The following is a 1,153,433-nucleotide window of genomic DNA, read 5'->3' as shown; positions in this document are numbered from 1 at the left end:
TTTCTTAGAAAGGCTTCTAGGACTTGACTCAGATTATTGGTGCAGACCTACCCTACCTTCCTACATAAAAATGCCTTTGGTCTACACGTGCTGTCAGAGGCAATCTGGCAAGTTTCAAAGGATCTCTTCTTTGATCAGCCTCAAGAGTCAAACAATTGACATCCCAATAAAATCCAAATGATAGGTCACCAAGTGTGTTTTGAAAAGAGATTGTGAAGCATTTCCTATTTATCATATAAATATCTAAGAAGCACAGGTATCAACTGAAGTTTAGTTATATATACTTATATACTTATAAGAGACTGATATCTGATGTATCAAAAAGGAAGGAGACATATAGATTTACTGGCATTTAAGCATTCAAGACGGAGAAGGCAATGGCACCCCACTCCAGTACTCTTGCCTGGAAAATCCCATGGACAGAGGAGCCTGGTAGGCTGCAGTCCGTGGGGTCGCTAACAGTCAGACACCACTGAGCGACTTCACTTTCACTTTCCACTTTCATGCATTGGAGAAGGAAATCGCAACCCACTCCAGTGTTCTTGCCTGGAGAATCCCAGGGATGGGGGAGCCTGGTGGGCTGCCGTCTATGGGGTTGCACAGAGTCGAACACGACTGAAGCGACTTAGGAGGAGGAGGAGAAGCATTCAAGACACTCAGTCATGTATGTTTTCCTAAAGAACTAAGGAACCACTAAGGTGGTTCATTGCACAAATATGTTTTCTACCTATAAATAAGCATAGTAACATATTGTTAAATTATAATAGAAGATAATTTCCTATTTATCAATTTATTTTGGAATTTTTAGTGGTTCATTTACCTTGTCTTCTTTGCCATCCCCAAGGACTCATGCAGAAAATGTTCTTCTTTTCTGTATACTTTGGAAATATTGTTGTACATGGAGAAAAATGAACCATTTAATGCTTCAGTTGCATTAATAATCATTAGCAGCAGAGTCTAACCTGGCAACTTTGACAGTTCCGGTCTACAGCTAGAATCTATGTCTCGGATGAAATGTGCATGTCTACCTCCTCTCATGCCCCTTAATGATCCTTGCATGACTAATACACAGTGACATTTAAGGAGCACTCATCTAAAACTGCTCATGTTCATTTTGAAAATATTCATCTGTGGCATATTCACCAGCAAGAAGTGCAGCTGAAAAATTGTTAACCCATTCTTCCTCAGTATTATGGGATCTGGCTTTCTGATCACATGCTGCTGACATAACCAATGCAATACTATAGAGTAAGGTATTTAAAACATAATCAAAGACATTATTAGAGATGCAGTCTGTAAAATAATAAGAAGCTTTGGGGAGGCCTATAACATAGGGATCCCAGAGTAGAAATCAGTTCAATGGGAAATAGCCTGAGGAGATCATGTAGGAAAATGATTAGAATAGTGATGTCGGTACTGAGATGAAAGGAGTCTATTGGCTGGTTGGATTGCTATATTATATAGTTTATTACAAAATGATTGAAAATGTCTAATGTTTGTACAAGTTAGTATGGCAGCCACAGGTCTCAATCATGAGGTTCTTCATGTTGTTTTAGGATAGTATATTTGGAAAAATTTTGCGAGTGAAATTGTTCCATTTGACTTCATTGGTTTTGCTAGTAGTGATTCTCCTTTGAAACTTTCCAAGTCTGTGTATTAAGCTAAGTTTGTCATATCTTTCTCTTCTATATGCTAGTTCTCATTTTATTTGTCTAGTATCTTTATCTAGCTTTATCCAGGACTGCAGAGAGAAGAATAGGGAAGGGGTACTCAATAAGGTATCTTGATTGTCTTTACCACTAGTTGAAGAAATTTCCAGCATTCTCTCAGGTATGACCAGGCTTCTTTTGGTGAGAAGGAAGTTCATTACTCGTCAAAAAGGCCTACTAACTTTGTATTTGTCAATTATTTGTTGCAACATTTTTCTGCATATTTAGTTTAATTCTGTGATCTCTAGCTCCTGATTCCCAGTAGATCTGGAGACTTACTCAAGCACTCCTTCCTGTCATGTTTCCACTCAGTACGCATTTCAGTTTTTGAATTGTAGTACCACTTTTTAGCATATTTACCTTTCTCTTGTCCTTGATTTTCTTAATTCCAGTAGTATTCCCTGTGCCTGTGGAGGTTTAAGAAATCAACAGGAATTTGCTAAGCAGATCAGTGAATGGTCTTTGTCTGATCATGATGGTTTCTACCGTTAATCTCTTGTCTCCAGGCGGGTGTGGTTGAACTCAGCCACTGCATGTACCTGTGATCTGACCCAACTATACTCTGCACTAAAAACACTTCTGCAGTCAGTTTTCAATGACTTGCTCTGTCCCACTTAGACTGTGGTAGAATCTACAGAGGAAGTTTAAATGTATCTGGCCAGCAGTACCATCTTCCATCTCCAGCTTCAGAGGCAGCTAGAGTTTGCTATTCTACACACACGTTTGCACAGCCTTTTGATATGTTAAAGAAAGATGATGGAATGTTGAAGGGTGTTTTCATTCTTCATATATTTTTGTGTTGATGTGTGTATGTTAAAATTATGGATCTTCAAACATTTGCTCTTTTCAAATACACTCTATTTGTTAACCACTAGGCTGGTACCAAAACACGAAATAGTGATTTACATTTTTATTACTTTTTTTGGACATTGAGACAGTAAGTAACAATGTATCCTTCTTATAGAATGTCACTTTTAGGAAGATGTTATGATCAGCAATTGCATTAAAAAAGCAAGAGTCAGTAGAGATGAGAGTACATAACAGGGATATGTTGAGTCACTAAAAATCTGTATATACTCCTTTTATGATTAATACAAAACAAAGACAGGTGGATGAGAAGAAATGAAAGCTAGAGAAAATCAGCACACGTGCTGAATGAGAAAATGTAGAAGATTTAGTTGAAATTTTAAGTAAAGTTTTGCAATTGAGGAGAGACGACATGGAAACAGATTTAAAAGGAAATTAAAGTGCAATTGTTAAAATCAAGAATTTAGTGCCATGAATAGAGATGGAGAAATACAGCTGGGAGGGGGGGAAAAAGAGTGAGGAGGAAGTAAAATTAGTCACAGATGTGAGTACTTAGGGAATTCAATACTTGTTGATTTGCTGTTTGCAATGATGGTGGATCCATAGGTTGAGCAATCAGTGTTAGGGTTCAGAGCTATGGAGGAAAGAAGGAGAAAGAGAGAAAGCTCACTCTGGAAAAGTGGTTCTCAGTTTTGGCTACACATTGGGGTAACATGCGGAGTTATATACATTACTGATTCTTCGGTTCCCCGCTCCTTTCCCCTAAGACTCACCTACTGGGCTGAGTTTCAAAAACTGCAACTCATTCTATTGTGCGGCTAAGATTGAAAACCACTGCTCTAGTTTGTACCAGCCCTGCAGGTGGCGCTAGTGGTAAAGAACCCGCCTATTAATGCAGGCAGACCTAAGCAACACGATTTCCATCCCTGAGTTGGGAAGATGTCCTGCAGAAGGCCATGGCAACCCACTCCAGTATTATTGCTTAGAGAATCCCACGGACAGAGAAGCCTGATGGGCTACCGTCCATAGGGTCGCAAAGAGTCGGACACGACTGAGCGACTTAGCACGCACGCACGCCCTGGGGAGGAACATCTGAAATGTGCCACTCTCAGGACACAGTGGAATCGGGACCACGGGGATATGTGCTAGTCCTTACCCAGTGGCCTCTGGGCTCCACAGGACCCAGTGATCAACACTGAGGACTCTGCAGTGGGCGAGACCTTGTTTCGAAGATTGGCTATTTTATGCAGTTTGGCTCTTCAGTTGCTGTTTCTTGGTGTGTCATTTTTAACTAAATAAAGTCATAGAGTTTGGCATCAGAAAAAGAGAGAAGGCTAAGATAATGTTTTAGGAAAACAAATGAAGAATATTAGTTAGAATTCAGTACCTTGTCAGGACTCAAAAAGTACTTGAGAGAGGAAAGTAAGGATATACAGAGAAGGAAATAGAAAACTAGAATTGGAAGCCACTTAGACTGGGAGCACAGCATTTTTACCAAGAAAAAAATAAGAAAAAAGTGAAAATTAAGAGAGTAGAATGTGCAGCTGAAAGCAGAATCATCATCGAAACTTAGGTAAGGTTCATTTAATTATTCATTTAACAACTATTTACTAGCACCTACTACTATACATAATTCTGGCACTGAGCTTGGTGTTCTATATACAGCAGTAATCAATAGAGTTGCTTATTTCAATCCAGCTAAAATTTTAGTAAAGGAAAGAGGGGAGGGTGGAGAATGTGAAATTCTTCTCCAGGACAAGAATCTGGGCCTCATCAAAGAACATTCTCCAGCCCCAGGTGGGATTTCACAATTACTGTGGAATATTGACTACTTTGTGTTTTCCCATTCTTTTGCTCTCTGAATGAGAGTGTTTATTGCACTTACTCTGTTCCTGTTCCACTACTGTATGCAGGGAATATATAGTGAAGACAGTTCATTTTTAAACTTTTTAGTGTTTCGAGCTTATTATACATCACCAGGAAATGCTAAACACTGAGCTTGATACTGGGGCCAGGTGCAATGCTGAGTAGCTTCCATAGCATGATGGATAAGCCCAGGGTCTGTGTGAAAGATGATGAATAGAATATTTGATTACAGGAGGGGCAGAGAGTGGTAGTTATTAGTCAGATCAGATCAGTCGCTCAGTCACGTCCTACTCTTTACGACCCCATGAATCGCAGCACGCCAGGCCTCCCTGTCCATCACCAACTCCCAGAGTTCACTGAGACTCATGTCCATCGAGTCAGTGATGCCATCCAGCCATCTCATCCTCTGGCGTCCCCTTCTCCTCTTGCCCCCAATCCCTCCCAGCATCAGAGTCTTTTCCAATGAGTCAACTCTTTGCAGGAGGTGGCCAAAGTATTGGAGTTTCAGCTTTAGCATCATTCCTTCCAAAGAAATCCCAGGGCTGATCTCCTTCAGAATGGACTGGTTGGATCTCCTTGCAGTCCAAGGGACTCTCGAGAGTCTTCTCCAACACCACAGTTCAAAAGCATCAATTCTTCGGCGCTCAGCCTTCTTCACAGTCCAACTCTCACATCTGTACATGACCACAGGAAAAACCATAGCCTTGACTAGACGAACCTTTGTTGGCAAAGTAATGTCTCTGCTTTTGAATATGCTATCTAGGTTGGTCATAACTTTCCTTCCAAGGAGTAAGCGTCTTTTAATTTCATGGCTGCAGTCACCATCTGCAGTGATTTTGGAGCCCAGAAAAATAGTCTGACACTGTTTCCACTGTTTCCCCATCTATTTCCCATGAAGTGATGGAACCGGATGCCATGATCTTTGTTTTCTGAATGTTGAGCTTTAAGCCAACTTTTTCACTCTCCACTTTCACCTTCATCAAGAGGCTTTTTAGTTCCTCTTCACTTTCTGCCATAAAGGTGGTATCATCTGCATATCTGAGGTTATTGATATTTCTCCTGGCAATCTTGATTCCAGCTTGTGTTTCTTCCAGTCCAGCGTTTCTCATGATGTACTCTGCATATAAGTTAAATAAACAGGGTGACAATATACAGCCTTGACGTACTCCTTTTCCTATTTGGAACCAGTCTTTAGTCATTAGTGCTGTATACCGATTATTTCTAGTTCTTTTCTCTTCTCCGTCACTCAGATGTCATGATTGATTGCAGCAACAGCGTTACCTATCTTGACTAATTTTGGAGGCTTTTGCAGAAACCTCCTGAGAGATAATGGTGGCCATTAATAGGGTGATTGCAATAAAAATGGAAGAAGTGGTGTAACTCAAGGTATACACTAAGGATAAAAGCACACCTGCTAAGTCGCTTCAGTCGTGTCCAACTCTGTGTGACCCCGTAGACGGCAGCCCACCAGACTCCCCTATCCCTGGGATTCTCCAGGCAAGAACACTGGAGTAGGTTGCCATTTCCTTCTCCATAAAAGCATACAGACATTGCTATTAATACTTAGATATGGGGAGGGAAGGAAAGGAAGAATGATGGGTTGTGTATTATTGCTGTTTATTGCGATCAGAAAGAAAGAAGGAGGGGCGACACTGAGAGGATAAATGTTTAGCTTTAGATACATTAAGATTGAGATTTCTGTGAAATATCCAAGTATTAAATGGATATGACAAATATTAAAAAGCAGCTGGATATATGAGCATGGGGTTCTCAGTAAAGATTCATGCTGGAAACCTAAGTTTCCAGGAGAAAAACATATGAATAGTATTTTTTTTTCTTTTTTAAAATTTATTTTTAATCAGAGGATAATTGCTTTACAATGTTGTGTTGGTTTCTGCCATATATCAACATGAATTAGCCATAGATATGCAGATGTCCCGGATTCCCTGGTGGCTCAGATGGTAAAGAATCTGCCTGCGATGCAGGAGACTCAGCTTCAGTCCCTGGGTGGGGAAGATACCCAGGAGAAGGAAATGGTAAACCATTCCAGTATTCTTGCCTAGAGAATCCCATGGACAGAGGAACCTGGTGGGCTACAGTCCATGGGATAACAAAGAGTTGGACACGACTGAGAGACTAACACACACACACGTCCCCCACCCCAACCTTGAACCTCCCTTCAACCTCCCACCCCATCCCACCCTTCTAGGTTGTCACAGAGCACTGGGTTTGAGCTCCTTGCATCATACAGCAAATTCCCATGATAATGTGTAGGTTTCAATGCTACTCTCTCAATTCATCCCACCCTTTCCTCCCCTCACTGTGTCCACAAGTCAGTTCTAATGACATATATGAACCGAGAGCCTATATACAGTGTGGAGTAAGTCAGAGAGAGAAAAACAAATATCGTACATTAGTGCTTATATATGGAATGTCAAAAGATGGTGGCCTTCCGTTGTGGCTCAGATAAGAAAGAGTCTGCCTGCAATACGAGAGACCTGGGTTCATGATGAACCTATTTGCAGGGCAGCACACATGAATAGTATTTTAAGTCAAAATACACAAGATCCCATAAGGTGGGAAAGAAACTTGAGCCAGGACAGAGTGTGGAGAATCACCAACATTTATAGGTTGAGTTTGGGGGAGAGGAAATCTCAAGAGGAGATTGAGAAGGAGTGACCAGGGAGGTAGAAGAAAACTCAAAGAGTATAGAGTCCCGTGCTCAGTGGGGGGATGGAATTGTCACCTCTGATGAATGCTCCTGAGAGCTTTGGGAAAAAGAGGTGTTCACCAGAATGGTGGGGGCAGAAACCAGACTGAAGTGGGTTGAAGAGTGAAAGGGAAGTGAGAGAGTGGAGGCAGCACAGGTAGTGCTTCTTTAGAGGAATTCAGCTATGAAGGAGGTAACAGAATATTTTGGGATTGAGAGAGTTTTGGTGTTTTTTGTTTTTTGGGTTTTTTTTTAGATCCATGATACTGCAGCATATTTGTATAAAGATGGCACTGCTTTCGTACAGAGGGGAAATGCTAACATAGAACAGGGAGGAATTGACTAAAGCAGTGACATCCACCAGCTGGAGGGTGGGAACCTGATCACACAAGGAGGGACCAGGACTTGATAGGAAGCAAGAAGGAAAAATGGTGCACATGCTGAGAAGATGAAGCAGATCATTGACTTTCTTATTTTCAAAGAGTAATGAGGCGAAGCCCTCATACTAGAGGGAGGATGAAGTATGTATGAAATAGTTCTTGGTGAATTAGAAGTAATACTCCTTGAGAGAAACATGGTAGGACTGTCAGGCATTAGTGAGCACCCACCTGTCTGTGGTCATGAATTTAAAGTGAAACCGGTCAGCTGGGTTGAGTAATTTTTCTTGAGGAATGTTCAGCTGCTTATCTGTAGGCATAGATAAGCCAGCTTATCCATCAGTTTAATGGAGGGAGAAAGGAGTAAGGGAATTGAGAGTATTTGCAAGGCAGGGAATAAATATTGGATCTTGAGTACCTGGGCTGGGTAGGAGGGCAGCAAATGTAGGAGGGGACTGATGGAAGATGAAGTAAGTGGTGACACTGAAAATGATGATAAGTGTGTGGTTGAGGGAAAGTTGTGAGCTAAGAGTTAAAATAGTCAATAAATGATTGTGCATGAGTAGGGCTTTGGCAGATGATTGCAACCAGTGTGGGGATAGAGTGATATATCTGGTTAGCAGGAGCTCAAAGGAGCAAGGATTTTTGTTAAGAGTCAGGAAGAGATGAGTGAGGGGAAGTGAAAGTTGCTGGGGAGGAGCACAGGGTAAGATAAATAAAAGAGCGTTTCCTTAACAGGGATTCAGAGCAGGTGTTCTCCAAACAGAGATTTTTAACAAGAGGTGGAGTGTTGCAAGAAGAGCCTGAGGATGAGGGGGCTGGATGGCTCCAGGGGTCACAAGTGGGAGGGTTTGGGATGGGTGGGGGGAAGCAGAGATGGGAGATTAGATCACCTTAGGGACTTTGTGGGATGAGAAAATGCCTAACAATGTAGAGTTGGGGAGAGAATTTGGTGGCAATGTTACGTGAGTAGATTTTTTTCTATGTGTGTATGTTACAGTCATTCAGTCGTATCCAACTCTTTGAGACTCCATGGACTGTAGCCCACCAGGCTCCTCTGTCCATGGAATTCTCTAGGCAAGGATGCTTCAGTGGGTAGCCATTTCCTTCTCTAGGGGATCTTCCTGACCCAGGGATCGAACCCAGGTCTCCTGCATTGCAGGCAGATTCTTTACCGTCTGAGCCACCAGGGAAGATCCCTCTTTTTCTATAGTCGTCCATTATATCTGCATTCGGGTTGCATATTTGCCCTCAGCATTATTCTTCCGACCCTAATTTGCCACCTGCTTCTGTTAGGTCTTCCCTTTTGCTAGGGGAAGACCTGGAGTTTGTAGTGACATACTGGCATTGCTTCCCCACACTAGATGTCACTGTTGCTCGCCTCCTCATTTCCGTCTTTCCACAGCTTATTCAGTGTGACCGTCAGGGTGGCAGCGATCATTCCTGGGCCACCCCGTGCCTTACCCACACACAGACACACATAAGATTTAATAAGACTCTGGTGCTTACAAAACCACTGAGATGTTAAATAGCTTAGGGTTAAACAGAGCTTCTTCTGTGTGTATTCTAACAGGCTTATTATTTAGTTGTTTCTCCCCCCTGCATTTAGGAATTAAAAGACTGAGTAAGAAATTAGACTGGAATTCTTTGCAGAAAACACATCTACTTCCTCCTGTGAAAATATGGCATTTCGCACTTACATTCAAATTTGGTTAATGAGCTGCCTCCTCACCCTCTGGTGTGGGGAGCTGGAAACCTGCCGTGAAATTGTCCTCAGGTACTTCTGATACCTTGATGTGCACTAAGGAAATGTTTTGTCCTGACCTTGGGTGTGGTGTTACCACACGAGGGTGTCTGCTGATGGTCTGATCTAGGGGGACAGCACTGGATGGCTGGTTTCTTAGTCCAGAGAGGAGCACAGAAGACCCTGTTGGCAAAAGAAAGTCCAGGCTGATGTTTGGAAAAATGGCAGATTCTATACACTTTTTTTTTTTATTGGAGGATAATGGCTTTACAATGTTGTGTTGGTTTTGCTGTACAACAATGTGAATCAGCCATAATTATATATATATATAATTATATATTTAATAATATACATTATATATATATATATATATATATATAATTTTCTCCATCTTGAGCTTCCCTTCCCCTCCCATCCCACCCCTGTATGTCATCACAGAGTGCCAGGCTGGGCTCCCTGTATACACTCACTTGTAAGCCCCTTTTATTAGCCAAACCAGAAATTGCTGGCACCTGTGGAGCCATTTTTTTTTCTCTCTTTCTGGCACCTACTCAAGAAATGAGAGGAACTTTCAGAAAGAGGAATGAGGTGTAGATGGGAGAGACCATTATCTTTTTGGGTTTCCAAAGCAGACCAAGCATCCATTGCTTCAGTCAGGCAGGCAGGTAACTGGTATTTACTGCGTAACTTCAACGTGTCAAATGTGGCTTAAGGCACTGGGAACATCTACAGAGCTGGATTGGTTCTTGCTTGCATTGAGCTTAATTTCACTGGTACCTGGGGGAGAGAGAAGCAAACATGCCAAATTTTTTCCAGAAAGCAGCTTTGTAGAAAATAAAGCAGAGTGATGGGATTGAGAGTCCTTGGGTGATGGTGACATCTAAGCTGAGAACTGACTCAGGACGTAACTAGAAAATGATCTGAGGGTTGAAGGTGGTTTGTGCTGCAGGAAAGCTGACACGGAGGTCCTACAGCGGGAATTTGGTGGCTTGTTCAGGGAAGGGAATGAAGGCTGGATGGGCCAGCATGAAGTGGGTCAGCCCTTTAGCAATGGGCAGCTTTGGACTGTCAACCCTACTTTCAAGTCAATAATTTGAAGCTTCAGGATGCTTCTGTCATCAGTCAATTCCAGGTCTATCTAAGGTGAGGAATGGGGGTAGGGCTGGGCAATGCAGCAATGGAGGAGGAAAAGGAGGAAAACATCGTCTGGAAGAAGCCAGGGGAATCCAGTGGTGCTTCTCTGTTGCTTCTCTCCTTGTCTAAATGATGAGGGTGTTGCATCTTGTAATAAACTTCCTGATACTGTTTTCAAGGCAGAGTTGAGGTTTTGTGTTTTGTTTTTCCTTTCATTTAATGTGACAGAGGCCGGAAAACAACCATGCCGACAGCACCACTGCCACCGGGAGATTCCAGGGTCTGATACCTAGGGGGAATGACTGGGTCTTTTGGTGAAATCCCTGAAAGACCAGGGGAGAGAACGATAATCCGATCTGTGTTAACCTTTCCAACATAAATTCCAACAAATCTACATGTGGGAATACAGGAGAGGCTTGTGGTGATGAGTGGTGCTTTGGGGCCACACATATAAGTGGGGACAAATGTATCATCAGATAATAGACTTACTGACATATAGGCCTCCATCATTTGTAAGCTCTTCTTATGTGTTAGTACTGCGCTCCCAGATTCTGAGATTAACTCTCATGTTAGTCCTGTGAACTCAGTGGTATCAGAACACACATTGCATAAAGAAGAAGGGTGTGATGTAGAACACTTAAAATCACATGACTAGAAAGTGGAAATTAGAATTAAAACCCAGGGGCTTCCGTGTTGGTCCAGTGGCTGAGACTCTGCTCCCAACGCAGAGGGTCTAGGTTTGATCCCTGGCCAGGGAACTAGATCCTGCATGGTACATCCAACAAAGCCCTGGAAAACTCAAATAAATATTTTTTTAAAAAGGACTTGAAATCCAGGTCCCTAGTCTTAATAATTATACTATGCTGCCTCCTAAAGTTTTTTGCTAGTGATGGGTTTCTCAAGTGACATTTTTACTTACATACAGTTGGACATTTGTGAATTTTTCTGTTTAGTCTCTATAAACAAAGCTTTAAGAGCTGAAAGTATTCGTTTCCATGATTTTTAGTAGCTAATCTTCTGTTATGCCTACTATATGACATATAACACAACCACAATATTAATTTTGAATAATTCTGACTAATCTATCTCTAAAGTGATATTTTAAACTGGTGACTTTGAATTATGAGGCTATTTATTATACAAATAGTCACATGAAAGACTGGGTAAAGTTTTGTTCATACTTAGAACAAAACTACTGGAGCAGCGCTGACAGCACTTAACAATAAGTAAACCCTCTTTTTATCAGTTAGTGTTCTTTGTCGTAAGCGTCGGAAGCTGATTCTCTTTAACTTCAGCAAAGAGAGAGCTGCTGGCAAGCTATCAGAAAGCTCACTTGTTTGCTGAGATGCCTAGAGACCGTGTAAATTGCAGGAATGCAGGTTCAAGCAGGAGGAACCAAGGCCAAGGTCATGCTGCAGAAATAGCCTGGTGAGGACATTCCCCCTGAACTCTGCTGACTACCACGCCTCCCCTGGCCACCACCCCAGACAGCGGATGCTGCTACTGGCACTGGGAGACACCTCTTGGAATGAATTCCAACCTGTCCCTGTTTCTTTCTTTCACTTGCTCACAATTCAGGCAGAATCATCAGATTGACCAAGGCTGGATCACCTGTCCTACCTGTCTGTGGCAGACAGAGGCAGTCTCTCACCTGCTAGGATTTTCAGAGAAAGATGAAGAGTTGCCTTTTACTAGTTATAGGAAGGGGTTTCAAATGCTGGACAGTTAAAAGAATGGTATGTATCTATTAAACTATAAAAGTAACATTTTAGGATTAAGGGCTCCCATAGAATTTTTCAGGTTTCTTGAAAAGGCAACATAGTTCTGGAGAGAAACTACTTTCCTATATAGTATAGATTTTGATTATCTCAAAATAGCTGCTGAGCTGGGAGGGGTCACTCACTCTGCATTTGCATACAGATGATCTTGCCAGCCATTGGGTTTTGTGTTGAGAATTCCAATATGACATTCAGCAGTTATTGGAACAAAGACCGCGTCTGCGTCTTCCTTCCATTTATTTCATTTATCTCTGATAGACTTTGTGGGAACAGTTGTCTCTAATCCAAGCCATCAGAAAGCCTTTTACACGTTCCTTCTGGCGATGTCTAATTTTCGTGTTCTTGGAGTAATCAGTTGGCATTTTTTGTTAATTGAACTCATTCAAGAGCAACTCCTCCTCGCAAAGGAATGTTATGTTTTTGAATTTTATTGTTTTGCTCAGAAATTAAGCATTTTGTATCACCATAATCTGAAACCTATCCTGCCAACCTATTAGTACCACGATGAAATTGATGTGGCAAAGTTTTAATTCATGCAGTAATTTTAGCATTTACCCCTCTAGCTTTAAAAGCACAAAGACCAGAGGACATGCAAAAGGCCACATGAAATTTTTAATATAACACGTTCACTGTCATTTTGCTGCAGTGTTTATTCTCATGTGATAGAAGCTAGTCAAATTGGGTCTATTAAAAATGAATTAAATGCCATTATTAAAAATACAGACAAAATAGTAAAATTAACAGTGCTACATGTTATGGAAACTGTAACTGTTAGCAAAAGGCATTATAGGAAGTGTAATAGCATTAAAAAAAAGAAACCTACTTGAAGCAACCAAGCATTAATCTTGTCCCAACAGGGGCACTCAGTATAATCTAGACCTAGTGAGACTGGATTCACAAATTATTTATGCCCCACTTGACAGTAGAATCCATGAAACTTACGTGATACTAAGAAAAGTAGATTCATCCTATCCAGGATCCCTCAGTACTCCTTCAGCTCATACCTAACAAGCCTAAATTCATTTCTGTAGTTTGTAAGTATGCTGTACAGAGAAAATCCAAAGAGTCAACCTCAAATAGACCTCCTTTGAAAAAGGATCAAAGTATAGTACAAATTAGAGAAGAAAAATCCAGGATTACCATCTACAGAAAGTGAGTATGACAGTCAAGCCAAAAATTCTTACCTGTGGATATTACAGAAAATAAAAGGTTTTCATTGGGAAGAAAGTCAGAGTGTAAAAATACTTTATTCTTTCTGCACACACTAATTAGTTATTGTTTCTTGGCATTATGTTAACTCTTATTTTATTTTTCACATGCCAGTCACGGTGCTAAGCATTTTGTATACGTTATCCAATTTGATCTCTCAAATAGCCCCATGAGGTAAGCATCACTAGCTCCATTTTATAGTTAAGGAAACTGAGGCTTTAAGAAGCTAAACTGGGATGTCCCTGGTGGTCTGGTGGTTAAGAGTTTGCCTTCCGGTGCATGGGGTGCAAGTTCAATCTCTGGTCAGGGAACTAAAATCCTACCGGCTTCTGAAACATAAAACAGAAGCAATATTATAACTAATCCAATAACAATTTAAAAAATGGTCCACATTAAAAAAAAAAAAAGAAGCAGAAACTCCTTTGAAAATAAGCAACTTAGTATCTGGACCCTGTCTAGGATTCAGTGTCTATACCTTTTAACCCCATGTGCACAACTGCCCTGAAGTATACTCCTTCCTTTAATGCTCATAAACTACTCAAAGCCATGCCAAGTCTCACTCTATGCTACTTGAGGGCAGGGATAACATTCCACATTTTAGACACCATGCTCACCTAGGACAGTGCCTGACTTCAGTTCACTTCAGTTGCTCAGTCGTGTCTGACTCGATCAACCCCATGGAATGCACCACGCCAGGCCTCCCTGTTCATCACCAACTCCTCGAGCTTGCTCAAACTCATGTCCATCTAATCGGTGATGCCATCCAACCATCTCATCCTCTGTTGTCCCCTTCTTCTCCTGCCTTCAATCTTTCCCAGCATCAGGGTCTTTTCAAATGAGTCAGTTCTTCACATCAGGTGGCCAAAGTATTGGAGTTTCAGCTTCAACATCAGTCCTTCCAGTGAACACCCAGGACTGATTTCCTTTAGGATTGACTGGCTTGATCTTGCAATCTAAGGGACTCTCAAGAGTTTTCTCCAACACCACAGTTCAAAAGCATCAATTCTTTGGTGCTCAGCTTTCTTTATAGTTCAACTCTCACATCCATGCATGACTACTGGGAAAACCATAGCTTTGGGAGATGGACCTTTGTTGCTAAAGTAATGTCTCTGCTTTTTAATATGCTGTCTAAATTGGTCTTAACTTTTCTTCTAAGGAGTAAGCATCTTTTAATTTCATGGCTACAGTCACCATCTGCAGTGATTTTGGAGCCCCCCAAAATAAAGGCTCTCACTGTTTCCATTGTTTCCCCATCTATTTGCCATGAAGTGATGGGACCGGATGCCATGATCTTGGTTTTCTGAAAGCTGAGTTTTAAGCCAACTGTTTCAGTCTCCTCTTTCACTTTCATCAAGAGGCTCTTTAGTTCTTCTTTGCTTTCTGCCATAAGGGTAGTATCATCTGAGTATCTGAGGTTATTGATATTCCTCCTAGCAATATTGATTCCAGCTTGTGCTTCATCCAGCCCCGCATTTCTCATGATGTACTCTGCATATAAGTTAAATAAGCACAGTGACAATATACAGACTTGATGTACTCCTTTCCCTATTTGGAACCAGTCTGTTGTTCCATGTCCAGTTCTAACTGTTACTTCTTGACCTGTATACAGATTTCTCAGGAGGCAGGTCTGGTGGTCTGGTATTCCCATCTCTTTAAGACTTTTTCACAGTTTGTTGTGATCCACACAGTCAAAGGCTTTGGCATAGTCAATGAAGCAGAAATAGATGTTTTTCTGGAGCTCTCTTGCTTTTTCAATCATCCAGTGGATGTTAGCAATTTGATCTCTGCTTCCTCTGCCTTTTCTAAAACCAGCTGAGCACCTGGAAGTTCACGGTTCACATATTGCTGAACTCTGGCTTGGAGAATTTTGAGCATTACTTTGCTAGCGTGTGAGATGAGTGCAATTGTGTGGTAGTTTGAGCATTCTTTGGCATTGCCTTTCTTTGGGACTGGAATGAAAACTGATCTTTTCCAGTCCTGTGGCCACTGCTGAGTTTTTCAAATTTGCTGGCATATTGAGTGCAGCACTTTCACAGCATCATCTTTCAGGATTTGAAATAGCTCAACTGGATCCATCATCTTCACTATCTTTGTTCATAGTGATGCTTCCTAAGACCCAGTTGACTTTGCATTCCAGGATTTCTTGCTCTGGGTGGATGACCACCATCATAGTTATCTGGGTCATGAAGATCTTTTTCATATAGATTTTTTGTGTATTCTTGCCACCTCTTAATATCTTCTGCTTCTGTTAGGTCCATAACACTTCTGTCCTTTATCGAGCCCATCTTTGCATGAAATGTTCCCTTGGTATCTCTAATTTTCTTGAAGAGATCTCTAGTCTTTCCCATTCTGTTGTTTTCCTCTATTTCTTTGCATTGATGGCTGAGGAAGGCTTTCTTATCTTTGCTTGCTATTCTTTGGATCTCTGTACTCAAATGGGTATATCTTTCCTTTTCTCCTTTGCCTGAGCCTCTCCCAAAAGAGTTGAAATGATAAAGTTGTTGATTTTTCCAGACTTGCAATAAACTCCCAGTAATAATCATTAGAGTCTCAAAAATCAGACTTCATGATACTAGATTTGGGGTTCAGTTTTGTAATTAGCCCACATAGGCAACCTCTGTAGGGAGAGGGTGCAAATTTTGCTGGGCTCTTAAAATTGTGACTAAAGAAAAAGTCTTGACAAGGTTACACTTGAGACCTTTCCTCCTAGGATAAAAAGAGTATTCTGTCAAAGCTGTACCGCTTTCTAAAATGTTAAGCAAAAACAAACAACAACAACAACAAAAACTGGACCTGGTTGGGATCCACACATAAACAAATTCTATTTCATTGAGAAATGTCAGTAGAATGGGATAAAAGAAATGATATATATTTTCTTATATTTTCTTAATATGCTTCGATTTGACCAAGACACATTAGTCATATCTTCCCTAGTTTGTATCCCATACTTCTACTTCAATATATGAATGAGTTATTTCATTTGTTTTAACTTGTGTAAAATCTCAAATACTTAGAATCCATTAAAAACAAACAAACACATCCCCACATTCCAGCCCTCCCAGTTGTTCATTTAAAAGCAACCCCCCAAAATCAGTTCACAGGAAAACATTATTTATTTTCCACTGCAAAATATTCTCAATGAGAACAGGGTTATTTTTATAGTGATGTTGAAAGTCTGTTTCTCATGAAATCTGAGAAACAGATACATAGGACAAATGGATTATATTTGATATAGAGTCCTGAAGTTATTGCAGGGACTCTTTTATTGTGTTATAAACCTGTCTTTCAGACACTGTGGGATTGCTTGAGGGCATTATATTACGTCATATTACATTATTAACTTCAATGTTTGAAAGTGTTTTGAGGAGATGAGATAACCTTGCCAAGAAAGGAAGGGAGGAGTATATAAAAGCTCAGCACTCAGAGAGGATATCTGTATCCAAATATGAACATGAACCATCATATCCACTGTTTTTCTGTATCGAGAACTCTACCTGGCATGAGGCATCAGCATTACATATCAGTGGCATCAGTTGAAGTTTAATTTCAGTGGAGATGAAACTTGCATAAGGAAAATTTTCTTGTTAAGATTGCTGAGTTTATTCTTTTACTGTAACAGCAGATTGAATAGTGTCTCTCACTGTGTTGGAGGACTACTTTAGGTGATAATTACATGAAGGGAAGCATATGTGTCATTTTACATGGGACCATCTTGTTGCCACTGTTCAAAAAATCCATAACACATATGTTATGCATGCATGTGCTACAGTACAGGAATATAATGATGAAAGCAACTTTACCCCTGCCCTAAAGGAGTAGGTGAAATGAGATTGTCAGAAAATTTCAGTTTAATAGAGTTTGTTGATGATATACCCAAAGTGCAGTCAGAATGGTGAGGTGGGACCTCTGTCCATCCTAAGGATTCAGAAAATCTTCCTGGACATCTGAATTTTAAAGGATCATAATGGCCAAGTTTTTTATCAACAAAGATAATTATTATGGAAACATGACATTTTACTTCCTTCTATATAAATAAGGAGGGTTATTTTATTTGTTTTTCTTATCCATTGTTTGTTCACATTTCCAATAAAACATGATACCCAGGTACAATAGAGTTAGCTTCTTACCTACAGGAACACAAGCTACTAGTCACTCCTAGTTACATTCCATTCTCAGAACGAGTGCAAATATCTCTATTTCAGGGTATAAGGCAGGGATAGGAGAAGAGAGAAGTTTTTTATTTTTTTCTCCAAGCTGAAAATACTTATCAAAAAGGAAGCCAGCATAGTGGGGAGTGTGGGAAGGACATTAGGCAAAACATTTCTGACATTTCTGCCCATTATCGTTTGGTTTTTGTTTTTTCAGTTCAATCACTATAGGTCCTCCAGAGTATTTCTTAGTATCTCAGCTTTCCGAGAATAATGCATTATTTTCTGTACTATTCTTATCTCTTCTGAGGGAACTTAGAACTTTAAATCCATCAATCTATGTCTGAAAGTTGCTGAGACATGCTTGTTAAATGGCCTAATTCTAGCAAGAAGAATAAATCCAGGTAACCTTGTATCTGCTCCCGTTTTCTGCTTCTATTATGTTCATGCACTAATGTAGTCTTTTGTCAGTGGTCATGTTTTGCGATCCATTCCAATCACCAACCTTTTGAAATGTCTTTCTCCCTTTTTCTCTCCTCTGATTCCTCCCTTCCTTTCCCTTTCTTTCTCTCTTTCTTCACTTTTTATATATTGACTGTATGTCAGATATTATGCAAGGATTTGAGGATTTGATAGTAAATAAGCAGATGTGGTTCCCCACCGCATTAGACTTCCATCTTTTCAGGGCAGATACTCATTTTAACAAGTAACAGCAATGCGAGGTAAAGAGTATGATATCGTCTATATGGAAGTAGAGACTGATGGGAAAAGTGAGGGAAGAGTGCCCTTAAAGAGGAGTGTATTACATTCAGACATGAAAGGTGAATAAGATGTTTAGACACTAGTCAGGCAATTTACCAATTTTTAATCAATTAGTGGATTTAAGCACTGATATTCATCAACTGCTTACATTACAATAAGAGGGACAAACCAATATTATACATCCTTTGAGTGAAGAATAAAGCACAACTTATGAGGTAGTCCTGGGGGAATAAACACTTGGTTCTTATTGTTTTTAGATCCAATTACCCAGTTACAGCAAACATGGAAGCCAGAAAGTGAAAGTGAATTCGCTCAGTCGTATCCGACTCTTTGCGACCTCATGGACTGCAGTCTACCAGGCTCCTCCGTCCATGGGATTCTCCAGGCAAGAATACTGGAGTGGGTTGCCTTTTCCTTCTCCAGGGGATCTTCCCGAGCCAGGGATCGAACTTCCCGAGCCAGGGATCGAACCCAGGCCTCCCACATTGCAGGCAGACGTTTTAACCTCTGAGCTACCAGGGAAGCCCTGGAAGCCAGAGGATCATGTTAATGATACAACAAAAATGCAATCAGAATTATTCGGAATGTGGGGCACTCTGCTAGGCAGCCAACCCATTTTCTTCAATTAATAAATTGCAAAATATGGAAGAGCTATCTGAGATTAAAAAAGACTTCAGAGCTGTATCAATTTATCACAATGTACTAAACTTCTGTGGCTCTTGAGTCACATAAAGGAATTATAAGTATAAATAATTTTACATATATGGAAAATATGAGGCAGTTGGATGCTTGATCTCTCCTGGATAGTTTAAGATTTTAATTAATTTTTAAAATACAAAATAGTGATGTAGTTATGGTGAAAAAAGTCTTTATAATTTAGAGGTACATATTGAAGATTTCACAGATTTTACAGAAAATGTAATGGTTATAATCCCAGCTCTTTGAAATTTATTGAGACTAGCATTACATTTATTTGATAAATTTTGTAATTGTTCTCTGTGAGCTTGAAATTAATATGTATTCTGCAAATGATGAATCTAGTTATTTATTATGTTTATGTATATAAAGCTTATTAATTACATGAATTAAAGTTTTCAGTATCTCTACTAGACTTATTTAGACTTACTTGTCTGCTTAATTTTTCCTGTAATTGCCTTGATTTTTTCTCATTATATGTAAAGACAATGTCTCTGTTTTTTCAGGATTTTTATATATTTTAAATATATAAAGTTTTATAATTATATATTTATACGTTTTAATATATTTTCTGAATTTTTATGTGTTTCTGAATCTTACTAAGTAGTGACCTTTTATCTTAAAAAAATTTTTTTTGAGTTTAAATCTATTTTGTGTTATAATAAGAGAGGGACACCAATTTATTTTGGTTAGTGTTTGAGTGATCTATCTTTTTCCATCATTTGTCTTTCAATATATCTGAATTCTGTATCTTTTTTCTTTTTTTGTATCTTAGATGTTCTTTAAGAGAGCCAAGATAGACATCCAATAAATTAGTCATGATATTTGTCTTAAGTGGAACATTTTTTCATTTATATTTATTGCAATTATTAAAGTATTTGATTTTATTTCTACAGCCGTATTTTTTTATTACCTTGCTTATTCTGTATTTTTTCTTGATTCTTGCTTTTTTTTGGATTAGTTTATTACTTTAAAATGATTATCCCAGAAAATTTAGCATGCATATTTTTCAAGTCTAAATTTAATCAGTTTTACGCTCCCCCTCAAAAAAAAAAAAAAGGCCTTAAAATCCTTAAATTCAGTTACTTCTTTCCTAATTTTATTTTATTATTGTCATCTATTTTAGTTTATCTTTTTATCCCACTGCTGCTGCTGCTAACATTATTATTTTTTGATTATTATTGTTAAACATTATTATTGTTTAATTCAGTCAGTATATATTTTAAATAAAGTAAAGTGAAGTCTCTCAGTCGTGTCCGACTCTTTGCGACTCCATGGACTGTAGCCCACTAGGCTCCTCCATCCATGGAATTTTCTAGGCAAGAGTACTGGAGTGGGTTGCCTTTCCTTCTCCAGGGGATCTTCCCGTCCCAGGGATCAAACCAGGGTCCTGCATTGCAGGCAGATGTTTTACTGTCTGAGCCACCAGGAAATCTATATATTTATATATATTTAGATTTATCCAAATACTTACCAGTGTGTCTCTCTTCTTTATTTTCTCTTGCTTCTCAATCTTATTTATTCTTGTTACTCAGATCATTTTTTTTTTCTGATCTAAGAATCAATTTCCTATTGGCTAATGTGTATCATTTATGTTTAACTATAGTAAGTTTCTATAGATAAGCAAACCCTCATGTTTTCATTATATAATAGTGGCTTATTTGTCCTTTTCTTTGGTAAGATATTTTTACTTGATTTAGGATTCTAGACTGATGTTTGCATTTTTTTCTCAATATGTTGGAAGCATTCCACTTGCTTCTGGCTTGTATTGGTGCCATTGAAAAGTCTGCTATCAGTATAATTGTATTTTCTTTAAAATTCAGCCTATCTCTTCCTTCTGTTTTAAGATTGTCTAATTTTTTTGCAGATTTACAGTCATTTCACTAGGGAATTGGTATCTTTTTTATTCATCTTGCTTGATATAAATTAAGACAGGAGAAATGTTAGACTTTCTTAATTTCTCTTCCATGTTTCTACATTAAAAAAAATTTCTTTTTAAGTCTCTTTGTCTTTCTGTGCTGCAGTTTTCAGATGTATTGTACCGTCCAATTAAACTCATCTATTAAATCCATTTATTGAGTTTCAACTTTCAATCATTTTTCATTTGCAGAAATTTTTTGATTATTTTTCAAATATGACTGGCCATTTTATACTCTGTTGTTCTTTATTTACTTTACTGTTCCTTCATTATTTTTGAAAGCATAATAAACATACTTATTTTATATTCTATATGATAATTTCAATGTCTGAACTGTGTACTTGTTTGATATGTCCTATGTTTTTCCTGTGGCAATTTATTCCTGTGTTTTCTGATTTTGGCTGATAGTATTTCTTGGAGTTTAATCTATAGGAATAATTTGAGACCCAGGATAAATGCATGTTCATACAAAGAAGAGTTGTATTTTCTTCTGCTAGTTCTAGTCCAGAAACACTTGAAATTCTCATTTTGAGGTTTTTCAGATTAAATGAGCAGTATGCATTTAAGTAAAACCCATGTGAGGCCTGGATTATGGTTAAAAGTTCTCAAGGGTGTTAACCTTTTGCTCAGAACCAAGGCAACTCTCTTTGCAGTCACTCTCCGAGGGGTAGGTGGTTGGATAGAATTCTTTCAAGCTCACTCTCACCTTTCCCCTGAGATTATAGCCATTTGAGGTCCAGTTTTATGGTGGAAGATCTTTTGACATTCTCCAAGTTAGGAGACCCTGAGTTTTTTTCTTCTGTCTATATTCTCTAATTTCAAAGTCATAGAAACCGAGCAGAAAATGTATCACAATTTGGCAAATATTCACAAGGTGAAAGCCAAGTTTTATCACTTTGGTTTTCTCCCTCCAGTATTTCCTACTTTCTTTTCAACTCATAGATAAATTTAAGATTTTAAAAAGACGTTCGATCCATACTTTTTCTTCATTTCCCCCCCTCTTTTTTGGTTAGAGTTTCTATCAGGGTACTGAGTCCACCAGATTGTTACTAAAAAGTGAGTTGTGGTATCAGTAACTAGGGGCATTCTTGAGAGAGTATTTCAGAGGATTGGTAGGTGGTTTAAGCCAGGTGACAGCAGATTAAGGAGCGAGCAGAGGGTGAGGCTACATGGTGGGAAGGGAAGGAGTCCAGAACTGTAGTCTCTATTTAGGCTCATCCCACAGAGTCGGACATGACTGAAGCGACTTAGCAGCAGCAGCAGGTCCCCTCTTTCTTGCTCACTTTCACACAGTCCACATCTCAGAGCTCTACCAGGATGGGGGCCACAGTATCTATTATACAATCTTAGTCTTTATTCATAAAAGATTCAAATAAATTGAATTAATTAAAGATTCAAACATTAAGGGACTTTTAGAGCCCATTGAAACCAAGTTTTATTCTTTTATTTATTCAGAGCCAGGTAATAAATTTTGGTATGATTTATCAACTTCACTGATTACTAGAAAGCTGCAATATTTTCTCCAATATTTGACTCTTTATTACATTCCAGGCTTTATAATACCTTGTGTCAATCTTGGGTCTCTTTTGGCTCAACTGGCCTTTTTGGAAGCCATTCTACCTCTGACAAGAGGTGCCATTTCCAGATATGTGGATTCAGCATAGCTGAATAGAACAGGCAGCCCAGCAGGAGCAGCAGCAAACCATAAAATCCACAATTTTAAAGTGTCAGGATAAGTATTTCACGGACCCATCCTGTTACTCTAAAATCAGATCAACTGGGAGCATACTTTCCAGCCAAATTTTGACAGGTGCAGCTACTGCCACGGCTCTGCTGTTCTTTCTCTAATCTGCCCATCTGCTCCCAGGATTCCTCTGTTTCTCTTAGAATATTCCCTCTTCTGCTTTCTGTAGCCTCATATCTTCCACTTTATAGTTTAAGACAAGGTCCACACAAACAAGTCAAAACAGACAGGAACAGAGCTATTATTATGTAATTAGAGCAGTAAAGCCAGCCAGTTTGAATAATTCCATCTTGCAAATTGGTTTTCTTGTCTGTATTAATTTACCCAGTATTCTCTGAATTTGGGGGGATTTTGCTGGCTGTATATAAGCAAATGAGATAACTAATTAAGCTGTTAATAATGGATAAAAATGTTTAAATAAATTTATTAATATAAAAGTTTTCCATGAGCATCATCTAAGTACTAAGTACTATCTTTCCTTCATAGTAGTTAACAAAAACACTATTTTGTATTTTTCAGAGTTTATTAAAAGCAATATTTGTTAAATCTTTATCATCTTTAAATTTTGGTATGAATTATTAGGTTAAATTTTTAGTAGGGATCAGAAGAAAATAATTTCACATTGCTGGTTATATCCCTTACAGGATATACTAGAGATAGCTTACAGCCTGTACAAAAACAGGAGATGAGCTAGATTTGGCTGATGGGCCAGAATTTGCTAACCCTTAGAACAATCATAGAAAAGATTTATTATTCTCTTTTTTCAGAAGAAATGGACCAAGAGAAATTAGGTCAAGAGAACTTAGGAGCAAGAGAACTTAGGTAGCAGAGCTAGAATTTTTTCTCTTATTTCACAAAAACCTGTGATTCTCCCTTTCTCAGTTGTACAGGTTCCTAGGAGGTATGGGGACATAGACTGCAGCGTTATGTGGAAAGTTGGGGAATTGGGGACTCCTAAGGTAAATGACATCTGTATGTCTTTAAAATCCTGTGTCTATAAAACCTGGTCCTCTCTTGAGTTGGTGACTCATGTGACTGGTACCTTCCTACCTCCCTGAAAGCATATCTAGCCAGGCTGATTCCATTCTAGATCTCGAGAGTATGAAATGTATTTGAAATGCATTGAGTGTCTCCCACACCCTTTCTCTTGTTAGTCAGCCACCTTTGGGTTCTTAGATTCTTTATATTCTTTCTAATATCCTGGTAAATCCTTACTTAAGGAGAAATATCATTATACTAAATTGTTAATGAATGAGGAGGCTAGTGATGTTCCCCTTCTCAAGGATTTGTATTTTTACTTGGGACAAAGCCCTGAATCACAATATTTAATATCCTAATGCTATATCTATCATCTATGGGTAATGTAGGTATGGAGAATATTTTTGTGGGCCCCATAAACAGATGTCCATACTTTATATCTTGTCATGAAATTGACATGAGCAAATGTTCCTTAAACTATTCCTCAATTTACTCTTAAACTCTTTCCCAACTTGCTGGAGTCTTTAATCTTTTTATCACTAAAAAAAGGTAGGGTCTAAACATATATATATATATATATATATATAGGTGTGTGTGTGTGTGTGTGTGTGTGTGTATTTCAATGGCATAATAGTTTGTACTTTAGTAAGCATCATATTTGCTAGTTTTATACTATCGTACAGTAAACACATCTATGAAGAATTCATAAGATCAATAAAAGTGCAATTAAAAGGCAGAAATATCAATGGTTCACACAATGTAGAGAAATATGACCCAGACATTTTATAACATTTACTTTCCCATTGTCAAGAACAGAGGTAATATGTGGAAGTATGGTGACAGGAGGATAGTCTGTGTCTGTGTGTGTATGTGTGCACACACACATGTGCACGTGTATGCTTATATGTGTGTAGAAAAATGACACTGTATCACATCAATTAGCTACTGTTAGTAACAGACTGCCCACAAATTATTGGATTAAAATAACAACCATTTATACACTGATGCTTCTTTAGTTTTGGCTAGGTTCAGCTAGCGATTCTTCTGCTGATCCTGTCTGGAGTCATTCCTGTGTCTGCAGTCATCTGGGGTTTCACTTGTGGCTGGATGGTCCACAGTATATCACTTGCATGTCTGGGGCTCTTGGCCGAGGTTGCTTAGTTCTCTTCCATGTAGTTTCTCCAGCAGGATAATTTGATGGGAGTCTTCCAAGAACATGCACCAACATTTTAGCACTTATTAACCCTCTGCTTGTGTTATATTTGCTGTGTCTTACTGGCCAAAGAAAGGCATGTGGGCATACTGAGAGTCAGTGTGGGAGCAGACTACACAAAGATGTGGCTTCCGCGAGGGGGGAATTTATTAGGGGGTTTTATGGTAGAGATAAGATCTCCCTCCAAAATGTTATGTTGAAAAAAGTTGATGATTCTTACTACTGCAGAACAAATGATCCATAATGGATATTTCACAACTTTATATAGCTGATTTTAAGTATTGCTCTGTTTAATGTTCTGTGCTATGGCATTCTGAACAATTAAAATTATTTTCCTAAGATGTTGTGCCCTTGCAAGAGGGTAGAGGACATGGAGTGAAGCTACATTATATTTCAGCAGTATACTATGATGCTCCACACTGCTTAGGAGAATTTTGGTTAAAAACATGGGCTTTAAGGGACTCCCTGGCCGTCCAGTGGTTAGAACTCAGTGCTTCAAATACAGGGGGTCTGGGTTCAATCCCTAGTTGGGGGACTAGGATCCCACATGGCACAGCCAAAAAATTGAACCACCCCCCAAAACCGTGAGCTTTAATTGCAAACTCTGCCATTTGCCGAACATCAGACAAACTAAGCCTCTCTAAATTTTGTCAGCCATAATAGTTGATGGTAAGAGTTTAAAGGACCCTTACATATACTTTTCCCAGTGACTGGTACATATTAAATCATGAAAAGTTTATCTATTATTATTATTTAACAGTAGTAGAGAAAATTTTCACTGTGTATTCAACCTTGATTCTTCAATAACTCATCATCCATGTATCTGCTTAGTCTTTTCTTTACCAATTTAGAAATAATGAAATTATTGTTATACATATTATATACAGGTGCCACCATCACAAAAGACAACAAGCAGTTTACTTCCAGTTGGCTCCCTTTCCCACTGTATCTGCTGGTTTGCGTAGAGAAACCTACGTTATATCCCTTGCAGGATATACTAGAGATAGCTTACAGCCTGTACAAAAACAGGAGATGAGCTAGATTTGGCTGATGGGCCAGAATTTGCTAGCCCTTAGAACAATCATAGAAAAGATTTATTATTCTCTTTTTTCAGAAGAAATGGACCAAGAGAAATTAGGTCAAGAGAACTTAGGAGCAAGAGAACTTAGGTAGCAGAGCTAGAATTTTTACACATCATTCTCCTGAGATCTTCCTGAAATGAGCTAATATTATTTGGGGATCATAAAATTTTTGTAGATATTTATATAACCCTATTTCTTTCCATTCTACCTTTTATTAAAAAAAAACACCAAGGTGACAGAGTAGTGGAAATCTGAGAATTTGGAATCAGGGAGAGCTGTACGGAGATCTCACTGCTGTCACATATAGCTATAAGACTCACATATAGCCACATATAGCTATATGAGTTCAGTTTTTCACCTGTAAAGTGGGAATGATAATATAGCCTTAGCTGGATTGTAAAAATTAAAAAAGATAATATTTATAAAATGGCTAGGTCAGAACTGGGCTAAATAAATGGCTTCCTTTGCAATAAATTTAAAAGTGCTTTTGCAGGATTATGTGGATTCATTATCTAATCACAGTCTAAAAATCAAGCTTTATGACACCTTGGTGTATAAGAATATTTCTGCTGCCAAAGCTATCACTGTAAGTTTTAATCAAAGCTTCTGGATAACTGTGATTACTTTGCATTTCTGTGTCAAGATTGCCTCGGGACATATCCAAGAACAAATAGCCTACTGTCGGGTGGAAATATGGAAACAGACTTTGGAACGCTCGCATGCAGCTAGCTCACCACGACTATCTCTCAGACACTTCAAAACTACTCCAAAAAACATAAAAGACAGAAGGAGCCATCAGGGAATATTTATGGAAAATAATCAAGAGAAGACAAATTAGCTTTAGAAGTGTTCTGTAATAATTTTCAACTTATATGCCTTTTCAAATGAATGTGATAGTTTTAAAATTTTGAGGGAAACTGTACAGAGCAAAACAAATACCTGAGCAAATTAAACAAAACCTCATTTCTTTCCCTAAAGATTTGACCTGATTATGTTCAGCTCATTTTAAAGTGACATTAACTCTTTAAAACCTTCAGGTTCCTATTTAATAAACTGCACATCTTCACTGCAGTTAATAGAATCTTAGGGGACTGATGTTAAAGATCTTTCTAAAAACATCAGGATTCTGGCCATGGTATAGTGGGGGTGGTGGGGCGGGATTGGGGGTTGGTGAAAGATATAATATCTACTTTACTAACCAATTTCATGTTTCCTGGTTCCCTTTGCTCCAGACTGGCTGGGTGTCTGGGAGTGCAGCCTGTAGAGGTCACCATCTCTTAGATACAGAGCTGAGTGGAGGAAGGGCTCAGAAGGAATTTGAGGGCAAATTAGGTGAGCCAAAAACCAGCACAGGAAGCCTGACACATGAAGACATCTTTTACCACAAAAAGACTGAAGATCAATGGTAAACATATAAACTAAATTATTTCATATTGTGTTAGAAGAGGATGAGAGCCAATGGGGGAAAAAGTAGAGGAAGTCGAGAGAGACAGAGATTGCCAGATAGGATGAAAAGATTGGGTTGCAGAGTTAAACAGGATGTTTAGGATATGTTTCCTTGAGAAGGTGAGAAAAACTTGAAAGAGGTGAGGAACCAACCACACAGCCATTGGGGGCAGAGTGTTCTAGGTTGAAGGAGCAGTAAATGGAAAAATGCCCCAAGGTGAAGTGTGTTGGGCAAGTTCAGGGACCAGCAGAGGCCAGTGTGGACAAAGCAGTGGGTGAGGAGGAGGATGGTAGGAGAAAGGTTCAGAGGGCCAGCTGGAGCTGTGTCGTGTAGAGCTTTATGGGCCAGTATAAAGGTTTTGGATTTACTCTGGTGAGTGGAGGGCCTTGGCAAGGTTTTGAAGAAAGGGACACTGCATAACTTCAATTTCTTAAAGATCCATCTGGCTGCTGAGCCAGGAATAATCTATAGCAGTGGTCCTCAACCTTTTTGGCACCAGGGACCAGTTTCATGGAAGACAATTTTTCTAGAGACCAGGGTGGGAGGGGGAGATGGGATGGTTTCAGGATGCTTCACGAGCATTACACTCATTGTGCACTTTATTTCTATTATTACATCATCTCCACCTGAGATCATCTGTCATTACACCCCAGAGATTTAGCACTCCTGCTCTATAGGGATGAAGGTGGAGGAGGCGAGGGTAGCATTCAAGAAACTTGTTAGGAGGCTTTTGCAGTAATCCTGGTGGGAGATGATGGAGCCTCAGACTGTGATGAGCTACCATCATCTCATCATCTCAGTGTTGTATTCTGAGATGATCAGAAGTGTCATATCATGAAGTTATTTTGAATGTAAAGCCAACAGGATTTCCTAATGGAAGTCAGTGAGGACTGTTCAGCACGTTCATTTTTGTTAGTCTACCAGTGATTCCGAGTTTCTAATTATCGGCTGAGCAATCAATTATAATCCTTCCCAGCTGCTCAAGGCAGCACAGTGAATCAGACAGTGATGCATCTGACTTTCCAGGCACACTGGGATTGAAGCAGAAGGAGCCAGAAGGGGCAGGATTTGAACATGCAAAGGTAACTCCCCAGGTAAGGAGGAATAGTCTCACAGACAGTGAGGGACTGATAGTTCACAGAGGTGAGAATGAAAGTTGGGGTTCAGAATGCTTTGTGTCTCCTAAAGCCTTTTATTTACTCCATCACAGTTTATAGGGTACTATTCTTTCTTCACTGCTACTGTAACTTTTATGTGAAAGAAACCTGAAGAAGCTCTAAATTTCAGTGGACATAATTGAATAAGTCACTCATCCAGAGCTTAGTGCAGCTTTTGGCCACCTCAACCTTAAAGTTTCAAGATTTAAGAAATCCTTTATTCTATTCAGAGAAGGTCTAATTCCTATTGACCTAATATCTATGTATTAGTTTGTTTCTTAAGGCAAACATTTAGGGATATTAACTAGTCATTCTCTTTAATCTGTTCAGTACCACTGGAAGAAGGGTCACCAGTAGGTCTTGACACTCACAATTCCTCTCTTGCTGTGTGGCCTTCCATATCTTGCCCTTGTTGCTGCAGCCTCCTCCAGGGGACCATTTTTGTTGTTCCTGTTGTTGTTGTTCATGAAGTTTTCTAGTTTCAAGCAACAAAACGAAATCTGACTATTTTAGCTGAAAATGAATTGACAAAAACACTAATGGATTAGCCTAGGAATAGCAATCAACAAGGCATTTGTAGCAGGCAGTGCAGCCGAGGTCATATGTCAGAGCAGTCTGTTTGGGTTTCCTGCTGGAGACTTCTATATTCTGCCTGATGACTGGAGCTGACATGGCTCTAATCTGAGTTTCTGCATTAGACTCCAGTCACTGGAGTGTGCATCACACCCACAAGACTTCCAGTCCTCAGTGGGAGCACCAGTTGGCTAACCATAGATTATATACATTCACTCTCTCTGAGGGCGTGAAGTTCCTGGGAATCAGAGGAGGAGATTTCCCTCATAAGGTACAATGAGGGATTTTCCTCCATAAGAAAGTATTTGGATGCCGGGTAGCAAAACATACTAATGAAATGAAATAATGCAACTGGAAACATTTTAAAGGAAATACATTTGCATAGCAATGCATAACGATTTGGATATGCCTTACATTTGCACTAACAGACTCACTCCGTACTCTATCCTCAGATACTTTTCTATTTAAAATGTTATTACTGTTGACTTGGAAATATTCTCCTTTTTAAAAATAAAACTTTTCAGAGTTCTTCACTGTTTATCATCTTCCGCTCTTCTTGCTCAACTTTTATTTCTTCCAGTGTGTAAGCATTTCTTTTCTTCCTTTTTTTTTCACTTCTTTTCTTATTGACTTCATATCCTCTTTCTCCCTACTTATTTGATTGAAAACATCTTGCTGATATCTTATTTTCCTTTCTTATACTGTTGTAAGAAATGTACTGGTAAGCACACAACTGAAGTCATGTATCAATAGTTCTGTTTATTTTCAATCCCACTTCACCATTAACCCTTTCCCCATCTCCTGACTTTGACCGTTATCACTTTCAATATTTTCTGCTATTTCCCAGATATCCAGGGATTCCAAAGAGATTGCAATTAACCTCAGAAAGAGTACATGACTGAGAGCATGTCCTCTGGAATCAAACTGTTGCATGCGTGCCAAGTCACTTCAGTCATGTCTGACTCTTTGTGACCCAATGGACCATAGCCTGCTAAGCTCCTCTGTCCATGGGGTTCTCTAGGCAAGAATACTGGAGTGGGTTGCCATGCCCTCCTCCAGATAAAACTGCTAGTATCAGTACTTTATTGGGTTTTTAAGAAGTTTAAATGAGTTATTACTTATTATGTATTTAGAACAGTGGCTGTAACACAGCATACACAGTGTAGGTGTGAAGCTGCTCTTGTTATTATTACTATTTTCAGTATCAAAGTATATCTGTTCTCAGTCCCATTATTCCAGAGCCTCTGTCTCTGATTTCTGAAGTATTAAGAGGATGTCCTTAGCATCATGTGTTCATGGATTTAAATGGTTTAAGTTGTGGTCTCCTTCCAGGAAACATGTCTCTATTTCCACGGGAGCCTTATAGAGCTATAAATATCTTATCCAAAAGAGATGTTAATGTCTTTTTGGTACCCCAGTGAAGGTGCCCATGGGCCTTTAAGCCTTTTGGTATTCTTTGTAAGCAACGTAATGTCTAAGAGTTTCCTTTCTAGTTGGATCTTTTAAACTTCTAGGTATCTCGTTAACCCCAGATGGTAACATTTTATTTTGAAAATTTTCAAACACCAAACCAAGTCGAATGAATTTTGCAGTGAATTCCTTAGTTCTACTACAGATTCCTAGAATCTACACTGTACGTTTTTTCTATTTTGTTCATCATTAGATTTAGTTGTATTAAAGGAGCAACATAGAAAGTGGGAAAGGATGAACGTTACATTCAGAGACCTATATCTGAGTCCTTTTGCTTGGCTTAGAGATATATTCCTACAGTTGATTTCTTAAATTCTTTGAGTTTAGTTTCTTTAACTATAAAGTGTGAATACTAATACTGACTTTAAAGTATTACTGTGAAGTTCAAGTGACACAGCTTATGTATATAGTAAGCACTGCTGCTACTGCTGCTAAGTCGCTTCAGTCGTGTCTGACTCTGTGTGACCCCATAGACGGCAGCCCACCAGGCTCCCCCGTGCCTGGGATTCTCCAGGCAAGAACACTGGAGTGGGTTGCCGTTTCCTTCTCCAATGCATGAAAGTTAAAAGTGAAAGTGAAGTCGCTCAGTCGTGTCTGACTCTGAGCGACCCCATGGACTGCAGCCTACCAGGCTCCTCCATCCATGGGATTTTCCAGGCAAGAGTACTGAAGTGGGGTGCCATTACCTTCTCTGATAGTAAGCACTAGATAAACGTAAATATACTTTTTCCTGTATTTTTTTGCATAGTTTATTTACTGCAATCATTTAAAAAATAATTACACTCCAGATCATTGGCTTTTCTTTAGTGTTTTTCATCTTTCAAATTCATGAAAGAAATGAGACAACAATCATGTTTTATAAAAAAAAAAGTTTACACTAGCTATTGTGGTAACCTATTGTGGGTTAATCCTTTTATTTATTTATTTTTTTATTGAATGATAATTACAGAATTTTGTTGTTTTCTGTCATACCTCAACATGAATCAGCCATAGGTATACTTATATCCCCTCCCTTTTGAACCTCCCTCCCATCTCCCTCCCTATCCTACCCCTCTAGTTTGATACAGAGCCCCGGTCTGAGTTTCCTGAGCCACACAGCAAATTCCCCTTGGCTGTCTATTTTACACATGGTAATGTAAGTTTCCATGTTAGTTTTTCAATACATTTCACCCTCTTCTCCCCTCTCCCCATGTCCATAAGTCTGTTCTCTATGCCTGTTTCTCCATTGCTGCCCTGTAGATAAGTTCTTCAGTACCATTCTTCTAGATTCCATATATATGTGTCAGAATACAATATTTATCTTTCTCTTTCTGACTCACTTCATTCTGTATAATAGGTTCTAGGTTCATCCACCTCATCAGAACTGACTCAAATGCGTTTTTGATTATATACTTTCATGACCTTTAGGTGTTCTGTTTAGCTGTTTGCAGTCTTCTCTGTAGTTTCAAGTGAGATTTTATTGTTTAAATCTCTTTTATTTTCTTGGCATGTGGCTGACATTTATGTCTGTGCTTCAATATTTGAAACACATTGCCTCTGTTAATTTTTATTTTTGGTATATCCCATATCTGTGTGACCTTTTCCAAATCTTTTATTTCTGCTTAAATTTCCCCCCTTATTTCTGTATGTGTGATCTGGGTTTATCAGTGCCTGCATGCTTATTTTCTCCACTTCGCACTGCTCATTTTTACTCCATCCATTCTTCTTTGCAGTGTTTCTTGATCTTATTCTTAAATTCTACAATAAGGAAGCACTTAAGTCATTTCTGCCTAGCTCCTTTTTCTATTTGGAAAAATGCAGACATTTCTTCCATCAATCAAGCTACTCCTCATGCATATTTATATGTTATTCTTACTGGCCTTGTAGCATTGTGGTATCATTCCTTTTCTAGTTCCTTCCAAGTTTTCAAGCCACATTATTGAAAGATGTTCTTATCAGTGAATGTGATTCAGCTTTTCATTTGTTATTAGTTTTTATGTGCTCTTGCATTTATCCAATCTGGTCTTTACATTACTGGATGTACTGATTTCTACTTTTCCTTTGTACAAAACATTTCAGAAACAACCAAATTTAAAAAGCCTTTTGAATTTATTATTAGCAGGTTATTATTTTCAATTTACATTTTAATAATATATTCCTTTAAAAGATGCTTCCTGGTAGCTCAGAGGGTAAAGCGTCTGCCTGCAATGCAGGAGACCTGGGTTTGATCCCTGGGTCGGGAAGATCCCCTGGAGAAGGAAATGGCAACACACTCCAGTATTCTTGCCTGGAAAATCCCATGGATGGAGAAGCCTGGTAGGCTACAGTCCACGGGGTTGCAAAGAGTTGGACACGACTGAGTGACTTGACTTTGCTTTTTAAAAGATGGCTTACTGTTTGATAAATTCTAATGGCTATGATAGCTTATATTTCCATTTATCTTTATATGCCTCACAAGTATTTTATTAATAATTGTAATTGTGATAGATGTTTCACCTGTAGTTATAAACCAAATAAGTGTAGTTAACATTGTAATTATTTGGCATCTTAATTATAAGAAACAGGTATGAGTCCAAAAGTAGATAATACAACCCCAAGTTTGAGAAATGCAAAAAAATATCTCAGAAGATGTTAAGATGAAGAGGTACTATGTTCAGCAAAGTTCTCTAATCCTAGTGCTCTGTTCTTACTTGAATTTGGTGGGATTTCTGAAGGTTAATCCCACTGTGGTTGGGAGCCCTCCTAAAACTGTGACTCTGAGGAGTTTCTTACTTTGATACTAATCCACACTCAACTCTAATAATGTCTAAATTATCTCTATGTGCTCCCACTATTTAGTGGCTTTGTGTGTGTGTGTGTGTGTGTGTGTACTCAGTCGTGCCCAACTTTTTGTGACCCCATGGACTGCAGCCCACCAGGCTCCTCTGTTCCTGGGGTTTCCCAGACAAAAATACTGGAATAGGTTGCCACTTCTTACTCCAGGCGATCCTCTCAATATAGAGATCAAACCTGCATTTCTTCTGTCTCCTGCACTGGCAGGCAGATTCTTCACTACTTGGGAAGATGCTTCACTACTTGGCCACCTGGGAATGCTTAGTGGCTTCTACTCTTAGATTAAAAGATTAAGCTGCGATTCTTTACATTCACTTGTCTCTCCAGGTTCAGGGGGTGGCAGTTTGCCCTGCAATCTCATTTCTCTGTTGGGTCCAAGAAAAGTCATAGATTTTCAGTTTGTTCGGTATTTTTCTTGTAAGGATGGGAGTGATGACTTCCAAGCTCTTTGCATGTTGGAACTGAAGCTGGAAATCCAGGATTGTTTTTCAGCAGATGGTGCTGGAACAATTGAATATCAATGTGAAACAAAAAAGAATCTTGATTCATACCTTGCATCCATTTAAAAATTAACTCAAAGTAGATCATAGACCACAATATAAAACCTAAAACTATAAAACTTCTAGAAATAAACATGGGAGAAAATCTTTGTGATTTCAAGTTCAGCAAAATTTTCTTAGAAATGATATCCAAATCTTGATGAATAGAAGAAAAATTTGATTTCATCAAGATTAAAAACTTTTATTTTCCATAAGGCACAGTTTAGAAAAATCAAAAGATAAGTCACTGAATGAGTAAAAATATTTTCAAATCCCTACATCTTTTATGAAGAACTAGTATCCAGAATCAGAAGATGATTGCTTCTTGGCAGGAAAGCTATGACAAACCTAGAGAGTGTATTGAAAAGAGGAGACATTACTCTGCCAACAAAAGTCCATATAGTCAAGGCTATGATCTTCCCAATGGTCATGTATGGTTGTGAGAGGTGGACTGTAAAGAAGGCAGAGAGCCAAAGAATTGATGTCTTTGAACCGTGATGCTGGAGAAGACTCCTGAGAGTCCCTTAGACTGCAAGGAGATCAAATCAGTCAATCTTAAGGGAAATCAACCCTGAATATTCATTGAAAGGACTGATGCTGAAGTTCCAGTATTTTGGTCATCTGATGGAAAAAGCCAACTCATTGGAAAACTCCCTGATGCTGGGAAAGATTGAGGGTAGAAGGAGAAGAGGGCATCAGAGGATGAGATGGCTGGATGGCATCACTGGTGCAATGGATGTGAACTTGGGCAACCTTTGGGAGATTGTGAGGGACAGAGAGGCCTGGTGTGCTGCAGTCCGTGGGGTCACAAAGAATCAGACATGACTGGGCACCTGAACAACAGTATCCAGAATATAGAAAGAAATCTCATAACATAATCATAAATTTTTTTTAAAAAATTAATTTAAAAGTGAGTAAAAGATTTGAATATACACTTTACCAAGAAGATGGATGGCAAATAAGCATTTTTCTTGACAAAAATGCAAATTAAATCCACAAAGAGATAACACCATACACTTGTTAAAATGCTTAAAATACAAAAATAAAACTGCTATTACCAAGTACTAGCAAGGATGTGGAGCAACTGGAACTCTTAGGCATTGTTGTTGTTCTGTCGCGAAGTCATGTCCAACTCTTCGTCTTCCCAGGGATTGCAGCACAGCAGCTTCCATGTTCTTCACTGTTTCTCAGAGTTTGCTCAAATTCATACCATTGAGTCAGCGATGCTGTCTAATCATCTCATCCTCTGCCTCCCTCTTCTTCTTTTGCCTTCACTCTTTCCCGGCATCAGGGTCTTTTCCAATGAGTTGGCTCTTTGCATCAGCTGGCCAAAGTATTGGAGCTTCAGCATCAGTCTTTAGGCATTACTGATATGAACATAAAATAATATAGCTACTGTAGAAAATAGTTCTCCAGTTTTTTATGAAGTTTAATATAGCACTTAAAATAAGGTCTGGCATTAATACTCTTCCTAAAAGAAATTAAAAAAAATTATACACTAATGTTTATAGCAGGTTTATTTGTAATAGCTCCTAAACTAGTAACAACCAAAATGCCTGTGCTGTGCTTGGTCACTCAGTTGTGTCTGACTCTTTGCAACCCCATGGACTGTAACCAACCAGGCTCCTCTGTCCGTGAGGATTCTCCTGGAGTGGGTTGCCATGCCTTCTCCAGGGGATCTTCTCAACCTAGGGATCAAACCCAGGTCTCCCGCATTTCAGACAGATTCTTTATCATCTGAGCCATGAGGGAAGCCCACCAAAATATCTAGCAGCTGATAAATGTATATATCAACTGTGGGACATCCATAAAGTAGAATACTAAGCCATAAAATGAAATGGACTACTGATACAGGCAATGACGTAGCTGACTCTCAAAAATACTAATGTATTGGGTAAAAGGAGCCTCTGGGAGACAGTGAAAGGAAAATCTGGCATGCTGCAGTCCATGGGGTAGCAAAGAGTTGGACCTGACTGAGCGACTGAATGACAACAACACTGAATGATTCCATGTGTATGATGTTCTGGAAAAGGCAAAAGTGTGAGACAGGCAACAGATCAGTGATTGTCAGATAATAATGGGTGTAGAAGGAGAGTCTTAATATGTTTGGGCTGCCATAGCAAAAATGCCATAAACTGGGTGGCTTAAAAATGAAAGAAATGTATTTTTCATAGTTCTAAAAGCTGGAAAGTTGAACATCAAGGTACTAGCAGATTCAGTGTCTTTGCTGTGTTCTCCATGGTGGTAGTGGTTGGAGAGTTCTGTGGGTTCTGTTTTATAAGGGCACTAATTTTGTTAATGAAAAACACACCTTCATTACCTAAGACCTCCCAAATACCCTATCTCTTAATACCATCAAGTTGGTAGCAATGTACAAGTTTTGGAAGGATCCAAACATTAAATCTATAGCAGGAATTTTATGGAGTGATGAACCTGTTTGTTGGTTCTGTGAGGGTTATAAAATTCTATGCAGTTACCAGAACTGCCTACAGAACTGAACACTATAAAGTATGAAGTTTGTTATATGTGTAAATTGTACATCAATAAATATGACTGAAATAAAGAAGTAAACAATCTATGAAATTAAAGCCAAGAGTTAGTAAAAAATTTTAGTATAAAATACAATCATATCCTGATGTGTGATTGTTGCTGTTGACTGAAGAATAGCAACAACACATCATACCCTATTTATCATCTTTATTTTCTAAGTATTGTCCTTAGGGCAACACATTTTATACATGTAATTCATGGGGTTCTTTTTCTCCCTTTTGTAATGCCACCAGTCTTCATATTTGAAGAGATGATATTTACTAAAGAACTGTTAATATAGCAGCATATCAGGATCTTTTTAATTAATGAAATTTACAGTAAATATGTATTAATAGATTTCATCTGCTATAATCTATCTGGACAATAATGATGGTCTCACATGGTTCTAGGTTTATAATTTCAAATTAACCACGAAACAAGACATACTTTATTCTGTATGCCCAGTATCTATCATGTTGAGAATGCACATCCATTTATTTTGCTTCTACTATTTTATTCAGGAAGCATTATTTTAGGGCTTCATGTGTGTAATTTTTAAATCATACTTCTAAAGCCAGGGATGTGAAAAAGCACTGTAGAATCTATTGGGCCTTTTATTTAGTTCTGTAATTCTAAAACTTCATGATACAGCGATGACTCTTTTGGGGAGAAAAAAAAAATGCATGTACCTGTAGAGTAGTTAAGGATTAAAGCAACTTGAATTTTCCTTTTTCTATGATTTTAGGGTGTATCAAGACTTTTCTAAATCTATATCTCCCATTAATATTCTAATTCAGCAATTCAGTTTCACCATAAGTGGTTTGATAATTGAACAATTTTTCACCCATAGGTTCTGATTTAAAGTAGAGACAGATTATCTTTAACAACAAACTTGACCAGTTCTCATGACTTCTCTACCATGGGAGTGAGACTGAAAGTGAAAGTGAAGGTTGTTCAGTTGTGTCCGACTCTTTGTGATTCCATGGACTATACAGTCCATGGAATTTTCCAGGCCAGGATACTGGAGTCAGTAGTCTTTCCCTTCTGCAGGGGATCTTCCCAACCCAGGGATCAAACCCAGGTCTCCCACAATGCAGGCGAATTCTTTACCAACTCAGCTATGAGAGAAGCCCATGAGGGAAACAACTTATAGGAATTAATTAATCTAATAGAGTATTTATAGCCCAGTTTCATTAGTTTCTAGTACCACAAATTGAGTGTTATAAATCGATGAAGGTAAAAGAGGAGACTGAAAAAGCTGGTTTAAAACTGAACATTCAGAAAACTAAGATCATGGCATCTGGTTCTATCACTTCATGTAAAATACATGGGGAAAAAATGGAAACAGTGGCAAATTTTATTTTCTGAAGCTCCAAAATCACTGTGGACAGTGACTGTAGCCATGAAATTAAAAGGCGCTTGTTCCTTGGAAGAAAAGCTATGGCTAAACCTAGACAGTGTATTATAAAGCAGAGACATCACTTTGCTGACAAAGGTCTGTATAGTCAAAGCTATGATTTTTCCAGTAGATATGTATTGATGTGAGAATTGGACCATAAAGAAGGCTGAGCACTGAAGAAGTGATGCTTTCAAACTGTGGTGCTGGAGAATACTCTTGAGAGTCCCTTGGACAGCAAGGAATTTAAGCTAGTCAATCCTACAGGCAATGAACCCTGAATACTCTTTGGAAGGACTGATGCTGAAGCTCAAGTACTTTGGCCACCTGATGGGAAGAGCCAACTCATTAGAAAAAGCCTGATGCTGGGAAAGATTGAAAGCAGGAGGAGAAGGAAATGACAGTGATGAAATGGTTGGATAGCATCACCAACTCAATGGACATGAGTTTGAGCAAACTGCGGGACATGGTGAAGGACAGGGAAGCCTGGTGTACTGTAGTCCATGGGATTGCAAAAAGTTGGACACAACTTAGTTACTGAACAACAACAACAAGCCACAAATTCAGTGTTATAAATGGAAGAAACTTATTGTCTCACAGTTCTGGAGGTTAGACATCCAAGATCAAGGTGTTTACAGGGTTGCATTCCCTTCTGGGGGCTCCAGCGATGGACTTGTACCAGACCTCTCTCCTAGCTTCTGGAAGTTGCCATGGTTTGGGACAGCATAACTCTAATTGTCACATGGTGTTCTCCCTGTGTGCACGTCTGTATCCAAATTTCCTCTCTGTAGAAGGATTACCTAATCCTGTATGATTTCATCTTATCTAATTATATCACCAATGGCCCTATTTCCTAATAAATTCACATTCTAAGATACTGGGGGTTAGGAGTTCAACATATGAATTTTGTGGGGAAGATACAATTCAACTTATACACCTGTATTCTGACACTTGATGTCAGAGACAGAGGTTTCAGTGAAGGGCCAGCCAGCTCTTCTGACATATGATTTCCATAATATGACTGCAGGCTATTGTAAAAAGTAAGGAATGAACATTAGTAGCAGGCCATTCCACTGATTTGATTTGATTTCATTTGAGTTGACTTTTTACTGAAGTATAGTTAATGTGCAATATTATGTTAGTTTTGGGTGTGCCATATAGTGATTAGACATGTAAATATATTATGAAATGATCACCATGATAAATCTAGTAACCATCTGTCAGTATACAAAATTATTACAGTATTATTATGAACTATACTTCTTATGCTGGCTTCCCTGATAGCTCAGTTGGTAAAGAATCTGCCTGCAATGCAGGAGACCCTGGTTCGGTTCCTGAGTTGAGAAGATCCGCTGGAGAAGGGATAGGCTTACCCACTGCAGTATTCTGACCTGGAGAATTCCATGGAGTGTATAGTCCACTCTTGCTCTCACTTTCACTTATGCTATGTATTACATCCCCATGACTTACTTATTTTATAACTGGAAGTTTGTATCTCTCAGTCCTCTTCACCAGTTTCACCTAACCCTCCATCCACTCCTCTCTGGCCACTGCCTGTTTATTCTTTGTATCTGAGAGCCTGTTTCTGTCTTGTTTTTTAGATTCTACACATAGGAGAGATCATATGCTATTTATCTTTCTCTGTCTTATTTCACTTAACATAATACTCTCTATGTCCAAAAGATTTCATTCATTTTTTATGACTATTCATTAAAAAATTTTTTCCCTCTCAACCTCTATGTATTTATCCATCTCACATTTTCTTTATCCATTCATCTGTTGATAGACACAATTGCTCCCATATTGTGGCTCTTGTAAATAATGCTGCAGTGAACATAGGAGTTCATATATCTTTTCGAATGAGTGTTTTTGTTTTCTTTGGATAAAGGCTCAGAAGGCCACCCCACTGATTTTAGTGTTTAGAGGAGTCTTTCCAACTTCTTTTGTTAGCATACCTGCTTAACAAATAAGTTACTTTGATTTTTGTGGTTTGTGATATTATATTCCTCTTACTCTCTTTGAAATAAGCTGTTCTTAAAGCAATTACAGAGACAGATCAGATCTTTATGACAGAAGGTTAGTAGCTAATGCTTATGTTTCAATTTGTCCTTTGTTCCAATAAAATGATGAAAAAGATTAACTTATACCTTTAGAAGATGATTTTGTCATATAACAGTTTGCTTTGTCCAAATTCCTTTTCATTCCATGTAGTTATTATTATTAGCTTCTGGTCATTAAATCTTTTCTCCTCTCTCATTTTCACAGCATGATGTAGTCTTGGTCCTTGACTATAAAGGTTTGATGAGAAAAAATATAGGAAAGAAAAATTTAGGAAAGCTCACATGCTAGATGTAAAATGTCAACCACACTTTTGCACCCCCTGCTTTGGTTGGCATTTTTCAGTCAATGTGCTGGGTGTTATTTCACTGCTTTTATTTTACTTTTATTTCTTTATTCTCATAGTAGACATTTTCTCTTTTTAAAAATTCTCTTTTCATATAATATTTAGAAATATTGTTTCTTTATTCATTTTATATTACTCAGAATTATTAGTTAAAAATATTTCCTCCATGTTCTCATTGTATATGTTGCTATTATCTATTTGCACATGTTTTCTTTTACTCTTTTCAGACTTCTTCAGTTTTTCAGGTGGAACTGACCTCTACTTTCGGTTACAATGTAACTTCAGACAGGAATGACTACTCTACTACTCTCTGTGTTAGATCAAAACTGAGGGTTTGGGGAAGCTATTTTCAGAAAGTAGGCACAAACAGGATCTTTCACTGTTTTAGGTCTGGTAGTCAGACAGCTAGAAAGTCACTAAACATCATTCAACTGAAACAGAAGGAGTCATTGCTCCCAGCATTCATTCAGGTCATTCACAATGTCCACCCCGCAAAGGGAAGCTGAGTATTGCTTCCGTGTAAAACAGAAAACTAAATGAACGCTGGTCCACTTGAGGATTCTGTTGTTGTTGTTTTAATATTTATTTATTTGACTGCACCGTGTCTTAGTTGCAGCACCTGGGATCTTTGATATTTGTTGGGGTATGTGGGATCTTCAGTTGCAGCATAAAGGATCTAGTTCCCTGACTAGAGATCGAACCCCACCTGCCTGCGTTGGGAACACAGAGTCTTAGCCAAGGGAAGTCTCATGGATTCTGTTTTAAAACAAAGGCCAAAATAGATCTTTAGTTTCCTGGAGAACAAGAACCATGCAGTTTTTAATTTGATGTGGCACCTAACCCTCTAAGAACTAGATCAAACAATTAACCATTGGTTCTGGAATTCACATTCTTCTGGATTGTTTGACTCCTTATTCACATAGACTCAGTAGAATTTGACTGTGAGGTTCTTTATTCAAGATCTTTATCCACTTCTGTATTTTGGTTTAAAAAACAAGTCAAAAACCACTGAAGTGTTAGTGAAGACTTCCTCTAGTGATGAAGAAGAATCCCCTATCCCCACTCGAGAGGATGTCAAAGAGGCACATTGGAAAAGTAGGGGAGGTTTCAAATTCTGCTCTTGAGATCCCAATGGCTCCACAGGGATGCTTCAGGATGGTGAAATAGCAAAGTATTCGCCACCCAATAGTTAAAATTTTAACTGCCCAAAGAACTCACCATTTTTTTCCATTTTGTATAATGATGTATATCAAGTACATTACATGATATATGTTATAAATATGTGTCATATAATAGAATTCTATATTGAAATATAAAAAATTAACTGCTAAGAATGTTTATATCATATATGTGCCTTAATGTTTTGGGGTGAGAGCAAAAAGGTCTTCTCCTAGACATCTTTTTTAAAAGGAAAGAGATGAAATCTGTTCCTTTCCAATCAGCTTGTAAGTTCCCTGAAACATTTCTTTATAATTTTTATTACTTTTTTCTTTGTTATTTGTTGATTCTCTGTGGCCAGCACATTGTAGGCCTCCATAAATTTGTATTCAATGAGTAATTGAGTGAATTGGTGAATATGGGCCAATAAACGTACAAGCAAAGACCCTGTAGTATTTTGTTTTGGTGGCCGACTGGCCGCAAACAGCCTGACTTTGGACAAGACAGCTAATATGGAAATAAGAGAGTTGTACTAAAGTTGAGCTGTACTAAAGTTGCAACTTTCTCCTGTCTTGTTGGGAATTTGGAAGTTCTATTCTTGCTCTGCCCTGATTCTGAGCATCAATGGACTAGTATACATGGGGTAGCAAATAGGCCGGGAGATATTACCCTTTCATCTTCTGCTATAAAAGTTAGCATTTTTGGATTTTTGACATTTAGCTTAGTCTTTGTGACCGTGCTTTCACTGTAGCTTCCTACAGGATACATGGGACAAAAATCTAGTACAGCAGAGTCCCATCTGATTGCCTGTTGTGAGTGCAATAATAGAATTGGTGAGGAAATTACTCTTTTTCTTTTAACTATGTGTAGGCACAAAACTATAAAAACTATAAATAGAGAGATAAAGAATAACGCAATTATACAACTGCCAAGGAGGTATATGTCATATCAAGAATGAGAACTGGTGTATTTTTCATAACTTTTGGCTGTATGTGTGTGTGTGTATATATATATATATATATATATATATATATATATATATATAGGGTTTCCCTGGTGGCTCAGTGGTAAAGAATCTATCTGCCAATACATGAGATGTGGGTTCAGTCTGTAGGTCAGGAAGATGCCCTGGAAAAGGAAATGGCAACCCACTCCAGTATTCTTGCTGGAAATCCCATGCACCAAGGAGCCTGGCAGGCTGCAGTGTTTGGGGCTGCTAAAGAGTCAGACATGACTTAGTGACTAAATAATAATAATATATATATAAAATATACATATAATGTATGATAATATGATATGACAATTTTTATTTTCCATTTTGATTAACAATTATTGAACAGACCACTATGTGTAGGTCAAATATGAAAAATGGGTTAAGATATACACTTTGTGTTCAAGAGGCCCTGGAATTCAAGGTATTAATAGAACACAAATAATTATAATTAAGAACAAATAAGAAAAATACCAATAGTTTATATGGAATTGAAGAGCAGAAACTAGTTCATGTAACTGAAATTCATGAAAAGGGTGACATTTAAGATGGACATGAAAGGGTAGGCTTTTGTTTGGTGGGGAGCAAAGGGATTGGAGAAAGAAGAGCATGAGCAGAGCTTTGCTAGTGGGGAAGTGTTCTTACGTTTTGAAATAGTGAATATTTGAATACTCACTATTTTGTAATTGTTGAATGCATCTAGATCTAAGTTCACTTGGACAAGTGGTGGAAGATGAAGTTAGACAGGGTGGCCTTACTGCAGAAGGGCCTAAATATTAGTTGAAATATTAGGTGAAATATCCCAGACTTCATTTAACTGGAAATGTGGAGCCACTGAAAGAGTCTGAGGAAAAGAAGAGTAGGTTTGGTGCCATGGTATAAGAAATGTGGTCTGGCAGATATGATGGCGGGGAAAGATAAGAGGTGAGAGGTTGAGAAGTATTATATTATTGCAGTACTCTAGCACCTAGATTATTGAGAGAGGATTGGAGATTTAGTAAGAATGTAAGAAGTGTTACCTAGGGTCCAGATAGGAAACAAATGACACATTCAATTTGGATCACGGAGGAGAATTTAATAAAAGTAGTTTTCAAAGGTATGACTAGTTATGTGGGGGGAACCATAAAGGATAGATAACACAGTTCTTTGGGCCTTGTTAAAGCACGAACCATCACCATTGCTAGGTCTGAAGTGGTATGAGACAGAAGCTTTATCAGGACCAGGAGAAAACTCTGCAAAGCAGAAAGCCTTTGGGAGAAAGAGGCAGCCAGTTCAGAGTAATTTTAGGGAAAATATCCTGACCTTATTCTCCTCCCTACTTCTGCTTTCTCTTGAGATCTCCCATCTTGACCAAGCATGAATGGAAGCCAAAGGTCAACAGAGCTGTTAATGTCTTCCATTTGGGTCAGCCTCCAGGGCACACAGCAGGATGGATGGTGATCTGGAGGGCAATTGAAAGCTGTCCTGTGTAGTTATAGACCAATGCGGGCACTTTAGCTGAGATGTCAAGCAGAGTTGAAAATGCGATTTGGAGCACATGGTAACATTGGGCTCAGGAGGAGAGGTTTGAATTGCTGAAGTTATGAGAGTGGATGAGATCATGGGGAAGGAGAATATACAGAAAGATGAAATAAATTCACAGGATAAAACTTTCAGGAAAAACTATATTTTTGCAGAGGAGAGAGTGAAGAAGATGAGGATTGAAAGGAAACAAAACCATGAGGAAAGAAGAATGGGAATCAGGAGAAAGAGGGGGATCAGCAGAAAGAGGCAGAAAGGAAGCCAGGGGCAGACAATATTTTAAAGACATGTTTTGCAGAAATATTGCCATTGGCTCTTTGCCAGTGTAAGGTAAACAGTCAGCTTTGTTCCTGATGCCCAGAACTTCCATTGTGGTTGTGGTTTGAATTTGGGAAGATATGAAAGAGAATAACAATCAATGATTGTGGTTAAAGTGAAGGAGTTGAAGCTAAAAATGAATAGTTCTATCCTCCCTTTTCCATTTGATTCTGTTTTCTTCTTAGTCTCACTACTTCTCTTATTTCTTTTTTCCTCCTTTGCATTTATTGAGCATCTATAATATACTAGACACTTAACTTACAGCATCCCATTTCAAAGCAACGGAGTCAAGTAGATACCCACATCATACATGAAAGAAAGTTTCAAAGAGCTCATCAATTTGCTCATTGTCATGCATTTAGTAACAACTCTTGATGAAGGTGAAAGAGGAGAGTGAAAAAGTTGGCTTAAAGCTCAACATTCAGAAAATTAAGATCATGGCATCTGGTCCCATCACTTCATGGCAAATAGATGGGGAAACAGTGGAAGCAGCAACTGACTTTATTTTTCTGGGCTCCAAAATCACTGCAGATGGTGATTGCAGCCATGAAATTAAAAGACACTTACTCCTTGGAAGGAAAGTTGTGACCAACCTAGACAGCATATTGAAAAGCAGAGACATTACTTTGTCAACAAAGGTCTGTCTAGTCAAGGCTATGGTTTTTCCAGTGGTCATGTATGGATGTATGGATATATGGAGAGTTAGACTATAAAGAAAGCTGAGTGCTGAAGAATTGATGCTTTTGAACTGTGGTGTTGGAGAAAACTCCTGATAGTCCTTTGGACTGCAAGGAGATACAGCCAGTCCATCCTAAAGGAAATCAGTCCTGAATATTCACTGGAAGGACTAGTGTTGAAGCTGAAACTCCAATACTTTGGCTACCTGATGTGAAGAGCTGACTCATTTGAAAAGACCCTCATACTGGGAGGGATTGGGGGAAGGAGGAGAAAGGGACAATGGAGGATGAGATGGTTGGATGGCATCACCAACTCAATGGACATGGGTTTGGGTAAACTCTGGGAGTTGGTGATGGACAGGGAGGCCTGGCGTGCTGAGGTTCATGGGGTTGCAAAGAGTCGGACATGACTGAGTGACTGAACTGAACTGAAGTTCATTTTCAAAAGCAGAACACTTGGGCTCCAAACCTGTGTACTCTTTTCATGGTATCAAGCACTGTATTTGACACATAAGACTTATTCATCCATTGGTTGAAGAAGGAATGAATGAAGTGTGGCATAGAATACTGCCTAAGAGATAAGCAACCTGGGTTTCTAGTGCTAGCAATGCTGTTAAATACAATGCAACTTCTCTGTTTAAAAAAAAACCTCAAACACTTGCTTTTAACTGTTCTGAGAATAATCATGTCATGAAAACACTTTCCTTAGAGAAAGGTACTATGTAAATATTAGATGAATCATGAATATTTTCCATAATGCAAATATTGGAGGCGGATTAAATATCTTATTTGTAAGATCTTTAAAGTACAATATCTTTATCATGTCATTGTTACTGATTTTGCCTCAAGGAAATGGATGACATAATTCTAGATGCTTTGTCATGTGCCATGTCCATTTTTCAGTTTATAGTATATAAATCAAGATATTGCCAATTACTCACAATGTGATCATAGTAAATTGTTGTGAAATCAGTGGCATCTAAGAGTTCAGGCCAGATGATAATTCAGAATCCTGTGCAAATAGGAAATGATGAGAGCCCTCTGACTAATGCCCTTCCTCAAAAGAAAAATGAAAGCACCCACTGCTCTTCCTCTTTGCTGAAAAATCAGAACTGAGCAATCTGGTCTGTTCTTGAAATGTTTGCCTTAAATAGGAAGTGTCCATATTTTTTTTAGCATCCCGCCAACACAATTAACACTTAGCCTTCCATTCATGAACTTTTGCTATATTGTCAAGAGAACACCGTCTGTCTACCATATAACATTTCGTAATGAGTCTGTGATTTTTTTGATATCAAATGCATTGAAATGACAGAAATTATTGGCTAAATACCTTGATCATCTTTTAAAACTTGTAATTCAGCCAGTATATACATTTTCTCATTTTTTCCCCTCCATAAATCTGTTTCTCTTTAGAAATCCCTTCAGTTTTGTGTAGTTCTCCATAGTGCTGTCCTCAGACTACTTGAGACATATTGTAGATAATTAACATCCCCTCACACTTGTAGAAAAGTGACATGTTTTTATAATCCTTATAGCACAATCAGAATATGATAATTAGATATGTTAAATGATTTATTTAACATTGAGATTAATGTGGAATTAGTGGGGTGCAAAGAATGACCCAGTGTCCAAATAATAAGTCCAATGCTCTCAGTTCAGTCGCTCAGTCGTGGTTGACTCTTTGTGACCCCACGGACTGCAGCATGCCAGCCTTCCCTGTCCATTACCAACTCCTGGAGCTTACTCAGACTCATGTCCATCTAGTCGGTGATGCCATCCAACCATCTCATCCTCTGTTGTCCCCTTCTCCTCCCACCTTCAATCTTTCCCAGTATCAGGGTCTTTTTCAATGAGTCAGCTCTTTGTATCATGTGGCCAAAGTACTGGAGTTTCAGCTTCATTATCAGTCCTTCCAATGAATACTAGGACTGATTTCCTTTAGGATGGACTGGTTGGACCTCATTGCAGTCCAAGGGACTTTCAAGAGTCTTCTCCAACACCACAGTTCAAAAGCATCAATTCTTCTGCACTCAGCTTCTTTATAGCCCAACTCTCACATCCACACATGACTGCTGGAAAAACCATAGCTTTGACTAGACAGACCTTTGTTGGCAAAGTAATGTCTCTGCTTTTTAATATGCTGTCTAGACTGATCATAGCTTTTCTTCCAAGGAGCAAGTGTCTTTTAATTTCACGGCTGCAGTCACCATTTGCAGTGATTTTTGAGCCCCCCAAAATAAAGTCTCTCACCAATTCTCTAAAATTCACCAATTAATCTATGTTCAGAGCACTATATTCTTTCATTACAGCCATAGAATATTCTCCATAGAATATTCACCCACTTTTGGACATACCAATCCATTGGTTAAAATGGATGCAGCTCTGCAGTTGAAAAGGTCTGAGGTCTTCTGGATCTCTCATCTTATTTTTGTGTTCATTTACAGACACTTTCACAGTTAGATTTTAATTCCCTTCTGTTTCTTCTATTGCATATCTTTTAGTAACTTCAAAAAAAGCTCCTTCAAGGCAAGAATGAAGTCATTCTACATATTGCTAAAAATGAAAAATTCAGTATTACTTTAGAACTTTTCATCTATGATGAATTTTGAGGGAAGTGTTAGGAGTCAAGTGAGAGCAAATTTTTCAAGCAAATAATGTTCACATATGACTGAAAAATGAAAATGCAAAGAAAGTCTGAATGATTATGACAAATTTAATGCAGGGATTAAAATATCAAGGAAATAAGAAAATGATGTCTTTGAAGTAGTAGATCCTAAATTCATTTCATGATAAAGAAATCCATTCATTTGATCAAAGATGTTAATGTAAAAGGTTTTAGAGTATGTAAAATGAAATTTATTTTCTCCTGACCTCATAGTCTCCTAAATTATCCACATGAATAACTTTTGTAACCAACCAGCTTATTTATTCAGCAAAAATAGCTTTTAAAGGGTTTGTGTTGGGATATTCTATCTTCAATGAGAAGCTATGATTATTTAATGTAGTATCTAACACAGACATAGTGAACTGGATGGTTAGTTGGGATCCAGACAAAAGGAGAATTTGGGAATCCTATGTTTGTTTTGTGAGCATAGTGATATCACTGTTATTTCTGGGTGAGTCAGTATTTTCTTAATATATCAGGCTTATTATCATCATGTAAATGAAGCGAAGTCACTCAGTCGTATCCAACTCTTTGCGACTCCGTGGACTGTAGCCTACCAGGCTCCTCTGTCCATGGGATTTTCCAGGCAAGAATACTGGAGTGGGTTGCCATTTCCTTCTCCAGGAGATCTTCCCAACCCAGGGATTGAACCCGGGTCTCCTGCATTGTAGGCAGATGCTTTACTGTCTGAGCCACCAGGGAAGTCTTTATCATCATATATATACATTGAATTAAAAAGCAGATGATTTCTCTCAACTATCATGCGTCATTTGGAAATAATGGCAATTATCTGCTTGTTTGAAGCTGTTAATTGATGTATTAAAAAAACAATTAAGTGCCTTCTATGCCCAATTGTTGTGTTTGGCATGGAGATTCAATTCATGCTACTAGCCCTCCTGAGCTAACAATCTATGGGTCTTTCTGGACAAGATGCAGAGCAATGTAAATTTTGACATAAAGAAAATTGAATTGCAAAAGAAGTGAGGAACAAAAACTTAGAGATACTTGAAATTTTATCTGAAAAGTTCTTTTATTTTTTTCTGGGAATAATTTGGAGATGTATTTGATTGGGGGTTGGAAGATTCTAGAAGTACCCTCTGCACATGCTTTCTCTGTGTGGTTTCTTCACTAGCAGTACTTGCCTCTTCTACCTCAGGATCAAGGTGTTAGGTAGTTAGAATAGGAAACAAGAGTCCAGGATGGGGGTGGCTAAAAGACAAGGAAGGGAAAAGCCTGCGAGAATAGAACAAAGGAAGGTCCGAGAACCCGAGTGAGGACCTCAGGTAGAACAAACAGCACTCCTGGCTAGCCCAATTTACATAGGGCAGGCCCAGGGGGAAGGAAAAGACACATAAAAAGAGGACCCAAAGGGCCAGGAGTCTCTCTCTCTCTCTCCCGCACTGGGGCGCTCTTCTCTTTGCATCTTTGGGTCGACATGCCCTCAACGCCTCGAGGATGGGTTTTCCTGCTAGCTTCTAAATAAAATAGAGCTGTAACACGGAGCTGTAACACTGATTTGTCTAAGAGCTATAACACAGTCTGTCCAAGACCTGTGAGCTGTGACACGCTGAGGGCTTTAATGTCCGTCACTCCAAATCTTTGTTGTGATGAGACAGAACTGAGGAGCATACACTTGCCTGACAAAGGGAAGGGATTGTGTGAGTCCACTCACAGTGTGAGTGAACACACTGTGAAAGCGTCATCTGCCTAGCCCGTTAGCATTCCATTCTAGAGCCAGTGAGTGACCTAAAGCACATCTAATATTACTGAAGTTTACATTTGTGGGTAGGGTTAAGGTGGCAAGGGAAGAAAAATATCACAGAGGTTTAGGGACTCTAGTCTTAAAACTTCTTCTGTGGAAAATTCTGAAAAGAGATGGAAATACCAGACCACCTGATTTGCCTCTTGAGAAACCTGTATGCAGGTCAGGAAGCAACAGTTAGAATTGGACATGGAACAACAGACTGGTTCCAAATAGGAAAAGGAGTATGTCAAGGCTGTATATTGTCACCCTGCTTGTTTAACTTCTATGCAGAGCACATTATGAGAAATGCTGGGCTGGAGGAAGCACAAGTTGGAATCAAGATTGCCGGGAGACATATCAATAACCTCAGATATGCAGATGACAACATCCTTATGGCAGAAAGTGAAGAGGAACTAAAAAGCCTCTTGATGAAAGTGAAAGAGGGAAGTGAAAAAGTTGGCTTAAAGCTCAACATTCAGAAAACAAAGATCATGGCATCCGGTCCCATCACTTCAAGGCAAATAGATGGAGAAACAGTGGAAACAGTGTCAGACTTTATTTTTCTGGGCTCCAAAATCACTGTAGATGGTGATTGCAGCCATGAAATTAAAAGATGCTCATTCTTTGGAAGGAAAGTTATGACCAACCTAGACAGCATATTAAAAAACAGAGACATTACTTTGCCAACAAAGGTCTGTCTAGTCAAGACTATGGTTTTTCCAGTGGTCATGTATGGATGTGAGAGATGGACTATAAAGAAAGCTGAGCACAGAAAAATTGATGCTTTTGAACTGTGGTATTGGAGAAGACTCTTGAGAGTCCCTTGGACTGCAAGGAGATCCAACCAGTCCCATCCTAAAGGAGATCAGTCCTGGGTGTTCATTGGTAGGACTGATGCTGAAGCTGAAACTCCAATACTTTGGCCACCTGATGCGAAGAGCTGATTCATTTGGAAAGACCCTGATGCTGGGAAAGATTGAGGCTAGGAAAAAAAAGGGATGATGGAGGATGAGATGGTTGAATGGCATCACCGACTCAATGGACATGGGTTTGGACGGACTCCGGGAGTTGGTGATGGACAAGGAGGCCTGGTATGCTGCTGTTCCTGGGGTTGCAAAGAGTTGGACATGACTGAGCAACTGAACAGAACTGAACTGGACTTGGTTTCTAATTTCACAGAAAAGGGCAACGTATTTATGATCAGAATTAATTAAATGGAGGTGGAACCAGAGTGTTGGTCTCAGGAATGGGAATACCGTGTCTGTTCTAGGACCACACTGCCCTTCACAGTGATTGGCAGAGGCAGTGTTGAGGGAAGAGAAACTTTAAATAGCTAGGATCATGGAGCACAGAGCTCCTTTCCATCCTTTCATGGGATTTATTTTCTCTTTCTGCATCTTCATCTCTGAAAGACAAAGTCTTTTTTAAAATTTTTAAATGAAAAAGAAATTTATTTTAAGCTACAAGCATGCCTTTAATTCTTTAACCACATTCAATTCCAAATTAGAGGTTCAGCTCTGCAAAAAGTGTCTGGTGTTCCTTTTTTTTTTTAAGAAATTTTAAATTGAGGTATAATTGATGTACTACCTACAACACAATAATTTGATATTTATACATATTGCAAAATGATGACCACAAGTGTGATATTATCCATCACCATATATAATTACAACTTTTTCTTCTGATGAGAACTTTTAAGATTTACTTTAACAACTTTCAAGTTTTTAATACAGTATTATCAATTATACTAGTCACCATGCTGTACATTATATCCCCATGATGTATTTATTTTGTAATTGCAAATTAGTACCTTTTGATCCTCTTCTCTCATTCTGCCCAACTCCTAGCACCCACTTCCAGCAACCACCAATCTGTTTTCTGTATCTATGAGCTTGATATTTTTGTTTAGATTCCAAATATAAATGAGATCATATGGTATTTGTCTTTCTGTGTCTGACTGACTTCTCTTAGCATAATCTCCTCAGGTTCTGTCTGTGTTGTTGCAAATGGTAAGATTTCCTTCTTTTTTTAACTGGATAATAGCCTATATAATCACATCTTCTTGATCCATTCATCCATCAATGAGCAGTTAGCTTGTTTCCATATCTTGGTTATTTTAAATAATGCTACAGTGAACATGGGGGTGCATATATCTTTTTGAGTTACGGTTCTCATTTTTTTGGATAATACTAGAAGTGGAATTGCTGTATTACATGATAATTCTATTTTTAATTTTTTGAGGAAGCTCCATACAGTTCTCCTTAGTGGCTTCATCAATTCACATTCTCACCAACAGTGCACAAGGGTTCCTTTTCCTCCACACCCTCCCTTTCACTGGGTACCTCTTGCCTTTTTGATAATAGCCATTCTAACAGGTGTGGGATGATACATTATTGTGGTGTTAGTGTCCCTGGTGGCTAGTGATGATGAGCATCTTTTCATGTACCTGTTGGCCCTCTGTATGTCTTCTTTGGATACATGTTATTCAAATCTTCTGTCCATTTTTTATTGTTTTTTTTTTTTTTTGCTAATACGTTTTATACTCTTATACACTTCGGATATTAATTCCTTTTGGGATATAAGACTTGCAAATATTTTCTACCATTCAGTAGGTGGCCTTTTCATTTTGTTTATGGTTCTGGCTGTGCAAAATATTCTTTTGAAATGTAGATCAGACCCTGGCCTGGGAGGAGAGACAGTCACACATTAGTTACTAGTTACTTATGGAATCTCAGACTAGTTTCTGAATTTTGAAGGGCTTCAGTTTTACAATTCTGTAAAATAAGAGCTTGAATTAGAAGATTTCTAACATTCTATTTCACATAAAAATGCCACATTGAGTTATGTTTTTATTTGGTGTCAGTAGTGTTGTGCATATTAAAAACATCATTGTCTCCTAAAATGTCTACCTAAAAATTAATCAGCAACACAGTGTGGGAGGGATTTGATTAGATTCAGGAGGTCCCCTGGTCCTGGTAAAGAAGATTGTGACTTAAACATGTGAAGAAAGTTAGCAAATGCTGCTAGCCTAGGACTTATAGCATTTAAATACACAACTGGCCCTGAGAGAAGTAAAAATATTGTTTCAAGTCAACTTTCTGGGACAATCTGAATGTCTAAGTTACTTTCTCATAATAAAGCTTCCACAAATTAAAAAATATTCTGTTTTTTGTTGACACCAAAGCATTCTCTGACAGTATTACCTGTTGCATGTTGTCTCCTCTATCGGAAGTGTAAACTCCTGGAAAGACAAGCTAGAACCAAACACAGATTTGTATTCTCTGCAGTGCTGCATTCTCTACTGCCTTCCATATATTACATGCTCAACAAATATGATTGAATGAATGATGCTAGGGTAAGTGAACTGGTATTGGAATATAGCTTGAAGGAAGACCTGTGGGGTAATGAGGTAAAACATAAATCAATATCCATCGTCTCAGTCTGTCTACTGCTAAGATCAGCATTTTAAATCAGATTTTGGAAATTTGGAAAAGATGAAGAGAAGAAGAGGACTGATTTCAGCTTTGAGGGAATAGGCTTTGTGAGAAAAATCTCAAGGTGATGGTGTTACTTAAAAAAGAACAGATTATTTGAAGAAATAAGGATAGACTACACTCAATTAGGTATGAAGGCATGCTCTCATCACCCTTTATAAAGGTGGGCAAAGTTAAAATTTGGTTAATGGTAAATATTTTTGGAAATGATTTGAATTTCATGTCATATATTAATTCATTAGGCTGAAAATATGTCACTAAAATCATGTGTTTTCAGTTTACACCATGCTTTCATAATTATTATTTCATTTGTTTTCTTTTGATTCTCAAAAAATATCCAGAAAGACAGGTAGAATAGATACTCATTTCATTTCAGGAAAAATAAATCTGCAGCTCAGAGAGTTTTTGCACTTTTTCCAAGGACTCATGATAAGCAAGGGGCAGATGGAACCAGAACACACATTTCCTGACTTCACCGTAATATCCTTTGCATTAGGTCACTCAGCCTGAAAGGTAAGAATGGAGTCATTTCTTGTCTAAAAACTTTAGGTTCTCAAATATGCAATGGCTTCATGCACAATTAAATGTTACGTTTATATCAATCTTTTGGATCACACCTGGTTAGTATTAACAATGCCTTATATTTGTATAATCACCCTAAATGTACAAAGCAAGTTTAAAGACATTGTTATGAGATCTCTTAATCTGAATTCATGTTCCTAAAATTCACTTGGTTCTAAATTTTTGAGGATAAAGTTGTGACAACAGTCCACACTGCAATGCTGATGGGTTAATTTCCTCTTTCTACCTTTAGATTTGTAAGGAAAGGCACTTTCTCTCCCTGGTTTGCCTCCTTACTTCAGAAGATGAAGCAGGAACCCATTGAGATAAATGGCTTGGGTACACCATATGCTGTGTGGATCATAATAAACTGTGGAAAATTCTGAAAGAGATGGGAATACCAGACCATCTGATCTGCCTCTTGAGAAACCTGTATGTAGGTCAGGAAGCAACAGTTCGAACTGGACATGGAACAACAGACTGGTTCCAAATAGGAAAAGGAGTACGTCAAGGCTGTATATTGTCACCCTGCTTGTTTAACTTATATGCAGAGCACATCATAAGAAACGCTGGTCTGGGGGAAGCACAAACTGGAATCAAGACTGCTGGGAGAAATATCAATAACCTCAGATATGCAGATGACACCACGCTTATGGCAGAAAGTGAAGAAGAACTAAAGGGCCTCTTGATGAAAGTGAAAGAGGAGAGTGAAAAAGTTGGTTTAAAGCTCAAGATTCAGAAAACGAAGATCATGGCATCCGGTCCCATCACTTCATGGGAAATAGATGGGGAAACCGTGGAAACAGTGTCAGACTTTATTTTTCTGGGCTCCAAAATCACTGTAGATGGTGATTGCAGCCATGAAATTGAAAGACGCTCATTCCTTGGAAGGAAAGTTATGACCAACCTAGACAGCATATTGAAAAGCAGAGACATTACTTTGCCAACAAAGGTCCATCTAGTCAAGGCTCTGGTTTTTCCAGTGGTCATGTATGGATGTGAGAGTTGGACTGTGAAGAAGGCTGAGCGCCGAAGAATTGATGCTTTTGAACTGTGGTGTTGGAGAAGACTCTTGAGAGTCCCTAGGACTGCAAGAAGATCCAACCAGTCCATCCTAAAGGAGATCAGTCCTGGGTGTTCATTGGTAGGACTGATGCTGAAGCTGAAACTCCAATACTTTGGCCACCTGATGTGAAGAGCTGACTCATTTGAAAAGACCCTGATGCTGGGAAAGATTGAGGGCAGGAGGAGAAGGGGACGACAGAGGATGAGATGGTTGGATGGCATCACTGACTCAGTGGATGTGGGTTTGGGTAGACTCTGGGAGTTAGTGATGGACAGGGAGGCCTGGCGTGCTATGGTTCATAGGGTCACAAAGAGTTGGACATGAGTGAGCGACTGATCTGAACACAGTATGAGCTGTCTAAGCTGGCTGAAAGCAGCAGTTCAGGCAAAAAGAAAAACTAAGAATTTCAGTTGTCTGCTGGAGCACCCAAATGGAATTAGCAAGAAACAGATAAAGACTATAGATAATAATTATATTCTATCAAAAAGATCTCGAGCAGACATTTCCTGAAGTTATCATCAAAAAAGGAGGAAAAGGTTAAAAGTGTAATTTTCTCCTGTATCATTTTTTTTGCCACTTTAGTGATTAGAATAAATTAAGCAAGTGAACAAAGAAAATTACCTACTGGGTCAATGAAAATCAACTTGTTTCCTCAAAGGAATGGTAATGTAGATGAGTTTTTTCCCTTTCTAATTATGAAATAATCTTTAATGAGCATCTTACTAGAATAATTCGTATACTTACCCAAGCCTAAAATTCAGTGAATATTTGTGTAGCTCCTCCAATGCATGAGGCACTGATTGAGTGTTGCCTCCAAAGAATTTGCAGTGATGTGGAGCTTCACATAGTATTAATAAATAGCTCTAATAAATGCTAGAAAACGATAGTCTTGATTCAAGAGATATAGGAAAGAAACGATGGGAATTCAAAAGCAAGAGAGATTATTTCTAGATAGAAGAAATCAAAGAAAGCTTTTTGGAGGAATTAGGCTTTGGCTAAATTAGGAAAATTTCACATATTTGAATATGTAGAGATGGTAGGGGCATCATTAAAATATTCTAGGTGAAAGAAACTGTGAAAAAAAAAATAAGGATCCCATGTGCAGCAGGAAAATCACAAAAAGTCTCAGATCACACACAGTGAAGTTTAACCAGGGCACAGGGCCTGTGAAGATTAGTGGGAAAATAAGATTGGAAAGGTTGGTTGGAGGCCATCAGGAATGTGGATTTATTCTGTGGGCAGTGGGAAACCACTCAAGGTTCCTGAGCTGGGAATGAAATGATCAGGGCTCTACATCTGGAAGATTCATTTGGCAGTGAATCATATAGTGTGCTAAAAGGGGGAGAGACTGGGAGGTGGGGATTCCAGTTAAGGAGTATTATAGTAACCTAGGAAAGTGATGATGCATATCTGACTTGGGAGAGGCAGTAGGTATGGGGAGAAGTGGGTAAGTGAAATATACTGTGTGTTCATTCAATTAATATGTACTGGACACCCCAGATTCTGCTAGATTCTGAAATAACCCTGGCGAGCAAAACAGAAATTGACTTTGACTTCATAAGATTTATGACATAGTAGTGAGCAAGAAACTGCAGTCCATGGGGCTGCAAAGAGTTGGACATGACTGAGGGACTGAACTAACTACTTAACTAGTGGGCAAGGACCTATTCAAACAATTGCAAATAATTATGTAATTGCAATCACCAGGCTATGAAGGGAATAAACTTGGTGTTACAAGATCATGGATTAGATGATCTGACCCAGGGAAGGGTTCCTGTGGAAGTAACATTAGATAAAAGGGTAAGAAGTACATACAAAATAAGGGGGGAGAATGAAATAGTATTCTAGGCAGAAGGACTAGCTTATTCAAAAGCTCAAGGTGAGGGAGAAACTGGTGTTATATTCAGGCAACTGGGTGGAGACCCGTGAAACTGAAGCAGAGGATAAGAGGGACAGCAGTATGAAAGGAGAGGCCAGGTCATTCGAGGTCTCAGAGGTCAGATCAAACCTTTGTGTTTTACCCCAAGAACGAAGGACTGAAAACAGTAGAGACATATGACCCTGCAATCCCACTACTGGGAATAGTTTCCTGAGAAATACTGGGAATATGGTTTCCTGAGAAAAACCATAATCAAAAAAGATACATGCACTCCAATGTTCACTGCAGCACTATTTACAGTAGTTAGGACATGGAACCAACCTAGATGTCCATCAACAGATGACTGGATAAAGAAGTTGTGGAACATATGCACAATGGAATATTATTCAACAATAAAAAGAATGAATTTGAGTCAGTTCTAGTGAAGTGGATGAACCTAGAGCTTGTTAGGTTAAGTAAGCTAGGATGAACCTAGCTTACTTCACATAGAGTGAAGTAAGTCAGAAAGAGACAAATATCATATATTAATACATATATATGGAATATAGAAAAATAGTACTAAGGAACCTATTTGCAAGGATGGAATGGAGATGCAGATATAGAGAATGGACTTGTTGGACACAATGGCGGAAGGAGAGAGTGGGATGAATGGAGGAAGTGATATCGACATATATACACTACCAAATGTAAAATTCATAGCTGATAAGAAGTTGTTATGTAACACAGGGAGCCTAGCCTGGCACTCTGTGATAGCCTAGAGAAGTGGGATGGGAGAACGGAGGGAAGTTCAAGAGGGAGGGGATTTATGTATAATTATGGCTGGCTTGTATTGTTGTAAGGCAGAAACCAACACAACACTGTAAAGCAATTTTCCTCCAAATAAAAAACAACAACAACAACAGACATTTGGTTATGATCTAAACTTAATACTCTTGTCAGATAACATGGAGAATGGTCTTGTGATGGGTAAAACAGACCTGGGGGAACTGATTAAGAGGATATTACATGAGTGAGGTGATAGTTTGAACAAAGTTGGTTGAAGGGTATTACACAAGTGAGGTGATAGTTTGGGCCAGGTTGGTTGCAGGGCAGAAGAGAAAAGTATTAGTAACTTATGTAAGTGAAAGTGGAATTGCTAAGTCGTGTCTGACTCTTTGCGACCCCATGAACTGTAGCCCAAAGTCTCTCCATCCATGGAATTTTCTAGGCAAGAGAACTGGAGTGGGTTGCCATTTCCTTCTCCAGAGGATCTTCCCTACCCAGGGATTGAACCCGGGTCTCCTGCATTACAAGCAGATGCTTTTACCATCTGAGCCATGAGGGAAGCTCATGTAAGACCAATTAATAAACTGTATGTGGGGTTAGAGAAAGGGAATTATTTTTGTTGTTGCTGTTGGGGTTTATAAAGCCATTCAAACAATTAGGGGGGAAAACTATGATTTTGGATTTGAGATGACAACATAAATGTCCTTTGAGACATCTAAGTGGAGAAAGCTGGTGGGCTCTGGTTATTTGGGCCTAGAGCTGGAGATAATTTGAGAATCATCAGATGGATTATAGCATGAGTAAGGTGAAATCACCAGGAAGATCAACAAATATGTAACTATAGAGAGCAAAGAGAGGGATTAAGCCTGGCATGTGAAGATATTGACTGTAGTGGCCAGTGTGGGGAGAGGGAACCAGTGAGTTAAGAAAGAGAAGGAAGGGCCAGAGGTTTTTGAAGAAGAATTAAGTGAGGGGTGTCGTGGAAGCAAATCAAAGCGAAAGGAATAGTGACAAGCACTGTTGAGTGTCAGATAAAGTATTAGTCTCTCAGTCGTGTCCACTTTTTGCGACCCCATGGACTGTAGCCCGCCAGGCTCCTCTGTCCATGGGATTCTCTAGGCAAAAATACTGGAGTGGGAGCCGTGAAAATATCCAGTGAATTTAGTTATTCAGATGCCATTGCAGACCTTAGAAGGTGGCACTTCAGTGGTGTGATTTTGCCACAACAGATTAAAATCAGATTAGAGAAGTTTGAGGAGAAAGGAAATTGATCAGTGAGTTAGAAAATCCTTAAGAGAAGCTTGAGTATGAAGCTTCTTAAGTATGAAGTATGAAGGAGATGAGATAAGCTGTTAGTTAGAAAGAGGAGTAGAATGAAGAAATTAAAACCAAAAGGTTACTTCCTATAGAAGGTAATTTGTGTAACTTTGTGAAAAATATTAAATATTTAATACTATCTAAACAAAATGACTGAACTGACCAACTGAAACAAAATAAAAAAGCAAAATTTTGTAAAAGCAAAGATAGAAAATAGTCTGTTCATGAGGGGTAATTTAGTTAGTACACTTGAAAGTTAAATTTTACTCAGGACTCCCCAGATACTTAGGCAAATAGGGAAAGACAGTGATATGTATATGCTTCATTCAATTCAGTTCAGTTCACTCGCTCAGTCATGTCAGACTCTTTGCGACCCCATGGACTGCAGCACGCCAGGCCTCCTGTCCATCATCAACTCCCAGAGTTTACTCAAACTCATGTCCATTGAGTTGGTGGTGCCATCCAACCGTCTTATCCTCTATTGTCCCCTTCTCCTCCTGTCTTCTTTCTTTCCCAGCATCAGGATCTTTTCCAATGAGTCAGTTCTTTGCATCAGGTGAACAAAGTATTGGAGTTTCAGCTTCAGCATCAGTCGTTCCAACGAATATTCAGGACTGATTTCCTTTAGGATGGACTGGTTGGATCTCCTTGCAGTCCAAGGGACTCTCAAGAGTCTTCTCCAACATCACAGTTCAAAAGCATCAATTCTTCGGCACTCAGCTTTCTTTATAGTCCAACTCTCACATCCATACATGACTACTGGAAATCTGATAGTAATTATAAAAGCAACTAATATTAATGAGTGATTTCTGTCACATGTGTAGTGTCTCACTTAATCTTCAATAAGCAGGCAATGTAGGAGACTCAGGTTTGATCCCTGGGTCAGAAAGATTCCCTGGAGAAGGAAATGGCAAACCACTCCAGTATTCTTGCCTGGAAAATTCCATGGACAGGGGAGCCTTGTGGGCTACAGTCCATGTGGTTGCAAAGAGTCAGACACAACTGAGCACACATGCATTCAAAGCCCATAAATTAGTTACTACAATAATATTCATTTTCTGCATGTGGACTCCGACCGAAAGATGGTACATCTAAATGGCTTCTTTTAGAGAAGAAGGCTGTTCCTTTTGGTTCTAAACTCTAAAAAGAATTGGTCACATGGGGTCTTACACTAATGAATATCGAGGTGGATTGGAATTTTAACACCTACGTTCTGGTTCTTACCTGCTGCCTATAACAACAGCAGCTGCAGTTCCCCGTGTCTGCTAAGAAAATTTGATCAGGTTCTTCCTACACTCAGTCTTTAAAGCCCTCACTTACCTGTCCTATAGGGTTTCATTCTTGTCTCCTATACATACTTCTCCTTTGCTGAGCTTCTTAGTTATTGGTTACTTTCTGAGACAGTCAGAATGAGGTTTTGTTGTTGTTGTTTTAAATTATAATAATAATATCTGTTTATTATATAAAATTCAGAGAAATCAGAAAAATATAAAGCAGAAATCAAGGATCACTTGTAATCTCTCTACCTCTACATAACCATTGACAACATTACACAACCTACTGTCTTTGTTCTCTGGATTTACATGTGTTTTACAAGTATCATTTGATCTATGCTCTGTGCTAGATACTTTGTACTAATATTTATACAGGTGAAAATATACTATAAATAATGTTTCATAAAATGCTCTTTTTACTTACATTTTTTGGATAATTTCCCAGGGTATTAAATATTTCTTTTTGAAACAATTTAATCTTATTTTGTCAAAAGAGTGAACATTTTGTATTTACCCAATTCTATATTTTTAGGCATCCAGGTTTTCTTCCCACTGTTTTGACAGTTATGGGTGATGCTGCTCTAAATGTTGCATATAAATTTCTGTGCATGATACTTTTCCCCTAGAAAAAAATTTAGAAGATAAATTGCTGTATGAAAAGAAATTTTAAAATTTAATCTGCTTATTTGGGAAAAATTGGCTCTTCTCCAGGGTACTGTGTCTTTTTTTTTAATTGAAACCACTTTGTTTAGTTATGGTTGACATACAAAAAGCTGTACATATTTACTGTTTAATATGTCACGAGTTTGGACCATGAAGCTATCACTATAATCAAGGCCATAAACTTACCCATCACTCCCAAAAATTATCTCCTGCCCCTGCTATTTATTTTTGAAATATTTTTTCTTTTGTGGGAAGATCACTTAGCATAATATCTATGTTCTTAGCAAAATTTTAAGTAGGTGATATTGTGTTGTTAATTATAGGCCTTATGTTATCCAGAGCTAATCATCAAGTGTAACTGAAACTTTGTAGGAGGTACCAAGTTTTAGATTAAATCTGAATGCATATAGTAAATAACACAGTGCTTTGTACTTAGTAGTTCCTCAACAAATGATAACTATTATCATTTAAGATGAGCAAACTGTAATATGACACTGAACTTAATTATAAGGAATATTTGCATAAAATGGGAATTATTTTCAAATTAACCATTTTACTATCTAATTTTCTTACACAGAGTCCATGTTCTTCTTGTTTTTCCTATATAATGATGATGATGATGATGATGGAAAACACTTAGGTTTTTTCCCTAATGTAGCAGACACTGAATGAAACATTTTATTTGTAACATGTCATTAACCTTTACACGCACAGCCACTATTATTATACCCATTTCACAGATGGGGAGGTTGAGACTGTAAGGCAATATGTACAAAGTTACATAAATTTTAAGTGGCAGAGCCAGGCTTCAAAAAAGGTATTCTGATGCCAGAGTCTGCACATTTCACCACTGTTCTATAAGAGAGAAGGCAAATAATGTGAATCTACCGCAAGAACCTGTGATTCTCTTTCTTGTTACTGAAAACATAAGTAATGCTGACTTCAAAGTTAGTCACTTGCAGTTTATCTGTATCATGTTGAACAATAATTTTTCTGTATCATTTTGGGAAATAATTTCTCTCTCTCTTTTGTCTAAATTCGTTCTCAGGTTTCTCATGTTTGTCATCCATTACTGCTATCATGCTGTAGTCTTAAAAATGATCTCATACATCACTTAAGGTTTCTCAGAATTTGCAATTGTAATTTAGTAGGAGCTAGCATTTTAATTCAAACTCTTTTCTAAGTCTAATGATGGCATTTTCAACCTTAGAAAGTTGGTCGGGTAAGGAAATTGGTGAGGTGGGAAGCCTTTCTGAACAGGAGGTAGACAGCTACACACAGCGCCCACTCAGAATGCCAGCCCTTAACTTTGGTCTCTTATTTCTCTCTCTCTCCTTCCCCAACTTCTTTCCTCAGCTATTTCTTGAGAGCAATTTAGGGAAAGTGTCGTTAGGAAAGTAATAAAAATGAATGCACCAATGCTTTTGGAAGCAAGCAAAGTGATTGAGAAGTGATGTTTATGTTCATTACTTTCTCTCTCTCTCTTTTTTTTTTTTTCAAAATGATGGCTTTTGGCTTCAGAACCTTTGGTCCACAGGAAAAGCATTATGCTAGACTGGTTCCAATGAAGAGGAATGGAGACAGACAGCAACAGTGGGAGGGCAGGGGTGAAGCAGCTGTAGATATTAGGAACCTGCACTGTGCTTTTGTTTTAACCCTCTGTGTGGCTTAACGACACTGTGTGGCTCCGAGTTGACAGCTCTTAATGGAAGGATTTCCTTCAACTAAAGGAAAATGTTTAAGAAAATGATAGATTTTTCTCCCTCCCATTGGCTGTGAAACTAATAAAGTTTTTGCCTTGATTGCTTTTTCAAGAAGAAATTGGGAGTGGAAATTACTCAAGGACATCAGCTTTTATTGATTTTTCTCATTTCTTTCTCCAGGTGGGTGGAGGATGATTTTGTGAAGTTGGGAGACATGCAAGTAAATATATAGGGCTTCCCTGGTGGCTCAGAGGGTAAAGCATCTGCCTGTGATGCGGGAGACCCAGGTTCGATCCCTAGGTCGGGAAGATCCCCTGGAGAAGGAAATGGCAACCCACTCCAGTATTCTTGCCTGGAGAATCCCATGGACAGAGGAGCCTGGTGGGCTATATAGTCCACAGGGTTGCAAAGAGTCGGACATGACTGAGCGACTACACTACACTACACTACACACACTACTGAACAGTGGTGAAGATGGACAGAGGAAGTTGGAATATATATGCAATGGCCCTGATAATGTCTAGAATCAGCCATATGTATGTGTGCGTGTTTGTGCGCCCAGTTGTGTCTGACTCTTTTCCACCCCATGTACTGTAGCCCGCCAGGCTCCTCTGTCTATGAGATTTCCTAGGCAAGCTTAGTGGAGTGGGTTACCATTTCTTCCTCCCCAGGATCTTCCTAACCTAGGGTTCGAACCGCATCTCTTGAGTCTCCCACATGAGCAGGCGAGTTCTTTACCAGTAGCTCCACCTGGGAAGCCCAGGACCTTTCAAACCAAGTTTTGACTTCTACTACGACGAACGTCCCAACCAAACAGACCAGCCAAAGAATTTCACTGGACACAAGGGGCAAATTGACAGTTTTAAAATGTTATCAGCAAAAGTCCTCTTCTAAAATTTAGAGAGAAATTATTCATTTACAGTTATAAGCTTAGGCTCAGCAATATCATAAATGACATGACCCCACTGTAGTTTATCTGGTATACCTTAAGGGTTTGCTGGTCCTTCCCTGTATTTTGAGACCATGGAACTAACCAACTGAGCTATATAGCTCAGATAGCTCACTGATTTTTAGTGAAGGGAGGTAGCTGTAAAAGAGTTTGAGAATTAAATTCTTGTTTCTGGTTTTTTTCTAAGGTCACTATGTTCTTACTTTTTATATTAGTTTGTACAGTGTAAGAGGAGGAACTGAGGTAGAAGTGAAATTTGATTCCTTCCTTCAGCTCCATAACAGGTGGACCAGGAGGAAACAAAAAACTTTCATCTCCGTAGTATCTCTAGTTCCATTTTGACAACTGGGTTCACTTTTGAACTATTTAAGTCAAAAAGAAGGAGAGCCATGATAGGCTTCTCTGAAATGTGGATTGAAAACTGAATTTTCAGCCTGTATATGTGATCTGCCAGTTTGGTTTCCAAACAGCTTCTAAAGTCTGCCTCCTTCACGCATTTTCCCCTCCCAACCCTCTAATTCTAGCTGCACTAAAGAAGTACTCCAGTCTTCCTCTCACGATCCTCGTGGTGTTGGGATTGATAATCAGGGTATATAAAATTGTGAGGTCAGATAGGAAACTGAGACTAAGGAAATCATTTTCAGTTCTCTGATATGGCCTTGTTGCGTGAAACTTGAAAAATTTGTGAGGAATTCTGATGATAGATGGGGGAAAGAAAACTTCTAAAACAAAGTGTGTGTATACCACACACACAAAAAACAGTGTAAACAAGAAAAGAATGCAAAATAGTGCAACAATACAAATCTTTCAAGTTCACTGGGGGCTCTTTGAGCTGCTTCTGCTGATGCTTATACAGATTCTTGACCCTTGAATGTGTCCATGCATGTCCCGGTGTGGACACGTAGAAATATGTTTGTAAATTTTTGCCAAGCAAAGGCAAAGGAGGGGAGCCATCTGGTGTGGGAGGTGCATGCTGGTTAACTCCATCAGGAAGCAGGTGGCTGAGCTGCAGGAGCTTTACAGAGAACTAGAGAACTAGAGAAAGGGCAGACTTCCTTGGTGGGATGGACACTGAGACCTCAAAGTAAGAGAAAGGCACTTATAGACCCAGGAGAAAGAAGTTCAGAAGGAGACACCACTTCTTTTGTTCTATTTTCACATCGGCTAGCATTCAATTTTATTCGGCAAGCATTTATTGAGTGCTACCAGATATAAGACTCTGTGCCTTTTGGGAAATAATATGAAGAACTGTCATGGAAAAGAAGGAAGAGTAATTCTATGGGGAAGAAACAGTTCTAATGGGCATGATGCCTCATAACTCCCTAAATGCCTGAGAGACTGTAACACACACTGTGCAGATTCTTTCTGAAGCTGAACTTCTCCAGGAGGCAATAGTGTATATACACAAGTCAAATAAAACTAAAACCTAGGTTTGTTTCAGAAAGGGATATTCATTTATCTTAAACACATATGTATTCTTTTAGGTGTGAACTCGTTGTCTCTTTTTCTCACATATACACCCCTCCTTCTCAAATACAATTTATTTTAACCATTTGATATTTGTTACTCTTAAGTTTCTGAAAGGTTGGAACAAAGTAAACAATGAGTATTGAGAAGGTTTCAATAATAAACACAGAACAAATGTAGAAAAATTAGAAGTTTATATAGTTTTCTATATATTTTAATAAAATAAACATATTTATATTTGTAATAAAATTATAATTGAAATGATCGATCCATTCATTCAATAAAAAGTCAAAGTTCAGAGAAATTGAATGACTTGCCCAAGGTCATACAACCCATTAGAGGTAAAATTGGGGAATAAGTCAATTCACTTGCTTTTTAATCTAGAGGTTATAAAAATGACAATGTTGCTTCTTTAATTTGAGAAAACAAAATATATCATATTGGAACATGCAGGTGAGCTTTATCTCCACGGTGGGCTACAGTCCACGGGGTCGCAAAGAGTTGGACACAACTGAGAGACTTCACTTTCACTTTCTTTTCTTTAGTATTGTCTGGGAGACTCACTTTGTTGTTGTTGTTTAGTCCCTAAGTCATGTTCGACCCTTTTGCAACCCCATGGACTGTAACCCACCAGGCTCATCTGTCCGTAGGATTTCCCAGGCAAGAATACTAGAGTGCGCTGCCGTTTCCTACTCCAGGGGTTCTTCCTGATCCAGGGATTGAACCTGCGTCTCTCGTGTCTCCTGCATTGGCAGGCGGATTCCTTACAACTGAGCCCTCAAGGAAGCCCCCAGGAGACTCACTAAGACTCAACAGATTCCTTTTTTGCCTTGTGTAGTTGCCCTTCTGCAATGTCTGTGCTTCTAATAAACTGTTTTATTTTTGAAAATATGTGCAGCCTCTAGTCAGTAATCATTTGATGAAGCTTTAGCATTTATTCTTTCATATTCTACTGACAGATTAAGTTTTCAATTATTTTCTAAATTAGCTGTCTATTCATGGTTAAGCTTTCTGGAATTGCATTTTGACTGAGGCTGGATCTTTGCACAATACTCTGCCAAAGTTTAGCATGATGCTTCAGCCCCAAATCACTGAATTCCTAGGCTATCCCACACAATGGATTATATTGTCATAGGGAGTGCCACTTCAGAGAAAATCAGAAAGAGCCAGAGCATTCTTGAGTAAGTTTCCCAGTAATGTAGTATGACCTCCTCTCTTTAAATCTAGAATTCTGTGGTGTAGAATCTTCACAAAAATTTATTTTGATAACTTGTCTGTTGTGAGCTGGGGGAAAATATTAGAGGGAATATTTTTGATATGATAGAAAGAATGTTAATTCTTGGTTTTGAGGATAATTGTAAGATATATATATATATGTGTGTGTGTGTGTGTGTGTATATATATTCTTATAACAGTAGAGATTTTATCAGGAAAAAATGACAGAAAAGCTAAGGAGGTGGAATCAGTTTCAGAGCAGATTTTAGTTAGTTTTGACAGGAAAGATCTGTTCTTGTCTGTATTTTGTTTATAACTTGTTCTTACAGAGACACATTATGTGAACAATACTTTCTGGTGATACACTGGGTAGCTGTAATGAAATCATGACACTGTTGTCCTGATAGGCTGTAAATAGTCAGCAGGGCCCTGGTGAAAATAGCAGTTTATTTCTGCTACTGAACCCTTCATGTGCTTTTGCCCTGTACATCGTACCTTTGCCGTGAGTCTACCAACCACAGGTTAGAATTCTTTATGCACAGGTACTTTGATACTAGATTTAAGGCTTTGCAAGCAATTCTTTAAAATATCCCCTATGCCCCTTTAATGGCTAACATTTATTGATTGCCCATTGACTTCCCTGGTAGCTGAGTCTGTAAAGAATCTGCTTGCAGGGCAGGAGACTTAGGTTTGATCCCTGGGTGGGGAAGATCCCTCGGAGAAGAAAATGACAAACCACTCCAGAATCCTTGCCTGGAAAATCCCATATACAAAGGAGCCTAGTGGGCTGCAGTCCATGGGATCGCGAAGAGTCAGGCACGACTGAGTGACTCACATTTTCACATTTTTCATGGCATTCAAGGCATCATGCTAAGGCTCTTAAAGATAAATACCATTTATAATCCTCCCAACAGCCTTGAAGACAGCTACTTTTATCTCCATTTTGCAGATGAGAAACCTAATAGTCAAAGAGGTGAAGTTACTTGCCAAGGTCACCTAACCAGTAAGTGGGACAATTAAGACCTGAAATTGTAACACCCAGAGATTATGTCCTCTGTCACTGTGCTCTGGTACCTCACTGCAGATTCAGATGGTCCTGCTCCTTCACTAGAAAACTTCACTAGTAAATCGAGAGCTAGTGATGCTCTTTGAGATTGATCTCTGTTGTCAGTGGGCTCATAAAGATGGATGTTAAGTAGGAAATGAAGATAAGATAAAATCCATCAAGGCATTAGAAAGGGGCTTGAGAGCATCTAGTGACTTATGAAAAGGCCAGCGACATTAGCACCACCTGGAAGTTTGTTGGAAATGTGAACTCTCTGCCTCCCCACCCAACCAGCCTCTCAATTAGAACCTAATTTTGATGGTTTTCACATACTTGGACTGCAGAAATTTCTAGACTCTGAAAGAGTCTGCCTGGGCTGTTGAAGCCTGAAGTGTTCATTCTGCCCTTTTTAGTCAAAGAAGCTCAGGTTTTATTTTTTTCCCTTTCATTTCAAGCTTTTGTCAAATCTGAGACTCCAATATTTCACTTGAACAGTACATTTTGCTGCTTAAAAAAAAAGTTAAAAATCACTAATGTACACATGATTATGCAGCTTATACATGAGGAAACTAAAGTTCAGTGAATGACTTGCCCCAAACAAATTATGGCAAATCCAGAACTGGAACCCAGAATTCTTGCCTTTTGTTTAAATGTATTTGAGCATTGTGTTGTATGGGAATGGGGAATGGCTTTAGAATCAGAAGACCAAGGCTCTGCCTTGGTTTCAACTTCAACATCAGTGTTATTGTCACCCAATTCCTAAAATGTCTTATGTTTAAAGCAAGTTTAAAAATAATATGAAAATAAAGGTGAAAGAAAGTGAAGTCGCTCAGTCGTGTCTGACTCTTTGCGACCCCATGGACTGTAGCCTATCAGGCTCCTCCGTCCATGGGATCTTCCAGGCAAGAGTGCTGGAGTGGATTGCCATGTCCTTCTCCAGATCTTCCTGACCCAGGAATCGAACCCAGTTCTCCCTCATTGCAGGCAGACGCTTTACCGTCTGAGCCACCAGGGAAGCACTTCTAGAAAATAATGCGATGGGTAAAAAAAAAAAAAAAAAGAATCAAATAATACACAGGAGTCTAAAACAACGATGAGTCTCCTTTCTTGCCTGTTTCCACCACTGGTCTGTGCCACACAAGCAAGCATCAGTGGTTTTTGTTTTTTACTTCTTTCAGTGATTACCATTTAAACAATATACTTGTAGGTTGATTTCTAGTTTGACTACTAGAAAGTATTGATTTCCTTTATAAAAGATGAAGGGAAAACATAAGTCAAAAAACAAATATCAGGGTTTTCCTGGTGGCTCAGTGGTAAAAAATTTGCCTGCCAATGCAAGAGACAGGTTCAGTCCCTGATTTGGGAAGATCCCACATGCAGTGGAGCAATTAAGCCCAATCGCCACAACTCTTGAGCCTGTGCTCTAGAGCCTGGAAGCTGCAACTGTTGAACGCCATGTGCCCTAGCGCCCGTGCTTTGCAAGAGAAGCCACCACAATGAGAAGCCAGCAATGCAACAAAGGGTAGCCCACACTTACCACAACTAGAGGAAAGCCTGTGCAGCAACAAAGACCCAGCACAGCCAAAAATAAATAATACAATAAATAAAATTCAAAAAATTTTTAAAAAGCTACCAGGAAACTATTCACTTTCCTCCTATTTTTTTTTTAATTATGTCTTATTTTTAATTTTTCCAGTGGTCACCTTTATGACTTTCAATAACATATTCTCCATTTATTCATTTAACCACTTTAGAACATATCTTTTAATATTTTTCATCTCTCCTGTTATGAACTTTATAATGAATATTAATAGCTATTCTTTGTAAGTTGATTCTGAAATTTCAAAAGCAAATTAATGTATAGTAATATTATAGTGCAAATGTTGTTCATACATGTAGCAGACAGACCCTAGGATGACTACCATGTTTCTGTCTGGCCCTTGAGTGTAGATGAGACCTTTGACTTGCTTCTAAAAATAGAATATGGCAATGGAAATGGATGTACTAGGTAATATAATCTCTTCCATGATTACATTAGGGTGTGTAGCGGGCTTCCCAGCTGCTGCTAGTGGTAAAGAGCCTGCCTGCCAATGCCAGAGACCTAAGAGACTTGGGTTTGATTCCTGGGTTGGGAAGATCCTCTGTTACAGGAAGTGGCAATGCAATCTGGTATCCTTGCCTGGAAAATCCCAAGGACAGAGGAGTCTAGTGGGCTACAGTCCATGGAGTTGCAAAGAGTCAGACATGACTGAAGTGACTTAGCACAACACACACTTGAGAGAGAGAAGATACTTGGTTTTCTTGGAGAGTTTTGGCTTCATTCTGCTCTGAATCTAGGTTCTTCTACCTTCAATGAGAGGTTTTCCAAAGGACAGAAAAAAAACTCAAACCCCAATTTAGGGTGAACAGAAGTGAGGGGACATGAGCTGTGAAGTCAGGAAGTTGAGGTTCAGAGGTCAGACTAAAGTCCTTCTGTCCATCTGGGTCCTGGCATTTGGCCTGATGTGGCTTTAGTGTAGTGGCAGGTAGAGGGCCTGCCCATCAGAAGTCTGTGTCCTTATCAAACAATTTCAAAACTTTGCTCCAGTAATGTATCTGAGCAATGATTACCAGTGTACAGCCCAACCATTAGGTGAGAAGTTGGTTGTACTGGGACCAGGTAATGTCCACACAGGCCCAGTTAACCCAGACCTGGATTAAATAGTGTTCCCCATCATTAAAGCCCTTATAAACTTGAAGGCAAGGGGAGGTGGGCATGGGTTAGGCAGACATGAGTCAAATATGTACAGTAAATTATAATAGATGTTATGAATAAAACTGTGTATGATATAAGACTTAAGGGACAAAGGAGAGAGAAATTGAATGTCTTAGGACATAAGAACTCTGAGAGTTGGTATGGTGGTTGAGCTGAGTGTTGAAAGCACAGAGGCTCATTCTCACGACACTTTGTATTTTTCTTCTGGAGCACTAACAAATTCTAATTTATTAACTATTCGTAAAATTAAATTTCTTAATATTGTTTTTCCTGCTTGAGACTGTAAGCTCCTCTGGAGCTTTTGTTCACCTTCATATACACAGAGTTCTGTGATTTTACTCCACACTGTATATATTCAGCACTTTAAAACATCTTATTATGGAAATTTTCAAAGATACAGAAAGTAGAGAATGTTGTTCGGTGAACCCTCAGGTACCTATCACCAGCCTCAATGATTTCCATAATTTTTCCAATCTTATTTCAACTATAATCTACTCATTTTTTTTTGCTTAGGTATTTTAAATCAAATTCCATGTCATTTCACCTAACATGAATCTCTGACTGAAAAGAATATTTTAATACAAGAGCCACATAATTATAATATCTAACTAATTAATGATCATTTCTTAATATCATCCAATACCCAGTACATACTCAAATTTTCCTAATTATCTCAAAAATATCTTTTTAGAGTTATTTTGTTGGAATTAGGAGCAAAATAAGATCAACCTATTGCATTTGGTTATGATGTATCTTTGTATCTTTTATTCTGTCCCATATTCTGCCTTTGGTTAATTGCTTCTTTGGGGTGTCATTTAGCTGGTTTTTCTGTTCATATGTTTCCAATAAACTTATTGTTAGATTGAGGAGCTTGATTAGATGGAGTTTCTACTTTTTTGCAATTATATTTTATAGGCAGAGATGAATATTTCCTAATGTATCACATCCATATCATGAAGCATGTAATGTCTGATTTTTCCATCATTAATGCCCCACCATATTTGGAAAGATTTATTTGAGGAGGTTTCATTTGAACAAGAGTCTTGAAAGAGCCTTGGCCAAGGGGTCAAGGAGAGTGGGTTCTTCCCAATTGAAGGGAAAAGCAAACACAGAGGCTTAAAATCATCACACAAGGGCATGATGTGAAAACTAGCAAATTCTGCTTTTCTTTTTATCTCAGATTTAGAATTGATAATGCCTTTCAATTTTAAGATTGAATTTTAAACTCAATTTCATTCACCATTACTTTCAGGATAATTACTTTTGAGACTGGGACATTCTGCACTCTTGCTAAACATAGATTTTGCTATTTAAGTCACTCAATAATAAAATTTTCTTTTTTATGCCTTAATGGAGAAAGTTTACTATTTTAATCTTGAGAGATATTTTCTGGCCTGTGGTGTGGAGGTCATCTCTGACACGAGAACTTCTAGTTTGATATCAATGTCTGATCATTTAGCAGCACATAAATAAAGCTCTTAGCAATGGAATTTGCTAAATTTTGCTCAATTAAATCTCAGGTTTTCCTTTATGAAGTCATTGACTCTAGAGATCAAGAAAGATATTTTACTGAATGAAGAACACTGTAGAATTTATCAGGAACATCCTGACATGATGATATATCAATTTTATTAAATTAGAGACCTTGACATTTGGTTAATAGGAAACAATAGAACCTGATAGGAAATCTAATTATTGGCAGTGATAGGATAGGCTGTCATTTAATTAATGTCTTCAGTGGATGCTTAGAGTTTAGTCACGTTGCTCATTTACACTTTGGAAGGCTGAGGACTGAGGTTAAGAGGTCAGTCCATTTTGTGTAGAAGAGATATGTAGGTTCCTGTGAGAAGGATTTCTTCCCTGGAATATCTCCTCTTAATTTTGCTGCTGATGACTGAGATTTGACCACTAGTGAACAGTTGCTCATTGCTAGAATGAAGCTACTCGAAGCTTGATTTTGTAATAAGCTTTACTAGTATTAGCAACTTAGTGTGTATTAGTTTTGGTGGGAAAGTCTCTCCTTGAGAGGATAAGCAGATGTCAGTAGAATAATGAGACAAAAATGGTCAAAATGAAGCAAAAGGGAACTTTCAAGGAAAGTGAGGCTCAGGAGAGGGAATGTGACCCAATGAGTTGGGCTGTGAGGTCATTGGATTGAGGTAAGGTCTGCCAATCCTTGAATGACAGTAAGTCCGGCTAGGCGTGGTCACAGGTGGGTGTGTTTATTTTTATGGCTACAATGTTTAGTTGCTAAAACTGGCAAAAGGTGAGAGTTGAAAAGATGAGCTTCATGTATCTGATAATTTGTCATGCTGAGAAAGTCTATGTTAAACATAATGTATCAGCACGTATAATAATGTATGGTTTGCATGATATATTCTATTGTAGCCCAAACTATTGTACGAATTCTTTCTCTAAGCTGGGGACAAACCAGAGGAAAACTACCACCTGGGGTGGTATATGCGTCTAGAGTTCTAGTGGGTATAAACAAAGGGGCTTTGTTTCTGGGAGCATTTGCCAAAATGCTGAAGATGGAGAGATGAAGCCGTAAGCAAGAGAATAGCCAAGGTCACAAAACTAGGATTGACAGGATTGTGTGTCAAACCAAGGTGTCAGCTAGTTCGTGAGAATCACCCATTAAGGAGAACTTGGGTCTGGATGCCCTGCATGTCCTCAGTGGCATATGCTCCTGGGACAGACGCACTTGCTATAAAGAGACATCATGGGGAGTGTCCCAGGAATTCAGCAGTGTTTTTTTTTAATGTTAGTATTCAGGAGAATCACACATGGGTGTGTCAAACAATAAACAAAGTGAATGTCACCTAGAAAAAACAAATTCACAAAGTCACTTAAACACTCAATTTAAAGTGTAGCTGTGCTTTAAGTAATGACTTATCCTATGTTCTGTTCTGAATTGGTGTTTGGGGACATTAAAACCTCCCAAACAAATAGCCATGGAATACATTTGGTGGTAGAAGAAGACGAGTTATTTCTACAGATCGGTATTTGAGCCAATATTTTTCTTAATTATAAACATAAAATGTGACTAGAATATATTCTCAAGCTATTCCACAATCAAATGGGTGCCATGAATGTGTGAACTTCACAAGTAAATAAAGTAAATGTGATTCTGAATATGCATGTCTGTGATATAGAAGTAAAACTGAGCTGTTGGTAGAGCAAATTGGCAAAGAAGGTGAGACAGGGGGTGACTAGGGGATGCCCTAGCCTCAATAGTACCATTTCAGAAGAGAATGTTATATTTCAAGAAAGGATGTTAGGTGTCAGCAGTGATTAAAATATAAAAAGATACTGTCAACTTCTTTGCCCAGGGTGGCTTCCTTCAGGAACCTCATAAAACTCGAATGGTAGAGACAGAAGATAAAAGACAGGGGGTCTCTCATGCTGTATTTTTCTCTGCTCCTTTGTGTGTGGCGGTCACGGATGGATAACATCTTCCATGAGCTAACTTCCTGTGTTTCTGTATCCTGCTTGGCTGTGCTTCCTTCTTACTAAAGAGCTGCCTGGTCATTTATTCATCCAGTAAACATCTATTGCACACCTTCTATGTGTCACATATTATGTGCCTGTTGGGGCTAAAAGATATAAAGAAGACACAGACCTTGTTCTCCAGGAGCTCACAGTCTAGGAAGCTAGTTTATAGCATATTCCTTAGAAGGACAACTGCTTGATGTTGCCTGTTTCAGATAAAAATAGAAAATATGCTATTCCTTTTCTCTCTTTTTCTCTCCTGTCTCCCTGTGATGCTCACCTTCCAATCAGCAACAGTTATATCTTTCCCAGCTTCTGTCAGTGGCTATTTTTATTTTTATTCTAGCTAAGGCACCTACCCTTCTTGGCGCCTCCCTCCTCCCTTCTTTTTTGCTCCTGATCATTAGCTCCTAAAGATAAGGTTTTCTTTACTGAAGCAAGTGGACCACTGATTTCAAAGTTGCTTCTTTCTTCCCTACCCTTTCAAACACATTTTTAATATACCAAACACATTTTGTTCAAAAAGCATACTTTTCGAAGTGCTTTTTTATTATGATCCCTATTCACCAATTGTATAGATCAGGGGTACCTGATATTCTGAAAAAGATGTGTGAGTGCTTGTGTACTCAATTCAGCCAAGGAAGCCGCCATCACATTTAGAGGAGTTTTATAAATTTCTACTATCACTGCCTCGTTTAAATGAAGGCTGCCTTGACAGAAGGGAAATTCATGTTCTCAGGGATTTGATGACTTTCTCAAAGGCCAGTGTGTTAAAAGCTGAAAAGAAGAGCATACACTATAATCCACCCAGCTTTCCACAGAGGAAAACAAGATGGATGTGTAGCTACTTCCCTAAAGTGGTAGACATCTGCTCACTCAGTCTTTGGTCTATTATTTGTTGTTGGTAAGACACTGCCACCCCTGTGCTGAGATTTCAGTTGATAGTCTCTGAGTGGTGTTATGTTGGAACCTGCTTAATGAAAGCAAGCACTCTTTAGCTTTCACTGTATCTCAGGGAAAACAACCTTAAAATATCCAAAAGAGTTTATTTTTAAAGGCAAGGGAGTCTAATATTTTCCTTTTTGAGAGCCTATACTGTTGTGAATTCTTCTTTGACTTTGTTTGGTTGTAATGGCCTATGCTGCTGCTGCTGCTGCTGCTGCTGCTGCTGCTTCTAAGTCGCTTCAGTCATGTCCGACTCTGTCCTACCCCATAGATGGCAGCCCATCAGGCTCCTCCATCCCTGGGATTCTCCAGGCAAGAATGCTGGAGTGGGTTGCCATTTCCTTCTCCAATGCATGAAAGTGAAAGTGAAAGTGAGGTCGCTCAGTCGTGTCCGACTCTTAGCGACCCCATGGACTGCAGCCCACCAGGCTCCTCTGTCCATGGGATTTTCGGGGCAAGAGTACTGGAGTGGGGTGCCATTGCCTTCTCCAATGGCCTATGACAAGATGCCATTGTTTGAATGTCCTCAAGTTGGACCGCATATCTACAATATTCAGGATCTTTAGGACCTAGTATAGCCTCTCCACATCCTTTGAACATCCTATTAATGAAAACGTAATTCATCTCCAATATATCACTATCATTGAGCTTAATTATAAATATATCTGAAAGCTTCAGTTGAATCAACTGATTCAATGGAAACTACCAAAACCTATACTTCCTGTAAGTTAGGTATTTATAATCTGATATCCTTTCAGTCTTCCCTGCTAATGCATTAATTTTCTTCTTTTGATGGTGTAACCTTTTCTCCAGTCAGTAATCTAGAGGTGATGGAACAGTATTTTAACAACTATCTCTTTTTTTTATATTGTATCCTCCAGAAAATGTGTGTCTTACATGTCTACTCTAGATAGAGGAGGAATTGGTAAAATATTAAGACTTCTATTCTTGTACGTACTCATGCTCTGCATTTTTAAGAACAACACTCCTCCCTTTTAAAACTTTGACTTAGGGGGAAAATTTTTTTTAAATCTGTACCATCAAAACTTTGGTAAGTTGTGGAAATATTTCAAGCTTAAACAATACGCTTTCAAATGAAAGCTTATGAAAAGCTTGTGCTAGTGCTAAGTTGCTTCAGTCATGTCCAACTCCTTGAAACACTATGGACTGTAACCAGACAGGCTCCCCTGTCCATGGGATTCTCTGGGCAAGAATACTGGAGTGGATTGCCATTTTCTCCTCCAGAGGATCTTCCTCACCCAGGAATTGAACCTATGTCTCCTGCATTGGCAGGTGGATTCTTCACCACTGTGTACTCAGTCACACAGTAGAGTCCGACTCTTGGCAGCCCCATGGACTGTACTTCTCTGTGCATGGAATTGGCCAGGCAAGAATACTGGAGTGGGTTGCCATTTCCTTCTGGAGGGGATCTTCCTGACCCAGGGATCAAACCTGCATCCCCTGCATTGGCAGGGGGGTTCTTTACCACTAGCATCACCTGGGAAGCCCATGAAGAGCTTGGTAGAGTAAAATAACTGGGAGAAAAAGACTTTCAAGTACACTTTGGAATGCAAATCTGGAAATTATAAAAGAACAAAGATTAGTAGAGTGATGTTAAATATTTTTATTTTATTGCAGGTATAAACTAGGACCACTCATGTATTGAAATATAGCCCTTAGTTCGTGGTATACTTTTTGTGGTAAACTCAGGGAAAGCAGCACACATATGTGTTCCGGTTTGTGGAGTACCTCTCCCAGAGGAGTGACTCAAAATATTTAGCCACGGCTCTCCAGAAAACAGAGCCCGGAGTGAAATATTTTGCCGTAACATCATTCTAGGAAGCGGGGCAGTAGTGAGGCAAAATGGAAGGAGAGGCAAGGGAGGAGAATCAGTCAGTGCGGGGTGGTTCATTACCAAACTTGCATGACAGTGAAAAACCACAGCGAGTTGTGGATGAGACGAGCTGTGGAGCCCACTGCACTTCAGAACAGTCTCAGAGAGGGAGGAAGGGACAGGAATCTGTCAGCTCCTTATTGCCATCTTCTGCACTTCCGGTTTTGCCTCTTAGAAGCTAGATCGTATGTCCCATGGCACGGCACTTTACATGAATATGGAAGAGTGGGAAAAGTCAGAATCCTGGGTTGGGCCTGGGGCCTGGAGCTGTGGCAGCTGCTGCCTCAGTGGGTGGAGCAGAGGCCGGCATAGCCCAGCCCTAACACAGGGCAAGGTGTGGTGCAGAAGCAGCCATGTGACCTTGGACACTTTTTTTCTCTTTAAATCTTTTTTTGGCTTCAGAGTCCTTACCTAAAATGAGGGGTAGTGCATGTCTCTCTCAGTTCCAAGTCTTATGAGCTGTCACTAAAATCATATGATGTTGGCAAGGCATGCCCTCTTTAGGCTCATTACTGTCTTCAGGCTCGTTTCTGCAAATTGAAGAAACTGATACAAGGTAGAGAAGATACTTGGTGGTGCAGTGCAGACTGGGGCTTACAGGCAGAAAGATAGAAATGTATTAAAGCAGATACAGATAAAATACTTTTTAAAAATCTTCTGAAATGAATATGATTAAAATAATCACTGCTACATGAAGCTGATAAATATAAACATATACCGGGAACAAGAGTTGAAAGAGACAAGAAACTCAATGCAATGTCTTTGCTTTTTAATACCACTCATTCTCACTGTCTTTTGCATAGGTGCTAGAGGCATTAATTCCAAAGCTGCTTTTCTTAGGAGCAGAAGTGTTGGCGGGTCAGCTGGTGAGGGCACCTCTGCCATTGTTTGGCAGCTGGGTGCATTGGCCTAAAATCCCTGCAGCCCTTCTCCCTGAACTGCTGCCTCATTATGTAGGAAGCTGTCACTTCAACCCTCAGGTTCTGTTCTTTGAAACAGCCACTGATGGGACATCATAGGTTTGGCCCATTGCTCATTACATATTTATGTTGAGGGGAGTCTTCAAATTAGCTTTTAGTTTCTCATTATCATTTAACATTTCCTACTTCCAAGTGAAATCAGGGTAGAAGGATGGAGAAAAATTATGCACGGGTACTCTTATCTCTTTCTATTGTTGAAACTCCTTGGTTTCATCTTTCAAGCAAGGGGACTAACAGGAATGATAAAGTAACTGCCCTGAAGTTGTTACAGACGTTCTTGCCTTGCTTTGATTTCACTGTTTAGGCTTCTCAGTTTCCCAGCTTCTTACGGAAACAGGTACTTTAGCATGAAACCAGACTACTGCTTCTTCTAAACTCTGAATTTGTTTGATTTTTAACATTTTATACTTATTCTTACAACTCTCAGCTTCTCTCCAGTCATCCACTGAATTATTTTTAAAGTAAGCATATTTTAAAAATTTGTTCTTGTTCCCTGATTGTTCCTTTTTCATTAAAGCTTAGTTTTGATTTACAAGGTAAAAATTCCTCTGAGAATAATAATTGTGTGTATATAGATTATATATATAATATGTGTATATATATAATTTATGTGTGTATATATATATATATATATATATGCATGTGTGTGTGCTCAGTCGCTTCAGTCGTGTCCAACTCTGTGTGACCCCATGGACAGTAGCATGCCAGGCTTCTCTGTCCATGGAATTCTCCAGGCAAGAATACTGGAGTGGGTTGCCATTCCCTTCTCCAGGGGATCTTCCTGACCCAGGGATCAAACCTGTATCTCCTGCATTGGCAGGCAGATTCTTTACCACTGAGCCACCAGAAGAGCCCAACATGAATCAGAATCCCAATGAGGATACTAGGGCTTAGAAAGGTTTGGAAATCTGCTCAAAATTATAGAATCATGCATAGAGAGGCTTGGAATCCATCCCAGGGGGTCTGATTCTAAGCACACATTCTTAGCCATTTCACATTCTGCCTCTTGATACTAAAGGACAGAATTATTTTCCAACAAAAGGTTTTGGTTTCTTGCTGAGGGGAGGGTAGTATTCTATTTTGGTTTATCTATGATTGTGATTTATTTCATTAATATGAAAAAATAAGAACTAATTAGGCTAGACATAGAAAACACCACTACATAATTATGGGAATACCCAGAAAATTTGCCATATTCACAAGAGATAAGTACTAGAAATAATGCATTTAAAATTTTACTTTTATCTGTAAATTGCTGTGAAGTTGTTCTGTGTGTATGTATTTTAAAGACTAGAAGTATCAAATTTTTACTACTCTATGGTTGATTCTAAAAAAAGCTACATATATGGAATCAGTCTTGTTAAAACAAACCAAAATAACACTATAAACAATTTTAAGTACCTTATATTTTAAAAGCCCTGGATTCAAATCTGAAACTGATATACCATTTTTATTAAAAATGTCTCAATGCTTTGTTTTTCAAGGTCAAAAATTTTCACGACTTAATTTTCAAGGTTTATTTTCATGTGAGATTCTTGCTATGTAAGGAATTTTTCTTTCTTTAATTTAAAGAATGTTTACAGTAAAAGAGATTTTGATTGCTTTGTCCCTCTGTGTCCTTTTCTAAACATAATTTTGAATAGCAGATGGTTAGATTCAGAAAACATAGGATTTAGTTCATTTCTTTGTCATTACTCATAGCTTGAAATTTAGAAAACTTGAATTCAGGGAAAGAAGGAAGATAATCAATTTATAGTAAATTTGATCTCGCATTTCCCACTCTGTGTGAGTAGGATTAACCATGTCTTTATAGTGTCGAGATGCATTTTACATCTATTCTAGGCATTTGAAATGTTTTGGATCAGGTTGTTGGCCTGCCCTCAAATTATCACATACTTTTCAAGCTGCTTTGACTTCAGAGGAGCTCAATGAGCTCTCTCTCATTTTTGAAAATGGAAATGAGGCGATGGTTTAAAATATTTTAAATTTCTTCTGGTTTTGTCAGTCAATAATACTTATTTCAAAACCACTCTCGGCTGAGCGATTTTCTTGGTGGCATAAAGTATTGAGGGTGAAAGTGAAACTGTTACTTTCATTTAATGTTGCTGTAATATACAAAACATGAGATCTGCTATTATCCACCTTTTTCAGAATGCATTAGAGACAAAGTCAATATCATCTGTTCTGGCATCTATAACATCTCATCTCTTTTCTGAATCCTTTTGCCATTTAAGAAACAGAAGTGATACATTCATTCTTTTTTAAAGTGAGATAATTGACATAACATTTTGTAAGTTTAGGAGATATAAAGTATTGATTTGATACACTTATACACTGCAGTCTGATTACCACCAAAGCATTAGCTGACACCTCTATTGCATCCCATAATTATTTCTTTTTTGTGTGATGAGAATAATTATGACCTATGCTCTTAACAGTGTGAAGGATACAGTATTATTGGCTATATATAATCACTACACTGTGCATTGGGTATCCAGAACTAATTTATCTATTAGTTGTAAGTTTGTACTCTTAGACAAGTTCTCCCCAATCCCAGTTTCTGGCAACCACCAACCATGCTATCTCTGTCTCTGTAAGTTCAGCTTTTTTAGATTCCATGTGTAAATGATATCAAACAGTATTTGTTTTTCTTTGTCTGACTTATCTCACTTAGCATAATGTTCTCAAGCCCCATCCATGTGGTTTCATGTGGCAAGATTTTCTTCTTTCTCATGGCTGAATAAATTCCAGTATTTCCTTCTTTCTCATGGCATAGGCAGAAATTGAACTGTGATGTCGGCCTAATAAGAACCTCAGCCAATCATAAAGGAAGCTCTGGACTGAAGTGGCAGTTCACAGTTGTCCCAGGTTAGGCCATGTCAAGCCCCCATTAGATGTCGGAAATCCAGGGAAGAGGTATCGCCCAAGGGACTCTCTGCAGCTGATGGGGCTAACAGTGGAATATGCTCACAGTTAGGGTAACAGGATCTTCCTGGACAGGAATCAGGGTAGCACACCACAGTATCCACCATAAAGACCCAAAATCCCTCTTAGAAAGATATTTCAGTTAAAAAAAAAATATATATATATAAATTATATATATAAATCTAATTATTAACCTCAGAAGAATGTTTGTCCATGAATCAAGAATAAGCTTTAATGGAAAAGAAACAGAGAACAAGAAAAAACTTAAAATTGTTTACTTAAATAAAAACCATTCATTGGATGACTGAAGAGTAAAATAGACTTGTGTGAATACTAAGCCTATTATTTGGAAGATAAACTTGAGAACACAGAGCTAGGCAATAAAAAGTTGAACAAAATATTAGAAAAGCTAAAATACATCAATGAATATTTTAACTGATATGATATTCTTCTAATGTGAAGTTTAAAAATAGGAAATAAAGTTGAGGGAGGAGAGGATATTAATGAGCCATGAAACAAAAAACAAAACATCAATGCAGGTCTGAAGAAATAGATAGTTTTTAAATGGAAAAAGTCCATTAAATTCCAAGTGTGTTTAATAAAAACAAAACAAAACAAAACTGAGGAAAACCTCCAAACCACACCTAGATACAATCTGGTGAAATTTATAACCCATAGGACAAAGAAAATTCTAAAGCCTTTTGGAGAAAAAAAGGAGGTCACTTGAAAGGGATGAGAACTACTCTGGCATCAATGGAAAGCAGAAGATCATGGAACAATTTTTTCAAAGTTTTGAGGGTTCTTAAAAAAATATTTTATGCCAGAGTACTGCTGATTAACAACTTCAGGTGGACAGCAAAGGTGCTCAGCTATACATATACATGTAACCTTTCTTCCTCAAACTCCCTTCCCAGCCAGGCTGCCACATACAAGCAGAGTTCCCTGTGCTATACAATAAGTCTTTGTTGGTTATCCCTTTTAAGTATAGAAGAGTGTATTTTAAACCCAGAAATTTATATCCAGCTAAATTATCAGAGAAATAAAAAAAAATTTGAACACAATAGTACTTGGAACACTTACTGTTCATATACTCTACCTGTAAAGTATCATTCTCAGGAAGTAAGTACTTCAATAAAATGATTAAAACAATAAAATGAATACAATAAAGATGGAACAGGATACAATAAATAAAGGTAGGCAATTATATCTAAGAAAAGTGAAATTCGGGAAAAAGTTGAAAGAGAATTCAGAACAATAAGATGCCAGTTGCTTGTCTTTTAAGGGAAAAGAATTATAATTATTTCACCTTAGGTCCAGTCACACGACTTACTACTATCATAAATAGTGGGAAGGTAATGAACAATACCTCACAGTGTGAATCAAAAATATGAGTATTCAGTGTGCTATTTAAACTTAAAAGAGAAACCATTAGAAGAACTACATATAATAATATAATGAAACAAAGTGTAGAAGTGGCAGGAATTATAGAATATAGTATAAATTCATCTTTAATAAAAAGTATCAGACATTATATTTATAAACTATAAAAAAGAAGCTCAGTTACATTATGTAGAGTTGTGATGGCAGTCTCCCCAAAAACCAAAACACACACAATATAAAGTGGTCATTTTTGGGACCTAGACTTCAGAAAAAAGGGTAAAGGGAGATGTTACTTATTTTATATTCTTCTGTGTAATTATTTTTTCTATCATGTAGAAATTATATTCATTATATAAGTGAAGTGAAGTCACTCAGTCGTGTCCGACTCTTTGTGACCCCATGGACTGTAGCCTATCAGGCTCCTCCGTCCATGGGATTTTCCAGGCAAGAATGCTGGAGTGGATTGCCATTTCCTTCTCCAGGGGATCTTCCCAACCCAGGAATCGAACCCAGGTCTCCCTCATTGCAGGCAGACGCTTTACCGTCTGAGCCACCAGGGAAGCCTTCATTATATAAAACCTAGTCTAAAAACACTTATATGAATAGAATATGAATGTATTGATAGATTTCTCTATATTAGAATAGTATCCAGCAATTGGTTTAGAAAAATATATGAGGGCAGTAACAAAACAACTGCAGGTCTAAAACCCACAATGTAAAACATTCTATTGAGTGGATTTAATGTAAAAATGTGCACACTGACTAAGCCTTTCAAAAATACTTATAATTATTGATGCAACAAAGAGATTATTCAGTATAAGGTTAACTAATTTATATAAATTAAATCTTGCTCCCCAACACTTTTGGGGGGAGGTAGAATGGGCAGAAGGCCACAGTTCCTTTCTTATGTAGGTTTCCCTGGGAATCAGACTCTGGGACAGAGATTTGCATGCAAGTGATGTATTGGGAGTGCTTTTGGAGAAAACACTTGTGAGGGAGAGAGGACAGATGGGTTGGGCAAGGGAGGAGCTGAACTATCATGAAGTTGCAACACTCAGTGGGCCCCATGGGGATCTCTGGGACTGTCATGGACGCTCAGAGTTGTCCTACCTTGAGTCAAGGGTGCTGGGCTTTTGTATCCCCACACTGCTTAATCACTGAATATAGGTTGCCCCCAGTGAGGGCATAAGGTTGGGTGAAGACACTCTCTTTGGTTGAGGGTAATGCTTTCCTGATGGCTCAGATGGTAAAGAATCTGCCTGCAATGTGGGAGACCTGGGTTCTATCCCTGGGTCCAGAAGATGCCCTGGAGAAGGAAATGGCTTTCCACTTCAGTATTCTTGCCTGGAAAATCACATGGACAGAGGAGCCTGGAGGGCTACAGTCTATGTGGTCACAAACAGTTGGACACAACTGAGCAGTTAACACTTTTCAACGCTTACTTATAGTGAGACTCAGCTGTGAACCATTGTTGATGAGCACTTCTGGCAGCTGTAGAAGTAAGTGTCTCAGTTGGTCCTAAATTGATTTGGATGGGATACCAAAGCATCCCCTTCAGGACATCAACTTCAATCTGGTTTCTGTGCTGGTCCCTCAGTCCTCTGGGAGTGTCTCCCCCATTTGACTGCCTAGATGATCACTGTGAGTAAGAATATCAGGAAATCTGGTCATAACAGGGTCCAGAGCTGTGTCAAGTCTCAACCTTCAGTCTCGGGAGAGTGGAAGGGCAGTAGGCAGTTCTGCAGATGTAATGAATGGTGAATGCTCAGGGTTTGTTATGTCTAACAAATCCTAATATGTTGGATCTAGATGTGAAGAGGAACATTCAAGTCTGCTACAACCTACAAATTTTGATCACAAAGATACTGATGTCCAATATATATCTGAAGTTTCAATAACCTTTTTCATGAAATGGAAGAGTGGAAAGTGGTAATTATAGTAGACATGACGAGAATCAGATCCTTTATAAACATTTTGAATTTTTGTTTTATAGATTCTTTACTGAATTCTGTGGGCTTCCCTTGTGGCTCAGCTGGTAAAGAATCCACCTGCAATGGCAATGTAGGAGACCTGGCTTTGATCCCTGGGTTGGGAAGATCCCCTGGAGAAGGGAAAAGCTACCCACTCCAGTATTCTGGCCTGGAGAATTTCATGGACTGGAGAAGTCCTTGGGGTCGAAAAGAGTCAGACACGACTGACTTTCACTTTCACTTTACTGAGTTCTGTATAAGGTACAGAAAAGATGTCAGTAAATTTTTGCATTTCTCTTGCAAGTTATTAATAAGAACCATGATTTAGTGTGTGTAGAATATACTATTGCATACATGAATAATTAAAGACCATTAAGTCTGGAAAGAATCGCACAAATCACTAGGCGCTGCCTTCTTATTGCAGATGTCTTGTCTTAAACCAGTAATCCAGAGAGAGAGCCGTATGACTCACCCACAGTCACATAGTGACCTGCTATTTGAGACAAGACTCAAGTTATGTAAGCTGCCATCACTGCTGGACCAAATTTGTGTTTGTCTTAATATTTGTATCAGATCTCTGTGTGATTAAGGAAAGTCACTTGTTCTTCTGGATCCCAATTGCTTATAGAATTAAAGTTGTTGTATGAATTAGATAATCTTCAATTAGTATCTAATTATGAATTTTATTGAACCAAGAAGTGATCCTTTCCTTCACGTTTAGTATGTGATAGCAATTTCAGTAATTCTAAGATTCCCATTTTTTCATAATTAACACCTTTGAAGTGAAAATGTGGCATATAGTTGATGGCATAGCATAGTTTAATGTCCAATATCTGTTCTTAAAATGGCATATAAAATAATTGTGTGCCATATACTTGATAGTGCCTTACATTCAGTGAGATACAGTATAATAGAAGCAGACATCCAGAGTAGCACAGAATTAGTAGCAAAGTATTGGCTTAAATATTGGCTTACAAAGTATTGGCAAGTGTGGTGATGCTTGAGTTCCTGCTGTTTTGCCAGGTTGCCAGTATTGTTTAGCTTCTTTAGACCTTAGTTTCTTGAAAATTAAGCAGTTTGGCAGCTTTATCTCTAATATTCCTTCTAGTACAAACACTCTATCATTTTTGAGGATGATGACAATGATGATAATGACACTTGACACCATGACTGAAAAAAGGGATGATATACCTGCAAGTTGACACATTCAAACCCAGTAAACCATAATTATCTGACTCTGTCCTTCAATCTAGGCTTCCTGGGTGATGCAGCAGTAAAGAATCCTCCTGCCAGTTCAGGAGACACAGGAGACTCAGGGAAGATCCTCTGGAGGAGGAAATGGTGACTCACTCCAGTATCCTTGTCTGGGAAATTCCATGGACTGCGAGCCTGGCAGGCTGCAGTCCATGGGTCACAAAGAGTCAGACATGACTGAGCATGCATACACCATCCATCAATCTACTCTATTTCAAAAATGATAGGAGATAGCTTAATTTTTGACTGGTTAAAGGCCTATATATTCGTGCTACCAAAGAGGAATGATTTCATACAATGACTCATGGATGGCTTTCCAAAAAAGTGTGGTTGCCTAAGTTTAGTAAAAATAAAATGTCACTGAATGCTATTTTATATCCATACAGTTAAGTGCATGCATCAGATCAATTATATATTGAATATCATGAGAGACTAGTTTAAATTTCAAACCTATCTTCTTAAATGTATTTTTAGCTTTCATTATTCCATGCTTTCAAATCCTGTGGGTTAATGCCATTTTGGTTAGATTCTTGATTACTCTTTAGAACTCTATCTGGGTTTAGGATATAAAAACAATAATTTTAATATTCCCAAGTAAACTGCTGAAAGATGCTGTGTGTGTGTATGTAGGATCGGGGCTATCTTTATTCCTTTGTCTACTACTTGCCATCAGTCTTTTGTAAGCAGTAAGTGAGAATGGAAGCTGTCATCCAGACCTCAGTGTCTACTTCAGAGCCTTCAGGCAGCACATTTCCATTCACTTTTCTTAAGCACTGAGCTTCTTTCTGTCCTCTCCTGATAACCAGAACTTGACTTTATCAGCACCTGTCACTCCAGCCAGTACACAGATTTTCTCATTACACTTGTCTGTCGTATCATTTAAAAGACTTAGCTATGATTATAGCTTGCTTTCAAAAACACTTCCTTCTGATCATAGCTGTTTATATCTTCTCATGCATAAAAAATATGTGGACATGAAGGCCCTATGGCAGCAGAAAGAGTGCCCATAAAATGCAGAGGATACAGTCTAGTATTAATGCACCAACTCAAGTTAATAGAGGTAAAGCTGAATTTTCCAGACTACCTTTATGCTCTTGTATTCAGGAACTGAAAAGAGTCTGTTAAGTAATGCATGTGCAGCAGTACTTTGTACAAAGCGATTATGAAAAATGTGCCTTCTGAGTTTTTCGCCTTAATGATAAATGTGATCCAATCAAACCATTAAAATGACTTAAATGCAGCTGAATGTCATTTGTTGCTTGCCATAGTGCTTTAAGAAAAAATAGTCATTATGAACTCTTAAAAAGGTCTTAATTGCTTTATAATCTATGACAGCTCTGGGTGACTGGCAATAGTCATTTAACTTTTGTGGAAATTATGAACTTTGGAGGTCTAAATGTCATGTCTGTATGAGGGTACAAAAAGTGTTCCACTTATTTTTTCTTTTTTTAAAAAAATTATGTTTTTATAATCATCTAGAAAGATCTGAAGAAGTTAGAAGTTGAAATAGCCTAATGACTTGTTTCATTCAGTCAGTATGGTCTCCTGTGCTCTGACCTAATTTAAGACATTTGAGGTCAGTCATCACTGACCAAATAGATGAGGTAGTCTTGGCTCTATTATCTTCTGGGTCAAAAATAGTTTTTATTGAGAAGAAAAGATTCTGGTCAACACATGTGCCACCCCTAATTAAAACTTTTATATATGTAAGTTGTAGAATATAGTGTTTCATAGATTAGAAAAGAGAGCAGTAAGATCAAAATCTTTGAGACTATTATATAGAACAAGTAAATGGAATATCATATCATTCAGTTCAGTTCAGTTCAGTCACTCAGTCATGTCCGGCTCTTTGCGACCCCATGAATCACAGCACGCCAGGCCTCCCTGTCCATCACCAACTCCCGGAGTTCACTCACACACATCCATCGAGTCAGTGATGCCATCCAGCCATCTCATCCTCTGTTGTCCCCTTCTCCTCCTGCCCCCAATCCCTCCCAGCATCAGAGTCTTTTCCAATGAATCAACTCTTCGAATGAAGTGGCCAAAGTACTGGAGTTTCAGCTTTAGCATCATTCCTTCCAAAGAAATCCCAGGGCTGATCTCCTTCAGAACGGACTGGTTGGATCTCCTTGCAGTCCAAGGGACTCTCAAGAGTCTTCTCCAACACCACAGTTCAAAAGCATCAATTCTTCGGCACTCAGCTTTCTTCACAGTCCAACTCTCACATCCATACATGACTACTGGAAAAACCATAGCCTTGACTAGATGTGTAATTCAGCTCCATAATGAGTATAAAGATAGGATGATTTTCTTTATCATTAATTTGCTCACTGATTTGGCAAATATTTATTGAACTTCTATTGTGCTTAAGATGTTAGAATGTATCTTTTGGATGTTGGTAGTAATAATCATTTAGCTTTTATTTTTTTAACTGGGTTGCCATTTATAAAATTACACACAGCATCTGGTATTTTTCTAAAAAGTTTCCCCTTAGATGAATAGGGGTAGAGCAGACTAAGGTTTTCTCTGAGTCTTGTTATTCAGTGAGTGAAGAGCAGTGAGCAGCTGACAGAAGAAGGGCACCCTGCCTTTAAGTGATTCTCAGTGAGGACAAGGCCAGAGGATAAATGTGATCCTTAATTCAGATAAGGAGAGAAGACACCACAGCAGTTTTTCAAATAGAGTTGGGTCAAAAGAAAGCAGCTGACACAGTAAGAACATGTATGGCCCTGGAGCCTTGAAATATTATATGTTTCAAAGTAAGCTTTGATCTTAGATCTATAGATCTGTAATGATTTTATATCTACAATATTAATAATTTTGTCAAGCAAATACAATTTTAGTCACTGTTATGTTTAGGGTTTTTGCAATTATAAATCTTGCTCCAAGTTGCAAATAAGTCCAAATAAGAAGAATATCAGGAGTGTGTGTTGAAGTTGAGGAGACCACATATGTTCCATGTATGCTACCAGAAAAAAAAAAAAAGAATTGTTGCTTAAAACTGACTCTTTAAATTATGAAATATAAGTCATATTCTAATATACAAGCTGGTAAGAAACATATTTATCCATCAAGAGAGAAAATAAAACAAAGGGACCCCAGGTGCTTTAGCATCCTTCAACTGATGATGTGTTCTAATCGAGATGGTCAAGCCTGGCAGATATTGGTCCTACTCATTTGCTCATGTTGACTCTTTCCATTTGCTCTACATTTCTTGGTACTCATGTTTCTTATTATGCTTCAGTAACATAATACTTTGGCAAGAACTACCGCATCCTATGTCTTTGAAGATTTTGTTTCAAGTATTTGAAATTGATGTCATTAATGCCTGGACCATTGTCTGGCATGTTGTAAGCATTCAGATGCTTCTTTACTTAGTGGATCAAATCGTGTCTGTTGACTCAGTTCTCTTTCTTTCTCTCTAGCCATCTCCCAGGGACCCTGCCTGTCCCTTAAAAATCCTTAGTCCATTAATTCTCCCTATTCCCTCTCAATTTCTGCTCCATCACAACATCCCCTCTCCCCTGCTACTTTAGAATTCTCTGCACAGATGGTTCAGCAAGTCATCAATGTTCCAGAGATGGGTAGTGTTGATTGGGGCTTCCAGATAATTGCACATATGTGCTACCCTGCTCTCTGTTTTACTTAGCGTAGGGCAGCTCTACTGTTTTTTCATTTCAAGTATTTGTGCAAACTGTGTTTCAATACTGAATTTCATTTTGTCTATCTTCAATAAAAATTAAATTTTCTTGATTATTGAGGTTATAGGCAAATGAAATATTAGTTGAGTTTAGTTTGGTTTCCTAGATTAAGCGCAAGCTTTGTAAAGTTCAACCATCATTATAGAAATTTGTATTTCTCCTAATACTGAGATTGAGGATAGATTTTAAATTATTTAAATATTTAATTTAAATTTTTGGTTTTCTATGTATATTATGTAAAGTAATACTAGCAAAAAGTAAGACTTCCACTCCTATGCATGGTTCACCACTGTATTATAAGATAACTTATTTTTACATGTTCTAAAAAGCCTCTTGATGAAAGTGAAAGTGGAGAGTGAAAAAGTTGGCTTCAATGTTGAGTTGAAAAAGCTCAACATTAAAAGCTCAACATTCAGAAAACGAAGATCATGGCATCTGGTTCCATCACTTCATGGGAAATAGATGGGGAAACAGTGGAAACACTGTCAGACTTTATTTTTGGGGGCTCCAAAATCACTGCAGATGGTGACTGCAGCCATGAAATTAAAAGACGCTTACTCCTTGGAAGGAAAGTTATGACCAACCTAGATAGCATATTCAAAAGCAGAGACATTACTTTGCCAACAAAGGTCCATCAAGTCAAGGCTATGGTTTTTCCAGTGGTCATGTATGGATGTGAGAGTTGGACTGTGAAGAAGGCTGAGCGCCAAAGAATTGATGCTTTTGAACTGTGGTTTTGGAGAAGACTCTTGAGAGTCCCTTAGACTGCAAGGAGAGATCCAACCAGTCCATTCTGAAGGAGATCAGCCCTGGGATTTCTTTGGAAGGAATGATGCTAAAACTGAAACTCCAGTACTTTGGCCACCTCCTGCAAAGTGTTGACTCATTGGAAAAGACTCTGATGCTGGGAGGGATTGGGGGCAGGAGGAGAAGGGGATGACAGAGGATGAGATGGCTGGATGGCATCACTGACTCAATGGACGTGAGTCTGAGTGAACTCTTGGAGTTGGTGATGGACAGGGAGGCCTGGCGTGCTGCGATTCATGGGGTCGCAAAGAGTTGGACACGACTGAGCGACTGAACTGAACTGAACTGAACCAGGGCAAAAACAAAAATACAAAGAAAACATTTTCATAGAGCCAGTATTCTAAGCTCAGAATTCATCATGATATCACCATACATTTCTCTGGACTCTTGATAACTCATGAATGAAAGAGCTTGGAATCTCAGGGAGAGTTATTTTTGTCATTTTATTTAGGAAAAACATGCTATTGGATAATTAAAAACTTCATAACAATTCATTTAAAACTATGGACTACATATGATGTATGATCCAAGTGTCTTACAGAACAAAACATTATTACAAAGTAGCCTACATTCTAGCAAAACATATATGAAGTAAACAAGGATTAAGAATGAAGAAAAGAAAGCTCATATGTTTCTTTCATTTCTCCCTCACCGTCAACTCAAGAGGCAGAGTGTATCCTAAGAAAGAAAGCTGTGGAATAGGAGCTGCACCGCTATCCACATCACCATCAATTAGGGATTTGTTTGTTTAAGGATTATAATACTTCCGGAAATTACTACCTGGAAGATTTATATTTTCCAGTTTATAAACCAAAGTCCCCTGCTTCAAACTTTGCAGAACACAGAATGTGATTAAAGTTTTAAGCTAAATGAAGCAACTGGGAAAGAATTTCTGATATTAACATGGTCAAAAACCTCTCTTCATTTCAGCCTTTACTTCTTGCTTACATGTTTATCAACACAAGTAAAATCAAGTGATTTGAGGTCCCAAGTTTTAGTGTATCCCTTTTCAAAACAGAAGCTCTTTTAATCCCTCCCAAATACTGTTAACTTACTGAACAATCTCTCCAAAATGTGTGCGGTTCTTTGGCTTATAAATGACAAACCTGAAGTTATTGGTCAATATTCCATGTGAGATATAAGAAGGTGGTAGTGGTGGGTTGTAAATGCCTATGATAGTTGAGTTTTGTACAAGTGAGATGGGCTTCCCTGGTGACTTAGCAGTAAAGAACCTGCCTGCCAATGCAGGAGATGATCCTGGGTTTGATCCATGCCTGAGTAAGGAAGATCCCCTGGAGAAGGAAATGACAACCCACTCTAGTATTGTTTCATGGGAAATCCCATGGACAGAAGAGCTTTGTGGACCACAGTCCATGGGGTCACAAAGAGTCAGACATGACTTAGAGACTAAACAGCCCCAACAACAACGAGTGAGATAGCTATGGTTCCTATCCTCAGAGCTTACAGTCTAGCCAGGAATATTAAATATATCTTGACATCAAGGTTTGGTTACAACCATGAAAGATTATGGACCCATTAACTGACTGCTGCTGCTGCTGCTGCTAAGTCGCTTCAGTCGTGTCCGACTCTGTGCGACCCCGTAGACGGGCAGCCCACCAGGCTCCCCCGTCCCTGGGATTCTCCAGGCAAGAACACTGGAGTGGGTTTCCATTTCCTTCTCCAATGCGTGAGAGTGAAAAGTGAAAGTGAAGTCGCTCAGTCGTGTCCGACTCTTCGCGACCCCATGGACTGCAGCCTACCAGGCTTCTCCACCCATGAGATTTTCCAGGCAAGAGTACTGGAGTGGGTTGCCATTGCCTTCTCCGTATTAACTGACTAGTTATTCCATTTAAACTGTTTAAAGCTACTTGCTCTGCTTACTTCAGAGAGATGAAATGGACTTACACGAAGGTGTATGTCCTTGTAAGGGGATTCATTGGTCTGTTCACCATGTTTAACATGGCTATGCTCACAGCACGTTTCAGGAAGTATTAACTCCCTAATGCTCACTATCTATCAAAGCTTTGGTTGAAAGAAACTGTATTTAAGAGGGATTGAGTTAAAAAATATGCTCTTTATCATCCTTTATATACCCTGTCTTGGATGGAATCAGTACAATAGGTTGCTGTCTGTGTGGACTGCATTTTATTGCTCACCTTCCCCTGTGGAGTTTGTATTGATTCTCACTTCGGCACAATGCCATTAACTTATGTTGAAGGATGTTGCAGTAAACAGCCTGATGAAATGCATTGCTATGCACTGTGAGGGTGTTGTCCATTTCATTTATACCTTGTCTTCCAAGAAAGCCCAGGGGGATTTTCCTGCAGGGTTTATGGACAAGTATTTGTACTTCTTCCTATCAACTAGGTTGTCTTTATTTCATTATCTATGTCAATTAAATAACTACAACTACTTTCTGTCTCCTCATTTGATGCTAGGTTTGTGGTTTATGTGTAATAAATATATAGTATTTTAAGACATGCATTAAAAAAACATGCATTCTTTCATTTTCTTTGTTTCTTCCTTACTTTGTTTTCCCGTCTACAATTCGTCTTATCTTGCTGTATGATACATGCCTTAGTAAACCATCTTAAACTGTTTAAGAACAAAGAGGGGTATGAAAAATAAATCTAGTGAATAGCTAAGCAATTAGCCTAGTAGTATTTATCATAAAATAATTCCACTCTATTTTAATCCATGATGTCTACTTTATCATATATTTAATACTTTCATATACTGAGCTCTGTTCAGGGCAGTTCATTTTGTTTTGTTGTTGTTTAGTTGCTAAGTCCTGCCTGACTCTGTGACCCTTGGACTGTAGCCCATCAAGCTCCTCTGTCCATGGGATTTTCCAGGCAAGAATACTGGAGTGGGTTGCCGCTTCCTCCTCTAGGGGATCTTCCCAACCCAGGGATCGAATCTGGGTCTACTGCTTGGCAGACAAACTGTTTACCACTGAGCCACCTGGGACACCCTTCATTTTGTTTTTTGCCCAACCCAGGGATCAAACCCACATCTCCTGTGTCTCCTGCATAGCAAGTGAATTTTTCACCCACTGAGCCATCAAGGAAGTGCTTCATTTTGTTTGCCCATTTGCAATACTGTATTGACTCAGAAATTTCACTGCTTGAAATTCATCCTAGGAAAACAAGGATAAGTACAAAGATTTAACTATAAAAATACTCAATGGGTCATTTTTTATAATAGTAAAAATTGGGAAACAAGCTAAACATTTAGATACAGAGGGTAAACAGCAAACTGAAGTTTAGTACTGTCATGGAATACTTGCAAGCAAGATAATATTATGGTTTGTTTATTGACATGTTCACAATTTAGTAAGTGGAATAAAGCAAAGAAAATGTACAAATGGTCATATTTATGTTAATACATAGTTAGCTGTGGTTCTCTCCTTAATTATTTAGGGAGAAAATAATGGTTTTCAATAAGTAATACCCAACATCTATGTTATGACCGTGGAACATCTTCTTACAAATAGTAATAAAATGTTTTTTTTTTTCACTTTGGTTCCTTCTTCACTGATATTTCCAAGAACACCTAGGGATGATTTCTTAAGTTGAAACGACCCATCCTGCTATTACTAGCCATGTTGCAAGAGTCAGAATTAAGCCACTCTGCATTGAATGCTGGTTGCTTTACCAGGTTTCCAACAAGGCAGGAAGCAGGTGTTGCCCCTGTGGTTTGTCAGCATGAAATGATAGGGTTGGGGCCAAGCCTCCTGCTCTTTCACCGCTCCCTCCATGGGTGCACATCCCTGCTCAGCCCAAGGATCCTCTGGGTGTGAGGGAGGAACAGTCTTTATTCAGTGTTCTTTTCTTCAGCCAGAAATTCTCAACAGGAAGGTTGGTTCTGCTCACAAACTTCCGATCCTTTTAATGTTCACTCATAGCCCTGTTTTCAAGGCAAATCCACAGTAGCTGGGTCCAGAGGGTTTTTCAAGTTGTCAAAACTGTAAAATCAGCTCATCACTTTTGTCCAGCACTTAGTTCCTATTGCTACGGATAAATTATATTTCTTCAAGTACAAACCACCACTTTTTTATACATGCACATACTTTGAAAAAGATTTGGAATGGTGTTTATCACAATGACATTGTAATTTCAGTTTTAATTGTGCTTATCTATGTATTTTAGTTTTTCTACAAACCATACATTACTAAATAAAATCTTCCACTACATCTAAATCCATTTACTTCTTAAAGTTAGAAAAAATCTTTATATTATAGAAACTTTAAAATATACACAAAAATAGAGAACACAGTATTATATAATTATCTCCAATGTACTCATCACCTGGAGACAAAAATCATCATTTATTTTCATCATTTTTTATCACTATTATACCCAACATTCTATTTTGCTGAGATATTTAAATTTTCCTTGCCTTTATCTCAATGTTCCTTAATGTTTACCATGTAGACATTTTATTATTTTACATATATATTTTAAAAATTGAGTTTGACTTCTTCTTTCACGTCCCACCTTGCTCTTCATAACTTTTTTATACAGAGTAACCATGAAAGATTCAAGAATACTGAGATAAAAGCTCGTGGGAAAAGCAAGGTATGATGTGGAAAAGCAAGGTATGATGTGATTACAGCAACAAGAGTGAATCATCACAGCAGTGTGTGAATTCTAACCAGAAAAATCTTGGCTAATGCTCATCTATTTGCCAGTACACAGGGTGGGATTTTTAAAAAATGTTCTTTTCAATATTGTAGTTATTTTGTTTATCAGATCACCAGTTTGTGAGTAGACTGCAATTAGAATATCTGTTCTTTTGATTTTTAACATTTATCACAATTTGCAAGAATATATTCACGTATCTTTTCATGGTATAACACTGATCACTTGCTGAACAGTGAACTCCATGAAGACAGAGTGTAAGTCTGTTTTGTTCGTCAATCTATAACACTTGACCTATAAGGGGGTTTCATAAATAACGACTATTGAATGAATAAATGAATGAGAGGAAATACTACTGTTAACTGTGTGTTGAGGTTAGTGTTTGTCATTCACTACTGATTGAATTCTTAACTTATTCTTCCAGCTTTGACTGTAGAAAAACAGACTGGGTATATATCAGAGATCAAGGCCCTGCTAAACTTTCTGTCACTTCATTTTGATAACTTACCAGTAGGAAGAAAGTGAGTTCTTTCAGCTTAAAAGGAACTAGACAAAGGGGGGAAAAATTAGGGCAGATAATTGGAAATGCTATAAACAATAAACTATATTATATAGAAAAGATTACATTAAAAATATAAAAATTTTTATATTTTTAATATGTCTAAGAAATAGTAAAGAAGCTATGTGATTTAAAAAAGCTGTAAAAGTATAGTGTTGTTTATACTGAAGACATGAAGTTTAATAGCAATAATTATTTTAATGTTTCCCAAGACATGATTGCAAGATACGAATGTACCATAGGGCTTGAGAATCACTACTGACATAAAAGTTAAATTTATCATTTAAAAATGGAAGCAATGACCTTGAGGTGAGTGAATTTTGTTGTTTTGAAAATACCATAAAACCTCATTAATTCAGAGTCTATTTAATTTGGAATTGGCGATCATTTGCCAAGACTGACATTTCCTTTCGTATTACATTGAAGGAAATTTTAACTGAACAGATGAATAGCTTAAAGAAGATGATGGGAGGTATTTAACCTTTATGAAAGAGACAACATAATTTTAGAAGACTTTAGAACATTGTTCATATGTAAATGCATGCTATTATTTATGAATTGATTTTTGTCTGTTTATTAAAGCAAGCCTAGAATAATTTGTTTTTACAAATACAGATTTAGTTACTTTAGCATACATATAATAATTCCAACTAATTATTAAAGACAGTAAATTGTAGATGCTTATTATTCACTTATCTATTAATAGTATTTATAGAGTGTAATCATGTGCAAGGCCATTTGAAGGGGACAGAGACAGACATAATCCCTCCTCTTGTGGACTTTATGGTCTACTGCAATGTTTTTAATGTTTGATTGAATAGCTTTATTAGAAAAATATTTTTAGAAGCAACAATTAGCATATGCATCAGTTCAGTTCAGTCGCTCAGTCGTGTCCGACTCTTTGCGACCCCATGAATCACAGCACGCCAGGCCTCCCTGTCCATCACCAACTCCAAGAGTTCACTCAGACTCATGTCCATCAAGTCAGTGATGCCATCCGGCCATCTCATCCTCTGTCGTCCCCTTCTCCTCCTGCCCTCAATCCCTCCCAGCATCAGAGTCTTTTCCAATGAATCAACTCTTCGCATGAGGTGGCCAAAGTACTGGAATTTCAGCTTTAGCATCATTCCTTCCAAAGAAATCCCAGGGCTGATTTCCTTCAGAATGGACTGGTTGGATCTCCTTGCAGTCCAAGGGACTCTCAAGAGTCTTCTCCAACACCACAGTTCAAAAAAATTGCATGCCTGTACTATTTTACTAATTTACCAAGTGCATAAAATAAATACATTTTGATGGGATGAAATAAAAAGAAACATAAAAAAAACATTTTTAATAATGGAACCTCAGATACAGCCCATGTCAACCTGCTACCCTTGTGGGAATCTCAGCCCAGTAGGTGAGATAGACATTGAATCATTAGAAAGAAAAATGTTTGTATAATTTTAAATATAACAAGTTTGTGAAGAAAATACAGTGTTATGGGAAGGGAAAAAAGGGAGATCTAAGTTAGACAGTAATGTTGGAAAGAGGAAGTGTGTCTTCTGAGGAAGACACATTTGAGCAAAGGTCAGAATTAACCAAGTCAAGTAGGGTGGGTAGAGCATTCCAGGATGACAGTAACCCAAGCTCAGATTTCTTGTGGTAGCAAAGAATTCAGTGCATTTGAGGAGCTGAAAGAAGTCACTTTGGCTGGAATACAAGTACTGAGAGTATGTGTGGCAGATAAGTGAGGTTAAAGATCCTGGAGGGCTTATAATAAGAAATTTGGACTTTTTGTCTAAGTTCACAGACAACATTTTGAATGGTTTTAGGTAGGGGATTGTCATAATCTATGTTTCAGAAGTAGATGTTGGGCTTATGACACCAAGGTGTTAGTCCCAAGAAGCTGAGTGGTTGGTGCTACATTTATAGAGATGGCCAAGAGTGGGCAAGGAATGTCCTGGAGATGGAAAGTTCTACTTTGGATATGTTACCCTTGAGACCTTATACTCAGAAGATCAAACCAATCAATCCTAAAGGAAATCAACCCTGAATAGTACGAATTGGAAGGACTGATGCTGAAGCTGAACCTCCAATATTTTGGCCACCTGATGTGAAGAGCTAAATCACTGGAAAAGACCCTGATGCAGGGAAAGATTGAAGGCAGGAGAAGGGGGCGACAGAGGATGAGATGGTTGGATGGTATCACCGACTCAATGGACATTAGTTTGAGCAAACTCCAGGAGATGGTGAAGGACACAGAAGCCTGGTGTGTTGCAGTCCATGGGGTTGCAAAGAGTTGGACATGACTGAGTAACTGAACAACAAAACCCTTGAGACATCTTGAGACATTATCCTTATTAGACTGATGCTGGCTGTCATCACAACTAAACTTCAAATTTCATTGGCTTAGAAACATAGAAGGTTGTTTTCCTGGTGGCTTTTGTCTGTCCATTGAATGAAGGATTCAGGCTATTTCCACCTTAAATCTCCCCATAATAGAAGTCCTTAAATTCCTTTGAATTACCAGTTGGTGGAAAAGGAAAGAGAGTAGAAAGAATGAACACTTGCTTCTTCTTACTCTTAGAACAGAACGACTTCCAGTTCCCTCTGTTCATGTTCCTTTGGGGGAGGAGGAACTAGTCATATGGCCCCACCAAGACTGAAAGGGTTGAGCACTTCTAACAGATGCCTGTTACTTAATGGACATGAATTTGAGCAAACTCTAGGAGATAGTGGAGGGCGGGGAAGCCTGGTGTGCTGCATCCATGGGGTCACAAAGATCCTCCCAGGGAGGACCTCCACCCATGTATACTATTTCCTCTGAGTCCATTCCCAGGGGCACGGGTCCTGACCTGATCACTCCTCTTCCGCTCCTACCCAAGTCCATGTGGATCTTTTTCACAGTCTTGGTCATACCGAGTCTTTCAACCAGTTTTCGGTTAGTGTTCAGTGAGAGTTGCTTCACATGTAGATGTATTTTTGATGTGTTCTTGATGAGAAATGAGTTCTGTGTCCTCCTAGTCCATCTCCTTGATCTGAATCTTAGTTTATATGATTTGAATTCATAGTTGTTTTCACAATTTATCTAAATGAATGTACTTTACTATATACTATGAAATACAGTTTTTAACTGTTATACTGAGTGTCTTTTACAGTTTTATGTTTTAAAAGGTAACACAGCATTCATTACAAAGCATAGGCATTAACTTTTAGATTTCATTTTTTTTCTTTTGAACTTTTTTTTTGTATTGGGATATAACCGATTAACAATATTGTGATAGCTCCAGGTGAACAGCAAAGGGACTCAGCCATCCATATACATGTATCCATCAGACTTCATTTTCAAATTAATGAAATTTAAAAATTTAACATTGGAATAATCACCTTGATTTTAGCCATAAATTTCTACTTAAATTTATAGGATTGTTTGGATGCTAAAAAATAAACACATAAGTAAATGGAATCCATAGAGGCATAAAACTGAATAAAAGTAAGTGGATCTTTCATTAAACCATCAGTTTAATTTAATTTTTTAAAATACCACTACTTTAGTTTGTTAAAGTACAGATCACACTGGGGTAAATTTAGAGCAGAGATTAGCAAACTCCAGTCTGTAGGTCAAATCCAGTCTGACACCTGTTTGTATAACTCACAAGCTAAGAATAACTTTTGCCTTTGAAAACAGTTCAAAAATAGTTACAAGAAGGATATTTTTGACATAAAAATTTTTATGAAACTCCAATTTCAGCCTAAACAAATAAAGTTTTATTGGAACAAGGGACTTCAGTTATGTACAGTCCATGGCTACTTTCATGCTATGTTGACAGTTAGTAGTTGTGACAGAGATAGGTAGAGTCTAAAATACTATCTAGCTCTTCACAGACAAAAATTTGCCAACCCTTGATTCAGAGTACAGAAGGGAAGTCCATTGCTATTGAGGATGATCTACGTAATATGCTGAAAACAAAAAAGACACAGAGAAAGGCCTTCAGGAAATATTATTTCCTTTCCCATCCTTTTCTCCATCATTTTTCATGTTTTTGTAGAGTCATTTGAGGAGATTTCAGAATATTCAGAGCACACTCATACTGTTGAATTCAAATACATTTGCTTATTATGTTTACTTACTAGGAGAGCTTTATATATTTGAATTTGGATTAGAATCACAATTTTTTGTTAAACATCTTAAGTATATAAAAGTGTTCTAAGACAGACTGTTGTAAATTTATAAAATGGTTGTAGTAGGCGTTTAATAGCAGTATTACATAAAGGTGACATCTTCAGTTCACAGAATTTCCCTTGCATTAAAATTTGCTGTCTTTGAAAATCCAAGTATTTGAGGCAAATATGGAAATTCAACTTTGTCTTAAATCTTTTTTTTATTTAATATTTTAGAATTTTGGTATGGTGATCAGATTAGTTGAATATCTCAGCACTAATATAAATTAAATCTAAATAAAATTGTCAAGCAAAAAAGCATAATAGAATAAATATATTAATATAATACTATAAATACTGCAATAATCAGGAACTCTGTCTTTTAACTCTTGTATTCTCCTTTGAATAGAACAAAAGTGTTTCATTTGTATAATGTAATGTAGTCAGTTAAAAAAATTGAACATCCATTTTTGACAAAATATTTGATCTAGTTTTCCATTTTGACAGAATTTAATCTAATTTATACATATTTAAATTTGAAAGTTATGACCAACCTAGATAATATATTCAAAAGCAGAGACATTACTTTGCCAACAAAGCTCCGTCTAGTCAAGGCTATGGTTTTTCCAGTGGTCATGTACGGATGTGAGAGTTGGACTGTGAAGAAAGCTGAGTGCCGAAGAATTGATGCTTTTGAACCGTGGTGTTGGAGAAGACTCTTGAGAGTCCCTTGGACTGCAAGGAGATCCAACCAGTCCATTCTAAAGGAGATCAGCCCTGGGATTTCTTTGGAAGGAATGATGCTAAAGCTGAGACTCCAGTACTTTGGCCACCTCCTGCAAAGAGTTGACTCATTGGAAAAAACTCTGATGCTGGGAGGGATTGGGGGCAGGAGGAGAAGGGTCGACAGAGGACGAGATGGCTGGATGACATCACTGACTCTATGGACATGAGTCTGAGTGAACTCGGAGTTGGTGATGGACAGGGAGGCCTGGCGTGCTGCGATTCATGGGGTCGCAAAGAGTCGGACACGACTGAGCGACTGAACTGAACTGAAATTTGACAGAAAACTATGCTACTATAAATTTTAATGCCAAGGGCTTGAATTTTGATTCAAATCATTACCTTGTGATTAAAAATAATTTCTGTCCTGGTAATCATGTAACTTTCTTCTTAAACATTTCATTTTTTCCTTTTTGCATATATCCTTGTTTTGGGGGAATGGCACTCATGGTTAAATACCTTGAAATGCACATTTCTATTAAGGTAGCCTGAAAAATAATATCCAAAATGTCATCCAAGTGTAAAGATGTAAAGAAAACAAATTTCTCTGCAGTTGTGCATTATAATGGAAAAAATAAACTCCTCACTCCCCGGCATTGCCAAAAATATTATTTCCTCTAGAACATCAGCTTTAAATATTTCATGGAGATACTTCTATGCTAATAGAAGAAAAGCTTAACTCATCAAGAAGTTAAGAATAAAACTTACTGCATATATAAAATGTATATATTATAAATATATATGTATATATGAATATATATACATATATACATATGTACCAGTTTATGTCACAGGTGATAAAATACATGAAGTCAATCTGCTTTATAATATTGTATACATTTTTCCTGAGTGTGGGTTTGAGAATGTGGTACAGCTATCTCTCAGGTTGATGAGAAGGAAAGCATTTCTGTGTTTGTGGAAAGAATACAAGAGGAGATGTGGTCAGAGACAGACCTTTAATCATGTCTAGGGTTCTCCATGTGAACAAAAGAGAACATTAATTTTGGATGTTGGTATAGATATCAGTCCTGATTTGTCCAGCCTGAAGCCTTGAGACAGGTGTTTGTTGTCATTAATGAATTTTTTCTTTTCATGTTTGCCTTTTGTGAAAGGATGGGAGGGATCTCACTGTGTCTTTCTACTGAGTATAACTTTGCCCATTATTTTTCTTATTACTTTGAGGTTTGAGACAAATCTAACTAGATTTCTCAGCTGTAGCTAAGATTTTGTGCTCACTCATATGTTATTGGCAGTGGGTGAGAAGAGATATTAGATATTCCTTAGTTATGTGTGAATAACTGAGCAGCCTCAGGAATGTGCAAACGGATTTCACCGTGGTCTCAGAAAAGTTCATGTTGATATTTATTTGTAATAAGATATGTATATATAAGGCAACTACATTTAGCCATAATAACAAATGAAAAAGGAAAAACAAAATTTCTGCAAATGGCATCTGTCTCTCTTTAAATATAACAGTAGTTTTTAAAGATTTAATTGATTACCAGGTCTGACAGTTGACACTTTCATTCCTCTGAGAAAACTTGTTCTATCTCTCCAAGGTCATCTCACTCATCAACATTACTATTTGGACCAACTAGGTCAGATCTGCTCTTTCTCTTAAAAACAACTTCTTTGTACAAAAATGCTCTCTTTGAGCGATTAAACTTCCATTCTTCTTACAGTCTCAGCCTCATGCCTTTTCTTTTCTAGTAAACTTTTTTTTTTTTTTATTAGACTTGGCTCTTGCATTTTACAATATGGCCTCATGTTCTGAAGGCTATGCCATCATTTTTCCTTATAAAGTCCACAAAAATTAATGCAGCTTAGCAGAAACTAGATTTTCACAAAAATGGATATGTACTTACTGAGTATAAAATAGTTTTAGTTGATACTCATAGAAACAAAATACCGTTGATACATTTAAAGGAATGTAATAAGTTTTGAAATAATACTGAAAAACCTACTTCAATGATTACTCTTCTTAAATCTTTGAAATAAGGGTATCATTCACTGATTATATTTTTTGAGATAATCAAGCAAATGACCTTCCCCTCCATCAACTACCTAAATATTTAATTTCAGATTTTATTTTAGAAGATTAATTATTCTTAATTTCTTTTGTATACATTATTAGTAGCAACAACCTTTTTGGAAATGGAAATCTTTGTTTTTCATATATAAGTTAAACATATATCACTTTTCTTTTTAGTTGCCTAATTTTTATATCTTAGATTTATTAACCACAGGTGGGTAAGTATGAAATATAATGCAAAAGAAAACTCAAAATAGGTTCTCATTTTCTGGAGGTTGGAGTAATGATATTTGTAGATTTTCTCAAAAAAAAAAAAACCTGAATATTTATAGCATACATCTCTATACTGCTTCAAAAGTAAGTTCCCATAGAAATCCTATGAGATATTATTATTTGGTCCAGTTGATACATGAGACAGATTCAGGGAATTTGCAGATAATGTCAATGTCCCATTTGTATCCCTTTGGCTTTTATCATTTCTGTGCATGCCAGCTTGCTTTCAGATTGACAATAAATGTGACCTTTTGCCTTTCCAGCAACCACAATCAAAGGGCCCACAGAATGTCTGATTTATCATAATGGAATCCCACATGACATTGCTTGGATCAAGGGAAGCACTTACAGGGTTAGAGGTTCAACAATGAATATATGACCTAGGGACCCATTAGTTCTACTATTAATGCGTCACCCAGAAGATGCTGGCCTAATGGAATGCTGTTCTTTGGTTTTTAAAGGCATGGCTATAAAGCCAGCTGGGGATGAAGCTTTGAGGAGGCGGGGTGCTGCTTTCAAGAGGTATTATGTACTTTGACTTTCTTGCCATTGTATGACTCTGTGTCCCTGACAGAACAAGAACTGAGGGATGTAAGTCAGAGTGGCCCATCAGTTGGATTGCGGAATTTGTGATTCCTCTCTCCACAACTTTAAACTCTGCTGGATTAGAGGTCTTGGTTTCCAGAATGGGAAGTAAGTCCTCTGAAAACAGACATGGTGAGTGTTCCATTCAGTCTTAGCCAGGACTACCATCTGGTAATTCTGCGCTTCTCACAGCAGTAGTAGTTGTTGTTCAGTCGCCCAGTTGCATCCAACACTTTGCAACCCCATGGACTGCAACACACCTGGCTTCCGTGTCCTTTACCATCTCCTGGCGTTTGCTCAAACTCCTGTCCATTGAGTCGGTGATACCATCCAACCATCTCGTCCTCTGTCGTCCCCTTCTCTTCCTGCCTTCAATCTTTCCCAGCATCAGGGTCTTTCCCAATAAGTCAGCTGTTTGCATCAGGTGGCCGAAGTACTGGAGCCTGACAAGCAGGCAAAGAAAGAAATTACCATACTGGCAGGATAGCATACCCTGATTATCAAGAGGGGATAGAGTTGCTGGTAGCTAATGAGGAAAAGAAAGAGCATGTCTGAAACCCAGGGGATTCAGTGAGATGTCTCCCATGCCTGATAACTTTGATTATACACTGCAGCAGTCACATTCTGACAAGGTTATGAGAATCAGGACTCAGACCCCTCAGGGATAAGAGTCTGGGCTGCCCTACCAGGCAAGCAACCTAGAGAAACTGAAGTGCTGGATGAAAAGGAAGAAAAAGGTAGCAAGAATGATAAAGTACATAGGGCATATCAATTATGGTCTCAGAATCAACTGGAGCAGTGGGAAATGCTCATATTCCTACAGTCATTTTACAAAAGAAATTGTGAACCAGTGATATGATGGAGTGACCTTCATGATGTATGAGAGAATCTGAATGGTGCAAGGGACAGAATATAGCAAGATACCACAGGTGTCATACTCATAGCCCTTTGATGATCACTACTTCCACGCACCCTGCAAAATCTTCAAACTAGTAGGATTTGTGGCTCTTTGACTGAGTGTTTACTCTGATCAACTGATCCTTCTCTGTCTGTTCTAGAGGAACACTATCATAGAATTAACATCTCCTCCCTCCATAAAAAAACTCCCAATCGATGTCTGATAGAAACTGCTGTTTAAATACCCCGTCTTCCTCATCCTGGAGTGAGGTAACTCTGAGGGTATCTTCTTTACAGTCTCTCTGAGTTCCAGAAGGAAATAGCTCCAGTTGCCCACAATGATAATTTGATTCATAATTTGTTACTCCTTTTTATAAATGTTTTTATTTTATATTGAAGCATAATTAGGTAAAAATATTATGTTAATTTCACGTGTACAACAAAGTGATTCAGTTTATACACATGTATCCTTTTTCAAATTCTTTTCCCATTTATTACAGAATATTGAACAGCGTTCCCTGTGCTATACAGAAGGTCTTTGCTAATTATCTATTTTAAACATAGCAGTGTGTGCATGTCAGTCTTAAACTCCCAATCAACCCCTTCCTCTCACTCTCCTCACCTAGTAACCATTAGTTCATTCTCCAAGTCTGTGAGTATGTTTCTGTTTTGCAAGTAAGTTCATTTGTATCATTCCTTTTTTTAGATCCCCCATATAAGCGATATCATATATTTGTCTTTCTCTGAATTTCCTCACTTTATATGGTAATATCCAAGTCCATTCATTTTGCTGCAACTATCATTATTTCATTTCTTTAAATGGCTGAGTAATAGTCCCTTATATGTATGTGCTATATCTTCTTTATCCATTTATCTGTTATTGAACATTTACGTTGCTTCCATATCTTGGCTATTATAGTGCTGCAGTGAATGCATTGGGGTGCACGTATTCTTTTGAACCGTCTTTTTCTTGGGATATATGCTTTTTTGTGCAGGAGATAGTCAAGTACTATGGACTTGAACTTTGTAAAAAGAAAATAAGATATTCAGCACAGTCATAATTTTTCTCACTCCAGTGCTGACTTTAAAGGAGGGATAATTTAAAGGATGGGTCAATTTCCAATTCCTTTCTTGTACAGAGTATGGCAGAGTTTGGCTGATGTGCTGATTCTTGTGAGAGAAGCAGATTCACTGCACCTCTTTCCTCTGCACTTTGGAATGTTCTGGAGAAGATTGGTGGATGGAGTGATGGCCTGAGGGTGAAGGGAGGGAAATTGGAAAGCAGTGTGCAGACCAGGGGAGCTGCATTCATGAACAAAAGGAAGAGTGATTTTTAACCATTAACATTAGAGAGAAAATATGGAGAGAAGGAAAATATAGGTTGAATTTTTGAGAGCATCTTTGCCTGTGTAGAGAATATTGAGAGTAGCAATGATGGCTAGAAAGGATTTTTAAGGCTGGTTCACTATGCCTTTTGGGCTTTCTTAAGGGATAAATACAGATTTGAAATAACTTTTACTTACTTTTATTTGTTTGCCTATGTTTCTTTGATTGTGGCACCCTGCTAGACGAGATCACAGCAGATCGCTGTAATTTCCAGGTTAGAAGTAATTATAAATACTTGAGGAAATACAGTTCAAATAGACTTCATATTAAGGTTAGTTTGTGGACCCTCTTATACCTGTGAGAGAGGCTTGTATTTCTGATGAGGCAGCGAGACTGCCCCTGGGATGAGGGGTAAAGAAAGAATAAAGAAGAAAGCAAAGCACATTTAATTTACAGAAAATATCAGGAGGAAAGGTCCCCAAACTCGTAAAGCAATTTTCACTGCTTCCAGTTTCGGTCTACAGCTAAGAGCTCAGGTATCACTAGTTCAGGTGTTGGAGGAGTCAGGGGAAAGCAACAGTTGAGCCATTTGCTCAGGCTACTGTGGTCCTTGTGGAGGGGGAAAGGTACAGCGGGTGCCCACCAGGAGGCGCTTGCTTGTGCTGTGCTGTCAACGGAGGTCCTCAGCTCAGCCAAGCCTGTGTCCTGCAAATGGGGAATTTCAAAGTGAGGAGTGGTAGTGTGAGAAACTGAGCTGGTGTGGAAAGAGAAACAAAAGAAGGAGAGAAAAAGGAAACAAGCTCACCTTGTTGGCTTAGATTTTTTTTTAAAGATAAGGACCAGTTTCAGAAGGAGTTTTAGAGTAAGCTTGTAAGATGTTGTTGAGGCTCTAAAAGGATGCTGCTGGCAATGCCTTGGAGGGAAGAATTGCAGCGAAGATTTGCCACAGGGGGTTGAGCCGAGTTGTTCAACCAGGGAACACTGATTAGAAACTCAGTTGGATTGAACACAAGAGGCATGTTTGAGATAATTAAAATCCTTGTTATTAATGGATTTTCTGTAAGCTTCAAATTGGTGGGGAAAGAAAAAATGGATCAGACTTTGGAGAATGCATGAGGGAAGAGAAGCCAGGACCCTGAAGTGATTTTAGTGATTCCTCTGAATAAGTTAAGAAAAAAGAATGCTACACAAAGATGTAAAGGTCAGAAAAGTTGTGGCTGAGAGACACTGTGACTTTGCTAGAAGTAGAAATAGGGAAGAAATAGAATTGAAAACTATGGTCAGAATGGCAGTAGATCAAGAGGAGAATTCAAAGGATGTCTTGGGAGAGTCAATTAAACACACTGTATTAACAAAATGAGAGTGAGAACAACTATAGAGTAGGGTGGCATTGCTATTCTGATTGGCAGAGAGAGATTTAAAGGAATAGCTGAGGACAAGAGTGTCATCTTGGGAAGAGGAGGACAAGAGAAAAATGGTTGTTTAGAAGAAGCCAAAAGAATAAAAATGGCAATGAGAGAAGCCAAAGTAAGATTTTAGTTCTCTTAAGATATTTGAAAGACCACTGCAGCAACTCTTGTTTTCTTTAGAGAGCAGGGAAAGCCAGTCACTGAGGTAAATAGAAACAGAACACAGAGTCGGAGTGTAGCAGTCCTTCCACCATTGCATTTCATCATCTGTCCTCTTCTAGGCTTCAGAAAGGTAGCGTGCTAATGCTGCTGCTGCTAAGTCGCTTCAGGCGTGTCCGACTCTGTGCGACCCCATAGACGGCAGCCCACCAGGCTCCCCCGTCCCTGGGATTCTCCAGGCAAGAACACTGGAGTGGGTTGCCATTTCCTTCTCCAACGCATGAAAGTGAAAAGTGAAAGTGAAGTCGCTCAGTCGTGTCCGACTCTTAGCGACCCAATGGACTACAGCCTACCAAGCTCCTCCATCCATGGTATTTTCCAGGCAAGAGTACTGGAGTGGGTTGCCATTGCCTTCTCCAGAAAGGTAGCATAGAGCTATATAAACACGCAAATAAAAAAATTAGCAACTCCTGTTCTCCAGAGTGAAGAGACCAGAGAACTGGAAGGTAACTCAAATGGAAAGAGGTATTTCTAGATCCCATAAGAAAAACTGAGTCAGTGTTAATTTATACATATAAGTGTCACTAATTTATTACATTAGAGCAGGAAGGAATTACTTAGCAATGTCTGCATGACTGTTTTCTCAGTTGTATGAGAAGTGAGGATATGGGGATACAAGAAGAATAAATAAGAATTATTTTAAGTTCTAACCTCACACATGAAGATATATTTTCTATGAAATCTCCTTTATGGCCACAGCATATTAAAAACACAAATATTTTGAGCTTTTAGGAAAAGTTGCCTATTTAATATATTCAGTTTAGAATGACAGAGCTGATGCATTTTGGAATCATTTTGAATTTACACATTCAAAACATGGATTTATTTCTAATTTAATATTTAAGCTATTACTATTATGCTTTTCTACTAGTCAGTACTGTTTTTTTTTTTTTTTGTTTAGTTGCTAAGTTCTGTCCAATTCTTTCATGACCTCATGGACTGTAGCCCACCAGGCTCCTCTGTCCATGGGATTTCCCAGGCAAGGATACTGGAATGGGTTACCATTTCCTCCTCCAGGGGAATCTTTCTGACAAGGGATCAAACATGCATCTCCTGCATTGCAAGTAGATTCTTTACCACTGTTCCATGAGGGAATCCCAGTCAGTACTAACTGCTGCTGCTAAGTCGCGTCAAGTCATGTCTGACTCTGTGTGACCCCATAGACGGGCAGCCCACCAGGCTCCCCCGTCCCTGGGATTCTCCAGGCAAGAACACTGGAGTGGGTTGCCATTTCCTTCTCCAATGCATGAAAGTGAAAAGTGAAAGTGAAGTCGCTGAGTTGTGTCCGACTCTTCGCAACCCCATGGACTGCAGCCTACCAGGCTCCTCCATCCGTGGGATTTTCCAGGCAAGAATACTGGAGTGGGGTGCCTAAGGACCTCCCCAAAAAGTAATATCTGTTTCATCCATGTGCTCTTTGTACTTGTAAACCCTTTTCTTCTTCACCCCAATTCTTCTAATGAAGTAAGTATACACAATATGCCTCTCCTTCCCTTTGAAACTCCTTCTTGAAAAGACAGGGCTGAAAAATGGGGAAATTCCTTGCCATGTAAATATGTTAGCATTATGCTTTAATTCTCCTTTGCTCCAAGTTCTCTGCCCAGGTAACATGAAAAGATGATGGTTTAACTGGGTAAAGGGGCATCTGAGGCAAAGAAAAATGGGTATTTTGAGATCTAATTTACAGGTGGAAATAATAGGCAGGTCTTAAGTAGACTAAATTGGGAGAGGGGAGGAAAGGCATCCAACGTAAGACTATATGTTTAGCCTGTGTAACAGGAAAGGGGTTGGTGCCATTTACTGAGATGGGAAAGATTAGGAGAGGGGGTTATGTTAAAAGATTGGTCTGGAACATGTCAAGTATGAGATTCCTGTTGTATATCTAACTAGAAATACAGGATGTCTATGAGAAGAGCGTGGTGCCAGAGATAAAATTTTGGAAGTCAGTTCAAAAGCATCAATTCTATCTGTGGAGCTGGAATAGATTACAGATGGTGAGGCTAAATACAGAAAGATTAAGAACAAACCTCTCGGGACTGAGCCTTAAGATTCTCCAATATTTAGATGTTTGGAAGAAGGATGAAGCAGCAAAGGAGATAGAAGATAGAATAAAAGGAAAATCAAAATGTGTGACAACATGGAGGTAAAGGGAAAAGTATTTTAATAAAAAAGGGAGTGTTCTGTGAATTCTACTAAGAGGCTAAGGAAGAGAAGACCAGAGAGATGGGCTTGGATTTGACCAGATGATGGTTTATTGGTTGCCATATAAAGAACAGTTTTGATTCCACTGTGAAGGAAACCAGAATGATTGAAGAATGAATCAAAATTGAGGGAATAAAAAGGAGAGCAGATTTTTGAGCAGTTCTGCTGTGAAGTGGGGGTCGGAGATAGAATATTAGCTACGTTAGCTATAGGATTAAGGAGAAAGTTTATGTTTTAAGGAAAGTATGTCCTAGAACATATCAACGGCAGATGGGAATGGCATGGTCAAGAAGAAGGAATCAATAATGCAGGAGAGAAAGAGATGACTGCAGAGGAAAAGCCTTTGAGAAGGGAAATGGAAGTAGGATCTGGAGCACAAGCAAAGGATTGGCAGGCCATGTCTTCCATTAAAACAGAAGACAAGGTAAAAAATAAGGGTAAGGATACAGTTAGATTCATTGATTTCATTATGAGAAGACAAAGGAGTTCCTATGGGGGAGAGGGGGGAATCTGCATGTGACAAAATCCAGAAGAGGTTCCAGGCAAATGTCACTTTGATCACACTGGCCAAGTGACGTGCCAGTTCCTCAGGGAAGAGGAGGTGACCTGGAACTGATGCTCACACCTTAGAATACACTTTATGTAGTTTCTTTACAGAGTCAATTTAGTCATTGCCAACAAATCCTTTTATCATTGTCAGAAAATCTCCAAATAAAGAACTCTTCTATGTATTATTAAAAATAGATCCAGAGATCTGAAGGACTCCCATCTTTCCGCTGGAGTCATGGTGTGGCACCAGGAGGTGCCAGGAGGAGTGGAGGTTCTTGTGGAGGTGTGGAGGTCCTCTGTCCTGGTGTGGATGACAAAGGAAGTTGACTTGTCTCAAGGAGCTGAGTTACATTTTGCATGTGAAATAATATTAAAATAGAAGGTGGAGAAGAAGAATAGCTTAAAACTTACTAAGTACTGGCACTGTGTGGAACACTACCCTGTTTAACCAGTATTCTATGTAATTCTCATAACAGAGCTCTAAGGTATGTTTTGGAAAGGGAAATGACAACCCACTCCAGTATTGTTACCTAGGGAATCACATGGACAGAGGGGTCCGGCAGGCTATAGTCGATGGGGTGGTAAAAAATTGGACCTAATTGAGTGACTAAACAATGACGACAACAAGGTAAGGATATTATATTCTTTTCACATTTGAGGAAACTATGGCTTAGCAAGAGACGTGTACAGCTAGGGTTTGAACTTAGACCAGTATGATTTCAGAAGTGGCAAAGTGTGTGTATGTGAGTGTGTATGTGTGCTCATGTGTTCACGAACTAAGCAGCTTAACAAATGTTGCCAGATTTGAGACTTATAGAGCAGAACATTTACAGATTTTGGAATCTGATTTCTCTGGAGTTCAGACCAAAAACAAGAAGAAATAGACAACAAATAAAGTAGAAGTTAAAGTAAAAAGGAGAAGAAAAATAATATTGCAGAATTTAGGACTGGAAACTCAGAGAAAAGTTTGGTTCTAGTCTTATGTAAAAACAGAAAACGGAGAACAAGATGGCTAGATATAGATGTGGCCATATAGGCACAGATACCGTTACTGATTCTTAGAACTATAAAATTTCTAGCATGGGCTATAACCTCACACAGCAACCCCAATGAGTTTTCTTATTTACAGAGAAGGAAAGAGAGGCCCATGGAGGGGCAGTGGTTTTCCTAAAGCCAGAGAGAATTAATATGCAAGAATTCACTCCAAATCTCTTGCCTCTCCAGTGCTTTTCCCTTGTATCATGGGGCCTTCTGTATGCATAGATAGAAAAAAAATGAGGGTGAAAAATAAAACATAAATAGTTAAAGAATATAATTAAGAGATGGTGAAATGGCTAAGAAAGGAAAACCAGAAACAAACAAGAGAGTAGATGCAACTTACATATACGAAAACATATCCAAGTAAAGCATATTGACTGTTGTAAGAGAACCGTGGTCAGACTTATATCAATGCACCAAAGAAGAGGGAAAGCATTGAAAACATTACATAAAACGAGTTCAGAGATCACTAAAGAAACAGAATTGGGAGAAGAGTGTCAAAGTCCATGAAGCAATGGAAGAAGAAAAAGTTTTCACTGAAAAATTACAGAAGTTATGGTGGGTCAGAGATATGCTGAATTTTGGATGTTTGAAAATATTCTTATCTAACTCAGATGAAAATCTTCAACGATGTATGGAAAATGTCAAATGACTATTGAAATAATAACGTTATTTTAAAAAGAATATGGCAAGAGAGAAAACCTTGATGTTGGTAAATGTAATTTTCCAGTCGTCTTTTTTTTTTTTTTCCCTAGTAATCCTGCTGCAAATGTTCTCATGAATAGTTTATTGGATGACACATGCAGCACAGTGGTATACCATAAATCAGAAGGAAATGATCAGTGAGTAGCAAAATATGCTATTTGAGGAAGGTAGGGAGAACACTTTAGATTAGAGAGACTGTGCTTTTCTCCTCAGGACCATGCTGAGATACGTGAGAACATGACATTCAAATGAACCCAGGGTTCCCACACAGTAGTGGTGGGAAAAGATAAAATGATAGGCAGAGTGGGATAAATGATCTTTCTTTAGTGGGTGGCCCTATGTTCCTCCTCATAAGGAGACCTGTCACATTTATGCTAAGCTAAGTTACAGTGAGAGGCTTTCAAAAAAAAAAAAAAAAACAGTTGTATGGGCTTTGCTTGTCAGATGACGTTGTCTGGGCAGCTACAGAAGGATGGACGAGAGCATGTGACAGACTGTAGCAATGGGGATAGTATTAAAGATGAAAATTAGTAGAGCAGTAGGCAACAAATCTTTAAAAATACTTTTATTGTTCTTTGTATGCTTTATAACTTACTAGTCTCAATAATAACATGGGTTTTATAGTTATAATGTGGTAGGATAAAACATTGAGCTATTGATTTATGGCAGGTATAATCACAGGTTTTTAATTTGAAAAAAATAGAAAAGTCCACCACAAATGACAACATACTTTACAATATGCAAAATATTTCTCTCTGTAGTAAAACATGCTAGTTAAAAAAAATCATAAACTTGGATTAAGCTTGAAGCTAGACATGGTACGTTTAAAGATTACGTTTTTAAGTAAAGTAAATGCAACAAAGAAAATGAAAACATAGATCAGGTATTCATATTTTTATATCATGTATTATGTTAAGAAAGTTGAAATGTGCTATTTTTATTTTGTTGCATTTTCTATCATTTCAGTAGAAATTCTTTTGTTAGAGAATCAGTGCTTGTGTTTTGTTCTCTTAAGGTATAGTCTAATTAAAACTGTCATTCCTACATTCTAAGAACATTTAGATTTTAATCATGCAATTGTATAGGGACTTATTTTTAATACTGTACTTCCTAGATAACTGTGTTTCCCTCATATTGCTATCCTGGTTAAAATATACACACACCTGTTGGATTTTAATTATGAATCTTAGGATATTCCAAAAGGAATATTTTTAAAATATCATCTGTAGCGCAATATTCTAGGATTCTTTTTATTCTTTGTTTTTAATTAAATTCTCACAAGATAAGTGTATTGAGAGGGATATTTAGTGTTTATTCTTACTTCATTTTACACTGTTCCCTGTTTTGTGGGCCCAGAATCCTGGGAAATAAACTCCCCTAATTCTTTTGTTGGTATGATTCCAGTTTTTATCAATGAAAGTCACTTGATAAAATTTGAAAGTTGTAAGGAAAGTAGAGAATATTGTTCTTCTGCTAATAGTAATAAATAGATATGTGTGCTTCAGTAAATATGACTTTTGAGAAAACTTTCAGTTGAGATATAACATATATCCTATAAGGTGCATTAATATTAAGTTTATGGCTTGATGAATATTTACTTATATGTGTATTTATTTATGTAATCAACACCCTGTTAAAGACACAGAATATTTTTAACACCCAAGAAAAATCCTTCCTGTTACATGTCAATCAGTCTCACTCTCTCATCTCTGAGGTGACCACTCTTCCAACTTCTGACACCTTAGATCATCTTTGTTTGCTTTTGGAATTCATATAAAGTGATACACACAGTATCTACTCTTCCCCAGATTAATTGAAATATAATTTACAAACAGAATTATAATATATTTAAAGTGTTGGTTTGATATATGTATGTGTTGTCATCAACCACTTCACATATTTACTTTTCTTTGGTGAAAACACTTGTATTCCTTCTTAGGAAATTTACACAATACAGTATTATCAACTATTGTCACTATGTTATAAATCAGATCTTCAGACCTTATTCATTTTATAATTAAAACCTTGTAACCTTTTACCAACTTCTTTTTTTTCTTTTTTAATTAATTTATTTTTTTATTGAAGGATAATTGCTTTACATAATTTTGCTGTTTTCTGTCAAACCTCAACATGAATCAGCCATAAGTTTACATACATCCCTTCCATTTTGAACCTCCCTCCCGTCTCCTTCCCCATCCCACCCCTCTAGGTTGATACAGAGCCCCTGTTTGAGTTTCCTGAGCCATATGGCAAATTCCCGTTGGCTATCTATTTTACATATGATGAGGTAAGTTTCCATGTTACTCTTTCCATACATCTCACCCTCTCCTCCCCTCTCCCCATGTCCATAAGTCTATTCTCTATGTCTGTCTTTCCATTGCTGCCCTATAAATAAATTCTTCAACACTGTTTTTCTAGATTCCATATATATGTGTTAGAATACGGTATTTATCTTTCTCTTTCTGACTCACTTCACTCTGTATAGTAGGTTCTAGGTTCACCCATCTAAGAATTGACTCAAATGTGTTCCTTTTTATGGCTTAAGAATATTCCATTGTGTATATGTACCACATCTTCCTCATCCATTCATCTGTTGATGGACATCTAGGTTGCTTCCATGTACTAGCTATTGTAAATAGTGCTGCAATGAGCAATGGGATACATGTGTCTCTTTCAGTTTTGGTTTCCTCAGGGTATATGCCTAGAAGTGGGATTGCTGGGTCATATGATGGTTTTATTACTAGTTTTTAAAGGAATCTCCGTACCATCTTCCATAGTAACTGTATCAATTTACATTCCCATCAACAGTGCATGAGTGTTCCCCTTTCTCAACACCCTCTCCAGTGTTTATTGTTTGTAGACTTTTGGATGATGGCCATTCTGACCAGTGTGAATTGCTAGCTCATTGTAGTTTTGACTTGCATTTCTCTAAGAGTGAGTGATGTTGAGCATCTTTTCATGTGTTTGTTAGCAATCTGTATGTCTTCTTTGGAGAAATGTCTGTTTAGGTCTTTTCCCCACTTTTTGATTGGGTTGTGTGTTTTTCTGGTATTGGGTTGTATGAGCTGCTTGTATATTTTGGAAATTAATCCGTTGTCAGTTGTTTCATTTGTTATTATTTTCTTTCATGCTGAGGGTTTTCTTTTCACCTTGCTTATAGTTTTCTTTGCTGTGCAAAAGCTTTTAAGTTTAATCAGGTCTCACTTGTTTCCTTTTGTTTTTATTTCTGTTACTCTAGGAGGTGGGTCATAGAGGATCTTGCTTTGATTCATGTCATTGAGTGTTCTGCCTATGCTTTCCTCTGAGAGTTTTATAGTTTCTGGTCTTATATTTAGGTCTTTAATCCATTTTAAGTTTATCATTGTGTATGGTGCTTATCATTGTTGTATGGCTGCGTGGCTCTGGAGTGGTGAGCAGCCAAGAGGAGATATCCCACATCCAAGGTAAGGAGTTGCTGGAGCAGCCTTGAAGAGATATCCCATGTCCAAGGCAAGAGAAACCCGAGTAAGATGGTAGGCACTGAGAGAGACACCAGAGGGCAGACAGACTGAAACCACAATCACGGAAACCTAAACAATCTAATCACATGGACCACAGCCTCGTCTAACTCAATGAAACTAAGCCATGCCAGGTAGGGCCAACCAAGATGGATGGGTCATGGTGGAGAGTTCTGACAGAATGTGGTCCACTGCAGAAGGGAATGGCAAACCACTTCAGTATTCTTGCTTTGAGAACCCCATGAACAGTATGAAAAGGCAAGAGGATAACACACTGAAAGATGAGCTCCCCAGGTCGGTAGGTGCCCAATATGCTACTGGAGATCAGTGAAGAAATAACTCTAGAAAGAATGAAGAGACAGAGCCAAAGCAAAAACAACACCCAGCTGTGGATGTGACTGGTGATAGAAGCAAGGTCTGATGCTGTAAAGAGCAATATTGCATAGGAACCTGGGATGTTAGGTCCATGAATCAAGGCAAACTGGAAGTGGTCAAACAGGAGATGGCAAGAGTGAACGTCAACATTTTATGAATCAGCGAACTAAAATGGACTGGAACGGGTGAATTTAACTGAAATGACCATTATGTCTACTACTTTGGACAAGAATACCTTAGAAGAAATGTAGTAACCATCATAAGGAAAAAAAAAGAATCCTAAATGCAGTACTTGGATGCAATCTCAAAAACGACAGAATGATCTCTGTTCATTTCCAAGACAAACCATTCAATATCACAGTATTCCAAGTCTATGCCCTGACTAGTGATGCTGAAGAAGCTGAAGTTGAATGGTTCTATGAGGACCTACAAGACCTTTTAGAACTAACACCCAAAAAAGATGTCCTTTTCATTATTGGGGGCTGGAATGTAAAAGTTGGAAGTCAAGAAACACCTGGAGTAACAGGCAAATTTGGCCTTGGAGTATAGAATGAAGCAGGGCAAAGGCTAATAGAATTTTGCCAAGAGAGCGTACTGGTCATAGCAAACACCCTCTTCCAACAACACAAGAGAAGACTCTACACATGGACATCACCAGATGGCCAACACTGAAATCAGATTGATTATATTCTTTGCAGCCAAAGATGGAGAAGCTCTATACAGTCAGCAAAAACAAAACCAGGAGCTGACTGTGGCTCAGATCATGAACTCCTTATTGCCAAATTCAGGCTGAGATTGAAGAAAGTAGGGAAAACCACTAGATCATTCAGGTATGACCTAAATCAAATCTCCTATGATTATACAGTGGAAGTGAGAAATAGATTTAAGGGCCTAGATCTGATAGAGTGCTTGATGAACTATGGACAGAGGTTCATGACATTGTACAGGACACAGGGTCAAGACCATCCACAAGAAAAAGAAATACAAAAAAAGCAAAATGGTTCTCTGAGGAGGCCTTAAAAATAGCTGTGAAAAGAAGAGAAGCTAAAATCAAAGGAGAAAAGGAAAAATATACCCATTTAAATGCAGAGTTCCAAAGAATAGCAAGGAGAGATAAGAACGCCTTCCTCAGCAATCAATGCAGAGAAATAGAGGAAAACAGTGAAATGGGAAAGACTAGAGATCTCTTCAAGAAAAATAGAGATACCAAGGGCACATTTCATGCAAAGATGGGCTCAGTAAAGGATGGGAAATGGTATGGACCTAACAGAAGCAGAAGATATTAAGAGGTGGCAAGAATACACAGAAGAACTGTACAAAAAGATCTTCATGACTCAGATACCATGATGGTGTGATCACTCACCTAGAGCCAGACATCCTGGAATGTGAAGTCAAGTGGGCCTTAGGAAGCATTACTATGAACAAAGCTAGTGGACGTGATGGAATTCCAGTTGAGCTATTTCAAATCCTGAAAGATGATGCTGTGAAAGTGCTACACTCAATATGTCAGCAAATTTGGAAAACTCAGCAGTGGCCACAGGACTAGAAAAGGTCAGTTTTCATTCCAATCCCAAAGAAAGGCAATGCCAAAGAATGCTCAAACTACTGCATAATTGCACTCATCCCACACACTAGCAAAGTAATCCAAGCCAGACTTAAACAGTACATGAACTGTGAACTTTCAGATGTTCCAGCGGGTTTTAGAAAAAACAGAGGAACCAGAGATCAAGTTGCCAACATCTGCTGGATCATTGAAAAAGGAAGAGAGTTCCAGAAAAACAAAACAAAACATCTATTTCTGCTTAATTGACTATGCCAAAGCCTTTGACTGTGTGGATCACAGTAAACTGTGGAAAATTCAAGAGATGGGAATACCAGACCACCTGACCAACCCCGTGAGAAATCTGTATGCAGGTCAGGAAGCAACAGTCAGAACTGGACATGGAACAACAGACTGGTTCCAAATAGGAAAAGGAGTACATCAAGGCTGTATATTGTCACCCTGCTTGTTTAACTTATATGCAGAGTACATCATGAGAAATATTGGCCTGGATGAAGCACAAGCTGGAATCAAGATTGTCAGGAGAAATATCAATAACCTCAGATATGCAGATGACACCACCCTTATGGCAGAAAGTGAAGAAGAACTAAATAGCCTCTTGATGAAAGTGAAAGAGGAGAGTGAAAAAGTTGGCTTAAAGCTCAACATTCAGAAAACTAAGATCATGGCATCCGGTCCTATCACTTCATGGCAAATAGATGAGGAAACAGTGGCTGACTTTATTTTTGGGGGCTCCAAAATCACTGCAGATGGTGACTACTACCATGAAATTAAAAGATGCTTACTCCTTGGAAGGAAAGTTATGACCAACCTAAACAGCATATTTAAAAGCAGAGACATTACTTTGCCAACAAAGGTCCATATAGTCAAGGGTATGTTTTTTCCAGTAGTCATGTATGCATGTGAGAGTTGAACTATAAAGAATGCTGAGCACTGAAGAATTGATGCTTTTGAACTGTGGTGTTGGAGAAGACTCTTGAGAGTCCCCTGAACTGCAAGGAGATCCAACCAGTCCATCCTAAAGGAGATCAGTGCTGAGTGTTCATTGGAAGGACTGATGTTGAAGCTGAAACTCTAATACTTTGGCCACCTGATGTGAAAAACTGACTCCTTGGAAAACACCCTGATGCTGGGAAAGATTGAAGGCAGGAGGAGAGGGGGACGACAGAGGATGTGATGGTTGGATGGCATCACCAACTCAGTTGACGTGGGTTTGGGTGGACTCCAGGAGTTGGTGATGGACAGGGAGGCCTGGAGTGCTGCAGTCCTTGGGGTCGCAAAGAGTCAGACACGACTGAGTGACTGAAATGAACTGATTGTGTTAGGAAGTGTTCTAATTTCATTCTTTTACATGTAGCTGTCCAGTTTTCCCAGCACCATTTGTTGAAGAGGCTGTCTTTACCCCATTGTATATTCTTGCCTCTTTTGCCAAAATAAGGTACCCATATGTGCATGGGTTTATTTCTGGGCTTTCTATCTTGTTCCACTGGTCTATATATCTGTTTTTGTGCCAGTATCATACTGTCTTGATGACTGTAGCTTTGTAGTATAATATGAAGTCAGAAAGGTTGATTCCTCTAGCTCCATTCTTCTTTCTCAAGACTGCTTTGGCTTTTCAGGGTCTTTTGTGTTTCCATATGAATTGTAAAATTTTTCTGTGAAAAAAAATGCCTTTGGTAATTTGATAGGTGTTGCACTGAATCTGTAGATTGCATTTGGTAACATAGTCATATTCACAATATTGATTCTTCCTACCCAGGTACATGGAATATCTCTCCATCTGTTTATGTCATCTTTGATTTCTTTCATTAGTGTCTTATAATTTTCTGTGTACAGTTCTTTTGTCTCCTTAGGTAAGTTTATTCCTAGATATTTAGTTCTTTTTGTTGCGATGCTGAATGGGATTGATTCCTTAATTTCTCTTTTTCATTTTTCTTGTTAGTATATAGATATGCAAGTCATTTCAGTGTATTGATTTTATATCTTACAACTTTGCTAAATCCACTGATTAGCTCTAGTAATTTTCTGATACAAACTTTAGGGTTTTCTATGTACATGTCATGTCATCTGCAAACAGTGAGAGCTTTACTTCTTTTCTGATCGGGATTATTTTATTTCTTTTTCTTCTCTGATTGCTGTAGCTAGGACTTCCAGAACTATGTTGAATAATAGTGGTGAAAATGGACACCTTTGTCTTGTTCCTGATCTTAGGGAGAATGCTTTCAGTTTTTCACCACTGAGAATAATGTTTACTGTAGGCTTATCACATATGGCCGTTACTATGTTGAGGTAAGTTCTTTCTATGCCCATTTTTTGAAGCGTTTTAATCATAAATGGGTGCTGAATTTTGTCAAAGACTTTTTCTGCGTCTATTGAGATGATTCGGAGAAGGCAATGGCACCCTACTCCAGTACCCTTGCCTAGAAAATCCCATGGACAGAGGAGCCTGGTAGGGTGCAGTCCATGGGGTCGCGAACAGTCGGACATGACTTCACTTTCACTTTCACTTTCATGCATTGGAGAAGGAAATGGCAAACCACTCCAGTATTCTTGCCTGGAGAATCCCAGGGACAGAGGAGCTTGGTGGGCTGCCGTCTATGGGGTCACACAGAGTCGGACATGACTGAAGTGACTTAGCAGCAGCAGCAGCAGCAGCATTGAGATGATCATATGGTTTTTATCTTTCAATTTGTTAATATGGTGTATCACATTGATTGATTTCTGTATATTTAAGAATCCTTGCATACCTGGAATAAACTCAACTTGATCATGGTGTATGAGCTTTTTGATGTATTGCTAAATTCTGTTTGCTAAAATTTTGTTGAGGATTTTTGCATCTATGTTGATCAGAGATATTGGCCTGTAGTTTTCTTTCTTGTGTGTTGTCTTTGTCTGGTTTTGGTATCAGGGTGATGGTGACCTCATAGAATGAGTTTGGAAGTATTCCTTCCTCTGAAATTTTCTGAAAGAGTTTTAGGATAGGCATTAGCTCTTTTCTAAATGTTTGATAGAATTCTCCTGTGGAGCTATCTGGTCCTGGGTTTTTGTTTTTTGGGAGATGTTTGATCACAGCTTCAATGTCAGTGCTTGTAATTGGGTTGCTCATAATTTCTATTTCTTCCTGGCTCAGTCTTGGAAGATTGAACTTTTCTAAGAATCTGTCCATTTCTTTGAGGTTATCCATTTCATTGCCATATAGTTGTTCATAATAGTCTCTTATAATGCTTTGTATTTCTGCATTGTCTGTTGTAACCTCTCCTTTTTCATTTCTGATTTTGTTAATTTGATTCTTCTCTCTTTCTTTCTTGATGAGTCTGGCTAAGGGTTTGTTAATTATGTTTAAATTATCAAAGAACCAGCTTTTAGTTTTATTAATCTTAACTATTGTTTGTTTCATTTATTTTTCATTTATTTCTGCTCAGATCTTTATGATTTCTTTCCTTCTACTAATTTTGGTTCTATTTTTGTTGTTGTGGTTCTTCTTTTTCCAGTTGCTTTAGGTGTAAAGTTAGGTTGTCTATTTCATGTTTTTCTTGTTTCTTGAGGTAGGATTGTATTGCTATAAATTTCCCTCTTAGAACTGCTTTTGCTGCATCCCATAGGTTTTGAGTAGTCATCTTTTCACTGTAGTTTGTTTCTAGAAATCTTTTGATTTACTTTTTGATTTCTTCAGTAACCTGTTGGTTATTTAGAAGCATTGTTTAATCTCCAAGTGTTTGTGTTTCTTACAGTTTTTTTCTTGTAATTGATATCTAGTCTCAGCATTGGTCAGAAAAGATGCTTGATATGATTTCAATTTTCTTAAATTTACTGAGGTTTGATTCGTGACCCAAGATCTGGTCTATCCTGGAGAATGTTCCATGTGCACATGAGAAGAAGGTGTATTATTCTGCATTTGGATGGAATGTCCTGAAGATATCAATGAGATCCATCTCACCTAATATATCATTTAAGACTTGTGTTTCTTTATTAATTTTCTGTTTTGATGATCTGTCCATTGGTGTGAATGGGTCTTAAAGTCTCCTACTATCATTGTGTTACTGTCAATTTCTCCTTTTATGTCTGTTCGTGTTTGTCTTATGTATTGAGGTACTCCCATGTTGGGTACTCCTATGTTAAGTGTGGGCAGCTGCGACTGGCACACTTAAGCGTGGCTGAGAGGAGCTACCCTACGTCCGAGGTCAGGGGAAGAAGCTGGGAGGACCCCATGCTCGAAGGGTGGCAGCCAAGAGGAGTTACCCCACATCTGAGGTCAGGGGCTGCGGCCGAGAGGAGCTACCCAAGTCCGAGGTCAGGGGCGGCAGCCAGAAGGAACTACCCCATGCCCCCATGCCAGAGACCAGGGGCGGCGGCCAGGAGGAGCTACCCCACACCCAAGGCCAAGGGTGGTGGCCCAGAAGAGCAACCCCATGCCCAAGGCCAGGGGCGGCGGCCTGGAGGACCAACCCCACGTCCAAGGAGCAGTGGTTTCATGCACGCAGGAGGGCCTAGAGGAGCTATCCCACGTTGAAGGTCAGGAAGGGCGGCGGTGAGGAGATACCCCTCGTCCAAGGTAAGGAGCAGCGGCTGCACTTTGCTGGAGCAGCCCTGAAGAGATACCCCACGCCCAAGGTAAGAGAAACCCAAGTAAGACGGTAGGTGTTGCAAGAGGGCATCAGAGGGCAGACACACTGAAACCATACTCGCAGAAAACTAGTCAATCTAATCACACTAGGACCACATCATTGTCTAACTCAATGAAATTAACACATGCCCATGGGGCAACCCAAGACGGGCAGGTCATGGCGGAGAGATCTGACAGAATGTGGTCCACTGGAGTAGGGAATGGCAAACCACTTCAGTATTCTTGCCTTGAGAACCCCATGAACAGTATGAAAAGGCAAAATGATAGGATACTGAAAGAAGAACTCCCCAGGTCAGTAGGTGCCCAATATGCTATTGGAGATCAGTGGAGAAATAACTCCAGAAAGAATGAAGGGATGGAGCCAAAGCAAAAGCAATACACAGCTGTGGATGTTACTGGTGATAGAAGCAAGGTTTGATGCTTTAAAGAGCAATATTGCATAGGAACCTGAAATGTCAGGTCCATGAATCAAGGCAAATTGGAAGTGGTCAAACAAGAGATGGCAAGAGTGAATGTCGACATTCTAGGAATCAGCGAACTCAAATGAACTGGAATGGGTGAATTTAATTCAGATGACCATTATGTCTACTACTGTGGACAGGAATCCCTCAGAAGAAATGGAGTAGCCATCATGGTCAACAAAAGAATCTGTAATGCAGTACTTGGATGCAATCTCAAAAACGACAGAATGATCTCTGTTCATTTCCAAGGCAAACCATTCAATATCACAGTAATCCAAGTCTATGCTCCAACCAGTAATGCTGAAGAAGCTGAAGTTGAATGGTTCTATGAAGACCTACAAGACCTTTTAGAACTAACACCCAAAAAAGATGTCCTTTTCATTACAAGGGACTGGAATGCAAAAGTAGGAAGTCAAGAAACACCTGGAGTAACAGGCAAATTTGGTCTTGGTATACGGAATGAAGCAGGGCAAAGACGAATATAGTTTTGCCAAGAGAGCGTACTGGTCATAGCAAACACCCTCTTCCAACAACACAAGAGAAGACTCTACACATGGACATCATCAGATGGTCAACACCAAAATCAGATTGATTATATTCTTTGCAGCCAAAGATGGAGAAGCTCCATACAGTCAACAAAAACAAGACCGGGAATTGACTGTGGCTCAGATCATGAACTCCTTATTACCAAATTCAGAATTAAATTGAAGAAAGTAAGGAAAACCACTAGACCATTCAGGTATGACCTAAATCAAATCCCTTATGATTATACAGTGGAAGTGAGAAATAGATTTAAGGGCCTAGATCTGATAGATAGAGTGCCTGATGAACTATGGACTGAGGTTTGTGACATTGTACAGGAGACAGGGATCAAGACCATCCCCATGGAAAAGAAATGCAAAAAAGCAAAATGGCTGTCTGGGGAGGCCTTACACATAGCTGTGAAAAGAAGAGAAGTGAAAAGCAAAGGAGAAAAGGAAAGATATAAGCATCTGAATGCAGAGTTCCAAAGAATAGCAAGAAGAGATAAGAAAGCCTTCCTCAGTGATCAATGCAAAGAAATAGAGGAAAACAACAGAATGGAAAAGACTAGAGATCTCTTCAAGAAAATTAGAGATACCAAAGGAACATTTCATGCAAAGATGGGCTCGATAAAGGACAGAAATGGTATGGACCTAACAGAAGCAGAAGATATTAAGAAGAGGTGGCAAGAATACACAGAAGAACTGTACAAAAAAGATTTTCACGACCCAGATAACCACAATGATGTGATCACTGACCTAGAGCCAGACATCCTGGAATGTGAAGTCAAGTGGGCCTTAGAAAGCATCACTACGAACAAAGCTAGTGGAGGTGATGGAATTCCAGTTGAGCTATTTCAAATCCTGAAAGATAATGCTGTGAAAGTGCTACACTCAATATGCCAGCAAATTTGGAAAACTCAGCAGTGGCCACATGACTGGAAAACGTCAGTTTTCATTCCAATCCCAAAGAAAGGCAATGCCAAAGAATGCTCAAACTACCACAAAATTACACTCGTCTCACATGCTAGTAAAGTAATGCTCAAAATTCTCCAAGCCAGGCTTCAGCAATAGGTGAACCGTGAACTTCCTGATGTTCAAGCTGGTTTTAGAAAAGGCAGAGGAACCAGAGATCAAATTGCCAGCATCTGATGGATCATCGAAAAAGCAAGAGAGTTCCAGAAAAACATCTATTTCTGCTTTATTGACTATGTCAAAGCCTTTGACTGTGTGGATCACAATAAACTGGAAAATTCTGAAAGAGATGGGAGTACCAGACCACCTGACCTGCCTCTTGAGAAATCTGTATGCAGGTCAGGAAGCAACAGTTAGAACTGAACATGGAATAACAGACTGGTTCCAAATAGGAAAAGGGGTATGTCAAGTCTGTATATTGTCACCCTGCTTATTTAACTTATATGCAGAGTACATCATGAGAAACGCTGGGCTGGAAGAAGCACAAGTTGGAATGAAGATTGCCGGGAGAAATATCAATAACCTCATATATGCAGATGACACTACCCTTATGGCAGAAAGTGAAGAGGACCTAAAAAGCCTCTTAATGAAAGTGAAAGTGGAGAGTGAAAAAGTTGGCTTAAAGCTCAACATTCAGAAAATGAAGATCATGGCATCCAGTCCCATCACTTCATGGGAAATAGATGGGGAAACAGTGGAAACAGTGTCAGACTTTATTTTTCTGGGCTCCAAAATCACTGCAGATGGTGACTGCAGCCATGAAATTAAAAGACGCTTACTCCTTGGAAGGAAAGTTATGACCAACCTAGATAGCATATTCAAAAGAGAGGCATTACTTTGCCAACAAAGGTCCATCTAGTCAAGGCTATGGTTTTTCCTGTGGTCATGTATGGATGTGAGAGTTGGACTGTGAACAAGGCTGAGCGCCAAAGAATTGATGCTTTTGAACTGTGGTGTTGGAGAAGACCCTTGAGAGTCCCTAGGACTGCAAGGAGATCCAACCAGTCTATTCTGAAGGAGATCAGCCATGGGATTTCTTTGGAAGGAATAATGCTAAAGCTGAATAATGCTTAAACTCCAGTACTTTGGCCACCTCATGCAAAGAGTTGACTCATTGGAAAAGACTCTGATGCTGGGAGGGATTGGGGGCAGGAGGAGAAGGGGACGACAGAGGATGGGGTGGCTGGATGGCATCACTGACTCGATGGATGTGAGTCTGAGTGAACTCTGGGAGTTGGTGATGGACAGGGAGGCCTGGTGTGCTGCGATTCATGGGTTCACAAAGAGTTGGACACGACTGAGCGACTGAACTGAACTGAACTGAACTGATGTTGGGTGCTTTGATATTTACAATTGTTGTATCTTCCTCTTGGATTGATCCCTTGACCATAATGTAGTGTCCTTCCTTATCTCTTGTAACCTTCTTTATTTTAAGATCAATTTTGTCTGATATGAGGATTCTTTCTCCAGCTTTCTTTTGCTTCCCCTTTGCATGGAATATATTTTTCCATCCTCTCACTTTCAGTCTGTATGTGTTTTGAGCTCTGAAGTCGGTTTCTTGTAGACAGCAATATATATGAGTCTTGTTTTTGTATCCATTCAGCCAGTCTGTTTCTTTTGGTTGGAGCATTAAATCCATTTACATTTAAAGTAATTATTGATATATATGTTTCTATTGCCATTTTCTAATTGTTTGGGATTGATTTTGTAGATCTTTTTTCTTCTGTTGTATTTTTGACTATTTAAGTCCATTTTAACATTTGTTGTAAAGTTGGTTTGGTGGTACTGAATTCTCTTAACTTTTGCTTGTCTGAAAAGTTTTATTTTTCTACAAGTTTGAATGAGATCTTTGACGCGTGCATTAATCTTGGTTGTAGATTTTTCCCTTTCAGTACTTTAAAGATATCCTGCCATTCCATTCTGGTCTGCAGAGTTTCTGCTGAAAGATTAGCTGTTAAGCACATGGGGTTTCCCTTGTATGTTACTTGTTGCTTCTCCCTTGCTGCTTTTAATATGATTTCTTTGTGTTAGTTTAATTTTTAATTTAATTAAATTTTAAATTAAAATTTTAAATTAAATTTAATTAATTAAAATTTAATTTAATTTTAGTTTTAATTTCCTTTGTGTTAGTCTTTGTTAGTTTAATTAGTATGTGTCTTGGTGTGTTTTTCCTTGGTTTTATCCTGTTTGAGACACTTTGTGCCCCTTGAACCTGGTTGACTATTTCCTTTTCCATGTTGGGGAAATTTTCAACTATAATCTCTTCAAATGAATTCTTTTTAATGGCTGAGTAATACTCCATTGTGTATATGTACCACTGCTTTCTTATCCATTCATCTGCTGATGGACATCTAGGTTGCTTCCATGTCCTGGCTATTATAAACAGTGCTGCGATGAACATTGGGGTACACGTGTCTCTTTCCCTTCTGGTTTCCTCAGTGTGTATGCCCAGCAGTGGGATTGCTGGATCATAAGGCAGTTCTATTTCCAGTTTTTTAAGGAAACTCCACACTGTTCTCCATAGTGGCTGTACTAGTTTGCATTCCCACCAACAGTGTAAGAGGGTTCCCTTTCCTCCACACCCTCTCTCCAGTTCTAATGAGGTGGATGAAACTGGAGCCTATTATACAGAGTGAAGTAAGCCAGAAGGAAAAACACCAATACAGTATACTAACGCATATATATGGAATTTAGAAAGATGATAACAATAACCCTGTGTACGAGATAGCAAAAGTGACGCTGATGTATGGAACAGTCTTATGGACTCTGTGGGAGAGGGAGAGGGTGGGAAGATTTGGGAGAATGGCATTAAAACATGTAAAGTATCATGTATGAAACGAGATGCCAGTCCAGGTTCAATGCACGATACTGGATGCTTGGGGCTAGTGCACTGGGACGACCCAGAGGTATGGTATGGGGAGGGAGGAGGGAGGAAGGTTCAGGATGGGGAGCACGTGTATACCTGTGATGGATTCATTTTGATATTTGGCAAAACTAATACAATTATGTAAAGTTTAAAAATAAAATAAAATAAAAAAAAAAAGAAAACGAAAAAAAAAATCTCTTCAAAAATTTTTTCACACCCTTTCTTTTTCTTTTCTTCTTCTGGGACCCCTATAATTAATTCAAATGTTGGGGTGTTTGATATGGTCCTAGAAGTCTCTGAGACTGTCTTCAGTTCTTTTCATTCTTTATACTTTATTTTGCTCTTCAGAATTTATGTCCACCCTTTCATCTTCCAGCTCAGTAATTTGTGCTTCTGATTCAGATATTCTGCTATTGATTCCTTCCGAAGTGAAGTGAAGTCACTCAGTCATGTCCAACTCTTTGTGACCCCATGGACTGTAGCCTACCAGGTTCCTCCATCCATGGGATTTTCCAGACAAGAGTACTGGAGTGGGTTGCCATTTCCTTCTCCAGGAGATCTTCCCGACCCAGGGATTGAACCCCGGTCTCCCGCATTTTAGGTAGACGCTTTACCATCTGAGCCACCAGGGAAGCTCTATTGATTCCTTCTAGAGTATTTTTAATTTCAGTGATTGTGCTGTTTGTCTCTATATGTTTTCTTCAACTCTTCTAGGTCTTTGTTAATTGATTCTTGCATTTTCTCCGTTTTGTTCTCAAGGTTTTTGATCATCTTTACTATCTTTATTCTAAATTCTTTTTCAGGTAATTTTCCTATTTCTTTTTCATTTATTTGGAGTTCTGTGTTTCTAGTTTGTTCCTTCATTTGTGCAGTATTTCTCTGCCTTTTCTTTCTTTTTTTTTTTTTTTGAAGTTATTTTGTTTGAGATCTCCTTTTCCCAGGCTTCAAGGAAAGTTGAATTCTTTCCTTGATGAAGGTTGAATTCTTTCTTCCTTTTGTTTTTTGCCCTCCTAAGGTTGGTCCAGTGGTTTGTGTGAGCTTCGTATAGGGTGAGATTTGTGCTGAGTTTTTGTTTGTTTGTTTGTTTTTCCTCTGATGGGCAAGGCTGAGTGAGGTGGTACTCCTGTCTACTAATGACTGGGCTTGTGTTTTTGTTTTGCTTGTTGTTTAGATGAGGTGTCATGCGCAGGGTGCTACTCGTGGTTGGGTGATGCTGGGTCTTGTATTCAAGTAGTTTCCTTTGTGTGAGTTCTCACTATCTGATACTCCCTAGCGTTAGTTCTCTGGTAGTCAGTGTTCCCACTCCAAGGCTTGGGGCTTGATCTCTGGTAAGGAATGAAGATTCCACAAGTGGTTTGTTATGGCATTAAGTGAGATTAAAACAAATATCCAAAAGTGAGAAACTGAAGATGAACCCCAGACAAATGGCAGTTACAAAATGAGGCAAATAATAATTAAAATAATGAAATGTACACATATACATATACACCCATGGGAAAAGTGAAAACAGTCCAACAAAAAACAAGTACAGTAGATTGATCTGGCGAAGAAAGGAAACCAGAAATTATATCTACCAGTTAAGAACAAAACTAACTTAAGCACAAACTGGAAAATAAAACTAAAACAAGGTGCCAAGTGGGGAATAAAGCAATGGAAACTAAACTAACAAATATGTTGAGAGGAAAGGAAAGAAAGAATAGATATGCAAAGTTAAATAGGAGTAGATGAAGAAGATTTACATACATTAAAGATTAACTGCAAGGGGAAAAGAACAGTAGGAAAGGCAAACAAAGGAATAAAATACAATAGGTTTAAAAAATTAAAAATTAAAATCATAAAAAGGAGAAAAGATAAGAAAACAGAAGAGGAAAGAAACAGCGGGGAGGTGGGGGGTGGTAGGGAAACTCCACAGAACTGCAAATCCCAATGTAGAGGCAGAGGTTTATAACAATAGAAAATGTGACTGAATATACACATATATATATACACCCATAAGCAAAGTCAAAACAGTCCAACAAAAATAAAGTACAGTAGATTGACCTGGCGAAGAAAGGAAACCAGAAATTATATCTACCAGAACAAAACTAATTAAAGCACAAACTGGAAAACAAAACTAAAGCAAGTTGCCAATTGAGGAATAAAGCAATGAAAATAAATATAACAAATATTTTGAGATGAGAGAAAAAAAAGAAAGAATAGATATGCAAAGATAGAGGTAGATAAAGAGGATTTATAGACAATAAAGATTAACTGCAAGGGAAAAAGAACAGTAGGAAAAGCAAACAAAGGAATAAATGTGGAAAAAATAATAATAGGTTTAAAAAATTAAAATTAAAAAAAAAGAAAAGAAAAAAAGAAGAGGAAAACTCCACAGAACTGCAAAAGCCATAGTAGAAGCAGAAGTTTATGACAACAATAAAAAATGTGACTGAGGAAAAAAAAAAACTCAAAAGCTTAATTGGATTTCTTAGTGCCAATAAAATTGACAACTACAATGGGGAGAGGGGTGGGGAGAAAGTCCGAAAGAATCTACAGAACATGTCAAAAAAAAAAGAATAATAAATATTTTTCTTGAGTCTTGGCTGTCAGAGTCCTTTCCTGTGCTGGGAATCACAGTTCACCTTACCTCCCTAGGATGCCCTCCAATACTGTGCTGATCTCTGGACCTGCTGTGGAGGCTGCTCAGATTCTAATCTGGTCCTACTCCTGTGTATTCTTGCCTCCAATGTCCACAGCTATCAGAGCTGGTGTGTTTTCTGTTGTGGGAGCTCTCAATGGCCTTTTATATATTCCATAGGCACAGAGTCTGCTTAGTTGATTGTGTGGATTTAATCTGCAGCTTGTACAGCTGGTGGGAAGGTTTTAGGTTTTTGTCCTTAGCCACACTGCCCCTGGGTTTCAACTGTGGTTTTATTTCCACCTCTACATGTGTGTTGTCCATGGGCTTTAGCTCCTGAGGCTTCCCTGGAGGGCTTGGGTTTGCCCCTGTGAGGGCCAGGTGTGGAGGTGGTGCAGCTGCTTGGGTCACAGGGGTTCTGGCAGCACCAGGTACTCAGGGGGGTTGGTGGCCAGGGTAGTAGGAAATACAGTGCTCTAAAAAGATATGGCAACCAGTCTTGGCCAATATGCTCCAGTATTTTTCCCTGGAGAACCCACTCTCTAACAGAGAAGCCTGGCAGGCCACAGTCCACAGGGTCACAAAGAGTCGGACACAACCGAAGCGACCCTGTGCACATAAACGCAAGCCTTTTTTTTCCTGTGGCAGCTCTGCCCCAGTGAGAGTTGAGCATGAAGGTAGTGCAGCTGCTTGACTTGTGGGGACCCTGGTGGCACCAACTGTGCAGAGACACAGACTGCCTCCACCACAGGAGTTATGGCCCTATCAGAGTCTTTTTTCAAGTGTCTTATAGCTGGCAATCAGATGGCCTCTTTGGCTAGTCTTTCTCAGTTGCTCCGCCCATTCAGGCACTTAGAGGGCTCCCTTGCCTGGGGTCATTCTCCATTGTTCAGTGGGTCAAGCACATAGAGGGGACCCCCTGACTGGGGTCCTTCCCTGTGGATCAGAGCATCAGCCACTTAAAGGGGCACCCTGGGTGGGGTCCTACTCTGTAGTTCAGTGCATCAGGCATTTGATGGGCCAGCCTCTCTATTGTTCTGCTGCTGATGCTGGCATGTGGGGAGAGAGAGGCTATGGTGATGGCCCCACCTGCTACGTGTGACTCAGCAGTATTGCCTTGCTTCCATGGCTGCGTGGCTTTCCTCCACCTGCATTTCCCACCATAATCTCCTCCCTCACATTCTCTCAATCCGTCTCTCCTCAGTCAACAGCAGCCCTTGTCCTGGGATTGCTCCACAATCCCTTAACTCCAGCTCCCAGCTGCTGCCCCTTCCAAGAGAACAGTGTTCCTGTCCGGGGTATGTATGGCTACAGCAAGGACTGTCTGTTCTCATTCCATTTAGACCACCCCATATCAGCTGTTTCACTCTTAACCTTAAATGTTTCTGCTCTGACTCAGACAATTGCCCTGATGTGGGGATTGGACTCCTGCTTCAGTTCCCGTATCCACCGAGGGCAGGTCCAGTCCTACTAACACTCCTGTTTTTCCCCCTAGTTCCTTCATCCTACAGAGTTTTGCTTGGTTCTATATACTCTTTCCCACTCGTCAGGTAATCCTGTCCACTCTCAGCTGGTGTTCTGCATGCACTTCTGTGTCTGAAGCTGTATTCCTGATGTATCTGTGGAGAGAGATGTATTCCACGTTCACCTACTCCTCTGCCATCTTGTTTTCTCCTACCAACTTCTTATTACCCCAATCTGCCAGCCCCTGACAACCACTTTTCTACTCTGTTTCTGAGTTCAACTTCTTTCATTTTGTAGATTGCACATATAAGTGAGATCATTTAGTACTTTCTTTTTCTTTCTCTGACTTACTTAGCATAATGTCCTCCGTGTTCATCCACGTTGTTGTAAATGGCAGGATTTTCTTATTTTTTAAGGCTAAATGATATTTCATAGTTTATATTCACCGTTTTTTCTTTATCCATTCATCTGTCAACAGACTTCGGTTGTTTCCATTCCTTGGCTATGTGCTCCAAGGAACATAGGAGCACATATATCTCTTCAAGGTCCTGGCTCCATTTCCTTTAGGTAGGTACCCAGAAGTGGGATTGCTAGATCATATGGTAGTTCTGTTTTAAACTTTTTGAGGAACTTTCTCCATACTGTTTTCCATAATGACTATACCAGTTTACATTTCTACCAGCTATGTACAAGATCTCCCTTTTCTCCACATCCTCACTAGCATTTATCTCATCGTCTTGATAATAGACATCCTAATGGTGTGAGGTGATTGTTCATGTGGCTTTGACTTGTATTTCCCCAATGGTTAGTGATAGTAAGCAATTTTCATGTACCTTTGGACCATTTGTTTCTCTTCTTTGGAAAAAAAAAAAACCCAAAACATCTATTCAGCATCCTTTACTCATTTATTTTTTGGCTACTGAGTCATATATGTTCTTTGTATATTTGGACATTAACCCTTTATCAGACATGTGGTTTGCCTAGCTTTTAGATAGCTATGACCAGTGGAACTGCTTTCTGGCAGTTTCTGAGTGAGCACTAGTAGTACACATGAGATGTAGAAGGAAATTTCCATGACCTTTATTTTCCTTCCTTCTAGTGTAGTTTTAAGTATAGAATTCTCTGTTTAATCTCATTCTGCTTGAAATGCCTAAAATGATTTCTGTTTGTTAACAGAAATGGTTCCAGGATATAGGATGTCAGAGATAGAAATCTGAGATTATTTATCTCACTTAGAGGTGCCAGATAAAATACACAGCACCCAGTTAAGTTTGAATTGCAGATAAACAACAAATAATATTTTAGTACAAACACATCCCATACAATCTTTGTATTTTTATTGGCTAAACCTGTCAGCCCTAATTAAACCTAGTTAGGAAAAAAGCAGTGATACTTTATTATCAATAGATACTACCAGCTCATGGGATGCAGAGAAAATACAGTCCCTTTGTTTCCCTGTGGTTTCTGAGAGTGAAGCATAGATGAAGGCAAGGTCTTGGGAGACCAAGTAGGGTTTTAATGGTTTTGTCAAATCTCAATTTTCCATGTAATTGCTGTAATTTTGAATGATTGAGAATTCACCCCATAGAATAAGATTAAAAAAAAGGCACTATATCAGTTAAAATTTCTTTTGTTTCTATTGACAGTAAATCCAACCTGAAACAACTTCCTGAATCATCAAGTATATTCATACACTTAACTAAAAAAGGCTGGGGTCAAGGAATGGAGACAAAGATCTAGAAAATGAACTTGTGGACACAGAGGGAGAATGAGAGAATGGGATGAATAGAAAAAGTATCATTGACATATATACACTATCATGTGTAAAACAGGTGGTGAGAAGTTGCTGTATAACACAGGGTACCCAGCCTAGCACTCTGTGATGACCTAGAGGGGTAGGATCAGGGGAAGAAAGGGAGGCTCAAGAGGGAGAGGATATGTGTAATTATGGCTGATTTGTGTTGGCAGCTAGTGGTGGAGAACCCTTCTGCAAATGCAGGAGACATAAAAGACAGGGGTTCTATTCCTGGGTCAGGAAGATCCCCTGGAGAAGGAAATGGCAACTGACTCCAGTATTCTTGCCTTTGCCTCTTCAGCTCCCCCAGTTCTCATCATTTACAGAGACTCCTTAGATCACTTCAGAGCTTTGCAAACGAACTTTAATATTTGCCTAAATAATACTCAGTGTTTGCCATATCTCTCATTGAGCTTCTCTGGTGGCTTAAACAGTAAAGAATCTGCCTGCAATGCAGGAGACCTGGGTTCAATCCCTGGGTTGGGAAGATCCCCTGGAGAAAGGAACAGCTACCTACTCCAGTGTTCTGGCCTAGAGAGTTCCATGGACTGTATAGTCCATAAGGTTGCAAAGAGTTGGACCCAAGCCCATTTCGCTTTCACTTTCACTTTCATGCTAAGGAGACCTGATCATTTCCTGTCTCTACCTGACTTTTGTCTGTTTATTTTTTTAAATGTTAGAACAATTTATTAATGTAAAATTGGAACACCATAAAGTGCATGCATCAAATAGGTACAGTTTCAATATATGCGTTTATCACCCCCCAAAGCTTCCTTTAGTTCCTTTATAATCCTGCCCCTTCCCCTCTATCCCCAGACAACTTCTTTCTTGCTTTCTATCACCATAGATCAGTTTTAATTTTCTAGCTTTCACTCAAAAGGAACTGGACAGTGAGCACAGGTCCTTTTACTCAGCATAATTATTTTTCGTCCATCATGTTCTGTGCATCAAATGCTAATTCATTTTTATTGCTGTAAGTAATCCAGTGTGTGCCCACACCACTTTGTTTATACCTTTACTTACTGATAGACACTTGGGTGGTTACTAGTTGTGAACTATTGCAAAAAAAAAAAGTGCCATTATGACTGTTCATGTTCAAGCTTTTGTATGGACATGGGTTTTCATTTTTTTTAGGTAAATACTTATTAGTGAAATAGCTGGATCACAATATAGGTATATTTTTAAGTTCTTAATAAGCTGCCAAGTTGTTTTTCAAAGAGGTTGTGCCATTTTACATTTCACCAGCAGTGTACTTATCATACTTGGTGTGGTATATTTAATTTTCAGTTTTTTTCAGTTCAGTTGCTCAGTCGTGTCTGACTCTTTGCAACCCCATGGACCACAGAATGCCACCTCCCCGTCCATCACCAAATCCTGTGGTTTACCCAAACTCGTGTCCATTGGGTCGGTGATGCCATCCAACCGTCTCATCCACTGTTGTCCCCTTCTCTTCCTGCCTTCAGTCTTTCCCAGCATCAGGGTCTTTTCAAATGAGTTAGCTCTTCATATGAGGTGGCCAAAGTATTCGAGTTTCAGCTTCAACATCAGTCCTTCCAATGAACACTCAGCACTGATCTCCTTTAGGATGGACTGGTTGGATCTCCGTACAGTCCAAGGGACCTGCAAGAGTCTTCTCCAACACCACAGTTCGAAAACATCAATTCTTTGGTGCTCAGCTTTCTTCACAGTCCAACTCTCACATCCATACATGACTACTGGAAAAACTATAGCCACCTTTGTCGGCAAAGTAACATCTCTGCTTTTTAATATACTGTCTAGGTTGGTCATAACTTTCCTTCCAAGGAGTAAGCGTCTTTTCATTTCATGGCTACAGTCACCATCTGCAGTGATTTTGGGGCCCAGAAAAATAAAGTCAGCCACTGTTTCCCCATCTATTTGCCATGAAGGGATGGGACCGGATGCCATGATCTTAGTTTTTTGAATTTTGAGCTTTAAGCCAACTTTTTCACTCTCCTCTTTGATTTTCATCAAGAGGCTCTTTAGTTCGTCACTTTCTGCCATAAGGGTGGTGTCATCTGCATATGTGAGGTTATTGATATTTCTCCCGACTATCTTGATTCCAGTTTGTGCTTCCTCCAGCCCAGCATTTCTCATGATGTGCTGCATATAAGTTAAACAAGCAGGGTGACAATATACAGCCTTGACGTACTCCTTTTCCTATTTGGAACCAGTCTGTTGTTCCATGTCCAGTTCTGACTGTTGCTTCCTGACCTGCATACAGATTTCTCAAGAGGCAGGTCAGGTGGTCTGGTATTCCCATCTCTTGTTGAATTTTCCAGTTTATTGTGATCCACACAGTCAAAGGCTTTGGCATAGTCAATAAAGCAGGAAGAGATTTTTTTTCTGAAACTCTCTTGCTTTTTCGATGATCCAACAGATGTTGGCAATTTGATCTCTGGTTCCTCTGCCTTTTCTAAAATCTTCTTGAACATCAGGAAGTTAACAGTTCATGTACTGTTGAAGGCTGGCTTGGAGAATTTTGAACATTACTTTGCTAACATGTGAGATGAGTGCAATTGTGCAGTGTTTTGAGCATTCTTTGGCATTGCCTTTCTTTGGGATTGGAATGAAAACTGACCTTTCCCAGTCCTGTGGCCACTGCTGAGTTTTCTAAATTTGCTGGCATATTGAGTGCAGCACTTTCACAGCATCATCTTTCAGGATTTGAAATAGCTTAACTGGAATTCTATCACCTCCACTAGCTTTGTTCGTAGTGATGCTTCCTAAGGCTCACTTGACTCACATTCCAGGATGTCTGGCTCTAGGTCAGTGATCAAACCATCGTGATTATCTGGGTCATGAAGATCTTTTTTGTACAGTTCTCCTGTGTATTCTTGCCACCTCTTCTTAATATCTTCAGCTTCTGTTAGGTCCATACCATTTCCTATCCTTTATTGAGCCCATCTTTGCATGAAGTGTTCCCTTGATTTCTCTAATTTTCTTGAAGAGATCTCTAGTGTTTCCCATTCTCTTGTTTTCCTGTATTTCTTTGCACTGATCACTGAGGAAGGCTTTCTTACCTCTCCTTGCTATTCTTTGGAACTCTGCATTCAAATGGGTATATCTTTTCTTTTCTCCTTTGCTTTTCACTTCTCTTCTTTTCACAGCTGTTTGTAAGGCCCCTTCAGACAGCTGTTTTGCTTTTTTTGCATTTCTTTTCCATGGGGATGGTCTTGATCCCTGTCTTCTGTACAATGTCACAAACCTCTGTCCATAGTTCGTCAGGCACTCTGTGTATCAGATCTAGTCCCTTCAATCAATTTCTTACTTCCACTGTATCTAATAAATATTAAGTAGCATCTCTCTGTCATTTCAGTTTATATTTTCATAACGATTAATCATGTTGATCATATTTTCATATATTTATCAGCTGTTGATATATTATCTTCGATTATTATCTTTGGTAAAAATCTCTGTTCAAATTTTCAACCCATTTTAAAAAATTGGATTGTTTGTTACATTTTGAGAGGTATTTATATATTGTAAATACAAATCCATTATTGGGTTTGTGCTTAGTCGTTCAGTTGTGTCTGACTGTTTGTGACCCCATGGTCTGTAGCCTCCACCATTTTCCTCTGTCCATGGGGATTCTCCAGGCAAGAATACTGCAGTGGGTTGCCATGCCCTTTCCAGGTGATCGTCCCAATTTAGGGGTCGAACCCAGGCCTCCCACATTGCAGGCAGATTCTTTACCATCTGAGCCACCAGGGAAGCCCAAGAATATTGGAGTGGGTAGCCTGTCCCTTCTCCAGGGGATCTTCCAGGCCCAGGAATGCAACTGGGGTCTCCTGCATTGCAGGCAGATACTTTACCAGCTGAGCTACCAGGGAAGCCAAGTCCCTTATTAGATTTATGATTTTTAAGTATTTTTCTCTTGATATGTGATTTGTTTTTATATTTTTATTTCAGTGTCTCTCAAGGAATAGAAGTTTTTAATTTTGAGGAAGTCCAGTTTATCAGTGTTTCTTTTCAGGATCATGCTGTTAATTTATCTAAGAAGTCTCTGCCCAATCGAAGAAAAAATATTTTTTTATGTTATATTTCATTCTAGAGGTTTATGGTTTAATGTATTACATTTAGGCCTATGATTCATTTTAAGCTAACTTCTGTGTACAGTGAAAGATGTGGATCAATGTTAATTTTTTTTCATATGAATATCCAGTTGTTCTAGCACCATTTGTAAAAATCATTATATATAATGACTTTCCTGATGGCTCATATGGTAAAGAATCTGCCTGCAATGGGAGAGATCAGGGTTTGATCCCTGGGACAGAAAGATCCCCTGGAGGAGGAAGAGGCAACCCACTCCAGTATTCTTGCCTAGAGAATGCTATGGACAGAGGAGCCTGGTGGTCTATAGTCCATGGGGTCACAAAGAGTCTTATATACCTGAGCGACTCACTTTCACTTTCACTTATCTTTGAATGTTTATTCAAGATTAGCTGTCTTTTTTTTTTTTTTTTTAACATTTGTGGTTCTATGATAGCACTCTATTCTATTCTATTTCATTCTGTTCTATTCATCTATTTCTCTATCTGTATACCAAATCACACTGTTCTGATTATTACAGCTTTAAAGTAAGTCTTGAAATTAGATAGTATTAGTCCTCTAGGTTTTCATTACCAAAGTTGTTTTGCTTATTATAAGTGCTTGTTACCTCTGTGCATTTAAAATTAGTTTGTCAATTTCTAAAACCAAGTGTCTGGAGATTTAAATTGAAATGACATCAAATCTACATGTCAATTTATAGAAAATTGATATCTCAGCAATATTGGGTTTCATAATTCATCAATATAATTTATCATTCTGTTTATTTCGATCTTCAGTTTCTCACAGCAGTGTGTTTTTGCTTTCAGTGTATAACCCATGCACATCTTTTGTTAGGTTCATCCCTAATTATTTCACATTTTTGTTACTACAGTATTGCTTTTCAATTTTAAAATTTTTTCCAAAATATGTCTCTTTAGTTAAATTATTAAAATAGTTATTATTTTGAGCAAAATGTATGCTCCAGAAAGAAGCTCCTAAATTTTCTGAGGGAAAAAGCAGTAATTTTCTTATATCTCTTCCAGTTTCAAGTTTTGATTGTTCACTGCTTATATAAATACACTATATTTTCCATATTTATTTGTATCTTCCAACCTGGATAAACTCACTTATTAGTTCCCATTTTTCTAGATTCTGTAGGATTTTTTTTACATGAATGATGCTGTCATCTGTGAATAAAGGAAACTTTACCTTTTTCAAACCTGAATACAATTTTTTTCTTTTTCTTGAGAGAGGAGAAAGCATATAGTTTTTCACCAGTAAGAATGATGCTACATGTAGGATTATTTGTAGATGCTATTTATCAGTGTTGAAGAACTTCCCTTCTATTCCTAGCTTGTTGGAGGCTTTTAAAAAATGTTGAATGATGGTTGAATTTTGTTGAATAAGTTGTTCTGTATTAATAGGGATTATGATCATATGATATTTTTCTTTTTTAGTTTTCTATTATGATGTTTTATATTTATTGATTTTCAGATGTTAAACAAACCTTGCATTCTGGTTTACATCCCACTTGATCAAAATGTATTATTCCTTTTTTATGTTTTGGGTTTCGTTTGCTAAAATTTTGTAAATAACACTGTGTCTATATTCAGGAAGGGTATTTTTCTCTTGTACTTTCATATAATATTTTGTTTTGCTTTTAGGTCAATGTTGGCTTTATAGTATGAGTTGGAAAATATTCCCTTAGGTTTTCTGAAAATAATCACCAATGAAGTCATTAGGAATTGGAATTTTCTCTGTAAGAATGTTTTTAACTGCAAATTCAATTTCTCTAATAGATTTAGGGATATTCAAGTCCTATTATAGATTGTTGGTAGTTTGTATATTTCAAAGAATTGGTCCATTTTATCAAAATTGTCAAATTTATTAACATAAAATTGTTCACTATATCCCTTTATAGTCTGCTTAATATCCAGAGAATATGTAGTGATACATATCTCTCATTACTAATATTAGAAATCTATGGCCTTTTTAAATGATCATTATTGCTAGGGACTTGATTAAATCTATTTCTCAAAGAACTTTCTCTTGGTTTTATTGATTTTTCTCTATTATTGTTTTTCTGTTTTCCATTTCATTGATTTTTTTTTTTGCTTTAATTTTTATTATATTTTAGGACTTCCCAGGTGGCCCAGCAGCTAAAGCATCTGCCTACAATGCGGAAGACCTAGGTTCAATCTCTGGGTCGGGAAGATCCCCAATGGCACCCCACTCCAGTACTTTTGCCTGGAAAACCCCATGGACAGAGGAGCCTGGTAAGCTACAGTCCATGGAGTCCCAAAGAGTCAGACACTACTGGGCAACTTCACTTTTCACTTTCACTTTATTATATCTTTTCTTCTGCTTACTTTAGGTTGAGCTTACTGTGCTTTTTTAGTTTTTTAAGACAGAACTGAGATTTATTTGAACTTTTTCATTTATTCTAATAAAGATACTTCATTGTATAAATTTCTTAACCTAGTACTGCTTTAGCTTCATCTCACAGGTTTTATATATTTTCATTTTCACTCACTTCAAATATTTATAATTTTCCTTTTGATTTCTTCTTGACCTATGGTTGTGTGGATACATTATTTACTTTAAAAAATTGATAGTTTTTTAAAGAAATATTTCTGTTGTTATTCAGTTGCCAAGTTGTGTCCAACTCTTTGCAACCCCATGGACTGCAGCAAGCCAGGCTTCCCTGTCCCTCACCATCTCCCAGAGTTCCCCTAGGTTCATGTCCATTGAATAGGTCATGCCATCCAATCATCTCATCTTCTTTCGCCCTCTTCTCCTCCTGCCCTCAATCTTTCCCAGCATTAGGGTCTTTTCTGATGAGTCAGCTGTTTGCATCAATTGGCCAAAGTATTGGAGCTTCAGCTTCAGCATATGTCCTTTCAATGAATATTCAGGGTTGATTTTCTTTAAGACTGACTGGTTTGATCTCCTTGCTGTCCAAGGGACTCTCAAGAGTCCTCCAGCACCACAGTTTGAAAGCACAATTCTTTGGTGCTCTGCCTTCTATTGATCCCTAATTTATTTATTTGGTGCTCTTCTAAAGTTTGATTATGATGTGACTCTCTGTAGTTTTCCTTTGTCTCTTATGTACTTGAACATTATAGATGTTCTGAATGTGTAGGTTTATACATTTAATACATTTTGGGAAGTTTTTCTCCAGTATTTTCTCAAATAACTTTTTGCCCTTTCTCTCTATTAATGGTTGGACAATTGAATTACAGAGATGTTAGGTCAGTTGAAGTTGTACCACAGATCACTAATTCTCTCATTTGTTTTTGAGTCTTTTTATGATTTCTTTTTCATTTTCAATAATTTGTATTGCTATTTATTTAAATTTTTCTTTGAAAAGTTTAGTCTGTTGTTACTCTCATCCTGTGCATTTTTTTACATGTCATATATTAAAGTTTTTATCTCTAGAATTTAATTTGTATTTTTTGTATCTTTTGTGTCTCTGTTTGAAATGCTAAATCTTTATGTAGCTTTTTATCATGTGGAATAAAGTTTTGATAATTCTGTTAGTGTTCTTGTCAGTAATTCTAACATCTGTGTCAGTTCTGGGTTGAGTTTATTAGGTTTTTTTTCTCATTTTTTCCCATGCTTTTGTATATACATAACTTTTTATTGCATAATAGACCTTGTAATATTACCTATACTAAATATTTTTTCTATTATTACTAATATGAATATTCTTGAGCTTTGTTCAAAAATGAGGTTAAGTTATTTGAGAACACTTTGATTTTTCTGGTTTAGTTTTAAGATTTGTTATGTGAGGTCAAACACTGTTTCATCTAGGGCTAATTATTTGCTTTAAGGAGGTAATATCCTTCAAGTAAATCTACCAAATATCCTGTGAATTACCAAGTATCCCAACTTGACTTGTGGGAACAGTCATTTATTTAAGGCTTTGTCTGTTTGTTGTTTTCAGATAATTTCTTCTCTAGATTCAGGTAGTTTCTTCAGTTCAGTTCAGTCACTCAGTCGTGTCTGACTCTTTGCGACCCCATGAATCGCAGCACACCAGGCCTCCCTGTCCATCACCAACTCCCAGAGTTCACTGAGACTCACGTCCATCGAGTCAGTGATGCCATCCAGACATCTTATCCTCTGTTGTCCCCTTCTCCTCCTGCCCCCAATCCCTCCCAGCATCAGAGTCTTTTCCAATGAGTCAACTCTTCGCATGAGGTGGCCGAAGTACTGGAGTTTCAGCTTTAGCATCATTCCTTCCAAAGAAATCCCAGGGCTGATCTCCTTCAGAATGGACTGGTTGGATCTCCTTGCAGTCCAAGAGACTCTCAAGAGTCTTCTCCAACACCACAGTTCAAAAGCATCAATTCTTCAGCGCTCAGCTTAACCTACATGAACTCATCAGTACTTTGAATAGTTGAGAGGAATCCTCTTCAGAACTCTGGAGTTCTTTTTCTTCATAGCTCTCTCATCTCTGGTTCTCTGTGCTGTGAATTCTAGCTGCTTTGGTCTCCATGAACTCTCAACTCCATCTCCTTAATAATAGACTCTTCCAGACTCTGTCTGGGTTCCCCTTTCTAGGTCACAGCCTAGAAATGTTGTGAAGACAGTAGTTTGAGCAGTAGTAAGGTTTATGTCTTTTGTTTCCTAACTCCATCACTTTTTTTCATTGCCTGATATCTGTTTTTACTGGTTTCAGTTCTTTCAGATTCAGTCTCTATATTTTCATATTGGTCACAGTTGGAATTCCTGATCAGTTTCATGATTGCTTTGCTTTTTTCCTTCTGATTCTATTTTATTTCTCTGTACAGCAGAAACTAACACAACATTGTAAAGCAACTATACTCCAATAAAAAAAAATAAAGTCAGTTCTATGATTGCTTTTTAACAAAATATATTTAGATCTAACCCATTGAAGGAAGTTTGGGGTTTTTTATGTTGGAGTCTGAATACTTTATCTTTAAGTGAATGTATTAAAGAATTATCTATTAATGTTTGAGGGAAGGAAATGGCAACCCACTCCAGTATTCTTGCCTGGGAAATCCCATGGACAGAGGAGATTAGCAGGCTATAGTCCATGACATTGCAAAAGAGTTGGCCATGACTTAGCAACTAAACAAACAACTAATGTTTTAACAGCTGGTCATTTTAAAACATGCTGGGTGATGAATTTGTGCCACAAATTAGTATACTCTATTTAAGGTTATGTGATAGTTTCTGCGTAGCTGCTACCCAACTCAAATGACACTATATAGAGATAAGGTAAACAAGGAAATTGTAAAAGTATTAATATCTTGAAAAATAAAATTATATTATGCCTCCACCTAAAAGAAACCAGAAAAAATGCTAATTGTTTCACCAACTATCATTCAAAGTCATTATTTTTTTAAAATTTAGTCAGAAAGAGTCCTATATTTAAGAACTCTTTTATAACTTTGAGAAGAGTTTTAGGTAGTGTTAGGATTTAAGTAAAGACAAATCAACACCATCCAGTTAATAAGGGAAATAAATAATAAAGTCATATGGATTACATTTACATAGTCCTCAGAATGAAAAGGATTATTCAATTTAACTTGGTGAGCTACTACATCATTTTCTTCAAAGAACTAACATTTTAGAAAAATAATGGAAGACAAATGGAAAGCTTAAGTATATCTGAAATGATGAACTGGTGCATGCAAAAAAAATAATTCAAACTTTATATAATTATACCTGACTTCAATTAGGGGTGGTTTGTGAGGAGAAGTAGGCCAAGTGTAAATTAAATGTGTCCAGTGAAGTGGCTCCCAGCTAGCACTTCCTAATAAACATTGCATTGTTCTGAAGGGTAGGCAGATATACCTTAATTTATGTCACAAAGTGTTGATTGAAAGAACTCTTAGTCTACTACTTTTAAAAGTTTTAAAATGAATTTAATACCACTTTAAATAGAGTTGGAAAATGGAAAGGATTCTGATATAAACTGATTCCTTGTTACTAATTCATAGTAAAAAAAAAAAGTGAAAGATCTATTGAATAACACTTTTTAATTAGTTTTAATGGTAATCCTACTTTTAAAGAAACCCTAGAAAGTGTGGAAAAGATCATTGAAAAATAAGTAATATATGCTTTGATGATAATGTTGTTTTCTTCCCCAGGATATATTTACCTACTCATAAGTCATTTAGAAATACAAATAAAAGGGGAAGAAATGTGTACTTTCACCTCATTGGCTCTGTTCACAAGAGGCAGTGTGAAATCCATTGGTCAACAAGGGATAGGTCACCTTATTTAAATTAACTTAAGAAAAGATAAATTTTCAAAATCTTTACTAACAATCGCTATGTGTTTGCAGATTTCTGATCTTTAATAAAAAATGAATCATGAAAGTTTTTATTTTACAGAATTGCAAAAAGATATCTTGAAAAGTTAAATAATTGAAAAAGTGATGCAAACGTTTAATATAGACTAAAGGTAAAGGCAAGTCTTTTTATTTTCAGCATTTTCTTAGCATTTTCTCTGCACTTGGAATATTGTATTAATAAAAGTGTATTTTGCTTATGACTTTGAACAGAGAGCATTTATAATACTGAACGAGAGAATTAATTTATGTGTGTGCATAGTCGTTCTGTTGTGTCTTACTCCTTGCAACCCCATGGACTGTAGCCTGCCAGGATCCTCTGTCCATGGAATTTTCCAGGCAAGAATACTGGAATGGTTTACCATGCTCTCCTCCAGGGGATCTTCCCAACCCAGAGATCGAACCCAGTTCTTCCACATTGCAGGTGGATTCTTTACCATCTGAGTCACCAGGGAAGCCTGAAAAAATTTATAAACTGGGCCAAAAATTTGAACAGACATATCACCATAGAAGATTTACAGATAGCAAATAAATACATGAAAATATGCTTCATGTCATTAATCATTAGGGAAATGCAAATTAAAACTACAATGAGATGAAACTGTGCATCTTCTAGAATGGTTATCCAGTGTTGGGGAGAATGAGAAGAAATGGGAGTCCTCATATATTGCTTATGAGAATATAAGGTGGTATATCCAATTTATGAAGCAGTTGGGAAGCTTCTTTAAAAGTGCAATATCCACCTGCCATATGATCTAGTAATTCCACCCTTAAGTATTTATCCAAGAGAAATGAAAGCATATGTCAGTTAAAGTTTTTTTGTCTTTATCTTCCTGGGTCAAAGACATATCAATTATTTACTCAAGGAGCATCTTAGTGCCATTTCTTCAAGTTTCAGTAATCCACAGGCTAATACAATAAAGGCCTAATAGTCCTATGCATGGGAAGGAATTTGCACCATAGGAGAGAGATTCTAAAATTATGTATTTCAGATTGTATAGAGAACAGGTGGCAAATATACCCCTTTTTCTATTCCAGAGACAGAAAGAGAAAGCAAGCTTTGCTCCGGAGTATATAGAATGTAAGTGAAGCCTCTCTAAGGAGGGGAGGGAAGGTCTCTAGGGTCATTATCGTTTGGAATGGAAATGAATGATGTCTTTAGGGAGAGAGAAGGGGCTTTTCAGGTGTCTCAGTGGATAAAGAATCTGCTGCAATGCAGGAGATGCAGCAGACACGAGTTCGATCTCTGGGTTAGGAAGATCCCCTGGAGAAGGAAATGGCAGCCCACTCCAATATTCTTGCCTGGAGAATCCCATGGACAGAGGAGCCTGGCAGGTTACAGTCCATAGGGTTGCAAAGAGTCAGACATGACTGAGGCCACTGGGAACGCATACACGCAGGGAAAGAGAAGACTTCACATCTCTCTTGTTGTCTCCATTTTTAAAAATTTATTTTTAATTGAAGGACAGTTGTTTTGCAATATTGTGTGGGTTTCTGCCATACATCAATATGAATCAACCATAGGTATACATACGTCGCCTCCATCTTGGCCCTTCTCCTCCCTCCAACCACCTTCCACCCCTCTAGGTTGTCACAAAGTACCTGTTGGAGCACCCTGAGTAATACAGCACATCCCCACTGGCTGCCTGTTTTACATATGGTGGTGTATGTGTTTCCATGCTGCTGTCTCCGTTTGTCCCGCCCTCTCCTTCCCCTCAGGTCCACAGTCTGTTCTCTATGTCTGTGTCTCCACTGCTGCCCTGCAAATAGGTTCATCAGCACCATCTTTCTAGATTCTCTATATATGCATTAATATATGATATTTGTTTTTCTCTTTCTGACTTGCTTCACTCTCTATAATAGGCTCTCAATTCAGTTTAGTCACTCAGTCGTTTCTGACTCTTTGTGACTCCATGGACTGCAGCATGCCAGGCTTCCCTGTCCATCACCAACTCCCAGAGTTTACTCAAATTCATGTCCATTGAGTTGGTGATGCCATCCAACCATCTCATCCTCTGTCATCCCCTTCTCCTCCTACCTTCAGTCTTTCTCAGCATAGGGTCTTTTCAAATGAGTCAGTTCTTTGCATCAGGTGGCCAAAATATTCATCCATTTCATTAGAATGGACTCAAATGCATTCCTTTTTATGACTGAGTAATATTCCAGTGTGTGTATGTATACACACACACACACACACATACACCACAGCTTCTTTATCCATTCATCTGCTGGTGGACATCTCGGCTGCTTCCATGTCCTAGGTATTGTAAATAGTGCTGCAATGAACACTGAGGTACATGTGTCTTTTTCAGTTATCCTTTTCTCAGGGTATATCCCCAGTAGTGCTACTTGATTATCTCTTAATACAAATACCAATGTTCTTAGCTCACAGACAAGTGAAAGTTTTCACTGAGCATTGTTTCCCAACAATGTCCACGTACAACTTGTATTTGAATGCTCATGGCCCCAAAGTGGACACAAACGTCCATCAACAGATCAGTGAACAGCAATCTTGATACATCCACACAATGGAATATCAGTCAATAATAAAAAGAAACGAATGACTGAAATATACTGCCACATGGATGAATCTCAAAAATAATTGTGCTGAGTGAAAAATGTCAGGCCAGAAATATCATACTGGATGATTTCATTTATATATAATTATAGAAAATGCATTTTAATTTATAGAAACAAAAAGATCAGTGTTGCATGGGGAGAGAGACTACGATGGATAGAAGGGAAAGATTATAAGAGTACAAGGAAACTATCATTATTATTTATTTTTTGGCTGCAGTGAGCAGCCTGTGGGATCTTAATTCCCTGGCCAGGAATTGAACCTGTGCCACCTTGCATTGGAGGCACAAAGTCTTAACCACCAGACCGCCAGGGAAGTCCCTATACTCATTATTTTGATTGTAATGATGGTTTTATGGGTTTATCCATGTTTCAAAAACTATAAAATTATACAAGTTAAGTATGTGAAGTTTTTATTACATGTTTTACCATGATACAGTTGAAAAGATTTGAAAAACCAGCTCCTCTAAACTTTAAAAAAAATATTTCTTTCAATTTCTGGTTTATGTGTACATGGAGTGAGAAAAGAACATGAAATAGTCTTTTCTACTGTAAGGGAGATTATAAAGGCCACAGTGATTAAATGCCTCAGGACCACACTTAACCTGGGGGCTGTAGCTGGACCATGGTGATCGCAGTCTGGGAGTGGTGTAAACAGAGGAAATGTCTCCAGTCCATAAGTGAAGCTGCTCCAGTGCTAAGGTCACATCTGGGGTTTGTGATTAAATTATGGGAGAAGTGGCTCGTTTGGTGGATTTGTGAGATGAGAACTGATTTTCAAAATGCAGTGGGTAGCATTGTCATGTGGAGAAGGCAATGGCACCCCACTCCAGTACTCTTGCCTGGAAAATCCCACGGACGGAGGAGCCTGGTAGGCTGCAGTCCATGGGGTCGCTGGGAGTTGGACACAACTGAGCAACTTCCATTTCACTCTTCACTTTCATGCATTGGAGAAGGAAATGGCAACCCACTCCAGTGTTCTTGCCTGGAGAATCCCAGAGACGGGGGAGCCTGGTGGGCTGCAGTCTATGGGGTCGCACAGAGTCAGACACGAATGAAGTGACTTAGCAGCAGCAGCAGCACTGTCATGAGGCTGAGAGGCTGAAAGGCTGAAAGCCAAAGGGGTTTATGGTCACATTACTCAGGGTCAGGAAAATGTTAAACCTTTCTTGGCTGGTGCTGGCTGGCTCACACATTTCAAAAGGTGATATGGTGTGAGAAACATTAAACCTGAAGGTGAGGCAGGTTCTGTAGATCAGGATGCTGCCAAAGAATTTAAAAGTATCTCTAAAGTGTTACAGAGAAAGGGTTATGTGGAAGAGCAGGTTTTCAATATGGATGATGCTTGCTGATTTAACAAGGACATTGGCAAATTAACCTCTAAAAGTGGTGTTTGGGTTGACAAAGATTTTGTGATCTGAGGCTCACAGGAGGCTAACCTTGTATTTCTCCCTGGAGAGATAGTTCAGTGTTGGTAGCAACTTAGTTGTTGCTGTGCTGCGCTCTGTCATGTCCAGATAAGAATACTGGAGTGGGTTTCCATTTCCCCCTTCACAAAATCTTCCTGACTCAGGGACCAAACCATTGTCTCCCATAACTTTGCATTGCAGACAGATTCTTTACCCACTGAGCCATCAGAGAAGCCCAGCAGCCTTATAGAACATCAGTTCAGTTCAATCGTTCAGTCATGTCCAACTCTTTGTGACTCCATGAACTGCAGCACGCCAGGCCTCCCTGTCTATCACCAACTCCCAGAGTTTACCCAAACTCATGTCCATCAAGTTGGTGATGCCATCCAGCCATCTCATCCTCTGTTGTCCCCTTCTCCTCCTGCCTCCAATCCCTCCCAGCATCAGGGTCTTTTTCAATGAGTCAACTCTGCATCAGGTGGCCAAAGTATTGGAGTTTCAGTCTCAGCATCAATCCTTCAATGAACACCCAGGACGGATCTCCTTTAGGATGGACTGGTTGGATCTCCTTGCAGTCCAAGGGACTCTCAAGAGTCTCCAACCCCACAGTTCAAAAGCATCAATTCTTTGGCGCTGTGCTTTCTTCACAGTCCAACTCTCACATCCATACATGACCACTGGCAATATCACAGCCTTGACTAGACATACCTTTGTTGGCAATGTCTCTGCTTTTTAATATGCTATCTAAATTGGTCATAACTTTCCTTCCAAGGAGTAAGCGTCTTTTAATTTCATGGCTGCAGTCACCATCTGCAGTGATTTTGGAGCTCCCCAAAATAAAGTCAGCCACTGTTTCCGCTGTTTCACATCTATTTCCCATGAAGTGATGGGACCAGATGCCATGATCTTAGTTTTCTGAATGTTGAGGTTTAAGCCAGCTTTTTCACTCTCCTCTTTCACTTTCATCAAGAGGCCTTTTAGTTCCTCTTCACTTTCTTCCATAAGGGTGGTGTCACATACATATCTGAAGTGATTGATATTTCTCCCGGCAATCTTGATTCCAGCTTGTGCTTCCTCCAGTTCATTGCTTCTCATGATGTATGCTGCATAAAGTTAAATAAGCAGGGTGACAATATACAGCTTTGACGTACTCCTTTTCCTATTTGGAAAGTCTGTTGTTCCATGTCCAGTTGTAACTGTTGCTTCCTGACCTGGATATAGCTTTCCCAAGAGTCAGGTCAGGTGGTCTGGTACTCCCATCCCTTTCAGAATTTTCCACAGTTTATTGTGATCCACACAGTCAAAGGCTTTGGCATAGTCAATAAAGCAGAAATAGATGTTTTTCTGGAACTCTCTTGCTTTCTCCATGATCCAGCAGATGTTGGCAATTTGATCTCTGGTTCCTCTGCCTTTTCTAAAACCAGCTTGAACATCAGGAAGTTCATGGTTCACATATTGCTGAAGCCTGGCTTGGAGAATTTTGAGCATGACTTTACTAGCGTGTGAGATGAGTGCAATTGTGCGGTAGTTTGAGCATTCTTTGGCATTGCCTTTCTTTGGGATTGGAATGAAAACTGACCTTTCCCAGTCCTGTGGCCACTGCTGAGTTTCCCAAATTTGCTGGCGTATTGAGTGCAGCACTTTCACAGCATCATCTTTCAGGATTTGAAATAGCTCAACTGGAATTCCATCACCTCCACTAGCTTTGTTCATAGTGATGCTTTCTAAGGCCCACTTGACTTCACATTCCAGGATGTCTGGCTCTAGGTCAGTGATCACTCCATCGTGATTATCTGGGTTGTAAAGATAGTTTTTTGTACAGTTCTTCTGTGTATTCTTGCCACCTCATTTTAATATCTTCTGCTTCTTTTAGGTCCATACCATTTCTGTCCCTTATCGAGCCCATGTTTGCATGAAATGTTCCCTTGGTATCTCTATTTTTCTTGAAGAGATCTCTAGTCTTTCCCATTCTGTTGTTTTTCTCTGTATCTTTGCATTGATCGCTAAGGAAGGCTTTCTTATCTCTCCTTGGTATTCTTTGGAACTCTGCATTCAAATGGGTATATCTTTCCTTTTCTCCTTTGCTTTTCACTTCTCTTCTTTTCACAGCTATTTGTAAGGCCCCCTCAGACAGCCATTTTGCTTTTTTGCATATCTTTTTTTGGGGATGGTCTTGATTCCTGTCTCCTGTACAATGTCACAAACCTCAGTCCATAGTTCATCAGGCACTCTGTCTATCAGATACAGTCCCTTAAATCTATTTCTCACTTCCACTGTATAATCATAAGGGATTTGATTTAGGTCATACCTGAATGGTCTAGTGGTTTTCCCTCTTTCTTCAATTTAAGTCTGGATTTGGCAATAAGGAGTTCATGATCTGAGCCACAGTCAGCTCCTGGTCTTGTTTTTTTTTTTCTGACTGTATAGAGCTTCTCCATCTTTGGCTGCAAAGAATATAATCAATCTGATTTTGGTGTTGACCATCTGGTGATGACCATGTGTAGAGTCTTCTCGTGTTGTTGGAAGAAGGTGTTTGCTATGACCAGTGTGTTCTCTTAGCAAAACTCTATTAGCCCTTTTCCTGCTTCATTCTGTACTCCAAGGCCAAATTTGCCTGTTACTCTAGGTGTTTCCTGACTTCTTACTTTTGCATTCCAGTCCCCTATAATGAAAAGGACATCTTTTTTGGGTGTTAATTCTAAAAGGTCTCGTAGGTCTTCATAGAACTGTTCAACTTCAGCTTCTTCAGTGTTACCGGTTGGGGCATAGGCTTGGATTACCGTGATATTGAATGGTTTGCCTTGGAAACGAGCAGAGATCATTCTGTCGCTTTTGAGTTGCATCCAAGTACTGCGTTTCAGATTCTTTTGTTGACCATGATGGCTAATCCATTTCTTCTAAGGGATTCCTGCCCACAGTAGTAGATATAATGGTCATATGATTTAAATTCACCCATTCCTGTCCATTTTAGTTCTCTGATTCCTAGACTGTCGACGTTCACTCTTGCCATCTCCTGTTTGACCACTTCCAATTTGCCTTGATTCATTCCAGGTTCCTGTGCAATATTGCTCTTTACAGTATTGGACCTTGCTTCTATCACCAGTCACATCCACAACTGGGTATTGTTTTTGCTTTGGCTGCATCCCTTCATTCTTTCTGGAGTTATTTCTCCACTGATCTCCAGTAGCATATTGGGCACCTACTGACCTGGGGAGTTCCTCTTTCAGTATATCCTATCATTTTACCTTTTCATACTGTTCATGGGGTTCTCAAGGCAAGAATATTCTGTGCAGTCTGTTGCAGCCACCGCGCTTCTGTGTGGTCCCTTACAGAATTTAACTACTGTAAATAGTAAGAATCAACTGTACGTATTTAATCATTTTTATTTTTTCTCCTACCAAATTGAATTTCTTTGCTACTTTATGTCAGTGAGTAATCCTTTCTATAACTATTAGATATTTATTTCCCTAAACAAATTTTTGTACAACTCTAGTCAGTTCCATGTGTAAATAATCAGAAACAATGGATACTTTCAGACTCAATGCATGAAAAAATCAAAATACACAGACTATTAGGTAGTTAAGATTTAAACATTTCCTCTCTAAGGCCATATTCCAATCCAACCAGGTGTGTTTCTAGTAACCCAGGAACCTGGCTTGGGGAGGGGGTTGTCCTTGTAAACACTGTATTATTTTTAGAGGCATAGAATTCTATCATATACTTGGGTTTGAAAGAACTAGAACACTTAAAACTAATGTCAGAGACTTCTTGAATTAGAGTAAGATTTATATGTGTTGAATGTGAGGAACGTGATTTAGTCGAACTGCTAATAAGGTGATCAGTTTTACTATACTTTTTTTTAAAGACTGTATGAGTAAATCAGTGTTACTATTCCTGAGGTAAATTGTTATGGTTATTTCATTTCCTTTTTTTATATTTAACAAGTATTCTTTATAATCTTGTCTCATACAGCCAAGATGTAAACAATCTACATCATAGAAAGGTATAACTGTCATTAAACAGGTAAGTAAGATCACGTGGTGTATTAAGATGTTAAGAAATTTCATTTCAGTTTTTCAAGCTTAGTATTAACCATCTGGTAAGTTAGCTGCAGAACTAGCCATATGTTTAAGTCATTTCTCTTATTCTGTGTGTATAGTTTTAAAAACAGTCTTTAGCTGCTGTTGTCCAAAAACCCTGCAGAATGTATCCCAAGGTATTTTCTTAATAACAAAGGATAATTATTTTGAAGGAGTTTAGTTGTAGTCATCAGTAAGGAAATATCTTCTTTTATTACACTGAATAATTTTAAAGCGATGGCTTTATATCTGCTTTCAGCTTTTAATTATTCAATGAATTTAGTAAAATTCAGAGACTTTACATATATAATATATGTAAAACTAAAGCATATTATTTTCTTTTTCTAAGAGTTTCTTCTAATTATATATTTGGCAAGTACAGGCTTTTTCATTTTGAACTTGGTTGTTAAATTGACTATTTTTACTTTATATGGAAACTTTTATTAGTCTATTGCCAAGAGCATAATGTTTGATTTATTGGCTTCTAGTTTTGCTAACTTTAATATAGTTATCATTTATAGATGCTAAGAAAAACAGTTTAAATTTTTTCATTTGAGCACACCCATATTCATAACAGCATTATTCACAATAGCCAGAGGTGGAAGCAACCCAGTATTCATCAGCAGATGAATGGATAAACAAAGTGTAAGATGTCCATACAATTGAATATTATTCAACCTTAAAAAGGAAGGGCATTCTGATACATATTGCACCATGGATGAACTTTGAGGACATTACTCTAGGTGAAATAGGCAGTCCCCAAAGGACAAATACTGTCTGGTTCCACTTATATGAGTTGTCTCAGATCAGATCAGTCACTCAGTCGTGTCCGACTCTTTGCGACCCCATGAATCGCAGCACGCCAGACCTCCCTGTCCATCACCAACTCCCGGAGTTCACTCAGACTCAACGTCCATCAAGTCAGTGATGCCATCCAGCAATCTCATGCTCTGTCGTCCCCTTCTCCTCTTGCCCCCAATCCCTCCCAGCATCAGAGTCTTTTCCAATGAGTCAACTCTTCGCATGAGGTGGCCAAAGGACTGGAGTTTCAGCTTTAGCATCATTCCTTGCAAAGAAATCCCAGGGCTGATCTCCTTCAGAATGGACTGGTTGGATCTCCTTGCAGTCCAAGGGACTCTCAAGAGTCTTCTCCAACACCACAGTTCAAAAGCATCAATTCTTCAGCGCTCAGCCTTGTTCACAGTCGAACTCTCACATCCATACATGACCACTGGAAAAACCATAGCCTTGACTAGACGAACATTTGTTGGCAAAGTAATGTCTCTGCTTTTGAATATGCTATCTAGGGTGGTCATAACTTTCCTTCCAAGGAGTAAGCATCTTTTAATTTCATGGCTGCAGTCACCATCTGTAGTGATTTTGGAGCCCAGAAAAATAAAGTCTGACACTGTTTCCCCATCTATTTCCCATGAAGTGGTGGGACCGGATGCCATGATCTTCATTTTCTGAATGTTGAGCTTTAAGCCAACTTTTTCACTCTCCACTTTCACTTTCATCAAGACGCTTTTTAGTTCCTCTTCACTTTCTGCCATAAGGGTGGTGTCATCTGCATATCTGAGGTTATTGATATTTCTCCCAGCAATCTTGATTCTGGCTTGTGTTTCTTCCAGTCCAGCGTTTCTCATGATGTACTCTGCGTATAAGTTAAATAAACAGGGTGACAATATACAGCCTTGACGTACTCCTTTTCCTATTTGGAACCAGTCTGTTGTCCCATGTCCAGTTCTAGCTGTTGCTTCCTGACCTGCATACAAATTTCTCAAGAGGAAGATCAGATGGTCTGGTATTCCCATCTCTTTCAGAATTTTCCACAGTTTATTGTGATCCACACAGTCAAAGGCTTTGGCATAGTCAATAAAGCAGAAATAGATGTTTTTCTGGAACACTCTTGCTTTTTCCATGATCCAGCGGATGTTGGCAATTTGATCTCCGGTTCCTCTGCCTTTTCTAAAACCAGCTTGAACATCAGGAAGTTCACGGTTCACATATTGCTGAAGCCTGGCTTGGAGAATTTTGAGCATGACTTTACTAGCGTGTGAGATGAGTGCAATTGTGCGGTAATTTGAGCATTCTTTGGCATTGCCTTTCTTTGGGATTGGAATGAAAACTGACCTTTCCCAGTCCTGTGGCCACTGCTGAGTTTCCCAAATTTGCTGGCATTTTGAGTGCAGCACTTTCACAGCATCATCTTTCAGGATTTGAAATAGCTTAACTGGAATTCTATCACCTCCACTAGCTTTGTTCATAGTGATGCTTTCTAAGGCCCACTTGACTTCACATTCCAGGATGTCTGGCTCTAGGTCAGTGATCACACTATCGTGATTATCTGGGTCATGAAGGTCTTTTTTGTACAGTTCTGTGTATTCTTGCCATCTCTTCTTAATATCTTCTGCTTCTGTTAGGTCCATACCATTTCTGTTCTTTATTGAGCCTATCTTTGCATGAAATGTTCCTTTGCTATCTCTGATTTTCTTTAAGAGATCTCTAGTCTTTCCCATTCTGTTGTTTTCCTCTCTTTATTTGCATTGATCACTGAAAATGGCTTTCTTATGAGGTGTCTAGAATGGTCAAAGTCATGAAAATGAAACAGAATGGGGGTTACCAGGGGCTGGAGAGAGGGCAAATTAAGAAATTGTTTAATGAGTATAGAGTGCCAGTTTTACAAGAGCAAAGTTCTGAAGATTAGAGACCTGAAACTACACACGTGGCAGCAGAAGATGTTAGAGTACAAGGGAGCAAGCACAGGATACCTGTCTGATTCTCTTATGAACTTGCTGAAAACTTTGGGTGATCACTCAACAAATCTCAGTTTCTTCATGTGTTGAAGAAGTAGTATGGACTGGGCAGTTCTTGAGATACCTTCTGCCTTTAACATTCTGTGATTTTGATCTGCTGCCCATGCATAGCACAGGAGAGACATGGCTTACTAGAAGTTCATTTGAAAAAGTGACACGACTTTCAAAAAATGCTAATTTGAACTTTGATTAAAAAGAGAGAGATCTGAGTGGATAAGGACCTTGGGTTCCATGCTGGGTATAGATAAACTGAAGTAAGGAACTGACACATATTCGTTTGGGTGAAAGTGAAAGTCCTGTCCAACTCTTTGTGACCCCATGGACTATATTGTCCATGGAATTCTCCAGGCCAGAATACTGGAGTGGGCAGCCTTTCTCTTCTCTGGAGGATCTTCCCAAGCCAGGGATCAAACCCAGGTCTCCTGTATTGTGGCCAGATTCTTTACCAGCTGAGCCACAGGGGAAGCCCAACAATACTGGAGTGGGTAGTCTATCCCTTCTCCGGGGGATCCTCCTGATCCAGGAATCAAACTGGGGTCTCGTGCATTGCAGGTGGATTCTTTACCACCTGAACAATCAGGGAAGCCCTAGTTTGGGTGAGAGAAGACTAAACTGAAGAGGCACGACGACTCTCAGAAAATCCCCTGGAGAAAGGATTCATTATCTTCTGGGAGTACCACGGGGCTGAGCTACATGCCGAGGATTAAATTCCAGAGAGGCAAGTGCTAGGAAATATTAATATCTAAGATTAAAGAGGTGAAATCATAGGAAATATATCCAATAATATTGTAAAAACTTTGTATGGGGACATGGTAACTAGACTTATTTGTGTGATCATTCTGTAATGTACAAAAATATCAAATCACTGTGTTATACACCTGAAACTAATATAATATTGTAAGTCACTTATACTTCAATTTAAAAAATCTAGGTAAAAGCTGGGTAATATGCAAGACAGAGTTCTGCATGCAGATCTATGACATATTTGTCTGGATAATTCATTGTATTATCAAGAATTGTGTCAGTTTCTATATATGTATCTTTGTATGTCTATGTGTATGTGTGTTTGTGGTTTTTACTAGAGAGTGAGCCATGAAAGTCTAAAAGTGGTCCATGATCTGCAGGAAAAAAATGGTTAAGTAGATAAAATATGCTTGGGAATATTGTTTCCAATTTTTTATACATACTTTTAATATTGGGTGAGCAATTTATCAAAATTTGCAAAAATTTAGATAATTATAATTTAAATTTGTAGTGTGTTTCATTCTCTTCTCATTACTTTAGCTTCCTGCAGAACTAAATAAAAGCACTGACCCTGTTCAACATCACACAATTTGCTCCAAAGCTTGAGCTTTGCTCGAACTGCTGAAATGTGTCACAACATAGAGCCTTGCTTTAAGGGGAGTTTCATAAACCTTTATAAAACTTGCTGTTCATGTTTGTCTAATCCCATAAGAGCTGAAAGGTCTCAGAATTTTACTGTACATGAAGAAATAAAAGATGGAAAAGACCCATTTGGCAGCCTGGTCCTGGGCGAATGAAGGATTACTTTCTCAATAGCCCTGGAAATAATTTTCACTTTAACTTTAGAAGTGTTAAATCACTGAACTTGAACTACTTGCCTTAGGAGACCATTTCAGAGAACAAATAACTGCTTGGGTTTATCCCAGTTCTATATTTAAATTATCATATAAAGCATTCTAAGCACTAAAGACTAGATAAATCCTGATCAACATCAGTAGCTTAGATTATCTTGGCCAACTGTGTTACTGATCCTCTTACTCTTCAAATTTTCATTTCAAAAGCAATAAATGTTATCCCTCTACATAAGAGGAATCCACAAGTATTTGCAGTACAAAAAAAAAATGCTTCTTAACTTTTTAAAATTTGGTTTGAGAATTTCCCTTGAATTGCCCATAAATTGGTGGCAAAATCTGTACTTGAGCTCAAAACAGGCCACAACAGTCTTGATTTTGTTTCAGGAAAGTAGCAGGAACCTGATGTTGCTATTCACAATGGATGTAGCATCCTCTCTATTGTCATCTAAACTTTTATCTTTTTCTCATGGGGTTGGTTTGGTATGAGAAGCCAGGATGTCAAAGCCACTTTAGTTCTTACGTTATATACTTAGCATTGACCACCATCTTCTTTTTTGGTCTACTGCCTTTCTGAAATCTACTGACTATTATGCCTGCAGCCACATGACCAAAATGGTTTGCTGTTGATCTGAGAGCAAAATCCCAGATTTATATAGGCTCTTGGATTTATATGGACATCAAGGCTGTATATTGTCACCCTGTTTATTTAACTTACAGGCAGAGTACATCATGAGAAATGCTGGACTGGAAGAAACACCAGCTGGAATCAAGATTGCCGGGAGAAATATCAATAACCTCAGATATGCAGATGACACCACCCTTACGGCAGAAAGTGAAGAGGACTCAAAAGCCTCATGATGAAAGTGAAAGTGGAGAGTGAAAAAGTTGGCTTAAAGCTCAACATTCAGAAAACGAAGATCATGTCATCAGGTCCCATCACTTCATGGGAAATAGATGGGGAAACAGTGGAAACAGTGTCAGACTTTATTTTTCTGGGCTCCAAAATCACTACAGATGGTGACTGCAGCCATGAAATTAAAAGACGCTTACTCCTTGGAAGGAAAGTTATGACCACCCTAGATAGCATATTCAAAAGCAGAGACATTACTTTGCCAACAAAGGTTCGTCTAGTCAAGGCTATGGTTTTTCCTGTGGTCATGTATGGATGTGAGAGTTGGACTGTGAACAAGGCTGAGCGCCAAAGAATTGATGCTTTTGAACTGTGGTGTTGGAGAAGACTCTTGAGAGTCCCTTGGACTGCAAGGAGATCCAACCAGTCTATTCTGAAGGAGACCAGCCATGGGATTTCTTTGGAAGGAATGATACTAAAGCTGAAACTCCAGTCCTTTGGCCACCTCATGCGAAGAGTTGACTCATTGGAAAAGACTCTGATGCTGGGAGGGATTGGGGGCAGGAGGAGAAGGGGATGACAGAGGATGAGATGGCTGGATGGCATCACTGACTCGATGGACATGAGTCTGAGTGAATTCCAGGAGTTGGTGATGGACAGGGAGGCCTGGCGTGCTACGATTCATGGGGTCGCAAAGAGTCGGACATGACTGAGCGACTGATCTGATCTGAATCTTACTGCGTTCCTTTTCCTTGTGAATTACAAGATTTATATATCGCCTTTTCTTTCTCTTGCCTTCTCTTAGATTCTCAGCAGTCTAGTTTCTGGCCCATTAAAATCATGTCCTTATTACCAGTTCTAAGTGTATAATCTCTTTACTTATCCTTCTGGTGTTCCTCATTGACTTTGTTTCTTTTTCTCCCTTGAAATCATACTTCAGGAACTAGAGGTATAGTTTATTCCCTCATTCTTGTGCTTTATTTTAGATGGATATTTTGACCATTGTCTAAAGGTTTTTTGCTTTAACTTATTCTAATTACTGGGCTTCCCTAGTGGCTCAGATGGTAAAGAATCCATCTGCAGTATAGGAGACCTGGGTTCGATTCCTGGGTTGGGAAGATCCCCTGGAGGACATGGCAACCCATTCCAGTATTCTTGCCTGGAGAATCCCCATGGACAGAGGAGCCTGGAGAGCTACAGTCCATCGGGTCACAGAGAGTTGGACACAACTGAGAGACTAAGCACATAGTACATCCCAATTACTGCCATTTTCTGGGAGGTTGTTTTCTTAAGACTGCTACCAGTTGTTCAATTTTTCCCTCTTTTTTATGGGGTAATTTGTGTTGGGAGAAAGCATGTGATTGTAAAGGGTGTGTCTTAGATATGACTAGTGAATCTGGCACTCAGCCTTGTAAAGTTAGAAATCCAGTCTCATATCTGTATTCCAAAGTGCTAAGAAGCTGGCATGTTGAATCATGTAAACAGACTTCACAAAAGACCAGTATATAAAGCAAGAATACAGCTATATTACTTTAAAATGAGTATATAACTATTCAAAAAATCGGGTATATCTCTGGGCCTGACTAGCCCCTCTCTCTCTATAGACAAACAACTTGGGATTAGTGATGGTATAATTAGAGCAAGGGGTATGAGTTAAATGGGCTTGATGTGTAACAGCAACCATCTTTGGAAGCTAATAGTGTCCAACTATATAACAGAAATACTCTATCCAGATCAGATCTATGTTTATGCCTGCCTGGAAAGGTATTTTTGTCTCTTGGTAAGTGTTTGTATTATCATTGTGGATGTTTACCTCTGTGACAATCTTTTTGTGCTCTTATAGCTGTATTAACCTTGAATGGCATTTTCTAAGCTCAGTTATATCGGTAATGTTGATTAGGTTATGCTCAATTCTTGCTGGCCAGATGAGTAAGTAAGGAAGTGTCAGTCCCTCAGTCGTATCCAACCTTTTGCCACCCTACAAACTGTAGCCCTCCAGGCTTCTCTGTCTATGGGATTCTCCAAGCAAGAATACTGGAGTGGATTGCCATTCCCCTCTCCAGAGGATCTTCCTGACCCAGGGATCAAACCCAGGTCTCCTGCATTGCAGGCAGATTCTTTACTGTCTGCTGGCCAAAGACTGTTTTTATATCTTCTGTATTTGCTTTCTTAGTTTAATTATTGGAGGAAAGTCCCAACTACCCTTCTTTTCCTCTGTGTTCTTAGATGACTTTGATAACCATCCATTTGATCACATACAGATTTGTAATTTTTAAATGCATGCCATGCTATATCAAGGTTATTATTTTTATTTTTGCTCTGAAAATAATATCAGTTCAGTTCAGTCACTCAGTCATGTCCGACTCTTTGCGACCCCATGAATCGCAGCACGCCAGGCCTCCCTGTCCATCACAAACTCCCGGAGTTCACTCAGACTCATGTCCATCGAGTCAGTGATGCCATCCAGCCATCTCATCCTCCGTCGTCCCCTTCTCCTCCTGCCCCCAATCCTCCCAGCATCAGAGTCTTTTCCAATGAGTCAGCTCTTCGCATGAGGTGGCCAAAGTACTGGAGTTTCAGCTTCAGCATCATTCCCTCCAAAGAAATCCCAGGGCTGATCTCCTTGAGAATAGACTGGTTGGATCTCCTTATATGTGCTTCCAATCTGTCTCATGTCTACTTCTAAGCACCTGGCAAATATCCTTTCCTATTAATATTATATTCTAACATTCTGGAGGCCTAAGTGTACTTTGTACATTGGGTAAAATAATGTACTTAAGGAAAACTAGAGGTTAAAGCAGCAATTTGAGCTGCAGCATTTTACTAATTTATGAGATATACCAGGCACTGTATTAGAAGCAGATGTGAGCATGTCATCATATTTGTCTTGGCACTCAGAGTATCATGGAAGAGGTGGATTTTCAGCTATCATGGAAGGAGGGCAAAGGCTTCTGAGAAGTCATATTTGAGGTTTGTAAAAAGCAAGTAGAATTTTCCTGTCTGACAGTAAGACTGATGGAGCACACTGCTCATGTGTTTGGGGGAGTTGAGTTTGGCCGTAAGTGGGATGCACAACAGGAGATAAAGGTGATGAGAGAAGAGAGATCAACAGGTGATTCTAAAGGATCTTTTCCATGCTGATGAAGGATCTTGACCTCTTCCTATAGGCTAATGGAAGCAGTTGTAAGAATAGAGCTAGAAATTGAGAGAGAGACAGAGCTGGAGACATGGAGTTGGGAGAAATCATAGATCACTGAAGCTGATTCCAACCAGAGACAGCCAGTTAGATACAGAAGTAAAGAGGTTCAGAGAGGCCAAGAATCCTTCCCTTGGTGTGGTCATGGATTCTTGTTTGGGAATGAATTTAGACACCAAAGGATATATAATAGATATAGGGACTATCTACACAAAGCAGATATTCTAGAAATCTCCACAAGTGTCCTGTTGAAAGGTAAGCCTTCCAACCAAGTGAGAAAAACCAGGAAAGTTTCTCTCCACCTCTTGCCCCACAACTCCTGGGTCATGTTTGGACTACAGACTTGCAAATATAAGTCAAACAGTATAATGACTTTAGCTGTAAAAATTGTCATTCTAGCTATTAATCCATCATTAATCCATCTGATTAATCCATCAGACCTCTGACACTCATTTCTTTTTGTTATTTCTAAACTTTGTCATTTATTTTTAATTTCTTGCCTTGTGTTTCTTTAGTCACATAATAAACATTCTTTCCCATCAACTTTATTTCTTCTAACTCCTTTGCTTTTTTCTTTTGACATCACTTTGAATAGGACCTTCACCCTTTATAGTTTTCACATGTCCATCTGTTGCTCTTTGCAGAAGATTCCTTTCCTGGTTTCAGAGCATTCTTTCAGTGTCCTTTTGTATATCTTTATATGTGCTCTGTCCTTTCCCTTGCCTCCAGCCAAATAACCATCCCCTCCTTTTTCTTGCTCCTTCTAGTAAAGCCTTGTCTAACACTTTTCCCACTATTCCTTTTCTTAAGTAATTTGCTGGCCTCTGTAAGTCTCCTTTTAAGATTAAAGCTTACTTTGAAAGAAGTCCTTCCTTAATTTATCTCTTAGCACACCTTTATCAATCTTAGATACTACTTCTGAGAACGTAGTCACTTCTGAGAAAATGTCGTATTTGGACATTTGTCTAGTTTGAGATGTTCTTAACTTAAAAGAAAGTGTTGTTCTGTCATATTCAAAAATCTTTCTCATGCTTTTTGATTTTTAAAATCTGTTAATCTATTGTGTGTGCATGCTCAGTTGCTCAGTTGTGTCTGACTCTTTGCGACCTCATGGACTATACCTGCCAGGTTCTTCTGTCCGTGGAATTTCCAGGTAAGAATACTGGAGTGGGTTGCCATTTTCTACTCTTCTGTCTATCATGAATAGAATTCTAATTGAAAAGGTTTGAAACCATTCAATTTCTAATTGAAAATATTTGTAGAACTTATAGGTCCTGATACTATACCATATGTGCATATACATTTGTCATGTGGAAAGGATTCATAATTTTAGCTATTTCTTGTAGAACTCTAAGATGAAAATAAACAAGCTTATTTAAGAGTATAAGGATCAAGATCTTACCTTCAGCCTCTACAAGGAATAAGTTCAGTTAGATTTTTATATGAACTTAAAGTAGTTGTGTATAATTGCTATTGCTCCTTTTATCCTTACCCTGTCTGATTAGTATTAATATTACTTTTTATTGACTTACTGATCATTTTCAAGAAGATTTTATGTTTATGGACTGTCTTCCCATGAAATTAGCTATTTTATAATGATTGTGAATGTAGCTCTCTTTAAATTTGTTCTTTGAAAAAAGTTTTTTTTTTTTTTTTTTTCTTTTTAAGAACAAAATCAGAAACAGGAAAACGGGAGCTTCTGGCAGCCTAGAAGCAAAGTGTGTAATTTTCTAGCCATTCAGCTGCCACCTGCCCTGCCACCAGAGATTCAGTCTAATTATACTCGTTGATCTGAGCCAGCCACCAGAAGAGACATGATGTATGTGAAAGGGGAGGTTCTTTGAAGAGTTAAAGCAATCTTTCTTTAAAAGCTGGTTCTGTTTTTGCCTTGATGCTTGCTTTAACTGCTTCTTCCTGCCCACGACGCAAACCCAGATTCCATCCAAGTAGGTGACGGAGCGGAAGCTGAAGGTACTCACATTAATCAAGAGGAAGTTTAATTTTTCTAGCCTTCAGTTCCACCAAGTGACAGGGTGATTTTTACTTTTCTCTTCCAGAATCCTAATGTGCTGAATGATATTTAGGGTTCACATTCCTTAAAGTATCCTGATGTCAGTCTGACAAATGACCATGTCTTCTGTAAGATGCCAGGGTTTGGATCATGGGTGCTTCTGGCTAATTTTCTTTTTTCCAGCGAAGGGGAAGGTTTGGTAAGTTTTCACCTATCCCAGGTAGTATGGGTTCAGGATTCTGGTTGACCCTTTCAAATCAAGTAATTCTCCATTTCTGAATAAGTGTCAGAGGCTCCCATGGCTCCCATATCTATCCTTATCTGACATAGATATGGATACTACAAGTTTATCTTGGTGGCGTTTCACTCAATATTTTAATTCACATAAATTGAATATTGGGAAAGTGATGTTATATGCATTTAGTGAAAAGTTAAAGTGAAATTTGCCCAGTCATGTCTGACTCTTTGCGACCCCATGGACTATACAGTCCATGGAATTCTCCAGGCCAGAATACTGGAGTGGGTAGCCTTTTCCTTCTCCAGGGGATCTTCCCAACTCAGGGATTGAACCCAGGTCTCCCGCATTGCAAGCAGATTCTTTACCAGCTGAGCCACAAGGGAAACCCTTATGTATTTAGATTAAATGTGTATTTGTTGGGTAATCAGTTGTGACTTTTGAAACTATTTTATTCAGAATCTAAGTAAATTTAATTCATGGTAGTGCCTCTTAAGATACATAGAGTAGGCCTTTTTTTTACCATTTTAGTAAAATCAAATACAAACAATTTCATATCTTAGTTTAATGTCCAAGTTTCTTTAACTTTGGAACAAGTGATAGTGTCATTGCTTTATAAAATAATGCTAATTTTGTTATTCTTTGGATTAAGTTTTAAAACTTCCTTGTTTTAAGAAAATTTAATTTACTAATTATCTAATTTTCCTGGAACTTTAAGTTTAAAGCTCCAATTATTCCTGTCTAGAGACTTCAGTCAAAGCTCTCTTTGCTCCTGCCTCTTTTCATTATGCTGACTTCAATAGATCATCTGATTCTATAGAAATTAATCATTTCCACTTGATTCAGTAGAAATCAAAGTATTTCTCACCTCCTCACTATGCACTATTTTCCTAAATTACTCTATGTAAATATGACTTGCTATACATTTTATAAGAATACTTTAATAGTAAAATCAAGGATGTGGTGGGCAGTGCTGGATGGTGTATTTGTTTTCTAATACTGTGTAACAAATTACCAGAAACTCAGTGGCTTTGCAATAATATCCATTTATTAGCTCAGAGGTCTGTAGATTAGCATTCTGGCTCAGGGTAGCTGTGATCAGGGTCTCACAGGCTGAAATCAAGACATCAGCTGAGGGCTTCCCTGGTGGCTCATTGGGTAAGAATCCACCAACGCAGGGAACACAGGTTCAATCCCTGGTCTGGGAAGATTCCATGTGCCTTGGAGCAACTAAGCCCATGCGCTACAACTACTGAGCCTCTGTGCAGCAACTACTGATGCCTACATGCCCTAACGTCCACAGGCCACAACTACTGAGCCCCCGTATTGCAACGACTGAAGCCCATGCATCTAGAGCCTGTGCTGGGCAATGAGAGAAGCCCCTGCGATGAGAAGCTGTGTACCAAAACGAAGAGTGGCCCCAGCTCAACTCTTGACAGAACTCAGTTCCTTGAGGCGATAGCCTGAACTCCCCATTTCCTCACCTGTCAGCTGGGGTTGCTCTAATCTCCTGAGGTTACCTCCTTCCTTGCCTAGTGTCCTTGTCCATCATCCAGCCAAGAAAATTGCCTTGATCTCTCCTTGACTTCTCAGTTTCTGACATTTAGACCTGGTATTTAAGGGCTATATGATCAAGTTAAAACCATCCAGATTATCTTCCTTTAAGTCAGCTGATTTGGGTCCTTAATCACATCTGCAAAAATCCCTTCATAGCAGTACTTACACTAGAGTTTGATTGTGTAATAGAGGTATGTCCACACGGGAGGCTGAGAATCTGGGGGACTGTCTTAGAATTCTGACTGCCATGGGTGAATAACCTAATTTTATTCTCTCCTACTATGTGCAGTATAGAAGTTGGACAGCCACATACTCTTTTTCAGCTTCCCTTCCAGGTAGGATAACTGGTTGACCTGGCCAATGGAGCGTTAAGAGGGAATTCGCTGAAAAGCAGCTGAGAAACCTTTGCTTTGCTGATAAATAGGTACTTCGGAACTTTTCCTTCCTGTATGGAATGTAGGTATGATGCTTGGGGCTGCACTGGCCACCTGATGACCATGAAGTGACACCCATGTATAACAAGCCATCTGTGTACAAGCATGTACATGATTCTTTTGATGATCAATTGATGATGTTCTTATTTGATAAAACAATAAAAACAATACACAAAAAGATGATGGAGAAAAAATTTAAACAGTCCTCGAGGGCATTGTTGAGCTACTGTGTCAGGATTAGATCTTTGTACTTCCAGACTTCTTAATTTTAGGAGACAATTGTGTTTACCAACAAAGCTACTATTATTTGTGCTCAAAACATCCCCAATGATAAAAGGCAAAAGGATATATTAATATTTATGAGTAGTTACTAAGTATCAGCTGTGGTATAAGATGTTTTTTACATTATTTCACTAATCTTCACAGCACTTCTGTTAGGAAGGAATTAGTATTACTCTTGTCCAGAGCTCTCCTGTCACAGAGATAGCAAGTGCTGGAGTAAAATTTCAGGACAAATCTGTTGGGTTCCAAGTGCCCATATTTATTTCACTAAATCACGCTGCATCTCTTAAAGGTTTAGTCCTGTTCTTGAGGGCTTCTTAATCCTCTTCCTTCTTAGTGCTTCATCATGATAATTTTGGTATTTTGTATGTTTATAGATACAGAACAATAGCGTTTAAGTATTTAGAAACTCTATGTTGTGGACTGAATTGTCTCTCTCAGATTCACATAACTGAAGCCCTAACTCCCAATGTGATGGCATTTGGAGATGAGGTCTTTGGGAAATTATTAGGTTTTTAGATGAGGTTATAAGAGGCTTCCTGGTGGCTCAGAAGATAAAGCGTCTGCCTGCAATGCAGGAGAACTGGGTTCGATCCCTGGGTCAGGAAGATCCCCTGGAGAAGGAAATGGCAACCCACTCCAGTACTGTTGCCTGGAAAATCTCATGGACAGAGAAGCCTGGTAGATTACAGTCCACAGGATCGCAAAGAGTCGGACAGGACTGAGCAACTTCACTTTCATTTTCATGAGGGTGGAGTCCTCATGATGGGATTAGTCTTCTTATAAAAAGAGACACCAGAGAGCAATCTCTCTCTGTCTTGCTTTCTCTCTCCCCTGGCTTCCCATCTCTGCCATGTGAGGACATCATAATAAGGTGGCTGTCTGCAAGCCAGGATGCAAACTCTCACTTACACCCAACCTTGCTGGCATATTGATCTTAACTTCCAGCCTCCATAACAGTGAGAAATATTTTCTATTGTTTAAATCTCCTAGTCTATGGTATTTTGTTATGACAGCTGAGCAGACTAAGACAGGTGATACTGGCCAGGTCCCACTGTTCCTGCATTAGCGTCGCCAAAGCCCACCCTCAACTTTGGATATAGTAGATGTTGACTATACTCTTCAGTCCTTGGAGATTTCCAGGCCTTTTTATCTTTGCTGTATAGCCAGATGAATTTAAATCTCTCACTGGGTGCAGAAGAAATTGCTGAAGACAAGAAAAAGTATTCAGATATCTATCTTTCCAGAAAATTTATGCCTGCTTGGTGACTATTCTTTCAAGTTAGTCCTCTGGAGAGAACTCTACCCATTGTGAGCATTTTAAAAGGGTGTAACTCATTTCTGTAAACACCTGATCTCTGCCCCTTAAACCACTCTATTATTCATGTTTCTTCTAAAGGAAGATCTCTCGGGTCATGAAACTTCAATCTAAATCTTGAATTTATCATAGCTGTGCCATCCTTGCAATATATCCTCAGAAGACACCAAGCAATGTGTATAAACATGATCACTAGCTAGAGCATTGAACTCCAACCTTTATCTTATCTTTTACTCCAGTAAAGCTGGTCTAAACTACAAGTGAGCCTCAAGAACATTTTTACCTTCATTCTGTAAAGGGACCAGACTAAAAGTAGAAAAAGGGTATCTCCTTCCACTAGATACATATATGGTTTTGCCTTTATTTTCTACTCTAAAAACAGGAAGAGAAATTTGGGAAAGACCAAAAAAGGGACTTCATCTCCCACTGGTGGAAGTACCCCATATGTGTCTCCTGCCTTAACACCACTCTAGTCCCATGTCTTCCTCATTAAAAGGTATTATTACTCCATCTTCCTCCTTAACTTCCTCAACTCCATCTTAAATGGGGGTGAATGGAGAGGGTTCTGCAGAGGCAGATAGAAACAAGTCCCTCTCAAAGAGTGCTTCCATTCAAGTTCAGTGTGTAATTCCACTTACTAAAAGCTGTACTTCCTTACAATCTGGCCTCATGGTCTCCTTAGAGCTGCATTGTGTTCATCTCTTTCTTCCCAACCCAGGGATTGAACCCAGGTCTCCAGCATTGCAGGCAGATTCTTTACTATCTGAGCCCCCAGGGAAGTCCAGGAATGCTGGAGTGGGTAGCCTATCCCTTTTCCAAGGGATCTTCCCGACCCAAGAATTGAACTGGTGTCTCCTGCATTGCAGGTGGATTATTTACCAGTTCAGCTACCAGAGAAGCCCAAAAAACTTGCCTAGTATCCCATTTATATAACTCAACAAAGGTCTGTCTGGTCGGGGATATGGTTTTTCCAGTGGTCATGTATGGATGTTGGAGAGTTGGACTGTGAAGAAAGCTGAGCGCTGAAAAATTGATGCTTTTGAACTGTGGTGTTGGAGAAGACTCTTGAGAGTCCCTTGGACTGCAAGGAGATCCAACCAGTCCATTCTGAAGGAGATCAGCCCTGGGATTTCTTTGGAAGGAATGATGCTAAAGCTGAAACTCCAGTACTTTGGCCACCTCATGCAAAGAGTTGAGTCATTGGAAAAGACTCTGATGCTGGGAGGGATTTGGGGCAGGAGGAGAAGAGGACGACAGAGGATGAGATGGCTGGATGGCATCACTGACTTGATGGACGTGAGTTTGAGTGAACTCCGGGAGTTGGTGATGGACAGGGAGGCCTGGCATGCTGCGATTCATGGGGTTGCAAAGAGGTGGACACGACTGAACGACTGAACTGAACTGAATAAGTTCAGAGATTCTCTTGTTGAATAAAGGGGTAGGTGGTACCCTAGATATTGGAGCACTGTTGGAAATAACTGACCTAGGGATTAGAGAATGTGACCAATATCTCCTTGTCCAGGCCCATATGCCTAACATGCAGATAGGAAATAAGTCATGGGGATGGAGAGAAGACTGGACCTGATCTTTGGTAGGTCTGCAGCTGTGTTTTGCCTTACTCATTTTGATAGAATTGGTATGTACCATGTGTAGGCAGAGGCTAAATCCTACAGAGGTGTGAAATATTTTTCCTCTGCATAAAATATTTTCATTCAGTAGCTTTTTGGTATCTAGATAGCACTCCTGGCCTGCTTTAGTCAATGGTGGAGAAAAAACGAGACGTGATATACTCCATTTAAGCTCCAGCTCCTCCTTCATTTGTATCCTTACACATACCATAAGGAGAATCAAACCAAAGGCATTCTTTAAGAATGAGAATTTCAGGAAGTCTTATTGTGAGTTTCTTAGGGTCACACAGCTTTCTTGCCTGGTGCCCAGGCAGAGGGTGAAGAGACCAGTGTTACCTGCTCAATCCACTTCCAGGCCTCTTTTACAACCTCTGAGGATCTGTTGATTTCCTTGCTACCAGCTCTGTTTCTGCACATGAGTAATTGGGGGCAGAGGCTGACCCTGCTGTTGTATAGAAGTAATTGACGACAGTAAATTTAGCCCTTTGTATTGCTCAGGTATAGAGAGTTCTTTATTTCACACTACCTCGTAAATTATCCACCTACAGCTGGGTCCTGAAATTGTCTTTCTCAACTTCAGTTAAAGTTCATGGAGTTTGATGTGTGGATTTAGTATGGGATTAATTTCAGAGCCATGACCTTAGACCTTCTTACACATGGGTATTTCGTGTATGGCATTTCCTATTAAGATACAATCTGATTAGAACATAGATGTTTCTCCAGAGGTATTGATTGCAAAAGCAGTTCTCAAATACTTGTCTCAATTACCACTAAACCCTCTCCTTTCAAAATCCTATTGATGTGGACTGTTTTTGTTTTTCCTTTGATGATTATTTAACTTTGATTTTCACATCATTTTATATTTAATCAGTCATATGTGAAAACATAAGTGAAAGGAACCATGTGAAAGTATAAAAAATTAAAGGACAGGCCCACATTTAGAGTTATCTATTATAAGAAAAAATACATAGACAGGAACTAGTATTTACTTGAATTTCTATCATGTTGATTGTCCAATTGCTAAACCAGCTCACTAACATTGAGCTGAGTCTCAACTGTATTGCCTAATAAATAATATATTTTTGTTGTATAAATTAAGATATGATAGCCATACAAAGAAAACTGCACTGGAAAGTAAACCTTTAAAGCAAAACTATATCCCATGGTACCTTGTTTAAGGCCAGGATTTATAATTCCTAGGAATTTAGCCTAATTTTGACCAATCTCAGCTCAGTTTTCCAATGTTGCTCTTTTTGTTGTCCAACTAAGTTACGTCTGACTCTTCACAACCTCATGGACTACAGCACACCAGGCTTCCCTGTCTTTCACTATCTCCCAGAGTTTGCTCAGATTCATTTCCATTGAGTCAGTGATGCTATAGAACCATCTCATCCTCTGCCACCCTCTTATCATTTTGCCTTTGATCTTTCGCAGCATCAAGTCCTTTTCCAATGAGTTGTCTTTTTGCATCAGGTGGTCAAAATATTGGCTCTTTAGCCTTAGCAGCAGTCCTTCCAAAGAATATTTAGGGTTGATTTCCTTTAGAATTGACTGGTTGGATCTCCTTGCAGTCTAAGGAATTCTCAAAAGTCTTCCCTGGCACCACAATTCAAAGACATCAATTCTTTGGCACTTGACCTTCCTTATGATTCAACTCTCACATCTATATATAACCGGAAAACTGGAAAACCATAGCTTTGACTATATGGACCTTTGTCAGCAAAGTAATGTCTTTGCTTTTTAATATGCTGTCGAGGTTTGTCATAATTATTCTTCCAAGGTATAAGCATCTTTTAATTTCATGGTTACAGTTACCATCCACAGTGATCTCAGAGCCCAGGAAAATAAAATCTGTCACTGCTTCCACTTTTTCCTCATCTATATACCATGAGGTGATGGGACTGGATGCCATGATCTTCATTTTTTGAATGTTGTATTTTAAGCCAGCTTTTTCGTGCTCTCATTCACCTTCATCAAGTTCTTCACTTTCTGCCATTAAAGTGGTATCATCTGCATATCTGAGATTGCTGCCCTTACCACTAAGTATAATCCCTATCTCTGCTTAGATAATTGGTGTGCCAGTTATTTCTTTGCTCATCATTCTGTTGTTTTTGTGGATACACTGAAAAGAAGAAGCTGTTAGTTCCAAATCTTTAATCACAACGTGCTTATCTCCTATAGAATTTAGGTATTTAAATGTCTGTGCTTATGCCAGGTATAGGAATGAAAACAGAACATTAGAATCTTGGAAGTTACCTGGGAAATTCTTTCTATTTGAACTGCTCTAACTCTGATGGAAATCTTAGAGTCCTTAAAATGGAAGGCAAATTCACTAGTAAATCGGAATTTCTAAATTGTGTGAACAATCTAATTTTATGCCCTTAAGAGATTATAGATTTCCTTAGAATGTCCTATGAAATTCAGTAGTCAGTGGCAGAGAACAGAAGATATGAGTAATGGGCAAGGAAAGAATGATTACCAAGACACAACCAAAATAAACAGTAAAGGAAATGTCCATGTTGCAAGAACTTAGGGACCCGTAAGGAGAGACTTGTGGAACCCTCATGGGTCAGCAAGGTCATGACAATCCAGGATAGAAGTAGAGAGTTCAAATAAGATTTATTCTATATTTCATGTCCTTTGTGACATGAGGGAAAGAAGGAATGATAAAGAAGCAAAAAAAAAAAAAAACACCTGTGAGATAATTACATAAATACTTTAGTGGAATAATTGCCAGAAAAGCAAAGGGGATGCATGTATATAGCAATGTGATGCAGCATTGTTCTTCCACTTTAAATAATACATCTATAGACTCTATCTCTATCTCTGTGCCCTTTACTTTCCAAAAGTTCTTCAACAAGTAGCTTAGCCATTGTAATGATCAGTTTCTTTACCTGTAAAATAGAGATAAACATGTTACCTATCTCATGGGGTTATTTACAAATTAAATGTTAATGCATATAAAGTGCTTAACACAGTATCTGGTCAATGTTCTATATATGTGAATTGATATTTATTAATAGTTATTATTTTGATTCTAATTATTTTAACTTGGTCCCACATCAAGCTTTGGCATCCATCCTATAACAAGAGCTGGCAGTTGTCTGATATGGAAACCTCTATCAATAGTTTCAAGTTCAGCATCAGTCTAACTACAGGTTCTGCTTGATTTATTTTGTTTATTCATGCATTTATTTATTCAACAGATGTTTATTGACTCTCTGTCCTTGAGGAATTCTATTCTAGTATAGAATATTATGATAAGCAAAAAAATATATCAACAGAGAAGATAATTTGGCTGAATGATAAGTACTATGAAGAATAATCAGGAGAAGGAACCAAAGGTCGGTGGGGTGGGGAAGACTGTTCTATAGAGAGTGTGTTCAGGGAAGGCCTTTCTCAGCAGATGATGTTTGAACAGAGACTGCATGAGGAGATGAAGACGTCACAGGAAGATATTTTAGGAAAAAATTCCAAGTGGAGGAAATGGTAGAAATAAAAGCAAATAGATGAGAAAGTGTTTGGTGCATTTGAGTTTTAGAGATTTAGAATCAATATTGAAGCATATAGACCACAGGGAACAAGGATACTTCTGGGATGAGAAGGGGCTGGGGAGGCTGGGAGGGCAGATGGCCAAGGCCCTGAAACCTGTGATGAGGTGTTTGGATGGTTTATACCCAGCTGCCTAATTAAGTTGCTCTTGATCACCTCAAAAGCAATTCAAACTCTGCATTATCTTTAAATAAGCCTTTAACCATATTTTTGGAGGGTAAAAACTGAAATACCATTGTGGTTTTAATATATGCCCTTCATTAGTTTAGTGCTTTCAATAACCTACTATATAAGAAGGTTGCAAATTTAGGAGCATTAAAAGTGTTTCCCTGTTGATTTCTCCTAAGGGACCCAGTGCCTTAGCCTCCTTCTTCTAAACCATCAACACCTTTCTCCTGGGCCACAGGAGAGACCAGGTGCCATGGTCTCTCTTGGTTCCTCAGGTACACAGAAGATCAGCATTCAAGCTACAGGCATAGGCCTGAGTTAACTCCTAATGCCAGAAGGATTTCTGCTACTAACAAGATACTTGCATTCAGTTTCAGACTTTTCTCTGACCTCCCCAAAGTGAATTTAACCTACATATTCTGGTCCCAAGGTCCCAAATCCAAAAATATCATCCTGAAGAAATACTTATGTGCTCTAGTAAAGATATATAATGATGGAAAAAAAGCATTATTCTGTAGACCAGAAGAGCCCAAATATGAACCTAAAATGGAATCATCATTGCATTCACTTTGTACCCAGAGGCTTTGTGACCCATCCTTTCAGAGTCCTATTCACTGCGATGCAAGATCCACTCTCACATCTTCCTAAGGTCCAGTAATACCTTCTCGTCAAAATTTATGCACCCAACTAAAAGTTACTCTGGTTGCATCTCCAGGATTAGATTTACCCCTAAATCTGAGAAGCTGGTCTCTAAACCAGAGATATCATTCCTTCTCATTCAACACAGATTTACTTGGTCAGTAGCATGTGCTGCATACTGGGGGCTTCCAAAGTGGTGCTAGTGGTAAAGAACCTGCCTGCCAATGCAGGAGATATAGGAGACATGAGTCTGATCCCTGGGTGAGGAAGACCCCTGGAGGAGGGCATGGCAACCCATTCCAGTATTCTTACCTGGAGAATCCCATGGACATAAGAGCCTGGCGGGCTATAGTCCATGGGGTTGCAAAGAGTCACACATGACTGAAGCGACTTAGCACATGTGCTCTAGTACACAGATGTGCTAGATGCTCAGGTTATAGCACTTAATAATATAGTCCTTGATTTAGTCATGTCTGTGGTAACGTAAGTGGGGAAATTCCAAAGATCAGGCGAGTTGAGAGCGCTGAGTGCAGACAGCAGCATGTTAATGTAGGTGGTGTATCTATTCTGGGACCTGGGTGAGGAGTAGAATTTAGGTACACGTGAAGTATTGTATTGGGAGGGAACTGAGCTTGAGGGAAGGTTGTATAATTCTGTAGTGATGACAACTTAAATCTCTCTGTATATTATGTGAGAAATTACAGATTGTTCATACATAAAAAGATTATGCATTCTTTCCCTAGAACATACAAGTTACCATATAGCATAATTTATGGTAACAAAGAGTGATTTCTTCACATTATATTTCAGTTGGACCCCTGGTGTCAAATTGGGTAAATTTTAAAATATCTTGGCAGCTTGATTCTAATATCTAGTAGGAAAACTTCTGGAGGGAGACTGGTATTCCTGAATTTCTATCAATGTATTCTTACTACCGCATAATCATTGCACCACATGTTCTTCCATTTTATAGGCTATCTAACTAGCTCCCAAAGATAAAGCACTGAAACAGTTACAGAGGTTGTAAAATCAGAAAACTTGGGTACTCTTTCCCATCATACTGCTCCATAATTTTTTTTTTCTTTTTTTCTTTTAGAAGGGTTGAGAATCCATGATTGTTTGGGGTTGTACTGATGAGGGTGAGAAGAGTGGCTGAAGCATTGAGTCTGTAGAAGGAAGATGAGTGAATTTCTCTTATTGGGCTTCTTCCCAGAAAGAGTCATCTGGCAAGTTGGCAAATACAAAATCCAACAGCCATGTGCCAGATGTGCATGGCTGCTGTTGAGCCATCTGCAGCTTGCTTTTGTGCCATATGCCACTTTTACATTTGCTTGATTGGGGTATGAAAAGCAAAATTCACAATACAATTGTTTTTACATCATTCTTGTAGATGTAATCAGGAAGAAAAAAAGAAAGAGCTAATATCCAGCAAGGTTAGGGAGTGAGCACAGCATAGTTGGTACAGAGAAAAATACTGCCAGGATTGCTTTAGGGTCTTAACTCAGAAGCAACCTTTGACTACACTTTGAGAAAACAAATGACAAAGAGGTTCTGTGATTCTGACTCTTTGGTGGCTTGTTAACTTGAGTCATCTTCCAGGCCATTTTTTCTTTTCTATTTTCTTCCTCTTAATATGTTCCATCCATTTTACTTTTCCACTTGTCTATGGATAGCAACACTGCTATACCAAATGCAAACCTAGCCAATTGTTTCCTCTTTATTGAAGATGGGCTGTAGTTGAGGTTTTATATTTCTGAGTGGTTGGCCCACTTGGCACAGTAGTACAACACAGAAAAAAAAAGATTGCCTTGCAATTTGAATTCCATAGGTAATATAATAATGTCATGGACAGTGTAAAAGCAAGGAAAATTGATTATGATATGCTTACATTTCATAACTAGAAAATATCTTCTTCTTTTCTTCCCAGACTTTTCCAAGACCATCAGCCATTTGTGACCATTTATTAACATGTTTGCTTTTTGCCAGCTTGGAATCTAGATGTGACTGAACTCTATTCAACACTTTTCTGAATCAAAGCCTAGAGTCTTAATCAAGCTAACAAATCACTACACTTCCTAACTGAAATGGTCATGACACTCCGCTATTTCCAGCAGCTGATATTCTTATTTTGGATATAGCATATATATATATAGTATATATATATATATATATATACTGTGACGGTATGTAAGCCAACAGCACACCTAAAATTAAGGTAGCTTATTCTTTTTAAAATCCTGTAACTATTCTGTTGTAGTGTTAACGTCTGAGTGAAATAAGTAAACCTCAGAGGCCTTAAAGATACATGAATAGTTAGTTGACATATGGGGAAGAAATTCAGAGGAAGTAGCATGGAAGCTATATTAAATCCACATTGTTTAATTAGAGCTAATTTAATATTTTGGGCTTCCCTAGTGGCTCAGATGGTAAAGAATCCACCTGCAATACGGGGAACCTGGGTTCGATCCCTGGGTTGGGAGGATCCCATGGAGGAGGGCATGGTAAACTACTCCAGTATTTTTGGGTCAATTTTAAGGATTTTCTTCTATAAGTGTTTTAATAAATGTTCTTGATGATCAAAATGACTACAGTTTGTAATGTTTAGTATATTCATGTCAGTCTAAATTGCCACTGATGTTAAATCCCATTTTAAAGTTTAAAATGATCATGAAGAGACCCTTTTAGATGTTTGGCATTTAAAATTTGAGTTGAGAGGCATTCTGTGATATCCTGATGGACTGGCTGTATTAGAAAAATTGCAGAAAAAATATGATCCTAACATAGAATGGTGATGGGGATTCTCTGTGAGTGACTAAGTTCAGATTCCTCATCTGAAAAAATAGCACGATGGAGCAATTTATTTGAGGTCCAATTCAGCTCTTTAGAGTGTATGATTATCACTTGCCGTATTTGGTTTCCCATCCCAAGGCTATCTTCACGAACACAGAAAATTGAGAACAGATTATATGTAAAGGTCAGCAGCATCCATGGAGAATTGAGAGGAATATGAGAAAACATTACTGAGGCTTGAATATACTCCAGGAAGTGGGTAGGATGCTCTTCACATATTATTTCTATAATCCCCTCAGCATACATATTAGAGTTTGTTATTAACTTAAACCACATGAAATTGCCATCTTTATAGGTAAAAAGCTGTGGAATATCAGCAGTGCCATATGGGCCATCCTAAATGTTATTCTCTCTATTTTACAGATCAAAACACTGAGGCCTCAAGAAGATAAGTAACTTGTCCAGCTACACAGCTACTAAGTGGCCACTGGAATTTAAACCAGTCCACATTTTAAAATACTATATTAAACACTGCTTCTAAAAGCTGGATTAATATAGTTTATTATCAGCTATTTCCATTTGCATGTAAATAATACCCTAAAACTTTTTCAAATTGTAGTTTTAATGGATTAAATATGCCCTACCACATACTTTTTCTTGCTGGAAATCCCCCTTCTTTTTCTATTCTAAAATGCTATATATTAACTTTTGACTAGGAAGTGTAGAATACAGCTACTGTATCTCAAGTGCCCACAATTAACATATTAATAAGGTAGAATTAACTTTGTATATAAGGTTGTAAAATAAGTACCAATCCTTTCAATTTATTTCCTTTAGTCTTAAGCTTAAATTTCACTGATGGTCCTTTATTAGAGATTGTGTGTGTGTGTGTGTGTGTATGTGTATGTGAGGTATCATTGTGCTTTAGGAAAAAACACATTTCTTTCCTTATGACTAGTTTCTTGTATTTAACATTTGGTAAGAACCCTTAAGATCTACCCTCTTAACAAATCTTTAAGGGCACGATACAGTGTTCTTAACCACAGGCACAGCTTTGGATGGCAAATCTCTAGATTCTAAGTGAAACTCTATATCCATTGAATTGCAACTGTCTAGTTTCTTACACATGTTTTTTTGTTGTTGTTTTTTCATATTTGATTTGGCTTATCTATGATTAACACATGTTGGATGCAGTTCCACCGGGTGGGCAAAGCAGGCAGACTCTATGTGGCTAAAAATATGCCTCCTTGGGCTATGTTTAAAGCCACTGCATGTGTCAGAATTTGAGTTTGGCAGGCTTTGGCATTTAACAGTCCTAGCCTGCTGTGAAGAAGTAAACAACAGAGAAGCCAATGTACAAGGGTCATCTTTGGCCCGTTTATATAGCAGTGGTTAGCCAGGTATGTAGCTGTAGGAAAGGAAGCAGGACTCAGCAGCCACTGATGAAATACTACCTGTTCTTCAGCAATCACTGTGCTGCCAGAGGACAAAAGAAAAGGGCCACCTCTCAGAAGTCAGGAGCTGTCCCTTTAGTCAGAGTTGCTTCTCTATTCTCTGTGATCCTATGGGATGAGGCCTATGTCCTTATGTATTCAGCCCCAAGTATGTGCCAAGTATGTGCCATGCATAGTGCTGGGTGAGTTACATAACCAGGAGTTTCTTCACATACAGGTGCTCAACAAATATTTTTGAATAAATAAATGATCCCTAATATTCATAACAATATTAGAAGGTGGATATTGTTATGTGTACGTTAGGGTCCCACTTCCTAACACCATTGATTTGAGTGGGCATTTGAGGTACAGCAGCTGTATTTCTGTGTCTCAAATGCCTACCAGTTGCATTTATAGGCTTCCCTGGTGGCTCAGTGGTAAAGAATCCACCTCCCAATGTAGGAGACGTAGGTTGAGTCCCTGGGTTGGGAAGATTCCCTGGAAAAGGAAATGGCAACCCTCTCCAGTGTTCTTACCTGGGAAATCCCATGGACAGAGGAACCTGGTGGGCTGCAATCCATGGGGTCACAAAGAGTCGGACAGGACTTAGCAACTAAATTACAACAGCTTATTCCTAGTTCTTTGTCAAAAGGTAGTACATAACAAATTAGAATAGAAAAAGGAGGGGCTTTCTAGTTAGAAAAATTGTCTGGTGGAATACATTTATCCCATTAAAAAGAGCTTTTGAAAAGACTTTTAGGGTATTGTTTATATGCAGGTAGAAATAGGTAATAACACACTACATTTATCTAGTTTATAGAAGCAGCATTTTATATAGTATTTAAGAGTGTGGACTGGGTTTAGATCTAGGGTGGATAATTTCGCTGCCTCTCTGTGACAGGTGAGCACTGACACAGGAACATGTAGTGGGAAGATGATGTCTCTTTAAGCTGATGACAAAAAAGAGGACTGAGCCCTCATGTACACAGTCACCTTGCTCCAAACATAGTGTTAGGTCTCGGTTTTCACATCTTCTCATATTCAGGTAGGCAAAACTGTGTTGGGGAAAAGTCATTCATTTTGGAGTCAGACCTGAATTTGAGTCCTGATTTGTCAGATGGTACACATAACCTCTTGTGTCTTCAGTATCAGAACCTGTAAAACGGGACCAATAATACATATCTCACAGTGCAGTTTTGAGAATAAAAACTTAAAATATCACTAGAGCATCTAGCAGATGATTTGGCTTGTAGTAAAATGCTTAACAAATGTTAGTTTCCATCTCTACTTTTTGAGCCTGCATTTTCTACATCAGGGCTTTCCATGATGCTCATTTTACTACAGTTTTGCCAGTATAGAAATGTTCAGAGTGGGGGTTGCTGAAGAAAATGGTTTGCTTCTCCCTAGCCCCCTTTTTTTTTACCCCAGGCATAGTCTTAAAAATGGGTTTAGCGATAACATTTCCTCAGAAGCCATGGTGGTGGTGGTTTAGTTGCTAAGTCATGTCTGACTCTTGCAACCCCATGGACTGTAGCCTGCCAGGCTCCTCTGTCCATGGGATTCTCCAGGCAAGAATACTGGAGTCGATTGCCATTTCATAATATCCAGCGATAGATTAATTGGGAGGCTAGGTTATTCTTCTTACTGAAGAACACAATAGAACCAGGGGAAAAAAATGGAATGGAAGTAGAGAGATCAATGCACACACGAGGACCTAGAAAATCCCAGTTTTTCTTCATGTGACATAAGCAGCTTGTTTTAGGGGTGAGAGAGAAGCTTGGCATAGGATAAGGTGCTTTCTCCCAGTAAAAATATGCTGTCTTTGAGATGATGTCAGCAGGTAGAATTCCTGGCTCTAGAAGAATGCACACCAGACATCTTTATCCCCTGTTAGGAAGTACTTATAGTATGATTCATATTAATATTTATTTATTCACTTGGAGAAATGTTTTGCTCTTTGTTTTTATATTTCTGGATGCTACATATATTTTTTTTCTCTTTGAAAATTCTAATGACCATCTGCGGCACTGGGAACTAGAGAAGTTATTATGACAGCTATATTTCAGATTCACTTAAGATTACTGCTAAAGTGCATGCATTAGCTTTTAAAAATGTGGGGCAGATTCTAAACACCTATGCAGTAGCTTTTAAAACAAAATATGTCCCTCTTAAATGCTGGAAATTTCTCAAAAAAGACAGGAACATAAAATCTGTTTGGCATGTTTCTTTGAGAATATTTTTCAGGGTGTAAAATTTTAACTTCACTTAATTAACTTTGGTTGAGACAAAACCATTCTTTTTCCTCCAGTAGTTGGCTTCCTTCATGCTCTGTCAGATCAGATCAGATGAGATCAGTCGCTCAGTCATGTCCAACTCTTTGCAACCCCATGAACCGCAGCACACCAGGCCTCCCTGTCCATCACCAACTCCCGGAGTTCACTCAGACTCATATCCATAGAGTCAGTGATGCCATCCAGCCATCTCATCCTCTGTCATCCCCTTCTCCTTCTGCCTCCAATCCCTCCCAGCATCAGAGTCTTTTCCAATAAGTCAACTCTTCGCATGAGGTGGCCAAAGGACTGGAGTTTCAGCTTTAGTATCATTCCTTCCAAAGAAATCCCAGGGCTGATCTCCTTCAGAATGGACTGGTTGGATCTCCTTGCAGTCCAAGGGACTCTCAAGAGTCTTCTCCAACACCACAGTTCAAAAGCATCAATTCTTTGGCGCTCAGCCTTCTTCACAGTCCAACTCTCACATCCATACATGACCACAGGAAAAACCATAGCCTTGACTAGACGAACCTTTGTTGGCAGAGTAGTGTCTCTGCTTTTGAATATGCTATCTAGGTTGGTCATAACCCTCCTTCTAAGGAGGAGGCATCTTTTAATTTCATGGCTGCAGTCACCATCTGCAGTGATTTTGGAGCCCAGAAAAATAAAGTCTGACACTGTTTCCACTGTTTCCCCATCTATTTCCCATGAAGTGGTGGGACCGGATGCCATGATCTTCGTTTTCTGAATGTTGAGCTTTAAGCCAACTTTTTCACTCTCCTCTTTCACTTTTATCAAGAGGCTTTTGCGTTCCTCTTCACTTTCTGCCATAAGGGTGGTGTCATCTGTAGCCACTAACAAACACTAACAACCAACGCATTCTTCTGAAAGCTCTCTTCTTCCCTGATCTGGGTTCTCTACCCTAGCATGGCTCTTTTTCTATTCCTTTGACCTATTTTCTTTGTTCATTTTTCCTTCTCCAATAGTGTGTCTTCTTTAAAAAATTTATTTATTTTAATTGGAGGCTAATTACTTTACAATATTGTATTGGTTTTGCCATACATCAACATGAATCTGCCACGGGTGTACACGTGTTCCCCATCCTGAACCCCCCTCCCACCTCCCTCCCTGTACCATCCCTCTGGGTCATAGTGTGTCTTTAATCCTATTCTTTTCTTTCTGCATCCTCTGTTCTTTAGTGAGCTCACATCTTCACATGACTTCAATGATCATCTCTAAGTACTGATTTTCAAATATCACTGTCAAATATCAACCATTTTCCAGTTCTAGTCCACATATCCAATTCTTTGATTGACAATACCCCAGAAGTTCCGGTGGCACCATAATGAAATCATTTCCATTTTTTGATACTGGCATTAAGAATTAAAACCCAAAATCTCAGCTCCATACTTGATTCCTTCTTTTTCCACTCTACTTTCAGTTATTCAGTTATCATATTCTGTCAAAACTTTTAATATTTTCCTCTTCATTATAGTCATTATACTATATTTAATCAATTCTAACATCCATATTTGTTCAAATGTTAACATCTCTGAAAGTAGAATGTGGCATACAATTGATAGTATTAGGATTGTGTTAATTAGCCATGATTTGTTAATTCACAATAGCACATAAAATAATGATGTATCTTACAACTGACTTGATGTCCTACTTTTTATAAACTCCTATTTACCATTCTCTTGAATTTTGATAACTGTTTTCTCAAACTCCAATTATTCTTTTCAGCACCAGAATATTCTCCTTAAAATATAATTCTGATCAGTCACTCTCTTGTCAAGAACTTCTTTATCCCCATTAGAAATTATACAAATTCTGTGTCTTGTCATTCAAGGCCCTCTTGACGTCTTATCTTCACATCCCTCCAATAGTTTTGCCATTCCGTATGCAAACTGGAGTAGTTGTCAAGTACATGCTATAATGTCTTGTCTCTGTTCCTTCACTAAAGGCAGTGTTCTACTTCAGATGTTGCATTCTTTCTTCCATCTGTTGATGACCTACCTTGATTAAAGTAAGTTTAAATGTCACTAACACCATGAAACCTTACTGATTTGCCCAGTCTCTCTCCCATGATACTACTATTCCTACCTAATAAAGGAGGAAGTTAAGAAATTAATTGAAGAGTTGTCACTCAAAGGTCAGGGACACTGACAAAGATAGGATTTGAGCCTAGATCTTTTTGTTGTTGAATATTTACTTATTTGGCTGAATCAGGTCTTCATTGCAGGATGTGGGATCTTCATTGCATCATGTGGGATCTTTCATTGCAGCTCACGGACTCTCTAGTTGTGGCATGCAGGCTCCAGAGTGAACAGGCTTCTGTAGTTGTGGTACATGAGCTTAGTTGCTCCTCATCATGTGGGATCTTAGTTCCCCAACTAGGGACTGAACCCATGTCCCCTGTATTGCAAAGTAGATTCTTTACCACTAGACCACCAGGGAAGTCCCTGAGCCTAGATCTTTCCTTGTTGAAATAATACACACTCTTTGTTTACAAGTGATGCATAAGAAATAAGCTGAGGAAAACAAGGAAAAGAAGTCCAAGCCTCTGTTTCTTGTGTTATAGAAGTAGAAGCCTAGTAATAACTTTGACTTCCCTGGTGGCTCAGGTGGTAAAGCGTCTGTCTACAATGAGGGAGACCCGGGTTTGATCCCTGGGTGGGGAAGATCCCCTGGAGAAGGAAATGGCAATCCACTTCAGTACTATTGCCTGGAAAATCCCACGGACAGAGGAGCCTGGTAGGCTACAGTCCGTGGGGTCTCAAAGAGTCGGACACGACTGAGTGACTTCACTTTCACTTTTTATAATGACATAACCTGAGATACTCTATTTTCAACTGGGTAATTTATCAATTACTATGGGGAGAACTTCCCTGGTGGCTCAGATGGTAAAAAATCTGCTTGCAATGCAGGAGACCCAGGTTTGATCCCTGGGTCAGGAAGATCCCCTGGAAAAGGGAATGGCTACCCACTCCAGTATTCTTGCCTGGAGAATCCCTCCAGAGGAGCCTGGAGGGCTACAGTCCATAGGGTTCCAAAGATTCAGACAGGACTGAGCAACTAACATTTTCTTTCATGAGGATAACTTAGAGCCATAACATTCAGTGTCTTTTTATATATCTGGACACAGAATCATAGTAATTGATATAGCAGAGAACTACATTCAACAGTGTTGCCAGCCATAGTCTTTGCTAAGCAAAAAGTAAATAAATAAAATTAAGGGATACACTAAAAAGATAACATGACAAAACAATAAAAAGGTGAAATTAAACAGAGAAATAGATACACGTGCATACATATGCAAAGGATAAAATGTACAGCACAATTTTCCCACAGGAATAAACTGGCTTCTTTGAATTGAAAAGCTCAATTTCTTTCCTATATTTCGATATTAGTCAGTCTTCTCTAGAGAAATAGCACCAACAGGATATGTAGAGATATGGATCTAAAGAAATTGATAATGAAAGACTAGCTCTTAACATTCCGGGGGTTGAGAAGTTCCACCATCTACCCTCTGCAGGTTGGAGGTCTTGGAAAGCCAGTGTTGTTGTTTCAGGGCAAATTCAAAGCAACTTCAAGGCCCTAAAAACCAGGACCACCAATGTCTGAGGGCAGAAAAAGATGGGTGTTCCAGCTCAATTCAAGCAAATTCACTGTTCCTGTGTCTTTTTGTTCTAGTCAGGCCCTCAACAGATTGAATAATGCCCACCCACACTGGACTCAGTCTACAGATTCAAATGCTAACCTCTTATGGAAACACTCTTACAGAAATTATGTTTTGCCAGCTATCTGGACATTTCTTAGCCTAGTCAAGCTGATCACACAAAATTAACCATCTCAGTCTCCATACAGAAATCAGGCAGCCTTTCGAGATCCCTGTTATAGGATGCCTCAGAACAACTTCCTCTGTCTTATGCTGAAAGCTTGGAGCTCTTTTGTCCAACTCTACAATTATGTGTGGGGAGAGGAAGTCAGTGAGCTTAATTCAGGATCAGTTGAAGTACTCTGCACTCAGCCTTCCAAATCCAAAGTCCAGAATCTATTTTCTCTTAGAATCTGCTCTATAAAATCTCTCACTGCAAACCAAACAGCTCATATAAAATCCATCACTCACATGCAGACTTACCACCAGTATAAAAAACAAAAATCAGCTTTTGCTTTTCATTTTTTTTTCAGATTTTATTTTATTTTTAAAAATATTTATTTATTTTTATCATTCATTTGGCTGTGTCGGGTCTTTTTTTTAAATTTAATTTAATTTTTTATCTTTACAATATTGTATTGGTTTTGCCATATATCAAAATGAATCCGCCACAGGTATACATGTGTTTCCCATCCTGAACCCTCCTCCCTCCTCTGTCCCCATACCATCCCTCTGGGTCGTCCCAGTGCACCAGCCCCAAGCATCCAGTATCGTGCATCAAACCTGGACTGGCGACTCGTTTCATATATGATATTATTCATGTTTCAATGCCATTCTCCCAAATCAACCCACCCTCTCCCTCTCCCACAGAGTCCAAAATACATCAGTGTAAGGAAACAATTCCATTCACCAATGCAACAAAAAGAATAAAATACTTAGGAATATATCTAACTAAAGCGTTTGCTTTTCAAAATAGCAATTTAATTGATGTATAATTTTTGTGAAAAAAGATCCATTATAAGTGTAGCATTCCATGAATTTTGACAAATATAGCCATCACCACAATCAAGATATAGAAAATTTCCATCATCTTGAAAGGGTTCCTTATGCCCCTATCCTGTCTGTCCTCACCTTCTTCTCTGGTCCCTAGCAACCACTATAATTTCTGCCACTATATACTAAATTTCTTGTGTTGACCCTTTCATATAAATGGGATCATATAGTATTCTTTTATATCTGGCTTTTTTGCTCAGCATCCTGCCTTTGGAGATTAAATTATGTTGTTGCATGTATCAGTAACTAGTTTCTTTTTCTTTCTGAATCCATTGTATGGCCCTATATGCTTACCCATTTACTTACTGATGGACATTTAGTTTATTCCCACATTGTGGCTATTACAAATAAAGTTGTGTGACTATTCTGGAACAAGATATTTATGAACATATGTTTAATTTCTCTTGAATAAGTGCCTAGAGATGGAATTTTTGTGTTTTATGGCATGTTTAGTTTTATGAGAAACTGCCCCAGCTTTTCTAAAGTGGCTGTATCATTTTGCATTCCAAGTAACAATATATGAGTTCCTCTTCAAAACTTGGTAGCAAAAGTCTTTTTAATTTTGTCCATCTTGGTGAGTGTGTGTTGAATTTCATTATAGCTTTATTTTTCATCTCCTTAGAATGATGTTAAGCATCTTTATTTTGCTTTTTGGCCCTTTATTTACCTTCTACTAGGTTGCTTTCCTATCAAGTTATGTAGGAAACACTTATTTTCTTTACTCACCACTGGGAATACTTGTGATATGTGTGGATTTTCCCCCACACTGACCAGTTCTGTGACAACAGCTGAGTTTCCTAACAATTCAACTCAATTCTGACACTAATTATAGTTAATGAATACCCCTCATTTTAAGGGCTCAATCTCACAAGACTGCTCCCCACTTCAGATACCAATCACAATCAGTGGGTTCCAGGTTACCTGCAACTTTTGTCTCACTTGGCTACAAATCAGAAGTTCCCATGATCCTCTTCTTACTGTTAGTAATTTGCTAGAGTGGCTCACAGAACCCAGGTAAGCAGATTACTTACTATTGCTTATTTGTAGCAAAGGATACAAATGGATAGCCAGATGAAGAGATACATAGGTGGAGATCTGGATGGGTCTTAAATGTAGGAGCTTCAGTCTCTTTGTAGTTGGGGTGTGCTATTCTCCTGGCACAAGGGTATGTTCACCCACTCTGTACTTTTGGAATTTTTAATGGTGACTTCATCACATGGACATGATCAATTATTAATTAAATTTCCAACCCCTCTCCCTTCTCCAGAGAATGGGGTTCAGAGTTGAAAGTTCCAAGCTTCTAATCATGTCTTGGTTCTTTCTAAAACCCCCATCCAGAAGCTCACCAAGAGTCACCTCGTTGGAACAAAAGTTGACCCGATAACCTACAAATTTCAAATAATTTAGAAGCTCAATGTCAGAAACTGGGATCAAAGATCATACATGAACAGAAACGGGGGGCAGAGACCAAGATATATGTATTATATATATATATATATATATATATACACACACACACATGCATGCATACATATTTATTATTTCACAAATTGTAAGAGTTATTAACATGACTACAAATCTTTAGTCATATACACAATATATATTTAATAATGACTTTTGAAAAGAAAGTTTTAAATTTTGATACAATCCCATTATCAGTTTTTCTTTTTTGACCTAAGAAATATTTGCCTATGCGAGAACAAAGACTTTTTCTTTTAGAACTTTAAAAAATGTAAAATGTAAAAATATTTACAGCATTGGTTACAGAGTATCCACTCCCATGTTAAATTACCTTGACCCCTTTATTCGAAATCATTTGGTGTTATATTAATGAGTTTATTTCTGTAGTATATATTCTATTCTATTATTCTGTATGTTTGTTCTTATGCCAGTATCATACCTTCTTAATTACTCTACTTCTAAAATAAGTCCTCAACTTTGAACTTACAGTTCTCTTTGTGTATAGACCCGTCACTCTTCAGTCCATTCATTTCTTGGCTACCAGAGTTAACTTTGAAAAGAATGTTCCTCTGCCTATTATAGGTCCGTTCTTTTCAATGCCATTTTAGAATCAACTTGTTGATTTCTACAAGAAAGCTTTCTGACATTCTAACTGAGATTGTGTTGAATGTATAGACCAATATGTGTAGAAATTACATCTTCAGTTCAGTTCAGTCACTCAGTCGTGTCTGACTCTTTGTGACCCCATGAATCGCAGCACGCCAGGCCTCCCTGTGCATCACCAACTCCCGGAGTTCACTCAGACTCATGTCCATCGAGTTGGTGATGCCATCCAGCCATCTCATCCTCTGCTGTCCCCTTCTCCTCCTGCTTTGACTGTGTGGATCACAATAAACTGTGGAAAATTCTGAAAGAGAAGGGAATACTAGACTACCTGACCTGCCTCTTGAGAAACCTATATGCACGTCAGGAAGCAACAGTTAGAACTGGACATGGAACAACAGACTGGTTCCAAATAGGAAAAGGAGTACGTCAAGGCTGTATATTGTCGCCCTGCTTATTTAACTTATATGCAGAGTACATCAGGAGAAACGCTGGGCTGGAATAAGCACAAGCTGGAATCAAGATTGCTGGGAGAAGTATCAATAACCTCATATATGCAGATGACACCACCCTTATGGCAGAAAATGCAGAAGAACTAAAGAGCCTCTTGATGAAAGAGGAGAGTGAAAACGTTGGCTTAAAGCTCAACATTCAGAAAACTAAGATCATGCCATCTTGTCCCATCACTTCATGGGAAATAGATGGGGAAACAGTGGAAACAGTGTCAGACTTTATTTTGGGGGACTCCAAAATCACTGCAGATGGTGATTACAGCCATTAAATTAAAAGATGCTTACTCCTTGTAAGGAAAGTTATGACCAACCTAGATAGCATATTCAAAAGCAGAGATGTTACCTTGCCAATAAAGGTCCATCTAGTCAAGGCTATGGTTTTTCCTGTGGTCATGTATGGATGTCAGAGTTGGACTGTGAAGAAAGCTGAGCGCCGAGGAATTGATGCTTTTGAACCGTGGTGTTGGAGAAGACTCTTGAGAGTCCCTTGGACTGCAAGGAGATCCAACCAGTCCATTCTAAAGGAGATCAGTCCGGGGTGTTCATTGGAAGGACTGATGCTGAAGCTGAAACTCCAATACTTTGGCCACCTCATGCAAAGAGTTGACTCATTGGAAAAGACCCTGATGCTGGGAGGGATTGGGGGCAGGAGGAGAAGGGGACGACAGAAGATGAGATGGAGGCAGTATGTTTTTCTGATTCATAAATTTGGCATATATTTATATCAGTTTAGATCATTAAGTTTTGTCCAAAATGTTTTACTGTTTATAGTGTACAGATATGGCATGAATTAGTATTTTTATTAAAATTTCTCTAATTACTTCATGTTTAAATATAATGAAAATAGTAAAAATTAAAAGTTCAAGTTCTAGTTTTTCATTATCAACAAATACAAATGCAGTCATTTTTTTTATAGTCCCCTTGTATCCCGTGAACTTGCTATTTTGCTTGTGAATTATAATACCGATAATTTTTGGTAGATCCTTAAGGACTTTCAGTGTGCACAACCATTATTGTTGTTTTATAGTATGAATGGTTTTTACATATTTTTACCTCTTTCCATCTCTTCAGTTCCTTTTTTCCCCTTTTTTGCATTATTGCACTGGCTATAGCCATTGCTTCATTGTAAGCAATGAAGAGGAGGAGGCCAATGTCTTTCTATTATAGCTAGCTGCAGGCCACTAAATTTTTGCAAGTTCTTCTGAGTGTTCCATCTTACCACACGTTTAGTGAGTTGCTGTCTCTCACTTAGGGTCTTGACCAACATTTCTATTATGTTAATATTGTAATATAAGAATTATTCAATAAAATTCACTAAATGAATAATTCCAGTGAAATAAAGCATATAATTATTTATAAAGATAATAAAAATGTGTTTGAAAAAATCAATATTTATTTAATCTTTAAAAATACAGTAAGATTGGGTAGATGGTTTCTTAACTTGATAAAATAAATTTATCTCAACCTCCAAACCGGTGAAATAATTAATATGTCTATTACTGACCCCTCTCATCATTATTATCTAACTTAGTGTGAAGTTTTCAAGCTCAATGAATAGGTAAGAGAAAGAAATGAGAGATATAAAACTGAAAAGCAAAAGGTAAAATAATTCCTTTTCTCAATAAATAGTGTATTGATATCATACCTGAAAAATCCAAAGAATCAAAATAGTTTTCAACAAGTAAGAAAACCAACAATATTGCTGAGGATTGTTTTTGTAGAAAAATAATAACAAAAAATAATAGTATTTTTTTGTAGTTACACAAAAACCAATTTGAAAATATAATTGAGAAAAAGATTTAATTACAGAAAAAATGTAATATTTAGTAACAAACTTATAAGAAATATAAAAGACATAGACAAAGAAAGCTCTCAGGTGTTAATAAGATACCAAAATTATAAATGAGAAAAGAAAAGGCATTTTGGTTCTTGTATGGAAAGGCAAAATCATGAGAGTATTACTTTCTCTAACTTAATATGGGAAACATTTAATTTTAATAAAATACTAACAATTGTCTTTTTAGAATGCAAAATATGATTCTGATTTTTAGTCAGATAAGAGAGTAACAGTGAACTGGTTATGTTACAGATATTGAAATAGCATAAACACTATAGAATTTAAAACAGTTGGCAAGGCAAATAGACCAGTAAGACTAAATAGAGTCTAGAAAAAGGTACAACTTATTAATAAATGATTTTAGCATATAATCAAAATCATATTGTATTCTGATGGTGAACAGATTAGGCTGGAGCAGCTAAATGACCAGCTTAAAATTTTTCAAAGATTTAAATATAAAAAGTGAAAGTAGAAATACACTAGAAGAACCATGAAAGATTTTTAAAAAATTCTTGAAGAGAGTCTGTTACAGATAATATAAAACACTTAAACCAAAAAAGAAAGTATATATGACTTTATATAAAATAAAAGAAATATGAGGAGATTAAATGGATTAAAATAAATACAATAGACAAAGAGTGGAATTTCTGAGTACATATAATTTTCCTAAAAAATAAATTTTAGAAAAAGATCATTAATCAGTAAATGTGAGACAAGACCATGAAGAAACAGTATATAGATGGATACATGAGAATTAATCTTAAATATATAAAAGGGCCTAAATTTACTATAAGGAGAAAATGTTCATATGTAGGCTTGGCAGAGATTTTTTTTTAAAAAATGGATATGCTGTAGATGAGAGTGCAAAGAAACAAGGACTTACAGTTATTGTTAAAAATATAAATTGGGACAGTTCTGTAGAGAGCAATTTGTACTGTCTATCCAAGTGAAAAAAAATACATATATGCTTTCACCACTGATATTGCTTCTTTGAAATTCATCCTCAGGCTAGGTCAAATAATCTATGCCTAAGGATATTTTCTTCAGTGATACTGCTTCAAGAGGGTGGATATGAGCTAATTTTCTAATAATAAGACACTACTTATTTTAATTACTGTATATCCAGGTAGCCATTAAAGAAGATGAAACGGTTTTATGTATATTGAAATAGAATGAACTCTGGGATAAATTATTATTATATAATCATGCAATATTATTATTATGACATTAGCAACCTGTTGAACAACGCACATAATGCCACGTTATTCACAGCGAATGGAAGATTACTCTTCTCTGTATGTGCTTTGTACATTTTGAATTTTGTAACATTTGAATATTTGATGCTCACAATGACTACTTGAAATCCATGATATAATACCCAGTTTACAGATAAGGCAACTGAGGCTCAGAGAGGCTAACTAATGTGCCCAGTACCATAGGATCAGTAACTCATTTACCACCTGGAAACCAGGTCTGTCTAACTTCAAAGTCAATGATAACCAAGGTTTGGCCAAATTCAACTGAGCATCACATTTAACTAAGTTTAAATAGATGTTAACCATTTCTCCACCTCATTGAGCCAAATAGCACAACTTCTTCTCTTTAAGTACCAACTTTGATATAAATTAGCTAACTTTATCGCTACAGTTTGTGATTTTATGTACATGAAATCTTGTTCTCCTGAAAGATCCAATTAAGATTACATAAAGGTTTACAACAGTCCTGTTGTGTAAATGGTTCAACATTCCAACAACAAACTAGATAAACATTTTGCCAATCACTAATTAAAACACTGCTCTAAGTACAATAACCTGGAGTCAGTTTGCATTCACATTTCTATTAAAGGCTAATGAATGCACGGCTAAACTAATTTAGTCAAATTGTTTCTTCATTGTGTTCAAAGTTAAAACTAACAATTCAGCTTTAGCCCTGAGTCTTTTAAATTATTTTTTCCTCCCCTATTGAGTAAAAGTCTAATTAAAAGCTTTTAGTCTTTCACATTGTGCAGGCTGCTAAGTGATATTGTTTAGTCTGCAGGGATTCAATTATTACTTGGCTTTAAAATATACATCTCCATGAGGATTTTTTTTAAGCTACTTTGCCTGGAAGGTTTTGTGGTCTAATATTTAATTTGATAACAAGATTATTGAATTGTGAAACAAAATAAAAATTATCTTTGGTGTGAGATTTTACTTGGTGTGCAGTTTTAACTCAGTCCTAAGATTTACTGATGGTTTGCTATTAAAGTTCAAGTTAGGTGGAATGGAGATGTAAAAAGTCTCCAAAGTAATATGTAGTAGGTATGAGTTTAACTCTGCAAATTCACAAACAGGACTAGTTTGCAAGGCCTGGTACAAAATCAAAATGTTGGGTCCCTTGTTCATAAACCAGGAATTTCAGTATGGCAACAACAAAGCTTTAAACCAAGCACAAAGCCTTTTTGACCATGGATCTCTAATGCGTGCCTATGAAGCCACCCCTGGTCTCAAGTGTAGAGTGTAGAAATCTCACATTATGTTAGGAGGGTTCAGGATGGGGAACACATGTATACCTGTGGCAGATTCATTTTGATATTTGGCAAAACTAATACAATTATGTAAAGTTTTAAAAAGAAAATAAAATTAAAAAATAAATAAATTTTTAAAAAAATGAAAATGATTCCTCCAATCCCATTCTACTAGATGATGGAGAAGCCCACATTCTTCTAGCTCCCCAGTTTAAAGGTTGGAGGTCTCATAGACTCTGAAGGCTCCTGGTCTGTAATCTGCAGTGGTTGTCACTGAAATGTTTCTGGTCCAAGGCCTCTCTTCTGTTCCTGTTGCCAAAGATACCTGACTTGCCTGGGCACTTGGTGCCTAGCATTCAACCTTTCTAGCTACACCAAATTCATGATCCAAATAATACATTTTGAGAGTGAACAAGGGCCATACTGACCTAACTGGCTGATAAGGGGGCCTTTCTAGGCCAACCGGACTGTGTAGTCACCTTCCTGTAGCCATTTACTCCTGAAGTCCAGTTGCATCTCCAGGCACTAGATGGGACTAAGGTGGGACTTCTATACTTAGCAGAACCTGCACACCTCCAGCTTCTCCATGAGTTTGGGGAAACTCTCCCCTCTACCACCTGATGTGTAAAACTTGGGGTATTGTGTTAGTTGCTCAGTCGTGTCCAGCTCTTTGTGACCCCACGGACTGTAGCTCTTAAGGCTCCTCCATCCATAGGATTCTCCAGGCAAGAATACTGGAGTGGGTTGCCGTTCCCTTCTCCAGGGGATCTTCCCAACCCGGGGATTGAACCTGGGTCTCCCATGCTGTGTGCAGATTCTTCACTGTCTGAGCCACCAGGGAAGCCCTCAGTATATAGAAGACAGTCAATTCAAATTCATCTGAAATGCCTATTATTTTCTTCCATTCCCCTTTCTTTACTCAAATAAAGTAGTCAGAGATAGTTTTCACTTGAATCTTTCTAGTTATTTAACTTTCCAGTGAGACATTTAGGCTATAGGTAGCCAAAAATTTTAAGTACTGTACAACCAACCAACTAAACAAAACCCCAAGTATTATTGAAGAATGATTTTTTTCTTAAATAACAAATGTATAAATGTAAAAAAACAAACTAAAAATGTGAAAATATTTTTGTAGAAAATGTTTCTTGAAAACATAACCATTTCCCTATTTTCTAAAAACATGTATGTTGTATATAGTAGATTTGTTCTTTGGTTGTATAGGGTCATTGTATGAATTAGAATGCTATGCTATGCTATGCTAAGTCACTTCAGTCGTGTCCGACTCTGTGCGACCCCATAGATGGCAGCCCACCAGGCTCCCCCGTCCCTGGGATTCTCCAGGCAAGAACACTGGAGTGGGCTGCCATTTCCTTCTCCAATGCATGAAAGTGAAAAGTGAAAGTGAAGTCGCTCAGTCGTGTCTGACTCTTAGCGACCCCGTGGATTGCAGCCTAACAGGCTCCTCCGTCCATGGGATTTTCCAAGCAAGATTACTGGAGTGGGGTGCCATTGCCTTCTCTGATGAAATAGAATAGAGCTGTTTAAAGCATATGCTCTGGAGTTCAACCACTTAGATAGGAATCCAAGCTTAGCTGTAAGACCTTGGACAGTTTACTTAAATTCTCTGTGTCTCAGTTTTCTCATCTGTAAAATACAGATACTAACAGTTCCCATGTCATAATACTATGGTGAGCATTACATCCTAATGTAAATATAAAGTACTTTGAACAGCACTCTCCAGGGGATCTTCCCAATCCAGGGATCAAATTCAGGTCTCCCACATTGCAGGTAGATTCCTTACCATCTGAGCCACCATGGAAGCCCAAGAATACTGGAGTGGGTAGCCTATCACTTCTGCAGGGGATCTTCCTGACCCAGAAATCAAACCGTGGTCTCCTGCATTGCAGGTGGATTCTTTACCAGCCGGACCAGGGAAGCCCAGTCAATAAATAGGAATACCTAGAATTAATACATTATACTTGATAAAATAACTCAGAGGCATTTATGCCTCCTTTAAATGATCCCATTTTGTAGTTATAAGTTTGCTTTAAAGTAAAAATAATGTGTCTGTATTTCAAATATTAGACATCACTTACTACTATTCTTAAAAATCATATACATCATAACACCATGTTGTTCCTTTACTGAATACCTTTACTAGTTGTTTTCTAATCATGTGCCCATTTTTCTTAGAGATGCCTAAAGTGAGGAGATCAGTCCTGGGTGTTCAATGGAAAGACTGATGCTAAAGCTGAAACTTCAGTACTTTGGCCACCTCATGCAAAGAGTTGACTCATTGGAAAAGACCCTGATGCTGGGAGGGGTTGGGGGCAGGAGAAGAATGGGACGACAGAAGATGAGATGGCTGGATGGCATCACCGACTCAATGGACGTGAGTCTCAGTGAACTCCGGGAATTGGTGATGGACAGGAAGGCCTGGCGTGCTGCGATTCATGGGGTTGCAAAGAGTCGGACACGACTGAGCGACTGAACTGAAAGTGAAAATAGGTAGGTTCAGAGTAAAACTGAGGGGCACTTGTAATAGTAGAATAGATTACTGATTTGAGTTGATTAAAATGTTTTGTTTTTTGCTTCTCTCTAGATGCTTGATCATACTCTGAATAATTGAGATAGCTAATTAATGGGCCACTAAGTTAGCATTATAATATCTCACAAGTTTCTTGTGAAGATGAAATAATAGATTATATATGGAAAATTTTTTATAGATACCATAGTGATACATACATTCAGCGTTTTATTATTGCTGATTCACATGTTAATATTGTTAAATGTAGAACTCTAAGAAATATTAAACTTATATGTAATGTTCAATGCAAAACCCTACAAAAATTTAAATGGCATTTCTTCCACAGAAATAGAAAATAATTCTAAATTCTGTATAGAATCACAAAAGACCCATCATAGCCAAAGCAGACTTAAGAGCAAAGCTGGAGGCATCACACTTCTTGATTTCAAACCATATTACAAGGACATAGTAATCAAAATAGTATTGCATTGGCACAAAAATAGACATGTAGATCAACTGAACAGAACAGAGAGCCCAGAAATAAACCCATCAGTAGATGCTCAATTAATTTTAACAAAGGAACCAAGAAAGCCAAGAATATGCAACGAGAAAATGATAGTCTTTTCTAAAACTAATATTGGGAAAAGTGGACAACACATGCAAAAGAATGAAACTGGACCACTCTCTTACACCATGCACAATGCACAGATTAACTCAAAATAAATTAAAGACTCAAACATAAGACCTGAAACCATGAAACTTCTTAAAGAAAACATTGGAAGAAAGCAACTTGATGCCCATCAAAGATTTTCTGCATTTGACACAAATAGCAAAGGCAACAAGCAAAAATAACTTCAATTGCTTTCCCTTTATACATTCCATTTCCTATTCAGTGTCCTTGATCTGGGCTTTCTTTTTCCTATTCAGTCACTTCAGTTTTTTCCAAAACTCCAAATCATGTGAATAAAGCCAGAAATGTTCAAGTTGTAATGTACATACAGTTTACATCTTATTCAAGCACAGGTTCCATTAGCATAATGGATCTTTGAAGACCTTGTAACCCTTTTATACTCATACAGTTGGAGAAAACTCACTTCCCCAGCCTGTTAGAAGCCCCTCTCCTCTGAAGTTGGCAAGACCTCAGACAACAATGTACACAGCCTTAATTTCAACATAATCTCATGTTTCTCATTTAAAGCTTATAATGATAGTAATTAAGTAAAAATTGACTTTATTGTGTTTCCCACTCATTGCCAATGCCACCTTAACCAACTTTTCAAAGAAAAAGAGAAACAGAGAATCCTGCAATGGTTCCTCTTATGGTAATTTTTACACAACCTTAGTTTCAGTTACAATGAGATGTGACCTTCAGATGGAAACCTTGAGGGAGCAGTTAAAGGCCAAAATGAATTCCCCTTGTTACCCCTACTAAATTGTCAACTTGCTAGCATTACGACTGTCTCAATAACAGTTAAATTAAAAGTGTAATTGAATGAGATGTCAGTACAGAAGAACAAACTGGTGAAACTTTCTGTTTAAACTCAATTTTCAATAATTTCCTAAGTTCTTAAGTCTTCAGAGAGCTATCATTTTGCTGGAGGAAAAAAGATCATATTCATGATTGTCTAGTTAGGTTTCATTTGTATCACTTCAGTCCCTTAAAAAAGAATTTTGTCTTAAACAGTCACTTACTGTTTTCACAGAAAACAGCCTAGCTTTCTCTAGATTTTTCATAATTGCCTTTTGAAAGTGCGTCCCTCCCCCACAGGAAGTCATGGCACTATTTGAGATTCTGAAATTCTTTAAGTCCATAGTAATGATGTCAAAGCGAAGGACTTCATGAATACAATAATATTTTTTTCCAGAGAAGCACTCCTCAATTATCTTCTTTGTCTCATCCCCTGCCCCTGTCTGTCTTTTACTGGTTTGAAATCTGGAAGGATCTATAAAAGTTCTATGTGGTCACCAAGGGGCCAATGAAACTAATACAGTTGTTTAAAGTTCTGGTCCAAGCCAGAGGCAGAGCTGAGACTAGAACTTAGGCCTCTACCACTCTTTTTGTTAATCCAAACTTGCTGTATAACAGGTCAATAAATAGAGAGATGAGGTATTGCAGAAATAAAACGCAACTTTATTCAGAAAGCCATCAGACTGAAAACATGATGAGCTAGTGTCCCAAAGAACCACCTTGCCTGGGTTAGATTTCAAGCTTCCCTTGTACTAACAGGGGGAGAGGTATGGCTGGTTATTGCAAACTTCTTGCTGCAATAATCCTTCGTTCTTGTAGCTGTCTATGTAGGTCTGATCACAATGGTCCTATAAATCTCCAACAGGACAAATGCTATTTTCTGTTCTGTAACTTTTTATATGAATGCAAAAGTGTTATCCCTTTAAAGGTCAGAGCCTTGAGAATGAATTGTCATGTATATAGGTAATATTCTTTTACAGAATATTTGCATTTTTACAGAGTGCAAAGCCAACATGACTAAGCACAGGTAATAGAGCACAAAGGTTAGAGCTACAGGAATAGATCCAATATGGAGTCAGGTTTATTCTTCTCTGTTACGTTTTTATTAAACCAACTATAAAATAACCATGGATTTTTTTTCTTTCTCACCATTCCTTCTCTGTGCTTTTGTTCTTTTCTACTTGAATCTATCAAGACTGATAATTTATTTCACTTACATTTATATTGTATACTCTTCATGTTTTTCAAGACTTTTTGGATCTTCCATTTCAAAATATCTGTTGAGTAAATGAATAAATTTAATGAATGAATCCAAAGAGAAATTAGAATGCAATGAATGAAGTAGGATTGAAAATTTGATAGGCCTATCAAATCATAGGAAATATTGATAATCCAAAATTTACAAAGATTTATACCAAATTTTCTAAGAGTTTCTTCAAGCTCTATATTTAGCTATCTGATCTATTTTGAGTTTTTTCCTGAGACAGTTTATTTTTAATATTTTCTTTAAAAAATATAAAAGAAATTAACTCTTTAGGTCAATAAAGCTCTGGAAAACAAGGTTATTTTAAGTTAACTTTTGTATATGGTATGGACTATATAATATGGTGTGGGATCCAAAGTCATTTTGTAACATGTTTAATATCCAGTTAAACAACCACCATTTATTGAAAAGACTATTATTTCCCTTTTGAATGGTAGAGACAATTGTCAAAAATCAATTGACTATAACAGCAAAAGATCAGAAACAGAAATAAGGAAACAATCCCATTTATCATCACATCAAGAATATAGTATTATTCCTATATAGTACCTAGGAATAAACCTATGTAAGGAGACAAAAAACTTATAGTCCAAAAACTATGACACTAATGAAAGAAACTGAAGATAACGCCAACAGCTGAAAAGATATGCAATGTTCTTGGACTAGAAGAATCAATATTGTTAAAATGACTCCTACCCAAGCAATCTATAGATTCAATGTAATTCCTAATAAATTACCAATGGCATTCTTCACAGAACTAGAACAATTTTTTGTTTTTAATTTGTTTGGAAACACAGAAGACCATGACTAGCCAAAGCAATCTTGAGAAAAAAAAACAAAGCTGGAAAATTCTTGCTTTCAGAATAATTACCAAGTTATAGTAATCAAAATAGTATGGTACTAGTAAAAAAACAAACATATAGATCAACAGAACAGGATAGAAAGCTCAGAAATAAACCTACACAGTTTTGGCCAATTAATCTGCAACAAAGGAGGCAAAAATATACAATAGAAAAACACAGCCTGTTCTGGGAAAACTGGACAACCACATATAAAAGAAAGAGATTAGAAAATTCTCTAATACCATATGTAAAATAAACACAAACTGCATTAAAGTTGATAGATTTTTAATGACTTATTGAATGGTTAGTTTTACTCTTTCATTTAGATTCATTTTAGTAAGTTGTTTTTTTCAGAAAACTTTGTCTAGAGTTTCACATTTTTTAACAGGAAGTCACTAATAGTATTCTTTTATATTTAATTTTTTTACTTTCTGTAGTTATGACTCTTTTATCATTGTTAATAGTTTGTTTTTTCTTAATAAATCTTATAAATTTGTCAACTTCCTTAGATTTTTCAAAAATATAATTTAGATTCATTCTATACACATGGTTCAAATTTAGTCTACTGATTTTTTCCAGCTTTATAAATATAGTTCTTAACACAACAAATTTTATTCTACCTTTTTTTCTCTAAGCAGTTAAAGCAACAGGTCAGACTTTCAGGAACATTCAGCCTGCATTCCATCGTTTTGCTATGTTGTAAGTTTATCGTCATTCTTTTCCAAGTATTGTCTAATTTCCATTACAGTTTTTACTTTTTTGCTCATAAATTGTTTAAAAATGTTGCTACTTTTTTTTATTTCTTTTTTTTAAATTTTATTTTATTTTTAAACTTTACAATATTGTATTAGTTTTGCCAAATATCGAAATGAATCTGCCACAGGTATACCTGTGTTCCCCATCCTGAACCCTCCTCCCTCCTCCCTCCACACACCCTCCCTCTGGGTCGTCCCAGTGCACCAGCCCCAAGCATCCAGTATCGTGCATTGAACCTGGACTGGTGACTCATTTCATACATGATATTATACGTGTTTCAATGCTATTCTCCCAAATCTCCCCACCCTCTCCCTCTCCCACAGAGTCCATAAGACTGATCTATACACCAGTGTCTCTTTTGCTGTCTCGTACACAGGGTTATTGTTACCATCTTTCTAAATTCCATATATATGCGTTAGTATACTGTATTGGTGTTTTTCTTTCTGGCTTACTTCACTCTGTATAATAGGTTCTACTTTCATCCATCTCATTAAAACTGATTCAAATGTATTCTTTTTAATTGCTGAGTAATACTCCATTGTGTATATGTACCACAGCTTTCTTATCCATTCATCTGCTGATGGGCATCTAGGTTGCTTCCATGTCCTGGCTATTACAAACAGTGCTGCGATGAACATTGGGGTACACGTGTCTCTTTCCCTTCTGGTTTCCTCAGTGTGTATGCCCAGCAGTGGGATTGCTGGATCATAAGGCAGTTCTATTTCCAGTTTTTTAAGGAATCTCCACACTGTTCTCCATAGTGGCTGTACTAGTTTGCATTCCCACCAACAGTGTTAGAGAGTTCCCTTTTCTCCACACCCTCTCCAGCATTTTTTTTTTTATTTCTAATGTCTTTCTTATCTGGTACTTGGTGTTCATTTATTCATTCAAGTTTATTCCTCTTCGACAGTTTCTCCTCCCTATAGAATTAGATATCCTAACTCTTTATCCCCATCAGTCTCCCAGTGATCTTAATGGTTTTTCCACTTTAAACAGTGTGCACAGGTGTTAAGACATGTTTTTATACAGACACTCTATCTTCCACTCTGCCTCAATGCTTGACTTTTCTTCACTCTATTTAGTTGCCAGTTTCTAACATTTCTGTCCTTATTCTGCATATTATTCTGTGGGCTGCTTTAAATCCTAGCCCCACTCTTCTTTCTTATATACATAGGTACAGTCCTGGGATTTCTTTCCAGTGGATAAGAAGTTGACTTGCAGATGTCAGTTATTACCAGCTTTCCAGGAATTTTCTAGTTCTGTGGATTTCCCTTTGAGCACCTGGCCACACCTTAACTCTGGCCTCGTAGTGTTATTTATTCCATCCCATGGAGTGAGAAGCAGTAGTGGCTCTCTTTTCCTTTGCCTTAGCTGAATACTGAGCAGAAAACTGAACACTAATCCCAGTTCTCTTGGCCCCTTTTCCTATCTTCAATGTATTTAAGGGCAACTGAGGTACATTTTTGTCAAATGCTAAAGAAGTCATGTACTGGCTTCATTGTCTCTTCTGTTCACAGGAATGTTTTCCTGTCATATTTAGCATAATTCAGTGATATCTCTCTACTTGAATGGTCATCTTAGAAAAAATAAAAGGCTAGTATCTTGATTTCCTTCATTCCAGTAACCTCAAGTCATTCTGCTGAACAAAAGGCTTTTAAAGTTCCACTCCTGATTAAACACCATATGCTGAGAAATAACTCTCGTAGCGTAAATTCTATGAGATCTTCCCTTAGTTAAATACCTATTATTGGGTTTTTCTCCAGAATTCCTCACCAACAGAGGATATACTGATTTGTTTACTTCCATATGTTTATGGTTACCCAAGCCACTGCCTTGGCAAGAGAGCTGAGGCAAATTTCTGGGTTATAATTCCTTCAGGGTTATATTCTTCCTCAAATTCTACTGACTCCCTACCCCACCAAGAGTATTTTTAATGGCCTGTAAACAGAGCTGCTGAAAAATGCACCTACATCTTTGGTTGCTTAGACTTAGTATGAGATAAAGCAGTGAAACTTCAGTTCAGTTCAGTTCAGTCGCTCAGTCATGTCCGATTCTTTGCGACCCCATGAATCGCAGCACGCCAGGCCTCCCTGTCCATCACCAACTCCCAGAGTTCACTCAGACTCACGTCCATCGAGTCAGTGATACCATTCAACCATCTCATCCTCTGTCGTCCCCTTCTCCTCCTGCCTTCAATCCCTCCCAGCATCAGAGGCTTTTCCAGTGAGTCAACTCTTCGCATGAGGTGGCCAAAGGACTGGAGTTTCAGCTTTAGCATCATTCCTTCCAAAGAAATCCCAGGGCTGATCTTCAGAATGGACTGGTTGGATCTCCTTGCAGTCCAAGGGACTCTCAAGAGTCTTCTACAACACCACAGTTCAAAAGCATCAATTCTTCAGTGCTCAGCCTCCTTCACAGTGCAACTCTCACATCCATACATGACCACAGGAAAAACCATAGCCTTGACTAGATGGACCTTTGTTGGCAAAGTAATATCTCTGCTTTTTAAGATGCTATCTAGGTTGGACATAACTTTCCTTCCAAGGAGTAAGCATCTTTAATTTCATGGCTGCAGTCACCATCTGTAGTGATTTTGGAGCCCCCAAAAATAAAGTCTGACACTGTTTCCACTGTTTTCCCATCTATTTCCCATGAGGTGAGGGGACCGGATGCCATGATCTTTGTTTTCTGAATGTTGAACTTTAAGCCAACTTTTTCACTTTCCACTTTCACTTTCATCAAGAGGCTTTTGAGTTCCTCTTCACTTTCTGCCATAAGGGTGGTATCATCTGCATATCTGAAGTTATTGATATTTCTCCCGACAATCTTGATTCCAGCTTGTGCTTCTTCCAGCCCAGCGTTTCTCATGATGTACTCTGCATATAAGTTAAATAATAGAGTCAGCTAGTAAGATCACCCGCCATTGCCCTTTGATATATAGAATTTGGCTCAGGTATGGAGGTTGTGACTAGAGTATGACCATCCACATGCATATTCATTGTTAGTGATGACTTAACACCAGAGGTCCTAATTTGTATGCGAAACTCAGGTTTTCACTTTCAATCAGATGGCCTCACCAAAGCTTTTGGCCTTTATACTTATTTTTTGTCTTGACTCAATCTCTATACTCCCAAACCTGGGATCTGGGTCAATAAGAACATTGCAGAGTATGGTCAGCAGAAGCTACAGCAGGGTTCACACTGGACAGTCTAGGTCTTGACAGTCTGTTCAAGGTGTGCACCCTGAGCTCTAAGAAAATGTGGAGACCTGGAGGTGACTTGGGCTGGGAATCTAATCACCTAATGGGCTTCTTCTGATTTCCTTGGCTTTCCCCAACTGTTCATTAATAAAATAGAACTAAATAATGGAGCAGTTTAGTGGTTTGAAAACACCTTTTCACACAAAAAGCTCTAAGCCCCAGTCATTTTTATTTCTTTATAATTGGTAGAGCATTGCCAGCTGGTGTCAGATGGTAATGGCCCAGCACTGGACTCACTGTGCTTGAACACTCTGTGCCCAAAGTATTTGAGAAAAACTGGGAAGAAATGAAAGCTTCCCAGGTGGCACAGTGGTAAAGAGTCCACCTGCCAATGCAGGAGACACAGGAGACACGAGTTTGATTCCTGGGTCAGGAAGATCTCCTCGAGGAGGAAATAGCAACCCTCTCCAGTATTCTCACTTGTACAATTCCACGGACAAAGAAGCCTGGTGGGCTACAGTCCATAGGGTCACAAAGAGCTGGACGCGGCTGAGTGATTGAGCATGCACAGGAAGAAATGAGAATTGAGAATTGGTAATTCCAAAACTGTCCTCTCCAAACTGCTCAATAGTTTAAGTTGTGGTTACTCATGTTTCTTCCAAGTCCTATAGAAAATAATTACTTCACTTAATTAAAGTAATACTTCTGGATAATTGGTGTCCCTAATTACCTCTTGTGTTAATCAACAAAAAATAGTAATTGACCCTGAAATATCTAGGACTTAAGTTGCAATTTTATAAAATCCCACAGAGCATAGGGCAAAAGAAGTTCTTTGTTATCATAAACCATGGGAATGTTTTAAATATTTTAGAATGGAAAGAAGAGATTCATTATCTTATCTTTGAAGATAATGAGAAGGGAGAAAGATTGTGTATGTGTGTTTGTGTGTATGTGTGAGTGAGAGTGTGAGTGAGAGAGTGTGAGTGTGAGTGTGAGAGAGAGAGAGAGAGGTGTTGGATTCCAGAAGACTCGAGACAAGGACAAAAGTGGGAAAGTCTCAAGATTAGAGCCCAAGAGTGGCCTGCAGAGGGGCAAACACCTCAAAAGCCTGCCTACTGTTTACTGAGTCCTCGGGACCCTACATACAGGTACTCATTGCTTCAGCAAAGATTTCTGCACTCCACATGTGACTAATGAGAAGCAAAGCTGCCATATCTGAATGAGCTGCATGCTCATTTTCAGTCATAGACAGAAGCAGTCACTGCAGAGGACTGTGAAATCCCTAATGTCACGTGCTGTGTTTAGTCCCTCAGTCATGTCGTGACCCCATACATAGACTGTAGCCCACCCAGGCTCCTCTGTCCATGGGGATTCTCCAGGCAAGAATACTGGAGTGGGCTGCCATTCCCTCCTCCAGGGGATCTTCCCAACCCAGGGATCGAACCAGGGTCCCCCTCATTGCAGGTGGATTCTTTACCATCTGAGCCACCAGGGATGTTATGTAAGTTCCTGGAAACTCTGCATATCTCAGGGAATTGGGGGTGCAAAAGAAGAATAGAGATATTAGTCAAAGTTTAGTTGACTTAAAGGAAAAAGAGAAATGCTTTCGTTTTTGCTTACTCAAGATTTTCGTCAAGATTCATATTTGCTAAAGAACGGTAACATTTGTATACTAGAAAAGATCACACTGAAAAAGAATAGATACAAGTATATGCATAACAATAACTCTGCTGTACACCTGAAACTAACACAACATTGTCAACTATACTCCGATATAAAATAAAAATGTTAAAAAAAAAAGATCACAGAAACTGCTGACACTGTTGTCTTCATAAATTAGGCCTACTTGATTATTGGCTGGCAATGAGTGAATGGCCAATTCCTGAAATTTATATATTCCTCTACTTCCTAGTGTTTTAGTTAGCTCTGAACATCATGGATGACATAAGTAAGTCTTTCTTTTTCAGTTACATTCACATTTCATTAACGTGCCTCCATCTTTAACCACCATTTTGGGGATTAAGTTGGCTGCTGCTGCTGCTGCTGCTGCTGCTGCTAAGTCGCTCCAGTTGTGTCCGATTCTGTGCGACCCCATAGATGGCAGCCCACCAGGCTCCCCCGTCCCTGGGATTCTCCAGGCAAGAACACTGGAGTGGGTTGCCATTTCCTTCTCCAATGCATGAAAGTGAAAAGTGAAAGTCAAGTCGCTCAGTCCTGTCCGACTCTTCACGACCCCATGGACTGTAGCCCACCAGGCTCCTCCGTCCATGGGATTTTCCAGGCAAGAGTACTGGAGTGGGGTGCCATTGCCTTCTCCATTAAGTTGGCAATATCTATCAAACTTGGAAATGAAAATGAACAAACAATACCCAATAATTCTGTGTCTAAACATATACTCTATAAAAACACTTGGAAATGGGCAGAGGAGACAGATACAAGTATGCTCATTGCATGACTATTTCCTCACCGAAAAGATGTGGAAATAAATATTTAATATCCATTAATAGGAGAATGAATGAATCATGGTATATTTATCAAATGAGGCACATAGTAATTCAGATGAATGAACTAGATTCATATGTACCAGTATGGGCAAATTTTTAAAGTATAATATTGAGTAGAAAAAGCAAGTTACATGGTTTTACCATTTATTTAAGCTTTTAAAATGCATAAAACAATACTAACATCGCTTATGTATTACTGAGCATATAAATAGTATTAAAAATGAAAAGCTCAGGTGAATTGGATACAGAGTGATTTCATGAGAAGTTACTTCCAGTGAGAGAGAGGAGAAAATGAAACTATAGATTGAATACTAAAGGGACTGCACTGTATCAGAAATATTTTGTTAAATTAAAAATAAACTCTGTGGTAAATAACATAAAATGTCAACATTTATTGTTTATTTCTGGATGAGTGTTTAGTACATTAGTGTACACGTAATCTACATTTAGTACATTAGTGCCTTAGTGTTCATTACAATATTTTTGCCCTTTATTTTAGAATTTTATATAAGTTAAAAAATTATCCACTCTTCTCCCTCGTCTATAGCAAGTCAGGACAATCTAATATCCTGTATTAGATATTTATTGTGAATTTTCCATTTTAAAATCTCTTTGTGAAACATACATGTAGACAATTAACACAAGCTGCAGTCACCTAATGCTTTATCAAGGACAGACTCTATGCTGTGTGTGTAGCAGGAGGGGAGGGCCAAAGGGAGAAGAGGTGGAATTTCACTGGGCATTTTGGAAGGTTTCTCAGAGGTGGGGCCATCTGTATTGGACTTAACTGAAATCTCCTTCTTCAGGTAGAGCATTCTACGGAACAGAGATATGAAAACTGCAGAGTGCCCTCAGAGAACAATAAGACATCTGCCATCCCCGGAGAGAGGAATTCTCACAGGAATGGCTGGGAAATGAGGCTGCAAGCAGGGCTGGAATCAGACCTTGAGAGAGCCTTCATTGCCAGGGAATGTACACAGTGTCGTGAAAGGAGTGGGAAGCCACCAGGTTTTCTAAGGGGGTGAATGCTGTGATTTAGCCTGTATTTGGGGTAGACAATTGAAAAAGTTTAAAGAATTAAAATAAAATACAGCCTCAAAGCTGACAGATAAGTCAGAAGGACGAGGTTAGAGTTAAAAGGACTACGTCTACCCTACATGGTAGTCATAGTCTACAAGGACTGCTGGTTAGAAATAAAGAAGGCCAAACCAGGGGAGCATTTACAAAGTGAATCACAACGTAACAAAGCCCTTGTGGATGGATCCTTTAAGGCTGGGAGCTGACGGAGAGGAACAGGCAAAGGGTTGAGAGGAATGAAGAAACGAGCTTGATATCAGTGGAGGGGAGGATTTCTAGGAGAGGATGTTAATGTCAACAGTTCCGTGACTTTAAAATAGATAAAGTTTCAGTTGATGATCTCCTAGAGAGCAGCTCCAGTCTGGTGATGAGAGAGGAAGGCAGGCTGCAGGCTATGTCAGATTGAGATGGACTTCTCATTCTAGAAGTACAATGGTAAAGAGAAGAAGAAACTCAGGGTAGTAGTTTTAGAAGAAAGAAAATTGGTTCATAATTGCATCTGAAATTTATTTTCAGATCTATTACATAATATCTGCCTTTCAGATATATAACATACACAACACCAAAATTATAATAAGATGCGTTATTTGGGAGCTTTCAATAAAGGGAGGCATAGCAGAGTTCTGACTTTTAGCAAAGGACCTATGAAATATCTCATTATGAATTATGCTATTCATTTCCTCTTTCATTTATACCCAATACTGGATTGAAAGAAGCTTTCATAAGCAATTCTATCAGAATAAAGTTCAGGGGTTTATGGGACAAAAATAAAGCATTTTTAGACAAGGATATCTTCTTTTATTTTTTCATTCCTTGCTGGATGAGGTTTCCACAGCTTGAGGAAGTCATGTTTTGGGAAAACAAAAAGTTGTGCTAATGAGAATTCTTTGCATTTCCAAAGGTTTTATAACATGTAATACAATAAAGAGAAGGCAGGCTGTCCAGGGAAAGCATTGAGTAAATTGCATGTTGTGGAGGAGTGCTTGGGGAGTTTTGAGATGCCCAGAAATAGAACTGTTTCTCAAACTTTCTAGGCAGCCCAGGTGCCACCCAATCCAGGACTAGGTTTTCTCTGTGCACAGCTGGGAGTGGGTGGATCACTTGTACCCACCCAAGCTGTGAACTGAAGACCAATTTTTTGAAATTGCCTTAGTTAGAAAGGATTCTCTTCCTCGATTCACCCACCAGTCAGCCTCAGGCACTGGATGTTTTCTGTGTCTGGAACCACTGAGGATAGTGAAGGTCCTCTCCGTTCCTTTTCAACAGATCCAACCCCATGGTTTTAATATTTTACATTTCATTAAATACACTGGCATCACCGATGCGAGGTTCCGGAAGATGGTGATGGACAGGGAAGCCTGGTGTACTGTAGTCCATGGGGTTGCAAAGAGTCAGACAGGACTGAGTGACTGAACTGAACTGAACTGAATCCTGGCAGCAGGAATTCTAATCTCTGTGTTACAGAGGAAGGACACAGAGGCTCAAAGGGGTTGAAGGAAATTATCCTGACTGTCAAAGAGGTGATTGGGAAGCTCAGATCACAGGGAAGGTTTTACCCTTTATTCTTTCAACTTGGGAGAGTGTCCGTGGAAACCATTCACTCCTTCATACACCTCACGGAAGAACATGATATTCTGGTCAATGTTTGGTATGCTCCTTGGTCCTTATACGAATAGTAAGGTCTCTGTGGTCCAGGGGCAGAAACAAGCAGCCCACTTTCCTCTTTGACATCTGGGTTCTCAGGAGGTGGGTCTTTTCTAACTTCATCTTGTCATACACTCATCTGGGCAAGTGAGGTGGTGTTAGTGGTAAAGAACTGCTCTGCCGATGCAGGACAGGTAAGAGATGTGAGTTTGAGCCCTGGGTTGGGAAGATCTCCTGTAGGAGGGCATGGCAACCCACTCTAGTATTCTTGTCTGGAGAATCCCATGGACAGAGGAGCCTTGCAGGCTACAGTCCATAGGATCTCAAAGAGTCAGACATGACTGAAATGACTTAGCAGGCAACGCAAGAGCCAATCATTCTCACACCCACTGTAAAGGCTTGTGGGTAAGATGGTTAAAAGTGAGTCTGAAGCTTATAATACCTGGGTTCAAGTCCCAAATCTGTACTTCTACAGTTCCTCTGCTCGCCATTTTCTAGAAAAATCCAGACAAGTGCCACGTGGTCTTCATACTGCCTATGCTCCCTGGAGTGTGCAAGGACAGTCAGCAGAGCAGACAAAAAGTAAGTAGAGCCTTTCTTTATTACTTTTCAAACAAAAATAAAGCTTTTCTAATAATCCATATGTGAATTAACACTGGATCCCACACCCTTGACATCTAAGCCAGTAACCCAGGCCCTTGAGGCCTCCTGAAGGAGAAATGGAAGTTTCTCAAGGTGGAGGTGTTGACAGGGCTGCCCTCATTCATTTGATTTTACCATCTCGTGACAAAAGTCTATTTGCCGTTTACTGCCACCAAGGTGATTATTTTAATAAAAGCAAGAGCTGGAAATTTTATAATTTTTAAATACTTTGCAGTGAGAAGTGGAAAAATCTATTACCCACAGAAGTTTGCCATTAATCTTGTAGCAAAATCTTTACAACAGTTGTTGAAGTGTAAAAGCTATATATTTTTATTTCATGAAAAGATAAATATTTTAAATTTGCTAAATATTTTTGTGAGGGAAATGGCTTTCAACAGTGTGCTGTCTAGGAGCTATCAAAAAAAACCACCAAATCTGTCCCTCTCAAAGGTAAAGATGACATTTAAACAATAAATGAGAAAGAAAATGCTACGTATTAAAAAAAACTCACTACAATGAGAGTCCTTCAAAAATGAATATTTGCAAATGTTTCCACTGCTGTGTGATTTTATTACTGAAAGTAATGTGTCGCCTATAAAAACTCTTGTATTAATAAACTCTACATACTTACAAAACAAGAAAACTGAATTTCTTAACCTGTTTTTAAAATCTTCCAAATAAAGTTATTCAGTGAATTTTGAGCTACTTTGTTTTTAAAAAATAAGGGGAAATACCTTCCAATTTGTATGTAAGAGCATCTGATTACCATCAGGGAAGATGGACATTTTGCTATCTGAATTTTGGCAAAAAAATTTATGTAATTGGTGGGTGGCAGTGAGTTTTATGATTTTGTAAACATAGCTAGTGATGCACTTTTATCAAACTGTGTATACTTTGGGGATATCTTTTCAACTACAATAGCAAATAAAATCAAGTACTCATAAATCGGACTTAAAAAACCAGAGCTTCTTCAAATAACTGAATCATAAAGTTGAAGCCAATTAAAAAATAATAAAACATTTTACCATATTTATTTACGCAATAGTGTAAAAGGAACAATAAAAATTATCTTATTAATTAAAATTAATGTTTATAATTATTTAATCTCTCAGTTCAGTTCAGTTGTTCAGTCGCATTCAACTCTTTATGACCTCATGGACTGCAGCAGGCCAGGCTTCCCTGTCCATCACCAACTCCTGGAGCTTACTCAAACTCATATCGGTGATGCCATCCAACCATCTCAACCTCTGTTATCCCGTTCTCCTCCCGCCTTCAATTTTCCCAGCATCAGGGTCTTTTCCAAGGAGTCAGTTCTTCACATGAGGTGGCCAAAGTATTGGAGTTTCAGCTTCAGCATCAGTCCTTCCAGTGAATATTTAGAACTGATTTCCTTTAGGATTGACTGGTTGGATATCCTTGCAGTCCATGGGACCTGCAAGAGTCTTTTCCAACACCACAGTTCAAAGGCATCAATTCTTCAGCACTCGGCTTTCTTTATAGTCCAACTCTCACATCCATGCATGACCACTGGAAAAACCATAGCTTTGAATAGATGGGCCTTTGTTGTCAAAGTAATGTCTCTGTTTTTTAATATGCTGTCTAGGTTGGTCATAACTTTTCTTCCAAGGAGTGTCTTTTAATTTCATGGCTGCAGTCACCATCTGCAGTGATTTTGGAGCCCAAGAAAATAAAGTCTCACTGTTTCCATTATTTCCCCATCTATTTGCCATGAAGTGATGGGACCGGATGTCATGATCTTAGTTTTCTGAATGTTGAGTTTTTTTTTTTTTTTTTTTCCTTTCCGAATGTTGAGCTTTAAGCCAACTTTTTCAATCCTCTTTCACTTTCATCAAGAGTCTCTTTAGTTCTTTGCTTTCTGCCATAAGAGTGGTGTCATCTGCATATCTGAGGTTATTGATATTTTTCCCAGTAATCTTGATTCCAGCTGTGCTTCACCCAGCCTGGCATTTCTCATGATATACTCTGCATATAAGTTAAATAAGAAGAGTGACAGTATACAGCCTGGACATACTCCTTTTCCTATTTGGAACCAGGCTGTTGTTCCATGTCCAGTTCTAGCTGTTGTTTCTTGACCTGCTTACAGATTTCTCAAGAGGTAGGTCAGATGGTCTGATACTCCCATCTAAGAATTTTCCACATTTTTTGTGATCCACACAGTCAGAAGTTTTGGCATAGTCAATAAAGCAGAATATATGTAGATCCACTTCTTAACACAGAACACATTTTAAAGGATGACATAGAGATTAAATGTTCCTATCTAACAGCATGAAAAGGAAAAAAGATAGGAACATTTAATCTCTATGTCATCCTTTAAAATGTGTTCTGTGTTAAGATGTGGATCTACATGTATGCAGAATACATGTTGAAAAGCTTTTTACTATCGAGCATTGGAGAAGGCAATGGCACCGCACTCCAGTACTCTTGGCTGGAAAATCCCATGGATGGAGGAGCCTGGAAGGCTGCAGTCCATGGGGTCTCTAAGAGTCAGACACGACTGAGCAACTTCACTTTCACTTTTCACTTTCATGCGTTGGAGAAGGAAACAGCAACCCACTCCAGTGTTCTTGCCTAGAGAATCCCAGGGACGGGGGAGCCTGGTGGGCCGCCATCTATGGGGTCGCACAGAGTCGGACACAACTGAAGCGACTTAGCATAGCATAGCATAGTAGTAGTAGCAGTAGTTGCTCAGTCATGTCTGACTCTGTGACCCCATGGAATGTAGCCCACCAGGCTCTTCTATCCATGGGATTCCCCATGCAAACATACTGGAGTGGGCTGCCATTTCCTTCTCCAACCACTGGGAATGCCTAGTTATAAACTTGCTCAGAAAATGCAGTCAGGCCCTAGTGGTGGGAACTTAAATTATATCCTTTATGCGGATGCTATAGTAAAGGTCTGCTGAGTCTTGCTCCTGGAAGCTCACATTAGTAATTACTCTTCTCTTCAAATCCCTGATGTCCTGATACACCTCCAACCATACATTCTTCCAGCTACTCTTGGTGGCACGTTTGTTGATGTGTCCTCCCCAGCTGCAATAATTATGTAGTGCCCTTAGTAAGTTAGGTTTCCTCCAATCCCTAAATGCATGTTGATTTTCACTGCCTGTTTCTTTGACCTTTGTCTTGAATATTCCTCAAGCTGTTCTAAAACTTACATCACAATTCTAGTTTGATAATCCTCCCTTGTGTCTATGTAGCATTTCCAGCAGTAGTATTCACACACCAGCTAACTGCCTTATTCAATCACAGTTGCTTGTCAGAAAACAAAACAAAAGACAGGTATAGGGATAACAGCAGAGATATAATGTCGATTGTAGGACTCACTCAATTTAGAGTAGAAAACTCATTGTCTGAATCTGTGGCTCAAGAGGGCACAAAACAATCTATTACTCTAATTCTTAATAACTATAAAAAGTCTTTTTATTAACATGAATTCAAAACTAAAAAAGTCAATTCAATTGGTTCAGCCTGCTGCTGAATTGTACTCTTCATAAAAATCCCTTTGATAAAGCTCTATTTCATGTCCACTTAGAACAGGGAACAAACTTTCTTGTAATCAGCAGGGAAACTCTGGATATAGACGTCAACTAAAACTGTCGATTTCTCTTGGGTGTAGACCATGTTTCACAGTTGTGTATTTTTTATTTTTTTATCTATCGCCTGTATTCATGGTTCAAAGCTAGATGAATAGTAGAGCTTCAAGAGATACTTGCTAAGCTGTGGGTTGAAGTTGGTTGGTGAAATGGAGCAGTGAAGCTTGTAATGCAAAATTGCAAATATGGACTGCTAAACAATTTAATGTTATTCTGAGTTCTGAATTCGCCTGTATCTGACATTTCCATAGTATATACATTTCAAGATATGTGCATGTGTGCTCAGTTGTGTCTGACTCTTTGCAACCCCGGGGACTGCAGCCCACCAGGCTCCTCTGTCCATGAGATTTTCCAAGCAAGAATACTGGAGTGGGTTGCCATTTCCTTCTCCAGGGGATCTTTCCTACCCAGGGAGTGAACCCGCATCTCCTAGGTCTTCTGCATTGCAGGCAGATGCTTTACTGCTGAGCCACTGGAGAAGCCCACATTTCAAGAGTGCATATTATTTAATCTGTGAAAACATAATTCAGAGATGAAAAACAATGACTTCAGTTTCTTACCTCAGTGCTTTTAAGAGTCTTTAACCACTCTTTGATCTCAGTGGTGGAAATCTCTACATCAGTCTCTAAAGTTGATGTACTTTGAGCAACACTCTCCAGATTCTGCCTCAATTTCCTGATTTCTCTGGAAGGAAAGTTATTTAGGTCTGTCCCTCTTCTTTGCTCTCCCCTGTTCCTTCTCTTCATTCCAGTAAAACTGAACTCAGTTAGAGGGCTATTGAAAGAATGTTTTTCTTCCCTCTTGGCTCCTGCTTAAAAAGCATAAACAAGTACACAAACACTGAAAAAGTGAACAGTGGTTATTAAGTATAGACTCCAAAGTTATAATGTTGGAGCTCCTCTGAGAGTTTAGCTAAGATTTGATAAATTGAAGCTCTAGACCTTTCCCTTGGCTCCCTCTGGTTACCTTTTGATTTCAAGCACTAGACTGAAAGGATTGATTCCTAGATATCCAGATTACTAAACTCACTAACTCTTGTGGAAGTTCCCAAGGCTTGAGTGCATTTTCTTATAGTAATATAAACCCAACTTAAAAATATATTAATATATATATCTTCGTTCTCTTTATAGCTCATTCTCCCATTTTAAAAAGTGAATGTGTGTGGTTCTCCTTCCTCTCAACTCTGTCTTTCCCTACAGAGCATCAGATTGAAGGAATGACAGAGATAGCACATGGCACCTTTATTACACTCCTTTTATTACCAAGTATTAATGTTTCTCAAATATTATTTTGTTAAACAGTATTATTTTCTAGACCAGGTTTTGCCAATTATTTTCCATTTCTACAGCTAATCTTGGATTTCATTTAAAAAGAGCAAAGAAATGGCATATTTTTAGTTAATAGTCTAAACACGTCAACCTAAATGAGGTTCAGAGGACTGACGTATTTATTATGCTTCTTGGGTGGGGAATTGGTGCTAACAGATTTCAGGTGCTTACAAGAAGGCTGCTTCAGGCTTGCACACACAGGCCAAACACCATGAGTCAGTGATGCCAGAATGCACTGCAACAATTTGATAACATTTTCATTAAAAGCAACAGAAAGAAAACATGCAAAATATGATACACTGAGTAAGCCTTTTCTCCTCATAAAAGGCCACAAAAATTGAGAATACATCCCTGGTGCAGACTTCAGACAGCTTGAAATAAATTATAGGACAACATTAGTTAGGTTCATTTTAACTCTCATCTGAAAATATATTTTCCATCCTTTATTTTGGTTTCTCTCTATCTTCCTTTTCTCTCTCTGTGAAGTATGTGATTTCTATGGTTTCCAGGCAAAAACTGATCTGAACCTTCTACTACCTTAGGAGAACATAAAGTGAGAAATTATAATAATTTTAGCAAATTATTATTAAAATCAAGTCAATTATTGTTAATATAGAGAATTAAGAGAGTTCAGGGATAATTTCTGATGAAAGTAAAATCTTTGGAAATTAGGAGAAGAATTTTTGTTTGACTTAATTAAGATGGACCTTAGTGTTATGGTTCATTCACACAGCGGTAAAACAGTGATGCTAGTTAGTCTTCATGGGGCCATGCACACACACATGTGCACATTATAAGGTGTGACTCTTCCAGGCAACAGTCTTGAGTTGTAGGCTCACTTGCTCCTCCCTAGTCTAGGGCTATGCCATAGGTGTGTGTCCTCCTTTAGATGTGTTTATCTAATTAGCAGTGAGTGAGTGAGTGACGTCGCTCAGTCGTGTCCAACTCTTCGCAACCCCGTGGACTGTAGCCTACCACGCTCCTCCGTCCACGGGATTTTCCAGGCAAGAGTACTGGAGTGGGTTGCCATTTCCTTCTCCAGAGGATTTTCCCGACCCAGGGATTGAACCCGGGTCTTCTGCATTGTAGGCAGATGCTTTACCGTCTGAGCTACCAAGGAAGAATTAGCGGTAGAAACTTCCAAATAGATTTTTTAAGTCCTTGAGTACTGAATATTACATTTGTTTGTCTGCTGTACTCAAAATGCATACAATATCTAGTAGCAACATCTTGAAGTTTTTCCAAATCTACAGTTATGTCTTTCTAGTGAAGCAAGGATCAGAAGACCTTCACACAAATCTCAACAAACTGCTGCCCTTATATCAACTGCTCTCTTTCTTACACTTGCAGAATCACAGCTGGGTCTCCTTCTGAAAAGATAGCACATAAAATTGTACTAAATATGCATTAAATTACTTTGCAAAATGATAGTGGCATCCATTATAAATCCTGTGTTGGAGGAGTTTAATCAGCTATTTAAATTTTCATCAGCATGCAAGTCAACATGCAAGTTCTTGGCCAAAGGCATTCTATTTACCACGTAAATATTTGTTGATTAAGAAAAGCACAGGCCCCTACATTCTTCTATGGTTTCAGAAGCACACAAGTATTTCTCAGGAGCAATAAATAAAAACATGAAATTTAAAAAAAATTAAACTTGAATATTGATAAGGTGTTTAGTTGGCAACTACATTTCCTATGAATAATATGCCACTTCACAGTGATTTAATATTAATATTTTTCAGGAAATCAAGTTTCAGAGTAGAATTGGAGGGCACAGAAAATTCTAGTAATTGTATTTTAGAATAACAATGCTAATAAATGTGAAGCAACCTATTTACTGATTGTATCACACATTTTTATCTTAGTTTCTTCTGTGTTCAATCTTTTGTCCACCAGACCACTTATACCCAAATGGCAAGGAATGGAGTATTTGAGATTATAGTATTTTATTTTCTCATTTATTTTCACATTTACCTGATCTAAGTTACATTCAGGGTATGGATCTATATTGATCAGTTTCAGAAAACAAAACTGGTACATTTTCCATCTGCTGGGTTCCAGGGAAGGGGTTGAGAGGAAGGTGTCTTCTTGTCCCCATCAAAGTAAGTCCTTCATTTACAGAGCCCTAGGTGTCACACAAGTGCTGGAGGGAGGAACATGAGAAAGAGAGCAAGGGAAGGAGGATAGAAGGGAACTAAACTCACCTTGAACTTGGTAAGGACTGACTAGTTCCTAGATTACTGAATGAATTGTTTTACACATTTCCCTAAAAAAATGTATTATTCTGAGATGAGAGGCAGGAATGGTGATTCTTTATAGAAAATGGAAATGGGACTCCCCAGTGAAAAAAGAGGAAAAGCACCATACTTGGATATTATGGTTTTGCTCTTTGGATGGGAGTTTGTAATATCAGAGATGTTTAAAATCTCAGTTAAGATTATATTTCTAATATCTAGCAATTAATCTGACAGATGGAAAACAATAAGGTTCTAAAAGACAGTAGAAGATCATTTAAGAGAACCTCTCTTTCCATTTATAAGAGATAGTTTAAGCAATAAGTGTGCATCCTCATAAAACCATGTGATATTTTGTCTACTCTGCTTTATTGTATCCACCAAAATTTAAATCCAGTGATGAAAAGAATTTTTCTATTTTGTTACCTTCCTTATTCCTGTAACCTGGGATGGTGTCTGGAACACCATGTTCATTGAATGAGAGGGTGAATGAATGAATGAATAAAAGTGTGCTTAGGAGACTAACAGAATGAAGTGGAGGCAGGTGATTTTTTAAACTGGAAGCACAGTGCTTTTGCCAGGGTTTCTTCTATGTAGATCAAAGCTGCTGAGTTCAATTGTTAGGGCAACTATTGTTAGGTAAGAGATTTGAGTGAAGACAATAGTGCTTTTACTCAGTTTATGAGCTGTTATGTGATACTCTCCCCTTTTTGAAGATGTCACTCCTACTGCCAAGTCACTTCAGTCATGTCCGACTCTCTGTGACCCCATAGACGGCAGCCCACCAGGCTCCCCCATCCCTGGGATTCTCCAGGCAAGAACACTGGAGTGGGTTGCCATTTCCTTCTCCAATGCAGGAAAGTGAAAAGTGAAAGTGAAGTCACTCAGTCGTGTCCAACCCTCAGCGACCCCATGGACTGCAGCCTACCAGGCTCCTCCGTCCATGGGATTTTCCAGACAAGAGTACTGGAGTGGGGTGCCATTGCCTTCTCCAGAAGATGTCACTACCAGCATCTATATAACTGAAAGGAATTTTAAAAAGTTATTGGCAGCTAACGCACACTTCCATTATTCATGCATAAAGTCTTACCCTTGTTTTTACATGAAATTTTTTGCAGGGATTGGTTAGCAAACTGCCCTTAAGACTGTGTCACTCTGAGCCTTGGCTCCACAAATCTGTAATGCTACTTGACCCACCATTGCTAAGTAGGCATATGACCCTAGGCAATTCATTTACCTTCATGGGGCCTCAAATTCTTCATACAAGGAGGGCAAGTTAGGGTGTTCTGGGAGAGCGCCAAGGTTCCTTCCAGTATAATAGTCTATGAATTTACATTTTAAGATCTACCTTCACTGCTGCTTGCAGTCTAGATTATATGCCTATGTCACACTTGAGTGTATTTTACAAGTGTGTCTCTTGTTCCCTTTTCCCCTTAGTAACTTGCCATTGTCATGCATCTGCCCCTCCTCAATTGGGAATTGAGGTGGGTGGAGCTTCCATTCCCACAAGCACAGATATGTCAATCACTGAGGCCAGCGGGTGAGACAACTATGGGGCTGGTGACTATCTTTCCATTTAGTGTCGACAAGATCATAGGTAAGTCATGTCAGTATTCAAGAAGTTGCAAATAAGGTATCTCTTCAGTCCATATCTCAAAGCTACATGGAACACAGATTACTCATTTTCCTGCTGTGTAAGTGTTTGTCTGTATGCATGTTTGCTTGTTGAATGACTCTGAGTGTATGAGCCACTACCAGCAGAAAAGAAACGAAGATATGATCCTGAGATAGAAAACCATCAATTCTTTCATAAATGCAGACACTCTTACAAGCAAGACGAGAGCAAGTGTTTTCAGAACCACAATAGTACCAATTAGTTCACAAAGTATCTCGCTAGTCGGATGGGAAAAGATTGACTCAGAAATCTAGTCTGTTCTCTGGGGCAATGAGAAGTTTGTCTGTTCACAGTATCTTTAATCCTGCTCTCTGCTTCTATGTACTCCAGGATAATGGCTCTGCTACCAAAATCTTTCCTGATTTCGAGCCTCATTTCCTTTTTCTTCTTTCCATTCATTTCATCTTAATCATACACTTTTAAAGCCTCTTAAAATGTTCTCTTTTCAATGCATTTAATCACTTTTTCTATAAGTATTTGAAAGATGATTATAAAAACTCTACTCATTTAAACAATTTTAAGTTAATCATACTGCACACTTTCTTTTTCTTACCCCCTCCTCCCGCCCTCCCTCCCTCTCTCATCATATTGAGAACTGTGAGATTCTCTTGGCAATGATTTAAAGTTTATCTGGTTAATCTGAACAGCTGTTAATCTGATATTTGGAAGCTCACTGGAGCAATATCCGGTTTTCAAGGTAAATAAACTTACCCCTTTGCCTCAGAGTTGTCGGACATTTTGGACGTTTTGAATTTTCAAAATCAGTGTCTTTGCCAACTCCCCTTATCCAGTTTTATAAAATCATCATCATCTGCAAACTGTTATCAATACCCAGTGTGCCAGCCTCCTGGGAAATAAAGGGTAAAGAGATTTAAAATATTGTCTCAGACTTCAGAGGAAAGGGAGTTCATGAACATGAATATATTTTTAAAGTCATACACTGGTAGCATATTCTAAATGTTAAATTAATGAGGGAAATAATAATTACTGCAGGAGTTCAGAAGGAAAGATAGGGGCAAGTGGAAAGCTCCATGAGGAAGGAGGGCAGTGGTCTTCTAGGCTTCAGCCTCACAAATGGAAACCCAGTTATTGTGAAAGTGTTCTATCCACCACTAAAGGATCCACACACGGATTTCAGAAATGACAAGGAAGGCAACATCCCTGGCAGTCCAGTGAGTAAGACTTCATGTTTCCAATGCTGAAATGACAAGGGTCACCTGAAATGGCTGGGGAATTTTTGTTTTTCTGTCCTGATTTTTCCTAGGGAGTTAGTTTTTTACTGAGTTAAGGAAAACTTTTCTCCTGTTTATGACTGGAGCTCCCTAATCCCAGTGTAGGATTACTCCTGCTCAAGACTTTAGTCCACTCTAGTTCCTAGGGTGTTTGCCTCCACTCTGGCCTCAGCACTGTACCCATTTCTTGAATTCCTGTTTTGTAAATCAGGAGGTAAATTCTGATGCCTCAGTTCAGTTCAGTTCAATCGCTCAGTCATGTCTGACTCTTTGCAACCCCATGAACTACAGCACGCCAGGCCTCCCTGTCCATCCCCAACTCCTGGAGTTTACCCAAACCCATGTCCATTGAGTTGGTAAAGCCATCTAAACATCTCATCCTCTGTCGTGCCCTTCTCCTCCTGCCCTCAATCTTTCCCAGCATCATGGTCTTTTCAAATAAGTCAGCTCTTCACATCAGGTGGCCAAAATTTTGGAGTTTCAGCTTCAACATCAGTCCTTCCAATGAACACCCAAGACTGATTTCCTTTCGGATGGACTGGTTGGATCTCCTTGCAGTCCAAGGGACTCTCAAGAGTCTTCTCCAACACCACAGCTCAAAAGCATCAATTCTTCAGCACTCAGCTTTCTTCACAGTCCAACTCTCACATGCATACATGACCACTGGAAAAACCAGAGCCTTGACTAGACAGACCTTTGTTGGCAAAGTAATGTCTCTGCTTTTGAATATGCTATCTAGGTTGGTCATAACTTTCCTTCCAAGGAGTAAGCATCTTTTAATTTCATGGCTGCAGTCACCATCTTCAGTGATTTTGAAGCCACCAAAAATAAAGTCAGCCACTATTTCCACTGCTTCCCCATCTATTTGCCATGAAGTGATTGACTGGATGCCATGATCTTAGTTTTCTGAATGTTGAGCTTTAAGCCAACTTTTTCACTCTCCTCTTTCACTTTCATCAAGAGGCTTTTTAGTTCTTCTTCACTTTCTGCCATAAGGGTTGTGTCATCTGCATATATGAGGTTATTGATATTTCTCCCAGCAGTCTTGATTCCAGCTTGTGCTTCCTCCAGTCCAGCGTTTCTCATGATGTATTCTGCATATAACTTAAATAAGCAGGGTGGCAATATACAGCCTGGACATACTCCTTTTCCTATTTGGAAACAATCTGTTGTTCCATGCCCAGTTCTAACTGTTGCTTCCTGACCTGCATATAGGTTTCTCAAGAGACAGGTCAGGTGGTCTGGTATTCCCATCTCTTTCAGAATTTTCCACAGTTTATTGTGATCCACACAGTCAAAGGCTTTGGCATAGTCAATAAAGCAGAAATAGATGTTTTTCTGGAACTCTCTTGCTTTTTCAATGATCCAGCGGATGTTGGCAATTTGATCTCTGGTTCCTCTGCCTTTTCTAAAACCAGCTTGAACATCTGGAAGTTCACAGTTCATGTACTGCTGAAGCCTGGCTTGGAGAATTTTGAGCTTTACCTTACTAGCTTGTGAATGCAATTTTGCTGTAGTTTGAGCATTCTTTGGCATTGCCTTTCTTTGGGATTGGAATGAAAACTGACCTTTTCCAGTCCTGTGGCCACTGCTGAGTTTTCCAAATTTGCTGACATATTGAGTGCAGCACTTACACAGTACCATCTTTTAGGATTTGAAATAGCTCAACTGGAATTCCATCACCTCCACTAGCTTTGTTCATAGTGATGCTTCCTAAGGCCCACTTGACTTCACATTCCAGGATGTCTGGCTCTAGGTAAGTGATCACACCATTGTGATTATTTGGGTCATGAAGATCTTTTTTTGTATAGTTCTTCTGTGTATTCTTGCCACCTCTTCTTAACATCTTCTGCTTCTGTTAGGTCCCTACCATTTCTGTCCTCTATTGAGCCCATGTTTGCATGAAATGATCCCTTGGTATTTCTAATATTCTTGAAGAGATCTCTAGTCTTTCCTATTCTATTGTTTTCCTCCATTTCTTTGCATTGATCACTGAGGAAGGCTTTCTTATCTCTCCTTCTATTCTTTGGAACTCTGCATTCAAATGCGTATATCTTTCCTTTTCTCCTTTGCTTTTGGCTTCTCTTCTTTTCTTAGCTATTTGTAAGGCCTCCTCAGACAGCCATTTTGCTTTATTGCATTTCTTTTTCTTGAGGATGGTCTTGATTCCTGTCTCCTGTACAATGTCACAAACCTCCCTTCATAGTTCATCAGGCACTCTGTCTATCAGATCTAGTCCCTTAAATCTATTTCTCACTTCCACTGTATAATTGTAAGGGACTTGATTTACGTCATACCTGAATGGTCTAGTAGTTTTCCCTACTTTCTTCAATTTAAGTCTGAGTTTGGCAATAAGGAGTTCATGATCTGAACCACAGTCAGCTCCTGGTCTTGTTTTTGTTGACTGTATAGAGCTTCTCCATCTTTGGCTGCAAAGAATATAATCAATCTGATTTTGGTGTTGACCATCTGGTGATGTCCATGTGTAGAGTCTTCTCCTGTGTTGTTGGAAGAGGGTGTTTGCTATGGCCAGTGCATTCTGTTGGCAAAACTATTAGCCTATGCCCTGCTTCATTCTGTACTCTAGGCCCAAGTTTGCCTGTTACTCCAGGTATTTCTTGACTTTCTACTTTTGCATTCCAGTCCCCTATAATGAAAAGGACATCTTTTGGGGGTATTAGTTCTAAAATGTCCTGTTGGTCTTCATAGAGCCGTTGAACTTCAGCTCCTTTAGCGTTACTGGTCAAGGCATAGACTTGGATTACTGTGATATTGAGTGGTTTGCCTTGGAAACGAACAGAGACTATTCTGTCGTTTTTTAGATTGCATCCAAGTACTGCATTTCGGACTCTTTTGATGACTATGATAGCTACTCCATTTCTTCTAAGGGATTCCTGCCCACAGTAGTAGATATAATGGTCATCTGAGTTAAATTCACCCATTCCAGTCCATCTTAGTTCACTGATTCCTAGAATGTTGATGTTCACTCTTGCCATCTCCTGTTTACCCACTTCCAATTTGCCTTGATTCATGGACCTAACATTCCAGGTTCCTATGCAGTATTGCTCTTCACAGCATTGGACCTTGCTTCGATCACCCTCGAGTTTCCAATAATCAAGCTTCCCCTGGGCTTATGTGGATGTATCCATCCCTCCCAGCTACCCATCTCTTCCCTACCCCTCCAGAGAAAGAATTTTCTGTTGCTAAATAAACTTCTCCAAGATAGTTTTCTAGTATCTCTTTCCAGATTTTCAAATACTGGCCACTTGTCTCCCTGCTCTTATTCTGTTGCCTGACACCCAGCTTCAAAGGATGTCTTGAAATTCAGGTATGGTCTAGAACTTTTGACTGGTCTGGTTCTATCTGTTTTTTCCCCTTGATCAACTCATTTACAAATCTGATATCTTCCTCTGGATCCACAGTCTCATGCTTTGAGTTACTAATGTTCTTATTCCCTGCCATCATTGTGCAACCTTTTAGGATTCAACGCTTGTCTAACCCTAGACAAGAAGTATAAGTAATCTTGAAGGTTTTGTTTTGTTTTGTTTATGACTCTTAGACTTGAACAAAGTATTGAAATTAATATAAGACCTAGTACAAATTGAGGTGGGAAGTAGGAGGTTATTGAAAAATGGAGAATATCCTAATTAGAGGTAGGGGGAGAAATTTAAGGAAAATTAGACAGGTAATCCTAGAGCAAGTTTGGGGAAGATGAAGCAGTTATGTGAAATAATAAATATCCTTTTTAGATAGTGGTTTTGATTGGAATAAAGTGTTGATACTTTGTTTATAATATCCTCTTAAATGGAGCTTCTAAAATTTTTAAAATTTGCAAAATCTCTAGAGATCTTTGGCAATATTGTTTCCTCAGAGTCAATATCTAAAGCTTTTATTGAGTTTCTATTTGTAGGTGATTCAAAATTAGGTATATTGTGTATGCAAGTACAGTCCTCATAATGCTTAGCATAGAATTGATTCTTGCACTGTTTTCACTATCACGTTATAATATTTTGGAAGCACAATTTAGGGATTAAATGCCAAGATTCCAATCTAAATCTTGCTTCTTAAAATAACACACATTGCTAATAACCTGTGATTGTCACACCAGTAGCAATTTGTACAATACCATAAAGCATTATCACAAAGAACCCATTTTATTTGGCAGTTTTATATTTCTAAATGTACTTTGTTTTTTAAAATGTGAATATTTCAATTTTAAGCTACTGTGCCATGTGATGTTCTCCTTTTATAAAATTATTATTAACAGCACAAGCCTTGACTTTTAATTTAGCGTGGGTTTAGCTTATAATTTTTAAAGCACTTTTATGACTAGAAGCCATTTTTCAGTGATAATTAAAATTGTATTAAGTGAATCTTGTAAAATCTAACACCATAAACTGTTATGGTAGTGCTAATCTGATAAATCTCAAAAGCAATGAATGTCATTAGCACTTTAAACACATGGAAAACAAACATAAAGAAAGACACAGAAGCAAACATAATGGTAGTCCTTAAAGTTTGAAATAATTAGCAATAATGATGATTTATAAGCTGAGTATTTTCTGAGAGTCTTGCAAGTGGATTAGAAGTTTTAAATTATGTTGCTTTATTAGAAGAGGAAGAGTACCAAAATCATTTTGCTAAAGTATTTGCCTTTGAAGAAAAATGAACCTATAAATTGGTAAACTGAGCATTTACCTGCAAACAGAAAATAGAAGAAAAACTGGGAGGGAAGCACAGCACATCTTTAATAAATGCATATTAATTTTGTGAGCCTCCAGCTTAAGCTTCAGACTTTCTCTAAGCTTCCCTGGGAATTCTGTTACAGGTTCAGGTTGGATATTATAGCCCAGGGAACCCATGAAACATGAGGACAACACTGAAGTCTTTTGAGACCCCAATACTCCTTTGAAGAGGAAGTATTAAGGCACCAAGGTTAGTGCAGCAGCATAGCTTAGAACCACATGTGGCTATCCTAAAACAGTCCATTTCTCCCTAGGGCCAGCTATCAGATCCAGACCCAAAGGAGACCATGTCTTTACAATGGTCATTGAATTGTGTTTGAGAAAGCCCTGGACATTTAGGCTATAGAGCTTTCTACACAAAATAATAATTTTTCTTCTAAAATCAAAATGTGAGATCATTTTACACCCTCATCCTCTCAAACATAACAAACATTAAGAAGGAATCAGTCAAAAAAAGAAAAGGAATCAGTCATAATTTTGAAGTCTACTTAAATTTAGGGAAAGATCAAATGGTTTCCTTTGAGGAAAATTTTATTAAATTAAATTTTACTTTATTAATGTTCAGTACCTTATGTATAATACAAAAAAAATACCACAGCAGATTTTTGAGTTGAAATTTAATTTAGTTTGTTCTCATACAAGTTTCTTTCCCTTGAGAATTGGGTTCAAAAAGTGCCTCCTCAACGTGGAGAATTTCAGTTTTAGGAGATGTGGATTTTGAAGCAGTTTTGTGGCAGAAAATTGGGTGAGATTTAGGAGACAAAATAAGCCCCAGGGGAAGTTCATGGAAGAAACCAGAGAGGAGCGTAGACCTGTTGCTTCTCCTCACTATCACAGTGTAGTGTCCCAGGTTCTGAATAAGAAGAAAAAAAATGATAACCCTTAGAGACAAGGCAGAATTGTTCACAGATTTATGAAAGATAATCATCATTCTGGGACAGTAATATCTTCTGTTGTTATCTAAAAACAACATAGACTGGGTTGCTTAAGCAACCAAACTTCATTTCTCGTATTTCTGGAGACTGGCAAGTCCAAGATCAAGGTGCTGTCTTGATTCCTAGTGAAGGCTTTTGCTTCCTGGCTTGCAGACACTCATCTTCTTGTCCTGTCCTCGTCTGACAAATAAAGAGAGATTGAGAGAGAAAGAACCTCAGCTTGGGGGCACAATTCAATCGATAGCAGACCATATATTTTTTTCTTTTATTTCTTCTTATATGTTTATTTCCTAGTCAAAGCAGAAGATAAAAAACAGAGGTTGACTAGTTCGTCACTTGTGGAAGCACCTAACACCATATTCTAGGAAGGGAGGTTTTATTTTTTCAGCTCTGTAACACAGAGATAGATAAAACAATGGTAATCAGCAATGCATGGGAGAGGATTTTTCAGTGTTGCCTTAAAACAGATATAAGATGAGACAAACAACCCTAAGCCTTCCCTGTTAGGTAGGACGCAGTTAAAAAGTGTCAGAGAGGGCTTCCCTGGTGGCCCAGTGGTAAAAGATCTGCCTGCCAATGCAGGAGACCCGGGGTTCTATCCCTGGGTCAGAAAGACCCTCTAGAGTAGGAAATGGCAACCCGCTCCAGTACTTTTGCCTGGAGAATTCCATGGACAAAAGAGCCTGGAGGGCTACAGTCCATGCGGTTGCAAAGAATCAGACACAACTGAGCCAAAAATATTTATAGGGCTTTCACAGGTCCCCTCATGTCATCAATTCCCTAAACTCATTCCTACAGAGTCTTTAATTCCTCAGCAGTAAGTTTTTCACATGAGAGTATTTCAAGAACACAGTGGAAGTAGAGGAAGAACTACTATTTTATTCCTGCAGTGTTGTTTTTGAAGTTAAAAGAGACCCATACTCTGACTTCCTTTCCTGGTAACTGGGAAGTATTTGAAGTAATCCACCCATCCTCTTTCATAGCACCCCATCTTATTTCCAAGAGGTGGATAGTCACATGGATTTGGAGAAGAGGTTTTGTTGGGTCATACTGTTGACTAATTTTTCAGGAACATGGCATTCAATCAGCTGAACTAATGCCTTATACTGCACCATCCACCTGAGTCAGCATAGATCAGGTGATGATTATATTTTAAAAAATACATTCTTTGGTATTTTTTTCATTCTTTAGTCTTACCTAATGTTTTCTTTTGGGGGAGTGACAATCTTTATTTCTTGACTTTGTGGGGTCTTGTCTTTTCCACAAACTACACTACACAGTAGCAGCTTAGAAAAGTAGAATATACTCCATGCTACTTCATTATCCATAATTGTCAGGAACTATGTTATGAGCAGTAAATGGCTTTGTGTCTCTATCTTCTTTAATTCCAGCCACCCTTACATCCATCCAGATGTGAGACGTTGCTAATTCAGCGGGTAAAATTTTAAACCATATCCTTGATGATCAGGGACAACATATGTTAAAAACTGATGAACTCAGATTTATTTTTCCTTATGGAATTCAGCTTTGGATAGGAAATAATAAACCTGGTTTTTCCTTGAGATATAATCTGATTGTTAATAATAATAATAAATATGGAGGGTACTTACCATTCTTTTAAAGAATGAAGAGCAAAAAGCAGTAATCTTATTGGCATCAGCCCAGATTGGAAAGAGAGGGTACTTTGATTTTCATTTTCTCTTATTTCTTTGTGTTTAAATTCATGTGTTAGCCTAAAATCCTAAGTGTGACTATGAAGTAGAACTCCTTACCAGCTCTTGCAGGATATTTACCCTGAGCAAGAAATATGGTTTTTAGCCAATAATAATTAGATTTCTAGTTATCATGCTATAATTAACTCCTGTCCTGGTACAGCCTCTGTGCTGCAACTATATCTCTCCTTGCTGTTCGGTCTTCCCTCAACACTGCTGGTGTTTTATCTTTGGGTATGTGGTTCATCATACTCCCAGAGTCTTTCCCTTTAACTATTCGTGGATGATTTGAGGCCTGATTTCCAAGTCATCTGGATTTCACTCAGGAATGAGGAGACTTGTGTTTCTCAGCATTGTCCCAAGGTGAGCTAGATTGGTGTCTTTAGCTGTAACATGAAAGCCAGGTCTTGGTCTCTTTGTAGTCAAGCTGAGAGATCAGGAAGGCACTAGTAAATTCCTTTTCAACCCTTTATTCTCAACACAGATTTCACAAACACATCCACTGAATTCACATCAGACTTGCCTGGCAAGCTTAAAAAAAATATCAATAACACCCAGGACCAATTCATGGGGTAGGAAGGTTGGGCAGGTGTGGGTATTTAATATGCTGGTGCTTCCAAGTGCAGCTAGAACTGAATCCTCTTTGGGGAAGAAAAGGAAGGCTCTTTCTTATATTGTGATATTCTGGCAGGTGAAAATGATCCATATCATTTGAACATGACTCTTATTACATTATTTACTTATTTTCTCCATTAATATCTGTCCTAACTAGACCGTAAAAGTTTTATGAGATCAAGGGCTTCTCTATTTTATTTGCTTCCCAGCAAATATTGTCTAGTTTTCCCAGAACAGGGAGCAGAGATCAGGACACAGTTGGTGCTCAATAAATAACCATTAAATGACTAAAATATCACTAGAAACAGAAATAAGAGATGAATAGAGATTGTGAGGAAAACTTTGTCTAAATATGACCAAGGGTTATATAATAAAGCAAATCATATTAAAACATAAACACTAAAATAAATAGTAAAAAGATAGTCAAAAAACAGGAACAGATAATTTAAAGAAGAAATATAAAATGTATTAGCTATGAGAAAACAAAATTTAATCTCACTGTAAGCAAACATTTAAATTAACATATTAGTTTTATATTCGTTTTATATATGCGACCCCATGGACTGTAGCCTACCAGGTTCCTCTGTCCAAGGGATTTTCGAGGCAAGAATACTGGAGTGAGTTGCCATTTTCTTCCCCAGGAGATCTTCCCGACCCAGGGATTGAACCCAGGTCTCCCGTATTGTTGGCAGACGCTTTACCCTCTGAGCCACCAGGGAAGTCTCTAGTTTTATATAAGCTTCTCTAGTGGCTCAGAGGGTAAAGCGTCTGCCTGCAGTGCAGGTAGACCTTGATTTGATCCCTGGGTCAGGAAGACCCTCTGGAGAAGGAAATGGCAACTCATTCCAGTACTTTTTTGCCTGGAAAATCCCATGGACGGAGGAGCCCGGTAGGCTACAGTCCATGGGGTCGCAGAGTCGGACAGGACTGAGCAACTTCACTTTCACTTTATCAAATTGACAAAGATTACATAAAGGTAATATTCATTGCTGAATAGGGTGTAGTTTGATAAGGACCCTCACACTCCAAATTAGTGCAGCCCTTTGGGAAAGCAATTGGGAGCTACATATAAAGAGCCCTGAGAAAGATAATTCCTGTTGACCAAAAAATCTCATTCATAGGATATATCTTGAGGAAATAAGCATCAATTGTTTCACCCAATATTTGTAATCAAGGGCATTTATCCCAGCATTTTTCAAATAGTAGATTGGAAACAGTTTGTATCTTAAATAGAGGCATTTAACTATATCACAATAGATTCTCATAGGAAAGACTGTAATAAAGCCATTGTTAAAATATTAATGATAGGGAAAAAATGCTCCCATTATATTAAGGGAAATGGTTATAATAAAATGCCAGGCATCTTGCTTTTAAATATGTAAATTTGTAAAGCATTGCTGGGTGGTTAGCTTGATTTGTAATTATTTTTATAGTTTGTTCCTTTGTATTTTCAGAAGTATGTATCTGATTACACCTTGTATATACAATCCGGCCAGTAATAATAACAGTTTATGTAAAGTAGGTTCTATATGTGAAGTACTATTCAGAAGACTTTCCTTGTAAAGCTTTGAAGTACACAGGTAGGGACTTTAGATAAGAAGTGATTAGGCAGTTTGCTCAAGGTCACCCAGCTCATAAGCTTGAGAGCTCATACTTCTACACAATTAAAAAAGTTAACACAGGGAACAGTTTTTGGTTCTGAGGAAAAGTATGTAAGAAACCACACTAGACAGAGTCCACCCAGGGTCTAGATAAATTAGAGTTCTGTGGCAGTAGAGGGCTTTTAGAGATCAAATATGATCTGCTTTTTTTTCCCCTTGATGAATAAAATTTACATTTGCTTTCTTTATTAATTTTTATTTATCTTTTCAGCCATCCCTCACAACTTACAGGATCTCAGTTCCTCAACCAGGGATTGAACCTGGGCCCTTGGCCGTAAAAGCATGGAGTCCTAACCATTGGACCACCAGGGAATTCCCAACATTTGCCTGGAGAATTCCATGGACAGGGGAACCTCGTGGGGTATAATCTATGGACTCTCAAAGAGTCGGACACGACTGAGCAACTAACACTTTTATTTTTCAACATCTATTATGCTACTTCAAAGCAGAAGCCTGGAGAGGTGATATGATCACAGAGACACTCTCAGGGCTAGGAAACTCAGTCCATTCCTTCTGGCCACTTTCCCTGGCCACTGCCGACCACCAGCCATCAGCTTCCCTGACAGCCTGTTGTGGATGCTGCTGCTGCTTCTGTCCTGGGGAGGACACCTTGGGAAATAGCCCATGTGTTCTTGAGTGAAGTCTAACCAAGAGCACTGGTGTGATTCCATGACTCTGACTGCTCGGAACAAAATAGGGAACCCCAACCTTAGTTCATGGAGTCTGTGTTTCTGCTAGAGGTGAGAGATCTCTTTATTAGCACACCCAGGGCAAGGCCAAGGACTCTGCTGTTTCTCTGTTAGCTATCCACATTTCTTCTATTAGCAGCATCAGAAAGAACTTTATGAGAAGAGAAGGGGGCTGGTGAGAATTAAATCATACTTCTCAGGGGCAGGGGAATGGGCAGACTGAAGAGGTGTTCATCACTCTGTATCACTGTGCTCATACAGAGATTGTATAAGTGTCATGTAGCAGTTTTATATCTGGTTTTTCAGAGATTGTCACTCAAGGGTATTGCCAGACAAAAGGGTCTGTGTCCAAGTAAACTCAAACCATCATCTCAGGCCAGTCCTTTGTCCTTACTCTCAGTGCAAATAAATGACTCTACAAATCTACACTTAAAATGTGATTGGTGCTAATATTTACTGGCTTAAAGATATTTCTGAAACTTCTATTTAGGTATCATTTTGTTCTCCCTATCTTAAACAAAATTGTTTTTTGATATTTTAATTTAAAAACATACCACAGGAACTTCTCCCAAGGTGGTGGTGAGATTTTCTTCATCGTGGCTTCAGTTAATAAAGCATTTTGGGATAATGAAGGGTGAAAATCACAGGATAAATGTAAAAATTCTTATATTAATGAAGCATAACATATTATTGGACCCTTCATGGAATTTTCCATTGCCAAATCAAGGCTCATTATTCTGCACCTGAGCACCACAATCCCTAGAGTTCCATGGTATGTTTTAATAATAAGAAAAATGTCCCATTTTGTCTTATAAAACCTATTTTCCCTTTCTGATGGGCTTTGTTTTTTTCCTCACTAGCTTTTAGTATGGCCTCAGAGATTCATGCTTTCAAATATAAATTCCCTTAAGACATATCTTTTTCAATTGTGTGGGTTGAAGCAGGATAGGGGGTTGCTATTATCTGAAAAACAGATTAGCAAATCTTGCCAGAAAATTTGCATTGGAAGATGTGTAATGAAATATTTCCAACTTTGGGTTTATGATCCAAACCATGACATCTACAGCACAGACTTCATGGTATTTTAAGACTATATATATATAATGACAATCCTATCTTTTTAAATTTCTGTCATGGGCTGACATGTTGAAAAATGTATATTGGAGACCCTGTTAGGAAAGGCAATGATTTCCTACTGCCTTCATTCATCGTTCTCCCAGGATTAATTTCTCCCTACTGTGTTCTCTCACTAGACTTTGTGTGTGGCCCTCTGTCTGTTTTTGTAATTGCCCACAGTTTTCTCATTCATAAAATCATTTCCATGCTTGACGCATTGTTGGGGTTCAGTTGGATTGGGTGAATGGATTTAATTACATTGATAGAATCAAAGCATTAATGCCAAGTACTGATTTCAGTTTATTCTATGAATGATAAGTGGTGATTTCAGCTTATTTTTTATCAGAGAAAGAACAAAGAGTATTTGAATAAATTTTAATATTAAATTCATTTACTATTAACTGTAAATGTACCTATTAAAATTTTTAAAAGAATCTCATAATGACCATAAATGTAAAACCTGAAGATTTTAAGAAGTAAAATCAGTAAAAAACAAACACATTTTTGACCAAGAGCCATAAAACAGGTTATAGTTAAAAAAAAAAAAAGAAAGAAAAAGAAATCAAGAAAAACTGAAAACATAAAAAAAAAAAACCCACATATATACAACTAAACCTTTCTCCTCCTCCTAAAATAATCTCTGTCAGATTCACAATTCAATTCTTAGATCAAAGAAAATATCAAAACATGTTGAAAGACAGAATCAAAAACAAAATGGTTGTAGGATTTCTAAGAAATAAAGATACTATATTATAAATCAAAAGTTAAAGGATATGGCTAAGAATGTACTCAGAGAAAAATACCAGCATTAAACATTTAACTTATTAAATACAAAATTAAAAAGATGAATTACTTAAATATCAAACTCAAGAAATTAGGAAAATAAAAATATACTCAAAAAATACAGGGAAAAGTACTGTTAAAATAAAAGTATTAGAAGAAAAGGAAGCAGTGGTATAAATAAATCAGAGAGCTAGCTTGAAAAAAAAATCTGGTTGAAAAAGTTAAGCTAGTAGATACTTCAATGAAGGGAAAAAAAGGAAAGCAAAACACAAATAGGAATGAAAAAAGGTAATATTCTCTTAATTGAGGGGAGAAGGCAACGGCACCCCACTCCAGTACTCTTGCTTGGAAAATCCCATGGATGGAGGAGCCTGGAAGGCTGCAGTCCATGAGGTGGCTAAGAGTCGGACACGATTGAGCGACTTCACTTTCACTTTTCACTTTCCTGCATTGGAGAAGGAAATGGCAACCCACTCCAGTGTTCTTGCCTGGAGAATCCCAGGGACGGGGGAACCTGGTGGGCTGCCGTCTATGGGGTCGCACAGAGTCGGACACGACTGACGGGACTTAGTAGTAGTAGATACTTTAAATGTTAAGAGATTTCTTTGCATATTTCCATATTAATCAGTTAGGGGAAAGTTCTGGATAAAATAGATTTTTTTCAAAAAAATAAAAGGACTGATCTCCTTTAGGATGGACTGGTTGGATCTCCTTGCAGTCCAAGGGACTCTCAAGAGTCTTCTCCAACACCACAGTTCAAAAGCATCAATTCTTCGGCACTCAGCTTTCTTTTATAGTCCAACTCTCACATCCACACACGACCAGTGGAAAACCATAGCTTTGACTAGACAGGCTTTTGGCAAAAGTATTATGACTACATTATAGTTACTAATTTTGAGGCTTGGGTATTTTCAATTTCTACCTCACATGTTTTATTAATATTTGTAGTTTTAACAAGAGAATGTATTTATTTTAAGCACAAGTAAAAATAAAATTTTAAACAGATTAATAGGAAGCAGTGCAAACATATTCCTGACACATACTTTAGGTTCCGTATAACAGAGATCCAGGACTACAAGACAGGCTGAAGAGTGTATACAGTATCTCTATAGTTTCTAGGAAGTAAAAAATGATAAATTATTTCTGGATAATAGATAGCAAAATGTTCAATATGATCTCTCTTATATGAGCTCTGAAATATGTTGCCTTGAAGGAGATGAACTTCAAAAAGTATTTTACTTATTAACTTCTGTCAATGGATATGCTTTAAAAAAGTGACTTTTTCTAATCTTTGTGATTTGCCTTTATTTTTAAAAAGTGACTTTTTCTAATCTTTGTGATTGTCTTTATCTTTAGAAACATTTATTTCTACTAATGTTTGAGAAATGTTCTCAAAGTAAATTGAGTATAAGGAATTAAAAAAGGGATTTAGTAATATGTCTTTTTGAAATGCTAATCATTGGAACATTTAAAAAATTTACAGCTCACATCAGTCTCCTGGTTACACTGAATAAATTGGAACATTTGCACTTAGCCAGTTAACTTCCTTGAGGAGGAAGCTTAGCAAGGAGCTATTTCTTGAAGTATACCCAAGTGACTTTATGCATTCTAAAAGATCCTGCAATTCAACACGATTAAAAGCAACATTGTATACTAAAATCTTATTCCTGAAAATAACAGCAGGTAATTATTTGAGAAAATACTAACTTTGAGACTGAGACAAGTCCAGACCACATGAAAAAGTCAAATTGCATATCTTCCTTCCTGCAGACCTTTGTCTCCCAAAGAAAAGAGTAACAGACTTTCTCAAGGAGTAGTTCTCAGAATGCAATATATTTATTCAACATTCACCAAAACTTGTAGTACTCATCATGTGCTCAACATTATTCAAGATGTGAGAAATACAGTATTGAGCAAAATAGACAAAAATACCCTCTTAGAGTTTATACTCTTGGAAATAAAACCACAGTGACACCATTTCTAAAATATGAATTAATTTTAGACTTAGACAAGTGGCAGGGGCTAAGTTTGTAAACTGTTTTGCTTAGAAATATCCTCCTATTAAAGGAATAGATTAAATCTTGGAGTTGAGTGATCTTTGAACTCCTCTGAAATGAAAGTTTCTTAAATATTTTAGAAATAAAACATTAATAACTTTTGAAATTAAAAGAATAGTATATATGATATGATTAAAATTAGACTCAATATGGGCTTAATTGATATTTGAGTTTTGTTTAGTATATAAATTAGAGATACCAAGGGAAATTTCATGCAAACATAGGCTAAATAAAGGACAGAAATGGTAGGGACCCCACAGAAGAAGAAATTAAGAGGAAGTAGCAAGAATACACAGAAGAACTATACAAAAATTATCTTCATGACCAAGATAATCACGATGGTGTGATCACTCACCTAGAGCCAGACATCCTGGAATGTGAAGTCAAGTGGGCCTTAGGAAGCATCACTACGAACAAAGCTAGTGGAGGTGATGGAATTCCAGCTGAGCTATTTCCAATCCTGAAAGATAATGCTATGGAAGTGCTGCACTCAATATGCCAGCAAATTTGGGAAACTCAGCAGTGGCCACAGGACTGGAAAAGGTCAGTTTTCATTCCAATCCCAAAGAAAGGCAATGCCAAAGAATGCTCAAACTACCGCACAATTGCACTCATCTCACAGGCTAGTAAAGTAATGCTCAAAATTCTCCAAGCCAGGCTCAGCAATATGTGAACCATGAACTTCCAGATGTTCAAGCTGGTCTTAGGAAAGGCAGAGGAACCAGAGATCAAATTGCCAACATCTGCTAGATCATGGGAAAAGCAAGAGAGTTCCAGAAAAACATCTATTTCTGCTTTATTGACTATGCCAAAGCCTATGACTGTGTGGATCACAATAAACTGTGGAATATTCTGAAAGAGATGGGCATACCAGACCACCTGATCTGCCCCTTGAGAAACCTCTATGCAGGTCAGGAAGCAACGGTTAGAACAGGACATGGAACAACAGACTGGTTCCAAATAGGAAAAGGAGTATGTCCAGGTTGTATATTGTCACCCTGCTTATTTAACTTATATTCAGAGTACATCATGAGAAACGCTGGGCTGGAGGAAGCACAAGATGGAATCAATTGCTGGGGGAAATATCAGTAACCTCATATATGCAGATGACACCACCCTTATGGCAGAAAGTGAAGAAGAACTAAAGAGCCTCTTGATGAAAGTGAAAGAGGAGAGTGAAAAAGTTGGCTTAAAGCTCAACATTCAGAAAACTAATATTATGGCATCTGATCCCATCACTTCACAGCAAATAGATGGGTAAACAGTGGAAACAGTGGCTGACTTTATTTTGGGGGGCTTTAAAATCACTGCAGATGGTGACTGCAGCCATGAAATTAAAAGACGCTTACTCCTTGGAAGGAAAGTTATGACCGACCTAGACAGCATATTAAAAAGCAAAGACATTACTTTGCCAACAAAGGTCCGACTAGTTAAGGCTACGGTTTTTCCTGTGATCATGTACGGATGTGAGAGTTGGACTGTGAAGAAAGCTGAGCGCTGAAGAATTGATGCTTTTGAGCTGTGGTGTTGGAGAAGACTCTTGAGAGTCCCTTGGACTGCAAGGAGATCCAACCAGTCCATCCTAAAGGAGATCAGTCCTGGGTGTTCATTGGAAGGACAGATGCTAAAGCTGAAACTCCAATACCTTGGCCACCTGATGCCAAGAGCTGACTCATTTGAAAAGACCCTGATGCTGGGAAAGATTGAGGGCAGGAGGAGAAGGGGACAACAGAAATGAGATGGTTGGATGGCATTAGCGACTCAATGGACATGGGTTTGGGTGGACTCCGGGAGTTGGTGATGGACAGGGAGGCCTCACTTGCTGTGGTTGAGTTCAGATCAGTTCCGTTCCGTCTCTCAGTCGTGTCCGACTCTTTGCGACCCCATGAATCACAGCACGGCAGGCCTCCCTGTCCATCACCAACTCCCGCAGTTTACCCAAACTCATGTCCATAGAGTTGGTGATGCCATCCAGCAATCTCATCCTCTGCCGTCCCCTTCTCCTCCTGCCCTCAATCCCTCCCAGCATCAGAGTCTTTTCAAATGAGTCAGCTCTTGGCATCAGGTGGCCAAGGTATTGGAGTTTCAGCTTCAGCATCAGTCCTTCCAATGAACACCCAGGACTGATCTCCTTTAGAATGGACTGGTTGGATCTCCTTGCAGTCCAAGGGACTCTCAAGAGTCTTCTCCAACACCACAGCTCAAAAGCATCAATTCTTCAGCGCTCAGCTTTCTTCATAATTCAACTCCCACATCCATACATGACCACTGGAAAAGCCATAGCCTTGACTAGACGGACCTTTGTTAGCAAAGTAATGTCTCTGCTTTTCAGTATGCTATCTAGGTTAGTCATAATTTTCCTTCCAAGGAGTAAGCGTCTTTTAATTTCATGGCTGCAGTCACCATCTGCAGTGATTTGGAGCCTAAAAAAACAAATTCTGACACTGTTTCCACTGTTTCCCCATCTATTTCCCATGAAGTGATGGGACCGGATGCCATGATCTTCATTTTCTGAATGTTGAGCTTTAAGCCAACTTTTTCACTCTCCTCTTTCACTTTCATCAAGAGGCTTTTGAGTTCCTCTTCACTTTCTGCCATAAGGGTGGTGTCATCTGCATATATGAGGTCATTGATATTTCTCCCGGCAATCTTGATTCCAGCTTGTGCTTCCTCCAGCCCAGCGTTTTTCATGATGTACTCTGCATATAAGTTAAATAAGCAGGGTGACAATATACAGCCTGGACATACTCCTTTTCCTATTTGGAACCAGTCTGTTGTTCCATGTCCGGTTCTAACTGTTGCTTCCTGACCTGCATAGAGGTTTCTCAAGGGGCAGATCAGGTGGTCTGGTATGCCCATCTCTTTCAGAATATTCCACAGTTTATTGTGATCCACACAGTCATAGGCTTTGGCATAGTCAATAAAGCAGAAATAGATGTTTTTCTGGAACTCTCTTGCTTTTCCCATGATCCAGCAGATGTTGGCAATTTGATCTCTGGTTCCTCTGTCTTTCCTAAGACCAGCTTGAACATCTGGAGCTTCACAGTTCATGTATTGCTGAAGTCTGGCTTGGAGAATTTTGAGCATTACTTTACTAGCGTGTGAGATGAGTGCAATTTTGCGGTAGTTTGAGCATTCTTTGGCATTGCCTTTCTTTGGGATTGGAATGAAAACTGACCTTTTCCAGTCCTGTGGCCACTGCTGAGTTTCCCAAATTTGCTGGCATATTGAGTGCAGCACTTTCACAGCATCATCTTTCAGGATTTGAAATAGCTCAGCTGGAATTCCATCACCTCCACTAGTTTTGTTCATAGTGATGCTTCCTAAGGCCCACTTGACTTCACATTCCAGGATGTCTGGCTCTAGGTGGGTGATCACACCTTCATGATTATCTTGGTTTTGAAGATCTTTTTTGTACAGTTCTTCTGTGTATTCTTGCCACCTCTTCTTAACATCTTCTGCTTCTTTTAGGTCCCTACCATTTCTGTCCTGAATTGAGCCCATCTTTGCATGAAATGTTCCCTTGGTGTCTCTATTTTTCTTGAAGAGATCTCTAGTCTTTCCCATTCTGTTGTTTTCCTCTATTTCTTTGCATTGATCGTTTAGGAAGGCTTTCTTATCTCTCCTTGCTGTTCTTTGGAACTCTGCATTCAGGTGCTTATATCTTTCCTTTTCTCCTTTGCTTTTCGCTTCTCTTCTTTTCACAGCTATTGGTAAGGCCTCCCTAGACAGCTATTTTGCTTTTTTGCATTTCTTTTCCATGGGGATGGTCTTGATCCCTGTCTCCTGTACAATGTCACATACTGCGGTTCATGGGGTCACAAAGTGTCAGACATGACTGAGAGACTGAACTGAACTGAATATATTTGAAAATTACAGAATTCATACCTTTAAAATACCTAATATTATTAGAGTATTACATATATTATATATACATATAAGAATAATCTTCTTAAGGTATTGAGTTTTTTCATTAAGTTTGGAATTTGAAATTCAAAGTTTTTAATAAAGGAACATTTTTGTTTTTATTTTTATTTATTTACTTTTGGCTCTGCTGGGTCTTTATTGCTGCATGGGCTTTTCTCTAGTTGTGGCGAGCAAGGACTACTCTCTAGTTGAGGTGCGTGGGCTTCTCATTGAGGAGACCTCTTCTGTTGCAGAGCATGGGTTCTAGCATGCTGGGGTTTCAGCAATTGCTGCTCCCAGCCTCTAGTGTTCAGGTTCAACAGTTGTGGTGCACAGGGTTTAGTTGCTCTGTGCCCTGTGGCATCTTCCCAGACCAGGGATCGAACTCATGTCTCCTTCATTGGCAGGCGGATTCTTTACCACTGAGCCACCAGGGAAGCCCCAGGAATATTTTCTAACATGTCCTTTTGGTCAATATGCTTCAATTACTTTATGAAAATATAACTAAATTTCTCAGGCTTCTATGCAGAGGTGGTTAGGGTTTACCTTGTTTTTTTGTAATCAGATTAGCACAAGTTAATATAAACTAATAAAGAACAAAATCTATTCTACTAAACTTTAGAACAAAACAGTTTGATACTCATGTTTTCTTACCATTTACTTAACATCTTCAATTACCCTCAACTCTTTCTAAAATAGATTCATATCTTTAAGAAACTGAACAGTCTAGATTTTTTTTTTGTTGTTCTTTTCCTTCTTTTCCCACAGATGAAAGACAATGGTTATTTGTTGATGGTTGTAAGTTCAAAGTGCTTGACATATAGAGACTGGGAAGCTTTAAATATTTCAGCTGCACAGTTAGGACTTGCAATCATTCTACATTTAAATCTATTTATACTAAATGCATTCTGAATTTCCTAATGTGCACTGAAAGACAAAGGTTGCTAAAAATGATTTACAGGATTTACAAAAATCATTTAATCATTCATCTTCAACTATCTTTATAAAATTTGGTTTTCACTTTTGGAGAAAATGTTTATTAGCATGTCTAAAGGTTTTTTTTCCCTTTGCTAGGTGAGGGCAAATTCAAACAACCATTACAGTCTGTGACTCTCGATTTGGTGGATTTTTTTTTTTTTTTGCCTTCATGATCTTTGTTCAAGATAAATCACACGCTCCTTTTTGGCAATACAAAATTTGTTTATTTGTCCTGGTTGTTTTCTACTGGTATATTGGTTTCCTGCACTTTAAATGGGGGCCAGGCTCATTTACAGGATTGTTCTATCTTATGTCAAAAAGCAGATAACTGAGCAACATTAAACCATTGCTTTGATGCCAAAATGGTTTCAAGTAAGCGCATCTTGTTTTATGGTGTAATATATGTATGTATAATCTGCATCATCACCGATAAAGGGTAACAAAGCATAGAGGAGTGATTCAGGAACAAGCGAAGAGTAGAATGTGACTTTTTTTCACCCCCAAAAAATATGTGGAATACAGTTTTATCACTCAGGTAAGTGAACTGTGTGAGAAATAGATGGTAGATGCTATTAATGTATCTGACAAGCAGTTTGTTTTCAGATAGCCTAATGAAATTAAATCACCTATAAGGTGACTCAGCTGGTAAACAATCTGTCTGCAATGCAGGAGACCTGGATTCAGTCCCTGGGTTGGGAAGATCCCCTGGGGAAGGGAATGGCAACCCACTCCAGTATCTTGTCTGGAGAATTCCATGGACAGAAAAGCCTGGCGGGCTAAAGAGTCTGACACTACTGAGCAACTAACACTTTCACTTTCAAGGAAAGGCAAGGCACATTCTATTGAATTAGAAGTAGTGTTTTTGAATATATATATGTATATATTTAAAAGATACTGTAATTATGCTAATTATTAGATGATGATAAAATCTACTTCTGCCTGATCACAGAACCTAACACTTTGGTCTTGTTAGGGACTGAATGGTTGTTCCCTCAAAATTTATATACTGAAGCTCTAACCACTAATGTAATGGTATTGAGATGGGGCCCTTGGGAGGTAATTAGGTCTGGATGAGGTTATGAGCATCACCAATTGGATAACATCACTGATTAAATGGATGTGAACTTGGGTGAACTCCAGGAGATGGTGAAGGACAGGGAGGCCTGGCATGCTGCAGTCCATGGGGTCGCAAAGAATCGGACATAACTTAGTGACTGAACAAAAAAAGGGGTATAGAACATGTCAGATTTGCCAAGGATTAACATGTGATTTTAGGGTGGCTATGCCTTGAATATTACATTCACAATAATTTTCATTCCTATGTGCTAATTTTGAGTAGGACAGAAAGAGGATAGATTTGTGGCTTATGTGCTGGAAATAATTGGAAATAGTTCACACTTGTGAGACTTATATGTGAATTCCAAAAAAGAGGTTGAGTACTTCAGGGCCTAATTCAGGTGGTCTGTAAGGCTCTCTGCTCCATAACATTCCATGATCCCATTATTCCACTAGGGATGTTCTCCAGTCTTCACTCAGGAACCAAATGGATATAAAATATTCTTGGGTTACTTCATCTACTACTGAGAGTTATCACTTTATTTCATTTTATTAATTCAAAAGAAAAAAGTGAAAGTGTTGGACGCTTGGTCATGTCTGACTCTGTGACCCCATAAACCCACCAGGCTTCTCTGTCCATGCAATTCTCCAGGCTAGAATACTGTAGTATAGCCAGCCATTCCCTTTTCCAGGGGATCTTCCTGACCCAGGGATTGAACCTGGGTTTCCTGCATTACAGGCAGATTCTTTACCATCTGAGCCACCAAAGGAAGCCCAATTCAAAAGAAATGTAAGTGTTAAATGTTTGGAATAATTTGTTCTAAATTTACAACAGCAGCATTCCCACTTATTTGTGTGTGGTGTGTGTGTGTGTGCGTATATTCTAAGTGTGAACAGTGATAAAAATTGCTGAAAAGAGTCACCAAAACAAAGAAAAAGACAATGGGAAGGACTTCCCTGGTGGTCCAGCGGCTAAGACTCCAGATTCCCGGTGTAGGGGGCATGGGTTCCATCCATGGTTAGGAAACTAGATCCCACATACCACAACTGAAGATCACACATACCACAAGTAAAACATCCCGTGTGCTGCAGCTAAGACCTGACACAACCAAGTAAATAAGTGCTTAACAAAGAGACACTAGGAAATGCAATGTAACCATTTAGTTCATCAAACTGAAGAACTATCCACTCACAGTGGATGTCAAATGTAATAACTTAAGTCTTAGCAAGACTGCAGGAGACAGAGAAAAATAGGAATAGCAGAAGACGATGATATTTACCTTTGGAGATTAAAAATGGTAGTGGGATAATTTACTGACATGTGATCAATGATGATAGCGTCCCCACATAACAATGAGGAGAGGGAGAGAAACACCCATTCAAACACTACAGTATTCTGAGGACACTTAGTGTAGGGCAAGTTAGGTTCTGCATGACTCAGTAACCCTCTAGGGATTCTTAGTGCCAATTTAAGACTAAAGCTCACCAATTAGAACAGCACAGCATTCTGGAATTATACAGTGTTGGGGAAAGCAATCTTTCTTACTTCCAAGAGCCAAAAATAGCAATATATTGCTGCATGGTTCAGTTTGTTGGTTGTTCATAAAAAATTTTGATTCATCAAGAAAATTTTAAAAATATTTTGAGAAACTTCTATTTTATAAAGCAGAGAGCTAAGTATATTTTCAAAAGACATTATTGATGAAAAGAACACTTTTTGTGGAGTCTGAAGATTCTTATATTGTGTCTTCTACTTACAAGTTAAGTAACTTTGAAAGTCATTTAACTTCTCTGAGCTTTCGTTTTTTTTTCCCCCTCTGTTTAGTGAAAATATTTGTTTTACAGACTTTGCAGAGTGAAGGAGAGGGTCCAAATCTAATTGAATAATGTAGGTTCTTTGAGTAATTGAAATGTATAAAGTATATTTGTAAGATTATGTTATCATAATTAAAATTTTTAAGGTTTGAAAGTATAGCTTAAAAGATAGACAATCCTCCCTTTTTCCAAAAACCTCATTTCTCATGCCTGGTAAATAAAGCATGACTGAAGAATAAATCAGTTACTATTGATTTCAGGGGCCAGAATTCTTCAAAGGAAAAATGAACCAAATATGTAAACAACAGGGGGATGACTTTATTTACATATTGGGAATGGAATTTGACTTGTAATTAGTTAAACTTGATTAAATTTCTGTTTTATACCTATCACAAGGTACCTTCAAAATAAATGCAGTTTTCAGCCTCCTCAAAGCATACAGAAGTCTAATTGATGCTCTGTGATATTAGCTTTAAACATGATTTTATAAAAGATCAAATTTGCATTTAATGGAATCTTAACACTGACACATACTTGTCAGAGATATGAAGGAGCTGGCATTTTTATAATACAGTTTCTGCTTAATAGAAGCTCTCCTAAGTGGGAACCCAGGAGACCCTCAGCCGGGTTTAGCAACACTTGACTCCTTAAGGTGGCTCTGCCAGTTTCAACACACTGAATCTATCTCTAGTTATGTGAAAACATAGTTATTGCACATCTTTATGTGTACCTTTTTCATTTAACCAAAAGGATTGTAGTTTCATAAATACAGTGAATTTCTTATCAGCTTTGTCAGTGCTAAGCAGTGGGCTGGGGTAAGGTAATAAATCTCTGAATAAATTGGTTATTGTAGATGAACAGCATGATACATCAGGAAATATTGACTATTCATGCTTTCTTGCAAAATGAGATTTGTATCAAAATAAAGGACTTCTCCACCAAAGTCATGTTCATTTGAAAAATGAAAGAGCTTTATGCTTTTGTGATTGGTCACGTGTGGAGGCAGAATGGGATGAATTTGTGTCATATCTTGCAGGCTTTCCAAACTAGAAATTTTTTGATGGAAGGACAGACCAGAAAATTTGCAAATTCGTTTGGAAAGGCATGAGGACAATAAAGAGTTATTTCTTTCTGGTTTTTCATTATAGAATTTGCTGCAAAGCAAAAATGGGAGAAAGCAGGATAGAAAACTTCTATATTTGGATACTTTCCACTATAGTTTTAAAAATATATGCTATTGAAAGACTGCTTTCACTGTTTTACTGATGAGAACGAAGCCTTTTTCAAAAGGTAAAAAGGACAGCAGGTGAATGGCATTAGGCCGTGTGGTTCCATGACTTTTGCTGCTGGCCTTACTAGTGTGCAAGGTAGTGATGGAAATAGAGCAGAATCCGTCTGCCTGCCCTGGGGGCTCTTGCAGGTACTTCACCAACAGGAGATTCATTTGAGTGAATTCGTTGTAATTTGGGGAGGGAGGTTTGGGCTCACTGTTCATTCACCACTTCCTGTAAACTGCCTTGGGATCTGTTTCAGTGACTGGACATTTTGATGGGAGCCCAGTAGATAGAACAGAAAACGAGGTAAAGGAGACTGTGCCTCTGGAGACCTGTGGCTCAGACACATGTTCCCAGATCTTGTCTCCATTTAAAAAACTGTCTGTTGTATATAATAGGCTTTTCCTTGATTTGGGATTATAGAAACCTAGGATACAACCCTGTGATTTCTCAGCTATAGTTGCCAAATTTTCCTACCTGGGTAAAACACTCCTGCCAGGTAGTGATAGCCTGATGGGGAGTGTCATGAGATAATGACTCTGATTGGGTGATGTCAGGAGACATCAAAACCATTGGAATGCTCAGGAGATGAGCTTCTTGTGCTCCTGTAGGCTGGAATGTGAGCTCATCTTCAACTAATAGTGGGGATTATGTGGTAATAATAACTAGTAGTAGTTATGGTTCAAAGGAATGAAGAAAGTGAAAAGGGGTGAGTCACGTGCTAGAGGGAGTCTTGGGGGCAGAATCTGCAAGCACGTGTTCCTGGCTTTCAGATGGCGAAGTCCTCCATAGAGTTGTTGTGTAGTGGGAGGGATATATGAAACTGGATCATGAGGTGGTTCCTCAGAGCTGAGGTGGAGTGGAGCCAGGGCCAGATGTGGGGCTCTTCCTTGAAATGGGGGAAGGCAGGACTTCCCTCACTGTCCAGTGGTCAAGGATCCACCTTGCAATGCAGCGGACACGGGTTTGATCCCTGGTTGGGGAAATAGGATCCCATGTGCTATGGAGCAACTAAGCCCATGGTACAACTACTGAGGTGGCATGCTCTGGAGCCCGTGTGCCACAGCTTAGAGAGTCTGTACGCTGCAACAACAGATCCCAAATGACACAACTAAGACCCAATGCAGCCGAATAAGTAAATAAACATTAAAAAAAAATAGGGTAAGAAGGGGGTTGTGGGGGGAACCCAAGAAAGCCTCCAAACCTAAGCACAGTGGTGACTCAACTCCACATGAGGCTGGCTGGCCTGGTTGTCTTGTCTGGTGCCCAATGAAACAGGAATGAAGTGAGATCACGGAGTTGATGTCAACCCAAACACAAAGGATTCTATATTTTTAATTATTCTTCTGTGTCTAAGCTTTTGCATTTTAATTTGTCATGCTTTTTTCCACTTGTCCTCAAAATACTTTAGAAAAGCTGAAACTCTGTTATCTAAGAAGTTGCATGGAAGGAGTGTACTCTCCACTTTTCAATCCAATGATACAAGAGAATGAAACTGAAAGAGGACTGGGACAGAGCCCATGGTGGACTAATAAACTTAATACACCCAAAAGTTTCTTTGAAGTCCCATGTCTTAAAGTGCTTATAAAATTTACATTATGTTATATTAAATAGTCATACATGCTTATTTTAATATAAAATCATGTGTCAAATTTCTTCCCAGTTATAATCCCAACACAGCACCACATTGCTGCGCTGTTGTTTAATTGCTAACATGTCCGACTTTTTTGTGGCCCCTATGGACTGTGGCCCACCAGGCTTCTTTGTCCATGGAGTTTCCCATGCAAGAATACTGGAGTGGGTTGCCATTTCCTCTCCTGGTTATAATCCCAGTACAGCACCACATACTTCTGGCTACATGGATTATAGTTCTACAAGCATGGGGTAAAATTTCATCTTTTATCCCTTCTGGTTTTCTGACCTTAATCAAATTATTTACCAGTTCTAAATCTATGTCCTGAATAAAAAAGTCAGAGTAAGGACATTTCTGAAGTTTGCTCTGAGTATTAAATGAGAAAATGTCTATAGCACTTAGTAGGCCCTCAACACATGACCCTAGTACTAGAAGTCATTCTAATGAGCTTCCTTCCTGGGGAGGACTACTATCTCTACAACAGGGTATTTTGGGAGGGCAGAATGTCAGCCAATCTGGGACTGGGAGGATATGGCAGTCAAATAGCTGTGGGCGGGCACTTTAGTAACATGATATCCACAGATTAGGCTAATTCTGTTCTCAGGTAGAGAATCTGCCTGCAGTGCAGAAGACCTGGGCTTGATCCTGGGTTGGGAAGATCCCCTGGAGAAGGGAATGCCAACCCACTCCAGTATTCTTGCCTGGAGAATTCCACAGACAGAGGAGCCTCGCAGGCTACAATCCATGGGGATGCAAAGAGTCAGACATGACTGAGCGACTTACACACACACACACACACAGGAACCAATATAATTTCTAACTTCTGCCTTTGCCCATACATGTTATTTTGCCCACCTTCCCTTCTCTGCTAGAGTGTTCTCAGATTTTCATCTTTTAATGGCTATGAAAATTTTGAGGTCCTACTCTAATTGAAGAGTAAATTTTTAGCTTCTATTATTGTCATCTTCACCATCACATCCAAAAAAAAAATAAATTTTTAGCGCTTAATTTTCTTACTGCAACTAGCAAAAGCACAGGGGTTATTATGTTACTTTGTATATACGGGTAGATTCACAGAGGTAGGACCTTGAGCCTACCCCCACCTTCACTCTCTGACCATTGAGCCAAGAAGGGCTGGGGAAACCTTTATCTTTGACCCTTCACTAAGCTTCAGTGTGCTGTTATGGGGCACTTCACCAGATTCTAGTAATTGTCCCTTGAAGGAAGAGGAAAAAAAAGAACACTAGGATGCCTTTGAATATAAGTTGAAAATGAGGATGTGTTATTCTAGAAGTAAGAGTCAGAGTACATGGGAAATGGCTCCGATGAGTGTGGAACTATTCAGCAAATACAAGAATGGAAAAGCCAAAGGGCAACTCTTGTTTGAGATGATTTTAATGATGGGGTTTTTAAAAACCAAAAATGCATCATATTTATCTATATTTCCTCTATTTCCGTTGCCTTTTCACCTAACAAAGAAGGGCCAAGAAGATTTGTGGGTACACTCACCACATTAATTCCTTTTATAATCTTAAAGATTTTTCACATCTTTTATACTTTTGTTGTTCTCCAGTCAAGAATTGATGCCTTTGAACTGTGATGCTGGAGAAGACTCTTGACAGTTCCTTGGACAGCAAGGAGATCAAACAGTCAATCCTAAAGGAAATCAACCCTGAATATTTATTGGAAGGACTGATGCTAAAGCTCCAATAATTTGGCCACCTAAGGCAAAGAGCCAACTCACTGGAAAAGACCCTGCTGCTGGGAAAAACAGAGGGCAAGAGGAGAAGGGGGCAACAGAGGATAAGATGGTTGGATGGCATCACTGACTCAATGGACATGAGTTTGACAAGCTCCAGTAGATAGTGAAGGACAGGAAGTGTGGGGTGCTGCAGCCCATGGGTTGCAAAGAGTCAGACACGACTTGGTATTCATTCAAAGTAACATAGTACTTATTCACAAAGCAAGTTGGACTGTAGACATCTAAATATGTTTTCTTGCCTTCAGCAGTTTCTTCTGTGCCTAGTAAAAGATTTAAATGCATCTAACTATGAAGCCGGAGAAGGCAATGGCACCCGACTCCAGTACTCTTGCCTGGAAAATCCCATGGATGGAGGAGCCTGGCAGGCTGCAGTCCATGCGGTCGCTAGAGTCAGACACAACTCAGCGACTTCACTTTCACTTTTCACTTTCATGCATTGGAGAAGGAAATGGCAACCCACTCCAGTGTTCTTGCCTGGAGAATCCCAGGGATGGGGGAGCCTGGTGGTCTGCCGTCTATGGGGTCGCACAGAGTCGGACACGACTGAAGTGACTTAGCAGCAGCTATGAAGCAAAAATAGAAAGGCTTGGAAGCTTGCAAGGACTGAAGAGTTTGGTCAAAATTAGCCATATACAAATTGAATTTATTTGACTTATTAGAGCTGCTCTGGACAGTGAACACAGTTTGTTTACATGAGGAGTTACCTAACTCTGAACATATTGTACATGATAATTAGAAACTGTCTGAGAAAACCATAGTCTGCCTGCTGCAACCAACACAAAGACAGCCAGAAACAGTTGGGGAAATGTAGGGACGAGGTGGGGTTTCATTTTATTATCAAAGAAAAAAAAAAAAAACTCCTCAGGAATCTTAACAACGGAAGTGAATATCTCACACTCAGGGAATAGATAGCAGAATACAAAATTACAAGTGTTTTGACTCCAATACTGTTCCCATTTCTTCCAAGACCAGAGATGGGAAAGAGACAACTGAAGCAAACAAGCCATTCTGAGAAACAAACACTTTAGAAACCCTACAAATATGATTATAATCTAAACTTATGTTTGGCTTTAAAAATTTTTTAATATGTCAAATGACCTGCTTCAGTGATATGCTAATCCCACCAATAAATAACCCCTATACCCTCTTATCGGTAACATACTCAAGCTGACCAGCAAACATATCTCCAAACCCCTGCGTGTATATGTGTGTCTTTTAAACCAAAGCTCGAGGGTTCAGGTGACTACTACTGCCATCATGGGCTTCAATTGTTAAACCAACCAGTATCAGTCTCCCCAGAAGGGTGAGCAGGGCACATAGAAGCCCTGAAGTGGTAGTGAGGGAATAACAGCCCCAAATAGCCAAATTTTCAAGCACCACCTCCCCAACCCCCACTCAAAAGAAGATGCTTATTTCTACCCAGACTACTCACCCCAAATTTGACTCCCTGTGACCAGAATGGTATTTTTCTCTTAATGAAAAAAAAATACACATTTATCTTCATATCCATATAAATACTTTTTTTGTTTCTATGTTAAAACATTAAAATACTACTCTGCTTAGTGTTATAATGGAGGACCAAGCAACAAAACTTTTCTTTTTTTTTTCAATTTTTATTTTTTAATTTTTTTTTTATTTTTAAACTTTACATAATTGTATTAGTTTTGTCAAATATCAAAATGAATCCACCACAGGTATACATGTGTTCCCCATCCTGAACCCTCCTCCCTCCCCATACCATCCCTCTGGGTCGTCCCAGTGCACTAGCCCCAAGCATCCAGTATCGTGCATCGAACCTGGACTGGCGACTCGTTTCATACATGATATTATACATGTTTTAATGCCATTCTCCCAAATCTTCCCACCCTCTCCCTCTCCCACAGAGTCCATAAGACTGTTCTATACATCAGTGTCTCTTTTGCTGTCTCGTGCACAGGGTTTTTGTTACCCTCTTTCTAAATTCCATATATATGCGTTAGTATACTGTATTGGTGTTTTTCCTTCTGGCTTACTTCACTCTGTATAATAGGCTCCAGTTTCAACCACCTCATTAGAACGGATTCAAATGTATTCTTTTTAATGGCTGAGTAATACTCCATTGTGTATATGTACCACTGCTTTCTTATCCATTCATCTGCTGATGGACATCTAGGTTGCTTCCATGTCCTGGCTATTATAAACAGTGCTGCGATGAACATTGGGGTACACGTGTCTCTTTCCCTTCTGGTTTCCTCAGTGTGTATGCCCAGCAGTGGGATTGCTGGATCATAAGGCAGTTCTATTTCCAGTTTTTTAAGGAATCTCCACACTGTTCTCCATAGTGGCTGTACTAGTTTGCATTCCCACCAACAGTGTAAGAGGGTCCCCTTTTCTCCACACCCTCTCCAGCATTTGTTATTTGTAGACTTTTGGATCGCAGCCATTCTGACTGGTGTGAAATGGTACCTCATAGTGGTTTTGATTTGCATTTCTCTGATAATGAGTGATGTTGAGCATCTTTTCATGTGTTTGTTAGCCATCTGTATGTCTTCTTTGGAGAAATGTCTATTTGGTTCTTTGGCCTATTTTTTGATTGGGTCATTTATTTTTCTGGAGTTGAGCTGTAGGAGTTGCTTGTATATTTTTGAGATTAGTTGTTTGTCAGTTGCTTCATTTGCTATTATTTTCTCCCATTCTGAAGGCTGTCTTTTCACCTTGCAAAACCTTTTCTTTTAAGGTAGAGATAACTATCCATTTATGGGCTTCCCTTGTGGCTCAGCTCGTAAAGAATCCTCTGCAATGCGGGAGACCTGGGTTGGATTCCTGGGTTGGGAAGATCCCCTGGAGGAGGGCATGGCAACCCACTCCAGTATTCTTGCCTGGAAAATCCCCACGGACAGAGAGGCCTAGTGGGCTACAGTCCCTGGGGTTGCAGAGTCAGACACGACTGAGTGACTAAGCGCAACACAGCATATTCATCCATTTATACTGAGCTTGTCAGTGCATTTAGTCCCAAGCAAGGGAAGCACTACACCAGGAGATCTACCTGGAGGGCATCCAGGAGGCACCTGCCAGCAGGGAATTTTCCTACCTGATTTCCCACCCTTCCTTCTCCCCTAATTCTTACTTTTAATAGAAAGTTGGTCATAACCTTGTAAGTAGTGGGACTTCCTACCAAGAAGGAAAATCCTAACTTAACCACAGAATCAAATCCCCCACCCTCATTTCAGCTGCCTCTCAGAGAAAGCCCTTCCCTTTCCTTCATGTGCTCTCTGTCTGGATAGCTATGCCTATTGGATAAACATACCTGATTAAACAGAAGCAGTGATTATGTTTCCCTATCCCCCTCCCCGTTTATATTGGTCTTTAGAAACGTTGGTTCAGGAGAAGTGGGACCTGAATGTTTTTGTTGGCTAAAGTTGCCATAACAAAATACCATATATTGGATGACTTTAACAATGATTTATTTTCTCATTGTTTTGGATGCTGGGAGTCTGAGGTCACTGTGCCAGTATAGTTGGGTTTTGGTGAAAACTCTTCCTGACTTTCAAACAGCCACTTCACCATGTCCTCACATGAGAGAGAAAGAGAGGGTTAGCTCTGTGTCTCCTTATAAGGACATGAATCCTATCATGAGAACTCTCATGACCTCATCCAAACATCCTGCTGCTAAGTCACTTCAGTCGTGTCCGACTCTGTGTGACCCCATAGACGGCAGCCACCAGGCTCCCCAATCCCTGGGATTCTCCAGGCAAGAACACTGGAGTGGGTTGCCATTTCCTTCTCCAATGCAGGAAAGTGAAAAGTGAAAGTGAAGTTGCTCAGTCTGTCCGACTCTTTGCGACCCCGTGGACTGCAGCCTACCAGGCTCCTCCATCCATGGGATTTTCCAGGCAAGAGTACTGGAGTGGAGTGCCATTGCCTTCTCTGATAATTATCTCCTAAAAAGTCTAGTCTTCAGGGGGACTTTCCTAGTGATCCAGTGGCTAAGACTCTGCACTCCCAATGCAAGGGGCCTAGGTTCGATCCCTGGTCAGGGAACTAGATCACATATGCCACAACTAAAGATCCTGCCTGCTGAAACTGAGACCTTTTGCAGCCAAATAATTTTTTTTTAAAGTGCAATCTGCAAATGACATCACAATAGGTATATAGAGGTTACAGTTTCAAAATACGAACTTTGGGAGGACACAATTCAGTCTGCAGTGTCATACAGCTCTAGGTTCAATCATGTCCCTTTGTCCCTAAAGTTGAGCCTGGCCCTGGAGAGCAAGGCATGCTCGGGACTCTTTTTTGCCTGGTGTTCTGGGTCAATGCTGAAGCAGCCTTGCTGCTGGTTCTCTTCTGAATATTTTTGTAAGAGATTTTATTTTTTAGAGCAATTTTAGGTTAATAGGAAAATTGAGCAGAAACTACAGAGGTCCTATATACTCCCTGACTCTCTACACACACACAGCTACCCTCACCATCAACCTCCCTCATCAGAGTGACACATTTGTTACAACTGATAAACCTGCATTGACACATCATAATCGTCCAAAGTTCATGCTTGCATTGGGCTTTACTCCTGGTTTTGTATATTCTATGGGCTTTGACAAACATGTCATGACACATTTCCACCATTATAGTATCCACAAAATCATGAAATGATTACCACAATAAGTTTAGTGAAACTTCATCATCTCAAATAGATGTAAATTTACAGAAATAGAAAAAAAAACCATTTTTCCTTGTAATGAAAACCCTTAGGATTTATTCCCTCAACAACTTTCACATATAATATACAGTAGTGTTAATTATATTTATCATGTTGTACATTACATCCTTAGTATTTATTTATCTTATAACTGAAAGTTTGGACCTTTTGACTACCTTCATCCAGTTCCCCTTCCCTTTCCCCCCTGCCTCACAAATCTACTCTCATTTTCTACAAGTTTGTTTCTGAAATATAATGCACCTACAGCATTCTGTTCATTCCTGGGACACATTATTGTGATTTGATATTTATACACATTTCAAAAGCATCACCACTCCTCCACGTCTTTTCATAATTCTTTTTTTTCTGCTGAAGAGGGTACCATCTATAATTGTCTGGATTCCTCCTTTTGACTGTGAGTCTCTTTATGCCTAGATATAGCCCCAGGTGTTCTCTCTTGAAGTGCCAGAGTCTCCATCTCTGCTACTAAGATCTTGGTCCTCAGAACTTGAGTTCTGTCAGCCTTCTTCTTTTTACTCATTTGTCTCCCATCTTAGATCCATGTTCCTTTCTACTGTATAGCTTGGTATCTCGTTGACAGCTGTCCTTGGGTAGGTCCCTGGCTTCTGCTAAACCCACCAGTTTGGTTGGCCTTCCCTTGTGTGAAGTCTTATCTTTGCCAGAGCCCTTGGCAGTTGACAGGCAGGGAATAGCAGTAATGCTATAGAAATATTTATGCATTTGCCCTTGGCAAAACTCAAGCCTCTTCTAAGTAGCAAACTGGAATCTTGACCCTGGGGAGAGAAATATGCAATGGCATGTGACTCTAATAAAAAAAATTCATAAACACACACACGTATGTGTACACCAAAAAACTAATATATTAGGTAAGGTAAGTTATTAAAATATGTTTTTCTTATTTTCTTTTCAAAATGGGATTGTTAGAAATTTTTAAAACTTATAAATTAACACTGTTTCTCTTTATAAAACAAATGATTTACATGCAAAATGTATTACTTTCCCTTCTCTCTCTCCCCCTCCCATCCTGGAAGTTAAACAGGAGAAAGTCCAAACAGTGAGGAAGAAAGCTGGTAGCTTCATGTAGCAAATCAGGGATATTTCTGAGAGCCAAGGCTTGACTCAATATCATTTACATGATCCGGGCCTATTTGGTTCAGTTCTTGTATCACCATCTGTAATTGTACTCTTTTTTTCCTCACAGAGAAATAAAATGGTGTGATGCAGAAAGAACTCTGTTAAAAGCACTGGAACATTAACTTTTTCTTAGTTTCCCTGTACTGATATAAATGACATAATTGCATATTGTGTTTGAATCCACATGGGAAGTCTGAAGGAATGTTGTGAGAATTCATCTGCAGGTTGTTTAAGCTCTATGGATATATGAAAAGGCGCTATATTGGGGAAATACTGCAATGGTAACAAAATGTATTGTTTAACAGATGGAAATACGATGGAGGGGGAAGGCGGACTTAAGAAAGCACAGTGACGGGTCAGGTAAAGGAGATGGCTTTAACCACTGATGTCTAAAGCAACCTCTTTGCTCCCTCTTTGATGAAAGTGGAGACAGTGCCAGGATTTTATGAATGTATGTCATAATTACATTTGAGTATACTCACAATAATCTGTTCTTGACCCATATCTGAGAACAGTTTGGCAGTTGTTTCTTTTCCAAAGGAGTAGTTGAAATCTTTTTTTTTTTTTTTCTCTTTAAGTGTATGGCTGAATTCATTGTTATAGAACTACAGATGATTTAATTTAACATGAAATGAATGAAAAATGGACATACTCCCAACTTGATTGCGCTCAGCATTTTAATAGTGGAAGAAATGTCTTTTTACACCTAGAATTAAACAAGATCTGGGGGAGAAAAGGCTTCGAATGCAGGGCTGAGGAAGCAGCATGCTGTCTGTCCCCAGGGAGAAAAGAAATCTGTCCTCATTTTGAAATAGCTTTTGGCTATGGTTCAGAACCACTCAATGGGCAGCTTTAGAAATTGTAGTACTTTCTTTGACAAACAGAAAAATCACTGTATGTCTGTGTACTCTTAAGAGAGACAGAGAAGGTTGAGAAGTAGATGCAGAAATTTGTTATGTGCTTGTAACAAGCACCCATACTATGAAATATCCCTTTCTTTTTTTTTTTTTAATTAGGAAACACTATGCATTCTTCTGTAAATATAGCTTTATTTTTTTCTGGAAAGTTTCAGATTTCAGTTATTTTGTTTTATATTGAGATCATGTGTTCCAATTCTACATTAAGGAATTGCTGTTGCTAAGTTGCTCCAGTCGTGTCCGACTCTGTGCGACCCCATAGACGGCAGCCCGCCAGGCTCCCCCGTCCCTGGGATTCTCCAGGCAAGAACACTAGAGTGGGTTGCCATTTCCTTCTCTAATGCATGAAAGTGAAAAGTGAAAGTGAAGTCGCTCAGTCATGTCTGACTCTTTGCGATCCCATGGACTGCAGCCCACCAGGCTTCTCCATCCCTGGGATTTTCCAGGCAAGGGTACTGGAGTGGGGTGCCATCACCTTCTCTGAAGGAATAGCTAGATGCATATAAATTAATCAACATGTTAAATATACAGGAGGACTTTCACCACAGTCTTAGTTTTTTTTTTTCTTCAATGCTCATCAATCTTTAAGAATATCTCATTTTGCAGAGAAGTGAATTGAGGGTACACATCTCCTTTTTCTATCAATGATATCTTTCTTTTCCACACTTGACAGTTTAATCTTAGATTTCCCTCACCTATTCTATTGCAGGCAATAGAAAGTGTCAAACTTAAAATCAAGTTTTGAACTTGAAGAGTTTTCATAGGGTCAGTGGAGTTGAAAGTTAGGATTCTTTTCTGTTTAAAAGCTATGTCAACCAGGAAAATACAAGAATCAGCAATTGTTTTATTTGTTTTCTGCATGAAACACTGTAAGAAAACTGACATATAAATAAGACATTTCAACAATATGTGAGATAAAGCCTTGAAAATTAGTTTAGTTTCAAAATGTTTCAGAGTTGTCCTTCTGGAAAAAAAAACTACTTTTATAGAAAATAGGGCAACACTATTTTGAAGATGCACTGATGGTACTGATGTGAAACCAAGCATATTATCAAAATATACACTTGGCCAGGAGAAGGCCTCCTTTTGACCTAGTATCTTTCATTTTCAAAATGGTATTTCTTTCTTATTAAAGTCACTCCTAGGGAGTAGAGTGAAAGAGTCTGAACTTCAAAAGTAAGCAAAACCATGCTCAACAAACATGAGTAGACTGAGGAACTGAATACCCTTCAATGCCAGTCGCTATAACTTCTTTGCAGGATTGCTTTAGGAAGAGTTAGTGAGATAAATATGCAAAACACCTATTGGAGTGTCTCCATATAACATATAGTGGGTTGGGCAAAAAGTTTGGATTTTCCCATAAGATGGAATGGAAAAAAGTGAATGAACTTTTTGGCCAAAGCAATATTTAACAACAAAAAAAATTTTTTAAACCTTCTTCAATCTAAAAACCAGTACAAGGACAAAAAAAAGTAATACTGTAAGTTTGCCATCAGATTTTATAGGGGAAACTTGAATATGGAACTCCTGCCAGGGTTACACAGTGATAAATGAGTAATCTTGGGGAAAAGGAGAAATAATTAGAATGTAAGAGCTGTTCCAATAATTTTGTTTAAGTGACAGCAAAGGGGTCGATGCACTGCTGATGTATGCATTAAAAGCCCTGGCTCTTCTGAGCACAGTCAGATGGAATCACTATCTTCTAGAATTGTCCAGTTACTAGCAAAACAGAGGCTTACTTATGAAACTTGACCATCTGCAGTGATCATTCCTTGTATCTGATTATTAAATTCTATCTCAGAAGAAAAAAATCAGTTTTAAAGTTTATAAGTCTGGGGAATAATTTTGTAATATTTTAGCTAGTAATTATGCATGGACACAAAAAATATGTGATCCATAGTATACTATATAATGTGGTGCTTTAGATGTTAGAAATTATAATTTTTACAATTAAATTATTTATATTTTTCAAAATACTTGTGGGATAATAAGACTTCTTCAGTAAATCTCAACTTAATTGCATATACAAAGACTTTTTCTAAATAAGGTCACATACATAGGTCTAGGTAAATATGAATTTTAGGGAGATACTATTTAACCCAGTTAGAACTGGACATGGAACAACAGAATGGTTCCAAATAGGAAAAGGAGTACGTCAGGCTGTATATTGTCACCCTGCTTATTTAACTTATATGCAGAGTACCTCATGAGAAACACTGGGCTAGAAGAAGCACAAGCTGGAATCAAGATTGCCGGGAGAAATATCAATGACCTCAGAAATGCAGATGACACCACCCTTATGCCAGAAAGTGAAGAGGAGCTAAAAAGCCTCTTGAAAATGAAAGAGGAGAGTGAAAAAGTTGGCTTAAAGCTTAATATTCAGAAAACTAAGATCATGGCATCTGGTCCCATCACTTCATGGGAAATAGATGGGGAAACAGGTGAAATAGTGTCAGATTTTATTTTTCTGGGCTCTAAAATCACTGCAGATGGTGATTGCAGCCATGAAATTAAAAGATGCTTACTCCTTGGAAGGAAAGTTATGACCAACCTAGATAGCATATTCAAAAGCAGAGACATTACTTTGCCAACAAAGGTCCGTCTAGTCAAGGCTAGGGTTTTTCCAGTGGTCATGTATGGATGTGAGAGTTGAACTGTGAAGAAAGCTGAGCGCCGAAGAATTGATGCTTTTGAACTGTGGTGTTGGAGAAGACTCTTGAGAATCCCTTGGACTGCAAGGAGATCCAACCAGTCCATTCTGAAGGAGATCAGTCCTGGGTGTTCATTGGAAGGACTGATGCTAACGCTGAAACTCCAATACTTTGGCCACCTCATGCAAAGAGTTGACTCATTGGAAAAAACTCTGATGCTGGGAAGGATTGGGGGCAGGAGGAGAAGGGGACGACAGAGGATGAGATGGCTGGATGGAATCACCGAACTCAAAGGACATGAGTTTGAGTGAATCTGGGAGCTGGTGATGGACAAGGAGGCCTGGCATGCTGTGATTCATGGGGTTGCAAAGAGTCGGACATGACTGAGCAACTGAACTGAACTGAACTTATTCAACCCATATATCCCAGTTCTATGATTTTCTCTAGAAATGTTTATTACTTGGGTCCAAATGCTAAATGAGTTTAATCAGGGTGATAGTCATAAAAAATTTTATGGTACCACTTCCTGTACACATTAACTTTAGACACAGATTATTAGATTAGTGTTTTTAGTGATTTTTGCTAAATGAACAAAATTTATCTCTTTTTACAGAAATATTTGTTTTCAAGTTAGATTATGAGTTCTGAATGTTTCTGATGATTTTGAATGAAAGATAAACACGAAGAACTATATTTTTTTGCAGCTCAGTTTTTGATTTCAGAAACATTTCATCATCTGGATAATGGTCAAACTCTGGAGGCCTGGGTACTGCTCTCATTTCACCAGTGACTATGATGTGATCCTGGGTCTGTCAAGAAACCATCAGGTTTTTAAATTTTTCATCTCCTCACAGATTTCAAAATATTAATAAATCTCTCCTCCAGAGTTTACAAATAAGTAGACAGAAGCATACAGGAATTAACTGATTTACAAAGACATTATATTTAAATAGAGGTTCAGCTGGTGGAACTCAGTTCAGTGTTGTTTTTGCTATGCATACAATTGTTCTAAAACTTTTGCTTCTTGTTTCTATAAATGAGGAAAATATATCCTGTGATTGTTCTTGTGCCTGCTCAATCACGTTGGACTCTTTGCAACCCCATGGACTATAGCCCACCAGGCTCCTCTGACCATGGGATTTTTCAGTCAAGAATACCTGAGTGGGTTGCCATTTCCTTCTCCAGGGGATCTTCCCAACCCAGCCAGGGATCCAACCCATGTCTCCTGCACCTCCTGCATTGGCAGGAGAATTCTTTACCACTGAGCTACCTGGGATCATGTAAGAATCAGATCATGAGAGTCCCTTGGACTGCAAGGAGATCAAACCAGTCAGTCCTAAAGGAAATCAGTCCTGAATATTCATTGGAAGGACTGATGCTGAAGCTGAAGCTCCAAAACTTTGGCCACCTGATGGAAGAACTGACTTATTGGAAAAGACCCTGATGCTGGGAAAGATTGAAGGTGGGAGGAGAAGGGGATGACAGAGGATGAGATGGTTGGATGGCATCACCAATTTGATGGACATGAGTTTGAGCAAGCTCCAGGAGTTGGTGATGGACAGGGAAGCTTGGCCTACTGCAGTCCAGGGGGTCACAGAGAGTCAGACATGACTGAGTAACTGAACTGAACTGAGCCACCTGGGAAGTGGTAACTCTTTTTAATGGTTGTTATAAGTATAGAATGAGGAGAAATAAATGAAAAATATTTGCGAATTCTAGATCCTCTTCCCTTATGGCTGAGACCATTTTCCAACAATTCTGGTTTCTGACACTTGGACCTTGACTCTGAAGTCCCTAGTAAAGTACATATAAACATGAAATCTATGTCTTAATTTAAAATTAGTGAATAGTGGAAAATATTATAGAAATTACTACATTTCTTCTGTTTTATCCCCCAAAATAGCAATTTTAATTATCAGCTATCATCAGAAATGTTTCCATATCACAGAGTCTCTTCTTCTGTTTTCCTAATTACAGTATGTATATATATATATACAGTACTGTAGAAAGTTAGCAATTTGTCAGCCTAGAATAGCAAACAGAATATCAGGGACAGTGTGTTTGAGCACATTTCCAGTTTGTAAGCAAGTCTTGGTTGGATAGCTCTGTTTGTGAAGTAGAAATACGGTCAACAGACTCTTAGTCCCTACAGTCCACAGAGAAGACTAAATCTGCTTCTGATTCTTACATGATCAACTGTATCAATAAAATATTGATACAGTTAAGTGATGCATTGCTGTTCATCTCTTTGTAGTCAAATTTCATGTATATTTACAAAGGGACACTGATTTGGAAGCAGATCAAGACAGTTATCTTAATATATTAAAAGTTGTTGGTACAACAGATTGCAAAATAAGTTTGTTTTCCACACTTTCCATTTGTATACAGAGTTTGGACCTACATTTTGATTCTAGCCTCTAGGCTATTTATTTTCTTTCCATTTTAAGCTTAATTTACAGAACTAAAAACAATATAGTTTACAGATCCTAAAAACCGAATTCTATTACCTCTGTTGTGTTCTCTCCTACAGTGCATGTCCAAACAATCCCAACAACTCAAACCAACAGTCTGTGTGACCCTTGGGTTGGAAGGAATGTGAAAGGTAGGAGGTCAGCAGTGTCCATATTCTTAATGAATGTTAGCCCTTGAAGCTGGGCTCACCTGCAATAAGAGATTCAAAAGCTGCTAATTAGCATCACTACTTTAAAGTAGAAGAGGAAAAATCTATTGGAATCCTGGTCAGTTCCTCTACAACAGCTTTCTACAGCCTGGATGACCTCTCTAGACAGGGCCCGTTATGGAGACAATAATTATGTATCTAACAACTTCTTTTGTGATGAACTGAATTAATCAGAATGTTTCACTGCAGAATGAAAATTAAATATAAAGCCCTATTCAACATTCTGAACCTAGTTTACAAAGTTTGCTTGAATACAAGCCAACATACAAGTGAACAGTATCCTAGCATTGGAACAAGCCAAGCACACAAAGTTCTTGGAGAGTGCTGGACTGCTATACAGTCAGAAAGTTAGTATAAGCTCTGGAAGGTATAGTTTCTTTCATAGAGGGAACAGCTAGGAAGGTATTATCATTAAGGACAAATGGTTATTACTACTACTACTACTACTACTATTACTACTACTACTAAGTCACTTCAGTCGTGTCCGACTCTGTGTACCCCACAGACGGCAGCCCACCAGGCTCCCCCATCCCTGGGATTCTCCAGGCAAGAACACTGGAGTGGGTTGCCATTTCCTTCTCCAATGCATGAAAGTGAAAAGTGAAAGTGAGGTCGCTCAGTCGTGTCCAACCCTTAGGGACCCCATGGACTGCAGCCTACCAGGCTCCTCCACCCATGGGATTTTCCAGGCAAGAGTACTGGATTGGGGTGTCTTTATTTTTAGTTCTCACTAATTGCAAGAACTACTCTCTTGGCAAAGGATAGCCTTTAGTTTCTGTTGAGAACACTCTTAAGGGATCAGATCAAATTCTGTTTTTTTTTTTTCTTGGACTCTAACAAAGGCTGAGAAATGCCCTCTGCTTGCTTTTAAGCTGGCTTCCCCTCTGAGAGGCAGCTGCTTCTGGTTTCTGGCTCCGGATGAATCCTTCACTCAGGGGGTTGCTGAGGAAGCAGATCTGCTCAATCTGAGTTGCTGCGTATTCTCCAGCCCTCCATATTCCCAGCCTAAGCTGCTGGGCTTTACCCCTCACAGCTTAGTAACAACATCTGAAACCCTCAGGATAAGAGTGAGCTGGGCAGATACTGCTTTGTTCTGGCTGCCTCTTTTCTTGTACCAGCAAGAACAATAAACTACAATGTTGTGAATCCCAGTCTTGCCTTCGCTATTTGTTTGTCCATAGGCAAGTCACATACCTTTCTATATTTTAGTTTTAGTATCCTTAAAATAGTAATTATACTTTTGACAAGATTGTTTACAGAGTCCATATGTGATATTTTATGTGAAACATTTTGGAATAGGGTAGGACTTATATGGGCTTCCCAGGTGGCACTAGTGGTAGAGAACTTTCCTGCCAGCGCAGGAGAGGTAAGAGAAGTGGGTTCGATCCCTGGGTCAGGAAAATCCCTGGGAGGAGGGTATGGCAACCCACTCCAGTATTCTTGCCTGGAGAATCCCATGGACAGAGGAGCCCGGTGGGCTGTAGTCCGTAGGGTCACAAACAGTCAGACACGTCGGAAGCAACTTAGCATGTACGCATATGTGCACAGGACTTATATAAATAGCTGTTTTTCCCCTCTGAAACTTTTTATTAAGCTTCCAAGAAACAGGAGAGATTAATGGTAGGTGGGGAATAGTCCTGAGGATTTGTGTTGGCAGTTCCTTCGTGATATGACCAATTAAGATGCTGTTTTTTGAAGAAGCATGTCCCTGCGTGCCTTGTCTCACCCAGAGTGGGACCCCCTCTCTACCTGTCCGTATGCCTAAGGATCTTCAGAGTTTCTTCCCTCCTTAGTTGCAGGTGGGATGGGGAGTCTAATAAGAAATATTTTCTAGTACAAAGCCTCTCTACTAGATGCCAGTTGTGTGCCAATATATTCCAACTTTTATAACAGTGCTTTCTACAAAAGAAGGAGCAAGAATGTCATGGTCTTGCTAATAGAAGTGACTGTGTGCCTTTAGAAATATCTTGCAAAGTATATTGCCTACATTTTTCCTCATTGTTTTGTCTTTATTTCCTTAAAACATATACAAGTACATGCTAAGATAATTAATAAATAAGTAAATTAGCTAGGAGTTGAAGAAGGACTTGGCCAGTTAGAGATTGGAGAGGTGAGGGGACAATGATAGTGAGGAAGATGAGGGGAGACAGTACAAAGTAACCTCAAGAACCTAAAACTTAAATTGGTAGGAAGGGTGCATGAGAATCCTTGGAATTCTCACAGATTTATAGTCATCTAAGTAGAGTACTTGAGGAATACTTTGGTCTTGGTACTATTTCAGTAGTCCAGGCAGAAGTGAAATGACTAAGTGAGCAAATTTTGACACTGAGAAAGTTGGAATGCATTATGTGTAGAAGATGCTAAATGGAAATAGATTTACACATGAAGTAATAAACTGACTATAAAAGTAGAAGAATGAGTCATTGCAGGTGACTTGGAGTCTCATTGGTGTGTTGAGTCTGGATATGGTCACATCCAGAATAAAGAGGATCAGTTGTATGTTTTACATGCCTAGTGAGATGGAAAAGTGCATTGGAGGAGGTATTTAGATCGTTCTTCCACCTTTTCCTTTCTGGGGGGTGAAGGGGTATCTTCTCCAGAAAAAAATAGCAGGCAAAAGCCTTGAGAGTTCAGAGGTCTGGCAATAATGACCTTCTCTGACCCACACTTTCATACGCAGAAGTTAAAACAGGCATCCAGAACAACCCCACACACTCACCACAACCTTAGCACCATACTATGCCTTGGAGATCATTAGGCTTCACTCCCATTTGCCTTTTCTCCCTTTTTATAGCGTCTTTGCAAGAAGCCTGGGGCTTCCAGGGATTCTGTATCACTTCTCATCTCTACATTGCTGTGTTCATCTCCAAATCCCAAACATTTCCACTGTTCCCCTTGGAACTCTTACTCTGGACTCTAGGTATCCAGATGTAGAACGATCCTTAACCCACAATGTGACTCTGAGTAAGTATGTTTGTTTAGATTTCATCATCTGAAAAATTATGTTGTTGGACTAGGTTGGTGCTTCTTAGCCTGGGGTTGAGGGACTCATAAGCCTTCAGTGGGCTTCAGGTGCTATGTGCATCTCTTATATTGCATGCAAGATTTCGAGGCTACGTGCCCAAGTGTACATTTTTTTCCGCATACCAAGATCTGCTACCCTGAAATGGAGTAGAAGTCCTTGAAGTTCCTTACAGTCCTAACTTCATATGATTCTAAGTTTTGAAGGTGGATGGCAGAAGACAGGCTGATGTTGCCCTGCCACAATTAGGAGGCAGTCTTAGTCCTGCCACATCCCAGTTGTTCACTCCTCTTTTCTCACTTTGGTTTATTATTGCTTGTAAAATGAAGGCACTGAACTAGATTATTCAAACAGTTTCTTCCAATTGAATGAATACATGTAATTCAAACAAACCAGATCAACACAAAGAAACAAAACCTGGTAGTAAGCTTGGAAATTCAGTGATCTCTGCTGAGTCCTCAGGAGTCAAAATCCCAGACATGCTAATGTGCTAAGAGCATTTTGAGAAGGAAGATGGAGAAGCGTTTCCTTCATTCAATTCAAGCTGAGGGACTCAGCTACCTTCTCAAAGACGGGAGATCAGGGCTTCAGGATGACTGGGAATGACTTTCTTCAGAGAGACTTGGGATCTGATATCTTAAAGTTTAACTTCATAAATCCTGACATAGATTATGGAAAAGATTTTACAGTTTTGGAGAATTTATTTTGAAGGTTTAAATGGGTGTGTATAGGCTAAAGTTCCCCTGTGAGTCCGCTTTTCTCATTAGAATCCAGATAACATTTTATTTAGAAAATGAATTTGTCACAACTTGCATAATTTTGATTTGTTTCACTTTTCTCACAGCTCTCTCCCCTTGCCCCTCATTCCCTTTCCAGTGCCTGTTATTTCTGTCTTTATGAGTGTGTCCTGTTTGCTCTGGAAAAGAAATTCACGACCAGGTTGGAAAAGAAATTTACAACTACTTTCTAAGAACACACATAGCACTTAGAGGACGTTGTCTGATGCCACCTCTCCTTCCCCAGAAACAATGTGGTCTTGGGGACAACAAGGTGGAAGTGGGAGCCTGAGCCCAGGAATCCAGTATTCTTTCATTCAGCACCTACTGCATGCCAGAGCCTATGCTTATCACAGTCAGATGAGGCTCACTCCCTACTCTGCATTCTCAGAGTCACAACAAAACAAGGCTGGATCCTTCCGCCCAGGGATTTGCTGCAGAATCTACTCTGTGTCCAGTGTTTCGCTCCTCCCTCCCCTGGAAGTGGGGAGGCCAGTCCTGTGATGACAAGGAAAGTGTCTTTGGCCAGTAGACAAGTTGTCTTCATTACTCCTGTGAGGCAGTGGGATTGAATGGGATATTTTACTGGGCCTGGCCCGAACTTGGCTGTACCTCGAGGGCCCATTAGGCTGCAGGTCACAGCAGCTGGAGCCCAGGCGCCCAGAGCCGGTCACGCGTCTGTGCTGCCCGCTCCAGGAGGCACAATGGAGTCATTGACTATTTATTTACTCCGTACAACAAGGCCGCTGTTGACTTAATTACGGGAGCCTGCCTTTCACCCTAGGGATCTTTAAATGACTAACTGGACGCTACATTGCCACTAACTCATCTCTCCTTAACTTCTTTAAAACCCGAGGGTTCCCTGCCTGGGCGTGGGCAATAGGCATGCAGGAAACAGGAGGGCCTGGAGTGGTGACCCACCGAGTAGACTGGTGGTTTTGCTTGAGAACCGGATAGCGTTTGTCGGGATTAAGTTTTTGAGAGCTTCAGGGCTAGTCTGAATCAGGCGCTAACCCCAGGGTGTGGAGGGACACAAGGCCGCGTCAGGAGCCGACAGGCAAGGACTTAACTCTACCAGGACTGCAAGAAAGGAAGCAACAAAAGGACACAGGCTTGTCTCCAGCTCAGACAGCCAGTCCCTTGGGGGTGCAGGGTCTCTCTACTTCCGGAGCTTAGGAATCAGAGACTGGAGTGTCCCCAGGGATGAGGGCAGCTCCACGGGTTCTCACCAGGCCCTCTCCTTACACAGCCAGTTTGAAAACTGTCTCCCGGCTCAGCGCGCCCGGCCTGCTGCCGCTCATCCTCAACTTAAACTTACCAGCGAATCCCGGCTGCTTGCCAAGTTTCTCTCGGGGCAACTTGCGAAGTCTCTGCTCTAGTTAATATTGTAGGGCCGAGGATAAAATAGCGACGGTATTGAATAGATGTTGACTTTTCCGACCCAGAGGAGTGGAAATCGGGGATTGTTTGCAGAAGCTAATCGTTTCTACTCAGAAGCAGGGGGAGCCGGGTTTGCTCGCCGCCGGCTGCCCGTCCCTGGACGCCGGGCTTCGAGAAGTCTCGGAAATTTAGGCACCCCCTCCCCAACTCGGGCCTATTTAAGAAGTCTACTGGAGGTTTTAGACCGGCGGCCGCCAGGCCTGGAAGGCTCCCCTTGGCTTCTTTCGCCAGACTTCGCGTCTGAGACCAACGGTTCGGCGCCCACCAGATCTCGAGCCCAACTTCCTTCTGCGATTTGGATTGGGAGGTCAGGGATCTGGGAGGAAAGTAGGCGTCTGCCACTGAGGCTCCAGACGGGCTCAGAGACTGTCCGCTGACTCTTCTGCCCCCAGCCCCTGACTCTCGGGATTGTCTCTGTTTTTGGAGATGGAGGCAGGGAGATGGGCGCCGTGACGGCAGGTACCCGTACGGGTACCCGGGGGAAGCCCATTGGTAGGGTGCACTTGAGGTGGAGGTGGGGGTGAAGCGCAGGTCAAGGTTTTTCTCATAGGGAAATGACAAAAGTTGGACTAAGAGGGCCACTTTGGAGACTACCAGCTTGCTCCCCAAATCCTGGCAGCAGAGTAGATCCGTTGCTATGGTTTCGGAGAGGTATAAAAGCCACCACCCAGAACAAAACGCGCGCGAGCTCCTTCTACCTGTTGTCTACCACCCAGGGCCAGGCAAATCCCTTGGCGATTTGCATCACTCCCTAACCAAGCATCACGTTTCCAGTCGCCCCATCTGAGTAGGCAGGCGTATATGGTGGGGGAAGTCCAGGCCGGGGAGTTCATTATGTCCAAGTGTGTGTGCGCGCCCAGAATTTTCTCACCTTAGCTCCTACGGTCCAGGGGCGAGCGCTGCGCCCTGGTGGCCGCGGCGGCCCGGAGCGTGTAGGGACCGCGGGGAATAGAGCGCGGCGCCTTTAAAGCAAGAGGCGAGGAACCCCCGCCAGGAGGCGTGTCTGTCTCCGCCGCTGCCGCGGCTCCGAGGTCTTCGTCTCCGCCGCCGCCGTCACTCGCGCTCGGCGCCCGCGGCTGCGCTACTCTGTCCGGGAACCGGGGACTTCCCGCCCGACCTCCTCCGGCTGCTCCTCCCCGAGGACCACCCCTCCCCCTCCCCGCCCACCTCACCCCCAGCGAAAGGTAAGGGCTTCCCTCGGGTGGGCTCCGCTCCGGGCTGCCTCCGGAGACGTCTGCTCCCACGAGGACAGGAGAGACCTGGGGTGGGCGAGGGGCATTTTCCGCCTGGAGAGGAAGAAGGCGCGGTGGAGCCCGGTGCTCTCGGGGCACCCGCTGGACCGACTAGCTGCGAGTGGCTTTGTCCCGCTCGCCTCAGCCAATTCCCGTCAAGGATGCAACTGGCTCGGTTGGCTGCAGGCGCTCGCGTTCTCCCCATAAAATAATTTAATAAGTGGACGTGTCAGGAAGTGGCCTCAGCTACTGGGACTCACGCGAGGCGAAGAGAGACAGATGGCAAGAAGCTGTGTGTCCGCCTGCGGGTCTGACCAACTCCCCAGCCTCCCTTCCATCCGCCCATTCATCTATTAACCCTGCTCCTTAGTTCGGTGCTGAGGAAGTACAGACATTGATTTTAACCGGTGCCAGTACTAAAAGCCTCTGAAAAAAACTCGGAGAGTGTCCCATTAGGGTGAGGGGAGTGGTGTTATCAGGGTGGATCATAAACGTCAAGAACTTTTAATGACTCTCATTCTCTGATATTTTTACCTTCAAAGAGTTCTTTACTAAACCAGGGGACCTAGCTGAGGCACCTTAGAAAATGATTTCCAATTTAGGGACTAGGAGAGGTTAGAAAACTTAACTACTACTATCCTGATGGTAACGCACAGATTATCTTCTCTCATTTCTTCATCTTCATGCTGTAAGTATCATGTCAGCAGAAATTACCTTATGGATTGATGGTTATTTTAATTTCACAACAGATCATGATTCATTTGAATCTTAGTTTGTAGTTTAGCTGCTGAAGATAGGCACTGATATTTCAATCTTGATTTGTATAAGTTCATTACCTTGTAACTTTTTATATAAATCATTCCTGTAAGAACCAAAGCAGCTTCCAGTGGCCCTAGGAATTTATTAAACAAACAAAATGAAACACACAGAGGGAAGGTGTTAGACAAATAAATGATGCTAGAAATCTTACCTGTTTTCTTCTATTTAAATGCATTAAAGATTACACAGTTCTGAAATTTTTTAAAAAAGGTTTCAGATCATGTGAATCTATTCCAATTCAATTTCTTAATTAAGATACACTTCTTTTCTCATCTAAAAATTAATTAAGCTCTAAATATCATTAATCATCAATGCAGCAGAATGTTGGTGTAACAGCTGAAATGTGTTCAGAATCACAAGGGATTGCATAGCATAGCACTCATAGGAAGGGTGAAGTGCAAATATGCAACAGTGTGGTTTTAACTGATATCAGCTCTGACATTATTCTCTGGCACCTCTAATGCCATGGATGAACAGGCTGTTTATTTTAGCTTAGCTGCAATACAACAGGCCACATGCATGGAAGAATAGGTCAGGTGTTACTATAAGATGAGGGTTTTCAAATGTCACATATCAGCAGGACTTCAGTGACAAGTCAAGTGGAATTCTTAGAAAAAATTCCATGTGAAAAATGAAATATAGATACAACATGAAAGAACCTTTGAAAAACACCTTTGAAATTCAAGTTATCCTGGGATATGTATTTGCTATTTCTTGCAAAAGGTAGAGGCATTGTCTTTTAAAACCTTGTGCTGTAAGGATTATTACACATTTGTACATGCCCCAGCAGGTGGCAGCTAACTAGAATAAGATTCATTTTCACTGGGAGAATAGAAAACTAAAATTGCTTCTCAAGTAATAGTGCCCAAGAATAAGAGGTCATTAGTGTCAGTAAATATAAAAATAGAGTAAAAGATGAAGCTAATGGCTTTTTATTGTTGTTATTGGAACAAGCTCTGGGTGAACATGGAATGCATTTTGTTCTTTGCTAATTTATCATGGGCTTGATATCTTTCATGTCAGCCTTCTATCTGTGTGGTTTCTTTTTTCTTTTCTTTTTTAGGCTTACTTTTAGACACAGCTGCTCTGTGTGTGTGTGTATATATGTGTGTGCATTTGCAGTTTGTCATCACTGCTTTGACCTTGGAACCTACAGAGCTTTGGCTCCTGGAAGTAAAGGTTGCCATATGGTTAAAATGAGAGAAAAAGCAATCAAAACCATGGAATAAGGTGTATGAACCTCAGAATTACTAAATATATATGATTGTCTGACACCACTAGGGTTTTTTTTTTTTTCTTTTGAGGAGCAAATTACAAATTTAAAAGAAGAGTTAAATATGATCAGTAAATAGTATATAATGACTCTATCAATCCTTCATATAGACCCAAAATTATGATGCATGGTATCAGTATTGTGGAGAAACTTGTAATAACTTCAGAATTGCCATACCGCATCTTCTACACCATCAAATCATTTTGTTCTAATATTGGGGAGGTAATTTTAGGGGTTTTATTGTTGTTGTTGTTTTTGCCCCGGAAGCGAGTGAAGTTTAATGAGAAAGAATGACAATTAGACCCTGTAACGGATGGAAATCTGAAGGTGACAAATTCTAAAGCGATAACTAATTATACATTTTAGAAATGTCTTTAGCCACTGAACACTGACAGAATTATTCAGTGTTCTGAATTTTGGTGGTCTTTCAGGCAACTTTCTGTACCGAGAAACAAGTAGTTTAGTGCTCATGAGGGGACTCACAGTTAATGTAAATGAATGGCTTTTGTAGTAGTATGCTTTGGAAAGGGATGGCTATTGGCACATCCTGGGTATGCTAAGCAATCCCCATTAAGTCACACTGAAATATACACACAACACAGTTGACAAAATAGTCTTCTTGACAATGTGAACAATGTAATAATTCAAACTCCCAGAATCTGTATAGTGGAAATACGCACTCTGTCGCTTCCAATGGTACATTACCCATTCAATGTACTACTTTCACTGTACTGCTCCAAAAGAAACCCACGTCTGGAGCGCTGTCCGCGGTACTGAAGAAAGGTCGTCTCTTGTCTTGCAGAAGTTCAATTGGACAGGTGGAGTTGCTGTCTGTGGTGTTGAAATCTTTCAGATTAGCTGATGGATGTAAATGAACCTAATTTAGCATATGTGCAAAACTGGTTCTTTGGGGACCAATTAATGGTAAGAAAATTTTGTGATAGACTTTTTACTGCCTGATTTACTATGTAAGAACTTCATGAATCTGGAAGCTTGATCTTTCAGTACAGCTAGACACCCAATAAATAATCTCACAAAACCTAAATAGTTTCGGATGCTAGTTTTAAGTAGAAAAGTTACAACTGTAATATAAAATGCCATTATGTTAACAGAATATATGAACAAGGAGTTATGGTACATTTTGTTCTCGCAAGTTCCATTAAATGCTAACTATACTGCAAAACTGCAGTATTTTGATTAGCCACATCAAAACGTACTATTTTTAGGTAGAAGATATCAATTATATTGACATAAAAAATAAGAATATTTATTTTTGCCCTGGCAATCATTATTATCTCTCCTAGGATCAAAAATAAAAAGGACAAATAGAATGGAATAAATGAGACAGCAAATACAAGACAGGGTATGTTAGGCTGTACATGCTTTACAAGAGATATTTTAAACATGGACTGAAGGAGTCGCTAGATACCCTTGGTTTTAGCACAAGGTGTTCCCTTTAAAGTGCTCAAATAGTCAGATTATTTGATTGAATTGCCTGCTACACTGCAGAACTAGCCATTCATGATATTTATTTTTGACACTGCAGATATGCCTCCATTAAAAAAAAAAAAATCAATGCCCACCTAATGCCTTTGCAGAATGTAGGTTTATTTTCAGATCAGCATTTTATACTATCTTAAGAAAAATAGATTTAAAATAGATTTAAGAAATCTTGCTATCTAGAAGAAATACTTCTCATATCACTCATTTAAAAATTAAGTATTCTTCAAATATGATATGATCTGATAACTTTTTCATAAGGGTTAACATGTCCTCTTAGTTGGTTATGAAAAAGATATTACTTTTAAGATACAGTTTCAGCAATTTGCCTTTTGGGCTTCCTACCACTTAAAAATATTAATATATAGTAATATATTTATCACTGTCCAATTTATTTTCACTTACTAATGTAACTATTATGGTTGGATATTTTACCTATATGCATCATAGAGGACAGCTAAAATACAAAAGAAAATATAATTATGTACTTTTTTCCTTGAATAAATTGTGAAAGCCAAGACAACAGTCACTGTCTGGGGACTCTGATTATTCTGATCAGAACACTAAAAAATAAGACATTTTTAGACAAAACCATGACACTCAATGCCACTTAAGCTACAATTCTGTATTTCATGTCTTCAAGAAAAAGATATTCAGAAAATCAAAGTGAGAGGAAATTTGGGCATAAATTATTGAAGCCTTTGGAGTTTGCTGCACCTTTTCAAATATCATTGTATTTTAATATATTCACAATTATTTTAAGATAAGGTAAAAAATGGGTGGGGAAATATGATTCCTTCATTTTATTTTAACATTTCCTCCCTAAAAGTCCACTTGCAGAAATGTATTTTTATTACTGCGTAGTAATCAAAGAATGTCTCACTCAAGTTTTTAAAGACTATCTTTACCTCTCCAATAGTATTTCAATCTATATTAATGCCTAGGCAAAATTCTAAAAGTATAAAAAGACCCTTGTTCAGCCTAAAAACAAGTTACATTTGCAGTAAATTTCTCTGTTTTAGACCACTTCTTTATTCACGACTCCTAGGCAAAGTGACTTTGACTTAGGTTGTCATTTATTAAAATTCATCAGTTGATGTAGGAAGTCCACTTGCATAGCTCAGTCACTATCTTAGTAAAGACTTTTACTGGAAATAAAAGCACTTGTTTTTCCCCACGTAAATAAATCCAACTTCCTCCTTGCAACTCAAGGTGGGCGACCAGACTGGTTGCATAATAGATATTGGGAAGCTCACTGGCAGGAAGCCTTAAGAGGCAAGCAGCTATCTCAATTTTTCTCACTTAATCTTGGCTTCACGTCAGAAGCTGTGCAGCAGTGCAGTGGAATAGGGCCTGGCGAAACCTTTGCGAGCAAAGCGCCTTTTGTGTTGGGACCGTGGATCGCTCCCGGCGCCTCGGCGGTTTCCAAGGCTGGATTTCCTATTGATTTTCCTCCTCCTCTGCTTCCCCAGGCTCGCGCGGCCGGACATTGTGGGTGTGCGTGCTGGCTTTCTCCCGGATGCTCCCCGACTAACATGGATGTCCCACCATCCCTTGCAGTGGAAGGTTGCTCCTTGGCGCAGTGAGTGAAGAACATGCAGCGATTGCTAATGGGTTTGGGAAGCGGAGACTCCTTCCTCTCTGTGACCATGCCGTGATCGTGTCTGCGGCCACCACTCGACGCATCCTCATTCCTACCCAAACCGGGAGCCTAACGCTAGATCGGGGAAGTGGGTGCTGCGCGTGTGGACACAGAAACACCATGAAGATTATTTCCCCGGTTCTAAGTAATCCAGTCTTCAGGCGCACCATTAAACTCCTGCTCTGTTTACTGTGGATTGGATATTCTCAAGGAACCACACATGTATTAAGATTTGGTAAGATTCCCCATCCCTCTCCATTGCCGGCTCAGAGGCAGCCGGATGTAAACAGGCGTGTTGGCTCTGCTAGGCGGGTGGGCTCGGTGCATTTCGACCTGTTCCCTGCTCCGAGGCTTTCCGAGGTTTGAAAGGACCCACTTGTGCTTTTCATTTCATTTATTTCCCCCCTTTTTATTAAAAAAAAAAAAAAATAGCCGCGGGAGGATGCGGCGAGTGTCAGTGTGTGGTAGTGGTCGCTGCGTTACCTCCCTATGGTAGCCAGTGTCAGAGTCGGTAATGACGCTGGGGGTACGGCCACCGCCGCTGTTCCCGCTTGTCTCCCCGGGAGCCTCCGGGCTTGGCTCGCAGTTCCTTCCCCAAGAACGTGAGCACTGGGGCTACACGCCTCTCGGATTGCCCCAGCTGATGAGTTAATATCTGGTAACTCTTTGGCAAGTTGGCGCCTGTCCGCTTCCGCGTGGGACCTGGACAGGTCCGCAAGTGAAGGGCGCTAATCTTTTTGATTTGTCATCAGAGACAGCCTTTTCGGTTAATCTCTCCATTTTCTCAATGCCTGGTGCCTTTATGGATACGCGGAGCTTTAAAAAATACTGTTGTAAGGTTGAAGGTACTTAACACAGGGAGGCTGCTGTTTGAGTGAAATAGCGTCATAAGGAAGGGTTTCTGTCTGTTTTTAAGTTGTGAGTCTTCTCACATCTTGCTCGCTGTGCCTTCCGGACTAATACATGATAAACAGTGATGATAAAGGCCGAGGGAATCTGTGTATGGGAGCCTAAGTCTGCACCTTTATTTCACTTGTAGCATGATTTAAACAAAAAAGAAAAAGCTAAAATGGCAATTATATATTAGGGGAATCCATTGTTTTTCTTAAGGAATCAGGTTTCTTCAGGGCTCAAAGTAAAATCTAAACATGAGACTCCAGTGGAAAGGTTGGCCAGATTTACTTGGAGGAAATGAAGCGTGGGCAACACTCAGCCTCTCTCCACTGGCCAATGGAGTTTCAGTAGAACTAGTCAGGAAAAGTTTCCTTAAGTAGATAAGAGCCAGAGAAGAGAAAGCCAACAGGGTAAAGGCTCCCACTGTGGGCACCTCCTCTGACACTTCAAGTGGATTTAGACCAAAGAGTGCAGGAAACCATATAATCCTGAGTATGTGTCTTTGAGATAAAAGCAGATACATTAAGTCACTCAAATTTAAATCAAAGAGTGATTGCCTGCATTTCCCATTATGTCAGCAGCATCTTCTCTCTTGTCTGTTTCTTATACGCTTTTTCTATAAGGATAAAATTTATCATCTATCTGGGGCTTTGTGGAACCTGGGTAGGAATGCTTTCACATACTGAGAAAGGGAACCCTTCTTTCCCTCCCCCACCAATACATAGACACACCTGGAGCCCACAGGACTGATAATGAGAAAAGACAATAAGTGGATTCCTACTGTTGTAGTTTTCCTGCTTTCTGCATGCCTTTAGATGGTACTTAAGCACGTTGCTCTTAGCAACAAGAGTCCACAGGAATGCTTGTTTCTTTGGATGAAATTAAATGGGTCCCTGTATCATTGGAAACGTGTGTTCTGTTGCTCTGCTTCAAGCATTGTAAATGCCACAGTTTGGTAGTTTTGCCAAATATTTTGAGTAGTACAACCTACTTATTTGGAATACTGAGGTGTCTTCTGAACTGTGTTTGTGAATGAGTGTCTTAGTGTGTTTGAGGACTAAGAGGTGGGGAAAGAAGAAAGCTGGGAGCTGGAAAACGACCACCAATACTCTAAAGATTTAATTATTGCTGCTCTGGTCTTGCAGCATAATATTTGCTGAATCATTAGATTGTTACATTCGCTGATCATTTCATATCTTCATATTAAAAATCTTGGCGACTGTAGCAGACTGTGTAGCAGCTTTCCAAAAGAGCTGACACACACACAAAAATACATTTTCCTAGACCAGTGCTTACTAAGAATGTCCGTAAGAAATAGGGGAGTAGGAAAACACCTTCACACCTGTGCCTTGCTACCTTAAACCAACTGACCAGTTTCTAGATAACCTGTTATTTTCTCCATTAACTTCAAACATCTTCCACGCGGAGATCCATTTTCTCTGGTTTGTGACTCGAGTTGAGTGGTGAAGGATTGTGTACATTATAACCATTGGAACATTTCCCTGATGGAGATATTTTGATGCAATGGCGGGAGTTTTATTTTCTTCTGGGAAAAACATGTTCTGAATGAAGTGGAGGTTGGTTGCGTGCGTATGAGCCACTCTTGAGAAATGTTATTTTCAACTTCAGCTGAAAAGGTGAACCAGAGGCTCACCACTGGCCCGGAGCCTTGGAAGGGAAGGGACTCGCTAGTGGAGCAGCTGCCTCTGGGGCGCGGGTGAGAAGGTGGCCTCCAGCCCCTTCCCCCTCCGACCCTGGTGTGGCCTCTGCCAGCCGCTCGGCGCCTCTGCAGCGGCACTATGGCAACCGCGGGCCCAGTTCAGCTACCGCCCCATCCTCAGACCCCTTTCCCGTAGGTGGTGGAAAACCACCTTCGTGGGCTTTAAGCAGTCCTTTGCCGGTTTTCCCCGTTCCCACTATGACGGTGACTTGACCCTGCATCCTCCTACCAACGGGTGTGGATAGGGGAGCAGCTTAGGGTACTGTGTTACTTGCCAAGTCCCTCGCTACCCCCGCCCATCTTCTGGATGGATGATCAGTCTCTCTCTCGCTCGCTCGCTCTCTGTCTTTCTCACAAACACACTCGCTCGCGCGCCGACAAATGCACTCTCGGGAGGCACGTCCACCACTCTGGCACAATGACTCCTCTTTGGTTCCCAGGAAAACTTCCTGCAGTCGCGTGCGCCAGCGCCTGTATCCCGGCGTCCCCTCCCCCTCGCCTGACCTAGGGCTGCACACCCGGGCCTGCTTCTCCGAAGATGCTTTGCAAACACCTCTGGGAGACCGTCTCCCGAGCGCCGACTCCAGGGAGCTTTCCCGAAGCTTTCGGGCAGCCCGGAGCGATGGGGGAGCAACCTGAGGATCAGCCTAGGGTCAGCTCCTCGCCCGTGGGCGGGCCGGCGTTGCGCCTCGGGTGGGTCGTGGCGGATTCCCCTCCCAAGATCTTGGTTTGGCCCCGCCTGCCTTCTCCTGGGCGACCACCCAGCGGGCGCGTGCACACGGTGGAGCTTGGACAGTTAGAGGGTTAGTTTCCCCGCTCCAGGTTAGGTCTAACGTTCTGGGGTCGGCGTTTCCATGCGCGGAACTGCCACGCCCCCGCGGGCCCTCTCTGGTGCGCTTCGGCCCCGCAGCCGGCGGCGGGGGCGGGCGATGTAAACGAGGCACCTTTGTCTCCCCGCAGCTGCGGCCCGGCCCAGCCGGCGGTTGGAGGGGCGCAGGCGGCATCCTTCCGTCCCCGGGGGCGTGGGCCCCACTGCCTCGTTCTCCCGAAATGACAGTGGCTCGGAGGTACTTGAAGGTTTCTTTTGTTACTTTCGCCACCCTCTCTTCCGGGTCCGCTCGACCTCTGCTCAAGGGGAGGAGTAGAAGCCAGCTCGGGATTGGGCTCCGCGCAGGGCTAGCAGTCCCGTCCGGAGTGTGGGGGGAAGGGAGCTTTGGTATCCTCTTTAAGGAATCAGTCCCCAAACCATCACTTGTTTAGGATCTTTGAGGTCGAGTTGATCACATTCCTTATCTGAAATGGCATTTCGAATGCCAAGAACGAAAACGTGAACCCAAACTTTCTCCCAAACTCGTGGGCAGCTTCTCCAAGACTTTTCTAGGAAGAGCTGAGCTGGTTTGTGGTAGGCCACTAATTCCCTTCAGATGTCGACCTAGCTTTTCTCTTTGGCGTATTAGTAGGGCGGCTTTCTTAAAAGGCTTTCCCAGCTGAGGTCTTCCCAGGACGCGCTCGGACTTCTTGGCACACTGTGCGCTGGCCCTGCGTCCACGCACACGCGTAGCGTCTTCCTTGTGCCCAGGCCGAAGGTGAAGGCCGCCAGCTCAGGGACAGCCCAGGTTATAAAGCCCACAGGGTGAGAGGGAACGGAATGGATTCCTATGGAAACCCCCCTACTTAGTGGCTAGTTCATGTGCTCCCAGATATAATAATTAGCAGCAGATGTACTACATCATAGAGGAATGTAAGCGAATTGGCTGGGCTTGGAAGCTGCCACTCTCTACAAGTTCTTTGAAAGAGATTTTTCTTCCTTTGGGAGGTGAGGTGGGCGGGAGGGAGGAGTGGCCTTACATCTGGAAGCTGGAAAACGCTCTTGGGAGGCGGGGATGGGGGAGTAACAGCGGCTACTGAGTGAAACAGATAAAGCCCGAACACCTGCTCAGCTGAGCTCTGGAAAGCAGGGGAGGGGAATCTTTCCAAGAATCGCCAACACTACTGCCGCACTAAAAAGAAAAAAAAAAAAAAACACCTGTTTTTGACATAAGTTCCCACTTATTCTTAAAGCTTCAAAGAATAGCTCTGATGTGATCCATCAACGGAGGCACACTCATTTCAGAAAATGACTTTGAAAAATGATCCTTCCGTCCTCTAGAAATAGCACCCCTTCTCCACCCAGACACGTGGAACTCAACACGTTTTCTGGCGTTGTGAGGTTGTCTTTATGCAGGGGTTTGTATGTCAGTAGGCATTTCTCCAGAAAGACCACCTTTTGCTTTTTAAGTGTCATTGCAGTGTGTTCATTCCCTGAATTCTCAAATGACACTGTTTCAACATTTACTCAGCACAGGGAAGTTAATGCTCCCACACAAAGGAGGAGCGTAATATAGACCAAGCATGGGATGCATCATTGATTATCAGGGCCTTTTCAAGTCTATTCACCTTTAAATAAAGGGTTGCCTATGATAATGATGACATAATCTCTGCTTTTCTTTTAATTATGAAAATTTCTGATAAAGAAGATGCCTTATTCTTTTGTGGTAGAAAGTCAAGTGAGAGAAATTTATTTTCCTTCTGTTCTTAGGATTTTACTGTGTTATTTTAGCTCCAGTTCCGTTTATTCCTTGGAAATTATCGATGTCCATTTTGACATATCAGAATAGAAAGTAGTTTACTGTCTTTGAACTGTACTATCCTTACGTCACTACATCATTAATCTGCATTAAATCATTAATCTACTGCATCCATAATACCTGGGGTTTCTGAAAGATCCTCGGTTTTCCTCTGTAGGATGGTCTGAAATATTGAAATGGAATTGTTGATTGTTTTGCATTTGGGTGGTGAAGCTTTATCTTCTAAATGGGTTTTCAATTTGTAATCCAGTTCTCAAGGTACTAGAATTGCTTGAAATGAAACTTAAACCCTAAATCTTAGCATGAAAGGTAAGGTCAAAAGCCCTTGAAAGGGAAGGAAGTAGGTGCTCATCATCCTTATTGACTGGTCTAGATTAAACACTGAAGAGGAAGATTTCAGTCTGATAACGTCATAAGGCTTCCTGTTTTTCCTTGCTGCTTCTGCTGACAATTTTGTAAGGTAATTAAATTGGCTGATTGAAGTCAGGGGTGGTCATGGGGTGATAAAGACCATTTGGATTTAATGGAATTTAAAACAACAGAGCACTGAACACAACTCTTACCGAACAAGAATTTTAATGGCCCATTCTGGGTGCTGACTAAATAGAACGCCCTTAACAAGTTTAATCGAAAGGGCAAGGCAGATTAGCTCTATATAGTCTTTATAGTTGAAGATTGTGGAGTTAAAATTATACCTTTAAAAGACTCATTAATGCATTTTCAAGATTTAATGTAGGTTAAATAAGCTTTCTTCAGACCTTCACCATGTACTGTGAACCTAGGTTTAGGACCAAGTTTTAATAAGGAAATACCTTTAAGAGCTCACTTTATAAATGGAACTATATGTGTTTTTTATTTCAAAAGTAAAAGACATTTAAAATTCTTTGAGAGGATCCAGGGTGTTGAGGGTAAGTGATGATGAATCCTTTCATTTCACTAACTGAAAAAAGCAAATTTGAGTTTTCTTTAAACTTTTTTTTTTCTTTAAACAGAACTTATTTGTACTAGAGAAACTGCAAAAATAATTTTAAAAAATGTTCTTCTGCAGTTTCAGTGGAGTCCTGGATACTTGACCTTGGTCTTATGCTGTCTTTTTAATTCTTCCCTTGTTTTTCTTAATGAAACTTCTCTGTTCAGGTTACCATACTTTAGTGCATTCAGGTTCCTTCTGCCCCTGAAAAGGACAGTTCTTTGGTTTACACTGAGAACACGTTTAGTGACAGTACCATGGTGAAAGTCAAGCCTCAGTCTCTTATGAGATTGTCCCTTCCAACTGCTTCTTGCCTTGTGAAATTGTCTTCCCAAAGTTGCCTGTTCCTTTGATTATTCCAGAAAAACCTGAAACCCAAGTTTTTACTTAAAAATCTCCCCAATTTAGATTGTACATATTTTTAGAAAATTGTTTAAAAAATTCCAAGTTGACCAAATCAAAAGCACTCAGCTAGATGGGAGGTGGCCTCAAAGTCACCAGTTTTCACCCTCCTGCCTACTCCACATTCCCACTCATTCATCCCTGGATTACTGGCTTATTTGTCTTCTGCCTCACACCTTTAGAGCCAAACATTTCATATTGCTGTATTTTCAAAGTGACAATTAGCTTATCAGATAAAACTAATACGGTAAAACTGAGTGGGAGGTTAGAGAAGACCCTTAAATTTTTTCTGCAGGATTTTTCGTTTTCCATTTTTATTTTCTATTTGGGCTTTGAGGCTCTTCTCCATTTACCACAACATTCAAATATAGCATTTCCCTATTTATTGATTTGAGCCTTCATTTTCTTAATTAAAACTAAACATTCTTTTAATAGAGACAGGTTACTTGGACAGCAGAGTTATGTGTAAAGATCTAAAAGGATCTAGGAGGTTGTGGGGTTCAGATATTTTCCTCACTGATACATGTAATTCTATCTATCAGTCTTTTTGGTTTAGCATTTGCCCTCTCCCATGGCCTTGTTTTAAGATAAGTATATTCTGGACGGGAGAGCACATGGTCCCTAGACTGTAAAGTTAGGATGAGTTTATTAGATCAATCGATTCTGTCTGTGGCAGAGATACTCCGATACAAAAGAGAATTCCAGGTGCCTAAGGGAGTGCTGAGTGATTAGCACTGATTTGAAGGGGAGGCTGAAAAAAGAGGGAAGTCAAATACTATCTGATACACAGTCATTTTTAGATTAATGCCAGACATCTCGGTGATTTGTAAATTAATCGTTTTGCTTGTATTAGTCCAAATCTTTGAGCATATGCGATGGTTTTAAATAAGATGTCAGTGATATTCTTATATTGGCATATCTCCTCCCAGTGAAAAGGATCTTTAAATGCTTTTCACACCCTTTTAAATCAACAAGACACTTTACCATCATTGAGCTAAAGCAAGTGTTTGGAAGGTGTTGTCTCTAATTCCCATTTCTGTCTACAGCTCTGCCTCACTCTTGAGTCCTCGACCTATTACAATGGAAATATTGCTCAGCTAAAGTGATCAAATAAGCAAAGCAGATGTTAAAGAAAAGTTCTGCTTCAGTGTCACCATAGGCATTTGGTTTATTTTATGTTGTCTTTTATATCCCGCTTATCTTTTTAGCAACAAATAATTCTGTACTGTTTATTATACCTTTTAGTACATTCAGGCCCCCCCTTTGTCCAGAAGAAATGAAATGAAAACTCTCTCAAGATGAAGGAAAACTATAGAATCGTATAATATCTGAGCCAAAGGGGTCTTTAGAGATCAGATCTGGTATCTAAGGTTTAGACGTGAGTTGCCAAAGGCAATGAAATCGCTTGTTCTGGTCACAGCTAGTTAATGTCAGATTTTAGATCAAAATGTGAATATCCTGACTGCCGGATAAGTAATGTTTTTTAGTGAATTATGCTATTTTTCTAGGGTAGCCTCTGACTCTCTTTGCTTTGTATTAGTTTTAGGAAGAGTTACTGGTTCCTGTCACTTCCCCAAGACTTTTGCCTGCTTTGTTTCTTCTACCTTTTGTTTCAAAGAACAGTATCCCATGAGTTATCCATTTTCTTTATCTCTTTCTGTAGCTCCTTCCATCCCCTTCTCCCATACCTGCCAAAGTCGAAGTCATCTTCTTCCTTGTCCAGAACTTTCACCACACCATTTATTTAGCAAATAATAATTGAGTACATATGACGTACCAGGCAAATATCAATAGAAGTCTAAGATCCAGATTCTGACCTCAAAGATTTTGTAATCCCATTAAAGAGAAAAGACATATACATATTAAAGTGTCATTTGAGTGATACAGAAAATATATACAATAGTTGTTTAAAGGAGATTTCTATAGGTTTGTATTTTTAAAGGCGGGATAAGATGCTGGCTGAGACCTGTTAAAGGAAAAAAAAAAAGTGTGATAGGGAAGAAGAGAGGGAAATGTATCATTGGCAGAAGACTCAGAACAAGAAAATAGTTTAGGCAGAAGTTAAGAAGGTGAGCTTTGGGACAAGGAATAGACTGGCCCTGTCACAGGATAGATAAGGCCTTGCTTTTTCAGAGCTTTAATATTTAGGTTACAGGGTTTGTACTCCTATTTGTTACCCCTAGAAAGCAATTGAAGTGAAAGGATGGGCTTGACTTGGTCTGCAACACGCAGTCAAGTGGTTTCTCAGTCTGCAGCTTACATTTTATGAAGAAGAAGTGGATCTCTTTTCTCTGTGTTATTGAAATGAAAGCAAAGAACCCACCCTTGTCCTTGATCATTGAAGTTCTGAAAAAATTCTTTGCCTGGGATCACGAGTACTTCTTAAGTGAAATTCTGAAATGAAATAAAGGGGTATTTTTTTAAACACATGGCCATATCAAATGATTAAGCAGAGAAAAGTTTCCTTAATCTAAGGGAGATGCATTGGAAGCCACCTTAAAAGTACCATTAGCATCTTTGAGGAATATAGTATATTGTCTCCAAGGCATTCATAGTGTTTCTAATTTTAAGAGATTTCCTTTACTGAAATTATATATGTGTGTGTGTGTGTGTGTGTGTAATCATTGTATCATTTTATACAATATAAAATTATTTATCAGAATTTAAAATTAAATTAAAATTGAAAGCAATTTTAGTAGAATGCGTTCATTGTAGTGATATTTTCTAATTCTACATGAACTCAGGACCCCAGACCTATTTGAATTATGAATTTTACTTTTTACTTTGTCATCTAGTGAAAAATAATTAAATCTCACTAGGCCTTGATTTATATTTCTGTAGAATGGGTACTTGGTTTCCATCTAACTTCCAAGGATAATATTGGAATTAACAGAAAGATGCATAGAACCCTGGGCTTATTGGTAGAAAAGGACTTTGGGGACTGAGGGTGTAGTCATTCATTTACTGTGTATGGGTAGAGCAAAGTCAAATTTGTCATTACTCATGTGCATTTCATTCAACTTCTTAAACTGTGCATAAAATGTTTGTGATAGTCTGTCTTTTCTAAGACTTCCTTGCATTGCACCTGAAGTGATCATAAACATGTTTAAAAGGTTTATTGACTTTTAGAACCAACTTTCTACTATGTTGGTAGTTAGATAGAAGAGAAAGTCCACAGTTTCTTTTTTCATTTTTGTATATCAGGCATTTAATTGGCATTATCCAATGTCCACAATAAAAGTAGGAAATAAATTACCACTAAAAGCAAAAATGGCTCAGCTGGTAAAGAATCCACCTGCAGTGTGGGAGACCTGGGTTCGATCCCTGGGTTGGGAAGATCCCCTGGAGAAGGGAAAGGCTACCCACTCCAGCATTCTGGTCTACAGAATTCCATGGACTGCATAGTCCATGGGGTCCAAAGAGTCAGACACGACTGAGCAACTTTCACTTTCTTTCACTTAAAAGCCAAAATATTGTAATAAGCAAAGAAATTATGTTAAATCCAGTGGTTTAAGATTAGTTCACTTTTCCACAGCTGTGTATTTTTTCTCGTTTAAGTTTCAAAACATTTTCTGAAAAGCTGTGCCTGCTTTTATGTATACTTAATTTTTTTTTCCTTCTATCCATCTGCCTATAAAGAACTTTTAGCTATTATTCATGTTTTGTAGATACACAAGTGACTGTACTTGATCCATTTGGAGCAGTGATTCTCAGCTGACAGGAGTGGAATAAAGGAGGGGCAATCTCAAAATTTTATGATAACCTAAAGGAATAATGGACTGAATGCAGGTTGAAAAATGTCTTAAGTCTTGTTTGTGTGTTTTCTGGAAGCACATCTGCATGGTAGTGGAAATGATGTTGGAGTATGTGAAGTTGCAGTTGAGTTCCTGCTTCTGGTGGGTGAAGGACTGAGCACTATTCTATTCTGTAACCTTTCCCTGAGGGTTCTGTGTTGATCTGTTAGGGAGCCTGCCTGGAGACTAGGGCTGATGTTTCAATCACTCATCCTCAGCTTGTTCTCTAAGATGCATTTCTCTTCCTCTTGCTGTTCCATGCATCAGCTGTCCTTTTAAAAATCTGGATCGTTTTGTCTCCTCCAAAGGGTCTATCTTAGATGGGGATTCTGCACAATAAATTCAAGCATTGGCAAGGCAATTTGATCAGATAAATGATTCCCAAATCTTGTTTTACATTTAATAATTTAATAATAATAATAATAATTTTAAACATTTAATAATTTAAACTCTTGATTCCCAAACCTGGAGATACTGTGATTTAAAATGTTTCATTTTTCACAACCGCATAGTTTCACAACTGGATAGTTGTGCTTTCACTTTTAAAAATATATTTTTAAAGAAAACTCTTAAGGGATACACTAAAAAAACAACACACACACACAAAATAAAACTCCCAGGCAGGTAGAAAATCAATCACTGAGCTAGATAATCCTAAAGAGATTTTAACCTTAAAATTTATAATTCTTCTGTTTATAGTGGGTGGGTACATTAACTTTCTGGATTGGTAATCAATAATCATGACTAGGCTGTGAAAAACAGTGAGTGAATTCTGTAGATAAGGGTGCGGCTTGGATATTTTATCATTCCTTGCAGAACACACAGTGTTGGGCTCTCAGCACACCACGGATGGGCTGACTGATCCTTTAAAACGTAAGCATTTAGAATATTCACATTCACATAACCAACCCCACAGCCCAAAGGGATCTTAAGCAGGTGTTGTTTTACAAATAATGTCTAAGATGATGAATAGTTGTGGGACCTTTCCCCCTCAACCTCCTACTAAAGTCATCCCTAACAGATCCTTTTAAAATTTTGTTTTCACAAAATCTATCAGAAAAACATTGTAGCAGGCATCTGTTCTAGTTAAGAAGACCCTAACTTAGTTGCCATGAATGAGTACATGGAAATGGCCCAGAATCTGGGCAGAAAATAGAGCCTAGCCTAGATGGTGTTCATTAGAAATCTCTTGGACTAAACTACATCCACCCTTACCCCACCTTCCCATTGCTGTGACTATACTGTCTGTGTCATTGCTAGGTCATGGTGCCAAGAGCTGAAATCTGTACACTGCTTTTGGAATGAAACCAGAGTGCTTGTATATTTGTTTCAGGTGGACATTGTCAATTATATACATTTCTTTAGTATTAAAACTGATAATATTTGTATCTGTCCAAATTATTGGTAACTAAGAGCTTTTCATATTAATTACCAATTAGGTAAGACACAAGTTTATTATGTATATTCCAATAATTTAAATTGCAATATGGGAGACTTTATACAGAATTATGTATAGGAGATACCTTATTGATGGTACCATTAATAGTAGCACAATTATAAATTGGTTAGAGATTTTAAAGTATTGAAATCATCATAATTAAATGCTAATGATAATTTTAGGATATGAATTGGGGAAGCTCATTGAGTTAACTTTAGTATTCCTCAGAAGTTTTTATTTGGACTTAGCTGTGTTTGTCACTATATGTTTAAATATTGTCAATTATTTTAATTAATGGAAACATGTAATTTCAAAAACTTGTATTTGGTGGTGTGTAGTTCTCTGGAAGAAGAATGAAAAACCCTTTTATATGGTATGAATTTCACAGATTTTTTTGTTGTTGTTATCTAATTTTTTTTTAAATTTAAGTATAGTTGGTTTACAATGCTGTGTTAGTTTCAGGTGTACAGCAAAGTGATTCAGTTTTACATTTGTATATGTATTTTATTTTTCAGATTATTTTCCTTTATGAGTTATTATATTGTTCCCTGTGTTATACAATAGGTCCTTGTTTATTTTATATACAGTAGTGTGCATTTGTTAAACCAAAACTTCTAATTTATCCATTGCTTCCCTTTGGTAACTATAAGTTTATTTTCTATGTCTGTGAGTCTATTTCTGTTTTGTAAATAAATGTCATATGATATCACTTATGTGGAATCTGAAAAAAATGATATAAATGAAATTATTTACAAAACAGAGATAGAATAGGTTTTCATATGTATATTTATACAATTATAAGTCTAGAATTATTCTGTCTTTAATCTTTCCATTTGTGGAGTATAAATATATATATATATACACATACACACACAGGATATGAAAAAATGCATATGGTAGATAATAATACATTTATATTTATTCAAGGATACTCATTTATTGGCTTTAAATAGGGGTTTCTGACTTAACTAAACTTTATAGCCACAAGAAAGTGGTAAGGGAAGTGAACTGCTCAAAGTTCTTTGAATTTTGTACATCTTTTATTGCCTAGCAGGTCGCCAAACTGCATTAGCATTTTGAATATAAACAAGGATAGAATCTTAGCTAAGATTTCAAAGTACCATATTTTCTAAGTGAAGTGTGGATAGAATTTTAACGCTGAAATTTGTTTATTGTTCTCTTGTACTGTGTATGTTATAAGGGCACTGAACTTGAATACAAAAAATTCTCTACATATTAGTAAGAAAAAGCTGTATTTAGTATAAGTAATCTCTCTCTTTTGGTGCTATTGTTCAAGAAAGAGATAAAGCTAAACTTATCAGAAAATAAAGTAATGCTTTATACTGTAATTGTAAGGAGGAAGCCAAAAGCTTCCTATCAACTCTTTCAATTTTGCTTCTATTTTTGATTCAGATATTCAACAAATATTTATTCAGCATTGGTATCTAATCCAGTTCTTCAATTATTGACATAATACAATAATGAAAAGCGAGATATAACTGAAGCTTCAAAATACGAAAATTTCCCCCAAATATAGTTATTACAAAATACATTATGTGGAGGTTCCTAATGATACTTTTTTTTTTTTCTTATAGGCAGCAAGATCTATATTTTTAAAACTCTGTACTATAGGCTGTGTTTCAATATTTTATCTCCTTACCTTGTTAATTTTGAAGAATCCACTGTATTGACTTTAGGAAATTCGGGACTTCCCATGTGGCACAGTGGTAAAGAGCTCACCTGCCAATGCAGAAGATGCAAGAGATGCAAGTTTGATCCCTGAGTTGGGAACATCCTCTAGGTAGGAAATGGGAATCACTCCAGTATTCTTTGGGAAATTCCATGGACAGATGAACCTGGTGGGCTACAGTCCATAGGGTTGCAAGGACTCAGACATGACTGAGCACACACACACAAAGAAATTCACATTTAGTTTGATATAACTTACCAAAATGTATACGCTTGGAGATTTTTTTTTTGCTAATATTTAGAGTTTGTACTTTAATATATATCATGTAATCTATTGCCTATTTGTAATAAATACCTTGATATTTAATTCTGTACTTGTACAAGCAACCAGTAATCCTATTTGTTATTTTTTCATTCATTCATTCTTTGAATCATTCATTTAGCAAACATTTCACTGCTTACCTTATGCCATTGGCTTTAGGACACTAAGAAGTTCAAAGTCTCTGCATCAGGACTTCTTTGGCGGTCCAGTGGTTAAGACTCTGTGCTTGCACTGCAGAGGGCATTGGTTCAGTCCCTTATCAGGAAGCTAAGATCCTGCATGCCATGGACACGTCCAAAAAAAAAAAAAAAGTCTATGTAGATCTCATATTCTACAGGTATAGGTAGCCACCTAAAAGAAAATTGCAAAGCGATGTGACAAATGCACACAGTAACATGTAAATACATAATCTAACATGAAGAGAGGAATCTGACTACATCTGCAGGGAAAGATTTCTAAAACCTGTTGTTTGCATCTTTCATTAAGACTTGTGATTTACTAAGGCATTTACTGTGGCTTCCCTGGTGGCTCAGGGAGTAAAGCGTCTCCCTGCAATGCGGGAAACCTGGGTTTGATCCCTGGGTTGGGAAGATCCCCTAGAGAAGGCAGTGGCAACCCACTCCAGTTTTCTTGCCTGGAGAATCCCATGGATGGAGGAGCCTGGTTGTCTACCGTCCATGGGGTCAAAAAGAGTCGGACATGACTGAGTGACTTCATTCACTCACTCAAGGCATTTACTTGGACATTCCATTCTTGATATTAGCTTAGCTATTAGAGTGGCTGTGTTGTATGTGTTCCTTCTCTCCACTGCTCCATCAGAAGTCTTCAGCTGGTCTGGGCCTCCTGTCTCAAATCATAGTGATGCCATTAATGTTTTTCATATATATATATATATATATATATATATGTATATACACACACACACACACACATATATATATATACATATACACACATGTATATACTCACACATATATGCATGACACTTACACATACACATTTGTGTGTGTGTCTGTGTGTGTGTATAGAGAGAGAGAGAGAGGGAGAGAGAGAACTAGTGTAGATTAAGTGTTTCAGTACTATATTAGTTAGAATGTAGATTCAGTAACATAAACTTCACCCTACCTTCTAGAAAGACAAAACTAAATGAGAGATATTCTCTTGGCTCTCACATCCAAGTCAGGGATGGCATGGTGGATCTGCCATGCCATCTGCAGCCTGCTGGGGTCTATGTTACTTCCAGCTGTCTCTTCTGGCATCTATATCTGGCATCTGGTGTGGCCTTTCTCATAGTCTAGCCATCTTGTGCACCTTCCCAAAAGCAGTATGGACACGTCCTGGATGTTGCACACTCCATTTGATCTCATAACTTATGGACAGGAACTTAGGCACATGGCTACATCTGTGTGCACAGGAGGCTGGGGATTGAAGCCATATTACAGGAAATGTGCCCAGTTGAAAATCTCAGGGTCTATTCCTGTAGAAGACATGGAGAATGAACATTGAAGAACCACTGATAGTCTCTGTCACAGGCGTCCAATTATACATTTTAGAAAGCAGCTCAGCTCTTTAGAATTTTTAACTGTGTGTGTGTGTATAGTTATGGAGTAATGCTTTGTGGTACATTTGGGAAAATATGGAAATGTGAAAATGATCTCTCATAATTGTGCCATTCACCTAAAACCACTATTGTAATTTTGCTTCTATTTGCTCGCCTTTTAAAATGAAAATATTTGGATTGAGTATAAAAGTGATGCATAGTTATTGTAGAAAATAGAAATATATATATATTATATATATAAAGGATTAAAGACCACCCATTATTTCACCATAAATGTCATTCTGAGATTTATCTCCTTGACTCTTTACTGTACATGTTTTATTAATTTATTTTCACAACACTTTATTGTGAACATTTTTCTATCTTCAAGTATTTTTTGTATCCAATTTTTAAGTGTCTGAGTTTCCACTGTATAGATGTCTGTCATTTATCAACCAGCTCTATTATAGGGTCATGAATTTGGGCTTGAACTAAGCATATCTTAGTTTGAACCTGGCTCTGCTGTTTTTGAGTTGTGTGATTAGAATATGCTGTTGAATCTTCCTAAGTTTTAGCTCCTTACAAAATGGGCATGATATTAATATTCACCTATAAAGTCATTCTTGGGATTAAAAGAGATAACACACATATAGTGCTAAGTGAAGTATCTGCTGTATAAGAACCTAAGTGTTAATATAATCAATCAGTTGGTCAATCATTTAATTGATTTTGCAACACAGACTATTGATTTCTGTAATTGGTTCAGGCTCATTTAGATCAAATGCTTCTGCATCTTACTCTCACAAGGATGATCCCCCGCCCCTACCCCAGAGTTCTATGGAGCTTTTTTCAGGCCAGTGGGCTGCCCTTCAGGAACAAGCGGGGCCAGATGATCAGCCAGGACCCAGTAGACCTTTAGAGAGGTGAATAAATAGTGGAGTATTTCTCTACAGTGGCAGGCCTCCCTCCCCCACCCCCACCACCTTCTGATGATAATGGCTCTTCAGCAGTGGTGATGAGGTTGGGCAGGAGAGGAGCAGCCTCAGTTTCACAGCAGTCCTCTCTTTGCATTTTGATTCGCTAAGCAAATTCCAGGTGTTTTACTTTCTAATCATGTTATCATCCCCGATGCTTAATTATTTTCTGTAGGGAAATAGAGTTGTTTGGGGTTTTCAGGAAATTAAATTGAACTTCAAAAGTCACTTCCACATAGCAATTAACATTCTGAAATGGGTAATTCCTCAGGGTTTGTTGCTCGGTTTACCCAGGTTTTTCTTTAAAGGGTATACTTTTAAATTGTCGATTATTTTTTTTTCTATGTATTTCAGATCATATTTTTAAAAACTGGACATGTTAAGGCTTCATAAATTTCTAGTAAATGGTATATAAAAATGTGTGGCTGGAGCCTTTGAGATAGATTAATGGTATGATCTACAGAGTGGGACGTTGGAAGTAATTATCCTGGGTTCTCTATTTGAGAGGAGCCTATAGCACTGAAAGGAGATCCCTTTGGCCTGCTCAGAGAGAAAGAAGTGGTTTCAATGTTAGTACAGCTAAAATCTGAAAACAGCTTACACTGTGTAAGAAGGTGAATTTTCACATGGCTAGTGGACACTGTCCATTTCCTTTAATAGAACCTTTATAACCTTGGCACAAATATTTTAATAAGGCAGAGATTCTAGAGATTCTAAGCATTGCCTCTCTGTGTCTTCCCAAATATTGCTTCTCTAGTTACCCTGATGTACTCTTTTTAATCTTTTAGGTTGCCCATAAGTTCAATATTCTTATCTGTCTGCACACAGATACAGCTTCAGTGAATTTTAAATCTTGATCATTCCACCTTCCCCTAAAAGCATGGAGGTGCAGAGTTCTAATTTAAAAATTGTTATGTATTAGCCTTTGGGAGGAGTTTACAAGTTATAAGAACAATGGCCCATTGCTGTGGTGATGGTGGTTTAGTCCCTAAGTCACGTCTAACTCTTGAAACCCCATGGACTTTATAGCCTGCCAGGCTCCTCTGTCCATGGGATTTTCCAGGCAAGAATCCTGGAGGGGTTGGCCTTTTCCTTCTCCAGGGAACCTTCCCAACCCATGAATCGAACCCACTTCTCCTACATTGCAGGTGGATTCTTTACCACTGAGTCACCAGGGAAACCCATCGCTAATAACCTACTATTGACAGGAACCTGATTCCACACTGATCTGCAAAAGGCATGTGTTTTTCCCATGGACAATGTGGTTGGAAAGACTGGAATTCCAGGGCCAATTCTACTACTTAGAAAGGTGTGTAACCTAAGGAAATAACTTAATCTTTGAGTCTCATTTTTCTTATTTAAAATATAGAAATAAGAGTAATAACACCTCATGTGATTTTTGTGGGGCTTAAATGAAATAAAGTCCTTGGATTTGGGGAGCATCCAAAAACATCCCTTCCCTTTTTGTCATCCCGATAATGTGAGTGTGGAAGAACAGTTGAACAATAGGTTAGCTCTGTCCTACAAGAGCCTGTCTGTCAAATGCAGAGTTCTCTGTGTTTATTGACTACTAGTTTCAGCTTCTGTGCAGCTGAGATACAAATTCAGCCCTAGGCTTTTATCCACAGATCTGAGAGGAGGAAGGGAGGCACCTGTAATTATAGCAGCAGTGATGGGCTGCATTTGAATTGCATAGCGTGTTAAGGCTTTTCTCAGCTGCTTGGCTTGGGTATTGCTATAGCGATTCTGGGAGTAACAGACAATATTTTAGCAAGTATTTGTCTTTCTATTATCCATTCTAACATAACCCTAGAATCTCCACAGACACACAAGAGTTCTTTTGTTACTCTCTGGCAGCAGATAAAAGGGCCTATTTTTATAAAGTGGTCTGTGCAGAGTTTAACAGCCCTGTTAGGGACTGGTACCAGACTACATATGGAGGGTAGGATAAAGATAGGTTTTCCACTGATGTTTGTAAAATTGTAGATTCAAGTTTCCATGAATCAAAATATTACTCTATGGAAGTTTGAGACTGAAAGCAGTGCAAATGCTTGTCTGTCGTGTTTCTTTTCCTTTCTTGTAGTTTCATGTCATGTGGGTTAGCCAGAAAGGCAGCTGTCCCTGTGGTCTTTCCACAGGGGCATGATGGAGTCAGTTGGGGCTTTCTTTGAGGATGATGGTCAGGGGAATGAGGGAAGGAGGGGGAGGAGATTCCTTTGTTCCTTCTGCTAATCCCCTTTCATCAATAACTGTTTGTTCCTCTTTCTTCAAATTCTCATAATGGAAATGGCCATGTCCTCAATATCAGTTCAGTTCAGTCGCTCAGTTGTGTCTGACTCTTTGCGACCCCATAGACTGCAGCATGCCAGGCTTTCCTGTCCATCATCAACTCCCAGAGCTTGCTTAAACTCATGTCCATTGAGTCAGTGATGCCATCCAATCATCTCATCCTCTGTTGTTCCCTTCTCTTCCTACCTTCAATCTTTCCCAGAATCAGGGTCTTTTCTGTTGAGTCAGTTCTTCACATCAGGTGGCCGAAGTGTTGGAGTTTCAGCTTCAGCATCAGTCCTTCCAATGAATATTCAGGGTTGATTTCCTTTAGGACTGACAGGTTTGATCTCCTTGCTGTCCAAGGGACTCTCAAGAGTCTTCTCCAACACCACAGTTCGAAAGCATCAATTCTTCAGCACTCAGCTTTCTTTATAGTCCAACTCTCATCCATACATGACTACTGGGAAAACCATAGCTTTGACTAGACGGACCTTTGTTGGCAGAGTAATATCTTTGCTTTTTAATATGCTGTCTAGGTTGGTCATAGGTTTTCTTCCAAGGAGCAAGTGTCTTTTAATTTCATGGCTGCAGTCACTATCTGCAGTGATTTTGGAGTCCCCCAAAATAAAGTCTGTCACTGTTTCCATTGTTTCCCCATCTACTTGCCATGAAGTGATGGGACCAGATGCCATGATCTTAGTTTTCTGAATGTTGAGTTTTAAACTGACTTTTTCACTCTCCTCTTTCACTTTCATCAAGAGGCTGTTTAGTTCTTATTCACTTTCTGCCAAAAGGGTGGTGTCATCTGCATATCTGAGGTTATTGATATTTCTCCTGGCAATCTTGATTCCAGCTTGTGCTTCGTCCAACCCAGCATTTCACATGACATACTCTGCATATAAGTCAAATAAGCAGGATGACAATATACAGCCTTGATGTACTCCTTTCCCTATTTGGAACCAGTCTGTTGTTCCATGTCTGGTTTTAACTATTGCTTCTTGACCTGCATACAGATTTCTCAGGAGGCAGCTAAGGTAGCCTGGTATTCCCATCTCTTTAAGAATTTTCCAGTTTGTTGCGATCCACACAGTCAGAGGCTTTTGCATAGTCAATAAAGCAGATGTTTTTCTGGAACTCTCTTGCTTTTTTTCAATATCAATTGAATGAGAAATAGCTACGCTAAACAGCATCTGCAAAATAACAGTTATGAAATCTAGAAGAGAATGAGCCCCCAAACTCAGGTTATTTTCCATTTTCTCTTATTCATTTGAGAACTCCAGTAACAGGGTCACCCTGACATGCCAAGGAAGTTTCAAATCTTTACTGAAAAATCTTGACTGTGCCATTTATAATGTGCTCATGTCTATAAGACTTCTTTAGCCTTTAAGAGCAGAGAGGAGTCTCAGTTAGTTACCTAAGCTAGAAAGAAGAAATCCTCTCATACAACTTACGTTGTTTTTCCTCTGACTTACCTTACTCTGACTCGTTCCTTCCCTGTGGACAGCTCTGATGCCTGATCTTTTTTCTTCTTCCTCAGCCTAGGCAGCAAACTGGTTTTACTCATTCTGTTTCTTTGTTCTATCACATGATCTATTCTTTATAGTAGTATAGGATCTTTTCCCATCACCCTCCCGACTTTACAGGACTCACTTCCATTTCCTTTTTCTGATAGACATCCTATTCTATTCTGTATATCTCTTTCACTCTTTGTCTAGTTAATGGCTCTACTAAATTACCAAAATCTCATACATGCCTGTGCGATGGGGCTGGGGTGGTGGGGAGGGTATTTAGGCTCACCAGTAACATAGAAGGATGGCTTAAGTTCTGAGATAATTAGAGATCATACAGGTACCATGAACACATTTTATAAGTTCTGAATCAATACACAGGTGTGACAGGTAGGTTTGGACTTAGAGGGACCATGGAATAGTGTGGTTGAACCTGGGACATGTCTCACTGCAGTTTGCACAAATAAATACACTTGTTTAATGGTTTGCATTTTGTGTACACTTGCACACACCATATTTATTTAATTCCTATCATAAGCCTAAAAAGTAGGGACTCTTAGTCTCCTTTTACAGATGAGGAAACACGCTGAGAAAGGTTAAATAGCTTTTCCCAAATGGTCCAAATAATGAGGAGTTTGAAGCTGGTTTAGACTTCTGACAGTAAATCTTCTGATTCTTTCATTTCAGTAGATGTTGGTAGAATTTAGTTGAATTTTGCGGTTCTGTGATCGAGATATGGATTCTCCAAGCCCACTGTTGGACCTAGAGCAGGCAACACATGCTGTAATGAGACTATTTCCTTCAGCATGAAGAACCAGCACTCTTCTGCAATAACTCTCAAGCAGCCTTTCCCAGCTCTGCTTTACTTCTTATGGAGAGAAAATGCATAGAAGAACATGAGTTACTCTAATTTCTAGAGTGTGGACCCTTGTTAAGATAATAATGGTGAAATTAAAAATAATGATGATGGTTATTATTTATTTAATGTCTGCTACATGTCAGACACAGAAGAGGTACTTTTCATATGTTATCTCATTTAAGCCTCACAGCGGGTCCAAGACCCCCATTTTATTGTACTTATTTTTTAAATTTTCATTTGAGTAGATTTACAATGTGTTATTTTCTGCTGTACAGCTAAGTGAACGAGTTGTGCATATACATGTATCCACTTTTTTCCCATACCGGTCACTGCAGAGTATTGAGTAGAGTTTGTTGTTATTCAGTAGGTTCCTTTTACTTATCTATTTTATATGTAATAGTGTGAATATAATTCCAATCTTCCAATTTATCCTTCCCTCTTTTTCTCCCTGGTAACCGTAAGATTGTTTTCTGTATGTATGACTCTGTTTCTGTTTTGTAGGTAAGTTCCCTTGTACCACATTTTTAGATTCCACATATAAGTGATACGATACAATACTTGTCCTTCTTTGTCTGACTTACTTTACTCAGTATGACAGTCTCTGTGTCCATGAACGTTGTGGTAAATGGCATTATTTTGTTCTTCTTATGGCTGAGTCCATTGTATATATGTACCATGTCTTCTTTATCCATTCCTCTGTTGATGGACCTTTAGGTTGCTTCCATGGCCTGGCTATTGTAAATAGTGCTGCAGTGAACATTGGGGTGCATGATCATTTTGAATTATGGTTTTCTCCAGATATATGCCCAGGAATGGGATTGCTAGATAATATGGTAGCTCCATTTTAAGATTTTTAAGGAGCCTTTATACTCTTCTCCATAGTGGCTGTACCAATTTACATTCCCACCAACAGAGAAGGAAGTTCCCTTTTCTCTACGTCCTCTCCAGCATTTATTTTTTTAGATTTTTTTGATAGTGGCCATTCTGACTGGTGTGAGGTGGACACCTCATTGTATTTTGATTTGCATTTCTCTAATAATCAGTGATGTTGAGCATCTTTTCTTGTCCTTTTTGGCCATCTGTATGTATTCTTTGGAGAAATGTCTGTTTAGATATTCCACCCATTTTTTGACTTGTTTTTTTCATATTGAGCCTCAAAAAATTTGAAAATTTGGGGGATTAACTCCTTGTCAGTTGCTTCATTTCCAAATATTTTCTCCTGTTCTGTGGGTTGTCTTTTTGTTTATGGTTTCCTTTGCTGTGCAAACACTTTTAAGTTTAATTAGGTATCACTTGTTTATTTTTGTTTTTATTTTCATTACTCTAGGAAGTGAATCAAAACAGATCTTGCTTTGATTTATGTCAGAGAGTGTTCTGCCTATGTTTTCCTCTAAGAGTTTTATAGTATCTGGCCTTACATTTAGGTCTTTAATCCATCTTGGGTTTATTTTCATGTAGATGGCAATCCACGCCAGTATTCTTGCCTGGAGAATCCCCCTGGACAGAGGAGAGCCTGGCAGGCCACAGTCCATAGGGTAGCACAGAGTCATACATGACTTAGCATGAACGCATGCACATGGTCTTTGGGAGTGTTCTAATTTCATTCTTTTGCATGCAACTGTCCAGTTCTCCCAGCCCCACTTATTGAAAAGACTGTCCTTTCTCCATTGTATATTCTTGCCTCCTTTGTCACAATTTAGTTTACCATAGGCATCACCTCCATTTTAGAGATAAGAAACTGAGGCTCCAGGCATGAGTTCTGAAAGTTTAAAGACCACTACCTTGCTGAGTAATATTTGAAGTTATTAATATCATCCTGGGTATATTTTCTGATTACTGAGTAGCCAACTTCAGTAAGTAACACTGAAGTACAAGTAGGGCTTGCCAGGTGGCACTAGTGGTAAAGAACCTGCCTAGTGGTAAAGAGATATGAGAGACATGGATTCCATCCCTGGGTTGGGGAAATCCCCTGGAAGAGGGCATGGCAATCCACCAGTATTCTTGCCTGAAGAATCCCATGAACAGAGGAACCGGCTGGAGGTGGGCTACAGTCCCTAGGGTCTGAAAAAGTTGGACACAACTGAAGCGACTTAGCATGTAAGCACACAAATACAAGTAATGTGTCCTAAATACATTCTCGTTCTTTTTGAAAGCATCCTTGGGCCGTTTGTGCCACCAAGTTTCCAAAGAAAAGGGAGTAAATATATGCTGAATATTCTTTTTTAAAAAAACAGAATTTTTAAGAAATAAGCATCGACTCTCACCTGAATTCCCTTCATTCCATTGGTAATAACTTAGAAAATATTTTGACAGAAAATTTAATGATGGGGTTAGAACCTAAGGTATGCAGGGAGAGGCAGGATACTTTGTGACAGTCTATGTTTTAAGTATCAATGGTGCTTTATATGACATTAAAAGAAGTTGCTCCTGTTATGAATACTTAATTTGAGTTAAATTCCCGAATGTAATTCCAGCCTTGTTATAGAAGAAATAATTCGCATACACAAATAACAGCAGTTGTGTACTTAGCAAAGGCAGGCTGAATGCAAATCCTGCATTAGGAATGGCAGTCCCACCTTTGAGAATTCAGGAGAGGGCTCAGATAATCAGCACAGGCTCTTACCCAACTGATTAAATTATATTTCCTCTGCTTTTACTGGGGAGGGAAGGGAGAGTCTAAAGATTATGAAATCAATGCAAGCTGCTCTTGAATTGTATTATTTGCTTGAAATCAGGATCCAGATTCTTCTCATCACCTGAAAGACAAACCGTATTTTCCTCCTGGAGTCCTTCAGAAATTCCCAGAGTATGTTCAAGTATTACATGAATAATGCATTTTACTTACTACACATTACAGCACTTAACAAAGGTTATGGCCAGAATCCCCTCCTCGGGGAAGCTAATTTGGAGCATCATTATGGCTCTGACTTCTCCATGTTTAGCACTTTTATGACCTACCTGATGAAGTCCTCCTTTCTTTTTCAGTCTTTTTAGAGAAACGCTTCATTTAAAATTTCATTGAGTATATTCTTGGAAAGAAATAACCTCAGCCTTCCATATTTACTCCACCCTTACTCCTGAGTAAAAAGACAAAAGGAAAAAAATAACAGAGGTGCTTTTGAATATAAATTCAATATAGTGCTCACAAATATTTCTTTACCATTGAAAATCACAGGACATGATTTTAATGTCAGGTATATATTTCTCCCTGAATTCTTCAACATTAGAACATGACCAGGAAAACCTCTTAGAACTCATAATGGAGTCTTTCTGTATTTTCCTTGAATTGTTTTTCATATGGCTCTTATGGGAATTCATATGAACCGTCATGCTGCCGTAGTACCTCAGTGTCTCTTGGTTTTATTACCACATGGGATGTGTCCTGCCAGAGAGCAGATGGGCTTGTGTACTACTGCTGCTGCTGCTGCTGCTGCATTGCTTTAGTTGTGTCTGACTCTGTATGACCCCATAGGCGGCAGCCCACCAGGCTCCCCTGTCCCTGGGATTCTCCAGGCAAGAACACTGGAGTGGGTTGCCATTTCCTTCTCCAATGCATGAAAGTGAAAAGTGAAAGTGAAGTCGCTCAGTCGTGTCCGACTCTAGAGACCCCATGGACTGCAGCCTACCAGGCTCCTCCGTCCATGGGATTTTCTAGGCAAAAGTACTGGAGTGGGGTGCCATTGCCTTCTCTGTTGTGTACTACAGCACATGCTAAATATAAAAAGTCTGAAGGCAGTGCTGACTGCCCAGCTAACTCCACCAATGGACTTAAGTCTTTGTGCCTTACTCAGTCCACAAACCCCAAGACAAACCCTTGGCCATGTTGAACCCTCTTAGTAGGGGTCTCTAGCCTCTGGGATCTAATGCCTGATGATCTGAGGTGGAGGTGGTATAATAGTAATAGAAATAAAATGCACAATATGTATAATGTGCTTGAATCACCCTGAAACCACCCATCCACTCTGGTCTGTGGAAAATTTGTTTTCCACGAAACTGATCCCAGGTGCCAAAAAGATTGGGGACCGCTGCTCTTAGATACTTCAGGTTGGAACTAGAGAATTCCTCAATGACTCTGGGGAGCACAGCTGAGTATCTTTTCCAGTCTGGCTTAGTTTTGAATATCTAGAGAGAATCCCATTTTACTCACATGGGTATGCTAGATAAACTTGTTTTTAGGTATACTTTAAAAAGCCCTATGGGGTATCCCTAAAAAGAAGAAAAACTAAACTTCTTCATTTTTCAGGGCATTTGGCCAATATGCATATGAAAAGATGTTCACGTTTACTCTCAGTCAGGGAAAGGCAATTTGAAAATAAGCAATCTATCTCTTCACACTCATCAGCCTGGCAGAAATAGAATAGAGCTTTTGCATATAGTGTTGGCTGGGCTGTGGGGGAAAGGGTACTTTCATACATTGCTGGTGGAAATGAGAAGCATTACAGCCTTTTTGGAAAGCAATCTGTTAAAATTAAATATATACACACAAGCAGTACTCCTAAGATCTTATCCCATATACATAAAAGCACTATGTGCAAAGACATAAGTAAGTGGTTCTTTATTTAAGTGTTGTTTGTTTTAGCAAAAAAAAAAAAAAGGAAATACAGTAAGTTTCTATTAAGAGAATCATTGAATAAATTATATATTCATGCCATGTAACATTTTATCTATATTAAGAAAACAAAGTGGGACTATAGCAGATGATTTAGAGGATTTTCTAAAAGATATTGTTGAACAAGAAAACAATAAGTAAAAACATAGATATAAAATACGTGTGTAAATATGTGTATGCATGTTATGTCTGTGTGAGTATTCTGAATGAGTCTGTGTGTATATGTGTGCCCACGCCTTGTTAGGTATAGCTCTGTATGAGATTATATGACTCCAGAGAAGAACTACTGATTGTTGAGATAGATCCCTGGAAAAGAAAAGGCATGGATATATGTGGGAAATATGGATGTGAATGGGAAGACCAAAGGGAGGAATCAGACAAAAAAGGAAATGAGGAAAAATGAAAGAAGCAACATGAGCATACTTAATGCATTTTTGTAAAATTATGTGTCATTCTATACGTGAGAAAATAAAAATGGAGAAATGAAAATATTCCCAATTACCACCTAGCATGCAATTATCTCAACATTTTAACAACTTCCATATTCAAACTGAAGCATACTGACTGAATGTCAGCCTCTTGATCCTTCTTCTTGCTCACTGAGCTTTTTTTGAAATCCCTGCATATTCAAGATGAAATACCACCTTCACTCATCTTTTTGAGATCTCATTGCACTCCTAAATAACTCTCTATTTTGGAAGTCACTTATTTGTCTGCTCTTTTTTTGTATGTGAACACATATAATTATGTATGATTATCTGAGTAGCTAGAAAACAAACTTGTAGGCAGACTCTAAGCTTTCCATCTATGATTCCATACCCTAGTGCTCTTATCCTAGTAGGCAGTCTGTCAATATTTGCTGAGTGAATAACTTTGAACCAGCACTATTCAATATTTTTTTTTTCCCCTGGAAAAGAATGTACCTGAGCTCCCAAGTATTTTTACACACTGATTGCAAATAAATGACCAGGTTTGAGTTACAGTAGTATTTTCTGTCTTTGAATTCTGTGAGGAAATATAGACCTGAAATGTTTTGTAAAATTAAATGATTCATTTAAAGTTAATTGATCAGTCTATTAGTAGGTTGTCTTTAGTCTATCAGCCAGTCAGTTCATCTGTCGTTCATTCATTCATTCAATGAATGCCAACCGTTTGTAATTAAAAAAAATATTTATTGTCTTTAATCTGTTGTACAATTTCTGGGATAATCTAATAGGATGTAGAGGCAAATATATAGTATTTTTAACCTTTAGGGCAGTGGTGCCCAACCTTTTCAGCTCCAGGGACTGGTTTCATGGAGGACAACTTTTCCAAGGACTGAGGAAGTGGGCAGGGATGGTTTCGGGATGATTAAAGTGCATTCCATTTACTGTGCACTTTATTTCTAATCTAATGCTGCTGCTGATCTGACAGGAGGTACTGGTCTGTGGCCCAGAGGTTGAGGACTCCTGCCTTAGGGTTATCTACCTAGGATGTGATTTTAGAGACATCTTTCACTCAATACATTCTGCCATGATTCAGTTTTCTTTAATTAGCTCATTAGGAATTAGTACTTCTGTTGGAAGTGATACTCAGTCTGTATTTTATCATCTATAAACAAAAATGTTGGGACTTACCTGGTGGTCTAGTGGCTAAGACTCCCAAATCTCAATGGAGGGGGCCAGGTTTCAGTCCGTGGTCAGGGAACTGGGTCCCAAATGCTGTAACTAAAGAGTTCATATGCCACAACTAAAAATTCCCATATGCTGAGACCAAGACTTGGCACAACCAAATAAATAAATAAATAAAAATTAAAAAAAGAAAATAAATAATTTTTAAAAAGTCAGTGATTTTCTTTTGTGTGAACCAAAACTACACACAATAATAATTTCTGAATATGAATCACTAATGTTAAAAAAAAAATCAAGGGTTCTCTTAAGCCTGGTGATTACCTTGTTGTTAACTCTGTTGGTAGTTACGCCTTGAAAATACTTTCATACGGTTTTCATTTGTTAACAGGCAGCTTTATGTTTCCCTCCATATTGAAGTGAGGAAAATGCATTTCACTTCCGATGCACTATTTTTACAGCATTGAATAAGAAGAGCAAAGCTGAGAATGCCTTTTGTCAGTCGATTGTCAACACAAAAGAAAAAGCTTAAAGCTTGGGTCACTACAAAAAAAATTAACATTTGGAAAATAATTTTTAAAATATTGGTAGGCTGATAGTATCACTTTTTATTGATTTCTTGATTTTTAAAGGCTTATGGTGACTTTGATAAGATACAAGAAAGTACATTGAAATTGAAGAGCTTCTTGTACTTACAAAAGAAAATTGTTAACATGATCAAGCAAAACTTCCACTTTTATAAAGAATCAAGCAGGAATAAAAATCCATGTGTTAGTGTTTTTTTTTTTTTTTTTTACAAAAAAGCAAATATAATGAGAATCCATAAAACCATAGAATTTAAAAATAGAGGGTAATGTAAAAATCATTACTTCCAATACATTCATCATTTCTGCTCATAAGGAATGGGAATGTTAGTCACTGACTGGAGTTAGTCTGCATTGGACTGCGTCTCCTACTTCCCAGTCTTGTGTTCTTCCAACACATCACAAAGTCATTCTCTCAAATTTACTTTATGATTCTTCTTTCTCCTCTCAAATTCTTAGGTTTCTCATTAAAATTTGCTACATTGAAATTCCAAGAATAACCTTGTGGAAAATCAGGTGACTTCTTACTTACCAAAAATTAAATGTATATATTCAAAGCTCAGTTTGCATCTAAAATACTAATTTCTCTGTGTGTTTTCATTTTGTTTTAAGTCATGTTGGGAACAGTAAAAGTCAGGCTGATCTTGTTGACCCCAACAGCAACTAGTGGGAATGACACGTATGGACAGAATCAGATCTTTTCTAGTTGAAATGCTTTAAAAGTAGTTATTTGCCTGTTACTTCTAATTTAAGCCCCACAGGAATCTTGGTTTTGTGAGTAGCATGTTAAGAAGATGGCAGTAGCGCAGGTTAAGGAGAGAATTCATATAAGACCAGGTAAAATGATATCCTGCTTACTCCTGAATATTTCATTAACACTTTAAAGAGAGATGTGTTACCCATCCTAACTATGTATGCACGTCCTTCTTCCCTTATATCTTGACCAGGTTAGTTCACAGCTTCAAGTCAGAATGGTGGCATAAGGACCTCAGAGCTCTGATAATAGACCAAGAATTACCTTGGCAGAGAAATGAAGAGTGGATACTACTGAGAGTCTAAAAAGGAAGTGTTAAGTAGATAATTAACATCTTTCCTCTCAGTGGCAACCTGGAAAAGTTCTTGGTCAGAAGCCATAAAAAGATCTCAGGTCTATAAAAAGGGAGACAAAGATAATAAACTTCCTTTTATTATAAGGAGAGTTTTGCCTTATGTGTGTGCACTTGGAGTGTTTGTGTATGTGACCTAAACAAGCTTGTGTTATTATTTTCCAGGGTAGAGCTTGTCAGTAGCATCAGTTTGGCCATTTGAAAAATGAGAACACATGTCATTGCTTTGTTACTTGGCCTGCAATGGATACCTGATAGCTCTTGATATAATATTCCTTATAAAGAGGAGCAATTTCCAACACTCAATCAGGGTGAGGGGCGTAAGGCTTCCTGCGCATGCCAGCACTGCCCATTACGTGTATCCCATGTATGTTTTCTCAAATGTGGACAGCTGGTACTAGGAGCCCTGTAACTGCACCATGTTCATACTCTCAACAAAATACAATTCCTTATCAAAATCAGGATCTCCATTCTCATCTACTTTCCACATACAGGAAGCTAATTGTTCATCTTGAGCAACTGTTAAGGAATTAAAACTCTCATTCACAATTAAGAATCTTGTGTCCACGTAATTTTAATTTTTCTCATTTGATCCTGTCCTGCTTGTCTCCAGACACACTGTACTCTCATAATTCTCCCCACTTTCCCAGAGCCTCCTCCTGGGGCTCCTTACCTATAATTGAATCAGGCCTATTTTTCCAACATTTTAAGATTTTTCTCTTCTGCTTCCTCTAGGAAGAGTTGCTTTATGAAGCATTCATTCAGCTAATGTTTATGGGGATCCTGCTCTATTGTCCCTGTCCTAGGTGCTTACTAGAAAGATAAGGTCCTCATTCTCTTAGAGTTTATATCCTGGTGTCCTAATCCCTTGGGCCTTTCTTTAATTGTTCTGATAAAACTAATTTGTATTGTGGTGTCAGTGTCAACATTTCGTGCCCAGATAACACTTAACAAAAATTCACTCTGTAAACATTAATTCAACACCTAATGTAATGCAGTAACACAAAGATGAAAAGCTTCAGTTCCATATTCTGATAATATTGGTGAGGAGATTGGTACCTATGTATTGAGGGTGAGATTTAAAAATAACTGTGCACTTCTCTTTTGCCTTTTTGGGAACGAAACTCATCCTAGTCTATGACGAGATCCATCTGCTTGGGGTGATAGGAGTGGGTGATGATTAGAATTTGTTAAGAAAAGACCATGAGAATATTCAGTTTCTGTCATTCAAGAGTAGGATTAGAGAACGCAATTATAATCACACAACCTGGGCTATTTTCTTGAGACGAGATCTTCTAAGTATCTTTTTCTTCCCAACAAAAGGAGGAGAGAAATTTCTCCACTATTAAGTCTTTGATGAGCCAGAGAAGAATATATGAAACAGAGGGGGAAAAAAAGACACCCCGCTTTCCAGACTCTATTATTTTAAGGATGTGGTGGAGGAGGAGAGAGAAAACTGGATGACACAGTGAGCCAGGGGCACAGACTCTCAACGGACTCCAAGTTGAGAGCTGAGAGTCTTTGCTTACAGGGTGAGGTGACCTGAGACAGAGGCTGTGATGGATCATGGGGCTGGCAGAATCCCCAGTGATCTTTTCTGTAAATTGGAGGCAATAATAACTATTCTGGGTGCTGTTATATGGGCCACATGAAAAAAGTATGTGAAGTGTCCAGTGAAGTACCTGGCATCTAGAAAATTCTTGGGAGGTACATGTTGCTTCTAATTCTTAACCAGTTTGTCTTCTGACAAGATTGAATCATTTAACTTCTTGAGGTTTAAAAAGACTAGAAGAATAAAGACTGTCCCTGCTTGCTGTTTTTCTAGCTGTGTGACCCTGAGAAAATTGCTTAACCTCTTTAGCTTCAACTGCCTCATCTCTAAAATGAGGATAATATTAGCAGCTACCTTGTAGGATGGTTATGTAGATTAAAAGAGACAACGTATAAAGTGTGCTTAGCCCAGTGACTTGCATGCAGTAGGGATGTAATAAATGTTTATTATGCCTGAGAATAGAAATTTATATTTTTGTTTCTTCTGTGTTTCTATGTGTGTGAAACTTAGCTTCATTTTTCTCTTCATCAGAAAGTACATATCTAAGGTTTTTTTTTTTTTTCCCCTAACTGTTTTAACTGGTTTTGGTATGCTGAAGAACAAGATATACAGCTTTCTGTTTAGAATTCTACAACAGAGCAGGGGGTCCTTGGGGATGAGAACTTTTTCGCTCTGAATCTAGAGGTGAGCTGTGTGATTAAAAGAGAAAGCTCTACATTCATTTATCCTCTATTGCCTGTATTTGCAGTCGCCCAGTTAATGATTACCAATTGCCTATGTAAATTACTCCCTGGAGAAGCTTAAGGAACACTTTATGAGTCGTGCAGGCCAGGAATAGATCTTAAAATTGTGACTAGAGATTACAAGTCCCTCTTTACTATGCTGGAAGAAACAGTGCATGACCAATCACAGAAGCTCCGTGGCCCCACATTTTACTGTGGCCCACTGATACAGCGGTGTGTAGGTGTTTTATAGATCACCCTTAAATATGGAATAACATCTGTCTGTGGGGTTTCTTTTAGACACTGGCAGGCAAACAGCACAAAGCTAATTTTCTATGCTTGCTCCTTATTCAAGTGGGTGAGATAGGCCACTGGCCACAGAATTCTAGAGGCTTCAGCAGAAGCTCCAAGAACTCAGAGAGTCTGCCACACAATACATGTCCTGGGATCATTTGTGGGGGACATCCTATAATAGCCCTGGGCACCTCCCTAGACTTGGATTCTCAGAGAAGTTTCCCTTTTCTCAGACAAACTCAAAATAATAGAATCTAGAGCTGGAAGGAATTTGGGTATCAGCGGACAGATAGTTCAAACATCAAGTACCTTGTAGGTGGCTGATTCTGTAAATGGAAGCGCTAACGTGTAGACTCCACCCCCCACCCCCCGCCACTAATTTGATTTTTTAATGAGAAGAGACAAGAAAAAAATGAGTCATTTATATATTTTTCTTTCTGAGACATTTTTGAACCTTGGGTAAAATGTTACAGCTCTGTTGAATTTTGCCTAGTGGTTTGACCATCACCTTCTGGATGTGGAGATTTAAAATGTATTCTTTCCCTGCCACTTTCTGGAATGAGATAAAACCTTTCCCAGGTGAAGGGGATTTTCCTAACCTCGCTGCAATTATTCAATTTATCACATGCTTGATCCTTGTGGAGAGCTGTCCTTTTTTCTCGAGGGTCTGTCCAATGTGTCAGTCTGAAGGCATCACCACAGAGGGCATAGTTCTTTCCCCAGCTGGTCATTGTGATCACTGAAGGGAAAACAGAAACCACAGGACATAAACAATATTTTGCTTATTTCTCTGCAACTACCCTGTGAGGACCCTGAGTACTTGGCAAATCTATTTTAGCTCCTGAGGAGGAATCTGAGGAGAAAAGAAAATTCTGTCCAGAGAGACTTAGGTTCAAACTGAGCTTGCATTTTCAAAGAAAATAATAGATCACATAGTCCCAGCTCTTAGAGTTAAAATTGTTTCTTCTTTTTCATCAGTGCATTTTTTTTTCCTGTGTAACAGTTTCTAGATCAGATTGTTGAGTGCTTTCATCCAGATCCATGAATGTACTTTCCTATTCTTTTTCTCTTTGAATAAATATAGTGTGACTCAGCAGCAGGAATGATGCCTTGTGCTTATCGCCCCAATAGCTGTTGTGCACTGTAGGACCACTCTGGGCTTTGTCTGATGCTGATACTTCCTACTGTTCAGAGCAGGGATCGTTCCCTTCAGGATTCTTGTCTTTACCTATCCTGCTTGAACTGTGCCAAGAACTGGACAGTTTCCAATTAATTTCATTCTGAAGGTACACAAGTGATTTTTATTTATTTATTTATTTTTGCAGCAGAGGAGGGCTGAAAACAGAAGTTTTAAATCAGGTTGTAGCACTGGTCCAGCCACCCCTACGCCAAATAAGCTGCTCACCCAGTTTCTCCTTGTGCTCATTTCTCCCCAGCATGCTGGGGCCTTCTGGGCCTCTCTTTCTACTGTCTCCCTTTTCCATCGCCTCTGTACCAATGGTTCAAACAATTTCCTTTACATGCGTGGTTTCTGAATCTCTGTCTCTAGTCCTGTCTGCTTTTCACGCCATCGTAATTTCCTCTGGAACCTCAGAAGTCACGTGTCCAAACCAAATTCATTTTCTTCTTCCAAGAATCCCCGTTATTCTTATTAATGCCAGTGACATTCTCCAGTTACTCGGACTCAGAATATTGGGCTTGACTTTTTATTTTTTTTCCTATCCGTACTCTCAAGGCTAAACCTTTTCCAAGCCTTGAAGACTTGATTCTCAGAGCCTCCTGGATCTGGCTTAGTCACAGTTAGGTACTCATTATTTTTGTTCACATGGATGATTAGAGTTGGCTCCCAATTTGTTTATTGTCAATCTTATTTCATATAGAAATATTTTTTTCATATAGAAATATTAAAATGTGTTGCACTTGATTTTTTTAATGTTAGGATTTATTATTTATCCTTTTCAGGATTCAACTTAAGGTTCTTTGTAAGTATGATCTTGCTTGGTTCTTTTCAAATAAGATTTGTTAATAGATTCTATGCAGAATTCTTCAGAAGTAAAACATTTGAACAAGTTGATGTTTTTATATAATACTTAAATGTATATGAACAAATTTTTCTAATTATTAATATTTATTCATTTTTATCAGATAATTATTTTCAAGCTGTGTTTTTGAAGGCTGTTATATCTTATTTTCCTACAGTATTTTTTGAGTGTCAGAACATTTCACAAACAGAAAGCTTGGCTGAAATGATGATGGCTTTTTTTCTCTGTACTGAACTCTTAGTGACATTGTTACTTTTTTTTTTCAGCTGCAAGGCTATGTACAGAGGCTTTTAGCATTTGCCTTGTGAGAAAAAGTTCTGTGGCAAAGCTTGAATAGAGTGGGGGTGTGGTGAATAATTAGGTTTCTTCCATATTTAGAGCCTATGATTTATGTTATCCTAGCTCTTACTGGAGCAAGATTTTTATGTGGGAGCAAGTACTAGTCTACATGAAGAGTATGTAATTTGGAGAATTGGTATCTTCTGCAGATTTTCAGATTCTTCTTGGTTCATCATGTATAATCGTTTCCTAGAACTAAATAACCTGATTTAAGATTTAGTTTTTCTTGTTCTTTAATAATTAGAGACCTTTGGCAGGGAGTAAAAATCAGTAGTAATTTAAAGTAAAAATAGTCCCAGATTATTTAAAATTATATTCCGAGTTTTTTCTAAATTGAGATTATAAATGGGTTATTGTAGTTTTAAAGTTTAGTAGTTTCTCTGTAGTTTATAGTTGTATAGTGTATAGTTTCTCATATAGTTTATAATTGTACTATATATCGCATGTAATTATACAATTAAATACTTCAGATTTAGCTACCTATATGAACATATATATTTTTGAACAAAATTTAAAAAATAAACTCAGTGTCATTATTGTAGCCAATAGTTAGCAAAGAAATCTCCCAAACTTACATAGGACTGAAGGAGATAAGTATCACTCTACTGTCTCTTAATGCTGGTAGGGAGTAAACAGACCACATTTACTGGCTTATTTCCATTCTCAGAAAAATCTTCAGCTTGATTCCATTCTCACGTAAGGAAAGGCATTAGCAAAAATGTCACTTTGCATTCCTTCTTGAGACCTATTTAGTTAATGGAAGTCTTAGCAAATAGGTTGTTTTTCCTTTTATTGATAATGGTCTAGCTGCATAATAGAAACATAATGTGATGAGCATCTGATGTACTTCACAACTGCCGAAACCCATGCCAATAAGGGCAAAAAAAGATTGTTCCATTTCTATTGATTTCAAAGCCCCTTTTAATATTCTCTGTTGCTATACAGTAAATATTGTGATTAAAATTTTCCTACTCCATTTCTCTGTTATTTCTGTTGTTATGCCTTCAGGAAATTGTAATTTCATAGGACATTTCTTAGGAATGTGAGATTGCTATGAATAAATGGGTACACATTCTTAATATGTGAGAGAATAAGGAAAAGCCCAGCCCAATGATTTCCCATTTTCCCAAAGTGTCTAAACTCTCCATCTTGCCATCTGAGTAGGTTTGGCCAACTAACATTATCTTTCTAAGTCTCAAATTCTTATCTGTAAAATAAGGAAAGATGTTTATAGGAATAATGTATTGAGTAGAATAAATAGTAGAAGTAAAGAAGTTAGCAACGTGCCTGAAACTTTCCCCTTTATTTCCTTTCCAGCTCACCTCCCAAGTTCCATCCTTCTTTAAATAGCTTGTGTTTTCATTGTGAGGGACAAAAACATTCTGAAAAGGAAATAAAATTCAGAGCCGTGGGCAGAGAACATATAAAGTAGTGGGGAAAAACTTGGCATGAAACCCCATAAACTCTAGTAGTTTTCTGATTTTGACACAAACAGCTGTAAGACCTTGGTTTGTTTGATCACTTCCATGTCTCCATTTATCCATCATGTGAAAGTTTACCTGGCTTTGATTAAGTACCAAATTTGTTATAGAGGCAGTAAGGATTATTGTAATTCTAATAAATTACTGGCCCTTGTGGATTGAAGTGATTAGGAAGGTATCATGGAAGAAGAGGGACACAAAATGAGCTTTCAAGGTTGATGGGGATGTGGCTAGTGCAAGGGAAGGCACTCATTTGCTGTTGTATTGACCTTAGCCAACTGAAAGGTTTTCGTTTTTCACAGAATGACATAGTTGGTCAGAACAATTTGTTCTGAAGTGACACTGGCCATTAATAAAATTGCTTTAATTCTTTAGATAAGTTTTATTTGAGAGATTTGAGATTACAAAGGCTGATATATCCTGTGATTAGGTCCATTATTGCACTTATAAATAAATATTTGTTAGGAACTCCTGGATGGAACATAGATCTTTCCAATACAGGGTCCTCTGGAAAGACCAAAATAATGCAGCTGCTTTGTGAGATCACCATCCACAAACATGTGATCAGAATCTTTTTTTGTCCCTGGCACACTCTTACAGGGAGTCCATATTTGTGATTTATAGGTATATGACATCACTGCTTTCCAGTAAATATATATAAAGTAACATTTAAAAGTGACATGTTATATGTTATTAGTGTTTTTCTCAGTAAACTGATAGAATAAATTATGCCTTAAAATAAAGTCACAAATAAGGGCACTTTGAGAGTTGTCACCACACAGATAGAAATTGAATCCTTGGGAAAAGATTCAATTGCTTAAAGAGGGCACGTCTATGATTACAAGAAGGTATACACTTTAGTAGTTTTATTGATTTTTGTGAAAATAACAGTGACTCTTGAGGTTGATGATAGAACTAATGAGGTTTGACATATCTGTCATCCTGGCTTCATTTGCCTTGAGTCCCAGTTTTGTCTCAGAACATCTAAGCCTGCGATATAAAATAGGCCATTTATATCTTAAACAAAAATTGTATCTTAAGCTTTGTTACTTTCAGCATACAGCTGGAGCTTGGTAACCACTTTGTCAGTTGTACTGAGTGTGTTTACTTCCTGAAAGTGGGTCTCATTGGGTTCTTATGTTTATATCATATGCATTATTACTACTGTTCATTGCTCCATGGAACCTATCTCAGAGATGGGCTCACTTATATTTGTTTATAGTTTGGCTACCAATCCCTTACCCAGTTAATTTTGTTCTAGAAAGCAGTGATGGTTTCACTGGATACCCATAGAGCAAAGTAACATCTTTATGCAGTGGGAACATCTTGGGACTTCTAGCCTTAGAAGGAAGCCATAGTTCTGGCAGCCACTTAATGTTGACAGGCTCCATTATATATGTATTTCATTTAATCCTCACAGCAACCCTATAAAAAATTATCCTTAATCTCATATTTTAGATCAAGAAACTAAATTTTAAAGCCATATTACTTAAATTCATGCAAATAGACATTTGAATACATGATTTTCTGATTTCCAAAGACTTGGGCTTTTCCCATTATGCTCTACTGACTGTAATAGATATTACTCTTCTTTTCAAATTTCCTTGTTGAAATTATTATACAGATGAATATGCATTTATTTTAAAATGGAAATATAACATACAATAGTTTAAATAACAAAAAGAAGAAAAAAATTTCTGCAATGTAACTTATATTATGTAGTTATATCTATTATGAGATTATGTTAAGATGGGAATTTGGCTCAAAATTTTGGGTTAAATGGTTATACCTAGTTACCTTGAGTTAAAGGCAATTTGTAATGAAAAGCAATATTCTGCTTTAGGTGGAGTCTTGAGTAAAGAAGATTCTTGAAGATTTAGAAGAGTCCTGAGTAAAAAAGATTCTTGATAAATGAATTATCATTCATTTTGTTCATGATAATTAGTGAGACTCTGGGATTAAAAACTACAATTATGGCAATAATGTTTTTATTGAAAAAATGAACATTTCAATGAGATTATGAAAATGCTATGGAATGAACAAATGTTAGTCAATGCCAGTGGAAAAAACAGCTTCCAAGAAATACATTGGATTTATATATATATATATATATATATATATATATATATATATATAAAATCATCCATATACAATTGCAGGAAAAATGATGGAATAACAAATAAAAATTACCTTTTAATGGAAAAGTCCTTGAAAAAGACTCTATAAAACAATAGTAAATAATAAAGGTGAAATTAGATACAGAGAAATTCAACAGAATTATGTACAAGACACAGCATGGAGCAAATCTTATTTGACAGGGGTCAACTGATGTCAACAGAAACTGGAGGGAAAAACTAGATTTTATGAAGAAATGAACAAAGTTGCAATTTGGCTCAGTGCATTAAGTTAATCAGTAATTAAAATAATCCTGCTGAGACACTCGAATCTCTATTTCTTTACCCAGTGGTTTGAAGCCACAAGAACCCTAGGACAAATGCTTGCACAGTCGATCTGGTTAATCAGCCAGTTCTAAGACTGGTCAACTCTGAAGGAAAATCATTTGAGGAAGATTATTATGCCCAGTTGGAAGTAACTGGACTGAGGAACTGAAAGCTGTACATCTTTCTACCTGTTTAATAAAACTGGAACCCATGCAGGCTGTCTAACAACTCTATTTCCTAATTCTTTTCAGTTTAAGAAATTGAAATCGATGATCGGATTCCAAATGGGGGCCCTTCTCTGCAATAGGACATATTGACACATTTACCCATATTTCTGTATGAGAGCCTAGAACAGCTCAAAGCTGTTTTCATAGACTTATAATGTGTTACTTCTGTTGTCTATCCCAACCTCCCTCCAACCCCCAAATCTCCAAAGAACTTTAAGACCCAGGGGTCATCAGACTCAGACCTAAAGATTCATCTTCTTTGCCAGATTCTATAAGAAATTCTGTGTTTTGGTTTGGTTTTTCAATTTTACCAAAGATTCACAGTGGGGAGAGTGTTAGGCTGCAGGACTTGCAGTTGTCTTCTATATTTCAGGCCTAATACCTTTATATGCCTCTAAACTCAGCCCTTTCCAAAAGCACTCTCCCCACATAGCGCTTCTCACCAAGTGACACTTTCTGTGTAGTCTAGTATCTGTCTCCTGTCTCTACAGGATTTCTGCTTTTGAGGGAATTGACCCTGGCAGTTCCTTAGGCTGGTGAATCAGATTCTATTTCTATACTGGAAAATTAGGGAAAAGAAAAATAAGTGGCCATAGTTTTCTGTATTTCTAGAAGGTCTCCAGGTTGTTTTTATAGTGAGAGAACAAGATCATTTTGGTTTGTTTGGCAATTTGTTTCTGTTTCATTTTAACACTGGAAATGCCTGTGCCACATGGTGTTACCAACTTGAGGAAGTGATTTACCTCCTACAACAACGAGTCACCAATAATTGTGCCTGATTGGGTATAAGACCTGGGAAAGCTTTATGAATTAAGAAGTCTCTATGGCCTCATTTTGTTGCCGAAACTACTGAGTGCACAAAAGTGATTTGGGAAACTTCTTATAGTAAAAGGATGGCAATACTTGTCTCTTAGGAGATGCAAGACAAGGATGAGCAGAGAAGAGTTTTTCTAATTCTTGGGAGAAGGGTGACTTCAAGAGGTAAGAGTGGGTGAGGATAATTTTAAAGAGGAAAGCAACATTGGTTAAGATTCCAGGGTCTGCTGGATGACAAACAAGGATGGCATGGAGCCTGGTTTAACCATCGATCTGTCTTGAAGCTTGATAGTTGCTTGACACACTGCCAGATTTCTTGAAAGACATACCAGAAACTTATATTTTCTATATAGTACCATTAGACTTAGAAGGAAGTATAAGACAAAAAGAGTGCTGAAAGGACAATTAAAGGAGAACTCTTTTGAACCTAAAACTAGGGTTGGCAGACTGTTTCTGAAAAGGGCCAGATAGTGAATATTTTAAACTTTTTAGGACATACAATTTCTGTAGCAAGTACTCAACTCTACCTTTGTATGTGAAAGTCATAAATGAATAGACACAGCTGAGTTTCAATAAAACTTTATTTGCAAAACCAGATAATAGATAGATTTGGCCTGAGAATGATACTTTTTACCTTTTCTGTTGACTATTTTTCAAGATTTCTGATATTAAGAATATTTACCATGCCTGGTATTAGCAGGTCATGAATGAACTAGCAAACTACACAAGATACTTTCCAGTTTTATTTTCTTATTGCAAAGAGTTGGACACGACTGAGCTACTGAACTGATCTGAACTGAATGTTTATAATTGAATTGGACATGAATACTTTCAATTTTGCATTATACTGTTTCATTTTCATCACTCTTTTTGATGTAATAGGATGCATCACAGAGTGATAAGGTTGAGATTTATTAGTCCCATGTCTTAATATCTAAAGTTGGAAATAGGCCTTCAAGAAAAGGCACAGTTGAGTGCACTTAAGGAATAAGGAATAAGAGCCAGTAACTTTCTTTGTGGGGTGAAAAAGTGAATAGCATCAGTAGTGTGTGTGTGTGTGTGTGTGTGTTTAAGAATCAAACAGCTCACTTGACAGAAAATGAAAGGAGGAAAAATGTCTCTATATATGGAAAATACTATCACAAAAATGAAATAATTGAATTCCAATTTACATAGAGAAATACTATCATATAGAAAAGTTCTAAAAATATCCAATGATTGATGGAAAAAAGCAGATTATATTAACTGTCAAAACAAATTATGTGGTTGTATTATGATTATTCCTCAAGACAAATGAGGGAATGTATGTTTCTGAGTTTTAATAAAGGAATTTAATGTTGTTCAGCTTTATCTTCTGAGATGAAAACAAAGCTAAAATGGGCAAGTAAATTTTGGAAACATGGAAAATATTTTTGACAACCACTTTAAAAGTGATTATTATTTATTATATGTCAATGAAAATTATTCCTGACATTTTAATAGGATGAATTGTTTGAATATGTGCATATTCTTGGAAAATTCCAAACTGAAGACAGATAATAGTTTTCCCTCTTTCTTGATTACTTGCTCTAGAAATGTGATTGCTGTCAGGAATGATTTATACTTTATCAAGTGTAATTTGGAATATCTCAGTCTGAAAATGTATTCATTATATATTTTTTTAAATTGTGTTTTCCTTTTTTTTTAATTTTTATTGGAGTGTAATTGATTTACAAGGTTGTGTTCATTTCAGATGTACAACAAAGTAAATCAATTATGCATATACATATACCCACTCTTTTTTATGTTCTTTTCCCATATAGGCCATTACAGAATATTGAGTAGAGCTCCATTTGCTATATAGTAGGTGCTTCTGATCTAATTTGTATATAGTAGTATGTATATGTCAGTCTCAATTTATCTCCCCCAATTTATCTCGCCCCTACTACCCCTTAGTAGCCATAAGTTTGTTTTCCACATCTGTAATATTCTGCTTTGTACGTAAGTTTATTTGTATCTCTTTTTTACATTACACATGTAAGTGATTTTGTATGATATTTGTCTTTCTCTGTCAAACTTACATCACTCAGGATGACAATTTTTAGTATCTCAGGCTGAAAATGTATTCATTCTTGAATTACTTTATTATTTTTTTAATAAATTAATCATTTTTTAAAATTTTATTTTATTTTTAAACTTTACAATATTGTATTAGTTTTGCCAAATATCGAAATGAATCCGCCACAGGTATACCCGCGTTCCCCATCCTGAACCCTCCTCCCTCCTCCCTCTCCTACCCTCCCTCTGGGTCGTCCCAGTGCACCAGCCCCAAGCATCCAGTACCGTGCATCAAACCTGGACTGGTAACAATAACCCTGTGTACAAGACTGCAAAAGAGACACCGATGTATAGATCAGTCTTATGGACTCTGTGGGAGAGGGAGAGGGTGGGGAGATTTGGGAGAATAGCATTGAAACATGTATAATATCATGTTTGAATTACTTTATTTCCACCTCATGGAAGAACATATTTTATGTTCTGAGATAAGGTCCTCCAGATGAAAGTTTTACTTGTTTTATTCATATAGTTATTACTTTTATAATTTTTACAAATATTTTACATTTATACTAAATAATGTATTCAATTGAGTAAAAATGTTTCATCTCAAATGAAACCTTGGCAGTTTGACCAAGGTTATGATTATAGAATATTATGGGTTATTTGTAATATGTGTTAAGGTTTCTGAACTAGAAAAGAAAACATTGTTTTGTACTAGCCTCTGGTGTCTTTAGGGTTTTAATTTTCTTTTAAGGGTGGTTCAGTTCAGTTCAGTCACTCAGTCATGTCTGACTCTTTGTGACCCCATAGACTGCAGCACACCTGGCTTCTGTGTCCATCACCAATTCCCGGAGCCTACTCAAACTCAAGTCCATCATGTTGTTGATGTCTTCAACCATCTCATCCTCTGTTGTCCCCTTCTCCTTCTGCCTTCAGTCTTTCTGAGCATCAGGGTCTTTTCAAATGAGTCAGCTCTTTGCATCAGGTGGCCAAAGTATTGGGGTTTCAGCTTCAACATCAGTCCTTCCAATGAACACCCAGGATTGATATCCTTTAGATGGACTGGTTGGATCTCCTTGCAGTCCAAGGGACTCTCAAGAGTCTTCTCCAACACCACAGTTCAAAAGCATCAATTCTTCAGTGCTGAGCTTTCTTTATAGTCCCAACTCTCACATCCATACAGGACTACTGGAAAAACGATAGCCTTGACGAGATGGACCTTTGTTGGCAAAGTAATGTCTCTACTTTTTAATATGCTGTCTAGATTGGTCATAACTTTTCTTCCAAGGAGCAAGCATCTTTTAATTTCATGGCTGCAATCACCATCTGCAGTGATGTTGGAGCCCAAGAAAATAAGGCTCCACTCACTGTTTCCACTGCTTCCCCAAATATTTGCCATGAAGTGATGGGACTAGATGCCATGATCTTAGTTTTCTGAATGTTGAGTTGTAAGCCAACTTTTTCATTCTCTTTTGCTTTCATCAAGAGGCTCTTTAGTTCTTCTTGGCTTTCTGCAATAAGGGTGTTGTCATCTGTGTATCTGAGGTTATTGATATTTCTCCCGACAATCTTGATTCCAGCTTGTGCTTCATCCAGCCCAGCATTTCTCATGAAGTACTATGCATATAAGTTAAATAGATAGGGTGACAAAATATAGCTTCGATGTACTCCTTTCCCTGTTTGGAACCAGTTAGTTGTTACATGTCCAGTTGTAACTGTTGTTTCTTGACCTGCATACAGATTTCTCAAGAGGCAGGTCAGGTGGTCTGATATTCACATCTCTTTAAGAATTTTCCGTATTTTGTTGTGATCCACACAGTCAAAGGCTTTGACATAGTCAGTAAAGCAGAAGTAGATGTTTTTCTGGAACTCTTTCTTTTTCAATGATTCAGTGGATATGGGCAATAGGATCTCTGGTTCCTCTGCCTTTTCTAAATCTAGCTTGAGCATATGCAAGTTTACAGTTCTTATACTTTTAAGCCTGGCTTGGAGAATTTAGAGCATTACTTTGCTAGCATGTGAGATGAGTGCAATTGTGTGGTAGTTCGATCATTCTTTGGCATTGCCTATCTTTGGGATTGGAATGAAAACTGACCTTTTCCAGTCCTGTGGCCACTGCTGAGTTTTCCAAATTTGCTGGCATACTGAGTGCAACACTTTCAAAGCATCATCTTTTAGGATTTGAAATAGCTCAACTGGAATTCCATCACCTCCACTAGCTTTGTTCGTAGTGATGCTTCCTAAGGCCCACTTGATTTCACAATCCAGAATGTCTGGCTCTAGGTGAGTGATCACACCACTGTGGTTATCTAGGTCATGAAGATCTTTTTTGTATAGTTCTTCTGGCTCTAGGTGAGTGATCACACCACCATGGTTTTCTGGGTCATGAAGTTCTTTTTTGTATAGTTCTTCTGGCTCTAGGTGAGTGATCACACCACCATGGTTATCTGGGTCATGAAGATCTTTTTTGTATAGTTCTGTGTATTCTTGCCATCTCTTCTTAATATCTTCTGCTTCTGTTAGGTCCATATCATTTCTGTCCTCTATTGAGCCCATCTTTGCATGAAATTTTCCCTTTGTATCTCTAATTTTCTTGAAGAGATCTCTAGTCTTTCACATTCTATTTTTTTTCCCTCTATTTCTTTGTATTGACACTGAGGAAGGCTTTATCTCTCCTTGCTATTCTTTCAAACTCTGCATTCAAATGGGTATATCTTGCTTTTTCTCCTTTGCCTTTAGCTTGTATTTTCTCAGCTATTTGTAAGGCCTCCTCAGACAACCATTTTAACTTTTTGTATTTCTTTTTCTTGGGGATGGTCTTGATCACTGCCTCTTATACAATGTCATGAACCTCAGTCCATAGCTCTTCAGGCACTCTGTCTATAAGATCTAATCCCTTGAATCTATTTGTCACTTCCACTGTATAATCGTATGGAATTTGATTTAGGTCATACCTGAATGGTCTAGTAGTTTTCCCTACTTTCTTCAGTTTCAGTCTGAACTTGGCAATATGGAGTTCATGATCTGAGCCACAGTCAGCTCCCAGTCTTGTTTTTGCAGACTGTATAGAGCTTCTCCATCTTTGGCTGCAAAGAATATAATCAATCTATTTTGGTATTGACCATCTGATGATGTCCATGTGTAGAGGCTTCTCTTGTGTTGTTGGAAGAGGGTGTTTACTAAGACCAGTGTGTTTCTTTGGCAAAATCTGTTAGCCTTTTGACCTGCTTTGTTTTGTACTGCAAGGCCAAATTTGCCTGTTACTCCAGGTAGCTCTTAACTTCCTACTTTTACATTCCAGTTCCCTATAATGAGGAGATCTTTTTTAGTTGTAGAAGGTCTTGTAGGGCTTCATAGAACCGTTCAATTCCAGCTTCTTTAGCATTACTGGTTGAGGCATAGACTTGGAAAACTGTAATACTGAATGCTTTGCCTTGGAAATGAACAGAGATCATTCTGTCATTTTTGAGATTTCACGCAAGAACTGCAATTTAGACTGTTTTGTTGACTATGAGGTCTACTCTATTTCTTCTAAGGGATTCTTGCCCACAGTAGTAGATATAATGGTCAACTGAATTAAATTCGCCCATTCCCATCCATTGTAGTTCACTGATTCCTAAAATGCAGATATTCACTCTTGCCATCTCCTGTTTGACCACTTCCAATTTACCTTGATTCATGGACCTAACGTTCCAGGGCCTTATGCAGTATTGCCCTTTACAGCATTGAACTTTACTTCCATCATCTGTCACATCCACAACTGGGTGTTGTTTTTGCTTTGGCTCTGTCTTTTCATTCTTTCTGGAAGTATTTCTCCACTCTTCTCCAGTAGCATATTGGGCACCTACTGACCTGGGGAGTTCATTTTTCAGTGTCATACCTTTTTGCCTTTTCATCCTGTTCATGTGGTTCTCAAGGCAAGAATACTGAAGTGGTTTGCCATTTCCTTCTCCAGTGGACCACATTTTGTCAGAACTCTCTGCCACGACCTGTCCTTCTTGGGTGGCCCTACATGGCAGGGCTCATAGTTTCATTGAGCTGGACAAGGCTGTGGTCCATGTGATCAGTTTGCTTAGTTTACTGTGACTGTGGTTTTCATTCTGTCTGCCCTCTGAGGGATAGGGATAAGAAGCTTATGGAAGTTTCCTGATAGGAGAAACTGACTGAGGGGGAAACTGGTCTTGTTTTGATGGGCTGGGCCATGTTCAGTTCAGTTCAGTTCAGTCGCTCAGTCATATCTGACTCTTTGCGACCTCATGAACTGCAGCACACCAGGCCTCCCTGTCCATCACCAACTCCCCGAGTCCAAGTAAACCCATGTCCATTGAGTCAGTGATGCCATCCAACCATCTCATCCTCTGTCATCCTCTCCTCTTCCTGCCCTCAATCTTTCCCAGCATCAGGGTCTTTTCAAATAAGTCAGCCTTTTGCATCAGGTGGCCAAAGTATTTGAGTTTCAGCTTCAGCATCAGTCCTTCCAATGCGTATTCAGGACTGATCTCCTTTAGGATGGACTGGTTGGATCTCCTTGCAGTCCAAGGGACTCTCAAGAGTCTTCTCCAACACCACAGTTCAAAAGCATCAATTCTTCGGCACACAGCTTTCTTCACAGTCCAACTCTCACATCCATACATGACCTCTGGAAAAACCATAGCCTTGACGAGACTGACCTTTGTTGACAAAGTAATGTCTCTGCTTTTTAATATGCTGTCTAGATTGGTTATAACTTTCCTTCCAAGGATAAGCATCTTTTAATTTCATGGCTGCAATCACCATCTGCAGTGATTTTGGAGCCCAGAAAAATAAACTCAGCCACTGTTTCCACTCTTTCCCCATCTATTTCCCAGGAAGTGATGGGACCAGATGCCATGATCTTCGTTTTCTGAATGTTGAGCTTTAAGCCAACTTTTTCACTTTCCTCTTTCACTTTCATCAAGAGGCTCTTTAGTTCTTCACTTTCTGCCGTAAGGGTGGTATCATCTCCATATCTGAGGTTATTGATATTTGTTCTGGCAGTCTTGATTCCAGCTTGTCCTTGCTCCAGCCCATTGTTTCTGATGATGTACCCTGCATATAAATTATATAAGCAGGGTGACAATACACAACCTTGACGTACTCTTTTTCCTATTTGGAACCAGTCTGTTGTTCCATGTTCAGGGCCATGTTCAGTAAATCTTTAATCCAATTTTCTGTTGATGGGTGGGGCTGTGTTCCCTCCCTGTTGTTTGACCTGAGACCAAACTGTGGTGGAGGTAATGAAGATAATGATGACCTCTTTCAAAAGGTCCCATGCAGGGACTGCTGCACTGAGTGCCTCCAACCCTGAAGCAGCCCACTGCTGACCCATGCCTCTGCCCGAGACTCCTGGACACTCATAGGCATGTAGGGTCAGTTTCTTGTGGGGTCACCTCTCCTTTCTCCTGGGTCCTGGTGCACACGAGGTTTTGTTTGTGCACTCCAAGAGTCTGTTCCCCCAGTCCTGTGTAAGTTCTGGTGGTTCTATTGTGGGGTTAATGGCGACCTCCTTCAAGAAGGCTTATGCCATACCCAGGTCTGCTGCACCCAGAGCCCCTGCAGCAGTCCACTGCTGACCCATACCTCCACAGGAGACACAGTTCTGGTTTAGTCTCTGTGGTTTGGGCATGCATTTTTTGCCCTTCCCAGGTCTGAGCAGCTAGGTGACCAGGTGCTTGGCGAGTTCATTGTCCCAGGTGTGCCATGCATCTTAATCACCTCCCTTGTCACAGCCACTCGGTTTCCTGAGTATACAGGGAGAGCACCGTCTCAGGTATGCAGTGTGTCTCTGGAGAGCTGATCTTAGGCTGAGACCCTCCTAGGGATGTCAGCCATCCAGGTTCTCAGGAAGACATGGTTAGCAGCTGGGAGCCTGCTCACAGTTTGCTGGAAGATGCTGCTGCCTTTGGGGCTGAGATTGTAGCAGCCCCTTGCCTTCTGGCTCTGGCTTTAGCAAGCCTGCCTCTCTGCCTCTGAGCGGGGAGGGCTCGGAACCCAGAAGGCTAGCTCTCCTTTGGTATTAGCTCAGTCCTTTGTTCTGTGAGCCAGGCTGTGCGGGGGCCAGGCTGTGCGTTAGTTAGGTTGTTAGGTTAGAGCTTTTTTCAGGAAAGTTCTCTTTTCTGCAGTTGTGGTTAGATGTGTATTCTGTGTGGGTTTTTTTTTTTTTTTTTTTTTTAACGGTGCCTTCTGAGATTCCAAAACTCCCCACAGACCTGCCTGTGAGAAGGTTTCCTACTGTATGGAAAAGGTGATAATGATCCAAATTTACAAAATCCCTTCCATTTTTATATGAAGTTTATCTTAATTGTGTTTTCTTATGGAACCACATGCTTTGCTCACTAAGAATTTCCAGTTTGGGAATTTTGGTCCTTCTTTCTTATTGAAAATCTCTGCTTTTTCAGATTCCAAAGAAAGGTGCCAACTTGACCCACATGATCGATGCTACTAAAATCTTCATTAACTCTTGTCAGTTAACTCACCACTCCTCATGTCAGTGCTCAAACCTTGAGCATTGGCCCTCGTGGATGGAACTTTTTTCTTCAATGTTCTGTTGTTTTCTTACCCCGCAGTAAGCCCTCAGGATCCCTTCACCCTATCTGCTATGTATCAGTTGCCTCTACTTTGCTGTATGCACTTCTCATCCTGTTGGGAACACACTAATCCTGAGACTTGAACTTCTCAGACGTTTCTTCTTCTGCTTTTTATATTACCCCAAATGTGACAGCATCCCTGGAATTCCTTCTAGTGCAGGGTACCATTCCATCAAGTCCCTAAAAATCTTGGAACTAGGAAGCAAGCTCAGCATAATCCTTGATCTCTACTCTTTTGCTCTCCTCTCCATAACTTTAAAATTTGGTTTAGTCTTCTTCATTGTCTTTCTCTTGCCATTTTATTTGGAGACAATACTCAAATGATGACCCTTGACTAACCTGGTATTAATATTGCATTGTTTTCACCTACTACAACCTAGTGGCATTTGTCTCTATTCAGTTTTAGCCCGTTTGACCTGCCTATCATTGTGATTATATTTTCTATTATTACATGAAAATATATTTTCCAGAACATACTCTCTGTGAACACTACATCTTATCCCATCTTCTTTTCCATTTTCTTCTCCCTCTTCCACCCCCATAATGAACTTCTTGTTTATCTCCTCCCCCGAGTCCTTCTGTCCTTCTCATATGCCCTCTACATCTTATTCATTCTGGTTCATCTGCTTAAATGTTCAGCTTGTACTCCAGGGACAGCCATATCAGAAGGGCACTTGCCACCACTTTAGAATCCATTGTTCCTTTGATCTTTTTACCAATTTCCTTTCATCTTTCCAAAGCACTAGTTATTCTCCTGTGTCTGTTTTCTCTTTTGTAACGGGCCAAAAATTTTAGTTGATGTGGGCCTTGGGACCACATGAGTGCTGACTGACTAATTCTACAACAAATTCTTGTAATTTTCTGGCAGTCAGGTCATAGCCACTTTTTCCATCTCTAGCTGAATCATTCACTAATGTAGCTGTGATAAACCTCTCCAGAGTTCAAGGCTTGTGGGATTTTTCCTGTAACAACACACATAGAAACTATTGCGGTGTGATTTTTCTGTCTCTGAATGAGGCAGAAGTATTTGCTTTCTTTAAATTTCTGGACTTGTAAAGACTTAGTGAATAACATATATAAACACAGTTTTACATTTGTAAGATCTTGGTATTATTTTCATTCCACGGGCACATCTCATACTTTACCACTTCCTCTGTGTCATTTAACCTGGCCTCCGACTATAATCTCCTTGCTCACATTTTAATACTAGTCTCTTCTTTGTGACATCTTTCCACTTAGCACTCAGCTTGTTTCTTTTGGCTTTGCTGAGTAGAATCTTTATTTTGGATAATCTGTCCTAAGAGATTCTATGGTGCTGGCGTCTTCGGTAGTACTAAACCCAATGATCTGTGTGTAATTAGGTAGAATGTATTTTTGCTGAACCAAATTCAAATGAATGATAAGCTTTGCAAATTTAGAAGCATGCTCTTTATAGCACAAGGTTGTGGGTTTAGTAGTTATTCATAGGACTTTTTTGAAATTCTCATCTTTTTGATATATTCAGTTCATTATTACGGAGAAGGCAATGGCACCCCACTCCAGTACTCTTGCCTGGAAAATCCCATGGATGGAGGAGCCTGGTGGGTTGCAGTCCATGGGGTCGCTAAGAGTCAGGCACGACTGAGCAACTTCACTTTCACTTTTCACTTTCATGCATTGGAGAAGGAAATGGCAACCCACTCCAGTGTTCTTGCCTGGAGAATCCCAGGGACGGGGGAGCCTGGTGGGCTGCCGTCTATGGGGTTGCACAGAGTTGGACACGACTGAAGCGACTTAGCAGCAACAGCAGTTCATTATTATACTTCATTACAAAGAATACAATTCTCTTTACATAGAATAAAATTATACAGTGTTATGATAATAACAGATATAAAGTGGCACTGATGTTTGTCCTCATCATTGGTGATATCTTTGTTTTGTACACTAAGAAGCTTATGGTTTTAAAAGCATAAGATGGTCTGACTTGTAAAAGAGCTTAATCACATTCGGTAATCAAGCTCCTTGTTGGTAAGGCATATTTCTGAATCAGCACTGGGAAAGGAAAACAGATGATAGATCACTCCCCTCGCTCCCAGAAAGGTTAACTTTATTTACTTATTTATTTTTTTACAGATCATTTTTCTCATTATCTCTTTGGGAGAATCAATTCAGTTCAGTTCAGTCACTCAGTCATGTCCAACCCTGTGACCCCATGAATCACAGCACGCCAGGCCTCCCTGTCCATCACCAACTCCTGGAGTTTACCCAAACTCATGTCCATCGAGTTGGTGATGCCATCCAACCATCTCATCCTCTGTTGTCCCCTTCTCCTCCTGCCCCCAATCCCTCCCAGCATCAATATCTTTTCCAATGAGGGAGAATAATTTCATTTAAACTAACCATGTATTTTAAAAATTGTCCTTAAAAGTCCTGAACCTTGAAGGACAACTAGATTAAATGTCAAAACACTTAAAAACACTCTACACACATGACAATATTAGTATTTTTGTGGGGAATTTATGGAAATGCCACCCATGTCTTACTAGAGTTATAGAGTCACTTCAGTCACCTAGTTTCTTTGCTCTTGGCCAGACACACTACACATGGAAAATACTTTATATATATGCCACAGTGGTTTGCTACCTTCATTCTCTCCTCAGTACATCTGAGTGATCTAACACATTATGTTCAATAAGAGTAGCTTCCTGAAGCAGTGATTTCTCACTGCTGTAGAAGAGGGCCAAAGGAGAGTCAGAAGCTTAGAGACTTGGAGGTAAATTCTCTAAAAAAGCTTTTCAAATGTCCTCCAAAGAAGTTGTGCCCCTTTACACAAATTTCCAGTGGAAAACTATTAGTTATAAATTTTATCTCTTCCCAGGTAAATATATTTGAATTAATCTGACCCAGTAATTCTTCAAGAGTCCAATTTTTTGCTCTTTAGGTAACATCCATTTCAAAACAAAGGTTTACCAAGAGATCTGTATTTACTCTCTTGATATTCTTGAGGAGATATTCAAGTGACAACAGGTCTCTTGGGAGTTCTGATTAGTAATAGTATAAATAGATAATTTGGGAGCTGTAGTCATATATCTTACTTGTTTAGGTTTGTTGATTACCTAACATATTTGGATCTTTTAAAACATATGTAGAAATGTAAGTTTCACAGATTTCTAGAAATCTATAGATTGCATGTAAAAATTAGAAGAAACTTTCCTGCCATGTAGTTCAGTTCTGATACCTTCTCTAGGAAACCTTTCACAGATAGATTTTCATCTGAGGTCATCTTGTACACATCTATGGATGGGACATTACTTATTTTTTAGAGCCCATTATTTATTGGCAATTCATATTGTTACAAAATTCCCTAAATCCCCAGACTGACATCTGACCAAATAAGACTAATCCCAGTTGCATGTGAACAGCTGTTTAAATATCATTTCTCTTTAATTACTTAAGATTTTTTAATTAAACCATTTGATAGCATAGTTCCCAGACCTCTTATCATCCTATCTTTTGCCTTTAAATGTTTTTTCAATGTCCCATTTAAAAATGGACTTCTTAGAAGTGAACCCAGTAATCTGGCACAAAGTATATAATGTGACCATGATGTGAGCATGGCTGTATATACTATACTTTAGGCTTCTATTATTTTAGGGAGCCTGATCAAGCATTGGCTCATTGAATTTGTGGTCATCAAGAGGCATGGTTTAGATTTAGTTTACCTGGTGTGCAATACGTTGTGGTTATTTTGTCTTACATAGCTCATCCTCAAATTCCTTAACAAGAGTTTGGACATTGTTCTCTATTTCCAAAATGTGAATATTTTATACTTTATGATAGCTCATTAGTCAAATATATTTTTTATATTAAGTATTAAGTTTTTCATATATCAGCACCAAAATAAACTGATAACTGTGTTTTGTATGAACATCTAAGCCTGAGATTTGAAGCACTGTTTAGTAAGTGATTTATAAATAAGGAGTTAAATATCCATGATGTTTAATTAATCAGAACTGCATGGACCAGTCCTTTCCCCCAAATTGTACTAACCAGAAGTTAGTAGGCAGTAAAGTAATCTTTGGGGAATAAATTCATTTCTGAGCATCATTTTCTTTATCTGTATAATCATATGGCTGGGTATAAAGTTTATATAGTAGAGAAACACTTCCAAGATGTATTTACTTTTTTAAACCTGATTTTTTCTGTTTTATGAGCCAGTTTGAAGTCTGAGATGGGCAGGGGAAGAAACAGGCTCTGCAGATAGCTACAGAAAGATTATCAGGAAGTTACAGAGATATCCTGAGAGAAGGGAGCAGACATAATTTCTCTCTTCCCCCAGACATACAGTTGTGTACTCACTTAAACAAAGAGATGTAAGACTCAATAGCTTGGACTTCAGCTAGAAGTTAAGGCTGAAAGCTCTTCATAGTCTCAGCAGAGCCTGAGGACATCCCTGGCTCATAGTATGGTCTGACTTCTCAGGTTCCTCATGAAATGGTCCAAATAATCAGAAAAGGAGAGCTAGGGTTAATAGATTACCAAGGTACAGTGCAGAGTGGGAAGTATACTGTGAAAATATTTGCATCCAAGTGCTTACATCTCATTAATTATTTTAAAGTTGTATATTCTAAGAATTAAAGTTTACTTAAGCTTCTTAAAGCTTTGGAAGACTTAAATATGTAACTTTCTTATTTATGGAGATAATCAAACCTCTTTTTTTTTTCTCTTTCTCTCTAACACAAACACACACTCTAAAGGCAAAAGCAAGCAACCAACTAAAAAACTAGATTTGAAATTGTTTGATTTTCACTTATACTTAATTCCTGTGAATACCTGACAAATAAGTGCATATTTGCTTACATCAAGGGTACCAAAAATTTTAACCAACTTTCCTTTGCATGTTTATATTTGACTGACCCATGTGTAATTACTAATATTTGGCCATTTTTGACATATGAAAATAAATTTCGTAAGGTTCAAACAAAATAGAGAAATTAATGATTTTTAAGATAAATGATTATGATTAAAATCAGTATAATTATAATCAGTATAATTATGATTAAAATTATGTATTAGATTATGCTTTTTATACTCAAGGAGGAAAATAAAGCTGAAAGTTTTAACAATTTATCTAGTGAATACTTAGCACCTACTGTGTACCGTGTACTATTCTAATTGTTGATATTACAATAGAAAACAAGTCAGATATGTTTTAATCCACTGCTATCAAAGAGAAATTACTCTCTTGCAGTGACAACAAGAGTTAAAAGAATCGAAATATAAATACAATGTCAGATTTGGATAAGTAATTGCATATCATATACATGACATTGGCAATCAGGATTCAACTGAACCTGAAAGAGATCTCCTAGGTTAGGGTAGTTTATTGACACATTAATATATTTTTTTTTACTATGTTCAGAATAAATATTATTCTTGATATGTAAAGAATCATACTTATTTCTTGAGAAATGTGTCATTTTTATATTAATGATGTTAACCATAATTCATATAATGTCAGCAGTTAGAGAAATTACATATAAAGCAGCAATTTAAATTATTCAGTTGGAAATTTAACACAGGAAATGGTTTGCTTGTTTGTTTGTTTTTGTAGAATTCAAAGGGCTAATGGTAGATTGGGAAGAGTACTGAGTCTAGAGAAACTGTGGGTTCTCATTCTGATTATTATTCTACCAGAGTGACTAATTCAACTGCAACATTTCAAAATCCTAATCAGAAAAATGATACTGTGAATAAATGATTCAAAGTCCTTTCCAGTTATAAAATACACAGTTCTTACTCAGGTGCATGATATATGAGAGAAAAAGACTGAAAGAGTAGGTCAGTTTATAGAAATAAAAGATTGTGAGTATTGACTGTCTTCATTATTCTGAATAATTATTTGTGGTCGATGCTTTAATGTGGTGATAGCCTCAAGATATGCAATATGCTACTGGAGAAGAGTGGAGAAATAACTCCAGAAAGAATGAAGAGATGAAGCCAAAGCGAAAACAGTGCCAAGATGTGGATGTGACTGGTGATGGAAGTAAAGTCTGGTGCTGTAAGAACAATATTGCATAGGAATCTGGAATGTTAGGTTCACGAATCAAGGTAAATTGGAAGTTGTCAAATGGGAGATGGCAAGAGCGAACATCGACATTTTAGAGATCAGTGAACTAAAATGGATTGGAATGGGCGAATTTAATTCAGTTGACCATTATATCTACTACTGTGGGCAAGAATCCCTTAGAAGAAATGGAGTAGACCTCATAGTCAACAAAAAAGTCCAAAATGCAGTGTTTGCATGCAATCTCAAAAATGACAGAATGATCTCTGTTCATTTCCAAGGCAAAGCATTCAATATCATGGTAATCCAAGCCTATCCCCCGAACAGCAGTGCTGAAGAAGCTGAAATTGAATGGTTCTCTGAAGGAAATGGCAACCCACTCCAGTGTTCTTGCCTGGAGAGTCCCAGGGATGGGGGAGCCTGGTGGGCTGCTGTCTATGGGGTCGCACAGAGTCGGACATGACTGAAGTAACTTAGCAGCAGCATGAAGACCTACAACACCTTCTAGAACTAACACCCAAAAAAGATGTCCTCTTCATTATAGGGGACTGCAATGCAAATGTAGGAAGTGAAGAGATACCTGGGGTAACAGGCAATTTGGCCTTTGTGTACAAAATGAAGCAGGACAAAGACTAACAGAGTTTCACCAAGAGAACACACTGGTCGTAGCAAACACCCTCTTCCAACAATGCAAGAGAAGACTCTACACATGGACATCACCAGATGGTCAACACTGAAATAGATTGACTGTATTCTTTGCAGCCAAAGATGGAGAAGCTCTAACAGTCTGCAAAAATAAGACCGGGAGCTGACTGTGGCTCAGATCATGAACTCCATATTGCTAAGTTCAGACTGAAATTGAAGAAAGTAGGGAAAACCACTAGACCATTCAGGTATGACCTAAATCAAATCCCATACGATTATACAGTGGAAATGATAGATAGATTCAAGGGATTAGATCTGATAGAGTGCCAGAAGAACTGTGGACAGAGGTTCGTGACATTGTACAGGAGGCAGTGTTCAAGACCATCCCCAAGAAAAAGAAATACAAAAAGGCAAAATGATTGTCTGAGGAGGCCTTACAAATAGCTGAGAAAAGAAGAGAAGCTAAAGGCAAAGGAGAAAAGGCAAGATATACCCATTTGAATGCAGAATTCCAAAGAATAGCAAGGAGACGTAAAGCCTTCCTCAGTGATCAATGCCAAGAAATAGAGGAAAACAATAGAATGGGAAAGACTAGAGATCTCTTCAAGAAAATTGGAGATACCAAGGGAACATTACATGCAAAGATGAGCACAATAACGGACAGAAATGGTATGGACCTAACAGAAGCAGAACATATTAAGAAGAGGTGGCAAGAATACACAGAAGAACTATACAAAAAAATCTTCATGACCCAGATAACCACAATGGTGTGATCACTCACCTAGAGCTAGACATCCTGGAATGTGAAGTTAAGTGGACCTTAGGAAGCATCACTACGAACAAAGCTAGTGGATGTGATGGAATTCCAGTTGAGCTAGTTCAAATCCTAAAAGATGATGCTGTGAAAGTGCTACACTCGGTATGCCAGCAAATCTGGAAAACTCAGCAGTGGCTACAGGACGACAAAAGGCCAGTTTTCATTCCAATCCCAAAGAAAGGCAATGTCAAAGAATGTTCAAAATACCACACAATTGCACTCATCTCACATGCTAGCAAAGTAATGCTCTAAATTCTCCAAGCCAGGCTTCAACAGTACATGAACTGTAAACATGCAGATGCTAAAGGTGGATATAGAAAAGGCAGAAGAACCAGAGATCGAATTGCCCACATCTGTTGGATCGTCAAAAAAGCAAAAGAGTTCCAGAAAAAACATCTATTTTTGCTTTCTTGACTACATTAAAGCTTTTGACTGTGTGGATCACAACAAACTGTGGAAAATTCTTAAAATGTGAATACCAGGCCACCTTACCTGCCTCTTGAGAAATCTGTATGCAGGTCAAGAAGCAACATTTAGAACCGGACATGGAACAATAGACTGGTTCCAAATTGGGAAAGGAGTACCTCAAGACTGTATTTTGTCATTCTGTTTATTTAACTTATATGCAGAGTATATCATGTGAAATGCTGGGCTGTATGAATTACAAGCTGGACAAGATTGCAGGGAGAAATATCAATAACCTCAGATATGCAGATGACACCACCCTTATGGCAGAAAGTGAAGAAGAACTAAAGAGCCTCTTGATGAAAGTGAAAGGTGAGAGTGAAAAAGTTGGCTTAAAACTCAACTTTCAGAAAACTAAGATCATGGCATCTGGTCCCATTACATCATGGCAAGTAGATGGGGAAACAATGGAAACAGTGAGAGACTTTATTTTTCTGAGCTCCAAAATCACTGCAGATGGTGACTGCAGCCATGATATTAAAAGATACTTGCTCCTTGGAAGAAAAGTTATGGCCAACCAAGGTAGCATATTAAGGAGCAGAGGCATTACTTTGCCAATAAATGTCCATCTAGTCAAAGCTATGGTTTTTCCAGTAGTCATGTATCAATGTAAGAGTTGAACCATAAAGAAGGCTGAGCAGCAAAGAATCGATGCTTTCAAACTGTGGTGTTTGAGTCAGTCTTGAGAATCCCTTGGACTGAAAGGAGATTAAATCAACCAATCCTAAATGAAATAAGCCCTGAATATTCATTGGAAGGACTGGTGCTAAAGCTCCAGTACTTTGGCCACCTGATACAGAGAGCCAACTCATCAGTAAAGACCCTGATGTGGGAAAGATTGAGGGCAGGAAGAGAAGGGGCTGACAAAGGATGATATGGTTGGATGGTTTAGTGACTCAATGGAAATGACTTTGAGCAAACTTTGGGAGATGGTGCAGGATGGGGAGGCTCAGTGTGCTATAGTCCGTGGGTTTTCAAAGAGTAGGACACAACTCAGTGACTGAACAACACCAAAAGCAACAATAGGATATTTTAATATGAGTTTACTTTTTTGAATTCCTAAATTACCTTTTTTATAATAACTTTTTAAGTATGAAAGTAAATATTAAAATTTGCCTAGAAAGTAAAATAAATAATTGTTCCAATCATCCATGTTCACATATTTTGGCCATTAAACCTTTATTTTAATGCTATATCATAACAACTGAACAATAAATCAAAACATCTTAGTTTTAGAAGAAAAACTAATACATAAGAAAGTTGCATCATTTATTTGGTGAGAAAAATGGAGGCTTACTTATTAAATAACTGTTTATCAGATATTTGAATGCCTGTTAAAATATAAGGAAACAGAGCAAATACTTGAAAGAAATACATTAAATATCATCATTAGTATAGTGCTTCATAAACTCATAAGGGAAATCTTTAAGTATTAATTAGAAAAATTGACAAAGGACCTGAAAGAGAACTCATGTACTATGAAATATAAATTCTCTTAATAAGAAATAAAAATGACATTGGTTTACTATAATATTTTAAATCTCATTAGTAATCAAATAAATGCCAATAACAAAAACAAAATACAATTATTTACCCAATGAAGTGGTAATGAGTGCATTCCTTGTTTGTAAGAGTATAAAATGATGTTTACTTTTTATTTAATGTTACTCTATATATTTAATTTTTTAGAGTATTACTTTATAATTGAAATCAACATAAAACATAATTTAGCTCTAGGCATCCTGGAAGGCAGGGCAACAAGAAACACTTAGCAGTAATACTATAATCTGATAAATGAAGACATCTTTTTAAAAGGGTTTTTTATAAGAAATAGTAATAACAGAATGGACAGTGGCCTTAGTGGCTTTATTGGGAACACTTTTGGTTATTTTTAGATTTTTCACTGTAATAATTCAAGGATTTAATATTAAAAAGCAGTGTGGCTGGGATTTTGTGAAAGCAATATTAATTATCTGAAAATATCAGTTTGGGGTGGCTAGCTCAGCCTTTTGACATACCAGCTATCTTAGCAGCACTGTTTATAAAGCTTGGATAATGATCAGTTTAGGGGTAAATTTTTGGGGTAAATGCTTCAGTCAGTCAGTCAGTGAAGTTGCTTAATTGTGTCCGACCCTTTGTACTCCCATGGACTGTAGCCTACCAGGCTCCTCCATCCATGGAATTTTCCAGGCAAGAGTATGGGAGTGGATTGCCATTTCCTTCTCCAGGGGATCTTCCCGACCCGGGGATCGAACCCAGGTCTCCCGCATTGCAGGCAGACGCTTTACCATCTGAGCTACCTGTGGTAAATGCATAGAATACAGATATTCTGACATTGAAGGAAGATCAATTTGATTGAACAGATTGAGGGAGTTTTAATTCTGTTATGATTATGAAAAGGTTGACATATTCTATCTAGTCCTACATTATGAATTTGTATTCAGTCCTGCAAAGATGTACTTCCTAACAATATGGTGAAAATTTACTTAAGAATTTTGAAATTATGTGCTGAATGTTTGTGTGTATGTAAATGATTTATAAAGAACCTGCCTGACAATCCAGGAGACCTAATCAAAACACGGGTTTGATTCCTGGATCAGGAAGATTCCCTGCACTAGCAAATGGCAACCTACTCTAGTATTTTTGCTTGGAGAATTCTATGGTTAGAGGAGCCTCGCAGGTTATAGTCCACGGGGTCCCAAGAGTCGACAGGACTGAGTGACTCACACTTTCACTTTCATATGATTTATATATAACATTCAGAATTTCTTCATTTTTGCTTCAATGCTTATGCCAAAAAAGGTTTATTACATATACAAATATTTTGTCAACATACCTCACATTTGAGTATTTTGAGGTCCTCAGGAAGTTGAATTACTGTCGTTTTACTTGGATGTTTAGTATATCAACAATGCCAAAGTGAGGAAATTTAAAAAATTATGTTATTGATTAACACTTATTATAATGTATATTTAGATTTAAGATGAATTACTTTAATGAATATTTTTGAATGAATAAAAATATCTAATAAATTTTCTGCAAAATATAATTAATCAATGAAAATAATGGCTGTTTTAAGTTGAATTATATAAACTGAGAGGCTTTTAGTAATTTTGTTTGAAAATTTATTTAAAATGTCAGTGATAGTTCTACCACTTTGAACATATTCGTTAATCAAATAATTCTTTCCATATTTCAGATGCCTTTAATAAATATTTCAAAATGTGGAAAAGAACTATCTGATAGGAAGACTGTGAACGTGATTTTCTTTGTAAAATTATGTATTTTATTTTTGGCTGCACGGGTCTTTGTTGCTTGCCCTGGCTTCTCTGGTTGCGGGAGCAGAGCTGACTCTTTGTTGTGGAGTGCAGGCTTCTCTCTGTGGTGGCTTCTCTTGCTGTGCAACAGGCTCTAGGTGAGCGGGCTTCAGTAGTCGCGGCTCGGGTGCTCTAGAGTGCAGGGATAGTAGTTGTGGTGCCCTGGGTTAGTTGCTCAGCAACATGTGGAATATTTCTGGACCAGGGATTGAACCCCTGTCCCATGCCTTGGCAGGTAGATTCTTACCTACTGTGTGGCACCAGGGAAATCCAAACATGATTTTCTTGAAGCATGGAGACTACTAATACACAGGTAAAACTTTGGAAAAGAGCTGAAAAATGAGAACATTTTCTAGTTTGGACAAAAGTCTAGGGAAATTACAATTATCATGACTTTCACTCTGTTCTTTATAAATTGCTCTGGTAAATTCGCTGTTCAGTACATTTACTAATAGACTCCATAATGTTTCTGAGTCTATTGAAAGCCATTCTGGAACTCAGGTAAGATATGTAATGGCTTGGAGTTTAGTTTCATTTGGGTTAATGTAATAATATTTATGGGGCTTCCCACTTGGCTCAGCATTAAAGAATCTTCCTGCTGATGCAGGAGATGCGAGTTTGATCCCTGGATTAGGAAGATCCCCTGGAGAAATAATGGCAACACACTCCAGTATTCTTGCTTGGAAAATTCCATGGACAGAGGAACCCAGCAAGCTACAGTCCATGGGATCTCAAAGAGTTGAACATGACCTAGTAACTGAGCATGCATGCACTGCTACTTATTACTGGTGTGATGTTTGATGAAGCATTCAGTGTCACTGGGCTGAAGTTTTCTCAGTATAAAAAGAGAGGATATACTACTTGATAATCTTTAAAATGGCTTTTAGGATTTTGGTTTTGATCCCATGACAATATCTGTCTCCTTTCCCACTCCATCTTTTTGTGTATTCTATACTTCAGCTAGATTTCTCTACTTCTTACCAGTCTCTAAACCATTATAAACCATCTCCCTTTGTAGATTAATCACTGTGCAATTTTTTCACACACTTGTCCTATGGAAATTCTGCTTAACCTTCATGGCTGAGCTCAGTCATCTTTCATTGCTTCCTTAATTCCTGATGCAGAAAAATTCTTCTCTGTCTGCTCTGCAATAGTACTTCTTGGTTTATACTTCTCTAATTGCCCTTTATATATTCTTGTCATCACTTATTATTTGTGTGATGATATATTTGAAGACAGTGGTAGAATGAGTTTCATTCCTATTTCTTTGATAGCTGCTAGCAGCTCTTGAGAGGAGCCTAGTGGGCTGCAGTCCATGGGGTCGCTAAGAGTCAGACATGACTGAGCAACTTCACTTTCACTTTTCACTTTCATGCGTTGGAGAAGAAAATGGCAACCCACTCCAGTGTTCTTGCCTAGAGAATCCCAGGGACAGGGGAGCCTGGTGGGCTGCCGACTATGGGGTCGCACAGAGTTGGACACGACTGAAGTGACTTAGCAGCAGCAGCAGCAGCAGCTCTTGATTGTATCACGCAGTTAATGAATTAGTCATTTCTTTTGAGATATGTGTTTCAGTTGTTTTGTAGTTAGCCAAACAAAACTGCCTTTCTTAAAGATTGCATGGAATGGTTGGAAAAAAGTACAGAATAAAATCTGGATTTGTACTCCATTGTTCAGTTGCTAAGTCACATCCAACTCTGTGATCCCATGGATTGCAGCACCCCAGGCTTCCCTGTCCTTCACTGTCCCCTGGAATTTGCTCAAACTCATGTCCATTGAGTCTAATGCATTCCATATTTTAACTTAATTATTGGATGAGTCTGGATAAATTATTAATTTTTCTGAAATCACATTATTTGACTCTGATGATGAGTGCTACATACCTCTCAGGAATTTTTTTAAAAAGAGAAAAAAATAATATATTTAATGTGACTGACCAGAGGATTTGCCCTGCAAACATCAATTTTATTTTTATTACTCTTTTAGTAAATATTAGAAATTTTATTTTTCACTGCTTATTAGGTTAGTTCTTCCTTCCTATGGAGGTACTCATGATATCCAATATTACCTATTAAAGTATAAGACAAAGTATTCACTAATATTCAAACTACTATCCAGTACTTTACTATGAATTATAGCTTGAAATAATGTTTTTATTAATTTTGAACCATTATGCATATAAAAATAAATTGTTGTTTAGTTGCTAAGTCACATCCAACCCTTTTGCGACCCTATGGACTGTAGCCCACCAGACTTCTCTGTCCATGGAATTATCCAGGCAAATTCTTGGAATGGGTTGCCATTTTTTGCTCAAGAAAATCTTCCCAACCCAGGGATCGAACTTGAGTCTCCTGCATCTCCTGGATTAACAGGTGGATTCTTTACCACTGAGCCATCTGGGAAGTCCATAGTAATAAATACCCTCCTATTAATCAAAATGGAGGACATGTTTCTTAAGAAAATGACACAAAGGATAAAATGGTATTTTGAAAAATATACATAGAAGCAGAGCATATGGATATACAAGCATAGCATACGGGTTTCCATATGTTAAAACGCTTTCTTCAAAAATGTGGCTATAGTATTGATAATCAGTGTGGTATGATGCCCTGGTTTAATTAAAGATTAGAAACCTCCATTTAGCAATAGTAGAAACCTTTTTAATGCTTTAAGAATAATTTCTAAGTTATTCTTAGAACCATAGTTTCTATGGTTCTAAGCCTGGCCATATAATCACCTGGGGAACTTTGAAACACTTCCAATGCCTGAGGGCTCACCCAGAGGCATTGTTATTTAATTGATTTGGGATTTCAGTGCAAACTAGAGTTTGGGGATTTTTTTTTTTTTTTTTTTTAATTCTCCAAAGTGTAGCCAGAATTAAGAACTATTGTTCTCAAATATCAAATAAGACACAGCTTTTAAGTTCCTCCAAGATAGCTTTACTCTCTGATATATTTTTTTTTTTCCTAAAAAGGTGGCAATGATAGTATGAAAGATACGTTTGCTCAACACCTAAGTTGAGTCATCTAAGCATCAAAAATTGAAGTGCCTTCAAGCAGAAACTAAATAATGCAAACTGTTTTTTTATTGGAAAGCAGGTTAGGATTCCATTTCAATGTGCTTCTTTATAGCTTTCCCATTTCTGAAAAATGGTGTTATAGTCCCATAGTAAAACAAAATGGGCTGAAGAACGTGGTGAAACACTGAGAATACTGTTTGAGTGTGGTCAGTAGAAATCTCACCGCTTAATAGCCTCAGCTTCAACGAGAGATTGCACTTCAAACTATATGATTAATGAAAATAAAAGATGACAGTTTTATTTTTGCAGTAAGTTTGCATCTTTCAGTTACTATAACAATGCAGTGTTCTATAACATAGTGCTAAAAAACCCTCTCTGTTTAGGATCCTGCTTGTGATCTGATGTACCAACTTTCTACATATTAAAGTTTTCAAAATCTATTTCCCTCTCTACATTTCAGTGATCTCCAATAGACAATGTTATTATTCAACTGTAACCTGCTATTAAGATCAGAATAAGAAATAGGAGCTTTAGATTTTTTTTAATCCTTTTTTTGTTTTTGGTCCCTTCTCAGCAGTTTTTTTTTTTTTATTCATCTTCAGATTTATCCATCCCTGGCAATTTCAAGCTAGAAAAAAACAAATTAAGAAAAAAAATTAATTGACTTTATTTGCTTTAATGCTGCCAACCCATATTATCTGCTTTCTTAAATGAGTTTGGAACTGCCAGCTTTGAGGGTATTACATTACATTTTGGGTTGCTGCCAGCATATCCTGAGCAAATATATTTAAATCAAAGCTAAGCTGCTTAAATATTCATGTTATGCTCTTATTATGGTTTAGAGAGATGTGAAACCATTTAAGATTTGCAAACCTGTTACATGGCCAAAAAATGTATTTGAACTGTCAGAAATATGCTTTAAATTGATAATGTTAACCTAGTTTAATAAGGAAAGGTTTCCACAGTCTTATTAGTTGTGATGCATTCAAAATGTCTAATTTGTTTGTGATTTTCCAGTCACTAGAGCAATACAAATGTAATCTTTTTCATCAGAAATACATACTGGGAATGCCCCCAAAAGGTTATGTTATTAAATGTGTAACCTTCCAGTCCATGTGCTCTATGTCTATACTTTGATTTATCTGCACCCCTTTAGCACATATATGTTAATTTTATTGCATTGAATTTTCCTTCATTGACATGTTTCTTTGAAAATATACAACTGAGAAATCTTTAAAACATCAACTTACTTCCCACTAACAGGCTTAGAGGAGTCCCAATTGTTTGAACAAAGCATAAGATCTAAAATGGGACATTATTAGGAGATACTCAACACCAAATCATCATTACCTGAAACAATAAAGTAAGTCAAGGAGAAGCTGAACTCACCTTTGTATGAGGGGGCAAAATTGAGTTATTCCTATTGCAGACTGAAGCAAGCAGACATATTTCACTGCTGCCTCCTCCCCCTGCCCCTTCTCCTCCTCCTTCATGTCTTCTCAGATTGATAGCATTACCAACTGCAGATTTAAAGCATCTGATTTTACATAAAATAGATTTGTTCCTTTGACTTTCCTTCAAGACAGAAAAACACTGCAGAATTTTAAAAGTCCAGGATACCAAAAGCTATTTGTTTATAATCATAGATTTTAATGACAGTGTAATAGCCTATGATTTATGGGAGGGAGCATTTTTAAAGGAGTTTGTGAGATCCAATATAAATTCATGAGATACCAGTAGAGTTGCCAGTGTCCAACCTCTAGCTGTCACATAAGTATGGCCATGCATGCTAGCTCCTCACATGCTAGCTCTTCCCGGCAGGGGGAGGCCTGGAAAGCTAGTGTAGCTGTCCTAGACAAACCACTGGTGCTGAATGATGCCTTCTGTTTAAATGTCCGCATTTCAACACAGGAGACTAACCAGCTAACGGCAGTGGGCATGGCCATGAAAATGCTCAGTGTAATGTGCCTGATACTGAGAATTTCTAAAACTAAACCCAATCAAATTGGAGGATAATTGCTTTACCATGTTGTGTTGGTTTCTGCCATACATCACCATGAATCAGCCACAGATATACATATGTCCTCTCCCTCTTGAACTTCCCTCCCGCTTTCACCCCATTCCACCCCTCTAGGTTGTTTCAGAGCACCAAGCTGAGCTCCCTGCATCATACAACATTGAAATATTTACCTTACCATATGTCAAATAGATAGCCACTGGGAATTTGCTGTACAAACATTAGGTTTTACTGAATTCTGCTCTATATGTCGTAGTGCTAGAGAAGTTTTAATACATTTCTCTGTGGAGAAACCACTAGTATTTTTTTTTTTTTTCTTCCATGAGCTCTACTGAGGCAGGGCTTGGAAGGATTACAGTAGCATCAGCTTTAGTATTTCGTAAAGAGGATGAATTTGAATTTTTTTCAACTAAAGTGTAGTTGATGTGTCTTCCCTGGTGTCTCAGATGGTAAAGAATCTGCCTGCAAATGGGCAGATCCTTTGGGGAAGGAGATAGCAACCCAATCCAGTATTCTTGGTTGGGAAATCCCATGGATAGAGGAGTCTGGCAGGCTACAGTCCATGGGGTTGCAAAGAGTCGGGCACAACTGAGTGACTAACACTTTCACTTTTCATAGTTTATGTACAAATGTTATATGTTTCACATGTACAGCATAGTGATTCACAATTAAAGATTATATTTCATTTATAAGCATTACCAAATATTGGCTATATTCCCTGTTGCACTGTATATCTTTGTAGCTTATTTATTTTATACATAATAGTTTGTACCTCTTAATCCTCTACCCATAACTTGGCCCTCCCTGCCTCTCTCTTCCTACTGGTACTACTTGTTTGTTTTCTGTATTTGTGAGTCTGTTCCTTTTATGTTATATTCACTAGTTTTAATTTTTGGATTCCGCATATGAGTGATGTCATACAATATTTGTTTTTCTCTGTCTGACTTATTTACCCTCTCCCTCTAAGTCCATCCATGTTGTTGGGAAAGCCAAAACTTCATTCTTTTTATGTCTGTGTAGTATTCCACTGTGTATGTTTGTGGATTGGCAATTGTAAATAATGCTGCTATGAGCACTGGGTGGTATGTATCTTTTTGAATTCGTGGTTCATTTTCTTTTCTAATTAATACCCAGGAGTGGAATTTCTGGTTTTAATGGTAGTTCTATTTTTAGTTTTTTGAAATATCTCCATAGTTTCTTAAAAAAACAGTGGCTGTACCAATTTACATTCCCACCAACAGTGTACAAGGGTTCACTTTTCTCCACATCCTCACCAACATTTGTTCTTTGTAGTCTTTTTGATGATAGCCAAGGAGGAATTTGATGATAGCCAAGGAGATATAAATTTGGTGAGCTCTGAAGATTTTTAGACATTAATCTACATTTTTTGACATTCAGTGTTATTCTACCTTAGAATTCAAAATCAGATCAACAACACACAGTCATCAGAACTATTTTTAGCTTTTTCAATTAGAAGATATGTTTTTAAAGTGTGAACTCATTCCCTGCTTGTGAACAAGAGTGAACAATTGCTCTGTTCTTAAAATAATATGGTGACACTGCTAAGTCAGAATGAAAATGCTCTGTACAAAATGTACACACTGCTGTATTCAAACTGGATAACCAATAAAGACCTATTGTGTAGCACATGAAACTCTACTCAGTGCTACGTGCCAGCCTGGACGGAAGGGTGTGGGGTAGAATAGGTACATGTATATGTATGGCTGAGTCCCTTTGCTGTTCACCTGAAACTACCACAACATTGTTAATCGTTTATACCCCAATGAAAAATAAAAAGTTTAAGTTTGAAAAAAAAAATGCATTGGTAACCTAAGGATCACTTTAAGGTAACCTAAAGGAAATTTTGGTTTTAATAATATATTAATAATTTAGTATACTTTTCTGATTAAACATTTTCATTATAGAAATTAAATATTGGTATCACAGAAAGTTTGGAAAATAGAAACAAAAAAAGAAAAAAAAACTTCATCTATAACTTTACCCCTTAACATAATTATTAGTAAATTAGTTTATTTTCTTCCAATTTTTTAATGCATTTATTTTTTATAAGCAATTTTATATTCAGCTTTTTCACATAAGATTATACACATTTCCCCATGTTACCACAAGGTGTTTATAGCCATTAGTTTTTGGTTTTATTTCTTAAGTTAAAAATATTATGGCTATTTTAAATTTGTGGTCAGTTCCATATGATTAGAGGTCCAGGATTCACTCCAAGGTTAGGATATAGCTCTAACCATGGAACCTCTTCTATATAAAAACAGAATGAGGAAAGAAGCTGTCCAAAAAGCTAACAGAAAGCTAATAAATGGAGGAGGAGCAGCCCTAGGTATGTCAGTTCATCAATGAGCAGGTATCAGTGATAATTGGCATTGATATTTTAAAATTAAAATTATTTCTGCAAATTGCAATTACTGGACTCACTGGATGTTCAAGGATGTCTGAATAATTAAATGGTTTGTTTTAAGCTTAGTTATACTCTCTTAGGGCGCTTCCCAGGTGGCACTAGTGGTAAATAACCTAACTGCCTAATGCAGAAGATGTAGTGTGGGTTCCATCCCGGGGTTGTGAACACCCACTGGAGGGGAGCATGGCAACCCACACCAGTATTCTTGCCTGGAGAATCCGCATGAACAGAGAAGCCTGGGGGCTGCAGTCCATGGGGTCACAAAGAGTCAAACGTGACTGAGCAACTGAACTGAACTGAACTGTGGTTAAATTTATACTTCCCAAGTTAATTTCAGTGGAATATAGACATTTGTGGAATTCTTATAAATTGAGGGCTCAATAATTTTTCTGAATTCTTGTTTAGTCATCCACCTGCCTGGATAATACAGGTAGGTAATAGTTTGATTTGAAAGCTTCATATAAACCTGAGAAGCCCACATTAATCTTGCAGTCCCCTGTATATATATTAAGGGTTTAGTAGGAAAGAAATTATGCTATTTATAACTTAATAGGATAATTTATGTTTGTGTGATCTGCTTGTACTATACTATTTCTGATTTTGGATGTGATTCAACAAAATCAGAATTGCAATTCCAATAAGCACAGGATATGCTCAGTATATAATTGATTAAATAGCTGGTAGTTTATCCTGGATTAAGAAATGGAAACTTTAAAGCCTGGGGCACAAGACAACTGAAACCTAAATGTTGATTGTTTCAAGGAACCAGATATACGATTTTAAAGAGGTCATGTAACACTTTTGGGTTTCTGTAAATGGAGTTTGACTGGACTGTCTTGAAAACCCGTTCTGGATCTGAAATGATTTTTAAATGCAGGCTTACCCTGGTACCTGAAGTTTCAACCACTGTAATAATCTCTCTGGATTAAGGTATTATCTTCAGGAAGCTTTTATTAGCATGTAACATACTACTGTGAAAGTGGTCTATTATCCCAGTAGGACCCACTAACACATTAGCTCAGCTTATCAGATGAGCTGGCTGCCATTTATCAGAGAGGATATCCCAAAGGGGTGTTAGTGTGGGGCCTGACACAGAACACACCCTTAAGAAACACTCCCATTATTTGAAAGAGGAGATAATTTGGTATGTTTGATTCATGAACTTGATCTGGAATACAAGATACTTCTAATATAGGGTAGGTCTTGGGGGCTTTAGATACTTTTGTTGAATATTGGCAGGAATAGTTGCATATTTTTAAAAAGGAAAAGAGGGATGCTTAAGGGGGCATGTGCATTTGACAAGATAATAAAGGAAATCTCCATTAACATCATGATTTTTGATTGTATATGGCCTGAACTGATAGAAAAGACTGTCATGAATGCCTAGAACCCAGAAATGCTTTAGTAGAATCCAGAATTAGATACTGATATATTTTCAATTTGAGGAAGGATATTGCCCATGGAAATATTTATACTCAAACTTGTGTAGGCTGAATATTATTTGTCCAAGAAGCTACTTAATACTGGAGCTGTGTGGGGAGTGGAGATACAGGCTCCTTAGTTAGAGTTGTTCAGAATATCAAATTCCAATAAGCAGAAGAGTTAAGTTTAGTCAAGTCAGTTATTTTAAATAAGCATTGTATCCACTGTGTCTAGATCAGTATTTGGCACATAGTAAATGTTCAAAATTTTGTTGAGAGATTGCAAATAATAATTCAACTTCAAATGTGTATTTGGTATGTGAAATACATGCATTTGTGTGTGAATACAACCTTAATTTGGAAAAAAATTGAGCTTAAAGAAAATCTATGACCAACCTAGACAGCATATTAAAAAACAGAGACATTACTGACAAAGGTCCATATAGTCAAAGCTATGATTTTTCCAGTAGTCATGTATAGATGTGAGAGTTGGACCATAAAGAAGGCTGGGCACCAAAGAATTGATGCTTTTGAACTGTGATGTTGGAGAAGACTCTTGAGAGTCCCTTGGACAGCAAAGAGATCAAACCAGTCAATCCTAAAGGAGATCAGTCCTGAATATTCATTGGAAGGACTGATGCTGAAGCTGAAGCTCCAATACTTTGGCCACCTGACGCAAAGAACTAACTCATTTGAAAAGACCCTGATGCTGGGAAAGATTGAAGGTAGGAAGAGAAGGGGATGACAGAGGATGAGATGGTTGAATGGCATTACCAACTCAATGAACTTGAGTTTGAGCAAGCTCTGGGAGTTGGTGATGGACAGGGAAGCATGGAGTACTTCAGTTCATGGGGTCACAAAGAGTTGGACACAACTGAGCGACTGAACTGAAAGAAGAATCCCTCGTAGCTCAGTTGGTAAAGAATCCACCTGCAATGCAGGAGACCTCGGTTCGACCCCTGGATTGGGAAGATCCGCTGGAGAAGGGATAGGCTACCTACTCCAGTATTCTTGGGCTTCTCTTGTGGCTCAATTGGTAAATAATCCACCTGCAATATGGGGGACCTGGGCTCAATCCCTGGGTTGGGAAGGTCCCCTAGAGAAGGGAAAGGCTACCCACTCCAGTATTCTGGCCTGGAGAGTTCCATGGACTATACAGTCCATGAGGTCACAAAGAGTCAGACACGACTGGCGACAGATTACAAAAAAATACAAAAAAGTTACCTAGTGTCGTTCTTATTTTATAGATCTTGGGTTTTGCGTTATTGTATGAGACTTTATTTTCAGTTATGTATATATTTATATCTAAATCTTAAAAGCTTTTAAATTTTTTGGGCTTTGAATCAGATAAGAAAGAAAATGAACTTCATAGATACAAATATAACAAACACAATGTTAGAGAACAAGCTCAGAGTTTAGAGGATTATTGCTGGATTATTTGGGGGATACCCAAAACATAGTGAACTTAATCATCTAACTGAAGCAAGCTATGATAAAAATGTGGCTTTTGGCTTAGCTTATTTGTTGGATTAGCTAACTGCTAAACAATTCTAAAGGGAACACTTTGGTATTTTGTTTATGTATGTATGCTTAGGAGAAGCAAAGTATATGAGTGAGTAAAATGACATGCTTATTAAGGTGTATGAATGTGAGAGTTGGATTGTAAAGAAGGCTGGATGCCAAAGAATTGATGGTTTCAAATTGTGGTGCTGGAGAATACTCTTGAGACTCCTTTAGACTGCAAAAAAATTGAACCAGTCAATATTAAAGGAAATCAACCCTTATATTCATTGGAAGGACTGATGCTGAAGCTGAATTTCCAATACTTTGGCCAGCTGATGCAAAGAGGCGACTCATTGGAAAAGATCCTGATGCTGGGAAAGATTGAGGGCAAGAGGAGAAGGGGGCGTAGAGGATGAGATGGTAGGATGGTATCACTAACTCAATGGACATGAGTTTGAGCATACTCTGGGAGATATGAGTACATGTATATGGAGTACAGAGGAGGCTGGCGTGCTGCAATCCATAGGGTCACAAAGAATAGGACACAACTTAGTGACTGAACAACAACAACATTAAACTGCAGATATGTAATCGTCAGTATTTAAGCCATGCACAGAAATTTATGACTATATTCTGTGTGTATATCTGTTTTTTACCTTGTGTACCTAATTTTAATGTCACCACTATTATAAACTAGTTAATTGTAATAGTATATGGGAAACTTGATGAGACATCAGCACATGTTAATCAATTTGTACTTCTTGGAGTCATTTATTGATTACAAACAAATCTTGATATCTGTAATGCATATTTAATAGAGAAATTGCTTTTGGAAATTCCTGTAGGATGGTATCAAATATAACTTAACAGTATGGCACTTAGATCCTCTGAGGTTTCTATATACATGTAAGATTATATCTACAGTATATACAAATCTGTGTATAATCTTTATTAGCTAACATAGTCTATCCATATTTTACTCTTGCAGAATATTTAATTTTTTTCATAGCCAATCCTATCTTAATTAACATTTTGCCTTTCAATTTCTAGAAATAAATGCTCATTTTGGTCTCTGAATAGACTCTTTGGTCTCTTGAACATAACCAAATTTTAGTTAGAGTTACTTGCTAAATGCTCCAATGGGTTCTTTCATCCTTTTTGTTGAATGAGGCATTTTAAGTACATTAACATTTAAGGTTTTTGTGCTTCATGAAAGGTTATTCCTTTGAATGTTTTATCCTATTTGACAAGGCTGACCTGGAATTAGAATTTATTATAATTTCCTCGCTTGATTAAATAGCAACTTCTGGGATGTCACAGAATCCTGTGGCTACTACTCTGAATGAAAGCAAAGGTGAAGAACACCCAATGTGAGAGCAAGGTGTTTTACAATAAGTTTAAACCATCAAACCTTTCTGTAGCACATTTATTTAAATGATGAAACTGATAGAACTTGAAATTAATTTATTTTGAAAGGCAAAAAAAAAAAAAAAAGCAAAAACACTTAAACCAGCATTTAAAAGCCTTTCATGAAAAATAAGTATTCCATAAAAACACACTGTATATTTTTAAAAATTAAAATATAGATGTCTGTTATTTAAATATAAAGGATTATTACTGAAGTGATCAGATTTAATTATTTTTGTTCTATACTCTATCATTTTTCCCTTCTGGGAGGACATTTAATTTTTTTAAGAAAAATTCCAGAAAAATCTTAGTGAAGTGAAAAGTGAAAGTGAAAGTCACTCAGTCGTGTCCAATTCTGCAAAACTGTGGACTATACAATCCATGTAGTTCTCCAGGACAGAGTATTGGAGTGGGTAGCCTTTCCCTTCTCTAGGGGATCTTCCCAACGCAGGGATCGAACCCAGGATTCCTGCATTACAGGCAAATTCTTTACCAGCTGAGCCACCGAAAAATCTTAACATTAAAATAAATGTTGTTCATATTTTGATTATGCAGCTGACGTATCCTATCAAATTATGTTTGTGAAAAGTTGTGAATCAGTCTCATTTTAGCCTGGTTTGCTAGATAGTTCCTTGATAGGGCTCTTCATTCATTTAATTCAGTGTTTCTGATATTTCTCCATTTTAACACACAGAAAATGATCAGATTACCTATGCCTGAGTGGGATAAATGGAAAGATGAGGATGCTGGTAGATTGAGATAGCTGGCCCAGGCCTAACAGTGCCCCTGCCTCCTTCAGGGCACCCCTTCCCTGTGCATCAGTTGAGAGGCTCTGATGTAATTGACACTCACTGAGTGCTGACAGGCCTGGGTCTTGGCAGTGTGGGTACAGAGCTCCATCAGGGTCGGGACCTTTGTATTCTATGCCTACCACTGTGGTGATCATTTGGTAAAATCTGGCTCACTTCTGCTCTGTAACTAGGTTGAGCCTGGTGGTGGCAGCCTTTAAACAAAAGGTAGGGGTAGGTCTTTGTCAATTCCCTATGAGAACTACTCACGAAAAGCTAGAATGTGGTTGATATTGGTTAAAAAATGTAAACTGAATCTTTTTTGCAATTACAAACCCTAATTTTTAAAAAATACAGAAGTACAAAGTGTCACAATTCTCATTTTTTATTTTTTCTAAAGTTGGAGCCCTGATAATAGAGCCTCTGTGCTCTTCCTGGACACGGGCTAAGCCACCCAATAAACCTTCTTTGCAGGAATGGATTTTTCTTGACCAGAAGCAGAAACTGTCAGCTCACATGTAATGAAAACTATCCATGCATGATTTCTAGCCCAATTTGGCAGACTTCAAGGGTCCTTTGAAAGGCAGCTGACATTTCTGATGATCACCTAAATTGAATTGAACCTTTAAATGTTGTCATTTTAAAAGCATGTGAGACTCAGTCCAAAGAGGAAAAAGAGTAATAGCCATATATTATCATTTCTGTTGATGTGGAAGAAACCATTTAGTCTTCCATTTAGAAGTCACAAATACATTTACTACACATGTTAAGAAAATCCATCATGATATATTCTTACTGAAATAACTTTCCTAATCTTTGTCAGTGAAATTCATATTATAGTTCTATTCATAAAGAGACTAAACATTTTTTTGAAAGGCATAGCTTATTTGGGCATAATACTGATGATTACTCCTACAGATGGCTCTTAAATATGCAAAAAGGGAACTTTACAGGAAATTTCAGGTGAATTGAACTATGAATTTCAACTATATTGGACCATTTCTGGTGGTCAATGAGCAAGTCCCCAAATATAGAGGCTTCCTGCAGGGCATCCTTGATGACTGCCTGTTGTATTCTTGAACTTTAGCGGGGTGTTCTGCTTTGAAGTGTGGAGATCACAGACTGCTTGCTCTTATCCTCTCCTGCCATCCTCCAGATTCTGCCCCTACTTTTTCTTCTGCCACTTCCTTCTCTCTCTCTCTCTCAGTTTTCTAGATGTGCTGCTGTAACAATTTCAAAACCATAGTTAAAATATCACTTCCTCTGTGAAGCCTTTCCTAACTTCCCTCCAGCTTTGTATGCCCAAAGCAGAGTGTCACTGTGCTCTCCCTGGGGCCTTTCAGGTCTGTTTGTACATGGACACATGCCCAGAGAAGGAGAAGCATTCCTCTAGAGCAACCATTTTGTAGATCTAAGAGCTTATATAGAACATTCTGGTAATATTAATGTAGAGAATAGGTGTAAGCCCTCAACTGAAAGTTTTCTTTTTGAGTAGAAGAATAAATACCCAAATAAACATTATATTCATAAGGTAACACCGGTTTAAAATCAAATTTGTAGCAACAAGCATTCTTAATACTGACAGGAACTGCTGCAAATAAACTAGAATATTCCTTTGCAGTTGGATTACTTTTTTGATGTAATAAAAATGATAACAGCAGATTAACGCTTTGGCCCAATTCATCTAAATAGATAGGTAAATACCTCTATTTAAATACAACACCATCCTGGAGAAATTAGCATTTAATCTTTGAACTGTAGGGGGTTATCTCCATGTAGAGAATCTTCAATTTTCACCATTCAATTCCTTCATATTCTCTGGAAGGATACCTCAAAGTATTAAATATGGGTTCTCAGAGATCAAATTTTGTGTTCTTAGGAGCCTGAGAGAAAGCAAAAGGACATTTCTGACAAGTCAGTTTTTTGGGTTTTTTTTTTCCTTCCAAGAAAAGTCAAGTTTTTAAAAAATTTTGATTTCACAACAAATTGACTCCTGTAATTCAATTTATGTAGGTACTTATTTTATGATGAGAGTTACAGGCAACATATAACTGTTCTTAACAGCAGTACTTTTAGTAACAGTGTGTGTGGGTGCCCACTCTATGGATTACTGTAGACATTTAACAGGATGATACCGCATGGAAATATAACTGGATAACACAATGTAGAGATGAAATGACAGCTTTTTAAAAAAATATTCTTTAATTAGGGCAAAAGGTAGTGAATTTTTTCAGTTACTAAATCCTGGAGATGAAGCCATGTGGACTCACACATGTTGTCTCTGGGTGCTTATATTAGTTTTCTGTTACTGACATGGTATATTAACTTACAGTTCTGTAGGTCAGAAGTCTGCTATGGGTCTCACCACATGAAAATGAAGGTTTCAACAGGACTGAATTTCTTTTCAAAGTTTTAGGGGTGAATGCTTCCCCTGCTTATGCCGGTTGTTGGCAGCATTCTGTTTCGTGTGATTGTGGGGGTATCCTGCTTACTTGCAAGCTGTCAGCTGGTGGCTGTTCCCAGATTCTAGATGCTGCCACATTCCTGGTCTCATAGTCTCCTCCTCCATCTTCAAAGCCAATAATGGCTGATCAGGTCTTCACATTGCATTTTTCTGATGCAACCTTGTAAAGTTCTCAACTTTTAAGGATCTGTGTCATTAGATGGGCCCACCAGGGGGACCATGATAATCTTCCATATCTCCTGGTCCACACTGTTGATCATGTCTACAAAGTCCCTTTTGCAATGAAACATTATGTGTTCACAGGTTGCAGGGATTAAAACATGGACATCTCTGGGAGGTCATTTTTCTACTGACCACAGTGCTGAAGAAAATGATCTTAATAGTTATCAGTTGCCAAACACTACTTAGCATTAGGGGTTACTGGGATAATACCAGTTTGGGTTAAATTGGGCTTAAAAAAAAAGGACTGAGTTAAAACTTAGTTTGGCAAGTACTAAAGCTCAAATCTTTTGAAATTCTAATACTTTTTCTACAGAACCAACATATTAGAGTATTCTGTTTCCTGACATTTCTAGCTATTCTCAAGAGGCTGAAAATTGCTTCTCAAGTCTGTTTGGTTTTGAATCTCAGTTCTGACTTCCTAACTGTGTGATAGTGGGGAATCTTGTAACCTTGTAACCTTTCTATGCCTAATTTCACTTAGGTAAACTTGACATACGAATAATATATATTTGGGGATGTTTAATGTTAATATATTGTTCAGTTAGAATTATTTGTGCCTAGCATTGTATAGAAGTTATGTATAATTTTTGTAGGACCATATATTGCTACTAAGTCATCCCAATGCCCATCATTTAATGTCTTTTTTCTGATATGACAACGTGCTTTATCTGAAACTGCATCCAAGTAATTTTTTTTTTTTATTGATGGCTGGTTGGAGAGAATCATGAGAAATTGTTGTTCTGAAGTTGACAGCATATTTTCTATTTCTCAGGAGAAGGTTGAATTCACCTAAGAGGGCAAAATGCCCCTTTGTTTTTAGAATAGAAGGTCACTGGGCTTTTTCTTTTGGCAAAAGTAAAGTCAAAATGCTCTTCTGAAATAGAGATATTCAAGATCTTGAGCAATAAATTTTCTCTGCTTTATTGTGTAAATTGTAGGAACAAATGGATATTAGAATTTTTTTTTAATTGTAGGTAGAGGTGCATATTAGAAATTATCTTTCTTTTTTTTTTAATTTTATTTTATTTTTAAACTTTACAATATTGTATTAGTTTTGCCCAATATCGAAATGAATCTGCCACAGGTATACCTGTGTTCCCCGTCTTGAACCCTCCTCCCTCCTCCCTCCCCATACCCTCCCTCTGGGTCGTCCCAGTGCACCAGCCCCAAGCATCCAGTATCGTGCATCGAACCTGGACTGGCGACTCGTTTCATACATGATATTATACATGTTTCAATGCCATTCTCCCAAATCTCCCCACCCTCTCCCTCTCCCACAGAGTCCATAAGACTGATCTATACATCAGTGTCTCTTTTGCTGTCGTACACAGGGTTATTGTTACCATCTTTCTAAATTCCATATATATGCGTTAGTATACTGTATTGGTGTTTTTCTTTCTGGCTTACTTCACTCTGTATAATAGGCTCCAGTTTCATCCATCTCATTAGAACTGATTCAAATGTATTCTTTTTAATGACTGAGTAATACTCCATTGTGTATATGTACCACTGCTTTCTTATCCATTCATCTGCTGATGGGCATCTAGGTTGTTTCCATGTCCTGGCTATTATAAACAGTGCTGCGATGAACATTGGGGTACACATGTCTCTTTCCCTTCTGGTTTCCTCAGTGTGTATGCCCAGCAGTGGGATTGCTGGATCATAAGGCAGTTCTATTTCCAGTTTTTTAAGGAATCTCCACACTGTTCTCCATAGTGGCTGTACTAGTTTGCATTCCCACCAACGGTATAAGAGGGTTCCCTTTCCTCCACACCCTCTCCATTTATTATTTGTAGAGTTTTGGATCGCAGCCATTCTGACTGGTGTGAAATGGTACCTCATAGTGGTTTTGATTTGCATTTCTCTGATAATGAGTGATGTTGAGCATCTTTTCATGTGTTTGTTAGCCATCTGTATGTCTTCTTTGGAGAAATGTCTATTTAGTTCTTTGGCCCATTTTTTGATTGGGTCATTTATTTTTCTGGAGTTGAGCTGTAGGAGTTGCTTGTATATTTTTGAGATTAGTTGTTTGTCAGTTGCTTCATTTGCTATTATTTTCTCCCATTCTGAAGGCTGCCTTTTCACCTTGCTAATAGTTTCCTTTGTTGTGCAGAAGCTTTTACGTTTAATTAGGTCCCATTTGTTTATTTTTGCTTTTATTTCCAATATTCTGGGAGGTGGGTCATAGAGGATCCTGCCGTGATGTATGTCGGAGAGTGTTTTGCCTATGTTCTCCTCTAGGAGTTTTATAGTTTCTGGTCTTATGTTGAGATCTTTAATCCATTTTGAGTTTATTTTTGTGCATGGTGTTAGAAAGTGTTCTAGTTTCATTCTTTTACAAGTGGTTGACCAGTTTTCCCAGCACCACTTGTTAAAGAGAAAAAGCAATTTATAGATTCAATGCAATCCCTATCAAGCTACCAACGGTATTCTTCACAGAGCTAGAACAAATAATTTCACAATTTGTATGGAAATAAAAAAAACCTCGAATAGCCAAAGCTATCTTGAGAAAGAAGAATGGAACTGGAGGAATCAACCTACCTGACTTCAGGCTCTATTACAAAGCCACAGTTATCAAGACAGTATGGTACTGGCACAAAGACAGAAATATTGATCAATGGAACAAAATAGAAAGCCCAGAGATAAATCCATGCACATATAGACACCTTATCTTTGACAAAGGAGGCAAGAATATACAATGGATTAAAGACAATCTCTTTAAGAAATTATCTTTCTTGTTAAGAAATAAAAAAGACTTTCTCTTCCAGAACTCTCCATGAATAGGAAACCAGAATTTCGGTAAAGAAAGTCATGATGAAGGGCTTGTGACTTGAATGGGGACTGGATGGGACATGAGGAATGGCTAGCCTGTCTGTGCATCATTGGGACAGCTGGGACTGAGGAAATGGTTGGAGTCTGAGCCTATAGAGCTTGGGGACATTAATATCTACAGTCCAATTTCAGTCTCTGTTTATGATTTGAAATTTCCCAAAGACTAGAGAAATGTCTCATTCTACACTCTGGTGTACTTTTTGGCTGTGCTCTGGGGAATTAAAGTCAGGCCCTTGCCAGAGTTTTTTTTTTTTTTTTTTTTTAATTAGAGGATAATCGCTTTACAGTGTTGTATGGGTTTCTGCCATACAGCAATGCGAATCAGTTGTAACTATCTATAACCCCTCCTTCATGAGCCTCCCTCCCACAATTCCCCCATCCCTCTCTTCTGTGTCATCACAGAATGCTGGGTTGAGCTCCCTGTGTTATACAGCAACTCTGCACTATCTGTTTTACATATGGTAGTGTATATATGGCAATGCTACTCTCTGAATTCATCCCACCCCCTCCTTTCCTCACTGTGTCCACAAGTCTGTTCTCTACATCTGCATCTTTGTTCCTGCTCTGCAATTAGGTGCATCCACCTTTCTGTGTTTTTAAGGAATTTGTTATGAGGAAGTTAGCTAGTATAGCCCAGGTGAGTGCAGAATGGAGAAGCAAGGGGTTAGTGCAGAGGAGCAGGGTCAGGGATTGGACTGGGCTTCTGCCCAAGGGAATAGTTAACATTTGTCCCTGATTTAACAGCCCAGCATACATCCCACAGTGATTCCCACAACCGTGGGGGACATGGTCAGTGAAAGGTGAGGATGGGCCGGGAGAACTGATAAGTGGGTCCTACGGGGAAGAAGATGTCTAGCAACTTGGAACACCTGGGTTAACTAAGGAAAGGACTCTCTTACATAAGCAAGAGTTGAAGAGTTGAATAATGTTGAAGATTATTGTGTTAAAATAAGCAAATACCTTCTTTTTTATTGATGCCCTAAAACACCATAGATTAGCAGTTGGGTGTTTTAAATATTTCAGACATTTATCTTTTTGGGAAAATAGCTATCAAAATATTTTGTTTGAAATTTGAATGAAGTAGAGCAATATGACAAATCCTTTCAATGACTATTCTTTTAACATAATTTAATAACTTAAATAATGACATTTTAAAAGCAATGTTTTAGAGACAAAGTCTCCACAATCTGTAAGAAGTCACATGCTAAGTCTCTTCAGTCGTGTCCGACTCTGTGTGACCCCATAGACGGCAGCCCACTAGGCTTCCCTGTCCCTGGGATTCTCCAGGCAAGAACACTGGAGTGGGTTGCCATTTCCTTCTCCAGTGCATGAAAGTGAAAAGTGAAAGTGAAGTCACTCAGTCGTGTCTGACTCTTAGCGACCCCATGGACTGCAGCCTACCAGGCTCCTCCGTCCATGGGATTTTCCAGGCAAGAGTACTGGAGTGGGGTGCCATTGCCTTCTCCACAGAAGTCACATAAAGTGTATGAATTTTAGAAAAAGAAGCCATAATCTATTTCTGAATATTTTTGTTTGGTATTTGTTGATCACAGTATTACTTGATAAATACCTTTTTATGTCTGTGATGGTTAAAAGAAATTTGTCTTTAAAGATGGTTAAAAGAAGCTATCTCTTTAAAGAAATTTGTAGAACTTCCCTGGTGGTTAAGACTTTTGTGCTGCCAATGCATGGGACCCAGGTTCATTCCCTGGCTGGGGAACTAGATCCCACTTGCCACAACTAAAGACCCTGCATGCCACAGCAAAGATTGAAGATCCTACATGCTGCAATTAAGACCCAGTACAAATGAATAAATGCAAATTAAAAAAAATATGTGATGGAAAAAAGTCATTTGGTTTTCCTAATTAAGAACTGTAGACTGTCTTGATGCCAGTTATAATGGTTGGAATCAGAATGAAATTAGAAGAATGTAAATTGTATTTCATGTTGACATTGCTTATCTTTATATCAAACTAGAAAACTCAGTTTCCACTGGAAATATATACCTGGCCTTTTGGAGTAGTTCTTAAAATAATTTTTGAGATAATGGTTTAAAATTCCATATCTCTTTCTCAGGGAACCACTTCACATATACATAAGATAGGAAGGTTCTTATAGGTACCTCCATGAATTTGCCTCCATTCAAGGACTTTAGGATTCTAGCCCTCACCGTACAGATGGAGTCAGGTTATGGGCACAAGGCAAAGAGACTCCAACATATGCAGAGAACAGTATTTTCTAAGGTTGGTTCTGAGGAGCAGTAATCCCACTGAATATGGCTGTGTTAGTCCAAAAAAAGGCTCATCTGGGATACTGAATTGGATTATGACTTTTCCTTGATGTAAGAATTCTCATCTCCTTCAAAGCATTAATGTGTAGAGTACATCTCTCAGAGGAGGTAAGCTAGATGGTACACAATGTTTCACAAGATTATTATATTACCCGCTCATTTTTTTGTGAGGGTGTTTCTATTTTTTTTTTTTTTTTACTGGGAATCCACTTAGGTGAGGTGTCTGTGGATAGGATTAGCAAAGGAGCACGCATGGACAGAGCACCAGCACCAGTTTGGAAGCTGGCAAGGAAGACAGCAGGCAGAAAGCAGACTATCAGGAAGAAGAGATATCCTACACAAGATCAGGTCAGCCTAGAGAGAAGGTGAGTGTCCTTAGCAGTGGTGGAGGTTAGTAGGTCATATGCAGTACAGGGATGGATGCATGAAGCCCGATGAAGAAAACGATGCAATTTAGTGCTCCAGATTTCAGACATTTTTTTGTGTTTTTTTTTTCTTAGGCAGGAGATAGTGTCAGTGAAATAGATATAAACCTTGCCTGTAGTTAAAGGCAATTGCATCGAACTGTATTAAAAATTTTTACCACACCCTTTTGGAAAAAATAGTTTTTGGTGACTTCTTCAAGGTAGAACAGCATAGGTCTTTTAAAGGGTGGACACCTGGCAGAGATGGGATATGTAGGGATGTTAGATCATTAGCTTTTTGTAAGCCAATTTTGATAGCAAGACTCTTAAATTCTTTCTCCACTGTTTCATTACCTATAGCATTTTTATTGTCCTGAAATGCATAATGGTCAAGGAGTTGATGTCTGAGAACAATGGATCTTGGATTTTCTTGGAGAACTTATTGTAAAAGTATATTTTCAAACTTCAGATTTAGAGAATCTGACCTAGTAGTTCTGCAGTGGGATTCAGGGCTCTCCACTTCTGATTAGCTACTAGTACAATTGAGATAGGAGGCCCAGGATCACTCAGACCACCACAGAGGAAACTGTCCTAAAACCTTTGGGATAAGAAAAATATCCCTCCTATAACTGAGGAATATCAAGCCAGATACTTGGGTTATTTAAATCAAAGAAATTCAGACATATTAAGATTCCAGTCAGGTCAAGTATTTAGCAACGTTTCTCAGCAAGAAAATTGTCCTCAATTTGGAGAATAAGATGAGATTAATTCAAGTCTTATGGAGGCTGAGTGCTGTTTTGACTAGAGGGAGACGATATCTAAAAGCATGAGGTCAGATCATCTTCCCAAATGAACTCAAAAATAAGAACAACAACTATAAATCAAAGACAGGTTTTATTTAAATCTTGGCCTCCAATCAATGTTGTTGTCATTGACACTCTCTGTTGTTATGGTTCACACTTATTCAGTTGTTTCCAAAATATTTGCTTCTGTCATTGCCAGTGTTCTTAATTTGTCAAATTATGTCTTTCTGGGTCATGGTTTCATCACCTTGAAAGCTCTTCAAACTTCATCTATTCACTGAAATTAAATTGACCTGTTATTAAATGTATTCTGTTTACCTCAGAGAAGCACAGTTGTACTTCATAAATGTATCAGATTTAATACAATATTGATTATTATGCTTCTATTTTATTTACTTTTGCATAAAAGGAAAACAGCTAATGTGCAATTTGTACTATATTTTTATAACTTGATTAATATCAGCATGCTATTATTAGTAGTAGCATTTCAGTGAGTTGAACAACCCTAAAAATAACCAAAATTTAATAGGAAGTTCTTTGTGTGCTGCAGGTTGTAGCATCCATTGACTTCACAATTAGTAGAAGTTTCTGCATAAATAAAACCATTTAGAGTTAGTAGAAACATCTTTGTTGGTCACTTTGAAATATTAATATTTAAAAAATAAAATCCGCATCATCAGCTCAACTTATCATGCCATGTATATCATCTTTCATTTGTACATTTTTGAAAATATAACTCAAGATGTCAAACTTTATGGAGAACAAAGGAGGCATAAACTATTTTAGGCAACTGCAAAAACTCTGAAAGAGTGAGTGTGCTTTCAGAATGTTTAGAAGAAAACCCTTGCAGATGATGAAGGTGAAATCTAGAAATGTTCACTGTTGGCTACTTGCTGTTGACTATGCAATTGGAAAGATTTACTTATTAACTGATTAGAATTTAAAAGATGGATGAAATGTAAAGGTGCTTTTAAAAGCATTAATTGCTTTTATATAACGTATAAAAATAATTTCCTTTCTTTTGAGATTTGATCTGAGCACTTGCTATACTATACATACACACTACTTGTGTTAGATAATGCAAGAAAATGAAATGTCTGTTCATTCACTTCTGATCTGGCAAGTTGCATATCACGAGATGTATTTTATACCCTTTTCCAGCAATAGAAATGTGCTTTTATTGTATAAAGTAATTTTTTACTGTAACATTTTAAACAAATTGGAAATTTGTTAAAATTGAATTGTTTCTGGACCAGAGAAAATGCTATGGATGGAGAATACATATAAATAATTTAAAAGTGTATAAGAGAAGAAGCCAAGAATTCATTTACATGTTTGAATAAAGCCAAACTTTCATTTAATTATACAGCAGTGGGCTTTACACATGTATTTTTAGTCAAGTTTGTAAAACTGCCAGATGCTAAAATAGCATAGATGGGCCAATTATGGATTGTGTTTTATTAACATAATCAAAAATTTTATAAAAGATAAAAAGCTTTCAAGGTTTGGATCAGAGACAAGGTTTTCAGTGCCTCTGAAGAGCCTGGTAAAATGCACAATGATTCATATGTAGAGTTGGGCAAGCTAGAGTCTTTCATCCTTATTTTACTAGTTGACAAAGTCAGGGTTCTCACTCCCATTACCTAATATTGACCTTACCTGGTATAGTGGGAAAGGGGCAGGGGAATTCCTCTGGATGGCAGGAAGGACACTGCCAAGGAAACATTTTTACCCTGAATGATAACATTTAAAAATGTCTATCTCCTGAGACTTCCCTGGTGGTCCAGTGGCTAAGACTCCGCACTCCCAAATGCAGGGGCCCAGGATCAGTCCCTGGTAGGGAACTAGATCCCACATGCGGCAAGGAAGACGGATGATTTCGAGTGCTGCAACTAAGACTTGGTGTAGCCAGATAAAAATATAAATAAAAACAAATAAATGTAAAAAATATTAAAAATGTCTAACTCTCTGTTCCTTTATGTATCATTCAAGTTCAGCAACAAAGTAAAATGTAAACATATAAACATCAGGCTATTAGTTTACATACTGAATATACATAGAAACCCTCTGTAGTGAAAAGTAATCTAGATTATTATTTCTTATATGGTCCCCAGTATGTGCTGCTCCCATAGTCCTTTCTCATTTTTTCTACATTCCTTCCTTTAGTTCAGTTTCACTTTCTCTTCCTCTACTAAAGCTTAACTTTACATGAATACATTCAATTTTAAAATTTCTGTTTATACTGGAGGACTAGATCAGATACAACTCTGAGTTCTAATTCCAGATAACTTTTTATAGTCTTTTTACTCCATACCTTTTTATAGTATGCTTTACTTGGACCAAGAATTTCAGTTGCTATTCATGTGAACTACAATGGAAATTCTAGGCAGATTTTGGCATATATATATTTTTTAAAAATGTTGTGCTTCTCTGGTGGTTCAGTGGTAAAGAATCTGCCTAGCAATGCAGGAGACATGGGTTGGATCCCTGATCCAGGACGATCCCACATGTGCCATAACTATTGAGCCCATGTCCTAGAGCCCAGAAGCCGCAACTACTGAGCCCATGTGTTGCAACTACCAAAGCCCGTGTGCCCCAGAGCCCATGCTCCACTATGAGAGAAGCCACCACAATAATAAGCCAGAGCATTGCAGTAGAGTAGCCCCCGCTCACCTCAACTAGGGAGAAGACCGTGCAGCAATGAATACCAAGCAGAGCCATAAATAAATTTAAAAAAATTAATTTTAAAAATTGTTGAAAATGTTCTAGACAAAAAAATCTTTTAAATGGTGGATGGATACCTCTTGTGGTTTTTAGTTTGCTTTGGAAACAAGTGTGAAAACCCATTCCTTTTTGAACAGGTAATAGGACATGTTTCTCTGTACAACTGCCCTTCCTGTTGCCAATGTAATGGAACGGGAAATGGACAAGGTGGAGACCTTTTGCAGATAGGTTCAAGGAGATGTCTTTGAACCATAATAATCCAGCAAACTGTAATATGCTCTTTCAAGTTCATGGAGAGGAAACCTTCATATGTACCAAGGTGCTGTATATAATAAACCCATCTTTCCTCACTTGCTCCTTCTCTCTACCTCCCCCTCCCTACACAAATCACTTACATTCCTTTAGTTGAACAACAGTGAAATGCAGACCATGGGGTGAGGAGTGAGTATGCCAGAGGACTGCTCCAGTCACAGTGATGCCATTGGAAGGCAATAACTGGAAATATTTAAATAGAATTTGGATAGCCCAGTTTCAGAAGTGTTGAAAAGTAGATCTTACCATGAGTGAGAAGTTTACCATCTGTTCTCTGATCACCCACCAACTAGCACATTCTATGGTTGTAATCCCATACTGGAGAAAATGAGGTTTAGTCAAGACTATTGGAACTTAAGATTTCAGATTTCTTGATCCATGACCTACCCTATTTTAACACATGGGATGCTATTTATCATTTTTATAAGATTGAAATAATGTGAAAATGAAAAAAAGGGAAAACTGTTACTGGCATGCAAGACAGGACAACTATCTTCCTCACACTCCTTAATGCAAGACCCAAGCCAGCCAAGGAAATTACTTAAAATAGACAATATCACTTATTTTTTTTTCTTTCTAGAAGATGTAAATTCACTAGGCCCATTTAGCTTAATAGACTGTGCAAACATAATTTCTGTTATACTGGTGAAGAACTGATGTGATTGATATATAATAAAAACCAATGAGTTACACATTTATAAAAGCAGGTTCAGCATCTCTGAATTCAGTACATGGTGGGATATAAAACCTAGAATGCTCTTGTTTTAACCATTCAGTATTGTGTTCACTTTCTATCCTTTACTAATAGCTTGAATAGATTCTACAACTTTCCAGTCATTTTAATTCCTTAAAGTCCATCCAGTTTAATAGTCACTTTCATTTTATCCTGTGCCATCTTCCAGCTGCACACTTGAGGAGGCTCATGGTTTCTTGGAGTAGCACAGTTACTGAGAGTATATTTTGCTTCTAGACACTTCTCTTTAGGATCTGGCTCCTCCAGGCTTCAAAGGATCAAGAGGCAAAATGATGAATACTCTCTTTTTTTAAAAATTTTATTTTATTTTTAAACTTTACAAAATTGTATTAGTTTTGCCAAATATCAAAATGAATCCGCCACAGGTATACATGTGTTCTTAGGTAACTGCTGTTCTTGTTTTTTGATCGATGATCAGTGATTCTAGGGCTAACACTAGCTGGGTGCTCATGCCCTCTGTGTGGCCGGTCCACACTCAAGTTCTTTAGAGGCTCAGGGGAGCCTTCCCACTGGACAGGCCCTTAGCAAGGGAGGCTTTACTTCTTCCACTTTCCCATGTTAGCTCTGTCTCAGCAGTACAGCAGCTTGTTTCTAGGGTCCCCTTACTGGTGGATAACTCTCTTGAGTAGAGTATCAGCAAAATGACTTGAATTCGGCTCTTTTCTCCTGACCTGAGGGACACTCCTACATGTCTGCAGGACAGTGGGTGGATTGGGAACTGCTTTACTCTAGCCCCTCTCTCTTTGCTCTGTCATCTCTTTCTATGTCTCTTTTCCTTGCTCTGTTATATATGGGAACAATCAGGAAGTTTGTTGTCCAAGCAGACTAAAAAAGATCATGACCTGGATAATCACGATGGTGTGATCACTCACCTACAGCCAGACATCCTGGAATGCGAAGTCAAGTGGGCTTTAGGAAGCATTACTACGAACAAAGCCAGTGGAGGTGATGGAATTCCAGTTGAGCCCTTACAAATCCTAAAAGATGATGCTGTGAAAGTGCTGCACTCAATATGCCAGCAAATTTGGAAAACTCAGCAGTGACCACAGGACTGAAAAAAGTCTGTTTTCATTCCAATCCCAAAGAAAGGCAATGCTAAAGAATGCTCAAACTACCACACAATTGCACTTAATCTCACACGCTTGCAAAGTAATACTCAAAATTCTCTAAGCCATGCTTCAACAGTATGTGAACTGTGAACTTGTAGATGTTCAAGCTGGATTTAGAAAAGGCAGAGGAACCAGAGATCAAATTGCCAACATCTGTTGGGTCATTGAAAAAGCAAGAGAGTTCCAGAAAAACATCTACTTCTGCTTTATTGACTGTGCCAAAGCCTTTGTGTGGATCACAACAAACTATGGGAAATTCTTCAAGAGATGGGAATACAAGACCACCTGACCTGCCTCTTGAGAAATTTGTATGCAGGTCAGGAAGCAACAATTAGAACTGGACATGGAAAAACAGACTGGTTTCAAATAGGGAAAGGAGTACATCAAGGCTGTATATTGTCACCCTGCTTATTTAACTTATATGCAGAGTACATCATGAGAAACATGGGCTGAATGTGAAGCACAAGCTGGAATCAAGATTTCCAGGAGAAATATCAATAACCTCAGATATGCAGATGACACCACCCTTATGGCAGAAAGTGAAGAAGAACTAAAGAGCCTCTTGATGAAAGTGAAAGAGGAGAGTGAAGAAGTTGGCTTAAAATTCATTCAGAGAGCTAAGATCATGGCAGTTGGTCTGATCACTTCATGGCAAATAGATGGGGAAACAATGGAAACAGTGTCTGACTTTATTTTTGGGGGCTTCAAAATCACTGCAGATGGTGACTGTAGCCATGAAATTAAAAGATGCTTGCTCCTTGGAAGAAAAGTTATGAGCAACCTGGACAGCATTAAAAAGCAGAGACCTTACTTTGCCAATAAAGGTCTGTCTAGTCAAAGCTAGGTTTTTCCAGTAGTCATGTATGGATGTGAGAGTTGTACTATAAAGAAAGCTGAGTACTAAAGAATTGATGCTTTTGAACTGTGGTGTTGGAGAAGACTTCCTTGGACTGCAGGGAGCTCCAACCAGTCCATCCTATAGATCAGCCCTTAATGTTCATTGGAAGGACTGATGTTGAAGCTGAAACTCCAATACTTTGGCCACCTGATGCGAAGAGCTGACTCATTTGAAATGACCCTGATGCTGGGAGGGATTGGGGGCAGGAGGAGAAAGGGACGACAGAGGATGAGATGGTTGGATGGCATCACTGACTCAATGGACATGAGTTTGGGTAAACTCTGGGTGTTAGTGATGGGCAGGGAGGCCTGGTGTGTTGCAGTCCATGGGGTTGCAGAGTTGGACATGACTGAGCGACTGAACTGAACTGAACTGATGCTGGGAAAGATTGAAGGTGGGATTAGAAGGGGACGACAGAGGGTGAGATGGTTGGATGGCATCACCAACTCAATGGACATGAGTTTGAGTTAACTCTGGGAGTTGTCGATGGACAGAGAGGCCTGGCATGCTTCAGTCCATGGGGTCGCAAAGAGTCGGACAGGACTGTGTGACTGGACTGAACTAAACTGAAAAATACCAATTTTACTTCTTGGAGGAGCCTTCTTTTGTTAGGTGTCATTCTGTTTAAAATAGCCCTCACACATATAAGCACTTGCTTTGAAAGGGGAATTCTCCTTTTTTCAGAAGCCCTCTCATCATGTTGATTATGAAAACCTCCTTTCTTCCCAACTGCTCTTCTTATGTAGCCTAAGGAGGGGGAAAGAGTAGGGGAATATAAAGATGGGTTCAAGACCTGCAAGAAGGACTTCCCTGATGGCTCACTGGTAAAGAATCTGCCTGTCAATGCAGGGGACATGGGTTTGATCCCATGTGCAGGTCTGGTGCAGGAAGATCTCACATGCCTTGGAGCAACTAAGCCTGTGCAGTTGAGCCTGTGTTCAAGAGCCTGGGAGCCACAAATACTGAGCCCCCGTGCCATAACAAGAGAAGCCATTGCAATGAGAAGCCCACACAGCACAACAAGTGATTAGCTTGCTTGCAGCAATGAGGTCCTAACACAGCCAAAAAAAGTAATAAAACCACATTCATACTAAAAAAAAGACATTCAGGAAGGTCATTGTCTTCAGACTCAGTGAGTCTGTTCTCAGTCTGTGAATTTAGTAATCAATTTCAGAGAAAGAGGGGATTCCCTATTCACTACACTCCTGCACAGTGATACTAGACTGTACAAGAAAAATAAGAAGAAAACAACAACTTCTCAACTTTTTTTATTAAACGACAATAGCCAATATTCAACATCTTTTTCTATCAGGAATTTTATAGAGGTGAACACATTTAGTGGTTTGCATGATCTATAGCACAACCATGATGTTATCAAGACCGGTATGCTTTTGGGAAGAAATTATTAATTTGACTACCAAAACTCAAATATAAATGCTATCTTTGGGTGTATTCTTTTTATATCATAATGCAAAGTGATAGCCGAGGGCTTCCCTGGTGGCTCAGATAGTAAAGAATCTGCCTGCAATGTGGGAGAGCTGGGTTTAATCCCTGGGTTGGAAAGGTTCCATGGAGGGAGGGCATGGCAACCCACTCCAGTATCCTTGCCTGGAGAATCCCCATGGACAGAGGAGCCTGGCAGGCTATAGTCCATGGGGCGGCAAAAAGTCAGACACAACAGAATAACTAAGTACAAGGATGCAACTGGTTTCTTTTCATTGCACAAAGACATGGCTGTATCAGTCCCATATTTTCACTTTCTTCTATCGTACAACCAGCATGTCCTGTTTGCATGTGCACTGGAAACAGGCCTGGACTTGACATCAGTCCAGAGTTCAAATCTCAAACCAGAGTTCAAACCTCAGTGGTTCCCTTGGCTGAAATTTGGTTCTTCTAATTCAGCGTATCTGGGTTCGATCCTGGTCAAGGAACTAGATCTAACGTGCCTTAACTAAGAATTCCCATGCTGCAACTAAAGATTCTGCATTCTACAGCTAAGGAGACCTCATGCCACAACTGAAAAAAAAAAAAAAAAAAGCCTGCATGCTGCAACTAAGACTCAATGCAGTTGATGCAGCCAAATAAATAAATAAATAAAAATAAGCATGAAAACTTAATGACAATGTGAATGGTCACCTGATTTTACTATGGCCCTAGTAGCCTGATAATTTCATAATGATTTGATGTCTATGACTTTTACACGACTATGTTAAAATAGACCTTTAGATTCTTTCAGCTAATTATTTTGATTACTGTCATACAACAACTTAGATATATAGTGGTAAACATATCTTACAGCTAAATACCAATCACAACAATGACTTTAAATAGTATAAAGAGTAGTTTATATGAAACTGAGATGTTTTGAATTTTAAGTCTCTATGTCTCTTTCTAAAATTGAAGTTGGCATTGAGATTTCTGTCTTAAAGTTATTGAGAAGTGATATCTTTCTTGAAAGTATTTAGTTCTTAATTTATTAACTCGATAGCTTAAAGATCATTAAAACTTTAAAGTCGCTAATGTAATTCAAGCATAAGCATATCTGTGGGTTTTTTTTTTTTAATTGATGTATAGTTAACTCATAGCTTCCCTGGTGGCTCAGATGATAAAGAATCCACATGCAGTTAAGGACACCTGGATTGGATCCCTGGACTGGGAAGATCCCCTTAAGAAGGGAATGGCTACCCACTCCAGTATTCTTGCCTGGAGAATTCCATGGACAGAAGAACCTGGTGGGCTACAGTCCATGGGTTTGCAAAGAGTCAGACAAGACTTTAGCAGTTAAACAGCAACAATGTAGTTGACTTACAATGTTATATTAGTTTCAGGTGTACAACAGTGATTTGATTTTTTTAATATGAAATTATACAAGTTTTGGCTATATCCCCTGTGGTGTACATAAACATCCTTGTAAATTCTTTATTTTGTACCTAGTAATTTTTAACCTCTTAATCCTCTTCACCTATTCTGGCCCTTTTCTAGTCCTCTCCCCTCTGGTAACCACTAGTTTGTTATCTGTACCTGTGACTTTGTTTCTAGTTTTGTTATATTTTGTTTGTTTGCTTTATTTAGTTTTGTATTAATTTGAGAGAAATTCTTTTTACTTAGTATGTTTCTTTTTCATTAATAATACAAATTTAGTTTATTTTGTATATACATGAGCAGAAAAGAGGCCAATATTGTAAGCATTCAAGTTTAGCTGTGTGTTCCATATGAATCATTTGTTGTTGTTCACTTACTCAGTTGTGTCCAACTCTTTGTGACACCATGGACTGCAGCACGCCAGATTTTCCTGTCCTTCATCTTCTGGAACTTGCTCAAACTCATGTCCATTGAGTTGGTGAGGCCATCCAACCATCTAGTCCTCTGTTGTCCCCTTCTCCTCCCACCCTCCATCTTTCCCAGCATCAGGGTCTTTCCACTGAGTCAGCTCTTTGCATCAGGTGGCCAAAGTATTGGAGCTTCAGCAACAGTCTTTCCAATGAATATTCAGGGTTGGTTTCCTTTAGGATTGACTGGTCTGATTTCCTTGCAATTGAAAGGACTCTCAAGAGTCTTCTCCAACATCACAGTTCAAAAGCATCAATTCGTCAGCACTCAGCCTTCTTTATGGTCCAACTTTCACATCCATACAGAATCATAGTGTCTATAAAGATATTTTTTTCCAATAAAGAATATTTCCCTATTATCATATAACATTTGAAATATAGTTTTCTCTGAAGATACTTAGATATTTGGTTTATATTGCTAAACATATTTATTGTTATTTATCCTAGATTATTAGTTACAGGATATGTTTTCCATATAGCAATGGTAATTGCTCTTTATTAATATATATATATATATTTTTTACTGTAATCTAGATTTTTCCTAAGTCTTCTCTTTAGGAATAGCTCTCCTTTTGGAAATTTTAGCACCCAAAATTGCCTTTTCAAAGACATCCTTTCCTTTGTGCTTTATTTTTTTGTTTTAATTTGTTTTTGCTATAGAGATACAATACTGTTTGGAAATATTGATACTGAAGATTTTGTTCTGGTAGTTTTCAAAATATCCAGGGTTATTTATTTTGACTTCAGTATTCAGTATAGAGTCCTTAGAGACACATCACAGATTTTCCATACTGAATATGTGCATTTAAAATAAATGCATCTGTAACATATTTACAGAAATGTAAAGCTACTGTTTTTTGTTTTATTTTGTTTTTTTCCTTTAAAACAGGAAAGTCTCCTATAGCTTGACTGACAAAATGTATGGCTTAAAGTCTATTCAAAATTCATGAAGTTTGTGCAGACCAAAATTTATTTTAAGTGTGTGAATAAGAAACAGTTTCCATTTCAGGTTCTTTTTGAGCAGGCACAATACATAATTACAATTAGCTGATTGGCAGCTTTTCCTTCTAGTGATTTTAAATCATTATGCAGTTTGTTGCACTGTCTGCTTTCAAAGTTCTTTGATTGCTAATTTTAAAGATTGATATTCATTTCAAGATAAGAAATGTTATATATTCAAAATGGAAAGCAACAAATTGTATTCATTTTCAATTTTTTAGTTTAATAGAAATTTCAGAATAGATGTGAGGAGGGAAGAGAAAGAGAAAGAGGTTTAATAACTAAAATTGAAACTGCCTCTAATTGATCATATCTTGTGTTTATTCAGCCCATTTTAAGGAAGTTCTTTCATTTCTGCATGATTTTTTACAACAGATTTTCTTGGTTTTATTTCTGAAACTTCAGTCCTATAATTAAACAGAACTTTTAAAAAAGAGTTTGAGGCAGACAAAAAACAATTAAATTTTTTAATAAAAAAAAAAAAAACGTGTTTAATTAAGAATTTGATATACTACCTCAGAAAAGTGGATTAAATAATTTATTCCAGCTTTGAGGTTTCATTTACTCACTGCTTCTTTTAGGAATTTTCAGGTTTTTAGACAAGTAGCACCCCAGTTTTTCTGTCTTCCTGTTTCCCTACCCACAACATGGATTTGGTAAACAATTAGAATGCTTCTTTATTTTTGAGCAACATAGATAGCACTCTGGTTCGTCTGGCACTATACATTTCTTTCAGCAAACAAAACCGGAATTAGAACTGAACTAAAAAGATTTCAGTGACTGGTTTTGGTATACTCTACTTCCCATCTTTGAGATAGCTTGTATTTTTGTTTCAGAAACAAATAACAACTAAATCATTTGGTTCTGTTACTAGTTGTGATTCTTTTTTTTTTTTTTTTTCTGCCCGTATTTCCAACCTACTGAATGCCCTTAGGTTTGTAGTACATTTTATTTGTCTGCTCTGTCATAAAGGAAAGAAAGCACTTACATTCATAGCTTTGAGGAATAGATGTGATCGATCACTAAATGGAAGGCATAGAAAAGTAAGCAGCAGATGTTGCCTTTCTCATGTTGCCTTGTTTTTCCGTATTACAGATTAAACTTTTTTTTTTTTTTTGTGGTTCTCAGAGCTTTTATTTTTTTTTTCTTTTAAATTTTATTTTATTTTTAAACTTTACATAATTGTATTAGTTTTGCCAAATATCAAAATGAATCCGCCACAGGCATACATGTGTTCCCCATCCTGAACCCTCCCCCCTCCTCCCTCCCCATACCATCCCTCTGGGTCGTCCCAGTGCACCAGCCCCAAGCATCCAGTATCGTGCATCGAACCTGGACTGGCAACTCGTTTCTTACATGATATTCTACATGTTTCAATGTCACTCTCCCAAATCTTCCCACCCTCTCCCTCTCCCACAGAACAGATTAAACTTATATACAATTTTGTAGGAATATTGGGCTACATATACACCCACTGTTTGACAACTGAAACAAAACAACCAAACCTTGCTGTCTAGCTTTTTTAGTTTGTTTGTTTTTATTGGAATATAATTGCTTTGCATTGTTTTGTTTCCTTTTGTCGTACAACAATGTGAATCTGATATATGTAAAAATATAGCCCCTCCCTCTTGAATTTCTCCACCCCCCACCATTCCACCCCTCTAGGTCATCACAGAACTCTTTTTTACTTATCAGCTAAATGGCTAATAGTCCAGTTCTTTCAATGACTCCTCTTCCCTACGTTGTCCTACTAATGAATCCTGAATGGGGTGTTTGCAGAAAAGGTGGTTGCAGAGTGGGTTTGACATGAGGGCATAGTGAAAAAGAAGCAAAACCATCTTTGCTGCATCAGTGCACCCCCAAAAGATCTGTGATTATTTGGAACTGAGTTCAGTGTTACTGTTGGACTGTTCATTTAAAATAATCTAGTTGACTGAATAAATAATTTAAAAAAATTGAGATTAGGACCTTTAAAATTTATTTACAATTAGAAAGGAAATGTCCTAATCATCTGGAAATGAAGATTTCAAACTGCAAGGGCTTTATTTCTTAAGCCATGCAGAGTGTTAAATGGGATGCCTGTTTGAGGAGGACCATGATGACCAGAATATGGAGAAACTTTTAGTACATATTTCTTACCTAGTGTTAGTCTTATTTTTTTTTAATATAATAAATGTCCTAAAGATTTATCTGGTCAATTAAAATATTTGACTTATTGTGAGAAATTTGGCTTGAATATTGTGCTTTGCATTTTGCTGTTGATTTTTCTGATAAGATACTATGAAGGCATTATGGTTCTAAAAATCTTATTTCTATGATAATCATGTTCCAAGACCCTTACCCTCTATTTCATATTCCTACTAAGCTTTTACACATATCACTGTTACATCTGAGTCAGTGAAATAAATTCAGATTCCACAGGAGAAAAATTGAAGAGTGGCACGTTTTCTTCACTATGTGCTTTCACTGCCTAAATTGCATTGTACAAATTGGAAATTAGATAACTTTTGTAGGTAATGCAATTAAAAGTAAAGCTTTCTTTAAAACTGTTTTTAAAAAGCTCACATGATGCTATTTATCACAGTATCACAATTATAAATTTTGGGAAACCTGAAAAATAAATCTTCATATCAGTTATTTCTTTCCTACTCTTGCAACTGACCGATTTTTCTTTTTCCCATAGTCCTGTGCAAGCAAACACTTGAGTGCTTCATTACATGAATCATTTGTGCTTCCTAGATAACCAGAAGATGTAACATTTGTGTTGATCAATTATAGGAGACTTCCCTTGAGGCCTTAGAAAAAGAATTCTTGAAAGACATTCTTATCTGCTTTGCCTGATGTCTCTGATGACTGATAACACATCTAAAGCCTTATATGTGTTTGAAGTTGACACACATTTAGGGAAGGTGTATTGTGCCCTAGAGAGTTGATGCTTTCCTTCACTGACTAGAATTTTATCATCCTCTTGTGTCTAGTGAATTTAGAAAAGCCAACTTAATGGGCAAACACATAAGTAAATGTGTTATTTTTTTAACATCAAAAATATACTGTATTTGCCTGAGTCCATCAAAATGATATGTTAAAATTGCTTGTGAAATGTATTAGATGTAGTTAAAAGGAATTATTTTGGCTGAGACAAAAGGAAGTTGTAGACTCTAACCCCTAATCAGTTTAAAAGTTGGAACACATTTAAGACGTTTATAAATAGCTATTTCATCACTTTAGTGCCTTTGAAAACGTTTGTTTCTGTTTTTGCTTTGTTTGTTTTGCCATGTTTCTGTTAGATTTTGTGTTATACTATTTGAAGAATTCAGGGCCTCTCTTCCTATCACTTTTCTTTCTATCAGCAAAAGGAAGGAGAGAGTTGCAGAAAGTATTCAGTAATCTTCTGTTGATATATGGCACTATTTGTGGATATGAAATATCTTATTGACAAAATTTATACAGCCTTGGAATTTAAATCTAAAAAAGGCAATGTTTATGTGGATGAATGGACTGTGAGAAGAAGATATATGAGAATGAAAACCATTATACTTAAATAAATGGACTATAATTTTGTTGTCTATACAGATTGAGTACAACAGTAGTTGAATCTTAGAGGAGAATATAAAGGATAGATACTTTTAGATGCAGAGTGAAATATATAGAAAGGAGTTGTGACAGTACTGTATTTGATCTGCCTAATATGGAAGATTTTGCAGAAGGACAAAATAGATATGTCATAAATGAAGTATTTCAACTTTCTTTAAATCATCAAAATATATAAGGTCATGCTATCTTTTTCTTTCATCCAACAAATATTACAACTAACCCCTGGAATACCTAACAATTAATTTAGAACATAACTACAATGGATTCAGCTATTATGTGCTCTCTAATAAAGTTAGATTGAACTCTTAGAGAATAAGTAGCTATCTATATAGTTATATTATTTTCATTCATCTTCCATTTGAAATATACTCTGTTACAGAATGATTTGCTCCTCTCCACACCAATCTTTTGTTATTTTTACTTTTATTTTTTTTCATTTTGAGGGCTTCCCTGGTAGCTCAGACGGTAAAACGTCTGCCTGCAGTGCAGGAGACCCGGGTTCGATCCCTGGGTTGGGAAGATCCCCTGGAGAAGGAAATGGCAACCCATTCCATGGACTGAGAGGCTCCTCAGAGCCTGGTAGGCTATAGTCCATGGGGTTGCAAAGAGTTGGACATGACTGAGTGACTTCACTTTCACTTGGATTTTGGGCTTCCCTGGTAGCTCAGATGGTAAAGTGTCTACCTACAATGCGGGAGACCCGGGTTTGATCCCTGGGTCAGGAAAATCCCCTGGAGAAAGAAATGGCAACCCACTCCAGTATTCATGCCTGGAAAACCCTATGGACTGAGGAGCCTGGTGGGCTACAATCCATGGGGTCGCAAAGACTCGGACATGACTGAGCGACTTCACTCACTTTGAGGGCAGTAAGAAGTAGAGAAATGCAAATCTTAGAAGAGATAGTCAGCTTTTTAAGAAGAGTTAACTGGTAGGGACCTTTCCGCTGGACAACTAGCTGAGAACAAGTTGGTAGAAGGCATATTGTAGTAATTAAAGAAAAAGGCTCTGGGGTCCACTAAAACTTGATTTGTATCCTAATTGTATAACCTTACTTTTTAAATCTTTAATGTGAATGATTGTAGTAGCTTCCTTATAGGACTGTTGGGAGGGTTGCCAGAGATACGACATATAAAGAGCATGGCACATGGAAAGAGTTCACTAAATTTAATCTTATTTATATGGTAATTATACTTTGGTAGAGGAAAGAAGAGGTGAAACTTTAGAGTAGTGGCTCTTAAACACTCCTGAGAGTGTTTAATTTTTTAATGTTTATTTTGATGATCTATAAAAATAATTCCCTCTCTTAACCTGATTAACCACTGAGATGATCAGATGTTAAACATACAGAATCTCATTCACATTATTTTCAAACCAAGTGATGTCAAGTCAAGGCTGTATGAGTAAATTGTTTTACAGTGGTTCCAGGAAGACAAAGTGCTGAGATCTTAGATCCCCACCCAAGGTGTAGTAGTGTAATCAACCTAGAAGAAACCATTCCATATTCAAATATACGGCAATTTATCACAGCAAAGCAGCAAACTGTGATTAATTAAAATTTACTATTTACTAATTGTAGAGGTTTTAAAATGTTACTTTGTAAAATTTTTAACTCTCTATGGACTAAAAGTTTACCAAGATTCCACATGGTTTATGTTTGTATGTGTTTAAGTAAACTTGTAAAATAAATTAAGACTAGGAGTCTGTGAAAATGTTCTTTAAAGGAAGTGATAGCAGTTGTTAAGTTTGAGACACCCTTGAGAGCTTGGAACTCACACTTAGAGGGCACAGTTTATAGTGGTATGCTCAGAGTAATGATTAATACCAGTCACCACTGGGCTCTGGATTATTAGAAGGGAAGAGTCAGGGGATAATAGAGAAAGAAGTGGCAAAAGCATTGCCAGAATGCTGGCATTGATGAGGGAGAATCATGAATGATGAGGGTTACTAAAAGGTGAATGTTTTATATTTCAGAATCTGCCCACAGCTGGCCCTTCTTCAGAGCCTGGCCCACCAAACAATTCTTCAGATTATGTTCCTCATCCATTATGATCTCCCTTCCTCTGTAGCTGTTCTTTGATTGGGTGGCTAATGATGAAACACGGACTCAGGGCAGGATTCAAGCATGTTGGCTACTTTTCAGTCCATTCTATTGGCAGTATGTGAACCCTAGCCATATGGTGAGGCAGGGCATTTACACTCATTCTAGAGGTTTATTCATATTGGCCTGCTGCAAGAAATTAGCACCGTTCACACTTGTTTAGCCTTAATAAAAATCTTTTTAGCTGAAGCACAGGGATAAGGTCACCATCTGCTACATAGAAATGCTAATATTAAATGAGCAACAGGGGGAAGGAGTCTTCCATTCTTAGGGACTCACAGAAAGAACTTCAAATAGATTAAGCACTAATTGATTCCCCTCTTTACCAGTTTAGACCATAATTTGCATTTTATACTGTCAATTGCATTATAATAGCTGTAGAATCTATCAGTGTATCATGCTTGCCATGCCTGAAAATAGCATAACAGGTGGCTTTAAAAAATATGAATGTGTTTAAAATCAAATACCTACCGTCTGTGCCAGACACTGCTTGAAATTTAAGCTGAGATGGCTGAGTGAGCATCTTTGATTTTTGTATCATAGATTTTGGGTAGATTATGGACTATGAACTAATCTTTACTAAAAAAGTACATTTTAAATGGGGCTGTATAATGTGGATGGGATTTTATAATTAATAAGTCCATTGAAAATCAGGAAAAGTTAATGAAAGTAGTATTTTAACCCAGATTTTTACATGAGTGGGTGTTTAGAGTCCTTAAAAATTTCAACGAATTCAAAACTCTGATTCTATCACCAGAATTTAATTGAGAAGAGAGCTAGAATATTTAAATGAGACTGTTTTATCTTTATATCCTGTGTATTTTAGTATATTTTATTTGTTCAGTATTTTCTATGAACAAAACACAAGATGACTGGAAGAATAATTAAAATGATTTTAAATAAAGTCAACATGTTGAGATTTATTTTAAAAATTACATTATATGCAAAGGAATAATCTTTTAAAAAAATTGTGTTTTTATAACTTCTGTTTTAAAGGTGGTGTTAAAAATTGAAGCCTGAGTACAATATTTATGAATGTAACACATTTTGCCTCATTCTACCTGCTTTACCTAATTTGGTCATGGTTAGCCTTTTGTATGTTACTTGAAGCAGTATACTCTTAATTTGCAAACATATATTGGTGTTTTTATTGAAATAGATTATACTGTCCATTGCTACAAAATCAGCAGACTTTTTCAGTTGAGAAAAATGAGATACAACAGGGCATGTAAACAACCAGCAAACTAAAAGCATGTGTAATCATGAATGAGAAAGCTGATAGTATCTTGTCCTCATTTTATTTTGGTTTTAAAAATTTGAACTTACCCAGCAAAGATTCGTCTAGTCAAGGCTGTGTTTTTTCCAGTGGTCATGTATGGATGTGAGAGTTGGACTGTGAAGAAGGCTGAGTGCCGAAGAATTGATGCTTTTGAACTGTGGTGTTGGAGAAGACTCTTGAGAGTCCCTTGGACTGCAAGGAGATCCAACCAGTCCATTCTGAAGGAGATCAGCCCTGGGATTTCTTTGGAAGGGATGATGCTAAAGCTGAAACTCCAGTCCTTTGGCCACCTCATGTGAAGAGTTGACTCATTGGAAAAGACTCTGATGCTGGGAGGGATTGGGGGCAGGAGGAGAAGTGGACGACAGAGGATGAGATGGCTGGATGGCATCACTGACTTGATGGACGTGAGTCTGAGTGAACTCCGGGAGTTGGTGATGGACAGGGAGGCCTGGCGTGCTGGGATTCATGGGGTCGCAAAGAGTCGGACACGACTGAGTGACTGATATGATCTGAATCACAAAAATTAGAGAGAGAATGTCTAGACAGAGCCAACCTCTCACTCGTTGTTGTGGTCACTAATCTCATTCATTTGACCTTATTTTTTCTGTAACCTTTACTTCTTAGTAGTCTGTACCATTTGTTCTAATTTTATTAGCAGTCATCTTGTGGATATCTGTTTCAAAGGTGCTCTTAAGTGGTATTTGCTGGACGGTTATAACGTATAAGTATTCCCTTCTTGGTGAGTGAGAATTTTTTCTTTATATTTTAAGATTGATATGACTTTGGCATAGTTGAAGAATTAGCCAAGTAAGTCATTTATCTTCATGGATATTTATTTATTTATATTCATCATAGATATTTAACATGTGTTTGTACAGAGGTCTGCATACAGATTAGAAGACCAAAAGTTTGGGTTCTGCAAAATAACGATTTCAAAAATTAGTTGAAAAAATAATGCTAGTATTTTTGAGTTTCCAGTTTTTACTGAAAAAATTATTTTAATTCTAACTTCAACATATTTTATCTTTGGCTAACTTTGACTCTTTTCTTGCTTGTTAAAGTAATAAGTAATTAACAGTAATATGTAAATTAACTATTTAATGAAATATGTTATGAAATTCATTTATCCACAACAAATGTCAACTGTCAACACTTACATGTCTTTTTAATTTTTATGTTTAGACACTGAAAAATGTTTCACTTTGTGAATGAAACTCAAACATTTTTCATTTTGAATGTTTTTTGACCTTCAGGTTATTTCTGTGGACAGTACCTTGAATTGTATATTCTAAAGTTTTTTATTTCAAAATATTGCAATTTTGAGGGGAAAAGTCATATTGTATTCAACAGAGAGAAAGGTAGAATTTGCCAAATCTATTAAACTTGTAGATCAAAAGAGAATCAACAGAGAATCCAACAGGCATCAACAGAGAATCCTTCCTGACCATACCCCAGGCAGGTTCAATCCCCTCCAGGTAGTTTTGCCAAATTTATAAAGATGAGTATAGAAAAGATTTTATTCTCCAGGTCATCCCATAGAAGGATTTCTGTTTATTCTAGGGAAGTTTCTTTTCTACAAAGTATGAACCCATAGGGGAAACTAAGCTTCTTCATCAATGTCCACAAACCAACCATTTAAACCAGTTATTTTCAATAGTATTAAACGTAAGCTGATTTTAGGACAGGAAGGAAAGGAGGGTCTATATCACATCATTACAAATGACTTTAAATTGGAACCTTAGCTATTAATATCTATCTCTCAGGAATTTTGTTTTTTCCAAACTTCATAGCATTCCATTGGGCTCCCCTTTCCTCATCTTCATGTCTTCCTGTCTAATGTCCTCTTTCTCTTTTGCCAGGGGGAAAACCAGTCTCATTTTCTTATTATAAAACAAAGCTCATTCTCCTACCTTCTACAAAGGCCAACTGATTATGGAGTACAACTTGCTTTTTAGAAATAGAATATTTTTTATGAATAGAAAACAATGAAAAGACAAGGAAGCAGAAAAAAAGAAAACTTAAACCTTTCTTAATCCCACAGTCCATAGATAACTCCCTGATCCTGAGTGTGTCACACACACACACACACACACACACACACACACACACACACATATATGTATTTAGATTGAAATACATAGTTTTCCCCCCTTTCCATTAATCACATGAATGAACAGTATGTTGACAAACAGGAATGGCCATTGGCAAATATAAAATGATTCTCTGTGAAAATGTATTTTCAAATTAGAAGACAAGTCTGTTTTTAACCTTGAGATAATTTGATGTCCAAATAGCTCTATTTGACTCTAAAGTTCATGAAATTAAAAAATAAACTTGGTGACACATTGATTTTCTTTAACATAACTGAGGAAATATATCATTCTTGTATATTTCAAGAACTGTCTTTAGTTGGGCTGAGAAACTAATAGCATAATTTTTGAAACCTTATTGATTTTAGGAAAGGGAGTATGTAAGCTGTTTTTGATGCTGGGAATGAATGCATAAGGCTATTTTGCTATTATTAGTGTCATAATTGTCAATTAGCAATTAATTAGTTCTTGTTCCACAAGTAGAAGCTTGGAGTCTATCCTTGGAGACAAAGAGATAAATCTCTAGCTATTGGTAAACTAAATCTTAGAAGGCATTGCTACCAAGAAGGCAACATTCATAAAACAGTGCTGTTGTAATTTATTTACAACTTTACAAATTACAGATTATTTACAAATGGACAGGTTACAAGTTATAGAAATTAAAAAAATTATTTACTATTCAATTAAAGTTTGTACTTTTTGTACATACAGATTTGTTTCAAATTATTTTTGAGTATTAAATATACAATATTTTCAGGTAAATACAATTTTATTTCTTTCAGTTACAGGTGGCCAAATTAACCTAAAATGTGTTTCTAAAACGTTTCACCATTTAGAAGTGCTTGGTTTGGAGTTTAATAGGTGAATGAGTGTAGATATAGGTCTTTATTATGTGCACCTGTGAGGCCAAAGTACTGATATTTTTATTCCCCTCAGCTAGTTAAACTTCCTTCCTTAGATACCCTCAAGTAACAAAGATAATTGAGCACCCATTGTACTATTGGCATGCCTTAACTCAGCACTGAACAAATAAAATGAATTGTGCTCCGTCTTCTCAATGGATTCCCCAATTTTATCAACAAGCAAGGCAGGGGTTGTCAGTGATACTTCTTTGGTTGACATATGCTGCCCTGAGTAAATTGGGGTTCAAATGGGCAAATCCTAATAGCCTGGGCACTTCAGGTCTCCAAAATTAGATAGTGTCAGCTGGATGTTTAAAGGTGTGTATTATTGTAAATGGAACAAAGGGGAAGGCATTTTTATACAGAGGAATCAATATGAGCAAAGGTCTGAGGGTAGGACACAGCAGCATCAGGGCCTATCAGAGGAGAGTGTGTGAGGCCAGAACAGATCAGTTTACAGAGACAAGAAGGAATGAGATTAGGAATGGCTTTATGATTTAAACTAAGGACTGTGAATTATAGCACCAAATTTATGGACAATCTTTGAAGGGTTCTGAGCAAAGGAATGGTATCTGATTTGTATTTTAGGAAGATCACTCTGAAAGCAATGGACTTATGTATGTTTTTAGTGTTGAAGTGAAGTTATGGGGGTTTAGGTACACTTGAAATACAGAAATAGAGAGAGATGTGTTAGGAGACTGTGAGAGTAATCTAGATGAAAAATAAGAAGGCTGAACTAATGTAGTTGGAGTGGGAATAGGGAAGTAATGAATGGGATGGTTGACTCAATATAACTTAGGGACTAAGTGGAAAGTGATAAAAGATGGGAAAGCAAGACTTTAAAATTATTCTTTATTTATTACTTGTATAAAGCTGTTTTTAATGTTCATGAGAGAAGTTTGTGCTTGTTATTTTAACAAAGTGTACAACCAACACCAAGAATAATTTTGTATTTAGTAGTTTTAATAAACAATTATTTACACCCAATATGTAATTCTTGTATATTAGCTGTGTCATATACAGATGTTTAAAGAAAAATAGGTTTACAAATATATTACAGCAATTCTTATATTATGTTTTTTTATTATTTTTCAAAAGCAGTAGTCATAATTTTAAAATTTTATTTTTTTAAATAGATCTTAAACTGTTACAGAGTTCAGAGTGAACATTTAATTTTTTATGAAATTCTACTTTCTGAGGCTTGTCCTCAGAGTTTTTATTGTGACAAAGGCTGTGCTGGGCAAGAGGCAATGACATAACTTTCAGTGATTTTTACTGGGTTGATCAAAAAGTTCATTCAGATTTTTCCATAACATCTTATGGAACATCTATCAAAGAAAATTTGTTAAGTAAACAACCGTCACTTCTTTAAGATTATTTCTGCAATACAATTAGCAGTAGGTGTAGAAATGCCACTTCTGAACCTCTGGAGTCCATACCAGCTGAGATGCTTTCCTAAGTGTCATTCTTGCTTATTTAGATATGCCTTTTAAGCAGAGTGTCACCTTTAAATAACCACCTTAAAAAACCCTACAGAACTGATATGATTTCTATGACTGTTTCTTTTACTGTTTCCTTGCATCATTTTTTGTTGGTTTACTTTCCTTCTCTCTTCAACCAAAGAAATATTTAAAATAAGAAATTAATATGGACATTCTGCCAACACATTACTTAGGTTATAATAAGATATATTGGGCAGCTATTTAGAGTGTTTTGAGGATTTTCTCAAGTAAAGGAGAATGTGTCAGCATTGGCTTATAACCTGAGTTTAATTTGTTTATTTTTTATAGCTTTGCAGTCAACCTTATATCATTTATATCTGATATTCCATGAGCCTACTGATTGCAAAAGACAACAAAGAGCAAAATGAGAATTTTAGCAGCGTAGATATTAGTCCCAGTTGCTTGGCTCTTTTGATAGCACATATGAATTATTCACCATCATATTTAATAGCATATGTTATACTCCTTAATACATCTATAACCATCCGCTTCCAGAGGGAAAACTGTCCTGCTGCCTGTGGTTTGTTTAGTTTTTCAATAAAAGCTGAAGAGAGCATTGAATATTTCCCAGAAGACCTACTACAGCTTGAATATTACTACTTTAGCATATTATCCTCCATTGTATTTTCTGAAAAGATTTCCTTGGGAATCATCAGATTTTAAAAATAATTTTAAATACTTTATGCTTTTTATTTATGCTAATTAATTTTTACACTATATTACTATGACATTTAAAGTACATATATATGTGTGTGTATGTACACACACGCACAAATACACACACACACACACACACACACATATATATATATATATAAATGTATAGGACATGAGAAGTTTGTATTTAAGTCTTTGACATCAGTTAATGATATCTGGTTAGATAATGTTAAGATAACATTCAAGCAACTGTCTTAAAGGGGCGGTAAAATTCCCATATTGGGATTTTCTCAGGCAACAGAGAAGTTTAAAGTAAAGTATATTTCTTTAACCTAGAACAAGTACTTCTGGTTTTCCTTGACTATTTCTGTTAGAGTTCAATGCTTAAATAGATTATACAGTTTTAGACAAGTATGAAATTATAGGTGCAGAATTTATGAGTTCAAAATGCTTCTTCTATTATTGACAAATAACTTAATCACTGGGAACATTTATCACTTTTATTGGCGTGGCTGACAGACAGCAGACTGTTGCTGTCTTGCAGGAATCAGGCTGCAGAAGCATGTCATAATTCAATTGAAACACACATCTCGTATCAGGAAAACGAAATAGCATCAAATAACCTTGACTTTACATAGGGTGATGACAACAACCTTGACTAAACACAGATCATTTGCTTCAGCAAAAAGAATAGGTCTAAATATCCATGTACTAAATCTTATATCTTACTCTAAATTATGGAAACTAGTTATAGTTTTAGAAACATATATTTTGAAGGTACCTTAGCAATGAGATAATTCAGTTTCTTCATTTTATAGATGAGAACATTCAAGTCCCTAGAAATTATATGATCTTCCTAAGATTAAGTTGGTTATAATGCATAGGGATGTAATTGAAGATGCATAACTTCAGGCTAGTTTACTATTGTTTTGCATTGCATTAAACTTAATTAATTTTTAGGCATAGTAAACTAATTTGAAAGACTGGTAATTTTTCTTTAATCTTTCAAACATAAGTACTTTCCTTTTGTAGGAGCTTTGTGTATCTTTAAAATATTGAATCATTTAGTGAAGAATACACTTGTGGCATTTTGGGAGAATTTGCTCTGTGATATTTATGTGAAATATGGCAATAACCTTGTATATTAGTCATTTTGTTTCGGTCATTAATTCTGAAAAGTAATTCTTATGGAATTTAGAGAAGGATTTGCATCATAAATATTAGTAGATTTGATTATAACAGTCAGAGAGGTTTTATAGGGATAAGGCCAATTATGTTGAAATATACTTAGGTGATAAAACATGAATATAAAAAGAAAGTCTTTAATATGAATATTTGTTTTAGAAAAATAACACAGTTACAGCTCCTTTTCTGCATAATAGGCAAAGAAAAGCTATAGTTCTTTTGAACTATAATATGTGATCCAAAGGAGCTTTATATTTTCAATTTATGCTGCCATTTATCTGATTGGTAAAAAAGAAAAATGTCTTTAGCAGACAACTGTTATGCTACTTTGTATTTAGTAAAATAGCTTTACTTTATTTGAGGGTGGGGCTGGTGATATGTATGTAAAGCATTATGATATGAAATACATGGATTGCTAGTTAAGACTTTTATGATTATCTGGAACTCAGTCTATCAAGCTCTTGGTAATAAAACTTATGCATGTTGATGAGCTTTACTCTTGTATCAAAGTTTCCCCCGAGAGAGATGTTGCTTGGGGAAAACTACGCCCTAGTGTTTTTAGTCTCCTTTTCCCTAAAAAAATTAACAGATAAAATTCATGTTAAAATAAATAAATAAATAAAAATATCCTTGAGGTAAAAGGTAAAGTGATGTCACCAAGGAAATTTTCAGCCTGAGTGGGTATGGAGGAAAGAAGTCTATGGATCAGCAGTGACTGAATATTTATTTATGAGGCTGGCTTCTTTGTGGGGCATGCAAGTATTACCACTGGATTAGCATGATGGGAATGGAATTTTGAGGTGTGGTAGGTAAATCAGCAGATTGTGGAAGGCCTACCAAATTAAAAGGTTTTTACTCCAAGCTACAAGTAAGAGGAAGTTACTAAGGCATTTAAGCCAGAAACTTGAATGAGGTAGTTTGCCCAGAAGATACTTTTTGTGTTTATTCTACTTTTATCCTTAGAGTTACATTGACCAACTCTTTGGGTGGTGAAAGAAAAACAGATTAGGAAAGAACCCTGATGATCTATTAGATCTTTGCTTGTACTTTTGTTTATTGAATCTACAAGTGGACTTCCAAAATCCATTTCATCAATTCTGTTTCCAAGTTTTGCTAGTAGTAAATCAAAATATAGCTTTGTCTACTAAATATGAAGCCCTCAAGAAAAATAGGAGCCAGAGTTTATGTGTAGGTAATCTACTTATAATCCTTGCATACATGATTTTTAGTAGTAGTTGTGAGATATTTTAATTTACTGATTCCTCTCTCAATGACTGTAAGTATAAAATAGCACCAAATCCTGAGAAGGGTGTAGTTCTTTGGAATTAGATTAAGTCTCTAAATATTCTGTGTAGATATTTGATTATAACACATTAGACTCCAAAATCAGGCACCCGGGGCTTTTTTTTTTTTTGAGGAGATGGAGTTTGTCTTTAATTCCCTTTCATTTGTAGAGGCAGTTTCATAGATGAGGGTGAATTGGAGAGGAAGTTCAAACTGCACAGATGACTGCTTATTCTGACTTTGTAAAGTCAGTCTTAGGTTCTGACGAAGTAATTTTTTCCCCAGATGCTTAGTAAATTTAATGTAATTGAACATTTAACCAGTAATGCTTTAGTCTTTTACTACAGTAGTAATGTAGTTATGCTCGGGCTTCCCAGGGGGTGCTAGTGATAAAGAACCCACCTTCCAATGCAGGAGACGTAAGAGACATAAGTTTTTGATCCCAGGGTTGGGAAGATCCCCTGGAAGAGAGCATGACAACCCATTCCAGTATTCTTGTCTGGAGAATACCATGTACAGAGGAACCTGGTGAATTACAGTCCATAGGGTCGTAAAGAGTTGGACGTGACTGAAGCAACTTAGCATTCACAATGCAGTCACCCTTAATATTTCTTGCCAGAATTGGGTTATAGTACGCCAGGAAGAACCAGAGTGTTTCATGGAAATAAATTCTGGTCCAAAAGGTCAAAGACACTGAGTATTCTAGGACTGACTCTGCTTCTGACTGACTTTACAATGTGCTTGTCTCCCTTCCTCCTGAGCCTCAGTTTTCCATTTACAAACTGGAGGTAATAATGTCAGTCCTACCTGGAGCATAGCATTATTATAAATATACAATGGGATGATGCATGTTAGTGGGGATTGTCATTATTTTTTTACTTGTATAAGAGCACATTATTTTATAATATTAGAAAGCTATCTGATAATAAGCAACATGTAAAACATAAACTGCTGAAAAAATACATTGTGATGTATACATAGTAAATCACATGAGTTATACAACATAAACTGCTGAAAAATACAAGTGACTTACACATAGTAACAGTCACACTGTGACCTGTCATGTAACTTACACATAGTAGCCCCTCCTGTTTTGGATCTTTCATTTGTTCACTTAACTATTTCTTATGCTAACTATACTATTTGGTGCTCTAGGTGCTTGGGAATACAGCATTAAATAAAAAAAGACAAAACTCTTTGCTTTCATGGAGCTTGCCTTTTGGTAGGGAAAAAGCAAAATTAGGGAGAATTTTTTTCAGAATTATATAGGAAAAGACACATTAACAGTGATAAATGTTATCATTTAACTACAGTAGGCAAAATACTATTTAAGAAAGTCTGATTTGGATCTTTTAATTCCAAGGAATATACAGTTCAGTTCAGTTGCTCAGTCATGTCTGCCTCTTTGTGACCCCATAGACTGCAGCATGCCAGGACTCCCTATCCCTCACCATCTCCTGAAGTTTGCCCAAGTTCCTGTACATTGCATCGGTGATGCCATCCAGCCATCTCATGCTCTGATGCTCTCTTCTCCTTCTGCCCCCAATCTTTCCCAGCATCAGGGACTTTTCCAGTGAGTTAGCTGTTAGCATCAGGTGACCAAAATACTGAAGTTTCAGCTTAAGCATCAGTCCTTCCAATGAGTATTCAGGGTTGATTTCTCTCAAGATTGACTGGTTTGATCTCCTTACTGTCCAAGGGACTCTGAGCAGTCCTCTCCAGTGCCACAGTTTAAAGGCATCAGTTCTCATCTTTCTGTTTAGACTGTATTTGAAAGCCAAATATAAGGGAGCTCTAAATAGACATGAGTCTTAAAATATTTTAGGCTTAGTTACTGCTCCTAGTAATATTTTTATAATATCTTTTGTCCTTATAAATAATCATCCTGCCCTGTATTTAGCCAAATTATTCTGACTTAACTTTGGTTGAGGAATGTAAAGCATGCATATGAAAATCTTTAAAGTCTTCTCCAGTAGTAGACATATAACTTCTATAGTCTATGACCCACAAAATTTATGTAATCTCTTGACAGGCCATGTGGGCAGAGGATGTGAAAGAGGTCATGGATCACGATATTTAGAAAGCTTTTGATTTCATTCTGTGGGAAAATATTTTTATCAGTAGAAGAAAACAGTGCCTGTTATTATAATATAGCCAACTTGTTGCAGGTGTTTACTCAGTTGGTAGAGATGAATTTGGCATGAATTTAATCTGAATTATTGTTGGGAAAATTATTATTTTTACTTTTAGTGCTTGTTTCAGTTAATACATTTATTGATGGATGGATGTCTTATTAGTTTTGGGGGAACCTGAATTCTAATTTTGGTTTTATTATATGCAACTTAGAAGCCACTTTTTCTTCTCTTGGCTTGTATTTCCTCATCTAAAATAAAATGATCAGAGCAAATAATGTCTAAATATTTTGAATTAAGCTCTTACATTCACACTTATACAAACTTTTAAAAATCCTTCTGCTTAATTTTCAAAATGATTTTCTCAATATTACATTCCTGATAATAGGTGGATTTATCTTTTCTCTTTCACAAGAGATCAGTGCAGTTCAGTTCAGTCACTTGGTCATGCCCAACTCTTTGCAACCCCATGGACTGCAGCACACCAGGATGCTTCCCTGTCCATCACCAACTCCTAGAGCTTGCTCAAACTCATGTCCATCATGTAGGTGATGCCATCCAACCACCTCATCCTCTGTTATCCCCTTCTCCTTCTGCCTTCAATCTTTCCCAGCATTAGGGTCTTTTCCAAGGAGTCAGTTCTTCGCATCAGGTGGCCAAAGTATTAGATTTCAGCTTCTTTGTCAGTCCTTCCAATGAATATTCAGGACTGATTTCCTTTAGGATTGACTGGTTTGATCTTGTATTCCAAGGAACTCTCAAGAGTCTTCTCCAACACCACAGTTCAAAAACATCAATTCTTCAGCCTTCAGCTTTCCTTATAGTACAACTCTCACATTCATTCATGACTACTGGAAAAACCATAGCTTTGACTAGATGGACCTTTGTCAGTAAAGTAATGTCTCTTCTTTTTAGTATGCTGTTCAGGTTGGTCATAGCTTTTCTTCTAAGGAGCAAGCATCTTTTAATTTCATGGCTGCAGTCACCATCTGCAGTGATTTTGGAGCCCAAAAGAGTCTCTCACTGTTTACATTGTTTCCCATCTATTTGCCTTGAAGTGGTGGGACCTGATGCCATGATCTTAGTTTTCTGAATGCTGATTTTTAAGCCAACTTTTTCACTCTCCTCTTTCACTTTCTTTTTTTCCTCTTTCACTTTCATCAAGAGACTCTTTAGCTCTTGTATGTATAGCTCTTTATATGTATAGAAAATATGTAAATATAATTGCTGAATGTTCCTTTATAATGAGAGTTAGAAGAAAAACTAATTGGCAGGCTATAGAAAAGAGAAGCTAACTAGTATTTCAAGAGGCGATTAGTTTTTAGAAAGCTAAATTTAAATCTGCTTAGCACAAATTTGTCTAAAATAATGTTGAGTATCTATATTTTAATTAGAATTATATGACTGTTACTATTTTGAACACTACCACCACTGGATATGATTTTAAATATAAACCTACTTACAGAATATCCCCATTCAGCTGCGGTTCCAAATATTGGTGGTATTTTGAGACACTTCTGTAGAAACCAAAATTGTGAAATCACCATTTTTGCCTATTATGATAACATATTGTTTTATTTTCTTGCTAAACTTACTAAGTTATTCTCTTTTGTAATTAAATTGTTGAAGTCAAAGAAGTCTTCTTAGAGGCTCTTCAAATGACTGGCTATGTGTCTTCAGGCATGTGGTGCTCTTTCATAAAGTTCTCATTTTCCAAATATGTGGTATGATTTTAGAAGACTCCAGATAAACCCAGCTACCCATCAGGACAGTGTTATGGACTATGGAATACCCTCTTTAGGGCTTTTGTTCTCTAAATGAAGATGAGAACATTCATTTGTTCTCTAAGTGAATATACTATTGGAAGTATATTTTGTCAGTTTTGAAAATATAGTATTTTTTCCTCTGAAAGATTCAGTTTCAGTGTTATAGTTACTTGAGAGGAAAAATCTTTAAAGGGTGATGATATTCTTACATTGCTATAACTGAAACTTGAATATAAATATGACAATCTGGTTAACAGTATGCTCAGCGACATGCAATTTCCATGAAGAGACATAGAGCAACAATAGCAGCATGGTTTTCATTTACAAGGAAATTTTGCTCTATACGGAAGGAAAAAAAAAAGGATGTTTGCAGAGATGACTAACAAAATAAGCATTAAATAGTAATGTGTTTGGAACTTACAACATGCTATGAGCTATGCTAAACATCTTATGGGTCATCTCTCATTAAATAATCAAGAGTCCTGTGAAGTGTAACTACTGATAATTCCAGTTTGCAAATGAGAAAGAAGAGACATAGAAAGCTTAATGTAGATCTCCAAAATGATAGGACAGACTCATATTGGTAAGAGTCAAACTCCAGACAGTCTGTGCTTTTAACCTTCCCACGAACCTGAACCCACGAGGAGTATGCTCCAGAAAAGAATTATTACAGAGGTTCAGAGGAGGCAGTGGTTGTTCAGGAAGGCATTGTAGAGGAATGAGACCTTACCTTAGAAATGTGTTTTATATCGGTCAGCCCAGGCTGCCATAACAAAATGTCATTTATTGAGTGACTTAAACAGCAGGCATTTATTTCTCACAGTTCTGGACTCTGAGGCCAAGGTGCTAGCAGGTTTGGTTCCTGGTGAGAGCTCTCTTCCTCACTTGTAAGCATCTATCTTTCCATTGTGTCCTAACAGGGAAGGGGAGCGATGGATAGCGTAGGGCCTCTTATGAGGGCAACAATCCCATCATGGGGTCCACCCCCACAACCTCATCTAAAACCCACTGCCTTCCAAAACTCCATATAAAATATCAAATAGCATCAAGTTTGGGATTAGGGCTTCAACATATGAATTTTGGCATTCAGTTTGTCTTGAATAGAGGATTACTATAAGATAAAGGTTGATGGAGATCATGGTCACACTGATTTTTAACAGTTTATTTTTAAGGGCACTAGGTATACTGCTTTTTATTGATATTTGGCCTGCCTCTAGTGTAACTTTTCTACCAAGGAGAATAGGAAAACTACAGCATGGCACCCTTAGGAAAGTGGTGACAATGACAAAAACAACAAAAACAAGAACATCATTAATATAGGCACTGTGATAAGTGCTTCTTATAAAAGGTTTTTTTTTAATCTTCACTTTCATTTCTAGTAATAGGATGAACTGACTGATAGAAAGAAAACATTAGCCACACATTCATATACCTCAAATGCACATCTTAAAAAACAAAACCAGGGACATTCTTGGTGGTCCAGTGGCTAAGACTGCGCTCCCAATGCAGGGGACCCGGGTTCAGTCCTTGGTCTTAGAACTAGATCCCACATGCCACAACTGGAAGCTCACATACTGCAATGAAAGATCCCACATGCCACAACTAAAATACGTGCATACGCAATGAAGACCGAAGATCCCACACGATGCAGCTAAGACTCGGTGCAGTCAAATAAATGTGTGTGTGTGTGTGTGTGTGTGTGTGTGTGTGTATGTAAACCCAAAAACAAAAACATGATTGTGGAAAAGTAAGAGAAATCTTCAGAAATCAAACAGAGTAAGAAAGTTGGCATCTAGAGAGGCCTGCCACTTCCGGGGACCCTCTCACTTCGCTGTCACATGTGTGAAGGTCAGGGGGACAGAATCTGGACACTAGTAATGTTGGGATTGGATGGAAAATGTCACCCAAAACCTGTGAACCTCAGTGGCTACTTTCTTGGAAAGTTTAGGAAATAAAGGAAAACCAACTCCAAAAAACCTCTGTCCACATAAGAAATGTGCATGTCTTTTTTTTTTTTTTTTAATTGGAGTATAAGTGTTTTCCAACACTGTGTTAGTTTCTAGTGTACAAAAACTGAATCAGCTGTATGTATACATATGTCCCCTCCCTCTTGAGCCTGCCTCCCACCCTCTCTCACCCCTCCCCTCTAGGTCATCCCAAAGCATGGAGCTGAGCTCCCTGTGCTATAAAACAGCTTCCCACTAGCTGTTTTACACATGGTAATGTATCATTTTAAAGCTTGTTTCTAAACAACAGGGAAAAGGAGAAAAGTTTCATAATCCTCTGGGGCTGGGATTTATACTGACAGTCTCTGTGGCCTGAAAATCATCAATTCAGACTACAGTTAAGTTGTTCTGCACTGTTCCCCAGGCACATGGAGGAAGCAGATACAGACCTGCTCTATGTAGTCTAATGTGTTCAATGATTCCAAAATGTTTTAATTATTAAAAAAAAATTCGAACTTACAAATATTGAGAGTAGTACTGGGACTACTCATATACTTACCACTTAGATTCAACATTTGTCAGCATTTTGCCAAATTTTCTCTATATCTGTCTTTTTTCTCTCTGTTTCTACTTTTCCATTTTCTGTCTCATTATTGAAATATTTGAATGTAAGTTACAGATATTATAACACTTTACCTATAAATATTTTAGCATACATCTCCCCCAAATACTTACATACAACACTGCTATCTTCACTATTTCTAAGATAATAATAATTTTGTAATATCATCTCATGCCTAGTGTATATTCAGATTTCCATGAATGATGCTAAATCATTTCTACCATTGTTATTTTCATAGGCTTCTATCATAGTTCACATATACATATTATATACATATATGCATATGTATAATATATACATGTATTAACTGAAAGTAAGTTCTAAATGCATATTAGGTAAAAAACTTTTACTGGAAAAAATTACTTCTATTATGTATTTCATATTGCATTTCTTTAGGAGGTACAAGAAGTTAAAATACTGCCCTTAGACTAAGATTGATCACTTATTTAAGGTGGTGATTACCAGATGTTCTTGTAATTGTTTTCATCTTTGCCATTAGCAAATTATCCTTAGGATGGTACTTTGCCCCATATTGAATACCTTGATTCCAAAGGACTTTTTACTTATTAGTTTCAGCATCCTAAAATGATACTAACTGAATTAATTACTTTGAGAGTTGATATTAATTAGCTGATATTTAACATTTGCTGATGTTTTTCTGTAATGCTGACTTTTCGTTTATCAACTGAGAATGAACTGCCATTTGTCCTAAAAGGTAAATGATTTTTTTTCTTTTCTGTTGCCAGTTCTTAGAGAAAATTATTGACAAAAGAGTCACCTCCAATAAGGACAAGTAATAAATCTCTCCTCTTCCGTCTTTTTTTTTTCCTGTCTTGAGCATCACTATGGACTCATTTTTAAAAATTTATTCTATGAGTTATAATAAATTACAGTTATTGTTCTTTTGAAGGCCACTTTGTCCAAAGCTTTGTCTTCTGTCTTCTTGACCTGCCCTCATTTTTTTTTTTTTTTTAACTTTCCTATTTGTATAGCACAACATGTCCTAGGCTATGCTTGTACTTTCTCTTCCCCAGACCTGGAATTAGGCACTTCTCCAGGGAGTCCAGAGTAATGTCCTTTAAAGACAGACAGTTCTTTTGGATAAAAAATAGACAACATATATGATAAGATGAGTATCACTGGAGACAGCAGAGAAAACAAATTCTAGAATCAGAATTTCAAATAATATGAATATTATAATTATCATATTCATAAAACCAAACATTTTTACTATACTAATAGAAATAAAAGTAAGGATTGATGGTTTAGTAAAACAAGACTATCAAAAATAAACTGGTAGATTTGAAAAAGAATTAAATAGAACTTCTGGAGAACTTCTTAGAATAAAATATGTGTACTTGTATTTAGAAGTACAATAGATAGTTTCAATAGTAGATTAGACATAGCTAAGAGAATTAGTAAACTAAATTATCTGCAGAATTATCCAGAATATAGTACAGATGTTAGAAAATTTCAGATATAGAAAACTGGTTAAAAAGGTATAATATACATTTCATCAGGCTGCTTGAAGGTGAGATTATAGAAAATAGAAGAAAGGCAAAAAGGTAATAGATAAGAAGTTTCTGGAAATATTAAAGACACAAATCCTTAGATTCAAGAAATCCAACAAAACAGAAATTCATACCTAGACATATAGTGAAATTCCACAATATCAAGGACAGACCAGAAAAATCTTAGGACCAACCAGACAGAGAATAAAGATTATCTACAAATGAAAAAAATTCAACTGACTGATAACTTCTGAATAGAAACAATGGGAACCAAAAGTTTACGAACTGATATCATCAGATTCTAATAGATAGTAACTCTCAACAGAGAATCATATACTTTGTAATATTTCTCTTCAGAAACATGGGCAAAGCAAAAATATTTTCAGGCCACAAAAATTGAGACATTTCTACTGTGACCTATTAATCATCACCTAATGAAGCAACTTTGCAGCAGCAGCAGTGAAATTTTAATGAATGTAATTTAGGGAAAAAGAGACTTAAAGTGAAGTTCGGGATGCAAAAAGAAATTATAGAAAATGGTCAACATGTGCACAGGAGGTCTAATTTGTAAAGGTATAGACAAGAACTAAAATACTAGACAAAAGTAGCATTTAGACCTGAGGCATCGTGACTGAAATTAAAGCATCTATTATCTTCATATTGTTTGATTACAACTAGATTATATCAACATATATGCTATAATTTCTAAAGTATGAAAATAATATAAATAAGTACGTAGGGAAAAATGGACGAAGTGAATCTATAGGGACAAGCAGGCATCTAGTCAGGAGGTTGAGGGGATTTCGGTCCTTGCTTGTGCACAACATATTCTTTAAAAGTATATGTATTAGAACCTCTGAGGTTTAAAAACTAAAAATTATTACCTTTATAGATTATACTGTCTGTAAGACTAAGTAGTATTCAATATAGAGAATTTGATATACCAAATTATATAGTTAACAATACATCTTAATACATTTTAAAACAAATAATATTCTATATTATTTAATACCTTATAAATATATATAAAATATATAAAAATAGAATTATCTTGTTGTTTCTTTATTTAGTAATTGTCAGTATTCTGATTGGGCTTGCCTGGTAGCTCAGAAAGTAAAGAATCTGCCTACAAAGCAGGAGACCTGGGTTCAATTCTTGGGTTGGGAAGACCTGGAGAAGGAAATGGCAACCCACTCCAGTATTCTTGCCTACAGAATCCCATGGACAGAGCAGCCTAGCAGGGTACCGTCCATGGGGTTGCAAAGAGTCAGACACCACTGAGTGACTAACACATTCACTTTCACAGAAATTGTTAATGTTCTGATTTACCTTCTTTCAGGCTTTCTCCTAATTTATCTATTACGTAGTTTATAATATATAAACATATTCATATATTTGTATATACTATGTATTATATAATCTATCATGTAGCTGTCTACCACCTATACATCTACCTATCTATATACCTATTTATCTGAATTCCCATTTATTAATTGTATTATTCAGCCTTTAAGATGCAGGTAATACTGGATTGGTTTCCATGCATTATGGAAAGTTCATTGACTTCCCCAAGGTGTTTGAGTCTTGGGCATGTATGCATCTCTGATTATTTTCTTATGACAAATATCTTAATGTGGGATTATTTAATAAAAGTTTGGGGATGTTTTAAGGCTTCTGATTCACATTGCCAGTTTACTATAAAGGTTTTAACAGTCTGGGACTTCCCTGTAGCTCAGATGGTAAAGAATCTGCCTATTGTTCAGGAGACCCAGGTTCCTGGGTCAGGAAGTTTATATCTCAAATAGAGTGAATATACATTTCACTTGCAAATACTGGGAGTTTTTTTTTTTTTTACAAAAACATATTTTTTTCTGATCAGATTTTTCTAAGTAAATATTTTTACTGATTTTATTCTCTCCTCTATATTACATACTGATTTAGAGGCAAAATAGGATGGGAAAGAAAAGATGTTTGTTCGTATTTTGTATTTCTGGACTTTTCTAAGTAGAAAAATAAAATAATGAAGTGTCTGCATGGCCAAAAATATTCAACCTGAAAATAAAGCAGTTTTGGGAACAGTGTTGTGACACAGTGTCTATGATTTACTTTGGAAGTGTGCCCGTAGCTCCCATTAGTAATAATGAAAGTTAATGACAAGCGTTATGGGATCAGACAATGGTCTTTAATATTTGTAGCTACTTGCTGGGATAGAAGCTATTTTGTATTGTCAGTGGGTGTCAGTTTGTAATTACAAATTGCACAAACATTATACACGGTATGTATTTTGCCAACAAGGATTAACTTGGCATCTAGAAAAATGCTTCCTTTCAGTGCCTAAGAAAAACAAAATCTGTGCCTTTTAAAGTAACACAGTTTGGAGAAAAACTGAACACCCATGAAATATAATTTATCATTTTTAATATCAATGAAAAAGTGTGTGTTTTTGGAAATTTTTTTTTTAAGTTTTAAGTGATCATTCACTATCATTAGTCCCCAAATGATGAGTGCACTTTCAATTTCAAAAAAAGATCTGTACTTATCCTGAGCTTGGAGATCACTTACAATTTGGGCATATATATATATATATATATTTTTTTTTTTTTCCTCCCAACTTAGTTTAGCTGATAACGTAAGAATTTAAAGAGAGATTGATCAAATAAACCTTTGAAATAGCTTCAATCATGTTTTAAGAAACAGCTTTGTTACTTGATGGCCCCTGGTTTTATGTTTGGTAAAAGGGACCAAGTAGGTTAAAATGTTTTTAAAGTAAAAACCACACATTTTTCAAGAGGCTGCTGCTGCTACTGCTAAGTCACTTCAGTCGTGTCTGACTCTGTGTGACCCCATAGACGGCAGCCCACTAGGCTCCTCTGTCCCTGGGATTCTCCAGGCAAGAATACTGGAGTGGGTTGCCATTTCTTTCTCCAGTGCATGAAAGTGAAAAGTGAAAGTGAAGTTGCTCAGTCGTGCCCGACTCTTAGTGACCCCATGGATCTGCAGCCTACCAGGCTCCTCCGTCCATGGGATTTTCCAGGCAAGAGTACTAAATGGAGCTAATTCACTCTCTTCTGCCCTTCTCACTCACTGATCCAGCTAACTCCCTGCTTTTCAAGTATACCGAATTCCTTTCCTCCTCAAGGCTTTCATCTGTGCTGCTTTCTTCTCAGTGTGTTTTCTTTTATTCACTCAACTTTTTATTTTCCAATAATTTGCTTCCTTGTGTGAGCCAGTTTAAGAAAGCTACCCACTCTGTTCTTTCTCCTTATACCCCCCCATTTTGCTTCCTTCATACACCTTGCCTCAACTTGGGAGTCTGTATTCACCTTTCCATTTGCTTATTCGGTCTGCACCTCCTGCATTAGATTATAAGCTCCATGGTGTCAGAGATCATGTTTAACTTTTTAACCATCTTCTTGTAACACCTACCATAGTGCCAGGCATATAGTAAATGCTCAATAAATATTTTGTTGGCTTAATGTAATGTAAATAACAAAGTAAAATGAATGAGTAAACGAATGAATCAGAAGTATATAAATATGGGGGTTGATTCTACTCACATTTTATTGAGCTTTGTTGAAATAAAAGGTTTTACACCGTAGGTTTTCACATTTTAAAATGGAGTAATAACATTTTTGTCCCACCAGATGGGTGTATGAAGTTGAAAAGAATGCTGAGTGTATTATTGCTTATTCTTTTTTATGTACCTAATATCATAAAATTTCATACTTAGTAGTAAAGATTTATCCTTATCTAAAAGTTCCATATGTTCACATTCATAGGTAATTGAAAGTTAACTTTATGTTCTGCATTTTAAAAATGTTATGAAATTTTACTTTCAAATAAATAGAAATTTATGGCTAAAGTGTTCTAAGTTATGCTAATTGAATGTTCCAATTTAAATGTTAAATGTTAGTTATTTTTATAAGCTCATTTTTATTAATAAACACTGTAATAAGCACTGTAAAGATGGAATGTGTTTACAAAAGACTTTGATACGTGATGATAAAATTTGCTTTAGAAAAATTTGGTGGTATTTGAAATAGCAATACTATTTTCTTTCACTTACCAAATGCAAATGTCTTGGTCAATCTAAAAGTAAAATATTCTGTTTTCTTTAGCAGACTTCATGCATTTTTATTGATATGTTAGTACATTTTATAGCTGTCATAATATAAAGGCTCTATTTGTTTTAGAATATTCAATTAATTTTATAGCAAATAAAACAGGATTGTATTGTTTATAAAAGTGGCAATGATATTTACATACATTTTAATGTACTTTGATTCTGTGATTGCTTTAAGTCTCCTCCCTTATTTTTGTTTTCTTTTTTTTTGTTTCTTTCTGGAGAAAATCAATTAATTTTACAGAAATGTATTGTTCATGCACAGTATTTGATAATTCTTCTCATATATGTCCTAAGACTTTTTGGTTTCAAATTGAACTATTTTTTTGATGCTTGTAGATTTACAGCCATAGTATAAGCATATACTCTATATTAAGATCCATTGGGGTTGGAACTGTGCTTGGCATTTAGTTTGTGCTCAGTGAATATTTATTTCCTTTCTTAATTAATGAAGGGACAAAGTGAACTGGTATTTCCTTTAAGTATCAGGGAAGGACCAGATTGAGTATTCTACATTTTCATGAACCCTGTGAAGTGAAATAATTTTACCTAGCAAATAATCTATGTCATGGTAAACTTTGGATTAAAGGCCTTCAAGTAAATTCTGTCCTCTGTCAAACTGTCAATATGAATTAGCTTTATATGCATAGAAAGAGTTATGTTTTTTTTCCCCAAGAAAGCCAATTATCTTTGCATGATGAATTTTTAAAAAATTGAATAAGTCTAGGAATTCTAAATTCTTAACTAATTGTAGCTCTGTGAATATATGATAAATTGGAATTTATGACTCAAAAATATATGGGATTTTCATAGGAATATTTTTTTTTCGTGGTCTTTATTTGTATTGTTGAGATTTGGAGTGATCTGAGTTTTCTAGGTAACATCATTGTTTTTGTGAAGGACTACATTTTTTGGAAGAGACACCTGACTTTTAGGTTAAGGCAACTTTGCAAAAAAATGATAATACATAGCTCAGTTGGTAAAGAATCTGCTTGCAATGCAGGAGACAGGTTCTATTCCTGGGTTGGGAAGATTCCCTGAAGAAGCAAATGGCAATCCAATCCACTCCAGTATTCTTACCTGGAGAATCCCATGGACAGAGGAGCCTGGCAGGCTACAGTCTATCAGGTTGCAAGAGTTGGACACGACTAACACCTAAAACCACCACTTCTGGTGATCGGTTTTCAACCTGATCTTGATGAATTTTAATATACTTGATGAACTTCCCTCTGCATAATTCTGAATGAATTTAGATGGGTAAACAGGATGCTAGAAAAATAAGAGTTTGCTTTTCTTAACAGTACTCTTATCCTGTATGATTGATGGTAAGAGAGTAAATAGAAAAAAAAAAAACACCACATCTCTAAAACACTAAAATGTATTTTTGAAAATCGTTGTCCCTCAAATGCTTTTATTCATATTTATTGGCATTTAGGTAATTGGTTCTTCATGTTATTGATTCATGCTGCATATTTTAGTAAAGAAGTAGTTTTTAGTATCCAAAGCCAGGGTTTGGATCATGTCAACTGTATGACTGAATCAGGTTGAAAATATCTGTAAATTGAGTAAAATAGTATCTAACTTTCAAGGTTTTAATGTAGAGTAAAACAAGATATATCAGATGTTTAGATCACTGCTTGGTGAGGTGCTTGCTTGATAAATGCTAGTTCTTGTTATCAATACTTTACATGCTCTGACAACTGTTCTAGAGTGTTCTTTTATCAAAAAATAAGAGATTGTTGGAACTTCCCTGGTTGTCCAGTGGCTAAGAGTGCATTACGAGTGTAGGACACCTGAGTATGATCCCTGGTCAGGGAACTAGATCCCACATGTCACCATTGCAGTATTCTTGCCTGGGAAATCCCATAGATAGAAGAGCCTTCTGGGCTACAGTCCATGGGGTTGCAAGGAGCCGGACATGACTGAGCATAGCAAAACACAGCTGCAAATGAAGATGGAAGATCTCGCATGCCTCAGCTAAGACCTGGTGCAGCCAAATAAATAAATAAGTAAAAAAAGAATTTTTTTTTAAAGAATCAGTACCATTTTAAAAATTAGAGATTGTTGTATATCTTGAGATAAATATGATGTTGAGTTACCTTTTAGTGTTAATAAAAGGAATGTTTTCTCAGCTTAAGGACCAATTCTCTTGTCAATCATGTAAGTACAGATTTAAAGGTAAACAAAACTGCCCAAACAGATTCAGAATCATAAAAAAGCAATTTTAATAAAGGAAGACTCGGGGAAAAATCTCAAACACATCAATCTGCATCTCAGCATTAGCATATGATTCTGCGTAAATGTATTTGTAAATGAATTTTTTTTTTTATTCCATTAAATAATACTACTTTTCTAGACATCTGTTTTTAAATAACTTAAAGAGCTAACTTGGGAGCCTGAGAACTGAAGTAGTTTTATTGTTTTATTTTTTCTAGACTCTGCTGTTAATTAAAAATTAAGAGATCAGTTAATGTTATGCATATAATATAAAATTTGAAATTATTATAGTAGACAATGATTTTTATCAAACTACTTAATACCAATTATCTTGCTTGTAATTTTAGATTGCATAATTACTGCAAAGATACTTCAGTACAACGTATGTCATGTTTATTTACTCAATGACCACACTTCATTGTGTCTAGACAATATTCTGATGGGCTTTACAATCAAATTGACAAGTGAGGCCTAACTCACAGAAGGGCCTTGTGTGCTTTAGGTGATACCATACACACATAGGAGAGAAAAGTGCTAAGAAAATTAAAACCCAAAATCCAAGGGGCAAGTGTAGGAAAAAGCCCCTGAGAAGAAGGAGTCAAAACATAGGGCAAAGCCTGGAGCTTGTAGCATTATTGGAATCTGGGGAAGACCAAGTTTTAAAAAGGAAAAGAGTGATCAAACATGTCAAAATCTATAGGAAAGTCAGCTTCATTAGGTATTGCCATTCTTTTTAAAAGTATAGAGTGATAATTGTCAACTCTAATGAGAACAATTTCAATGGAGATTGGGGGGTTGGGGGAGAAGTACGATCTAGTCCAAAGAAGATTGATCAGTAGAAGGTGAGAAAACAGGCACAGTATTATCAATGGGTATCAGTGGGAGGGGAAGAGGGAGGAATAAAAGGAAGGAGGCTCTTTGTTGTCCAAAAATCTTATCAAGTTTTGAAGATAATTTAAGTCATCATTTTTGGTAGAAATCCCAACTTCAAATGATTAACTGGAAATCAAATCAGTGCTATTGTTTACGGATAATACATTTTACAACTAGTTTTTCTTGAAAGGTGACCCAACAAAGTATATTGTTCTAATTTTGACATTTTTTTTCTTGGACACTTTGCTGAGATTTTTGATGCAAAGGGGGGTGTTTAGTAATTTATATATTTTCCCAGTTTAAATTTGTTGCATTTGTGTTTCATGATAAAGTGTTCCCTCTCTTTACATGACTTGTAGGAAACTATGTACTTTGACTCTCCTCAGTGTTTAATTTGTAAAATTTTGGCCTTGCTTAGGACTTGCTTTCTGTCAAACTCTATACTTTCTCCCATCCTAGAGTTCTAGGCTAGCAGTAGGCTGTGGGGGGAGGAAGGGAGGAGGAGAAGATAGGCTTATCTAGAAATGCTGGATGGAGGATATCTGGAAGCCATGAAGAAAGCAGTATGTAACATCATGGTTTAACCTAGAGACTTCTATAAATTATAAAAAAAAATGAGAACCAGATAAGCCTAAATACTACTCTCTTTATTTCAGAGATGAACAAATTAGGGATTGTGTGTTGTGTGTATATGTGTGTGTGTGTGTGTGTGTGTATAAATTTTAAAATGGGATATAAATTCTAAATTTCCTATTTATCTGGTCCCATTTAAATTATTGCATTGATCCATGGAACAACTCAAAATATTGCATGGTTTTTTATACACTTCCTTGAGACACAGACAAAATACATTTAAAAGGTTGTGTTTAGCAAAGGGATCATTTATTTTACATAAGTATTTTACTCACTTATAAGGATATGAATCATGTACCAGGTGAGTGAATTATACTTCAATATGTGTATGTTTATGTGTGTGTGATTTAAGACATCACTGTAGAAAACCTGGAAACTGTAGAAAAGTAAGAAAAATCCATTATTCCATAATTGAGACTTTACTATTATAACAATTTTTAGTAAAGTTTTCTTTTAGACTTTTTTCATTTGAAATGCCTTTAAACTAAAAGGAAAATTTCTATTTGTGTTGGTCATACACAGGACAAGAATAACAAAATGAATTATACTAGTTTTGTTTTTATACACTGTGCCAGTAATTGAAAGCCTGGATTTAGCATCTGAATCTTTAGTTAGACAGATATTATATAAAAGTACTATGTTTTGTTGTATGTTGCATTGTAAACTATCTTAAATCCTTTGTGGAGTTTAGGAGGTTATGCATAAAAAAATAAGGTAAATCTAGCAAGAAGTTGCCTATTAGTTTCATAGCCCAAGATACCCCTTCTGCAAGCTATATATTTCCCTTATACCATCAGAAATTTGCATGAAAAAAATGTGTCTCTAGACACAATCATAGTGAGTTCCAGAGAGGAACGAGAAATGATTAGTTTTTGCAATTCAAATGTCATACTTGCTAAGTCAGTATTTTCTTAAGTTGGTATACTAGGCATATATATGCTTGCTTTAGGGACCAACCTCATTCGATAAAGTGCAGCTCTAGCATTAAGTTTAAAAATACTATGTTTATTTAATCTTTGGTGGATTTGATATCTCAGATTGCTTAGGACTGCATTGTTTTTATTACCCATATCACTCAGTTAGCATACATTTTCATGTTTTATTTTCTGTACGAGTTTTGCATTCTGATTTGATGTCTTCTAGTACCTGGTACATTTTATGCCAAGAGAAGTTCATTTGTTGCTGCCTTTGAAAATGTTGCTTAAACTGATGTCCTTTTCCATTGACTTATGGAAGTTTTTCTACATTAATCAGCTGGCTATTGTTTTGTCCTTCCTTATAAGAAAGTGAAGAGTGTTTTCAAACCTTGACTTAGCCTGCTGACTCTCTCTCCTTCAATGCTTCTGTTCTCTGTGACTTCTGAAGTTATTAGCAATAGCACTAAACTGAAAATGTGATTGACTTTATTGTAGAAGACATGGAAAACCAAAATAATGGTACCAAAACAATATCATTCATATTCCATAGACATTTCCTTACTAAATGCATGTGAGTCCCCACAGTTTGTTGATCCAACTTCACAAAGTCCCAAGTGAATTAGTAACCAATGTATTAATAGTAGCTAATGTACTAATTTAAAGAGAGAAGTAGGGGAGGGAAGGACAGTCAGCTCTCACTTCTCTAACATAAGACCTTAAAGAAAATTAGATTTACACAGTCTCCTGTATGACTACTTGAAAAACTTAAAAAGCAGAAGACTTTATTTTTTGTCTGAAAAATAGAGCAAAATGAGTGGCAATCTGTAATCACTCCCTTGATAATTTAAAAAAAAAAAAACTATGTTAAAAATAAAATTTAAAAAAGCACTTAAAGGTTTTAAATTAGGATACAATATCCTGTTATTGGAAATAGCACAGTATAAGTTAATAATCAAAATACAAACCTTTTTTGAGTACCCACTATGTGCTAAGTATTGTAATAGCCCTTTGTCCAAACTAACCAATTTAATGTGCATTTTCATTCAATAAAACATTAAAATATTGACTCATTAATGGAAAGTCACTCAGTCCTGCCACTCTTTGCAACCCCATGGAATAGTCCATGGAATTTTCCAGGCCAGAATATTGGAGTGGGTTACCATTCCCTTTTCAAGGGGATCTTCCCAATCCAGGGATCAAACCCAGGTCTCCTGCATTGCAGGTGGATTCTTTACCAGCTGAGCCAGCAGTGTACAATGAAACATGTATTATAATTATTTTCGTTTTACAGATGAGGAAGATAGTATGTACTGAAATTCATTGCCTTCTCCTTGGTCACACAGCCATGAAGAGGGAAAACTGAGGTAAAAGCCGGGGCAGCCGATCCCATGCCCCATGGGCTGAACTCTCCTGCGGCTGCTGTCTAGTTAGGAACATTCTTCCTGGGAATTAGGACTCAGTTCAATGAGTGGGATTTTTATTTTTTTTTTCTTTCCAATTGAGAGAAAATGGGCTTAATGTTTCTTTTTTTTTTTTTTTAAATCTTACTTTCGTATGAAAATTCGAAATCCATATTCTTCTCATATGTATTATTGTATGTCTGAATGATTCCAACAATATTTATTTAAAGTAATTTTAAAAAGAATTCAAATATTAATATTTCTAAATATGTGATTTTGGAGAAGACTCTTGAGAGCCCCTTGGACTGCAAGGAGATCCAACCAGTCCATCCTAAAGGAGATCAGTCCTGGGTGTTCATTGGAAGGACTGATGTTGAAGCTGAAGCTCCAATACTTTGGCCACCTGATGCGAAGAGCTGACTCATTTGAAAAGACCCTAATGCTGGGAAAGATTGAGGGCAGGAGGAGAAGGGCACAACAGAGGATGAGATGGTTGGATAGCATCACCGACTCAATGGACATGGGTTTGGGTGGATTCTAGGAGTTGGTGATGGACAGGGAGGCCTGGCGTGCTGCAGTACAGGGAGGCCTGGCGTGCTGCAGTTCATGGGGTCGCAAAGAGTCAGATACGACTGAGCGACTGAACTGAACTGAAATATGTGATTTTAGAAGTGACATTTTCAACTTTTATTTTTATGTACATTAGATAAATATATACTTTCAAAAAGAAAGTTCCATGAAAATGCATTTAAAACTATCACTTACAAATGTTTTCATTTTCATTTCTTGACTGGAAAGACTAGTGATTGATAAACCTCAATAGAGCTTTTATTTCTAATTTGGAAAGAAGCTGCCAATAACATTAGCTCCTGATATATTTTAAATGTTACTAAGAGTTTCATACATTTTAAAGTCTCAAAATGCACACCTATGTGCATATTTTGTAAGAGCTATGGGTAAAGACATGAGGAATATTTTGCAGAAATGAATCTGATACAAAGTGCATCTTAAGCTTTCATACCAAATAAATCACTTTACTAACTCAAGATTTACCTAAGTAAGGTTGGAATCATTAGTGGAAAACCTATGTCCTTATTATCATTAAAATGATATTCACTTGAATTCTTCAGACTATTCTGTATGGAAAGTAGTACAGACAGCCATGCAACTTCCTACAGACCTTGGAAGCAGCTGGGACTACTGCATTCCCATGAACTCTTTAGTATATCCAATTAAACATGGCTGACTTTGAGAATTTGATATGACTTTTTTAGGGATCTTGAAATGATACACTGATCCTAAAAATTCATTCAGAAATTCACATTCTTTATGTTTATAATTAATTAGTTTGAAAAATATCTTCTTTGAAACTACACATAATAACTGCTTTAGAACAGGGGTCCCCAACCTCTGGAATCTAATACTTGAACTTCTGTGGTAGAGCTGATGTAATAATAATAGAAATAAAGTGCAAATAAATGTAATACTCTTGAATCAGCCTCAAACCACCCTGCCCCCTCCTGGTCTGTGGAAAAATTGTCCTCCATGAAACTGGTTGCTGATGCCATAAAGGTTGTGGACAACTGCTTTAGAAGTCTTTGTTTTAATAAATTATGGAACTCCAAAGAGCAAAAGAGGCTCTTGATTAGTTGGTTTTAGAGATATAACTTATTGTCTTAGAGACATATCTATTTGTTCATGTATGCTTATACAGACTAATGATATTATTCTATTCATATATTAGAAATATTTCCTAATAAAAGCTTTATCAGATTTTTCCTATCAGAATTAAGGCCAAGTTTCTTTTGAAATGTCAAAGATTGAGAAATTAGGTTTAAAAAATGTTTTAAAGCTGAAAAAGATGAAGATATGGCTAATTTATACAATGGAATATGGTTCACTGGGTGTAAATATGAATGGACTGCAGGCAAAATAAAGATGAATAATAGAATTATTGGGCATTATGTAAAATGAAAAATATAAGTTGTAAAGGACAGTGTATAGTCCCATTATTACAATGCTTGAAAGTGAAATTGAAAGTCGCTCAGTCATGTCCGACTCTTTGCGATCCCATGGACTATACAGTCAGTGGAATTCTCCAGGCCAGAATACTGGAGTGGGTAGCCTTTCCCTTCTCCAGGGGATCTTCCCAACCCAGGTCTGCCGCACTGCAGGCAAAGTCATTACCAGCTGAGCCACACAATGCTTGAATACCATCAAAACTAACCTCTGCGTATTTAGTAACACACAAATAAGTGTGAAATGATATTCAAAAATGTGGCAAGAAAAATGATAAATACAAAAATCAAGATAATACCCCTAGTGAGAAGGCTGGGTTTAGGGGAAAGGAAAGGTAATGATACCATCCCAGGATTTAACTTAATGGTGGGACCACAAGAGTTAGTTTTATTATCATGGTTTATAACTAACATAGCATGCATTATTTTGGAACCACCAAATACTACATAAGAAAAACCTGAAAGACAATAGTTAATTTTCTACCTGTTTGCCATTGTATTTGCCTTCGAAGAAACTAGTGAAGTGGAGTATTTAGGCAATTAAGTTGTTATGTTGACATGAATTTTTTTTTCGGATACAACATCCTGTCTTAAAACTTCATAGTTTGCTTCACTGTTTAATCTTCTTTTCAAATGGAAGACCATATCAGAGAAAATTAAAGCATGTAAGAGGAAACTAAACTTAACAAATATTTACTGAGTTCTCACATTACTTGTCAGATGACACTGGATACTATGACGTCCCAGAATGAGGATGATGCATTTAAGGATCTTGAAGTTCAGTAGGTACAAAAGACTGAATGTATCTGAGTATAATTCCAATTAGCACAACTTCTGAAAACACAAAATCTTAGGTAAATTTAAATGAAAGGAGTTCTTGAGACTACCATCATTTAAAAAAATGTGAATAAAGCAAAGCTTTATATCAGAGCTTGTATAGAGAACATGAGGCTTTTTAATATTGTCAGCTTTTTTTATTTCATAAGCTTGAATAGTCCTCTTTCTTAGGAATTTCTTTTATAAGTTATTAAAATGCTAACAAAATTATTAAAACCTAAGTTTTAGATGGTGGTGGTTTAGTAACTAAGTTGTGTCCGACTCTTGTGACCCCATGGACTGTAGCCCTCCGTCCATGGAATTTTTCAGTATAGAATACTGGAGTGGGTTGCCATTTCCTTCTCCAGGGGATCTTCCCAACCTAGGAATCGAACCCAGGTGTCCTGCACTGCAGGCAAATTCTTTACCAACTGAGCTACCACGGAAGCCAAGTTTATGTAAGTAGGGGCAAATGTCTTAATTCCATGAAATAACTGTGATATAGCTTATCCCAAAGGTACATTTGTAGCAGAGACTCTTGGCCTGGAAGCCATTATAATTTATTATCACTTAACAGATCCTTTTTCTTCTCTAGTAATCAGTTTGGTATGTTGAAAAGAGCATCAAGATTTAGAGAGACTTTTTTTGAATTCCATCTCTGACATTTTCTTCCTGTATGACTTAATGATTTAATTTCCCCAAGCTTCAGTTTCTTCACCAACAAAGTGGAATTGGTAACACCTCCCAGTCAGAGCTATGAGGACTGCATTTTATGATGTATACAAAGCACCTAGCCAGCTTGACCACAGTGGCTGTTACTTGTTTATATCCACCATAATGCCACATAGGACTTAAAGCCTCTTAAAGATAAAGCCTTCAGTGTATGCAAATCTATTTTTTTTTTAAACACTGAATTATGAATTCTCTAGTCCTGGAACATTATACGTGTCTAGTGGACTGAAGTAATAAATGAATTAACCGTTAAAAGTTGAAGGTCAATGATGTTGAAAGACTTTCTAATTCAGCCACGAGAAAATACGTTTTTAAATAAAAATGTGCAGTTATCTTTCTGCCTTGAACTGAAAGCTTAGGAAGAAGTTATAGAGAAGCTTTGACTACCTTATCTGCAGTCTAGGGGGAATGGGCCCAGAGGGGAAATGATCCAGGTAGAGGAATCTGGGAAACTTTCCATCTGCTTCTGAATTAGATATTAACCTTGGCTTTGCTATTTAGTTTGAAGTCTTGCCTGTAAATTCCAAAACATCAAGGGTACTTATAATCAAATAGAAAGCAATGCATGCATTCCAAATGATATTTGAATTATTTGCAATTTGGTATTTTCTGCTCTATTGCTTTGCTCTCTTAGAATGAATTATAGGAGTCAACTGTAGAAATGTCACTACTGTGTGTACAGCAAAGTGCAAAGAATATAGTTTACATTTCAATCTTTTTATCCTGTCTATTCTGTTCAACCAAGTTTCCAAAAAGGAACCATTCATGAAGTATTTGAAATTTGCAATGCTTTGCTAGTTGTTTAGAAACACTTACAAATCTCTTCCAAATCTATAATTTATTTATAATTAGCTGGCTAAATTTTCTCTCATAATCTTTTTTATTAATTTATAAATATGCACTTCAGTTCAGTTCAGTTAAGTCGCTCAGTCATGTCCAACTCTTTGCGACCCCATGAATCGCAGCACGCCAGGCCTCCCTGTCCATCACCAACTCCTGGAGTTCACTCAGACTCACGTCCATCGAGTCAGTGATGCCATCCAGCCATCTCATCCTCTGTCGTCCCCTTCTCCTCCTGCCCCCAATCCCTCCCAGCATCAGAGTCTTTTCCAATGAGTCAACTCTTCACATGAGGTGGCCAAAGTACTGGAGTTTCAGCTTTAGCATCATTCTTTCCAAAGAAATCCCAGGGCTGATCTCCTTCAGAATGGACTGGTTGGATCTCCTTGCAGTCCAAGGGACCCTCAAGAGTCTTCTCCAACACCACAGTTCAAAAGCATCAATTTTTTGGTGCTCAGTCTTTTTCACAGTCCAACTCTCACATCCATACATGACCACAGGAAAAACCATGCACTTAATTCCTATTAAATAAATGACTATCTCAATTTTTAAAGAGGTAGAGGTAAACTTATGGGCTTCCCTGGTGGCACAGTGGTATAGAATCTGCCTGCCAAGCAGGAATGCTGGTTTGATTCCTGCAACTGGAAGATCCCCTAGGGAAGGAGATGGCAACCCACTTTAGTATTCTTGCCTGGAGAATTCCAAAGACAGAGGAGCCTGGCAGGCTACAGTCCATGGGGCTGCAAAGAGTTGGACATGACTTAGTGACTTAAACAACAAAAGCAATAGGTAAACTTATTTCAATAACATTAACGTGTCTTTTTATTTATAATTTCTTAAAATCAATACCCATGACCTAGTGCTTAGAAGCATTAGGCTTCCCTGGTGGTTCAGTGGTAAAAAATCTACCTGCAATGCAGGAGACACAAGATATGTGAGCTCTATCCCTGGGTTGGAAAATTCCCCTGGAGAATGAAATGGCAACCCACTCCAATATTCTTGCCTAGAGAATCCCATGGACAGAGGAGTCTGGTGTGCTTCTGTGCTTGGGGTGGCAAAGAGTAGGATATGACTTAATGTCTGAACAACATCAAGGCTATTTTGAGTCTTTGTAAGCAAATATTTAGAAGGTTTTGACAACTATTTGGCTGTTTTGAGGTAGGAGGGGGATGGTGAAAGAAAAAGATTTTTCAAAAATAAATTTAGCTTTACAACTTTTTTTCACATGTTTAAATAATAGCTTATAATTCTACTTACACCATAGTTTGTAACAGTGGTTTGCTTCTTTAACAGCAAAGTTATTTTAGAATTGCTCAGGCAGACCTGAGAATTTTAATCCTAGGTTATTTGGAAAGTAAACATCTAAATGTTTTAAAGGAATATTGATAATAGACAAACTATGATTTTAAAGAAAGTAATCCTGCAGTTATCTGGAACTTAGCCAAAAGTGAAAGAGGTATACATCCTGAGAAGTTGCTTAAATCTTTTCTTTTCAGACCTGCTTTCTAGGAGCAGGGAAGACTTATCTCACCACTAATTTGCAGAACTTACAAGTTTGGGGTTGTTTCTCTATTATCTGGCATACTTTAGCTGAATTTCAAAAATTGTATTAAATGTTATCTCTTTGTAAAAGAAACTTAACTAGCTATGGCATTGCTATATTGACTTATATGATTCCTTTGGGTATTAAAGATTGCATCTTTAATCCTGTGATATCTTCTGTAGATTACCTGTCTTGGCCTAGAGAAAATGACATTTCGATGTTACCCAGCAATTCATAATCTATGGATGTGTGCATGTGCAGGGAAAAAATATATGTTGAAAATGAACTTTTAACATATTTATCAAGCCATTTGATGCATGAATATAACATATGATAATATATTATTATTTCATACATGGAGAAACTTGTACATATATCTAGGCCCCTTGCAGTTAAGAGGAAGGAATAGTTAGTTCAACTCTAAATTCCAAATAAAATCATGGGAGCAAAGCTATTTAGTAGTACAATCAATATTAGTTTTAGGGCTTCCCTGATGGCTCAGTGGTGAAGAATCCACCTGCCAACTCAGGAGACTCAGATTCAATCCCTGGCCTGATGGCTCAGTGGTAAAGAATCTGCCTGCCAATGCAGGAGACTCAGGTTTGATCCCTGTTCCGTGAAGATCCCATATACTCCAGAGCGACTGAGCCCATTCCCCACACAACTGAAGCCCCTATACCATCGAGCCCATGCTCCACAACAAGAGAAGGAAGCACTGTGATGAGAGGCCTGTGCACCACGACCAGAGAGTAGACCCCACTTGCTGCAACTAGAGAAAAGCCCAAACAGCAACAAAGACCCAGCACACGCAAAGATAAAGAAATAAAATTATTTAAAAATATTGATTTTATTACCTACTAACTTACTCCTCAGTGTGTTCCCTGGACCAGGAGAAGTGATGTTTCCTTGAAGCTGCTGGAAACACTGATTCTCTGGTTCCCACCCAGACTTACTGAATCAGAATCTGAATTGACAAGGTCCCCAGTTAATTCATATGTGCAAAGAGGTTTGAGAAGCACTGTTCTTATAGATACTTAAAGGTTTTGTGGCACAAAATTGTTACTCAAGAAATGTGAAGATTATTTAAATGTTAAAAGTGTAATTAATATCCACATTAAAACATGTATATACAAGTTATATTGTTTACAAACTGGACAATTACTTAAGATGGGCTATGCACAAACTTTTTAAACTGATAAAATGTACAATAAAAATGTATTAGTTTATTCAAGATTGACTCTTGTTAATATTTGAAAAGACAGACTGTAAACTATGTGAAAATCAATAATAATTGATTTAATAGTCATTCAATAATAATTCCAGGTATGAGAACTAAAACTGTATACATAGTTATTGTTCAGGTGTTAAATTGTGTTTGACTCTGTGACCCCATAGACTGCAGCATGCCAGGCTTCCCTATCCTTTACTGTCTCCTGAAGTTTGCTTGAACTCATGTCCATTGAGTCTGTGATACAGAATGGTACCTATTTATATTGGTGTGATCATGGCATCTGTTCCCATCACTTCATGGGAAATAGATGGGGAAACAGTGGAAACAGTGTCAGACTTTATTTTTGGGGGCTCCAAAATCACTGCAGATGGTGACTGCAGCCATGAAATTGAAAGACGCTTACTCCTTGGAAGAAAATTATGACCATCCTAGATAGCATATTGAAAAGCAGAGACAGTACTTTGCCAACTCTAGTCAAGGCTATGGTTTTTCCAGCAGTCATGTATGGATGCGAGAGATGGACTGTGAAGAAAGCTGAGCACTGAAGAATGGGTGCTTTTGAACTCTGGTATTGGAGAAGACTCTTGAGAGTCCCTTGGACTGCAAGGAGATCCAACCAGTCCATTCTACAGGAGATCAGCCCTGGGTGTTCTTTGGAAGGAATGATGCTAAAGCTGAAACTCCAATACTTTGGCCACCTCATGCAAAGAGTTGATTCATTGGAAAAGACTCTGATGCTGGGAGGGATTGGGGGCAGGAGGAGAAGTGGACGACAGAGGATGAGATGGCTGGATGGCATCACCAACTCAATGGACGTGAGTTTGAGTGAACTCTGGGAGTTGGTGATGGACAGGGAGGCCTGGCATGCTGCGATTCATGGGGTTGCAAAGAGTCGGACACGACTGAGTGACTGAACTGAACTGAACTGAAAGTGAAAGTCACAGTTGTGTCCAACTGTTTGTGACCCCATGGACTATACTGTCCATGGAATTCTCCAGGCCAGAATACTGGAGTGGGTAGCCTTTTTCTTCTCCAAAAGGATCTTCCCAATCCAGGGACTGAACCTAAGTCTCCTGCATTGCAGGCTGATTCTTTACCAGTTGAGCCACAAGGGAATATTTTAGCTAAAATTGACAGGTAAAACTGTATTTAATCTATTGATGAAGTAATGTGAAAGGAAATGGAATATTGCCGTAACAATTGAAATTATGTCTCATTTCATCTATTATGATAATATCATTAAGGAAATGAGAATAATGGGTTAGCTGTATATGGAACTAGCAGAGTTGTGCATATAAAGAAGAAGGTGAACAAGGCTAACAGTCATGACATGTTAGTCTTATTGTGCTATATGCAACCCCTGGCATGACCGAGTTTTTTCTCAGGTTTAACAAAGAGTGCAGTCAAGGATTCTGCCCTGGGACTTCCTTGGTGGTCTAGTACAATACAGGAGACTTGAGTTTGAGTCCCAATTAGGGAACTAAGATCTTACATGCCTCATGGCCCACCCCCCTCCCCCGACCCGCAAAAAGAAAGGATTCTGGCCTGGAAGGAAAAAAGGAGGTTTATCCTGAAAGACTGCACCTGAGTGGGTGTGATTGTAATATTCTCAGGATTCAGGGGGTGGGAATATAGTTTGCAGCAGTTCCAATTTCATCATCCTCTGAAGGTCTTCTCCAGCTTCTTTGTTCCCCAGCATAAGTGCCCTTGTATCCTATTGGCTCACAGTCTTTTTGTTTGGTTAGGTAAGGTTATAATCTGAGAGATGGGGAAGAGTAGATCTTTAAACCACAGCAATAAAATAGGGCTGGTGTTAACAAAAAATATAGTGAATTCCAGGCAGGCAATGAACATAAACTACCCAGTAGAGTAGGATTCATAAAAATAAAATAAAATAAAATAATTGACTAAAAAATGCAATATTCTGCTTGCGTGGTGGCTCAGTGGTAAAAGCATCTGCATGCCAGTGCAGGAGACGTGGGTTCACAGGTCCAATCCCTGGGTCAGGAAGATCTGGAGAAGGAAATGACAACCCGTTCCAGTATTCCTGCCTGGAAAATCCCATGGACAGAGAAGCCTGGTGGGCTACCATCCATGGGATCGCAAAGAGTGGAACACGACTTAGCTACTAAACAACAACAACAGTAATGCAAACGATGTCATGACCTTCTCAAAGCAGCTTATGTACTAAGTGGAAACATTATTGGAAATATGCAGGACTTTTTATAAACATCCAGTTACTTGGCCTTTGAAAAGTTGCTCTGGCTCTGGGTAAATACCTTATGGGGCTAAGAATACTGATTATAATTACCTTGCAACAATGGTTTACATATAATCAGAAATTATTTATTCAAGTAAGATATCATTACAATTTAATTCACAGTAAGTCTCATGCGTACATTTATGTAGTTTAATGGGGGATGTACTGGATAAAGATTTACATGACCTGGTTCCTTGACCTTTAACTATCGAGTTATTTGGTTTCTGCTGTTGTTTAAAGGAAGCTCTGGGGGAAGATCTTTAAGATCTTTTCCAATTCTGTAAAACCTTATGATCAAATTGGTTCAAGCGGCACTTGTGAAGTTAATATTAAGTACAGTAAAATTCCCTTTATATAGAGAAATATTAATGTAATCATTATTTAATGTTTATTTAAAATGTATATGTGTGGCATAGCTCAATGTATTATTAATAAGCATTTTTGATTTCCAAGAAGTTTACAAAATATATATACATTCTAATAATTTAAATTTATGGTTAGAAAGACACAAATAAAAAAACAAATTATTGTCTCAAGATTTCTCTGCTTTGAAATTAGCAAAATGGAATAGAAAATGGCAGTGCTCATTTCTTATTATTTCTGAATAGTTATACGGTGAAATGACCTTGAGATATTTTAAAGTAATCTTACTCATGATTAGCTTATAGATTCGTTTAAAATGTTTCATTGAAAAATGTAGTGAATTCTTAATGAAACCACCTCTGATCAATGATTGGGTTAGTATCATAATTCCTGACATTTTGGACACATATAACAGAGAGGTGTAAACACTATTGGTTAAATAGTAAAATGGAACTGGGTAACGGCCCAAGAAAAGGAGTCTATAAAAAGTTGGGCCTTTCAAGAGTCATTTGTGGGGTTTCCCTGGTGGTCCAGTGGCTAAGGCTCTATGCTCCCAAGGCAGGAGGCCCAGATTCCATCCCTGGTCAGGGAACTAGATTCCACATGCTGCAGCTAAAGATCCCATGTGCTGCCAGGAAGATTAAAGATCTAACATGCCGCAGCTATGACCTGGTGCAGCCAAATAAATAACTAAATAATGAATACACTTAAACAAAATAAAAGGGTCATTTGCTAAAGCTGTGGTTCCTAAAATTATTTTTGTTGAATATGTCTATTTGTAAAAACTGCATATATAACACATGGCATACATAAAATATCTTTAAGGGTATAATTACATTTATTTATGAGTAATATATGCTTGTCTTACATTGTGTATGGTATAAAATTTGCAAGGTAGAAATATAAAAGAAAAGATAATGGTGAAAAAACAGATTTTTTAAAAAGAGTACTCTAATTCATGATATAAGTTTTTTTTGTTATGACTAAAATATAGAAATGAAAGAATTCTAACATTTTTGTGAAATAATGCATTAGAAGATGAATCATTACTTTTTAGAAAATTAATACTTTGAAATACAGAAATTGAAAGTCTAGTTCTAAAGTGTATTTGTTTTAATGGCTAATTCAAAACTGAAAAATGATTCCTCACAACGATATATAGATCCAAATGAAGAAAGAAATTTGTTGGCCAAAAATTTACCAAGGCTTTTATTGAAATCCAGTTGATGAATTTCTATCTCAGTTGAAGTTAATCAACTATGCTTGTAAACTAATCACATAGTATTAGATTTACATATTCTTTTTTTCTTAATATATATATTTTACTGAAGTATAGTTGACCTGCAGTATTTCAGGTGCACAGCAAGGTGATTCAGTTACGGTTATTTTGTTCAGTTGCTAAGTCGTGTCTGACTCTTTGTGATGCCACGGACTGCAGCATGCCAGGCTTCCCTGTCCTCCACCATCTCCCAGAGTTTGCTGAAACTCATATCTGTTGAATTGATGATGCCATCCAGCCATCTCATCCTCTGTTGTCCCCTTCTCCTCCTGCCTTCAATGTTTCCCAGCATCAGGGTCTTTTCCAGTGAGCTGGTTCTTCACAATGGGTGGCCAAAGTGTTGGAGCTTCAGCTTCAGCATCAGTCCTTCCAGTGAATATTCAGAGTTGATTTCCTTTAGGAATGACTGGTTTGATCTTGCAAAAACAATACATGCATATATGATTCATATATATAATATATATATATAATACAGTATACATATATTATTTTTGAAGTTATTTCCATTATGGTTTATTACAAGATATTGACTATAGTTCCTGTGCTATACAGTAAACCTTAATTATAGTAAACCTAATTCTAAAAATATCTACTTTTAAAATTAGAAATCTAGCATTCTATTCATACAAAGTCAAACAAGTGAAATCAAAATGTCATAAAATTTTTAGGCAAAAACTCATAAGATTTCTAAAATATATATATCATACATACTATTTATATCAGTTCAGTTCAATCGCTCAGTCATATCTGACTCTTTGTGACCCCATGGACTGCAGCATGCCGGGCTTCCTTGTCCATCACCGACTCCTGGAACTTGCTTAAACTCATGTCCATTGAGTTGGTGATGCCATTTATATATATACATATATGTGTATATATACTATTTATACATATGTATCACTGCAGATGGTGACTGCAGCCATGAAATTAAAAGACGCTTACTCCTTGGAAGGAAAGTTATGACCAACCTAGATAGCATATTCAAAAGCAGAGACATTACTTTGCCAACAAAGGTCCGTCTAGTCAAGGCTATGGTTTTTCCTGTGTTCATGTATGGATGTGAGAGTTGGACTGTGAAGAAGGCTGAGCGCTGAAGAATTGATGCTTTTGAACTGTAGTGTTGGAGAAGACTCTTGAGAGTCCCTTGGACTGCAAGGAGATCCAACCAGTCCATTCTGAAGGAGATCAGCCCTGGGATTTCTTTGGAAGGAATGATGCTAAAGCTGAAACTCCAGTACTTTGGTCACCTCATGCGAAGACTTGACTCATTGGAAAAGACTCTGATGATGGGAGGGATTGAGGGCAGGAGGAGGAGGGGACGACAGAGGATGAGATGGCTGGATGGCATCACTGACTCGATGGACGTGAGTCTGAGTGAACTTCAGGAGTTGGTGATGGACAGGGAGGCCTGGCGTGCTGCGATTCATGGGGTCGCAAAGAGTAGGTCACGACTGAGCGACTGAACTGAACTGATATAAAAGCTTTTCTACTGCACTTAATAAAGTCTTGAAAAGAATTTTTAAAACTGATGGAGAAATTGGAAAACATAAACTAAATGAAATTGGAGCACTGAATATTAAACAGAAACAAACTAGATAAAAGGAAATGCTCATCGTAGAGTCCAGTTGTTTTTTCTGATTCATATCAGAATTATCTTGGAATTTTTTAAAAATACAAATGCTCGGGTATTGCTTTGTTTCTCTAATGCTCCAGATATGTTTCTAATGAACAGCTGTGTTTAGATTTACATATTCTTAACTAACTGGTTCAGAATCCTGTGAAACATTTCACACAATGAAAATATTTCGAAACATCCAGTTTTACTACATTCTCTTCACAGTAATAACTGTTTTCAATAAACCACCATTTTTTTCATTTTGCCATAATCAGCAAACCTTTGTGAGACACAGGTGGTATTTGTGATCATGCCCCTCAAAACTAAATACTATAAATATTCACTATGTTTTAAAAGCCTTGTTTTCAAATAATTATTTGTTTTGACAACATTCTGTCACACTTGGAAAACTTCTGGCTTCAAATTCTTTGTCATAATATTTTGACTGTGATTAATGTAAACAATGACTTTATGTGTCTTGCTTTGCTAATTCTAGTTTTGTTTTATATTCTATTCAGACTTAACATACCTTCATTTGTTATATAGTCTTTACATAGAGTATTATTTTTTTAAGGAACTCATTTAATGTTAAGGTTATAAATTCTCTAATGCAATTTTCTCTTAATGGTTAATACTTGAAATTAGAACATGCTGTATTTTATTGAAATAGTGTAACATCCCAATCAGACATATTAGAGTTATGTTTGAGTCAGCTGTAGTAGCAATCCTACCACTTAAAAAAGAATGAAAGTGGTGACAGAATATAGGTCTTTTTCAGGGGAACAAGATCATGATGATAAATTGTGTCTCTAACAAGGATACACAGTATAGAATCACATAAGACAGTGGTCACATAGCTTTTTCAGTGTTTTGTTTTTCAGCTTTTCTGGGTAGATTCATAGAAACATTGAAATTCTGAAATGACATATTTTTTGAAGACATCTTGAAATCTTTAGTTCCTGAAAAAGATGAAACAGGGAATGTTTTCTTAATGGTACACTGATCCCTTATAGTTTAAATAACCTGAAAGGATGCTGTCTATATTTTATATGCTGTTCATTTATATGGATATAGCTATAATAAAATATAGACTTTTTTAGATTCAGTTAGAAATTTGGCTGCCTTCCCAGCAAAAGGCAAGTATATAAAACTGAATTTCCTCATATGTTAAGCAAGTTGGCCTTCTCAACCCTTAAAATATATATGTATATATTTCAGTGATAACATCTTTTTACTATATTTGATAAATTCACATGCAGAAGAACAAGATATGTTTTGACTCTGATAATTATTTTATGTAGTCTTGTGTTCCAAGCTAACCTTTTTTATGGAACAAATTGGACAGATTCTTAACTCACTATGTAAGCAAAGGCCAATTGCTTTTTCCTGGAATATGTATTTTATCCCCTGTCCTTTCTTACTGAAAATATATGAGGCACCTACTTTTATCATTTTTTGCTTTTTATTTAACAAATCTGCATCTATTATAGGATATGTTATAATACTATATGGGAGATTTTGTTGGAGTATATGAAGATACGATGAAGAGCCAGCCTGCTGCAGGGGAAAGAGAACAGGTTTAAAATGAGATAGACTGAAAGTTGAAACCTGAACTTATCACTTGGTACCTGTGAAACTTTAAGAAAGTTGCTTACCTTGAGTAAGTCTCAGTTTGCACATCTGAGAAGTGAGATTAAATGTTAAAGGAACTACTTACAGTATATGAAAAGGGATCTTCATAGGAGATAGTCTAAAAATTATGTATCTTACTGTTATAAACTCTGTTATAAATTCAAAGAAAATTTTAACCTTTTTTAATATTTATTGAAATATTAAATATGGTATTTATCTTCATCTTTAAATCCAAGCATTCTAAAAAAGGTTTCCAGTTGTCAATATATTGTACTTTAAAATGGGCAGCATGATGAATTTTAGTCAAGAAACAGTCAAGTGGGCAAATACAATTTTGACTTTTAAGTCTCCACTTTAATTACTGAGAATGTGTTGCCTTCTAGCAGATATCAGGTCATACTTACTAGCTTCCTCTGAAGTATCGCATGTTACTGGTTGTGATTTTACCCAGTGCCTTTCTGTTCCTCAAGCAATATTTGGCTACTTAATGAAGAATCTTATTAACAGGCTAAAGATACCTTAAAAATGACGATGTGCTCAGTCATGTCTGACTCTTTGCAACCTCATGGATTGTAGGCTACAAGACTTCTCTGTCCATGGAATTTTCCAGGCAAGAATGCTGGAGTGGGTTACCATTTCCTACTTCAGATGGTCTTCCAGACACAGGAATCAAACTGGCATCCTTTATGTCTCCTGCATTGGCAGGTGGAATCTTTACCCACTGAGCCACCTGGGAAGCCAAAAGATATGTGTTCAGTTCAGTTGCTCAGTCATGTCTGGCTCTTTACAAACCCTTGGACTGCAGCATGCCAGGCTTCTCTGTCCATCACCAACTCCTGGAGCTTGCTCAAACTCATGTCCATCAAGTTGGTGATGCCATCCAACCGTCTCATCCTCTGATGTCCCCTTTTCTTCCTACCTTCAATCTTTCCCAGCATCAGGGTCTTTTCCAAGGAGTCAATTCTTCGCATCAGGTGGCCGAATTGGAGTTTCAGCTTCAGCATCAGTCCTTCCGATGAATATTCCCAGGACTGATTTCCTTTAGGATGGACTGGTTGGATCTCCTTGCAGTCCAAGGGACTCTCAAAAGTCTTCTCCAACACCACAGTTCAAAAGCATCAATTCTTTGGTTCTCAGCTTTCTTTATAGTCCAACTCTCACACCCATACATGACTATTGGGAAAACCAGAGCTTTGACTAGACAGACCTTTATTGGCAAAGTAATATCTCTGCTTTTTAATATGCTTTATAGGTTGGTCATAACTTTTCTTCCAAGGAGCAAGCGTCTTTTAATTTCATGGCTACTTTTGAACCTTGGTGTTGGAGAAGACTCTTGAGAGTCCCTTGGACTGCAAGGAGATCCAACCAGTCCATTCTAAAGGAGATCAGTCTTGGGTGTTCTTTGGAAGGAATGATGCTAAAGCTGAAACTCCAGTACCTTGGCCACCTCATGTGAAGAGTTGACTCATTGGAAAAGACTCTGATGCTGGGAGGTATTGTGGGCAGGAGGAAAAGGGGATGACAGAGGATGAGATGGCTGGATGGCATCACTGACTCGATGGAGATGAGCTTGGGTGAACTCCAGGAGTTGGTGATAGACAGGGAGGCCTGGTGTGCTGCAGTTCATGGGGTTGCAAAGAGTTAGACACGACTGAGCGACTGAACTGAACAGTCACCATCTGGAGTGATTTTGGAGCCCCCAAAATGAAAGTCTGTCACTGTTTCCATTGTTTTCCCAACTGTTTGCCATGAAGTGATGGGACCAGATGCCATGATCTTAGTTTTTTGAATGTTGAGTTTTAAGCCAACTTTTTCACTCTCCACTTTCACTTTCATCAAGAGGCTGTTCTTCTTTGCTTTCTGCCATAAGGTGGTATCATCTGCATATCTGAGGTTACTGATAGTTCTCCTGGAAGTCTTGATTCCAGCTTGTGCTTCATCTAGCCCAGCATTTCACATGGTTTACACTGCATATGTTAAATAAGTAGGGTGACAATATACAACTTTGACATACTCCTTTCCCAATTTGGAACCAGTCCATTGTTCCATGTCTGGTTCTAACTGTTGCTTCTTGATCTATATACAGATTTCTCAGGAGACAGGTAAGGTGGTCTGGTATTCCCATCTCTAGGAACTTTCCATAGTTTGTTGTGATCCACACAGTCAAAGGCTTTGGCGTAGTCCATAAAGCAGAGATAGATGTTTTTCCGGAACTCTCTTGCTTTTTCGATGATCCAATGGATGTTAGCAATTTGATCTCTGGTTCCTCTGCCTTTTCTAAATCCAGCTTGAACATCTGAACATTCTTGGTTCAAGTACTGTTGAAGAGTTTTGAGCATTATTTTGATAGCATGTGAGATGTGTGGAATTATGCAGTAGTTTGAACATTCTTTGGCATTGCCTTTCTTTGGGATTGGAATGAAAACTGACCTTTTCTAGTACTGTGGCCATTACTGAGTTTTCCAAATTTGCTGGCATATTGAGTACAGCACTTTAACATCATCATCTTTTAGGATTTGAAATAGCTCAACTGAAATTCCATCATCTCCACTAACTTTGTTCATAGTGATGCTTCCGAATATTGATTCCAATAGTCATAGTACATGTAAGACTCTCACAGTTAGGAATTGACTCCTGGTGTCTGTTATCTTCTATATAATTATGTGATTATTTTAAATTGTAACCTTTTCAACCTAAAGCTAATCTTCTTTACACATAAAAAGATAAATTTTAAATATCTTAAAAAGAGCCATTATGTGTGTTTTTTAGACAACAAGTGTTTTGAGTTACTAAGATTGCAAGGTAAAGTTTTTATTGGAGTGTGTCATCTTGTTAAGATAAATATGTTGGCAATAAAGTTTTTAAAAAGTACTATAGCAACTGTTTAATTGTTGTTAGAGAAAATAGTTACTGTTATGTACTCCAGCATTTAATGATACTTTTGAGTGTGATGAAAGCCTAAAGTATCTTGATTAGTTAAAAAGATGGAAATGGCTTTGAGTCCTACTTACTATTTAGGAGCATTACTTTCCCATGTACTCTGTTTGAACTTTTAGTGTATATAATCTTTTTGTTGTTAAATATATTGTCAGCTAATCAGCAAAGATATATTTCACACTCTTTTTGCAGTATATGTTACGGTAGTTATGCAGAGCACAAAGATTGTAAGGCAAAATAAGTAGCTTCCCATCACATTGGAAAGGCAATAAATTCTCTGCAAAGAACAGATAGCAATATTGGCTGATATATGAGTAAGTAATGAACAGCATTTCCCAAAGTATTCTATGAAATGTTATTTCCTTGAAATGCTATGAGGAAAATATTCTATGTCCAAATGTGTTTGGGAAATGTGGCCCCATATATATCTCTTTTAGAGATTTACAGTATATACTTCAGCATATTAAAGAGTTTGAGAAGCCGTGCAATAGAGAAGCCCTGCAATAAAGGAGCCAGTAAAAAGTATTTGGACAAGCAATTTTCCAAGCTTATTTTGAGCATGTCCTGAGTATCTCCTATAGGAACCCACTTTAGAAAATACTCTTTGATTTAGAATCTAATTAATCCAACAGAGCATCCCCTTGCAGGATGGGAAAGCTTATTTTCTATAATGAAAGATTTAAAAACAGTCATATTAAAAACTGCATTATTGAGGGCAGTAGAAATTGTTACAACTTTTTGGGAGGGAAATTTGGCAAAACATGCTAAAATATAAACTATTAATGCCCTTTGGAAATGTATTTCTAGACATTTACCCGTGTTTGAGAGTTTTTAATTGGCTAAGCCTTGCCTCTGAACTAAGGATAATCTCATCAGCATGCCATTCAGTATCCTCCACAACATTTCCCAGTGCACCTTGAGATATAACAGCATACACGAGATGTGCTGCTGAGATGAAAAGTAGAGACAGATTTATGGAGACTGGAAAGGTTGGAAAAAGATTCATGGAGCAGGTGGGACTTAAATCAGCCTCAGTGGATGGGCAATATTTTGATAGAAGAGATATCATTCTACAGTTGATACTCTAAACTCCAAGTCCAAAATGAGCAGTTGGCACATTGTGAAGTTAATGAAAGTTTTTTTTTTTTTTTTTTGGCTAATGGTGCTAATATGAAGCATTCTAAGAATTTTATTACAACTTATTCCACAAAATCATTGCATGCTATGAATGTTACTATTTCCTTTTTAAATGTATATAGGAAGACTGAGATTTCATGTAATCTTCCTTGGGTTACACTGCTAACGTATGTTGGAGATTCAAAACTCCATCTCTTGACCTGGACAGGTAGGATAGGGGGGAGAGGGAGGGAGGTTCATGAGGGAGCGGATATATGTATACATACAGCTGATTCACTTAATTGTATAGCAGAAACTAACATAATATTGTTAAGCAATTATGCTCCAATAAAGAAATAAAATTATGAAAAATAAAAAGTATGCCCCTCTCCAGAACAGAAACAAAATGCCATCTCAGACCGCATTTTAGTCATTTTGTTGTATTGGTAAAGAAACTTCATCTAATTAAGCTCCAGAATACAAAATACTTTCTCTGTCTCATTCTTGAGGGAAAGTATGATTTCTTTTCTGCAACCCACATTCTTTGATTGAGTTATTGATAGGATATAAAATCATATAAAAATTATGAACCACCCCTGTGACTTGAGTTGCAATAGTAGATATGAGTAAAAATTATCAAAATATTTGTATAATTTTGAACTTCTTTTGATTCACAATGGAACCAATCATAATGCTTATCTGAACCTTTGTATTTGACTTTCTCTTAAGGAATTTTAGAAATTCCTATTTCTGTAAGGTGCATCTGGAACAGTTTTGATGACTTGCCTATGTTTTTCTTTTAGTGCAATCAGCTAGAATTGATATTGAATTTTGGTTTGTGATACAAGATAAGCTCTGTATTCTCTACAGCAGAATATATGAGAAGGATATCTGCCGAGGACCAGCCCCGGCTGATCCAGGGTATTCGAAGGGGAGACGGCGTCGGCGACCTATTCAAATGGTAATTAGAGATATAAAGAGTAATAGAATGAGGATAGCTCAGTAGGAAAATTCAGTGGAGAAAAGAGGCTGAGTAGCTTGGTTTACGCGGAAAATCAATATAACCCGTGACACCAGGTTAGCTCTGACCATGGAGGCCACAGGCGCCCTCTCGAATAGCGGAAGGTGCCCCACCTTAGATACCTTCTCGAGTGGGTCTTAGAAGCCCAGGCAAATAAGTGGTCGCAGAGGATATCCACGCTCCAGATGGAGACTTCAGCCGGAAGTTAAAGGAAAGAATGACATGGGGAGACCAAGCATTGGTGAGCAAGGCCCGTAGCTTTATTTTTAACAGGGGCTTTTATACCCTAAGTTACACATAGAGGATAATAGGGGATGCAAAGTCAGCAGTCTTTGATTCTTATCAAAAACCAGGGTTTCTTTCCTGCAAATTTATCGTATACAAATGGTTTAGGTGATTTACATCATCTTCTGGCCAGAAGGCCTACTAATATTTTATGACTCTTGACAAGGACTTATCAACAAAGACTTATTTTCTCTACGAGTAATTATTTTAAGGTTTGGCGCCATCTTCCGAAGATAAAATTGCATTCCTATAGGGCGGATGTGTAATGGGTTTACAACAAAGGAAAGAATTTATTACCTTAAGGGTCTAAAGTTACTAACACCAAGGCCACTACTTATTTTTTCTACATACCAACTATATTAATTAATACACATTCAAGGATACAATTCAGGGGATGTGAAAACTTGGCAACAAGCATTGGCTCATCAATGAAATCCTTTACTAGTTTATTCTGACAGTTTCTAACTCTCTGAGAGGCTCTAAGCTATTTGAATATCTTAAGCTTCCCGTGCCTCTTGAGGCTGGGAGACTGTAAACAATTGTATGCATAGCTGTAGGAGTCCGGGTAAACTTGTCAGGCGAGTTAGAGAGCCATCTGAGGGGTTTGGATTTAAACACTCCTAATTGCCCAGGAACTTTATTAATTGGAGCTGTAAGTTAACTCTTTGACAGAGAGAGCGAGATGGTGGTAGGGGACAGCCCCCAGTAAAGTCAGAGGTGAGAGCACAAAGCAATAAAGTAGGCAGACTCTGGTTTTTTGGGGGGAAAATGCTCGAGAATATCCGGGCGGACTCCTGAGGCTCGATCCCGCCTTTGCGTATGCCGAGCCTCCTTCCTCATGACCTTTGTCACGAGCAGAATGCCTCACCGGCTCCCGGCAGATATCTATCTGAAAACAATGACTGAAAGACATAAATTGCCTCAAAAGTCAAGGAGCCTATGAGGATTCCAAAGTTATTCTGTCTTTTAAGTCCAACGTTATTAATAAACTATTAATGATGAGTACCATGTTTAGAATACTAAAATAATGAGAATTTTTGAAGTTACTATTTTCTATAATATATTATTATAAATGGAAGAAAGATTTTTTTCATCCTACCAAATTCTAAATAGGTATCAATATTTTTCACACTTTTTCTGAATTTTCAGAGTTAATTGGATAACTGCTGTTTTGCAAAGAATTTTTTCTCTAACATTAAGCATTTTTTAATGTTTCTATATTGTTTCATACACAAAATTAATACATGAGCTCATAAGCACCAGAAATAATATGTACAAAGGATGGAGTAGCAATTAATAAACTGCTAGTACATGTATGTTTAATGTTATAGGTGTTATATAACCAAATAAGAATAAGAGGGGGACTTCTTTAGTAGTAAAGTAGTAGGCTCAATAGTAAAAAATGCTTTAGTAGTAGTAGTAGGCTCAGTAGTAAAAAACGCACCTGCCAGTGTAGGCGACATGGGTTTGATCACTTGTCCAGAAGATCCCACATGCTACAGGGCTACAAAGCTCGTGTGCTACAGCTGCTGAGCCTATATTCTAGAGCCTGGGAGCCACAACTACTGAGCCCAGGTGCCACAACTTCTGAAGTCCACATGCCTGAGAGTCTGTGCTCCACAATAAGAGATGTTACCACAATGAGAAGCCCTCATACTACTGCTATTAATAGAGAGTAGCTCCTTCTTGCTGGAGAAGGCAATGGCATCCCACTCCAGTACGCTTGCTTGGAAAATCCCATGGACGGGGGAGCCTGGTGGGCTGCCGTCTATGGGGTCTCACAGAGTTGGACACGACTGAAGCGACTTAGCAGCAGCAGCAGCAGCTCCTTCTTGCAGCAACGAGAGAGAAGTCCATGCAACAAAGAAGACCCTGAACAGCCCTAAGTAAATAAATACAAAATTTTAAAAAAGAACAGGAAGGAAAAGGAACTCAGGGAAGACAGTACAATTGAAATACTGGTTATGTTTCTTCAATTCTCAAATCTCACTGGATGTACTAAAAAGATCAGAGGCATCTTATTTATCTGGTATCCAGATTCATTTGGCATTTTGTTTACAACTCCTTTGAGAGAAAGTATATCTGCTAGTGAACAGTCGAAATAAGAATTAAAAAATGCAAACAACCAAGTGATTATATAGACTAAGGGTAAAACACAACCTCCCAGATATTCTCAGTGTACATACTGTGCAATGAGAAATGACATTATGACAGTACCACTGCAGAGCAATGTCTTGAAATCTTATACAAAGCTGTTTTATGATTGTTTTCATGGGAAATATGTTGTTATGGTCAAAGTTTTCATAATTACTAATTAATGTATGTATGATGTGCCATGCATTGCTATACCATATTTTACATCAAAGAAATTTAGTTTCTAGCAAAAAAAATTTCAAATTTTGAAAGAAAGCTTAAATAAAAGCAGCAAAACTGTAATATTTGATATGCTAGTTTTTCATTTTTCACATAATTCATATGGTTTTTCAGAAAAATAAAACTTCTAGATTAAAAGATATATACCCAATTTCTGTAGTTTCTCTAAAGAAATGAAAGCATAAAATTACATTTCAAAGATAAAAGTTCAATTTCTAGTAGATAGAGTTGCCACATCTATTCTGGATGAGAAAAGGAAACTTGTATAGACAAAACATCATCCAGTTTTACTATAATAAGCTTTGTGTTTTAATTTCAAACTAGTTTACTGGGATTTATTAAAAATAAAATTATCTAGACAAATCATTAATTTTATTAGCCAATCAACAATTATGAGATTTTTTTTCCTGTGCGTTTCCAGAAGTATTATTTTATAGAACCATTACAAGTGTCTTCATGTAAACCTTTGTGGGTTTTTTTGATTACTTACTGTATTTCTGTTCCCAAATCTTTTACTACATTAATTGGCGGCACAAAATTGTTTTCCATGAGTGAAGTTTTAATTCTCAATTGCTCAAATTGAAGTGTAACCAAGTTAAAAATTTGGTAAAAAAATGAATAATATATTGATCAGAAATTGAGTAGAGTAGAATTGTTTTAAGATAAGATTAAGTGAAATAAAGTAACTAAGGTACTTTTAATTTAAAGCAGTTATTATACAGAGGATAAATGTTGTTTAGTTTTCTTTTTCTTTTTGTTTGTTTGTTTTTGACTGTGCTGGGATACCCAGGCCCTTGGCAGTGAAAGCATGGAGGCCCAACCACTGGACCACCAGGGAATTCTCTAGCTTTCCTAATAGTACATTAGAGTTCTCCTGAAATAAGCTGTCATGTGAGGTAAAATAACTACTACTTCCCTTTCTTTTTTTCTGGATTATGCATTTCAGGGAGATGATAGGAAATAACCACATAAAAAGAGCTCAGCTTTGTTTTAATCTACATATAAAAAAAGAAACAAAAATTTTTTGAAAGATGCATTATTTAATTTTGGTTTATTTAAATCAAAGGTAAAGTAAGACATTTAAAGTAAGACAGTATATTTTATATTTAATGAGATTTTAGTGATTGTGTTGGGCATTTTTTTAATGAATACTCTGAAGGTATTATGGAGAAAGTCTCCCCTTGGTTGTATCACTGTTGATTAGATATGTACCTCATATGTCCTTAGGAGCTATCAGAATTTTAGGACTAAAAGACCAGTTTGAAAAAAAACTCCCTAAAAACTAATTACTTAGGATCTTTTGCAGCAATTTAAACCATAAAGTTAATTTTGCTCACTTTCTTAAAAGCACCTGTCATCTCTAATGTCAGGGCTTTGTCCCAGTTGATTTTCCCGCTTGGAGCACCAGGTTCTCTCCCCTTTCCCACCACTTTCATTTACCTAATCACTGTTCATCTTAGATAGCTTTGTATTAGTCTGGATCAGCTAGATTATGATTCATTAAAAAAAGGAAAGACCAAATCTAAGCGGCTTAGCATAACAAGTCTTTATTTCTGAGTCATGCAAGCCTGCTGTTGATAGAGGTCACTGTCATGGGCTGTCGTGTCCTTCATGTGATGTCTTTGTCTTTTAGTTGCTTGCATTCTTATAGTACTTCTACCTAAACACATGATTTTGCAGTAGGAGGACTACAAAGAAAGAATGCATAAGAAATTAGGCAAAAGCTTTTAAGTACTTCTTTCTGGATGTGTTAATTTGTTCACATATCCAGGAAGGAGAATGCTGGTAGACATTAGTAATATCTACCAAACACAGCTTAAATAAAACATTTGTGTATCTTTTCTTTCTTTTCTTTTTTTTTTTAAGACAAACAACACTTTTACTTTTATTTGCATTTATTTTTTGCGGCATTTATTCCCGGGCCATAAGTTTTTGTTTCTTCAGTTTCTTCTGGGATATCTTTTTCTTCTGTGCAACCTCCTCTTCTGGTTTAGGAACAATCTGTTCTTTTTCAGTAAGGATCATCTCAGTGTGGCAGGGAGAGCTCATGTAGGGGTTGATCCGACTGTGAGCTCTGTAAGTCCTGCACCGCATCTTGGGGGCTTTGTTCACTTGGATGTGCTCAATGACCAGAGAATCTACATCTAAGCCCTTAAGTTCAGCGTTACTCTCTGCATTTTTGAGCATGTGTAGTAAAAATTCAGCACTCTTTTTGGGCCACCGACCCTGCGTCCAGCCCCGCTGTTTGGCGTGTGCACACCTACCAGCTCCACCATTGTAACGACGGAATGGCACACGTTGCCTCTTTAAAGTGACATCCTTCAGATACTTGGTGGCTTTTCAGATATGCATACCCTTTATGGCCTGGGCAGTTTCAGGAGTGTTCTTAAAGTGAACACGAAGATTTGAACCTCTTGATTTGCATGATTTTGTGGGGTTTTCTGGGTCAAGTGAATAGTGCACCATTTTTAGGGGTCACCTCAGGCAGCTTACCGGAAAAGCTGTGTATCTTTGCTTGACCACCGAACTCTCCCCTGATCTTCTCCAGAAGCTCTTAACATTTGTCCTTTATTTTTCCATTACCATAACAAATTGTTTCATTGTCTGTTTTTTTTCTATCTAGACTGCAAGATCCGTGACCTTCTAAGACTTCATCAATTTTTGCTAATAATTTTATTCACAATAACTGGCATATGATAAACTGCATATCTATGTTGTTGAATTAATGAACTAACAGTTTTCCATGATGTGCAGTCTTCCAGTTAGAATGCTAAGTGATTAAGTTGGGTCTGTGTTAATTTCTTTTCACTCTCCCATGGTTTCATATCTGATAGTATGCAACAGGCAAATTCTTTCTTAATGGATGAATCAAATATTTTTATAAATATTATGTTTGTATCACTATTTGAAGAAATCTAAGGATAGAATTCTATTTGAGTGCAAGTAAAAAGAAACTAACGTCTGGCAGCCAGAAAAGTTGTCCCTATTTCTTTGCCACAATTAGCAAGGCACTTTTTGTAGATCTACTGTGATACAAACTATACTAGGAACTTGCTGAGGGAAGTCAGAGAAGGGGATTCAAAGATGAATAAGGCAAGATCTCTGACCATTGATTGGGACTAAGATGTAAATACAATTAAAACTTGCAAAAAGCAGTATAGCATAAGTGATAAGGCCTGGGACTGTGATTCTTAGTTCAACCATCAACAACATCTTCAAGTTAAGAATATTAGGAGGGGTTTTATGGAGAAAGTAGTATTAAATCTGAGCCTTAAATTCTTGAGCAGGACAGAAAGCCATTCCAACTATGGAGAAAATATGAATGCTATTTTATAAACACATTAATTCAGTAGTTGAGATAAACATGGGTAATACCCGTCAGTATTCTCAGTTCTTTTCTTCTTGCTGTAAAAACAGAAAATAATGTGTTTTTTAAAAAACTCTTTTAGTGTCAGCTAGACCCATGGGCTAATTCAGAGAGCTTAGTTAATAATTACCCTTTTGCTTTTTAAATGTCTGATACCTTTAAAGTGCCAATTCCTGAATTTCAGAGAAGAGCAAGCTGTTGAAATCATTCATATACTTTCATTCTCCAGTTTTGATTTCTTTATGCTTTAGGATGGGTCAAGATTCCCTGTTTTATTACACTCACTTTATACAAAATGTGTATTGTGAATTTCAAATATGACATGAGTGAGCAACTTTATGAAAATAATATGTGTGTGTAACTGCTGCTGCTAAGTTGATTCAGTTGTGTTCTACTCTGTGTGACCCCATAGACGGCAGCCACCAGGCTCCTCTGTCTCTGGGATTCTCCAGGCAAGAATACTGGAGTGGGTTGCCATTTCCGTCTCCAGTGCATGAAAGTAAAAGTGAAGTTGCTCAGTCGTGTCTGACTCTTCACAACGCCATGGACTGTAGCCTACCAGGCTCCTCCATCCATGGGATTTTCCAGGCAAGAGTACTGGAGTGGGTTCCATTGCCTTCTCCAGTGTGTGTAACTACATGCTGCCAATTCTGTTATGTCTGGGAGGACTATCAAATTCACATATTAATCAGGTATACAGTTTTCCACTTTCTTTTCTTGAGCATCAGCACTGATTTAAGGACCATATAATATGATAAATAAAAGAGAGGAAAGCAAATACCACCAGTGCAGTAGAAAGTGTGATAGAGTAAAATAAAGTACAGCAAGATGCACTGAGACTGTGGAGGTTAATGTGCATAGCCAGAAGTTGAAGCTGGGATGATGGCTGTAAAAGCAGCGAGTAGAAGTGATTCCCTAGATGTGTGCATAGACCGACTCCTCTCTTAGACCTTCTTGTGGACCAGTCTCTGCATATGACTCAGTCCCTGTTGCCTTCCAACATTATCCCTGACTTTATTTCAGAAAAGAGAGCTTTATTAACTCTGATCTTTATTCTTAGTAGGGTGATGATTGCTTCAATGTTCACTCTTCTAATTTTTGGTTCAACAAATTTATATACTTTTACAAACAGATACTTATTGACAGGTTTTTAAAAACAGCAAATTATGTGGTCATATTAAGTTAGAATTTCTAGTAATCAGGGTATATATATATAAAACTATGCACAATTGCTTATTGTTAAACAAGAAAGAAAATATGCATAAATCAACATGTTTCAACTCATTTGCTGGATAATCTTGTTCAGTTCAGTTCAATTCAGTTGCACACTCATGTCCGACTCTTTGTGACCCCGTGGACTGCAGTATGCCAGGCTTCCCTGTCCATAACCAACTCCTGGAGCTTGGTCAAACTCATGTCCATCAAGTCGGTGATGCCATCCAACCATCTCATCCTCTGTCATCTCCTTCTCCTCCTGCTTTCAGTCATTCCCAGCATCAGGATCTTTTCTAGTGCATCAGTTCTTTGCATCAGGTGGCCAAAGTATTGTAGTTTCAGCTTCAGGATCAGTCCTTCCAATGAATATTCAGGACTGATCTCCTTTAGGATGGACTGGTTGGATCTTCTTGCAGTCCAAGGGACTTTGAAAAGTCCTCTCCAACACCACAGTTCAAAAGCATCAATTCTTCTGCACTGAGCTTTCTTTACAGTCCAACTCTCACATCCATACATGACTGCTGGAAAAACCAAAGCTTTGACTAGACTGACCTGTGTTGGTAAAGCAATGTCTCTGCTTTTTAATAGTCTAGGTTGGTCATAACTTTTCTTCCAAGGAGGAAGTGTCTTTTAATTTCATGGCTGTAGTCACCATCTGCAGTGATTTTGGAGCCCCAAAATATAAAGTCTGTCATTGTTTCCATTGTTTCCCCAACTATTTGCCATGAAATTATGGGACCAGATGCCATGATCTTAGTTTTCTGAATGCTGAGTTTTAAGCCAACTTTTTCACTCTCCTCTTTCACTTTCATCAAGAGGCTCTTAGTTCTTCACTTTCTGCCATAAGTGTGGTGTCATCTGCATATCTGAGGTTATTGATATTTCTCCTGGCAGTCTTGATTCCAGCTTGTACTTCATCCAATCCAGCATTTCTCATGATGTACTCTGAATATAAGTTAAATAAGCAGGGTGACAATATACAGCCTTGATGTACTCCTTTCCCTATTTGGAACCAGTCTGTTGTTCTATGTCCAGTTCTAACTGTTGCTTCTTGACCTGCAATCCAAAAACATGAAGGGAGATGCTCTGTTACATTCTCTCACCTTACATGTAGCAGAATAAATAATGGCTTATATATTTATTAGTACTAATTTTCTAATTCCACACATTTATCTATAGAAAATCATTCTTCTCTACAGACCTTTCTCAGCTTACAATGGGTTGATGTCCAGATAAATCCATTGTAAATTTAAAATATGAGTCAAAATGCATTTAATATACCTAACCTACCCAACATCATAACTTAGCCTCACCTACCTTAAAAGGACACTATTAGCCTACACCTGGGCAAAGTCATCTAACACAAAGCCCAGTTTAGAATAAAGTGTTGGCTCTCTCATGTGATTTATGAATACTGTATTGAAGGTGAAAAGCAGAATGGTTGTGTGGGGGCAGAATGGATGTAAGTATAGCGATTGTTTATCCTCAGGATTGCATGGCTGATCAGGAGCTTCAAGTCCCTGCTTCTGTCTAACATCATGCGAGAGCATCACACTGTATGTCACTAGTCTGGGGAAAGATCAGGCTTAAAAATTTTAAGTACAGTTTCCTCTGATCATGAATCACTTTGGCACCATCGTAAAGTTGAAGAATCATTCAGTTGAACCAATATAAATAGGGAACTGTCTGGAAGTGGGTGAGCTTAATTTGGGGGACGTAGACTCAGAGTTTAATGCTCCCTGTAGCTTCTCATGACACCCAGACAGGATAAGTACTGAGCAGAGAGGTAAAGTGTTGCAATTTTTCATCCCTACACATGGATTTTAGCACAAGTTAATGGTTTACAGGGAGTAAATGGAGGAGTGACCCTCCTTAGGCTGTGGGCCCTGTAGAAGGCTGAGTCCTTTCCTAGGGTTCAGAGAAGGCAGCTTCTATTAGTACGTTCCAGTGGGTACCTGCTGGTGTTACAGACCTGACCTGTGTCCTGTTGCCTCAGGCGGTCCCAGAGTAAAGGCTTTCGGCTCTCTTTCTATTGGGGTCAGCAAAGTGTGGCCTCCACTCTTTTCAAGTGGACAGATCAAAGACACCAGATATCTGACACATCAAGGACGGCAGAGTGGCCCAAGTGTGTCCCTCACTCTCTAATCTGAAGCAAAAACAATCTGCTCAGCTTCTCAGAACAGTTAACTGTAAAACAGTCACACACTGAAAACTACTGTATTATGATCAAACTCAATAGACTGATTTTAGCTTAGAGGTCCGTAGACTTTACCTCCTTCACAAGAAAAGAAAGGAAGTGTCCTTACAAAATGGTGTCTGCTTAAGAATTCACTAAAGCTCTGCAAAAGAGGGTGGTCTCAGCGATCTTTTATCAAGACAGATCTATTACAGTGACAATAGAGTTAGAACTGCAGTTTGGAATGGAAATGGACTAAAAAGTCAATTTTTACTCAATTTTCAATTATCATAGGTATGTTTTCTCAGAACATGTCAACCACTTTGATTTTGTAATTTTGATGAAGGCCAGGCTTGCTTGTTTGTTTCCGACACTTTGTGGGTAATGTCAGGCTGTGCACAGAGGTATTTCTGGTGTTCTTCAGATTTTATTAGGAATAAATGCCAATAGTGGTGACCATCTTAAGAGTTCATTTAAGGACAGGATTTCTCATTCTTTAGAGGCACAGTCCAGTAACATTCTGTAGAAAATAATAGAAAAAGAGGTGCTGTTTTCCTCATTCACCCACTCTCTTCTAAGGAAAATTTAGCAAGTAAGACTGGTGGGTAATTATGTGCTTAAACTTTCCCTGTAGAACAAGACTTTATTAGAATCCTTTAAGTAGTTAATTCTTCCAAAGAGCAGTTTTAATGATAATGTCTCCCAACAGAACATGGAGAGGTGATATGGAGTTGGGAGGTATGTGAGCTATGGTATCAGATCACTGATTTGGTGTCCCAGTTGTACCACTCAGTGTGATGGGTCATTCTGCACACCTTCCTGAACCCTCCTTTACCTCAGTTTCTTCAGCTGTAAAATGTGAATAATCATAGAGTTCTTGTGATGAAGATTAGATGAGCTAATGCATATGGGAGTGCATAGGAAGCACTTAGCTCACACCTAGTAAATGTTAACTATGACACTATTACCTAATTACATTTGAAACCTGTGGGGCTATAGATTTTGAAATTAGAATATTTTAGATTTTGTAAGTTACATATACTTTGTATTATGGAATACCTGCTTTAGGTTCTGGGACAGTGGTTCTTAAACATTTTTTGATATTTCTGCTGTAGAATCTCTACAATATTCATGCTTCGTGCGATGAATAAAAGTTATAAAGAGTCTTGTGTCATTTCAAGCTTCATTTTGCTACTAAAGTTACCAAGAAAGTATTTTGTTAGAGATTGTTTTAGATTTTTTAATTTCAGGTGAATATTTCTCAGTGATAAAAAGGAATTAAATTGGGTCATTTGTAGAGATGTAGATGGACTGTAGATGTAGATGTACAGATGTAGATATCTGCGTGAAGAGTGAAGTAAGTCAGAGGAAAGCAAATATCGAATTCTAACACATGTGGACATGGGAGGGAGAGGGGTGAGAACTGGGAGATTGGTATTGACCTGTGTGCACTCCCATGAGTAAATCAGCTGGTGGAAAGCTGCTATATAGCATAGGGAGCTATAGAGAGCACAGGGAGCTTGGTGCTCTGTGATGACCTAGAGGAGTGGGATGGGGGGAGGGAGGGAGACCCAAGAGATAGGAGGTATATGTGCACATATAGCTGATTCATGTGTTTGTATAGCAGGAACTAACACAACATTATAAAGAAACTATACCCCAATTTTTAAAAAAGGAATTGTGGATCTCTATTGTATTTTCTTATATTCCTTAGCCAAAGCAGATCCAACAACAGTATGGCAAGCATCCTAGAAAGGACATGGACAGAACCATTTTCTGTGGTTCTTAAACTATTGCTGACTCAGGCCTCTTGGTAGGGTAAAGCTGGCCTGTATGAGGGTCTTAATATTCAATCAGGACTGAAAAAAACTTACACCTGGAATGAAAATATCCTTTACTAAAACCTCTCTGCTGGATTTTCAGAAATACATTCTTACAATCTGGTCTTGCTTCACTACTTCAGAGATTTTCCTTTATAAAAGACAGGCAGGTCTGCCTCCAGCTGGATCTCATGTTCACAGAAGCATCTTGCTTTGGGTCATCCCATTTTCTTTCAGAAAGCTTCTGGGCTCTACTGATACCCATGCCCAAGGTTCCATGCCTACATTTCAGGTCCCACATTGTCCCATCTTGCTCTCCATAGGCTAAGGTAATGCCTATGTATGCTTATGTAGAAATTGAGGTTTATTTGAAAATTTGATTCAAAGTCAAAGTAGATAACAAAATGCCAAACTACCTAATTCTGTTATGTCCAGAAACCATAACTCATTTTCTTTCCTCTATTCTGAATATTCACTCTATGATGATGTTTCTAATTCATGGCATTTTTTGGTTATGAAATTTAAGCTATGGAAAGAACTTTCTATACTACTCAGCTAGCATTGGGAATAGTTAGTTTGCTAAAGCATGAGGTTGGGTGATGCTATGGCTTAGTCTCTGAACATTTTCTCTTAAGGGCAAAATTCATGCATTTCACTTGGTCTGATTAATGGTACAGATGGAATGTTAAGCTAGATTTCTTTCTCATCAACAATAAGTGGAGTGCCTAGGAGCCCCATGCCTTTTTAAATTGAACTTATATTATTCATTTACCTTGTTTCTCCATAAATTTCACAGTTCTCTTAGGGTTTACTGAGGATGGCAAAACTCAAAGTTCACACAATTCAATTTATCTCCTGTTTTTTTTTTTTTTTTTTAAGCCTCCTTACAGAAGAACACCATCAGCGAATTAACTTTGTAAAATTTTGACGTTTAGAAAAACAATGGCTAAACGAAGGCATTCCCACCCAATAATTCCATTATAATCTCCAAGGCTCACCATTCATTAATTGCTTTTTTAATTGCTTTATGAGAAATTGTTGTTGGATAGGACTTTCTCCTTTTTCTTTCTAAAGTCATTGACAGTTGGTAATTTGCTTACTAGATAATTTAGTATAATTTACATAATTTATTTGAGCATTCACTAATAATTTCAACATGCTGAATTCTGAATTGCCCTTGTGATATAGTGTTCTTTGTTGATATATTTTTGATATTAATTATTTCAACCATTTATTCAACAAGTTTTGAATGCTTATGATGAGCAAGTCATTGATCCAAGTACTGTGGAATACATTAAAAGAGTTGTTGTCCTGAAGGAGCTTATATTCTATTAGTGATAGAAGACTAAAATAATTAGAATTCAAGGTTGAAAGTGATAAGTGCAGCTGCTGCTGCTGCTAAGTTGCTTCAGTCATATCCGACTCTGCAACCCCACACACAAGGACTGGGCAAAGTCCCATGGGAATTCAGGAGGCTGGAGATAATTTCTGGCTTGGGATTTTAAAAATGGTTTAATGGAGTAAAATGCATTAAGTGGCATATCAAAGGATAAGTGCAACTCATTTTTTAAATTAAAAAGTCAATTAAAATATTATCTTTATTTGCCTATCCAGAGAAGACAAAGAAATAATAATGTTGTTGTTGTTTAGCCACTAAGTCCTATCCGATTCTTTGTGACCCCATGGACTGCAGCCCACCAGGCTCTTCTGTCCATGGGATTTCCTGGGCAACAATATTGGAGTAAGTTTCTATCCCCTTCTCCAGGTGCTCTTCCTGACCCAGGGATCAAATCTGCATCACCTGCACTGAAGGCAGATTCTTTACCACTGAGCCACCAGGGAAGACCACAGAAATAATGATACATTTCTATAATCAGATTGATATTAAAATATTCAATGACCAGTGTAATGTGTACACTGACAATTCAGAATAGATGTCTGACTTTTTAGAACGGACAGCTGCCATCCTCTGTGTGACACTGGCTGAATGTGAACCTTATCTACAATGGAATATATAATTAAAATAAATAATGGAAGATGCCTGCAGCATGTTGTTGCATAAAAAAAGGCAAGTCAAACAGCAGCATACATAGCATGATTTAGCTGTGTAAAATTATATACATATGTTTATAACTGGAGAATTATCTGAAAGATGTTCAACAAAAGTTGACTATTATTTCATATGATTTTTATGTACACTTTGTGTTTATCTATTTTCTTTGAATTATTGGGCTTCCCAGATGGTGCTAGTAGCAAAGAACTCACCTGCCAACACAGGAGACATAAGAGACTTGAATTTGATCCCTGGGTTGGGAAGATCCCTTGGAGGAGGACATGGCAACTCACTCCAGTATTCTTGCCTGGAGAATTCCATGGACAGAGGAGCCTGGCAGGCTACAGTTCTTAGGGTCGCAAAGAGTCAGATATGACTAAAGTAACATAGGATGTATGCATGTATGAATCAGTTTAAAAAAAAAACAAGTAATTTAAAAGTCATTTTGTCAAAAGTCATTATGGGCACTGTTTTAGCCATCAGTGATAAATAATTGAAGAACACAGCAATTACAAGGAAATTATGGCTATATTTGTATATTCATAAATCCAGTTTGGTGAAAACAGAAAAAGTATAAAAAAATGATGAAGAAAATATAAGTGACATGAAGTTGGAAAACTAATTGTTGGAAAATCCTAGAAAGCCTTAAAAAAATACAGATTTGACTTTATGTGACTGACAAATGCAGAAAGGGGAAACTGATGTTTTGAGCTGAGTCATGATCACTAAGGCTTCCCTGGTAGTTCAAACAGTAAAGAATCTTCCTGCAATGTAGGAACAAAATTCCTCATTTAAAAGTTATTCTAAAAACAGTCTTTAGAAGAGATTTTTGGTGAGCAAAGCTGGAATTAAAAGGGGTGGTTAAGAGGTTAATGCAGAAACCTACAGGGAGGTTGAAGGGCATGGAATTTGACAGGGATAGTAAAGATGCATTGGAGAAGGAAATGGCAACCCACTCCAGTGTTCTTGCCTGGAGAATCCCAGAGACAGGGGAGCCTGGTGGGCTGCCATCTATGGGGTCGCACAGAGTCAGACACGACTGAAGTGACTTAGTAGTAGTAGTAGTAGAGACGCAAAAGAGATATGGATACTATAATATTTTTGGAGAGAGGATGAAGGGAACTGACCCATTATCAATGTCGGGAAAGCAAAGGAAAGGAAGGAGCCACTAAGACTGTTGGTGTCAGCCTAAACAAAGAGTACAAAAAGCTACAGGTTTATGAGAAAAGTTCAGAGAAATTAGAGTGTTACATCTGGAAGTAACCATTTATTTCTTCTCTCTAATTGCATGTAGGAAAATGAAAGGGAGGTTAGGTGACTCTCATCAAAAGTTGCACAGTTAAATGTTGAGTTTAAATACATTGAGTTTGAAATACCATAGGAAATTCAATTGGGACATCTGATAAACCCATTAGAAATATAGTTTGAGAGCTCTGTCAAGCCCAGTATTTCCTTTTAGTAAAAATTAATGACCTCTCTGTGGTCCCATAGAATTATGCATAGGTATGCCATTTTACTAAATTGTATTTTGTTTATTCATATTATTGACTTCTATTTATATGTATACCTTGGGAAGGAAGGGACCATACCTTATTCATTTAAGAAAATGTATATAGTTCTTAGTCCACTGCCAGTCCTGCAGGCACTCAGAATTGTTTAGATGAATAAATAAGAAAGAAAACAAGGAACATATAGATTCAAGAATCTTCCATCACTGTGGATAGTGACTGCAGCCATGAAACTAAAATACCCTTGTTCCTTGGAAGAAAGGCTTTGACAAAACTAGACAGAGTATTAAACAGCATAGACATCATTTTGCTGACAAAGGTCTGCATAGTCAAGCTATGGTTTTCCCAGTAGTCATGTATGAATGTGAGACCTGTACCATAGAGAAGGCTGAGCACCAAAGTATTTATGATTTCAATCTGTGGTGTTGGAGAAGACTCTTGAGAGTCCCTTGGACTGTGAGGAGATAAAACCAGTCAGTCCTAAAGGAAATTAACCTTGATTATTCATTGGAAGGACTGATGCTGAAGCTCAGTGATGACAGGGAATCCTGGTGTGCTATAGTCCATGGGGTTGCAGAGAGTCAGACAAGATTGAACAATAACTAGTAGTTGTAATAGAACCTATGTGGTGAAAGTACTCAAGTAAAACCATATAATTATAAAAGAGCTTCCTTTGGTTGAGCTCTCCCACCCACATGTGTATAAGTATAGAGGTATATTACTGATTTAGTGGAGACTTCCAAATATATATTTATAGCTCTGATCTCTTTCCTGCATTAGAGATAAGCCAAACTGCATTCTAAATAGCCCTCTAAGTCAAAAATTCCAGCACTGAATGAATCATGCCTCTCCCTATTCAGTCTGTTCTCCTTCCCAAGTCCTGTTTTGGTTCTTGGCACCACCATGAAATAGAAAGGTAGCAGTCAACATTTCCTCATAAACATTAATCTGATTCTTCTATTAAATGTACTTCTTGACCATCTCATAACTGTATACCTCCCTCTGCCCTCATATTCTCCTTCTGCTTTTCATTGATTCCAGTTCTCATAACTGATCAGCTGGAACATTGCAGTAACCCATCAACTTGTCTTCCTTGCCTCTAGTTTTACCTGTGCCCTCAAATTCCCACCATTAGAGAACAGAATTATCTTTATAGAACACAAATATAATTTTACTTAACTCTTAAAAAATACTGCAATGGTTCTCAGTTGCTCAGATGACAAATCACACACCTCTGTGGCAGGGTGCCTGCTATGTTTTGGTCTCTCTAATTTCATTACTTTTTTTTACTCACCTTTCCAACTATACTAACCTAATCACAGCTCAAACACTCCACTGCAATTTTGTACCTCATTAATTTCTCTCTTTGGGAATGTTCTCTCTTCTACTCTGAAGAATTCTTATTTCTTTTTCAAAAACAAGCTTAATTACCATCTCTTCTGAATAAATGTTCTCTGACCTCTTCTGATAGAATTGACCACTCTCTTATGCCCTGAATGTACTTCATACCGTGTATATTTTCTATCATACATTATTGCATTTACATGCCTATCAGAGAGGAGTTTATACTGTGAATTTTCAGAAAGTAGAGACTATCTTAGTCATCTTTTAGTCAGGCACCAGGTGCAGTGCCTGGCAGATATTGAACATCCAATAAATATTTATCAGTTTCTGCATAGAAGTATGCTGATGACTAGAGATTATTGTTATTTTTTTAATTCAATTTTTATTTGTGACCTTAATATAATGCTTTTAGGAGATAGGTAAAGGGAGGTAATAGACTTTAGTAGTTTAAAGAATTAGAGTGAGAAGACTCAGAGTCAGTAACTGTAGTTTAAAAAAAGAATAGGATCGAATTTCAAAGGAGTATCAGAGTTCCAAGTCCCAAGATATTTTGAATGGGAAAATGTAAAAGAGAGTATGGGCTGTTGGAAAGAAACCAATATGAAAATATATTTGAGTTTTTAGAATATAGCTCTATGTAAGGGGAAATATGATTATACATGAGGAAGAAAGGATGAAGGTGAAGAAGGAGAGAATTTTTTCTTTTTCTTTTTTTTTAACCACAGCTTAGGGTGTGCAGGATCTTGGTTCTCCAACCAACTTGATGGAACCTGCATCCCCTGCAATGAAAGCACAGAATTTTAGTCACTGGACCACCAGGGAAGCCCAGGGCTTTGTCTTATATCTTTGTATTTTTAATGTTTTTCAGATTATATTACTCAGTGTATTTACATAGAGCTGTAATAGAGGAATGAGTTAATATGAGGAAAGGAAGAAAGCATGGGAAAAACACAGAGAAGATATTTTGAGAGTTAAGTTGAACTTTGCTGGTGGTCCAGTAGTTAAGACTCCATCTGCCAATGCCCTGGACATGGGTTTGATCCTGGTTGGGGAAGATTCCACATGCCAAGGGGCAACTAAGCCCTTGCACTGCGACTACTGAGCCCATGCGCCTTAGAGCCCATGGTCCACAACAAGAAGACCTACCACAATGAGAAGAGTAGAGAGAGTAGTCCTGCAACTAGAGAGTAGTCCATGCTCCCCACAACTAGAGAATAGTCCCCGCCTCACCACAACTAGAGAAAGCCCACATGCAGCAATGAAGACTCAGCACACCCAAAATAAATGTATAAAGAAAAATTAAAGTTTTTTTTAAAGAGTGGATAAACTGAATAAATTAATATTTAAGACAAAGTGAACAATTAGGTCCACCGCCGCTGCCAAGTTGCTTCAGTCGTGTCCGACTCTGTGCAACCCCACGGACTGCAGCCCACCAGGCTTCTCTATCCATGGGATTCTCCAGGCAAGAACACTGGAGTGGGTTGCCATTTCCTTCTCCAATGCACGAAAATGGAAAGTGAAAGTGAAGTCACTCAGTCGTGTCTGACTCTTAGGGACCCCATGGACTGCAGCCCACCAGGCTCCTCCGTCCATGGGATTTGCCAGGCAAGAGTACTGGAGTGGGGTGCCATTGCCTTCTCCCACAATTAGGTCCAGCTTATCTCAAACCTTTCCATGAAATTGTCAACACAGATCTTTCCTCATCCTTGATATTTAGCACACTTACCATCCATAACCACATTGGGAAACTAATTTATTAATTTGAGGTCAGATTGTAAAAGGCTTTAAATGCTATGATAAGCACTTCAGCTTTAGTCTGTTCTGTAAGGCAGAGCACTTCCTATTCCCTGAGTGTCCTCTTGCAAGTGATGCCTGAGTTGGATTAAGTTTACCTGGATATAGGGAGTGAGAAAATCTCCAGGAAGAGCAATTAAGAAGCAAATACAAGTATCCAAGCAGAAACTGCTGGGTAGGGACTAATTCATCGTGAGAACAAAAAGAAGCATTGATGTGAAGTTTATCAGAGGAGAAATAGAAATTGAAGACTATTTAGCTTGGAGTCTAGACAGGAGGCTTCAGTCAAGTCTAGGAAAAGGAGAGGATGGTACTTTTTTACCTTGTTATAACCTCCCTTTTGAATGTCTTTTATTCTACTCTGGAAGGTAGCATAGTGCATATGAAAGGATTTTTAGTTCACGAAATGGTTGAGAACAGGCAAACCCGTTTGAAGACTTTATATGGGCTTCTTAAATAGCTGAGATTTAAGAAGTAAATCTTAAACCTCACAACTTGCCAGCCGACAGTGCTGTTAGGCCATTCATGCATCCATGTACGGTACTGGAGAGAGAATGTGAATTGTGCTCTGGTTTTGAGTGTGAGTGTCTAACTGTAAGAGTTCAGTGATTTTACTACATGACAGCTGTTGAACCACTTATTTCCATCATGAAGGAAATTAAACATCTGCCCTCACAGTTAATCATAATCTGTTACTCTCAAGTTGTTTCTGCCACTGGAACTTATTTCTCATAGTTCAGTGGCATTTCTGTGTTTATTTTGCATTTGTCCTTTCTTAGTTAGAAGTTCTGCTTTTATATTTTTTATATTCTTATATCATTGCTTCTCTTTCTTTTCATACCTTCTTGACTCATTGACATTAAGGAAAAGAATTTACAGATTCAAGAGGCAATTCTTATAAAAAGACCGCATGCAGATCAAATAGATTCACTTTTCCTGATTATCTAAAACAGTTGATGGTGGTAAGCTAATCAGAAGCATAAGCTGTGATATAAATCAAGGTTTAAATTTTTTCAAATATAATTTACACAATTATTTAGCAGTACTTCTTGTCTTAGGAAAATAACTTGCTTTGAAAGACATGTCCTCACAATTTTGTATCTCCTGCTATTAATGACTGACATAAGATTTCTTTGATATTGGTTGATTAGACACTGGTATTCAAGGGCACTACCGAATGCTTTCAATTTATGCCTTAATACAGTTCAGTTCAGGCAGTTTGCAGTGTTCACATGTTTGAGGAAGGAATCACTTTTAAGATGCTGTTTCTAGATACAGTGTTTAGTTTTTTAACCAAAAAATATTAACTCTACATGCCAGTACTAAGATGAGTGATTGTGAAGTCAATTCAAATTATCTAAACCATATGTAAAAGGCATCTGTATTTTATGCTGGTCTTACTTTTAAAAGATCCCCACCCAATACAATCTGTGGAAATCCTTGTGAACACTGACACAGATGGATGACTTTACATACAAAATTCCACTTAATGATTTTATTTATAAGGGCTATTCTTAATAATATTCAAGGGAGATGGTCTCTGTTTATAAAAATTCCTTTGAAGCATATTATTCTACAGACCCTGAAAAATGGTAGCTTAAATCTTTGAGTGACTAAATCATTCTAAAAGCACTGAAAACAAAACAAAACTTGCCGATTAAAACATGACCAACAAAATTTTAGATAATCAGGAAGAGTAAAAGATTGCCATTACAGTGCTGTTTTTTTTTTCAAGGCTTTTCATTTTTCTTTCCCTTTTACCCCTTACTCTAAACCAGCGGATTTATAAGCCATATACTTGAACAGCAAAACGATTTGCCATTTGGTAGAATTGGCTGACATTTCATTTTTTCTGGGCAGATTGCAGATTAGTTTGACATTATTTTGCTGGGTTCTGAGCTACATCATTAACATATTGCTTATGACTAAAAGTGAAGTAGTTTCATTTTGTAGCCTAATACCCCACATTTTCTACAAGTAGCAAAAAAGTATGATTTCTCTGAAAATAACTAGGTATTGCTCCAGTGTTGTAAAAGAAAAAAAAAAAAACAGAATTCTATTAATGTAACAAATGTATCACTAAAATGGTGTGTCAGAGGAGAACGAAAACCTCCATAAAAGCATGATGTGTTTACTGTTGATATCTCTAAATCTTGGCTAGAAATGAGAAACTTTCATGAAATATTGGGCTTGAACTGAGATTACATCAGTATGGTAGCAATATCATACTTGTCAACTAAAGGAATATAACTGCCTTGTTGTACCACATGAAAATGAAAATTCACTTTTTGAACTAAAGCGTAATTCATTTCCTGTGTGTGTTGGGTAACTTTTTGTTTTTAATGTAAAGAAACTAAGGGCCAGGCAACTGTACTGCAAGATGGCTTTGTTTGGGGAACCTAGGGAATAACAAAGTGCTGATCATTTTTTAATTAAAGTCGAGATCAAATAATTGCCAATGTTATTATTTCAGTTTTCAGTATATTTGCTCACATCCCATCTTTCCTCCACTGAATTAACTCTAATATATAAAATAAATAGGGCCACATTGTACAATTGTTGTTGGGTTCTCATCTATGTAAAAAGCAATTGTAGTATTATAGTGGCATATGACATGGATGAGCTATGGTGGACAGCTGACTTGCTATGATTTTTTCCCTTTTCTTTCATAATGCTGACATATTTTATGAAGACAGACTATCTCGTTACTGTAAAATACTGCTTTTACTGAAAGTAAGCACCTAAATAAAGTATTGTGTAAATGTTTTGGTCACACATACTTCAGTATTTAAGCAAAACATCAAACCAATTAGTAAGCCATACTTCAGAGATAAAGTATATAGTCTGTTGGATTTTAATACATTTTTCCCCCAGTTACATTCATGGATTTATTTCTCCCTAGTTGCATGGAAGTAGGGACAAACTACTATAGTTTGAGGGACAAACTATAACATGGTCATCTAAGATAAGTTATACTAATAACCTCTTATTAATTCCATTTCCCATTTGTTTCCTTGACATTTTGAAAGGGTAAACGAGATTGTTTTTTGTGAGCTGGCTTTTAAACCCCCTACTTTTTTTCCGATACTGAAAGGTGTTCAGGAATGATGTTCATTGCTTCAACACTCTATTCAGGTTGTGCATCAAAGATGACCTGATTTTTGCAGTGCCTTAGATAAAATGCTATTATACTAGGGAAAAAAATACATTCAATTTTCAAGAATGATTTTAGGCACATCAGGCACATCTCCTTTTCATTTTAGTATGCCCATCTTCTAATTCACTCTGTATGTAAGGTTTTATCTGAAGGAGCTCTATACATTCAATTTTCTCTAGGTACAGAATCCAGCATAGTTGGAGTGGGATAAGAAACACACCAATGAATAAGAAAAAAACCTTAGAGAAGACTTTTATAGAAATTACAATTCCTTTGTTTATAATTATCTTTTTCATTATTAGATTTATTCTGATTTATATTTTGCTTTAAGATAAAACATGCTTTTACTCTGGTTTATTGTCTTTAATGCTTTTGGATAGATATTTATCAGTCTCTGGATTATAATCAGATTATTATTATTATGAATATCAAAATTTTTCTTCCATGAAAAGTCACTCATACACATTCATCTAGATTCTTCCAATGGGTAATGATTCTTAATTAAAAAGCCAAAAATTTATTTTAGTTTTAATCAATGCCACATTACTACAATGTAAGTGAGTTCAGCATTATTGAATTTTATCTTCATAATGAAGAGTAAAAAGATAAAATTCTAAATGCATGGCTTTGGAAATGAGTGGTATGCTGTTAGTCTGTTGTAGAAGTGGATCAAAATACATGGAGGTATCTCTTTTAGGTTCCTGGAGTTTTATTTGGTATATTATTCTGATAGAACTTGAAACAATATCCAAGTAGGCCAGAGAAGTTACAGTACTTCTGAAACAGATGTGCTTATTCCTGTCAAACACTTTTGGCTCCCCACATTTGACCAATTGCTATAGGTGACTCAGTGGTAAAGAATCTGCCTGCTAATGCAGGAGATGCAGGTTGGATCCCTGGTTTGGAAAGATCCCTGGAGAAGGAAATGGCAACCCACTCTACTATTCTTGCCTGGGAAACCCCATGGACAGAGGAGCCTGGAGGACTGCAGTCCATCGGGTTGCAAAGAGTCAGACATGATTTAGCAGCTCAACAATAACAAAGAAATTCAGGTTAAATATGAACATTCTTTTCAGTAAGAACTAAAAAGGAATTTATAATATCTTTATAGATATTTATAATAAGATATTTATAATGCTATGCTATGCTAGGTCACTTCAGTCGTGTCCGACTCTGTGTGACCCCATAGACGGCAGCCCACCAGGCTCCCTGGTCCCTGGGATTCTCCAGGCAAGAACACTGGAGTGGGTCGCCATTTCCTTCTCCAATGCATGAAAGTGAAAGGTGAAAGTGAAGTCGCTCAGTCATGTCCGACTCCTAGCAACCCCATGGACTCCAGGCTCCTCCGTCCATGGCAAGAGTACTGGAGTGGGGTGCCATTGCCTTCTCCGAAGATATTTATAATAGATATTATATAATATATATATATATATATATATATTTATAAAAGATATTTATAATATCTCTTATTTCCATTTGGGGGACAAATCAACAGAGACAGTTTTGTTTTGCTTAATGAATATTGGTTCTAGCTAGAGTGAGTCCATTGCTATTTCCTCAAAAACCAGCAAACAAAAACTAATGGGCATTCTGTGACTTGTTTTTATGTCACAAAATGAAGAGTAGTTGTGTTTTTTGTTTGGTGTTTGGTTTTTTAAGCAAATCAGGGAGACAGTATTTCAGGGAGTGACAGAGGCAGAAAGCAGTGCCTTCTTAGTGATTTCTTTATCTATTTTTCATAATTTGTGGCCAGATGGGCCTTTGTGTCTTGGAGAGAGGGTTATCATCTTGGCAAGGTAGAATCGCTTGAGAGGATTTCAAATTGTCCTATAAACTTATTTTAAAACACACTTACTATGTCTCTAGTTTGCTGTTTGATTGAAGAAACATGCCTAGAGTCATTGACTGACCTCCACAAATCATCAGTCATACAGCTGGAGAAGGAACTAAAGACTCGTATTTTCAAGTGCACTATTTTACATATGCCACTGCCATTGAACAAAACATTTCAGCAATGCTAGAGGGAATACTTACCATGAGCAGTCATTTTAAGCACATGCCTGTCACACTAAGGTTTTCCTGAAACCATCTGCATAATATTGTTTTCTTCGTATTTTCTGAAATATAATAGAGGTGAAATGTTCGGGTTTAGACTTACTGCAATGAAAAAAAGGAACTACTTATTACCATAGAAACAAGAAGATATGCACAAGATCAACAGTATTTGAAACCAACAAGACTCTTGATAACAGCACATTATAACCTAGCATCCTTTGCTTACAGAATAATTTCAGTTTTGTATTTTTACTGAAAAACATACTAGTGGCTTTTGTTTGCAAAACTAGGATTCTCTCAAGATGCTGTGATGCTCAGCTAGATTATTCAGGAAATATTTTATATTCAGAATCGATTAATCTAAGCTTAGTGACAGGAACTGGACTCCCAGATGTACAAATAGATAGAGTAAAAATTACACTGATCTGTGTTGTTATTGTGACATTGTATATTATTTGACAATGCTAGAGAATATGCTGGGCTTACCAGGTGTCTCAGTGGTAAAGAATCTACCTGCAACATAGGAGACAGGGATTTGAACCTTGGGTCAGGAAGATTCCCCCAGAGAAAGAAATGGCAACCCAGTATTCTTGCCTGGGAAGTCACATGGACAGAGGAGCCTGGTGGGCTATAGTCCATGGGATCGCAAAAGAGTCAGAGACAACTTAGCAACTAAACAACAGCAGAGGATATGCTATCTCCCTGGCTTAATTTTTCATGTAATTAAAATCATTTAATATTAAAATTAAAAAAAAATTTAATATTTTAAAGTTTTCACCAGTCATAATAGAAAATTTTGTGATGAGTAATCCTGGGTTGGGGAGATCCCCTGGAGGATGTCATGGCAACCCACTCCAGTATTCTTTGCCTGGAAAATCCCATGGACAGAGGAGCCTGGCAGGCCACACAGTCCATAGCATCACAAAGAGTCAGACGTGACTGAAATGACTTGGCACAAATATATTCTTGACTTTTTAGACATGATACATTAAGCACACTTAACATTTTTCTTGACAGTCTGGGCTTATAATTAAGACTATTGATTATAGTAATTTACTGTGACCCATAGATATCCTCAGTACATTTTGTTTATTTAGCCCTGCTTGTGTTTACTCTGGGTTTCCCTGTTGGCTTAGCAGTTAAAAAATCTGCCTGCAGTGCAGGAGACCCAGGTTCAATCCTGGGTTGGGGAGACCCCCTGAAGAAGGAAATGGCTACCCACTCCAGGATTTTTGCCTGGAGAATCCCATGAACAGAGGTTACAGTCCATGGGCTCGAAAAGAGTCAGACACGACTATGTGACTAAGCATGCATTTATGCACGTGTTTACTCTAAATAATTCCAGACTGCCATAGTGCATCCTTCCTATCAAAGGTAATACAATTGCTGCCAGTGCTCCTTCTTCATGTTATTCAGTTACTTACTGCTGCTGCTGCTTAGTCACTTCAGTCGTGTCCGACTCTGTGCAACCCTATGGACTGCAGCCTGCCAGCCTCCTCTGTCCGTGGGATTCTCCAGGCAAGAATACTAGAGTGGGTTGCCATGCCCTCTTCTGGCGGATCTTCCCGACCCAGGGATCTAACCTGGGTTTCCTGCATTGCAGGCAGATTCTTTATTTCTGAGCCACCAGAGGAGCTCCCATTTACTTAGTATTTCCCATCAGTTTGAATATATTAGAAATGTCTACAGGACAAGAACAAACAAGCTCTGAGCAAACATCTAAGACTTTTTCTGTGATTAAAATGTGGGTGTCTTGACGAATGTTGTATAAAATTTATTTCTGGTGCCCGAAGGTCTCTTTTATCAACTTCTAATTCCAGATGAATTTCATGTGATTGAGAATGCTGGATGGCTACCTTAATGATAAGTAGAGTTATTATGTTTTGAAAGGTATTAGATACAATATTGCACAAATGAAAAATCGGACATGTAGAAAAAAGAGTTTCAGGGATCATCTAGCAAGTCAATTAAATAATATTGAGTCATTCAACAAATAATCATTACTTAGAGGCAGAGATTGAACTGTCACTTCATACTAATGGTTAGATAATTATTAACAGAGACTCTTGAAATTAAAAATGAGAGTTTTTGAAGGGCAATTCACTTGTGTTCTAGAGAGTAAATATAACCTTTTATTTTATTTACTTTTTTTATTACACTAAATTGTAATAGCAACCATACATAACAGAAATATATAAATCTTTGGTGAAATAGGCTCTATACAGAAAAATACATCCCTGATAGGCACATATATTAAATACAAATTATTGCAAATCAACTCCAAATTCTGGAACATGAATAAAGCTATTATGAAAATGGAAGAAAGGAAATAATCTGAGTACTTGAAGCCTTTTATTTAAAAGTTTTTAAATAACTAAGGAGGAAATTGAAATTCTGCAATGACTATAATTTATCATCTCAGATTAATTACCATAGGGTTTAAATTTAATTTTGGGGTCTTAGCAACAAAGTCATTTGCTTATTAGGAGGGGTAGTAATAAGTTACAAACAGTCTCCATTTCTTTAAGTAGGTTTTTGGTGGTCATCCTCTTCTTTTCCCTAATGTTATCTCCCAAATACAGTAAGGATTTGTCTCACACTCTGCATTCTAGATGGATAAGTTGCAGAGAAACCCATAAAGAAAAATTCTCAATGTCCTAAGTCATGTCTGTGCATGAAAAATAATAATGTCTTAGCTGTAAGTTTTTCCTCATATCTTAAACACAAGAAATTCTTAGAGCTTTGAATTTCAAAAAGTGGCAGCAGCTTTATTTAGAAAATAGTAGTTAATTCCTATGCCTCAGTTTCCTTGCAATAAATTACAGAATTTTAGCTACATGATCTTTAAAGTTCCTGCCAATGCTAAGATTCATTGAGTCATATTAAAGATTGGAGGATGAGTGTGCATCCATTGATATTTGGCCTTTGGATCTGGTCTACCTGCCAAGAAATATTTATTTTCTTGGCAGCTTGTCATGAAAGGTCAGAGATTCTTGGCATTTTTTTCACCTGATCTTTTAATATTCATTCAAGCATGGCTATTTTTCTGTGGTCAAAATTGTGGTCTGTGAATATGTACACCCTTTTTTAAACTCCATTTTATTGGATTTTGAGTCTATTCTGACAATTTGTATTGGAGCGTATAAGAAAGTCTGTTGATAGTGCAAGTGTCAAATTAAGAGCTTTTTTTAAGGAAATGGCAAAGAATTTAATGTTTGAAAAGTTATGATACAAATTTATGAGACAGCGTAAATGCCAGGCCTTTCTGACAACTGGAATCATCTAAAAGGAAACTAACTGCCTTTTGTGGTGTGCATTCCCTATCAGTGGGTGTATTCAAGGAGCAGCTGAATGGTTACGTAATGGAGATTGTCAAAACCAGTGAGTGGGAGACTAGATGACCTTGTCTTGAGGTTCTTAATTTTAGTTTTGACTTAAAATTCAATTTAAGTTTCTATGAGTCCCAAATTAAACATAATTATGTTGATCTGGGAATTTTGCTTGAGTAAGGATTCCATGAAGAATTAGACTCAGAACATCTGTCTTTTTCAGCTAATGCATTAGGTAAGTTGTCCTGATATTCTACAGTGATATATTAGAGTCATTAATAAGCCAGGTTTTCAACACAGAGCTGACTAGCATAAGCAAGAAAAAGAGATTCTTGGGGGATATCTTTGGTTTGCAGAATTGAATGAGGAATTGAAATCAAACCTTGGGCAAAGGTGGAAACTGCAGCAGCTCTGCCTCAGTTTCAAAACTCTTCTGTTCCTGTGTGTCTGTGTTTGGATTCAAATTTCAAGAGAAAATCGATGGACCTAAATTAAGTTATAATGCTCTGTTGTGAATGCAGGGAGTGGGAAGGAGATTGGTAGGTGAAGAAATCCTGGGTACTGTGACTGCCACCCACACCAGAATCAAGATCTAGTAAGAATATTGATTGAAAGTAGTATTTGGAGACAGGGATGTGTTAAGAGTTGCCAAAAGGAAATGAAACCAATTGGTGTCTTTTTGGGGGCTCTGAAGTGCTCTGACACCACAGCCCTTTATGTCTCAATGCAGAAAGGAATTCACAGAGAGGCAAAGTGATAGATAAGAAGTGATTTATTAGAACAGAACACTTGTAAGGTTCATAAGCAGCAGCCAAGCATTGCACTACCCTGAGTACTTAGTAGTTTACATTTTTATAATCGGAGAAAGAGAGGGAAGGAGGAGAAGATCTTCTTTGTCTTCCTTGAGTAGACGTCCCATTTCCATCATCATTTCCTCCCCCAGGTTGGGCAGGGAAGTCTCCTTGTCATCACCTATATGGTCAGGCTAGGACTATCATAGCATGTTGGAAAAATATTTTCAGTACAATGAAGATCTTCCATTCTGAAAAGTCGCCTTTCCATAAATAATTGTGTGTGTGTGTGTGTGCGTGCGTGCATACCCAGAGCCTGTTTTGGGGGTCATTAACCATCTGCCCTTAGTAACACCATTGGGCAGATTGTAGGCCTTGTTTTCTACTGTTGTTTTATTGTTTGGGGGGCATTGTGCAAAGAACATGTCTTAGGGGCCAAAGAACATGTTTTGGGGGTTACTAACTCACTGAGCTCACTGGGCAGGATATATGTCTCATGCCACCATTGTTTTATTGTTTGGGGGCCTATTTTGTGCTTCTATTGCATGGTTTTATTGCTAAGCAAGCCTGCTTGGTTTTGTGGTTAAACAAACCTGCTTGCTCAAGTAATCATTAACTTAAAGTAGTCTCCCATTTTTTTATACTTACAATCTCCTAGTGCAATTAACTATTTAACCACCTATTTTGTCCTTTCATTCTGTCCCTATCAGAAAGGATATGATCTTTATTAAAGAATTCGTTCTTTTTCTGTCTTCCCAGTGACATCCAAGTCTTGAAGTCAAGGATTATGTCTTTTTCACTGTTAAACCCCAGCTCCTACACCAGTTGTTGGGGCATAGGATTTTGTGTAGTAAATGTTTGTTAAACAAACAAATGAATGCTGTGCTGTGCTTAGTTGCTCAGCTGTGTCTGACTTTTTGCGACCCCATGGACTCCAGCCTGCCAGGCTCCTCTGTCCATGGGGATTCTCCAGGCAAGAATACTGGAGTGGGTCGCTAACTTAATTTAAGTGATATAGCTTAGAAGTTTACTGGTCCACTCTCAGTAGGTGAAAAGAATACAATTTAGCAAACTATTTTCTCAGAGACCCTCAGAGGCTATTATAATACATGTTGACCACACTGGATAGTGAAGGAAGTTCAAGCTTTAATTTCTTCTTCCCTTTTCCTTTTATTTCCTTTTATGTCTTCTTCATAGCTCTCTCCCTTTCTCCTTCCTCCCTCCCTCCCTCCCTCCCTTTCTTCTTTCTTGCTTTCTTCTAGTATATATTCATTGTATAGTCTTCTAATATATACTCATTGTATAGTTACATATCATAAAGACAATGTAAATTCTTTCCCTTTATTAACAAAATCTAATTATACATAATGATATCTGAAATATAGCTGTTCTGTTTGTATTATCTTAATAGTTGAACACAGCAGATGGACTGTTAGAGTCTTTGCCAAAAAGTCTTCGATTCTAAGGTGTTTTTACTGTTTCCCATGTTTCTAAGGAAACTGTAATAATCAAGCCTCTCATCTAATTTTTTTAAGCTTTGATGAAATCCAGTTCAAAAGTAGATGTAATCACAGTTTGTAATGAGCTTTGGGAGATTTTTCTTGTAAATTTGAGGAATAAAAGAATCATAAGAGAAATCCAAATGCTGTTAACGAGGCTGGAATAATTGTTGAAATCAGAAAATAGCTATCTTAAAATAAATTGCATATTTATAATGTTCATTGTATCCATGTTTGAATAAATATTACTGGCAACTCAGAGTTCTTTGGATTTTACAGGCACATAATCTGTATAAATGCTTCCATATCAGCAGCAAACATACCTAAAGAACAGTCACCATAGCACGAAGATTGTGTTTGATGTACAGAATCTAGAGAAGCAGTAGCATCTTCCTTTAAAACACATTTCTTTCTGTCAGCAAATGTACACAAAAGATAATGGTTTATACATTTCAAGTATTATGCATAAATTCAAAGTATTTACAAGTCAGCCATTTTTAGACCTTACTTGCAAATAGCTGTTTGGGATCATGAGGCATTTGAAGCTTTTAAAATAGTTACATTGTTATAGAATAACTATTAAGAGTGTAAATGACCTTAAAACTCAAGCAGAAAATTAAGTAAACTATGAAACATTAATGTCTTCACGTAAAATAAAAATTTAGTGATATCAAGAATGCTGCATTAGTAACTATACTCCTGTTTTATTTTTAGAATATCATCAGTGGCTGTTTGATTTACAGATTGTCATATGTTTAGGTAACTACTGATTTACTCAAAACACATTGTTATAGGAAGGGTAAGAAAATACAAATAATCACTGGGATGATACTGTCCATAAATGAAGTTAAGCTACACAAGAAAAAATTGTATTATATGGAGAATTGGATTATCTTCTGATTGTCCTTATGGGATATATGTTTAGAAATAGGTAAGCTCAGAGCCATTTGAAAAACAAGCAGACAGAAAACAAACTCCAAAAATGATAGATTTTCTGCTCACCTGGAATAAATCAATTCTCTAAGTGCAAAGAAGAACATCCAATGCAGGCAAAAATCAATGTGACTCCATGAGGAATGCTTCTTGTTGGATTAATCTAATTTTCTTTTGTGGCAGAGTGACAGACTTAGTAAACCCACCTAAAGTCAAAGTATCAATGTAACTTGATATAGTGAGGCTTTTCTTCTGTTCTGAACTATTCCCAATTAACAATCTGAAAAACATAAACTTTTCTACCAATATTCAAAAGAATGGCAATAGTTTTGGCCAATGGGAACATTTCAAATAAAACCTACCAGAATGATCATCTAATATAATCTAAATATGATCTCAACAACACCACCATCAAAATAATAAAGTGTAACTGACATTTATTCAGCCCTTATCATATTCGAGGTGTTATTTATTCCATGGTGTTTGCATATATTAACTCAGTTATTCTATTCAAGAAGAAGTATTAGGTGATGTTTAAAGTCAGGAACTCCAGAGTCTGGATTCATACTCTAGTTATACCACTTAACTTGTGGCTTTGGGTGAATTATACCACTCTCTGTGCCTAGGATTCCTCGTGTGTGTTTGTGTGTGTGTATGTGTGCACACCCGTGCATGTGTGCTCAATTAGTCGTGTCCAACTCTTTGTGACCCTATGGACTGTAGCCCACCAGACTCATCTGTCCATGGGATTCCCCAGGCAAGAATTGTTGATAATAATCTCTAGTCTTTAGAGTTGCTGTAAGCATTAGGTGGGCTATCTTTGGTAAAATGATTAAACAATGGCTGATCCTCAGCCATGCTACAAGCATTGTTAATTAAATAAAAGAGTAACCCAAACAGAATAATTCTTAGTAAGGAGTTAGCGAAAATACTGCTTTTCATGATGAGTTCCAAACAATACTCAATGATAGAAAATGATTGAGTAAGCAGAGTATAATATAGCAGAAGAAGTGCTGTGATCTCAGTGGGACATTGGTGAAGCATATGTCAAGAACACAGTGCTGTAATTACTTAAAATAAACACACTAGGTTGTGTTGATAGAAAAGTGTCAAAACAGCCTTGACACTGGGTTAAGTGCTTTCACCTCTTTTCGGTGTATTGTAACTAATTTAGTTTTCTCACCTCCCTCCTTCTCTTCTTCTTTTCTTCCCTTTTCTTTTATTTTAAAAAATAATTTGGAGAAAAATGAGATTACCTGGGAAAGACAATAGCAATGTCTTTATTTTTGAAGAATATGCTGGAGAAAATTAACAGAGTTTAGACTCTCTGAATAGGATATCTTGTATTCTAAACAGAAGTTTAAAGCTTTCCTGTTACATGTCATCACTGATGACAATGCAGGATGGGCTCTGCCTTTTGATTCACTGAACTTCCGTGTTTGTGTTCCACTGAATAGGCTTGCACTGCACCCTGGGGAAGGAACACTTTTATCCTGCCTTGGAAGTAAAGTGTGTGTAACTCAATTTGTTGCACCCTGTAAGACCTGCACCATTGTTGAGGATCCTGTATGAATCACCACTGAAGTGCTTCGCTCTATAATATCTCCTCTCAGTTATTATTTTATTTTGGATTCATACCCGTGATATACTTCCCTCTTTCGATGTGCTATGGATTTTTTTTCCAAAGCAACTTGCCTTCTTTGAGTGGCCTCCTCTACACCATGCTCTGTGCTTTTATACATTTCAAATAATTTAATCTTTAAACTGGATCTTTGATATAGCTATCATGCTGCTCATTGATTGGCAAAATAGGTTCAGAAAAGTTATCTTGCTCCAGGCTTTCCAAGGCAGTGGAGGAGCTGAAGTTCAAACCCTGGCTTTCTCACTGTACAGCCTGCACATTTCTTCCAAACCTGTTGAGTTGCACTCAAGGGGTAAGTATGAAAAAGTGCCTCCAAATATAGAGTGTTCATTGTTCAGTCACTAAGTCATGTCCGACTGACTCTGAGATTTCGTGGACTGCAACAAGCCAGGCTTCCCTGTCCTTTACTATCTCTCAGAATTTGCTCAAACTCATGTCTGTTGAGCCAATGATGCCATCCAACCATCTCATCCTCTGTCACACTCTTCTTCTCCTGCCCTCAGTCTTTTCTAGCATCAGGATCTTTTCCAGTGAATCAGCTCTTCACATCAGGTGGTCAAAGTATTGGAGCTTCAGCTTCAACATCAATTCATAGAGGGTTTGTTTGCTCTTTTTTAGGAAAAAAAAAAAAAAGGTCACCCTATGGTAGATCCCACAGATGTTTCCTGTTTTTCTAGGTAATTTGTTCAAAGCTAAATTAACATTTATTTCTTTGCTTTTCCTTCCACTTGAATTTTCTCTCCTCTTGAATTTTTTAAGTAGGACACCTTTCAAATTGTTTCTTAATTTAGATTATAATTTCTGTATTCTGTCTTGGAATCTTTAGCTATGTCGCTGGGGAGATATTCACAGATGACTGGCCTTTTTCCTGACTAAGCAGGTTAGTGCTGCTCTGATTTCCTACCTCCCAGGTATACAGAGACTCTGATGTATCATCTCACAAAACAAAGCCAAGCAGTGCTTCCTGCATGTTGTCATTTGAGTCTCTAAGGGCCTATAGGCCATTTGCATTTTTTTTTTTCAGTTGGAGTTGCCTAAAGTGGCTTACTTTAAGAACAGATTCCTTGAAAGTTTACTGTTTTCTTTTAAAAATTCTATGTATATTTTCCACTTTACTTAATAATACAGAGGTTTTTGTTGAAATATAAAAATAATGTGTTCCTCAAGCCTTCCAGGAAATGTGCCTAACCAGATCTGTGAACCATGTTTATCCCGCAGATAATGTGTCACAGCACAAGGCTGAATGCGCTAGGGGTAGAAGTACCCCACTTAGAAACACAGACCTTAAGAAGAGCTCTGTTTCATCTCAGAAGCTGCACACCTGAATTATGGAAGCCTTCTGAGAACACATGACACTGAACAATATAAAATGTGTGTGTGCATCTTTGTACTCCATCGACACTTGGCTCAATTTTGGAGGATATGGAAAAATAGACCATGAGTTTGTTACATAAATATAGAGCTAATATATGTATAATAGTCTTTCATAAAGCAATTTTTTACTTGGCTAAGATTTTCATTAGGGTTTAATTTAAGATAGTATAACCATATCACTCAGTTCTTAAGCAAGAAACCTTGAAGTGTTTCTCAAAGAGACCTCTAAAGATTTATTTAGAATTTATATTGTGTTCCTTTCTATCATTAGCCTGATTACATATCTGCAGTTTTTACTCCTTTTCCTCTTCCTTCCTATTTTCATGAGATCAGAATTCTTGTTTATCTATACCACCCTTTAATTCTCAATATTTTTTTCTGAATTAATTTCTCCAGCTTTCTCATTTTCCTGTATCTGATGCCCCATCCATCTCTCTCATGCTGCTGAATCAAGCAAAGCCTCTACCTTATTTAAATGTATTGCACATACTTTTCATGGTTATTCAGTTCTGGATTGTAGGCTCTCAAAAGGCACAGATTGCTTCCATTCACTTATCCTATGGACAAGAAGGATATCACATTGTGATAATAATAAACATGAGAAAAATCTTATATGGAATAAGCATCACATCATTAAAAACAATCATATAAAATAATGCAATTTCCTCAAATAACAATCAGGAAAAAACATGATAAACATTTGTCTTAAACCAAATTTACTTACTTTACCTGTTACATAATAATCACCTCTAATGATTAACATCATACTTTAAGAAATGTTGATGTTTTATGTTGGTATTTTGTTTAGGAATTTTTTCATATCTCGACTCATAGTTTTTTTTTTTTTCTACTGATTGTTAAAGTTCTCAAAAGATCTTCTCCTTCATGTATTGAGAAGGATTATAGTACAGCAATTAAGGGCAAAGACTGGAGACAAACTAAAGGTATACAATCCTGATTTCACCACTTATCAGCTGTGAAACCTTGAGGAAATCATTTAATCTTTCTGTGCCCTACTTCAGAATATAATAGCCTCCTTGCACAGGATTGTTGTGTGGATTAAATAAGTGATATATTTTAAAGAATTTAGAACAATGCCTGACTCATTGCACCTGCTTTCATGCATATTAATTAATATCATTCAGGGATATTATTTTGTTATCTCCTGAGCTGAACTTAACAATTCCATGGCATCTTTTTCATATCTTGTGGCTTTTCTGTTTTTAACTCTCATCAATTTTTGCATCTCTAGCTCATGTCTTACTTAGGAAATAAACATCTCTTTTACGATATTTCCAATTTTCTCCTGTAATATGTGAAATTATTGAAAGCAGAGGGAGAGCTGAGTATTCTAATCATCCTCTCCAAATTGCACTCATTGGTTTGTGGTATGTATTGCCTACTAGCAATTTCTTTCACCATCACCATCATCTTGATCATGATCATCATTTCATCATAACTAACATTTACTGAATGCTTAGGATATGCCAGGAACTAATCTAAGCACTTTACACTTATTGAATTATTGAATCTTCATAAGAGTCCCAGGAGGTAGGTAATATTATCCTTAGTTACAGATACGAAATATTGTAGTGGTGTCATCATTTCTCCTGCTTCTTTTTTACCTTTGCATTGCCTCAGAGAACCGCTATAGCTGAAACACCCTCACATTGGTGATCCACCCTCCCTTCCCTGCTTTGAACCCTTATAAGACGACAAATGACCACTGAGTGGATGATGTGTTTCTCGTTTCTCTTATAACAGTTTTGAGGATTCATTTAGGGAACATTAAACTGCAGGGGAGTGTGAAAGAGAATGGATACATGTATATGTACAGCTGAGTCCCTTTGCTGTCCACCTGCAATTGTCACACCATTGTTGATCAGCTGTACTCCAGTATAAAATAAAAGTCTAATACTTGAACACATGGATCAGCCTGATTTGGTTTTGGCAGGTACTAAAATTAGAGGGACAAGGGTGTTTGGAATAAATTGTGACAAAGAAGGAAAATGAGTTGCTGTGTGAGGTTTCATGCAATGCCTCCTGGATTGATCAAATGGAGAAATACTGAACTGAAAAAAAAAGGGGGCCTCTAGTATTGCTCTCTGGTAGATGAGGCCAGCCTGGTGGGGTGGGAGGAGAAGGGTTGGCACTTCACAGAGACAGATGCTTGAACGGATTTTGCAGGTGGTTTTATGCTAGTTCATGGTGGGCTCTTTGGCAGATCTTTCCCTTGGCTCTTTTAGCTCAATCCGGGCTTGAGGTGACACTGTGTGTCTCTGATTGCAATGTATGTTCAATGACCTTACCAGTATCTTTCCAGCTCACATTAAAATATATTTTTTATCTGCTTTTTTTCTGATTTTAATACTGTAAGTTTTTTTTTTTTCAATTTAAATGTTTAGAGAGCCACTTTATGGATGAAACTGCCTTGATTGCCGTATGAATCTTCGCTTAAAAGGCTAGAGTGAGAATAGGTTCTTAAATACCTGCTCTTGTTGGTTTCATTTAAAATCCCAGATGCAACATTTTAGACTGCAGTTATAGAAGCTAACACTTGCTGGGTAGTCACTGAGTATCAGTGTTTCAAGTGCTTTACTTAATCTGTAGCTTTTCATTCTCACAACAATCCAGTGGGAGAGGAACTATAGATATCCTCATTTTACTCATGGAGAAAATAAAATATGGAGGGGTTAAATAACTTGGGCTTTTCTGGTGGCTTAGAGGGTAAAGAATCTGCCTGCAAGGCAGGAGGCCTGGATTTGATCCCTGGGTTGGGAAGATCTCCTGGAGAAGGGAATGGCTATCCACTCCAATATTCTTGCCTAGAGAATTCCATGGACAGAGGAGCCTAGCCTGAGGCTACTCAGGAGGTGGCCAAGTAAGATTTGTAGCCAGGTCTATGTCTTCAGAACCCATACTCTTAACCATGAAGACACTGCCTTTTGGACAGTCATCTCCAGGCAAGGTGCTTCTTTGTACAGACTATTTTCTGTAGCTGTCAAGCACAAAGCAAGCCAAAAACTCTCTTGCAGAGACATACAAAATGATAACTTGAACTTGTTTTTCTGTGTTCTCTGCTTTTACCAGCTTGAGAATAGGAGACCTAAGTTTTTTTATTTTAATTAGTCATATTGAAATACATTAAACAGAATCTGTGGCGGCAGCTGTGTATTCACACTGTGACTTGAAAACTACATTCATTGATATCTTTTTAGTCTTTTTTTTGGAAAGAAATCTATTGTCCATTATAGTTGCTACTGCTCTGAACTCTTTTGATAATTGTCCATGTGAGTATCTGTGCTGTCTTCTTTGAGGAAAATGACAATGGCATACTGTACTTCACAGGTGCAAAAATGAAATGATTTGCTTCATCATTTAGTCTGCTTAATTTACAGCTTTTTATGTTTAATTATGTCTATTGTTCATAGATTGGATATTGAGGATCCTACAAAGATGATATTTTGAATCAGCTTTGTAATGTCATTGAGTAGGTCTTACACTGCAGGATACGTCAATCTTTTCTCCAATTGTGACAGTTTGGATATCCTCAGGGGTTCCGAGCTGTCTTCAATTATGCCAGCTGTCTGAATATGGAATGTAAATCTACTGTTACAGTGGGGAATTAAATATTATTTGGCCCAATTTTACCTTTCTAGTTAAAAGCGAATAGCATGTGCCTGCCTGTGCAGTGAAAGTAGACAGATGCAGTGCGTGCAAATGTGCTATGGGTACAATTTCCCTTTCTAAGCATTTATGGTTTGGAGAGAACCCCCATCTGCCACTAAGTCAAGTAACCTTGGGTATGTTTCCTTACCTCTCTGGGATTTTATTTCCTTCCCTCTAAAAGGAAGGGGTTATCTAAATCTTTTGGAAGCCATTTGGGATTGAGTTGTATTTTGTGATCTTGGGAATTTTATTAGTCTCACCTCTATACTGTTCCTGCTCCAATGACCTGGGGAAGCCTCAGGTCAGCACCCACCTAAGGCTCACCCATGACACTATAGTTTTCTTGAGAACAGACAACTGTAGCTAAATCACTGTGATCTCAAATTTCTCCCTACCCTGTTCCCATTAGGGGTAATATAATGTTTCTTGGCAGCTTGTCCAGGAAACATTCACAATGAAATGTAATCAGAGTATAAGAATTTCCTTTTGAGATTGGGTGAACAGTAAATTTCTAGCTGATTGTTAAATGTGTTGTTCCCATTTGGAAGAACTTCCCATAGTATCTACAACTGGGTGTTCTAGGTGGTATTCCTGGTTGTAGAGAATAAGATGATGGGTTGTGTTCACTTTTTTAAGTCCATAAGGTGTGCCTTAGTTCATCTTTGAATGCCACTTTAAGTTATGCATAATTTATTATGCTATTCCTTTTTATCACTATCCACAGGCATGGGAGACCTAGAGATTAGAGTTGTGAAAATGAACGTCACTCAGTCATGTCCAACTCTTTGAGACCCCATGGACTATACAGTCCATGGAATTCTCCAGGCCAGAATACTGGAGTGGGTAGGCTTTTCCTTCTCCAGGGGATCTTCACAACCCAGGGATAAAACCCAGGTCTCCCACATTGCAGGTGGATTCTTTACCAGCTGAACCACGAGGGAAGAGATTAGGGTTGGGGTGCACAAAATTTTAGGGGAGTAAAAAGACAGGGTGGGACATTCATAATCTAGAAGCCTAAATCATTTTCAGTTAGTCATTGGATATACTTATATCTGGATCTGGCTGAATCCCCATTATGTTCATTCATTCATTTGATAAATAAGAATTTGTTGTGCACCCATCATATGATGGCATTCTTCTAGGCCCTGAGGACACAAATGTGAACAAGACAGAGAAAAACATTTGCTCTCATAAGATTTACACCAGGAAGAGTTCAACAATGAGATATGAGCTGACTTTCACCCAGGCATCATTGTTATGCCTACTGATGTAATTCTTTTGGTCTTTATTTTGCTTCTTTTTTGGTTGTTGGAATGCTGTCTTGTCACAAAAGCCAAACATATTGTTCCAATGTAATAGACAAAATGTGATTACGTGGTGGCCTCTAACTTTCTGATACTGTGGCAAGGATTATGAGTTGTTAAGATTGATGTAAAGCTTCAGCATCAAGCACAGAGCTGACTTAAGGTAATTAGTGAATCATAAATGAAAAATATTGGGTGAATTTTAGTTTGGTTTATCATCAGGTCAGTTGTGCTGGGGAGTACTTGGGAGGAAAGGAGGTATATGGAATTTTTTCTCAGTGCCATGGCTGGAGGGGAGGAAAGAAAGACTATTTACTGTGTTTTAGAAAAGAGAAGTGCTTGGAAGTGGGAATAAATTCATAGTGCATGGCACAAATTGTATGTTCATCTCATTTGACAGTTGAAAAAATTTGAGCTGGTATATTTCAAATGAATGATCCGAATTATAGAGAAATTTAATCAACCATTTAGATGTAGAAGGTTTGAGGCAATGAAGTTTAGCATTCTCTTCTTTCTGGTTTTGAGAGGATAGTCCTGAGCTTTCACCCAGAGGATGTCTGTTCTTTACTTTTTTTGTTCTCTTGAAATATATTATGTGTCTCATGCAGCATCATCTTCTGCATATGCCTTGGCTGGGTTTTTTTTGAAGTAAAGCTTAGGAATCCCCTTTCATCCCCATATTTTCTCCTTATTGTCTAGAGGGAAAACAATAAAAGGGTTAGAGAAGATAATCATGAAATTCTTAGAGAGTGGTTCCTCCCATCCAAAACTTTGTCCTGTTCCTTTTTGGCATTACGTATGGGTGGGAAATCTCCAGGCTTTGTTGGCCTTTGGGATGCTTCATTGCACATGATGCGGCACTAATCAGATGCTCTGCCCGGCACAGATGTGTCTAACCTGCTGTCTGTACACCTGAGAATTGGAAAGGTGATGTGCTCAGCATTCTGTTGTAAGCTTACTTCTCTAGGAACTTTAAAAACCTCTAATGAAAAAGCCTCTCCTGCCACCTGAGGCTTCCTTTTACTCTTTCACTGGTGTTCCAAGATGATCAATAGGAAATACTTTCAAAACACTCTGTTTGGAGTTCAAACAACTGGACTCTGGTAAGTCTGGGCAGTCCTGCACAGAAGCACACTCTGTAACTTCCACTTATAATCATATTGGAAATGTACATGATCAAATTACTTAAACCTTCAATGCTATCCTTGTGAACTGCTCATTCTCACCCATTCAATAGTCAAGGTCAGTTATCTGTCAGGCACTGAAGGGAAATACAAGATGTCTTCAAGGAGCTCCTGTTTTTGGAAGGAGAGAGAAAAAGAAAATAATTGATGTATGATATTGTAAGCACTATAATTGAATTATATGCAGGGTACCATAGGTATCATATAACAATAGATGCTTATAATGATTATCCTTCATCATTAGGAAGTGGCTAAATGTTTCCAAAATTCTTAGTTAAAAGGTTGAAATTTATCATAGACAATTCAAAATGTGTTAATCAAAGGACTATATATTGGTTGCAGAATTTGTCATTATTTTGAATATTTTATTTTCTAAAAATTTCTGATGATTGAAAAATTATTTTGCTTGTATCTGGCTATAACCTCAGCATTTACAACATTTCCTGGCACATAGTACAAACTAAATAAATATTTAATGAATGCATGAATTATCCTGAAATGAAAAAAATACCACCATCAGAGTTTGATTAGAGAATCATAGTAGAAATGGCCATAGGGAGTTTAAACTCAAAGCCTTAGTCTGTGCACAGAACTAATAAGGCCAAGGACAAAGTTTTCTTTCTTGTATGAACAAGTTAAATTTGTGTCATGGAAGGCAGCAGGGCAAAGATATTTGGGAATTGAGTTAAAGCAATTAGGTTCTGCAGCCATAGATCAAATTTTGGAGAACTGCAAGGAGCCACAGGATTCTAAAAGTCAAAGTAATACAAAGAAAGGCTAAAACAGGAAAAAATCAGAAAGTGCCTTAAACCTTTTCAGGAGATACCCTAAATCTCAGAGGTCAGTTCATGCCTGCCTCCAATCTGCCTGCTGACAGCACAGCTGCCTCAATGGACTCATATGGTTTGGGCCATTTTCTTGTCTCAAACTGGTAGGTTTGGATGGGCTCCTGACCAACAAACAGCTAACCCGTTCTTCTACACCTTACCTGGCTTAAGAATCTGAGGTGTGTATATCTATGGAGCAGAGACGAAATCTGCTAGTGGGAGGAGCTGAATCAGGAAAGCCATGGCTGAAATTATGAGGGAGAAGTCACAAGGCAAAGAACAGAGTTATGCAGAGACCCCATGTGAAGGAGATCAGATGGCCCCTGAGAGACAGACACTGAGGGAGAGGACTGCCAAATCTCCTGAAGGCTTTTCATTCCTGGTACTCATGTCCTTAGAATTTCACACCTGTTCACCCCCCGCCATCCCCTCCCCACCACACACATCCAAGATTTTTATTGCTGTTGTTGTTGCTAGAGGTAACTAAGGTAGGATTTTGTTCTTTCCATCACATGCAAAAAGCCAATTAAGTTATTCACAAATGCTAATTTGTTGTTGTTGAGATGTTAGGTGGGATTAAGAGAACTGTGTGGACAGAACATTTCCATCACTGTATTTGAATGAAAACAATTCAAATCTCCTAATTGCCCTCATGTCTACCCCTGTCTGGGTTAGCTGGCCTCTCAGACTTGCCCTACAAACTCTATTATATATATATATACACACACACACATATATATGTACACATATGTATATATATACATATACACACACATGTATACATATATACACACATGTATATATATATATATACACACAAATATACATATACATATATGTATATATATATATATAATAGAGTTTGTAGGGCAAGTCTGAGAGGCCAGCTAACCCAGACAGGGGTAGACATGAGGGCAATTGCTATGGGGTTGCACAGAGTCAGACACGACTGAAGCGACTTAGCAGCATATATATATATATATCACTATCATGGAAATAAATATAGCTTCACAGTTCTTTCTTAATCAGACTCTGCATGCTTCACTAGATAGTAAGCTTAATTAAGGTTTTGAATTATTTATTGTTCTTTCAGTGTCCACTATGGTGGTGGTGGTTTAGTTGCTCAGTCATGTCTGACTCTTTGCAACCCCATGGACTTTAGTCCTCTAGGCTCCTCTGTCCATGGGATTTCCCAGGCAAGAATACTGGAATGGATTGCCATTTCCTTCTTCAGGGGATCTTCCCAGCCCAGAGATCAAACCTGAATCTCCTGCATTGCAAGCAGATTCTTTACTGATTGAGCCACCAGGGAAACCCAGTGTCCACTATAGTGCCATGAAAATGCCCAAACTGAATACATTCTTGACACACGATTGCTGAAAAAAATCTGTAGTTGGATATAGAGAGAATACACTTTGTTATTTAATACGCAGGCTTAACTATTGAATCTTTCCCCAAATCAACTGTATTTATATGTAGTCACTCAAAGTGAAAGGATATTATGTGGTAGCACTATGATATAACTGGGTAATCAAATAACTGAATAGAAAAGACAATACAATGAGTTGCAACTGAACTTCCACACTCATTCCTGACCATCTTGTAATACTAATTGTTGAAGCATTATTGAGAAAAATTTCAATACTGAATACTGAAAGTGTGCTGCTTGTTGTCTTTTACTGTTCTGCAGCTGCTGCTAAGTCTCTTCAGTCGTGTCCGACTCTGTGTGACCCCATAGACGGCAGCCCACCAGGCTCCCCCGTCCCTGGGATTCTCCAGGCAAGAACACTGGAGTGGGTTGCCATTTCCTTCTCCAGTGCATGAAAGTGAAAAGTGAAAGTGAAGTCGCTCAGTTGTGTCCAACTCTTAGCGACCACATGGACTGCAGCCTACTAGGCTCCTCCATCCATGGGATTCTCTAGGCAAGAGTACTGGAGTGGGGTGCCATTGCCTTCTCCGCTTTTACTGTTCATTAATTGCTAATTTGGATTTTACTATTTCTGTTGTGGTAACCTCTTTAACTTTTATGCTAATGAATCAAAGCAAAAGCCCTCTTAGTCTTCAAAATAAATGAGCTTCTTACACAGTAACTGGGCTCTGCAGAGGTGTGCTGTGTTGTGTCGTAAATAGAACTAGTTCCCAACCCCACTCTACTGTAATTACAGGGTCCTAAGGAAGCTTCCCCGGAGAAGGCAATGGCACCCCACTCCAGTACTCTTGCCTGGAAAATCCCATGGATGGAGGAGCTTGGTGGGCTGCAGTCCATGAGGTCGCTAAGAGTCAGACATGACTGAGCGACTTCCCTTTCACTTTTCACTTTCATGCATTAGAGAAGGAAATGGCAACCCACTCCAGTGTTGTTGCCTGGAGAATCCCAGGCACGGGGGAGCCTGGTGGGCTGCCGTCTATGGGGTCGCACAGAGTCGGACACGACTGAAGCGACTTAGCAGCAGCAGCAGCAGCAGCAAGGAAGCTTCCCAGGAGGCTCAGTGGTAAAGAATCCCTCTGTCAATGAAGGAGATACAAGAGATGTGGGTTTGACCCCTGGGTTGGGAAGATCCCCTCTAGTAGCAAATGGCAACCCCACTCCAATATTCTTGCCTGGAGAATCCCATAGACAAAGGAGTCTGGCCAGCTACAGTCCACAGGGTTGCAAAGAGTCAGACACAACTGAACACACACACACACACACACACACACACACACACACACAAAAGAAAGGTTAGTGGAACAGATCCTCTTATGGATCCTCTTATGGCAAACAGTATGCATATCATGGCTCTCTTAATTTTCAAAAAAGCATCTGGCTCAGTAGTTCTTGGCTTCTCTTTTCAATGTCAATTTGACCTATTTGCATTATGAGACACATAGATATATTAGAGTAACTTCTATGTCTGGAGGGATTTGGACTTCAGGGTTAGTCAAGAGAAAGTCACATCCATAACTGCAGATTTTCATCTAAAATTTAATGTGATTTTCTTTTTGTTGAGTACATTCTTTTTCATGCTAAGAGTATTTAGAGTATATATTCATTCAATCCAGCATTATAGTATTTTGTAAAAGTTTCAATATTAATTACCTCAATAGTGTTACTTTTTCAATTATATTTTCATGCATGTGGAAATAAACATCACAAAATACTTGATTATTTTGGCTGCATTATTTGATTTAATTTTCACTCAGCTATTTCCACTGAGGTAAATACAAACGGAGAATTTTGGGAAAGTGTCTTTCATATGGGTAATAAATATCTGACCAACCACTGGAACACTGTATTAATATAACAAAGAAAACAAAAATAAATTAGTGAGGAAGAAGAGAGAAAATAGGAGCAATGCTATGAATGGAATATTAAACACTGAAGTTTTTAGTAATTGATTATAATATTTCATGTTAATATTTTATCAGAATGCACTTGAGTACATTTTTATTTTTAATAATATGTATATAGCAGATATAACTCCAAATTGCCAATGTTAATCATAAAAACATGACACTTTTGAAAGTTATGCAAAAGTCTGTTCTCTATAAAGCATTTTAATAAGAAAAGTTTAATCTCTGCATTTAGTTTTCATATTTTCATTAGCATATTTATCTAATATGATATATTTCTTTATAGAGTTGATTTGTCCAGAAATACTACTATTACACTGTGTGATATATTGGTAATACTTTAAAATTTGTTTAATAGATTAACAACTCTTCCTTCACAGTTCAGTTCATTTCAGCTCACTCAGTCATGTCCGGCTCTTTGCAACCCCATGAACTGCAGCACGCCAGGCCTCCCTGTCTATCACCACCTCCTGGAGTTCACTCAAACTCATGTCCATAGAGTCGGTGATGCCATCCAGCCATCTCATCCTCTGTCGTCCCCTTCTCCTCCTGCCCCCAATCCTTCCCAGCATCAAAGTCTTTACCGATGAGTCAACTCTTCGCATGAGATGGCCAAAGTATTGGAGTTTCAGCTTTAGCATCAGTCCTTCCAAAGAACAGAAGTATTTGATGATAAAAACAAAACAAAACAAACAAACAAAAAAACCTTTGTTTCAGTAAGAAAGGAAAAATGTCAGAAGGAAAATGCTTGAACTGAAGAAGGCTATCAATGATAACAATAGCTGCCATTGTGTGCTTGCTAAGTCTGTTTAGTTATATCCGACTCTTTGAGACCCTATGGACCATATCCTGCCAGGCTCCTCAGTCCATGGGATTCTCCAGAAAAGAATACTGGAGTGGGTTGCCATGCTGCAGGACATCTTCCCAGTCCTGGGATCGAACTTGCATCTCCTGTGACTCCTGCATTGGCAGAAGGGTTCTTTATCATTAGCACCACCTGGAAAGTCCAGCTGCCATTGACTGAGAGCTTATTCTGTGCCAGGCACCTTTTTAAATGGTTTATGTGCAGCCAATTGTTTATCTTCATTACAAACCTATGAGATTGGTGGTGGTGTCCCCAATGCACAAAAGAGGTAACAGGTGTGGATAGTTTAAAGCTCTCGCCAAGATCACTTAACTAGTAAATGGTGGATTGAGTATTTAAATAGGATTGTTTGATGTCAAACCTCAGCCTCTTATCCACAGTACTGTTTCAGGAACCTGCTTCAGGGTGAAATTTTGAGGATGATAAATGACACAATGAATGTGTGGTACTTTACAGTGGATTAAAGTAAGAAAAATTCCAGTATCATTAGGGTTTGGAAAAAAATGTAGAATCTCTAAATAATTTTTGAGTTAAGCATTGTGTTTTTAAATTGTTTTAGTCTATTTTAAGCCACATTTTTCTAAAGGAGACAGTTTTAAAAACTTGAAAAATTGACTTTGGAGTTAGTGCAGTCTAATGTAAGAAATATGTATATAATATAACAAAACACACACTGTTAATTATTTTTTCTAGATTTCTACTGACCTTAAATTTCTTGATTTATATTTTTAGACTACAAGTACCATGAAAATTAGAGATGATTCTCCTGACTCCAAGGCAGAGTAGGATCCTGAAGTATTTTCTATTGCAAATAGGTAATAGAGTCAAAGTTAGGAGTCATCTAATTTTGGTACTAAGGGCAATTTAAGAAAAATATACCTGTCAAAATTATCAAGCTAGCTCATGGTTTATATAACTCTCTATTAACTGAGGTATTTTGTTAACCAGGCTCATATTTATTACGTATGACAAGGATGTTAAAGTTTATTAATTAGTTACTTAACTATGGGACTTTAAAATATTTAGCCTCAGTTCAAATAAAATGGATTTTTCTGTTTGTTACTAAATTATATAGTTATGCTACCTTTCTTTATTCAATATCCAGTTTTTCATATTTCATTCCTTACTCCTACACTCATGGAAGATGGCAGAATAATTCACCACCTAATCAGAGAAACCATACAGTAAGAAGAGAGATCTCTCAGTTTTTCTCATCTACAATAGAAGATTTCTACAGGGACACTACCTTTCCTTTCCCTTCTAATCTCAGAAGAGGAATGTTTCCCATTTGCTTTCAGCTATCTGTGCCCTTGGGCTTCCCAGGTGTTGCTAATGGTAAAGAACTGCTTCCAGGGCAGGTAGACTTAAAAGACTCAGGTTCAATCCCTGGGTCAGGAAAATCCCCTGGAGGAGGGCATGGCAACCCACTCCAGTATTCTTGCCTGGAGAATCCCATGGACGGAGAAGCCTGGCAGGCTGATGTCCATAGGGTAGCACAGAGTTGGACACGACTGAAGCGATTTAGCATGCACATACCTGTGCCTGTAGGTAGCTCAGTGGTAAAGAATCCGCCGGCCAGTGAAGGAGACACAGGACACAGGAGACGCTGGTTAGATCCCTGGGTCTGGGAGATCCCCTGGAGGAGGAAAAAGCAATTCATTCCAGTATTCTTGCCTGGAGAAATTCCATGGACAGAGGAGGCTGGAGGGCTACAGTCCATGGGGTCGCAAACAGTTGGACATTACTGAATGATCAAGCACACACGTTCCTGTACCCCTGATTTCTCTCTCTCTTAATCCCTCTCTACATCACACAGTTACTTCTATTATTTGATTTCTTAAATATCTACTTTCAGCTTAAAAATGTACTCAAGATTTCCTTATCCTTAAAATTCCATCCCTCAACACTTCTTCCCTGTCAAGTTACTCTCTCATCTCTCAATTGCCCTTTAGTAGCAAATTATAGCAGTAGGTTTTCTATCTAATTACTACCCACTCCTTCCTTAATCCTTTATTATCTGGCTTCTACCCACAGTACTGCAGTGAAATCATTCTTACAAAGGTCATCACTTCCTTCTAAATAGCAAATGCAACTTCCTATTCTCCGTGCTAATTCTAACTGCTGAAAATCCTATAGCATTACAATCCACTAAACCTTCTGCATTCAGTAAGTGTTCTTTAGATGCCCGTTATGTGCAAAGCCTTGACTTTAGAAGTTGAATAAGGCCCTCCTTGACCCACCTGGATTTCCCATTTACTTGAGGGAAACAGACGCAAAAACAATTACCATACAGGGTGATGTGTGCTCTAATGAAGTTTGCTGAGTAAAACATTGTGGGACAAAGAGCGGGGGAATTTCACAGGGTAAGTGGTATTTGAAAGGGTTAGTGGGTGGGAATTCCAAGCTATTTAAATAGTACAAGGAAACACTGAGTTGGGGACAAGCATAGCATGTTTTGGAAACAGTGTGGTTCAAATTTTTAATGCCTGGGGATGGTATGGGACTGTGTATAGTACTGGGAAATTGAAAACAGTTCAGGGACAGACTACAGATTCGAAGCTTTTCTCTATTGCCTCTGTTCTTTCTCTTTGATTCTTACTTTCCTTGGTTGACTCCCAGTTTTTTAGATTACTCCTCAAAAATGAGTTTTCCATGATATAGTATTGTTGCGGTAGTTTGTAATTTCCTTGGTTCTGTCTCATTGCAACAAAAATTTGAAGCAACAGATGGGCCAGCGTTACAGCCCCGTGTAATCTCCCCAGATGGATCAGTGTTACAACCTCATGTTACAGCTCAGTTTTATTTAGAAAGAAAAGGAAAATACATCCTTGATGTGTGAGGGCGGACCAACCCAAAAGACATGAAGAGAAAGCCCCTGGCCCAATTTTGGCTCCTCTTTTTATATGTTTTTTCTCCTCCCCGTGGGCCTGTCCTGTGTAAATGGGGCTAGCCAGGAGTGCTGTTTGTTTTACCCAAGGTCCTCCGGTCCTCTGACCTTCGTTTGTTCTATTTTTGTGGGCTTTCCCCTTCTTTGGCTTTTAGTCATCGCCATTCTGGACTCATTTTTCCTATTCTAACTACCTAACAGGATCATCTTATATCTTTGCCCAGGTAACATTTTCTACATCATGTTCTCAACCATTATATTAGGTACATGCCGCTTACTAGCATCTATAATCTCTATTGCTGACTTCTCTTCTGACCACAGATGTGAATGTTAATCTTCTGTTGTATGTCAAATTTATCACATACTAAATATGGTCAGTGGGTGGTGGTGGTATAGTCACTAAGTCGTGTCCAACTCTTGCGACCACATGGACTGTAGTCCACCCATCTTCCTTGTTCATGGGGTTTTCCAGGCAAGAATACTGACGTGGGTTGCCATTTCCTTCTTCAGGAAATCTTCCCAACCCAGGGATCAAACTCATGCTTCCTGCATTGCAGGCAGATTCTTTACCTGAGCCACCAGGGAAGCCCCATGGTCAATATCAACGTATACTTAATATTTAAAGTATTTGTGTTCTTTCTGTATCCTTTATCTCATTCAGTGATTGTCGGCTTCCAGCTTCCTTTTGGTTTCCAAGAGAAGGACCATGTTCATTTTCCTTCCTTCCTCCGGATAACTGATTAGATTTTTTTTTATTTTTATTTTTTAACTTAACAATAATGTATTGATTTTGCCATATATCAAAATGAATCCACCACAGGTATACATGTGTTCATTTTAATCAGTCATGCTACTAAAATACTTGCTGTATTTGATTCCTTATTTTCTTCTTCACTTAGTTGTGTCATTATTTTCTAAACAATTTTCTATCATTGTTTCACTACCTGAAGCCTCTTCTTCAATTTGTCTTTTATACTGGAGTAAATAATGTAAAACTGTATACAGTATGGTTTAAATCAATTAGCTTATTTTCTTTCTAAAGTTTTGCATATTACTCAATTATGTACAAAATAGAACCCAATTTTGACATTCCAGTCCAGAGTCTCTTTAATAGTTTTTCTGCCACCTGTCTTTTTGGTCTTGAAATCCCTTGCGTGACTACCCTACTCTATATTTTATCAATTCACTGAATATTCTTTTATATTCTCTTGAGGATTCACTCACTATTTAGTAGGTCCATCTCCTTGCCTCACTTGCTCATGAACTGAACTCCCATTTTCCCTTAAGGACCAGTGTTTTTAGGACCTCTTTTGTTTACCTTATTTCATAGCTCAAATTGGAACCACTTGATTTTTTGCATTTACTTAGCATGGTTTGGACCTCTGATAATACCGATGTATTCTACTTTGTTTTAAAGTAGTTAGTTTATCTGTTTCTCTAATGATACTTCAATTTCTTAAGTGTATATTTCATATATTTTCGGTTATATTTGGGGTATTCTTGCCTGGAAAATCCCATGGACAGAGGAGCCCCTTAGGCTGCAGTCCCTGGGGTCGCTGCGAGTCGGACATGACTGAGAGGCTTCGCTTTCACTTTTCTCTTTCATGCATTGGAGAAGGAAATGGCAACCCACTCCAGTGTTCTTGCCTGGAGAATCCCAGTAGACGGGATAGCCTGGTGGGCTGCCGTCTATGGGGTCGCATAGAGTCGGACACGACTGAAGCGACTCAGTAGCAGCAGCAGCAGCAAGGGTATTATAATGATACCAAGTAGTTGTACTACTTGAACATTATCATGTGAATTCAAATGAAACATGCTATTCAAGTTTTAGTGTTCTTTGTGTTGACCATACATATTTCAATTATTTAGAGATTAAGAGTGAATGTGGTATATTTATTTGACTGTAAGCATTTCAAGGACGGGGATTTATTTATAGCTATATTCGCAATCAACTACTCCCAAGAATTTTGGACATGTAATACTGTTCAAATATTTATTGTTTAATACCTACATCCTTAACTGCCTTATAATTTCAGTAACAATGAGGAAGATACAGCTTCTTTGTAAACCATGCATATTTATGATTCTTTTGAATCTCTTTCCCTCTTTCCACCAAATAATCTATTTGATTTAGCTGACTCTACAAAAAAGGCTCTCAAAAAAGTAGACTTTTTTTTATTACCACACTAGTTTCTTAATTTGAACTGGTATTTACCTATGTGCTTCAGAATCTCCTTCATTAGACTGAGACATCACTAGTCAGTAGTTTCAGTGTGTGTTTGTGCGTGTGTGTATATGTGCACACATGCACGCATACACATGTATATGAACAATGAGAGATGTGATTTATGATGTTCAGATGAAATTCTGAGCTTCTGTTGCTCATTTTAAAACTTTAAAAATACCTATAATGCATGTTATTTTTGCTGAATAATCACCCACTCCATTTTTCTGTTATTTCATAGAAGACAAAGGGATTTATGTGAACAACACAATCTTGGTTTATGCCATCCTTGAAAATTTTTATTAAACTTTAAGCCTCTCATTCTCATTTAATAAAAAAAAATCAGAAATGTGATTTTTCAGAAGTAAACTTGTCATTTAAAGTTCATCATTTTTCTTAAATTTGGTAATTCTCTTTTAATTTGAGTATAAAGCTAATTTAATTGGGACTACTACTATATTTTGAAGTGGAAAAAGGTATTAAGTTATCTGGATGAGATATGTATTGGTTACCAAATGTGTATGTGTCTTCACATTTGTAATCTAGTTTTGAATAAGATGGGACTATGTGAATTGTCAAGCTACTAGATTGTGAGAGTAACCTTTGTTTCTTTGAGGACAGAGCATTTAAAAACTGTTGTGAGACTCCTGAGTTATTTTTTTCTCCTGCCACAGTGATCATAAGCTTCTTCTTAAGATTGTAGAACCACAAAATGGACCCATCCAAACCTCTGAATCATTGCTTGGATTGATGTTGCCTTACAGAGCTTCTGGACCTGCAGCAGACTTAGAGTGAGCCCAGAGATTTTGTTTTAAGCCACAGATTTCTTGAAATTTATTACTACAGCTCAACATGGCCTACCTTGATTAATATATGAAATGTGGGACTAATATGGTACTCTGCAGGAGTGTCCTGGACTGAGTGAGGGAATAGATATAGAGAAGAAAGCACAGTTTATAACAAAGGTTAGTGACTAAAGGACCACATTAGTTCAGTTCAGTTCAGTCACTTAGTCGTGTCTGACTCTTTGGGACCCCATAAATTGCAGCACGCCAGGCCTCCCTATCCATCACCAACTCCCAGAGTTTATCTAAACTCACGTGTATTGAGTCGGTGATGCCACTCAGCCATCTCATCCTCTGTCGTCCCCTTCTCCTCCTGCCCCCAATCCCTCCCAGCATCAGAGTCTCTTCCAATGAGTCAACTTTTCTCATGAAGTGGCCGAAGTATTAGAGTTTCAGCTTCAGCATCAGTCCTTCCAATGAACACCCAGGACTGATCTCCTTTAGAATGGACTGGTTGGATCTCCTTGCAGTCCAAGGGACTCTCAAGAGTCTTCTCCAACACCACAGTTCAGAAGCACCAATTCTTTGGTGCTCAGCTTTCTTCACAGTCCAACTCTCACATCCATACATGACCACTGGAAAAACTACAGCCTTGACTAGACAGACCTTTGTTGGCAAAGTAATGTCTCTGTTTTTTAATATGCTATCTAGGTTGGTCATAGCTTTCCTTCCAAGGAGTAAGCATCTTTTAATACAATGGCTGCAGTCACCAACTGCAGTGATTTTGGAGCCCCAAAAAATAAAGTCAGCCACTGTTTCCACTGTTTCCCCATCTATTTCCCATGAAGTGATGGGACCAGATGCCATGATCTTCATTTTCTGAATGTTGAGCTTTAAGCCAGCTTTTTCATTTTTTTCCTAATGGTAACCACATTAGTTACCAGGTACAAAACACTGTGGTGTGGTGGTTTAATCTCTAAGTTGTGTCTGACTTGTACCCCCATAAACTGCAGTCTGCCACACTCCTTTGTCCATGAGATTTCCTAGGCAAGAATACTGGAGTAGGTTGCCATTTCCTTCTCCAGGGTATCTTCCCAACCCAGGGATCAAACTGGAGTCTCCTGCATTGCAGGCAGATTCTTTACCAACTGAGCCACCAGAGAATGCTCTCAAAACACCACATGAGAAAGCAAGAGGGAGCAGGAGACAGGAGTCAGGGAGATGAGGGAGAGTCTAAGAACAGGAATTCAAAGGAAAAATGGACAAAGCCTGTGAACAAAGCAAGAATTCTGGAAGGATTTTTCAACTTGATGTTGCTTCATAGCAAAGGAATAGGTCAGTTTTTTGGATACACTATTAGAAAAGTTGGTTACAGATTGTGACTTCAGAGTTAGTCCTCACAGCCCAATATTTAGATAGTTTGTGGGTAGCAGGACTCACCCTCATTGGGTAAGTGTCAAAAGACTGGGATATATTCCTTCAATATTCCACATTTATTTATTTGTCCACTGTGGATTTTACCTTAGTAATATTTCTTGCTTATAATTTTATATTACATGCTAGTGAGTTGGATTTTGCTGTTTAATGAATTTATGGGCATATCAGTACTTACTCTTGTTTGTAGTAAGAATGTCTTTTAGGTTTTTAGGGTCACTAAAAAATTTCCATCTGACTATAATTATTCAGGTCCTATGTTATTTCTCATGCAGGAATAATATTTTCATGATCTAAACAATATTAGTTCCATCTTTTAACTTGGTTTATCATTTGGAAACACACTGTAGATAATTAGAGACTAGATATTACAAAAAATAGTGGTAATTAAACAACCAGATAAATTCTTAAAACTGAACACAGTGATTATTGACAAATGATTTAAGAGACTTTATTTAATTCTAACATAAATCATTCAGACATCTCTAATTTGGTAAGATAACTTGATACCCTTTGCAGCAGTAAAATTGTTTCTTTTCTCAAAACAATGAAATAAGAAATCTTAAATGGAAAAAAAATACCCCATGAAATTTCACTATTTTAAAAAATTCATTTCAAGTCATGTTGTTATTACTAGCAGTCTAATGCTTATTATTTCTATTCATTTCTTATCATCAGTGTGTTAGGAATTTGAAGATAGGATTTCTGTGATAAGAAAACCGAATGGCTATTTGGATGTTGTTCAGCAATGGTTTTTAAAAGAAAAATCTGTTTTAAGGATACATTATTTTATTCTTTATATAAAAATGGTAAGGATTTTTGAAAAATATCTATTATGTAGTATTCTGAAGAATGTAAACTTGGAAAATAATAATGTCTATTCTATAGGAAATAGGAAATAAATGTGGACTTTAGTTATATAGGCTTTTACTTATCATTCACTGAATATTTCAGCTGTGAGCCAGGCACTGGACTAAGTGAGAAAAGAACAAAGATAGCAACCTGGAAACAGATTGTTCGTATACAGCTTCATTAAAGTGTGGGTATTCTTTTGCCAAAGGATGTAAGCATTCTAAAGACACTGTGGGTTGGGTATTTGAGATAACTAGGCCCAGGGTGAAGATCAAGGAAAGCTCATTTGAAAGATGCAACATCTCAGCTGGCTGTAAAGTATGAATAGTTTGTGTTGAGATTAAAAGGGTTCTGTCCAAAGGAAATCATGAGGAAAGAATGGCACTTCAGAGGAATTTTAAGTGGTTAGTATGACTGGAACTTAGGATGCAAGCAAACTAATAGGAGGGAAGGATAAATATATACACAAGAGGCAGACAAAAATGTTAACCCTTGTACTTTTTGCTAAATAATTAAGCTCTTATTTTGAAAGTGACAGTAAGTCATTAAATGCTGTAAAATAGAGAAATGTCTCAGTCAAATCAATGTACTTGAACATTCACTTGGACAGCAGTAAGAAGGATATAAGCAAAATCAGTAAGTAAGTTTAGATAGACCAGTTGAGAAGGCAATATTGTACAGATGAATAATAAAGAAAACATGGACTATCAGAGCACTGATGTAAGTGCAAAATAATGAATGTGTATAAGAGTATACAGATGGAAAAATCTCTTGAACTTTGGGAGTGAAACTGGTATCAGTAGGGATGAGGGAGAGGGAGGACTTGGACTTGGGTATTTGAGACTTGTGTGGGGGTCATGGTGATGACCCCCACACAAGTCTTGATGTTTTACAAGATTTTAATTGATTTTTGATTGATTTCTTGATGTCTTACAAGAAATTTAGAAAAAAATACTGAGTGAAGGTAAGAGTTCAGTTTTGGGGTCATGTAGCTTTTAAAATCGGAGAAGGCAATGGCACCCCACTCCAGTACTCTTGCCTGGAAAATCCCATGGACGGAGGAGCCTGGTGGGCTGCAGTCCATGGGGTCGTGAAGAGTCAGACACGACTGAGCGACTTCTCTTTCACTTTTCACTTTCACGCATTGGAGAAGGAAATGGCAACCCACTCCAGTGTTCTTGCCTGGAGAATCCCAGGGACAGGGGAGCCTGGTGAGCTGCCATCTATGGGGTCGCACAGAGTCGGACACGACTGAAGCGATTTAGCAGCAGCAGCAGCAGCTTTTAAAATGCTGTGTGACACTAAGTGGAGGTGTTCAGTTAGCAGGTGGATATCAGAATAGTTAGAGTTACTTGAGGTGGAGACAAAGATTTGAGAATCATCATGGTAAAGGGATTGTCAATTAAATGGTTTGAATTATAATGCAGAAGGAAGGCAATAAATCTGTTCTTGAATGAGTCTGATTGGATTCAAATCCCCAATTCCTTAATTACTCTGTGACCTTAGAAATTCAATTAATCTTTTAATATCTAAGTGTCTTCATCATTAAAATGTGTATGATATAGTAGTAAAAATGTGAAATTTTGACATAATATTTATAATACACTAACAAAAGTAGTATATTCCTGAGGAGAGTGCGCAGAGGAAGAGAGCTGGGGCTGTAACCCTGGGAACAAGCAGATGAACAATGTGCCAAGGAGACTGACCAGGAAGGAAAGAACAGTAACTGGAGAAAACAGAAGATCATTATGTTAGAATACAGTTTCAAGAATAAGAAAATAATTGTAAGTGCTAAAGGATGTGGGGAATTCAGTATTATAAGCTCATATATATCTTCCATATTTGACAACTAAAGGTCATGGGTAATATTTTTTGGAAGTAAAATAATTTTACTGGGGGGTGGGTAGAGAACAAACACCAGAGTAAGATATGTTGGTGTGTTGGTTAGAAGTAAAAGAATAAAGATGAATGTTAACTATTGCCAATTCATTTCTTCAACATAAATTTGTTGTAAACAAAATATGTAAAGCATTGTGTTGGGGTACAGTAATGAGGATGATCTAGTCCTTAAGTCAATAAGTTTTTAGGCTTGTAGGAATGACAGTAATTAAATAACTGCTTGCCTATTTAATTTCAATTATAATTTTTATTGCAGTTGAGTTGATTTACACTATTGTGTTAGTTTTTACAATTTTAATGTTATAAGAGAGTATTGCTTTGAACTGTTAAGAGTGGGTACCTAGGGACCTGATTTAGTCTTAGAGGTTAGAATGCCTTTCTTGAAGAAAACTTTCTTGGGCTGAGCATGAAAAGAAAGATAGGAATTAACTATATAAGAAAGCAAGGGGAAAGAATATCCGGCAGAAAGGATAGGATGTGACTGCTCTAGGAGACAGAGTATGAGGCATTTGAGGAGCCAGGAGTAAGCCAGAGAGATGAAATGATGAGAGTGAGGAGGGAGTGGTGGAAATCAGGGGTGGGGTAAGTCAGGTATGTAGAATATGATCAACACAGTGCCAGAATCCTGTCCTGTATCCCAAGCTTGAAGATGCATTGCTGAATGGTTTAAACAACAGAGTGACGTGGTCACATTGAGTTTCAAAATGATCACCCTCGTTACATTTTGTAAAAAATATTGAAGGGAGAAAGAATAGATCTGAGGGGACCAATTAAGAGGCAATCAGTATTCTAGGTGCATATTAATGGTAGATTATTATTTGGGCGGTGGTTGAAGAACTTGGGATAAATTGAAAGATTCAAGGTATATTTTAGGAGGCAAAATGGAAAGGTGATTTACTGGATAAGAGCAATTGGTAGAAAGGGGTACCAAAGATGATTTCTAGATTGTCACTAGCACTGGTTGAGGGTTGAAAGTAGGCAGACTTTTGGAAGAAAATGGTCAATTTAGTTTCTGACATTTAGAATTTGAGGTATCTGTGTGTTATGCTAACAGTGTTAAGACAGTTTAATATGCTGGTTTGGTAACTCTACAGTTGCCAAGCTACAAGTGTTGATTAGATTGTCTTTGTGTGCAGGACAGATGGAGGCGCTAAGGCTAAGCCTTGAGAATCCGTGGCGTTGGTTACTTTTGAGGAGTATGTTGCAGTTAGTAAAACTTTGTCATAGAAGATGGAGGCAGAAGGTGAAATGTGGTATTATGGAAACCGTTGCAGGGTTGGGTTTCATGAAGGAATATACAGTCAACAGTATCATAAGCTGCTGTACAGTCAAGAAAGATGAGAACTGAAAACTATCCATGAATTTAGCAGCTTGGTAATCATTAGGACCTTAGTGAAGACAATTTGGTCTTTGGTATTAGAAAATTTGAAATTCGAGTGGAATACACATGGGGATATTATTAGAAGAAATCTGTTTATGAAAGAACAGAGAGATGTATTTCACAGTAGCCCCTGGGTTGAGAAAATCCTCCAAAGAAGGGAATGGCTACGCTTTCCAATATTCTTGCCTAAACAGAGGAGCCTGGCAAGCTACAGTCCATGGGGTCACAAAGAGACTCAACTGACTGACTAAATACACACATAAGGATAAATGGTGAAGAACATAATTTTTTAAAGATAATATTGTTTGTGCATATATTTTTTCCTTGTATTAATTATCTTAACTGTTTTTGAACTAAGTTACACTAGCAGGGGTTCACCTTACCTTGAATTTAGTAGATATCGCCCCCACTAGCCTGGAAGAAGTGCAAAAAGTCATAGCATAGCTTTGTACCTGTTTTATTCTAATCTTCCAGCTCAGTGTGGAAGGGAGAGTGTCTGTTCTATTGTCTTGTGTTCCTTACAAAACAGGTTTCAGAAGTATCCACAAACTAAAATGATTTAGATCTGATATAATTTCCTAAGAAAACATTTGAGGAAGCTATGATTCTGATTTTTATTTTGTGTTTAGTGCTGTATTCTCCAGGGTAGTATCTCTGGCATAATGGAAAGAACATCAAACAGTTCAAGTACTTAGCAGTTGTTTGGTTTGGGCAAGCTTCCTCTCTCAGCCCATTTTTTTATCTGTTAAATGGGAACTGTCATATCTGTCTTTTGGATTTTTTGTTTATCAAATGAAATAGATAAAATGTTGAGTGCTATACATTTAATAAATGATATTTTCCATCTTGTTTTGAAGATGGTGCTTTCTGTATCATATTGATAATTACCTTTCTATTTATTTGAATCCAAATGTCAGTTTCTGGTCTCTGTGCTTATTTTTTTATTCCGTGTAATCATGATTTTAAAATAAAACTAGTACAAATAAGAAAGGGGCAGTAAAGCTTTCTGGACTACCACAGTTGTGGCTGCATCCTCTCTCCTAGCAAATTCACCAAGAATATCTTTAAGGGTAGCTACTCCTACCAGGTCTCAAGGCCAAAAAAATTTTTTTTTAATTTTATTTTATTTTTAAACTTTACAATATTGTATTAATTTTACCAAATATCGAAATGAATCCGCCACAGGTATACATGTGTTCCCCATCCTGAACCCTCTTTTCTCCTCCCTCCTCCCTCCCCATACCCTCCCTCTGGGTCATCCCAGTGCACCAGCCCCAAGCATCCAGTATCGTGCATTGAACCTGGACTGGCGACTCGTTTCATACATGATATTATACATGTTTCAGTGCCATTCTCCCAAATCTTCCCACCCTCTCCCTCTCCCACAGAGTCCATAAGACTGTTCTATACATCAGTGTCTCTTTTGCTGTCTCGTACACAGGGTTATTGTTACCATCTTTCTAAATTCCACATATATGTGGTAGTATACTGTATTGGTGTTTTTCTTTCTGGCTTACTTCACTCTGTATAATAGGCTCCAGTTTCGTCCATCTCATTAGAACTGATTCAAATGTATTCTTTTTAATGGCTGAGTAATACTCCATTGTGTATATGTACCATAGCTTTCTTATTCATTCATTTGCTGATGGACATCTAGGTTGCTTCCATGTCCTGGCTATTATAAACAGCGCTGCGATGAACATTGGGGTACACGTGTCTCTTTCCCTTCTGGTTTCCTCAGTGTGTATGCCCAGCAGTGGGATTGCTGGATCATAAGGCAGTTCTATTTCCAGTTTTTTAAGGAATCTCCACACTGTTCTCCATAGTAGCTGTACTAGTTTGCATTCCCACCAACAGTGTAAGAGGGTTCCCTTTTCTCCACACCCTCTCCAGCACAACAAAGGAAACTATTAGCAAGGTGAAAAGGCAGCCTTCAGAATGGGAGAAAATAATAGCAAATGAAGCAACTGACAAACAACTAATCTCAAAAATATACAAGCAACTCCTGCAGCTCAACTCCAAAAAAATAAATGACCCAATCAAAAAATGGGCCAAAGAACTAAATAGACATTTCTCCAAAGAAGACATACAGATGGCTAACAAACAATGAAAAGATGCTCAACATGACTCATTATCAGAGAAATGCAAATCAAAACCACTATGAGGTACCATTTCACCCCAGTCAAAAATATTTTTAAGGGCAGCTGTTCCTACTAGGTCTTTAAATCTTGTGTTGATTTTCATCCTTGGTCCTTTCCCCTCCCTCCCCCAATAATGCCATATCCATAATTTCCATCTGCTTATATGCAACTGTTAAACACTATAGAATAGAATAATAGAATCTTAGGTATGAAGGATAGGGCAGTGCACTAGTAGGCAGGACATCTATCATTAACTGTATTTTTTGGTACCATTAAGTAGCTTAAAATATCAATAATAAATTATTGTTGACTTTAAAAAGCTTCAAACACATGTTCTGAGAGGAGAAAAATAATTTGTTTTTGACTGACAAGATAATTTTCTTTATAATGAAGGGAAGAACATATTTCCAATAAACATCTTGATAATTTAGCTTTGTTGAAACCTGCACTGTCCTGTACTGTGATGTGTAGAGCACTGGTTTTAACAATTAAACCTCAGTTGAATGTTTTCCAAGGTTGTACTTAAATACTTAACATTATCAGAAGAGTTAGTGTTTTTTGAAAATGTTTTTCTCACACAATTTCCCCTCCATGCAACTTTTGCATTATGTAAAGTTTAAAAATAAAATAAAATTTAAAAAAAAAACCAAAAAAAAAAAAAAGTTAAGAAAGCCTGAAGATCGAAATTTCTAAAGTTCAAAGAGGTTTCATAAATTATAAATGAACAAATCTAAAGGTATTAAATAAGTTTTTAAAAAAAATCTTAGAATTTAAAATGTATCGCATACTATCTTATATAAATTGTAAAGTTTAGAATGCATTTTTACTTACATTGTCTAAGCACCCCTCTTTCCCATCAATCCTATGCAGCTGACTTGGAGAGTTATTATTCTTGACTGTATGATTTTAGCAAATTTTAGCCTTTAGAACATTTCCTTTTATCACAAGCCAAAAAGCTTAAGCTTTAACAAGGAAAACGTAAAATTAACAATATAAAAATTGCAGTGCAGGAGATATAATATTCAATATTTCTATTTTAATCTACTATTTATGAATATTACCATAAAAACTTCATTATTTGCTCAACATAGATATCGTGGATCCCTTCCAGCCTGAATACAAAATAAGACACATTTATTTTATATATCTAAATGATTAAAACCAAGCCCCTCATTGGGCTAATTGCTAGAAATTGTATCCCCTTGAGTCATTCTGAGCTCCTTTGGAGAAGTTTCTAGTGCTCTCCCGCATGAAGCCTTGGTGTAGGTATTTCAGTGTCTTTCTTACCTATTACAGCAATGCTCCTCCACTTGCAGTGACCCCCATGGAATGCTTTCTGTTTTGCACAACTCTCCATCACGGTAACCTCTGATGGATGCTAGCCATAGGGTAGAATGGCTCTGGCTCCTTCTTGGCCACTTTGACAAGTTTGCATGTGTCTTTCCCACTGCTTCACAACAAAACTAAACTAAAATCACAGACTTTGGTGATTGTGATTGGGTTGGGGCATTACCTCTAGGATAATATGAGGTGGAATACTTAAATGTAGCATCAGTTGGAACTGGAGTGGTTTTTTTTAAGAGCCAAAAGCCCCAAGTTGACTTCAGATTCCCTAACTGTGCCTCTTTGTCTAGCTTCTGTAATAACTGGCCTCCCCACTGGCAGGAGTCAATTTTTTCCTCAATCTAAATGTTTTTCAGACATCTGCTTGCCTTGGAGATTTGACCAAACTGTTGCCACATTTATTACTAGCTACTGGAAAGAGATAAGACAGCACCTTTGATCTGTCTAACCCCCATGACCTTGATCCCCTGGATTACCTTCTTCCTCTGATAGGTTATTTTCAGGAAGATTTCTCAGCCCACACCTCCATAGTTCTAACATGATAAATCCTGGTCCAAAATATTTCCTAAACTCTTGATTGTTCAACCTTAAGTGACACATGCCTGGGACAATAGCCTTCTGATCCATGTTGTAGTTTACCCAACATTGTTAATTCCATTTACTCTGTAGAGGAAGGGAAGTATTGGGACTGTCCTTTCCCTCCTGCAGTTTTGTCATCTCCATTCTCAGTATCCTCCTGATTTCTATTCTCTCAATAATATATTATTTCATGTAGGAAGCTACCTAAATCTAGGACTTTAAGATTTAGGAGGACTCTAGCTAACAGAGTTTATAGAGTCTGGATTATTCTGAAGGACACACCAGTTACATTACTAAACAGAACACTTTTTACCTCCGTCTGGAGTATCTGCACTTGATTTGCCCACAGTGTTCAGGCCTCCCCGAAAGGATGTATATGAATATCTGAATAAAAAGTAGGGTCTCCTGGCATGGTCCTTCTGACTACAAAAGATTAGTTGGTTCCCAATATAATTCTGCCAATCTCCATCCTAGAAGGCAGAAAGTACTGGTAATTCTTACACAAATGTTCCAGTTTTTGTGAAGAAAGTCTTGGATTCAGACTTTGCTAGTCAGTGTAATATGTTTCTGACATAATTCTCTAATGTTTCTACTTTGAAGAATTTCTACATGGATATTTTTTCTGAAAAAATATGCTTTTCGTGTATCAGTCCTTTGGAATATTCAGTTCATCTGTCAAATATGACAATGGTGACGTACATTCAATCTTGCACCTCCTTCTATAATAAGAAAATCATTTAATAAAGATGATTACATTGAAGGCATAAAATGTAATGAAAGGAACTCTTGAAAGGACTTTTATGCCAATATTAAAACATCTATCTTTTACTTTCTTTAAGGGATCAGATTTAATCAGTTCCTAACTGTGTCAGAAATCAAAACACAAATGTCCTGTCACATGAAAACACGCCAATTTTTGTAACTGTATGTAATACAAATCATAATCATTCAGTGTATATTTTGAAGTCTTTAAATTTCATCTGATGGCAGAATGATTACTAAATTAAACTTTAAATATATTAAAATAAATATCTTCTGAGGGCATAATATTACATGCTATTTGGAACTGTAGCAAATGCTACAAACACCTTTCCTATATTCCTTTGCTTTCACATTAAAACATCCACCTCTATGTTCCTTCCCCCTTAACAGGTATACCATTTGCCTACACATTTGAATGATTTTTTTCTCCTAAACATTTAAAAAGTAAATCATACGTTCCTTAGAACTTTTTTAGTGCCACGTAATTTTTATTTGAAGAAATTAGAAGGTAATATATTAACATGCTGCTGCTGCTAAGTCGCTTCAGTCATGTCCGACTCTCTGCGACCCCATAGATGGCAGCCCACTAGGCTCCCCCGTCCCTGGGATTCTCCAGGCAAGAACACTGGAGTGGGTTGCCATTTCCTTCTCCAATGCGTGAAAGTGAAAAGTGAAAGCGAAGTCGCTCAGTCGTGTCCAACTCCTGGCGACCCCATGGACTGCAGCCCACCAGGCTCCTCCGTCCATGGGATTTTCCAGGCAAGAGTACTGGAGTGGGGTGCCATTGCCTTCTCCTTTCAATTATCTGTGACATAATCAAAGTCATCTGATTATTTTTATCCCCTGCTCTTATTTGCCACTTTGAAATCAGTCTTTTATTTACCAATAAGAATAAATAGCACAAAAAAATTTTTTTCTTCAAATCTGTGAATTTGTATGTATATATATGTGTGTGTGTGTATATCTATCTATCTATCTGTATTACATAAAAAATTCCCTTGGGAGACTCTTTTTGCTTGGGTGCTAAAAAAAATCATCTATGTCTATGATTTTTGGTATATTGTCAACTTGAAGGGCAGAAATTGTTTACCTAGGAACATATATTTCATTGTACTTTCTGAGTGAGCATATTGCACTATGCTCTGTACTAGGGACCCTAGATATTATTGATGGTAATAGTGATGAATCACTTTATAAATTCTTTATACCTAGATTCTTGTTCATTCACATTCTTACTTGAAATTTCTACCTTCTCTTTTAGCATATTTTAATAACCTTATAAATTATTTTTTACCTCAAAAATGTTATTTTCAATCCATCCTATAAAATAAATGCCAGATTAATATTCATAAACACAACCTTTCACTATCTTTCTCCGAAGACTTCAGGGACTCTATTGTGTTCTCCATTTCTATCAAATCTCAACAGTGGCATTGTTTTTTATTGCTTAATTGTTTTATGTTTTCCCCTTATAACATATATTTTCTTCATCAATCTCACATTTGGGCTAGTGAAATAACCTTCTGTTTTCATGATCTTACTCTCCAGAATCATCTTAAGTCCAATTATAATGCTGCCATCTTTAGAGAATTCCTGAATTTTCTAAGTAGGACTCAGACCTGCTTAGATTTCTTACGCTTAAACTGTTTACACTTCAAATGATCTTCCTCCCATCACTTCTGTTGCATTTATCACAATTTAGAAACAAAGTTGGTGTTTGAGATAGCTACCTACTTGGAAAAAAAATTTCTTCAATAGAGTTACAATTCTACCTGCTCGAAAGGTACCCAGAGATATTTTGTGGAAGAACATGATATATTCTTTTCATAATATCTACTTATTGAACATCACCATTCTTTCGTTCAACTCAATATTTAACTGTGAAGCATAATTAAAAAAAAAAAAACTTTATCTCTTACAGGTAAAAACTTTTATGCTTCTCTTGCAATTGTAAAGGAATCTGGGCAAATTTTACAGAATATACATCCTCTATCTTAATAGACCAAAAAGAAGTACTTTTGTTTCTATCGTTTTTTGTCATATTAATAAAACTATACATATATATATATATGTTAATTTTTTATTTTCAGACTATTTTATGTTATTTTTCTTTTGATTTTTTAGCTCTCAGTACTGTATTGTGAGGCATGTTTCTACTCATCCTATATTCAGTTTGGCAGAAAAGACTAATGCTAAGGTTATCTACATGTAGAAGTAAAGTTTCTTTGAGGAAAACCTTTCTCATGAGTAGGAGAAAGTAGAAGCAGTATACTCCTCTAAAATGAGTGTGGCTAGTCTCCCTTTTCTATATTGGAGGGAAAAGTAGCTCATTAGATTATAAATTAAGAAATAAATAAATTTACTAAATGGTATTAAGTGTCTTTGAGTTACTATGAATCCCAGAGGTACCTAACTTGCAGTCTCTGTTTCTTAAACATATGTTGCATAGTGATACTTCTATGCTATTTATAGCTACTATGTTCAACAAAAGCTTTAAAAAAGTATATTTGCTAAAATATGCTTTTGTGGTACACAGCCCACTATTATTTGTACTTGTTAGTTTCTGTTTTACTTACATGTAAGGCTAGGTTTAAACCAAATGTGAAAAGTTTTCCTTGTTATTGACCAACTTCTCCTGTCCTTTTTTATGTCATTAGGTCATCTGGCCTATGTTCCACTCCTACATAGATACTGCTTTTCACTATTTACTAAAAAATACTGATTGTAGCAATAAATCCTGGTTTGAGCTCAGACTGCTTTTATGACAGTTCCTTCTTCTGTTTGTGTACTTTACTAGACTATCCTCTACGACAAAGGCTCCACCTGTTACCTTTATTACACAGAAGTCTTATTATTGCAGATGTTTTAAAGGAGATGCTTAATAAAGGTAATTTGAAGGTATAAATAATGCTCCTAAGAATTTTAATCTTTTGGAACTTTTAGAGTGCAATACAAATGCCAACCATAAAATTTCTTTTTATAACCTTGTGATCATTTCTCTCACTCTTAGAATAGGTTAAAATTTTCCTTCAGGGCATTTTTGTTTAGGAGATTGCTTTCAGTTATTTAGAATTACTTTTAAAGATTTGTTTATTACTCTGATAACGAGCCCATGAATTCACATATGAAAGTCTATAGAAAACACTGTAGCACAAAACTACATTATTCTATAGCAATGAAATTCCTCATACATCAACTATGCTCTTTCTCAAAATGAAAATCAATTTTCCTGGAATTCTGTCTTTCAACAGACTCTTACAGAGCTGGAGTAGGAGGTAATTACAAAGACAAGGGCCCTCCATGGAAAAGGCCTTGCTTTGAGAGCCCTGCTATTCACAACTCTTACTAGCTATGAGTATGTACCAGTGAAGGAAAAGCTTCTCTAATGTGAAAGGAACATACATTCTGCATAATATCCATAGTTTTTTTGTTTCTGAGCCTTTTGTAATAGATCTAGCTCACATCAAATTTAGCTTCTCAAATAGTTTTAATTTTTCCTTTAAAAATATACATTTTGGCATTGATGGAAATTATTTTAAAAGATATTTAAATCATAAAGTAAGAGAAAAATAATACTGAATAAAATGCTTAAAACTTCATAATAAGATGATTTTTAAGAAGCTGCACTCTTCGTGTTATAAATAAAGCTTTCCAAATAGTTAAGTAGATATTTAACTTTATGATTCAAATGGAATTGCATTCCAATCACAGTTTATTTTATGGATGCTACCTTGAAATATATATGGCAAGTAATAGCCTTAGTAAATTCATAAAATACAAATGGTATAGATCTGATTAGCCTAACATTATTGCTGAATGCTTTTAAATGTATTTAGTGTGTTTATTGTCTGCTTGCAATGCAGGAGATAGAGGAGATGCAGGTTCTATCCCTGGATTGGGAAGATCCCCTGGAGGAGGAAATGGCAACCCACTCCAGTATTCTAGCTTGAAAAATCCCATGGACAGAGGAGCCTGGCGGGCTATAGTCCAAAGTGTCGCAAAGAATCGGACACAACTGAACAGCTAAACACATACACACATAGTGTGTTTATAGATGATATAGTGATACATGTCTGCAATTATATAATCTTTATAAGTACTGTCTTACTCTATCCCATATTGTTACCCAAATAATAGGTGGAATATTCCAGTGAATTCTTCATATTCTTGTGTGTGCTGACATTTCTGTCCAAAGAATCATCAAATATTTTTGTACTTAAACAAAAAACACTGCTTATCTTTAAAAAGTGTTAGAGTAAATCTTCAACTATATCCATTCAGAAGGAATAATTCTAGAAAGACGAGTAAATTGTTAGATAACAAAGATTAACCCCATAAGCCTGGGTATACTTATTTTAAATATCCTTGTTGGAAATCTTTTTGAATTACTTTCTTTCTTGTCTTAAATAAACAGTATACTGAGCTTGAGGCAAACATTTCTTATTGATTCAGAATAATCTTCATGAACTTTATTGTGAAGCAATAAAACTTCAGTTACAGGTAGTGATACAGATGGAGTGGAAAATGTAGCCAAATGGATCCAATGCCTGAGACTTGCAGAAACTGCTTAATTATGTTCTTCCTCAGTCATTGAATATAGTGTAGTGATTCAGAACAGAGTCCTTTGAAACACATAGATTTGAGTTTGAATCTGAGACTTTCACTTCCACAATCTGTTGTGGTTTAAGAAAGCTTATTTCACCTCTGCAAAATTTGTTTTCTGAATGGTAATCTTAGAGTAATAATATCAACCTCGTAAAGTAGGCATAAGGAATAAATGAGATGATCTGTATAAATCACTTAAATTCACTTACTGGTATGTAATAAATACTAGACAAACTATGATGTTCTGTAAATAGCAATGTGAGAATTAGGGAAGGACAGGTCAGAGTAAATGAAGACGGAAAGTTACACTTGGATGCTTAAAAGTCTGCTATTGTCTTTTTCTTATTTTCTGCCGCCACTTACTGTCTTACTTTGAAAGTCTTTTATCCGTTTTGAGTTGATTCTTCCTTGTGGTGTAAAATAGGGGTCCAATTTCATTCTTTTGCATGTGTATCCAGTTTTCTCAGCACCATTTTTTGAAGAGGTTATCCTTTTCCCTTTGTATGTTATTGACTCCTTTATTATAAATTAATTGACTAAATATGTGTAGATTCATTATTGAGATCTCTATTCTATTGCATTAATCTATATATTGGTTTTTATGCTCATATCATACTGTTTTGATTAGTAAAGCTTTGTATTATAGTTAGAAATCAAGAGGCTGAAATGCCTCTAGTTTTGTTTTTCTTTCCTATAATTGCTTTGGCTAGTCAAGGTCTTTTATGGTTCCATATATATTTTAGGACTGTATTTTCTATTTCCATGAAAAATGCCTTTGGAATTTTAATGGGGATGCATTGAGTTTGTCCAATGCTTTGAAATATCAACCTTTCAACAATAACAATTCTTCCAATTCATAAGCATAGAATATCTTTCCATTTTATTTGTCTTCATATTTTTTTTATGAATGTCTTATACTTTTCAGTGTAAAGATCTTTCACCTCTTAGATTAATTTCTAAGTATTTTATTCTTTTTGATGCAATTATAAACAGGATTGTTTTCTTAATTTCCCCTCCTCATAGTTTGTTCTTAGTATATACAAGTGCAACTGATGTTTGTATATTAATCTTGTATCCTGAAGCTTTCCTGTGTTTGTTTATTAGTCCTAAAAGTTTTTTTTTGGTGGCATCTTTAAGATTTTCTGCATATAACATCATGGCATCTGCGAACAGTAAGTTTTACTTCTTCCTTTCCGGTTTGGTTTCCTTTTATTTTATTTTATTTATTTATTTTTTGTCTGATTACTATAACTAGGATTTCTAATACTGTATTGAATAAAAATGGCAAGACTATCCTGTCTTATTCCTGATCTCAGAGGAAATGCTTTCAGCTTTTCACTGTTGAGTCTAATGTTAGCTGTGGGCTTGCATATATACCCTTTATCATTTGACATACATTCCCTCTATAACAAGTGTGTTAAGAGTTTTTATCATGAAAAATGTTGAATTTTGTCAAGTGTTTTTTTCTGTATATATTGAGATAATTATATTATTTTTATCTTTCATTTTGCTAACATGGTGTGTCACAGTGGTTTGTATATTTTGAGCTGTCCTTGCATCCCTGGAATAAATCCCACTTGATCATTTTGTATGATTCTTTTCATGTACAGTTGTACTAGTCTGCTTATATTCTGCTGAGGATTTTTGCATCTGTTTTCATCAGGAATAGTGACTTGTAATTTTCTCTCTGAGTTGACTCATTGGAAAAGACTCTGATGCTGGGAGGGATTGGGGGCAGGAGGAGAAGGGGATGACAGAGGATGAGATGGCTGGATATCATTAATGACTCGATGGACAAGAGTTTGGGTGAACTCCGGGAATTGGTGATGGACAGGGAGGCCTGGCATGCTGCAATTCATGGGGTCGCAAAGAGTCTGACACAACTGAGCAACTGAACTGAACTGAACTGAATTTTTTCTTATCTGGTTTTGGCACAAGGGTATTGCGGGCCTTGTAAAATTAGTTCAGGAATTTCGCACCTCTTATATTTTTTGGAAGAGCCTGAAGACTGGCATTCATTCTTCTTTAAATGTTGGGTAGAGTTCACCAGGAAAGCCATGTATTTCTGGACTTTTCTTCATTGGGAGGTTTTGATTACTGATTAAATCTCCTTACTAACAACTGGTATGTTCAGGTGTTATATTTCCTTGCAATTCAGGCTTAATAAATTGTATATTTCTAAGAATTTATCAGTTTCCCTAGGTTGTCTAATTTGTTGGCATATAATTGTTTATATTGGACTTCCCTGGTGGTTCAGCTGGTAAAGAATTTGCCTGCAATGCAGGAGACCTGGGTTTGATCCCTGGGTTGGGAAGATCCCCTGGAGAAGGGAAAGGCTACCCACTCCAATATTCTTGCCTGGAGAATTTCATGATTATTTGTATTAGTCTCTTACAATCCTTTGTATTTGTGGTGTATCAATTGTAATGTCTCCTTATTAACTTTTTTAAAATTTGAGTCCTCTTTTTTTTTTTTTTTTCTTGGATAGTATAGCAAATGGTTTGTTCAGTGATTTTATTTTTCTTGTTTTTAGCTCTGGAAATATATGTTTCTTCCCCTGCTGCATACCAGCATTCTCTCCTCTACCATAAAGAGTTAGAAACCATTCTGATATCCATAGTTTTGTTGTAGCCAATATTTTACTTTAAATGTTCATCATATAATGTGGCATAAACATTTTAAACATTAACATTGAACTGAAGCTGAATTCATTTTATGATTAAATAGTAGAATAGGAGATGCCATATGAGGAGGCCAAGGTTAGTTGTTTTATTTTTTGCTTAGTAATTAAAATCTCTTATAGATATGTGTTCCCTTTAGAGTCACTCAAGCATAAATGAAGGTCAAGATTCTATTCAATGCAATTCAAAATTTATTGCAAGATGTTGTTTCTCACAAAGAATCGGTATTATTTTCTACTGTAGCAACTGTGTCGTTTTACTTGACCTCAGTTTCTTCTTTTAGAATCATTTAAGTTAGATGATTAATGTGTGGTGGTGGTACTGCTCTGGTAATGGTGGTGGAAGTCTTGTCTACTATAGGATTATGGCATGAAGAGAGTAGGAAGACCTCAAAATTTATTCTAATCCTCTTCTGTAGAACATGTGTCTGTTTTAAACTTGATGGCGACAAAGACAGTTCAAGGAAACAAAGCTATTGAAGGAAGCCATAATTCTGAAGATGTATATTCCTCTTTGATAATTGTGGTGAGAATGAGCTCTAGTACTCACTCTGTTCCGTGATCCATTTCTTTTCCTTTTAGAGTATTTCTATCATTTTTCACTCGCACATGAGTAAATTGCAGACTTAGTTTTATTTATTTCTAATCTCTAGAGCTTAGCACTGTTCCTGGCACATTATGCCATAATGTGTGATAACCTTGTGGTGGAGGTATTTTTGCCAAGCCTGACTTCTATATTTTATTTATTTATCTTTTTTCAGGGTGTTCATTTATTATAGATCACTTTAAACTTTGTGGGACAGGACAAAGATTCAAATAACATTTCAATACAAACAAACAGCATTTATCAAATTTAAGTTGAGAATTAGGAAACAACAAAAGCTAAGGAATGTCCTGCCTCCTAACTTGGTAGAGTTTAAAAGCTGGCTCTAGAAGAATGTCCTTTAAGTTATAAAAGTATTTTGCCAATAAAGCTAAACTCTTACTGGACTCTGTAGTTAGTTTCTTCCTCTAAAGAAAATCGTGTAACTTACAGGCAGTTCCCATCATGCTGTGTTTGTTTCTCTGTAATACACTGGAATTTTTAGTTTGTACTGTGAAAGTTAGGTTTTGATTATTCCTGTTATTAAGATTATGTATAAAACTATATCATAGAACATAAATTGAAAGGGAATATTATTTTTGAGGAAGAATAATAGATGTTATGGAAACCATTTATTAAAAAAATAAAGGGGTAATAAAAAGTAACTGCAGATTTAATAACAGCAAAGATGTGTTTTAAATCCAATCAGGGCAACTGTCGTATGAATAAGCTGTTAAAATATATGTATATTTTTGATAAGTTCTAATGTAAAAGTGTTACCTCTTTATTTTGTTAAGAAGGAAAAGAAAACATGTTAGTAAAGAGTTCCATGCTAAATTTTTGGATAGAAACATTACAGAAGAGTGAAGAATTGGAAAGTAGGCAATGTGTACTTGAAGTGTTTCACTGTCATTATTAAATCTTAATCACCATATGTTAGGACTGCATAGTTCCATGGCAGTACAGGGCTTAGTTCTGTAAAACCAATACAAAGCACACTGCTAGTGTCGCACTATAAAACCTGGTTTACTGTATGTTTTAGTGGAGAACAAGGTGAATCTAGAATGCCAACTTTAAATTAAAAAATTATAATCTAAGATGTAATTGTACATCAGATAATCATATTAAATACTATCATTTTTCAAAACAGCTACTAAATTAGCTAACAAAAGGATTTCAGATATGTCATTTAGGATATGTTTATCTTTACAAACAGTTCCTATATTAATTTCTTGAAAATGCTGTTCTTTATTGTATGCTGGGGGAAATAAGATTGAAATGAATACCTCTGTTATATGAAGAGTTGACTTTTCAAAGACAAATATGTTGTACCTGTCATTAGTTAATATTATCACATAATTTATTCATATTTTAGATAATTTTATTATTTCTTATATGCAATATATGTTATAATATTTTTATTATGTTCAAAGATGAGAGAGCAGAAAGAAATTGTCCCTAAGCCTCAACCAATTAAATTCTTTCATTATAGATGGTGACAACACAATATTATACTAGGTAGTCTTAGGTTAATTCAGTATATATGTGTGTAATACTTTTCTAAGATTTTGTTAGCAAACCATGCTTTTAATTAAATACAAGTGAAAAAATTAGACAATATCTAAAAAAAGTTTCAGTTAAATAAAAGAAAATAAATGTGTACAATAGTATAAAATGTAAATGATCATACTATAAGCCCATAAGCTGTATATTTTTTCCATTCAGGAATTTTGGTGCATTTGGGAAGTAACCATTCCATGTTAGTAAATAGGTCTTTATTTTGCTGGTAATTTGAGAAGAAACATAACAGTATGTGGCTTTTTTTTTTCCTTCCTTTTGGTTGGTTTGCTTTTAGTCAAATCATGATTTCATGTAAAAAATATAAACAGTATCCTGTTCTTTAATTCCATTAATTGAACATATTTCTGAGGCTTTCTCAAAGACACAGTAATTTTGTTTCTGTTTTTATTAAAACCATTAAGCTCTGGCTTTATAATCGTCACATAGTAAAGCAAGCGATTGATTATGGGCTTTGCAGCTGGCCACATTTTGCATTATATTGTCTTAAATTAACATCTGTAGCCTAGTCTGTGTGTCCTTTCATTATCATTTTCATTTCATGGCCTCACTTGGCATTAAAGGCTCCTTTTCTGTGTAACCTATGTCAGAATTTCTATGTTTCCACCTCCTCTGCTTTCAATCTAGAGATTTGTCTGGAAAGGCTAACTAATAAACAGTTGTCATTCTGCTAAACAACCAGAGTATTTGAATCTAAAATTTGTGCTTTAGTAGGGCAAATTACAGTATAATAAACACGGGTGGTTTGTTGAGCATATCAAATATCCACACATGCTCTCCAAGGTGCTCAGTTACCACTGATAAGGAACACAAAAACGTCTCACTTTGTACTGGTAATGCCAGTAGGCATTGGCAGGGTTTACAAGGGAATCAGTAATTCTAGGGAGTACTTCAAACCATGCTTCTTGCTCTAAATTTTGTGAACCTGAAGGAACTTGTAATCTGTAGGAAATCTTCAGTTATTGCTGTAATCATGGTAGCATTTGTAATATTTATGCAGTGATAATTGTTAAGACATCTAAACCTGATATACCACTAGGATCAGTATGAATTATAATTAATCACCATTTTTGCCTTCTTTTTTGCCCAGAGGAATTATTTAGCTTGGGTAAGTATGCTTCACCCCTGGTATTTGTGTGTAGGAAATTGACATGTTTATCAAGATTTTTATATTTATCTCCAGGGTGAAACACACTGGGCAAATACCTGTCATGTAATGCACAGAAATTAATTTTTATGTTAACTTCCCTGGTAGCTCAGATGGTAAAGAATCTGCCTGCAATTTAGGAGACCTGGGTTTGATCCCTGGGTCAGGAATATCCCCTGGAGAATGCAATGGCAACCCACTCCAGTATTCTTGCCTGGAGAATCCCATGGACAGAGGAGCCTGGTGGGCTATAGTCCATGGGGTCTCCAGAGAGTCAGACACCACTGAGTGACGAACACTTTCACTTTCTAATGCTAAATTAAACTCTTTTGCTATTTTCCTACCAGGACATGAGAAATACAAGGTATTTAAGAAAAATAGCATTTATATATTATTTTACTGTGCAAATGAGGAGGATTGCTGCCTAATAGACAGCATGTGCTATGTCACTTCAGTCATGTCTGACTCTTCCCGATCCTAAGGACTGTAGCCCACAGGCTCCTCTGTGCATGGAATTCTCCTGGCAAGAATACTGGAGAGGGTTGCGATGCCCTCCACCAGTGGATCTCTCCCACCCAGGGATTGAACCCGCATCTTCCTCAGCTCCTACATTGCAGACAGCTTCTTTATTCTGAGCCACCTGGGAAGCCCTCATATTTAGAGTACCTGAACTTAAAATTTTTGGCTACTTGTTTGTTTTTAAGTTTGGCTTTTATCTAAGAGTTTTGTTGGGCAGGTATAGTACTAGAGAGTCACAAACAAGAGTCATTGCAAAAAAAAATCTCCTTCTGCTATATGAAAAAAAACTACATTCTATAAATATACAATGAACACATCCTGTTTTTATATCTGGCAGTCTAATCAGCTTGTTTTTGGAATCAAATGATGAGAATTTCAGCCTTGCTTAAGAAATGTCTTTACAATGATGTTTGGGATTAGAATATAGGTGTTTTAAAGGTGTCATTAAAAATCAAACTAATAGGTTGCTGATTAGATTTTGTTTGCTTGGTTACATATGGGTAAACAAAAAATGAGGCTAAATGTAACTTTGCATCTGACTCAAGGAGTTCTTAAAGGAAGCTATTTAATTGGCTGTTTTGCACTGTAAAGAAATAGCTTTAATTAAATTGATATATTTAGTATAGGTCAGCAATATGTCATTAAAAATCCATATAAATGATAGCAAGTAACATGATATTGTATGCTTTTAATAGCATAACATTTTTTATGAAAAGAGTCTCCAGATCATAAATATTAATCAAATAATATTTCAAGTAATCCACATATTCACAGAAAGCATAATTTTCCTTTTAAATAAGACAATAATCCACAGTTCAGTTCAGTTGCTCAGTCATGTCTGACTCTTTGTGACCCCATGGACTGCAGCATGCCACGGTTCCCTGTCCATCACCAACTCCTGGAGCTTGCTCAAACTTATGTCCATTGAGTCAGTGATGCCATCCAACCATCTCATCCTCTGTCATCCCCTTCTCCTGCCTTCAATCTTTCCCAGCATCAGGGTCTTTTCCAAGAGGTCAGTTCTTTGCACCAGGTGGCCAAAGTATTGGAGTTTCAGCTTCAGCATCAGTCCTTCCAATGAATATTTAGGACTGATTTCCCTGAGGATTGATTGGTTTGATCTTGCAGTCCAAATGATAATCCACAAGTGAACCTCAAATTAGAACATATATAATAACTCGATGAGCCTTTAACTAAACCTAGATAAAGTTTCAAATTACAAAATAAAACCAAATGTTATATAAAAACATTCAGCAAAACAGGAGCCTTGGCTATTTAGGGTACATGTGACTAAGTCTGTCTCAAACTGTATTGTGAATGAAAAACATAGGTCAATATAACTGATTAGAAGAATGGATGATTTATTAAACTTTGTTTCCTGCTATATGATAATGAAGTTAGTAAAGTGTTAATTAGATCTCATTTTGTCTTAGAAAGAGATAAGTCAATGTAATATATTTAATCTCTTGCTTGTAATGAAGCAGCCTTGAGAGAGAAGGACCATAGGAAAGCTACCATTAATGTGATGAATGGACAGAAAGCTCCTGTGTGTGGGCTGGGATATATAGCTAGAGTGGGAACAGTTACAAAAGGTCTGAGTCTTGATCATGAACTTGACTTGCTGTAGCTGACAACTTGTTCGTGTAGTATGGATGAATGACACCTCTTAATCCTACTCTTCACCTCAGGTACTCCCTAAAAAGATAAACTGGGACCTGTTTTTTATCCAACAGTGCATTTCACTAGGGCCAAGGGATACACTGGTTCATTTCTCCACAACATTAAATAGTCTCCTTTCCCTCTTTTTGTTTTTTCTTGGCTTACATAAGATATAAAGACCAGATATGTGTGGGTCTACTTCTGGACTCTGTATTCTGTTTCACTGACTTACAAGTCCATTGTTATGGCATTGCCTGTGTGCTTAGTCATGTCTGACTCTTTGCGACCCCATAGACTGTAGCCCACCAGGCTACAGACTCTTCTGTCCTACTTTCCAAGCAAGAATACTGTAGTGGCTTGCCATTTCCTCTTCTAGGGGATCTTTCCAACCCAGGGACCTCACCCACGTCTCTGCATCTCCTCCACTGGCAGGCAGATTCTTTACCAGTTTGCCACCTGGGAAGTCCCAGGCTTATATAAAAGTATGCCTAATTTAGAAGAAACAAGCTGGAGGACTTGGGAGAACTGAAATAAATGCCCTGTGTATTAATTGAAGATATGCTAGGAACGGCATCTGGTCCCATCACTTCATGGGAAATAGATGGGCAAACAGTGGAAACAGTGTCAGACTTTATTTTGGGGAGCTCCAAAATCACTGCAGATGGTGATTGCAGCCATGAAATTAAAAGACGCTTATTCCTTGGAAGGAAAGTTATGACCAACCTAGATAGCATATTCAAAAGCAGAGACATTACTTTGCTAACAAAGGTCCATCTGGTCAAGGCTATTTTTTTTTCCAGTGGTCATGTATGGATGTGAGAGTTGGACTGTGAAGAAAGCTGAGCGCTGAAGAATTGATGCTTTTGAACTGTGCTGTTGGAGAAGGAGATCAGTCCTAGATGTTCTTTGAAAGGAATGATGCTAAAGCTGAAACTCCAGTACTTTGGCCACCTCATGCGAAGAGTTGACTCATTGGAAAAGACTCTGATGCTGGGAGGGATTGGGGGCAGGAGGAAAAGGGAATGACAGAGGATGAGATGGCTGGATGGCATCACCGACTCAATGGACGTGAGTGTGAGTGAACTCTTGGAGTTGGTGATGGACAGGGAGGCCTGGCGTGCTGTGATTCATGGGGTCGCAAAGAGTTGGACACGACTGAGTGACTGAACTGAACTGAACTGAGGAAACATCCCGCAACAGCAAGTTATATCTGAACTCTGCCTATGCATTTTCTACATTATTGTCTAAAATGAGAGGATCAGAATAGGTTTCAAAGTGAAAGTCAAAGTCAAAGTGAAGTCGCTCAGTCTTGTCTGACTCTTTGCGACCCCATGAACTGTAGCCTACCAAGCTTCTCCGTCCATGGTATTTTCCAGGCGAGAATACTGGAGTGGGTTGCCATTTTCTTCTTCAGGGGATCTTCCTGACCCAGGGATTGAACCCAGGTCTCCCACAATGCAAGCAGACGCTTTACCCTCTGAGCCACCAGGGAAGCCGCCAGAATAGGTTTGGCACTGTAGTATTTCATTTTGTTTGAGTCTGTGCTCTATTATAGAACATGATAAGCTAGAAACCAAACCATCATGGATTGGTTTGTGCACTGATGCCAAAAGAGCTAATCAGAGTCTGGCATATGGGGCATTTGAACAAGAAAATTGGTGTTAAGTATCTGGTTCTGTGTTTGGACTGCTTCAGAAGCTGGTGGATTTTGCTTGGTAATCTTAGAGATAACAGGGAGCAGAAAGAGAACAGCTGTGGCCACTCTACCTGTAACTGGGCTAAATTACCTGCTTGGCCTTCCCACCTTCCCCACGTGAAAATTCATCTTTGGCTTCTTGGATGTTTTTCCAAACTTCTTAAAAGTTACTTGATGAAGAGTTATTTCTAGTTTTGGAACAAAATTGTTACTGATATAGCGCATTCACATTCGGTGAATATTTACTGACTATAACTGTATATCAGGCAACATATGGATTATATTCATTGAGATACAAAATAAAATAATGGGTAAGAGCAATTTTGAAGCCAGATCACACAGGTTCAAATGACAATTCCTGCCATTTACAGTGTAGAAAATGAGTTAAACTGCAGGCATCTAGATTCTATGTGCTTTGTTTTCCTCATCTGTCATTGGGCACCTTAATAGAAGCTAGCATGATTGTTGTTCATTGTTCAGTCACTTAGTTGTGCCCAACTCCTTGTGAACCAATGGACAGAAGCATGCCAAGCTTCCCTGTCCTGCACTGTCTCCTGGAGTTTGCTTAAACTCGTGCCCATCTAATTGGTGATGCCTTCCAACCATCACATCCTCTGTTCTTCCCTTCTCCTCCTGCCTTCAATCTTTCCCAGCATCAGGGTCTTTTCCAATGAGTTGGTTCTTTGCATCAGGTGGCCAAAGTATTGGAGTTTCAGCTTCAGCATCAGTCCTTTCAATGAATATTCAGGGTTGATTTCCTTTAAGATTGACTGGTTTGATCTCCTTGCTGTCAAAGGGACTCTCAAGAGTCTTCTCTAGCACCACAATTCAAAAGCATCAGTTCTTCGGTGCTCAGCCTTCTTTATGGTCCCACTCTCATATCTGTAGTAGTAGTTGTTTAGTCACTAAGTCATGTCCGACTCTTGTGACCCATGGCCTATATAGCCCTCCAGGTTCCTCTGTCTGTGGGATTCTCCAGGCAAGAATACTGGAGTGGGTTGCCATATCCTTCTCCAGGGGATCTTCCCAACCCAGGAATCAAACCCAGGTCTCCTGCATTGCAGGCAAATTCTTTACCAACTGAGCTACAGGGGAATCTCAGCTAGACTGAGCTGTCTGTACATGACGACAAAGTCCATAGCTTTGACTATATATATGGACCTTTGTCATTAAGGTGATGTCTCTGCTTTTTAATATACTGTCTAGGTTTGTCATTGCTTTCCCTCTAAGAAGCAAGCATCTTTTTTATTTTTTGGCTGCAGTCACCATCTTCAGTGATTTTGGAGCTCAGGAAAATAGAATCTGTCACTGTATTCCTTTTTTCCCCTGCTATTGGCTATGAAGTGATGGGACTAGATGAAATGATGTTAATTTTTTTGAATGTTGAATTTTACACCAGATTTTTCACTCTATTTTTTCACCTTCATCAAGAGGCTCCCTAGTTCCTCTTCACCTTCTACCATTAGACTGGTATCATCTGCGTATCTGAGGATGTTGATATTTCTCCCAGAAATTTGATTCCAGCTTGTGATTCATGTTAATAGGATACAGAGTGTTAAATGAAAGAAGTAACTTCATGTTTTGGAAGGCACCAGTATTCCCAGTCCTTAGCTTTCACTTCTTTTTCTACACTCTTTTCTCAGGTTATCTTATCTAACACCTGTGACTTTAAATACTATAAATTTAATGTCTCCAAAATTTAAATATCAATTTATGGATTTCTCCTCCAAATTATAGATTCTTATGCTCAACTTTCTACATGACATTTCAAACTGAACTCCTGATTTTATCCTCCTATGTGAGAAATAGACTTAAGGGCCTGGATCTGATAGAGTGCCTGATGAACTATGGAATGAGGTTCATGACATTGTACAGGAGTCAGGGATCAAGACCATCCCCATGGAAAAGAACTGCAATAAAAGCAAAATGGCTATCTGGGGAGGCCTTATAAATAGCTGTGAAAAGAAGAGAAGTGAAAAGCAAAGGAGAAAAGGAAAGATATAAGCATCTGAATGCAGAGTTCCAAAGAATAGCAAGAAGAGAAAAGAAAGCCTTCCTCAGCGATCAATGCAAAGAAATAGAAGAAAACAACAGAATGGGAAAGGCTAGAGATCTCTTCAAGAAAATTAGAGATACCAAGGGAACATTTCATGCAAAGATGGGCTCAATAAAGGACAGAAAGGGTATGGACCTAACAGAAGCAGAAGATATCAAGAAGAGGTGGCAAGAATACACAGAAGAACTGTACAAAAAAGATCTTCACGACCCAGATAATCACAGTGGTGTGATCACTGACCTAGAGCCAGACATCCTGGAATGTGAAGTCAAGTGGGCCTTAGAAAGCATCACTATGAACAAAGCTAGTGGAGGTGATGGAATTCCAGTTGAGCTATTCCAAATCCTGAAAGATGATGCTGTGAAAGTGCTGCACTCAATATGCCAGCAAATTTGGAAAACTCCACAGTGGCTACAGGACTGGGAAAGGTCAGTTTTCATTCCAATCCCAAAGAAAGGCAATTCCAAAGAATGCTCAAACTACCGCACAATTGCACTCATCTCACACACTAGTAAAGTAATGCTCAAAATTCTCCAAGCCAGGCTTCAGCAATAGTGAACCATGAACTTCCTGATGTTCAAGCTGGTTTTAGAAAAGGCAGAGGAACCAGAGATCAAATTGCCAACATCCGCTGGATCATGGAAAAAGCAAGAGAGTTCCAGAAAAACATCTATTTCTGCTTCATTGACTATGCCAAAGCCTTTGACTGTGTGGATCACAATAAACTATGGACAATTCTGAAAGAGATGGGAATACCAGACCACCTGACCTGCCTCTTGAGAAATCTGTATGCAGGTCAGGAAACAACAGTTAGAACTGGATATGGAACAACAGACTGGTTCCAAATAGGTAAAGGAGTGTTAAGGCTGTATATTGTTACCCTGCTTATTTAACTTCTATGCAGAGTACATCATGAGAAACGCTGGACTGGAAGAAACACAAGCTGGAATCAAGATTGCTGAGAGAAATATCAGTAACCTCAGATATGCAGATGACACCACCCTTATGGCAGAAAGTGAAGAAGAACTAAAAAGCCTCTTGATGAAAGTGAAAGTGGAGAGTGAAAAAGTTGGCTTAAAGTTCAACATTCAGAAAATGAAGATCATGGCATCCGGTCCCATCACTTCATGGGAAATAGATGGGGAAACAGTGGAAACAGTGTCAGACTTTATTTTTCTGGGCTCCAAAATCACTGCAGATGGTGACTGCAGCCATGAAATTAAAAGACGCTTACTCCTTGGAAGGAAAGTTATGACCACCCTAGATAGCATATTCAAAAGCAGAGACATTACTTTGCCAACAAAGGTCCGTCTAGTCAAGGCCATGGTTTTTCCTGTGGTCATGTATGGATGTGAGAGTTGGACTGGGAAGAAGGCTGAGCACTGAAGAATTGATGCTTTTGAACTGTAGTGTTGGAGAAGACTCTTGAGAGTCCCTTGGGCTACAAGGAGATCCAACCAGTCCATCCTAAAGGAGATCAGTCCTGAATATTCATTGGAAGGAATGAAATTGAAACTCCAATATTTTGGCCACCTGATGTGAAGAACTGACTCATTGGAAAAGACCCTGATGCTGGGGAAGATTGAAGGCAGGAGAAGGGGACAGCAGAGGATGAGATGGTTGGATGGTATCACCGATTCAATGGACATGAGTTTGAGTGAACTCCCGGAGTTGGTGATGGACAGGGAGGCCTGGCGTGCTGCAGTCCATGGGATCACAAAGATTCGGGGGCAACTGAGTGACTGAACTGAACTGAACTGATTTAAGAGGCTCCTACTAGTCCCCCTGTATCTACTCTTGCCCCCATTCTGTTTCTTCTGAACACAACATAATAATTTTTCCAAAGTGTAAGTAAAATCAGAGTACTAGTCAGCTGGGAAAAAAACAAAATCCCTACAACCACCTCTAAGGCGCTACCTTAGCATCAGTCCCCTCCATGACTTCTCTGCCCTCGGCAATGACTCCTCTCTCCTTTCCTCCTTCAGCTTCCATGACCTCCTTGTTCATTTTTGGACATGCCAGACATGCTCCAGCCTGTGGGTGTTTGCACTTTGCTGTTTCCTCTCCCCTGGTGCTCTTTCTTCAGACAGTTGGATAGCTCCCTCTTGGGACCTCTCCCAGGTCTGTGTACCACTGTCACCTTCTCAGTCAGCAGCTCCCTGATCATCTGTTAAAATTACCAGCTAGCTCCTAGCACTGCAAATTTTTCTTCCCTGTTTTCTTTTCCCTCATAACAATCTCTACCCTTTCACATATTGTATATTTTCCTTGTACACTTATTTTTTCCTCAGCAGAATGTAACTTCCAAGAGAGCAGGGATCTTTGCCTTTGTTTTTTTGTTCTCTGCTTTATCTTAAGAGCTTACAGTACTGCCCAGGACATATTGGGCATGTCACAAATATTTGTTGACTGGTTGAGTTAACTTATTCTGTGGGAATTTTCTGAGCACTAAACATACAGCATTGAATTAGGTGCTGCTTAGAATAAAGAGAAGATAAAAATACTGTATACCTTCAAGAAACTTAAAATCAAAGTTGATAAATAAAGCATGCAAATATCTGCAGTATAAAACAATACAGGGGCATAAAAAATAGAAGTAAAATGCTAAGGGGAATAGGATAGGCTTTTTAAAGAAATTGTCCTTTAATATGTAATGGACCCTTAATATGTAGCAGGATTTCAGCTAGAAGAGATGAGATGGGTATTAAAGGATTACTAAGACAGAAGGAATGACATGAACAAATCGATATAACAATGGGAAAGGTAGATTATATAGAGAATAGTATGCATTTCAGTTTGAGAAGTGTGTGGAATATACACATCAAGGGAGTCGGAGATGTCAGTTATGTGTAGTAGATGCTTTTTCATATACCCTGACAAGGATGTGGAGAAAAGGGAGCCTTAGTACAGTGTAAGAATGTAAACTGGTACAGTCATTGTGCAAAACAGTATGGAGGTTCCTCAAAAACTAAAAATAGAACTATCTTATGATCTAGCAGTTCCACTCCTGGGTATATATCTGGAAAGAAATGAGAATGCTAATTAAAAAAGATATATGCACCCCAATGTTCATAGACTTATTATTTATAATAGCCAAGATATGAAATCAACCTAAGTGTCCATCAACAGATTAATGGATAAAGAAGATGTAGTATGGATATACACACACAATGGAATATTACCCAGGCATAAAAAAGAATCAAATTCTACTATTGGCAGTGACATGGATGGATCTGGAGGGTATTATGCTTAGTGAAATAAGTCAGACAGAAAATCACAAATAATGTTATAATTTACATTGGATTCTAAAAATGGATGAATAAAATATCTTTTCTTAGATTCCTATGAGGGTCTTTTCTGCCTTATTACCATCATAGATGCTTCTTGTGACCTATTATTTACAATCAACTGAGTGCATTGCTGATCCTTGCAAGTCAAATGCCCTTACACAAACAATCTGCCCTCTTGTCATCAGCTTCCTCTTCTGAACTGTGATGTACTAAATGAAGTGGACTTCCTAGATGGTTTTCAAGGATCTCTATAGCAATGAAAAAAACCTACGATTTTTTTCTGTTAGAAATTTACTTGTGTGTTTTCCATGTAGAATACTATTATCATAAAGTAGACCATTGTTTATTTGGACAGCTGGAGACAGGAAAAAAAAAAAAAAAACTAGTTTAGTGAAAACGTATGCAACTGGACTTTTTTCTCCTTTCATTTCATTTGGTTCTTTTGTTTGATGTTGTATGTCTCATCCATGAAAGATGCTACCATTCTAGAAAGATGAGAATTTAATTGCTCTCATCAAACATGCTGCCTAATAAATTGCTTACTCTGGCACAGGAAATTAGAAGTAGTTTTAATATGAGCAAAAGTCTTTTTATATGGCAGATTTTTATATGATGTAGATGTATATAACTAGATTTCTTTATATCATATGCCATCTGTCATTGAATATTGGCATGATAGTTGCAGCTGATGTTATTATAGGCATAAATGCAATGATAAATAGATCTTTTTTGAATGCCTGTTGTATTTTCCAAATTTTCTCTTAAAGAAAAAAATATAAAATATTGTAGAATCTTGACATAAATCTGTATTTATAATGTAGAGGAATATCTTAATTCTACTTCGTTTGTAATATATATTTTTGCTTTATTGAACTTGGTGATGCAAAGCAGGGCACTTAAATGCAATATGAAAATAAATTGAACTCTCAGTGGTTTTTCCCATCTACTCAAATATAATTCAAACTATTTTTTGGCATTAGTAGGATTTGTTTATCTTTCTCTAGATGAAGACTTTTCTATAAGGCAACCCATACTTCTCAAGTTTTCAAATAAAAACAGTCTACATTAATGTAATTTCACAGCGCTTTTTTTCTTTTTAATAAGGATACTAATGAAGTCTGCTGCTTTGCTCAACATCAGAAAATATTTTCTTAACATCAGGAGACAGTAGCAAAACTAACATTTAAAACATGCCATAATAAATCCAGATACAGGAAACTGCTTGAGGAGCACAATCCAGACAAAGTCAAAGAGAGGAATAATTCCTCTTTGTCAAGTGAATCAGCATCAAAGCTATTCTGAGCTGCTTCTATGCTGCACTGTTGTTTAAATTTTTACCATAGTTTTAAAGAAGATAGCACAAAAAATTCAAAATCAACATAATCATTTAAAGTTATAACAATGTTACTTGGAAGACACAAAGAGAAAGGGTATTGACATTATGGACCATTTAACAGGGTGTTCAAAGATGTTTAATGCAATAACAATTTAGAAACACATGCACTTATATGTCAGAAGTTGCAAAAATGCAAGACCATGGGGCTTGATTTTTATATAATAAGTTACATGCCCCAAATTTCAATAGATGGGGAGCTTACTACATGAAAAAGGAGTATGATCAGTAAACCAACATTTTTCATTTTCCTAAGCTCTAATAAGGATCTTTTTCACTTGAAAAGTGAAGTAGAGAGATCCTCCATTATAATTACTTATTTCTCATCTACATAACTAATTTAACAGGCTTATAGTAACATCCTGATAATCCTTAGGCATGATTATAATATAAAAAAATGGAGTTTTTTTCAAAAATAATCAGCATTAATAAATTAGTAAGATCTTGGAATTTCAGAAATTTATTTCATAACTGCCATCACATTTTAAAATAATTTGTTGATTACAGGGCTCTGTGTTTATTTAAACTCAAATGCAGTTTTTTTTAATAAAATTAATTTTAAAATGTCAAAATTGTTTGTGTTTATATATGTATGTATGTTGAATGTCTAAGAATGTGAATCTCCTCATCCACTATGATAAAATGAATTCCTGCATTTATATACTCAATTATTTAATCATTCAACAAATAGTGTCTACTTTGTCTACTGTGTCCCAGGCACTATGCTATCACATAATGATGAATGAGGTATGTATCCTAATCTCATGCAACTCATGAAAGAGGACACAATTCTATTAAGGAAACAGACAGTATAATAAGGTAAATATTACATAAGATCCTCATAGGATAGTCTCCAGGTGGCTCAGGGGTTAAGCATCTGCTTGCCAATGCAGGAGACGCAGGAGATATGGGTTCAATCCCTGAGTCAGGAAATTGCTTTGGAGGAGGAAATGCAACCCACTCCAGTATTCTTGCCTGGAGAATCCCATGGACAGAGGAGTCTTGTGGGCTACAGTCCATGGGGTCACAAAGAGACACAACTGAGCACTCACACACGCCCTGCTTGCAGTAGAACATGCACAGTGCTGTCTGGTATTGAGTACCTAGTGAAATGGGTGCTCCAGGCAGACAGTGTAAATGGCCCCATCCATGTGGTAGACAGAAAATGATAAATAACGTTCAAGCAAAAAGGATAAATTTGTTTTTTGTTTTCTAATAATATCAAGGGGGGAAAAAGACACCTAAAGCAATAACAATGTGAGTTGCTGTGATAATGCAGTGAGGGTTTTAGAGTTGGGGTTTAAGTCATTAGTGCTAATGCTAGGCCCTAACAATCAGATACTTGGGTTTTAATTCACAATCTGGAATAGGAAACAACTGATCAGGTCAGTTCATGAATTTAAAACTGAGATCTCCTCATAAAGCTAAACTCTGGAAGGGCTAAATCTTCCATAGACTAGGAGCTAAAATCTCTACCTGTGCAATCACAGAAAGAAGTAGGAGACATAGCTCTGTCCAAGGCTCTGAATGGAAAACAAAACAAAATGGGAAAAAGAAAGCATTTTTTAAAAAAAGAAATCAAAGCTCAAAGCTTGTTTCATACAGGACGTGATATACAAATTTCACTCTCTTCATGGTGCAGGAATTTTGACCTGGACATTATATCATAAAAATTGACCTTACATGATAAAATCCTTTGGATATCTGGTAGAATCAAATGCAGATGCAAAACTACTCTGAAGGAATACTTCCAGCCCAGTTGCTGTACACAGCGTCCCACTGAGGAAAAAACCCCTCTTGTGATGAGCTCTGTGACTCTTCTCACCACCACTATAAAAATCATCCTCTTTGAGTGACATACATTATAACAAATAGGAGCATCAGCATCCATGAGAACTTGAGATAAAATGACAATCTGAAAAGGGCCATAAAATATCAGTTCAGTTCAGTCACTCAGTCGTGTCCGACTCTTTGCGACCCCATGAATTGCAGCATGCCAGGCCTCCCTGTCCATCACCAACTCCCGGAGTTCACTGAGACTCACTCCATTGAGTCGGTGATGCCATCCAGCCATCTCATCCTCTGTCATCCCCTTTTCCTCCTGCCCCCAATCCCTCTCAGCATCAGAGCCTTTTCCCATGAGTCAACTCTTCGCATGAGGTGGCCAAAGTACTGGAGTTTCAGCTTTAGCATCATTCCTTCCAAAGAACACCTAGAGCTGATCTCCTTTAGGATGGACTGGTTGGATCTCCTTACAGCCCAAGGGATTCTCAAGAGTCTTCTCCAACACTACAGTTCAAAAGCATCAATTCTTCTGCACTCAGCTTTCTTTATAGTCCAACTCTCACATCCATACATGACCACTGGAAAAACCATAGCCTTGACTAGACAGACCTTTGTTGGCAAGGTAACGTCTCTGCTTTTGAATATGCTATCTAGGTTGGTCATAACTTTCTATCCAAGGAGTGAGCGTCTTTTAATTTCGTGGCTGCAGTCACCATCTGCAGTGATTTTGAAGCCCCCCCAAAATAAAGTCTGATACTGTTTCCACTGTTTCCCCATCTATTTCCCATGAAGTGATGGGACCAGATGCCATGATCTTCGTTTTCTGAATGTTGAGCTTTAAGCCAACTTTTTCACTCTCCTCTTTCACTTTCATCAAGAGGCTTTTGAGTTCCTCTTCACTTTCTGCAATAAGGGTGGTGTCATCTGCGTATCTGAGGTTATTGATATTCTCCTGGCTTATCTCCATAAAATACAGAGATAAGCAAAATAATGGCAAAACTCTGTGTGCTCTATTTACCTTTGTATTGTCAGTGTTGATAATTCTAGAATTTGATGGATGGATTATTATGTTTAAAACAAAGAGATTCAAAGGAAAACAGAATTATTAGTAATAATTTTTTTAAAAAGAAGAGAAAACAAAAAGTTAACAGGCAAAGTGGAAAAAAATGAAGTCACACTTTCTGGAAAGGAAAATTATAGATGTTAAAATTTAAAGACATAGGAGATGGGTATAGGGAAAATTAGACAAAATCATGCTCAAGAAGAAAGATCTGAGGATAATTCCTTAAATGAGGCACAAGTGAAAAAGAGATAGAAAATATGGGAGAATGAAATGATAGAATCTATCTATCTGAAATAAGATTTCTAGAAGGAGTTGATAGAATAGGGAGGAGATAATTAAGGAGCTAATGACCGATGGATTTTGAGTTAATGAAATATATGAATCCCCAGATTGAAATCCACAGAGTTCTGATCAGATTACATACAAATAAATCCATTTTTAGACATAATGAACAAATGAATTAGAATTAGTTGGACAGCAGAGACTTTAAAAACAACATTGGAGGCTAGAAAACAAGAGAATGTCATCTTCAAAGTGCTGAGAATAAATAATTGTCAGACTAGAATTCTAATTCAAAATTGCTAAATTAGTAATGAACATTGAGGCTAAAATAAAGACATTTTTAGGCAAAGACTGCAGACATTTTTATTTTGCAAAGACACTCTCTGATCTACTGAAGAGTATACTTCAGAAAGAAGAAATTGAAACTGGGTAGAAAAAATGTGAGACATAAGCAGTGGTGAGCAAAGAATTGGTGAGCATATAGGCAAATGTAAATAATTGATGGCTTTAAAAATAACTTTGGGGCAGCTAACAGAATGGTATAAATAAAATATAAGACAGGTATAAGGGTATTGTTAGGAGGAAGACCTGTGCATAGGCATTCTCAAGTTTTTGTTTAGTGGAACAGAGTAGAAATTTCCTTAACTTACTATTTTGTTAGGGTAAAATATGCATGCAACTTAAAATAGAAGGGCTTCCCTGGTGTCTCAGCTGATAAAGAATCCACATACAGTGCAGAAGACCTGGGTTTAATCCCTGGATTGAGAAGATCCCCTGGAGAACAGAACAGGTACCAACTCCAGTATTCTGGCCTGGAGAGTTCCATGGACTACTATCTATGGGTTCGCAAAGAGTCGGACACAACTGAGCAACTTCCACTAAAATAAAAGAGTAATTAGATTGTAAATAGGTACATCTTTAAAATTAGTAGATGAATTTACTAATTTGTTAAATTATGAACAAAAAAATTGATTAAAAAATTAATCAGGCCATTCATAAGAAAAAAATATGTAGAAAAAAGTATAAATTAAAAAACAATCTAAGCAGAAAATGCTGTGTATGTAAAAGCCTGAATGTCAGGGAAAGCAGTTATGTTTGGAGCCGTAAATAGTTCTACATGGCTGAAAAGGAGGTTGTTTGGGGTACACAGTCGGAAAAGGATTAGGGTGTAAGGCAAGATGAGGTTAGAAAGCTGACCGGGAGTCATAAAAGTCATCATGTGTGTGTGCTTTGTCGCTCAGTCATTATCTGACTCTTTGCAATCCCATGGCATGAAGCCTGCCAGGCTCCTCTGTTCATAGGTATTCTCCAGGCAAGTGTACTGGAGTGGGTTGCCGTGCCCTCCTCCAGGGGATCTTCCCTGGGTTCAGGGATTGAACCCAGGTTTCCTGCATTGCAGGCAGATTCTGTACCGACTGAGCCACCAGGGAAGCCCAAAGATCATCATATTCCATTTCAAAAGCCACACGAGTTTTTTTGTTTTTTTGTTTTTTTTTGTTTTTTTTTAATATAAGTGAAGCCACCAGATTCATGTGCATTGAAAGACCAATCCTGCTGTTTGCAGCAACATGGATGGAACTTGAGGGTATTTTGCTAAGACAGAAAAGTCAAAGAGGGAAAGATAAGCACTGTGTGATACCACATAAATGTGGAATATAAAAAACCTGTATTCATAGAAACAAAGTGTAGAATAGTGGTTACCAGAAGCTACAGTATGGGGAATTAGGGAGATTCTGGTTAAACCACAGCGGTTCCCAACATTTTGGCACCAGGGACCTGTTACATGGAAGACAGTATTTCCACAGATGGGGGTGGAGGGATGGTTTGGGGATGATTCAATTCCATTACATTTATTGTGAACTTTATTTCTATTATTATTACATCAGCTCCACCTCATATCATCAGGCATTAGATCCTGGAGGTTGGGAACCCTTGGGTTAAAGGATACAAACTTGCAGCTTGTATTAATAAATATTAATAAGACCTTAATGGAGATCTAATATACAGTGTGATGATTATAGTCAACTGTATTATATACTTCAAAGTTGCCAAGAAAGTACATCTGAAATTTTCTTACCACAAAAAAGAAAACTATGATTATCTGACATGATAAAGGTGTTAGCTAAAACTTCAGCTATAATCATATTGCAATAAATAAAGGAATTAAAGCAACAGCATTGTACACTTCAGACTTACATAATGTTACATGTCCATTATATGTCAACTAAAAAAATAAAGATCATTCTTGCCACAGTAAATACTCCTTGGAAAAGAGAGACTGGAAGCAAGAATACCAATTAGCCAAGTGAAACAAAAATGTCCTGATGTTAAGATGGTAGCTGTGGGAACAAAGGCAGTTACAGGTTGGAGAAACAAACAAAGCTAAAGAACTGATATAACGCAGAAAATGAAGTGGGTGGTAAAGAGGGAGGAGACATAGTAGGTGGAACCAAGGCTTTTGGTTTGAATATTACAGTGAAGATTCACTGAGACACCAAACAGATAATTAGGACTTGTTTTAATGTCTGCTAACTTGTCAGAAATTTGTGAGGCCATGTTGGGAACATTTACACTCCAGGAATTGGCACAAAGTATATTCAGGCTTGGTTTTTATTTTCAAGTGTCTGACTGAGATTTGGATGTTATTTCTAGTTAGTTTTATTTGGATGTCTACTGATAAGACATCCAAATAAAAGTGTTTGGTAGATAGCAGATTAAATGTGTCTGGAACTCAGGAGAAAGGTATGTTGGAGACAGAGATTTCAGATTTGGATCTTGTGGGTAACTGAATTGTTTATTTACTAACTGAATTTGTTTACATATTTGAAGAGAATAGTCACAATAACCTGGACCATGGTAACTTGTTAATATTTTTAGTGCTTCAGAAAGGTAGACTGATTTTTCCTTGGCTTTGAAACATATGAAAAAGTGAAAGTGTTAATCATCCAGTCACTCTATGACCTCATTGACTTAACCCACCAGGCTAACAAATTCTTCTTATCATATCAAGTAAACTTGTGATAGACTATACTAGTTATTAGCTTATCATCTGCTGCTGCTGCTGCTGCTGCTGCTGCTGCTAAGTCACTTCAGTCGTGTCCAACTCTGTGCGACCCCATAGATGGCAGCCCACCAGGCTTCCCTGCCCCTGCTTGGGATTCTCCAGGCAAGAGTACTGGAGTGGGTTGCCATTTCCTTTTCCAATGCAGGAAAGTGAAAAGTGAAGATGAAGTCGCTCAGTCACGTCTGATTCTTAGCGACCCCATGGAATGCAGCCTACCAGGCACCTCCGTCCATGGGATTTTCCAGGCAAGAGTACTGGAGTGGGTTGCCATTGGAGGGTATCAGCTCCAAATCCATCTCCCTCATCTCCCCATTTTGTGATACTGAAGCTGGACCCTGTAAACATTTCTCCTTTGTCAAGTAACTCAGTGTTAGATTTTGTCAATAGAGTACACTGGGGACTACTGTAAGTTAGAGCACAGGAAAGGGCTTCTCTATTTTTTTTTTAATTGAAATATAGTTAATTTGCAATACTGTTATTTTTGGGTGTACAGCAAAGTGAATTGGTTATATGTATATATGTTGAATTTTTTCCATTACAAATGATTACAAGAGATCGAATATAGTTCCTATGCTACATAGTAAATCCTTAGTGTTTTATCTATTTTATAAGGTTAAAGCATCTGCCTGGAATGGGGGAGACCCGGGTTCAATCCCTGGATCGGGAAGATCCCCTGGAGAAAGAAATAGCAACCCACTCCAGTACTTCTGCCTGGAGAATCCCATGGAGGGAGGAGCCTGGTAGGCTACAGTCCATGGGGTCGCAAAGAGTCTGAAAAGACTGAGCGACTTCATTTTCCTTTCACTTTCAGTGTACATTTGTTAATCCCATGCTCCTAACTGATCCCTCCTTCCTTCCCCTTTAATAACTAAATTTGTGTTCTATGTCTGTGAGCCTGTTTCTGCTTTGTAAACATGTTCATTTGTACTGTTTTTTAGAGTCTACATATATGGCATATCATGATATTTGTCTTTCTGACTTATTTCACTTAGTATGATATTCTCTAAGTCCATCTGTATTGTTGCAAATGGCATCATTTCATTCATTTTTATGGGCGAGTAATATGTACCACATCTTCTCTATCCATTTGTCTGTCGATGGGCACTTTTAGGTTGCTTCCATGTCTTGGCTATTTTAAATGATGCTGCAGTGACTGTTGTGGTGCATGTATCTTTTCAAGTTAGAGTTTTCATCTTTTCCAGATATATACCCAGGAATGAGATTGCGGCATCATATGGAAACTCTATGTTTAGTTTTTAAAGGAACATCCTTACTGTTTCCCAGAGTGGATATACAAATTTACAACAGTAGTATGGGATATTTCCCTTTTCTCCATATCCTCTCTAGCATTTATTGTTTGTAGATATTTTTGATGATGGCTGTTGTGATTGGTGTGAGGTGATAACTCACTGTAGTTTTGATTTGCATTTCTCTAACAATCAGTGATGTTAAGTATCTTTTCCATGTGTCTGGGGACCATCTGTATGTCTTCTTTGGAGAAAAGTCTATTTAGATCTTTTCTTTCTGTTTCTAATATGACACTTCTTAGCATGCATGTGGGGATAGGCATGCAGGAACCCAACGCTGCTGGCCCTTCAGTGAGTTTTTCCCCCTCAATTTTTGGAGAACTTCTCCAGCACACCAGTGGTTGTGGGTTGACTCTACACTATGCCACCCAGCAGGTAACTTCTTGTGTACCAGCTCTGGCCCACAATGCTCAAGGAAACTCTGATGTCAACACAGATTGTGGCTTCCAATGAGCCAGCTCCAAGCTGGGATACCCCAGGCAGACCTTTCCTAGAAGTCTGAATATCAGTCTTGTGGCAAGGGAATGGAAGAGCTTACAATGTGGCCCCTTTTTTAGATTTTATCTATTAGCCCTAGAGATAGAGCTTTCTCCCTAAATTTTTTATTTGTGTAGATTTCAGAAAGTTGATTTTCTAAGGAGGTGTGCTTTGGGGGAAGGACTCATCAGCAGAGACAGTTACTGGGAAGGCTAGTAGACAACCTTTCCAGCAACCAAGGGAATAAGTCCTTTAGTCTTGAAAGTCTTGAAAAGGAATCTAGAACACACAGAGCAGAATTGGTAATACATATATTTTTTGTGTTTCATAGACAAAAACTGTATCATCCATCTCTTTTTAGCAGGAATGACCCTGCTTTGCAGTGTTGTCCATCAATAAATTTGTAGAATTGAAGCAAAATCATATGCATGATCCTGGGATAGTGGGTATAAAGAGAAGATTAAGACATGGTATCAGTTTTTAATGACAATTAGTGTCAGACTGGGAGACCAAATTATAAGTTTTAAAAGGAAACAGTATAAGTGAAAAGAAAATGTAAGTAACAGTTTGATGTAGCAGCAGAACAGATGCCACAAGGAATTATATTACATGATTAATCACCAAATGAGCCACATTAAATCTTTGCTGGAACAAATAAAAATAAATTACTAAATTAATGATATAGACAATTATTGCTACAGGAGTTTAGTTGGAGTGGAAAGTTAGGAAAACTGAGCAGTTGGAGGTAAGGTTGAAAGGCTTATAAATAAGGAATTTAAACCGTTTCTTCCAGGATCCTAGAAATGTTTGAAGGTGTTGACAGAAGTATTGTGAAGACCTTAGGGAGAAATTGGGCTGGCAGTAGTGTAGTAGCTTAAAGTAGGATACTGGGGATGGTAGACCACTAATAGGCAATTTTCAAAGTCTAGACTTAGGTGACAGAGGAGAGATGGAAATGGAAGCAACTATCTTTATTGGAACTTCCTAATTCTCTGCTTTGTGTTGATTTTTCCTTCTCTTCTGCCCCAGGCCTTATTGCTCAACATATTTTGGTCTTTGATAATTTGCTATAATATACTCATCATAACAACAATAATTGAGGTTTGTATATTTATTCATATCTTACAGAGTGCTTTCAGTACTCATCTGACTCTTCCAAGAATACCATGAGGTGGGCAGGACAGGAAATTTTATCACCATTTTTACATATGAAAAGTAAAGTCCAGTTGCTTAATATTATTACTCCTTTCTTATAACACTATAAACTTCTTCAAGCTACAAAGCTCATTTCTATCCTAGGATAGTGTCTTAAATATGAAAAGCCGTCAACAGATTTTAGTGGGAAGAGTGGGAACTCATACTTGAGGCACTACGATCTCATAAAATTAGGTATTATAGAATATGCTGCCAAGAGATGACTCCAAGTAATATTAAAGTTGACTTTTTTTCATTTTTTACTTCCGAATGAGCAAGGTTTAGTCTTTGAATAGATGACAGCTTCATATGTTACAGCAGGTGTAATATCACATTTGGGAAACCTTTTTTCTCATGCTATAGGAAAATATTACAGAAAATACAGATGGAATGCTCTATATAAGTATTTCTCTAAAATGAATACAGCCCTCTCCTAAGAAAAATATATCTATATTTCTATATACTCTCATCACATGAACCAAATATCAGGGAGGCACTGCATATATGTAAGAGTAAAATTACATGGGCACATACATTAACTAGCTCATAATTTCTGATAATCATAATAGGTGATTTTCTTAATTTAGTAAGTTACTTCCAGGTGGTGCTAGTGGCAAAGAACCCACCTGCCAATACAGGAGACATAAGAGACATGGGTTTGATCCCTGGTTCGGGAAGATTCCCTGGAGGACATTGCAACCCACTCCTGTATTCTTGGGTGGAGAATCCCCATGGACAAAGAAGCCTGGCAGGCTACAGTCCATAGGATTGCAAAGAATCAGACATGACTGAATTAAATTAGCACACATGCACTTTTTTAAAGATACCTTGAGAAGAAAACAATTAGATGACAATTTAGTAATAATAATAGAGGCAGATGAAAGTATGGAAACAAGCATTGGAATGAGCTTTGATGTTCCACCTTTTTATTTCATAACAGCATGAGAAATTCAAACAGTGATGGAGTAGGTGATTTCTGAATTTTCTTTAAGATATTAAATACTTTTTGTTCAGTTATTATTTAATATATAGCTGATACTGGTGACACAACAGAAAATAGGAAAGATATTTGTCCTTCTGGATCTTATATACTGGTATTGTGTATTTGACTGATTTGTTGTATTACAGCTTGAAGTAGATAGAGTTTGTGCTTACAATGCAAGCATTGTTTATTTAAAAAAAAAAGCAGAACTATGAAAATTGGCCTGAGGCTAGGAAGTATAGCGTATGTTTGAGGAAAAGTTAGCAATGTATTTTACTTGGGTACTGGTAGAAATTTTAGAAGGTCTCAGAAAAGAATTTCAGTTAAGACACAACAAAATCCACTACCAAAGAGATCTTAAAGAGGAAGAAAACATAAAATTGATTTATCAGTTAGTCCTAGGTGTCTTCTGAGTAAAATTCAATGCAGTAGCAAGGCAAAGCCAGATTGAAGAAATTTACAGTGTAGGTGGGTGGTAATAAAGTATAGGCAGCGGCATATGGGTTATGTTTAAAGAAATATTTGTAGTTTATAAACATGGGTCAAGGAAAATAGGGTGGTGAGTTACAGAATGGCAGGAACATTTTTATGTTGTTTTGAAGGGAAAATAGAAAATATTGGTAGACAAAGAAGCATATGAGAATAGATTTGGGCAACATAATGATGTCTGGAAGCTAAGTCAGGGCAAACTTGAGTGGTTAAGCTTGAGGAAGATAGAAGTGAAAGAAAGAGGAAGGTGAAGATGCAGAGAAACAAAGTATTGTTTGAACATCAACAGACTTTTCAAAATCAGGAAAAGCTTGAAATAGTTATTTTAGAGAACATGATGGGGAGCTAAAAACAAGGAAACAAAAGGGAAAAAAGGAAGAAAAGTCAAGAGAATGAGAAGATAAGCCACAGACAGAAAATATTTGCAAAAGACACATCTGAGAGAGAACTGCTTTCCAAATCATACAAAGAACTAATATATCTTAAAAATAAGCAGGCAACCAAATTTTAAGAAGGGCCACTCCAGTGTTCTTGCCTGTAGAATCCCAAGGACAGGGGAGCCTGTTGGGCTGCCATCTCTGGGGTTGCACAGACTTGGACATGACTGAAGCGACTTAGCAGCAGCAGCCGCAGCAGCAGCAGCAGCAGAGACCTTAAGAGGCACCTTACCAAATAAAACATACAGATAACAAGAATGAAAAAAATCTGTCACATAACTTGACATTAGGGAAATTCAAATTAAAACAACAGTACAATACCATAACCCTCCTATTAGAATGGACAAAATCCAGAACACCAGACCATCAAGTGCTGATATGGATGTGGAGCAATAATAACTCTCATTCAATGCTAGTGGAAATGCAGAATGGAGCAACCATTTTCAAAGACAATTTAGTGGTTTCTTTCAAAACTATATATAGTCTTACCACATGATCCAGTAATCATATTCTTTGGTATTTACTTAAAGAAACTGAGACCTTGTGTCCACACAAAAGCTGGCGCACAGATACTTATAGCAGCTTTATTCATAATTGTCAAAACTTGGAAGCAATGAAGATGCCCTTTTAATAGTGGAATGAATAAACTGTGGTACATCTGGATGATAAAATATTATTCAGGGTTAGGAAAAAAAAAAAGATCTATCAAGCCATGAAATAACATGGAGGAAACTTAAATGTCTATTAACCAAATGATGAGAGTCAACCTGAAAAGGCTATGTACTGTATCGTTTCAACTACATGATATTCTGGAAAGGGTGAAACTGTGTAAAATATTACTTATTGTGAGGGGTTATCGAGAGCGGTAGGGTAGCAGGGCGGAGAAGGCAATGGTACCCCACTCCAGTACTCTTGCCTGGAAAATCTCATGGATGGAGGAGCCTGGTGGGCTGCAGACCAGGGCGTCGCTAAGAGTCGGACACGACTGAGCGACTTCACTTTCACTTTTCATTTTCATGCATTGGAGAAGGAAATGGCAACCCACTCCTGTGTTCTTGCCTGGAGAATCCCAGGGACGGGGGAGCCTGGTGGGCTGCCGTCTGTGGGGTTGCACAGAGTTGGACACGACTGAAGTGACTTAGCAGGGTAGCAGGGATAGATAAGTGGAGTATAGAGGACACTTAAGGCAGCAAAAATATTCTGTATCATGCAATAGTGATGGATCCATGTCATTATAAATTTGTCCAAACCCATAGAATGTATACCACCAAAAATTATTTCCAGTGTAAACTATGCGTGCATGCTCAGTTGCTTCAGTCATGTCCAACTCTTTGCGACCCTGTGGACTGTAGCCTGCCAGGCTCCTCTGTCCATGGAATTCTCCAGGCAATAATACTGGAGTGGATTACCATTCCCTTCTGCAGGGGATCTTCCCAACCCAGGGATCAAACCTGGGTTGCCTGCATTGCAGGCGAATTCTTTACTGCTGAGCCACTGGGGAACCCCCAATGTAAACTATGGATTCTGAAAAATTATGCTGTGTCAATGTAGGCTCATAAATTGTAAAAACAAAACAAAACAAACACCACTCTGGTGAGGGATGTTGATAATAGAGGAGGCTATGCATGTGTGGTGGAGAAGGAAATGGCACCTCACTCCAGTACTTTTGCCTGGAAAATCCCATAGACAGAGGAGCCTGGTGGGCTGCAGTCCACGAGGTCGCTCGAGTCGGACACGACTGAGTGACTTCACTTTCACTTTTCACTTTCATACATTGGAGAAGGAAATGGCAACCCACTCCAGTGTTCTTGCCTGGAGAATCCCAGGGACGGGGGAGCCTGGTGGGCTGCCGTCTCTGGGGTCGCACAGAGTCAGACACGACTGAAGCGACTTAGCAGCAGCAGCAGCAGCAGCAGCATGCATGTGTGGGGATAGGGGGTATACCTGGACCTTCCTTTCAATGTTGCTATGAACCTAGAACTGCTCTGAAAATAGCCTTTAAATATAGGGAAAAAATAATAATGATTGACACTCAGTAATGTTCTCTAATAGGCAAGAGGTTTGGAGGGTGGTATCTGGGGCAAGGGACTTTTCCTATAAAGAGCCAGGTTTTAGAATTTGAAATTTAGAATTTGAAAGCCATAAACTCTGTTGCAACTATTTTACTCTGCTTTGTAGCATAAAAAAGCCTTAGACAATATGTAAGCCAAAAGTTGATGTTATATTCTTGCAAAAACAGATGGCAGGTTGGATTTGACCTAAGGGAAATGGTTTGTTGATCCAGATGATGCCAGCCTATTTGGTTACCAAACTAACATGACTTTATGGCATCCCTGAATGTACAAACAGGAATTTCCTGGATATAAAAACAAGAGTACACACTTAGATTTATGTACGTATGTATGTAAATATTTATATGTATGTATGCATATGTATTTTCATACACATGTATACATACCAGAAGTCATCTGGAATCTCTAATTTCTTGAATTTGAATAAGATTGGCCTGTTATAGAGGCCTTCTATTCTTTTGGTTATCTCTGATTTTCTGTCTACCAATTTCTTCCCTCTGTGTTTTGCATTCCTTTCTTTACCTCTGCCCTGGGGTCAGCCTAACTGGAATTCACAACTTCTTTTCCTTCATACTGGAGCTCCAAATCCATGAATATGAAAACATTATATGAAACACTACTCTTCTTTCACTCAAGGTCTGTGAATCTGTTCAAGTCCTTGCATCATGATTCACATAGCAAACAATTTCAAACTTTTAACTAATTTTAGACATTTATCTTCTTACAAGGCCTTCTGTCATCATGCCACCAAGAGCTTCTCAAATCAGTGGCCAATTGACCCAGACAGCATTGTTTTTAAACTGATTATTTTTTTCCTTTTTGTCTGTGTCTTTTCTGTTCAGTCTCAGGCAAAATAAGTGAAGGAAGAAATAATTGTGTTGCAGAGAGAGAGAGTCGGGTATCTTTTTCATTATTTTCATTTCTATCAACTACCATTTCCTGGAAATTCACCTTTTCATTTGAGAGGCTTAATTTATTGTAAGCAGTATCAGGCTTTATTGTTTTAAACTAGGTTCTGGATTGCTAGACATCTGATTTATGTTCCTCTGTGTGATTACCACAGCTCTCTATGGTTGGTATTGTCCTTTCCATTAAAAAAAAAATGACAGGGATAATTGAGGTGGATCAAGTGATGCGGTTGAAATGAAGAGCAAAACTATATTTTTAGAAGTAAGTGAGTGGAACTTAGTATTCAGTGTCTCTGGGAGATGGGCTTGATGATATTCTAGATTAAGATAAGAGATAATTAATAATACCCAATTCACCTTCTGCCATCTCACCATAAAAGTACTCACAAAAACCCTTAAATAGAGGCAATATTTTAACTGTAAGGGAGGTGGGAACAGTGATTAAGGCTCTTTTAAGTCTCAGGAGGGCTTTCCTTAAGAAAAATGCATGTGGTTTCTGAAATGCAATGACTAAAGTGGATGGCTCTTTCTTGAAAAGTCTTCAGGTGATTTTAAGCAAATCTCTATCAAACCTTGTGTTGATTTTAGTGTATGTATAAAAAAGACAGTGGTTGAATCACTATCACTTAGGATTATTAGTAGTGAATACTGAATTAGAATGTCAGGCTATTGGAAGGTAAAGTGTATGAGTACAGGGATTCTTTTGACTGTTTATACAGTGCTCTAGTCCCTGGCATTAAGTAGATCCTGAATACTAGTTTGTTGAATGAAATGATTTAGAACATTCTCAGTTTTAAAACAATATGGAGGCAATGGGATCTGTTTGGTAGAAAAGTGAGAAAGCATGATAAGTTTCAGAGCAAGTTTAGTTTCCTGCGCTGTTTCCACACCTGCCCTATCTGTTGTTCCACTGGCATTATCCTTAGATCCATATTATAGCAAAGATTTTTTCCATCTTCAGTATAAGATTTGTTAAAGAGCTTTTAAAGAGATAGTATTTAAGTATTAATGTAACAAAGATGTCATCAGGGCCACTTGGTCTTTTCCAATAACTTTAGGGTTCTTTGGCAGGGGTGGGGATGGCATTTTACCCAGTCATCTCTGGCTATAGTTGATTCCTTTGAATTCTCCCATTTTTCTCAGGTGTTGCAGCTGCTACTGCATTCCTCTAATATGAAAAAAAAGAAGTCTCCATTCTTTGATCACCCCAAAATACCACCCACATAAAGACAGAAAGTATAACTGAATTTACTGAGTGCTTGAATGAGTATAGGGAATGGCTATCCACTCCAGTATTCTGGCCTGGAAAATACCATGGACTGTATAGTCCATGGGCTCGCAAAGAGTCAGACACGACTGAGTGACTTTCACTGAAACTGAATGAGTAAAACACATGTAGTAAATTTGAATAGAATATTCAGTTCAGTTCAGTCTCTCAGTCATATCCAACTCTTTACGACCCCATGGACTGCATGGACTGCAGTGACCCCATGGACTGCAGAATAGAATATTGCATCTCTCTATTTTTAAGTTATGTGGATAATGTTCTCTTTCTGTCCTCCTGCATTTTCACTTATTCTGTCCTGTTTGTATCATATCAACTTGGCTTATATTTGGCTTCCTAATTGTTCTAAGCCCCTTTTTTACAACCTTTTTTCCTGGTTCCCTTGTCCTTGTCTCCAACCCTGATTTCTTACTTCTTAAGCAGAATAGCTTTGTCTCTGCTCATCCTGGTGGCGACGTAGTTCGGTGTTTAAGGATGTGAACTCTGGACTGAGAGCTCATTGGTTCTGGTCTTCCTCTGCTTTTCATTAGCTGTCTGACTCTGGGAAATAGTTTTAATTTTTCTGTGTCCTGGTTTAACTTCTTATATGATGTTTGCAAGGCTGTGACAAATTGATAAAAGCAAAGCACTTAGAAAGGTGTGGTATGGTAGAAAACTTTCATTAAATGTTAGCTATTATTATTATCTTGCTTCTAGATCTTTCTTAAAAGGAAAAAAAACAAAACAAAAAAACAAAGTACCTTGTCAATGTGTTTCACTAAACAGAGACAGATATACCCACCACCAGTAGTCAACATTAATGTAAAATTATTTCCTCTCTGCTCAAGAAAGCAAATTGTACTTCTTTACTCTAAAACCAGAAGCCATTATTCACTCATTTTGATCAGTTGGTTTTCTCTCTCCTGGGGAAACTGATCATCATATATTTATTTTTTTATGGGTGAATTCATCTTTTAGATTTTCTATTACTAAATGTGGAAGCTTGTTAAACTCACTTTTATTGTATGTAGGCAGCTTATAGGATTTTAGTGACAACTGAGTAGAATAAGAATTTTTCTTAAGTTTTTCTAATGACTTAAGACATCAGTTAATACTTCATAAACAGAAATTATTTCATTCTTTCTCTCATCTAAAAAAATTGAATTATACTGATTTTCAGAGGGGCAGAATCATGAATGCTAGGCTTTTTTAGAGATGGAGGGTAGCTTAGAGATAATACAGTAGTGTGTCTCTACATTTTAACATGAATATTTGGGGTCCATTCGTTAGATGATTTACAGAAGGTTTTGGGTCTCTGCAATAGGATTGGAGTAAAGCACCTCTGAATACTATTGTTTCTGTACTCTTCCTTATTAATATTATGTAACTCTAGAAAAAACAAAAAAGGTAAACCAGTAGTGTTTACTTATATACAGAATCAGTATAGAAAGAACAATCCTGCTTTCACATGTCTCCCAAAGTGAATATCCAACAGTAATGTGAATTTATTACTAATTTGAATTATAAGTGATTCACATCACATTGGTTGAGTCTCCACTCAAAGGAAATTATCTTCCAGAATGAGATGGCTATCGTATTTCCTATGAAAAACGCTCAATCTCCTTCTTGTTGAATATATTCTACTGTTATATTCATTTGCATAATAGATGTCTAGAGCATTATTTCAATATATTAACTTCCTTTGTGCTGCTGCTGCTGCTGCTGCTTAGTCACATCAGTCATGTCCGACTCTGTGCGACCCCAGAGACGGGAGCCCACCAGGCTCCCCCGTCCCTGGGATTCTCCAGGCAAGAACACTGGAGTGGGTTGCCATTTCCTTCTCCAATGCATGAAAGTGAAAAGTGAAAGTGAAGTTGCTCAGTCCTGTCCGACTCTTAGTGACCCCATGGACTGCAGCCTACCAGGCACCTTTGTCCATGGGATTTTCCAGGCAAGAGTACTGGAGTGGAGTGCCATTTGTGCTAACCAAAGTCAAATCAATAATACAATCCCCCAATCTCAATGATGTTACCATTTAACTGAAGAATAATGGATGTGAACCTAAGAGTGCAGTGCAGATATTCAACATATAGCTCATCATTATCAACTGAATAGAGCAGAATTTCATAAATTCCAATATGTTCACATCAAGCCAAAGTAGACAGAGTTAGTTGATTTAACTGGCTTAATCACAGCTACCTTAGAAGCAAAGTGGATATTTTATTAAAAATCTGAGGAAAAGGGTTAGAAACATAAGTTTGTAGATAAGACAGGATCTTGTTGACTGTCATGGGACAGAAAAATAGCGTAAACATTATTTTGGCAAGCAGAATTTTTGATTGGGATACCAATGTGCATATAATAGGAAGGAAAGAGTGGTTTAATTTGGGGGGTTGAGTGGGAATAAGGCTGAAACTATTTGTGGAGAAACTTAAAGACCATGCTCAGCAAAATCTGCATATAATTTTATATTTTAATGTGCTTTGCTTTTACTCTCTTTTGGCAAGACCTTCCTTCATAAACTGAAAATAACTCATGAATGAATTATAGCCAGTATCTCTTCATGTTTTAGAAGCTCCATGAATTTATAATGAATTCTATTCTTTGTATTCTCTATTTGAGTGATGAAAGGGTCAGAAGCACAATTTATAGGTTAAATGATATTAGAGAACTGTGCATTGTATGACATATTTCATTAAAGCAGAGGCTATGAGCTGGGGCTTTAACAACCAGGAATTTCACACATCTGACCAGCAATCTTGTTCATAATTACTTTTATAATTGCCAAGAATAAGAAAAAAAAAAAAACTGTGTGCATGCGTTTTTTAAAGTTTTACAATTGTAGTTTCTCTTCAGAGTGGATTATAGTTGTCAAGGGATGCTATGTTGTATAAAATGTAAACATAAGGTATAATAATTAGTTTTTTAGCACTTATGTAAACTTTAAAAAACTTGTCTATAACTAAATGCCCTGAAAAGATATAGTAGCATTGTACTAAAATTGGAATTGAAATCTTTTTAAGGATGTATCTTTGTTAGTAGAAAAGGTTAGTTACAAATTATCCCAAGAAAATTTATAAACCCTTGAAGCCCCTGCTTCTCATTAAAAGGTTAATTGCTACCATTTGAAAACTTGTCTTAGAATCTCCCTATTCATAAAATTAAAATATAAGTGTTTTAAAGTGAAAATAATGTTATATGTAATGTGTAATTATAATATGACACCAGATGCATGTGGATAATGCAGTAAAATCCAACGGATGTATTGGTAACTGATGGTAAATCAATTAAAATTTTTCAGACATCTCCCAGTTGCTTTCCTAGAGCCATGATGTTTCTTGAGCCTAGTTTATTTTTTTTAATATGAGTACAGTTGCTTTTTATTTTTAAAAAAGTGTTATTAGAGTATATTTCCTTTACAATATTGTAGAGCAAATTGAATCAGCTATATGTATATACACATCCTCACTTTTGATATCCTTCCTATTCAGGTCACAACAGAGCACTGAGTAGAGTTCCCTCTGCTATACAGTAGGTTCCCATTATCTAGGGGAACTTAGTTTAATATACATAAAGTTATGGCAGAAATAAAGAACAAGGCAAGACAATGTATAATTGATACATGACACAGATTTTAAGTGTTGTTAAGGTTTCAGTTCAGTTCAGTTCATTTCAGTTCAGTCGCTCAGTCGTGTCTGACTCTTTGCGACCCCATGAATCGCAGCACGCCAGGCCTCCCTGTCCATCACCAACTCCCAGAGTTCACCCAGACTCACGTCCATCGAGTCAGTGATGCCATCCAGCCATCTCATCCTCTGTCGTCCCCTTCTCCTCCTGCCCCCAATCCCTTCCAGCATCAGAGTCTTTTCCAATAAGTCAGCTCTTCGCATGAGCTGGCCAAAGTACTGGAGTTTCAGCTTTAGCATCATTCCTTCCAAAGAAATCCCAGGGCTAGTCTCCTTCAGAATGGACTGGTTGGATCTCCTTGCAGTCCAAGAGACTCTCAAGAGTCTTCTCCAACACCACAGTTCAAAAGCATCAATTCTTTGGAGCTCAGCCTTCTACACAGTCCAACTCTCACATCCATATATGACCACTGGAAAAACCATAGCCTTGACTAGACGAACCTTTGTTGGCAAAATAATGTCTCTGCTTTTGAATATGCTATCTAGGTTGGACATAACTTTTCTTCCAGGGAGTGAGCGTCTTTTAATTTCATGGCTGCAGTCACTGCAGATGTAAATATTGCCTTTAAGAAGAATAGAGATTTTCCAAATTTTCTAACGCTCATTTTATTCATTTTAGTCAGTGGCCAAAGGGAAGTTTCAGACAGGAGGATGATAAACTATGCCATCTCAAGGGCTGTTAGAAGATAAGAAAATTGCTTAATTAGCCACATAATGATAGTTTAAAAAGCCAATAATTTATTTAAATATGTAATGACCTATTTGATAATGAACATTTTCCCTGCTCTTTACTTAGCACTATATGATAGTTTAATTTCCTTATGATAATATATAACATTTAAAAATAATATTGAATAGCTTCCTTTTTTAGGTATTGATATAATTATGCGCAGATTTCCCAGGTGGTGCTAGTGGTAAAGAGCCTGTCTGCCAGTGCAATAGACTTTAGAGATGTAGATTTGATCACTGGATTGGGAAGATCCCCTGGAGGAGGGCACAACAACCAACTCCATTATTCTTGCCAGGAGAATCTCATGGACAGAGGAACCTGGTGGGCTATGGTCCATAGGGTAGCAAAGTTCAGTTCAGTTCAGTCGCTCAGTCCTGTCTGACTCTTTGCCACCCCACGGACTGCAGCACTCCAGGCTTCCCTGTCCATCACCAGCTCCCAGAGCTTACTCAAACTCAAACTCAAGGTCACAAAGAGTTGGACACAACTGAAGCAATTTAGCATGTAATTAAGCATACTAAGTTTTCAAAACAATGTGTGGCTTGAACCTTGATGTTTAAGCTGCTGCTGCTGGTGCTGCTAAGTCGCTTCAGTTGTGTCCGACTCTCTGTGACCCCATCGACAGCAGCTCATTAGGCTCCCCCGTCCCTGGGATTCTCCAGGCAAGAACACTGGAGTGGGTTGCCATTTCCTTCTCCAATGCATAAAAGTGAAAAGTGAAAGTGAAGTCGCTCAGTTGTGTCCGACTCCTAGCGACCTCATGGACTGCAGCCTACCAGGCACCTTTGTCCATGGGATTTGCCAGGCAAGAGTACAGGAGTGGGTTGCCATTGCCTTCTCCATGATATTTAAGCTAACCCTACAAATTTGAAGAAATGAAAAGAATAATATGTAGTAAAAGGGGAGAAGTTCACCATTGTTAATGATCTTTGGAATCTTGTATAGTTACTGGATGAAACAATCCCATTGATTTGTCCTCTCCCTTCTGGCTGTGTACCATTCTGTCAGAGATAAGGTGTCACGATTTACATTTTTGAATGAATTCCTATCTTGCATTCTCTCTGAGCAAAATGCATATGTTGTGGCTGAAATACAATGGAAAGGTTTGATATTTTTATACGGAAGACCTGAGTTTGAGTCCTAACTCCATCACCTTTCTCCTGTGTGATCTTGAGCAAGTCACTTAATTTCTCTGAATGAGACTCTAATTTTTCATTTGAAAACTGGAATGGTATTAATACTTTACTCACTCATAGTAAATATATGCTTGATTATGAGAACAGTGTACCCTTTATCAAGTGCTGTGGAGTCATTAGTTCTTGTATTATTTTCCCTTCCTTTTCTTCCCTCTCTCCCTCCCTCTGTGCCTCCATTCCTTCTCTCTTTCATTTTCCTTCCAATAGCTATCCATATTGGGGAAGATTCTAAAAGAAAAAAAATAGCTTATATAGTGTTCTTAAATTGCTAAACGTTGGGTAAAACATTAAAAAGTCTTTTAACTCAAATTTTCACTGTTTGTGCAGATATTTAGGTGTCCTCTAACTAGAGGATGACTAGATACCTCCCATAATTACTTTGGTATAAGTTTAAATCAGAATTATTTCCTCCTAACCTTTTCCTCCAAGCTTGAACAAAAGTCATAGAAAATGATTTTGTAGAGCAGCTCATTAGCATAATAATTTCATAGGGTAGAAATATAATGATTGGATTATTTCAAATACATAACCTCTTTCTATAAAGGAGAGCTCACTTCTTATTCTTGGGGAAGATAATAATTTTCTTGTGGATGTGGCATGAACAGGAAAGGCAGCAGGCTGACAGAAATCCACAGTTATGATTTATGCTGTTCAATACAGGGTCAATGGTTAATTAAGTCACCACCAGTGGAAATTTGATCATGGATGAGGTCTCTAACTTTACCCGTATTACTGGGCTATCAGTGGATGACGCAGCTAAGTCATTATATTAACTTTGCTTCCTCCAGACGGGTACATGATTCAGAGGAAACTGGCAGGGGATTTAGGATGTGAGGTTGTAATATTACTTTCTAGATATCATTTCAGAAAATGCACATTCACCTCAGAACCAGGATTTGTAAAGTTTTGTTTGTCATGCAAATTAATGACATGTTGTCATGAGTAATTTAGGTGGCAAGGATTTCATGGGTACTTTTATTATTCATTGATTCATTACATGATTCACTCATGTCCAGAAATAGTCACTGAGTATCTGTTCTGAACTAAGCACTGTGCTGGGCATTGGGATTAAAGAGATAAAAAGAACAGCATCAGCCTTGACATCACTCAGGTCCTGGAAAGTCCTCAGTTCACAACCTGGTAAACTGAGGCAGAGAACATGTAATTGCCAAGTCCATAACTAGCATCTCAGATTGAGCCACTGCCCGGCTTGGCACTTACTATAACTATGATGCTTTTTAATTTTTTCTGTCAATTCACAGAAGCGTGATATAGTATAATTAGGTTTCCTATATTTGTACTGCAGATAAATAATTAAATTTAAACAGCAGACACCAGGGGAAATGTAGGTGCATTTATCTGCAGGCAGTGTAAATTAACAGCCCAAGAAAATCTTTCCTCGCTTTAGAGGAAGGGTATCTTTGTTTATGGGCTTCCCAGGTGGTGCTAGTGGTAAAGAACCCACCTACCAATGAAGAGATGTAAGAGACGCATGCTGATCCCTTGGTCAGGAAGATCCCCTGGAGGAGGGCATGGCAACGCACTCCAGTGTTCTTGCCTGGAGAATCCCCATGGACAGAGGAGCCTAGTAGGCTACAGTGCGTGGGGTCCTAAAGAGTTGGACACAACTGAAGCGACTTAGCATGCAGGCACATTTTTGTTTACATTTGTACCATTTTCTTTGTATCTTCATTCTGTGAGTCTGCCCATAAATAACCTTGTCTCTTTCCTCTGAAGTGTACTTTGTGACACATTTTTATGCATCAGAAACAGGTATGTGAGAAGAAAAATAAACGGCACTTTTACTCAGATTAGGACTTTGGGATATTTTGTTGTCCTCTGACAAAAGCTAAATACATATTCATAGCATCCTACAAGCATAGTGGAAATTCCATCTCTGCCTCTAGACTACCTTCAACTAGGTCATACCAGGCATACTAGGCATATATATTGGTTCTTATGTGTCTATGGGGAGGAATCCATTTTTGGATGTTGGGCTGGGAAACAGTTTAGGTTGTGGCTTATGTATATTTATAGTGCTTGCATTTACTCGCTTGCCGTTCCCCTGTGTGAATTGTTGTATTGGTTCATTTTGACAGTATTGAATGAGGCACAACGTTTTAACCTCTTTTCTCTTGTAATTATATAAACATGTACACTGTACATGGTGACCTGGGAATGCTGATCAGAACATCTGTTATGATAAATGGAACAGTGAATGAGAGTTGATTTTTGAATTGTAAAGTACTAAAAGTCACTCTTCTGATCTGTGGCTTTATGCAAATGACAATGTTTGAAAATGTTGCTGAAACCTGTCATTCTTTAACTTACCAGAGATAGAGAGTTTGCTTTGTATTGTTTTCACATGGCTGCTGCCCGGCTAGGGAAGTATTTGTCTTTCTTGGAATCAATTAAGTTAACCTTTATAGCAACTTACATAGCAGTTTAAGCATTCTAGAGCCTGCAGGAAAGTGCTACCTTAAAGTAACCAATAATGTTGGGATAACCTCAAGATATTCTTGGCAAAGGTCCTTCAGGGTACAATCCACATTACTTCCATATGTCCTTGGTCAATTTTGGGCTAAGAAGCCAAGAGCCATGGGATAAAAATTAATAAAATGAATATTACTCTCATTATCATTCTTCTAAAATGAACAGTCAAAGAAAACTCTAGGTTCAGTGGCAGATAAAGAGCTTACCTTACATGAGAACCTCTGCCCATTCTTTTGACTCCTTACAAACCTTCACTACATTGTGATAGCCAGTCTCAGGAGAATTATCAGTTATCTTTCCTATTATCATCTTGGCTACAACTAGAAGACTTTTTTAAAGTTACTTTTCCTGTATTTGTTTTTCACTGATTTTTAAATATATTTTTTCCCATTTAGTTTACAGTTGTCCTCTCATTAAAAAGGAACAATTTTGATTTTGAATTTGCTTAGCATATTTGAGGCTGGGGACAAAATTTCAACTGAGTCACTACTCAAAAACATATTGGAAAGTGCTGTTCTGAGGGATGCAGGTGGTGATGGCGGTTTAGTTGCTAAATTGTGTCTGACTCTTGTGACCCCCTGAACTGTAGCCCACCAGGCTTCTCTGTCCATGGAATTTTCCAGGCAAGAATACAGAAGTGGGTTGCCATTTCCTTCTCCAGGGGATCTTCCAGACCCAGGCATTAAACCCATGTCTCCTGCATTGCCAGAGAAATTCTTTACACTGAGCCACTGAGGAATCCGGCAGATGCAGTGGGTGCAGCTTTGCCAGTGCCTGGTCGGAATCATTTTTCTAAAAACAGGGCATTTTCAGGCTCAGTTTTCAAGGTCATTGTTCTGTAGAGATAAAATGGTTCATCTCTGTAGTGAAGGGCTAAGTTTGCTAAATCTATATTTGGATAATTTCCTATGATTGGAAATGTTCTCCCTTTAGCTTGGGTTCTATCCAGTCCTAAGAATACAAAATTGTATAATCTTATGTCCTAAATTACTCCATCCTCAAAAATCATTTCTTCTATAAAGGTATCTCAGATATATAAAAATTCTTTTTATTTCAAGAAGTCTGGGAAATAGTCATTATCTATATTCCTATTATTCATAGATATTCTCCATGAATATTTTGGTATATATCCTTCCAGGCTTATATCTATGTATTTTTGTCTTTATTTATCTGTTCAGTTCAGTTTAGTCACTCAGTCATGTCTGACTCTGCAACCTCATGGACTACATCATGCCAGCCTTCCCTGTCTCTCACCAACTCCTGCAGCTTGCTCAAACTCATGTCTGTCGAGTCAGTGATGTCATCCAATCATGTCATCCTCTGTCGTTCCCTTCTCCTCCTGCCTTCAGTCTTTTCCAGCATCAGGGTCTTATCCAGTGAGTCAGTTCTTCGCATCAGGTGGCCAAAGTATTGGAGTTTCATCTTCAGCATCATCCTATCTCTGCTTTTTAATATGCTGTCTAGGATGATCATGGCTTTTTACCCAAGAATCATGCACCTTATAATTTTATGGCTGCAGTCACCATCCACAGTGACTTTGGAGCCCAAAAAAATAAAGTCTGTCACTGTTTCCATTGTTTCCCCATCTATTTTCCATGAAATAATGGGACCAGATGCCATGATCTTTGTTTTTTGAATGCTGAGTTTTAAGTTAGCTTTTTCATTCTCCTCTTTCACTTTCATCAAAAAGCTCTTTAGCTCCTCTTTGCTTTCTGTCATAAAGGTGGTGTCATCTGCATATCTGAGGTTATTGATATTTCTCCTGGCAATCTTGATTCCAGCTTGTGCTTAATCCAACCTGGCATTTCACATGATGTACTCTGCATATACGTTAAATAAGCAGGGTGACAATATACAGCCTTGAGGTACTTCTTTCCCAATTTGAAACCAGTCTGTTGTTCCATATCTGATTCTATCTGTAGCTTCTTGACCTGCATACATGTTTCTTAGGAGGCAAAGGCTTTGGCATAGTCAATAAAGTAGATGTTTTCTTGGAACTCTCTTGCTTTTTCAATGATCCAACAGATATTGGCAATTTGATCTCCGGTTCCTCTGCCTTTCATAAATCCAGCTTGAACATCTGGAAGTTCTCAGTTCCTATACTGTTGAAGCATGGCTTGGAGAATTTTGAACATTACTTTGCTAGCGTGTGAGATGAGTACAATTCTGTGTTAGTTTGAACATTCTTTGGCATTGCCTTTCTTTGGGATTGGAATGAAAACTGACCTTTACCAGTCCTGTGGACACTACTGAGTTTTCCAAATTTGCTGACATATTGAGTGCAGCACTTTAACAGCATCATCTTTCAGGATTTGAAATAGCTCAACTGGAATTCCATCACCTCCACTTGCTTTGTTTGTAGTGATGCTTCCTAAAGCCCATTTGACTTCATGCTCCAGAACATCTGGCCCTAGTTGAGTGATCACACCATCGTGGTTATTTGGGTCATTACGCCTTTTTTTTTTTTTTTTTTTTTAGTTCTTCTGTGTATTCTTGCCACCCCTTCTTGATATTGTCTGCTTCTGTTAGGTCCATACCATGCCCATCCTTTGATGAAATGTTCCCTCGGTATCTCTAATTTTCTTAAAAACATCTCTAGTCTTTCCCATTCTGTTGTTTTCCTCTATTTCTTTGCATTGATCGCTGAGGAAGGCTTTCTTATCTCTCTTTGCTATTCTTTGGAACTCTCATTCAAATGGGTATATCTTTCCTTTTCTCCATTTCCTTTTGCTTCTCTTCGTTTCTCAGCTGTTTGTAAGGCCTCCTAAACAACCATTTTGCCTTTTTGCATTTCTTTTTCATCGCAATAGTTTTGCTTACCATCTCCTGTACAGTGTTATGAAACTCTGTCCATAGTTCTTGAGGCACTCCATCTACCAGATCTAATCCCTTGAATCTATTTGTCACTTCCATTTTATAATCATAAGGGATTTGATTTATGTCATACCTGAATGATCTAGTGGTTTCCCTTACTTACTTCAGTTTAAATCTAAATTTCGCAGTAAAGAGTTGATGATTTGAGCCACAGTCAGATCCCAGTTTTGTTTCTGCTGACTGTGTAGAGCTTTTCCATCTTCAACTGCAAAGAATATAGTCGACTGATTTCTGTATTGACCATCTGGTGATTGTCCATGTGTAGAGTCATCTCTTGTGTTGTTGGAAGAGGGTGTTTGCTATGACAGTGTGTTCTCTTAGCAAAACTCTGTTAGCCTTTGCCCTGATTCATTTTGTAGTCCAAAACCAAACTTGCCTGTTATTTCAGGTATCCCTTAACTTCCTACTTTTGCATTCTAGCCCCCTATAATGAAAGGACATCTATTTTTGGTGTTAATTCTAGAAGGTATTGTACGTCTTCATAGAACCGTTCAACTTCAGCTTCTTTGGCATTAGTGGTTGGGGCATAGACTTGGATTATTGTGACATTGAATGGTTTGCCTTGGAAATAAATAGGGATCTGTAGATAAATATTTAGATATAAATCTAGATGGGTTCTCAGGTGGCACTAGTGGTAAAGAACCCACCTGCCCAATTCAGGAGCTGCAGGAGACCGGGTTCGATCCCTGGGTCAGGAAGATCCCCTGGAGAATGGACTGGCAAGCCACTCCAGTATTCTTGACTGGAGAATTCCATTTATAGAGGAGCCTGGTGGGCTATAGTTTATTCGGCCACAAAGAATCGGACATGACTAAAGTGACTAACACTTAACACTTATTGATAGCATAGCTAAGTTTTATTGAGAATCATTGTTGTAAGAGTTTTTATTTATCCTTTCACTTAATTTTCTCTGAAATCCTATGTACTTGATAAAGCCAATAAGATAACATTTTTTTCCAATGGGCTAAACTGAGCTATGAATCCAAGCAGGCTGACACTGTTGCTGCTGCTGCTGCTGCTGCTGCTGCTGCATCACTTCAGTCGTGTCCAACTCTGTGCGACCCCATAGACGGCAGCCCACCAGGCTGCCCCATCCCTGGGATTCTCCAGGAAAGAACACTGGAGTGGGTTGCCATTTCCTTCTCCAATGCATGAAAGTGAAAAGTGAAAGTGAAGTCGATCAGTAGTGTCTGACTCTTAGCGACCTTTAGGACTGCAGCCTACCAGGCTCCTCCGTCCATGGGATTTTCCAGGCAAGAGTACTGGAGTGGGGTGCCATTGCCTTCTCCAGGCTGACACTAGAGATGTTATTTTGAACCATTACATAATATTGCTTCTTAAAAACTTGCTGATTTTGTACTTGCTATTTCATTAGCAATGTATCCTGAATGTTTTCCCATGTCAGTAAATGTACATCTACCCAAGAATCTTAATGATTGCACACTATTCCATTGGTGGTTTACAGTACTATATAGAACCACTCTGCTGGTGATGTACATTTAGATTGTTTTTAGTTTATTTCCTTATTAAAAATGATACTGCTATGAAGTTCTTTGAACATGTATAATTTCTAGTATAATTTGTCTAACTCTTAAATATCTTTGCAGTTTGCCTTTCTGCTGATAAAATTTGCCCTACAGAAGTATCTGATCAAAGATTATTCCTTGATTCTGCAGGTCAATAAAATTACATTAGTGAAGGAATTATTTATTGAGCATGAACTACGTGACAGGCACTCAGCTAAAAGCTGAGGATTCAACTATAGCAATTGCTTGAGTTTATAGGCTAGTTATTCCCACTAACTTAAGAATTTTAGACACACTTTTAAAAAGCTTTACTTGATCGTTTACCAGGATATGTTTAGGAGTTGTAACAGTTTTCAGTGAAATTTTTTTGCCCGTGTGTGTGTGTTTGTGTGTGTCTATGTGTGTGTGTTTAGGGAGAAGGCAATGGCACCCCACTCCAGTACTCTTGCCTGGAAAATCCCATGGGCGGTGTGTTTATGTTTTGACTGACTCTCCATTCTGAACACCCAAAACAGAATAATCTACAGCTGGGTCATTTTATTTGACCATAAGGCACATTGTTTAGGCTATATTTACTTAGAGTCAGTGTAAACATTTTTGTCAGTGACATATGGCATTATTTGGCAGTATCAGGTCACTATGTTTTCTCCCCTATTTTGCCTCTAGGTTAAGTAGCTGGTTGGCTTTTCTTCAGATCCTGCTTTTGTATACATCTTTGTGGGCATGTATCAGTTTTGCATGCATACCCACATATGTGAACATTGTTTCTATATTAGATCTCATTATCAATGAGCTTAGTCACATTATCTGCAATTAAAACTTCCACAGTGATCTCTCAAGTTAGATTTTTGGAAAAAGAAACTTACTAACTTTAATACTCTATTTACATATTTACATTTTCCTTGATGTATAGTTGTCTGGAATATTTTCTTTCTACATCTGCTTTGAATTCTTTCAGTTTTTAAATTTGTCAGGAAATTAAATCCGTTACTGAATACTGAAATTAGTTTGGAAAAGTTATAATTTTTATATAATTTCCAATTAGCCTTAGAGATACAAGCTTCTATTCCACAGGCTGTCCTAATTATAAAAAATAATTCATAAGACTACTTTATAAATGGCTTTAGCAAATAAGAGAGGCTTTCTAGGTTATGTTAAGAGAATCACAGGGGAAGGGACACAGTCTGATCCACATTATTCCAGTAGTTGCCTGACAAAAGGAAAATTAGTATTGTGCATTTGGTCAATTTCTTTAATTTTTCTTTTATATTGTATTGATATACATATTGCATTAGTACTTGTAATACTCATATTCTCTCCTCACATTAGTGGTTTATTCTTCAAACATATATTAAACGCACATGTATGCCTAGCACAGAGTTAAGTCCAATGAGTCAAAAATGAGTGAGTTCCATACACATTGAACCATATACAGGAACAGAAGGTTATGACTATAAATCTAACTGAGGGAGTTTGTGGAGAGGTAGGCTTTACAACAGAGATGATGGGGTTTTATTAATGGTAACATGAATCCTAAAATTTTTAATAATCTCCAAAGATTTTATATCAGATTAATACTATAGCTTTTAAAAGAGAGACAAAATATTTTTAAGGATTTAAGAAACTTTGCCCCCAAATGTGTAAACAATTCTTTTCTTTATTATTTGTTAATCCTCTCAATTAAAAGAAAATAATAAATGCAAAAATACACAGCTCATACATAACAGTTGATAGTCCAGCTAATAGCATAAAGAAGATTTTTTAGGAAACTATGCACAATAAATATGTAAAGGAGAATGGAGGGATTTTCTTAATGTTATAGTCCAGATAAATAATGTAAATTATTTTGCATGTAATATCAAATTACATATTTAGGCTGCTTCATGGGTTATACTATTATTATTAAATTGATTTCTGAGTTTTTAAAATAATTTGCTAGCCATTATTTTATTACTATTTCTAGATTAAAACTTAAGGAAATTTATTTTAATATCTCTAACTTAGCCTTATAACATTCAAATGCTCTTTGTAAACTCAAAACATACTTGTATCTATATTTTTATTGACTGGATTCAGTAATATTTTGATGGAGAATTTCTCAAATCAATTTTTTTTTTTTGCAAATGAAAGTGAGGCTAACATGTAACCAGTCCTTAACTTCTGACAGAATCAGTATTGCTCCTCAATTTACTGAGCAGTTCTTAAGCAATCTTAGAATCAGGAAAGTTTTCTGAACCTCTGATCTTCAAGATCATTTCACCCAGCCCTTCATTTTGCAGAGAAGCAAACATTTGTTTAGATAGTGAATGGGGTTTGCTCATTCAGTCACTTTTGCCTTTTCTTTTAGCTGACCCATTTCTTAAAAATCAATATAATTAAGTGTGTGCTTTGGCCTCAAATCATTGGTGTTATTCATACTGTTTATGTGGCGATTATTCACGTGGTTGCCTTCCCTGTTATCTCAGTTTGATCTGCTCTATTTATATCTCGATATTATTCCAGCATCTGCCTTCCCAATCAGTGTGTATTCCTTCTCGGTCCTAAATTGCTAACATTTAAGTAGCCATTTCCCAATTTTCCTCTCAGTATGTAGTACATCTACTTTAAAATTAATATTATTTGAATGTGTAACTCTGCGGTCCTCCCTACCATTTAAAGGATCCATTTGTAGAAAGGAAAAAAAATCAACACCTATTTTCTATACACTAGCAAAAATTATGCTGGAAACAGTAGGAGGTTTGTAAAGTTAAAAGCATATTTATTTTTAAAATAAGGAAGCACATTTAATGCCTGAGCATAACCAATCTCTGTCCATAGGAACTATAATGTCATTTCCTTCAATGTGATTTCAGTTTTTATGAGCCATCTAACTCATGTTCTTTATTCTTATCAGCAGCTTCATTTCCCCAAATGACCACTACCGATTTGAGTTGTATTGATTATGATAGATGTGGAACAGATATGTAAGATTAACTTTCATAGCTTCTATAGTTAAAGAACTGCAGAGTACTAAAACTGCAGAAAAGTACAGGACATTTTAAAGAAAACATTTTCACTGGTCACATGTCTGTATATTTTTTATTTACCTGAAATATTGACAAAGGTGTGAACTTGTATGCCTAGATGAAATTACACTAGTAACAGTACAATTCACAATGTTATTGTCGCTATAAAAGATGTCTCAAAATTCTGAAGCCAGTCCTGTAATTAAATTAGAAATACCCACTGCTTTATGGCTCAAGGGAGTCAAAAACAAGTGAGGAGTGTCTCTCAGTGTGAGGGAAGAGATGAATCACTGCTCCTCCTCTTGGAAAATTCATTCATTATACCATACGCTTTCCACACAGTCCTTTTCCGGGACCTTTGACCTACTTATTAATTTTTCCATGGCATGTCAGTCATTCAAGTCCATGTATGCATGTGTTCTTCTGATTACACACACTTAAGCAACCTGGGTGGTATCTATCAACTTCACACAAAATCAGTTTCAGATTGTTATAGTCATATTTCATATGGGTGTGAAAAACTCTAAGAATCTGTCTTAGAAAACTAAAAGTGTTTATCATTCAGAAAAAGGAAAGCTGTTGTGAAAACTACCAGAAATTGAAGATAAAGAGTGGCAATCTCACCCAGCAGGAAGCAGTACAGCATAGTGATTAAAAGCTGGAGCCTAGATTAAGGTCTTCTGTGACTGAATCCAGTATCCATCACTTTCAGACCATGCAACTGACCTTAGGCAAGATTCTTAAGATGCTGGACCTGCTCCAAGGTCTTGCTAAAGTAGAGGACATTAGACACATTAAAGTAAGTCATTTGGCCTAAAAAAGTAAAATACCTTGTGAGGCAATGGATCATAAAAGAGAAGGAATTCTTAGGCTTACCAATATGAAAGACTTAAATATCAAAGTTATATTCAGAATTAAAATATAACATATTAGAGCAATGGGTAATACACTGAAGACAGAAAATGTGATTCAGCTACATTTCTTGATGTCATTCTATTTATGTTTGCAAATTATTTATCATGATGCCTGATATAAAATATAATCTTAATGAATGTTGACTATTAGACGCTTTCACCCTTCAGAGTAGCATGGGTTTAACATGTTTCATACTGATTTAACTTTCTTTCTTTTGTAATTTAAGTATAGTTGATTTACAATATTATATTAGTGTCAGATGTACAACATAGTTATTCAACATTTTTATAGGTTATACTATTTTCAGGGTTATTACTACATAATATCCATGTATCTTTGTGCTCTGCAGTATATCCCTGTTGCTTATTTATTTAACATGTTAGTTTGTGTCCCTATCCAAACAGTCCATCCTAAAGGAAATCAGTCCTGGGTGTTCATTGGAAGGACTGATGTTGAAGCTGAAACTCCAATATTTTGGCCACCTGACGCGAAGAGCTGACTCATTTGAAAAGACCCTGATGTTGGGAAAGATTGAGGGCTGGAGGAGAAGGAGACGACAGAGGATGAGATGGTTAGATGGCATCACCGACTCAATGGACATGAGTTTGGGTAAACTCCGGGAGTTGGTGATGGACAGGGAGGCCTGACATGCTGCGGTTCATGGGGTCACAAAGAGTCGGACTGAACTGAATCCCATATACCGGTCTTGCTCCTCCTCCCTTCCCTCTTCCCACTGATAACCACTATTTTGTTTTCTATACCTGTGAGTCTGTTTCTGTTTTGTTATATGCATTCATTGTTTTCTTTTTTTAGATTCTATGTATTATTGATAAAATAGAGTATTTGTCTTTCTCTGTCTGAATTATTTTACTAAGCATAGTATTACCCAGATTCACCCATGTTGTTGCAAATGGAAGAATTTTATTGTTTTTTATGGCTAAGTGATATTCCATTGTGTGTTTATATAAACACACAGAGAGATTATTTAATTTATTTTTAGTTGGAGGATAATTGCTTGATAATGTTGTATTGGTATCTACCATTCAGTTAAGTTCAATCACTCAGTCATGTCAGTCAGTGATTCTTTGCAACCCCATGGACTGCTGCATGCCAGGCCGTCACAAACTCCCAGAGTTTATTCAAACTTATGTCCATTGAGTCAATGATGTCATCCATGTCATCTGTGTCATCCCCTTCTCCTCCCACCTTCAATCTTTTCCAGCATCAGGGTCTTTTCAAATGAGTCAGTTCTTCACATCTGGTGGCCAAAGTATTGGGAGTTTAAGCTTCAACATCTGTCCTTCCAATGAACACTCAGGACTGATTTCCTTAAGGATGGACTGGTTGGATCTCCTTACAGCCCAAGGGATTCTCAAGAGTCTTCTCCAACACTACAGTTCAAAAGCATCAATTCTTCTGCACTCAGCTTTCTTTATAGTCCAACTCTCACATCCATACATGACCACTGGAAAAACCATAGCCTTGACTAGACAGACCTTTGTTGGCAAAGTAATGTCTCTGCTTTTGAATATGCTGTCTAGGTTGGTCATAACTTTTCTTCCAGGGAGTAAGCACCTTTTAATTTCATGGCTGCAGTCACCATCTGTAGTGATTTTGGAGCCCCCCAAAATAAAGTCTGACACTGTTTCCATTGTTTCCCCATCTATTTCCCATGAAGTGATGGGACCAGATGCCATGATCTTCGTTTTCTGAATGTTGAGCTTTAAGCCAACTTTTCCACTCTCCTCTTTTACTTTCATCATGAGGCTCTTTAGTTCTTCTTTGCTTTCTGCCATAGGGTGATGTCATCTATATATCTGAGGTTATTGATATTTCTCCTGGAAATCTTGACTCCAGCTTGTGCTTCACCCAGCCCAGCGTTTCTCATGATGTACACTGCATATAAGCTAAATAAGCAGGGTGACAATATACACCTTTGACATACCCCTTTTCCTATTTGGAACCAGTCTGTCATTCCATGTCCAGTTCTATTTGTTGCCTACTGACTTGCATACAGATTTCTCAAGAGGCAGGTCAGATGATCTGGTATTCCCATCTCTTGAATTTTCCAGTTTGTTGTGATCCACACAGTCAAAGGCTTTGGCATAGTCAGTAAAGTAGAACCATACATCAACATGAATCAGCAACAGATATATATATGTCCCCTCCCTCTTGAAACTCCCTCCCACCTCCCACCACATCCTACCCCTCTAGGTTGTCACAGAGCACCAGGTTGAGTTCCCTGTGTTATGTAGCAACTTCCCACCAGCTATCTGTTTTGCATATGATAATGTATTTGTTTCCAGGCTACTCTCTCAATTTGTCCCACTTTCTCCTGCCCTTGATGTGTCCGTCAGTCTGTTCTCTATGTCTGAGTCTACAGAGAGAGATTGTGTGTGTATGTTGCTGTTGTTTATTCACTAAGTTATGTCTGACTCGTTTGCAAACCCATGGACTATAGCCCACCAGGCTCTACTGTCCATGGGGTTTCCCAGGCAATAATTCTGGCGTGGATTGCCAAAACCTTTTCCAGAGGATCTTCCCTACCCAGGGATTGAAGCTCCATACCACTGAGCCACCTGGGAAACCATATTTATCTATCTATTTTACTTGTCTTTACTCATTAATCTATTAATGGACATTTAGTTTGCTTCCATTTCTTGCCTGTTTTAAATAATGCTGCTATGAACCTTATGCTGACTGTGCCTTTTAAATTTAGTGCTTTTGTTTTCTTTGTTGAAATGCTCAGGAGTGGAATTACTGGATCATATGGCAGGCTTATTTTTCATTTTTTGAAGAACCACCATACTGTTTTCAATAGTGCCTGCACAGATTAAAAATCCTACCAACAGTGTGTGAAGGTGTCCTTTTCTCCACATCGTCACCAACATTCGTTATTTGTATTCTTTTTGATGACAGCCATTCTGACAGGTGTGAGGTGAAGCCTCATTGTGGTTTTGATTTGCATTTCCTTTATAATTAATGTTGTTGAGCATCCTTTCATGTGCCTGCTGGCCATCTGCCTTTATTAGAAAAATGTGTATTGAGGCCTTCTGCCCATTTTTAATTGAATTCTTCATTTTTTTTAAATGTTAAGTTGTATGAGCTGTTTATATATTTTGGATATTAACCTCTTATCAGTCATATTATTTGTGAATATTTTCTCCCATGCAGTAGGTTGTCTTTTTGTTTTGTTACTGATTTTCTTTGTTGTACAAAGGCTTTTATGTTTTTTTAGGTCCTTTTTTGTTTTTAATTTTTTTCTTTATTTCTTTTGTCTTATGAAAGATAGAAGATAGATTATGAAGAAGTTAGTAATTAACATGGAGCTAAAAAAGTGGTTATTGAAAGATTTTAGAAAATAAATAGCAAGATTAAAATTGTCTTTTAGAAATGCTGCTATTGTTGCAGTGTGGAGAAACTACTGAAAAAAGCCAGAGTCAGGGAAGAGCTCTGTGGAGGATCCAGTAGAGAGGCAGGATTACAACGTGGAAGGCATCATGTATCTGACTGAGTCAAGCAAAGTCTATGAGAAGGTTTACAGTGATGTTTCTTAGAGGTGCCAGAGACCTACCAACTGTTAGCTGGAATGATTAAGAAGATCATTCTTAGCTAGCTTAACAACAGTCAGAGTTTCCAGTGAAAGTATTCATTTGTTTATGATCTGAGTCTTCCTCTTTAACTCTCCCTCCCACTCCTCATTTTTACCACTGACTTAGACATAGAACAAAACTGAACGTGACCTAAAGGTAAAGGGAAAAGAAACATACTTCATATATCTCTGTAGTGTTAATAACTTGTCTTGGCACATTAGAAACTAAATAAATTAATATTAAGAAAGCATTGATAGAATCAGCATTCAAATAATACTAATTAGAGAATTAGACCAGCTATAAGTAGATGATGTTAATCAGGGACACATGAAAATTAAAAAAAAAAAAATAATGCATCACCAAAACAACCTTTTTAATGCAAACTTAAGATGAATCAGCAGTATGATATTGCATCTTAAAAAAAAAAAAAACACTCTTTTTTTATATATGCTACATTAATTTGGGCTTCCCTGGTGTCTCAGTGGTAAAGAATCTGCCTATAAGGCAGGAGACACAGGTTTGATTCCTGGGTGGAGAGAGCCCCTGGAGGAGGGCATGGCAACCCACTCCAGTAATCTTGATGGAGAATCCCATGGACAGAGGAGCCTGGCAGGCTACAGTCCATAGGATCACAAAGACTCAGGCATGACTGAAGTGACTGAGCACACACAGACATTAATTTAGGGAGTTGGCAGTCCCATTATAGTTTGCTTTACTTGAATTCACAGGAATGTGATTAAGAAATGGACTTACATTGAGCTGTGGATACACCAGAGTATGTTTACAGAAAAAAATAACTAGAGAAATGAATCAATCATAACAGTCATATGACAGACAATTAAAAGATTTAAGTTTTAACCTGGCTAGAAGGAAACACAATAAGAAGTTGGTATCTATTTTCAAATTCTGAAAGCTGATCACATGAAAGCTGGGCTTTAAATTTCTTGAATCAGAAAAAAATGGTTAGAAGCTTCTGGAAAACAGATGGATTAATGAGAGAATTTTGTGCTAGAACTCTCCAAGAGAAGAAAGAAGCTTTAGATGGCAGCAAGTCTGCGATTCCTAGAGACCTATGTGTAGTATTGGGCTTCCCTGGTGGGTCAGATAGTAAAGAATCTGCCTGCAGGGTAGGAGGCCTAGGTTTGATCCCTGGGTTGGAAATATCCCCTGGAGAAGGGAACGGCTACTCACTCCAGTATTCTGGCCTGGAGAATTCCATGGACGGAGGTGCCTGGCAGGATACAATCCACGGGGTCAAAAAGAGTCAGACACAACTGAGCAACTTCTACTTTCACTTTCACTATATGTAGTATTAGAAGCAATTTGAGTATCCAGAGGATGGATAGATGAGATAATTTATCAATTGTATCATTCTTAGACTCCTATATCCTTTACGTTTACAAATAATGGTACAACTTTAGTACGTAGTAAGCATTCATGGACATCACCGGATGGTCAACACCAAAATCAGAAATTATATTCTTTGCAGCCAAAGATGGAGAAGCTCTATACATCAGCAAAAACAAGACTGGGAGCTGACTGTGGCTCAGAACATGAACTCCTTATTGCCAAATTCAGACTTAAATTGAAGAAAGTAGGGAAAACCACTAGACTCTTCAGGTATGACTTAAATCAAATCCCTTATGACTATACAGTGGAAGTGAGAAATAGATTTAAGGGACTAGATCTGATAGACAGAGTGCCTGATGAACTATGGATGGAGGTGTGTGACATTGTACAGGAGACAGGGATCAAGATCATCCCCATGGAAAAGAAATGCAAAAAAGCAAAATGGCTGTCTGAGGAGGCCTTACAAATAGCTGTGAAAAGAAGAGAAGCAACAAGCAAAGGAGAAAAGGAAAGATATAAGCATCTGAATGCAGAGTTCCAAAGAATAGCAAGAAGAGATAAGAAAGCCTTCCTCAGCGATCAATGCAAAGAAATAGAGGAAAACAACAGAATGGGAAAGACTAGAGATCTCTTCAAGAAAATCTCTTCAAGAAAATTCAAGGGAACATTTCATGCAAATATGGGCTCAATAAAGGACAGAAATGGTATGAACCTAACAGAAGCAGAAGATATTAAGAAGAGGTGGCAAGAATACACAGAAAAACTATACAAAAAAGATCTTCAAGACCCAGATAATCACGATGATGTGATCACTGACCTAGAGCCAGACATTCTGGAATATGAAGTCAAGTGGGCCTTAGAAAGCATCACTATGAACAAAGCTAGTGGAGGCGATGGAATTCCAGTTGAGCTATTTCAAATCCTGAAAGATGATGCTGTGAAAGTGCTGCACTCAATATGCCAGCAAATTTTGGAAAACTCAGCAGTGGCCACAGGACTGGAAAAGGTCAGTTTTCATTCCAATCCCAAAGAAAGGCAATTCCAAAGAATGCTCAAACTACCACACAAATGCACTCATCTCACATGCTAGTAAAGTAATTCTCAAAATTCTCCAAGCCAGACTTCAGCAGTATGTGAACCATGAACTTCCAGATGTTCAAGCTGGTTTTAGAAAAGGCAGAGGAACAAGAGATCAAATTGCCAACATCCTCTGGATCATAGAAAAAGCAAGAGAGTTCCAGAAAAACATCTATTTCTGCTTTATTGACTATGCCAAAGCCTTTGACTGTGTGGATCACAATAAACTGTGGAAAATTCTTCAAAAGATGGGAATACGAGACCACCTGACCTGCCTCTTGAGAAATCTGTATGCAGGTCAGGAAGCAAGTTAGAACTGGATATGGAACAACAGACTGGTTCCAAATAGGAAAAGGAGTACATCAAGGCTGTATATTGTCACCCTGCTTATTTAACTTATATGCAGTGTACATCATGAGAAATGATGGGCTGGAAGAAGCACAAGCTGGAATCAAGATTGCTGGGAGAAATATCAATAACTTCAGATATGCAGATGACAACACCCTTATGGCAGAAAGTGAAGAGGAACTAAAGAGCCTCTTGATGAAAGTGAAAGAGGAGAGTGAACAAGTTGGCCTAAAGCTCAACATTCAGAAAACTAAGATCATGGCATCTTGGTCCCATCACTTCATGGCAAATAGATGGGGAAACAGTGGAAACAGTTTCAGACTTTATTTTTGGGGGCTCCAAAATCACTGCAGATGATGACTGAAGCCATGAAATTAAAAGACGCTTACTCCTTGGATAGAAAGTTATGACCAACCTAGATAGCATATTCAAAAGCAGAGACATTACTTTGCCCACAAAGGTCCATCTAGTCAAGGCTATGGTTTTTCCTGTGGTCATGTATGGATGTGAGTGTTGGGCTGTGAAGAAAGCTGAGTGCTGAAGAATTGATGCTTTTGAACTGTAGTGCTGGAGAAGACTCTTGAGAGTCCCTTGGACTGCAAAGAGATCCAACCAGTCCATTCTAAAGGAGATCAGTCCTGAGTGTTGATTGGAAGGACTGATGCTAAAGCTGAAACTCTGATACTTTGGCCACCTCATGCGAAGAGTTGACTCATTGGAAAAGACCCTGATGCTGGGAGGGATTGGGAGCAGGAGGAGAAAGTGACAGCAGAGGATGAGATGGCTGGACGGCATCACTGACTCGATGGACATGAGTTTGAGTAAACTCCAGGAATTGGTGATGGACAGGGAGGCCTAGTGTGCTTCGATTCATGGGGTCACAAAGAGTCAAACATGACTGAGTGACTGAACTGAACTGGGCATATTCTGATGAGTTTAGGGAGCAGGGCATTAAAAATTAAACTTCCTTTTTGATGGAGAATATATTCCTTAGTCTGCACCACTTCTTATTGTCTCTCCAGTATAGGCATTTAACTTTGCAGCCCCAGACAAAAGGGCACTGGGGCTCAGAGGGAAGGCTGTTCTAGTGACTGCATTTGACTCTGGGATAGTTTTGTGTCTTCCAAACTTTGGATGTTGAGAAGTTGGTGCAGTGGTAATACAGATGCTCATCATTCTCTCTGGAACTTTGGATAGGTGAGGTCTGGGGCATGCAAGACAGGATCCATCTAACTTTGAAGTAATGCCACATCCCATGGCAGATTCCCTAAGCTGCAGCTACTCAGGAATCAATTCAACCAGTACCCACAGAAGACTCTTAAGGACCATTCTTACTAAAGTTGTTGAACAGGAATCTGGGTTTTTATTCCTTAGACCACCCTCTTCTTGGACCTGCTACTTCTGTGACTTAGATGAGGCCAACATTCTTTTAATAAAAATTCTAGAAACTGGCATATCTTCTAAGAGGATAACAAATGATGTGTCATTCACAACATCAATTCCTTTATTAAAGTGAATGAGTATAAGACACTGATTGTACCTACTTTAAGATTGGATCCTTTTGAACAGTCATAGAAGTTAGATGTGACGTTGGCTGGCACATTTATCACAGGTTTATGAGTCATACAATCCTCAGTAGTGGTTAAAATTGGCCTAAATGACAAAAAGTTTGGATCAGCTTCAGCAGTTGACTAATATAAATATTTTGTTTCAAGTCTTGAGTAATGTTCTTTTGTGAGTCATAGTCTGTGATGGAGAAAGTTGCTGTATTGTGAGTTCTGTGCAGATGAGGGATTCCTTACCATTTGGTCCTCTATATCTGCTAAACAAAGTGGGACAGCTATGGAAAACTTTTCCAACTACTCATGAAAAAGAAGCCTATTCTACTCTATCCTGTTTCTTTTTTTATCTAACAGGCCACTTATAAAATGATGAAAACTATTAACTTTTAGTATAAGCTTGGAGAAAGAATCTCAGGCATATTGTTTGAGACAGGTAAGGTGGTCTGGTATTCCCATGATTTTAAGAATTTTCCACAGTTTGTGATTCACACAGTCAAAGGATTTGGCATAGTCAATAAAGCAGAAGTAGATGTATTTCTGGAATTCTCTTGCTTTCTCTATGATCCAGTGAATGTTGAAATTTGAGCTCTCATTCCTCTGCCTTTTCTAAATCCAGCTTGAACATCTGGAACTTCTCAGTTCATGCACTTTAGAAGCTTAGCTTGGAGAATTTTGAGCATTACTTTGCTAGCCTGTGAGAAGAGTGCAATTGCGTGGTAGTTTGAACATTCTTTGGCATTGTTTTTCTTTGGAATTAGAGTTAAAATGACCTTCTCCAGTCCTATGGCCACTGCTGAGTTTTCCAAATTTGCTGGCATATTGAGTGCAGTACTTTCACAGCATTATTGTTTAGGATTTGAAATAGTTCAACTGGAATCCCATCACCTCCACTTGCTTTGTTCGTAATGATGCTGCCTAAGGTCCACTTGGCTTCACATTCCAGGATGTCTGGCTGTAAGTGAGAGATCACACCATCATGGTTATCTGGGTCATGAAGATATGTTTTGTATGGTTCTTCTATGTATTCTTGCCACCTCTTCTTAATATCATCTGCTTTGTTAGATCTATACTGTTTCTCTCCTTTATTGTGCCTATCTTTGCATGAAATGTTTCCTTGGTATCTCTAATTTTCTTAAAGTGATCACTAGTCTTTTCCATTCTATTGTTTTCCTGTATTTCTTTGCATTGATCACTGAAGAATTCTTTCTTATCTCTCCTTGCTATTCTTTGGAATTCTGCATTCAAATATATTTATCTTTCCTTTTCTCCTTTGCCTTTTATTTCTCTTCTTTTCTCAACTATTTTTATAAGACCTTCTCAGACAACTGTTTTGCCTTTTGTGCATTTCTTTTTCTTGGGGATGGTCTTGATCACTGCCTGCTGTTCAATGTCATGAACCTCTATCCATAGTTCTTTAGGCACTTGTCTATCAGATCTAATCTTTTGAATCTATTCCTCACTTCAATGTATAATCATATGGGATTTTATTTAGGTCATATATGAATGGTCTAGTGGTTTTACCTACTTTTTAAAAAATTTATATTGAACTTGGCAGTATGGAGTTCATGATCTGAGGAACAGTCAGCTCCCAGTCTTGTTTTTGCTGACTAGATAGAGCTTTTCCATCTTTGGCTGCAAAGAATATAATCAGTCTGATTTTATTATTGACCATTTGGTGATTGTCCATGTGTAGAGTCTTCTCTTGTGTTGTTGGAATTGGCAAAACTCTGTTGTTCTATTGGGAAAACTCTGTTAGTCTTTGCCTGCTTTATTTTGTACTCCAGGTCCAAACTTACCTGTTACTCCAGGTATCTCTTGACTTCCTACTTTTGCATTCCAGTCCCCTATGATGGGAAGGACATCTTTTTTTGGTGTTAATTCTAGAAGATCTTGTAGGTCATCATAGAACCTTTCAATGTCAGCTTCTGTGGCATTAGTGGTTGGGGCATAGATTTGAATTACTGTGACATTGAATGTTTTGCCATGGAAACAAACGAAGATCATTCTGTCGTTTTTGAGATTGCACCCAAATACTGCATTTTGGATTCTTTTGTTGACTATGAGGGTTACTCAATTTCTTCTAAGGGATTCTTGCCCTCAGTAGTAGGTATAATGGTGATCAGAGTTAAATTCACCCATTTCATTCCATTTTAGTTCACTGATTCCTAAAATGTTGCTGTTCATTCTAGCCATCTCCTGTTTGATCACGTCCAATTTACCTTGATTCATGGACCTAACATTCCAGGTTCCTATGCAATATTGTTCCTTACAGCATCGGATTTTACTTCCATCACCAGTCACATCCACAACTGGGCATTGTTTTCACTTTGGCTCTATCTATTCATTCTTTCTGGAATTATTTCTCCATTCTTCTCCAGTAGCATATTGGGCACCTACCAATCTGGGGAGTTCGTCTTTCAGTGTCCTATCTTTTTGCCTTTTCATACTGTTCATGGAATTCTCAAGGAAAGAATACTGAAGTGGTTTGCCATTCCCTTCTCCAGTGGACCATGTTTTGTCAGAACTCTCCATCGCAACCCATCCGTCTTGGGTGGCCCTACACAGCATGGCTCATAGTTTCATTGAGTTAGACGACAGCATGATCCATGTGACCAGTTTGGTTAGTTTTCTGTGATTGTGGTTTCCCTAGTGGCTCAGCAGTAAAGAGTCCGCCTGCCATGCAGGAGACCCAGGTTCAATCCGTGAGACAGGAAGATCCTCTGAGAAGGGAATGGAAACCCACTTGAGTATTCTTGCCTGGAAAATTCCATGGACAGATGAGCCTGGCAGGCTACTGTCCATGGGGTCACAAAAGTTGGACACAACTGAACGACTAACACACATACTGTTTGATGCTGAGGTTATTTGAGATGTGATAGCCTTTCCTAACAGAGAAGGCAATGGCAACACACTCCAGTACTCTTGTCTGGAAAATCCCATGGATGGAGGAGCCTGGTAGGCTGCAGTCCATGGGGTCGCTAAGAGTCGGACATGACTGAGCGACTTCCCTTTCACTTTTCACTTTTATGCATTGGAGAAGGAAATGGCAACCCACTCCAGTGTTCTTGCCTGGAGAATCCCAGGGACAGGGGAGCCTGGCGGGCTGCCATCTATGGGGTCGCACAGAGTAGGACATGACTGAAGTGACTTAGCAGCAGCAGCAGCAGCCTTTCCTAAATTAATACAAGCAAACAAAATAATTAAACCAAACAAAAACAAAACCACGAGAATGATTATCTTAGATTTTTTTTTTTAATTTCAGAAAACCGAACATAAGTATAAGAAAACAGTGAAAAAAGGAATAGGGAATTTGATTGTGATAAAATAGTGGTCTCTAGGTTCATGAAACTGTGTGAATCTTGGTACAAGTCTGTGGAAAGCACTTAATTACAGATTGCTAAGATGCTGCTTCAGGATCTTATAGTTCTTCTATGTTCTTTATTACCGTGGAATGTATTTTATTCACCAAATACTTTTCTGTGAACTCCTTAGGGTAGCAATTCTGTCTTCATTACCACATGGTTATGAAATGCTGCCTATAATTCTGATACTTCATAATAAAAAGAATAAGTCCAGGACCAAGCATCTTTTATAGCTGGTGCATAGCACAAGGTGGATATTATTTTGCATGGTAAGAGAAAAGGCCCTGTTCAGATCATGTGAAAAATTGCCCTTTTGTATGTCTAGGAACAGATGGAGAAAATATTTCACCTTTCAATTTCTTGTTAGCAAGTTTTAAGATCAAAGATATACTTTTAGAATAAAAATAACTGATTTCTTCCACAGAGAATCAAATTTGTAAACTTCTATTTTTTACTTCATAAAGAAAATAAATAAAATATTTAATTTTTCAATTCGTTGCTCAACTCTGCATCAGCAGATTACAGAGAATTGCCTTGTGCTTGAGTAAGTAAGGTTTCTTTTATCCAAGGCCTAGCCTACTTCCCATACTTTGAATTTGATCCTCTTTTGCTCCTGAGCTACCTACTTCATCAGTTCCCTCTCTTCTCTGCCTTTTAACTTTCTTTTTGTTTTGGCTCTTCCCCCATCACATAAATATATTGTCTTTCTCATTAGAAAAATAACAAATACATAAATGTCCTGAAATTTCATACTATCTCTCGTTATTGTTATGTTTTATGCTGCCATTTAATATTATAGCTTCATTTTTAAATGTATTTTATCCACTTTTTTTAAAAATTGTAAGATTAACACAGGTTTATTGTTAACTATTTAAAATGTACACAAAGACGAAAATTAATCAAGTGTCTATCGTTTAAAATAAACCACACTAATACTCTGTTAAATATAAGTGCAAATTGTAATTTTTTAATATAAATTTATTTATTTTAATTGGAGGCTAATTACTTTACAATATTGTATTGGTTTTGCCATACATCAACATTAATCCACCATGGGTGTACATGTGTTCCCCATCCTGAACCCCCCTCCCACCTCCCTCCCCATACCATCCCTCTGGGTCATCCCAGTGCACCAGCCCCGAGCATCCTGTATCATGCATCGAACCTGGACTGACGATTTGTTTCACATATGATATTATACATGTTTCAGTGCCATTCTCCCAAATCATCCCACCCTCGCGCTCTCCCACAGAGTCCAAAAGACTCTGTGTCTCTTTTACTGTCTCATATACAGGGTTATTGTTACCATCTTTCTAAATTCCATATATATGCATTAGTATACTGTATGGAGAAGGCAATGGCACCCCACTCCAGTACTTTTGCCTGGAAAATCCCATGGATGGAGGAGCCTGGTGGGCTGCAGTCTATGGGGTCGCTGAGGGTCGGAAACGACTGAGCGACTTCCCTTTCACTTTTCACTTTCATGCATTGGAGAAGGAAATGGCAACCCACTCCAGTGTTCTTGCCTGGAGAATCCCAGGGATGGGGGAGCCTGATGGGCTTCTGTCTGTGGGGTCGCACAGAGTTGGACACGACTGAAGCGACTTAGCAGCAGCAGCAGTATACTGTATTGGTGTTTTTCTTTCTGGCTTACTTCACTCTGTATAATAGGCTCCAGTTTCATCCACCTCATTAGAACTGATTCAAATGTATTTTTAATGGCTGAGTAATACTCCTTTGTGTATATGTACCACAGCTTTCTTATCCATTCATCTGCTGAGGGATATCTAGGTTGCTTCCATGTCCTGGCTATTATAAACAGTGCTGCGATGAACATTGGGGTACATGTGTCTCTTTAAGTTCTGGTTTCCTTGGTGTGTATGCCCAGCACTGGGATTGCTAGGTCATAAGGCAGTTCTATTTCCAGTGTTTTAAGGAATCTCCATTCTTATAAAACATTTTTGTTATCAGATACTTGCTATAGAGTAAAATGGCCAAATGCATAGTATTTTATTAATTATATGTACCATATTTATGAAAACAATTTGGTCCCATTGGATACTTAGAATGCTTCTAATATTATTCTTATGAACAAAATGAGTACTCTTGCTGCTAGATAAGATCAGATCAGTCGCTCAGTTGTGTCCGACTCTTTGCGACCCCATGAATCGCATCACGCCAGGCCTCCCTGTCCATCACCAACTCCCGGAGTTCACTCAGACTCATGTCCATCGAGTCAGTGATGCCATCCAGCCATCTCATCCTCTGTTGTCCCCTTCTCCTCCTGCCCCCAATCTGTCCCAGCATCAGAGTCTTTTCCAATGAGTCAACTCTTCGCTGATAAACCCCCCACATTTTCCTTAAGGTTGTATCCTATTAATAGAATTAGCAGATTCAAGTAGGTATTTTTAAAGCTTGATAAACTAAAAAATAGTTTTCAAGAAAGTTTGTAACAGTTTAGCTTTCTTTTGACTGTACTTTTTAATTATACCTCAGTAATTTTGACCTGTAAAAATTCCATCTCATTGCTTTAACCTTTCTTTTTCTCTGTTTTTGAACATTTTGAACATTGTGTACTCATTGAATATTTGTATGTAATGTTTACTATCTATTCATACTCCTTGCCAATTTTTCCTTTGGTGTAATTATATTTTTTAGTTGTTATTATTTTATATTGAAGATACAAATCCTTTTGCATATGCTGTGTTTGTATTTGGTTTAACAAACTTTGATGTATTTTCTTAATTTTCTTTTAATCATTTTTATTAATTTTATTATGAATTTTTTCAAATATTCAAGTTATAGTCAACAATATTGCCCTTATTTTTACTGCCTGTGTTATCAAACTTAGAAGAGTCTTCACACTTTTATGCAGTTGCTTTTTAACATAAAATTTTATTCAACAATTATCTATGCATGTCAACCTACAGAAACCATAGCATTAAGTCTTAATAATATATATCCAAGAACCTAGGATAAGAAACAGAATATCCCTAGCACCCAGAAGCACATCATACCCTCTTCCTGTACCTAACCCCCACCACCATTTTTTGAACTTTTAAAAGAATTAAATCATACAGCAATATTCTCTTGTGCCTGATAACTCCTTTCAGCACTTTGATCATGAGATTCATCTCCTGGTGTTGAATGTAGTTGTTCACTGATGCATTTATCCATGCTGCTATGAATATTCTTATACATATTTTTTTCTACTGTTTAAACTTTAAAAAAATTTATTTATTTTTTATTGAAGGATAATTGCTTTACAGAATTTTGCTGTTTTCTGTCAAACCTCAACATGAATCAGCCATGGGTATACATATATCCCCTCCCTTTTGGGGAAGGGAGGGGAACCTCTCTCCCATCTCCCTCCCATCCGACCCCTCTAGGTTGATACAAAGCCCTTGTTTGAGTTAGCTAATCCATACAGCAAATTGCCATTGGCTATCTATTTAACATATGGTAATGTAAGCTTTCATGTTAATTTATCCATACATCTCACCATCTCTTCCCTTCTCCCCATGTCCGTAAGTCTATTCTCTGTCTGTTTCTCCATTGTTGCCTTGTAGATAAATTCTTCAGTACCATTTTTCTAGATTCTGTATATATGTGTTACAATATAGTATTTATCTTTCTCTTTCTGACTTATGTTACTCTGTATAATAGGTTCTAGGTTTATCTACCTCATCAGAACTTACTCAAATCATTCCTTTTTATGGCTGAGTAATATTCTATTGCATATATATACCACCCCTTCTTTAACCATTCATCTCTCAATGGACATGTAGGTTGCTTCCATGCTCTAGCTATTGTAAATAGTGCTGCAATGAACAATGGGATACATGTGTCTATTTCAGTTTTGTTTTTCTCGGGGTATATGCCTAGGAGTGGGATTGCTGGGTCATATGGTGGTTTTATTCCTAGTTTTTTAAGGAATCTCCATACTGTCTTCCATAGTGGCTGTATCAATTCACATTCCCATCAACAGTGCAAGAGTATAACCCTTTTCTCCACACCCTTTCCAGCATTATTGTTTGTAGACTTTTTGATGATGGCCATTTTGACCTGTGTGAGGTGATATCTCGTTGTAGTTTTGATTTGCATTTCTCTAATAATGAGCAATGTTGAGCATCTTTTCATGTGTTTCTTAGCCATCTGTATGTCTTCTTTGGAGAACTGTCTGTTTAGGTCTTTTTCCCACTTTTTGATTGGGTTGTTTGTTTTTCTGGAATTGAGTTGTATGAGCTTCTTGTATATTTTGGAAATTAATCCTTTGTCAGTTGTTTCATTTGCTATTATTTTCTCCTATTCTGAGGATTGTATGTTCACCATGTTTATAGTTTCCTTTTCTGTGCAAAAGCTTTTAAGTTTAATCAGGTCCCACTTGCTTCCTTTTTTTTTTTTTTTTAATTTTCATTACTCTAGAGGTGGGTCAGAGAGGATTTTGCTTTGATTTATGTCATTGAATGTTCTGCCTATGTTTTCCTCTAAGAGTTTTGTAGTTTGTGGTCTTATATTTAGGTATTTAATACATTTTGAGTTTATCTTTGTGTATGGGGTTAGGAAAGTTCTAATTTCATTCTTTTACATGTAGCTGTCCAGTTTTCCCAGCACCATTTATTGAAGAGGCTGTCTTTGTCCCATTGTCTATTCTTGCCTCCTTTGCAAAATATAAGGTACCCAAAGGTGCATGGGTTTATTTCTGGGCTTTCTATCTTGTTCCACTGGTCTATATTTCTGTTTTTCTGCCAGTACCATACTGTCTTGATGACTGTAGCTTTGTAGTATAATATGAAGTCAGGAAGCTTTATTCCTCCAGCTCCATTCTTCTTTCTCAAGACTGCTTTGGCTATTTGGGGTCTTTTGTGTTTCCATACAAATTGTGAAATTTTTTGCTCTAGTTCTGTGAAAAACACCGTTGGTAATTTGATAGGGATCTCATTGAATCTGTGGATTGCATTTGGTAGTATAGTCATTTTCACAATATTGATTCTTTATACCTAGGAACATGGAATATCTATCTGTTTATGTCATCTTTGATTTCTTTCATTAGTGTCTTATCATTTTATGTGTACAGTTCTTTTGTCTCCTTAGGTAAGTTTATTCCTAGATATTTAATTCTTTTTGTTGCAATGGTGAATGGGATTGGTTCCTTAATTTCTCTTTCTGATTTTTCATTGTTTAGTATATAGAAATGCAAGTGATTTCTGTGTATTGATTTTATACTCCCCAACCTTGCTAAATTCACTGATTAGCTCTAGTACTTTTCTGATACCATCTTTAGGATTTTCTATGTACAGTATTATGTCATCTGCAAACAGTGAGAGCTGTACATCTTCATTTCTGATCTGGATTCCTTTTATTTCTTTTCTTATCTGGTTGCTGTAGCTAGGACTTCCAGAACTATGTTGAATAATAGTGGTGAAAGTGGACACCCTTGTCTTATTCCTGATCTTAGGGTAATACTTTCAGTTTTTCACCATTGAGAATAATGTTTGCTGTAGGCTTGTCATATATGGCCTTTACTATGTTGAGGTAAGTTCCCTCTATGACCATTTTTTGGAAAAGTTTTAATCATAAGTAGGTGCTGAATTTTGTCAAAAGCTTTTTCTGCATCTATTGAGATTATCACATGGTTTTTATCTTTCAATTTGTTTATTACAGTGTATCACATTGATTGAAGAATCCTTCAGGTCAGTTCAGTCACTCAATTGTGTCTGACTCTTTGCTACCCCATGGACCGCAGCATGTGAGGCCTCCCTGTCTGTCACCAACTGCTGAAGTTTACCCAAACTCAAGTCCGTTGAGTTGGTGATGCCATCCAAACATCTTATCCTCTGTCATCCCCTTCTCCTCCTGCCTTCAATCTTTCCCAGCATCAAGCTGTTTTCAAATGAAGAATCCTTGCATCCCTGTAATAAACCCACCTTGATTATGGTGTATGAACTTTTTGATGTTTTGCTGAATTCTGTTTGCTAAAATTTTGTTGAGGATTTTTGCAACTATGTTCATCAGTCATACTGACCTGTAATTTTCTCTTTTTGTTTTGTCTTTGTCTGCTTTTGGTATCAGGGTGATGGTGACCTCACAGAATAAATTTGCAAGTGTTCCTTCCTCTGAAATTTTTTGAAAGAGTTTTAGGAGAATAGGCATGATATCTTCTCTAAATGTTTGATAGAATTCTCCTGTGAAGCCATCTTGTCCTGGGCTTTTGTTTTTGGGGAGATTTTTGATCAGAGCTTCAATTTCAGTGCTTGTAATTGGGTTGCTCATAATATCTATTTCTTCCTGGTTCAGTCTTGGAAGATTGAACTTATCTAGGAATCTGTCCATTTCTTCCAGGTTATCTATTTTATTGCCATATGGTTGTGCATAATATTCTCTTATAATCTTGTATTTCTGCATTGTCTGTTGTAACCTCTCCTTTTTCATTTCTAATTTTGTTGACTTGATTCTTCTCTCTTTTTTTCTTGATAAGTCTGGCTCAAGGCCTGTCAATTTTGTTTATCTTCTCAAAGAACCAGCTTTTAGTTTTATTAATCTTACTATTGTTTCCTTCCTTTATTTCTGCTTAGACCTTTATGATTTCTTACCTTGTACTAATTAGTTTTTTTTTTCTTCTTCTTCTTCTTTTTCCAGTTACTTTAGCTGTAAAGTTAATTGATCTATTTGATGTTTTTCTTGTTTCTTGAGGTTGTGTTTCTTGAGTCACTAAGTCATGTCTGACTCATGTGATCCCATGGACAGAGGAGACTGGCAGGCTATAGTCTGGGATTCTTCAGGCAAGAATACTGGAATAGGTTGCCATTTCCTTCTCCAGGGGATCTTCCCAACCCAGGAATTGATCCCAGGTCTCCTACATTGTAGAAGGACTCTTTATCAACCAAGCTACAAGGGAAACATGTTGTTTCTTGAGGTAGGATTGAGTTTCTATAAAATTTTCTCTTAAAACTGCTTTGGCTGCATCCCATCGGTTTTGAGTTGTCATGTTTTCCTTGTCATTTGTTTCTAGAAATCTTTTGATATCCCTTTTGATTTCTTCAGTAACCTGTTTGTTATTTAGAACCACATTGTTTTATTTTCATGTGTTTGTGTTTCTTACAGTTTTTTTCTTGTAATTGATATCTAGTCTCATAGTGTTGTGGTCGAAGAATATGCTTGATACAATTTCAGTTTTCTTAAATTTACTGAGGTTTGGTTTGTGACCCAAGATGTGCTCGATCCTGGAGAATGTTTCATGTGCACTTGAGAAGAACATATGTTCTTCTCCATCTGGGTGGAACGTCCTGAAGTAACAGTGAGATCCATCTCTCCTAATATATCCTTTAAGACTTGTGTTTCCTTATTAAGTTTCTGTTTTCACAAACTGTCCATTGGCATGAGTGCGGTGTTAAATTCTCCTACTATTATTGTGTTACTGTCAATTTCTCCTTTTATGTCTGTTACTGTTTGTCTTATGTATTGAGGTGCTCCTATGTTGGGTGCATAAATACTTACAATGGTTATGTCTTCCTCTTGGATTGATCCCTTGATAATTATGTAGTGTCCTTCCTTATCTCTTGTAAACTTCTTTATTTTAAGATCTGTTTTGTTTGATGTGATTGCTACTCCATCTTCCTTTTGCTTCCCATTTGCATGAAATATATTTTTCCATCCTCTCAATTTCAATCTATATGTGTCTTTAGGTCTTATGTGGGTTTCTTGTAGACAGCATATATATGGGTCTTGTTTATGTATCCATTCAACCACTCTGTGTCTTTTGGTTGGAGCATATAGTACATTTACATTGAAAGTAATTATTGATATATATGTTCATATTGTCATTTTCTAATTGTTTGGTATTGATTTTATAGATCTTTTTTCTATAAGTCCATTTTAACATTTGTTGTAAAGCTGGTTTGGTGGTACTGAATTCTCTTAACTTTTGCTTGTCTTAAAATTTTTTATTTCTCCATCAATTTTTAATGAGATCCTTGCTGGGTACAGTAATCTTGGTTTTAGATTTTTCCCTTTCAGTACTTTAAATATGTCCTGCCATTCCCTTCTGGCTTGCAGAGTTTCTGTTGAAAGATCAGCTTTTAAGTGTATGGGATTTCCCTTGTATGTTACTTGTTGCTTCTCCCTTGATGCTTTTAATATTCTTTTTCTTTGTGTTTAGTCTTTGATTAGTATATGTCTTGGTGTGTTTCTCCTCGGGTTTATCCTGTATGGGACTCTTTGTCCCTTTTGGATTTGATTGGCTATTTCCTTTTCCATGTTGGGAAATTTTCAACTATAATCTCTTCAAAAATTTTCTCATACCTTTCTTTTTCTCTTCTTCTTCTGGAACTGCTATAATTTGAATGTTGGTGCATTTAATATGGTCCCAGAGGTCTCTGAGCCTGTCCTCAGTTCTTTTCATTCTTTTTACTTTATTCTGCTCTCAGAAGTTATTTCCACCAGTTTATCTTCCAGCTCACTGATTTGTTTTTCTGCTTCAGATATTCTGCTATTGATTCCTTCTAGAGTATTTTTAATTTCAGTAATTGTGTTGTTTACTCTGTATGCTTATTCTTTAATTCTTCTAGGTCATTGTTAGTTGATTATTGCATTGTCTCCATTTTGCTTTCAAGGTTTTTGATTATCTTTACTATCATTATTCTCAATTCTTTTTTCAGGTAATTTTCCTATTTCCTCTTCATTTATTTGGACGTATGTGTTTCTAGTTTATTTCTTCATTTGTACTGTATTTGTCTGACTTTTTTTTTTAAGTGTTGTGTTTGAAGTCCCCTTTTCTCAGGCTTCAAGGAAAGTTGAATTATTTCCTTGAAGAAGGTTGAATTCTTTCTTCCTTTTGGTTTCTGCCCTCATAAGTTTGATTAGTGGTTTGTGTGAGCTTCCTATAGGGTTAGATTATGCTGAGTTTTTGTTTGTTTGTTTTTCCTCTGATGGGCAAGGCTGAGTGAGGTGTTCTCCTGTCTGCTGATGACTGAGTTTGTATTTTTGTTTTGTTTGTTGTTTAGATGAGGCGTCCTGCACAGGGTGCTATTGGTGGTTGGGTGATCCCGGGTCTTATATTCAAGTGGTTTCTTGGTGTGAGTTCTCACTATTTGATACTCCCTAGGGTTAGTTCTCTGATAGTCTAGGATTCAGTGCTCTCACTCCAAAGGCTCAGGGTTTGATCTCTGGGGTCAGGAACGAAGATTCCACAAGTGGTTTGTTATGGCATTAAGGGAGAGTAAAGCAAATATCTGAAAACAAGAAACCAAAGATGAACCCCAGACAAATGGAAGTTACAAAATCAGGAAAATAATAATTAAAATAATGGAATATACACATATACATATATACCCATGAACAAAGTGAAAACAGTCCAACAAATATAAAGTACAGTAGATTGATCTGGCAAACAAAGGAAATAAAAAATTATATTTACCAGTTAAGAACAAAACTAACTTAAGCACAAACTGGAAAATAAAACTAAAGCAAGGTGCCAAGTGGGGAGTAAAGCAATGAAAAGAAAACTAACAAATATGTTGAAAGGAAAGGAAAGAAAGAATAGATATGCAAAGTTAAAGAGAGGTAGATGAAGAAGATTTATATACAAGAAAGATTAACTGCAAGGGGAAAAGAACAGTAGGAAAAGCAAACCAATAAGTGTAAGTGTAGTAGGAATAAGTGTAGAAAAAATACAGTAGGTTTAAAAATTAAAATTATATAAAAGAGAAAAGAGCAATAATGGAAGAAGAAAGAAAAGGTGGGGGAGGAAAACTCCACAGAACTGCAAAAGCCCAATGTCAAGGCAGAGGTTTATAACAACAGTAGAAATTGTGACTGAATATATATATATATATATACACATATACACCCATAATCAAAATCAAAATAGTCCTACAAAAATTAAGTATAATAGATTCACCTGACAAACAAAGAAAAGCAAAAAGTATATCTACCAGAACAAAACTAAGTAAAGCACAACTGGATAACAAAACTAAAGCAAGGTGCCAAGTGGGGAATAAAGCAATGAAATTAAAACTAACCAATATGTTAAGAGGAAAGGAGAGAAAGAAAAGAAAGAATATATATACAAAGTTAAATAGAGGTAGATAAAGATGATTTATATACATTAAAGATTAACTGTAAGGGGAAAGGAAAAGCAAACAAAGGAATAAATGTAGAAAAAATAATAATAGGCTTAAAAAATTAAAAATTAAAAAAAGGAAAATGAAAAAAAGAGGAAAACTCCACAGAACTGCAAAAGCCCAATGTAGAGGTAGAGGTTTATGACAGTAAAAAAAAAAATGTGTCTGAGGAAAAAGAAGAAAAAAAAAAGCTCAAAAGTTTAATTGGATTTCTTAGTGCCAATAAAATTGACAACTACAACAGAGGGGTAAAAAAGGAAAAAAAAATCCAAAGAATCTACAGAACAAGTCAAAAAAGAAGAATAATAAATGTTTTTCTTGAATCACTGCTGTCAGAGTCCTTTCCCATACCAGGAATCACAGTTCACCTTACCTCCCTAGGATGCCCTCCAATACTGTGCTGATCTCTGGACCTGCTGTGGAGGCTGCTCAGATTCTAATCTGGTCCTACTCTATGTGTTCTTGCCTCCAATGTCCACAGCTATCAGAGCTAGTGCGTTTTCTTTTGTGGGCACTCTCAATGGCCTTTTATATATTCCATGGACACAGTCTTCTTAGTTGATCGTGTGGATTTAATCTGCAGCTTGTACAGCTGGTGGAAAGGTTTTAGGTCTTTTTCCTTAGCCACACTGCCCCTGGGTTTCAAGTGTGGTTTTATTTCCACCTGTACATGTGTGTTGTCCATGGGCTTTAGCTCCTGAGGCTTCCCTGGAGGGCTTGGGTTTGCCCCTGTGAGGGCCAGGTGTGGAGGTGGTGCAGCTGCTTGGGTCACAGGGGTTCTGGCAGCACTAGGTATTCAGGGGGGTTGGCGGCTAGGGCAGCAGGAAATATAGCGCTCTAGAAGGGTATGGCAACCAGTTTTGGCCAATATTTGGCCAAGGGTATGGCTCCAGTATTCTTGCCTGGAGAACCCCCCTCTCTGACAGAGAAGCCTGGCAGGCCACAGTCTACAGGGTTGCAAAGAGACAGGACTGAAGCGACCTTGTGAGCATAAACACAAGACTTTTCTTTTTTTTTTTTTGGCCTGTGGCAGCTCTGACCAGTGAGAGTTGAGTGTGAAGATGGTGCAGCTGCTTGGCTTGCAGGGACCCTGGTGGCACCAAATGTGCAAGGACTCAGACTGCCTCCGCAGCAGGAATTATGGCCCTATCAGAGTCCTTTTTTGAGCCTCTTGTAGCTGGCGATCAGAAGGCCTCTTTGGCCAGTCTTTCTCCATGGCTCTGCCCATACAGGCACTTAGAGGGATCTCTTGCCTGGGGTCCTTCTCTGTTGTTTGGCACAACAGGCATTTAAAGGGGGCACCGTGGTTGGGATCCTACTCGTAGTTCCACGCATCAGTCACTGAAAGGAGCACCTTGGGTGGGATCCTACTCTGTAGTTCAGTGCATAAGGCATTTGATGGGCCAGCCTCTCTATTGTTCAGCTGCTGATGCTGGTGTGTGAAGAGAGAGGCTATGGTGATGGCTGCATGACTCAGCAGTAGTGCCTTACTTCCATGGCTACCTGGTTTGCTCTACAGGTGTTTCCCACCACAATCTCCTCCCTCACATCACCTCAATCCATCTCTCTACAGTCAACAGCAGCCCTCGCCCTGGGATTGCTCCACAATCCCTAAACTCCAGTTCCCAGCTGCTGCCCCTTCCAGGAAACCCACATTCCTGCCTGCGGTATGTATGGCTGTGGCAAGGAGTGTCTGTTCTCATTCCATTTAGACGGCTCCAGATCAGCTGTTCACTCTCAGCCTTAAATGTTTCTCCTCTGACTCAGACAGTTGCCCTGACTTGGGGGTTGGGCCCCTGCTTCAGTTCCCTCATCTGCCGAGGACAGGTCCAGTCCTACTAACACTCCTGCTTTCCCCTTATTGCCTTCATCTTACCAAGTATGGCGTGGTTCTATATATTCTTTTCCATTCGTCAAGTACTCTTGTCCACTCTCAGCTGGTGTTCTGCATGCACTTCTGTGTCTGAAGGTGTATTCCTGTTGTATCCATGAAGGGAGATGTACTCCACATCCACCTATTTTTTCCACCATCGTGTTCTCCCCCTAAACTTTCAGTTTTTTATTGTTTTGTACCTCTGTCCATGGGGATTCTGTAGGCAAGAATACTGTAGTGGGTTGCTATGCGTTCCTCCAGGGGATCTTCCTAACCCCGGGATCAAACCCAGGTCTCCCACATTGCAGGTGGCTTCATTACCATCTGAGCCACTAGGGAAGCCCCCAAATACTGGAGTATATAGCCTATCCCTTCTCTAGGGGATCTTCCCAACCCAGGAATCAAACCAGGGTCTCCTGCACTGCAGGCAGATTCTTTACCAGCTGATCTACCCAGGGAAGCCCTACTATGAATATTCTTGTACATGTTTTTCTTTCTTCTTCTTTTTTTTTTTTTAAGGTGTTTGAACTTTTTGTTTTATATTGAGGTATAGCCAATTAACAATGTTGTGATAGTGTCAGGTGAACAATGAAAGGACTCTGTCATACATATTCATGTATCCTACTACTACTACTACTAAGTCACTTCAGTCATGTCCGACTCTGTGCGATCCCATAGACGGCAGCCCACCAGGCTCCTCCATTCTTGGGATTCTCCAGGCAAGAACACTGGAGTGGGTTGCCATTTCCTTCTCCAATGCATGAACGTGAAAAGTGAAAGTGAAGTTGCTCAGTAGTGTCAGACCCTCAGCAACCCCATGGACTGCAGCCTACCAGGCTCCTCTGTCCATGGGATTTTCCAGGCAAGAGTACTGGAGTGGGGTGCCATTGCCTTCTCCAATTCAGGTATCCATTAGCCCCCAAACTCCCCTCCCATCCAGATTGCTGCATAACATTGGGCAGAGTTCCATGTGCTCTATAGTAGGTCCTTGTTGATTATCCACTCTAAATATAGCAGTGTGTACCTGTCCATTCCAAACTCCCTAACTATCCCTTCCCACCATCCTTCCCTCTGGCAACCATAAGCTTGTTCTTAAAGTCTGTGTGTCTGTTTCTTGTCTTGTAAGTTCATTTGTATCATTTCTATTTAGATTCCACATGTAAGAGGTGTCATACAACATTTCTTCTTATTTTGATGAACATAGATATACAGTTTTTCTTGGACATAAAACCTGGAGCAAAATTTTGGGCCACAGAGTTGGTGTAGTCTCAATATTAGAAGACTCTGACACATAATTTTCAAAGTAGATTGTTATTTTGAAGAGTGGTGAAGGATTGGAAAGTTGTAACCTGCTATCATCATGTGCTGACCATTTCTGTATCCTTATTTTCTATTTATGCATGCTAAGTTGCTTAAGTCATATCTGACTTTGTGCGACACTATGGACTGTAACCTGCCAGGCTCCTCTCTGTCCATGGGATTCTCCAGGCAAGAATACTGGAGTGGGTTGCCATGCTCTCCTCCAGGGGATTTCCCCCATTTTGCACTTATACCACATTCAAATTAAAATTTGAACAGAGAAAAGTAGAAGATTCAGTTTTTCATTTTTTTTTTTTGCTGTTAAGAAATGACTTCAGGTTTGCATTTCTGGAATCAATTCTGTGTTCCTAATTAAGCTTAAGTACTTTTCAATTACTCAATTATTTTTCTGTTCCATATATATGATCTTACATTTCTAACTGCATATTTTTAGTGAAGTCATCTTATCTCATGTTTTAGGAATTAGGAATTTTTGTGTATTTTGCCTGAATGAAATTTTGAAGAAAATTACTAATTTGTAGTGGAATAGGCAAGGGCTTTCAAGTCAGGCATGAACAGATTCTAATGTTGCCTTTATCATTTGATAGCTGCATGATCTTTAGTCACAAGATTGTTTTCTGTAAAATTATACTACTTGGGATTGCTTTGAAAACTCAGTGAAATCTTAAACATTTGTGTAGTGTTTGCTCTATGGTCATCACTGATTCTAAGTGCTTTGTTATGACACAATTTGCTCTCTATTAACAATTCTATGTACTAGCTCTATCATCATCTCTTTTTTTAGAAATGAAGAAACTCAGACTGAAGATTTAAGCAACTGCCCACTATGCCTGGGATGACAAGTGGCAGAGTCAGAATGTAAACACAGTTTGGCTCTGGAGTCCATGCTCATACCACTGTTCTCCACATACATGACATCTAATTTTGTTCTTGACACCCATTAAGTATTTGGATGTCAATAAATACTTATTATCCTTCTGCTTAGCATAACCCACCATGATTTAAAACATATTCAGAGTATAATTTCACAATAAGTAAGTTGGCTGTTCTGTAACCATACCATCAAATTAGTTGAAAAAATAAGCGATATATTTCCAACTAATATGCTGTAAAATGAAATATTTCCAATTCTTCCTGAATATAAATTTGTCCAATCACTGCGGTATCTTCTGAGTCCTAATTCCTCATATTTGGAGAAATTATTACCACACCATGACTTTCTTACTCATTTAGAATAGGTAGTGTGCTGATGTCTCCTGACATTCATGTGTCAAAAGACTTTTGATGAGGGATGAATTGCAAGCTGTGGAAATGTCCTATTCAAGGGAGTTTATTTGTGAATGACTGTGCTGAGAGCACATGGTGTGAAGTTTGAAAGGGAGAAAAATAAATGTTCATTATTTTTAATGTTTTGGTTTCCTAAAGACAGAGGTTGGAGGATGTCAGCTATTAGGTGCTCCCCCTTTCATTTCATTCACCAAACCAACAAGGAAGAGATTCTCTTGGAGACAAAGGTCTCAGTTAGGTCACTCACAACTGAAGAGAGAGAGAGGATATCAAGGCTGGGACACAGCTGAGGGGACTGGTCTGAGACGCAGCTGGTGGAAGGTGCCAAATGGAAAGAACACATGGTTAAATTATATTCCACATTTTATGACCAAAATTATTTGCTACAGTGTTATTCACTGCCTAAGGAATTTTCATGGTTTGGGAGAGCTATCTTTCAAAAATGTCAAGTCTTTTCTGAAACAGGATGTAGAGTAAAACACATAGAAAATGCTACTTTGTTCTTTTTCTTGCAAGTAAAATGCTGCAATTTGCAAGTAAATAAGTATTTTGGGTTTTTAACATGGTAAGTTATTATTAAACTTAAAACTATTAAAAATTGTGCTAAGGAATTCAGATGTCTGAATTAACAAAGACAAATTTAATACAGTTTTCCCAATGCTAACCTTATAGCTTTGTATCAATATAGAGGACTGATCATTTTGGAACTGTGTGCAGATCTTTAAGAGTTCAGTACTTAATGCAGGACCTATATATACCTAGGCCCTAAAAGAAGCAACTACTAAATAAAAAGGCAAAATCATATTCAAATCATATAAAATTTTGATATCAATATCAAAGAAATTTTGCCAGTGTGAATTTACGTTAAAGGGCATAAATTCAAATTTTCGTTTGAATATTTGAAGTATTCATACTCCACATTCTTAGACAAATCACATATACTCTCACACACTCAAACAAATTAAGTACCCAAATACATACATATAAGTACAGATACCTTCCAAGATTTTCTCCATCTTGTAAGAACTGTGTGATTTTTCCTTTCTTTGCCAGGTGGTATTTTTGAATATGTGGAATCTGGCCCAATGGGAGCTGAGGAACTTGCATTCAGATTTGCTGTGAATACAATCAACAGAAACAGAACCTTGTTGCCCAACACCACCCTAACCTATGACACCCAGAAGATAAACCTCTATGACAGTTTTGAAGCATCCAAGAAAGGTAAGTGATAGATATTTAATAGTGTGTTTTCTGAAATTCAAATTTTTAGCTACTCTTAAGAGATTTCTTAATCTATAAAGTAATTAATAAGTCACTAGAAATATTTTCATGCAAATATTTCTTTTTGAGCTGCACTTACATTTTTTTTTCAGGAAGGGTAAAGTGATATGATTACCTGCTGAAAGAATTTGCTTATAACATGAAATGTAGTTACATCTGGGTTAGTGAAGTTGTTTTCTTTTCCCCCATTAATCCTTTTGTTTTACTACTAAACTATTCCTATTTTAAGAACCTACTAAAATAAAAAAAAATACCATCAGTGGATTTTACCAAGGTTTACAATCCAATTTTACATGTTTATTTGCATTATGGGTTAATTCTACTTTACTGCTGTGGTCTTAATTTACTGAGTGTCTTGAAAGTTCTATGGTTCCAAGTGACTTAAAAATGTCAGCCCAATTTTAAAACTTAATTGGAAAAATTGGATCAATCTTTCATTTATGTTGCCTAGTTTTTAGCCACTTGATATTTCTTTTTGTAACTGAGAATAAATGGCTAATGATATAAAAATTGGATTACATGAAGAAATAATAAAAATACCTTATGAATATTATTTGTTATTTTATAAAGCTGTATTTTCAATATGAGTAGAAATATAATTTCTGAGATATGAATTTAATACATATATTAAAGAAAGTAATAGAGAAACTACTGTCAAGACATTATTTTAACCAAACAGTTTAGAAATAAATATGTTTTGAGAGATGTTTTCATTGGCTTACTTTGTCTAAGTAGGTGATCTTTTCTTTTGCATAGTTAGCATTCATGAAATTAAATTCCATAAGGTAGATTTTCTCAAAGGAGTAGACTTAGCGTTTGTTCTAAATTCTTATTTTTAAGACAGTACTTGCTACACACACACAAAAAAAAGACAGTACTTGCTATTCTGTAATGCTAATACTGTTTTATTAGCTACCTTACATTGATAGAAATGTACATAATTACTTATAATTCTAACTCAGTACAGAGTTCTTCTAAATTCATTAATATTAATAGAAGTTGATAAGATATAATATTTCTTAAGATGAAAGTATCCTTCTTTTCCCCCAGCTAACTAGTGTTTATCAAAGCCTATGTTCTGCCTGCCCTTTGAATTCATATCTTTATGAATAAAAATAAGTTTCCACATTTCAGAACCATGTCAGGGTGATGAAAGGTTTTGAAGGCTGAAAAAGGGGGTAAAGGTTATTGTGAAATACGACGTGTGTCATCATAATTGCAAAATAAGTCATTAGCTGCAAGACAAAAGCATTTGATTAGTGACATCATTCATGATTATTTCCATTAGGAAGAAGAAGCTCTGTCTCAAATGAAATAATTTAGACCAAAGAATATGGAATATGAGTACAGTATAAATAAAATATTAATAGATTTCCTAATGGTGACTTCAAAGTAGCAACATAAAAAAAAAAGTAGACTAGAATGTTCTGATAACAAACATCTTACTACCTTGGGAATATCTTAGCAAAACTATGAGGTGGTAAACTCATTTGGTTTTTAGAATATTAAAAAATATTTACAGATTTTTCACTCATTAAAAATCCATTGGGAATCTAATTCCTGAAGTGACTTTTGCCTGAAGCTGAAAAAAGCTCATATAAGTGTATGAATAACTTTCTTTGTGAGATACTTAAATGGTGGATGTCATGGTGTGGATCTTGTCTTGGGAAGCACTTGCTTGTTGACCTATGACTGCTTGGGTGGCACAGCAATATGTAAAGAGATAATATGAAGTGAAAGTTGCTCAGTCGTGTCTGGAATTCTCATCCCAAAATACTGAAGTGGGTAGCCCATTCCCTTCTCCAGGGGATCTTCCCAACACATTGGAGGCAGATTCTTTACCATCTCAGCCACCAGGGAAGCCCAAGAATACTGGAGTGGGTAGCCAATCCCTTCTTCAGCAGATCTGCCCAACCCAGGAATTAAACCGGGGTCTCCTGCATTGCAGGCGGATTCTTTACCAGCTGAGCTACCAGAGAAGCCCACTAATAAAAAGGAGAGATCTAATATAGTTTTGAATCTTATGAGACCTCAATAATATATGTGATACTGATATGATTTATTATAAAATACCAATTCATTTGGACATTGTTAAACTTTTTAAAATTTGTTTTTCCAAGAATGTATGTTCAATGTTTAAATTTTCACTGATCAATGATCTTATATTTTTAATAGATAATACTGTTTTGCTCAATAAACTCTGATGCATTAGAATTTGAATTATTATTTGAATCATATATTGCTTTTGAATGACTCCTCTGATACCCCAAAACTCTATTTTTTCTTTGAAACACACTTCAGAAGCTCTGTATAAGCTAAAATAATGTTTTTAACTTTTCTTGATTTGTGACTTGTCAAAAATCTAGAGAAGGAAGATCTTTTATTTTCAGTGTATGTGAATTAAAATTTATGTGAGTGAAAAACTTGAGGCTCCAAACTTTCTACTGATTCAGAATTCTGATTATTACTTTAAAAGTAAGAATCTATGTGTTCAAAAACTATATATTTATATCGAATTGAATTTTTGAAAAAAGATTAAACAAATGTGTTTTTTTTCCTAAAATTTATTTATTAAATATCTCTGTGCTTAAGAATCCATCCATCAAATTGCATTTTATGTGGCAAAATCTCTGAAGGAAAAATCAGTAAATTTTGCACAGTAGAATGACAAATTATTTTGAAAGAATTAAGACTGAAAATCTAATTGATCCCTAAATTCCAGTAACAATAGTCATCTGTTATATATTTTAGTCATCCTTATATATTTTCAGGGATAGACAGACTGTTGCTTCTTGGAACAGACTTCCATATTTGAACATTTCTTCTCTTAAGTTGTGTCAGAATTCATGAGACACTTCTATACATTTGCCCTAATTCCTCCTTTTCCAGTCAAAAGAAACACATTTTAGCCTCTTTCACAGATTAGATTCTTCATGTATTTAAAGATGAGTTTCATGTTTCCAGTAATTATTGACTTTCTAGACCCAGACTTACCAGTTGCTTTAATATACCTTACACAATTTAAAGTCCTGTCACAGTTTTGCTGTTTCTGTCTAAATACCTTCTAATTTGTTTATGTGTCTCTTAATTACTATAATTATTATTTATGTGAATAAAATTTTCTACACATAAATATAAACTTAAAACTAATTTAGTACATCATAAAAGTCTTACAGTATCCAAAAGCCGAATAAATAAAGATGATTAGATATTTCTGTATTTAATTAAATACTTTGATGTTCTTCCTACTCAATGAGATTAATCCCTATGGACTCACCCTCTGTGACTCATGTCAGGTTTTGTATGGGCATTTGTATGCACAGCTTGACCTATATCATCAGATATTGCAGATACTAAACCATGTGCCCATCCATAGCTTTTTAGATGGGCCATGAAAAATACATGGATTCTGTTTCAGAGTTTGAAATTGTAGAGGATGACCAGAGAATTTGGGAAGGAACGTTATTCCCCTGATTTGAAGTATTTCCCTGAAGTATCCCCTGGATATGAAGTATTTTTGCAAAATGAATATTCACCCCTTAAATTCTAAAATATTCTCTCTCTTTCTCCTTCCCCTTCTCTTCCCTTGACATTATTTGTGGAGTTATTATATTTGAACATTAGGCTGTAGGTGTGTAGGTGAATTTCCCTTCTAACAGACTGAGAATATTTGGAGTTAGGCAAAATGTAAAATCAGCTAGATGTAGATGTTATATTAAGGGCAAACAAATCGTCCTTCAGGATGATGCCTTTGGGACAATGATAATGTGGTACTGTTGGCACACTGGCATCTCCTCTCATTACTGACAGACTTCTGTCTCCTCTGCAGCCTGTGATCAGCTGTCTCTTGGGGTGGCTGCCATCTTCGGGCCTTCACACAGCTCTTCGGCAAATGCAGTTCAGTCTATCTGCAATGCTCTGGGGGTTCCCCACATCCAGACCCGCTGGAAGCACCAGGTGTCAGACAACAAAGATTCCTTCTATGTCAGTCTCTACCCAGACTTCTCTTCACTCAGCCGTGCCATTTTGGACTTGGTGCAGTTCTTCAAGTGGAAAACTGTCACAGTTGTCTATGATGACAGCACTGGTAAGAAAAAATCAGTAGCCTTTGGGGCTATGCTTTAAATATAGATAATTTTCTGAAACTCATTTGAGATTCTTTTTGTGTTATTGTTTTTTGTTTTAAAATTAAGGGATAGAAAAACATTTGTAATCAAACACTAATTTCATATATCCAAATAAAGAACAACTGCATCATACACTTTTTTCCCTGTGTATGTGTAAAATAAGCACTTTTGTTGTGGAAATGATTAATTACTGTGAACTATAGTGTTGGATGAAGGATAGAGATAGTATGAAATATCGCATTGAAACATTTATTCAAACATTTTTTTTCTACCAGTTTCAGTGTATTTTCCCAAAGTGAAGCCTTATAATGAGCTGTCACTGAAGCTTATCAAGAAATCTAGAGAAATAAAGAAATTCAGAATTTTGCCTTAACATTTTCTGTAATTATTTATGTGCAAAGAATGTGTATAAAAAATAATAACCTTTCTATCTGTATAGCATGTTAAAATACCCATTGAAATTCTTAGAGTTTTGGGAACTGTTTATATGCATACATAAGGGCTTACTACATAGTATTTATTTTTGTGTCTTTAAATGAATATTTGCTGGCTAGAGGTTGTCTGTGCTTTCCTGTTGTAATGCATGTTATTTTTACATGAATGGTTATCTTGAAGTGTCAAATAAAAATAAGTCTCAGAAATACAAAGAAAGTAAAAAGTAAAATAAAGTAATAATTTCCTTGTAAGTTATATTGGTGAAGAAACTGCATACTATTTTATTACCTAGTGATAAGAAATTTCACATTAAGATGTTTATCACTGGTCTACAGGGAGTTACAGGGTTGGAGAAACAATGTAAATAATTTGAAGTTTTTTTTTTTTTTAAATGGGATAAGAAAGAGTATGTCTAAATATACATTAATAGTGTAATTTTGTGAGCTTTCCCCAGGTGGCACAGTGGTAAAGAATCTGCCCATCAGTGCAGGAGACAGCAGGAGACACAAGATACAAGAGGTGCGGTGTGATCCCTGTGTCAGGAAGATTCCCTGGAGTAGGAGATGGAAACCCATTCTAATATTCTTGCCTGGAAAATTCTGTAGACAGAGGATCCTGGCAGCTACAGTCCACTGGGTCACAAAGAGTCAGACACAACAGAGCACATGTGCACACACACACACAAGTGTAATTTTGCACTTGTTAGTTAAAAAAGTAAAATTTTTATTTAAAACTTAACTTTAGAAAGAATACTTAAATTCCTAAAATAACCTAAGTACCTTTGATGTGGTTTTTAGCATAAAATAGAGTTACTAAATCTATTGCATTGTTTTATTCTAAATCATTATTTTCTGTCATTGATAAAGTTATACATGTCAAATTATGAATGGCAGGTTCTATGTGAATGGTTTCTCTGAGCATGTATAACATGATGTTCCAGGGCTAGCTCAGTTGCAAATTGGTCCACTTATGTTTACATGTGTGCTAAGTCACTTCAGTCGTGTCCAACTCTGTGCAGCCCTATCGACTGTAGTTTGCCAAGCTTCTCCATCCATGGGATTCGCCAGGCAAAACTAGGCAGGCTCTTTACCACTAGTGCCACCTGGAAAGCTCCACTTATGTTTATGAATGGTCATATATAGAGATATACAAAATACGAATATAAATTCATTGTGAATCCATTGTTGATTTACTTCTCCTTTTCTTCCTGTTATAATGCAGGTGAATTCTGACTAAATATTATATATCTCATATGCACATGCAGATACACATGGTCTATACACACATATATAATACATATATATGTATGTTAGATGTGATATTTTATACTTATTTATTATCTTAAAGCCCCTCATAGTAGAAAGAGGGTTGGCAAATGTCTGAAATATTTATGATATACCACCTTTCCTTACTATTCTGTGTGTATGCGTATGGGTTTGACATTTTTATTTCATATATGTGGTTCTTGAGTGATTGAAAAAAGGGATAATAAGATTTGTAATCAAGGTCACATCATAGTCTGGCAAAGCAGTGTTTCATATATAATTGATCCTTTGGTTGAGTGTTATTCTAAATATTTACTTCATTGAGACAAATTTAAACATATATATAGTCAGTTAATTAGATATATAGACTTTTAATGGAAACTTGACCTGGAGATTAAACTTATTAAAAAATTTAGTTACTATTTAAAAGAAACTTTACCACAGCTAACACTTTAAGTTGATATCAATACTTACATATTCCAAAAGTCTTTGATTATTTCAATATGAATGCTAAGAGTCATTATAGGATTATTCATAGAATAGGTATCCTTAAAAATCATCTGAGGGGAAAAAAAGCATGTTAATGCTTCATTTTATGCAATATTTAATCCAAAAAATTTTGATTAAACATCTGCTACATGCCAGGGACAATACCAGGTGTGAGTATATGCCAGTAAAAGAAACAAACTCCTGGCCCTTCTTGAATTTCTAGTTTCTAATTCAGAACATGAAATTATTCATGTTTTTAGTATTATTTGTAGTGAAATAATTGCCTCTGTAGCCTCTGTATTATGTGTGCTCTTCCCTTTAATTTAACAGACTTTTGAGAACTTTGCTATTCTTGATTTTTTGTTTTTTTAGAGACTAGAGCTGAATCAAAGATACATAGAAGATTCTCTTTGAACTGTGTTAATAAATATATAGAAGTAGGCTTATTTTGTTTGTTTTGGTATGTTTAGAAGTCTCAAGGTGGAATTTTAACAATAGAACTCAACAGAGAAAATCTGTAAACATCCCAAGTGAACAAGATGACTATTTGATCATGTGGGAGAAAATCTGATGACAGCTAGGACTGTGAACTGAAATGGGAGAACATACACCTTATACCCAATGAGATAAACATTACAAACTTCATTATGGACTTATATATCTGCTGTTCATTGCAGCATGAAATGTGTATTTTATTTATGTTTCTTTTTTCCCTTTCCAGATTTATTATGTGTGCTCTTCCTCCCATTTGTATTCATTTCTATTTTGTTGTGTTGTCCAGTTTGATACATGATAATTATACTTTCATCCAGTCTTTGTTCCCACCCCCAAAACAGATGGGATGATAGATGAAATATAGTGCTGGAGTAGGAGAAATTCTTAGAACGATGTTAACAGGAGCTGTTTATTTTTTATGATAATTAGCATTTGTTGTTGTCATGGATGAATGCTTTTAAACACCCTGAAAGTCTGTTATAGCTCTGAATGATGTCCAAAATGATGGAAGAGAATTGGCTTCAGAAACAAAGCTGTGTTTCTGTCAGTCATTTTGGAACATATGATTCATTTTAAATATAAACTAAAAATAAGTTGGATGGCTCTCAGCTTGTAAGCAATTCCAAGATAAGTTGTGAATATTTGCTTTAAAATTCCTGTGTTTCATCTTTGTTTATAGATCAGCAGTCCATTAACAAAGAACTCTGAACTGGTAAACAGAAGCCTGGGATTCTAGTCCCAGTTTTGTTACTAAATTACTGGTACAACTTTGGAAAAGGGAAGAAGGAAGTTGAAATGACTACAGAAAACAGCTATGATGCACTAGGCATTGAGGTAGCTGTTATTGTACATAAATTATGACACTTAATCCTCAGAGCAATTCTATAAAAACAGCACAATTCTAGGGATATAGGTTATCAGCTCACTATCCTTGCTTCCTCTGGTAGTTGGCTCTTCTGCCCACCAGTAGCCCAAGGTAGAAACCTGAGCATCTGCCTTGATTCCAACCTTTCTTCAGCCCCACAATCAAGCTCTAATGGTTATTTAATTCTATACCTCTGATAACTCTTAAATCTGTTCATTTCTTTCATGCTTTCTAACTAATTCTTAAGTCAAAGTATTTCATCTGGATTATTACTAACAGCCTCCTAACTGATGTTCCTGCTAATCTAGTAAAAAGTAATTTTTAAAAATGCAATTCTGACTCATTATCCTATTAATAGTTTCTCTTGGTCTAAGGATAAAGTCAAAGCTTTTTTGAAAGTCTTACAAGACCTGATGTGATCTAGTTCCTGTAGCTCTCCAACATTTGAGTGTAAACTTGAATCTAAACCCTTCACTTATGTCTTTTAAATTGAGCTATTAAATTTCTTTTGGTTTTTGAAAAATACTGTCCTGTCCGCCTGTTTCTCTCATTCTGACTCCTGCTCCTCCTTCCCAGCAAACACTCACACACATGAACTTGTGTATTTGCACCCACACATTCATTTGCACCATTTGACTTAGATGTCACAAAGAAAGGCTGTCCTGACCCCAACTCCCAAGCAGGAATAGGTGTCCCTCAATACATTCCCATAGCATTGTGGTTCTCCTGTGACCCTCCCCCATGAGAACATCATTACATTACAGATGACTGTTCTTGGCTGAATTTTCCACTAGATCAAATACAAATCTGAATAGCTTGGAATCTAAGGCTGCCCGCCATTCTATCACTAGCACCTAGGTATTACCTGGCTAATGGAAATACTTGAATCAATATTTAAGGAATGAATGCATGAAAAGGTATTATCATATCCATTGTTTAGACAAAGAAGCTCCAACGGATTAAGTCATCTCTCCAAGGTCGACTCAGTTTGACAGCTTTTTAATACTTTGCCATCGAATAAGTAGATTCAACAATAATTTTCAGATATATAGATCTGATTTCCCCTATCATTTCAAAAATTTTATAAGTAATCTGGAATGAATTGTGCTTATATGTTAACAGCAGTTAAAATATATTTACTTGTTTACTTATTTGAACAATCATTATAAAGCATCTTCTGTATACCAGGTACAGATGCTGTGTTCAGCATGAGAGACAGGATTATAGGTAAAACTTTGTCTCTATGTGCTCAGAGTTGAGTGAGGGGGAGACAGAGCATGTGAGCAGGATACTATTATAGTGTAACAAGTGCAGATAGAGACAAGAAAATAATATTGTGACATTTTAGGAGATGAATATAGACATAAAAGAATTTAGGGGAGTGGAAGTTTTTAAAGCTGCCTGTAAAGGTTTTAAAGGCAGAGGAGATTTTGGAGAAGGTGAGATAATTTTGAAATTATCATAAAGCACAAGAAGAAATGCGTCAACTAGAGAAGGGGCTTAAGGGCGTAACGTGTAAATGTGAGAATGCCTGGGAAGCTGGTTTGTCAGGGAATTGCAGGCACTTCATTACATGGATCATCAGGAAAAGGAAGATGAGGAAGAATGAGGGAGAATGTATACAAGGCCAATGTAGGAGAAATCAAGAAGAGCTTTTTCCTAGCTACTGTACTTTGGAGTTTGCATGTTATAGCAGTATCAGTCATGTCTGCCTGATGTGAACCTGCTTTTCAAACCACATCGAGTGCCTCAGGGATGGACACTCAGTCAGTACCTTTTGGAGGCAATCAAAAAGGACACAGAGAGAGAAATATCCATAGACTGGACTTTGGATTGAAATCTTGGTTCTGTTGTGTGATTTTCAGCAAGTTACTTGATTTTAAAGACATGAGTTGACAACATTTGTAAATTGAAGATGATGCATACATCAAGGGATTGTTGTCATGACTAGTGAGGTATGCAAAGTGCTTTATAGCTCCCATGTAGCCTAGCAGGAGCTTAAAAATGTCAACAGTAGAAATGCCTTGAGGACTTCCCTTATGGTTCAGGGTTGAAAATCTGTCTTCCAATGCAGGGGACATGGATTCGATCCCTGGTCGGGGAATGAAAATCCCACACATGCCGCAGGGCAAAAACAGAAGTCTGTGAGGTAACCAAAGACCTGGGCAGCCATGGGAAAAAAAAAAAAAAATGCCATGTGCTGTGTTCTGTTTATTCCTAACTATAAGAAAAGGAAATTATCGTCAGTCCTACATTTTAAAATATGAGGATATTTGGATGTAGAAAGTTGAGATTAATCTGCCCAAGGTTTCACAGCAAGTAAATGGTGCTGTGTTATGCTTACTTGCTCAGTCATGTCCTACTCTGCAACCCCATGGACTGTAGCCCACCAGTCTCCTTTGCCCATGGGGATTCTCCAGGCAAGAATACTGGAGTGGGTTGCCATGCCTTCCTCCAGGGGATCTTCCCAACCCAGGGATTGAACCCAGGTTTGAACCCACATTGCAGGCAGGTTCTTTAAAGACTGAGCCACCAAGGAAGCCCAAGTAAATGGTAGATCTGGATTTTTGACCCAATGCTATCAAGTGCAGAACTCACTTTATTAAATATTGTGACATAATGATAGTTATTATGTTTTTATTTGGTTCATTTTGTTGTTACTATTTTATTTTAAGAACAGGAATGACATAGTCAGAACTTCTTTTGGTAGTTTCTCTGATTACAGTGTGGAGAATGCTTTAGGGCTATTCAGATAATATGGGGAATAGGATAAGACCAGAAGCAAGAGAATTTCTGAATTAGTCAAGCTGAAAAAAAGATAAGTCTCAATTAAAGAGTTTTTGATGGAAGGCTATTGAAATAGAATTCTGGGAAGATTTAGGAGATACAAATTGTAGGACTTAGTATGTAAGTACACAGAGAAGGAATGGAGAGAGAGATGGTAAGAATGACCACTTCATTTCTGGTCTGGACTACTCATCAATGGCACATTTACCTAAAAGAGGAAAATAAGAAAAAAAAATGTGGGAAAAGGTATAATAAGTCTTACTTTTAACACATTAAACTTGAAGCACCTTTGAATCATACAGTTATATTGGAGACAGAAATCCATCTTGAAAAATAGAAGTTTAGTATGGGCATATAATGCTCCCATTGGCATTCCTCTGCTCTCCATTTGGACTTTACTTTGTGATAGGAGGAAATGAAGACAATTGACGAAAAACAGAGTCATGGTACAAGAAAGTTCAGAGTTGTGCTACTGAGTAGGCAGTCATGAAGACGCATAGAGACCTGAAAATAATTTAGGAGAGAGAATGTAAATTTTTTAATTAATGAGGAAAATCAGTAAATTTTTAAGATGTTAACATTAACAAACTTAACTTTCATTAATTTTATGATATGAGTATAGAAATAAAGGTCAGGACCTTTATCCTAAGCAAAAGCAGAAATGATTTCTTTACTAACTTTATTGACCTAAATGAACTTTATTTATAGACTATGTTCTAGATACTCCTGTGTGTGATTAGAGTTAGTTTAAGAAAAATGTGAAGTCAATTAATGGGGCTTCCCAGGTGGTGCACTGGGTGGAAATCCACCTGTAATGCAGGAGAGGCAGGAGACAGCAGTTCAATACCTGGGTCAGGAATATCCCCTGGAGAAGGACATGGCAATCCACTCCCATATTCTTGCCTGGAGAACAAAGAGTTGGACATGACTGAAATGACTCAGCATGCATGCACAAAGTCAATTAACAGTAAAAATTATTTTATTTTGGGGGCTATCTTTGTTTAAATAGAATAAATAAAATTAAATAATTCAATAGATGCTAATGTGAAGAATATGTTTTTAGAAGTTACTAACTTTTGAATAATATAACAATTCCAGGGAAGCCTGTTATAAAACATATAACCAAATAAATTTAATTTTATTTCAAGGACTGGGATAATTTGAACCTAAGATGATTGACTATATGTTATATGTTCTAAGTGCAGAGCCTTCAAGTTCTTTAGTTTCAAGTGGAAATACAATTAGCAATTATGAGTTAAACCTAATTATTTGGATATAGGTGATTACATAGCATGGCATATTACTGCTTCCATCAAGTTGGTTCTGTATGAACATAGGTTCTTTGTTTAAGCTTTATATAAAGCATATAGGCTTTATTTAAGCAAGCCTTGAAATTATTTGGAATATTATTATTAAACTTTGGTTACATGGTGGTATTTTAAAACATGTTCATAGAACTAATTCTTTCTCTGAGTTTTAAAATCTTTAAAGTACTGCCAACTCTAAAAGACAAGTATACAATTTCTAATCCATAACCATCATACATTTCATATTTCTGCCAATAGTGGAGTAAATACACATGTATGTCTACAGTGTCTACAATGATCATTAATATTTGCCAGTATTAGAAAATAAACAAAAGAATAACATAAAATAAGAATAATTTCCTGGTGATAGCCAAACACTGCCAGTTTTCTGTATTTAAATCTGGAACATATTGGCATGAGCATCTTGGTAGTTACTTTTCTCCTAGCCTTTTTCTGGTCTTATCTGTCTCTCTCTCTATTCTGTGTAGGAGAAAGATAGCACTTAAATTATCTTTCTGATGTATTTGACAATTTTGACTGCTCCTTTCTTTAGTGGAAGAGTAAAATTCTCCTAGTTTGGCCTCTGTGCCATCATTCTCTCCTTGTTATCTGCTTCTTTTCAGCTATTTATTCCCATTCTCATACTCTTAAACTCTTTTTTTCTTTCTCTGATCCTTAAAAGCTCATGTCATTCAAGGTTTTATTCCCAGGTTCCTGTTTTGTACTTGTTTACCTCGCTCTCCCTGAAGCCTTCCATCTGGCTCATGTCTTTCTTTGCCTGTATGCTAGAGACTCACCACTGGACACCTCTGATAGCTTCTGGCAAGTGCCCTACTCATAGATCCAGTCACCCATTGGTCATCTTTTTGTGGATATCTCACCCAGCATAACAAAAACAAACGTATTGCCTTTATTCCCAAACTTGCTTTTCCTCCTGGTTTTCTGTCTTCATCTAGCTAGATTCCTAGTGGTCGTTCTAGATTCTTGTTTGTCCTCTCAAGCCTCATTTCTAACTGATCACTTAATACCTCTCATTTTTATCTCACATTTCTCAAATTTACCTCTTCCTCCATCCCAACCAGCTGTCTTAGTTAATATCCTTATTCTAAATCACCTAGACTATGTTCTGTCCTCTATTCAAGTTCATATCTCTGATGCAGACAAAATGGCCTTTTTAAAAAGGACAGTGTGGTGCTGTCATGCCCAGGCATAAAGCTGTTTGGTGGTTCCTCTTTTCTGGGAAAGATGAGTTCTAGATCCACAGCATGGCATGCAAGGCTTTCTCGTTGGCACTCTCATGCCTCTGATTTCCTTTCCCTGGTCTTTCCTTTCTCAACACTTATGCTGCAGCTCTCCCTGAATAATTGTAGTTCACCCTTAACAATCATCCTCTGTTCTGTCAAATCTCTTTGCTGTGCACAAATTGTTCTCTCGGCTTGTTATGCTCTTCTCTTTCAGTGATCTATTCACCACCTCCAGGTGTACCTTAAAATATTCTTACAAAGTAAATTTGTGAAGTAACCATCCCTAACTTTTCCTGACATGAGTTCATAATTCTATTCTTTGTGCATACGATGCAAGAGTTTAGTTGATAATATAGTTCATCATCAATTTTGTAGTATAATTATCAACATGTTCACATGACCCATGTATTTTATGTTTAATTTATCATTTGTTTACTTCTTCATTTTTTAAAAATAATTTATTTCTTTATTTAGTTCACAAGTAATTATCAAACATTTACTATGTGTCATTATTGTTCTAGGTACTGGAGACACAAGAGTGAACAAAACAGACAAAACTTCTTTGCCTTGTGGAGTTTGCATTCTAGTGTAGAGTGATAATAACAAAATATGTCTGTATATAGGATCAAATGTGATGTGTTATGGAGAGAAATAAAGCAATGGAGGCATGTAGGGAGTATTGCAATGTTAAGCTGCATTGTCAGAAGAGATCATATTTAGAAAGTGAAATTTGAGCTTGGGCTTGAATGAGCTGAGGAAATATGTCATGGGAGTGTCTGAAGAAAGAGTGTTTCAGGTAAAAAGCAAGAAGGTAAAAAAATAACCAAGGGAGAAGAGATAAAGAATTTTAAATAAAGCAGGGTTTTTTTGTGTGTGTTTGTTTTTTTAATTTTAGTTTAGAGAAGGATGTTTTCAGAAACTGAAAACTGAAGGAGATTTTTATGACATCTGTCATTTTTTAATGTGTGTATATGTGTTTATGTACATATATGGCTACATATGTATATGTTCCATTATGACATGTTCCATATGTCTTAGCAGTGGTAAGTTATTTATTTAAAGATAACTCATTGTAGAGACTTTCCCACATACAAGCTTATTTGTATATGAGTTAGTTAGTAGTGGTTATGGCCCAGAGCTGTGTTGTGGTCTCATTTGCTCAGTTGTGTCTCTTTGAGACTCCATGGACTGTAGCCTGGAAGGCTCCTCTGTCCATGGGATTCTCCAGGCCAGACTACTGGAGTGGGCTGCCATTTCCTTCTCCAGGGGATCTTCCTGACCCAGGGATCGAACCCACATCTTGCATCTCCTGCATTGGCAGGCAGATTCTTTACCACTAAGTCACCTGGGAAGCCCATGGTCCATAGCACTAACCCTTAAAATAGTGATAGGATTCATTTATAATTGTAATAAGACTTCAGGGAAAGAAGAAAAAAATGTAAGTTTGACATATTCACTTCTGCAAGGTGTAATAGATCGTTTATCAGATACTTGATTTAAAATAAATTGGTTCTGTATCAGAAATACTTTTAAAAATTGAGATCCTGAATGGGTTAAAACAATGATATTCATTGTACATCAGGTGAACATGACTGCCTTCTGAAATAGTTTTTTGTTTCCTATTCAACATTCTGTAAATGTTTATCTTGTTTTAAATATAAGGTATATAAACTGTATTTGGGGGCAAAGTTCTCTAGAATCAAACATTTGAAAAGCAAAAAAGAGTTCACACCCCAGTTCTAGACAGGCTAATTGTGCATCATTATTTTAGAATTATTCCAATTTGGAGGTGGCATAGTGTCCACTCTGTTTGTATTTCAGTGATATAAAACGAACCTTGAGAAATGAATTTTTTGTATAAATGCATTAAAAATGTACTAAATCTATCCTGTCATACATAGAGCTTTGGTTAGTGGAAGCTAATGATGATGCAAAACTAATATACACCTTTCCTTGCCTTCATATAATAACCAAAGGTATTATTTTACTCATCACAAGTTCTTGCATTTCTGTAAACTCAGTCATCTTCCTTTTGATAAAAGAAAATTTATTGTATAACAGATATTAAAGTCCAAAGCTCTGGTTCTTAAATTTAATTGATATCAAGTAATGGGATTTCCAGGGCTACTGTTAAAACTAGAGATTTCTAGGCTAACTGCTATTACTCAGTAACTCTAGGGTTGTACTCAAGGACTTTCAATTGGAATAGGACACATAACTAATTGTGATAGGCATTACTAATGTTTATTAGTATGTGACTAATTCTACTTATAGACAGAGAGAGATTGAAGTCTCACACCTAATCCTTGGATTTAGGTGTGACCACATGGATTGTTTTAGGTGATGGAAAGTGGGCAGGAGTGTTCCTCATTTCTGGGTGGAAGCGTTTAATTGCCTGTACTGTTTGAAGTATCTCAAAATACTGAGCTAAAATATCAAAGAGACCTGCCTTGGGAAATTATTTAGATCTATAGCAGACCTTGCTTTTATGTGACATAAAATCTTGTTCTGTTAAATTGCTATGGTTTGGGAGATAGTTTTTCCTATACCATAACCTAGTCTAGTCATTCTCAAACTTTAGTGTGTATTAAAATCATTAGGGAAATGTGCTAAACCACTACTTGCTGGCTTTACTCCCAGCTTTTGATTTAGTAGGTGTGGGCTGTGGCCTGAGAGTTTTTTCCTAATAAGTACCCAAGTGATCCTGCTGGGATCAGCATAAGAAACATTGATCCATCTAATCTTGAATATTATGCAAATTATCATATTTTGAAAAATAATTGATAGTAAGTCAAATTTTTCAGTATAACAAAGTCATAATTTTGTAGATAAAAACAAATTTTAAAATTTTAAATAAAACTAGACTGATTTGTAGTGATTTAATATTGACAAAAATTATTAATCACTTATTAAAAATATATATTCATTGTCTGAACTTCCACATTGAGTAGTTTTAATTCTGCTAAATATGTTTGTCCTTGGAATATTTTAAACAGCTTTGAATTAGTTGTAATATGGAGGAAGGATATTGTAACATAAATATGATAAAAATTTTCAAGTGTAAATTAATATGATTTCAAATAATCAAGCACTGATAGATAAAATATTTTATAATATCTATTTCAGAAAATTTACAAATAGTTTTGCTTTTTAATTTAATTTTAAAAAGATTTTGTATAAAGTGATATTTGCAGGACTGATGAGTATGATTTGTCAATTAAGCAGTTTTTAAAAATCTCCTGTTCCATTTTCACAATGAACTTTTTATGCTTTTATCCAATTGCAATAACAGTGTTGGCATTAAAGAAAGAAACTTAAGTCAGCCCTTGAAAGCTTAATACTAACTTGTTAATTACCCTATAACTACACAATGAGAAATGCTGCTGCTAAGTCGCTTCAGTCGTGTCCGACTCTGTGCGACCCCATAGACGGCAGCCCACCAGGCTCCCCTGTCCCTAGGATTCTCCAGGCAAGAACACTGGAGTGGGTTGCCATTTCCTTCTCCAGTTCACGAAAGTGAAAAGTGAAAGTGAAGTCGCTCAGTCATGTCCAACTCTTCGCGACCCCATGGACTGTAGCCTACCAGGCTCCTCCCTCCATGAGAGTTTCCAGGCAAGAGTACTGGAGTGGGTTGCCATTGCTTTCTCCAACACAATGAGAAATGAAAGTTATAATTCCCTTTTCTAAAGGGTGGTTGAAGGTCAAGGAGCTCTTATTGGCATATTGAGAGACCGAAGGAAATGATGCAATATTTTTCTTATAAATACAATCAGATGTCATTGGAAACTCAGCCAAGGAACTAGATCAATGTTTAAGCATAATCTGTAAAATTTGTTTTTTATCTGTTTTTAAAGGAAACACCACCTATTATATATTAAGAAGTAACCTGATGCTCAATAGCAAAAAAAAACAAACAATTCAATTAAAAATGATGAGAGGGCCTGAACAGGAGACAAATAAATAACCAAGGGTTACATGAAAAGATGCTCAACATCACTAACAATCAGGGAAATTAAAATCAAAATCACAGTGAGATATCACCTCACATCTGTTGACAATAAATAATAAGTGTTGGTGAGGATCTGGAGAAGAGAGATGCTTGTGCACTGTTGGTGGAAATATAAATTGGCACAGCTGCTATAAGAAACAGTACAGTGGTTCCTCAAAGAACTTGAAATAAAAATACTGTATAATACAGCAATCCTACTTCTGGGTATCTACCCCCCAAAATGAAACCATTATCTCAAAGAAATATCTGCTGTTCATTGTAGCATTATTCACAGTAGCCAAGAAATGAAAACAACCTAAGTGTTTGTCTAAGGATAAATGGATAAAAAGATGTATGAAAGTGAAAGTGAAGTCGCTCAGTCATGTCCCATGGACTGTAGCTTACCAGGCTCCTCAGTTCATGGGATTTTCCAGGCAAGAATATTGGAGTGGGTTGCCATTTCCTTCTCCAGGGGATCTTCCTGACCCAAGGATTGAACCCAAGTTTCCTGCATTGTAGGCAGACGTTTTACTGTCTGAGCTATATGTATGTATGAATAATATACACATGGATACTATTCAGCCCTGAGAGAGAGGAAAATGCTAACATTTCCAACAATATGGATGGACCCTGAGGCCCCTATAATAAGTAAAATAAGTCAAAGAAAGACGGATATTATATGATCTCATTTACATGTGGAATCTAAAGAAGCCAAAGTCAGACAAACATAGAGTGATAATTACCAGGGGTTGAGGGATAGGGAAAATGGGGAGATATTGGCAAAAGTGTACAAACTTCCAGGTATAAGAAAAATATGTTCTGGAGATCTAATGTATAGTATCATGACTAATCTTCACAATGGTGTATTATATTTTTGAAAGTTGTTAAAAGAGTTAGACCTTAAATGTTTTCACCACCCACCCCCCCCCCATAAAGAAAAAATGGTAAATTTAAGAGGTAATGGAGGTATTAATGACCCTAATATGATCATCGTTTTACAATGTGTACATGTATGAAGTCATCATGTTGTATGGCTTAAACTCATACCAAGTTATATGTCAATTATATTTCAATAAAGTTGGGGACAGAAAGAAGTATATAGAAAAGATATTTGTATTTATATGTTGTTGTTCAGTCACTAAGTCATGTCTGACTCTCTGACACCATGAACGGCTGCATGCCATGCTTCCCTCTCCTTAACTGTCTCTCAAGAGTTTGCTCAAACTCATTTCATTCAACCATTTCATCCCCTATCATCAATCTTTACAAGCATCAGTATCTTTTCCAATGAGTCATCTCTTTCCATCAGGTGGCCAAAGTATTGGAGCTTCCGCTTTATCATCAGTGAATATTCAGAGTTGATTTCCTTTAGGATTGACTGGTTTGATGTCTTTACTGTCCAAGGGACTCTCAAGAATCTTCTTCATAGAATTTGAGAGGGTAAATTCTTTGGCACTCAGCCTTGTTTATGGTCCAACTCTCACATCCATACATGACAACTGGAAAAACCATAGCTTTGACTATATGCACCTTTGTTGGCAAAGTTATGTCTTTGCTTTTGAATACACTGTCTAGGTTTGTCGTAGCTTTTCTTCCAAAGTGCAAGTATATTTTACTTTCATGGATGCAGTCACCAGCTGAAGTGATTTTGGAGCCCAGGAAAATGAAGTCTGTCACTGTTTCCACTTATTTCCTATCTATTTGCCATGAAGTGATGGGACTTGGTGCCATGATCTTCAGTTTTTGAATGTTGAGTTTTAAGCCAGCTTTTTCACTCTCCTCTTTCACCCTCATCAAGAGGCTCTTTAGTTCCTCTTCACTTTCTGCCATTAGCGTGATATCATCTGCATATCTGAGGTTGTTATTTCTTCCGGCACTCCTGATTCCAACTTCTGCATCACTCAGCCCATCATTTTGCATATTGTACTCTGCATGTAAGTCGAATAAGCAGGGTGACAATACAAAGCCATGACATACTTCTTTCAGAGTTTTGAACCAGTCCATATTTCCATGTATGGTTTTAACAGTTGCTTCTTGACCTATATATGGGTTTCTCATGTGGAGGGTAAGGTGGTCCGGTATTCCCATCTCTTTAAGAATTTTCCACAATTTGTTGTAATCCAGACCAGTCAAAAGCTTTAGCATAGTCAAAGAAGCAGAAGTAGGTGTTTTATTGGAACTTCCTTGTTATTTTTCTGTGATCCAGTGAATGTTGGCAATTTGATCCCTGGTTCCTCTGCCTTTTCTAAATCCAGCTTGAACATCTGGAAGTTCTCAGTTCATGTACTGTTGAAGCCTATCTTGGAGGATTTTGAGCATTATCTTGCTAGCACGTGAAATGAACGCAGTTGTATGGCAGTTTGAACATTCTTTGGCATTGCCTTTCTTTGAGATTGGAATGAAAACTGACCTTCTCCAGTCCTATGGACACTGCTGAATTTTCCAAATTTGCTGGCATATTGGGTGGAGCACTCTCACAGCACCATCTTTTAGGATTTGAAATAGCTTAGCTTGTATCCCATTACCTCAGCTAGCTTTGTTTGTAATAATGCTTCCTAAGGCCCACTTGATTTCACACTGCAGGATGTCTGGCTCTAAGTGAGGGAACACACCATCATGATTATCCAGGTTATTAACTCCTTTTTCGTATAGTTCTTCTGAGTATTCTTGCTACTTCTTTATCTTTTCTGCTTCTGTTAAGTCCTTGCCATTTCTGTGATTGTGCTCATCCTTACAAGAAATGTTCCCTTGGTATCTAATTTTCCTGAAGAGATTGCTAGTCTTTCCCATTCTATTGTCTTCCTCTATTTCCTTGCATTGTTCATATTAATAAGGCTTTTTTAAAATCTCTCTTTGCTCTTCTCTGGAACTCTGCATTCAGCTGGGTATTTCTTTCCCTTTCTCCTTTGCCTTTTGCTTCTCTTCTTTTTTCAGCTATTTGTAAGGCCTCCTCAAACAACCACTTTGCCTTGCATTTCTTTTGCTTGGGGATAGTTTTGGTCACTGACTCCTATGCAGTGTTATTAACCTATATTCATAGTTCTTCAGGCTTTGTCTTTGTCTACTATATCTAATCCCATGAATCTAAAGAAGCCAGATCTATAAGGCCTTTCACACACTGTCCAGATCTTAGCTTTTACACTTTTGACAAAGAATTCTTTATGTCCTTACCTTATATAAAGATCAGAGAGTATTTACAGAGGCTGTTGGTAAGAGAGATACACAAAATATTTTTCTTTTTTTTTTCTCTTTTTTTTCTTTTTTTCTTTTTAAACTTTACAATATTGTATTAGTTTTGCCCAACATCGAAATGAATCCACCACAGGTATTTTCTCTGCCTGTTAAAGCAATAATTCTTCAAAGTCTGGGTTTTTTGTTGTTGTTGTTAGAATGGAATAAATCTAAGTTATATTGGACAGATTTCACATGTGCATTGACCGAATGTGATATCATTTATATAGTTGTATATATTAATTTTTTCTCAATACTGTTTATTGTTGTGTAACTTATTGCCACTGGTTTGGAGATTAGGATAGGCTCTACAAGACTTTGTAGAACTAATATTTTTTGCAACTCTGTTGTTTGTTAGAGACAGACTTGAAACATGTGTGCAATGTTTAGTTATAGTTTTCTTAATACACATATGTAACACCATAGTATTGTAGTCAAAACTTGTAAAATTTTTAATTGTGATAAAATACACATACTGTTTACCATCTTAACTATTTATAATAATACAGTTCAATAATATTATGTATATTCACATTGCTGTAAACCAATCTCCAAAACAATTTCATCTTACAAAACTGAAACTCTATACTGATTAAGTCACAATACCCCATATCCCCTCCCTTTAGTCCCTGGCAGCCAACATTATGTTTTCTGTTTCTAAGAATTTGACTACACTGGATACCACATATAAGTAGAATCATATACTTTTTATAGTTTTGTGAGTGGCATATTTCACTTAGCATAGTATCTTTGAGGTTTACTCATGTTGCAGTATGCAGAATGCGTTTCCTTTTTTAAGGCTGAATAGTATTCCATATTCCATCATTCGTGGTTTCTATATTTTGTTTATTCATTCTTCTGTCAATGGATACTCTAGTTACTTCTTTCATTTGGCTATGGTGAATAATAACATGTTCTATGAACATGAGTCTATAAATATCTCTTCAAGACCCCTTCTTTTGGTTATATATACAGAAGTTGAATTAATAGATTATATGGTTAGAGACTGAATAACAAAAGGTGATTAGTCTGTGTTTAATTTTTTGAGGAAACACCCTACTGTTTTCCATAGAGAATACACCATTTTACATTCCTTCCAACAGTGAATGCAGGTTTCAATTTCTCTACATCCTTACCAACACATTATTTTCTGTTTTTGTTTTTGATAGTAGTCATCCTGCTGGGTATGAGCTAATATTTTATTGATATCTCATTGTGGTTTTGATTTACATTTCCCTAGTGAAAAAGTTGACTTAAAGCTCAACATTCAGAAAACTAAGATCATGGCATCTAGTCCCATCACTTCATGGCAAATGGATGGGGAAACAGTGGAAACAGTAGCTGACTTTATTTTTTTGGGCTCCAAAATTACTGCAGATGGTAACTGCAGCCAAGAAATTAAAAGATGCTTGCTCCTTGGAAGAAAAGTTATGACAAACCTAGAGAGCATATTAAAAAGCAGAGATGTTACTTTACCAACAAAGGTCTGTCTAGTCAAAACTGGTTTTTCCAGTAGTCATGTATGGATGTGAGAGTTGGACTATAAAGAAAGCTGAGCACCGAAGAATTGATGCTTTTGAACTGTGGTGTTGGAGAAGACTCTTGAGATTCCCTTGGACTGCAAGGAGATCCAACCAGTCCATCCTAAAGGAAATCAGTCCTAAATATTCATTGGAAGGACTGATGCTGAAGTTGAAACTCTAATACTTTGGCCATCTGATGTGAAGAACTGATTCATTTGAAAAGACCCTGATGCTGGGAAAGATTGAAGGCAGGAGGAGAAGGGGACAACAGAGGATGAAATGGTTGGATAGCATCACCAACTCAATGGACACGAATTTGAGTAAACTCCCGGAGTTGGTGTTGGTCAGGGAGGCCTTGCATGTTTCAGTCCATGGGGTCACAAAGAGTTGGACACAACTGAGTGACTGAACTTAACTGAATGGTTAATTATGTTGTACATTTTTTTTCATATTCTTGTTTGCTTTTTGTATATTTTATTTGGAAAAATGTCTATTTCAGTTTGTTGCCCATTTTTGTATCAGATAGTTTGAAATTTTGTTATTGAGCTATAGGAGTTCTTTATATATTCTGGAGATTACCCCCCTCATTGGATACATGATTTATAAAGATTTTCTCTCAACTCATGGGTTGACTTTTAACTCTGTTTATTGTATTCTTTGATACACAGAAGTTTTTGATTTTGTAGTTTTATTTATTTTTGCTTTTGTTTTATGTGCCTTTTGTATCACATACCAGAAATCATTGCCGAATCTCCAAATGTTATGAGCTTTTTACCTATGTTTTTATAATTTTGCATCTTAAATTTAGATCTTTCTCCATTTTGAGTTAGTTTTTGTCTGCTGTATAAGGTGAGGATCCATACACTTTTCTTCTTTTGCATGTGGATATCCAATTTTCTTAACACTAATTGTTTAGAAGAATCCTTTCTCTACTGAATGGTCTTGGAATCCTTGTTGAAAATCATTTGACTATATATGTGAGAATTTATTTCTAGCCTTTCTATTCTATTTCATTTGTCTGTCTTTGTGCTACTACCATATTGTTTTGATTTATGTAGCTTTGTAATACCTTTTGAAATTAGGAAGTGTGAGATCTCCAATTTAGGTTTATTTTTTTTTATATTGTTTTAGCCATTTTTGATCTCTTGAGATTCCAAATGAATGTTAGGAGGAATTTTCTAGTCCTGAAAAAAATGCCATTGGGATGTTGGTAGGGATTGCTTTAAATCTGTAGATTGCTTTGGATAATATACTTGGAATTTCTAAATTTAAATCTAGGCAAATTTGAGTTATATTAAAATATATTTGTTGATGATACCACATTGATTTTTAAATATATTGGCCTAGTTGATAGACAGTCAACTAACACAGACTCTTTATGGATTCAGATTTCAAAGCAGTACATGTGGTGGTTCAGCTAAGTTTCACCATTCTTCTTTAATTTGGGCTAACTTCATCACTTCTCAGTGTTAGATCGAGGGAAGTCATTTTACATTAGCTCCTATAACATCATACTTCATTTGAAGATATAGTTGAAGGAAATTATTATTTTAAAGTCATTTTTTTCTTTGTAAACTTACTTTATACTGATGATACATACTGATTAAATAAATTAATTTCTAATGAAGCCCTTTATTGGCCAAAGAAGAATCAAATGTGAGTAAAACATTTCCTATTCTTCAAATATTTAAAATCTGGTATTGAAAGTAAATTACAAGGCAGTATGTTACGTGCTAAAAATGTCACGTAAAAAGTATTATGACAAAACAGGAAGTGAGAGCAAGGAGATCAGCTTGTTAGAGATAGTAAATATAGTTGACATTTAAATTGAGTCTCAAGATATATGAAGGTTAGGTAGGACAAGAAATTCCAAAGGTACAGACCTGTGAATGAGTGTGGTGAATTTGTAGCATGGTGACATGTCTACTGTGTTTGAAACAGAGAGTATGTCAGCTAGGAATGTCTAAGAATAAGAACAAGTAGGTCAGAAAAGATCATGAAGAGTCTAGTATGCCCTGACCTCAGCAAATAACCATTTAAGAAGTAACCCTGTGGAGACAGCCAACCCTGGAACTTGAAATGACTGAATATAACTGGACAGGTTTGAGGTGTAAATAGTTTCCCAGGAGCAACACTAGAAATAATCTTGGTTTTAGCATCATAATGTTGGTTAATAGTCAATAAACTTTCCAGGAGAATTGGTGTAATTAATTTTTAAATAAGTAGATTTTTAAAAACTATGTAATATATTTTAGAACATTAAAAGTTATTAAGTTTTATAGTTATTAAATACTATTCACCAAATGTACTTGGCTCTGGTTTTAGGCACAAATCAGAATTGCATTTTCTCACAAACTGTGAAGCTAAGCAAAGTCATGTGATTTTCTTTAAGTGGTGAAATGTGAGCAAGAATACTGAATCACTTCTTACAGGAGGCTTTAATGATCAGTTTGTAACATTTTCTTCCCCATGCCATAATGATGATGATAGCAATGTCCACACAGAGGTCCTAGAGCAAATGCAATGTACCGAGCCACCCTACCAATCCATGTTAGACAAGTTGTAGGAGATAGGAGTAAACTTGCATGTTGTGAAGCTGCTGAGATTCAGGTGCTGATTTTCTTTTTAATCACAAAATCATTTGGTTTATCCTGACTACTAGAAAACATAAGACATATTGACTGCAGAAAGACTTGATTATATGCAAAAAAGGAAAAAGAGTCAAAATCCACCACCACAATCTTACCGAAAAGAGGTAAGGGCCATTAACTATTTTGGTATTTACCTCTTAAACTATATTTGTTATTATGTAGAAGCTTAATTCATCACTTCAATTATAAACTTAGTTGTGACAGATGTTCACTCTTCTAAAGTTATATACTACTGGTCTCCCTTCCAGGAGATTAGCTTTTCTGTCAGTAACTGTTAGATTAGGATCCAGCTTGTCATCATAAAGCTGTAGGTTTTTGTCTGCAAGTGTGTCAACTGGCTATCATCAATTTCTCCCTTAAATGGAAGACATGATACATAACTGAGTTGTTTTGAATTCACATGAGACAATATGAGTAAAATAAGTGTCACATAGTAAGCTCAACAATAAATACTAGAGGGGCTATTTTGTCTTTCTGAAGGTTTGTTTATTAAACATTTTAAATATCTATTAACTTTAAGATATAAACTATTTTCAAAGAAAACTGGAGCACAGTAGCATACTATATACATTCCCTAAGCAAGTAAATTTTATGTTGTCCTTTAAGAAATTATGAACTTGATTTATTGAAAATTCTCTTTATAGAACTGATTTGATAAATTGCTGATTTTTTTTGCACCATTATCTATAAATCATCCTGAACTTTACTGCTCTTGACTAGTCTGATTTTCCCTCTAAGAATTTTGAACATAATTCAGTATTTTTAAATTGCATTAATATATACTGATTTTAAACATGGGTCATGCTTTTCTTCTTCACTGTCTGTCCTAAAACTAGGGCCCAGTATGAAAAATTCAGCTTTGTTATGGAAGCCTTATTACATATTAATGATATTTGCAAATTCTTTTTGTGATAAGACATCTCACAACTTAGTGCTTTCAACAGTATTTTTCTGTTGTTGCCACTTCTTTTCAAATTGCATTAAAAAAAAGTAATGTGGGACTTCCTACTCATCTCATAAGATTTTAGTTTATTGCTTCTCTCCTCAATAAGTCTTTCCAGGGAATTTATCTTCTTTAGCCCCGTGTCTTCACATGGAACAGAACCTAGTAGATGGTTATAGGTATATTTGTTGAATGATCAAATGAGTAAATACTATACAGTCATGGGATCTAAGAATCTGTATTGTGACACAACTCCATGTCCCACTTGGATTTCAAAGGAAAAGCTTTTGTTACTTTCTTCATAATTCAGTTATAATTCTGTATGTCTAGTTCAGAAAATAAGATTTGCTTAAATCTACCTCCTTGTTCTTACCTCTTGTTCTTGTTCTTACCTCCTGGCCTTATATGAAAAAGTATAAAGTAAACATAGTTACAAAAGGGCATAAGGAAATCTTCATGGGTGATGGAAATATTTATGTTGATGGTAGCTGTGATTTCTTGATTCAAAACTGATCAAATTTCATACTTTATATATATGTACTTTAGTTCACTTTAGTTATACCAGAAAAAAATTGAAAACAGAAAACAAAACAAGAATAACATATCAAACTGCTTTCTGTAATAACTACAATGTTTTTGTAGATATTCTGCCCCTACATTTAAGATTTGTGAAAGATATCACTATAGAAAATTGAGAAAGACTTTTGAAATTCTTTGTAAGCAAAATATATTACATTTCTTGCCAGAGAGAAATTAAACATGCTACATTTTGTCTCTGCCAGTGCTATCTTAAAATTCCTAATCTTCAACCAAGAATATATGGAAAGGAGTGAAACAGAGACATTTGGAAGGGAAATTATTCCATCACCATTAACACAGAGGAGACAGGGAAGATCTGACACATGAGAGATAAATATCAATATTGATCATCATGACAAAATTTCTATTGAGAACTTGCTGCATGAGTGTTATGGTCTGCGTACTTAGCACACATTCCTCATTTTCTACTTTCACAACTCTCTTTTATTGTTCCCATGAATTCAAGTGTGGAATCTGAGTCATAAAGACATTAAGAAACTTTCTAAGGTAAAATACTACTAAGTGTCAGACTGGGGATCTGAATTCCAAGTATTGAACCCAGCACTCAGGTTCTTCATTACAATTCCCTACCTTCTCACAACAGTCACAAGTAAGGAAAAATCAATGAACCACAAGTGAGGGGTGACTGACAATGAAAGAAACAAACTTCTGTACATACTGGCATGTGAGAAGGGACTTGGCATCTGAAGCTAAATAGGAGTCTGGGGTTCATAAGTGAAAGTCACTCAGTCGTGTCTGACTCTTTGTGACCCCATGGACTATACAGTCCATGGAATTCTCCAGGCCAGAATACTGGAGTGGGTAGGGTAGCCTTTCCCTTCTCCAGGGGATCTTCCCAACCCAGATCTCCCACATTGCAGGCGGATTCTTTACCAGCTGAGCCACAAGGGAAGCCCAAGAATACTGGAGTGGGTAGCCCATCCCTTCTCCAGGAGGTCTTCCAGACCCAGGAACTGAACTGGGGTCTCCTGCATTGCAGGCAGATTCTTTACCAACTGAGCTATCTGGGGTCCATAATTAACTCTGAATATCTCTGCATGGCAAAGCTCCAATGTAGACAGTTTTCTCCAGACAGGGAAGTACTAAGACCTCCAGAAATTACTAAACTGAAGTAATAATATGATCTTTGTAACTGTTGTACTGTATACACTTTTGAGGACCCAAAATTTTCACTGGAAGGACTGATGCTAAAGCTGAAACTCCAGTACTTTGGCCACCTCATGCGAAGAGTTGACTCATTGGAAAAGACTCTGATGCTGGGAGGGATTGGGGGCAGGAGGAGAAGGGGATGACAGAGGATGAGATGGCTGGATGGCATCACTGACTCGATGGACATGAGTTTGGGTAAACTCTGGGAGTTGGTGATGGACAGGGAGGCCTGGCGTGCTGCGATTCATGGGTTCGCAAAGAGTCAGACGCGACTGAGTGACTGAACTGAACTGAACTGAAAGTTTTCACCAAGGCTATAGAATGTGTACATTAAATCATGATTTTGTTTTATGTGACCAAGAAACTTTTGTCAGACAAACAAAAATAGGAGATAAGCAGAGATGAGTAAATGATATATAGTATCTCTGTTTTACAGCAGATAAAGATTAGATAGTGACCAGGACTGTCACTATAAAAGGGATGCATAATGCCCCTGTAACAACTCACTCAGTCATTTTTTTTTTTTTTTAACTTAAGATGAATAGTCTCTGCCATATTATAAAAGGGCAGGCAAAGTAAAGTTAAATAATGGAAAATCTACCTAAATGGTTGGAATACACATCTTATGGATGAGGACAGAAGGCATTCAGCATGAGAAGAAGAAGGTGGAATTACCCATCACTGCGATGTGCTAAGTGCCATTCTCAAATATCCATTGCTGAGACCAGAGTTTCTTGTCCTTGGTACTGTTGACATTGAGACCAGATAATTCTTTGTTGTGGGGAGCTGTCTTGTACCTGGTAGAATGTTTAGAAGCATCCCTGGCCTCTACCTGTTAGATGTCAGTAGAGTTCCCCACCCCCTAGTTGCGATTAGCAAAAGTATTTCTAGGGACTTCTCTGGTGGTCCAGTGGCTAAGACTCCACACTGCCAATGCAGGGGGGCCCAGATTCAATCCCTGGTCAGGAGATTAGATCCCATATGCTGCAACTAAGAATTCATATGCTGAAAGTAAAGATCCAGTATGCCACAACAAAGATGGAAGATCCTATGTGATGCAACTAAGACCTGGGCAGCCAAATTTTATACATGCACATATACACACACCCTGAGGGCAACATCACCCCTGATGAAGACCTGCTGGCTTCTCCTAATACATTCCCCCACATCATTTAGTGGAGCTTCCCTTGTGGCTCAGCTGGTAAAGAATCTGCCTGCAATGTGGGAGACCTGGGTTCAATCCCTGGGTTGGAAGGATCCCCTGGAGAAGGGAAAGGCTACCCACTCCAATATTCTGGCCTGGAATACATTCCCCACAATATTGCATTAATGTAAAACTATTATTATTACTATTATATATATAATTAATCTTTATTACTATTAATAATAATACATTATTACATAAATACATTGCAGACTTGCAATAAAGATAGGCTTCAATTTTAGTTATGGCTTAGAAGTCTATAACTGAGAAGCTAATCATATACATAGCTCATGAAAATTAAAATTGGGCTAACAGTGTCTCTATTCATTGGTCATATAAACATTTGTTAATCACCAACTAAATGCCGGTCACTGTTTCAGGTTTTGGAGGTATAAAAATAAAGGACATAGTTGAGATCTGAATTAGACCAAGAATTACATAAACTATTCATCCATCCAGATTCTCCCATGTCTACTCTTGTATTCTCTTAGAGTAATAGAAATCACAAATTGTGGACTTTATTATCTCGTATCTATATAGATATATTTTCACTGAGAAATATATATGAGCATTGCCTTTAAAACTATTTTTTAGTGTTTTTTCTTTTAAAGTTATGAGCCAAGATACCATACACCATGCTGTTCAATATCCTTAATGCAAACACAGACTTATGTGATAAACTAAGACTTGAGTTCAATGCTATAAATATTATCAACCATGTGATCCTATGTATTTGCTATTTGAGGTAATAATAACTATACTTCAAAATCATTTTTATTTTTAGAGAAATTGTAGAAGGGACTAAACATTCTAAATAATTGCTGGAATCATTCTCTTTCCAGAAGCTCCTTTCTAACTTCTTCCCAACTTTCATTTCCCCCCGACAGTAGGTCAGGTCTGGGAATATAAACAAACAAGTAAGTAAAAGAATAATTGTGCCAGAAACTGTGATACATATTTTATTTCTGTCATCTTGTCTAATCCTTTCAGGCAACATAGGGAAATCACAGGGCTCATAGAAGGTGTAAATAAGTTATGTAGCTTGCCCAAGGTCACACATTAATTAATACTCACGTCTGGTTGGATCTAAATTCATGCTTTGCCATTTTACCATTTTGCCTCTGGGCCACAGTAGGTTGAGGTGATATTAAAAATGTCTAACAACCAATTTCGTCAAGCAGTAACCAACAGCTGGTACAAATTGGAGATGTTTACTAGCTGATAATTAGCCCTGGATTTCATAGCTGACCCTAGTCCACATACACGTACAATCCACATTCAAGCTTCTGCCTATATTTTCCTACATTGTTAGAGCTGAGTCTCCTTCCTAAACCACTCTGGACATCTGCCCCATAATGACTTTGGGTAATTAAAGTTTATAGCAAACAAGCAAATACATTTACGATATACAAGGCAGGAGTCACCATGCTTTAGGGTAGGGTCAAGGATACCAGACCACGTGTCAGCCAAGAGTCAAGGCTAAAATAGTCAAAGATAAAACCCACAGCACCAGCCCTATATCACTTACAGCTGACACTAGTTGGCCGAGAAAGGGAAGAAAAGGAGTTTATACCATGTGGGAGGTAGATGGTATCAGTTCAGTTCAATTCATTCAGTTGTGTCCGACTCTGCGACCCCATGGACTGCAGCATGCCAGGCCTCCCTGTCCATCACCAACTCCCAGAGTTTACTCAAACTCATGTCCATTGAGTCAGTGATGTCATCCAACCATCTCATCTTCTGTTGTCCCCTTCTCCTCCTGCCTTCAATCTTTCCCAGCATCAGGGTCTTTTCCAGTGAGTCAGTTCTTCGCATTAGGTGGCCAAAGTATTGGGAGTTTCAGCTTCAGCATCAGTCCTTCCAATGAATATTCAGGACTGATTTCCTTTAGGATGGACTGGTTGGATCTCCTTGCAGTCCAAGGGAATCTCAACAGTCTTCTCCAACACCACAGTTAAAAAGCATCAATTCTTTGGTGCTTATCTTTCTTTATAGTCCAACTCTCACATCCGTACTGGAAAAACCATAGCATTGACTAGACAGACCTTTGTTGTCAAAGTAATGTCTCTGCTTTTTAATATGCCGTCTAGGTTGGTCATGGGGAAGACAATGGCACCCTACTCCAGTACTCTTGCCTGGAAAATCCCATGGACGGAGGAGCCTGGTAGGCTGCAGTCCATGGGGTCGCTGAGGGTCGGACAGGACTGAGTGACTTCACTTTCACTTTTCACTTTCATGCATTGGAGAAGGAAATAGAAACGCACTCCAGTGTTCTTGCCTGGAGAATCCCAGGGATGGGGGATCCTGGTGGGCTGCTGTCTATGGTGTCGCACAGAGTTGGACACGACTGAAGCGACTTAGCAGCAGCAGGTTGGTCAGAGCTTTTCCTCCAAGAAGCAAGCATCTTTTAATCTCATGGCTGCAGTCACCATATGCAGTAATTTTGGGATCCAAGAAAATAAAGTCTGTCACTGTTTCCACTGTTTCCCCATCTATTTGCCATGAAGTGATGGGACCAGATGCCATGATCTTAGTTTTCTGAATGCTGAGTCTTAAGCCAAGTTTTTCACTCTCTTTCACTTTCATTAAGAGGCTCTTTAGTTCTTCTTTGCTTTCTGCCATAAGGGTGTTGTCACCTGCATAAGAAGATGGTATAGAGAGCTGGAAATAGCCAGCCAAGGGGGTCCTCAGTATCACGTCTGAGCAGAGACCATGCCTTAGGGCTTCAGGTGAGAGCAAGCAAGTCCAGAAAAAATCCGTTTAACATCCCTCAGTCTTGTGGAAGTAAGTCTCCTGCAGTTAAAATTGCAACAGGGCTTCCTGAGAGATCCAGACTGTTTCCTTTGACCAAAGCAATCTGAAAGCAGGTTGGGCCCCCTTTTTTAGCTGAATTCAGATACTTAAATTCTCCTCAACCTTCCTTGGAAGGCAGAATTTTTCAGATCACAACTGAGGAGAAAAGGTTTAATATACCAATAATCCCACCAGGAGAAACATGTTAGAAACCAGTTAGTAAGGATGTCAGTATAAATGACCAGAAATATGTCTTCCTCTCTTTAGCTAGAAGAAGAAGAAAAAGCCTACAGTCCCCTTGGTTCCTGAAGCACTGGAGGGGTCATCAATGAGAGGGAAAAGACAGGAGGGGAGACTTTGGGCACAGATAAATTTTATCCATTTTTCTTTCAGTTTAGCCTTCAACTGCCCCCTGAAAAAAATACTCAGTAGACAAAGAGAAGCTGTACCCAAAATTGTTTCATCTCCTAAGTGGATGTGCTTAGGGACAGCTGATGCAGGGGCAGGATGCATTAATGGAATGCCAGCTCCAGCCCTAAGACAAATTGACAGTTGGGAAGCCAAGGGTCTCTTTGAGGAGACTCCAGCCTGCACCTCACAGCACCCGCTGCCCTTCTTTGCTCCATTAGAAATAATCACTTCTAAGTGGCCCATCATCAATGTCAGCATGATTTTTTTTCACATTTACTAAAAGCTTTTCCCTTGGCCCACTTCAGTTTTTTTTCATTTCTAGGTAACTATTTAATTCCCTTCCCTCTTTATTTTGCCATGGACTGACTTGAAAAAAATCTGATTTGTAATGGGGCTTACAGACTGACTTCTTTTTCCTTCTGTGCAGCCAGCCCTAGCTCTTAGTAACAGCCACTGCATATGCATTAACCAAAAGGCCCATTAGTGGGACATTGTTTTGCACTTTTGTAGACAAAGAAGAAAGAGACCTCCAGTTGGAATGAACTCTTTTTGTATTTCTTCTTGGCAACAAATAGCTTCCTTTTAAATTCAGAAATGCAGTGTCATTGAAGCCCTAAATTGCTCTCATCTAGAATGTTTTACTCCCATCTTCACTTTCAGAGATTATGATCAATTTTCTTCCAGAATGAATTATTCAAATTGAGCCCAGTCTTCTGAATCCTTAGAAAAGACAATGTCTTAGCACTTTGGGTCCTACTCACTTATCACTTGGCACATTCTGCCTGGTCCTGGCAGACATTCTTTTTTTCAACATATAATTTATTTTCCCAAACGGACTGCAAGCTTCTCAAGAATAACGATCATTCATTCATTCAACGAATGTTTTTGAACATCCACCAAGTTCTAGACATGTTCTAATTACCGAAGTTACATCCAAGAAGTAATCAGACAAAATTCCCTGCCTCCATGGAGTTTGTATTCTAGTGGAATGAGACAGAGAATAAGTAATTAGTATCATAAATATGTCAATTATAGAGTAAGTTAGCAGGTCATAAGTACAGCAGAGGGGGAAGACAATGTAAGAGGAATCTGAAAGTATAAAAAGAGAAGACTACAGTTTAAAAATAGTGTTGTCAAAGCAGATGAGAGTAAGCCATCCAAATAAGTAGGAGAAGAGCATTACAGGTAAAGGACATATTCTACAGAGGAACTGGAAGAAGGGTGTTGCCATCAACTAACTCTGGGAAGACTGTGAAGGGGACAGTATGTATGGCTATGGATAAGTCAAGTTCTGGGGGTTTGTTAACGGCCAGATATGTGATGATGTAGGCAATGGGATAAAGAAGACTAAGAGTCCAGCAGGGTCTTCACTGGATTGTTCATTTGAGAGTAGTATTAAAGCCATAAAACTGAGATCAGTAAAAAGACATTAGAAGATGACAAAAGATGGTTTGTAAGACAAGAGGAAATCCAAGACCATGGAATATCCTGGAAATCAGTAAAGATATCCTATCAAGGAAGCAGGGAGTGATGTTGCTGATATATCAAGTGAAATGCAGGCTGAAACTTGACTGGGGACCTCAGCAACCTGGAGATCCTTGGCAACCTGGACAAGGATAGTTTCCATGGAGTAGTGGGAATAAAAACCTGATTAGAGTGAGTTTGCATGAAAGTCAGAGGTGAGGAATCAGAGGCTGTGAATATAGGCAGCTCTTCAGTTCAGTTCAGTTCAGTTGCTCAGTTGTGTATGACTCTTTGCGACCCCATGGACTGCAGCACGCTAGACCTCCCTGTCCATCACCAACTCCCGGAATTTACTCAAACTCATATCCATTGAGTCGGTGATGCCATCCAACCATCTCATCCTCTGTCATTCCCTACCTCTCCGGCCTTCAATCTTTCTCAGCATCAGGGTCTTTTCTAATGAGTTAGCCCTTTCTAGGAGCTTTCTTATAAAAGAAAGCAGAGGGATGAAATGATACCTGGTGAGGAAATTAGTGTCAAGAGAATATTTACTTAAAGTTAAATAACGATCAACTTGTATTCTACAGAGAATAAGCCAGTAGAGAAGAGAGAATTGATGATGCAGAGTTGAGAGGAGAACTGTGGCCGATAATATTGATATGAAGGAAGTGTGATTTTCCCTAGCAGGAAGCATAGCAGTCTCCCAGAAGAGACCAGATTTGTGATTCCTTTGATGACCCACTTGGCAGCTAGACCTCCAGGCCTTCACTGTCAGCTGGTTCTTTTTATTTATTTTTTTATTGAAGAATAATTGCTTTACAGATTTTATTGTTTTCTGTCAAACCTCAACACGAATCAGCCATAGGTATACGTGTATCCCCTGCCTAAAACCTCCCTCCCATCTCCCTCCCCATCCCACCCCTCTAGGTTGATACAGAGCCCTGGTTTGAGTTTCCTGAGCCAAACAGCAAATTCCCATCGGCTATCTGTTTTACATATTGTAATGTAAGTTTCCATGTTACTTTTTCCATACATCTCACCCTCTCCTCCCCTCTCTCCATGTCCATAAGTCTATTCTCTATGTCTGTTTTTCCATTGCTGCCCTGTAAATAAATTCATCAGTACCATTTATCTAGATTCCATATATGTGTGGTAGAAAACAATATTTTTCTCTTTCTGACACACTTCATTCTGTATTAATAGGCTCTAGGTTCATCCACATCATCAAAACTGACTCTATGCTTTCCTTTTTATGGCTGAGTAATATTCCATTGTGTATATGTACCAGTACTTTATTCATTAATTCATCGATGGATATCTAGGTTGCTTCCATGTTCTAGCTATTGTAAATAGTTCTGCAATGAACAATGGGATACATGTGTCTTTTCAACCCTGGTTTGCTCAGGATATATGCCTAGAGTGGGATTACTGGGACAAATGGTGGTTTTATTCCTAGATTTTTAAGGAATCTCCATATCATTTTCCACAGTGGCTGTATCAATTCAAATTCCCAACAACAGTGTGAGAGCATTCCCTTTCTCCACATCTTCTCCAGCATTTATGGTTTGTAGACTTTTTGATGATGGCCATTCTGACCAGTGTGAGGTGATATCTCATTGTGGTTTTGATTTGCATTTCTCTAAAAATGAGTGAGTGATGTTGAACATCTTTTCATGTATTTGTTAGCCATCTGTATGTCTTCTTTGGAGATATGTCTGTTTAGGTCTTCTGCCCACTTTTTGATTGGGTTGTTTGTTTTTTGGGCACTGAATTGTATGTTCAGTTCAGTTCAGTTCAGTTCAGTCACTCAGTCGTGTCTGACTCTTTGCAGCCCCAGGAATGTGGGGTTGAAGTGTTTGAAGTCTTCTTTTCTAAGACTTCAAGGTTGAATTCTTACTTCCTTTTTGTTTCTGTCCTCCTTAGGTTGGTCCAGTGGTTTGTGTAAGATTCTTTCAGGGTGAGATTTGTGATGAGATTTTGTTTGTTTGTTTTTCCTCTGATGGGCAAGGCTGAGTGAAGTGGTAATCCTATCTGCTGATGATTGGATTTTTATTTTTGTTTTGTTTGTTGTTTAGATGAGGACTGATGATGTCCTGAGCAGGGACTATGTTTGGGTGATACCAGCTCTTGTATTCCAGTGGTTATCTTTGTGTGAGTTCTCACTATTTGATACCCCTAGGGTTAGTTCTCTGGTAGTCTAAGGTGTTGGAGTCAGTGCTCCCACTCCAAATGCTCAGGGCTTGGTCTAGGGTTTTTTTCCCCACAGCTCTCCCAGGAATCATGAATTGAAGTCTGAGAAAGCCAATTCTTTAAATGGCTGGCATGAAAAAGATTTTGATCAGTTACAATACAGCAGAATGGGGGAGACTCCTTGCCTGACAGTAGTCTCCCTCCAAGTTCCATACAGTGAGTGAGTGGGAGGAAAAGGCACTCTTCATGAAGCTCTACTACGTCAGCTGGTTCTTATGATTGAGAGCCTTAGGATAGAGTTTATGTCTGTCCTGGGGATGAAGGAGAGAAATAGACAGTGAATGAATGTAAGAGCCAAAAGTACTGAGGAAGAGACTCCGTGTTACATAACCAAGAAGAGAGACATGGGGATTTGGGGAGTGTGGCCTGTCTTGTGATGTAAACCTCTCTACTGTCTTTCCTGATAACTTTTCAGTAGAATCTGCACTTGCAGGTTTTCTTTTGAAACTACAAAAATGTGCTGAGAGTTGCCTCAAAATTGTAACAGATTTATAGAATGAAAGCAGAGCCTACCTGTGGAAGGATACCACATCCAGGTTACATAGTGAATTCCTTCTGCCAGACTCCTGTCATCATTGCTTGGCTCAGCTCTAATTATTTAATATTAGGTGACCCTAGTGGTAATGAACCCACCTTCCACTGCATGGGATATAAATGATGTGCATTCAGTCCCTGGGTCAGGAAGATCCCCTGGAGGAGGGCATAGCAACCCACTCCAGTATTTTTGCCTGGAGAATTCCCATGGACAGGGGAGTCTGGCAGGCTACAGTTCATAGGGTTGCAAAAAGTTGGACATGACTGAAGTGACTTAGCATGCAGGCATGTCACTAACTTTGATCTTTGATTAGTATGAAAACTGTGCCTAAGGAACATTGTATGACAAATCAGTGATTCTCACTCCTACTTCTTATAAAAAGTTAACAGTTTTCAGGTTACCTCTGACTTCAAGGTGCTTACTTAATGTCCATTTCTTCTGTCACATCTCAAGTTCATAGGTTTCCTTCAATTGTCCCAAAAGGTCCAAACACATTTTCATATTTCATATGCTAAGAACATTTTAGATTTGAGTACATAAACTGCAGAGTCTGTGTTCTTCCCAGGAAGTCTGATACATGAATTTCTGGTAGAGTAGGAATTTTTGGTAGAAACTGATTCCATCTTTCATGTAAATGGCTAAATATACTTCTTAAGGCAAATCATTATCTATGTATTTTGACAGGTTTGGCAAAAAGAAACAGAACAGCCCAACCTAACTGAGCTCATTTTACCAACTATTCTTAAGAACAGTTGCTCATGAGAAAAATATAGCTGTACTGAGTACAGATTCCAGCTCTGTCATTTATTAGTTAAGCCATTTTCAACTGGCTCAAATCCCTGTGCCTCTTTTTCATGTGTAAGAGGATAAAAGTACCTCTCGGAATTTTTGTGAAGAATTAGTAAAACATTAATTTTGTGAATAGTAAGTGATTATAAACATTATCAAATATCATGATCAAAACTCCTCTGAGTTGTGAAAGCATGAAAATAGTAATGTATAGTTTATTTTTTATTTTCTTTTTTATGTTTAGAATGAATCCCAATGTGCCATAGAGACACAAATAAAGGAGCAACCAGTAGTGATATCAAGATAACATTGTACTGATAAAGAGTAGGGACAAAGAACACCGTATAAATATCCAAGTGTGTGTGTTTTTGGTGTGTGTGGGGGTACTAACTAGACTCTGTATTTAGGAGTTCCACATAGAATGACAGTCTAGGACTACTGCTTACTAACAGATATAAAAGAGACTGTGTCATGCATATGCTTGTGATTTGAGAAAGAAATAGAAGAGTCTCCCATCTTATTAAGATGAAGTTCTCCTTCATCTTATTAAGACCAAAAAGTTCTTAGATGATTTATGGGAAGTGGGAAGGATTTGAAAAATAATAGAAGTGACAAATGATAATCAGAGGCAAAAATATACATTTAAGATAATAACTGAAAGAAAATATAAAGTTTAAATTCTAAAAATATTTTGGTATAGAAATTTTAAAATAGACTTATACTTAAGTACCAAGGCAGATTTTATGTTTGTATAACAAATAAATGGCAAATAGAATAGTTTTACTCATCAAACTCATTATGGGCAAATAAAATTCAACCTGCAGAACAATTTGATGGATTCTTTGGTACCATTATCACATTGAAATTGGAAGTAAAGTACTTTGGAAATACCTGGAAATTAAGTCACACTTTAAGAATTAAAACTATGAAATCAAAACATAATGAATGAGAATGAAAATTTGCAAAGCCACCTTAGAAGTCAGAATGGCTCCTAGTTAGCAAGATTTGATTATATCCTGTCTGAAGGTACCTGATACATCTGAAGAAAGAATATGGCCATCAGAGAGAAGATAAGTTAGACATTTGCATTCTTTAGACAAAAACAGGAAAATGCAGATGACACACCTAAAAAATGTTAATGGAAAATAGATTGTTAGTTGATTTACTACCAAGAAGATGAGACATCTTGCACTCTGGATGTAAAGTTTGAGTACTGACTTTGGAGAGAGATTCCAGGGTTGGAATTTGGTTTTCTGACTTACTAGACATGGGATTTGAACATAATAACCCACATTTCAGTGTCTTCATCTCATCTGCAAATTGGGACTGACAGCAGTACCTCTTCAGAGTTCTTACAGATAAAACACAAACCTGCAATTGTGCTATCTATGATTATTACATTCATTGGACCAATTACCTTTGTTCTGATCCCAAAGTGATATTAAGTAAACTTCAGATTGCTGTATGGTTTTTCATGTAATTTGAGAATGCTTGGGTTATGCAATTCAAGTTTTGCCATGCCTGTGACAAATACATTTCTCATTATAAATTAATAGATTGGATTATATTTCACTCTCATGATCTTGATTAATGTGAGTGCATTATGCTAGCAACGTGGCATTTGTTTCAGAGCAACCTAAAGGTCTTTTGAGCTAAAGTCAATTTCAAAACTTCAACATATATTGCCTCAGTTAAGGATGTGGTTTAATTCAGTGACAATTCTTCTTTATAAGAAATTCTATCTCCAGAGAAGTGGATAATAGAGAATGCTTACAGATACATGGCAAGATGTTACCAAAATCAAGGAAAAGGGGAGAGTGTAGAGAAAAAAATGTCTCCTGCTATTCTCTCATTTATGCTAATAGAGGCCAAAACACAAAACAACTTCCTTTCCACTAATATCTTTCACTATTTCAGTGTTCCCTAGTATATCACACACAATTGCATCCTTGCGTAGACAAAGTGATGTTTTAACCTCAAATTTTATTTATATAATTTGCCTTACTTTACTCAGTGTTTCCATAGTGATTCCCCTAGCTTCCTCATCCTCAGAGGTGGAGTCAAGGCTAATATTCAATCTTTATGGTAAGTCAGTGCCCCTGGCTACAGTTCATTAGATCAAGGGCTAACACAGCTGGGCCAATTAGATCCTCTCTCCAGGAATTTTGAATTGGAACCAAGAGAGATTAGCTGGTCTCTGCCAGCTGCTGTATGTATAACAAGTAAACTCAGGAGTAAATCTGAAGCGTGGCCATGTCTCCTGTGTGAACTGTGAAGAGGAGAAAGCTGGTCTCATTGGAAAGATCAGAATGAAGCAGACCCGCACAAAAAATAACAGAAGTGAGAGATGATATCTTAATAACCCTGCTTCTACTTGTTTCTGATTCTGAGGAATGACTGATTTCTCACCTGGGGGTTTCATGAAACTACCTAAATTTTTCTAAAAAATCTCCATTTCTGCTTAAGCCAGCCTGAATTGTTGTTGTTTTACTACTCGAAACTGTGAAGTTTCTTTACTTAGGAAGTACATTCTTAAAAGGTGCCCTTCATAACTGGTTTTTGTCTATTACTGGTCCGGCTTTACCTCCCACTAGGTTACAGCTCATATTCAGTTTTCTAGTAGCAGCTACCAAATAACTCATGGATTTTGAACTGCCCATACTCTCATAACACTTTCCATACTTTCATAAATTTTCTACTTGCAGTTTCCTCTTCCTACAAGTAATCCATCGTTTTGCACCTGACAAATGGCTATCCCCACCACTTCCATTATACTTTAGAGTCATATTATTATATAAAATTCATTGTAGAAAAATGATTTGCATGTCTATCATCCTATAGATGATAGACACTATCATATAATCTCTGAGATGGCAAATATCTACTGTATATGGTTTGGTATTTCACTTCTGCCAATTCAAAGCACAAAAAAAGTGCTGCCATGTTTCTGATATATTCTCATGTTTCAGTCTTTCATAAGATAAAATATATGTTCAGTGAACACAGTTGCTGGAGACATTGGTGGTTAGTGGTATACTTTTCTGGGGCAAAAAGATAAAACCTGAGCTTCTCCAGAGTCACATTCAACTTGGCATTCCCAGCAGCACACAATAGTTCAGGTAATTATTGTTAGTCACGGGCCCACCTTATAAAGTTTCTTAAGCTGTTTCATCATGTTAACTTTAAGTCATGTGGCAGGATAAAAACTTTAAAGTGGCAGGATAAAATCAGTAACAGCAGCATCCTGGGACAGAGCCAAAATAAGAACTATGAAGGACCATTTGCTGCTTTATAACCTCACTGACCTGGACACAAGTAGGAATTAGAAAAAACAGCAGGCTACCTAATCAGCCACTGTCTAGAGAGCTGAAGTTGAGATATCACAAGCTGAGAGAACAGGTAGAGAGACAGAAGGATGGTGCACATCTAAGCAGGATCATCTTGAGACAAAGGAACCTGCAATGTGGCCATCAGAAATGAACAATGAGGTGAGCTGGTCTCTCTAGGGGTGGCTCAGTAACATTGTCAGGACAGCAGGCAGTCAAATATCCATGATGAAGGATGAATGAATGATGCTGTGAAGTAAGAGGAGGACTGCTCAGAACTCCTGGTTTGCCCAGGACATCCTGGGTAATGCTTATTATCCTGGACTAATTACTATGCACTCACCACTACCCCCCTTAGATTAAAAGGGCCCCAGTCTGATTAAAAAATTATAAAGTGACTTTTAATTGTAAATAACCACTGAATCAAAATAACACCAAACTGGTCACAAACCAAAGTGCAGTCATCATTTTTAAAGAATTTCTAAAACACTGCTGTGACATTTCTGGGTTGCCTTCATTTGTGTTGTTCAGTCAGAATCCCTTTGAGGACATCTTCCTAGCCTCTGGTTCAGACGAGGTTGGCTTTCTTTCCCCATAACCCAATAGTGCATCCTTCCTTTGTCCCTCCTACTCCCTCCAAATAACCCCAGTGCAGGCCAGACAGAGTCCTTCGTAGGATTTGGATAGAACTTTTGAGGCAGATCTCTTTCTTGAGTGTGATATTCTGTTGGTCATGTTTATTAAGTGGTAACAAAAGTAACATAGAGGAAGAGAAAACTGAGCAATAAAGAAAGAATTCCTGTCTCCAACCAGGCCCAGAGTTTATTTTCAGTTATAGAGGCAGTTACGTCTCATTTTTGCTCAGTATAGTGTGAATTAGATCTGCATATATTACCAAAAGACTCCTGACAAATACAACGGCCTTCTCATTAAACTGTCCAGCTTTTTACCTGCCCTATCTCGTTACACCAGGCAGAGACCCACATGCAGCAGGCATATGAAGAGGACAAAGAAAAATTAAATGATAGGATAGATCTAGAGCTCGGTGAGCCTAGGACAAAGCCACTTATCATGACTCTTGTACCCGCTAGTGAGCACAGCACTTGCTACCGTTGCTGGAAATCAGCCTCTAAGGTGCTTATGTTCTCATGAACTGGTGCAAGCAAATTCTAATAGCACTAAGAAAGAATGAAAATGCAACATTAATTCTATTGGCTTCCACAAACTGGAACATTCCAAATAGAAAATTGACCTTTGCACATATTGAACTTATACCAAAAGGCTTTAGAGACCAAAGGGTTTTAGTTTTGATGTGGTCAAAAGCACTGTTTGCCTTTTAATAGTGACATAATTGCTTTTTCTCCTAGCAGCAAAAGAAGAAATAGGAAAAACATATTCTGGCATCAGCTAAAAGAGTAATAGGCTGCAGCCCCTACCTTCCAGGGAGCAGTGATACACTACATATAACACTTCAGTTCAGTCCATTTTCTAAGATAGGCTGTTACCAGGTAGAAGCCCTGTGGGTGTGATGGAGCTTGTCTTACAGCTTAGATCCAGCCTCAAGCCCATGGTAGGGGTTCTGGCATTCTCTGTCCACTTTGTCCCCATTATCCCTTGATAATTGTGTCCCCCATTTTGAACTTGAGACTTCTGTGTATAGCTCTGAGACTCAAGTAGGATTACATTGTGCTTTCTCTACTCTTATTGAAACAATTTTCTCTAGATGAACTGGTTGTGTAGAGGTATAATATTTCCCTTTACTTGCCTGGAGGATCACAAGCCACTGATATCATTTGCCTCATGCTTTAGAATCCTTTATGTATTGAGTCAAGCCTTAGGACTTCAAATTTCAGTGGCCTCTGAGAGTATTTCCTCTTACCTACCCTCATAGTATCCACAGCTGTGCTAACTAAAATTGTTCTATATTAACTAAAATTCATATGTCAGTCACAAGATTTATTAAATACATATCATAGGGTATGAATCGCTACTGGCTAAACCTAGATATATAAATATATAAGGGAACTGCCATTTATTTTATAATAATCCATTTGATAGACAATAGCTCAATTCAGTCTATTAGAAATAGTAAGAGTTAACAGCTTTTTATATATATTATATGGTCAACTTGATAAGATATCTAATAAATTGAATGTGAGGTGTGCTAGAAAGAAAGGATTAGGATGACATCAAGGTTTTTGTCCTATGTAATTGGAATGATAAAGAGTTGCCATCATCATAAGTGGAGACAATTGGAGGACGAACAGTTTTAGAGATGGAAGAGATGAAGAACCAAGTTTGGAATGTTTTTTAGTATTTACTATACATCAAGTTTGGAGAAGGAAAATGGCAACCCACTCCAGTACTCTTGCCTGGAGAATCCCATGGACGGAGGAGCCTGGTAGGCTGCAGTCCATGGGGTCGCTAGGAGTCGGACACGACTGAATGACTTCACTTTCACTTTTCACTTTCATGCATTGGAGGAGGAAATGGCAACCCACTCCAGTGTTCTTGCCTGGAGAATCTCAAGGACAGGGGAGCCTGGTGGGCTGCTGTCTCTGGGGTAACACAGAGTCAGACACGACTGAAGCGACTTAGCAGCAGTAGCAGCAGTATACATAAAGGTAGAGATTTTGCTTCCTTCAGGAGTCTCTAAGAACACCCTTACCTTTAACATCAGTTTCAAAGTTTGAGGGTCTACAAGATCATCTTCACTTCTGATACCAAGTGCCGTTTTAGGAGTCCCCAAGATTACCCTCAGGTTTGATAATTCACTAGAACTCACAGAATGACCAAAAGCTGTTATACTCACCATTACAGTTTATGACAAGGATACAGAATAAGATCAGCTAAGAGAAGAGGCAAATGGGGCAGAGTCCACAAAAGGTCTACCTTCAGGTTCCAGTTGTCTTCTCCCAACAACAGTTTTGTAGGGAGTCTTAACTTTTCCAGGAAACAATGAGTGGTAATAGTCATGGAGTCATGCCAACCAAGAAAGCTCACACTTGATGTCCAGAGTTTTTATTGGGGTTTGGTCATGTATACACAGCCAACAACCTGCTTGACTGACCTGTAGGTCTCCAGCCTTTCTAGGGGTTTGCTGATACCTCATGACCCAAAGGCCTTAAGATAAATTAATTACATTGTTATATATCCTGTGTGGCTCAAGTCCTCTGGATAAACAAAGATACTCTTCTTGGGGCTTAGAGATTACCACCCAGAAGCTAATTGCAAAGGCCAGACCTCTCTGTGGGTAATGTTAATATTTTTATTATGCAGTTGTCAAATAGGAAAGTGAATTTAGGAGTCTAGAATTCAAGGAAATGGTAAGAGATATAAATTTAGAAATCATCAGCATATAGATGGAGTATTAATTAGGTTCCTAGCAGGAAGCAAACTTCCCTTACATGCTTGAAATGAAGAGATTTTGATAGACACCACTCACAAGATAACAGGCACAGTTTTGAGTGCAAAGATGGCCTGTTGAGGCACACACGTAGCAGGAATCTCTGAGCTCCAAGAAAGTGGTTACCAGAAACCAGTGAGAAGTGTTAACATGCTACAGGCACAGTGATAAGTGATCTCTGTTCATTAGCTCATTTGATTTTTTAATATGATTATAATTCCTATAATCTCATTTTCACAGATGAAAAATTGCATGTTTAAAAAATTTAAATATCTTTGTCCACAGTCATTCAGTAGAAAGTTAATGATGTAAGATTCAACCCATGTCTGCCTGATGCAGACTTCCATGCCACAATACAGTTCAGAAATTTGGCATCATGATGTCACATATAAGATTGACCTATGGGGGACTTTCCTGGTAGTCCAGTGGCTAAGTCTTCATGCAACCAATGAGGGGGGCCTGGATTCAATTCCTGGCTGAGGAACTGAATCCCACATGCTGCAACTAGGAGTTCACAGGCCGCAACCAAAGATCCAGTGCAATCAAATAAATAAATAAATGTTAAACCTATGAAAGGGTTTCAAAAGTGTTTGAAATGGTTCCAACCTTTCTTCAAGCCTATCTGCTAAAGGATATTCAGGGTATTCTAGCTAGTGATTTACCACTTAGGCCTTCCTGGGCCTCTGCTTTGCTAGATTAATGTTTTATGAGCCTTTGTGTTATGAGCTTTACAAATGGGAGCTGAACATAAAGAAAAAAAACATCATGGCCATATACTCCTTGGAGGATACATCAGGACAGAGACAAATTAGATTTCCAGGGAAACAATTCAGTTCAGTCACTCAGTCATGTCTGGCTCTTTGCAACACCATGGACTGCAGTATGCCAGGCCTCCCTGTCCATCACCACGTCCCACAGTTTACTCAAACTCATGTCCATTGAGTCGGTGATGCCATTCAACCATCTCATCCTCTGTAGTCCACATCTCCTCCTACCTTCAATCTTCCCCAGCATCAGGGTCTTTTCATGGCAAATAGATGGGGAAACAGTGGCAGACTTTGTTTTGGGGCCCTCCAAAACCACTGCAGATGGTAACTGCAGCCATGAAATTAAAAGACGCTTATTCCTTGGAAGAAAAGTTATGACCAACCTAGACAGCATATTAAAAAGCAGAGACATTACTTTGCCAGCAAAGGTCCATCTAGTCAGTTGAGTTCACTTCAGTTGCTCAGTTGTATCCTACTCTTTTTGATCCCGTGAACTGCAGCATTCCAGGTCTCCCTGTCCATCACCAACTCCTGGAGACCATCGAAACCCATATCCATTGAGTCAGTGATGCCATCCAACCATCTTATCCTCTGTCATCCCCTTCTCCTCCTGCCCTCAATCTTTCCCAGCATCAGGGTCTTTTCAAAGGAGTCAGCTCTTTGCATCAGGGAACCAAAGTATTGGAGTTTCAGCTTCAACATAAGTCCTTCCAATGAACACCCAGGACTGATCTTCTTTAGGATGGACTAGTTGGATCTCCTTGCAGTCCAAGGGACTCTCAAGAGTCTTCTCCAACACCACACTTCAAAAGCATCAATTCTTTGGCACTCAGCTTTCTTCATAGTCCAACTTTCACATCCATACATGACCACTGGAAAAACCACAGCCTTGACTAGACAGACCTTTGTTGACAAAGTAATGTCTCTGCTTTTTAATATGCTGTCTAGGTTGGTCATAACTTTCCTTTCAAGGAGTAAGCATCTTTTAATTTCATGGCTGCAATCACGATCTGAAGTGATTTTGGAGCCCAGAAAAATAAAGTCAGCCACTGTTTCCACTGTTTCCCCATCTATTTCCCATGAAGTGATGGGACCAGATACCATGATCTTCGTTTTCTGAATGTTGAGCTTTAAGCCAACTTTTTCACTCTCCTCTTTCACTTTCATCAAGAGGCTCTTTAGTTCTTCTTCACTTTCTGTCATAAGGGTGGTATCATCTGCATATCTGAGGTTATTGATATTACTCCCAGCATTCTTGATTCCTGCTTGTGCTTCTTCCAGCCCAGCGTTTCTCATGATGTACACTGCATATAAGTTAAATAAGCAGGGTGACAATATACAGCCTTGATGTACTCCTTTCCTATTTGGAACCAGTCTGTTGTTCCATGTCCAGTTCTAACTGTTGCTTCCTGACCTGCATACTGGTTTCTCAAGAGGCAGGTCTGGTGGTCTGGTATTCCCATCTCTTTCAGAATTTCCCACAGTTTATTGTGATCCACACAGTCAAAGGCTTTGGCATAGTCAATAAAGCAGAAATAGATGTTTTTCTGGAACTCTCTTGTTTTTTCGATGATCCAGCAGATGTTGGAAGTTTGATCGCTGGTTCCTCTGCCTTTTCTAAAATCAGCTTGAACATCTGGAAGTTCACAGTTCACATATTGCTAAGGCCTGGCTTGGAGAATTTTGAGCATTACTTTACTAACTTGTGAGATGAGTGCAATTGTGCGGTAGTTTTAGCATTCTTTGGCATTGCCTTTCTTTTGGATTGGGATGAAAACTGACCTTTTCCAGTCCTGTGGCCACTGCTGAGTTTCCCAAATTTGCTGGCATATTGAGTGCAGCACTTTCACAACATCATCTTTCAGGATTTGAAATAGCTCAACTGGAATTCCATCACCTCCACTAGCTTTGTTCATAGTGATGCTTCCTAAGGCCCACTTGACTTCACATTCCAGGATGTCTGGCTCTAGGTGAGTGATCACACCATTGTGATTATCTGAGTTGTGAAGATCGTTTCTGTACAGTTCTGTGTATTCTTGCCACCTTTTCTTAATATCTTCTGCTTCTATTAGGTCCCTACCATTTCTGTCCTTTATTGATCCCATCTTTGCATGAAATGTTACCTTGGTATTGCTAATTTTCTTGAAGAGATCTCTAGTCTTTTCCATTCTGTTGTTTTCCTCTATTTCTTTGCATTCAGCACTGAGGAAGGCTTTCTTATCTCTCCTTGCTGTTCCTTGGAACTCTGCATTCAGATGGGTATATCTTTCCTTTTCTCCATTGCTTTTTGCTTCCCTTCTTTTCACAGCTATTTGTAAGGCCTCCTCAGACAGCCATTTTGCTTTTTTGCGTTTCTTTTTCTTGGGGATTGTCTTGATTCCTGTCTCCTGTACAGTGTCACGAACCTCTGTCCATAGTTCATCAGGCACTCTGTTCTATCAGATCTAGTCCCTTAAATCGATTTCTCACTTCCACTGTATAATCATAAGGGATTTAATTTAGGTCATACCTGAATGGTCTAGTGGTTTTCTCCACTTTCTTCAATTTAATTCTGAATTTGGCAATAAGGAGTTCATGATCTGAGCCACAGTCAGCTCACAGTCTTGTTTTTGCTAGTCAAGGCTATGGTTTTTCCAGTAGTCATGTATGGATGTGAGACTTGGACTATAAAGAAAGCTGAGTACTGAAGAGTTGATGCTTTTTAACTGTGGTGTTGGAGAAAACTCTTGAGAGTCCCTTGGACTGCAGGGAGATCCAAACAGTCCATCCTAAAGGAGATCAGTCCTGAATATTCTTTGGAAGGACTGATGTTGAAGCTGAAACTCTAATACTTTGGCCACCTGATGCGATGAGCTGACTCATTTGAAAAGACCCTGATGCTGGGAAAGATTGAAGGCAGGAGAAGAAGGGGATGACAGAGAAAGAGACGGTTGGATGACATCACCAATTCAATGGACATGAGTTTGTGTGAACTCTGGGAGTTGGTGATGAGCAGGGAGGCCTGGCATGCTGCAGTCCATGGGGTCATAAAGAGTTGGCACAACTAAGTGACTGAACTGAATTGAACTTCATGTGTGTATGCATGTATATCTGTGTGTGCTTATACACAAGTGCACACTTATATATGTCAAAGTGAGTTTTCAGGATTTGGAGGTTTCAGTAGAGAAACAATATAGCATTTTAATGAGTTGCTTCTGGCAATGTATTTACAAAATTCTTAAATGTGTTTATGGGACTGTAAGTATCAGAATTACTATTTGGATTCTACACATTTGAATACCTGGTTCAGGGTTGAACCGTAAGAGGCCTGGCTTCAGTAGAGAGTGTGGTGCCTAAAATGTATGATCTGCTGTGTATTATTTTCCATTCTGAAGCATAGAAAGTTTTTGCCATTCATAAAACAATATCATGGATAGGATTTGATGACACTAATAAATAAAGAGATTGTAATGTAGGGAAGACTGATGCATGATGCCACCATGCCTGCCTACCCCACCACTAAGGTTCATATCCCTTCCTGATACATGTCCCTGATCACAGAAGTGGTCTCATGCACCTTCTCAACACACTGCTCAAGGTAGCCACTGATAATCAATTGACTCTGGAATGTAAATTGAAACCATTTACCAATTGGTTTCTAGTACATCAAGCAAAAGTGTTTTTAGATATTTTCAGTCTTGAATTATAAGGCTGTGTCACTCTTTTTAATTAATATTTTAAAATTTTATTTATTTTTAAATTGGAGAATAGTTTCTTTATAATGTTGTGTTGGTTTCTGCCATACATCAACATGAATCAGCCATAGGTTTACACACATTCCCTCCCTCTTGAACCTCTCTTCCATTTTCCCACTCCATCCTACCCTTCTGGATTTTCACTGAGCATGGGTTTGAGCATCCTGAGTCATACACCAAATTCCCACTGGCTGTTGATTTTACATTGAAACTATACTTTTCAGTGCTACTCTCCCAATTTGTCCCTCCTTCTCCTTCCCCAACTGTGTCCACAAGTCTGTTCTCTATGTTTGCATCTTCACTGCTGCCCTGAAAATAGGCTCATTAGTTCTATCTTTCTAGATTTCATACATATGCATTCATATATGATACTTGTTTTTGTCTTTCTGACTTACTTAACTCTGTGTAACAGGCTCTAGGTTCATCCACCTATTGGAACTGACTCAAATGCATTCCTTTTTACGACTGAGTAACATTCCATTGTATATGTCTACCATCTTTATCTAGTCATTGTTGATGGACATCTAGGTTGCTTCCATGTCCTGGCTGTTGTAAATAGTGCTGCAATGAACATTGGGGTACATGTGTCTTTTTCAGTTATGTTTTCCTCAGGGTATATGCCCAGTAGTTAGACTGCTGGCTCAAATGGTAGTTTTATTCCTAGTTTTTTAAGGAATCTCCATATTGTTCTTCATAATGGCTGTATCAATTTACATTCCTACCAACAGTGCAAGAGGATTCCTTTTTCTCCATACCCTCTTCAGCATTTATTCTTCGTAGATTTTTTGATGCTGGCCATTTTGACTGGTGTGAGGTGATACCTCATTGTCATTTTGATTTGCATTTCTCTAATAATGAATGATGTTGAACATAGTTTCATGTGTTTATTAGCCATCTGTATGTCTCCTTTGGAGAAATGTCTGTTTAGATCTTCTGCCACTTTTTGATCGGGTTGTTTGTTTTTCTGGTATTGAGCTGTTCAAGATGCTTGTACATCAGCTCTGTCATTCTTTAAAAATATAGAAAATTTCAAAAAGAGAGAAGTAAATAGCTGTCTGTATGGTTGAAAGTGAAAGCGAAGTGAAAGTGTTAGTCCCTCAGTCGTGTGTGACTCTTTGCGACCCCATGGACCCCACCAGGCTCCTGTGTGCATGGAATTCTGCAGGAAAGAGTACTGGAGTGGGTAGCCATTCCCTTTTCCAGGGGATGTTCCCAACCCAGGGACTGAACTTGTTCTTATTCCTGACCCAGGAATTGAATCCAGATCTCCTTTATTGAAGACAGATTCTTTACTGTCTGAGCTACCAGGAAGCCCCTGTAAAGTTAGTGTTAGGATTTAAGGGTTTTTCCTCCAGGAAACCAGAGCTCTAATTTTGCTTCCATAGTGCTCTCTCCCTTTTTTAAGAAGATGAAAACCACACTTGAAGTTTCCTCTCATCTTTTCAAGACCCCCCTGTTTTTCTAGACCACCCTTTTCCTTATTTTCTAGAGTCTCTGAGCTGAACAAATTCACCTCACTCCCAAGGAGGGAAGGGCTGACAAAAATTTGGAGACAGTGTTTTTTTCAGTGTCAATCTACCTCTCCTGTCAAAGTCATTTATGATTTTCTTACAATGATTGGCTTCCTTCTTTTATACTTACAACATTAACATACGTTACAAGGTCCACATCTGGTTTACATATTCTATTTAGTTTTTTTTTTTTAAACAGTCTGTAGCACCCACAAAACATTCAATAACAATAACTCCCTGAAATGTTACACTTGGCCTTTCCATAAATGGTCTTTTCCCCACTGAAAAACACATTAGTGGTGATTGAACATAGATGAATCATTTCTATGCAGTGCATTTTGGGTGAGGGGAGTCTGGCCTATACACAGACCACATTCACTGAGATGATAAATAGGCGTGATGAATAAGCCAGGTGGCAAAGCTCTAGTCTGTGTGGCTACTGAAATGGATACGTCAGTCCAGGCAGAAACTTGGGACTCCCTTCCTGGGGCTGAGGGAGGCTGGACCTGCAGGGAAGGGATGTGATTGATGTCATTAGAAGCAAGTGCCAGCTGGAGTGTGCATAAATGCTCCTTCTGGATTCTCCTTAAGAATTAAATTGATGGCAACTTCTGAAAAGAGCATCTCAAACCTCTGTCCCCTGTAAGCTTAAGATAAACCTTGATTTTAAGTACTGTGAAATAGCTGAAAGTAGAAAAAGCTTTAAAAAATGTACTCTCAGTGAAGGAATTAGAGGGGATAGAATGTTACTCATCTACCAAAATAAAGGGATAATTGCAATGTGGTGCTCTTCTTTGTTAGAAGATTTTCAGGAACCCATCTGTGCAAATTGTTTCTATTTTATTATCATTACATCAACTAATTACATTAGGGAAAAGGGGATATTTTAATTAAAAGACTGTTTTAAAGCGTTGCAATTCTACCCTCCCATAAAATAACTGAACCAGGTGCCAAATTTGTTAAAGTAAACTACATTTATGAAAACTGTTGTTTGGAAATTATTTGTGTTAACCATATTTTAAACAAAGTAGATTTTGCCCTTTTATTTTATCTAGTAGCTGGGCCCTTTTATTTCTCTTCTGAACAGAGCACCCTAGGCCAGGATCACATATGTTGTTGTTTAGTCAATAAGTCCTGTCTGACTCTTTGTGACCCCATGGACTGTAGCCCACCAGCCTCCTCTGTCCATGGGATTTCCCAGGAAGGAATACTGGAGTGGGTTGCCAGGGATACTTCCAATCCAGGGATTGAACTCACATCTCATGCTTGGCAGGCAGTTCTTTACCACTGAGCCACACGGGAAGCCAGGACCACATATCAGTTCAGTTCAGTCACTCAAGTCATGTCCAGCTCTTTGCGACCCTATGGATTGCAGCATGCCAGGATTCTCAGTCCATCACCAACTCCCAGAGCTTACTCAGACTTATGTTGATTGAGTTGGTGATGCCATCTAACCGTCTCATCCTCTGTCGTCCCCTTCTCCTCCTGCCTTCAATTTTTCCCAACATCAGGGTCTTTTCTAAGGAGTCAGTTCTTCACATCAGGTGGCCAAAGTACTGGAGCTTCAGCTTCAGCATCAGTTCTTCCAATGAATATTCAGTGATTTCCTTTAGGATGGACTGGTTGGATCTCCTTGCAGTCCAAAGGATTCTCAAGCGTCTTCTCCAACACCACTGTTCAAAAGCATCAATTCTTTGGTTCTCGGCTTTCTTTATGGTCCATCTCTCACATCTATGCATGACTACTGGAAAAACCATAGCTTTGATTAGATGGACCTTTGTTGGCAAAATAATATCTCTGCTTTTTAGTATGCTGTCTACATTGGTCATAGCTTTCCTTCCAAGGAGTAAGCGTCTTTTAATTTCATGGCTGCAGTCACCATCTGCAGTGATTTTGGAGCCCAGAAATATAAAGTCTCTCACTGTTTCCATTGTTTCCCCATCTATTTGCCATGAAGTGATGGGACCTGATGCGATGATCTTTGTTTTCTGAATGCTGGGTTTTAAGCCAGCTTTTCCACTCTCTTCTTTCACTTTCATCAAGAGGCTGTTTAGTTCTTCTTCACTTTCTGCCATAAGGGTGATATCATCTGCATATCTGAGGTTATTGATATTTCTCCCAGCAATCTTGATTCCAACTTGTGATTCATCCAGCCCAGCGTTTCTCATGATGTACTCTGCATATAAGTTAAATAAGCAGGGTGACAATATACAGGCTTGACGTACTCCTTTTTCTATTTGGAACCAGTCTGTTTTTTCCATGTCCAGTACTAACTGTTGCTTCCTGACCTGCGTACAGATTTCTCAGGAGGCAGGTAAGGTGGTCTGGTATTCCCTTCTCCTTAAGAATTTTCCGCAGTTTATTGTGATCCACAGAGTCAAAGGTTTTGGTGTAGTCAATAAAGCAGAAGTAGATGCTTTTCTGGAACTCTCTTGCTTTTTCGATGATTCAGCAGAGGTTGGCGATTTGATCCCTGGTTCCTCTGCCTTTTCTAAATCCAGCTTGAGCATCTGGAACTTTTCAGTTCATGTACTGTTGAAGCCTGGATTGGAGAATTTTGAGCATTACTGTGCTGTCTTATCACGTATAAACTATCCCAATTATTTTGAAGAGCTTACTTTTTTCCTAAATAGGGAACTCTTTTGTTTTACAACAAAATAGTATTGACTTGTGTATGATGGATTGATTAAGGTAATCCTTTCTGAAATTGGCAGTTTTAGACTGTGATATGTTGCATAGGAATGCTGGTGGAGGTAGGAAGATCAATAGGGATCCACAGCAGAAAATACATGACCAGTATTTTAATTAAAAGACATTCCTATTGTTTAAGCCCCTTTTCCTTTCAATAAAAAGCTCATCTACGTATATTAACTTAGAGGGATGCCATCAAATAATTCATATTAAGTTCCCGAGTAAAAATCCACTCTTCAGATGTCTTGAATACATCTCCCATTTTGTCAACTCTCTTATTCTTTCAAGGTGTTCTGAATAATAGAATTCACAGAGGAGTTTGTACCTAAATGTCAAATAGTAAGGAAGGCAGAGGATCTAGAATGGAGATATGGATAAAAGAGAAACAATAGCACTGGGCAGAGTAATGAAATCTTAGAAGCCAAGAGAGATCTCTATGCACCTATGCAGGAGATGATGGAAAGCCGAAATTTAAAAATCGCGATTCTTCTTTCAGTATTCAGACGACTCTCTGGATTTCTTCTCTTTGATTAAAATGTTGAACCATTTTTATTCCAAAAACTGATTGTGAAAAGCATTATAGAATTGTATCTCATGTGGTTAAATCTCTGTATCTCAACTGTATCTCAAACTGTATGTCATGTGGTTAAAGACTGAATAAATACTATTAATCTAATCATTATATTTATCCATGAAACAATGTCTTGCACATAGTAGACATGCAGTAAATACATGTTGTATATATAAATGAAGACAATAATTCTCTTGAATTTAAGAAGGAGATGGCAAGTCCTACTAGCAACAGCTATTTTTTTAAAAAAATTATCTCTTGAATATTATTCTTCAGGGAAGCTGGCAAACTGAAATCTGTTACATTCATGCTAGCAAGGATGTATATGTGTGAAGAGAAGTAAACATTCATTGTACCTGGTGGCTCAGTGGCCTAGCCACATGAGTTCTCAAGACACTTGAAAATAGTTGGCACTATTTATACTTAAGGTGAGCCCTACAGATGCTATTTGTGGATTTAATACTTCTGAAAATTTCTACTTCCAAGTCAGTTGAGCTTTTTCAATTCAGAACTGTTGAGCTAATCTCTAACTGTATAGCTGCTTTTTCTTTGATAATGAGTTTATCTCAACATTTTGATTGATATTTTGATGTTGTTAGGTTTTCAGTCTATATCAGTGTCAAAATAACTTCTAAGAATAGATTAGTAACCAGCACATTTAAAAAATAACTATATTCTTTCCTTCTTAGCCCAGATAACAATAATAAAAACCCACTACTTATTGAAAGTCTAATATAAGCCAGTTCCCCTTTGGTGTTTTATGTATTAATTTATATATTGATATAGGTTATATGGTTTTACCCTCTAGTAGAGAAGAGGAAGGCAAAACAAATCTCGGATATCTTGCATAAAGATTCACATATAGATTTTTTGAACTGAGATTCACACTCAACTCTCAGGGTATTCCTACTCTGATAGACTAAATATCCCAAATTTACATTTGACTCACTCAAAATCTTGTGAGATAAGTTAGCGAAGGGTAGCTTTCTTTTCTTTATTCACCTAATGTTGGTATTAGATCTGTCTGTGTTTATATAAATAACGAGAATAATAGAAATGTAGAACTAAGAATATTTTAGAAGTAATCCAATAAACATTTATTTGATGCATGAGGAATGAATTTTTTTTCTTTCTCTCTCTTATTCCTACACTCAGTTGTATTTATAGTTTTCTAACTCATTCTGCCTAGTTGGAAATCATTTTTAAATTATTTTATTGTCTTATGCTACTAGTTAATATAAAATACTTATATTCTATTAAATTGCTCTGCCAAAGTGGTTCAAAGGGTGGCTCTCAAAAGACACCAAAAATTGGATCTAACTTTGGAAATTGACCACACTCTTTGATAACCAAGAAAATCATCTGGAGCAATTATTAAAAATCCTCATGCATGAGTTGTATCCCCTGAAGATTCTGACTTTGTTATTTAGATTGTACTCAGCTTCACAGATTACTGTCATTCATTCCAAAGTTTGGAAGTCACTGCCTTAGAGCAAGTCTATTCTATTTATAAAAAGTTGTTAAACAATGTTACTCTGTGTGTGTGTGCTCAGTCGCTCAATTGTGTCTGATTCTTTTCTGCCCCATGGACCGTAGCCCACCAGGCTCTTCTGTCCATCGAATTTTCCAGGCAAGAATACTGGTGTGGGTTGTCATTTTCTATTCCAGAGGATCTTCCTGACCCAGGGATCAAACTCGTGTCTCTTGCATCTCTTGCACTGGCAAGTGGATTCTTTACCACTATCCCACCTGGGAAATCCAAAACAATATTACTATCCTTTAAATTTGTATTATAACTTAGTTGTGAAGTAACCTTATGTGCAAAGAAATGCATAGCATTTTTATACACATTTTAGAGAATTTTATAAGTCCACTAATAAACACTAATACAATTAAGCACGTGTTATAAACTCAAATATTCGTTTTCACCTTTGTACAATTCAGTGTTAACACCTGTACTCGTTACATACATGATTCCCTACACTGAATTATATTATGTTCAGTGGGTACATTTGATGTCAATTAATTATATAGTATTTATTTTACTATTGTTAGTAAATACTTAAACTTGTAAAACAAGATAATTATATTGTGTAATTTATGCAAATATTATTTGCAGAATTTTAAATATCAAAATTCTAAACTAACTTACAATAAAGTAAATTTTATGGGATAATACTTTAAAATCAAAAGTTATTAGGTATATTTATGAATTTATATATTTTTTATCTTTCATGTCCTAAGGATGAAAATACTTAAAATTAGTCATATTAATTTTATTAACTATGTTGAAACATGTTAACATGTATATAGCATTGTATATCTAAGAGGATGTATTATTTAATTAAAAACTGAATGAAAAAATTCCAAAATTTAGATTTTATTCTTTATATCTCTTACATTATTTTAATATACAGTATATTTTTGTCATAATAGAAAGTGAAGTCTCTCAGGCATGTCTGACTCTTTGTGACCCCATGAACTGTAGCCTACCATGCTCCTGCATCCATGGGATTTTCCAGGCAAGAGTACTGGAGTGGGGTGCCATTTCCTTCTCCAGGGGATCTTCCCGACCCAGGGATGGAACCCGGGTCTCCCGCATTACATGCAGATGATTTACTGTCTGAGCCACCAGGGAAGTCATAATAAGATACTTTTTATTCCTGTTTCTAAACAAAGTTATACATATACACCAAATTACTAGACCATTACTTGTAAAAAAATAAATAAATAAAAAAGAAGCCATCGAAGTTTTTAATAACAGAGAATAACTGCATTAAGTATATCTACTAAAAAACAGTGTTTAATTAATTAGACAAAATAGAACAGTAGTCACTGACATAATAACCTGTAAGACATTCTCACAAAACAACTATTAATGTAAAATAAAGCCCTCTCTCTCTATATATATATATGCAAATACATAAGAAATATATGGAAGATAATATTTTAAGCCATGAACCATGACAACCCACTGGGAGTAGAATTAGGGTACAAAGAGAGACCATTTTATTCTATAGTCTTTTGTGTATTTAAATTGTTTACATTTAACTAATAGTCATGTATGTCTTTCATTCTTTAAGATATACCCTAAGATTTTGAGAAGTAATATTAACAAAAATGGGGCTTCCCTGATGGCTCAGAGGGTAAAGAATCTGCAATGCAGGAGCATCAGGACAAGCAGGTTTGATCCTTGGATCAGGAAGATCCTTTGGAGGAGGAAATGACAACCCACTCCAGTATTCTTGCCTGGGAAATCTCATGGACAAAGGAGTCTGCAGAGTCCATAGGGTCACAAAGAGTCAGACATGACTGAGCACATGATGCATTAACAAAAACAACTGGCAATTAGGAATTCTGAAGCAGGAATTTCAGTGGCCACGTCATGAAATGTACATGGTCAAGAAAATCATCACTGTAGTGTGTTTTGTGATTTCTGTGATCCACTGTGATTTTTCTCTAACATTCTTTTTTTTTTTTTTTTTTCATTAAAGGTCTCATTCGCTTGCAGGAGCTCATCAAAGCTCCATCAAGATACAATCTTCGACTTAAGATCCGTCAACTACCTGCTGATACAAAGGATGCAAAACCCTTACTGAAAGAGATGAAAAGAGGCAAGGAATTCCATGTCATCTTTGACTGTAGCCATGAAATGGCAGCAGGCATTTTGAAACAGGTAATTGCTAAATTATTTAAGTTAATTTCTTTATTACATTTGAGTTTGAAGTATGTTTTTTGTTTGTTTGTTCTTGTCCACATTGCATGGCATTTGAAAATTCCCCAAACAGGGGTTGAACCTGTGCCACCTGAGGTGGAAGCACAGAGTCTTAACCCCTGAGCTGCCAGAGAAGTCCCCTGGTTTTTGATTTTTAAATGAAGTTGTTACTGTTACATGGTCAGTTTATAAAAAAGTCAGAGAAGTCACTTTGATATAAATTTTCTGATAAAAAAATCTGACAAATGCTTTTAAGTAATTGTCTTAAAGGAAAGTAATATAGATAGTGATGATCTTCAAAGCAGATTGAAATTCTGAGATTAGTTTCAAATGGCTAAAATACTGTTTGTTATTGTGAATATTGATTAAAGCAATAGATATTTCTATTTTGTGCTGAAATGAGGGAATAAACTTCAAAGCAAAAATAAGAGAAAAAACATTGTTCTTTACCTGACATGTATGCTATGCTGAGATGCCTTACGCATTTGATCTTATTTAATCATCATCATAATCAAAGGCTTATGTAAAAAGTGATTATATAATGATTATGCTGAAAATAATCAAATAATTATGTAAAAAAAAAAAAAAAAAACAAGTGATCTGTAAAGATGGTGACTAGTTCCACTTTACAGATGAAGAACCTGAGTCTCATAAAGGTTAAGTAACTTACTAATTCCATTAGCAAGTGTATAGCAGAGGGATTTATATTTCTCCTTAGTGATGTTAAGAACTATTCTTTCCAGAATAAAGCATTGCCTACCTAAAAAGATAATACTAAATCAACTAAAGGAAACAATTCATAGCAGTAAAAACCTCTTACTATGACTTCAACACTATTCAAACCTTACAGTCCACTGAAAAATAGTTATTATTAGCTCATATATAAGGGGATTGATGTAGGGGGTTAAATAGCTAGTACTAAGCTGTACTATCTAGTAGAATCTGAATTTGAACACATGTCTTTGGACTTTGTTTTTAAGCTCTTTTATACATGGTGGCACCGGAAATAAGTCAACTGCCTTGATAAAATTCAGGATAGAATATCTCTACTAGAAGGTTATGCAGATTCAGATGTCAAATTATATCTCATAAAATATAACTACCAATAGTAAATGCCTGTTATAACATGGTTAGTTTATTAAGCAGATGTTTGTCCAATCTTCCAATATGGATGTTGATTTCACTATAATAAAATATTTAATTGAATTTGGAAAATTGCTCTAGTGTTATATTTGAGTAATAAAGAATGTAAGCATGGTTGTGGTTGTTTGGTTGGGATTTTTGGAATAAAATGATATAATAAAGTTAGCACTGGAATTTAGAGTTGGAATTTATTTTTCATTTAATAAAAAATCTTGATCATGTTCATAATACACAGACTTGGAAAGAATACCTTTCCTTTATGCCTGGAGTGGGTAGCACTGTACTATTTGTCAGTGACAGATAGTATGCTTTCTCTAGACTTCCAACAAGTATCTATGATGATCAATTGTCTTTTCTCTAGAGTAATTAACTCTGACTTATTTTGGTGTTTGAAAGGTGAGAATATCCATCACTTTTTAACAGAATTTCCATTCTTTCTTTTATTGATTTATCCATTATTTTATATTTGCTTTCTGATATGTAACCTGCTATTTTGGAAAATGAAAACAAAATTAAAGTTGTATTCAAAATATATTAAACAGTAAAATTATGTAATTTTAACAAGATTAGTAGGTGAAAAATCAGAACAAAAGTAAAATGAGAATATGAAAGTTAAGTTGAAGTCAGAATAACACTTTCACATAGAAAGCATGCTTTTCGATTCTATAACACTGGCAGATCACATATGGTGAGGTTATTTTTAAAAACTTACCTTGTCCCAGAAAGCATTTGTCTCATATATGGATCTCAGTTAGTCCAGAAACCAATTCAAAAATAAAGTAAATAGCTTATTTTTTTGTAAATGTAGCAGTACATTTAATAGGACTTCACTTTATGACTTATGAAATTGTTCTGAGATTCCTCAACACTGGCTAATGACGAAACTCCAAAGAAATGGTTTAAGAGTTGAATAACAGGCATAAATGGAACTTTCAGCTTGTCTGGTTTACTCCAAGAACAAATATTAGGAATATCCATACAAAGAGATTTTTGTTTGTTTAATTTAAACTAACATAGCTCTTACTAAATTTGGAGCAACTTTGAATTTGAAGTTTTCCTGGCTTAAAGCTTTAAAAGTGAGTGAAGCCTGGGCCTGGCTAGATTTCCTCTGAGGCAGATTCAGGGCACTCATTGTTATACATGCGTTAATAGCAAGAGATTCCACTCTTCTCAGATTTGCCAAAGAGAATCCTCTATGGTAGGGCCAAGATGATGTGCAGTAAAATCTCAGGAGGACATTCTATCACAGAAAGAAATAGCAACCCAGAACTTTGAAGTCTATATCAGAGAATGTGAAATCAAATTTTTTAGCCTGGAAAATGTAAAAGCGGGAGCAAAGAAACTGCTGCAGCAGCAAGAAGTAAAATAAAATAAAATTTCAAGAAAGATGTATAAAGTCTACCACTGCAATTGTTAACCTTAAGCTATGTAACTCATGGGCTTCCCAGGTGACTTAGTGGGAAAGAATCTGCCTGCCAAGCAGGAGACATGGGTTCTATCCCTGGGTCAGGAAGACCCCTGGAAAAGGAAATGGCAACCCATTCTAGTATACTTGCCTGGGAAATCCCACAGACAGAGGAAGCCTGGAGGGCCACAGTCCATAAGGTCACAAAGAGTCGGACATGGTTGAGCAACTAAACAATGATGACACTAATGTCCAGATATAACGTGAAGGATAAACTGGCTGCAAATTGTGTGCCTGAATAACTGTGTGTGTTAATTTGTCATATGATATTGTTAACACTACATCAGTTAAATGTTGGGGAATTCTAACAATATTTTTATTTTGGAAAAGTTAATCTGTGGTGTTTCTTTCCAAGAGGGTGACATGGCACAAACAATTTTCTATTGTGGTCTCTCTTATTTATCCATAAGAAGAAGATGATTTTATTCTTTTTCATGAGATCTGAAGTGTGCATATAGTTCATTCAAATATAGTACTAACAAGACCTAAAGGCTTTAAATAAAAGAAGATAGAGTGCAAGTTCTTTTTAAATTCCCATTGGAAATTACTAGCTCACCTTCCGAGAGAGTATCCCAGTTGTTCACTTTTGTTCATGTTATAGCTAAACTTCTCTACTTAGATCTCAGTTCAAAGTCCATAACTGACTCTTGTTTTCAGTATCAAAGACTTAAGGGAGATCAATGAAAGGCACACACAGTCCTCAGTTATTCCTTACAGTTTTCTTCTCAAGAAGACGAGGAAGAAACCTCCAGCCGGTGCAGAACACTGTCTCCTTAACTGTATCCCACTGTCCTCCAAAACACAATTTCCAATATTGGCCTGAGATTCCCAGGTTTTCAAATTATCAAGGAGGAAACAGCCAAAATTTTAGAATGTATAGATTGTAAAATGAATCTATATCTTTGGGAATATAAAATATACTACTTTATAAAAGGCATAGATTACACCGCATATACCAGCTCCAGGAGTTAAAGACCTGGAGTTCATCTTTACATGCTCTCTCAATTTGTTGGCTAATTTATTCATTCTTATTATGTCTTAGTTTCTTCACCCGTAAAATAAGTATGATAATAGGAGCTACTTCATAGGTTTTTTAATGAAGCTTAAATTGATTAAAATGTGCAGTGTGCTTAGAATAGTACCTAACACTTTTTAGGCATTATGTAACTGTTATTTATAGTTATACATCTGAATTGCTATTTCTTTCATATATCTCTCTATATATTTCTATGACTATTGAATTCATAAAGTAAAAAATATTGACATGGGTGATGCTGAGCTGTCACTGAGTAGTTCTGAAGTTGAGAAACTTTTACTGCATATCCATCAGGAACAATGAATACCTTCTACAAAGATAATCTTGTAAATTTTTATTTATAAACATTTTCTCTCATTTTGCTTAAATGCAAACTTTATCAGTGTTATTGGCTCATATAATTGTTTATTTTTGGCTCATATCAGATCAGATCAGATCAGTCGCTCAGTCGTGTCCGACTCTTTGGGACCCCATGAATCGCAGCACACCAGGCCTCCCTGTCCATCACCAACTCCCGGAGTTCACTCAAACGCACGTCCATTGAGTCAGTGATGCCATCCAGCCATCTCATCCTCTGTCGTCCCCTTCTCCTCTTGCCCCCAATCCCTCCCAGCATCAGAGTCTTTTCCAGTGAGTCAACTCTTCGCATGAGGTGGCCAAAGGACTGGAGTTTCAGCTTTAGCATCATTCCTTCCAAAGAAATCCCAGGGCTGATCTCCTTCAGAATGGACTGAGACTCTCAAGAGTCTCTCAAGAGTCTTCTCCAAAACCACAGTTCAAAAGCATCAAACTTCGGCGCTCAGCCTTCTTCACAGTCCAACTCTCACATCCATACATGACCACAGGAAAAACCATAGCCTTGACTAGACGAACCTTTGTTGGCAAAGTAATGTCTCTGCTTTTGAATATGCTGTCTAGGTTGGTCATAACTTTCCTTCCAAGGAGTAAGTGTCTTTTAATTTCATGTCTACAGTCACCATCTGCAGTGATTTTGGAGCCCCAAAAATAAAGTCTGACACTGTTTCCACTGTTTCCCCATCTATTTCCCATGAAGTGATGGGACCGGATGCCATGATCTTCGTTTTCTGAATGTTGAGCTTTAAGCCAACTTTTTCACTCTCCACTTTCACTTTCATCAAGAGGCTTTTGAGTTCCTCTTCACTTTCTGCCATAAGGGTGGTTTCATCTGCATATCTGAGGTTATTGATATTTCTCCCAGCAATCTTGATTCCAGCTTGTGTTTCTTCCAGTCCAGTGTTTCTCATGATGTACTCTGCATAGAAGTTAAATAAACAGGGTAACAATATACAGCCTTAACACTCCTTTACCTATTTGGAACCAGTCTGTTGTTCCATGTCCAGTTCTAACTGTTGCTTCCTGACCTGCATACAAATTTCTCAAGAGGCAGGTCAGGTGGTCTGGTATTCCTATCTCTTTCAGAATTTTCCACAGTTTATTGTGATCAATTCAGGAAACATTATTTGTTTCCTAAAGGCTGTACATCCAATTCAGCTGTGCTTGTGGAGGGTAGAGGAGGGTGTTCCCCACACCACAAACTCATTGTCCTACAATCCAACTCAACTTTGACATTGTCTATCCAGAGATAGCATCAGCCTCCACAGGTTAAGGGCTTAGTTCTATTAACATAAGACCGTCTTTCTCCCCGCTCCCCCACCACCTCGGATGCCAACCACAGATCCAGGTTATCACCTATGCTTCTGACCCATTGGCTATAGATTGGACATTTCTAAAATCCCCTTCTTAGGTTTGTTTAGGAGAAGGCAATGGCACCCTACTCCAGTACTCTTGCCTAGAAAATCCCATGGATGGAGGAGCCTGGTAGGCTGCAGTCCATGGGGTCGCTAAGAGTCGGATATGACTGAGCGACTTCCCTTTCACTTTTCACTTTCATGCATTGGAGAAGGAAATGGCAACCCACTCCAGTGTTCTTGCCTGGAGAATCCCAGGGACGGGGGAGCCTCGTGGGCTTCCGTCTATGGGGTCGCACAGAGTCGGACACGACTGAAGCGAATTAGCAGCAGCAGCAGCAGGTTTTTTTAACTTGCTAGAGCAGCTCACAGAAACATTTTTCTTACCAGATTCCCAGTTTATTATGAAAGGATATAACTCAGTAACAAGCAGATAGAAAAGGTGCATAGGTCAAAATATGGGGAGAGGAAAAGGAGCTTCCATGCCACATCTGAAAAATCTACTCTCCTTGCATAGTCACATGTTCTTCAATTTGGAAGCTCTCCAGATCCTCTCCTTTAGGTTTTTATGGAGGCTTCAGTACATAGGCATTCCTGAGACTTCCCTGGTGGCTCAGACGGTAACGCGTCTGCGTATAGTGTGGGAGACCTGGGTTCGATCCCTGGGTCAGGAAATCCTCTGGAGAAGGAAATGGCAACCCACTCCAGTACTCTTGCCTGGAAAATCCCATGGATGGAGAGCAGTAGTAGGCTACAGTGCATGGGGTCGCAAAGAGTCGGACACGACTGAGCGACTTCACTTCTTCAGTACATAGGCATGACTGATTGAATCATTGCCTTGAGGTGATTGAACTCTATCTCCAGCCCCTCTTCCCTTCCAAGAGTTAAGGGGGTAGAGGGGGACAGGACTGAAAGTTCCTACTTTCCTTTAACAAGGTTGCTTTCCTGACAATAAGCAACCCCCTCCTGCACCTGCAATCTTTAGGGGATTTCCCCAAATCACCTCTTTTCACATAAACTCAGTTGTGATTTAAATGTGCTTGTCAAAAATAACAAGGCATTCATTTCACTTTTATGGCTCTGAAGTAATTTCAGGAAATGAAGAAAAGAGACCAACTATAATAACAAAAGTTGTTCCCATTGCTTTTATCATTTGGGAAATTCCAAGAGTTTCTGGAGCTCTGTGCCAGAAGTGGGAATGAAGACTAAATACATATTTTCTTATTATAAATCACAATATCACACTTTCTAAGTTCCTTTCCTCTGCTAAATTCTTTGATGCCAACTTTCACTAACAAATGTTTCTCCCTTTTTAAAAAGTAGATTTTATATGTCCCCCAAAATTTTTGAAAAGCATCTATCTTTTCTTGACTGATAGATATTAATTTGTAGAAACACAAATTTTATTAGACCTAATTGGTTAATACGCACCTATGAACATGGAATGCAGAGGATGTAGCTAGGGCAGCCACTTAGTAAACCAATTTGAGTAGTTAGTTGTTTGTAGAAGAGTGTTAGATGCACCTGAGAATACTTGTTTACTAAGAGCTCTTCATTCAGCTCAAAAAGGCATCATTTTTCAACTATCATCACCAAATACTGTTCACTGATAAAACAGCTATTTCAAATGCATTCTCTATTTTCAGAGAGGAAATTGACGCTTATGACTGGAAGTTCTACTCCAGAAGCCCTTGTTTTAGGAATGATGGCCTAAAATTGACAAGGGCTGTAGAAGTGTGAAATAAAATATAGTAAATTTCAATTGTTCTATTAATTAAAAGCAAAAAAAACCCACTTTATCTGTACAGTGGTGATTTACCTTTGTTTCATTAATACTAAGAAAATGTCTAAAATGCTAAAAAAAAAATTCTGTTGGTATTGTACTTTGAAACACTCTTTTCCTTACCGAGTAACACTTTTCAACAAAATAAAATGTGTTCCTTATTATGATATTTGTAGTAGGGACATTACAAACATAATGAACTAGGACGTGCTAATTTCAGGTTTTGTTTCAAATTTAATGCCTCTTTTAATATGTAAAGCTATAAGCCTTACAATTGCAAATATTCAAATAATAGCTTTTCTATCAAGAGAACTAGTTCAGAAATTTCTTCCTAACCACTAATCTTCTTTAACTATGGAAAAAAGACTTAATTTGACCCAATTTTAATGTAACCTGAATATTATACACTGATTCTTCATTATATATTAACTATTTTCTTCTCATTTGTCTTATTGACATAATGTATTTCAGGTAATATGTACCTTCAATGTTAATATTTTAATATTTAATTTTTTACTTCTTAGGCATTAGCTATGGGAATGATGACAGAATACTACCATTATATCTTTACCACACTGGTAAGTAATTTTTGAAAAATATAAACATAATATTCTAAAGTTTCTTATAATGAATTTCAGGCTGAAAAATGGGTTTTGAGTGGGAAGAAGTAATATAATGGCAGCACTTTTATAGTTAGAATTTATTTTATTTTGATAAAACCCAAGAGGAATTATCATCACAGATAACTAATGATTCTTGGTGGGAAGCTGATGATTTTAAAATAATATAATTTCAGATATCAATTCAAAATAATGTGTCTTATTTTTATATTGCTTAGAAGACTTTCAGGACATCATGGATTTTAAGATTAGTTTGCTGAGAAATCAGTGTTTTAGAAAAGCATAAATTCTTATGTTGCTAGCTCTATTGACTTAACAAAAATCACATTTATTTAAGCTGCTCCTTTAGTAGATTAAATTTCTACTTTGTTTTTGCATATGTTAAGTTGGATTTTTTAAGTATATATGAGCTAATTTGCACATAGCAAATTGAATATTACCTTTATCTTTTGTCTTTAATACTCACTACACAGTTTTTTCTTATTATGCATGCAAACCTGACTTTTGGTTTTTATCAAACCTACTTACTCTTAGCTCTATTTCTTACCAACACATTACCTGGTTTTCCATTCACTGTGAAACTGGTGTCTGTCTCTGTCCCTAGTTCTCTCCTGCCCGCCTCCCAGTACGAGAGTATTCCAAGTTTGGGCCTGTATCTTATTTTCTTTTATCTTCTTCAATTATTTTCTTCAAAAGTGGTATGTTTTTATAGATTTAATCATTACCTTTGTTCAGCTGAGATCTAAATGCCCATCTGTAACATTCCCAAATTGTTGTATATTGCTGCATTGCAGAGCATTCCTAATTGTTGTGGCTTTAATATAATTTCAAGTTATTTAAACCTTAATGCATTGTCCTCTCAATTGACTCATCTTCTGAATTCTCAAAACTTCTATTATCTTTGACTCCTGTATCCCCAACAAATTCTACTGATTTTTCCTCTGTAGTGTCTCTCAGTTCAGTTCAGTTCAGCCACTCGGTCATGTTAGACTCTTTGCTACCCCATGGGCTGCAGCATGCCAGGCTTAGGGTAATGTCACTAGTATGCATCTTCTTCTTGCAATCACCAATATCACCAATGCTCTTTCATTGTTAACTCAAAAGTTTTCCAGTTGATCTTCTTGCTTTTAGGAGTCTTAAATTTATCAGAACAAATTATTAAAATTTAGTTGATCACAGTAGCTTCTTATAAAAACAATTCTTCTCCAATAAAGATGCTTCACACAGTAGGTTGTATTTTACCGGTAAATACTAAGGTTAACTCTGCTGTATCTCTTTATTACTTCTTACCAGGTGGCTTTTTGCAGCCCATGGGAAACTTAGTCATGGGCTGATGGAGAATGAGTAGGAGCCTTCACTTGTCAGCAAATTATATTTCAATGCTTTGCAACTCAGTTATACCATAATCATAAGATTTTGGGAAATCAAAAGTATCTCTTAAAAAGGAAAAAAAAAATGGGTAAAAAAAAAACTAGTATATATAGAACTCATTAGCTTATAATTGAAGGCCTTTTATAGTTTGAATCTAACCTAACTTCCCTACTTTCTTTTGTTGCTGTTCTCCTTTATGAATTCTCTTATGGACAAAAATGGTTTAGTCTCCTGAGTAATTTTTATATTTTCTAATTTTTGTGTCTCTATTGACATTTGGTCTCCTTTTGCCTATCAAAAGCATGGCCATTCTTTAATGGCAGCTCAGATCCCATCTGCTCTATGAAGCTGTTCCTGACTATAAAAATTGATTGAAAATCATTTGTCTTGCTTCTGACTGCTTGCACTTGTGCTCTTTTGTCCCTTAGCATATATTGCATTGCTATGTGTGTGTCTATATATATAGCCATACATATAGCCGTATATATAGCCAAAGAGAGAGAGACTCTCCTTGGCTAGACTGCCAACTTTGAATATTAAAAACCTGAAAGTTCCTTATTTTTTTCACAGCACACAGCAGAACTCAGGCTAGTGTCAGCTTCTCTTCAGTGAATTTAGTTCCTATATCTAGTCTAGGGCTTCCTTTGTGGCTCAGCTGGTAAAGAATCCACCCGCAATGTGGAAGACCAGGGTTGGGAAAATCCCCTGGAGAAGGGAAAGGCTACCAACTGCAGTATTCTGGCCTGAAGACTTCTGTGGACTGTATAGTCTATGGGATTGCAAAGAGTCAGATACAACTGAGCAACTTTCACTTCACTTAACTTCATCTAGTCTGTACAGTTGTCTGGATCTAAGGCAAGCTATGCCCAGCCCAGGCCTGATGGCATTGATCTTGCCCTGCCTAATTCTCAGTGGTTCTCATTATTGATATTGTTGTCCTCAATATCTAAGGATGACTAATGCTAACTCAAAGAGGGCAGAAGTCCCACATCTTGAATGTTCTCCCAGTACATCTGACTGCCCTGACAGCTTTAACCTTCTATCTCCTGGGGAACCCAAAGGGCAGATCCAGAGCATTCACTGTATAGAGAGTGGAAAGGACAACCACAATCTAAAGGGTTATTTGTAGGGCAGTTGCTGAGTAGAGTGGAACTATCAGAGTTCTCTAACCGATAAGCCCAGTTTTGGTGACTTTTTTCCCTCAGCTTTGATATAATAAGCTAGAAGCCATATATCATAACTTATTTCTTAAAAATAAAAGGCAAGGCAAATAACACAAAAATGACAATCATCAAAGAAGCAAGTTATGGAAATACACTTATAGTCAGTTCAGTTCAGTTAAGTCGCTCAGTCGTGTCCGACTCTTTGCAACCCCATGAACTGCAGCACACCAAGCCTCACTGTCCATCACAAACTCCCAGAGTCCACCCAAACCCATGTCCATTGAGTCGGTGATGCCATCCAACTATCTCATCCTCTGTTGTCCCTTTCTCCTCCTGCCCTCAATCTTTCCCAGCAGCAGGGTCTTTTCAAATGCATCAGGTGGCCAAAGTATTGGAGTTTCAGATTCAAAATCAGCCCTACCAATGAACACCCAGGACTGATCTCCTTTAGGATGGACTGGTTCGATCTCCTTGCAGTCCAAGGGATTCTCAAGAGTCTTCTCCAACACCACAGTTCAAAAGCCTCAATTCTTCGGCATTCAGCTTTCTTTATAGTCCAACTCACACATCTATACATGACCACGGGAAAACCATAGCCTTGACTAGACAGACCTTTGTTGACACAGTAATGTCTGCTTTTGAATATGCTATCTAGGTTGGTCATAACTTTCCTTCCAAGGAGTAAGCGTCTTTTAATTTCATGGCTGCAATCACCATCTGCAGTGATTTTGGAGCCCAGAAAAATAAAGTCAGCCACTGTTTCCCCATCTATTTCCCATGAAGTGATGGGACCAGATGCCATGATCTTAGTTTTCTGAATGTTGAGCTTTAAGCCAACTTTTTCACTCTCCTCTTTCACTTTCATCAAGAGGCTCTTTAGTTCTTCTTCACTTTCTGCCATAAGGGTGTTGTCATCTGCATATTTGAGGTCATTGACATTTCTCCTGGCAATCTTGATTCCAGCTTGTGCTTCCTCCAGCCCAGAGTTTCTCATGATGTACTCTGCATACTTATAGTCAGTTAAATGCAAAACACAAATGCATAAAATTTAAGGGCAAGCTATCCCTAACATAGAGAAGAAAGCTTATGCAAACTTTACAGAAAGTTTGTAGAAAAGCCTATTGTTCCATTAATGGAATTGGAATAATATATATATATGTACATGTTTAAGTAGAGTGTGTGTATATATATATATATATATATATATATATATATGCACACTGACAAAACATGACAATAAGTGTATTTAAATCTTGGTGATTTGTGACATTAAACATCATTTGAAGCACTGTGGTGTTAACTATCCTAAGGGGAGCAAGAATATATGATTATTTCAATTATACTTGCCTATGAATATTTTCTCTTGATATTAACACAATGAAAATTTTCTTTTAGGACCTCTTTGCTCTTGATGTGGAACCCTATCGATACAGTGGTGTTAACATGACAGGGTTCAGAATATTAAATACAGAAAATACACAAGTCTCCTCCATCATTGAAAAGTGGTCCATGGAACGGTTGCAGGCACCTCCGAAACCCGATTCAGGTTTGCTGGATGGATTTATGACGGTATGAATACCCACTTTAAAGATAAGTTTGTGTAATTCAAAGTAATATTACATAAATTATGAATCCTCTGGATCCAAACTTTGGTTTAGTTATCAGTGTTAAAGGCATGCTATCAGAAGCACAGTTGCAAATAATTCTATTAACAAAAATTATCTAAATCTATTTTACATGGTAATTTAGACTTTTATCCATGTATCTCAAAAAGCATTACAACTACTGTTAAAATACTACAATGTAAGGGATTTCTCTAGTTAGTTAGTGCCATATATAGGATAAATTAGAGACTTGAAAAGAAGATATTAACCTGAAAGTTATCCTCTAATCTTAACTACCAATATACAGTTACTCTTCACCATGTTGATTTCTGATATCTGATGTCATATAAATGACAAAATTTTCCCCTGAACTTACTGTTTAAGTTTCCAGATTAACCAGTAATCACACTTGTTATTTTCAAGTCTTAGTTTTAAACCTAAAATCTACATTAATGCATAAACCATAAAAGGATACATTCTTACATAACTTTAGTTGCTTATACCAGTTCTCCCAATGAAAATCTAATGCAATATAGGTACATAATTTCAAATTTTCTTATAGCTATGTTAAAAAGCATACACAAAAGATGAATTTCAATATTATTAATTTATTTTATTTAACCCATTATACCAAAAAATGTCATTGTTTATACAGTCAATATAAAATTATGAGTGAGATATTTTACATTCTTTTTTTTAACTAAGTCTTTGAAAGTTGGTTTGTACTTGGCACTTTACGTGTTAGTTCTGACTAGTCACACTTCAGGTTCTCAATAGCCAAATGTAGCTACTGGCTATCTTATAGGACCAAGTAATTTTATACTGTACTATTTAACAAATTCTAAATGTCTGATAAATTCTCATTAATCTATTTTCTTTAGACAAAGTTACCGCTGTAATTTAGAAAATAGCTCAGTACTTTGGCAATATTTGTATTTCCTAGGTCATTAAAAAGTATCTTTCTAAATGGAAACTTTGTAAGCAGAAACATCCTCTATCCTGATGTGTGGAAAAGCCTTTTCTATTATAGTTGCAGTGTTCCCATTAATTGTTTCAATGGGGCTTCAAAGTATGTTTTTAATGTTGTAGCAAAATAAGGGAAAATTTGTTATTTCTTTTCCCTTTGAAGAAGATTTAGTAGTACAAACTGAGTTTCTTCACAGAGACTGTGAAAATAAATAAAATAAACTACTAGAATTTGAAAATGTCTTATATCCACATTAATTAAAAAAAAAAAAAAACTTATGAGGAGAATTCTACTCCTTTGTATAAAAATAGATGATCGACTAGTTCTAGTATTTGGTTTTATCTTAAGTTATATTTGAGAGACTTTATTGGGAGGAAAATACATAACCTAAAAATGAAGGTATTTTTCCTCTGAAGTACATCCAGATTAAAAATAAAATACAACTAAGAATTAATTACAAATATTATAGTTTATCCCCAGTTTTAAGATGGTGAATCAAACTTTTGGCACCTAATAGACAATGTTACTTTTAAAAATTAAAATATATACTACCTTTTATATTATTTTAATCATGTATATATTTTTCCATATATGCTTTCTAACTCCTTTTACCTTTCTTTAATTTCAAGATGGATTTTGTTATTCATTATTCAAAATGTTGTTGAATGGTTTTAGGTAAAGTATATTAATAAGTATCATGACAGTCTTAACACTTTCATACTTTAAGACTTCCACTGATGTGTCCAAGAATTAGTGTCCTTTTTTATATATATCAGAATCACAAAAATTATCCAGCCTTACTTTTGTACTCTGTATTTCTGTGTGATTCCTGTATGGTGCTACATGTCATCCCCTGAAAATTCAAATAACTTAAGTAGACTATTGAAAGATAAATTCAAAGGAAGGTAAATTAATTTCTTGTCTAGAAAGGTAAGGGCTCTCAGAGAGAATTGATTTTCATAAAATGGATCAAAAAGACAAGAGTGTTAGGATGAATGCAGTTTGGGTTTTTTCTTTCTAGTCCATTCCTCAGTTCTGCCCTTCTTCTGTACTGACAAGTAATTTAGTGGGAATGGAAAAGTGATAGAACAAAAATGCACTGATGAGAAAATGATTAGCCTATTTATTGAAAATTCTGGGCATTGTATATAATCCATAGATATTGACATCTTCAGAAGAATTTTTAATGCCAACACTCTCTTCTTTGTTGTAGTCATGAAATAACTTTTCAAATAGATCTTAAATAAGAAAAAAAAAGAAAGTATAAGAGATAATTGCCTCTTTATTTATATATTTTTATTTGAGTTTCTGGAAAATATAAGTTTCATCAGAAGGCTTAAAGGAGAACATTTTTTAAATGAATGAAGATAAATTTCCCTATGTGAGCATTTTCTGGAAATTTTTTACCTAAAAATGTCTGCCAGCTATTTATGTTTTTATATTTATAAATAGAGCGTGGAACACAAAGTATTTTGGAAATAAACATAAAATTTGCTATCAAAATAAAGACCTTTTAAAATGGATGCAGACTGATGACTTTTTTTTTTTGCAATTTTCCTTTTGGAAAATTGACATTATCTTTAAAATATTTTCATTATATAGTATTGTATAATATAAAAGATTATATGTAAGATATTTTATTATATGAAGTTAATTAATTATAAATAGTGCAGGCTTATTAAAAAAAACAGTATGAGATCTGTATAAAAATGTTGGTATATTTATACCTTGTATGAGTATTCTCTTTCTTTTCCATTTAAGTTTATATTGTAAGCATTGTCCTAGTTATTAAAGGAAAAGAAATTAATAAGCTATTTGCTCTGTGAACAGAGTAAGGAAATTAAGAGGATTCTAGTTAGAAAAGGGAAGAATTATAGCCTAGCATTGTAAAGTTGGCAACATTCCCTTTAGTCAGTTCATGAGATCTCAGTGTTTATATATCCCTTGTTCTTTTTTTTCCCCCTATGGTCCCATTAAGAAATAGATTATCAGCAAAATCCCTAGAGTTGGAGCAAGACCTATTATTATCAGTATCATAGTCATTTGTCACTATGTAAGATCACAGTGCTTAGACTTTCACTTTCTTTATATGTGAGCTATAAAAAGGAACAATGAATGAGATTCATAAGAATTTTTCTGGTTGACTTAGCACCTTAACTGACCCCTGGGCTAAGTGTTTATCTGCTAAGTGACTTGAATACAAGACTATTTCTCCCATAGTTGTAGTTCCTTCTTCAATGGTCTGGGACATCTTGTTAAAGGTATTAATGTTAGTAGTAGCTCAGTAGAACTTTATCTTTATTTGGTATAAACCCAATCAGGAAACCAAGTCACATAGTACATCCAAGCCTGATCTCATCAGGAAGGAAGGAAGCCCAACCCTCTTCCTTCACACAGATAAGAGTTTTGTTTTTAACTCCCATCACCTTTCTTCCACTCTTCCCCATGCCCACAAACTGCCAGCCAGGTAGTGCTTTAAGGATCTTCCCTAAAGGACATGGCTACCAACTCCTTGGAGAATCCAATGGACAGAGGGGCCTGGCAGACTACAGTCCATGGAGTTGCAAAGAGTCAGACGCAGTTGAGCAACTAACACAGATATGAACCCACATCCTAAAACCCTTTCTCTACTGCTCACCCTTTATTAATTATTTTACATATCCATCCCCTTGGGAGTGGGAAAGTCCCCTTCAGTGAACATTATCACTGTCCTTTACCCCATAATCAAATGGCATTTCACCCCATCTTCTGACCAGATGTCTATTTTCCCAGGCACAATTACCATAGGGTGGGAATTCACTTTTTTGAACTCATCAGAGTTTGGCAATGGTTAATTCACCATTGATTTATTGAGTTTCCAGCAATCTTAGGTTAAGATAATAAAATCTAGTACAAACACCTCAAGGTAAATTTTAAATTCAGCTATATCCTGGAACTCCTTCCCAGTGCTCCCAATATGCCATGCATCTTTTTTTTGTTTCTTAATTAGAGGATAATTACTTTACAATACTGTGATGGTTTCTGCCATACATCAGCATGAATTGGCATTAGGTATACATATGTCCCCTCCCTTGTGAATACGCCATGAATCTTAATAATTAACAAACCTGTAATCCAGGTAGCTTACAAATACCATTCTTAATGTTGATATATAATACTACATGTGTTCCTTGACAAGGTTGCAACACATACATTATTATTGCAACACATATCAATAATGACTGTTGATTGGCTTTGTCATTCAAATTACTATAGGGAGGTTATTGATTTTGGAAATTGAAACTCTAAGATATTTACTTTTTCATTTTCTTTCTCTTCTCTTCACATCCATCCAACAATCAAACACTGTCAAATTTATTGTATCAATATCTTTCTTAACTGTATTCTCTTTCCACCCCCGGAGCTATGCCTTGATTAAGGACCCGATGGTCTCTCCCTTAGCTGTTGGAGTCGTCTCCTCACTGAATTCCACTCCTAACATCTCTCCTACACTTACCTTTTTCCTAGTGTGATCTTACCAAAACATTACCTGTGACTCCTTGTCATTTGCTAGGTGAAATTTTAGCTCATTTGCCAAGCCTTCAAGGCCTTCAAGGATCTGGCTTCTGCTATTTGTCCAGCCTCATATTTGCCTACTCTCTGTTCTTCCATCTCACCATCTCACCCTGGCTGAATCAGCAGTGCTGATACACCTCCTTATTTTAGTACAGAATATCCTCATCATCTGAACCACTTACCCCTGTTTGAATGTCTGGTGTATTCCTCCTCAGGCTGTAATTTTCAGGACTTAGGTAGCATTTTCTATGAATTTACTCTGAGTCCTCTAGATATTTCAAGCATGTGCACCTTTATTTATGCATTTGATATACAACTTCATGTTAAAATTTAACTCTGGGACTTTCGTTTGTTTTCATGTCCCTTTCTCAATAGATTGTAGGCTATTTCAAGGCCAGAATTAGGTTTTGTCTGTCATTCTTGAAGGCCCTAGACTAAGTTCAGTAACCAATGCAAAGCAGGGGCTCATCATGAGGGATGACTGTGTGCCTGAATAAATGTGTGGGTTAATTTATTTTAATCATGCTGCATGTGTATTCTAATCATTTCCCCAAATGTGTTCTGGAGAGCTTTTTTTAATCTACCTACTAGTATTTTATTATCAAGATATACAATCACTTAGAAAATCCAATTAGGCTAGTCTCAATTATTTGCTAGAATAATACTTGAAAAGACAAAAAATTAGAAGTGCTTTTGATTAAATAGTGAAAATTTAGTGAGTTAGAGTAGTTCCCATTCTCTTTTACAAAAGAAGGGAGGATATTTAGAAGGGAGGTGAGTCTTTATGTATTTAAATTCCAGTGTCCTCCTAATTAAACATTATTTCTTTATAAAAACAGACCATGATCCATAAACTGTTATTTCTTTCATCATTTGATTTACTTAAAACATAATGTCCTGCATATACCTCCACAGCAGGGAGTTAGCTAATGAAATAAGGGGGCACAAGTGATCACTCTGTTACTGTACAAAGATTTACCTTTAGAAAAGTCAATGAAAATAGTACTGCAGAGAAATAAAGAATGAACGGCAAGCTGTCATTTGTTGCTAGAATTACAATCTGCCTTAGCTGCTGTCTGCTTGTCTTAATTAGCTGTAGCTACTTTATTTGATTCAGTTGAAATGAGAATAAATACAGGACTTTGCCAGACAATGGGTCAAACTAACTTGCCATTTTTTAATCAATAAAGACATTTTCAAAAGGGTGGTTTTATTTCATATGCCACTACAATATCAAAAGTATAAAAAGTAACACAATAGTGAATTAATTATCCTTTCTTTGATCAGCTTTATTCATGAGTATGTTGTACACAATACTCTGGATTTTATACCAGGACCTCAGGGTGGTAATGAAGTCAGTACTTCTGTTTCCTCAAAGAACTTAGGGAACTGACAAAATCAAAAGACTGTGGATGTCTTACTGATCGCATCTCGTATCTTTATCAGTACAAAAATCATATTCCAACTTTAATTTTTAATTTCAAACTGTATTTCTTTAGTTGTTCTAGTTCCTAAATTCTCTTTCAAGTTCTTGTTAAAATCCCTTGTTTTCCACACTATTTTGTGACAGCAAGGACAAATATATATATTTACCAGGGACTTTAGATAACTTCTTAGCATTTTGCTGAAAATGTGTAACATTTCACAAAGTTTATTTGCATAACTGATATTTTCACTCTGGTCTTTACCACAGAAGAAATGTTTTGTGGTCTGTATTGTAAATGAATATGGCAGAAAATATTTCCATAAGATGTTTCAGGGTATGTAATGAAGTCATAAGCACAACACATTTACATTTGTATATGACTGATTTAATGAATAATAAAAGGACATGAGTATGTGGCATGAATAAGAGAATGGTCTTGTATTTCTTCACTTTATATACCTATTAATCTTCCTTTATATACTAAGCTGCAAGTTGAATCTGAATATAAATAATTGAGATGACTTGGCAACCTCCATTTTCCATTAACATGGAAGATTCCATTTAATTGCCTTTGTTCACTGGCACATTAAATAATCAGCATTTATATACAGCTGATAGAGAGATGAAGTTTCCATTTTAAGTAACTGTTTTTTACATGAAAGATGGCAGTAATGCACTTCCTTCATAGTTGTGTTATTTTTTAGGTCAATTTTAAAACCTTCCACTTGGAAAAAGTAAGATTGAATCAAAAGACTTGCTATCCTGAAAATCAAAATTTATCTTCAAAGCATTGATCTGAGATCATGTACTACAAACTTGTAAAGGATTAATAGACTTCTGTTCACAGTTTTCCTCAGCTCTTTATTGTATATTTAATAGCTACATAGTTACTTATGTATGTAAATAATCACAGAGGGTATGAGGAAGTGTATTTAAACAAAAGTCTGTGTTGTTCAGAATGAGGGTCCCTCAAGTGATAGTCAATGACAAGAATACCTAGAGAAGATGATGGCCAATTTTCTGACAAGAGGGCAAAGTTCAACATTCCAGAGTCTGGAAATTGCAACATTCTGAGATTTATGACTTCACATTTGTACTGATCATCAGGATAGAATTGAAGCAATGAATGTAACCTTGAAATTAAGAAAAAAAAAAAAAAAACAAACAACAAGAACTTCCAAGCAGATCTTAGAGGTAAGGAGTCATCCAATTTGGGAAAGCAAATACAGTGCCCACTACAAAGGGAATGTGCGTGCATGCTCAGCTGCTTAGCTGTGTCCAACTCTTTATGACCCTATAGACTGTAGTACACCAGGCTCCTCTGTCCATGGGATTCTTTAGGTAAGAATACTGGAGTGGGTAGCCATTCCTTTTTCCACAGGATCTTCCTGACCCAAAGACTTAACCCACATCTCCTGCATCTCCTGAATTGCAGGCAGGTTCTTTATCCACTGAGCCACCTGGGAAGCCAACAAAGGGAGGTTCATGACATTGTACAGGAGACAGGGATCAAGACCATCCCCATGGAAAAGAAATGCAAAAAAGCAAAATGGCTGTCTGGGGAGGCCTTACAAAGAGCTGTGAAAAGAAGAGAAGTGAAAAGCAAAGGAGAAAAGGAAAGATATAAGCATCTGAATGCAGAGTTCCAAAGAATAGCAAGAAGAAATAAGAAAGCCTTCCTCAGCGATCAATGCAAAGAAATAGAGGAAAACAACAGAATGGGAAAGACTAGAGATCTCTTCAAGAGAAATAGAGATACCAAGGGAACATTTCATGCAAAGATGGGCTCGATAAAGGACAAAAAAGGTATGGACCTAACAGAAACAGAAGATATCAAGAAGAGGTGGCAAGAATACACAGAAGAACTGTACAAAAAAGATCTTCAAGACCCAGATAATCATGATGGTGTGCTCACTGACCTAGAGCAAGACATCCTGGAATGTGAAGTCAAGTGGGCCTTAGAAAGCATCACTACGAACAAAGCTAGTGGAGGTGATGGAATTCCAGTTGAACTATTTCAAATCCTGAACGATGATGCTGTGAAAGTGCTGCACTCATATGCCAGCAAATTTGGAAAACTCAGCAGTGGCCACAGGACTGGAAAAGGTCAGTTTTCATTCCGATCCCAAAGAAAGGCAATGCCAAAGAATGCTCAAACTACCGCACAATTGCACTCATCTCACACGCTAGTAAAGTAATGCTCAAAATTCTCCAAGCCAGGCTTTAGCAATATGTGAACCATGAACTTCTTGATGTTCAAGCTGGTTTTAGAAAAGGCAGAGGAACCAGAGATCAAGTTGCCAACATCAGCTGGATCATGGAAAAAGCAAGAGAGTTCCAGAAAAACATCTATTTCTGCATTATTGACTATGCCAAAGCCTTTGATTGTGTGGATCACAATAAACTGTGGGAAATTCTGAAAGAGATTGGAATACCAGACCAACTGACCTGCCCCTTGAGAAATCTGTATGCAGGTCAGGAAGCAACAGTTAGAACTGGACATGGAACAACAGACTGGTTCCAAATAGGAAAAGGAGTACGTCAAAGCTGTATATTGTCACCCTGCTTATTTAACTTATATGCAGAGTACATCATGAGAAACGCTGGGCTGGAAGAAACACAAGCTGGAATCAAGATTGCTGGGAGAAATATCAATAACCTCAGATATGCAGATGATACCACCCTTATGGCAGAAAGTGAAGAGGAACTAAAAGCCTCTTGATGAAAGTGAAAGAGGAGAGTGAAAAAGTGGGCTTAAAGCTGAACATTCAGAAAACGAAGATCATGGCATCCGGTCCCATCACTTCATGGGACATAGATGGGGAAACAGTGGAAACAGTGTCAGACTTTATTTTAGGGGGCTCCAAAATCACTGCAGATGGTGACTGAAGCCATGAAATTAAAAGATGCTTACTCCTTGGAAAGAAAGTTATGTCCAACCAAGATAGCATATTCAAAAGCAGAGACATTACTTTGCCAACAAAGGTTCGTCTAGTCAAGGCTATGGTTTTTCCTGTGGTCATGTATGGATGTGAGAGTTGGACTGGGAAGAAGGCTGAGCGCCGAAGAATTCATGCTTTTGAAGTGTGGTGTTGGAGAAGACTCTTGAGAGTCCCTTGGACTGCAAGGAGATCCAACCAGTCCATTCTGAAGGAGATCAGCCCTGGGATTTCTTTGGAAGGAATGATGCTAAAGCTGAAACTCCAGTACTTTGGCCACCTCATGCAAAGGTTGACTCATTGGAAAAGACTCTGATGCTGGGAGGGATTGGGAGCAGGAGGAGAAGGGGACGACAGAGGATGAGATGGCTGGATGGCATCACTGGCTCGATGGACATTGAGTCTGAGTGAACTCCGGGAGTTGGTGATGGACAGGGAGGCCTGGTGTGCTGAGATTCATGGGGTCGCACAGAGTTGGACACGACTGAGCGACTGAACTGAACTGAAGAAAATAAGCAATTGCTTTTTTTTTTTTTTTAAACTGGAGTTGGTCCTCATGTTAGAATAAGGCTAACAGCAAGTTTAACATATTGTTAAGTGTCCTGGATTAGAGAAATGGATTGGAAAACAGTGGAAGATAAAGCTGGAATAAAAGTTTTACATATCAATTAATCAATTATTTTAAATGTACACTATTTACCATATAGGAGTTCAGAATAAAATCAACATAAAATAGTAATTGAAATTATTAAAAACAGAAAGTAAGAGATGACATTGAGGGCCTATAAATAATAAGAAATATTACTCAGATACATATTCCTAATAAACTGCAGAAAAGTCCTGGGGAAGCAAGGGTAATTGTTATAAAAGACAGTATTTCTCTTCACTGGATCTGTTTCTAAAATGGAAAGACAGAGTGGATCTATTTATAAAATGTACAAAATATGTTTTCTGGCTATTTTGCTTTGAGAGTAAAATACTCGGCTACATTCTGTAATTGAGTATAGAGTACAGAATGAGAGGTAGGAGACTGGTCATAAGTACTATCAAAACTATGTTTTCCTGTATTATTCCATTTTTATTCATAATTTTAGGAATTTATTTTAGGCATTTTATTTTTCCTTTTCATAATTTTGGAATTTATTTCTAATAAATGTTAAATGTAATATTGATAAAAGATATCTTGGCCTTACTAAATCTTTACACAATAAAGATTTAAAAATAATAAATAGTAATATAAATTTTCATTTATTTAAGTGCTTATATTTATATGCCTTATATAAAAACAAACAATATAACATGTATATTAAGGATTTATATAAATTTCTATCTAGATGCTGTTGAATAGTAAGCTATATGTTTTTATTTATTTACTAGAAAGAGTGATACTGGCTGAAATATTAATAGTATAATTAGCATTTATAATGTATTACCTGAAGATACTAAATATATATAAAATTTTGCTAGATTTTCATTATGAAATGTTAACTATAAACTATTTATTTATAAATACTTGACACATTAAACTATAACCATAACCTGCCATGCTCTTCAGTCCATCATATTCTCCAGTCAAGAATACTGGAGTGCATTCTCCAGGGGATCTTCCCAACCCAGGGATTGAACCCAGGTCACCTACATTGCAGGCAGATTCTTTACCAATGAGTAGGCAGTCTACTAAACGTAACTGTAAAACTATTAGTTTATAAACAACACATTTAACTATAAAATTCATTAATTTTGGACTCAATATGCTGTGCTTAGTCGCTCAGTCATGTCCAACTCTGGGACCCCATGGACTGTAGCCCGCCATGCTCCTCTGTCCATGGGGATTCTCCAAGCAAGTATACTGGGATCTTCCCAATCTGTGGATCGAACCCACATCTCCCGCATTGCAGGTGGATTCTTGAGCATCTGAACCAGCAGGGAAGCCTTTGGACTCAATACTTCTGCCAGATTTTAACTGATTTTCCTTCTTCACTACTGTGATTTGTAAGAAACAAATTTCAGCTTTTTGTGTCATGCTCAATTTTAGAGGATTTTATTTAAAAATTGAGATAGATGGAAAATATTGCAAAGAAATTGACAACCTTATATAATAAAATTTACATTGTATATAGTAAACAACTATTATAACTGATATTTTCCATATAAATATATACCATAGTAGATGTTGCCCTCTTTTTTGTTTTTAAATTACCCAGCTCTGTATCTTTGGAGAAGGCAATGGCAACCCACTCCAGTACTCTTGCCTGGAAAATACCATGGACGGAGGAGCCTGGGAGGCTACAGTCCATGGGTTCGTTACCAATGCAGAAATTCTCTTGCTTAATCCAAAAAAATTACCTGATTCTGTTAGTAGAAATAAGAGCATACACATATTAAAGTGTGAATATTAAGAACCGTAGGAAGTATAAGAGTCCTAGGAAATTTGATCCAAGCAATGACTTTGCATATAAACTTTGAATCTAGTTCCTGTTGCATGGTATCATTTGTATTGACAATCTCTGTTATAAAATAGCCTAATTGTGAAATCTATTTAGTGCTTACTACATCCTAGGGCTATTATTGCCTTGTAACAACATCATGGGGACAGTTGTAATCCTCATTTTACAGATGCATATACATAGAATATTAGATTATATACAAAGGAACATCCCAAGACTATAGTCAGAAGCATATAAAAGAATCCTTAAGCATCCAGAGGTAAAAGTTTTGTGTGTATGTGTGTGTGTGTGTGTGTGACTCAGTCATCTCTGAGTCTTTGTGACCCTGTAGACTGCACCGGTCAGACTCCTCTGTCCATGGAATTCGCCACGCAGGAATATTGAAGAGGGTTGCTGTTCCCTTCTTCAGGAGATCTTCCCAACTCAGGGATCGAACCCAGGTCTCCTGCACTGCAGGCAGATTCTTTACCATGTGAGCCACCAGAGAAGCCCAGAGCTAAAAGTTAGGCATGATTAAGTCAAAACCAGAAAAGAATGTTACATGTATTGTTTATTCTTAAACTTTAATATATAGTGCTACATACCACTTCGGGTTGAGATGATGTAGTTGGTCAACTAAATTCTTTCATTTCCTTCACAAATAGATTAAACCAAGAGAGAACAGAAGCCAACATCTGAATCCAATTTCTAACCCTATCTAATACTGTTATTTTAAGCAAGTTACTTAATTAACCTCTTTGAGCCTCACTTGTCAAATAGAAATAATAAATTTTAGTGTGTTGTCCTAAGGATCGAAGAGATAATGAATTAACATAGAAAAATATTGTAAACCTATCCAACTTTTTATAAGTATAAGCTGTATTATTGCCTCCTCTTAAAATCTTAATGCCTTACAAATATAAAACAAATTTTGAAACAGTGCTTATAGCTTAATTAATTCAATCATATTATTTCAGCATCTTTTGTTATCTCTTATATACAGCAGCACTGTAATAGATATGTGGTGTGTGTGTGTGTCTGTTGGATGGTTAATTGGCATGGAAACCTTGAGAAGCATTCACACAGAATCTTCTTAGTACTAGAATCTACTAGTCTTTTCAAAAAAAATGAGCCCAATTGTGAAAATTTAAAATGCTCTATTTGAATGATACATCTTTATTTAACATGTTTTAATATCTAGTTAGAAGTTTATGAAATTGTATGTGCCATTTATTTCCTATGTCAGGTCACTTCTTTTTTAGGTTGAGAAGATGGCTTGTCAAGCACAGAATTAAAGGATGGGTTTTTACTTGAGATTTTTATGCCAATTATAGAAGACTATGAAATCACTTCTGTTCTCATTTTAGGACAAAATTTTTGGAATCAGAATCATCTGTCTATTGATACCAAGGTCTGCTTATTAAATCTTCCTTTGTAAACTTCTGCTAACCATTTAGCATCTTTGAGCCTCAATTACCTTATCTATTTAAAGCAAACAGTAATGCCTACATCAGAGAATCACTATTAAAATTAAATATATAACTTTTCTACTGCTCAAAGACAGTGTCTAGTACATAGTAAGTCCTCCAAAAATGTTATTTGTTTACTTTAAGGCAAATACTATCTCTGCACTTTAACATAAGTGCTATTTCTATTCAGGGTAAAACTCACATTCTCAAAGTCTATTGATTCCCTGTTTGTACATATATAACAATTGAATTAGGATTCAACTGTGTAAATACTAGCAGCTTCCCTGGTCGGTCAATGGTAAAGAACCCACCTGCCAATGCAGGAGACGGGGATTTGATCCTGGGTTGGGAAGATCCCCTGGAGAAGGAAATGGCAACCCACTTCAGTATTCTTGCCTAGGAAATCCCTATGGGATCACAGAGAATTGGACAGGACTCAGTGGCTAAAACAACAAACAAAAAGTCTAAATACTACTTTGAAAAAAATCTAGGAGTAGGTAGCTGCTTACTTTGATGCTCTGGATGAGATGAATGAATGACATGTATCATCACCAGTTTTTCTACCAAATTATTGATGTTCATTTCATCTCACTGCTACCTAAGTACTTGTGTTTAAATTAGAAAGTTTTTTTTTTAAAGTGTAGTCCATACAATTTTGTGATATAAAAGCCTAAGAAATGGTCAAAGATCTACTCTGAAGCACTAATTTCTAAGATATGCTTAGCCAACTCTTTAAATCAACATTAATAAATCAAAAGAATATTTCAGACAAAATGAAATGAGAGTTTTAGGGTGAATATGCCTAAGGGATATTAGGAATTCTCTTGCTCTATTATGCAGAGAGGAAATATTATGTTGATCTTTCATTTGCCTTTCTAAAAGAATTCATAAATATTTTATTCATTAATCTTCAGATACCCTGTGACCAAATTGAACCAGAAGGGAAAAGTGAAATTATTGAACAGACACAGATGTTGAAATGATACCAAATTGATCCTTCATGAAAGTCCTGTATATTGTTACTCATTCATACATTCTCCAAATAGTTATTGCATACCTATATATGTGATTTGTGTTAATAAATCATGTGGATGATAAGAAAATGTCTATATTTAAATGTATTATATATTATATGATGTATGCACCTGAGGGATTATCAACTAAGTAAGAGAAGTAAAACATAGCCTTAAATAATAAAAAAAATGCTGACATATAATAAGGAATATTTTTCAGAAAACTGTGTGTTTGGAAGGGAGTTAATCTACCTTGTGTTAAGGATGTAATTAAAACTTCACATAAAATCACAGCTTCAGAAGGGTTACATACCCAAGTTAACAGGAAGAACTGTTCTCTTTCTTTGCAGTCCCCTCACTGGACGTTGTCAAAACACCACCATCTTGTGATGAACTCAGGAAACTGAGAGACTTGATCAGGCCGATCAATCCAATTGATGGAGCCATAGGCTCCACTGTGGGATGCCCCACTCACATGGGCCCTGTTCAGGCTGGAGCATTCCATAGCTGCTCCCCGTTTGAGGCACTGCAGAAAGTAGTAGAGCAATCCTGGTGCTGCTGCTGTCTTTGGGGTCTTTGTATTTCTGCTGAAAATGAGGCTGGCAAATGATCATCTCTATTCCCTCATGAGTCTATCGCCTCATGTGTTAGGGGCTATTTTTGCCAATAATCTCTCCCCATCCTGTCTGGTCACTCACCTCTGGAACTGGGGCTCAAGTTCATTCTCAGCTTGGCCTGCCTTCCCACTTTCAGCTTTTCAGTTACTTAACTCTTTAATTTATGCAACAACTTGTACCCAAGAACCTGCCTATATTGCCAGGGTGGCTGAATTTATAGCCCCTGTCAATAGTCACCAGCCCTCCTTCAGTTCTCCCAGGCCTTGTCTGGACTGTGGCCTCTCTCAGCTGCGAGTGTTTCCTCTCATCTGACTGCACTAGGGTAGCCTCCATCTCAGAGGTATTCTAGATTGTGATCTTGATTGTTTTTCTCCTAGGAGTTTCTTTGACTCTTTTGCAAATGTTTCCACTTCCTTCCCAGCAACTTTCAAACCCTCAGTATTAAGGAATGGAGAAAAGAGTGGTCTCTGTAAAACCAAATGCACAGTTGCTATGGCTGCCACAGAGATGGTGCAGAGTGGGCTATCGTCTACTTCAATACCTTTCTTTTAAAAATTCACTCAATGGATCTACTCAGAAACAGAAAACCTATACCAAGAGAATTTGATGTTTCCATCATTCAACATAGAGCTAGATTAATAGTTATTATATCATTATTCCATCACGACAAATAGTGGACACACCTGCTGCATGGTTGTAAGAATCTGTAACAGTGGTGTCTTTGGGAAGTTTGGTGATGTTGAGAAGGGAGTTTTGAATGAGGTAGTGCTTGAGCTGGATCTTGAATGTGAATTTGAACACAAATAGCATTTTGATAAGATTAGATGAGAGCAGGAGAGCCACGTTAGAAGAAGAGAATGGGAAGTCATGAAATGTTTTAGAATGGGACTGTGCAATAAGAGTAATATTTACATTTACTATATATCCATTCTTTGTTAAACATTATGCTATTTGTGGTAATTGGAGAAGGCAATGGTACCCTACTCCAGAACTCTTGCCTGGAAAATCCCATGGATGGTGGAGCTTGGTAGGCTGCAGTCCATGGGGTTGCTAAGAGTTGGACATGACTGAGCGACTTCACTTTCACTTTTCACTTTCATGCATTGGAGAAGGAGATGGCAACCCACTCCAGTGTTCTTGCCTGGAGAGTCCCAGGGACAGGGGAGCCTGGTGGGCTGCTGTCTCTGGGGTCACACAGAGTCAGACACAACTGAAGCGACTTAGCAGCAGCAGCAGCAGCATACTTGCCTCACACTCTCTCTGATTCTTACCAAAGTCATGCAAGATAAGCATTGTTTTTCACTTTATAGATGATGGACCTGAGCTCAGATATGCTTAATATGTTGTCCAAGGACATTGAGCTCAGGTCTAGACCTTTCTAACTTGATAGCTTGTGCTCTTCCTGCTCCACCTTAAAAGGCTCATCTGGTGGCTCTGAGGGAGTGCATTGGACTTAACACAGTACTAGGCAGGAAGCTGTAATTCAAGTCAGCAGTAATAGTGACTAAAAAGTAGAGCAACGAGATTTCAAAGGAACAAGTGAATGAGGATGCCTTTTTGAGGTCAGTAAGAACAAAGAGACAAAAAATGCTTTTCAGCTTTTCAACTTAGGTGACTGGGAGAACAATAGAGTTTTTAACAAAAATGGGGCCATCTGTAGGGGAAGTTGGCTTCGAAAGGGGATGGCGTTGTCTACAGACCTATAGAATTTAAGATAATGGGAGGAGGACCTGGTGGAAAGTTAGAAACCACAATATTGTTTCCTATTGAGGTAATGCCTCAGTTTCTTTCTCAGAAATAGAGGGAAACATCCTAGTTCTATGGGTAGATGTTTGCAATCCTAAAGATATGATCTAGCCAAAATTTTTGGCCATCTAGACTAAGCAGCCCTGGAGGTGAGAAAATTTAAGTCATATCGAATATCAGTAAAGAATTACTGCATCTTTTAGTGCTTTTGTTTCTCAGTAGTTCTGCCAGAATAGCCTGAGGCTCTACAGCGAATACATCTCAGGTTCTGGCAATGTGCCTTGGGAAAAAAGATGTTAATTTGAATTCTGGTCCTGGTTTTCAAGGAAAATATTACTCCTGCTAAATGTTGCCTTTAAAAATCAACTTTTCAGACTCTATTCTCAGCCTTTAAATATTTATTCCTCTCTCTAAATCCTTTACTTTATCAAAGGGAAAAGGGAAATGAATAAGTGATAAATTAAAGACTGTGAAATGCTTTTCAAATATGAACTTCTCTAGCCCCTAAGGCAGGTGCACATGAATTTAACTGACAAAAAGTCATGCCCAGTTTTCCAGGTCTGAGAGCCTGCTAGACTAAAATTTAAGTAAATTTGAACAATCAAAATCACAATAAGATAAATACAAGTGTTACTCACTTTTAATGTTGTTCACTTTTAAAAGTATTAATGAATATTTTGAATATTAAACATTATTTAATTTTTATCAAATAGATTATGCATGCTGTAAAGAATGTATAAACTTAAAAAATATATACGGAAGAAAATTGAAATATCCTGATCATTAACACACCAAGCAAAGAGAATGACAACCAACATTTTTGGGGTGGGAAACTCTTTTAACTTACCTTCCCTTAACTGATTCAGGGGAGTAACCAAAGATTTCTATATATCTATTGGCTAAAATGAACTGATGTTCATAGCATCCTAGAAACTAATTCTGCTTCTGTGTTTTCCTCCCACAGTTGGGTATTCATAAAAAGGTCATTAGTGTTTCTTCCAAAGCCAATTTATGCTTGCCATACTTATTAATGACATAATTCAATTAAATATTATCTAAAATAATAAAACACAAGGGCATTTTCAATTAAAAGAAACCAAAACTGGAAATCATGAATAATCCATTATATTTGGGGTTCATGCAAATCAGAAGAGGGGTTCCAGTCAAGAAAATGACCTCAACTCTACCTTGATATATTACGGATAAATGTATAATTAGGTGTTTTACATAAAAATGAATTTTAAATTATATATTTAAGTATATATTTAATCAAGCATCTTAATTAACTGGCCAAATATTAGCTTTGCTTACTTTGGAAAAGAGGCCATCGCTGTACTTATTTCTTAATTTTCCTGTGAAGTTGTACATACTTTATTAGAAATAAGATCATATGGTATATGTTTGCATGATATTTTCTTAGAGTTGAACTAGTATTTATTTAAAATCTGCTATGTGTCAGGCACTGTTACTGACATATAAATATGGTGATAAACTAGATAAAGACGGAGTTTACCTTCTATTTGGCAAAGTAGAGACTACATAAAAGAAAACAAGCTAGGGTACGGGGGCAGGGAGTGATGAGAGCTATGGAGAGTTCTTTAGCTAGGGTGTTGGAAGGAGATGATGTGTGGGGTAGGCCTAAATAATGAGAAATAGGGAACCATGCAGATATTTCTGAGAAGCAGATCCTAGGCAGAAGGAAAACTAAGTGCAAACTCCTTGAGATGGAAACAGTAAGTTGTATTTGAGGAAAAGAAAGGTGACATTTCAGTAAGCTGGATGATTTCAAGTAACAGGGAAAATGATAGAAGATTTGGAGAAGTGGTCATGACACATAACAGGTCACTGAAGGACATGAGAGTTTGGATTTTGATCTAATTGCAGTGGAAGCCCTGGAAGACTTCAACGAAGGGAAGGTGGTGATATGATTCAGGCACTGAGATGATGCCTGTGGCGTGTGTGTGACACTGAAGTAGGAGGAGTTAGACATCTGTGTTAGTATTGCTGATGAAAGATGCTGATGACTTGGGCTCAGGTTTGAGCTGTAGAGATAAAATGATAGAATTTGAGTTAAAATCTGGAGTGATGTCAACAGGACTCATTCATGGGGAAATGAGGGGAAGCAGCAAAGGTAAGGAGGAAGTAGCAGCTGCTCTGTGTCCTACTAAGACCCATATCCCTCTGACTTTATGGTTCAGGGTACCCATAAGACTTGTAGCTGCCAGTACCTGCTTCTTGGTGTCTAAGGACTTTTTCAAGAAGGAATCTCTACTCTTGTGTCTAGCAGTCTAATACTGGGCAGTTACTCCCTTTCCCCATGGCCCAAATAAACTCTTAACCAGTGAGAATGAATGTATAAATATCCCAGCTTCTTCAGTCTTGGAACAAGATAATTCTGAGACAAATCCTTTTTATAATTTCTCAAAATGTCCCTGTGAGATCGAACTCCATTTACATATATGGTAGCTGACTTACTTGCCATTTATTAGTTGCTTTCTCTTCCCTATCATATATCATATATCATATATCATTCTTCCCTTTCTTACTGGTAGTGCCTGCAACTCCCAGGTAAGCCACTTGTACTGAATCTTTATCCCTGAGTCTGCTTCTGTGGGAACCCAAACTGAGACAGCAAACTCTTAAGTTTTGCAAGTCGGAGGGAGTTGATGGAAATGGAGCCATATATGGAAAATAGAGGGCTTCCTTCCTTCCCTAAGCTACCAGGGAAGCCCTCTATTTTCCATATATGGCTCCATTTCCATCAACTCCCTCCGACTTTCAAAACCTAGAGTTCCTCTGTCTCAGTTTGCCTGGGAAATCCCTTGGACGGAGGAGCCTGGTAGGCTACAGTCCATGGGGTCAAGAAGAGTCGGACACGACTGAGCGACTTCACTTTCACTTTTCACTTTCCTGCACTGGAGAAGGAGATGGCAACGCACTCCAGTATTCTTGCCTGGAGAATCCCAAGGATGGGAGCTTGGTGGGCTGCCATCTTTGGGGTCGCACAGAGTTGGACACGACTGATGTGACTTAGCAGCAGCTGGTGGCTTAGATGGTAATGAACCTGCCTGCAGTGCAGGAGACCTGGATTTGACCCCATGGTCAGGAAGGCCCCCTAGAGAAGGAAATGGCTACTCACTTCAGTAGTCCTGCCTAGAGAATTCCATGGACAAAGGAGCCTGGTGGGCTACATTCCATGGGATCGCAAAGAGTCAGACATGACTGAGCAACTAATACTTTCACTTTTCACTTTCATGGAAAATAGAGAATATTTAAAAGCTGATTTGAGGGTGAAATAATCAGAATACCCTTTTGATGCATTGTTTGAATTATTTTAGATAGTCAAGTGATATTTTGTTTTGTTCAGCATTGTATTCGTTGTGCCTTAAGAGTGTCAAACACATAAAAGACACTCAATATTTATGTAATGAAGGAAAGGATTATTTGGGGGAATAAATAATTTGGGGATGGCAGATGTATTATGAGGGTAAAACTTAGGTGAAAAGTCAGAATTGGAGTACAGATTTGTGAGTCAACAGGACATGAAGTGAAGTGAAGTCGCTCAGTCATGTCCGACTCTTTGTGACCCCATGGACTATAGCCTACTGGGCTCCTCTGTCCATGGGATTTTCCAGGCAAGAATATTGGAGTGGGTTACCATTTCCTTCTCCAGGGGAACTTCCCGACCCATGGCTCAAACTCAGGTCTCCCGCATTTGTAGGTAGACACTTTACCGTCTGAGCCACAGGACATAAATAATATTTAAAGCCAAGAGGCTGGATAAGATCATCTAGGAAGATGGTGTAGACAGAAAAGTATCAAAGACTGATCTGAAAAGTAAGGAACCAGTAAAAGTGATTCAAGAGAGATGTATAGGAAGGTAGAAGGAAAACAGAGAAGAATTTGATTTCTTGGAAGCCTAGAGAAGAAAGCATTTTGAGAATGACAATGGTCAATTGTGTCATATGATGCTCCTGACACTGTTCAAGTATGAGGAGTTTAGAGTTGTTCATTAGGTGCAATGCATATGTACTCACCTTTACAAATGGGTGTTGACTTAACTGATCACTAGTTGCTGGGAATTTTTCTTATTTTTTGCGTTAAAAATTCTTTGCTATTATGTTTTTATCTTAAACTTTTTATTTATTTTTTTAGGCTGTGCTGAGTCTTCTTTGCAGGCTTTTAAAGCAGGCTGTGCAGGCTTTGTTGCTCTGCAGAATGTAGGGTCTTCCCAGGGATTGAACCCATGACTCCTACATTGGCAAGGATGTCAATTGGCAAGGAGAATGTCTCCTACATTCTCCGCCACTGAGCCTTTAAGGAAGCCCAATTTATCTATTTTTTTTTAATTGGAAGATAATTGCTTTACAACGTTGTCTTGGTTTCTGCCATATGACAACATGAATCAGGCATATCTATATATATCTTCCCTCTCTCTTGAACTTCCATGTCTATCTCTTTTCATAATAGAATAGTGTTACTTGAGTTGTTGTTCAGTCACTAAGTCATGTCTGAATCTTTGTGATCCCATGAACTGCAGCATGCCAGACTTCCCTGTTCTTCACTGTCTCCTGGAGTTTGCTCAAACTCATGTCCATTGAGTCGGTGATGTTATACAACCATCTCATCCTCTGTTGCCCCCTTCTCCTCCTGCCCCCAAACTTCTCACAGCATCAAGTTCTTTTCCTGTGAGGCAGCTCTTCACAGCAGGTGGCCAAAGTATTGGAGCTTTAGCATCAAAACTTCCAATGAATATTCATGGATGATTTCCTTTAGGATTGACTGGTTTGATCTCCTTGATCAAGGGACTTGTCCCTTGTCCAAGGGACTCTCAAGAGTTTCCTCCAGCACCACAGTTCAAAAACATCAATCCTTCAACACTCAGCTTTCTTTAGGGTTCAACTGTCACATCCATACATGACTATGGAAAACCCATAGCTTTGACTATGGGGCTTTTGTCAGCAAAGTGAGGTCTCTGCTTTCAATAAGCTGTCTAGGTTTGTCATAGCTTTTCTTCCAAGGAGCAAGCACCTTTTAATTTCATGGCTGCAGTTACCATCCGCAGTGATTTTGGAACCCAAGAAAATAAAAGCTGTTACTATTTCTACTTTTTCTCCATTTATTTACCATTAAAGTGATGGGACTGCATACCATGATCCGAATGTTGAGTTTTAAGTCAGCTTTTTCATTCTCCTCTTTCACCCTCATCAAGGGGTTCTTTAGTTCCTCCTCCCTTTCTGCCATTATCATCTGCATATCTGATGTTGCTGATATTTCTCCCTGCAATCTTTATTCCAGATTGTGATTCATTCAGCCCAGCATTTTGAATGATGTACTAACTCTGCATACTCTTGGAGGGCACAAACAAAACCTTGTATGCAACAGGACCCAGGGTAAAAGGGCAGTGACCCCACAGGAGACTGAGCCAGACCTTCCTGTGAGTGTCTGAGAGTCTCCTGCAGAGGCCTGTATCAGCAGTGTCCTGCCATGGGGACAAGAGAACTGTCAGCAGCAGTCCTAGGAGGCGTGTGTTGGCGTAAGTCCTCTAGAGGTCTTCAGTAGCCTTACCATAGAGCCTGTAGACTCCATAACTGGGTCACCTCAAGCCAGACAACTAACAGGGAGGGAGCAAATCCCCACCCATCAGCAGGGTACTTTATTAACCATTTAATGAGCATGGCTCTGCCCACCAGAGCAAGACCCAGTTTTCCACACAACCAGTTCCTCCCATTAGGAAGCTTACAAAAGCCTCTTATCCTCATCCATTAGAGGGCAGACAGAAGAAGCAAGAATTACAATCTTACAACCAGAGTGAAAACCACAATCACAGAAAGCTAACCAAAATGATCACATGGATCACAGCCATGTTTAATTCAATGAGGCTATGAACCATTCTGTGCAGGGCCTTCCAAAATGGATGAGTTATGGTGGAGAGTTCTGACAAAACACGGTCCACTGGAGAAGGAAATAGTAAACTGCTCCAATATTCTTGCCTTGAGATCCCCATGAACCATTACTTTAGAAGGAACAGAAAAATCTTTATAGACTGTGCATATGTTTCAAGTGGTGACAAAGGAAACATAAAATTTGGTAAAATGTATCAAATTGTATGTAAAATAGAACTAGTGACAGTTAATATAAGAATTTGCTGTTTTAATATGCTACCAGTGTAAGACAGCAATCATTTATAATTGCCAACAAATGACAAAGTTAAATGCAGTAAAAAATATCTTGCATATCAACTAGTTTTACCATCTACTTTGATGCTCTTTAAATATTAAATATTGAATATGCAGTTCTTTAAACTGCATTGTTTCTGTTTCTTTAATGAGCTATTTAAAATAAATTTGTTAAGAAGTACAATAATAGAAAAAGATATCAACAGGGTTAGGGAATATATAAGGAGATATGCAGAATTCTAATATTCTTGCTGGTGTTTTATTCAATATTTTGCCTTTATCAGGATGTACCCACAGGAACACAGCTGGACAGAATGTCTTTCTATGATCTTTAGTGGCTCTGTAGTACCCCATAAATGACTCAGCTACAAATCAGTGAATGTGCTTCAGGCTTTGATTTTTATTTTTAGTTCAAAGATGAACACCATGAGGATACCACCCAGAGTGAGTTATCATGTTTTGTTTCAGATCTCCTATAGTAGAACCTGAATGTCTTGTTTTTGTTCTACTGAATATCTCCTATGCATGATAGTTATAAATTAATAAATCATTTTTAATATATTAAAGACTGTTAACCAGAATGTAACATTAAAGTAGGTATCCCCACCCTCTAAAAAATATAATACCACTCCAAGACTTGTCTGTTAGTATATTTATTATTCAAAAATTTTGTTTTCTCATATTGTTATATATTTGCAAACATGTACCTATATTACACAAAAAATTAGTTTTTAATTTTATAATTAAAAATATATCCAATATGGTTTCTGTTTTGGTCCTCTATGAAACAAGATGATTAGATGATTATTGGCAGATATGTGAGTAAAGGATAAAAAGGAAGGAAGTCTTCAGATTGAGTCTTCAGATTGAGATGCAGGTCTGAAACTATGAAAGGAGAGAAGGGAGTTAGAACTGGATCGGAAGAAGCTCACACTGCAATGCACAGTCTCTTAGCCATCCTGAAGGGGATTTCTTTAGTCCGAATTTCCCTCTAGAAGAACATCATGCAGGAATGGTGTGGGTCTATGAAGCCTGCCAAGCTCAGTCTTTGGCCGTGAGCAGTCCAGCAGAAATATGTTCTGGTGAACAAAGTGTTGCATAAGAAGGTGCAGAACCTGAAGGCTGTTAATCAGCTATCCTCCCTATAGCATTTTGTCTTGAAGGGAGATTTGAGCAGGGCATCTCCACTGCCTTACACATACAGATATTGGCCTTTTAGTGGAGTTATTCCCAAAGGGATAGGTTTTCTTCCTTGGTTTCTTTGCTTTGTAATGTCCACCCATAACTCTATGAGCTGGGAGTGTGATTGGGCTTCCCAGGTGCCTCAGTGGTAAAACATCTGCCTACCAATGCAGGTGACTCAGTTTCGATCCCTGGGTCAAGGAGATCCCTTGGAGTGGGAATGGAAACTTACTCTAGTATTCTTGCCTGGAGAATCCCATGGACAGAGAAACCTGGTGGGATACAGTCCATAGGGTCACAAAGAGTCAGACATGACTGAGCGACTGAGGATGCATGCATGCATGCACATACATGTTATCAGGTGAGAGACCGAGGATGAACTGTGTAGCTCCATCATAGTCTTAGATTAAAAGCAGCAACAGTTAAATAAATAAATAAATCTCTAAACATACGTCCTGATTATAGGACAATATAAGCTTTTATGTGTTTGCAAATGAATAAATGTGTTTTCATTTGACACATAATACTATGAACAAACTAATTCAAAACTGTAAGATGACTATCAGGTTTTCCCAGTGGCTTGGGGTAAAGAATCTGTCTGCAGTGCGGTCAACGTGATGCAGTAGACATGGGATTTGATCCCTGGGTTGGGAAGATCCCCTGGAGGAGGGCGTGGCAACCCACTCCAGTATTCCTGCCTGGAGAATCCTATGGACAGAGGTGCCTAGCGGGCTACAGTACATAGGGTTACAAAGAGTTGGACATGACTGAAATGACTGAGCGTGAGCACAAGAGGATTATTATATTTTAATGAGGAATGCCCAGCTGTGGTCATAAAACAGGAAAACTTGTAAGTAAGCAGGGAAAATAGTGCAATCAGATTAGAAGGCACATATATATACTAATGAGTTAATTGAGAATAGCCATATTACTTACAAATACATTAAATAAATTCAAAGAATTGTGATAATATCACATCTCTGAAATTGAAACTCCACAGCACAGGGAAAGATGAACAGGCTTTCTCATTGAGCCCTGAAAGGAGCTCAACTTACTTTATCTTAATTAATAGGCCAGAATTTAGTTTTTGGCCAACAGTCTTTGAGTCACAAAAATTCACAAAGATTGAAGTATTCCTAGATGATAATTTATTATAGTTACTTTAAAATTATCATTGTGCAGTTATGTTTCTTAAAACTTAATAAGTTATAGTGAGTGTTGATTATATGCCAGGCATTGTCCTTCAAAGGAACTGCCAAAATAGAAGGAAAGCAAAACAGATGTTATCCCTTCTTTTGTTGGTTAATTGAAATTTCATTTATTCATGCCCTAGAAAAACAGAATATGTGTTTTTCTATTGCTTTTCTACACACTGGGGATACTGCAATAGGTAGACAAAGCAGATAAAATAAATTAATGAATAATTAAATAAACAAGCCCCAAAATACAACCAACAATTGTGTAATATCCCTTTTTAGACAGAATCTTTTATTCTGTATTTAACGCTACTAAATTCTTTAATAAAGTTTATTGTAGATCCTACAACTTGAGATATAGAATGCTTAAAAGTCAACTTAGATCTCCATAAAGAATAAAGTCAATCTAATTTATTTGATGAATTCTATTACTGAAAATATTATTGAAAAATAAGCTGAGATAAGAATAATTATACATTCTTACTTTGTAATTATATCTTTAAATTCTATCTTAATTATTTCCTGCTAAAATTTTTATTTTAAGAAATTAAAATAAGATATAAATTGGATAATACAAATCTTTAAAATTAGTTTCATTAACAGTTTGATATATATTCTTCAATAATTTATAGTCATAAACTCACCCACAGATATATTTTTAACATTAATTTAATTTACCTATACATGATATTCAGTAGCTCGGCTTTTTCATTTAATATTTATCAATTTGTTATTCTTTTTTTCTTTTATTTTCCTTATCTTTCTTGATTACTACAGAGTGTTATATATAGGTACAGAATCTATTGATCGTATTTAGGTTGTTTCCAGCCACTTAATAAATGTTCCTATGGAAAAAAATTTTTTTTATTTATAAATTTTTATAAACATTTCTATTACTTCCTTAGGATAAATTCTTAACAATGGTACACTTAATCAAAGTATGTACATTTTTAAAATTTCCATGTGTATGTCCACATAACTCTTCAAACCTCATATAATGGTTTTCCAGTTTTCCTCTGTTATGGATTGAATTATGTCTCCTAAAAAATATATATTGAAGTCTTGACTCCTAGTACCTCTGAATGTGACCTTATTTGGAAATAGTTTTTGTAGATATAATCAGGTTAAAATCAGGTCACTGAGGATGGGTGGCAGTCATTTGATATGACTGATGTCTTTGTAAGAACAGGAGAATTTGAACACAAATACACATAGAGAAGAACATCACATGAAGAAACTTGTGTTGTTTTAAGCCATCTCAGTTTGTGGTAATTTGTTAACGTAACCCTAGGAAACTCATACAACCTCTGATAATATTTGAGAGTTCATTCTTATTCATATTCTTCTTAGATTGAGCATTCTTACTATTTTATTCCTTTCATCAGTCAGAAAAATAAAATTTAAAAGAGACTTCATGAAACGTATTATATAGAAGACAGAGAATTATTATATCATTTATAATATAAGAGTATGTAAGAATGCACGCTCAGTTGCTTCAGTCATGTCCAACTCTTTGTGACCCCATGGACCATAAGGGCCAAGCACCCCACCAGGTGTCTCTGGGGAAACCAATCATTTATATGTATTTATTTGGGAAGCCCACATATTTATTTATAGGGGCTTCCCTGGTGGCTCAGATGGTAAAGAATATGCCTGCAGTGCAGGAAGATCCCTGTTTGATCTCTGGGTCAGGAAGATCCCCCAGAGAAGGGAATGGCTACCCACTCTAGTATTCTTGCCTGGAGAATTCTGTATATATTTATTTATACTTTATCTAAATATCTACCAATTAACCTACCTTTAATCCTTTTCTTTGTTTAGTAAAAAAGATTTAAGCAGCTGTTTTCCAGTTAGTATAGAAAAAATGCTGTAAATTTGAAGGAAGGGAAATTTACATTAAGTAAATAGGCTTATGTATCATCCTCTCAGCTGAATAACTGGCAAGGTCTAGGTATTTAAGCTGATGGCTCAAGTAGTAACTGGATTGTAGGGTGCAAACCTTATGTTTGTGATTTCTGGCTAACCTCTTATCTCTTTGCTTCAGGTCTTGGCAAAGACCTAGGATGGCAAAGAGTCATCTGCTATTTCTATGGGATATAAGGCAGAGAGTTCTTGTCATTAATGTTCAGCCTTTCTCTCAAAAGAGCTAAAATATGCAGAGTTAGTTCTGGAAGGGAAAGAGCTGCCTGACAGTGTCAATTCAGGGATGTTCTGGGTTTATCCTTAGCCTCTGGGGATTATATCATGAGAGGCAAAATTTTCTACAAAACATTAATCAATGCCACTGTCAGAGAGAGTTGGTCCTAAGTTGATTTGATCAGGATGACATTTATTATGTTTTAAGCATATGAAGAGCCCACTGTGGAATCCTCATTTCAAAGTACTTTCAGACAGAGAGTATTTTAAATGCCTTCTCTTGGGATGATGAGACAGTGCAGAGTGTGAGACAGTAATGGTGAAATGGAAGAGCGGAGGATTTGCAATCAGGTACCTGGGTTCTAGTCCTGGCTTTGCTGCTTATGTGCAATGTATTATTGGAAAGGTGACTTGAACCTATGTTTTCTCATCAGTCCGATGGGCTTATAAAGTTCACCACAAAAGCTGACTGTGAAGGCCAAATGAGACCACGTTTCTGCAAACGTTTTGGGAATACCTATAGTTAGATATAAGGGCTTCCCTGGTAGTTCAGATGGTAAAGAATCTACCGTCAATGCAGGAGACCCTGGTTCAATTCCTGGGTCAGGAAGATCCCCTGGAGAAGTGATAGGCTACCCACTCCAGTATTCTTGGGCTTCCCTGGTAGCTCAGATGCTAAAGAATCTCCCTGCAACATGAGAGACCTGGATTCGATTCCTGGGTTGGGAAGATCCCCTGGAAGAGGGCATGGTGACCCTCTCCAGTATTCTTGCCTGGAGGAACCCCATGGACAGAGGAGCCTGGTGGGCTACAGTCTATGGGGTCTCAGAGTCAGACATGAATGAGTGAGCACACACACACAGCTAAATGTATGTAACATATATATATTACAGGAGTAATTAAACTTTGTGATCTGTAATTATTTCTTCTCTCTTTATAAACCTTTGAGCCATACTTAATCTATAGATGAAAAAATAAAATAAAGCTCTTTAATAACTAAAATTTTGTTTGATTGAGGCTGACTCTAGGCAGAAGAGTATTATTATTAAAGATGGCTCATAGCCCCTCCTATGACTCAACCATCCCACCCATCATGGAATTCCTTAATTTCCGTGTGGGCTCATTCTAAACCTGGGGTCAATGCATTCACGGGAGCCAAACTGACAAGTAATATTCTTGAAAAAATTATCCATGCAGATTTGATAGCTGGAAAAACTAAGTGTAAATCTGCCTTGATCTACCTGTTGTCAACTAGGACCCTATATACTGCCTGAAAATTGGTAGGCATTTTGACAGTTGAGTTGACACTTGAAACAATTTTGTGCCACTTGGCCTTCTATTCCTAATGTTAAACCAGAAAGAAAAGAAGTATATCAGTGCCATCACAGATGTAGACTTCTAAGGGGAGGTTCAGTCTGTTGATGAGAGTTCTGGTTAGTTGTGAATGGGGAAGATAATTTTAAAGTTCCTGGTTATATGCCACTTCCTACTTAACTCATAACAGGTACCAAAACTCTAAACCATGTAACTCTTTTAATGAAGATCATAGAAACTGTCGATATCTATTTCCCTACCTAGAAACTAAGATGAAACATTCAGTTCAGTTCAGTCGCTCAGTCATGTCCTACTCTTTGCAACCTCATGAATCACCACGCCAGGCCTCCCTGTCCATCACCAGCTCCCAGAGTTCATTCAAACTCATGTCCATCGAGTTGGTGATGCCATCCAGCCATCTCATCCTCCATAGTCCCCTTTTCCTCCTGCCCCCAATCCCTCCCAGCATCAGAGTCTTTTCCAATGAGTCAACTCTTCACATGAGGTGGCCAAAGTACTGGAGTTTCAGCTTTAGCATCATTTCTTCCAAAAAACACTGGTAAACCATTAATATATACATATGTACATATGTATATATTAGGAGACCCACTGCTGTCTTATATGGGCTATCTGCATGTTTATTGTAAATAAACCTTGATATTTTTCTCTTTCTTTGTTATATAAGCAAGTTAGCCACCTGCGGCATTTGGCTGTGGATATTTTAGGAGAATACTTCTTCTCTTGGAGTTTATTTACTGTGGAGAAATATTGGAATATTTCTATTCCTTTGCCTCAACCTCCATATCTGGTGAATCCCTTTTGTTGTCAGCGAGGTCTCATCCTAAGTCTCATGCTTCCTCAGACACTCCCTGGCCACCTGCATTGCAGACATATTCCCTCTTAGTCGCTGTAATATCACCTGCTTCACTATCCTCACAATGTTTCTTTGTGTGTTTACTGTTTGATGCCTCTCCTCTCAGTGGATGATCCATGAAATCAAGGATCTTGCCTGTCTTGATTATCACTGTAGCCCCTATCTCTAGAAAAAACTTTATTTATTAAATGAGTGAATGAACTTCAGTTTCATCATCTGAAAAATAAAGATAACATCAACTTCATAAGTTTCTTAAAATAAGTATGTGAAACCATGGAACAGGAAGCTGTGTAAAGCGTTTACTTCAGTTCCTCATAGGGCTTCCTTCCTGGCTCAAATGGTAGAGAATCTACCTGCAATGTGGAAGACCTGGGTTTGATCCCTGGATTGGGAAGATCCCTTAGAGCAGGGCATGACAACCCACTCCAGTATTCTTGCCTGAAGAATCCCCATGGGCAGAGGAGCCTGGTGGGATACAGTCCACAGGGTCTCAAAGAGTCAGACTCAGCTAAGCACAGCAGCATACAGTGCCTTGGAAGCACTCAATAAATGCTGATTGTTGAGAGAAATGTAGACTCATATTTTAAAACATCTATCCAGAAGAGAAATGTTGGAGCATCAGAGTAAAAATGTTATTTTATTTTTTGTGGGAGAAGTGACAGAAATTGATCTAAAAAAGGTAAGGATGATTTAAATGAGTGTATTTAGACTTGTATCCAGTTTCTTAGCCCTAGGATGATTGTGAAAACTGCCTTGTTTTACTTATGCTGTTTTTATCTTGCTTGACTTTGGCACCTGGTTGAGGTTCTAGTCACCTTGAGGATTTTAGTCAATGCATGGAGCCTTGCTGCTGTGGCTATGTGGACAGCCTCAGATGGCCACCCATCCCTTATGAGTGTCATATTTGTAGGAATTCTCTGAAACAGTAGGAATAACTGGGGCAATGTTAGAAATTCACAAGGGAAACACACCTCTTTTCTAAGTTGGCTCTTATGATTGCACCTATTTATCACGTTCATGCATGTGTGCTCAGTTGTGTCTGACTCTTTGCAACCTCGTGGACTGTAGCCCACCAGGCTTCTCTGTTCATGAGATTTTCCAAGCAAGAATACTGGAGTGTGTTGCCATTTCCTCCTCCAGGGGATCTTCCTAACCAAGGGATCAAACCCACATCCTTGCGTCCCCTGCATTGGCAAGCAGATACTACTGTGCCATCTTTTGCTATTTTTTCTTGCATTGGCAGCTTATTTGGCTGCTGAATTTTAGAAGGTAAACTATGAATGTTTATGACTAACATGAGAAAGATTTAAAACATTCTTCACAATAAATTCAGTGTGATGATGAAATTCTGACTGTATAGTAAATATGATGCCAAATATATTTTAAAAAACCCACAAAAGAATATTTTAAAATTATCCTGAGCCTACATTTTGTCCATCTGTGTCCTAAATTTGGTTCCATAATTTGAGATACAAGAAAATTTTTAATTTTAATATAAAATCTGGAGAATAATATTCATGACCATATGCTTATAAATGCTCTCTCTAAATATGTGGTAGTAATAGCAATTATTAATAAACTACATAATGCAGTGATTTGCATTAAACAAGAAAATTGAAATTAGATACCTTTTTCCTTATTTATACTTTACTTCCTTGGGAAGGTGGCAGCTTACATCCAAACCCTCTGAAGCAAAGCATCCAGATAAAATTTCTTTAATGCTGTGATGAGAATTTGAATGTCAAAGTACACTATTGACTTACATGTTAAGATCAAAAGAGGAAGTGTGTTATGTCAGCTAAATCAGAATCAGTAGAAAATTCCTACTTAAGGCCTGAGCTCAAAGTATCATAACTAAAAATGTATGGTGGCATTTTCATGTATTCTGGGCATGCATATCAACAACAATTGGCCAAAATATTACATGATGAAAGCTAGCAAGCAGGATTTTTTTTTCTCAAAAATACTAGACTATGGCATTACACTTGACATTTAGTAAAGCTTCTTATAGTTGTTTCTATCAATATTTCTACAGCAATTTGATAGTAAGATGGTATTTATTTTGCTTTCTAAATTTTCTTCAACTGCTAAGATATGAACTATAAATAAGTTATCCCCTGGATAGGTCAAATTAATCACTCCAAATGACTGAGTAAATTTGCAGCCAAGCTGAAATTAGAATTTTCAATCATGATTAGAAACATAATTGAAACTGAATGAAGTCAATCATAGAAAAAATTATATTTAGCTCCTCAACACAGTGAAGTTCTTTTGTTTAGGCCAAAGGATTATAGTTAATTGCTATCATTTAGAATCTTTTTCTGAGAAGGTGATGGCACCCCACTCTAGTACTCTTGCCTGGAAAATCCCTTGGATGGAGGAGCCTGGCGGGCTACAGTCCATGGGGTCGCTAAGAGTCTGACACGACTGAGCAACTTCACTTTCACTTTTCACTTTCATGCATTGGAGAAGGAAATGGCAACCCACTCCAGTATTCTTGCCTGGAGAATCCCAGGGACGGGGGAGCCTGGTGGGCTGCCATCTATGAGGTTGCACAGAGTTGGACATGACTGAAGTGACTTAGCAGCAGCAGCAGAATCTTTTTATTCTGTGTGTGGTTCACTGACCAGGAGCCTTAGTATCAAGGCAGAAAGACAGAATCTCAGACCTCACCCTAGACCTACTGAATCAGAATCTACCTTTCTAATAAGATCCCCAGTGATATATATGCCTACTAAGCTTGGAGAAGTACAGATTTAGAATATCACTATATATTTTCTCATTTTTTTTTCTTACAAGTAATAGACACAAACTACTTACCAGGTGGACTGCAATTAAATTTTGTAATGAAATATCTAATATCCAATAGACTTTCTGTGTCTATCTGAGGATGAGAAAGCCAAATTCCCAAAAGTGAGCTATGTAATATATATTTTATTTTCTATGAACGAGGTGTTGATATTTAATTACTAGCAAACATTTAAAACTAAATGCTTTGTTCAGGTGATAAACTGGTTTTGGACAATAAGGTATCAGAGCTGAATTTTTATTTTTATCACCATGACACAATATTGTCATACATCTGATGCTACTAACTGACTACGTTCCTACTCAAACCACACTGTTCAGCAGCACATTGTTCACATCTTATTTACAGTTTCCAACTGGACTTTGAGTAAGGGCTGTTGTCAATTCACATAAAAGACACAGTAATTAAGTTAATCTTATGATCAGAACTCCTTTTTCTCAGATACTTTATATGCTTTCTCTTAAAAATAGAGTTCTTCAAAAAACTGAGCCTATCTCTATGCTAATATTGGGCTGAGTATATAAGAAGAACATATTTCTAAGATGTTTGGTAAAGAGTAGAAAACAAAAGTCCTTCAGTTTTCCATTTTGCAATGCAAACCTGTTACAAAGAATAAAGAAAAGGGGAGTGTGGATGCAGTCCTCTGAGTGTGGGAGGTAGGCTGTAAGAAAAAAATATGGCTGTGACTAAAGGCCACTATCTTTTAGGTTGTGAGACTATCCATTTAAAAATAAAAATTACACCACTTTTCTACTGAGAGTAATGATGTCTGTCATCACTGCTGATTTGTATGCATGAAAAAAAACCTCCTGACCTTTTCTTCTCTAAATTTTATAACTCATGTGAATGCTGTTTCTTTAAGGACTTATTAATTGGAGCTATTTCTTTCTTGATAACTCAGAATATTAACTTCCTCCAGGTAATGGAATTTGTAGAGACTGCCTCTTGAGAAACCTATATGCAGGTCAGAAAGCAACAGTTAGAACTGGACATGGAACAACAGACTGGTTATAAATAGGAAAAGGAGTACATCAAGGTTGTGTATTGTCACCCTCCTTATTTAACTTCTATGCAGAGTACATCATGAGAAACGCTGGGCTGGAGGAAGCACAAGCTGGAATCAAGATTGCCAGGAGAAATATCAATCACCTCAGATATGCAGATGACACCACCCTTATGGCAGAAAGAGAAGAGGAACTCAAAAGCCTCTTGATGAAAGTGAAAGAAGAGAGTGAAAAAAGTTGGCTTAAAGCTCAACATTCAGAAAACGAAGATCATGGCATCTGGTCCCATCACTTCATGGGAAATAGATGGGGAAGCAGTGGAATTTTGGGGGGCTCCAAAATCACTGCAGGTGGTGACTGCAGCCATGAAATTAAAAGACGCTTACTCCTTGGAAGGAAAGTTATGACCAACCTAGATAGCATATTCAAAAGCAGAGACATTACTTTGCCAACAAAGGTCCGTCTAGTCAAGGCTGTGGTTTTTCCAGTGGTCACGTATGGATGTGAAAGTTGGACTGTGAAGAAAGCTGAGCGCTGAAAAATTGATGCTTTTGAACTGTGATGTTGGAGAAGACTCTTGAGAGTCCCTTGGACTGCAAGGAGATCCAACCAGTCCATCCTAAAGGAGATCAGTCCTGGGTGTTCATTGGAAGGACTGATGCTGAGGCTGAAACTCCAGTATTTGGCCACCTCATGCAAAGAGCTGACTCATTGGAAAAGACCCTGATGTTGGGAGGGATTGAGGGCAGGAGAAGAAGGGGACGACAGAGGATGAGATGGCTGGATGGTATCACTGAGTCGATGGACATGAGTTTGGGTAAACTCCGGGAATTGGTGATGGACAGGGAGGCCTGGCGTGCTGCGATTCATGGGGTTGGAAAGAGTTGGACAGAACTGAGTGACTGAACTGAACTGAACTGAGGTCAAGGGGATACTTTATGTACAAATATGCAATGTCATAGTGTAAGTTCTTTTTAGTAAAAATAAATAGATGTTACTCAGTTAATATGTTTTAACAAAAGAAAATCTCAAAATGGACTTTATTATCTTCTAGAATGAGACCAGTTAAGTTGAATAGATACTCAGTGAAAGGTGAGAAATCCATTTCCTTTCATTGAAGCTACTTTGACATTTTCATTCCAGCTACTTCTCAGTCTAAGGCTGCACGCTGCTGCTACTGCTAAGTTGCTTCAGTCATGTCCAACTCTGTGCGACCCCAGAGATGGCAGCCCACCAGGCTCCCCCGTCCCTGGGATTCTGGATGGGTTGCCATTTCCTTCTCCAATGCATGAAAGTGAAAAGTGAAAGTGAAGTCGCTCAGTCGTGTCCAACTCTTAGCAACCCCGTGGACTGCAGCCTACCAGGTTCCTCCGTCCATGGCATTTTCCAGGCAAGAGTACCGGAGTGGGGTGCCATCTGAGCAGCTGTTTCTTTCTAGTGTCCATATTGGTGTTTAAACCATCTCTTAGGTAATCGGAACCTTTTACTTTTTTTTTTTTTTTCCTAGTGATTATGATTAGAAATAAGCAAACTTATGGTCACACTTGTGACAGAGAGAGTTAAGCCCTCTTATCCTTGTCTTTTATAATATCTGTCTTGAAGCAAAGAGAACAACTTAGTTGTCCTTTGTCACCTTATCTTCTCTTCTCTAAAAAGTGAAAATGGGTTGAGGATGAATTATAGAGTACCCTAAAAACCTTTGACTTAAGGATTGTTCTCTTTCCTTTATACTAGATTAAGTTAAAATTAGAAATCTCTTTTTATTTAAGCTGTCAGATGAAGTTTATTTCTTTCAAAATAAGCTTACTTCTTAGTGAAATAAATCCCCCTTCTTTTCTTACATTGAAACACAAAGAAATGTCTGATGTATTTTACAGTATCGTATTTGTTTGTTATTTACAGAGGTCAGTATGGAATCATGGTAGGTTGCCAAGGCATTCCTTCTAAGCTGAAAAGCACTTTAGCTTTGCCCAGTTTCCTGAGATGTTTCTCTTAACTGTTGGAAAGTTATTTTTAGTATGAGGAAAATCATCTCCAAAAATAAAGAATTAAAAAATAAACTTGGACAATAACTATTGGAAATACTTTCCATAAGACTTTCGTGACTTTTATTTGTTGAGTCATTAGTAACCGGGAATGAACATCCTTTTTGATGTCTTGACTCCCACACTTTTAATAAACTGATCTTACTCCACATGTCTTTCTCTAAAGAAGAGTGTTTAATTAGCACTTTTGATTTTTTTTTAATTGGCTTGAAGAATTTATTTTAGAGGAATACTTTCAAAAATAGTATTTGACGTTAACTTTTCAATTTCTCTTCTCCATCGGGGTTTTCAGCTGGATGCTCAGTTTAGGGGTGGTCACACACGACTGCTGTTTCGTTTTGGTGCAGCATCTGTTCTCAAGCTTGATCTTTACCATACACGATGTCTAATTTCACTTTAACTCATCTTAATTCTTTTCACTGTGTCACAAGTCCTGTGTTTTGTTTCCATTTTGTTTCTTTTTATCCTTAGTGTGGTTCACCTCTGCACTTAAAATTCTTATACAAATGATTATTATCATTTTTAATACCAAATCACATGAATTGATTTTAAAATAACCTATGATATACATCAAACTAAGCAATATGATATTAATACAAACCATTATATTAATTTGAAATATTTTACAAAGTTTAGATAGCAATTATCCTGTAAAGTAATACATTAAGATCCAAATGTCTGACCCATGTAACTCAAAACTAATATTAAAGCATACTTTGAATGGCTTCACTCTTGACCCTAATATTATTGTATTTCAATGTTTATATTTACTTACAGGGTCTTATAGAAAAGGTTCCCTGTAAGATTTTACTTACAGAAAATGAATAATATAATTTCAGACAAAAATATCATAAATATGGGCTTTGCTTGAAACGTTTGAGGTGGAGTTTAGGAATTTTTATAAAAATTTTAAGTTTCCTGTTATTTTCTGTTTCACTTCAGAAATATCACTGTAACTCTGACATTTGCTAGACTCTTTTTGTAAGCACACACCAAATGGAGAAGTATATATACCAGTTGCTGCTGGTGCTGCTAAGTCGCTTCAGTCGTGTCCGACTCTGTGCGACCCTATAGATGGCAGCCCACCAGGCTCCCCCGTCCCTGGGATTCTCCAGGCAAGAGCACTGGAGTGGGTTGCCATTTCCTTCTCCAATAAATGGTCCTATAATCTATTACTGTCATTTATGGTGTTAAGTGCTTATGGAAATAGAGCACACAGCACAGGGAGATAAGGAGGGCCCTTCCAGAGATTTTGGTCTGGTCTGAAGGAAGCCCTCACATGTGCTCTGAGGCTGAGCTGAGACTTGGAGGATGAATTCCTGGCTGAAAAGAGGAAAGGCAAGACTGAGCAGGAGTGTTTTAGTCAGAGAAAGTGACTTATCAGAAGTCATGGAAATGTATAACAGTGCAGCATATTCAGGAAACTGCCAGTAGTTTACAATGATTTACATGGAGAAATTTAAGATTAAATCAGCATCTTTAATTCTACCAAGAATAAAATATAATCTGAAAACTGTCCATATATGTTTAAGATATGTAGAAGTTTTAAAAATTCCTTTATGAAGGAAAATTATTTCTAATGTAGCTGCCAAACCAGCACAGTAGCAAGTGAAGGAAGGAAGCTGGGAAAAGTCTGAAAATAAAGTGTTGAAATTCAGTAATGAGTGTGAGAGAACCATGGAAGGGGAGTGCTGATACTTTGGTTGTTATTTCAATTTTATTCATAAACCAACTTTGTGTTCTTAAACAAATCATGCTTGTTCCTATGTTTCTTAAATATACAATATTTGATCTAAAATAAGTAAGTTGTATATAACATGAGTGTGTGTTTTAACAAAATTGTGTTATTCAAGTTAAAAATTGATTGCCTTTGTTGGAAATTTTGAAAGACTTCTTGAAACCAGTTCTCCTAACTCAATTGTTTCCCTATCCCAGCCTCTCCACCTGCTCCTCTTCTCTACCCGCATTTTGCTGTCTTTCTACTTTTTCTTTCTGATATAAACTCCTGAGCTCATATGGATAGAGCTAAGACTTTATGAATGCAGTTTGAAAGTTATTTGCCCAGATCATTTCTAATGTTCTTTTAGACAATCTGTTTCATACCTTAATGGTGTTTAAATAATAATTAATTAATAGTGAAGGGGAGAAGGGAATAATGTAAAGAGATCATTTGGGGGCGGTGACAAAGAATACATCTGAGTTCAAATAGTTGTTTCCCTTCAGCAGAGGGAGGAGAGATAGACAATAATGGAAAGGGCAATAGCCAAGGTAAGTTTAGAAGTTCTGATATTCTGAATGATTTAGAAAGTCATTGAAATACTATGAAGTGTTAGTTGCTCAATCATGTCGGATTCTTTGTGACCCCATAGACTGTGGCCCTCCAGGCTCCTCTGTCCATGGGGTTCTCCAGGCAAGAATACTGGAATGGGTTCCAGGGCATCTTCCTAGACCCAGGGATTGAACCCAGGTTTCCTGCATTGTAGCCAGATTCTTTACCATCTGAGTCACCATATGGAACCAAAATAGTAGCCATAAATTCCTATTCATTGATTACTTATTATATTCCTGATATTTAAAATATTTTGGTCTTGTTTAAATATCCAACCTTCCCTAGGGTAGATACATGAGTTCCTATTTGCAGAGAAAGCAATGTGAGAAAGCAGGTTAAAAAATGGACTTATGGATTCTACTGACAACCTATGGAGAGGCAATGCTTTTGTACTGGGGCCCTCATGCATATTAAAGTTAATACTCATAGCCTATGAAACATTTAAAGTAGGCACAATTATTCCCATTTTATAGCTGAAAAATTGAGATTCCAAAAGGTTAAATTAATTGCTCAACATGAGGACATCTGGCTTCTTCTCCGGTGCCCTTTCCTCTCTGTATTTTACTGCCTCCTAAATCTCCACAGGAATCATTTTCCCCTTTCTATCAGCCTTCAAAAGCTTGTTGATTGCTCTCTAATTATAAATACTTGGAGAAAAGTGTGTAAATTGATATGCAAATGATCTTTCCCCTTAGCAAATTAGCACTTTACTTCCATCTAATTAAGTAGCTTTGTGGAGGAAATGGGTTTTTGAAAGAAGAATGGAAAGTGTTTGGATTTGTTCTAGGGGTGTTTCTGGTTTAGCAAGCCTTGTAAAAGAGGTATAGAAAAAGGAGTCGTGAGTGGGAGCACACAATGAAAGCAGAGAAGAAAAGACAAGAGGGTAAGATGAGATGAGAAAATATAAGCATAATGGCTGACAAACCTTCATGGGAAAGTAAACTGCCTTTCATCTTTCATCCTTTTCCTAATGGTAACATTTTTTAAAAGTAAAATAAAACTTAACTGAGTTCAGTTTCCACTCATACTGCTGAGTGTTAACACTGACATATCATACATTGGAAATGGATATATTCAAGCTTAAATTACAAACTGTAAAGATTCAAAACCTATGTGCTTTTAATTAGGAAAAAAATGATTCCTTAAGTGTATTACAAGGACTTTCCTTAGAAGAAAGGTAACTTATCACAACAAAACTTGTTAAAAGAGAAATTGAGGTGTATTAACATTTTCAGTAGTTTATTTGAGCAGAAATCAGTTTGAATTGGGCAGCATCCAATGTAGCAGATAGAAAGGCGATGTGAGGAGCTGTACAAAATGAAAGACTTCTGTAGGCAGAAGGGAGCAGGAACAAGAAAGTTATACTAGGCAAAATGACAGTTTGGTTATGGCTTTCCCTTAGAAGGCTTCCCTAGTGGCTCAGAAGGTAAAGAATCTGCCTGCAATGCAGGAGACCTGGATTTGATCCCTGGGTGGGGAAGATTACCCTGGAGAAGGGAGGGACTGGCAATCCACTCCAGTGTTCTTGCCTGGAGAATTGCTGCCAGGCTCTTCTTGCCCTCCAGGCTCTTCTGTCCGTAGGTCCACACAGTCAGAGTGACTAACTTTCAATTTTCATTCACTTTCTATTAGGGAGTGGCAGGAACCTGTTAAGCAGATTACCTAACTAGTGCTGATCAGGCAATTCCTGATTCACTGGTTTAAGATTTGTTTTCTGGAAGAGTCAAAACTGTAATTAAGCCTCAATGTGGTGTGGTGGGACTTAGCATAAGTGACTCCATTTTGGGCCTATTGTTTTGTTTTTAACACAATAGGATAAAACTCTGTTCTTATATATGTTTAGTGAGTTTAGGAGTGAGGAGTGTGTGTGTGTGAATGTGTGTGTGTGTGTGTGTGTGTGTTTATATAGCTTCCTTCCATAATGGTACTGAAGCATTTGCCTGCATGTTGTTATCTTCAGTATTTGATACTAAAGAAGAATTTGGTACATTTGTATTGAATATTTAAATATGTGAATTTGTTGTTGTTGTTCAGTCACTAAGTCATGTTAGACTCTTTGTGACCCCATGGACAGCAGCATGCCAGGCTTCCCTGTCCTTCACTATCTCCTGGAGTTTTTTCAAATTCATGTCCATTGAGTTAGTGATGCTATCTAACCATCTCATCCTCTGCCAACCCCTTCCCTTCTCCTTTGCCTTCAATCTTTCCCAGCTTCAGGGTCTTTTCCAATGAGTTGGCTCTTCTCATCAGGTGGTCAAAGTATTGGAACTTCAGCTTCTGCCTCAGTTCTTTTAGTAAATATTCAGGGTTGATTTCCTTTAGGATATGAAATATATGAATAAATAATACCAATTTAAATTTATCATTGAAAATAAATCAACTGATATTCATAATCATACTTTAAATCCATAATAATCCTTAAAAACTGGTATATGGATTTAGCAAAATACTGTATATATCTGGGGAAAGACTTTAGTCTTTGTTAAACTGTGCTATACAGGTTCATAAATATCTGGTTTCTATAACTCATATAATGTTATATAAACTTATATTAGCCATTCTAAATAATGCATTACTCATGGCTTATTTATCCTCTTGCCCATATTGTTTTATGAGGTATTGTTATCTTGTATGGACCACTCAATTCTTTTTTGGATTTACAGTGTTTACTTTATGTTTCATTCATTAAGACAAAATAAAAACAACTGCAAACTGATATTAATGAATATTCCAACAAGGCTCAACTCTCCTGTTGGCAAATTCACTTATCTTATTCTGTGTGCTCTTTAAGAAAAATAAAGAGAAATCTTGTTTGTAATTTTCTAAGATATTATGATACATTTGGGGAGGGAGAATGCACTGTAAAACAGCTAGAAAACAATTGTCAGATTCACGTTTACCGTAGAAATTAGAAGAACAATTTTATTATAAGCATTTCTATAGATAATAGTGAAAATATCACACATCAGAGAAAAGGTCAGACATACAAGTCTTAAATTAAATGTTAAGTAGTCTTTTTACTATTCCTGAATACAATTCCTGAATTCTGAGAACAATTGAAAACACAGAAGTATTACAAATTATCTCCAAGCTAAAAATTTTATGAAGAAGGAGAAAAGATTGTGAGTTTCATTTTCCAACCATGGCCATCCTTCCCTCCCCTGTGCTGTGCCTCTCCCAGTGTATTGAGAAAAGTCCTTCCTAGATCATACTGCCAGTGGAGAGTTCTACTGTTTTGTAACAGGAGGGGACTTTGAGATGATCCAGTTCACCATGTTAAATAAGTTACTGAGGCCCAGAGAGGTAATTCGAGTTTGTCCTTTTATAGTGTTTAGAAGCGAAGATTTGATGCCAAGTCTGATACACAATCCTCAACCAAGAGAGGAATTTCAACACTGACAAGCTATTTTCATGCTGTGATTAAAGTCCTCATTTAATTATATAATTTGTCTAATAAGACAATACTTCTAAAGAAAATACAAATTGATGAGCATATCTATAATGATTAAGCATGTAAAATATAAACAATAATCTATAAAGCATATATTTCTCTCAATATTTCCATCTTTTCTCCCTCAGCTCCATGATTTTTTCTCTATACTTTCCCAAAACAGTATAAATACATATGTGTATATATAATATTTTCAATTGAATATATTCTTAAAAAGCTGTGTAAATAAATGTGCATTCTGAAATGTGCAATATACTGTAAGACCTTTCTTTTCATGACTGCATATTGTCTCAAGCATTTTTAATTTGTTGCATGGCAGATTTCTGGAATCAAATAGCAGCTGTTTGGGGAAAGTATTAAACACATTCTCTCCAGGCCCACTGGCTGTTGTTTTGCTTTCATATCTTCTCACCATAAACTATATGGCAGCTAGAGCAGAGGAGTTGTTAACAAAATGTATTTTCATTGCTAGCTAAACATATACATGACCTAGTGGTAATATTTGACTTTATATCATTTACTTATATCTGTGTATGTCTTACACCAAGGGACTAACACCCAATAAGAGAAAGAAAATGGGGAAAAATTAACTAAGTAACTGTGAACCATCAAATAGCCCAGATTAAATAATGAGCCTTCAACAGGCTGGAATAGAGTTACATTAAGTCTTTGGAGTTCAGTGGGCAGTTAGATGCACTAATGTCAGTGCTGCGCTGGGAAAGCATATATTTTAGTTGGAATTTTTGCATGGAGGTGATTGCACATTACGATATGAATAGCTGTGCTAAATGCATGGAGGTTTTCTGCCAGCATAGGAGGCGATTAAGGCTCCCTCTACCAGATAACAGCCCACTGGAGGAATGTAATGGTGGTGAAGTAAAATCTGAAAAACAGATGATTTCCCATTTAATAGTCCATTGACTCTACTTCTAGAGCCACTGTGGTTATAGTGCTGCTCTTTATTTTCATTTCACAAAGAAGCACAAGTTGTTATGATATTTTTGAGCTCATACATGTCCAGAAAGAAAGGAAAGGAAAAACGGAAAGAAAGATTGAGTGCAATTAATGCAAATGCAATTAATACAATGATTTGCTTTAAGCAAGATATTTCTGTGTTGGTTTTGTTTTCACTGAATACTTGTAGCTCAGAATGATTTTCTTTGTTCTCCCTCCCTCCCCACCCTTGCCACCTGAATCTTTCATACTCCATGAAGCTGCAGCAGGAAAGACACTCACTGTATAGGATGCATTCTCAATATCATTTTGAGACAGGCCCAGCTTGACACCTCCACACCCAACTCAAGAAAGTTGATGTTTTGTCAACTCAAACTGCCATTTGTATATGAAATAGCTAAGGTAATTTTCCCACTGAAAACATTTTCCCATTAATTATTTTTCTCATATCTTCTATGTGTTCTATAGTCACATAGGGTACAGGTGGAATATACCTAAGTATCTTAATTCCTCATTTGTTTAAGCATGGCAGTTAATTTGTATCTTATTAACTAAGATCATGGAATCCAGTCCCATCACTTCATGGGAAATAGATGGGGAAACAGTGTCAGACTGTATTTTTTGGGGGCTTCAAAATCACTGCAGATGGAGATTGAAGCCATGAAATTAAAAGACGCTTACTCCTTAGAAGGAAAGTTATGACCAACCTAGATAGCATATTGAAAAGCAGAGACATTACTTTGCCAACAAAGATCTGTCTAGTCAAGGCTATGGTTTTTCCTGTGGTCATGTATGGATGTGAGAGTTGGACTGTGAAGAAAGCTGAGCGTCGAAGATTTGATGCTTTTGAACTGTGGTGTTGGAGAAGACTCTTGAGAGTCCCTTGGACTGCAAGGAGATCCAACCAGTCCATTCTAAAGATCAGTCCTGGGTGTTCTTTGGAAGTAATGATGCTAAAGCTGAAACTTCAGTACTTTGGCCACCTCATGCAAAGAGTTGACTCATTGGAAAAGACTCTGATGCTGGAAGGGATTGGGGGCAGGAGGAGAAGGGGACGACAGAGGATGAGATGGCTGGATGGAATCACTGACTCGATGGACGTGAGTTTGAGTGAACTCCGGGAGTTGGTGATGGACAGGGAGGCCTGGCGTGCTGCAATTCATGAGGTCGCAAAGAGTCGGACACCACTGAACAACTGAATGAACTGAACTGAACCAAATATTCTATTCAACTAATTTTACATTAGACTTAAGAATGTACAATTGTAGCATTATCTATTAATAATTCCTAGTATTTCTGCCCTAGGTCTTAAAAGTATTTTTGGGGGGCCACTGTATTGGTATTTGTCCTGCTAAACATTCTAGACTCTTTGTATTTATTTACTGATATCACTTTCCTCAGTGTATATCTATTTTCATGTACTTTTGAAAATAATAATGTTAGTCATCTAATATTTGCATAGATATGGAAAAATCAATCTTAAAATGGCCTTCTAGTAAAACAACTTTAAAAGAGGGAGGGAACATGTTTGTGTTGAACTCTGCTGCTGCTGCTGCTGCTAAGTTGCTTCAGTCGTGTCCAACTCTGTGCGACCCCAGAGACGGCAGCCCACCAGGCTCCCCCGTCCCTGGGATTCTCCAGGCAAGAACACTGGAGTGGGTTGCCATTTCCTTCTCCAATGCTTGAAAATGAAAAGTGAAAGTGAAGTCGCTCAGTCATGTCCCACTCTTAGTGACCTCATGGACTGCAGCCCACCAGGCTCCTCTGTCCATGGGATTTTCCAGGCAAGAGTACTGGAGTGAGGTGCCATTGCCTTCTCATGTGTTGAACTCTATTTGCACACAAATAAAAATATAATTAAATGCAAAACTATGTTTTCATCCTTATTTTGCTGCTGGACAAAATGGGGTCACATTAAGAATTATTTTCAGATTGTACTACAAAATCTCTAAAGGCTCAATCTTAGTATTTATATTTCTTACATAGAAAATAAATTGTTTATACACCTAGGTAGGGGTAGCAGGAGGCGGAGGTGAAATGATGAAGGATGGTCAGAAGATACAAACGTCCAATTATAAAATGAATAAGCCCTGGGGATATAATATATGGCATGGTGACTGCAGTTAGCAATACTGTATTGCATATTTGGAAGTTGCTAAGAGAATAGATCTTCAAAATCCTCATCACAAGAAAAAGAATTTATAATTGTATGTGGGCTCAGTCGGTAAAGAATCTGCCTGCAATGCTGGAGACCTGGGTTCGATTCCTGGGTTGGGAAGATCCCATGGAGAAGAAAATGGCAACCCACTCCAGTATTCTTGTCTGGAGAATCCCATGGACAGAGGAGCCTAGCAGACTACAGTCCATGTGTCGCAAGAGTCAGACACAACTTAGCACTGTCTTTCTAGTTTCCTTTGCTTTAAAAATACCACTCATGCTAAGACTTGAGTAGAGGTTGATTAGTAAGAAGTCTTGTAATTTCTTAAATTACTAGCAAAATTGAAAAGTCAGAATTAACCATTTGGATAAGGCAATTATATCTAATATGCCCATTTATTTTTCAGAATGAGAAGTTTTAATAATGTCGTTTTTTAAACCAGGAAGTTTCTTTCAATCTACAGGTACTCTCAACAATTTAGCTTGTTCATTGTTGGTTCACTTTTTGTTGTCCAAACATATGAATGTCTCCTTTTATTTTAAGGCAGGTTTTACAACAGCCTCACAGAAACAAAACTTTTATTTTTGTTGCATGTTCTCATTTCCTTTGCCCACATTTCGGTTTTCCTTATCCTCTTTTTATAAATTATGCCTTTTTGCACTGGCCTTTCCATTATTTTAATTTCCTACCTTTAACTTTTTGTAACTTGCTATGGAATTCTGACATTTTTATATGCAACATATATATTGGCTAATACCAAACGTTCATTTTTCATCTATTTTACTAGCCTTAAAGAAAGTCTAGTATTATGTTGTATGCTTTTCAAGGAACTCAAAGTTTTCACTCACTCACTCACTATTTTCTTCAGATTTATTTTTTTCACAAAAATTAAACCTAGGTAATCTCTAAAAATATGATTTGAATCCATTTCTGTTTTCGTATACTTATTAAGAGGAGGGGTCAGTAATGTTTTTACTTCATTAAAAGTATTAGTAGTAAGGAAAAAATGTGATGATGTTATAGTTGTTGGTATTATCTACATGTTGAATATTTCTGAAAGATATATAGTAATTAGTAGCATTCCTCTTTTAAATAGAAAACATCTATGGTACAAGGAGATTAGTGACTATCTCAAGCTTTTACTGTTTATCTACGGCAGAACTAGACTAGAACCTATATTTAGTAGATCTTTCTATTAGCTTATCCATTAAACACACACACACACACACAACAACTTTATTTCACCTACAGAGGGCTACATTTGAAATATGCTAATTTTGCCTATTTTTTTTTCCGTTTTCTTTTTATTTTCAGATCTAAGTACAAGCTGTGCATTTGACTCTACATCACCTGTTTGTGTTTTATGCTTTTCACCATTTTTATTACTGATAATATCATTTATATGAATAGTTAAAATGACTAGATGTGGTAACAGCTCATACCTATGGAAATTACATATGATGTTAATGAATCACAAGGCCAGTGTTTCAAGCTTCATCTTTAGTTTCATTTAAAAGATTTCTCCTCTTCTTCAACCAAGTAGCTCACCTGGACTATGTGTATGGTGGAATGGATGCCTACTCTAAAAGCCACTTTTGGAATCGCTTATTGTTAGGCAAATTGAGGACCAAAGAAATGAAATGCTTTGAAACAAGATGGGGGAGAGAAAGGAGTTTCCTAATTCAAAGAAATAAGTAGGATGGTAACCTCAGAGTCAGATACCAAGAAAGTGTGGGGCCAAAACCGACAGTAGAGAATAAACAATATGTGAGAACTAGCAATCTAAGATGTGATCAGTACAGAATAATTTTGGGAGGCACTCATTTTTACTACTAGGTCTTGTAAGGGGCCAGACCTTCTTACTCAGGGGTACATATACCTTGCACATAATTAAGAGATCATATCTAGAACCTTTATCCTTATACCAAATACTTATAAAAAGATGTGCTTGGTCATGCCTTGTTACAGGTAAGATGGAAAGTGTGGGTAGGTAGTTTAAATTCCTAGTCACTTTTAGAAAAAAGAACTCAAAGGCACTATTTTGAGTGGGGTCAGCAGTGTCATCTTCAAGTACAAAGGATAATAAGACAGCCAAGACTGAGAAAGAAATGACTCATGTTCAACATTTATCTTTTTCAAGTCTATTGTTTCACAGAAACTAAATCTATGTAAACTGCAAAAGTAAAATTTTCATATACACACAGAGACAGTGTTTACCATTCTGTTCTAGACATATTAGCACTCAACTATGAGTCATATCGGCAAAATGACAAAATTTTCCACTGTAGCATCTAAGAAAATTATTTTAGAAATCACAAAAATAAGACTAGATTGCAAAGTGCCTAGCAACATTTTTTGAGTAAGCCAGTTACCAGAATCTTGAAGATGTATTTATCTCAGAAATATCTAGCAACTTCCTGCTTCCAAGAAGATATTTGTACTCCCAGGCTGTAGATTTTTTTACTATACTGTTATATCCATAATTATAAGATCATAATCCTAAAGCAGAGCAAAATCTAGTGATCAATCCATGTGATTCCTTCTTATTATAGCTCAGGAAGCTAAAAACTAAACTAGTAAGTGAATAATTAGTAAATAAAATCCAGTGAAATGTGAAAAACTCAACAGTACTTTTATAATAAATAATTAATAGATATAAATTTAAAATATGACATTAAATGTTGAGCAATATAAGAGAGCTAAGTTAAGAAGTTAAATTTCTTCCTACTTAGTTAATTTAATATTTATGAAGAAAATATACATAGAGAATTTTACTATGCTATTAAAAAGCCTCTCTAACACTTCTCACTGTCTTTTTCTTATTTCACATTGTACAGTTATTAAATGTGTCTATAAAACCACTGACATGTTAAAATACTTTTGATAAAATTGACAGTATTCTCTCTCCTTTCTCAGCATCATTCCTTTCTTTTTTTTTTTTTTTAATTATTGCTTTACCCAGTTGGATGTAAACATATGGGAATTGAGTTAATGTGTCATAGTTTAAGTAAATCTTTCACTTAAAATACTAAAGACAAAACTCTGACTATTAGAAAATTGGTTTGATTTGAGAAGAAATGGTTATGGTGAAATTTAAAGGAGAAAGTCAAGGGAAGGGAGACGGATAAATTAGAAGTCTGGGATTAACAGAGACACACCGATATATATAAAATAAACAAGGATTTACTGTATAGCAAAAAGAACTATATTCAATATCTTATAATAACTTATAAAGGAAAAGAATCTGAAGTTGAATACCTGAAACTAAGACAATATTGTATATTATCAATAGGTAAATGAGATGAAAAAAAAATAAAATAGAAAAAGTCAAATTAGTTAAAATAGGAAGAAAGTGAATAAAGCAGTGAATATTCACTTTAAAATTAATACTATAAATTATCTTTAAAAAACTTTCTAAATTACATTTGAAATACCTGTATCATTTAATTGTAATCTTCTAAAGACATGGTAATTACTGACTTACAACAACTCACAATGTAGTCTTTGCTTTTTTAGAATAGAAATGAGCATGTTATTATTTTCTGTTAAATTAGCATTTTAATTCCAATAATTGTTTCAGGTTTAAACACTTGGAAGGCACTTTCAGCAATCATAAAGATCATTACCATATCTGTTGCAAAAACTCATTTACAATATTTTGATCCTCTTGAGAAATACTAAGTCTGGGCCAATGTCAACTTAGAGAAAATTGGAACAGCTTAAAAGCAATTCTAGAATCATTTAGTGCTTAATATGTTCTAGGAGTAGAAGAATCAATGTCATGTTTAATCAGTTTAAAGATGTCATTCAGTAGAGAAAATGTCCTGCTACTGGCCAATTACATTCCCACTGAAGTTAAGGACAGCATAGTCCTTTATGAAGAAAAAAATTGAGAGCATGTGTACCCTTCATATAGGTCAGTAGCTGTTGTCCTATTTAGACTGTCTTTGTAGTAACCCTCAATAAGTTAGAGTAGCCACCTTTATCTTAGGTCAGGTGGTCATATATTCTGTTGTGTCCTGGAATTCCTAGTTATTATAGTGTAATAGTTCATAATGTTCTCTACTATTCTCAAAAAAATGCCTCAGTTTAGGTGGTAAATTATGTGATCACCCTTGTCATATGTATAATCTTTATTTACCAGGCATAATGGAATTTATTGGATGCATAAAATGCCTGGGTGGATTTGGATGGGTGAGATATAACAGTTATAATGGTTGTGCTCAGTAACTAAGTCATGTCGGACTCTTTGCAACCCCGTGGACTGTAGCCCATCAGGCTCTTCTGTCCATGGGATTTTCCAGGCAAGAATACTGGAGGGGGTTGCCATTCCCTCCTCCAGGGAATCTTCCCAATCCAGGATCAAATCCATGTCTCCTGCATCTCCTGCATTGCAGGCAGATTATGTTACCTCTGAACCACTTGACATCACATCTATGATCAAGACATAATTCCTATATTTGGAAATTGTTGCCTAGCTGGAGAGAGAATAAACACTTCAGATAGTTAAGTCAGTATCTAATAAAGTGAGAGAGTAAGTAATGTGACCGATTAACATGAGCTCAGAGAAGTGGCAGATTTGGTGGCTGAAATGATAAGCAGCCATCCCTTTCTCTCCACTCTGACATTTTCTTATCCTATAGATAATCTCACTAAGGAACCCCTGTGAACTGAGCATGCCTGTTCTATCTTATCTTTATCTTCTTCTTCTCTGTATATTAGTATATCTGCTATGCTCCCATCTCTTCTAGCATTAAATTCTATAAAAGTTATTTTAACCTTACTGTAAATTTAATGTATCTAATGGCTATTTTGAGACAATGATCCAGGCTTAAGGCTTTTCATAGGTAATAATTGTTCATATATTAAGCTTCTGCTCTTATATCTAAAATATGTGGCCCTTCAAAGTGAATTTGGTCTGAACTTTTCCCAGAGTGGGGTTTTCCCAAAGAAACACTGTTAGGAAGATTTTTTGAGTAGTGATTGGCTCATATTTTGAAGGTTATCTGGTTTTAGTACCATGGGAATTCCATAAAATGTTAAATCTAGAGTCATCACTATTTCTAAAATATTTTATCTAAACCACCTCCACTAAATTTGAACTGACAATGACTTAGAAGAAATTTCTCAGGAAATTGAAGTAGGAAGTGATCGTTTATCTGTATTTGCCTTATACATCTATGAGGCAATGGATGCTTTGATTAATTTTTACTTATTTCTATACAGAAGACTTTTTTATGTCCATGAGTAAATCATCTGAGAAAAGATGCAGAATCTTTTTAAGTTGCTGTTCAGGTAGTAAAATCATAAGAATCACTCAATGATTAACTTTGGCTTTAATGCAGGTTTACCTTAGTTATATCATTATTTCTTAAATGTACAACTTTCACCTTCAATATTTATAAGGCCCCCCAGGTCTCTGATCACAATTCAAGAGAGTGTCACCTTGCACGTGTCACTGACAGTCCAAAAAGTGTTTTGATTTTTATATTTTTTAACAGGATATATTGCACTCACCTGATTATCCAACCCGCAAACAAAATTTATTCCATACATTCTTAAGGTAAATGATATTTGCTTTTGGTTTGCATGTCAACTACATAATGATTACATAACGAGTTCTCACTAAGGCTTATTTGTAGCAATGCTTTTTTTGTAAGTTTGATTAGCAAAGCTAAGTCTTAAAGTCAACTTGTCAATTTTAAATGCAGCCATTAGTTTTTCAGGATTTTTAAAACAACACTAAGATATGCCTTAGATAATTATTGTAATTTTCTCTTCATAGGATTTGAAGGATAATAATCCTTGTGTTTTGGATAACCTCTTATGCAAACAGTGTCCAGAAAAAAGATCTAATCCTCATTAAAAGTGGCTATGCTTGGTTAGCCTCTACATTTAATAGAAAATCAAGATTTGCTGGTGCAAAGATAGTGTCTGTTGATTCAGAAGATCATAGCAGTGATTTTTCTAGAAGCTAATGAAAGGTACTAAAGTGAATCAATAATCTTACTGCTACATGTTTTAAATGCTTAAAGAAAACTAGAATGCATAATATACATATGAATTGGTTATAGCTCTGTTTTGATAAAAAAAATTGTGATTCAGATATGCATACAAGCAGGAATCAAGTGTGACAGGAAGGAGTGTGAACATTTATAATCACCTGCTTTGATAGGAGGAGAAGGCAATGGCAACCCACTCCAGTACTCTTGCCTGGAAAATCCCATGGAAGGAGGAGCCTGGAAGACTGCAGTCCATGGGGTCGCAAAGAGTCGGACATGACTGAGCAACTTGACTTTCACTTTTCACTTTCATGCATTGGAGAAGGAAATGGCAACCCACTCCAGAGTTCTTGCCTGGAGAATCCCAGGGACGGGGGAGGCTGGTGGACTGCCATCTATGGGGTTGCACAGAGTCGGACACGACTGAAGTGACTTAGCAGCAGCAGCAGCAGAGGGATAGGAACCAAACCTATGACAGTTACACTGATGACTGGAGTACCTACAAATGGATATAAGAATTTACATTGATGGAAATTGGAACATATATCCAAAGTAACATATAGTCAAATATTTCAAGTAATGATTATATGCAACATACAGAGCCTATAAAATTATTTGAGTGCTGTGTATATTTAGCATTTTGTGTGCACAACTGTCTTCTCTTTGGTCAAATTGTTTGCCTATTACATGTTTTTTAAATGAAAAGATATAGATGATACTAAACAATAAGTTTGTTTTTTGACATGAAAACCTATATGGTTAATAATTTTATTTTTTATAACATTTCCACAGCATAGGAACCAAGTTAGAAAAGGAGACAAAGTAATTTTATATTTTGAATCTATTATATTTACTGACCTGCCTGCCAACTTGTTTAGACAGAAAGCTGCTACTTGCTTGAAACAATCACAAGTATTAATTTTTAAAAATATTTTATTTAAACTGTTTTTATCTTTGTTTTTAGTATCTGACATTTTATATTTCTCAGATTAAATATTATCTTATATATGGTAAAATGTAAATATTATTTTTATGAATTCATTCAGCTATATACAATTACTTAAATATCTATTAAATACCAAGCATTAAGCTATATAGTAAGTGACTGCATCATTTTTCCCAGATATGCCTTATTTAGCACAATGAGACAACTAATTCTGATTTACATGCTTTTTAAATTTATTCAAAGAAACAGGTAGCCCTTTAGGGAAAAAACACAGAAAAATGGATATTATTTCATCTTTCAAGTAATACTACTAATACAATCCTGAATAATGCAGTGTGTGTTAGTCATTCAGTCGTGTCCAACTCTTTGTGACCCCATGGAACCCACAAGTCTCCTCTGTCCATGGAATTCTCCAGGCAAGACTACTGGAATGGGTTTCCATTCCTTTCTTTAGGGGAATCTTCCTAACCCAGGGGTCGACCCTGGGTCTCCTGCATTGCAGAGAGATTCTTTACTGTTTGAGCCACCAATGAATCGAAAAATGCAAAGGTAGTAAAAAATAGTACGAAGTATTTGATATGGGAATGCAGTTTAAAGAATAAAGCCCAATAGTGGCGTGTCTGAATTCTTGGAGTGCGTAAAAACCTTATTAAGAAAGTGAGTCTGCCATGATTCCATGTGAATGGCTTGGCCTGGCCCTCCTCGGCTTCTGGTCCAGCTTCCCACTCCTCCACTGGCTTCACATGCTTGACCAGTACACAATAGGCATGTCACTTTCAACTTCATTCATATTCTAATGATTTGTCTGGCTGATCTATTTTTCTGAGTAAAACAATGCTGTTTGAAAGCTCAGTTTCAGAGCTATTCCTTGTAACTACCCTATAGTGAGAACCCAGTCCATTTATCATTGAGTTGTACAGAGAATACAAAATAAGCATCTCTAGAGAAGAGGTACTGAAGCGACTTAGCAGCAGCCGCAGCAGCAGCAGCAGAGAAGAGGTAAGAGTGTGAAGTGAGAAGGTAATAGAGAAAGAGGGCCCTGTGGCTCCAGGCCCAGAATGGATAGCTTAGAAATATAAACCCAAGTTACGGCCTATAAATAATTGAGAGTTATCTATGTACATGTGGAGCATGTGTGTGTGAGTGTGTGTTGTTTTAATGGTAAGAATTGTAAACAAACTAATATCTAAAGCAAAAATGATAAAATATCCCATGTGTACACAGTTGTGAATAAATTGCCAAATGATACTTTCTCAAATGTGGCTGAATTAGGTTTAAAAATAATTTCATGAATTATTTAATTGAGATTATAAAAATATTTAACCTGAAATCCAAAGATATTTGAAATTATTCTACTTAGCACAAGTATGGCAAGTATAAGAGTTAAATGATATGAGTCAGAGAACTGTCATGGGTTAACGTTCAGATCATTGAATACATATTATGTGCTAGACACAGCACAAACCTTATTTCATTGAATTGTATAAACAACCTTGCATTAGAAATATTATTTGTATTTCCATTTGACACTTGAGGAAACCAGTGCTTAGATAGGAAAGCAACGTTAAGTTGCTTAGCAAGTCTTCATAATGAAGCAGCACAGCAAAGATCTTCATCCACATCCCTGACACCAGGCATTGTTTTTTAAAAAAAAATGAAATTAAGTTAACTAAGTTAATAGAGTGATTGAGATCATGGACTTTAAAGAAAGTCAGACCTGGGTTTAGATTCTGACTACCACTGATGCATAGTAGCTCTGTGGACTCATTCCGTTTGTGCCTGGGTTCCCACATTTATAACATGGGGCTAACAACACATCCAGTAAGCACTCAATATTGCTAATACTATTAAGATAGATGCGTTACTTTAACTGACTCTGTTATCTATGGTAAATATAACTGTTGATATTCACCCAAATATTTTAAGTGATGTTTTGTCTTCAATAATATCATAACCTATCTGATCTTTTCTTTGTGATCCCAAGTAGAAGCTCATAAAATGTAAGAGTCCATTATCCTTTCTTCTAAGAAAGTTCCTATGTAAAAACAGGTACTTTATATCTATTGGGTAGTAATACTGCTAATGGAATATGAATACATTAAAACCAACTCTTGGTGATAGTCCTTTATTAACAGCAATTAAATATATTGAGCCTTGTTTTGCCCATTCTTTTAGCCACAGAACATTAAAGATGTATATGTTATAATTACAATTATTCTTTTTCTTCATTGTCCTGCTGAGGAATGTACTGTAATTCTGGCAGCCAGACTACAGAGTTGGCTTGCTTTCCTTGGATTGCAGATGTCTAATTGCAAGCAACCATTTCATTTTAAATGGCTCATTAAAGTAGAAACTATTTAGCATCAATAACATGGACCAGCATCCATGATTATGCATTTAATTAAAGAGGTATGTTCTTCACACTTTTCTAATTTTTCAATTAATTTATGCCTCGGTCTATACATACATATGTGCACATATACACACACACACATTCCCACACAGTTATACAAAGCCTTTCTTCAATATTAAATTTTATTGCTTTGAAAGAGTTAAAATTCCTTGGTTAATTGTTCCACTGAGCTTGTATAGAAAGTACTAATTATAAAATTATAAAACTTATGTTATTTAATCCAAGTAGACTGGGTAATATACATATAGGAATTGATTTCCTGTTTTATAAACTTTTCTAGATTAATATTTCACCTTAATAAATGTCTTTGTTCACTAACTATGATACTGTTTCTTGATTGTCATTTCAAAGAATTGAAAAATAGAGAAATACTTGTCAAATTCTGAACTACTGATTTTAACCAATCACTGAAATAGGACTGTGGAAAGAGAAAAAAGGAAGCAATTCTGATATCTCTCATACATAAAAGATCACTGAAGCATGGTTTTGATGTGGTAGTATGATCTGTTTTTCATATTGTAAAAATAGTTTTATGTAATAAACATTTGTTCAGAAACAGAAGTTTCAAATGTATAGATATTTTACTTTTAAGATAATAATAATGGTATTTTAAAAACCTTTGAAAGGTCTGGCTATTATCTATATTACAATTCTACTACCAGAAATAATGAGCTATATGAACTGCAATTAGTTGACTATGAAGTTCATATATACATGATTATTTACAAGTTATTTGTAAATAGCCTTAGGGTTTTTTTTTAGATGCATAAATTTCAATAAGTGAAATGTCAGTTAGAAGCTCTGCTAATAATAGCCTTCCTCAGTGATCAATGCAAAGAAATAGAGGAAAACAATAAAATGGGAAAGACGAGACATCTCTTCAAGAAAATTAGAGATAGGGAACATATCATGCAAGTATGGGTACAATAAAGGACAGAAATGGTATGGACCTAACAGAAGCAGAAGATATTAAGAAGAATTGGCAACAATACACAGAAGAACTATGCAAAAATATCTTCATGACCCAGATAACCATGATGCTGTGATAACTCACCTGGAGCCAAACATCCTGGAATGCAAAGTCAAGTGGTCCTTAGGAAACATCACATTGAACAAAGCTAGTGGAGGTGACGGAATTCTAGTAGAACTATTTCAAATCCTAAAAGATGATGCTGTTAAGGTGTTGCACTCAATATGCCAGCAAATTTGGAAAACTCAGCAGTGGCCACAGGACTGGAAAAGGTCAGTTTTCATTCCAACACCAAAGAAAGGCAATGCCAAAGAATGTTCAAACTACTGCACAATTGCAATCATCTCATACGCTAGCAAAGTAATGCTCAAAATTCGCATAGCCAGGCTTTGATAGTACATGAACCGAGAACTTCCACATGTTCAAGCTGGATTTAGAGAAGTCAGAGGAACCAGACATCAAATTGCCGACATCCGTTGGATCATCAAAAAGCAAGAAAGTTCCAGAAAAAGCATCTACTTCTGTTTTATTGACTATGCCAAAGCCTTTAACTGTGCGGATCACAACAAACTGTGAAAAATTCTTCAAGAGATGGTAATACCAGACAACCTAACCTGCTTCCTGAGACATCTGTATACAGGTCAAGAAGCAACAGTTATAATTGGACATGGAACTTAGGACTTCCCTGGTGGCTCAGATGGTAAAGCGTCTGTCTACAATGCGGGAGACCTGGGTTCGATCCCTAGGTCGGGAAGATCCCTTGGAGAAGGAAATGGCAACCCACTCCAGTACTCTTGCCTAGAAAATCCCATGGATGGAGGAGCCTGGTGCAGGCTACTGCCCATGGGGTCACAAAGAGTCGGACACAACTGAGTGCCTTCACGTTCACGTTCCAAATTGGGAAAACATCATGTCAAGGTTATATTATGTCACCCTGCTTATTTAACTTATATGTAGAGCGTATCATGAGACATGCAGGGCTGGATGAAGCACAAACTGGAATCAAGATTGTTGGGAGAAATATCAACGACCACAAATATGCAGATGACACCACCCTTATGGCAGAAAGCAAAGAAAAACTAAAGAGCCTCTTGATGAACCGTGAAACAGGAGAGTGAAAAGCTCAATATTCAGAAAACTAAGATCATGGCATTTGGTCTCATCACTTCATGGCAAATAGAGGGGGAAACAATGAAAACAGTGACAGCCTTTATTTTCAGTTCAGTTCAGTTCAGTCACACAGTCATGTCCGACTCTTTGCAACCCCATGAACACAGCACAACAGGCCTCTCTGTCCATCACCAACTCTGGGAGTCCACCCAAACCCATGTCCATTGTGTTGGTGATGCCATCCAGACATCTAATCCTCGGTTGTCCCCTTCTTCTCCTGCCCTCAATCTTTCCCAGCATCAGGGTATTTTCAAATGAGTCAGCTCTCCACATCAGGTGGCCAAGTATTGGAGTTTCAGCTTCAACATCAGTCCCACCAATGAACACCCAGGACTGATCTCCTTTAGGATGGACTGGTTGGATCTCCTTGCTGTCCAAGGGACTGTCAAGAGTCTTCTCCAACACCACAGTTCAAAACATCAATTCTGTACTCAGCTTTCTTTATATATAGTCCAACTCTCACATCTGTACATGCATGCATCCACACTCCATGCATCCATGACTTTATTTTGGGGGGCTCCAAAATCACTGCAGAAGGTAACTGCTGCCATGAAATTAAAAGATGCTTGCTCTTTGGAAGAAAAGCTATGACCAACCTAGACAGGATATTAAAAAGCAGAGACATTAATTTACCAACAAAGGTCCGTCTCATCAAAGCTAAGGTTTTTCCAGTAGTCATATATGGATGTGAGAGTTGGACTGTAAAGAAAGCTGAGCGCCGAAGAATTGATGCTTTTGAACTGTGGTGTTGGAGAAGACTCTTGAGATCGCTTGGACAGCAAGGAGATCCAACCTGTCCATCCTAAGGGAAATTAATCCTGAATAGCCACTGGAAGAACTGATGCTAAAACACCAATACTTTGGCCACTTGATGTGAAGAACTGACACATTGGAAAATACCCTGGTGCTGGGAAAGATTGAAGGTGGGAGGAGAAGGGAATGACAGAGGATGAGACGATGGCATCACCGACTTGATGGGCATGAGTTTGAGTAACCTCAAGGACTTGGTGATGGACAGGGAAGCCTGGCATGCTGCAATCCAGGGTGTCACAAAGAGTCAGGCATGACTGAGTGACTGAACTGAACTAAACTAATAGCTAAATATAAACTAGGAAGTCTTGTATTAGGTTCTTTTTAATTTTATTAGAAACAACAACTTATTTGCTTCTGTATGATCGCAATGTGCTGAAATACTATATCAGGTGTAATTGTGAGACAGTGAAGAAGTCTCTGTTGGTAACTCCTGATCTCCAGAGAGTGAAGAAATCAACAGTCAAGTGGAAGTAAAACTCAATATGTTAAAACATTTAGCAAGTATGTAACAATGAGATTGAGACTATATGTATGTGTGTGTGTGTGTGTGTGTATATATATGTACATACAAAATAAGAATATAACAAAAAGTGTGTTAGTCACTCAGTCATGTGTGACTGTTTGTGACCCCATGCCCCATGGACTGTAGCCCACCATGCTCCTCTGTCCATGCAATTCTCTAGGCAAGAATACTGGAGTGGGTTGCCATTTCCTTCTCCAGGGTATCTTGAAGACCCAGGGATCAAAACCCTGTCTCCCGCATTGAAGGCAGCTTCACTACCAGAGAAGCACGCATAATATAAAACTTACTTCAGTTCTATCTTGTCAGGCAGCCAGAGGTGGTCTCATAAGTTTAAGCTCAGTTGATCTTTTTTAAAAATTATTTTATTTTAGTATTATTATTTTAAAATTGAAGTGTAGTCACTGTACAATGTTGTGTTATTTTCTGCTGTACAACAAAATGAAAGTCAGTTGGTCTTGATGGGAGTTCTTTTACCTCCTCACCAGATGTTTATGTAGCATTCTCTTTTCCCACAGTGACTAGTGACATTAAAAAAAAAAGTTCGGAAAGATACTGTTTACCACCCAACAAAAAAATTATTATATAATAATTGTTATTAATACCTTGATATGTGCATTTGTGTCCCAACTGCCTTTGCCCCATTCTTTTTTTCCCCTCCATTCTTATTTTGAGTTGAAAGCAAGAAAAGAAACAAGTGAAAATGAGATTGTGAGAGAAAAACAGAGAGAAAGAAGAAAACAGGAAGATGAACATCAAGAAAAAAAGAAAAACTGATCATTCACTGCAGGGACAGAATCATGTAAAAAGGAGTAAAAATGAGAGAATCTATCAGCACTCGAGAGAATAAGATGGACGGAAAGTCTTATATTAAGAAGACTGAGGGAAAGGGAGGGTGCCCAAAGCGGATTCTGAAGTGTTAGTAAACTATGCTCCTCACATACTGCAATTTACTTGAATGTTCCTCTTCAAAGTGCTGTCATATCTTATCATTTCTTTGAAATGCAAAGCAGATGATTGATTACTATTCATCATTTTTCAACTTTCTTTACAAGCCACTTCGTCAAGTGTTTCTATGCAGTTTCAGTCTGTGTAGCTAACAAGTCTTAGAAATTATCCCAGCAGTGAAGAGAGCATGACATATCTTAAGGAAGAAACGAATTTAAACTAAAAGTGAATTGTGACTCTTTTATTAATAGATAATTCCCACCCTAACCTGGTTACCAAAATAAGTATTTTGTTTCCTTTGTTTATCATCCCTGCCCTGCATTACTGAATAGCTTTTCTGGAGAGGGGACTGCATATTTATGGAGGGCAGAGATGAGAAACAAGTAAAGGGAACAAAACACTTATTTTGGTAACCAGGTTAGGATCAGAATCTATATATGAAAGGGTCACAAAGGGTCTGGTGGTCTTCCCTTATGGCTCAGCAGTAAAGAATCCTCCTGCAAATGCAGGAGACACAGGTTCAGTCGCTGGGTCAGGAAGATCCCCTGGAGAAGGAAATAACCTACTCCCGTATTCTTGCCTGGAAAATTCCATGGATAGAGAAGCAGGCAGGCTATAGTCTATGGGGTTTCAAAAGTGATACACAGTTTAGCAACTAAAACAACGCAACAATGGAGGTGACTACCAGGAAAATATCTTTGTGTTACCACCTAGAACTTAAGGAAGGAATAAGAATTAAATGTATACAAAATCTCTGCCAAGTTCACTGTACTTAGGAAAACAAGGTAGATACAATGATATGACTCATGACAATTTCAAAGCCTGTTGTAAATGCAAAATTTAAGTACAGTGCAAATTTAGAATTTAGAATGGAAATCTGTATAGACACATGACAAAAACATTCTTGTTTAGGGTTTCTTTTAGGAAGTTTGATAGAAAAGAACCTAAATTCACCTCTTATATAAACCACAGAATAGATAATGGTGTTCGAATATAGAGGTAAAAATCATGAGCCTCACATTGATGTAAAATTGAACACCTGTTAAATATTTTATTTAACTTGCAAGGGAACCAGGCAGTATTAAAATCAATTAAAAAGAGAATCCAAAGAACATACATTTATAGATCAGGAATATGCAAATAAAGGCCAAGTTCTTTATTCAACAAGGAAGGAAAGTGAAGTCAAAAGGATCTTCTACCAAACAAGACATAATTTGTATGTGTGTTAAACACCTATAAATTTGCAAAGTTTTAAACTATCTTTCATAGAATTATAATTTTGACCTGCCAAAGCCAAGAGTACACTGAGAATGGTGACTGCAGCCATGAAATTAAAAGATGCTTGCTTCTTGGAAGGACAGCTATGACAAATGTAGACAGTGTATTGAAAAGCAGAGACATCACTTTGCCGACAGAGGTCTGTATAGTCAAAGCTGTGGTTTTTCCAGTTGTCCTATAGGGATGTGAGAGTTGGACCAAAAAGAACGCTGAGGGCCGAAGAATTGATGCTTTTGAATTGTGGTGCTGGAGAAGGATCTTGAGAGTCCCTCGGGCTGCAAGGAGATCAAACTAGTCAATCCTAAAGGAAATCAACTCTCAATGGAAACAACAACTCAGTGGAAAAGATTGATGCTGATACTGAAGCTCCAGTACTTTGGCCACCTGATACAAAGAGCTGATTCATTGGAAAAGACCCTGATGCTGAGACAGATTGAAGGCAGGAGGAAGAAGGGGGTGACAGAGGATGAGATGGTTGTATAGCATTAATGACTCAGTCGACATTAATTTGAGCAAACTCCAGGATGTAGTGAAGGACAGAGGAGCCTAGGAAGAGAGTCAGACACGACTTAGCAGTTGAACACCAACAACATAAACAATATGACATTTTCCTTTGAATTATAGATGTTTTCTCTCAAATAGTAACATTAAGAACCTAGAGAACCATAATAACACTAATTGCATCATCTTCAGATGAGTAGTAGCCTATCATGAACATTACAAAAAATAAATACCTTGATTACACAAATTATTGTATAAAACATTTTTCAGTTCTTGGTGTTTGTACACACACAATTTTGTTTTCCTAGAGTGATATCACTGCTTTATATTTTGGTTACTCCTTTTACATAGAACTTAATGTTTCACATGGTCTAATTAGTTGATCTAGTCTTCTGGGATTATGTTTTTCTGTGTTCTATGGATGAAACAAATTAACCTCCTGTTTGGATCTCGAATAGAAACATGTAAAGGTTTGATTAATGGTGGAATTACAGGGTCTGTTTTGAAGCAGAAGAAATGGTATAATTAATTAATTACACTCTATTTTTAGGAATTATCATTTAATTGAGATTGCATTAGATAATTTTATATATATATATATATATTTTTGCTTTGCAATAGAGTAGATACTTGTTTTTCAGTAATAGTTTAAAGATACTATGGGAGGTCTGGTTTTATATCAACAGATCACCTGCATATATGTATTTATTCTGTGGTTTAATTTCTTTTAACTTCAAATCAAATAATGCCTGAGGGACTTTATGCCAAGTCCAGAATTGAAAATATTCATATTCTGATTGCTTCTGTGTTTTCATTATCTTTATAATGGGAATCTGATTAGAATATAACAGTTGTTTATCTTTCTACTTTGGAAAGTAACATGTCTAAATGCAACCATCTGTCTTAAATTACTCTTTTAAAAAAGTCAACCAAATGTGGACTTTCATGTCCTTGCTGAAAATTTACAGTTACCTCCCTTACTGAGGTCTACTAGGCTCGGATCCATTTGGCCTCATCGGACTCTCCTTCCCCTATTTTCCACCTCCATTTTTGCTTTTGTTCTGTTTGTCATCCAGTTGTTAAGAGTCTCTTCTCTTACCTAATGCTGGCCCATATTCTTACCTGGAAAATCCCATGTGCAGAGAGGCCTAGCGGGCTACAGACTGTGGCGTCACAAAAAGTCAGATATGACTGAGTACACTGCTGCTGCTAAGTCGCTTCAGTCATGTCTGACTCTGTGAGACCCCACAGACGGCAGCCCACCAGGCTCCCCCGTCCCTAGGATTCTCCAGGCAAGAACACTGGCATGGGTTGCCATTTCCTTCTCCAATGCATGAAAGTGAAAAGTGAAAGTGAAGTCGCTCAGTCATGTCTCATCTTAGCAACCCCATGGACTACAGCCTACCAGGCTCCTCTGTCCATGAGATTTTCCAGGCAAGAGTATTGGAGTGGGTTGCCATTGCCTTCTCCAGACTGAGTACACATGCACACATAATTACCAAGGCAGAGGAAATTAAGGAAGGAGAAAGGCTGGGGGGAGATGATGACTGTAGCTTTAATATCTGTAGCTTGAGGGCCTGGTGACCTCATCTGAGTGGTGCAGGTCTGATGTTCAGATGTGCAGTCTGGGGTGATTGTACTCATTGTGAGTGGTCATGAGTCCCTTAGAGAAAGACTTGTAGAGATAGAGAAGAATAGGGGATTTAATGAAAAGGCACCAGCATTTAACAGATAGAGGAGGAAGTCACTCTCAGTTGTCCTTTGTTCCTGTTGTGTTCAATATATCAGCATTCATGCATTAACTCAGAAATATCAGGATCTAGAAAAAAATAGTACCCTGGTGTAAAATGTGCAGAAACCATGACTCCATTTAATCTCTAGGTTTGGGTCATATTTTAATAAGAGTTTCAACTTTTATTGCTTTTATGTTAATTTTCATATCTGTCAGCAAAATTCCTTTGTAGGCTGTAGGTCTACTTTGGCTGTAGATGTGAAGTGGATGATACATCAAGGAAGAGGTTGAGCTAAAATCAATCTACTTCAGAATTGATTAAAATCAGGAAAAACTTCTGATTTCAACAGGATATTTAGGATGAGAATAATTAAATGAGCTTTGGAGGCAAATGAATTATTGATTACTCAGAAATATCAGGTCTAAGAAGATAGAGATTTAGATGTATGACTTTTTTTTCCTAGTAAAAAGTAACAGACGACTCCACTCCTCTGTAACTTAGAATTAAATGGTCGTGTGGAGGAATCAGAAACTTATCAAAACATTATAGACAAAATACAGTAAAGCTATGTAAATTCTTAAGAAGTTAGTGGTGCGATTTTCTACTATCTTTAGGATTTGTGCTTTGATGATGTTCAAATTTTAGTTTTGTATTTTTCCCCTGGAAATTGTTCTGATGTTCTTACCTGCCCTATCTTCACAGCCTGCTGGTCTGCTACTGTCTTTATCCTCTGAGATGTGGGCACCATTCACTCATTTATCTGTCTATTAATTCATCGGTAAATATTTATTAAGCAAAAGAGTCTCAAGGTTACCTTCTAGAGCAGGGTTTCTCGATATTGGCACTCTTGACAATTTAGATAATTATTTGCTTAGAGGGGCTGTCATGTTGGATGTTTAGCAGCATCCGTGGACTCTTCCCAGTAGATGCCACTGCTGCTGCTGCTAAGTCACTTTAGTCGTGTCCGACTCTGTGCGACCCCACTAGCGCCTTCCAAAAATGCCTCTAGATGGTGCCAAATGTCCCCTTGGTGGCAGAATCACCATTGTAAGTTCTAGATGGAAGAAATAGACAGTAGAAAACACAATATTAGTGGTGATCAGTGCTATGAAGTAAAAGTAACTGGGATTGTGGTAAGAGAGGTAGCAGGGCAAGAACTGTAAAGGTTTCTCATCAAGGACAGCAGGCAACGTGCAGCATGGACACACGAAGGCTTATTTCTCTTTTCATAGGCGCTTATCATTCACTGAGAGCCTTCCTATAGAATTGTCAATTAGGGCAAGTGCCTGATGTATTTGGAGAAGAAAATGGTGACCACTCCAGTATTTGCCTGAGAAATCCCATGGACAGAAGAGCCTGGCTGGCTACAGTCCATGGAGTCTCAAAAAGTCAGATACAACTTGGTGACTAAACAAAACAACAGCCTGATATATTATTTATATGATTGAATTATCTCTGATTCTTGACCATTTACAAAATGCCACAATCAACAGTAAGTGTTTTTTTTTGTATATGTCAAGTTCTTCCACTGAATAGAACATTTATAACTTCAAATACACTATCACATTCTATTGATTTTGCTGTCCTATTTCTGCTACTGGGAAACACGAAGATCAATAAGTCACATAGGCTCTCAGTGGGTGGTTGGAAGGTATACTTATTTGAGATTGTTCTGTTAATTTTTGTTTGTTACATTATTTAATCTATCTTAATTAAATAATTAATTTAATTTGTTACATTATTTAATCTGTCATTTTTATGAATCTCACAATTGTCAGCATCCTGAATTAGGCTGTGACACTGTGGTAAGTGAAGAGCAGTGTCTGTGAGTAGCACATGAAAATCCCAGTTCAGGTTCTGTTATTAACTGGCTGGGGGACCTTGAGCAAATCGATTTACTTTTGGGTATCTTCCCTTCAAAGGAACTATTATACATATTTAAGAAATTTACTTCATAGTTTTCTATGAAAAATGATGTAGTAGATATAAGAGCATTTTGAATGTTATATTAATATATAATAAAAAGTGAAAAAGTGACTATGTTAGTTGCTCACTCATGTCTGGCTCTTTGCGACTCCATGGACTATACCCCACCAGGCTCTTCTGTCCATATACTGAAATATTTTATATGTATATATAAAATATTATATACACACACACACACACACACATATATATATATATATTCTTCCTCAAGGGATTATACATAACACTCTGCCACAAACTTTTGAGCTATTCTGCAGGATCTAAGACCCTTACCAAGGTAGAAGATTGTGACTAGATATAGATAGACAGATAGACAGACATAGATGTAGATATAGATATAGATGCCAAGCAAGGAGAATGTGTAGTTCACCCTCAAAAAGCCTCAGTGGCTTTCAAGGAAGGACTTGTAAAGGCAGCATTTGGGGTGAGGGTTGCAGGGTGCATGACTTTCTTCTGATTGCTAGATGGTGAGGTGGTGGTGTTTCAGGAATCTTAATTATCAAACTTCTGGTTCCAACTAATCTGGGATCTACATACTTCTGCTCAGCATGTAGGCACCATCCTCTACCTGGGTGAGGATCTTAGATTCTGCAGAATAGCTCAAATTTCTTGGCAGAGGGTTATGTATATCCCTTGAGGAAGAGCTCTGTTGTATCATAAATTCTTGACTGTTTTTTCTTTGTTTCTTCATTCTCACTTCCCTAATGAGTGACTGCTCTTTGGAACTTAAAGAAGGCTTAGGAGACTAAAACCTTCTACAAACAATAAACAGGGTATAAGGGGAGTTTTTGTACCCAGGAGGGCCCTGCAGTGTCTGCTTAGTTTTAGTCCCTCCTTTTCTTTGGTACTTCTCAATCCTGAAGGGAATAGGAGTAGGACAAGAAAAGGAATAAGATTTTAGATAGGTTAATTATAAACTTGGTAGGGAAATACACTTTTAGGGGGCCTCAGTTTCCATGTATATCTTTTTAAAAATCAGGCAAATATATTAAAGGTAATTTGTATTTCTCAGATACTACTGAAACCAAGGGAGAACAAATGTCACTATTCATATTACTCAATGTTTCTTTGGATCAGCATCTTTAACTTTCTCAGCCTCCTGCACTATCTGGTAAATTTACCTCCAGTCTGCAGTCCATGGGGTCGCTACAGTCAGACACGACTGAGCGACTTCACTTTCACTTTTCACTTTCATGCATTGGAGAAGGAAATGGCAACCCACTCCAGTGTTCTTGCCTGGAGAATCCCAGGGACGGGGAAGCCTGATGGGCTGCTGTCTATGGGGTTGCACAGATTCGGACACGACTGAAGCGACTTAGCAGCAGCAGCAGCAGCAGCTGCCATGTTTACCTTTTCCACAGAAAATTTACCATGATTTTCCGTTACTTGTGCCCTACCTAACAAACTACAATAAGACTCTTACAGCTTTTGTTCTAGGGCAGTGATTCTCGTTTTCATTACCAGACCTCAGCCCCCCAGGAGCCTTCTTAGACATTGTTTTCCTAACTGCTCACCCCATGAAATGTTAATGCTGCACATTTGTTCCAGCTCAACAACCGATTTTGCCCCCTGGGCTTGATGTGGCAAAGTCCTTCCTTCCCCACCTCATTGAGAAGACATGCTTTAGTGTTTCTAGATTCCAAGTTGGAATATACATTCCCAGGAGCTTTTTTTTTTTTTTTTTAAAGATTCAATCCAGTCCATATCCACTGTGGCTGTATAGTATGGGACAGTGGCTCATCTAATGGGATCTCATGTTAAACCCCTGCACTCCAGGTGGGTTTATCCTTCTCAAGGGATGAGTAACTTGATGAATAGCCAGAAGTATAGACTTATATACTATCCCAACAAAGAAGAGGGAGAGGTTTAGGGCTACAGTGGGAAATTACTGAGGATTTTATTGGACTTTTTTATGCTAGAGAATGGTCATAACTTCATGAACTTAATGTCTCTGAGAGATTCTTTGGCTGGAAAACAGCATTATATTCACTACTTCTGAGTTTTTGTGGGGATTAAGTGAAGTGGGATTGGTGAAATCACACCTAAAAGCTCTTAGGACAGTGCATGGCACACAATAAACACAAATGTTCTTTATTACTAATACCTAAAAACAAAATGGAAACAGAAAAGGGTAGGAGGCTAGTGCTCTTACATCAGACTACTGTGTTTTATACTTGTGCAGTGCTGATTTTCACTTTATTTTTTAGACTAGGCTGAGAACTTAACCTTTGCTCTTGTTTTTCTTTTATGTTGTTAGATTTGACCCCATGTTTTAGCCTGTCATCTGAAAATTTAATTGACTTTTGTGATTCTCATCCAAGATGAAATAAACAAACTAGAACTTTGGGGAAGGCAAGGTCAGGGCAAGGCACAAGCACACAAGTATCCAACTAGAGATTTCCCTTAGGACTGTGGTTCTTAACCTCCGCTATACAAATTAGACTGAGAAGTGACCTCAGTGTTGAAACTGTGAAATATTTACCAGGTGATCAGAATGTGAAGCATGGTCAAGAGACACTGTATATTTCAATAGTAAGGAATCCAATAATAACATAGGCCATTTCGCCAAGATTTCTCCTTCTCCTTACAAGGGTATTACTAGACTTTTCACATAATTTCCTGTTGAAATCCAGATATAACTTGTCTACAGATTTTATCTATCAGAAAGAAATTTTTTCCTCTATTACCTGCAGCCCGCCAGGCTCCTCTGTCCAAGGTATTCTCTAGGCAAGAATACTGACGCAGGCTCCTCTAGGGGAGCTTCCTGATCCAGGGATCAAACCTGTGTCTCTTAAGTCTCCTGGATTGGCAGGCCGGTTCTTTAACACTAATGCCACCTGGGAAGTCCAGAGGTTTATATACCATCACAAGAAAAAAGGTAGAGAGGTTTAGAGCTTCAGTGGGAAATCATTTAGGGTTTTATTGGGCTTTTTTATGCTAATGAGTGGGAAGTCTTTTTCCAAGGCAGCTGAATTCACAGGAAACTCCCATAGAAAGGGGTTAATGGAAGCTGTGTTTTCTGGAGACTTGGCTGTAGTCAAATGAAGCAAGTTCAGAAAAAATTTCTTTCCATATCTTTTGTGTATATTTTTCACTTTATTTTCACTTTAAAATAATCTTTGTGCCTAAACTCTGATGCATTCATCTGATAGCTCTTAAAACCAGAGAAATATAGTATGGTCCACAGCTGCATCAAAAAAAAAAATTATATAATTTTATGTCATATTTGAATGCTTACTATGTCCCATTTTTTGTTCAGGTAGGACAAATATTCTATCCAAGGTCAAAAGCTAATAAACAGCAGAGACAGGATCAACTCTAGGTTTACCTGACTTCAAGGTCAACATTTTCTATTATATTATGTTATTCCTTACATCGGAACATTTCTAGAGTTACACCCTTGAATAGGTGAGGTGGTGCTGGTAGTGGTGGTTTGGTCGCTAAGTCATGTCCAACTCTTGAGACCCCATGGACTGTAGCCTGCCAGGCTGCTCTGTCCATGGGAGTCTCCAGGCAAAAATATTGGAGTGGGTTGCCATTTCCTTCTGCTTATGTTAGATTCTAATTGGGTTAATAATGCATTGTAAAATTTTACTTGGGATGATTATTAGAGTATACCTTCTTCTATATCTGGAAATAGCAAATTGACTTTTTTTTACAGCTTTCAGTATCTTAGAGGGGCTTGAACATCTTGTTTGAAAAATTTCTCAGTACATTGGGATGAAATTCACTTGAGTGCAGAAACATTGAATTTAGACAGCCAAGTGCTGTCTTCCTAATGACTCTCTATGTTGGTCTTCAGAGGCCTCTTTCCATAGTCTTTTTCATCTTTTCCCATCTAAATGCTTTTCTCTTTGCCAAAGGAAAAAAGAAATAAAATTGGAACTCTGTGGTTTTCTATTCTTTCTGTCTATTCCCTGACAATAATACTGTAGGGGAGGAACATGTTTTTTCCTCAGCCCTTTTAGGTTCTGACAGGTTCTGAAAATTAAATGGACAAAGATTATAGGATAAAAGCATTCACGTTTATTTAATAAAAGTTTTACATGACATGGGAGCCTACATAAGGAAATGAAGACCTAAGAAATAGACTTGAGTATTTTTATGCTTGGTTTGATGAAGAGTGGGCAGTTGTGGAGGAATATGATAGGTTAAGAAGTATGAGGTAATTGCAACAAACTGAGGGAGACTTGGCAAGGCCTGTTCACTAGGTTTCTTCTTGGCATCCTTTTCTTTTCAGAGATAAGGATGCTCCTTCTTTCCAAGTAGAAGAAGGGCACCTCTTCCATGGAAGTTTTATATCCTGTTTCTGGGAAGAAGGTTGAGGTGAGGGGAGGAAGTAAGAGTATCCTTCCTGCTTCTGCCATTTAGTCACACATTTACTCACACTCCTTTAGCTTAAAATATAGAAAGGACAAGTTGTCATATTTGGGGGTAGCATATCCTGAATCCTATCAACATCAACCTTTCCTTTAATATTGATACAATGGGTCCTATGTGGTAGGTTCTATAATTTTCATATTTTTTTCCTTTCTCAAAAAATAAATTCAAAGTTTAAGTGGCTCTTAAGTAGAGCCTAGCCCTTATCACTTAAATGTAAGCATCTCTGTCAACTCTCAATATGGGTACATGACAGACGTTCTTCCTGAATTTCAGAATTATGACATGATCATGCTCACCATATTGCACATGAGAAATCTTACCCTGGGTTGTTTTGATCAAACTGTCTTCCATGTAGGTCTGGTGAAGTAACACATCCCTTCCACTTCCCCTAAGGTAAGGGGAGTAAATTTTGACCTCAGCTCCAACTTGCTACAATAGCGTTTTTATTCTCTGGGCTTGTCACTCTTAAGGGCACTTCTAACGGAAAGGACAAGGAGGTCCCTCAGCTGAGTTTCCTCTTAAATGTGAAACAGCATGGATTTATGCAATCAGGTAGCAGTGGCTGATGTTTGCTAAACCAAGTGTTTAATTGACTTATTTCTCATTTAGCTATACCATAAATTGAAGAATCCTTGTTTATTAAAGTTTATCATGCTTTTGTTAGTATATTAGATTAAATTTAATTTGGTATTCTATTTGTAAATGTTAATTTACTTTTAAAAATTAATACATTATTTTTAGTGATAAAAAAGGCCAATTAAGGCAAATTTTACAGTAGACATTATAGTTACTTTATTTAAACAATGCTTTAATCTGAGTCTCCTTGTAGGCAAGGCAAAAAGCAGGTAAAATGATTTATGCAATTTCTATAATTAAAGGAAAAGTATTTCTTTAATTCATTTGAAAAGAGAATTTCATGCTCTAAGAGAAATGTACTAAATTAGTGCTTAGATAAGGAACATCAAACAACATGATCTTAAAAGAGTACATGCAACATTCTTTATAGAATTTATCTTTTTTCAACTTTTGATAAAAGATAAGAATATATCGACATGTTACTCAATGAAAGAATATCTACTGGTAATGAAAAGTGTCAAATAAGAGCTAGATTTTGGAGATCTAAAGTTTCAGTTCAGTTCAGTTTAATTCACTCACTCAGTCACGTCCGACTCTTTGCAACCTCATGGACTGCAGCACGCCAGGCTTCCCTGTCCATGACCAATTCCTTGAGGTTACTCAAACTCATGCCTATCAAGTCGTTGATGCCATCCAACCATCTTATCCTCTGTCATCCCCTTCTCCTCCCGCTTTCAATCTTTCCCAGTATCAGGGTCTTTTCCAATGAGTCAGTTCTTCGTATCAGTCCTTCCAATGAATATTCAGGACCAATTTCCCTTAGGATTGGTTGGATCTTCTCACAGTCCAGGGGCCTCTCAGGAGACTTCTCCAGCACCACAGTTCAAAAGCATCAATTCTTCAGCGCTCAGCTTTCTTATAGTCCATCTCCCACATCCATATATGACTACTGGAAAAACCATAGCTTTGACTAGATGGAACTTTGTTGGTAAAGTAATGTCTCTGCTTTTTATGCTGTCTAGGATTGTCATAGCTTTTCTTCCAAGGAGCAAGAGTCTTTTAATTTCCTGGCTGCAGTCACCATCTGCAGTGATTTTGGACCCCCCCAAAAATGATGTCTGTCACTGTTTCCATTGTTTCCCCATCTATTTGCCATGAAGTGATGGGACTGAATGTCATGATCTTTGTTTTCTGAATGTTGAGTTTTAAGCCAATTTTTTCACTCTCCTCTTTCACTTTCATCAAGAGGCTGTTTAGTTCCTCGCTTTCTGCCATAAGGGTGGTGTCATCTACATATCTGAGGTTATTGATATTTCTCCCAGCAATCTTGATTCCAGCTTGGGCTTCATACAGCTCGGCATTTCTCATGATGTACTCTGCATATAAGTTAAATAAGGAGGGTGACAATATACAGCCTTGATGGTACTCCTTTCCCTATTTGGAACCAGTCTGTTATTCTATCGGAGAAGGAAATGGGAACCCATTCCAGTACTCTTGCCAGGAAAATCCCATGGACAGAGGAGCCTGGTAGGCTATAGTCCATGGGGTCTTGAAGAGTTGGACACGACTGAGCAACTTCACTTTCACTTTTCACTTTCGTGCATTGGAAAAGGAAATGGCAACCCACTCCCAGTATTCTTGCCTGGAGAATCCAGGGACAGAGGAGCTAAGTGGGCTGCCGTCTATGGGGTCGCACAGAGTCGGACATGACTGAAGTGACTTAGCAGCAGCAGCAGTTGTTATTCCATGTCCTATTCTAACTGTTGCTTCTTGACCTGCATACATATTTCTCAGGAGGCAAGTAAGGTGGACTGGTATTCCCATCTCTTGAAGAATTTTCCACAGTTTGTTGTGATCCACACAGTCAAAGGCTTTGGTGTAGTCAATAAAGCAAAAGCAGATGTTTTTCTGGAACTCTCTTCTTTTTCAATGATCCAGGAGAATTTGGCCATTTGATATCTGGTTCCTCTACCTTTTCTAAATCCAGCTTGGACATCTGGAAGTTCACTGTTCACGTACTGTTGAAGCTTGTCTTGGGGAATTTGGAGAATTACTTTGCTAGCGTTTGAGATGAGTGTAATTAATTCAGTCTTAAATTGAAGAAAATAGGGAAAACCACTAGACCATTCAGGTATGACCTAAGTCAAATCCCTTACGATTATACAGTTGAAGTGACAAATAGATTGAAGGGATTAGATCTGATAGATAGAGTGCATGAAGAGCTATGGATGGAGGTTCATGACATTGTACAAGAGGCAGTGATCAAGACCATCCCCAAGAAAAAGAAATGCAAAAAGGCAAAATGGTTGTCTGAGGAGGCCTTACAAATAGCTGAGAAAAGAAGAGAAGCTAAAGGCAAAGGAGAAAAGGAAAGATATACCCATTTGAATGCAGAGTTCCAAAGAATAGCAAGGAGAGATAAGAAAGCCTTCCTCAGTGCTCAATGAATAGAAATAGAGGGAAATAATTGAATGGGAATGACTAGAATCTCTTCAAGAAAATCACACATAGCAAGGGAACATTTCATGCAAAGCTGGGCTCAATAAAGACAGAAATGGTATGGACCTAACAGAAGCAGAAGATATTAGGAAGAGGTGGCAAGAATACACAGAAAAACTATACAAAAAAGATCTTCATGACCCAGATAACCACGATGGTGTGATCATTCACCTAGAGCCAGCCATCCTGGAATGCGAAGTCAAGTGGTGCTTAGGAAGCATCACTTCGAACAAAGCTAGTGGAGGTGATGGAATTCCAGTTGAGCTATTTCAAATCCTAAAATATGATGCTGTTAAGGTGTTGCACTCAATATGCCAGCAAATTTGGAAAACTCAGCAGTGGCCACAGGACTGGAAAAGGCCAGTTTTCATTCCAACCCAAAGAAAAGCAATGTTAAAGAAAGTTCAAACTACTGCACAATTGCACTCATCTTACACTCTAGCAGAAAATTGCTCAAAATCTAAAATTCAAACGTGCAATTTAGGGAATATATCAGAGTGGCTAGCTGCCACGTCATGTAGTTCCCCTCCTTGTGTTTGACAACACCCACATGGTAAACAGCTGAATATGATGGATCTGCTTTTCTACTGCTGATTACCAAGAGGGTCAGTGCTTTAAAAAGCACCTGGAAAAGTTATGGACATTAAAAAAGCTGATTGGTATTCTTACCCTGGGGGATAGAGGCACATTTTATTAAGAATAGATGGGCATTTGGAAGTTACATGTAAAATTTAGGTTTTTTTTTTTAAACTGGTCTCAAATTTGATGATACCACCTGCAAAACTGAAAATAAGGAAAGAACAATTTCTTAGCCATATCTCCTCTTTTTCTTTTTCTCTTATAAATGTCTTATTAAACCTTAGCTCTTCACCGTGCTTCCCAGGCAGCTATAATTCTTATATGTTTCCCAATTTCCCTCCTCATCAGGATCATTTACTATTATAACATTTTAATTTCAACGTTTACGTAATTTCTTTTCAATCCTTTCTGATTGAGCTATTTCACCATATAAAAATCTTAGGTCTTCCTATTTTCTGAATTTTTAAAATCTGGCTTGTTAAAACGTAAACTAAATTTTCATTGTATCCTGTAATTTTCACCTCCTAGCCACCCTTTCTGAACATTAATCTGAACTTTATGATGGCAAGTAATATTCATGGAATCTCATCTTTCCAGGTTTCCCACCAGCTTCTTCTTATTGATCCAGAGTGACTGTACTCCTTCCTCTGACATCTGAGGCATTAAATTGCTATGCTGACAGCAAACAAAAAAATAATTTGTTCAGCTAAATGACACTCCAAGAAGAGTTGAGCACCCTTTCTGATCATTTGTATAACTAACCACTTTAGTATTGGGGGATGTAAATGTGAAATAATCATCTATTTCAATCATCAAACCAAATAATCTATATCAGTCTCACAGATGGTACCATGTACAATTCACTCTTCTTTTACTGTAAAGTCCTGCTGCCTTCAAATTTCTATCTAGGCAGATAAGATAGATTTTGTGATTTCATTCTTCTAATAAAATAGTTTCTTCAATTAAAATATACACTTGCACTGGGGCATTCTAATATTGAATCCCTCAATTTCCCTTGACAAATACACATGTACACAAGAGAAAGGACATGCACAACCAACCATATCCATTTTATTATAACACTCTGGCCATTGATACATAGCTATCTGAGGACACAGATATTTTCTATATCCAATTATGTTCTTTTATGAGCACCTTGGGCTTCCCTGGTGGCACAGTGGTAAAGAATCTGCCTGCCAATGCAGAAGATGTGTGTTCAATCCCTGGGTCAGGAAAATTCTTTGGAGAAGGAAATGGTAACCCACTGCAATACTCTTGCCTGAGAAATCCCATGGACAGAGGAGCCTGGCAGGCTTCAGTCCATGGAGTCATGAAGAATCAGATATTACTGAGAGACTAAACAACAAATGTACACCTTGGGAAGCTCCCTAATATTTTTTTTTCTGTGTCACATCTATTATAATTTTTATAATCCTTATTAATATTTGATAATATTTTCCTCTCCTTGTACATTTTACTTCAAAATACTCTGAGTTAGATCAGCAATTCACCAGAGAAATAATAATCTCTATTATTTTCTTGGCCAAGACCCACCAATTTTGGCATCTTAAATCATGATTTTGCCATGATTTTGTCACCACCTATTTTACTAGCAACTCAACATTTTTTCAGACTGATGCTAAAGCTGAAACTCCAATACTTTGGCCACCTCATGGAAAGAGTTGACTCATTGGAAAAGACTCTGATGCTGGGAGGGATTGGGGGCAGGAGAAGAAGGGGACGACAGAGGATGAGATGGCTGGATAGCATCACCGACTCGACGGACATGAGTTTGAGTGAACTCCGGGAGTTGGTGATGGACAGAGAGGCCTGGCATGCTGCAATTCATGGGGTCACACAGAGTCAGACATGACTGAGCAACTGAACTGAACTGAAATCATACATTAAATTGGAGAAAGAGTTTAAAACAGCATGTGGGTCCCAGGATCCCTTCAGTTCCTGCTTAAGATATTATGGCTTCTAGAAATGATTTGTATATTTCTCATGATGAATGATTTGTATATTTCTCATGATGACATCATTCATACCCACAGAACCAGCGAGCATGGGTAGTTGTCAGCAGGTGTGATAAATCTTGGCAGTTTTTCTATTATGTCCTGTTCACATATTCCAGAAAGAATGCACTTTCTATTTGGCCGTGTCAAGTCTACATAAAATGTATTCTTTCTCCTTGGTGAATGACAGCCTTTATCTGTGGCCCTCATTCTTTCTTGAAAAATAGATCTTTACTTTCTCCTAAGTCATTAATACCTAGTTTCTTGGATATTTTGAAATTTCTGTGCTTGATGTCTGTAGATTCATCAATGTATGGCTGTCTTTATTGAGTTAATAATATACTTAAAAATAATCTGAAAATTAATATTAATAACACTTTTGTAATAACAATATAGACATTAGTGTTGATAGACACATAACACACTGTTGTTTGGGTTATTTAAATTATATCTGAATACTAATTAAATTCAGATGAAAATAGAGAAAAAGACTACTTCTATGGCTTTTTGAGGCCACAGGGCACAAAAGAGAGAACTGTGATACAGAATTTATATTTGAATATTACTAAACAACAATAATATCTTATTTTGTTCTGTGGCTGGCAGATCGTGTGCTGAAGAGGCCAGCAGCCAGAGTCTCTGCAGGGAGATTTCAAATTTTGCCAAGTCAGAAAGATATACCAGCCAAAGGGACCTGGCATTGCAATTGCTAGAATTTTTCCTAAAAATGTGAACATTTTTAGGAAAAATAAATAAAATTATATACCATAGCAGCTACCATGTAAAACTGGGAACAAATTCTGGTTGGGTTAACGTAGGTAATCGGATGATGTGAAAATGGAAAGTGTATAATATTTTTATAGGCAAAATAAGTAAATACTTTGGACATAGCTATTTCTTATGCTAAAAGTTATTAGAATAAAATAGATTATTATATGTTTTCTATTAGAAAAGGTCATAGAATACAGTCATAATTAATTAGGTTCTACCACTCTGATCAATTTAGCACAAAGCAGATAATTAAATAAAAATTATTTAGTAGTGATAAAATTTGTATTCTGGGAGTTAATCATCCTTGCTCAATTAATGGACAAATTAATGAAATTCTTGTACAGAATTAGGAAATTCTTGTACAACTAAAGACTTTAAGGAGGACATTAAATGTATTAATTAAACCATATGAAATTGCCATTTCTATAAGTCAAAAATGGTTGGTATCTATAATTTAATGATTCAAGTTAAATAGTTTTAATACATTATTTACATCATAAATGTTTATGTAAATTTCTTCCTTTTGCCAGACTATGAGTTCCACTAGGTCAGAATTATTGATGTATCTATTGCCAGAATTTATCACAGAACCTGACACCCTGTAGATACTAAAAATGAAACATAAAAATGTTGAATCGAAGGTATTAGTTGGATAAGAACTTGAGACTCTTCTTCAGGGTAACTGTCTCCAAAACTTTAAAAAATGTTAATTATGATTATGTTCCAATTTGCTACAATGTTTTATACATATATATAAAAACATACACATATATGTTGAAAATTTTGAAAGTTTTTTTTTTTTTGTCTAAGAAGATGACAATGGCTTAGAAAAATTCCAAAATTTTAGTCTAAAAGTAGTTGTTAAATTTGCAATAAGTGCTTAAAAATAACCAGTGGACTAATTTAAATCTGGCTTTTTTGTTTTTCTAATTTTGTTTAAGGAAGCAAGTGTATTTCTAGTAAATAGATTTCAAGCTGAGACTGAGAGGTTATGTCCAGAAACTGGCCTGAAACCCGGGCTGATAATGAAGCCTCACATGTGACTTTTTTTTTTTTTTTCCTATAGCTACATCAATGGCAACACAGATTATTGTTTTTTGGACATTTATATGTTCCAGCTTCTATGAAATGTTTTACTGAAATTGCTTAATTTAACCCATAGTTTTCTAGTTGTATTATGTTCACCAATTTGCAGTTGAATATGTCTAAGCTTAGAGAGGCTAAGTAGGGTGGAGTCACGTAGTAGGTGAGTAGTAGGGCTGGAATTTGAGCATAAGTTTCTTAAAATCCAAAGCCCATATTCCATAATCACAATAAATAATGCTTCCTTCCTTATAAGAGCCAAATTTTGTGATGTGTCCATGATGCCATCTTTTTTTTAGCCCACCCACAGAAGCTCAGATAAATGGGTGTGAAAACCATTCAATCATATTCATCAGAAATTGAATAGATAGTAAAAGTATCAAACTTTTATCAGAATCCTTTCTCTTCTCAATGGCATAACCAATATTTCTTCCACGGGCACTGATTAATAGCACACAAGTTGCATGGCTGTTGCCCATATCTATAGCATCAGCTATAGTAACAAGATTTATCAATGTCTCAATGCTATGGCAAGAAAAAGCATTCAGGAAGAATGATGCAATTATTTCTCTATATTGCCAGGCTTCTGGTTTTTGGAATGTTAACAACTGAATGATCCAAGATGGAGTAGTTTTATAACTGCAAATAGTTTGGTCAAGGCTTGTGGACATATGATCCCTAGAATGGTGGACTTCCCATGCTCTATTTCACACAAGCCCACTGACTATTTCCTTCACTGCTTTTTCATTTATTTTTTATGACTTTACTAGACTTAACAGGCCAAATGTTTCAAGACTGTTCTCCAAAGGATACTGTCATTAATTTCAAGTTAATTTAAAGTTCTTTCACCATTATAAAATATTGTGAAACAGTGAAAAAATGTACTAGATTCAGAAGCAAAATATTGCAATCCCTTTCTTACTATCTGTAAATACACAAAGTCACTTCTATTTTATAAACATCTTATGTTCTTTTCTTTTTCATTTTTACTTTTTTTAAAATGGTAAATATATACAGAAATAGGCAAACTAGTAATAGCAAATCTTTATGAACTCTCTGTAACTACAAATATTATCAGTTCACTATGGTATTTTAATTCATTATCCCTTTCTATTTCTCATTCCTAAATATCACATCATTTTATTCACAAATATTATATTATATATCACTAAAAATTAAGGACTCTTAAAAATGTGATCTAATTAACAGTTTAGTACCTAAAATTAATGAATTATTCTTATAATCATCGAATACACAATGTTCTAATTTGTAATTGCCTCATGAATTCTATATACATTTTTCTTTACAGATGAGTTTTTAGATTGGGGTCCAAATAAGATCCATTCATTATAATAGGCTGACATTATTTCAGTCTGAATTTTACTGATTGCATCCACATGATAATCTCTGACATATTCATTTGTCCTCTGTATTTTCTATAAATTGATAGATAATTATATTTAGGTCAGATAGTTTGTTTGTTTTGGGGACAAAATTACTTCATAGGTAATATTGTAGTTTTCCATCAGAAAGCACTTGATGTTTGATTGCCTCTTGCAGTGTTAGAATGATCAGTGCCAAGATCCATTAATTCAGAGAGGTAAGATCAAGAGATTCTAGTTCTTTCATTTCTTCATCATTTATTAGCTGGAATGCTTCTGAAAGAAGAACCTTGCTTATGTATTTGGATTTCTAGTCATGCAATTTTCTGGAGGAAAGGAAAATAATAGTTGCTTACTTATTTCCTTTTACTTATCAGTTTCCAAATTAGTAAATTATCTCATTATCATCTATCAATACTAATCAGTTAGCTTATTTGTTATACTATTGCCAACTATAATTAATTATATTTACTATTTCAATCTATTTCAATATTCTTAATTTTCAAGTTATTTTGTTTTGGCAATTGTGATTACTTCAAGAGAAGACTCTAAATAATTTTGAGTCAGACTTATTTTTCATCTACAACATCCTTTATTGAGCAATAACAAGCTTTTCCAGGTTTATCTTATTTTATTTTGTCCCAGTCCTAAAAGTAGCAGTTTATTCAAGGAGTCTGATTCGTTTTAGTAGGAAATGGTGTATCAAGAATATATTATGGACTTTGGTGGTACTCATTGCTATTGAAGTACTATTGTTTATAAGTATCTTCTGTCTACTACAGAACTGGGAAATATTTATTTTGTTTAAAATTATGAAACCTACCATATGTTTATTTTGAGAATTCAAATTTACAACTACAGTATTTTTATTTATTTTCTTCTATTTTATATCTTTTTGTTCTCTTCCTGAAAGTGAGAATCTAGTTTCTTAATATTACCAGAAATTATAGAATTGTAATTTCACAGCTATTCAGCCATAAAAAGAGGTGAGATTTTGCCAGCTGCCATAACATGGATGAAACTTGGAGGTATTATTCTAAGTGAAATAAGTCAGAGGGAGAAAGACAGATACCATGTGATTTCACTCATTTATGGAATATATATATATATATATATATATATATATAAATATAAAACACAACTCTCCACCACCACATAAATAAACCAAACTAAACAGAAACATACATAGAGAAAGCAGAGTAGTAGCTACTAGAGCAGAAAGAGGTGTGAGAGGAGGCCAAAAGGGGTAAAGGGGTTCAATTTTATGGTGATGAATAGAAACTAAACTTTTGGTGGTGAGCACACAGTTGTGTAAACACAAGATAAAGTATAATAATGCAAACATGAAACTTATATAATGTTATAAACCAATAAAAAAGACTATTCCATAGCAAATCACTTACTTTATTCTACATATTCAAATATTAATCTCAGAAACTATATTGAAACCTTCCCCCTTCCATCTTCCCACTGGTAACCACTAGTTTATATTCTGTGAGTCTGCTTCTTTTTTTTTATTATTTTCTAATTTGTTGTACATTTTAGATTCTGCATATAAGTGATATCATACGGTATTTGTCTTTCTCTGTCTGACTTATGTCACTTTGTATACTGCCCTCCAAGTTCATCCATGTTGTTGTAAATGTCAAAATTTCATTCCTTTTTATGGCTGGGTAGAAGGCAATGGCACCCCACTCCAGTACTTTTGCCTGGAAAATGCCATGGACCGAGGAGGCTACAGTCCATGGGGTTGCTAGGAGTCGGATACGACTGAGCAACTTCACTTTCACTTTTCACTTTCATGCATTGGAGAAGGAAATGGCAACCCACTCCAGTGTTCTTGCCTGGAGAATCCCAGGGACGGGGGAGCCTGGTGGGCTGCCATCTATGGGGTCACACAGAGTTGGACACGACTGAAGTGACTTAGCAGCAGCAGCAGTATTCCATTGTGTGCGTGTGTGTGTATATATATACACAATGTATAAAATAGCTGTCTAAATTGTGTTTTGTATATGATTGGTTGTCCCATCTCAAATTTGCTTAAGGAAACAAAGATACTAGAGTATAAGAGCCAGTACAACACACTGGGTATGGGATCTATTTCAGATTATCTGACCCACTTTTCTCGCTGACCTGGGGCCATTCAGTTGGCCACCAGGGAAGACCAAGAATACTGGAGTGGGTAGCCTGTGCTTTCTCTAGCAGATCTTCCCGACCCAGGAATCAAACCAGGGTCCTGCATTGCAGATGGAGTCTTTACCAATTGAGCTACCAGGGAAGCCCATTCAGTTAGCTACATTTAATTTAATTTAGTGAGCACTTACCATACACCTCGGAGAAGGAAATGGCAACCCACTCCAATCCACAGTGTTCTTGCCTGGAGAATCCCAGGGACGGGGGAGCCTGGTTGGTTGCCATCTATGGGGTCGCACAGAGTCGGACACGACTGAAGTGATTTAGCAGTACCATACACCAGACCCATGATAGCCACCATGATAAAAGCAACCACAGGAGTCATGATCTTTCTCCTCACAGCGTTTAAGGTCTCTTGAAGGAAACAAACAAATGCATGATTAATCTCCATACAGTGTGGCAAGTACTGTGACAAGGGAGGACAGGTTGCCAGATGAGCAGAAAGCAGAGGCTTCAGGTTGATACCCTGAGTTCTCAGGGAGATGAAACCTCTATTAACTAGGAACTGGGCAATGGGGAACAAGGATGGATGATCTGTTTGATGGAAGCAGCATGGGCAAAGGCTCAGAGGTAAGAAAATGTGGGTCCTGTGAGGAAATAAAGCATCATTCAGTATGGCTGGATCATGGAAATCATGGGGATGGAGAGAGTGGGACATGGTAAAAACCGGATGAGAAGAGGCTAGAACATAAAGGGTCTCATAAGCCACATGGAGGATGTGGACTTGATCCAGTCAGTGATGAGGTTCTTCTGAAAAGTTTTAAAATTCAGACTTAAGTCTGGAGAATAGATTTCAACAAATTGATACCAGAAATACTGGAAGATACAGGAAAACCTGGTTTAAACTCACTGTCCCTCATGACAGAGCTAGCATAAATCATCTCTAAAATTACTCCTAACACTATATGAATCTCAAATCTCTTCTACCTAGTCTTGAGGCTACAGAGTTTTCAAGGTTTCCCCCCGTGGGGACATAATGAAAGGAAACTAGTTCTGTCTTCCAGGTAAACTCGTGTGTCATTTGCTGTCGCTTGTCATATAGATCATATAAAATATGCAAAAATAGTAGCTAATTACTGCAAATTTGAGCTTCCCAGGTGGGCCTGTGGTAAAGAATCCTCTTGCCAATGCAGGAGATGCGTGTTTACTCCCTGGTCAGGAAGATCCCCTGGAGAAGGAAATGGCAACCCACTACTGTACTCTTTCCTGGAAAATTCCAGGGACAGAGGAGCCTGGAGGGCTACAGTCCATGGGGGTGCAAAAGAGTCAGACATGACTGAGCATGCGCTGATGATTGTGAAGTATTCTGTTCTCTTATAGGTATACCTGTAGGTATACCTGACCTATTGGAAAAACTGATGTATGCAGTGAATATTATTCTAGGAAAGCGGCTTAGAAACATTGTTATAAGGGAATTATACTGTTTCAATTAGTTGTTGAACCTGAAGCTTTGAACACCTGGGGGAAAGTGTTTGTAAGAAATACTTTCTGGTGAGGGAGGGCAAGTAATACCACACTAGGAAGTTTTTATACTAGAGGCCATTTATAGGTGATGTACAGCATTCTCCCTCCAGGTTTTGTGTTCCTTAATAACATCTGAGGCTAACATGATGCCATTCCTAGTTAGTACAGCTGCTGCACAGTTCAGACAAGACTAGCAGAAGAGGTAAGTTTCCCTGAGGGAGTAGTTAGAGAATTAATTAAATGGAGGAAGGCACTGGCTTATTTAGAAAAGAAATTAGAGTCAAGACCAAACACAGGCGAGAACAGAAATGAGCAAGAAGCAGGGGAGAACCAAGTTTGCTGTGTGCCCTTTGTGGCATGTGTGCCAAGTCCCTTCAGTCATGTCCGACTCTTTGTGACCCCATGGACTGTAGCCCACCAGGCTCCTCTGTCCATGGGATTCTCCAGGCAAGAATACTGGAGTGGGTTAACATACCCTCCTCCAGAGGGTCTTCCCAACCATGGGATTGAACACACCTCTCTTGCCTCTCCTGCATTGATAGGTGGGTTCTTTACCAGGAGCCCACCTGGCAATCTAGTGTCTCTGTCCTAAAAGAAACATGGAGATAATTTTTCTTAGGAAAATAAGCTTCCTCTTCCCACATAATGTATATTTGTAAAGGACTATAGCCTGCCAGGCTCCTCTGTCCATGGAATTTTCCAGGGAAAAATACTGGAGTGGGTTGCAACTTCCATCCTGAGTTAACTGAAAATACCAGAGAATTAGAACTTGTTAGACATAGTTTTTGCTATGGCACTTATAAAGAGTTCAATTCCCATAATCTTTAAATCAAGTAGATTGTTCTTAAGGGCAAAGATTTTTTTTTTTTTTTTTGTATCTATGCACTTAATTTTGAAGATTCTGAAATCTTATAATTACTTGCTAAGGAACTCAAGTGACTGGTGTTCAAGTTTCAAAAAAGTTTGCTTTAAAAAGCTGATGGGACAGGCCATCAGGGAAGGAGAACAGAAAATATTTACCCAGTTATTGATACCACATTGCTGGGTTATCATGCTCTTCTTGCCTTTGGCTCAGTATATGTTCAAGTACGTTTTTACATCATTTATCAAAAGAAATGCATTTTCAAACAGGGAAACAGGTTTAGACTACAATTTTCTAACTAAACCAATAGACATTTATATAGTATCTATGTTATGGGGAAAATAAACAGGTTCAAAATATTAATTTCTTCCTGGAACATAAAATATAGTAAGTATGGAAAATCATGAATGTATTAATTATTAAAATGTAAACATTAAGAATCAGATGATTCTTATCCTATTACATATAGTGATGATGATAATAACAGCGAAGCTTTCATGAGTGTTTAGTCCAATGAAGCATTATTTCCTTTAAATTTTCAAACTGATCAAAATTAACTTATTTTCCCAACATCTGCTTGAGGTAAACACAATTTTCTTATTTATTGGTAGTGCATTGAGGTTGAGAAGAGAACAAATTGCCTAGGGTTGCATAGTTCAAGGTTCAAACAATGAAGTCTGTTTCCCATTCTATCTCACCATCTGAATTCTAAGGGCCTCTTTTAAGTCAAGGCACAAGCTCTGGAGACCATGCATTAAGAGAATTGACGTTTTCCCACGTATAGTTTGGTAGGACAACTCATGGTCTACAGATTGAAAAGAGCATTCAAGCGTTTTCTTTTTTGAATGTATCTCCTTTAAAAGTTTTATCCTTTACTTACTCCACTCTATGTTTCTGTTGTTTAGTCTCTAAATCATGTCTGATTCTTTCGTGACCCCAAGGACTGTAGTCCACCATGCTCCTCTGTCCATGAGATTTTCCAGGCAAGAATACTGCAGCGGGCTGCCGTTTCCTACTCCAGGGGATCTTCCAGACCCAGGGATCCAACTCACAGGTCCTGCTGCATCTCCTGCATTGCAGGCAGATTCTTTACCACTGAGCCACCAGGGAAGCCTCCAATACAGCAATATGTTTATAATTGGCACCTCAAATGTACATGCCAATTTCATCCCTGGAGTTGATAGGTAAACCCATTGTGTGAATATGAAAATGTAACTAAACTTCAGTAGGTTGCTTAAAAAGTATACTGTATAGATAATATATAGTATTTTAATATTACAGTGTATTTTAGTAGCTACCTTGTTTTAGTCAGAGTCCATAATGTGGGGACTATTATTCATTTGATGTATTATCCTCCTTAAAATACAGTTTATGTAGTTCAAGGCATGTGCAGATTAAGTGCACATTGTTTATAGTTAAATGACTTGCTGATGCTCATGTATTACTCCCTGTTGGAAGACACTCCACTGGTGAAAACAAAATCTCTGCTGTTTGTTTAATTGTGCCATAGGGTAGAGACGAGAATGTGTCTAGGATCTAGGAGTGAGAGAACGCCAGCTTTAATAAGCATACAATGCAATTTAACAGTTCATAAAACAGTAAAATTTAATCCTGGACTGAGAGATTTTTTAAATTTCACTCAGCAAAATGGAGTATGGGATACAAGAGCAAGTGAGAACTAAGTCAAATGATTTCAGGGGTAATAGATTTTATTACCTGATAAACTGGGGGGAGTATTCTTTTTTTTTTCCAAGCTATTTCTTCTTAATTCATTCTTTGGAAATAATTGGCTTACATAGGAAAGCTTTTAGCAAACAAGATAAATAAATTGGGAACAAATAAAAGCTTTTGTTTAACTTTGTTTCATTTCAAAAGAATAAAACTATCCCACTGAAATCATATGGAGGTTGTGGCAGAAATATTTTAAATTATAAGTTAAAGTATTCTGTATTCAAGTAGAATTGACTGATTTTCTTTTCTTTTTTTTTTAAGTCCATTTACAGTGCCCCCAAACTAAATGATGCTTGACAACACTGCAGTTTCAGATAATTTCATTTTTGCATATCAAGTAGCATACTAAAAAATTCTTAGGCTTATTTTCTACATCTATAATGATCAACTCCACTGAAGCTTTGTGATAAATGGACAATACATATTTTGTTTTTCCTAACTTTGATGTTATTTAAAGAAGTATTAAAATCTGAATATGATATTAAAGAATACAAGTTACAATTGTATGAGTTCCTTCAATGTAAGACCTAAAATTGGTGTTTTTTATTATTGTTGTTGGGGTTCGGAAAAAAAAATTATGATTAAAAGAAAGAGCCTTCCCCCAAGATGGAAGTATCTAGATTTGAATAACAAAAGAAGCAGCTAATGACTACATAGACATTTAAGTGTGCTTTTACATACATTATGTCCTTTAAGCTCCCTTACACCATGTTTTACTAAGTGGAACAGGTACTATTGCTCCCAGTTTATAGCTGAGAAAGATGGGGTTTGAAGAAGTTACAGTTTACCAGGGGACATAGGGCTATTAACTGCAGAACAGATTCGGTGCTGGTCATTTGGGTTAAAGTTGTAAAAACACCATTAGGGTCCTTTGCTGTATATTAAACAGCAACAATTAATATCATTAATATTTGAGGCTTTAGATACTTTTATTTGCATTATAATTTCCCTAGTAGTTATTTCAAAATCTGTGAGCAATTTCAACAATATTCAGTTCATTAGAATAAGGTCTCTCTTTTAGTGACTACTAGCTAGATCACCACCACACTTAATTTTTAAACAAAAACACTTTAAATTGTTTAACATCCTTGAGTGAAGAGATACCTATGAAAGTTTTTATAGATTATTGTCTAAATTGAGTGAGATTTTAGAATTAAAAATATACATAACAGGGTTAACATAAACAATGCCTCCTGTGCTGTGCATCATTTTGAGATATTTGCTTAGTGAGTATAATTTTTGAGAAAGTTTACACTGTCAGCCAAAGTTAACTTTTCATCTCCTGACTTTGATAGCCATGTGTTTACATCATCTGTACAGTATCTGTCTCATATGAGATACTTACTATATGTTAAACAGTAATGAGAATCAAGGGTCGGCTGTTAGTCGATGGATGCCACAGTTTCAGTGATGTGCTAGTAGTGAACCTGAGTAAACTCTCTAAAGTCAGTTAAATCCTCCCTAGAATTCATATACTGAATGTCTTCTTTTGACTCCATTTAGAAACATCATATCCATCAGTCTGGAGAGAAGTGTGGATCACCCATTAATCTTTTCAAGCTCACTTGCATGTGAAAATCACCTTAGGGCCAGCATCTCTATATTTTCTGGCTACAAAGAGAAGTAATGTCAACTGTTGGGTGGCTTTTTTGTTTTGACTGATACTCATCACTTGTAAGGGTTTCCCAGATAGCTCAGCGGTGAAGAATCTGCCTAACAATGCAGGAGACACAGGAGACGTGGGTTCAATCCCTGGGTCAGGAAGATCCACTGGAGTAGGAAATGTCAACTTGCTCCAGGATTCTTGCCTGAAAAATTCTGTGGACAAAGGAGCCTGGTGGGCTACAGGGCATGGAGTTACAAAGAGTCAGACACGAGTGAGCAACTGACCACACACACACACATCATTTGTAAAAGGAAGCAGGAGCATTTACATCTATGTGACTCTGATGGTTTCATCTGCCCTTCTTTTTGTTGTTCAAGCAACTATTTTTTTTTAAAACAAGTCCCCACAGGGAACTTAGCAAAATGATGAGAACACAAAATTGTGTAATTGTGGCCCCTTCATTTCTCTCAGAGTTCCTGACAGTACACATGCTCTTTCCCTGGTGGCTATGCTTATAGTCTCATTGTCATTCTGCAGTATTCCTCTCCTGACTCTAAAATCAGCAAACTTGTAAAGTACTTCACTAGAATAGGACTCTAAGAGTCTTTGCTTTTCTTCAGACTCACAGTAAAAATTTTTGTGGCCAGAATATTTCAGGGTTATATTTTTTAACAAAACCAGATGCAAAGGTTTTACCTAATCACATCTTTCCATGATGTTCTTATTTCTTTTCTTAATTGGGTACCTCCTAATCTTCCTCAGAAGGAGAGGGGATGATTTAGGTCTATATATGCCTCTGAATCTGGGTACTCAGAGTAATAAGACCAGTGTTTCCTGGGTCCAGTTTGATAAATGACTTAGTCTAAAATGGTGTCATTAGGTACCTGACTTGACAGGGTTTGAGGTTTGTCCAAATTCAAGACGCTAATTACAGCTTTCGGATCTGGTTAATATTCAGCTAAAAAGTAGATATGTCCTATGGGGCAGTTTCAGACACCCCTGAGATTAATCTAACAGCTAACTAGAGTCACCATCAAAGTCTAATCTTTTCATACATTCTGCTATTCTTTTCTGGCATAATCATTTGGATGAGAAACTTTGTTATGACTGAATCATCAGACATAAAACACTGGCTTTTAACTGTATCTGCCAGAGTCAGGCGGGCTGTCTCAGCAGCAGGTACTAATCCCAGCACTGTCTGGGAGAGGCTGCAGTGCCAGGACAAATCATGCTGGGGGTTCCTTGGAGACGCTCATGTACAAATGAAATAATGTTTCAAAGAACATCAAGGCCATCCTCCTGAGAAACACATAATGACAAAAGGACAATGTAAAGATCGAGGGTCTTGGCAGAAAATCAAAGGGCTGTGCCTACTACTTTGATTCCTTGACAATGTGGTAAGAACATTGGAGTCGCAGGATTTGTTTTTAACAACTGAGTGATTCCCTCAGCACCAAAGCTCTGGGCTGGTGTAATTGTCCTAATTCACTCAATCCTGAAAGAGACTCTGAATCAGAGGTTTCTAGAAATGGAATATCGGCCTTATTTAGTCACTGTCTGTTATTTGAATAAATAACTCAAATTAGCTGGCTATTTGGATATATTGTTAATGCTTATGTATCCCAGAAGATAAACATTTCATTTCCAGTTTTTTAATGGAAGGAAATTACCACCCTATGATCATGCTTGGTTTATTCAACCAGTCAAAATCATCAGTATCTTCTACTCAAATCAATCCTTTTTGATTGAGAAGTCATATATCTCTGTTGCTAATAACTCTCAAACATCACAGGATTCTTTTCTCTTCCCACTAAAGATTTAAGAAAATTTCCAGATGAAATGTTTTGTCTTTTGTGGAAAATAATATATTATTGTTTCATTCACCTGAACCCATTTGAAACTAAAAGATGAAGGTTGATTCCAGAGCCGATTTTTTGAGCATGTGATTTTTACAGTCACACAGGACCCAATTATTAGAAGAGACATCTGCTTGTTTTAATGCTATGCTGTTGCCATCATGCAATCTTAGTGTTTGAGTAGATTCCTTTTTTCTTTTCTTTTCTTTTTTCAGTTTATTTTTTTACTGAAGGATAATTGCTTTACAGAATTTTGTTGTTTTCTGTCAAACTTCAACATGAATCAGACATAAGTATACATATATCCCCTCCCCCTTGAACCTCCCTCCCATCTCCCGCCCTGAGGCCATCTATTTTTATGTCAAACTGGGCCCCACGAATCATATAACCAGTCCTGATTGCTGCTAGTACTGCTACAGACTTGTCACTTGCACAGTGGACAGCAAAACCAACTTAGGAATTTTGTCTGACTTGACAGTGGGGAAGAGATAAACATTTACTTTTAAGCAAGGTCAAAGCAAATTTGGAAAATTACAAAAGTTTAAATTCTTGTATCAAGATGATACTGTGAAAGTGCTGCACTCAATATGCCAGAAAATCTGGAAAACTCAGCAGTGCCCGCAGGACTGGAAAAGGTCAGTTTTCACTCTAATCCCAAAGGAAGGCAATGCCAAAGAATGTTCAAACTACCGCACAATTGCACTCATCTCACATGCTAGCAAAGTAATGCTCAAAATTATCCAAACCAGGCTTCAACACAATACATGAACAGTGAACTTCAGATGTTCAAGCTGGGTTTAGAAAAGGCAGAGGAACCAGTGATCAGATCGCTAACATCCACTGGATCATCAAAAAAGCAAGAGTTCCAGAAAAACATCTACTTTTGCTTTATTGACTATGCCAAAGCCTTTGATTGTGTGGATCACACAAACTGTGGAAAATTCTGAAAGAGATGGAATTATCAGACCACCTGACCTGCCTCCTGAGAAATCTGTATGCAGGTCAAGAAAGAACAGTTAGACCTGGACATGGAACGACAGACTGCTTGCAAATAGGGAAAGGAGTACATCAAGGCTACATACTGTCACCCTGCTTATTTAACTTATATGCAGAGTACATCATGAGAAATGCTGGGCTGGATGAAGCACAAGCTGGAATTAAGATTGCTGGGAGAAATATTGATAACCTCAGATATGCAGAAGACACCACCCTTATGGCAGAAAGTGAAGAAGAACTAAAGAGTCTGTTGTTGAAAGTGAAAGACAAGAGTGAAAAAATTGGCTTAAAGCTCAACATTCAGAAAATGAAGATCATGGCATCTGACCCCATCACTTCATGGCAAATAGATGGGGAAACAGTGAGAGACTTTATTTTTCTGGGCTCAAAAATCACTGCAGATGGTGACTGAACCCAGGAAATTAAAAGACGCTTGCTCTTTGGAAGAAAAGCTATGACCAAACTAGACAGCGTATTAAAAAACAAAGACATTAATTTACCAACAAAGTCCATCTAGTCAAATCTATGGTTTTTTCAGTAGTCATATATGGATGTGAGAGTTGGACTGTAAAGAAAGCTGAGTGCCGAAGAACTGATGCTTTTGAACTGGGGTGTTGGAGAACACTCTTGAGAGTCCCTTGGATTGCAAGGAGATCCAACCAGCCCATCCTAAAGGAAATCAGTCCTGAATATTCATTGTCAGGACTGATATTGAAGCTGAAACTCTAGTACTTTGGCCCCTTGATGTGAAGAACTGACTCATTAGAAAAGACTCTGATGCTGGAAAAGACTGAAGGTGGGAGGAGAAGGGGACGACAGAGGATGAGAAAGTTGAATGGCATTACCAATGCGATGGACATAAATTTGAGTAGGCTTTGGGAGTTGGTGACCGACAAAGAAGCCTGGCATGCTGCAGTCCATGGGGTTGCAAAGAGTAGGACACGACTGAGCAAATAAACTGAACTGAACTTGCTTTCCCTGATACCACTATCTCCTGTCTCTCTCTACCTGTGGTCTCCCTCTGATACTTCTCTCAGTCCTTAAATATCCTTTAACATCAGGACGCTTTTCTTTTATTCTACTTTTTTTCTGAATGTTATTTGCTCCTGCTGCTAAGTCGCTTCAGTCGTGTCTGGCTCTGTGCGACCCCATAGACGGCAGCCCACCAGGCTCCCCCGTCCCTGGGATTCTCTAGGCAAGAACACTGGAGTGGGTTGCCATTTCCTTCTCCAATACATGAAAGTGAAAAGTGAATGTGAAGTCGCTCAGTAGTGTCCAACCCTCAGCGACCCCATGGACTGCAGCCTTCCAGGCTCCTCCATCCATGGGATTTTCCAGGCAAGAGTATTTGCTCCTAGGTTTTATTTAATCTTTCTCCATTTGTTGGTGATATCCCAATTTAAATCCCTGGCTCATACCTGTAACTTGAAACAAATTCACGTGTCCAACTCATCTGTCAGACATTTCTACTTGTAGGTTTCAGAAACAATTCAACCTTATCATCCAACCTGAAACCTCTTCTCTACTCATGGATATAAGCAGTGAAGTCTCTGTACCCATGGAGATTATGTTCTAACAGAGGGAAAGAGAACTACACTGTGTGTGCACATGTGTGTGTAGTCAGATCATGACAAGGGCTCTGAAGAAAAACCAGACAAGCTAAGAGAATGAGATGATTGTGAGGGCATATTTTTGATAGCATTTATGTACATTATTTTATCTTCAGTTCAGTAAACTCACTCAGTCGTGTCTGACTCTTTGCAACCTCATGAATTGCAGCACACCAGGCCTCCCTGTCCATCACCAACTCCCGGAGTTTACTCAAACTCATGTCCATTGAGTCAGTGATGCCACCCAGCCATCTCATCCTCTGTCGTCCCCTTCTCCTCCCGCCCCCAATCCCTCCCAGCATCAGAGTCTTTTCCAATGAGTCAACTCTTCCCATGAGGTGGCCAAAGTATTGGAGTTTCAGCTTCAGCATCAGTCCTTCCAATGAACACCCAGGACTGATCTCCTTTATGATGGACTGGTTGGATCTCGTTGCAGTCCAAGGGACTCTCAAGAGTCTTTTCCAACATCACAGTTCAAAATCATCAATTCTTTGGTGCTCAGCTTTCTTCACAGTCCAACTCTCACATCCATACATGACCACTGGAAAAACCATAGCCTTGACTAGATGGACATTTGTTGGCAAAGTAATATCTCCGCTTTTGAATATGCTATCTAGGTTGGTCATAACCCTCCTTCTAAGGAGGAGGCATCTTTTAATTTCATGGCTGCAGTCACCATCTGCAGTGATTTTGGAGCCCAGAAAAATAAAGTCTGACACTGTTTCCACTGTTTCTCCATCTATTTCCCATGAGGTGATGGGACAGGATGCCATGATCTTCGTTTTCTGAATGTTGAGCTTTAAGCCAACTTTTCACTCTCCTCTTTCACTTTCATCAAGAGGCTTTTGAGTTCCTCTTCACTTTCTGCCATAAGGGTGGTGTCATCTGCATATCTGAGGTTATTGATATTTCTCCTGGCAATCTTGATTCCAGCTTGTGCTTCTTCCAGCCCAGCGTTTCTCATGATGTACTCTGCATATAAGTTAAATAAGCAGGGTGACTGTACACAACCTTGATGTACTCCTCTTCCTGTTTGGAACCAGTCTGTTGTTCCATATCCAGTTCTGACTGTTGCTTCCTGACCTGCATATAGGTTTCTCATAAGGCAGGTCAGGTGGTCTGGTATTCCCATAACTTTCAGAACTTTCCATAGTTTATTGTGATCTACACAATCAAAGGCTTTGGCATAGTCAATAAAACAGAAATGGATGTTTTTCTGGAACTCTCTTGCTTTTTCCATGATCCGGCAGGTGTTGGCAGTTTGATCACTGGTTCCTCTGCCTTTTCTAAAACCAGCTTGAACATCTAGAAGTTCCCAGTTCACGTATTGCTGAAGCCTGGCTTGGAGAATTTTGAGCATTACTTTACTAGCGTGTGAGATGAGTGCAATTGTCAGGTAGTTTGAGCATTCTTTGGCATTGACTTTGGGACTGGAATGAAAACTGACCTTTTCCAGTCCTGTGGCCACTGCTGAGTTTTCCAAATTTTCTGGCATATTGAGTGCAGCACTTTCACAGCATCATCCTTTAGGATTTGAAATAGCTCCACTGGCATTCCATCACCTCCCCTAGCTTTGTTCATAGTGATGCTTTCTAAGGCCCACTTGACTTCACATTCCAGGATGTCTGGCTCTAGGTCAGTGATCACACCATCGTGATTGTCTGGGTCGTGAAGATCTTTTTTGTACAGTTCTTCTGTGTATTCTTGCTATCTCTTCTTAATATCTTCTGCTTCTGTTAGGTCCATACCATTTCTGTCCTTTATCGAGCCCATCTTTGCATGAAATGTTCCCTTGGTATTTCTAATTTTCTTGAAGAGATCTCTAGTCTTCCCCATTCTGTTGTTTTCCTCTATTTCTTTGCATTGATCACTGAGGAAGGCTTTCTTATCTCTCCTTGCTATTCTTTGGAATTCTGCATTCAGATCCTTATATCTTTCCTTTTCTCCTTTGCTTTTTGGTTCTCTTCTTTTCACAGCTGTTTGTAAGGCCTCCTCAGACAGCCAATTTGCTTTTTTGCATTTCTTTTCCATGGGGATTTTCTTGATCCCTGTAACCTGTACAATGTCACGAACCTCTGTCCATCATTAATCAGGCACTCTGTCTATCAGATCTAGTCCCTTAAATCTATTTCTCACTTCCACTGTATAATTATAAGTCACTATCATACTACCACACAATTGCACTCATTTCACACGCTAGTAAAGTAATGCTCAAAATTCTCCAAGCCAGGCTTCAGTAATATGTGAACCGTGAACTTCCTGATGTTCAAGATGGTTTTAGAAAAGGCAGAGGAACCAGAGATCAAATTGCCAACATCTGCTGGATCATGGAAAAAGCAAAAGATTTCCAAAAAAACATCTATTTCTGCTTTACTGACTATGCCAAAGCCTTTGACTGTGTGGATCACAATAAACTGTGGAAAATTCTGAAAGAGATGGGAATACCAGACCACCTGATCTGCCTCTTGAGAAATTTGTATGCAGGTCAGGAAGCAACAGTTAGAACTGGACATGGAACAACAGACTGGTTCCAAATAGGAAAAGGAGTACATCAAGTCTGTATATTGTCACCCTGTTTATTTAAACTTATATACAGAGTACATCATGAGAAACGCTGGACTGGAAGAAACACAAGCTGGAATCAAGTTTGCCGGAAGAAATATCAATAACCTCAGATATGCAGATGATACCACCCTTATGGTAGAAAGTGAAGAGGAACTCAAAACCCTCTTGATAAAAGTGAAAGTGGAGAGTGAAAAAGTTGGCTTAAAGCTCAGCATTCAGAAAATGAAGATTATGGCATCTGGTCCCATCACTTCATGGGAAATAGATGGGGAAACAGTGGAAACAGTGTCAGACTTTATTTTTCTGGGCTCCAAAATCACTGCAGATGGTGACTGCAGTCGTGAAATTAAAAGACGCTTACTCCTTGGAAGGAAAGTTATGACCAACCTAGATAGCATATTCAAAAGCAGAGACATTACTTTGCCAACAAAGGTTCGTCTAGTCAAGGCTATGGTTTTTCCAGTGGTCATATATGGGTGTGAGAGTTGGACTGTGAAGAAGGCTGAGTGCTGAAGAATTGATGCTTTTGAACTGTGGTGTTGGAGACAACTCTTGAGAGTCCCTTGGACTGCAAGGAGATCCAACCAGTCCATTCTGAAGGAGATCAACCCTGGGATTTCTTTGGAAGGAATGATGCTAAAGCTGAAACTCCAGTACTTTGGCCACCTCATGCGAAGAGCTGAAACATTGGAAAAGACTCTGATGCTGGGAGGGATTGGGGGCAAGAGGAGAAGGGGACAACAGAGGATGAGATGGCTGGATGGCATCACCAACTCGATGGACGTGAGTCTGAGTGAACTCCGGGAGTTGGTGATGGACAGGGAGGCCTGGCGTGCTGCGATTAATGAGGTCGCAAAGAGTTGGACACGACTGAGCAACTGATCTGATCTGATCATAATCACCTTCTATTAGCCTCAATAATAATAAACCTGAGAGTTACTGTAACCTCCTTTCTTCTTGTCATCACTCCCTTCATCTCCTCAATAATCAATCAATGGTAAAGTCTACATCTAAGTATTTCGTGAGTTAATTCATTTTTCTCTTTGTCTACCATAGGGTAGCTGATTATGAAATGCATGTGTGCATTGCTGTCCATCTTCTCTGATTTTCTTCTGACTCTAAATATGTTATGACTGTTTTAATGTACTATTGGGTTTCCATGGTCACTCAATGGTAAGGAATCCACCTGCCAATGCAGGAGAAATGGGTTTAGTCCCTGATTTGGGAAGATACCCTCGAGAAGGAAAGGACAACTCCTTCCAGTATTCTTTCCTGGGAAACCCCATGGACAGAGGAGCCTGGTGGGCTACAGTCCATGGGTCACAGAAGGGTGAGATGTGACTTAGCAACTAAACAACCATGCCCTATTATGTAAAAGTCAAAGTGAAGTCACTCAGTAGTGTCCCACTCTCTGTGACACTATTGACTGTAGCCTACTAGGCTCCTCCATCCCTGGAATTTTCCCGGCAAGACTACTGGAGTGGATTGCCATTTCCTTCTCCAGGGAATCTTCCAGAGCCAGGCCTCAAACCTGGGTGTCCCGCATTGCAGTCAGAGGCTTTACCATCTAAGCCACCAGGGAAGCACTATTATGTAAATACAAATAGAACTGGGCACATCATTTGGATTTTAATAGTTGGCATATTTTCTAGGAAGAATAGTGGAATGAATGATTCAACTATTTCAGACTGTGTTTCAGTTTTAGAAAGTGCATTGACGTCCTTCTTTGCAAAAGCTACTTTGGTTAGTCTTAGAGTTATTCTGCCTAACCCAGAGGTAGAGACTTCATATACTGCTGAAAGAAGGCACATGAAAACAGAAGCAAGATATTTTTTACCTTGAGGGAGGAAGTGTTTTCTTAGGAAATTAGCCCTTCTTGCTTCCTCTCCATGGAGCAGAAATTAATCTTGTAACCCATTCTTCAGAGTCTATAGAAATGGCAGGTACTACCTTTAAATGAAGTTAATCTGGGTATGTAATGATTAAAGTGACCTCTTATTTGGAAATTAGGAACATATCAATTTTGCATTTTCCTATACATCTATTGAAGTCTGATTTCTCAAAAAGGTTCTATAACACATTTATATGGAATCCATTTTTTTGCATTACAAATATTGAGGGTAAATTTCAAAATGTTGTATGTGAGTTTAATTCCATTAAAATTTAAATTAAATGATTAAAACAACATTTTAAGCTATCTTTGTTTTGCAAGATGCATTGATTGGAATAAGTCACCAAATATTAATTTATAAATGTAAAGCATTTTCAATATGAAGAAATCACTTATTTTAAGGAAATGATAAAGACTGGCATCATTGAAACAACATTTTACTGGTAAAATTTATGTACTTATTCCACTTATGCTTAAAATGATAGCTCACTGATTTGGGACTTGATTTTAGAGAAAACTGAGAAAATCAATATTAGTAGATAATTTTAAGACCAAATAGCTATACTATTAATTATAAATTTTAATAATTATTCTTGAATATTTTTTATAAATCTAGGGTTCAATATGTGATATCATTGATAATATCAAAATAATGGTCCTAAACAGCTCCTGAAATATTTAAAACCTTCCTCAAAGTCATGCTTGACATATTGTGTATGTGTATTAGTCACTCAGTTGTGTCCAACTCTTTGTGATTCTGTGGACTCTAGCCCACCAGGCTCCTCTATCCATGGAATTTTCCAGGCAAGAATACTGCAGTAGGTTGCTATTCTGTTCCCCAGGGTATCTTCCCAACCCAGGGATCAAACCTGGGTCTCCTGTATTGCAGACAGATTCTTTACCATCTGAGCCACCAGGGAAGCCCTCATATTTGACATAAATGAGCACATTTGGATTTATGTAAAATTCAATTGGGAGAAAAAGATTGGCTGTGCTTACCTCAAATATTTTTTATAACAAAGTCAGCTATACATAAAACTACTATGTTTGTTTGAAAACATCTAGTCATACAATGGCACCCCACTCCAGTATGCTTGCCTGGAAAATCCCATGGATGGAGGAGCCTGGTAGGCTGCAGTCCATGGGGTCGCTAAGAGTCAGACATGACTGAGCGACTTTACTTTCACTTTTCACTTTCATGCATTGGAGAAGGAAATGGCAACCCACTCCAGTGTTCTTGCCTGGAGAATCCCAGGGACGGGGGAGCCTGGTGGGCTGCCGTCTATGGGGTCACACAGAGTCGGACACGACTGAAGCGACTTAGGAGCAGCAGCAGCAGCAGCAGTCGCAGCAGCAGTCATGGCATATAATTGTCAAACTGTTTTTTAGGTAAATACAGCATGTCTTTCAGACCAGATGACTTCCGGGAGTATCATCTTCCAGAGCTAGTTGCCTGCTAATCACTTAGCTCAAGACAGAAAAAAATGCGTATTAGTGCTTTTCCAAATGAGCCTCACACTTAGGGAGCACCACAGTAATTTTATTTAATAGCTTGGGGCTTCATTTGCAGGAAGCAGATACCATGTTAATTAACAGCACAATGCTTGTAGGAAAGCTTTAAGATATGACTTGATTAATCACTTTTTCCTTTTGATGTCCATATTTAGAAAATAATTCTTTATGTCCACTGACGCAGATGATGGCCTGACGGTTGTTTGTAGTTGTCCAAAACGGGCAAGTTGTCCAAAACAATGACAAGTCATCCAGGCAGCTCTCACCTGACAGTCTTGGGGCCTGACCTTTACTTTTGGTTGAGTTTACATGCATGAAGATGAAAAATCTGTAGTGGAAAACGTTAGGGAAATTAGAAGTGGCTCATGTAAACAGTGAGTTACCTAGAATTCAGAAGAAAATATGCTTTAAAAAAGATAATTATTGGAGTGTAGTTGATTTAAAATGTTGTGTTAGTTTCTGCTGTATAGCAAAGTGAATCAGTTATAAATATACGTATATCCACTCTTAAAATTCTTTTCCCATGTAAGTCATTCAGTTCAGTTCAGTTCAGTTCAGTCACTCAGTCGTGTCCGACTCTTTGCAACCCCATGAATTGCAGCACGCCAGGCCTCCCTGTCCATCACCATCTCCCAGAGTTCACTCAGACTCACGTCCATCGAGTCAGTGATGCCATGCAGCCATCTCATCCTCTGTCATCCCCTTCTCCTCCTGCCCCCTATCTCTCCCATCATCAGTCTTTTCCAATAAGTCAACTCTTCGCATGAGGTGGCCAAAGTACTGGAGTTTCAGCTTTAGCATCATTCCTTCCAAAGAAATCCCAGGGTTGATCTCCTTCAGAATGGACTGGTTGGATCTCCGTGCAGTCCAAGGGACTCTCAAGAGTCTTCTCCAACACCACAGTTCGAAAGCATCATTACAGTGTACCTAATAGTGTTGTTCCCTGTACTATACCACAGGTCCTTGTTAGTTATCCATTTTAGACATAGTAGTGTGTGTATGTCAATCCCAATCTCCCAGTGTATCCCTCCCCACCCCCCACTTTCCTTGGTAACCATATATTTGTTTTCTATATCTGTGACTGTATTTCTGTTTTGTAAATAAGTTCATTAAACCTGCTACTGTTAATAAAAACATAAAATTTGAATTTGTTTCAGTAAATCATACCTTAAAGTTATTGCAAGTTCAGTTCCAGACCACTGTTAAAGAAAAGTTATAGGAATTTTAAAATTTTCCAGTACATATAAAAGTTATGTTTCTACTGTGCTATAGTCTATTAAGTGTGCAATAGCATTATGTCTAAAAATACAAGGCACAACCTTAATCAAAATACACTTAATTGCTAAAATATAGTAACCATTATCTGAATCTTCAGCAAACTGAAGATTTTAATCTTTTTGCAGATTATCATAGCAAGTAATAATAAGGAAAACTTTTAAATATTGTGAGAATTATGTAAATGCAACATGGGCACAAAGCGAGTGAATACTTTTGGAAAATAGCACGAATAAACTTTCTGGATACAAGGTTGCCGCAAACCTCCAATGTATAAAGAGCATGGTATCTGCAAGGTACAATAAAGTAAAATATGCCTAAAATTCTGCTGTTTATAGGCACAACACATAATTATCCACTATCATGCATGAGTACAACTGTGCCTTATGAGAGGTATAACCTATATTTTTCTATGCTTAAACAATTTATATCTTGAGTATCCATAATTGAAATTTATTCAGTAGCTGAAAATGATAAGGCAGAACCTAACACTAACTTGGAAGGGTATATTCTTAGTTTTGTTTTTTTTTCTTTTCTTTTTAAAGAAACTTGAGACTATTCCACTTTTGATTAAAACAATAGAAATAAGTGCAATATGTGGGTTTGTGTTTATACATCAATGGTATTGAGAATAATTACCTCAAAGTTTGGAGCATGGATGGCAGACTCTAAATTGTTTTACTGAATGTAAGGCTATATGCTATAATCCATTACAAGAGGAATATATTATTTTATAGCATGGATATCTAAATTTTAACATCTATACTTAAATGTCAATACATATAGCTCTAGATAATAATTTAATAGTTTTACAATATTCAGTTATATAACATTAATTTCTTAGCTTTGAAATTCAGGCTGCTATATTTAAAAAAAAAAAGTATAAACCGTGTTTTATGCATGTATTTGTGTATACATCTGTGGGATCTTGTATTGTTGTTTCAGTGGAGTAAAATTTCCAAAGAGAAATTGTAATGTCCCAGTTTATGCTTGACACTGATTTCCAGATCGTTTTCCGGAATCGTATTGACTGTTTTTTCTAGCACTCAACTATAGGTAGGAGCACACCATTCTGCACCTATGTCTCATGAGGAAATTGTGGTTTTTTTCTTACCTAGAAATTTTACTGACTCTTTCTCAGCCCTGGATTGAAAAAAATAACTTCATGTCATCAAGAAATGAAAGCTGACTTTTCAATGATGAAAAGCTTTGGATAAAAGCTATCTTTTCAGTGATCTTTGTTTCATAGAGCACACTGCATTTAGCTTACGAGGAGTGGAGCTAGTCTCTAAAATAGATGTTAACTTGTGTTCTCTAGCCACTGCTATAAATAGCCACAATTGATGTTGTCATAATGTATCATGGCTTCAGAAAAGCAGAATCTCTCAAGTGTGCCCCTTACTGGATGATTTAAGCCTCAACTCTTCAGAATCTTTTACCCACACCATTAGCTTGTTAAAGAAAATTAAGTTAAATCATATCTGAAAAGTGCCTACACAATGCCATATGGTAGGAGTTGTAGAAAGTAATTAAATAACTTCTTTGTGAAGTATTTACTTTCTAACTTAAAAAGGCACAACATCGTTCATGGGATATAGTTAAAAATCGACATAGTATGCCAATGTCATAACAGATATGCTCATTACCCAGTTTTTTCATATCTGTAGTAAATTCCTCTCTTTTACATTCTGGTCAAGGATTGTCCTTGTGCTTCACCTAATTTCAAAGAATAAAGAAATAAGAGTAAACTTTATTCTTCTATTTTGCATGATAGATATGTATAATACCTTTGTATTGGTTTCCTTGAGAACAAAAGTAGTTGCAAATATCTAATTATAAAAAAGTCTATCAAATTCTGTTCAACATTTAACATAGAATTATATTTATAATTGCAGTAATTTTCCCTTCAAAATATCTGTGGGTATTCGTTCAAAGTGTCTGTGGGTATTCATTAGGTGGCTTGTATTTACAAGGTGAGAAAGAAAAGAGAAGGCCCTGAAGGCTATACATTTGGGGAAGAGAGGGACGGAGGGACTCGGGGTTAGGATTGCAAAGGAGCAGAAGAAATATTATCTGATGCTATGAACTCCGGAAACACAGGAGCCTACTCAGTGGTTAACAGCCTTGCACTGAGACTCACTGTACTTACTCAGATGCCGACAGTGAGTTTTGAGTCAATGCATGCTTTATAGAACTCCTATAAATGAGCTATGCTCAAGGAGAAAGTTAAATATGGAATGTCTTTTTATTTAAATTTTTTCCTCACAAATTTATCAAGTTTCTCTTTCAACTAAGAAGGAAAACCATTTTAAGCTCTTTTATTTTCAGAATGCTTAGGCTATTCTTTTTTTACTGCCTCATCACTTCTTAAATTTCTTTTTGTTTCTTCAGATGATCATTTTTTATGCCTTATAAGACATTTGTAGCATCCTTTTGCGGCTAATTTCTCTGTGGAAATGTTGTTACTTCTGGTTTTCCTCTGAGTCTCTGCCTCTCACCCTCTAGTCTTACTTTGGCTGCCATTATTCAGTTGTAAAATCCATCAGGTGAAGTTTATCAAACTGTCTTCTGAGTAGAGTGATATCACCTTCACTTCTTGCTCTTTGTCTACTTTGAATTAATTTCCTGAATGGCATAGGATTCAGCATACACAGAAAAAGGTTGTAATGAAAGTATTTTATGTCCAGGTTTGTGATTTATAATTTGTTTCATCAAGTATAAAACTCAAAAGTATAAATGTCAAGAGTTAACTGATACAGTTTAATCGGTCATTTCCAATTTTGATGTCAGTCTATTAACCTACTGACTAAAAGGGCATTGCAGAGGGTTAGTTTACATTTGGTTTAGAGTCCTCTATGATTTCTTTCTTAATAATGTTCTCAGCAGTGTACCATTAAAGTTTTTTGCTTCAGTTCACATTCTGATTGTCCCTGAACCTGTATAATTCACAGTAGGAATGGTAATGTTGACTGAGACGAATTTTGGCAGGCAGAGTGTATACATCTTACAGTTGCTCCATTTTGTGTTTTTATTAGTGTAACCAATTCCCAATACTGTAGATATCTTAGTAGTTACCCCCAAATTTCCTACTATATTAAATGTTTCTCTACAAAGTATTAAGAATTATTAATAGAAGATAGTAATATACATTTGGTGTATTTATTTAACATGATTATTACATTTTCTAGTATTTGCATCTGTAATATTACATATGGCCTCTTTTGCATATATCTTCCTATTTTTCTAAATTTATATCCCAACGCTGTGAGTAGATAGAAGTAGTAATCACATTTTGCCTTGAGGAAACCAAAGCCTAGACCTTCATTATTCAAGATTCTTTCAATTCTGATTGCCTAAAATTCCCTGAAAATTAGTTAATAGCAAAAGGAAAGCATGTTGAATCTCTAGCTCAGAAGTACAAGATAATCTGTCCTCAGATACAGTTGAATCCAGTTGGTTCCAGGTCATAAAGTCATAAACAAGCTAATCTCCATCACTCCCCCTTATTCATTTGCATTGGTTCCGTTCTCAGACAGAGGGTGCAGAGGCACCATGAAAGTTCAAATACACAGGTACAGAGCTTCAGGAGGAGGACTGTGTTTCTTTCCCGGTGGTTCCCTCAAAAGGCCTGGATTTAACTTGGCCATGCCTGAAGCAGTGGTAGTTATCAGTAAGGCCTATAGTGCATAGGGCTAGGAGACTGGGTCACGGAAAAACTGGGAGGGGAAAAATATTCTGCTGTAATAGGAAGAGATGCTGAGAATGCATAACAATAGAATCCCATCAACATAGTTACATTATTTTAATAAAATCATATTCTTGGTCTTCCGAGTTCCATTCTCTATTCTTTCAATCTCCTGTTTAGATCAGTTATAAAATGAACTGATATATAACGACTCAACTTTAGGAGAACTCTTTAATATCTGTTTCATTAAAGAACAAGCATATTTTAATTGTCTTGAAAGGAGATGTTAGGAATCTCAGGATATGAACAAAGTGTAATCTTAAAAAGGACTTCTCAATGGCTCAGGGGTAAAGAATCTGTCTGCAGTGCAGAAGATGTGGATTCGATCCCTGGGTTGGGAAGATCTCCTGGAGAAAAAAACCGACTCCAGTATTCTTTCCTGGGAAATCCCATGGACAGAGTACCTGGTAGGCTACAGTCCATAGGGTCGCAAGAGTCAGACACAACATAGCAACTAAACAACAACAAATAATCTTAAAAAAAAAAACTAGTGAGAATTCTGGTTTGACTTTTTCCCTTGATCCTACTATCCTTTCCAACTTCTGCTTTCTAAGCTTTTCTCCACTCCTTTTGTTTGTTGAAGCTGTAAGTGCTAATAGGAAAATCTTTCATACAATACCTATTTTCTAACATATCAATAGATAGGCATTGCTCCAGACAAAATCAGATACCTCTCCTTTACCCACCATGGGGCAGTATATTAAGAATGTTGATTTGTTTGTCTAAATAATTGACCTCTCAGTCTTATTACCCAAACTCATAATTGTGTTTGATGTTAATCACACAATAATATTTATAAATGTTGAATGAGTGAATCAAACTAAAAATCACATAAAGACAAATTAAATAAAAAATGTAATTGCAAAAGCATATGTTCATATGGGAAAAGGGATATTCATGAGACCCAAGAGTGGGCAAGCAAAGACATTTCCTCTTGGCAAAAAAAAAAAACAATAATTAGTTAAATCAATGCACTTTCAGAGAAGGAATCAACCAGGTTATTAAAAGTAGTGAAGAGATAGGAAATCTTCACGTTAAGATCTAAGGTACACTGAAATGTGAACATGCAAATCAATTATTATTTTTTTCCCTCAAAGACTGAATCCTAATCTAAATTGATGTTACCAGTGTTAACATTCTTGAGATTCTCACTTACCCCACTCTGTAATTATGACACGTTTAAAATCTTTATAGTTCTCACTTTTCTAAATTTATCTAATTTGATCCTTACAATGTGAGATACATCATTATTCTACTTATTTTAAAGATGAAAAAAATGAAGCTAAGAAAGATTGCATGATTTACAATAGGGACTAATACATTACAAAGCTAAAGCTGTAAGTCCCATTAAATTTCTGTGAAACTTTACTTTTTTTTCACATTTCTATGAGAAGACTTTACCACTGAGCCACCAGGGAAACCCCTATGAGAATTTACTATTACAATTTTATATACAGAGCATAATATAAAAAGCTAGACTCACAAGAAGAGCAATAAAATTTGTTTTGGACACATATTGGTATGATTTATTTGGATATCATTTTATTTATTCAGAAATATCTATACCAAGGGCTTCCCTGGTGGCTCAAATAGTAAAGAATTTGCCTGCAATGCAGGAGACCCAAGTTCAGTCTCTGGGTCAGGAAGATATCCTGGAGAAGCAAATTAGTACCCATTTCAGTATTCTTGCCTGGAGAATTCCATGCACAGAGGAGCCTGGGGGGCTACAGTCCATGGGGTCACAAAGAGTCAAACACGACTGAGCGACTAACATACACACATTGATATAAACTTCAACTTTATTCTTCAAATCATGCTTAAAATAGATCTTAACTATCATTTAATTTTTGGTTTGGGTAAATAATATATAAAGTATCAGGTTCTCAATTTTTGTAGGCATTTGGAACTAGTATTTACATGAACTCAAATTTCTGGTATATTTTTGGTTTGCATAGTCTTGGATCTCAAATTAGAAAGAATCAGTCTGTTAACAGTATAAAATCAATTTTAATTCATTACATTGAGAAAAGTAAATATAAACAATATTGAGGAATATAAATTTTTTAATGTAAGAAGCTAATTTGAGCTCCAAATATCAGGATAATTGGATGTACTGGACATATGCTGGAAGTGCAGAGAATACTTCCCCTTGATATTGACTCTTTTCTAGATCAGTAGCAGTTCCAAATGTAGTAAAGAAGCAGACACGATTTAACAGGACCTAAATTATTAAGGCCAGTGCATTGTTGCTAGAGAGTTCATTAAGAATCCCATCAATACAGTGTGGTTCATGGGCGCTAGTAAGAGCTTCATGGAACATTTTAAAAGAGAATGAGATATCTCAATAGACTGATCTTAGTGGAAAAATTTAATTAGGTAAGAATAATTACATTAGTTAAATGAAACTTTTAATTGAAAACCTGTTGGCATTTTCTAACCTGCTTTACAGCTGTTCGTTAATCATTTATATTTAAAAAATGAAAAGTTTCTCTACATGGTATTTGAGAAACATCTAAACATCTTGGAATTTGTATATAAATGTTTAAAGTACTTTAGAGAGTGTGGCAGTAAAAACAAATAGGATTTTCTGCTTGGGAAATGGTGCATTTTAAAGATATGTGTAGGAAAGAAAGAAAATTATATAGAAAATATTTGAGATGGATATATATAATTCTTGGAAAGAATGCAAAGTAGTCATCTAAAGCTTTCGGAATTCTAACGTTAAAATTCCATGGACTGAATTTCATACCTTATAAAGATATAAAAGCTTACAGAGAAATAATGTTGTTTTGTAAAATTATCTTGACTGTTATTAAAGAAACTGCATCCGGCAAGAGTTCTTGCAAGATTGAAATTGTATAATAGAAAATTTTGTAATGGAAACATTAAGAGCCAACAAAAACTCTTACTCTCAAAATTAACACTTAGATTGCCTATTCAAAATAGGTGAAATTGCTACCACAATTTTTGGGGTAGCTTTTAAAGCCTAAGACAGAGAGTATTGGTTTGAGAAAACATAGACACTTATTTAAATTCACAAATTTACAGGAACACCAGACAAACAGATCCATTAATTACTCATTGCACTAATCCTAAACCAGGCCTTTTTTTTTTTTTACCTGAATCCCAGCAGCACTATCATCCAATACTGTTTCCTTTTCTTAATCTTCAAAGCTTTGCTGAACTTGAATTTTCTTCCTAACTCATCAATTTGACTGTAATACTGAACTCATTCTATTCTTTTCCCTTCTTCTCTTTTCTTTATATTTCCTTTAAGCTCTTATTCCGTTTTAGCCCTCATGGGTACCAAATGCCATACAGGTAACTACAAAAATCCATATTCCTTTTAAAGGTCGTTTACCATGCAGTTTCTGGAATCTCCTTTTTTTCAACTAATCTGTAATACAGGCATCATTCTGGTTAGTTAAAAAACATGAAGAACAGGCATATCTATCTATATCCTAACTGCGAAGAGGAACAAAACATGATAAAATCCTGGGATAGTTTAGTAAATGACTTTGAATAACAGAAGGGGCTTTAGTTTTTCTCTGCAGAGTATCAGGAAACCAAGCTGGGTTTAATGTGCATAAGAAGTTTTAACAGTGAAGTTGAAACAACAGAGAAACTATAATACAAGTATTGGCAGATTTTGTTGGATCAGGGAGGAAATGGATAGAGTATGAACACAGACAAATGATTGAAGAAAAGTTAACTTTGATTTCCCTTATTTATATATGTGTATGAAATGTTAGTATTAAAGTTTATTGAAAAAGTACAGAAAGCATAAAGAATTATGGGGAGGAGATGGATAAATTAGGATTATGATTGCATTATAAAGGCCAATATAAAATCAAAATAAAAGATGAGTTTTTCTAGGAGTGCAAATGTAAACTACAGGGCACCCGAAAATTCACCTGGTTCCTGCCCTCCTTTTACAGATGAAGAAACTGAGACTAGAAAAAACTGCAAGGCAGATTTGTCCAGGTTCACATTGCTGGTGGGTAATTATCTGTCCAACAGCAGTCCTTTAATTAGCAACAAAATTCAAGATGCTGTAATATTTCACCACTTATATTTAAATTCCAGACTTACCAGATATTGTGTGTGTTTAGGAACTTTTTTTTTTTTTTTTTTTGAGCACTGAATTATGGCATTGTGTACACACCACATTTTATAGGGATCATGTTGTTGTGTGTTAATTTCCTTCCTGCTCCTTCTCCCTCCAGAACTTGATCTGCTCTCTTGAACAGCATGAGGCCTATTCCCTCATTTAGGCTAACAGTGGGTGCAGAAGGGTTGAAACATTCTACTTTCTAAACCGGCTCCTTGTTCTGGATAGGATCCATCTTGATGAGATTACCGCTCTTCTGGCGATCATCATCATCATCATCTAACACCTGCCTATGCACCGCGAGCCAGGGATTGTGCAGACTGCTTTAATGTATTATCTCATGCCGTCTGTGTAGTCCAGGCAGCTGCTGGTAAAGAACTCCGTTTCAGAGCAGTACAAAGAGCCGGCAACACAGTAAGCATAACGGCAGCTGCAATGTAACTGGGAGAATTGTCTCTGACAATTGGCTCCCGACTGGGTCTGAGGGCATTTCTTCTTCCATCCCTCGGTTTCGTTACCAGCCACTGTGCACCTGCTCTGTGCCGGGCAGAGCGCTGGCTGCAGTGTGCCAGCTGAATGAGCGAACACCATCCTGCCTTCCATGTGTGACCCTCACCCTTGCTCAGAGGGGTGGGTGATTCTCTGTCCCATTTAGGCCTGTGTTGATTGTGGGAGGGAGCTCCAGAGGTCAGAGTCTAGTCCCTTCTCCACTACCCTTAATAGTCACATCTTCTAATAGAAGAATCAATATTTGTAACTGTTCTCTTGGAACTATCTGGTTTATAAAAGTGACTTTTTTCCCAACAAGAGACAGATATGGCAGATCATCAGTTTTCATTTCCAATTATAAAATGAGGAAACAAGGCAAATGGGGATTTAAGTATTTTTTTATTATTTGTTTTAGATAAAAGATCAAGACAATGAAATAGCCAGGATTCATAAACTTAAACTCCATGTATTAGACCAACCAGGCTGCTGTCTGTGCTGTGCACCATACTTCAGATGGGAATTTAGAAATGAGCAAAATCTGAGATGCAGGAGTTCCAGAATAGATCTGCCACCTGCCAGCTAGTATTCAGATCTCAAAGGGGACCTGCCTGCACTTATTTAATGGAAAGATAGATGTGTTCACGAAGCTGTTACTATAAATTCATTTAGAAACGGGACAGAGGCTGCACTCACATTCCTCCCAGATTTGAGCTGCTGGCAGATTTGGTTCACTGTACCTCTGGGAGGGAATACATTCTAGCTAGATGGCAAAGTGTGATTGTTATTCAGAGCTTCCTAAAGCCTATTCTTTTATGGTGTAAATGAACTTTTGGGTTGAATCATCAACTTATTGAAAAATCCTTTTATACATGCCCATAGTAAAAAAGCGTGGGCGAAGCAATATATGGAATACTGTGCACAGTTTTATGAAGAGAGGTGTGATTATTATACAAAAGATGTTTGTGTCTAGAAAGGAAGATAAAATGTGGAAAAGTGTAAAGAATTTTATTAAAAGTAGAATTGTCAAGAAGGAAAGAAGATACAGATCAATGATCCTTCATTTGTGAGAATTCTAGATATCTATAGAATAAAATGAAATCTACAGTCTTCCCAGAAAAATGCATTATGAGTTTTTTAATAGCTGTATTAGAGTAAAATTAATGTATTATAGTTGCCATATTTAAGCTGTACAACTTGATAGGTTTTGACCTAAGTATATCCTGTGGTCATGTATGGATGTGAGAGTTGGACTGTGAAGAAGGCTGAGCACTGAAGAACTGATGCCTTTGAACTGTGGTGTTGGAGAACACTCTTGAGAGTCCCTTGGACTGCAAGGATATCCAACCAGTCCATTCTAAAGGAGATCAGTCCTGGGTGTTCTTTGGAAGGAATGATGCTAAAGCTGAAACTCCAATACTTTGGCTACCTCATGGGAAGAGTGTGTCGTTGGAAAAGACTCTGATTCTGGGACAGATTGGGGGCAGGAGGAGAAGGGGACAACAGAGGATGAGATGGCTGGATGGCATCACTGACTCGATGGACGTGAGTCTGAGTGAACTCCGGGAGTTGGTGATGGACAGGGAGGCCTGGCGTGCTGCGATTCATGGGGTCGCAAAGGGTCGGACACGACTGAGCTACTGATCTGATCTGATACACTCATATAAGTATCACTATAATCAAGATATGGCAACATTCTTAATATTAGTCACATATTATTTATGTAACTAATACATATATATATATACTTTATATATATCATGTATCACATCACTCTTTAGTTACATTTAAATGTAAATTATTAAATACAATACTGGGTGTGTTTGAAGCCCAGATCAAGAGCCCAAGTATGTAAAAAGTGCTTAAGCAGAAAGACATTTGTATAAATGTAAATCTGCTGGCATAATAGAGAAAATAAATTGGAAAATGCTGTTTTACAACTTCTCCCAGGCAAAACTCAATGGAATGCCCAAAAGTGTTATATCCTAGGGGACAGAGCATTCCAAAAGGCTGCCTCCCTACTGGGAAGAAAGGTAAATACCTTTGATAGCTTTTGTGAAGAGAAGTCTTTAGTGTATTTAGTGTACTGAAGAGATTTAATACAGTGATGTTTGCTTCTGTGATCCTGTATAGTTCAAAACTGCTCATTTCTAACTAATTGCTTCATCCCTCATGCAAATAAAAGCTTTGTTTTAATTTTTTATAACTCTAGAACATCTATCCCAGAACTTTACAAAGAAAATGTTTAATGATGATGATTATAGTGATCAGAAACTGAAATAACATATGCACTTCCCCTGGACATGCTTGGTAATTAGCACTTAGTACCAGATTCTTCTGTAAATGAAATTTAAGTGCATAGAAATATTTTAGCTTTTCACGGAATCCATTAATATTCCTGTTTTTACTATTTGAAATGTTTCAATCATATATCGTAAATCAAAAGTATTTAGCAATGGTAATTCTTATCATTTTGAGAGCATCTAATCTCTCTGAGTTTTCAATTATTTAAAAATATGCAGTGGACTTTTTCCAAGCATAAAAGAAATGTAAGCGTACATACATTCACTGTTCCTTCAATGCTTTACAGTCTCATCAGACACGAGGCTACTTGAAATAGATGAAAAAAGTACGGGGTGACTAAACCAGTTTCTGTGGCAATAGCTCAACCATAGAAATTAGCATTCATCACTCTTCCACCTGCATCCCCGTTACATACTCCATGCCTAAAAGTAATTAGACTGGGTATAAGATAAACCCAGCAATAAGTTAGGGAGATGGTTAATGCATATTATAATATATGAGAAGGCACTTGTGATCTCTTCAAGCCATCCATTTAAAAAGATCACTGTTGTTTTACTGAAATGTGTAGGGCTATAATGCACAGTTTTAAAGGTTTGCAAAACAAGTTTCTGGCTGATGGACATGCTTTGTAGGTTAACTAACTTATTTTGGAAAGAAAAAGTTCCAACTCCAGTCTAATCTGAGATAGGGTCTCAAGAGGGCTCATATAGCTGTTGATAGATGCTTGACCTAGTAGTGAAATAGGGAGGGCTGCACTTGGATCTGACTATACTTTCCTAGACTGCACTTCCTTCTGGGCTATATTCCCAGGGTGAACAGATATTCTAACTTTCCACACAATAAGTATGATCTATTTATATATGAGTAATTATACTTGACGGAGAAGGCAATGGCACTCCACTCCAGTACTCTTGCCTGGAAAATCCCACGGACGGAGGAGCCTGGTAGGCTGCAGTCCATGGGGTCGCTAAGAGTTGGACACGACTGAGCGACTTCACTTTCACTTTTCACTTTCATGCATTGGAGAAGGAAATGACAACCCACTCCAGTGTTCTTGCCTGGAGAATCCCAGGGACGGGGGAGCCTGGTGGGCTGCCGTCTATGGGGTCGCACAGAGTCGGACACGACTGAAGCGACTTAGCAGCAGCAGCAGCAGCAGCAATTATACTTGAAAGAGAGAAAATAGGATAAACTGTTTTCTCTTCCTTGCTGATTTATTTATTTTTTTCTCTGCCTAGCTTTTGTCTTAGCAGTTTAGGATCTAAATAACTACAACTTTTTCTAACCCCCTCCTATGGATTTTAATAACCAGATTGTACACATACTCTGTATAGATTTGGTTAATTCACATTTATGTTTATGTAGCTGAAGTTTTTTTTAGAGGTACTATGATGTGTAAGGAAAAAAAAAATTAACCTGGAAGATTAATGAACTTTTGTTTGAATCTCAGCTCAGAGACGTGCTCTATGGGACATCATTTTCTGGTATTCAGCAGAGTCTCCAGAAATATGAGATCCACTGCTGTCACTTTGCCTTCCATTGCCTGTCATAGTTTCAGTGGGAATCTGGTTTAAGGGAGGTAATTGGTTATGGTGGTTAGGACAGTGGTTTTAAGAACTGGACTGTGTCTGAATCTTGTTTTTAAAATCTTTGTCTGAGTCTTAGTTCTGCCAGTCTTGTTATGATACTTTGGAGGGTCATTCTAAGACCTAAGTTTTGGCTGAGTCTTGTTTCTCAAGGTGATGAGACCTTGAGAGGATTATTTCAAACTTGCTAAACTTCAGTTTTCTCTTCTCTGATAAAAGTAGTATCAACTAAAATATAGGGTCTCCGTGAAATACGTGTGAAGAAATTGACAGTTGTGTGGCATAGAGTAAGTGTGCAGTGTAGCTTGTTAGTAATATTATTGAGATATTGACAAAGTAATGAACCCATGTATCTCTTTCATTTTTCTCCTGTTCTCTTCTACTCCTCCCATCTTTCCTCATATTTTCCCTCTAGAGAAGAGTCAAGGCAAAGGATTATAGAGTCAATATGAGAGAGTGGAAGACTTAGCCAGAACAGCTCGATAAAACTCTACAGTTTAGAGTTGGAAGTAGAGATGCCTCTTCAGCATGATCTTAAAAGATAGTCTTGGACCTTTGCCTTGTGAAAATCTACTGAGCAGCAACTGTATAGAGTAAATCTACCTCTTTCACAACCTCGTTCCTGGTTAATACTAACCTTCTCACTAACCTATTATTGACTCAATCTCATACATCATTGTATTTATTTTTTGTGAATTTATATTTACCAACTCTCCACAATCTATTTTCCTTACTTTATAGTGAATTTTCATTATGTAAATATTTACTGTTTATCAAAAATTATATATAAAAATGTATTCAAGTACTTATTGATATTTCTTATGTTTTGAAACTTTAAATTGTTTTCCTTTATTAAAAGTTGAACACTGAACAAAAACTAGAGAGAAGGATGTAAACTCTGGATAGTATTTTTGGATTCAGATCCAGCTCCATCTCTACATGCTATGATTTTCAAACCAGTTGTTTAACTGTCTTCTGAGTTAACTTCCTATTTTATACAGGAATTAAATTCATCAGTGAATTTCCAACTGCATGATGGGCATAAGAATTAAAGGCAATGATTTAGGGCAAGTGCCTCACACAAAGTAAATACTGAATGAACATTACTAATGTTACTAAATTAAGGCAAATTGTCAAGCATATATGCATTCTTGTGAAAATAAGAAAAACATTTTTGATAAGCTGGAGCTTTCTCAAAATTTTTCAAAGTTGAAAGAATTTACATATGTACAGTTTTGTGAAGATAGTAAAGCTAAGTCTGACAGGATATGAAGTCTAAATGGAAAACAATTCCATATTATCACATAAAGCAACTAGTTTAAAAGTAAGATGAAAAAAGCACCCTAAGCAGATGAAAATATCATAGAGAGTAGTTTCAGAAGTTCTGTTTATTATTTTATAATAAATCAACATACTTTAAACTGGAAATTCAAGAAGATATTTAAACAGCAACTTTTTAACTATAATTTTTCTCTCCTATCTTTACCTTATAGCTTAATAAATATTGTTTCCCTTTTGTAATTACATTTAAAATCACAGATCTTAAATGGTTTTATTGTCATCTAGTATACACTCTGATCCAGAAGCTGAAATTATGTACCAAAAATCATTTTCAAATTTTTAATTAGGTAAAATTCTTTCCTAGTATTGTCATTAATAGATAAGGTTGCTAATTCTAAAATTTTCAAATAGGTCACATAAGATCATATAAGGCAGTAAGTCCTGGCAGGATAGCAGGAATATCATAGATTGTGTTCTTTTAGCTATTTTATGACAAAGTTTCATCTTGGAAATAATTGCAATGGTATTTAGTAAACCTCCATCTTAAAAAAAAAAAAAAAACTGTAAAAAATAAAGAAAAACAATAAAAATATAAATTTTATTCACTGCTATCTCCCAAGAGTAATCAGTAGTATCATTTTAGTGTATTTTCTTCACTTTAATTTTTTTTTATTGTTATGATGTTTAAGAATACTTTCTATGACCAATGAGGCTGTTTGAATCTGGGCCTCTCGACTTCTTAGTTGTATGACTTTGTTAGTTACATAACATCTCTCAGCCTTGGTTTCATCATTTGTAAAATGGATACAATATCAGTATTTTTGTTAAATTATTATTGTGAGAAATAAGTTCAATAGCATATATGTTAAGTACACAAATGCTGGAAATACAGTTCTGTATAATCTGTTTTTACACTTAGCTTTATATCACATGCAGTTTCTCATCTAAATGATTATTTTTTAAAACATGATTTTTAATGTTTATATAAAGTATCATTGTGATTTTCTGTTTCCTTATTTTGAACATTTATTGATTTGTACTCTTTGTTATTTATTAAAACAAATACTGTGTGTAGCTTTTGTTCTTATCTTTTATTTTCTCAGGGCAAATTCCAGAAAGAGAAATTACTGGGCTAAAAAAAAGAAATGAATATTTAAAAAATTCCCTTGTGGTGCAACTTGCAAAATTGCCCTTTATCTTCTCTCTAGTAGTCTCTTAAAGTGTTCATATCTCTATACATTTGTTGATAGTGACTTTTAAAAAATTCATTTTATTTTTAAGTCAAACATATCTTTCATATCTTGTTAACTTTTTTTTTATAACCACCAGTGTGGTGTATGAGATATGTCCTCTGAGTGTTAACTCAGGCCAAAGATAAATATCAGCCTGATCCTCAGGCTCATGATATGTGCCTGTATCAACACCACTTCTCTAGTTTTCACTCTGCAGCCATCAATGTGCGAAAGTAGTCAGCTGGTATTTACCAAACGAAGGTTATGAATCTGAGCTATATTCCCCAAAGATTTATGAACTATAAAATGGTATTATTATTATGTTCTGTCATTGCACTGGGCTCTTTAGCCGCCTTCCATTTTATGTGGTTAAGTTCCTGAGGATCCATTTGCATGAAAGCTACTGTGTGTACTCATTTCGTATTGCATTGTGGCAAATGCTATAATCTACAGGGTTCCTATTCATTTTGGAATTCATTTCACAGCTCACTAATTGTGTGAATGAGAAGAGGAAATATATGCTTTTATTCCAAAGCATGCCAAGCAGATGGCCCAAAGTTCATTGCTACCCTCATTGTCAGAGTGGCTCTCTTCTGTAGGTAGTGAGCCTGGCATAGATCCGTCAAACACAATGTGAGGGGCCATTTAACACAGCGCTTGACAGTTACTGAGCCTCTGGTTTGCTATGACTTATAAACAGTTTATTTTTTATCATTCACCTCTAAAGTGGCCAGTCATTTGAGCAGGTGCAAACACAGTAGAATTCATATTCATTTTGCTTGAGAAGCCAAAATGAACTTTTATTCATATGGAAATTTTGGGAAAAGAAAACAGTACAGGGATTAAGCTTAGTTTCTTGAAAAGGGATTAACACATGTATTGAGATTCAAAACTGTATCATCATTTCTGAGACTGAACCTTTTGAAAAGCTGAATTGCAGGAAAAATTAGGGTTTATCTTTAAGCTTTTTAGGTAAATCTCTTCAAATCTCTTGTTTCTTTCTATGAAAGGAAATTATTTACTCATTTACTTTTATACACAATATGTAATTTAAGGAACCATTAAAATGCTCATATTTGCATTCCTTGTGTATGTACGCACACACACACGTGTACAGAGGAACAAAGAAAGCTAGAGACAAAGGGTGGGCAAAAAATTAAATAATGCATGTCTGCACACATTTCCTACTTAAGCAGAGATAGTGGGATGATATGAAATTGTTATCACTTCAGGAAAGGGAGGGTAGGTCAGATGTGCTAATGGAGCCCATGAAGGGATTTGATCACAGTAGCTTCTTTAAGAGAAACACAGCATGTGGAAATATTGTTTTCTCCCTTACATGAAGAAAAACTGGGTATTTATTTCTCTCACTGGCTCTTTATCTCTACTTACAAACCTCCTATCCTGGGTTTCACATGTATTGATGCCGCTTTTCCTTTTGTCTCATTTTAAGACTGATGCTGCTCTCATGTATGATGCTGTGCACGTGGTGTCTGTGGGCGTCCAGCAGTTTCCCCAGATGACAGTCAGCTCCTTACAGTGCAATCGACACAAACCCTGGCGCTTTGGGACCCGCTTCATGAGCCTAATTAAAGAGGTGAGTCAGGAGAAGTACCTCTGCTCTGTCTCACTTGTCCTCAAGTTGAATGAATTGAGATTATTACAGTTTCCCTCACAGGTAATCTTTTACTTGTATCTTTTAAATTAAACTTTCTTATTTTTCCCATACAAGCAAAATTAGCATTTTTACTAAATAATATGGAAGAAAGGGAAAAATTCTATGATAAATAAATGAAGTTCTACAAAATATCTATGATTGTGTGTACAGATGAGAACCAGTGATATATGATTTATGACATTTTTGCCCCTCACCTTTCGGAATCTTTATGTATGTTGTTGTTGTGTTGCTCAGTCATGTCCAATTGTGTTACTTTTCATTTATGTGGAAAAATAGATATTTAAAGAATATTTATAGCATAGCTCACAAAATATGCAATGAATTTTTAACTTGAATGCCCTTTGCACTACACTAAATTACACCCAATTTGTACATTTTCAAGAATTACTTTATAGAGCTATGGTTGCTAAGTATAACATCTAGTTATTTTAATTGTATTAGCATTAACATAAAACAAAATATATAGAGTCATAAAAGTCCAAAGTTTACTTCATGTTGCATAGTATAACCATTTTTATGGCAATGTATCATTTCTAATTATTACAGTTTAACACCAAGTATGCTCATAGTAAGGATAAAAATGGAGAATTTTTAAATGTCATACACAAACATGCAAACTCACACATTTACTTCACACACATATTCTTCCTATTCATCTTCTCATGAAGGAAATACCTTTGTCAGTTAAGGATATTTTTTATTTGATGCAGCAGGAGTTTTTTATTTTTTATTAAAGTACATTTGATTTATGAGTTTTTATATGAAAGGTTAACTATGAATATTTAATCTTCACTATGCAAAGTCACAGCTGTTATTACCATATATAAGATTTTTCATTTATTGCTTAAAGGAAATCATCAGCTCATCATAGAATAAATTATTTATCATGAAAATAAAAGTGCAAACAGAATCATAATTAAGAATCATCAGGACCTTGGCAAAGAATATTCATGAGTTCCTTGTCTAATTATTACTGAACTCTGAGATAGGTGGAATGATAGTCCTGTAACAGCATATTGTTCTTTTATTACTCCATATTCTGCATTTACTTCTGGTGTAAAACTAAGTCTCAGAGGATTGCTAACAGAGCATATTGGTTTGGCTAGCTGAAGAAGAGCTTGCTGAAGAAGAGCTTTTTCTGAATGAAGCACTTGACAATTGAGACATGTGTCAAACAGCCCTGTAAGAAACTGAATTCACTATTGTATTCATTGTAGGGTGTTATTGAGGATCTTGTCCACTAAATCACATAGGGTCTCTCTTATGAAGATCAAAAAGATTTCTGTCAGGTTTCAGTACCAGGAAAATCTGAGTTTCTCCTGGGCAATTGATGTGTCTTAAATTATGGGTCTTGTATCTTGTATTTTCATCATATTTTCTTCTTTGCTTTGGTTGCTGGAAAGTTCAGAATTCAATTTGTGATTGGTTTTATTAGTTGCACAGTTTCCTTGATGTATATTTCCCTGTGCTGTCTTTAACCCAGATTTCTTTGACTATTCTGTACTTCTACTTCTGTACTTCTTGATCCCATTTCTTATTTTTATACTACTATAGATTTTTGTTCACTGCCCACAGTTATTTTCTTTGGAAAAAATTAAGTTCAAAATGTTTTCCTTCCTTACTGGACAACTGTTGACACATGGTAACCTCAAGGATGCCCTTTTGCAATATGCACTGAGATATCTACTATAGTTTTTTAAAAAATTTACTTATAATTTATTAGCCTAAAATTGTTTTAGAATTTCTACACATAAGTATCCAAGGAACACAGGGAGCTTAGAAATGTAGTAATAATTATATACATTTGTAATACTTTTTGAAATGTTACCCTTTATCTACTGGGTTTTACCTGTTTTGAGTCTCAGTATATATTCAAACATAATTATGAGTATATGTTACATTATTTAAAATTTTCACATGTAACTATTTTTCCAAGCTATTTGCAAATAACATATATAACATCTAATTTGGCTATATAGCCAGCAGAATGAGAAATCTTTTTGTATTAAAAAAACCTAGATATTTGCTCACTCTTGAGGGATAGTCCATTGTGTATCTAGATTATTATATTCTTACCTCTTTCTACCTGAAGAAATGCTCCTATAGGAAGTGTACATTGATGTGAAGTAATTTCGATATATTTCTCCCAGTATCAGTTCAGTTCAGTTCAGTCGCTCAGTCGCTTTGCGACCCCATGAATCGCAGCACACCAGGCCTCCCTGTCCATCACCAACTCCCGGAGTTTACTCAGACTCACGTCCATCGAGTCAATGATGCCATCCAGCCATCTCATCCTCTGTCATCCCCTTCTCCTCCTGCCCCCAATCCCTCCCAGCATCAGAGTCTTTTCCAATGAGTCAACTCTTCACAAGAGGTGGCCAAAGCACTGGAATTTCAGCTTTAGCATCATTCCTTCCAAAGAAATCCCAGGGCTGATCTTCAGAATGGACTGGTTGGATCTCCTTGCAGTCCAAGGGACTCTCAAGAGTCTTCTCCAACACCACAGTTCAAAAGCATCAATTCTTTGGCGCTCAGCCTTCTTCACAGTCCAACTCTCACATCCATACATGACCACTGGAAAAACCATAGCCTTGACTAGATGAACCTTTGTTGGCAAAGTAATATCTCTGCTTTTGAATATGCTATCTAGGTTGGACATAACTTTCCTTCCAAGGAGTAAGCGTCTTTTAATTTCATGGCTGCAGTCACCATCTGCAGTGATTTTAGAGCCCAGAAAAATAAAGTCTGACACTGTTTTCACTTCCCATGAAGTGATGGGACCAGATGCAATGATCTTTGTTTTCTGAATGTTGAGCTTTAAGCCAACTTTTTCACTGTCCACTTTCACTTTCATCAAGAGGCTTTTGAGTTCCTCTTCACTTTCTGCCATAAGGGTGGTGTCATCTGCATCTCTGAGGTTATTGATATTTCTCCCGGCAATCTTGATTCCAGCTTGTGCTTCTTCCAGTCCAGCATTTCTCATGATGTACTCTGCATATAAGTTAAATAAGCAGGGTGACAATATACAGCCTTGACGTACTCCTTTTCCTATTTGGAACCAGTCTGTTGTTCCATGTCCAGTTCTAACTGTTGCTTCCTGACCTGCATACAGATTTCTCAAGAGGCAGGTCAGGTGGTCTGGTATTCCCATCTCTTTCAGAATTTCCCACAGTTTATTGTGATCTACACAGTCAAAGGCTTTGGCATAGTCAATGAAGCACAAATAGCACACAGCGTAAAATAAAGCAATGTTAATTATTCTAAGTATAAAGTGTATGATTGAAGTAATGTAACAAAATGTATCCTAGATTCAGTTTCTTTAATTGTAATAAAATATTTATTTTGTATTAGTTTGATGTTAGGAGTGGTATTTTATAATAGTATTTCTAGTTGTAATCCCCAGTGAGATATTTACTATTTTAAGTTCTCACTTTGCTGAAAGAGCTTTGCTATTTAAAACATAAGCCACAAGTTTCTCATAAAGGAAGGTTATACCTGGCAAATGCAGTATTTAAAATGAAAAATTTACAATAAATTTTCCCTGGGACTTGGATAGCATATTTGGAAAAAACATCCTTCGAAGTTCAGAAGAGAATAAAATGTTAAATACTAAAAATGGACAGCAATGTAAATTTATGAGAAGTAACAAAAATAGTGTTTCTTTTTCCTTGTACAAAAACGGTTTATCTTCTCATCCTTTACATATTTAATAATCTATGGTTTTTGTTTGTTTGTTGGTTTTCCCCACAGGCACATTGGGAAGGCCTCACAGGCAGAATCACTTTCAACAAAACCAATGGCTTGCGAACAGATTTTGATTTGGATGTGATCAGCCTCAAGGAAGAAGGTCTGGAAAAGGTACTTGAAACATTCAGTTCATTTACTTTAATTATTAAATAAACATATCCTAATGAAGAAGTAAATATTTCCTGTTGCCACATTTCATTGACTTTTAAATTTATTGAGTGACTCTAAGAAATTTGTTCTCAATTCATTACATTAGACATAATAATTGGCAATTAGAACTCAAGGATAAAGATGTCTTTTAAGATATTTTATGTTTTTATTTTCTCATCAGGTTTTTCTGATTCTTTGCATATAATGTATGTAATCTTCATTTAATGTAAGGTATATTAATGTATTAATATAATCCTAATTAGCTATAAGATATAATTAGAAGATATTTGGTGTAGTATGAGTCTTTATATATGTAACTTATAATCACATGTGCCTGCATAGACTTTCCCACTTATAGCAGACCATATAAAACGATTAAATACTAAAACATGTTTCCACTGCTGGGCCATATTCAAGAGAAATGTCTGAATTAATCTGCACAAGTAACTTAGATATGAACATGAATGCTACACATTACATTGACTCTGTCTCCCTTGATTTTATTTATACAACTGAGGTGATGTACAGAGTTTGGGTGTGTGTGCTACTTTTAGAACATTTTAATAGAAGTTTGCTTATATTTTTAATATATGTATTTAGATATTTTTGATGCATTTATTGAAAGCTACAAATTAAAATAGATATTTTGATAAGAACTTTAGGAAACAAGTTTGCGATAATATGACTTTAAAGATATTGTTATATTTCATCTAACAATTGAACATGGAACATCACTCATAGATGGAAACTAAAGAAGGAAATTGAATCAAAATAAGGGGTCTTTTAGCCTGAAATGAAACAAAATATATATAAATGTTGATTAAATGATGCAGGAGAGAGAAAACACATATTTGTAATGTCACCAAGACAAGAGGTATATCATGACAAATTGATGAGTAAAATTAATAGGAGTATTACCTCTTTTCATTGAGAGTTTGGTTTGTATCCTTTGTCAAGACCATGCAAAATCAGGAATCTTATAATAAACTGAAACTAAAATATTCGTGAGACTGTCACTTCCTAATTACCTTGCTTCCAAGACTGAGAACATCACTTGATACCCAAGGCTGGAATTGATAATGGTGAAGTTCAGTCAGCTCATATGGACTAATCTCAGTATTTACTGGGAATCCTATTACCTTATTCTTTGAAAGTACTCAGGTCACTAGGATGAGCCTCAAGCACTGCTTATATTTCAACACATTAACATAAAAATGGTGATGCTCTTCATGTTACCATAGACCCAGTCCTATCGTAGACTCAAAATAAAGAAAATATTAGAGGTTTCTTCAGGCTGAACTGTGAATTACAGAAATACCCTGAATGTAATAGTTACCAGGTATATGTTATGATCTATCCTATTGGTAAGCGGAGTATAATAATGTGAGTTATACATGTTGCCTTAACATTTCATCGATATTTCGTGTTCTTAACTGAAATTTGAAAATTTGTTTTGATAAATTAATTACACACAGTCCTTATCCTTAAGAGGCTCAAGAGGCTTTTTCTATAGAATGATCAGGTAACACACATTTGTAAGTAAATACAATGGAACATCTGTTTCAAGTTTCAAAAGAGTAATAAAAGAATATTTCTGATAAGAGTATAATTAAGTATATTACAGCATACAAGTTTCTTAGAATTATCTTAGAATAATAGAGAATTTATAGATTAGTAGGAATTGAATAATTTCTAAAAGATGTAACAATATAGGAAAGTCATGCATAATGTTTCATTTGATCATAGATGTGTATGCTGCTGCTGCTGCTAAGTCGCTTCAGTCGTGTCCGACTCTGTGAGACCCCATAGACGGCAACCCACCAGGCTCCCCCGTCCCTGGTATCCTCCAGGCAAGAACACTGGAGTGGTTTGCCATTTCCTTCTCCAATGCATGAAAGTGAAAAGTGAAAGTGAAGTCGCTCAGTCGTGTCCGACTCTGAGCGACTCCATAGACTGCAGCCTACCAGGCTATTCCGTCCATGGAATTTTCCAGGCAAGAGTACTGGAGTGGGATGCCATTGCCATATTACGCAGGCCTTTTGATCCACTTGCTGGTGTTATTTAGTCGTTAAGTTATGTCTCACTCTTGTGACCCCTGCACTTTAGCCCACCAGGCTCCTCTGTCCATGGGATTTCCCAGGCAAGAGTATTGGAGTGGGGTGCCATTGCCTTCTCCCATAGAAATATATAGATTTATACATATATATGTACACATACACAGTCTTCCCTGGTTGCTCAGCTGGTAAAGAATCCACCTGCAATGCAGGAGACCCCAGTTTGATTCCTGGGTTGGGAAGATCCCCTGGAGAAGGGATAGGCTACCAACACCAGCATTCTTGGGTTTCCTGGTGGCTTAAATGGTAAAGAATCTGCCTCCAGTGCACAAGACCTGAGTTCTGTCACTGGGTTGGGAAGATCCTCTGGAGGAGGACATGGCAACCCACTCCAGTATTCTTTCCTAGAAAATTCTATGGACAGAGGAACCTGATGGGCTACAGTCCATGGAGCTACAAACAGTCAAATATGACTGAGCACACATATGCATATATTTTCACTTGATAATTTATATGCACTAATATTTTATTTGATTTATATATGTATATATATATATGCATAGGGCTTCCCAGGTGGCTCAGTGGTAAAGAATCTGCCTGCAATGCAGGAGACCTGAGTTCGATCCCTGGGTGGGGAAGATCCCCTGGAGAAGGGTATGGCAACCCACTCCAGTATTCTTGCCTCATAAATCTCCTGGACAGAGGAGCCTGGAGGGCCACAGTGTACAGGGTCACAAAGAGTTGGACATGACCAAGCATGAGCCATATATATATACACACACACACACACACACACACACACACACATACATATTATATACACACACACATTCTCTCACATACTGTAGAAGTGGGAAATAGAGCTAAAATGCTGGTTTGTGTCATACCATGAACACCTTGTCAAGATATTTGCAATCATATTTGCAATGTATACATTGTGATTTCAAAGACAGAATAGCCTGGAGTCCTGTGGATTGCTTGGGAAGATATAGTTTGGAATAACTTTACTATGAAGCCATGAAACTCTTCTGAGAGTATAATTTAGAGTAAACAGTGACAGATGGTATTAACTGAACCTTCATCAGTGTTAGTTTAAAGAAGAGCAGACTATTGGGACTCTGTTAAGGGATAATGGTGGTGCCTATATGGCAAAAGTGGAAGGAGCTAGTTACAGAGCTAGAAATCAAACACTGGAGAAAAAAAAAAAAAAAAAAGGAAAGGAAATTTACTTTAGAATGAAATTGGCACAAATCTCCTGAGAAGACAAAGTCCTAAGAGTGGGTGAAGGTAAGCTATAGGGAAAAGGAACTTAGAGTTCACATCAAACTGTTTCAGAACCTTTGAAAATTAGTCATCAGCTAAAAAAGGGAAGTGGAATTTACTTTAGTCAGTATTTTAGTTTAGTCACTATTTTCCAAATAGTGGAAATATTTTGGAAATGCCATTATGGTTGACTTGACTTTGAAATTGTAGGAATGAAAAGTGAAAATTGCTCAGTTGTGTGTCTCTTTGTGACCCCACGGACTGTAGCATGCCAGGCTCCTCTGTCCATGGAATTCTCCAGGCAAGACTACTGGAGTGGGTGGCCATTCTTCTCCAGGGGATCTTCCCAGCCCAGGGATTGAACCCAGGTCTTCTTCATTGCAGGCAGATTCTTTACCATCTGAGCCACCAGAGAAACCAGTGAAATATATTCATTTTTTAATTTAGTAGACTGATTAATAGATCAAGGACTAAATTCAAACAGAATTGGGCTCAAATCCTTGTTCCACCATTTACTATTTACAAACAGGTTTCTTATTCCCTCAAAATACAGTGTCTCCAACTATATCATGGGTAATAGCAATATTTGCCTCCTGAAGGCTCATAAGTCTTGCTGATTTTACCTTTGTCTTTTCCTAAATAGTATAGTTACCAATTCATAGATGAAAAGACAGAGTTCCTAAATTGATAGAGTTCACATTTTGAAAGGTTCAATAAATGGTAATTCAGGAGACTTAAATTACAATTCCAGTTCTATCACAAGTGTATGAACTTCATCCTTCCACCCAACTTCTCTATGCCCAATTCCCCATCTCAAAAAAAGCTGAGAGAAATGGACTTCCCTGTTGTACTGGCTGAAGAAAAAGATATCGTGGTCTCTAAAAGAACCTAAAAATACTACATTAATATGAATAAGGCTAGGAATTTTAACTATCCTCAATCCTATCTGCTCATGCTACTGCCTCTTTTTTGATTCTTATCATCTTTGACTTTATTTATTCATTTAATTCCCTAACAAATATTCGATAAACATCTATTTTATGCCTTTACAATGGTTATACTCTAGTGAAGAAAACCTGCCAATAATAAATGAATGCATAAAATTATAACAAAGGATTGGACAGTCATATATGTTAAAATAAAGACCTCTTGTTTGTATGTACAGTAAACAGATATATTTTGAATTGTTTTCTCAAATGTTAATCTTAGGATTAAAACAGTTAATGACAGTATAATACATACTTCTGATATTTGTGACTGTGGAGCTTCCTGTATACTTCTGACAAATAGAAGTAGGACATATTCATGGAACTGAACTTGGGGTTAAAATGCTACTCTGGATACAGCTTTCCACTTAGCTGGGAATCATAAATCAAAGTGAATTCCTTCTCCTTTGGCTCACCAGGGACCTTGGTAAGAACCCACCCCAGTTAGTCATGGTCTAAGAAGGGTCAGCCGTGCTGCATAAACAAGCAGTCACATCTATTATTATTATTGGTTTAATTGGGGCAAGAAATAATGTCTTTACTCAAAAAGCCAGGAGTTAGATCAGACTTCTTTTGTACTGAAAGGGGAGGAGCTAAAGTCAAATATTTCCTGGATCTGGTCAGCTTCCGGAGGGGAGGTGCTAATTTCTTCCTTCCTGTAGTCGTTCACAGATGTACCTGGTCAGGTATAAGAAAGGTCAAGAATATTGCATACACATCCAACCATGTCTGTCCAAAAAAGCCCTTGGGACATGGCAGTCCTTTCTCTGAAACAGAGGAAGAAGATTAAGGATATAAGACAGTAAATGACTTTGTTTTCCTCAGGCAATGCTAAGACGGTTTCTTTCTTTAAGAGCCTGGTATTGATCATGGCATCTGATCCCATCACTTCACGGTGAATAGAAGGGGAAAAAGTGGAAGCAGTGATAGATTTTATTTTCTTGAACTCCAAAATCATTGCAGACAGTGACTGCAGCCATGAAATTAAAAGATGCTTGCTTCTTCAAAGGAAAGCTAAAACAAACCTACATAATATATTAAAAAGCAAAGACATCACTTTGCCTCCAAAGTTCCATATAGTCAAAGCTATGGTTTTTCCCGTAGTGTTGTATGGATGTGAAAGTTGGATGATAAAGGAGGTTAAGTGCTAAAGAATTGATGCTTTGGGATTGGGTGATGGAGAAGACTCTTGAGTCCCTTTGATAGCAAAGAGATCAAACCAGTCAATCCTGAATAAATCAACCCTGAATATTCATTGGTAGGACTGATGTTGCAGCTGAGGCTCCATTACTGTGGCCACCTGATGTGAAGAGCTGACTTATTGGAAAAGATCCTGATGCTGGGAAAGATTGAAGGCAAAAGGAGAAGAGGGCAGCAGAGGATGAATGGTTAGATAGCACCACCAACTAAATAGACATGAATTTGACCAAATTCCAGGAGATAAGAGGACAGAGGAGCCTGGAATGCTGCAGTCCATGGGGTTGCAAAGAGTTGGACACAACTTAGTGACTGAACAACAATTGAGATTAATAACAGTACGAAAAGGAAAATTACAATAAATGATTTTCCCAGCTTGAATCATTGTCCAAAGATCATGTTGTATATTTCACTTTCAAAATACATTTAGAATCCATCTACTTCCCTCCACATCCTTTGCTATAATTATAACAAGGAGACCCTTCACCTGGGTACTACATTGGAGATATACAAATTTATTTATAACTGACAATAAAATTAATAGATTTTTTAAAGGATATGTAACTATGATATGATTTACCATTGGAAATGGTTTGACTTTACTTATCTTGTACTCTGAGACTTAGCTATATTTTAGGAAAGACCAGTTTCAGATGGAACAAAAACATGACTAATGGCAATAGATATTAAGAAATATTCAGGTGGTTCTTAGAATATGATATCAAAAAGGTTCTGTTTAGAGCAAAAACAGTTAGGAGGGTTTTACACAAATAGGTTTGAACTGAGTTGATGACAGTACATGATAATGGTTCATTTCCATTGCAAAATGAGCTATCTAAAGGCCATTAAAAAAACACTTAGACTTTAAAAACAATTCCTTCCAAGAAACTGTGTACAATAATAAGTACAATAATAAAATTGCTTTATTTTACCACCTGATTGAATTTTCTTACTGAATGTTCTTTGTGACAACTATGTACATCATGAGCTTTCCAAGAAAAAAAAAAAATCAATCTCTTGCTATTATATTTTGTTTGTTATTTAAATGGATTTTTTTAAATTTTCATCTAAATAGAAACGTTAAACTAAAATCATAATTGTGTACGTCTCTTGCCCTTTGTGTAGCATCAGAATTTCCTATCTATTCTGGTTATTTTTCTGATAGTCTCCTAAATGTGATATTTAATATATTAAAATAGAAGTTAGAGAATAGAATGTTCTGTCTTCTCAGTGCAAAGGCCTAATAAATCCGTATTGAAATGTGGCTGTTTTATTAATATCATATTAATCTAGAAAAAACACAAAGATCAAACTAAGCCTCAGCATGCTTTTAGAATAAAATTAGCCCCCTTAGGGACAATCTTGAGAAAGAAAAGTGGCTATCAAGAGCCATCTTATGGAATATATGTTTGCCAGTTTCTACAAAATTAAAAATTTATATAAATAGCATAAATCAAGATGACCCATATTTGCAAACCTGTAAAAGTTTGAACAGAGAAGGCAATGGCACCTCACTCCAGTGCTCTTGCTTAGAAAATCCCATGGATGGAGGAGCCTGATAGGCTGCAATCCATGGGATCGCTAAGAGTTGGACACGACTGAGCGACTTCACTTTCACTTTTCACTTTCATGCATTGAAGAAGGAAATGGCAACCCACTCCAGTGTTCTTGCCTGGAGAATCCCAGGGACGGGGGAGCCTGGTGGGCTGCCGTCTATGGGGTCTCACAGAGTCGGACACGACTGAAGTGACTTAGCATAGTATAGCAAAAGATTGAATTCATTATATTTTACTATCAAATAAAGATTCAACTTCTAAAATCTGTGCTTTCTGAATATTCACTACTTGCATTTTTACCCACTGGTAGAGGAACTGCTATCAACAATCCATAGACTTCTTGCTAAAAACTCAAATATTTTGATAATATATGGAAAGAGTGAGGATTAGTAGTGAGACTGTGCCTGTCTGAGTTTACAAACATATAACCTCAGATATGCAGATGACACCACCCTTATGGCAGAAAGTGAAGAGGAACTAAAAAGCCTCTTGATGAAAGTGAAAGTGGAGAGTGAAAAAGTTGGCTTAATGCTCAACATTCAGAAAACGAAGATCATGGCATCTGGTCCCATCACTTCCTGGGAAATAGATGGGGAAACAGTGGAAACAGTGTCAGACTTTATTTTGGGGGGCTCCAAAATCACTGCAGATGGTGACTGCAGCCGTGAAATTAAAAGACGCTTACTCCTTGGAAGCAAAGTTATGACCAACCTAGATAGCATGTTCAAAAGCAGAGACATTACTTTGCCAACAAAGGTTCGTCTAGACAAGGCTATGGTTTTTCCTGTGGTCATGTATGGATGTGAGAGTTGGACTGTGAAGAAAGCTGAGCACCGAAAAATTGATGCTTTTGAACTGTGGTGTTGGAGAAGACTCTTGAGAGTCCCTTGGATTGCAAGGAGATCCAACCAGTCCATTCTGAAGGAGATCAGTCCTGGGATTTCTTTAGAAGGAATGATGCTAAAGCTGAAACTCCAGTCCTTTGGCCACCTCATGCGAAGAGTTGACTCATTGGAAAAGACTCTGATGCTGGGAGGGACTGGGGGCAAGAGAAGGGGATGACAGAGGATGAGATGGCTGGATGGCATCACTGACTCGATGGACATGAGTCTGAGTGAACTCCGGGAGTTGGTGTTGGACAGGGAGGCCTGGCGTGCTGCGATTCATGGGGTCGCAAAGAGTCGGACACGACTGAACGACTGATCTGATCTGATCTGATGTTCCAGAAAGAGAACATGTTTCAAAGTGCATTTAAAGAAACTTTTTTGTACAATATATATATATATTTAAAGAAAGAGTGGTAATTTCTGCATAAAATTTTACTGTTGATCTTTGTCTTGTCAGAAGAATCATTAACCCCCTCTGAAAAGATATCTGAATGGATTTACAGTCCAAAATTTATCTAAATCTGAAAATCTACATTAGATCACTGAGGATTTTTTTTTTTTTTGTAAACACCTAATGCATAGCATTTGCTTCCCTGGTAGCTCAGACAGTAAAGCATCTGCCTACAATGCGGGATTCCCAGGTTCGATCCCTGGGTCAGGAAGATCCCCTGGAGAAGGAAATGGCAACCCGCTCCAGTATTCTTGCCTGGAAAATCCCATGGACTGAGGAGCCTGGTAGGCTACAGTCGATAGGGTTGCAAAGAGTGGGACACGACTGAGCAACTTCACATAATGCATAGCAGCTTTTATCTTTCTCTCTTTGATGACTCTTGGTACATACACCTTGGTCTCCATGGCAACAATGACCCCTAACTTTCCTAGGAGCTAAGATTTCTTTTTCCTGTCTTTAGGAAAGCAGTGATAATGATGATGTTGACCAACAATCTCTACACCTGTGGTAAATGTGTCATTTGCTTCTTGAAAAGCAAAAATTGATCCTAGGAAGGACCCAAACTTAGTGTCTGTCTTTGAAGATGTTTACTGTTTAATTTGTCTGAGTTATACAAAGAATCATTACATGCCAAATTTCATAACTGTACTGATATTTTTCAGTTTGTGTCAGTGTATTTATAGTTATTATTTTGCTTCATAACTGTCGCAGAGTTGGACACAACTGAAGCAATTTAGCAAATAGCATGCATGTGTACTAAACATAATTATAATGCATTGATTTGAGTTCAAAGTCATCTCTGAAGTACTTTTTTATCCTTGCAAAACAATGACCCTTAATTGAATATTATCACAGTTATATTTGAGTAAATTCATTGATTCAAATTGTATTTTAAAAATCAAAAGTATCACCTGTCTCTTAACTCTTTAATTATGTTTAGACTTTGTCTTAAACAAAAATAAAAATCAGTGGTGAAAAAAAATCCATGTTTAGATTATTCAGCCCTTTCTGTAAGATCATTATATACTCATTGATTTCCTGTTCTCATATTAATGCTATAGTTCTCAAATGGTGAAATTCCAGACTTATGTTAACTGGTTGATAGACAGTTTTAGAAAAGTCATTAACTGAGGAGTTCTTTGCATTGTGTTACTGTTTTTGTTTAGTCACTAAGCCATGTCCAACTTTCTTGTGATGCTATGGACTGTAGCCCACCAGGCTCCTCTGTCCATGGCCTTTCCCAGGCAAGAATATTGGAGTGGGTTCCCTTTTCCTTCTCTAGGGCATCTGCCTGATCCAGGGATTGAACCAGTGTTTCCAGCAATTGCAGGTGGATTCTTTATCGCTGAGCCATTGGGAAGCCCTAACACTGGAAGGGGTGAAGTAAATGAAGGCAAAAACTGTCTACCTGTTAATAGTAGTGAAGTCGCTCAGTCATGTCCGACTCTTTGCAACCCCATGGACTGTAGCCTACCAGGCTCCTCAGTCCATGGAATTTTCCAGGCAAGAGTACTGGAGTGGGTTGCCATTTCCTTCTCCAATTACCTACCTGTTAATACATAGTAAGAAAACTGCTATGTTGAAAAAACTCAGTGCCCATTATTCATGTTCCATGTAGGCTTGAGAAACCTGAGTTTGCAAGTTATCTAGAAAGAATAGATGCACTAGTTAACAGAGAAATATGCAGCCCACCAATTACATTGGTGCTTCCCTGGTAGCTCAGTGGTAAAGAACCAGCCTGCAAATGCAGGAGACACAGGTTTGGTCTCTGCATGTTTGTGTGTGTGTCTGTGTGTGTGTGAGAGAGAGAGTATGTAAATATATATATATATATATATATATATATATATATATATATGTATGTACATATATAATAATTATATATGTATTTATATATATATATATATATAATCTATTTATCTATTTATCTGTGATGAACAGTTAGATTGCTTCCATGTCTTGACAATTGTACATAATGCTTTGGTGAACACTGAGAGGTGCATTTATCTTTTTGAATTAGTGTTTTCTGTTTTGTTTTTTTTTGGTCTTTTTTTTTTTTTGGATATATACCAAGGAGCAAAATTGCTCATTCTATGGTAGTTGTATTTTTAGTTTTTTTGAGAAAGTTCCATAGCTTTTCCACAGTAGCTGTACCAATTTACATTCCCACCAAAGTGTACAAGAATTCTCTTTTCTCCACATCCTCACCAACATTTGTTATTTGTGTTCTTTGTGATGATAGCAGTTCTGACAGGTATGAGTTGGTATCTCACTGTGGTTTTGATTTGCATTTCCAAGATGATTAGTGATGTTGAGCATCTTTTCATATACTTGTTGGTCATCTGCATTTCTTCTTCGGAAAAATGTCTGTTCAGTTCTTCTGCCCAGTTTTTATTTGGATTATTTATTTTCCTGATTTTGAATTGAACATGCTATTTAAGGAACCCTGATGGCTCAGCAGGTAAAGAATCCACCTGCAACGTTGGAGACATGGGTTTAATACCTGGGTCGGGAGTCCCTAGAGAAGAGAATGGCAACCCACTCTAGTATTCTTGCCTGGAGATTTCCATGGATAGAGGAGGCTGGCAGGCTACAGTCCATGGGGTCACAAAGAGTCAGACATGACTGAGAACTAACACTTATATATGTCGCATATATATTAACTACCCTTATTGGTCATATCATTTGCAAATATTTTCTTCCATTCAGTAGGTTGTCTTTTTGTTTTGTTGATAATTTTGTTTCCTTTTCTATGAAAAATATTTTAATTAGGACTCATTTGTTTTTACTTTTATTCCCTTTGCTTTAGGAGACAGATCCAAAAATATATTGCTATGTTTATGTCAAAGATTGTTCTACCTATTTTTTCCTCTAGGAGTTGTATGGTTTCTGGTCTTGTATATAGGTCTTTAGTCTATTTTAATTTATTTTTATGTATGGTGTTAGAGAATGTTCTAATATCATTCTTTTATAAATCAGGACGAATTTTTTTTTTAAAGCAACCTTATTTTTTGATAGAGACTCCACATTGTGCTAAGACTGTATATAATGTACAGTGTGGTTTCTCATCACCAAACAGGCCTTTAGAAAATTGCCAGTTATGCTCTTTGCTCAAAACATATTTGTCTAAAATTAAGTAAAAATTATGTATAATCAGAGAAGTTTTCCTTTTTATATTGTTCTGTGATGAAAAACTGTATCATTCTTTTCCTTATTCCCCAACATCCATGACTATATTGTTAGCAAATGCCAAGAGGAGAGTGTAAATAGAATTTTAATAGATTCTATGATGCCAAATGTTTTTTAGTAGATAAATTATTTCTTAACCTTAAATGAGCTTGACTTCATATATAACTAATATTTTACACCCTGCTGGAAGTGTTTGTTTTGTTTCTACCTGAGAAAGTTTTTGGTATACTTGTCAAAAATTATTATTTCAAATTCCACAGACAATTAAAAAACCTGTCCCATTGATTCTGCTCACAAGGAAAAGTGCTAACATACATGTTTAGAAGAAATGTCAAAATGCTAATTACAGATGAGGCAAACAATTATATATCTCAGGAGAGGAAAGAAAACATTATCTCAGCCAAAGGAGTAATATAAAGTACAAAACAAAGAAAATTTATGCTGAGAAAACTGTCAGAAACAAAGATAAATAAGTAAAGCATCAACTAATTAATGAGATACTCAGATAAATAACTTTAAAATCATCTGAATATAAATGTTTTTCTAAAAAAAAATAAATAAATGTTTTTCTACATGAGAAAATAAATCAAAGCAACAAAAGATAAAATGTAGTTTACCACACAAAATTATATGAAGAATTTTTTTTAAATCCTGAGAAATATAAAAAGTAAAGCACATTGTGTATATATAAAATTCTTATGAATATATATTTTAACATGATGGGTGGGAGGGAGGTTCAGAGGGAAGGTATATATGCATGCATACACCTGATTCACTCCATTGTGCAGTAGAAACTACGCAATTTATACAATTGCTTTATATAATATTGTAAAGCAATTATACTTCAATTAAAAAAGAAATGAAGAACCCATTGTATATCAGAAAAAAAGTAGAAAATGAATTGTGAGGAAGTTTTATTATGCTATATATGGTCAGGTGGATCATAATGAACACAGTAATAGTTTTGAAAAGCTATATAGCAACATGTACTAACAATCTTGACTCATTTTTATTTTTTGGGGGGCTTAGTAATTCCAATTCTAGGAATCTGTTTTTAAAATACTAAAATATGTGGGCAAATATTTGTAAATAACTGTGTTTTACTAAAGACTTATTTTTAAAATTTATTTTTTAATTGAAGGATAATTGCTTTACAGAATTTTGTGATTTTCTGTCAAGCATCAACAGCCTTAGGTAAACTGTGATATGTTTATATAATGTTCCTATTTTATAATCATTAAAATTTTGAATGTAATTAATTTTTAATACCAGAAGAAAATACTCATAATAGTATGGAAATAGGATATATTAATTTATATAATAATTTTGCCGGGAGAAATATCAGTAACCTCAGAGAGGCAGATGACACCACCCTTATGGCAGAAAGTGAAGAGGAACTCAAAAGCCTCTTGATGAAAGTGAAAGTGGAGAGTGAAAAAGTTGACTTAAAGCTCAGCATTCAGAAAACGAAGATCATGGCATCTGGTCCCATCACTTCATGGGAAATAGATGGGGAAACAGTGGAAACAGTGTCAGACTTTATTTTTCTGGGCTCTAAAATCACTGCAGATGGTGACTGCAGCCATGAAATTAAAAGATACTTACTCCTTGGAAGGAAAGTTATGACCAACCTAGATAGCATATTCAAAAGCAGAGACATTACTTTGCCAACAAAGGTTCGTCTAGACAAGGCTATGGTTTTTCCTGTGGTCATGTATGGATGTGAGAGTTGGACTATGAAGAATGCTGAGCACCGAAAAATTGATGCTTTTGAACTGTGGTGTTGGAGAAGACTCTTGAGAGTCCCTTGGACTGCAAGGAGATCCAGCCAGTCCATTCTGAAGGAGACCAGCCCTGGGATTTCTTTGGAAGGAATGATGCTAAAGCTGAAACTCCAGTGCTTTGGCCACCTCATGCAAAGAGTTGACTCATTGGAAAAGACTCTGATGCTGGGAGGGATTGGGGGCAGGAGGAGAAGGGGATGACAGAGGATGAGATGGCTGGATGGCATCACTGACTCGATGGACGTGAGTCTGAGTGAACTCCGGGAGTTGGTGTTGGACAGGAAGGCCTGGTGTGCTGCGATTCATGGGGTCGCAAAGAGTCGGACAGGACTGAGCGACTGAAGTGAACTGAACTGTAGCCCACTTATAAACACATTGGGACTCCCTCGTGTCTCAGATGGTAAAGTGTCTGCCTATAGTGCGGGAGACCCGGGTTTGATCCCTGGGTTGGGAAGATCCTCTGAAGAAGGAAATGGCAACCTACTCCAGTACTCTTGCCTGTAAAATCCCATGGACAGAGTAGCCTGTTGGGCTACAGTCCATGGGGTTGCAAAGAGTCGGACACGACTGAGGGACTTCACTATATAACACATTACAGTGTTTATCACTTGATCCTCACAATAGCTCTTTGAGGTAGACAAAGTTATATCCCCATTTATAGATGAGGAAATTGAGTCGGAGAAAAGTAATGTGGCCCAGTTCCCTGGTGATAATTGTGGAGATGTAATAGGATCCTGGTGATCTGACACACCCTTCCGAGTCTGGGAGATTACCTACAAGACTGTATTGGAAATTATGTAAGGAAAATACATATAAAGATAAAAGAATTAAAGAAAATACATTAAATCATTAGCTATGATTGACATGGGTATGTGCTTAGCTTCAAAGTTTAAATTGACGTTCTCCTTTCTATTTGTATGTTTTATAATTTGATATCAATAATATACATTCTTTTTATGAAGAAGAGCAAATTTAAGAACTATTCAGAACATAAAACAGAAAAATGAGTAATACTATGATTTTCTATTGTTCTTTGTGATTTTTGAAGTACTTTTGTATTACTTCTATCTAATTTTATGCTTATAAGTAAAGTGAACTTATGACTTATCCAAACCATGACATTTTAAATTGTAAAGAGGGTTGCTATACCACGAAGATAACTGTAAACTTGAAGTATTCACATAAACCAACAGATAGACTCACTCTATTTAACATAACTCTTTGAGGTCAAGAGTACTTAGATATCTTTATTACATTTTGAAACTGAAAATAATGTTAAATGACTTGATTGAATAATATAATGAAAAAATTATGGTTCTGAAGATACATCGCAAGAAAAAGGATTGTCTTGATTTAGTCTATGGCTCTTGTGATTAAAACAAAACAAAAAGCCCCACTGGTGGCAATTTCTTCAATCAACAGAAATTTTTGAATCATATAGTTCTAAGAGACTTAAAAATCGGGGAATCACACAAAATTTTATTTGATTTAAATTGTTATGCCACTGAAATTTCTGAAATATTCTAATATTCTATGTAGAAACCTGAGACTTATAAAGAGGGATACCTAATATTTGTGATTATAGGTGATCATGGATTCATGAGCCAGAACCCCTTCATCCAAAGAGTGCTAGAAAAACAACCAATAGAAAATGAACCTAGATTAGTAGGTTTAGATGAGTAAACATTTAGCTAATTTATTTTTTGTAAGTGTAATCCTGGAAGATAACAGTAAGTGAAATGGACAATGTTTTGTATTAATGATTTGTTAGAAAGTTGAAAAACTTAGTAGTCAAGCTTGTCATTAGGCAGATGACACTGGGCAAATGATGCCTGCCAGTGCTTTGCTAACAGAATTATGTCTGAAAAAATCTAACTATTTAGCCAACAGTGGGGAAAGAAAAAGACAATTAAATCTAAGGGACAAATGTGTAATAGGTATTAATCATAGATCAGGATCAGAAAAGTACCAGTCACTGCAAAATACAGTCTGCAGATGTCTATTTAGCCAACAGGGCATTTTTGTTTGGGTTTGTTTTTTTTTTAGTGATTTTGAATTTGAAACAATTTAAGCAGGTCAGCAGGAATTCTAGGTTTGACCTCCCTTCTGTCCTCCACCCAGGTCCTCAGCAGGGCCTCTTCTAACTCTGGTGATGCCTTGTTAGAGATTTGAAAAAAGTACTTATTCTGGGTGTGCAGCCCAAGGCACACAGCAGAGCAGGTTGGGTTAGTGGGCCGCAGTTACTTTTCTGCCTTGAGATGTTTTTGAGATTTAGAAACTTCACATTTTAGCCTAGAAATTCTTACTACTGGCTTATGCCCTTTCACTTTACACATTGATATTACCCATCTGGCCCCTGAAAACCTTTCATTATTGAATCGAAATTGTAATTAGTCTCTTTATGACATCAAGGTAGTCACAGTTTTAAAGTAATTTAATTGACCAGTATGTAATTTACTTTGGAAAGAATGCTGAATCAAGATTGTTTTCTTTTTTCCCCTTATTGTATTATTTGACTTTTTTGTTTTATTGACAAAAATACCAGAAATATATAGTTTTAGGTGGTAAGAAGAAAATTAAGTATTAGAAAATATGACAAGATTTTTTTACATTATTAAATACATTTACATTGAATCCCCAAATGAGTTGTTGAAAAAAAATACATGGGGGTCTATATTTATATACAACTATTAGAATGACATTTGTTTTTATGAAGAACAGAAATTGTTAACATTTCTACTCTTGTACTACTCCAATTAAAGGAAGATAAACACCTTAAAAAGTTACTGATAAAGCTATACAAATGGAGAGATCCAAAAGAGCACATATAGTAAAATGTAAAGAAAATAGAAAAGATAATAACATTTAATTTGGATTTAAACCAATGAGATTTTTATTAGCATATTTAGGTAGGGGGTTCATCTGGTAAAGAATCTGCCTGCAATGTGGAAGACTTGGGTTTGATTGCTGGGTTGGGAAGATCCCCTGGAGAAGGGAAAGGCTACCCACTCCAGTATTCTGGCCTGGAGAATTCCATGGACTCTGTAACCCATGGGGTCACAAAGAGTTGGACATGACTGAGTGACTTTCACTTTCACTTTCAAATCAATGTCACTTTAAAAATAATTTAATTTACAGGCAGTTCCCAACTTATGATTTTTTGGCTTTATAATGGTGATAATGCAAAAGTGATGCATATTCAGTAGAGACCATACTTTGAATTTTGATCTTTTTTTCCTGAGCAGGTGATGTGTAGTATGACAATTTCTTATAATGCTGGCAGCTCATTGAGCTGCAGCTCCCAGTCAGCCACTCCATCACTGGGATAACCAACCAGTACCATTACAACCATCCTGTTGGACATACAACCAGTGTGTTTTTCACTTTCAATACCGTATTCTATAAATTATATGATATATTCAGCACTTTATATAAAACAAGGTTTCTGTTAGATGATTTTGCCCAACTACCCCACTCCAGTGTTCTTGCCTGGAAAATCCCATGGATGGAGGAGCCTGGTAGGCTGTAGTCCATGGGGTCGCTAAGGGTCGGACATGACTGAGTGACTTCACTTTCACTTTTCACTTTCATGCTTCAGAGAAGGAAATGGCAACCCACTCCAGTGTTCTTGCCTGGAGAATCCCAGGGACGGGGGAGCCTGGTGGGCTTCCATCTAAGGGGTCGCACAGAGTTAGACAAGACTGAAGTGACTTAGCAGCAGGCTAATATAAGTGTTCTGAGCATGTTTAAGGTAGGCGGGGCCAAGCTAGGATGTTTGGTAGGTTGTTATAGTGAATGCATTTTTGACTTAATATTTCAACTTATGATGGGTTCATCTGTAATTGAGAAAGCTCTTTATGTACAAAATTTTATATTAAAATAAATGAATAATTTATAGCTTTGTTTGGGTAATTGGCTAGGGACATAAGAAAGACAAATTTCACTACTGGTGACTCCCAGGTTTGAGAGGGTGAGGAAAAGTTAATGCTGATGAAAACACTGACTCTGTGTCTCCTTTGCTTCTGCTCTCTGTTAGTGGTCACTATTATTACATGGCATGCAGTAGTGCAGATATGTAAACCACTTATATAACTACTGTATGTAAACCAATCTACATATACAGTTGTATCTTATGCTTTTATGTATCTCCAGAGGTCATTTTATAAACTGTGTTCACTGAGTATAATATATCTGAACACAGCATTTGGCTTAAACTTTCAGAGGGCATTATTAATATTAGGTGCAGTATTACAGTACAGTGATGGTTCAAGAAGTTTGCAAAGGAGACAAGAGCCTTGAAGATGAGGAGTGTAGTGGCTGGTCATTAGAAGTCAGCAGTGACCAACTGAGAGCAATCACTGAAGGCTGTTCCTCTTATAACTACACGAGAAGTTGCAGAAGAACTCAGCCTTGACCATTCTATGGTTATTTGGCATTTGAGGCAAATTGGAAAGTTTGATAAATGGGTGCCTTGTGAGCTGGCAAAAAAAAAAAAAAAAAATAGTCATTTTGAAGTGTTGTCTTATCTTGAACCATTTCTTGATTGGATTGTGGCACGCAGCAAAAAGTGGATTTTATACAATAACCCACAATGACCAGCTTAGTGACTGGATTGAGAAGAAGCTCCAAAGCACTCCCCAAAGCCAAATTTGCACCAAAAAAAGGTCATGGTCACTGTTTAGTGGTTTGCTGCCAGTCCGATCCACTGCAGCTTTCTGAATCCCAGCGAAACCATTATACCTGAGAAGTATGCTCATCAGATGGATGAAATGCACCAAAACCACAACACCTACAGACAGCATTGGTCAACAGAAAGGGCCCGATTCTTCTCCACAAGGCCTGACCACACATCTTATAACCAATGCTTCAAATGTTCAATGAACTGGGCTATGAAGTTTTGCCTTATCTACCATATTCACCAGGCATCTTGACAACTGACTACCACTTCTTCAAGCATCTCAACAACTTTTTGCAGGGAAAATGCTTCCACAATGAGCAGGAGGTTGAAAATGCTTTCTAAGAATTCATAGAATTCTGAAGCATGGATTTTTATGTTACAGGAATAAACCAACATATTGCTGGCAAAAATATGTTGATTGTAATGGTTCCTATTTTGATTATTAAAGATGTGTTTGAACCTGTTATAATGATTTAAAATTCATGGTCCAAAACCACAGTTACTTTTGCAACAACCTAATAGTTAAAATATACACTGAACAGAAGTGTAGTGATAGTAGAATACAAGTGAGTGTATTGTGTGTAGTGAGTGTAGTGAGTGTAGAATACAAGTGATAGTATTAGAATAGGTTATCCAGATGAGATTTTGCTGTAATCTCCTTTCTTGGAGTATTTTAAAAGCTTCAAAGGTATATTTTTAAAACTTCCAGAGGTAATTTGGGGTGTGATTTCACCTTACTGGGGGTGCTGTGAATACAAATAAATGCCCCTTTTAAGTTGCCTTTACCTATTAATTTATCCTGGATCCCCAGGTCTTGCTCTTTTAGCTTTGTCCATATAATATGGCATGTTACCATCATAATGAGAGGATAAGATAGATCCATTACTATAAAAGATATATGCTGTTAATGAGTTTCCAGCCAACTATCAAGGTATCATCAACTGTAGTTTATCTTGGTGAATGAAAGTTTGAATGGAAAATTAAGCTCCCACACTGACTGTAGAAGTGCAATGGATCATTTTGTTCTTTAATGTCACACTTCGCTGGACACACTTCACAAAGCAGTGAATCATGCTTAAAACAAGCAGCCGTTACTTCAGCAACAGCAGATAATGTAGCAGAGGTGAATAATAAGTGTTAGCAGTCTTAACTTTCTCTGCAGTGCTCTCTCCAGGTGTCTGATGGATGATTTACAGAGTACATATGCTATTTTATAGATTGGAACTTGGGATCCAGCCAGTGGCCTGAATATGACAGAAAGTCAAAAGGGAAAGCCAGCCAACATCACAGATTCCTTATCCAATCGTTCTTTGATAGTTACCACCATTTTGGTAAGTATTAGTTTTCCCATTCTTTTTAGATAAATGCAGACAAACATGGAAGTGGATAGAAAAAGACATTATAATTAGAGTAGAAATGAACAGAATGGAATATATTTTACAGTTATTTAGCAGTTGCTGTATAATGGATGAGTCAGTGTTAATTTAGTCAGTTTTATTTTGTTAGCTTTTAATGATGTAAATTATATTAATGTTTGGGCTGCTTGTGTTGCTTAATAATACAGCTTTACCTATTACTGGGAATCTTTATGTTTCTACAAAATTAGTTGCTGTTGAAAAATTGTGAATGCTAACATTTTAAAAATACATGGACAAGCAGTTATATAAATATAGTTATGTGAGGAGCTGCATGTGAACTTTACTTCTGCTTTCATTTTCATTTCCTGCAAATAAATTTCAGAGGGCATGCCATTTATTTTTGAGATTTTTTTCTATTATAATTATGTTTTAACCTTGCTTTCAATTTAGTTGTTTTCATCATGGCAAATCACTTTTACTTTACTAATCTCCCTAATGAAATCAAATGACAAGTGCTGTTTTAATTCAGAAATATTTTCACTACCAACAGAATTAAATTAATACTGATAAGCTAGATATTTTTACCCCTCTTGCAATTATATGTTTTAATTAAATCACAATAATGTTCATGTATGCCTACTATGCCATTTGCAAATAAGAATTTTAATTTTAGGACAAGCAAGGAACTTTTATATAATTTAGTAAGTACTTTCACCTACAGAATAAGTTTATCAATGTTGATTTCTCCAGGTAGCCAGTAAGAATGTGAGATTAATGTCCAAAACAAACCTCCACATACTTTTAGCATTTACATGATTTCTAAATTTGATTTATGGTAGAACATCAAGCCAGGAGGAATTCATAATCTTGTCCTTTTACTAGCAATACAGGATGTTAGATCAAAACATGTCCAAACAAAACAGCTTGGGTTAAAGACTCTTGATAATGAAGCAAGCTGGTGATCATGAAATGATGGTGATAGAAGTTCATGAGGTGTTTTTTAATAACTCCTTTGCTAAGAACTTCAGTGAATACCTGCTCCACTATATCCAAACTTCTCTGGTCCCCTTTAACTTAATTTTGTATCCCCATCTCTTTTCAAAGCTAGCTCTCAAATCCACCAGCCGTGGTCCTCAGATGGAATGTATGCACAGGATAGTACTACGTTCTTTTTCTGCCAGTATATCTTGGATCTCATAACCCGCTGCTGGAACAGTTACAGTAACAGTGTAACTTCCTCCTGCTGACAACCTTTCCCCTTTATAATATATTTCACTGTCCATTGTGAAGATCTAATTCTGTCATTCCCTGCTTCTCTGCTTATAAGTCTTTAGTGAGTCCCTGCTGCTGTGCTGCGCTCAGTCGCTTCAGTTGTGTCTGACTTTCCGCGACCCCATGGGCCGTAGCTCACCAGCCTACTACGTCCATAGGATTTTTCCAGCAAGAATACTGGGACAGATTGCCATATCCTCCTCCAGGGAATCTTCCCAACCCAGGGATTGAATCCGTGTCTCCTGTGTCTCCTGTATTGCAGACACATTCTTGTCTGAGTCCATATCGGACATTAAAAAGGCCCCCTAATCTTGACCCTGTTATTCAAAGCCTTTTACTGTCTTGTCTTCTCTCATCTTTCTATCCTCATTTCCCATTTCTCCCTTTCAGAAATCCTGTATTTTAACTGATCTAGGGTAACCAGTTAGCTCACTACTGTGATTGTGTTAGCCCCGTTCCCTTTGTTTGCAAAATGTTTCTCTCCGTTCCTGAAATATAGAACTTGTCAGTACTTCATATTTAAGCTTAACACTATACTATTCTTGAATTATTTCATGTGTACAATATTTCTGCAAACATCACTGACCACTGCTTTGAGAATTAGGATCTGACTAAGTCTCTTGTTTTTATACCATATATGCCTCTACAATGCTCACAAAATAAAGTGTGCTGGGCAAGGGCATCTGTCTTCAGCAACTAGCCCCTGTACTACTTTCTCAGTTCTCCCTGATACAGCCAAACTCTCAAATGCATCACTTATTTTATGGCTTCAAATCTTTGCCCACTTCGTTATGTTCTCCTGTGAAAAGTTTTTCATCCTTCCAGACCCACCTCAGTTTGCATGCACTCTGTGAAACTCTTTGATCTTTCCATTCAGTTGTGTATGTTTGGGGCAGGCAGGGAAGTGTACATGTGTATCATAATACTTTATCATTTTACTTACCATACATTACTTTTTTTAATGTTAGAAATTTTGTGTTTATCTGATCTCTATTTGGTATGAATCTATACAAGGTAAGATTATACAATCTATACAAGATTTTGGTAAGAATCTATACAAATCTAATCAAATTTTACACTTTTTAGATCTCAGTGTCAGAGAAAAGTGCCTGGGGCATAGCAGGCACTCAATAATATTTGTCAAATTAAATTTTAAAAATTGGTATTTAATTAAGCAGAAAATTAGAGAGCATAAACACTTTTCAAATGACTGTATTTAAATATTTTTTCAAGTGTGCAGGTTATTGCAAACTTCTTGTCCAAACAAAGCAGGTGATTAGACTACCCATACAATTTCTCAGTTTTGCTTGATTACTCAAGAGTTATTTTGTAAGAAGTAGTCAAATATCTTTCTCACTAATAAACAATTTTATATTTGTTCATAAACAAGTGGTATTAAATCTTAATATCAGAGCCAGAGAAAACTTTTTAAAAATTATCAGGCTTTGGATCTTGGACATTTTTTTTTTTTGATCTATAATGATGTTTGAGACATATTCCTCAGATCATTACTCCATATAACCAACATGTAAGATCAATTCTGAAATACACTATAAGCTTCAGTTCAGTTCAGCCACTGAGTCGAGTCTGACTCTTTGCAACCCCATGAATTGCAGCACGCCAGGCCTCCCTGTCCATCACCAACTCCCGGAGTTCACTCAGACTCACGTCCATCGAGTCAGTGATGCCATCCAGCCATCTAATCCTCTGTCATCCCCTTCTCCTCCTGCCCTGAATCCCTCCCAGCATCAGAGTCTTTTCCAGTGAGTCAACTCTTCGCATGAGGTGGCCAAAGCACTGGAGTTTCAGCTTTAGCATCATTCCTTCCAAAGAAATCCCAGGGCTAGTCTCCTTCAGAATGGACTGGTTGGATCTCCTTGCAGTCCAAGGGACTCTCAAGAGTCTTCTCCAACACCACAGTTCAAAAGTATCAATTCTTCAGCACTCAGCTTTCTTCACAGTCCAACTCTCTCATCCATACATGACCACTGGAAAAACCATAGCCTTGACTAGATGGACCTTTGTTGGCAAAGTAATGTCTCTGCTTTTGAATATGCTATCTAGGTTGGTCATAACTTTCCTTCCAAGGACTCTAAGCTTACATATTAATAAGTAGGTCACTTATATTTTAGACTATGTCACTGTGTTAGTTTCAAAGTGATTGTGATTTTCTTAAAAAGAAAAAGTACTTTATTATTTTATATCACTTAGTTGAAAAATCTTTTTCTGAACAGTCTGATCACTGAGTAGCCACAATTAGGAAAAGATTTGAGGAGATTATTTCCCTTATTTTTATAAGCTAGCTTGATATAATTTATTGATGCTTAACTTATATTTTTAAAGAAGTATGATCATTTGATTTATTTTATGGTTATTTTTTCCCTTTCTCTCTTCGAAAATCTCAGAGGAGATTCTAGCTATGTTGTAAATAATGATATCTTCAAAAAGAGAAGTTCATTTAATGCTTCTTGTGTAACATTTTTATTATGTGTCAAAAAAAAAAAAAAACAAACAGTGAAATATTCTAAAATTTGACCTTATAAATGTGCTTATCATAATTAGCTCCATTTCTCTTAGATTTTATTTACTTTACTTTTTATCATTCTTTTTGTATTTAACAAATATGTACTTAATGATAATGATATACCAGGGTTTATGCTAACCACTGTATTTAATGGACAAAATAGACATGGTCTCTGCCTTTATGAAACTTAGAAAATTGTAGAATTCATAAGGAGAACTAAACACACATACACGCACACACACAGAGACATACGCCCTTGTGACTAGATATGAAAGAAAGATGCATGGCATGCTGCCTTTTACAGAATGATCAAGAATGACATGAAGGATCAGGTGTGGAAGGATGAATCAGGTTAGACTTCACTGCAGAAGGATAGAGAGCTGAAGTTTGAGAAGAAATTATCAAAGTAAAGGGAGCGGGAATGAGTATTCTCAGCAGATAAAACAACATATGCAAGGCCCTGAAGCAAGAAAGATCTTGAAAAAGTTACAAAATTCAAAGAAGACCATAATGACTGAGGCCAGTTTTCTATATGCTTCTCAGCTTCATGAAATACTGCTATATGAATATGGTTCATTACCAAAAATTAATAACACACATCTTTGGCATGCCTGCTAGGTACTTGACAATGTTCAAAGCACTACTCATCGATTTACTCATTTAATTGTCATAATAACCTTTTTTGTTAGACACCATTATCCATACTCTTTCACAGGTAGGAAAACTGGTATTCAGATTGTCCAAGTAACCTACTCATGACCACAGAGCTAGAAAGTAGAACAGTAGTTTTTTTAACCAATCTGTAGCCTACTTGAGGAACCAATACTGTAAAATGAAATCTCCAGTGTCCCAGCTTGGAAAAGTCTAACAGCTATAGTTTATGACCAAAATAGTATCTTGACTGAGAATTGTTCACCCAAAGAATGTTTCTCATCCAGAAATACCACATATGCTAAAGTACCATGATACCATTGTAGGTGTGTCCCCAGACATCTAGACATTTCCTCAGGGACCGAGATTTAGGTTACTCTCGCTTTGGATGCCTTGATCTTCTTGTTTCTCTCCTCTCCTAATTTGGCACTTGGGTTTTTTTCAGCTTCTTTAAACCATAATCTCAGATCTTTCTGGACAATCAAGAGTAAAGGCGCTTAACTCACTTTTTCTCTTAAAAATTGATATTAAGCATCTTGTTTACAAATATTTTTTACACCTCTTCAACAACATAATCTATGCCCAATACACTGAATGGGTATAGAATATAGTTATTTCATAGAAAGTGTTCATTTTCAGAAGCTCTAAACAATTTTTAAATTTGTAATTCCTTTTTTTTTTTTTAGTTTTTAATTATATGGTGCTATATAATTTGGAAATTATATAGCCTCTTCTGCAGGAGGGGGCTAGACCTAAAACTCTAGTCTACTCATGCGATCTCCTGAATGTTCCTCATATTACCTCTCTGGTTTTAGAATTTTAAATTCAGTCGTTGTTAAAATTCCCTTGCTTCTTGTATCATTACAAATGGAATTTTAAAGTATCAACCTTAGAATCACATTTTCATCTATGATGATTTCATAGATGAGCATAAATGAGCATAAAATTGTAAAATGGCTTCCCTCATGGCTCAGACGATAAATAATCCACCAGCCATGTGGGCCCTGGTTTGATCCCTGGGACAGGAAGATCTACTGGAGGAGGAAATGGCAACCCACTCCAGTTTTCTTGCCCGGAGAATTCCATGGACAGGGGGGTCTGGCAGGCTACAGTCCACGGGGTTGCAAAGACTTTGAAATGACTGAGTGACTAACACTTTCAATTATTAAAATATAAATTTATAATCACCAAAATCATAACAAAAATACTCATTCTGGATGAGATATAGAGAGCCTTTGAAGACCAATATGTGCTCTATTTTCAGCTTCTCAGCCTCATCCTGTTGTCCTTACTACCTTGGGTACACTAGCAAGGGACAGTATCAGGTGGCTGGATATTTATTTAAGTTCATAGAGGGAATGCTTATTTTCCCCTCTGTGCTCTTGGTTTTCAATTGATTTTTTCATGCCTGTTTAAATATGTTGAGTGCTTCCCACTCTGTGGCTCCTCTATAATAATTGATTTTTGTCCATCAAAAGATTACTAGCACTAAATGCCACTGTACATGTTCTTCCCCTGAATGACTAGTAGCACTTAAGCATGCCAATGACTATGAAATTTGGTTACTTTTTCAGAAAAATCACTTCTAAGGAGATTCTTCCCAGTTGCTCAATGAATTGAACAAATGTGCTTGCATCTGCAACTTAGTCTTATTTTGTATTTTCCTAGCACTTCCTAAAAAGTTGTGTATTTCAGTGCTGAGTTTACTTGCTTAGGCTTATTAAGCTTTATTGTTGGAGTACACAGCCTACAGGTGGCTTATCTGGAAGCAAACTCCCAAGAACAATGGAAAGAATCACAGTACAAAAGAGAGAAGTGACCAGATATCCCCTAAATGGTTCTGCAGTTTATTCCATCATATCAACAAAAGAAGTTTTCTAAGGCTTCACATCTGTCCCTGCAATAGGGTTTTCCCTCTGATTCTTATCTTCCCATTGTCACAGGGTGACTGCCAAGCATGTAGTTCTTCTTAGAGAGTTACTAGCATTCAGGCTTGGAAACCCAGACACTGGTGCTTTACAAAGAAAAAGGTTTTTCATTTTTATCAATCCCTATACAGTTTCTAAGCAGTTTTAATGATGTGCTCTGGAGATGGTAAGATCAACATAATTTAAGGGAGATACAGTAGATATGCATGTACAAGTACTACTTAAATGTTTATGTGAGATGAATGCCTCATTCAAACTCAGGCTGCTCATACCATATTCAAAAGCAAGCAAATCTTTTTTCATCATATTTTTGTCTTCTGTTTCAGAGATTGTGCTTTTGTTTTCATTCTTGTTTTAGTAGCTTGTTGTATTTTATTTCAAATATATTCTCATATTCTTTAGACCTCCAGATTAGCTAGATTAACATAAAACTATCAGTAGCTATATCACAGAGAAAGAAACATGTTCTTTCCCTTAATGACTAGTAGTATTTTAATGCACCAGTGACTATTTTATTTGTTTTAATGTGAAATTAGGCATACTTTTAAAAATCTTAGGGTCTCAATCTTTAAGGGCTTTGTAAGTGACCAGAACTTCATTTTTTTAGCACATAATCTCACATACACACACATACACACATCTGCTTCCTTCATCCTTCTTTATTAAATCTAATTTTAAAATGCTACCATAATAAAACCCTTAAGTGTTTTCATTATTGTTATATTCTTTTCAGTTGTCAACATATTATCAATACCGTAATTTTGTTAGAGATTATTTTATTATAAATAACATATATATTTCATATATATTTATTATAAATAACATGTATATTTCTAGAAGAAATGATTGGAGAAATATGAATTTTTGGTTCAGTTTAACCACATGGAAATGAAATAATTTTGCTTTAATTTTCTCAAAGATGTCATCACGATAGTACCTTGTAAAAATTGTATAATCTAAATTTTAACTATGTCCTTGATCTGAGATTCAGATGTAACTACTCAGGACATATATCTAGCTTCATGTTAAAGATCAAACTCAACACGATTCAAACATCTTTCTTCAATTCAGGCCTCATTATATCTGTTTCTCCTATATTTCCAAGCTCTGTTTATGGTTCCAGTAATTTTATATTTACTCAGCCAGAGTGGATACCCTAGTCTCTTTAAATCCCATATTTATAATTTAGACATTAATAATTAATAATTTCTTTTTAGAAATTTCTTTCTAAAAAGAAAGACAGGATGAATCCATGAATGTCCTTTTCTAAGACAGTTTAACAAAGAATTGAGTCAAAGAACATTTTGAACAAGGGAGGTATGGTTTGTTCATGGGTACTGATGAATAGGATATTTATAGAGTCTGATTTGAGAGGTATTGTATCCAGATGCAACAGGAAAGAGAAGACAACGTCAAAATATCATGTATGAGATTTATCATGAATGCATTACATGTGGGGCAAAAACAATTGAGAAAGGTGAACAAGGACTTCAAGGTTAAAAGCCCATGAGGCGGAGTATTAGCATTACCACAAAGCATGATAAGGATGTTGGAAAGAGAGATAATGAGTTCTATTTAGTCCTATCTGAATGGAGATGTTGGCAGTAATTTTGTGTAGTCAAATCTTGATTATTCATGTAAGGGGATAATAAATTAGATTCAGAAATGAAATGCAGTTTGGAGATTAGCTAATAAGTGCAGTCTCCCTTCCCATCAAACCATTTACTGGAAGAGCGGTGAAATGGCACATTTGATTGATTGGAGCTTTGGCTTTTCTTTTCTTCCCTCTTTCTTCTTTCACTTGTGAATTAAGCTAATGAAATATTTAATGGCTAAAATACAAATTCCAGTAGAAAGACAGTAACAACCCAGATCTCCAATCTAAACTGATCAGTCAAGTGTAAGAATTAAATAGCATACCAGTTTTTTTTTTTTCTTTAATAAAATGAATGATAATCACTAAGCCAAGCCCTCCTTTAAATCCATTTTGCTCTGACAGAAGCATCCTTCCTGAAATGTTGGTGAACAGCACAACCAGCAGAACTCTAGTCCTTTTTTCTTGACAGTTCGTTTCAATCTGCTGCACTGTCAGTTACAGTTTCGGGTGGTTGAATACTACATTTCAGAGAGAAAGATATTCTTCTCACCTTTCCAAATTCTGGGAGATTTTCTATAGACATCAATTAAAAACAAAAACTCTCTAGAATGGTAATTAAGGCCAATAAAACTTAGATTTTTTGAATATTAGGTAAGTTCTCTGAAGTTATTCTTCTGCAAAGAGGTAAACACAGTTTGCAGCAGCGAAGAGTGTGATGATTGTGCCTGCAGTAGTGTAGTAAAGGGATGTGTGTGTGTCTGTGTGTTTGTGTGGTTGTGTGAGAATCAGGCATTAAAAAGCATGCCTTTCCTTAGTAGATTTTCAAAACAAAATAAAAGAATAACTTTGTAGTTTGCCTCAGAATGCACTTGAATTTTGAAAAAAAAAATAAAAGGTAAATAATAAACATAATTTATTAAAAATTAAGGTAACAATTCTACCTCAATAGGCATGCTCTATATGCCTGCTGCACTATTTTGTTGTTTCTTTAAAACAAAAGCTCCAGATTATGATAGTTATTTATTTTCAATCCAGCATGTTCATGTGAAAGTGCCTTTATAATGTCTTGAGATGTCACAAGCAGGTTTGCTTCCCAGGCGAGAGAACACTGTATAAGCTCAGATGGAGACTCTCATCAGTACTCTTTGATCCTAACAAGCCAGTCATCTTTAGTATTGCCTCTTCTTGAAAACATTAAGCTGTTTTGATGGTAGCTGCTAGGGTTTTCACTTTTCCCTCCTGGTATTCTCACTTTCAATTGAGATAGCCTGTAGTGCACATTGGCTTTTGACATGCATGTTAATTAGGGATGGCAGAGTTCAGATTCTAGAAGCCATGATGAATTGAAGGAAATTTAAAGACTGGGACTCAGACAGTGGAAGATTTCTCAGCCCTACAGCAGTAAAAGCATGAGTCTGCCAAAAAAAGAAATAAATAATACTGTCCAACCAATGGACTGATAACATTCAACTGTGTAATTATTATTTATGCTTATCTGTTGCTTACAATTGTTATTGGTCATTTCTTGCCTAAAGAATGGAACATTTTTTTTGATCTGTTAGGCTTCTATGTATTTTTCCAACTACATTTAGGGTAATCTGAATTATTAAAATGTAATGAAAGAATAGTTAAGTTTATTCTTAAATAATTCCCTTAAATATGACCCCTTTCCATTTTTAAGATCAAAGTTTATTACATGCATTTATAACATTTCTTTAATTGAGCTAAGAAAAAAATAACACAATTATTTTAGAATGACTAAAATGTGGTTTAGACCAGTGGTGGTATTATTAAAAGTGACATTGTCTGCAGGCCTTAGATAATATAAGTTATAAAACCAAGTACTCAGTAAACTTCAAAGATGTTAATAATACTGGATTCTGATTAAATCTTATTGTTTTAAAGTAACAAGATGGAATTTAGAAAGATGCTAACAATAACCCTGTGTACGAGACAGCAAAAGAGACACTGATGTATAGAACAGTCTTATGGACTCTGTTGCAGAGGGAGAGGGTGGGAAGATTTGGGAGAATGGCATTGAAACATGTATAATATCATGTATGAAACGAGTTGCCAGTCCAGGTTCGATGCACGATACTGGATGCTTGGGGCTACCCAGAGGGATGGAATGGGGAGGGAGGAAGGAGGAGGGTTTATGATGGGGAACACATGTATACCTGTGGTGGATTCATTTTGATATTTGGCAAAACTAATACAATTTGTAAAGTTTAAAAATAAAATAAAATTAAAAAAAAAATATGAGCCAAATAACAAGTTTAGCTGATTTCATGATTACCAGATAAAAAGGGTAAGGAAGACAATGCCTTTAATCAAAAAGGATTTTCTGACTTAAAGGCAAATACAAGTCCTATTTTTTTAGGTTTACCTACACCAGTTCTCAATTCCTATCAATCAGACGTTTTCTTCTATATTCTTCAGCATGTCAAGCTACAGCTTTAAGTTCAGGATTCCTGATGAAAACACAGACCTGGCCTGATCTGTATGCTTGCTAACAAATGCTGCTCAATCTTCATAGTCTTGTATGGCGATTACACATTTATAATGGTATATAATATTCCTTCCGTGCCTGCCACTACAGAGGAGAAAGTCTAATCTTTTAATTACTCCCCAATATTTACTCAATGGATAATCATCATCAGATTAACTTTTAGTCATGCAATGTGTAACTAAAAATGTAAATCAATAAAATGTAATTGTGGCTGGCTACATTAACACTTTTAAAAACAGTTTAATAACAATTGGATGAAAAGAGCCATTTTTTGGTGTTTATATTTAACAGAGTTGTAAGGGTTCTTTTCTATTATAGAAAAGCTATAATAACATACATTGAGTTGAACTGTCTGATTAAAAAAAATGTGCAATAGGTAGTTTTATATAAAAGAAACTGTGCATTAAATAGCTCACAATTTTTAACTTCACAAATCCTAACTTCCCTAGGATTTGTGGTCCCCTTTTTTGTACCCCCTGCCATGAAAATAGGCTAGGATCTTTGAAGACTGTTTCCTGAAAGATCATCTTTTCTTCTCCTTTTCTGGAATGTAGATTCCAATTCTGGCAAGTCTTTCCATTTAGTTCAGTTCAGTCGCTCAGTCGTGTCCGACTCTTTGTGACCCCATGGACTGCAGCACTCCAGGCCTCCCTGTCCATCGGCAACTCCCAGAGTTTACTCAAACTCATGTCCATTGAGTCAGTGATGCTATCCAACCATCTCATCGTCTATCATCCCCTTCTCCTAGCACTTTCAATCTTGCCCAGCATCAGAGTCTTTTAAGATGAGACAGTAAAAAAAAAATAAATAAATAAAGTAACAAGATGAATGCAAATAAATACCTTAAAATGAATCATTTATATATAATGTAGCAACCTTCTGAATTTATTTTGAAAGAATGTATAAAACATATCAACTAAATTAGCACTTATATATGTATTTGGTATAATATTGATAAACATAAAATTCTTTTCTTTTTAAATCATCTTCCAATTATGAGATACATAATTTCTTTCAAACCCATTAACCAAAAGTTAGCTAAGTTAGAATAAAGCTCTATAAATCTGTATTTTTTCTTACTGTCATAATAAATGTTTCCATGAAATTTTCCTAAATAATATAATATATATGTTGGAAGCAATTTAGGATAAACATAAGAACAACCAACGTTTTTCAGTGGGAAAAAATGCAAACTGTTTAAAAATCAGGACATGAGAATATTGGTTCTCTCTGTTTGGAGATGTCTGACCATGACTTGGCTCCTCACTTGGCAGATGGTCTGGAGCCCCTATACCAGCTGTCAAGCAGGAGACAGAGCTGAAGTTACTTTAGGAAAGCTACTTACGATGTTCCCAAGTCAGATCTAAATAAAAACAGACCTGAAGGAATAAAGCATAAAAGTCCTCTTCATTCAGAGCCTGTTTTCTGTTTAAACATGTTCTCTATTTTTCATCTTTAATCTACTGTTTCAGTATTAGTGCTCATTTTTATTTATTCTGGTATTAGTTTTACAGTGCTAACAGTTAGAATTGTCTGCAAAGCTATAATCAAAGTATTCACTAGATTCTGTTCATAATAGAAGTTATTCTGATTAACACTGTAAAAGATGTTTTTTCTTAGCATTTCAATAAAATTCTCATTGAATATTAAAAAAAAAACACAAAAAGCAATAAAAACAGTGATAGAATAAGCTAAAGTTAATAGAAGGCCAAATGCCATAATTTCAATAGAATATCTGTTATACAGAGCTTGTGAGGACAGACTGTTGACTGTCTTTTAAAACAGCATTAGTGGGCTCTACAGGCTTACCCGGTAGCTCAGCTGGTAAAGAATTCTCCAACAATACAGGAGACCTTGGTTCGATTCCTGAGTTGGGAAGATCCCCTGGAGAAGGTGAGATGGGTGGATGGCATCACCAACTCAGTGGACATGAGTCTGAGTAAACTCCAGGAGTTGGTGATGGACAGGGAAGCCTGGAGTGCTGCAGTCCGTGGGGTCACAAAGAGTCGGACACGACTGAGCGGCTGAACTGAACTGAGTGGGCTCTACTTATGAGTTCAATGTGATTTTATGTTTTTTATGATATAAATATAGGAAAATAATTTATTTTCGAAGGTTTTCCTTAACTTGAGTCACTTTATTGAAATATTCCTGTATTTAAGAGTTTTACAGGTAATTTTCTTTAGTAGTTTTTAATTTATTTTTATTTCTTGATAGTTTAGCTATTTTATCATGCTTCTTACACAGAGCTCTAATTTCATCTCTTCCTTTACTGGTTTTCATTGCCTTTATCTGTTTTATTTTTTACTTGTATTTGATGAGAACTTTGTTATCTGTTTTCCTTGTTTCAATTGTACTTTTTATTATTAACTACAATATAGCTGTATTCTCAAAAATACTTTTTATTCATAGTTTTCCAACTATGAATAAAAATTATTATTTTTCAAAATCGTGCTGTGCTGTGCTAAGTCACTTCAGTCGTGTCCAACTCTTTGCAACCCTGTGGACTGTAGCCCTTCAGGCTCCTCTGTCCAAAAGATTCTTCAAGCAAGAACACTGGAGTAGGTTGCCATGCCCTCCTCCAGGGGATCTTCCAGATCCAAGGATTGAACCTGTGTCTCTTATGTCTCCTGCAATGGCAGGCATGTTCTTTACCACTAGGGCCACTTGGGATTGGATGCTAATTATTATTGAATACATTAGTTATCTGTGGAGATTATTATTAATTTTTCTAGTTGTACTTTTCTGATGAATGTGTTAGTCAATTTCTGAATATTAAAATATTTATATTCCAGACATAAACTGTTATTGGATATGGTGAAAAATTATTTCAATGGACTGCTATGTTTGTTTGTTATATCTTGTTTTTAGGAACATCTGATAGTGACTGACCCTTAGTTGGGCTTCCATGGTGGCTCAGACGGTAAAGCGTCTGCCTATAATGCGGGAGGCCCGGGTGCAATCCCTGGGTTGGGAAGGTCCCCTAGAGAAGGAAATGGCAACCCACTCCAGTATCCTTGCCAGGAAAATCCCATGGACAGAGGAGCCTGGCAGGCTACAGTCCATGGGGTCCAGAGTCAGGCATGACTGGGCGGCTTCACTACGACTTCACTAGGACCCTTAGTTACAGTATTTCACTATTTTGTTGGCTGTTTTTGTCAGGTTATGCTAACTGCATTTAAAAAGAAAATAACTGGCCCACAGTATTTGCTGTGCTCTAAAGCAGTCCATATATTGAGGTTATTTGTTTCATATTAGGTCAAAACTAAAAATACTATAGTATTTAGATTTTTTCTGGGAAGATTTATTTAATAACTGATACAGTTTATTTTATAGTTGTTGACATATTCATTTTGTCACCTCTTTTTGAGTCAATTTTATATGGTGCATTGATGCATATCAGGTATTCAAATATGATCATCATATAAATTTTATAAACTTTGTCTACTGAGTCACTTTCTCATGTAAAGTTCTATTCATTTTTTCTTTTTTTTTAAAATTTGGTTCATTAAATTTTACCAAAAGACATATTATTTTTGCTAAAATACATGCTTATAATTTAGCCATTTTTTTCCTGTTTTTTACTTCATTTATTTTTCTTTTATTTCCTGTTTTTCCTATGTTTTGCATAATGTCTTCCATTATTATATATTCTTATTATTTAAGTGTTCTATTTATTTATTTTGTTTTAAATAGTTTAATGACAAATTTATATAAGGCTGAGCTTTTCTCTGAAAAGTGCTTTGAAGACACTTTTAAAATAGAAGCTGCATCATACAGCTTAATGTTTACCAGAGTGCTTTGAAGTTATGCAGAACCATCATCTCTCAAATGACATCAGGCTTGAAATTCAGATAATAAAGGACTGTTTGAGGGGATGTGACTTTCTATCTAGAGGGTCTAATAAACACTTACATCTATATATCTATTCTCCATGTTATATAATTTCTGAAAGAAATCCTACAACCCGTAGTCCAGGTGACATCATCTTCGGTGCTAGCATTCTCAATCAGGAAGGAAAAGCAAGCTGTAGAATGAACTTTTGACTGATGCAAACTTTAATTGTGTTCTCTAGATTTCAGCATGATTAATCCAGAGTCGCATTAATTCAATTTTCCTTCAGTTTTCTGCTAGGGTCAGGGCAAGGGAAGTGGGTAGTTCCCCAGAAATATGTTGGAGAATCTACCTAGTTGGTTGGCATGGAGTATGGACCTCTGAGCAAGAACTTCTGATGAGGAAAACAAAGCATTCCTTTCAGCTGCCTTTAGGAGACCAAAGCTTCTTGGTTTCCTGCAGTCTACATTTAGTGTCAGTTCTTTCAAAATGATAGTCAAGTTTCCTCATCAATTGCCTTATAAGCGTATATTTTCAAGAATTATTTTTTAAAAGTCATGAATTCTAGTCATGTGAGTAGGACAGCTTGCCCTAGCAACATACTGATGCATATTCTACATCTAAATGAGAAAATACACTGAATTTTGGATCTACATACAGTTTTCCAAGAATCCATTCTTTGTTTTTAAATAGAATTCATCATCAAAAACGAGTCCTCTCTTTTCACTCTGCTTTTCTACAAATTATTTCTTAGGAGCCATCTAGAACATGCTTTATCTCTCAAGTAGAAAGGAACCCTTTTTGATGACATGTTCACGCTCTTGCCCTACTGTGTTTACAACATTTACTGTGTGTGTGTGTGTGTGTGTGTGTGTGTGCTTAGTCGCTTCAGTCGTGTCTGACTCTGCAACCCTGTGGTCTGTAGTCCACCAGGCTTATCTATCCATTGGATTCTTCAGGCAAGAATATTGGAGTGGATTGCCATGCCCTTCTCCAGGGAACCTTCCAAACCCAGGGATTGAACCTGCATCTCACTCTTACATCTGCTGCAGTGGCAGGCAGGTTCTTTACTACTAGTGCCACATAGGAAGCCCTACACATTGTCTGCAACCTAGCAATTATCTTCCATATGTAATTTTCTGTACATATCTAAGTTCCAACGTTTAGTGAGACTTTGTTACTCTTACTTTTCACTGTTGGGAGTTTTTATATTTGCCCAAAACCTAATAACTACTTTGGTAAAGAATTAGGAGAGGGGCTGCCACTGCCTCCTTTCCACAAATCTGGAGCTATATTTACTTTGGGAGTAGGGCTCTAGTAGGTCAAGAATACCAGATATTTCAGGCTGTGGGAAAAGTATGTTTGAAGGCAGAAAACTGTAAACCTTTGTGCTCAGTCATACCCAACTCTGCAACCCCATGGACTGTAGCCCGCCAGGCTCCTCTGTCCATGGAATTTTCTAGGCAAGGACTGGAGTGAGTTGCCGTTTTATACTCTAAGAGATCTTACCTACCCGGGTAGATATTGTGTCTCCTGCATCTTTTGCATTGGCAGACAAATTCTTTGCCACTGAGCCACCTGGGAAGCCAGCTGGAAAGCCACCTGGGAAGCCTATGTTTGAAGGTGCAGACATGTGAAAGAGCTTAGAGCATATGAATAACTCCCTGTAAGTAGTCCACTCCCGATGGAGCACAGCCAGTGTGTGAGAGAATGAAAGGTTGTTGTTGAATCATGCGAATACACCGGGATTCTTGGCCCCCGGAGGAGAAGAATTCAATCCGGGGCCAAAGACAAGGCTTGATCGCTCAGAGCTTTTGTGTAATAAGGTTTTATTAAAGTATAAAGGAGAGAGAGAAAGCTTCTGACATAGGCATCAGAAGGGGGCAAAAAGAGTACCCGCTTGCTAATGTTAACAATGAAGTTATATAATCCAAAGAATATCTGGAGGTTGTAAAGACCTCATCAGACCTACTCCCATAATTTACATTTTAAGATAACACTGTCCTCAGGCAGGATACATCCTTGTAAAGACCAGGTCTACTCCCATAATTTACAGTTTAAGATAACAGAAGGTTTAATCCAAAGACTGTCCTTAGGCAGGATACATTATTGTTATATAATCCTAAGGAATGTGGAGAAAGAAAAAAAGTTTGTCTTTTCTTCCTCCTTGAGAATTCCAGACCCCTCTCTCCTTGGGGACCCCTAGACTCCCTATCAACCTGCCTAGGAACTGACTCTCTCAAGAAGTAGTGGGAAAGGTAGAAGGCAGGCAACAGCAGAGAAAAGGCCTTGTAGGCCTCCTAAAGGAGTTAAGACTGTCTGCTATTCACAATGAGACAATTTAGAAGGATTTTAAGTGCATGATTGATATAATCAATTTGAGATTTTAAAAAATCCTTCTTAGTATTGGAGATAGAATTGTGTGTAGTTCATGAGATAGAATTTAGTGAGACCAGCCAAGAGAATATTGCTAGAGTGAAAGATGGTAAGTTCCAAACTATGGCATTGTTCAAAGATGGGGGAAAGAAATGAAATTTCCAAGGCATATAGGGTGAAGAAAGGGGGATAAAGGGGAGTAATGGTTTGCAAATTGGAGTTTAAGAAGAGGTCAGAGGTTAAGAGCACCTTTATTTTTCTGGTAAATGTGGCTGGAAGCAGAATTGACATAAAATAGCAAATTGGGATAATACAATTGAATTTTAATTTTGAACATACAGCATTTAGTTTTTCTATGGTATATGATCTGGTTGGCAGTTAGACATGTAGTTCCATACCTAAAGAGAATGGTCTGGATTAGAAATCATATTTGGAGTTATCAAAATAGAGGGTGGTTTGAATCATGAATATTGGTGATACTGTTCATGTAGAGAACTCGTGTGTGTTTTTGGTGAATCTATACCACTGAACATTTTTTCTTTCCTGATGCTTTTGTTGCTTCTGTCCTGACACCTGCTGTATTCTGTTTGGCTTGGCAAATATTTATAAATTCAGGACTTCCCAGGAATATAAACAGTCTAGGAGAAAAAAATATACTATCCTTTGAGTCAGACTCAAGAATACGTTACACATATTTGGAAATTGTGGTTGTCAGATGACAATCATGAGACCTTCAAGACCAGTTAAGTCCTGAATCGTGGCAGATACTTCCAACTTAACTTCCCTTTCTGATCATCAGTATCTGATACTCAGGTCCTGATATCTGTGGTTTTGAACCACACTTGATTACTTGACATTGATTCCTAATTACTTCTCTTTATTTGAGATTTAAATGGTACTCTTAGTGACAAACTATATCGTAACTCCAATTAACTCTACTACAGCGACTCAAGAAAGAAAGATACAGAACTCTTTCCATGGTATAAAACACACACGTGTTTCATTTTCCTGGCATCACTAGAGTGAGTAATTTTTGCCTAAAAATCCAGGATAACACTTGATGCCCCCAGTTCTTACCCATTTATCAGTCAATGTATTTTATTAGGTCTACTACTCATAAGGCATTTATGCCACTAATTAGTCACCTAAATAAAAATGAGCACCATTAACTGGGATCTTATAAATTTTATGTTCTGAGTTCTCTTAGTTTTAGTTCTATGTGGTAATTAATTAAAAGAAATAACTCATGAATTTCATCACCTTGTTTGAGTTAAACCCATATTGGTAAAAGAAACCAACTAAACGGATATTTTTTTTAACCACTTCATTTCAGAACTAATAGAAAAAAAAAATGCCTTTTTCACACAGCTGTTTGGAAAGCATTTCATATTATATGGAGAATTTTTTATACTGCGTTCAAGTGTAATTAGAGTCAAAGGCCATACATTTGATCATGTTTGTCATAGCTTTGTGCTCTTAAAAAGAAAATCTAAATTTATATTTCCTCTTTGGAACTTTTACATTTGCAATTGTTTGACAAATATGATAGAGTCTGACCTTAGAAACAAAGCACTGCTTTTACATTATAGCTTACACTTTCTATGTGTGTAGCAATAGAATTTTTTTTTTTTGTTACATCGGGTTTCCCAGGTGGTGTTAGTGGCAAAGAATCCATCTTCCAAAGCAGGAGACACAAGAGATGCTGATTCAATCCCTGGGTTGGGAAGATCCCTGGCATAGGGAATGACAACCCACTCCAGTATTCTTGCCTGGAAAATTCCAAGGATAGCGGAGCCTGGGACACTACAGTCCATGGGGCCACAAAGAGTTGGACATGACTGAGCACACACACACACACACACATTTGGTTACATAAGAATGTTGGACTATACTCCACAATTCTGATAGGTATATGATACAGGCATGCCCTACAACGACTCTGTGGTTCATAGATTTTCAGAAATACTGCTGCTGCTAAGTCGCTTCAGTCGCGTCCGATTCTGTGCGACCTCATAGACGGCAGCCCACCAAGCTCCTCCGTCCCTGGGATTCTCCAGACAAGAACACTGGAGTGGGTTGCCATTTCCTTAGTTAAGCCAAATTCGCTAGGTTTCCTTATCATCAAGTCTTTAATAAATTCATATGTATCTTGGATATCTCAAAGCGATGTGATTATGTAGAATTTCTAAATATTTTAAATTGCAGAGTCTTTTCTAGAAAATAAAACTTGTGGGGTAATTTTCCAGAAGAATACACTGTGTACAAATACATTATATTTAAGTTTAATCATAATGATTTTTAGGTACTTGTTGATTTTTATGATGAAATTTATTTATGTATGAAAATCCTTAAATTACCTACCCCATCAATCCTCAGCGGAGGAGCAGACAGTTTCTATGGCTTGTTGACACTGGGTAACTGAGTTTAATACCTAATTAAGAAAGGGCTTTTCTGCAGATTGAAGGGACAAATGGAAGTCAGAAAATCTAGGTTTGAATCTTGAGTTGGCCACTTAGTAGATGAGTTACCTTGGGTAAGTTACCATAATTTAATAATGAGGATAATAAAATAGTATGCAAATTAAAGTGTGTAGTAGAGATAAAAATTTGGAAAATATGAACATAGTTCCTGGTACAAGGTTATCAGTAAGTGATAACTTCAATGGATATAAAGTAATTCAAAAATTAGTAAGTAATGAATAGTTCTCATTTTACTATTTTCCCATAAGGCTTTCTAGCATGTTTTTGAATATCTTCCTCTTAGAAACTGTCATTCCTCTTCTTCATTTCTCTTGCCTGAACAACTCTTAAGTGCTGTGCTCAGTCACTCAGTCCATTCCAACTCTTTGCAACGCTATGGACTATAGTCCACCAGGCTTCTCTGTCCAGGGAATTTTTCAGGCAAAAATACTGGAGTGAGTTGCCATTTCCTACTCCAGGGGATCTTCGCAACCCAGGGATGGAAACTGTGTCTCTTGTGTTGCTTGCATTGGCAGGAGAATTATTTACCACTGCACCACCTGAGAACAACTTTTTCTTCTCCACATTTATCTAATTTATACTCATTGTACAGTCCATTTTTCTGCTGCCCTTTTCTCTAGGATGATTTATCTGACTACTTTGAGACATTTTTATGTCCCTTTAATGGGCACACCTAATGGTCCTTTTATCTGTACAACTTATTTCTTAGGCACTTCCATGAAAATTTGTATTATTAGTTTGCATTTTCCTGTACAAGTTCTGTATTTTCAATTAGATTAAAAGGTGCTTAGGAGATGCACCATTTTCCTAAATCAGGGTATTTTCTTTTAAATGATGGATACTCAATAAACATTTATTGATTTTATTGATTACAAAAGGCAGCAGCTGAAAGTTATACTCACTGTTTATTGTGTAAAGAATAACTTTCAGCAGATGAATGCTAACTACTGTTAATCACTGATGATTAATCCTTATTGTACATGTTTTGCATGCATATTCAGAAACATTGAAAGGTTTGCCAGTATTTGATCAACTTTGGATAGGATAAGGGTAGAAACCCAATTAGTATTAGTTCTTCATTCTAATTCATTTTTTCTATCAGTGTATTTCAGCCTTTTTTGGAGAAGCATAAGTAGAGTTAGTGGATGGTTAACATTGGGTCCTCCTTTCTAAAACCAAAAAGTCTCTAACCTCTAATCATTTCACTAAATTATAAGAAACCAAATCCTAAGGTTTGAAAACTCTACTTTGCAGTCACTTAGCAAATCATATCTTCCTCCTTTTGGTTTGCTTTCTCTATCTCCCAAACATTCATCCAAATTCATCTAATGTCTAAATAGTAAGAAATTACCTAAAGGTAGACTATTAAAGAAAAAAAAAAAAACCCTCAACTTAATTTCCTGCATCAAAATTGGTTTTAGGTAGATGCTTAAAAATAATCTTAGGAAAGAAAATGCCATTCTAAGCAGGATATGAATTCAAGCACTGATGATCAACAGTGATTATATTTAGGTTGTATTTCAGAATTTTATAGGAATAAAGTCTGCTTCCTTACTGAGACTCTCATGATATTAATTCCCTGTATCTTTCTTGTCCCACACTCTCTTTTTACTTAAATCATACAAAGCTCTTTATTCTTTTCAGCATCTACATGAACAATTTTCTTGCTCTGAAATATTACCATCTAGACCAGTTTAAGACAGTAGTTTTCAATGCTTACTGCATATAGGACTAGCTACACATTTCAACCCAAAATACAAAACAAAAACAAGACTCTCTTACTAAAAATTGATAAGAATTTCAAAAGGGCACCAGCAGAATATTAAACCTAGCACAGATCTTCAGAGTTCTGGGTCCTGTGAAACTATACAGATCACACATTCATAAACTGCCCCAGCCATACATGACAATCATCTAGAAAGTTTTTGAAAAGTAATAATGCCAGGGTAGCATCCTAGATAATTGACTTCAGAATCTCTGGTGATGGAGCACAGACATCAGTATTATAATTTTAATTGTAAAATATTTAATTTAAATTTTATGTACAGTCACGGCTGAGAACTGAATTCAAGTGCTATTTCCATAAGACTTTACGTTTACTTATCTGTTTATTTGTCCTAGTCTCTGTCTCTGTCACTAGACTGTAATGTTTCTTAGGAATAGGTACCATGTTTTCTTAGTCTTATGTTCATGACACAGAACAATGCCTGCAGCTTTATAGACATTTATTAAGTGATTGTTGAATGACTGAATAAATGAATGGATAGAGTGATATGACTTGTTTATTCATTTTATAGATAATAAGGAAAAAGTAAGATAAAAACAGACTTATTGGTGATAATTTAAAAATAAAAAGAGAAAACATGCTCTTTGAAGAGATTCTGTTCAGTTCAGTTCAGTCACTCAGTCATGTCCACCTCTTTGTGACCCCATGGACTGCAGCATGCCAGGCTTCCCTATCCTTCAACTCCTGGAGCTTGTTAAACTCATGTCCATCGAGTAGGTGATGCCATCCAACCATCTCATCCTCTGTCATCCCCTTCTCCTCCTGCCGTCTATTTCTCCCAGTATCAGGGTCTTTGAAGAGATTGGAATGGAGTAAAATACGAGATTTGAGAAATTATATCTAATAATTAATTTTCTTATAAACAAGGTGATTGACCCACACAATAGGCCCTGTAATGCTGTGCTTAGTGGGAAATTTATTTTATTTATACTATTACTCATTAAACTTTCAGTGTTGAGGGAAAAAAACAAATATAAGGAGATATATGAATTTTTGATAGAATTAAATAAAAAGTAATCACTCCTGAGATATATCTATCATAGTTGAGAATTAAGGGAATGTATTTGTGGTGGAGGACTCTTTCTTGAATGTACTGTAGAGCTTGTTAGTGAAACTAGTGTCGTAAAGTAATGAACTGTTATTAGCTGTTTGTTAGATCAAAGTAATAGAATAAAGGTAACTATCCAGGCAGTTTACAATTCTGCCTTCTTCCCTTTCTGGTTGCACAGAGACTGAAGTCCAGCCAGAGGTAAAAATGCTCAGTCTTTTAAGGTCTTTTCTGAGCCGACACCCTGCCACAGGCACATATGTGACTTTCTAGGTTTCCTTGAATATGCTGGGGTTTTTCATAACCCTAATTGTCCCAAGTATCTCTTTCCTGAGCCTATTCTGTCCTTTCTATCCCAGGCTTTTTAGTTTATCTCTTGCTCCTGCAGTTTATTCTTGCTCAGAAGGTAGTGGCTAAGTGTATTCATCTTTAATGCTTATGAAAACATCCAGGAAGTAGCTTCAACCCTGGGAAGCTGCTGTGTAGCAAAACAAAGACAAATCTTTGAGCTGATTCTTCAGGGAACCACCACAAGGGTAAAAACACAGAACTACTACATTATTTGAGAATAGGTCCACAGTGTTCCCTGTGGTGCCGCACAACCTGCATCAGGAATACGTTTCCATTTTCAAGGCTGCTGCAGCGCTGGGGAGTGTCAGTAGTAACTGGGTAAATTGATATGCCACAGAACTCTCCCATCAAAATTCTAGAGTTTTCCTCTTCACAAAGCATTCTCTTGGTTGTTGTGAGTTTTTATTAGATTCCAGAGTTCTAAAAAATTGATTTTAAAAGATTGTTGACACTTTTTGCCAGCCTATTCATTGCTTCTATGACTGATTTTCTCTACCATGGTAAAGTTGAATGGTTACAAATGTATTACTCCCAAAGCCAAAGATATTTACTATTTGTTTTTTAAGAGACTCTTTGCTGACCTCTGTTTTGAAAATTGGTATACAAAATTTGCATACAAATATTTCATTAGTGCATGCATGATTGATGCATTAGTGGATGAATGGATGGATGAACAATAAAACTATTTTACATTTATATTTTAACATTAGATTATTAAATGTAGATATCTACATGCATCTTGTTAAACGTCATCTAACAACGTGTAATATACTGTGTTAGAGAAGCATGGTCATTCATTGATCATCTTCAGAGTTGCTGTTTTTACTTCTAGGTCACTATTCCATTTAAGAATGGTGATAGCCAGTTAAAATCAAAACATGCCAACTGAGAGCATATTTTAGTAATGAGAAAACATCCTTACTGTTATCATAAGCATTTTCTTCACATGTTTGCATTATTTATTATGTGTTCTTACTCTATCCATGGATGTTGTTTATTTGAGCAATGAGATAAGCCATGGTCAGATAGTTACAGTGAGTTGATAACTTATTTGTTAAAGAAATATCCATCTTCTTGGTATTGCTGTGTATGATAGTGTTTTTTCATCCTTAATCTCCCTTTTGAAAGCATGATTCTTCATTTGCCTCCTTCGAGTTTCCCAGGGCCAGATGTTGAGTTTTTTTTTTTTTTTTTTCTTCTTATATTAAGTTATACTTTCTACACTTTCAAAGAACTGACTCACCGCCCTCAGAATTCAACTTCATCAGCATCATTCTGCCACTGTTCATGCTGCCCAGTCATTTGCCTTTTACTTCTAATCAACTTTGTGGCACCTACTTGATTTCCACATTCTGTTAATTAGGTTGTTCTCTTATTATTTATTATGTAATTCTTTCAGTATGAGGGCAGTGATAGGACACAAAGAGTATAGAGGTCAGAAAATAGAAAGAAATAAATGATTCCTTGGGAAAATATAAACTGTTCAGTTTTAAGTTTTAATCTCCATAAGTTTAACATGATATTACTAGTATAAACATGTGTCTTTTTCATTTGGTTCATATGAATACTATTAAAAAGGTATTTTTTGCTAGCCCTTAAGTGGCATTAACAATATAAATATAAATTCATAAAATATAAATACTTCATAGGCAAGGATATTGTTACCCATAAACAAATGCAGTTTTAGCTGGCTTCTGCAAACACATTTTTAAAAGAGTTTTGGTTAAATTCCAAACCTGATTGGGGCTAACCGAATATCCATTTCTGTCTTCCCAAAGAAATGAATTGAAGGTCATAGATCCTGATACACACTCGAATGTTCTAAGACAGAGTCATGTTTCTCAAAAACGTACTCTCTAGTGATATTTTTCTTCTGGTAATTAATGAATCAAAGTAGCCACTAAATAATACAAAATTATTTAAAATAGATAAAAACTTTAAATTCATCACTAGATTGAGAGTTCCATAAGGGCTGGGATTTTAGGTATTGTTTTGTTTTGATTTTCATTGTTAGCCTGGAGCCTAAAGGAGTATGTATCACAATAAGAGTTTGATATATGTTTGAATAAATAAATAAATTAGTTATTATTCTTATCATTGTAATAGTAGGGGATATTTTATACATATCATAGAAAATTAATTTGCATCTTAGTATCTTTAATGTTTTTAAATTATTTAAGACAATGATAATCAAGGGTTAACACACATGAAAAAGATCATTTATATCTTTTTAGACAAGGGCTGAGGGATATATGAGTTATACATTTAAAAAGTATAAAATTTTATTATATTTAAATAAAACATTTTGTTACCCTTAACCTTAAACATATTTTACTTTTTCAGAACTTCATTTTGGGTTTATTCTGTGTCAAATCCCAGTCTAATACAGATAAAAATACATGAGTTATTAGGTTCCTTAAAACTGGGGTTGATAGTAGAAATGCTGACAAATCCTTATTACAGATGCCAGTGGAATGAAGTGCCTTTACCTCTGGCAAATGCTGATGTGGAGATTTAAGACTATGTGAAAAACCAGTAAAGTTGCCCAGGAGAGTTTTATCATATTATTCATTGAACTCAGTATGTGGTACAGTAATTGCTTCTGGTATCATTTTTCTTTTCTTACACGAGGTTATTATTTATCCTTGTGCTGTGTGAAACAGAGAAAGAGTCTAAAGGAGAGTCATAACTCGATGTAAACTATCTTGTGACACAGTGTAGCTGGAGATAGGAATCACAGCTGGAAAAGAGTGTCTTACTTCTCAGAATTAAATATGGGAAGAATGATATTAGACACTGTGGAGACACATAAATACTAAAAAGATGCACTCAGACAACATATTTTTTCCTAGTGATATGAAAACCTGTTTAAAATATACATTTAAATAGGCTTTTTAATCTCACAGAGATCAACACATTTATTTGCCTATGACAGAGGTTTTCTTATTCTGATAAGTGAAGGAAATCAAATTAATAGGTAGGATGGTTACTACAAAAAGCTGGATGGGTGACATTTAAATAGCACAATAATTTTTGGAATTTTTGCTTTGCTTTTGTACCTTGTACATGTATGTCTTTTTGCCTTATGCACTTTTAAGTAATCACTAACGTTTATCATATTTTCTCCAATGTTCAGGTAAGGTTGTATGAAAAGTATATCATAAATATTTTGGAGCAAAATTTTTAAATAGAGACAATCATAACTTAATAGTGTAAATAGGGGGAAAACACTTTTTAGACACTAATATGTTGCTTCCTAAATCTGTTGGGCTGAAAATATGCTATTCTTACAAATTATTATATTTTATTTTTATTTGTTTATCTGGCTGCACTGTCATGCAGGATCTTAGTTCCCCAGCCAAGGATAGAACCTGTGTCTTCTGCAGTGAAAGCAGAGCATCCTAACTACTGGACAGCCAGGGAATTCCCTATTTTTACAAATTCTTCAAATATTGTGATAAAAATATGTGTTTTTATTTGGAAAGAAAATAATTTATTATGTAGAAAATGAAGTCTTAGGATTATATATTTACTTCTATTGTTCACCAATTTCATTTTGATTGCATTGTACAATTAATAAATATATTACCATTTTGCATGCAGTATACTAATGACTAATCCCAGTTGATGGAAAAAGTAATAATAAAACCAGACCATACAAGTTAAGTTAGCTAATGAGCCCTGTATAATTATGCATTTATATGCAGTTTGGAAACCATCACTAGGAACTATTTAATGTGGGAAGTATAGTAGAAAGGTAAGTGATTCAGTAGTCCAATTGCCTAGGTTGTATGCTGGCTGTTGACCTTAGGCAAAACACTTGGCACTCCAGCCCTTAGTTTATTTATCTGTAAAATATAAAAATTAATAATAATATCACTGACCTCACTTGCCTGTAATGAGAAATAAATAAATTAATCCAAGGAAAAGCGTTTAGAACAGGAATGGGCAGTAGTTAAACACTTGGAAAATGTTAGTGCTGTTACTTAGTGTCTGGAGCTTGAAAAATGGTCAACCTGTGGACTTTTAAATAAAAATAATACACATTTGTTTACTTATAAATCAGAAACTGACTGCAACCGAAATATGAATTTGATAATTTTTGTACCAAAATGCTTCTTTGTCCCGCATTCCACCAGCCAGAAATGTTCTCGCTGTTCCTTCCTCTTAAGGGGAACATGATATGTTCTTCTCAAGTCCCTAAACCCCTGGCCATTGGTTAGGAACCTGAGGATTTGTTACCACCATCCCCAAACCCCATAGAACTTAGCTGTCTTATAAAATGTTTCCTTCAAGTTCAAGTTGCCTTGGTTTCTGCAGTTGACCATAGCAGTCCATTTCCATTCAGTTCATTACACAGTCATTTATTTGCAACCCTGCTATGTGCCTGGTGATGTTTGGTGCTTTTGATGCAAATTTGCTGTATAAATGGCTCCTATCTTGCCATATAAATGGCTCAATTCTAGTTCAGAAGATATATATGTAAATCAGCACTCCCTACTCAATATGATAAATATTATGGTAAAAATTATTGTGGGGCAGCAGAAAAAGAGCTAACTGACTGTGCCTGAACTGTGAATACCTAGCACAAGAAAGCTGTTCAGCTGCAGGGCTTCCCTCTTCTCCCCAGATAACAAGGGCATTTAACTTATGATCCACGAACATGTGTTATCCAACTTTAAAGATTAGAAAGCCAGGAAGTGTAGAGAGGAAAATGAGTATAATATCCCTAAGGGTGCAAGAGGACTATATCTGTCAGATTTGCAGCACTCTGTATCCCTGGGAAATACATTTTATACGTGATCACATAGTACCTAAAAATTAGTGTGTGCATGCTAAGCCGCTTTAGTCATGTCCAACTCTTTGGACTGTAGCCCTCGAGGGACTCTGTCCCTGCGATTCTCCAGGCAAGAATACTGGAGTGGGTTATTATGCCCTACTCCAGGGGATCTTCCCAACCCAGGGATCCAACCTGCATCTCCTGCATTGAAGGTGGATTCTTTATAACTGAGCCACCAGGTAACCCCATATAAAAATTAGACAGGATCCTAAATGTACTTTTTACCTTTTGGTAAGCCCAAATATCTAACTTTGAATTTAATTACATATTAATTTCTGATTTCTATGTGTTTTAACTAATTCCATTTAAAAATGCAGCATATATGAAAGTGTGAAGTCGCTCAGTTGTGTCTGACTCCTTGCGACCCCATGGATTGTAGCCTACCAGGCTCTACCATACATGGGATTTTTCAGGCAAGAGTACTGGAGTGGGTTGCCATTTCCTTCTCCAGGGGATTTTCCTGACCCAGGGATTTAACCCGGTTCTCGGATTTAACCTGGGTCTCCTATCTAACCCGGGTCTCCCGCATTGCAGGCAGATACTTTACCCTCTAAGACACCAGGAAAGCAGCATATGTGGGTGTTCCACAAATTACCTAAATAGTTTAGAAAGAAATGTGAGATTGTGGGAAAGCATGCATCTCGGAATTTAGAAAACCTGAGTGAAAATCTATCCTTTGACTCCTCTTAGGTGTTCTTTATTTCTTATCAGCTGTGTGGCCTGGGAAAATTAACCTCTTTGAAAAATGACGATTGTAAAAGAGTCCTAATGAAACTCAGTTGAACCATAGGGAAAGATGCTCAATATCATCTTTCTGTAGAGAATTGTGAAATAAGGAAACATTGAAAAATCACTACATACCTGTTAGAATGAATAAAATCCAGAAAACTGACACCACCAAATGCTGTTGAGGGTGTACAACAACAGGAACTCTCATTCATTGCTGGTGGCGAACTCCACTGGTACAACTAATTTGGAAGACATTTTGGCAGTTTCTAGCAAGACTAAATATACTCTTGTATGATGTAACAATTGAATGCACCTCTGTTTATCCGAATGTGTTGAAACTTATATCCATACAAAAACCTGCGCATGAATGTTTGTAGCAGCTTTATTCATAATTGACAAAACTTGGAAGCAACCAAGATGTCTTTCAGTAGATGAATGGATCAACAAACTGTGGTACATTCAGATAATGGGATATTATTCAGCACTTGAAAGAAATGAACCATCAAACCATAAAGAGATTTGGAAGAAACATAAATGTATATTACTAGGTGAAAAAAGCCAATATGAAAAGGCTACATACTTAGTATAGTATGAATCCAATTATATGACATCTGAAAAAGAGAAAACTGTAGACAAAAAAGATTAGCAGTTGCCAGGGTTTGGAGGAGAGGAAGGCATTAATAGAGCACAGAGGACTTTTTGGGCAGTGAAATTATTCTGTATGTTGCTATAATGGTGAACTACATGTCATTATATACTTGATAAAACCTATAGAAAATACAATCCTAATATCAATTATGGGTGTTCACTGGTAATTATGTATCATTGTAGGCTCATTAAAAATAACAAGTGTATCAATCTGGTGGGGGATGCTGGTAAAGGAGGAGGCTTGGCATGCATGATGGCAGGGGGTTTATGGGAACTCTGAACTTTCCATTTAGTTTTACTGTAAATCTAAAACTGCTATAGAAATAAAGTCTATTAGACTCCATGGAAAATTATTGCATCTAAAATAATGAAATAATATTAAGCTATATCTGCTATGTTCCTTTTGTTGAATTCTCAAAACAACTTAAAAGCATTGTTGAATCAACTTAGAGACAAGAAAACTGAGTCAGAAAATTAATTTATCATTTATACAATTAATATTTTCTTTGCACATATTATGTGCCAAGTATTGTATTAAGTATGGAGATACTATAATGAATCAATGTGCATATGATATTCCAGGGAAGTGAGATGTGGAATAAGGTGCTGGTCTTTGAGCAGGACTTCTTTTACACAATGGAATATCAGAAGAGCAGGAAAGTTAGAGTGTGCAAGAAACAGTAGGGATAAGCCAGGTCAAAGGAGATGGGAAGAGAGATGGAATTAGTCTTGTTTCTGAGATGAGTATGGGCAAGCTGACACATTGCTGTTGGTCCAAAACATCTTTTGGTGTGATGGCCTTTATGAGATGACTGATATTCTCCAGCGGTTGGGAAGAGGGTGATTGCTTGCTAAATGGATTGGCATGGGGGTCTCCCAAACTTTTTCACTTTGCAACATCTTACTCTAGAGAGAAACTTCCAGAGGCTTTGTCCACTGTGAAATAGGTGGACCTGTGAATAATAACTAAACTTCCCTGGTTTAGTTATAGGACAATCTGTCATATCATGTTCCACCCACTTCCAATAAAATATGCTGATAAATGGATTTTCTTAGTGCTTGGTTAAACATACAGTATTTGATAGGGCCTGCTTTGTAAAGCCTTATAAGATTTGGCTCCTCACTTGCTTTTCATTGGGTTTCCCTCATAGCTCAGTTGGTAAAGAATTTGCCTGCAATGCAGGAGCCCCCAGTTCAACTCCTGGGTCAGGAAGATCCCCTGGACAAGGAATAGGCTACCCACTCCAGGATTCTTGGGCTTCCCTTGTGGTTCAGCTGGTAAAGAATCCACCTGCAATGGGGGAGACCTGAGTTCCATCCCTGGGTTGGGAAGATCTCCTGGAGAAGGGAAAGGCTACCCACTCCAGTATTCTGGCCTGGAGAATTCCATCGAATATATAGTCCATGGGGTTGCAAACAGTAGGACATGACTGAGCGCCTTTCACTTTCATTTGCTCTTCATTTTTACCTTGTTCAACTAATTCCCTCACCTACTACATGTGACTTCAATCATATTGATAGCTGTTGTCCTCTTCCTGATACACTCTAGTGTCATATTGATCTCAGGGTTTTTACTGCTGTGTCCTTGGCTTGGAATGCTCGTCTTTCAGATTTTCAAATGGCTAGACTCCTTCTCGTCTTTTAAGTTCTAGTGCATGTTTCATCTCCTCAGAAAAGGTTTCCAGACATATTAGTCAATTTTGTCTTCTCTTATCTTGCAAGTACCTTGATATTTCATTCAATGTCTTATTGCACTAGTTTATGTTTTTATACGATTGATCAGCATCAGAAGTAATGGGTTCTGTTCATTTAGGCATTTATTATTGCTTTCTTCTTCTATACCATAAACTTCATGATTCAGGAATTATATTAGGTGCTCAATAAAATGTTGGATGAATGCATAATCACTTGATATGTGTTAGTTTCTTCATCTATACTCTAAAGTAAGCTATTGTTTTTTCTTTTATAATTATAATGGTTGTAATTTTGATAGTTCTTAGAACAGAATGAGATAAAGAATGAGATAATGTATATATAAGTGCCTAATTCAGTTATTAGCACATGGTAGGCAATTAGATAATGACTTTTTTCATTCTTTTATCAATAAATCTCACTAAAACAGTGCACTTGAAATTAATTATTTGGTATAATTCAAATTGGAATATTGTAATCATATATTGTAATTAAATATAATATATTGAAATTATATCTTGGTATTATATATTATATAGTATGTAATCATTTTATATATTATTTATCATATGTGATATAAGATGTGGTATAATATATATAACATATCATTTTATTATATAATTGTGTTGATGTTATATTAAAATATCTCTTATGAGACATAAGTGTTCTCAAAGTAATATGCCTTCTTAGTGTCTCAACCTATGCTAATCACAATGAGAAAAAAAATAAAATTGACTGCTTTAAATTAATGTGGAATTTTCTCTCTTTACCAACTTATTACCAAAGTTATAATTTTTGTAATAGTTTCATGATTAACTGACACTTCCTACCTTCATGTTCACTATTTCCAGGAGGAACCCTATGTTCTGTTTAAAAAGTCTGACAAACCTCTTTATGGAAATGATCGATTTGAGGGCTATTGCATTGACCTCCTCAGAGAGCTATCTACAATCCTTGGCTTTACATATGAAATTAGACTTGTGGAGGATGGAAAATATGGAGCCCAGGATGATGCCAATGGACAATGGAATGGAATGGTCCGTGAACTAATTGATCATGTAAGTCCCTTTTCTCATTCTTACTACCTTTGGAAGATGTTTATTAGATTTACCTTTTTTTGATGGTCAAGGGTTAATAAAGTCAAAGAACAGTGATGTATTTACTTTTTCGATAATGTTATTCAAAGTATATATTATTTTTGTCAAGCATAAAGAATATAAGGGATGAATATAATTCTATTAGAGACATGTGTCTATCTTAAATTAACTAGTAGTTAGTGGTTTAATATCTTGAAATTTTGGTCTTGATTTATAAGATGGAATTCAGTTTTTTAATAATAAATTTCTTTTTCACTTTCATAATATTAGCTTTCTAATCAATGGAGAGAATAGGTGGTACAAATTCTAAATTTCATGATAAAAATTTTCTGTACTAGGATAATATATTTATTGTCTTTAAAGATGAAAGATATCTGTACAAAAAAATCTAGAATCAAATACTATATAAAAATAAAGCAAAAATATTAAGCATATTAGAGCAGAATGACAGATATTTTATTTATTTATTTATTTTTAATTTGTTTATTTTAACTGGAGGCTAATTACTTAACAATATTGTAGTGGTTTTTGCCATACATTGACATGAATCAGCCATGGGTGTGCGTGTCTTCACCATCCTGAGCCCCCCTAGATATTTTATTTTTTAAGAAATAATTCAGGCATTTATTCTTGGTTAGGAAAACATTATTTCATAATTTGTCAGTTGGCAGTGTTAATTAATTCATCTATTTGAAAAAACTCTTTTAAACATCATAACATAATATTTGACTATGTGTTTTGTAGCATTTAAGCATATTTTGACATTTTCCTTAATATTAAGGCACATAATTATTGTAAAGAATTAAGCAAAGTTATTTAAATAATTTTCTTTTAAAAAACATTGTGAGTTGTATCCTAAATAAAAATTCTTACTTAATGGAAGTAGCAAATATAGGCAATTTTCAAAACATTTTGAAGATACTTTGCCAGTAATTACAAAGTTCATCATCAAGAAAAAGAATAAAGGAGATCTGTCTAGCTATCTACCTATCTATCTGTCAAGAAAGGGATATTAGACAATGGTTAGGAACAGATTACCATTTTAAAATTTCTTCAACGTGAAGTCAATGAAAGTTGCTCAGTCGTGTCCAACTCTTTGTGACCCCATGGACTATACAATCCACAGAATTCTCCAGGCCAGAATAATGGTGTGGGTAGCCTTTCGCTTCTGCAGGGGATCTTCCCAGGTCTCCTGCATTGCAGGCAGATTCTTTACCAGCTGAGCCACAAGGAAACCCCAATTTTCTTCAAAATTTCAGTATATTTCTTCTAATGACTTGGAATTTACTCTGTAAGTTCCTGAACTCCTAGACTTGATCAGTTATTTCTCACAAATTCTACTTATATGGGACATTTATGTTTTAACTTTGTAAAATACATTGAAAGATGATGAACATATACATGATTTGGGATCAAATATAAAACCTTAAACTGTATGTTCAGTTCAGTTCAGTCACTCAGTTGTGTCCGACTCTTTGCGACCCCATGAATTGCAGCACGCCAGGCCTCCCTATCCATCACCAACTCCTGGGTTTACCCAAACTCATGTCCATCGAGTTGGTGATGCCATCCAGCCATCTCATCCTCTGTCATCCCTTTCTCCTCCTGCCCCCAATCCCTCCCAGCATCAGGGTCTTTTCTAATGAGTCAGTTCTTCGCATGATTGGCCAAAGTACTGGAGTTTCAGCTTCAGCATCAGTCCTTCCAATGAACACCCAGGACTGATCTTCTTTAAGATGGACTGGTTGAACCTCCTTGCAGTCCAAGGGACTCTCAAGAGTCTTCTCCAGCACCACAGTTCAAAAGCATCAATTCTTCAGCACTCAGCTTTCTTTAAAGTCCAACTCTCACGTCCATACATGACCACTGGAAAAACCACAGCCTTGACTAGACGGACCTTTGTTGGCAAAGTAATGTCTCTGCTTTTGAATATGCTATCTAGGTTGGTCATAACTTTCCTTCCATTAGTTTATATTAATATAACAATTACTTTCATAAACCTAACTCAAGATGGTTTAAGTAATTTACTGGTTTGCATCTCTGTGAAGTCTAGAGGTAGTGTGGCTAGATTTGGAATATTAATAGTTCATTTCTCTTATCTTTTGCCTCAATTTAGTTCTCACTTCCTTATATTTGTCTTACTCTTAGACATGGGCTTCTCAATAGGTGACAACAACAACTGCTACCAGCAGTTCTAGATTAACCATCTAGGTAGAAATAGAACACCCAGAAGGTATAATTTTATCAAAAACTCCAAATTCAGTTTTATTTGCCTGACCTATGTGTGTGTGGGTAGTTAGTCATGTCCAATTGTTTACACCTGTTTGGAAGGGTCCTCAGTCTGGGGGATTCTCCGGGCAAGACTACTGGACAGGGTTGCCATTTCCTTCTCCAGGGGATCTTCCCAACCCAGGGATCACACCCACATCTCCTGTGTCTCCTGCATTGCAGACAGATTCTTTACCTGCTGAACTATTGGGGAAGCCCCTTCCTGACCTTTGTGAATGCTAAGTCACTTCAGTTCTGCCCAACTCTCTGTGACCCCATGGACTGTAGCCCACCAGGCTCCTCTGTCCATGAGATTTCCCAGGCAAGAGATACTGGAGTGAGTTGCCATTTCATAAACTAAATTCTGTGCCAATTATCCAATTCAGAGGGAAATGGTATTCTCATTGATTATTCTAGGAATATACTCACAAGAAACTAGGAGGTAGGGTCAATACCTTAATTAATTAATTATTAATTAATTAATTTTTTGGCTGCAACTGGGCTTAGTTGCAGCATGAGGGATCTTCGTAGTTCCCCCTGGGGTTTGTGGGACTTTAGTTCCCTGACAAAGGATCAAACCCACTTTCACTGCATTGGAAGGTGGATTCTCAACCACTGGACCACCAGTGAAGATTAAAACTATATGGAGTTGGGAAACTGGGTTTTTAGAGGAAAATTAGGTTGCTTATACTTGAAGAAAGTGGACTGGATGCTATACAGACCAATACAATGAATATTCACTATAGAGTTATATGAATAACTAACTTATGGGAGACTTTTATTTTAGTCAAAACACAAAAATATTATATCACTAATGCCTTTATGCCAAACCAATCCCTTTATGCTTTATATTTGTCATGTGTGCTTAATTAATGTTCTTTTATTTAAGTTTTTTGAGATTCAAAATTGATTAGAAGTTTTATGTTTCTAGAATTTATTTTTTCTTGATTTTGTACCTGCATGTTCCTTTAAGAGAACTATAAAGTAGAAAATGAAGGTTAGGTTATATGAATAGAGCTATAGCATAAAAGATAACTGTACACCAAATGAAGGGATAGTAAGGAAGGTTTTATTATTTGATATTTATTTCTCAAAAAGTATTTTTGGTATTGAGTTGAGACCATTGATAAAGCTTTTAAGTTATTTAATCATTTTTTTCTCGGTGTCATACCTGTCACTTCACTTTCTATTTTTTTCTGTGCTAAAGTACTATCCTATTTCAATATACCCTTTCTTGATACTTTCCTCATGATACATACTGTTGGCTTAGCCTTAGTTTTTAATGTTTAGCATATGTCACATTAAACTAGAATGATGACTGTAGTCAGTGTATTTTTCCTTGTACCACCTCAACTTAGTTTGCATGTTCATGAATATGCTAATTTAAACGTAAAGTAGTAACTGAACTACTAATCAACACCCTGAACTTCTCCCACTCCTTACTTTTCTTAGATAAAATTATCCTCTTTCAGAGCTTGATTACCATTCTCATTCTGAAATTTCTCCATTCTATATCTTCAGCCCTGAGCTTTCAACCCATATATCTAACTACCTCTCGTATATTTTCCATGCGAATGTCTCGTAAGCATCTCAAAGGAAGCATGTTCCAGGCTAAAGGTATTATTCATTTCTTCTGAATCTGTTCCTTCTGAAGAGTTTCATATATCAATAAGTGGCATGAACAGTTCAATAGTTTTCCCAAGCCAAAAATTTAGTATCATGTTTGCAATGTATATTAAGTGTGCTTCTTAAATGATTCTGAAAGCTACCCATTTCTCTCCAGCTCCATTATTACATGGATTAAGAGCCCCATATGAGAATTGTTTCCTTCTAATCTAGTGAAAGTGTCTTTAGTCGCTCAGTTGTGTCCCACTCTTTGCTACCCCATGGACTGTATAGCCTGCCAGGCTCCTCTGTCCATGGAATTCTCCAGGTAAGAATACTAGAGTGGATAGCCATCCTCTTTTCCAGGGGATCTTCCTGACCTAGGGATCAAGCCCAGGTCTCCTGCATTGCAGGCAAATGCTTTACCATCTAAGCCACCAAGGAAGCTCTCTAATCTGGTATCTATTCATATTTTCAACTACAGTCTTGTTTAAGAAAGAGAAATCTGATCATGCCCCTCCTTTGCACACAATCTCTCAGTAGTTTTCACTGTCTGAAGGATATAGAACCGACTATATAACATATTTACAAGCCCTAGTCCCTTGGACTGCAAGGAGATCCAACCAGTCCATCCTAAAGGAGATCAGTCCTGGGTGTTCATTGGTAGGACTGATGTTGAAGCTGAAACTCCAGTACTTTGGCTACCTGATGCGAAGAGCTGACTCATTTGAAAAGACCCTGATGCTGGGAAAGATTGAGGGCAGGAAGAGAAGGGGACGACAGAGGATGAGATGGATGGATGGCATCACCGACTCAATGGACATGGGTTTAGGTGGACTCTGGGAGTTGGTGATGGACAGGGAGGCCTGGTGTGCTGCAGTTCATGGGGTTGCAAAGAGTGGACACAACTGAGTGACTGAATTGAACTGCATTGATTATTGCTTATCTCCTGTGGAAATCTTTTTGACCCTTCAGACAGACCCTCAGACCTTCTCCACCCTGCTTTTTGTATTGGGAGGTTGTTCCACATAGAATAAATCAACAGAGCTTCCCAACCAAAGGTCCAAGTCAGAGAGGAGAGTAAGGTTAGGGTATTTATTTTGCTCCTTGTTCCATTCTCTGAAATAGTGTCTTAGATTGGCTTGTGTCCTCACATTGTATGCCAGTTTCTTGCAATCATGTCTGCTCTACACAAATCTCTGTTCTGCTCTCAGTTCCAGTTTATACCCTACATAGTTGTGTTTATTCTGATCTTAGGGGTGGTTACAGCTTAGCTGCTAATGGCTTTGGGTTCTTACACCATTCCTTAAAATTCCCTTTACCAGTAGTTCTCAAAGTATATTCCATAGACCCGCAGAATCAGTATCACTTTCAAACGTGTTGAAAATGCACATTTTCAGGTCCCACTCTAGACCTACCTGATCTGAAACTGGTGAAATCTGACACTCTCTATTTTAACAAGCCTCCCTGATGATATTCTGATGTTCTCTGAAGTTTGAGAATCTGTTAGTCCTTTTGTAAATAAATCCTGCTCATGTATCCTCATATGAGTGTGCACCTATTTTCTGTTGAAATTCTAACTGACACACCTTTGTATATTTTCATCTGCTCTGCTCTCTCCACCCACATGTGGGCTTTTTTCATTCTTGTTCTCCTTTGCCTCCAGTCTAGTTTTCTGTCTCCAGAACCCTCTCAACTCCCATCTAGCTCACCTGATCCAAACTACTTTTGCTCAGCTTCAGAAACACTTCACCAGTGAGGCTTCCTCACTTGACTCCAGCAATTCCACCTGCAATGAGTTTCCACATAATTCTTATTGTATAACACCATTACATTTCAATTACCAACTTAATATCTATACTATTTACTTGCATGTAATTTGTATAGTGTTCTTGTCTGGGAAATCCCGTGGACAGAGAAGCCCTGTGGGCTGCAGTCCTTGGGGTCTCAAAAGACTCAGACATGGCTTAGAGATTAAACAATAACAAAGTTGTACAGTAGTTTTAATATCAATTGGGGCTGTATGAGTTGCAAGTGTATGAACCCTGGCTAAATAGAGCTTATACAAACACATATTTTTTTAAAGCCCTGCATTACACAAAACATTCAACAGTGATTTTCACTTCACTTCCAGGGGCTTAAAGCAGGCCATTGCATACATTGGTCTCTCTTTCACTGCCTTGTTATCTCTTGGCTTTACTCTCTTTATTGATTTTATTCTTAAACACTTTCTTTCTACATGGTGACAAAAAGGTGGCTCAAGTTGGTGCTAGGCCAGTAGTTCTCAACTCGGGGCAATTTTTTTTTTTTTTCCAGGAGACATTTGGCAATGTTGGGGGACATATTTATTGTCACAATTTAAGGAGGCGGGAGGGGTGTTACTGCTGTCACTAGGGGTAGAGGCTAGAAATACTAGCCTCTGAATAATGTACTTAGGCCTTCAGAACAAAATGTTACTTGCTCCAAATACCAGTAGTATTGAGGCTGAGAAATCTAGGTTTATCTATTTCTTAGAGTCCTCCTTCTAAAAAGAGAGTGATCTCCTTTAGCCAAAGTTTCGGCAAAACCTATTTTTAGTTTGTTGGGGCGAGGGGGGAGGGGTGTCACTGGGCCAACTAGGACCATGTCCCCATCTGTGAACTAAGCCATAAGGCTGGGACCACAGAGGTGGTTAGTGGAATGGCCCCACCTGGATTGTATGTCCACATCTAGAATTGTGGGCTAGAGTCAGCCGCATCTGAATTATGGTACTTTTCATTTGTATGTGAACTTGGGGGGCAGAAGCAAGTGATATTTATATTATACGGGATATGCGCCAATCCAGTTTTGTAGACTTTCTTGAATTTATGGTCGAGTAGAGGGGGCATAACCATAAAGAGGCTGTATTTATTCAGGTGTTGTGATGAAGAAATGTAATTACAAATAATATCTTCTTCCAACCCCGAAAATGTCTTCACAAAGATAGAAGAAAAAGAAAATAATATTATGGAAAAACATTAAACTGGAATGTGATGTGCACTGTAGGCAATTTGCTAAGAGATGGCAAAGACAGAAAAAAAATCAGCCTTTTATATAGCCAAGCAGACGCAACCCATTATAGTACATATGTGTTCTGAAGAGAAAGAATTAGTCCTCAAGAAGCCTTGAAAGTACTACTCATCACACTTAGTTCATATTAAATTTGTTTGGTAACTGGAGGAAAAGGGGATGACAGAGGATTAGATGGTTGGATGGCATCACCGACTTGATGGACATGAGTTTGAGCAAGCTCTGGGAGTTGGTGATGGACAGGGAAGCCTGGCGTACTGCAGTTCATGGGATCGCAAAGAGTCAGAAATGCCTGAGCGACTGCACTAAACTGGGCTAACCATCTGTATTAGATCATTATACTGTAGAAGAATGAGCTTCTCATACCTTTATGACAGCAGGTAGATTTTAGGCACTCATCCACAGAAATTTCCACAGAAATTTGGAATTAGGATGCACTCCTCCTGGGTGATTCTATTCCTTTTTTTTTAATTTTTATTATTGGAATATAATTGTTTTACAATATTGTGTTATTTTCTGCTGTACAACAAAGTGAATCTAATATGTATATATATACTTATATCCCTTCCTTTTTGAGCCTCTCTCCCATCCCTGGTGATTCTATTTCAAATAGTTACTTCAAAGGTCCTTAAAAAAGGCATCCTCTAGTGGGAAACCTGGCAAGAGGCTTACCTGACTTGTAAAGATTAATGCAGTCTATGGAGTTCCAAGGGCTTCCTTGGTGGTTCAGACGGTAGAGAATCTGCTTGCAATGCCAGAGACTTGGGTTCAATCCCTGGGTTGGGAAGATCCCTGGAGGAGGACATGGCAACCCACCAGTATTCTTGCCTGGAGAATCCCATGGACAGAGAAACCTGGCGGGCTACAGTCCATAGGGTTGCAAAGAGTTGGACATGACTGAATGACTAAGCACAGCAACAGCACAGTTTGGATCTCTGGCTGGGGAAGATTCTCTGGAGAAGGAACTGGAAACCCACTCCAGTATTCTTGCATGGAGAACTCCATGGACATAGGAACCTGGCAGGCTACAGTCCATGGGGTTACAAAGAGCTGGAAGCAGCTGAATGACAAACACACATATGGAGTTGCAAAGAATTGGACACAACTCAGCACTGAAAAACAACAAAGGTTACTAGACTGATTGACTAACTTTCACTTTTTCATAAATGTTAAAAAGAGAGAGAGATAAGACTTAAAATTATAAGTTTTCTTAAGTAAATATTCTAAGAAAAGGGGAAGGGTCTCTGATAATTTTCAGTAGAGAGGATTGAGTCTCTTATGTTTAATTTTAATTTGCCCTGACAGTTGAAAGTCTATTTTGGTAATAACTGCTTTTACCCACTTCTTCTCTCTCATTCATTCTTGAGAGGATCCTCAATGTATAGGGTTTGATATGATCTCTAAATTTATTTTAATCTAACCAGGGACCATTCTTGATGGTGCAATATGAAGACAACCTCAGAAAGTTATTAGGAGAGAGTGGCTCCCTGAAGCCTTGTTAGTCTTTGGAAAATGATAAGCTTTTCCCCTTAAAACACCTTCCTCCCCCATCATTTCCAAAACAGGGCTGCACAGAAAGTGTCCTAGTAAGTACTTGGTGAGACAGATGTTGGTTCAGGTCCTAATTTTTTCACTATATATGCGTTGGTCCCATTGCTTCAAACTCTCTAAGCCTTAGTCTTCTCAAAAAGAAAATAGTTATAATATCATATTAATAATTATGAATTATATACACACATATGTTTTCTAATGCAGTATATGACAAATAATAGATAATCAAGAAACAGATATATAAGTTTGAACTAATAAATTCAAAGTTCGTCTCTTCTTATTCTGTTTTTATTATAGTTATGAGTATTACTTTTGAAGACTAAAAAGCATAACATTTAGGCACTATATAATGAGAAAGATGTAGGAATTATAGCTGCTATTGATATTAGTGTTATATTAAATCATAGTAAAATTAGTGTTGTTTTAATGTAAAATTTATTCATTGGAACCTTCAATGTTCCAATATCTCCGTGCTTTCCTACCTAAATGATCCATGTCTTGTGAATGGTAGTTTTATATTAGAATTAATTAAACATAGGGAAGAATTGATAGGAAATAAAATCCAATGTTAGATTACTAATAGGTAGGATAAAGGGGAGAAATGTTTAGCAAAGCAGGGACACCTAATTCTTTTGAAAATTTCTATTTAATATTATTTTTAAAACAAATAAATCATTATTGGAAAAGTCAAAATGTTTTTGGATCTTCTTATATTTATTGTATAATTTGGTCTTGTGTCAAATTTGAGTTAAATGTATGACTGAATATTAAAAGGTTTATCTTCCTTGCTTTAATCCTTTAAACAGACATTTCTCAAATATATATTTTTAAAATAAAAATTTTCCAGAGTCATATTATTTGAATGTTTCATGGAATATATTAATAGTAGGTACTATTGCAGAGAAAATGAAGTAAAATCTATGCAGTTTTTCATTAACATAGATGACCTACTCTTTTTAGTATTTTAATGCTAAGAGGAATATTCATCAAGTTAGCCATCATTTGAGTTTTTATGATGATTGTTGGGCCATTCTATTTGAAATGTGCTGGGCAGCTATAAAAACTGAAAATTTTGCGAGTCACCAAACTGATTAAAATCTACATCAGGACACTTTTACTGTATCAGTTCATTGCTTCCGTAAATCCTCTGGTATTGAGGTACGTGCATGGTAGTATTCATGTGCTTCAAATATACTGAAAATAACTAGGAGACACAAATAATAGGATGAGAGAAAGTGTTTAGTACTCAAAAATGAAAGAATGACATAAATAGTCCATAGTGTGCCACAACAAATGTTACGCTCAAACACCTTGCTCTTTAGAGAATATGCAATGTACTTTCCAAATTCTTTTCTTCTTATATTATCTTCCAAGGGCCCCAGTGAGAGTGTCTATTCAAGCTCCAAGGAACAAAATAAACAGTGACACATTTTCCTCAGGAAATTAAAGCATCACAGCTTTTTGTATAATATTTTATGAAATATTTGATCAAGTTTTTCATTATTAAAATCAAGCTTAGCTATTGAACCTGGCAGTAGAGATGAGTACACAGAAACTTGGTGATGCAACTATTGTAATAAGTTGAGCATACATTTACTTGTAGCTCTGGGCTATGAATTTCTTATGGCTGATAACTCATTTGTGGGCTTATGAGACAGCTGCTGTATGTTATTCATAAATCCAGCTAGAGTTATTCATAAGTTTGAAGGGAAACATCTAAGCTACAATAAACTAGCAGCACATATTATTATGGGATTCCTTAAAGGGGGCAAGGGCAGTTGCATTACTTTCCAATCTTGGATGATGTTTGCCTTAGCAGTGGGAATCTAGGAAGATGTGCTGGTAAATATCCATACATAAGCTAATAAAGCAGGATGTCAAGTCTCTTTTTGTGCAGGCTAAAAATAGGCCTCAGATCTGTCCCTATCTTCCAGTTTTACACTCGCCAACTTAGTTCAGACACTTGCCACCTTACTATGTCTTTATTATGTACTCCCTGCCTCTTCTTTAGGAATGTACCTACACATTATAGTCATATTCTTCTTTAATCACCAGTGTTTTCTCAAAGCCGGGTCACTCAAAGTACTGCAGAGATACTGATAGATTGTAGTATAAACTTTCAAATACACATGTAAGTGAAAGTCGCTCAGTAGTCCAACAAAGAGTCGGACTCTTTGTGACCCCATGGACTATATAGTCCATGGAATTCTCCAAGCCAGAATACTGGAGTGGGTAGCCTTTCCCTTCTCCAAGGGATCTTCCCAACCCAGGGGTCGAACCAAGGTCTCCTGCATTGTAGGCAGATTCTTTACCAGCTGGGCCACCGGGGAAACCCAAGAATACTGGATTAGGTAGTCTATCCCTTCTACAGAGGATCTTCCTAACCCAGGAATTGAACCAGAGTCTCCTGCATTGCAGGCAGATTCTTTACCAGTGAGCTACCAGGGAATCCCAACATGTTAAATATACATGTTGGCATCTAATTTATTTCTCACTGTCCCCTGACACCTGATGATTCATGCAGTCCTTAAGCTCTTTCACCTTGTTCCCTGTTTAAAGTTTGCCTACAGGGTTCCATGTTGGAATTCTGATCACCAAGGCTTTTCCTGATCATTTCACACTTCTAAAGAGCCCACCGAAATTTTAAAAGCAAACAAAACTTGAAAGCATTTGACAGATTAAGAAAAGGATGAGAAAAAAATAGGTTATAGTTTATAAAACAAGTATTACAAAGTGGGTAGTCTTTTAGGACCTAATTCCCTCTTCTTTTCCATAATTTTTATGACCAGTGATGTAATGGTTCCCAGTTGCCTGAATGCTTCCCTGCATGCTGGCTCAACAACACAATTGGTGTTTAACACTATCAAGGCTTTTATACTTCATAAATGAGCCTGAGAGGACCTCACTGTACTTTGCCTTGCCTTCTGATTGCTCTTTTATTATATACCAGGGAGGGAGTCAAACATTTGTTTATCAAGGAACTTAAGAAGTCTCCAGGTATTATCACAGATATGGGAAGCCTAAGTCAAAAGCCAGTTTCTACTAAATGGGAATTGTACCATAGCTTTTGAATTTTGATAGCATGATGCCTCAAGTTTGCATTCTACTGGAAGCATTCTGGTATATCAGTTTTAAAAAGTTAGGCAAGGGTAATATTGTTATTGTTATTATTTTTTTAATTTGAGGAAAATCACTAAAACATAGAACTGTAAATTTATTTATAATTTCCCATGACACAAAGTGGCAACTGTTCACGTTTGTTGACTTTGTTTTAAGTTTATTTTAGCATAAAGGTTATAAAACATAACAGATAGTACTGAAGTCCCTGTTGTTGTTCAATCACTAAGTTGTATCTGACTTTTTATAACCCCATGAACTGCAGCTTTCCAGCATCCCCGTCCTTCTCTATCTCCCTGACTTTGCTCAAACTCATGTCCATTGAGTCAGTGATGCCATCCAATCATCTCATATTCTGTTGGCCCTTTCTCTGCTTGCCTTTAATATTTCCCAGCCTCAGGGTCTTTTCCAGTGTGTCAGCTCTTTGCATCAGGTGGCCAAAGTATTGAAGCTTCAGCTTCAGCACCAGTCCTTCCAATGGATATTCAAGGTTGATTTCCTTTAGGATTGACTGGTTTAATCTCCTTGCTGTCAAGGGTCTCTCAGGAGTCTTCTCCAATACCACATTTTGAAAGCATTAATTATTTGACATTCAGCCTCCTTTATGGTCCAACTCTCACATCCATGGGTTTCCTGGGGAGTTAGGCTGTTAAAGAATTTGCCTGCACATGTAGGAGACCCCAGTTTAATTCCTGGGGCAGGAAGATCCCCTGGAGAAGGGACAGGCTACCCACCCCAGTATTCTTGGGCTTCCCTGGTGATTCAGATAGTAAAAGAATCCTCCTGCAATGTGGGAGACCTAGGTTCCATCCCTGGGTTGGGAAGATTTCCTGCAGGAGGGCATGGCAACCCACTCCCGTATTCTTGCCTGAGGAATTCCATGGACAGAGGAACTTAGTGGGCTACAGTCCATAGGGTCTCAATGAGTCAGACACGACTGGGCAACTAAGCAAGCAAGCAAGCTCACATCTGTACATGACTACTGGAAAAGCCATAGCTTTGACTATTTGGATGTTTGTCGGCAAAGTGATGTCTCTACTTTTAAATACACTGTCTTGGTTCATCATAGCTATTCTCCCAAGGATTCTTTTAATTTCGAGACTGCAGCCACCATATGCATTGATTTTGGAGACCAAGAAAATGAAATCTGACACTTTCCACTTTTTTCCTTCTATTTGCCTTGAAGTGATAGGGCCGGATGCCATGATCTTCGTTTTTTGAATGTTGAATTTAAAGTCATCATTTTCACTTTCCTCTTTCACCTTCAAGAAGCTTTTTGGTTCTTCATCAGTTCAGTTTAGTTCAGTTGCTGAGTCATGTCTGATTCTTTGCGATCCCATGGACTGCAGCACACCAGTCTTCCCTGTCCATCACCAACTCCTGGAATTTACTCAAACTCATGTCCATTGAATCGGTGGATGCCATCCAACCATCTCATCCTTTGTCATCCCCTTCTCCTCCAGCCTTCAATCTTTCCCAGCATCAGGGTCTTTTCCAATGAGTCAGTTCTTTGCATGAGGTGGCCAAAGTATTGGAGATTCAGCTTCAGCATCAGTCCTTCCCATGAATATTCAGAGCTGGTTTCCTTTAGGATGGACTGGTTTGATTCCTTGCAGTCCAAGGGACTCTCAAGAGTCTTCTACAACACCACAGTTCAAAAGCATCAATTATTTGACGCTCAACTTTCTTTACAGTCCAACTCTCACATCCATACATGACTACTGGGAAACAATAGCTTTGACTAGACAGACCTTTGTCAACAAAGTAATGTCTCTGCTTTTTAATGTGCTGTCTAGTTTGGTCATAACTTTCCTTCCAAGGAGTAAGCATCTTTTAATTTCATGGCTGTAGTCACCATCTGCAGTGATTTTGTAGCCCAAAAGTATAAAGTCAGCCACTGTTTCCACTGTTTCTCCATCTATTTTCCATGAAGTAATGCGACCAGATGCCATGATCTTAGTTTTCTGAATGTTGAGCTTTAAGCCAACTTTTTCACTTCTCCTCTTTCACCTTCATGAAGAGGCTCTTTAGTTCTTTGCTTTCTGCCGTAAGAGTGGTGTCATCTGCCTATCTGAGGTTATTGATATTTCTCCCGTCAGTCTTGATTCCAGCTTGTGCTTCTTCCAGCCCAGCATTTCTCATGGTGTACTCTTCATATAAGTTAAATAAGCAGGGTGACAATATACAGCCTTGATGTACTCCTTTCCCTATTTGGAACCAGTCTGTTGTTCCATGTCCTGTTCTAACTTTTGCTTCTTGACTTGTATACAGATTCCTCAGGAGATAGGTAAGGTGATTTTATTCACTTTCTGCCATTAAAGTAGTATCATCTGCATATTTGAAGTTGTTGATATTTCTCCCACAAATCTTGATTCCAGCTTGTGAGTCATCCAGCCCTGCATTTTGTGTGATCTACTCTGGGCTTCCCTGGTAGCTCAGACGGTAAAGAAGCTGCCCAGAGTTTGGGAGACCTGGGTTTGATCCCTGGGTTGGGAAGATCCCCTGGGGAAGGGCTTAGGAACCCACTCCAGTATTCTTACCTGGAGAATCCCATGGACAGAGTAGCCTGGTGGGCTACAGTCAGTGGAGTCACAAAGAGTTGGACAGGACTGAGCAATTAACACACACACACAGACTCTTCATATACTCACCATAAAATTTGTCAATTTAGTGATTTCCAAATCAATTACAAAAATATAATTACATTTCCCTCATTCCTCCTTACATGCAGTTATTCTTGTTTGATATTCTTTCAGGTCATTATGTATAAATTTTTAATAGTTTTAATATTTGATACTAGGAACATACCATTTTTATTTAACCAGTCCCTGTGGAGAGAGATTCAAGTTATTTCCAGTGTTATGCTGTGAAAATGGATGCTGTCAGAAGAGCCATGTCTTGTCTTGCTGTCTTGTCTTCTGGAGCACCTATGCAAGAGCTGCTCTAAGAGATGCACTAAGAAAGGAATTGTCAGAGTTTACCTATGTTTTACATTTCATTAGATACTGAAAATACTATTCTCCAAATTGTTTTACCGATTTGCATTTCTACCAGTAGTTTATGCATTTCTGTTTCTCTGCAAAATCACTAACTTGAGATTCACACTATTTGAATTTGGTCAGTTAGGGCTTCCCTGGTGGCTCAGATGATAAAGAAAAGTGAAAGTGAAAGTAGCTCAGTCATGTCAGACTCTTTGTGACCCCATGGACTGTAGTCCATGGAATTCTCCAGGCCAGAATACTGGAGTGGGTAGCTTTTCCCTTCTCCAGGGGTATTCCCAACCCAGGGATTGAATCCATTGCAGGAGTATTCTTTACCACCTGAGCCACAAGGGAAGCCCAGATGATGAAGAATCTGCCTGCAATGCGGAAGACTCAGGTTCAATCCCTGGGTCAGGAAGATCCCTTGGAGCAGGAAATGACAGCCTACTCTAATACTCTTGCCTAGAGAATTTCATGAACAGAGGAGCTTGGTGGATTCCAGTCCGTGGGATCGCAAAGAATTGGACAAAAATAAGGGACTAAAACACAGTCAGGAGATAAGGAATCCCATTGCTTTAACTTGTAATTCCTCTATTAGTAGTCTCTTCCCCTACTCCTTCCATGTTGATTGACTTTTTAGTTAGTTTCTCCTCCTTTGATTTTCCCACTTACTTCCTTCACCTTTCCTTTTTGATATATAGTATTTGTTATACTTTTTGTATACTAATAATGCAAATATTTTTCCTGGTTAGGATATTGTCTTTTAATTTGTTTAAAGTATGTGTTTGTGTTTGTGTGAATTTTGGAATAGACTTTTTAAAGTTTGAGTTTGTTGATTTACTTATTTTTTCCCAGAGTTATGATGTTTTCCTTTCTTTGTTGGGGAAATCCTTCCTTAGGTACTCATTAAGATATTCTATTATTTAAGAGTCTTAACATTTTTGTTTTTCATATTTAGTTGTTTTACCACATGCAGTTTGTTCAGTAAGTCTACCAATATGGACTTAAGTCCACACTGGTTGGACTTATACTTAAGTAAAAGTCTGAATTCTTTCCACTCTCTTCATGAAGATATACAACCAAATAGTCTAAGTCAGACTTCAGTTCAGTTCCATCGCTCAGTCATGTCTGACTCTTTGCGACCCCATGAATCACAGCACTCCAGGCCTCCCTGTCCATCACCAACTCCCGGATTTCACCCAGACTCACGTCCATCGAGTCAGTGATGCCATCCAGCCATCTCATCCTCTGTCAGACATATTAGTTAATAATTTTCCTTTGGAAAAAAAAAAGCAGTGTAAAAAATTGATTTTTACTTTAAATGAGAAATCTTCTGTTAACTCAGACATTAGAACTAAGTACTTGGAAGAGTGCATGACATGTTAAGAAGGACTAATGTAGTTCTCTGTAACTGAACTATTTTCTCAGTGATTAAAACAGCAAGTTGTTGAAAGTGGAAATGTACTGTTAAGTAGTTCAGAGACAAACTATTGAGGAAGTTACTTCACAATCAGGAGATCATAGATTAGTACAAGTCTGATTTATACTGTATAATAGATTACTATTCACAAGAAATTATCCCATAGTTGATACTTACTTAATAGCAACTGCTTATTGAATATCTCTCCTGGGAAAGAGTGTTAACTACAGCATTATAATATCTTTTAAATATAATGGTTCTATTTTATCTTTTCTGTTTACTTTTGCAGTAACGTTGACATTATCTTTAGAAATATTTGTGTTTTTTAAACATAAATTTAAAAACAAATTAAAAATTTTGATGTATTCTCAAGATTTTTTAAATTTCCCTAATTATTTCCCTAATAATGAACTCCTGGCAATTTACTATTTGGTTGTAATATTATAGTAAAAACCAGTCTTAAGGATTATTTTATTTTGTAACTATATATTATTGAATAAATATCCCCCATTTATTACTACTTTCTTTACTTTACTACTTATTATTACTACTTTCTTCAAACAAGATTGTTGAACTTATAATACTTAAAATTTGGTAAAATGAATATTTTAGATATAAATATTATCAGAAAAAAATACCATAAGACATAATTAGAAACTTTAGAAGAAGTAAAAAGCTAACTCGGGATTATAGAGGTTCCTATAGATTTATGGAGACTTCTATACACTCCTATATATAATTTTGCCTCTGACAAAACAGTGCATAGCTAATCAGTCTCACACTGCCGGGCATTGAAACTTTTCCTTGACATAGTCAGTTTTCTTAAAAAAGAAAGAAAACTTTTTTTTAAAAGCTTCTTAAATGAACAGGAGAAAACAGATTAGAATGAAAAAAGTGAAACTGAGGATGTGATGATGACTCAAACAAGTAAGTACTATATAAAAATGAAAGTAGAACAATAAGGGCAAAGGTATTCTGGGAGAAAATTGCCCACAGGAACAGATCAAAAATCTAGAATTATTTGAATTCAATAATAAGGAGTTTATATTTGACTCAGAGAGTGAATTTACAGTGACACTGTTGAAGCAGTAGACTGAAAAATTCATTTGTCTGTGGTATAAGGTGTTATTTAATCATAATCACTGACTTGCATCTATTATAAGAAAAGCAGAATAAATGTAACTGAAACAGATATAAAATTATTTTATATTAGGGTATAGTTTATTAACAATGTGTTTGTTTCAGGTGTACAGTAAAGTGATTCAGTTACAGATATACACGTATCTATAATTTTTCAAATTCTTTTCCTATTTAGGTTATTACAGAGTATTGAGCAGAGTACCATCTGCTATACAGTAGGTCCCTGTTGGTTCTCTATTTTAAATAAATGTGACTTTTTTTAAGGTGACCTTTTCTTTAGAACACAAAACAAATCTAAACAATAACAAAGTTCTAAACAAAAGTTAAAATAATTTAAAAAATACAACCATAGAATGAATTTTCTTAATAGAATAAATACCATTTTTTTAACTGTGCCTGGATTTTCCTTCCACAGGAGTTATGTGGAATTGCTTTTCAAAGTAAACTTGAATAGTGGAAATAATGCAATGGCCAAAAAATGATATTCTTCAGTATATCCCTAAGTGAAAGTGTTAGTCTCTCACTCATGTCCGACTCTTTGCCCTAAATAAAAATATAATTCAGTACTAGTAACTCAGCATTTTTCAGTCTGTCCTAATTTTAGCCACTGAAGACTAAAGATAAGTATGAATCCTAGGTGACATAGACACATAAATACATTTTATATACTTCAGGTAATACAATAATAGAGATATTTGCAAGATATTTGGGAAAATTGAGGGGTATATATCTAATCCTACCTGGAAGGAAAAGGATCAAGGAAGTTTTTAAGCTTAAATTGTGAGAAAATGACAGATGCTTTTTCCAATATACTATATTTAGCACTGCAGTTAATTTAATTTTAGAATGTAGTTCTACCTAAAAGATGTTAGTTTATATAACATCACACATGACTAAAAGAATGAACTTGGTCAGGTTCATTTAAGTGCATTGAAAAACAATTCAATTTAAGATAACTCTGATCTGGTTAAGAATACTTTTGAAGACAGGTTTAACAAAAGATTTCTATATCTCTTTGCCAGATGGGTTTATTTTTATTAATTAAGAACAGTCTATTGAGAATGCATTTATTTGTTAGTATGTAATTACACTAACATTAACCAATGTTGTTTTATGCTAAAGCATGTGTCTTCACCCATAGAATTTCCTAGTCATTTTTAATTATATTTAAGGTTTTCTGGTTCCTCAAGGACATTCAGTTTGCTAAAGTCGTTGAAGAGAAAAGTTTATTTTTCACATATTTAATTAGGATGATATTTTGGGTCAAATTTTTAAAATCAAGATTCAAGTTGGATTTTGGAATATCAAAGATATTGTATATGGGATGTATTCAAGTACAAATGTATAATCTATACTTCTTTATGTGTCAATTGTTTAGTATTAGACAATATAAAATATTTAGTCCTTATATTTTCTTCTCTTTAGAAATGATTATCTTTGATACCTTATGATGCACTATAGTTTTTTCTTTCACCTGAGATTAATTTTTTTTAGCAACATTTAGATTCCAAATATTCTCTCTGATGTCACTTTCTGTTATTCAATAGATATATCTTCAGGCTTTTCTCTCTGTTTACGATATAAGCTTTGGGATAATCTGTATCTCTAGGACTTAACACAGTGCCTAAGACAAAATAGATTTTTAATGTTGTCCAGTCGCTCATTCATGACTCTTTGTGACCCCATGGACTGCAGCACACCAGGCTTCCCTGTCCTTTGCCAGATTCTTAATGAGGCTTTCTTAAATAAATTAACCCTATTTTCCCATCCATGTCAGTTTGACCAACTCCACCTACAAAACTACTTATAAATAGGGATATGCCTCAAATTAATTTCCCCAACACTCATATTCTGGCTGTCAACTTGCATGCCTTGTTTCCACCATGCAGGTGTCAGTACCTTCACTGAGGCAGGAATGATTTCATCTTCCTCTTGGTACCTCCCATAACACTCAACACACAGAGTAGAGATGGTTAAACAATATTCATAGAATAGGTGGATGGGTATAAATGGTCCATCTTGCCTCTACTCCTCTGTACACTGCTACTGCTGCTGCTGCTGCTAAGTTGCTTCAGTCGTGTCCAACTCTGTGCGACAAGTCGCTTCAGTCGTGTCCGACTCTGTGCGACCCCATAGACGGCAACCCACCAGGCTCCGCCGTCCCTGGGATTCTCCAGGCAAGAACACTGGAGTGGGCTGCCATTTCCTTCTCCACCTCAGTACACTAGCGAAGTGTAATAAACTTCACATCATACCTGTGATTTTATTCTAAGCCATAGCTCTCCTATCATCACAGATTCCTTCTGAAAAAGAAAAAAAATTGGGGTAAGATTGTCGAATTTATGAGAAATTAAAAATGGAGAAATTAGTCACAGCTAGAGAGTAATAGATAAAAGCATTCTGAAATACTTTGTATCCCAAATGTAGGCACATAGGAATGTCAGTTTTAAATGTTTCTCAAGCAAATATTGTCAGATATATCAGGTAATACAAGATGAAATAGTAGGAGGGCATGTGTTATGATAAGAACCTTAGAAAAAGTAGGTAGCTTCTTGATTAGATGGATAAGTAATTAAGACACAATGATAATCTCTCAAGACAATTTCATTTTTATCATCTAAATTTGCTCCCTTTTTCTTTTTTACTTGATTTATTTTGGATTGAATGGATTTTCTTTGGTCTCAATCCTTTCTTCCTCTATTAGTCTAGTTATAACCTTTATTTACTTTTTATTATTTTAGTGGCTATTTTAGCAAGCATGCTTAACAAGATGCCAATATCAAAACTGTGCAAGGACCTTAGAAAGGTTAAACTCTGGCATGGTCTTTATTTTAGTTGACCCACTGAGTATGAGTGTGCTAGGGCATGTTGCTTTTATACAAAAGGCTCACATCTGATCTTTCATTTCACATTTTGTTTGAGACCCAGGCCTTATCTTTGAAGTTGGGCTTCTTAGCTTTGGAGTCTACCTCAGAGCTAGACTATGAGGATGATAGAGTTGGCAGTGTACTCAGCAAATGCCAGCTCAAAATCTCTGGCTTCGTATTTCCTTCATTTTAGTTTCAGAATTAAAACTATTCTTCTGATCATTTAATCCTTCTGGAAATGCAACTGGAGGGATATCTCCACAAACACTTAGTCCCTTTCATTGTATATTGGATTTCGGTATTGTCGATTTTATTTCTTTGGGAAATGACATTTTCCCGACCCCATTCCCAAACGAGAAAACATCAAAATTAAATACATAATATTTAATTAAACAAAACCATAGGAGTTATAAGAAAGAGCAATGTTGTTAATATCATTGAGAATAAACATATTCAAGAAGAAGCCCAAAGGAGTTTTATTTCATTTATTCATTGAAGGACTGCTGCTTTTTTCTCTTCTGTGTGCCAGTCACTATCAGTGCCATAGAGATAGACTTCTGTGTCACAGTGTGTGTCACACTCCTCCCTTTAGAATGTGTAATGTGGTACAGAAACTAGATATGAATGTACAATTACCACAAGCGACTGATTAAAGAATCAGATGTCATGATGCACCCAGGAGGGCTGGGGAGTAAATCCAGCGCAAAGAGAGAATATCTAAGATTGGAAGCATGTTAAAAGTGTGTGGTGAGCTGGCATTGTGAATGCGTCATGAAAGATCTAACATGATCAGAGTTGTGAATCAGAAAATGTGTTCAAGAAATGTTTTTGTATAAACACCAGTCACCATTGTAAAAGAAAACAATGTTTACAAATCAGTATAAATTATTTATTATCGCTTTCTCCTAAAATATTATTCACTAGTCAACAACATCTATCAGTCAACAATTATGATGAATCGGTTGCAGGAATATGTATATGCAAGTGTGCACACATACACATGTAACTATTTTGTTTCATTTTCCTTGCTTAAAAAAGCTAATTAATGTTTTAAAATAGGGTATAATTATCTCTTACCTTGGGATCAACATTACAAATAAAAATGTAATCAGGTGTCAGTATTTAGAAGTCAAAATGTAAGGAAAAAATGTTTAGGCAAATCAATTAATTATGTAACTAGAAATATTAGGTTGAAACATAAAATTGGTATTTTTATACATTAAAATGAAATACCACATAAAATGAAATGCCACAGATTTCATTTGATTCCATCTATACATTTCATCTTATTATCATACCATTAAAAGGTTTGCAGACACTTTTCTTACCATGGGATTTAAATATATAACCTTTAAGGATTAATTTAAAAACAACATTAGGTTCTTTGCTTTAGAAGATGGATGTGGCAAAAAATTCTTTTCTGATACTTTCAAGTTTCCTTAAGACTCTAGATCTAATGAAAACTGATAACTGGTCTAAATGACCAAAATGTGGTTTCCTACAAAAACAAACGAAAAGCTTCATTCTTGAAGTATAGTTCAAGGCCCATCTTTTCAGACAGTGCCAGAGGCCTGTCATCATTGTTTAAACCTTGGCAAAGTTCAAAGAGAGCTCATCAATGCACAGTGAGAATTAATGTGCACCACTCATGACCCAGCTGAGACCCTTTGTTAAAACAGTCAATTCCTATGCTGTTTGTAAGGTTGTGCAGTTGTAATACCTGGATTCCTGCCAGGAAAAGCCATAGTAACCAAACAACTAGTGTCCTTCTGTTTTCAAATCAATCTTTCACGGTGTAAAGAATTTTTTTGAATTATGATGAATCTTGTTGCCAGGCAGTACTTGGTCATTCTAAGACCTGAAGTAAATGACGTTGCTTTTATGTATTTGCTAAGGTAGACAGATTCATTCCCATGCATCTCTTTACATAAATTATTTATGTTGTAGTTTGTCATAGCAGGCAAGGTTGAATTTTCTAATTAAAACAGAATACGTAATATGCATACAAATATACTAATATTTTGATGTGTTCTCTTTTTGTCTCTGTATAAGTCATGGTGTATTGTTTAAGTGTTTTTTAAGACAAGTAAACTTGACCTTCATAATTTTTTAAAGTAATTGTTGTAATAGTACAATTACACATAGGCAAACATGCATGTTTACATATATTTTATAGGCGTGTGGTATATATGTCTATTAATTTATACAAGCAGTATAAAAGTATGTATATGTATATTAATAATTTTAAAGGAATAAAAATATCTGAGAAAAAAATAGGTATTGTTTGAATGAATTAAGATTCAGTGTTGTTGTCAAGGACAATTTCTCATGGTTAAAGTTCAATATGAACTTAGATAATTTAGTGGAGATTTGATCATGGCTTCATTTGCTATCCTCAGTGAAATCTATTCTTCAATTCATTATTCCTTAATACATTTTCATTCTATGTTGAAAGATAATCAGTCCATCGAATATATTTTTGTATTAAAAATGTTTTAAAATTATAACCAGTAGAATAACTGCAACAGGCCAGATTTCCAAATCCCCCTCTATTTATTATCATAGGCTGATTTTGAGCAACTTGCCTAAGTCCCTGAGCCTCACTTTTATTTTATTTTTTTAACCTGAAAAAGAATATTGACAAAAGCATAAACTTCATGCTAAAGATTAAATGACATAAAACATCCTAAGCGCTAAGAATACGGCTAGGTGTATTATAAGCTTTCAGTAAGTGTTACCTGTCATTAGTAGTTTTTTTTTTTTCTTTTTTTCTGCTAGAAAGGATAGCAAGTATCTGAAATGAATGAAAACATAAACCCAGACATCTCACTGCCTCTTCTACTCAGTCTGCTTCCTATTGAAATTATCAATAGGATAAACAAATAAGGAAAAGTCCACATCTTCTCTGGAATCTATGGACAGGACCATCCAAATGTCAAATTTTATGCCTATTTCACCTAATACATCTGTGACAAGAGAGAAGGAAGAGGAGAGGGTTGGCACCGGATCCTACTCCTAAAACAAGCAGTGTGTGTCAGAATTTTGTGGAAAACCATGAAAACTTGCAATTTGTGTCCTTAATAGTGTATTTTTTAAACATGAAAAGGTTTTTTAAACAAAATGTACCACACGATTTTATTATCAGACATTATAAACACTCTAAGACTAACTGGTCTATTTAATTATTCCTGTATTTTTATCTGTACAATGTGCTGGGATATTTTGACTTTGCTCTGACCTATGTTACCCCTTGTTTCCTTTCTCACAAGCCATTTATTATATTCTCTGTATCCCTACCCCTCCATCATTAATAATCTTCCTTCATTTCTATATTCTTCCTTGGCTGTTTCCTACAATGTTTGTCCTCTCTCCTGTTCAAATTGCTCTCTCTCTGTAGCCCTGTCCATGATGGCTACTCTGTCTCACCTCACTTATCTTGAGAGGCTATTTTTGTTGTTCAGTCACTAAGTCGTGTCAAATTCTTTGCAACCCCATGGACTACAGCAAATCAGCCTTCCATGTCCTTCACCCTTTCCCAGAATCTGCTGAAACTCATGTCCATTGAGTCAGTGATGCCATCCAACCATCTCATCCTCCGTCACCCCATTCTCCTCCTGCCCTTCATTTTTCCCAGAATCAGGGTCTTTTCCAATGAGTTGGCTCTTCTCATCAGGTGGCCATAGTATTGGAGCTTTAGATTTAGCATCAGTCCTTCCAGTAAATATTTGGGGTTCATTTCCTTTAGGATTGATTGGTTTGATCTCCTTGCTGCCCAAGAGACTCTCAAAGGTCCTCTGCACCACAAATTGAAAGACTCAATTCTTTGGTCCTCCAGTACAAAAGGCTGGGTCAGATTGATAAGAAAGACTGGATCAGGCATCACGAGCTAAACACAAATGTCTGCAGTTTTTACCTACAGAAATTGTTTCTCACTTCAACTATGTATGGATTAAAGGCCAGCTGAGTATTCTGCTCCATATTTTCTCGTTAGAAGCCAAGCTGATGGGGCCACTGCCATGTGAGCATTGCTGATTGATCACATCAGGCAAGAATGGGAACATGGTGAACTGGACACTGTCTCTTAAAAGTTTCTTCTTAGAAATGAGAGCATACTGATTCTCCTTTTATTCCATTAACCAAAGTAGCATTTGGGTATGCTCAACCTTGTGGCAAGAAAGGAGTATAGTCAACTATGTGCTCAGAAAAAGAAAAACCAGAATATAATTGAATACCTCAATACCCAATACCACTCTCCTTATTGCTGTTCCCAGTTCATGAATTCTCTAAGCTCCAGGAAAGCCATGCTTCTCTGAGGTGCATGTCCCTGGATATACTCTTCCTTCTCTTTTTTAAGTTATCCTCCACCCACTTCTTAATCACAGTTACTCATCCACTGTTAACTTTAACCACTGGATCACTTTAAGATAGTTGATTTTATGTCTTTATATAAATTCTTTTTGTCTTGTTTTTTTTGTTTTGTTTTTATGTCTTTATGTCTTCAATGTCTTTATAGATGACCCATTCATCACCACGGACCCAGACTTCTTGAATTGTTCATTCCCAGGAGCCTTTTAGCCACATTTTATATATGCCTATGTGCTGTACTTAGTCACTCAGTCGTGTCCAACTTTTTGTGTCCCCTTGGACACAATTGCATCACAATCATTATTGTGACTCAAAGTACACTAACTCTTAGATCAGTAATTCAGAAATTTAACTCCTTTCCTCTTACTTTTAGATAAATTTGACCCCATTACACTTGATTTTGACCCTCTCGAACCTATGAGTTGATTAATCATCTATTTGTTTTTCATATATCAGTTATTTCCTTCATTGTATTTCTCCATATCCAGCTAAGTTTCTCTCTTTTATTGTCACAGACATTCTTCTCTAGTACTGAATTTATTTTTCCTCTGTTGTTTTACAGAAAACTTGACCCTGTATTTGTGTCATTATCTTCTCCACTGGGCCTGACTCAGAAAAATAAACTCAGCTGGAGAAAATCATCATGAAAAGTGGAGCCTCTATAACTGATAGTAATCCCAAATGAGCTGTCAATTCTGTCACAACTGCTACAAACTCTTTGTAGTTACCACATTCTCTTACATTCTACAACACTGTTCTTAAAGTTTCTTTCTGCTTCTCAAGTCTACCAGTCCCTCTCCAACTTAAACAGAAAACCTGCTCTCCTGCTTCTAAGAGAAATAGTATCATTAGATAAGAATGTCCTACCTCAATGCTGATCATCAAATTTACAAGCACTGCTCATTAACAGCTGTTTTGTCCTCTTGTGGGTTTGATGGAGAGATTGGTCCTTCTCAAGGATTATCTTTCCATCTTTCTTTTCCATTCTAGCTTGTGTGTTCAGGAATTTTTAGATCTAAGTTTCTTTCTTTCTCTGCTTTAGACATCTAAGCCTTTCACTTCTGATCAATTTACATTTGTGTTTTTAAAGGACCATGATTTCTCATTAAGAAAAATATATTTCAGCAGTCACCCAATGTTTCAAGTTACCCTCTGAGGCAAATGTCCTTATCATCTTTACCTTTCCTTCTTTATTTGGTTGTACAGTGCATCTCATATCTCACCAATAATTGTTTTTGAGCAAACATGTCATCAAAAATTGCTCTTATTAATGTTGCCAAGTTGCTAAATCCCATAGATATTTGTCAGGCTTTGTCTTATTTGATCTGTAAAAAGCTATTTATTCAACTTCCTACTCTGAAGCATTCTTTGCCACTGGTTTCCATACAATTTTCCTCATTTTCCCTCTTAGGTTACTATTTGCTATCTTTACCTCTTTGAACCATCTTGCCAGAAAGAATGTATAGTATAATAAATTTAGGGAAAAAAACCCTACTCCTTTATTTCTTGCCAAGATGATGTAGAAATATCAGGCTTTGAAGACTCCTCTAAGACCCCAAAACTAATTAAGGCTCCTCCTTGATTAATACCCAAAACAAAAATCCATGCAAAATAAGCAGAATAAACCCAGCTAAAGCTATCAACCCCAGGGCCCTGATGCATAAGTAGAGCTTGTTGGTCTAGAATTATCCATTGATTAAAAATTGTGAGTAAATCAACAAGATGTTGCCAGTCAGACACTCTCACTCCATGCTCTCATGCGCTCTCACCCCATGTTCTGTAACAATGACTTTGCACAGTTATGTAACAGCTGAGATTACTTATAGCATTGCACATGTGCATCACAAGGTATTCGCTTGGTCATGGGCTACTTTGTGCAGTATGCCTGTATGAGCTTCACCATGAAAGCCCTGGCTGCTGCTGCATTGGGGCTACTACATTGGAGCAACATCATGGTTGTGGTATATGAGGTTATATAATGGCTATGTTATGGCTGCTTCTAAAGCTGCTGTGTCAGCCAGGATAGAGGCTGTGTTATGGCTTCTGTGCCAGCCAGGAGAGAATAGACATGCCTGCAGTTCCTATGGCTCCTCATGTCTTCTTCCAGCCTCTTAGTTCATGCCTTGCCTACCCAGCGTTCAGCAAACAGTGTGAACAACAAGACAATTGGCATCATGAACAGGATCAACAATACAAGAGTACTTTGTGTGAAATCTAAGTGTAAAGACATATTTACTGCTTGAAACCAGAACCTTGGATGTGGTTCATTGTGAAAGCAGCATTAAACTTCTGGCTGCTGCTGCTCCTAAGTCGCTTCAGTCATGTCCGACTGTGCAACCCCATAGATGGAAGCCCACCAGGCTCCCCCGTCCCTGGGATTCTCCAGGCAAGAACACTGGAGTGGCTTGCCATTTCCTTTTCCAATGCATGCGAGCATGCTAAGTTGCTTCAGTCATGTCTGACTCTATGGAACCTTACGGACAGCAGCCCACCAGGCTCCTCTGTACACAGGATTCTCCAGGCAAGAATACTGGAGTGGGTTGCCATTTCCTTCTCCACTACTATTGGAGGCTTTGGTTTATTTGAAAGTTGTGATCCTAGGTAAACAGAAAGGCACAGATTCTGTCAGGTAAGTAAGAACTCTGTCAAGTTACCTGATTATTTCAGAACTAGATTCAAACACCAATATCACCAGGGGATGTGAAACTCAAACTATCCTTTTGAAACATTGCTATGGATTGGAAGATGAGAAAGGGATCACAGAATGAAAGAAATAATAGGACCAGTTGAACGGAATCTGTGAGGATACTTGAGCGAGTGAGAGAGGGAATGAAATAGGTAAAAATGACCAAAAAAAAAAATGCAAGCTTATATTGAAAAAAACACAATAGAACATGGTTTTATCCTTGCAAAATACATTTTGTACAACTGTCAATATTTTATAAATAAAAAATAAAGGCAAAATATCTTTTAAAATTATATACAATGCATGAAAAGAAATTATATAGTAAAATTATATATGAAAATATGAAAAATAAAAATAATGAATGTTTAACAAGTAGTAAAAATGTCATTAAAAAAAGTAGGCTAGGTATGCTGCTGCTGCTGCTGCTGCTAAGTCGCTTCAGTCGTGTCCGACTCTGTGCGACCCCATAGACGGCAGCCCACCAGGCTCCCTCGTCCCTGGGATTCTCCAGACAAGAACACTGGAGTGGGTTGCCATTTCCTTCTCCAATGCATGAAAGTGAAAAGTGAAAGTGAAGTCACTCAGTCGTGTCTGACTCTTAGCGACCCCATGGACTACAGCCTACCAGGCCCCGTCCATGGGATTCTCCACGCAAGAGCACTGGAGTGGGGTGCCATTGCCTTCTCCGAGACTACGTATACTGAACATGAAAAGAGAATGAGTTAAAAATAGTGATTAATTTAATCAACACAAAAACCATAGATAAATAAAAAATATATACTTTTTGAAAGAAGAGATAAGGGAAATGGAGAATAAATTGAGAAGTTTCATCATATGTTGAGTAGGAGTTCCAGAAGAAAACAATGGAAATAATTGCAAAGAAGCAATATTTAAAAAGATAATACCTGAGAATTTGCTGGAATTTTGGTAAAATATTTACCAATAAATTAAAAAATATACTCTAAGAGATAGGATAGGCTAAAAAAATGAATAAATTTACCCCATTGTGAACAATACAGAGAGAAAAAAATTAAAAATAAAGAACAGACTGATTTCTAATGCATGTAACTGACAAAGGAATTTAAGTATTCAGACTACAGGAACTTCTGCGAATAGGCAGTGAGAATGGGATAAGAATAGAGATATGGGTTTCTAAAATTTCAAGGCCACAGCCTCTATGAGCTGGGTTTAATGGTTTGAGACCAATTCCTAGGATCTAGGAGCAAATGCTTTTATCCAAATAGTGGGCAAGAAGAAAGATTAAGGGGCTATCTTTTGCTGTTGATGAATGGTTAGAGCCTAGAAAGCAGGAAATAGTACTGAGGTATACTGTCCAAAGGGTGAATTGATCAGGTAGAAGAAAGTGCATTATCATGAATTTAATACAGAAATCCCCATGGTTCTAGCTGAAAGGCAATGAATGTATCTGTGGCTGCTGCATTAACGGGTCTCATTGGTGAAAAAGATAATTTCAAACTAAGGATCTTGCTATCTAATATAGATAACTAGACTGGCCAAAAACATGGGAACTTTGAGTGATTAGCAAACAACCAACATACTGCTCAAAACTGAAAGTATTGATAAATGAGTCTTGCTTCCTGATGGGGAGCTGCTCTCCACCTCCATTCTCCCTGATCCCTCTCACCATCTCTCTCAATCCCAGTTTACTCAAGAATAAGAATTGGCAGAGATTGGAACAAAGTCTTTCTGTTTTCCAGAGAGACTAAAGACTGCAAACACCTGTTCGTGTATATTTGAGAACTTTGGTCAGGTAAGAAAATTTGTATGGCTTTTTTGGATACAGGTGACCAAGGCACCATACTGCCTAGTCTCACTGGTATCATGAGTCATCCACATGCAGCTGATCAGTGTCAGGATCCACAATAAAGGAAGGAATCTAACATGGCCTTATGTTAAGGGACCTTTGGACCAATTCAACATAGTGTGTTTGTTGCTTCTACATATGTATGTAATAAAAGAGTTTGCCTGTAATATGTCATTTCTTAAGGCCCAGAGGGAATCTTCCCAATCATAAAAAGTTACATGTAGAAAAGTTCTAGTACTTTTCAATCCCATGATCCTAGTGACCCCTTTAGACTGTAAGTCTTGGTGGCTGATGCTTTTGCCTCTTGGTGTTGTATACCTGAAGTTTTGCCTTAGAATTCTGAACTCATCATCTTCTAGACACGGTCACCATCTACATCCTTTTAAAAGCAGGTATTAGTTTGCAGCTAGACCACTGATGAAAATGAATGCCTGATCCATAGAAACCTTGTGACTCTGTGGCTTGATGGTCCTATTTTGAGGTAGGGGAACTTAGGCTTTAGTAACTAACAATATGGGAAGACTGAAAGTTTCACTTATCAAGTGGAAATAACGTATTGAAGAACTCAGCCATCCAGGCAGCAGTGACATCTTGGCTTTATCTGAAAAGAGGTAACTATACCTTTGGGGGAAATTTTATCCTCCACTTCACAGCTTAAAATAGCTGCTGACTAACCAGGGCCCTCGATTCATAGCAGTTCTTCTAAATGCCTAGACTTGATTCACTGACAAGTTGAAACGTGATGTTGTCCGCTGGGCTCCTGTGAATATCCATTATTAGTGCTAGCTAAATAGAACCCAAACTGGATGTGATCTTTCTTATAAGTGGGCAAAAGTCAAGGTCATTTTTATTACTGTATGACCCCCACTATTGCCAGTGCCCTATGTTTTAGTCCATTATTTTGGAAAACTATATTCTGGCAGACTAAATATACACCTATCTTCAGCTACCTGCCACGGACATAGATTCTGGATGCTGATCAGGAAGTTTGGGTCACTAATAAATCCAGAATCTATGATTATTAATTGCTATATTGGTCTTTCTTGCTCATAGTTTAAGTCTCAAAGTATTCCCCGAATCTTCTCCTAACAACTCCATTGATCTTTTCTTCATACAATTCATTATGTTTTTATCATTCCTTTGGTATTTCTTGCTTCAAGGAATCTTATATAAATTCTGGGAGAGATCCCCATTCTGCCTAGTCTACCAGTAAATAGTGATTGATAGAGCCTGTCATATTGTTTCACAGATGAGAAAATAGAAGCTTATTTTACTCTACTATGAGATATATTTATGTGAACTTTTAAACCAGTGAATGAATAGTAATTACCTTCTGAAGTCATGAATATCTAATGTTTTTATAATTTAGTCATTGTTCTGAGTTTTTATGTAGATATGGAAAGATTCAGAAATATAATCAAATTGAGTATTGTTCCCTCTTACTCCTGGAGTTGCAGAGAGTCAGACACAAATGAGCACCTTTCACTTTCACTTTCTCAGTGTTCAGGCAGTTTCATTGGAAACTTTGTAAAATGCTGCTTAATAATGTATAGTAATTCTTTCTAGTTATATTCTAATTTATTAATTATTCCCTTATAAGGCGTGAAAGCTACTCATAGTCCCAGATTACAGGTGATCTTGAGAAAATACCTTTATGTATCAGCCTGTTTCTGAATTTGGAAATTTTCTAAAAATTTGAGATGTGAAATTCTAGTACAATGGATAGATATAAGATCTAAGCAGCCTGGAAGAGTAGCCTGTTTTTCATTCAATACAAACATTTTTGCTTATGATTTCCATCAAGTTCTTCTACATCTGAAATTAGACATTTAATTCTATTGCATAAAGTTTTTGGCAACACACAAAAAGTCATTTGTTCTGGTTTTAGGGAAGTAAAAAGAAAGAGAAAGAGTTAGGAAAGAAGAAAGGAAGACAAAGAAGGACCAAAGTGGCGGGAGCTTAGATAAAACAATAAATGGAAAATTCTAACCTTTGTTTTATGGATCTATTTCTTAATATTGCATTCAGTTTTCTCCTATCAAACACTACTGCAACTATAGCAGTATTAGAGAGATTTTTGTTTGCTGCTTTACAGGACTTTTCTTATTTAACCTTTTTGTTCAGACTTAACTGTGAGTTATTCAAGCATCCTTAAATATATGGGAATATGTTATTAACTTGTATTAACAAATATGGGAATAGCTTCAATTATTATTAATAAACACGGGGAAGTGGTATCAGCTCAATCATTACACCTGGATTATTAGGAAAATCAACTATTCTGAAAGGAAATTGCTGTTCCTCAGTGATATTTACAGAAAATCATAAAGCTATTTTTACTAATTGACGGATTTCTATAGGGCGTCCGTGATCACATAGGTGGATATAGGAGTAAGGTCATGTCACAGATTCAGAATTACTGTGGATAGTATTATTGACCTATTTTTCTAGTATTATTTATATAAAACTGAGTTACCACAAACATAAGGTTTTTCTTAAATATTTAATTGGTATTATAATATTTTAACAAATTCTAAGGCACAACTAAACAGCTCTTTTGCAGTTAATTTGAATAAAAGAATTTATAGAACCACATTTATAGCATAAATAGAAGAGCATAAATATAAATGGAATTATTTCCTTTTATTGGTAAAACCAAACAAGAGTGAAATGAGAGGTGCAATAACAAAAGTTTTCTAAATCTGACACCTTTTGTTTAGGGTTTGAAGTGTGTGTCATGTGATGTTTCTATATTTCCATGAGACTTTCTCAAGAGGATGATTTAGTGAGAGAAACTTGTGGGGGGTGGGGGGAAGTGGAGACATGTATACTACTCCTTCCACATACCCAGCTCCTATCTACCCCAGAGCATTTGTAACTTATAAGTCCCTCTGCCAGGGAACTCTGATCAGAATATCTCAGGGCTTTATCCCCAATTTCACTGAGGTCTGGACTCAAACTTCAGGACCTTGGGGAGATTTCCTTTGCTCATCTTAGTCCCTTCTTCCCTAGTCACACTCTGATCCTCTTAACCTGATTTATCTTCCTTCTCAGCACTCTTCATGTTCTGACATTATCGCATCTAATTGTTTTTTGATAGGTGGCTGTTTTCTTCACTTTGTCTGTCTTTGCAGTACTATGAGCATCTAGAACAGTTCCTATTACAAAGCAGTCATTCAAGAATAAATATTTGTTAAATAAATTGGTGAATTGCTCAAAAATAACTTGTTAAATACTTGAGTGAATGATTTCAGATAGATTTCAGGATTCCTAGTTCCCTCATACCTCAAACATTTTGAAAGTGAAAGTGAAAGTTAGTCACTTAGTCATGTCTGACTCTTTGTGACCCAATGGACTGTAGCCCACCAGGCTTGTCTGTGGAATTCTCCAAACAAGAAATACTGGAGTGGATTGTCATTTCCTTCTCCATCAAACATTTTAACAAATATCAAATAAACAGTTAAAACCTTTAAAGCAATTAAGTAATGCAGATTTAAAGAATGTCACTGGAAATCCCAGGTGGCTAAAGAATCTGCATGCCAATGCAGGAGATAATGGGTTCCATCTATGGATTGGGAAGATTTTCTGGAGAAGGAAATGTCAACCACTCCAGTGTTCTTGCCTGGGAAATTCCATGGACAGAGGAGCCTGGCCTGCTAAAGTCTGTGGGGTTGCAAAAGCATCAGACATGACTAGGCAACTAAACAACAGCAACAAAGGAATTTCCTTAGTCATGGAAACCAGAGAAAACATATTACAAAGTATTTTTTATTAGAGTATCAATTATAAAGATATCTATATGCATTGCTGCTGCTCCTAAGTCGCTTCAGTCATGTCCAACTCTGTGCAACCCCATAGATGGCAGCCCACCAGGCTCCCCTGCTCCACGGATTCTCCAGGCAAGAACACTGAAGTGGGTTGCCATTTCCTTCTCTGTCTACATGCAATACAGGCTAGCTATTTAGATATATCTGAATATTTTATTGCCCAAAGTTCTTTCTTACTGTGTATATTATTATAACAGTCTATCTGTTTTGTTGTTGTTTAGTTACTAAGTTGTGTCCATACGACACTAATGATAAGAACCCACCTGCCAATGCAGGAGAAATAAGAGATGCATGTTCAATCCTTGGGGCAGGAAGATCACCTGGAGAATGGTATGGCAATCCACTCTAGTTTTCTTACCTGGAAAGTCCGATGGAGAGAGGAGCCTGGCGGTCTGCAGTCCATGGGATCACAAAGAGTTGATATGACTGAAGTGACTTAGCACACACATATTCTTTACTACTGAGGCACCAGGGAAGCCCTGTTTATCTGTTTAACAAATACTAATATGTGCTTTGTATTTGTTCTAAGCATATAACACAGACTTTTAAATGTAAGGAGTTAAGTAAATTTATAATTTAGATTTGACCCACTTAGTTAAGTTTGCTTAGTAATTCAGCATATGAGGTAAATCTATTTGTAAAGTAAGTTCTGGGAGAGAGGTATGTTCTATTTAGCAAAATGTTATCTCTCTTCTTAGATAAGAATAGAGCTTATCTTCTGTGTTTGACTCTTTGAAACCCCATGGACTATACAGTCTGTGGAATTCTCCAGGCCAGAATACTGGAGTGGGTAGCTTTTCCCTTCTCCAGGGGATCTTTCCAACCCAGGGATCTAACCCAGGTCTCCCGCATTGCAGTTGGATTTTTTACCAGCTGAGCCTTTACCAGGGAAGCCCCAACAGTAAGGGAACACAGCCCTGCCCATCAACAGAAAATTGGATTTAAGATTCACTGAGCATGGCTGTGCCTGTCATAACAAGGACCCAGTTTCCCTCTCAGTCAGTCTCTCCCATCAGGAAGCTTCCATAAGATTCTTATCCTTATCCATCAGAGGGCAGACTAAATGAAAAGCACAATCACAGAAAACTAACCAAACTGACCACATAGACCACAGCCTTGTCTAACTCAATGCAATTATGAGCCATGCCAGGTAGGGCCAACCACGATGGATGGGTCACGATTGAGAATTCTGACAAAACATGGTCCACTGGCAAGGTAATGGCAAACCACTTCAGTATTCTTGTCTTGAGAACCCCATGAAAAGTAAGAAAAGGCAAAAAGATATGACACTGAAAGATGAACTCCCCAGGTTGGTAGGTGCCCAGTATGCTACTGGAGATCAGTGGAAAAATGACTCCAGAAAGAATGAAGAGACAAAGACAAAGCAAAAACAACACTTAGCTGTGGATGTGACAGGTGATGGAAGTAAAGTCCAATGCCGAAAACAGCAATACTGCATAGGAATCTGGAATGTTAGGTCCATGAATCAAGGCAAATTGGAAGTGGTCAAACAGGAGATGGCAAGAGTAACCATTGACATCTGAGAAATCAGTGAACTAAAATGGACTGGAATGGCTGAACTGAACTGAGATGACCATTATATCTACTACTATGGGCAAGAATACCTTAGAAGAAATGGAGTAATCATCATAGTCAACAAGAGTCCAGAATGCAGTCCTTGGATGCAATCTCAAAAACGACAGAATGATCGCTTTTCTAAGGGAAACCATTCAATAGAGTAATCCCAGTCTATCCCCCAACCAGTAATGCTGAAGAAGCTGACGTTGAACAATTCTATGAAGACCTACAAGAACTTCTAGAACTAACACCCAAAAAAGATATCCTTTTCATTATAGGGGACTGGAATGCAAAAGTAGGAAATCATTATATACCTGGAGTAACAGGCAAATTTGGCCTAGGAGTACAAAATGAAGCAGGTCCAAGACTAATAGAGTTTTGTCACGAGAACACACTGGTCATAGCAAACACCCTCTTCTAACAACACAAGAGAAGACTCTACACATGGACATCACCAGATGGTCAATACTAAAATCAGATTGATTATATTCTTTGCAGCCAAAGATGGAGATGCTGTATCCAGTCAGCAAAAACTAGACTGGGAGCTGAGTTTGGCTCAGATCATAAACTCCTTACTGCCAAATTCAGACATAATTTGAAGAAAGTAGGGAAAACCACTAGACCATTCATGTATGACCTAAATCAAATCCCTTATGATTATACAGTTAAAGTGAGAAGTAGATTCAAGGGATCAGATCTGATAGACAGAGTGCTGGATGAACTATGGACAAGGTTCATGACATTGTACAGGAGGCAGTGATCAAGACCATCCCCAAGAAAAAGGAATGCAAAAAGGCGACATGGTTGTCCAAGGAGGCCTTACAAATAGCTAAGAAAAGAAGAGAAGTTAAAAGCAAAGGAGAAAAGGAAAGATATACCCATTTGAATGCAGAGTTCCAAAGCATAGCAAGGAGAGATAAGAAAGCCTTCCTCAGTGATATTGCAAAGAAATAGAGAAAAACAATAGAATGGAAAAGACTAGAGAGCTCTTCAAGAAAATTAGAGATACCAAGAGAACATGTCATGCAAAGATGGGCACAATAAAGGACAGAAATGATATGGACTTAACTGAACCAGAAGATATTAAAAAGAGGTGTCAAGAATACACAGAAGAACTATACAAAAGAGATCTTCATGACCCAGATAACCACGATGGTGTGACCGCCCACCTAGAGCCAGACATCCTGTAATGCAAAGTCAAGTGGGCCTTAGGAAGCATCACTACTAACAAAGTTAGTGAGATGATGGAATTCGGTTGAGCTATTTCAAATCCTGAAAGATGATGCTGTGAAAGTGCTGCATTCAATATGCCAGCAAATTTGGAAAACTCAGCAGTGGCCACAGGACTGGAAAAGGTCAGTTTTCAATCCAATCCCAAAGAAAGGCAATGTCAAAAGAATATTCGAACTACTGCACAATTGTACTCATCTCACACGCTAGCAAAGTAATGCTCAAAATTCTCCAAGCCAGGCTTCAACAGTTCATGAACCATGAACACCCAGATGTTCAAGCTGGATTTAGAAAAGACAGAAGAACCAGAGATCAAATTCCCAATGTCCGCTGGATCGTCAAGAAAGTGAGAGATTTCCAGAAGAGCATCTACTTCTGATTTATTGACTACACCGAAGCCTTTGACTATGTGGATCACAAAAAACTGCGGGAAATTCTTCAGGATATGGAAATACAGACCACCTGACCTGCCTTCTGAGAAATCTGTATGCAGGTCAAGATGCAACAGTTAGAACTGGACATGGAAAAACAGACTGGTTCTAAATCGGGAAAGATGTACATCAAGGCTGTATACTCTCACCCTGCTTATTTAACTTATATGCAGATTACATCATGCAAAATGCTGAGTTGGATGAAGCATAAGCTTGAATCAAACTTTCCGGGATAAATATCAATAACCTCAGATACATATATATATGTATACATATACATATGTATATGTATACCCCGCTCATGGTAGAAAGTGAAGAACTAAAGAGGCTCTTGATGAAAGTGAAAGAGGAGAGTGAAAAAGTTGACTTAAAGCTCAACATTCAGAAAATTAAGATCATGTTATCTGGTCCCATCACTTCATGGCAAATGGATGGGGAAACAATGGAGACAGTGACAGGCTTTATTTTGGGGGGCTCCAAAATCACTGCAGATGGTGACTGAAGCCATGAAATAAACTTACTCCTTGGAATAAAAGCTATGACCAAGCTATACAGCATATTAAAAGGTATAGACATTACTTTGCCGACAAAGGTCCATCTAGTCAAAGCTATGGTTTTTCCAGTAGTCATGTATGGATGCGAAGTTAAACTATAAAGAAAGCTGAGCACTGAAGAATTGATATTTTTGAACTGTGATGTTGGTGAAGACTCTTGAGAGTCCCTTGGACTGCAAGAAGATCCAGCTAGTCTATCCTAAAGAAATGAGTTCTGAATATTCATTGGAAAGAATGATACTGAAGCTGAAACTCCAATACTTTGGCCACTTGATGTGAAGAACTGACTCATTTGAAAAGACCCTAATCCTGGGAAAGATTGAAGGTGGGAGGAGAAGGGGATGACAGAGGATGAGATGGTTGGATGGAATCACCAACTCAATGCACATAAGTTTGAGTAAACCCTGGAGTTGGTGATGGACAGGGAAGCCTGGTGTGCTACAGTCCATGGGGCCCAAAAGAGTCAAAAGTGACTGAGCAACTGAACTGAACTGAACTGTCTCTCTTCTGATGGAAGATATACAGAAGATCTTATTATCATTTATTCTCTGTAATGTTTAAGGGAGTCTAACAAATGCACTTTGCTGGAGCAGCCTTGAAGAGATACCCCATGTCCAAGGTAAGAGAAACCCAAGTAAGATGGTAGGTGTTGCGAGAGGGCATCAGATGGCAGACACACTGAAACCATACTCACAGAAAACCAGCCAATCTTATCACATGGACCATAGACTTGTCTAACTCAGTGAAACTAAGCCATGCCGTGTGGGGCCACCCAAGATGGGAGGGTCATGGTGGAGAGGTCTGACTAAATATGGTCCACTGGAGAAGGGAATGACAAACCATGTCAGTATTATTGCCTTGAGAACCCAATGAACAGTATGAAAAGGCAAAATGATAGGATACTGAAAGGGGAATTCCCTGGGTCTGTCAGTGCCCAATATGCTACTGGAGATCAGTGGAGAAATAACTCCAGAAAGAATGAAGGGATGGAGCCAAAGCAAAAACAATACCCAGTAGTGGATGTGACTGGTGATAGAAGCAAGGTCCAATGCTGTAAAGAGCAATATTGCATAGGAACCTGGAATGTCAGGTCCATGAATCAAGGCAAATTGGAAGTGGTCAAACAGGAGATGGCAAGAGTGAACGTTGACATTCTAGGAATCAGCGAATTAAAATGGACTGGAATGGGTGAATTTAAGTCAGATGACCATTGTATCTACTACTGCAGGCAGGAATACCTTAGAAGAAATGGAGTAGCCATCATGGTCAACAAGAGTCTGAAATGCAGTACTTGGATGTGATCTCAAAAACGACAGAATGATCTCTGTTCATTTCCAAGGCAAACCATTCAATATCACGGTAATCTAAGCCTATACCCCAACCAGTAACACTGAAGAAGCTGAAGTTGAACAGTTCTATGAAGACCTACAAGACCTTTTAGAACTAACACCCAAAAAAGATGTCCTTTTTCATTATAGGGGACTGGAATGCAAAAGTAGGAAGTCAAGAAACACCTGGAGTAACAGGCAAATTTGGCCTTGGAATACGGAATGAAGCAGGGCAAAGGCTGATAGAGTTTTGCCAAGACAATGCACTGGGCATAGCAAACACCCTCTTCCAACAACACAAGAGAAGACTCTACACATGGACATCACCAGATGGTCAACACTGAAATCAGATTGATTATATTCTTTGCAGTCAAAGATGGAGAAGCTGTATACAGTCAGCAAAACCAAGACCAGGAGCTGACTGTGGCTCAGACCATGAACTCCTTAATGCCAAATTCAGACTTAAATTGAAGAAAGTGGGGAAAACCACTAGACCATTCAGGTATGACCTAAACCAAAGCCCTTATGATTATACAGTAGAAGTGAGATATAAATTTAAGGGACTAGATCTGATAGATAGAGTGCCTGATGAACTATGGATGGAGGTTTGTGACATTGTACAGGAGACAAGGATCAAGACCATCCCCACGGAAAAGAAATGCAAAAAAAGCAAAAGGTCTGAGGAGGCCTTACAAATAGCTGTGAAAAGAAGAGAAGCAAAAAGCAAAGGAGAAAAGGAAAGATATAAGCATCTGAATGCAGAGTTCCAAAGAATAGCAAGGAGAGATAAGAGAGCCTTCCTCAGAGACCAGTGCAAAGAAATAGAGGAAAACAACAGAATGGGAAAGACTAGAGATCTCTTCAAGAAAATTAGAGATATCAAGGGAACATTTCATGCAAAGGTGGGCTCGATAAAGGACAGAAATTGTATGTACCTAACAGTAGCATAAGATATTAAGAAGAGGTGGCAAGAATACACAGAAGAACTGTAAAAAAAGATCTTCATGACCCAGATAATCACGATGGTGTGATCACTCACCTAGAGCCAGACATCCTGGAATGTGAAGTCAAGTGGGCCTTAGAAAGCATCACAATGAACAAAGGTAGTGGAGGTGATGGAATTCCAGTTGAGCTCTTTCAAATCCTGGAAGATGATGCTGTGAAAGTGCTACACTCAATATGCCAGCAAATTTGGAAAACTCAGCATTGGCCACAGGACTGGAAAAGGGCAGTTTTCATTCCAATCCAAAGAAAGGCAATGCCAAAGAACGCTCAAACTACCACACAATTGCATTCATCTCACATGCTAGTAAAGTAATGCTCAAAATTCTCCAAGCCAGGCTTCAGCAGTATGTGAACCGCAAACTTTCAGATGTTCAAGCTGGTTTTAAAAAAGGCAGAGGAAACAGAGATCAAATTGCCAACATCATCTGGATCATCGAAAAAGCAAGAGAGTTCCAGAAAAACATCTATTTCTGCTTTATTGACTATGCCAAAGCCTTTGACTGTGTGGATCACAATAAACTGTGGAATATTCTGAAAGAGATGGGAATATTAGACCACCTGACTGGCCTCTTGAAAAACCTATATGCAGGTCAGTTAGAACTGGACATGGAACAACAGACTGGTTCCAAATAGGAAAAGGAGTACGTCAAGGCTGTATATTGTCACCCTGCTTATTTAACTTATATGCAGAGTACATCATAAGAAACGCTGGGCTGGAAGAAGCACAAGCTGGAATCAAGATTGCCGGGAGAAATATCAATAACCTCAGATATGCAGATGACACCACCCTTATGCCAGAAAGTGAAGAGGAACTAAAATGCCTCTTGATGAAAGTGAAAGAGGAGAGTGAATAAAGTTGCTTTAAAGCTCAACATTCAGAAAACGAAGATTATGGCATCTGGTCCCATCACTTCATGGGAAATAGATGGGGAAACAGTGGAAACAGTGTCAGAATTTATTTTGGGGGGGCCCCAGATTACTGCAGATGGTGATTGCAGCCATGAAATTAAAAGATGCTTACTCCTTGGAAGGAAAGTTATGACCAACCTAGATAGCATATTCTAAAGCAGAGACATTACCTTGCCAACAAAGGTCCGTCTAGTCAAGGCTATGGTTTTTCCAGTGGTCATGTATGGATGTGAGAGTTGGACTCTGAAGAAAGCTGAGTGCCGAAGAATGGATGCTTTTGAACTGTGGTGTTGGAGAAGACTCTTGAGAGTCCCTTGGACTGCAAGGAGATCCAACCAGTCCATCCTAAATTAGATCAGTCCTGCTGTTCATTGGAGGGTCTGATGCTAAAGCTGAAACTCCAGTACTTTAGCCAGCTCATGCGAAGAATTGACTCATTGGAAAAGACCCTGATGCTGGGAGGGATTGGGGGCAGGAGGAGAAGGGGATGGCAGAGGATGAGATGGCTGGATGGCATCACCGACTCAATGGACATGAGTTTGAGTGAATTCCGGGTGTTGGTGATGGACAGGGAGGCCTGGCATGCTGTGATTCATGGGCTCGCAAATAGTTGGACATGACTGAGCGACTGAACTGAACTGAGGTGTCTGAACAAATGTATTGAAGAATGAATCACTTTAAAGATCACTTAAAAAAAAAATAAAGATTACTTTAATTTTTAACCTCCTCAGCATAGCTATTGTTAATCCTGTGATGGAGAGTGAATAATTAGGAGCTTTGCTCCTGCTGCTGTCACGTCAGTCATGTCCGACTCTGTGTGACCCCATAGACGGCAGCCCACCAGGCTCCCCCGTCCCTGGGATTCTCCAGGCAAGACCCCTGGAATGGGTTGCCATTTCCTTCTCCAGTGAATGAAAGTGAAAAGTGAAAGTGAAGTCGCTCAGTCGTGTCCAACTCTTCAAGACCCCATGGACTGTAGCCTACCAGGCTCCTCTGTCCATGGGATTTCCCAGGCAAGAGTACTGGAGTGGGTTGCCATTGCCTTCTCCGTAGGAGCTTTAAGATGGATTATAATGCCCCTCACTTTTCCTTTTTGAGTTCATCCCACTTCCTTTAATACTACTACTGATGGAGCATTTATGTATCCGTCCAATTTCAACTCCAGGTTTTACAGGATTAATGTAAATTCTGGTAATGAATATCATTTATATTAACCCATTAGAGTAACAATGGGGCAAGTCAGTAAAATTATAGTACAGGTACACCGTATACATACTTTAACTGAAGAAGTTATTATATGTTTCCAGTTGTTTCTATGTTAATCTTTCCTGTGCAGCTGTCACCTGAGAAATGAGATTGTTATAAACACCTTTGTATCCTAAACTTTGCTCAGGCCTGGTGCATAGTCAGGTTTTGATAATCCTTTGTGAAGGAATGTTATTGCAAGAAATAGTCTGAATAAATTAATTCTAAATATTTTAAACTAAGTAATGTCCATTTTAACACTAACTGCTCATAACTGGGAAATTTAATAATATTGTTTATTTACAACTCTTATAATTTATCTATTATTTTAAAATAGATCCTGGAAAGTCTGCGTGCTTAATCAATTGTCCATTGAAGAATGGTTTACTAGAGCAGAATTATAAGTTCACAGTTCCATTAAGACGGCTCCTTGTAGTTTATAGTCATCCATTCTAGTGCTGGTACTTTTTCCTTGGTCCACCAGTTCTGTTCCCAGAGCATTTAAACTGGGGTATGAAAACAAGTTTAGCTGAAGATACATAGGGGAAATATTAGCTTAAATCAATAAAAATGAATTGTATGAATGTTTTATAGGCTAAAGAACTAACCTGAGATTTTCAATGTCATGTTGACATGTTTCTAGTTTCTGGTTTGAAACTTCCATATAAATTTGTGTCAAAGCTGCAATTAAACATCTCTCACTTCTCAAGTACTTGTTGGATGAATATAGAATAACATTTTGAATAATATTTTAGGATTTTTTTCCCTTGTGTTGTTTTTACTGTATGTTTAAATATAACCTTAGGAATTGTAGAAAGTAATAGAATGTCATTCCTACTTAAGTGATTGTCTTTTGCAGAATAAAATATTTTAACTCAAATTATAATTTTAAAAGATATTATTTTAAAATCAGGAAATCTGTAATACCAAAAATGCAGAAAGAAAATGTCAGAGACACCATCATTCAGTGCTTTGCTTATGTATATAATACATATACTAAATTCCACTTTGAAATATTAATATGCATGTTTCCAACTGTTTTTATTAGAAATTTAGTTTTCTTGAAACTCTCAATGTGAAAAAAAAAAACTTCAATTTCTGTGAACCTATTTTTTTTTTCCTGAGGGAGCTAAGTAAAGCTTAATTAATCCATAAATACATAAATTTCGTGGAAATATTGCAGTGAGAAAAGAGGTAACAATTTTAGTATAGGAATATTAATTTCTAAACCATTTAATTGAGAGCTTACAATGAAATCAGATTCTGGATGGGAATGAATGGAAAACAAAATTTTAGAAAATTAACCACCTATCTCTCACCACCAAAAGAAAAATCATTGCTTTGGAGTCATGGCTCTTCTAAAGAATTATCAGTTGAGAAGTTCATTTTTCATTCTGTTATTAGTGGCAAGGTTGGTAGATTTATTCAATATCTTTTGAAATTATCAGCAGGCTTACTTAAGCACTAATAAAGTGACAGCTGCTGAAGCAGCAGCTGAATCTACTACTGTTACCGTTTAATTTTTGACTTTGCAGGGTTTTTTTTTTTTTTTTGGCTGCTCCATACAGCATGAGATCCTAGTTCCCAGCCAGGGACTGAACCCTTGCCCTCTGCAGTGGAAGTGCAATGTCCTAGCCCCTGCATAACCAGAATTCTCTTACTTCTCTCTCTCTTGTCCTTAGTCCGATCTTCAGGTGTGAAATGATCCTTATTTTAAGAACTCATTTGACTACTTTACTTTCCATTGTGGACCTTGTGGTTGCTACTTCGGTGAAAAGCAACTATAAGGCATATTTTTCAAATATAAGCTTTTTTGTAAATCTAAAAATTGGATACTAGGTTGTATACAGTGTGTTATATATACAGTTGATGGAAGTTTAAACTTTGATATGAAATTTATACAACTTATACATCTCTCTTTCATGCTGCCAGAAATAGAGACCTAGAAATATCAGTGGTCTGAAGGAAAAGGAAGCAGGTGTTTTCGCTAAATATTTTTATCTTTATTACTGTATGGTCTTTATGACAACAATGATACAAAACCAATCTAGAAGAATTCTTTAGGAGAAAAATCAGTCAAAAGATGAACCTCAAGAATATTATCTTCTGTAAAGAAGTTTGGGGAGTGCTGGGGGTAGAGTTAACAATAGTTATAGTTTTATCCATTTATTCATCCATTTAAAATGTGTATTAATTTATTTATTATAAATTATGGCATCTGGCCCCATCACTTCATGGGAAATAGATGGGGAAACAGTGTCAGACTTTATTTTTCTGGGATCCAAAATCACTGCAGATGGTGACTGCAGCCATGAAATTAAAAGACACTTACTCCTTGGAAGGAAAGTTATGACCAACCTAGATAGCATATTCAAAAGCAGAGACATTACTTCACCAACAAAGGTTCGTCTAGTCAAGGCTATGGTTTTTCCTGTGGTCATGTATGGATGTGAGAGTTGGACTGTGAAGAAGGCTGAGCACTGAAGAATTGATGCTTTTGAACTGTGGTGTTGGAGAAGACTCTTGAGAGTCCCTTGGACTGCAAGGAGATCCAACCAGTCCATTCTAAAGGAGATCAGCCCTGGGATTTCTTTGGAAGGAATGATGCTAAAGCTGAAACTCCAGTACTTTGGCCACCTCATGCAAAGAGGTGACTCATTGGAAAAGACTCTGATGCTGAGAGGGATTGGGGGCAAGAGGAGAAGGGGACGACAGAGGAGGAGATGGCTGGATGGCATTACCGACTCAGTGGAATGAGTCTGAGTGAACTCTTGGAGTTGGTGATAGACAGGGAGGTCTGGCGTGCTGCGATTCATGGGGTTGCAAAGAGTTGGACACGAGTGAGCGACTGATCTAATCTGATCTGATCTGATTAATTAATTTGTTAATTAATGACTACTTTGTGTCAGGCACTGTACTTAGGTACTGGAGATACAGAATTGTACAAAATAAAAGAAACTCCTTATTCTAAAGGAACTTCTATTCTATTACCGGTTGACAATGAGTGACATAATTGCAGGTATGATAAGTTTTATTAAGAAAATGAAAACATCAGTTCAGTTCAGTCGCTCAGTCGTGTCCAACTCTTCTCCTCCTGCCCCCAATCCCTCCCAGCATCAGAGTCTTTTCCAGTGAGTCAACTCTTCACATGAGGTGGCCAAAGTACTGGAGTTTCAGCTTCAGCATCATTCCCTCCAAAGAAATCCCAGGGCTGATCTCCTTCAAAATGGACTGGTTGGATCTCCTTGCAGTCCAAGGGACTCTCAAGAGTCTTCTCCAACACCACGGTTCAAAAGCATCAGTTCTTCGGTGCTCAGTCTTCTTCACAGTCCAACTCTCACATCCATACATGACCACAGGAAAAACCATAGCCTTGACTAGACAGACCTTTGTTGGCAAAGTAATGTCTCTGCTTCATGGTCAGTAAATAAATGTGATAGAATGAATGGTCAGGAGAGATCCCTTTGAGTGACTGACATCAGAACAGGCACATACATGAAAGAAGAGAATAAGCTATGTGGAAGTGTAAGGGACAAGATTTCTAGGCAGAAGGAATAGCAAGTAGAAAGATCTTGAACAGAAATGTGTGCACAGGTTTGAAAATTAGCATGGGGACCAGAGTTGTTGGAACAAGAGTAATCCGACTAAGACCAGCAGGTGACTGGAACTGATACTGATGAGGTAGCCAGTGTGGTGTAGGCTGAGATTAGATTTTATTCTCCGTGTATTGGAAGTCAGTAGAAGATTCTGAGCAAGAAATGATAATTTGGTTTGTACATGTAAAAGACCAGAAAGGTCGTTCTGGTAGCAGGAGAAGAAACAGGAGAATGAGTGAGTGTGCCTGTGTCTGAAATTCACCATTTGCCCCACGTGTGTCTTGCTGAATAGGTATTTAATGTATTTCACTCCTGACTGCAGTGTGCATGTATTTTTTCCCCCTCCTCCATGTTTTCTAAACCTACACTTAAAAGGATTCATCAAATCATCTTTTTCAAATGCCTCAGGATTGCATTTCTTTTGCTTACCCTATGCTCTTGGGTTCTATAGTATTTCTATAACTATGTAACAACAGTGTTGCACTCTATCATATAGAGTTATATGTATTTGGAAAATTTTGATCAGTTTTTTTTTTTTTTTAAGAAATGTATTCTGTTTGCAAAGCTGCAATAAAATTGCATCTTATAGACTATAGGCAATAAAGCTAACAATAAACCTTATTTAACATAAACCATATTCACATTCTCTGTTCATTTAATCTTGAGAAAAAGTTGAGTGTATCCAGTAGTTTCAGGGATCTCATTTTAACTTAAAAGGTTCTGATATATTTAATTTAAATTTCAGACAGATATAATAGAGTTTTGGGAAAATACAAGAAATGCTTTGTTAATGTGTGTATTCCTATGTAAAACACATGGCTTCTCCTGTGTATATTTTTCAAAATTAAAGAAATGCACATTTGAAAAAGAAAAAGACCAGAGAGATCTTTTAAATGAAAGAAATCAAAGATGACATAAACAGAGGGAGAGATATTGCATGTTCTTGGGTAGGAAAAATCAATATTGTGAAAATGATTATATTACCAAATGCAATCTACAGATTCAATGTGATCCCTATCAAATTAGCAATGGCATTTTTCACAGAACTAGAATAAAAAAATTCACAATTCATATAGAAACACAAAAGACACCGAATAGCCAAAGCAGTCTTGAGAAAAAAGAATGGAGCTGGAGGAATCAACCTTCCTGACTTCAGATTATACTACAAAGCTACTGTCATCAAGACAGTATGGTAATGGCACAAAAACAGAAATATAGACCAATGGAAGAAGATAGAAAGCCCAGAAATAAACCCATGCACCTATGGGTACCTTATTTTTGACAAAGGAGGCAAGAATATACAGTGTTGCAAAGACAGCCTCTTCAATAAATGGTGCTTGGAAAACTGGACAGCTATGTGTTAAAGAATGAAATTAGAACACTTTCTAACACCATACACAAAGAAAAATTCAAAATGGATTAAAGACCTAAATGTAAGACCAGAAACTATAAAACTCTTAGAGGAAACGTAGGCAGAACACTTGATGACATAAATCAAAGCAAGATCTCTAGAGTAATGGATGATTACCCACCTCCTAGAGTAATGGAAATGAAACAAAAGTAAAGAAGTGGGGCCTAATTAAACTTAAAAGTTTTTGCACAGCAAAGAGAACTATAAGCAGGTGAAAAGACAACCCTCAGAATAGGAGAAAATAATAGCAAATGAAACAACTAACAAAGGATTAATTTCCAAAATGTATAAGCAACACATACAACCCAATGCCAGAAAAACAAACAACCCAATCAAAAAGTGGGGAAAAAACCTAAACAGACATTTCTCCAAAGAAGACATACAGATGGCTAACAAACATATGAAAAGATGCTCAATATCACTCATTATTAGAGAAATGCAAATCAAAACCACAATGAGATATCACCTCACACCAGTCAGAGTGGCCATCATCAAAAAGTCTACAAACAATAAATGCTGGAGAGGGCCTGGAGAAAAGGGAACACTCTTGCACTGTTGGTGGAAATGTAAACTGATACAGCCACTCTGGAAGGTGGTTATGGAGATTCCTTAAAAAACTAGGAATAAAGCCATCATACGACCCAGCAATCCTACTCCTAGGCATATACCCTGAGGAAACCAAAACTGAAAAAGACACATGTATCCCATTGTTCATTGCAGCACTATTTACAATAGCTAGAACATGAAAGCAACCTAGATGTCCATCAACAGACGAATGGATAAAGAAATTGTGGTACATACACACAATGAGATATTACTCAGCCATATAAAGGAACACATTTAAGTCAGTTCTGATGAGGTGGATGAACCTAGAACCTATTATACAGAGTGAAGTGAGTCAGAAAGAGAGATAAATATTGTATTCTAACATACATATATATAGAATCTAGAAGAATGGTACTGAAGAACTTATTTACAGGGCAGCAATGGAGAAACAGACATAGAGAATAGACTTATGGACATGGGGAGAGGTGGGGAGAGGGTGAGATGTATGGAAAGAATAACATGAAAACTTATATTACCATGTTTAAAATAGCCAACGGGAATTTGCCATATGGCTCAGGAAACTCAAACAGGAGCTCTATATCAACCTAGAGGGGTGGAATGGGGAGGGAGATGGAGGTTCAAAAGGGAGGGGATATATGTATACCTATAGCTGATTCATGTTGAGGTTTGACAGAAAACAACAAAATTCTGTAAAGCAATTATTCCTCAATAAAAAAAGAAAGAAACAACTGGAAAAAAAAATCTAAAAACCTTTCTGGTTTTCAGATGAAGAACAGATACTAATTGCGCAAGACTGAAAGCAGGTATCATGCAACATTCCGACCGGGAGGATTCTCTACCATATTTACAGAAAATGAACTGTTTCTCTGAAAGTACACACAGAGGCAAAGCATTTGTTCACATTTATACATTGTGAAGAATTTGGGAAAGTGTGCTACCACTGATAAGTGACATTTAACTTAATACACATCATTTTTTAACTAGCTTAAATGTCTTAACTAAAAACATTCCAATTTATTCATGTGCACTTACTACTTTAGTTATTTTACCCTTTTACTAAGCATTTCAGAAAACTATGGAAAAGAAAATGTTTAGAACTGGTTTTCCATTGTTAAACTGCAAGAACTTTCAGAAGTATGCATAAGATGTTTCACTGATCAGGTCACAAATAACATAACATTGTTATGTTTTTGATTCTTGGACTTCATAATAAAAATTTCCTTAACATGATCAAATTTGGGGTCATTGTACCATTCATGAAGCTATACTTTATTATCGAATTTTTGTATTATGGAATTAGAACTTACACCAATAAATTCTACCATTCTTCTTTGATCTTTAATGAGACATTAATCAAAGGACTGCTATTAGCTATATAACTCCACAAAAAGAATTATTCTGTTCTCCCTAGATGGTTAGTTCACTAGGAAATATATTAATGTACAAATAAATCTCATTTCTAGTATGAGATCAGAAAAAAGTTTAATTTTAAAATTCTCTGAGTGATTTCCTTTTAATTTTCTTTTAGCATTTAAGTAACTTAAATTGAAACTGTTCAGCAAACATTTGCTAAGCTATTCCTTGGTGTCAGATTTGTCCAATACCCTAGAGATGTTAGATTGATTATGATCAAGGGCTAAATAAGACAGTTTGGAAGAGTTTCACATAGAATGATAGTAAATTAATCCTTATTAAATTAATAAAATAGTGCTGCCTAGACATCTTTGTGAAATTTCCAGGGAGAGCTACTTTACCATTCTCTCAGTTCAGTGCGATGTGCTTTGATTGAAGAGAATGCCTGCAGGCTTCAAAGTGCTTACATTCTGATAATACAATGGCAACAATGTGTGCATTCAAAACTCTCATATTAGGTGACTTACCTGTGAAAAACTCAGAAATAACACAACGAAGTATTGTTGCATGTTAAACTGCATGGATAAGTTTATAAGTGCATAAATATTTGCTTAGGATAACTTAATGTGTACAGAATGTTCAGGGATGCCTACATTGGAGGAAAAGAATCAGAGACGTGTCATAGAATTTGTATAGTGAAGAAATGGGGAGATCATTTGGGGTATGGGAATATAGGAACTGTAGCAGAAGAATTAGTCATGATGTATTTGGATAATTGTACAGAAAATGGTGGGAAATTAATATGGTTAAATCATCTTTGGGATCAAACTGATGAAACTCTCACAGTTCTGTTTTTTTCATCCATGGAAAAGAAATCACACTACAAATTTGGTTTATCTGTTGTGAGAATTGATGTAACTATTATGGGCAAAGTATGCAGTATAGTGTTGGCCCAGGATGAATCCATCTGAAGCTAGCTACTGCTAACATATTCCTTTTTCCTGCTATTATCACCCTCCTAATTCAGACCTTTGTCATCTCAGGCTCTTTCTTCAAGCTGTAATGCAAGTATAATTGTTTGGAAAGGTCTTCTGTGACCCAATCTGGTGGTTGAAGTGAACTCTCCCTTTCATTTGTACTATTCATGTGACACATAACAATTTAATTATTTATATTTCTTGTGATGAAATTGTTTTTAAAAATCAATTTTGACTACTGGCTCTTGCTAATCCAGGAATACTTTATTCTTTAAAATAAAATCAATTACTAAATCAATTTTCATTAAATTATATTAACCTCTCTCTACAGGGATTGAAAGTTCTGGGGTGATTCTGGTTTACCATCAAGGTCTTTTCTCCAAATGCTCAATCTTTAATAACATGATGTTTGATGGAAAAATACCACAGCTCTCATTATAAACATCTTTAATATAATAACATCTTGATTAGATTCCAAAATTATTATATTATTAATGGGTTTCTAATGAGGTCAGAGCTTATTAACAGATAATGCTATAATGTATAAGTAAGTGGTCATCTTTACTGCTGCAAGATAGTTCTGAGGTCTCATTTTTTACATGGATTTTTAACATCTTTGGTGTGCATTCAGTTCAGTTCAGTTCAGTCTCTCAGTCGTGTCTGACTCTTTGCGACTCCATGAATCGCAGCACTCCAGACCACCCTGTCCATCACCAACTCCCAGAGTTCACTCAGACTCACGTCCATCGAGTCAGTGATGCCATCTAGCCATCTTGTCCTCTGTCGTCCCCTTCTCCTCCTGCCCCCAATCCCTCCCAGCATCAGAGTCTTTTCCAAAGAGTCAACTCTTCGCATGAGGTGGCCAAAGTACAGGAGTTTCAGCTTTAGCATCATTCCTTCCAAAGAAATCCCAGGGCTGATCTTGGAAAAAGCAAGAGAGTTCCAGAAAAACATCTATTTCTGCTTTATTGGTGTGCATTAGATATGGCTTATTTTTGACAAGTGATGTTCAGTAAATTTTGTGTTTTATTTTTAATAGTTAACAACCTAGTTTTAATTAATCAACATATAACATGAATTCTACTAACTGAGGATATGGTTTAAAAGCTCTCTTATTTAAAAATAGTTAATAGGCATTTTAAGATCTGTTTTAGGTTTATTGTAAAATTGTGCAGAAAGCAGAGATTCCATATATCTTCTTCTATCTTACCCCCTTAACCCTACAATTGCTTTTAATATCAGATACCATGAGTGTAGTACTTTCGTTACAAGTGATGAACTTTTATTGATATTATTAGCTAAAATCCATATTTTTCACTAAGGTTCATTCTTCTTTGGATCTTCCATTTTATGGATTCCTTTTAGTTTTATGGATTTTGATAAATGCGTAATGTCATATATCCATCATTACAGTGTCATACAGGATAGCATCACTGCCCTAAAAATGTTCTGTGCTCTACCTATTCATTACTGTCTCATCTCTGGATATCTGGGTACTCACTGATCTCTTCACTGTATTTATAGTTTTGTCTCTTCCAGAATGTCATATGTATGGAATTATATAATATGTTGTCTTTTCAGACTGGCATCTTTCACTTAGCAATTTGTATTTAGGGCCTTCTCTGTCTTTTTGTGGCTTGATAGCACATTTCCTGAGGGCTTTCCAGGTGACATAGTGGTAAAGAGTCCACCTGCCCATGCAAGAGATGCAAGAGTTGCAGGTTGGATCACTGGATTGGGAAGATCCTCCGGAATAGGAAATGGAAATCCACTACAATATTAATGCCTGGAAAATTCCATGGACAGAAGAATCTGGTGGGCTATAGTCCATGGGGTCACAAAGAGTCAACTGAGTGACTAACACACAGCACATTTCTTTAAGTTGCTGGATAATATTCTATTCTACACATGTACCACTCTGCATTTTTTTTAATTAAATGGTTAAAAGTATCTGTATCTTTTGTTTCAAATAATTGATTTATTTTATAATTGAAAGCATACTACACATATTTGTGGGGTTTTTTCCTTTAATAATTGGAATATAACTTTTTTAGGCAGTGCTGAATAAATTTTGAAATTTGATGTATGCTTTGTCAATCATATTAATATAAGCCTATGGAACAACATCTTTGGAATAACGTAGTAAATTTGTCTTAATATATGTTACTTGAATTGTTTCTTAACTTTTGATAATATTTTATGAATTAAAAAGTATTTTATAAGTTTAAAGCATATTCACTAACACATTTTATATGTGACAAAATTTTGCTTTCTATGTGCCTAGGAGGAGGGCAGGTTATGAAGTTAAGTGACACATGATAAAACTGCTGAATTCAATCACCAAATTAGGAATAAACCACCACTCTATGTTGTCCTTTTTTAAAAACCATATATAGATATATATATAAATCTTGTAATTATCACTTTCCTTTCCTAACTTGCTTATTTTTTCAGACGATCTTTACTTCCTTTTCTTCTGTCTTGGAGGAAGTGCTATCTCTTTTGTGGAAAACACTCTATTTTCTTGAACTCTGCACCTGACCCTCTAAATTCTGACACTATAATCTATCAATTCCCACCCTTGCTTCTGTGCATTCTTGTTTCCTTTCCAGTTCTACAAACTCTATCATGAATGAATGAATGATGTCTCCACGGTTCCATTTCCAGTTTCTGAGATGCACGTCTTAGTTAGTTTTAGTACAGATTCCGAAAGCTTAGTTTTATGCCCTTGGTTCCATTGCTAAATTCGCACTATGACAATGAACAAGTTTTTAACATCTGCGGTTTCACTTTCCATATCTGAAACTGGGACTAATAGTAGGATTGTGTAAAAATTAAATATAACACTTCAAGGAGCCTTCTTAGCACAATGCCTGTTGCGTGGCAAATGCTCCAGGGATAAGTTGATATTCATTGACTTATGGATGTGAAATATGATTGTACTCTTCCCAGGACCCTGAAGATCTGTTTTTCCTTTCTGGTTGTTAGGAAATGTCTGTCTTTCTTCATTGCTACTATCAAAGGTATTCTATCCAAGCATCTCCCACGGCCCCCCACAACACACAAATACACACAAACGCATACTCAGAATAATATTGTCAACAAACTTAGCCTCTTAGAGAAATTTCTTCCTTAAGTCCTCCAACAATCCCTGAGAAAAGGAAACAGTAAAGGGCCAACCAATTTCATTTTGTTGTACACCTTTCTGTAGCTCTTTCAGATGAGCATTTCTATATAGTCTCTGAAAGCTCCATATATTTATAAACATAAAAGAAATATAGAAATATAGGTTCCCATCATAGGTTGAAATAAATGCTTTGGTTATTTCAAAATATTATAATTATTTTTTGAAACACGTTAGAGCTTAAGTTCATCCCTGACAGATGGTTATAACATGGTGAGTGAAAAGCATTAGTAATTTAACATATTTAAGCTACCGTGGAAAATTAGCAACTTTGTGAAAATTGAAAAACTAATTTCCTAATGTGATTTAGGCAAGGCTGCAAGGATTTTCATTAAATAATATAAAACAAATTAGAGAGATAGAAACAAAACTCAGAGGCAGTAAACACAATCATATTAAAAGAGGATTTTCACGATGTTAACTGTTAAAAGACTAAAACATTTTAACCATACTAAATAGTTTTAAAACCAGTAAAAGAAATGTTTCCTGATTATCAGTCAAACAATTTGAGGTAGTTATTATTATTGTTTACAATTTGACCATAGTATTTGGAAAATCACAATTGATATTGTTTATAAAGTTCAATTTAAAAGTATTATGAGCTAGTTTAATAGCATAATAATTCAGGTCCTAAATGTATGATAGTTTTTTCAGTTTTTTCATCCTATACAGTTTTTATTTCTATATGTATTTGCCGTAACTGCGGATTTGCTAATCTAGAATCATAGAAATGAGTAGCAGAGTAAATCAAATACTTCACTTCAGAGTGAAGAATGTTTTAAATGTTAATGTGACTGTTTTGAGACAATTCTGAAGTGTAAAGTCTTTGTTTTATTTAATATGATTGCTACTTTCTTATGATTAAGAGCAATTTTTTTTCCTTTTTTATGTTTCTCTCTACAGAAAGCTGACCTTGCAGTTGCTCCACTGGCTATTACCTACGTTCGAGAGAAGGTCATCGACTTTTCCAAGCCCTTTATGACACTTGGAATAAGTATTTTGTACCGCAAGCCCAATGGTACAAACCCAGGCGTCTTCTCCTTCCTGAATCCTCTCTCCCCTGATATCTGGATGTATATTCTGCTGGCTTACTTGGGTGTCAGTTGTGTGCTCTTTGTCATAGCCAGGTAACATGCTCACTTTTGTGATTTTTTTGGCAATTGTTACCTCTTTTTTCTAACTAATAATTGTCAAAAGTCACAATCAATTTTACTTTTCTTTTTCTTTATTTCCCATGGAGTGCTGTAGAATAATGAACTTTTAAGTCATATAGCTTATTAAAATGTACTGTGATGCCTTTTGGGGCAGAAAGCATGCTGGTTATGTCAGTAAGCTATAGATGCGTTAGAGATTACTCTTTTTAATCAGAAACTAAAAGCAATTCAGATCACTATGATATAAAAAGTATTTCCTCATTTTGAAAATTTATCTTGGACCAGAGAGCAAAACAATGTTTTACTAATTTAAATTAATGAAATACTTATAAGAAAAACCAAAGTAATAAAATTTAAAAGGAGGTTTTTAAAAAAAAGATGCTGATTAAAAATAAGGTTTTTAAGTATAAAAACCTGTCATGATTTTCTATATAAAATGTATATATTTTTTTCACATAATAAACACATCACCACAAAAAATTACATTGTATTTGTTGACATGTAGGGTATATTTAAGTCACAGGATCAGAAACTCAATTGCCTAAGTGAAAAATGCATATGTTTATATCTTATAATGACTTTTAAAGTCTATGATATACCTCACTATATGTGGTTTTTGCTACGCTGTTGTCACTCTGGAAATGAATATTTATGGTCATTTTTTATTTCTGTTTACCTTACTATCAAATTTTCAACAGATAGATTATTTTGATATGGTTTAGTTTTGGTTTTTTTTTTTTTTGGTCTTGATTAAGGAGATTAAAACTATCCCTGGACTCAGAGCTCCGTTGTTACTCAAATGACTTTCAAAGTCAATACTTAGTGTAGTCTTTGAATATTTATTTTCTACCAGATATCAAAAAGAGAACTCTAAATCCAATTTTCACATTGATAATAACACTTAAAAAGTACAGCTATAAATATTTTTGCTTAAATCCAAATTTAAGTATTAAATATGTGGGTTATTTTTTTTTCAATTACATTATGTAGGAGTCTTCTGATCAATTATCACTAAGAACATTTGTCATTCCTTGAACATTTTTTAACAAAGTCATATATTTTTCCTAGCAATGAAAAATGCTTAGTTTATTCAGTTAAGAAAAGAATAAAATTATTATCATATATTTATATTTTTATAATACACATATTTCTGAAATGTATGTGTATATATATCTGAAATATATGTGTATATATTTACATATAAATGTTATATAGACTTATAATTTTCCACCTAATAATTTCAGTATTAATATAAGAGTCCTTCAGAAAATTATTAGTTGTATTTGACTGAAAATCTGTATTAGAATCATATATTCATATTACATATGTAGTTATATGGTAGACTGAGTTAAAATTTTTATTTGAATTTTAGAGTGTTTCCCCCTAAAATGAGAATTTGGAGTATGAAGCTCATAAATTTTTAGCTCCAGTTTTTTCCATATCTTGTGCAAATAAAACCCAACCTCATGTTTGAGATTCTTTGGACCAATTACATCTTTTTTAATAGTGTCTAACACAAGCCGTCCTGGTTTATATGTGTTCAGAGAAATGAGTTCATGGATTACAGCTTAAATAATTCAATGAGTAAAGAACTCTGCAGCCCACCCACAGAACAAACAGTAATAAACAAAGATTCTGAAGTATAGAAAAAATTTTTTTTGATGTCTGCAGGTACACCTGTTCCCTCGTAATCAAATTAACAAAATTCTCAGGAAGGATATAAACAAAGCCTAGAGGAAAATGTCCTGAGATAGTTATGAGGCAATTGTGTGGGCATCAGTCAAGCTAAATTAAGTTCTAATATCAGTTTCCAGGGGATCTTAGCAGAGACTATTGAATTACTTTAAAATCAACTTAGAAATTTTAGATATTCCTAATATTCTGTGCCTAAATCTTCTAAAATTAGGTTCAAAAGCAAATACGGAGATATCTGAATATAATTCCAGCTTAAAAGTGTATTAGCAAATAGAATCATGTGATATTGATTTGCACTTCTAAAATTTTCTATAGCTCTTACTTTGATAAACATGAAATCATATAATATGTGTAGAATTATGATAAGCTATACAAATTTTACACAAAAGAAATCCATCTATGTCCTTCTATCTGAAAACATACCATTAACTGGTATGCCATTTTTTAGTGTCTTTGACTTTTAGAATATACTGCTGAATTTTGTCAGTGATTAAATGAATGGATTTGAAAATGATTCTATTTCAGCACATCATTCAATAGTGAGATACAGTTTCATATAGTTTGAAAAATTAAGTTTAATATCTTCATTTATGGGTAAATTAACAAATATTCTATTAATATAGGGTATCCTCTATTAAGAAATATATTTGATGTTCTTAAAAAAAGTATACATAGTGAAAATCAATTCTTTACATATTATCTCAGAATATTTCCTTCAATTCTCAACATTGTTATCTCATATAAATATTGTCAAATTAGAAAAAAAAACACTAAAACTCAAATGAAAAGAAAATTTCATGAATAGAGTCAGTTTAAATTCTAAACTGAACCTCCAAAACGAAATGATTTTGGATAACTAAAATCCACTTTGACATTGTATTGAACTCCTGCTACTGTGAAAGAAGTTCACGATGTACAAATAACAGCAAAATGTCTGAATTTCAATTGCAAAGAACTTAATTACCTTTCTAACCAAAATGGCATTATAATCATTTATTATCAATTCAAAATAAGCATAACATTTTAATTTTATCTATGAATAAGCACTATATCTTATGCTATATAGAGATCACTGATGAAGTTAACATCATTATTGATGTCAAAATTAAAATCACATTTTCTTTATGCATATTCTTTGTCCTTATCCTCATAAGATAACAGAGAAAGACAAATTACATTTAAAAATTCTCAGATATCATTTTATTTCCACTGAAATTCACAAAAATGCAAAGTTCTAAAGTAATATTACTTCAACAGAATTCATATTTCTATAATTATTGAATATTATTTTATATGATATTTTAAGAAACTATGTAATAATTTTATCTCAAAATTAAAATATAATAAATGATTGAAATATCATTATAATTTTTAATTGGCATTACTTTACTTTTCTCAGTCACCAGATGACAGTGTCCCAGTTATTATTGTTGTAATTAATCTTTATCTTTTTAGCTATCAAGCCACACCTTCAGTTTGTTTTCTGTTTCCACTTTAATTATTCCATCAATCATTCACTCGATTAGTCAAATATCTCTTAAACCTGTAGTGAACACTGGACAATTAGGATTCCATAAAGTATTAAACATTAATTTATACCCTTCATCTATAGATTAATTTATTCAGCAATTATCTACTAGATACCTATAATGTTCTAAGAATTGTACCAGATGCTCAAATCCAAGAACAAACATGACTTGATACATTTATTGACTAAAAACTCTTAACCAATGTGTTTATTTGACACATATATTTTGGGTTTGAATGAAAGTGGTGAAAATATTTTATAGTTATCCAACATTTTTAATGATTACATATATTTTATATATGTTTATCTAAAGATGACTTGTTAATGTATGTTTCACTGAAAAATATACAACTATAAAGGAAATAAGACATAAAGAAATTTGTTATTTATCATTAGAATACTAGATTTGAGTCTTATTGAATATCTGTTGTATCACAGTATTAACAACATTAAATTTGTGACAAACTGATAAATGATAATAATTCTTAGATTTTTATATTTTTAAAATTAAATTTAAAGGTAAATCATGATACCATTTTAATATTTCCCTACACTTTTTTATAAGAAAAATTCTAAGAAATACTTGAAAATTCTCTAAATTTATTTTAGTATTAAAATCAAGATATATGATCTTATTTGTTTGTCCTGGAATGGCTTTATAGTCCATGATCTCTCACACAGTTGCATTATTGTTTATAGCATAATGGCATAATCAGCATGCTTATCTTAATTAAGTAAGAACTCTTATTAAAGAGTAAAAATGATGAGCTACTACATTCTAGCCATACAATGGCCTTACCCTAGGTATTCTAACAATAGTTCTTGGCTAACAGAGGATTAGGAAGAAATCTTGTCCGTGATGGACTTGTACTTAATCATATGTGCCCCTAAATCTTTTTCTCTTTCTTTCTATTCTTTTGTTTTCTTTAATCTAGGTATATTAGTATAGGGATGGCAATTAGTCATATAATAAGCCTACTTAGGGAACCCACCCTTTGCACTAATGAGAGATTATTTTTCACCTTGCTTCAAATATTTCCTTTTTAAAAAATAGATAGTATTGATATGATAGGTCCTATTCATAAAATGAGTCAATTTAAATCCCTATAATATTAGAGAGTTTGAAATTTTCTTTTAGCTATAGTTGTTTCCAAGAAAACTAGAGCTGTTTAGAAATTTAGCATGTAAATCTTGGTCTGAGGTCCTTTGTAGTTTGGTATATAGATATTAAGAACTAAAAATTGAACCTAAAAGAAAGTAATAATGGCATATACATTTCCTTCCAACAGGATTGATGTAAATTTAATAATATTCACTAAGTATATAAGAACATTGCATATTTTATTCTGAAATTGGCATTTTAAAATTAGATACAAATACATTCTGAAGAAGAAAAATAATACTATACCAAATTTGGTAGTAAGGATATTATTATACAGAAAAATTTCTTAGGTTACTTAAATGAGCAAATGAATAGGACAAATATAGGAGAAAGAGTAAAAGAAACCAAGCAATATTGACTAACCTGGCCTTCTTATCAAGAATAGCAAATCAGGGACACTCAAACTGTTAAATACGTAAGATTAGATTTTCTTAGTTAAAAAAGAATATAGGAATTTCTTATATAATTTTGTATTGAATTACTTTGCATGGTTTTTATGATATTAGAGTATTAACTATTGTATTGTTGGGTTAGGTTGCAGGGGAGCAAGGTTTAGTCTGCCTAGAACTTGCTCAAGGGTTTGTTGTTATTATTACAGTGACTGCCAGGACAGTCTTGATATATGTGTTGGCTCTAACATGGTCTGCAGTCACAAGATGACAAGGCTATTGCCTTACTGAGAGTCCTCATACTTGCAAAAATAGTCTGTATTTCTCCTGGAGCTCAGGGGTAAAGATGTTGTAAACATTAGTGGGGTTTTTGATGGTTTAACTGGGTTTGGAAAACCCTGTCCAAAGTGCTTGCATTAACAGCTTTGATTTTGGCTCCTGACTAGTGTGCAGTAGCTTTTATATTCCTGTCACAATGATGGGTGACATTTAATATACAGTGAAGGGCAACAATGAATTATTATGCACTTGGAAATGGATTACTGTTTTGGTGGGATGTTCAATGTTAAACTAACCTGCTGTCAGAAAGACTGTTGTCACACTGAATGAAATGCCAATTTTGTTGCGTGCCTTTGCCACCAACTCTCCCACCTCTTACTAGAATATCATTTCAGGTTTACCTCTCCATAATTTTAGATATATTTTGCTTTTATTTTTCAGTATTTTTTAACTTAAGTAAATTGCAGAGAAGCCTATCTGTTGTTCCTCTTCCTATTTAGATTTTTTTTTTCTAGAATTTAATGAAAGTTTGGCTTGAAGTAGTCCTCTTCTGCTAGTATGCCTTTCACACCTGTGAAGTGATTATTATAGTTGATTATACTAATAAATATGTCAATTATGAACCTAAAAGTCACATTGAATAAAACTAAATGCACATTCAAATTATATTTCCATACAAGTTAGGGCTACTTCTGTGTTAACAGGCCTTTTTTTCACAATTGCTATTTGGTAAACTAATTATAAAATAATTTACCTCTTTATTTTTAATGGTTCCAATAATATTCATGGTTTTAAAGTATAAATGAAGTCACTAATGAAGAAAAAAAAATAGTTTTTGAAACTGATAGAAAAAAATCAATTGAAATTAAGTTGAATCAGTGACTTTTTTTACCTATGGTGAATATTGTATCTTGACAATTGACACAGTGGAGCTTTTGACTGAAATTATCTGTATTAGATAAAGAACAGACTCTCAATCATCATAAAAGAAGATAAACATTTTCTACTTCTCAATTTCATAATTATGCTAGACATTTATAAGGATAAAAGATACGATAAAAAGTTGATAAAGACAAAAATGATTTAAAATTAAAGTGATTTTTTGGTAATCTTCTGTAATCAAATGCTTGATGGCATTTTCTTTTAAAGATAATTATGCTTGACTATCTTTTACAATTTCCATATCTCTTTCCAAAGTATTTTTTCACATTTTTTTGATTGTTAGGACAAAATTAAGTATAAATGCAAGATGTTTGGTAGTCTGTTTACACTTTTTGTATCCTATGGATAAATTATTTGTCTCTGTGTCTTTACTTCCTCCATCACTGAATTGAATTCAAATACCCCTAAAAGCAAAAAAGCTCCCTCTGTCTAGTCGCTTAAGTGTGTCCATTCAATACCTATCTCAGACAATAAGCTTCTGAGAACTCTGGTCACCCTATGGTGATTTATTTCAATTTAGCAGTTGAAACAGTGCCTATCTCAGTAAATCATAGAAACTTATTTCGATAAGTTACAACGTATAGACTCACATTAAGAAACTTAAGAATGCTAAAAAAAAAAAAAAAAACTCGGAATTGGATGTTTATTAAATTATTTTATTTGCTGCCAAAAATAGCACATCTCTGTTCTTAATGAATCCTTTATGGAACATGTAATCATATTTTGTATACTCATGCACACACAGATACTTTATCATATACGCACACATCCTGATGAGAAGCAGTACTTGTAAGAAATTATGTTTTTCTTTGAAATATTTGGAAAAGGAGTATGGTAGCTTTTTGGCAGTTGCTACCATGTCCCTTGTACATTTCTCATTAGCTAATTCAGATAAAAAAAACTAATAGGAGAAGAACAATACTCTCTTGGCTTATTTCTTTCTCTTTATTTTTTCTTTGCTCTCTTATCTTTTCTTTCTTTTTATGACCATTAGAAAGAAATTCTTTGAGATGACTCTTGAGAAAGAGCCTACGAGATAAAAAGAACCCAGAATTTCACCAAGTAATACACTTCTATATTTTGCAATTTCTCAATAGCTCCTTCTCCCACAGCCACAAAGTACTGTAATTGTTTGTGAGAAGCTGTTTCACAGGCACATTTTGTCTGTGTTAATTCTCCAAACAAAATTGCACTTCTCTCTTTCCAGTGGTCCCCTTGGGCTTTGGGGAGGTTTCTCAGCCACTTCAGACAGGTCTTCACGATCTGAAACTATCCCAGAAAAGTCAGTATCTTTTTAAAATAATTTAATGATATTCATTATAAAATATTTTAAAGTACAATGTCTTGTCAAATCAAAGCTCTCACACACACTTTGAAACAGTAGAGGCTATGCAGGACACCAGTGAAACAAAGATAGTGAGTAAGGAAATATTCTCTAGGAGCTTGTTTCTTTCTACATATTTGTACAATGACTGAGACTACTAGCTCAAAAAGGTAGTTGTCTTAAGTGCAGAGAAATAAATATTTTTAAATTTTAATCATAAGCATGGCATCTGAACTAGTCACATTTTTTACTTGGATGAAGCTGTCCCTTTGCTGTCAATTCCTTGGAGTAAGAGTTCTTTTACATGGATGTTTTCTTTTATAGTCTTGTACTGGGCTGGTGCATGATGTGAAGGAAGTAATTGAGAGAGAAAAAGGAGGAAAACTAATAAATACTACATGTCAACAATAGTCAAATTTGAGAACCATAAAGAGATTAATTTATTAGCTTTTTTTCAGTAAATATTTCTACGGCTTAAGAAATAAATAGGTATACATCATTCCTGCTCCCATGCTTCTCAAAAATTAGATTAGAGATGTTTTCTGTTTGTTTAATACTATTACTGTTATACTTTAAAAATTCTAATTTATTATACAGAGGAAGTTCTAGAGAAAAGAAAACAGATTTAGAAGAAATGAGAAAACAAAATTAAAAAAGGTACTTCTATCACTTGGGTCTATCTGCCTATCACATTAAAGTCATCTTCCACCTTTTCCTTCTAAAATTTCCGAAAAAGAAAAAAGACCTTGGCTACTTTTAAAAATATTTAAAATACTATTATTAACATTTGCACTATTTGTTAGTGGTATATTGCTTTATAATAACGGGTGATTCCTTAAATATGTCACCCTAATTAGGGTGAAAAACACCCTACATGTAAGAAGTGTGTATTTTCTCTTTAGATCTGAAAATAAGAAAGCTTTCAAAATATTTCCAGTCACTTGGGAATCTAAGCAGGAGACACAGGCCATACATGTATAAATTTGCTTTATAAACTTACTCTCTAGAAATGCGAACTTTCTTCCCCTGAAAATCCCTAGCTGCCTACAGTGAAGAACTGAACCATGTTGCGAGCTTTCCTGGAGAATACAAAGTGCTACTGATATTGTTTTGATTTTTTAAAATAATTTATGGATGTTTGAGAAATATCATCAATATTAAATGAAAATGTATGGATGCAATTTTTAGTGGTAATTTATGACTTTATTTCTTCATGCTATGTAACCTAATGCACTCTATCCAAATAATTAATGAGTAGGAGATATAGTGTCATCAACCAATGTAACTTCATTCATTAGAGCATGTCACAACACTTTAATTGCTATAATTTTTTTACATTCCATTACATAATTACATCATTCAACTTAAATTGTTTTCATAACAATCCTGTTGGGTATATATATGTATATTTTTTAAGACAAAATATTGCTCTTTCAAATAGCAATAGGAATTTCAATGTGATATTTGAATGGAATGAGCTTGAAATCATTTATTTTATATAAAAATAGGATTTGTAAAACAAGTGACGACACAAACTATTCTGTTAGTTTTCAACACCTATAGTTTTAAATATTTTTGCTCAACCATTGCATACTAAGGTACACTGTAAAAATGTGATGTTATCTCTGTTAGAAATATGTGGATTTTATATCTATTTTAAAAATTTTGTTTGGAAGCCCCAGAAACTAAACTAATGACTTTATGACCCCCCCAAAAAAAACCTTATTAGTGAAGTAATTATACAAGTTATACACATTTGCATTTTAAAACTGTGATAATTCTATTTATCTAATGTACATTGAATTGAAGCAGAATTTCAGTTTCAATACTTTACAACAAATATAAAAATCATTCCCACTTCCCTTCCACCCCCAAATCTGGATATAACTTAATTTCCTGCTATTCTTTATGAGAGATGCTTAACACTAAATTATTTTAAAACATTACCCATTGTCATGTGGCCTGACTACTCCTGAGATGATAAAATGAGGTGAATAAATTTAAAATAGATTTTCCCTTTAATTTAATGGACTTGATATTTGAAGCAAAGGTGAAATTGTAGGCTTTGAATGTTACTGGCATGATAAACTTTATAAACAGAATAGGGCTACAACTGTCATCTAAGTTGGTTCAGAATATGCACCTGAATATTATTTTAACATAATAAAATTTAGGTAAGTGTTTCCCTGCTTCCCTTACTATTACTGGTACTGAAAATGGGGGTCCTGGGAGGTGTGTTAAACATAAGTTTAGCAATTCATTAGACTGACTGAAGGTATGTTTTGGAAACTGATATTACTAAGGTGATTTTACCAAAAGAAATGGAAAATTATGAAAATTTTGCTTGTAGAAGGACATGCAAAAACAATTTACATTCAGGGAAACATGTTGATTTTGAAGTGTTCATATTACTGCTTCAGTTTTCAAATAGGGCTTCAAAATTTTTAAATTAGGAAGATATTAAAGATAATGTTTTAAGTCTTCTTTCTGCCAAAAAAATTAAAATGTTTATGTTGATTTTTAAAAATTCAGATATTTGAGCTGAAAAGAAAGATAGTGAATGCTTTCCAAACATACTTCAGTTGTTTTAGATACTCTACTATGTATATGGTGCATACACTTAAGTTTAAAATATTTTATTGATATAGTTGGTACACTAGATTAAATTTCAAAAGATATTTAATTGAAGAACAGAAAGCTCACCTGTGAAATTTTATTTAAAGTCACTTTATAGTTAAAAATTCAATGAGAAAACAAGCTTTGTGAGCCTTGCATGTTTATGGTAGCTTATTTGGTATTTTGGTATATTCCAGATATTTGCATATTATCTAAAGCAATTTAAATGTTCAATTGATGCTTAAAAAATAAAATGCTACCATTTTAATGCTGGCTTCAAATTCTTGTTAACTCTTGTTGATAACTTCATTTACTGAATGTCCTTTAAAAAAAATGCATAGTCTGTTTCATTTTCCAGTATAGGATCCACATAACCATGAGACTGATCAGAGGACAGTCTGCTTTGAGCTTTTTAATACTGGACTTTTCTTTTAAAATCTTTAGCAAGTGTATTGCAAGCTAAACACTTGCTTCTGATGTGTAAATCTAAGAGAGAATCTTTAAACTGTAAATTATGCTCATATTGATTTTAATAGAACTACTTTTTAATATTTGGTACTTCACTTGCAAACATATAGCTATATTAGTAAGATATTGATAGAACAAACATACTTTCTGATACAATGTTGATATGTTAGATATTTTCCTTTTTATTCTCAGTTTAAAGCCACTCAGTTTGATTGAACAGTTGTTTTTTGAAAAATGGCATTTTAACTATTTAATGAGACAACAGAAAAGCCATTGTATAATTAAAAAAGAAAGGTTCCACCTTTAAGTGTAGAAATCTATATTTTTAATCTTACATTTGTAAAATTAAGTCTGGATTTTATGGAAACCCAAAATAATGCCTTTCCTTCAGAAATCTTAAAATAACCCATAGGTGATTATAATAAGGTATTTTCTTATTCCACATAATAAAAACAGTCTGAGATAGTTTAAAATACAAATAAGTTGTTGTACATCCTTATGACTTGTTTACTTAAAAAATATTCCTTAGAATAAATGTAGGTCATAAGAATCTGAAATCAGCCTATTGTTGAAGTTAATTTCCTACATCAAATATAAATTTCAAATGGAAATCAGTAGGAAGTCCTGCATTTTGAAAACATTTATTTTTTGTAGTAATCCCTTTATAGTTGATAGTGATATTTAGTATTTCTTGATTCCATTTTTAATACAACTAATTACAATTTAAATTTGTCATTATTAAATTACAAATCAATGAAACTGATCATTGTTACCATTTCATTAAACCCTTCCAAACCATTTAGATCTAGTAAATAATATGTTCAATAACATATTATTATAGCATTAATGTACAGATAATCCTTGTGCTTCACTCAGTGCCAAAATTAATTAAGGAAAAATGTAAGGAGTAGAATTTTAACATGAATGATTTGTATTATTCAGTGGTGTGATAAAAATTGTTTAATAACTGACTACACCAATGAGAGAGGCTTTGATTTGTCCCGCTAAGTCGCGTCAGTCGTGTCCGACTCTGTGCGACCCCATAGACGGCAGCCCACCAGGCTCCGCTGTCCCTGGGATTCTCCAGGCAAGAGTACTGGAGTGGGGTGCCATTGCCTTCTCCGTTTGATTTGTAGTTATTGCCAATTTTCATGGTATTAAATACTACCACTGTGGCTAATATCAAGTTACCAGTGGAGTCTCACTGAACATGGAGTTGGGAAGACAGGTGGAAAATTAATAGGTCTCACAAGCCAGTATGAGCTGCCTTCAGCATACTGCTAGGTATGTACCAGGTTCAAATGAAGGGGGAAGCAAAGGTCATAAAAATTAATAGCAAGTTATCTGGTTGGAATGTATTTATAGATATATGCAGGGTGTATCAGAAAGATGAGGATGATTTTGTTGTTCAGTTGCTAAGTTGTGTTGGACTCTTTGCAACCCAGTGGACAGATGTAGCCCACCCGGCTCATATGTGCTCCCCTATCTCCTGGAGTTTTTTCAAATTCTTGTTCATTGAGTCAGTGATCCTTATTTAACCATCTCATCATTGCCCTTCTTTTCCTTTTGAAGGCTAAAGGAGAATCCACCCCCTTCTGCTTTAGCCTTCAATCTTCCCAGCATTAGGATCTTTTCCAATGAGTCAGCTCTTCATATCAGGTGGCCAAAATATTGTAGCTTCAGCTTTAGCATCAGTCCTTCTAATGAATATTCAGGGTTGATTTCCTTTAGGATTGACTGGTTTGAGCTCCTTGCTGTCCAAGGGACTCTCAAGAATCTTCCCAATAACACAAGATTATAAAGCTAGCTGCAAAGGGCTTCCCTGGTGGCTCAGTCAGTAAAGAATTTGCCTGTAATACAGGAAATAGGGGTTCAATCTCCAGGTCCAGAAGATCTCCTGGAGAAGGAAATGGCAACCCACTCCATTATTCTTGCCTGGGAAATCCCATGGACAGAGGAGCCTGGTGGGCTACAGTCCATGGGTTCGCAAGAGTTGGACAGGACTTAGTGACTAAACCACCACCAAAAAACTTCAAAAGAAAAAGTTAACAGTTGGGTTTTTATTAATATATTAGAACCTTTGAAGTAATTCTAAACTTAAATATCAATTTATCCCTTTAATTATGATTGGTTTGATATCAAAACCATTTGCATAATTTTTAAAGTCAACTGCATATTAAAATAACTAAGAAGAGAAAATGCACTGAGGAATATGTTAGCTATCTGACAGTCTCATGGAATTTGTTATTGTGGGTGCCAATTTTATCATCCTATTAGAAAACCTTAACTCTTTACATGGAAAATGTTTGATCGTAAAAATGGTCTTCCTTGCTTATAATTTTTAATCAAAAAATCTTAAAAGATACATTTTCTAAGAGTATTCAGTACTAATATAAACATCAATAATATCCTCTGAAAATTTAAGTAATAGGTTCAGACCTATGCTAGTAGGAACTATTTCATGTGTGGGTAATGGGAAATCTGATGAAACAGTTATGTAAATAAATAGAATCGTTGTTCTACAAGAAGGGCAAGATTGAAACAGCTGCTTAAATGCGGTATCAGGAAACTTGGTACCTTCTATCTCTGTGCTACACTATTCTTAGACTGAAGCTCTCATCTGGTTTCAGGGTGCCTGTCTCTAACCAGCCTATCTCCTTCCTGTTTTGTTATTTTCTTTTTTTTAAACAAGTTAATGAAGCTTGTCTTTAGATGTATGAAAAAGAAGTGTAAATATTTCATATTTTAGAGGTCCCATATACTTTCTCTCTTCTCCTGGCAAATATTCTTGATACATGAAATCACCAAATTAATTTTGTATAGGAAGCATGAATTGTTACCCTATGCAAATTTTCATTCCTATAGAAAATACTCTGCTTTATTATTGATACAGAATATTCCAGCACATCAGTGCTTTCCCTAAATTTTCTAACAAAGGAAGAAGTTGGAGCCTTAAAAAATGTGTAGGCTCCATAGCACACTATATAAATGTATTATACAATATTTTAGGGATAATACAAAATCTTAGACGCTAAACTCTTTCTAGAGGGAATAAAATGAACCCAAGAGCGTTCTACAACTGAGTAAGGTCAGGAGAATTGTGTAGTACATCCTCTTCTTGGAGATTTGCTATTAGCAAATTAAAGGCTCTGAAAAGGGTTGCAAAAAAAAAAAAAAATTACATTGTGTTAGTTTAACTAAGCCATTTCCAAATATTTTTGGCCGTGGACATTTTTCTTCTTTTAATCTCTACCTTCTCTCTTATTATATGTTCTCCATTAATAGCCAGGCAATTAATTTGCTGAATGAAAGGTGTGAAGAATTGCTTTAATGTACAAGTGTATTTAAATTTTTAGTTTTTATCATACCCATTCTGTATAGATTGAATCACCTTTACCAGACTGATTTAGTATCCATGCTCCATTCCTCAAGGAGTTGTTATCAGCTCTCATTTGCTTATTTATAAAGATAAGATTTTTTCACATCTATTAAGTGGAAATGTATTATATTAATAATTAGCATTGAAAGTTTTATAAATTATTTTTATAATTTTCCATTTTTTAATATTCTGCTTTTTAAAAGTCATATAATAAATGTGAAAATTTTAAGTTTTATTAGGTAATTAAAATCTTTTTTCTTCAGTTTAAAAATGTCTGATATTGTGACACTCATTATTACTTGTGAACTTGATTAGAAAATCAAGTTTTTCTCTTATATTATCAGAAAGATACTCATTGAATTTCAAAAAAAAGTTCCCTACATTTGTTAAAAGTTATAAAATAATTAGGTAATTGGGAAAAATTTTTATTTTGGAATAATGATAAATTTACCAAACAAACTCTGTTTTTTATTCTGGGAAATTGTGAGTTGAGTGCAAACATGTATCTTAAATATATTCCAGCTTTGTTAATATTACTTCATGTGTTTAAGGAGAAAGTATTTTATAAAATAGTTGATAGTCTATTTTGTATTTATTGCAAGGATAGAATTATCTATTTTTGTATATAAATGACCAGCACTCTCGAGGTAGATGAATTATATAGATTTTTAACTTGAGACATACTTTTGAGGCTACATATTTTTATGAGGGCAAAACCTTTTTAAAATTTTACTTGTTTAGCTTATGACCTATATTCTAAACAAGGCTGAATGGTCACTGTATTTTAAATTTAACTTACATATTAGACAACATCAAAAATAATTGTTAAGGCTCTAATTTAATATGGATTACAAGTACCATATGTGCAGAAAGCTAGAAAATAAGTAGTTAATTCAGCAGACATGTGAGCCTGAAGTGTTTAAAACTCAGCTACAGTGATATTAAAATGACCTGTCTTGGGACAAACAGCAATTTTTTTACATGCTTCTAGTTTTCTCATTGTATGCAGGTTGGACATGTAGCAATTTTGAATGGCTCATCTTAAAATGAATGCAATTATTAAAGGATATGGTCCATCCTGCAAGATATTTGCTCATTTTAATCTTTAGTTTGCAGCCTTCTAGCTCCTCTTACACACTCTCATTTATATTAATAGAAAGTATTATAGGTTAGGTCTTAGCCTAGTTTAAATGAAAAATGCTATTAGATAAAAGCTTCATAAATGGCAGCTACACCATCTAATTTAGACCAAGTATTGTTTATTTGCTTTTTAGAATCAATGCAAATATAACATTTATTTACTTTATGATCATATGATGATATATATACAAAAAAGTCTATGGTCATAATTTATAACAAGATTGAAGTTATATAAATTCAGAATAGGTTCTAAACAACAATCCACCATGATTTTCAGTTCAGTGATCTTTTCATTGTCTGAAAATTATACCAGGTAGATCTATCAAAACTCTTTCTATGTCCATCAATTTATTAATAAGTAATACCATATTGGGAAAGATGGGCACAATAAAGGAGAGAAATGGTATGGACCTAACAGAAGCAGAAGATATTAAGAAGAGGTGGCAACAATGCACAGAAGAACTATACAAAAAGGATCTTAATGACTGGAATAACCACAATGGTATATCACTCACCTACAGCCAGACATCCTGGAGTATGAAATCAAGTAGGTCTTATGAAGCATCACTATGAACAAGGCGAGTGGAGGTGATGGAATTCCAGCTGAGCTACTTCAAATTCTGTAAGATGATGCTGTTAAAATGCTGCACTCAATATGACAGCACATTTGGAAAACTCAGCAGTGGCCACAGAACTGAAAAAGGTCAGTTTTCATTCAAATCCCAAAGAAAGTCAGTGCGAAAGAATGTTCAAACTACTTCACAATTGCATTCATTTCACATGCTAGCAAGGTAAAGCTCAAAATCCTTCAAGCTAGGCTTCAACAGTATGTGAACTGAGAACTGCCAGATGTTCAAGCTGGGTTTATAAAAGACAGAGGAACCAGAGATCAAATTGCCAACATCCATTAGCTCATAGAAAAAGCAAAAGAATTCCAGAAATACATCTACTTCTGCTTCATTGACTATGCTAAAAACCTTTGACTGTGTGGATCACAACAAATTGTGGAAAATTCTTCAAGAGATGGGAATACAAGAGCACCTTATATGCTTCCTGAAAAACCTATATGCCTGTTAAGAAGCAATAATTAGAACTAGACATAGAACAATGGACTGGTTACAAATTGGAAAAGGGTTATGTCAAAGCTATATATGGTCACCCTTCTTATTTGACATATATGCAAAGTACATCATGAGAAATGTTGGGCTGGATGAAGCACAAACTGGAAGCAAGATTGCTGGGAGAAATATCAATAACCTCAGGTACACAGATGATGCCACTCTTATGGCAGAAATCGAAGAAGAACTAAAGACTCTCTTGATGAATGTGAATGAGGAGAGTGAAAAAGTTGGCTTAAAACTCAAGATTCAGAAAACTAAGATCATGGCATCTGGTCCCATCACTTCATGGCAAATAGATGGGGGAACAATGGAAACAGTGAGAGACTCTATTTTTTGGGGCTCCAGAATCACTGCAGATGGTGACTGCAGCCATGAAATTAAAAGATGCTTGCTCCTTGGAAGAAAAGCTATGGCCAACCTAGACAGCATATTAAAAAGCAGAGACATTACTTTGCCAACAAAGATCTGTCTAGTTAAAACTCTGGTTTTTCCAGGAGTCATGTATGGGTGTGAGAGTTGGACTATAAAGAAAGCTGAGAGCCTAAGGATTGATGCTTTTGAACTGTGGTGTTGGAGAAGACTCTTGAGAATCCCTTGGACTGCAAGAAGATCCATCCAGTCAATACTAAAGGAAATCAGTCCTGAATATTCATTGGAAGGACTGATGCTGAAGCTGTAACTCCAATACTTTGGCTACCTGATTCGAAGAACTGACTCCTTGGGAAAGACCATGATGCTGGGAAAGATTGAAGGCGGCAGGAAAAGGGAACGGCAGAGGATAAGATGGTTGGATGGCATCACCAATTCACTGGACATGAGTTAGAGTAAGCTCCAGGAGTTGGTGATGGACAGGGAAGCCTGGCATGCTGAAGTCCATGGGGTTGCAAAGAGTTGGATGCAACTGAGCAACTGAACTGAACTGAACTAGCTTTATGTAGTTTATAGAACTCAGTTGAGCTAATGTACTTGAAATTTCTACAAAGAGGGGTATGAATTGATAATTTAAGTGCTTTAAATATATACTAAAGTGATTTCGAATTGAGTGGAAAACTTTCAGATGCTGAAGGAGGAAGCTACTTTCTTATTTTAAAAAGTTCACTTGGGATTGAGTTTAAAAGTTATTTATTGCTAGAAGTTGGAACAGTTTATTGGATGAATCAGATAGTTGAGCTTAAGATAAAAAATATTTTGAGAAATTAAAGAACTGATAGCTCAGATAAATGAACAGACAGATGGACTTCTTGGCCACCTTTCATGAGCATATTTCCTAATTTATTGGCTTAGAATAAGTAAATATATTTAAATGAATAAAAATGTAGAAGAAAAATTCATCGTTTGGAAAGATACAGTTTTCTCTAAAAATAAATGGCTATATATGTGTGTAGAAGAGTGTATATAAACACGTATATACCCTGGAGAAGGGAATACAACCCACTTCAGTATTCTTGCTTGAAGAGTTCCATGGACAGAGGAACCTGGTTGGGCTGCAGTTCATGAGGTCACAAAGAATCGGACACAATTGAAGCGAATTAGCCCACATGCAGGCATGCATATGCATGCAAGTATATATTCATTCTCATTTGCCGCAAGTTAAAAACAATTCTTAATTGCATGACAAAACAAAATCTTATTTATATAAATGCAATATAAGAAGCAGTGAGAGAAAAAATTCTGATTAATTAGAAATGTTTAAAATTTTGAGAACACATAACTAATATAAATGTTATAAAGTGTGTAAGCTCAGATATGATTATTTTTAAGATGTGAATTGTATAAAACTCACCTATTATATGCAGTTACAGAATTTGAGAATTAAGCAGAATTATTTAAACTTTAGTATTTTGCAAAGAATAAAAAAAGCAGTATATTTTTCTATATCAAAGAACAAAAGAAAGACGTTATTTTAATCTAATACATAAGTATTTTGTATTTGTTAAATAGTTTAAAGTCCCTGTTTGCACTCAAAATTATTATATACAAGTTAAAATATTGTGAATTAACGGTACTTTCAGAACTCTTGGCCAATATAATTCTTATGCCATTTTCAAAATCCAAATGCTTAGGGAATTTTCTCTGGAAAAAATAATAGTATATTTTAGAAAATATTATAATTTTCCTTAAAATTATAAAATGTGTTCTAAAATTTTACATATAACATAGAAGGAACTAATATAAAGGAAAATAATTTCATGATTTAGTGATAGAGAATTCATAACCTGATTTATATTTTAGTGAACAGTTACTAATCTACTATTACTGTTTATTGCTACTTTCTACTAATCTACTTTTGTGTCCTACAAATATAAGATGTTTTTAAATGCATGCTTTCTTAGTTAAAGTTAACTAATACTCTGTTTTGCCTTTCTGACTCCAGGATTTTATTCTAGCATACAGTTTTAGAAGTTAAAGCTGCTTCCTCTGCCCACAAAATAAGACAAAAATCACATACAGAATAGGTGGTAATAAAGTAAAGGTTGGCTTTATACAAAATACATCTCATTATATAGTATGTATTTTGTATAACATTTCTAACAACCACATATTGCATTGATATAGATGTAGAGATAATAAAATATAGTAGAGCTAAAATAAATATATAAGTAATATTAGACATGGATAGTTATTTTCTGATTGTACAGTTGAAAGAAATGATTTTAGGGAACAAGGCTGGACAATATTAGTTTCAAGTTTAAGAAAAGGTTTAAGGAATTGTTTTGAGCAAACAAAAAATGTATCCATAATCTGAATTTATCCCTCCTGTTTATATCCAATGGCAGATTCTAAGAAATTATTAAAATAATTGCACACTCATGCTATGAATTGATTTTAAAAATAGTATAAACTCATAGGTGATCTTCCAAATCAGTGTAGCTTACTATAATGCCCAAAACAAGAAGCAAACTTGAATAGGCAGGTTGAATCATAAGGAGGGCTACAGGGTAAATTTTTAAACATAGGTATGAAGGTATCTATTAATGATAAGGTTCACATTATGTTATGTGTGTAAAGGTAATTAGAAAGATGATCCACCTTCTTATATGTATTAAATTTATAAAATGCCTTTATCCAAACAATAGAATATCATCATACTCTGGAGCTTGTTCCAATGTTATAAAATAATCTAAGGCAATGATTCTTTTTCTGGCATTAAATAAACGTGCCAAATGCTATTTTAAGTCTTGATATTCAACTTACATAATAAGTTATATCATTAATGTTTTAAGTTTTCTCAACCATTGTTTACATACAAATCCATTAAATGTATCCATATTTTTTATAATATTCAGATAATCTCACAGTGGCTATGAATCAATGTTGCTGTATATTCCTAGTCCTAAATTCTTAACTCTCTTTGTTTTAAAATAAGGAATGTTTTATTCATATTTATGAAAAGGTATTTTGATTGAGTCACTGGCAGCATTTTACTGTGAATATAAAAGCTCTAAACATATTAGTGATTCATGCATTAGAGCATAAAGTAAGTTAACCAGGTGCAAAACCCAAACTAATCTAATGTTTGCTTTGTTTTGGCCTTAAGTGAAAACATAACAAACTAAATTTATTCTTCCAGACTTAAATTGATAACAGATAGAAGACAAATAGATAAAGATGGCATGTCATCAGCTCTTATTGAATTAAGCGGTTTGTAATTTTGTGAGATTTTTTTTTTTTTGGTGATAAATATGTAACACGGTTTTATACATAAGGCACATAGCTCTAAATCATGTTGTATATGTATATATGAGCATATTATATATTGAAAAAACATGGCTTTCAGATGTTTTCATTTTCTTAATTTTGTAAAAATTACAGTAACCACCTAGGCTTGCCTTTTAATTAATAGATTTTGCCATTTATCTTGAGGGCTTCCCCAACGGCTTAGCAGGTAAAGAATCTGCCTGCAATACAGAAGACACAGGAGACACTGGCTTGATCCCTTGGTGGGGAAGATACACTGGAGAAGGAAATGCAGTCCATTCCAGTATTTTTGCCTGAAAAATCCCATGAACATATGAACTTTGTGGGCTACAGTCCAAAGGGTCACAAAGAGTCATAATTAAACAAATGAGATGGTTGAGAGGTGAAAGAATGCTGTAAACATTCTAGCGAAATGATTGGATAACCATAACTAAAGAGAGTAACAGTAAAATACTGCAGACTCACAACACACACACACACCCATATACAGCACACACACGTTACCAGGTTAATAATTTTTCAGGTATCTTTATGCATTGTTAGATGGCATTTTTGTTTTGCCCTTTAGGGGATTCACTTCACCTGTAAGTATAGTGGTCCCTTAGAGCTAGAGAAGCAGCCAATCACTGTCTTTGCATTATTGCCCTCTTGTCACTGCCATTTAAATGTGAGGGCTATTTTGTCTTCCATCAGGGTTATAGTAAACAAGGAAGAAATGAGCTGGAAAGGAGAGGTCAAACTGTATCCAGAAAAATCAGAGCCAGTTTAGGGGAGTTGATCATACAAAAAAAATAGACAGGAAGGTAGAAGTAGTAATTAATACCCTCATGAGGAGGCTGGAACTGTAACAAAGTGCTTTAACTGGAGTTGCCCCTTTCTTGCCAGTGTGGGGTGCCTGCCACAACCACAAAACCATTTGTCTCTGTGCCTATGGGTCCAGTGTTCAGATCTAATTAATTATTATAATGATATTTCATCAGTAGGTGTTTTATTTGTATTTATTTGATTAAATATATTTCATTATTGTAGTTCTGTTTATTTCCTATATATGTATATATCTCCTTATATATTGATATTTTCAGATATTTATGTATTTATCCATATATCCACTAAGTAAACAAAGGAAAATAACTATATTTTGATCACAGTAAAAATTTGTGCAAGCTAAACCAGTTTTCTATTCCTCTAAAATACAACCATAAGTAGTAAATGACAAATCTGCACTAAATTATACTCGGAGAATGACAGTTTTCAAAGTTCTTATCTAGATCAAATTTATGCAATTATGTTATTAGATCATAATTTAAATATGCATTTTGAAAGAAATGTGCCTAAATTGCATTACTTTGTAAAGTTTTTACACAAATTTGCTTATATATTTAAAGCCTACCTATTTGTCCTATTTGAATAATTACTTACATTATTGTTGTTTGGTCACTCCATTGTGTTGGACTCTTTTGTGACCCCAAGGACTGAAGCCCTCCAGGCTCCTCTGCCCATGGGATTTTCCAGGCAAAAATACTGGAGTGGGTTGCCATTTTCTACTTGAGGGATCAAACCTCGTCTCTTCTGCAAGCCTTCTGCATTGCAGGCAGATTTTTTACCACTGAGCCACTGGGGAAGCCCCAACTACTCATATAATATGTACAAATAGGTAGATAGTTAATGGACATAGTTTTGAAAGAATAATGAAATCCTGGACTATTAATATTGAAAGAAGCTGTAATGATGACCTGGGGCAGCCTCCTAACTCTACAGATAAAGACACTGAAGTTGAAAGATAAGATGTAGTGATGGTGACAGATAAGAATACTAATAGTAATGGAAAATTTTTTGCAATAATTATTTCTTTATCTATTTGTTCAACAGTGTCTGCACACATACAGTCTTATGTATTTGACATATATTTTAAATTTAAAACGTTTCTGATGTCCATATTTAATGGGCAAAATATTTGTGAATAATAAAATTAAAATGATAAAATTGAATGCAATTAAATTTTAAGATTTTCTTAAAACTTTAAATAATCTATAACATACTTCTAGAGTTGCAAAGGATGATGTTGAATAATGACTTCTGATTCTTGAGGAGTTAATATACATAAATTTTGCACCCCTGTGGCAGTATTTTGTAAATATTTCAGTGAATAGTTTAATACCATGTAGAGTATAAAAGTGGGACTCACTGTATTGACTGAAGAAAAGACCCATAAATACACATAAAATTTTATTTAAAGTTTTAAAGAGTTTAGGAAAAAAATATTTCTCTTCCTATAAATGTAATAAAAGCTATCTGGATAGTTTTAGTCTATCTGCTACTGACTTCGAATGTGCTAGTTTATGAGATATTGAGTTAAAGATTGACCTAGACATCCTTTAAAGTAATCATTATTTGCAACTTTTTTGTTTAAACATTTTAATAAATATATTTAGATAATTGATTTTTTTACATTGACCTTATATTTCATCTTGAATCTAACCCAATGGAAGTCATTTTTCTTCAGAATCTGACATTTGAAGTGATGGTATCACACATTGTAAGTAATACTGAACAAAGTTCAGATGGAGGAGATTAAAATAAACACAGTATGTCTTCTCCTATGAAAAGATTTATTGTCCATTAAGTAAAAGTATGTTTTAATTAACAGACTGTAATGGAATATTTCAGCTATAGGAACAGCAATAGCAAAAATGTGGAGATGTTAATATGAATGTTTTATATGAGATATTTATTGGTTTATTTGAATAGATTATAAGATTTTTGTTGGGATATAATAGGAAACATGGGGTTCCCTGGTGGCTCAATAGTAAGAATCCGCCTGCTAATGCAGCAGATGCAGGTTCTATCCCTGGGTTAGGAAGATTCCCTGGAGAAGGAAATGGCAACCCACTCTAGCATTCTTGCCTGGGAAATTCCATGGACAAAAGAGCCTGGCAGGGTACAGTCCATGGGGTCGAAAAAGAGTTGGACGTGACTTAGCAACTAACCAACAGCGATAGGAAACATGGTGAGAAGGCTCAGCTTTCTAAAGCTGTGAAAATTGGACAGAAAAGGTTGGAAAGCAATATTGATTTCTTGTAGGTTTTTGATGACAGAACTAACAATATTAAGGTCCAGGAAGATTTACCTGGTAATTATATGTAGGATGGACAAGAGAAATGGTGTTGGGAGAATCAAAAGTCAGGAAGACTTATTGCATTAGGGATAAATAAAGCCTAAGCTAAAATTTTAGTAATAGGGCATTGCAAAATGGAAATAAAGGACAAATTCAAAAGTTATTTTGATGAAAAATCCAGTAAACTTTGGTGATATGCTGAATAAAGACATTGAAGGGATGACAGATGACTTCAAGAATATTCATCTCGAGCTTGGGAAAATGCCTAGATTATTTTTAAAATCAGTTGAGTATAGACATTGGGTTGTTTTGGTATGGGAAAGATGACCAGTATGATTTTAGTTGTGCTGAGTTTGAGGTATGGCTTTACAACCAGGTGGAAATCTCCCATAGGCAGCTAGAAATACAGGATAGAGAGCTGATGAGATTTAACTGAGAATCAGATACATAGATGTTCAAGTTAATTTAAAGTCAATATAGGATTATACCAAGAATAGAGCACAGGACTGGAGTATAATGACTGTACAGAGAATCTTCGACATTATAATTTTTGCAATAAGGAAGTTACTTTGGTTTGGAGTGTGAAGTCATGTTATTGCTCTCATTTTTTTTTTTTTTTTTGATCATCACTCTATTTGGGCATCCTCTGACACAGTGCTAACTGGCTAATATACTAAAATAGAATTTATCTACTTTTATCAAATGTGATCATGAATATAAGAATAACAGCTAATTCTTACTCCTTAAGATATATTTAATTGAACTAAGTATATTTTGTTGAACTGTGTTTATTTTTTAAAATCATCTTTCTAAATTGCCCACTCATATTACCTCCTAGTTTATGTAATAATGATTTCCAAATGTTTTGTTCCTTTCATTTCTTTCTTAATCATAGTGTAACTCCATCCAATTTCAAACCCTCACCACATCATATTACATTATGAAACCTTTTACATCTGAGCATTGAAAACACAATACAGCCTTAACTAATATCCTGCTCATTAATGATTTGGAAGGTAACTAAAATTAACTATAACCATGAAAGTCTTTTCCTTAAAAACCAATTCTTGTAGTCCTTAATGTATGCACAATTAAAATATTCCAGTATGAGCTTGTATGATTCATAATCCAATGCACACACAGTCACTTCAAGTAAAACAAATTTAATTTAATGAATAATAAGAACTATTTCAGGATATGTGTTTGTTATTGATGGCTATCAACATAAAATATACAGTATCAACTGCTATAGAATATCAGTCATCTGTATTTGTCAAAATAAATTATTTAGTTTATATAAACTATATATTTGGAATGATCACAAAACTACTTTTCTGGCAAGAGATAGTGTTTAGAATTAATTATGCACCTAAAGTGGCCTATTTGGTAGTAAGGATTCAGAAAGCAAAAAGCAATTGAATAAATTAAAAAGAAAAAACTGAAAGTAAAATGATACTCCTCGAATATAAGTAGATCATGCCCTTTAAGCAATTGGTCAGAATCAGTTTTGATTGTTGGTGGAGCCTACTACTAAGATACTGCTGTTTTGTTTGCTGTGGAGTAAAACTGTTAGTGTTTGAGGAAACTGTCTCTATCTTAGACTTTCAGGACCATAAAAGATAATGGACAGGTTGAATTTTAGGATGACATGTGCATTTTTACAGAAGTTTCTTGTCAGGAAGCCCTGTGTTTTCTACAGATGTCAGAAAGAGAACCTAACAGCACTGTTGGATGCAGTATTTTCCCAAAGTCATATGGCATTATCTGATCATAATGCCATAATGATTGATAATATGCACACAAAAATATTTTAAGTTTACTTCTTGACATTTTCTTTTCCAAAATCAAAGTTAATTAAAAATAAATTATTTTGAAAAATAAGCATCTACCCTAGAACATTTTTTTCCTCTTCCAATATGCTAAATTAAATTCCCTTAACTTGATTTATGTCATCTCAAAGATACTGTGATGGTTCACAAAAATTGCTGAGGCTCCTGTTTTTAGTGTTTTTTCATGGATTCAAAAATATAACTTTCCCTGACAGTGTAAGACAAGCAATATTATATTTCGTGTTCAAAATAGCTAGAATTCAAGTGGTGATGGTAAAATTATAGAGAAAAGATAGTATTGTAAAAGTACTTTAAATTTAGGTGAATTTCAACTTTACTTAAGGATTTCATATTTATGCACATATTATTACATTTTAACATTTATAGTGTATTATCAGGCTTAGTTGGGTGGCAAATTTAAAAACTGACATTCTTTCTTCAATATTTCTGAATAGAAATCAGAGAGTAGTTAATGCCTCTGTTAATCAAAATGTGATCTTTTGTTGAAAAATTTGGAAATATTTTTTGTACTCCAGTGATATCAAGCCATTAACTAAATATTAATTTTTAAATGCTCTGAATGTGCAAGAATTGACTTTACAGAGTGCAAGATATAAGTATGCTAAAAAGTAATAAAATAAAAAGTCTTTTTCTATCCCTAACGAAAATCAAGCAGTTTCTCACTGCTATCACAGGGAACTGAATTAGAACATAAGAATTCCCTTTTCCTTTTTGATGAGGTATGATAACGATTGGACACTGCAAAATGAGGTAAAAGGGACCTGATTGCACATCTGACTCTAGCCTTCTTTGTATCTTGGGAAGATCCCTGATCTATCTAAATCTCAGCTTTTAATAATAATAATGACAATAACATTGTCATTCTCTCTGGTCATTTGTGGCAGTTCAGAATATAGCTGCGCTTGTTTTTGTAATTGGCAAGTATGACACAAACTGATATTATTGCTATTAATTCTATATTTCATTTCTAATAGTGTTTTATTTAACCTTGACTTATTTCAAGTAAATCAAGTGGTTCTTTGGTGCCTTGCTTTAAACTCTTCCTACTACAAGGCTACCTTGCTTTTCAGAGACTTTAAAAGTTCCCACATATGCCTGCTCCCACAGGAGATGTCATCAAAATGGCATACTTTCAATAAATACACATGCTTTATCCCTTTCCTGGATTATAATCTGCTTTTCTGCCCAAGTATGGGCTCTCTTATAGCTAGCTCTCCTCAGGGCATTCCTGAATTAAACTAATGGTGCCTTCAACTCCTAGAAATGGAGTGACCTTAGCACCTCTCAGTCCATTTAGATCCAATTTCTAGAAATATTCTCACATTTATGGCTATTTGCTTTAATGCTGGGGATGGTTATGACACCCACTTCCATGTTCTGCTTCTCAAGTAAGTACCAAATACACTGGTGGCTCCATGCTAACCTGTATTAGTGCAAACCTATCCTAATCACCTCTTTTTACCAAGTATGTCATTTAAATGTTTCAATAAATTATATCATTTATGTGCAGTGAATAGCTGAACATAGCTGAAGTGTGTGGGGGGGTGATTCTTGGAAAATTCAGAATTATTGCTGAAAACATGGGCTATAGTTATTCTATGAACAGTTTTAATGTATATTGATTTTTTATATAGCATTTTCTTGCTTCTCATTTCTTGTCTAAACAATCCAGCATCACCTGTCACTTGATTATTTAAAAAAAAAAAGGAGAACAAATTTGGATTCTGTAACCTTTCTTATTCAAAAGGATAATTTTATGTCCTCTTGAGAATTCTACATTTTATTCAGTAAAATGTATCAATCCTTGGACCATCATTTAAAATAGCCTATTTTCCCCACTAATCAAAGAAGTAATATTGAAGATTTGAATACCAAATTTTAGATTTTCAAATTATTTGGGTGTTAAACTGAAAAGTATCAAAAGATCATTTGTTATTACATCCTCAGTTTAATTATATGCCCCTGAAAAAAAAAAAAAGCATAGTCAATATGTAAATAGTATATAGTGCTAAAACATTGTATTTTCATGCTAGAATGTTTATTTATACTTGATTTTGGAAATGGTTATGTCTATTTTATTTAAAAAAAATTCAGTTAGAACATTGTTTAATTCCCCTATTACAACCAGTTTAACCCCAAGTTTAAAATGAGGTGAAGAATTGCCGTCTCAGTAGATAATTAAGCAGAGTAAAGAAGAGCAAAAAATTCATAATATCACAGTTACTTCTGGTGAATTTTCAAAAAAGATTTGTTTTGAATTTATGATGCAGATGAAAGCTGAGGATTATTATAACAATGATGATGAACTTTAGTTGAATTTAAATCCTGAAATATAAATGAGACACTTTGCAGAAAGGTCACTGCAGCTTAAAGAAGCAGCACAAAAATAGTATTCATATATGTGAAAGTATATAGCTCATTGGTTCAAAATAATATGTAATATAAAAATTAGTTGTGTTCTCCATATTGGTTGTGGTAAAATTTGCCTCTGCTATAAAAAGATGTTCAAATAAATGTTAAATTAGCATTTTGCATAATATGGTAAAAGTATTTCCTCAATGAGCAGATTATTTCATATATAACCTAAATTATTTTTGATATAAGACTCTAGAATAAGAAATCATTAAAAGATTATACACTTTTAGTTAACATTTTGTAGCACTGTATAGTCTGCAAAGTGCTTTGCATATATTATCTCTCATACTTAGTTTAGTTTTTTTTGCTCTTCTTTAGAAATAAATCTTCAGCTCAGAGAGATTTAGCAATATGTCATCAAGTACAAAATATACATGTGGCTGAAACTCAAGTTTTATAGTCACCAATCCTGTAGGCATTCTGTTAGGCAATTTTTAGGCACTAAAAATATTTTGTTTATTTTAAAATATTTTATTTTAAAATAAATAAAATATTAATAATGATAGTTATATTGATAAACAGCCTATCTAAAAGGCCTCATGAAGTTTTGATACAAAATTAGTATACAAAATGCCAATAGTAGAGCACAAGGCAATATGTAATATATAGAGATTTGAAATAACTAGGCTTTGGGAGAAAAGTAAGCACTATGGAATTTCAGAAAGGAGTAGCACAGACACACGGCTGAGTGAATCGACTGAAGGGAAGAGGATTTTTCTATTAACAAGAACAGGATATACAAAGACAGTGAGACAATTGGCCAGTCTACATAATAGTTTGAATAAGGTTAAACACATTGAGTCGTATTATATAGAACATTGAAATTCAGAGGCATAGAAGGTTAAACCTGATTCAGTATTTAATAGAATTGATTTGTTCTAGACAACTGGAGTTGCACGGTACAAAACTTAACGTGAAGACAGTTTGCAAAACAAAATAGAGAAAATAGGAAACACGTAGGAACTGAGTCCTAAAACCATCTACTCAGAACTGAGATGAAAGTGCATGGATGGAATAAAACAAAGAGGCATTATAAAACAAAAGTTGATACGGCTTAAGTGTATCACATTTGTTTGTATTTAAGAAAGGAGATAGATTAAAATAAAATGGAAATAAGCTTTTAATCTCAACTCAGAGAAGTGCTGCATCATTATAGAGCTAAAAAAAAATGTGAAGGAAAATATGGTTGAATTTTTTGGGTTTTGTTTTAGGCATTTTAAGTATAAGGTAATGGTGAGCTGCCAAAGTTGGAATATACAAAAATGGATGGAAATGCTTTGAGAGAAAATTTATGGCTATAAATTAAGAAGATTTTGTAATTATCAGCACAGGAGTTCAAGCAGTGAGTGTGTTAAGTCATTAAAGAGGGAGGAAAGATCTGAGAGCCATGATTTAGCCAAAAGGGATCTCCTGTTAGTGGAGCAGAGAGCAAATAATCAGAAGAACACATCACAGAGTTAAAAGAGAGGATATCAAAGGGCTGGCATTCAGTGAGAATTTCATTAGAAGCTGCAGAATGATTAAGTGATAGTCTTAAGGAAAAAGATGATGCATTCAAAAAGACTTTTACAGAGATGGAAGCATAGGGTGAAGGAGATATTAGGTATAGAGAAATAGGAGGATTATAATTTTAGATGTATAGCCTGAGATTGAAAAGGAAAGAGAGGTAAAAAGATCTTCAGAATAATTCAAACATGCTTTAGATGACCACTAGGTTTAACACCTTGTGCTAGAAATTGTAGGAGACACAAGATTAATCAGACACTGCATTTGCATGTACTCATTCAAATTAATAAAAGAGGGGAGATATGTATATTAAATTATAATGAAGAAACCAGGCTATCATAAATGTAACTTGAAGCTTTTAGAACTATAGATATGTAAAAATGAGCAGAGTACTTGAGTCATTCAAGTAGTGGTGAACCTTCTTTAACAAAGATAGCCAAAAATACAGTGCCTTGATTCAGAAAGCATTTATTTCTCCTACTGTGCAGCCTAGAGGAGTGTAGTATAAGGGTCATGGGGCATCTCTGTCTTCCTCAAGCCAGGGCTTCTAATAATCTGTAGTCATCACCATTTCCTAAAAGAGGAAGAAGGCAAAGAAAGTCCAAGGCAAATATCCTTAAAAAGAATTCTCAGAAGTTATATACATCACGTCTGTTCATATTGCAAAGGCTCTTATTTAGTTACTTTCAAGGGAAGAAAGTATAGTTTCATTAGGAGGGCATCAATGTCCCTAGTAAAACTCAGGCAGGACAGTGAACCAGTGTCTACCTTAGATACTCCAAGAAAAGATCAGGAAAGGTCAAACTTAATGATGGCAGTGAGTTGGAGTTGAAGGGTGGGAATAGGGTTTGAATAGTGGAGGGAGTAGAGAGGGTATTACAGGCTAAAGGACAAGATGATCAAAGAAATGGGTAAGAATCAATATAGGATTTGGGGGAAAGTGGCCAGAGGCTGGCGAGTAGGAAAAAAAAGCAGTAGAACACAATCTTGGAATGGTATTATGGAGCACAATGCAGAGGATCTTAAATTCCATGCTTAAATGTCTGGTATTTTGTATGTAGGCTGTAGACATGATTGAAGTTTTGTTTTTAATAGGGTTGTATCATTTAAAAAATTATTCTACATGATAATAAACTGGGAAGCAATATTTAGAGCTTTTAAATTTGGAATGCAAGGTGGAAAGACCATCTCGGAAACTATAGCTACAGAATCTGACAACCTGAACTGGCATTAATGCCAAAGGAAATAAACAGGGAAGGAGGAGAGGAGGAAATGAAAGTCTTTCTGTAGGTAGACTGATTTAAATTGACATCTGTCTGGAGGTCAGTGTTAGGAGAAAAGGAATGTAAAGAACTGAAGTTTACTCTAAAGTGTTCAGGATAAGTAAACTAAGGACTAAGAGCAGGACCTTTGTAACTTGATTTGGGAATGCCAGCAGGTGATGCTATTGACAGAAATGGAGAAGACAATAAAAGGGAAGGATTAGGGAGAAAGATTGTGGGTTTGTATTGAACATATTAGCATTGAAAAGTCAATTATCTGGCCACTGGAAATTCACTTTAGATCTAGGAAGTGATTAGGGTTAAATATAGATTTGAGGTGATTGAAATTTTTCTGATGGGCAGAAAAAAGTGTGGAAGTCAATAGAATTTTAAAAAATGGTGAATCAGAAGAATTAGAAGGAAGAAATATTAATCCATATTGACTCAAGATCTGTTGGAAATACAAAGGAAAGAGTTAAGCTAGCAGTTAATCTTAGATGGGAGAGGTAATTCAGTTTAGGAAAAAAACAAAACACACTGGAACTAGAATCAGAGCTGTGTTGACTTGAGTGTGAGGGAGATAAGCAGATAAAGGACAGTGGAAGGCCAGTGAAGTGTGTGTGTGTGTGTGTGTGTGTGTGTGTGTGTGTGTGTGTATGTGTTGAAGGATAACTTACATCACACCATTAGAAGAATGTTACTGCATCAAATGGAGACAGAAGAAAAGCTTTCTGAGTGTCACCATGAAGAATAAATTGCAAATTCAAGTTAGATAGCATTTTTTGTTAAGCTAATTCTACCTCATTTGGGGCCACTGGAGATCTTCATGCTAAAGTAAAAAGCAGACAGAGTGGAGAAGGTGAAAGGTGTACATAATTTGAATTTAAGTATTAGTTTGTCATACATTTTTTCCTTTCTTTCAATTAAATTATATAAGAATCACTCACTGCGGTAGTTATTAGTCTCTTGAAACCAGTGTATTTCCAGATTTTTCCCCCCTACTTTTTCCATTTCTCTTTCCACTTTCCTCCCTCATTTCTCTTTCCCTCTCTTCCTTCCTTCCTTTCCTACCTTCTCAGAATGAAAAATATATGTATATTTTTATATGTACATGTATAAATACATACACATATGGAGAGGAAGGGCAAAATCCTCCATATTTATACTTCCATTTCTGCAACCCCCAAAACTACATCTCCCTCTCCCCATTGAATGGAATCCCTTGAAGCACTTATAAAATTCAAGGGCTCATGGGATTCTGTGTAAAAATCAGAGATCTTGATTAGCCAGGTTTTACATGCTCAATCTCTGTGGTTATGTTTTTAGGATTTGTTATGTACAAAAACTAAATTCAGCTTTTACAGACCAGCTTTGTGTTTATAGCTGATATACTGTCAACAGTAGGAAAAGAAAAGTTTAATTTTCCAGGAATCAGAATAGGAGTCAGAATATGTATCTACAGGCAAAGTCACATTTTAAAATATTTATTGTTTAAAAATAGAGTTTATAGAACTTGTCCAAGGCCATGGAGATGCATGGTTCAGCTTCAGAGCCTGTGATCTGATTACTAGATCACTTTTCTTCTGATGAACAGCGAATTGTTTATGGATAGTTAATTGAAAATTAATAATATTTTTTTTTTTTTAAAAGACAGTCTTGGATAAAGTTTGATGACCAACATTCTAATACTTTGAAGTACTTTTAAAAATGTATATAACTATTTTTACTAGGGTAAAAGTAATAAAGGCATTTAAATAAAAATAAAATGTTTACAACCAAAGCTAGTTCTACTTCAGTCAGACATAACAAATCAGATCAGAATGTTTAATTACTATCCAATCAACCTTTCTGTTCAGTGTGTCAGTTTAACTTAGAGAACCAAACAAAACATTCCTTCGTTTGTCAAGGATAGGCTATTAAAACAAGGGTGTTCTAAAAATTGCATTAGGAGGATGTAAATGGTTTGTTTGATCTTCTGAATTTTAATATGTCAGAAAGATTATTGTGAAGAAAATTGGGCTTTCTGAAGTGACAGATACATTATTCAAGTAACTTTGATTGAATGCAAGATTTTTTAATGCTTTCATAAAGGGCACGCACACTAATTTTGATTTGTAAAAGAGTGGCTTTAAAATTTGAGATATTAGGGAAAATATTTTGTTAGTTTATTTTTTGATAGTACCATTAATTGAAAATTATATCTGGATTATAACTAGGATAAATTATGTGTACACATGACAATTTATAAAGTTCTTGATTTAAATTTTTTAAGAGATTTTGTTTATATTTCTAAAACCATCTATAATTGGTCTCAAAAATTAGATTAATTTTCTTTTTCTTAAAGCAGTGATTCAAATTAATTGTAGATTTGAAAACAAATAATATGTGGACACCCAGTCTCCATATGCATTCCTGCTTCTCACACTGCTTTGATATCTTGCATATAGCCAGCCTCTCTGAAACACATAATGAAGTCAGAAGCATATATAAGAGTGTAGTTCATTCTGATTTGGTTTTCTGTTTGGATTTGAGTTTGTCACACATAAAGATATAAATACATGGTACTGTATTCTTATAAGAAAAATAATTATTCACTGATTACTTAATCTCTTTCACTTTGGTAGTTTCTATTATAACATAAAAAATTCTCAAAGTGATTTTGTATCATTTCTCCTGTCTTTAACAATTTTTCCAGTTTTAAAAATGTTTATTTCATACCTGTTTTTCTTCTTTAATGAATTTCTAGTTTTTAAAAAAATTTTGTTAATCCTTCTCTTGATAAGCCTACATCTTAAAAATCTTTGTTTACTGATACACATTTTTCTCTTATGTCATATATGGTAAAGAAATGCTACTAGTCATCTTAATATGTAATCAGCTGATAAGGATAGGTATCTTTAAAAACTAGAATTTGCTGTCATGAATATGAAATTGTACTATAAAAATGCTGATTTCTGGTTTCTGCTTAATCTTACCTGTCTTTCTGTTTCTTTTGCAGCAAAAATGCTGGATAGAATGTCTTCTTACTGCCATTTAAATATATTCTTTTCTTCTGTCAATTACCACAGGTTTAGTCCCTATGAGTGGTATAACCCACACCCTTGCAACCCTGACTCAGACGTGGTGGAAAACAATTTCACCTTGCTAAATAGTTTCTGGTTTGGAGTTGGAGCTCTCATGCAGCAAGGTATACGATTCAGCCTGCTATTTCCCTTGGGCACCATGTCCCACTCTTTGCTGGGGGTGACAGCTCTCGCTGGCACAAGTCGCTTGCATGGGTGCCTCTCTGCATGTAACCATAATCCAGCTTCTCCATCTATCTGATGCATTTAGGCATTCTCAAATCCCATCCAAGGGAGATTCTGAGAAAATAATTAGCTTTTGCAATTGCACATAAAGTATATCATCTAACTTTCTTAACCTATAGTAGATACATTATCTCATAGATAACCAAGCTAACCTGATCCATTAGCTAGAAGCTGTGTTTAAAGCACCACTAAGACTGCATCTTCTTGAGACAAGAATACAGTGTATTGCTCCTGTTTCCTGTTTCATTTTGATGTAAAAAATTCCCTTTCCTATCAATTCTTGATGATTAGATGCCTTTGTATTGCATGATTAGTAAATCTACTGCATATAAATTTGTAAAAATAAAATATTTAACCATTTAGAGTTACCTTTACAAGTAAAATATTAGCTGCATCTGATAGTATATAAGAATATAAAGTATTGCATGCTCAGAAGTGCATGCAAAAATACTCTTATAATTATTTAAAAATTATAATATTAATGTTAAAAGTAAAGGCTACCTTTCTTAGAAAATGACATAATACATGCAATATGTTTTAATGGTATATTTATAATTATGAATTTATTATTTTAGTCTCAGTTCTCCCAAGCTGATTTTTTTATTTTTGCTGCTGTGATTTCTTTTATTAATCTTTTAATATTTATATAAAGTTCAGTAAATTAATATGTCAGATCTACTACTCAATATAAAAGATTTCAAAACCAGACTATTTTATGCATTTAAAATGTAATATTTTTAAGTTTTAAAATTTTGTAAATAAATCAAAATGCCCTTTAACAACTGACAGTGACTGGATTAAGGAAAGAAAACATACTTATTTATAAGGGTTACTACACCCATATAAGGGTTTACCTTAAATTTTACTGGTGTATTTATGATCCACATTGAAGAAATTCACTTGGCAATTGCATTACAGCACTGAAGAAGAGAAAATTCATTGTTGAATTATAAACTGTTGTTAATAAAATAGATACTTTCCTTTTGCATGTTTAATATTATGCATAAATCCATTATTTCTGACTGTTTCATTTATAAACTACTTCCTAAACTAAAAGTAAATATTGCATATTAAAAGGAAAAAATTAACTTAAATTCATGTTGCAAGCAGTCCTACTAATTAGATAATTTTTGCTTTTAAAAATATGAACATCCAGATATATACGTATTTAAATCTGAAACTTGAAAGTTCAGAGAACTCTTACATAAACTAATTAAGTGTGTGGCATCTCTTTCCAAATAAAATGAATAATCAATAACTGTATTTGCCCTTTCCTACATTTTGGATTCAGTGGCTTTTTTTTCCCCTTAATTTATTTACAGTTGGAAGATAATATTGGAGTTATTTTAAAAAATATAAAAGTGAATAAAAATAAATCACATGAGACAGAAATCTCTTCCAAGTAGCACTGGATTATGTGATTTACCCAGGCACATTGCTAGTAACCTGCTAATAACTAACTTTGATAGCCTGGAACGAATTATTCTCATAGTAAAGATCTAACCATAATAAAGTTTTTAAAATTATTTTTCCTACCACTTTGAAAAATAGGATATTAATTTTATGTATAATTTATAAAATATTTGGATATTTTTGAATTTCAATATTGGTGAGATAACTTGATATTTATAAAATCTAGCAATAAGAAATAAAATTATATCTAATATCTCTAAAAATGATGACAAGCAATCCAAGCAATGAAAAATTCAAATGTACATTTGCTTTGTCACATAACTACTTCACTGCTGGTGGATACATGAAAGAGGAACCCATACTATTCTGGCTGATGCCCAGCTCCCCAGGAATTAGTGGGATATAGTGCTGGACATGACGTTACCTTGAGTACATGACAGTCAGCCCCTAACCAGGCTCTGATTCACTAGCCTAAGAGGTATTCACTTTAAGTCCTTGGGTAAGATATGAACTTGTGGTAATTGGGCCATTTTTGTCGAATGTCTCCACTGTTCTTTTCTTTCCCAGTCTTGTTTGACTTTATTGGTGGTGTTGTTCAAAAAAAAAAAAGAAAAGAAATGGTAGACTGGGCAGCCAAAGCTGCTGATCATGGTGGGAATATTTTAGTGTTTCAGTGTCCAAGTGTGTGTCTGACAGGGCCTAGGAGCAACTACATCAGAAAGGTACTTTTCTGTTTTATTTTGTTTTGCTTTTCTTACAGAGTGGTAGGCAAGAGTCTGGAGCTGGAGTTGGCTGTCATGTCCAAGTCTGTCTGCTTTCTAAAATGTTGTTTGTTTGTTTGAAATTGGAAGGGTAAGATGAACTGCAGTATAAGATGGGCTGTTTTGCTAGAACCAAGTCATGATACCACTTCTTTTCAATGTTAGCATGAATAATTTGTTGTATGTTTAATGCATATAGAGATATGTTATCTTACTGGATTCATTATTATATTTAAAAATATATAAAACATGGAGTCCATCTTTGCTTCATTCCATTTTACTCAAACCTTATTAAAATTAATTTATTTGTAGACAGTGCTTTCTTGATTATAGGTTCAAAATGATGAAGGGTAAATAGTAATATATATACATAAATTTTGTATACTTTTCTTATTAAAAAGTTATACATGCTGATATTTATACATTTACATATTAAGGCTATAAATAACATGGTAAAACTAATAGACTCAACTTAAAAAGTGTTAGAATTTTAATGTATAATCTAAATTAATTAAAATTAATAATAATCAAAAGCAATATGTAATGATCAGATCTCATTCTCTTATTAATACCATGAGCAGGCAACTCCAGCCACATATTGTACTATAACTATGAAATTTGTATATGTGTGTAAAAATAAATTTATGCCAATTTAACTATTTATTCTTATTCTGATTTCCCTCACTGAAGCTAACTATAGTGACAGGAGACGTTTGTTTATGCATAAAAAAATAGTTTACTACCTATTTTAAAATAAAAACTGGACTGAAGCCCCCTGGCTCAAAAAATGTGGATAACTGAAATTGTTTTCGTACATTACTTTTTAAAATGGCAGTATAGACAAGATTTTTGAGCTTCATATACATGAATAATGAAACTTCTCATAAATAAAGCTTGTTAAGAAATGGATCAAAATGTACATTAAATCATTTCTTCTAAAACCTACTTAACTAACAAGAATGTGATAATCTATAACAGTAGTTTATAAACAGGAGAGATATTCTCCATTCTAATGCTATTTTTATAAAGGCTATCCAGTCATTAATATGTGATTCTTATTTTGTACTGTCTCAGGTAGAGCTCCAGTCTCCTGTCACTATATGTAAACACAGATGTCCTAAGAGACATGCTATCTGAAATTAGCCTCTGCTCTCCCACGGGGTTGTTCCTTGCTTACTAAAGTGATATGTAAATCTATGATTTAAGCTTTTATTACACAGTGATTCCATTCTTCCACTGTGACCAAAAGTACCTGACTGCTGATCAAATTCTCTGTATTCGTCTTACCTTTTCCCCCCAATCTTTGTTAGGTTCTGAGCTCATGCCCAAAGCGCTCTCCACCAGGATAGTGGGAGGCATTTGGTGGTTTTTCACACTTATCATCATTTCTTCGTATACTGCTAACTTAGCCGCCTTTCTGACAGTGGAGCGCATGGAATCCCCTATTGACTCTGCTGATGATTTAGCTAAACAAACCAAGATAGAGTATGGAGCAGTAGAGGATGGTGCAACCATGACTTTTTTCAAGGTAAGTCCTACTGGTTATCTAAAATTTATGTATTAAAATGATAGAACACAAACAAACCTTTTCTTGTTAATGAATGTAAGAGCATAGGAACGTTGTTATTTGTAGAGAATAATCAATAGCATATTTCTCATGGGTTGGAGACATATTCAACTAAATATATGGTCATCAAGGCAAATAATTTTAATACTTGCAAATGGCAAGGAGTTGTTGCTTTATAAGTATTTCATCTTTGTTTGGAGGAAAATCTGTTCAGAAGTAACATTATTTTCCCCACCAAGGTTTTGTCATTGAATGTAACTAGACAAAGTACTATATCTACTGAAAATTGAATAGTGGGAGATTCAGACTCTACAAGGTGTGGATATTCCAGAAGAATAAAATGATTATATGTAAGAATGTTTTCCATATAGGCATTTCTTTCTGTTAAGATGAAACAGGTTTTACTTGTTGAGAGCCTACAGAAAAACAAGGAAAATAAGCACAAACAGTTCCTTTTCGCTGGACAATCATCCATCTAATATTCTGGAAGGCGAAGAATCTCAAAATGGGCTACCCCATTGGCATGCAGTGGTTTCCAGTGGGGAAGTCTGTTAAACATTTAATGGAAATTATGGTGGCACCAAATTCCAGGCGCATAGCATCTTGTCCTCCTCTTTAATATTCAGATTGTCTCCTTACTTCCACTGATCTCATTGGGTCAGAGTAGAGCCAATGAGGAGATTCCACTTTAGGGAATCAGTATCATGTCATAATTTATTTTCTATTTTACTATTTTTATATTGTTTGTAATTTAGCAAATTTTTAAGCCTTGGTAGTTTCCGTCATTGTTCACACAAATGCAATTGGCAGTTCAAGTGTGCAGAAGTGGTAGATTGTTTTTCTCTTTAAAAAATAACTGACTCAAGCTATAAAATAAATTATTTCAACAAACCTCCAGGAAGCACCTACCAAGTACCAGAAACTGTGCTATACATTGGGTATTCTAGAGCAAATGATATCTAATTCTCACTTTTAAGAAATTTATAGTTTGTTGGAGATGGGATCAGTGATCATATAACAGGATTTAATATGAGTTAACTTGCCAAATAATTATATAATTTTCTTTGTGAAAATTCTTACCAAATTAAATCAGCTTTTGGGGGGGGTTCTGGAGATCACCAAATGCCTAAAGAATGAGATTGATTGAATGTTTTAGTCAAATACACATAATTCTTAAAATTAAATTGCTTTCAAAGAGAATATTTTTAATGGCTAGCTTAAAGATTGGATGCATATTTTACATTTAATTGGAAAATTATTATCATTTAATTAAATTTATTGAATAATCAAGTATGAGCAAGTCATTGAGATCAATATGGTGCTATTTGATTATGTTAATTGCAATTGATCATTTTTCCCAATTGAGTATTACATATTAATATTGTTTTTTTTATTTAAAAAACCTTTTTTAATGAAAAAAGAGACTAGCTATTTAAAATTATAAATGTATATCATCAGTGTTAGTAACTTTGTAGAGAGTGAATATGTGGTGCATTTAAATTATCACAGTATTCGAGGGACTTTTGAAGTTGAGTTTGTACAATAATGAATATAAGTACTAATGCAAGTGGTCTGATACCAGAAGTAATTATTTTAGCCTCACAAATACTTCAAATTTTGTTTTTATTTTCTAGATTGCTCATATATCACGTTTCAAAGCTCTTGTGTATTATAGCAAGATACACCTCTGGAAAAATCACTGAAAATTTTCACCTTTTCCCCATCTTTGAGCTTATTTCTCCATTTCTTTTCTTTACAATCTTTCTAGTCTTCTGCTATGCTTTTTGTTGCTGCTGTTGTTGTTTTAGTTTAGTTGCTCTCTTGCAGTGTCATTTTACCTAACTTCACGTTTCTTTGCTTTTCAGTTTTCTTCTTAGTCTTTCATCTCTAGTTTTCTTTTCTCATACATGGGAGTGCCTCTAGCACCCAGAGAAAATTGATGTGAAACAACTTTCTGTTTCTAGCAGCACAGACTTTCTTTCTGTAAAATTGAAGCCTTTGGGAATGTGCAGTAGTCACAATAAAAACCATACAGTGATAATCACTAAGGTGACAATTATGTTGATAGTTTTATCACATGCTGACATCTTACTGTTGAAACTTGAAAAGGCATTAAAATTTAAAAGGATACAGTATTTAGTAAATGTTGATTTTTCTTTAGTTATTTTAGTGTATCCCTAAATGATACTAATTTCAGCTACATATTTTGGCTTGTTAAACTATATGCTTATACTAGCTATTGGTATGAATTTTTTTTCATATGAAAGCTCCTTTCCTGGTGTCTGCAATGCCAGAGACCCAGGTTCGATCCCTGGGTTGGAAACATCCCCTGGAAAAGGGAATGGCAACCCACTCAATATTCTTGCCAGGAGAACTCCATGGACAGAAGAACCTGGCGGGATACAGTCCAGGATGTCCCAAAGAGTTGGACATGGCTGAGAGATGAACACTTTCACTTTCTATACCAGCTATTAGTATGAATTAAAAAAAAAAAAAATCCCTACCAATCTGGAATTTAAGCAATTGCACACTCATTTTGAAATTCTACAATGAATCAGAGACTATTGTGTATAGTCAATTTACATCTGATACCATTATTTTATTTCTTAATTAACAGCAATGCATACAAACACTCTAGGAAGCACCCTTAAGGCATTGACTTTCTAAAGGAATTTCCATCCTGTTTTTACTAATTGAATAAGACCCTGCTGTTAGCTAATTGTTCTGGAACAGCTCAGTTCCAAAAATTATTTTAAAGAATGGTAAAAATGTATTACTACAAGCAAGAGCTGGCTTAAGATATCTGGGCTTAAAGGAGGGGTGAGTGTTCAGTATTGCAGAAACAGAGTTACACAGTCATTCTACAGCACTGAATAATTCTTTTTCCAAAGAACATGCCTGACTTTGTTCATTGACCTTACATGTATACTGTTGTCAAGAAGATTTCATTCATTTCCCCTATATCCATTACATGCCACACATATTCTCTCCAGGGATAAATGTAAAGCAATGACTGGGAAAATAATTCAAAACTGAGCAGACGGTGGTTCTTCATTGTAATCTCATGTAAAACAATAGAAAGCTATATGACATCGTCAATATGTTCACAGTCATATTTAGATAATAAAATAGCTGAGGGCCCAGGGATCTTATTGAAAAACAATAAAGTAGGAGTCAAACCATTCTTCTCAGAATCTAGGAACTTGGTGCAGCCAAACTGAAACCTCACCCCAACACAGTACAGAATGTTACCAAGCAACTAGCAAATGCTTTTCTCCTTGAAGTATAAAGATTAGGAGAATGAGTACATGTAGATTATCAGCTCAAAAATAACTCGGCTATAGCCGGTAGGTATTATGATCTCTTTTGAGAATCCCTAGATTTTCAAAGTGAATCATGTGTTTTACAAATGATGCTGAAATCACATTTCTGTGCAACTCGTGACTCGGGTTTTTCAATTTCTGAAATTTTCTCTCTGGGTTTGGTCTCCCTGAAATCTCTGGTTTTGTTACATACACTAATATAGTCTGTCTTTCCTAAAGATATCACAGGAAATACATGTCCTCTTTTATAGTTATTTAATAAATTCTGCCGTATGTTGAAAGAACATTTAAGTAGTATCAAATATCTAATGTAAATCACTTAATACTTCTGAACCTATATTCTACAATTTAGAATAGTTAAGAGGGAAGGAAACTGGAATCAGAGAAACCTGAGCTTAATTCCTAACTCCACCATCTACTATCAGTGTTACATAGTTAGGTTTCCTTTACGGCACAACTCACTTTTTTTTAACCAAATTCTGTACAGTTATCTTTTGGAACAATGAATATTGCATTCATTGATGCAACACCTGTGATGAAGGATTTTAGCTATGTTTAGAATATGCGTTTACTTTGAAAAATTTTCTATTCTGTAGAGAGTTGGAAAGGTTTCTTCAAAATATGTAGCCCTCCATAGTATTTTCATTTTAACCTTAGGTTAAAAAATCAATTTATTCAAGAGTGTATGAAGGTTACAGAGTTAGGAATGCAAGCAAATGGATTAATCCATCTGGGGAGGGTAGTTTTATCTTTTGTTACTTAGTAAAAAAGAAGATATTATTTAGTTTCATTTTTTTATGCATAGTTTCCCTCTTTAGAAGAATTCAAAGTACATTCTAAATGCCAACTCATTAATCTTGCCAGCAACCCCTATCAAGGTAGGAAGCAATTATCATTATGCTCATTTAACAGATGAGGAAACTGGGCCATGGAGAGGTTAAGTGACTTATTAATTATGAAACCAATAACCAAGGAACTCATAATATTGACAATAAAAGTAATAGCCAAAGACATCATGGCATAACCATCATTACTCAAAAGAGCTAAATACATTAGTCATTTGGGCTAACCCACATGACCTCAACTGTTTGATCATATTAAGTTTCTAAAACATTTGCCTTAAACCATTGGGGCAGATACAACTATAGCATGTTCTGTATAGTCTGCTACTTATTCTGAGCTTATCAGTTCAATGGTCTTCTAAAATTAAATTATGCCGGGGTGACAGTACAGGTTTTTAAGGCTGAATTGCTTGTGTGGCATGCCTGTAATGATTTTCTGAAAGCTTGACTGATTTTTGCTTCTTAAATGCCAAAAGAACATAAGTAGTTTCTGAGTCAAGGGATAGAATGTAAAAAGTTGACAGTTTACTGCATGCACTTAATAAATGGATTTAGAAGCATACTATTCATAGATCTTAATTTCTGCAGAACATAAATTCTGTTATTTTTATTGAGAATAGTGGTGCTAATGGAATTATAATATATTTACTATAAAGAGATTTATACATTAGAAAAGTAAATTCTTAACATGGCATCTATAGTTATTTTTTAGATCAAAAAGTGTTTTCTGAAATAAATGCTTATTTTCCCCATAAGTTGATGGTAAAATACTTGGGAATTTCCATTTTGCATATTCAGGAAATTGACCTAGAATAGTTTTTGGACGTGGCAAAGGTATTTAACATTAGTTTTGAATTTATTTTATTTATTTTTAATTTTTATATAATCAACATGCAGCATTGTGTAAGTTTATGGTGAAAAACCTATTGATTTGAGAGACATATGTATTGCAGTATGGTTACTACTATAGCATTAGAAAACATCTTAGTGACATCATAATTATCATTTCCTTTTTGTGGTTAGAACAATCAAGATCTAGTTTCTTAGCAACTTGGAAGTTTATAATGCAGTATTGTTGACTATAATCATATGCTTCACATTATATCTCCAGAACTTATTCTTTAATGACTTTGTATTTTATATGGCAAATTCTTAATTAAGCATGGTGATCACAAAAAAAAGGTTCAATAATTATTTGCACATGGATAGAAATTGAGTATGATTTTCATTATGTACCAGATTTACTATTTAATATATTCTAATGATTTATACCATTATCCAGAAAGGATTCTTTGACAATATAATAATTGGAAAATTCATATGGTACTTTAGTAAGTACAGGGATTATTTCTTAAATATTTGCTCAATCTAAGGGTTGCCCCCTTTATTTAGGTATGTATCACTAACCAGCATACAGCTTTGTTCACAGTTAATTTAACCTACTTGGAATCAATTTATGCTTAGTAATGATAGCCCCCTTTCTCCTCCTAGCAAAAAAGGTCTCAAATGTTATTTTTCTGTGTCACATGGGAAATATTTTCTCTATAACTATAAAATAATTTAAAGATAAAATATTAATATGAGAATAGTTATATTGGCAGCAAATTTTGTGATAAAAATGTTTGACTCATTGATAAGAGTATGCCTCCCTATGTATGCATCAAAAATTCTAGACCAGCAGTCCCCAACTTTTTTTGACACCAGAGACCAGTTTCACAAAAGACAATTTTTCCACGGACTGGGGTGTCTGGATATTTTCAGGATGATTCAAGCACATTACATTTACTGTACACTTTATTTCTATTATTATTATATCAACTCCACATCAGATGATCAGACATTAGATCCGAGAGTTTGGGGACCCCTGTTCTAGACCATAGCCCAGTAAAGTTAGTCATACTGACTACTTTATTAGAACCCCCAGTTAAAGCACTACTTTAAATCATGGGGCTATTTTTTTATCTAATGAAGTCCTAGAAAATATGGCAAACTATAGGACTAAATCACATGCATAGCATATGGAAATATGGTCTTGTCTGTGACAATCATATCATTGATGAATAATAGTCTTGGTTTTCTTATCAATTTTTCTTTTACAAAGGATAGTGTCACTATTTTGTTCTATTGGATATACAATCCTCTAAGTTGTAAACATCTTTAAAATATCCATTCGTGTACATCATTAGTCTCAACCTATCTGCACATTAGAACATTAGAATCACTTGGGGAGCTTTCAAAGAGCACTTCTTTCCAAGCCAAGTGATTAAACTTCCTTGAGGCAGGATCCTGGGCATCTTTTTTATAACCTCCACTGGTGATTCTAATGTGCAGAAAGAGTTAATTTGATATTTAAATAGCCCCTTGTTTATTGGTAATACTTGTTATTAACTAATTGCATCCACTTCTACTTCTTTCATTTTACAGTTGGCATTTTTCTCTTCTGCAACTCAGACATTGCAAAATATCAGACAAAGGCATGAAATGGTAATTCTGCTGACCACATTCTTACTTCTTTTAGATTATTTACTTGAATTCTGTTTAAAGCCTTTTTCAACAGGTTTGCTGAGAATAAATAGTATAATTACATCTTCACTTTTGACACAATTCCTGGAGGCTCTTGATAGGTGTGCATAAGAACTGTCTTGTAGCTGGATGAAGAAGGTTAGAACTTTCTCCTTGCTCAAAGAAATATGGTGGGGGTAAATCCTGATTTTTGTTTGTGTCCCTAACAAGTTGAGAAAGCATATGTCTTATGGGAACTGAGCAGTGAATATATTCACCTTTCTTTTATAGACCTTTATTGCAGTTTCTTCTGTCAAGGTGGGGATGGAGGGGCAATTAAAGAAGAGACCTATAACAGGGCATACTAGAGTCTTGAAAGGACTGTGTTAATACATGCGACTTTTCTGTTTTCCGAATGGGGAGGAGATTAAGAAGAGATGAAATACTTCACACTGTGTGTGTGCCTGCTCAGTTGTGTCTGACTCTTTATTGACACTATGGGCTACAGCCCACCAGACTCCTCTGTGCATGGGATTCTCCAGGCAAGAATACTGGAGTGGGTTGTCAGTCCCTCCCCCAGGGGAACTTCCCAACCTGAACCATTTGAAATTTAGGCTCATGCAGTTTTCTTGCCTGAGCTTATTGTACAATTCTATAATATTTGGTGAGCCACTGTCACTCCTTTCCTTGTGGAAAAAAAATGTACCTACATTAATGGATGGGAATAAATTATTACATAATTAAAATTGAAGTCTTCCTTTGTGTCACTATAATTCTTCAGTATCCCCCTATGGATCTAAACTGAAGCAAAATGTTTCTCAAACCTGACATTCTGCTTTATCTTGGGAAATGGGAAAACCAGATAGTTTAAATCTTGGCCGAAATCTATTCTTGATAACTTGCTTGCAAGTCCTACCTGGGCAATTACTCTGTGATTATTCAGAATAAATAGAGACTTCATTTTAAATTTTTTGTTTACTTAGGGTATTCAACTTTGGGGATAATTTAGTTTACTTTGAATTTTTTTCTACAAGCTTAGAAGAGTGAAACAAAACTTAGAAGTTTTGTATGATTGAAGACCAGCATATCTGAGTAGTCAGTTTAGATTAGTGATTAATACTATTACTGAAATGTTCATTTCTTCATGTTGATGTATTTTTCATCAGATACTTTTTTCTAGGAAAAAAAAAACTCAACACAGATTTTTGTAGCCATATTATTTCTCTGACTCTCCAAAATTACTTTTTTCTCTATTAATGATATCAAGATATTGATTATAGGTAATGGATCACATTAGTTTAAATGCTAATATTTTGTTTAATATTATACATTTGGTATTTTTGAAGTGTTTTTGTATTCTTTTCAGTGTCTAGTATGGCTTTGATATTAATTAGTCAAGTTTGAAATATTTAAACCAAGTCTTTATGATGCATTTAATTTATTGGCAGAATAAAGAAGTGATTTTTACCCAAAGAGGTTGTCTCCTTCCCCCATCCTCATCTAACACACAATTTATTGTATGTGAGGCCCGATCCTATGTTTATTACAGGGATTTGCATAAGGCCTACAGAAAACCAACACCATTTTACTATGTTCCCATTGCAAGAAATAAAATGGTGCCTTTGAGGAAAGCTGGTTCATCAGACACTAGTTTAGCATGCCAAGTTACAGCTATCAATTGTGAAACAGCAGATGTGAAGGCTAGCTGGCATCAGAGCATATGAGTCAAAGACTTTCCTATGGGAAAGAAAGTGCTCCATTACACTTTATCTATACTAAGAAGAGAGGTTCTATCAAGCTGTCTGAAAATTAGAATATGATGGTTTTTATTACCCAAGTTCTGCCAGAGTGAATTCAGTAGTTAAAAAGTAAGCCATAACACCATTCTGGGAATTATAAGTGATTAGAGTTTCAATGTATTTAAACTTGGAAGGAGCGGCCACTTTTATTCTAGCTTCTGTGAAATATCAGAGACAAAAATTTAGTCTCTAATTGTTACAGTTTCAATATGTACCAATGAAGACTTGCAGCACTTGAATGAAAGAAACAAGTCATGTATTCCACTGAAGTGTAAAGTTTGAGAAACAATATTTTAATTGCCTTGGAAAGCAAGTATGTGGATCTCCTGTTATTCCAGGATAGCTGTGGTTCTCTCTCTCCTTTGCCTTCCCTTCTCTGCTCTGTGCAGGGACGACTCTTGCTGTTTGTGAGGTCAGGATGGCAGCTCAAACACTGCCTTGTACCTCATCAATCGTAGGAGAGAGGCCCCCCCAGGGAATGAAAAAACTTGAAAATCAGTTAATATAGTGATGTCGAGCTGACATGTCAAGTGCTGGATAATGGATAATAGTTGTCACTGTAAGAGTTTATAGCCACTGGTTAGGCAAAAATTTGAAAGAAATTCAAGAAAGACGCATTTCTGGACACAGAAAAACTAGGCTTGAGATAAATATAAAAAAACCTATCATGTTTTATTTCTTAAAAATAAAGTGATGATTTCATATACATACATAACCATATACAAGAATGATTTGAAAACAAATGTATGAACAAAAAATCCAGACTCTGTTATGTAAATTTTTTTAGGAAATTACATTTATTGGCATTGAGGCTAAGATCTATTAATCATGCTTACTTTTTTATGGGTTTTTTGGGGGGCATCCAACTTTAAAATATCATAAAAGACATATTATTCTAGTCCTCTGGATTGTCTGTTAATTAGAGTGACAACACTGAAACCTCTACTAAATCCAGAATATCTCTGGCAGTTAATGTTCTTGATTTTGCATGCACTGTAATGTCTCTTTGGAGAGAAGCTGTTCTTTCCCTGCAAATGGAATTTACACTAATTAGAATTTTTGGTCAGCTGAATTTTCTTTTGTTCATTTGTACCTTATTCCTTTCCCAAAGTCTGAATAACAGTAATATCACTTTGTTCTTTGACATTAAGAGCTGATTTAAGACATCACATGATTGTTAAGTTAGTCCTTTCATTATATCATAAAGTAAAATGAAGTTTACTATTAATGCTGCTGCCAATGGTTATTCCCCTTTGGAAGCAAGCATAATGTATGGTTTTGAGTCATTCTGACACTCAGTGATCTGATACTCAATTATCATGCATATTCACAAAGAGTAAAGAAGTCATAACTCATTCCTAGTTTTTTATATCCTTCTGCTTAACCCACACATAGATTGGAAAAAAAGGACAAAATAAACTTCAGAACTTGTTAATAGGCATTGGTAACTGCAAGCTGAATAATAGTGTCCTAAAAATATTGTTTTAAAAATAAAACTGGATTAAACATTACTATTAAATGTCTTAGTCAACTCATTTTTTTTCTTTAATATTAATGATCCTGGCAGTGTCTACAATTGTTAAAATCTCTAATGCTTACTGGTGAGCACTCTTATTGGACTCAAATATTCAGAGAAATTCTTTAATAGTAATAAATAAAGAACACTTCTGATGAGTGAATGTATGTGTATATGTGCAAACATATTTGAATGAATGAGTTATTTAGGAATAAAACATGCCAGCTTAATTGAAGTTAAATTATTGATGATTACATAATTTATTTTTCTTATAACCAGTTTCCATATGAAATCTGTTTTGGTAGGAAATGTTAACAGGGTTGGCGATAAATTGTACTTTTATATTTCCTGACAGCATTTGAATAATGCTTTTGATTGTTATTAGCCTATACTAGTGGAGTATAGTGAAAAGATTTGATTATCTCTAAAAGTAGGTGTTTCATTTATTAAATATTGTAATTATAGCTAATTAGAGGCTACACCATAAATTAGTTTGCTTTGTAGGTCCCTTGACTGTTTTCAGAACACTGTGAATTTGTGCCTCATTTTAATTTACTACAAAAACAATTAAGTACAGACCAAAGAAACAGAAAACAGCATTAATAATGTATATAAAGAGTTGTTGAGCCACTATAATGCATTTTAACATAATGATTAAGTGCATAGTCTAGATTGTGGCATGAAATCCTACATCTGCCTCCCACTTGGGATTATTTAGCCAGGCTCTCCAGGTTTCTATGTTCTTATAGGTTAAACTAGGGGTGTAAATTTGGGTCTCATAGATTGTTTACATAGAGACCTGAACATGTGACAAATTCCCATTATGTACTTACTACAGTTCTTATGTATGGAATTTAATAGTTGAATTGTTAAACTCTGTAGCAGGTGAAACGATTTCCCCAAATATAAATGTTTGAATTCCTGGAAATATACCCAACTTACCTACTGTTAATGCTAGGATCTGACACTTCATTGCATTTTTGTTTCATTAATAATTTAATCTTGATTGTAGATTATTTTCAAATACTTATTTAAGGATAATCTTCTGGATTATTATTTCAGTTCTTGTACTGCTTAAAAAATAAAACTAATCATGAGTCCATTTCCATCCATAACTTACATATAGCTTTTTAATTAATGGTTTATATTAATAGTTTAAATAATGGTCTTTTTAATTAACATGTGAGATTTGCTTTGACAAAAATTCATGTTCAGAATTTTTGCTTATATAGAAGAAAAACTCCCATTTTTAAACTCCCATTTTTCTTCTCTATAAATTTTAGTCATTGTATTTTTAACAAATTTCTTTTTCTCTTTTGAAAATAATGTATATGACTCATAAGAATTTTAGTAAAAGAAGGGGAAAATGTCCCAAGTCCAACCTCCAAAGACAAATCTTAATATCCTGTCACAATGACCTCCAGCATTTTTTCTATAGATATATTTTGATCTTCTTGGCTTTCCTCTTATTTCAATATTAAAGATTTTAGCACTAATACAGCTACACAATTTCTTCTATTTTTACTGAGCACAGGTAATGGTGCTCTTTTCAGGAATACACTTTAAAGATTTAGTAGAATAAGGTTATGAGAATGTTCTTATGATATGTATAGAAATATTTTTTCTTGAGGCATAGTTTACAAAAAATAGTCTTTTGTTAATTTCCAAACCCACCCAATTTAGTCACTGCATAATTGTGAAGAATGTTCATATATAAATGCACATATACAGCAAGGAAATCATTTTTAACTGAAATATTTAAGAAATTGGGATGTTCATTTTTAATGTTCATTTCATTAAAATATTAGAAATTCAATGCTTTAAGATATTTAAATTTAATAATTTTTTTAAACAAAACTTAAAGTAACATCAGTAGAGAGATGATATTAAAAGTTATCTGTTTAGGCTTCCTAATATAATCTTGTCTTCAGACGAAAGAGGAAAAAAGATATGTAGTAGAAATAATCGTTAACGTTCTTCAGTTAAATTATATTAATAAACATTTAGAGGAATGATCATAGAAACATTTTTCTTTGTCTATTAGCTGTAGTTTATCCAGCCTTTCCATTTCTATGAATCAGAAAGATCGCTTGTTTGCCTGTGCCCCTCTCACAGAGTTAACGTTGAATGCGTTTGGGTTGGACTTCAGTTTCTCATTGATACTCGGCTGCTCAGAACATGCTAGCAGCAGGGACCCCAGCCTGACGCCAACAAATAATTAGAACTTCACTGGGCAAATTCAGAATCCATGTTATCAAAATGGAATGAAGTGATGGCATAGTTGGCCATGACTAAGAAATGAACATGGTTAAATACAACCATTTTCAGGCCTGCCTGGAATATTATAACCCTTAGGCATATGTTTTATAAAAGATCTCATAAATAAATATGTTGGTGACAATTCCAATGATTATGTTGAAGGTGTTGAATATCTGACATAGATCCCCTTGAAATCCAGGAAAAACACTATTTACATTTGTAAGAAAAAAAAAAGAAGAATTAAGGGAAAAAAAAAAACAACAGCAACATTCCTTCTCAAGAGGCTAAATAAACTAGCCTTAGGTAAAGGGTGATCTTCCAAAGACAAAAAGACTTGTATCTGCATTTGAAGGTGTCTGAGAACTAATATTATGCAAACCAAAGTCTTCAGATCAATTTATGAAGACTTTGTCTAAATGAAGCAGTTGAGGAAGCATCAAGTCTGCCAGGCTTCACTTTCAGTGCTGCTCTTTGGGGTCAAACCATTGCAAGTTTTTGCTTCCTTTTATTTCTACACTGATACAGTAATGTATGCCATTCTTACTGTAAAACTCTTGTGGTTAGAAAAGCAAAATTAATTGTCTATTGAAAATAAAAGTGATAGCCAAACCCTAGTTACTTTTTTTTGTATTGCCAGTAGACCCACAGTAGCTGCCTTATCCATCCTTATTGTTGTTGTTCAGTCACTAAGTCATTTCCAACTCTGCAACCCATGAACTGCAGCAAGCCAGGCTTCCCTGACTTTCACTAATTTCACCCTAACTCATTTGAAAAGACTCTGATGTTGGGAAAGATTGAGGGCAGGAGGAGAAGGGGACGACAGAGGATGAGATGGTTGGATGGCATCACCAACTCAATGGACATGGGTTTGGGTGGACTCCAGGAGTTGGTGATGAACAAGGAGGCCTGGCATGCTGCGGTTCATGGGGTCGCAAAGAGTCGGACACGACTGAGCGACTGAACTGAACTGAACCCTAACTCATCCTTATCAGAGTTTTTTTTTCTTTCCAAATCTCAGGCCTAATACATTGCTAATGATATTTCTTGAAAATAATGATACAATGATTTACTATTAGTAGTCATTAGAGAAGGAGAAGGCAATGGCACCCCACTCCAGTACTTTGCCTGGAAAATCCCATGGATGGAGAAGCCTGGTAGGTTATAGTCCATGGGGTCGCTAAGAGTCGAACACGACTGAGCGACTTCGCTTGCGCTTTTCACTTTCATGCATTGGAGAAGGAAATGGCAACCCACTCCAGTGTTCTTGCCTGGAGAATCCCAGGGACGGGAGAGCCTGGTGGCTGCCGTCTACGGGGTCACACAGAGTCGGGCATGACTGAAGTGACTTAGCAGCAGCAGCAGTAGCAGCGGCAGTCATTAGAGAAACACTTGAGTATTTTGTCCTTGATTCTTTCTTGAATTTAGGAATATTTTGACAGTATCAGTAGTTTGTTATGAAACTCCTCAAATAAGTTTTACTATCTCAGGCTAAGAAATAGGCCTGGATTTTTTTATTATGGTTTTTCATAAAATTGCAGGGCTGTTGATCACCTGAAATGTGGCTAGTGGAACTGAGAAATATAATTTTATTTTTTTAATGTAACTAATTTAATCAAAACAATGAAGCTGAGGCTGTATATTTTCCCATTAAATACAACATTATATTTTATTTTAAACTTTGTATCATGAATGATGTTGTACTGTACAGCAAGTGATTTAGCACCTGTGTAATTTTTATTGCAAATTAACACAGCAGTGATACAGTCAGCAGCAATGGAGTGACTCAGTTCAAAATGATTTCTTGTGTGTACTGGTATAACATTGTAATATACTTGTTTGAATAGTTTATGCAGATGGCATAAATTACACTGACATATAATCCATCTGGTATTTAAATTGAAATATATGCTATTATTTTAAGCAAAAATAATGAAATTATCTTTTTAGTTTAAAAAATGCATATGGACAAATTTGAGGCTTCCCAGGTGGTGCGGTGGTAAAGAATCTGCCTGCCAGTGCAGGAGACACAAGAGATATGGGTTCAATCTGTGGGTCAGGTGGATCCCCTGAAATAGGAAATGGCAACCTCCTGCAGTAGTCTTGGCTGGAAAATTCCATGGACAAAGGAGCCTTGTGGGCTACAGTCCATGGAGTTACAAAGAGTTGGACATGACTGAGTGACTAACACACACAAAGGGGACTTAAAAGGAGTTTCAGAATTTCAGAGGATAAGTCATGATCAGATAATATTTAAATATTTTCATGTCCGTTTATGAAAGCAAAGTCTAAAAAAATCAAATGTTAGAGAAACTACTGAAGGAAGAGAAAGGGTTTCCTTATATAGCCACAAAAATGGAAAAAGACAATACTGACAATATGCTGAACAGTCACATTTAAATTTTCTTCATTGGTTCATTCATTCTTCTGTAACCAGTTTTTATACCTTTTAATTATGGAATTCTGATCTATTTCCATGAAATATGCCTGTCTGGGATAGATAGAAGAGATATAAAAATTCTGACTCAGTTCACTGTTACAGTCTGAATATTTTGTAGTAATGACAACCCAAAGCCTATATCCAGGAGTCTATTCTTTAATGAGTTAAGAATTCAAAGTACATTGTAGAACTTATTCATGAAGCTCTGTGAAGGCCTTTTGTTAAAGATAAAATTTTCATCTCATATCTTATATTAGAGCCTTTAGATATGCATCAGAGTCTGAATAATTTGTTTTAGTAACCAATTATGTTAAAAAAATGGAGAGGTATAAAATTTCTCTATTAGGGTCCAATACATAGCTATTTCATACAAATTTGATCAATATTTCTCCTGACGGTAACAAAATTATATAGATAATGAGGGCACTGTGAATGCTCCAGGGACTCAGATGGAACTTAAAATCACTTTAATAGTTACACTAATAAGATTAAAGCAGTATAGCTTAACTAAGGATGAGTGCCTCTTTAATTTGAAACCCATTGCTGTTTAGCTCTTCCCAGTCAACTCAGTGCTTAACTAATTAAGCAATATGGAATATATGAAACAAGCCTAACTAATCATTTCCTACTTTTTTTTAAATTTACTCTTCCCTTAGCTCTTGGTAATCACAAATCTAATTTCTATCTCTACAGATTTGCCTGTTCTGAACATTTCATACAAGTCAAGTCATAACATGCAGCCTTTTGTGACTGATTCTATCACTTAGCATAATGTTTTCAAGGTTCATTCATGTATCAGTTTGGAGTAGTCCCCTCTTCTTCCATTTTTTGAAGAGTGTGAGAGAGGTTAATATATTCAATCTTCTCTTGAGCAAAAGAAAAAGAAAGAAACAAGAACTATAAAAGCAACCAGTAAACAATTAACAAAATATCAATAAGTACATACATATTAAATGTTACTTTAAATATCTCTTGTAGCAAATGAAACCTAGAGTGGCTACATTTATATCAGAAAAAAAAATAATGCTTAATTAATATACTCATGGGGCTTCCCTGGTGGCTCATGGTAAGGAAGCCACTTGCCAATGAAGGAGACATGGGTTCCATCCCTGGGTGGGGAAGATCCTATGGAGAAGGAAATGGCAATCCACTCCAGTATTCTTGCCTGGAAAATCCTATGGACAGAGGAGCCTGACGGGCTACAGTCCATGGGGTTACAAAAGAGTTGGACATGACTTAGCAACTAAACCACAACATTATTATATTCAGTGTTAAATGTTTCATTATTTTATCTTAGAAATTATTTCTGTACTCAATAATACCCATTAGCTAACTCAGTAATATTAATCTAAGGTTTAAGTTACCTAAATATCTTGGAAATTTTGTCAAACACACTACAGAATATAAAATTATTCATATACAAAGTTTGAGAGAGTCATAATTCATTTTCAAAAGTATATTTTTAATAATATTAAGCATTTATATAGGAATGAATTTAGTTTATTTGATCAGTAAACCATGATAACTTCATAAATTTATATTAAATATAATTTTTCTTGAGAAATCAAACCTAAATCTTATAACAGTGAGTTATGTCCTTGTATATTATATCACATTGACAATTTACATAAAATCAGATAACCATTTTTGTTTGGATAATTATTAAACCAATCTTATTTGGGTTTTTATTGAAAATGACCTTTGAATAAGCATCTTTTAGATTATCACAATTCATGCATTAGATATTCTGTTTATTATTTTCTGAGTATTTAAGAATATTGTTTTATGTAAGCACTTATTTATTTCTATAAACTCATCAGAATAGTGTTTGTTTAAGTTTAAGAGATGCTATTTTATACTGTCAACACTGAATCAATACCATTTCAATACCCTCTGAAGGTAGAAGTCATGAACTTTCTTAATGGGAGACACAGCAAAGAGTAGTATTGAAATGATTATTATTGTTTAAAAACTATTGTAGAGAATATGGTCACCTCAATGGCATAAATAATTATTTCAAAAAATATAATGTAAGTTTTACTCTCTAGTAGAATTATTTCTTTTCTTGCATCTGTAAGATACATTTGGTCTTAGTGCATATATTTAATCCAATACATAGTCTTTCCAGTTGTAATTTTAATAAATGTGTCTCATGCAAGCCCAAGTGAAATGTAAATTAAAGTTATGGTAAACAGCAACATCAGGGTTTGGACAGTAAATTCTTGATGTGAGAATGAGAAGAGAGAGACTAGAGTTGTAATAGAACCTCTATGTTTATAATCTTCTTAGGGCACAAAAAAAAGATGCAAGATCACCAGTGTAAGTTTATTAAAAAGATAAAAATCTGGGCCGTTTCCCCAGTTTACTGAATCAGAAACTCTTATCTTTGGATCTAGAAGCTTTCAGTTTTAGCAAATACTCCAAGTGATGCTTATGAATTCTTAATTTTAAAACCAGAACTCTTTAATAGTAGACACCTACTTTTAAATACATTTGTGCTTATAGTTGCAAATATAATATCTAAAAGTCCAACAACTTAGGTGCCTTTTGTAATGAAAGATGTATACTCAGAAAAATTCTATCTGGAAAAACTTGTTTGTTGACTTTTCTTGGCAATTTAAAATCAGTAGGATTTTTCAAACTGTTTGTCAGACTTAAGCTGTGTCCTGGTTTTTATTTCATTTGATCATGTTTTCCAATTATAACATTATTTGCATTAAATAATGCTTTTAAAGAATTAAGAATGTGATAAGACTGGAGTATATAAAATCGTTCCCAAGTGGCTTTTAAATCATCAGTTTTACTCAAAGCAAACTTTCAGAACACCATTCCTTGGGACACAATGTGAACCAAAAACTTTATCGTGATCAAGTGTGAGAAGCGCTGCATTGTGTAGCACTTCTCAGTGCAGTGTCACAGTAAATGTTGACATATCAAAGGCTCTGAGAAGTTATTTTATTTTATTTACTTATTTATTTTTAGCTCTATTGGATCTTCATTGCTGTGCATAGACTTACAGATTTTCTCTAGTTGTGGCCGGGGGGATGGCTACATTCTAATTGAGGTGCATAGACTTCCCCTTGGAGTGGCTTCTCTTGTGAAGCACTGGCTCTACGTACATGGGCCCAGTATTTGTGGTACATGGGCTTAGTTGCTCTGCAGTATAATCTTACCAGACCAGGTATCGAACCCATGACCCCTGCATTGGCCGGCAGAGTCTTGCCATTGGACCCCCAGAAAAGTCCTCTGAGAAGTCCTGAAATGCCATAGTGCAATCTGTTCCAATACTATTTAACCTAACTAAGGTCACTTAATATAATAGAGCTTGAAGAAATATAAAACTAAATTAAATTATGTGCATCATTAATTATTTTTTAAATTAGCCATTAAGATACCATATTTAAATTATACCAAATCAAATTCTGGAAGTTTTATTTAGTTATTGATTCTGTACTATAACTTTGATTACTTGCGTCTAGGGAAATTTATCAAACTTGACTTTTTGTAAAGAATTTTGCATAATAAATGCGTTTTTAAAAATATATGTGATACCAAAGAGTATTACAAAGAATTAAAATAAATGAGACATGCAACATTATTTATACTTTATTTCAATAAATGTTTTTTAAGCATATACAGTATGTGCTAGAAAATGTGCTAGATTCTAGGGATACTGATTAATAAGAGAGTTATATCCTGCCCTCCTGGAGATTAGTAACTTTGAAGAGAAGATAAATATTAAACACACAATTAGATATATCAGTTCAGTTCAGTTTCAGTCACTCAGTCATGTCCGACTCTTTGTGACCCCATGGACTGCAACATGCCAGGCTTCCATGTCCATCATCAACTCCGGGGCTTACTCAAACTCATGTCCATCAAGTCGGTGATGCAATCCAACCAGTTCATCCTGTGTCATCCCCTTCTCCTCTTGCCTTCGATCTTCCCTGCATCAGGGTCTTTTCAAATGAGTCAGTTCTTTGCATCTGACTCATCTGACCATCTGACCATCTGCCCATCTGACCATCAGGTGGGCAAAGTATTGGACTTTCAGCTTCAGCATCAGAGCTTCCAATGAACATTCAGAACTGATTTCCTTTAGGATGGACTGGTTAGAACTCCTTGCAGTCCAAGGGCCTCTCAAGAGTCTTCTCCAACACCACTGTTCAAAAGCATTAATTCTTCAGTGCTCAGCTTTATTTAGAATCCAACTCTCACATCTGTACATGACTACTGGAAAAGCCATAGCTTTGACTAGATGGACCTTTGTTGGTAAAGTAATGTCTCTGCTTTTTAATATGCTGTCTAGATTGGTCATAGCTTTTCTTCCACAGAGGAAGTGTCTTTTAATTTCATGGTAATACTCACCATCTGCAGTGATTTTGGAACCCCAAGAAAATAAAGTCTCTCATTGTTTCCATTGTTTCCCCATCTATTTGCCATGAAGTGATGGGATCAGATGCCATAATCTTAGTTTTGTGAATGTTGAGTTTTAAGCCAACTTTTTCACTATCCCCTTTCACTTTCATCAAGATGCTCTTTAGTTCTTCTTTGCTTTCTACCATAAGGGTGGTATCATCTGCGTATCTGAGGTTATTGATATTTCTCCCAGCAATCTTGATTCCAGCTTGTGCTTCTTCCAGCCCAGCATTTCTCATGATGTACCATGTATATAAGTTAAATAAGCAGAGTGACAATATATGGCCTTGATATATTCCTTTCCTGATTTGGAACCAGTCTCTTGTTCCATGTCCAGTGCTAACTGTTGCTTCCTGAGCTGCATACAGATTTCTCAAGAGGCATGTCATGTGGTCTGGTATTCCCATCTCTAAGAATTTTCCACAGTTTTTGTGACCCACACAGTCAAAGGCTTTGGTGTAGTCAATAAAGCCGAAGTAGATGTTCTTTTGGAACTCTATTGCTTTTTCTATGATCCTACAGATGTTGGCAGTTTGATTTCTGGTTCCTCTGCTTTTTCTGAATCCAACTTGAACATATGGAAGTTCGCAGTTCATGTACTTTTGAAGCCTGGCATGGAGAATTTTGAGCATTACTATATATATATATATATATATATATATAGAGAGAGAGAGAGAGAGAGAGAGAGATTCAATTAGATATGTATTTAATGCTCAATAAAAAATAGCAGGTGCTATAATAGCTGTATCAGTTAAGGTTCTCCAGAGAATGAAAAAAATTATATGTAGATAATGAAGAAGATGAGTTTGTGTTTCTTTAAAAAAAAAATAAGAGAAATAATAGTGGTTCCCAAATGCTCTGTGGAATCACGATTTGGAATGGACATTAGAAGTTAGAAGATAGGGTGAGAAAAGAAAGGCTAGTAGTCAGTACTCCTCACCAAAAAAGGTGCAGTAGACTAAATTGAGCAGATAAGCAAGAAAGGTGAAAGTTTGTAGTTGTGCAGTAGAATAACTTACTAAAGGAATGGAGGCTGCTGTAGAGGAGTGGATAAGATTTTTCAGAAAACAAGTTAGATCTTTAACCTTTTTTCTGTATAGCTGCTGGTATCATTTCAAGAATTAGAATGAGGTGAAAAGACAGCTCTCAGAAAGGGAGAAAATAATAGCAAATGCAATAACTGACAAAGGATTAATTTCCAAAATATACAAGAAGCTCATACAACTCAATGCCAGAGAAACAAACAACCCAATCAAAAAGTGGGAAAAAGACCTAAACAGACATTTGTCCAAAGAAGACATACAGATGGCTAACAAACACATGAAAAGATGCTCAATATCACTCATTATTAGAGAAATGCAAATCAAAACCACAATGAGATATCACCTCACACCTGTCAGAATGGCCATTATCAAAAAGTCTACAGACAATAAATGCTGGAGAGGGTGTGGAGAAAAGGGAAGCCTGTTATACTGTTGGTTTGGGAATGTAAATTGATTCAGCCACTATGGGAGATGGTATGGAAATTCCTTAAAAAACGGCATAAAACCACCATATGACCCAGGAATCCCACTCCTAGGCATATACCTTGAGAAAACCAAATTGAAAAAGACACATGTATCCCACTGTTTATTGCATCACTATTACAATAGCTAGAACAAGGAAGCAACCTAGATGTCCATCAACAGATGAATGGATAAAGAAGTTGTGGTACATATACACAATGGAATATTACTCAGCCATAAAAAGGAACATATTTGAGTCAGTTCTGATGAGGTGGATGAACCTAGAACCTATTATACAAAGTGAAGTGAGTCCAAAAGAGAAAGATAAATACTGTATTTTAACACATATGTACAGGATCTAGAAGAATGGTACTGAAGAACTTATTTACAGGGCAGCAATGGAGAAACAGACAAAGAGAATAGACTTATGGACATGAGGAGAGGGGAGGAGAGGGTGAGATGTATGGAAAGAGTAACAGGAAAACTTACACTACCATATGTTAAAAGGATATCCAATGGGAATTTGCTGTATGGCTTAGGAAACTCAAACAGGAGCTCTGTATCAATCTAGAGGGGTGGGATGGGATGGGAGATGGGAGGGAGGTTTAAAAGGGAGGGGATAGATGTATACCTATGCCTGATTCATGCTGAGGTTTGACAGAAAACAACAAAATTCTATAAAGCAATTATCTTTCAATAAAAATAATAATAAAAAAAGAATGGAGAGCACTGTGTCATAGGTCATAGTATCTTAAATGAGTGAAGGAGTTACAAGGAATTAGGTAGAGATGGTAATGAGGAGAGAGAGGAATTTATAAACCTTATCATGTGAACTGGGCTGCCTTGGTGGTTCAGATGGTACAGAATCCATCTGCAATGTCGGAGACCTGGGTTTGATCCCTGGCATGGGAAGATCCTCTAGAGTGGGGAAAGGCTACCCACTCCATTATTCTGGCCTGGAGAATTCCATGGACTGTATAGTGATGGCATCACAATAGTCGGACACAACTGAGCAACTTTGACTTTCATAGTGTGAACTAAATAGGAGAACATTTTAGATGATAGATATACTTGAAATGGCTTAGACAGATTTATTCTTCTGAGTTAAATGCATTTGTTGCTCGTAGTAGAAAATGATTGTAATTCCTTTCTGGATCTAAACATGTTTTTAAAAATCATGACAGTTGCATTCCTGCAGATGAAACATTTTCTAAGTCCCAAGTATTTATATCCTCCAAGACTTAAATCCATAAGCTTAGTTACCAGTTAGCTTCCTATCTTCATGCAGAGTATGACTTAGATGTCAGCATGTTAAGGATCAAATCTGATGAGTTGAAATTCTACACATACATCACAGGTGTTTCAAGTTTAAAGGGGACAAGACTCTCTTAATTAGAGAACTGATGGTAGATGTATATACTTGATTACACATTTCCACCCCTAATTATGAAAAGTTTAGGAATAGTATGCCCACTTGTCTGTCATGTATTACCAAGATCTTAAAAAAATGTCATGTGTTACAGTCAGTTCAGTTCAGTTTACTCACTAAGTCGTGTCTGACTCTCTGGAGTCTCATGAAGTCTGACTCCGTGGATTGCAGCACGCCAAGCCTCCCTGTCCATCACCAACTCCTGGAGTTTACTCAAACTGATGTCCATTGAGTCGGTGATGCCATCCAACCATCTCATGCTCTGTTGTCCCCTTCTCCTCCTGCCCTCAATCTTTCCCAGCATCAGGATCTTTTCAAATGACCCTGAATGAATATAGAATTATACATTGCTGTTGAATTTTCCTTTTTTCTTGTCACTCAGATAGTAATCATAGGGTATTTAATTCTGATTGACAGCTGTTGGATACTTACACTTATCTTATTTTTTTTTTCTCTTTAACTATTGCTCTCTTTAAGCTCATTATGTCTTCAATATCTTTGTGTCATATATTTGAAGCAATCTGGCAGAATGTGGACTCCCACTTCACTTTGGTGACAGGAAACCCTAAAAAGTATATGTGGTTGTCTAAGTTGTATATTCTGTGTCTCTTACTCCTCTGAATATTTTGCCTTCTCCTTATTCACTGAGTAAATATTCACTGACTCGCTCCAAAGCATCGGAGGCCGTAGTGAGTGTTTAGTCTTTGTCCTGCTGCAGTCAAGAGCAGAGGAGAGACAAACAAGTTACTTCACAAACAATAACCAATTAAAGCTATACCAGTTTCCAGAGAGGAAAACTGCATTTGTCAGAAAAGCATATAGCTGGAGATTGAGATTTGTTTTTTGTTGTCAGAGGGGTTTCTTTGAAAAAAAAAAAAAAATGACATTTAGTATTTTTAGAAAGGGTTCCGGTGAGGTGGGCAAACATGTCAGGCAGGAGGAAATTATGGAACTGAGGCAGCCCCAAGCTTGGTATTTTTCATGCACTCTGTAAAATTCCCCTGAACTTCCCATTAAATTGCATACACTCTCCTTATGCTTGTAGCTTCTGAGATTGTTGAAAAGAGCAAATGTCTTTTGAAACCTTATAAGGCAACTTCACAAATGATTATTTTCAGCAGAATGAAGAATGTTTTACCATTGTTCACACTTCTCTAACTGTTTTGCTTGAATCTGAAGAAAATGGAAATTTCTTTCTGAGTGAAGTAGTATCTTAGAGGTCCCTAAGTAGAACTGGAGATTGCTATATTTCTAAAGTAATTTCTTATCTTAATGGCAAAAGAATTCAAAGAACTGAGAAGAAATATAAAAGCAATAGCAAGACTTACTCGGGTCTTTTAAAAACCATTTGCTCCTTTTCATATAATAGACTCTGTACGGTAAACAATCTTTACACAATAGTAAGTCGGCAATATTTATCTATCCCTTACTCTGTGCCACCAAAAAAAATACATGTTGTTTTTGGTCAATATCACTTTTTCAAAGATATGATATGTGTGCTTATATAATATCAGGATTTCTGAATTTACCCCATTTGTGTTTCTAAGTATATAAAAAAGATCTATCATGTTTCTATACAGTTTACTCTTGTTCCTCTGAAATAATTGTAATGCTACCTGAAATTTTTTAAAAGATTTGCCTTAGTTAAAAGAAAGTAGAAAGAGTTCAGTTCAGTTCAGTTCAGTCACTCAGTCGTGTCCAACTCTTTGCGACCCCATGAATCGCAGCACGCCAGGCCTCCCTGTCCATCACCATTTCCCAGAATTCACTCAAACTCATGTCCATCGAGTTGGTGATGCCATCCAGCCATCTCATCCTCTGTTGTCCCCTTCTCCTCCTGCCCCCAATCCCTCCCAGCATCAGAGTCTTTTCCAATGAGTCAACTCTTCACATGAGGTGGCCAAAGCACTGGAGTTTCAGCTTTAGCATCATTCCTTCCAAAGAAATCCCAGGGCTGATCTCCTTCAGAATGGACTGGTTGGATCTCCTTACAGTCCAAGTACCTTAACAAGATATCGTAAACTCGGTGGCTTAAACAACAGATATTTATTTCTCACAATTCTGGAGGCTAGGTCCACAATCAAACTACTGGCCAGTTCAGCTCTGGGTAAGAACTGTCTTCTTGGCTTGCAGATGTCTACCTTCTTTCTATGTCCTCACATAGAAAATAAAAATAGAGATGGAATTCCAGGCAAGAATACTGGAGTGGGTTGTCATTTCCTACTCCAGGAGATCTTCCTGATCCAGGGATTGAAACCAATTCTCTTGCATCTCCTGCCTTGGCAGATGGATTCTTTACCACTAGCACCACTTAAACCTAATTACCTCACAAAGACCTTACTTCCAAATACCATCACATTGGGGGTTAACGTTCCAATACATGAATTTTGCAGGAACATGAACATTCAGTCCATAACATAGAGCATATAATAAATAAATTGAAATTGTATTTATAAAAATAAAAGATTATAAGCAGCAAATTCATCATGACCCTCTCATTTTTTTCGGGACAGGTGGTTTGACTTAGTTCCTGGCCAACTGGTTGTCTCTACATCTTCTTGGGTCCTTAGTCAGGTAGCTTTCTATAAACCATACCCTTTAGGCAGTAGAATTGCATCTTAATCTATCATGCCAAACAGCAAACCAAGCTCCATTTTTCCACTTTGCCTGAAACACTTGTGTTCCACTTACAACATGAGCTGAATTCTCAGCTATCCCTGCCTGATTCCTGATGCAGACTCAACCAGTCTGGTGGAATCAACCAATCCACCCTCTCTACTCTGCTTTATATTTTTTGTTTCAACTTTATTAATATATCTCTCTTTTCTTAGCATCATGGACTTAGAATTTTGTTTTTATAATATCAGCATTGCCAGAAAATCCTGATATGTTTCTTAACTTATATTCTTATCTAAGAAAAATACTTTCTATACAACAGATTCACTAAAGTTTAACATCTTAGATACCTGAGAAAGACTAGCCCAGGCATTTATTTGGAGGTACAGGGATATAGAAGGTTAGAAGAACTTATGGTACAGTATCTACATCATCAACATCATTCAGCTCAAAAATCATCAACTGAGCATTTTTAATGCTCAAAGTCTACTAGACGCTAATAGTCAATATACAGAAGTAAATGATCCTTGACTTCAAACTTTTACAGTGTAATAGAAGTGTTCAGTCTTTTAGATTAACATACAATGACAGGGGAAATTATTATAATGATAATACACCCAGAGTTCTTTAGGAATTCAAAGAAATGATGGTTCATTCTATCATGGTAAGTCAAGAAAGGAGGGATATGGCAGTAAGTTTACAGTGGAGTTATCATTTAAGCAATACCTTGAACAAAAGTTTCAAAAAAAGAACAATGGAAAAGAAAATTCTTCTTCCTCTGGGATGAAATGGAAAGAGAAGAAAAGTGGAGGCTAAGAAGTATTTTGAAATGGAATTGAGAAAATAGAATTCACTTAAATTGTCTTGGTTTTCTTAGGTGAGTAGATAGAAGACAGATTTGTATGGTTAGTGAGAATGAGGTAGGGATCAAAACTAGGAGGGTTAGTTATGGATGGAAACAAAGAAATATAGAAACTATGGAAGCAAATATTTATTGAATTCTTAGTTTTGCCCAGGCAGTGTATTATCACACCCCCAATTTCAAATCAAATTGAAAGAACAAAAGGGAACTGGAATATTAGAATTTGCAATGAAGTTAGGAATATCCATTTATAATTAATTTGTATCATAGTTCAGCAAAAATGATTGGTGACTGGTCTTTTTGATCCTTAGCCTTGCCTATTCATATAACTTGGGCCCACTCTCTTTCTCTTAGGGTGAAAATAACTCTCATGTCATTCTTCTGTGTCTTTCTCTAATGACTCTGTTTTCCAAATGGTTCTCAATGGTTGCCTCTGTCCTTGAGATTCTCCAGGCAAGAATACTAGAGCAGATTGTCATGCCCTCCTCAGGGGATCTTTCCAACCCAGGGATTGAACCTGTGTCTCTTATATTTCCTGCACTGGCATGCAGGTTCTTTACCACTAGTGCTACCATATAGGTAAAAATGAAATGTATGGAGTTAAGCTACAACACCATGATGTTTGCATTTATGGTTATTTGTACCATATATATAAGATCATGAATGATAGACTGAATAATCATCCATTTAATCTAAATGTGAAGGAAGGTAAGTTAAAGGGTGGCTTCTCTTTAGTCTCATATAGGTTGTAGGTGTAATTTAAGGCAGGAAGGAGAGAAGTACGTCTTGGGAAGTGAAACTTGAAAAGGGCAAGAATGGAAATGCAAAAGCCATGGCCATTTTCTTATCATTAACTGCTATCATCACCCTTTGTGTTGTGTACAGGAATCAGCTACAGTGATAAAAGGTGCCTAGAATTACAAAAAGTGCAGATTACATACAGCAAAATGCTCCAAAAGATCCGTATGGCACCGTGTGCACATACCTTAAGATGTTGATGACCTTATAAAATGAATGGCATCTCAGCAGTGACATGTAAGACCTGGGGTCAGCATGAGAACCAGACCCCTAACTCTATGTCTATAAAGATAAATCTATGTCTTTATTCACTCAGATGTTGCTTTTAGAACAAAGAAGAGTGACGTTCCCTTGAAAAGAGAAAAACACCTCTAAAAGATAGAATCCAAATACCAAGGTGTCCAAGGATAGTCCCATCTGTTTAAATGAATTTAGTATTTTAATTGCTTTAGTACCCACTCTTCAGTCTCAAAACTTTTCCACTGGACAATAAATGGCCATCTTGCAAACAAAAAGCTTGAAATTTTAATTGGTTTAATATATGCCTGCTGAGACAGTAAAGAATCTGCCTGCAAAGCAGGAGAACACTGTTTGATCCCTGGGTTAGAAAGATCCCCTGGAGAAAGGTGGAGCAACCCACTACAGTATTTTTGCCTGGAGAATTCCATAGATAGAGGAGCCTGGTGGGCTAGAGTCCATGGGGCCCCAAAGTTGCTTCAGTTCAGTTCAGTCGCTCCGTCATGTCTGACTCTTTGCAACTTCATGGACTGCAGCATGCCAGGCTTCCCTGCCCATCACCAACTCCGGAGCTTACTTAAACTCATGTTCATTGAGTCGGTGATGCCATCCAAACATCTCATCCTCTGTCATCCCCTTGTCCTCCCACCTTCAATCTTTCCCAGCATCAGGGTCTTTTCCAATGGGTCACTTCTTCACATCAGGTGGCCAAAATATTGGAGTTTCAGCTTCAGCATCAGTCCTTCCAGTGAATATTCAGGACTGATTTCCTTTAGGATGCACTGGTTGGAGGTTCTTGGAGTTCAGGAGACTCTCAAGTCTTCTCCAACACCACAGTTCAAAAGCATCAATTTTTCAGTGCTCAGCTTTATTTATATTCCAGCTCTCACATCCATACATAGCTACTGGTAAAACCATAGCTTTGACTAGACAGACCTTTGTTGGAAAAGTAATGTCTCTGCTTTTTCTGCTGTCTGGGTTGGTCATAGCTTTTCTTCCATGGAAGAATGTCATTTAATCTCATGGCTGCAGTCACCACCTGCAGTGATTTTGGATACCAGAAAAATAAAGTCCCTCACTGTTTCCATGTTTCCCCATCTATTTGCATGAAGTTATGGGACTGGATGCCATGATCTTCATTTTCTGAATGTTGAGTTTTAAGCCCACTTTTTCACTCTCCTCTTTCACTTTCATCAAGAGGCTCTTTAATTCTTCTTTGCTTTCTGCCATAAGGGTTGTGTCATCTGCATATCTGAGATTATTGATATTTCTCCCAGCAATCTTGATTCCAGCTTGTGCTTCTTCCAGCCCAGCGATTCTCATGATGTACTCTGCATGTAAGTTAAATAAGCAGGGTGACAATATACAGCCTTGATGTACTCCTTTTCCTATTTGGAACCAGCCTGTTGTTCCATGTCCAGTTTTAACTGTTGCTTCCTGACCTGCATACAGGTTTCTCAGGAGGCAGGTGGTCTGGTATTCCCATCTCTTTAAGAATTTTCCACAGTTTGTTGTGATCCACACAAAGGCTTTGGCATAGTCAATAAAGCAGAAGTAGATATTTTTCTGGAACTCTCTTGCTTTTTCTATGATCCAATGGATGTTGGCAATTTGATCTCTGGTTCCTCTGCCTTTTCTAAATCCATCTTGAACATCAGGAAGTTCAAGATTCATAAATTATTGTAGCATGGCTTGGAGAATTTTGAACATTACTCTGCTATTATGTGAGATGAGTGCAATTGTGTGCTAGTTTGAGAATTCTTTGGCAATGCCTTTCTTTGGGATTGGAATGAAAACTGACCTTTTCCAGTCCTGTGGCCACTGCTGAGCCTTCCAAATTTGCTGGCATATTGAGTGCAGCACTTTCACAGCATCATCTTTTAGGATTTGAAATAGCTCAACTGCAATTCCATAAGAAGGAAGGCCTTCTTATCTCTCCTTGCTATTTTGGAACTCAGCATTCCAATGGGTATATCTTTCCTTTTCTGCTTTGTCTTTTGCTTCTCTTCTTTCCTCAGCTATTTGTAAAGCCTCCTCAGACAACCATTTTGCCTTTTTCCATTTCTTTTTCTTGGAGATGGTCTTCATTGCTCCCTCCTGTATAATGTCACAAACCTCTATCCATAGTTCTTCAGGTACTGTGTCTATCAGGTATAATCCCTTAAATGTATTTTCCTGGAAAATTCCATTGACAGAAGCCTGGCAGGCTAGACTCCATGGGGTCCCAAAGTTGCTTAGACGCATCTAAGAGACTAACATTTCCACTTTTATACCCTTACATGCTCCGTCGCTTAGTTGTGTCAACTCTGCAACCTCATTGACTGTAGTCCATCAGGCTTCTCTGGTCAATGGAATTTCCCAGGCAAGAATACTGGAGTGGGTTGTCATTCACTTCTCCAGGAGACCTTCCTGACCCAGGATAGAACCCACGTCTTCCTCATCTCCTTCATTGGCAGGCAGATTCTTTACTACTGAGCCACCTGGGAAGCCTATATACACTAAAGTTATGGTTTTAATCTGAAAAGAGTAAACTTGAGAAAGTTAATTAGCAGTTGTCTTTTGGTTGGTTTTCTCTCCATCCTTCCAAATTTCCTGCATATTGCACTATCATAGGAAACTCAAACTCAGATCAAAATTAACTATAGAAAATCAAGGTTATTTTTGCACATTACTTTAAATGTTTAAATTTTAAGCCTCTGCATCAGCCTTGGGTAGACTGTTCAGTGTGAACTGCTGCTGTGTCTCTAATTGTCATTTTCTCATCATCATCTTTTAGAGTATTCATAAAAATTTTCTAGTACAACTGTAAACCTAGGGTATCTCTCTACTGATTAACATATTAAGCACTAATATGTGTCTGTCAATGCAATTCAGAATTATTGAGTTTCTAATGTTACTAGACACTGGCTTAAATTATTATGATCTTGCATATTAATGTAATTATTGGGTTAATGATCAAAATATCTTGCTTGGTGATAAATTTACTTGAACTCACTCTTTGATTTTATATAAAGCAGGGCTAAAACAAATTAAAATTTTTTCACCTGAAAGTACCCTACATTTTCCTATCAATCTCAAAGAGAATAGGTTGTGTTGAATAATGCTGTCTTAGGAAAGCATAGTGGTTATTTACCTGCAATTCCTTAAATTAGGTTTGTTGATTTTTTTAAAAAAACTTAGGTTTCAAGTGTCAAATCCAAATCATATCCTGGTTTTATTTTCAGAATATCAACTTGAGAATAACCATAGTTTTTAAAAATTTGGAAGGCATGTTTGTTATATTGCTCATAACATGGCCATCTTTTGTCATTTATTTTGAGTGAAATAAAAGCAAATTAAATATTTTCATAAGTAGATCAAAACTGGGATTTTTCAAAGAAAAGTCTTGTTTGTTCTACTTGTAGTACAACTACAGGAAAGGAACCTTTTATAAGTTAGAAAAAATAGTCAAGTTTCAAATGAGTAAAATTACCAAATTTTCTCAAATATTTTTAAAGTATTAATTTGACAGGTATTTATATAATGGGGAAAGAACAGAACAGGGATCACAGAGCTTTGGCTCATATTCAGTTTTAAGTGATAATCTGTTAACTTTAAACTGGCAAGTTTACCATCCCTAGTAGAAAAGTCATTTGGAAATGTGTGAAATGAAATGTAGTGTTTGGCTGCATCCTAACACAGAGGACAAGGGGTACTAACTTCCCTTCTTCTGTGTGAGGTAGTGCCTGGCCAGCAAAGAACTATCCCCCACAAATGTGTCTTTAATAGCTTTCCTCTTGACTGGGACATTGGAACCCTTATTAATTTATTTTCTCTGGATCTCAGTGTATCTTAAAGAATACTTCCAGTGTTGAAATATTGCTCAGCAGTTATCTAGAAATAGTTAAACTGAAACAATTAATCTAATAGAATCACAGATATCTTTGTGTTTTATACACATGCAAACACATCAAACACATACACACACATGCATATTTTCACTTTTAACATCATCTTCTCTGTAATGAGATTTGATCAAAGGCAACTCCATTTTGGAATCAATTCAAGAAGAATTAGTTTTGGAAGCAAGAAAGTGTCTTTTCATAAGATTATTTTCCAGAAGCCAATCTATAAGTCAGACCCCAATGGAGAGGGAAATGGCAACCCACTCCAGTGTTCTTGCCTGGAGAGTCCCGTAGACAGAGGAGCCTGGTGGGCTGCTGTCTATGGGGTCGCACAGAGTCGGACATGACTGAAGTGACATAGCAGCAATAATGAAATTAAACTACATTTTTAGAACAGTGGTTTTAAAGCATCTTTTTTTCTTGAAGGAAACAACATGGTTTTTTTTTTTCAAATAAAGTAACATACTCTCTAATGTAGAAAATGTATGAAAGTTGAGCTCTTCAGTGTCCCATAGTTGCCAACTTCTCCATACCTTCCTCTCCAGAAACATAAGAGATGTCTCTATTAAACCCAAGGACTCCTTAGAATACTATGGAAAATATACTGCTGTGAGGTAGAAGTCACCAAACTCAGTGACTAGGCAGATAATAAGCAATTGAAGTCAATTGTGCCAGACCTAGATAATCAGCAGTGGTAGGTTTGAAATGAATTTGATACTTCCTATTATCCAATATTTTGTCCTTGAGGACTGCTTTTCTGCTGTATTCCAGATTAGACATTGTTACATTGTTAGAAGAAATTTTGTTAATTTATTATAATGAAACATTTATCTGAAAAGCCACCACCATCTTTAATATTTCAGGTCCAATAAAATGATAAAGTCCTAACTCCTTCCAGCAGTCTAGAGAAGTAATTCCACATCTCAGTCACATTCTGGCTTTTTGCATCCTCTTTGAATAAAATGTGAAATCTTCCTTGAATTTTGGAGATTGATTGCCTTCTGATATATATGGACAGGTTTTTGATCTTATTCTGAAAACATAGATGTTAACTACACTCAAAAACCAATCAATAAATGAGACTGATTTCCATTAGCCAATCTCTAGGACTATAATATGCATAATATTCTTATCCCTTAATAAAAGAAGCCAAAAGGTATCATTAGATGCCAAAAAATGTGAATGCAAAGTGATAGCCCAGGATGAACCTAAAAGAAAGTTCTTAGAATCAATGCAGAGAGCATCCATTGTAATAGAAGAGTGTGGAAGAAAGGGGGAAAAGAAAATGGTAATGAAACAGAATGGAAAACGAAAAGAAAGGCAGTGCTAAGGTGCACATATGTTAGTATCTTAATTTATATCAAAGTGTATGGTGTATGTAGTATTTTTGCCTCCATTATATAATTACATCTTACACTTTCTGTCTAAAAATTGAAAAGATGTAATATAAACTCTATTGCATATTTTATACTAATGCTATTTTGAAACACGTGTCTCTCTTATAAGGTTCATGTCATATGCATTTTATGCTATGAGGAACTGCATATGAATATGAATTTATGCACTTTTATCTCAATGTCTGGATTTCAGTCTTACAAATTAGCAATTAAATTGAACTAAACATACTTCTGATATGATTTAAATGTCATTTGATTCTTTTTCAGAGCACTCATGAATAGGATCATTTTATTTTAGTGGGTTACAATTATGAATTCAAAAAATGAAAACTTGATTTTTATTTCTCCAATTGACAAAGGAATACAGACCTCAGAATTTATAATAGAGATTTATATTTAAAATATAATTTTAATTTTACTTTCATTATATTTTACTGTATGTGTGAGAATTATGCCTCATACTCAAAATTATAAGAGTGACTTAACAGTTTGTGAATGTGTATGGTTTGACTGGATACTTTACCTGAACAAACCACACATTAGTCAGTTTTCATATTTTCTGCATCGTTTGAACTTGACAGCTCTCTTTTGTCATCACACTAGCCTTGATAGTCATAAGGAGATATATGTCATAAGGAGTCATAACTGTTTTAAATAATGTCCTGATGAAAATTTTTGAGGTTTATTTGCTTTCTCTATCAGACATGCTTGAGCATATATGCCTGTTTGTTCTCTCTTGTTTTGATTCATTGGTACTTCACTTCCCTGCCTGAGCTTGTGAGGCTGTGAAAGAGTACTATATCTAGGCCTGAGTATATTATACCAGGCTATTAGCAAAGAATCACTCTGTTACAATTCATGCATGAAAAAAAGTCAATGCTTATTGCTTGAATAAATGAATCTGTGAAAAAAAATCTGTTACATATATGAAAACACGTAAAAGCCATTTTCAGTTCAAGAACGATAGTCTGCTTATCACTATATGAGAGGTATATTGTTACTCACTCTATACTAATTTGGGGAAGCTCTTTTATATAAGACATTGTGAAGACAGATGTCTACATTCAGAGTGGCTGTATATTAGGTTGACTCTTTATAATCATAGCAAATGGAATTATAATGGTGAGGAAACAAAATAAAAACAGATAAGTGGTAATCCTTTATTAATGATTACTCCTCCAATAATTAATAATAATTCCTCCAAAATAATCACATAATTTGACTTCATAATTTCTATTCCATCTAAATTTTAAGCATAATGAAGATGGATCTTTGACAACTTTTAATAGTAAGTTTGGCTTGTATATAAATGTAATGAAAATGTAATTGCTTATTAAATTCCTATTAGGTATTTGATACTTAATATAAGACATACAGGATTAATTATATACTAAATCCTATTAATGAATTCATATTAAACACCACTAGCTTCCTGTATTATAGTTATTAGATACATATTCATTATTAGCACAATAAAATGTAAAAGTAATAACATATAGTATATTTAACTGCATAAGTATATATTGATCAAATTATACTTATAGATTTACATTTTAATATATTCATTTTTCTAAGTTCTAATCAGTATAGATTTGTAATGTACATTATGTTGTCCGTATATAGTCAGTGTAAATATTTTTTAATTTCTTGTTTTCTGTTTTCTACAGGCTTAATCTATTGCTTAATTCACATTCATTTCTATGAAATGGTAGCATTAATTCCTTTTTGTTCTTGGGCTTAAAATTCTCTGTACCCTGATTTATAGATGCAAGTCCATAACTAGTTACCTTGGAAACTTATCTAAAGAACATATTCTCCTTATTCTTGGTTTTTATCAGATCATAAAACTGCCTTCTTTCTCCTTCATCTCCTTCAAATAACTAAGTGTTGTGGAAACTGATAATCTCAGAGATTATGCCAGTGTTACGGCTATGTGTCTGTGTGTATGTGTATGTTTTGTGGATGATTTATAAAACTTGAGCATAATGACATTATATATATTAATGATATATTGCTTTACACTATTATTATTTGAAAGAGGTAATCATGTGACTAAAAATTGAAGTTTGAGAAAATTTATCTTATGAGTATTCTAACATCTGAATCTATAGTATGTAGTATTTCACCAGTGAGATATATGCAATATTATAATAGTTTGTATTAGATGATATGTTTGCAGTTATTTTTAAGTCTAATCTGCACTATGAGAGATTGCGGATTGAGATTTAAGATTGCCAAAGAGATTGCAAAATAATTCAATGAAAAATAATTTAGGTGTTGGGGCTCTACTGTCAATCTGCATCCCAGTTCCACCACATAGTAGTTGTTTGACCTTGGACAAGTTACTAAATGCTCTGTAACTGAGGCATAATAAAAGTACTCACCTTATAGCGTTATAGTCATAAGGGATTTGATTTAGGTCATACCTGAATGGTCTAGTGGTTTTCTCCACTTTCTTCAATTTCAGTCTGAATTTGGCAATAAGGACTTCATGATGTGAGCCATAGTCAGCTCCCGGTCTTGCTTTTGCTGACTGTATAGAGCTTCTCCATTCTTTGGCTGCAAGGAATATAATCAATCTGATTTCGGTGTTGACCATCTGGTAATGTCCATGTGTAGTCTTCTCTTGTGTTATTGGAAGAGGGTATTTGCTTTGACCAGTGTGTTCTCTTGGCAGAACTCTATTAGCCTTTGCCCTGCTTCATTCTGTATTCCAAGGCCAAATTTGCCTGTTACTCTGGGTGTTTCTTGACTTCCTACTTTTGCATTCCAGTCCCCTATAATGAAAAGGACATTTTTTTGGCTGTTAGTTCTAGAACTTCTTGTAGGGTCTTCATAGAACCATTCAACTTCAGCTTCTTCAGCGTTACTGGTCAGGGCATAGACTTGGATTACCATGATATTGAATGGTTTGCCTTGGAAACGAACAGAGATCATTCTGTCATTTTTGAGATTGCAACCAAGTACTGCATTTTGGACTCTTTTGTTGACTATGATGGCTACTACATTTCTTCTAAGGGATTCTTGCCCACAGTAGTAGATATAATGGATGGAGGTTCATGACATTGTACGGGAGACAGGAATCAAGACGATCCCCAAGAAAAAGAAATGAAAAAAAGCAAAATAGCTCTCTGAGAAGGCCTTACAAATAGCTGTGAAAAGGGAAGCAGAAAGCAAAGGAGAAAAGGGAAGAAATAATCATTTGAATGCAGAGTTCCAAAGAATAGCAAGAAGATATAAGAAAGCCTTCCTCAGCAATCAAAGCAAAGAAATAGAAGAAAACAACAGAATGGGAAAGACTAGAGATCTCTTCAAGAAAATTAGAGATACCAAGGGAAAATTTCATGCAAAGATGGGCTCCATAAAGGATAGATATGGTAGGGACCTAACAGAAGAATAAGATATTAAGAAGAGGTGGCAAGAATACACAGAAAAGTTGTAGAAAAAGATCTTCATGAAACAGATAATCACAATGGTGTGATCACTCACCTAGAGCCAGACATCCTGGAATGTGAAGTCAAGTGGCCTTAGGACCATCACTACAAACAAAGCTAGTAGAGGTGATGGAATTCCAGTTGAGCTATTTCAAATCCTGGAAGATGATGCTTTGAAAGTGTTGCACACAATACGCCAGCCAATTTGGAAAACTCAGCAGTGGCCACAGGACTGGAAAAGGTCAGTTTTCATTCCAATCCCAAAGAAAGTCAGTGCCAAAGAATGCTCAAACTACTACACAATTGCATTCATCTCACACGCTATTTAAGTAATGCTCAAAATTCTCCAAGCCAGGCTTCAGCAATACGTGAACTGTGAAGTTCCCGATGTTCAAGCTGGTTTTAGAACAGGCAGAGGAACCAGAGATCAAATTGCCAACATCTGCTAGATCATGGAAAAAGCAAGAGAGTTCCAGGAAAACATCTATTTCTGCTTTATTGACTATGCCAAAGCCTTTGACTATGTGGATCACAAAAAACTGGAAAATTCTGAAAGAGATGGAAATACCAGACCACCTGACCTGCCTCTTGAGAAACCTGTATGCAGATCAGGAGGCAACAATTAGAATTGGACATGGAACAACAGGCTGGTTCCATATAGGAAAAGGAGTACATCAAGGCTGTTTATTGTCACCCTGTTTATATAACTTACATACAGAGTACATAATGAGAATTGCTGGGCTGGAAGAAGCACAAGCTGGAATCAAGATTGCTGGCTGAAATATCAATAACCTCGGATATGCAGATGACACCACCCTTATGGTAGAAAGCAAAGAAGAACTAAAGAGCCTCTTGATGAAAGTGAAAGAGGAGAGAGAAAAAGTTGGCTTAAATCTCAAAATTCAGAAAACTAAGATCATGGCATGTGGTCCCATCACTTCATGGCAAATAGATGGGGAAACAGTGAAAACAGTGTCAGACTTTATTTTTGGGGGCTCCAAAATCACTGCAGATGGTGATTGCAGCCATGAAATTAAAAGACGCTTACTCCTTGGATGGAAAGTTATGACCAGCCTAGAGAGCATATTGTAAAGCAGAGACATTACTTTGTCAACAAAGGTCCGTCTAGTCAAGGCTATTGTTTTTTTCACATGTATGGATGTGAGAGTTGGACTGTGACGAAAGCTGAGGGTTGAAAAATTGATGCTTTTGAACTGTGGTATTGGAGAAGACTCTTTAGAGTCCCTTGGACTGCAAGGAGATCCAACCAGTCCATACTAAAGGAGACCAGTCCTGGGTGTTCATTGGAAGGACTGATGTTGAAGCTGAAACTCCAATACTTTGGCCACCTGATACGAAGTGCTGACTCATTTGAAAAGACCCTGCTGCTGGGAAAGACTGAGGGCAGGAGGAGAAGTGGACGACAGAGGATGAGATGGTTGGATGGCATCACTGACTCAATGGGCATGGGTTTGGGTGGACTCCAGGAGCTGGTGATGGACAGGGAGGCCTGATGTGCTGTGGTTCATGGGGTCACAAAGAGTCAGACACGACTGAGCAACTGAACTGAACTGAGTATAGTCTTATAGGACTTCCCAGGTGGTAGTGGTAAAAATTCTTCCTGTAAATGCAGGAGACAGTTTCAATCCCTGGGTCAGAAAGATCCCCTGGAATAGGAAAAAGCAACCCAATTCTAGCATTCTTGCCTGGAGAATCCCATGGACAGAGGAGCCTGGTGGGCTATTGTCCATAGGGCTGCAAAAAGTCACAATGGCACATGCACATGCATAGGGTTATAATGAGTTAATTCCTGTAAGCACCTAGAATATATAGCTAATGCATGTTACTTTGTTGCTGTTTAGTCGCTAAGTAGTGTCCGACTCATTTGCAGCCGCATGGGCCATAGCCTGCCAGGCTCCTCTGTTCATGAGATTTCCCAGGCAAGAATATTGGACTCGCCATTACCTTTTCCAGAGGATCTTCCTGACCAAGGGATCAAACCCACATCTCCTGCATTGGCGGGCAGATTCTTTACCACTGAGCCACCTAGCAACCCCAAATCACATTACAGATGCAACCAACTGACTTGAAAAGAATGAATCTTAAACTTAAGTTAAAACCTCTGCTAATACGTTGCTGATGATCTGAAGAGAAACTTAATTTACATCCTAAACTGATAATCTGCATGTTAAATATCAATAAAATCAGATACTGCACTGAATAAATACCATGCATTTTTTACTCCCAATTTTGAAATCAAAGTACATTGACTTTTTATGTTTTTATAAAAGAACCTTAAGGAGCTTGTTAATTATTTTTGGATGTCCTTGCAAACAGCCCCCCTCTGTTGCACACCTCACACCTCAAAGTTTTTTCTACATGAATACTTCACAGTGGTTTTGATGTTTTCAGATTCTTGCTTTATCAAAGACATTTATTAATTGAGTCTTTGAGTGTGTTATGTATGTTATGGATTAAGAACATCAGATTTTTTAACTCCTCATATCACAGGGCATTTTTATTTCATATCACTTCTAGTCAATTCATTTGGGAGAAGAACGCAAGTGAATTCTGAGTTAGGAAAATTAGTTAGCTAATAAATTTTGGATTAACAATGGCTTTGTTCAAATAAGAAAATTAAATTATCTTAAGTAAGTAACATTTTATTTCATAAGAACTCACAGGCCTTTGTTTATCACTGATCCTACCTGGGAAAAAATTGTTTCACTTGAACCTCAGTTTCCTCAATACATCATGGAACTTAAGAAATTCTACCTTGCAGGATTCTTTATACCTGGGAGTTAAAAAACACACTTAATAGAGGGTCAAGCTGCTTATTGATACACAATAAATTTCAGAGTCATTATTTCCTTAGTGGGAGCCATGATTTTTTTAAAAGTACATTTGTTATTTTGGATTATTAGATTGTAGAAACAGACATTCACTAAAAATATGATTACAACAGACAGGGAATTTAATTCATGACTCCTCTTGAGTTATTAGAGGAAATATGAGATAGATTCAAAGAAATAAGGCATCTTCCAGGAACATTCTCCTAAATATATAGATATTTATCCTACTCTGTATTTCTTCTTTGTAACAGGAAACTATCACTTTTTTCATTAATTTAATTAATTATTAATGCAATTAATTAATAATACATTTATTAATCACAATATTTTTAGTCGTAAGGAGTCACCAACATGTGAATTGCCTCTTATTTGTAGGAATGATTTATTTCTGCCACACTGGTAATATTACCTAATGGGTATGTGGCACTAGTGGTAGAGAACTTGCCTGCCAATGCAGGAGACATAGAGATGTGGGATTGATTCCTGGGTTAGGAAGATCCCCTGGAGGAGGGCATGGCAACCCCCTCCAGTGTTTTTGTCTGGAGAATTTCATGGGCAGAGGAGCCTGGCGGCTACAGTCCATGGGGTCACAAAGAATCAGACATGACTGAAGTAACTTAATATGCATTCACTCTATACTGAATATATATGATGATAGGCCCTTTTCATGATATTATTTCATATAATTATTACAATCAGGCTCTGATCTTGATGCTCTTATTTTCCACACATAAAAGTAAGGAATTTAAAATCTATAAAATTTAACAAATTGATGAAAATGCAGATATAAATTGTCAGAGCTAAGATTTGAGCTGAGACCATCAATTCAAACTTCTATATGCTATAATTGTTCATTTTCTAACTCAAATTTCCACTTAATATTTCATTTCTCTGAAAATAATCAATGGGTTTGATCATTTGTAACTCTAACAAATGATATTAAACACATTCTAAAGTCTGACTACCTCTGAGAGGAAATGGAAGATTTGTATATGCAGACTTAGAAAATGATATGAATGTAAGCATGCCGTTTCAGATGGCTTTATGAAGAGAAATTGCTTCAAAAGTCTTATTCTAATTTGAGTAAATAACAGCTAAAGAGGGGATTTTTAAGTCTACTCCAAATTTTCAATAAAATCTTAGTATATTATTCAGGAAATAATATTATTTTCTTCAGGCCCAAGTTAAGTAAGCGACTATTGAAAAATGATCATCATGTAGGGATACATGTTTCATTGAAATTAATTTCTTATTTCTTTTCTAGATCTATCTAGTTTAGGGAATAAATTATAAAATGGAAGGTTTTTAAATACAGTGTTCACTCATTTCAATTGTAAATATGTACACCAAATGCCCTATGGTGAGTAAATAATAAATTAAATAAAATGAAGTAGCTCTACATTCAATAAAATGTTTCACTGAAGCTCCTGCAGGTGTGAGATGCATATGCTAAAGTGTAAACCACCATTCTAAAAACTGCTTTTGTTGATACATGCTAGAATAATATTGCCAAAAATAATAATTTTGACCGCATTCTTCCTCTCTGTGGAGTCCCACTTTAGCCATTGGTGATAATGAATCTCAGTAATGTTTGTTGTTGTTTTTTTTTGGTGTGGACCATTCTTAAAATGTTTATTGAATTTGTTACAATATTGCTTCTGTTCTGTTTAGTTTCTTTTTGGCCATGAAGCATGTGGGATCTTAGCTCCTGACCAGGGATCAAACCCATACCCCTTGCACTGGAAGGCAAAGTTTTAACCACTGGACTGCCAGAGAAGTCCTTCAAAAGTCAAAGTCAAAGTCAAAGTGAAGTCGCTCAGTCGTGTCCAACTCTTTGCGACCCCATGGACACCAGGTTCCTCCGTCCATGGGATTTTCTAGGCAAGAGTTCTGCAGTGGGTTGCCATTTCCTTCTCCAGGGAACTTCCCAACCCAGGGATCGAACCCAGGTCTCCCACATTGTAGACAGATGCTTTACCATTTGAGCCACCAGGGAAGTCAGAGAAGTCCTTAGTCAATGATTATTAATAGGACTCTTTACTGAGTATTTCCCATGTGCCAGGCACCATGCAGAATGCCTAATGCATAATATATATTCCTTAGTTCTTCATTCTCATTTCATAGATGATGGAACTAAAGCTTGGAGAAATTTAATAATTCACCCAACAACAAGCAAATAGTTTGAAGCTAGGGCATCTGACTCCAAAGCCCCAAATCTTATTTACTGTGGTTGCCTATAGCTTGCTACTCATTGCTTTTATTTTATAAAGAATAAAAATAAGGAAAAAATATGAATCACTTCATGACAATGTTAGAGGACTTTGATATATAGCTGCTTTTGAGCCCAGATTTCTATATTAGTGAACTAAAATACAATACTCAGAAGGATAATATATTTATTTTATCTACTTAATGGACCAATGGAAAATTAAAGGAAATTCAGAAATATACAGCAAATGTCATTGTAATTATTCATGGTGTTCTATTTAATGTCAAATCAATTCTCTGAGAAATAGAAATCTAAAAAATGTTTTATATTCATAATTATACTTTGGCAGTTGGATTAATGATAATAAAAATAAATTCTGTATGTCTGATTTTGTCATTATTGCTAGAAGTAATAGACAAGGCTATGTAAACATGGTTTATAACTGACCTTAAAAACTCTATGTTCTCCTCATATTTCTTTAATAATTGTATCAATTTGCACTTACAGAATTAGCAGTATCAAGTTATATATCATGTATCAGAGAGTCAGACTATTTTACTCAATATTGTAATCTAATTTCTGGGAGTATTTATGCACATGATAAACACCAATTATATAACTGAAGAAAAAGAGGATACATATATATGTATACAAACATATAATTTTACATTTATTAATAGAAATTATACTGCTTTTGAATTTGTAGAAATGGTAGAAAAATTTTTGCATTGAAGTCATTTAGCATTGTATTACTGTATATAAGATTCATACATTTGCAGTAACTGAAAATTTCTTATTTTTGTACAGATGTCCATATAATCAATAATGTTATTTTTATGTTAACTAAGAAATTAGGAGTCGATTTCTAGAAAAATAAGTAGATGCAAAGTAGTAGTAGATCAGGAAGTTTCAGAAATCAGCCATAAACAGCTTTTCCACAGAGATTCATGATGTTGTTCCCAAGGAAAGACAGTTACATGACCTCAGATTAGTCTCTTCCTTATTATTTGATTTTTTTGGATAAATAGATTGTGCTATGTTCTCAAAGTAAAAAGGATGATACATTCTAATATTACTGGAGCATTTGAAATGGCATAGATAAAAGCCTATTTAGGGGGGGCATAAGATCACCATAAGCCTCTTGTCAATTTCCAAAGAATTTATACATATCAGAAAGGACTCAAAGGAAAATAGCAAAAAGGAACGATAATGAGCCCGTCAAAGCAAATGCTTAATGCATCTCCACTTCAGCATTAATCATACTGTATGTGGGTGAGGGTCAAAGCAGCTGAGGTCAATAGAGAGGATTCTGGTAAAGGCAAAAAGAAAAACCAAGCTAGTGATTTCAGGCAGATTGAAATTTTTAAAGTGAAACATAAAAGGTCACAAAATCAGATTCAGTTTGCAGAAGCACAGTGGGCAAGTTTTAATGACTTCTCAGCAGAGCCTTTTAAGAGAAGTACTCCAGTTTGAACTGTCCAGACAAACTAGACTTTTTTATCAACAGGAAAATAAATGGAATATTCTGAAGATTAAATGAAATTATATAAGTTGCTTTATGGAGGGCATTTGGCTACTTTGATTATAGTATCTTTTTTGTAAAAAGGGTTTAAAATGTGTGCAAGTTTTACTTAGTACAGGTAATTTATATATCATTTCATATTACAAATATGCAATATGTAAATATGTGTACATATATATTTTTAGAGATATGACACTTTCTGTAATTAAATTGAGTACATATTTATAAGGCTTTAAAAATATTTCTGTAAATAGTATCCTCAGAGGTCTCCTTTTTGACAAATTCTGAGAAGCAATTAAGTTCTTTCCCTAACCATATTGACTCCATCAGGCAATCCACACCACATTTGAAAACAAGGAGGACAAGAAAAAAGAAGAGGAGGATGAGGGAAACAGGAACAGAAACACACATTTTGCTGTTTATGATACAAATAGTTCTTTGTTAATTCTCTTGCTGAGGCATTTTCAATTTTATCTCAGGATTTCTTTTCAAATATATTTACTATTGTTTAATTCAATTATTTACTCAAAGCTTATTTGATAAGGTACATTTCAAGGAGTAGAAAGGTTTCAAGGATTATAAAATATATATGGTCTGTGCTTCATAGCTTTATAATTAAAGGTAGCTTTAATAAGTGTAGCATAAATTCAGGCATTTTCTGGAATCTAGAATAAAATAGTAACCATGCAAGTAGCTACTTAAAACTTAATAGATAGCTCTGTACTGAAATTACTTCAGTTCCTGACCCTTTTCCTTTAGAAATACCAACATATTTATTTATCTATAGGTAGTTTTCCTTGAAAATAAATGTAATTGAATATATTGATACTGGCATATGTCTGAATCATATTGGAAATAATATATAAATATGTGTGTGTATGTGTATATATATATATATATATATATATATATAAAATCTTATTCTACTAAGCTAATGTTCCATTCTCTATATTCACATTGCCACTAATTAGTTCACTTAACCCACCTGGATTATTGTGGTCCCAATTGGACTTTCTGCCCATAATCATTCCCAACCTGTCAGTGATCTCAGGTACAACACCCACTTTTTGAGCTTCCCACATGCTAGGACACTTAGTAACATTTCTACCCTCAATTATTTGCTTTTGTATTTTTAACTTATAATTGCAGGATAATTGCTTTATAATGTTGAATTGGTTTCTGCTGTTCAAAGTGAATCAGCCCTAAGTATATTCTCTTGTTCCAGAATTACAGAAAATCATGATAAAAATGAACTAATGTTTTAAATACACTTTTGATTTTTTGGAAGATAGAAAGCACTCAATGTATATTAAATCTTCACAGTACTCTTGAAAGTACACAGCAGGAAAACAATTTAAATTTATAGAGGGGAAATTTTACCATAAACATATTTGCCTAAGATTCCTACTCTAGTAGATGATGAACTAGCAATGAAATCCAGGACTCTTGGTTAAAAATTCTTTATCTTTTTTCATTACAGTTAGGATGAAAACATACCCCAATTTCTCCAAGGAAGTCTTACCTAATATCTAATGTCTTAAATCAATCATTAATTGTGCCTTCTTTCACTCTTAATAGTGTCAATAAATAATAAGGTTATCATAACTATTGCTCAGTGAGAAATAAGAAAAAAATCAGAAATAGATTAGACTATACCAAAGTTATTTTGCTGTCAATGTTGATCAGATATTAGATTATGACCATTAATGATATAATACTCTATTTTAAATGACATAAAGGGTAGAAAACATATAAATATTTTAACTACTTTGGGATAGACTATTATTGTTTTATCTATTATTTAAACACTACTGAATTATCTATGACAAACTCTGAAAAAAGTGAAAGTTTTAGTCACTCAGTCACGTCCAACTCTTTGTAACACCATCGACATGTGTAGCCTGCAACTCTCCTCTGTCCATGAAATTCTCCAGGCAAGAATATTGAAGTGGATTCCCATTTCCTTCGCTCATGGATCTTCCTGACCCAGAGATCCAACTGGGGTCTCCTGTATTGTAGGCGGACTCTACCTCTGAGCCATCAGTGGCTCTAAGTGTTGTCTAAACAATATTAAGATGTTTCAACATGTGAAAATAGACCCATGATAGATCCAAACCAATCAAGTTTGATATACCAGCCAGCGGACAAAATGGGGAATTTTTCACATGCCGTGTAACAGCTGAATCAGATTGAGTGAAATCAGAGAGATTCTTTCTGATTAAACAGAATTCCAATTAAGTTCAGTGCAGTCGCTCAGTCATGTCCAACTCTTTGCGACCCCATGGCCTGCAGCACGCCAGGCCTCCCTGTCCATCACCAACTCCCAGAGTTTACCCAAACTAATGTCTATTGCGTCGGTGATGCTATCCAACCATCTAATCCTCTGTCATTTCTTCCTCCCGCCTTCAATCTTTCCCAGGATCAGGGTCTTTTTCAATGAGTCAGTTCTTCACATCAAGTGGCTGAAGTATTGGATTTTCAGCTTCAACATCAGTCCTTTCCAATGAACACTCAGGACTGATCTCCTTTAGGATGGACTGGTTGGATCTCCTTGCACTCCAAGGAACTCTCAAGAGCCTTCTCCAACACCATAGTTCAAAAGCATCAATTCTTTGGTGCTCAGCTTTCTTTATAGTCCAACTCTCACATCCATGCATGACTACTGGAAAAACCATAGCCTTGACTAGACGGACTTTTGTTGGCAAAGTAATGTCTCTGCTTTTTAATATGCTGTCTAGGTTGGTCATAACTTTCCTTCCAAGGAGTAAGGAAGCCTTTTTATCCCATGGCTGTAGTCACCATTTGCAGTGATTTTAGAGCCCCCCCAAAATAAAGTCAGCCACTGTTTCCACTGTTTCCCCATCTATTTGCCATGAAGTGATGGGACCAGATACCATGATCTTAGTTTTCTGAATATTGAATTTTAAGCCAACTTTTCCAGTCTCCTTTCACTTTCATCAAGAGGCTAAAGGAACATTAGTCTGTGTTCCCTACATAAATTAATAATTGACTACTAAGCTAACATTTTTCTAATTTTCTTTGATCTTGTAACTTTAAAACTGGTGGTATGAAAACTGGGTGTTTTTTGATAGATGCTTATTTTGTAATTCACATGTTTCTCTTCAGAAATGAACTCTTGACATTAATGAACTTGGCTCTTTTGTCCAGTTTCAAAGATCTTTTTGGTTTAGAAAGTTATAATTATTGTTGCTATTTTATAGAAAATAGTGGACTGCTTTAATGCTGCTCAGCATCCTTTCAAGATAAGTCATTTAGAAACCGATTTCCAAATGTTGAACAATTTGACAGAAGTTGATGTTTGTTCAAATTTATTCAAGCCCAGTGTATGTGTGTAATATATATGTGAGATGTGAAAGGACTATGTGTGTGGGTGCGTGTGTGTTTGTGGGGTGTGTGTGTGTAAAGGACACACAATCCTTCCAAAGAACATAGAGAAAATTGCTCCTGAAAATCCTATAATGGAAAGCACAGGGCAAGAATAACAAATCTATGGATGTGCCGGTTCACGAAATTATTTAAATATTTGTTTTAAAACAAGATATTAACATAACTATTATCCCAGTTATATTGGCTTAAAATTTATACACCCATTTAGATAAGTTCATAGTATGTTTTATATAATATATATAATGTGTTATTAATACAAGAAGATATTTTAAGAAGAATATAAAAACTATAGTGTCCATGTATCATCACTGAATTAGACTAGAGAAAAATCCATAGTTAGCTATTTGAACAAAATTTTTTCAGCTTTGTTTCCTTCAACTATTATTGGAAATTCTGCTATAATACCATAATACTCCTTGATTAATTGAGTTCTTGAGTTATTCTAAATTTCTCACTGTACTGAAGTCCACTTCTAAAACTTTATATAATCCTGTCAGTGGGAAGTTTGGCAAAAATTATTTTTTTAATCAAAACTGCTTTAATCTTATTCTCTGATATTACATTAGATTTTCTGTCAGAAGAGGCCATTATAGTTGAAAGGAAAACTTGATAACAAAGTGAATAAGGCAAGATGTTTCAAATGGTGGAAAATAATCTTTTACAACTACTACAATCACATTTATTTCTTTTCCATTATATTGGATAAGCATGGTCCAGTTGTTCAGTTTTTGTATATAGCCAAAAGATGTCAAAAAATTCGGTTTCTACTGAAATCTTTCAGCAGGACAATCTTCATATTTGCACAAAGGTACTTTCATTTGCTTGAGATGTTAACTTGACAGTGCTATTTTTCATAATTTCCAATATAAAATGGAGCCTCATCAGTGACAAGAAAGAGGTTATTAATGCTGAAGATTAGACACTGTAATTTGCATCTGCTTATGCTCTCATCAGAATGTCCTTGCTTCAGAAAGCAGACACAGAGGGATAGACTTCTTTAGCTGGCCTCGTGGTTTGTTTTGTTGCTTGGATACGCTCGCCTGCAGACCTGTACTGCTTACACTTACTCAGCAAGATTTGTTGCATTGAATCAGTACTTAGAAACCCAGTTTCCTCCACCACTGGGCTATTTTGATAAGTGTTGCCAGTGGTAGAATTTGCCAATCTTCCAAATACCTTGAATTACTTTAAACCCTGGATTTAACTCTGTTAAAAACATTACTTTCAGACATATTTGTTTGTTCATATTTGAACTCCTTTTAAAAACACCTGGCTTGGAGAATTTTGAGCATTACTTTGCTAGCGTGTGAGATGAGTGCAACTGTGTGGTAGTTTGAGCATTCTTTGACATTGCCTTTCTTAGGGACTGGAATGAAAACTGACCTTTTCCAGTCCTGTGGCCACTGCTGAGTAATCCAGATTTGCTGGCATACTGAGCACAGCACTTTCACAGCATCAACGTTTAGGATTTGAAATAGCTCAACTGGGATTCCATCACCTCCACTAGTTTGTTCATAGTGATGTTTCCTAAGGCCCACTTGACTTCACATTCCAGTTGTTGCTTTAGGTGAATGATCACACCATCGTGTGATTTTCTGGGTCATGAAGATCTTGTTTTGTACAGTTCTTCTGTGTATTCTTGCCACCTCTTCTTAATATCTTCTGCTTCTGCTTCAATTGCACTCATCTTACACATTAGTAAAGAAATGCTCAAAATTCTCCAAGCCAGGCCTCAACAATACGTGAACCATGAACTTCCAGATGTTCAAGCTGGATTTAGAAAAGGCAGAGGAACCAGAGATCAAATTGCCAACATCCGCTGGATCATAGAAAGAGCAAGAGAGTTCCAGAAAAACATCTATTTCTGCTTTATCAACTATGCCAAAGCCTTTGATTCTGTTGATCACAGCAAACTGGAAAATTCTTAAAGAGATGGAAATACCAGATCACCTGACATACCTCTTGAGAAATCTGTATGCAGGTCAGGAAGCAACAGTAGAACTGGACATGGAATGACAGACCGGTTCCAAATAGGAAAAGGAATACGTCAAGGCTGTATATTGTCACCCTGCTTATTTAACTTATATGCAGAGTACATCATAAGAAACGCTGGCCTGGAAGAAGCAGAAGCTGGAATCAAGATTGCCAGGACAAATATCAATAACCTCAGATATGCAGATGACACCACCCTTATGGCAGAAAGTGAAGAAGAACTAAAGAACCTCTTGAAAGTGAAAGAGGAGAGTGAAAAAGTTGGCTTAAAGCTCAACATTCAGAAAACTAAGATCATGGCATCCGGTCTGATCACTTCATGGCAAATAGATGGGAAAACAGTGGAAACAGTGGCAGACTTTATTTTTGGGGCCCTAAAATCACTGCAGATAGTGACTGCAGCCATGAAATAAAAAGACGCTTACTCCTTGGAAGAAAAGTTATGACCAACCTAGACAGCATATTAAAAAGTAGAGACATTACTTTGTTGACAAGAGTCTGTCTAGTCAAGGCTATGGTTTTCCAGTAGTCATTTATGGATGTTAGATTTGGACCGTAATAAAAGCTGACCCCTGAAGAATTGATGCTTTTGAACTTTGGTGTTGGAGAAGACTCTTGAGAGTCCCTTGGACTGAAAGGGATCCAACCAGTCCAGCCTAAAGGAAACCAGTCCTGAATATTCATTGGAAGGACTGATGTTGAAGCTGAAACTCCAATACTTTGGCCATCTGATGTAAAGAGCTGACTCATTTGAAAAGACCCTGATACTGGGAAAGATTAAAGGTGAGAGGAGAAGGGGACGACAGATGATGAGATGGTTGGATGGCATCACCAACTCAATGGACATGAGTTTGAGTAAACTCCGGGAGTTGGTGATGGACAGCAAGGCCTGGCATACTGCAGTCCATGAGGATGCAAAGAGTTGGACACGACTGAGCGACTGAACCAAAAAAAATTCCTGGGCTTCCCAGGAGGCTCAGTCATAAAGAATATGCCTTCCAATATAGGAGCTAGGGTTGGGAAGACCCTCTGGAGGAGGGAATGGCAACCCATTCCAGTATTCTTGCCTGGAGAATCCCATGGGCGGACGAATCTGGCAAACTACAGTCCATGGAGTCACAGAGTCCACGCAACTGAGCACTCACACAACCAAAAAATAACTAAGCAGAGTCAGCTGTGCTTTCTTTCTCTACTATTTTTAAGAAGTGTTTGTAATGCTAAAATCATTAGTTTCATTATTTCATCTATGTAAAAAGCAAGAATTTAAAGGGAAATTACAGTAAACAACTAGGGTAAGAAATAGTACAGTTTGGGTTTCTTTCTCTTATTTAAAAGCATAAGTTAGGTTAGTCTCATTCTTCAGCTACACTATTATTAGTCTATGCAGACCCTTTGTTTTAAAAATACTCTTTTAATTTTATTTTGTTACCTTCTCAGTTCCAGTAAGCCCCAAGCCCCTATTCCTTTCTTTTTTTTTCCTCACAACAAGCAGATCTAATGTATATAATAGTTATATTTAACTGTGGGTATAACCATTAAGAATATATGGTGGTTTTTATGTGTATCTTTCCATTTTAATATGTTTTAATTTATATTTGAAATTTGTCTCTATTACTTTGTTCTTTTCACTCAACATGAGTATAATTTATTTATTTATGTATTTTATTACTTCCTGCACTGGTTGGAATCTCCACTAAAACGGTGACTAAGAGTAGTGGCAACATTACCTCTTTCTTGTTTGTGAACCTAGATGGGAGCATTCAGTCTTCCATTCAGTGGTATATTAGCTTCAGGGTTTTATTAAAACTTTTTATCAGATCGATGCACTTCTCTGCTATTACAAAAATTTTGTTTTTAAAATTAGGAATAATTTTTCCCATTTTTTTTTTTTGCATCTTTTGAGATGATCATATGTGTAACATGGTGAACAACTTTTTTTTTTTTTCTAATATGAAAGCAAACTTCTGTTCTTGGGACAAACCCTACTTCTTTATGTTTTATCCACTTTGTACATTGTTGGATTATATTTGGTAGAAATTTCTGAAGAACTTTAGTGCATATATTCATGAGGAATATTGGTCTACAGTTAGATATTACTGTAATGAGGATCTTAGAGAATAAGTTAAGAATATTACATCTTTAGGCTTCCTTGGTGGTTCAGTGGTAAAGAATCCGCCTGCAGTGTGGGAGGCCTGGATTTAGGAAGATTCCCTAGAGGAGGACATGGCAATCCACTTCAGTATTCAGAATCCCATGGACAGAAAAGCCTGGTGGGCTGCAGTCCATGAGGTCGCAGAGTCAGGGAAGACTGAGCATGTAAGCAGTAGCAGCATTTCATATTCACTCTTTGGAAGAGTGTATTTAGAATTGATGTTAGTGCTATCTTTAATGTATGGCAGAAATTACTGGTGAAGTCACTTAGGCATAGGATTATCTTTGTGGAAAAATGTAAATGACTAATTTTATTTTTTCGTAGATGTGGGCTCTAGATATCTTATTTTTAGTAAACTTCGGTAGTTTTTGCCTTCAAGAAATTTGTTCATTTAATCCATATTATTGAACTTATTGGCATAAAATTGCTTAAGGAAATAAAAGTATGAGTCATTCAGTTGTGTCTGACTCTTTGCGACCCCATTGACGATAGCCCATAATATTGCCTAATTATTATTTCTTTTTATATCTATAAAATCTAAAGTGGTGTCTATTCTCTCATTTCTGATGCTGGGAATTTTCTTCATCTTTCTTTTGTTCCTGATCACTCTGGCTTCAAGGTTACAAATTTTATTGACTTTTAAAAAGATCTAGATTTTAATCTCACTGATTTTTTTCTGTCATTTACTGTTTTCTAATTCACCAAATTCTTTTCAATATATTATTTCCTTTCTCTGCTTACTGTTGATTTCATTGACTCTTTCTACTTCTTACAGAAAAAATTGAAGTGATCGATTTATTTTTTCTTTTCTAGTATATGTGTGTGTATTCCTTTGTCTTCTCATATAGGGTTACTGTTGTGAAAACTTATAAATAGTTGTTTCTTTGTACTGATTTGATTTCCTTTTTGATAGTATTTAAAATTTTCTACATTGTATAATTAGAAGTAGATTTAAAAATTTTTATCCTGCTTAGCATTCTAAAAGCTCTATTAATCTGACATTGTTTTTATCCTACTAACTAGAATTACATTTTTTTGTTTCCCTTATTTCCTGCTTCCCTTTTTCAGTTAAACCAACTGTTCTCAAAGACTTCTAATCATGTAAGCATTCTTTAGTTGTAGTTCTTTATACATTTATACATTCCTCAAATCAATATCACATTATACTACCTACTATTTCTAATTTCTTTTTTATATTTGCCTATATTTGGTCAATCTTTCTTTGCTTTGTGTGAATATCATCAATTATTTATTTAATTATATTGATATTTTGTTTGTTTTCTTATGTGTCTGTTCCACTAATTCTCTTCATTTTGGTCTCTCCTTTTCAGTGTGTCTTTAACAGTGTTTCTTATTCTCTTTAGAGCAGATATTTTTTCCTGTAATTTTATATTCTTCTGGAAACTTTATCTGCCTCAAGTTGTAATAAGAAACAGAGGAGGAAAAAAAGAGTAGTCTCTTGCTCACATTGTACAGAGTCTTTTAGGAGGTTAGAGAAAGGTGAGCTGTACCCCTGGACAAATCTACTGCCTTTGCAATCTGTTCTTATTTGTCCATCAGCTTCTCCTGATTGCAGTGGAGCATCCCTTGGGAGACTCTTTCTATACCTACATTCAAGGCCTGCTATTTCTAAGATCCACATTTCAAAGTTGTAACTTTAATCCCACATAATGAGTGAAGAGATGATTATTAATAGAAGCAATTTGATTCTCAGAGATGAAAGCATTGTCTGTATCTGTTGCACATCTTCATTCCACTGGCCTCTGGTGTGGGGTTGTTTTCTTCATCTCACCTTGCTCAGCTGTCATTATTTCTCCTATTTAGAATCCTTGTAGAGCATGTTATGATATAGTCAATATGAAGGAACAGAATATATATATTAATATGTATATACATATATATGTGTATATATGTATATACACATAATATAAAGTATTTATATTATACCCTATGATGATAAACAGCACCACCCCATTTTCTCAGATTCAAGTTTTCCCCCCCATAACAGAACTCACTTCTTTTTGTGAACCCAACAGCTTATCATAATTTTAATATTAGTTTATGGCATCAGTAATCTCTTCTTAACTTATATGGGAAAGTGCACATTTTCAACAGCTTGTGTTTATCTACTTTTTTGACAAGAACTAACAGATTTTCATGTGTTTTTCTTTTCTTTTTTTTTTCAAGAATATGGATATGGACATTTATGAATCTTAATTTTATGTGTGTATTTATTGTTGGCTACACTGGGTCTTCATTGCTGCTTTCTCTAGTTGTGGTGAGCAGGGGCTACTCCCTGGTTGCGGTGCATGGGTTTCTCATTGTGGTGGCTTCTCTTGTTGTAGAGCACAAGCTCTAGACCCGTGGGCTCAGTAGTTGTGGCTTGTGGGCCCTAGAGCACCGGTTCCGTTTTTGGGGTGCATGGGCTCAGTTGCCCCACAGCATGTAAAGTCTTCCTGGACCAGGGATTGAACCCATGTCCCCTGCACTGGCAGATGGATTCTTATCTGATGTACCACCAGGAAAGTTCTCCTTTTTCTACATTTTCTTTACTTATGACATTTTGATAGTTACATTTGTATTGTCAGAGATAGAAATATTATATATACGTATAGCCCATTATATTATAGGCCACTAACTATATAGTTAATGGCTTATACTTTACTCTAGGACATGACCATATCTATACGTACATAATGCGCACATATAACCGTACTCATATCCACAGTATATAATTTTATGAAAGATGTTCATTAAAATGCTAATCTTGAAATGAAAGATTAATATATAACCTAAAATTGTAATATGTCTTTTTGCTATATATTTTGGATGGCATCATTTATAAATTAATCATATAATTTTATTTCTATTATAATAGTTAGGGAAATTCCACAAGCCAATCTATGAGCTCCAGGTCTAAGTATAAGTAAGTATTGGAACCAGGAATAACAAAAGAGGGTTTACTCAGTCCTGTGGCAACCCACTCCACTGTTCTTTCCTGGAGAATCCCAGGGACGGCGGAGCCTGATGGGCTGCCGTCTGTGGGGTCGCACAGAGTTGGACACGACTGAAGCGACTTAGCAGCAGCAGCAGCATGCATCAGTTAAAGGAATAAATCTCTCCACTTACCCAATCTTTTCAGATAAATAAGCTTTATAATTTATATATTAGAGACTTCCCTGATACATTCATCTTTCTACTGGGCTATTGTTTAGAATGCTAAAGCATTAGATTTAGTTCAGTCAACTATCTTTAAAGCTTCAAATATAGTAAATTAAAATGTCTTCTATCTTACTCAATTTTATTCATTTGTTAGGGCTACCAAAATAAAATACCACAGAGTGAGTGACTTAAACAGCAGAAGTTATTTTTTTCACAGTTTTGGAGGCTGAAGTTCTAGCTTAAGATGCTATTAGAGTTGGTTTCTTCTGAAGCCTTTTTTCTTGGCTGACTTCTCTTTGTGTGTTCAGCCAGTGTTCCCGCTGGGTGTGTGCATTCTTCATGCGTCTTCCTGTGTCCAGATTTCCTCTCCTTATAAGGACAACAGTCAGATTGGATTAGGGCCCAACTTAATTGAATCATTTTTCATTAATCACTTCTTAAAGGCTGTATCTCCAATACAGTCACATTTTGAGGTACTGAGGGTTAGAATTTCAACATATAAATTTTGATGCTACAAAATTAAGCCCATAATACCAACATTTCTGTGAAGTAAATGTTTTTGTGTAATAGTAATGTAGCCACCTCATGTGAAGAGTTGACTCCCTGAAAAAGACCCTGATGCTGGGAGGGATTGGGGGCAGGAGGAGAAGGGGATGACAGAGGATGAGATGGCTGGATGGCATCACCGACTCAATGGACGTGAGTTTGGGTAAACTCCGGGAGTTGGTGATGGGACAGGGAGGCCTGGCGTGCTGTGATTCATGGGGTTGCAAAGAGTTGGACAGGACTGAGCGACTGAACTGAACTGAACTGAATGTAGAGAAAAAATAAGAATCATGCCTTAAGGAATAAAACAAAACATTTATTTTGGAGAGTAAATTACTGAGCAACTCCATGAAAATACATAAATCTAGCTCCTATTATTCTTTGGTAGAACTAATTAAGAGATATTAGTAGAAAAAAATATTTGATTTGGGAACAGATAACAAGACTTCTAGGCTCAGCATCATTTCTTATTAAACTAATGATCCTTATTAAGCTCCTGAGTCCTCTAAGTCTTGTCATTCTTTCTCATAATATGTTTAGTAGAGCAATGTTTGGAAAGATCAATTGAGTTATGTATATGCAAGTTCTACTATAATTGTAAATAATACATTATCATTTGATATTAAATCATTATTATTATCACTACCATTATTAAAAATTATCTTCAGGTTCATACAGCACATTTTTGATAAAAAAGAAATATATGTTCCATGTGTCATTTTAAATGAAAATAAGTTGTATTAATTTTGTTGGGAAAATTTACATAAGGCTTTTCAGTAATTTGAAAATTATACAGTATCTGAATTTGGTGGAAATCAATGAATATTTGTTGAGTCCCTCTGATGTATAAAATACTGCCTTGGGTGCCGTGCATGATACAAATGTGAGAAAAACTTATTTCTGGTTTTTAAAACAATTGGTCCTAGTAAAACTTGTATGCTTATTTGAATATGGAAGTTTCCTTAAAGGTAAAACTCCATGAAGTGTGGTTACAACCTATGAGGAGGTTTGTAGAAATTCATGACCTTAACTGTTGGAGCAAAGTGGAGTGATCAAAAAATATATTTTAAGAAGATAATTGAAAAAGAGAGTGATTTGAGGGAAATAGACCAATTTAAGAATTCATAGTGTGAGTTTGAATGAGACATAATAAGGTAGTGAAATCAAATAACATTTGAGAAATAGATAAGGGAATGGTAAATGACAAAGACATTTAGAAATGAAGTTTGTAATCTACTAAAATATTCCTTTTCCTCCACCTTCACTTTGTGGCTTTATTTATCTACTTTGCATCATCAAAATCTGTATTCTTTTGACCCTCCTATTAGAATCTAAGCTGTATGAGGCAGAATATGTAGCACGTATTTTATTTTTCTCACAGAAAATAGCATGAGAAAATTTACACAAAATATTCTTACTATAATTTAAAAGTTGAATTTTATTAAAATATATGGAATGGACAGTTTTGATTCTAGGTGATAGTGAGGGAAGAAAGTAGAAAGAGGTAATCCCATATGCATGAACATAAGCTGGGAAAACAAAATTTTCTTGGGGAAAAAGTTTCAGTGGCTCTGAACTGGTTTGAGTTTAAGAGACTGGAACTACAAGTGATAGGCACTGTTAAATAAATAGACTCTTTCCTTTTTGGCTTACCAAGAGAACCTTAGATGAGAAAAGCATTCCATTAATGTATTGTTATTCATACTCTTAAAGTTTTCACCAAAGGTAAAGTTTGAAAAGGCAATAGCAGAAGTTTAGAGAAATCAAATGTTAGAAGGGAGGGATAAAAAGAAAGAAAGAAAATGACATCTTAAAATAGATTAGAGAGGTGGAACCATTAAACTATAATGTTATATAACACGAGAGAAGAGAGTGAGTGTCAAGAAGACTGGGTAAAGAAAGTGAGAAAGCCATTGGTGTGTTTACTGTGCATATAGGATGGAGTTATTTGAAAGGCTTTGGTCTTCCCTGGTGGCTCAGTTGGTAAAGAATCTGCCTGTAATGCGGTAGACCTGGGTTCGATCCCTGGGTTGGGGAGATCCTCTGGAGAAGAGAATGGCTACCCATTCTAGTATTCTTGCCTGGATAATTCCATGGAAAAAGGAGCCTGGTGGGCTACAATCCATGGGGTCTCAAAGAGCTGGACAAGACTGAGCAACCAAAACACATTTGAAAGGTAGAGATGGGAAGGACAAGGGAGAGAGAGCATAGTTTTTAAGTCAGGACTTGGAGAAGTATAATAGCTCATGATCAAGCAACAGCATAGAGGTGTGATACAGGGAAACATATTTCTAATAATACACAAGGTAGGCAAGAGGAATTTGAGGGAACTGACATGAATGGCTTCAGCAAAATTGGAGACAAGGTCATCTGATGCAAAAAACAAGAATGGGTTTTGATGATTTAGAAGTATATAATCATTTTCTATGGCCATAGAAAGAGGTTAACAAAAATGATAACCAACAAAAAAGACTCATGTGAGGTCTGTTTGTGGTGACCTATCATTAATAATACACTCTGAGATTTATTACTGATAGGTTAAATAATAGGTTAAAAATGAGGCCGTTAGTTTGGGGGGTTGAATTCTGGAAGTAGTGCTGCCTCTAAAACATAAAATACATAGGATATATAAATATTAGATGACTTATTTAAGATTTTACTTTTGGCTTTTCCAATTGTAAAATGTTTTCTAACGGCATCTGCTTGCATGCATTCCAAGTCACGTCCAACTATTAGTGACCCTTATGGACTGTCCACTAGGCTCCTCTGTCCATGGGATTCTCCAGGCAAGAATACTGGAGTGGGTTGCCATACCCTCCTCCAGGGGATCTTCTCCATCCAGGGATCAAACTGGAGTCTTTTATGTCTCCTGCATAGGGTTCTTTACCACTAGCATCACCTGAGAAGCCCTGCTAAAGGTTCATTTCTTTTCTAAAAATGATTTTATATTCTAATGAGTCCAAGATAAACTTCTTGTGAATCGTAGTGAATCTTACTGAAAGAGAGTGCTTCAGGATTTTGAAAAAGAACAAATTACTGTAAAACTATGAATAGTCAAAACCATTACTATCATATTATTACTTCTGAAGAAAATTTTTAGAATAATGCATTATTATGAGATACTGTGTTGTGCATGATATTTTATACATATTAAGTAGCATATGCATGCATGTGTATGTATACATATATATTTATAATGAAACATATCAGAAAAACTGATTTATATTATAAGTTACAGACGAGTACTTAGATCAAATTATTCAGAAGTAAGCTCACTAAGGATTGTTTAAATTAATTGAAATAAACTAGTCCAATCATTTATTTTGACAACAAATGTATATCTCAGCATGCATTAATCAGTTTTTGTTTTGGATATTTTCATGGTCATGTAGATGTGTCTTCTATGTTCTCTGAATACACAAAATGAAAAAGAATTAACAGATCCAGTTAATGAAACACTTTTAAAATTATGTAGTTCAGTATCACGGACTTAATTTTGTCCATCCCTTTGAACATTGCCCCACTTTGTCTTCATTGTAATGGCTAATCCTGGCAGGGCTTTTATATAAACTCTAAGTGTATTTGGTCTCCACTTGCAGTTACTTGAGAGATGTGTGCATCTCCAAAAAAAAAAGTAGTTCTATAATCATACACTATTACTGTTCCTAGTTTACTAACACTTAGGTCAATGTGATTTTTTTAAACATAATGGTACACTTCACTCTCTGGAATGCCTTCCACCAACACCATAGAGAAACTTCTTTTTTCCCCCAGTGGTAGCAGTAAAGGAAAGTTATAGATTGACCAAGCCTTTGAATAGAAGATAATGAGTTCCAGGTTAATTACTATGTAAACCATTATATACAGAAATATTCATGTTTTTGATGTCTTAAGTTCCTTTACTGCGTTAATGACTGTCCTTCTGCCTAGACCTATTCCCCCGTCCTTGGCTTTACTTCTCTGAACATTCTCCCCACAACTATCTAATGTCTGTTATATATGGGTTTCGTGGGCAAATTCAGGAACATTGTGTATTATTTTAGGTAGGAAACTGTATTCTTGTAAGTCAAATACATAATTAAATATGTATATGCAATCTCCTGAGGTAAAATTATTAAAAATAGGAGAGTTTGGAAATCATGAAAAGTTAGAGCAAAGCATGCCTGTGTGCTCAGTTATGTCCAACTCTTTGTGACCCCAGGGACTCTAGCCCATAAGGCTCCTCTGTTCATGGGATTTTTCCAGGCAAGAATACTGGAGTAGGTTGCCATTACCTCCTTCAGGGAATCTTCCTGATCCAGGAATCGAACCTACATTTCCTGCATCTCCTGCATTGGCAGGTGGATTCTTTACCACTGAGCCATCTGGGAAGTCCTGAGCAAGGCACATGCCTGCGTATTAGATTACTTAGCTTGAGTGTAGTGAATAACTACAGCTTTATGACAAATTAAGCAACATTTTTTTTTAAATGGCAACGTTGCTAGGAAAGGCTTTAAATAAAACTTAATTTTAATTATTTTACTAATAATGCACCTTTTCTAAAAGTAACTAAGCAACACTCTAAAAAATTCTATGAGTCATCCTAATGGCATTTTCTTTTGTTCAAAATACACATTCAAACATTTTTAGCTTCTCTTTTCCTATAGAAGGATTTTAGGAAATGGTTTATGATGTTTCCAGTTGGCTCTTTTGCATCAATTTTTAAGATAAAATTTTCCTTGACATCATTAAAATGGATATTTCGTTAGTAGCATTTGCTCAGGCAAATTAGTTGGTTATGCTAGCAGTTCTGCTTAGTTTTATCAAGTCAAAAAGATGTCATCAGCCAAAATTTAGGACTGGAGTCAGTCAAACTGCCATCTCAAAACTTGTCTTTACCATCTGGTTTGATGCTGTCTTGACATAATATCTTTTTGATGGATGTAACAAAAACTTGCCATCAGCAAAGGCGGCATTCCTCAACATCTGCAGCTTCATTAGAATCAATAACAGGGTTCTGCTGGGGTAGCTGTGACACCTACGTCAGCAAGTGCTCAGTCTGAGAGAACTGGAGAGCAAGCTACTTCTTCCCATGGCAATTGCCCCTTTAGGCGAAGATTCACATTCTTACTCAGATACCTGCATTGCATCCTGAAGTTTCAAACCCCTGTGTCACCCTGGAAATGGATGTGGTTATTTCTCATCTATAGGCATTTATTCTTTAGCTTTTCTAACTGTTAGAAGGGCACCAGTTTTCCATGTCAATTGATGTAATGGATTTTGACCAACCTCTTCAAACTGTTGCCTCTCAACCAGTTTGGAATATGAGGTACATTACACACATGGGAATGTGAGATACATCCCACTTAAACCAGGGCAAGAGTGTTGAGAATTCTAGTCAGAACACAAATCTTTCTTAAATTATCCTTAAAACATCTGTTCTTAATCTCTATCATTATCTTATTATATCCTCTGCAGATCAATCATCTAATTGCTTCTAGTGTGTGTGTGTGCTAAGTCGCTTCAGTCACATCTGACTCTTTGCAACCCCATTGACTATAGCCCACCAGACTCCTCTGTCCATGAAATCATCCAGACAAGAATACTGCAGTGGGTTACCATGACCTCCTCAACCTAGGGATTGAACTTGTGTCTTTATGTCTCCTGCTTTCCAAGTCTGTTCTTTACCACTGAGTCACCAGGGAAGCCCAATAGTGTCTAGATATGCTATGAATCGGGCTTTCCAGGTGGCTCTAGTGGTAAAGAACCTGCCTGCCAATGCAGGAGACATAAGAGACTCAGGTTCGATCCCTGGGTTGGGAAGATCCCCTGGAGGAAGGCACTACAACCCACTCCAGTATTCTTGCCTGGTGAATATCCATGGACAGAGGAGCTTGGCAGGTTACCGTCCATAGAGTCACAAAGAGTCAGACGTGACCGAAGTGACTGAACACACACAGGTGCTATGAAATGCCCTCTGATTGTATATGTCACACTTTGTGTTTTAAGTCAATTTTTTCTTGGTGTCCAACTGAAATATCCAATTGAACATCATGTTACCCATAGAGATGTTAAAGAGATTGTAGGCAGATTTAGTTTTTATATAAATATTTTTCCTCTAAATAGATAAAAAAATATTAAAAATAAATAAAACAATCTTTAAGAGGACTACATTATGTGCAAATCCTGTAGACTGTATCCATGAAATGAATATCATTTAGCAAAGGAAACCCCTCAAGAGATTATCTTCAATATTGCGGTTTGCTTAAAAAAAAAAAAAAAAAATTCTTAGAGCATTCATTTTGGAGTTACTTTTAAAACACAGTTATATACAGCACAAGAAAACCAGCTCCTTTTATAGTTGCTTTAAAACTATCCCTGCTCTCAGAACAACAACAAAGGAAGTGTATAGCTTACACTTAAACATTGTTTTACTCCAAATATGTTTTCTTCTTTTCCAAAGAAAATTTATCCCAATAGGTATGATAGTTTAGTTGCTCTGTCATGCCTGACTCATTGGGACACCATGGACTGTAGTTCTCTGTCCATGGGCTTTCCAGGCAAGAATACTGGAGTGGATTGCCTGGGTCTCCTGCATTGAAGGAAGACTCTACTGGCTGAGCCACCATTGTTAATGATGAAAGTATTTTAAAGGACATAGTATAACATCTGAAGGCATTTCTAGAAAAAGTACTTTAAAAATTCATCAAATTTAAGACAAAGTGACTATTTTGAAAATGCAAGAGTCATCTGGATTTGTTGATTGGATAATGTTCATTTAATAAGTTATTGATTCATTTTCTATTTATGGAGAACTGTGTGCTTTCTGTACATGGACACAGTCATATGGAAAGTAAAAATAAAGTGACAAATTCATTCTATTGAAACACTAATACTCTTTATGAAAAAACTTTTTTATTTTCTAAGGCATGATAGAAAGCATGTCTGATAAAGAAAGATGGCTAAACAGAAAATACTGAAATAATATTGCACTATATTTTCTAATATTATTGTTGTTATTAATTTCCCAGCTATTATTGTAATAGAGAAGTGCTTTTTTTCATAAAATTCTTGAATTCAAAAGTGAGTACCAAATTATCATTACTTATGCATATTGAAATTTAACTAGTCCTTCAGTTTTACTTTCCCTGATAGAGATTACATGGTTAAAAATATACTGTCCAGAGGGTGAATAATCATACATATATATTAGAAATAAAAAGTCCATCTACGTTATATTTACTGAATTTTAGTTTCTTTTCATATCATTTTTATATTATTTATTATGCAATTTTCCCTAATGATATTCATTAGCTTTCAGGTAGGAATTTGCTAATTTATATTATAATAAAATTTTAATGCCTATTAATGAAAGTGAAGGTAAAGACCTAAAATTTTACTGTTTAGTCTTTTTAGAGGTTCATTGAAATTCTTAATCACATTCCTTAGGTTTAATATTCTTATTTTGTACCATATTTTCACTTGATGTTTCTTTTCTTTAACTAAATCCATCCATATCTAATTTCATGCATTTTTAGTCACAGCTGAGCTCCCATGCCTGTGTATTAAGAAGGCTGAATTATGGTTGTTATTTTTTAAATTGCCCTTGAAACCTCAATCACATCCAAAATTAATTCAAAATTTTAAAAAGTGAGTTTTGTGAATGTGAATAAGTTTGTGTTTTAAATACTAGCATATACCTTTCTTTATTTGTTACAACCACAGTGTGGCCAAGGTGGTGTTCCCACATTTAAAGATTAAAGCTCTGTATACAAACAATTCAGAAAATTTTCTCGTTTATTATGAGTATAGTTAGACTCACATATTTATCCAAGCAATCCATATTGTTCTTTAATTTCATTGGCATTGTCAAGAACAATTCTCCTCTCTAGCTTTTAAAGTGAACTTTTTTCTATTCATTTTGAATGAATCTATTTGTAATAATTTCAAAAATCATTCACATATACTTAAATGGATAACATTTCAAAATAAAGTCCATAAACCATGATAAATAATTTTATGTACTTTGTTAAATGAATTAGAGGAAAAATAGATTTTCAGTTAAAAAGTATTAGTAGTGTTAGTCACTCAGTCATGTCTGACTCTTTAAGACCTAGTGGACTGTAGCCCACCAGATTCCTCTGTCCATGAAATTCTCTAGGCAAGAATACTGGAGTGGGTTGCCATTCTCTTCTCCAGGGCATCTTCCCAACCCAGGGACTGAACCCAGGTCTCCTACATTGGCTAGCAGATTTTCTACCCTCTGATCCACCAACTGTAGGGTTTTCAGTTAAATAGTTATTCCTAATTTTAACAAAATTGACTGATTAGGAACACACATTAACACAAACACGTCCACAAATATTTTTTTGTAACTACACTTGTGAAACCTTACTTACTTGGAGTGCTTGTTTATTTTTAATACTATTACTACTTATACTTCAGTAATTCATTCAAAAATGTGGATATTCCTTCTGAAAAATAGTTGAAGTTTCATAGATTACATAGATTATCTGTGATCAAATAAAGTTTAAGATTGGACCTATTTGGAAAGAAACCTAGATCACTGGTATAGAAAGCTTGGCATGGTCTACTGTTCTTGAGTGATTGTGTCTGTGGAGAAAGAGAGATCTGGAATTGAGCTCCTGTTGCAGAGCCTACTGAACAAATTAAATCTTAAACATTAGCAAGCAGGAATAAAATGGAACAAGATCTGTAGCTACCTAGGCATGGAATGCTAAGTCAGGAACTTATTTTAAAAATAATGGTTCAGTTCCTCAGCCATGTCTGACTATTTGTGATCCCATGGTCTGCAGCACATCAGACTTCCCTGTCCATCACCAACTCCTGAAACTTGCTCAAACTCATGTCCATTGTGTCAGTGGTGCCATCCAACCATCTCATCCTCTGCTGTCCCCTTCTCCTCCTGCCTTCAATCTTTCCCAAGATCAGGGTCTTTTTCAGTGAGTCAGTTCTTTGCATCGGGTGGCCAAAGTACTGAAGCTTCAGCTTCAGCACCAGTCCTTCCAATGAATATTCAGGACTGATTTCCTTTAGGATGGACTGGTTGGATTTCCTTGCAGTCCAAGGGAGAGACACTCAAGAGTCTTCTCCAACACCACAGTTCAAAAGCATCAATTATTTGGGGCTCAGCTTTCTTTATGGTCCAAATCTAACATCCATACATTAGTACTGGAAAAACCATAACTTTGACTAGATGGACCTTTGTCAGCAAAGTAATATCTCTGCTTTTTAATACGCCATCTAGATTGGTCATAGCTTTTCTTCCAAGGAGACAAGCGTCTTTTATTTTTTTATTTTAATTTTATTTTATTTTTCAACTTTACATAATTGTATTAGCTTTGCCAAATATCAAAATGAATCCATCACAGGTATACATGTGCTCCCCATCCTGAACCCTCCTCCCTCCTCCCTCCCCATACCATCCCTCTGGGTCGTCCAAGTGTACTAGCCCCAAGCATCCAGTATCGTGCATTGAACCTGGACTGGCATCTCGTTTCATACATGGTATTTTACATGTTTCAATGCCATTCTCCCAAATCTTCCCACCCTCTCCCTCTCCCACAGAGTCCATAAGACTGTTCTATACATCAGTGTCTCTTTTGCTGTCTCGTACACAGGGTTATTGTTATCATCTTTCTAAATTCCATATATATGCGTTAGTATACTGTATTGGTGTTTTTCCTTCTGGCTTACTTCACTCTGTATAATAGGCTCCAGTTTCATCCACCTCATTAGAACTGATTCAAATGAATTCTTTTTAATGGCTGAGTAATACTCCATTGTGTATATGTACCACAGCTTTCTTATCCATTCCTCTGCTGATGGACATCTAGGTTGCTTCTATGTCCTGGCTATTATAAACAGTGCTGCGATGAACATTGGGGTACACGTGTCTCTTTCCCGACCCAATCAAAAAATGGGCCAAAGAACTAAATAGACATTTCTCCAAAGAAGACATACAGATGGCTAACAAACACATGAAAAGATGCTCAACATCACTCATTTCCAGAGAAATGCAAATCAAAACCACTATGAGGTACCATTTCACACCAGTCAGAATGGCTGCGATCCAAAACTCTACAAATAATAAATGTTGGAGAGGGTGTGGAGAAAAGGGAACCCTCTTACACTGTTGGTGGGAATGCAAACTAGTACAGCCACTATGGAGAACAGTGTGGAGATTCCTTAAAAAACTGGAAATAGAACTGCCTTATGATCCAGCAATCCCACTGCTGGGCATACACACTGAGGAAACCAGAAGGACAAGCGTCTTTTAATTTCATGGCTGCAGTCACCATCTACAGTGATTTTGGAGCCCAAGAAAATAATGTTGTTATTGTTATTTATTGTTATTGTTTCCATTGTTTCCCCATCTATTTGCCATGAAGTGTTGGGACTGGATGCCATGATCTTAGTTTTTTGAATGCTGAGTTTTAAGCCAGCTTTTTGGAGGTCACCATACGCCAAACAACAGGGACAGATCACAGCTCTGCCCATCAACAGAAAATTTGATTAAAAATTTACTGAACTTGGCCCCACCCATCATAACAAGACCCAGTTTCCCCCATGGTCAGTTTCTCCCAGCAGAGAGCTTCCACAAGCCTCTGAAAACCACAGTTACAGAAAACTGAAGAAACTGATCACATGGATCACAGCCTTGTCTAACTCAGTGAGACTATGAGCCATGCCATGTAGAGCCATCCAGGATGGATGGGTCATGAGGAGAGTTCTGACAAAACGAGGTCCCCTGGAGAAGGGAATGGCAAACCACTTCAATATTTTGGCCTTGAGAACTCCATGATCAGTATGAAAAAACAAAAAGAAAAAAAAAAGGTATATACCAAATATAAAGTTTGGACTAAGGAAAAATAAAAATTAATTATCAGTTTTATTGAGAAAGTTCCTAAAAGACAACCTCCAAATCTATGCTTTTCTAACTTGAAATGATTATTGAATGCTAGGAATTAATCAGAGATATAGCCACATGTGACCTATTTCTACTTGAAGGTACATGCAGAAGATTCTAATAGAGATTTGTATCAAAACAAAGAATTCTTGACAAAAGTAATTTTAATTAAATACAAAAGAGTTATGGGGAGAACACATGCAAGTTGTCTCTGCCATGCCTTTGATAGACAGTGTTAAATAAAGCATGTAGTTATTGACATTCCTTCCTGGACGAAACCATGTGCTGGTTAATGGTGGATACCTACTCATTTTCCTTGTAAACTATCCTGGAATTGGTTTGAATTTAGCCTCTAACTGCTTAAAATATTCTTTTTGTAGCCAGTGGATTTAAGTTTGCTCAGGTGATATAATGGGAATTGAACAGGTTGCCAACATCTCTCTCTCTTTCTCTCTATCTCACACACACACACACAGACAAACCACAAACATTCTTACCATCCTTTTAAATTTAAGGTTAAATTTAGCTTTATTTAGGAATCACTTAACAGATACCTAAAACCATCATTTTTTTGAATTAACTTCAAAAGATGTTTCTTGAAAACTCTTCAACTATATCTTATGCGTATAATTCTGCTTTTTTTCTTCTTCTTTTAGTATTTCTACTGGATTTTTGTTGTTGTTTTCCATTACATATATTCATTTGCATAAGTATTTTTTGGTGTTCCTTTTAAACTTTTGATTGTTTAACCTGTTGGTGTTGGTTTAACTGCTGTCGTGTCTGACTGTTATGACCACATGGACTGTAGTTGACAGGCTCCTCTGTCCATGGGATTTTGTCTTGCATCTATTTTGCTTCATCCTACAGTACTTATTTTGGAAAGTTTATTTTGGTGTATCTCTAAATCACTGCCTTAAATAATACCAACAACTAATTACAGAAAAGCAATTTCAGCAAAATTGTGTCCATTGTTAAAACTCACAGCAAGTTGCTTTAGTATGCAAGTTGCAAGTCTGCCTTAAATGTTGGGATAGATGTTTAATTACCCTAATCTCACTTTTCTCATTTTTGTGATGGCTATCCCAAAACCTATATCACAGGGACATGAAGAAGATTTAAATAACATTATGTTCTTAAAATGCTTAGCATAGGATTCGCACAATAATAAGTTTTAAGTTGAGTAGTTTTAAGAAAAGTAGCTGAGAAAATACATAGCAATATCAATTTGAGCCTTCCTTTAAAGGATCCTTATGTTGATGGTAATTAGCCCATTATTTAAACTTACCTGCATGAAGATTAGATTTAGTACATTTTCATGATCAATCTGAATATTTCTTTCAGTTATTCTATAATAACTTCATGTGTAGTTAATACCTTTAGAATTAATAAAAATGTATTCTCTAAATTTGGGGGGATGCTTCTTCAGCAATACTATACTTTTTATAATAACCTGGTGTTTCATATCTAATTGCTCACCACTTCATTAGTGCACTCTATTCATTCCTTCAAATACATATCAGATGCTTTTCTCTCAGTACCTGTGCTAGGTCTAGGGAAACATTTGACACTGTAACTCAACAGCCATCATGAAGAGTACAAAAAGTAACCAAATAATCATTAAATAGTATATACACTTAAAAATTGCAAAGGTTGGCTACAGGGTACTATGAGAACATAGAATGATTTAAAAATCTATTGGCTCAAATTGATTCCTTTTTATGGCTGAGTGGCACCCCACTCCAGTACTCTTGCCTGGAAAATCCTATGGACGGAGGAGCCTGGTGGACTGCAGTCCATGGAGTCTCGAGGAGTCGGACACGACTGAGCGACGTCACTTTGACTTTTCACTTTCCTGCATTGGGGAAGGAAATGGCAACCCACTCCAGTGTTCTTGCCTGGAGAATCCCAGGGACGGCGGAGCCTGGTGGGCTGCCCTCTATGGGGTCACACAGAGTCGGACATGACTGAAGCGACTTAGCAGCAGCAGCAGCTTTCCAGTGGAGCTTAGGTGAGTTTCCAGGTTGTGCTAGTGGTAAAAAACCAGCCTGCCAAGGCAGGAGATATAACATACACAGATTCAGTTCCTGGGTCTAGAAGAGCCCTTGGAGGAAGGTATGGCAACCCACTCCAGTATTCTTACCTAGAGAATCCCACAGAGAGAGGAGTCTGGCAGGCTACAGTCCCTAAGGTAACAGAGTCAGACACAACAGAAGCGATTTAGCATGCATGCACACAATATTCCTTTACACATTTAAGCCAGTAACTTTTAACATAATTATATGTTCTAATAGAACACTGTAGCCAACCTTTGCAATTTTTAGGTATATATTCTATTTAATGACTATTTGGTTGCTTTTTGTATTCTTCATGACTCTTGTTGAGTGGTGGTGTCTAGTGTATCTCTACACCTAGTACTGGTATTGAAAGGAAGACATCTAACATATAATTGAAATGACTGATTGGACAGAAGAGCCTGGCAGTCTATAGTCCATGGGGTCACAAAGAGTTGGATGTGACTGAATGACTAACACACACACATGCACTCACACACACTTTCTATAAATAGCTTCTAGTACCTACTGTACATCAGGCACTATTCTAAGTAGAAGGGGATAAAATGATGAACAAAAAAAGGCAAAATTTTCCATCTTTGTATAGTTTATCTCATAACAAAAGGAGCTAGGAACAGAACTAATACATCAATAAAAAATAGGAAATATGTAATATACTAGGCAATGGCACCCCACTCCAGTACTCTTGCCTGGAAAATCCCACGGATGGAAGAGCCTGGTAGGCTGCATTCCGTGGGGTCGCTAGGAGTCGGGCATGACTGAACGACTTCAGTTTCACTTTTCACTTTCATGCATTGGAAGAGGAAATGGCAACCCACTCCAGTGTTCTTACCTGGAGAATCCCAGGGACGGCGGAGCCTGGTGGGCTGTCGTCTATGGGGTTGCACAGAGTCGGACACGACTGAAGCGACTTAGCAGCATACAGCATAGTTATTAAGTGCTATGGATAAAAATAAAACAGGAGGCACATCTGTGTTATCTTGGAATGGCATTATAAAGAGAATAAATAAGGGAAGTCCCTTTGAAAAAGTGATGTTCGAGCAAAGATTGAAAGGAAGTGAAAGTGTGTATGAAATCTGTGTGAGGCACACAGATATGCAAGGGAAGTATCGTAGAATTAGAGAAAATGGCAAGTTCAAGCATCTGGGTTAGATATGGCTCCTCTAATTAAAATGTACCTCAGGTTAATGATTTATATAATCATTGATATAATTACCTTATACATATTAAATTCATGATTATTGTGATTAAGTAGACTTGATTAGCCAATAGATGAAGAAATAATTCAAGTTGTTTCTCTCTCCTCCCTGTGGCCTGACTGATTTTTTTTTCTACAAGTTAGAAACAAATAATCCATTTTGTGTGTGTGTGTGTGTGTGTGTGTATATATATATACACACACACATATATATGTATATGGTAACAGCAATACAGACATTATATAAACATCATTCTTAAAATATTTTGATGAGATTTGTATCATTTCCCAGTAAAGTTTAGAAATTCTGGAAAAGGTATTGGATGAAAGTGAAATGATGGTACTATTTTTTTTAATTTATTTATTTTAGTTGGAGGCTGATTACTTTACAGTATTGTGGTGGTTTTTGAAATACATCACCATGAATCAGTCATGGGTGTACCTGTGTCCCCCCATCCCAAACATGCCCTCCCTCTTCCCTCCCCATCGCATCCCTCTGGGTGGTCCCAGTACATTGGTTCTGAATGCCCTATTTCATGCATTGAACTTGCACTTGTCATCTAGTTCACATATGATTTCAATGCTATTCTCTCAAATCATCCCACCCTTGCCTTGTCCCACAGAGTCCAAAAGTCTGTTCTTTACATATGTGTCCCTTTTGCTATCTTGCATATAGGGTCATTGTTACCATCTTTCTAAATTCCATATATATGCATTAATATACGTATTTATGTTTTTCTTTTTGACTTACTTCACTCTGCATAATAGGCTCCAGTTTCATCCACCTCATTAGAAATGACTCAAATGCATTCTTTTTAATAGCTGAGTCCACTGTGTATGTGTACCACAACTTTCTTACCATTCGTCTGCAGATGGACATCTAGGTTGCTTCCATGCACTAGTTATTGTAAACAGTGCTGCAATGAACATTGGAGTACACGTGTCTCTTTCAATTCTGGTTTCCTTGGTGTGTATGTCCCGCAGTGAGATTGCTGGTTCATATGGCAGTTCCAATTTTTTAAGGAATCTCCATACTGTTCTCCATAGTGGCTGTACTAGTTTGCATTCCCATCAACAGTGTAAGAGGGTTCCCTTTTTTTTCCACACCCTCTCCAGCATTTATTGTTTGTAGACTTTTTGATGACAGCCATTATGACAGGTGTGAGATGGTACCTCATTGTGGTTTTGATTTGCATTTCGCTGACAATGAGTGATGTTGAGCATCTTTTCATGTGTTTGTTAGCCATCTGTATGTCTTCTTTGGAGAAATCTCTGCTTAGTTCTTTGGCTCATTTTTTGATTGGGTCATTTATTTTTCTGGTATTGAACTGCATGAGCTGCTTGTATATTTTGGAGATTAATACTTTGTCAGTTGTTTCATTTGCTATTATTTTCTCCCATTCTGAAGGCTGTCTTTTCACCTTGCTTATAGTTTCCTTCATTGTGCAAAAGTTTTTAAGTTTAATTAGGTCCCATTTGTTTATTTTTACTTTTATTTCCATTATTCTGGGAGGTGGGTCACAGAGGATCTTGCTGTGATTTATGTCAGAGAGTGTTCTATGTTTTAATCTAGGAGTTTTATAGTTTCTGGTCTTACATTTAGATCTTCAATCCATTTTGAGTTTATTTTTGTGTATGGTGTTAGAAAGTGTTCTAGTTTCATTCTTTTACAAGTGGTTGAGCAATTTTCCTAGCACCACTTGTTAAAGAGATTGTCTTTTCTCCATTGTATATTCTTGTCTCCTTTGTCAAAGATAAGGTGTCCATAGGTGTGTGGATTTATCTCTGGGCTTTCTATTTTGTCCCATTGATCTATATTTCTGTCTTTGTGCCAGTTCCATACTGTCTTGTTGACTGTAGCTCTGTAGTATAGTCTGAAGTCAGGCAGGTTGATTCCTCCAGTTCCTTTCTTCTTTCTCAAGATTGCTCTGGCTCTTTGAGGTTTTTTGTGTTTTCATACAAATTGTGAAATTATTTATTCTAGTTCTGTGAAAATTACTGTCGGTAGCTTGATAGGGATTGCACTGAATCTATATATTGCTTTGGTTAGTATATTCATTTTCACTATATTGATTCTTCCAATCCATGAACACAGTATATTTCTCCATCTATTTGTGTCATCTTTTATTTCTTTCATCAGTGTTTTATAGTTTTATATATACAGGTCTTTTGTTTCTTTAGGTAAATTTATTCCTACATATTTTATTCTTTTCGTTGCAATGGTGAATGGGATTGTTTCCTTAATTTCTCTTTCTGTTTTCTATTGTCAGTATATAGAAATGCAAGGGATTTCTGTGTATTAATTTTATATCCTGAAAATTTACTATATTTATTGATTAGCTCTAGTAATTTTCTAGTGGTGTCTTTAGGGTTTTCTATGTAGAGGATCATGTCATCTGCAAACAGTGAGAGTTTTATTTCTTTATTTCCAATCTGTATTTCTTTTATTTCTTTTTCTTCTCTGATTTCTGTGGCTAGAACTTCCAAACCTATGTTGAATAGTAGTGGTGGACACCCTTGTCTTGTTCCTGATTTTAGAGGAAATGCTTTCAATTTTTTGTCATTGAGGATAATGTTTGATGTGGGTTTATCATAGATGGCTTTTATTATATTGTATATGCCTTCTATGCCTACTTTTCAGAGGTTCTTTTTTTTATCATAAATGGGTATGGAATTTTGTCAAAGGCTTTCTCTACATCTATTGAGATAATCATGTTTTTATCTTTCAATTTGTTGATGTGGTGTATCACATTGATTGATTTGCAAGTATTGAAGAATCCTTGCATCCATGGGATAAAGCCCACTTGGTCATGATATGTGATCTATTGGATTCTGTTTGCTAGAATTTCGTTGAGAATTTTTACATCTATGTTCATCAGTGATATTGGTCTGTAGTATTCTTTTTTGATGGCATCTTGGTCTGGTTTTATTAGGGTGATGGTAGCCTCATAGAATGAGTTTGGGAGTTTACCTTCCTCTGCAGTTTTCTAAAGAGTTTGAGTAGGATAGGTGTTAGCTCTTCTCTAAATTTTTGGTAGAATTCACTTGTAAAGTCATTTGGTCCTGGGCTTTTGTTTGTTGGAAGAATTTTGATTACACTTTTGATCTCCTGGCTTGTGATGGACCTGTTAAGGTTTTCTATTTCTTCCTGGTGCAGTTTTGGAAGGTTATACTTTTCTAAGAATTTGGCCATTTCAAGTTGTCCATTTTATTGGCATATAGTTGCTGATAGTAGTTTATTATGATCCTTCGTATTTTTGTGTTGTCTGTTTTGATTTCTCCATTTTCATTTCAATTTTACTGATTTGATTCTTCTCTCTTGTTTTCTTGATGAGTCTGGCTAATGGTTTGTCTATTTTATTTATTTTCTTAAATAACCAGCTTTTAGTTTTGTTGATTTTTGCTATAGTCTTCTTTGTTTCTTTGTCACTTATTCCTACTCTGAATTTTATGATTTCTTTCCTTCTACTAATTTTGGGATTTTTTGTTTATTCTTTCTCTAGTTGCGTTAGGTGTAAAGTTAGGTTATTTACTTGATGTTTCTCTTGTTTCTTGAGGTAAGCTTGTAATGCTGTGAACCTTCCTCTTAGCACTGCTTTTACTGAATACCATAGGTTTTGGGTTGTCGTGTTTTCATTTTCATTTGTTTCTATGCATATTTTGATTTCCCTTTTTATTTCTTCCATGATCTTTTGATTATTCAGAAGTGTGTTGTTTAGCCTCCATATGTTTGTATTTTTAATAGTTTTTTATCCTGTAGTTGGCATCTAATCTTACCTCATTGTGTTCAGAAAATATGCCTGAAATGATTTCAATTTTTTTGAATTTACTAAGGCTAGATTTATGGCCCAGGATGTGATCTATCCTGGAGTATATTCTAAGTGCACCTGAGAAAAAGGTGAAATTCATTGTTTTGGGGTGAAATGCTCTATAGATATCAATTAGGTCTAACTGGTCCATTGTATTAGAAAATGATGGTTCTTTTAAGAGTTTCAAATGTTGATGATTTTTTTTCCCTCACACCTATTTATATTTCAGAGTTTCAATTAGAGAGGAGCTAGAGATCTAGCACGGAGAAGGCAATGGCACCCCACTTAAATACTTTTGCCTGGAAAATCCCATGGATGGAGGAGCCTGGTAGGCTGTAGTCCATGGGGTCGCTAGAGTTGGACACGACTGAGCGACTTCACTTTCACGTTTCACTTTCATGCATTGGAGAAGGAAATGGCAACCCACTCCAGTGTTCTTGCCTGGAGAATCCCAGGGACGGGGAAGCCTGGTGGGCTGCCGTCCATTGGGTCACACAGAGTTGGACACGACTGAAGCGATTTAGTCGGAGAAGGCAATGGCACCCCACTCCAGTACTCTTGCCTGGAAAATCCCATGGACAGAGGAGCCTGGTAGGCTGCAGTCCGTGGGGTCAGGAAGAGTTGGATACGACTGAGTGACGTCTCTTTCATTTTTCACTTTCATGCATTGGAGAAGGAAATGGCAACCCACTCCAGTGTTCTTGCCTGGAGAATCCCAGGGACTGGGGGAGCTTGGTGGGCTGCCGTCCATTGGGTCTTACAGAGTTGGACACGACTGAAGCGACTTAGCAGCAGCAAAAGCGACTTAGCAGCAGCAGCAGCAGAGACCTAGCAAAACTGTAATTAATTTTAATCCTAAAAGAAAGGGAATTATTTCCTCTGACTTCCTGTCATACATGCCCTCATCAATTTAGGTTACACCTCATCTGTCATTTGCATGGCATTTGTCACACCATTTCATAATTCTTAGTTTACTTTTCCAGCATTTATGAGATATTAAGCTTTGCATCCACAGTGCCTGGTATGGTCTTTTTTACTAAGCTGGTACTCAATAAATATTGGAATGAAAGAACAAGTGAATGAATGGGTAAGCAAGTGAATGTTTCCATGTTCCTATAAATTATAAATTATTCCAAAGGCAAAGGAATAGATATCAGAATGTAATAGGTATATGCTGCAATCCTAGAAGAAAGTTGTTATGTTTCTCCGTTGATTGATTATATAAGTTTGCAGCAAGAATAAAATCCTGATATCTCTAGAGAGTTTTATTGCTAATCAAAGTGACTTTATGTATTTTCTCATTTATTCCTCCTTAACATTTCTGTGAAATTGTTAAGCATTTTATTCAACATGGCCAAGAAATTGTGGTTCATGGTCTTCCATTGACCAAGTGAAAATGGTTTCTAGTTTTATTTAAATTTGACCAAATGACAGTAAAATCTATTTCTGGTTGCTTTTATTTATGAGAGAATAAAATATTTGACCATGAAATTTCAAGATATCTCATTTAAAGAATAAAATGCAATGGTCAGAAGAATCATCAGTGGGAATTCTAAACAGGGTAGAATGAACTATCAAATCCTGACTCATCTTCCTCTAAAAGATAACTTTACCAAATAACTTTAAACTTGCTGCACATAATATTATGCTCAGTCATAATTCTCTGTCTTATTCCTCTGCTAACTTTCAATAATGTTAAGAAGAGCAGTTCTCCCTGTTTTATTGTCTTTCCCTTCAAATAACCTGTTTTAAGAGATTGCAGATGCTTTGAGATAAAACTGCCAGGATTATTCCAAGGACTGTCAGGTTTGCTAACAACCAAATGCTTTCAGATCACTGCATTTGCCTCAGATTCCACCTTTGATATGAACCACATATGGCTTCAGTCCTGTTTTCCTGAATTAACTCTAATTTCCTAGTGACCAAGGTCAGATGAGTCCAGATAGGGCTCAGCTGTTCTTACCTAGCACATATGTTCCAGTGTTGTTGGTAATTTATTTACTGTAATAAAAAATTAAAATGCAAATCTCAGCCAGATTCTCCTTTACCAAGGTCTCCCTTGGTATGGGCTTTTTCAAATCACATATTAGGAATGACTACATACTGACTTTTTCATAACAATATGAAAAATGTTATTATAGCATTTTTATCAAATATTTGTTAATATTAGAAATAAAATTGCTAATGTGGAATTTATTGAAAAGGAATACTTTGAGTAAGTGCCAATGACACCAAGTTTACTTTGGTAATTTTGAAAAATCATCAGAGATTACTGCCTCTTCTTCTAGTACTTCATCATATCCATTCATACATCAGAGTTCAACTAATTCTGCTATACATTATGGTTTAGGAGATAAATTATTGTTTCGTGAATGTTTTATATTTTAAAATAAAAATAAACAGGTTCTTAACATAAATGAAGTATATCTTTAAAGTTACTTCAAGATATTTTAGGTGCTATGCTACTAGATAAAAGGGCTTCCCTGGTGCCTCTGAGGATAAAGAATCTGCCTGCAATATGAGACCCAGATTTGATCCCTGGATCAGGAAGATCCCCTGGTGAAGGAACTGGCAACCCAGTCTAGTATTCTTGCCTGGAGAACCCCATGGACAGAGAAGCCTGGCAGGCTGCAGTCCATGTTGTCACAAAGAGTTGGACAAAAAGCCCTAAACAACAACTACTCTATAAACTTTTTTAAAGAATCTGAGTTGTAGCCAAAACCTCAAATATTATGTTTTAAAAAACATTACAAAATAGTACTGGATTTTCTTTGTATTATTGATGCTTTGTGGTCATAAGAGTTCAAACTAGATTAATATTAAAGATTTCTTGTCTTATTCAATAAAATAAGCTTTCCTCTAGAACAGACATAAAAAGTTAATTTAAATTCTTGTTTCCAGGGGTCTCATAAACATTTTCTTACCATTTTTAGGGTATTGGATAGGTTTATAGGTCCATGAACACAAAATGGTCTCTGAATTTTATTTTTTTCTGGTTTTGCATTTACTTAAAAATGAATTGGAATATAATTGCTTTACAATATTGTGTTAGTTTCTGCTGTACCATGAAATAAATCAGCCATATTCCCTCCCTCTTGAACCTCCTTACAACCGATCCCTCAAGGTCATCACAGAGCACCCAGCTGAGCTCCTTGTGCTTTATTTGAATTTTAATTTGTATTTGACATCGAGCAAAGGGAGTGGGGAGAATAATTCACTTGCATGCTAAACAATTTAAGTCAAAGATATTTTTTTAAAGATGGCTTTGAATTTGTAAAATATGTTGTTCACAATAAAAGTTCTATGCCAGTGGTACAAGAATAACCCTTACTTGATTGGCTTTCATAACATTTTAGATGGGATAGAAACAAAATTTCAAAGCACTGGAGAAGGAAATGGCAGCCTGCTCCAATAATCTTGCCTGGAAAATTCCATGGACAGGGGAGCCTGGTGGGCTACAGTTCGTGGTATCACTAAGAGTCAGACACTACTGAGCGACTAAACAACAACAACATTCTTCCACTAATATCTTACCAGTTCTAAATGTCTCTCTCTAGAATGCTCAGGAAAAATGTTGCCTAAAACACATTAGTTATTGGAGATCTGCAAAGAGTCAGGTAATTTCAGGTTGCATAGTTTATCTTGAGTTCTCTCAGAAACTAAAGTTATATATGTTTACATTTGGAATCATCATCTATATATTTAAAAGCTTTTAAGTATACTGAATGTTATTTTTAAAGCCCAACATCTTTTGGCATCTGTGAATTTTTTAAAAGTCTTGTGTTTCTTATTCTTAACAAGAATTTTTAAAATCTGTTTGTTTACATTTCATACCCTCTGAAAACTGCTATGATAAAGAGACAGTGCCTTATGAATTTGTTTTATTGGTTTTATGCTGATATAGCAAAAACCAAGTCAACTTACAAGCCTCAGCATTTTGATAAAATAAACACTGCTAAACGTTGGCATCCTAAATCTGCCCAATGTAATATAGAAGGAAAAGTGTCCTTAATATGGGACACACACACATATACACACACCCCAAAAGAAATAAATTTATTCTGGTGTTTAGAGTGGCAGTGTAGTTGTGTGAGAAAATCAGAATATCTTATTTCGAATATTTTAAATATAGTTCCCTGGTGGCTCACACAGTAAAGAATCTACCTGTAATGAAGGAGACCCAGATTCAGTCCCTGGCTTGGGAAGATCCCCTGGAGACAGAAATGGCCATCCACTCCAGTATTCTTGCCTGGAGAATTCCATAGACTGAGGAGCCTGGTGGGCTATCATCCATGGAGTTGCAGAGCTGGACACGATTGAGCAACTAACACTTTTCCTTTCATTGCTTTGATTTTACTATTCATTTCAAACAATATCTATGAGACTTGATTTAATTTATGTACTTAACTTTATATTACTGTGTACAACATAGCTGTAATGATAATACTTAGAAATATTTTTCATTTTTGCTAAAGACATTATTGTCTCATTATGAAATTAAAATTCTTCATTAAAATCATGATGTCATAAATCCTATCAGCAAGTTTCTATTTAAAATCTGCCTTCACTACTAATTTTTTTTTTTTTTTTGTATCAAGTAGCCTTAGTATACTCACCTGTGAAGGAAAGGAGTGAAACAAGATGTTCTTTTTTTTTTTTTTTTAATTTTATTTTATTTTTCAACTTTACATAATTGTATTAGTTTTGCCAAATATCAGAATGAATCCACCACAGGTATACATGTGTTCCCCATCCTGAACCCTCCTCCCTCCTCCCTCCCCATACCATCCCTCTGGGTCGTCCCAGTGCATTAGCCCCAAGCATCCATTATCGTGCATCGAACCTGGACTGGCAACTCGTTTCTTACATGATATTTTACATGTTTCAATGTCATTCTCCCAAATCTAGACCACTTTCTAACACCATACACAAAAATAAACTCAAAATGGATTAAAGATCTAAACGTAAGACCAGAAACTATAAAACTCCTAGAGGAGAACATAGGCAAAACACTCTCTGACATACATCACAGCAGGATCCTCTATGACCCACCTCCCAGAATATTGGAAATAAAATAAAAAATAAACAAATGGGACCTAATTAACCTTAAAAGCTTCTGCACATCAAAGGAAACTATTACCAAGGTGAAAAGACAGCCTTCAGAATGGGAGAAAATAATAGCAAATGAAGCAACTGACAAACAACTAATCTCAAAAATATACAAGCAACTCCTACAGCTCAACTCCAGAAAAATAAATGACCCAATCAAAAAATGGGCCAAAGAACTAAATAGACATTTCTCCAAGATGTTCTTATGTTTAATTTTTTTTCACTAATTCATTTTTTAACTTGACTAATTTGCCATTATCTTAATTCTTGCCTTACGGAAAATTTATAATATTTCATGCTTAGTTTATTACCTGGCTTTCATTTTTCATGTTTCTCTAAAATAATACATTATTCTAGACTATCCTTCCTAATAAATTTGGCATCAGTGGTGCCAACCTATATTCCAATTCCTTAGTCTTTTTTGGTGCTCTGTGTAGGTCTTCACTTCTCTATGTCACTGTTGCTGGAGGACCTTCAAAGACTGTTTACATTTGGTTCAGCAGCTTATTCTCCATCCCTGATTTTATCTTGTCCCTTGGCAATGATCACCAGCTACTTTGTGGAATGAAGCTAACCTTAGTCTAAGAGGAGATTGAGAGGATATAATATACAATCAATCATTTAACATGCCCCATCTTCCACCTATGAGCTTTAGTTCACATGGTAACTTGATATTTCCTTATTTCTAAATAAGTGAACATAAACTTTCAGACAATACACAAATATTTATTACTTTTGTTTTTAATTACCTGCTTACTGACTTTAAATGAGTTCTTCCTCTTAGTATTTCACTTGTAAAGCTTTCATATACTATTTTTAACCTTAGAGATCCTATGGTCTTTTTTACTTTGAAAGTATTCAACAATTTTCTATTTTACTAGAAATAAAACTAGCTGAGTCTCCTTATTTCCTCCTTACGCATTAGATCTTAGTGTATTAGCACAATTCCATATGTATTTAATATATATATTTTGAAATTAGAGGTCAAGTCAGTCGCACTGTTTTAAAAATCCTCTTTTATTCTACATTTCACTTGAGGATTCCATTTTTTATATCAGATTTTAATATGTATCTGATCTTTGAATGTGTTTTCTTTCAACAAAGTCAATTTAGAATTTTTCTTTGAATTTATGCAATATCTTTTACCTTGCTAAGGACATTAATGTCATTTTGTTTGTTTTATTATTTATCTTTATGTTTTATTCTTTATGTTAGAGACTCATTGCAAGCCACAGGTGCGTAGTTAAGGATGAAAAACTATGAGCTTCACTTTAGGGTGATGTAGTGGTTCATTTTTTTGTAAATCCATGATATGTGCCTTTAGATGTAGTTGTTATAGTACAATAATTAAGACTATGAACTGGTGGCCTATTTACCCAAGTTTTCCTCCTGCTTTTGCCAGGAAGAAGCCACATGAATTTAGGTGAACTATTAACTGCTCTGTGTTTTCATTTTCTAATTTTAGAATGGGGACAAAAATATCTACCATCTAATAGAAATCTTAAAAGACTTAAATGATTTAATATGTATAAATAATGTATAATAATATTTGGCACATGCTGAACTCTATATGTGTTAACTGCTATTATTACCTTTTCTGTTGTTATTGTTTTATTAATATTATTATTATCTCTTTAGAGAAGTTCAATTTTGCTTAAAAATATCTTCCTGGAGGAATTCAAAGATCGAAGACAGACAGAGGGCTGACTGATCTCAACATTGGTTATAGATTCCAACATGTTCCTTCTGGTTTCAGTGTGGCTTGCCTAGATCAACTCATCCAGTGTACTCTTGTTTGCTTCCCACAGAATAAAACCTCTTGGCCTTTGCTTGGGTGGGATGGAGCAATCACAAAGATAGTTGTTTTTAAGACAGTTTTCCAATATATTCTACTTTTGTTAGACCTTTAATCATTCTGGCTTTGAGAGGGATATAGAAATGCTAATCTCAGAAACTTTTGCAGGGGAAAAGGGGGCCTCAAAGGTTGATTAGCTCAATTGCAATTCATCTATCTGCATTGCTCCTTCCAAAATTTTGTTTCTGCTGCATTTCATCTGATTGTCTTTTGCCTTGTAGTTTCACGCCATAGGAGAGAATATTTGTTCAAAGATGATATTCAACCTTCCATCTTTACCAGATTACTTGGTGTTTTCTAAGAAAAATAAAACACAAGCACTGGGTAGTATTAAGCTCTTTTTAACAAATAGAGTAACAAAAACGTCTTACTACTGCATGGTGTTTTTACATGTAGTGTCTTATTTAATCCTCGCAAAAACGTTAGAAGTTTGGTAGATATTTGACTACCATATAAACTAAAAAGAGATTAGTTAGTTTGCATAAGAACATATTTTTTTAACAAGAGATAAAGAATTAGTGATCATTCTGACTTGGACCTACATCATTCAGAATTTATCTATATATTAGTTAAGTATAGGTAATCAATTATTCATGTGTGGCCATATTTATAGAGAAAAGTACATAGTAAACTTCATATTCAGCCTGTGTTTTGTCCAGATACTTTCTTCGTATACTTTATAAGCAATCTTAGCTGCTTTAAACTTAAGTGTTTCAGTGAAATTCATGTTGTTCAAGCCTTTTGTTTTTAAACTAGTGATGACTATACTATCTTCACTACTGAAAATGATAAAAGTAATACAATTTCCAGGTGACCCTAAAGACTAGTTTTGTATTTTAACTTTCTATAAAAATAGTTTGAATTTAAAGGCATCGCATACCAACACATATATACATGCAATCTACAAAGACTTTAATCTTATCTCCCATATCTGGCTACACAGTGTTGTGTTTTATAGCCATAATTGATAGATGACTGTGCTCAGTTGGAAATTGTAGTCAAAGAATGCCAGCCAAACTAGCAAGCAAGCCATATAAAATGTGAGTGAGCAGCAGATAGTCAATATTTCTAAATTAAAATATTTGGGTGTTTATTATGAGAAACAAAACAATTTGGGTAACTTTTCTATCAAAACTTATTATCCCATATAAGAATACTAGGAATAGGTTTATTTTCTGTAGACAGGAAAGATGATTGAAGCTGTACAAAAATCAAAGACAATAGATTCAAGAAAACCAGAAGTATATTAAGAGATATTTAAGTAAAAATGGAAGATAGGAAGTTATTAATAAGAACCTATTGTATAGTACAGGGAACTCAATACTCTGTGATGGCCTGTATGGAAAAAGAATCTAAAAGAGAGTGTATATATGTATAAACTATAGCCTGGCAGGTCCATGGGGCTGCAAAAGAGTCAGATACAACTTATTGACTAAACAACAACAAAGATGTTACCTTTTAAATTGTCAAGTAATGAACATGCAGTTTTGATACATGAATTTTTAGTATTACATCCATGGGATTGTGTTTATTATCAGTCACAGATTCACTAAATCAAAAACTGTGTCCAGTTTTATTTTTTACATAAAATCTCTTTAATCTGAAGGTAAGCTCTGATTTTGATTTTATTTTGTATTTTGACCTCACTTAATCCAAAACATTAGGAGAAAATATTTTTTACCTTTGAAAGGACATGAACTTGTTGTAGCTAGCCTCATTATGTTCCTAATTTGGATAGCAAGATGTATCTTTGCAAAACCTCACTATTGGTCATAATTATTCCAGTAAGAATATCACCATAGTCTTAACTATTCCTTTCATTTCCCATTTCTACTCCAAACATTTGAATATTTTCCTTAAAAACAACTGACATACCGCAATTTGTTGCCCAAATTTGTTATCATGCCAATCTCATTCTGGGTACTCTAGCTGCCTTCTTTCAAGGACTGGCCTTTCAGCATGTTTTAATGTTCATTGGAGAGCAGAGGTTTACATTTTTATTGCTTCTTAGCTCTAAAGCTATACTTGTTTTTATAAAGCACATAATGCACTATTAGATATTTCCCCACCTCCAAATTAATTTTTTCTTTCCATGTTTTCATTGAAATAGTGCCATAATTTTTAAAAATATTATTCTGTACTAACCTTTAGTGGAAGGAATAATATCACGTTTATGTCCTGGAACATGTAGGACTAAATACATGCTTAAACTGCAAAAGACTGTATACCTATTTATTGGAAAATAGTTTCAATGTTTTATGGCAGAACAACCAATGAGGTGAAAATCCTCCTTGTGTTTATAATTGGAATATTATGTTTTGTGTTGGTATAAGAATGAAACTAAGGTAAGGGTTTCACAAATGAGCTTTCCATAAGCAGATGCTAACCTTTTTCCTGTTTATGTTTTACCAGTGCCTTCTGAACAAAACCCATTCCTTTCCTTTAGCAATAAGTCGTACTGAAGCCCTACTGAGAATTTCCAGCTGGATATAAAAACTCTTCTATTTTCTTGGTCCAGGAATCCTTAGTTAGTAAGACCTGGATGATTGATTTCCTGTTGTCCTGAGGCAGGTTAAAAGAAGTTCTATGGTGTCCAGATTGTGTCTCAGCAGAAATGTAGTCATCTTACTTGTAATATCCTTATTTGTAACAAATTCCTCTCGTCTCTTCAACTTATATTTGTATGTGTCCTTGGGGGATAATGTAACATCTGTCTTATAGTCAACAACTGAATTCAGGGGGAAAAAAATCTCTTACACTTTTATAGTGTCAATCGGTGTCCAGTGTCTGCATTTTCGAAATTTGATGTTATAGTAATGTTGAAAAATAAAATTGTACATATGAGATATGCATGTGAGATACAAACACAAAAATCCCTTATTAGTCTGTTTTATTCTCTCTTTTTTATTGCCTCCTATGATTTACTAGTTGTGGTCTTTTGAATCTTAGGGCATTTTTTATATGTTTGCTAAATAAATCTGCTCCACGCCTGGAAATACGATGAGGAATTGCTCAGAGAAATGTTTCTTCGCAGATTTTGATTTTTTGTTGTTGTTGTTTAGTATCACTGTTACTAATAATACAATTATACAGTATTATGAGCAAACTAAATATAGTTAATTTCATCAAAATATTGTAGGGTCACATGGAAACTAAGGAATATCTTTCTTATGTATCCTGTTTTTCCCCAGAAATCAAAAATCTCCACATATGACAAAATGTGGGCCTTTATGAGTAGCAGGAGGCAGTCTGTGCTCGTCAAAAGTAATGAAGAAGGAATCCAGAGAGTCCTCACCTCTGATTATGCTTTCCTAATGGAGTCAACAACCATCGAGTTTGTCACCCAGCGGAACTGTAACCTGACACAGATTGGTGGCCTCATAGACTCCAAAGGTTATGGCGTTGGCACCCCCATGGGTAGGTTTCATGTCAGCCGCTTGCTCTTTGTTCATTAATCCTAGTTGCTGTGAGAAGGGAGAAAAAACAGTGCCTCCATATGCCGTTAGGAATTTTGCTTCAAACAAATGTATCTTGCTCTATTCTGTGACTGTATAAAAACAGGAAAATAGTTGGACATCTGCTTCTAAAGGAATAAGTTACAAAAGAAAAAATGATTTCTACTAAAATGGTCAGTAGACATTTTTACTATATCAGAGTTGAAAAACTCCACAACACCCCCCATAAAGGACCTTCTCTTTAATCTTACACTTAAAAAAAAGTTCGATGAATAAAATAAATTTTTTGGAACTTTATTTTTTTCGGATTAATGGTATATGAATCTAGTATTTGATTTTGCTGACTAAAAGAATGAGCTGCAAATGGTTACTGTGAGTAATCATTTTATTTAAGAGAAATATATTTTATTTGAGAGTACTGGCAGATGATTTACCAGTAAAATACATAGAATAATTTACACTAGGAATGATTCTATTTAACATTCTTTCTTCTATATGATAAAACTAGTTTCAATAACAATCATGGAATGAAATAATAATAGTTGCCGGAAAAGACAATGAAAATTTACATTTATTGAGCTTAATATTTATGTATAATATATGGATATGTATATATTTATATGATAAGTTAATGAATGAATAAATACATAATATTAGAGTACATACATACATGCTGTGGGCATAAAAACGGCTCCCCCCAAATGTCCCTGGTTTAATCCCCCAAGCATATGAATATGTTACCTTTATTGCTAAAAAGGACCTTGCAGATGTGATTAAGTTAAGGACCTTAAAATTGGGAAATCTTCCTGGATTAACCACGTCAGTTCAGTTGCTCAGTAGTGTCCAACTCTTTGCGACCCCATGAATTGCAGCACGCCAGGCCTCCCTGTCCATCACCAACTCCCAGAGTTCACCCAAACTCATGTCCATGGAGTCGGTAATGACATCCAGCCATCTCATCCTCTGTCATCCCCTTCTCCTCCTGCCCCCAATCCCTCCCCGCATCAGAGTCTTTTCCAATGAATCAACTCATCACATGAGGTGGCCAAAGTATCGCAGTTTCAGCTTTAGCACCAGTCCTTCCGAAGAACACCCAGGACTGATCTCCTTTAGGATGGACTGGTTGGATTTCCTTGCAGTCAAAGGGACTCTCAAGAGTCTTCTCCAATACCACAGTTCAAAAGCATCAATTTTTTGGCGCTCAGCTTTCTTCACAGTCCAACTTACACATCCATAGATTAACCACGTGGGTCCAATGTAACTGAAAGAGTCCATATAAGAAGGAGGCACAGGTGTCAGAGTCAGAATTAAGAAGATACCACAACAGAAGTAGTGAGAAAATGAATGTGCATATGCTACTCCACCTGGGCTGCTGAAACAAAATACCAGAGACTGAGTGCATGAAAAACAGTAGTGAACAATGACACTATAATAGTTTTGAAACTTCTGCAAATTTTTCAACAACTGGGTCAAAATTGATTTTCATGTAACTGCATTTAATAAATGGTATAGCCATATTTCTCAATGTATCCTCATTCATAATTTTATTGCTTTTAATTTTGAAAAGTTTCTTTCAAATCAACAAAGATGTATACTATAATTAGAAAGTAAGGCACAGATTCATAAAAAATTCCATTTCATGATAAATTTAGAAATTGCAATACTATCCATGTTTTTGTTTCTTTGGGATCATTTCTAACAACTTTCAAAAATCTAGGAAGTCCAAAAATTTTCCACCATAATAACTTCAAAAAGTTTATTCAGATTCATTATAGCTGAAAATAGTTTGAACTGACTCTGAGAGAATTTTGAGATATTCACTCCTGTAACATTGCATAGCATTTATATGGTAGACTAAAAATAATGATTCCACAGTCACGTTGAAATAAAGAAAGCAAAACAAAACAAAACTAGAAAGAATCTGCCTGCAATGTGGGAGACCTGGGTTTGATCTCTGAGTTGGGAAGATCCCCTGGAGAAGGGAAAGTCTACTCACTCCAGTATTCTGGCCTGGAGAATTCCATGGATGGTATAGTCCATGGGGTCACAAAGAGTTGGACAGGACTGAGTGTCTCATTTTCACTTTTAAGCTGTATAATGAGGATTCTCCAGTTTAGTTGCCAAGTGGAGTACAATGTCTATTAAAGAATAAAAAATAAATATTTGCTAATTCAAAGTTCAATAAGTAGGGTTGTTAAAACTCTATAATAAGTGTTTAGAACTCAGATGAACAAAAGATATTTTACAGGGAGGGATGCTTTTTAATTGACTTGCCAGTGTGGGGTGATAGTTGTTGCTACTGTTGTTTTAAAATTCTCTGCACAAAATGAACCTCCTTTACTGCTCACACTGGGAACAGACCATCCAAAGCTTTGCCATTATTTTGCCAAAGTATATATAATTAATTCTAACATATAAAGATGATTGAGTTATCCTAATTATAATAAGCTTAAGGAACATGTCTTTTCAAAATGTTTTAACTTATATTCATGATAAGGATTGAGTTTATTGGGATAGTTTTGTCTTGATCATGTGTTCAAATTCTAGCATACTCCCTAGTTAGATCCCATATGGTTCTTTCCCTCAAGAATTCAACAGTTTCATGCATTCATGTACCATTTATTTGGAGTTTATGATGAACAACTTTGATAAATTTTCAAGCTTAGTGAAAGTGAAAATATTAGTCACTCAGTTGTGTCTGACTCTTGGCCATACCATGGAGTATAGCCTTCCAGGATCCTCTGTCCATGGGATTCTCCATGTAAGAATACTAGAGCAGGTAGCCATTCCCTCCTTTATGGGATCATCCCGACCCAGGGATCGAACTCAAGTCTCTTGCAAGAATCTCTGGCAGATTCTTTATGATATGTTAGAAAAGAGGCTGATTATATGCTCAAAACTATCATCACGTAGTATTTTGCACACTGATATTCTATATTTAGTTTTATCATTTGTTGTGATCTTGGACAAGTGACATGAAATTTACATTTTCTAAATTTCTCTTTTTTAATTAGTAAAACTAGAGAGTTAGACTAGGAAAACCTAAGGTCTATTTAATGCTAAATATGGTGTTTCAGATAATATGCTTGACAGATTCCTAGAGTTTGATTTAAAGTGGGCAGGAAACTATTATGTGAAGCAATATGGTTTGCTGATGTCTCAGAACAAATTTTAAAAATCAAACACCTTAAACACGTATGAAGAATGGAAGCAGTGATTGATAGGTTCCTATTGCTTCACAGTTTCATTTGGAAAGAACTGAAGAAAATAAATTCATTTTGTTTCTGAAAGGAGTGAGATTCCTGTATATCCATACCTTCCCCTTTGGTTTACATTATGTGGAGGAGGACAGAGATTTTGGCCTTTTAGTTGTTGTAAGCCTATACAAGTTTATTGCCTGCACTCCGTGGACTTTCAATTATTTGTTGAGCAAATGAACTCTACATCTAAAAATATGATGGTGCAGCAAGGTTTATAAACAGAGAAAACAAATAATTTTTGGAGCTAATGATCAGTGTAGCATCTTACATTATTCAATGTGATGACCTCATTGAACAAGAGTGATTCAGGGTAGTGAGAATTAAATAAGATTTGGGGAGGATATATAAGGATTTTGGAGTATGTGTGCTAAATCCTTTCAGTCAGGTCCGACTGTTTGTGACCCTGTGGACTGTAGCTCACTAGGCTCTTCTGTCCATGGAATTTTCCAGGCAAGAATACTGGAGTGGGTTGCCATGCCCTCTTCCAGGGGATCCTCCTGGATCTTCCCAACCCAGGAATTCAACCACATCTACTATACTGCAGGCAAAGTCTTCAAGGCTGAGCCATTGGGGAGGCCCTCTTTGGAGTATGGGGCCTGGGACATCTCATTTTGGTTCCTGTCCTCATCACTGTACAGGCGCCTGGGGTAACTCTAACTATTGGAGGCCATCCTGTTAACTTGCTTCTCTTTGGAGTATAGCACAGATATTTTTCATGAATGTTAGTTACATAATAACACTCATAATTTCAAATAATTAAAATAAAGAAATTTGACTTATATTTAATATAAAACCTTAAGCTTGAGAGTTTTTTGTTTACTTGCTTGTTTGAGTTGTAAATACAATGTATCAGTGTACCAAGACTGTCTCTATCATATTGTTCTGCTTTGAGGACATGCTTGCTACAAATCAGGGGCTTCCCTGGTGGCTCAGAGGGTAAAACATCTGCCTGCAATGTGGGACACCGGGGTTCGATCCCTGGGTCCAGAAGATCCCCTGGAGAAGGAAATAACAATCCACTCCAGTATTCTTGCCTGGAGAATCCCATGGACGGAGGAACCCGGTAGGCTACAGTCCACGGCGTCACAAAGAGTCAGACACGACTGAGCGACTTCACTTTCACTTTCACTTTCACTTGCTACAAATCAGTCAAAGTGAGTAGAAGTTGCTCAGTCCTGTCCAACTCTTTGCGACCCCATAGACTGTCCATGGAATTCTTTAGGCCAGAATACTGGAGTGGGTAGCCTTTCCCTTCTCCAAGGGATCTTCCCAACCCAGGGATCTAAGCGAGGTCTCCCACACTGCAGGTGGATTCTTTACCAGCTGAGCCACAAGGGAAGCCCAATCAATCAAAATAGTATATAATTCTCAAAAACTCACTGGGATATTTCGGATGTGAAAGCTATTTTAAAAAGGAAAGATAATAGTTGAATCAGTTCTAGGGAAGCTCCCTGTGATAGTTTATGGGACCTATACAAAGAGCAGATTTTTTATTCCTACCCTTGACAGTGTTTACTGTAAGATATTGACTTATAAGGAAAATATAAAACAATTTAAAATAATATATATACTTTAGTTTTAATGTAACTTTTTAAATTAACAAAAATACACAACATTTGGAATTTCTATTTCTTCTCATTCTAACCTTATAGATAAATTGAGAGAACAAAACAAATTAAGCTATAAGCCTTAGGATATAGTCTTTTTTTTTTTCTTTTATCTACTCAGCTCAGCTGATCAGATCAACTTTTGCCCTTCTGAAAAAGCTTAGTTATTGCAAAAAAATAGTCACTGATATTTGCAAGGTCACTTGCACAAGAAACTTATAGAAATCAAGTTGGATTATATATCTATGTGGAATCATCTTTGTAGTATGTAGTTAGTGTGGTGTAATAGTGTAATATATTAGTGTTTTAAATAGAGAATTTTTAAAAATTAGAAGCTAGCACATGATAAATTTCTTTTATAAGAACCTTCTTGGAATTTTAATATAAAATTATCAGTATATATTTATACAAATTCAAAATATCTAATAATACTTTGAAATAGCAAAATTATAGACTAGGAAGAACATTTCACCATATTTTTATTTTCACTGCCAAAAAATATTGAATTTAAATTTATTAAAATGTCTCTTTATTAATATATTCAATATACACTTTATTTTTAGCCTAATTCTGAATAACATAACTACACTTAAAGGAATAAATATTCAAATCAGTCACCTGCAGGTATTACGATATCCTTTTTTTTCTCTTGTTCAGATAACTTGTTTTCTTCTGTTTGACTTGATAATATTAAATTCTTAACTTAGTAAATTTTATTTTATTCATTCAAGCATAGCACAAAATTAAATGACTTTGAGTCTCCAATACATGATGAGTCTTATTAACTCATATAAATTCATCAAAGTAGTATAATCTAGAAAGAGGCATTTCACACTTTAACCCCTCAAATGCTTCTGAGGGAAAAAAAAAATCAGGCAGTAATTTATGATTTTTTATGTCATAGCTCTGCCAAAAATATAACTTCATGAATTATTACTTAAGTCATTAATAAATGAAATTACATGCAACTCTAGTACTTGAATGAGATTCTGACATACCATAAACTTTCAACCAACATCATAACCTGAATATCTCAACTCATTAATTAACATTTCCCTTTTATATAATCTTGTTCAAGAATAGTGATGATTTTTTGATAACTTATATTTAATTTTAAAATTTTGTTTAATTATAAGGAATAAATTTTTAAAACTAATGTTTTTAGGTGTGAAAAATAAAAGGGTATTTGAATTTCTTTTCCCAACAAAAGTTAAGGAGATACTCTATTCAAAGCAAAGCAATGCAGGCCGTTTCTGGAAATTTAGATCGATACCAGAAATTCCTCAGGATTTTGAGTCTATACCTGCAGGAGCCATAAACTGAAATGAAAATTCTATTTTTATTAATATTGTAAATGTGATCAAAGAGGAACTCCCTTTCCCTTGCTTTTACTGTTACTCAGATTTTTAGTTACTGTCATAGAGGCATGTGTGGTTAAGTGCAGGAGGTTAAACAGAAATACTATGTCTCTTCTGAACTGAGTATTGAGAAATATTTCAAAACTCATGCATATTTTCCATTTTTTCCCCCAAAAATCCATGTGTCCTTTGAGCCTGCTGGGCCTCCTGTGATTCATCTAGGGCCCTGCTGTGACCATTCATCACTCTGAGTGTGATTATTACCGCCTAAAGCATGTTGTGGACTCACTGAATGACTCAGATAGAAGCTATTTAATTAGGGAAGCTCTGTTTACACAAAATACCTTAGTGGAGCAATCAACAATGATTCGAAGGTAAATGCTAAATAAGCATAAGCTGGCTTAATTAAGCTCATGGTGACATTAAATCCCTTTCATAGTTTTTCAGAATGCAGTGGTGCTATTTTAATGTGATATTTATGGTATGGTAGATTTTTGAAGTTTTGGTGTTCTTATAATAAGTTAACTGAAATTCCTTTTCATCCATTCAAATTAAAACAACAAAAACTGGATGCGGGGTGGGGGGTAAAGCAAAAAACAAATCACAGCAGTTTTCATTAAGGAATACTAAAATGTGTGTGAGAGGTTGCAGTCTTGCTTGTTAATTCAGCATAGGTTATAATCTATGAAGTTGAATGGGGAGCATTTCTACTTAATGGCATTTTCAGCTGCCTTGTCTCCCTTCTGACCACCCATACTAAAAGCCTTCTTGGCTTCTGTCTTTGGAATTTTGAGTGCATAGTGCACTTTGAGGACTAGGCAGACTCAGCAGTTGTGAGCTGGTAGGAAAGCAGCAATCTAGAGAAATCCATTAGAGCCAGTTGGTGTTATTTTGCTTTGCTGTGTTCAGTTTGATAGAAATATTGTAAAGTGTCTGTAGGGTCCCATTAAAACTGTTTCTATCTTTAAAAGTAAGCTAGTGGTACAGTTCATCCATTTATTGGTGCTTCCACCAGTAAATAACATATGGGAAATACCAGTCAACTGAAAAGGGGATGCAGGAAATACTGTTTATGTGCCTATCATCCACAATGCTAAAATTTTCTATAACCTTATGTATCCCTACTTAACTTGTGGGGTTACATCAATAGTAAGTTTAAATAGTCAATGTATAATTATTTCTGTGAACTAAATCCACATTAAATTACTCATATCATAGAAAACTACTGATATGTAATATATGCAGAACTTAATAGGCAATAAAGAGACAAAGTAAAGATGAATGCAAAGATACTGGCTTTATAAATGTCTCTTATTTTTTATATATGTCTTTAATACTAGGGTTAAATTTAAAGACAATTTTATCAGACACAAAATTGTTATATACATTATATTTCTATTAAATTTTCTATGTAAATATATTTACATTTTATTTCTATTATATTTACACAAAATTATTTGCATCTTATTTCTATTATATATTTATTTCTTTCATATGCAATTATAAATAAGATACATTCTTACTTCACAATTGGAATTTAATATTACCTTTGTAAACTATTTTCTAACGTATTTTATATTAACAAATATAAAATAGCTATAGCTCTATTAATAATTCTTAAGTTACTTTTATCTCATTATAATGTCCTTCCACATAATCAGCCTAAAGTTACAATAGGTTGTATCGTGGACTCTTTATGGTAGAAGGATATCACTTTGACATGTGAACAATGTAAAATTTCTTTCTTGTATTTTCTAATGTTAAATGCATGAGATTTCACTGCTTCTTTATTTCTTGTTATTTGACTAAGTGAGAGATTGGGATCAGTACTAAAAAGAGGCATGTTGTTTGTTTAAGGCAGATGCCCATTTTATAAAAATAGAAATCAGTATGAGAAGCATGTTTTTCCCCTGTTTTGCTCACCATCCAATTCTAGAATTCCCAATTCATCATACAATAAGTAGTGTAATATTCATCATTATAGATGCATAAAATTGCTGGTCTTTAGTTCTTCAGCTTTACTAAAATGAATGAATACATTTGTCTTCATTAGTTGAACATAATGCACAAAAATTGATGCAAATTATTCATCTTTCTGCAGGTCAAACCTTCCATTAAAATGCATTCCATTTTTTCATTGCACAAGCAGCATAATTTTAATGTTGGTGAAGTGATTTTGCAAGTCTCAATCGAGATCTAATAATTTTCAGAGCCTAAATTAAACAAACAAACAAACAAAAAGCCAAAATACACCTGTACTTTCCTGGCGTATTTGCTAAAGCCTAGATTTCATGTCACTGAAAACAGATGAGTCTTTGTAATAAGCTATGCGTGCTCCACAGACATCATCAACAAACTCTGAAAGCTAGAATCTAGGAAGTTTCCAGAGGGAATTTGATGAATTGTGAGCACCAATGTGAGCAGCTTTCATTAATATTGTAAATGTTGACCACATGGTCCCTAAACAATAAATACATGGATAATTCTCATGAAAACAGTTTGTCCTGATAGATTTTATATGCAAACATTAGACCATGAATTTATTTTGTTGGTGCCTTGTGGTGATTACTCCAAGGCCATGGATTCAAATTACATTATAGATTAGTTAGCCTGATTGACTGTGCCAGACTGTCATCCTTTGGTTAGCATGACTAAGTAAGATCAATGAATCATTGGTATTAGGGAAAAGAAAAAAAGTCAAAGCACAGAAGTAAAATGTATAAGCACTAAATTCCAAAGATGAGTACCTTGCATGTGTTGCCCTACCATATTTTCTGTAATATGTGGCCATTGTAGACATGACTTAAAACAAATCTTTGTTCCACCTAAGTGTCCCAGGAGTCATAGGTGAAGTCACTAAGCCTCTCTAAGACTCAACATGGGTAGAATCATGTTTATATTATTGGATTAGATAATTTGATTTGATGATTGCACTGAATATCTGTGTTAGCTAACTGAATTCATCCAAAGAAAAATTAAGTTAACTTTTGTTATGACAAGAGGAGGGTTTGCAGTTTGGAGTGAGGTCCCACCAAAGTAAGCTGATACTCTTTCACAGAACTAGGAGATAGGACATTAGATTCCTTATGATTGTATTTCCCCCCCCCCCAAACCCCTCCCCCCCAAAAAAAAGACAGGTCCCAAGTCCTTGAGGAAGACATTCCTTAAAACTGAAAAGTGGCTTATTTAGCTCCTAAAAAGATTTATATACATTTTGAAGCTATAGGGAAAGAAAACTTATAAAACACAATCTTCCAAGCCAAGTGCTCTAGAAAAGGGGGAAATAAGGTCTTGCCCTTAATTTTCAACATGGAGAATTAAGGTGCTTATATTTTTAAACTGATTTGTCCTTGCACGATATGAGTTCAATTCATTTAGTTCAAATTTAGACACACACAAACGTGTAAATTAGACATGTCAGCGATCAATGCAAAGAAATAGAGGAAAACAACAGAATGGGAAAGACTAGAGATCTCTTCAAGAAAATCAGAGATACCAAGGGAACATTTCATGCAAAGATGGGCTCGATAAAGGACAGAAATGATATGGACCTAACAGAAGCAGAAGATATTAAGAAAAGGTGGCAAGAATACACAGAAGAACTGTAGAAAAAAGATCTTCATGACCAAGATAATCATGATGGTGTGATCACTCACCTAGAGCCAGACATCCTGGAATGTGAAATCAAGTGGGCCTTAGAAAGCATCACTACGAACAAAGCTAGTGGAGGTGATGGAATTCCAGTTGAGCTACTTCAAATCCTGAAAGATAATGCTGTGAAAGTGCTTCACTCAATATGCCAGCAAATTTGGAAAACTCAGCAGTGGCCAAAGGACCGGAAAAGGTCAGTTTTCATTCCAATTTCAAAGAAAGGCAATGCCAAAGAATGCTCAAACTACCACACAATTGCACTCATTTTACACGCTAGTAAAGTAATACTCAAAATTCTCCAAGCCAGGCTTCAACAGTACGTGAACCGTGAACTTCCAGATGTTCAAGCTGGTTTTAGAAAAGGCAGAGGAACCAGAAATCAAATTGCCAACATCTGCTGAATCATCGAAAAAGCAAGAGAGTTCCAGAAAAACATCTATTTCTGCTTTATTGACTATGCCAAAGCCTTTGACTGTGTGGTCACAATAAACTGTGGAAAATTCTGAAAGAGATAGGAATACCAGACCTGACCTGCCTCTTGAGAAACATATATGCAGGTCAGGAAGCAACAGTTAGAACAGGACATGGAACAACAGAATGGTTCCAAATAGGAAAAGGAGTATGTCAAGATTATATATTGTCACCCTACTTATTTAACTTATATGCAGAGTACATCATGAGAAATGCTGGGCTAGAAGAAGCACAAGCTGGAATCAAGATTGCTGGGAGAAATATCAATAACCTCAGATATGCAGATGACACCACCCTTATGGCAGAAAGTGAAGAGGAACTAAAAAGCCTCTTGATGAAAGTGAAAGAGGAGCATGGAAAAGTTGACTTAAAGCTCAACATTCAGAAAACGAAGATCATGGCATCTGGTCCCCCATTACTTCATGGGAAATAGATGGGGAAACAGTGGAAATAGTGTCAGACGTTATTTTTTGGGGCTCCAAAATCACGGCAGACGGTGACTGCAGCCATGAAATTAAAGGAAGCTTGCTCCTTGGAAGGAAAGTTATGACCGACCTAGATCTCAAAAGCAGAGACATTACTTTGCCAACAAAGGTTAATCTAGTCAAGGCTATGGTTGATGATTTTATTTCAGATTGTCCAGCTATTATAATTCATTCATCAAAGTTTAATATTGAACTTGGAACAAAAACATCGTAGTGAGGAAAGTATTCCTGACATTATGACTCTTACCACTATTCAAATGATTATCATGCAGATGAAAAAATTTTTAGGAAGACAGGGTTTCTAGAATGAAACTATTTCTGTTTTCATATTTTACATCAGAGTTTCATGATTTAATATGTAGCAATGTGACTACAAATCTATTTCACCAGTCACTTTTAACTAATATGTATGAAATAGGTCCGGAGAAGGCAATGGCACCCCACTCCAGTGTTCTTGCCTGGAGAATCCCAGGGATGGGGGAGCCTCATGGGCTGCCATCTCTGGGGTCGCACAGAGTCGGACACGACTGAAGTGACTTAGCAGCAGCACGAAATAGGTCAGAACAAGTGGTAATAGTTTACTTTTTCATTATGTGCTGATAATATTTGCCTTTCTTATTCTTTTTTCACACAAGTCAAAGAATATTCAGAATAGTAATAAAAGGCAACTGGGTAGAATATCTACTCTATAATTTGAAGGTTTGGTTTTTATTGATACATTTTGGAGTAGGAAATGGCAACCCAACCAGTGTTCTTGCCAGGAAAATACCATGGACAGAACAGCCTGGTTGATGGCAGTCCACAGCATCACAAAGAGTCAGACGTGATTGAGAGACAGCATGCACATGCATTGGTACATTTTGTGTGCCTCATATACTCATCTCCTTTGTGATCTTAGATGCTTAAATATTCTCCTGAGGATTCTACAAATATTCCTTTAAGTAGAATCCTTTTCCATAGAGGTCTTAACACTTTGAATTTTGAGGTCTACAACAGAGGAAAAAAAAAAAAAAACAATCTCTATCCAATTTAAGCAAGTTATAGAATTTGAATATAGGTATTTAGCTTAATTACTTCATGGGAAATAGATGGGGAAACAGTGGAAATAGGTGAAAGGCAGCCAAAGAGAAAGAAGAGTTTTTGTCCCTATGATCTTCAAAATAATGCAACCCTTTTTGCATACAAAGTCAGCCGACTAACATAGTTCCATCTGTCACATGTTTCTATAATATGGTGTTCATTATAGTCATTCTCATAGTTGCAAAGGTTATTTAATACATGTGTTTTGTGTTACAGTAAAAAGTCAACTGGGGCAGGATTCATGTTACATTGTTCATCCCTATATGACTAGCACCTGTGTATATATATGTAATGAGTAGAATCTATCACCTGTGTTGGTACATGTAATAATTAATAATAAAAAAAATATTCATACATGGCTCTCAAACCTGGGTCTCCCACATGGCAGGCAAATTCTTTACAATCTGAGCCATCAGGGAAGCCCTCATATAATTATTCAATAGGAAAAGATATATAGCAAAACATTAGAATACCACATACCAAATGTTGTACTAGGGTATCTGCTATGTGCTATGACTCCAAAGAAGAAGGATCCTGTATATCTCTGTGACAGCCAAAGAAAAGTGTACAAAGTTAGGGAAGGATGAGCAGCAGATTATCTGGTTGAGGATGTTCAACCAGAAAATTGGAGAAAGTATGAAAACAGGGCTCTCCAGAGAAATAGAACTTCATAGTTTGTACTAATGGAATACAGTCTGAGAAGTATACAGTCTGAGAAGTCTATGATATGTTGAAGAAATGGACATAATTACGAATTGAGCTTGTAGTCTATAGACTTATTGTTTTGTTTTAGTCACTAGGTCATATCTTTTTTGCCATTCCTATGTCTGTAGCCCACCAGGCTCTTCTGTCCATGGGATTTCCCAGGCAGTAATACTGGAGTTGGTTGGCATTTCCTTCTCCAGGGAATCTTCCCAACCCAGGGACTGAATCTGCATCTTCTGCATTGACAGGTGGATTCTTTACCACTAAGCCACCAGGGAAACTTGTTCAATAGCTTTAGAGCACCACTAAAAATATTTAAGCAGGAAAACGATGTTCATAGATTTCCAGTGTGGAAAAATCATAAGTTATCATGGAGAAATGATCACGTATAGCACTCATTTACTGTTCTGTGATTATGTTATGAGCTGGTAATTTGTTTTCAAGATGAGATTAATCTTTAATTTTTATGATTATCACTTGTGAGTTCTTCATACGCCTATCAAATTGAGATTTTTTTGATAGAATACCTTCAAAATAAAATACAAAGAGTGATGACCGTAACTTTACGCTAGTTTAGCTTTTATCTAATAGGAAATCTGAAATGGGTCCCATGGAGTGTTTAGTTGCTATATATATTAAATTCTTCCTTTGAAATAAATATAATTATTGCATATAGATTAAAAATATATAGTTTGGGTTCATAAGAAATAATTGAAGGTAAAGTTGCAGGTATGCATGACCAGCTGTAAAGTGATTAATATTTTGTTCATGTATGTAAATATTATATTTGGTCTTCCCAGGTGGTGTTAGTGGTAAAGAACCCACCTCCCAATTCGCGAGACACAAGATTGCAGGTTCATTCCCTGGATCAGGAATATCCCCTGGAGGAGGGCATGGCAACCCACTCCAGTATTCTTGCCTGGAGAATCCCATGGACAGAGGAGCCTGGTGGGCTGTGGTCCATAGGGTCGCAAAGATTCAGACATGACTGAAGCAACTAAGCACACACTCTTGCACAAATGAGTGTGCCAGGTATTCTACTAACAAAGCAGAAATAGCCCCTGTCTTTATGAAATTTACAGCCTGTTACTGTAAATGAGCATTAAACAAATAGTCCCAGAAATTATTTTTAGTTACAAACTGAGACAAGTTCTATAGAGGAAAAGAACAGTGATGCTATGGTATTGTTTAACAGCACTGTTGACTGAATACAGCATAAAACTGGAGAATAGCAATGTAAAATTGAATCTGAAATGTAAATATAAAATTTAACTTAACACTTCTTAAAAACAAATATGAGAGAGGCAGTGTCCTAAGAGATAATAAAACCCACCTTTTACTGAGTAAAAAAGGCTCTAAGAAAATGTGGTCTAGTTCCAATATTATTGGAAGATTTTATCATGGAAATAATGGTAAAAAGAGATAAAGCTCTAAAAGCACCCAAAATATGTTGTGCATTTAGGGCACCCAACTCTCATCTCAGCATAGGAAGCAGGGAGCAATTTCATAAAATATAACATTGCCAGAAACACTGTAATTTAAGAATGAAAGTTGATGGTTCCAGCAGATAGCCTCAGATCTTTTGTGCTAACAGTTCTTTCACTTATTAAGGCACTGACCAAGGGATGCCTCTGATAGCTGATGGATGGCATAAAGATGTATGAAGTTGTTTATCATCCTAACTTATCCTAGATGGTCAACACTAAAAGTGTGAAACTCATATGTTTGTGAACTCTGTGTTCTACTGAATTTAATAAGAAACTGAGAAGATGTCAATATCAGAAGTTATACCTTAACATATTTTGACTATATCATAATGGATTTTTATAATTGATTCAATGTTTCATTCAAAAAGCATTGTTAAATGCTTACTTTGTGACAGGTACTGTGCTAGATGCTGGATGAAAAAAGATGAATAATGGATGGTTGATTACCTATAACTGACAGGTAGCCTGATGTTTTAAGTCGTTATTTAAAGCACTTCAAGTATTTGGGTGTGTGTCTTAGAAATATTTATCATATTAAACACCTTCAAAGAAGAGGAATAATTAAGGAATTATTGAAACTCTTTGAGTCAAATCATTGAAATTATATATACTTAGTGAATATAGTATAGTCACATACCCATACGATGTGTAAGCACTTCAGAAAGTGCACAGTATCTTGGAGAAATGACATGCTATACTAGAGGAAACCTAAAATTATGAGTAGTCTATTTCGTACAAATATCTTCCCAGACTCAAAGAGAACAAATACCAGGATGTTACCTAAATCTCTGTAATACACAGCTCATAACATCATTATGATGAGTTGAATAACTATGAAATATAAAACAAAGGACACTAAAGTCCTTTAGGAAGTGGACAGTGGGGATTTGTTATTATGAGAAACATAAATATCTAGCCAGCCTCTTATAATTTTAACAAAATATTTAAAGGATCTGGGTACCATTAGGAAAAATAAGACAGTGTATTTTCCCCCAGAATTGGTTTCATCAGTTTTGATATACAGATAGATTTAAATAACTCATAACTATTACCACTCAAATGTATTTTGTAAAGGGATTTAAAAGCCAGCTGTGAAGACATGTCCTAAAGTATTGTGATGTAGATTCTTATGAGCTGATGATTCATGAAGCATATGAAGAGATGAATAAGAACATACAAAAAATATGTGACTTGATCAGTAGTCCTGTGATGAGTAAATTCAAAGCTAAGATCTAACAAGAAACAGCTTATTTTTGACAGAGAGAGCTTATGTAGTAACAGCAGTAATTACTGTTATTGAAGGCAGTGCTTTTCAAATTGAGATTAAAACAAAATAATTGATGGGAACATTAATAGATAGGAAGGAAAAATTCTTCAATAAAACAGATGTAATCATTTAAGACATTTTTAAACTTTATCCTTCATTGGAGAGATAGCAGCCTTTTATTTTGCTAATGTATAAAGTATACAAAAGATATATTTGTTATGGGGTATCCTTCAAGCTTATTTGAGTGATGAATTCTTTAAAAGTGAAACACAGATGTATACTTCCTAAAAAAGAAGTGTATGGGAAAAAGCCAGTTTAGGAAATATTGTTATAATAAGTTTTAGAAAGAGACTTTTTTTAGAGGGAAAGAGTTATTTTTTTCCCCTGACCTTAGTAATCGATTAAAGCATGCAGAAGCCTAATTTGAAAGTAAAGACATTTTTGGCAGGATGGATGGGAGATTGCTGGTATATGGATATTGTGATTTTAAAATATTTCACTAAAGCATGATAGGTATTAGAAAATTTGCTGTGCAACCTTTAAAGAAAAGCTTTATATCCATTAATAAGCCTCTTCAAGAGTTAAAAGTAAAGCTAATTCCCTTTCTTTAATCTTTTCTATATTATATTTCCTGAATAAGATAAGGAAAATGTTTGGTACACACTTAAATTTGTATGTTTGTAAAGAGCATGAACAAAACAATCAAATGAGCAAATCGATAATTTATGTGTAGCAGATTTAAACTTTAGAACCAAGAATGTATAACTACATGTGTATTCTGTTCTATAAGAAACATCAAAGGATTGAAAGGAAGGGAAGGAGGGGGTGGAGGCGGGAGAGGAGGGAGAGAAAAGGAAAGAGAGTGGGAGGGGGAAGGAAGGAGAAGAAGGAAAGCAAAGCGACAATGTATGAAAAAAAGTGAAGGAAAGGTACAAGGGAGGTAGGGAGGAGGAAGGAGGGAAGAAAGTAAGAGAAGGGAGTCAACTCAATTCAGTAAACCAGCAAGTTGGCTCAGAACTACTTGGTGAGATTTATATTGTTTATAACAAATCACAGTTTATTTTCCTAAGGAGCTTTTAGTCTATTTGTTAGGAGGAATGTTCATGAAATTATAATTTTATGTAAAGTCCTTTGATCAAAATTTAACCTTTGGGGACATTTGGAGAGTAATTTTTTTTTAATTGATGAATTCTGAATAGGTGTGTTTGTAGGTTTTATTTATGCACACATACATATTGCTGCTGTTTGTCGCTCAAAAGTGCCTTTATGTCTTCTTGAGTGTTCTTTTGAGCCCCAGGGCTTATGGAGGGACTTCACTATGTAGTAATCACATGTCTTTTTTCCTTCCTTCCTTTCTTCCTCCTTCCCTTTCTTTCTCTCTCACTCTCCTTTTCTTTCATGTCAGCTAGAAACGGTTTTATCTGGTAAATGGGATCCTTCAGCAACTTGAAAAAAGACCATTTTTAAACATAATTGTTCCTTACTGTCAGAATGGAGCATATGTTTAAACAACCAAAGAAAGTCTCATTGTAAGCAGGAATACAAATGAAATAAAAAACAGAAATTGCATAGTGAAAATCAGAGAACTAAATTCAGCTTTAAGAGGTATTTGCCTTATCTCACATGGTGTTTTTTAAAAAGTAACTTATATGCCAAAATCTTAATGTAGAGAATTTTAGACAAAATATTTCCTGGGATATAATAAAGGTTTAAGTATCTGGGAACCCTGTGTTGAAATTCCCACAGATTTTTAAAAATAAAACTTGAACTGAAAATTATCTTTCCATACCTGATGTTACAATTTTTCAGATCTTTTTGTCAAACTTGTTTCTTCACAAGTTACCTGTTTCCCTCTTAAGCATTTGAGGACTGACTTTTAGATGCAAAAGCATATGTTATATTAGACATATTTACAATTTCCTCAGTAGTTTTCTAACCCAATTTAAGAGCCCTGTTGCAAAGGTACTCATCTTCCTTGAAGACAAGCTTATGGTACCTAACCCCAGCTTCTCACAGCTGCCACTCAATGGCCTCATAGTTCTTGTCTTGACAACCTATGGATTGAGGCTAGGTTCATACTTGAGCAAAACTTAGACTCTAACTAATGGCTGTTCACGTCATTAGAGCTAAGTGCATGGTTATTCATGTTGAAAGAAGATAAAATATACTTTTATTCATTGATCTCAATATCTCCTTGAAATTTTTCAACTAGATAAAGTTTCAAACCACTTTTGACTTTATTGGTATCTGCTAGAAATGCTTCCCAAGGAGCATCAAATGACACACCAAAGAAGTAATGTCATTATTGATAAATTATTAGTTTTTAAAATCAGTCAATAATAGAATGGCAAAGCATTGCAGTGATTTAGTGTCATTGATTATATTATCTGTATTATTTCACCCTATTAAAAAACTCAAACTGAGGTATATTAGTTTTTCAGCTTTTATTCAAACTGATTTCTATTTACATATTATGTTTACACTGGAAAACAAGTGTGGGGAGGTGTGCTAGCAATAGGACATTTTCATATTTACAATAAGTGCTGAGGATAAGTCCAACCAACAAGAAATCAAGATGTGTCCATCATTTGTTGAAAATTGGTTTACTTTTTTTTTAATCTGTACCTTATTTTGAGAATGTAATAGAGAATATGGTGTTTGAAAATATAGAATAAACATCATAATGCAATTTGGGAGTTTTGGTGAATTGGCAATAAAATAATACTCTTTCAATTTTGCTCAGGATGAAAAATGACCTGCCTCAAAATATTACTTAAATAGATCAAGAATTTTCCATATTTCAAAGTCTACATTTCATATCAGTATCCTCCAAACATTTGTTTATTTTCAGGCTATATTTTTATATTAGCCACCTATGGTCATTTCTATAAGTACTAAAAGTACAAAATGTGTTTCAGATGCTATTTTTCCAATGGAAGGATAACCTAAAATGATTTTTTCTCAATCAATGTTTATGTTGCCCAGGACATACATGGTTAATCAGAATGGTAATTCAGAGTACACGTGACTTTAAAGCTGGTTCTAGACTAGATGTGATGAATTAATGAAAACTGGATAGCCAAACCAGATGGCCTTCATTTATATTTTTTAAATACATGCCAGAGAAGACTAAATACACCTCATTGTCACTCTTATAGTCTGTTAGAATTTATAATCTACTTAGGAAAATAGATCACATCTTAAAAGGTAAATAATAGTGATACTTAATGACCTAAGCTGAGTCTCCAGTAAATGATCAAGATAGAAAATAGTATGCACTAGGCTAATCCACTGAAATCTGAAGGGCTAAGGGGAAGAATTTAAACTGAGCATCTTCATCAGAGTAGTATTTGGAAGAGGACAGAGGAAGGAAACTAAGGAGAATAAATTTTCCTACCATAATTAGATTTTGCATAGTTAAAAAAATAAATTAGTTCTAATTATAGGAATGGATAATGCACCTTTTAGGAAGATAGTGAAAAAGATATATAGAAGCCATGTACTTAAACATTTCTTCTACATAAATTGAGGATTACATTAAGGAAACAGCTTTCTACCTGGACTTGGTATATCTTCACTCCAACTTTTCAATTAGGTACTAACTTTTCATGATTTTCCTTGTATGGCTGCTTTTTAGCTTACCTGTTCTTGGTAAAAGAGCAGTGCTGAATTAGTCCTGTTATACTAATCAAGTAAAAACAAGACATATAGTGCTGTTCCTTATGGGGCAAAATAGTTTCCAGATCAGGTTTTTAATTGCTCTTAGCAAAAATAATCTTTAGGTGTATATGCAGGAATATTTAAATCAAGACAAAAATCACAGACAACATGGAATGCAAGCTGAAATCAGTATGTTTCTACAAGCAGAAAAAAACACTTATGGATGAATTTGTGCAGAAAACTGTAATGTGCAGTGTTTAGGGAAAGATTAGAGTTTAGGAATGATTAAACACTAATAACAGACTATTTTCTGGAGGAGAGAAAGCAATAAGACTGATCCTTTGGGACAGATGTTGAAAGATGCATATAGTTCAGTATTATTGCATGCTTTGGGGCAACCAATTAGAAAAGTTATTACTTATCATATAACACTAATGCAGATGAACATCTACCCCCATTAGCATATATACTAAATTTCATTTATACTGTTGCTTACAATTAAAATATTTCTTTCCAAAGTGCAAAATGATAAACAAACAACCAAAAAAAATCTTACAACGCGTCACCATGATGATTTTTGAATGATCCAAGTCTGTACAAACCATTACTTCTGGTATTCATCTCAAATAACAAATATAAATCATTACTATCTGCAAAATGTTAACCACTCCTTCCAGCTGAGCTATTTCAAATTATAAAATATATTGCTGTAAAAGTGCTGCACTCAATATGTCATGAAATTTGGACAACTCAGCAGTGGCCACAGGACTGGAAAAGGTCAGTTTACATTCCAATCCCAAAGAAAGGCAGTGCCAAAGAATGTTTAAACTACCACATAATTGTACTCATCTCACACACTAGCAAAGTAACACTCAAAATTCTCCAAATTAGGCTTCAACAGTACATGAACTGAGAAATTCCAGGTGTTCAAACTGGATTTAGAAAAGACAGAGGAACCAGAGATCAAGATGCCAACATGTGTTGGCAAAAACATTCCCCCCAAAATCTGCATCTCTTTCATTGACTACGCTAAAGCCATTGACTGTGTAGATCACAATAAACTGTGGGAAATACTTCAAGAGATGGGAATACTAGACCACCTTACATGCCTCCTGAGAAATCTGCATGCAGGTCAAGAAAAAACAGTTAGACTCGAACATGGAGCAATGGACAGGTTCCAAATTGGGAAAGGAGTACATCAAAGTTGTATATTGTCAACTTGCTTATTTAACTTATATTATATGCAGAGTATAACATGAAAAATGCCAGACTAGATGAGGCACAAGCTGGAAACAAGATTACAGGAAGAAATATCAATAACCCCATATATGCAGATTACACCACAATTATGGCAGAAAGCAAACAGGAACTGAGGAGCTTCTTGATGAACATGAAAAAGCTGGCCTAAAACTCAACATTCAAAAAATGAAGATCATGGCATCTGGTCCTAATAGTTCAGTTCAGTTCAGTTCAGTCGCTCAGTCGTGTCCGACTCTTTGCGACCCCATGGACTGCGGCACTCCACGCCTCCTTGTCCATCACCAACTCCCGGAGTTTACCCAAACTCGTGTCCATTGAATCAGTGATGCCATCCAACCATCTCATCCTCTGTCATCCACTTCTCCTCCTGCCTTCAATCTTTGCCAGCATCAGGGACTGCTCCAGTAACTCAATTCCTTGCATAAGGTGACCAAACTATTGGAACTTCATCTTCAGCATCAGTCCTTCCAATGAATATTTAGGACTTCCTTTAGGATTGACTGGTTTGATCTCCTTGCAGTCCAAGGGACTCTCAAGAGTCTTCTGCAGCACCACAGTTCAAAAGCATCAATTCTTTGGTGCTCACCTTTCTTTATAGTCCCACTATCACATCCTTACATGACTACTGGAAAAAAAAAAACAAAACATAGCTTTGGAACTTCATGGTTCACGTATAGCTGAAGCGTGGCTTGGAGAATTTTGAGCATTACTTTACTAGCGTGTGAGATGAGTACAATTGTGCAGGAGTTTGAGCATTCTTTGGCATTGCCTTTCTTTGGGTTTGGAAGGAAAACTGACCTTTTCTAGTCCTGTGGCCACTGCTGAGTTTTCCAAATTTGTTGGCATATTGAGTGCAGCACTTTCACAGCATCACCTTTTAGGATTTGATAGCTCAGCTGGAATTCCATGACCTCCATTAGCTTTGTTCATAGTGATGCTTCTTAAGGCCCGCTTGACTTTGCATTCCAGGATGTCTGGCTCTAGGTGAGTGATCACACCTCCTTAATTATCTGGGTCGTGAAGATCTTTTTTGTACAGTTATTCTTTGTATTCTTGCCATCTCTTCTTAATATCTTCTGCTTCTGTTAGGTCCATACCATTTCTGTCCTTTATTGTGCCCATCTTTGCATAAAATGTTTCCTTCGTATCTCTACTTTTCCTGAAGAGATCGCTATTCTTTCCCATTATATTGTTTTCCTCTATTTCTTTGCACTGATCACTGAGGAAGGCTTTCTTATCTCTCCTTGATATTCTTTGGTACTCTGCATTCAGATGCTTATATCTTTCCTTTTCTCCTTTGCTTTTCACTTCTCTTCTTTTCACAGCAATTTTTAAGGCCTCCCCAGACAGCCATTTTGCTTTTTTGCATTTCTTTTTCTTGGGAATGGTCTTGATCCTTGTCTCCTGTACAATGTCACGAACCTCCATCCATAGTTCATCCAGTCCCATCACTTCATGGAAATAGATAGGGAAACAAATGGAAACAGTGAGAGACTTTATTTTCTTGGGCTCCAAAATCACTGCAGATTGTGACTGCAGCCTTGAAATTAAAAGATGCTTGCTTCTTGGAAGAAAAGCTATGACCAACCTAGACAGAATATTAAAAAGCAGGGACATTACTTTACCAACAAAGGTAGGTCCATATTGTCAAAGCTATGGTTTTTCAGTAGTCTTGTGTGGATGTGAGAGCTGGACTATAAAGAAAGATGAGCATCAAAGAATTGATGCTTTTGAGAAGACTCTTGAGAGTCCCTTGGACAGGCAGGAGATCAAACCAGTCAGTCCTAAAGGAAATCAACCCTGAATATTCACTGGAAGGACTGGTGCTGAAGCAGAAGCTTCAGTACTTTGGCCACCTTATGTGAAGAACTGACTCATTGGAAAAGACCCTTATGCTGGGAAAGATTGAAGGCAGGAGGAGAAGGGGACGACAGAGGATGAGGTGGTTGACCGATGACAGACAGACTTGATGGGCATGAGTTTGAGCAAGCTCCAGGAGTTGGTGATGGACAGGGAAGCCTGGAGTGCTGCAGTCCGTGCGGTTGCAAAGAATCGGACATGACTGAGCGACTAAACCGAACTGAACAGAACTTGTTAATCATGACTGCTTCAAATTGTTGCAACTTAATCATGGGAAACACCATTTTTTGCACAACTTTCCTAAAAACCAAGGTTACCATTTGATCAAAGCCCTGTTTTCAGTGTTGAACGATTCCTAGCCATTAACTAAATATCCTTGCCCTCTCTGCATTTCTTTTTTGTAGATTTCTACTTACCATTTATTATTTTCCCAATTCTCTGAGTTGAGCCTGCATTTAGCAAGAGATATTTTCCTCTTTCAAAATAAAATGTATTTTAACCTTCAAAATCAGAAAGGCCACCACCTCTATTTATTTTGTTAAGCTTGTATTTTATACCATTTCCAGTTGATTTTTCCTGCTGAAAATAAATAGTGGCATATTTCACAGTATTTGGAAAGAGCTCTGTTCTTTCATCATGTTAACCTTTAATTATGAAATTCTGGTTTCCTGGAAAGCATTAACAAACTCTCTCTTTTCTTAGGTTCTCCATATAGAGACAAAATCACCATAGCAATTCTTCAGCTGCAAGAGGAAGGCAAGCTGCACATGATGAAGGAGAAATGGTGGAGGGGCAATGGGTGTCCAGAGGAGGAGAGCAAGGAGGCCAGTGCCCTGGGGGTTCAAAATATTGGTGGCATCTTCATTGTTCTGGCAGCCGGCTTGGTGCTCTCTGTTTTTGTGGCAGTGGGAGAGTTTTTATACAAATCCAAAAAAAACGCTCAGTTGGAAAAGGTAAATGTCACTTTTTTGCAACTTAAAACAATTGTTGTTATAATAAAGCCAACTATTTTTTATCTTGCCAACCAAGGGTAATACTTAGAACTGTGACTGTTAACGATCTTCTGTCACTCGTTATATACAAAGGTTCATAGAACTCAGGATTAACTTTGTGCTTTTAATTTAAAGGTAATATTTTTAATTGAACTGTTTCAGAACCAGCAACTATTTTCCCTCTTATTAAAGTCTGAAATTGGAAAAACTTTTGCTGTTTGAAGTTCACTGAGATTAGTTTACTGGACGAATATAATTAATGAAGTAAAACTCAGAAACTGTTATATGAAGAAATAAATTTTCTCTGCAGTAAAGTGCTTTAAGATATGATACTCATTAATAGTTTCAAGTTAGAAAGTAAATATAATTTTTATTTGAAGATTTTTGCTGCCAATACATTTCTATTTGAACAATCTCAAAGCACATTGTGGAAATTTTAATGGATATTCTACATTAATGAATATGTGAGAATATTGTGAGTTTCTTCTTTGCCACTTAATATTATTCTTAGTGCATCTTTTATTGTTTTGCACTTGAGTCTTCAGAAGAATATATATAAACCTCAAAATATTGAGATTATTGCAATTTTCCTTAGGATTTTAATATATTTAATCTTTGAACAAATATCTTTACATTCTATTCTTTAAAAAAATTTTGAACCTAGTTCATATTATACATTTCTAGTGCTATAATTCCATTAGTTCTATAAATATAAGAACGGATATTTATAGAGAAATCTTTCTGATATTATGTGCTACTTTTAATATAAATGTATGACTCGGAACATAAAATTTGGCTTTAAAATTTTTAAGCCTTTTGGAACTTAGTCTTTTAGCATATAAACATCTCTTCTGTTTATAACTGAAAAGCAGTTTTTTAGATCTTAATTTTTAGATGCTGCATCAGGTGAGATTATATTGCTTTAAATATTTAATTGTTTATAAACATTTATTGGTAAATATAAAAGTAGAAATATGATATTTCCTTCATATTTAATAATTTATGATACAGTTATCTTTTCTGAAATCAAAATTCCGGGTACAGCATCCTTACATTTTACTTCACTTAATAACTAAATTCAATTTACTTCACTTAATTTAATTAAGAAAGGTAATTAATTCCTTGAAATAGTGTTAAATGACTATTCTGATAGTACCATTCTATGAGTAAAATAACCAATTAAAAAGTTTGAGAAATTTGGACAAGTATATGATTTATTTAATGGCTGTATCTGCTGATCTGACTAAATCAAATATCTTTTGCCACAGGTGTGACTGAAAATTAGGTCTAAGTACACTTTTTATATTATGATTTTATTACGATGTCAAAATGAGTTTGGAGCTCAAATCCTAAGAACTAATCAAAGATGAAAGTGATTAAGTCTTCAATTTTCATATTTACTATAAGTTATCAACAAATGTGATATTTGGTTAGTTAATGCTTAAAATGAGTCCCAAAGTAGTATAAGGACCTTAGGTTGTCTAGTTAGAACTTCACATCATCCATATGCAGTAGTTTTCTTTCACTTATAGCTCTGGTTTAAAATAAAACTTATTTAAAATATGATAGTCTACTGCCCTTTTCTCTTTGTATCCTGTTTGTATGATTTCCCTGGGCCTTGTCTCTATGTACAATTATTTGATAGCTTTAAGGTGTTTTTAAAGGACATGGGGATTTACTTTTTGTATACTCACCTTTATTGTTCTTATAAATAACTAGTTTAGTTGAATTTTTCACATATCAACCAGTTCTCAATTTCTGTGGATTTCTATGACCTTCTTAAACATTAGAAAGTTGGAATCAATTGACCTATTTGGGCTGAAGCAGATAAAATATTATATTGGAAAAAAAGAGCTGTTTTGATAGGACATGAGCATATGAATCACATCCTCTGATGTCAACGTCTCCACAAAGCTTCCATAATGAAGTTCAAATTCTCTAGCTTCTCAGAGGAGACATTTTAGGATCTCTCTCTGTTCATCTTTGTAGTTTCATATTTTGCTTCTCCCCAACTTGTGCTTGTACTGTAACCACACTAAATTGCTTTCTATTTTCCAAGGCCAGCCAGCTTTTTAAAATACTCTTACCATTTGACCTGAGCAACCTTTGTCCATTTTTCTACCTGGCAAATTCCTACTAGTCATTTTAGATTAGGGATTCAGGACTAGGCATCAACTTGCCAAGAAAGGTTTTCCTAATCAACAGGTATAATGAATCTTGTACAGTTCAGTTCAGTTCAGTCGCTCAGTCTTGTCCGACTTTTTGCGACCCCATGAATCACAGCATGCCAGGCCTCTCTGTCCATCACCAACTCCCGGAGTTCACCCAGACTCACGTCCATCAAGTCAGTGATGCCATCCAGTCATCTCATCCTCTGTCATCCCCTTCTCCTCCTGCCCCCAATCCCTCCCAGCATCAGAGTCTTTTCCAGTGAGTCAACTCTTCGCATGAGGTGGCCAAAGTACTGGAGTTTCAGCTTTAGCATCATTCCTTCCAAAGAAATCCCAGGACTGATCTCCTTCAGAATGGACTGGTTGGATCTCCTTGCAGTCCAAGGGACTCTCAAGAGTCTTCTCCAACACCACAGTTCAAAAGCATCAATTCTTCGGCACTCAGCCTTCTTCACAGTCCAACTCTCACATCCATACATGACCACAGGAAAAACCATAGCCTTGACTAGATGAACCTTTGTTGGCAAAGTGATGTCTCTGCTTTTGAATATGCTATCTAGGTTGGTCATAACTTTCCTTCCAAGGAGTAAGTGTCTTTTAATTTCATGGCTGCAGTCACCATCTGCAGTGATTTTGGAGCCCAGAAAAATAACGTCTGACACTGTTTCCACTGTTTCCTCATCTATTTCCCATGAAGTGATGGGACCGGATGCCATGATCTTTGTTTTCTGAATGTTGAGCTTTAAGCCAACTTTTTCACTCTCCTCTTTCGCTTTCATCAAGAGGCTTTTGAGTTCCTCTTCACTTTCTGCCATAAGGGTGGTGTCATCTGCATATCTGAGGTTATTGATATTTCTCCCAGCAATCTTGATTCCAGCTTGTGCTTCTTCCAGCCCAGCGTTTCTCATGATGTACTCTGCATATAAGTTAAATAAGTAGGGTGACAATACACAGCCTTGACGTACTCCTTTTCCTATTTGGAACCAGTCTGTTGTTCCATGTCCAGTTCTAACTATTGCTTCCTGACCTGCATACAAGGCACAACTATTTCCACAAGGTGGTGTTAGATTTTTATTTTCTATTACAATGAAATGGCCAACATCCGCTGGATCATCAAAAAAGAAAGAGAGTTCCAGAAAAACATCAGCTTTATTGACTGTGCCAAAGCCTTTGATTATGTGGATCACAGCAAACTGTGGAAAATTCTTAAAGACATGGGAATACCAGTCCACCTAACCTGCCTCCTGAGAAATGTGTATACAGGTCAAGAAACAACAGTTATCAGAGTACATCATGTGAAATGCCAGGGTGGATGAAGCACAATCTGGAATCAATTGCCGGGAGAAATATCAATAACCTTAGATATGCAGATTACACCACCCTTATGGCAGAGAGCAAAGAAGAGCTAAAGAGCCTCTTGATGAAAGTGAAAGAGGAGAGTGAAAAAGTTGTCTTAAAACTCAGCATTCAAAAAACTAAGATTATGGCATCCAGTACAATCACTTCATGCTAAATAGATGGGAAAATAGTGGAAACAGTGAGAGACTTTATTTTTGGGGGGGCTCCAAAATCACTGCTGATGGTGACTGCAGCCATGAAATTAAAAGATGCTTGTTCCTTGGAAGAAAAGCTATGATCAACCTAGACAGCATATTAAAAGGAAGAGATATTACTTTGTCAACAAAGGTCCATCTCCAAAAGTTATGGTTTTTCCAGTAGTCATGTATGGATGTGAGGGTTGGACTATAAAGAAAGCTGAGCACTGAAGAATTAATGCTTTTAAACTGTGTTGTTGGAGAAGACTCTTGAGAGTCTCTTGGACTGCAAAGAGATCAAACCATTAGTCCATCCTAAAGGAAATCAGTCCTGAATATTCATTGGAAGGACTGGTTGTGAAGCTGAAGCTTCAATACTTTGGCCATCTGATGCGAAGAACTGACTCATTGGAAAAGACCCTGATGCTGGGAAAGATTGAAGGTGGGAGGACAAGGGGGTAACAGAGGATGCGATGGTTGGAAGTCATCACCAATTAGATGGACATGAGTTTGAGCAAACTCCAGGAGTTGGTGATGGACAGGTAAGCCTGGCATGATGCAGTCCATGGAGTCACAAAGAGTTGGACACAACTGAGTGACTGAACTGAACTGATTTAAAAGAAAACCATATCACTTTATCTGTACATCTCATTTTTTTAAAAAAGCTTCAGTTCAGTTCAGTTCAGTCCAGTCACTCAGTCGTGTCCGACTCTTTGCGACTCCATGAATCACAGTACTCCAGGCCTCCCTGTCCATCACCATCTCCCAGAGTTCACTCAAACTCACGTCCATCAAGTCGGTGATGCCATCCAGCCATCTCATCCTCTGTCGTCCCCTTTTCCTCCTGCCCCCAATCCCTCCCAGCATCTGGGCCCATCACTTCATGGGAAATAGATGGGGAAACAGTGGAAACAGTGTCAGACTTTATTTTTGGGGGCTCCAAAATCACTGCAGATGGTGACTGCAGCCATGAAATTAAAAGACGTTTACTCCTTGGAAGAAAAGTTATGACCAACCTAGATAGCATATTCAAAAGCAGAGACATTACTTTGCCAACAAAGGTCCGTCTAGTCAAGGCTATGGTTTTTCCAGTGTCATGTATGGATGTGAGAGTTGGATTGTGAAGAAAGCTGAGTGCTGAAGAATTGATGCTTTTGAACTGTGGTGTTGGAGAAGACTCTTGAGAGTCCCTTGGACTGCAAGGAGATCCAACCAGTCCATTCTAAAGGAGATCAGCCCTGTGTGTTCTTTGGAAGGAATGATGCTAAAAAAGCTTAGCTAACTTCAGAAACTATCCTCATTCCAAGAATATTTGCTAAAACAAACAAACAAAAAAGAATATTTGCTGCCCCTTGAGAAAGTTGGGAATGAGTTTTATCCATTTCAAACAAGGTCCATTCTTTCCTTTGTGAAGCCTCTGATGAGAGTTCTCCCTTGAAAGTGAAAGTGAAAGTGTAGTCGCTCAGTCCTGTGCAGCTCTTTATGACCCCATGGACTGTAGCCTGCCAGGCTCCTCTGTCCATGGAATTCTCTAGGCAAGAATACTGGAGTGGGTTGTCTTTTCCTTCTCCAAGGGATTTTCCTCACCCAGGGATCAAAGCTTGGTCTTCCTCTTGGCAGGCAGATTCTTTACCATCTGAGCCATAAGGGAAACTTTGCTCACTATTTTATTCATATTTGCTGATTTCTGTGGGGGGTAGGGGGAGGAATCTCTCTTTCCGTATTAGATTCTTACCTCTTAATTCCTTTAGGAAAAAGGACTAGTGAGTTTGATGTATCTCCATATCTCAGACAGTTCCTGTTGGCATAAGACTCTTCCTTTTTATATTTCTCTCTGTTTTTCTACTCCCTTCCTTTTTTCTTTCTTTACCTGTTAAATAATGAAACTGACTCCAGAAACTTAGGAAAGTTGATCATAAACAATAAAAAAAACTATGTTTTCACATAATTCAAAAGAACTATGTTTATAAAGTAAATAAATAATAGGTTTATTAGATGTTATATATTGTGTTTATTGTGATAAATTATGTTGTTGAGCTCCATTCCTCTTCATTTTTCCTGAGAAAAATATTTTACTTTGTTGGGCAATATGGTTTAACACCTTAGTTAATTTATTAAAATTAGCTGTGAAATAGTCCTAGATTTTATTGTAAAATATGCATGTGAGTATACAGAAATTTATTTTATTTGCACTTAGGATTTGTGTCTTTAATTGAGATTTTTGGATTTTAAAACCAAAGTAAATATTTTTAAAATTATTCATTTAGTCAATAATTATTTATTGAGAACCAAGTGTGCAACGAATTTTATTTGCACTTTGGAAGTACACAAGTATATATTATTCATAATTCCAGCTCCCATATACTTTATCTCTTACCTCTTTTTCTTTTTCCATTGTATTTCTTCTTTCTTTAATTCATAATATTCTAGTATTTTTAAAAAGAACAAATGAAAATTTCTATCTTTATCTAAATAAGCTGGTGGATATGATATACATGCAATCTAGTTGCAAATGAAGTTTATTTATAAAGTTTATGGATAATTAATATATTACCTTTCAAGTCTTATCTCTAATAATGATAATAAATTAGTGATTATTATTAAAGGTGAAAATAATATGTCTTTTATAGTATATATTTTGTAAGATATTAAAGGATCACACTTTATAGTCTTAATGACTATAATGTTTTTATATTTCTGAACTATTTTAGAATTAAGTGTACTATAAGAATGTTATTTTTAAATGAGGGCAGGTTAAACTAAAAAGAGAATATAATGCTGAAATATGTAGACCTTATAAAAATATAAAAATTATAAGTTGCATTCCTTTCCAATAACCACAAGATGGTGTATTATAATTTTTAAAATACTTAGTGGTTTTAATTTTGATGCAAATATTAATGCCTGAAGGACATATTGCTTTTCACATTTATTCAAACTTGTAAACTAAATAGTTGTTTTTCTTTTTTTGATGGTTTTCACCATATAACCTGGCCATTATGAAAGTTACTTAAAATGTTTTTCCATTTTAAACATGTTTGAAAAACAACTAATCAACATGTGCATTTTATAATTTTCTTTTCGCCTTATATTTTCCTTGCTTTTAAAAACATTAGTACTTGAGGTTCATTCAGTAAGCAATTCAAAAAATTGTTGCATATCTTAGGCAATTATCAATGCATTTCAGATAACATAGATTTGTTTGAAATAGTCTGTGTTTACCTTTAAATCTTACTTATAACTGAAAAAACTTGCTTAATATGTATAATTTTAATTTCTCTGGTAATATATTTTTATGATAATACATTGATTTTTGTAAGTATGAGTTATAAGTTGCTGTAAGAATTTTTATAATACTATTTTATGATCATTATTGTTTATTAATTTATGTTGGAATTATTAATCATTTCTTAAATTTTTGAATATTTTCACTTTTAAAAGCTATATATAATTCTGCCTTCTTTTGATTTCCAATAAGAATGGTAATATAACTTACATAGTTGCACCTTTTGTTTCTGTGTGATACATCTATAAATAGATTTATTTCCATATAACTGAAATAGATTTGCCTGTACAAACTGTTCCTTATTGAACATCAGGTTGAATATGAATCTTTGCATTTCTTGATATGAAAATATAATAAAATATTCCCTTTCTATTATTTAAGCATAAAGAAAATACAGTAAATATATCTTAGAAATAAAAATATATAAATTATTGCTGGATATTGAATTTCTAAGCTACATTCCGTGTCTTGGATACATGTTATGTGCTTTCCTGCAAGGTGATTAAAGTACATTTTAAGAGCTATTTTGTACAGTTGTTTTTCAGGACATAGTACATTTTAGTGTACATAGTTGTTTGTATTATAGAACACCGGTTAATCTTATCAACAATAATCTTTATATAATGTGGTGATTTTCAGTCATTGAAAATTCAAAAAAAGTGTTGTGGGTACATAGAATGTTCTTCAGTGTATAGTTGAATAGGAAATGTAGAAGGCAGTTGTAACTCATAGAAGGACAAATGAATGAAACAAGGCAATATGAGGAATAAGAAGAAAATCGTAGTGGTTTAATTTAAACTTGCAAGACTAGAGATTCTGTATGAAAGATTATTCAGAGGAAAAATACTTTTCAAAGCTGGCTGAATCTGTATTTCATGGAATCAGGAGAATTAAAACAAGTTGTTCATAAATCCTTATGCACAAATTGCTTCCAGAATGCTGAAGAATTAGTTCTAACAGAAGTAATGCTTCATAAAAGAATACATTTATTGGAGAAGATATATGAAAGCAAACATTGTCCTAAATTATCAGTAAAAATTTTATTACAATATTTACATTTTTCCAAATAATACTTACTTACAAACCATGGAATATTTGTACTTTTCATATAGGGAGTTTGTATTTAATATATGGAGTTTTAACTGTTAACTTTCTAAGTACATTTTTAATTTAAAATCTAGCTATAAAGCATGTTGCTACTCAAAAGTTAAAAGTGGCAAATAAACTTTGGACAAAACTGTATTTTGTCTTGTTTTTATATTACTGCCTTTCTCTGAAAGCAGAGCATCTCTCAATTTCCACTAATAACCTCTATAGGGACTAACTGGATGGCTCAAAAAAAAAAACTTTTTATAAATAAATATAAAATAACACTTCAATTGCCAATCTTCCTTTTGCTCACTAAGTAGTTACAAATCAGCAAAAGGAGTTTTAAGTCATTTGTTTATGATAACTCATACTCTTTTAATTCCCATAATGTTTTAAAACAAGATTATAGCTGGTTTTCATAAATGACTTTAGAATTTTTAAAGTGGTACAAAGTTACTCTGAGAGCTATGCAAAGATTATTATCCATATTGAGCAGAAGAGGATAAGTATATCAAGGGTCAAGTATGTTTCTCAAGTTGAAATATGCCTATTCTGTTTACACCACAGAACACTACAGGACATGGAAGGAGAACATTTAGCTATTTTTCTTGGCAGGTTTTATCCCTGATGTTGTATTGACAAAATGTATGGAGTGGGAGTTTGAGTTAGATAAACAGACTGGGCTTTGATCGTGAGCCCTGTATAATTATTTCACTTTCCTGGACATTAAGCATGAGTTTTGAAATTTAAAAAAAAAGAAAAGACTTGGAATCATTCTTCAAGTGTGTTCAACTCTGTGTTATATTAATCTTTCTATACATCTTTTAAATAAATGAATGGGTTACAAATACACCATAAATTAAAATGCTTTAGAAGTTAATATAGTTAACATATATAGAGCTTTTTGCATGTCTGGCATATACTAAGAAGCTTTCATTATAATATAATTATTATTTTTATTTATAAAACTGATACATTTTAACTGCTGTACTTTAAAGGAAAGAGAGCTTTCCTGGAATTAAACATTAGTTATTTGGATGTTACATACTTTGTTGAAAAATTGTTATTATTATGACTACTGGCAAGAATATGATTAACATTGCTTTTTCTTAAAATTCGTTTCACAGCTGTGTTGACTAAAATGGTGTTGAAGCTTGTCAGACCTAATTTATTGATTTTTCTAACTTAAGTAAGGGAAGTGTAAAAATGTATAATGATGCCCCATTTTTCTCTGTCTCATTTATTTGCAAAATGCAATATAAAGTTATTCAGTAAGAGTCAAGGTTTCTGAGAGTATTTTAATCTTTGGTTTTGTTTATCATTGTAAAATAATCCAGGCTAAAACATAGGAAGCTTTGTCATTTTATTTATTAAGAAAAAATAATTTAGTGCCATAATTTTTCTGTCTGATTTATTATTTAGTATTCAAAAATTACCATTTGTTAAGAATAGAGTCCAGGTAAAAGAACTTAGCTGAAATTCAAATCACTGTTAGTGAGGCAGGCTAATATAATAACACACAGAATGGAAGTCAAGAGAACAGTATTGCTTTTTCAGTTAGAATATCAATGTGTACATACCTCTCTGACTAGTGCACAGCGTATTTAAATTATATATATATATATATATATATATATATATGTATATATGGACTTTTTAAAAAGAGTACTGCTCTAAGACTAAGCATCAAGATCAAAGTTTATATATATATATATTATATATATATATTTGGACATGAGTACCTTAGCTAGTCATTTTTCATCTCTCATTGCTTCACTGTTACATTCATACAGCTTTAGGTAAATCTATACTTCTGATAGATAGCACTAGCTATTTGATATTTTTAAAAGACTGCTAATTAAAGAGTAAAATCAAAAGAAATGGGCCTTGTTAAATGACATTTATCTTCATTATTTAGAACACCAACATTTATATAAAATGTTGCATATTGCATCCATTATACTTTTTATTTCCCTTTAGTTATTATTTAGTTAATTTAAGTATTACCTAAAGTGGAGCAATTTTCCACAGGGATTAATTACAGTGACTGGATTTGTCTCTACTACATGTGATCTGGAATTCTTGGTCAAATGGCCTACAGCATCCGAAATTAATTAGAAAATGTCTAAGAATGAATGAGGTATCCATAATCAGTGAACAAATAATTTAAATGAAAAAACAAAACATTTTCGTTGAGAGATGCTAGTATATATTAGGACATTGCACTACAAAGTCTCTTATAAACAGTTTAAAGATGTTTTGAATGAATGAGTGAAGTCGCTCAGTTGTGTCCGACTCTTTACGACCCCGTGGACTATAGCCCACCAGGCTCCACCGTCCATGGGATTCTCCAGGCAGGAATACTGGAGTGGGTTGCCATTTCCTTCTCCAGGGGATCTTCCCGACCCAGGGATCGAACCCAGGTCTCTCGCATTGCAGGCAGACTCTTTAACCTCTGAGCCACCAGGGAAGTCAAAGATGTTTTAATAGGCTTCAAATAGAAACTGTACACAAAAATGGTTGGAAATTGTTCTGAATATTGGAATATCATTTAGTTAATTTCAACCCACTCCAGTGTTCTTGCCTAGAGAATCCCAGGGATGGTGGAGCCTGGTGGGCTGCCGTCTATGGGGTCGCACAGAGTCGGACAGGACTGAAGCAACTTAGCAGCAGCATACCCTTAAAAAATCAGACAGTAAGATATATAGCATAGTTTCCTCCTTACATATTATGTAAGCATATAATATAATATGCATATAATATAATAAAATAATAGCATATAATATTTATGATTATTTCTCCAATTGGTATATTATTATATATTCAACATGAAAGTGATGAGTTTCAAAGTTTAAAAAATTAAACTTATTTTTCATCAGTTGCTATTTTTTTAAAGACATTGCTAAACATAAAGGATTTAACTAAAAAATGAAGTTTAAATATATCACTGTTTAATGTGGAGCATGTTTGCAACTAGATTTCTAATACTAAAAAAATTTATGTGCTTCTCAAAGTGCTGTCACATCATGTATCATATAAACATATTTATAAATTAGAAAGTCAAGCTATTAAGATTAAATTATTCTATAACACCACGAATGATATTCTTGAGAACATTTATCTGTGGACTATTTATGTGTTGTCTTATACATAAAAAAATAGCTTGTTTAAAAGGCAATGTACATTTAGACAAATTCATTATTTTTAAGGTTTCCAAACCTTCATTGTTTCAAGAATTAGAGATGTGTAATACAGGTTGCCTCATTAAATATAGTGAATTTTATAATGAGTTTAACTAATTTAAATGCAATTATACATGCTAACAGCTCAAAGATTTAAATTTTCATTTTCAGGAATCTTCTATTTGGTTAGTGCCACCCTACAATCCAGACACTGTTTAGTAAACTTTTGAAACTTACTAAAAGAGGTTTTTAATAATGGTTAGTATCCTTGCACCTTTTTTTCTTTTTGTAGTCTGTCATATTGTGCAGAAACATTTTTGTTGTTGTTTTCACCCTAAGGAACTTTCTTTGACACAATTTGTGTGTTTCTGTCCCTAAGAAGTGATTCGAAAAGCATGGTAGTTTTCTTTCTCTTTCTTCCTCCCTCAATCTTTCTCTCACTTCCTCTCTCCCTTATTTTCTTCCCTCTTTCCTTCGCTGTTTCTTTCCTTAAGTCCCCCACCCCCTTTTCCTCTCTTCCTCTCTCTTTTATTCTTTCTTTTCCTCCTCGCTCCTCCTCAGTTTCCTTCTTCTTCATTATAACTCTGAAAATTCCTGTCAAGTGCATTTAGGTTTTTCAAAATCTTATTCCATAGTTCAATAAAAGGACATGTGAAAAATTCTGATCATGATATGAATTAGGAAACACTATTTGTCTCTATCAAATGACAAGTTAGAAGTTTAAAAATCAGACATAGTAATTTTTTGGCGACGTACAACACAGAGAAACAGCTGTATTTCACAATCGTCTGTACAGTTTCAACTTCAGGTCTTACAGAGATCAAGATACAGAATTTACATTTTAAAGCTTTAAAAAATTTTTAAAAACTGTGTTTTCTTTAGTGATACAAATGAACCATACTTTATGGTATCATTAAATTTTTTAAATTTGTCAATATTGTCTCCAAATTTTTGCTCAAATCTAAAGATTTTCATAGTTTTGTGAAGGATTGGAAATATTATAAGTAAGAAAAGAACCTACAGTTTCATGGTGACTGTATTAGAACCTAAGATAATACTATTTTTTTAGGTAAAACATATTGATAAATAAAAAAGAACTGTCAAAGTCAACTTATTTAGAGAAAAAAGTTAACAAAAGTGGTAACATGATATTATAACCAAAACTACTGATTGACTGCTTAAAGCTTGCTTGATTAAATTTTTTACTTTCTAATGGCTTAAGAAAATAGAGATAGCCTAAAATGATAATGGTGGGAATACATGTTTACAATTTTCAGAGTTTATAAATTTGTAAATATCATTTACTTGAGATAATTTTAAATTATTTATGCTTGATTGGGGCAGGATATATGCTTATAATTTATATTAATCAGTATTACAAGTGTTATATTACATAAAATTGCTTTAAAAGAGTTTAAATGCATTTATAGTCTGAAGTTAAGTATAGGCTATTAATACAATTTGTCAATATTGTCTCCAAATTTTTGCCCTAACTAACTAGAAATAAAACTGAATCAGTTCATGGTTGAATAGTTATGTACATTTGTGAGATTTTTTTCCTGAGAAAATCAGTTGTTTAGACCACTCTATTACTATGGATAAAACAATATCTCTATTTTATCACTTGTGAAATCAATATAATCATGATATCTAAAAACTGAGTTTGCCAAAGAGAATGTTATAAATTTGGGAAATTTAGTTATTTTAAATGAAGGCTTATTTCAAACAATTCAACATTATTCACATCCTATAACATTTTTAAAGTGTCGATGGCATCAAGCTCTGACATTGTTATATTATCTAATCAATTCTTCTGTTAAATGTTTCAACAGAGAACCAAGACTAAGTTACCTCAAGACTATGTATTCCTCCCTCTTTTGGAGTCAGATTTTTCCATTTCTACAGTGTTGTCATCATCACCATCTTCATCATCATTTTCATCATGTTCTTAATAAGTACATCTAATAGTAGGTATTAAGCAACAAGAAACACTGTGTCCATATACTGGCTATCAGGTGTCATATAGATCTTTTAACAGAAATAGAATCTGTGAATTTCAAAACCGTATAATTTAGCACATAATAAATAATACATAGAGATAACTTGCAGTTAGTTTGGAATTCATGTGTAGCATTTAATCATCTCCCATGACAAACACTAATAAATTAATATTTTTATGAATTTAATGTTATTAAACAAATAACAAAGTTTTATCTGATTAATTAGCTCACTTGTACACAATGTATTTTACTAAGATTCTGAAAAAAAATTTTAAGCAATTGAATTACAAACATTATTAAAAAAGAATTAAAATGTTAAGGTCATGTATGGCTATTGTTAATTCAGTCAACATGCGTACAACAGTGTTGTGAGCACTTGATCTCTATTCTTTACAATTCAATGAGAGGGAAACATGGAAGCCCTGGAGGTCAGACAGAGAAACATGATAGTGAGGGGAAAGTAGTAAACTGAGTAGAAATAATAAGCCTGGTCAACTGGAAACTAGTTCCTGAATAAGTTAAAATTTGAGTCATGTCTGGAGGTAAGGGATAAAGCTGGACTGATGTGAAAGATGAAAGAACTCTGCTAAGTACCAGAGCAAAAAGAAACAAAGGAGAAAAACTTTGGCGGTCCAAAGAGAAGCATGTGTGTAAAGAGAAAAAAAAAAGAAGAGGAAGAGGAATAGGTTGGGGGAGAGATAAGGTAAAATTAACTCAGAGAGGTCATGATGAAAAAAAGAGATTTGATTTCACCTGTTTATTGGACAAGAAAATACTATTAATAACTGATGTTTAAAACAATAGATTATTGCTGATAATTGTGAGAATTTCAGCAATAGCCAAGGCATAGATTTGGGATGATCACTAAGGAAACTCTTCAGCAACCTAAAGAAGAAAAATGAGAATATAGCCAGGAATGGACAAGAAGCTACCAGTGCAGGATCAAAATACATAAAATTGGGTATCAGAATATCTTGCTGGAGGTGCAGTTGTGAGCTGCAGAAAATGAGTTATCCTCTGTCATACAGATGCCCAACTTAATTCAGTGTTAGTTTGTGTCACAAAAAGTGATATATGAAAAGTATTTTAAAAAGTATAAGGCATGTATATGGTATTAACCATTTTTATCCTACATTATTTTGGAATTTAGTTCAGTTCAGTTCAGTCGCTCAGTTGTGTCCGACTCTTTGCAACCCATGGACTGCAGCACAACAGGCTTCCCTGAACATCACCAACTCCCGAAGCTTCCTTTTGGATTTTGGAATTAGCCTAAGATGATAAACAACAAAGAAGCATCATAAAATGCAAAACAAAAAAGACTTCTCATGCATATTTGATTAGGTTTATTTCATTATGTTTTCATATCACTTTTTGGAATTGTGTAAATTTTTCATTCTTGTCCACATTTTTAGTTGTTGTCCACATTTTTAGTCCTTGCAAAAAAAATAGCCTAAGTCTTAGACCATCTGAATGTTAACAACAATATGCAACTAGCTCATGAATCTGATTTATATGTAACTAACACATGTATCTCAATTAGATGGAAAGGGAGACTAACAAGTTTCTGTCTTATGTTTTCACTCTGTAATAGGAATTTGAGGAGTGTGTCATAAGTTCCAGATATATAGAATTTCTGGCAAATCTATTGCCAATGAAATCGGAATTAAAAAATATATATAGGGTCATTTTTTCTTCATGAAATAAATTATTTATCAGTCTCAGTTACCAAGTTGATGATACCAAAAGTGTAGTTAATATTTGTGCATGGATTTTTAAATGTGATACAATGTCATTTCATGATTAGGTCATATGTGTTTGTAATCTTCACCAATAGTTTTATAGGCATGATCACAAAAAAGATATAATGAATACCAAAAATAATTTTCCATATTTTATGTCTAAATGTGTGAGTGCTATTTTTGTTCTGTTTTGAAAGACAAAATGAAGAATCCATGTTTAAAGAAAATTTTCATATCTTACATTATGATCTAAAAGCCAGTATATTTTGTCTAATTTTTTTTAATAGCATGGATGGATTTCTGGTAACTGATTTATTTGTGCTTGTATTTAAATTTAAGGTAGATTATATCTTATCATGTTAATCAATTATATATCTTAAAACCTCATTCAAATTATGTGTAATGTATGCATTCCTAGCTGGCAGTTCACTATCAGGTGGAGATTTTCTTTAAACTTGCCCACTTTGACAAAATATTTTAATTATCATGTTTTGAGTATTAAAAGTGGAATAATTTGATATAACCATTATAATGGAATTTTTCAAAACTTCAAGGCTGCTATGTTGACAAGTCTGTTGAAACTGAATTTAATATTTTTCAGGACCATTGCACTTGATGTGTTTGTAATATTTCCTTTTCTGTGTTATTCTGTAGAGGTCCTTCTGTAGCGCCATGGTAGAGGAACTGAGGATGTCCCTGAAGTGCCAGCGTCGGTTAAAACACAAGCCACAGGCCCCAGTTATTGTGAAAACAGAAGAAGTTATCAACATGCACACATTTAACGACAGACGGTTGCCAGGTAAAGAAACCATGGCATAAAGCTGGGAGGCCAAACACCCAAGCACAAACTGTCGTCTTTTTTTCCAAACAATTTAGCGAGAATGTTTCCTGTGGAAATATGCAACCTGTGCAAAATAAAATGAGTTACCTCATGCCGCTGTGTCTATGAACTAGAGACTCTGTGATCTAAGCAGTTACAACGATCAGACTTGATTTATAAACATCATGGATCAACCAAGTTACACGGGGTTACACTGTTTATCATGGGTTCCTCCCTTCTTCTGAGTGAATGTTACATAACCATTTTGTGGCTGGTTTCAAATGCAGTCCAGGAAGAAATTACAGGTTCCTTTTGAGGTTCAACTGTTGCCAGGAGATGGAATATCAATGCCCCAAGGGTAACCAGAGGAAAAAAATCATTAAGAATAAAAATACTTGGAATCAGCAAAAACTGTAGTGTTACAAGACACAGTTAAGTCTTCTGAACACCCAGATAAGAGGGTGATGATGTCACTAGCCCCCAGCTACTCAGTATAATGGTCATCTGAATAGACAATATGTGCTTATAGGATGTGAAGAAATGTAAAGCAAAACAAATCTGAATTTCATGGCAAGTGGAATATAAAGCAGATCTTCATCAGTGTCTTTCTTTCTTTTCTTTTTGTTTTTTTTTGACAGTCTGTGTCACTGATTGAAATAGAAGTGTCAAATTACCAAGGCAATAATGTTTTTTCTTATATTCACTGTGGCAGGAGATTTAACATGTATCTCTACCAAATCCCTACCTATTCCAGCCACCCTTTCCCCAACCTCACACCAAGAATAAAAAAGCAACAGTTGGTTCAGAGATTCTGAATTAAAATGGATGATGTTTTGCAATCTTTTTCTTAAGCTGTAAAAGAGGGCTGAGTATTGATAGTTCTGTGGAAGACTGCAACTTTCATTCTAACATTCAGACATGTTAATCCAAAACCTCCTTCCTGCTATAAATGAACTTGATGGAGCCTGGGCAGATCTCAGTGAAAGGAGAAAGGGGACTGGTCATCTAAAGAGAAGTATGTGTGGTGAACTCTGACGTGGACTGCATTTATCAATACAGTCACAATGTTAAATGAACAAAATTCTTGAGCAGTTTTTTTCAAAAAATGTTCAGGTTTATTTGTGGAAATGCAAGATTTCTATGAAAATAGTTTTTGTATGGAAATTTTTGTAATACTTTTTATCAACAAAATAAGAACATGCGTTCCTGTCAGGGGTGTGATGTCGAGCATGAATGGTAGTGCGTGTGCACCACCAACGTTTGGTGAAAACTATTTTTATCAAGAAAAAAAGGAGTCATAGAAGAGAAATATTTTCAAGTTAGATAATATAAAAGCTAGGTGCACTACCACCTCTGCTTACCATGCCACACCCCTGGTTTCCACGAGGCTGATAACATACTGTAATGAACAATTGTGTGTAAAATGGTAAAAGACACAGACCTCTTGACAACATTGTGATAACAGTTGAGTGCACACAGTTTGCTGTTTGAATCCAATGCACAAAATTTAAAAAATCATTAAAATTATGTCCATTTTACTTTCAGCTTTGACTTTCATTTTTCTCTAGTATGGGTAAATGAGCGCACTATTTGTTGTTTGCATGAAGGGAAGTTCACTTCCTGAAACCTTCCAGGTCATCAAGGATGACCACTTCAAAACTGCCTGGACAAAAGAAGAAGAAAGATCAGGCTAAAAGCTGGACCAGAATATAAAATGTAATCTTCAGGCTTAGGACAGTTCAAACGTGAAAAAGAACAGCTTTAGAGGATACAATCATGATCTTAGCTCTTGTGAGTGGACATTGATTATGTCCATAGTGTTGTTTAAGACAGTATAGTGATTATGATATTATATGTGAAGTTCAACTCATGTCCAATTTACGAATTCATTGCACATTGATGATTTAATTCAGCAAAGGAAGAGGAAGAGATAGGCTCAATATCAACAATAAATTAAAAACAAAACAAAACACCTCATTTTAACTAGAACTCTTATCCAAAAAAAAAAAACCAAAAAACAAAAAAACAAACAACATAAATTTCTAATAGCCATTACTTAAAAATTCAATTTCTAAGTGTTTTCAAAATTTCTAGTGTCAGGGTTAAGTTAAATTTTATATTTCAAGGACAATTATGTCCCAAAATTTAATTTTAGGAAGTTGCACAAGTTGCTGTTACAAATCTCAACATTTTTTTTGTATTGGTAAATAACCTCAAATAACATAGCTCATAAAATATTCAGATTTTGGTCTGAATATTAAGCTTTTACTCAATTAGGTTCTAATAAGATTTTAAAGCACTTTTAAATTTCAATTCTTCATTATATTACAAACTTAATAGGCAGAAAATGATGACTATTTTTTAAATAGTCTGGAATAATTATTTATATCTTTGGTATGATCTGATAATTTAAGAATTAACTTAAAAAATTCAAAAAGTATAAAAGATTCTGCTGTATTTTAACTCCAAAGTTTATTTAGAATATAAAAATGATGTATGATATTCAACTTGTATCCATTTTCTGAAAGGTTTCTACATTACTGCCAAAATAGATATTGCTCTATTCATTGTGTACTTATACATATATGGAGTACTATTCTTAATTTTATTAAAATTTGGTTACTTTCAAAATAATTTAAACCTGTGAAAGAACATCTCTTCTCTGTGGAAAAGCAGTGTATTGGCATAAGATTATTTTCCAGTGTCTACCACTCAAATTGTAAGAAAAAGAAGAAATGCCTGTTCTAGTTGACAACATAACCTGATGACTCCAGATAATCAGTGGAGCTACATACATCACAAATAAATAACTCTAGCCACTATGGAACACTGCGGGAGGATATATTTATATATATCACCACTAAATAATGTTAATCAGATGAAAACATCAAGAATTTATATTCAGTATATTTCATAGATAGTTAATCCTAACAGTTATGAGAATGCCAGAGATATATTTATATATTTACAACTGAATAACCCTAATAATTTGGAGAAGAAAATGGCAACCCACTCCAGTGTTCTTGCCTGGAGAATCCCAGAGACGGGGGAGCCTGGTGGGCTGCCGTCTATGGGGTCGCACAGAGTCGGACATGACTGAAGCGACTTAGCAGCAGCAGCAGCAACCCTAATAATTATGGGAGCACCAAGGAAATAGATTCTATTTTACAAACATGTAAAATGGATAAGGATATTTTATAAATTAAAATATTTCAAATATTTTTCACTTCAGTTGTATATTTTTAAGAATAAGTTTCTTATTATTAAATGAGTTTATGTACTAAACAATAATGCTTTTAAAGAATTTTAGCACAGTGCTTCTAAATGTTTGTTTATTATGAACTATGAATACAGCCAATTGTGTACAATGCATATGTATAAAGGGAATCATGGCATCAGATGTACAATAGAATCATAGCATCAGGCTGTAGTGTGCACCAAAGATTGTCACTGGGTATGGGCTATTCTATTCCAAGACTAGGCTTACTGACAGTCACTTCCAACACTGAGGTGTAAATATAAGCAGAATACTTCAATAGAGATAAGAGAGTGCCCAGCTCTTTCAGGAAAGAGAGCATGAAATGTACAGGAATAACTTCATTTGTTTCTGATCAAGGCAAGTAAGGTATGGAAAACAATATGGGCCAGGCTCACTTAGGAATTTTGTCCTCAGTTTAAAAGATGGTACAATAGCAGTTGGCTCAGGGGTAAAGAATCTGCCTACCAATGAAGGTGACTCAGGACTTGTGGGTTTGATCCCTAGGTCAGGAAGATCCCCTGGAGTAGGAAACGGCAACCCACTCCAGTATTCTTGCCTGGAGAATCCCATGGACAGAAGAGCCTGTTGGGATACAGTCCATAGGGTGGCAAAGAGTCAGACACAACTGAGTGACTGAGCATGCACACAGGCACAATGGCAAGGAGAACCTGGTCTTGAAGGTCTTGAGTGTATCTGTAATTTGAATCCTATTGCTATACTATTGACTTACTCTCAGACAGCCCTTTCTGTTTGCAGCACAATCATTATAGAGAGATTTCTTTATTTTCTTGCCTTCTGGGGATTTCCTTAATTTCTCTACCATGTTGGATCCCCTGTTGCTTCTAACAGATGTTCTCCCTTTCCTAGGTTTATCTCTAATTTTGATGAATTATAAAGAAGGACTCCCTCAGAGGTCAAGTTTTTTGATATTCCAGTCTAAAAAATGCTTTTATTCTACTCTCATATAAATAATTATTAGTTTTTTGGGGGTGTCTAATTCTAAGTTGAAAATAATTTTCTTAGATAAATTTGAAAACCTTCTTTAACTGTTTTCTTACTTCCAACTCACCCTGTGCAAATGTGAAGGCATTCAGATCTCCAATTCTTTGTGATTTTTTTTTTATTCTCTCTTAAATTTTTTTTCTTCTGATTGTCCAGATTACCCTAAAATATTGGAGCTACTGAACTCCTGAGTGTACATCTATAAGATTTGCTTTCCTATTTCTCATTTCTGTCATCTTTATATTCCAAATTACTGAATTGAGTTTTTTCATTTCTACCAAATTATTTTAATTTCTATGAATTCTTATTTTATGAATGTAATAATTTCTCTTATATGTTTGAAGCAAGTAACAGTAATCTTAAGACATTTCCTTCTTCCGGAAAAGACCTCAGTTTTTGTTTTTGTTTTTTTTTTCCCAGTTGCATTTTTTCCAAACAAGTTGCTTGTCTGGATTTCTATCTTCTGTATTAGAGCTTTTCTTCAGATGCTTATTAATTCTTCACAACCTGTTAATGATTAAGAAAAGGGAACTAAAGTCTGATTTGGGAGTTCTATGTGCACAACAGGGTAGGGGAGACTTTGCATCTAGTTAGAGTTTTACCACAGATAAGTCTAGATGGACTATTTATTAGTGAATACTTTGAAACATCCCTATCTTTGGATCTTTCCTTTGATTTCCCCAGGAGTATCTTTTAATTTTCTTCCTGGAAATTAAGCCTCAACTGCCAGTGTTCTGCTAATCACTGGTTAAGAGCTTTTTTTTTTTTTTTTTTTTTTTGGTTAAGAGCTCTTGAGATTGCTACTTTCTGCATTCAAAATGACTAAGGTCACTTATTATCAGGTGGCTCAGGGGGAGCCTGGTGGGCTGCCGTCTATGGGGTCGCACAGAGTCGGACACGACTGAAGCAACTTAGCAGCAGCAGCAGCAGCAGCAGGAGTAAAGAACCCGCATGCTAGTGCAGAAGACATTAAAGATGAGGGTTCGATTCCTGGGTCGGGAAGATCCCCTAGAGGAGGAAAGGGCAACCAACTTTAGTATTCTTGCCTGAAGAATCCCATGGATACAAGAGCCTGGTGGGCTATAGTCCAAGGGTCACAAAGAGTCAGACATGACTGAGTGACTGAGCACTAATAAGCGTACATATAATTCAAATTTGACACAACACAAAGTCATAACATAAATGCAAGGAGATCTAGGTCACTTAATCACACTGTTCAGGATGGGGAGCACATGTACACCTGTGGTGGATTCATGTTGATGTATGGCAAAACCAATACAATATTGTAAAGTAATTAGCCTCTAATTAAAATAAATAAATTAAAAAAGAAATAAATGAAAAAAAAATTTAGCATTCAGGCTTTCAACTGAACCTAGCATATTCCAGTCTGGAGTCCTTCCTTTTTTTCCCTTTTGAGAATAATTCCTTATTACTTTGATGGGTTGAAGAATGGTCTTGCAGGGGAGAAGAAGGAAAAGAATACAAGGATCCACTGTTTTCCAACTACATTCAAGAGGCCCTCCTTGTTGTATTTGCTCTCCTGCATTATCAGTTATTAATGCACATTGCACAGCTAGGTCCTGTGCCTTGGAGGATTCTGTGATGTCATCCTATTGGTTCAAAGCTTTTCACACTGACCACTTGGAATTCTACTTTTTCTAGTCTGCTTGATTACCCATCATTTGTTCATATGCTTTTCTCCTTCCAAAAATGTTGTTGAAACTTTCACCTTTCTTGTTCACTTTATTCTTGGAGTTTAATTCTTAAAAAAACAAAAAACTCTCTACTGTAATTTTTATGGTTGAGTAGGGAGCAATTTTTGATACATGCACTCAACCCTTCACTCTTATTTTGATCAAGAACCCTGTCTTTAAAGAAAATATTGTGCCGAAATCCAGGATAGAAGCAAATAAAAACCAGAACTATTCTGGTTCAAAGATAATGGAGGTAGAACAGACTTTGCTCTTATCATTGTAAAGAATGTAATATTGCCCATGTTTTCTTCTTACCGAATGCTTTTTCTAACTCAATATGTAAAGGGGATACTTTTTTTTTTTTAAAGGGGATACTTTTACAATACAAATGAATTTCACAAAATAGATCCCAATAATATTTCTGAGGTGGAGAAGATTTTAATTTTCCCCTTGTGCTTGTCAAATAATGCTAAATTTGGAATCCAATGTAATTTATACCCCAAAGGCTTAGGTCTAATTCAAAACATTCCAACTTCTATTTTACAAAGCTCAAGAAACACGTTATATAGTAGATAAGGAACACTTTCTAAGCAAACCATGATGAACTGTAAGATATTAAGAATCCACTTTAATGTACTGCCTTACACAATACTGTGCTTTCACATTTATTGAATGTAATTAAAAAAATAAACAAATATATCCCTGCCTCTTTACAAAGGAGAATAGCTATTTTCATAACTTTCAACTAGATATTTCTATAATATCACATCATCAAAAATATAACACTCTCAATTACCAATTAGTTAACCTTAAGGTCAGTCTGTAGAGCTTAATATCTAATCTAATATCATTGATATACTGAAAAATCTAAAATCATAAATTCCACTCACCTTGATCAAAATTCATCAGTTAAAAAGGGAAATAAAAGACACACTACACAATGCTCTTTCCACACTATTTAAATTACATTTTAACATATATCTTGTATATCAAGGCTTCCTTGGTGGCTCAGCAGTAAAGATTCCACCTAATGCTGCAGATGCAGGTTTGATCCCTGGGTTGGGAAGATCCCCCGGAGAAGGAAATGGCAGCCCCCTCCAGTATTCTTGCCTGGGAAATCCCATGGACAGAAGAGCCTGGCAGGCTACATGTAGTCACAAAAGAGTCAGACGTGACTGAGGGACTAAACAACAACAACAATTATAGCCTTGTATCTCAGCTCATAATCTAGGGTTTTCATATATTAATACTTTAGAATAAATACTGTAGCTTCAGCCACTATAATCACATTCCCACCAGGAGGAAGAACAAAAGGAAATTTAAAAGGTCTTGTGCCTTCCTTGTAAGGATACATACCACAAGTTGTACATTAAGGTGGCAGAAATAATGATATGTTCACACTTAGCTGCAAGGTAGAATTGGAAATAGACTAATGTAGGCAGCCATGTGTCTAGGGGTTCTATTACTTTTAAAATGTATAAACAGACTTGAAGGGACATCTTTTGTCCTCAGTCAACAAAGGAAGAAGCATTTGGTAATTTCTTTGCGGAATACCTTTCATTTAGTTATAGACAAAGACCTAGCTTACATTAACCATTCCTTTGATTCCCAAGATATTCTTTCTCATTCTGTAAAAACCCAGACACCTTGATTAGAGTTGAATTGTTACTCTCTGCCCCACTACCATGAATCAATTAAACATGCACCCATTTGTTTATATTTAATAATTATTGAATCTACATTATAAACTAAGATTTGTGTTAGATGCTGGGTATGCAATATAATAAAAAAGAGACATGGTGCTTACTTTGGTAACCCAAAGTCTAGAAGAGGAGACTGACCTTAATCAAATGTGTTAAATATATAAATACAATCTGAAAAGTGCTGTCACCAAGAAGTGTTCCTTTCTGTCAGATTCAGATGAATGATGAAAGTTCACTCACTTGATATCAAGTGGTACAGTTTAATACTTGAAAATGTGAAAACTTGGATTATATGTATAAAGGATGCACAGGGAAGCATTTATTTGTATCATGAAACACACTACTGGTTTGTGTCTTCTTCCCAGGACTACATAGCCTCTGTTGGCTTCAAACCATGGCACAAAGTAGGATTCTTCCAGGTCTGCAGAGCAAAAACTGAGATGCAAACTCTATTAGACCATTATCATCATCCTGTTACTCAGGGTGGTGATGTCCCACATGCAAAATATGATACCATAACTTTACCTAAGTTTTTCTCTGACCATACAGTTCCTTCCCATAACCACACTTCACTCTCTTTCACACAGGTTATGGCAAGAAACTGTATGGTGTTTTATGAGAGCTCATAATAAAAGAACGTTTACTTAGACTAGAGAAATGGGGTAGACTTTCCTGAGGAAGTGGTGATTGTGCAGAAATATGAATGATGAGAAACACATACTTAGTAAAAAGTTTTACACGCCTGTGACAAAGTACATGTAAGAGTCATGTGATAGGAGAGGGCATGGCATTGAGAAACTGATTAGCAGCCAGTGTTGATGAGCACAGGGAAGGCACAGGGATATGTATCAGGATGCATTTAAAATATAGGTCAAAGCTGGACCTTAGCCAGGTGGTCAGTGACCTTAATAATTTGATCTTTATCCAAAGAGCAATGAAAACCACTTACATCTCTTAAGCAGAAACCAGATTGTTGGATAAGATCTGCATTTTGGAAAGAACACTCAGGCTTCAATTGGCAGTGTGATTTACGTAGGTACCACAGTGGTTACAGGAAATTAGTGAAGAAGTAATATCAATAAGTAGTCTGGGCAAGATGGGCTTCCCAGGTGGCTCAGTGGTAAAGAATCCATCTGCGTTGCAGAAGTCTCAGGAGATGTGGGTTTAATCCCTGGGTTGGGAAGATGCCCTGGAAGAGGAAATGACAACCCGCTCCAGTATTCCTGCTTGGAGAATCCCATGGACAGAGAAGCCTGGTGGGCTACAGTCCATAGGGCTGCAAAGAGTCTCATGCAATTGAGTACAAGCAGTCTGGGTAAAATACTATGTTAGTTTAGATTAAACCCGATTGGTTGCTATGAAGATCAACAGAAAGAGACAGAATATTAAAAATATTAAAGAAGAGACAGAGATATTAAAAATATTTACTAGGCAAATATTCACATAATTTCATTATAAATTCAATAATTAGTGAAAAGGTTGCTAATAGTTTTGCCATAATTTATAATAAGTATTTTATATGAATTATTTCTTCCAGTTCTCTAACACTATGGGCTAGGGCTAATATTATTATCACTTTATAGACAAGTAAACCACAGACAAGAGAACTTAAATAAATTTGTAAAGAATTACTGTAGTCGAACTGGGGCAGATAACTCTTAGTCACTATTCAATCAATACACAGTGCAAGTGAGAATTTCCGGGAGACAGAGGGATAGAAAGAGAAAAAACAAGGATGACATTCCAGAATGTCTTCTGAAGCTCTCTTTTTAAACTGGAATTTATATTACTAAGATATTTTTATGTTTCTCCTAAGAGTTCTTTCTCATCTTTTTCTCTTTCCTTTTTTTTTAACTGTATAATATTGACAGCACCTACTATAATTTACTGTCCAGATAGTAGGTATTTATTGTTTTTTTCTTTCTAAGCTGCATATTATGCTAGTATGTATATTTTTGCATTGTCATCTGGTACTGATCTGTTAAACTTTTTCTTGGATTTGCATATCTGAGCAGCCTCAGGGTATGTCAGTGTTCTGCTCTACAACACTGCCAAAGCCACTGTACCAATCAACATCTTAATCACCAATATGTAAGAGAAACTGATAATCCATTCCCTTTCACACTCTGGGATTCTGTCATATTTTTTTAAAATTTTGCTTTTCAAATGTGCCAAATGTCATTGTCATTTTCCTCTTGATTAGTAGAACTTTTACCTTCCCCTATGTGTATTCACATTCCTTGAAGTGTCTAGCTACTCAGGTCTTTTACCAAGGTTTCTATTGAATTATTTTTCTTAATGATTTCTAGAAGTCTATATAGCATTGATGTTATCTAATCTGTTATTTGATTTTATTTTCTGGAAACACCTCCCATTTGTTATTGATGTATTTTTCACTTTTCTTAAAGGCTGTTTGATAAAAAGAGGTTGCTAATCTTAATGTTGCCAAATTTATCATTCTGTTACTTTATTGTTAGTACTTGTGGTACCCTGTTTAAGAAATGTTTTCTTTAGTGATAACAATGAAATATCATTGTTCATATTCATCTATGTGTTTTTCTAAAAATTTTAGCTTTGTTTTATACTTTTAGTAAATTCAGATGTGTGCTTCCCCCCGCCCCCATCTGTATAACTATTTTACTCCTAAATTTGTTACATGGTGTCTTCTCTAAGTGGTCTGCTATACTGCATCTGGAACATATTAAGATTTCCTATAAGCATCCATCCATTTCTGGATTTTATATTTAATTCTTTCTTATACTTTATCTTAAGGAATTTCTTGTCATATCACATAAATTTCAAAATCAACCATTCAAGATAAACATACATAGACACATTGGAACTTTAATCAGAATGAAATCAAATCTTTGTATCAATTTGGAAAGAATTTATTTCTTACTCATAGACATATATTTGTCTTTAATGTCCTTTACAGCTTTTGCTTATAGTTCTCACACACTTATTTATTCCCATGGGATTATAGTTTTTGTAACTATTATAAACGATGTCTTTTTAAAAATGTTGTAATTATACTGTATGTTACTTGTACATAGAAATGATTATATATGTATTATATATATATATATATAGCTTATATTCAATATATCTTACATTCAACCACCTTGCTAAATTCTCCTTTAATTTCTGTATATTTCATTTTAGGTTGTTTCGGATTTTCTATGTAAACAGCCACATGAAATGCAAATAATGAGTGTCTTCCTCTTCCTTTTGTTTTTCAGTTTCTTCATGTCTTACGGAGCTGTCTATGACCTCCAATACAATGCTGAATATACTAGGTGGCAGTAGACATCTTTGTGTTTTCCTGACTTTAAAGGAAATGTTTCCAACCTCTTTTGACCTTATTCATTTTTCCTCAGTCTTCCTAAATTGCTGCTTGAATCATGATTTCCACTTAAAAATTTCCCTTTCCCCTTACCATTTGTCTAGATCTCCACCTACATTTTGAAGACTGTTGATGTTCAAGTTACAAAGATACAGTATACCAACTGAACTATATTCTGTCCTCAGGGACAGACTTTGTGGTGGAGCTACAAAAGTAAACAAGTAAATGCCCTCAGATATTTTGAATTCATTGTGTGTGCACACACGGAAGCTGGATACTTATTATATAATATTTTGCGAGTACTTTCTACCTAGCTTTTCCATTTCTCCAGTATTTTGCTTTTTAATTCACTCCTCACACCCCCAATAGAGTTTTTGTCTGGTTTTTGTTTGTTTGTTTGTTTGACAAAATAGAGCTGATAAATAATGTGTTTGCTGCAAAGAGCAAAATAGTCTTTGTTTTCTCTGTAACCTACAACATATAAACAGGAGCTTTTTGACCTGCCATTTAGACATTGTGAACTCACATAAACTGATTCTAAACTGTCCTCTTTGCTCCATTTTCCTTTCTGCACCCAGAAACTCTGTGTTCCAAATTTGTGTGGGTGCGTGCGTGCTCAGTCGTGTCTGACCCTTTGTGACACCACACACTGTAGCCTGGTAGGTTCCAGGCAAGAATACTGGACTGGGTTGCCATTTCCTAATCCAGAGGATCTTCCCAACTCAGGGATCAAACCCGAGTCTCTGGAGTTTTCTGCTTTGGCAGGCAGATTCTTTACCACTGTGTCATTTGGGAAGCCATGTTCCAAACATACCAAATAATTAATAATTTTGCTGCAAAATTTCTCATTTTCTACGCTTGCTGTACCTGAAAAGTTCTTATCTCATTCTCCCCCTACAAAAGTTTCTGCGTATTTTTCATGGTCTCCTCACAAGTAGAAATGTATCTAAGATCTCTTTTTGAAGTTTTCTAGGAGTTAGCATTAGTGTCTTTCACATAGTAAGTGTTCAATTATTGAGATATATAAACTTTCTTTCAGAAAAAAGTTTAATTTTTATTTTATAGCCTGAACAAATTAAACAAATAGCTTTTTAAAGTTAGCTAAATTTCAGTAAGGGAAGTATAAAACTAGAATTTTAAAATATTCTTATGGCCGTATTGGCAACAGACACAGAACTCACATACATAGTTCATTTATGACAGCTTCAAGTGCATAATGATATGTTTTAGGGATTTGCTTCCACATTGCCATGTTTGTATTTTGTTAATTATTCAGTCCTTCCTGAAGTAAATCCTATTTGTCATATGTGTCAGTAATATTTCTGTTAAGGCTAGTTGAGAGTCTATAGATCATGATTTATGATTGACTTCCTTCTAAAGAAAATAACTTGAAGCATGTTAATTCCACAAATGTTTCCTCAAAAGTTCTTATATACCATTAACTAAGGAGTCAACAGGTAGCAAGGAGATTGGATTTTTCTGATAGAGGCTATGGTACAATGCATAGGCAAATGTTGCACAAATAATTAGATCAATATATTATTATATATTAAAACCAATTACCCAGTAGAGTGAGTACAGAACATAACAGAGAGTGTAATTTACATTCATGAGTAAAGATTGTCTTTGAGTAAATGAAATTTTAAGTTAAACTATGAAAATTGGAACTGAATAAGAAAAGAGAGTAAAGCTGAAAATTCTAGGAAAGGATAGCAATAAATAGCATGGGTCAAAACCATTGTAAATCAACTGTACTCTAACATAAAATAAATTTAAAATAAATAACAAAATAAAATAAAATATTAAAAATAAATAAGTAGCATGTGTGAAACACTGAGGCAAGGAGGATAAAAGACTGGTATAACCAAAGCACAGTGAGCAAGGAAAAGAATGACTTGAGAGTAAGACTGGCAGTTTAACATAGACTGTCTCATTAGAGGCTTTGATGCTCATGTAAAGAATTGTATATGTTTAGTAGTCAGAAGGATTAAAAGTTTTTGAATAGAGGAGTTATGTGTTCAAATTCAAGATTTTCATAAACAATATTGGCAGTTGTGTTTCCTGAAAGACTATCCAATGACTCTTCAGGACATTTATGAACCTTCAACACTAAGATGTAGAAAATTCATGGATCTAAATACACAAAGACTTACTTTGCTGATTTTCCCAGTAAAAAAAAAAAAAAAACAAAAAGAAATCTTATGTCTACTAGTAGAACAAATCCTTCCTGATTATTCAATAGGAAGCTAGGAGGCAATGTCTTGTGTCTTGTTCTCTTTCACATTATTTGTTTTTGTGTCTGTTGAAAATTTTCAAGGCTTAGACTTCCCATAAATATTTGTTGAAAAAAATAATGCATCTCAAAAAAATAATAAGGTACTAATTAATAATCAAAAATCTATTGGAAAAGAATGATTGGAGGGATGAAGGAAGCTGTTTTGGAGATCTGATTATAATGAGATGTTAGGAGAGTCAAGTTGAACATTAAAAATAAATAGTATTATGAAAATATAAAATATTAAATTCTAAGCTAGTAATAAGATCATATAGAAAGATGGGAGAAAACATGGGTTACTGTGAGTCTTTTAACTTTTAATATTGAACTACGGACTGAAAGGAAAATCAAGAAATCATCTAGAGACTCTGCCTTTCTTCTTTCTTTCTCACACACTCATCCTCCATGGATATTTTATACAACCACCTCATTGCTTATGTTACTAATGAGATTTCAGTGACTCTCATATTTATATTGAGCCTAGAATAATTCTCTGGTTGCCAGACATCTCTAAGTAACCAACCAAACATCTAGAGATTTCTTCCAAGTCTCCCTCTGTATTTCACATCCTGATTAGAATCATGGCTAAGCATCCTATTAGATGCTAAAAAACTGAAATCAAGTATATTACAACAAACAGTTCAAAATTCTTTGTAAAGGGTCCTCTTTCACAGGATTTTATGACCTTGTTGAGAATGTGTGCGTGTGTGCTGAGTTGCTTCAAACTCTTTGTGACCCTGTGGACTGTAGCAAGCCAGGCTTCACTGTCAATGGGATTCTCCAGGCAAAAATCCTGGAGTGGGTTGCCATGCCCTCCTCCAGGGGAATCTTCCTGACCCAGGGATTGAACCTGGGTCTCTTATGTCTCCTGCTTTTTGCCATTAGTACCACCTGGGAAGACCTAGGAGGTTGGGAAAAATGAATAGGGAAAGGCTCCTCAAGAGATCAGGTATAAGCTGCCTAGTGGAACCTCTGTGGCAAAGTATGTTGCTTGAGATGGGAAGGCTTGCCAGTAGGGGGATATGTTTAAATATGGAAAAGAGGAACATCTTTTTGATGCTAAAGATGTTAAAGAGGAAAAAAGTTCACCTTACTCAGAAAACTGTGAAAGCTTAAAAAAGTGTTCAAAGGTTACCTTTCAGGCTATAAATACATCAGGGAAGGAAGAAAGAATCTAAAGATATGCCATTCTGAGACATTTATACTTACCTGTTAGACAATGGGCAGGCGTTGAAACATTAATGAGATGATTTGAGTATACTGGCATTTTAGGGAAAAGACATCACCTTAGTGGCAGGGTGAGAACTGGTCTGAAGGAAACTTAGATTGGAATATTTAAAAGAAAACAACAACAAAAAGAAATTGATGATTGTAATCCCTGTAAGGAAAGGGGTGGGGGGAAGGACAACACAATATAACAAAAAAAACCCAGTAGATATGAGGATGACCAAATTTGAACAACTTTGAGAGAAATTAAAGAATTAAAAAGTTAAAAGATATAATTGCCTGTGGAGAAAAGGTAAGGGATTAACAAAAAATGACTCTCAGCTTTTTGGCTTTGTAGCAGCATCAAGGATTGTGTAATAGGATAAGAAAACATAAGATCAAAGGGATTTGTGACTTATCTTTCACACCTCATTCTCCATTACCTCATACTCAATTATATTAACCTCTACTATTAACTGTATTAACTTATCTTCCTGAATATTTTTTTCATTCCTCCAGTGATTATTTAGTGATGTAAATGTACTTGAGCTAACATACTAAGAGTTATATACTTGAGCTAACATACTAAGTGTTAGCCCCTATCTCTAACAAACTTGTAGGCAAATGTCCTCGTGACTATTTTTGAATTTATGTTCTTTCCACTACCTTTAATACTGCCTTACTTCATACTGGGTATGTTAACTATTTTCTTGCCCCCAAACTAACCTTCCCTTAAATAACTCAAAATTTCTGGGAGAATCACCTTTTTGAAAGCAGCTAAAACTATTTTCCAGTATAACACTAACAGTGTTTCTCCACTTTTCGGCAGTGAGATTCTTATGCCAACAGTCTGTATCTCTGTTTTCTTTGCATTTTGACCTTCTGCTGTGGAGTGACAAATGTTACTTCTACAAATGTATTTGAATGAGTGAGTGAGTGAATGAATTCATGAATAACTAACAGAAATACACTCGGTTGGAGTTTTAGAGACACCAGTGAGAAAAGACGAACGAGTGTGGTTCCACAAGACTTTGATCTTTTCATTACAGTTCAAAATCTAGTCACAAGTTTTGAAAGTCCAGAATTTTATTTTATCTGTATTAGAGTTGTTGATCTCCACAGAGTTGTCATTTCAGAAGTGGTACCTGTAAACTAAGGTGACATATCCTTACAAATAGAAGTTGCTACACTATGTACAAATGTATGAAGCCATCATTTGGATCAGGACTGTCCAATAGAGCTCTCTGTATTGACTGAAATGCCATAGACCTGCACCATGCCACACAGTAGCCCCTAACTTCATGTGGTTATTGAGCATTGATATGTGCAACTGACAAAACTGAATTTTATTTAATTTTAATCGTGTCAAATATGTGTAAATAGTAACAGCTAACTTGTGGTGACTTTATTGTGCAGTGCAACTTTAGAATAAGGAAATTCTTCTTTTTCTTTTTTTTAATTAAGCTTTAAATAAATTTATTGGAGTGCAGTTGTTTTAAAACATTGTGTTACTTTCTGCTCTACAGCAAAGTGCAATATTTATACATATATCCACTCTTTTTTAGATTATTTTCTCATATAGGTCATTATAGGATATTGAGAAGAGTTCCTTGTGCTATAAAGTAGGTCCTTATTAGGTGAAATTTTTCTCCCAAGTTATTTATTGAATCTTATCTGAATTTAGTATAAAATTATATGTATTTTTCACTTCAGGTTTTGCTTATGCATCTGGTTTGCCTTTGTCTTTTTTTTAAATCATATCTAATAAAATGAAATTGGATCTCTTTCACTGCCTCTGCTGCCAATCTCAGTTACAGAGAATCTCTGGTATTAAGCATTGTCTAGTCCAAAGCTCCGTATCTGGCTCTCAACTCTATCACCCTACCCCTAGCAGCCAAATCTTTTCCACATGTGGATTCTTATTGTGCTGGTCAGCATTACCCCAAAATGACTATTCATTTCAGTTCAGTTCAGTTCAGTAGCTCAGTCGTGTCCGACTCTTTGTGACCCCATGGACTGCAGCACACCAGGCCTCCCTATCCATCACCAACTCCCAGAGTTTACTCAAATTCATGTCCATTGAGTCAGTGATGCCATCCAACCATCTCATCCTGTCATCCCCTTCTCTCTGGCCTTCAATCTTTCCCAACATCAGGATCTTTTCAAATGAGTCAGTTCTTTGCATGAGGTGGCTAAAGTATTGGAGTTTCAGCTTCAGCATCAGTCCTTTCAATGAACACGCAGGACTGATTTCCTTTACAATGGACTGGTTGGATCTTTTTGCAGTCCAAGGGACTCTCAAGAGTCTTCTCCAATACCACAGTTCAAAAGCATCAATTCTGCTCTCAGCTTTCTTTATGGTCTAACTCTTACATCCATACTTGACTACTGGAAAAACCATAGCCTTGACTAGACAGACCTTTGTTGGCAAAATAACACCCCTGCTTTTTGATATGCTGTTTAGAATGGTCATAAATTTTCTTCCAAGAAGCAAGCATGTTTTAATTTCATGGCTGCAGTCACCATCTGCAGTGATTTTGAAGCACCCCCAAAATAAAGTCTGTCACTATTTCCATTGTTTCCCCATTTATTTGCCATGAAGTGATGGGCCCAGATGCCATGATCTTAGTTTTCTGAATACTGAGTTTTAAGCCAACTTTTTCACTTTCCTCTTTCACTTTTCATCAAGAAGTTGTTTAGTTCTTCTTCACTTTCTGCCATAAGTGTGGTGTTCTGCATATCTGAGGTTATTGATATTTCTCCCGGCAATCTTGATTCCAGCTTTTGATTCATCAGGTCCAGCATTTTTCATGATGTACTCTGCATATAAGTTAAATAAGCCGGGTAACAATATACAGCCTTGACATACTCCTTTCCCAATTTGGAGCCAGTCTGTTGGTCCATATCCAGTTCTAACTGTTGCTTCTTGACCTGCATACAGATTTCTCAGGAAGCAGGTCAGGTGGTCTGGTATTCCCATCTCTAAGCATTTTCCACAGTTTATTGTGATCCACACAGTCAAAGGCTTTGGCATAGTCAATAAAGCATATACTTATGTTTTAACATGAATGAAAAATTGTAAGTGTAACTAGAATATTTGTTGGTTTGTCAGGTACTCTCTACCCTTTGAGAACAACTACACAGGAAACCAATTTTTTTTTTTTTTTTTTTAAGGAAGTGATACAGGACTTGCTGTTGATACAAAACTCAGATTACAGGTACTGAGTTTTGTAAATCTGAGCAGTTTGGAGTATCAGGTTATCTTTTCCTCAGACTTCATCAGAGATCTCCACTCTGTGTGCCTGCCTCAGAAGAGATAGAGTTCTACTAGCAGACAGCAGGTCATCTCCTGGGAGACGGCTTAAGGGACACAGATTTTAACTTATTTTGGGAATCTCCATTTTCTATGGTTCAGCTTTGCTAAAATCCTTTCTCTTACGCATATGTTCTCCTTTGAGGTAAAACAACTGTCACATCTGTTTATTCTCAGTCTCGTTTTCATGCCAGAAGGTGTCAGGTATCATCTTTATTTACAAGTTTCAAGTTCTTAAGCTTTTCTATGGCTTTTGTCGTGCTTACATACACAAAATTTCTCAAATGTTTCAACTTAGTTGAGTGATTAAATCACAGGACACTAGATTTAGTTTACCTGATGTGTCAAGTAAACTTAAATGATTTAAGAAATGATTTAAAAGAAGTATAAGCAGAAAATTAAGCTTCATCTGTGGGGAACTTCTATTCACCCTCTTCATATTTACCTTTCCCATTTGTAGATACCAGATCAAATGCAATATTGTGAGCAATACTTTAAGTTCTATCAAGATGGTCCAAATTCTCTATGAACCATAAATCTACACTTGAGAATAATTAACATTGATCTGGTCAGTAATTGGTGAAGAATATCATTATTATGCATCTCAAATATAAGTGACATCATAGTAGATTATTAAAAAATGAATTTTGAATTTAATAAATATAGTAATAAGGTTATTTCCCTAGAAATCTACTGCAATAAATTTCTAAAATTCAGTATTTTGGAACAACAAATTATGAAATAAAACAAATAAAATATATGAATGTGAACATATTTAAACTGGGTTTGGGCAGCTACTTATTTGTAAATATATGTGAATAAATCATAAATAACATATGAATGAACACATATAAACACCAGAGCTTATATGACAAATCTATAAATCATTTTAAACTTACCTAGCATAAAACTCTCAGAACTTTTCAGGGAGTACCTTTGTTTTCCAGCTTTCTCTTCTTTAAGAGAATAATCCAAGGCATATCTCAAAAGAATACCATAAAAAAAGTCAGACCAATGAAAATGTTAACCTTAATCTTCAAAATACAATAACTCTTTAAACCATGATGACCATCTAAATCCATGACACAACTGGGTTGGAGAAAGAAAATTACAATTAGATCAGAGAAATTTGTACACAAACTCTCTTGTATAAAGCTGAAAAAAAAAAAACTCTTCATGGGAAAACATTTTACATGGCAATACTCTCAGGTGTTTAATCAATGAAAAATTTAGAGCCATTACTCTGAAATGAATTCTTTAAAAACCCTTATTAAAATTCAATTCTTGGTGTTTCTCAGTAGCGCTTCAGTAGTTTAGCTGCTTCATAGGAAATGCAATTAAAAGTTTACATTAATTTCAAAATATGGTAAAATTTTAATTATTAGTTTCCATAAACTTTTTAATATATTTAACAACAAAAGTTTTAAAAGTTTGAATATTTGCTACATACTTGTATTCAGGAAAGAATTTACAGTCAGTTTTGACTTATGTGAATTATGGTAATTTCAAATTGTTTTTAATGCATAATAATGGTGATCATTGTGTAGAATTTTAATTTCCTTCCACAGAAATAGGTAAATGACCCAAAATTATTTAATGACATATAAATATGGTGATAAATATAGTCATTAAACATTATAATGTAGAGTGGCATCATAATCTTAAACAGGAAAAATATAGAATGAAAATGTGTATATTCTGGTAAAAGTGAAAGACTCTGCTCAGGGAGTTAGAAAAAAAAATATACTGATGAGTATTTGAGAATTAGATTTCCTGGGATTTGAGAACTAGATTTCAGTGTCAAAAAGTTGACAATTTTTAATTTCCTATAGCTGAAGTATTGCCCATTATAAAATATTTTATGAAGTATATTGAAGCCATCAAATATTTTATTTTAGCTATCAGGTATGACAGAGCAAGAAAGCAGGTAAGACAAACTGTATAGCTTGTCATGACAAACTCAGAATAATTCCATTTTAAGAATATGGATTATAATTAATTTCTCCTTTAAAGTCAAACAGGCACTATAGAGTTAAAGAGGCATTACTTATATTGCTTACAGAAAAGCATTAAAAGATGATTCAAATTCTCATGTTATACTATTGCTAGGGCATTAATGAAGTTGTCTAATCAATTACAAATTTATCAGAAAATAAAACAGAGTGAGTAATGACAAAACTCATATTAAATATTACAGTGCCATGTATCAACAGTGTCAAATGTGTAAAAGCAATTGTTCTCTTGTTCACATGCCACAAAATATATTGTCTTATAATTTCTTCAAATCACTTGTATATTTATTAAGAATTAACTGTTAGTACATTGTAATTTATATGTAATGAAAAAATACTTTATGACTATTGCTTTATTTAATATTAAAAATTCATACAAGAGATTAAATTTTTTTACTAAAGATGATTTTGTAAGCCATATTGTATAGATGGAAAACTGTCAAGGGATGTTATGACGGGACATTAATAAGAAGGTATATTACTATGTGGAAAAAAGTTGTTTGAATATCAGCACCAAGAAATTAGTTGATGGTCAGAAAGACCTCTATTCTGATTCTAGAAGACAAACTTCAGATTTCATTCAAGTGGAGATCTATTTCGATTCAGTTCAGTTCAGTCACTCAATCGTATCTGACTCTTTGTGACCCCATGAATCACAGCACGCCAGGCCTCCCTGTCCATCACCAACTCCCGGAGTTTACTCAAATTCATGTCCATCGAGTCAGTGATGCCATCCAGCCATCTTATCCTTGGTCATCCCCTTCTCCTCCTGCCCCCAATCTCTCCCAGCATCAGGGTCTTTTCCAGTGAGTCAACACCACAGTTCAAAAGTATCAATTCTTCGGCCCTCAGCTCTCTTCACAGTTCAACTCTCACTTCCATACATGATACTGGAAAAACCATAGCCTTGACTAGACGGACCTTTGTTGGCAAAGTAATATTTCTGCTTTTCAATATGCTATCTAGGTTGGTCATAACTTTCCTTTCAAGGAGTAAGTGTCTTTTAATTTCATGGCTGCAGTCACCATCTGCAGTGATTTTGGAGCGCAAAAAAATAATGTCTGACACTGTTTCCACTGTTTCCCCATCTATTTCCCATGAAGTGATGGGACCAGATGCCATGATCTTCATCTTCTGAATGTTGAGCTTTAAGCCAACTTTTTCACTCTCCTCTTTCACTTTCATCATGAGGCTTTTGAGTTCCTCTTCACTTTCTGCCATAAGGGTGGTGTCATCTGCATAGCCGAGGTTATTGATATTTCAGCCAGCAATCTTGATTCCAGCTTGTGCTTCTTCCAGCCCAGCATTTCTCATGATGTACTCTGCATATAAGTTAAACAAGCAGGGTGACAATATACAGCCTTGACGTACTCCTTTTCCTATTTGGAACCAGTCTGTTGTTCCATGTCCTGTTCTAACTGTTGCTTCCTGACCTGCATATAGTTTTCTCAAGAGGCAGGTCAGGTGGTCTGGTATTCTCATCTCTTTCAGAATTTTCCACAGTTTATTGTGATCCACACAGTCAAAGGCTTTGGCATAGTCAATAAGGCAGAAATAGATGTTTTTCTGGAATTCTCTTGCTTTTTCGATGATCCAGCGGATGTTGGCAATTTGATCTCTGGTTCCTCTGCCTTTTATAAAACCAGCTTGAACATCTGGAATTTTGTGGTTCACTTATTGCTGAAGCTTGGCTTGGAGAATTTTGAGCATTACTTTACTAGCTTGTGAGATGAGTGCAACTGTGTGGTAGTTTGAACATTCTTTGGCATTGCCTTTCTTTGGGATAGGAATGAAAACTGACCTTTTCCAGTCCTGTGGCCACTGCTGAGTTTTCCAAATTTGCTGGTGTATTGACCGTAGCACTTTCACAGAATCATCTTTCAGGATTTGAAATAGCTCAACTGGAATTCCATCACCTCCACTAGCTTTGTTTGTAGTGGTATTTCTAAGGCCCACTTGACTTCATATTCCAGGATGTCTGGCTCTAGGTGAGTGATCACACCATTGTGATTATCTTGGTTGTGAAACTCTTTTTTGTACAATTCTTCTGTGTATTCTTGCCACCTTTTCTTAATCTCTTCTGCTTCTGTTAGGTCCATACCATTTCTGTCCTTTATCGAGCCCATCTTTACTTTGATTACTAACTACTTTTTTAGACTCTTGTGATACAACTGTGACTTGAAACTGCACATGGCTGCAAGCTAAGGAATTTTCATGGAAGGTGTCTGATAATACCAGCATAATCAAATTTTCCACTTAACAACAAAGTTTATCATGATATATACAAGCAATCCTCAAGTTTTTTTTTTTTTTTTCCCAATAAGTAACCCAACATAAATATTGGGTCAATTGAAACTAAACAGAAATATAAAGTACATAGCGTACATAGGATATATGTACTATATATAATACATACGTATCATACATACTTATATATTGTGGTGTTGATGGTGGTTTAGTTGCTAAGTCTTGTCCAACTCATTGCAACCCCATGGACTGTATGTAGCCTACCAGTCTCCTCTTTCCATGGAATTTCCCAGGCAAGAATACTGGAGTGGGTTGAAGATCCCCTCCTCCAGGGGATCTTCCCAACCCAGGAATTAAATATTTATCTCCTGCTGGGCAGGGCAATTCTTCACCATTGAGCCACCTGGGAAACCCTTACATTATATACACTGCTGCTGCTGCTGCTGCTAAGTCGCTTCAGTCGTGTCCGACTCTGTGCGACCCCATAGACGGAAGCCCACCAGGATCCCCCATCCCTGGGATTCTCCAGGCAAGAATACTGAAGTGGGTTGCCATTTCCTTCTCCAGTGCATGAAAGTGAAATGTGAAAGGGAAGTTGCTCAGTCGTGTCCGACTCTTAGCGACTCCATGGACTGTAGCCCACCAGGCTCCTCCATCCATGGGATACTGGAGTGGGGTGCCATTGCCTTCTCTGATTATATACACTATATAACATTAAAAATTGATGAGGCTATGTTATTGTCAGATAATAGGATTCAAAACAGGAATGCATGTGCATGCTTGCTCAGTCACTTTAGTCATATCTGACTCCGTGACCCTATGGACTATAGCCCTCCAGGCTCCTCTATCCGTGGGATTCTCCAGGCAAGAACACTGGAGTCGGTTGTCATGCCCTCCTCCAGAGGATCCTCTTGACCCAGAGATTGAATACAGGTCTCCTGCACTGACAGGCAGATTCTTTACTTCTGAGCCACTAGGGAAATCCCTCAAAACAGGAATATTACAAAGAAAAAGGTGGGTATTTCACAATGATAAGAAGATGAATGTACTAAGAAGATACAATAATATACAACGTGTATATATTATCAGATCTTAGAACTAAGGGGAAAAATAGAGAAATTTAGGCCATAATGACAGCTGAAAATAATCTAACTGAAAAGCATATCATAGCTAAAATCTTCATTTTAATGCCCTCTTCTGGTAACTCACAGAACAAATAAATAAATCAGTAAAGACATAGAAAACATGAACATTATCAATCCATTTGACCTTTTTGTTAACACTACATGCAGAAGTTGCAAAATTCATGTTCTTTTAAATGTGCATATTGAGCAGTCACTAAAATAGATTCTATGCTGGGTCTTAAATTTTTTTTGATAAGATGAAAAGTATGTAATCTCTGATCACAAGAGTATTAAATTAGAAATCAAGAGGACCAATAAAAATCAATGACAATTACCTAGAAAATCTGAAATAATTAAAAATTAACTAACAGGTATAAATAATCCATAAGCTAAAGAAGGAAACACAAGAGAAATTAGAATATATTTTATATTCAAAGGAAATGAAAACAAAATGTCAAAGTCTTTGGGACAAATCTAAAAAAGTCTTTTATGGAAGATTGCAATTTTAATTGCTTACATTATAAATAAACTTATGATCTATTTACATTAAGAAGCAAGGGGAAAAGGGCAAATAATATCCAAAAAATTAAAAATAAGAGATATAACACTGGAATTGAGGACATGAGAAATGAATAATCATTAGGAAAATATTTAAAAACCAAGAGCAAATTCTTTGACAAAACATAAAATATGTCAATTAAAACCAAGCAAGAAAACAAAGAAAGAACATACATGATTTAAAAATATTGCTAAAAATAAATAAACAAATAAAAATATAGCTAGATTTTTATACAATGAAGTTAATACAGGAGTGTTATAAACTCCTTTACACTAAAATTGAAGAATTTTTAAGATGTAACATAAAACTATAGTAATTTAGACAATGTGATATTGGCATAAGGATAAACAAGTGAATGAACTAGACAGAATTGAGAACCTTGAAGTAGATCTAAACTTAATTTTGGACCAATTTTCTGAGTTAATTTGAGGAGTAAAAGAATTTCTTTAAATTGATGTTAGAATCACTAGAAATCCATATTAAAAATCTGTCAAACCTTAACTCACTCCAAACACAACAATTAATTACAGATTTATCACAAACCTAAGCATTAAACCTAAAATTATGAAGGTTCTAAGATAAAATATAAGATTATATTTGAGAGGACAAACATAATAGTAACTATATGTAAAAGAAAATATTAATGCTGCTTTATCAAAATTAATGTTTTCTGCTTATTAAAAGATACTAATGAAAAATGAGAAGACCAACCTCAGATTATGAGTAAAATATGCAAAATAATTATAAACCATTCAAGTTCTTATATGAAGAATATATAAAGGACTTCAGAAATCAGTAACAAAAATTAGATAAAGAAAAGAACAAGTAAAGGTATCAAATACATACATCATAAATAAAATATAAAAATGACTAAGTACATGAAAATCATCCATTTTTGTCCGGAAATTAAAAATTTACTACATCACACTCATAAAAATAGCTACAGATAAAAGAATTAAAATGTTGAGAAACCAAATTATAGTGTGATGTTGGAGAACCTAACATTCAAAATTTGTTGGTAGAGCTGTAAGAGACTTACTCCTTCAGTAAATCAGTTTTTGGAAATTTCTTAAACACTTAAACACACATTACCCTATGATCCAGTAATATTACACATCAGTATAAGACAAACAAAAGTATAAAATGTTCATATAAATACTTGGATAAGAATGTTTATAGCAGTTTCATTCAGAATAGTTCAAACCTGGAAAGAATGCAAATATCTATCAGTAAGAGGATAGATAAACCAGGTCTGGTATATTTATACAATAGAATGTTTCAAACTAATTAAAAAAAAAAACTTCTAATATGCAAAAACATGATTGAACTCTAAAGCGAGGGGGAAAAAAGGACACAAAACAGTACATACCGTATGCTTCTTATTTATTTAAAATTCAATAGCAATCAAAAGTAATTTTTAGTTGATTTAGACGAAGAGCAATGGATATTCTCATTTATTGCTGGTGAGAATACAAAGTGCTCGAGTTACTGTGGAAGAGAGTTCAATAGTTTCTTGCAAAGATAAGCATAGTTTTACCATACAATCCAGCAATCACACTGCTGAGTATTTACCCTACTGATTTTAAAATTTATGTCCAAACATAAATCTGAACACAAATATTTATAGCAGCTCTGTTTATAATCACTAAAACCTAGAAGCAGCCAAGATGCACTTCAATAGTTGGGAGTATAGACAAACAATACTTTCATACAATGGAATATTACTCAGTAATAAAGAGGAGTGAGATATCCAATCACATAAAATAATGAGAATATTTTAAATGCACATTGCTATGCAAAAGAAGCCAAGCTTAAAAGCTACACATTTTATAGTATCATATGATATGCATATTTGTATGGAATTTTGGAAAAGACAAAACTTTAGAGATAATACACAGAACAGTGCTTGTTGGGTACTTGGCAAAGGGAAGAATTAAACAAACACTGAGGATTCTTTAGGGGGGTAAAATTAACCTGACCATGTATCATGATCATGCGTTTGTCAAAACGCATAGAACTTTATACTACAAAGAGTACATCTTAATATATAAAGGCTTTAAATACATCATTAATTCGGTCTGCAGTCCCAAGATGGAACACAGACTCTGACAAAAGAATCTGTTTTAATGAATGAAATAACTTCACAGGGTTTGGTAAAAACTTGCTCATTTATGTGACTTTGGAAATGATTGGATTCTGTAAGATTAAAGGAAAAGGAATTATACAAAAGAGGTTAAAGCGTCTGCCTCCAGTGCAGGAGACCCGGGTTCGATCCCTGGGAAGATACCCTGGAGAATGAAATGGTAACCCACTCCAGTATTTTTGCCTGGAGAATCCCATGGACAGAGGAGCCTGGAGGGCTACCGTCCATGGGGTCACAAGAGTCGGATACGACTGAGCGACTTCACTTCACTTCATTCTAGCTGGTGAAGTTTTGGATTTTACCTCTCATTGAAAGTAACACTGGGGTACTTGTTGGAGTACTAGTTAACAATCCTGAAACCACTGCACGTGTAAGTGAGGAAGTAAGTGGATTTTGGATGTTGTGAATCAGACTGATTATTGTTGGAGACTGATTATTGTTGTTCAGTTCAGTTCAGTTGCTCAGTCATATCTGACTCTTTGTGACCCCAAACTGCAGCACGCCTTTTCCCTGTCCATCACCAGCTCCCCAAACTTCCTCAAATTCATGTCCATCAAGTCAGTGATGACATCCAACAATCTCATCCTCTGTTAGCCCCTTATCCTCCTGCCTTCAACCTTTCCTAGCATCAGAGTCTTTTCTAATGAGTCAGTTCTTCACATCAGGTGGCCAAAGTATTGAAGCTTCAGCTTCAGCATCAACCATTCCAATGTGTATTCAGTACTGATTTCCTTTAGGACTGAATTGTTTGATCTCCTTGCAGTCCTAGGGACTCTCAAGAGTCTTCTCCAACACCAAAGTTCAAAAGCATCAGTTCTTCGGTGCTCAGCTTTCTTTATGGTCCAACTCTCACATCCATACAGGACTACTGGTAAAACCATAGCTTTGCCAGCTTTGCCAGCAAAGTAATGCCTCTGCTTTTTAGTATGCTGCCTAGGTTGGTCATAGCTTTTTTTCCAAGGAACAAATCTCTTTAAACTTCACAGGGCTGCAGTCACCATCTGCAGTGATTTTGGAGCCCAAGAAAATAAAGTTCATCACTGTTTCCATTGTTTCCCCATCTATGTGACGAAGTGATGGGAACAGATGCCATGATCTTATTCTTTTGAATGCTGAGTTTTAAGCCAGCTTTTTCACTCTCCTCTTTCACTTTCATTAAGAGGCTCTTTAGTTGTTCTTTGCTTTCTGCCACAAGGGTGTTGTCATCTGCATATCTGAGATTATTGAAATTTCTCCTTGCAATCTTGATTCCAGCCTGTGCTTCATCATTTTTCATGATGTGCTCTGCATTTAAGTTATTAAGTAGGGTGACAATATACAGCCTTGATGTTCTCCTTTCCCAGTTTGGAACCAGTCCATTGTTCCATGTCCCGTTCTCACTGTTGCTTCTTGACCTGCATACAGATATCTCAGGAGGTAGGTAAGGTGGTCTGGTACTCCCATCTCTTGAAAAATTTTCCACAGTTTGTTTTGATCCAAACAATCAAAGTCTTTAGCGTAGTCAATGAAACAGAAGTAGATATTTCTCTGGAATGCTCTTGCTTTTTCTATGATCAACACATGTTGGCAATTATCTCTGGTTCCTCTGTCTTTTCTAAATCCAGCTTGAACAACTGGAAGTTCTTGGTTCACATATTGCTGAAGCCTAGCTTGGAGAATTTTGAGCATTGCTTTGCTAGCATGTGAGATGAATGCCGTTGTGCAGCAGTTTGAACATTCCTTGGCACTCCTTTCTTTGGGATTGGAATGAAAACTGACCTTTTCCAGTCCTGTGGCCATAACTGAATTTTCCAAATTTGCTGACAATTTGCGGCACTTTCAGATCATCATCTTTTACGACTTGAAATAACTCAGCTGGAATTCCATCACCTCCACTAGCTTTATTCGTAATGATGTTTCCTAAGGCCCGCTTGACTTCACATTCCGAGATGTCTGCCTCTAGATGAGTGATCACACCATCGTGGTTATCTGTGTCATGAAGATCTTTTTTGTACAGTTCTTCTGTGTATTCTTGCTTCCTCTTCTTAATATCTTCTGCTTCTGTTATGTCCATACCTTCTGTCCTTTATTGTGCCTATCATTGCATGAACTATTCCCTTAGTATCTCTAATTTTCTTGAAGAGATGGCTATTCTTTCCCATTCTGTTGTTTACCTCTATTTTTTTGCATTGATCACTCAGGAAGGCTTTTTTGTCTCTCCTTGCTATTCATAGACGCAAAGGGCTAGAATGATCTATGTGGTGGATAGATTCGAATTGGAGACATCAGTAGCATGTTTAGCTTAATACATATAAAGAAGCATCAGTAAAGACGTATTTATGCTTATGTATATTATTTACACAGTTTAGTATACATAGATTTTCCCTCATAGCTCAGATGCTAAAGAATCTGATTGCAATATACAGGAGACCCTGGTTTGACTCCTGGGTTGGGAAGATCTGCTGGAGAAGGGATAGGCTACCCACTCCAGTATTCTTGGGCTTCCTGGGTGGCTCAGCTGGTAAAGAATTCACCTGCAATGCAGGAGACCTGTGTTCAATCCCTGGATTGGGAAGATCCCCTGGAGAATGGAACAGGTACCCACTCCAGTACTCTGGCCTGGAGAATTCCATGGACTGTATAGCCCATGGGGTCTCAAGAGTCGGACATGGCTAAGCAACTTTCACTTTCACTCTACTTTAATATGCACACATATTTCCAAGATTTGCCATCTAAGAGATTTAGAAAATAAGGCACTGTAATGATAATGAGCACATTATTAGAGACCAGATCTTGGTTTTAATATCATTATCCAATAAATTAACTAGGGATTGTTGGTGAAATGGCTGATTCTAGGACTAGATCAAAGAATATACAAGGTAAACTGGGAAGCATATTGGAGTGCCAAAAAGTAAAGACACTTATTGTTGTTGAGAAAACAACAGCAATAACAAAAGGGAAAAAAGGGCAATGATCACAGCGTGTCAAAGGACACAAAAGCAAGTCAAAAGAGCCCCCAGTAGCAAAACTGGAACAAGTTGAACAACAAAGTAAATAAAATAGTATTGGATTATAATGCCAAGTATTAAATAAAATTTACGCATCTAAATGAAATAAATTTATGATTAAATAAGTAAATAACTATGGAAAATAGACAAAATCCCATACAGAATCATGCAAAATAATTTATGTAAACACTTTCTTCTAATGGAGGTGAGATTAACTGGAAGGAGTCAAGGAGAAATTTTACATCACAATATAAATGATCTGTATTTTTATTTAGGTTGCAGTTACATAGGTTTATATATATATGGATATATATATGATATATACAGACATATATGATATATATATGTGTGTTTGTGTGTCTAAACTCATTAAATTCTATATCAAGATCTATAATACTGTACTTCTGCTTCTGGAAAACTGAAGTAATAGGGATCAGATTTTCCTGCCTACTTTAAAGACATAGGTAAAACATATGAAATAATGACACTCAAGATCTTGAAAAGCAGATCAAAAGCAGATGACAGTGAAAACTGAGTGAAGGGAAACAGCAAAAGTGAATTGTATTATTTCCCTAGCTTATTGCCTAAAGAAGGATAAAAGATTGTGGCCCAGGGAGTGGCAACTGAGTAGTTAGACCCCAACAGTCTCCCAGAGTCGAGAAGTTGGAACTGAGAGTTTGGAGATGCCAACACAGGTAGAGTTCACAGGACAGAGTTCTAAAAATTAGAAAATCACACACAGAAAGAAAATTAGAGATGTTTACAAAGGGTGCTTTTCAATTATTCAGCTGAGTACTAATGAAAAAATGTATATGAGGAAACTAGCGAAGGGTAGAGAAAAAATCACCAAAGAGAATTAGAAGAAATAATATATAAAGTTCACACAGGGCAGCTGTTTCCAACAGATGAGACAGGAAAATCACAATTCAGGTGCTTGGTTAGAGCTGTATTCAGCATCTACAACCTGTGAGCCATATCTGACCTGTGATCTATTTTGATATTAATTTTGAGCTAAATGGATTTTTTGATATTAAAGATATATAAATAAACAAAATACACGCAAATGAAGAATTTGAGACAGATACCATGTGTGGCCCACAAAATATAAAATATGCACTATTTTAGATAAATATGTTTCTATGTAATTTGTTTACAATAGTTGTTCAGTAGTGAGGGGAAGTGAATCCTAGATTGTTGTTCAACTTGGTAATATTTACTTTTACAAAAAACTTACAGCTAATATCAAAGTTAATGGTGAAAGAATGAATGTTTTCTCCCTAAGATCAGCAACAGAACCAGGGTATCTGTTCTCCAAACTTTTATACCATCAATACGTTTTTCTGGAGGATATGATCATATTTTGTTTGTGCTGATGTTTTGCAAGTGTTAACGTATGTCAAAACTTGTCAAATCGTACCCTTTAAACCTGTTCAGTTTATTGTTTTTCAATTATACCTCAAAAAAGCTGTCAGAATCTATATATCACACAGCATCTAAATTATATTGTGAGAAAAATATTATTTGGAAAATATCATATGAGTGATACATATCTCAGGAAATCTTGAGATTTTTACTCAGTGAAGAAGTGAAGAAATAACATATATCCTGGAAAAAAGGACAATGTCATCCTGGATTCTAGGTCCAAGAATTTCCCTAGCTATTTTCTGTAGCTTGAATGTTTGTGTCCCTTTCCAAATTCATAGGTTAAAAAGCTAATCTTCCATGTGATGGCTTTTGAAGGTAAGGCCATCCTGGGGTGATTAGATCATGTCAGTGGAGCCCTCACAAGATGGGATGGTGCCCTGAAGTTCTAATTTTTAGCTAGAAGATATCCATCTCTAAACCAGGAAACAAGTCTTCACCAAACACTGAATCTGACAGCACCTTGATCATGGACTTCACAGAATTAGGAACTGTGAGAAATGTTTCTGTTCTTAAGCCACCCAGTCTAGGGAGTTCTGTTACAACAAACTGAATAGGCTAAGACACCACTGAACCAGAATGCTCTTTCTTTCTAAATATCAGTTTATATATTCCATCTCCCCACTTTAAGACTTTCACTGACTCTACATGACAAACTGGTTAAGAATGACTTATATTAGGTCCATACATTGTTTAATCTCTGTCTTTATCTCTTGCTAGCATCTAACTTCCATCTTCTGAAACACCTCATTCCTTTTCTCCACCCATGGCAAGCTGAGCTCTGAACATATTTCAGAATATGCTATACAATATCTTCCTCTAGTTTCTTTAAAATGATTTTTCTCTGCCTGAAAAAATTCTTCCTCACTATTCACATTTTATTTTCTACACTTCCTCCAGAGATCCTTCCTGGACCCTTTAGATTAAATTAGGTTCTTTTGCTTTGCTTGCTGTGCTAGGTCACTATAGTCACATCCGACTCTTTGTGATCCTGTGGACTGTAGCCTGCCAGGCTCCTCTTCTATGGGATTCTCCAGGCCAGAATACTGGAGTGGGTTGCCATTTCCTCCCAGGTTATCTTCCTGACCCAAGAATCAAATCTAAGTCTCTTATGTCTCCTGCATTGGCAGGTGGGTTCTTTACCACTAGTGCCACCCTAATCAGATTATTATCCTACTCAAGAGTTGTTGATTTCCTCATGTGAGAAAAAAATGCACACAGATTTCAAGTTACTTGATTTAAAAAAATCAAAACAACAAACACTAGCATGTTAGCATTACTCTTCACATGTAAATTACTATTTGCAGTCAATGTCCAACTTCTAATTGTATAATCAAAATTATATTTTGTTTTTAAACTAGTGATACTCACTTTGGAATAATCATCCAGGGCCAGAATGTAAAGATGATGTAATTATTTAAATAAAATATTGTAATATATGAATTCTGAATGTAATTGAAATATTTTTCTTCTCAAAACATGAAAAGAAACCTAGAGTATTTTCTTACACAACAAATGTAAACAGCCCAGTAAACACTATTAATTATATTAAATGTTACTATACTTAATGTGATTAAAAAGAGAATTTATTAGCAAAATATTATCACCTCAGAAGTTATTTGTAAATACTAATTAAGGTTGGTGATGAATCTGTGCACAAACAAATGACATTCAGAGTAAATATAAGTAAAATTATATAGAACTGCCAGTATCTGAGAATCAGTTTCAATGTAAATATATTGGCTTATCAATTACAAACTTAACTATAAGAAGTGGAGTCAGTACAAGATATCTATTTTATTAGACCTATGATGATACATTCTTAAATTCACTTAAAACATGGAGATTTCTTTTAGGTAATTGAAAAAGAAATGAAAAGAGCTATACTGAATGCATGGTTTCACAGCAGTTGGAAAATACAAACTTCATGAGGGAAAAGGAAGAAAATTGCCTTTATATCAGAGAAGCCTTGGGGAAATCAGTGGGTCGTGTGTTTGTGTGAGTGTGTGTAAAATGCAGAGCAGCAGAGTTGGCTTGGGAGAGTGTGTGTTCAGGCTGACTTTGCACCCCCTTTTTTAAAAGGCTAAGGCTCACCTAATAGAAAAAATAAATCACAAAGTGTGCTTTTGAACAAATTTCTATTTTCCAGGTTAATTCTTTCTTCAGCTTTGGTCTATTTCTTAATCTGAGATGTTCCTGTGAATATAAACTTGACCTCTCTAGTGGGAAATGCAAACAGCTTTCAATTATTGAACTATCTGTAATAGAGATAAAACCTCCTGCTTAAACAATTAACTTTGAAAGTAGAAACCGTTCATGGTATCTTTAAATTGTTCTCTGCTCTGGATTGTCTTGTGACCAAAAAGACGCAGTGTGATTTTAAAATCATCAAGTATGAAACATTTTCTGTAAGTTCAAAAATCTAATATAGAGTTTTAAAGTAAGTTGTAAGGAGAAGACTATAAGGTAATTATGAAAATGATGGAAGAGAATACATTCTAATATACATATACAAGTGGTTGTGTTACCCACCAGGTTCTTGGACAATTTCATCAATAAACATTAATACAAGGCCAGACAAGACATTCAGACAAGGCTGTGGGAACCGTGTTGCAGCACAAGGGAGTGGAAACAGTAGCATGCTCCCTTGCTCCACCCTTGAGTGGGTGTGGGGGCTGATTGCTTAATATGATGCCAGATCCTGAGAAAGCCTCAGAGTTGCCACCTTGTGGTTGGAGGCGGTAATGCACAAACAGATTATTTTCTATCCTTGGCCCAGGATTCTGCTCCTGGGTTAAAACGAATCCTAAATACTTAACCCATTGCTGTGAGATCTGAGCCTAGTTGGGCAGACTTTACATTCCTCTTCTTCCAAAAAATATAAGGCCTTAAAAGTATTTTGACGCAAATCTTGCTTTGTTTCACTATTTATCAATAAATCAACGATGTAGTGTAGCAGAATTCCCTTTGCAAGACTCAGTTCCCTTGCTAAGGCATTTCCAAAAAGATGGGTGCTATCCTACAAGCCAGTGGAAGCACTGTCCAAATACATGGAGTAGGCTTCAGAGTGTCAGGGTCCCTCTGTGACATTTGAGTGAATATGGTTATGGGTTTGGTACCACTGGGTGGATAGATGCCTGCCTCACTTACCGCTCCTAAGTCTTGTCAAACCAATACTTCCTGCCAGATTTTGAATAGGGGGGAATTGAGGTGTTACCCAGGGATTGGCAGAGTCTAATGACTAGGTTTTTTAGGAATTTAGTAAGCAGTGTTTGAATCTCCCTAGGCCTTTAAGCATTATTGTCCCTTCCCAGAGTATTTTACCCTAGATTTTAATCTTATTTCTTTTGGGGGTATACATTTTTCTGTCCTGGTGCTGAGGTGTCCCAAACTACAGGACCCACCTGTTCTCTAATTTCTTGGGGACTATTTTGATGACCAGCAGTTAAGTCATCTGGGGCTACTAATAGATGTGTTCTCTGAATTCTCTTCATTTTTGGATTTCACCTTTTCCTAAGAATATACTAACTCCTAATTTATTTAGCAAATATCTTCCAAGGAGTGAGACAGGTCATTCTGGCATATTCAAAAAGCTGTGAGTAATAATAACAGATATGATTTCTGTGAAGAAAAGGAAACTCTCCTAAGTGGTTGGAAGGAATGTAAACTTGTGCAGTCACTATAGAAAACAGTATGGAAGTTCCTTAAAAAACTAAAAATAGAGTTGTCATATCATGTAGCAATGCTACTCCTGAGAATATATCTAGGGAAAACTAATTTGAAAAAATGCATACACCTCAATATTCATAGCATCACTATTTACAAGAGCCAAGAGACAAAAGTGGTCCATCAACAGAAGAATGGATAAAGATGCAATATATATACACTATACACACACACCACAACGGAATACTGCTCAGCCATTAAAAAGAATGAAATAATGCCATTTGCAGCAACACAGATGGACCTAGAGATTATCATATACTAAGTGAAGTAAGTCAGACAAAGACATATTATATGATATTCCTTGTATGATACAAATGAACTTATTTATGAAACAGAAACAGACTCCCAGACATAGAAAACAAACTTAGGGTTACCAAAGGGTAAAGGGGGTGGAGGAGGGATAAATTAGAAATTTGGGATTAGCATATACAAACACAGAGAAGGCAATGGCACCCCCTCCAGTACTCTTGCCTGGAAAATCCCATGAATGGAGGAGCCTGGTAGGCTGCAGTCCATGGGGTCGCTGAGGGTCGGACATAACTGAGCGACTTCACTTTCACTTTTCACTTTCATGCATTGGAGAAGGAAATGGCAACCCACTCCAGTGTTCTTGCCTGGAGAATCCTAGGGACAGGGGAGCTTGGTGGGCTGCCGTCTATGAGGTTGCATAGAGTGGGACATGACTGAAGCGACTTAGCATACATAAACTGCTGCTGCTAAGTCGCTTCAGTCATGTCCGACTCTGTGCGACCCCATAGACGGCAGCCCATCAGGCTCCCCCGTCCCTGGGATTCTCCAGGCAAGAACACTGGAGTGGGTTGCCATTTCCTTCTCCAATATATATAAACTACTATATATAAAATAAATAAAGTCCTACTATATAGCACAGGGGACTATATTCAATATTTTGTAGTAAACCCTAATGGAAAAGAATATGAGGAAGAATATATATGTGTGTGTGTGTGTATACACACAACATATAACTAGCCACTTTGCTGTACAATAAAAATTAAAACAAAACTGTAAATAAACTATGTGTCTGCTGTGTTCAGTCACTTAGTTGTGTCCGACTCTTTGCAACCACATGGACTGTAGCCCACCAGGTTCCTCTGTTCATAGAACTTTCCAGGCAAGAATTCTGGAGCAGGTTGCCATTTCTTACCCCAGGAGAGCTTCCCGACCCAGGTATTGAACCTATGTCTCTTGCGTCTCCTGCACTGGAAGGTGGATTCTTTACCACTGCACCCTGTAGGAAGTCCCCAGATCAACTGTACTTCAGTAATAATAATGATAGTAATAATAATAATAATAATGGAACCAACCATGCAGGCAAGGGAAGATGTAATTTGCCTTACCTTTGGCTGTCCATTAGCTCCCTTCACAGTACTAATGGTTGACGAGGGGGTAGCCAGCCAAGTCACAGCAGAGTAGGTGGTTCCAGTGTCCTTCTCCTACATGCCACGTCGAGGGTGACTGGAGGCTCTGCCATGTGATGAGGGTGGATTGAGTAGTATCTGAAGCCAGACAGACACTGAGGCTCCATCAATCTGTGTGCAGGGAACCTCTCACCCTAGAGATTCAAGAGGAACTGGGGCCAGTTGGGGTTATCTTGTGGGCATTCCACAGGAAGGCACTCTGGATATCCCCCCATGTTCCAGTGCCCTCCTTCTGACAGAAGACAAACTGTTTCTAGCCCATGTAACTTCTCAGCTCTGTGTTTGGTCTCAGCACTCCAGGGCCCCATGAATGTGGCTGGTGAATAACAGCATTTTTTTTTTTATTAGCCTCCTATCCTTATTAGCCACCACTGTTAATTCTTGGCTATTACAGACCTTGAAGGCCTCCTCTACATCTACCCTCTGCAGGGCGGGTGGGGCCCAGCCTCAAGATTTTGTAAATCTATTCTGAAAATCAGGAATGAACTGGCTGATAACATGCCTGGCCATAACAACCTCCCTTCTGCAGACTCATGGTCTGTATTGGTGTCCTTCCTGAATGCCTCTGTCACCTGGCTCAGGAAGACTCTAGTTTTCATCTTTCTCCTGTGTAACTTCTCAGACCTTATTATAAATTACAGGCTTCACCATACACCTTTCATTCCTTCTGATAAACAAGTAATATAATATGTCATACTAGCCTAGCTTACGTGATCATCATAGTCCCAGTGTGGTTATGTTCTGGGATTGCATCCTCACCTGGCTGATAAATTTGGTTGTGTGGATTGGTGGCCAATAGGCCATTCATGTCTCCTTTGATCTTTCTCAATATAAGCTCCTTTTCATTTGGGGTGCAACAGGAATAACTACAATGTCTTGTCAGATCAAGTAAAATGTTAAACTCAGACTGAAAAATACATCCCTAAGCTTATCAGAGTATTCTGAGAACCTGCCAAACCTCTCCTTACAGATTTCTTGGTCCCCCATCAAAAAGGGGACCTACACTCAAGTAATCCCTCCATTCCCATCAGCTACTTCCTGAGGGGGTAAAAGCCATGTGGGATAACTTTGAACTTGATCAGACTACCATTAGGGAAAGCACTGGGGGCCCTGATTTTGGAGTTTTTGCTTGACAGGGTAAAATGGGGGTCTGGGGACTGAGAATGATGCTGAAGGGGAAGAACCCAGGGCCAGTGACTGAAGCTTGGTGTGCACATGGCTAGCTGGAGGCTGAGTAGGCATCCGTGAAAAGGTCTGGCTCCAAATCCTTTGGGGGCAACACAGGAATAGAGGCTACACACACACTATAGGAATTCCTCAGACCAAAGTCTTGATAAAGTTTCCTAAAGGTCTGCACCTTCAGGACATCTCTCCATCTTTGGGACTGCTTACAAAATAATTCCATCATTGTAAAATGGTATTAAAGTTAAGGGATCGAGTCCATGGGCACTTCTCCTTGTCACCTGGGGCCAGTCTTGATTACAACAGAAAGTCAGCTTATTCCTTTTAAAATCTTCTAATTTAAAGTTTCTTCAGTTGTCAAGAATCCAACTCAGAGGGGAGTTTTGGGACATTCCCTAGGTGTTTTCCAGGTTTACTTACAAATTTGGGAGCTGAAAACTAGCTACTTGAGGTCCAGAGTGAGGATAAAAAGGTTCACAGAATTCTCTGTCCAGAATTACTGAGATAGATGAAGAGTCTGCAGAATGAAAGAGCCCAGAGTGTATAGGTGAGGACCAAGGGAGAGAGGTAGAGAGAAGAGGGAAAAAGAGAAAGAGGGAGATTGTGGTTTCAACTCTATCCCTGTGAGTGGCAATTCAAGTTTTAGTCTGCACACTTCCAGAAAGAGCCAGTGAAGGAGGAACATGCTATCCATTCCCCACTAGGGGCATCAAGCCCAGAAACCAGCTCTCTGTAAGTCGTCTGTTGAACTCTGACCCACAGGTTTATATAGGAATATCTGTCTCTTCCGCCTGTTCCCAAGGGGACTTCTCTTGGACACAGGGAAATAAAAATGATAATATTTTGAGAATAAGACTTTCAGCTACTAGAGGATATGAGGAGTGAACCTCTATCACTCAGAAATCTCCCATCAAGGAGAGCCTGTAGGACTGAGATGTTCAGGGCGGGAGGCCAGCCTCTCCCTGCCCTGCTGGTCACGCATCCAGGTTAGTAGGTGCTGGCCAGAGGGAGCAGTTGAAGAGTGATGCAGTGACTACCCCACATCCACCCTCTCAGAAGGGCAGGAAAAAAGTAGGAGAGGGCAGAGAGAGAAGTAGAGAGAGCAAAGGAATGAAGGGGAAGGGGAAATTGGTGAGGGGAAATGGACAAAAGGTGGGAGGAAGCATGGACTGAATGAGAGTACTGATGCCCTCATGAGCAAGAATTGCAGACTTACTCAACAAGATGAAGCTTAAAGAGGAGGTTTGGGATTCTTCTTGTCACCCACAGGGAAGCTGTATTTTGTAGTCCCATAGGTGCAACTGTTGCTGACATTTTGAGAGAAGTTCTTGTCAGTATTTTTGGCTTCATCAGTCCCTTGTTTGGTGTGTGGGTATGGCAGATCCTTCATGGTCCCCATCAGGTTTTTAAAAATCTCCACAGTTTCTGTAATGCACTCGCCTTGTTCCTTACTTGGAGAGAGTTAATAAACACCTCCCCAAAGTCTGTTTTCCTGTGTCCACAGGCCTTTGCCATCCAGGTGACAAATTTGTGCCTCCATTCAAGAGACAGTTTCTCCACTCTCTTTAATCTAGGCTGGTCTTGTGGCCAACCTTGATCCATAGGATGCAGTGAAAATACTGTTGCAGCTTTTACTTCTTTCTTGGAATCCTGACATCGCCATGCTGTGAAGTTCAGGTTAGCCTGCAGCAAAATGAGAAACATTGTGGAAAAGAATTAAGATACTCAGTTGACAGCCTTGACCCATTTTTTGGCATGTGAGTGAGGACATTTTGGACCCTCCCACCCCAACAGAGCTGGTATGAGTTCAGGTGCATGAGGAATCCCAGGTAAATCCAATAGAACTGTCTAAAATGCTACTGTATGTGAAAAGTAATAAATTTGCCTTGTTTACTATTTTATTTTTTTTAATGTAGCAACAGCTTATGGAGCAATTCCATAATTGTGGAACAGTTCCACAGAGCCTTCTGGCTCTGTGCTCAGCCACTGTCCACAATCCACACTTCAACCTGTTATCACCATCACATATGGAGGAATTTCTGCATCCGTCCCATGCTTCATAGAATGGAAGGACATAAGAATACAAACTCATGTAATTCACTTGTTTTTAATGAGAGATGGGCAGGAGCAGACATGTGCTTGTTCATTGATCCTTGGACCCTTGTGTTGTGATATTTATTTATTTAGGCTATGCTGGGTCTTTGTGGCTGTGCAAGGGTTTTCTCTTGTTGTGGTGAGAATGGGCTACTCCCTAGTTATGGGGTGAAGGCTTCTCTTTGCAGTGGGGAGCACAGGCTCTAGGTACACAAGCTTCAGTAGTTGTGGTGCAAGGGCTTAGTGGCCCCGTGGCATGTGGGATCTTCCTGGACCAGGGATCGAACCTGTGTCCCTTGCATTGACAGGCAGATTCCTCACTGGACCACCAGGAAAGTCCCTGCTGTGATTTAGATAGTCTTTTTTTTGGCACAGCTTGTAGGATCTTAATTACCTAGTAGTAGTAGTGTTAGTTGCTTAGTCTCAGTTGCTTAGTTTGTTGTACGATTCTTTGCGACCCCATGGGCTGTAGCCTTCCAGGGTCCTCTGTCCATGGGATTCTCCAGGCAAGAATACTGGAGTAGGTTGCCATTCCCTTTTTCCAGAGGATCTTCCCAACCCAGGGATAGAACCCAGGTCTGCTGCATTGCAAGCAGATTCTTTACCTGTCTGAGCTACACAGAAGTCCCTTAATTACCTGATCAGCAATCAAAATGCCCTCAGCAGTGAAAGCTGAGAGTCCTAGCTACTGAAACACCAGGGAATTCTATAAATTATCTTTTAGAGGGTTCTTTGATCACTGTTGGGTATAATTTCAGGCTTCCATACCTCTTCTCCATCACCTCTTCTTCCCCAAGATGTCAATGAGCTATTAGTAAAGAAGGTATGATGCTGCCGGGCAGAGATTTATACCTGCCTTCTGCCCTCGATTTCTCTCAGATTTCTCTTTCTTAAGATGTTACTCACTGTCGAGACTAGAGCTGGCAAATTTTTAGTTGTTCTCTTGGTTTGCTAAGGACCACTAATCTTTTCCTATCACTTGGTACCACTTAATCTGTTGTAGGTAACATAGACATTTGTGATTGATGTTAATCCTTGGTCTGGTGAGAAACATTTTGTCTCTTCTAGAGGTAAACCTTATTCTATCAGCTGTCTTCTTACTGTTTCATGAAGCTTCTGCAATATTCTGACTCTCTTCCACACCTTATGGGAACCAATATTTAAAACTCCTTTTTTGTATGTTACTGTTCCTCCCATTTTCTAGGTCCATGACATAGGAATGGATGCCAGGGATCTATTCATAAGGAAAGTGGATATATTTTCAAAATTTCACCATTAAATCCATATTTAACTTTTCTCACATTTTGAGAATAAAATTCTCTACATCAATAAAATTCTAATCCAGGGTATTTACCCCCTAGCCAAGGTCCCATAGGTTAAGCTGTAAAACACTAAAAAGGCAATTTGTTTATCATGAGAAATATAGTTGTTAACCTCACTAGACTATGTAGATCAGCTAAGAAATGAATCTAAATATTTTTAAAAAGCAAAAAATAAAACCATTGCTACTGCATTTTCAAATGTAAATTGCTTCTTTTGTCCTCCTTTACCTATAACATACAATGTTTTATTTCCTCTGATCAGCTTGTTATCATTCATTTTATTCCTAACCCCTCACTCTAGTAACCTTGCTAGGGAAATCCCATGACAGAGGAGCCCAGCAGGCTACACTTCATGGGGATGCAAAAGAATCGGACATGATGTAGTGACTAAACAACAATATTCTTAACTTCACTTAAAGGTCACCTTCTCTAGGATGCCTTCCTTGACTTTCTTCTCTCTCTATTCTCAGTTCCCATGGTTTGATGCTCCCATACTCTCATGTTTGTCACACTAAACAATAATATTTTATTGTTCTCTCTCTGTCTTCCTACCCCTCACCTTTCTCTCTCTCTTGTCCTTTTCTCTCTTCCAGTCTCTCACTCTCTCTCTCATCATGGCAGTGATTTTTGACAGCATGATCTGTCTTGGTGTCCCCACTGACCATTACACATCTTGACACAGGGTACATGCTAGATAAAAGTTAAATAAAAGAATGAGTATATATAGCTCTACAAGAAAAGTCAAAAGATAATCCAGAAGACTGATTGATAGACACATTATTAGAGCACAGGAAATAAAATTGTAGATTTCAAATGATTAATGTCATCATGCTATGATTGGCATATTCACACATGTTCATAATAAAATGAGGACTTTGGGGTGCTTAAAACATTATACAGGAATTTCCCTGACATTCCAGTGGTTAACTCCATGCTTCCAATGCAGGGGGCAAGAGTTTGATACCTGGTCTGGGACCTCAGATCCTGCATGCTGAATGGTATAGCCTAAAAAACAAAAACAAAAACAGTTATAGAAATATCCTGACCCAATATCATTGCACTTGGGTCATGCTTGCACAAGCAGAATCTGTGAAAATTATTTTTTCTAGACTTAGTTTACTCACTAACTCTTCTCTGATTGAAATACTGTTTCTTTAGATATGCTCTTACTTTCCAATGACCTTAATTCTGGCCAGAAGATGTACTTGCCTGTCTCTGAATGGATCCCTTCTATTAAATCTCTATTTTAACTTCCTGGCAGCAGTCTTCTTGCCCTCATTTTGGACTTCTTTTATTTATCATCCAAACCAGGACACTTTTGAGAGTGAGTGAATGTGCTATTAATAACTATGACAGAACAATAGACATGAGCCTATTTATGGCTTATGGACTGCTTGGCAAAGTGAGATGTCACCTTACTGATGTTCAGCTGAGGGAGAACATTCACAGTGGTACCAACTGAATCCCTGCCCAACATGCCAGCCTAAGAGCAGTGTGCCCTTAAAAGACACAGGGGGCTTAAGAGTTCATGGTAACACTATTGCAAAATACAAAATTTAGTCAAGCAAATTTAGAAGAAAAAGAAAAAGAACAATAAATGGACAAATATTATGAATATTTAAAACAAAGTGAAATAAACAACCATAATATTAAGTACTTATATTCTGTATGTCTCTGAGACAATTGGCATCATATCATTAAAAAATACACAAGATATTACCTCTTTTGAACTTATTTGCTTGTCTTCCACAATAGCACAAATTCTGTTGGAAATAGGGAGAGTGTTAATCTATTTCTACTTGATTTTCCAAGTTCAACAATGCTCTCTAGTTTGTTTACACAATATCTTTCTGACTTCCATCAATTCAAAATGCCTGTTGTCATAACTGACTTTTTTTCTTTCTTCTTCATGAAATTCAAACTAATCAGTGTCTAAATATCTTCTAGTTCACTTCTGCCTACACCATTACTATTTTACTTTCCTATGTTTTGGGAATGAAAAACAAATATACCCCTACACACACACACACACACACACACACACATATATATATATAAACTCTCTTTCATAAACTTTCCAAAACTCATCCTGTACAACTAAACATTTATTTTTCTTCACTGTTTGAGATTAAAATAAAGAAAATCACCTTCCTCAAATAATTAAACTTTGAGAGTGAAAATACCAAATCAAAGTAGAGAAAAATTCTGTGGAATATATTCAACTCATTGAAATCTAAAAATTAAGATAAAAACCAGATCAAAGGGGGAAAAATGAATGATCCAAGTAACTATGGTAAATGGTTGAAAAAGTAGGGATTATGTCTATAGTTTTCAGTTAGTGGACAAAGATTCAATATAATAGTGATTAGTTTGACTTCCTTGATTTTCATTATGGTCATGGAAAAAAAGAAGTGTTGGGGGAATTTGTAATTTCTTTGGTTCTGTCTCTCCACAGCAAAAATTTCAAGATATGGACAGACCAGTGTTACAGCTCAGTTTTATTTGGCAAGCAAAGGAAAATACATCCTCGAGGTGTGAGGGTGGGTTGACCCAAAAGATTAGAAGTGAGGCCAGAGGCTCAATTTTGGCTCTTTTTATGTTTTTTTCTCCTTCCCCTGAGCCTGCCCTATGTAAATTAGGCTAACCAGGAGGGCTGTTTGTTTCACCTGAGGTTCTCACTCCAGTCCTCAGACCTTCCTTTGTCCTATTTTTGCAGGCTTTTCCCTTCTTTTTCTTTTAGGCCCCACTTTTAGCCCTTTCTGGACTCCTTTTTTTTCCTATTACAACTACCTAACATTCCCCTCCTCAAGAGATGGGAGGCCCAATTCTTTGGGTAGAGGGGTATAAAGGTCTCTCTGGCTACTTCCTGCTGAACTGGGATGGCGAGGGGCATTGGACCTCCCTCTCTTGCTAGTCTCAAGCCTAAGAGTCCTTATAGCAGTGTCCATCTAAGGGTGAGTGATGATTTCCAAGGTCGGGTATAGTTTTATATATCCTTGCTGAACTGGCACTGCATGTTGTAGCTTGTTGACCTGGGCAGAGACAAAATGGGTTAGACAACTGATAATACATGGAGAAATCATAAACAGCATCAATATGATGATAACATGGATTAGTAGGGGCATTAGCCAACTCGAAATTCTTCATTGCTGGGAGACATATCCTCCAAAGAGAGGTTGTAGCCACCCCAAGAACTCTCCAGCTCATTCTTTGAGATCCTATAGGATCTGAATGTTTTTCTTAAGGACTGTGAGACGTTCTTTAACTTAGCTTGAAGTATTTACCCAGAAAAAACGTATCTCATTCAAGATGGCTCCAGTCCATCCTTGTTCAGCGATCAGGAGATCTATCTCCTGTCTATTTTGGAGTACAACTCCTGCCAAGCTGTGTTACCTCTTTAGAGCTATCCTTATCCCCAGAAAACTAATTTTGGGGGTTTCATTAGAATGACACTGATTTGTAGTTCTGAATAGATATCTGGGACCTCCCAGGGGCTCACAGATGTATTAAATGTCCTCCTCTATTTTTTTCCATGGCTTGACTCATGAGTGGTAATTCCAGGAGTCATGTCCTATTACCTTGACTGCTATGGGGGTAGAAAGTATTACAGGGTAGGGGCCCTTCCACGTGGGCTGGAGTTGAGCCTTTGGTGACCCATCTTTCCATACTTTCATTATGACTTGATCCCCTGGAAAACATAGTGGTGGCTCTTTAGAAACTTGTGGGTCCTTTTTGATACCCCACAAGCATATATTTTGTTGGAATTGCTCAAGGGCCATAGTATAAGACTGGAGGGATCTAGGAAGAGGTCATTGACATAAACAAAAGGGCTCCCATATAGCATCTCATAAGGACTAAGGCTAACCTGTTCCTTAGGGGAAATACAGGCACAGAGGAAAGCTATTGGTAAAGCCTCTTTCCTTCCCAGGGACGTCTCCTGGGTTATCTTTTTTATCACTGATTTTAAGAAATGGTTGGCTCTTTCTAATCTTCCTGAAGACTGATGCTTCCAGGCACAATGGATATAATAAGTAATGCCCAACGCACATGGACATCACCAGATGGTCAACACTGAAATCAGACTAATTATATTCTTTGCAGCCAAAGATGGAGAAGCTCTATACAGTCAACAAAAACAAGACCAGAAGCTGACTGTGGCTCAGATCATGAACTCCTTATTGCCAAATTCAGACTTAAATTGAAGAAAGTAGGGAAAACCGCAAGACCATTCAGGTATGACCTAAATCAAATCCCTTATGATTATAAAGTGGAAGTGAGAAATAGATTTAAGGGACTAGATCTGATAGATAGACTGCCTGATGAACTATGGACTGAGGTTCGTGATATTGTACAAGAGACAGGGATCAAGACCATCCCCATGGAAAAGAAATGCAAAAAAGCAAAATAGCTATCTGAGGAGGCCTTACAAATAGCCGTGAAAAGAAGAGAACCGAAAAGCAAAGGAGAAAAGGAAAGATATAAGCATCTGAATGCAGAGTTCCAAAGAATAGCAAGAAGAGATAAGAAAGACTTCCTCAGCGATGAGTGCAAAGAAATAGAGGAAAACAACAGAATGGGAAAGATGAGAGATCTCTTCAAGAAAATTAGAGATACCAAGGGAACACTTTATGCAAAGATGGGCTCGATAAAGGACAGAAATGGTATGGACCTAACAGAAGCAGAAGATATTAAGAAAAGGTGGCAGAATACACAGAAGAACTGTACAAAAAAGATCTTCAAGACCCAGATAATCACGATGGTGTGATCACTGACCTAGAGCCAGACATCCTGGAATGTGAAGTCAAGTGGGCCTTAGGAAGCATCACTACGAACAAAACTAGTTGAGGTGATGGAATTCCAGATGAGCTATTTCAAATCCTGAAAGATGATGCTGTGAAAGTGCTGCACTCAATATGCCAGCAAATTTGGAAAATTCAGCAGTGGCCACAGAACTGGAAAAGGTCAGCTTTCATTCCTATCCCAAAGAAAGGCAATGCCAAAGAATGCTCAAACTGCCACACAGTTGCACTCATCTCACATGCTAGTAAAGTAATGCTCAAAATTCTCCAAGACAGGCTTCAACAATACATGAACTGTGAACTTCCAGATATTCAAGCTGGTTTTAGAAAAGGCAGAGGAACCAGAGATCAAATTGCCAACATCCACTGGGTCATGGAAAAAGCAAAAGAGTTCCAGAAAAACATCTCTTTCTGCTTTATTGACTATGCCAAATCCTTTGACTGTGTGGATCACAATAAACTGTGAAAAATTCTGAAGGAGATGGGAATGCCAGACCACCTGACCTGCGTCTTGAGAAACCTATATGCAGGTCAGGAAGCAATAGTTAAGAACTTGACATGGAACAACAGACTGATTCCAAATAGGAAAAGGAGTACCTCAAGGCTGTATATTGTTACCCTACTTATTTAACTTATATGCAGAGTACATTATGAGAAATGCTGGGCTGGAAGAAGCACAAGCTGGAATCAAGATTGCCGGGAGAAACATCAATAACCTCAGATACGCAGATGACACCACCCTTATGGCAGAAAGTGAAGAGGAACTAAAAAGCCTCTTGATGAAAGTGAAAGTGGAGAGTGAAAAAGTTGGCTTAAAGCTCAACATTCAGAAAACGAAGATCATGGCATCTTGTCCCATCACTTGATGGGAAATAGATGGGGAAACAGTGGAAACAGTGTCAGACTTTATTTTTTGAGGCTCCAAAATCACTGCAGATGGTGACTGCAGCCATGAAATTAAAAGACTCTTACTCCTTGGAAGGAAAGTTATGACCAACCTAGATAGCATATTCTAAAGCAGAGACATTACTTTGCCAACAAAGGTTCGTCTCATCAAGGATATGGTTTTTCCTGTGGTCATGTATGGATGTGAGAGTTGGACTGTGAAGAAAGCTGAGCACTGAAGAATGGATGCTTTTGAAGTGTGGTGTTGGAGAAGACTCATGAGAGTCCCTTGGACTGCAAGGAGATCCAACCAGTCCATTCTGAAGGAGATCAGCCCTGGGATTTCTTTGGAAGGAATGATGCTAAAGCTGAAACTCCAGTACTTTGGCCATCTCATGCGAAGACTTGACTCATTGGAAAGACTCTGATGCTGGGAGGGATTGGGAGCAGGAGGAGAATGGGATGCCAGAGGATGAGATGGCTGGATGGCATCACTGACTCGATGGATGTGAGTCTGAGTGAACTCTGGGAGTTGGTGATGGACAGCGAGGCTGGCGTGCTGCGATTCATAGGGTCGCAGAGTCAGACACGACTGAGTGACTGAACTGAAATGAACTGAATGCTAGAGACCTCTTGGGTGACTTTAGAACTAAATGATTTCCCATTGTCACTTTGTAATGACCTGGGCAAACCAAACCTTGGAATGATTTCATGCAGCAGTTTTTTTTTTGTTGTTTTTTTTTTACCACCTCCTCAGCCTTCTCAGTCCGGGTTGGAAAGCCTTCAATCCATCCTGTTAATGTTATCTATCATGACTAACAGGTGTTTATACCCTTGAAAAACTGGCATCTGGATGAAGCCCATCTGCCAGTCCATCTGCCTACCTCTCCTGGATAGGTCCTATTTCATTGGATGCGCTGAGCCAGTTAGGGTCTTTGAGTTCCTTGGAGGTTTTCTAATTGGTAAGTGGGACAAGAGGAGATCTCTTGCCTTATAGTCATTTGAAGGCCTATTCCTCTGAAAGTCCTTTGTAGTAATCTTTGGAGGGCCTTCTCCCCTAAATGAGTGGTGGCATGTAATCAGTTAGCCAACTTCCATTGAAGGTTCCCAGGCAGAAAAAGGAGTCCCTCCTTTTGGAACTACCCCATATAATCATCTTGAAAGCTCCCACTCTTGGCTTTAAGTCTCACGTTTAGTATATGAAGGAGTTTCTGACAAATTAGCCTGTGGAACTAAGGTAGAATCCCCTGTCAGGCCATTCTTCTGTAATGCTGCTCTCTTAGCTGCCAGGTTCCCTCATGCCACTTCCATGCTCCCTTTTTGGTGTCATTTACAATGGGAGACTGAAACCTCAGTTGGTAGATGAACTGTCTCCACGAGCCAAAGGATTTGATCACCATATTTGGTTGGAGACCCTCAGGTGGTCAAGTGGCCTCTTTCTTTCCAGCTAGCAGCATGTGCATGTAGTACCAGAAAGGCATACTTGAAGTCAGTGTAAATGGCTACTCCTTTTCCTTTTCCTAGCTCTAAAGCTCGAGTCAGGGCTATGAGCTCAGCTAAGTGGGCTGAAGTACGTGGTGTCAAAAGGTTAAGCCTCTATTGGCTCAAAATTGGAGACTACTGCATATTTGGCTCTTCTTTTTCCATCCAAGACAAAGCTGCTTCCATCAGTGTACCAGATTTCCTCAGGATTGGTCAGAGGATCTTCTGACACTCCCTCTCGGGGTTTTGTCTGGTGGTCCAAGGTTTCTAGGCAAGAGTGAAAGGGGAGAGAGCCCCCAGGAGTAGGCAGGAGGGTGGCTGGGTTAAGAACCTCACAAGGGGATACAGTCAGGCCTGGATTTTCCATCAACACTACTTGATATCTGAGGATTCTTTAGTCAAACATCCATAAATGGCCTCTCATTTAGGAATTGTTTCACTTGGTGGCTGGTAAAAATAGTTAGTTTGCCCCCAAAAAAGAATTTTAAAGCATCATCTATCAGGATTGTAATAGCTGCAAGATGCTGAAAGCAGGGAAGCCAGCCTTGGGCGGTTGGGTTGACCCTCTTGGATAAGTAAGCTACAGGCTAGGGCTCAGGTCCCAACCTTTGAGTTAACACTCCCAAGGTTATTACTTCCTTTTCATGGACATAAATTTGGAATGCTTTTTCTGAGTCTGGCAACCTCAAGGTAGGAGCTTGAGTTAAGGCTTGTTTTAGTGTAGCCTCTGCCTTGTTTTGAGGAGTTCCCCACATCAGTGGGATTGAATCATCCTATCCCTTCAAGCTTTCACATAAGGGCTGGACAATTAGCCCATAGTTGGGTATCCAGATTCTACAATATCCAGTTAGCCTAAGGAAAGCTCGCAATTGTTTTTGAGTCATGGGGGAGCACAACTGGAGGATTCCTTGGATTCTATCAGAGGACAGCCTCCTGGACCCATGTGTAATCTGAACTCCCAGGTAAGTGCCCTTTGTCTCGACCATCTGCGCCTTAGCATGAGAGACTTTAATCCCTTCTCTGCTAAGAAGTTTAGAACCTGAATTGCAGTTTGTTGGGCATTTATCTCATCTGGAGAGCAGATTAATAGGTCATGTACATATTTTAATATTTTCTCATTAGGTCTCAGGTCCAGATCTAGGAGATCCCGGTTAAAAGCCTGCCCAGACAGGTGGGGACTATCTCTGAACCTCTATCCAAGTCATCTGTTGGTGTTTTTCTCCTGGAGCTTCCCACTAGAAGGCAAAAAGATTGGGATTCTTTAGCCAGTGGTATGCAAAAGAATGCATCTATGAGATCAAGGACTGTAAACCACTTTGCACTGGGTGGAATTTCTCCCAAGACTACATACAGATTGGGTACTGTGGGATGGAGCGGGGGGACTACAGCTTCATTTATGATCCAGAGATCTTGAACCATTTGCCAGGTCCTGTCCTTTTTCTTTACAGGGAGGATCGGGGTGTTACATTGAGAATTGGTGGTAACCAATAGCCCACAGGCAAGGAATTTATTTATTAGAGGCTATAGTCCTTTCTGAACTTCTCTTCTGAGAGGGTACTTTTCAGTTTGGAAACTGAGTGGGATCTTGGAGGACAAGGACAACTGGTTCAGCTTGGTGGGCTCATCCAGGAGTCCCCTGGCCCCATACCTGGGAGTTAACTTTGTTCTCCCATAGTATTTCGTCCCTCCCTATTGGAGAGGGTATAATGGGTTCCTCAGTAGTAACCAGAAGCTGTGGGACTTCAGGGGCTAAAAAGCTTCCTATCAAAAGGGTGGTCCCCAGTTTAGTGAGTTTATCTCTTCCCAATAAGGGAGTAGGACACTCAGGGACCACCAGAAACTGGTGGGAAAATATTTGTCTTTCCCAGCAACAAAGAAGTGCTTGGGTGAATCTTTTTGTAACTGTTTTTCCTGTAGCACCCCAAATGGTACAGATTTGGGAGGAGAAGGCTCCAGAGTAGGAAGGCAGGACAGAGTAGGTAGCTCCTGTGTTAACTAAGAAATTCTTGGGCCTACCTGCCACATGCAGTTGCATCCTTGGCTCTAGCCTCATGATGGTGACAGGTGGGCTGGCTGAAGTGGGCTGCTTCAGTCCTGTTGAACTATCATGAGGGAAGGCTTGACACTTGATCTTGAGGCTCCTGGGTCCCCAGGGCAGAGTGCCACTCAATGTCCCAATTGATGGCATTTGTAGCAAGCCATTTTAGGAGACTTGCCATGGTTTGGAGACTCTTTTGCCCAATGCCCCACCTGTCTACAGATTAGACATTTGCTCGTGCCTTGTCTTTTAAGGACTCAGGTTTTTCCATAGGGCTTCCCAGGAGGGCAGCTAGATCTGGGCATGCTTTGTCTCTTTCCTTCTTTTCCTCTCCTGGGCCTTGGCTTCCCTCTCCTGTTCTCTGTTATAAAAGGTATTGGTGGCTGTCTGGAACATCTCATCTAAAGAGGTAGCAGGATCCTGCTGCTGTAGCAGTTGTAACTTTATCCTGATGTCCAATGCACACTGGGGCAGGAATTTGTCCTTTAGAATCACCTGTCCCTCCTAAGAGTCTAAATCCAGATTGGTAAACTTTTGGAGGGCCTCTTTTAGCTTTTCCAGAAAGACAATGGGGTTCTTGTTGGGCTCCTGAGTTATTGCTGAGAGCCAGGCATAGCTGATTACTTTTTGCTGGGCTACTTTTAGTCCTGCCTTTACACAGATCAGAAAATGACCCCTTTCTCATTATATGCTCAGGGTCATTATAATTCCAATTAGGATCTGAGGAGGGGACCACAGTTTCCCCTACTGGGTATTTATCACTTGAAATGTGAAGTCCTATAACATAGCTTCGGGCTTCCTTTAAGACCCTAGCATGCTCAGGGTCAGATGAAGTTTGACTAAATACGGTGTCCTTCTGCATCAAGTCAAAGGCCAAGATAGTGTGTTGGAGTGTATCTATATATTTGCCTGGGTCATCTGTATAGCTTCCCAGGTCTTATTGGATTTGTCTTAGTTCTAAGAGGGAGAAGGGCTTATGGGCTTCGGCTGGTCTGAATTCTCCTCCAGTTTCAACTAAGGGACCTACTTGATTTGGCTTTTGTGGAGGGGGTGCTCCCAGATATGGAGGCACTTTTGGATACAGGAAAGAAGCACCAGGCAACTCGGGAGCCATGGGAGGTAAGACTGCATGGGGGACTTCCTTCTCTTGGTTGTCTGTGCCTAACACCATTTGCTTTGTAGGCTTACTTTTAAGACATACAACAATCCCATACTTAAGATAGAGTTCCTTCATATATCTTAGTCAGAAGAAAATTTGGACATAGGGGATCTTTGTCTATTTCCCTCATCTTTTTCAGAATAAGTCTAGCTGAAGGATGGTATTGTAATTTAAACTCGCATCCTCAGGCCAGTGTTCCTTGTCCCCCAGAGGATACTGTGGCAACACACTGGCACAAAGGAATTTTAAGCAACTTCTCCTTAGAGTTAGAGGATGAAAAATCTTCCAGTTATCAAGGATGCATCTCAAGGGCATCTGTTGGGAAGTGGATTGGTTATTTCCCATCTGAAAGACAGTGATAACAGGGACGAAAAGAAAAAAGAAAACAAAAACTAATAGGCCTCCTTCTATTATTATGCGTGGACTTCCTTAGGGGTAAGTCTATTTGAGACTTATCCTACCCAGTATTGTTGAAACCTGAGAGCCAGGCATCCCTGGGTCAGGGTGCAGACCCCCAGGCAGGCTGAGGTGTGACAGCCTCCTGGAGACTGAATCACCGAGCAGGTCAAGGCAGGTTGGCCTTCCGAGAATTGGGTCCCTGGGCAGGTTGAGGCATGTCGACTTCCTGGGGACCCCTGGACTGGCAGATCCCTGAGCAGGTTGAGGCGTGAAAACCTTCTGAGGACCAGATTCCTAGGCAGGTCAAGGCAAGTCGACCTCCTGGGACCCCGGGACTGGAGTTGGTCATCCCCAATGTCTCCGGCATGACCAGTGCTGCGTAGGATTAAGGGGTTGTAATCTTCACTCATTGCTGGTTTGTCCACCACAGATGGCAATAAATACCATGATGTAAAGCAATCCAAGTCTGTGGCCTGAGACTGGGATCCTGGTGAAACAGCCATATGGTTTATCTTCTTATTGCTCTAAGGGAAAGTAAGTCACCAATTTCTTCCGCTAGTCCTCCATAAGAACAGCTTAGGGTGTTTCCAATGTAAATATTTCATTGTCATAGACCCATTTTAGGTGATAGCAGAAGTAATGACAAAGGAATAGGTTATCTGGCCCTGTTAGAGGCATTAAGATTATTTTAATAATAAGTGGGATGGAGTGATGTTGCCTACAAAGGGTCAGGGTCCTGATTGTAGGAGTTAGTAAATGGCTTAAGAACAAATTGGTGAGAGGCAAAAAAGCCAGATGTTCCACAAAAGTGGACTGAAGATTTGATCTGGGGGTAGGTTTGTAATTTTAGGAGAAGGGTGGTAAGGGTTTGGGCCCAAGCAGCCTGCAGGGCTAATTCCCAAAGTGGCAAACATCCCTGGAAGCCCAATTGCCCTTGACGTGATGCCACCAACAGATGGACTTCTAGCAGGCATTGTGTACCTGTCACCTGCCCTAGAGGGTTCACTGAGAAATGCTGTTGTTGCACACGTTGTAGGAAACCTGGAAGATGAGGGCTTGAATATCTAGAGGGATTGGATATTATACAGTATTTTTCTCTCAAGGACCAGCTATTTTCTGGTTGTCCCTCCAGAAGATTGTAGAGGAAACATTGTGGGCCCAGACAGGGCTCAGGAAAAGAGCATGAAACAGGAGGTAAGGGATAGGGCACAACTTTTGAAAGAATGACATAGCCCAGGGGCATAATATAAACTGAATAAAATCAAATGTGTTCAAAATGTCAGACAAGTCAAATTTAACTAAACCTTAATTCTTGATCTGTTAGCTAAATGACACACCCAGAGGTGCCAGGACAGTTTCAAGGCACTGTCAAAAGACCAAGGAGTGGATGGTTCCCCAATTGTTGGAATGAACCTCCCACTCATTAGCACGTGAAATCACCCAGCTATTGAAAACTAACCATACCACATTCCATGGCCGCTGGACTCCCCTCTGTGACGGCCCACACTCCTGGAGTGTGCCTCTCTCCAAATCTGAACAAATCCAACTCTTACCTATTGCTGTGTCTCTCACCGAAATTTTGCAATGAGACATCAAGAGCCTGAGCTTCATTAGGTCCTAAAACCAGGCATCTTGGGTTTTGGTCGGGCTCAAGTCCCAGTCTGATACTACTGAGTGACTCAGCATAGCACAGAATCCCTGCCACGTGGGTTTGAGTCCCAATCTTAGATAAACGATTTCAAGCACAACTTTCAGAAATGGGAAGATGATGACTTGCCCCATACTTTGTAAGCAGTGGCATAGATGGAGAGAGGAGCTAAAGGAGGAAAAATCAGTGGGAAAAATGTGCTGAGGAATCCCCTTTATAACCTCCCAGAAAATCTGCTAAATACCTGACCTGTGCTCACGGTTTTCATTGGCCTGATCCTTGGCACAAAGGAAGTTAAGGACAGAAGAACCCGCACCCACTTGGGCAACAGCTACAAGAGGGCAGAAGATAGTGGAACCTTTGGGACACACTGGGGAGTAGCCTCTCCAGAGTCCCTCAATTGCACCCACTGCTGTTCACCTATTGGGGGGAGGGGGTTGAGGAAACAAGAAGTGAGAGATTGTAAAGGAATTAAGATTTCGTTAGCCAAATGTCCTTCCAACCATAGGAGTGAGGACTTCCTACCTTAACCGGAGGTCTCCTGGAAACAGAGACTGAACCGTGTGAGCTTTCTGATGAATTTGTTTTTGTTGTCCTGGTTTCCAGCATGTTGGGCTTCTTGTCACTTCGACTGCGCTGGATTTTCTTCATGTTCAGCTTCCATGGTAGGAACTTTCTCCAAGTTGGGCTTTTGCTGTGCTTGGCCTCAGCCTCAAAGGGGCCAAGCAGAGGTTGTTTCACCCAGGTTAAATCTGAGTCAGGGCACCATTTTTGTTGGGGAAGTTTGTAATTTCCTCAGTTCTGTCTCACTGCAGCAAAAAATTGAAGCAACGGATGGACCAGTGTTACAGTTGTTTTATTTGGCAAGCAAAGAAAAATACATCCTTGATGCATGAGGGCGGACTGATCCAAAAGATGTGAAGAGAAGAGAGGCCAGAGGCTCAATTTTGGCTCCTCTTTTTATGTCCCCATCCCCCGCCCCAAGCCTGTCATATGTAAATTGGGCTAGCCAGGAGGGCTCTTTGTTTCACCTGGGGTTCTCACTCTGGTCCTCAGACCTTCCTTTGTTCTATTTTTGCAGGGTTTTCCCTTCTTTGTCTTTTAGCCACCACCTTTCTGGATTCCTTTTTCCTTTCTAACTACCTAGCAGAGAAAAGGAGAGATTGGGGGTTGAAGGTGTAGATAGGGAGGAGATGAGAGAAAAGAAGAGGAGAGATCCAGATCTTGTCCAGCCACCAGTGACCTATATGAGAGGTAATCTGCTGCATCTCTTAAGCCCAGTAGTTGTCTGAAGTCCATCATGTCTGCTGGCGGATCCCAAGAAACTCCAGTACCCAGGCTACACCTACCAGGCTTCAAGGAAACTCTAACAATTCCCAACACATTTGGACTTACACGAAGTGCCTCATTCTGCATCTGAAGTCTCCAGCATCAGACTGTAGTGTCCAGGTAACACTCTTGGAAGAACAGGAGAGTTAATGCTCCATGGGAAAAGCTGTGGGCAACAAAAAGCAGATGATCGGAAAGAGAGAGTAAGTGCCTTGTCCTCCCCACTGGCAGGTGTTTGAGGTGCAGTATTCCCATGCATGCCACATGACTGATCAACCAGTAATGTTTCCAAGAGGCCAGGGCTTGTTTAATAGCTCATCACTTTGTATTTGCTTTTCCTCCAAGTAATTGCCTCTCATTATTGTCTTCCTTGCCTAGGGGCCCACTAAAATCTTTGCATATAAGCTTCGCCTCAGGTTCTGTTTTCTAGTGAAACCATCCAAAAAATAGAACCTCTGTTCTTCCATAGAGAAGAGAGAAACTCTGTTGGAAGCTTCACTGTTATATAGATTTTTAAACATTTCAGTAAATTAATTTTATCAATCATATCAACGTTGGTCATTTTCTAAATTTTTATGAAATCCATCTCTTCCTTTCCTCTCCTGCTCACACTGCTTTAATAACAGCCATCACCCTCTCTGTTCTGGAATAGAATATTAAGTTTCTTCTTCCTCTAGTTTAGTTGTTGGATTCATCATCCATGCAACTGTCAGAAAGATTTTTCTAATTCTAAATCTGAATTTTTTTCTACTTTAAAACTTTTAAATATCTCCCTTTTTGATGATAAGAAAAAGTCTCCTCTTAAAGATAAACACATTGTGCTCTGGGACCTATTTCCTTTTTTAATTGGAATATAATTGCTTTACAATGTTGTGTTAGTTTCTGCTGTACAACAACATGAATTAGCCATATAACACATATTTCCCCTCTCTTGAGCCTCCTTCCCAGCTTCCCATCCCATCCTTCTAGGTCATCACAGAGCACCGAGCTGTGCTACCTGTGTTATACAATAGCTTCCCACTAGCTCTATTTCTAATTCTTTGGATCTTTGCTCATGTTGGTCCTCTGCCTACGACACCTCACTAGCCCACCCTCTGCTCAGGTTAAATCCTACTCTTCCTTTAAGGCAATAGTTCCTGACATGCTGGGAGTTGGTGACATTTTGCTCTTCAGGTAAAAGCTATGGGATCATTCTCAAGAAAAAGTATACTCGCACTTTGCACCATATTTAGAAAGACTGTGGGCCTTAATCTTCCCCATAAACCTACTCTTATATAGAAGGTCATTTCCTCTATTTACCCCTAGAGTGGGTGCTACCCTCCTGAGAAGCCTTCCTTATCTCTTGACATTACTGCCTCTGACGCTAAAATCATCTTGAGAGCCCAGATTGTGCTCACCTGGCTTCTGATTTTCCAGTGTCCATCATGTAAGGAGCAAATAATATTTATCTGTTTGAGAAAATATATTTATGTATTCAAACAAAATAAATTAACTTATTTGGTCTTCTCACTGGATCTCCGAGACATACTGGACATGACTGATAACAATTTGCAATATATAACAGTAAAAACTATTCTTCCAAATAGAAGCAGGAATCTTAGAATAGCTAAGTGACTTCATTCAATGACAGAACTAGAACTTAAACCACTTTTCTTGATTAAAAGTCTAGTATGCATGCTTACATTTTGAAACAACTTTAGCCTCTTTTCTTGACTATTTTTGCCTTGACACTTTCAGGTTACTAAGAGACCATATTTTATTCTGAATATGCATCAAGGCTATTTTATAATCTGATCTTTAGAAAAAATCTTGATTGAAAATTTATTTCTGATGTGAAAGATACATAAGTGAGTGTCTAACCCAGATGCAACTTGGCTTATGAATCATAAGACTATCACATTTGGGCAAATATTTCAAGTGGCTGTAAAGAACCAGACTTTTCCACGTGTGAGTGCAGGCCAGCAGCTTTGCTTTTGTTTTTGCAATTGATATCACAGTTTACTTTAGGCATGAGAATCTATTATCTGGGCTGACTGGCTTTGAATATGTTTTCCCTAAACTCATATACTGCTAATGAGATTCTCCTTGAAAACATTTCAGAGTCTTTTGCTGAGGGCTTTGATAAAGAAATTCATTATTATCTTATTTGAAATATGAAAATCACTTTTCCTTTATATTATATAAGTTTTTTTATTTTTTCTTTAATTTTAGATTTTTACAACTCTGGTAAAAGCAAATACTTTATGATATGAGCAATTTACTTTTGTTTTTCCTAATAATAGATCACCAAAATTTAATGTTTTCAGCTTATTTCTCATAGAGTTGCATGAAAATATATTCATATTAATCACAGGCCCCTGCTTTATTGTTTGATAGCCAGATACATTATCCCCATATGATCGCCTTGGGGTGGGCCAAACAAGCATTTGTTTTTTTGTCAAGATTTAATAATTTCACAGAACTAAAAATTTCTGTCATTCTGCATACAAGCAAAGGTGGACCCATAAAGACTGGCAACACAGACCAGAGAAAAAATAGATTAAAATGTACTTATCACACTAACAACAATACATCAAAATATAAAAATAAATCAAGAGAAAGATCAATTTTTCCCTATTTCTACCTACAATAAACTAAAATTCCTGGACATTATATAAAAAATAAACATAAGAAGAGAAGGCAGACTGGCTTGAGACCTTGGGATCCTCAGAGCTGAAGATCTGCAACCTAGAACCTTCGACAGGCACTGACCAGCAAAATTCCAAACAGAAGCCTGCTGTCTCTCACCAAAGGATCAGGAAAGGGTTCAGCTTAATGAAACAATTATCTTTGTATTCCAGGCAAACACCACAGGGAAAGCTGTGGTTATGCAGTGCCAGCAAAGGTCGAGTAGAGAGTCAGATCTCCACCTTTGCAAGGTCGTAATGAGGTTTCCCAACATTAGGAGAGGAGATGGTAATGTCAGAGAAGGCCAAGGAGAAAGCTTGGACTTTTCATCCCTGACAGCTGATCATGAGGCCACCATCTCCTCTTGTCAGTAGAGGCTATATGAGGAGCCTGGGTTTCCATTTGGCAGTCACAAGGTGTCCCCTCCTCTCTCCCCCACTGGGGTGGTATCAGAGGAGCCCTAGTCCAATGATCAAGGCCTTCATTGTTGCTCACTTGTAATGAGGAGTCCTTCACCACAGTGTCCGTGGAGACCATATGAAAAGCTGGAACCCTCGTCCTATTCTAGAAGTTTTGAAGAGTGCCACCCTGTTCCCATTACAGGGTGGTAGAAGATGTTAATTGGAAAAACTGGGCTTCTACCTCCACTTGACATTCAGTTTAATTATCTGAATGTTCCTCATAGTTGAATAGCTCATCCTTCACTCATTCACATAACACATTTTCTGACTGGCTCCAGTGCACAAACATGTGCTTGTATGGGAAATACAGTGGATAATCAATGGTTTCTGTTTCCTTGAAGACTTCTGAGAAGGTAGTTTCCTGCCCCTGTTGGCATGGTGTCAGAGAAATCCAGTGAAAACAAAGATGTAATTAAGACCCAGAGTCTCATAATATGAAATGGTTCAAGTTTGAAATGGAAATCCTCTCTTATATCAATAAACAGGGAGATCTCAACAAGATGCCAATACTGAGATGAGTGATGTTAGAATGATCTGAAAAAGATAAATAAGGCAGCCATGATAACAATGTTTTAACAGGAATTATGAACAGCTTGAAAAAAAAAATAGAAACACCACCAAAGAAATAGAAAATCTCATCAAATAAATAGAACACATAGAGGAGAACCAAATTATGCAACTAAAGAGAAAGCAAAAACAAAAATAAGAAACCCAAACTACCAACTGAATTAAAACTCAATGAATGGGCTCAACAGTGGAATTAAGGATACAGAGAAAAGGATTTGAAGGAGACAAAATAATAGAAAGACAAAATAAACTAGAAGATGAAATAATAGAAATTACATAGTCTGAGTAACAGAACAAATTATATTTTAAAGTTTAGCTCTAACATTAGTCCTTTAAGTTGGAGAAAAATAATTACAAAAAGTCAAGTATTTTTCCAAAGTCAGATTTATCATTGGGTGTAAAAGATACTGCTTCACTCAATGCCTCCATCCCTGCAGCAGGCCACTGCTGATCCATGCCTCTGCAGAGAATCCTGGAAACTAACAGGAAAGCCTGCTTCAGTCGCTTGTGGGGTCACTGCTCCTTTCTTCTGGATCATGGTGTGTACAAGCTTTTGTTTGTGCACTCCATGAGTCTTTTTCCCAGTCCTGTGTTCAGTTCAGTTCAGTTGATTAGTCGTATCTGACTCTTTGTGACCCCATGGACTGCAGCACGATAGGCCTCCATGTCCATCACCAACTCCTGGAGTTTACTCAAACTCATGTCCATTGAGTCAGTGATGCCATCCAACCATCTCATCCTCTGTCATCCACTTCTCCTCTCGCCTTCAATCCTTCCCAGCATCAGGGTCTTTTCAAGTGAATCAGCTCTTTGCATCAGGTAGCCAAAGTATTGGAGTTTCAGTTTCAACATCAGTCCTTCCAATGAACACTCAGGACTGGTCTCCTTTAGGATGGACTGGTTGGATCTCCTTGCTGTCCAAGGGACTCTCAAGAGTCTTCTCCAACACCACAGTTCAAAAGCATCAATTCTTTGTTGCTCAGCTTTCTTAATAGTCCAACTCTCACATCCATACATGACTAATGGAAAAACCATAGCCTTGACTAGACGGACCTTTGTTGGCAAAGTAATGTCTCTGGTTTGGGCATAACTGGAGAATCCCATGGATGGAGGAGCCTGGTGGGCTACAGTCCACAGGGTCGCAAAGAGTCGGACACAACTGAAGGAATCCTTAGTAGTTAGTAGTTCCTTCCAAGGAGTAAGCGTCTTTTAATTTCATAGCTGCAGTCACCAACTGCAGTGGTTTTGGAGACCAAAAAAAATAAAGTCAGCCACTGTTTCCCCATCTATTTGCCATGAACTGATGGGCCCAGATGCCATGGTGTTGGTTTTCTGAATGTTGAGTTTTAAGCCAACTTTTCCACTCTCCTCTTTCACTTTCATCAAGAGGCTCTTTAGTTCTTCTTCACTTTCTGCCAAAAGGGTGGTGTCATCTGCATATCTGAGGTTATTGATATTTCTCCCGCAATCTTGATTCCAGCTTGTGCTTCATCCAGCCCAGTGTTTCTCATGATGTCATATTAGATCAGATCAGATCAGTCGCTCAGTCGTGTCCTACTCTTTGTGACCCCATGAATCACAGCATGCCAGGCCTCCCTGTCCATCACCAACTCCCGGTGTTCACTCAGACTCACGTCCATTGAGTCAGTGATGCCATCCAGCCATCTCATCCTCTGTCATCCCCTTCTCCTCCTGCCCTCAATCCCTCCCAGCATCAGAGTCTTTTCCAATGAGTCAACTCTTCGCATGAGGTGGCCAAAGTACTAGAGTTTCAGCTTTAGCATCATTCCTTCCAAAGAAATCCCAGGGCCGATCTCCTTTGGAATGGACTGGTTGGATCTCCTTTCAGTCCAAGGGACTCTCAAGAGCTTCTCCAACACTACAGTTCAAAAGCATCAATTCTTCAGTGCTCAGCCTTCTTCACAGTCCAACTCTCACATCCATACATGACCACAAGAAAAACCATAGCCTTGACTAGATGAACCTTTGTTGGCAAAGTAATGTCTCTGCTTTTGAACATCTATCTAGGTTGGTCATAACTTTCCTTCCAAGGAGTAAGCGTCTTTTAATTTCATGGCTGCAGTCACCATCTGCAGTGATTTTGGAGCCCAGAAAAATAAAGTCTGGCACTGTTTCCACTGTTTCCCCATCTATTTCCCATGAAGTGATGGGACCGGATGCCATGATCTTCGTTTTCTGAATGTTGAGCTTTAAGCTAACTTTTTCACTCTCCACTTTCACTTTCATCAAGATGTAGTTGCATATAAAGTTAAGTAAGCAGGGTGACAATATACAGCCTTGACAAACTCCTTTGCCTATTTGGAACCAGTCTGTTGTTCCATGTCCAGTTCTAACTGTTGCTTCCTGACCTGCATACAGGTTTCTCATCAGGCAGGTTAGGTGGTCTGGTATTGCCATCTCTTTCAGAATTTTCCACAGTTTATTGTGATCCACACAGTCAAATGCATTGGCATAGTCAATGAAATAGAAAGAGATGTTTTTCTGGAACTCTCTTGCTTTTTCCATGATCCAGCGGATGTTGGAAATTTGATCTCTGGTTCCTCTGCCTTTTCTAAAGCCAGCTTGAACATCTGGAAGTTCACAGTTCATATATTGCTTAAGCCTGGCTTGGAGAATTTTGACCATTACTTTATTAGCGTGTGAGATGAGTGCAATTGTGTGGTAGTTTGAGCATTCTTTGTAAGTTCTGGCAACTTAATGGTGGGGTTAATGGTGACCTCCTCCAAGAGGGCTTATGCCATACCAAGGTCTACTGCACCCAGAGGCCCTGCCCCTGCAGCAGTCCACTACTGACCCCTACATCCACAGGAGACACTCAGACACAGTTCTGGCTCAGTCTCTGTGGAGTCTCTGGGTCCTGGTGCACACAAGGTTTGTTTGAGCCCTCTGAGAATTTCTTGCATGATTTTAAACATGATTTTGCCCATCCTACAGTCTTGCTGGGGCCTCTCCTTTATCCTGGGACATGAGATAAATTTTTTTGGTGGGATTCAACATTCTCCTGTCTATGGTTGTTCAGCAGTGAGTTGTAATTTTAGAGTTCTCACAGGAGAAGCTGAGTGCATGTCCTTTTATTCTTCCTTATTGGGGATCCCTCCAAAAGTAGGAAGTCAAGAGGTACCTGGAGTAACAGGCAAATTTGTCCTTGGAGTAAAAAACAAAGGTGGTCAAAGGCTAACAGAATTTTGGAAAGAGAACACACTGGTCATAGCAAGCATCCTCTTTCAAAAACACCAGGGAAGACTCTACACATGGACATCACCAGATGGTCAATACCAAAATCAGATTGATTATATTCTTTGCAGCCAAAGATGGAGAAGCTCTATACAGTCAGCAAAATCAAGACCAGGAGCTGACTGTAGCAAAGATCATGAATTCCTTATTGCCAAATAAGGATCAAGACATCCGCAAGAAAATGAAATGCAAAAAGGCAAAATAATTGTCTGAGGATGCCTCACAAATAGCTGAGAAATGAACGGAAGTTAAAGGCAAAGGAGAAAAGGAAAGATACGCCCATTTGAATGCAGAGTTCCAAAGAATAGTTCCAAGAATAGAGATAAGAAAGCCTTCCTCAGTGATCAATGCAAAGAAATAGAGGAAAACAATAGAATGGGATAGATTAGAGATCTCTTCAAGAAAATTAAAAATGACAACTCATTTGAAAAGACCCTCATGCTGGGAAATATTGAAGGCATGAGCTAAAGGGGATTACAGAGGATAAGATGGCTGGATGATATCACCGATTCAAGGGACATAAGTTTGAGTAGACTCTGGGAGTTGGTGATGGACAGGGAGGCCTGGCGAGCAGCAGGCCATGGGATCACAAAGAGTCAGACATTACTGAGTGACTGAAATGAACTGAACAAAACTGAAGGGAACATTTCATGCAAAGATGGGCAACAAAAAGGACAGAAATGGTATGGACCTAACAGAAGCAGAAGATATGAAGATGCAGTGGCAAGAATACACATAAGAACTATACAAAAAAGATATTCATGATCCAGATAACCATGATGGTGTGATCAGTCACCAAGAGCCACATATCCTGGAATGTGAAGTCAAGTAGGCCTTAGGAAGCATCACTAGGAACCAAGCTAGTGGAGGTGATGGAATTCCAGTTGAGCTATTTCAAATCCTAAAAGATGATGCTATGAAAGTGCTGAACTCAATATGCCAGGAAACTTGGAAAACTCCATAGTAGCCACAGAACTGGAAAAAAGTCTGTTTTCATTCCAATCCCAAAGTCAATGCCAAAGAATGCTCAAACTACCACACAATTGCACTCATCTCACTCACTAGTAAAGTAATACTCAAAATTCTCTAAGCCAGGCTTCAACAGTATGTGAACTGTGAACTTCAAGACGTTCAATATGGATTTAGAAAAGGCAGAGGAACCAGATATCAAATTGCCAATATCCGTTAGATCATGGAAAAAGCAAGAGAGTTCCAGAAAAACATCTACTTATGCTTTATTGACTATGTCAAAACATTTGAATGTGTGGATCACAACAACTCTGGAAAATTCTGAAAGAGATGGCAATACCACACCACCTGACCTTCCTCCCGAGAAATCTGTATGCAGGTCAAGATTCAACAGTTAGAAATTAGCCTCCAATTAAAATAAATAAATTTAAATTAAAAAATAATAATAAAAATAAAAGAAACTGGAGAAATAAATATTTGTTGACTTAAAAAAAAAAAAAAAAAAGAACTGGACATGAAACAACAGACTGGTTCCAAATAGGAAAAAGAGTACATCAAGGCTATATATTGTCACCCTGCGTATTTAACATATAGGCAGAGTGCATCATGAGAAACTCTGGGTTGGAGGAAGCACAAGCTAGAATCAAGATTGCCAGAAGAAATATCAATAACCTCAGATATGCAAATGACACCACCCTTATGGCAGAAAGTGAAAAAGAACTAAAAAGCCTCTTGATGAAAGTGAAAGCGGAGAGTGAAAAAGTTGGCTTAAAACTCAACATTCAGAAAACGAAGATCATGGCATCTGGTCCCATCACTTCATGTCAAATAGACTGGGAAACAATAACAGACTTTATTTTTGGGGGGCTCCAAAATCACTGCAGATGGTGACTGTAGCCATGAAATTAAAAGACACTTGCTCCTTGGAAGAAAAGCTATAACAAACCTAGAAAGCATATTAAAAAGGAGAGACATTACTTTGCCAACAAAGGTCCATCTAGTCAAAGCTATGTTTTTTTCCCAATAGTCCGAATGGATGTTAGAGTTAAACTATGAAGAAAACTTAATGTTGAAGAATTGTTACTTTTGAACTGTGGTGTTGGAGAAGACTCTTGAGAATCCCTTGGACTGCAAGGAGATCCAACCAGTTCATCCTAAAGGAAGTCAGTCCTGAATATTCAATTGAAGGACTGATGTTGAAGCTGAAACTCCAATACTTTGGCCCCCTGATGTGGAGTACTGACTCATTTGAAAAGCCCCCAATGCTGGGAATGATTTAAATCATGAGAAGAATGGTACAACAGAGGATGAGATTGTTGGATAGCATCACTGACTCGATGGACATGAGTTTGAGTAAGCTGTGGGAGTTGGTGATGGACAAAGAGGCCAGGCATGCTGCAGTCCAAGAGATCACAAAGAGTCAGCCATGCCTGAGCGACTGAACTGAACTGAATTTAAAAAATAAAACATATTGAATTTTATTATTCCGGTAGTTATATTGACCTTTATTTTTTACTGCCCTAGTTTATTTCTAACACTTTTGTAAACTAAGCAAAAATTGAGAATAAAGAATAATATCCAGATATTGAGAAAGTTTTACTTTACAGAAGTATTCCCAGAGAAATTATGTTTCTGCCCTTCAATATAATGCAAGCTAGAAACATTTCAATTATACTTCTCTTAAATCTTTAAAATGGTAAAGTGGACTCATGGATCTCATGGGTCACTTTTTCTCCCCAAACCACAGGGTATGTATATTTTAAAATAACATGTTGACATTTCTGCAAAATTGTGTATAAACTCTGGTGCTATAATCCTAAATTTACAGACATAAAACTAAATGCTAAAATTTCTTGAACCACAGCTACATCATTTTGTATTAGCTATTAAACCATTCTCAATAGACCATAATCACAATGAATTCTAATTCTTTCATTTTTATTGGAATCCCTAAGGCAATTTTTTCTGTCAATTTTGAAATCATCTCAATGCATGGCCTCGAGGATAAAATCAGAAAGTGATTGGTAAATTGAGAATGCCTGTCTATAATGTGACAATCTGTACATCTCAGTTCTTCATCTAACAATACATAGGCTCAAAAATACATAGGACACTGTGAAATGATAACAATAAAAGCACCTTATGAAAGGAGATGGATTGTTTTTAATTATAGAAAAGCTTTTTAATTGCCATCTCTTCTCTTAGTGTGTCAGTTTGTTCCTCAACAATCTTCAAGAAGGCAGAGTCTCTGTTCTCTACTGTCTCCCATGTGAGCTGGAACATGTCAGTCACTCAGTAATGTGTGGTGTGAATGAGTAACGAGTAAGTTACCTCAATTTTAGGAATGCTTCAATAATATAATTAAAAGTAATAATACATTTAAAAGCAAGCTGTAAACTATGGAGTACTATTCAACTAACTGATCTACTTACTTCTTATTTGTGCTTCTAGGTCTAAACCATACTCACTTGCTTCTCTCTTTGGTTTGTTTGTGACTTTTTCTGAGTATTTTAAGATCTATGACACAGTTGAGAGAAAGGTACAACTATTTCTCATATAGCCTCTGCCCCCTCACAAGCACAGACTCCCCTATTATCAGTGTATGCTCAGTCATGTCCAACTCTTTGTGACCACATGGACTGCAGGCCATCAGGCTCCATATTAAGTGGAATTTTCTAGGTAAGAATGATGGCATCGGTTGCCACTTCCTACTCGAGGAGATCTTCCTGACTCGGAAATCAAACCCACGTCTCTGCATCTCCTGCACTGTCAGATGGATAATTTACCACTGTGCCACCTAGAAAGACAGATAGATTTGGGGAACGATAATTCCTCCTGCTTTTTTAACTTTTTTTTTTTCCCTGTTGTCTTACTGAACTTTTGGATAAGATTGTAAATTGCTTCAGTGCTTATGGGAAATTCTCAGCAAAATTAACCCACATCAGAGCTGGGTTGAGGACCGGGTCCCCTAATTCCGACCTCAGGCCTCTTTTTAAGATATAACATCATAATTGTTTGGTTAATAAAAGATGGTCTAGTGGTCAGGGTCGTGAACATCAATGATGTGGCACTTGTAAATAGGATCTCCCTGGCAGTTTGTTAGATACACAGCTTCCTGACCCAGAGGCTGAGGTGGGACCCAGGAAGCTATATTTTGGACATGTCCTCAGAGGATTCTGATGTTCCATTGGGACACACGGGTCCAGCCCATTATTAATATCACTCACAGAAATCTTACCTTGTTATAAGGATGAACCTACATTGATACATCATAATCATCCAAAGCTCATCATTTATCTTAAGGTTCACTCATACTGAGTATGCTCTGTGGGTTTGGATAAAAGTATAATTACATATCCATCATAATCATTATAACATCATAGTGTTTTCACTGCCCTAAAAGTTCTCGGAGTTCTGCCTATTCATCTCTCCCCTTTTCCTACCCCTCCCCACTACCAACAACCACTGATCTTTTTGTTGTTTCTACACTTTTGCCTTTTCCAGAATGTCTTGTGACTGGAATCACACAGTTGGTAGCCTTTCCAGATTGGCTACTTTCACTTAGAAATTAGAATGGAAAGTTTGTTCCTCAGCACTGAGATTCTGATCTCCTGGTCTAGACCTGCCACCTGCTAACCCTCTTCTTTCAATATCCCACCTCCATGGCATTATCATCTTCATTCTATAGACATTTTAGTTTTTGACTCTGGTGGTTAGTTTTATGTGTCAACTCAACTAGACTCTGCTTCCCAGTTGTTTGGCAAAACATTTACTACTGTGAAATCTTGTTTAGATATGATTGACATTTATAATCAGTAGACTGTAAGTAAAGCAGATTGCCCTCCATGACATGTATGAGTCTCATCCAGTCAGTTTGCTGGAGAAAAAATTGATGTTTCCCAAATAAGAGGGAATCATGCCCGAAGACTGTAAAATACAAACCCTGTCCAAGTTTCCAGCCTGATGGTCATCCCAGCAGGTTGAGACTTGCCAGCCCTCACAGTCTTGTGAACCAACTCCTTAAGGTCTCTTTGTCTCTCCTATATTTATTCTCTCCCTCTCTCCTTCAGTATACTAACTTCTACAAGTATGGAGCAAATAGTAATATTGAAATAGAGCAAACATTAACAGTTGATTCATACCAAAAACATCATGTCACTGAGTTACAATAGGGACTGTATTCTCTGAAATATGATTAATTGTATTCATCTTCTGGGCTCAGAAGAGTAGCTAAGGCAGAGCAGAATAATGCAAAGTGGGATATTTAAGAAGTGCAACAGGAAAGCATCCAAATGCCTTGAGAGTATTCTCATATAAACATTTATTAACTTATTTGAAATATTACCTGCTTAAGAACCTTGCTGATAATTTTCTTTGAAAGCCAAGTGGAATGATAAGCATAGGCAGAGGTAGAAAATCCCCGAATTCTAGATTAAGGTATTTTCCTCGCATTTTATGGATTCCACATACTATATATAAGCTCTCTTTTAAAGTGCACTTTACAGTTCTTCTGGTGGTCAAGATAGCCTTCAAGCTGAAAATCAATGTATACTCTGAGCTGAGGGTGAATTTCCTTCATTTGCTTTATTAAAACATTTATTTTTCTGCATATTTCAATATATGAAACAGAATAATACATATTTAGCACAGAACAAAAGTATGTCAATTATAAATCTAGCAAACTCTTCTTGGGTTACTAATAGTGCTTTGGCAGTAATGCTTGTGGGTAAAAATAAATGTTATCACAGAATTCTATCTTGTACAATGTACAATTCATATAGGCTTATTGCCTCCAAAAATATTCCTTTTTCAAAGAGTAGGTAAAATTTTACTGATTTCTGGATGGCAGCTTTATATATTTCCTCACTAAAAAAGATAAATAGATGTTTTTTGTGTTAGGCTAAATCATCCCCACATATTGTCCATGCCCTAAAATCAGATTACATTGCCCCTTAAGTGGTAAAAGGGGAGGTGTTTACGTGGTTTAGTTAACGATTTTGATAGAAGATTTCCATGGATTATTTGGCTGTGTCCAATGTAGTGGTGCTGGTGGTAAAGAACCTGTCTGTCAATGCAGGAGACAGAAGAGACACAGGTTAGATCCCTGGGTTGGGAAGATCCCCTGGAGGAGGAAATGGCAACCAACTCCAGTATTCTTGCCAGGAGAATCTCATGGACAGTGGAGCCTGGCAGGCTACACTCTATGGGGTCGCAAAGAGTCGGACGTGACTGAAGTGACTTACCACGCACACAGTGTAGTCGTAAAGATCCTCAAAGGAAGGCAGGAGAAGTCACAGAAAGGAAAAGGCGATGTGACCAAAGAAGCAGATGCTGGGGTGATGTGACTACAATCCAAACTGAATGTGAAACAGATTTTTCCCTGAAGCATCTAGAAGAATGCCAACTTCTTGTTTTCTGCCCTGTAATACACCTTCTGAATATTAGGACTTCAGAATTGATAAAAGAAAAAACATTTGTGTTGTTTTAATCCACTAAATTTGTAGCAATTCATTACAGCAACAATAGAAAACTAACATACTTTTTTCTGAAAAAAGTGATTGATGTTTATTTATCTAAGTGTTTTAAGTAATTTAAGGTGAAAATCTATAGGACAGTTGTTTTATAAATATATCCTGAAATCTAAAAAATATATATTATAAATAGGCTGAAATATGCATGATAAAAATATTGTAATCTATTGATACATTATGCTTAGGTAAAACTTAGACCATTTTAAAAGCCCATTTCATTATGATAAAAGTATTACTTAAAAAATATTATTTTTGAGATGAATATAAATAGCTTCATTTAAAATGCACTGTACAGAGTTTAATTTTAATGAACTTAATAAACACACTCATTGAAATATGCTATTTTGACTTATCTCATAGATTAGAGTTATCTAGTTACAATCACTCCTAGTAAATTAAAGCAAATTGTTTATTTAAAAACATTTTCATTTTGTCTCAATCACTTTTCTTTTTTCAACTGTGAGCATGTCTAAATTGAGGAAGAAGTGAAACTTAGAGAAAGACTGTAATAAGAAATACATCTATAAAAATAATGAATTTTCTAAACACAAAATATAGCAATTATTTTCATATATTGAACAAACATATAAAAATTTGACAGAACTAATTTATATTGAATAAAATCAATTTTTACCTTTAAGACATGGAAAAAATCTTACTGATACTAAATTTTATCATCCCTGCAATTATATAGCAGTTCTTTCTACTAACGTTGATTATTCATTTTATCTTTTGAATAATAGCTTCCAGGTAATATGTGTTTTTAAAAGAACAAATTATGAGCCTTTGTCTATTGGTAATTGCTATAATGAACAGTTATTAATTCAATAATACAAAAATTTTAAAACATTTTATTATTTCAAATGTATTAACATGGATCCTACTGAGAAAACCAAAAAAAATTCCTTTATGAGTTATGTTTTTGGAGAAACAAAGAGGAAAATGTTTGAGCAATATGTTGAGAATCCTGTCTGAGCTACAGGGTGATCAAATTAAGGTGAATGTGTTATATTATGAACAATAAATGACTAAGAAATGATTAGGAGATATATACATGGCAGAAGAAGCTATAAATGACTAGAAATATATAAGTGAATACGAAATATATATACAGTTCAGTTCAGTTCAGTTGCTCAGTCATGTCCGACTCTTTGCGACCCCATGAATCGCAGCACGCCAGGCCTCCCTGTCCATCACAAGCTCCCGGAGTTCACTCAGACTCACGACCATCGAGTCAGTGATGCCATCCAGCCATCTCATCCTCTGGAGTCCCCTTCTCCTCCTGCCCCCAATCCCTCCCAGCATCAGAGTCTTTTCCAATGAGTCAGCTCTTCGCATAAGGTGGCCAAAGTACTGGAGTTTAAGCTTCAGCATCATTCCCTCCAAAGAAATCCCAGGGCTGATCTCCTTTAGAATGGACTGGTTGGATCTCCTTGCAGTCCAAGGGACTCTCAAGAGACTTCTCCAACACCACAGTCCAAAAGCATCAATTCTTCGGTGCTCAGCCTTCTTCACAGTCCAACTCTCACATCCATACATGACTACTGGAAAAACCATAGCCTTGACTAGACGAACCTTTGTTGGCAAAGTAATGTCTCTGCTTTTGAATATGCTATCTAGGTTGGTCATAACTTTCCTTCCAAGGAGTAAGTGTCTTTTAATTTTATGGCTGCAGTCACCATCTGCAGTGATTTTGGAGCCCAGAAAAATAAAGTCTGACACTGTTTCCACTGTTTCCCCATCTATTTCCCATGAAGTGATGGGACCAGATGCCATGATCTTAGTTTTCTGAATGTTGAGCTTTAAGCCAACTTTTTCACTCTCCACTTTCACTTTCATCAAGAGGCTTTTTAGTTCCTCTTCACTTTCTGCCATAAGGGTGGTGTCATCTGCATATCTGAGGTTATTGATATTTCTCCCAGCAATCTTGATTCCAGCTTGTTTTTCTTCCAGTCCAGCATTTCTCATGATGTACTCTGCATATAAGTTAAATAAGTAGGGTGACAATATACAGCCTTGTGTACTCCTTTTCCTATTTGGAACCAGTCTGTTGTTCCATGTCCAGTTCTAACTGTTGCTTTCTGACCTGCATACAGATACTAGTAATGAAAGAAATATAAAATTAAAAATATTTTCAGATCTGTGTTGTTCATCAGACTGGAAAGTGATTTTTTTTGTAAGATTTTTTTTGATGTGGATCATTTTTAAAGTCTTTATTGAATGTTTTACAGTAGCATTTCTGTTTTATGTTTTGTTTTTTTGGCTGTGAGGCATGTGGGATCTTAGCTCCCTGACCAGGGATTAAAGCTGCATCCCCTGTAATGGACAGCAAAGTCCAAACCACTGGACCACCAGGGGACTCCCTCATGAAGTAATTTTTAAAATGATGATAAGCAGATTAATTATAAGCTGATGGTGAACAACACATTTGCATTCTGAGTGCTGAGGTGAGCTTAAAACTGTACAAACTCTCTCAAGGATGAACTGGCAATATCTTGTGTCTCTAGTTCCAAGCAGATATTTGCTTTGATATCTGCTAAAATTCAAATGAGCATGCAACAGTACTAGCCTCTTAATGGAGCAAGAAATATCTGGGAAAGTTTTTTGTAAAGGTAGGTTCCAACACTTTCTTTTAGCTGATTATAACCATATGCAGTTTCTATGAAGACTATGTGAAAAAATCAATGGTGGTCTTTCTCAACTGTTGTATGAAATTATTTGTAAATATAGTGCTTGTGGGGAGGATCATGAAAAGCAGTTTCTTTCAGTGTCATAACCAAAGGATCAACACAGAAAGGAGTTAAGAACCAGACACAATATTTGTAATGAAACAAAGGTAATGGGGAGTGTGATGCTTTCAGTAATAATCATAAAAATCCCATTGGCCTTACCATGGGGTGTGTTAAAATTATTTGTTTTCCACTAACATGAAAGACAAACTGTGTCTTTCAAGTAGCTGGATTTCATGTACCTCCTACCATGCTGTATACACCACAAGTCCTTTGAAGTGCTCACTTTTTTCCATCCAGCAGTAAGTCATTACTGTTTGTGAGAGAGAAAGATGAAAAATTTGCAGGGGAGGAAACATTAGGAAGTACATTTTTTATTTATTAAAATATTGAACCAGAAAATCTAAATTTCATGACATATTTTAAACTCTTAAGATGTACAGTGCTAGAAAAACACCATTCATTTCAGTAGTCTTACTTGAAAGCTACAATCTTTTTCTTTTCAGTTTGAGAAGTTTGCCTGTGCTTTCGTTATCTGCAGGATCTGTCTATAGGGGTAGGTAGGATTTGGGGGTCTTTGGACATTATATATAAATGAAAGGGTGGTAGAAACACGATCATCTCTGAAAAATTTCTAAAAGACTTATGCCAACTGTATGGGCATGCTGTATTTAATACTAGCACTACTTGAATCAGAACAAACCATAAAACCTGACACTCAAGGACACTAGAGGCCCAAGTTCTTTCTTTATGCAAACCATTTCCCACAATCTTACCTTTTAAGTAAACTCTGGGAGTTGGTGATGGACAGGGAGGCCCGGCGTGTTGCAGTCCATGGGGTCACAAGTAGTCAGACACGACAGAAAGACTGAACTGAACTGAACTCTTTAAGATCATTGGCATCAATCATCTTTCTAATTTGGCTTTAATATCACATTGATGTTCTCTTGCTGTGGTAATAAATTACCATAAACAGCGAATAACACACAGATGTACTATCTCACAGTTTCTGTGGGTCTCTTGTCTAGGTATGGGTTCACTGGGCCCCTGCTCAGTGTCCCCCTCACAAGGCTAAAGTCAAGTTGTTCGTTGTGTTTATTCTCTTTACTGAAGCTTGGATCCTTTTTAGAGCTACAGGGTATCAGCAGAATTCAGTTTCTTGAAATCACAGACCAGATAGATATCCCCATTCTTTTGCTAGCTGTCACTTTTTAGGTCTTTGCCATATGGTTCCCTCCAATCTTCTGACTTCAAAAAGGGCTGGCCTGATTACATCAGGCACAACCAGATCATCTACTTTTTGATTAACTCAAAGTCAGTTGATTAGTGGCCCAGTATTTCATATTCTGCCAACACTCAAGGCATAGGGATTTTGTAAGCTGTCCCCACTAGTGGGTGGGAATCCTGGTCTCTCTGCCTACCACAGATACAAAAGTGCATGTCTCTTGCTTGGCCTCAATGTGCCATTACTACTTGAAATTCCACTATCGATACATTTGCTGTGCTTTATAGGAGGTGTTAATCAACTGTTCATTTAGCCAATAAAATGTAAAAATGGCTCTTTATAAAAACTCCCTAAAAATTTAGGGAATGATCTGAATTTTATATTTTGATTTAAGTTCTTGCTATGGTGTTTAAATTTCTTTTCTAACATTTTTCAGTGTGGAATAAAACTTTCCATAAGATTCATGCTGTGAATAAGGGGGGAAAAAGAGATTTCAATTCTTGCATTGTTAATAATAACTTGATTAAAAGCTTACTCTATGATAAGTCCTATACACAAGATGCCAAGATTTCTATCATCATTTAATCCATCTCAGTCTTTTGAAGTCAATACCATTATCCTATATTACAGATGAAAAAGGAGAAGCTCAGAGAAGATGATACCTCTAAGAAGTGTCTAAGCTGGGTCTATATTCTTCCCTGTCCACACCACATTCTTGCTGATAAATTCATTCAGACAGAAACCGCCATTCTAAAGCAGAAGTTATCCTTGGAACCACATAGTCTTTGATCCTTGCATGGAATATTAGAGCAACTCTGAAATGGTTATTTTTAAAATGTCTTATGTGGAATGATGTGATTCTGGAAATGTGTTATAAAGGCTGCCTGAGGGATAAAAGAAACACTAAATTATATTATCCCTTTAGATATATTTTGGCATTTGGGACAAGGGAAGGTTATTCTAAAATATGGTAAAAAACTAGTCACATTATTCAGCATCCTATTGTTTGAATAAATAAATAAATAAATATATATATATATACTGTGTATTTCTTTAAACATATATACATATATATATATATACATATATAGAGAGAAAGAGAAAGAAAGAAAGAGAGAGAGGGAGGGAGATGGAGAAAGACATAGAGAAACCTCTCCATGTACATTTATATTACAAACATATTTCTTTTCTCTCTCTCTTTTCAAATTAGGTAAAAATTACATTTTGAACACTCATTTTCTGGCTTTTTTTTTGCTGCTGTGACCAGACAAAGTAAACATACTTCTTCCACAGACAACACTCTTAATTTTTAAAAACATTTAATAACATTTAAAAATGCTTCTTTAGGTCTTGTCACTGTTTCTTGCACAGTGAGTGGTAACGATGGTGCTCCTTTTTTATGCCTGTGATAGAGAGCTGTTATTCTTCAACTTGTTGTCATCCTTGAGTTTTACCACCAGGTTCTAATCAACGGGTTCTGTTTTTGTCTAGTGGAGTTTTCACATTCCTTCTGGACACTGTGCTGTACCTGTACTGCTGCCTGTCCAGAGTATGTATGCAGTCTACTGTGAGAGCTAATAATAAATTATTTTCCAAAGTACTTACACGATATCCAATTGTACTATAAGTATATTGATTCACCTTACTCTATAATCACAGTAGCATATTTAAAATTTTTCAAATTTGTTAACTATGAATTCTTTCCTCATTGTACTTTTATTATGCATTTCTGGACATTGAGTATCAGTCCCTATATTTATTGTTCAGTTGTGTTTTGTTTTGAGTAAAATTTCTTTTCATATCATTTCTTCAGTTTCTATTAGGATGTTTCTTTTTATCGTATGGATTTGCAAAATTTGTATATTTTCTCTTCCCTTATAGTTTTCTGTTACATCTGCTGAAATATTGCCTCTTGGTTGAGAACTGGTCTTTTCACTTTCTTATAGTATCTTAAGACAACAGTATTTCATAATTTTGTGATTTATCACTTTTCCCATGATAGTTTGCTTATCTTATTTATAAAATGGAACAAAACAAAGCAAAAATCTTCCCTTTCCTCAGAGTCATGAATATATTTCCTATGTTGTCTTGAAGACTTTTAAACCTTTGCCTTCCACATTTCAGCTTGAAATCTATCTGGAATTTTCAGCCTTGTCAGAGAAGATACAATTTTCCTTTTCTGTTTGTTTTATTAGGACAACACTTTTATTATGAAAGATTTATAGCACTTCTTTTAATACCTTTCTTTCCTATTGATCATAAATACTGACTCATTATATATATGTAATCCACCCATGAGACTCTGTCTCTGACGCACACTTATTCCTCTTGATCAATGTGAAAATCCACATGCCAATAGGAAGCTACTGCTGACTCACAACATCCAAACTACGAGCAACAGAGAACAATGCTAAGCCCTTGGTAGGACACTATTCTCTAAGGAAGTCAACCAGACACAAACCAGCCATTGCTTAACTACAATCTTTATACCCCATATTTCTGTCTCGTGCTCTTTTCACAGGCGACAGACCTGCATCACAATTTGAAATCTCTTCCTAAACATCTTTTTTTTTTTTTTAACAAGAGAAAAGACAGTGTTTATTTTCACACAAGATTGTGGGAGGTCTCAGTAACAGGAAACTCTTCTTTCTAAATAAATTTCCTACCAAATTCTTTACATTTCAAAGGAGTTTTCTCAAATAAATCCTTTGCTCATCTAGTTTAGTCTTGGTGTCAAATGTCATCAACTGAAACCTATGTTCCTCCTGAGGGCATTTGCTTATATTTCTTCCAAATATCTGAACTCACTACTGTTAGATAATTATTTTAGATTAAATTATTAGCTTGGATTTTTCTGAACCAGGGGTTTTGATTCTGAAAATATAATGAAAATATGGCTAATAAAAATATAACTTCAGTTCTAATTATGTCCCTCTCATCTAAGAGAATATCCAAAGAGGCAAGTTTCTGTATCATCTCTCTTAAGGACAATATATTGTCTTTTTTTAGCCTTCTTCAGAGGATATGCATTTAGGAGTCCCAGGTATTTTTTTTTGTCTCTATTTTTTAAAATTAATTTATTTTTTATTGAAGGATAATTGCTTTACAGAATTTTGCTGTAAGAGTTCCAGTTTTATGCAGAAGTCTCCATTGTGACTTTCCGACCTTGTGTAAACACTGGTTTCTCTCTTGTCCCCTCAATTAGTCCATTGAAAGTCCTAGTCAATATGGGATAACATGACCATATTTATCCAAAACATATGAAACAACAAGCTTAAAACAATGAAGATCAAGCAATAAAGATAAACATCCCTGATTCACTGCTGGACATTGTGAATAAAAGCCAATGCTCTCTACTATTATCCCAGCATACCGTCTTAAGAGAGTTTCAAGGTAATAGGGTAGGGAGGGAGAAACCAAGCAGAGTTTGAGGACTCTTTGAATCAAGGAGATGCAGCTGAGAATCTGGGGAAAGTCAATATATTATCAATTCACAGGAGTGAATGCTGAACAAGAGGGAGATGCACAGAGATATGACTCCAGAGATCTATAAAGACTTCCCCTTGAGCATTCAGTTGAGTATTGATCAGTATATATGTATGAGGACATCTGATGCTAAGCAAAACTCTTCTAAAGTTTAGAGGCAGCAATCACTGTTGCATGTGAAGGGTCAGGAATAGTGCCTGCTCCCTTCAGATAGCCTGAAAAAAGTCCCATTTCATGCAAAACTGTGTAGAGTAAGGAGAAGGATCTTGACTCTGCAGAGAGAAATAAATATTCCTAGACTGAGCAGCCATTTAGAAATCTTATAAGATCAGATGGCTTCCAAGTAATTTAGCTGCATCACAGGAAAAATATCAGAATACAGAAATATAAAACACTTGAAAGAGTAAAATTATAATGACTGCAGTAAAAAAAAATAACAGGTCATGAAAACATCAGGGAATTTTGATACATGAAGGAGAAAAATCAACCATTCAAAACTATTAACTCTAATATCTTTAAGTTTTGAGTTTTCTCCTCATCATATGCCATATTTTCCTATAACCAGTATATATAATTTTAAAACTCTGAAAATTCAGTTTATTATTGAAAAACAATCTGATAAAAATGGGTCAAAGTTTTGACTTGACACTTCATCAAGAATACTACTATAGACCTGTCATCAAAGGAGATATACAGCTGGTCAATAGGCAAATAAAAAGATGCTCAACACCATTATTAGAAAAGTGAAAACAAAAACCACAAAGAAATATCATTATAAAACTATTAATCTGACTAAAAATTGAAAGAGTAGTCATAAATGTGTTTACAAAGCTGTGGAGAAAATCAAGCTTGCATCACTTCTCCTAGAAGAGTAAAATGTTGCAACTACTTTAGAAAACAGTTCTGCAGTTTCATAAAAAGTTAAATATACCTTTACATCATGATTTAATCATCCTATTTTTTTGTTGTTTACATAAGAGAAATAAAAGCATGTTTTCATACAAAATCTTGTACATGAGTGTACATTGCAGCTCTGTGTGCAAAAGAGCCAAACTGGAAACAATCCAAGTATTTAGTGACTGGTAAATGGGTGAACAAACTATAGAATACTTCTACAACAGGATAATACTTAGCATAAAAGGAATGAACTACACAACATGGATGAATCTCAAAATAGTTACTCTGACTGAAAGACGTCAAACAAATAAACAAATAAAGAGTACATATGTATGCTTTAAGATGGATAAAATTCCAGGAAAAACAAATGAATTTATAGTGACAAAGCTAATCAGTGATGCCCTGGGTGGGGGGGCAGGAAGGGACTACAAAAATGTCATGGGGAAACAGTTACAGAGATAGACAATTCATTATTTTAAATGTGGTAAACTGTTTGTAATTTATGCAATTTTCAAAAGTTATAAAATCATATACTTTAAAAAGGTGCAGTTTATTGAATGCCAGTTATATACCAATTAAAAAAAAACACTATATCTGACTTCTGAGAAAATTAATTTAAAATGTGCTGCTGTAATTTTGAAATCCTTGTTTACTCTTTTTTTTACTCTAATGAATAATTAATCTTTCCACTCTTTTGAAAGCTACCTATGTACATAATGCTGTCCCTTTAACTGTATTGTATTCATTGCAAATATACTAAACAGAGCAGAGACATGGAAAATATCTTTGTGATTCCACCAATTTTTTACCCTTAGTTGAAACTGAATATTTGTTCAGTCTAATTCTCACTTGTCTAATACATTCTTGCTGTATCCTTTATAGAAATTTATATATCTTTGTATTGCTTATCTTTATCTTGATTAGAACCAGACATGGAACAGACTGGTTCAAAATTGGAAAAGAAGTACATCAAGACTGTATATTGGTACCCTGCTTATTTAACTTATATACAGAGTACATTATGCAAAATGCCCAGCTGGATGAAGAGCAAGCTGGAATCAAGATTGCTGGGAGAAATAACAACCACAGATATGTAGGTAACACCACACTTATGGCAGAAAGGGAAGAGGAAGTAAAGAGCCTCTTGATGAAGGTGAAAGAAGAGAGTGAAAAAACTGGCTTAAAACTCAACACTCAAAAAACGAAGATCATGGCATCCAGTCCCATAACTTCACGGCAAATAGATGGGGAAAAAAATGGGAATAGTGAGAGACTGTTTTCTTGGGTCCCAAAATCACTGTGGGTGTTGACTGCAGCCACAAAATTAAAAGACACTTGCTCCTTAGAAGAAAAACTGTGACAAACCTGCTGCTGCTGCTAAGTCGCTTCAGTCATGTCCGACTCTGTGCGACCCATAGATGGCAGCCCACCAGGCTCCGCTGTCCCTGGGAGTCTCCAGGCAAGAGTACTGGAGTGTGTTGCCATTGCCTTCTCCGTGACAAACCTAGACAGTGTATTAAAAAGCAGAGACATCACTTTGCTGACAAAGGTCCATAAAGTCAAAGCTATGATTTTTCCAGTAGTCAAGTACAGATGTGAGAGTTGGACCGTAAAGGAGGCTGAGCACCAAAGAACTGATGCTTTTGAATTGTGGTACTGGAGAAGATTCTTGGGAGTCTCTTGGACAGCAAGGAGATCAAACCAGTCAATAGTAAAGGAAATCATTCCTGAATATTCACTGGAAGGACTGATGCTGAAGCCGAAACTCCAACACTTTTTTCACCTGATGCAGAGAGCCAATTCATTGGATAATATGCTGGGAAAGGTTGAGGGCAGCAGGAGAAGGCAAGGACAGAGGATGAGATGGTTGGATTTCATCATTGACTCAATGGACGTGAGTTTGAGCAAACTCTGGGAGATAGTGAAGGATAGGGAACCCTGGTGTACTGTAGTCCATGGGGTGGGTCTCAAAGAGTCAGGCATGACTGAACGACTGAACACCAGCAATGTTTTGCTATAATAATTTATTAATTCTTTAAAAAGAAAGGATATTTAATACTACTTTAACAGCTTCTAATGTATCCTTCAGTCCATCCACTTGATAACAAATTCTAGAATTTTTGAAATTTTAGAAGATAAGCCATTTTTCAAATTCATCAATGCTTTCTTTCTCTACTAGTCCATAGGTGTTTTCCTCAAGGATTATCAATAACACTTCTATTATCATCTTAACTCTTCTCCTAGAACAACATTAATCAAGCTCATCATGTGTACCACATTACGTTAACTCAGGGCGCAAAGTCTGAATTTTAGGATTTCCTGAAAACTCTCAAGTACTTCTCATTTGAATGAGTTACTTATTTGAAAAACACTGTTCTAGATTAATATCAAACTTTTAATCCCCATTGTGTACCGACTATGGTACAAGATTTCCAATTTAAAATTAATGACTGTTTCTTCCAACTTTGGTTAGATAAGCAACCACACTTTTAAGTTTCAGTTCAGTTCAGTCGCTCAGTCATGTCTGACTCTTTGCGACCCCATGAATCACAGCACGCCAGGCCTCCCTGTCCACCACCAACTCCCAGAGTTCACTCAGACTCACGTCCATCGAGTCAGTGATGCCATCCAGCCATCTCATCCTCTGTTGTCCCCTTTTCCTCCTGCCCCCAATCCTTCACAGCATCAGAGTCTTTTCCAATGAGTCAACTCTTCACATCAGGTGGCCAAAGTACTGGAGTTTCAGCTTTAGCATCATTCCCTCCAATGAAATCCCAGGGCTGATCTCCTTTAGAATGGACTGGTTGGATCTCCTTGCAGTCCAAGGGAGTCTCAAGAGTCTTCTCCAACATCACAGTTCAAGAGCATCAATTCTTTGGTGCTCAGCCTTCTTCACAGTCCAACTCACATCTATACATGACCACAGGAAAAACCATAGCCTTGACTAGATGGACCTTTGTACAGAAAATATCAGACTTACCAATGTGACTATTACTTTTTATTCCAATAGACATTCTGATGTGAAAATCTGCACAATTTTTAACTTGCTAAATACCAACTTTTTATTTTAAATGACTTAGAGGGGATGGCAGTTTATTTCATGTGTCTACTTGATGGGTTCATTTGGGAAGACCAGATAGTTGGCCTTAATATTTTGGGCATTTCTGCAAGAGTATTTTCAGATGCGATGAACATTTTAATTGGTAGATTAAAGCAGATTACTCTCTATAACTCAAGTTGATTCCATTCCATCAGTTGACAGCCTAAATTGAACAAAAAGTCCTCCTCCAGGTAAGGGATAATTCTCCAGCAGACTGCATCTAAACCTTATCTGCAACATCACATTGGGCTTTCCTACTGAAAGCCCTCAGAGTAAAACAACATTTCTCCCCAGGTCTTCTGCCTACCAACACACTCTGTAGATTGGATGCACCAGCCTGCATAAATGTGTGAGCCAATTTCTTGTTTTATACTTATGTATATGCATACAGGTGGCACTAGTGGTAAGGAATCCACCCGCCAATGCAGGAGGTGTCAGAGGCACAGGTTTGATTCCTGGGTTGGAAAGATCCCCTGTTAGGTAGTTAGAATAGGAAAAGCAGTCCAGAATCTGGTGGCTAAAAGACAAGGAAGGGCAAAGCCCGTGAAAATAGAACAAAGGAAGATCTGAGGACTGGAGTGAGGACCTCAGGTAGAACAAACGGCATTCCTGACTAGCCCACTTTACATACAGCAGGTCCAGGGGGAGAAGAAAAAATATATAAATAGAGGAGCCAAATGGCTGGGGTCTCTCTCTCTCTCTCTCTCTTCTCTTCATGTCTTTTGGGTCAGCATGCCCTCATACCTCAAGGATGTATTTTCCTTTACTTTCTAAATAAAACTGAGCTGAAACATGGAGCTGTAACACCGGTCCATCTGAGAACTGTAACACTGGTCCATCCGAAGGCTGTAATGCTGGTCTGTCACTTCAAATTTTGGTTGTGATGAGACAGAACCGAGGAAATTACATGCTCCCCCAACACCCTGGAGAAGAAAATGAGCGCACACACACACACACATATAAAATACAACTATGCATATTATAAATGCACACATGTGTAATATAAATAAAATATAATGTATTATGTAAATAAATACTACAATATATAATTGGATAGCATTATTAATATATATAATCCCATTTATGCATATATGGTCTCCTATTGTTCTTTCTTTGGAGAACCCTGACTAAATACATAGGGATGTTACCAAAATACAGACACAGAGATGCATAAAATACCACAAGCTCTTCATAACTTGGAATCATTCATTTCCCCATGTTTCTAATTCAAATTTGCTAACTAGAATTTTTCTGTTTGGAGTGGATTTTGTCCAGGCTTTACTCTCTATTGTGTCTTTTCTCTCTAGTTTGAGGAGTTGACTTTAATTATTTTGAAGCTTTTATAAATACTTAGACTTGCATTCCATAGTATAAGTTATGGAATCTGAGTTATAGCATCTTCACTTTTACTGTCTAAGGAAATTTATTGACTAAAACAAACCATCTAGAAAATAACATACAACATATTTTGTTATTTTTGTAAAAACTATTTTAATACTCAGCCCCAAGCAGAGATGGTATCTGCATTTAATAACAGCTACTTCAAAGATATGCAAAAACACATTTGCATATGCTACGACTGGGAAAATTTATGTGCTTAGTTCACGGATATTAAAATTAATTATAAAATGCCACTAAGGGAATTTGTCTTTTGATGTTCTCTGTAGGGGAAAATTTACGTTTTGAGATTAAACATTAAAAATGAAAAAAACTGAAAGAATGTATGTTTTCATCCTGTGATTAGTGGGTAGGGCACTGATACATCTCAACACATTATTAATTGAGTGTTTTCAAGGATCTGTGTTTAGATTATGCCAGAGGAACACATTATCAGTACTTTGTGAGGAGCTCAATTTCTCCTCTTAATAAATAATGCTATGCAGGCTGCCTTTGCTCTAAAAGAAATTACAGCAGGTATGTGAATTTTATAGAGGTATTTACTGGTCATTCATCATTTAAAGGTTAGAAAAGGCTTTTAATTAGTAAATACATAATAAGAAACTTAAGGGAGTTGCTTAGCAAATTTCATCTCACATAAAAGGAATTTTCTTCCATATATTAATAAGACTGAAAATCAGAGGCTAAGTTGACCTCCTGCCCTAGAATAATCTCATCCCTTTTCATAATTAAGTTTCCCAGCCATGGCTCTTAAGTAACATGATCCTTTGGGTTCTTAGTTCATGTCTAATTTTCTCCATTCAGTATTTCTGAAGAATCTTTCAGTCTCAGTGGACATGCCTTGCTAATCCCCCTGCAAAGCACTGCCATATCACTGGCCTCTTGAAGTGCTGCCAACTCACGCACAGTGCTGAAGGAGCCTCATTTGAAGTGCGCTGAGGGGACTGACATAGCCAATTTATTGCCCGGTGGTTGCCATAATAAAAAGGAACACAAATAATAGAATATTTGGGATGGTGTTTATGAGATGTAAAATCATCTACTTGAGAATCACAAAGTACAGTCAACATTTGGGCTAAATTTAGGTACACACCTGCTTTATCCTTAAGAGGCAACCATGGAGTTTAGCAGTTCCTGTGAGTTCTCCAGGAAGGTATAAAGATTCACAGGGGAAAGAGAAAATGAAGTTTGTAGAAAGCAGATGGAAGGTAGGGAGGGATAAAGGAATAAAAGAGACTGGTGCAATAATGAAAATGGTAGTGTGACAGCTTTGCAGGGGATATTATGATAGAAATGTCTGGCTCTTGTGGTACCAATCAGATTAAATAATTGACTCATGCCAGTGAGAATAAAAATAACTTCAGTTTTGTGGGGCTCTTAATTGAGTTCTCTGATAAGACAATAGGTTATATAAAAATTTTATCAGAAAGAGGGTAGGAAAAAAATTGATGAGGATTATCTCTGACAGTTTGTAAATTGTATCAAAGGACTTCTATACTTCTCTTGCTGGTAGGTGTCAGGGATAGAAAATTAGTTTCCTAATCCAGTAATTTATCCTTCTACTTTAGGATTTCCATATACATCAAATATATTCTAACATGAGATATATGAAATAAAGTATGTCTGGGGACACCAATTGATATGCCACATCTTCAGATAGGCTCTCTCCTCTCCTACTGAAGGGCTTGCCTTCTCTGGCCAATTTTTCTGGGAGGTAGGATGGATTCCTGAGAGTATAATTAAGATCTCATCGATCTCCTTTTTGCAAATTAAAGTCCATTTACTCCTTGAAGAGAAACCAGACCCTAAGAAGGGAGTACTTACTATGAAGAGCAGGAAATGGAAGAGCGTCCACTGTATGATTTTGGAAAGATCAAGGGTAGTTAAAACACTGGAGTAAGCCAGCTTGATTAGCAAGCCCTTTATTTACTGAGGAAACAGAAGACAATGAATTCATGAATATGCATTAACTTTCACTACACTTGTAATATATGACTTCATGAATGTTGGACTAATAAGATGTTCAATTTTTACTTACTTGAGGAGAGCCCAGTAAAGATGTGGGGAGAGGACACAGTATTCCAACACTTAGTTTTCATGTGGAGAGGGGACTCAATTCTTTTTCCTTGTGATTGGGGAACAAAATGTGAAAAAAAAGTCCAAAATGCCTCTGGTAATCTTGCATCTTATGGTGAACACTGTGAGAAGTCAAGTGGAGGAAAGAAGTGTCTTGTTTATATAAATCAAGTCATCAGAGAGATAAATATCAGCCAAGGATCATCCTGGAGTTCTGACTCAAAACTTGGTCCACTTCATGAATGATTTATTTATTAAATATTTCATACAATAGTGCCTGGAGTAGTGCTAAGTGTTGAAATGAAAGAGAGCTCTTTATTCTTCTGAAGGTTACACTTCACTGGGGAAGATGAAGAATTCTAATGTAATTCTCTTGGTAGATCATCAAAGTTTGGTGAGGTACCAATATAAAAACAATCTTAAAACCACTGATAAAAAAGAAGTCAATAGTTATTACAAAGGCTTTTATGTTCTTCTAGGATTGTTCTCTTTGAGTCCAAATGGGATAAATCTCAGATGGGCTTCTGGCAAAATCATTCTCTACATGATTTCTCCTTTCATTTCTTTTCTTTCCTGTCCCCTACCTCCACCATCATGATGTCAGTATTTTTTCATCTTTTATCCTCCTCTCAAAGAGCCAGTTCTCTCAGAAAAAAGGTATCAACAAATCCTGATGTGCTGGCTGTAATTACTCATTCTATCCAGCAAGATATTACCATGTATTTACTGGATATATTATACTAAGAGGAAACTTTAAATGTTAAATTAGCTTTCTAATGAAGTGTCTATAAGATAAAGTTTTGCTAAGGATGTTTACCATAGCAAAACTTCAATATCTTATTAAACTAGTGAATTTTGTTTTATTTACTCTATCTTACTAAAGAGATGAAGAGAAAGAAGAAGAGAGAAAATTTCATTTGGTTAATACCAATAAAAACTTTGAAAAAGAAAGTAAATAATACATTAGTAAAATTAAAATGATATATACATATATATGTATGTATGTGTGTGTTAGTCGCTCAGTTGTGTCCAACTCTTCGAGACCTCATAGACTGTAGATGACCAGGTTCCTCTGTCCATGGGATTCTCCAGGTAAGAATACTGGAATTGGTTGCCATTCGCTTCTCCAGGGTATCTCCCTGATCCGGGTATTGAACCTGGGTCTCCTGCATGGCAGGCAGATTCTTTACTATCTGAGCTCTAAAGGATATAACTGATAGAAGGATGGATGTGGGGCAAAATTAATTGAAGTATGTGATGTGGATGCTTTCATTATAAATTTTGTTTTAAAAAATGAAATATTTGTATTACCAGAAAGGGAAAAATTGAGGCATAGTGAAAGACGGCTAAGAAGGAAGCCCAGAAATGGCAGCTGGGGAGAAGCAAGTTATACAGAAAACTATATAGAAAAGATTAGAAATTCTAATGATTATATTAAAGAACCAAATGAAGGAAAAAAAAAAAGAGAGATGGATCTTTACTAGACAAAGCAACATGACTTTATAAAATGTTTTATATGCAATTTACAATCAATGCAGGTAATGGAGTTTTAGCTGGGTACACAACTATCAATTGAAGACTGCCAGTCATTGTATCCTTTGTAACAATGTAGGGTCTTATGATTACATTTTTCCTAGTGAAAAGTTAGTGCAATTAATACGTAAAGTTTTCAGGTAACCTTACATATGTAGTATGTAAGTCGTGCCCAACTCTTTGTTATTCCACGGACTGTAGCCTTCCAGGCCTCTCGGTCCATAGAATTCTCTAAGCATGGTTCTGTAGTGGGTTGCCATTCCATTTACAGGGAATTTTCCTGACCCAGGGACTGAACTCAGGTCTCCTACATTGCAGGCAGTCTTTACCATCTGACCCACGAGGCTGTATATTGTCACCTTGTTTATTTAACTTATATGCAGAGTACATAACGTGATATGCCAGACTTGATGAATCCCAAGCTGGAATTAAGATTGCCAGGAGAAATAGCACCAACTTCAGAAATGCAGATGATACCACCTTTATGGCAGAAAGTGAAGAGAACTAAAGAGCCACTTGATGAAGGTGAAAGGAGAGAGTGAAAAAGCTGGCTTAAAACAAAATTTAAAAAACAAAGATCATGGAATCCAGTCTCATCACTTCATGGCAAATAGATGTGGAAACAATGGAAACAGTGTATTTTCTTGAGCTCCAAAATCACTGTGGACGTTAACTGCAGTCACAAAAGTAAAAGATGCTTGCTCCTTGGAAGAAAAGCTATGACAAACCTAGACAGTGTCTTCAAAAGCAGAGCCATTACTCTGCTGACAAAGGCCATGTAGTAAAAGCTATGGATTTTCCAGTAGTCATGTATAGATGTGAGAGTTGGACCATAAAAACGGCTTAGCACCAAATAATTGATGCTTTTGAACTGTGGTTTTGGAGAAGACTCTTGAGAGTCCCTTGGACTGCAAGGAGATCAAATCAGTCAATTCTAAATGAAATCAACCCTGAATATTCATTGGAAGAACTGATTCTAAAGTTCCAATACTTTGGCCATCTGATGTGAAGAATCAACTCACTGGAAAAGACCCTGATGCTGGTAAAGACTGAAAGCAGGAGGAGAAGGTGATGACAGAGGATGAGATGGTTAGATAGCATCACCAATTCAATGGACATGAGTTTGAGCAAACTCTGGGAGATAGTAAAGGACAAGGAAGCCCAGCATGCTGCAGTTCAATGGATGATAAAGACTCAGATACAACTTAACAGCTGAGCAACAATAATCTATATGTTGCTGAAGGGACTTTGCAGATGTAAATATACTCCTTAATCAGTTGCCTTTAAGTAAAGGAGATTATCCTTTATATATATATAATTTGCATTTGCATGGTCTGACAATCAGTTGGAAGATCTGAAAAAAGAGCTTAGACTTCAAGGTTGTGAGTGTGTGTGTGTGTGTGTGAGAGAGAGAGAGAGAGAGAAAGAGAGAGAGAGAGAAAGTAAAAGAGAGAGAGGGCATCAATATAGTTTTCAGATACTTGAGGTATTCCAATAAGTAAGTATTGTAACCAACTGGGATTGGGTTAAGGAAAGAGCCAGGCACTAGATTCTAGCCCCCTGTACTACTCTGTCTTGTATGAAACATATCAAAGAATATAACCTGTTAGGATGCTTGTTGCCTATGGACTGTCTGTGATTAGATGACCAGGACTGTCTGTTGAAACTTTAAGTAGAAAGAGTGACATGTTAAGAAGTGGAATGCAAATGTGTAATTGTGATACAACAAAAATTCCCTTATATAGACCCTTGAGAGTTAATGTAGAACTTTCAGCCTAAAGTGCTACAAAACACAGCGAGTCCTCAGTTTGGGGTTGTTCTTCCTAGAAGATTTCTTATCTCTCATTTCACATATTTAGAACTTTGAGCTCATATCCACAAGAAACTGGAAGGAACTGATTGTCACTTTCTCTTACATATCCTTTTACAACCTCTGGTATATTCTGTGCTGGTTTATAAACAAACAAGTAAATAATACAAAGCAAAAACAAAAAAGCAATCAGTAAAACCTAAGTTGTTATTTTTGTCAATGGCATCCTGCAGAGTTTGTCCTGACTCGTTCTGCTGAATTATAAGCCTCCAGTAGAAGAGAAAGAGTGGATTTTGTCTTAGGTCTTGTCATATCACAGATCTTGGTTCAGTGTCTGACACATTTATGTTATAGTAAGTATTTATTAAATAATTTGTGATTTAATGTGATCATATTCTTCTCCTTTCCAATAGTTTACTGCCAATTTCCATAAGATGCCCTACTAGCATATCAAATTCAGTATATTCAAAATTTGCTGCTGCTGCCAAGTCGCTTCAGTCGTGTCTGACTCTGTGTGACCCCATGGACTGCAGCCTACCAGGCTTCTCTGTCCATGGGATTCTCCAGGCAAGAACACTGGAGTGGGTTGCCATTTCCTTCTCCAATATTCAAAATTTGACTTATCATCAAACCTCTGTGCAGATTGTTACAATTTGTTATCCCACTAAATGACAATGCAGGACCCAAGAGCTGAAACTAAAAACACAGGAATCTTCTCTTCCCCTTCTCAGCCATCTCCTTCATTTATTCTCTAATTCTATCAAATATCTATCAATTACCTATCTATATCTATCAATTATAAATAGATCATATATAATCAATTGTCATTAAGTATTTATCTTATCAATCATCTATCTACCTGTCTATCTATCTATCAATTGTCTATCTGCTTAAATTTCACCTAGCTTACTACAGAATTCATACTGGGTATATTAATGGACTCTTGGCAAGAAAGTTAATAAGCATCAGAAATGCAATATTCCGAAGGAGTGTGAAATGTTTTGCAGTATAAATCATTAGCACTTCATTCCATTTCTCTTGATTTGAGAGAGAGTAAAGAAAATCTCATTCCAAACTCTTGCATAAATCTATACCTTGTAGGTAACCTGTTACATTTGCATCTAACTAGCAACACTTGCTACTGCTTCTTCCAAATTCCCATTAAAATTTTATAAAAACATGAACAAATAAAAAAAAAAAGAATGAAACTCCAAAACCAGATCTGATATTCAACTTATTAATAATATTTAGGAAACATTTCTACTAGTAAAAATTATGGTGAATCTAATTAAAAAATCAACAAATGACCAAAAACAGGACTCAATCAACAAACATACAACAATGGCAAAAGTGACATCCTGTGAGAGGGAGAGGTGGGGAGATTTGGGAGAGTGGCATTGAAACATGTACACTATCATGTATGGAACAAGTCTCCAGTCCAGGTTCGATGCACGATACTGGATGCTCGGGGCTGGTGCACTGGGACGACCCAGAGTGTTGGTATGGGGAGGGAGGAGGGAAGAGGGTTCAGGATGGGGAACACATGTATACCTGTGGTGGATTCATTTCGATATTTGGCAAAACCAATACAATATTATAAAGTTTAAAAATAAAATTAAAAAAAAAAAAGAAATGGATCCAGCAGGATCCTCTATGACCCACCTCCCAGAATATTGGAAATAAAAGCAAAAATAAACAAATGGGACCTAATTAAACTTAAAAGCTTCTGCACATCAAAGGAAACTATTAGCAAGGTGAAAAGACAGCCTTCAGAATGGGAGAAAATAATAGCAAATGAAGCAACTGACAAACAACTAATCTCAAAAATATACAAGCAACTCCTACAGCTCAATTCCAGAAAAATAAATGACCCAATCAAAAAATGGGCCAAAGAACTAAATAGACATTTCTCCAAAGAAGACATACAGATGGCTAACAAACAATGAAAAGATGCTCAACATCACTCATTATCAGAGAAATGCAACTCAAAATCACTATGAGGTACCATTTCATGCCAGTCAAAATGGCTGTGATCCAAAAGTCTACAAGCAATAAATGCTGGAGAGGGTGTGGAGAAAAGGGAACCCTCTTACACTGTTGGTGGGAATGCAAACTAGTACAGCCACTATGGAGAACAATGTGGAGATTCCTTAAAAAACTGGAAATAGAACTGCCTTATGATCCAGCAATCCCACTGCTGGGCATACACACTGAGGAAACCAGAAGAGAAAGAGACACGTGTACCCCAATGTTCATCGCAGCACTGTTTATAATAGCCAGGACATGGAAGCAACCTAGATGTCCATCAGCAGATGAATGGATAAGAAAGCGGTGGTACATATACACAATGGAGTATTACTCAGCCATTAAAAAGAATACATTTGAATCAGTTCTAATGAGGTGGATGAAACTTGAGCCTATTATACAGAGTGAAGTAAGCCAGAAAGAAAAATACCAATACAGTATACTAACGCATATATATGGAATTTAGAAAGATGGTAACAATAACCCTGTATACGAGACAACAAAAGAGACACTGATGTATAGAACAGTCTTTTGGACTCTGTGGGAGAGGGAGAGGGTGGGATGATTTGGGAAAAAGGTATTGAAACATGTATAATATCATATATGAAACTAGTCGCCAGTCCAGGTTCGATACATGATACTGGATGCTTGGGGCTGGTGCACTGGGACGACCCAGAGGGATGGTATTGGGAGGGAGGAGGGAGGAGGGTTCAGGATGGGGAACACATGTATACCTGTGGCGGATTCATTTTGATATATGGTAAAACCAATACAATATTATAAAGTTAAAAAATAAAATAAAATAAAAATTAAAAAAAATAAAATAAAATGAGTAATAAATAATAACTTAAAAAAAAAGAAGAAGAAGAAATGGATCTATTCCTTCCTCAGGTATGGACTTTGGCTCAAAAAAAAAAAAAAAAGAAATGAACATTTAAAATGCATACTATTCCTATAGTGTATATACTGCATACTGAATGACCCAAAGTGTTTTGTCCTCATACCACCATCATTATCTTCATGAGTACCTCTAAATAACCACCTTAAAATGCTACATAGCAAAATATATCTGGATAAGACCTAGTATAGTAGATGGAAAAAGTGTTGGGTGAGATGGCCAAGTCTCTTCTCCGAAGGTTTGGGCTCAGCAATCCTTATGCTACAGGTTGGGGTAGAGATCACTGTAAACTTGAGACTATCCTTTTTCTTCTCCTTTCTAACTCATGATTAGAGTTTCAGAGAGCCAAGGAATGAGGGGTGGGGTAAAAATAGTAGTCAACACTTTTTGTAATGTTTCCTGTGTGACAAGTGTTATTCTAAGCGCTTTATGCATGTTAACATAGTTAACTCTCAGAACAACCAGTAAAGTAGGGATTATTATTATTTTTGTTTTAAATGAGGAGATTGAGTCATGAGAAGTTCAGGTAACTTGTTCACGTTCAAATAGCTAGTGAAATATCTCAAGCTCTGGTTTCAAAATTCATGCTCTTAACAACTGTACTATACTAACAGGATAATCTTGATCCAAGAATGCTCATTAGACATTAGACACTAGAGATCAAGCTGGAAATTATGCATTTAAACATGCTTATTAAGCTGCATCTGTGAAGGAGATGTGATCAAGACACAACTGAATAAGGACTCAGGCCAAATGGAGTATACATATCTCTTTTTTAAACAAGCAAAGCAACTGACAAACTATAATGAGCATCTAAAAATGGAAACATAATCTTGAAGACTTCTAGTAAGGATCATATATTCTTTTGAAAATTACTTACTAAAGACTCAAAGAATTACTCAGAATTCTACTAGCATCCTCAATAACACACAGAAGTTCTACCTTGAGAGAGAAACAAACACCATGAAGAAACATGTAAAATATCATGTATGAAACGAGATGCCAGTCCAGGTTCAATGCACGATACTGGATGCTTGGGGCTAGTGCACTGGGACGACCCAGAGGGATGGTATGGGGAGGGAGGAGGGAGGAGGGTTCAGGATGGGGAGCACATGTATACCTGTGATGGATTCATTTTGATATTTGGCAAAACTAATACAATTATGTAAAGTTTAAAAAATAAAATTAAAAAAAAAACACCATGAAGAGGATATACACGGAGATGAAAAAAATATCACTTTAATATGTGTGGCATGGATGATGGAAAGGAACTAAATGTATCACAATGAAATATGAATATCAAGGGACTTATAAAGATAAGTAAACAATATAGAAAACTAAATGAGTAATTTAGAAGTATAATTTATTTCTTCAGAATGCTTAAGAATGAATGAAAATAACCAGTGAGAAGCTGGTACATATGGAGAAAACAAATATCTGAAATAGAAAATTTGGGGTGAAAGCAATAATCAGTAACATGATTGAAGAAAATTGCAGTGAACTAAATAGCCTCAAAGATGGAAACCAAAAGGACTCACTGTAGTTCACACAAAAAGTCTTAAAAGATACCTTTCCAAGATATGTCCCAATGGAGAAAATTTGCTAAATGAATAAAAGCATAAAAAACTATGAAACTATCAAACAGTGAAAACTGGTACTAACATATTAAATGCATTAGAAATGATACAGTTTATTGTTTCCTATTCATTATCCTACTGCCTAGATTCTTCACTTGGATTATTTAAAATACTTTCCTATTTATTAAGTACAAACCAAAATAATCTCTAAGGTGTTAGAGCATCATTTACTCAATGAATCCTCAAATTTTCTTTAATATTAGCAAAGGTATGACAAACATGCTTGCAGCTACATTCTGGCATATAGTCATTACTGTGTACTTAGAAGGCTGGAACCTGATGGTTCATGCAGTGTGCACATTCTTAGGAATTTTGACTTTAATCTTGAATGCATTTACAAGGATCAATTGGTAACAAAACAATTGTCTTAGCATCCAGCTTTCATGTGAAATATAAATATATATACATAAAGGTCATCAAAATATAGTTTTTATTATATATGGTTTTATTATTGTATTCTGACAAGTGGTTTCAGGATACAGGTTAAGGATAAGAGTTTATATCCATTTTAATATTATAAATTGTCTAATAATGGTATAATCCATTCCTATTAATTAACTATAGTACTGGACTTAAAAATTTTTGTACTTCTGTTGTCAAACCATAAACACTTCATATATCTGTATCATAAATCACTTAATCAAATGCAATCATGCATTCCTATGCATTTAGGAAATTTTCTCATGCCTTTGCATAAATCCTGAAAGTATTACCATATCTATTATATAGTTGCTTTCTAGGTGCTATTATTGTAAAGTACATAAAATACATATTCATTTATATGCCAGGTTTCCAGAATAGAATATTTAACAAGTAGGGCATAAGACAACTTTGACATTTTGGAACAAATACATTAAAATATATTGTTTTTCTTATAACCTTGTATTAGGTTGTTAAAAAATATCAGAGCACATATCCTCTGTCATCCCAGAAGTCATAAATATGATCAAGAATACAAAAATGTGGTGAGAAATATGTTGGTCCATGGAAAAAAAAAATCACTTTCATTGTCCCTGCCACCACTGAATTTATGTGCCTCTCTGTCTCTGGCTTAACCCAACATTTTTCTTAAACTCCCCCAAAATTAATATCCCTGAATTTTACTCTGCCATGTCATTTGTGCTCAAAAATTATAACAGCTCCTCAATAACCAACACATACTGTGGGTGGGTGGTCCAGGTTCTCTGTAATCTGACAGCAGCCGATGTTTCCTACTTGTCCCTTCACACTCATCTTTCTTGAAATTGAAACACTTTTATTGTTTCTGATCAAATATTTCTTTCTTTCTGCTTTTGTGGATTTTATTCTCTCATTGTGAATTTGTTTAACCCCACCTCCAATTCTACTAATCACCCTTTCCCTTTAAGATTGGCAAAACACCTTAGTGCCAAAATGTTGATTAGACACAGACTTTGGTTTAGGTTGACTTCCCTGGTGGCTCAGATGGTAAAGCATCTGCCTACAATGTGGGAGACCCGGGTTCAGTCCCTGAGTCGGGAAGATCCCCTGGAGAAGGAAATGGCAACCCACTCTAATATTCAGCCTGGAATATCCCATGGACAGAAGAGCCTGGTAGACTACAGTCCATGGGGTCACAAAGAGTCGGACACGACTGAGTGACTGTCTTTCTTTCTTTCTTTCTTTCTTTGGTTTAGATTCTAGATCCACCAATAACACATCGTGTGGTTTTGAGATAGCATCTGGCATTCCAAGCTTTGATCTCCTCATGAGTAATATTTAGAGGATGGCTGTCTTTACCTCCATGAGCACTTACCACATCACAGCTACATGGACAGTGTCTGGCACAGAGAAATGACTCAAGAAATTCTAGCTCTTGTTACTTCATCTAAATCCTTTATGGAACTTACCAGTTTTAATTCATATCATGCTTATGTACATACAAGCCTTCTTTTGTCCTCAGCTAGACTATGAACTACTGATATCACCAATTGTAATTTCCTTTTTAATTGTCATAATGCTTTAGTATATCACCTTGCTCATAGTAAGCATAAATAAAATAAAAATCTGTTAGAGCTGATTAACAAAGGAAAGCTTGCCTCACAAAGTTTCCTGCTACTGAAAGTGTTCAAGGAGAGGTTATTCGAATAATACAGTGGAAAATGCAGAAGGTTAATAAAGTACGAGAGAGATCATACAAGACAAACTCTTAGAAACAGAGTCTAATTTTAAGATTCTTAGAAAAATAAAGATGACACTCAATTGAGTGATGACATTCAATTCAGTTCAGTTCAGTTGCTCAGTTGTGTCTGACTCTATGTGACCCCATGAATTGCAGCAGGCCAGGCCTCCATGTCCATCACCAACTCCTGGAGTTCACTCAGACTCACGTCCATCGAGTCGGCGATGCCATCCAACCATCTCATCCTCTGTCATCCACTTCTCCTCCTGCCCCCAATCCCTCCCAGCATCAGAGTCTTTTCCAATGAGTCAACTCTTCGCATCAGGTGGCCAAAGTACTGGAGTTTCAGCTTTAGCATCATTCCTTCCAAAGAACACCCAGGACTGATCTCCTTTAGAACGGACTGGTTGGATCTCCTTGCAGTCCAAGGGACTCTCAAGAGTCTTCTCCAACACCACAGTTCAAAAGCATCAATTCTTTGGCACTCAGCTTTCTTCACAGTCCAACTCTCACATCCATACATGACTACTGGAAAAACCATAGCCTTGACTAGACGAAACTTTGTTGGCAAAGTAATGTCTCTGCTTTTGAATATGCTATCTAGGTTGGTCATAACTTTCCTTCCAAGGAGTAAGCGTCTTTTAATTTCATGGCTGCAATCACAATCTGCAGTGATTTGGGAGCCCCCAAAAATAAAGTCTGACACTGTTTCCACTGTTTCCCCATCTATTTCCCATGAAGTGATGGGACTGGATGCCATGATCTTCGTTTTCTGAATGTTGAGCTTTAAGCCAACTTTTTCACTCTCCACTTTCACTTTCATCAAGAGGCTCTTTAGTTCCTCTTCACTTTCTGCCATAAGGGTGGTGTCATCTGCATATCTGAAGTTATTGATATTTCTCCCGGCAATCTTGATTCCAGCTTGTGTTCTTCCAGTCCAGCATTTCTCATGATGTACTCTGCATAGAAGTTAAATAAGCAGGGTGACAATATACAACCTTGACCTACTCCTTTTCCTATTTGGAACCAGTCTGTTGTTCTACGTCCAGTTCTAACTGTTGCTTCCTGACCTGCATATGGGTTTCTCAAGAGGCAGGTCAGGTGGTCTGGTATTCCCATCTCTTGAAGAATTTTCCACAGTTTATTGTTATCCACACAGTCAAAGGCTTTGGCATAGTCAATAAAGCAGAAAGAGATGTTTTTCTGGAACTTTCTTGCTTTTTCAATGATCCAGCAGGTGTTGGCAATTTGATCTCTGGTTCCTCTGTGTTTTCTACCACCAGTTTGAACATCTGGAAGTTCACAGTTCACATATTGCTGAAGCCTGGCTTGGAGAATTTTGAGCCAGTGTGTGAGATGAGTGCAATTGTGCGGTAGTTTGAGCATTCTTTGGCATTGCCTTTCTTTGGGATAGGAATGAAAACTGACCTTTTCCAGTTCTGTGGCCACTGCTGAGTTTTCCACATTTGTTGGCATATTGGGGGCAGCACTTTCACAGCATCATCTTTCAGGATTTGAAATAGCTCCACTGGAATTCCATCACCTCCACTAGCTTTGTTCGTAGTGATGCTTTCTAAGGCCCACTTGATTTCACATTCCAGGATGTCTGGCTCTAGGTGAGTGATCACACCATCGTGATTATCTGGGTCATGAAGATCTTTTTTGTACAGTTCTTCTCTGTATTCTTACCACCTCTTCTTAATAGCTTCTGCTTCTGTTAGGTCCATACCATTCTGTCCTTAAAAAAATAGAGCAGAAAATAATTATTGAATGGCTTTAGATCATCACAGTATATTGTGAGAGCATTGTGGTAGTTTAGGTGAAGTGAGTGGGTGAGAGGGAAGTAGGAGTCATGGATTTTGCATTACTTTGTCTACAAATTCAGAAAAAATAATTTGAAATATTTTTGCTTAATAATGCCTGTTAAAAACAATATATTCCAATGGTAATCAGAATCAACTAAGGATCCTGAAATTTAGTTTTGTAATGAAGTAACTGTGTGACTTTGCCAGTATCTCTAATCTCTCAGGATTTGTTTTCTCATCTGCAAAATTTCTGCTTGAACTAGACAACCTTAGTCTCTAAAGTGGAAAGGAACAGTGAGGAAACTCCCACTTTTTAAATATATATAGTGTTAAATAGATTTAAAAAAAAACAACTTCTTTTTATTAAGAATAGTAGATATTTGAAAGGGCATAAATATTCAGCAAAAATGGTGGCCAGATTCCTGACAAGCAAACTCTGGTGTGTTTTCTCATTAACCTAAATTAAACTATGATCGTACCCCAAACAGCCTTATATGTCTGTGGGTTCCTGCCAATATGCAGTTGGATTTCTCCTCTGCAGCTGTCTGTGATGCTCCAAAGAGACAAGTGAATACTGTTGTAAAATAAAAAGTGGAGAAATGGAATCATTAAAGCAGAATGAATAAATTACAATGACCTTATACAAGCAGCTTTAACAAATGAACATGAATAAGAGTTAAAGTATACACTTTTGATTTTGCAGGAGTTCAGCATCGAAGATTTTTAGAAGTAGACATTTTAATTAGATAATATATAATTTTATTTTGAGTCTTCCCAGTTGGCACTTGTAGTAAAGAACCGATGCTGGGAGCCGGCATATTGCATATTGAGTGCATATTGCATATTGAGTGCAGCACTTTCCACAGCATCATCTTTCAAGATCTGGAATAGCTCAACTGGAATTCTATCACTGCCGGGAGCCAGCATGAGGAACTCCGCCCGTGGCAAAGGTCATGAGGAAGGAGGCTTGGCATACGCAAAGGCGGGATCAAGCCTCAGGAGTCCCCCCTGGAAATTCTCGAGCATCTACCCCCCAAACCAGAGTCTGCCTACTTTCTGCTTTGTGCTTTCACCTACACCTCTGACTTTATGGGGGGCTGTCCCCCACTACCTCTGTCTGAAAAAAGAGTTAGCTTACAGCTCCAGTTAATAATTCCTGGGTGTGACAGTGTTTCAACCTACAAACTCCTTTGGAAATCCTCTAGCCTGCCTGAATAGGTTTTTCCGGCCACATGTGATTGTTCAGAGCCTCCCAACTGTGAGAGGCAGGAGATGTTCTAAACTGTCTAAACACAGATTCCTTTGAGTAGTTAAAAGATTGATTAGAAATTGTATTGGTGAAGGGTTTTTCACTTATTGGGCCAATGTTTGCTGCCAAGTCTCCATACCCCTTACCTACTGTGTCCTTGGCAGTGTATTGACTGATATAATGGGTGTATAGAAATGTAAGTAGTAGCCTCAATGTTTGTAACCTTGGACCCTTGAGTTAATTCTTTTCTTGATTGAGCCCACCTCACCTTTGCCCTATAGGAATGCAGCTTTGTCCAGTGCTTTTTTGGAGGCTGGCGCCTGACTTTAGAATAATCACCTTTAGAGAAAAATAAGTTTCTTAAAATGTTAATAGGCCTCCTGGCCAGAAGATGATGTAAATCACCTGAACTTTTGCATATGATAAGTTTGAAAGCCTGGCTTCGATTAGGACCAGGAACTGCTGTCCTTGCATGACTCCACCCCTTCCCCCATTATCCTCTATGCACAACTTAAGGTATAAAACTACTTTGGAAAATAAAGTACACCCTTTTGTTCACCAAAATTTGGTCTCCCTATGTCGTTCCTTCTTTCACCTTCTGGCTGAATTTTTCCTCTGAGGCGGGGAAGCTCGTCAAGCCTACTAATTTTGCCTGGGCTTCTAAGATCTGACCGGGGAGGCCTTAGTGTCTCCTCTCCTTCGGGAGAACAGGAGGACGCCTGCGGCCTTCGTAGGTGACGTTAATTCCCTGCTTTGGAATTTTATTCAGCCTCTTTTCTTCACTGAATTTTCCTGCTGAGCTATCCCTATTTCAGCCTCCTTCTCCACTGAATTTCCTCACTGAGCTATCCTCATTCTATTACTCTTTATATCCTTGATAAATATTTAAATAAATAGGTTGCCTACACCGTCTCTCCTTCCAATACCCTGGATCAGCCGGGGCTGGACCCTGGCAAACCTGCATGCCAATGTTAGGCTTCCAGGTTGCTCAGATGATAAAGAATCTGCTTGCAATGAAGGAGACCCAGGTTCAATCTCTGGGTTAGTTCTACACATTAACTTTGCCATATTAGGAAGGTTTTGTTTTTAAAAGCACTTTGAAAATTGAGCTTAATAAAAAGATTTCTGGATGCGAAGTTGGAATATGTTGAATTTCAGTTCTATTAAAGGTCTGTGTTACATAACTTTATTGCATCTCAATATCCTCATGTGTATGTAAGTTACTAGATCATATCCAAGGTCTTTCTAAAACTCTGTGATTCTTTGATCCTGTAAGTGTTCCACTTAGTATTGTAGATATATGCCCAAAATACTTGGTTTGCATTGCATGCATTACAAACAAATGTGTACACTATTATTTTCTTATACTGTAAATTAATTGAGGTTAATTTGAGATTATTAATGAAAACATCTTGGCACACACAGACAAGTTAAATGTTTCTGGGAAATGGAATTAGAAACTGAAGCAGGTGAAACATTTGAATGTTCACTGCAGGTGTCAGACAGGAGCAATGCAGATATTATTTACTTCAGCACTGGAGTCATGGGAACAAATTAAGCATTTTTATGTTTGTCACAAGTGTATTTGAACTGTGTAGTCACCTCAGATATTTAAAATGAAGACATGGCAACAGCAGCCATTGTTAATAGCAAGAATATGGGAACTGGCAGCGACAGTTTAGCAGGTAGGCAGACAGCACTACAAAGGAGCACAGAATTGGCACTGAGCATTCAAATGAACAGGCACATGAACTGAGGCTTTCAAAAAAGCTGTTACATTGTCTGTCACATCTTAGATGACTTCTGAACCATATGTTTAGATAAATGGTGTAGGGTCGGGATAGCAGGTAGTCAGAGCAGGCAGCAGAAACAGTTTGGTTTGTACTTGGAATGATGCATACACAGGCAGTGGAGTTGCAATCTGAGCCTGGGGTGCAGGTGCTAATTATTTTTTCAGTGGCACCAGTGGAGTCAGAGAGTGGAGCCTGATTTACAGCCTATCTTCATAGCACTGACCAAACATAAGTAACTCCAGATGCCAAGTACAGTGGGGGCACTGGAAGGGCTCAGTGATAAATAACTATGATAAAGTTTTAGATGAAAATTGTTGCACTTCTGTCCTATTGTTCTTTTTGCTAAGTAAGGATTATTCTGAGTTATAGAATGTGAATTTGTGCTGACAGATGTTAAAACTTGGACTGAATTTCAGTATAGTTTCACAAAATTCATTTTTCCTTTTCTCACCCATATCCCACCCAAGTATCTCACAGTCAGCCTAGATGACATAGTTAACATCTTTCATCATAAAATTAATCATTTAAGAAATAAAATATTTATAATTTAATTTGTGCCATTCTTCTAAGCAAATAAACATTAAAACAAACCCAAAAAGTGTTTTAGTGCCATGCCCTACTTGGCTAACTTGTTGAATCTGTACTTATAATTTGAGAATTGACATCAACATCATAAGATCTATGAAGTCAGAAAGAGTCTTTTTCTCCAATCCTGCACCGAAAATTGGGGCTTTGTTGATGGCTCGAATCCACCTGCAATGCAGGAAATGCAGGTTTGATCCCTGGGTCAGGAAGATCCCATGGAATAGGAAATAATAATCCACGCCAGTATCCTTGCCTGGGAAATCCCATGGACAGAGGAGATTGAAGGGATACAGTCACTGAACTCACAAAGAGTTGGACCTGACTTAGTGACTAAACAACAATAACAATATCCCAAGTTAAACACATTTATATTATACTAAAATTTGTGTTTGTTAGTCTTCTTCGCCAGCTCCTGAAATTCTCATGGTAAGAAGTTTATTTCATTGTAAGTGTTTATTGAACAGGTGGTTGCATGGATGACTGGATTAATGCATGGTTGATATGCTGACAGTACTATCTTGACAACCAAAGACAGCAGGTCCAGGCTGTGGGTAATTGTCGGCACAGCAATGAATGGTAAAATCAGTAGATTTTAAAGCCAAGTGAAGGCTAACACTGGAATTCTCATCTCTGGGTATGATCAGGATCATGAGAGAATTTTTTATAAAAGTATTAACATCAGAGTCTTACCACTTAGTGCAGTAGTTCTCAAAAGCATTCCCTGGACCAGTAGAATCAGCATCACCTTAGAATTTGTTGGAAATACCTACTAAATCAGAAACTTGGGATGAATCCCAGAAACTTATGTTTTCTGAGGCTCTCCAGATGAATCTGATTCATGATAAAGTTTAAGAACCTTTGTGAGATCCCCAATTTATCTAAAATGTAGATATTCATATTTTCTCTACAGTTCTTCAGTTGATTCTAATGTGCAGTCAGAGTTGTAAACCATGAAAATATCAGAAGACAGTAGTAAGAAGTAGATGCCTATGTGAAGTCAAATTCACAAGGAACTAGAGAAAAATGGATAAAAATAGAATGAAGAGAAAAGAATGTGTGCAAGATTGTAAGATATTAAATAGGATATGATTTTGTTTCTTTTTTTTTCTTGTGCTTGTCTCTGCCATACAACAATGTGAATCAGTCATAATTTTTTATATATATATATGTATATAAATTACCCCTTCCCTCTTGAGCCTCCCCCACCCCACTTGTTTCTTATTCTATAAGAGAAGCACATTATAGAGAGAAATGTTTTCTATAGACTCCTATTAGGACTGATTTGATTATTTTACAAAATTTCATGTTAATTCTGAATGCTATGTTACTCAACTTTATGCAACAATCAAACAATAGACTATTTACTTCAAGAATTGTGATCAATACATACATAGGTATGAATGTGAATCAAACTGTATCTTATTTAATCTTCAAAGATTCTTTGAGGGATAAGCATTATTACACTGACTTTTTACAGATATGTAAAACTCAACATTCAGAAAACAAAGATCATGGCATCTGGTCCCATCACTTCATGGGAAATAGATGGGGAAACAGTGGAAACAGTGTCAGACTTTATTTTGGGGGCCTCCAAAATCACTGCAGATGGTGATTGCAGCCATGAAATAAAAGATGCTTACTCCTTAGAAGGAAAGTTATGACCAACCTAGATAGCATATTCAAAAGCAGATACATTACTTTGCCAACAAACATCAATGTAGCAAAGGCTATGGGTTTTTCCAGTATCATGTATGGATGTGAGAGTTGAACTGTGAAGAAAGCTGAGCACTGAAGAATTGATGTTTTTGAACTGTTGTGTTGGAGAAGACTCTTGAGAGTCCCTTGGACTGCAAGGAGATCCAACCAGTCCGTTCTAAAGGAGATCAGTCCTGGGTGTTCTTTGGAAGGAATGATGCTAAAGCTGAAACTCCAGTACTTTGGCCACCTCATGTGAAGAGTTGACTCATTGGAAAGGACTCTGATGCTGGGAGGGATTGGGGGCAGGAAGAGAAGGGGATGACAGAGGATGAGATAGCTGGATGGCATCACCGACTCGATGGACATGAGTTTGAGTAAACTCTGGGAGTTGGTCATGGACAGGGAGGCCTGGCGTGCTGTGATTCATGGGGTCGCAAAGAGTCGGACACGACTGAGTGACTGAACTGAACTGAAGCTGAAATTCAGTTTAATTAACTTGTCCAGTCGTATAGCAAGGGAGTGACATAGCTGGGATTGGAACTCAGGTCTTTTACATCATAAAGCCTTGTTCTTCACAAGCAAACATGTGGGATATTAACATTGTTAAGTATGAATCATAAAATACTATTCTTAATGCTGTAATTAAAGCCCAGAGTGGGAGTTTTTCTCTACATGGTTTATAATTAAGTTTACCTATTTCGTTACTTGTACTGAGACATAAACAAGAGAAGAAAGGAAATAATGTACTTTAATGCCTCTAATTGGCCAAGCCCTGAACATGCAATAATGCATTTGCTGCAGTAAGGGGTTCCCTTCCAGGGCCTGAAACTGGGCTCTTGTCTAACCCTTGGAAATGACTTGTCCGAGGAGACACATCTGCTGACAAAGCAAGAGATTTTACTGGGAAAGGGCACCTGAGTGGAGAAAATAGGGTAAAGGAACCCAGGAGAACAGCTCTGCCATGTGGCTGGAAGTCTTGGGTTTTATGGTGATGGGATTAGTTTCCGGGTTGTCTTTAACCAATCATCTGACTCAGAATCCTTCCTGGGGTGAATGCCTTGTTCAGCCAAGATGGATGCCAAAGAGGAGGATTCTGGGAAATAGTTGGACATGTGGTATCTCCTTTTGACCTTTCCTGAACTCTTCTGGTTGGGGTGGCTTATTAGTTCCATGTTCCTTACCAGGACTTCCGATCCTAAAACAACTCATGCAAATGGTTACTATGGTGCTTGGCCAAGGTGGGTGATTTCAGTCGGTTTGTTTCCCCTAACACATTTATCTTTTAAAAATCCTCAATTGTAAGTATTATAACTATTGGCTGAAAGTGATAAGAATAGTAACTAAGTCTATATATCTAGTAGCATTGGATGCAAAACCCAGCTCTGTCTGATCACAAAATGTTTTGACCACATTCATTCTCATTACACTAGCACTTTCCTCCTTCAAGCAAAAGGGAAGAGAAAAAAATATGACTGGATAATTCTTTAATTATCCTGAGACTGAAAGTAATGACAAAAAGTGGGGTACAAAAGATAAGTTGAAAGTAAAAATAGCAAAGAGCAATGAAGAAATGTGAATGCCAATTTAATGGCACAAATTTAAATATTTTTTTAAATGGCAAGCCTTTCAAAAAGGGGAGGGAATCTAAGCAAATTTAATGCAAAATGAACATAGAAGTGGAAAATTAAATACAGTACTGTGGACACTGAGAATAGAGTGAATCTTATGACCTAGAAAGTCATGCAGGAATTAATGAAAGAATCAGTCATGAAAGAAAATAGAGGATGCACCAGATAGAGGGAGGAGACTGTGCATCTTAAGTGGGAGCAAAGATGAAAATGCAGGACAAGGTTTGAGAAGAGAGTTCTAGGTGTGCTTGGAAATAAAGATATGCAGGATGCCAAGAAAATCATCAATATATTTTTATTGAAAGGGCTATAAAGTTCGAATATTTCAAGGTGTGCTATAACCTCTAGAATTCATTCTGTGCTATTACATGCTTTTGTCCAAAGAAGTGACTGACTTGAAGGCTGGAGTAAGGAGAGGGGTGGACCTCCAGGCACTGTGGATGGCAGGGCTTGGATCTGAGTGAGAGGTTATGCTTATGTGGATAGCAGGTACCCCAAATGGGAAACTCATCCACATTTTTTGAGCAAATAGTCAATGTTTTTTATTGTTGTTTCTTTTCTGTTTTGTTATGTCATGTTTTGTTTTGGCTCCAGGTATGGAACAATGACATTAAAAGACACTTACTCCTTGGAAGGAAAGTTATGACCAACCTAGATAGCATATTCAAAAGCAGAGACATTACTTTGCCAACAAAGTCCATCTAGTCAAGGCTATGGTTTTGCCAGTGGTCATGTATGGATGTGGAGTTGGACTGTGAAGAAAGCTGAGCACTGAAGAATTGAAGGTTTTGAATTGTGGTGTTGGAGAAGACTCTTGAGAATCCCTTGGACTGCAAGGAGATTCAACCAGTCCATTCTAAAGGAGATCAGTCCTGGGTGTTCATTGGAAGGACTGATGCTAAAGCTGAAATTCCAATACTTTGGCCACCTCATGTGAAGAGTTGACTCATTGGAAAAGACTCTGATGCTGGGAGGGATTGGGGGCAGGAGAAGGGGACAACAGAGGATGAGATGGCTGGATGGCATCATCGATTCCATGGACATAAGTTTGAGTGAACTCTGGGAGTTGGTGATGGACAGGGAGGCCTGGCGTGCTGCGATTCATGGGGTCACAAAGAGTCGGACATGACTGAGCAGCTGAACTGAACTGAACTGATGGAACAATAAGAATAGGACCAAAGATACAATCTTGAGACGTATGCTAAAGACAGATAATGGGAGAAAGCCACCATCAAGGATATAGAAGGTATTATATGAGTGATGGATGAAGTAGAAGAGTAACCTTGGTTTGAAAAATGCCTTATCACTTTCCCAAATTTAGTATCTTCAGTTAAAACAATTAAGTTTTCACCATATCTCTATGCCATCTATACTTTTATCAACAACAACAGGAACAATAACAAAACATGTACAGAAGGACCATATTGTTCTGCTGCTGCTGCTGCTAAGTCGCTTCAGTCGTGTCCGACTCTGTGCTACCCCATAGATGGCAGCCCACCAGGCTCCCCTGTCCCTGGGATTCTCCAGGCAAGAACACTGGAGTGGGTTGCCATTTCCTTCTCCCATATTGTTCTAATTCATATTAAAGTAGATGTGTAACTGGATTGTTACAAGGGTGGTAATGTTTAAGAAAAAAGATTCCAAAATTCCTAAATGTTTCTATTTCAAAAGCTTCAATTTTCTTTATACATGGGAAAATAGCATGCAGCAGTGCCCTGCTGGGAGAACAAGCTCTCTAGTCTTCAGGTCCCAGTGCTTTGATGCCACCTGATTAAGTGAGAATCTCATCAAGCCTGCAAGAAGTTGCCTTGTCATTCTCACAGCAGGGATTCTACCTTCCCAACTGCTTATCTTTCAACCACTTTGCAGACTCTGCTTTCCATCTCTCTACCTGGCCCTTGAGCAAGTCAGTGGTTGCAGCACCAGGCACACTGGAAGATTTTCCCTTAAAAGTGAACCACATTTACCACTCCCCTAGGCTTCCCTGACAGGCTTTGGGGCTGTCTGACTCTCTTCTAGAAATAACAAAACTGTCCTGTGTATCACAAAGCCACATATCTATCAAAACCAGATATTAAAATGATAAAGAACTTAAACTTAGAGGAAAAGATGTGCTAAGATTTAATGGAAAACTGCATCATGGGCAAAGCATTGCTTTAGTTAGAACAGGTTCAGTTTTAAGAACTTCCTATTCTAAAGGGATGTTTAGATTAAGTTTACAATCTTGGGTTAAATAGTTTTAAAAAATCTTGAGATTTCCTATTCATCACTTATAAAGCAACTGTTTCCCCGTTATTTTAAACAAAGGGCTTAAATTAAGAAGTTTAAATATAATCTTCAGATTTTGGTGTTGCATTTATTATTTTTACAATTATGAGTATGACTATGATTACTTTCACTTCCTAGACATCCATACTGAAAGACAGACACACTCAGAGGCAGTCTGTTTTCCATAGCACAAGGCTTTGCTAACTACTGGGTAGAACTGCGGAGAAGGCAATGGCACCCCACTCCATTACTCTTGCCTGGAAAACCCCATGGACAGAGGAGCCTGGTGGGCTGCAGTCCATGGGGTCGCACAGAGTCAGACATGACTGAAGCGACTTAAGCAGCACACTCTGGTAGTATGCTACCATAATGCACCTACTGTACAGTAGATTTAGATTTTATTCTATTTTCTGTAGTTTTAGAAAAGAACGTTGTTTCCATCATAGAATGAAATTCACAGCTGCCTTGGCAGTATATCTTAGCTGAATTCTGTGAAAATTATATTTTAGTTGTTGTTATGCCCTTCCTGGTTCTCTATAGTTAATGAAGTAAAATGGAATATTCATTTTTTTTCTGTTTTTTTCACTCCTTTTCAGTCTTCTCAAGGGTACTCTACGAGTCCTAAGAATTGGTGATAGAATACTGGTATTGGATCATTAGAACATGGTCCTCAAAGAGGCTCAACAGGCCATGGATATTATCAAGTGTCCTTGAGTCAGTCATCACATATAAACGACCTTGAGATTAATGTGCCACTACTTCTCCAATTAGTGTGGGTAATCAAGAACTGATTGCAACATTAGGACAACAGAGATCTAGCTTTTTGTAGGACAGAGGCAAATAATTTTTATTTTAATGTTTCTTTCCCTGGAGAATTCTGCTCATGCCTTTTCTATCATTTCTTGTATATATATAATGATTTAGTTCAACACCTTCAGAGCAATTCGACCTTTGCCACCTCCACCTGCCACTGTTATCTGCCCCAAACTCAAGCAAGAAACAGAAGATGCACTATAGAAAAGGCAGCGAACTGTGAATTTCTTCCATCATTTGATGCAGACCTCTCTTGCTGTGAAACTGACCTTCTTTTTTTCCATTAAAAACTCTATTATAATGTTTCTTAAAGAACTTTCAAAGCATTTAGTCGATAATAGCTATGAGTTTGCTATAATGTAAGGTAGGAGTACTAATATTACATTGATTTTTTATTACTCCTTTGACATTGCTAAAACACACAATGTTTGACTTTAAAGAGTTTACTATAAAATATCCAATTTATATGAACCAAGGTATTATTTTTATGCAATTACATCTTCCTACATTAAAATTCATGGGAAATAATAGTTTTTAAAAAGTTTATTAATATGGGCTTTTGTTAGGCCATCAAATTTATTTATATGCATGTGGTTTTTGAATTCTTCCTTTTCTATCTATCACAAATGGCTGTCGCATTAAACATTACACAGCCACTTAATTCTGACCCTACTGCTCACAGACCTTCAGATTCTTTATACCATCAAGTAAAGTGAAAATTAAGAATAATTTACAAAGCTTTCAAGATTTGATCTTGTTGTAAATTGTAACCCCTTTTCTGATTACTCATTGTTTCTATACATTATAATCTGGCCCAACCATATTCTGCACTGTTTCTCCTAGAAGCCAATGCCCCTCTGTTCTTTCCATCTCAGTTCTTTCTTGCTTACAATCAAATTGTAGATACTGGTTTTTCTTCTGATGACAGTGACTTTTTCCTTTGAATGTTATGTCAGTCAAGTATTTGCATTCATTATAGTTCTTTATAAATTAGATATGGGTAAGCTTGTTATGGATCCTTGACTATATTCTGTAGTCTTTGAGTTCAGAACTGTGTCCATTTTACTTTGTATTTATTATCAATAGAATTTATCAGATTACTTTGAATATGATAGGTATCAAAGCAACATGTATTCAAAGAAAGACTGAATGTAATACGTTACTTACAATGGCAAATGATAACAATATCATTAATTTAGTCAATAATTCACCAAGTTGATGAGGTGCCTACTATGTCCTAAGGATTATATAGAATGTTATATAGAACCTGGTCTTCAGGCAGATTTTATCTAGAAATCTTGACTTCCTCACATATTTCTCTGCTTTCCAGGACCTTTCCATCATACTGCCATCTTTTGGTATCCCTCTAATTAATTAGGTAACTTGTAAAAATTGCTGCTGTGGAAAATGACTGTCCTACAGAAATCCACCCATGCATGTCATCCTTTATATCTCAGAGGGAACATCGCTGGCCACTGGAAAAGTATGGATGGTATTTGAATTCTCTATGCCTTTCTCTTGAACTGATGGCTTGATCCTGCAGGGAGACTAATACCTCTCTATCAGCTTCTCAGATTCCCATCCCGTGGCAATCATAACTTGATCTGCTCTTTCTTATAGGAAACTTTAGCATGGCATGCTATTTATTTATGTCATCCACTGCAATTTTCTGAAAATACTATTTCAAGCAATATCTATGCCTTTAGAATTATAATTTTAGTGAGAATTAGGAGTCATAGCTTCATGGCATAGATAAAATCTGATTTAATATAACCTTTATTTCAAAGCATGGTCATGTAGGTTTATTTGTTTTAGAAGACAAATACTTGGGCAGACACTGTATTGTTAACATTTAATAGAAAGCCTGGTATATGGTATGTTCTCAATGCATATTTATGAATCAATAAAACATAGTGCTTTTGTGCATTAAATAAAAATAAGAACAAAGAACACTTGAAAGTGGACCTCATGTATGTTTGTGTGTGTGTGTGTGTATGCATGGTTTCTTTAGCTGTAAGACTGTATAGACTCTGGCTCCTCTGTAAGTCTGGCTGCCACTTTCATTTGGAATATCTGAATCTATTCCTGGCACTGTATATGCATTTAACTTATCTGGACTTTACTTTTCTTCAAAATGAAGGGAATTGATTTAAATAATCTCTCAATTATCTTCTAGCTCTAAAGTCTGAGATTCTATGGATTAGGTCTCCTTATCTTATTCTATTATGTTATTGTTGTTATTCTTGGATGAATTTTGTGTTTATTTTTCCACAGGTCACTAAGGCACTGTTTACAAATGCATTCATAGTAGAATGCATAGAGAATGATTAAAAATTTTTCCACTAAATAAATGTAAAATTGTAAGAATAAAGTAGTAGTTTTAGGACTTCTTATTTCAAGGTTTGTTTTAAAGTCAATCATTAACATAATGCTTTTAGCAGCTAGCTTCTTGTATGAGGAAGGCAGAAGTTGATGATAAAATTGTCTCATTAAAGTGAGATTCAGCTTTCCTCTGAATGTCAAGTGTATAGATTCAGGCTTAGAGTAAATCTGGGCCCTTTGGCAGTTGTTGTATCTATGATTTTGCACATCCCTCTGGACTTTTTTCTTCTCTACTCTGCACTGTTATTTATTTCCTCACAGCTTTGCACAGTCTAATTATGAACTCCTCAAACATATGAATCACTTCCATATTTTAATTAAAGCTTTCAGTAAATTGAGGATTCTTCTATAGAATAGCTATCATTCAAAAATAATATAAACTGTATGAATTAACTTTAAACTTTTTAATCCTTAAAACTTTGGTATTAGCAATTTCATTTGAAGGAGTTCTGTTCGCTGCTAGCCAAAATCCAGAAATCTTGTGAAATCTTGCTATTTGATTTGGACCTCACTCTTTTGGCTCTGTTTCTTAGTAATAAGCATGGAGACTCAGTATTTCTGTTTTTAGATACACTGCCATTTGCTGCCTAGCAAGGATTCATAGCAATGGCATTGCCTCAAGAGACTAAGAATTTCCCCTGCCATTTCCCAGAATGTCTTTCTTGATCATGGTAATCTCACATTCTCCCACATATATCTGAAGGTAGGCAAAAAGAGTTTCCTTTTACAAAATTAGCTTCAGTTGTAAGTTCTTAATTACTTTCAGGCAGGCCATTCCAAAGAGAACAAAATTTCCCCATGAACAACTATTTAACAAAATATAAGCTCCTCTGAGGTAAAAGATTTTTGTCAGTTTACTTGGGTAATATTTCCATGGTTTCTAGACCAGAGCTCACCCATATCAGACAATATATGTGAGCTGGTAGCCTGACATCACCTTAACTCTACCATTCCTGTGGTTCCCTAGCATGTGCCTTAGGGTAAATAAATAATATCAAAATGACTGGTGTCTGTCAACCCACTGTGAAAGAATCCTTAGTTGAATCTACTGCCCAGGCCTCTACATTTAGAACTATGGTTTACATTTTTTTTAAAATATGGGTTTGCATTACAAACAACCAAATAACAGTACCACTTAAATTAGCTTAAGAATAGTGCACTTATAAATAATTATTCTAGGCTGTACAGTGGAAGTCAAGGATAGGATCTGAGCTAGACTTCAGAGTAAAGTAGAATTCAGTACTTGAACAATATCAAAATTCTTTCCACATCATCCTTTCAGTCTTCCTTATGCATCTTCCATTTTATCTCTCTGCTTTTGTAGACTATACTCTCTACAGATTTTGGTCCACAGAAATAAATATGGTCAAGAACAGGTCCAGAATCTTTCTTGCAGCTTCAGCCATTTGAGAGTTTATTTTGTTCATCTAGGTTTTATCAGGGGAATACCATTTAATGACTCATGTCATTTAAATTCTCTTTCAAAAGATTAAAAGGATAATTCTTATAAAAATATGGAATAAACATTGTCAAAATCTATTAAACTTCTCAATGAGAAACCTTACTTTTAGAAGTTTGAGGACAATAAAGGTGTTTCTATTCAAAGTATTTATTTTTATTTAGAAAGATAGAATGCTAGAATAACATTTCAGAATCACACACAAAAGAACAAAAGAGGCTGATTTCCTAGTGGACAATAAAAATTTGTAAAATTTTGTGGGGAGGTCTTTAGCATGCTTGTATTTCTATTTGCATATGAACATTCACTTGCATTGCTATTTGACATGAAACATGTGCACTACTATCAATTTTATTCAAATCAATGTCTACCTTTACAGAATTCTTAAATCTCCAATTAATAGTAGACAGTATCAATAAGTATAATAAATAAAATGTATACAACACTAGAAGATTAACGTACTCTTGGCCAACTAGTGTATTTCTCCTCCTTTCTTTCCTTCACTCTTTGATTCCTTCTTTGCTTTCTCCCTTCCTCCCACCTTTACTCCTTATCTTCAGTCTTCCCTCTGTCAAAAATCCAGGAACAGTAAATGTTAAAACCAGATGAGTAAAATAGTATTTGTTAAGAGTATAGTGCACATATAAGAACACCTCATAAACTGGGAGTTTTCAAATCCAAAAGGGATACAAACTTAGAGGTGTAATATTACAGGATGGCTTATAAAGTGAAAATAAGAAGTTATTTTAACCTTTACAATGAGAGGTTGTTACAATAGGGGTTCCAGACATTAGGAGATTGGTTAAAAATGACTATCTTATGCCACTTTAGAAAGATAGCTTAAGTTTCTTTTATTTATCATTGGAGAAACAACCTAAATTTTCCTTGGTCACAACATAAACTAGATTTAGTTTTGCTTACATGGTTTAATTGGTTTTGTCTGAGGGATTTTCAAGCCTGGCCTTCATTTTACTTCAGCATCTCATTCACTTCTTCCCACTGCCTCTCTCTCTTATTCCCTTCTCGAACTTTCTTTCTCTCTCTTAAATTCTGACATGCATCTAATTAGCTAAGCTATTTGTCTTCACAGAATTAAATCAAGACAAACAGTCCACTTCAACCCTGTATCTTCTGTTCCGGCAACTCCTGTCTTGCCTCACTCTGCTGCAGATGTATAGGCCTTGGGAAATTACAGGTTTCCCATTGGTTCTTTTTTTTTTTTTTTTTCGTTTCATACATGATATTTTAATTTTACATGTTTCAGTGCCATTCTCCCAAATCTTCCCACCCTCTCCCTCTCTCACAGAGTCCATAAGACTGGGAATTCTCAGCTCCCAGCTTTTTCCAAGGCTAATTCACTAACCTCCTTCAAATCTTTTATTCTCAAGTTATCTTCTCAGTGAGATCTCCTCTATTTGATTTAAAATCGAACTAACCCAACTTCATTACTCCTTTCTCTTTTGCCTTGATCATTTTTTTCCAATACTATTTAATCCTTCACAGGTATCTCATTACTTAATTTTGTATTGGTTTTATTTATTGATGTCTATCTCTACCCTCTCTCATCAAAGGACACATTAGAATATAAGCTTTATGAATACAGAGATTTTTGCCTATTTTGTTTACTGTTATATCCCAAGAGTCTAGAAAAATTCCTGGCAAATTAGAGGTTCTAGACAAAGATATCTGTTGTAGACTTATTGAAAAATAAATGTCACAGGAAAAATAAGAAACAAAACTACAACTCCGTTCTCAGAAGGTGATTCTAGTAGACTTTATATAAAGAAGTCTTGGACTTTCCTGGTGGTCCAGTGGCTAAGACTCCATACTCTCAATACAGGGGGACCAGGTCTTATCCTTGGTTGGAAACTATTCCCACATGTCACAATTAAGAGTATTCAGGCTGCAACTAAATATTCCAAGTGTCACAACTAGAAGACCCCACAACTAACACCTGCTGGAGACAAATAAATTAATTGATTAAAAAAATAAGAAAGTTTTCCAGTGAGAATAATCTGTTAAAGAAGACAAGCTAACAAAGAAACACTGGTGAGATTCACTGTTCCCATTCTGGAAGCTATTAAATATTATATTTTTGAGTCAGAGTTCTCTTTCCTTGGATACTTTTAGCATGGTTACTCTGGATTTCCTCCACAAGTGTTGCATCAGGTATTTCAAAAAGGTTAAATTTATGAATTAGACCAGAAATTGTCAAACTATAGTCTGTGAGCTTTATCCTATCCACTGGTTGTTTTAAACCACCTGTAACCTAAGAATTATTCCTACATTTTAATAGTTGAAAAAAATAAAAGAAATAATAGTTCATAGCATATAACTATCATATGAATTCAGTTGTGTCCATAAATAGAGTTTTATTGGAACATAATCACATTTATTCATTTCTGTGGTGTATATGATTTTTTTGTGCTGCAATAAAATTCATGAGGGCTTCCCCCATAGCTCAGTTGGTAAAGAATCTACTTGCAATGCAGGAGACTCCAGTTCAATTCCTGGGTTGGGAAGATCGCCCGGAGAAGGGAGACGCCATCCACTCCATTATTCTTGGGCTTCCCTTGCGGCTCAGCTGGTAAAGAATCCGCCTGCAATGCGGGAGACCTGGGTTCGATCTCTGGGTTGAGAAGATCTGGAGAAAGGAGGGGCTACCCACTCCAGAATTCTGGCCAGGAGAATTCCATGGAGTATACAGTCTGTGGGGTCGCAAAGAGTCGGACATGACTGAACCACTGTCAAGTCACTTTACAAGATGCATGATTCCATATGATACAATAATAACAAAATAAAGTAACAAGCAGAGGAGATAAGACACATATTCCCTACAGAAGAGTATCAAATATTAGTGACAGAAGGAAAATAGCAATTTGAAAATTAGTAATTGTGGATGCAGAAATTAGTGGACAAAAGTTTTTAGCAGAAATAGGATCTTCGTGCAGTCTCAAGGTATGTCCTACAAAATGATTAATATTGAAAAAGGGAAAACAAAGAAAATTTACAAAATGAAAGCAAACACCATTTTTACCCGGTGGTCAAGAGCAAGGTTAACATCACCAGTAATAGATATAGGTTTATCATATACCCCTGCTATGACTAAGAAAGGCATGTGACCTCTGAGATATCCTTCCCAATAACAGATAACCTCAATCTAATCAAGAGAAAATATCAGAAAAACCAAACTGAGGGACATTCTATAAAACAAATAGTACTTTTCAAAAGCATAAGGTTTTTTAAAGAAAAGAAAATTCTGAGGCACTCTTCTACATTACAGGAAATTAAGGAAACATAACAATTGAATGCAATGCAAGATCCTTGACTGGATCCTGGAAAAGAAAAGGACAATAAGTTAAAAAAAAAAAAGATGAGATTCACATAAATTTTCATGTAAATTATATATTTTGGTTAATAGCATTGTATCAGTGTTAATGTCTTAGTTTTGATAAATATTCTATGGTTAAATAAATTTATTAGCATAAGGTAAAACTAGTGTAAATATATATAGAAATTATATATACTATTTTTGCAACTCTTCAGTGAATGCAAAATCATCTAGTCATAGAAAGATTTTTTTTTTAATTAATACTCTCTATTACCTTACCTTTTCTCCTTTGTCCAAGAAGTCCCTAACAATACTGAGGAGGCTAACAAATACACCTTAGTTCCTTACTAAGCAGGCAGAGAATGGACAAACCAGCCTAGATAACCCTTAAGCTGCTTCCTAAGCCTACTGACACTTTCTATTCCCTTGAGGAACAAACATAACCAGAAGCGAAAAGTGAGCAGAAGGAGAAAGTCAGAGTGGCTTATCTTCTCTTCATGCCCAGAAGGAAGAAGAAAAGCAGCTCTTAGAAACCAGAAGAGAGAAATGCTGAAAATGATGTATTATTTCCACACTTTTAAAAAAAATAATTTTATTGCTGGAGGAATAGTCTTCAAATAACAAAATCTAGGCATTGTACTAAACACAGTTCAAATAAGTTTAGCATATTTATCATTTTACTCTTGTTCCTCATAGATGTTTAAACAGAATAAAAGCAAATGGCAATCTGATTCCCTCATGTACATGGAGAAGATGGGAATAGCACTGCCTGGAATGCTAATTAATGAAGGTGAGGTTTCCAAAGAGCAGAGATGAGATGATTTTTAAATCATCTTATTAAAATGTAGAGGAAAAGACTTTTTTTTTCATTTACACAGATATTTCAGGCCACAAATTATCAATAGTTCTTTGACTTCATTATTTTCATCCATAACCTGATAGAATGGGAGTGAGTATGCAAGAAAACAACATGAGTGAGTGTTGGCATTCTCACCTATCAATATCATCAGCAAGTAGTTCAAGCAAAAGTTAAATCCACTAAGTTGCAAAGTGTGTGTTTGTGTTACTTGCTCAGTCATGGCCAACTCTTTGCAACCCCATGTACTGTATGTAGCCCACCTGGTTCTTCTGTCCATGAAATTCTCCAGGCAAGAATACTGGAGTGGGTTGCCCTTCCCTTCTCCAGGGGATCTTCCAGAGCCAGGGACTGAACCCGGGTCTCCTGCATTGCAGGCAAATTCTTTACTGTCTGAACCACCAGGGAAGCCAAAGTTGCAAAGTAACTAATGGCAAATCTCTACTTAAATCACTAGCAATATCCTGTCACCCAAAGTGAATGACCCTTTTCCCCCCAAGTCCCAGAGGAAGGATAACAAATTCTGTAACTTAGAGGGTCAAGCAGATAAAAATAACTGAGTAAATTATTAAAAATAATTGATAAAACAGTGGTTCAGTTCAATTTGGTTCAGTCGCTCTGTCATGTCCGACTCTTTGTGACCCCATGAACCTCAGCACGCCAGGCCTTCCTGTCCATCACCAACTCCCAGAGTTCACCCAAACTCATGTCCATTGAGTCAGTGATGCCATCCAGCCATCTCATCCTCTGTCATCCCCTTCTCCTCCTGCCCCTAATACCTCCCAGTATCAGAGTCTTTTCCAATGAGTCAACTCTTGGCATGAGGTGGCCAAAGTACTGGAGTTTCAGCTTCAACATTAGTCTTTCCAATGAACACACAGGACTGATTTCCCTTAGAATGGACTGGTTGGATCTCCTTGCAGTCCAAAGAGCTCTCAAGTGTCTTCTCCAACACCACAGTTTAAAAGCATCAATTCTTTGGTGCTCAGTTTTCTTCACAGTCCAACTCTACATCCAACATGACCACTGGAAAAACCATAGCCTTCACTAGACAGACTTTTGTTGGCAAAGTAATGTCTCTACTTTTTAATATGCTATCTAGGTTCATCATAACTTTCCTTCCAAGAAATAAGCATCTTTTAATTTCAAGGCTGCAAACACCATCTGTAGTGATTTTGGAGCCCCAAAATAAAGTCTGACATTGTTTCCACTGTTTTTCCATCTATTTCCCATGAAGTGATGGGACCAGATACCATGATCTTCGTTTTCTGAATGTTGAGCTTTAAGCCAACTTTTTCATTCTCCTCTTTCAATTTCATCAAGAGGTTTTTTAGTTCTTCTTCACTTTCTGCCATAAGGGTGGTGTCATCTGCATACCTGAGGTTATTGATATTTCTCCTGGCAATCTTGATTCCAGCTTGTGCTTCTTCCAGTCCAGCATTTCTCATGATATAGTCTGCATAGAAGTTAAATAAGCAGGGTGACAATATACAGCCTTGATCTACTCCTTTTCCTATTTGGAACCAGTCTGTTGTTCCATGTCCAGTTTTAACTGTTGCTTCCTGACCTGCATATAGGTTTCTCAAGAGGCAGGTCAGGTGGTCTGGTATTCCCATCTCTTTCAGAATTTTCCAGTTTATTGTGATCCATACAGTCAAAGGCTTTGGCATAGTCAATAAAGCAGAAGTAGATGTTTTTCTGAAACACTCTTGCTTTTTCAAAGATCCTGCGGATGTTGGCAATTTCATCTCTGGTTCCACTGCACAAACACAAAAACCTTTGTCTCAAGAGTTAATTGTTGCTTTGCAGGAATGTAAGCGAAATATTTTCAGACTTTTTTTTTTTTCCAAGAGAAGGCAAAACCCCAAAATTTTATATATAATCTCCTCAGCATGTGATTTCTTTCCCACAAGAGTGTTAGTGCTGCTGCCGCTGCTGCTGCTAAGTTGCTTCAGTCATGTCCGACTCTGTGCGACCCCATAGACAGCAGGCCACCAGGCTCCCCTGTCCCTGGGATTCTCCAGGCAAGAACACCAGAGTGGCTTGCCCTTTCCTTCTCCAATGCATGAAAGTGAAAAGTTTTGACATATAAAGCCTATGCTTCTTTTCCAACAGAATAGGCAACAGAGGCAATGATATCTTAGGAGAGTAAGAGGATGGGGGTTAGTCCTTAATAAAAGACTGTACACTTACTAGAATTTGTTTTATAAATCTTGGTTCAAAGAAGAATGGGTATCAAAGACTTAAAGAAGGTTTGATTTCCTCTAAAACACCTAAGGGTATTGATACACTAAAGCATATGTAAACCTCCAAGAGGAGATTCAGTTCAGTTCAGTTCAGTCATTCAGTCATGTCTGACTCTTTTCGACCCTATGAACCACAGCACACCAGGCTCCCTGTCCATACAAACTCTCGGAGCTTATCCAAACTCATGTCCATTGAGTCAGTGATGCCATAAAACCATCTCATCCTCTGTCGTCCCCTTCTCCTCCTGCCCTCAATCTTTCACAGCATCAATTCAGTTCAGCCGCTCAGTCGTGTCCAACTCTTTGTGACCCCATGAACTGCAGGACGCCAGGCCTCCATGTCCATCACCAACTCCCAGAGTTTACTCAAATTCATGTCCATTGACTTGGTGATGCCATCTAACCATTTCATCCTCTGTCATCCCCTTCTCCTCTTGCCTTCAATCTTTTCCAACATCAGGGTCTTTTCAAATGAGTCACCTCTTCACATTAGGTGGCCAAAATATTGGAGTTTCAGCATCAACATCAGTCATTAAATGAACACCCAGGACTGATTTCCTTTAGGAAGGACTGGTTGGATCTCCTTGTAGTCCAAGGAACTCTCAAGAGTCTTCTCCGACAAAACAGTTCAAAAGTATCAATTCTTCTGCAGTCAGCTTTCTTTATAGCTCAACTTTCACATCCATACATGACTACGGGAAAAATCATAGCCTCAACTAGATGGGGCTTCATTGGCAAAGTAATGTCTCTGCTTTCTAATATGCTGTCTAGGTTGGTCATAACTTTCCTTCCAAGGAGTAAGCGTCTTTTAATTTCATGGCTGCAAACACCATCTGCAGTGATTTTGGAGCCAAAAAAAATAAAGTCAGCCACGGTTTCCATTGTATCCCGTCTATTTGCCATGAAGTGATGGGACCGGATGCCATGACCTTAGTTTTCTGAATGTTGAACTTTAAGCCAACTTCTTCACTCTCCACTTTCACTTTCATCAAGAGGCTCTTAAGTTCTTCCCTTTCTGCCATAAGGGTGGTGTCATCTGCATATCTGAGGTTATTGATATTTCTCCCGGCAACCTTGATTCCAGCTTGTGCTTCATCCAGCCCAGCGTTTCTCATGATGTACTCTGCATATAAGTTAAATAAGCAGGGTTATAATATACAGCCTTGCTGCTGCTGCTGCTGCTGCTAAGTCGCTTCAGCCGTGTCTGACTCTGTGCGACCCCATAGACCGCAGCCCACCAAGCTCCCCTGTCCCTGGGATTCTCCAGGCAAGAACACTGGAGTGTGTTGCCATTTCCTTCTCCAATGCATGGAAGTGAAAAGTGAAAGTGAAATCGCTCAGTCGTGTCCGACTCTTACTGACCCCATGGACTGCAGCCTACCAGGGTCCTCCATCAATGGGATTTTCCAGGCAAGAGTACTGGAGTGGGGTGCCATTGCCTTCTCCGTATACAGCCTTGATGTACTCCTTTTCCAGTCTGTTGTTCCATGCCCCGTTCTAGCTGTTGCTTGCTGACCTGCATATAGGTTTCTCAAGAGGCAGGTCAGGTGGTCTGGTATTCCTATCTCTTTCAGAATTTTCCACAGTTTATTGTGATCCACACAGTCAAAGGCTTTGGCATAGTCAATAAAGCAGAAAGAGATGTTTTTCTGGAACTCTCTTGCTTTTTCAATGATCCAGCAGATGTTGGCAATTTGATATCTGGTTCCTCTGTGTTTTCTAAAACCAGTTTGAACATCTGGAAGTCCACAGTTCACATATTGCTGAAGCCTGGCTTGGAGAATTTTGAGCATTACTTTGCTAGTGTGTGAGGTGGGTGCTATTGTGTGGTAGTTTGAGCACTCTTTAGCATTACCTTTCTTTGGGATTGGAATGAAAACTGACCTTTTCCAGTCCTGTGGACACTACTGAGTTTTCCAAATTTGCTGACATATTGAGTACAGCACTTTCACAGCATCATCTTTTAGGATTTTATATAGCTCAACCTGAATTCCATCACCTGCACTAGCTTTGTTTATAGTGATGCTTCCTAAAGCCCACCTGACTTCACATACCAGGATGTCTAGCTCTAGGTGAGTGATCACACCATCATGATTATCTGGGTCATGAAGATCTTTTTTGTATAGTTCTTCTCTGTATTCTTGCTACCTCCTCTTAATATCTTCTGATTCTGTTAGGTCCATATCATTTCTGTCCTTTATTGAGCTCATTTTGCATGAAATGTTCCCTTGGTATCTCTCATTTTCTTTAAGAGATCTCTAGTCTTTCCCATTCTGTTGTTTTCCTCTATTTCTTTGCATTGATCACTGAGGAAGGCTTTCTTATTTCTCCTTGCTATTCTTTGGAACTCTGCATTCAAATGGGTATATCTTTTCTTTTTTCCTTTGCTTTTGACTTCACTTTTCTTAGCTATTTATAAGTCCTCCTCAGACAGCCATTTTGCTTTTTTGCATTTCTTTTCCATGGGGATGGTCTTGATCCCTGTCTCTTGTTCAGTGTCACAAACCTCCCTTCAAAGTTCATCAGGCACTCTGTCTATCAGATCTAGTGCCTTAAATCTATATCTCACTTCCACTGTATAATCATAAGGGATTTGATTTAGGTTATACCTGAATGGTCTGGTGGTTTTCCCCACTTTCTTCAATTTAAGTCTGAATTTGGCAGTAAAGTGTTCATGATTTGAGCCACAGTTACCCTCTGGTCTTGTTTTTCCTGACTGTATAGAGCAAAGGATATAATCAATCTGATTTTGGTGTTGAAAATCTGGTGATGTCCATGTGTAGTCTTCTCCTGTGTTCTTGGAAGAGGGTGTTTGCTATGACCAGTGTGTTCTCTTGGCAGAACTCTATTATCATTCTCAGTTTTTTCCCTAAACTTTTCAAAATATGAAAAGATATTTTATGGCTTTGGGAGTGCTAAAATGACATGTATCTAAATTCATCTGCATTTATATATATATATATATATATATATTTTTTTTATGAAGTTTTGTGTTGGGTATTTCTGTACATTGGACACAGATCCGTTTCCTTGGCCGTCTCATGTTTCAGAATTGCTATCTAAGTTTGACAAAGTGTGACCAGCAGATTGTTTTACCCCAGGCAATGTGACTAGTATTCTTGAGTTGGGTGAAAGCAGATGTTTGCAGAGCTTTTCTCACATTTCTGATTTTGGTACTTGAGCCTGTTCTTTATGCTATGATTATGTCTCAGCACTCTATAATCATGCCTCATCAATTCATGCTGGTTCCGTGTATCCTTGGAGTGTTTCTTTTGTGAACCTGACTTGTCGTTGCCCTACTCCAGCTGGCTATGGGAGCCTGCTGAGATTCATTTTTCAGCACATGTCTTTCTGAGAGCAATTGTCATCTCAGTGCATTTAGATAACTATATATATGTACGTACTTTTGTTTCTTTTGTTTAAACTGAAACTTTTATGCTACTGATAGTCAAAATTTGACATGTGTTATAAGTAAAATCTCACTGAAATGCAATGAAAGCCTTTAACTGGTAATCAGGATATCCTGACTTCGATTTTTTTGCTTTGCCACTTGTTAATCATAATGACTTCACAATGCCAGACATAGTTACCCTCTGTTTCTTTATCTGTGAAAAGAGAAAATCATGTTAAATGGCTGTGATCACAAAGGTTGTGATATTCAAAGATAGTGGTTCTCAAATAAGAAAACATTAAAATCATTCATGGGGCTTCCTTAAATGCAAATTCCTGGGCCCCACCTCAAAGATTTGATTTAGTAATTCAGGGGTGAGGGTCATGAATTTACATTTTTTACAAGTACCCTGGTAATGATGATAAATGGTTTTCCAGAAAACACTTTTTGTAGCACTACACTGTGAAACATCAGGCATCAGCATGGTGCTATGTCCAACTTTGAACAATATACTTACTTAGTAAATTTCCTGATTCTATATGACTTTAATAATTTTAGAAGACTGCATGGGAACACAAGGCCCGAGAGTATAGTAGAAAGAGTAAGAATTCTGAAGTCACTTACACTTGAGATTGAATCTCATTTATCTCTGTAAACTCTTTGAACTTCAATTTCTTCATTTCTAAAATAAGAGGACTAACATTGCTTCATAATTATCCTATAAGGGGTCAGGTCAGTTCAGTTGCTCAGTTGTGTCTGACTCTTTGCAACCCTACAGATTGCAGCATGCCAGGCCTCCCTGTTCATCACCAACTCCCAGACTTTATTTAAACCCATGTCCATTGAGTTGCTAATGCCATCCAACCATCTCATCCTTTGTCACCCCCTTCTCCTTCTGAGGTCAATCTTTCCCAGCATCAAGGTCTTTTCAAATGAGTCAGCTCTTTGCATCAGGTGGCCAAAGTATTGGCCTATAAGGGTTAAATACATGTAATTATGTGCATTGCATTTAGATTTTAATTCCTCCTTCCTTCACCACCTTCCTCCTAACTCCCTGTTCTCATTTTATTGCAAAGATCATTTGTTCACAATTCAGGCAGCTGACACAATAAGAAAGTTTAGTTATTTCAATATTTAACTGATGATTTTTTGTCTGGGCATGTACAAGTGACAGGGAGACTAGGTGATAAGAAAATATAATGAAAGTGAATAATACACACCACCAGTTCTCAGAAAGTTTCATTTTAATAGATATTGATAAGAACTAAGGAAGGATCATTTTAATAGATATTGAGAAGAACTAAGGAAGGATACAAAGCCCAACTTTGCAATGTGAGATAGGATGAGATAGTAGAGTCAAAGAATGCATCTGAGTGAAGATTTTGCCTTCACTTATCTTCTTTTTTTTCTTTTTTAGAATTTTCTTTTCTTTTTCTTTTTTATTCCTTCACTTATCTTTAAAATGAGTTTGTAGATAAGAAAGGCATTTTAGAAAAATCTATAGAATAAGAGAGGTATAGACAAGAACTATTTGTATTTGGAACTAAAGCATGTGTATAATGGCAGAAAGGGAAGAGGAACTAAAGAACCTCTTTATGAAGGTGAAAGAGGAGAGTGAAAACGCTGGCTTAAAACTCAACATTGAAAAAAATGAAGATTATGGCATCTGGTCCTATCACTTCATGGCAAATAGATGGAAAAAAAATGTGGAAACAGTGTCACATTTCATTTTCTTTGGTTTCAAAATCACTGCGGATGGTGACTGCAGCCACAAAATTAAAAGACACTTGCTCTTTGGGAGAACAGCTATGACAAGTCTAGACAGCATATTAAAAAGCAGAGACACCACTTTGCCAAAAAAAGTCCAGAAATTTAAAACCATGATTTTTCCAATAGTCATGTATGCATGTGAGAGTTGGACCATGAAGAAGGCTGAGTGCCAAAGAGTTGAAGCTTTCAAACTGTGGTGCTGGAGAAGACTCTTACTAGTCCCTTGGACTGCAAGGAGATCCAACCAGTCAGTCTTACAGAAAATCAACCCTAAATATTCATTGGGAGGGCTGGGGGTTGAAGCTAAAACTCCAGTACTTTGGCCACCTGATATGAAGAGCTGATTCATTGGAAAAGACCCCAATGCTGGGAAAGTTTGAAGGCAGGAAGACAACAAAGGAACAACAGAAGACAGATGGTTGGATGGCATCACTGACTCAATGGACATGAGTTTGAACAAACTCAGGGAGATAGTGCAGTACAGAGAAGACTGATGTGCTGCAGTTCATGGGGTTGCAAAGTGTCAGACATGACTTAGCGACTGAATAACAACAACAACACACACACACACATATATATACAAATTATATATATATATATATATATATATGTATATATAACTTGTTAATCATATGGATTTTGATTTTTTGTTAACTTGGCAAATGAACTAATAATCATTTCCTTGTTGATGATTATATAATCAGGGCATGTTTTAGCAGGGACACATCATCTGCTGCACAAGCATCACTCATATGACTGGCCATTGGAGCTGGTCACTGGGGGCATCTCAGCTGAAGTTATTTGCTAAAAGTTGGGGTTCTCCTCCATATGGACCTCTCCAGAAGATCTACCTTAAAACTGGATTCTAAGAATGAGTATTATTGACAAGGGTGAAAGCAGAAGCAAATCTCTTTAAGACTGGCTTTCGGGTTTGAATCTTAGTCACATCTGTAAAGTTCAGTTCAATTCAGTCGCTCAGTCGTGTCCGACTCTTTGCGACCCCATGAATCGCAGCACGCCAGGCCTCCCTGTCCATCACCAACTCCCAGAGTTCACTCAGACTCACGTCCATCTAGTCAGTGATGCCATCCAGCCATCTCATCCTCTGTCGTCCCCTTCTTCTCCTGCCCCCACCCTCCAGCATCAGAGTCTTTTCCAATGAGTCAACTCTTTGCATGAGGTGGCCAAAGTACTGGAGTTTCAGCTTTAGCATCATTCCTTCCAAAGAAATCCCAGGGCTGATCTCCTTCAGAATGGACTGGTTGGATCTCCTTGCAGTCCAAGGGACTCTCAAGAGTCTTCTCCAACACCACAGTTCAAAAGCATCAATTCTTCGGCACTCAGCTTTCTTCACAGTCCAACTCTCGCATCCATGCATGACCACTGGAAAAACCATATTGGGCCTTAATTTCTTCATCTATAGAATGGTACTAGTAAGCTTACATCATAGAGATGACACACAGGGTAATATATGTAAACCCATTAACTGAATTTAGATATTAGGTAAACAGCATGACTTCAACCATATTCTAAAGGAGAAATTCAGTCATAAGTTTATGATGACGGTGACAGTGACTGGACACCCCCTCTCAATGGGAAGAGTACAAAGATGTTATGGCCATCATCACTACCACAGTGAGAGCAAGAGCAGCAGGGCTAAAGAAATGACAGAGACCATGGAAAACTTTATAAACTATCCTAAATGCTTCACTTTCATCTTGAAGCTAAAAGAGTGTCATTTTAAACAGTGGAGAGACAGGCACATATTTGGTTTGTAATTAGATTATTTTGATGGCATTGTGGGCATGGGTTTGAGCAGGGTACAACTGGAATAAAAGCAACCAGATTTAAACTGCTGCAATTTTTTAGATGTCTGGGCATAAAAATTATTCTGAGAGAAGAGTTACAGCAAAGAAAGTGACAGAATGGAGACAGAGATTTAGAAATTGGAGATTGAGGCTCGAGATGAAGGGATTTGTTTTTGGATAACTCTAGGGAAGGCGTCCTGAATGTGCCTGGTGGTGAGGGAGGAGGGGGAACTATGGGAAGATGATGAATTTAATTTGGGACATTTGAGTTTAAAGGTGAGAGATTTCAGAGATAGTGGTACTATTTTGAGCTCAAACTTGTTGAATTTTTGCTTTGTAGGCAGATGGTCCAGAAAGAAAATATAACCACAAAAAATAGTTTAATATTTGTGGCACAATAAAAGAAACTTCACTTTTTAAGAAAAGTTCATAAATGATGGAATTACATGTCTAAAGGAGAACAGCTAAAAGACACGTAGGTATTAGAATTAAGAGAAATACAGTGCTTTCTCTATTTGTTTAAATGTTAATTGCTAATTAGCAATTCATCAATTAATATTAACCTATTCATAGAATGTGAATGTATATTCTTGCAAAGATGTCTAGTTTAAAGTTTCTGTGGAGGTTGGTGCCATTGTCTGAGTTTATTTACCCTTTATTGATTTGTACATCTTATAGAAAAGAGATGTCAAGATCCTTGTCTCTGCTCTGTCCTCCACAGTACCCATGAGTAGTTTTCTGCTTCTTCAATAATCTAAACAAAAGAATTGCTATTGAACCCCTTTTCTCCTTGATCCATACTCAGCCACTCCCCAGTAAGGTAGTGGCCTTTTAAAGAAAAACTCATGCAAATCTGACACATGAGTTGGTAAATCAATGTATGCTATCTTTCAAATCTCTTAATCAAACAAGTATAGAATGCTTACACTATAGAGTACATCTCTTACGTATCCATTTTATACTGCAAGTATTCTAGCCAAAACCCAGCTGTTTTTACTCTAAAATAATGCATGTGTGCTCAGTCACTTCAGCTGTGTCTGACTCTTTGTGATCCCATGGACTAGAGCCTGCCAGGCTCCTCTGTCCATGGGGATTCTCCAGGCAAGAATACTGGAGTGGGGTGCCATTTCCTTCTCCAGGGAATCTTCCTGATCCAGGGATCAAACCGATGTCTCTTATGTCTCCTGCATGGGCAAGCAGGTTCTTTACCACCAGTGCCACTGGGGAAGCCCCCAAATAATGTATATATCCTACCAATGTTTCATGCACACATTAATGAATTAAATTGTATCAATATAACTTCTGTTAAATCTAAGACCCTTCTGCACTGCTTTCCTCTGGCTCCATGTTGCCATTCTTATTTAATCCCACTCAGGGAAAATAAACTATTTAGACTGTTTTGAACACAATTCTAATTCATATAACCACAAATGCTACTGTTATTGTATTAATTTTATTTTTTTCAAGATTTATTGAGACAAATTAACATATACAGTTGTGTAATTTTAAGGTATAATACTCAATGATTTGATAAACACATACTGTGAAAGTATTGCCACAGTGAAGGTAGTCAATACATCAATTACCTCACATAGTTACCTTTTTTTCATGTAAGAATTTTAATACCTATTATCTTAATGATTTGCAAGTACAAAATCTAATACTGTTAACTGTAGTCACTATGCCTTATGTTGCATCCCCAGAACTTACTCATCTCATCACTTAAGTTGGTACTCCTTGACCACCTTCACTCCTCTTTTGGCAATAATAATTTACTCTCTGTTTCTATGAATTTGGGTTGTATAGATTACAGGTATAATTGAGGTCAAACAATATTTTTTTTTCTCATATTTATTTCAGTTTGAATAATGCCCTCAAAGTTCATCCATATTGTTGCAAATGATAGCATTTTCTTATTTTTTATGGCTAAACAATACGTATTTGCACAGTTTTCAGTCTTTCACCATTGACAATGATGTTAGCTATGGGCTGTTTATAGATGGATTCCATTATGTTGAGGTAGTTTTCTTCTACCACTAGTTCATTAAGTGTTTTTATCATGAAAAAGTCTTGAATCTTGTCAAACGTTTTTTTCTGCATCAATTGATATAATTTTTTTTTTTGTCCATTCCACTATGTGCTATATTACATTGGTTGATTTTCATTTTTTATTTCGTATGTTGAACTGTACTTGAATTCCAGGAATAAATCTCACTTTGTCATGTAATATAAACCTTTTAACGTGCTGCTGAATTCAGTTTGCAAGTGTATTGTTGAGATTTTTACACAAATAATCATAAGAAAAATTGATCTATAGTTTTCCTGTATTGTCTTTGTCTGGCTTTGGCATCAAAGTAATGATGTCCTCATAAAATGAGGACTTATTTCTTCCTCTTTAATTTCTTTGAAGTTTCAAGAGTATTGGTGCTAATTCTACTTCAAATGTTTGGTAAATCTGTTTAGTGAAGCTGTGTGAACCTAGGCTTTGTTGGGTTGCAGGGTGACAAGGGATTTGATTACTGATTGAAATTACTTACCAGTTACTAGTTTATTGAGATTTTTCTATTTCTTCATGATTCAGTCTGGGTAAGTGGGTGTTTTTAGGAATTTATACACTTCTTTTAGGATATCAAAATTGTTGGTGTACAATTATTCATAACACTATCTTATAATTCATTTATCTTCTTGTGTCATAAGTAGTAATATCCCCCTTTCATTTATTTATATATTGTGTACCCATTAAGATAGACTTACAGTTTTTAAAAATATTTTTGTCACATATTCTAGGCACCAAAGTTTTAATAACACAGGTTACTATATCTATCCATGTATTAAATTTACTACAAAACTTTATACTTTCGTTTAGCTTCAAGTTATAGCTTTATGCCATCTAGCATCCTTTGGTTCCCTTTTGTGTTTCACATGGAGTTGGCCTTGTGTTAATAAACTCCCTAAGTTTTTGTTTATCTAGGAATGTGTTAATTTCTTTTTCACTTTTGCAGGATTTTTTTCCTGAATTTAATGTTCTTTGTTGACAGTTTTAGTCTTTAAGCATTTAAGTGTGTTATCCCAATCTGTACTGGCCTGTAAAGTTTATTCTGAGAAATCTGCCGACAATCTTATGGAAGTTTTCTTTTATGTGATGAGTCACTTATCTCTTGCTGCTTTCAAGATTCTTTGTGACTTCTGGTAGTTTATTAAAATGAATGTGTAACTGTGCAGTTCTATTTGAATTTACCCCAAGTGAGTCTTTGAGGTTTTCAAAATTATACATCAGTTTATTTCATCAGATGTGGGAAGTTTTCAGCCATTACTTTTGAAATAAGCTTTCTGTCCTTTTTTGTCTCTCCTTCTGGAATTTCTATAATTTGTATTTCAGTCCATTTGATCAGTTCATTTCAGTCGCTCAGTTTGTGTACGACTCTTTGTGACCCTATGGACTGCAGCGCACCAGGCCACCCTTTCCGTCACGAACTCCTGGAGTTTACTCAAACTCATGTCCATTGAGTCGGTGATGCTATCCAACCATCTCAGCCTCTGTTGTCCCCTTCTCTTTTCACCTTCAATCTTTCCCAACATCAGGGTCTTTTCAAATGAATCAGTTCTTCACATCAGGTGGCCACAGTACTGGAGTTTCAGCTTCAGTATTAGTCCTTCCAGTGAACATTCAGGACTGATTTCCTTTAAGATGGATTGGTTGGATCTCCTTGCTGGCCAAGGGACCCTCAAAAGCCTTCTCCAATACCACAATTCAAAAACATCGATTCTTCGGTGTTCAGCTTTCTTTATAGTCCAAATCTCACATCCATACATGACTACTCAAAAAACCATAGCCTTGACTAGTCAGACCTTTGTTGACAAAGTAATGTCTCTACTTTTTAATATGCTGTCTAGGTTGGTCATAGCTTTTCTTCCAGGGAGCAAGAATCTTTAATTTCATGGCTGCAGTCACCATCTGCAGTGATTTTGGAGCCCCCCAAAATGAAGTCTGTTCTGTTTCCACAGTTTCCCCATCTATTTCCGATGAAGTGATGGGACCAGATGCCATGGTCTTTGTTTCCTGAATGTTGAGTTTTAAGCCAGCTTTTTCACTCTCCACTTTGACTTTCATCAAGAGGCACTTTAGTTCTTCTTCACTTTCTGCCATACGGGTGGTGTCATCTGCATCTCTGAGGTTATTGATATTTCTCCTGGCAATCTTGATTCCAGATGTGCTTCTTTCAGCCCAGCGTTTCTCATGATATACTATCTGCATAGAAGTTAAATAAGCAGGGTGACAATATACAGCCTTGACATACTGCTTTCTCTATTTGGAAACTGTCTGTTGTTCTATGTCCAGTTCTAACTGTTGCTTCCTGACTTGCATACAGATTTCTCAAGAGGCAGGTCAAGTGGTCTGGTATTCCCATCTCTTTCAGGATTTTCCATAGTTTATTGTGATCCACACAGTCAAAGGCTTTGGCATAGTCAATAAAGCAGAAGTAGATATTTCTCTGGAACTGTCTTGCTTTTTCAATGATCCAATGGATGTTGGCAATTTGATCTCTGGTTCCTCTGCCTTTTCTAAATCCTGACTGAACATCTTGAAGTTCATGGTTCACATAGTGTTGAAGCCTGGCTTGGAGAATTTTAAGCATTACTTTACTAGTGTGTGAGATGACTGCAATTGTGCAGTAGTTTGAGCATTTTTTGGCATTGTTTTTCTTTGGGATTGGAATGAAAAACTGACCTTTTCCAGTCCTGTGGCCTCTGCTGAGTTTTCCAAATTTGCTGGCATATAGAGTGCAGCACTTTCACAGCACCATCTTTTAGGCTTTGTGATAGCTCAACTGGAATTCCATCACCTCCACTAGCTTTGTTCATAGTGATGCTTCCTAAGGCCCACTTGATTTCACATTCCAGGATGGCTGGCTCTAGGTGGGTGATCACACTATTATGATTATCTGTGTCATGAAGATCTTTTTTGTATAGTTCTTCTATGTATTCTTGCCACCTCTTCTTGATATGTTCTGCTTCTGTTAGGTCCATACCATTCCTGTCCTTTATTGTGCCCATCTTTGCATGAAATGTTCTCTTGGTATCTCTCATTTTTTTAAAGAGACCTCTAGTCTTTCTTATTCTATTCTTTTCCTCTATTTCTTTGCATTGAGCACTGATGAAGACTTTCTTATCTCTCCTTGCTATTCTTTGGAACTCTGCATTCAAATGGGTATATCTTTCCTTTTCCCCTTTGTCTTTCGCTTCTCTTCTATTCACAGCTATTTGTAAGGCCTCCTTAGGCAACCATTTGGCCTTTTTGCATTTCTTTTCCTTGGGAATGGTCTTGATCACTGCCTCCTGTACAATGTCACAAACTTCCATCCCCAATTCTTCAGACAATATATCAGATCTAATCCCTTGAATCTACTTGTTACTTCCACTGTATAATCATAAGGGATTTGATTTTGGGCATACCTAAATGATCTAGTGGAGAAGGCAATGGCACCCCATTCCAATACTCTTGCCTGGAAAATCCCATGGATGGAGGAGCCTGGTAGGCTGCAGTCCATGGGGTCACTAAGAGTCACATACGACTGGGAGACTTTGCTTTCACTTTTCACTTTCATGCATTAGAGAAGGAAATGGCAACCCACTCCAGTGTTCTTGCCTGGAGAATCCCAGGGACGGGGAAGCCTGATGGGCTGCCATCTATGGGGTCTCACAGAGTCGGACACGACTGAAGTGACTTAGCATAGCATAGCAAATGATCTAGTTGTTTACCCTACTTTCTTCAATTAAATTCTGAATTTGGCAGTAAGGAGTTCATGGTCTGTACCATAGTTAGCTCCCAGTCTTGTTTTTGCTGACTATATAGAATTTCTCCATCTCTGGCTGAGGAAAATATAATCAATCTGATTTCGGTATTGACCATCTGGTGATGTCCATTTGTAGAGTCTTCTCCTGTGTTGTTGGAAGAGGGTGTTTGCTATGGCTCGTGTGTTCTCCTGGCAAAATCCTATTACCCATTGCCCTGCTTCATTCTGTACTCCAAGGCCAAAGTTGCCTGTTATCCAGGTACTTCTTGACTTCCCACTTTTGCATTCCAGTCCCCTATAATGAAAAGGACATTTTTGGGGGGTGTTAGTTCTAGAATGTCTTGTAGGTCTTCACAGAACTGTTCAACTTCAGCTTCTTCAGCGTTATTGGTTGGGGCGTAGACTTGGATTATAATGATATTGAATTGTTTGCCTTTGAAATGAACAGAGATCATTCTGTCATTTTTGAGATTGCATCCAAGCTGCATTTTGGACTCTTTTGTTGACTATGATGGCTATTCCATTTCTTCTAAGGGATTCCAGCCCACAGTAGTAGATATAATGGTCATCTGAGTTAAATTCATACAGTAGTAGATATAGTTGTCATCTGAGTTAAATTCACCCATTCAGTCCATTTTAGTTCGCTGATTCCTAAAATGTCAATGTTCGCATCAACATTTGAAAGGCAAAATGGTTGTCTGAGGAGGCCTTACAAATAGCTGTGAAAAGAAGATAGGCAAAAGACAAAAGGAAAGATATACCCTTTTGAATGCAGAGTGCACTTGATGGTATTCTATAAATCTCTTAGATTTTATTCATATTTCTTAATTCTATTTTTTTCTCTTCTGATTTAATGACTTCAAATAACTTAATGACTTCAAATGATCAAGTTTTTCAAGCTTGATCATTCTTTATTCTGCCTGAAAATGTCTGCTATTGAAATCTTTCAGTGAATTTTTTATTTTTTTCAACTCCATAATTTCTATTTGGTTCTTTTTGAATTTCTTTTTGTTGGTATTCTCATTTGGTTCATGGACTGCTTTCCTGGCTACAATTTTTTTAAAAAAAATCTGTAGTCTTTTTTAAGTTATTGAACATTTTTATGACAGCTATTATTAAATTATTGTTAGGTAACTCATACGTCTGTATTATTTTAGTTTTGGTTTCCATAATTTTATTTTGTTCCCTTGAGTGGGTCATTTTTGCTATTTCTTTATATGCCTTTTAATCTTTTTCTGGAACACAGGCATTTGGGAAAAAAAAAAAAAAACTCCTCTGTGTTCTTTTTATACGCATTGACTTTACGAAGGGAAAAACATTGGCTAGTCAGCCTAGCTAAAGGTTTTGCACGTGTGCTAAGTTGATTTAGTCATGTCCAACTCTTTGTGACTCTATGGACTGTACCCTGCCAGGCTCCTCTGTACGGTAAGAAATTTCAATATCTACTATTTAACAATTTGCAAGTATAAAATATTACAATTAATTTAGTATTATTAAGTATAGTCAATATTTCTTACATTTCACCCCTAAAACTTATTCATTTTGCCTGGGGATTCTCCAGCCAAGAATACTGGAGTGGGATACAATGCCTTCCTCCAAGGGATGTTCTCAACCCAGAGGTTGAACCCACATCTTTTATGTCTCCTGCATTGGCAGGTGGGTTCTTTACCACTAGAGCCACCCAGGAAGCCCAGCTAAAAGTATTAGGACCTCTCAAACCTTTTCTTGCTGCTTGCTCCCCTTGTAATCTGCCTATGGAACAACAGCTCTAACATGCAGTGGAGCTTGCTTATTGTTAGTGGCTTCAAAACTCTACCACAGATCCATAAGCGGTCCAAGAAATGCAAGATAAAAACCATTTCACCAGGCAACTTTCTAACAAGTTAGAATGTTGGATGTACTCTTGTTTCTATCCAATGGGAGAGTCCAAATATGGTAGGTTTCTTCTGGTCGTATGCATAATACTGTGTAGGTAGACAGGCACAGATGTGTATTTAACATTTGTGGGTTTTCAAATCCTTTTTGCTGGAATTCCTTTTGGATTTTGTATATATGTAAATTTTATAGCTTGTCAACTAGAGTTCTGGTCTATATACTGTTAACTCAATGTTAATTTAATGTCTTTGTGGGGAAAGAAGGTCTGTAGCATTCTATTCTGCCATCTTCATGACATCTCTCTTCCATCATCATCTTTTGATTTCCTGGACTACAGTCACAATTTCTTGTATTGTATATTTTCCTTCCCAGCTTATTTTCTAGTGTTGGAGTAACTCTGAATTTACTTTCTAAGAATGGATATAGGGTAGAGTGAGGGGTATATATGTGAAAGAGAGATGAGATTGATTATTCAGCCTCAGATTTTCAAATAATATTCAAATTTAAATTTCCATCTCATTGTTTCCTGCCTTTTTGTAGTTCCAGGCATTCTTTAGCTTTCCAGGGATAAAAGCTCAAATTTTCTGAAATCTCTCCATCAGTAACTGCTTCTTCTTTTACTTTCTATCTTCCAAAATGTTAATGAAATGATGTGCAATGATGTTCACATCTTGTTCACTTTTTGGTGAATTTTCTCATATATTTTGTTTTATTACTCTTACATTAATGGGGTTTTGGGAAGGACATTCCATCAAGTGCTATTCAGTCTACCAATTTGTACTTGTCCTCTATTTTTTCTTTGTGGAATTTTTATCTGTTATACAAATTGCTCAGTTCATCAAATATTTGTAAGCAAGGTTAGCTTGTTGCATGCTTCATAATATAAGATCAAAGGTATTTTCAAATATGAGAATTTGAGTTCAAAGATTATGTTAGAAAACATGAGTTCAAAGAGATTTGAGAACTTTGTAGTCTAATAAAACAGATGGATAAACAGGTACTTGTCATTCAATGTATAATATTAACTGTAATTTTGGGTATGTCATGTGTTAAGCATTGAAAAATATATTATGTTAGGCCTCAGTATGGCGATAGGTAGCCACACACTTTTTGAATGCATATAGGAAGACCTATGCATATTTTATAATCAATTTCAAGAGATTCACTGAATCCATGAAGCCAACCTATGGGCTCCAATAGATCCCAGATTAAATGTCCTTAATATATTTTTCATTCATTTGTTTACTAGAAAATATTTCTTGAGTACCTGCAACAAGCCAGCCATTATTCCAATATGGAAGAGATACAGCAGTCAATTAAAAAAAAAAAACAAAACTACTTTGTTCAAATTTATAGTCTAATGTATATACTATGGTATATTAGAGGGTATATGGAGGAAAATAAACAAAGGAGCTTGAGATACTAGCGGAGGAATCAATTTTAAATAAATAGAGAGAAAACAAGACTGAAAATGAAGTGAACAAAAGTTTGAGCGAAACAAGAAGCCAGCATTTGGGCAACTGGAGAAAAACATAAAGGTGATGGAGCATCAGTGACATAATCCTGAGAAAAGAGCATGCCTGGCACATTTGAGAAAAAGCAAGGAGGCCAGTGTGACTAGTGTGGAGTAAGAGCGTGAGATCGTGAGGTATGTGATGTTAGAAAGTTAGAATAGACACATGGGTCTATTTGGCAGAGATTTACATTTAAGCATTAGTGAAAAGGGTTTAAATAGATGTGAAAGACTACTGACATCATTTAACTCTTTGAGGAAGTAAAATTTAAACATATGAATGCCTGAAAAGCATTAGCTAGGCAATCACTTCAGTTTAGTCGCTCAGTCGTGTCCGACTCTGTGACACCATGGACCACAGCATGCCAGGCCTCCCTGTCCATCACCAACTCTCAGAGATTACTCAAACTCATGGCCATTGAGTCGGTGATGCAACACAGCCATCTCATCCTCTGTCGTCCCCTTCTCCTCTCACCTTCAATATTTCCCAGCATCAGGGTCTTTTCAAATGAGTCAGCTCTTCTCATCAGGTGGCCAAAGTATTGGAGTTTGAGCTTCAGCATCAGTCCTTCCAATGAATATTCAGGACTGATTTCCTTTAGGATGGATTGGTTGGATCTCCTTGCATCCCAAGGGACTCTCAAGAGTCTCCTCCAACACCACAGTTCAAAAATATTAATTCTTCGGCACTCAGTTTGCTTTATAGTCCCTCTCACATCCATACATGACTCCTTGAAAAACCGTAGCCTTGACTAGATGTACCTTTGTCGGCAAAGTAATGTCTCTGCTTTTTAATATGCTGTCTAGGTTGGTGATAACTTTTCTTCCAAGGAGTAAGCATCTTTTTATTTCATGGTTCCAGTCACCATCTGCAGTGATTTTTGAGACCAAAAAATTAAATTCTGCCACTGTTTCTCCATCTATTTGCCATGAAGTGATGGGACTGGATGCCATGGTCTTTGTTTTCTGAATGTTGAGGTTTAAGCCAACTTTTTCACTCTCCTCTTTCACTTTCATCAAGAGGTTCTTTAGTTCTTCTCCCTTTCTGCCATAATGATGGTGTCATCTGCATATCTGAGGTTATTGATATTTCTCCCAGCAATCTTCATTCCAACTTATGCTTCATCTAGTCCAGCATTTCTCATGATGTATTCTGCATTTAAGTTAAATAAGCAGGGTGACAATATAGCCTTGACGTACTCCTTTTCCTATTGGGAACCATGTTGTTTGGAACCATGTTTGGAGTCTGTTGTTCCATGTCCAGTTCTAACTGTTGCTTCCTGACCTGCATACAGGTTTCTAAAGAGGCAGATCAGGTGTCCATCTCTTTCAGGATTTTCCACAGTTTATTGTGATCCACACAGTCAAAGGCTTTGGCATAGTCAATAAAGCAGAAAGAGATGTTTTTCTGGAATTCTCTTGCTTTTTCGATGATCCAGCAGATGTTCTGGTTCCTCTGCCTTTTCTAAACTCGGCTTGAACATCCGGTAGTTCATGGTTCCTGTACTGTTGAAGCCTGGCTTGGGGAATTTTGAGCATTACTTTGCTAGCATGTGAGATGAGTGCAATTGTGCAGTACTTGGAGCATTCTTTGGCATTGCCTTTCTTAGGGATTGGAATGAAAACTGACCTTCTTCAGTCCTGTGGCCACTGCTGAGTTTTCCACATTTGCTGGCATATTGAGTGCAGCACTTTCACAGCATCATCTTTCAGGATTTGAAATAGCTCAAATGGAATTTCATCACTTCCACTAGCTTTGTTCATAGTGATGCTTTCTAAGGCCTTCACTGACTTCACATTCCAGGATGTCTGGCTCTAGGTGGGTGATCACACCATCGTGATTACCTGGGTTGTGAAGATATTTTTCGTATAGTCATTCTATGTATCCTTGCCACCTGTTCTTAATACCTTCAGCTTCTTCTAAGTCCATACCATTTCTGTCCTTTATTGAGCCCATCTTTGCATGAAATGTCCCCTTGGTATCTCTAATTTTCTTGAAGAGATCTCTAGTCTTTCCCATTCTGTTGTTTTCCTCTATTTCTTTGCACTGATCACTGAGGAAGACTTTCTTGTCTCTCCTTGCTTCTTTGAAACTCTACATTCAAATGGCTATATCTTTCCTTTTCTCCCTTGCTTTTGGCTTCTCTTCTTTTCACAGCTATTTGTAAGGCCTCCCCAGACAGCCATTTTGCTTTTTTGCATTTCTTTTTCTTGGGGATGGTCTTGCTGTCTGTCTCTTGTACAATGTCATGAACCTCTGTCCATAGTTCACCAGGCATCTGCCTGTCAGATCAAGTCCCTTAAATCTATTTTTCACTTCCACTGTATAATCGTTAGGGATTTGATTTAGGCAAGTAGCTAGGCAATGGAGAGGGTAAAAACACCCCAGGTAGATGGAAGACCATAGATGAAAACTGAATTTTTCCCTTTAAAGGAAAGATCATTTCTCATGATTTCTCTCCACTTTGGTTCAGCAGGGTGAAGTACGTGATAAGATATGAAGGTCTTTCAGTGGTTTTTTTTTTTTTTTTTTTTCTGTTGATCCTTGGGTTAGCAATCCAGCATTAATTTCCTAATGACAGCATTAAGACAAACTTCTAATTAAATGGAGAGTGCTTTTAAAAATAGAATTAGGCAAACATTCTAAAACCCTAGGCATTATTACTTGGATCAACACAAAACAGAGATTTTTTTTTTTTTTTCCCCAATGAAGTTGCGGCAAGCCCCAAAATATGACTAATTCCAAACTTCTAACAGTCAAAGCAGCATGAGGACTTCTAATGACTAAGCTGTAAGCTGCATATAGAACATCCACATATAGGCCAATACACAGACATGAATTTTCTGTTTTGTTCTGTTTTTAATTTTCAAAAGTTTTAGTTTGCAGTCTTAGTGGTTTCAAACTGAAAACAACAAAAACAAAAACAAATAACTTAATGACAAAATATTTTTTTCCTTTTCAAATAAACTACCTAACGCTTCAAAAATAACTGTTGAATGGATGATAAAATAATCTATTTCAAAATTCTAGAGGAAGTTCCAGTATAGTCACATGCTAATAGTCTAATTCTAATAAAAACATTTTTTGTTTCTTAAGTATCAATACTCTACATTTTAGAAAGGTCTTTTATATACACTCAATGGCATGGATGCATCAGTATTTCATAGAAGCTGATTTTAAGTCAGTATAAAATCACAAAGAGATGAAACAAATCCAAAATGAGTCTGCCAAGCAGATTAAATTCCACTAAGGATGGAAAATGCCATAAGATCATACTGAATATTGATTTGTACTTCATTCTTTGATTTTCATTTTTACTGAAAAGTCTGTGACTTAGATGTACATAAATATTTCCTTTACTATTTATAAGAGAGCAAAAATATTGCAGGAAATTCCCAATTATGTTGTTTTTACCAAGGAAGGAAGCTTTTCTTTTGGATTTTTTGTTTGTTTGGTTGGTTTTTAAATAGACTTTAAGTTTTAGGTTCACAGTAAAACTGAGCGGAAGATACAGAGATTTCCCATATACCCTCCTATCTGCCATGCATCCATAGAATCCCCTCTGATCAACATCCCTCACCAGAGTGCTTTATGAGTTACAATGCATGAACCTACACTGACACATCATTATCACTCAGAGACCATAGTTTATATTACGGTTCATTCTTTTATTTTATTTTATTTTTAAACTGTACAATATTGTATTAGTTTTGCCAAATATCGAAATGAATCTGCCACAGGTATACCTGTAACACAGGTATATGGTCCATTCTTGTTATACATTCTGAGTTTGGACAAATGACAGTAATATGGACCTACTATTATAGTGCTATATAGAGTAGATTCACTGCCCTAAAAACTCTGTGTGCCCTGCCTATTCAACCCTCCCTTCCTGCTAAATTCTAGCAACCACTGACCTTTTTCCTTCTCCATAGTTTTGCCTTTTCCAGAATGTCATATGATTGGAATCATATGGTATGTAGCCTTTTCATACTGAATTCTTTCACTTAGTAATATGCATTTAAGTTTTCCCCTTGTCTCATTCTGGCTTGATAGCTCATTTCTCTTTAGTGCTGCATAATATTCCATTATCTGATGTAACTAAACTTAATTATTCACTCACCTAGTAAAGGACAACTGAGTTGCTTCCAAGTTCTAGCAATTATGAATAAAGCTGCCATAGACATCGGCATGCAGATTTTTGTGTGGACATAAGTTTTCAATCCTTTGGGTAAATAGCAAGGAGTATGATTGGTGAATTGTATGAGTATGTTTAGTTTTCTAAGAAACTGTGTGGCAGGAAGATTTAATTTTCTTTTTTTAAACTGAATATGTTGCTAAGCTTCTTAGAGATATATTTTTAATCTTATGCTTTATTAAATATATTAGAAGTCACAATGAAAAGTGTTTTACACAATGCTCATGTATGAAATAAAAATAAGCTTAAACTTAGGCAAAATTGTGTTACTTCATAATATTTTAGTAGTCACTAAATTTATATTTTATGTATTATGCACATATATATGTACATGAAAAATCTATATGTTTATTTTCATATATGGGGATATGTATATGTATATCAACAAACACACATATATTTTACATATATGTGTATATATATATTTGTTTTCTAGAATATCTAAGCAACTATTAAGTTGGGAGGAGGGTAGATTCTAAAGTTGTGTGTGTATTCAGCCATGTCCCACACTTTGTGACCTCATGGACTAGAGCCTGCCAGCCTGCCCCTGTCCCTGGGGTTTCCCAGCCAAGAATACTGGAGTGGGTTGCCATTTACTCCTCTAGGGGATCCTCATGACCCAGGGATTGAACCCGCAACTCCTGTGTCTCCTGCATTGCAGGTGTATCTTTTACCACTGAGCCATCATGGAAGCCCTAGATTCTAAAGTTGCGAGTGCATAATTTTCATTGCATGCATTTCTTAGTATGTGAAATTTTTTACTCTTTTGTATAGCCTGGTATATATTTTACATATTACTTTGAAATATAATAATGTAACACTTTTAAAGGAACTATCATTAATATATATACATATATATTTAAAAAGCCAAAGACTGGTATATATTATGGGAGCTGAAGGGACCTTACCTAAATTCCTGGATGATCCTTTATAACAATCTCATATTTAACTTCACAAACAAGACAGAGAAGACTGACAGAGAGTCAATAACAGAGTAGAAATTAAGGTTTGCCTCTCCTTTCTCCATACTTTCTGGAAGCAATGAAACTTGGCTAGGGAAGCATTTCTGTTCCTTTTGCTCAGTGGAAGAATGTTGTATTGAGGGAGTTAGGTATACCTATATGTCTTTCTGAAATCTATATATTTACTAGCTGCATGTCCTTTGGTATCTAATTACTCTCAATATCAATTTCTTTACACATAAAGTCTAGATAAAAACACTAATTACTGCTATAATTAAACAAAGTAATGTAGATAAAGCATCTGGAATACAGTAGTATTTAATAAATGTATTTTATCCTTTATTAAATATAATAAAATATAATTTATGACATTAGAACACCCTTAAAATAAATGTACTATGTCTTTTTGTCATCAGGACATCCTTGCCTCTAGGACTTCTATCTCTACATCTTTCGTTCTGATATTTTCTCCAGTAAAATAATACAGTGAGATTGTCATTTTTGAAGACTTGGTTTAGGCCCACACACATATAAAGTTATGTGAAATTTCTTCCCAGAGATTTAAGGGAAAGATACACTAGAAAGCAGGATATTGCAGGATATTGCGAGATGTCCTGAACCTGGCTCATTCTCTTTCTCTTCTTGCCCCCGGAATATGTGTAAGACACAGCAGTGTCTGTAGTTTGATTCATAAGATGAGACATCAGGATGACTCTCATATTTACTTTAGCACCTTTTCTGGAAGGTTTGCTTGTTCTTTATTCTGTTGAAGCATTTACTGCTTGCTGTATAACATTGCATATTTTAATGTCTTTCCTGTGTCCTAGAGATTTTAGGAGTCACATCCCAAGTTCTATCACTTTGTTATTATATGAAAAATGCCTACATTTTACTGGTATCTGTGTGTGGATAAAACTGAAATTGACTAATAATTCTCATACTAAATTCTGTGCACTCAGTCTTTGCACTGTTTTAGTAAAATTGAATTATTTTTAATAATTAAAAACATGGAGATTTCACATGAAAAATGAAGGAGCCACAACCACACAAAGCAACAATGACCCAAAGCCAGAGGCAGCTGCCCTTCTGGAGAAAGCATATGCTGTGCTGTTCACTGTTACTCCACCTGGTCCTTTCACTCATTTATGCTACTTCCTGGTGGGGCCAGGCATTTGAGTTTATCATCATTGACATAGACAATTTCATTAATTCAGTATAGAGAACATTTTGCTTAATTAGGTTTGTAAAATTGCTTAATGGTTTTTGAGAACTACATAAAAATACTCAGTACCCATAGAGTGAAGATGAGTAAGTTCATAAATCTAGGTGTATTTTCAGAAAGCTTAGTTTCAAAGCCACATGGTACTTAGGATATTCCCTACATATCTCATATTCACTTTAGCTTATAGAGGTTCCCAAAGCCAAAGTAACTCCCAGCAAGATTGTGTAACTGCTGTGAGAGCATCATTTTCATTATCTCAATCTAGTATGGTTAATCATTGTTACAGTACATTTATGAAGAAAGAGTTAAAGTTGCTTTGAATTGATACAGCTAGGGAACAGAGAAAAGAGATTAGTAAAAAAGATTACCTAACTGATAAAGGAATTGAAGTATTGTCTTTATCCCATATATTTCCCCACTTTCAAGACTGTCTGTACTATTTAAATTGATAAGAAGCTCTTTGAATGTACAATAGTTGCCTTTATATTAAACAAAAACATCTCATTTTTAATTCCCTAATATTGATCTTTTTATCGTTATCCAGTTTTTATTTACTTTTAACTTTGAAAGTTTACTGATGGAGACCTTGGATTTGTGTTTTATGAAGCAGGAGCTACATTTTAGTTTTGACATTAGTAATCCATAAAAGATTATAAATTAACTATAAATTATTAATTATAAATTAACTATAAGCTCCACAGTAGGCTTCATGATAAGCAACTAATGTCATGATTATTTTGTAAACTTTGTAACCTGAAATTTGTGCTAATAAAATATGCTATCCATACTTCATAAATTTAATTAAAATATTATGTGTCATGAATATACAAATGTGCATGTACATACACACATACATAAAAGCTTTCATGTTATTATATGCAGAAAAAACTTGATTGAAATGACATGTAGCTTAATTTGAAGATTTTTTTATATAACAGATATTTAATTTTTCCTAGCAGAGTCATGGAATTGCTGATGTTTATTTAATAATTCTTCTATTAACCATAGTACAATTTTATTATTTTTATTTTATTGGTTCTAATATTTCTTTTTAAGGCTTCTCAGGTGGTACAGTGTTAAAGAATCCACCTGCCAAAGCAGGACACTCAAAAAATGCAGGTTCAATTCCTGGGTCAGGAAGACCCCCTGAAGTAGAAAATGGTAACCCACGCCAGGATTCTTGCCTGGAAAATTCCATGGAAATAGGAGTCTGGCAGGATACAGTGCAGAGTGGGGCAAAGAGTCTGACATGACTGAGCAATTAAGCACACATTTCATTTTAAACCTATTCATAGGGATTGAAGTGCTATTAATAGCATATGATCTACGATTTCCTATGAGTGCTTTAAAACTGTTTATAAAATCTATGTTGAAAATTGTAGCTATTAGATGTTTAAAATCTATTTTAAAACTCAACTCTTAAGCTGATTCCTTGGTATAACAGCTGATATTCTTGTGTTTTTTTGAGACACTCTTGAAATCTATACAGAATAATAATTTTCTTTTCTTCTTTTAAGTATTCATATTGATTGCTACCTTTTCTCCTCCATTTGTATGAATTATTTTAGTAGTTAATGCTATTTCAAATAGTCTTTGTTGTTCAATCACTCAGTCATATCCAACTCTTTGTGAGCCTATGGACTGCAAAATGCCAGGCTTCCCTGTCCTTCACTATCTCGCTGAGCTTGCTCAAACTCGTGTCCATTGAGTCAGTGATGCCATACAACCATCTCGTCCTCTGTTGTCCCCTTCTCTTCATGCCTTCAATCTTTCCCAGCCATCAGGGTCTTTTCCAATCAGTGGGCTCTTCGTATCAGGTGGCCAAAATATTGGAGCTTCAGCATCAGTCCTTCCAATGAATATTCAGGGTTGATTTCTTCTAGGATTGACTGGTTTGATATCTTGCAGTTCAAGGGACTTTCAAGAATCTTCTCCAACTCCACAGTTCAAAAGCACCAGTTCTTGGCACTCACTCAGACTTTTTTATGGTCAACTCTCACACCCATACATGGAAAAACCATAGCATTGACTATACAGACCTTTGCTGGTAAAGTAATGTCTCTGCTTTTTAATACACTGTCTAGGTTTGCCATACCTTTTCTTCCAAGGAGTAAGCATCTTTTATTTTCATGGCTGCAGTCACCACCCACAGTGATATTGGAGACCCAAAAATAAACCTGTCACTGTTTCCTTTGTTTCCCCATCTATTTGCCATGAAGTGATGGGACTCGTTGCCATGATATTAGTTTCTTGAATGTTGAGTTTTAAGCCAGCCTTTTCACTTTCCTCTTTAAACCTTTATCAAGAGGCTTTTTAGTTGCTCTTCTCTTTCTGTCATTTGGGTGGTGTCATCTGCATATCTGAGGTTATTGGTATTTCTCCCAGCAATATTTATTCCAGCTTGTTCTTCATCCAGCTGGACATTTCGCATGATGCACTCTGCATAGAAGTTAATAAACAGGGTGACAGTATACAGCCTTGACATATTCCTTTCCCAATTTTGAACCAGTCCATTGTTCCATATCTGGTTCTGTTGCCTCTTGACCTGTAAACAAGTTTTTCAGAAGGCAGGTAAGGTAGTATTTTATTCATATCTCTTTAAGAATTTTCCAGTTTGTTGTGATCCACAAAGTCTAAGCCTTTAGCATAGTCAATTAAGCAGATTTTTTCTGGAATTCTCTTCCATTTCTATGATCCTGCAGATACAGTAATTTGATCTCTGGTTCCTCTGTCTTTCTAAATCCAGCTTGTACGTCTGGAAGTTCTCAGTTCACGTACTATTGAAGTCTAGGTTGGAGAATTTTGACCATTACCTTGCTAGAATGTGATATATTTGTGTGGTAGTTTATACATTCTTTGGCATTGCCCTTCTTTGGAACTGGCATGAAAACTGACCTTTTCCAGTCCTGTGGCCACTGCTGTTTCCCAAATTTGCAGGCATACTGAGTGCAGCACTCTAACAGCATCGCCTTTTAGGATTTGAAATGGCTCAGCTGGAATTCCATCACCTCCATTAGCTTTGTTTGTAGTGATGCTTCCTAATGCCCATTTGACTTCACACTGTAGGATAACTGGCTGTAGGTGAGTGATCATCATGGTTACCCAGGTCATTAAGGTCTTTTTTGTATAGTTCTTCTGTGTGTTTTTGCCACCTCTTAATATCTTCTGCTTCTCTTAGGTCCATACCATTTCTGTCTTTATTGTGTCCATCATTGCATGAAATGTTCCCTTGGTAGCTCTAATTTTCTTGAAGAGATCTCTAGGCTTTCACATTCTATTGTTTTCTCCATTTCTTTGCACTGTTCTATTTTAAATGCTATTTCAAACAGTAGTAGTGGTATAAAGTCTTTGTCTTATTTCTGTGCCACTTTAAAATTATTTGTAATTTTATTCAACATAAAGTGTGTTTTTTAAATAGCTATACTTGGTGAATTTTATTAACTTTATTTTTGGAGGGGTTGGTTAGAAATATTATTTGTAAAAAGCTAAAATATTTTCAGGTGGTTAGCTTTTTCTCTTGATACCTTTAATAATAATTATAAATTACCACATTATAATTACAAAAAACAATCTATGAATATCCTGCTAGCTGAAATGGTTGAGTTTAATAGCCCAAAATAGATACTATTTTTGGAAATTGCTTAGGGATATTTAAAAAGCAATTATTCTCTCTGGGAGGATTTAGAATTTGATTCAAAAACAAATTTTTATCTGAATAATTCAGATCAGTAACTTATTACTAATTTAGAAATTAACTTATTTATCCAGAGGGAAGACGTGATAAAATCTCCTACCACAGAATTTATGCTAATTTTGTTACATTTCTAAGGTTATTACTTGTTAGCTGATCACTTGTCATTCTGTCAAGTCTTTACTTGGCTTATGAAAGTTTATAGAGTTGTAGATTATATGCTGTATGAAAAAATCAAATGCTATGACTTTTTAATGAATTTTGCATTTATTTTTATTTTTCTTGTGATAGTACTGGAGATAACCAAATATCTTTCATTTGCATTTCTCTAGCATAAATTTTCTATATTTTATACTTAATCATTAGCATCCAATTTATTCTAAGTGGGTAGATAATATGTGGATTTGTTTCACATATTTGGTGAGGCTTTATTTGTTTCATAATTTATGAAGCCTTGTCTTTCAATGCTGATTTTATTCCTTTTACATATTTCATAAAAGCTGATGTTTTTAGCTCACATTTGTTATCATACAATTTATATGTCAGTTTTTATATATAGTTTACATTTACTTGGTATGCTTTAAGTTTCTTATCTTACTAAGCATGCTAGTAATAGTACCCAGCACAGTTTATCCTGAATTTTTTATTAATAGTGTTACAACAAAAAGGTATCTTGAGTCTCCATGGTATAAATCAAGGTATTAAACAAGAGATTTTTTTTCCTTGCTCATATCTTATTTTCTGTTTTTATTAGCATAATATGAGATTTCAGATTCATTATTACTGTTTTTATGTTCTTATTGTTGAATTCCTTAGTTTGCAAGTTATTTATTAAATTTTCAATTCATTTAAAAACTATCATCTAGTGTCAGTGGTTAAAAAAAAATCCCTCCACACTTCTTGGTAAGCCATGGTTCCCTGTTTTTTTCTCATTTGGCTCAGATCTGCATAATCATAGGTAAACACATAATCAGAGTTAAGGTTGGTTACTTTCTGAATTGTGAAATGAAAATGTCTCCTGTCATATCAATAAACAAGCAATATCACAGCTATCAGCAATTTCTGGCCTCCAAATGTGATAGAGGGCTCCCGAAACTGGGATCCAAAAGATGCCACCACCCTCCACAGCGATTGCTGAGGAGTTAGGGGAATGCAAGAAGCAAGGTGAACAAGGAAACAGGATCTGGCCCCAGATAGCTGAGTTCCAGATGAAAGAAATGAATTCAGTGAATCCAGAGGCTTGCACTTCCCCATACACAGAATGTACATTCTTTAACTTGATATCTGATCTTTGATGTACAGACTGCCTGCTTCCATTGTTGAAAACTTGTATACAGCCCGAGTTCCCTTCCTGCCTCCTTGGAGCAGTTTTCTCAGAGTTGCTGAAGTGCTGTCTCCTGGTTCAGAATCCTACCCATCAAATAGAATAACTTTACTTTCAGTTTGTGATTATATTTTTTAGTCGACAGACTCTTTATTACATCACTTTTTGAAACATAAATCGCTATAACAATGATTTTTATTTCACATAAATCACTTCAAAACTAAATGCTTTAAATTAACAATTTTTTAGCTCATGATTCTGTGGGGGCATTTCTTTGGCTCCGGGCCATTCTCAGGTAATTTAGGCTGGCCCTGCTCAGTTGGTTAGTCTTAGGTGGCCTTGGTCACAGGACCTGCAGTTGGTTGACTGCAGGCTGTGGCCAAATGTGTGATGGGGACCATTGTCTCTCCTCTCCAGAACGCTAGCTCATACTTCTTAAGGACAGCTGGGTTTCAAGAGAGGATAAGCTGTAAAGCACAATCAATTTTTAAGAGCTTCAATCTTATTTGCTGATGTCTCATTGGAAAGCAAAAAGTGTTAGACTGAGAGGTCTCTCAAAAGTTCTCTAACCAGGAGAGGGATGACAGGATAGGAAAAATTGCTGACAATTGTTCTCTACCTAAAAGATTTCAGACTCGATTGACTTCCTTTTATTTTACTGTACTTGTATAAACCAAAATATGTTTATCCTTTCTTCCTGCCATTTTTCTTTCTTTATTTCTCCAATTTCTGTTTATAGTCTCTTGAATTTATCTAATTACCTTATCTTGGATGTGTTAATAATTAGTGATGGTGTGTTGTTGAAATTTGCTCACTGTTTACCTAGTTGCTGTTTTAGCACGCTCCTCAGATTTTAAGCTGGAGGGCTTGTGGATATAAATTTGCATTTCCTGTACAACAATTTAACAGAATGACTCTAATAGCAAGGGAATCATAGCTCTGGGCAGTTCCAGCAGAGAAACTTCATTTTTGCACAGCTTATTTTCTGTGTTAATGAGGTAGTTGCCCTGGAAGCAAGGTTTCTGCATTTAGCTTTATGATTGACCTGGCTTTCTTGCCAGCTACCCTTGTGTCTGTTTTATAAAGAAGCCCAACTTTCTTTTGGGTGCATTAGGAAAAGCCCCAATCACATGCATCTGATTTTGAATGTTTCTGATAGTCTGCAGGTAGAATAATTCCAGTTGTGGGCTCTGTCTGGCCTGTTCTCTACTTATGCCTCCAGGTATATGCACTGTAAATTAGGAGAAGTTAGTGTGATCCCACCAGGGTATCCCATGCTACCCTGGATGACACACAGCATTCATAGAAAATACAGTTGCATATTGATTCTATTTGTCTCCATTCCAGACCTATCTGCAGCATGCTGGTATATTCTGCAATACTTCCTTGGATGAGGTTCTCTTATTTTATATTTCTTCTCAGGTGATATCATCCATATCCATGGCTTTATCATCTATAGTTAAATCAATCATAAATTATTATATACATTCACTCTACTTTCTAAAATTGAAGGCCTGACAACTTGACCTGTACTCTGGTTTTTTTTTAAACTATTACTGTCTGACTGCTTAGGACTCTACTTGTTCCCCATTCCATCTATACCCTTTTCCCCATATTCATGTGAAAGGGAATGGGTAGTTCAAGGCACCAGGGTTTTACTTTTCAATTTCATTTTTATTGCACGAACAGTAGCTTAGAAGTCCACTAAATCCTTGGCACTCACTTCTCCTCTTTGATGCTTCATAAGTAACCCATTACAGAGGAATAAATTTTTAGACAGTAAAAAAACTCTTGAGACCTTGTTTTTTTTTTTTTTTTTTTCAATTTCAGTGTTTTTCTTCTCAAGTAAGCATCTCACTTCATTAACTGAAAGCTAAACTCTTTGTTCCAGTTTCCAGGCATTCAGAGGAATGTCCCTCTGCGCTGGTAAGTCATAAAACTTTCAGGCCCAGGACAGGACAACCATTTTCTGCTGCCTAGCTTATCAAGAAGATTACCAGGTGGACCATTAACTCTTAGCCCACACATCTGGTCCCTAAATAATGGCTTGGGGTCTTGGATGGATCACAGGAAGGATCACAGGATGGCAACTCAATGTCTGAGAAAACTTAAAAACTGGGGATCAAAAAAGCCATAAAGATGCCAAATTAGGTATTGTAATCCTCAAAATGATTGGTCAAAAATGGTCATGAGACAACCACATGTGTAAAAATCAATACTCGTAAAGATATAAATTGCTGTAAGTCCTACATTTTTGGGTGCATTTCACCCCCTCTCAGTGTCTATGCTGAGAGCACTACATCTTCTCTCTCTCTCTGAAATGGTCTCTGCTTGCCTGCTACTGTGAGTGTTTGAGTGTTCATGAAGTTCAGTCTTCATCTCCACAAATCAGTACTTGGATTCCCATTTCATCACAATATTCTGTTGATCTTTATGTGCTAAGTATTTAATAAATTTCTCCAGATTTCTTCACATTCATAACTCTAGCACAAATAAGTTCTAATCCCTTTGATATTTCAGTAGTTTGTAGCTGCTTTCCTTGAACACTATGTTTAACCTCCTTCCATTTCTACTTGTTCCCTTTAGGTTTATTCTCAACACTTTAGCTTCAGGGATCTTAGTAGAGAGAAGCCAGATTATGTTAGTCCTCTGCTTACAATTCTCCAATACTCCACAAATCATGCAGAATAAAACATTGCCAATGACAGGAATGCACATGATCAACTCCAAATTACTTTTCTGAATGCATCATCTATTGCTTCTCTCTTGTTCCCTAGGCTCCGACCACACTGTCCTCTTTGCTGTCCCTTGAACACACCAGTCATGCTCCTGTCTCAAAGTTTTAATGCATTCTTCCCACCTGGTTGGAATTCTCAGTCAGACAGTGAGTTTTAAAACATGCAGAGTAAGTACGTGCCAAGTAGTCAGGTGTTCACTTGTAGGAAGGATATGGAATATTCACAGGACCTCTTCCCTGGCCATCTCCAGGCTTTATAGAGCCATTTCTTTTCAGTTAGGACTTCACTAGCCACTTTGTAAAACTACAAATCTCCCAACACCATAATTCTTTCCCTCTTTCCCCATTATATTTTAGCTTTTTCTGACAAATTTTACTGGGAAGGTTGGTATTTTTCTGCCTTGTTCACAGTCATCTACAACTGTTCTTTGAATTCAGTTTGATGGAATGAAAGAATAAGAAAAAGTAAATGAGCAAATAGTAAAGTATAAATTTAATTTGGACCTGAATAGATGTAGTTTTAAATTCCAGGCCTATTACTTTGAGACTGTAGATAAATGATGACCTAGGGTTCAGTTTCCCTAGGAAAATAATTATAATACTTTTTAACAGGATCATTGTGATGACTAAATGATGCTCCTTACCATGGCTCCTAGGAGTTAGTAAGCCGTCAAAATTGTTGGCATTTTAATCTACCCCATGGACTTAATGTAAATATGTTTTTAGCCTAATTTTTGTGCCTACTATCATGTGTTTTGTTAAAGCTAATAAATTGAAAAATGTGGTCATTTTTTAAAACACATCAGCTTTTAAAAATTGTACAATACCAAAAAATTTTTCTCAAATTCTGAAATATGTAATTTCTTTTCCTATGGATATACTTCTAAGTAACAATATCTCCTGTATTATTGAAGCTCTTAGCCTACGAAATATAAGAGTGATATGTGTTCCTTCATGTAATTCTGTCAAATTTTCTTATGGTTAACTTTTAACTTTCTTTGAGCTTACTTCAGTAGAACATTATAAAAATTTCAAGTTCTCTTGCAAGGAATATTATGCTTCTCTGACTACCAGAAATCAATGTTCTAGAATTTTAAAAAAATTGCTAGGTATAGGTCTATATAAGGGTGAAGAAAGAAAAAATTAAATATTAATATTGAAATATTAAGTATTCATTTGTTTCAATATAAGTATTGATTATTTAATTTATATTATTTAAATTCTATATGAGGCAAAATATAGCTATATTTTGAACACCAGGAAAAAAAAGCCATTTGCGCAGTAGCATTCTCATATTTGCACAAAGGACATATATAACAAATATATAATTTTCATTATGTGAAAAACTGTACTAGTCTACTACCATAACAAATGTGCAAAATTCATGTAATATATCACTCTTAATGGACTTTTCCTTAGCTAATTTTTTTTCTATTCTCAATCTTCAACATGAAATTAAAACTGATTTATTCTTAATAATGCCCGTTAATACAGAGAAAACTAAATACATGAACAAAGACAGTAAAATAATATTTTAGAAGATATTTTTCTAGAATATAATAGTTTGCATTTGATCTTTAAAATAACATCTCAACAATGAGTTATAGATTTCTTTCTTGGCTTTGAGCTGCACACTTGAGTGACCTCTTTTACTCTTCCTCATACCATAGAAGTTTTGAGGAAGTTTGCTTTGATACGTTTTCTTTGTATATTCTTTTTTTAAAAATAGACCTGAATTTTTCAGTATCTTTTCTTGCCTTTGTAATTTTCTAATAATTATCTTTTATTTTCTTTGATTTTTTTCTTTATGAAAGGAAACAAATGAGAAAAATATTTTCTGCTCCCTTTCTATATATGCTATTTTCTGAACTGACATTTTATTTTCAGTTAGAGCCTGTTATACCTAGTTCAAGATCTTCAGCATCTAAGTTCTCACACAGGAATGAAGAATGCAAACTGCAAAAGCTAGAACATGGAATGATTCCCAGATGGAAAAAGACATATGGATAAAGGCACATCTTGCAAAAGTTTGGACACATTCAGTTCAGTTCAGTTCAGTTCAGTCGCTCAGTTGCGTCCCACTCTTTGCAACCTCATGGACTACACAGCACGTCAGGACTCCTTGTCCATTACCAGTTCCCAGAGTTTACTCAAACTCATGTCCATTGAGTCGGTGATGCCATCCAACCATCTCATCCTCTGTCATCCACTTCTCCTCTTGCCTTCAATCTTTTGCAGCATCAGGGTCTTTATCAATCAGTGGGCTCTTCGTATCAGGTGGCCAAAGTATTGAAGTTTTAACGTCAGTCCTTCCAGTGAATATTCAGGACTGATTTCCTTTAGGATGGACTGGTTGGATCTCCTTGCAGTCCAAGGGACTCTCAATTGAGAGTCGATTCTCAAGAAGAAGAATCAAGATTTGAGTCTTCTCCAACACCACAGTTCAAAAGCATCAATTTCTTTGGTGCTCAGCTTTCTTTATAGTCCAACTCTCACATCCATACATGACCACTGGAAAAACCATAGCCTTGACTAGACAGACCTTTGTTGGCAAAGTAATGTCTCTGCTTTTTAATATGGTATCTAGGTTCGTCATAACTTTCCTTCCAAGAAGCAAGTGTCTTTTAATGTCATGGCTTCAATCACCATCTGCAGTGATTTTGGAGCCCCTGAAAATAAAGTCTGACACCGTTCCCACTGTTTTCCCATCTATCTGCCATGAAGTGATGGGACCAGATGCCATGATCTTAGTTTTCTGAATGTTGGGTTTTAAGCCAACTTTTTTACACTCCTCTTTCACTTTCATCAAGAGGCTCTTTAGTTCCTCTTCACTTTCTGCCATAAGGGTGGTGTCATCTGCATATCTGAGGTTATTGATATTTCTCCCGGCAGTCTTGATTCCAGCTTGTGCTTCTTCCAGCCCAGCGCTTCTCACGATGTACTCTGCATATAAGTTAAGTAAGCAGGGTGACAATATATAGCCTTGACGTCCTCCTTTCCTGATTTGGAACTAGTCTGTTGTTCCATGTCCAGTTCTAACTGTTGCTTCCTGACCTGTATACAGGTTTCTCAAGAGGCAGGTCAGGTGGTCTGGTACTCCCATCTCTTTAAGAATTTCCCACAGTTTGTGGTGATCCACACAGTCGAAGGCTTTGGACACATTAGAGCATTCTTAATAGACCTGTGTTATTAGTACTGGAGAGAACAAAGACTAGCATGGATTTCTAAGTTATAACCTTACTAGTTTAGAGTATGTAGAAAAAAAACAAAAGTTTTTTTTTTTTTTTTTTCCAGAAGCAAGGGTAGAAAAGAATGCAGAAGTCATGAATAATCCTCTAAAGGGATGAACATGACACTGCAAACATAAAGGTATAAATCCTTGGTGTATGGAGGTTAAAGGAGCAGAGCAATGCATAGACCAAGACTCAGATTTTCCTTACAGAAAAAAATAGCAACATACGTAAGTTTACTAACATATACTTATGGGGTTTTCAAGGCATGAATACTGAAGTGGTTTGCCATTCCCTTCTCCAGTGGACCGCGTTTTGATGTGAGAGTTGTACCATAAAGAAAGCTGAGTGCTGAAGAATTATTTTGAAGTATGGTGTTGGAGAAGACTCTTGAGAGTCCCTTGGACTGCAAGGAGATCCAACCAGTCCATCCTAAAGAAAATCAGTCCTGAATATTCACTGGAAAGACTGATGCTGAAGCTGAAACTCCAATATTTTGGCCATGTGATGTGAAGAATTGACTCATTGGAACAGACCCTGATGCTGGGAAAGACTGAAGGCAGGAGGAGAAGGGGACAACAGAGGCTGTGATGGTTGGAAGGCATCACCAATTCGATGGGCATGAGTTTGAGCAAGCTCCAGGTGTTGATGAAGAACAGGGAAGCCTGGATTACTTCAGCCCATGGGTTTGCAAAGTGTCAGACATGACTGAGCAACTGAACTGAAATGGACATATTTATGCTCAAATATAAATAGAATAGGGGCTTCCCAAGTGGTGCAGTGCTAAAAAGTCTGCCTGCTAATGCAGAAGACACAAGAGACAGGTTCAATTCCTGAGCTGGAAAGATTCTCTGAAGTAGGAAAGAGCAGCCCCCTCCAGCACTCTTGCCTAGAAAACCCCATGGACAGAAGAGCCTGGTAGGCTCCAGTTCACGGGGTTTCAAAAGAGTTGGACACAACTTAGTGACTGCCGCTGCTGCCAAGTCGCTTCAGTCGTGTCCGACTTTGTGTGACCCCATAGACGGCAGCCCACCAGGCTTCCCTGACCCTGGGATTCTCCAGGCAAGAACACTGCAGTGGGTTGCCACTTAGTGACTAAACAGCATAAAATAATAGATAGCTGTTCCTGCTTAATCGAGTTTTAAGAAAAGTTGATTAGAGTTCAATTAGCAGCAACCCTAAAGTCTCACTGGCTGATGTTGAAAAAAATTGTTCTTCTTACCCATGATTTGGTGAGCAGTAGGGGTGGTGATTAGGTTCTGGTTTCCTCCAAGTGTCTGTTCTCCAACGACTTCCCAGCGCAAGCGTTCTCACAGCAGATGGCACAAATGTTATAGTCACAACTGAGGAAAGGGGATGTTCTATTAAATGCTCAGTTGAGTACTAGCACTTTGTCTCTTTTTCCCACATTCCATTGACTAAAGCAAATCTTATGGATGCACTCAACAGTGATATGGGGGGGATTATACTTTCAGTTAATGGAGGTAACCAATGATGAAGAAGGAAGAAATAACTGTAAACAAGCTTGGCCATTGTTCATGGTGAAACGATATTCTATGTTACCAACAATGAGTCAATATTTACATAAAAGCCAAAATCTAAGTACAATTATTAAGCCCCACTCAGAAAACATATATAAATTCTACTTTTCTTTCTTGCTTCTACCACAGAAACTTTCAAGTATGATTTGACTAAGGTATATTTTCTTTTAGTTTAATATAAAGGCTTAGATTTAAGAAACAAACTTCTAGCTACTAAATTTCCATAATTATTATTGTTTTTTAAATCATGAGGACATCTAAAATTAATTAGGTAAGTGATCATGTAGTCCATCTGCTTGCATGCCAGCCTTGATGGTGTCCCTTATATCAATGGTTTCCAAACTGTGGTCAGTTAAAAAAAAAAAAGAGCTTTAAAATATCTTTATAAATACTTTATGTGTTCATTATGACCATGTTTAATGTATATGTGGTCATCACTTCATTTTTCAGTAATTTATTAAATCAAAACCACTATGAGGTACAATTTCACGCCAGTCAGAATGGCTGCGATCCAAAATTCTACAAGCAATAAATGCTGGAGAGGGTGTGGAGAAAAGGGAACCCTCTTACACTGTCGGTGGGAATGCAAACTAGTACAGCCACTATGAAGAACAGTGTGGAGATTCCTTAAAAAACTGGAAATAGAACTGCCTTATGATCCAGCAATCCCACTGCTGGGCATACACACTGAGGAAACCAGAATGGAAAGAGACACGTGTACCCCAATGTTCATCGCAGCACTGTTTATAATAGCCAGGACATGAAAGCAACCTAGATGCCCATCAGCAGATGAATGGATAAGAAAGTGGTGGTACATATACACAATGGAGTATTACTCAGCCATTAAAAAGAATACATTTGAATCAGTTCTAATGAGGTGGATGAAACTGGAGCCTATTATACAGAGTGAAGTAAGCCAGAAAGAAAAACACCAATACAGTATACTAACATATATATATGGAATTTAGAAAGGTGGTAACAATAACCCTGTATACGAGACAGCAAAAGAGACAATGATGTATAGGACAGTCTTTTGGACTCTGTGGGAGAGGGAGAGGGTGGGATGACTTGGGAGAATGGCATTGAAATACGTATAATATCATATATGGAACGAGTTACCAGTCCAGGTTCAATGCATGATACTGGATGCTTGGGGCTGGTGCACTGGGAAGGCCCAGAGGGATACCTGCGGTGGATTCATTTCAATGTTTGGCAAAACCAATATAATATTGTAAAGTTTAAAAATAAAATAAAATTTGAAAAAATAAATAAAAAAAATTGAGATTTCAGATATATACATCCTAAAAAAAAAAATATTCTTGACACAGTTTTGTCCCTAAATATAATTAGAACTATTCTTTTTTTTATGAACACATTATTTAATTATTTAGGACAAAGATGATAAATAGAAAAGCCTACTCTGATGATATGTTCTTTTCATGCTCATTTACCTGAACACTTCAGCAGAATTGCCAATAATTATATATGTCTATATTTATTTATTTTTTAAATTAATTTATTTATTTAGTTTAACTTTACAATATTGTACTGGTTTTGCCATACATCAACATGCATCCACCACGGGTGTACATGTGTTCCCCATCCTGAACCCCCCTCCCACCTCCTTCCCCATGCCATCCCTCTGGGTCATCCCAGTGCACCAGCCCCAAGCTTCCTGTATCCTGCATCGAACCTGGACTGGCAATTCGTTTCTTATATGATATTATACATGTTTTAATGCCATATTCCCAAATCATCCCCCCTCCCCTCTCTCCCACAGAGTCCAAAAAACTGTTCTATACATCTGTGTCTCTTTTGCTGTCTCGCATACAGGGTTGTTGTTACCACCTTTCTAAATTCCATACATATGCGTTAGTATACTGTATTGGTGTTTTTCTTTCTGGCTTACTTCACTCTGTATAATAGGCTCCAGTTTCATCCACCTCATTAGAACTGATTCAAATGTATTCTTTTTAATGGCTGAGTAATACTCCATTGTGTATATGTACCACAGCTTTCTTATTCATTCATCTGCTGATGGACATCTAGGTTGCTTAATAAACAACTGGAGAAGGAAATGGCAACCCACTCCAGTGTTCTTGCCTGGAGAATCCCAGGGATGGGGGAGCCTGGCTGGCTGCCGTCTATGGGGTCGCACAGAGTCGGACATGACTGAAGCAACTTAGCAGCAGCAGCAGCAGCAATAAACAACTTAAGTATTGTGGTTTCTATCCAAACATATTTCCTTTATGATATATGACATCTTACATTATGACTGCAATTTTTGTTCTCTTTTAGATAATTCTCCTCTGAAACTTTAATTATATATTTTCAAAGTTAAACAAATTAAAAATAAAAGAAGACTACTTGAATTTCTCAGCTACAAATTGTATGCATGGATCATTAGACTTTTCTGTTACAAAAATGGCCTCTGATATTAAAGAATAGATTGAAAAATTTCTCAGAGTCAACTTAGAGTTAATTATTTCTGTAGTCTTCTGACATCAAAACACAGTTGAAAAAAAGTAGAACACTTATCTACAACATAAGCTAATGTGTTCAACGTCATTGTTGTTCAATCACTAAGTCATGTCTAACTCTTTGTGGCCCCCATGGTCTGGAGTGCATGAGGTTTCCCTGTCCTTCATTATCTCCTGGAGTTTGCTAAAATTTATCTCCATTGAGTCAGTGATGCTATCTAACCATTTTATCTTCTGTTGCCCCTTTATTCTCCTACCCTCAATCTTTCCCAGCATCAGGGTCTTTTCCAATGAGTCTGCTCTTTGCATCAGGAAGTCAAAGGATTGGAGCTTCAGTATCAATCCTTGCAATGAATATCCAGGACTGATTTCCTTTATGGTTAACTGGTTTGATCTTGCAGTCCAAGGGACTCTCAAGAGTCTTCCTAAGTACTGCAGTTTGAAAGAATCAATTCTTCAGTGCTCAGCCTTCTTTATGGTCCAAATCTTACATCTGTACCTGACTACTGGAAAAATCATAGCTTTGACTATGTGGACTTTTGCCAGCAAAGTAATGGCTCTGGTTTTGAATATGCTATCTAGGTTTGTCATAGTTTTTTCCCCAAGGAGTAAGCATCTTTTAATTTCATGGCTGCAATCACCATCCACGGTGATTTTGGAGCCCAAGAAAATAAAATCTGCCATTCTTGCCATTTTTTCCCCATCTATTTGTTATGAAGTGATGGGACCAGATGCCACGATTTTATTGTTTTTTGAATGTGGAGTTTTAAGCCAGCTTTTCATTCTCTTCTTTCACCCTCATCAAAGCTCTTTAGTTTCTCTTCTCTTTCTGCCATTATGGTGGTCTCATTTGCATATTTGAGGTTGGTGCTATTTCTCCTGGCAATCTTGATTCCATCTTGGGATTCACCCAGTCCCATATTTTCCATGATGTACTCTGCATAGAAGTTAAATAATCAGGGTGACAATATACAGCTTTGACATACTCCTTTCCCAGTTTTGAACCAGTCCATTGTACCATGTCCAGTTCTAACTGTTGCTTCTTGACCTGCATATATGTTTCTCAGGAGGAAGGTAAGGTGATTTGGTTTTCTCATCTCTTTAAGAATTTTTCACAGTTTGTTGTGATCCACACAGTCAAAGGCTTTACTCTAGTCAATGAAACAGAGGTAGATGTTTTTCTGGAATTGTCTTACTTGTTCTATGATTCATTGGATATTGGCAATTTGATTTCTGGCTCCTCTGCCTTTCTAAATATAGCTTGTACATCTGGAATTTCTTGGTTCATGAATTGTTGAAGCCTAGATTGAAGGATTTTGAGCATTACCACGCAAGCATGTGAAATGGGGCAATCATTGATTCTACCAATACAAACTCATATTACACATTTTATTTATTTGTGATCTCCCTTTCAATGGTTAGTTTGAGAAGGCAAGTAATTTTTGAAAGTTCATTTTTAAAAATAGACATTGGGGTTGATGAGCTTTTTCTTTAATGTTTTGGCATTTACAAAGTAGCACTTAAATTATGGAAAAGGGGCTTTTCTATGAAATTTTATAGAAATTTGTTTAAAAAGTTTACAAATATGATGATAGTAAAGTTTTTAAATAGATTAAGCCTTTTGGTTTAAAGTTTGTGGCTAAAACTTGGCTATTTAATAAAAGATGGTAGGGGTCAATTAAACAGTTCTGTTAGGTATATTTATTTTTTTATTACAGAGTATACATTTTACTGCTGTTATTTATTTTTGTAACATGGTTTTGAAAGATTGAGAAAAGTATTACTTTTTCTGCTAGGTTTATTTATTTTTATCTGCTACTCAAGAAGGATTTATATATTTTTTTTATTAGAGCTAAAAAACAAAGTTTGATAATGGTGAAACTTGTCAAATTTAACTTATTTTGAAATGATGTGAATAAAAACTTTTTAGAGGTTTAAATTAGAATGCAAGAGAACTAAATTGAGTCTCTAAATTGAAGTTTCTGTTTCAAAAATCAGGGATGTCTCTGCATTAAAGAAATCTAATTTGACAACATTTACCATGCTTCCCCTATACATTACATTCTTCAGGCACTGGTAGTAAAGGGAAGGATATTTTGTGCCTTACCTTATTTTAATTGATTCCTTAATGTCAGAAGTTTACCAGAAATATTCAGTGATTCACTGCTGCTTATTGGTACCTGAAATTCTTACAATAAGCCCCTTACATTGTCTTGTCCAAAGCCCAATTTAAGTGGATACCAGGGAAAGTTAATTAGATTTGCTGTTAATTAAAACCAAATTTGTTAAATGCATGCCAGGGTGAATGGAGTCAAGGAGCAACTTGCAATCCATTTTGCTCTTATTTATGAGGTGGAGGGTTGAAAATTCAAGGAGGAAAGAAGGCAGATAGGTGATCCTAGTCTAATCTCCTTATGAACATTGTAATAACTGACCTTTTGGCAAATAAATTAATGCAAAAGAGTCTTTATATGACACAAAAGATATGCTATACAATATATGAAAAGATATATGGTATATAGATTTATATCCTGTAAACATACCAAATGTAAGATAAACATGACCTAAGATTACTTATGTAGTCTTAGTTTACTTATATAATGCAGTTGGTATCTGTGGATGAAGGAACCATGGCTCCCTGGAAAATGTCACATATGCTATATGACTATTTGAATAGAAAAGGGAGGTGGTTTGTAATTGAATCTGGTCTTGACTGTGAGGACACTCAACATTTTCCTAAGTTGAGACCTCAATTTTTACTTTAGTGAGAGTGTGTACATCTGTTGTAGGTACAAAGGCATGCTAAAAATCCCTATACCTCACCATGCATCACTCATGACCCTTAAGAGCTCATTTACTTGAAATTGTTAATAAAGGTTAAAACTGAATAAGATCACGGATTTGTGTGAGTCTGACTTGACAACCTGATCCTTCATGTTAACTCGTGTTTGGCATGTGTTTTGTGGGACTGGCATGACATTTATTTTCTAATGATGAAGTGTACACAGGAAGGGACTTGTTTCCTTGTCCATTTCTAGCTAAAGTGGAGAAGATACAGTTTTTAAGAAAATCTACAGCACATTTCTGACATTTTTCATCATTTTACTCTCTCTTCAGATTTCCTTAGAAAGTTCTCAACTTTGATAATATTTTGGAGCAAAGAGATGTCTGTGAAGTAGTAATGGGATCAATTGGCTTGCTTGTTTTCAGTTTAACTAAAATGTACCACAGGGCATTTGCTTTAAAAATTCATTGTTAATTTATATGCTCATTGCAAAATTAATCAGACAGACAAGAGCCTTCTCTAGGGAATTTTGCTCTTGTTTGTTTTCTTGTGCTTATTTCAACTTCAGTCTAAATGCAGGATCTCTGTTGTTGAAAGTACATATTCATAAGCATGCTTGGTGAACACGTCCCATGCATTCAAGTACTCCTCAGGAATACTGGCAGCTGCCTTCTCTTTATTGGTTCTGCAACTTCTCTGGGCTTTCCTCTCATCTGATTCACTTTCATTGTATCTGTTTACATGATTACTGCCTCTTGAAAAGGGAAAACTTCCATTTATTCTGTTTGCCTGAATCTCATGTATGCATTCCAAAATGAGAAATCTAAATGTCTAATATATTTGCAAATTTTTATCAATGATTTAAAAATATGCAGCATGGTGTAGAAGAAAGATAAATCTTCATGAAAAATAAAATATGGTATAGAGCACAAGATATGGCATTCACTTAAGAAATAATTGCAACCTACAAATTTAAGGGAGATGTTTTCTTGGATAAATGACACTATAAAATTGTATTTTAAAAATTAATCATTGTTATTAAGCTACATACTTCTGAAGAATACACAAATGCATAATTAAATGATACAAGTGACAGGAATTATAGGTACTTCTTTTAAACCAATGCATCATGAATTGTGATCAAGAGAGGCCATTTATCCAATGTCCTCAGATGCTCTATCAAGTACCATGAAATAACCAGAGAGTAGTTCAAGCTCAAATTTTTCAATGTAACTTTAAAACAATGAGTGACAATTTAAATCATTACTGGTAAATTTTTATTTCTCCAAGTTACCCAATACATTTGATTTTGTAGTCAGTACTCTGTGAGATTACTTTTCTAATTCTTTCTTTGAGATAAGCCAGATGGTGGCATCATTTTCATTCAAAATTTAGCTTTGAACTTTATTATCTAAATGTTTTGGTTATTTCTGACACAGTGGATTTTGAGTGGTGTTTTCATGCCAATTTCTGTGCCACAAATTTATCAAATGTTTATTCTAGTTTGGGCATGTGGCTAAGAGAGAAATAAAAAGATGAATGGGGCCTGCCCTGGAAAAACACATTTTTCTACAGGAGGCAATCATGCAAACAAATAATTAAATTTGCAATTTTTATGTTCTTTTCTAGACATATGTAGAAACTACAAAACTGTTACAAATTATAGTGATTATTTCTATCTATTTCTGTCAGGAAATAAGGTAAAACATGAAGGACTAGTGATACTTGACTTGGGATCTAAGGAATGAATGTTTACTATGAAAAGGTAAAGGATATTTTGGACAGTAGAGGAAGTTTGTGTAGCCTTGGTGGGAAGCTATAATGCTAGATTGTGAGTTTACCTATAGAAAAGTGTTTTGAAAAATGAGGAAAAACAACTGTGAATATAATATCAAGTGAACAAGATCAAATAAATGGTCAGAGAATACACACATCAAGGTTGATGGAACAGTTTTGAGGGAAAACTGAGTCTGGGTAGGTGGCAGAAGTTTGGATCCCTTGTAACCAGTTACACTCTGGGTTAGAGCCTAGGAATAGAGCAAGACCAGTTTCTAGACTCTGATAGGGCAAAACCCTTAGACTGGTTAGTTAGACTGCATGGTTAAGAAATCATTATCCCTCCCCTGGCATGATTAGGATCTGGGAGTAGCACTCATGGCCAGCCCCTTGGCTCCAGTCCTGATCACCTGGCTCAGCATCCCCGGTTGGACCAACATCAATGTTCTCGTGATGTACTGTCGCGGTCCTTTAATGGACTGGAACCTGGCGGTCCAGAGTCCACGATAAGAAAGTGAAAGATAGAAAGAGGCTAGTATTCCCTGGTTTACACAGAGAACCAATAAAACCCTAGAACAGGGCTTGATTCACTCACGAAGGCACAGGTTCTGTCGAGGAGGTCTTGAAAGCGTGGGCAGGAGAGTGAGCTCGGCGGATTTCCATGCTCCAGAGAATTAGCCGGAGGGGGAGAGAGAGAGAGAGAGAGAGAGAGAAAGACACAGGGACCCAAGTCTCTGGTGGAGCAAACGTGCTTTAATGATCTTTCTGTGAATATATATAGGCTGTTATACAAGGAATTTCTTTAGACAATGATAAAGATCAGAAAACCAAACATACAGCAACTGTTATCAAGGAAACAAGGAATTAGCAATAGTCATAAGGTCAGAAGACAATCCACACCTCAAGAAAGAGGGTCATGACTAAGCAGTTTTGTCATAAGGAATGACAAATATTCATTCCTTTTAAAAATCCACACATGCATTTTCATCCTGTGACCTCAGTCCTTCAGTTTTGGGAGCAGTGTGCTGCTCCACTCGTTCTGTTGTCAGGAACTGATAAGGAACAGAGGATTTATGAGAGACAGAAAACAGCACACAGAAATCCTCCTGTTAAATGTTCCCTGACAATGGACATCATGTACATCACCCCTCATGATGTAATTAGGAGGCTAATTACAAGATTCCAAGCCTGGCCTTGCATGTGCATAACATGTCACACTGGTTTCATGACCCTCCATCTTAGCCACACCCAGAGGTGGCTCCCTAAGAACAATGGTTGGCTTTTGTGGACATTTGTAGGAGATCAACTTGCCAAGAATCTACTTTGGACAAGTAAACCCACAGTTCCTTTAGATCTAAAGTCTGAAGAACACAACCTAGCATAAGAGAACTTCCGAATACTTTCATCATTATGTCCTCATTATATCCAGATTGTTTGTGGTGGAATTGGCATTTAACAAACTCAGGCCTGCTTGATTTTTCAGAACATATGCCAAGATGACCTTAGCATCATTCACTATATATTCATTCATGCTGAGCTTTATCTCTGGTCACTGTGGGAAGAACAAGAAAGAATATACTAATATTGTATTTTTTCTGCTGTTTCCTGAAGCAGTAGGACTAAATGCACCAAGAAGCAGAAGAAAGGGGTTATTTTTCCTTTCTGTTTGTAGTAAATAAATGGAAGAATCAAATACAACAGATTTTCTAAATATGTGTTGACTAAAGGTAATATTCAAAATTAAAATTATAATCAAACATGATGAACATATTTTTGAAATAAAATATATTTATTATAACTACCAAAAGTGCTGAACGTTGTGTCTGCCTTTCTACTCATTCTTCTGGTTACACAACTTACACACAGAACCCTGTTATGCTTATGATTGTAGGAATAGGATTAAGTCAGGTGATCAAAGATCTTACCCAGCATATTTCTAAGCATGAATGATAGAAAACAATCTTTTTCTAATGCTCTTACAACATAAATTAGGATTCAGGGAAAGTGTTCCCACAACCATGCAGAGTATCTTTATCATGGTTGGAGAATTAGGTGATATGACAGGAAAGTAAAGACAAAAGGAAAATGGAAACAGAGTAGAGAAACCTTGCTTCCAATAGGGACATTGGTCAGTTTTCTACATGTTCTTTTGAGGTATGCTAATCAATGATCATCTAGTTTTTTCCCCAATTATAACTCTATTCATGACCAGTACAAATATAAATTTTGGAATTTCTGAGCTAAAATATGAAGGAAAAAAGGAAAGCTAGATGCAGGGGGCATGCAGTGATTATTGAACAAAATTTCAGAAGTTGCAGCTAGGGGGATTATCTGACACTGTTCATGCAAATGGGAGACGTTTTCAGTTCAGAACTACCATGGGAGTTATTTCCCCAAATAATCCCCCAAAGCATTACAACTAGTCTATTAATGCAATGTAGGAGATGAGAGTGCACAGTATAGACTCTATTTCTGGACACAGGATATTCAAAGCATTCTGGAGGCTGTGAGTGCTTTTACAGCATGTATGACTATAAAGAGACATAGCCAAACAAGTGGAAATGCATTTTGCATAAACTTTGAACTGAGTTTGCAATGTCTTTCGTTATTAAAGGGAATATTGTCAGTGGAGTGAAGTAGACCAAGATTAACATTAAATAGAAATTATTAGTGAATCAGAACCTTTGAGTAAAACAGTGGAGTAAGGATGCATGTGGAATTTAGAATAATACTCAAGTTTCTGGGCTTGGTGACTAGTTATATTCTGAGCACAGCAGCTAAGATAAACAAATATATAGAAAGAACACATGTTGTGAAAATGACTGATTCCATTTGTAGTATTTTGAGCAAATTTTGATCATTTTAATAATAAAATTCAGTCAGATGGAGACAATTGTATGTGTGAATCCAAAGTTGAACAAAGAATTATGACTGAGCTTTATGATTATCAGAGCATATAGAGATCACAGAAATAATTTAAGTTCTACGAAGCCTTAGGGGAGCATGGAAATTCTGCAATGGCATTGAAAACACAATATACTGAGACCTCTGTATACATTTTAAATGATTACATTCTCATCACTTTTAAATATTCTTGATTTTCTATTCTTAACTATAATTTTTATCTTAATATACTCTAAAATATAATAAATGTAAACACAATACTTCATCTCTGTAAACCACTAACTGGGCAAATCAAATATTAGAATTTGGTAAAATTTGATGCAAATATACATATTAATTAGCTATAAATATGCATATAATCTGTATCTATTCACTATCTCGACATATACTATGTATCTGTAATGTATCTATGTATACAAACACTAGACAGAGCTAATACATACTGTAATCCTGTTATTGATACTAAATCTTAGACAAAAATATTAAAAAGCAACACAGTCAGGAAGCCACTGACATTTTTTATGTTCTAAGTAATTCTGTATAGCATTCTGATTTTGTTATTGCTGTTCATTGTTTTGACATTCCTCATTCTTATCCTAGATAACACTGACTGTTATTATTTCTCTTCTGGCTTATTGCAGTCTCCTTCTACTATCCTCCCTAACTTGTCTTTCTTTGGCTTAGAATTTTTCTCTACTTAACTGAGGAAGAAATACCTAAAACATAAATCTGACCACGTAGTTAATAAATCTAACTCATTAACAATGTTCCACTCCCTTGGAGAGAGAAAGGGGTGAATGTGTGGTAAGTTACTGCCACGTGGGAGACATACAGAGGAGTCTTGCATGGATTAATGAAACTTCATTGCCTCATTTTGCTGAAGTTGTTATGGAAAAACAAATATAAGCAACAGACAAGTATAAAAACAGAAACATAAATAAAATATATTTAATGTGTGTTTATAAATTAGATGCTCAGATTACTTCAAAATAGAGGAAAAATCCCAATATATTTGAAGATCATTCAAAAGGTGTTAAAATCACAGGAACTTTGGTAAACTGGGTAAACCTATCTCAGGATAATCTGTCCTTTTTTTTTTTTTTTTGCTTTGTCTTAATCTC

General features: G+C 36.9%; 1 protein-coding gene and 1 pseudogene across 9 annotated transcripts; one reads left to right on the top strand and one right to left on the bottom strand.

Moving 5' to 3' along the window:
* The first annotated feature begins 258,671 nt into the window (after positions 1-258,671).
* On the top strand, positions 258,672-994,542 carry GRIK2 (glutamate ionotropic receptor kainate type subunit 2). Of its 9 annotated transcripts, none has more exons than XM_027551332.1 (18): positions 258,698-258,990; positions 264,103-264,507; positions 546,979-547,146; positions 551,036-551,293; positions 603,252-603,433; positions 611,133-611,186; positions 615,158-615,331; positions 727,483-727,626; positions 731,458-731,565; positions 750,867-750,980; positions 782,124-782,330; positions 835,341-835,564; positions 868,550-868,668; positions 872,274-872,491; positions 953,776-954,001; positions 976,893-977,143; positions 988,617-988,703; positions 992,839-992,925. In XM_027551332.1, the coding sequence occupies exons 2-17, from the start codon at positions 264,393-264,395 to the stop codon at positions 988,662-988,664; spliced, it is 2,610 nt and encodes an 869-aa protein (XP_027407133.1). In that variant the 5' UTR covers positions 258,698-258,990; positions 264,103-264,392; the 3' UTR covers positions 988,665-988,703; positions 992,839-992,925. The 9 variants fall into 9 exon arrangements, with proteins under 9 accessions (XP_027407138.1, XP_027407136.1, XP_027407137.1 ...); XM_027551333.1 differs by lacking the exon at positions 992,839-992,925 and adding an exon at positions 990,278-990,365; XM_027551331.1 differs by lacking the exons at positions 988,617-988,703; positions 992,839-992,925 and adding an exon at positions 990,278-990,400 and having other exon boundaries at positions 258,697-258,990.
* Positions 411,413-412,069, bottom strand: LOC113898317 (annotated as a pseudogene).
* Positions 994,543-1,153,433: the final 158,891 nt, after the last annotated feature.

The sequence above is a fragment of the Bos indicus x Bos taurus genome, chromosome 9 (assembly GCF_003369695.1).
Source record: "Bos indicus x Bos taurus breed Angus x Brahman F1 hybrid chromosome 9, Bos_hybrid_MaternalHap_v2.0, whole genome shotgun sequence".
Taxonomy (NCBI): Eukaryota; Metazoa; Chordata; class Mammalia; order Artiodactyla; family Bovidae; genus Bos; species Bos indicus x Bos taurus.
Note: the sequence above shows the minus strand (reverse complement) of the source record. Positions and strands in the feature narration are given on the sequence as shown.

What these genes read in the sequence shown, in the direction of transcription:
- GRIK2 (XM_027551329.1), top strand. Translation starts at nt 264,393, where the DNA reads ATGAAGATTATTTCCCCGGTTCTAAGTAATCCAGTCTTCAGGCGCACC. An exon ending in ATTATATCTTTACCACACTG is followed by an intron (nt 611,187 to 615,157) that starts GTAAGTAATTTT and finishes ATTTTCTTTTAG; the next exon opens with GACCTCTTTGCTCTTGATGT. An exon ending in TGCTGGATGGATTTATGACG is followed by an intron (nt 615,332 to 727,482) that starts GTATGAATACCC and finishes TCTCATTTTAAG; the next exon opens with ACTGATGCTGCTCTCATGTA.